Raw genomic sequence first — 1,116,555 nt, 5'->3', positions numbered from 1 at the left:
ATTGTCGAACAATACGAAGCGTGATAATGTTGTATACTTTTTACTGAATACTTGATACTTCAAGAAAGCTTATTAAGTCATTGTACATCCTAACAAACACAGTAGTCCTTATTTTAGAAGACTTCTGTAAATAAGGTGAGATTTCTGGCTCTTTCTATGAACAGACTGATGAATGCACAGCTTCAGAATTAAAAGTTAAAGCAAGCTAGTGAGACAGTAAACTTAAGGGGTTGCAAGGATTGGGACTGGAAGTGGTTTTGTTCTTGAAGCAAAATACTTCTTTAAGGTTGCTTTTCACCTTGGCTGCTGTCTACATTCTTAAAACGCTACTTTACCAATTGGTTGGTAAACCCTTTAGTACCCTGGCACCATGGTATCTACTGTATTTCTTTTCAAGGTGCAATTTACTTCCAGAGTTCCAATCAGGTAGATGAAGCAAAAGACCCCAGGAGAAATGTTTACTTGAATCTTGTGCTTCCTCACTTGATAGTTTCCTCTACCAAATTTGTCACTGAAGAAGAACAGATGTTCATGTGTTAAGTAGGCACAAATTAATGTGTCCCATTAACAAGAATTCAGGAATCAATACAGGACAGCAGTAAATTAATAGAGTAAATGAAGAAAAGAAACAGAGAAAATATATTAGCATGATTAAATGGCAAAAGGACTTTCAAAAGGCAAGGGCATTAACTTTCAATCCTGCACAAAAGAAGGAATTCCTCACAACTCTCCATTATTACTGGTGGAGCTTGTCTTCTTAGCTAATAATCCTGTTGTCCTTTTGTTGAAGGAGGATGGCTGTAGACCACTCTAGCTTGAATACTGCAACACAGCATCTTAGATCTAGATAGGGACGCTCATGCCACAGTCATAGGAGTGTGAAAAAAGCACCTTGTATGTGGTAACGTATTTTGTATCTTTGTTTTCTTTACTGACTGTTTATAACACTCAACTGACAATAGATATGAACTGTATTTTAAATCATACTGTTGAATATTTTCCCTCTTTTGTTGGGAAGCTCATTTTAGTTTAACTGTGTTTGTTTTTATTGATAGCTTACCTGGAAGGCAGTGACAACTTTTTTATATTCCCTTAATGAAACCATTCAGCAGGTATACGCTGTTGAGGCTGGTTATAGAGGTTTTCTATAATAAATGTTCAAGTATTTTTGTACATAACTGGTTAATTTTAATAAGAGATACCATTATGTGTAAAAAAAAAGTAAAAATAAAAGCAAACTGTTGTGGATGCAGTATGATTGTTATAATTATGCCAAATACTTTATGTACGGAAAAAAAATATTTGTACATATGTGCTTCTAACAATAATTCTGCCATATTGACTTTACAGTTTTGAATGTCAGAAAATTAATATATGTTAAAATATTTATGTTTAGTGAAATTATTCATAATAGAGAAAAGGAACATGAATTTTAGCTTTGTATCTTGCAAGTTTTTCGGTTGAAAATTTCTTGAACTAGCTTTTGCTTTTGATGATAACACTTTGTTTGTAATCACATCCTTAAGTATATATATATATATATATATATCTCTATATATCTATATATATAGGAAGATCCGTATTTCTGTTGCTTTAAAGAAGTAAAGACTTCCTTCCATTTAAATAAGGTGACATGCATAAGCTAACAAAGCTTCTTTGATTTCCTTTTCCTCTGTAATTTAATAGATTCCTTGACTAGTGCTTGGGCACAGTATAAATCAGTGTTATTTGCTCTTGAAGCCATTTAAAAAAAAATTTTTTTTTTTTGGCAATGAACAGTTGATCATGTGTGTGTATTTCTGAAGCAGCTATATAGCAGAACATTTCAAGAGATTCTGTTAGCCCAGATGTTCATGTTGGTTGCTGCTGAATGGTAAATATTAAATAAAATTACCTGATTAATCTTGATATTTGTCTTTATTCCTGTCATCAGCATATCTTTACCTGGAACAGAAGCTGTGTAAATAACTGCCAAGTGTACAAAAGGAATAGTTAGTTGAGTGCTGCTTTTTTGCCAGTTGGGCAAACTATCTGCCTGCCTGCTTTCCTCCTGATTTTCATAAAATGATTGATTGATAGGAAATGCATTTAACACTGCAAATTCCACTGACTACCAAATTTTTTAATAAACCCTGCCTTTTAATTTTGTGAGATGCGTCGATGCTGTGTTAGATTTACAACATTTATGTCACTCAGTGCTAAGCAAGGCCCTGTCTAAAGCCTCTGTTCCATTAAATACCAGAACCCATTTAAAGGCCATTGTCCATGTCTTCCTGATTATTTCTCAACATTAAGTGATTTTAGAGCATTTTGGGATCATTTTCATTACCACTGAACCCACGAGTCTTTCGATTCTACAAGCCTCATTACAATATGAATAGCTTCTTTTCCTACCTTAGTAGTCTTCTCTTCAGATTGATATTTTCTCTACAAAACACAACAAAGAAAATAAGTTACACAGCTTTGCCTTTATTTGATCTTTACACATTAAAAGATGGCTTTATCATCAGAATAAATAAATTCTTAGTTATTGAATGAAATAAACCTTGTCCTCATTACATAAGGATACCGTTAAAAAGACTTGAAAATTTGACAGAATACCAGTCCCCCAACATCACTATTATTTTTACATATTCCTTTTGTCTTTTTCTCTATGCATATATGGCATAGTTTTCCTACTTTGTTGAGTGCTGGTTCCCCAAGTATCCCAACACAATCTAATGTTAATACAGGGCTGAGATCACTGCCCACTGCCATAAGGGGGAGCACCACCTCAGCAGAGCTTTGGCAGTGTCTTAGAGAGGCAAGGGCAAGATCAGATTTTATTGAAATTCTGGAGTTTTGTTTAAGGTAGATCTTTCAATGAGCAGACCTTAAGTTTGAGTAAAGATCATGATATAATTGTTGAGGGTTGGTTAGAAACAACAGGATTGAGGGGTTCTGTTAACTGATACTTTCTATTGACAATTTGATGGGTCTGTTGAGAAATTACGTTATGGAAAATAAACTTATTTACCTGGCAAAGAGACTCCTGGAAGAGTAAATCTATGCCAGCAAACATTGGAATAGTGAGGTCATGTTCATGTAGACTTAAGCTGTATAGAGTAGATGGTTTCAGTTTTCAACATGTGTATTTTACATAGTGCTAATCACAGTGTACCTGGATGGACTACTCTTATTTTTTGTTTAATGTTACAGTAAGTATTTTCATGTTATTACATGTACATAAAAAGCAAAGTATATATTCCCACCATTTACTTAGCCATTCCCCTATTAATGGACATGATATCATTTCCAGTTTTTCACTACTACAAATAATACCACTGGGACTCTTCTGACATACAGCTTTTTCCATGTTTTGGGTTATTTCTTTAGCATGGAGTCCTAGACTAAAATTGCGAAGGCAAGGGAAGGATGATTTTTGTAGTTATCTTGCATACTGGCAAATTATTTCCCAAAAGAGTTGTACCAATTTTAGTGCCACCAGCAATATTTTTCCAAGATTGGATATTGATGGAGTGATTTTTTGCTGTGTGGGAAGAAAATATTGCTGCCTTACCTAAGCTTTGAGAAAATGTTACTAAACCAGTTAAGTATTTTACCGAATTGTGTGTAAGGAAGTTGATATCCTACAAAGAAAATGAAAAGGAGAGATGAGACAACATTAAAGTAACAGGCACTAACAGTATAGCGCCTACTGAAAATACTTCATCTCAGAGAAGAGCTTGCTAGGAAGGCATTTTAGATCCTCTATTTGTATAGAATACTAGAAAATCCCCAACATTCTGAACACAAGTACCATCTCACTTATCCAGTTTACCCCTGTCATTCGCAATCAGTGAAGAAGCCAAAAACCTAGAAGTGAGGACACTGACCTGAACAACCATAATAAATGCCACTGTCAGCTGAGTGCAATGTCCCAAAGACGATGAGGCTAATGAAATGCTTGATGTGTTTGAATTTACTGAGAGGAGATTATACTTTTGTAAGATAGTTGAGGGATGGATAAGAGAGGTACCTGGAAAGCTATGCAAGTCAAGGGGGAAAAAGTGAACTCCAGAAAAAACAAAAAATGTTTAGATAAGTAACGTAATTATAGTATACCGTGGGGGTCAGCTATACATAATATTTACTTAGTCATGGAAATGCAAAATATATATTGGTCTAACTCCAAATTACATTGGAAGGATGAGGGTAAGGAAGGAATCTGTGTATGTGGAGAATAACAAATTCTCATCTTCCATATAGGGATGTCAATCAGTAATGCCTAAAATTTAAAGACAAACAAAAAGTAGCAATTTAATATACTTTAATTTAGATATAAGAGCAAAAGTTAAGAAATAACTTGAAAATGATGGCCCCTCTGGAGTGAAAATGGCTGCAGGACAGGAACGTGGCAGGAAACTCCTGTTTTTCACCATGGTTTAAACAACTATATGCGTATTTGACTGTGATATATTTTAAGAGATTTTTAAAAATGATTCCTACAACATTCATTCAGATACCACCACACTGGTTTCACTTCTCTTATTTTTTTTCCCTCCAAATCCAAAACAGATGTGGATTTGGAGCTCTTTGAGAAGCACATACAGAGTTTGCCAGGAGATTTCTACTTCACAGGCATGGATGTGGCAGATAGTAGGAAGTGAAGGGGAGGAGTTTCTGGTCCTATATGAAACTCCTCTGGGAGAAGTGATTGGCAGTAATACAAGCAAATTTTAATTCCATTCATGACTAAAGCCCATCCGTTAAGTCATTTGCAATAGGTTTAAGGGGCTGGCTCCTCTTTGTTCTTTAGTAGCAGCACTAAGCAGCCAATAGAAACAATTTTTAGACAGGTCTGAAAAGAATTCTGCACATATCCCCAGTTTACAAGTTCCGTTTGTGTCAATAATGTGAATTTTCTCATCCTGAAAAAAGCACACACAGGTCTTAGTGTGACTGACTTGGGAACAAGAGGCAACAGTCCCACATTATTTCCCTCCAAGAGGGAGAAAATTAGCTTATTAGAAGATAATTAATTCTTTTTAAAAAGGTAAATACACAGTGAGCATCAAAAGAACTTCAAGCCTGAAATGAAACTTGGCAGAGGGTCTCCTGGTACATCCATCATCCCTCCCCTCACTATACCTCAACCTCTTGCCTCACCACCTACAACTTACCCAAGTCCTTGTTCCAAACCCAGAAAAAAGGGCTCCCCTCATCAGAAGTATGCTCTCTACCCATGAGTTGATCCCACCTCACCTCCCTCTGAATCCTTCCATATCTATGAGGAAGTGAGGGGGAATCTGGCTGTGACCTTTGATCTAATTAATGCAACTGATCTGATGGCTGGGCCTGAAGACAAGAACAAATATAACTAAATATTTACCAACTTCAGTTAACTTTTCTTTTCTCCCTTTTTTATTCCTTTTGGTAAGGCAACTGTCTGAGCTTAAGAATTTACAAGTTGGCATGAAATTTCAAAATTTATGTAAGTCAGAGAAAAATATAGCCAAGATAAAAGAGCAAACAGACTAAAAAAACATTTGTACCATATATGACAATGTTAATATCCTTATGAAGAATTCACCTAAACTGATTTTAAAAAATAATAATTAAGACTGTTAAGAGACATAAGTATTGGAAAGGAAGGGAGAAAATATACTAATAGGCAAATAAATAATTTACAAAATATGAACCATAAACAAACATAGTAAAATAACTAACTGAACTACTAATCAAAGAAAAACAAATGAAAACAACAATAAAGTAACATTTGTTGCTTATGAAATTAGCTATATGTATAAAATGACAGCACCCAATTCTGGGAAGAGTATGGTGACAAGTTGTCCTCATTGATATAGCTGGTGGCACTAAATTAGGATAACCTTCTTGAAATGCAATTTGGCAGTATGGATCCAGAATCTAAAAAATGGTCATGTGTTTGAGCCATAACTCATGACTGGAAATCTATGAGAAGAAAATAATTCAAAATGCAACATGGGTATATGGAGAAACAACAGGCAAAAATTTAAAGTCATAGAAATGTTAGCATGGAGATGGCTACATAAAATATAACATCCAATCAAAAGAATGGGGGGTGGAGTCAAGATGGCATACTAGGAGGATGCGGAATTCACACCTCCTCACAACTAGGGCACCTACCAGGAACCGATGGGGGACCATGGACACCTAAGGGGACGGGAGGAACCCCCAGTGACTGGATAGGACGTGGGGCGTGGCAGGAGTGAACAGGGAGGAGAAGGGGAGGTGGGACGGGGCTGGTGCCTCTGAGGGGCGGCTGGGGGAGGGGAAGGGATCCCACGCCCAAAGGGGGAAATTGGGGAACCATTGGGAGGGCAGAGGATCAAAAGGCATCGTGGCCATGTTTCCCCTGTCCTCTTGGACACCCAGAAACCTGTTGAGATCCCGGGCCTGATCCTCTGCCCACCGAGGCCCCCTCCAGCCGCGTGGGTCCTGAGGGAGTGGGAGGGAGGGAAGGGGGAGCAAAAGTAAAGGCCAGACCTCCAGACCAGGACCCCTGAGGGGTGGCTGGGGGAGGGAAGGAGTTCCTACACCCAGTGGGACCCACCCACGGTTAGGGGTCCAGTGGCGATGGGGGAGACCCTGGGGGAGACAGTGGGGGAGAGAATGAAGGAATGAAAGGGAATAGGGCCAGCAATTTCCCTGTCCACTCAGGCACCGGGAAGCCTGTTGGGCTCCTGGGCCTAATCCTCTGCCCTCGGAGCCTCCCTCCTGCCACACAGAGCCCAAGCCCCGCTCTTACACGCCCTCCCAGGACCCTACGTCTACACTCGGAGACACCCTCCAACAAGCTGGGCCTAAACCCCACCTACACACCCTCACTCAGAACCCTACCTCCAAACTCCAGAAACCCACAGTCCAGAGGCCCTCCTTTCAAGGTGCTGCCTCTCCCATTCTGCGCAGGTCCTAAGCAGAGGCCCCACCCCATGCTCAAACGTCACCCTCCAACCCACCTAGGTTCCACCCCACCCAAAACACTGGTCTTGCCTAAGTTCCACCCCCCACCTAAACCCCGCCCCCATAGCAAAGGCTTTTCTTCTTTTTTTTCTTTTCTTTATTCCTCTTTTAGATTGGGGTTCTGTTTTACCTTGTTGATTCATTGTTGTTGATTCTTTTACATTTTTATTTTTCCTAATAATCTTATTTTTCTAATTTTATTTTATTCTTTATACTTTGTTAGTGATGTCTCCTTTTGGCTTGTTCTCCCCCCGCCTTTTTTTTTTTTCTTTCTTTTTTCTTTTTTCTGTTGTGGTTTTATTTTACCTTGTTGCAATTGTTTCAATTATAGTTTTATATTCCCTAATGTATTTTTTATCTTTCTAATTTTATTTTGTTTTTTATTCTTTGATATTGTACTGCTCCTTTTTTCCTTTCTTCCTTTATTTATTTATTTATTTTTTTACTGCGCCACAAAGCTTGCGGGATCTCAGTTCCCAAGCCAGAGGTTAGGCCTGAGCTCCTGTGGTGGGAGCTCTGAGTCCAAACCGCTGGACTAACAGAGAACCTCAGAACCCAAGGAATATCAATAGAAGTAAGGTCTACCAGAGGTCCTCATCTCAGCACCAGGACCCAGCTCTATCCAACTGCCTGCAAACTCCAGTGCTGGATGTCTCAGGCCAAACAACCAGTAAGACAGGAATACAGCACCATCCATCATCAAAAAAAAAAAAAAACGAAATGACAAAAAGTTTGTTACAGACAAAGGAGCAAGGTAAAAACCTACAAGACCAAATAAATGAAGATAAAATAAGCAACCTACCTGAAAAAGAATTCAGAGTAATGATAGCAAAGATGATCCAAAATCTCAGAAACAAAATGGAGAAAATACAAGAAACATTTAACAAGGATATAGAAGAATTAAAGAGCAAACAAACAGTGATGAACAACACAATTACTGAAATTAAAAATACTCTAGAAGGAATCAGTAACAGAATAACTGAGACAGAAGAACGGATAAGTGACCTGGAAGATAAAATGGTGGAAGTAACTGCCAGGGAGCAGAAAAAAGAAAAAAGAAAGAAAAAAATTGAGGACAGTCTCAGAGACCACTGGGACAACATTAAATGCACCAACATTCTAATTATAGGGGTCCCAGAAGAAGAAGAGAAAAAGAAAGTGTCTGAGAAAATATTTGAAGAGATTATAGTTGAAAACTTCCCTAACATGTGAAAGGAAATAGTCAATCAAGTCCAGGAAGCACAGAGAGTACCATAAAGGATAAACCCAAAGAGAAACATGCCGAGACATATTAATCAAACTATCAAAAATGAATTACAAAGAAAAAATATTGAAAGCAGCAAGGGAAAAGCAACAAATAACATACAAGGGAATCCCCATAAGGTTAACAGCTGATTTTTCAGCAGAAACTCTACAAGCCAGAAGGGAGTGGCAGGACATATTTAAAGTGATGAAATGGAAAAACCTACAACCAAGATTACTCTACCCAGCAAGGATCTCATTCAGATTTGATGGAGAAATTAAAAGCTTTACAGACAAGCAAAAGCTAAGAGAATTCAGCACCATCAAACCAGCTTTACAACAAATGCTAAAGGAACTTCTCTAGGCAGGAAACACAAGAGAAGGAAAAGACCTACAATAACAAACCCAAAACAATTAAGAAAATGGTAGTAGGGACATACATATCAATAATTACCTTAAATGTAAACGGATTAAATGCTCCAACCAAAAGACATAGACTGGCTGAATGGATACAAAAACAAGACCCGTCTATAGGCTGTCTACAAGAGACCCACTTCAGACCTAGGGACACACACAGACTGAAAGTGAGGGGATGGAAAAAGATATTCCATGCAAATGTAAATCAAAAGAAAGCTGGTGTAGCAATTCTCATATCAGACATAGCAATTCTCATATAGACTTTAAAATAAAGACTATTACAAGAGACAAAGAAGGACACTACATAATGATCAAGGGATCAATCCAAGAAGAAGATATAACAATTGTAAATATTTATGCACCCAACATAGGCACACCTCAATACATAAGGCAAATGCTAACAGCCATAAAAGGGAAAATCGCCAGTAACACTATAATAGTAGGGGACTTTAACACCCCACTTTCACCAATGGACAGATGATCCAAAATGAAAATAAATAAGGAAACACAAGCTGTGAATGACACATTAAACAAGATGGACCTAATTGATATTTACAGGACACTCCATCCAAAAACAACAGAATACACTTTCTTCTCAAGTGCACATGGAACATTCTCCAGGATAGACCATATCTTGGGTCACAAATCAAGCCCTGGTAAACTTAAGAAAATTGACATCATATCAAGTATCTTTTCCGAACACAACCCTATGAGACTAGATATCAATTACAGGAAAAAACTGTAAAAAATACAAACACATGGAGGCTGAACAATATGCTACTAAATAACCAAGAGATCACTGAGGAAATCAAAGAGGAAGTCAAAAAATACCTAGCAACAAATGACAATGAAAACACAATAACCTAAAACCTATGGGATGCAGCTAAAGCAGTTCTAAGAGGGAAGTTTATAGCAATACAATCCTACCTCAAGAAACAAGAAACATCTCAAATAAACAACCTAACCTTACACCTGAAGCAATTAGAGAAAGAAGAACAAATAAACCCCAAAGTTAGCAGAAGGAAAGAAATCATAAATATCAGATCAGAAACAAATGAAAAAGAAATGAAAGAAACAATAGCAAAGATCAGTAACTCTAAAAGTTGGTTCTTTGAGAAGATAAACAAAATGGATAAACCATTAGCCAGACTCATCGAGAAAAAAAGGGTGAAGACTCAACAGAATTAGAAATGAAAAAGGAGAAGTAACAACTGACACTACAGAAATACAAAGGATCATGAGAGAATACTACAAGCAACTATACGCCAATAAAATGGACAACCTGGAAGAAATGGACAAATTCTTAAAAATGCACAACCTTCTGAGACTGAACCAGGAAGAAATAGAAAATATAAACAGACCAATCACAAGCACTGAAATAGAAACTGTAATTAAAAATCTTCCTACAAACAAAAGCCCAGGACCAGATGGCTTCACAGACGAATTCTATCAAACATTTAGAGAAGAGCTAACACCCATCTTCTCAAACTCTTCCAAAATATAGCAGAGGGAGGAACACTCCCAAACTCATTCTACGAGGCCATCATAACCCTGATACCAAAACCAGACAAAGATGTCACAAAAAAAGAAAACTAGAGGCCAATATCTCTGATGAACATAGATGCAAAAATCCTCAACAAAATACTAGCAAAGAGAATCCAACAGCACATTAAAAGGATCATACACCATGATCAAGTGGGGTTTATCCCAAGAATGCAAGGATTCTTCAATATACACAAATCAATCAATGTGATACACCATATTAACAAATTGAAGGAGAAAAACCATATGATCATCTCAATAGATGCAGGAAAAGTTTTTGACAAAATTCAACACCCATTTATGATAAATACTCTCCAGAAAGTAGCCATATAGAGACCCTACCTCAACATAATAAAGGCATATATGACAAACCCACAGCCAACATCATTCTCAATGGTGAAAAACTGAAACCATTTCCTCTAAGATCAGGAACAAGACAAGGTTGCCCACTCTCACCACTGTTATTCAACATCGTTTTGGAAGTTTTAGCCATAGCAATCAGAGAAGAAAAGAAAGAAAAAGAATCCAAATCGGAAAAGAAGACGTAAAACTGTCACTGTTTGCAGATGACATGATACTATACATAGAGAATCCTAAAGATGCTACCAGAAAACTACTAGAGCTAATCAATGAATTTGGTAAAGTAGCAGGATGCAAAATTAATGCACAGAAATCTTTTGCATTCCTATATACTAATGATCAAAATCTGAAAGAGAAATTAAGGAAACACTCCCATTTACCATTGCAACAAAAAGAATAAAATACCTAGGAATAAACCTACCTATGGAGGCAAAAGACCTGTATGCAGAAAACTTTAAGATACTGATGAAAGAAATTAAAGATGATACAAACGGATGGAGAGATATACCATGTTCTTGGATTGGAAGAATCAACATTGTGAAAATAACTATACTACCCAAAGCAATCTACAGATTCAATGCAATCCCTATCAAACTACCGATGGCATTTTTCACAGAACTAAAACAAAAAATTGCACACTTTGTATGGAAACACAAAAGACCCCAAATAGCCAAAGCAATCTTGAGAAAGAAAAATGGAGCTGGAGGAATCAGACTCCCTGACTTCAGACTATACTACAAAGATACAGTAATCAAGACAGTATGGTACTGGCACAAAAACAGAAATATAGATCAATGGAACAGGATAGAAAGCCCAGTGATAAATCCACACACATATGGTCACCTTATCTTTTATAAAGGAGGCAAGAATATACAATGGAGAAAAGACAGCCTCTTCAATAAGTGGTGCTGGGAAAACTGGACAGCTACATGTAAAAGAATGAAATTAAAACACTTCCTAACACCATACACAATAATAAACTCAAAATGGATTAAAGACCTAAATGTAAGGTCAGACACTATATATAAAATTCTTAGAGGAAAACATAGGGAGAACACTCTTTGACATAAATCACAGCAAGATCCTTTTTGACCCACCTCCTAGAGAAATGGAAATAAAAACACAAATAAACAAATGGGACCTAATGAAACGTAAAAGCTTTTGCACAGCAAAGGAAAACATAAACAAGACCAAAAGACAACCCTCGGAATGGGAGAAAATATTTGCAAATGAAGCAACTGACAAAAGATTAATCTCCAAAATATACAAGCAGCTCATGCAGTTCAATATCAAAAAAACAAACAACCCAATCCAAAAATGGACAGAAGACATAAATAGACATTTCTCCAAAGAAGATATACAGATTGCCAACAAACACATGAAAAGATGCTCAACATCACTAATCATCAGAAAAATGCAAATCAAAACTACGATGTGGTATCACCTCACACCAGTCAGAATGGCCATCGTCAAAAAATCTACAAACAATAAATGCTGGAGAGGGTGTGGAGAAAAGGGTACCCTCTTGCACTGTTGATGGGAATGCAAATTGGTACAGCCACTATGAAGAACAGTATGGAAATTCCTTAATAAACTAAAAATAGAACTACCATATGACCTAGCAATCCCACTACTGGACATATACCCTGAGAAAAGCATAATTCAAAAAGAGTCATGTACCACAATGTTCATTGCAGCACTATTTACAATAGTCAGCATGTGGAAGCAGCCTAAGTGTCCATCGACAGATGAATGGATAAAGAAGGTGTGGCACATATATACAATGGAATATTACTCAGCCATAAAAAGAAATGAAACTGAGTTATTTGTAGTGAGGTGGATGGACCTAGAGTCTGTCATACAGAGTGAAGTAAGTCAGAAAAAGAAAAACAAATACTGTATGCTAACACAGTATATGGAATCTCAAAAAAAAAAAAAAAAAAGGTTCTGATGAACCTAGGGGCAGGACAGGAATAAAGACACAGATGTAGAGAATGGACTTAAGGACACAGGGAGGGGGAAGGGTAAGCTGGGACGAAGTAAGGGAGTAGCAATTATGTATATAGACTACTAAATGTAAAATAGATAGCTAGTGGGAAGCAGCTGCATGGCACAGGGAGATCAGCTCAGTGCTTTGTGACCATCTAAAGGGGTGGGATAAGGAGGGTCAGAGGGAAACGCAAGAGGGAAGAGATATGGGGATATAGGTATGCATATAGCTGATTCACTTTGTTGTACAGCAGAAACTAACACAACACTGTAAGGCAATTATACTCCAGTAAAGATGTTTAAAAAAAAAAAAGGAATGGTATATGCTAATTTGAAAAATGTATTTGAGGACTAGGAACAGGAAGGAAAAACTAATAGTGTTTGAAATGAAAAAAAGCAAGATTTAAAGTATATGCACACTGGTGGTATAGGAGAAGGCGACAAGATGGCAGAGTAGAAGGATGTGAGTTCACCCCTTCTTACAGAAACACCAAAAATCACAGCTAACTGCTGAGCAACCAGTGACAAAAAAGTGCTGGAACCTACCAAAAAAGATACCCTACATCCAAAGACAAAGAAGAAGCCACAACAAGACAGTAGGAGAGTCACAATCACAATAAAATCAAATTTCATATATGCCAGGCGGGCAACCCACAAACTGGAAAACAATTATACCACAGAAGTTGTCCCACAGGAGTGAAAGTGTGTGTGTATAGCACAGGGAACTCTGCTCAATACTCTGTAATAATCTAAACGGGAAAAGAATTTGAAAAAGAATAGATACATGTATATGTATAACTGAACCACTCTGCTGTACACAGGAGATTAACACAACATTATTTATATTGGAGTATAATTGATTAACGAAGATATAAATAAATAAATAAAAGTATATACAAACTATGATTACAGCAGTGTTTTCAAAGATGCATACTTTAAAAAATACACCAAAGTGATACTAGTCATAGTTGTTTTAAGGAGGGAAATTATGGGTGACAATACGTCTTTATTTTGAATTTTCTAAATTTATGAACAAATAGTTATTTATATATATTTTTAAGTTTCAATGGAATTAGACAAGAAGGCCAAGGCACAACCAACTTAGGGTATTGTCTAGAAATGGGTAAATCCTGGATCAGGAGAAGCAGAAGCAGCCTCAGGCCTGGATCTGGTCAAGTTCATCAATCTCCCAGAAGTGAGTGGGATAGACTGGTTCCTCCTACTCAGGAATGCTGGGGTCCCCTGGCAATGGGGTGTAATCGGGACATCTGGGATGCAACTTAAAGGAGAGAACTGGGGAGAAATAGAGGTAAGAGGCAAGAAAAAGGGGTACTGGCCCACAATGGAATCAGTGCTCTATGGGCTTCAAGAAAAAGGATGTGTAAGCAGAGGAGGAGAAGTACTTGGGGAGGGGAGCAGGAGAGTGGTGGCCCAGAACAATAGATTGGAAACAGAAAGAAAGCACGTTAAGGAGTGTGGTTGGGAGAAGTGGCAAGCATGCCAGCGCGGACTAATGGAGTTTCTCAAACGCCAATGCTGCTCCACTATGAAGTTCTCACACATTTTTTGTAAAATGAGAAAAATAAGAACAATATGATATCGACATATTGGCTTAAATTTCCAATTGTCTTAACTTGCGAAGAACTTTTCTTTGTGGGATCTTCTTTATCTAGGGTGTTACAGTGTTCTGTTTTTGAACTGTTAGTGGTAGTAGATGAGGTTTTTTCCCCGCAATATCTTTACTTGCACAATTAAAAGGTAACAACCTTATCACTGTCCCCCCATTTTTTTGTTGTTGTTGTTGTACTGCTTCATGAAACCTCAAAGGCTGAGAAGTAGGGTAAGAGGAGTGGAGGTGGAAGCCCAGTTCTCTGAGTGGAGCATTGTTTGGGTGTGGGTAGGCGACTAGGGCCTGGGGCTTCCATTACTCTTGATGAAATAAGATGGGACAGATGCAGAAAATACCTTTTTTTTTTTCCTTCTTGGACGCATGGCGTGTGGGACCTTAGTTCCCCGACCAGGGATCAAACCTGCATCCCCTGCATTGGAAGCTCAGAGTCTTAACCACTGGATTGCCAGAGAAGTCCCCAGAAACTACTTTTAATACTCCTAATCCAAGAGTCAAAAGGATGCAACTAGAGATTACCATACTAAGTGAAGTAAGTCAGAAAGAGAAAGACAAATACCATATGATATCACTTATAGGTGGAATCTAAAATATGACTCAAATGAACCTATATGAAACAGAAACAGAATCACGGACATAGAGAGCAGACTGGTGGTTGCCAAGGGGGAGGGGATTGGGGGAGAGATAGAGTGGGAGGTTGTGGTTAGCAGATGTGAGCTTTTGTATATAGAATGGATAAACAATGTCGTACTGTAGAGCACAGAGAACTATATTCAACATCCTATGATAAACCATAATGGAAAAGAATATTAAAAAAGAATGTATCTATCTATCTATCTATCTATATATATAGAGAGAGAGAGAGAGAGATACATGTGTGTAACTGAATCACTTTGCTGTACAGCAGAAATTAACACAGCATTGTAAATCAACTATATACTTCAATTAAAAAATTTTAAAAATAAAAGTCAAAATTTACAGAAATGAGCTGATTAGTTATCACCTTGACCTCATGTGTTTAGTGAGATGTAGTCTCTTAATAGTAATTTTATGTTATTTAGTAGTTTCAACCTGTTTTACTTCTTCCTCTCTACCTCATCATGCTCAGCTGTGATTTCAAAGACTTTCCAGACTAAGAGCATGGGGTTCATCAAGAACCTTGAGTGCTTGATTGCTACAGATTTCAAGTCAAAAGCACTTGAGCAATCTGATGAGGGGGTAATGGCTCCCATATTCCTGCTACTGGCTTTTAAAGAACATTCCCATATTCTTTAAATTGGTGGAAGGCTGTGTGTTATTCAGAAAATTTGTTCAAGTCAGATGCATAAAATATTAGGAACACTGGTGGCACGGTGGTTAAGAATCCGCCTGCCAATGCAGGAGACACGGGTTTGAGCCCTGGTCTGGGAAGATCCCACATGCTACGGAGCAACTAAGCCCGTGCGCCACAACTACTGAGCCTGTGCTCTAGAGCCCACGAGCCACAACTACTGAAGCCCGCATGCCACAACTACTGAGCCCACGTGCCACAACTACTGAAGCCCGTGTGCCTAGAGCCCGTGCTCTGCAACAAGAGAAGCCACCACAGTGAGAAGCCCGCGCACTGCAGCAAAGAGTGTCCCCGCTCAGCACAACTGGAGAAAGCGCATGCATAGCAACAAAGACCCAACACAGCCATAAATTAAAAATATATATATATATTAGGAACATAGTGAAGAAACTAGTGGGCTGAAGGGTGGGGGCTGGGTGACAACAGTAATTATGCATTTATTTTGAGGTGCTGAAATTGTCCTTGACCTCCTATGTGACTCCTAGCAATGCCCACCAGCTGCCTCAGGCAAGACCATCCACTCATTACCACCCGTGAGCGACACTGAGCAGAGTCACCTCCAGCTATATTTAATGAGTGTGCTGAGGGCTCACTGTGAAAGGCAGTTAATTCTCTTATTTGGCCCTTTATGAGGGGTAAAAACATTAGCAGAATGAGGCCCATGTCCCTCCCCCTACCAGTTTCATGATCAAGATTAGATTTCTTGGGGTAATTAAAAAATATTTATTGAGGACCTACTGAGGGCACAAACCTATAGGCATACAAAGAAGTATAATCATCCCCATTTTCCGGGGATTTATTCTTAATTGAGAAAAAAAATGGAGGTATGTATGTTAACTAGTAAAAAAAATCACAAGAAGTGCCATGGGGAACATGAACAAGTGATTAATCACCAAACGAGTGGCAAGGCCCATAGATGTAGAATTTACATGATATATATCCCATTCAAAACATAGGTTCAAATACGCTGTTTATCATACTGTGGGGTTGATTTATTTTCATGAAAACACTGGAACTAATTTTGTCTAGGGCTAATGATCTTGACCTGTTTTGGGTTTCCTTATTCCTAGAAAAGGGCAATCAGCCAGATGGTATGAATCTGACATGCTTGATGTGAGGCAGTGATACTCCCAAGTGTGGTCCTGGGGACACAGAAAGTAACAAGACAATGTTTCCAGCTTGTAGGAGTCTCTACCCTGATGGGAAGGAAGAGAAATAGAACAATCTTTAAACAAAAGATGATTCTCCTATTGGGCAAATAACTACCAACACTCTCTAAAATTCTCCTTGATCCAGAAATTGAACTTCTAAAAATTTATTCTAAGAAAATACCCTTATCAGAAATGTACACAAATATTTATGCATAATCATTGCAACACTGATTATAATAAAAACTTGAAGTATTCTAAATGGCTAACTGTAGGAAATAACTTTAATAAAATATGTATACACTAGTTCTCAGCAGCTATTAAAAATTATGATGTGTATGTATATTTTTTGACATGGTAATATATTTATAACACTGCTAACTCAAAAATTTTGATATAAAATTTTTATTTTTAAAGTGTAGTACAGGGACTTCCCTGGTGGCGCAGTGGTTAAGAATCTGCCTGCCAATGCAGGGGACGCAGGTTTGATACCTGGTCAGGGAAGATCCCACATGCCATGGAGCAACTAAGCCCGTGTACCACAACTACTGAGCCTGTGTGCCACAACTACTGAAGCCCGCGCACCTAGAGCCTGTGCTCCACAACAAGAGAAGCCACTGCAGTGAGAAGCCCATGCACCACAACAAAGAGTAGCCGTGCTCGCCACAACTAGAGAAAGCCCAAGCAGCAATAAAGACCCAACACAGCCATAAATAAATAAATAATTTTTTTAAAAAAAGTGTAGTACAATATATACAATATAAGCCCATTATCAAATAATTATTTACACATACATACTTGGAAATACATTCTAGAGTATATGCCCAAAAGTTAGTATTGATTAAATCTGGGTAGAGGAATTTTAGGTTTGGGTTTTTCTCTTTTTTCTTATATGTATTTTCAATTTTTCTATGATTGATGTACTTCTGTAAAAAATAACTAGCTAAAATGATGAATAAATGATAAGGCATGATAAGGCCTATAAAAGAATCATGAGGAGGATGCTATGGTAGTTTTGAGGCATTTAACCTAGAGTGAGGTGTACTGGGGTAAAGTGGGACAGAGCAGACATCACAGAGGCGGTAGCTCTTGATCAAAGACTTGAAGAACCACCAGGAATGACATGACAGGGAGAAGACATTCCAGGAAGAGAAACCTGCATAACAGAGACCTGGGAGCAAGCACGTAGTGTTTAGGGGAGGCTAAGGGGACTCTGACTGCAGGAGCACCTGGTAGCAAACCAAGAGCAGAGAGATGGAGCCAAAGAGGTGGGCAGGGACAGATTATGAAGAGCATGGTTTGCCATGCCAGGGATCTTGGGACATTTTTTCTAGTGGTGATGAGGAGCCTCTAAATGATTTCAAGCAGGTGGAAAGCATGCTCAGACTTATGTTTTAGAAAGATTGCTGTGCAAGATTACTCACAGTGGTGAGGAGGATAGACTGGAAGAAGCAAAGAATGGAGGAGGCTGGAAGACCAGCTAGGGGCTCCTATGGGGGTTTGCAGTAAGGGCAGTCTGACTTAAGGCAGAGTTGTGGAGAAGCAGGAAGGACAAATAGAACAGATCTGTCTGCAATAGAAATAATAGGATGCATCTGAGAGAGAAATCTTTGGCCTATAGGGTAGGTGAAGATGTTCCTGAGGATGAGAAGGAATCCAGAGGGTGGATGAAAAGGAGGGATGCCTATTCATCTCAAACTCTTGATGCTGAATATAGAGCAGTAGAGATGTAGTAGGAGTTTATACAGTTTACTACTAGTGGCCCTCTTTTACCCATGTAGCAGGAAGAGACTTATTTACTGAGAGTAAGGACCGTGAGTTCGTAAAGTCGTCCTGAGGAGAGTTGTGAAGTTTTGGCCAAATTTGTTAGAGTCAGTGATGCTTAAATACCTATAAGAATTACCAGGCAGTGGAGGGCCCACTGAGATTAGAGATCCTGATTTTGTGATGGCACCAGTTGGTGCAATTTTGTAACTTTCTCCAAGGGCATTCAGTGGCCAAGGTCTAGCTCCCAGGAAGGCAGATGAAAGTTGCCTTTATCCTGGTTCATCATAGTTGAGGATTAGTAGGGCATGAAAGACCAAAGCCCAAAGACACATGTAAAGCAATGGGTCATTGGGCTAGGCCAGGCAGGGAAGGAAGTAAAAACGTGTGGAGGTCTAACAGACTTGGAGGAATGTGACTGGAGGTTTAGATAAAGCCAAAGAGAGGATGTGGAAGGAGTGAGAACTGGAAGGAGAGGAAGTGGTGGGCCAAGGGTAGAGTATTGGGGATTATTTCAGAGCAGTTCTGGGGGATCAGTAGTCCATAGGATGCAGTGGAAGGGAGTGGTTGGTGTTAAGGGGAAGTGAAAGTCAGAAATCAAAACACAGCACAATATATAACCCTAATGTTTGCTCTAATGTAGATTGCTGTAATGGCCCTTGATGCAGTCTCTCTTGGAATACTTTACTTTTGATGTTTTATTATTTGAAGACTAATACAATTTCCTACCCAAAATATACTATTGCTCATGTCTTTAGAGAGCTTTTATTTTCCATTGGTCAGAATACTCAATTATTCCTCCTGTTCTGTAGAGTCAGAATTTCTGGGAGGCGGGAGTGGGGGGGGGGGGATGAGGTGGAGTTTCCTGACTCACTCACTGATACACACTGTAAGTAGACTTCTTCAGACCTTAACCTACATTTGGGAAGTTTCTTTATAGCACCTTGATAGATTCATCACAGGAAGTTTTGGACTCTGGGACCCTTGTTTGGTATTGATGAAAAACTCTTCTTCAGTGGAAATGAGCCAAGTTTTCAAACATTTCTATCTCCAAAAAACTGACAGTGAATCAAATGAACTTTTATTGACTCAAGCCCATGGAGGTACAATCTCAGAGATATCTCTCTTCATGAACTGGTCCTAAGTGAGCCCCTCCACCTATATTTTTAGTCTCTAGATAACAATTTGCCATTTGTTTGTACCATCTTTTCTTATGCATTTCTTCATGTTCCAGTGCTTTCTCACTGACTAGTCATCACTTCAAACGACCCCCCAAAATGTTGATATTCCACTAAAAACAGCAATAGAAAGATGAAAATGTTTGTTTCCTCTCCCTATTAAAAAAAAAAAAAAGCCCAAAGCGGCTTAGTTTCAGAGCCTTGGGAACCCCATCAGAGATAATGATCCCAGAAACATCTGGTCAACCAGATACATGCATTAAAACCAGGATGTGGTGCCCATCAAGCCTGAGTGGATTCTGAGTAGCAGAGGTGGCCACAAAAGGCCTCAAAGATTGGATTTTACATTAAGCTTCTTTCCTATTTTCTACCATGAGGTGTCCAGGTCATCTGTGTCACATTTGGAATTACTAGCTTAAATGCTGAGATCATTTTTCCCCCATGGAACTACAGCCATAAATCATTGTATTAATCAGACAAGACAGCACTGGAAAGAATTAAAGACTCTTATTTTCCTTATCAATTACAACCAGACCACATTCCCTGAAGCTGTTCAGAAGACAGACTCTGAAAATAAAGCCCTGTTTTTACTTTGACCTCTGGGTTTCCCTGGTCTTAGTGACTTATTATCCATTCATTCACAATTATTAGGAGCCTAGTATATGTTCATATTAATACAAACAGCAGTTTCAGGTTATTTTAATAATTAAAATGTTAGCTAAAAAGCAATTAATTACCCCCAGTGGCTGCTAGAATATAAACTAGTATCAACTGAATGCTTGCAATACCCCAGGCACCAGCCAAGCATTTTTCATTTCTATCATCCTTATGAGGAAATAAAGCACAAAAAAGTGAAGTCATTTACTCAAAGTCTCAGAGCCAGTACATAACAAAACTTGGATTATCAACCCAGAGAGTTCCCACGCTCTCGACTCTAATGTTTAATTACTTCTTCCCTCTAAAGAGCAGACAGGAAGAGTTTCCTTGTTCAATAGGACATTCTTCTCTGCACTTTATTGTAACAAGGATTGAGTTAACTGTGGAAAAACTGGTAAACTTTCACATATTAGCTGTCCCCTGATTTGGTGAAGGTTGCTAAACTAGTATCCATTTTTTCCTTCTTCCTTGAGGACTATAACTTGTTTATTTTAGCTGGGCTCATGGCAAAGACATTTCTCAGCCTCCTTTTCAGCTAGGAGTAGCCATGTGACTAAATTTAGGACAATGGGATGTGATCATAAGTGATGTAGGCAAATTCTGGGGCAACTCTAATGTAAAGACAAGTTGCTTGCCCTGGACCACAGCCTTTCCTCCTTACTGCCAGTTGGAAATAGGATGAACTATAGCAGTGGCCTTGGGTCTGGAGAAGGAAACCACACATTGAGAGCAAAGATTACTAGTCATGGAGCAGAGCCATTTACCCATCCTTGAACATGTGGATTATTATGTGGGGAGAAAGGAAAAAAAAACTATCCAATTTAATCCACAGAATTTAAGCAGCTTAGGCTAAACCCTAACCAACACATGTAGAATTTAAATTAGAGAATTGATACAAGTGTGTCAGTAAAATTAAACCATGTTTGCCAAGGGCTTCTTGTTGGATTTTTATACTGCGGCAAGCAGCCATAGGTAGAATGGGAAAAATCAAAGCAGATGCCTAGCATATTTTTACATATACAGGAAAGATTATTTTCAATGAGTCTTTTTTATACGTGGGTGCATGGGTTGAAAATACTTTAACTTTAGGAACATATGATGCCTTAAAAATACTTTTGAAGATTACACTCTACCCCCACAATCTAGGCTGATCTAATTCATACCTCAAACCATCTAGACCAAGACTATAGTTACAAGTGACAGCAAATCAGATATTTATATGTGAATTTGACTTGATATTGAATCTCTGTCACTTAGCCAAGAGAATTTTATCTAAAACATTCTTTTAAAGTAGACACAAAAATTTAACAAATAGTCTATGCAGTGTATTTTTTGTTTGGGGAGGAATAGCAACACAGAATCCAATTTCCATTCCCAATTGTGGATGCCTCCATTGTGGGTAGTATTGGTAGGAGGTAGTACTCAGTTTCCCACTATATTAGCCAAGAGTGCTAGACGTTATTTCTCTCTGTTCCCTGGCAGAAAGAGGTCTCTTTAACTAGATGGATCGTCTCAGAATTTTGAGTCTTGGTCTAGTGATGCAAAGACAAAGGATACTTTTAGAATTCATTCAAGCTTCCTTTCAAAGTGGCCCAATCTACCAGTCATATCACAGCCCCCTAACCCTTCCCTGTGCCTTCTCTAACTTTCCAACACTGATCAACAGACTGTCTTATGTTTTTAACCTCTTTCCTGAACATTCCCTTGACTCGCTCTCTTAAGTAAAAAGTTGACACCTCTGAGGACATCTCCCTGGCAAGTTGCAGCCCTGTCAAGTGGAGGCTGTTTTCTCGTATACCCCATGGACTTCTGGGCTAGGACTTGACTTAGGTGTTCTCCTTAGTCCTTCACAATTTACTCCAGCAGGAGTCCAACCTCAGCATTTTATAAACCTTCTTCCAAGGTCACAAATGACTTCCTGTTGCCAAACCTGTGACTATTTCTCTGTCTTCGCTTTACCTGATCTCTCCCAGCAGGCAAAGCACAGTTGACCATGACACCAAAAGCACGAGCAACCAAATTAAAAACAGTTAAGTTGGACTTCATCAAAATTAAAAACTTTTATGCTTCAAAGTGCATCACTAAGAAAGTGAAAAGACAACCCACAGAATGAGATAAAATATTTGCAAATCATATATCTGGTAAGAGACTGTAAGAATTCTTACAATAATAAAAGACAAATACTCCAATTAAAAATCTGCTGAAGGACTTCTCCAAAGAAGATTTACAAATGGCCGATTAACACATGAAAATATACTCGACATCAGTAATCCTCAGAGAAATGCAAATCAAAGCTACTTCACATAGACTAGGATAGCCATAATCAAAAAGACAGACAATAACAAATGTTTATGAGGTTGTGGAGAAATAGGGGCCCTCGTTCACTGCTGCTGGGGAGAGTAAAATAGTGTAAATAGTAAAATAGTGAAGCCATTTTGGAAAACAGTCTAGCCGTTCCTCAAACAGTTAAACTAGAGCTACTGTATGACCCAACAATTCCACTTCCAAATATACCCAAGAGATCTGAAAACACATATCCACACAAAAACTTATATATTAATGTTCCTAGCAGCATTATTCATAATAACCATAAAGTCAAACAACTCAAATGTTCATCAACTGATTAATAACAGATATACAAAGTGTGGTATATTTATGTGATAAAATATTATTTGGCAATAAACAGGAATAAGGTATTGATAATGCTAAAACATGATGAATCTTGAAAACGTACGTGAAAGAAGCTAATCATAAAGGACTGCATATTTTATGATTCCATTGACATGAAATGTCCAGAATAGGCCAATTCATATTTTGGTGGGATAAAAATATTCTGGAATTAGATAGTGATAATGGATGCTCAAGTCTGGGAATTGTATACTTTAAAATGGTAAACTTTATGGTATGTGAATTATTTCTCAATAAAGCTGTTATTAAAAAAAACCCCTCAGTTGACCACCCCAGCCCTCCTGAAGCACTCTGGCTCCCAGCATACCACCCCCTCCTAATTTTCTCTATGTGGCTGTTCTTTCTCAGTCTCCTTTGCATGCCCTACATTCTCTGCCAGGCCTCTAAAAGGAGATTTCAAGCTCATCCTAAGTTCTCTTCTCTGTCTTTCCTCTCTCCCTAGAATATCCTCATCCCGTTCCCATGGTTTCATGTAGCACTTTTATACTAACATCAGCATTTCTTCTCCAAGTTCATGATTGCTTGATCAAATAGCCTACTTGAAATCTCTTCTTGAATATCTTAGAAGCATCTTAGGTTTAGTTTGCCAAAAACCAAACTCTTGAAGCACATAAAATACACAAACTCTACTGGGAGCAAAACTATAGCTTAGGAGAGCTGCTAGGAGTTTGAGTAGATGACCATCAGGGAGGGAGAAAATAGAGGGATGCACCATAGAAACGGACAAGATGTAGACAGGAGACATTCCAAGGTCAATTTGTGCCCTTGAAATCCTTGACTGAATGCACGAGTGCTTTAGTTGTATCTGATACGACTTATGCATTGGGAGAGTGTGTGTGAATCCAGATAAGATGTAGCCCTCACCATACTCTATCCATAATGAAGCACATAATAAAGACACAATCTCTCTTACCCACAGGGAGGAGACAGAAAAATGTGGAGAAAGTCTTACGGCAAACAAACAAAATCAGCCTGGTACAAGTCCAACATTTTTCTGCAAGAAAGGCCTTGTGACCTAACTGTATGTTATAGCTTGGGTGTCCAGGAAACAGCCTCTGGGAAAGAGATTTGGGTGCAGGATTTTATTGGGGAACTCAGGAACAATGTTGTAAGAGGTAAGGGAAGCAAGATTAGGCAGAGGGAGAAGTTGAACCGAGATGCTCTTGCCAAAGAGCGTGAACTGATCCCTTGGGGAGCTCTGTAGCAGAGGTCATGTAACAGAGCCAGGCATTTCCCTTTGACTAAGGGCAGTTCCTGGGAGAGGTGGGAGAACACATCTGTGAGCCATCCCTGCCCAGACTCCCAGCAGCTGGGGAAATGAACAGCTTAGTCCCGAAAAGGACTCGAGTCAGGTACAGCAGCTCCACTACTCTGCCTGTTGTCTCACTGCCTCACTGCCATTATTATACCATGTCACCGTAGCTGGCGCCAGTCATCACAGCAAAGCAAGCACTTCAAGCCTCAGAATTCTTTGATGTGCAGCGATTCATTGACTGGATAAAAGAGAAAGGGGCTTAATTTACTCCCTTGGGTTTGGAGCAAGAATGGAATTGTTTAGATCCCCACCAACTGATTTTGGAAAATTGTTTTCTGGTTAGGGGGCCATAAATAGGTTGAGACGTAGGCAACCTCGGATTATACTGATAGATAAACTGTAAGTTCTGTGCAGGGCTGCTTGATGGGGACTGCACTAAACAGCGTTAACATTTTGTAGAGTATAATATGCTCTACCCAGGAAGAGAAATGACAGCAGATGGTGAGGTCAGCTTGTTAGCTATATTTATCTAATTAAAGGCTTTACACACATTGTCAGGTAAAAATCAGCTGTCAAAAAGTCCACCTGGTCATAATAGATCATCATTATAAAGTTTGTTCTAGCCACTGCTACCAAAATCTTTGTTATGATCACATAATCTCAATTAATTAAGAAAACAACTCAAATAACTGAGCTTGGCATTACTTTCCCGAACAGGAATAAAGTAATGACTGACAGCAAGGAGGGGGACGGGACAGGACGGAGCATGTTTGTCATAGGGATATATCTTGATTCTAGAGCCAAGTACCATTACAAATCAGGGAGCTATGGTCAAACTTCTCTGCTGGGACTGAATTTGATTATGACGTGTATTGTGGGGGCAGCAAAATACTGATGAAAACAAATGATTCTGGAGTTCCCATTTGCCCTCTGAAACCAAATGCAGTTTAGGGCGTGGTCTTGACCTTGACTTTAGATATCTTCATCTAAAATATCAATTTGCATAAATCCATCAAGTGAAATTAGCCCTGACTTGCCAAGAGAGAAACCTTGATACCTGCTCTCTCTTCAGAGAAGCAAGGAAGACTGATTATGCATTTTCATTTGAAAGGAATTCCAAGCATCAATGGATGTATTTCATCAATTCTTTTTTTTTTAATTAATTAATTAATTAATTTTTGGCTGCATTGGGTCTTCATTGCTGCGCACATGCTTTCTCTAGCTGCGGTGAGCAGGGGCTACTCTTTGTTGTGGTGCATGGGCTTCTCATTGAGGTGGCTTCTCTTGTTGCGGAGTGCAGGCTCTAGGTGCGTGGGCTTCAGTAGTTGTGGCATGTGGGCTCCGTAGTTGTGGCTCACAGGCTCTAGAGAACAGGCTCAGTAGTTATGGTGTACGGGCTTAGTTGCTCTGCGGCACGTGGGATCTTCCTGGACCAGGGATCAAACCCGTGTCCCCTGCATTGGCAGGTGGATTCTTTTTTTTTTTTTTTTTAACATCTTTATTGCAGTATAATTGCTTTACAATGGTGTGTTAGTTTCTCCTGTATAACAAAGTGAATCAGCTATATGTATACATATATCCCCATATCCCCTCCCTCTTGCATCTCCCTACCACCCTCCCTATCCCACCCCTCTAGGTGGTCACAAAGCACAGAGCTGATCTCCCTGTGCTATGTGGCTGCTTCCCACTAGCTATCTATTTTACATTTGGTAGTGTATATATGTCCATGCCACTCTCTCACTTCATCCCATGTTACACTTCCCCCTCCCCGTGTCCTCAAGTCCATTCTCTATGTCTGTGTCTTTATTCCTGTCCTGCCCCTAGGTTCTTCATAACCTTTTTTTTTTTTTAGATTCCATATATATGTGTTAGCATACAGTATTTGTTTTTCTCTTTCTGACTTACTTCACTCTGTATGACAGACTCTAGGTCTATCCACCTCACTACAAATAACTCAGTTTCGTTTCTTTTTATGGCTGAGTAATATTCCATTGTATATACGTGCCACATCTTCTTTATCTATTCATCTGTTGATGGACACTTAGGTTGCTTCCATGACCTGGCTATTGTAAATAGTGCTGCAATGAACATTGTGGTACATGACTCTTTTTGAATTATGGTTTCCTCGGTATATGCCCAGTAGTGGGTTTGCTGGGTCATATGGTAGTTCTATTTTTAGTTTTTTAAGGAACCTCCATACTGTTTTCCACAGTGGCTGTATCAATTTACATTCCCACCAATAGTGCAAGAGGGTTCCCTTTTCTCCACACCCTCTCCAGAATTTACTGTTTGTACATTTTTTGATGATGGCCATTCTGACTGGTATGAGGTGATACCTCATTGTAGTTTTGATTTGCATTTCTCTAATGATTAGTGACATTGAGCATCCTTTCTCATGTGTTTCTTGGCAATCTGTATATCTTCTTTGGAGAAATGTCTATTTAGGTCTTCTGCCCATTTTTGGATTGGTTTGTTTTTTTGATATTGAGCTGGCAGGTGGATTCTTAACCACTGTGTCACCAGGGAAGTCCCTCATCAATTATTTTGTTTTTTAATCAGTTGATTTTTTAAAATTAATTAGTTAATTAATTTTGGCTGTGTTGGGTATTCGTTGCTGCGCTCCAGCTTTCTTTCGTTGTGGCGAGCGGAGGCTACTCTTCTTGCGGTGCGTGGGCTTCTCATCATGGTGACTTCTCTTGTTGCTGAGCACAGGCTCTAGGCGCGCAGGCTTCAGTAGTTGCAGCATGCAGGCTCAATAGCTGTGGCTTACGGGCTCTAGAGAGCAGGCTCAGTAGTTGAGGCACACAGACTTAGTTGCTCCGTGGCATGTGGGATATTCCACAACCAGGCATCTAACCCGTGTCCCCTGCATTGGCAGGCGGATTCTTAACCACTGTGCCACCAGGGAAGCCCCATCAATTCTTAGAGATACCAAATAATTGGTAAAATTCAACCCTTTGGTATAGCTTCTCTACCTTCTTACATGACCCATACCTGCATTTCAAAAGCAATTTACTAGTGCAACAGAGCAAAAACAGAACACATGTATCTTATCTGTGCATTCTGCTAATGCTGTGGACTGTATAATTGTTTATAAAACACATACCCTTGTATTTTAAATACATGTTGGTATATTTTTAAGTTATTATGTGTATTACAATGTGCAATTTGACAGGAGTATGCCAAAAGAATTTTTCTTAAAATTTATGCAGTTGAGGCAAAGAGGAGAGACATTAATGCAGGCTATCATGGGAGCTGCACCTACCCATTAATACACAGTCCATCAGAATGTTCAGACATCAAGGAACTAAAAAGAAGTAAAGAGAAACGGGAGATCACGTAAGGGTAATATGCCTAGAAACATGATCCGGTTTCTAAGATGGGCAAAACTCCTTTTGAAGTCAAAAACAATTTTACTTACCTAAGAAGCAAAGGATTTAGTTCCTAAGGAATATTATATGAAATGATGTTAGCTTAAATTAGCTCTCAGTAAGTAGAAAGTAAATACGTCTATAATTGGCTTTGTCATATAAAAAAATCACACCAACTCAGACCTTAGAGCTCTGTAGATTGTATTTTCATGTAAAGCAAATTTCTGAGCCTCTGGGCCTGTTTTAACCCCACTGGGATAGTTTCAATATTCCCAGTGAAAGTTTCACTGAGAAGTGATAGATGATTGTAAGTAAAATATTGAAGTTTACCTAATACTTTCCAAAAATGACTTCAAAGATGTAACATACTCAACAATACTTCTTGTTGCTTTTAAATTATTTTTTTGGTCATTATGTGGGAACAAACTTGAAATGTTCAAGGAAGTAGCTTAGCTCTATCTTATTTGACCAAAAATCAATGTTACATATTAGGAACTGCCTATTGAACTCTTGGCTCTTTTTCTTTTTTATAAGTTGGATGTGTTTAGGCGAGAATTATATCTCTGACATTACTGAGTTTAAAAATCCAACTTGACTTATTAATAGTGATCCTGGAAGTTTGAGATACTATAAATTGGAACTTTGCTAAGATACAATTTTTTTTATTGAAGTATAGTTGATTTACAATGTTGTGTTAATTTCTGCTGTACAGAAAAGTGATTCAGTTATATATATATATATATATACACACATACATACATTCTTTTTTTTTCGTTTTTTTAAATTTTATTTTATTTTTATTTTTGGCTGTGTTGGGTCTTTCTTGCTGCGCACAGGCTTTTCTCTAGTTGCATTGAGTGGGGGCTACTCTTTGTTGCGGTGTGCGGGCTTCTCATTGCGGTGGCTTTTCTTGTTGTGGAGCACGGGCTGTAGGCGTGCGGGCTTCAGTAGTTGTGGCATGCAGGCTCAGTAGTTGTGGTGCACGGGGTTAGTTGCTCCGTGGCATGTGGGATCTTCCCGGACCAGGGCTCGAACCCATGTCCCCTGCATTGGCAGGTGGATTCTTAACCACTGAGCCACCAGGGAAGCCCCATACATTCTTTTTTATATTCTTTTCCATTATGGTTTGTCACAGGATACTGAATATAGTTCCCTGTACTGTACCATAGGACCTTGATGTTTATCCATCCTATATACACTAGTTTGCATCTGCTAAACCCAAACTCCTAATCCATCCCTCTCCCTCCCCCCTCAGCAACCAAGTCTGTTCTCTATGGCTAAGACACAAATTTGAATTCCATGAACTTCCAGTCACCTAGCTAATATACGAGCCTAGTTCACCCCGTGTAGAATCCCTATCTCAGGTCAACATTTTTGTCCTCCATAATTGTAATTATGTTCTATATAATTGTAATTATACAATTATAATTAATTAATTGTAATTAATCTAAATCTAACATTTATTTAGCAATTACTATGTATCAAGTACTGTGATAAAACTTCCTATCACCTAGGTATCTGCTCTGTTCATTAACTGCTCTCTTTCTCTGAGATCTAACTTCTACCTATATAGACAAACCCCGAGACCACATTTATACCACACACCACTGACCATCCAGAGCAGGTATGCATACCTTATCCAAGCTCAGCCAATCAAAAATCTTTGCCAGAAATTTAGAAATTTGGAAATGGCTTTAAGCTTGCATGTAGACACGTGAGGCAGCACTGTGTGTGGAAAAGCCAAGATAGCTCATCTGCCAACAGAAGAATGAAGCTAATGGGCTGATTACAGGTATAAAAAGATCATGTGGCCACAGAGATCAAGATATACAGAGAGACAGACATGGAGAGAAACAGAGTGGCTGCCTGAAGGCTCTCCCAGTCTGGATTCCATCATACTTGACTGTACTTCCTGCCTTGTATTTTGTGAAATAGCTCTGTTAAACTTAAGAAAAATTCCACATTTTTCCTATGCTGGTGTGAAGTAAATTTCTTTGATTCACAGACACAAGAGCCCGATTTTCCAAGCAGGAGGTTACATGGCCCCAACTGCAGAGGTCAGAAAGCCCGAGTGTCAGGGCACCATGATATTTATGCACCCAACATAGGAGCACCTCAATACATAAGGCAACTGCTAACAGCTATAAAAGAGAAAATCGACAGTAACACAAAAATGGTGGGGGACTTTAACACCTCACTTACACCAATGGACAGATCATCCAAAATGAAAATAAATAAGGAAACAGAAGCTTTAAATGACACAATAGACCAGATAGATTTAATTGATATTTATAGGACATGCCATCCAAAAACAGCAGATTACACTTTCTTCTCAAGTGCACACAGAACAGTCTCCAGGATAGATCACATCTTGGGTCACAAATCAAGCCTCAGTAAATTTAAGAAAATTGAAATCATATTAAGCACCTTTTCCGACCACAACGCTATGAGATTAGAAATGAATTACAGGGAAAAAAATGTAAAAAACACAAACACATGGAGGCTAAACAATACGTTACTGAGTAACCAAGAGTTCACTGAAGAAATCAAAGAGGAAATCAGAAAATACCTACAGACGAATGACAACAAAAACACGATGACCCAAAACCTATAGGGTGCAGCAAAAGCAGTTCTAAGAGGGAAGTTTATAGCTATACAAGCCTACCTCAAGAAACAAGGAAAATCTCAAGTAAACAATCTAACCTTACACCTAAAGGAACTAGAGAAAGAAGAACAAACAAAACCCAAAGTTAGCAGAAGGAAGGAAATCATAAAGATCAGAGCAGAAATAAATGAAATAGAAACAAAGTAAACAATAGCAAAGATCAATAAAACTAAAAGTTGGTTCTTTGAGAAGATAAACAAAATTGATAAACCGTTAGCCAGACTCATCAAGAAAAAGAGGGAGAGGACTCAAGTCAATAAAATTAGAAATGAAAAAGGAGAAGTTACAACAGACACTGCAGAAATACAAAGCATCCTAAGAGACTACTACAAGCAACTCTATGCCAACAAAATGGACAACCTGGAAGAAATGGACAAATTCTTAGAAAGGTATAACCTTCCAAGACTGAACCAGGAAGAAATAGAAAATATGAACAGACCAATCACAAGTAATGAAATTGAAACAGTGATTAAAAATCTTCCAACAAACAAAAGTCCAGGACCAGGTGGCTTCACAGGTGAATTCTATCAAACATTTAGAGAAGAGCTAACACCCATCCTTCTCAAACTCTTCCAAAAAATTGCAGAGGAAGGAACACTCCCAAACTCATTCTATGAGGCCACCATCACCCTGATACCAACACCAGACAAAGATACTACAAAAAAAGAAAACTACAGACCAATATCACTGATGAATATAGATGCAAAAATCCTCAACAAAATACTAGCAAACAGAATCCAATAACACATTAAAAGGATCATACACAAGATCAAGTGGGATGTATCCCAGCGATGCAAGGATTCTTCAATATAAGCAAATCAATCAATGTGATACACCATATTAACAAATTGAAGAATAAAAACCATATGATCATCTCAATAGATGCAGAAAAAGCTTTTGACAAAATTCAACACCCATTTATGATAAAAAGTCTCCAGAAAGTAAGCATAGAGGGAACATACCTCAACATAATAAAGGTCATATACGACAAACCCACAGCAAACATCATTCTCAATGGTGAAAAACTGAAAACATTTCCTCTAAGATGAGGAACAAGACAAGGATGTCCACTCTCACCACTATTATTCAACATAGTTTTGGAAGTCCTAGCCATGGCAATCAGAGAAGAAAAAGAAATAAAAGGAATACAAATTGGAAAAGAAGAAGTAAAACTGTCACTGTTTGCAGATGACATGATACTATACATAGAGAATCCTAAAAACGCCACCAGAAAACTACTAGAGCTAATCAAAGAATTTGGTAAAGTTGCAGGATACAAAATTAATGCACAGAAATCTCTCGCATTCCTATACACTAATGATGAAAAATCTGAAAGAGAAATTATGGAAACACTCCCATTTACCATCACAACAAAAAGAATAAAATACCTAGGAATAAACCTACCTAGGGAGACAAAAGACCTGTATGCAGAAAACTATAAGACACTGATGAAAGAAATTAAAGATGACACCAACAGATGGAAAGATATACCATGTTCTTGGATTGGAAGAATCAATATTGTGAAAATGACTATACTACCCAAAGCAATCTACAGATTCAATGCAATCCCTATCAAATTACCAATGGCATTTTTTACAGAACTAGAACAAATCATCTTAAAATTTGTATGGAGACACAAAAGACCCCGAATAGCCAAAGCAGTCTTGAGGGAAAAAAGCGGAGTTGGAGGAATGAGACTCCCTGACTTCAGACTATACTACAAAGCTACAGTAATCAAGACAATATGCTATTGGCACAAAAACAGAAACATAGATCAATGGAACAAGATAGAAAGCCCAGAGATAAACCCATGCACCTGTGGTCAACTAATCTATGACAAAGGAGTCAAAGATATACAATGGAGAAAAGACAGTCTCTTCAGTAAGTGGTGCTGGGAAAACTGGACAGCTACATGTAAAAGAATGAAATTAGAACACTCTCTAACACCATACACAATAATAAACTCAAAATGGATTAGAGACCTAAATGTAAGACTGGACACTATGAAACTCTTAGAGGAAAACATAGGAAGAACACTCTTTGACATAAATCACAGCAAGATCTTTTTTGATCCACCTCCTAGAGTAATGGATATAAAAACAAAAATAAACAAATGGGACCTAATGAAACTTAAAAGCTTTTGCACAGCAAAGGAAACCATAAACAAGATGAAAAGACAACCCTCAGAATGGGAGAAAATATTTGCAAACGAATCAAAAGACAAAGGATTAATCTCCAAAATATATAAACAGCTCATGCATCTCAATATCAAAGAAACAAACAACTCAATCCAAAAATGGCCAGAAGACCTAAGTAGACATTTCTCCAAAGAAGACATACAGATGGCCAAGAAGCACATGAAAAGCTGCTCAACATCACTAATTATTAGAGAAATGCAAATCAAAACTACAATGAGGTATCAACTCACACCAGTTAGAATGGGCATCCTCAGAAAATCTACAAACAACAAATGCTGGAGAGGGTGTGGAGAAAAGGGAACCCTCTTGCACTGTTGCTGGGAATGTAAATTGATACAGCCACTATGGAGAACAGTATGGAGGTTTCTTAAAAAACTAAAAATAGAATTACCATATTATCCAGCAATCCCACTACTGGGCATATACCCAGAGAAAACCATAGTTCAAAAAGACACATGCATCCCAATGTTCATTGCAGCACTATTTACAATAGCCAGGTCATGGAAGCAACCTAAATGCCCATCGACAGACGAATGGATAAAGTAGTTGTGGTACATATATACAATGGAATATTACTCAGCCATAAAAAGGAACGAAATTGAGTCATTTGTTGAGATGTGGATGGATCTAGAGACTGTCATACAGAGTGAAGTAAGTCAGAAAGGGAAAATCAAATATCGTATATTAACGCATGTATGTGGAACCTAGAAAAACGGTACAGATGAACTGGTTTGCAGGGCAGAAGTTGAGACACAGATGTAGAGAACAAATGTATGGACACCAAGGGGGGAAAACCGCTGTGGGGTGGGGATGGTGGTGTGCTGAATTGGGCGATTGGGATTGACATGTACACACTGATGTGTATAAAATTGATGACTAATAAGAACCTGCAGTATAAAAACAAACAAACAAACAAACAAAGAAACAACTTAAGAAAAATCCCACAATTTTCCTATGCTGGTTTGAAGTAAATTTCTTTGATTCACAGACACAAGAGCCCGATTCTCCAAGCAGGAGGTTACATGCCCCAACTGCAGAGGCCAGAAAGCCCAAGTGTCAGGGCACCATGTCAATGCACACAGAGGTCTCTAAAGAAGGTTTCAACATTTTTTTTCAAGTTCTGAGTCACAACTAGTATTCATCACAGAGCAGAGAATGAGTAGAGGGAGTCCTTGTTGAACCTTCAGTGCTTAACATAGAATAATTTGTTAATTTAATTGATAAGTGTTGTCGTTGAGTCAATGAGTTTCAGAGCCTGAAGGGACATTCCTATGATTTCCCTAGCAGATGGCCACCCAGCGGCTACTTGACTCAACTCACCCCCTCATGAGACATTGCATTCTCTAGCTGAGGAGCTTTGGGGCACTTTGACAGAACCAAAGGCTTTCTTGCTGCAACATTAGCCCACTAAAATCTAGCTCTTTGGCAAACAAGTCTCTCTCTGCCCAAGGACAACTCTTCATGTGTTTGAATACAACGTGGTTGGCTTGGTGCCAGACTATATATTCCTTCAAACATTCTGTGTGCCATGGATCCAGGACCCCTTACTACTCTGAGACAAGCTCTAACGTCATCTCCTCCACAGTGTGCTCAGAACAAAAGTGAGGTTCTGGTGTGCTCTGAGAGGATCTGGAATATCATATAAAGTTAGGCACATTTTAAGAGAGACCATTATTTACAATAATCTGAATTCCAGACATATATGCAGCTTTTGAGTGCCTTAACCATTTTTTTTTGATGTACTGATTTTATTTTAGTTATGTGTTTATTTTTATTGTGGTAAAATAAGTAACATGAGATCTACTTTTAACAAAAATTTCAGTGTACAGTACAGTATATTAACTATAAGCTCAATGTTGTACAGCAGACGCCTAGAACTTTTTCATCTTATATGACTGAAACTCTAAACCCATTGAACGGCAACTTCCCATTTCCTCCTTCTCCCAGCCCTTGCAACCACCATTCTATTTTCTGTTTCTCTGAGTTCAACTATTTTAGATACCTTATATAAGTGGAATCATGTGGTATTTATATTAATGGAAATTATATGTAATTACACAAGAAAGGAAATTCTGTCATATGCTACGACATGGATGAAGCTTGAGGATATTACGCTAAGTGAAATAAGCCAGTCATAGAAGGACACCCAGGACAAAATCGTTTCATTGGTGAATTATATCCAACAATTATAGAAGAATTAAATATAATCTTTCTCAAACTCCTCAAAAAAAAATCAAAGAGGAGGAAACACTCCCAAACTCATTTTATGAGGCTGACATTACCTTGATACCAAAGCCAGATAATGACACTGCAAGAAAAGAAAACTATAGGCCAATATTTCTGATCAATTAGATGCAAAAATTCTCAGCAGAATACTAGCAAACCCAATTCAACAGCACATTAAAATTAGCATACACTGTGATCAAGTGGGATTCACCCCTGGGATACAAGGAGGGTTCAACATGTGCAACTCAATCAATGTGGTGCATCACTTAATAAAATGAAAGATAAAAATCACCATCATCTCAATAGATGCAGAAAAAGCATTTAACAAAATTAAATATCCATTCATGATAAAAAACTATCAAATTGGGTATACAAAGATCATACTTCAACATAATAAAGGCTATATATGACAAGCCTACATTATACCAGATGTTCTATGATCTATGGCTAGAAGATTATACTCAATAGCAAAAGATTAAAAGCTTTTCCCTTAAGATGAGGAACAAAACAAGGGTGCCCACTCTCACCACTCCTATTAAGAATAGTGCTGGAAGTTCCAGCCAGAGCAATCAAGCAAGGAAAAAATAAATAAATAAAAGGCATCCAAACAATCAGGAAGAAGTAAAATTTTCTCTATCTACATATGACATAATCTTTTACAGAAAATCCTAAAGCCTCCACCAAAAAACTGTGAGAACTAATAAACAAATTTAGCAAAGTTGCAGGTTTCAAAATCGATATATAAAAATCAGTTGTGTTTCTATACATTAGCAATAAATTATCTAAAGAAGAAATAAAAAAACAATCCCACTTACAATAGCATCAAAAACAATAAAATACTTAGGGATAAATTTATCCAATGAGGTGAAAGATCTTTACACTGAAAACTATAAGACATTAATGAAAGAAACTGAAGAAGACACAAATAAATGAAAAGATATTTGTGTTCATGGATTGGAAGTCTATAGCACCTCACCTTTTAAAGAGAAAAGTGTCAAAGAATTTGTGGCCAAGTTATTAAACTGCCACAATTGGCCCAGTGCCATAAGTATTTACATTCCTCCCACATACAAAACATACTCTCTGTCAAGAACTCACAAAAGTCTGATGATTCTACAATATTAAGTTCAGGTTTGAGGTCTAGGATCTTGTTATCTAAATCAGGTCCAGATGTGGATGAGACCCCTGGGGTCCTCAGATATGATTTCTCCTGGTTTAAAAACCTGTGAACTGGGGCTTCCCTGGTGGCGCAGTGGTTAAGAATCCGCCTGCCAATGCAGGGGACATGGATTCAAGCCCTGGTCCAGGAAGATCCCACATGCCGCGGAGCAACTAAGCCCGTGTGCCACAACCACTGAGCCTGCGCTCTGGAGCCTGTGAGCCACAACTACTGAAGCCTGCGAGCCTAGAGCCTGTGCTCCACAACAAAGAGAAGCCACCGCAATGAGAAGCCTGTGCACCACAACGAAGAGTAGCCCCCACTCGTTGCAACTAGAGAAAGCCCATGCACAACAATGAAGACCCAACGCAGCCAAAAATAAATAAATTGAATAAATAAATTAAAAAAACAAACAAACCCTATGAACTAAAGAGACAAGTTATCTGCCCCCTATATAGCAAACATACAGAGGCAGGACAGGTCTAGAATTACTGTGATACTCTTGATCAAAAAGAGGGGAACCAATAAATAAACAAGTGTATATTGTACAGCACAGGGAAACATAGCCATTATTTTGTAATAACTTTAAATGGAGTATAATCTTTAAAAATATTGAATCACTATGTTGTACACCTGAAACTAATATAATGTTATAAGTCAACCACACATCAATTAAAAAAAGGGGGGTGGTGGGGAGAACCAGAGGCACACAGCAGTCACTGGCCCATAGCAATTCTGAAACCAGTCAAGCCCATGTTGCCAGTTCCTTGAGCAGGGTCTTCTTGGAAATGGATCATCATGATTCTAGGCTCCACACTCTGGGTTCATGGTTTCACTTTCTGTGTCATCCTTCTTTTCCCAAAATAAATCACTCAATTTTGCATCTGTTAAGTATTCTCAATTTGCTTCCTGCCCATAGAAGTTCATGGGTTCAAAGACCTCCTTTCATTTTATATTATTTCTGTCCCTTTTATTCCAAGCACATATAATTTCTTTAAAAATTATGTTTCCTGTTTATCCATTTATATTTCATTAGACATACCTAGAAATCTCTCCTAGGAAGCCTTTCTCTACTTTGGGCCTCCTCTGAGCCTGCTGTGGAACAATGCCTTTAAGGTTCTTAGGTTTGTCTGTCATTACGTTCATCTGTTCTTCTTAGCCTATGTTTAATGGAGAATGTCTGTAAGGCACACTTTTAAGATCCTTAGAATATTTTGGGGTTTTTTTGGGAAAGGGTCTGTGAGTCCCCACCTTAAATGTTTGTGAGTTTTAAACACAGGTTTATAAATCACACCCTGAGTACTGTCTTTTCCCCAAGTTCCCATTTTCCTGACAGCAGCTAGGATCTGATCTTTCTCCTGAGGTCCTTTCTTACTTTGAGAACACTCTACTTACTAGCTGGGAAAACTCATTTGTGTCTTTTTCATTTTTTTCCAAACTCTACTCTTTAGTGTATCCTTCTTTTATCACATTTTTTAAACAGGCAGATAGATGAAGCCAGGAGATACCTTTGATATTCTGCACAGAACTCTCTTCAGCTAGATCACTGAGTTCATTAGGTATATTTTCCATTTTCCATATTATCACAGGTGACAGTGTTACCAAACTTTCCACTAAGACTAACAAGGATCCTCTTTCCTTCAACTTCCCAAAACATGTCTCTCAATTTCCTTCAATATTTCCCCTCAGTCCCTCAATGTCCATCAAGCTTCCATCTGCTCCCTGGCCCCAAAACCAATGCAACATTTTTAGGTTTTATTATGATAGTCCCCCCTTTTCAGGTACGAAGCTACCTTCCAGTTACTATTACTGAATAACAAACAACTCTAGAACTTAGAGGCATTTTATTGTGCTCATGGATTCTGTAAGTGATGAATTCATACAGAGCATGGTGAGGATGGATTGTCTCTGTTTCATGATGTCTGGGACCTCAAGCTGAGGAGATGCAAATAGCTGGAGGTGATTCAAAGGACTGGGGACCAGAACTCTATGGAGACATCTTTACTCATGTCTGGCGGCTTTGTGCAGATGGCAGGAAGGCTGGACTCAACCGGAACTGTCAGCTAGAAAACTTACAGGGAGCTTCTGAAGCATGATGCCCTTCAGGTAGCTGAACTTCTTACATGTGGCTTAGGGCTCCAAGAGCAAGTTTGCCAGCAAACAAGTTTCAGGTTTTCATAGATCATTTAATGTCACTGCTGAACTATACTGTTGAAATCTTCAAAACCTACCCAAATTCAATGGGAGGGGTATATACTTCACCTCTTAATGGTAGGAGATTCAAAGAATGTGAGGCCATATTGTAAAAGCTTTCTAAACAACCACATGCTTATTTTATGTTATCGTGTTTACCATAGTTCAGAAATTGAAGTCTTCTTAAGTTTCTTTACTTGACTAGCACATACTCTTATTTTTAAACACAATTTACTAAAATCGTATCCAACTACATATGAATGGAATAAGATGTGAATTGGAATTTCAGATGAACAATAAGTATCATCATGTAGCTGGAAGGAACTGTTCAAATAACTTTAAGGAGCTGCTGAAATTAGATCTTGACTCAACATTAACCTCAATAAAAATGATATACAACTTGGGGAACAATTGTATTTAACCTTATGAAGTAAGATCAATGCAATTAAAATGAATTTTCTCTTGAGGCTGCCATATGACTGTGCTGCCTCTTATTTCATTCGCCTTTGGTTGGGGTAACAGAAAAGCAAAACTCTCAGAGAAAATACTATAATTTGGAGCAGGTAATTTTAGTTTCCAGGACCAACTTTATTTTTACTAAGAATCAGTATGCAAATACAAAGCTTAGAATATTCTAATTATGAATAACTCACAAAGATGAAATAGTTCTTAGAACTTCATCCTCTTAAATTATGCGTAAGATGGTTTTTGTAGGGAAAAAGTTACTATGTTTTCCCTACTCTAGAACACAAGAATTTTAAATTCAACCATAATATGTGTATGTTTTCACTCCCTTTCATACATATTCCATACTTATATCAAAAAATTATATCAGGGAAAAGAATTTTATTTTCTCTGTATGAATATTAGAAAATAAGACGTCCTTAGATACTCACTGGAAATCTATTTCCAAACTGGTTATCTGGGGACTACTTACATTTAAAAGGGAAGAAAAATGGTGATTTGGTGCTTTAAAAACCATAGATAAATTTTCAAAATCACTTTTACTGAATTCCAGTTAACAAATTAAATGGTAAAATTCTTAAATGACCAAAGCTGTTTTTGAACCTTTAAACTGGTCTTCAAACTTGGAAAAATCTGATCTATGAAATTGGAAATGAATTATGTAATCCATTTTATTTTGGACTTGTTCAGTCAGAGGCAAACAATTTTGGATTAAGGAATCACAAGCACAAAAGTTGGCAAAACCTTATTGTGTATTTTGTGAAATTTATTTTTAACAGATTATAAAATCTCATGGAGGCATACAGTTCTAGTGGCTGTTTCTGTGAAGTATGTAAGGTAGGAAAACTTTCCCTTCTTCCTTTTGTAGGGGAGCAAAATTTGCCACCCCAAAATATGTTTCTTTGGCATATTAATTATTTTAAGCTGGTTATTTTCTAAGAAACAACAGACATGGGAAAAACTGATAACCAAGTAGGAGTTACCATTTTGTAAGAAACACTTATAAGAGAAATCTCCACTTGTAAGGGTGTCTCCCTCCCTGTTCCTGGAAGAGGAGGGTGACTGAACCTCCAGGAACTTAACAATGGAGAAGGCCAGGACTTACACCTGAATAACAAACTTACCCTCATTTACTGTGCTTTTCCTGGTAACCTCCCTAACTGACTCCCCATTCTCAACATCCTCTTTTGTCTGTAGCTGAGGATGGTATTTAAGGTGAGGGTATCAGCCATTTTAGTGAGTTACTCAGTTTTCCTGAATCTCTCCCATGTATACATGTCATTAAACTTTAGTTTGGTTTTCTCCTGTTAATCTGTCTCATGTCAATTTAATTCATAGACCAGCCAGAAGAACCTAGAAGTGTAGAGGATAATTTCTCCCTTTCTGACACCTTCTAGGTTCTTTGGCTGGCCTAATAATTAATTTGACATAATACAGATGGAAGGAGAAAAAAAAAAATTTTGTAAATACTTAAGTCCCATAAAAATATCAGACTCAAAGGCAGTCAGGCAATTGATGCTTATGTGCCATCCTGAGCTAAAAAATGGAAGAGGGCTCTGGGGCTTCAAAGGGAAAGAAGACGAATCAGAGGCAGATGACAAGAGCAGATGTTTGGGAAACAAATGTATGCCCGGCCATGCCGATGAGTCTTTCTGATATAAAAAGTTATCTTTGGTACTAGCTCTCTCCTGGTACAGGCCCTCTATCTAAATTCTTTTAGGCCGTTAAGAGAGAGGCAAAGAGGCTTTTCCTGAGTCTGCTTGGTCTTAATTGCCTTTAGCTCAAAAGAGTCCACATGCCAAAGTGGTACATTTTGGAGTGGTGTATGCTGCTCTCTCTCAGGTGCCTGTATTAGTTTATGCTATATCACCTTAGGTAGGTAGATAATATTGGGTTATGTAAAGAAGAGAAATAATGAGGTTTGCTAGCACCTTCACAAAACTGAATTTAAATTTCACACTTGGGCAGCCCAAGAAGTAATGTGAAACCAAAAATACAATTGCTACATTATAAATAAGGGGAGAAAATTGAAAGCATGTAAATGCTAACTGGGAGATGACCAAGCACGTATGTATTTCCAGAAAAGATAACAGTAAGCATGGCAAATGCATAGTACTCATGCTGCCACTCCCTGTTCCAGAGCCCGTGGGAGACACCTCTAATTAATCATCCTTTCCTGAGAAACCCTGAAACAGTCTCCCAATGCAGAGCCCTAGGCAGTTTCTGCCTGTTGTTTGGCATTGACATTCAGATGAAACCTATCTGTCATCTCTGAATGAAATGGTCATAGTGATTCCAAACTGAAAATGAGTCGTGGGCATACTGATTTGATTTTATCACTTGGAATATAGCAAGTAGGAACCTCCAGGCAGGGCTACCGTGATCCTCAGCCATGACTTGACTACTGAAAAAACTCCAGCTCATTCTCAGAGGCAGCACTGAGTAGGGGTGAACAAATGGGCCAGTTAAATCCTAGCTCTGTATTGATCAGCTGAATTTTCACATCATCTGTGAAGTAGGGATCATGATACCTATTTCTCAAATTTGTTATGAGGATTAATAGAGATAGACCATGTAAATTACCTTAAAATAGGTGCTTGCTACATGTCAGTTCCAAATTCTAACTGCACAATTTTTAAAGGGACATGGAGAGGGGCCCAGAGCAACACATCTGAAGTGGTTAAAAGGGATGGAAAGTAAAATAGGGAAGATGTTAAAGTAATCAGAATGGTTTGTGGCACATAAGTGAAAAAAGTCTGTACTACTCGACACAGATAGTAACAAGGTTTTCAACTATTTTGATACTGAAAACTCCAGCAATGTCATCCAAAGTATGGTACACGTATCAGCAGTGGTCCATGACACCATTGATGTCAATGAAAAAATTAATCAATGGCCGATCTAAAGAAAAAATGGGAATTTTTATTCGAGCCAAACTGAGGATTATAACCTGGGAGAGAGTCTCTCAGAGAGTTCTGAGAACTGTTACAAAAAGGTAAAGGGGGAGGTCAGTATATATGTGATTCTGGCAAAGGAGTACATGCAATCAAGCACACATCGCAGGAGAAGATTGCTGCTGCCACTAGGAACAGATAGCTTAAAGGTTTAGTGCTTTCTAAGATGCAAGAATCCAGGTTCATAAAAAGTAGCTCCTGAAAATATCTAACTATCTGAAGCCCTGTTCTGCCAGTTTTCCTAGAGCACAGAGTGCTTCATCCTGATCTTTGCCCTGAATTCCTTTCAGGGTGTATTGTAAGTCAACGATTGTAGTGGCTAATGGCTTGATTCTTGTAGAACTGAATGGTGGGCAACATTATTCCACAATCCCTTCCCTTTCTATCTTAATTTCAACCAAATTTGGGAAGCATCTCGTGACCAATTTGTCCCATGGTGCTGGGAAGGCTCATTCCCAGGTCAGGCAAGGATTTCATTGATGGGCCACTCAATGTGCTACTACTGGACTAGGTCCTGTTAACAGTAGCCAAAAGCCTCTCAACCACCTGTCTTACTAGTCTTTTATGGTCCAGGAAATGGTTTCCCTCTAGTTGCTTCTTCCTATATCTAAAGTTACACTATTACAATCATTGATCTTATAGAACTATATATTTGGTCAATTGTTTCAAGTCACCTAATCATTAATTTTATCTGAGGCTCAGTCACACATTTGGTAATGCAAGAAACAATCTTGTAAAATAGGCAGAATGCCAGTATTATAGCTACTAACATGAATAGGCCATAATTAAGTATTTAAGCTAAGAACTTCCATTAGGTGAGGCCCAGTACCTCCCCAGGTCACCTGACCAGTCTATTCTGCACCAGTTGCTGTCTTTAAGGACAATGATATATTGGCATTTTACATAAAGTTTACCAAAGATGTCTGCATGTTTAAGGTGAGTGCTGGGTCATTGTAACCCCTTACAGAATTTAGAAAGGAATATTATCATCTAAGGAGTTACATGGCTGGCACCAGGAGGAGAAAAACTGATCTTCATGGTTGAGCAGGTATTTCTGCCATTGAGGAGGTCTGGTTAACACATGATGCAGATGCACAAGGCACACTAGAGGGGAGGGAGGAGGCCCAAACAGGCAGAGAAAAATTTTGTTTAAATTTTTCTTGCCTTGCCTTAAAATGGTGACTTGTAAGCTACCTGGCTTTAGGTAGGACCTGAATGGTAATTTTAAACACAGCCTTTCAGCTCATGCAAAGCAGAGAATCCTCTAGAGGTAACCAGGATCCTAGGGAGGGGCCCCTTTTGAATTTTTCTGCTCCATCAGGGTGGAGCAGATTTCCTGGCAGGCTAGAAACCTAGGATATGTTATATATTTGGGGGGTGACTTTTGGGTCATGACAAGCAATACTGGTTACTGTTTAAGGTAGTCACATCAAGTTTGCCTTTTGTGTGCATTAAGAAAATGAGAAAATAAGACATGAGCCACATAAAAATATAAATGGGATGTAAAAATGGCAGAAATTTTAAAAGTATCCTCTGCGATAATGACTAAAATTTGGCAAGAGTGAACTAAAATGTGAAAGAGAAAGAAAGAGGAAGGCAAAAGAGAAAAGAATGTAGGGAGGGAGACTCTCATTTAGGTAGCCCAAGGTTTCCTTCTTGGGACCCTGCTTTTGACATTGCAATGCCTGCCCCCCAGCCCTAATCTGGAGCTAAGGCCGGAAAGAAACTGAGGATGTCTAGGAATTCAGCATGGTCACTTTAAACAATTACCAGATCATATAATTCAATTGCTTTCTCCCTTTAATTAAGAGACAATTCATGCTTTGCAATTTAGTCCCTTTTGACATTTAATTAGGGCTTCTCATCTGTAAAGGGTGAGAGCCATCAATCAAATCAGAACAGCAGCAATGCTCATTCCCACATAAACAGCACAAAGGTGGTTATTGCCATAGCCGGTCCACTTTAACCCTATGATCATTAATCAGGCAAATTCTTTTCCAGCAAACATTTATGAAGTACTTTCTCAACACACACCACATACCTTGGAGTCTAATAGGGTTTTATCTGTTTTAAGGTAAGTAAATGGGAGACTTATAACACAATATGCCCAAACTAGTGTGGTAAGTACTCTGATGTAGGTAAACAACATGCTATGAGTTGTGGAGGGGATTGAGGAAGGCTTCCAGATAGGAAGGGATAGCTCTGTTTAGTCTTGAGGGATGATTTGGGACTAGCTGGAAAGATGAAGTGGGCAAGGAGTTCTGCCCAGTTGGTGTAGCTTGTGTAAAGGCAGAGAGACCCAGGAGAACTTGGTGCTAATGGTAAGATGTGAATAGACCGTGGGGCTGAGCACAGGGTTTGTTGGAAGAGGAACAGAAGAGGAGTCTGGACTTGGACCATGAAGGGCCTTCTGTGAAATGCTAAGGATTTTGGACTTGTGAAAGAAAATGCATCCAACAGTTAAGGAAATGATTTTATTCAGGCAATTTCAATAGAGAGAATATTCATTAATGAGGACGGTCTCAGAGAGGGAGAAAACAAGGTTTTATAAAATAGGCAAGTCCCTGAGGAAAGGTGGAGGTGGGTCTTATCTGGGACCATGCAAGGCCAGGCTAGTCTTTCAGTGAGTCTCTTCTCAGAACACAGAAGGATCACAAGGATAGGAGGGTGGTTTCTCTACCACTGCTGCCTTGGGTAGCATGGAGCCCAGACAGAGTTCAGGATTGTCAGATTTGACCCTGGTTGTACCACAGAGGATATTCAAGGTACTCAAGGTTTGTAAGCAGGAGTGAGACTTAATCAGGTGAGTGCTGTAGAGCAACAGTACAAGCAACCCAGCTGCCATTACTTGCCCCCTCAGAAAAACTTGCCTTTGGCCCCTGTTCCTTGCTTTTGAAACTGAGTCCCCCTAAAACTGAGCTCCCCTGCAAAGTTTAAGATTAACCTCTCTATCAAGAGAAGTAATGATAATAGTTCAGCAATAAAACAATCCTAGTTCCTCCTCAAGGAATATACCTAACAATTTGACTCATATCTTTGAGTTGTTCTGAGAAACTAAGACGCTGGTCCAGGTGGAAGATGGTGACTACATGCTGACCCCAGACTGGTTGGAACCAGAAGGTTGATTATTAAGGTTCCTGAAACATCACTCTGTTACCTCACCACCAACCGATCAGAAGAAAGCCATGGACCCGGCAGCCCTCACCCCTAAGTTTGCCTTTAAAAATCCTTCCCGGAAAGCCATAGTGGATCTCAGGTCTTTTGAACATAAGCTGCCTGTTCTCCTTGCTTGGAGCCTGCAATAACGCTGTATTTTCCTTCACTACAGCCAGGTGTCAATAAATTGGCTTCACAGAGAGGCAGGAGAGCAGAACCAAGTTCAATTCAGCAACACTTTTGTCTTTGACATCATCTCTGGGTTCTCTGGATCCCACTCCAAGTAACATGTCTTAGTTTGATGACCAGGGGTCTCTAGTTCCTACCTCTTGCCCTGAGACTTGCACACACCTGAAACCTCAATGCCTAACAAAATCACCACCATATTTTGGCCTGTTCTCTTGGAGAACATTATCTTTTCACTCCCCTCCATCTCACACTTGGCCATAGCTTCTAATCCATTCCAGGAATGTCTTGGATCAACAGCCCTTCCTGGGTAAAGAAAGTTATTGGCAAATCCTGCATTGCTGAAGCAACCCAGCTGCTCTCCCAACAGTTGGGGTGTTGTCCCACAGCCTGGGCAAGGGCTGGCTCTTGGGATCTAGACTCCAGCTCCTGTAGGTTGGGGTGTAAGCAGAAGTGGCTTTGGACCCAAGAGAAAGCACAGTTCTGAGTTGGGCTGCTCAACTCCCAGCCATTCAAGCCCTGAGCCACACAGTAACTGGGGTTTGCAAACCTTGGTTTCTATGAATTGGCTCGAATAATGAGTCTACTTAATCCATTAGCCCTGAAATGAGAATCAACAGATAAGATTAACACTGTACCATAAAATGGTCTGGGGGGTGGGGAAACCACTACAAGTTACATGGTTATGAAATTGTGTTATCAGACAAACAAGTTCAGCTCAGATGTTCTGCTTCAAAAAAAACCAAAACTAATAAAATGCAAGTCACTTCTGATGTTGCTGAAGTTTCCCAAGAAGTAATCCAACAAACACAATATGCAGCTCTGACAGGCATCCAAAAGATATGTGAAGAAAGAAAGACCTCAAAGTAAATCCAATTACGATCTTGGTGGCTGGGGTATGTTTTCTGATTCAAATTCATAGAAAACTAAAGATCCTTATGCACAAGCACGTTTTTAGGAGACAGATATCATATAAACAGCAGATTTTAATCTCTGTAACAAATGGTTTTAATGTAGGTGGTTAGGTTTGTACTAATACTTGAATTTAAACAAAATTAAACTGAGCCATGAGACAATACTTTGGATTTATAGACCATTATTCTTAAGATGACTCCCTTTATTCCTGGGTGCTTATAACATCAATTCACTTTTGTCTGATATAATTTTCAAAGTAAAGCATAAGATTTACCAATTAAACCCTCTTCCTCTCCCAGTAAGATTTACTAACATTTTCCCTCACAGTAATCTTTTGCAATTACATAGTAATTTCTATATAAGGTCCTCCAAGTGTTTTGCAAACATTAATTAAGCTTTGCAGTACCCCAGCAAGGAAGAAGACCAGCGTCATACCCAGGAGTCCTCCTCCTGCAGAGAGGGTGGTTGGAATGACATTTGTTCCTGTCACTCAGAATCAGCACATGGAGCTCTAACCTGTGGGAGGAGAGGATGTGCTGATTCTTCCAGAATTACAAATGACACTATGATGCCTCTGCTGGCTCCAACGGGAAGATGGGGTGACTTTTCCTATTAAATCATTTCACTTTTATAAAGATTTATTTTTATCTAGGATTATAACTGATCTGATTTTTCATTAATGTTTTGAAATCAGCTGAAATTCAATGTTCTACCTATCCCGTTCTATTCATAGATATTGTTTCAGTAGCACCACTTTAAATTTTATGCAACCAACCATTTGATAATGAGAAATTACACAGAGCATAGTTAGAGAAGTGTCTGCATCTAGATACACATGGATCTCATCCCACCTTTGAAGGTACATATATAACCTTAGCTTAAGAACAATAGGCACTTAAACAACAAGGATCAACTGTATAGCACAGGGAAATATACTCAATATTTTGTAAAAACCTATATGGGGAAAGAATCTGAAAAAGACAGATTCTATACTTCAATTAAAAATATATATATAAAAAAGAAGAATAAGCAAAGCAAAGCAAAAAAACAACAAACAAACAAACAAAAAAGCACCAAAAAAAAAAAAAACAGGCACATGGAGAAACAAAGAAAAGAAGGTACTAACTGGGTAAATCGATGACCCTTCTCTAGCCATGAGATATGAACTGGAGAGATCAAGATGCTTAAACAACTAGATCCTTAATTTGTTAAGCTAAGTTAAAATTTACATGGGAATTTTTTTTTAGCTTTCTTTCCAATGTTATTTTACCAATTATTACAGTGGTCACCCCTGGCCCAGCAATCTAGGCTGCCTGTTTCTCAGTAGACACCCCTGGCCCAGCAATCTAGGCTGCCTGTTTCTCAGTAGACAGACAGCACAGCTGGCCTAATCAAGCTACCAGCACAGTCTTGGCATCTAACCCTGGAGCAGCCTGCTTCAACTTCCCATCCCCAATCCAGGCTGGGGTCCTTGACTGCTGTTAAAGCCCCAGCAGTGGACACTGTCTGTTAAGTATGATGACTTCTTGGCTCTCAGCCTTGACCGTACCTCATAACCTCTTGGGGAGCTCTTTGAAAATACTTCTGTAGTTACTCCCCACCCATTAAAACACAGTCTCTAGGAATGAGGCTAGCTGTGGGCATTTTAAATGCCCCCAAGTGATTGATACCTGCAGTCCTGGTTAATGTCCCTTGGGGAGCAACTGTGGAGCTTCCCAGGAATCAGGTGAAGCTGCTAAGTTTTTCCTGCAGGATAATGACTATGTGACCAATTCTCAGAAAAGTCTGCTGCTAAAGCCTTTTAAAGTCTTTGTGCTTGTCATGCTGCCTTTTACGATTTCCATCTTTCTCATGTTGCAAGTACCTGGTTGTTGGCTTGAAACATTGGCCAGTGGTAGGGAAGGACTGCCTGGGCTGAATCTGTTCTCACCTTTGAGGTCAACGTGTGTTCCTGCTGATGTGTAATCCTTGGGGCATTGCCTAGTGCCCATCTCAGGCTTTGCTGGCCACCTCCATGATGATATTCCAGGCTTGGGTGCCTAGAGCCCTTGTAGAGCCAAAGGAGTATTGCAGAGGGGAATGAACTTAGCTTTGAAGAGCAGAAGGCAGATGCTGTGGTAATATATAGGTCAATGGGTCAAGGGATACACACTATAAATACAGTTTGCAGAAATATTGCAAAACAGGTCAGCTGGGATGATCCCAAAGATGTTACCTAGATTAGCTTTTAGTGAAGTAAGACATTTTTTACTCCTATCCCCTACATAAATCTTTTGATAAGTCAGATTTTCTACATGAATTTTAATGGAGGAAGATGTACAATATTAGTTGTGAAAAAGAGGGGACATTTTGCTTCATGGCTGTTTGATACTCCTTTTGGTTTTAGGTGGTGCCACTGAAATGGCATTATGTATGTGTTGAATTATCATAATAATTTTTTCTATTCTTTTTCAGTTTTCTTAATATTCAAAATTCTTTTAATTCTACCTTCTGATTTCCCAAGGTGGAAAACTCAGTTTGGTGTTACTAAGTCTGTAACATCTTTCTGGTACTGATAATATCTCTTTCTAACAAAAAATTTAGGAAGCAATGGTAACCAGCTGGAATTTAAGAACAGTTTTTATTTGTATTTATCTTTTCCTCATGACAAGCAATAGCGTTATCCAGTTTACAGTAGTGATTTAGAGCTTCATAAATTACATTTAAGCAAATGTGAGTTGATTTAAAGAGATAATAATAGAGTTAGCACACATACATAGCAAAAATTGTGAAGGGGATATATAACTTTAGCTGAAAAGTATCTCACCACAACCTTTTTTAGAGGGGATCATGTTTTTAAAACAAATATCATTGCCAGCTTGATCCTAGGACAAATGTAAAAAGCATCAAGCCTAACTTTTAAAAAGCAATTAATACTTTAAATTTAAATGCACCTTAGATGTATCATGCACACCTATCCCTAACTTTGTTTTCAAGTAGAAGCCCTTAATAGTGTCATATTTGACCATGCAAAAATCCAACAAATATTGGCAAACTGAATTCAACAACAGATTAAAAGGATCATATGGGGCTTCCCTGGTGGCGCAGTGGTTGAGAGTCCGCCTGCCAATGCAGGGGACACGGGTTCGATCCGTGGTCTGGGAAGATCCCACATGCCGCGGAGCAGCTGGACCCGTGAGCCACAACTACTGAGCCTGCGCGTCTGGAGCCTGTGCTCTGCAACAAGAGAGGCCGCAACAGTGAGAGGCCCGTGCACCGCGATGAAGAGTGGCCCCCGCTCGCCAGAACTAGAGAAAGCCCTCGCGCAGAAACGAAGACCCAACACAGCCAAAAAATAAATAAATAAATAAATAAATAAATAATTTAAAAAAAAAAAAAAAGGATCATATACCATGATCAAGTGGGATTCCAAAGTTGCAAGGGTGATTCAACATTCAGGAATCAATAAATGTGATATATCATGTTAATACTGTACAATGAAGGATAAAAGTAACATGATCCTCTCAATAGAGGCAGAAAAAGCATTTGACAAAATTCAACATCCATTGATGATAAAAACTCTCAACAAACTGGGTATTGAGGAAACTTACCACAACATAGTAAAGGCCATATATGGTAAGTCCACAGCTAACATCATACTCAATGCTAAACTGCTGAAAGTTTTTCCTCTAAGATAAGGAACACAATCAGGGTAACCACTCTCACAACTTTTATTCGACACAGTACTGGCAGTCCTAGCCAGAGCAGTTAGGCAAGAAAAGAAAGTAAAAGGCATTCAAATGGCAAAGGAAAAAGTAAAATGTCTCTATCTGCAGATTACGTGACATTTAATATAGAAAGCTCAAAAGACAATACCCCCCCTAAAAAACTGTCAGAACTAATAAATGAATTTAGTAAAGCTGCAGGCTACCAAATCAATATGACATTATTCGCATTTCTATATATCACCACCAAACTAACAGAAAGAGAAGCAAATAATTCCATTTACAATACCATCAAAAGCAATACCTACAAATAAATTTAAGCAAGGAGGTAAAATATCTGTGTTCTTAAAACTATAAAACATCCATAAAAGAAATTGAATAAGACACAAATAAATGGAAAGATATTCTGTGCTGATGGATTGGAATAATTAATACTTCAAAAATGTCCATACTACTCAAAGCCATCTACAGATTCAGTGGAATCCCTATCAAAATTTCAGTAGTATTTTTCACAGAAATAGACAAAACAATCCTAAAATTTGTATGGAACCACAAAAGAACCTGAATTGCCTAAGGGATCATGAGAATGAGGAACTAAAGCTGGAGGTATCACACAGAGAGATAAGAAAACAGAGTAAGCTCCTTGACATCAGCCTTGGCAATGATTTTTTGGATTTGACACCAAAAGCAAAGGCAACAGAAGCAAAATAACCAAGTAGGACTCTATCAGACTTAAAAGCTTCTGCCCAGCAAAGGAAACAATCAACAAAATTAAAAGGCAACCAAGAAATGGAAGAAAATATTTCCAAACCACATCTGATAAGCGGTTAACATCCACAATATACAAGGAATACAACTCAATAGCAAAAAAATCAAATAAATCAATTAAAAAATGGACAAAGGATCTGACTAGACATTTTTCTAGAGAAAACATACAAACAGTCAATAGGTACATGGAAAGGTGCTTGACATCACTAATCATCAGGGAAATGCAGAATAAAACCACAATGAGCTATCACCTTATACCTGTTAGGATATCTATTATTTAAAAAAAGATAATAAGGCAAGGATGTGGAGAAAGGGGAACACTTGTACGCTGTTGGTAGGAATGTAAACTGGTACAGCCACTATGGAAAAGAGTATGGAGTTTCCTGAAGAAATTTTATCTAGAAGTACCATATGATCCAACAATTTCACTTCTGGGTATATATCCCAAAGAAATGAAATCATCTCAAAAAACTATCTGCACCTTCATATTCATAGCAGCATTATTCGCAATAGGCAAGGTATGAAAACAACCTAAGTGTCTGGCAACAAATGAATGGATAAAGAAAATATGATATATGAAAAAAAAAATGTGGTCAAACTCATGGAAATGGTAGAAAAGTGGTTGCCAGGGGCTGGTGGATGGGAGAAATAGGGAGATGTTTGTGAAAAGGTACAAATTTTCAGTTATACAGTTATAAAACAAATAAGGTCTGAGGATCTAATATATCACACGGTGACTATAGTTGATAACACTGTATTATATAATTGAACTTTTCTAAGCGAGTAGAACTTAAATATTCTCACCAGAGAAAAAGTAAACATGTGGAGATTGGTTCAAGATGGCGGAGTAGAAGGACATGCACTCACCCTCTTGTGAGAGCACTGGAATCACAACTAACTGCCGAACAATCATCGACAAGAAGACACTGGAACTCACCAAAAAAGATACCCCACATCCAAAGACAAATGAGAAGTCACAATCAGACAGTAGGAGGGGTGAAATTATATTAAAATCAAATCCCATTACTGTTGGGTGGGTGAATCACCAACTGGAGAACAATTATACCACAGAAGTCCAACCACTGGAGTGAAGGTTCTGAGCCCCATGTCAGGCTTCCCAACCTGGGGGTCAGGCAACGGGAGGAGGAATTGCCAGAGAATCAGACTTTGAAAGCTAGCAGGATTTGATTGCAGGACTTTGACAGGACTGGGGGAAACAGAGACTCCACTCTTGGAGGGCACACACAAAGTAGTGTGCACATGAGGACCCAGGGGGAAGGAGCAGTGACCCCATAGGAGACTGAACCAGACCTACCTACTAGTGTTGGAGGGTCTCCTGCAGAGGCGGGGGGTGGCTGTGGCTCACCATGGGGACAAGGACACTGGTAACAGAAGTTCTTGGAAGGACTGCTTGGCTGAGTCCTCCCAGAGTCTGCCATTAGCCCCACCAAAGAGACTCTAGGCTCCAGTGCTGAGCCTCCTCAGGACAAACAAACAACAGGGAGGGAACACAGCCCCACCCATCAGCAGACAAGTAGATTAAAGTTTTACTGAGCTCTACCCACCAGAGCAATGCCCAGCTCTACCCACCACCAGTCCCTCCCATCAGGAAGCTTGCACAAGCCTCTTAGATAGCCTCATCCAGCAGAGGGCAGAGACCAGAAGCAAGAAGAACTACAATCCTGCAGCCTGTGGAACAAAAACCACATTCACAGAAAGACAGACAAAATGAAATGGCAGAGGACTATGTACCAGATGAAGGAACAAGATAAAACCCCAGAAAAACAACTAAATGAAGTGGAGATAGGCAACCTTCCAGAAAAAGGATTCAGAATAATGATAGTGAAGATGATCCAGGACCTCGGAAAAAGAATAGAGGCAAAGATTGAGAAGATGCAAGAAATGTTTAACAAAGACATAAAAGAATTAAAGATCAAACATCTAGAAGAATTAAAGAACAAACAAACAGAGATGAACAATACAATAACTGAAATGTAAAATACACGAGAAGGAACCAATAGGAGAATAACTGAGACAGAAGAATGGGTAAGTGACCTGGAAGACAGAATGGCAGAATTCACTGCTGTGGAACGGAATAAAGAAAAAAGAATGAAAAGAAATGAAGACAGCCTAAGAGACCTCTGGGACAACATTAAACGCAACAGCATTCGCATTACAGGGGTCCCAGAGGGAGAATAGAAAGAGAAAGGACCCGAGAAAATATTTGAAGAGATTATAGTCAAAAACTTCCCTAATGTGGGAAAGGAAATAGCCACCCAAGTCCAGGAAGCACAGACAGTGTCAGGCAGGATAAACCCAAGGAGAAACATGCTGAGACACATAGTAATCAAGCTGACAAAAATTAAAGACAAAAAAAATTATTAAAAGCAACAAGGGAAAAATGACAAATAACATACAAGGGAACTCCCATAAGGTTAACAGCTGATTTCTCGGCAGAAACTCTACAGGCCAGAAGGGAGTGGGATGATATATTTAAAGTGATGAAAGGGAAGAATCTACAACCAAGATTATTCTACTTGGCAAGGATCTCATTCAGATTTGATGGAGAAATCAAAAGCTTTACAGACAAGCAAAAGCTAAGAGAATTCAACACCACCAAATGTGCTCTATAACAAATGCTAAAGGAACTTCTCTAAGTGGGAAACACAAGAGAAGTAGAGGACTTACAAAAGCAAACCCAAAACAATAAAGAAAATGGTAATAGGAACGTACATATCGATAATTACCTTAAATGTGAATGGATTAAATGCTCCAACCAAAAGACATAGGTTTGCTGAATGGATACAGAAACAAAACTCATCTATATGCTGTCTACAAGAGACCCACTTCAGACCTACGGTCACATAGAGACTGAAAGTGAGGGGATGGAAAAAGATATTCCATGCAAATGGAAATTAAAAGAAAGCTGGAGTAGCAATACTCATATCAGATAAAATAGACTTTAAATAAAGAATGTTACAAGAGACAAGGAAGGACACTACATAATGATCTAGGGAATCAATCCAAGAAGAAGATGTAACAATTATAAATATATAAGCATCCAACATAGGAGCACCTCAATACATTAGGCAACTGCTAACAGCTATAAAAGAGGAAATTGACAGTAACACAATAATAGTGGCGGGACTTTAACAGCTCACTTACACCAATGGACAGATCAGCCAGACAGAAAATTAATAAGGAAACACAAGCTTTAAGTGACACAATAGACCAGATCGATTTAATTGATATTTATAGGACAGTCCATCCAAAAACAGCAGAGTACACTTTCTTTTCAAGTGCACACGGAACATTCTCCAGGAGAGATCACATCTTGGGTCACAAATCAAGCCTCAGTAAATTTAAGAAAAGTGAAATCATATCAAACATCTTGTCTGACCACAATGCTATGAGATTAGAAAGCAGTTACAGGAAAAAAAAAAAACGTAAAAAACACAAACACATGGAGGTTAAACAATATGTTACTAAATAACCAAGAGTTCACTGAAAAAATCAAAGAGGAAATCAGAAAATACCTAGAGACAAATGACAACGAAAACACAACGATCCAAAACCTATGGGATGCAGCAAAAGCAGTTCTAAGAGAGACGTTTATAGCCATACAAGCCTACCTCAAGAAACAAGAAAAATCTCAAATAAACAATGTAACCTTACACCTAAAGGAACTAGAGAAAGAAGAACAAACAAAACCCAAAGTTAGTAGAAGGAAAGAAATCATAAAGATCAGAGCAGAAATAAATGAAATAGAAACAAAGAAAACAACTGCAAAGACCAATAAAACCAAAAGCTGGTTGTTTGAGAAGATAAACTAAATTGATAAGCCACTAGCCAGACTCATCAAGAAAAAGAGGGAGAGGACTCAAATCAGTAAAATTAGAAATGAAAAAGGAGAAGTTACAACAGACACCACAGAAATACAAAGCATCCTAAGAGACTACTACAAGCAACTCTATGCCAACAAAATGGACAACCTGGAAGAAATGGACAACTTCTTAGAAAGGCATAACCTTCCAACACTGAACCAGGAAGAAACAGAAAATATGAACAGGTCAATCACAAGTAATAAAATTGAAACTGAGATTAAAAATCTTCCAACAAACAAAAGTCCAGCACCAGATGGCTTCACAGGTGAATTCTATCAAACATTTAGAGATGAGCTAACACCCATCCTTCTCAAACTCTTCCAAAAAATTGCAGAGGAAGGAGCACTCCCAAACTCATTCTATGAGGCCACCATCACCCTGATACCAAAACCAGACAAAGATACTACAAAAAAAGGAAATTACAGACCAATATCACTGATGAATATAGATGCAAAAATCCTCAACAAAACACTAGCAAAGGATCATACACCATGATCAAGTGGGATTTATCCCAGGGATGCAAGGATTCTTCAATATATGCCAATCAATCAGTGTGATACACCATATTAACAAATTGAAGAATAAAAACCATATGATCAAAAAAAAAACCATATGATCATCTCAATAGATGCAGAAAAAGCTTTTGACAAAATTCAACACCCACTAATGATAAAAACTCTCCAGAAAGTGGGCATAGAGGGAACCTACCTCAACATAATAAAGGCCATATATGACAAACCCACAGCAAACATCATTCTCAATGGTGAAAAACTGAAAGCATTTCCTCTAAGATCAGGAACAAGACAAGGATGTCCACGCTCACCACTATTATTCAACATAGTTTTGGAAGTCCTAGCCACAACAATCAGAGAAGAAAAAGAAATAAAAGAAATACAAATTGGAAAAGAAGTAAAACTGTCACTGTTTGCAGATGCCATGATACTACACATAAAGGATGCTAAAAATGCCACCAGAAAACTACTAGAGCTAATTAACGCATTTGGTAAAGTTGCAGGTTACAAAATTAAGGCACAGAAATCTCTTGCATTCCTATATACTAATGATGAAAAATCTGAAAGAGAAATGAAGGAAACACTCCCATTTCCCATTGCAACAAAAAGAATAAAATATCTAGGAATAAACCTACCTAGGGAGACAAAAGACATGTATGCAGAAAACTATAAGACACTGATGAAAGAAATTAAAGATGATACAAACAGATGGAGAGATATACCATGTTCTTGGATTGGAAGAATCAATATTGTGAAAATGACTATACTACCCAAAGCAATCTACAGATTCAATGCAATCCCTATCAAATTACCAATGGCATTTTTTTACAGAACTAGTAAAAATCTTAAAATTTGTATGGTGACAAAAAAGACCACGAATAGCCAAAGCAGTCTTGAGGGAAAAAAATGGAGCTGGAGGAATCAGACTCCTTGACTTCAGACTACAAAGCTACAGTAATCAAGACAGTATGGTACTGGCACAAAAACAGAAATATAAATCAATGGAACAGGATAGAAAGCCCAGAGATAAACCCACGCACCTATGGTCAACTAATCTATGACAAAGGAGGCAAGGATATACAATGGAGAAAAAACAGTCTCTTCAATAAGTGGTGCTGGGAAAACTGGACAGCTACATGTAAAAGAATGAAATTAGAACACTCCCTAACACCATACACAAAAATAAACTCAAAATGGATTAGAGACCTAAATGTAAGACCAGACACTATAAAACTCTTAGAGGAAAACATAGGAAGAACACTCTTTGACATAAAGCACAGCAAGATCTTTTTTGACCCACCTCCTAGAGTAATGGAAATAAAAACAAAAATAAACAAATGGGACCTAAGGAAACCTCAAATCTTTTGCACAGCAAAGGAAACCATAAACAAGACGAAAAGGCAACCCTCAGAATGGGAGAAAGTATTTGCAAACAAATCAATAGACAAAGGATTAATCTCCAAAATATATAAACAGCTCATGCAGCTCAATATTAAAAAAAACAAACCACCCAATCAAAGAATGGGCAGACGACCTAAATAGACATTTCTCCAAAGTAGACATACAGATGGCCAAGAGGCACATGAAGAGGTGCTCAACATCTCTAATTATTAGGAAAATGCAAATCAAAACTACAATGAGGTATCACCTCACACCAGTTAGAATGGGCATCAGCAGAAAATCTACAAACAACAAATGCTGGAGAGGGTGTGGAGAAAAGGGAACCCTCTCGCACTGTTGGTAGGAATGTAAATTGATACAGCCACTATGGAGAACAGTATGGAGGTTCCTTAAAAATCTAAAAATAGAATTACCATATGACCCAGCAATCCCACTACTGGGCATATACCCAGAGAAAACCACAATTCAAAAAGACACATGCACCCCAATATTCATTGCAACACTATTTACAATAGCCACGTCATGGAAGCAATCTAAATGCCCATCAACAGACAAATGGATAAAGAAGATGTGGTATATATACACAATGGAATATTACTCAGCCATAAAAAGGAACGAAACTGGGTCATTTGTAGAGACGTGGATGGATCTAGAGACTGTCATACAGAGTGAAGTAAGTCAGAGAAAAACAAATATCATATATTGACGCATATATGTGGAATCTAGGAAAATGGTACAGATGAACCTGTTTGCAAGGCAGCAATAGAGACACAGATGTAGAGAACAAACGTATGGATACCAGGGAGGGAAAGCTGGGGTGGGGTGGTTGTGGTGGGATGAATTGGGAGTTTGGGATTGACATATATACACTAATATGTATAAAATAGATAAGTAATAAGAACCTGCTGTATAACGAAAAAATAAAATTCAAAAAAACAAAAATCAAAACAAACAAATAAAAAGTGAATATGTGACTTGATGGATGTATTAATTAACTTGACAGGGGAATTCTTTCACAATGTATATACATTTATCAAATATATCAAATCATCACATTGTATACTTTAAAAACCCTACTATTTTATTTGTGAAATATACCTCAGTAAACCTGGAGAAAAACTTCTGTGTAAAAACAAACTAAATAATCATATCTTTTTGCAGAAAATGAAGTTTTTTTTTAAGTTTTGCATTTTTGTGATATTAGACATTGAATTGAATCAAAGAGTATACTTCATAGCAATAGCACTCTTGGAATTTATCCCAGAGTAATGAAAATTTATGTCCTGCAAAAGCCTGTACATTAGTGTTCACAACAGCATTATTTTTAATAGCCCCAAACTGGAAACAACTCAGATGACCTTCAAAAGATAAACAGTCAAACAAGATTTATATCCATACAATGGAATACTACTCAGTAATAAAAAGGAATGAGCTACTGCAAAAACCTGGATGGACCTCAAGGTCATTATGCTGAGTGAAAAAAAACCAATCTTAATAGGTTTACTCAGTGTGATTCCATTTATGTAACAGTCTTGAAATAACAAAACCATAGATATGGAGAATAGATTAATGCTTGTCAAGGGATGGGGAGAGGGATTGGGTGAAAATATACAGCGATTGCAAGAGGGAGTTCTTTTGTGGTGACGAAAATTTCTCTACCTTAATGCTGGTAATGATTACACAAACCTATACATAAGATAAAACTGCATAGACCTATGTGCGCACACACACACACGCATGATTTCAAGTTGAAAGAAAGTGAGGGAAAACTCTCTCCTTTCCTCTCCTCTCAACAACACTTCTGACACCCAGTGCTTGGGGGTTTTCCCTACCCCAACCAATTCTGCAACTGTCTGGGTACCAACTAGGTGTCCTACAATTCAATTATGCACAGGGAATTACACAGACCCCACAGGTTAAGGGTTCAGTCTCCTAAAACTGCTCCCTCCTTCAGATGCCAATGCCAAGTACTCAGTTCCCAGGTTGCCTACAAATTGGTGTTTCCCATGACCCCCTCCTCAGGTTCAATAATTTGCTATAATGATTCACAGAACTCAAAGGAAACACTGACTTACAATTACTGGCTTATTATAAAGGATATGATAAAGGATACAGATGAACAGCCAGATACACAGGTACAGAGGGTGACATTTTGTGTCCCTGCTCCGTTTCTCTGCAGGATACTCCTGCATTTTGCCCTGACCGGTGTGCAACAATGTTGGGATAAGAGTGACACATTTCCCCTTTCTCCCTTGGGAAACTGATTACAAACACAAAACTAATAGGCGCCAACCACAGTGAAACTCTGATCCTCCTTCCCGATGGATTTTCTTGTTTTCTTTCTGTGGCCTTTGTCTAATCAGGCCCTCAGCGTGTGGTCATTCTGTGAGATTGGAAACAGGCGTTCTCATGTAGTGACTCTCCCCCCACCCCTTAACTAACTCAAGAATTCTTTTCATCTAAAATCCTGGGACTTCAAACTCAGAAATTGTGTCTGAAGCAAAAATAACGAAGGGAGCTTCATATCAAGACAGATTCTCATCCTTTCAGGCGGTTCCACTTGCAAAACAGAGGGAAGAATCTGGAAATGAGCTTCGTTTTGCGGAATGAATTGTGCCTTGGGTGTTCCGCAGCTGCTAAAACACCAGAATGTGTTTCCTGTGGCAGTTACCTCTCAGCACACTGGAAGGTCTGAGGGCTACATTCACATATACATCAAGAGGAGAAGAATTAAGCTTCATACCTGGATAACTCAGGTCTTCCCAAACCCTTCTTACCCTTATTACCCCTCAGGCACAGGTGGCTTGGGCTTAACTCAGTTTACACTTCCTATGTGGCTCCATAAAGCCATTAGAGCGCCTGGTACCCGAGGAGCATTGGCATTTTATTTCCTCCGTGGTGAACACAGATTGATCAGGAACCCCACAGGCATGAGTGTATGCCAACCAGCAATGACTTCGGTGCAGAAACGGTGTGCTGTATACTGACCGCCTTGTGATTCACTTGGTGGTTTTTTAAAGAGTTTTGGTTCTTCTATTTACACATGGCCAGGAGTTAGGCTACTAGTTCCGGGACTATTTTTCAAAGGCTACTCTCCCCTGATTGTTTTACTGACACCCAAAACAAAACTTTTTCTAATGATGAGGCAGATATTTAAAAAAACAACAGTGTGAAGCATCAGCCTACTCTCAAGGGACACTGGTATGCAATTGAAAACAGCTTCTACCCTAGAATCTGAATAGATCCGATGCTTAAAGATTGATGCTTGGGGCTTATTGAACACCTTGACGTCAGTCATCACACATCCAGAAATGTATATACCGAGAGGCTTGCTTTCTAACCCGACACAAAAAGATGAAGGGCCTTGTATTACTTTTCTATTTCTGCCCTAACAAACAACTGCAGCAGCGTAAAACAATACAAACTTATTATCTTATAGTTCTGTAGGTCAGAAATCTGATATAATTGTCACTGGGCTAAAACCAAGGTGTTGGCAGGACTGCATTCCTTTCTGGAGGCTCCCGAATAGAATTTGTTACCTTACTTTTCCAGCTTCCAGAGACTTCCCACATTCCTCAGCTCATGGCCTCCTTCCTCCATTTTCAAAACCAGCAAGAAGGGTTCAACTCACTCTCTCTGGTTTTCTGCAGCTGAGAGTGGTTCTCTGCTTTTAAAGACTCATGAGAGTAGATTGGTTCCACCTGTATAATCCAGACTACTCTCACCTTCTCCAGGTCCTTAACGTTAACAATTCCTGCAAAGTCACTATTGCCATGTAAGAAAAATTCAGAGGTTCCAGGGAGGAAGATGTGGGCATCTTTAGGGGGCATTTATGCTGCCTACCACAGGCCTTTATACAGAAGCATGCCAGGCTCATTGCATACACCATGTGTCTTAGTTTGCCCGGACTGCTATAACAAAGCATCATAGACTGAGTAGCTTGTAAACAGCAGAAATCTATTTCTCACTGTTCTGGAGGCTGGAAGTCTGAGATAACAGTGCCAGCCTGGTCAGATTCTAGTGAAAGCCCTCTCCCGGGTTGCAGACTGCCAATTTCTTATATCCTTACATGGTGAAGAGCAGAGAGAGAGGAAGCAAGCTCTCTCCTGTCTTTTCATAAGCGTACTAATCCCATTCATGAGGACTTCACCCTCATGAACTAATTACCTCCCAAATGCTCCCCTCTTAATATCATCACACGGGGGGTTCGGATCTCAAAGCATAAATGTGTGGGAACACAAACATTCAGTTTATAGCACCATAACGATCTCCTAGTGCTCCTGTTTTACCAAAACACAGGTAATTGAGAGCTTACAGGATGACTGCAGTCTACTCTCATCAGCTGTTACTGTTAGAGATTTACATTCCAAATCACGCACAGCCTGATGAAAGCCCTGTTGCCTTGGTGACAAAGCTGTGGCCCTTCTCTCAACAGTAAAATTTGGGGATTTTTAGATCATGTGTTGGGAAACACACGATGCACAATCCAAGAGGGAGAGGAGTTTACATTCATTAAGTTTCTACTCTTAAAAAAGTCTCAGCTTTATGGACTGTATCTCACAGGTGCCTCTGTCCTCTGCCTTAGGGTTGAGTTTGGACAATGGGATGCACTAGCAGATCAGAGGGTTTGATGAGAGCTCGAGGAATATATTCTGTCAGTCTCCATCCCTTGGGGGCTCAGCTGGGCAGTGTCTGCTTTCCTCTCCCTAAGATGTCAGAGTCTATTGGGAATCCCCTCTCCTGCAGCTGCAGGATCTTTCCAGGTTCCAGTGAGTGCTCCCTGCCCTTGGCCTTGGAGGCCTAGGAGTTGTCATGGCTCCCATTGCTGTTCCTGACTGTCCCTGCCCACACCTCGACAAGCACTTCCTTCATTAAACTCTCCTCCATTATCTTATTTAGGTGTGCCAACCTTCTCTGGCCAGAGCCCAGTCTGATACACCTGGGGTGCCAGCATCTCATGATCTTGGACAAGTTACTTAACCTTCTCAAACCTCAGTATTTTCATATCTGAAATGGAGATAAAAATAGCTACCTTATGGGGCAGTGATGATGACTGAATTATTTAATTCATATACATCTTAACACAGTCTTTGGCACATAGTAAACACTTAAATGTATTTTTTTGCCAAAACAAAGGAAATGGATCCTTTGAGGAACTGCAAGTTCCATTTGGATCCAAATATTCCACCAAGTTATTTCTTAAAATGCACTTTTTGCTCCAATGAAAAAGTTATTTTGAGCAACTATTAAACTAAGGTCTTTGGATTTACCAATAAACAATTGCTAGTGATGCTGCTGGAGGTACCCAAACAGTCCCCACCTACTAACTGAGGGACGTTCAAATTCAAGCATCTTTACTTTATAACTTGATGCTTCTGAAATTTTCTAGTATGACACTGAGACTCTGCTTTCTAGTTTTCTGGATATAGAATGATTTAAATAATGTAAGCAGAGAACTGTGACAGTAGAATAGGTAATATTTCTAATGAAAGTCCGTCTATAAATCAGCTCAGATGCATTAGCTGCTTCTCAGCTTACAAAGAGTTTACATCATGATCTGCTTATAAGTATAGGAATATAAATGTAGAATTTTAAAAAGCACGTTCAACTTTTACAAGGCGATGCTTATCATGGAATCAGGAGAAGGATGAAATTGTAAAAAACTACAGGAAGTCTTTAGTATTTTGGTGCATGAAGAAACAAGTTCAGGGCTTCCCTGGTGGCGCAGTGGTTAAGAATCCGCCTGCCAATGCAAGGGACGGGGGTTCGAGCCCTGGTCCGGGAAGATCCCACATGCCACGGAGCAACTAAGCCCGTGCGCCACAACTACTGAGCCTGTGCTCTAGAGCCCGCAAGCCACAACTACTGAGCCCGCACGCCACATCTATCAAAGCCTGCGCGCCTAGAGTCCGTGCTCTGCAACAAGAGAAGCCACCACAATGAGGAGTCCGTGCACCGCAACAAAGAGTAGCCCCTGTTCCCTGCAAAAGAGAAAGCCCGTGCGCAGCAACGAAGACCCAACACAGCCAAAAGTAAAAGTAAATTTAAAAAAAAAAAAAGAAGAAGAAACAAGTTCAGAGACAGAGGTAGATTTGGAATTGGAACTTCTCATGTTACCTTTTCAGATATCGATGGAAAAACTAATTTAACAGCTGGCACCAGACCATTTAGGCAGTGTTGCTATTGTTGGTTTAAGACTACACACTGAAAGATCACCCTCAGAGGGAAGATAAGGCCCTGAGGGTGTGATCTATAAGAAGACTGAACTGCTCTGAATAAGAAATAACAGAAATTTGGTGGTGAGGGAAAGCAGAGAAGGGAAGGAAGCAAAGGTGGGGTTAGGGGATACAAGAGGAAAAAGTCATGTTAGATGGCTAGAGCTGGAGAAAGTTAAAGTTGCATGCCTTGCTGCTGTGGTTTAACCACCAATTCCCCAAATCACCGATAAAGACTGCTACACACCCAAATTCCCCACCTGTGAGATTTTCTCAAGAAGGAAATGGGGCGATTGTCCACATCTGGGTCAGCACTCAGCAGAAAAAAGTGGAGTAGGAATGAGGGTGGGGACCAGACAAAAGTGACACTAAGAGGTCAGCAGAAGTGGGAACTCAGAGCAGATACGTCCACAGATATGTGAGTTCTAAGATCTTTGTGAAAATATCAGGGAAAGCATTAGACTTCCCACAGGGCAGAACAAAAAGACTTAGACCAATTTTATTTAAATCTGAAAGGGCAGGATGACCTCAGCTGATATCTGAATTACAATTTATCAGGGATCCAAGTGAAAAAAATAGAAATATGAAATTAGAGCTACTGGTGTCTATGTTGAGAGAGCTGTATTCTTATTGTTAGTATATTCTGGAACCCATATTTTAGTAGTTCTTGCTGAATCCATACTAAACAGAGAGTAAGAGTTTCAAGTCTGTTAAAAGATCACTCAAATTTTTTCTTTGATAAGAGACAGCCATTGCTGAAACACTGTACCAACAGCTGGGAAAATGCAGTTCATGGCATTAGATTTACACACATGAAGGCTTTAAAATGGTTTATTTAATTAGTTTTTTACTGTCAAGCATCTATTGACTTCCAAATCTATGCTGGCACATTGAATGACTACAAACCATTGCCTTATCCTGTGACAGATCACCTTTTAGGGGTTAACTACAAAATACCACATGGCATCAGTGTTCACTCTTCAAGAACACTCTTTTCAATAAAATAAAAAGACACATGCCCACCATACATGCAAACATACACACATCCACACACACATCCTCTTATTTTCTGAATCAACATGTTTTACAATGATCTCCAAAGCCATGTAGTTTGCATTGATCATAACGATTGCTAAGCTTTTGCAGTTTGCAACGATCATAGCCTCTTTGTGGACATTTTGTGTGGCTTAAGACTTTTGCCCTGGGCTTATGGCTTCACATTTTCGTCCAAGCGAAGAAAAGCTGTATGTTACATTGATGTTCTAGGCCATTGTCAATTAAAGAACCCAGACTCTGTTGGGTCACCTCCAGTGGAAGTGTGGATGTTGGAAGACTTTCCATACTCACCTCTTAGCTTGTGAAAGGATATAAATGATCAAATATGACCTTGTTTAGAAAAACAACTGACTGAACAATTTAGCAAGAGTTTCCCCAACATGATGGAGACCCCTCATGGTGAAAGTAAATTTTTGATTGTCATTCACCATGTTTCCTTGACCTCATTATATGAAAGTCACCTCACATCTATCAATCACCTGTTCTCCTGAAAACCAATGTGCCCAGGGAGCTTACAGATAAGTGAAGAGACAAAGCAGCCAAAGCCAATATATATATATATTCAGAATAACCTATCTGTGATGTCTAATTTTATGTGTCAACTCTGCTGGGCCACAGTGACTAGATTTTGGTCAAATGTTATTCCAAATGTTTCTGTGAAGGTGTTTTTTTTGGGGAGTGAGATTAACGTTTAAACTGGTGGACTTCGAGTAAAGAACATTACCCTCCATAGTGTGGGAGGGTCTCATCCAAAAAGTTGAGTCTTAATAGAACAACGACTGACCTCTCCTGAGCAAGAAGGAATTCTGCCAGCAGACTGCCTTGGGACTCAAACTACACTCTTCCCTGAGTCACCAGACTACTGGCCTCCCCCATCAGACTTGCCAAACCTCCACAATCACATGAGCCAATTCCTTGAAATCAATCTCTCTCTCTCTCTCTCTCTCTCTCCCTCTCTCCCTACACACACCCTGTTGGTTCTGTTTCTTTGGATAACCCTAATGAATATACTACCAAAGCCATTTTTATATTTTAGTAGAAGTAACACCCACAACAAAAGTCTTGGCCAAGAATTCACGCTTATTTTGAAGAATTATTCTAGAGAAAAATTTGGGTGTTATATATTCGTTTTTAAAGTATTCTAACTAAGCCTAGTTTCAGCTCAATCTCCTGAAGCAAAGGTTGCAGCTATGAGCCATTGCACTAGGCAGTATTTATGCGACAAATATTTTTGGAATACCTATTTCATGCAAAGCACTGTTCAAATGTTGAGGATAAAGCAGAGGATAAAGAGACCAAAATCCCTGCTTTCATGGAGTTCATATCCTAATGGAAGGAGATAGAAAGGAAACAAATTTATATTAGTCAGGTGGTGATAAGTACAGAGAATTGAACTAAAATAGTTACCCTGCTTTAGGCTGGAGAGTGATGAGATAAGGTGTGTTTGTAGGATTTTATATGGAGTGTTTGGAGTAAGTGACATTTTAGCAGAGGTCTAAATGAAGTGAAAGAGAGTCATGCAGATTGATGAGTGGGAAGAGATCCCAGCACAGAGCGCATCAAGGGCAAGCGCTGTGGGCAGAAATGTGTCCAGGGTATTAGAGAAACACAAGGAGGGCAGTGTGTCTGGAGAGGAGTGAGCAAGGGAGCGTGATAGGAGATGAAGCCAGAGAAGTTCCCAGAACTTGATCATGTAGGGCCTTGTGGGTCATGGAGATGACTGAGGATTTTGTTTGGAATTAGATGGAAAACAAAGGGAATGTTTTGAGCAGAAGCTTTACATAATTCAACTTAAGCTTTAACAGGCTCCCTTAAGCTACTCTGGAGACCAGAGTATGTGTGTATGTAGAGCATTTGCAAAGGTTAGAGAGAGAAATGGTGGAAGAAGGGGACTAGTTGGAGACGATGGCAATACTCCTACCAGGAAATGATGATAATGGAACAGTAGAGTTGGATATATTTCAAAGGTAGAGCCGACAGAACTGAAAAAGAAAGAGAGGGGTCAAGGATGACTCCATGTTTTTTGACTTGAACAACTAGAAGAATGGAGTTGACTTTATTGAGACCGAAACGTCTGGGAGAGGAGCAATGAGGCGGTGGGGGTGGGGGTGGTGGTGAGTGGAGGCACAGGGGAATGGATTAAGGATCTGGTTTTGGACATGCTGCATTTGAGACATCAATTAGGCAATGAAGTACAAGTGTCAAGAAGATAGTTAGATACATGAGTGTGGAGTTCAGGGGTGAGGTCTCAGCCCAAGATATATATTTGGGAATTGTCAGTGTTTAGGTGGTTTATAAAGGCCATGAGATTAGATGAAATCCCCCTGAGGATAAATACAGAAATTGAAAAGTCTGAGGACAAAGTCTTGGGACACTCCAGTGTTTAGACTCAGAAGAGGAGCTCCATCAAGGCAAGGAGACTGAGGAGGAGCAGCTAATGATGTAGAATAAAACCTCAGAGAAAGTGAGGTCTTGGAGGACAAGTGAAGGAAATGTTTCAAATAAAGGAAAGTGATCAACAGACAGGTCAAGTATAATGAGGACAGAGACTTAAACACTGGATTTATCAATGTGGAGGTTTATTAGAATCTTGTTAATAGGAATTTGAGTACGGTAGAGGAAACAAAAGCCTAACCAGAGTCTAATTCAGGAGTGACTTAGAGGAGAAGAGCATAGACAAAAATATAGGCAACTCTTTTCAACAAAGAGTTAAAAGGGAACAGAGAATGGAGTTCTGGAAATGTTACCTGGAGAGGGATCTAGGGAGGGTTTTTTTAAAAATGTTTTTTGGATTTTTAATTTTCTTAGGTTAGAGATTTAACGACATGCATGTAACCTAATGGGGATGATCAGGGTTGGGGGGGCGGGGGGTAACTGATAAGGCAGGGGTGAAAAGGAATAGAATCAGTGCACAAGGTTAGATTAGATAGGGAAAGAGGCAAAGATGCAGAGAGGTTGGTAGATTTGGTGGTGGAAGTGTGGGGAAGCTCTCTTTGAACTGGCCAATTTATTTCAGTGAAATAAAAGTGGTAAGCCGAGAAAGAAGATAGGCGGAAAGATGTTAAATGCCAGAAACTTTCTTTTCTGACAGTGGTTCTCTATTTTCTGTAGTTGAGTTTAAGGAATTGGGAGAAGGAGACTTTTTATCTAATCCTCTACAAGCAGAAGGTGTTTACAGTTGAGAACATCTTTGAGTTTACTTTGGAAAGAGATTGACCAAGAACACCTGCCAGCTTTCTCATTGCCTAACCTGCCCTTTCACTGTTCCAAGCCCCAGGGTCTGTCCGGTGTCATTACTAATGGGAATACGAACTTGACTTTTTCTATCTCAGCCTAGATAAGAATTTATGAGTGGTCCTGTTAGCAGGACCTTTCTGATGAATAATAACTTTTTTGCTCAAGTAAAGGCTCAGCCTTTGAGCATGATTGTCATTTAGTATACGTGTTGACCAGAGATGTGCCCACTCTGCCCTGGAAACATACGCAGTGTGTCACTGATATGTCTTTATGAAATTCCAGCAGGCTATCATTTTCTAGCAATAAAGATGGAAATATAGCAGCACTATTCACAATAGCCAAGACATGGAAACAACCTAAATGTCCATTGACAGATGAATGGATAAAGAAGATGTGGTATATATATACAATGGAATACTACTCAGCCATAAAAAAGAATGAAATAATGCCATTTGCAGCAACATGGATGGACCTAGAGATGATCATACTAAGTGAATTAAGTCCAAAAGAGACAAACACCATACGATATCACTTATATGTGGAATCTACAATATGACACAAATGAACTTCTCTATGAAACAGACTCACAAACATAGAGAACAGACTTGTGGTTGCCAAGGTGGAGGAGGGTTGGGGGAGGGACGGATTGGGAGTTTGGGATTAGCAGATGAAAACTATTATATATAGAATGTATAAACAACAAGGTCCTATGGTATAGCACAGGGAACTATATTCAATATCCTGGGATAAACCATAATGGAAAAGAATATGAAGAAGAGTGTATATGTATGTGTAACTGACTCACTGTGCTGCACAGTAGAAATTAACACAACACTGTAAATCAACTATACTTGAATAAAATAAATTTTAAAATGGAAAAAAAAAGAATTTATGAGTAAAACTTGTTATAGGTGCTGCACTGGCTCTTGTTACTTGTTCCTTGTTCTCAAAGGAAAGTCTAATCCCCAAAGGAGTTAAGAACACCTGCTTTGGAGTTATTATTAAGCACTCATTTTTAAAAACTCATTTCTTCTGACAACTTACAAAGAAAATAAAACAAGTACCTGTTGAGTACCCACTGTATGCATGAGACTAATTTTTTATAAGACCCGTGAAGTAAAAGAAGCAATAATTCTCTGACTCAATTGCTGAAGGTAAATTTCTTAAAATTCTTATAACTACTCATATAACTACTCATCCTTGAAAAAGTATTCTACTTGATGGTTAAAATATTACTAAGGGGTAACATTTTGATGGGCCAGAGGGTGCTTTAAGGTTCAATACCAGTATTTTTGTTTCTTGGAAGATCCTTTTTTCCTTTTGAATTTCTATATTGAATTCAGGGCTTTCCCTTCCCGGGGCTGGTTCCACTATAACAAGGGTGGGAAAACGGGGAGGAAGAAGGAAACTAACATTTAGCATCCAATATCTGTCAGGCATTTTCCAGGAGTTATTTAAATATTAAAAGAATATGGTGAGACATGTCTTTGAGTTTCTATTTTGCAAATTAGAAAACTGGTACAATATAAGTAGCTCTAAACCACTGGCATCATGGAGAGTTGTTAATTAATTACAGTGCCTCAGAAAATTTTGGAAATAAAGCACTGCCGCATTATACTGCAACATGCCATAAGCCCTCCTGAATAGAAAATCTGCCCACTGTGTCTTGGCCTGGCATCCTGGCTTTGAGATTGTTCTACTCTACCAGCCCGACTTAATCAAGGTCATTGAAAACTACTCCCATCTTGCCAGGTGTAAGAGGCTGCTCCAGATTGGTGTTATCAGCAAATTTATTGAACTTATGCTCACTTCCATCACCCTGTGGATGACTCTGGCCCTCAACCAGCCATTATGGATGGACACCACTTGATAAATGTCCTCAGGATGACAAGAAGTCACTGATAGCTCCTCTTTGATTGCAACTCTTCAGCCACTTGACAGCACAGTGATCTAAGCTATGTATTACCAGCTTGTTGAAAAGAAATGTCATGTGAAATGGTACCGAAAGCCTTACTGAAGTCTGGATATATTATATCTATTACTTCTCCTTTGTCAGTGTGTCAAAGAAAGAAATTAAACTTCCTTGGCTGGTTCCTTCCTGAAGATATGTAGGTGACTACTCAACACCTCTTATTTTGTTAATTTGCCAGTCAATGGATTGTTTGTATCTTGCCATAAGTTGAGGTTTTTGCATGACAACTGCAAGCATCCCTAACACCATGTTCTAAAAATCTCTGGACACTTTTAGACTGTTTTTCATTAAATTTCTATTCTGATTCTGTGAGGTATAGGAATAAGTCCTTAGGATCCAGGGAGTAGTGAAAATATTCCCTCTGTCCATTCACAAGTCCTGTATTTAAGGTCATTTCAAAAAAATAAGTACTGGCCACTAGAGAAGCGTTGTCCAGTTCTGACTGCAATATCTCAGGACCAAGAAGAGTTCTTATTTGTATGAAATCAGCCAGCTTTGTGAGATGAGGAGGACTGAGCATGTGAGTGTATGTGTGTGCACGTGAAGGACGGCACAGAGGAAAAGAAGGAGCCACCCTTTTTCAAGGAAAGGTGAATTCTTTCTTACCACGATGCCTTGCTTCCTTCCCTTAAATAAACTCAGAAAGATTTTTCCTCCAAATTTTCTATATCACCAATGAGTATAATTCTATCCACAGAATAGAAAACTAAACTTGATGCACTTATATTTGGAATGATAGACTTGGTTTTATGTTTTCTATCATCCCCACTGACAAGTCATCTCTTTTCCCTGACATCACTTCCCCCCTCCTTGTTACCAACTTTTTTGACTTCCTATTCAACATCCTCGCATTTCTGGTGGAGATCATTAGGCTCTGGATTTGACACTGAAGCTACTCTTTTCCATCTCATACCTCCCGTCACGCTGTTCTGACTTCTGGGCAGGGCACAGAGCAGGGCTGATAAATATACGGCACTCTTCCTCTGTGAACATAGCAGACATAAAAAAAATCAATCTTAGCATTCTTTCCTTCTGAGGCTAGCTGAGGCCGCAGCAGTCTTCCCAACATAATACTCTAGACCAGGAATCAGCAAACATTTTCTGTAACAAACTAGATAGTAAATTATTTTAGGCTTTGCGGACCATACAGTTTTTGTTGCAGCTACTCAACTCTGCCCCTGTAGGGTGAAAGCAGCCACAGACAATAAGGAATGAATGAGCCTGGCTGTGTTCCAACAAAGCATTATTTACAAACAACAGGCTGGCTGGATTTGGCCTATGGCTTATAGTCCTGTGGTTTATTGGCTGTAGTTTGCAGGTGCCTGTTCTAAATACCTACTGCCAATCAGAGTTGCCCTCTGAAGATGGGACCTACCTGGTGTTCCTGGGCTGAAGTTCCTGGGCTACAACACTTAAGTGTTGACTCCTTTCACGTGTTGATTTCCACCTGAGGAGCTGATTTAATTTAGTTTGGGGCCCTCTGCTCTGAGTGTCTTGAAGTTAAAAGTCACTTTGGAACCAAGGAGAGCAAGTTTCAGGCTTTACTCATTCTCTAACTTTGACATTGCTGGGGCTAGCATTGGATTTCTTTACATCCTTTTTTCAAAGATATGAGAAGAAATGACATGAAGACCTCAAAGTCATTGCCTTAGAATAGGTACTATTATATATATAGCAGTTCAATCACCAAAAGCTTTTTCCCGTAGGATTACAAACAAGAAAAAAAAAAAAAAAAAAAAACCCAATAAACCTAAATTACATTATAATGGGATAGGATGAAATTGACTGCAGCCTAGCAACCATCCATTTTATCTCAATTATTTATGAGATTTATGTGTGGAAGTAGTTTAACGGTCCTATTCCTGATTTCTGTGGGCTGACTCCTTAGTCAAATGGATGTTTGAAGAGAAAGTAGGTAGATAAGGCTTTGAAAACCTAATGGGACATTTCAGGCAAAAAATAAAATAAAATAAAATTTGAAAATAATAAAAAGAGAGAGATTAATTTTTCTCAGAAGAATATTGCTTGAATAGAACTTATCTTTTATTGTCTTCTAGCAAGGATAATTAACAAACCTCTTAGAACTGTTAGATATTATTATGTAGCACATCTTTATATTTTAAAAAGAAAACTGTGATTTAAATGATAGAATGTTAACATGGGCCCTCTCTTAGGAAGTTATTTAACAGAATTCATTCTCTTCTCTCAAGCTGGCGCTTATCCCCTACGTGATTTTTACTCTTATCTTGACATCACTGCCAGCAGAGGTCATAAATGTCTGCTTCTCAGATTATTATCCAGAAGAAAAAGTACAAAATACCTCATTTGATCCTTTCAAGCCTGACATTAAATGAAAAGACAAGAAATCTATTTTCATATCCACTCATTACCTTCAAACTCTCTTTAATGTAGCTTTATCAATTTAGACAATAAAATCTCATTAATTTGTACTTCATCACCTTGGAATCTGAGATAATTTGGGCAGGGTTAGCTTAAAGATGATCTGTTCAATATTTATGGGAAAATAAAATTATTCCAGCTGCTGATGAATGCAAATAACTTACCAAAGCAAGCTAAAAGTTCAACTGAGATTATTAAGGTTTAAACTCTTTGGTAGACTCTCAAGGCTCTCTCTGAACTAACCAGAACATACTTCTTCAGCTTCATAAACCAACTCCATGTAGCTTCTGCCACAGCCAAAGCCAAAGATCGTCCTGTATTTTCCTTTTTTATGCCCCCTTTGTACTGTTCTCTGTATTGGGAATGCCTTTTTCTTCTTCTTCTAGTTCTCCATTTCAAAATTCTATTCTTCTTTTTAAAGCCAAACTGAAATGCCACCAGCATTATGAAGCCTTCTCCAATACTGCAGCCAAGATGAACTCTCCTCTAACATTCTGGAACATGGTGGTGTAGTGGGAAATATACTGGAGTGTGTTGATCTATGTGTGTGGCTGTGTCACTGACAGTGACTTCACAAATAGGTCTAAACCTCTGACTACTTCTTAATGGTTTTACGTAGCCATGCCTGAACATATGCATATTGATATAGATATTTTGTCCTCAATTACTTTCCTTTAGTTTATACTTTATCTTACTGTTGGGCCATTATGTTAAAAGTTTAAGAATTCTCTATATAAGTAGGTTATATTATCTATAAATTTTCAGTGTATGCAGGGGATATTACAAATTTTTTTTTTACTGTAAAACGAATGTGTTGGGTCTTGATAAACTGAGAACATCTGAAAGAGATTCTGGAAAGATCTGTTCCCCTTTCATGAATTTCTATTTCAAAGAATACTGGACACCTATTTGCCCAAGCCAGAAATTTTGGCAACATCATAAATTTCTCCTTCCGCCTCCTCTCTTCAGCTGATCAATTGCTAAGACTTGTTGGTTCTACCCATGAAGAGTCCTGTCATCTCCAGCCCTACCACCACAATTGCTGTAGCTCATCAGGGTCTCGTTATCTGTGAACTAGATTATTTCAACTCCATCCAATTTCCTGAGGATCTGATTATGTGATACTCCCATTGAAAATTCTTGGCTGTTCCCTATTGCACATAGTATAAATACTCAGCTCGTGAGCGTGACAAGTAAGGCATTTCATGATATAACCTCATCTCCCTATCTAGTGTCATCTATCTAGTCTCATCTCTCGTTCCTACAGTTCTCACCTTGCAGTTTCCACTCCAGCAACATGAATTACACTTTGATTTCTAACCCGCCTGCTCTTATAATCCTCAGTGACTGCACATGTTACTTCCTCTATGCCACCTGGAAACCCCTTCTCTAAAAACATCCCTGACTTTTCCTAAAAGCAATTTTTTAAAATTGTTTTTTAAAAGCAATTGACCTGTATTGATCTGTATATGTATTTTGTATCTGTATTGCCATAGACAGTAAACTCATTGAGGGTAGGACCTATATCTTTCCCTCCATACAGCCTCAAACTCAGCACAGTGCCTAACAATAAATGTTTATTGAATAAATGAATGAATGAACAAATGAATACATTTAACTTTCACTGAAATAAGTTATTATGTATGTTTGAAATAATCACTACTGCTTGAATAGTCTTCCTTTTAATAACTCTGTTACTGAGTTAAGTTTTCCTTTCTGGGTCTCTTTTAATCCTGCCTTCTTACAGTTTTACTAAGTTTGCTCTGTTTTCTTCCATTTTGCCATATTCCAATTTAGTTGATTCTTTCTTTTGCATTTGTGGTCCTGTTAAGTTAATAAATAATAGGATTATGTGCTTCTACAATTAAGTGTAATTAAGTTTATCTCAAATAAAACACTAACTTCTTTAATATGAACCATGTTTACTAAGAATCTTTTCATTCCAGCAGAAATGAGATTAAAAGAGGGATCTAAAGCTTCTAGAAAACATAGAAGTCTCTACCTGGGTAATTTTAATACCAGATTTACAGTTTGAAAGAGACAGCACAGTCAACATATTATATAAATATAAATATATATCATATGTAATATTCAGGGCAATATTGTTTATAATAATAAAAACTGGATAGATAAAAATGTATTAAACTTTAGTGCATATATTTAATGAAATACAGTGCAGTAGTTTAAAAGAATGAGGTAGAGCCCTATATACAGTATAGAGAGTTTGAGTGATACGTTAAAAAGATGGAGAACAGTAAACATAGTATGATTCACTTTCTGGGCATAATACAAGGTATATACATACATATGGTAACATTTTTCTGGGGGATAACAAGAAACTTGAGAGTGGTTATTTGGAGGAGCAGGAGTGTTTACATGTGTGTTGGGGGTATGTTGGTGATGAAGGGTGTGGTACGGAGGGGGATTTTACCTCTAACTTTCTATTTTACTGGAATTATTTAATGCACATTTTAATTTTTATAACAAGAGTAGAATTATGGGCCATTTTTACTTTCTTTTATCTCTCTATTAAAATATGTATGAAAATTACATTAAAAATGAATATTCTCAAGTGATAAACTTTATTGTGCACCAGAATCACCTGAAGTGCTTATTAGAAAGCAAATTCCAGACTACTACCTCAAAGCTCTGAGTTAAAACCTCTGCATGTTGGGAGCCTAAAAAAATGAATTTTTAATGGGGTCTCAGGTGATTCTGGTACAGGCGGTCTGAGCAATATACTTTGAGAAATGCTGCAGAGCAACTAATTGATACTTCACATTCATACATCTGCAGGTCTTGGATATCTTCACCAGCAGTAATGATAATAGTACATTGCTGGGAGGATAAAATTAGATAATCCATGTAGATCTCTTAGTACAGTGCTTTGCACACAACAAATGCTAGTTGGGGTTGGGAGCTATCTGTCGTTTGGTTTGGTTTGTGGTTTTTGTTGTTATTTTTGTTGGCCATTATTAATTTTAGTTTAAAGATTACTGGAAGGAAACCAACCTATTTTTAAAAACTGAGACAAGAAAGCGTACTCTGAGAAAAACTGTTCTTTGAGAACCTTTAAAAAATGCTTAGTGTTCTTTCCTATTCTTCACTGACAACAACCACTTTTTCATTAGGACAGCAGTTATATTTAAAATCATGTTTATGAGGATATGGGGAGGGGGAAGGGTGAGATGTGACAGGGTGAGAGAGTGTCATGGACATATATACACTACCAAATGTACAATAGATAGCTAGTGGGAAGCAGCCGCATAGCACAGGGAGATCAGCTCGGTGCTTTGTGACCACCTAGAGGGGTGGGATGGGGAGGGTGGGAGGGAGGGAGATGCAAGAGGGACGAGATATGGGAACATATGTATATGTATAACTGATTCACTTTGTTATAAAGCAGAAACTAACACACCATTGTAAAGCAATTATACTTCAATAAAGATGTTTTAAAAAAAAAATCATGTTTAACTATTTAATGCTATTATTTTATTATAAAGTTTTATTTTTCAGTTTAAAATATGAATCTTTCACAATGTTTTTGAAGTTAAGATTTATGCTGTGAGGGAATATATATCTTAGAAAATGAAAAATCAATGGCAGAATATAATTTGATTTATAAGAGTGTGGTTTTCTTCAAACTTTTCAAAATGTGTTACTATGTGAAGTGGGTTACACAAGACTCTGGAGAGGGCCTGAGTCGATTCTCTGCATTATGATTCATACTGTGTTTGCCATTTCTCTGGCCTGGAGAATGTTCGTAAGTCCTGTGGTCAAAAGGAAGACAGTATATATGCTGGCAAACATAGTAGTCAGCCTCTCATGCTTGACGTCTGCCAGAAAACTGACTTAGCAAAACACAGCGGACAGCACAAAAAAGAGCCAGGCAGATTTGCAGCGAGTTGTAAATCCTGGTCAGCTAGTTCCACTTAATTCCATCTCTGATGACATATTTTGGAGCCCTGGGGACAAGCGGAAAAGTCTGCCACATATAACCCAGTTGATCCTTCAAGGCATTGCTCAAATGTCATAGCTATAAACAAAAAAGGGGCACAAGCCACCCCTTTTTCAGGGCATTCCAACCTTTTTTTTTCCACAGCTGCCTGGGATCCCTTTTAGTGGTGCCTTACCCGAGGCTGCCCTCAACAAAGAGCTCTGCCTGGGAAGTATCTTGGTTTCCTCATCAAATGTTAACTCTACTAGAGATTTGGACCAATCTGATAAACTATATGCATAAAAGTACCAGTAGGTGAATTGCATTGTAACAGGAACCCTTTGTTTCCTTAATCCAAAGATTGAACTAAGATGGAAATTTCAAGCCCTAAAGTCAGTTGGTAGTGTTAAAAAACAAAAATTAAACTGAGCAAATTTTAAAGATCTAATTGGATTTATTGAATGACTCATGTATTGGGCAGCACCTCATCTAGTGAACAGAGGGACTCTCCAAAGCGCTACGGAAAGGGAGAGATTTTTAAAGGCAAGACAAGGAAGCCATAAACAAAAAAGTTTATTTCAGGCTTAGGTAACCTACCTACGGGGGATGGAAGGGGTGAATGTGGCAGATTACCTCATCATCCTTTGGGAAATGGAGAGGGCCCATGTGACAGATTTCTTCATTAGAGCTGACCAGAAATTTCCAAACCAACTGACCAATTAGGATTACATTCCTGAGGAAGGTTGTAACTGCAGTTAAGTTAGGTATTCATTCTTGATTGCAGCACAAGTGACTCCATTTGGGGCCTGTCGTTTCTTTGTTAACAATTTCCCCCTTTTGATCAGACTCTCAGCTTAACTGAGAGATGTAATCAAAACTTAAGGCTTTCACGCCACTCTCAGCTACTGCTCTGAAGTTCAGCTTTGTTTTCCTTTGTGTGGTATTCACAGCTCATGATGTTTTTGCTTAATCCCTGTGATATTCACAGGTCATGGCTTCAGGTTCACTCTTTAAGCTGGTCAATTTCTTCATTCCTTTTCTGACATTCCAGTTTTGAAGAGATCATTGCTTGGTAGTTAGTGGCTGTGAACACACATTTAAAGCTGTTGAGAGAATACAATGCACCAGGGAGATTATTATGATTATAATAAGCAGGATAATTCCCAATGTTTGCAGTGCACTTTGGAGCCACGGTCCCCAAGAACGAAACCAATCAAAAAAATCAAATAAGTCAAAGAAAGACCTCATTGAAGGAGTCACTTTTTAAAGCCAATTGGCTTACTTAGTGACCTTATGTACCTGCATTTCACTTTCCAAGGAGTGTTAATCCAGGTGCAGTAGGTGGTGTTGGCCACAGCACAGACACCTCCTTACTCCACTAGAAGATAATCAAGTGCTATCCTATTATTAATAACAGCTTTCGCCAGAGAGTCTAAGGATTTTGGGGGGGCAGTTATTGCTTTAGCAGCAGATTCTGGAATGTTTTCAAGAGTTAACAATAGATTCCTGATCATAGCCTTATTTACATTTACTCCTAACCAAGGAATTAGGGATCTGTCAAAGGAAGCTAATTTTGCATCATGAATGCCTCCTGATAATTTCTGTTTGAATCTGTGGCTCAGGACTGGAAAGATGACAGCCATGGAGGTAGCTTTATTTGGGTTACTTTTGTCTTGTGTTCCTTTCTTTGCCTGGACACAAAGTTCCCCAAGTTTGGGGTGTTAAGCAGAGACAGGGAAACAGAACGGGGGGTCTCTAGCATCATGAACAGATCACAGTTTCTGATGACAAGTCTAGCAGTATGGAAGGTTACTCCCCTTAGCAATGGCCTGGGAGATATGAACAATGGCATTATCTTTCCAGGCCAATGCCAGAGTAAAGAAAAGAAAGAGAAGAGAATGTATCATGTTTGGTTACAGTATCAAGTCTTGATCGGATGTCTTGGGAGGAAGCAGTCTACCTTGATGTCAGATTTTTCTCTTCCTAGTCAATTTGATTTAGAGGTCTCCAGCATTTATATGTGACCAGATTTCAAGGGGACTCTTCTTTAGCTGTGAACTGTGTACCCAAGGCTCGAATCCCAGAAGTTTGACTGCCATCTGGGTGGTGAGGAGGATATGGTGTAGTCCTTTCCAAGGAGATTCAAGGGCAGTGTTTGCTCTTGCCAGTTCAGTTTTATGACCTTAAAATTATCAGACTTGTACTTGTCAAAAAGTCCATTTCTTCAATTTCTCTGAAGATGAAACACCTTTGTAGGAACACTTTTCCAAAGCATCAGAGTAGAATGATAACTCTCTGTAAATGACAAAAGACCTAAAATACCCATTATTAAAGATCTGATGGAATTGACAAGGAAATTTATTTATTTCTGTGACACACAATGTTTTTAGATAATAACTGGAATTACATCTGGCAACATTATACCAGGACATATCAGATTTCTAGGAATTTCATAGTTTCTGAAATACTTATAACATATACCTATATAAATACGACATGAAGAAGGATTTGTAGTACTTCTTATTCGGCAATGCTTCCCATGTAATTTAACATATCAAATAAGCCTAATTAGTTTAGTATCTCTCTTTTTTATAAAGAGGGAGAACAAATCTTTTAAAATCTTCCAGGGGCCCTCTGGAAAATTTCAAAGTTAATTTAAGGTCAAAAAGATTTCATTTAGAATTTGATTTGTGGGAAGGGTGTCAAAAATGTCAAAAAAGTTTTATAACACTTGATCAAAATAGGATCATAGATTACTGTGAAACAATACTTAGTTATCTCTTTAACTAAAATAACAGTTAAAGACTTCATAGCAAATATAAAAGCTTACACAGTACTGAGCAAAACCTAGCTCTTTTAATATTGAGAGGATTGGGTTAATTCAAGTAATACAAGATCTAATAAAAACAACATAAAACATAGGTGATTATTTTGATAAGACACAAGATCTTTTTTTTTTCTAGGCAGGTTACTTTAAGGTAAAGAAAAATTTTCCATAAGATCCTATTATCAAGAGAAGAGTTTAAAAAAGAAAAAAAAAAAAGAAACTTTGTCCTTTTAACAGAGAGAAAAACAAATTCCAATTTTGCATCAGAGGACTTTTTTTTTTAATTTATTTTTTGGCTGTGTTGGGTCTTCGTTGCTGTGCGTGAGATTTCTCTAGTTGTGGCAAGTGAGGGTTACTCTTCGTTGCAGTGTGCAGGCTTCTCATTGCGGTGGCTTCTCTTGTTGCACTGGCTCTAGGTGCGTGGGCTTCAGTAGTTGCAGCACACGGGTTCACTATTCACAGCATGCGGGCCCCAGAGCGTGCGGGCTTCAGTAGTTGTGGCGCACGGGCTCTAGAGCACAGGCTCAGTAATTGTGATGCACGGGCTAGTTCCTCCACAGCATGTGGGATCTTCCCAGACCAGGGATCAAACCCGTGTCGCCTGCATTGGCAGGTGGATTCTTAACCACTGAGCCACCAGGGAAGTCCCCATCAGATAACTTTTGATATTAAAACTCATTTACTTAATTAAATTTATTCCATCTTATCCAGTCCTCACCACACATAAAATTTCTTTTCCTTATTATTTCTAGTAATTTTAATTACATATATTAGAATTATTAATCCTTAGAAACCTTTAATTTCTAGTGAAAACTAAGAAGTAATCAATCATGAACTTTTACATTAGCATTCTGTGGATTGGCAGACTTATACTTTTATAATTTCTAGAAACATGCTTCTCAGCATGACATTAAACATGTTTGCTAATAGACCAAAATATCTTTAATTCCTCTGTAAAAGGAAGTAAAACATGGATAAACCTATGTTAAGTAATTGATGTTTCAGTATTTTATCTTATTTGGAAGTGATCTGGATATTCAATGACTATCCATCATTTAAGTTAATTTAGCAAAACTTTAAGGTTTCAGCTTACCAAAAGGATTTAGGAAAACTATTTTCAAAAGTTCACCTAGAAACTTTTGTCTCCCTTACACCCATTTAATTATTCTCAAAAATTATGTTTAGACCACACACAAAACTTCATGAGACATTAGACAAAGTCAGTTATCATTCTAGGTTATTTTTCTGGCAGAAAATTTTGTAAGAGATAACGTGGACTTATTTGACTACTAAATCAGGCAGAATAAAAAGTTGTATGCCTGCATTATATTCAATGTTGGCAGCTCTAAAAACATACCCCCTTTAATTAAACCAACAAAGTTAAACTAGCTTTTTTTTTACTAAAGTTTATCCCAGATCATGTAAACTTGAAAAGCATTTGGGTTAGTTTTAATACTAAATTTATAAAAGCTCTTAATTTGTTCAACCAATTAAATAGAGCTCTTTTACAAATTTATTTTATCAGTATCATCTGAAGGTAGAAAAATACCACACATCTACAACACATTTATAGACACAAATGAACATACAGACAAAGGCAGAGATCTTATAGTTTTTGTTTTAATATTTTCCTTGAATTAGATTTTTGTACAAGGGTGCTTCTATAGCAGTTAATATTTCATAATAGTCCCCTTTTCCCTTTTTCTTTCCTAGAGCTATATTTCTAGTTACGTAAAGTTTTATAAGATAAGGACAATTGATCTCAGTTCCTCAAAGAACTGGGTTGTAGCCTGGGTGCTAAGGGGCTGACACACCCACCCACCTATGTTGGAATATTTCTTTCTGGTTACATTTAGCTAAGAGGAGATGGTCGCAAAATTTTTTTCTTTCAGCCTCTGAATATCAGTTTTCAATTTGGCCAGAATTCTGGTTATAAAGTTATGAAAAACTTTTAAATGTCTTGTCAGGTCTCAGCTGGGACAAGCAATGGTTATTTCTGGCAATATTAAACAACCTCTTGGACTCAAGAGGTGTCTCCCAAAAGGGTGCAAAATATATTGTCTTTGCAAGATCTAGAGTCACTCCCAAAGGTAGCCAAAAGAAAGAACTGACAACTTGCATGGCCCAGGCAGGCAGAAAGCCAAGTCCAGGTACTTAGGATGTAAAACAAGGCAAGCAAGAAGGCAATAACTATCCCTAGGAGAGAAAGGATCAATAAACAATGGGTTTGGATTTGGAAAGGGAGGGACAGTGTGAAATTTTATTTCCCTCTCACAACTGGGCATTACAGACAGAGATTTGGGAAAGCTGGCTCTGGTAAGAATTCTTACTTTTGCTGGCTTCTGCCAGTTTTCCCAGAGCCTTCTGCAGGCTCTGGTTTTTCATTAATTTTAATTTAAGAGTCCCTTGGCTGTTTAAGGGAATAATGTGACAGTTTATCAAAAAATTCTTCAGAGTCTCATCAACTCTGGGCAGGGTCCATACAGGGGTCCTCCTTTGAAGGTAGATAGGGGGTGTCTAGAAGGTCATTAACTTCACTGTTAGAATGTTACTCAAAGGAACTTTAGTTCAGGAGTTCTACTTTTTTTAAATAAAGTAATTTACTATACCAGTTCAAATTGTCCTGGAAAAAAAATCATACCCTTCTTGAAAGAGAGCAATTTACTGGCTTCTTACCAGCAAGCTCGGGCTGAACTCAAATGTCTTTTGAACCTGACAACTCATAAGTGAGTGATTTCTTGATTGATTTTTAGACTTCTAACAATGCTCTTTGGTGTTCCCAATCACTCCCTGAAATGTCACTAACCTTGGTTCTAGGGTACTGGGAAGTCTATTAGAAAAGGTAATCTAGAAAATGGGATTCTTATAGTCTGAAAGAGTTAGTGTAATACTAGAGAGGAAAAACTTAATTGCCTCTCATCTACAGGTGTCTTAGATTCTTAAATGTTCTTCAAATTGTAGCAACCTGTCAATAAATAAAGCAAAGATATCAACAGGCTAAAGAACCTAAATAATGGAGATTTGTTATAGTCACAAGCAAGACTTATGTCTGATGATATACATTGTTAATTAAATATGAAAAGGTTTAAGAAAATATGAAAGATGGTAGATATATCTAAAAGCATTTTTCATTGACATTTTTTTAGCCATATGTATACTTTTGTATAATACTATATATATATACACACATATATATATTAGATAACAAAATAAGTGAACAGTTATTATTTGATTGTTTAGAAACAAATGGAAAGAAACTGTGTTCTTTCCTCTTGAATATTCTTGACAGAGTGTGAAACAGACTTTCAGAGAATAATTACTTTTTTTCTAGCATTTCTAAAATGCATGGGTAAACAGAATTTAAAGTTGCTCTCTAGGGCTTCCTTGGTGGCGCAGTGGTTAAGAATCTGCCTGCCAATGCAGGGGACATGGGTTCGAGCCCTGGTCTGGGAAGATCCCACATGCCGCGGAGCAACTAAGCCCGTGAGCCACAACTACTGAGCCTGCGCGTCTGGAGCCTGTGCTCTGCAACGGGAGAGGCCGCGACAGTGAGAGGCCCGCGCACCGCGATGAAGAGTGGCCCCCGGCTCGCCACAACTGGAGAAAGCCCGCACACAGAAACGAAGACCCAACACAGCCAAAAATAAATAAATAAATAAATAGATTAAAAAAAAAAAAATTAAAGTTGCTCTCTAATCACTAAAATACTTTGAATGTGTTTTGAGCTGTGTTGTTTCCATTAAAATCTGAAACTACACAGCTGGAATAATGTGGAGCAGAATGCTTAAAAACATCTGCAGCAGAAAGTTAACCAAAAACTCTGTTATGAGCTACCAATGACAGATATGCACCTCTTTCTTACAATCAAGCACTTCAAGGTAATCATCTCCCTCTTAAAATCCTTCATACAAGAAGAGATGTGATCACATACTTCTGTGAGCAGAAATATCTGGGCATTTTCCCCCCCTTGGCTGACATATTAAATAATAAGAAACCAACATGACATTACAAATGAGAGCTTCTTTAACTGCTTCCAGGAGTCCAGGCCGACCAGCCTGCCTGATAGTCTGGAATCATTTTGATGCAATTTACAAACACTGCTTCCTGGGAGAAGATGAATTGAGGTTAGCATTGAGCAGCCTGAGATAAATGGCAGCAGAGCTGAACACCATCGTGTTTGTAATGTATTTCTGTTAAAGGTATTTTGTCTGTTCTTTTCCTTTCTTCTTTGGCATTTGGGCAAAGGCTGGTGGGTGTGTTGGTAAAATATTTTGCAGATTTTAAATGTACCATCGATAGTGTCAACAAGTCCTCCACCGTGATCTAAACTGAAGTCGGGCTCTTGTCCTTAGCTGCACCTTAGTCTGTGAATATTTTTCTCCAGGTAGCCCATTCTTTCCAAGTCTCCACAAACCAGGACAGATTTCATAAGAAGTGCATCTAAGGACAGTATCAGACATCCACAAAGATATAAAGTTTTCTCAAAAGAATAAATTGGAAAAGTTTTTAGAGAGGAGGTTGATAAGAAAAGAAAATGACATTGCAAGAACATAGTAATGAGAAAGAACATAGTAATGAGAAAGAACACAGTAACGAGAAAATGGCTGAGACTCAGGTTCTTAAACTATTTTTTGAGCTATTGATCCCTTTGGCATGCTGTGAAGGCTATGGACTCTCCTTTTCGGGAAAACTTTCAGATGCGGGGAGATACAGATTATTTTCCCATGTAAATTCACTGAACTGCTCTTCCCCAGGCTGAGACTCTCCTGAGAGTGGATGAACTTGGCCCTGGCTAAAAGTGTAAAGTGGGCTAAATATGTTTTGGGTGCTCAGCAGGCCCTCTCCTTCCACATGCACCTCCCCCTCCCAGGTTCTGGTGTCCATCGAGCCCCCTCGTTTTGATGTCCTGTCCAGGCTTAACCTCTCTGAGCAACACTCCATCTTTATACCCTTTCCCTCTCTTCTCACCTTTCTCACCCCCTCAATTCTTCTTTTATAAAAGATTTATTTATTATTTATTCATTTAATTTATTTTTGGCTGCGTTGGGTCTTAGGTGTGGCATGAGGGATTTTTCGTTGTGACGCGTGGGCTTCTCTCTAGTTGTGGCATGTAGGTTTTCTCTCTCTAGTTGTTGTGCATGGGCTTAGTTGCCCCACAGCATGTGGGATCTTAGTTCCCTGACCAGAGATTGAACCCGCATCCCCTGCATTGCAAGGTGGATTCTTTACCACTGGACCACCAGGGAAGTCCCTCCCGTCTCCTCAGTTTTATATGCTCCTCTCTCAGGTTTTATTCTCATAGATTAGAAATTCTTAAGAGTGGGATTCACTTTCTGGCAAGGCATATCAGATTGGGGGGACAGCAGTTTTTTGAATCACATCCATCACACACACCCCCCAAAAGATGTGTTTCCATGGGCATACTGGGGGAGGGGTATCCTTGGCTTCTACTGCTGGTCCCCACTGAAAATTAGTGAAGGGAACAAGAGTCGTGATGATTACCTTGTGTGGAGGCAGAAACAAAGCCCTGTGACCTCAAGAAAGTAACTGGGGCTTGTTATTAATCAATGAATTTATACTAAAGTGTGTCCAAAGTGGAATCCATTTTATTTAAAACAGGATTACGTTTTAAAAATAGAATTGATTTCAATGCTAGGAATTAAGATAGCATGGGGAGGCCAACATTTCGAGGCACTTTTCCATTTAGTGAGAGGCAAATGCCTACTCCCTCACATCAACCTGAATAGGTGGAGTTAGCCATCAAATATGGACTCACACAATAGACTAGTCTTTCCTAACAAGAGAAAAAAGCCAAAAACAAACAAACAAAACCCCTGCCACCACCCACACAACAATGAGCTCCAGATTACAGCCCTAAGAATAGCTCTTCCTAGAGAGAGTAGAGGTACAATTTGGAGAGTTCCAGCCAATACACTGATATGTACCTGTTCTGGATGCTATACTGGGCAATCGTGGGATGGGGCAGTAAAGTGATGCAATTTGCTATCGATGCACTCCTCAGATCCTGAGCAAGGGTGATGGGTGCAAGATGAAAGTAGAAAACTAGGCTGAGTTTCTTAAAATTCTTTATTATTTATCTGTAATATGATGGGAAGCTATCTGAAGGACTTTAAATGACACAGATAATACCGAATTCAAATTTTAGAAAAAATCACTTAGGATATTTAACCTTCTGTACTAACTATTCCATTAAAATACTATTAAAGTTGGGCACTGCCAATTAATCTTTTAAATTCTAACTCATTCTTATTAATTTTCTATTTTATTCTTTAATATTTCATTGGTTTCTTATCTATACCAGTCGTTCACAGTGACAGATTTTATCTTACTTTTTGTCTACCTCATTCCAGAACTTCACTGTGATTCCAAATGTCAAAATATTCATATGGCTTTATTTATGTCTTTAATACAGCTGTTAATCAGAAAATGATCACTACTGGCTGAGCAGTACAAATCAACAAACGGAGACTACTTTACTTCTCTTCCAATGAGCAGTGAATTTGAACTGGAGGAGATGGGTTGGAATTCCAATGCTCTGTTTAGTTTTGTTTTGCTTCCTTTTGTTTAAATGTTGGTGGGAGGAAACCTAGGAATGGAGTATGACCAGAGAAAAGCAAAGTGTGAGGGAGAGAAGTGGAAGTGAAACCATGCACCTCAGATTGGGACTTGAACCCACATGGCCGGGACTTGAACCCAGCCAAAACCCACAGTCTTCCAACTGAGATCACACACCCGGTTTCAAGACTTAATGAAACTCAGGTTCTTGATGTCTCATCACACACAGAATTCAGTGAGAGACATAGTGATAGGTAAGAAGTGGATTTATTTAGAGAGAACCACCCTCCACAGACAGAGTGTGGGCCATCTCAGAAGGTAAGAAAAGGCACAAGGTATGGGGTTGTCAGTTTTTATAGGAGTGGGTAATTTCATAGGCTAAAGAGTGGGAGTAGTAGTCCAGCTATTTTAGGAAGGGGTGGGAATTTCCAGGAATTGGGCCACCACCCACTTTTTGATCCTTATGGAACTGTCATGGAGCCTGTGGGTGTGTCATTTAGGTTGCTGATGTGAGCATAAACTGAGGCTCAAGGTCTAGCGGAAGTCGACTTGTCCGCCATCTTGGACCCATTTGATTCTAATTAGTTTATGTCATGTCCTCGGGCTATGTCATTCTTTCAAAGGTTGTGCCCTGCCTCCCTCCCTCCTGTTTCATTACCCCTCAGAGATTTTACTCCCATATTCTTATGGGAAGCAGAAGGGTGATGGTCTGTCTTCTGTAACTGCTTCAAGGCTGAGTAGGGGAGTCGACCCTGCCTGTCAGGGAGTAAAAATCTCTGGATGCCTGATCTAGGGGCCCCAGGGGCAGGGCAGATCCCTATTTTAAGTCAGTATGGGCTGGAATCCTCCCATAGCCATCATCTTGTTGTAGAACTGTTGTAATTGTTTCCATTGCCTTTCTATGAATCTCCTTGATGATGAAGAACTTTTTATAACAGCATCAGAGTACAAAAATATCCATAAATGACAAAAGACTTAAAAGGCATGGTTAAACATCTCATTACAGTGTAATCGATAAAGAAACTTGGTTACAATAACCAGAATTACGAATGATTACATTGAACATACCAAATAATCCTAGTTAAATATTTCTCTTTAAGATACCTCAGGGGACCTCTAAAGTACCCCAAAGTTAGCTGGAAATCAAAAGAAACTTAATTGAAATTTGATATTTGGGAAGTTTGTCAAAAAGTTATGAAACACTTGGTCAAATAAGATCATAGGTTACTGTGAGACAATACTTATTCCTTAACCAAAGTTACAAAAGATCTCAAAAGCAAATACAAGTCACTTAAAGGCAAAGAAACTCACACAATCTGTTGTCAAAAGCAGCATTTCAAGAATACTCTGGAGGGAGAAACCAAATCCAGTCTTGTTCTAGCCCATTCCAAACAAAATCCATTTACCCAATTAAATTCAATCCAGTCTTAGAAAATCCTGATCATGCATAACTCTTTTCAGTATTTTTCATTCTTCACACCTTTTTTTTTTTACTAAAAACACATATCGTACTTCTCTTAAAAGTTTTTTTCACACTGAGTTACTTTTCTTGTTGACAAATTTGTAACAGATAGAATAAGGTCTTATTTGACCTCTAATAAACCTAGTACAACAGATGTATTATACTTAACATGGATGACTCTAACATGTCTATATTAATCAAACCAACAAGCTTGGGCTTCCCTAGTGGCGCAGTGGTTGAGAATCTGCCTGCTAATGCAGGGGACAGGGGTTCGAGCCCTGGTCTGGGAAGATACCATATGCCGCAGAGCAACTAGGCCCGTGAGCCACAACTACTGAGCCTGCGCGTCTGGAGCCTGTGCTCCGCAACAAGAGAGGCCGCGATAGTGAGAGGCCCACGCGCGCCGCGATGAAGAGTGGCCCCCGCTTGCCGCAACTAGAGAAAGCCCTCGCACAGAAACGAAGACCCAACACAGCCAAAAATAAATAAATAAATTAATTAATTAAAAAAAAAAATGGGTACAACGTTTGGGTTCAAAAAAACAACAAAAAAAAACAACCAAAAATTACCAACAAGCTTAAGCCACATTCAATACCAGATATCAGTTTAGTACTGAATATTTTCCAGATGACATGAACCTGAAATTCATTCTGGCCAGATTGTTTTTTTTTTCTGAGTATTTATATAGGCGCTTAATTTTTTAAAAGCCAGTTAAGTAGAGCTCTTTTACAAAATAATTTTTGGCAATACCATACAACTACAACACACATATAGATACATATGAACACACAAACACACACAGAGGCCTCATAGTTCCCATTCCAAAATTCAGCCCTGAGTCAGGTACAACATAAAAGCTATCAGTTACAAGGGGTTGGATTCAAATTGGGCTTCTAGGAGATGGAACAAATCAAGGTCACCTACCTAGATGGCTAAACCCTTTTTACTAGTTTTTACAGAAAAAATACTTAAGATTTCTATTTATCCTTGACAAGTCAAGTTCTAAATTTACTTTAAAATTTGCATTTAAAAAGATGGCAGAGATACAAGTTCCTGAGAAGACCACATAGGACATTTGCATCTCAAAGTTACAGGCAAGTTCCTCCTAGGATGACTTTGTTTCCCCTTTGTTTAATATTTACAAGCCTCTTAAGATAAATAGGGAAGGTTTGGGGAGTGGTAAAAGGATTGGTGGGTTTTGGATTATTTTTGGAGCCACACCTCTGGTTTTATATAGACTGCATTTGTAAAACAAGGACAGTTTTGTTTTCTTTTTCAAAGAATTGGGTGGTTACCTCAATGATATTGAAGGACTGACATACCCATTCACCTATGTTGGAAAGTTTTACTTTTCCTCATTTAGCTTATGGGAGAAGGCCTCTTCCAAAATTCCTATCAGGCTCTGAATATCAGCTATGGTCAGTTTAGGCAGACCAATGACCTCCTATTTTGGTAATCTACTTACAAACATTTTTGAGGATCTTCCCTAGGTTTAAGAAATTTGTACCTTATATTTAGACACTATATAACCCTTTTTATTTAATAATCACCAGCTGGATATCTTTGGCCAAGCCCGGAACCTCGATATTCCACATTCCAGGGTCTACTAAGGCTTCTACTTTAGCTTCAGATTTTATCTGTTCCTTTTTGCTTTTTGTTAGAACCATTTGGTGATGAGAGTGGTTCCCTTGCCCCTCGAGAAACAGAGTGGCCCCTAACTTAGTTAATAAATCACTTCCCATTAAAGGGGTGGGACAGTCAGGCACAAACAGAAAGGAATGTAAAAACAGCTGGCCATTGATCTTGCACAAAAGGGGTTCCAGGAATGTGTGCCCGTGTCTCTTCCCTGACAACCCCATTACATATTCCTTATGATTGCTAAGGTTTCCAATCCTTTGGGTGAAGACTGAGAAGGTTGCACCAGTGTCTATAAGAAATTCTATAACATTAATTTGCCACATCAATGACCACCCGAGGCTCAACATTAGTTATGTAGATGGTATCTCTAGGCAGAGCCACTTTTGGCCTTGGGTCCCTTCAGTCTTCTGATTGCAAAACCATCAATGGCCGAGGGGCCCCCGTCACTCTCTGGCATCTGGGGCATTCTCTCTTCCAATGACCTGGCTGTTTGCAAAGGACACATGGATCACAATCCTTCCACCAGTGCCCCTTTTGTCCACACAGGGTACACTGGCCTTGTATGGGTACCCGTGGGCCTTGTGGTCTGCCAAGGCCAGATTGGCCCAGAAAAGATGGCTTCCATTTTGGTTGTCTCTGAGCGGACAAAGACACTGCAATCATTTGGCCCTTTTGCATATTTCTCTGGGTGTGTTCAGCCTTTTTTGTCATATCCCTATTACTGAAAACCAAATAAACCAGTTGGAACAAATCATTCATTGGAGTCTGAGGACTAGCAGTTGCTTTCTGAATTTTGCACCTGATGTCTAGGGCAGACCGGGCTATGAAATGCAAAGCCAAAAGGGCCTGTACCTCGGGGGAGGAGGGATCCACATTCGTTTGGGATCCATGGCCCTGTAGGGTGGGTCAGTTAATGTCCGCTGTGTCCTTCTTAGAGTTATCCCTCCCGAACTACACATGCCTTAAATTCCTTTTGGGTTCCATTGCCTAGATACAAGGCCATGAAAATTTGAACATAGGGTACTTAACTCCATTTTAAATTTCCTAACTCATATTGTGGCCAAACCTGATTACATAACCTACTAAGTTTTTTCCTTTTAATTCTTGTTGTCCAAATCTTTCCCAACCCTGGTGTATATGGCCCAGAAGGGTATTGGTTGGGATTGATGCAGCCTGACCCATTCCAGACAAGCCTGACGTGACATCTCTAACTCCCGGGCTATCAAAAGTTCTACTCCTAAGTCAAAATCCACCGTGCGCAATTTAGTCAAGATTTGCACTTAAAATTTTAGATGCTATCCCTTCCAAGGTAGTCTCCCAACCAGGTGTTAGCGCCCCAAAAGTTGCAAAGAAATGGCACAGAAGACATCCCCAACGGTGTTGATGATGAGCTGGAGTTGGTCTAGCTATAAGTTGGGAATAAAGGGTCAACATTTGTAAGGGTCAGAAGGAGGGGAGTAAAAGCAATAAAAAGTACACATTGGTGGTCACACAGGTCTTCTGGGGTTAACAGAAGAAAGAAATAGAGCAGGAATGAACAAGAATACAAGAATGTAGGAGAAAAACCTCAGAGTCACGGAGAAGAGTATAGAGATGAATAATTCTGTCCTGGACTTACTGTTGGATGTGCATAAGTATACGGGGTTGACCCGCTGGTCAAAAATGAGCAGACATCAGCAGAGCGTTTTCCCCAGTATGCCTGGCTCACGGGCCTCTTTAGGACCAAGACCTAACTCTCAACATTTTCTTACCTTATCACTGTCCCTTCGTGGTTCCCAGCTGAAACCGTGCACCTCAGATTGGGACTCGAACCCACGTGCTGGGACTTGAACCCAGCCAAAACCCACATTGGGACTTGAATCCATGTGGCTGGGACTCGAACCTGGCCAAAACCCACAGTCTTCCAACTGAGATCACACACCTGGTTTCAGGACTTAATGAAACTCAGGTTCTTGATGTCTCATCACAGACAGAATTCAGTGAGAGACAAAGTGATAAGTAAGAAGTGGATTTATTTAGAGAGAAACACACTCCACAGACAGAGTGTGGGCCATCTCAGAAGGTAAGAAAAGGCACAAGGGTATGGGGTTGTCAGTTTTTATAGGAGTGGGTAATTTCATAGGCTAGAGAGTGGGAGGAGTAGTCCAGCTATTTTAGGAAGGGGCGGGGATTTCCAGGAATTGGGCCACCACCCACTTTTTGATCCTTATGGTTGGTGTTGGAACTGTCATGGCGCCTGTGGGTGTGTCATTTAGCTTGCTGATGTGAGCATATACTGAGGTTCAAGGTCTAGCGGAAGTCAACTTGTCCACCATCTTGGACCCATTTGGTTCTAATCAGTTTATGTCATGTCCTCGGGCTATGTCATTCTCTCAAATGTTGTGCCTTGTATCCTTCCCTCCTGTTTCAGAAGAATTAGCTAAGAGGAGATGGGGAGGGCAGGGAGTGTGCTGATTTGTATTAAAAATTTAAAAGAGAGGTTGACTGGAGAGTAAGAGAAATAAGGGATGTGAGCCAAATAGTAATTTTTCTCAGAGCTGGCTAAAATTTGACTGGGATTTATGGAGGTTTAAAGCGCTTTCTCTATGCTTGCTCCACATTTTTTGTATGGCTTATTTTTTCTTTCTGGTTTATTTTTTTTCCCCCTTTGAATCTTGTTAAGTTTAGAGTTTCTTTAGGATTAGTAAGCCAAATAAAAGTTCTTGGAGTAGGATTTTTGGGGTGAGAATTTAAAGGATTGATGAGCATTTCATGTGACATCTATACAGAGGAGTATAATGGAAATATGATCACAGTGAAACAGGAGAGTAGTGGGCAGGGCACAACATTTAAAAGAATGACATAGCTGTTGAGGACACAACAGAACTGGTTAGAACCGATTAGGCCCAAGATGGCAAAAGATTTGACTTCCAGTAGACCATGAGCCTCATTATAAGCTCATTGTAACACTTTAGCTTAAGCTAAATGACACACCCACCACCACCATGACAGTTCTGAGGCCTACCATAAAAGGCCAAAATGTGGGCAGTGGCCCAATTCCTGGAAATCTCCACCCCTTCTCCAAAATAGTTGGAATAATCCTCCCACTCATTAGCCTATGAAATTACCCAGCCCATAATAACTAACCACCCCATATTTTGGGGCCTCTCGCCTTCTGAGATGGCCCACACTCTGTTAGTGGAGTGTGTTTCTCTCAGGGCCGCTCTTGCCTTTTGAGACAAACTGCAATCTGTCTACGGAATATGTATCTCTAAATAAATCCATTTCGCACCTATCACTTTGCCTCTCGCTAAATTCCTTTTGTGCCGAGACATAACCTAAGCTTCATTAAGTACTGAGACCAGGTGTGTGATTTTAATTAAAAGACAGTGGGTTCAAGTCCCAATTTGAGTTTTTGCTGGGTTCAAGTCCCATCTGAGTTGTGCGGTTTCAACAGATTTGTTTTTATTATCAAACCAGGAAGAGCCGTTGCCTGAATACAGGATATCAGACCTTGAAACAGGAGGGAAGGGGGCAGGGCACAACATTTAAAAGAATGACATAGCCCGAGGACATGACATAAATGGATTAGAACCAAATGGGTCCAAGATGGTGGACAAGCCAACTTCCACTAGACCTTGAGCCTCAGTATATGCTCACTGTAACACATCAGCAGGCTAAATGACACACCCACAGGCGCCATGACAGTTCTAAGGTGACCATAAGGATCAAAAAGTGGGTGGTGGTCCAATTCTTGGAAATCCCTGCCCCTTCCTGAAATAGCTGGAATACTCCTCCCACTCATTAGTCTGTGAAATTACCCACCACTGACAACCCCACACCCTTGTGCCTTTTCTCACCTTCTGAGATGGCCCACACTCTGTCTGTGGAGAGTGTTTCTCTCTAAATAAATCCACTTCTTACCTATCACTTTGTTTCTCACTGAATTCTTTCTGCAATGAGACATCAAGAACCTGATCTTCATTAGGTCCTAAAACCAGGTGTGTGATCTCAGTTGGAAGACTGTGGGTTTTGGCCGGGTTCGAGTCCCAACCGAGTGGGTTCAAGTCCCAATCAGGTTTCAACCTTGCACCTCACTTGCTAAATTATAATTTTCAAAAAGGTAGAATTATGACTCTTAGACAAATATAGAATGAATACATGTCAAATATTTTCTTTAACTCATTAATTGGTAAAGGAACTAGAAAGATGTTAAAACCAGTTCAAAAATGTTTTTGGAGTACAGATATACATAGAGGCTATTAGAAATTCTGAAATGAACTTGTTAATAAATGCAAATTGGTTAATATTCTATAGAGCAATAAAATGTAATATTCGGGGTGGAAATCAATTGTAACTCTACCAGACAAAATTTATTTGACTTTTTTTCAATAAATTTATTTATTTATTTATTTATTTTTGGCTGCGTTGGGTCTTCGTTGCTGAGTGCGGTCTTTCTCTAGTTGCGGTGAGCAGGGGTTACTCTTTGTTGCGGTGCACGGGCTTCTCATTGCAGTGGCTTCTCTTGTTGCGGAGCACAGGCTCTAGGCGCGTAGGCTTCAGCAGTTGCAGTGCACGGGCTCAGTAGTTGTGGCCCACAGGCTTAGTTGCTCCGTGGCCTGAGGGATCTTCCCAGACCAGGGCTTGAACCCGTGTCCCCTGCATTGGAAGGCAGATTCCTAACCACTGCACCACCAGGGAAGTCCCTATTTGACTTTTTATGAAAAAGAATCATTTGCAATATTACGGACAAGAAACATTTGCATTGTTATCCATTTTCTATAACTTCACTGCTTTTTCTATAGGTTGTAAAATAGTCTAATCAAAGACAAAGATACAATATTTTATATCACGAGTTATCATTTCACTCTGGCAGAATAAGTGTTCAAAGATTAGGGCATGCTTACTTTTTCATTTTATTCTTCCCAAACTATTTAATACCCCAAATTTCAAATCTCATTTTTATTGTCTTCCTTTCCTCTCCATCAAACTTTCCATTTTCAACTTAAACAGCCTTCCAGACCACCTAGGCTAGCTCAAATTTCCTCTGTCATATGCTCTCAAAACACCTTGTAATTTTCATTCTTTTCAATTTCCACAATTTTTTTTGATTTGGAAAACTATTTGTTTAATACAGGTCTCTCCACCTATGTTTCATGAGGGCAAAACTCTTGCCTGTTTTATCCATAACTGTATCCTTAATCCCTAGCAAAATGCCTAGTACATAGTAGATGCTCAACAAAAATCTATTGAAGGAATGTATGAATTCCCTCAGCGCATCTCCTCACAAGTAGGAAGTTTATGGAGGCAGTATAATACATGATTTTTAAAAAGGGCTTTATTGCCAGACTATCTGGGCTTGACCTCTAATTCCACTACGTATTAGCTATTGTAAGAACAAACACAAATTAAAAATAAGAGGTTTAATTCTCTCGGTTAAAAATAAGAAATTTCCATCCCCTCCTTCTTCTTAAAACATTTACTTTGGAAAACTTTTAATCAGAAGTACTTTCTCCTCTCTTTGAAATGTATAAAATCCTTTTGAAAACCAGATAGGCTTTTTGTCTGCTTTATGACCCAGTAATCCTTTCTGAAGGACATGGGAGCCACCTCTTGGAATTGTAAACATTAAGAGATAGCTCCAGTATCTCCTAATTTCTGTGGAAAGTGCAAGCCTCACTTATTTAGGCACCTTGCTCCAAGTTGCAAAAATCCTGTCATAAAGCCACAAGAGGTTTGTGTTTCCTCTGAATAAAACCAACCAGCTAACATGGATGGTCATCCCAATTACCAGGTACAGCTAAGATGAATTATGTGTCACAAAAGGTGCCATCCAGCCCTCTCAGTTGAGAACTAGTTACTGTTTATCCTGGGAACATGTATGTCAAGGGTTGTATCTGTTTGGCTACAAAAAAAAAAGTCAGTCTTCCTTCTGTCTTTGCAATCAGTCTCTTAGCAGATTGTCTGTGATGTGCATCACATTCTGGTTTGATGCTTATTTGATAATAAAACTGTTTTCTTTCTCTTCTCTCTATGGAGAGGTTTTCTGGGTCGGCAGATTTCATTTTAATTATGTTTCCCCAACAGTCTGTAACCTTAGGCAAGTTACTTTTAACTATAAACCATGCCTCAGTTCCTTTGACTATAGAATAAGCATCCTAATAGTACTACCCCTGGAGTCACTGGGGAGATTCAATGAATTAATACCATAAAGAACTTAAGGCAGAACCTGTGGGGAAGCAGTGGAGGGCTCCCTGCCGCAAGTGCAGAGCTCGGTCACAGAGAGCTCCACGTGACGGCGCGGGTCCTGGAGCCGCAGCTCCGCGAAGGAGGAGCTCACGTGGGGCCTTCCGTGGTCTGTAGCTGCGGTCCCTGCAGGGCACATGGAAATCCCAGGCAGGGCAGAGTTCTCCCAGGCACACCCACACTCTGGGGATGGCCCTGGAGAAGAAAGGGTGAGGGGTGGCCCAGGTGGGCAGAGGAGCAGCTCCAGGCGAGGGTGAAGGGGGCCCAGGGGCCTGCCCTCCATCCCTGGACACGGATTCAGACAGGGACAGTGTATATTGAGCGCCTACCCTGTGCTGCGCGCTGTTCAAGGTGAGTCCTTGTCTTAAGGGATAAAAACACACAAGCAAATAATAAAATCTGAGGTGTTGGTGAGGGCTGCAAAGAAGACAAAATAGATAATGTGGTAGATGAGCAGCTGGGCTGTTTTAGGTAGTTGGGCAGGGGACTGTCTCCTGCTGGTAGCCACTAAGACACTGTTCAACACTGTGCTGTTGTCCACTTGAAATAAGGCTGGTCAACACTGAGAGGTGATGTCACACTCACATTGGATTTCGAAGATTTAGTTGGAAAAAAATGTAAAATACATTATTAATAATTTTATATTAATCATATGTTAAACTGATAATATTTTGGATATATTTGGTTAAATAAAATATGTTTTTACAATTTCAAAAAAAACCACACAAATGCCTGCTATAAATCAAGTACTCAAAAAACGTTGGCTGTTAATATCATACAAAAGTAATCACTATAGCAGCTTCTGGAGTTGATGCTCCAAGACATACCTGCATTTAGAAATAGATCCTGGAGGCCACAGTGTTCTAGATGTAAGTACTGATGGGGCTTTGACAGGTAGAAAGGAGAATGTTGCCACTTATCCAACGTCTGTGCTTTGTTGCATGTTGGTTAACTGTCTATCCAAGACTTATGGACAGTTCTGGACATACGTTTTCACATATTCTATACCGTAACTTTTGGTTATATTTTTTTAAAAGGCCAGGACAGAGTTTTTATTCTTATTTGTCTTTTCAAACTCATCTAATAACTCAATATTCTCCCTGGTTCCAAATTACCCCTTTTGGTTACCTGCTGATTCTACATTTAGCCATTTCTGTTTTAGTTGCATTTTCAATATTCCAGTCTTGTATTTTTAGCAGTTCTCATTCCATTATGTTTCTATTTTAATTTCTTCTCAAAGTAATTTTTTTTTAAAAATGTATTATTAAATAGGAGGCAAGGCAATTTGAAGGGGAAAGCACACTATTTTAGTGATAATATAATAATTATACATTTTAAAAAATATTTTATTTATTTATTTGGTTGCTCTGGGTCTTAGTTGCAGCAGGCAGGCTCCTTAGTTGTGGCATGCAAACTCTTAGTTGCAGCATGCATGTGGGATCTAGTTCCCTGACCAGGGATCGAACCTTGGGTCCCCTGCACTGGGAGTGTGGAGTCTTATACACTGCGCCACCAGGGAAATCCGAATAATTATACTTTTGTAACAAATTATCCCTGTGGGTTCTATGATAAATTCTAAAGCAATAAAATATGTTAGCTGCAAACACTTGCAATAAAGCCAGTGCCAAGTGCATGGAGGTTGTTCCAGAAGTTGTAGGTCAGTGTTAGGGCTGAATTCAGTTAACGGGAGGCAATCCCTTAACATTTTAGCTGATAGGGCCACATTAGAAGTGCCGTTGTGTGATCACATTTTAGTGCCTATTATGTCTTGATTAAGACTCCCCTGGATATTCCTTTTTAATGGAATTTGAGGAATTAAAAATGGCTTCACAAATCACTTTTTAATCTGGTGAAGTAAGCAGGGAATGAAAAACACCACGCTGTTATCTTCAAGTGCAAAGAAAGTTGTAAATAAAGAAAACAAATTAGTGGCTGGTTCACACCTCATCAGCTACCTAACAACCTGTTACCAGTTAATTACACACCTTTAAAATGCATGTACAAGAGAAATTATTCAGAAATCAGTTTCTCTAAAGGGGAGGGTGGCAGACAAGTACCATATCAGAAGAGGGTATATTTAACTATTTAAATAACCAACGATGAATGGGGGAAAATTTTTTTTTTCTCAAGAATGATAGTCCTGAAAGTGCCATCTATCAGTGGTTTAGCTTCTGTGGCCTCCACACCAACAATTCACTCTGGACAGATAAATATTTGTTGAGCACCTCCTGGGAAATAGAGTCTCCAATATCCCTTTGTGACCCACTGTAGTATTCTTGCTCTATCAGTAGCACTCACTGGTTGTTTACTATGTTCAGAGCCCAGTCTTGAGCAATGTGAGAATTAGACCACAGATGACAAAGCTAAACATCACCATTGTCAAAAAGTTTTAACAGTCTAGTTGCATGATTTTTATTGCACAATATCCCTGTTTCCTCTTGTTGTAGCATTAGTGTAAATAGAAAGCAATTGGAAACCATGTATATTGAACAAAAAATAAATTTGGGATGGAAACTGCCCGGGACTATTACGTTATCTCATCTATATACACAGCCTTGTTGAGGGACTTATATGTGTCTGTGTTTGATTTATTTCTCTAAAATTGTTTTCAATAAGTGAAAGACTCCAAAATATGGCTTCATAAATACTAACAAAATTATGGAGCTGTCCTACAGGAGATTGGTCTGCATAGTGGTTTATCTGGAATCAATCATTTTCTTGTCCTGTGCCCCTAGTTACCCCCTGTTAAACCAGGATAATCATAAGCTACTTCACTGGGTTGCTTGGATGCACAACTGACAGAAGTAATTTCAATGCACTAAGCCTGTGGTAAATGTTAATTATTATTTGCCATGGTATTTATGGATAGTGAACCATGACATTGGTTTGGTTGCCTGATCAAATCTATTTCCTATAGCATTTTAGTGTAACTTATGATCTAAATTCTTAAAGTGATAATATGTTATTCATCTACTAAAGGGTCAGCTTCAAATTAGCCTGTTTTGAAGTTGGAAGTATATGCAGTTTGAAATCAATTAACTCCACAAATAACTTTTTAAAATATATTGATTCTATCTGTATTATATTCACTTGGAAGTGATTATTTACATAATGAATATTCAGATCTTTTAACATTAATTCATCTTCCGGCAACTTAATTCTTCCCTGGGTATTACAGTCAAAAGACAACTAGTCATTTCCAATTTTAAAAATATATATACACACATACGTACACGCACATACACACACACACACACTCATACATATATATTCCATAGTCCATAAGTTGTTCAAAATCATTTCGGTAAAATTCTCATGCTTATTTGCCCAAAGACAAATAGTTAGGTAAAGGGTATGATTAGTTTAGGCAGGGTGTATGGATCTTTATTAGATCCTAGTCTGAATATTGTGCACATCCATAGAAAAATCTCAGAGAGTAATGACCTCTTTCCATCCCATGTAGGTCAATTTAAGAATGCTGTTCTACAACCTTCCCCATTCCTGCTGATAAACTTACACTGAAGCATTGAAAAGATGAGTTAATTTGTATGATACGGTCCATCACATAATAGTGGACAAGATACTGCATCAAGTTTAAAAGACTGGATTTTCTTATAGTTACATCTTCACTGGATTATTTTTGCATGTTACAAAAGTAATACAAACATATAAAACAAAAAATGTCTACTGGCGGACTTCCATAACTGCAGCCCTCTAAGATAACTACTTTATATATATGATTTTTAAAAAAATACATTATATGTACTCTATTCTGAAGCAGCCCCTTATTTATGGAAATGTAGGGTGTTCCCAAACTTTTCTGTTATAACTATAATAGAAATAAGTGTTCTTGAACATATATCATCACATACTGTTGCCAGTATTTCACTGATTAAATATCTAAAAGTAGAGTCACTGGGTTAAAGAGTAGCTGCATTTAACTTTTAATAAATATTACTAAACAGCCACCTAAAGAGTTTATAACTTACACACTCACAAAGCAGGAGTGTACCTATTCCAGCAACACCTTACTTGCTCTGGATAGTATCACTCTTTTAAGTTTTTGCCACTCTTTTAGATAAGGAGATTTGAGACCATTATGGGATTGAACATTTATTCACATGTTTTTGGTCATTTTACTATCTTTTCCATTAATTGTTGTTTACCCTTTACCTTTATCTCACCCCCATTTTCTTGTTCTATCATTTTGGGCAAGTCAATCTCCCTGAGGCTTTGTTCACTGTCTATACATTGTCCAAATGAGACACATTCAAAACCTGTGCATTTTGCTTGTCCCTTTCTCTCTTACTTGATTTTGTCTCCATCCCATTCTGAAATGTATTGTTAAAAGATAATTTTCAAAAAAAAAAAAGTAAAAATAATGACTCATGCAGTTATAAAAATGAACATGTGTTAAAGATTTTACTTTACTCATTTGTTCAGGGACACTGGCAGATGTTATACCAGTTCAAAGAAAAGTCAAAAGGCACAAATCTATATGGGGTAAAGGAATGGAATAGCAAATGGAGGAAAAAGTGTTTTTTTCCTGAGGAAGGAGGGAAGTCAGTTGAAACTCTATCAGAATATGGCAGTCTATCAATTTTTTTAAAGTTTTAAAATAGCTCAAAGACTATGAAAGGCTAGCATCTGCTAATACAGAAAGCTATGCTATATGCATATAATGCATAGTTTCCACTGAAACACAAATTTTTTTCTACAATGTCTCCCCTTTTGATCAAAAATAATCTCAAAAGTTTATTCTTGATTACAAAATAAGATTGCCCAACAGCATATTCAAAGGATCATACACCATGATCAAGTGGGGTTTATCCCAGGAATGCAAGGATTCTTCAATATACGCAAATCAATCAATGTGATACACCATATCAACACATTGAAGGAGAAAAACCATATGATCACCTCAGTAGATGCAGAAAAAGCTTTTGACAAAATTCAACACCCATTTATGATAAAAAACTCTCCAGAAAGTAGGCATGGAGGGAATTTACCTTAACATAATAAAGGCCATATATGACAAACCCACAGCCAACATTGTTCTCAATGGTGAAAAACTGAAACCATTTCCTCTAAGATCAGGAACAAGACAAGGTTGTCCACTCTCACCACTATTATTCAACATAGTTTTGGAAGATTAAGCCACAGCAATCAGAGAAGAAAAGAAATAAAAGGAATCCAAATCGAAAAAGAAGAAGTAAAACTGTCACTGTTTGCAGATGACATGATACTATACACAGAGAATCCTAAAGATGCTACCAGAAAACTACTAGAGCTAATCAATGAATTTGGTAAAGTAGCAGGATACAAAATTAATGCACAGAAATATCTTGCATTCCTGGGCTTCCCTGGTGGCACAGTGGTTAAGATTCTGCCTGCCAATGCAGGGGACATGGGTTCGAGCCCTGGTCAGGAGGATCCCACATGCCACAGAACAACTAAGCCCATGTGCCACAACTACTGAGCCTGCACTCTAGATCCTGTGAGCCATAACTACTGAAGCCCACATGCCTAGAGCCCATGCTCCGCAACAAGAGAAGCCACCTCAATGAGAAGCCCACACACCACAACGAAGAGTAGCCGCTGCTTGCCGCAACTAGAGAAAGCCCGCGTGCAGCAACGAAGACCCAATGCAGCCAAAAATAAATAAATAAATAAATACATTTATTTAAAAAAGAAAAAGAAATCTCTTGCATTCCTACACACTAATGATGAAAAATCTGAAAGAGAAATTAAGGAAACACTCCCAATTACCACTGCAACAAAAAGAATAAAATACCTAGGAATAAACCTACCTAGGGAGACAAAAGACCTGTATGCAGAAAACTATAAGACACTGATGAAAGAAATTAAAGATGATACCAACAGATGGAGAGATATACCATGTTCTTGGATTGGAAGAATCAACATTGTGAAAATGACTACACTACCCAAAGCAATCTACAGATTCAATGCAATCCCTATCAAACTACCAATGGCATTTTTCACAGAACTAGAACAAAAAATTTCACAATTTGTATGGAAACACAAAAGATCCTGAATAGCCAAAGCAAACTTGAGAAAGAAAAACGGAGCTGGAGGAATCAGGCTCCTGGACTTCAGACTATACTACAAAGCTACAGTCATCAAGACAGTATGGTACTGGCACAAAAATAGAAATATAGATCAATGGAATAGGACAGAAAGCCCAGAGATAAACCTACACACATATGGTCACCTTATCTTTGATAAAGGAGGCAAGAATATACAATGGAGAAAAGACAGCCTCTTCAATAAGTGGTGCTGGGAAAACTGGACAGGTACATGTAAAAGAATGAAATTAGAACACTCCCTAACAACATACACAAAAATAAACTCAAAACGGATTAAAGATCTAAATGTAAGGCCAGACACTATAAAACTCTTAGAGGAAAACATAGGCAGAACACTCTATGACATAAATCACAGCAAGATCCTTTTTGACCCACCTCCTAGAGAAATGGAAATAAAAACAAAAATAAACAAATGGAACCTAATGAAACTTAAAAGCTTTTGCACAACAAAGGAAACCATAAACAAGACAAAAAGACAACCCTCAGAATGGGAGGAAATATTTGCCAACGAAGCAACTGACAAAGGATTAATCTCCAAAATATACAAGCAGCTCATGCAGCTCAATATCAAAAAAACAAACAACCCAATCCCAAAATGGACAGAAGACCTAAATAGACATTTCTCCAAAGAAGATATACAGATTGCCAACAAACACATGAAAAGATGCTCAACATCACTAATCACTAGAGAAATGCAAATCAAAATTACAACGAGGTGTCACTTCACATAGGTCAGAATGGCCATCATCAAAAAATCTACACACAATAAATGCTGGAGAGGGTGTGGAGAAAAGGGAACCCTCTTGCACTGTTGGTGGGAATGTAATTTGATACAGCCACTATGGAGAACAGTATGGAGGTTCCTTAAAAAACTAAAAATAGAACTACCATATGACCCAGCAATTTCAGTACTGGGCATATACCCTGAGAAAACCATAATTCAAAAAGAGTCATGTACCACAATATTCATTGCAGCACTATTTAAAATAGCCAGGACATGGAAGCAACCTAAGTGTCCAGATGAATGGATAAAGAAGATGTGGCATGTATATACAATGGAATATTACTCAACCATAAAAAGAAACGAAATTGAGTTATTTGTAGTGAGGTGGATGGACCTAGAGTCTTTCATACAGAGTGAAGTAAGTCAGGAAGAGAAAAACAAATACCGTATGCTAACACATATATATGGAATCTAAAAAAAAAAAAAAAAGGTTCTGAAGAACCTAGGGGCAGGACAGGAATAAAGACGCAGACGTAGAGAATGGACTTGAGCACACAGGGAGGGGGAAGGGTAAGCTGGGATGAAGTGAGAGAGTGACATGGACATATATACACTACCAAATGTAAAATAAATAGCTAGTGGGAAGCAGCTGCATCACACAGGGAGATCAGCTCGGTGCTTTGTGACCACCACGAGGGGTGGGATAGGGAGGGTGGGAGGGAGACGTAAGAGGGAGGGGATATGGGGATATATGTATACATATAGCTGATTCACTTTGTTATACAGCAGAAACTAACACAGTATTTTAAAGCAGTTATACTCCAATAAAGATGTTTAAAAAAAGACTTTTAAAAATTAACAAAAACAAAAACAAAATAAAATTGTTGTTAGTGGATTTGGTCTGGTTGTTTATATAGATGCAGCAAGAATACTATACCATATAGGCCTTCTTAAATCGCCTTTGCTGGAGGTTTTCATAAGGAATCTCAGAATGAACTTTTAAAAACCTCTTGTTATGTGCTATTCTGAGGTTAGGAGACCAAAGTAAGAACTCACCACCAGATTTCACCTACACTACCTATAAATGTGGACAAATTCTTTTCTTTTCCAGTTCTCCCAAATATTCTAAGATTCTTGGGCCTACCAGGAAGTAAACTTCCACACTCACCTGGAAGGTTGGGAACCCTGTAAGCCAAATACCAGTCCAGTTTACCCAAGAGAGCTTTGTAAACATTTGTTTATAAAATCTAAAATGTTACTTGCTTAAAATACATGGTCATATTTGACTAAATTAGCGTCATTCTCAAATATAACAACTGAATATCCACATACAAAATAATAAAGTTGGATGCTTTTCTTACATTATTCACAAGATTAATTCAAAATAGAACACAGACCTAAATATAAGAGTTAAAACAATAAACCAATAAAATAAACCAATATACCAATAAAACTCTTGGAACAAAATATAAGAGGTAAATCTTTGTGACCTTGGGTTAAGCAAAGGCTTCTTAGATATAACACCAAAAACACAAGTGACCAAAAAAATACAGTAAAATAAAATAAGATGAGTTGGACTTCATCACAATTGTGCTTCAATGGCCACCATTAAGAAAATGAAAAGACAACCCACAGAATGGAGAAAATGTTAGCAAAACATATATCTGATAAAGAACTTGTATCTAGACTATATAAAGAAGTCTTATAACTCAATAATAAAAAGACAAGTATTTCAATTTTTAAATAGGCAAAGGATTTGTATAAAGATTTCTCAAAAAAACATGTAAGAATGGCCAATAAACACATGAAAAGATGCACAGTATCATTACCCATCAGGGAAATGTAAATCAAAATCACAGGGTGATACTAATTCACACTTATTAGGATGGCTATAATCAAAAAGACAGAAAATAACAAGTGTTGACGAAGACGTAGAGAAATTGGAATGCTCATACACTCCTGTACATAATGTAAAATGGTACAGCCACCATTTTGGAAAACAGTCTGTCAAGTGACTGTGTGTTTATACAGTCACCATAAAAGCAGTTAAACACAGAGTTACCATATGACCTAGCAAATCTACTTCTAGGTATACAATCAAGAGAAGTGAAAACATATGTCCACATAAAAACTTGTACATGAATGTTTATAGCAGCATTCAAAAAAATTGAAAACCACACCAAATGTCCATCAACTGATGAATGGATAAAGTGTGTTATATTCATACAATGGAATAATATTTGACAATTACAAGGAATGAAATCCTGGTACATACTACAACATGGATGAATTTTGAAATGTTATGCTAAGGGGAAGAAGTCGATTACAAAAGATCACATATTGTATGATTCTATTTATATGAAATGTCCAGAACAGGCAAATCTGGGTTGGTGGGTTTGCAGGGAAATGGGGAATTATTGCTCATGGGTACAGTGTTTAAAGGTGATAAAATTTTTCTAAAATGGATATGCTGATGGTTGCATAATATACCAAGAACCATTGAATTATATACTTTAAATTGTATGGTATGTGAATTATACCTCAATAAAGCTGGATAAAAAATAATAACTAAAATTATGACCTATAACATTATACTATTGTTGTCTGATATTAAGCAAAGCAGCAGCAGGACTCCGATAAATGGAAATACATCATAGACAGTGAGGCCATTGACAAATCTCTAGAAATGTTTCACTTAGGTTTTAATTTCTGAAGTGTTTGTATTAACAAGCTTTTACTCATATAAATTTAACCTAAAGTAGGCTAGCCATCTCTTCTGATTTGACAACTCTTTCTACGTGACTCATCAATAATAACATATCAAATAAGCCTAATTTTTTTTCTAGCACCTCTCTTTTTATAAGGTGAAAGAACAAATCTTTGTGATTTTCAAGGAGCCCTCTGGAAAATCTCAAAGACAGTTTTAGTTCTCTGAGGTCCTCAAGAAGCTTGATGATCCCAGAGGGGGTTGGAGACCACATATACCTGACTCCTTTAGGACAAAATTACTCCTTTTCTCAAAAAATGAAAGTACAAGTTCAGCTGTATTTCTCTGAAGCGATGACTCCTAAATATAGTCTAAACCATATAGTATTTATAACTTTTACCCCAAGTCGCTAACTTCTATTTCACAGAGGAAGCTGGGGAGTGGACAATTGTCTGTCACACACCAGCGTTCTGTAGCACATTTGCAGAGGCCACGAACACACCTAACACAGTTTTCTAAGCCACACACATCATTTATATCTGCCTCTCAAAGTGGCGAAAATGAGCACATCCATTACGGACTCAAGAGATAGAGTCAAAACAATGAGAAGTAGATGGATATTAACTTAAAATTATGATTAGTAATCAGTATTTCAGTACTCTATCTTACTGTCTTAAGATACTTACTAGCATATGAAAGTCCATTAATTAACTCAACTTAATGTCAGCCCAAGGTTTTAAGTTATCTAGAGATCTTAGAAATTGTCTTTAAACTGACATATGACAAAACAATTATTGTTGACGTAAGTTTATCAGAATAATAATTTGATCTGGGTAAACACAAATTTACATTTTTCATAATCTTAAACATTAAGTAGAAGTAATGTTAAGTTTATTCAATCAGCAAATCTATTTAAGATTATGAAGTACATATCCAAGTAAAGTAGAAATCTATACTTATGTATTATGCTTTTTAACACTGACAAATCAGATGACATAACTTTTTTTTTTAATAAAACCAATAATATTAAACTTGTCTCATTAACTAAATTATGTGAAAGTGAATTCTTAAAACATTTCTGGGCTGAATACTTTTTAAATCTGGCACGTTGAAAGTATGAGAAGTCCAATTTCCTTATTTTAGGAATATTCTAATTATATGAGTACTTATTTCTTTAAGATATATTTTATAATTTAATTTATTAGTACTATTTGGAGTAATAAAATATTATACACTCACATGATGAGAGGTAAAAGCCTTTCTAAATTATAGTCACATACAAATATACATAGAGGGAGAAAGCTTATAGCTTCCATTCTAAAATTTTAGCCATGGGTCAAGAGTAAACATAGAAATATAAAACTCACCAGTGGGCAAGAAATTCTTAATTGATTTGATCTCAAAATAGGCAAACAGAAAAGACTAACACACCAGATTCTCTGTTGTTTCGCAGCCAGCTGAGTTCTCTATTAACTATTAATCCATTTACAGAGATGGTCAAATGATCAGGTCATAAAACCAAATTTTCAACAATTACTGGGAAATAACTTATTGGCCCCAAACAATCCAAACACAAAACATAAAATTGGTAGAGAGGAAAATTAAAACTAGAAAAGCAGAGAGGAAGCAAAGTTTTATTTCCATTTTGGATTCACATTTGAGAGCCAAGAGAAGGCTGCTGTGGGCATAAGATGCCCATGGAGTGTACTTCCCTCCTTATGAAGTTTTCCTGGTTCTGGTATGTGAATCCACTGAGCATCTCAATGGAACCTCCAAAACTGTTAAAAGATAATTTTCTGGAAAAGGTAAAATCATGACTCTCATATGTATTTAAAAATGAGCATGTGTTGAAGATTTTATTTTACTCATTCAATGACGGAACTAGGTAGACAGTATAACTGGTTTAAAGGAAAAGTCAAAAGGCACTAATTTCTATGGAGTAAAGGAATGGAGGGAAGTCAGTTGAAACTCTTCCAGACCAGACAGAATATGCATGTGTATCAACTTACAAAGAGTTGTAAAATAGTGCAAAGATTATGAAAGACTAAAACCTAATAACCCAGAAGGATATGCTGTGTGTAGATAATGTATAGTTTTCCACTGAAACACAAATTTATTTTTTTCTACCATCTGTTCTTCTGGATGTCTTTATATAGCATCTGTTCATGTCTCCTGTAGACCCCATAAATGTTTAATTGCTCTTCAAATAAAACCTTGTTCTCATATGACTAGCAGTTGAGAAAAGATTCCTACTTATGTGGTAAATGCAAAGCAATTTTATTAATAGTTTTCTCCTTTATATGATATTGAGGTACTGGTTTAACTGATTTTTTAAAAATTTCTCTTTTAGTTGTTTGGGCATCCTTTATAGATAACATGCAAAAGAAAAGAGATTGCTCATAGTTGGGAATAATTGAATTTACAGGCCAAAGTGGAAGGGCCCAAAGCTCATTTAATTGATTGATTGATTGATTTAATAATCACTTATGGATTGTTCTTCATGTGCTAGGCACCATGCTTTAAGCTTTCAAGAATTTAATATTTATCAGGGGCAATAGACAAGGAAATAATCATTTCTAGATAGTGGTGAGAATATTATAATGCAGGTATATAAAGGGTGTCTTGAGAGCACAGCCTGGGAATCAAAGTCACCTAAGACACCTAAGCTCAGTCCTCTAGGAGTTATTTAGCAAGGTCAGGGTTGCTTATAGAAGGTTTCAGGCAAAGTGAGTAAACAAGTGCATGGGTTGGAAGGCAAGAAAGCAGGTAGCATTGTGGAAATTATGATTCCCTCCATGTAGCTGGAGCATAGAATTTGAGAGGAAGGGATGGCAAGAGATGAGGCTGGGAGGGAAGCAGCGTCAGCTGTGGGATGAGCCAATTGTGACAAGCTAAAGAGCTGGCTGTCTGCTGCAGGTAAAGCATTTTAAGCTAGAGAGTTCCAAGAGCAAATCTGCATTTTAGAAAGAGGTCTCAAGCAGCAGGATGGGGGAAGGATTGTTAACGCTAATGTTTTCCAGTGTATATTCTATTAATACTTTAGCACAGATTTTTTTAAACTGATTTTCAGGTTCCCCCCTGCAATCTTTGTTTACAATGTTTGGTCTGTAGCCACAGTTTTTCTGCATTTTGAGTGCAAGGCTGTGACTTTGTGATAGAGGATGAATGAAAAGAAATGAAGGGGAAAAAAATGATGCTATGAGGCATGAGTCAGCAAACTAAGGCTTGCAGGCAAAAGTTCTTTGCCTGTTATTGTAAATAACACTTTATTGGAACACAGCCATGCCCGTTCACTTCCGTAGAGCCTATGGCTGCTTTTGAGTCCCAACAGCAAAGTTGAGTAGTTGTGAGAGTGTGTCTGGAATGCAGAGGCTAACATATTTACTATCTGGCCCTTCAGAGAAAAAGTTTGCCAACCCCTGATATGAAGAGCTAAAAATTTGTATGTTAACTTATTTAGTTTATTTGATCATTTATCACTTATTCCCTGATTCAAAAGGATTTATGCAAATGTGTGTGGCCAGTCCCATGAAAATTTTTAAACCTTGAAAGCTGTGCTGGTAATAATACTTATGAAGATGACTATATTAACGCCATGTAGAAGATCATCTACATGACATTAATTCTTCTCGACATCTTCCAAGAAGAAGGAGCAGAAAGATCTGGTTTATATGCTATTGAGCTTGACTTATTTTTGTTCAAGGAAAGATACTTGATTACAGATACATTTTAAAATATTCTGCATAACTTTTAGGACCTTGAATTTGAAAATCTCAAGTTTGAGGATTGAATATAATGTTACAATTTTTCCTGGATTCCTGGTGTGATGTCTCTGGCCTTAGCACAATGCCTTATTTGTGGGAGAAATACACAGAAGTATTTTGTCATTGACAAATTTTAGTCACCTCTTAGAGTCCCTATTCTAAACGAGACTACCTTGGACTGCACTGAATAGGCAACTTACAGAGAGTACGGGACTCAAAGAGGTCAGACACAAACACTTCACAGCTAGTGTCCCACAAGCTGCCTGCTCAGCCATCCTTAGCTAGAACACCTTGAATATTTGAAAATTCAGAAAAGAAGCAAGAACCTGTCTCACGGTTAAATCTTCTGTAGTGCCTCAGTACTCATCTTGGGAGACTGTGACACATGCATCAGTAGCATTTACTTAATAAGAAACTCCTTTGACGAGTTTAAGGCCAGAGAACAGTGATGTTAAAAAAAAAAAAAAAAAGTGTATGTCAGTCCTTGATTGAAATTATCCAACATTTTGGGAAAAGTCAATTTGCATAACAGTTGGTGTTTCACCTCCTGGTATTAAACCCATCTTCCTTATGCTGTCTTTGTGGATCTGTTAATCAAGTTTCCTGCCTTCTCTAGACAGCAACCTAACTGTTTGTGTCCTGCAGAAACCCCTCGCTGAGAATGAGATTTAATTTGTAGCTGAATCCAATATTTTTATGCAGTATGGGAAAACACTATCACTTGTTACAGTGTTTTGCTAGCCTCATCATTAGTCTCCTAATAGAATCCCTTCCTTTGATCTTAATCTGACTTCTCTTTTTCTACCACCTCTGTCACAACTTTTGGTTTTGTTCCTTGACCCAGAATATCCTTTCCTGCCAGAGAAAAATCATCATCATCACCATAAGAAGTATTGATTGCTTGCCCACGGGGTGCATTTCATTGTACCTGGTGCTGTGGGATTTTACCAGGTTTCATTAGCCTTCTTCCCTGATGTAGCAGAAATAAAATAAAATAAAATAAAGCAACAACAAAAAACAAAACTACACACACAGACACAGACACAAAACCTTTACTTTGTGTCATTCCTTGTATTTGAAGAAAATGAAAAACAGTATTCCAAAGTGTGAACCAGACATTAATATGGATCTCAAAACTAGGTGATTTAATTAGAAATGTATTCAAGCATGTAAGTATATTAGAACTGACCTTCCACCCTGTTTGGTTTTCTGTTTCTTGCCAGCATGACTTTCTCTTCCATCTACCCTTTTCCTTTTTGCCCCATCTGGCCTTCTGACAGCCACAGAATGAGTGTTAGATATGTACTATTATTTGACATCCTTCTTTTTATAAAATTGAATTTCTTTTGATAAATGTCAGAAGGGGACACACATTCTTCAGTAAAATGAGCTAAGCCTAGAACAGATTTGTCACTGCCACCTCCCCAGTCATCTCTTTTGCTTCTGACAAATACAGTATGTCCTGAGCTTGTCTGTCCTTGGTGACCTTAAAGAAATGGAAAAGTGATCCCATCCTTTCTGATTTCAGCACTGTGAATTGTCACAGATGGCAAGTTAGAAATGATTAAAATGTTTACATATTCCTCCTTCATTGCTGTCCTCTCTGGACAAATGTATAGAAGGACGTCAGAACGAAGCAACGGGAAAGGCTTTCTGGTAAATAAGACTAGCTTGCATTTTGGTTTGGAAACTTTTAATACTGTAAAGATTCTATTAGTTTTTATTTCCCAAATCCTCTTCAAGTCCCAAAAGAGGGATTGATTTTAAAAACAGCCAATTCTTCATCATTGAATTCCCCTCTATATGAATCACATCGAAAAAAAAGAAAATTCACATAAAATAAACTTTATTCCAGTGGAGGGGAGGAAGAATATCTTTTTCCATTACCTTTCTAAGTTCTCTGTTGGGACGCCTATAACAAAAGAAAGATTAACAAGAAAAACGCATAGCAATCTATTTAATGTAAGTTTTATGTGACACAGGAGCCTTCATAAGGAAATGAAGACTCAAAGAAATGATTTAACCTGAGTGTTTTTACGCTGGGTTTGATGAAGAGTGGAAAGTCCAGGAAAGACACAACAGGATAAACAATATGGGCTGTACAGTAAAAGGGGTGCCAGGGGGTAGGGGTGGGAGTGGGACTTAGAAAGGGCTGTGCATTCAGATTCCTCTCCTTGGCCCTTTATCTTTGGAGATAAGGATACTCCTTTCCTCCAGGTATAGGGAGCGCCCTTCTCACATGAGCATTTTATGACTTGCTTCAGGGGAAAGTAAGAAAGTCCTTCCTACACATGATTTTTTCAAATTTCATCAGCTAAAAATATCTAATATGCTAAGCTGCTGTATATTGGGGGTACCCTGTGTAGGGTGTCAACTTATAGAAAAATGCACAACATAAGAGTTGTGAGTTAAGTTTTATTCAGGGTCTTACTGAAGATTATAGCCTGGAGTCTCACCTATGATCATATGGACTGGTTAAATAAGAGGCTGGTTTTTGAGAAGTTTACAAAGGAATCTACATCATTATTAGATGAACTTGCTTTGATTAACAATGGAAGTGATAAAGGAAATCAGCAAGAGAAAGAAAGGTCTGTGGATTTAAACTTTCTTCCATCAGTTGATCCTGAAACTGTTCTTCAGACAGGACATGAATTGTTATCCGAATTACAGCAGCGTCGATTTAATGGCTCAGACGGAGGGGTCTCGTGGTCTCCTATGGATGATGAACTGCTTGCACAGCCACAGGTTATGAAATTATTAGATTCACTGCGAGAGCAATATACCCGCTACCAGGAAGTTTGTAGGCAACGTAGTAAGCGTACACAGTTAGAAGAGATTCAACAGAAGGTGATGCAGGAATGGTTTGCAGTTTATGTGGAACTTAATCAGCAAATTGCAGCACTCTTAAATGCTGGGGATGAGGAAGATCTTGTGGAACTGAAGTCGCTGCAGCAACAACTTAGTGATGTTTGTTATCGACAGGCCAGTCAGCTGGAATTTAGGCAGAATCTCTTGCAAGCAGCTCTTGAATTTCATGGTGTTGCCCAAGATTTGTCTCAGCAGTTGGATGGCTTATTAGGGATGTTGTGCGTAGATGTAGCACCAGTGGATGGAGCATCGATTCAGCAAACTTTAAAACTGCTTGAAGAGAAGCTGAAAAGTGTTGATGTAGGATTGCAAGGTTTGCGTGAAAAAGGTCAAGGTCTTCTGGATCAGATCTCCAATCAGGCATCCTGGGCCTATGGAAAGGATGTAACCATTGAAAATAAAGAAAATGTGGAGCACATACAAGGAGTGTTGGAAGATATGCAGCTTAGGAAACAAAGATGTGAAGACATGGTAGATGTGCGAAGATTAAAGATGCTTCAGATGGTGCAGTTGTTTAAATGTGAAGAAGATGCTGCCCAGGCAGTAGGATGGCTAAGTGAACTTCTGGATGCTCTTCTTAAGACCCACATCAGATTGGGTGATGATGCTCAGGAAACGAAAGTTCTACTGGAGAAGCATAGAAAATTTGTTGATGTTGCACAGAGCACTTATGACTATGGAAGACAGTTGCTACAGGCCACAGTTGTGCTGTGCCAGTCTTTGCGCTGCACCTCTCGATCATCTGGGGATACACTTCCTCGACTGAACAGAGTATGGAAACAATTTACAATAGCATCTGAAGAGAGGGTACATAGGCTGGAAATGGCTATTGCATTTCACTCAAATGCTGAAAAGATTTTGCAAGACTGTCCAGAAAAGCCTGAAGCTATTAATGATGAGGAGCAATTTGATGAAATTGAAGCAGTTGGGAAATCCCTTTTAGATAGACTAACTGTTCCTGTGGTTTATCCTGATGGAACTGAACAATATTTTGGGAGTCCAGGTGACATGGCTTCTACTGCAGAACACATCAGAGACAGGATGAAACTAGTTAGTCTCAAAAGGCAGCAGCTGAGACATCCCGAAATGATGACTACAGAGAGCTAATAGCTGCCTTCTTCCCGCAGATCTGCAGTTCATAATCCCGCATGTCGTTGGCACACTGCAGCATTAGCTACAATATGTTAAGATGCATTTCACAGCCAGGATAAGCCTCATTTCTTTCCATTACACACTTCTCTCCACATGTTAACATCTTGTAACTACCAAGCAGAATTATTTAACATGCTTTGAGACCATAGACTCCAAGTATCTTAAAAGAAGGAACTGTAAACATTGCACTGAAAACTTGCTTTAAAGCTTTACCTGACCTGTCAGTTTGTAGATGAATAACTGATAATAAGCTTTGAATGGTGCTAATAAGAGTTTAGAACTTCTCTCTATAAAAAATGGTTGCCCTTCCTCCCCAAGTGATGTAGTAAATTTAGACTATAGTTAAACTGTTATTAGTAGACAGTGGTGTCCTCAAAATTTTAGTTTGTAATTCTCCTTCAAAATTGAGTATTTTTATTGTGTCAGTATGAAGAAAACCTTCAGATTTTTGATATATCATATTCATTAAAAAACATTTTCCTATTTGTATTGATAATGTATAAAAGTTGTTTGTGCTTAATAAAAGGCTTCTTTTAAACATCTTAAAAAAAAAAAAAAAAAAAGAGTTGTGAGTTAAGTTTTATTCAGGGTCTTACTGAAGATTATAGCCTGGGAGACAGACTCTCAGCCCTGAGGAAATAGCTTTGAAGAAGTAGGAGAGGAGCCAGTTTATATATGACTTTTTTTGGTTAAGAAATACATGCAGGAAAACATACATCTTGGTAAAAGATTACTGCTAATCACAAAGAACAAATATCTCAAGTTAATGATTTTAGTGCTTTTCTATATATGGCAAGATGCAAGAATCTGGGGTCATTGAAATTCTTCTGAGGTACGCATCTAACTACCTAAGGACTTCTTTATCCAAAGTACAGAGTACCTCCTGCTGTTTTTCATCCTGAATTCCTCTCTGATTGCACTGTTGGTCATGACTGCTGTGGGTTATGACTTAACCATTGTAGAACTGGGTGGTAAGCAACACTCATTGGTTCTTTGTTCACATGGGGAGGAAGAAATTTTCCTCTATCCTTCTAGATTCTTCTGGCTGATCTAAGAATTAAATTGACGTGAGACAGATTAAAAGGAGAAAATCAAACAAAAGTTTAGTAACATGTATGCATGGAAGAGACTCAGGAAAACTGAGTAACTCACCAAAATAGCCAAAATGCTCACTTTACATACCATCTTCAGATAAAGACAAAAGAGAATGTTGGGGGTAGTGGTTGGGGACTTCAAAGGGGAGGAAGGCAATTCCCATGAAGATGAAAAAGGAAATCTTTGGTAAACAAATATTTGCTGGGTCATGCAGAGACAATGGGACATAGAAAAGAATTTTACAGACTTTGCTCAGTTCTTCCCTGTCTACCACACCTAGTTCATACTACAGTTTTTCTATGGTGATAGCTCCCTTCCTGGAACAGGTCCTCTATCTATATTCCTTTAGGTATCTAGGGGGAATGTCAAAGTTTCTTCCTGAGTCTTTTGGGCATTGATTGTTTTCAGCTCGAAATAATCTGCAAACCAACAAAGCATTTCAGGGTGGCAAATTTTGCTCCCCTGAACCTGTCCTGAACCCTCTCACACGTGAGTCATCAGTCTTTCTCCAAGAACATAATATTATTGTTAGTTGTTCCAATGTCAAACTGCCCTGAAGAGCAGAAACAGGAGATAAAATGAGTATGTTCCCGTAGTGATATAAGATATTATCCTATTTTCAGGTAGTTAGTCCTAGAAATAAGAGGAAGTCCTTCTTTCTCAGATCTGCCTGGAGGTCTGTTGTTATGGCACATTGCCGTTCTTTGAACTTCAAACTAGAAGGAGTTTCAGTGTGTGAACTAAAAATGCCACCTGCCATATCACTAAACAAAGGATGTTGCAGTCATCAAGCCCTCACATTACAGTCGCCCTGATGGTGAGCCCTGAGGGAACTCAGGATGGACGCAGGATTTGTACCCCCATCTAGCAGTCAGCCACTGCAGCCATCCCTGATGGTATATCCTGAGGAGACTCAGGATGAGAAGCACAGGATACTGGCCCCAGATAGCTGAGGTGCGTATCAAAGGGTTGATTTCAGTGAGCCCAGACTTTTGCATCTTCCCGTACATAGAAAAGCACTAAATTCCTTAACTCAAGATATCTGGCTTTCTTTAATTAACAATAATCTTCCAATGTTTCAACTACCTGGTCTTTGTTGCAAAAACTCCTATATGTCCTGGCTTCTCCCCTTGCCTCTTCGGAGCAGTCCCTCAGAGTTAGCTGAGATACTGTGTCCCGGGCTTAAGTCCTCAGTTTTGTCCGCCGAATAAAACATAACCCTCAACTTTTAGCTTGTGCTTTTTTTTTTTCAGTCGACAAATGTTAGCTATGTGAGAAAGAGTTCAATTAGACTTTACAGATGAGTCATTCAATGATCATTGAATGAAATGGATCCTTCATCAATTTATTCCTTTAACAAACTGCTGCTAATCTCTACTGTATGCAAATGAGGGGTTAAGCATGGAATGCGTGGAAAACTAAACAGACAAGGTTTTTGCCCTCATGGGATTTGTCAGTAGACAAGTAAGTGAATCTACAGATTATAGTATTGTCAGGAAGGAAATAGGAAGATGTAAAAGAAAATACGGAAGGCCTACTTTGGATAGCAGTATGGAATGTCAGAAGGCTTTATTCTACTTAATTCAATACCATATTTATGGATATTGATCATGTATTGAGCATCTACCATATACTTAGTACTTTTCTAAGTGCTTTAAATGTGCTAATTTATTTAATCGTCACAACAATTTTATGAGGATTGTCTTGTTCCAGATTACGATGAGGAAACTGAGGCACTGAGAGGTTTAGTAATGTGCCCAAGGTCACAAAGGTAATATGTAAGAGCCAAGGTTTATCCTAGGTGGTCTAGCTCCAGAGCCTGGCCCTTAACTACTATTGTTATTTCAATTCATGCAACAATTATTACATAAATTACTTAAAGTATTGAATATTGCACTAGGTAATTGAGATACAAATATGAAATAAAATGGTGCATTGCTCTCAAGAAACTCACAATTTAGAGTGGGAGACAGAATGAGAATTACAATGCATTGGGACAAATATAATACTAGAAATATGAACAAATTACATTACGAGCACTGAGGATATAGCAATGCTATAGTTAGTGTTTATTGTTTTCTTATTAAAAAAACTAAGAGACAGTAATCCATGGTAAAGTTTAGAAAGGGCTGCTAAATTTGTTACTAGGGCAAATGGGAAGTTAAAGCACTGCTAGTGACTCGTTCCAAACTTGTGGAAATTTGTTGGTCCTTATAAACCAAATTCATTAACCCTCAATGATGCTAGCTTTCTCTCTACCCCTGACATACAGAAATAGACTTTGGAAATGGGAGGGAAACAACTGTGTTGAAGTGGGCAATTCAGCACTATACTTATGTTCTAAGTTATAAACTATTGTTTGATGAAGTTTACTTTTCTTTCTACAGCAGTCTCTTTATTCTTCACTCTTCAAGCCTTAATCCATAACCCCAATCCCTGCCTAACATCCCCTCATGAATATTTCCCAGATGTCTCTTAGTCACCATGTTCAACCCACGGTATTGATGTCTTCCCAGGCTCCTATGCTTTGAAGCTTCTCTCCTTCACCCTGTATATTAGTTTCCTAGAGCTGCTGGAACAAATTGCCACAAACTAGGTGGCTTAAAACAGCAGAAATTGGGCTTCCCTGGTGGTGCAGTGGTTAAGAATCCGCCTGCCAATGCCGGGGACACGGCTTCGAGCCCTGGTCCGGGAAGATCCCACATGACGTGGAGCAACTAAGCCCGTGAGCCACAACTACTGAGCCTGCGCTCTAGAGACCGTGAGCCACAACTACTGAAGCCCATGTGCCCTGGAGCCCACACACCGCAACTGCTGAGGCCCACGCGCACCTGGAGCCCGTACTCCGCAACAAGAGAAGCCACCGCAATGAGAAGCCCCCGCACTGCAACGAAGAGTGGCCCCCACTCACTGCAACTAGAGAAAGCCCGCACGCAGCTATGAAGACCCAACGCAGCCAAAAATAAATAAATAAAATAAATAAATTTATATTAAAAAAAAACAGCAGAAATTGATTTTCTCAGAGTTCAAGAGGCCAGAAATTCAAAATCAAAATATCAGCAGAGCCATGCTCCTTCCAAATGTTCTGTGGGAGGATCTTACCTTGCCTCTTGCCTCTTCTGATGGTTCCTGGTGTTCCTTGGTTTGGGCAGCATAACTCTGATCTCTGCCTCCATCTTCACATGGCCCTCTTCACTGTGTCTGTCTCTTACGACAAAGATTCTCTCTTTTACCAAACTCTAGGCAGGCTCCTTTAAGCTCTCTTCTTGACCAGGCCTCTACCTTGGTCTATTAAAACTGCAGTCTCAGCACCAATGATTTTTCCATCCTCCCTTCCCACCTACACACAAAGACTTGAATAAACACTAGTGTAGTTTCTAACAGTTCAAGGTTGAATTCCTAGGATGACCAGTCCAGCCCTCTTAAATTCCTGCCTCAGAAAACTCAAGGCTGCCAAAAGAATTTACTGTTTGTTCCAGCCAACACCTGAAGATAGGGCCTTTTCTCCCAGGCTCTGTGTGAGGGTAGGAGCCTAAGTCTGATAAGTGCCAGTTAACAAACCCAGATGAATTTCACATGGACCAAATCTCCCTCCCCCTCACACTTTTTATAAACTTCTGCTTCCTTGACTCTTCTCAAACCCCTACCTTTCTCTTTCCCTACGCCTTCATTCTGCCTTTAGAACACCCCATCACCTCTGCACAAATTGAATTCAGTTCATGAAGGAGCCTCTTCCCTATTGTGATAGTTTATTACCGATTAAAGTCTGTCCTTACGACTTTAACTACTGTCTGGCTTTATCTTTGATATTTACAAGGACACTGTCATTGTATACAGGGCACATCCTAATCCAGTAGCGTTCTTATCACAATCCTTACCTTATTTACTTCTGCAAAGACCCTTTTTCTAAATAAAGCCTTATTCTCAGGCTCTGGGTGAACAGAAATTTTAGGGGGACACTATTCAATCCCCTGCACACCCTATATCCAATTAGCCACTGTGGCAAACTCTATTAATTGCCCACCTAATATCCAATGCCTATTGATTCCATGCTGACTTTTTCTTTTTCCAAAAAGACCTTGTGATCAGCCCCTAGTTATGGACCATGGGCAGTCTTAGGCAATCAAGGCCCTCCGGTCCCCCACTTCTCCAGCCTCCAATGCAGGTAGAGGCTGCCATGTGAGCCAGCTCTGGCCAATGACACCTAGAGTTGGCTGTGAAAGAGAGGGTTGTTCAATAGCATGAGGCAAAAACCGAGAGAACTGAGAAATGTCCCTGATATTGGTGTATGGTCAGGCCACTCAAGATGGCTGTTCTCTTGCTCTCTGTACATCCCCTGCCCACTCAGTGTCTGCTTCACCTACACCCTACACACGTGACTGACCTTCCTACATACTTGCCCCAGGTTCCAGTTAGTGATTGTTCTTTTCAAAGGGGCAATGAGGGGCGTGCCCCTCTACTGGTTTCCCTGGTAACTAATGAGCTTACCTGACCCAATTCCCCTATAACTGGAGATCTCTCCTTCCCCCGAGGAGGGAAGTCTGCCACCATGTCCTGCCCGCCTTCCACGGCCAGGGGGTGGGTGTCGCTCCAGGACCTTGCTTCAGACGTGTAAGTTCTCCCCCATCCATTAAACTACCGATGTCTCTGTTGCTGACTCCGGGCTCTTTCTTTGGTCTTGAAGCTGGGCAAGCACAGGCCTCCTGAGGCCTGTGGGGTGCAGCCCAACAATTGGCAATTTTCTGCACCAACACCAGCAGCCACCTGCATTTACTTGAGTAAAATAAGTCCCTATGTGTTAAGCCCTAGTCAGCAGAAATTCTGTTTATTACATCCAAATTCATTTCTAATTGATTTGCTCACCAAGCTCAGTTAATTTTCTTTTTGAAATGCCTCTCCTATTTATTGCTTCCTTTCCATTCAATCAAATCTTCATCATTTCTCACTAGACAATTATAACATCCTAATTAGGCTCCCAGACTCCCTGCTTTATTCCAGACTCATCTATTCCCTGTGGGTCCACTAGAGTAATTGTTCTGAAACACAGATCATGCCCTCTGCTCAAAAATGTTCCTCAGCTCCCAATTACTTAGAGAATAAAGTCTAAAATTGTCATCATTAATGATCTGGCCTCAATCTATTGTTTTCTAGTCTCATTTCACTTCCATATCCTCATTCGCTCTACCCTTTGCGCCACCAAATGACTTTCCCAGACGTACTATGTATTTTCACATCTTAGCCTCTCTCCTCCATCTGGAATAATTTGTGGGAATCCTATTTATCCCTCAGAATCCAGCCCCAATATGTCCTCCTCCATGAAGGCCTCTGTAGTCATCCAGTAGGAATTAATCCTTGAACTCACATAGGATGTTGTTTCTCTATTTCAGGCAGTTGCCAGCTTTAGAATGCTTTACTTTCAGAAAACTTGCACCTCCATCCACTGTGCATTCACACAGCTAAATACCCTTTCCTACGCTGAGTGTACACTTTCATCCTTCACTGATAAACATTTCACACCATCACAAGGGCCTTCTGCCTGACAGCCAAATGTTTAATCTTGGCAGCTTCATAACCCCGTCCCTTTGTAATGCGCATGTAATTATTTGAATATCCTAATGCATTTAGTCAATATTTTATAAACATGAAAGTGATACTACTAATGAAAATATAATTGGGACCAACAGTAAAATCATGAAATGGGCTCAGATTTGCTGTATCTTTGGCTTTAATCAGATACCCATTTCACTTAAATTGGTCCACCATGTTTAATTGTAGAAGAAATGGTATAAAATTAGAGAATATGTAGAAAATGCGGGAGTATATTGTTGAAGGTTATGATGTGAAGTCCAGGTCTAGTAATGGGAGAAATGGAGACGTATTTTAAATCATGGATTAAGAACAAGCTGCAAAATATAGTGCAATTATCCAAAGGCACGGATACTATCACAGGTCCTTACAGCTGTTAATTGGTACAACTTAGTAGAAATATTGTACTTTTATCAAGAAAAAAAATGAGAATTTGTGCTTTATTTTTTGTTAATTAAAAATGTTTAGAAGTTACAGACCACAAAGTCAGCATCACATTTTCTGCAAAATCTCCATTAGCAAGTCCTTCTCCCCAAAATGGAAATAACTTTTTAAAAAGAACATTAAAAGCCATCTAAAGGAGATAGTGAACTCTAAATTGAGGTAAGAAATTACTTTAGAAAATTACTTTTATTGTCTCTATTTAACATTTAATCTATATTTTTAATTTGTAAAAAAATGTTAAAAATAATCATGTGCACATGCTAGAACACTTAGGGATAAAATAAACTGCACATTCGTATCATAATTACAGCTTGCGTAACATATATAGCCCTGCATAAAGAGAATTCTCTCCATAGCTGGTACATCTGTAGCTCAGCTTCTGTAGGCACAGTACAAGGGAGATATTAATTAATTGGGCTCCAAGAGGACAAAGAATTCCTGATCAAATAAGTTTAGGAATGCCCTTTACTAAGTCCCTGTCTTGGAGATTCAAAATACATACTAGCATATTAAAGAAGTCCCACGTTTTAAAAAATCCATTTAACTTTGTTTAATTATTTATTTGTAAAAAGAAAGATTCCCCCCCCCCAGCACCCCTATTAACAACACTTTCCCAACAAAAGAACACAAAACCATATTGAAAACTGAACAGCTTTCCTTTAATCTTAATTTAGGAAAACTAAATGATGGATTTCAGGGAAAGAAAGATGCTTCATTTTGAATTTTCTGCTGTGCCTAGCACAGTGTTTAGTACAAAAGCTCTCAATAAATGCTTAACAATTAACTTGAGAGGAAAAAACGGAAGACAGCTTGGAGTGTTTGGAGCTCTGAAAAAGCTTTAAAACCTACTTGACTTCCACCCAATGATCTTCTTTGGTGTGTGTGCAGTAAAATATATACAACATAAAATTTGCCATTTTAACTTTTTAAAAGTGTACAATTCAGTGGCCTTAAGTATATTCACATCATTGTGCAACCACCACCATTGTTTCTTTCTAGAACTTTCTAGAACTCTGTGCCTATATAGTATGCGAGGAAAAGAAGTTTTCCTCTACTCTCTTAAGGTCCCTGGATGGGTCTGAAAATTAAACTGACAAAGATAGATTAACAGGAGAAGAGCATACAAACTGATTTAATGTAACTAATTTAATGTAATGTAAGCACATGACATGGGAGCCTTCATAAGGAAATGAAGACTCAAAGAAATGGTTAAACCTGAGCGTTTTCATGCCAGAAGTGATGAAGAAGGAAAAGTTGTGGGAAGATGTGATAGGACAAAGGTGAGCCAAGTGTGGTAAACTGGGGGAAACCTAGCAAGGCCAGTTAGTTCAGATTCTTCTCAGTGTCCTTTCTTCTTAGAGATAAGGACGCTGCTCCTTTTCTCCAGATACAGGAACATTACCTCTCACATGAGGGTTTTAAAACTTTGTCAGAGGTAGGTCAGAAAGTCCTTTTTGCACACATCATTCTAAGATTCCTTCAGCTTGAAATATTCAGTATGCCAAGTTGTCCTATTTTGGAGTAGTGTGTCCTGAACCCCATCACTATTAAACAATAACCACATTCTCCACTCTTCTCAGTCTCTGGAAACCTCTATTCTTTCTGTTTCTATGCATTTGACAATTCTAGGTACCTCGTATAAGTGGAATCTTACAATACTTCACTTAGCATAATGTTTTCAAGGTTCATCCACATTATACTATGTATCAGAATTTCATTCCTTTTTAAGGCTGAATCATATTGCATTGTATTGAAGGGGTTAGGAACAAGTCTACCTAAAATGTACCACTTTAGCATGTGGATTATTTTGAGCTGAGAATAATCAAAGCCCCTAAAACTCAGGAAGCACTTTTTTTGAAACTTCCCCCCTTAACTACCTAAAAGAATTTAGATAGGGGGCCTAGCTCAGAGAGAGAGCTATCACCAGAGACAACTTTTTTTTTTAAGCACTAAATTTTAGGGTGATTTTAACTTTTAAAATTTTTTATTTATTTAATTTTATTTTTTTAAACATCCTTATTGGAGTATAATTGCCTTACAATATTGTGTTAGTTTCTGCTGTATAACAAAGTGAATCAGCTATACGTACACATATATCCCCATATCCCCTCCCTCTTACGTCTCCCTCCCACCCTCCCTAACTCACCCCTCTAGGTGGTCACAAAGCACCGAGCGGGTCTCCCTGTGCTACGCAGCTGCTTCCCACTAGCTATCTATTTTACATTTGATAGTGTATATATGTCCATGCCACTCTCTCACTTCATCCCATGTTACACTTCCCCCTCCCCGTGTCCTCAAGTCCATTCTCTATGTCTGCATCTTTATTCCTGCCCTGCCCCTAGGTTCTTCAGAACCATTTTTTTTTTTTTTTAGATTCCATATATATGTGTTAGCATACGGTATTTGTTTTTCTCTTTCTGACTTACTTCACTCTGTATGACAGACTCTAGGTCTAACCACCTCACTACAAATAACTCAATTTCATTTCTTTTTATGGCTGAGTAATATTCCATTTGTATATATGTGCCACATCTTCTTTATCCATTCATCTGTTGATGGACACTTAGGTTGCTTCCATGTCCTGGCTATTGTAAATAGTTCTGCAATGAACATTGTGGTACATGTCTCTTTTTGAATTATGGTTTCAGAGACAACTTTTTAACTGAATGACCTACCTGTATGGCAGGGCAAACATCTAATCATCAGACATCAGCTCTTCTTATTGTCCTGTGAATCACCTTCCTCCTCTTTGAAGCCCCAGGGCCCTATCCCATTCCTTAGCTCAGGATGGCATATAAGCCTCTACTGCTTGACTTGCTTTTGGGGTCTCATATTTTTATGGACTCCCATATGTACAAAATTAAATTGGTTTTCTCCTGTTAATCTGTCTTATGCCAACTTGATTATTAGACCAGCTAAAAAACCCTAGAAGGGTAGAAGGAAAAGTGTTTCTCCCCTACAGTATCTATATACTGAAGGGGAGCAGAACATGCCATCCCAATGTATGCCGCTTTGGCATATTAATTATTTTGAGCTGAAAGCACTTGAGAAGCTACAGATGCAGGAAGGGATCTCTCTCTCTCTCTCTCTCTCTCTCTTTTTTTTTTTTTTTTTTTTGGCTGTGCTGCTTGGCATCCGGGATCTTAATTCCCTGATCAAGGATCGAAACTGTGTCCCCTTCAATGGAAGCACAGACCACCACTGTACCACCAGGGAAGTCCCAGGAAGGGATCTCTGATCTCCCTCTTTCTACTTAAAAGTGGATCATAAAATTTCCCATGAGACAGGTGCCCTCTCTGTACCAGGAAGAGAAGAACATTCTTATCACTGGAGACTGGGAACCTACACCAAAATGGATCTATATAAACAAATCTACTAAAATAAAACAAACCTATTAAAATAACTTCCATTAGTTTCCCTCATATATTTTCAAGTCACTGTTCCATAATTTACTGCCCCTACCCCAAACCCCTTTGTCTTGTCACATCTGCACAATTTCTCATTCTTTGTTTAAAAAGGTACTTAAGTTTTGGAACCTAATGGTTTCTTCCAGTCTTCATTTTCCTTTTAAAGATTTCCTGTGTACATGAAAAAATATGAAATAAAATTTGTATGTTTTTCTCCTGTTGATCTGTTTTGTCAGGTTAATTCTTAGGCCCAGCCACAGAGCCTACAAAGGTAAAAGGAAGTTTTCCCTCCCCTATAATACCACGTTTTGTTATCCATTCATCTGTTGATGTACACTTGGGTTATTTCTACTTTTTGGCTGTTGGGAATAATGTTGTGTAAAGCAAAGATGTTGCCCACCATCCAGTTCTATAAGGATAAAAGGTTCAAGTCATTAGCCATTGCAGTAGCTGACTGACAGTGCACCCTGAAAGAAATTCAGGATGAAAAACAGGATAAGGCAGTCTGTGCTTTGGAAAAACAGACCCCTTAGATAGTTAGAGATACCTCTCAAAAAATTTTTAATGAACCCAGATTCTTGAATCTTCCCATACATAGAAAAGCACTAAAATCATTAACTGAGATATCTAATTCTTGTGACTAGCAATAACCTTTTACTGAGATGTATGCTTGACTGCAAGCACTCCCTAGCCAAAATCATATATATATGGTTCTCCTCCTACCTCTTAGGAGCATAGCCTCAGAGCTGAGAGGCTATTTCCCAGGCTATAGTCCTCAGAAAGCTCCCTGAATAAAACAGAAACCCACAACTCTGGCATTGTGCCTTTTTCTTTGTCGACAATTTTTATGAACATTGGTGTGCAAGTATCTGTTTGAACTGCTTTCCATTCTTTTGGGTATATTCCTGGAAGTGGAATGGTTGGATCATATGTTTAACTTTATGAGGAATCACTATACTGTTTTCTACAGTGGCTCACCATTCCCTTTGGCAAAGCACAAGGGGTCCAATTTTTGTCAGCCTCCTCACCAACACTTGTTATTTTCTGTTTTCAGCCTCCTCACCAACACTTGTTATTTTCTGCTTTTTGATAATAGCCTTCGAATGGGTGTGAAATGGTATCTCATTGTGGTTTTGATTTGTATTTCCCTAATAACTAGGGATGCTGAACATCTTTTCATGTGCCTATTGGCCATTTTAATATTTTCTTTGTCTATTTTTGAATTCCAACTAATCATCTTTTTTTTTTAAACATCTTTATTGGAGTATAAGTGCTTTACAATGGTGTGTTAGTTTCTGCTGTATAACAAAATGAATCAGCTATACATATACATATATCCCTGTATCTCGTCTGTCTTGCGTCTCCCTCCCACCCTCCCTATCCCACCCCTCTAGGTGCTCACAAAGCACTGAGCTTATCTCCCTGTGCTTTGCAGCTGCTTCCCACTAGCTATCTATTTTACATTTGGTAGTACATATTAGTTCATGCCACTCTCTCACTTCGTCCCAGCTTACCTTTCTCCCTCCCCATGACCTCAAATCCATTCTCTACATCTGCGTCTTTATTCCTGTCCTGCCCCTAGGTTCTTCATAACCTTTTTCTTTTTTTTTTTTTTTTACATTCCATATATATGTGTTAGCATATGGTATTTGTTTTTCTCTTTCTGACTTACTTCACTCTGTATGACAGACTCTAAGTCCGTACACCTCACTACAAATAACTCAATTTCGTTTCCTTTTATGGCTGAGTAATATTCCATTGTATATATGTGCCACATCTTCTTTATCCATTCATCTGTCGATGAACACTTAGGTTGCTTCCATGTCCTGGCTATTGTAAACAGAGCTGCAATGAACATTGTGGTACATGACTCTTTTTGAATTATGGTTTTCTCAGGGTATATGCCCAGTAGTGGGATTGCTGGGTTATATGGTAGCTCTGTTTTTAGTTTTTTAAGGAACCTCCATACTGTTCTCCATAGTGGCTGTATCCATTTACATTCCCACCAACAGTGCAAGAGGGTTCCCTTTTCTCCACACCCTCTCCAGCATTTACTGCTTCTAGATTTTCTGATGATGGCCATTCTGACTGGTGTGAGGTGACACCTCATTGTAGTTTTGATTTGCATTTCTCTAATGATTAGTGATGTTGAGCATTCTTCCATGTGTTTATTGGCTATTTGTATATCTTCTTTGGAGAAATGTCTATTTAGGTCTTCTGCCCATTTTGGGATTGGGTTGTTTGTTTTTTTGATATTAAGCTGCATGAGCTGCTTGTAAATTTTGGAGATTAGTCCTTTGTCAGTTGCTTCATTTGCAAATATTTTCTCCCATTCTGAGGGTTGTCTTTTCGTCTTTTTAAAGGTTTCCTTTGCTGTGCAAAAGCTTTTAAGTTTCATTAGGTCCCATTTGTTTCCTTTTCTTTTTTTTTCCATTTCTCTAGGAGGTTGGTCAAAAAGGATCTTGCTGTGATTTATGTCATAGAGTGTTCTGCCTATGTTTTCCTCTAAGAGTTTTATAGTGTCTGGCCTTACATTTAGGTCTTTAATCCATTTTGAGTTTAGTTTTGTGTATGGTGTTAGGGAGTGTTCTAATTTCATTCTTTTACATGTAGCTGTCCAGTTTTCCCAGCACCACTTATTGAAGAGGCCGTCTTTTTTCCATTGTATATTCTTGCCTCCTTTATCAAAGATAAAGTAACTATATGTGCGTGGGTTTATCTCTGGGCTTTCTATCCTGTTCCACTGATCTATATTTCTGTTTTTGTGCTGGTACCATACTGTCTTGTTTACTATAGCTTTATAATATTGTCTGAAGTCAGGGAGCCTGATTCCTCCAGCTCCGTTTTTCTTTCTCAAGATCGCTTTGGCTATTCAGGGTCTTTTGTGTTTCCATACAAATTGTGCAATTTTGTTGTTCTAGTTCTGTGAAAAATGATGCCTTGGTAGTTTGATAGGGATTGCATTGAATCTGTAGATTGCTTTGTGTGGTATAGTCATTTTCACGGTGTTGATTCTTCCAATCCAAGAACATGGTATATCTTTCCATCTGTTAGTATCATCTTTAATTTCTTTCATCAGTGTCTTATAGTTTTCTGCATACAGGTCTTTTGTCTCCTTAGGTAGGTTTATTCCTAGGTATTTTATTCTTTTTGTTGCAGTGGTAAATGGGAGTGTTTCCTTAATTTCCCTTTCAGATTTTTCGTCATTGGTGTATACGAATGCAAGAGATTTCTGTGCATTAATTTTGTATCCTGCTACTTTACCAAATTCATTGATTAGCTTTAGTAGTTTTCTGGTAGCATTTTAGGATTCCCTAGGTATAGTATCATGTCATCTGCAAACAGTGACAGTTTTACTTCTTCTTTTCCAATTTGGATTGCTTTTATTTCTTTTTCTTCTCTGATTGCTGTGGCTAAAACTTCCAAAACTATGTTGAATAATCGTGGTGAGAGTGGGCAACTTTGTCTTATTCCTGATCTTAGTGGAAATGGTTTCAGTTTTTCACCATTGAGAAGGATGTTGGCTGTGGGTTTGTCATATATGGACTTTATTATGTTGAGGTAAGTTCCCTCTATGCCTACTTTCTAGAGGGTTTTTATCATGAATAGGTGTGGAATTTTGTCGAAAGCTTTTTCTGCATCTATTGAGATGATCATATGGTTTTGCTCCTTCAATTTGTTGATATGGTTTATCACATTGATTGATTTGTGTATATTGAAGAATCCTTGCATCCACTTGATCATGGTGTATGATCCTTTTAATGTGCTGTTGGATTCTGTTTGCTAGTATTTTGTTGAGGATTTTTGCATCTATGTTCATCAGAGATATTGGCCTGTAGTTTTCTTTTTTTGTGACATCTTTGTCTGGTTTTGGTATCAGGGTGATGGTGGCCTCGTAGAATGAGTTTGGGAGTGATCCTCCCTCTGCTATATTTTGGAAGAGTTTGAGAAGGATAGGTGTTAGCTCTTCTCTAAATGTTTGGTAGAATTCGCCTGTGGAGCCATCTGGTCCTGGGCTTTTGTTTTTTGGAAGATTTTTAATCACAGTCTCAATTTCAGTGCTTGTGATTGGTCTGTTTATATTTTCCATTTCTTCCTGGTTCAGTCACAGAAGGTTGTGCACTTCTAAGAATTTGCCCATTTCTTCCAGGTTGTCCATTTTATTGGCATATATTTGCTTGTAGTAATCCCTCATGATTCTCTGTTATTTCTACAGTGTTAGTTGTTACTTCTCCTTTTTCATTTCTATTTCTATTGATTTGAGTTTTCTCCCTTTTATTCTTGATGAGTGTGGCTAATGGTTTATCAATTTTGTTTCTCTTCTCAAGGAACCAGCTTATAGTTTTATTGATCTTTGCTATTGTTTCCTTCATTTCTTTTTCATTTATTTCTGATCTGATCTTTATGGTTTCTTTCCTTCTGCTAATTTTGGGGTTTTTTGTTCTTGTTTCTCTACTTGCCTTAGGTGTAAGGTTAGGTTGTTTATTTAAGATGTTTCTTGTTTCTTGAGGTAGGCTTGTATTGCTATAAACTTCCCTCTTAGAACTGCTTTTGCTGCGTCCCATAGGTTTTGGGTCGTCGTGTTTTCATTGTCATTTGTTTCTACGTATGTTTTTGATTTCCTCTTTGATTTCTTCAGTGATCTCTTGGTTATTTAGTAGTGTATTGTTTAGCCTCCATGTGTTTGTATTTTTTGCAGATTTTCCCCTGTAATTGATATCTAGTCTCATAGCGTTGTGGTTGGAAAAGATACTTGATATGATTTCAATTTTCTTAAATTTACCAAGGCTTGATTTGTGACCCAAGATATGATCTATCCTGGAGAATGTTCTATGAGCACTTGAAAAGAAAGTGTATTCTGTTGTTTTTGGATGGACCATCCAATAAATATCAATTGAGTCCACCTTGTTTAATGTATCATTTAAAGCTTGTGTTTCCTTATTTATTTTCATTTTGGATGATCTGTCCATTGGTGAAAGTGGGGTGTTAAAGTCCCTTACTATGATTGTTGTACTGTCTATTTCATCTTTTATAACTATTAGCAGTTGCCTAATGTACTGAGGTGCTCCTATGTTGGGTGCATATATATTTATAATTGTTATATCTTCTTCTTGGATTGATCCCTTGATCATTATGTATTGTCCCTCCTTGTCTCTTATAACATTCTTTATTTAAAGTCTTTTTTATCTGATATGAGTATTGCTATTCCAGATTTCTTTTAATTTCCATTTGCATGGAATATCTTTTTCCATCCCCTCAGTTTCAGTCTCCATGTGTCCCTAAGTCTGAAGTGGGTCTCTTGTAGACAGCATGTAGATGGGTCTTGTTTTTGTATCCATTCAGCAAACCTGTATCTTTTGGTTGGAGCATTTAATACATCCACATTTAAGGTAATTATCGATATGTATGTTCCTATTACCATTTCCTTAATGGTTTTGGGTTTGTTTTTGTAGGTCTTTTCCTTCTCTTGTGTTTCCTACCTAGAGAAGTTTCTTTAGCATTTGTTGTCAAGCTGGTTTGGTGGTGCTGCATTGTCTTAGCTTTTGCTTGTCTGTAAAGGTTTTAATTTCTCTGTCAAATCTGAATGAGATCCTTGCTGGGTAGAGTAATCTTGGTTGTAGGTTTTTCCCTTTCATCACTTTAAATATGTCCTGCCGCTCCCTTCTGGCTTGCAGAGTTTCTGTTGAAAGATCAGCTGTTAACCTTATGGGGATTCCCTTACATATTATTTGTTGTTTTTCCCTTGCTGCTTTTAATATGTTTTCATTGTATTTAATTTTTGATAGTTTGATTAATATGTTTCTTGGCGTGTTTCTCCTTGGATTTATCCTGTATGGGACTCTCTGCACTTCCTGGACTTGGTTAACTATTTCCTTTCCCATATTAGGGAAGTTTCAACTATAATCTCTTCAAATATTTTCTCAGTCCCTTTCTTTTTCTCTTCTTCTGGGAGCCCTATAATTCGAATGTTGGTGCGTTTAATGTTGTCCCAGAGGTCTCTGAGACTGTCCTCAGTTCTTTTCATTCTTTTTTCTTTATTCTGCTCTGCAGTAGTTATTTCCACTATTTTATCTTCCAGGTCACTTATCTGTTCTTCTGCCTCAGTTATTCTGCTATTGATTCCTTCTAGAGAATTTTTAAGTTGATTTATTGTGTTGTTCATCATAATTTGTTTGCTCTTTAGTTCTTCTAGGTCCTTGTTGAACGTTTCTTATATTTTCTCCATTCTATTTCCAAGATTTTGGATCATCTTTACTATCATTACTCTGAATTTTTTGTCAGGTAGACTGCCTATTTCCTCTTCATTTGTTTTATCTGGTGGGTTTTTACCTTGCTCCTTCATCTGCTGTGTGTTTCTCTGTCTTCCCATTTTGCTTAACTTACTGTGTTTGGGGTCTCCTTTTTGCAGGCTGCAGGTTTGTAGTTCTCGTTGCTTTTGGTGTCTGCCCCCAGTGGCTAAGGTTGGTCCAGTGACTTGTGTCAGCTTCCTGGTGGAGGGGACTGGTGCCTGTGTTCTGGAGGATGAAGCTGGATCTTGTCTTTCTGGTGGGCAGGACCACTGCCAGTGGTGTGTTTTGCGCTGTCTGTGACATTATTATTTTAGGCAGCCTCTCTGCTAGTGGGTCAGGCTGTGTTCATGTCTTGCTAGTTGTTTGGCATGGGGTGTCCAGCACTGTAGCTTGCTGGTTGTTGAGTGGAGCTGGGTCTTAGTGTCGAGATGGAGATCTCTGGGAGAGCTTTAGCCGTTTGATATTACGTGGAGCTGGGAGAACTCTGGTGGACCAATGTCCTGAACTTGGCTCTCCCACCTCAGAGCCACAGGCCTGACACCCGGCCCAAGCACCAAGACCCTGTCAGCCACACAGCTCAGAAGAAAAGGGAGAAAAAGAGAAAGAAAGAAAGAAAAATAATAAAACTAAATAAAGTTATTAAAATAAAAAATAAACAATAATTATGAAAAATTAAAAAAATAAAAAAGACAGAAGAGAGAAACCAAAGTGAAAAAAAATCCACGAATGGTAACAAGCGTTAAAAACCATACTAAAAAAAAGAAACCCCCCCCAAAAAAAAGAAAAAAACGGATAGAGAGAACCCTCAGACAAATGGTTAAAGCAAAGCTATACAGACAAAATCACACGAAGAACCATACACATACACACTCACTAAAAGAGAAAAAGGAAAAATATATATATATCATTGCTCCCAAAGTCCACTGCCTCAATTTTGGGATGATTCGTAGTCTATTCAGGTATTCCACAGATGCAGGTACATCAAGTTGATTGTGGAGATTTAATCTGCTGCTCCTGAGGCTGCTGGGAGAGATTTCCCTTTCTCTTCTTTGTTCGCACAGCTCCTGGGGTTCAGCTTTGGATTTGGACACGTCTCTGCGTGTAGGTCGCCTGAGGGCGTCTGTTCTTCGCTCAGACAGGACGGGGTAAAGGAGCAGCTGTTTCGGGGGCTCCGGCTCACTCAGGCCGGGGGGAGGGAGGGGTACGGAATGCGGGGTGAGCCTGGGTGGCAGAGGCCGGCGTGACATTGCACCAGCCTGAGGCGCGCCTTGTGTTCTCCCAGGGAAGTTGTCCCTGAATCACGGGACCCTGGCAGTGGCGGGCTGCACAGGCTCCGGGAGGGGAGGTGTGGAGAGTGACCTGTGCTTTGCATGCAGGCTTTTTGGTGGCAGCAGTAGCAGCCTTAGCGTCTCATGCCCGTCTCTGGGGTCCACACTGGTAGCCGCGGCTCGCGCCCGTCTCTGGAGCTCCTTTAAGCGGCACTCTGAATCCCCTCTCCTCGCGCACCCAGAAACAATGGTTTCTTGCCTCTTAGGCGGGTCCAGACTTTTTCCGGACTCCCTCCCGGCTAGCTGTGGCGCACTAGCCCCTTCAGGCTGTGTTCACGCAGCGAACCCCAGTCCTCTCCCTGGGATCCGACCTCCGAAGCCCGAGCCTCAGCTCCCAGCCCCCACCCGCCCCGTTGGGTGAGCAGACAAGCCTCTTGGGCTGGTGCGTGCTGGTCGGCCCCGATCCTCTGTGCGGGAAGCTCTCCGCTTTGCCCTCCGCACCCCTGTGGCTGCGCTCTCCTCCGTGGCTCCGAAGCTTCCCGCCTCCGCCACCCACAGTCTCCGCCCGCGAAGGGGCTCCTAGTGTGTGGACACGTTTCCTCCTTCACAGCTCCCTCCCACTGGTGCAGGTCTCATCCCTATTCTTTTGTCTCTGTTTTTTCTTTTTTCTTTTGCCCTACCCAGGTACGTGGGGAGTTTCTTGCCTTTTGGAAGTCTGAGGTCTTCTGCCAGCATTCAGTAGGTGTTCTGTAGGAGTTGTTCCTCATGTAGATGTATTTCTGATGTATTTGTGGGGAGGAAGATGATCTCCACGTCTCACTCCTCCGTCATCTTGAAGGTCTCCCAACCAATCATCTTTTAACACAAGATTGGGGAAAGCTTCAGCCTGTCATTGATCATCTGGACTTATAAAATAATATATATAACACTACTTTTTTAAATATAATTTTTGGCAGATGATTGAGAGGGTATATGAATAGAATTTATTACTTTTCTTTATCTTTCTCTTTTTTCCAGTTCCCATCTGAACTGTGTATAGTGAGTAACCAGGTTTATTTGAAGAATGTGACAAAGAAGAATCTAAGAAAATAAATTTATGATTTTTCTGGATTATTCAATTTCTTATAGATTTTCACATGTCTTTTTAAAAAATTATAAAATATTTCAAGCATTGTAAATTTTCATTTAACCCAAGACTTTGTTAGTTTTTCTCCTTAATGTCCTGTTAGGAAACCCCATCAGGAAGAATTGTGAAAGATTTTGAAATGGGCGCGATTACTGGGTATCCTTTCAATGGACTCTCTGGCATTGCCTGGCTCTCCCTTCAGGTTATCTGATTCTCTTGGGACCTGTGCTTTGAACTGTCCTTGATTTAGCTATTTTGTAACTCAGAACATTATAGAAAACCGACTGATAGTAAAATGCATATAATTCTTGTTCGTAGGCATGTAAATAAATTTTGTCATAGAAACACAACTGATTTCCTCTCTGTAGAAAAGATGATTCTAGCATTATAATTTAGCGCCTATAGGATCTATTTTTTTGCATCTATTAGCAAATTTACTTCAGGATTCCTGATTGCCTTACATACATCTGTTCTGATTCTTTTTTGAACAGGTTGCAATAGCTTACTGGTTCCCTTGAGGCAGGAGATAGTTGGGCCTCAGGCTGAGCTGCTGGGGTTTGTCCCCTGTGGACAGATACTCCAAAATAGCAGGAGCGAGAGAGAAGCTGCACCCTGCACAGATAAAAGATAGAGACCACATGTTTCTCATTCTCAAGGTCAAGGAGATCTTCCTGGCTATACATGCACCGAGAGGCTCCTTGGAGGTCAAAAAGGGAGTGATGTCAACCTATTCATAGGCCTCTTCGCTAGAATCCTTCTTGGCTAAGAGATGCACGCACACACACAGGGGGACCCTGAGATAAACCAAATATGAACTCAGAACCAGGCAAAGCAAGATGATTGGCCAAAGGAAGCCTAGAAGAAATGCCCCATATAAGTGATTCAAACTACCATGAGGGCGCAACTCTCTCTCTGAGCCCACCCGTTTGTCTATCCACATGTACTCTTTTTCCTCCTAATAAACACTTTACCTATTTTACTACTTTCCGTCTCTTTGTAGAAATTTATTTCTACAAAACTGACAGGCCGGGGCCTTGTCACTGGCCGCTGGTCTAGTGGCTAGGATTTAGCACTCTCACTGCCATGGCCTGACTTGAATCTCTGGCCAGGGATCTGAAATCCTGCTTCAAGCCACTTCAGGCAGAGGCCACCCGAGATTACCCTCATTAATTAATAAGTTAAATAAAATCTTTAACATATTTTCACTTAGTATTTTACCATTTTGAAAATCATCCTTTAACAACCTTCTTATTACCAATAGTGATTATGTACTTAGTTCTCTTGTCACTTTAAGTAAATTTTTAATGTAAGCAACATTTTACCTTTGAACAAGTTCAGTCTTTTCCACTTATAAAATAGTCAACATTTATAAAGTCAATATTGCCTATTTACCTATTAATAAGATAAATGCTTATTAATTTTAAGAAGCTTTATTTAATGTCCTCTCATCTTCTCTCCCTCCCTGCCCCACCAAAACATTCTAATTGTCTGTTGCTTATCCAATCTAGGAGTCATTTCCCTTTTTGACCTTGTCTACAAGGTCACTCAGCTAGCAGATTAAGGAAATGTTGTAAAACAGTTTATCTGTATAGCTGGAGTTAAATATTATGTTTATTGTTTTCTTATAGTTTCTGTATAAATTGGAGAAATTCAAACTGGGTGAGACTACAATTAGTGCTGGCCCTGCCTTAATTAATATTTTATCAATGACTGTTATGCCCATTGCCGGGATGATTTAAACTAATTCTTATTGAACACATGCTGTTTTTTAGGCACTTTTACTGTACCATCTAATTTATGAAATATTATATTTATCTTGTGTGTGTTCAAGGGCCAAATTAAGATCTGTAACTGAAAATTACAGGGAAAATAATTTCACTGAATATAAAAGAGCAACTTTTTAGTAGTTAGAGCTCTCTGAAAACAGAACAATATATTTCATGAGGCAGAAGATAGCAGAGTGGCTAAGAACATAAAGTTTGATGTCAGGCAGACCTGTGTTTGTGTGTTCCAGGTCCATCAGACACTAATTTCATGACCTTAGGAAAGCTTCTTTTTAGTTCCCTAATCTGTAAAATTAAAAAATATAATAGTACCTACTTCATAGTGGGTCTTTCCCCCCCCCCCCTTTCTTTCCAAGCAGTTAACAATGTCCTCACACCTTTCCTCCTATAGAGTATGCCTTTACCAAGTCTCTGTCCACTCTGTTGAAGTGGATATTCTGGTAGAACAGAAGGCAATTTGGTACTAGGATTGAGAGTCAACTTACTAAGGCTTTTTATTAATACTTCAGAGATAGGTCGAGAGGCAGCTGGAACTTCCTGGGAATTTTCGTCAATGGACATTGGAGGAGACTCCAGGGTCCAGTTTGGGTTAAGCTTTGATGAGTCCACTGGGAGTCTAGTCACAGCTTGAAGCTCCTCCTAGATCTTTGGGTTCCAAAGATCTTTGAGTAGGAGAAATCTTTACAGACTTCTAATAGCCTCCTTCACATCCTCAGGAGTCTAGGAGATCTCAGTTTATTTAAGATTCTAGTTAATTTTAGTTATTTATGCTCAACGATAATCTCTGTGCTTCATATCTGGTTTACTTTGAATTTTTAATCTAATCTTAGTCTTATACAGTAAAATACAAATAGTAACTCTTGTTTATTTGGGACTGATTATTCAAGTCATTATTTCCCTTTCTTTTTAATTTTGCTCAATTTCAAAAATTATCTCCCTCACAGAAATCAAATAGGTCACTAAAAAGAGATAAACTTAGACCACACAGTTTTATTTTATATTACATGATGGAAAGTATTAGAATATTTTAAACATAATTTTCAATTAACTATGTGTTTAATCAGTAATTCATTACTTTGTCCTGTGTTAGCACAGTAGTGGTTAGGATACGCTTATATAGTTGAAAGAAATAGTAAAATTTAATTAAGTAACAAGTTATTTTGAAAGAACTGAGTTGTTGAATTGAATTCAGCCTTTTCTTCTAAATTGTTTTCTAAGTTTGGTGGAAGAGTAGATTATTGAGATTCTGAAATGCTTATATTGGTCTTTCTATTAAAAAACCCTAGTTTTCACCACTAATTATTAATTTACAAGTTAAAATTAATCCTAAGGATAAAAGAATAAACTCAACGTTGATTGTTAAGACTTTTTTTTTAGGGTTCTGATATTAATCTCCTCTCTGGTCCTGGACAACTCACTGAATATCTGTGCAAAAAGACGTTTTTGGGGGGTATTTTCCCATCCTTTTTTTCCTGTGAATTGCTCTTGACATTCATGGGGTGGATCTCTGACTATCAGGTTTCCTCTACAAGGGCCTGACCAACTGGTATAGCTGATTGCAAGACAGGCAAGCTCTCAGTTGTAAACAACACAAAATGATTCTGGCATATTTAAAAAGAAGAAATAATTATTTCAAGAATTTAAGAATGCTCACAGAATCCCTGAGAAGACCTGAAGAGCTGAGCTTGGGAAAAAATGAGCAACAACTAAAGGAGACCATAACATAGGACAAAGTCATGCTGCAGAAAGAACCTGGGTAGAATGTGACTGCTGTCATTGCCCTGTAGTCATCACTATATCACCAGATACTGGAAGCTGCTACTTTCACTACTGCCACAGAGAACTAGATTCTAAGGTTATTGGTGCCACAGTTATTGAAAAAAATTCCAAATTGTTTGTATCACTTGCTCCAGATTCAAAGTTCCAGACAAGAGGATCTGCCTTTGACCGAGTGAGTTCAATTCAAGGGAAAGTTGTAGGAAACTCCATTTCTGCCCCAAGTTCAAGTCACATTATCCAACTCAGTTTTACTGTGGTTATTTATCAGTTGGCATAGGAATCAGAAGGGAGAACGATGTGATGAATTGGTACCATAAAGTCCAAAATAATTGAGGCAGTCAGTCGTTCTGGGCTGATCTCTTGAATGATCGAGATGTAAACTAGGGGGCTGTGGAATAAATATCTTCTACCTATCATGTGGCTGGGAAGCACAGAAAATACATCTGTAGAAGCAGAGAACAAAGCAATTTATTGAGAGATGCAGAGTCAAGACAGAGAGAGAGTTCTGCTGGCTTCTGTTTTCAGCTGCATTATACTAGCCTTGGTTTCTACGAAATAGCAATCAATCTTATACTGTCTTTCATTTTTGCTTAGGCTAGCTCAAGTTGCTTTTATAATTTACCAAGACTCCTAACCAATATACTCTCTGAATTTCATTATTCTTACCCATAAATGGCAATTTTAATACTTGTCCTATGTATCTCACTAGGAGAATAGCATGAGATAATAGAGATGGAAAGAATCATAAACTCTTAAGAGTCCCTTTGATACAATCCCCAATAAGTGGTTGTCCAGTCTTTTTCCTTGACAGGAAATTACTATTTCTGGAGGTACTCTTTTCAGAGTTCTCTGGTTGCTAGAAAATGGGTATATATATAAAATCAAAATTTTCTTCCCTGTAACTCCATCTCATTTATCCTAATTCTACCCTCTTGGGTCTTAAAGAATAAACGCAGTTTCTCTTGTTCAGGACAGCCCTTGAAGTTTATGAAGATAGCTATCAAATTCTCACCTAAGCCTTTTCTTCTAAAGGCTGAATATTCTCATGTTGTTTAAGAATATGTCATGATTTCCCTGCATCAGAGTGCCTACAGTGACCAAGTAAGTTTGGATATATGAGTTGGAGAGAGAAAAAATTTTGATTAAGGTCTACATCATTGAAAAAGAAAGAAAAAAAAAAGACTTGGTTAGTAAGGCAATTAGTCTGTGCATTCACATTTTTACAGTGATTTCAAATTCCCAACAGATACTTTCATGATTAAGGAAATAAATAGGAATTCCAGGAATCATAAGTTAATATGTATTTTTTAATGTACTTACGTGTTTTTAGATAATGATGGGTGACCATAATAATAAGGAGTGTATCATTCTTTGATAATAGGGTTATTCTAAAAGTTTTAGAGGTTTTCTGTAAAAATAAAGACAACAAATGCATATTACAAGAGTATATATTTGAATAACATATAAAAAGATCTCTACCTGATAATAGAAAAAATTGAGCCGAGAAAATTAACACCAATAATAAACACCAAATGAAGCTGACTAAAAATTGAAATTTATTTAAAAGTTATCATTCTTAAAATAAAAAAATTAAAATACAGAAAACATAAATTGCCCTGATAATCTTGATCTTTGTTTTGTAACAAATATTCTAGATGTAGAAAATTTTATTTTGCCTTGACACTTGTTGAATTGTTAAGAGTGTCTAAAAGCATCTTGAAGTTGAGTATTATTGCACATATAACGTCATATTAGCACCCTTATTTATTTTTATTTTGTCTGCTTGCCTTGCTTTTGGAAATTGATATTGCTTTCGATAATTGAGATATTAGATCAGTTTCTAATTTCGTGCTGGAATATTTCATAACAATTCATATTTTTGCATTTCTTCTATTAAAGTATTTACAAAGATGAATTCTGGTTCTGGTGAAACTGAAATAGCCTCATTCCACCCAGGTCCTCCTTCTTAGAATGAAAAAGCCTGGGCATAACTCAACGAACAAGCATAGGATGTCTCTGATGTCTCAAAAGAAGGTGGACAATTTAGACACCTTGGGACTTGAGGACTGAGATGGCAGTGGGTTCCCTGGGTTTCCTTGCTGCTTCCCTTAGATCCTAGACAAGGCCCTGCAGAAGCTGCCAACCTGCAAGTAGCAACAGACATATATCAAAAAAGCTCCAAGAAAAGCCTGTTTAGCCAAAATTTTCGGTAATACCCGCCCTACTCCAGTCAAACAACAATGGAAAAACCACACCGCTCTCTCTCTGGAGGTTTCATGGAGGCAAAGCAGAAATCTGATTTTCCACCGCACTCACTGGAAGCAGGCAGCAGCTCTCTGCTTCTCACACAGGGTGGAGATGACTGGTTGAGGGGCCAGCTGTTCTCAGTCTGGCAGAAGCAGGTCTTCCTCAATTCCCTGCCAGGACAGTGTCAGCAGGGTCCAGCAATGAGCTGAGCTTACATCCACTCTTGGCAGCAACCAGACTTAATGAGGCAGTAGGATGCGGGTTTGTCACAGCTATGTCTCAGTTCACATGCCACCCCCAGTGCCAGCATCAACAAGACTGAACAAGAAGGTGTGACTCAAGTCTAGTCACATTCTACTTTCTCCTCCAGCCCCCCATTCCCCCATGGAAGCTGTCCCTTAGCCCAATAGGTTCTGAGCCTCCACTCCCAGAGGTAAGGCTAGTTGGAACTCTGTTTACGGCCCTCTCCTCCCCTGGTGTCAATGAGGCTCAATGCGGAATTGAGAGCTGAGATTCCACTCAATTCTGCATCAACACAATGGTGTCAATAGGGTGTCTGCTTCCCAGCTCCCTGGTGGCACCCCCATTGAGAGGTATCTAGATGGTGTGAGTGAGTGCCTTACTTCTACGTGAAGGTGTCAGACTCAACCATGACATTAGGGCAGTGTGAATGAGTTCTCCACTTTTGCCTGGGTGATGTTGGTGGAGTCCAGTGAGGGGCTAAACATACAAAATCCCCTGGCTTCCTGCTATACTTCAACAGGGGGGACTGTCTGTTTAAAAAAGAAGATTAAGTGGGATTCAGAGTCCTATAATAGCCACAGTATCCAAGATATAATTGAACATTACCCATCATACCAAAAACTAGGAAAATCACAACTTGAATGAGAAAAGAAAATCAACAGATGTCAAACCCAAGATGAATTACATGTTGGAATGATCTGACACAGATTTTAAGCAGCCATTATAAAAATGCTTCAGTTAACAACTATAAATTATCTTGATACAAATGAAAAAACTCTCAGCAAAGAAATAAATGTTATATAAGAAAAGAACCAAATGAAAATTATAGAACTAAAAAACTAAAAACAAAATAAAAAACTTGTTAGATGGATTCAACTATAGACTGGAGATGACTATGGATTGAATTGGTGAATTTGAGGACAGATCAATAGAATTTACCCAACCTGAACAACAGAGAGAAAATCAACTGGGGCAAAAAAATGGACAGAGTCTCAGGAACATATGGGCAATAACAAAAGAGCTAACATTTGTGTCAGTGGAGTTCCAGAAGGAGAGGAGAAAGAATGTGAGATTAGAGAATATTTGAAGAAATAATAGCTAATAACTTCCAAAATTTGGCGAAAGGCATAACCCTACTAATTTAAGAGGTTGAACAAACCCTAAGTAGGAAAAAAAAAAAAAGAAAAAGAAAAGAAATCCATGCCAAAATATTCCAATGCTTCTGAAAACTAGACAAATAAAAAAAGTCTGGAGAGCAGCCAGAAAAAAGACACTACTTATAGAAGAACGACAGTTTGAACGAGAGCAGATTTCTCATCTGGCAACAATGGAGGCCAGAAGGAAGTGGCACCACATTTTTCAGATACTAAGAGATAAGAATTGTCAATTCTATATCTGGTGAAAATAATCCTTCAGGAATGAGGGGGAAATAAAGATATGTTCAGATGAAGGAAAACAGAATTTGTCAATTATACATTTTAATCATGTGCAGTTTTAGCCATTGCTTCATCATTTTGTACTGATTATTCCTACTAAATCTACAGTTCAGTGTTTTTAGCTTTCAGAGTTACCAACAAGATATGGATCTTGTTTATTTTCCCTTTTAACAAATTTTTACTGTGTGCAGTTTTATTTTGAATTTTTTCTCCCATAAGTAGTTATTATGGATTTGTGGTTTGTAATTATTATCTGGCTAATTCATGAGAAAATTTAAGCAGTTCCTTCAGATATGTCAGAATTGTCAATCAAAAGCAAATTAAAAAACAGCAAAATGTGAGGCAGGCCAGGGTCCTCCAGGTAACTTGTTTCCTTCCTTCGTGGATCTAAGGATTTGGTTGTTGGTGATTTCTTTTGCAGTGAAGAAGCTTTTTAGTTTATTGCAGTCCTATTTGTCTATTTTTGATTTTGTTTCTTGTACTTTAGGAGTGATTTCCAAAATATCATTACCAAGACCTATGTCAAAGAGCATTTGTCCTATGTTTTCTTCTAGGAGTTTCACGGTTTCAGGTCTTACATTTAAGTCTTTAATCTGTTTCAAGTTAATCTTTGTGAATGGTGTAAGATAGTGGTCAAATTTTATTCTTTTACATGTGACTATCCAATTTTCCCAGCACCATTTATTGAAGAGACTGTCTTTTCTCCATTGAGTATTCTTGGCCCCTTTGTCAAATACTAGTTCATCATGTATGCTTGGGTTTATTTCTGGGCTCTTGATTCTATTCCATGGGTCTATTTGTCTGTTCCATATTGTTTTAATGACTATAATATAGCTTGGAATCAGGAAGTGTGATGTCTCCTGCTTTGGTGTTCTTTCTCAGGATTTCAAAATTTATAGTGTATAGGAACACTACTGATTTTTGCATGTTAATTTTGTGCCCTGCAGCTTTACTGAATTCATTGACTAGTTTTAACAGTTTTTTGGTTGAATCTTCAGGATTTTCCGTATATAAAATCATGTCATCTGCAAATAGAGAAAATTTTACTTCTTCCTTTCCAATTCTGATGCCTATTGTTTCTTTTTCTTCCTGACTTCACTAGCTAGGACTTCCAGTACTATGCTGAGAGTGGGCAAACTTGTCATTCCTGATCTGAGAGGAAAAGCTTCCAACCTTTCACCATTGAGTATGATGTTAGCTGTGGGCTTGTCATATATGGCCTTTATTATGTTGAAATATATTCCTTCTATGCCTAATCTGTTAAGATTATTTTTTATCATGAATAGATGTTGAAGTTTGTCAAATGCTTTTTCTGTTTTTATTGAGATGATCATGATTCTTTTCCTTCATTCTATTAATATGATGTATCATACTGAGTGATTTGCATATGTTGAACCATCCCAGGGATGAATCCTACTGGTTCAAATATCTTAAAGCAAATCCCAGATAGTATGTCATTTAACTTCAACACACTTCAGAATGTTTCCCCAAAGAAAATGGACATTTTCCAACATAAACACAATGCCATTATTACACCCAATAAGATATCCATATTTCTTTGGCATTGTCTAATACCAGTCCATACTCAAATGTCCATGTGCTTCTTAAAGTTTTTTAACTGTTGTGATGTTTGAATCACAACAGTTGAACCTAAACAAGGTCACACCTTTCATTTTGCTGCTATATCTCTTTAATCCAGAGCTCTTCCTCACCTCTTCTCTCTCCTTTTTGCCCTGTTATTAACTTGCTGCAGAAATAGTGTCAGTTTTTTTATAGAGTGTGTCACATTCTAGATTTCACCTGTTACCTTCTTTGTGGTGTCATTTAACTTGTTCCTCTAATCCTCATGTTTCCTGTAAGCCTTTAAGTGGGAAGTCAGTTCTAAGGCTTGATTAGACTGTTTTGTTTTTGGTTTGCTTTGTTTTGTTTAAGCAAGAACACTTTATAGGTGTGCTGAGTGCTTCAGATGGCATTAGATCAGGAAGCACACAATGGAGTCCCTTTTGTAGTGATACTTAAAAGAGTATTAGGCTGAGGTAGTGACATCCTGATCTCCATTGTAAAGTACCTTATTGACCTTCCATTTAATGGTTTAATCCATTGATGATTGTTGCCTGAATCATTTATTTCACAAAGGATTGCTAAATGGCAATTTTCCAATTCTGGTATTTCTTTCTATATTATAAAAAACAACTTACCCTCAACAACAATTTGGCTTTCTGAAATACAGTTAAATCAGGAAAGGTAGTGTAAGTTCTAATTCTTTTCTTTCAAATGACAATTTTATTTTATTTTTATTTTTTTAATTAATTTATTTTTTATTTGTTCATTTTTGGCTGCGTTGGGTCTTCGTTGCTGCGTGCAGGCTTTCTCTAGTTGCGGCGAGCAGGGGCTACTCTTCGTTGCGGTGCGCGGGCTTCTCATTGCAGTGGCTTCTCTTGTTGTGGAACACGAGCTCTAGGTGCACGGGCTTCAGTAGTTGTGGCACACGGGCTCAGTAGTTGTGGCTCGCAGGCTCTGGAGTGCAGGCTCAGTAGTTGTGGTGCACGGGCTTAGTTGCTCCGCAGCATGTGGGATCTTCCCGGACCAGGGCTCGAACCTGTGTCCCTTGCATTGGCAGGTGGATTCTTAACCACTGTGCCACCAGGGAAGCCCCACAATTGACAATTTTAGAATAAGGGGTGTGTGCCCTAGTTACTTGCAGTAGTGACCAGTGAATTGTTTTGTTTTTGTTGATTTTTGTCTCCCTCCTTTGGAGCATCATTAAGAATTCATGGATTTTTATATATTCAGTATGTTTCAAACAACTGTATTTATTACTTTTTTTTGATTGTCCCATCTTTGACCAAAGAGACCCTTCGATTTTGGTTTCTGTTACCTTTTGACACACTTATTTATTGTGAATGGATTCCTTGTTTTGTATCACAAGATATCCCACACTTGTCTTATATATATCCTGCCCCAGACCTGAAATGAGACATTCCTCTGAGTGGCCCTGGTTTCTTTTAGTTGGAAATTGTATTAAAAAATCCAAAATGCATGACTTAAATTATTTCATTTGTAGTAAAAATGAAAGCTTATACATGTAAAGTTTTATTCCAAGGCAATAACTTTAGAACCTAGTATTTATTTAGGTAATAAACAAAACTGTAATTGCCTGTTTTATTTTTATTTTAAGCCGACTTTTAAATTATTTATGTAAAAGGAGATGTACATCATTCATTATAAGTAGACCTAAAATTGGTTAATAACCATATACCAATGTTTCATTTTTCCAGATGGCACAATTTACATTCAAAATTTCCCCAAAACGTTTGAAATGAGGGATATAAATGAAATCTTAAATGTTTTTACATGTATTCAAAAAGAATATCAATTTAATCAGAGTTGCTATAGTAAAAGCCTTGAAAAAACTTTCAGAAATGTGATGGGTTTGACATGAGCTGTCAAGTTTGAGATTTAGCTTGGAATAAGTGAAGGGCTATAATTTCAGGTGTTAGCAAACTCTGATGTGGGGATGCATGATATTCAAATAAATGAAATGCAAAATGCTATTTGGCAGGAATTCTCAAAGTGAGGTCTGAGGACCCCTGGGGGTTTCTGAGACCCTTTTAGGGGATTTGCAAGGTCCTCCTTTTTTCAACCATGATTTGAATGAGGGCCAGTTTTCCTCATAATATCTTAGCTATAACAACATATCACGAAAGATCGAATGTAGAAGCAGAATGTGAGCTTCCAACACTCTCTCTTAAGCCAGAGAGTAAACAGATGTGCAAAAAATGTGAAAAAGGCCACTTTTCTCACTAATTTTTAAAAAAATGTAGTCATTATTCAAAAAAATGTTCTTTATAGTAAACATGAAATGGGTTTATTATTTAAAAATGAGTTAATAGACATACATTTAAATTTTTTGTTTTAATTTTTAATACAGTAAACATCGACATATATAACCCACACAAACATAAGCTCTTTAAAGTCCTCAATCATTTTAAGAATGTAAAGAGATCTTGAGACCAAGAATTTTGAAAACCTTTATTCTATGATATCTTGCACTATTTGCTTAGTAATTGTAAGTATGTATGAATAGGAATAGATTCAAAATATAAATGTATTCATAGAATTTATAAACTTTATTTCAAGTTAACTTTGTTTAAATATCTCCTTGAGCATTAGACATGATCTCTAACCACAATTTAATTTTGTACCTTAGGAATATATGATTCATTTTCTTCCTGATGACATGACATAAATGCCAAACAGAAGGCTGCTCTCATCTAAGGAAACAACTCATTATGTTTCAACTCCACACATAAAGCCAAATATTCAGTTTATAATTTAACTGATGAATTTGAAGAATATGGGATGTTCTGAGGTTTTACCCCAGCTTCTTTTTCTTTAGAGATCTATTTCTTTTTTTAAAAGAGCAGTTTTAGGTTCACAGCAAAATTGAGGAGAAAGTACATAGACCTCACACTTGCAGAGCCTCCCCAACTATCAACATCCCAGCATCAAAGTGGTACATTTGTTACAACTGATGAACCCACACTGACACTTCATTATCACCCAGAGTCTATAGTTTACAACAAGTTTCACTCTTGGTGTTATCCATTCCATGGGGTTTGACAAATGTATGAGGGCATGCATCACCCTGACAGTATCATACAGAATATTTTCACTGCCCTAAATATTCTTTGTGCTCTGCCTATTCTTCCCTTCTTCCGGCATAACCCTTGTCAACCACAGCTCTTTTTACTGTCTCCATTGTTTTGCCTTTTCCAGAGTGTCAGATAGTTGGAGTCATATAGTGTACTGTACCCTTTTCAGATTACCTCAGCTTCCTAAGTACATTTCATGAATCTTAGTGAAAAAGTCTGGTCAGACTTAGCAACTCTTTTTGTATGTTTATTTACATTCCTTTATAATAAAAATCACACACACCTGCCTTTGTTGTTTTTCCACATACATTCCATTCCACATAGTCAGCTCCTGGCGGCCAGGAACTCCATCTATTTAATTTGGGACCACCTAATTAATTATTAATATTAATTATTAGTGCCAATAGATCCCAGTCCAATTTACAAATCGGTCCCCACTGCTATTGCATGAGCGAGGTCTTCTAAGCTAAGTGTTCTTGGAATTAAGTCCTTAAGCATTGGCAGAGAAGAGCTTACCTTACAGTAATTATTTCAGTGACAAATAAGAAAAACTACAAAACTGCTACACAACCACTTCACAGGAGAGCAATCTTATTCTCCTTAGGAGACTAATAGTTCTAGTTATCAGGTCCGTTTAAGTCTCTGACTAGGTTTTTAATACTTCAGAATTAGTTTTGAACCCAAAGTACCAGAGTGTCTGGTACTTAGATTTGTACTGAATGATTTGCACAGAATAGTTTGTCAGTATCCAGAAGGACGATAAAGACAGACATAATCAAGGATATAATTGGCGGAGGGTTAAAAAAAAAAAAAGTAGTTGTAGGTTTCACTTTCTTCGAAGGTTTTAATAACCCAGTTAAGAGTTTGTGTCATTTGAATGCAAAAGCTTAGGTATGAAATTCCAGTTTCTCCAAAGTAAACCACTTGTTCTGGGTTATTCCTTCTGGCTTGTTCAGAAGCGGCAACATCGAATAGTTTTCCCGTGCCCACTTTAGTAGAAAAAACGCCGAAAGGATGAGTCCAGAGGGGAGAGCCCCAATAAGGCAGCTTGCCACTGTAGCTGTGCACTCAAAACAACTGCTGGGGTCTCGGTTTCCTCATCTGTAAAACAAGGGGAGAGGATGAAGTCACAGTCTCACAGATTTTCAACTCTTTGTTGCCCTCTCTCAGCCGTTAGTACAGCCTTAGCTCAGGGCCAGTGCTCAATGATTGCCTGCTAAGTGAGGGTTGTTTTTGATCCGTTTCAGATCCAGGCCGGGTTTTGGGTCTAACCCGCGCAGGCGTTCGGAAGTATCGCTTTACCGCTGGGGGCGGAGCTTCGCGAAGCTCCCGCGCTCCGGGGGCGGGGGCGGAGCTTGCCGCCGGCGGAGGGCGGAACCCACGCGGGGACTTCCCTTGGGCTGACCTGCGCAGCGGGTGCGGAGGGCGTGGGTTTGGGGGCCGGTAGGGGGCTGTGAGATTGGTTGGGGTGGGCAGGCGCGTTGCCGCTGCCGACCCTTGGTGGCCCCCAGGGCTTGGGACCCTTACCCCGGAGTTAGCCCCAGAGGGGACGAGCGTTGCTGGGAGGCGGAGGGCTGCTTGGCCGCGAGTCCTGCGGTGATCGCGAGCATGTGTGCGTGCGCGCGCGTGTTTAGCTGAGGCCCCGCGGGGCGGCCAACCCCGGACCCCTCTTCCTTCCGCCAACGCGGGTCGGAAACCGGAGCCCAGAGACTGGGACGCCAGGCCCGGAGCCGACCCGCTCCTCCCCGCTGGCCAGGCGCCCCCAGGTCGCGCCCTCTCTTCGTGCCCCGCACCAGAGGGGACAACTCCGGCCCAAGTCCTGGCCGAGAGGGAGCGCTGTGGAGGCGCGCTGCCTTCTGTCTGGACACAGTGGGCGAGTGGTGGGAGTTCCTGAGGCTTGAACGTCAGGGTTTTAAAACACGTGTTTGTCTCTGTCATTTTTACTTTTAGGGTTTTGGCCAAATTGGGCGAGGGCACAAAGTAACCACTTACCCCTTCTCACCGAGGAGGAACGGGAGAAAGGGTAAGTAAGGAATGGTTAGGGGTGGAAGGAGCTAGGACTTTATCCTGAAAGAGAGCGAGCCAGAGAGAAGGACTAGATCCAGAACTGCCCTTGGATCTTGGGGCCAAATTCTACGTTTTCAGCAGAATTACCCTTCACCTCTCGATAGTTGTCTGTCTTGTAGTTGTCCTGTAGTTGTCTGTCTCAGGCCCCCATCTCTTAGCTAACTTGGACTAATCTCTGAGACTGTGAAATTAAAGCATCATGGCTCTCCTTGATAATGAACGGGAACCCCTCCAAGGATCTTTACATTTTAAAAGGGGACTCCTGTAAAAATCCTTTAGGACTCCAAAGCATAAAGTTAATAACAATGTTACAAGTGTTGAAGTTCTTTTGGGATCTTCTCTTAAGCTCATAGAGAAAGGTATTTTGGGAGGGAGAAATGACCAGACTGGGCCTTTTCTTCTTGACTTTCACTTTGATACCTCCTCACCAGCATTCTCTTCACTTCTGAAACGTTGTCAAACAGCATATTGAAGTCTTTGAAGGTTTGCTGTGATTTTTCAGTGTGGGCTATTTTTTTTTTTTTAATTAATTTATTTTATTTATTTATTTTTGGCTGCATTGGGTCTTCGTTGCTGCGTACGGGCTTTCTCTAGTTGCGGTGAGCAGGGGCTACTCTTGGTTGCGGTGCGCGGGCTTCGCATTTAGGTGGCTTCTCTTGTGGCGGAGCACGGGCTCTAAGCGCACGGGCTTCAGTAGTTGTGGCGCACGGACTTATCTGCTCCGCGGCATGTGGGAGCTTCCCGGACCAGGGCTCGAACCCGTGTCCCCTGCGTTGGCAGGCAGGTTTTTAACCACTGTGCCATCAGGGAAGCCCAGTGTGGGCTCTTTTAACGGTTCTTCTCTGGAACTTTTCCATGATCCCTCCTCCTCTAATATTAGTGAAGTGAGATACAACTGCTCTCAGAAGTTTGGAAACACCTTGTGCATCCTCTGTGTCCCATATAAAGAAATGTTTTGAATTAGTTAAAATTCAGGTAAGCCACAGGCAAGGATTTTGTAAATCACATTCTTGGATACTTACACAGGAAAACTAGAATTGCCCTCCATGGCATCTTGACATTGGCTGCCTGTGTCCTGAACCTGCCTTCTTATTTGTGTGTGCTCAACTGGCACATGGCCACATAATTTACTTTCTGAAAAAAACAGGAAATAGTTGTTTATTGGTGATAGGTTCATTTATTGATTCAATAGATATTTTTTTTTTACCAAAGTGCTGAGCACTTTGACGTGAGTAGGATGGAGAGAATGAGGACACTGTTGGAGATGGCCATTTGGGGGCAGGCCTTTTACCGGTTTTCTGTGGTTTTTCTGAATAGTTACGTGTTAATGTAGAAGACCTTCACTGTACTGCTGATAGTGGTTGCGGTGGTGTGGGAGAACAGCGTATTTTCCTGCCTTACTGATACTTTCAGAAATAAACGTTCAAGGATGACTGAGCATGGTGATTTGTGTCCTGTAGTAAAGTTATAGTCATTTTCCAGTGTAATAAATGTATTGAACCAGCATAATAATTAGATGAGGATAATTTTTTGAATTGTTTCAGAAAAATGACCTAAGATTAGAAAGCATGGACAATGTTAAGGATGATGCACTTAGGAAAATAAATACTAAAGTAGGCTGTGCACTTGTGTGGGTTTCTTTACATTTAACCTCTTTTTTTGTTGTTTCTTTTAATGTTTAAATTTATTTTTTTTAATTTAATTTTTATTGGAGTATAGTTGATTTAAAATGTTGTGTTAATTTTTGCTGTACAGCAAAGTGAATCAGTTATACGTATACATATATCCACTTTTTTTTAGATTCTTTTCGCATATAGGTCATTACAGAGTATTGAGAAGAGTTCCCTGTGCTATACAGTAGGTCCTTATTAGTTATCTGTTTTATATATAGTAGTGTGTATATGTCAATCCCAATTTTTTTTTGACCGTGCCGAGTGGCTTGCGGGGTCTTAGTTCGCTGACCAGGGATTGAACCCCAGGCCCCCGGCAGTGGAAGTGCTGAGTCCTAACCACTGGACTGCCAGGGAATTCCCATAACCTCGTTTTTTTTTTTTTTTTTTTTTTAAATTGAAGTGAAACAAGTTGTCTTTTTTTGGTTACAAAAGTTATATAAGGTAAAAAAAAAAGTTACTTAAAATTAAATCTTGCAAGGTTATAAAAGGTAGAAAGTGAGTCTCATCTGAAATCAGTCTCAGACGACCACTGCTGGGTAAAAATGGTAGGTTTCTGCCTTTTACCTCCATATTCTTGGCTATTTACCACTGCTCTTTGTTCCACTCCAAATCCTGTGTGGAAGTAGCATGCCTTTGATAGTCTTTCAGACATGGACATGAATCCTGGCTCTTATTATATTAGCTCTGTGACTGTAGGCCAGTTAAAACTTCTTTGCCCCTAACTTCTCATCTATCAAAACAGAACAATGAGTATATTAAAAAGACAGTGTAAGAACAGTGCCTGGCACACAGATACTATTAACTTCCCTCCCTGTTTCTCTATCAGGTCACCCGCTTTCTTTTGATCTTGCTTGTGATTGTGGAAAGCAATCTAGTACTTACTCTCCTAAAGGTGCTAAGCTTCCTGGGTATTTGCATTTTCACAGGTGATCCCCTGTTCTATCTGATCCTAGAATTTCTGGGACAAGGACTGACACCTTATTCCCTCTATCAGATCACTCCACAGCCCTGCGGAAAGAGTGTCAGCTTGAAAAGTGAAGGGGAAGAGTTTCCATAATGTGTTTAAAAAGCTCTGACACTGTTCCCACAGTGAGAAAGACATACTACCACATTTAGCTGAGTGTTTAAAGTTAGGATTTTTATTTCAGAAATGTCTTTGGTTTATAAGAATTACAATAAAAATGCTGATGCTTCATGTCCAAACTGTCATGATTTTGCCAAGTCGTGGGTTTAATATACAGCTAAGGTGTGTATTTAGTGTAGCTAATACTGCTCTGGAAGCCAAGAAAGACAAGTCCACAGACATCTGATTTCACACCAGACATCTGGTTTCACTTTGCTAAAGACTACATTTTGTCAGTAGATTACAGGCATATCAGCTGTACTGCTGTAGTTTGTGGCATTTCTATCATAAGCTGTGGTCTGTAGGGTTTAGTATGATGTTTTATTCAAATGACAGCACACTGTAAATGAGCACCTGGTCAGATAAGCATATTTCCCATAGGTGTCTTCTAGTGTCATGGTTCTTACAAGTTAACAAGGTGAAGTAGTTTCTATCCTTCGTGATTTCTTGTGGAAGAAAATATTCTTAAGGAAAAGCCTCACTTAAGAACTCCTTGTATTCCCCAAATAAATTTTCAAGACCACTTTTGTTTGTCATGTTGAACAGTGTACTTACAGGAATAAAATAACAAATAGCATTTAGATTTCCAGGCCAGGACCCCAAAGCTTTGCTAACTCATTGTGTGCCTTTGTGTATTAGTGATACTATAGACTGTAACCAACACTTATAATAGTGTTTTGGAGAATAATGTATTCTGAGTTGCAACCTAGAATGGTTGGACCACATCTCTCTCCATTTTGAGGTGGTCAGGGGTGTAGAAATACTCTGGAGAAATATTCCTGGGTTCTTGGGCCAGCTCTGTCATTGCTGTGTGACCTTGGATACAAATTTCCCATCTGTAAAATAGGGTACTAATTATAAATGATTACTGTGAGATTTAGGGAGTGTTTTTTTTTTTTTTTTTTTGGCCACACCTCGGAAATGCGGGATCTTAGTTCCCTGACCAGGGATAGAACCCGCACCCCGTGCTGTGGAAGCATGGAGTCTTAACCACTGGACTGCAGGGAAGTCCCAGTGAGTGTTCTTAAAGTAGCACAATGTCTGGCACAAAATAGGTTCTCAGTAAATAGCAGTTTCATTTTCTTTCCTCTAGGTCCTGGCCACGAGAACAAAGACTTCCCCTCTCTTAAATCCCAGGCTTGTGGCTCCAGCTGAAGGGAATTACCCACTGAAGCTGGGACTTGGTAGTGGGACTGGGAAAGGGGTATGGAGAATCATGACAAAGGGGAGGAGTGGTGAACTGAGAGAGGAAGGTGCCAGTCTTTTGCTCAGTCCATGGACTCAGGTTGATGAATTACTTGACTCAGAGAAAGAACCCCCTTTATCTCTGACCTTTCTGCTAATCTTTTGTCAGCTTCTCCATTGGAGACTCTTAGCTCCTTATTGCCTGCTTAGTCCAATGACAGATTTTTTCTTTGTCACCTTTGTACTACGTTAATAACCATATATTTCTATTTTTTTTAATGAGTGGGACTTAATAATAGATGTCTGTACTTTCTTAAGATCTGGATTTTTTTTCTGTACTTAAAGTCTGGTTGATCTTTTTTCCTTTCATTGGCCTACAGTTCATACATTAATAACTTTTTAAAATTTTCTGTATGCTGTGTGCATTGAACTAGTGCTGAGGATAGAAAGTTGAAAAGTCACTTTCCTTGACCAAGGAGCTTACAGTCTATAGGACAGTGGACATCTTGACCAACAGTCCAAATATTGTGTGCTATTTGCTCTAATGGAGATAACTACACATGCAAAACAAGCCTAGCAGAAGCTCTTGATCCCTGACAGGAATGCAAGAGCACGGCTTTAGCCGTGGTTGTGTTTGAGCCGAGTCTTGACAGCTGAGTAGGATTGGGCAGGGTGACAGGCAGCACAGAGCATTTCCAGGTGGAGCGAATAACATGAATAGTCGTGTGGTACTATGAGAGCATAGTGTGTTCTGGGAACTGTAGGTAGGTCATTATATTAGAGTGTGAAGGGCAAAGTCAGGAGTGAAAGGAGAGGAAAGTAGAAAGCTAATTCAGGGCGCATTTCCTATCCCATGTGTTGTAGTGAGCCACTGAGGAAACGTGAATGACCTGAAAGATCACCGTGAAAGCAGTGTGCTGGGTAGATTGGGGTACAGTGGGGTGGGGATGTGGTAAGATTGGGGGCCGGAGTGGACAGTGCAATTAGCGTGGATGATAGGAGGTTGAGAGCACAGACAAAGGCAGAAGTAGTGGGGGTGCTCAGAAGTGAGAATCTTTAGGAGAATATCTAGGAGGAGGGAGAGCTGGCTGGTCTTTGCGACTGTTTGAATGTAAAGGGAATGGGAGAGTGAGGCTGACTAGAATGACTGCCGGCTTTCTGGGTAGTGGGAGGGAAAAGAGAAGAGGAAGCAGTTCTGAGGGGGAAGGTGATAGTTCAGATTTGGACACGTTGTGTTTAACGTGCTTGTGGGGCATGTCATTGGTGAGTTGGAGGCATCTAGGGGGCAGTTGATACTGTCTTGGAGCATCACAAGAGCTGGGGAGGCTGGAGATAACAGATTTCTGAGTGCTTGCCACATGGAGAGCGGTTGAAGGCATGGGTAAGGATAAAAGTGCTCAGAGGAACTGCATAGAAAAAGAAGAGAAAAAGGCTGAAAGTAAGTCCTAGAAGATATTGACATTTTAGGGACAAACCAAGAAAAGGAAAGATGTAAGGATGCTGAAGGAGAGTGACCAGAGAGGCTGGGAGAAAAGAGAAAGCAAAACTTTTCAGGTTCTGGGCAGAGTGAACTGCCCTGGGTGAAGGGGTGAACAGGAGGGGAGGGAGTGAGGATAGAGTAGATAGGCCTGGGTTCTTTCTCAGAGCTTCTGGCTTCATTGGTCTTCAGTTCAGAATTTTAAAAGCTCTGTCGAAAATACGAAAATACTACGGTTGCCTGTAATCAGTGTTCTTTGTCACACCTTCTTGTGAATGAAAATCAAGTTGTCCCTTTGTTTGCCTAATCTCTCCCTTTAAAAAAAATTCATACCTGGTCTTACCTTCGCGTATCTCATTTTACCCCATTTATCCTATTCTTTCTTGGCCTAGGGTTCCACTGCTGTCTTGCTCTCACCATGTCTGGCCTTTTTGCATACATTATTCTCTAACCTAATCCAGTTGTGGGGGGAGGGGGAGTCCCCTTTCTTTTATGAGAAGTTGAAAAATTTCAGAAACGTGTCTACTAGGAGGCCAAGGGGGAAATAACCATACCAAGCATAAAAAAAAAACCCATACAATTCAGCAAATACTTTTTAATATCTACTATCTATCTTCAAGGCTCTGGATACAAAGATATATAAGATGGGAAGGATGAATAATATAGGGACCCTACCATTAAGGAGCCCTCAGGCCAGTAAGAGAAATGGATGTGTAAATAAATGCCTTGTGCAGTATGTGCTATTTAGAGGTAGAGTTCAGGGTAAGATGGATGCAGAAAAATGGGTTTCTTTATTTTGTGTGATCCTGAAGGCTTCATAGAGGAGGTGATGCTTGAGTTAAAGCTTGCAGTGGAGTTAAGGTGTGGGGTGATGGGGTTCAGGGAGAGGAATCAGGGGAATAAAATATTCCTTGGTGGCTCCATGAAAGCAGCAGAATGGGTTTGAGTTTCCCATCTCCTCTTTCTTCTTGTTCTGCTTCGTTTATTGCAAGGTATCTTTGTCTTAGGGGATAAGAATGTTTTAGCTAACATGTAGGGATATCCACAGTTTCTCCCTTTGTGGCATAAACTTTCTGTGAATTTATCACCACTGGTTTATTATATATTAGATGGCTAAAACAGACCAAAGCAATTAAATCAGAATTTCTGGGAGATGATGTCCAGGTATGGGTAATTTTCAAAGTGCCCTAGGCATTCAGAGTAGAGAACCACTGGCTAAAACATGGCACAGAAGAAAAGTGTCAGGTTTGGAGCTAAAAATTTGTAGGTTGAATTCTTGCAATTCCTTTTAATAACAATGTGTCCTTAGTTAAGGTACATTTACATGCAGATGTGGTTGTAACAGTGAAATGTTGCATTGCCTTTCTCTAGGAGGAGACAGGCTAAGAGCCCGCCACCTTGTCCTGCAAGATGGTAACCATTTTATGGATCGGGACTTAAGAGTTCACCGTCATGAGCATTTTGATAATATATTTTACTATGTTTGTGTAATGCTAAAAGTTGAAGACTTAAAGCAAAAAAATAAATCCTTAAAGAAAGAATGAGCAGTGGAACTTTTCTTAGTGTGACATATTAATTCTGTTTAAAATTACACAAATGTTTATTGTGATTAAGATTGTAAAGTGTATAAATATCCTCAGTGTCAATAATGTAATTGTTTAGTATTAACATGCTATAAATATGTTAGGTTTTTATTTTCAAAATCTGTACACTTAAAAAAAAAACCAGAATTCTTGCAGAAGATAGTAAAAACCCCGAAAAGTACCATGAAGAGTCACAAATTCAATTATATTGCAGTTCTCATCATGTCTGTTAAGTATGTGGGGACATGTGCTGTATCTCTGTGCTGTGGAAAGCCTGGTGTGTTAGTGCCGGTTGTGTAATCATAGAAATGATCATTCTTACGGTATTATAACTTATTTTACTTGAGAAGTGGTGTCATTTAATGACAAGGAAACTGAATCTAAAACCTAGAGACTGGGTTCCCGACGTGGTTTAAGTGCTCACTCCTATGTGGTAGTAGGTAAGTTAGCCTCTCTAAGCCTTTTATGTAAAATCTGGATGCATTCGTTCTCAGTTGCTTTGTACCATATCGAATACTTAGTGGCTGAAAACAACAGTAATCGTTTATTATCTCATGGTTGCTATGGGTCTGCAATTCAGGTGGTTCTGGCTCAGGGTCTTGTGAGGTTGTCAACAGATACCAGGTGGAGGTGCAGTTAGTGGAAGGTGTGCCTGGGGCTAAAAGATTCACTTCCACAGTGGCTGGCAAGTCGGTGCTGGCGAGTTGGTTCCTCTCCATGAGCAGCTTTCCACGGGGCTGTCCTCACTCAGGCTTCCCCAGAGTGCCATACCAAGAGACCAAGTTCTCTTCAGTGTCCCCCAGCACCTTTACCCTAGTGCTGGGTACTTTGTTGGTGCTTACTTGGTATTTGCTGAACTGAGTTGGATCGCTGGTGAAACTCCAGCCTTTGTGCCTCCCCTGAAACTTTAGATACAGAAGGTTGATTTTTGCTTAGGTGGTGGTGGTGGTGATGGTGATGGTGGTGACTCCTGCCAGAACCATTCTTAAGCCTGTCTTACGGGTCCCTGTTTTGCCACTGGAGTCCTTAGCCTCTCCCAAATGACTCAGGTGTTTGGGTCTGCCAGTGCTTAGCCTGGCCTCCTCATTGATGAACAGAGCAAACAAGCACCCCGCCCCCCTCCGCCCCAGTCATTCTGTGTGACTGTTTCAAGATCTCAGTGAACTCCTGCTCAGTTTGGTAACTCATAGTGTGTTTCTGACGTCTGAGATTAAGAATACCTAGAAGATAAAAATGTACATCTTTCTTCCATGTAATATATCATAAAAATTAAAATTTTGCAATTTTATCCAAAAGTTTGTTCTGAGAGCTAGGTCTTTGTAATGGCACTTTGACACATACACTTTTATATATCTTTCTCTTGAAAAATGTTTATAGCATTTATGGTCAACTTTTGAAAAATCATCTTGCTTGTGGCCAGAGGACACATTGTAAACACATTATCAAGGTCTAGTTTTGGAATCATGTTCAGCAAAGACATTTTTTGAAGAAGGGAAATGCTTGTAATATCATGTTTTGTATTTTAGGACAATTTAATTTCATATGATTTTTGCGTTATGTAGACCAGTAAGTTCAGAGCATCTCAGGATTGTTTTCTCCTTTCTGTGCTCTCTTGTGGATTTTTCTGCAGATTTCCCTCTTTCGGAACTCTTTACCTTCTTAGCCACTACCTGCCTTCTCCATCTGTTGTCTATACTTAATTTTCTCCGTGTCTTTGGACTTAGTCTACCAATGTCACGTTAGATGCTGAGCAGGCTACGAGGGGCAGGGCAGGATTGGGAGGAGCAGTGGGTGTGTAAGGCAGAATCTCTCTGAAGGTTAGGGTTGATGGCCAAGGGTGTTCTTTCCCGAACAGGTACAAGTGGACCTCTGAAGCAATGATTGAACAGATCAGAGTTGCCACAGATCATTTACCTTAATTTTTAAAATATACTTTATTTTTTGGAGTAGTTTTAGGTTTACAGCAAAATTGAGTGGAAGGTACAGAGATTTCCCACATGCTCTCTACCCCTACACAAGCAGAGCCTCTCCCATTATCAACATTACTTTCCAGAATGGTACATTTATTACAATTGATAAACCTACATTGACACATCATTATGCCTAATGCTCATAGTTTACATTAGGGTTCACTCTTGGTGTGTACGTTCTATGGGTTTGGACAAATGTGTAATGTCATGGATTCACCATTATAGTATCATACAGAGTAGTTTCACTGCCCTAGAGATCCATTGTGTTCTACCCATTCATCCCTCTTTCCTAACCCTTGGCAACCACAGGTATTTTTACTGTCTCCATAGTTTTGCCTTTTCCAGAATATCATGTACTTGGAATATATATATATATTTATATATATATATATATATATTTATATATATACACACACACACACACACACACACACACACATACACACACACATATATGTATGCCTGAATTTTTAGTTTGCCTGTGGTAGCAGATTATTTACTAAGCATTTTGATATTTTTCCAAGAGCTTATTTGTTTGTTACTTTAATAAGAGTTTTATTAGTGTCAGATTAAGATACTAAATAACTATTATTTGGTTTGTTAAGTATTAACAATTTAGTGTTGTTATTATCTAAGAGTAGTTTGAAGCACTTTATAAACTAATTAGCTTGTGTTTTTAATGAGTATTTTTTACGGGTAAGAGAAGTACTGTTATCTGAACAAATGGGTTATGAAAACACATTAGAAGATTAATAGTTTGAGGCATATCTGGTGTATATGGCTGCATGATGTTAATACTCTAAACATTTTATTAAAACTTTTATTTTGAAATTAAAAAATAGGCATTAAATGTAAATTTCCAGACGTTAAAGTGGTGATGTATAGTGACAAGAATATGGAATGGGGTTATGAAGACTTTTATTCAAGTGCTAGCTCTACTATCAGCTATGTGAACTTGAACTTTTGGTCTCTGAATTTCATTTTCCTTTTGGGAAAATGGAGATAAAGTGTACTTCATTGGTTAATTTTGAGGACTGTAAATGTAAACTTTTTATTTGAAACCTATGTAAATTTTAACTCATTACAAAGAAATGTGAAAAATTATTTGGTTAATGAGTCATACTTGGTTACTGTCTCCAACTTAAATTTTTTTTTTTTTTCTTTTTAGTTTTGTAGAAGAGCCCTCAAGGGAAATAATGATTTGGGGTTAAGAAGGTAGTACTGCTGAAAAGATGCTTATTTAGCTGTGCCTGGGGGCGGCGGGGGGGGGGAACTGCATTTTTTTATCTGAATTTGTCTTACTGATTAAGCCTGCTTGTGTCTTCTCATGAAAGGTGTACATTTTGGGATATTCTGCTTGCGTGCTTGGCTCCTAATCATATTTATTACCTGGCTGTCAGCTTGAAATGTTAGTCCTCATTCCAAAAGCATGAATTATAGTGTCACATTCTGTATAGAGTCAGAGACACATTATTTCCTGTTTATGGTGAGAAAAACCTGGATTCTAAAGCTCTTATGACCAGCCTCTGTGTGCTTGAAGCCACTAGGGCAGGGTAGAGTTTGGTAGAAAGATTCTGGGGGGGAGAGCATAAAAATAGTCCTGTGAAGTTGAAATCCTGAGGCAGTTGGTGTATTGAATATAATCCTAGTTTCCAATCAAAATGTCCCTCTCTTTTATAATACTTAGACCTGTGGTCAGTGACATTCTAATGAATTAAAATTATAGAAAACTTTACACTTCTGAGTTTGAGAATGCTTGAGACAGCTTAATTAGTACAAGACAAAACTGTAATAGTCATTTCCTGTCAGGACAGTTGACATCTTTATTGTAATCTCAACTTTTTGTGTCTCTACTAATTTACAGTATTTTAAGAGGATTAATCTGACAAGTGTATAGGATCAGTTGGACGGTAGAGGGAGTAATAAAAAGTAGACCAGTTGGGAAGCTGTAATTTACTTACAAGGTAGTGAGGATTTTCACTATGATAATTGTGGGAATAGAAAGTAAGAAATGCTCAGAAACCATAAAAGAGAAGAATAGTAAAACTTCACTATATTAAAATTCTGTACTGCCAAAAACAGATTAAAAAAACTATATCAACAAGCAAAGGCAAACTAGGATGATTTGCAATTCATATCATAGGAAAAGGGCTAATTTCATAAATATATTAATTCATATCATTGGAAAATTCATACTGTAGGAAAAGGGCTAATTCATAAATATATTGAAAATACCAACAACTCAGTGGGAAAAGACCAACAATCAGAAAAATGGACAAAGATATGAAAGGATATGAAAGGCAGTTCATAAAAGAGAAATGCAAAATAAAACTTCAGTGAGATACTCATTTTTTAACCTATCAAATTGGTAAAGAAACAAATTTTGAACACATGAGGTGTTACTGAGGGTATGGGGAAATAGGCAATGTCATTATTGCTAATGGATGTAGGAATTTTTGTAGTTTTCGTTGAGACCAATTTAGAAATAGTTATCAAAACTTAAAATACACATATCATTTGATCCCCCTACCAGAATTTAACCCACAAATCTTGTACTTGTGTGAAATAATGTATATTTAAGGATATTCTTGGCAGCAATTGGAAACAAGTGCTCATCCTTAGGGGACTGGATAAATAAATTATGGTACATGTAGTGAAATATTTAGTAGTTGTTAAAAAGAATAAAGCAATTTATATACACTGAAATGGAATAATTATTAAGTCAAAAAGGCAAGGTACAGAACAGTGGGTATTAGTAGGTTATTATTTTGGAGGAGACTAAATTAAGATATGTATTTTCTTATATATGCACAGAGTATCTCTGGAGGGAATTATAAGAAAATGGAAATATCTCTGGGGGTTGAAACTTGGTGGCTGGATAACAGGGATGGGAAGGAGTTTCATTTTCCACTGTATACCCTTTTTTGGATATCCTGAATTTTGTGTTATACCCCCTCCAAAAAAAAACCTAAAAAAGGAAGAAACATCTTCAACTCAAAATATATTTCTGTAATACTTATAGTCAACTCTGAAATATTAGGGAATAGAAAAGTGAATTAAAAAAGAGCTCTGGTTCATATATCTGATAAGGGGTTAATATCCAGAGTATATAAAAATTCTTACAACACAACAACAAGCACAAACAGTCCAATTAAAAATTGAGCAAAGGACCTGAAGAAACAGTTCTTCAAAGAAGATATATAAATGGCCGATAAGCACATGAGAAGCTCAACATCACTAATCATTAGGGAAATGCACACTTATTAGGATGGCTATTATTAAAAAACATAGAAATTAACAAGTGTTGGTGAGGATGTGGAGAAATTGGAAAACTTGTGCACTCTTAATGAGAATGTAAAATGCTGCAGGTGCTTTGGAAGGCAGTTCCTCAAAAAAATGAAAATAATGTTTCCATATGATCCAACAATTCTACTTCTGGGTATATGCCCTAAAGAATTTAAAGCAAGATCTTGAAGACCCATGTTCATAGCAGCACTATTCATAATAGCCAGAAGGTGGGAGCAACCCAAGTGTCCATGGGCGGATGAATGGATAAACAAAATGTGGTATATGCACACAATGGAATTTTATTCAGTCTTAAAGAGGCAGGAAATTCTGACACATGCTGCAGATGGATGAACCTTGAGGACACTATGGTAACCAAAATAAGTCAGTCATGAGAAGACAAATACTATATGATTCCATTTATATGAGGTACCTAGAATAGTCAAATTTATAATAAGACACAGAAAGTAGAAAGTTGGGTGCCAGGGGCTGGGGTTAGGAGGGAATTGGAGGAGGTGTTGCTTACTGGGTAAAGAGTTTCAGTTTTGCAAGATGAAGAGTTGTGGAGATTGGTTACAGAACAACGTGAATATACTTATCACTACTGAACTGTATACTTAAAAATGGTTAAGACAGTAAATTTTATACCATGTGTACTTTACCACAATTAAAAAAAAGATAATATAACTCTCCCCCGCCCCCCCGAACCCTGTGGTATGGAGGTAGGGAAGATGAATATGTAAATAAATGGCTGTGATTCAGAATATAATCTGTGTCCAAAATGGGTATAAACAAAGCTCTGGTGTGGCACAGAATGAGATGTAGCTAAGGGAGATTGCCTATGACTTCACACAATAGGAGGCGATATCTTGAGCTGGTGTTAGAATGCAGTACTTATGCAGTAGAGAGAATGGAAAGAAATTCTAGGCTGAAGGAGTAGCACAAGTAAAGGCAAAAAGAGGGAAGGTGAAGGATACTATCATAGAATAGAACAAGATGGTGCTGGAAAAGAATCAGGATAGATTCTCAGTGTCTTTGAATGGTGGGTCACAGAATTTGGACTTTTTCGATGTGTAGTCATGAAAGATTTTGAATTGAATAGTATCATGGTCTACATTGTAGAAAGGTATATTTTTAGAAAGGATAGAGGGTCATGTGGGAGGTAAGGAGATTACTTAGGAGCCTGTTGAGATTCTGTGGACTCCTTAAATGTAGCCATTTTGCAGGATTGTGCCTTTGCTTTACCACAGTGGCCATGAATCCCTCTCTTGTCAGACAAAATGGGACAAATTCTGGGGTTGACTCTGGGAAATGAAGATGTGGTCAAAAGAGGTTCCATGGAGTTTGTAGGAAGCCTCTGTGGGCAGGGCTGACCAACCAGGCATAGCTGTTTTCTTCTTGGTTTTCTGTTAATGTTGTAAAATATGTTGTCCCTTTGCTCTGAGGGTATGAGAGAGAGAGAAGGAGAGAGAGGGAGAGAGGGAGAGAACCAGAGCACCTGAATTCTAGGTTGAGACTTCTTTGTTGGTGGTGGTGTGTCTTATTCTGTCTCTCTCTCAGAGTAAGAGAGGCGGTTGGGGTTTTGTCTTTTTCCTACCTGAGTTTGTCTCACTCTTTTCTTGTTTGGGGGTGTAAACCACTCTCAGGGCTGCTTAATCCTCTTGCTGTTTTGTTTCTTGCCTAGGTGATTCCTCCTATTTCATTCTTAGTGTTGCCGGTTACATTCCTTTTCCAGTAAAAAGCCAACGTGTATGATTTTTACATAAGTGGCATATAAACCTTCCCTCCCCAACTGCTTTTCTCCCATCTTGTTTTGCTTCTCTGTTAAAGTATAGCTTGAGTCCTATTTGCCCTCTACCCAGAGGCCATCTTCTTAAAGTTTTCTTCCAGCCAATGGAGCAGAATATGTTTAGTACACAAAAAGCTAAAGACATTATATTTCAAAGTTTTTCCTTAAGTAAGTCTGTGTACAATATAAATTCATTGAGCCTTATTGATTTTCTCTGTGACAGGTGAGGTATCTAATTTAGTTGCTTTGTTGATGTTTCACTGTTTTGTTTCTTCATGCTGTAACCTTGTTCTTTCACTCTTTGCATTAAAGAAATATGAACTGAATTCCTAGAGTTGATAGAAACTGTATTCAATTTTAAAGATAGAATTTGACCTTTAGCCAGATATTAGATTGCTCAGTTTGTTTCCTTGAACTCTTTTTCTTCCTAATTCTCAGGTGTTAAAGGCAATGGGATATACACATCTACACCATTTAGTAAATGGGAATGGGGTGGATTCTGAATTCATTTTTCTTGCTAATTTTTCTCTCCTGCTAGGAGAGGTGCAGGAAAAAAAAAATAGTCTGAGAAAAAGTATTTTCTGATCAGCTTCTATTGAAAATACTTAATCAAAGTAGTCAAAAGGGAAAGATAGGTTCTCAAGGATTGCTACTTGATTATGAAATAAAAAAATTATGAATGGCGATTTATCTGAAGTGTGATTCTCTCTTGGGGAAATTTTGCCAACCTATTAGCATTGATTTGCATATCTTTACTTTTAACAAATGTATGATTGGATCTGAAGATGGAAGACTACATATGCTCTCATTCAAAATTTAATTTTATGATAATATCGACTACCTAATTATTATCTTTGCTTAAAGTATCTTTGACTCAGGAGTCTGGTTGGTTTGAAAATGTGCTGTTGAGACCAGTGCCTTGGGGATTAATCAAGCATGGTCTTGTTGGCTCACAGAGAGGGCCCATCTTGGCCTTTTGCCTGATACATAGTTTTGTTCTCAAGCAAACTAATGTGGGTAAATTGGGGGAGAATTAGTCATACAACTAGGCCCTACCAGTTGCAGGAGGTGACTGGGGTAGGGTGACAGTGGTTTCATCAGTTTTGTATTTGAAAAGCAGAGTACCCTTATAGGTTATGAATGTTTAAAATATATATAATGTAACTACTACAGAAAAAGTGGTAGTTTAAAATTAATTGCAGTTTTTGTTTAAAAAATGTGGTTGATTTTTAAGTACTTTGTTCTGTATTTGCTTTTATATTTGCTTCAAATATTACACATGAAGATTATGCTTTAAACACTGTAAAATGTTTTTCTAGTATTAACTAAACGATTGTGGGAAATGTTACACTTTAAAGGTCACGTTGATTTTGCAGCATTTCCAATTTTACATTTTACACATATCTTTGAATTGGTTTAGCTTCTAGTTGAGTGTTTTAAAGATCCGGGTAATAAATATGGAAGGGAAATTGCAAAAGGGTACAATGCTTTGGAATGCACATATCTTCCACCTTTCTTTTGTTTCAGCAGTGAAATTTCAAATTCTAACAGGCAACTCAAAGGGCTGAAAGGACAGCAGGACAATAAGGGTTTTCAATACTTGCTAAGTCCAAAGACAACTCTAATTATATTTTTCTGTTAATTGATATGATATATAGATTTGTACTTTTCTTCCTTTTGTATCCTTTCCCAGTTTGAAAATTTATTAGAAATGAATGAGACTTAAGCATTTACCTTTTATATAGTGGATTGAACTAATTGTGTATTCAGACACTTCATATAAATTGCATCTCAATGCTATAATGGCAGTTATGGAATCAATAACTCCTCCTGCTCTGTGTTTACTGGGAGTGGTGAATATTTACTGGGAGTGGTGACTAACGGGGAGGCAGTGGAGAATAGTGCTTAAGTGTGCAGGCCACCGGCCAGAAAATCTGGACTCAGCTCTGCTGCTTAATATCTGTGTGACCTTAGGAAGATTACTCAAATATGCTGAGCATAAGTTTACATCTGCATTTAGGGATATAAATAGAGTTAGTGTAGGGATTATTTGATGTAATTAAAATAACAAAAATTTTTATTGTAATATCATTGATATAGTGATATACTATTTTAGACAATACAAAATGAATTTTCTTCACTAGACTAAAATTGTTATTTCATTGGTTTCACAAAATTGTTTTTTTAGTTTTTCTTTCTTTCCAGTTAATGCTTCTTTCAGAGTTGATAGATTTGATAATAATTTGTGGAAGAGTACTTTTGGCTGATTTTGTATGTGTGGCCAGTCACTCTATCTTTGTTAAAAATGAAGCAAAACCTCATTGTTCTGTTAGTCAAAAATTTTTATGCAACTGTTTTATATTGGTACTAGGGTTAACACCCAAGATGTAGCAAAATGTTGGTCTAATTTTGGCCAAGGAAAAATAACATTTAAATATTTCCTGGAGGATTCAGTTACCTACATCTCACTTCTAAAACTGACCTTTTCATCTGTGATTTTATCATGGCTCTTTTTGCTAGACAAGAAGAAGTGAAATTGCCACCTTTTTAATTAATTGGATAACAAGTTACTTGGCTAGGGAAAGGTCTTTGTGTGATATGCCTAGTCTTTTTGCAGAACAAAACTACATTAGGTTCTGAAAAACTTCTTCATTATTCAAAACTGATAGATATTAATTTAAATTGCTTTGAATTTCTATATGGCTCATATATTCTTATCTAGCTCATCTATTCCCCCAAATCTATCAAAATTGTTACTGGATTTTCTTTCTGTAACAACCATTGTGACATTCCCTAATATCATTTGATGTTGATTAGACAATAAAAATAAGTTTCTTACAAAATTGGAAAGGTCAGGGAATTATTCTCAGGGCCATGGAGCTGTTGATTATGTTGAAAATAACCTATTTCGTGACCAACATGAAAATAGTTTAATTTTATTTATTATTACTGGTGCTTCTTTGTAAATAGGGTCGTACTTGTCTTTGCTGCTGAAAGCAGGAATATATTAGAAATTTCCCCAAGTGTGTGTGTTGTCCTGTACTATCCAATTAGCTACGCGATGTGTATTTGTTAAATGAGCACAGGTATGAAGTAAAGATCAGATGAGAAATTTAAGTGTCATCATTAGAAGTGAACATACTTTCATGAGTATGTTAACCTTGCAGCAGAAGTCAGAAAGGTCTTGGAGCACAGGTGCAACAATGATGATGATGGGCGGTATCACGAAAGACAGGTAATTTTAGTACTGGGAGGAACAGGCCATTCCATGGATTTCAGATATGGAAGGAAAAGGCTTGAAGTTAGGCTCATAGAATCATAGATAGTTAGAGCAAAGAACCTTAGAGGTAGTCTACTCAAGTAGATGAAATGAATTGCCCAGTCCTTGGCATAACTGAGACTTGAATCCAAGTTTTCTGATTTCTAATTTGGTACCTAGCATGGGAAGAGGAGGAAAGGTTTAGCTCTAGGAGAGGATGGGTGCTTTGTTCTTTGGGGGTGACACATGCATGGAGGTACTTTCAGACGGATTGGGTGGCTCTCAAAACAGCCTGCTCTGGCCACCCAATTTTTCCCTTACGCTCCTGACTGTCATTTAAAGGACTGGAGTGTCTGACACAGCCATACCAAGCTGTCTTTCCATCAACATTGTAAGTGGGTATTAATATAAACCATATCTAAAATGAAACAAGCAGTCAAAAAGTATTTATTTAGCACCTGCAAATGCTCAGTAAAATTCTCATATCTTTAGGGTGTATAGGGAGGAATGAGACATGGTGCTTACCCTTTGGTGGTTTACAATCTAGTTGGAGAGAATGGACCTTCTACAAAAAGTTAACTAACAATACTGGCTGGCAAATGTGGGTGTGACTAGTACCTGCCAGAGGTGTTTGGGGGTGAAAGATGGCTCTGTAGGTCAGAGTACTCATGTTAGGTTTCCTGGAAGAGGTGAAAATTAGGTTGGTTGTTCTGTTAAGTTAAACAAGGAGGCCATTAGACTGAGGTAGCTCTAATGCCATGGGGTGACCTACTTAAGCCAAAATCTAAGCCTGTAGATGCCTCAAGGTTACAAAGTTGAAACCTAAGGACCACCAATCACCAACGGCCAACTAGGCTTTCACCTATAGCCAATCAATTATTTCCTTTCTTTGCTTCCTCCTTTTCCCTGAACGCCTCTTGGTGGAGCACTTCTGACCACTTCCAGTTCAGCACTGCCCTATTTGAATTGATTTTTGCTCAGATAAATGCTTAACATTTTAATATGCCTCAGTTTATCTTTTAACCCTTCTCAGCTCAGTAGATCTTATGAATAATTATATGTGTTCACCTCTAAAGTTTTCGGATTCACCCAACTTACTGTTACAGAGCTGGGACTTGATTGCAGGTGTTTATCATGTGTTTTCCAGTGAGTACCATTCCACAATCCCCATGCTGGTGTGCATAGGACAGCAGAAGTTTTCTGTCTGAGAGAATCCCATTTCTCCTCCTCATCCATGAGTGTGTTCATCAGCAGATCAAATTCTCCCCACTGGTCTTCTGAATGTTGCATGATGGAGGACCCCCTGGTTTCAGTTACCTTGTTCCCCTTTTGTTTCTTGGTAAAATAGCTAAATTTGCTAGTTAAATGTGAGTTTGGTGGGTTTTTCCATTTAAGACAATCTTTTTCCTAAGACAGTATTAAAGCGAGATGAGGTATTTGTTGATAGTACATGAAAACATAGCAGCAGCTGGCATTTACAGTGGGCTTTTCTGTTTTTCAATTAGATTATTTTGGTATTCTGTGTTATGAATCGTTAGCTTGAAGATTGGTACATAAATAATGCCATTAAACATTATAAGAGAAATAAATTTAGAAACAGCTGCATCAGAGAATAAATATACTTCTCAAAACTCATGTTGTTTTCTCTCTACCTGGATATTTCTGTATTCAAATGGTATTTCTCATTTTAGAAATAAACCAGCCAATAAACCTGACAGAGATGAATATACAAGAAATAAACAAGAAATATGAAAGACATTAAGGACTTGAATTATAGAGTGTGAGACTCAATCCACCACTGATTCTTTAAGGTGGTGATTTTTAACCTTTTTCTTTTTTCTTCTTATTTTAATGTAGTGAACTCTTATTCAAGGAAAATCTTTTTTGGAATTCTATTATTAAAAAAACAACAGATAAAAGCAGAGTGGCTCTGATTGAAGCAGGGAGTCGGGGCTCAAAGCTCTGCTCACTTAGTGCCTGCTCCTTTTGGCCCCGAAGCCTCTAGGGAATCCTCAGGACACCGTGGAGCATGGATTGAAAAACACTACTTTTAAAGGAAAAACAAGCTAAATACTTTCTAAAAGTAAGCTGTTAATTGAAAAGAAAATTCATAATGCCTTATAGTTGAATGGGTTGTGAAAAGTTATTTGATCCTTGTTACCCATCTTTACTGCCTTTAGACATGAGTGCTGTGCTATGATTTATTGAAGAAAAAAAGCACCAAAAAAAAAACCCCCAAAAAACCTCTTGAAGTTACACACACACACACACAAATTTTTTTTTAGAAAACCACTTTCTCCATAAATATCTTCAACTACCAAGTAGAACTACCAGGTGAGAGATGGGGATAATCAGATAAACATATGCACATGCTCACGTGCGTGCACACACACACAGTTTGTTGCGTGTGATTGGGTAATGCCTTTTTCTCAACCCATGCATCCCCAACATCCATCACATTCTGAATCTAATGTTTAGATAGTTTACATGGACAGGAAATTTTGAGGTTAGCTTCCCAAAATCGTTAATTAAAGAATTATTTTTAGTAATGTTATTGGAAATGTTTTGTTAATTTCATTAATAACACTGTATTGAATATTGAACACTTCAGTGCAAGGCACTGAGGTATGGCAGTGAACAAGAGTCCCTGCCCTCACAGAACTCACAGCCAATTGGAGGGGAGGATGGGAAAATCAGGTGTGATAAATACTATACTAGGCGGAGCATAGGCTTTTGTGAGAACACATAGGAGGGGCATCTAATTCAGATTTGAAGAGTCAGGGTGGACTTCCGGTGGAGTGACATCTAAGCAGACCTGAAAGATGCATAAGAGGTGGCCAAGACAAGAAAGGTAGGGAGAGTGATGAAGACAAAAGGGAGAACATGTATAAGGGCCCAGAGACAAGTAAAAGCATGACACATTCTAGAAATTGTGTGTTGCTGGGTTTGGCTAGAACGTGACGTGCTAACGAGAGAGTAGAAGTAATGAAACGAGGGACCTAATCATAATTAGCTGTGTATGCTAAATATAAAGAGCTTGATATTATGCTATAGGAAATGGAAAGTTATTGAAGGATTTCAAGCCAGAGAAGTTATGATCTGTATTTTTTCAGGAGAGGGCCCTTTGGTTAACTACCATGTTGACCTTGGGGCAGCTGTTTGGATGATGGAGTCATTCTCTGAGAGTAGAAGGGCCGAATATAGAATACTGTGTAGTTTGTCTTTCCATAACATCCCCAATTGCCTCTGTCTCTTATGAAATCCATCTTTATTTTATTTTTACGGCCCTCACAAGGCTAAAGTAATTCAAAAGAACAACGGTTAATGTTCAGTATCTATATAGATGCACAGATATGTCTTCACTCTTTGAGTATAGAAACTGGTATGATGCCCAGCACACAACAGGTAATCAATAAATGTTTATTGACATGAAAGGAGTAAATACTGAAGGAAGAGATGCCAACTCAGTTCTCTTTTTTTGGTAATCATCACTCTGGTCCCCCACCCTGGCCCCATGTTCTTTAGGTTTAGCTAATTTTAACATCAGCTGTTTCTTAAACCTGCAAAGGTCCAATCATTGTATACTACTGGTACTAATGATAGTTACTAAAACTGTACCTTTTAAATAGTTCAGATTCACAAAATCTTCATTTTACGCTGGATCCCAAATTCACTTGACAGTTGGATGTGCTGATATAGTAATCAAAGAGCAGTGGAAAACTTTATTTAGTCAGGTCAACAATTATACTTTGGAAATTATGTAAAAGGATAATCTATGAATTGAAAAAAATTTCCCTGCCAGGAAACTTCATTTCTAATGTATATCTGAGAATGATCACAAAGGAAAACACTATTTTGCATTTTATTAAACAACAGTTTATAGAATACTTTCATGGTATTAATTACTTAATATGAAATTAAATTAGCATTACCCAGTTTACTTTTTGAGGCTAAATACTCAGTTCTTTAATATTGCCCAATTTCAGAAGATAAGCAGATCCACAGGTATTTTTCAGTGGTTTATAATCATTACTGACCTTATTTATTTAGATGGTCACATTTTTTCATATTTAACCAGTAGGAACACCTTCAAGCAGGCCCCTGTGTCCTTTTGATGTGCTTGCATTGTTTTTCTGAGCACTTCACGTAACAAGATGTTCCAGGCTCATTCTATACCTTGCTTGCCCAGCCCTGCAATCAACCCTTTCTTGAAGAGCCCTGGTTCCCTATTGTGAGGAATGGTATTAGAACCTAAGATCCAGGTACTAGATATAGTCGTTGCTACCGGGGTATCTTTGCTTTTAGGTCTCCAGAGGGTTCTTCCTTGGCTCCCTGCTGTGTATTTATATCTCCCTTTTTCCATAGAGAGCACCCTGGCTCCCAGCTAACACCGGTTTCCCATTTGCTCAGTGCTACAATGTATCTAAAATGGTTTCAGACCTGCTTCCCTCATTGTTTGCATTTCTCCTCCCTTACCTCAATTGAGGATATATAATTAAATATGATGTTCAAAAATTAATGGGATTAAAAGAGGGTGGGAGGAAACTTATGGAGGTGTCTGGTATGTTTATGGAATATATTGTGGTGATGGTTCCATGAGTGTATACTTATCTCCAAGCTCATCAAGTTGGATACATTAAATATGTGCAGCATTTGGTGTGTCAGTCATACCTTAATAAAATAGTTAAAAAAAAAAAAGGAAGATGACAGGTGAATTGCCATGGTGGACAATACAGGGTCAGTTTGAATTGCCCACCTCCAGAATTTTTTTATATGAGAAAGAAATAAATCTCGTTCCTGTTTGTGCCACTTAAGAAGAAAAGTTAATTGGATTAATCCCTCCTTCCTCTACCACAATTGATGCCTGTTTAATTCTCTGTCTTGCTTAGATTTTAAGTGTCTAGTGGGGGCAAGGACCCTTTCTCTCTTTCTCTCTCTCTCCTTCCCTCCCTCTGTGTGTGTGTGTGTGTGTGTGTGTGTGTGTGTATGTATTTTTATGTGTATATATATATATATATATATAAATTTGTGGTGTAAATCAAGGTTATTGCGATTGTTTTGTCCTGTGTTTCACATCTTTCATTAGAAACTATTGCTGAAGCAAAATAAAGTTTAATGTTTCTTTTTGTTTTCCTTTTTTACTTATGGAATGTTTCTCTACCTCTTTGAGTTTTCCTCAGAACAGCAGAGGCATTTCTCTCTTCCTGCGATGTTTGCATTCCTGAAAAACCTTTAATTCTGCAAAATCATGTGCTAAAAGTGATAGGGCTTCTAGAGAAAATAGGGTGAGGAACAGATGGTTTGAAACCAGTAGAATTTTGTAAACAGACCCAGCACCAAAAAATGACAATTGTAATAAAAACGACGTGGTTATATCTCAACTGGCATTTATACCCAGCATCACAGTCAGTCCTTGGCCTTAAATCCTGGTTTTTCTCCTTTGAATTGTTGGTCCTTAAAGTCACCCACTTCTAACAGAGACCAATTTCATCAAAGTTAAAAATCTGATCCAGGATGTTGACTTAGTTTTATTTTAAACACAAGGGGAAATATTTTGCATTTCTTCATCTGCACTCTCAGCTTCCTTGGATAGCTTACCATAGGGGAGAGTCCTGAAGACAGGAAATGAGACTTTCCTGCATGTGAACTAATTTACATTAAAGAAACATCTGTTGTAGCAGAAAAGGCTAATGTTAATTTGCTTTAGTATATGAAGATAATATATACCCATTATTGAGAATTTAAATAATATGGAAAAGAATAAAGAAAAAAGTAAAAACCTCTTGACTGCCAGTAAGTACTACTGTCATCATTTGTGTGCCTATTGTTCCTCACCCCACCTCTTTTGATGATGATGATGTGTGTATATAAAATTTCACATAAATGAGTTCATATTATACTTACAGTTTTCCAACTTTTTTTCAAGACAGAATGTCAAACAGTATAGCTATACAATGTCCTTTTTAATGATTGAAAATTATTTCACTGTATCCGTGTCGTAGTTTATTTCTTTATTTTTTCATGGACATTTAGGCTGTTTTCAGTTTTTCACTGTTGTAAACAGTGGCGTACTGAAAATTCTTGATCATATCTTTATGCCGTAGAAGTGGTGTCTCTGCATCAGAGGTGTGTGTTCATGTAACACTTTGGTACATATTACAATATTACTTTCAAGAAAGGTTGTACCCATTTACACTCCCAGGAGAGCATGATAAATTCTGTGCTCCTACACTCGGTAGTTTTAGTTTTCTGAATCTTTGCCAGTCTGATAGGTTAAAAAGGTGATATTTTGTTTTTATTTGTATCTGTTTTATTATTAATGTGGTTGAACATCTTTTTATATCTTTATATACTGTCCATATTTTGCTTTCGGTGAAATGCCTTTCATGTATTTTACTCACTTTTCTCTCAGAACATTTACCTTTTTTCTTCTAAGAATTGTAAATTTTAGAGATATTAAACCTTTGGGATTAATATATATTGCAATTTTTAATATCGTTGCTGATTATCTTATAACCTTATTTATGGGATGTTTTGATTTTTATGAAGTTAAATCCATCAGTCTTTTTTCTTTTATGTTTCCTGGGTTTTGTAAAATGTTCAAAAATGCCTCTTTCCACTCCTAAAATACTGTCTGCCTTTATTTTCTCTTGTTGCTTTTATGTTTTTATTTTTATTTTTTACATTTAACCTTTGAATTATCCAGAATTTATCTTTCTATAATGAGTAAAATATCCACCTTTGGTTTTTTTTTTTCTCCCTCCAAACTGTGGTTAGTTGTTTAACATCAGTTGTTAATTCAAGCTCCTCCCCATCAATGTGAACATCTCTGTCATATACCAGATTTCTTTGTGTCTTTGGATTTATTTCTGGGTTTACTATTGTATTAGTTATTTCTGCAAAACAAATTACCTCCAAACTCAGTGGCTTGAAACGTTTATTCTCTCTCACAGTTGGCACGGGTCAGAAATTTGGGAGCAGCTCAGCTCCACAGTTCTAGTTCATGGTCTCTCTTAGGGTTGAAGGAAAGATTTCAACCGGAGCCACAGTCATCTGAGTGCTTAACTGAGGTGGGAGGGTCTTGCACCTTGCAGGTGGCTCACTCATGGCTGGTCAGGGGGTGCTGGCTCTTGCGGGGAGGGAGGCCTCAATTGCTCTCTAATTGGGCTTTTGCCAGGGCTGGCTGTCCTCAGGACATGGTGCTGGCTTGCCTAGAGGTAGTCATCCAGGAGAGAGAGGCAGGAGGAAGCTATCTTTTTTTGACTAGCTTCAGTCATATAGCATCACTTCTGCCACATTGTGTTTGCTAGAAGCAAGTCACTAAGTCCGGCCCACTCTTAAGAAGATGGGAATTAGGCTCCTCGTTTTGAAGGGAGGGCTGTCAGGGGTTTGCAGGAATATTTTTAAACCACCACAGCTCCCTTGACCAAACGTTCCATTCATGTATTTGACTACTTCTGCACTAATGTCACATTAATTCATTTAAAGAGTCTTATATTGAACTGATGGAATGTTCCATAATACTATGCTCGACTGTATTTGAGAGCCATTGACTCTTATTGGTCAAGTATCTAATAACAGATTCACAAAATAATATTGATAATAATGTGGTGACATTTAAGTTGCTTTATTTCCCCAACTTCTGATACTTCTTTGGAATTATACAGTAGGGATCATTTTATTTCATTGCAGATACCTGCTTACAGTATTAAACAGTGTTTTTTTTTTTACACTATTTCATATTTCTATGAGTAATTTTAAATACTTTGATAGGCAGATACATTGTAACTTCAGGGCATTGCATGTTAATGAAATTTCACAGGTATCTTAAACAGAATCTTCTAATATACCAACAAGTAGGCAAAATCAAAATAAGGCATTAATGTGTGGGGAGCAATCTAAATAAACATCTCAGCTCCATATGCTGTAATGTTCACCAGGGGCTCATTGTGATCCCTGGACTTTCTGTGCAGCAGTCACTTGACTTAGTCCCCAGGCTGTACAGAAGGAGCCTCTTTGTACTCTGACCTCTTGGCTGCCTTTTTTTTTTTTTTTTTTTTTAAAGAGCTCCTCACTTATTTATTTATTTATTTATTTAATTTAATTTAATTTTTTTGGCTGTGTTGGGTCTTCGTTTCTATGCGAGGGCTTTCTCTAGTTGTGGCAAGCGGGGGCCACTCTTCATCGCGGTGCATGGGCCTTTCACTGTCGCGGCCTCTCTTGTTGCGGGGCACAGGCTCCAGACGCGCAGGCTCAGTAGTTGTGGCTCACGGGCCTAGTTGCTCCGCGGCATGTGAGATCTTCCCAGACCAGGGCTCGAACCCGTGTCCCCTGCATTAGCAGGCAGATTCTCAACCACTGCGCCACCAGGGAAGGCCGTGGCTGCTTTTTTTTTTGTTGTTGTTGAAAACATGTTGCCAGCCTGGCCTTTGTTGCCATTTCAACAAGTGCGTGTGCCTGAGTGTGGGATTACACTTATAAGTTTAAAGGACCACAACCACTCATTCCAAAGACCTTGGTCACTGTTGCTTTCACTTTAAATTGCGTAAATCTTCTCATCTGGCTGAGTCTTTATCCAGTACTGAGCCTGCACTGCCACTGTTTGAGCTCCCCGTGGACGTGCAGCTGCCATAGATGGGCCGTGGGCAGCCTTCCAGAACTCCCAGCCATAGTGTGGACAGGCTTTATTTTTGACAGACTAATCAGAGCCTTAATGTGCTTCCCCTGCTGGGGGAGCCTGTGTTTCTAATTTTTAAATTTATCATTCTGTGAGAGTAGTATCAGTCCCTGGGCTAAGTTTTGCTGGTTACGTTGTATTTCCCAGTCTCACTTTTTTGTGACCTTACCTTCCCATCTTTGCCCCTTTGCAGGCTGGTGGGCTTGGCTATTTTGAGAAACCTTCCTATTTCCTCTTCTCAATCCTGATCAAAGGAAAAGCCATGTTTTTGTTCCTTATCTCTTGATATGAATTTGAGTTAGTGTCTGGTTAAAGAAAGCAACACATGTGAGGCATGAGAGATAGGGGTCAGGATAGGATTTTCATGAGACCCTAAAATCATGTATTTAAAAAAAATTGCCTATTCCACTTACTGTCCAACCCACTGGAGACCCTTGTACCATTTAAAAATAGGGCAGAAGCAGAGGTGTTGTGAAAAGTAACTAGGAGAAATGAGTATGAAGTAGTATTAGACAGTAGGCCAGGATCGGAGGTAGCAAGATAGGTCAGGGACAGCTGTGCTCCGGGAACTGTATGTCACATGGAGTTTTAGGGGACGTTTCCCCAGAAACTCGTATTATCTCCTGACGCTTACTTCCTATTATTCTTCTTGTTGATCTTGTGCCCTTCTTTTTATAGGTTCTCAGTGTTATCATCTTTTCCTTATTTCCTCTGACTTCTATTGCTTAGTTTTGATTTTTGAAGGGTTTTGAGATTTTGTTTTTGGAAAGCATACTTTTTCCGTTTACAGGCTCTCTTAATTTTTTTTTTTGTTGTTGTTGTTTGTTTGTTTTTTTTAAACATCTTTATTGAAGTATAATTGCTTTACAATGGTGTGTTAGTTTCTGCTTTATAACAAAGTGAATCAGTTATACATATACATATGTTCCCATATCTCTTCCCTCTTGCATCTCCCTCCCTCCCACCCTCCCTATCCCACCCCTCTAGGTGGTCACAAAGCACCGAGCTGATCTCCCTGTGCTATGCGGCTGCTTCCCACTAGCTATCTATTTTACATTTGGTAGTGTATATATGTCCATGACACTCTCTCACCCTGTCACATCTCACCCCTCCCCCTCCCCATATCGTCAAGTCCATTCTCTAGTAGGTCTGTGTCTTTATTCCCATCTTGCCACTAGGTTCTTCATGACCTTTTTTTTTTTCCTTAGATTCCATATATATGTGTTAGCATACTGTATTTCTTTTTCTCTTTCTGACTTACTTCACTCTGTATGACAGACTCTAACTCCATCCACCTCATTACAAATACCTCCATTTCATTTCTTTTTATGGCTGAGTAATATTCCATTGTATATATGTGCCACATCTTCTTTATCCATTCATCTGATGATGGACACCTAGGTTGCTTCCATGTCCTGGCTATTGTAAACAGAGCTGCAATGAATATTTTGGTACATGACTCTTTCTGAATTATGGTTTTCTCAGGGTATATGCCCAGTAGTGGGATTGCTGGGTCATATGGTAGTTCTATTTTTAGTTTTTTAAGGAACCTCCATACTGTTCTCCATAGTGGCTGTATCAATTTACATTCCCACCAACAGTGCAAGAGTGTTCCCTTTTCTCCACACCCTCTCCAGCATTTATTGTTGCTAGATTTTTTGATGATGGCCATTCTGACCGGTGTGAGATGATACCTCATTGTAGTTTTGATTTGCATTTCTCTAATGATTAATGATGTTGAGCATTCTTTCATGTGTCTGTTGGTAATCTGTATATCTTCGTTGGAGAAATGTCTATTTAGGTCTTCTGCCCATTTTTGGATTGGGTTGTTTGTTTTTTTGTTATTGAGCTGCATGAGCTGCTTGTAAATCTTGGAGATTAATCCTTTGTCAGTTGCTTCATTTGCAAATATTTTCTCCCATTCTGAGGGTTGTCTTTTCGTCTTTTTAAAGGTTTCCTTTGCTGTGCAAAAGCTTTTAAGTTTCATTAGGTCCCATTTGTTTATTTGTGTTTTTATTTCCATTTCTCTAGGAGCTGGGTCAAAAAGGATCTTGCTGTGATTTATGTCATAGAGTGTTCTGCCTATGTTTTTCTCTAAGAGTTTGATAGTGTCTGGCCTTACACTTAGGTCTTTAATCCATTTTGAGTTTATTTTTGTGTATGGTGTCAGGGAGTGTTCTAATTTCATACTTTTACATGTACCTGTCCAATTTTCCCAGCACCACTTATTGAAGAGGCTGTCTTTTCTCCACTGTATATGCTTGCCTCCTTTATCAAAGATAAGGTGACCATATGTGCGTGGGCTTATCTCTGGGCTTTCTATCCTGTTCCATTGATCTATATTTCTGTTTTGGTGCCAGTACCAAACTGTCTTGATTACTGTAGCTTTGTAATATAGTCTGAAGTCAGGGAGCCTGATTCCTCCAGCTCCATTTTTCGTTCTCAAGATTGCTTTGGCTATTCGGGGTCTTTTGTGTTTCCATACAAATTGTGAAATTTTTTGTTCTAGTTCTGTGAAAAATGCCATTGGTAGTTTGATAGGGATTGCATTGAATCTGTAGATTGCTTTGGGTAGCAGAGTCATTTTCACAATGTTGATTCTTCCAATCCAAGAACATGGTATATCTCTCCATCTATTTGTATCATCTTTAATTTCTTTCATCAGTGTCCTATAATTTTCTGCATACAGGTCTTTTGTCTCCTTAGGTAGGTTTATTCCTAGATATTTTATTCTTTTTGTTGCAATGGTAAATGGGAGTGTTTTCTTAATTTCACTTTCAGATTTTTCATCATTAGTATATAGGAATGCAAGAGATTTCTGTGCATTAATTTTGTATCCTGCTACTTTACCAAATTCATTGATTAGCTCTAGTAGTTTTCTAGTAGCATCTTTAGGATTCTCTCTTAATTTTTTAAAAGCCAATTTCACTCACAGTCTAAATGCTAAATAATGCTGTATTTTCTTTTTAGCTGTTCAGCAAGTATTCTGATGCTGGAAATACATTCTTTAGCTAATTCAAAATATTATTGCTTCAGGAATAAGTAGGCTTACGGTGAAATAGTCCAAAGTCCTCTAATTACTTTCTTTGGGTTGTAGATAAGTACCTGGTCTGTTTCATTTACACATATATTTAAGTTGCTACATTGTTAGCTTAATATCCACATTGCCTTTAGCTTCTACTTAATGACAGCAGTTATGCTTTTCTATTAAATTGGAAAAAAAATAGAGTACAGTGTTGAAATCTAAATTTTGTGGTTATTAGAGTTTAAATCTTACCAAGCTTCTCCCTGCTAATGGTCATCATTTAATACGGTTTTCTTCATTTCATAGAAAGCTATTTTCTGTCCTGTTAATTTTTATGGTAAACTACTTTTGTAGAATCTATGGCATCTTAATAACTGAAATTTGAGATTGGGCCTTACTTGTAAATGCAGTGAAATGGTGTCTACATGGACTTAAAGGATAAGGATATAGGATTAGGGTGGCCTGAGCCAGCTCTTAGAGAGGGCAACTGTTGTGATGTGGATTTTGTTTTATATGGTTTCCAAAAACATTGGGATGATGCTTTCCATATTGCTAAGAAACAAAACAAAGCAAAATAAAAAATAAGCATTAAATCCAGTCTTATTCCTCACTGCTCTTAATATATCTCCTGTTCCCTGGTCTGGCCGGTATTCTCACTATCTGAAATAGGCCATATGTACCTTTACTCTCATAATCACATTTTCCTCTTGTCTGAGAAATTTACCAAATGTAATTTATCCTTCTTTTATTTTCAACATTTTAATGAAAAATTTTAAACGTACAGAAAAATTGTAAGAATTTTAGAGTGAACATTCTTAAACTTACCACCTACATTCTAATTCATTTTTTTCTTTTCAGCTTTTCACATGAATTTTTTTTTCTTGCAATTCCAGCTCTTATTTTTCTTTTCTTTTTTCCCAACATCTATTATATAAATTATTCCTCTGGTCCAATTTTGTTGCTAAGTCATATATTTCTTATATTCTGCTTAAAAATAATTCTCAAAACACCTAAGACAGTGCTGGTGTTGGGACTCCATAATTCTTGTTATTTGGCAGACATCAGGAAAGATGATCATCCCTAACCCATCAAATCTTAGAACAAGATTAGATTCAAAGCAGAACAAAACTATCACTTTGGATATTAGGTGTCCCATTATTTAGAAGATAGGCTTTATAGGTTTTATTGTATGTAATGGACATTCTTAAGTCTCTTGCCCTTTTTTGATTTGTTATTGCTAGTCCTTTGCTTTGGACATGGCTAATGCTTTTATCTGAAGAAACACCTTTTATTTGATAATCTAGCCATTGTTCTCTAATACATTACACATAATATGTTCAGATGTGAGTTTTATGGGGTTTTTTTCCCCTTCATACTAATGCTTATTTTTAAAAAAAATGCCACACATCTGAACATTTTGAACTTCCAAAACACCCCGCAAGGTTTCTCACGTGGAAAAATTGTGGCTCAGGAAGATGAAGTAATTTGTCCAAAGTCACATGATTGAATCATGATTTGTACTGAGGTCTTTTGGATTCTCAGGGAATCCAGGGAAGTCCCACCACTGTGAATTTTTATTTTTATTATTTATTTATTTATTTATTTTAACATCTTTATTGGAGTATAATTGCTTTACAATGGTGTGTTAGTTTCTGCTGTTTAACAAAGTGAATCAGCCATACCTATACACATATTCCCATATCTCCTCCCTCTTGCGTCTCCCTTCCACCCTCCCTATCCCACCCCTCTAGTTAGACACAAAGCACTGAGCTGATCTCTCTGTGCTATGCGGCTGCTTCCCACTAGCTATCTATTTTACATTTGGTAGTGTATATATGTCAATGCCACTTTCTCACTTCGTCCCAGCTTACCCTTCCCCCGCCCTGTGCCCACAAATCCAGTCTCTACGTCTGCATCTTCATTCCTGTCCTGCCCCTAGGTTCATCAGAACCATTTTTTTTTTTTTAGATACCATATATATGTGTTAGCATATGGTATTTGTTTTTCTCTTCCTGACTTACTTCACTCTGTATGACAGACTGTAGGTCCATCCACCTCACAACAAATAACTCAATTTCAATTCCTTTTATGGCTGAGTAATATTCCATTGTATATATGTGCCACGTCTTCTTTATCCATTCATCTGTTGATGGACATTTACGTTGGTTCCATATCCTGGCTATTGTAAATAGTGCTGCAATGAACATTGTGGTACATGACTCTTTTTGAATTATGGTTTTCTTAGGGTATATGCCCAGTAGTGGGATTGCTGGGTCATATGGTAGTTCTATTTTTAGTTTTTTAAGGAACCTCCATACTGTTCTCCGTAGTGGCTGTATCAATTTACATTCCCACCAGCAATGCAAGAGGGATCCCTTTTCTCCACACCCTCTCCAGCATTTATTGTTTGTAGATTTTTTGATGATGACCATTCTGACTGGTGTGAGGTGATACCACACTGTAGTTGTGATTTGCATTTCTCTAATGATTAATGATGTTGAGCATTCTTTCATTTGTTTGTTGGCAATCTGTATATCTTCTTTGGAGAAATGTCTATTTAGGTCTTCTGCCCATTTTTGGATTGGGTTGGTTGTTTTTTTGATATTGAGCTTCATGAGCTGCTTGTAAATTTTGGAGATTAATCCTTTGTCAGTTGCTTCATTTGCAAATATTTTCTCCCATTCTGAGGGTTGTCTTTTCGTCTTATTTATGGTTTCCTTTGCTGTGCAAAATCTTTTAAGTTGCATTAGGTCCCATTTGTTTATTTTTCTTTTTATTTCCATTTCTCTAGGAGGTGGGTCAAAAAGGATCTTGCTGTGATTATGTCATAGAGTGTTCTGCCTATGTTTTCCTCTAAGAGTTTTATAGTGTCTGGCCTTACATTTAGACCTTTAATCCATTTTGAGTTTATTTTTGTGTATGGTGTTAGGGAGTGTTCTAATTTCATTCTTTTACATGTAGCTGTCCAGTTTTCCCAGCACCACTTATTGAAGAGGCTGTCTTTTCTCCATTGTATATTCTTGCCTCCTTTATCAAAGATAAGGTGACCATATGTGCGTGGGTTTATCTCTGGGCTTTCTATCCTGTTCCATTAATCTATATTTCTGTTTTTGTGCCAGTCCCATACTGTCTTGATTACTGTAGCTTTGTAGTATAGTCTGACGTCTGGGAGCCTAATTCCTCCAGCTCCATTTTTCTTTCTTTAGATTGCTTTGGCTCTTCGGGGGTCTTTTGTGTTTCCATACAAATTGTGAAATTTTTGTTCTAGTTCTGTGAAAAATGCCATTGGTAGTTTGATAGGGATTGCATTGAATCTGTAGATTGCTTTGGGTAGTATAGTCATTTTCACAATGTTGTTTCTTCCAATCCAAAAACATGTTTGTATCATCTGTTTGTATGATCTTTAATCTGTTTGTATCATCTTTGATTTCTTTCATCAGTGTCTTGTATTTTTCTGCATATGGGTCTTTTTTCTCCTTATGTAGGTTTATTCCTAGGTATTTTATTCTTCTTTTTGCAGTGGTAATTGGGAGTGTTTCCTTAATTTCTCTTTCAGTTGTTTCATCATTAGTGTACAGGAATGCAAGAGATTTCTGTGCATTAATTTTGTATCCTGCAAGTTTACCAAATTCATTGATTAGCTCTAGTAGTTTTCTGGTAGCATCTTTAGGATTCTCTATGTAGAGTGTCATGTCATCTGCAAAGAGTGACAGTTTTACTTCTTCTTTTCCAGTTTGGATTCCTTTTATTTCTCTTCCTCCTCTGATTTCTGTGGCTAAAACTTCCAAAACTATGTTGAATAATAGTGGTGAGAGTGGGCAACCTTGTCTTGTTCCTGATCTTAGAGGAAATGGTTTCAGTTTTTCGCCATTGAGAACAATGTTGGCTGTGGGTGTGTCATATATGGCCTTTATTATGTTGAGGTAAGTTCCCTCTATGTCTCCTTTCTGGAGGGTTTTTTTATCATAAATGGGTGTTGAATTTTGTCAAAAGCTTTTTCTGCATCTATTGAGATGATCATATGGTTTTTATTCTTCAATTTGTTAATATGGTTTATCACGTTGATTGATTTGTGTATACTGAAGAATCCTTGCATTCCTGGGATAAACCCCACTTGATCATGGTGTATGATCCTTTTAATGTGTTATTGGATTCTGTTTGCTAGTATTTTGTTGAGGATTTTTGCCTCTATGTTCATCAGTGATATTGGCCTGTAGTTTTCTTTCTTTGTGACATCTTTGTCTGGTTTTGGTATCAGGGTGATGGTGCCCTCGTAGAATGACTTTGGGAGTGGTCCTCCCTCTGCTATATTTTGGAAGAGTTTGAGAAGGTTAGGTGTTAGGTCTTCTCTAAATGTTTGATAGAATTCGCCTGTGAAGCCATCTGGTTCTGGGCTTTTGTTTGTTGGAAGATTTTTAATCACAGTCTCAATTTCAGTGCTTGTGATTGGTCTGTTTATATTTTCTATTTCTTCCTGGTTCAGTCTCGGAAGGTTGTGCTTTTCTAAGAATTTGTCCATTTCTTCCAGGTTGTCCAATTTATTGGCATATAGTTTCTTGTAGTAATCTCTCATGATCCTTTGTATTTCTGCAGTGTCAGTTGTTACTTCTCCTTTTTCATTTCTAATTCTATTGATTTGAGTCTTCTCCCTTTTTTCTTGATGAGTCTGGCTAATGGTTTATCAATTTTGTTTCTCTCCTCAAAGAACCAGCTTATAGTTTTATTGATCTTTGCTATTGTTTCCTTCATTTCTTTTTCATTTATTTCTGATCTGATCTTTATGATTTCTTTGCTTCTGCTGACTTCGGGGTTTTTTTTTTTCTTGTTTCTCTAATTGCTTTATGTGTAAGGTTAGGTTGTTTATTTGAGATGTTTCTTGTTTCTTGATGAGGATTGTATTGCTATAAACTTCCCTCTTAGAACTGCTTTTCCTGTACCCCATAGGTTTTGGGTCATCGTGTTTTCATTGTCATGTGTTTCTATGTATTTTTTGATTTCTTCTTTGATTTCTTCCATGATCTTTTGGTTATTTACTAGTGTATTGTTTAGCCTCCATGTGTTTGTATTTTTTACAGATTTTTTTCCTGTAATTGATACCTAGTCTCATACTGTTGTGGTTGGAAAAGATACTTGATATGATTTCAATTTTCTTAAGTTTACCAAGGCTTGATTTGTGACCCAAGATATGATCTATCTTGGAGAATGTTCCATGAGCACTTGAGAAGAAAGTGTATTCTGTTGTTTTTGGATGGAAAGTCCTATATATATATCAATTAAGTCCATCTTGTTTAATGTATCATTTAAAGCTTGTGTTTCCTTATTTATTTTCATTTCAGATGATCTGTCCATTGGTGAAAGTGGGGTGTTAAAGTCTCCTACTATGATTGTGTTACTGTTGATTTCCCGTTTTATGGCTGTTAGCATTTGCCTTATGTTTTGAGGTTCTCCTATGTTGGGTGCATAAATATTTATAATTGTTATATCTTCTGGATTGATCCCCTGATCGTTATGTAGTGTCCTTCTTTGTGTCTTGTAACATTCTTTATTTTAAAGTCTATTTTGTCTGGTGTGAGAATTGCTACTCTAGCTTTATTTTGATTTCCATTTGTATGGAATATCTTTTTCCATCCCGTCACTTTCAGTCTGTATGTGTCCCTAGGCCTGAAGTGGGTCTCTTGTAGACAGCGTATATACGGGACTTGTTTTTGTATCCATTCAGCCAGTCTGTGCCTTTTGGTTGGAGCATTTAATCCATTTACGTTTAAGGCAGTTATCGATATGTATGTTCCTATTACCATTTTCTTAATTGTTTTGGGTTTGTTATGGTAGGTCTTTTCCTCCTCTTGTATTTCCTGCCTAGAGAAGTTCCTTCAGCATTTGTTGTAAAGCTGGTTTGGTGGTGCTGAGTTCTCTTAGCTTTTGCTTGTCTGTAAAGGTTTTAATTTCTCCATTGAATCTGAATGAGATCCTTGCTGGGTAGAGTAATCTTGGTTGTAGGATTTTCCCTTTCATCACTTTAAATATGTCCTGCCACACCCTTCTGGCTTACAGAGTTTCTGCTGAGAAATCAGTTGTCAACCTTATGGCAATTCCCTTTTATGTTATTTGTTGTTTTTCCGTTGCTGCTTTTAATATTTTTTCTTTGAATTTAATTTAAAAAAATTAAAAAAAAAATTTTTGGCTGCATTGGTTCTTCATTGCTGCACGCGGGCTTTTCTCTAGTTGCGGCGAGCGGGGGCTGCTCTTCGTTTTGGTGCACTGGATTTTCATTGCGGTGGCTTCTTTTGTTGTAGAGCACGGTCTCTAGGCACACGGGCTTCAGTAATTGTGGCTCACAGGCTCTAGAGTGCAGGCTCAGTAGTTGTGGTGCACAGGCTTAGTTGCTCTGCGGCATGTGGGATCTTCCTGGACCAGGGCTCAAACCCGTGTCCCCTGCACTGGCAGGCGGATTGTTAACCACTGTGCCACCAGGGAAGCCCTGTATTTAATTTTTGATAGTTTGATTAATATGTGTCTTGGCTTGTTTCTTCTTGCATTTATCCTGTATGGGACTCTCTGCACTTTCTGGACTTGACTGACTATTTCCTTTCCCATATTTGGGAAGTTTTCAGGTATAATGTCTTCAAATATTTTCTCAGTCCCTTTCTTTTTCTCTTCTTCTTCTGGGACCCCTATAATTCGAATGTTGGTGTGTTTAATGTTGTCCCACAGGTCTCTGAGACTGTCCTCAATTCTTTTCATTATTTTGTCTTTATTCTGCTTTGTGGTAGTTATTTCCACTACTTTATCTTCCAGGTCACTTCTCTGTTCTTCTGTCTCAGTTATTCTGCTATGGATTCCTTCTAGAGAATTTTTAATTTCATTTATTGTGTTGTTCATCATTGTTTGCTCTTTAGTTCTTCTAGGTCCTTGTTAATCGTTTCTTCTGTTTGCTCCATTCTGTTTCCAAGATTTTGGATCATCTCTACTATCATTACTCTGAATTCTTTTTCAGGTAGACTGCCTATTTCCTCTTCACTTTTTTGGTCTAGTGGGTTTTTACCTTGCTCTTTCATCTGCTGTGTATTTCTCTGTCTTCTCATTTTGTTTAATTTACTGCATTTGGGGTCTTCTTTTCAGAGGCTGCAGGTTCATAATTCCCAATGTTTTTGCTGTCTGCCTCCAGTGGCTAAGGTTGGTTTTATGGGTTGTGTAGGCTTCCTGCTGGAGGGAACTGGTGCCTGTGTTCTGGTGGATGAGTCTGGATCTTGTCTTTCTGGTGGGCAGGACCGCATCCCAAGGTGTGTTTTGGGGTGTCTGTGAACTTATTATGATTTTACGTAGCCTCTCTGCTAATGGGTGGGTTGTGTTCCTGTCTTGGTCGTTGTTTGGCATGGGGTGTCCAGCACTGTAGCTTGCTGGTTGTTGAGTGGAGCTGGTTCTTAGCATTGAGATGGAGATCTTTGGGAGAGCTTTCGCCGTTTTATATTATGTGGGGCCGGGAGGTCTCTGTTGGACCAATGTCCTGAACTCAGCTCTCGCATCTGAGAGGCTCCGGCCTGACACCCGGCCAGAGCACCAAGACCTTGTCAGCCACATGGCTCAGAAGAAAAGGGAGAAAAAAAAAGAAAGAAAGAAAAAGTAAAATAAAATAAAGTTCTTAAAATGAAAATTAAAAAATATTGTTAAAAATAAAACAATAAAAAAGTAATAAAAAAAAAGGAAGAAAGAAGCGAGCAACCAAACCAATAAACAAATCCACCAATGATAACAAGCGCTAAAAACTATACAAAAAAACCCCAAAAAAACAAAACAGACAGAACCCTGGGACAAATGGTGAAAGCAAAGCTATACAGACAAAATCACTAAAAGAAGCATACACATACACACTCATAAAAAGAGAAAAAGGAAAAAAAGTATATATATATGTAAAAGGAAGAGAGCAACCAAATCAGTAAACAAATCTACCAATGATAGTAAGCTCTAAATACTAAATTACAATAAACATAAAACCAGAAACAAATTAGATGCAGAAAGCAAACTCCAAGTCTACAGTTGCTCCTAAAGTCCACCGCCTCAATTTTGGGGTGATTTGTTGTCGATTCAGGTATTCCAGAGATGCAGGGTACGTCAAGTGGGTTGTGGAGATTTAATCTGCTGCTCCTGAGGCTGCTGGGAGAGATTTCCCTTTCTATTCTTTATTCCCACAGCTTCTGGGGTTCAGCTTTGGATTTGGCCCCGCCTCTGCATGTAGGTCACGTGAGGTCGTCTGTTCCCTGCGCAGACAGGACGGTGTTAAGGTAGCAGCTGATTAGGGGACTCTGGGTCATTCAGGCTGGTGGGAGGGAGGGGTACGGAATGTGGGGCGAGCCTGCGGCGGCAGAAGCCAGCATGATGTTGCACCGGCCTGAGGCGCGCTGTGTGCTCTCCCGGGAAAGTTGTCCCTGTATCATGGGACCCTGGCAGTGGCGGGCTGCACAGGCTCCCAGGAGGGGAGGTGTGGATAGTGACCTGTGCTTGCACAAAGGCTTCTTGGTGGCTGCAGCAGCAGCCTTAGCGTCTTATGCCCGTCTCTGGGGTCTGCGCTGATAGCCGCGGCCCGTGCCCATCTCTGGAGCTCATTTAGGTGGTGCTCTGAATCCCCTCTCCTTGCGCACCCCGAAACAATAGTCTCTTGTTTCTTAGGCAGGTCCAGACTTTTTCCTGGACTCCCTCCCGGCTAGCTGTGGCGCACCAGCCCCCTTCAGGCTCTGTTCACGCTGCCAACCTCAGTCCTCTCCCAGTGTGGACTTTTAAAATTGGGTTTTTTTTTCCAGACCATGATTCACTTTATGTGTAACCCCATTACATTTCTTTCTTTCTTTTATTTTTTTAAATAAATTTATTTATGTATTTTTGGCTGTGTTGGGTCTTTGTTGCTGTGCACAGGCTTTCTCTAGTTGCAGTGAGCGGGGGCTACTCTTTGTTGCGGTGCTCAAGCTTCTCATTGCGGTGGCTTCTCTTATTGCGGAGCATGGGCTCTAGGTGTGCGGGCTTTGGTAGTTGTGCCTCACGGTCTTCAGTAGTTGTGGCTCGTGGGCTCTAGAGCATAGGCTCAGTAGTTGTGGCGCACGGGCTTAATTGCTCTGCGGCATGTGTGATCTTCCTGGCCCGGGGCTTGAACCTGTGTCCCCTGCATTGGCAGGCGGAGTCTTAACCCCTGCTCCACCAGGGAAGCCCAGCTTTCTTTCCTTTATTTTTTTTTGGCTAGTTTTTCTTCATACTTTATTTTTTCTTGCTGTTTTGTCCTTTCTGCAAATTTTTGAGTGAGAACTATTAAGTCACACAAGTTAAGAGATAAATAATTTCATGCTGGACTTCACATTCTAAAGATTACCAATTATCTATTTTTATGGTATTTATTTATAATCTGAAAGGAGGAAGGTGGCCCTGAAATTTATTGCAAATTGGTATCCATCAGTTACTTTCCCAGATCTGCTTCCAGTGGAATCAAAATTGTTCTAGTTCATCAGTTATTATTTTTCCCTTGATTCAGTGTAAACGTATCCTAATGCCTCCTGCCTCCTATTGCATATGCTTATGCTTTGTTTGCAGAGTGAGGTTATTGGTACCAGGAGCTCCTGGAGAGATACATGGAGGAGGGTAGCCTGATCATGTGTGGTCATCTACTCATTTCTTGTGATCTTATCACAAGTCCTTTGGGAAGGAACTAGGACTTAGTGTGCCTTTTTACTTTTGGTATTTTAGCATAGTGAGTAGCACAAAGTAGGCACTTAATGTGGAGAGAATGAAAATGTAAGCTCCACGTGGCCAAGGACCAAGCCTGCCTTGTTCTGCATTATGTGCTCACCCGTTAGCACAGTTACATAGTAGGTGATCAATAAATATATATTGACTGAGTCAGGAATTGGGTGTCAGATTTGTTTGGGTCCCTGCTCTTTTATTGTCTGATATTCGTAGTTTGAATTTACAAATAAAATCTTGATTTGGCTATCCAAATGTGCAGGCTGATTTCTATGATGGAAAGGTTACATTTTATATAAGATACTGCTTTGTAATTTATTGTTTTCCTCTTACCTTCAAACCTGCCACACAATTTTAAAATAGTTTTTATAATTAGGATGACTTGAGTTGTATTTATTCACCTGGTTGCTATGGATGAGTGATTACTGACTTTGTATAAGCTAAAATATATGCAAGTTTAAGAATGATTTTAGATGAATTCATGTATGATCAAACCATAAGAAGTTGTGAGAGGAGAGAGGTATTTAGAGTACAGGTCATTATATGGTTGAGGTCAGTAGCACCAAAAAACCTTTTACTTGCGGGTGTTTTATACCAGGTGGCAAATATGATTTCAGTGGACTCTGAAAGCTTATTTAAAAATATTCTCAGTTTATGTACTTTAGCAATGAACCAGGTGTGCCTACTACTTAAGCAATAATTTTCTCAGGAGCAATGTTTTGAACGTAAATGACTTGCGTGGTTACTAGAAGAATGAGTTTACTAGTTCACTAGGAATAAAAATTATTCCTTTTTTGCCGGGGATGGTCACATTATTATTGCTTAAAGGAACTTTTGTCAGAGAAAGTGGACGCTAGGTACGTATTAGTATGGTAGTTTTAAACATTTAAGGTGTGAACAAAAGACCAGATCATCCCAATGGTTCTTTATAGAAAAAGAAATACATTAACTTTAATGAAGTGTGAATGCCATAGCACTTTAAACATTCTATTTGATATGACTTGACATAGAAGTATAATATTCATTTCTTCATTTATGTATAGCTTTAGTATTCTAATCATAGTGAGAAGCTTCTAAAAGCGTTTTATTATGAGGTAGAGGTGTGGTTCACAATTCAGGTAGGATAGGACTGTACTGAGACTTTGCTTTTAAGCCTCTGAAAGTAGTGACCCCTTATCTGCAAGGCAGCTTTTATTTTTCCCCTTGGCTTGGGGCAGAATCTGCATACCTTCAGATTGGCATACCTCCCACAGCTCCCACATGCTCTTTGAGAATCTCTCAGTAGAAAAATATTGTCCTTACCGTTGTGCATGAGATGGCGGCAGTGCCCTGATCAGCAGTGGAGTTGTGAGTGTGAGAAGGGAAAGGGCAGTGGCTTTCAGGTCTTTACCTGTATTTAAAATGTCCTTTCACATAAATTGCACTAGTTCCAACTTCCTCTCTGCTTCCCTTTTTAACTATTTGTTTAATAAAAGCAAAGTTTTTTTTCATTTCAACATTAAAAAAAAATCTCAAACCTAAAAGGCAACATAACATTTCTTCTTAGTCAATAATAATCTAAGTGCTTTTCTTAATTTTAGTACCTTCTCAGCGTCCTGGAGAAACAATAAAAAAATGTATAGGAATATAGAATGTTAGCCCTAGAAAGGATCTTAGAAATTGAATCTAACCCCTTTCTTTTTATAGATGAGGAAACTGAGGACCAGAAGTGAGTTGATCAAAGACATGCAGCTAGTTGTAGACATAGAGAGGACGCCACCTCAGGGCCCCTGACTCTCGTTACCACGCTCCTTCCTGGGTGCCACAGTGACTGAATGCAGTAGCAATGTAGGGGGGAGTTTATATTGGAAAAGAAGTGGAGGTATAAAATTCTGGGAACCTGAATTTAATGCAACTTATGTTAATGTATTTTTCCCCTTTAATTTACATTGTAATCATGCATGCTGCCTTACAACTGGGATAGCTGTGGCGTCATCGTATTTGAAGATTTCCTAGTTTCTATCCTGATGCTATCCCTAGTTATTTAGTGAAGGTGAAGGTCCATGCATGCAGGGCACAGGGAACAGCAAAGAGAACACATTATATTTTCATTCTGTCCATATATTTGCTACTTTTATTCTAAGAGCCACAGATGTATAGAAACATGTTTTTCTATTTGTATTTGTTCTTTTTTTTTGAGTCTAAATCCTCTGGTTATCTAAGTCTCTTTGACCTGATTATTAAAATATATTTAAGCAAGCATAGGTTTGTGTGTTTAAAGCCAGTTTATTAATTACTTAAATAGTCAAGTGGTCAGGTTAGTTGTTATATGAATTGTCAGTATTTTTTTCCTGTTTGAACTAAAGTGCTTACTATGGGTGAGTAGAAAGGTAAGAATTTTCAAGGCTCTTCAAACCTTCAAGATGTTTTCAGAAGCATGTAATATTCTGTCATAGTCTGAATTGGCTACATAAAAGAATTGCAGTCAGTTATAATATATTGATCGGTGCACAAACAGGGAAGAATCTTACTTGTTCTACTTGGAGCAGCAGAGACTAGACTGCAAAAGTGTGGTTTGTTTATTGTGATGGGGAAGAGAGCAAGACTAGTTTTACCCCATAGTATCTATATATTAAAGTGAGTTCTGAGGACCATCTTTCTTTTTTAAATATTAGAAACCAACTGAAGTTCAAAGAAGAAAATAGTTCATCATCTACTTTCTCAACATCTAGAATGAACCATTTTTAGCATTTTGATAAACCTGCTTTTTTCTGTCTCTCTCTATATTTTCATAATTATTCAAGTGACATATGGGTGTTTATTAAATAATTAAAACAATACTGCAAATAACTATTTAAAATGCTTTTATATGCATACATTTATGTAGAAAATATATTGTTTAGTGAGAGTTTTTAGATGATATTATACTGTATATGTAGCTGTCTTTATATCCTCTGCACTTAACATTGGTGTTTAGCAGGCAATAAATAAATGTTTACTGAATTAAAAATTGAGAATTAACATAGTAAAGTTTGTGTGTACTCCATCCAAATTGAACTTCTTTTAGTTTCTATAATAACCATATTTTATTTTGCTCTGAAGACTTCATACATGCTGCTCCTTTTGCCCGAAGAGCCCAGGTCTCACCTCAAATGCCATTTCCTTTGAGAGACCTTCCTGAATCATTTTCTGATGGATAGACTTCAATGCTCCAGAGACATTGGCCCATTTTAATGCTCATTTCCATTGGAAATATTTGTTTAAGGGCAGTCTTCCGTGGCACTTTGTAACTCCTTGAGTGCAAGGACCGTATCTACTTTTCACTCCTGTATCCCTAGCACCCACCTTATGACCTTGTACTTATTAGAAGTTTGAGGAATTGAATTATGAGCATGTTTTTAGGACTTTGGAACGTAATCCAAGGGAATGACAAAATAACAGTGCTTGGGTAGGTCACAACTACCCCTTGACAGTTTTCTTGTCTCCTCTCCTCTCCCCAGCCCTTGCCCATCCATTTTCAATCCTGTCAGTTTAACTTCCAAAATAGGTATAAGTTTGCCGATGTTGGTCCATCTCTACCACCACCACCACCACCACCACAATCCATCCTACCATCATCTCTTGCCCTGGACCGCTAGAATAATCCAGTCTCCCTGTATCTATCTAGTCCTGTTCAAGAAATAAAACAGACAAAAATTATAGTCTGTTACACAGTATGAATAAGTAGTTTTGAGAAACTGGTGAACAAACTGGTCATTTGTCTTTTCTAGCCAGGAAGGTTCTTCATCTGTTGGACTGAGTTTGGCTCCATTGGGTCTGCTAGGGTAGCATATCTTGATCTCTCACTATTTTGTTTTTCATTGCTTGAGACAGTTTAAGATTGCCTTAGCTAGGCAATCTAAAATCTGAAAATTAATCAAGTTACAGGGCTAAGTGAGGGTTGATAATTTTCTGTATTGAATTCATATGCAGTGATTTTTTTTCTTGATTTCTCATAGATTTCATTGTTGTATTAGTTAGGATCAGTTTGGCTGCTATAACATAGGCTCTATAGCATTGGCTTAAACATGCTGGAAAATGATTTACCTCTTAATTAACAGCTCAAGTGTAAGCGATGCAGGGCAATGACAGTGCCTGCATGGTGCTGGGGACCTAGGACCCTTCTATTTTGTTGCTTTGCCATCTTTAACTTGAGATGGCTACTCCTGTTCCTACAACCACCTCCTTATCACAGGTATCACAAAATGGGAACAGAAAGTGGAGGGCATACTTCTTTTAAGGGCACAGTGTGGAAGTATGTAATTTCTGCTTATATGCCATTCATCAAACATAGTCACAAGGTCACACTTAGCTGCAAGGGAGGCTGGGCAGCCATGTGTCCCACTAGAACTTCTATTATTGCAGAAGAGAACAGATATCAGGGCTTTAAGGAGCATCTCCACCATAGTCAGCAACAGGAAAGGATTTACTTTTGGAATGCTTATTTTTTTTCTAACTCATTGCTTTGTGAGGAGAAATTTTCTATTGAAATTAGTAAGCTACTTGAGCTACTGAAAAGAGTTAACCTAAGTTAATGTATTTGCCTTTGGGATTTTAAGTCAAATTTATTCCAATGGTTATAGGGATGAGTGTGAAACATATTGAGATGAGGTTGCTTTTTCTTAACTCTTATTTTTCTTGGGCTGTTTTTGTGTTTTTCTTTTTCACCTTATTGAGGTTAATTTCATACTTGTTTTCTTTGTGCTTTTAGGTATGGCACTATCTCAAGGCTGGGTGAAGAGATACTTCAAGGCCTTTTGTAAAGGCTTCTTTGTGGCGGTGCCTGTGGCAGTGACTTTCCTGGATCGGGTTGCCTGTGTGGCAAGAGTGGAAGGAGCATCAATGCAGGTGAGACTAATGTGACTTTGTTCTTTAAAGCACATGCTTCATTCTTTCTCAGGCATCAGAAATGATATTTCTGTGTATTATCTCTATGCTGGAACTGAAAGGTTTTAAAAAGGCCTTGAACTGAAATTTAACGTTGCTAAATTTCTTTATAAGGTCTTTTAATGTAGTCATATTAAAATCAGAGCAGAGGTGAATAAAATTAACTATCAGTTCTCTGTATCTGTGGCTTTTTTTTTTTGGAATTGTAAATGGAGATTCTAAAGAAATTTTACTACATGATACAATTTTTTGTGGCTGTAGCTTGAGATTTTAAGATTTTTAGGTTATCCATATTTGAATCCATACTTAAATATCCTTTTAAGATCAAATTATTAGTACAGCTGAAAGATGGATTTGGGTCAAATTCAGTTACTCTATTGTTACACACACACACACACACACACATATACATACACACACACACACACACTTCTGATAGGTAGAAAAGTCTAGAGCATTGATCTCAGATAGTCTAGTGTATTCTTTAAGCCTGTTGCTGATTGAAAAGATTAAGTGCTATTTACATTGAAAGAAATTTGGAGTGGAGATTCCCAAAAGTTATATGCAAATAGTCTTCTGGAGTAACTTAGAGAAAACTCGATTTTTCTAAAGTTAATGTCTGGAAGCTAGCTGTTTAAGTAAGTTTATGCAACTAAGAAGAATTTGCATTTTGTAATATAATTTGTTTTCTTCCGTTATTAGCATGTATTAAGTTCATGCATTGTGCTCAATATGTGTATAAAACATAAATAAAATGAATGTATAAGCTTCTAAAAGCTTAAAATTATACAGAGAATAAACAGCTTACTTTTTTTCATTTTGTCTTAGAACTAGGTGAGGGCATAGACATCAGCTCTGAGGAGTTAGAATGAATTTGCTTTTTTTTTTAATTTTTAAATTTTATTTTATTTATTTTTTTATACAGCAGGTTCTTATTAGTCATCAGTTTTATACACATCAGTGTATACATGTCAATCCCAATCGCCCAATTCATCACACCACCACCATCACCACCTGCCGCTTTCCCCCCTCTGTGTCCATACGTTTGTTCTCTACATCTGTGTCTCAATTTCTGCCCTGCAAACCGGTTCATCTGTACCATTTTTCTAGGTTCCACATATATGTGTTAATATACAATATTTGTTTTTCTCTTTCTGACTTACTTCACTCTGTATGACAGTCTTTAGATCCATCCACATCTCTACAAATGACCCAATTTCGTTCCTTTTTATGGCTGAGTAATATTCGATTGTAGATATGTACCACATCTTCTTTATCCATTCATCTGTCTATGGGCGTTTAGGTTGCTTCCATGACCTGGCTATTGTAAATAGTGCTGCAATGAACATTGGGGTGCATGTGTCTTTTTGAATTATGGTTTTCTCTGGGTATGTGCCCAGTAGTGGGATTGCTGGATCATATGGTAATTCTATTTTTAGTTTTTAAAGGAACCTCCATACTGTTCTCCATAGTGGCTGTATCAATTTACATTCCCACCAACAGTGCAAGAGGGTTCCCTTTTCTCCACACCATCTCCAGCATTTGTTGTTCGTAGATTTTCTGATCATGCCCATTCTAACTGGTGTGAGGTAATACCTCATTGTAGTTTTGATTTGCATTTTCCTAATAATTAGAGATGTTGAGCAGCTTTTCATGTGCCTCTTGGCCATCTGTATGTCTACTTTGGAGAAATGCCTATTTAGGTCGTCTGCCCATTCTTTGATTGGGTGGTTTGTTCTTTTTAATATTGAGCTGCATGAGCTGTTTATATATTTTGGAGATTAATCCTTTGTCCATTGATTCGTTAGCAAATATTTTCTCCCATTCTGAGGGTTGTCTTTTCATCTTGTTTATGGTTTCCTCTGCTGTACAAAAGCTTTGAAGTTTCATTAGGTCCCATTTGTTTATTTTTGTTTTTTTTTCCATTACTCTAGGAGGTGGATCAAAAAAGACCTTGCTGTGATTTATGTCAAAGAGTGTTCTTCCTATGTTTTCCTCTAGGAGTTTTATAGTGTCTGGTCTTACATTTAGGTCTCTAATCCATTTTGAGTTTATTTTTGTGTATGGTGTTAGGGACTGCTCTAATTTCATTCTTTTACATGTAGCTGTCCAGTTTTCCCAGCACCACTTATTGAAGAGACTGTCTTTTCTCCATTGTATATCCTTGCCTCCTTTGTCATAGATTAGTTGACCAGAGGTGTGTGGGTATATCTCTGAGCTTCCTATCTTGTCCCATTGATCTATATTTCTGTTTTTGTGCCAGTACCATATTGTCTTGATTACTGTAGCTTTGTAGTATAGTCTGATGTGAGAGAGTCTGATTCCTCCAGCCTCATTTTTTTCCCTTAAGACTGCTTTGGCTATTCGGGGTCTTTTGTGTCTCCATACAAATTTTAAGATTTTTTGTTCTAGTTCTGTAAAAAATGCCATTGGTAATTTGATAGGGATTGCATTGAATCTGTAGATTGCTTTGGGTAGTATAGTCATTTTCACAATATTAATTCTTCCAATCCAAGAACATGGTATATCTCTCCGTCTGTTGGTATCATCTTTAATTTCTTTCATCAGTGTCTTATAGTTTTCTGCATACAGGTCTTTTGTCTCCCTAGGTAGGTTTATTCCTAGGTATTTTATTCTTTTTGTTACAGTGGTAAATGGGAGTGTTTCCTTAATTTCTCTTTCAGATTTTTCATCATTAGTGTATAGGAATGCAAGAGATTTCTGTGCATTAATTTTGTATCCTGCAAGTTTACCAAATTCATTGATGAGCTCTAGTAGTTTTCTGGTGGCCTCTTTAGGATTCTCTATGTATAGTATCATGTCATCTGCAAACAGTGACAATTTTACTTCTTCTTTTCCAATTTGTATTCCTTTTATTTCTTTTTCTTCTCTGATTGCTGTGGCTAGGACTTCCAAAACTATGTTGAATATAGTGGTGAGAGTGGACATCCTTGTCTTGTTCCTGACCTTAGAGGAAATGCTTTCAGTTTTTCACCATTGAGAATGATGTGTTCGCTGTGGGTTTGTCGTATAAGGCCTTTATTATGTTGAGGTAGGTTCCCTCTATGCCTGCTTTCTGGAGAGTTTTTATCATAAATGGGTGTTGAATTTTGTCAAAAGACTTTTCTGCATCTATTGAGATGATCATATGGTTTTTATTCTTCAATTTCTTAATATGGTGTATCACATGGATTGATTTGCGTATATTAAAGAATCCTTGCATTGCTGAGATAAATCCCACTTGATCATGGTGTTTGATCCTTTTAATGTGTTGTTGGATTCTGTTTGCTAGTATTTTGTTGAGGATTTTTGCATCTAAATTCATGAGTGATATTGGTCTGTAATTTTCTTTTTTTGTAGTATCTTTGTCTGGTTTTGGTATCAGGGTGATGGTGGCCTCATAGAATGAGTTTAGGAGTGTTCCTTGCTCTGCAGTTTTTTGGAAGAGTTTGAGAAGGATGGGTGTTAGCTCTTCTCTAAATGTTTGATAGAATTCACCTGTGAAGCCATCTGGTCCTGGGCTTTTGTTTGTTGGAAGATTTTTAATCACAGTTTCAATTTCTTTACTTTTGATTGGTGTGTTCATATTTTCTATTTTTTCCTGGTTCAGTCTTGAAAGGTTATACCTTTCTAAGAATTTGTCCATTTCTTCGAGGTTGTCCATTTTATTGGCATAAAGTTGCTTGTAGTAGTCTCTTAGAATGCTTTGTATTTCTTCGGTGTCTGTTGTAACTTCTCCTTTTTCATTTCTGATTTTATTGATTTGAGTCCTCTCCCTCTTTTTCTTGATGAGTCTGGCTACTGGTTTATCAATTTTGTTTATCTTGTCAAAGAACCAGCTTTTAGTTTTATTTGATCTTTGCTATTGTTTTCTTTGTTTCTATTTCATTTATTTCCGCTCTGATCTTTATGATTTCTTTCCTTCTGCTCATTTTGGGTTTTGTTTGTTCTTCTTTCTCTAGTTCCTTTAGGTGTAAGTTTAGATTGTTTATTTGAGATTTTTGTTGTTCCTTGAGGTAGGCTTGTATAGCTATAAACTTCCCTCTTAGAACTGCTTTAACTGCATCCCATAGGTTGTGGCTCGTCGTGTTTTCATTGTCATTTGTTTCTAGGTATTGTTTGATTTCCTCTTTGATTTCTTCAGTGATCTCTTGATTTTTTAGCAACGTATTGTTTAGCCTCCATGTGTTTGTGTTTTTTACGTTTTTCTCCCTGTAATTGGTTTCTAATCTCATAGTGTTGTGGTCTGAAAAGATGGTTGATATGATTTCAGTTTTCTTAAATTTACTGAGGCTTGATTTGTGACCCAAGATGTGATCTATCCTGGAGAATGTTCCGTGCGCACTTGAGAAGAAAGTGTAATCTGCTGTTTTTGGATGGAATGTCCTATAAATATCAATTAAATCTATCTGGTCTATTGTGTCATTTAAAGCTTGTGTTTCCTTATTAATTTTCTGTTTGGATGATCTGTTTATTGGTGTAAGTGAGGTGTTAAAGTCACACACTATTATTGTGTTACTGTCAATTTCCTCTTTTATAGCTGTTAGCAGTTGCCTTATGTATTGAGGTGCTCCTATGTTGGGTGCATATATATTTATAATTGTTATATCTTCTTCTTGGTTTGATCCCTTGATCATTATGTAGTGTCCTTCCTTGTCTCTTGTAACATTCTTTTTTTAAAGTCTATTTTTTCTGATATGAGTTTTGCTACTCCAGCTTTCTTTTGATTTCCATTTGCATGGAATATCTTTCTCCATCCCCTCACTTTCAGTCTGTATGTGTCGCTAGGTCTGAAGCGGGTCTCTTGTAGACAGCATATATATGGGTCTTGTTTTTGTATCCATTCAGCAAGCCTGTGTCTTTTTGTTGGAGCAATTAATCCCTTCACGTTTAAGGTAATTGTCGATATGTGTGTTCCTACTACCATTTTCTTAATTGTTTTGGGTTTGTTTTTGTATGTCCTTTTCTTCTCTTGTGTTTCGCACTTAGAGAAGTTCCTTTAGCATTTGTTGTAGAGCTGGTTTGGTGGTGCTGAGTTGTCTTAGCTTTTGCTTGTCTGTAAAGCTTTTGATTTCTCCATCGAATCTGAGTGAGATCCCTGCTGGGTAGAGTAATCTTGGTTGTAGGTTCTTCCCTTTCATCACTTTAAGTATATCATGCCACTCCCTTCTGGCTTGTAGAGTTTCTGCTGAGAAATCAGCTGTTAACCTTATGGGAATTCCCTTGTGTGTTGTGTTGTCATTTTTCCCTTCCTTCTTTCAATAATTTTTCTTTGTCTTTAATTTTTGCCAATTTGATTACTGTGTGTCTTGGCATGTTTCTCCTTGGGTTTATCCTGTATGGGACTCTCTGTGCTTCCTGGACTTGGGTGGCTACTTCCTTTCACATGTTAGGGAAGTTTTTGACTATAATCTCTTCAAATATTTTCTCTGGTCCTTTCTCTCTCTCTTCTCCTTCTGGGACCCCTATAATGCGAATGTTGTTGCGTGTAATGTTGTCCTAGATGTCTCTTATGTTGTCTTCATTTCTTTTCATTCCTTTTTTCTTTATTCTGTTCTGCAGCAGTGAATTCCACCATTCTGTCTTCCAGGTCACTTATCCATTCTTCTGCCTCAGTTATTCTGCTATTGATTCCTTCTAGTGTATTTTTCATTTCATTTATTTTATTGTTCATCTCTGTTTTTTCTTTAATTCTTCTAGGTCTTTGTTAAACATTTCTTGCATCTTCTCGATCTTTGCCTCCATTCTTTTTCCGAGGTCCTGGATCATCTTCACTATCACTATTCTGAATTCTTTTTCTGGAAGATTGCCTATCTCCATTTAGTTGTTTTTCTGGGCTTGTATCTTGTTCCTTCATGTGGTATATAGCCCTCTGCCTTTTCGTCTTGTTTGTCTTTCTGTGAATGTGGTTTTTGTTCCACAGGCTGCAGGATTGTAGTTCTTGCTTCTGCTGTCTGCCCTCTGGTGGATGAAGCTGTCTACAAGGCTTGTGCAAGTTTCCTGATGGGAGGGACTGGTGGTGAGTAGAGCTGGCTGTTGCCCTCGAGACTCATTTGTATTTCCAGCTTCTAGAGGCACCTGCACTTCTTGGCCTGTGGCCCCTTCATCTGCAGAGTAGGCAGTGGCAGGCCAGGTCCCTCTCACGCTGTCATCTCTCTGTTTCTCCCGCCTCTGCTGAATTTTCTTTTTTAAAATCGTAATTATTGTACTGAGAATCAGGTCTCTTCCTGAGTTCAAGTGGTCAGTGAGATCCTTAGAGTGTGTGCTTTTTGGGTGAAGCTAAGGTTCTAAAGCAGGGCTGTCTGAATATTTACTTCTGCTTTCATCATTTGAGGGTGATTTGGGGCCTTCTGTTGAGCAGTGGATTCGAAGCTCAACCCTGTCTCTCAGGTTCCCTCTAGGGTGGGTCACCAGCTCCAAGCAAACTGGTCACTTGCGTTGAATGCAAAAATATTGTATTGCATGGGGTACAGCAAACATAGGAAGAGGGATTTACAGGTGTATGGCTTTATTTCTAAATGCAGTTTAATACATTGAACACAGATGGAATTTTACATTTCCTGCTTCTTTAATTTTGAATTCCTAGCAGCCTCATCTTAGACCCAATTCTTAGGGAAAGCTAAACTTTCTTAGTTGAGCTTTTGAGTCAGATCCTTCATTTGAGATTAAAACTGCCTTCTCCACAGCCATCCAAATTCCTTTTTGGTCCCTTTCATCCCTTTGAACCCATCCACAGGTATTATCCTTTGGTTACAAATAATCATGTGAATAATGATTTTTCTCCAGTTTAGTTAGTGCTATCTTGCTACACAACCCTCACTATCCTGAGATGGATTTTTCCAGAACACAAAACCTCCTAACCTGGGATCTCATGACATTCCAGAGGATCGTATGGCAATCATAGTATCCCAATCTTCATGTTTGTAGCCCAGTATATACCCAGTGAACATCTATGTTCATGGCTTGTGCTCAGAGGAAAAAAACACAAGGAACCGACCATTTTATGAAAAGAGAAGGCCTATCCCCAGTGAAGAAGGCAGTGAAGAAAGGGTTAAATAGTGTCACCCTTAAATGCCACGTCTGCTGACTAAATAGTAAGTTTGTTGCAGATACATTAGAGTTTCTTACAGTATTCCTGAACTACTACCCCCAGTAAGTCAAATTTGTTAACTTGTAGTTTGTTTGGTAGATTATGTAGAATTTCCTTGGCTACTGGTTACAGAAAAACAGCTTGAATTGACTTAGATCTACAGGGGAATAGATTGGAAGGCTTATGATGTACCTAGGAGAAAGGAAGGAGTGTGGCAATTGTCAGAGACAACTGGAACCAGGGACTTGAATGCTGCCAGGGTGCTCAGTCTTTTCTGTTTCAACGTCTGCTTCTGTCTGCATCTTGGCTTAGTTCTCTCAGACCAGCTTTCTTCTCAATGCAGGGCACATGGCAGCTGGCAGCTCTCATGCCTTTAGATGCCAATTTCATCACCGCCTGAGAGAGACTTCTCCTCATGCCTTAATTTCACTTTGAAAAATCTTGAGGAAGGACTGTGATTGATTGGGCCATATGCCCTTATCCATACAAATACAGATCAACTTTGGCCAGAAGATTAGGGTGCCATGATTGGCCCAGCTTTGGACAGGTGCACACCCCTAGCCTGTGGGTAGTTGGAGTTAGGAAATGACAGCGTATATTTGAATCACATTGTGGGCTTTCATGGTGAGGTAAGGGTGACACTTCCCAGAAGAAGAGGGGGTGCTATTTTTGGAATAAAAGGGGAAAGGATATTCTGGGAAGAAAGGAAAAAAATGTATGTTTATTATGATTTGACCTATATTTTAGGAATTTTAGACCACTTTTAAGTATAATAGATAACTTGTTTACACTTTCATTAGATATCACTAAATCATACTTAAAATTATTTAGGAGCTGAAAGTGCAATAATGAAATATGGTGATTAATTAATTCAGCATAGTTGAAGAGATCTTTGCTACTATACAGCTTTGATAACTGAACATGTTTAGACCATGGGGTTCAGCAGAATTTTTGACAAAAAATTCAAAAAAATTCTTATCTTCAAATTTCTCTAATGATTCAAGTACTAAATAGTTGGCAAGGTGTGTGGAGCTCTCTGGAAGTCCCTGAGCTTCCTTCAAGGAACACATCTGCTTTTATTGACTCTGAGGCCTGAAAATTATATCCAGGTTATTGCAGTTGGTTGATTTGTTGTGGAACAGAAGGAGTATTCTGGATCCATGGTGATGTCTTCTTGTACCAAGGCTTAAAAGTATGAAAGGAAGACAGAAAAAGCAATAGGCAAGAAAGAAGAAAAATGTGAAGAAGAGGAAAGAAAATAAAAGATCAGTTGGGTGATGGAGAAAATTAGACAACTGGGACACTGAGCAGGAGACAGAGTGGCACAGAGGACCAGTGATGAACAGACTCAAGACAGAAAAGTACTCCAGTGAAGGGGCTCACGGACCCCTTTCTGGAAACTCCCTTGGAATTGTACCCTCGAATGCTGACCCATCTCTGCTACATGTTTGTGGGTAGCACCGTGAGATTCATCATCCAGCTATCCATTCTGAATCTCAGTATTCATTAAAGGAATCTGTGTGCCATTTTGAGGGAATTCCTATTGATGTAAGTTATCAGTCTTGAGCATCATTCATTGCATAGTACTTTAGTTCCCCTGTGTATTCAGGTAGAAATATCATATCTAGTCATTTCTGTTATTTCAAATATATGAGTAATTTTGTGACTCAGGGGGTCATTTTGGGATATGGATAATAATAATAAGCACTGGTAACTGAGAGTTGGAATAGGGAGTCATTTATCAAATGGCTAGTATGTGCAAAACTATTTTAGGTGCTATGGGGTGGGTGAATCAGATACAGATTCTGTCTTCAAGGTACTCTTGCTTTAGCAGAGGAGGTTCAAGAATTACTAATCCTAGATGATGGATATATCTTCAGATGAGATATAATATAGAAGATATCAAGCTGTCAGACAAAAGTTTGGCCAGTGCCTGGTACATCCAGAAATGAAAAAACTTGATTGGTTTAGCATACTATTTTAGAGAATGGACCTGGAAATTTTAATTTGAGACAAGAGTGGCACCAGAAAAATAATACCTTTTATGGTTGGACACTGTATTAAGTTTGTTTGTTACTGTGGCAACAAACAACCCCAAGATTTCAGTGGTTTACTTAACAGATCTTTATTTCTTACTCATGGGTCTCTAGATTGATTGTAGTCACTCTAGACTAATGGTTTGGATCAGTCTGCTTCCTGTATCTCTCACTGTGGAGCCTCTGCTGAAGGAATAGTGACAGCTTGGGGCGTGCTCTTCTCATGGGTGATAGCAGGACACAGGAGGGTGAGTGGAAGCACTCAGAATGTCTTAAAGCCTCAGTTCAGAACTTCTACCCTTCTGTCCAGATTCCATTGGTCAAAACAAGTCACACGGCAAACCCCAAAGCAATTAGTTGGAAGTATATTCCACCCACAGGGAAGTCATGACAAAGGTGGGGAGGGAAGGAAGAATTGTGAATAGGTAAGTACATCTACCACAGCCACTAAGACGCCAAAGACACATGATTGATTTCAGAGGTAATCTAAAAAGTTGTATTTACCTTTGAGTCTACCTAGAATGACCCTAGTCTTTGTAGTCCCAGTCCGACAAAATTGGAATAGATTGAAATTCTAAGTCACTGAATTCTGGAATGGATTGATCCAGTTTAGATGTCGTTAGGTTGGAAATAGCCCAGGGCCAAGTGGTTCATCACTTTCGTGTGGCTTTTTTAAAAGGTCACTCTGCAACTTGTAGACATTTAAGAAAATCCAAGAAATGAAAGTTAGAATTTCATTTAAAGGACATATAATACCAATCCTTTGGAGTTTATTGAATAAATACTGTTATAACAACACTGGAAGTTCACTTTGAGTGACAGATTTTGCATTAGAACTCTTTTTATGTCTTTAAAAAAATTCTGTTGGCTTGAGATTTAATAGAACAAGCTCATTTTCAGGATTCCCTCTTATAAGAAATAATTCTTTACTTTTTAAACACTACTCAGTGGTTCTTTTTTGAGGTTAGGTTTTCCAATATTAATTTACAGATTCATTAGGTATCTGACTAGAAGGATAGAGGTGATCAAACATGGGGAGTCACAGCTAGTTGAAGGTAAGTCATAAATGCAAATAAAGTTAATGATATAATTCAGTGGAAAATAGGATTCAGTTTATGAAATACTTGATTTTTTTATCAAGTTATATAGGCATATCCCTTTTATTGGATGAGATGTACCTTTAGCAATGCTCTGCACATAAGGAACACTAGCAGATATTGTTGGTTAATGATTATTCATACTGACCTATTCCCCTCTCGTGCACATGAATCACTTCTACTGGTTGCTTGAAAGGTTACCATGAAAGTAGATGCACTTTTTTTTTTTTAAAGAAACGCCATGTTACTCAACATTAATTTAACTCAGGAAATGAAAACTGATATTGCATACAGTTAAAACTACAGAGGGAATTTATATTGGTGAGATGAATTACTCAGATTAGGAGTTCAATTGCTTACAGAGACTTTTAGAGTAAAAAGGTACCCTAGGAAACATTTAATGACCTCACACCAAAGTTTTAGATTTTATTTGAGTGAGAATGCCTGCAGCAGGGTCACTGGTTCTTATAAAAGGTGTATGCCTTCTACGTGTAAAATTAAGATTTAAGACATAAAAAAATAAGTGAAAGAAATAATTGTAAGTGACATTGTCCTGTTTTTGTTGCAGTTGCCACACAATCTTTATGTAGTATGCCCTTTTCCTTTTTCCATTTTGCATAGCCAGAGGGGAAAATACTTGAAAACATTACACAATACTATCTCTCTAGCTCAGACTTCAGGGAAGGATTTACGCAGAATAGATTAGAAAATTAGAGAATGTGAGGGAAAATAGAGTCTAATCAGCATTTAGGTCTTTATTCATCAATACCACACATTCATTGGTTCAAAATTGCCTTGACTTTCAGCTACCTGCAAATGATCTTGAAGAAACTGGTTTGTAATAAACCTCTTCGACTTCTACCTGGCTCTTTGCAGTCATTATCTTGTTCCCTACTGAGTTTAAAATTAAAAGTTCTATCAAAAAAGCAAGCAAAGAGGCTGATGCTCTTTCTCTCTTTCTGTCACATTATTAAAAAAAATTTAAACCTATAGTGGGCTTAATATACAATGGTTATAGTGGTTGTAACTATCATTTTGACATTCTGAGAAGCTAGATACAAATAGACTCTCAAGAAAAGAGATGTATTGTGATGTATATGCCAGAATTTAAGGTGGAGTTAGGGAGTTTTACCTTACCTGCTGAATTTTCGCTTCTAAGATGCTGGGAACCGCTGGGCACACATTTCCTGTGATGCTGACTGCTCTGTGCTCTTACTCCCCTTGGTTGGCTGAGGCTGACTTTGAGGGAAGCCAGGAGTTAATGTTGGAAGGCTTTATTGGCTTACATGTGTGCTTTCTTCCCAAATTACTTTTCGCTCAAAAATCTCACCTGAGGTTTTTACCCCTTAGGATGTTATGCATTTTTATGTAGTTCTGCAACCTGTCATTAATAGAGAGTTTAAATAGATCAGTTTGTATTTATAGCAACAAACATATGTGATACTGAAACAGTGAGTGAGTGATAACTTTATAATGTCCCTTCATGGATTTTCTTCACGTTCCATGATAGAATAGCAGCGAGCTTCTGTTCTATATAGCCAGGGTTAGGTCTGTTGTTTAAACACTGACTTCACAACACTCTCTCTTTTTTTTTTTTTTTAATTTTTATTTATTTATTTATTTATATTTATTTTTGGCTGTGTTGGGTCTTCGTTTCTATGCGAGGGCTTTCTCTAGTTGCGGCAAGCAGGGGCCACTCTTCATTGTGGTGCACGGGCCTCTCACTATCGCGGCCTCTCTTGTTGCGGAGCACAGGCTCCAGACGCGCAGGCTCAGTAGTTGTGGCTCACGGGCCTAGTTGCTCCGCGGCATGTGGGATCTTCCCAGACCAGGGCTCGAACCCGTGTCCCCTGCATTGGCAGGCAGATTCTCAACCACTGCACCACCAGGGAAGCCCAACTCTCTCTTTTTTTATTGTTGAAGTAATTTTAGATTTACAGAAAAGTTTTAAGAGTAGTACAGATAACTCCCATGTGTTCTCTACTCAGATTCACCAGTTTTCAGTATTTTGCCGCGTTGATTTTATTCTCTTCCTCTTTCTCTTTCTTTCCTCTCCTCCCCCCATATATAACATATAATAGATAATATATAACATATAATATATGCATCTATGTTTCTACACATATGTATGTGTGAGTTTCCATACTGTACTCCATAGTGGTTGTATCAATTTACATTCCCACCAACAGTGCAAGAGGGTTCCCTTTTCTCCACACCCTCTCCAGCATTTGTTGTTTGTAGATTTTCTGATGATGCCCATTCTAACTGGTGTGAGTTGATACCTCACTGTAGTTTTGATTTGCATGTCTCTAATAATTAGTGATGTTGAGCAGCTTTTTTTTTTTTTTTTTTTTTAAGTATTTGTTTATTTATTTATTTATGGCTGTGTTGGGTCTTCGTTTCTGTGCGAGGGCTTTCTCTAGTCGCGGCAAGCGGGGGCCACTCTTCATCGCGGTGCGCGGGCCTCTCACTATCGCGGCCTCTCCCGCTGCAGAGCACAGGCTCCAGGCGCGCAGGCTCAGTAATTGTGGCTCACGGGCCCAGCCGCTCCACGGCACGTGGGATCTTCCCAGACCAGGGCTCGAACCCGCGTCCCCTGCATTGGCAGGCAGACTCTCAACCACTGCGCCACCAGGGAAGCCCTTGAGCAGCTTTTCATGTGCTTCTTGGCCATCTGTATGTCTTCTTTGGAGAAATGTCTATTTAGGTCTTCTGCCCATTTTTGGATTGGGTTGTTTGTTTCTTTAATATTGAGCTGCATGAGCTGTTTATGTATTTTGGAGATTAATCCTTTGTCCGTTGATTCATTTGCAAATATTTTCTCCCATTCTGAGGGTTGTCTTTTCGTTTTGTTTATAGTTTCCTTTGCTGTGCAAAAGCTTTGAAGTTTCATTAGGTCCCATTTGTTTATTTTTGTTTTTATTTCCATTACTCTAGGAGGTGGATCAAAAATGATCTTGCTGTGATTTCTGTCAGAGTGTTCTTCCTGTGTTTTCCCCTAAGAGTTTTATAGTGTCCGGTCTTACATTTAGGTCTCTAATCCATTTTGAGTTTATTTTTGTGTATGGTGTTAGGGACTGCTCTAATTTCATTCTTTTACATGCAGCTGTCCAGTTTTCCCAACACCACTTATTGAAGAGTCTGTCTTTTCTCCATTGTATATCCTTGCCTCCTTTGTCATAGACTAGTTGACCATAGGTGCGTGGGTATATCTCTGGGCTTTCTATCTTGTTCCATTGATCTATGTTTCTGTTTTTGTGCCAGTACCATATTGTCTTGATTACTGTAGCTTTGTAGTATAGTCTGAAGTCTGGGAGACTCATTCCTCCTGCTCCCTTTTTTTCCCTCAAGACTGCTTTGGCTATTCAGGGTCTTTTGTGTCTCCATACAAATTTTAAGATTTTTTGTTCTAGTTCTGTAAAAAATGCCATTGGTAATTTGATAGGAATCGCATTGAATCTGTAGATTGCTTTGGGTAGTATAGTCATTTTCACAATATTAATTCTTCCAATCCAAGAACATGGTATATCTCTCCGTCTGTTGGTATCATCTTTAATTTCTTTCATCAGTGTCTTATAGTTTTCTGCATACAGGTCTTTTGTCTCCCTAGGTAGGTTTATTCCTAGGTATTTTATTCTTTATGTTACAGTGGTAAATGGGAGTGTTTCCTTAATTTCTCTTTCAGATTTTTCATCATTAGTGTATAGGAATGCAAGGGATTTCTGTGCATTAATTTTGTATCCTGCAAGTTTACCAAATTCATTGATGAGCTCTAGTAGTTTTCTGGTGGCATTTTTAGGATTCTCTATGTATAGTATCATGTCATCTGCAAACAGTGACAGTTTTACTTCTTCTTTTCCAATTTGTATTCCTTTTATTTCTTTTTCTTCTCTGATTGCTGTGGCTAGGACTTCCAACACTATGTTGAGTAATAGTGGTGAGAGTGGACATGCTTGTCTTGTTCCTGATCTTAGAGGAAATGCTTTCAGTTTTTCACCATTGAGAATGATGTTTGCTGTGGGTTTGTCGTATAAGGCCTTTATTATGTTGAGGTAGGTTCCCTCTATGCCCACTGTCTGGAGAGTTTTTATCATAAATGGGTGTTAAATTTTGTCAAAAGCTTTTTCTGCATCTATTGAGATGATCATATGGTTTTTATTGTTCAATTTCTTAATATGGTGTATCACATGGATTGATTTACGTACATTGAAGAATCCTTGCATCGCTGGGATAAATCCCACTTGATCATGGTGTATGATCCTTTTAATATGTTGTTGGATTCTGTTTGCTAGTTTTTTGTTGAGGATTTTTGCAGTGATATTATATCACATATAATATTTGCAGAAAATTACAGATCATTAGTGATATTGGTCTGTAATTTTCTTTTTTTGTAGTATCTTTGTCTGGTTTTGGTATCAGGGTGATGGTGGCCTCATAGAATGAGTTTGGGAGTGCTCCTTCCTCTGCAGTTTTTTGGAAGAGTTTGAGAAGGATGGGTGTTAGCTCTTCTCTAAATGTTTGATAGAATTCACCTGTGGAGCCATCTGGTCCTGGACTTTTGTTTGTTGGAAGATTTTTAATCACAGTTTCAATTTCCTTACTTGTGATTGGTCTGTTCATATTTTCTATTTCTTCCTGGTTCAGTCTTGGAAGATTATACCTTTCTAAGAATTTGTCTGTTTCTTTGAGGTTGTCCATTTTATTGGCATAGAGTTGCTTGTAGTGGTCTCTTAGGATGCTTTTTATTTCTGTGGTGTCTGTTGTAACTTCTCCTTTTTCATTTCTGATTTTATTGATTTGAGTCCTCTCCCTCTTTTTCTTGATGAGTCTGGCTACTGGTTTATCAATTTTGTTTATCTTCTCAAAGAAACAGCTTTTAGTTTTACTGATCTTTGCTATTGTTTTCTCTGTTTCTATTTCATTTACTTCTGCTCACATCTTTATGATTTCTTTCCTTCTGCTAACTTTGGGTTTTGTTTATTCTTCTTTTTCTAGTTCCTTTAGGTGTAAGGTTAGATTGTTTATTTGAGATTTTTCTAGTTTCTTGAGGTAGACTTGTATAGCTATAAACTTCCGTCTTAGAACTGCTTTACCTGCATCCCGTAGGTTTTGGATCGTCATGTTTTCATTGTCATTTGTCTCTAGGTATTTTTTGATTTCCTCTTTGATTTCTTTAGTGATATGTTGGTTATTTAGTAACATATTGTTTAGCCTCCATGTGTTTGTGTTTTTTACGTTTTTTTCCCTGTAATTGATTTCTAATCTCATAGCGTTGTGGTCAGAAAAGATGCTTGATATGATTTCAATTTTCTTAAATTTACTGAGGCTTGATTTGTGACCCAAGATGTGATCTATCCTGAACAAGGTTCCGTGCGCACTTGAGAAGAAAGTGTAATCTGCTGTTTTTGGGTGGAATGTCCTATAAATATCAATTAAATCTATCTGGTCTATTGTGTCATTTAAAGCTTGTGTGTCCTTATTAATTTTCTGTTTGGATGATCTGTTTATTGGTGTAAGTGAGGTGTTAAAGTCACACACTATTATTGTGTTACTGTCGATTTCCTCTTTTATAGCTGTTAGCAGTTGCCTTATGTATTGAGGTGCTCTTATGTTGGGTGCATATATGTTTATAATTGTTATATCTTCTTGGTTTGATATCTTGATCATTATGTAGTGTCCTTCCTTGTCTCTTGTAACATTCTTTTTTTAAAGTCTATTTTTTCTGATATGAGTATTGCTACTCCAGCTTTCTTTTGATTTCCATTTGCATGGAATATCTTTTTCCATCCCCTCACTTTCAGTCTGTATGTGTCGCTAGGTCTGAAGTGGGTCTCTTGTAGATAGCATATACATGGGTCTTGTTTTTGTATCCATTCAGCAAGCCTGTGTCTTTTTGTTGGAGCATTTAATCCCTTCACGTTTAAGGTAATTATCAACATGTATGTTCCTACTACCATTTTCTTAATTGTTTTGGGTTTGTTTTTGTATGTCCTTTTCTTCTCTTGTGTTTCGCACTTAGAGAAGTTCCTTTAACATTTGTTGTAGAGCTGGTTTGGTGGTGCTGAGTTGTCTTAGCTTTTGCTTGTCTGTAAAGCTTTTGAGTTCTCCATCGAATCTGAGTGAGATCCCTGCTGGGTAGAGTAATCTTGGTTGTAGGTTCTTCCCTTTCATCACTTTAAGTATATCATGCCACTCCCTTCTGGCTTGTAGAGTTTCTGCTGAGAAATCAGCTGTTAACCTTATGGGAATTCCCTTGTGTGTTATTTGTTGTTTTTCCCTTCCTTCTTTCAATAATTTTTCTTTGTCTTTAATTTTTGCCAATTTGATTACTGTGTGTCTTGGTATGTTTCTCCTTGGTTTTATCCTATATGGGACTCTCTGTGCTTCCTGGACTTGGGTGGCTACTTCCTTTCACATGTTAGGGAAGTTTTTGACTATAATCTCTTCAAATATTTTCTCTGGTCCTTTCTCTCTCTCTTCTCCTTCTGGGACCCCTATAATGCGAATGTTGTTACGTGTAATGTTGTCCTAGATGTCTCTTATGTTGTCTTCATTTCTTTTCATTCCTTTTTTCTTTATTCTGTTCTGCAGCAGTGAATTCCACCATTCTGTCTTCCAGGTCACTTATCCATTCTTCTGCCTCAGTTATTCTGCTATTGATTCCTTCTAGTGTATTTTTCATTTCAGTTATTTTATTGTTCATCTCTGTTTGTTTTTTCTTTAATTCTTCTAGGTCTTTGTTAAACATTTCTTGCATCTTCTCAATTTTTGCCTCCATTCTCTTTCCGAGGTCCTGGATCATCTTCACTATCGTTATTCTGAATTCTTTTTCTGGAAGGTTGCCTATCTCCATTTAGTTGTTTTTCTGGGCTTGTATCTTGTTCCTTCATGTGGTATATAGACCTCTGCCTTTTCATCTTGTCTGTCTTTCTGTGAATGTGGTTTTTGTTCCACAGGCTGCAGGATTGTAGTTCTTCTTGCTTCTGCTGTCTGCCCTCTGGTGGATGAGGCTATCTACGAGGCTTGTGCACGTTTCCTGATGGGAGGGACTGGTGGTGGGTAGAGCTGGCTGTTGCTCTGGTGGGCAGAGCTCAGTCAAGCTTATATTATAAGTGGGAGATGAAAGATTTTAAACTTTGATACTCAGGTTGATGGAAGACACCCTATGTTAAACTGAAGATTATAGATTTCCTAAGAAGGAATTAGACTTCAGTTTCTGGAAATATGGCAGAATAGACATCTTTAAAGTATTTCCAATGCAGAACTCATTAAAAAGTATAAATAAAACATTTAAAATCTTTAAAAATGCATAGTGACCTTGCAGGAAGGTAAGGGAAATGACCAGAGACCACACATAAAGGGGAATACATTTCTAGAGTAGTAAGTACACATTAAAATAATCAGCTGTCTTCTGGACATTTGTCATTTCCTGGTAACTTAGAGTTGTGGTTTTAATGGCCACATGGGGATCAGCCCTGGACTGATACAAGGTAGAGAGTTGGGACAGAAATTCTGAATAAATTCAGTATCATGGGAGAGACACATCTTTAGGGAACTGATAAACTAAAACCGGAATCTGTTATGAGAGAAAAATTGTCAGGTCTCTGAGTACAGAGTAATAACCGTAATGTAGAATTGAGATTTGATTTCACTTTCACTGTAACTGAAAAACCCTAAACAGAGATAGTAATTTATAGTGGACAGGGGTTTAGGGCAGCCTCAGGCACCTGGCAGAAGCTATCACCAGTCCTCCTGGGCACATGCAAAGTTTGATGAACATGATCTCACAGTAAAAAATATCATACAAGGAAGTGAATGTTTTAAGTGAGAGTCAATAACAACCCATTGTAGAATCAGACCTTAAAGACTTTAGATATTAGAACTATCAGCTGATAAATGTAGTATGTTTAAAGAAATAAAAAAGGAAACTGAAAATATGAGAAAGCAACAAAAGGTTATTTAAAATGGTCAAGCAAAGTGTGCTTTAATATATTTTTTAAGATATAAAAATGATGTGATTAGGTTAAAAATCCTTATCTTCTATACTATGAATCTAATAAAATTTGCAATGAAATATACATACATACATATACATATATATATATATATAAAATAGCTGAAATTTATTTTAATATTAGAGGAGGAAAAGTGGAATGGGGTTACAGATGAAACAAGATTGGCCATGAGTTCATAATGTTGATTCTAGATGATGGATAACTTGGGAGTTCATTATTTTATTCTGTCTAGTTTTTAAAAAACAGATTTATACCCATTCTGAGTGAGTTAATGATTTTTAGTGAATTTGTAGCACTGTACAGTCATCACCTTTTAGAAAGTTTCCAAGATCCCTCATGCCTGTTTGAAGTTAATTCTTGCTTCCACCTTGCCTTAGGCAACCACTGATCTGCTTTATAGATTTGCCTTTTCTGGACATTTCCGGTGAATAGAACCAAACAATATGTGATCTTTTTGTCCGGCTTCTTTTACTTACCATAATGTGTTTTGAGGTTTATTTATGTTGTACTATATATCAATAGTTGGTATAATTTTATTGCTGAATAGTATTTCATTGTATGGATATATCACATTCTGTTTATCTGTTCACCAGTCGATGAACATTTAGGTTGTTTCTACATTTTCATTATTGTGAATAATGCTGCTGTGGACATTCGTGTACAGGTCTCTGTATAAACATGTTTTCATTTCTCTTGGGCAGATACCTAGGAGTGGAATTGCTAGTTGTATGGTACATTTATGTTTAATTTTTAAAGAAATTGCCAAACGAAACTGGGGTAGGAGAAAGTGTGCTGATTTGCACTGCCTGCACTCTCATTCTACCTCTTTGTTGCCGGGTCAGGGGAAGTGAAGGGACCCTGCCCAGTCTCACTGCTGCTGGGTGAGGCTGGAAGTCTAGGTCCCTGCTCAGCCCACCGACACGACGGTGTTGGGCCAGTTTTTCCTTTGGTGTTTGGCTGGATTAGGACAGGTATTATAAAAAATGTTTTTTTTGTTCCACTTGGCCATGCTTTTCCAGTCTTTTGGGTAAAAAATAGGCTCTTCTTCAGGCTTTCTTGTCCTGCCTATTGGTGGTTCCTGGTTGCAGGCTTCTCCAGCACCTCATCTAGGATGCACGGGAAGCAAAAGGAAAACCCAGGGAACTCGCCACCGTGTCACTCCTCAAGTCCTAAGGTCCCTAGCCTCCAGTATATCTTCTTTACATCTTTCAGAGTCTTCCTGTATTTGTTAATTACCTCTGGGATGTTTTAGTTGTGAGAGAGAGAGTGTGATGAATGGAGGTACACCATTTTGGTCCTAGGCTGTATTTTTTACCTTTCCTAGTAGTCAAATGTGACTAAGTTCTGGCCAGTGAAAAAAGACCAGAAAAGTGAGGTGGCATTTCCAGGCCTGACCCATATCTTTGTAATCCATGCTCTGTCTTCTGTCTGCTGGCTGGATGCAGAGGATCCAGTTGAGGACTTGGAGGTCACAGGAGATGGTAGATCTGCAAGATAGAAAGAACGTGGGTTTCCCAATGACTGGGTGTAGTACTGGGTGTATTGTACTACACCCAATAGTGGGTGTAGTAAATACACTCACTATTGTATTATAGACTGAGCTTTGGAGATTCTTTTTATAGGCAGTTAGCCTAGTTTGACTATACAACAAGACTTAATACTATACCTTTTCCTGTCTGCTTTTTCTTATCTTACACTTCCTTTAAGGCTAAACTCAAGTCCTATCTTCTTCACACAGCTTTCCCTAATTCCATCATTCACTTATTTGAAATCCTACAGCCCTGTAAATTTAACTTACGATTATAAATTCTTTTGTATTGTCCTCTAGTCATCTTAACTATGGGTTAATACTAACTACTTTGTAAGCTTCTAAAAGAAAGGGACCATATTCCTCTCAACTACCTGTTCAAGAGGATGGTGAATAACTGCATATTAAATTTGTTCTTTGAAGCATTGAAGTGCCTGAATAATTAAACCCTACAGCAATATGATAAAATGAAATTATCATCATTAAAATTTTTTTCCTTTAAATTTGAGGGTGTTTCTGCACTTTGCACCTGAAAAACTTTTTAGCTCCTTGATGAATCCATCATATTCTTTGTAGCAGAAATTTTCAAACCTTTTTGCCCATGACTCATATTATAGATTTTCATTGTACACACAGACACGCAACTGAAACAAAAGTTTCATGTAACAGTGCTTAAACTGTAATTACCATCATTATGTGCAATGCCCTCTGATATTTTCTATTCTGGTCACAACCCATTAAATTGATTCTATGACTCACTCACTGGTCATGACCTGTAATATGAAAAATGCTGCTTTATTGCTGGAGGGAGGATTGAAAGGGTGAAGCTGCTCAAATTGAGCTATAACTAAGGGAGTGGAGCATGTTAGCTCTTGATTCTGAAATTTTAAATGTGGGCTTGTCGTAACGGCTTCAAGCAGTAAATGCAACACAAAGGATAAGGAGGCACATTGCCTGAGAAAGCCCTTTTGCAGTTAGTGTGGTTCTTGGGCCTTTTTAATTAACACTACCTGTGTACCCGAGCCCCATTTCAGATCTATGAAATTAGAATCACTGCTAGGACCTTGGAATCTGCATTGTGACAAGCTCTGTAAATGCTCAAGTTTGAGAACTGGTTTTTTACAGAGAGCCCCAGCTCTTGGTATGAGAGATTGTTGGAGGATTTGCCAAAATGCAAACAACTTTTGCTTGTAAAATCCTGATTGCCTTGGTTTGTTAAGCTTTTGAATTCTAACTCTTAGTATTTTTTAAAAATATATTTTTTATTCCCCATCCTTTTGTCTGTTGAATTATTTACCATATATCTGTGCTAGTTTTAGCTTATTTTCTTGTTTCTAATCTCATACCAATTGTTTTATCAATTTATATTATTTTCATTTTAGGTTTTCTTACTAGTTTATAAACTTTGTTTTTATTTCTTCTTCCTAATTTTACTTTTGTATTATCTTTCTACTTTATTAAAACTTTAAAATGTGTGTTCTGCACTTTGTAGCTTTAAGAATGTTTTTTAATTTTTTAAGACATTTTAAGAATGTCTGTTAATTTTTTTTGCTTTATTTAGTTTATTTGTTTTACTAGCTAATTTTCTTCCTCCCTCCCTCCTTTCCTTCCTTCCTTCCTTCCTTCCTTGCTCTCTTTCTTTTTTACAATATAAACCATCTTTTATTTCTGTAGTTTTTAAAATGACCAATAGGAAGCACAGAGTGTCAGCTGAGAGAATGGCACATTCGCTTAGGATGGGAGACTTGTAGATTTTTACAGTAATGGCTTCTCAATGAATCATAACTCCCTCATTGATTTGTATCATTCCCCCCACATTGACTCTGGCCATGTGACTTGCTTTAACCATGGGGCATCAGCAGATGTTATTCAAGTGGAAACATGGTGAGCACTTGTGAACTGGGAACGTGCAAGAAACTCAGGCTGTCCTGCTAGAGGGGACATTGAAGGACAAATGAGACATTCTGGCCAACAATCCCCAGGTAAATGCCTGACATATGACGGGCCATCTAGGACTTCCAGCCCCATTTGAGCCCCATATGGTTACAACCACATGAGTGACCACAGGAGAAAGCAGCAGAGGATCTGCCCCCACTGAGTGGAGCCCAAATTGCAGCATCATGATTAAATAAATGGTTATTCTTTTAAGGCACAGTTTTGGAATGGTTTGTCATGAAGCAATAGGTAACTGAAACTAAAATTAGTATTATTAGTGAGGTGCTGCCATAACAAAATCCTAAATTATGTTGCATTGGTTTTGGGACTGGGTGGCAGTTGAGGTCTAGAAAAATGCTGAAGGGATTGTTGGCAGAGGCTGGAAAAATGACAAACTGTTAATGGAATCTGGAGAGGTGGTGAGGAAACTGTTATTGGAGATTGGAATGATGATGACGCATTTTTATGGTTCTGAAACAATTTTAAAAACTGTCACTTACAGGAACTTAGAATACAGAAGATGTATGTACTGAATTCGTGGATCTGGCTTAAGGATCCAGGCAGAATATTGAAATTGTCAACTGGCTTCTGATAGCTTTGTATAAGGTATGGGAAGAGAGAAATGAACTTAAAGCAGAAATTAGAGGAAATACAGGGTGTCCAGGAATTTCTGTATTGGAAAATAAAACTGTTTCTTTAGTAGTCTCTGGCAGGCAAAAGATTCTTAAAGTACAAAGTGGCCTGGAGTAAATATCAAGTACTCTTTATTAAGACCTTAGAAAGATTTAAGGTAGATCCTTTTAGCTAGATGAAAGAGATGATAAGTTGATAAGAATCTTAAGGGTTTTGTGCCCTAACAACCTAACACTTCCAAATTAGAGAAAGATCTAGTTTGAAAGAGTTATGGATATAGTTTTAGGGGGAATAGAATGAAGCTCAGTTAGATGCATAGGAAGTCTACAAAGTTTTAAGAGATTAGAGTTGGCTTATACTAAAAGGGATGGTCAGTTTAAAAAGAGGCCTCTTGGCCTCAATTTACTATGAATAGGAGCATTTCTGTTTAAAAAGAACCCCAAAGCCCAGAGGGCAGAGCAAAGAGCCATGGAGAAGAATAGATTAGGAAACCATTCGAGATAACAGAAATGGGCCCTAATTAGAAGAACACTCCTGTCCCTGTGTTAGGAGGCTCTGACAACATCTGCTGCTGGATTTTAGACCTGTATGGATAAATGAATTCTGTGTTTCTCCTATTCCCTTTTAAAATCTATTGTAGTTATCCTGTCCCCTGTCTTTCCATTGTATGTTGGATATTTGGGGGACAGACAATTCTTTCTTTTTGCTTCGTAAACTTCTGATTCAAGATGAGCTGCATTCAAGTTGTATCCTCATCCATACTTGGAGCTGATGCATATTATGAGGTAATAAAATTTGATCCTTTTGCAAAAGTCAGAGGAGATGTTGGAGATCCTGGGAAGGGTTGCATGTGTTTGCATGTGGGAGGGATATTATGATTCTTTGGGTCCAGAGGGCAGAACTTTGATAGATTGTTACATTAACGTCCCCTCCCCTACCCCCAACTCCTATAAGCCATGCCTCTTGGTTCTCAAGCTCTTTTGTAGACTCCTACCCTGACTCTTGGCTTGGCCATATGACTTCCTTTGGCCAGTGGAATTATAGCGAACATGTCTATAGAGGTTTGTTAGATGCTTACACAGTGGAGCTTGTCCTCTGGGATCACTGCTGTCTCTATGATTGCAGTTGCCTGAATGATCTCAGGTCACACTAGCTTACTAACCACCTGGTTAGTCATTTAGCATAGCTTAAATGCAGAGAATCAAGAGCAAATAGCTGATTACTGTTTTAAGTTTTGGAGTAGTTTGTTTTATAGCAGTAGATGAGTAATATAAGGATTGTATGCTTTTGTCCCTTTTATCTGCCACAATGCTTTTTGATTCCTTTCAATAGACTGTTTTCTACACAGTCGATCCCTTGAATTCTAATAGCTTTGATTTATGTAATTCAGAGGTCCCATGGACAAAAATTTCTATTTATACCCACTTGTACTGCTAGAATGGGGGCTTTTTTTTTTTTCATATGATGCAGTATCAGGTTCAGCAGTGAAGAGCTGAAGGATTTAAAATCCATGGTCTCATTTTCACAGATTTGTTTACAGATATTGTACACGTGAAGTGAATAGATTGCTGTGCACTGCACCTACTTGGGAGTTTGGCCTCTTTGGAGTTATTTACACCTGGGGAAATCATCCCAGCAGCCTCCTAAAAACCTTTTCTAATTTGTTGAACCAACTTCTTTCTGTTGCTACACATCTTACTATGAACTTCTTTTTAGGTCAGGAGGGCACATCAGAGGGAAACGTGGTTTCTTCTGGGCAATGGAGAAGGACGTACTAGTGAATAAGAAGGCCTTATTCAGTTTTATGAGGATGTTAAAGATTCATCAGTATATAGATGTATCTTGGTGTCAGTACATAGATGTATCTATGTAGCTGGCTTAGATTACATATAGTAATCTGTCTTCTTGTTACTATGTGGAAATGTTTATATCAATTTAATATTTCATTAATTATACATCATCTATTTCATTTTGTGATTAATTAGAACTATTAATTTGAATAGCTATATCAATATGTTTTATTAGCAGGGAAACACCATACACATATTTAATGGTAGTGTTTTGTAGTAATTGCATTATTGCATTGAACCAGAAAGTTTGCAGATTGTAACCTTGCAGTCTAGTTACAGTGATGTGAATAAAGGGGATGCTTAAACACTAAAGAACTTAAGAAGAAAGCAAACTTCAAAAATATTTGTAATAAAAAGATATAAGAATCAGATGCTTGGGGCTTCCCTGGGGGTACAGTGGTTAAGAATCTGCCTGCCAATGCAGGGGACACGGGTTCAGCCCTGGTCCAGGAGGATCCCACATGCTGCGGAGCAGCTAAGCCCGTGCACCACAACTACTGAGCCTGCGCTCTACCCATGAGCCACAACTACTGAGCCAGCGTGCTACAAGTACTGAAGCCCGCGCGCCTAGAGCCCACGCTCCACAACAAGAGAAGCCACCACAATGAGAAGCCCGCGCACCACAACGAAGAGTAGCCCCTGCTTGCCGCAACTAGAGAAAGCCCGTGTGCAGCAACGAAGACCCAATGCAGCCAAAAATAAATAAATAAAATAAATAAATAAATAAAATGGTGAAAAAATGTAAATAAAATAAAATTAGATACTCCTCTAGTTAAAAAAAAAAAGAATCAGATGCTTTTTTTCCTTTAAAAAGTTAATTGCTTCCTTCTTTCAAGCATTGCATTTTGATTGAAGAAAACTTGGACAGTATAGAAAATTACACAAATAAAAATAATCTACATCACCTTCCAGAATTAGTTACTTTAAGATGTTATTGTATAATACTAATAGTTAAAAAGTACTGAGTGATCAGTGTGTTCCAGGCATTATAGTATAGTATTCAGTTTAAATATAATAGTTTGTTTAATATGCCCGGAAATCCTATGATGAAGGTACTATTACTAATCCATTTTACAGATGAAGAAACAGGAGCAGAGAGATTAATCTGTTGAAGATTACACAGATTTAAGCCCAGACTTTTGACTAAAAGTTTGCATTTCTAAACCATTATAAGTTCTTCTCATACCTTTCTGCAGTTTTCCTTCCTCCTTCCCTCCCTCCTTCTCTCCCTTCCTCCCTTCCCTTTCTAAGCTGGATCACACCAATTTGTTTTTTTCCATTTATCACATTTTCACCTGATTTATTTTGCCAAATATATCCAAATATCCTTAAATATTTCTCTACAATGTGATTTTTAATGGCTTCTGGTATCCTTATATCATATGGTTTAACCATTACTATTTTAATCAGTTTTCTATTATTGGTATTTAGGTTGGCTCAGTTATTCACCTATCATAAATAATATATGATGAGCATCCTTGTACATATTTTTGATTATTTCCTTAGGATAACTTTCTAAATATGACATTTCCAGGTCTAAGGATAAGACCACTTTAAAGACTTTAGATACATTTTGGCAAATTACCTTTCAGATAGTTTGTAAAGATTTTTATTTGTACAAGCAATATATGAGAGTGCCTGTAAAACTTTGATGTGTCCCTATATATACATAGAAAATACAATCTAAAGAATGAAAAATTAGCAACTCACTATTCTTCCAAGTTAAATTAAAATGGTATATGTCCATTTAAAAATTTTATTAATATAGCTTTAAAGGCTTGCTTTTTAAAGAAAAGTTAAGAAATTTAGTATCTACAGAAATACAGATTATTTTTCAGTGAATAAAATTTCATGCAGAAATATCAAAAGGATGAGAAAATATTCACCTCAATTTAAAGTGAATATTTTTTAAAAGGCTCTTAAATCTCTGAATAAAATGTGATTTGAATCATATTTGGATTTTCAAGGGTGAGGAATCCCATTGCCTAGCACAATGCCTAGCAGAATTGGAATTCAGGAGTTTTTCAGTGATGAAGGAATGAATGAGTAAAAGAAAGCATGAATTAATTTTTCTAACTTCACTTCTTTAACAAAGGCATCCTTTGTTGTCTTTTAAGTTGGGCATATAAAAATATATCTCTGTTCCAGCTCATGTGAAACCTGTCCAAAGTCTACACATGTGAGCAGAGAGAGGCTGCCAGGATTATCTGGTCAAGGTGGAGTGACTGGTCTAGGCCAGAGCTCTAAAGCGACTCTGTGAAGCGGGGAGGTTTCTAATGGGGACTTCCTGATATTGCCAGATGCTCCTGTGGGGAGCCTCTGGAAGCTGGAGCAGGTGTGAGGAGCCCATTATTCTAAACTTATTAATGAAGTGTCAGATGTAACTAGGACTTAATAAGTATACATTTCCTGAGATGCTTTATGATATGAATTTCTTCCTTTTAGCACTCAAGTGTAACTGAGTATGTATGTGTGACTCTAGGTTTTAATCACCTTGCCAGGTTAAGGGCCCTGAGGTCAAAAGTTTGAATAATTTTTGAATTAGATGGATGGTCATTGTAGGGGGTCAAGTATTCAGGGCCATGGGTAATAAGTACCCTTTACCTGGAAAGAATGCTTCACTTCCAACTTAAAGCTTCATGCAGACTTGGGTACAGTATAGTCCATTTTATTATGCACACATTGTAAGACAAGTCTGAGAACTCTAGAAGCCATGCAAACAATAAGACACCCGAATAGCAAGAGAAGGAAGATGACATTTTACACAATTTTATTCATGTTTTTTCAAAAGTATGGTGTCTAATAATAATAAATGTTCTGTAATCAGAATATACTTATTTTAAGTGTGCCTCATTGCTTGCTGGCTAGTGCTACAATGTTAGAAAGTTTACAATGAAGTATTATTTCAGTTTCTTCTTTTACTTTAATAGTCCCACTCCGCCACACCTCACCCCACCAATCAGTTCTCTAAAATAATGGTTCTTCAAAAGAAGTCTGGGGGCTGCTGTTGGTTCCTGTGGCTGCCACTGGGGACTATCTTATTGAAAAGCACAAAATACCATTTAAACATTTTAGATTGTATATAGTCAGGGTGGGTAGTGCTCATTATAGGTCTGAAAAGATTGACAATACTGCTCCCAAAGAAGTGAGGTTAAAACCAGGCTTTATTGGTAGACTATCGGTAGTGAATTGTGGCTGTGAACTTCTTTTGTTTTAATTAAAAAGTGAATGAGAAAATAAATGAATAAGAAATTTATAGAAAAAATCAAAACCATAATAATATCATTTATTATTTGGCTGTGGCTAAATCTTACAAGGTGAGAAATCTATCATGTCTCTTTAATTCTCTAGGGGAGTTATATTTTCCTAAATCAAGACATATATTTCCCCAAAACTGTCATATGATTTGAACTTAGACACAAGCTGAGAATTTAGGATACCTTGACAATAATATTTGTTTGTAGAAGAAATAAAAATCCTTCAGATTGATCAGAGAGAACGTTAAAGCTCAACTTCTGTGTTATATTTGTTTCAAAAGCAGGTTTGATATCTGCCATTTCAAGGTTTAACATAATTTATTAACGTCTGTTGAAATCTTCTGACTTATATTGTCTTTCTTAGAGTGAATGATATAGTACTTAGGTCAGAGCAAAGCATATAACCTCTTTTTAATATAACTTAAATTTTTTCCAAAAAAAAAAAAAATGAAAAAGAAAATTATAATCTTATCAATCAGAGCTAATTTAAGATTTTTTTTACTGTATACCTTTATTTTTATATGTATGTATGTTTTAAAAATGAAACTTAAAAACATAATGGGCATAATGTTTTGGTTTTTTTTTTAAAATTTATTTAATTTATTTATTTTTGGCTGCGTTGGGTGTTCGTTGCTGCACACAGGCTTTCTCTAGTTGCGGCGAGCAAGGGCTCCTCTTCATTGTGGTGCACGGGCTTCTCGTTGCAGTGGCTTCTCTTGTTGTGGAGCACGGGCTCTAGGCGCACGGGCTTCAGTAGTTGTGGCTTGTGGGCTCCAGAGTGCAGGCTCAGTAGTTGTGGCGCAGGGGCTTAGTTGCTCTGCGGCATGTGGGATCTTCTTGGACCAGGGCTCGAACCCATGTTCCCTGCATTGGCAGGCAGATTCTTAACCACTGTGCCACCAGGGAAGTCCAAGAGATGTATACATTGTTTAGATAACGTACATTGCTTGGGAAACATCTTAGTTAAATATGCTTTCAAACACCTTTAATCTTTTAAACTTCAAAGTATAGAAATACTATTTTCCAGCCACTGTTCTGGGATTGGGCATACAAAAATGAATAAAGTATGGTTCCTGCAATTGAGAAACTTACAGTGAAAGAGTCATATGTATAGGCAGATACCTGTAATAAGGTTTTAAGAGCTATCCCTGAAGTTTACCTAAATTGCTAAGGGAGCACAGGTGGGGGAATGATTAATTTAGCCTTGTGGAGGAGAGGAAAGGTAAAAGAAAACTATTGTTTCCTTCGTAAAAATCAAACAAGGTCTTCCAGGTGTTGACTAATGATTCTAATATTTTACTGCTTGAAATTAGACGTGCTTCCTCCTGGGTTTTTTTTCCCCTACATAAATCTTTTGTTTACAATGCATTACCTTTTGGTTCTAACAATTAACATTAGAAAAGTTGGTAGATGATTGATTCTGTAAGGGAAAGATGAATGCAAGTGTCAAGATTTGAGTCTATAGGGATTATTGTGTCCCTAACCATGGAGCACCAGGAAGTAATTTCCTAATTTCTGCAAGGGAACTTCAAGTTTTGTTGTGTTTTGTTTTAAGGCTTCACAGAGAAGTCACCATCATCTGAGCTGGGCTTTGAAAGATAAATAGAATTTTTCCAAGTAGGGAAAAGGCATTCTGGGAAGAGGGAAAGTCTGGTGATAGGTGACTCCGAGAGAGAAGTTGAGAAGGACTCAAGAGTTTTCTAGTATGGGGGATAAGGTGAGTGGTGATACTGTTAACTAAGGAGGAGAGTATAGAAGTATATTTTGGGGCTAGGATGGAATATGGTCTCTGTTTTGGGCATGTTGATTTGGGGAGTCTTTGGAAATTTCATTAATTGATTTTTAAAAAATTCTTTCCACTAAAATTTATTAATATCCTTACTTGCCCACGTATGAAGAACACAGACATAAGAAATAATCTATTCTCAAAATGCTTATAGACTCTTGGAGAGAGAGACAAGCCAATAATTATGATATGTGCTTAAAACGGCTATGATAGCAGCAGTCACAGGTTTTGATGGGGAACTTGGGAGTTTTGATCACCTAATGGACACTGAAGATGGGAATGGGGAGGAGAGATAAGGAGTGATAGGAAAGAATTCCTATGAGATTGCCTCACGGAATTCAAGTTTGTTTTTTTTTTTTCTGGATTTTAATCTTTAATATCTAACATTATTGCTTTAGGACATGTTTTCCCTGAACCAGGAACAGAATGCTAATTACGTAAAAATATACACATAGAAAAAGTAGTTCTCCATTTTCCCGGGGAAAAAACAGTAACTTCTAGAATACTCAAGTGTTTTGTTTTAATTACAAAGTCTTGGTCATCTCATTTATTAGCTCTGTAACATACATATTTAAATTAAACATTATTAGACAACCGTTAGCAACTTATAAATGTAAGGTGCCATTACTGAGTAAATAGTCTCCTGTGAGTGGATGTGTCCCTTCTCCCACCCACTAACAAGGCAGTAATATGGTTAGTTTAATTTTATGAGTACATGATCCATCGCTGCAAACACTAATTCTCGTCTTCACCCTGTGCTTATCTGTGCAAGTGTGTGAGCTGGTTAGATCGCACGGGCAACCTCTCTAACTTCAACAGCAAGATGAGCTGGGCTTGGGCTTTTGGTGCAGACTAATTGTGTCTGTCTGAATCAAGTGATCTGACCTATCCTCGGTAGCAAGCACTCTTCGAACTGCTTCCTCAAAGGCCGCTGTGACATTCATCGCATCTTTTGCACTTGTTTCAAAAGTAAGGATGGTCGCTGTTGTCCCTGCACCAGGCTTGAGCTTCTTCTGCAGACACCTGCCGCTCGCTCATGTCACCCTTGTTACCCAAAATCACAAAAGGAAAGATTTCGGGCTTTTTCACATCCACATAATATATGAATTGTTTCTTCCAGTTACTCAAGTTCTGGAAGCTTTGAGAATCATCTACAATAAAAGTAAGCAGGCAACAGTCAGAACCTCTGTAAAATGGCGTCCTCAGTCTTCTGAATCACTCTTGACCGGCCGTGTCCCAAATCTGTATGGTAACAAAATGTCCATCCACCTCCAAATCTTTATTTAAAAATTCCACACCTATTGTATGGAAGAGCTGGGTATCAAACTTATTAGACACATATCTGTTCATTAGAGAACTCTTCCCAACTCCACCATCTCCAAGGAGAATTACTTTAAAAAGCGATGATTTTCCTCACATTTTTAATCTCAAGATCTCTGATTTCAGAACCCTTAATTGTTCAGTTCAAATATTATCATTATCTCTAGGGCTGTCGGGAAGATCCACTTGGACACGGACAGCAGGAAAAGCCGTTCACCACTGTGCCAGGCTCATTATAGGAGTGCAGGGAGTTTCTCGCGGCCACACGGAGGAAGCCCGGGAGCTCCGGGCCAGCCCGTCGGGGTGCAGTGAGGAAAGAGAGAGGGTCGAGGACCCTGCGGGCAGGAGGCGTCGGTGGCACTGCCGGGGTCCAGCACTGAGGGAACAACATGGTGACGGGCGGGGCCCTCAAGTGTTGTTTTGAAGTATGAGTTAAACAGATTGTGGGAAGAGGGAAAGAGGGGAAACATTTCAGGCAGGAATTTTGCTTAGATGATGCCTTAGGAGTGTGAGGAAGTAACCTGTATAGAGAGAGCACTGCTTGTGGTTTAGGGTAACTTGTAGGAACTATGTAAGTGGGGATTGGTAGGGTCCTGCACATCATATGTCTCTTGATTTTTATGTTGAAGATAGTCATGTTGGTAGTGTCAGGAAGCTAGTGAAGGATTTTAAGTAGGGGAATGGCTTGATCAAATTTGATGCCCAGCCACCAATTAGAATTATGTTCTAGAATTTCAGAAATGCAGTTGGGGGGTAGGGTATAAATTTAACTAGGGGTCACAATAATGGATGAAGTGCTTCTGCTTAGATGTGGAGACAGGTAAATAAAACTGACATCACAGTATGTGAAGTGTTGTAGTATGCAGTGCTATGTATTGAGTATAGAGGAGGAAGTGATTTGGGACTTCACTTTTAACAGTCATAGGTATATGGGTGGTATTTGCAACTGAGAATATTGATGATTTTTCTAAGGAAATAATATAAAGCAGAGATGAAAGAACTGACAGTAGAATTCCAGAAGAAAGTAGCCTTCATAGGATAATGGTTAAAGAAGAATCATCTAAAGCTATGATGTTAGCACTGTGGGTTACAACTTATTTGTAGGTTGCAGATCAATAATAGTGGATGGGAAATTAATATGGTTGGCTATAGACAGAATTTTAAAAACATGGATTAAGAGAGAAAGAAAATATCAGGGTGTATGAAGTAAAGGTAATTATTATTTTGTGGCATTTTGTTCAGATGTGTGTATTCGTGCATGTGTGTATTGGGTAAAGTGTAAAATGTCTTTCTTATTAAGAGTTGTAATCACAAACTTTTGAAAAACAATAAAAGACACTAAGGAAGAGCAGTTGGAAATAATTAAATCACTTTTGTTCTTCACTACTCTGATGGCAAGGAAAAGAAATGGACCCAGTGCAAGTGCAATGGAAAGATTTTCTCTTTATGTGCAGGTGGTCTCCCCCTAGGCCACCTTTGCCACATCAGTTATGTAGGAAGAGAAATACAAAGAAATAAGGGGAAAGGACTTGCAAGATACAGAACTCAAAGACAGAGAGGGAGAGGAAGAAATAGAGAATATGAATGAGAAATATGGATGAGAAAGAATAAACCCCTATGGAAGCATGACTTTTAGCTTAACCCTACTGTGTGATGGCAAAAGCTTCATACCCTAGCACCATGGCCCAACAAAGCCCCTTGGATTTATCCTGCCGTATCAGCTCTGTTCCTTATTAGGGATAGAGCCAGAGGAGGAACCTGGGGAAAGGGTACAAAACTACCTCTAATTAAAGTTGTGATTTAGTAATATCAATAATAGAAGTTATTGAGAGCTCAACTATGGGCTAAGAACTATTCTAAGCACTTTAAATGCATGATCTCACCGAATAAGTTAATATTTGTAAAGCCCTTAGAACAATGTCTTGCACATGGTAAGTACTCAGCAAGTATTGGCTATTATTATTATTTAATTATTAATTAGAGAATAGTTACTAAATATCACCATTTTACTAGTAAGGAAATTGGAGTATAATAAAGTTAAGTAACTTAAGATTTTATAGTTATAAAGAAATAGAATCATGCACTTTTGAGTTGGAGGTGAGAGACTGACTAGTATAGGTGCATGACGTTGTATGATGACTGGTGCTTGAAATATGATGATGGTAGAGAGGAGACAAGATGGACCATAAGTGAAAGATATTATGAAAAGAAAATCCCTTTAGCTGGGTGACTGGTTGGATATGAAGTAAAAAGATAATTAAGATTTTAAGTTGGTTGACTGGGAAAATGGTAAATAGGATGTAAGAAAATAAGGAAGAAAATTGTTTTGGTAGGAAATGATGACAAATTCCATTTAATCATGTTGAATTTTATGTCAGATAGTCAAGTGATGATTAGCAGGGAATTCAAAACTAAAGTTAGAGATATTTAGGCATTATCGCATAAAGGAGTTGCAGAAGCTGTAGAAGGGTTTGAGACCCCCAAGGATAACCAGTATTTTTTGGCCACAAAAAATCTGGGGAGTCAAAAATAAGATCATGATAATAGCCCCCATGCAAAATTTCCACAGCTCTGCCCACATCTGCTTTGTAGAACCTACGAGTAATACCAGGAATCTTTAAAAAATAGTATGTCACTACTGCTCCAGGGACGGGCTGTTGTCTGGCATGCACTGTTTTCCTCGCTCCTGCCCTGGTTGCTGTGGTGTGTCTCCTCTTGCTGCCACCATCTGTGAAGGTGGAGAGCCTCAGCTGTGGTTTGGTACCTTTCCCACCACCGCAGAAATTGCTGTTTCCCCTATGACATTCTCAGAGACCCTGGAGGGTCAATGGTGAAAAAGCTCTCCTACTTTTTCTCATTCTTTTGTCCACCATCAGGTTTCAGACTTGATATCCATTGGCTTTTTCTGCACCCCTGTCCAGGTGACAGGTATGTTGGCTTTATGGCTCCTCAGTCAGTTTTTTATGCCTAGATGATTCCTGACCTTCAGATGAACTCTTACACAAAATGTTTCTCAGTTTTTGCCCCATCAATCCTTAGGCACATCTAGACTTGTCTGAATCCTAAGGTGAAGGTTACTTATTAGGCTTAAACTGGAGCCAGGACCCTTGTTGCATGCTCTCTGGAGAAAAGAGAGGTCAAATTGGCAAATTCCCATATTTTCCAAGATTATCCCATCACTTGTTTCTTCTGGTCCCTTTACTTCTTCATATGGGTGTTTTCCTGGTTGATTTGAGATTATTTCTTCTTTTCTCCAGATGGAACGATAATGTGTACTTACTGTGGAATTAGATCCTATCCGAATATTTTGTTGGGAGGTTTGATTCACTTTTTCCTTTTAATTCTTCTTACAGGTTTCCATGCTCTTTGTTGGAGTTTAGTAAAGATTTGAATATCTAGCACGTTTTCCTTTCAAATAAGTATTGGTAATGTATTTTTTTTTCTGGCTCTCTGTGAAGAATCCCAACGAGCCTTTTTGAAAACTCATCATTTGCAGTTATTTTAGAACAGCAACTTGTTGAAAGCTACCATATTAGAAATGTTTTATTGCACTGCACTACAGCTATGAAGTGTAAGGAACCATGAAGAATGAAAAATACAAATGATAGATGTGTCTCTTTCATCTTATTTTTTAGCCTTCTTTGAATCCTGGGGGGAGCCAGTCATCTGATGTGGTGCTTTTGAACCACTGGAAAGTGAGGAATTTTGAAGTACAACGTGGTGACATTGTGTCATTAGTGTAAGTAAATCAGAAACATACTATATTCATATATAAGATTATTTATAATTATCTGATTTAACTAGTAATTCACTGTTTATACCATATTGTCAATTACTAAATTAATAAGTCCATTTAAAATATTGATATAATGCATTTTTCAAAATCAATTTTGAAATGTAACAGTGCTATAAGAAAGGATTTTTCTTTTATACTTAAAATATATCAGTTGACTGACATACCTGGATTTGGCAGAGCGTGTTTAATGAAATGTTGATTAGAAATTATTATATTGATGATCTAGAGTACATGAACTTGGTATTTGGGTAATTTTGAAATTCCACATTTTGGAAGCAACTCTTATGTTACTCTCATGGTTTATTAGCTTGTGTAACTACAAAATATTTCTAGACGATGATAATTGTGACATGAAATTCAGTGGCATTTATATATATCGGTAATTTAACTGAAAAAAGGAAGTTTGGAAGACTAGTAGACTGGAGGCTTTTGTTTGGGACCAAAAGGTGGCACTGTTTCTCTGTTAAAGTATTAAGACTGGTCCGGAACAAAAATTTCATTCCAATCATAGTGTAGAAAAGGAATGTCAAAATGTACATAACTGACACAATGATAGTCCTAATACATGCTTGAGATTTGTTTGTTTATTTTAAAAGTAAATTTACATGGAGAAGACTGCAACAGAACTTGCCTAATTTCTGCCAGTTTCAGCTACTTATAAAAATGTTTTAATATGATTCCCTGTTACGCCAGTTAGTGCTTTGGGGTGGCAATTAATGTAGCAATTACTGTTACTTGTTTTAATGATAGTAAAATCCTCCTGTTTGGTGAAGACTTCCAGCTTATAGCTCTGATTCTTGAATTGGAATGATTGTTTTTTGTTGGGTGATAATTTATAATTGGTAAAAGCAAAACGTTATCTACTAGTTCATACTTACCTTTGGCTAGTACTTTGTGGAAACAGATATTTTCTAAATGTGTCTCAGTCAAACCTGTTCTACCAAGATTTGAAAACATATTAAGTAAATCTGGTCAGTAACTAATGAAATAAATTTGAGTGAAGTTTTGTATGGCAGCCGTCCAATGATGGGAATTAAATGCTTCTCATGTTCTTGAGTGCTTTCTTTAATATTAACCTACTCTTTGGAGTATACTTTTATTTTGTCATTCAGGGAGCTGTTTCTGCAACCTCCTTAACAACCTTTCCATGCTGGGTTAGCCTGTCGTGCACTCATTATTCTTTTGCCTTTGGTTTGACAAGGTTACATCCTCGCTTAGTGGTGGAGAGGATACCCACCCAAGTGAAAGAGGTCACACTATAAGCAGACAATTGTGCAGTAACTTTTTTCTATGAGAAACATACTATCTCCAACCAAGTGAATTTGAATAGGTAATTGGGAAAAAAAAAGGCTCCTTAAAATTCAGGGTTGCATGGGTCCATAACAGTACCCTAGCATATCATAGACTATGTAAAAAAGAGAACACTATTCATTTATGTAAATATTAAAGTAATTGATATTTATTATATAAATTAATTTCAGAAATAGTGTATTCAAATTGAGGTTGATATACTGAATTGTAGCTATTCCGGTTGAACTGTATTTTTAATGAGTTAATTGTGCTATATCTCTGTCATGTACAAATAACACAAATTTTCTTTCATAATGCTTGTTGCTAGCAGGAGCTATTTACATATAAGAATGCTTAGTGATTGGTATCATGTTATTTAATAACAAATAATCATTAAGCAGTAATTGTTGCTTTCTTTTTATGAACCAAAAGTCTTATACTAAAATCTTCTTTAGCATGATGTAATATAGTAAAAGACACTGTTTAAGGTATCTTTTTAGTTTTATGAACAAAAATCCTTTCTAGACACATGTCCTTACATTAGAATATCCTATCTGTGTAAGAAATGTGTGACTAATACGGAAATGCATGACTAAATTTTGAATTTATGGCTAAATATAAAATATGATAAATATAATATTGGTATTAATAACACATTTTATTGATATATAAGTAACCTTTGGAAACAAGGTAGTTTGACAGTTTATATTTTAAATTATCCTTGGACAGCATTTTGTGTATTCAGAGTATGTGGAAATGCAGCATTTCTACGATAATATTATGTATGCATTTCTGGAAAACGTAGTTCGTAAATTCATACTTAAGTTACTAGGGCTTATGCATGTTTGTAACCAGAGCACTAATGAAAATAACAACAATTCCAATAGCACCATTTAAAAGACATATGAACTTTCTAATAAATAAACACTGCAGTAAATGTCGGATTTTACTTAAAACAAAAAAGGTGAAGGTAGCTTGATGGAAGACGATATAAGGAAGGGTTGAGGCTATCTATATTTACAAGGGCCAGGGGCATTATTATCAGAAGTTGCAAGTAGAGGAAAGATTGCAAGCTTTGTACAAAATGTATTGATCCCAGAGATGTATGCTCAGCTCATTGTTTTGTGTTACTTTGTTTTATTTATTTATTTATAACTTTATTTTTTTTTGAAAACAAAGATCCCAGTTAACCTTGCTTTAAGCACTTCTAGGAGAAAGGTTGAATGTATAATACTGATTCCTTCTTAGCTTGCTGCCTTTAGTGTACTTAGCCTTCAGCTGTTATTATTAAGGAGGCAAAACATTAATGATCTGGGAAGAAAATCAGATGTGAACCAGTGGAGCTTCTGCTTTATACTGAAAATTCTTTCTCCATTCTTTCTCACCAGTTGCCTATGAGCTAATTCATGTTACAGGAACACAGGATGTAGCAGAGCAGACTTCTATTGTAAGAAATTTCATTCAGAGCTTATTGACCAAGGCCGTTTCCTAAAGCAAGGAAGGTCTGGGTGGGGGAAGTGTGCATATTGGAATACGCTTCTTTGCATCTCTTCCTTTTCCTGTCACTTTCTTTCTGTTGGTAGCAGTGGGGCTACTGTTTAACCACATTATTCAGTAATATTAAATCAAACGGTGTATTTGTTTGATAACGTTACTGGTCGCACAAAACATTATTTGCTGTCATCAAGTCCTCAGTGTTAGAGTGTAAGTAGGTGACATCATACTCTCTTAGTGGATTTACAAACTAATAGTGGTGATTAAGGTGGATTTTCTATACCTTGGAATCGACTTTTCATTAACCTGTGTGATGGCCTTACTGCCATAGACTTAGCATAAGTAGCACTATTTTATAATGATATATCAATTACCATCCATTGGGACAGAGATTCCTTCATAATAAAGTTTCAAATAATCACATTTAAAAGTGTTTTAACTTTTCACTTTGAAATGACTTAAAGAAATGTTGTAAAAATAGTATAGAGAGTTCCCATATACCCCCTAATTTTTTTTCTGTTTTATTAAGGTAAAATTGACAAAATTGTAAGATATTTAAAGTGTACACTGGGATGAATTGATATATGTATACATTGTGAAAGAATTCCCCCCATCAAGTTAATTAACACGTCCATCACCTATTTACCGTGTGTGTGTGTGTGTGTGTGTGAGAGAGAGAGAGAGACAGACAGACAGACACGGAGAACATTTACTCTCTTAGCCAAGTTCAGTTATATAATACAGTGTTATTAACTATCATCACCATGTTATACATTAGCTCCTCAGACCTTACTCATCTTATATCCCCCCAATTTTAACATTATACACAACCATAGGACAATTATGGAGACCAGGAAATTGACATTGATATAATACTATTAACTAGTCTACAGACCTTGTTTGAATTTCACTGGTTTTCCCACTAATGTCCTCTTTCTATACCAAGATCCTACCCAGAATCCTATATTTCATTTTTATTTTTCATGTCTCTCTAGTCTCTTTTAATCTGTGACAGTTCCTTGGTCACTCTTTATCTTTTTTGACCTTGACACTTTTGGAGGGTCTGGCCAGTTATTTTGTAGAGTGATCCTTTTCAATGTTGGAGGGTCAGTCTGTCTCCGGTGAGGAAGCATTGCTGTTGATGGCAGTTGCCGGGGAAGCTGCAGCAGTGGCAACTGTTGGGGAGATGGATGAGACAGGGTCAGAGGAGAAGGAAGTTTTCAGGCACAGGTCTCTTCAGTTTCTTAGGACCATATACTTGGGTCATGACTAAGAGGTTCCATGGCTTCTAGAAGTCCACACAGTGAAGTTTATAGATGCTAGGAAGCCAGGAGGTAGAGCTGTGAAGGTGGGGGAAAAGGCTATAGTTTGTAGTAGGGGTAGAAGGGAAGGAACTAAGGCTGGGGCACAGATTATTCTATATTGAGCCAGCATTCAGTTTTAGAGTAGAAGGTTAGGGTGAGGGAATTCTCATTTAATGAGCACCCCTGTATGTCAGGCCTTGTGTTAAGTGCTTTGTGTATGCCATTTTAATTCTCATAACAGTATCTGGAGATAGTTATTATTTTATTTTTGTGGGTGGTAGACATATTTATTTTTTAATTTATTGTTTATTTAGGTAACTGGTTTATAACATTATATGTTTCATATGTATAACATTATAGTTCTACTTCTGTATACACTAAATCTTGTGGACATAGTTATTTTTAATGTAATGAAACTGAGATTTAACAGGTAATGGCAAGTAATTGGCAGAGCTAGAATTTGAATCCAGGTCCATTTGACTCTAAATCTCTATTGCCTGATATAGTAGGCATATGTGGCTATTGAGCACTTGAAGTGTGGCTACTGCCGCTTGTTAAAATGTTAATATTTTGGATATATTCAGTCAAATAAAATATATTATTATAATTAATTTCACCTGTTTCTTTTTCCTTTTTTAATGTGGCTCGTAGAAAATTTGAAATTACCTATGTGACACACATTACGTTTCAGTTGGACAAATTCTGTGTCTAAACCTTTTTCCATTGTACACTGCTGCTTTCCTGGAGTGTGTCTAAGGTGAACTAAGATGAGATCCTAAAGTCTGAGGTGGAAAAATACTAATGTAGCTCCTGTGAAGCAAAGCAGACTCCCAAAGACAGGAAAACACTGTGTTGGTGAGAGTGTTGGGATGATCAAGTCCAAAGACAAAGGGAAAAAGACATGCAATCTACCAAGAGAAAAAAAAGTAACCACAATCTTTTTTTTCTTGTAGCACTGAAGTCCCTTTATTTTTAAAAAATCATTTATTTATTTATTCTTTACTGAAGTATAGTTGATTTACAATATTGTGTTAGTTTCAGGTGCACAGCACAGTGATTCAGATGATTTTCCACTACAGGTTATTACAAGATACTGAATATTGTTCCCTGTGCTATATAGTCAATCCTTGTTGCTTACCTATTTTATGTATACGGTTTATATCTATTAATCCCATACTCCTAATTTATTCCTTTCCACCTCCTTTTCCCCTTTAGTAACCATAAGTTTGTTTTCTCTGTCTGTGAGTCTGTTTCTTTTTTGTATATATTCATTTGTATTATTTTTTAGATTCCACATGTAAGTGATATCATATAATATTTGTCTTTCTCTGACAACTTCACTCAGTATGATATTTTCTAGGTCCATCCATGTTGCTGCAAATGGCAATATTTCATTCTTTTTTTATGGCTGAGTAATATTCCATTGTGTGTATGTGTATGTTTGTGTGTGTGTGTGTGTGTATGTGTGTATCTTTCTACTCACATCTTCTTACATGTATCTCACCAGTTGTCTCTTGATGGTCATTTGGATTGCTTCCATGTCTTGGCTATTGTAAATAGTGCTGCTATGAACATTGGGGTGCATGTATCTTTTTGAATTAGAGTTTTTGTCTTTTCCGGATATATGCCCAGGAGTGGGATTGCTGAATCATATGGTAGCTCTATTTTTAGTTTTTTAAGGAACCTCCGTATTGTTTTCCATAGTGAGTACACCAATTTACATTCCCACCAACAGTGTAGGAGGGTTCCCTTTTCTCCACAGCCTCTCTAGCATTTATTGTTTGTAGACTTTTTGTTGATAGCCATTTTGATTGGTATGAGGTGATACCTCATTGTAGTTTTGATTTGCATTTCTCTAGTAATTAGTGATGTTGAGCATCTTTTCATGTGCCTCACAACAGTTTTTAATATTTATTGACTTTATCATTTTCCAGTCACTGGGCTTAGTTCTACATTCATTTTTATTTAATCCTCACTAAAATAAATCCCAGTAAAGTAGGTACTGTTGTTATTCCTATTTTATAGATGAGAACACTGAGGTACAGAGAGGTTAAGTAACTTGCTTGTGAACATACAGCTCGCTGGTAAATGGAAGAGCGAAGGTTTGAAGGGCTTCCCATCAAATCCAGTGTTCTTAACTGTCAAACTGTAAAGCCTCTGTATACTGTGGTGATGGTTTGGTTGAGGATACTTACTCATTCTTAGCAAAGAAGTCATGCAGACCCTTGTATCTCTACATCTATCAGATTATCCGTATTTCTGTAATGAAATTTCTGAAAAGCATGCTCTGATACAGTGGTTCCTGAAATGTTGTCTCTTTATTAATAGCAATAATACTTTATTACGAACATACAGTCTGCATACAATTTTGACAGCTGGTTTGTAGCATGCTAAACTAATTGCCATTTTCTGACTGTGATGGCTACATCTGTAGCAGTAAATATGAGCAAAAAGTTATGAAGAATTGAGCCAGGGAAATAGATGAAATAGAATAGAGCCTTTGTGGGGGGGGGGGGGGGAAAGGTGCTAGTTCCTTTGTGTCTTGAACGCTTATAAATCTTTAAAGATCCCTTGACCCACCAAGGGAAATTAATTGCAGTCTGCTAAAATACGAAATTCATGTTTTGAAACAAATGCCCAGGGCAATGATAATACTGAATAATGACCTATAATTCTATTAAAAGCCAGTTAATCTGTTGAGCTGGGAGAATATAATTGTGATTACTAGTGTGGTACTAGTCTATCTATACTTACTCCTAGTTTTTTTTGGTTTAGAGCCAAATTTTTTTTTTTTTTTGAGTTTGTAGTTAATATCATACATTTCAGGAACACAAATTTAGAAATAACATGACTTTCAAAGAAAGGTTCTATAGGTAGGAAGAAGTGCCTAGGTTTTTGTTTTTTGTCTTTAATTAATTGATAGTAAAAATGCTGGAGAGTGAAATCCTGGGCTGCAATTTGTTTTGATGAGAAATTTAGTTTTTGGCACTTTCAATTACACATAATAATTTGCATTCATTACTAAGTATATTTACAAATAACACTGAAAAAATGAGATAGTGTAAGTATTGTTGCTATTGTCTGATATAGATTAAACTGATTTTATAAATACTCTTCAGAGGCATACAGAAAGTTGGTGCCCTTAAAGTAGTCCTTAAAAGCAATTTCCTTTCTTGAGTAGGATAAACTGCCTTCACAATTTTTATACATTTAATTATACAATAAAACATTTTCTTAGTTCAGGCTCAAATTATAGCATAGAAATGTTTCAGTGATCATAAATTTCAATTTTGAATTATTGAGATTTTATGGTAATGTAACTATAGGAGATATCCATAGCTTCTGCTCAACCCATTTCATAAATCTTATATGCTTTGAGAGATGACTAGAAGTTGTCGAAGAACAAAGTTATACATGCAGCATTCTTTGAAATAGTGGGTATTTACGTAACTTCTTTTTTATTGTGAAAAAAATCCAGTCTCTGTGAACACTGTTACCCTATTTAAAAAAAAAAGTGCAAGACAGCATTTACAACGAAGGTGCTCCCAAATGCTCCCAAATACACCTTATATGTTATACATAAGGAGTCAGCTTGAACTATTAAGAAGAAACATTTTGAATATAAGTTGAAATAATAATTTTAACAGAGAAATAATTGAAAAATTTAAGAAGTAAATGGTTTAGCTTTCAAGCAGAAGATAAAACACAGAAAAATAAACTATCCCATAGGTATGTCAACCTGTCTTTAATACTTTTGGAACCAATAAGATATTGATGCACACATAAAGCGAGGCCACTAAGATCAGCAACATCTGATCTCCACTTTCAGGTATGATAGATTAGTTTATTTCAAGCTAAGGCCCATACTGAAAAAATGAGAAAGCTATATTAAAAAGAATATCTACAGGCATTGTAGTACTACCAAAGGGCAAAGAACCCAGAGTGAAGAGAAACACACTGAGGTGAGCCCTGTATTCAGTGCCACTTTTCACCTTGGGTTATTTGTCACTTAATGACAGTACGGGCTATGAGGCTGAGAAGCCAAGCAGTGGCAGCTAAGATGGGAGATGCTGAGCATAATTTTTGGCAGTTTCACATTGCTAAGAGGTCACAAACTAGAATTAAGGGAGGAAGATGCAGGACCCTGGTAAAACACTGTAAACTTTTAATTGGGACCCCTGAAGGGCTATATCCTTGGAGTTACAGAGAACTAGAAATAGACAATAAGTTACAAAAATTGAAATGCAGCCTCTGATAAACTCAATTGATTTTAAGGTGATCTGCCTTTACTTTAACTGTCTGTCATTGCCAGAAGCAAGAGACATAATGCAGAGTCTCTATAAGTTTTAAACACAGTACCTGACATTCTATAAAAAATAAATCATGCCTATCGCAAGCCAAGACCAAGATTTAAAAAATATAAAACAACAATCATTAGAAACATTCTCATAGTGTTCTAGCTTTTGGAATTATCAGACATGGGCTATAAAATAATTATAATCAATATATTAAAAAATTGATGAAAAGATGGATTTCATTAGAGAATCAGAAGAATCTAGAAAAAGAATTGAAAGGAATTCTAGAAATGAAAACTAGTATAACTGAAGTGAAGGACTCAGTAGATGAGTTTAACAGCAAATTAGACACAGCTGTGGGGAGGATCGTGCACTGGTTGATAGGTCAGTTAGAAAATATCTAGGCCATGGGTGAGAGGAATAGCCTGAATAAATAAAGGCTAAGAATTTTCTAGAACTCATGAAAGATATCAACCTACAGAATCAAGAAGTACTACAAATCCTATCAGGATAAATACAGTGAAAAACCACAATTAGGGCACAGGGTAGGTAGTCAAACCACTGAAAACCAAAAAAAAGAGAAACCTCTTAAAAGGAAAAAAAAGATATTACCTTCAAAGAAGCAAAAATAATAGCCGACTTTTCAATTGGGGGGATACGGGAGAGAACTGAATGACATCTTTAAAGTGCTAAAGGAAAAAAAAAATCCCAACCTAGAATTTTGTACCTATTGGAACTATTCTGCAAAAATGAAAGAGAAATATACTCTTTTTCAAACAAACCCTCAGTACATGCTCCATTGTCTATAGGACTTTACTTACAAAACAAAGTATTAAGAATTTCAAGATAGCACCTAAAGAGCATTAATTAAGCCCCAGGTGTGGGGCTTTTCTGAGTCCAGGCCCATGGGTGATTGCACTGGTTATGTCCCTACGAAGCTGGCCCTGTGATTGGACCTAAGCAGGGCCAATCTGAGCCATTCCTGGAAATGGACATATAAATTTTAGGGGTGAAAATTTACATTTTTGTTAGAGTTGTTAAGTTTGAACAATAGGATCTGTTAAAAAAAAATGTAAATCTTTAAGGTTATGTCAATAAAACAGGTGCTAAGTGTAGTAGGCAGGATTTTGGTCCTCAAGATTCCATGCCGTAATGCCCAGGACAGTGAATATGATGAGATATTGTGCCCATGAATATGTTACCTTGTACTGGCAAAGGGACTTTGTGGTTGTAATTAAGGTTGACCTTCAGTTGTCAGTGAGGAGGCTAGCCTGGGTTATCCAGGTGGGCCCAATGTAGTCTCAGGAATCCTTAAAAGCAGAGGCTGTCCTGGGTTATCCAGGTGGGCCCAATGTAGTCACATGAGCCCTTAAAAGCAGAGGCAGAGAAGGAAGTTAGGAAGATGCGGTGGAACAAGTCAGAGGGATCCAAAGCGGGAGAAAGATTTGATGTGCTTTTGCTGCCTTTGAAGATACGGGGGCCGTGAGCAGAGGAAAGCAAGCTGCCTCTAGAAACTAAGAATGACCTTTTGCCAAAGGCCAGCAAAGAAATGAGGACCTCAGTCCTACACAGAATTGAATTTTGCCAACAACCTAATGATCCTGGAAACAAACTCTCCCCTAGTCTCTAGATAAGGGCCCAGACCAGCCGACAGCTTGATTTTGGCCTTCTGAGACGCTAAGCAGAGTACCCAGCTGAACCTGCCAGACTTCAGTCCTGGAGAACGGTGAGATTATAAATGGCTGTTATTTTAATTTTAAACCTCTTCGTTTGTTTTAATTTGTTAGAGTGGCAATAGAAAATTGTGTTAAGCAATGAAAAGATACAAACAGTTATAATACTACTCTTAGAATGTATAAGGAGAAGAACTTTTACAGAAGATTCTTATTAAGCATTTGAAAAACACTGTTTTATTAAGTTACTTGCCTAACTAATTAAAAGTTTTTATTTTCTTTTATATAAAACAAATTTGTAAGCCTCTACCTGCCAGTTCCTTGGTGCAAGAATATAGGAGTAGGCTTCAGGAAATCTTACTACTTTCAGCTGTTATCACTTATTAACTGGCTGAGTGACCTGGGAGAGGTTTTCTTAACTATGCTTAGGGTTAAGTCTTAGCACCTGCAAAGTAAGAGGTATAGACTAGTTGATTTCTAAGGTCTCTTCCATTTAAAAAATTGCATGAAAATAGTTTTAGAATCCAGATGGAATTGTTAGAGAGCTAGACATAAGAATCAATCCCTCAGAATATTGGAAAAATATTGTTCCATACTTTTGAAGCTGGAGTCAAAATTGATTTGACATTTTTGTAAAGAAGGGAAGCCATGTTGGTACGTTAAACAGAAATTTTAGAATAGATAAGGAGACTTTGAACACCAGAGCTTTTTTGGTCAAAGGGATCAGATGAATAGTGCTTGTTAAGGTTGAAATGATTGAAAATCAAAAAATTAAAAGTTGGCAGGTATTTTACAAGAGGATGAGCACAAAATCCTTTCCTTTCTGTTTAAAAGTATTCAAAATAAGAAAGCTATAGAAATCTTATTTCTTTATCTATTGTCATTTTTTCTGGGAGTTGAGTTTTTGGCTCTAATGGTTAATCTTGTTCTGGTTATCTCCATCTCTTTTGTCAACTTCAGATGCATTTTCCACCAGTCAACACTCTGTGTACTTGTTCTTAGAAAAGAAATGATCCTAGATCCCATATTCTGTTTCATAGCTTAGGTCCCGGAAATGTGGAAGAAATCGCAAAATGAAACTTAAATATCACCTTATTTGATCTAAGATCAGTAGCTACCGTCCCACTTTTTTTTTTTTCCCCTTTTACAAAAAAAATAGCACTGTTTTGGAGAGGGGGTGGCAGTTGTTGGGAAATGTGTCTGTGGCTGATAAGAAAAGGAAAGGGCTTAAAGCGATAGCCACCGAACTTTATCAGTGTTTTGGAGTTAAGGAAAACATTCTTTCCAAGAAGAACAGGAATACTTTTTTTTTTTTGGTAATTGTTTATTTACATTAATGAGATGCCTCAATGACCCATTATTATGAAAGGTAACTCTTTGCATAATCTAGTGACAGGTTTACTCACATTCGGAGGTCACACTGATATTTACTGAAGGCACAATAAGTATAGGTTTCACTTTATTAAAAATTGTATAGCTCTTGAAATTGCTGACAGAGAGGCTGACTCAGTTTGATTTGGCTACGGATATGATAATTGTAATACGGCTCACTGTGGTTTTTAGAGGTCATAAGTTACATTGCAAAGATTTGTGTATTTGGATTGTGGGAAAGTTACCGTAGAGTACTAAGACAATACAATAGGAAATACTTAAGTGTGAGTAGTATGTCTCACATAAATTGTACCGTAGAATTAAATATGAATCATTAAAATATTCCAGGTTTATTAAAAATTTATTATTCTACTAAAGGATCTTTAAAGAGCAGTAAGAACTTGAAGAAATAATAGGAAAGCTTTGCTAACAGTGACGTGTGTTGAGTTGAAAGAAGGTAAAGAATTTATTAACAAAATGCATACAAAAAAGATTTGTAGTAAATCAAGGGGGGAAATCAGTTAATAAAGAGGCCAGGGAGACCTTCAAGATGGCGGAAGAGTAAGATGTGGAGATCACCTTCCTCCCCACAAATACATCAGAAATACATCTACATGTGGAACAACTCCTACAGAACACCCACTGAATGCTGGCAGAAGACCTCAGACCTCCCAAAAGGCAAGAAACTCCCCACGTACCTGGGTAGGGCAAAAGAAAAAAGAAAAAACAGACAAAAGAATAGGGACGGGACCTGCACCAGTGGGAGGGAGCCGTGAAGAAGGAAAGGTTTCCACACACTAGGAAGCCCCTTCGCGGGCGGAGACTGCGGGTGGCGGAGGGGGGGAGCTTCCGAGCCACGGAGGAGAGCGCAGCCACAGGGGTGCAGAGGGCAAAGCCGCGAGATTCCCGCACAGAGGCTCGGCGCCGAGCAGCACTCACCAGCCCGAGAGGCTTGTCTGCTCACCCGCCGGGGCGGGCGGGGGCTGGGAGCTGAGGCTCGGGCTTCAGAGGTTGGATCGCAGGGAGAGGACTGGGGTTGGCGGCGTGAACACAGCCTGAAGGGGCTAGTGCGCCACAGCTACCCGGGAGGGAGTCCGGGAAAAGTCTGGACCTGCCGAAGAGGCAAGAGACTACTCTTTTGGGTGAGCGAGGAGAGGGGATTCAGAGCGCCGCCTAAACAAGCTCCAGAGACGGGCTCGAACCGCGGCTATCAGTGCGGACCCCAGAGACGGGCATGAAATGCTAAGGCTGCTGCTGCCGCCACCAAGAAGCCTGTGTGCAAGCACAGGTCACTATCCACACCTCCCCACCCAGGAGCCTGTGCAGCCCGCCACTGCCAGGGTCCCATGATCCAGGGACAACTTCCCCGGGAGAACACACAATGCGCCTCAGGCTGCTGCAACGTCACGCTGGCGTCTGCCGCCGCAGGCTCGCCCCGCATCCGTACCCCTCCTTCCCCCCACCCGAGTGAACCAGAGCCCCCGAAGCAGCTGCTCCTTTAACCCCGTCCTGTCTGAGCGAAGAACAGACGCCCTCAGGCGACCTACACGTAGAGGCGGGGCCAAATCCAAAGCTGAACCCCAGGAGCTGTGCGAACAAAGAAGAGAAAGGGGAATCTCTCCCAGCAGCCTCAGGAGCAGCGGATTAAATCTCCACAATTAACTTGATGTACCCTGCATCTGTGGAATACCTGAATAGACAACTAATCATCCCAAAATTGAGGCGGTGGACTTTGGGAGCAACGATATATGTATATTTTTCCATTTTTTCTTTTTGTGAGTGTGTATGTGTATGCTGCTTTGTGTGATTTTTGTCTGTATAGCTTTGCCTTTACAATCTGTCCTAGGGTTCTGTCTGTCCGTTTTTTTTTTTTCTTTTTTTGTATAGTTTTTAGCACTTGTTATAATTGGTGGATTTGTTTTTTGGTTTGGTTGCTCTCTTCTTTCTTTTTTTTTAAATTAAAAATTTTTTTTATTTTTAACAATTATTTTTAATTTTAATAACTTTATTTTATTTTATTTTTTTCTTTCTTTGTTTTTTTCTCACTTTTCTTCTGAGCTGTGTGGCTGACAGGGTCTTGGTGCTCCGGCCGGGTGACAGGCCTATGCCTCTGAGGTGGGAGAGCTGAGTTCAGTACATTGGTCCACCAGAGACCTCTCAGCTCCACGTAATATCAAACGGCCAAAGCTCTCCCAGAGATTTCCATCTCAATGCTAAGACCCAGCTCCACTCAACGACCAGCAAGCTACAGTGCTGGACACCCTATGCCAAACAACTAGCAAGACAGGAACACAACCCCACCCATTAGCAGAGAGGCTGCCTAAAATAATAAGATCACAGATACCCCAAAACACACCACTGGATGCGGTCCTGCCCACCAGAAAGACAAGATCCAGCCTCATCCACCAGAACACAGGCACTAGTCCCCTCTACCAGGAAGCCTACACAACACACTGAACCAACCTTAACCACTAGGGGCAGACACCAAAAACAACGGGAACTACGAACCTGCAGCCTGCAAAAAGGAGACCCCAAACACAGTAAGTTAAGCAAAATGAGAAGACAGAGAAACACACAGCAGATGAAGGAGCAAGGTAAAAACCCACCAGACAAAACAAATGAAGAAGAAATAGGCAGTCTACTGAACAAGGAATTCAGAGTAATGATAGTAAAGATGATCCAAAACCTTGGAAATAGAATGGAGAAAATACAAGAGATGTTCAACAAGGACCTAGAAGAACTAAAGAGCTAACAAACAATGATGTACCACACAATAAATGAACTTAAAAATTCTCTAGAAGGAATCAATAGCAGAATAACTGAGGCAGAAGAACGGATAAGTGACCTGGAAGATAAAATAGTGGAAATAACTACAGCAGAGCAGAATAAAGAAAAAAGAATGAAAAGAATTGAGGACAGTCTCAGAGACACTACATTCAAATAAAGTCCTTTTAAGAAACCGGCTATAAGATGTAGAGAATAGACTTGAGGACACGGGGAGGGGGAAGGGTAAGCTGGGACGAAGTTAAGAGAGTGGCATGGACATATATACACTACCAAATGTAAAATAGATAACTAGTGGGAAGCAGCCGCATAGCACAGGGAGACCAGTTCGGTGCTTTGTGACCACCTAGAGGGGTGGGATAGGGAGGGTGGGAGGGAGACACAAGAGGGAGGAGATATGGGGATATATGTATATGTATAGCTGATTCACTTTGTTATAAAGCAGAAACTAACACACCATTGTGAAGCAGTTATACTCCAATAAAGATGGTATAAAAATAAAAAAGGAGAGAGGCCAATTGTCAGTGAAGGGGGGGTGTATTTAATGATTCTGAATGAAAGGTTAAACTGCTTCTGTGAATTTCCGTTTAACAAAAAGGATGAAAAGCAATATGGATAATTAGACAGTAATAAGATCATACTGAAAAATATCAGAAAACTGCCTTAGGTGTTAGGGGAATATTGGCTAATGAACTTAACCTCCTGAAATTATCTTCGAATATTCACTTTGCTCTAGAAACGGAGGGAGTGATGTTCTTAGTCATTTTCAAGGAGTTATGATTCTTTTGCACATTTATTTTTTTGTGGATTTTAAAAATGGTAGCAAATAATGAAATAGAGAAAGAATTTCTCATGAGAAAAATATCTAACGTGGAATTTGTTAAAATACTGTAATTTTCACTATGTGTATATGTTATTGGTCAGTTCTTTACATTTGGGTTCTACTTATCTGTTTCATAATAGAAACAACTTTGGAGACTGTCAACCTACTTGAATCATTCATAGAAATTCAGTACAGGATATGATTCTTAGAAGAAAAAATCTTTAAACAATATTTGGGATTTTTACTTATGTGTTAATAAGACCTTAATTGAGATACACTTCTAATTAGCCCAATAAAATATATATATAACATATGTATAATTGTATGTATAACATATATATAAAATATATATGTTATAAAATATATATAACATATATATAAATATTGAAATCTTACAAAGATGTTGGTAGATTCTTGGCCATTTTTGAAGCTTCTTATGCCTCTGAATTAAGAGAAGATCTTGGAATCTTTCTAGAATCAATATAAGGACTAATTTTATATGACCTCTGTACTAATGATCAGCTAGAGGGAATAATAACCAAGATAATTAAGTTCATAGATGATTCCAAATTTAAAGATGTTGTGAATATAGAAATTGAGCTAATCTCAGCTCCTATGATGCTTTGCTGAGAAAAAGGTCATTTGATATATACAGAACTATACTTTATAATTGTAGTCTGTCTTTGTCACTGATACCTTATGATTAGCTTGGCTTTTCTTTTATTAGATAGTATATCAAATGCAGTTCTGCACTGTATATTAATGTTGAAAACCAATGAAAAAATCTGCTTTTCATAATGTTAGCAGCTTCCCAACAGGTTAATAGCTCAAATAGGTAATAACCCAAGGGGCAGTTAATGATTATCTAGTCAAAAAATATTTGGACCAGATACCAAGAGACCTGGGTTCTAGGCTCACTCTGGCACTGTGAGACTTTATGTCAATTAATTTGTCAATTAACTTCTGTGGATAGGTTTTCCTTTTTAATAAAATGAAGGGATTGCACCTGATAATATCTAAGGTAACTTTTAATTTTACAGTTCTTTTCTCTATGATTTTATTTCCCACATGTGTAAGTTAAATTTATTTTATGATGGGAGGCATATCACAGCTTCTATTGGGTATTTATAGTATTTTCTTATATTTAAATTATTGACAGTTTATTCATTTGGCAAATATTTTCCAAGTGTTTACTCTGGGTACAGAACTAGCTACTGTGACACAGCAGTGAAGAAAATAGACAGGAAAAGCACCTCTCCTCATGGAACTTACTATTCCACTGATAGATGTGTCTTGAATGAGCCAAATTGAAGAGAGACATTTTTGAAACTTGTCAAAAATGTAACAGGTGGGCATATTAGAAGGGAAGCTTGATATTCAGTAAATAACAATTGTGCCAAGCATGGTACAGTGCTTTGCACTGGTTCCCAAGAGTCAGTTTGCCTACATCTTCCCATTCCCTCATTCAGCAACTTCATTTTTGTCGCTTGAAATCAGTCGTGGTGGGAGTATTTATATCATGAAAACTGGCAAACACTTCACATCCGTGCTTACAGTTAAAAATTTTAAAATTATGCTATTAAAATGGTTTGGTGGTAAATGTTATCAGGTGGCACAACAGAAATAGCAGACATAATTTCTTTCCATAGTTTCTATCCGCACACCTGGTGTGTGAGTTTATCGAGCCACGTGAACAACTACTGATATGATACTGAAAGTAATGAGTTAGTGAAGGGAGAGGAGCTGAAAGAAAAGTAGGTGTGAATTTGTAATCTGATTTTAAAGATGGGGTGGTCCATGCTTGACCAGAGAAAAAACGAGAGTTTCAGAGATGGCATGTGTAACAGTTCTGAGGCCAGAGTTAATAGCTGTGTGGGAGAAGTGGTTAAGTAGGTTTGTTGATCTTGAACAAGGTGTCAAAGCTTCACCTCATAGGAGCGTAACAATGTCTAAATCATGTGTTAGCCTGTACCAGCCAAGTCTTAAACATGGCCACATTTTCGCTAGCAGTGAAAAATGGAAGACCGTTCTTGAATTTTGTGACCTTATCTCTTAGTGATCCTTTGAGAGTTAAGGAAATAAAAAAATCCTTTATAGTAGATTATAGGCTCTATACCAACTGAAGGCCTATAAAATGTTGTCTGTGGTAAAAGATTTTGTTGAGTATTGATACTGAATGTACCACAGATATTTATATGATTTCCTCACCGTGAACTGCAAGTTACTCTTATCATGGAGCAGGGTGACATACACAGCACTTTGACTGGGTCTGCAAGCACTGAAGGAGCAGTGACTGTCTAACACCATGCTGCATTATGGTAGGTGACAGTGGGACACATAACACCTAGTATGTGTAGTAAGCTGAAAGAGGCCAGTACAAGCAGGGAAAACTGGAAAAATCTTTTAAAAATGTGCTGAAGCTCTGCTTTAAATGAGATACCTGGATCTGTACTTCTGGGAGCTAACAGCAGCCAGTGGGCAGGCTGCCATACAGGAATCTGGAGTGGAATACCTTTGAAACAGATGAGTATACTAACTCCAGTTATGTGAAGAGCGGTCACAAACAGCAAGCAAAGAAACGAAAACATGTGGTTCAAAATTGAAAACACCTCTTTGGAAAACACAGTCGCTCTGTGCATGCCTGACTCCATTAGCTAGATTTGTATCAGCCTTAAATCAGTGTGGTACAATGAGATAGCAGCACATAGTCAAGAAATGGAAGCTGGTATTCTTTGTTCCTCTCAATAATGTCATTTTGGAATACCAACAGTAATTTTATTTGTTAAAATAAATGCAGGGTGTATATATACAGAATGAAATAAACATGCTGCCTAATCTTTTCATTTTTCAGCACTGTAGTTTGGAGCAATAACTCTACAATGAAAATAACTATCATAATTTTGGTAGTTAATAGCTTATGAAACTATCTCACAGAATTAAGTACTATGTACAGTTTAAAGCAATAAGTTTATTTTTCAATTTCTCATGGAAAATTAGCTTGAAAAGAAAATGTCATTAAAAACCTAATTGTGCCCTTTTTTACATGTGAAGTTTAAACAGATTTATAGTAGCTTGGAATATTGAAGAAATTACAACCAGAGAGTTTTGGTTGGTTATAATTATTGGAGATCCTGAAACTGTGGCTGACCTGTAACATAGAGGTTGAGTGAGCTTTGAAGATTTCATTGGGCAAAGTCAGACTTTAAATTCTGCAAGAATTTGAAATATATATTAATATATACTGTAGTTATACTTTGAACTTAGTAATTTTTAAAAAATAGAGCTCTTTCTTAAAATAAATTTATTTATTTATTTATTTATGGCCGTGTTGGGTCTTCCTTGCTGCACGCAGGCTTTCTCTAGTTGTGGCTAGTGGGGGCTACTCTTCGTTGCGGTGCACGGGCTTCTCATTGTGGTGGCTTCTCTTGTTGTGGAGCATGGGCTGTAGGTGCGTGGGCTTCAGTAGTTGTGGCATGCGGGCTCAGTAGTTGTGGCTTGTGGGCTCTAGAGTGCAGGTTCAGTAGTTGTGGCGCACGGGCTTAGTTTCTCCACGGCATGTGGGATCTTCCAGGACCAGGGCTCGAACCCATGTCCCCTGCATTGGCAGGTGGATTCTTAACCACTGCCACCAGGGAAGTCCCTGAACTTAGTAATTTTTAACTTCTCATGAGTATAAAAAGCCCTGATATTTTAGTGAGTTACCAATCTTGAATGGCAGACAACAACACAGGAGTTGAGAAGTAAATTCTTTGAGCTTTTTCAAATGTTTTCTTAAAACTATTTTTTAAGAGACATATGCTTGAATGGATGATACTGTCTTTAATGTGGAGTTGTGTTGTTCAGAGTATATATATGTCCAAAACAAAAGCAAAACCTAGCATGGCTACCTTAAAAGATTAGTTACAATATGGGTTGAGCGGTGAACATAGGACACTCTGTTTATTGAGGTCATGATTTTAATATGTTTGGAGGTTGTGTTTTTTGCTACAAGCAAGTGATTTTATTGGACATGGCATAGAATGAGATGGATGTATATAACAGTCCAGCTACTATTACCTTTTTTTAATTCAAACTTTTAAATTTTCACTGATGTTTCAAGAGGTGGAAAAATAGAGGTAATACCCATGGGTGAGTTATAGTTTGGGTTTTGCTTGTAACTAGCCAGAGGACCTGAGTAAGCCACCTAATCAGTTAGGACCTTAGTTTCTTAAGTTATACCGTCATGAAGTTGTCCTGGGTGACCTCTTCATAAACTTTACCCTAATGTGATTCAAAAGGGCTGGTTTCGACAGAACCTTTCTGAATCCTGCTCTTATTCCAATTCCAGTGTTCATTCTCTAGATCAGGGCTGTCCAATAGCAATATAATGTGAGCAGTGTGTAATTTTAAATTGTCTACTTGGCACATGAACAAAGTAAAAAGAAATAGGTGAAGTTAATTTTAATAATATACTTTAGCTCAACATAGTATATCCCAAATATTATTTCCATATGTAATTAATATTAAACTATTAATGAGACATTTTACCGTGTTTGAAGTACTAAGTCTTGAACATCTGGTGTGGGTTTCAGAGAACACATCTCAACTTGGACTAGCTACTTCCAGTGTTCAGTAGCCTCATTGAGGCTCATGGCTACTGTATTGGACTGTGCACCTGAGGTCACTGGATCCTCATAATCACTACCCATCAGTCAAATTTAGGAACTTTAGAGTCACTTTTAATTCCTTTTGTTTTCTCCCCTTTTCTATTCAGTAGTGACAGACTTGCACTTCCTAGAATCTGTCAGGATTTAGAGCTGAATCGGCAGATTTTCTCTTTATTTTCAAACATCCAGAAAGAGTAACCTGAGTTCTCTTCAATTCCTTAACTTATGAAATCAGACTTCTGTGTTCAGTAATTGACAGAAACTCCTTGAAAAAAATTCCCAAACCTTCTCAGCGCTAAATACAATGGCCACAATATGAATGCTGCCTGTTGCCATAGCAAACTCAGGCGCTGTAAATACTTCCTCCTTGAAATTTCCTTGTCCCTCATCATATTACACTCCTTTCTCGGTTCTTCCTTGAGTTCTCTGTTTTGCTGATTCTTTTCTTGGATCTCTTTTCTTTTCCCTTTGCCCTCTGTCCTTGACTTCTTGCCTAAGAATCATGCCTGTACTTTTAGCTATTTATTGGACATATCTATATGATGATATTCTGTGGATTCTCCCAACCTGGCCTTTGCTCCATACCAAACTTGTTTTCTTCCTCTGTTTTATTATTTTGGTTCTTGACATTGCCATATTTGGTCACAAGTCAAAGTTAGAGACTTTACCATAATCTTTAACTTCTTCCAATTTTTTTTTTACCATCTACATGCAATTAGATACACAATCTTTTTGGGTCTACCTGTGAAATACATTCTGAACATTTTTCTTTCCTCTTTTTTGCAGTGTTTCACTTCATGTCCCCCTCACCCTTGCTAAGATCCCACATGGTGCCTCTTACTTTGACTGTTTCCTCTAATACATTTTCAACATTGCTACCAGAGTTCTTATCAACACAGTTGGATAATACCGTTTTCCTGTTTGAAACTTACAGCGATTCCATTTGTCCTCTTCTTACGTGGCATGTAAATCCTAGGCTACTGTTCTATCTTTAACTCTAGACATTCTCTTCAGTATTTTCCTCTCCTCTGAAAACCTTTAAGGCCTAAATTTAAAGATGAAATTTTAGTCTTCTTGATGATTAGTGGAAGAAACTAGTCATCAAGTGTGGATAGTATGGCCTGACAGCATTCATATACTCATAAGACATGGGGAAATATATGGTATGTGATACTCATAGCTAGGTTAACAAGCAGATTTCTGTATTTCCCTGTAAAAGAAGCCCTGTATAGATATTTCAGTTTCCGAGCAGCAAGAATTAATAGCATCCTGGACACAATGAATGATGCATGTCTTATTTACAAATATACTTTCTGTACTTGGAAACTAATGTAGAGAAATATCTTAGTTAAGGTTCGCAGCTTGGCTGAGTTTTACAGGAAAACAATAGATCCCCTGAGGTAATACTAATGTAAGTAGAAAGTAACTCTGGCAGTTAGTACATCTAGTTGGGTTGAGAAAGAATGACTTTAATTGTTACCTATTTTCTAATATTTTTACAATTGGTTGTCTTCTGGCCTCTCTATTCTCCTAGCATATTTCATTTGAATGAGATGTTAGTTCTTTATGATGCAACGTACTATTTCATCCAGCCCAATCCTATTATTATTAACCTCATGTGCCTTAGCTGGCAATGGACTTCCCTTAGGCAGCATAGTCATTGATGCTGTGGGAGGAAAAGGATAAATATTAATTGGAAGGTGTTACTTCTGGGAGACCTTAAAGAAGTACTAAATATGCTGAGGAAGTCATTTTTGCTGCTATTTCATGGGAGTTGGTTTAAAATCTAATTGCTTGATTTGAAAGAAAACTAGAGGTCATAAACAGCAATGAATAAATTGTCAACAGGAAAATTTTTGCATATAGTAAAACTGTTTTGCCCTTTTCTCAAAAGGAAAACAAGGTAATAGCCAATCATCATATTTAAAATGGTAATTAACCTTCTCATCTCTGTAATTTCAAGCAAGTCTAGACATGAACTCAGGATTCAGCATATTGTTTTAATGTAAACATGGGTCATCAGTGAAAACTTATTCTCTAAAATCACTAATATTGTGCTAAAGTATGAGCAGTGTGACTCATAAGTAGGAGAAAAAAGCCCCGAACTGTAACTGCAACAAAATATTTCCTTTAAAGTAAAAATGATCTTTTTTAAAAAAAAAAAAAAACACAACAGTCACTACCATTTATTTGGCACCTACAATCTGTTACACACTCTGCTAAATACTTTATAAACATTATCCCTCTTGGTTCTCAAACAATATCATGAAGCAGCTATTGTTATTTTCAGTTTAGAGGTATTTAAGTTGAGGCCTACAGAAATAATTTGCTTGGTTCCATTTACCTAGTAAGTGACAGAGCTGGGTTTAACTCAAATATGACTCCAAAGTTTAAGCTCTTTGTGCCATTTTGCTGTTAATTTTTAAGGAAAAAAAAATGCATTTTTTTCCCCCCAGACTGTGTGCCAGGTTTCCTGTGGAGGATTAAGCATGAGGATGTTAAATGAGTAAAATGGTTAATGTTCAGGAAGTCCCCCTCCCGTTACTTATGGCTCTATTGCTGGGAGATTTAGATCCCACATGATTTCCTTATCACCACCACATGCTCTTCCTAGTCCAGAGATGAGGGTGTAACAATGAGAATGATTCATTCTACTCATCCTGGGCTTTATATAGTCATTGTTTCATGTGAACATCACAAGAAGCCCTTGAAACTCTGTTATTCCTGTTTTACTCATGAGGGCGTCGTGGCTCAGGGAAGTCAACGAACTGGCCCAGATTCTCAGCTAATAATTGGAAGCGCTGTCTGGAATATTATAAAAATGATCTTTTAGGGAACTATATAGTTCTGGACTATTTATATACAATTGGAAGTTGTAGAGTTAGAAGTGGTTGAGGGCTTACTTTGTGTCAGGAGTTCTAAATGCTTTGTATATATTATATCTTCCCAATAACGTGTGAGGTAAGAACAGTTATTTTACAATAAGGAACTTGTGGCCCATGGAGGTTTTAGCTTGCCCGAGGTCATTCAGTAAATGTGGGAGTGAAGATTTGGACCCGGGCCTTCTCACCTCGGGGTTGTGCTCTTGGTCGCTTGGCTCTTCTGCCAACTTCGTAGTCACGTAGTCAGCCAGCCAGTCAATCTGCTTCTATAACAATGAACTCTATAGCTATCACTCAACTCATAGCTAGTACTCTCATTTCTAAGTTGAAGCTTTCTTGGGATGTAGATAAGATATTTTGATGTATTGGTAAATAACTGCTTATATAAACACACAAATACAGTACATTTAAATGTATCTCAAAGCCATTTTATACAGTAACAATAAACAGTTTTTGCAAATTAGTTATTGCAGTTGAGGTGTGTTTGGCTAAGTCAAGTAATGGAATTTTTTCTAAAGTTTTTTTGTTTATTTTTAACTTAAAAAGAAGGCTTATAGTTTGCAAAGATCAATGAGGATTTCTTTTCCCAGGTTCCCTCCCCAATTACTTACGCTTTCTTAAAATGCTACTGAATTTGATGATTTTTCATGTCCTTTTGGAGTGACATCTTCTCCACAATTAAACAAAACCAAGCATATACATCTTGGGATGAAAATCACTATTAAGGGCTGTCTCTGGCTGAAGGAGGGGTTTGGTAACTGTTTAAAAGGCTGAGTAGAGCTTGGGGTAGGGGGTGGAGTGTGGTGTCTCACCTGTAGCCCAGGTGGGGGATTGATGAACATCACAGCCTTGTCTGACAGCACGTGAAGTCATCAAAAATGAATTGTAAGGCAGTAAAAATCCTGACGATTTAAAATGTACTGCCGCAGGGGTCAGAGAGCCAGGTATAGCAGGAGGGACAGGTCTTATTGCCCTTTTGAAGGACAGGTAGATCGGGTAGTAAAAGTTACATGCTTGGCTGTGCTTTTATATATTCCTAACATACCTTTGACTGGGCAGGTGGGGTCCACATAAAATGATGAGGCTAGATTGACTTAAAGCATAGATCAAGCACAAAACATCAAAGGAAAAGTTAATAATAGTAATAGCAGCTGATACAGAACACTTGTATAAGCCAGGCATTGTTCTAAGCACTTGATCTATATTAACTGATTTAGTTACCATAAAATTAATGTAAGTATCAATAATTTGATGTCTATCTCACGTGGCAACCCTATGACCTGTATACTATTATTTTTATGTCCATTTTATTAACATACAGCAAGGTTAAGTAATTTGCTCAGTTTACACAGTCTAGTAAGTGGTGGAGGCAAGAGTCAAAGTGAAGTAGTCTGCCTCCACAATCCATGCTCTTAACCTCTGTCATACTGCTTCTCTAGAGGAAGATAGAAATGAGAGAGAGCCAAGGAGTCACAAATGCGTATATGATACAGAGTGGTACCTTTACTACCAATTATTTTAAGTATCGATTGGAGGCCTCCATGCCTGAGGTTACACTTCTGTTTAGAGTTTTGAAAAACAAATCATGTAGATCATCTGAAGTAAAGAAGTGGCTTATCCCTATATATCAGATGGGGTCTTGGTGAGAAACAGATGGTGCATGAATGAGGGTGATGAAGAGAGGTTAATGAAGGGGCTGTTCACAAAGGGGTGGGCAGGATTCAACTGGGAAGAAATATTGAACCACCCAAGGACTAGTAACAGTGGGAAGTCATGACAGCCTTATGCCGGAGGGTCAAGGAGAGGAAATGGAATTACCTGTACTGGTGAGAGCTGGAAGCATGGGAGAGGGGCCAGTGGACAGGAATCGGGACCTTGAGTGACTGAATGTAGTGACTCCCAAAACAGCGTCCTGGTGGGAGGTCGGGGGTGACAAATTCCCCACCTTCTCTTTTCTGTTAGCTTGTGATCTCCTGCAGGTGCCTCCCATTGGCTGAACCCAGCTGGAAGCTAGAAGTCAAGGAAGCTTGGGTAATGTAGTTCATAGACGTCAGCCTCTGGGGTAGAAGTCAGAAACGATCAGGGAGTGGATCTGGAGGGCAGCAGATTAACCAGTGTGCTATTGTTATGGGTTGAATTCTGTCAACCTCCCCCTCACCCCCCAAAAAAACCAAAAAAAGACAACCAACCAAACATGTTGAAGTTCTAAACCTCAGTTTCTCAGAATGTGGAACTTATTTGGAAATAGGGTCTTTACAGAGGTAATCAAATTAAATTGAGCTTGTAAAGCTGAGCCCTAATCCAGTATGACTGTTGTCTTTATAAAACGAGGAAATTTGGACACAGACATACGCAGAAGGAGAAGTTGTTGACACAGGGAGAAGATGGCCATCTATAAGCCAAGGAGTACCTGCAGCTACTAGAAACTATGTGAGACGCCTGGAACGGATCCTTCCCTAGCCTCTTCAGAGGGAATATGGCTGTGCTGACACCTTCATGCACACTTCTGACCTCCAAAACTGTGACACAATACATTTCTGTTGCTCTAAGGCACCCAGTTCTTAGTACTTTGTTACAACTGCTCCAGGAAACTAATATACTGTATATCATGATAAAGTTTCTTATTGACCAACTTTGTTTTTCATTTCTTTTAAGTTTTTATAGAGTCATAGAGTTCAAAGACTTTAGAAATGAGCTAGTGTAAAACACTGATTTTGGAGATGAGAGCCTTGCCCAAGGTCACGAAACTTTATTGGCAAGGTCAGAGCTAGGGCCATACAGGTAGGGTGTGTATCGAGACATTGTATCACTGAATTTTTAGGTAAGAAAAGCCTTGTCACTATAAATTTACAGGTTTCAATATCCTAGTAATTAATTTTGGGGCATTAATTAATTATGCCTTGTTGGTATGTTCCTAATTCATTTTTGAACCAACATTTTCTTGTTAATATGAGGTAAACAACAAACAATATGATAAACATCCCTGTAGGTAAATCATTGTTACCAGTTCTTGTTCTGCATAAGATCATGTTTGCATGATAAACAACAGAGCATCAAAAAAGCAATTGCCCGTGTCCAGAATAAGTGAAAACTCAGTAGCATATCTCAATAGAAAAAAATTTCAGTAGGTTGGAGAGATGTGCCAAAGTCAATGTATAAACAAAGACTTCAAAGTTAAAGAAGACTTCACAATAAAACCTTAAGCTATATGTTGGGAGTAAAAATGATTACAGCCCTTTAGGGAAGCAGTTTGGCAATGTCCAGAAAGAGCCTTAAACTTTCATCTTTGCTAGTATTATATAATTTTGTGTATATATATATATATATATATATATATATATATATAAAATATATTTTTTTCTCCCTCAGGATGCTATCTGCTTTTTGTTTTTGTTTGAACATACTGTTCTGGAAAATTTTAAATATATACAATCTTGTTTCATCTGTAACTCCCATCTACTTTGTTACTCTGTATAATTTTGTTACAAATCCCAGACATCATATTGCCCTTTGATTATTGTTTTTGATAAGTAGTTCAGTTTTGAGGAATATATTCTAATACAGGAATTTGAAATGATTGAAAAACTTTATACCCATTATGTTCCTTACAGAATTATTTGTAATGGGGGAATAAATTGAGAGCAACTATCTGGCACTAAGGCAAAGTATAAATTGTAAGATGTCCATTTGATGGAATGCTGTATTAAAGTGAAGCCTGTGAACAGTTGTAGGTAACATGAGTAAAAGCTTACGTTTAAATGATGAGAATTGAAAAAGTGGATAGAATAAAATAAGCAAGGAAAAACTTGGCTTGGAGAAATCATGAGAAGGAAATAGACCAAATATGAAATGATGATTTACTTGGATCACAGTGTTGTGGGTTATTTTCCCTTTTGTCTGCTCTTCAGTGTGTTCCATATCTTCTATATTGATTAATTAGTTTTATGATGGGAAAAATACAATAAACTTGAATTGTGATTAAAAACAAGGAACACCATATTTGGCTTTTGATAATCATACTACCTGGCTCTAAGCATTTATGGTGATTGTGGGACCTAATTATAAGAACAGATACCGTCACAAAAGGAAATTAATAGGATTTTTCTGGATTGCAAAATTTGCAATTGACTGCTCTCATTCCCTCCTTTTCTTAGTTAACTTTTCTACCTTTACCACTTAAAAAAAAGGAGCGAAGGAAAACACTTATTTAAAAATCTCCCACAAACACCTTTACTTACGAAATACAAACAAAAAAATGATAAAATACCCATTCTTCTGTCTAACTTCTGAAATGTTGATTGGCCTTAAACTTGGTTCTTATTTCTGATTGGGCTTCCTCTAATTCCTTGTAGGTCTTGAAATTGCCACTAAAACTTGTAATCTCCAATGTGTTTAGCTGTATTTGTAGAAGAAATATTCCTTATCTAATAGGATTTAGGTAGTAGCAGTTAAAATGTCTTTAGAAACTCAGTTTACGTGCCCACATCTTTATATGTTCTGTTTGCTTTATTCATTGCAATTGAAATATATTGAGTTTGAGTTACATTTTATATCTGAGGTTCTGGCTGCTTTCTCTCCTTTACCCCCTCTACCCTTATGCTGAGGTGACATTTCAGCCCATACAGCTGAATTGTAACATGAAGCATTTTGCCTGGTTTCCAGCTGCCTTTTTGGAGCCTGTAGAGCTGCAGTAAAGCTATCTTAGAGCCGTGCTATGAAGCATTTTTATTTCCCTGAAATCTATCAAAACTTGATTAGAATTCTCTGATTTTCCGAGTCAGCTTGATTTCGACGATGCCTTCAAGGTTTTAGCAATTTCCTTTATTGCTCCACATTTTATCTCAGAGGGGACTGCACACCTGCAATCCTCCTATCAAAGGGCCTCCTTGCATTGAGCTCTTTGTAAGGGAGTTCCCTGTGACTTTCTGCTCAATAAAGGGGATATGTTTTAAGGAAGAAAACTACATTTTACCATATGAAATATAATAATGATTAATAATAATAATAAAAGTAATAGAAACTTTTGCCTGTCATTTTGGTTGCTGTGACAGAGGGAAAAATATGAGAAATGGCTCTTAAAACTTTTGTCTAGAAGTATCACAAGTCACTTTTGCTCATATTTTATTGGTCAGAGCAAATGACATGGTCACTTTTAAAGGTGAGTGGAAAAGTATAGTGAGTATATAAAAGAATGTTAAGTATTTGTGAGTACTTTCATAGGTTTGATTGGTTGATTAATTTATTTAACTAAACTTAATTGAGTCCTTTTTGTTCTTCATTGTATTACCATGCCTGTAATACGTACAAAACAAACAATATCTCAGCTCTCCTGGAACCAACATTCTTGTGATAGCACTCTTCTGGAAATCAGCTTGTCAGTATTAATCAAGAATCTTAACCATGCTTCTGTCTTTTGGCCCCATAATTCCACTTCTGGATTGCTATGGTAAAGTGATATTCTTAAATACAAAATTATGTGTAATGATAAATATTGTAACTTGATTTGTATATACTGAAAAATTAGAAACAAATGTCCAGTAGGGAAATAGTGAACTATTAAAAGATTTACTCACAGAATATTCTGAACTCATCAGTTAGTATTGAAAACAGTTGTTACATTTTAAGTGGCAACTTGGTGACCATTTTAGCATCCTGTGATTAAATAAAGCAGATAACATAATTGATTCTGGGGTTGGACTGGCAAGATGGGGAGGACTTTAAATTATTAGGATTACATAGAAGGACTAGATGTCCCCAAGTATGAGTTTATGGACAGGGGCGTGAGGAGGATGGAGAGAAGCTAGACGTTTTAAATTCTAATAGGATATCAAGTCATTCATGTAGACATATCCTGAAGGCAACTGGAAACCTGGGATCAGAGATTGGTTGGAGATTAGGGCTAAAAATGTTCTTTGGGGATTCATCAGTATAGAAATGTTAATTGAACTTGGGGTAGTAGATGAGCTACCAAGAAGTGAATTAAGAGGAAGAGGAATGCAGGCAGAGAATCAAAGGTAAGTGGTGGTGGGAGAAAGGATGAAGTGGATTCTGAAGAAAGTGATGAAAAGATCAGAGGGACTGGAGAACGAGAAAAACGTGCAGTTTTGGGAAATTTTTAAGGAAAGAATTTTTTGGAGGGAAATAGAGCTGAGAGGCAAAGGAGGAAGAGATTGGGGGGGTAATTTTATTGGTCATTTCAAGCAGTTTTTTTTTGGTAACAGGGCGGTACGGTGGTAGGTTACTTATTAGTTAAAATAGAAGCATAACATATATATTATTGATGGTAATAATACCATTCCATAAAAATTGACTGAAGTTTTTTGTCCATTTTAAAACTACTTTTAGTAAAAGGCTCAAGTGATAGATGAAGTGAAAATAATTTACATCTTAATAGACATTTACTCATGCAAAGAAGAAGTACTCATACAAGGAAAGTTCATACAAAGCTTTATGCTAACCAAGTGGTCAAAAATACCAACCTTATTCACATACTGAAAAAATAATTGGTATCTCCGAGATCAGAGCAGATTAAGTGGTCTGAAAGATGCAGAAGAGAAAAGCAAAAGGTGGGAAATCTTAAAAATCTTTTAGGCAAAAATATCTGTGTAGTACGGTTCTATTCAGCAACTCAGTGATTTATATGCTATATCTTGAAGCAACTAGAGGACATGGTGACCATTTTTCATGACAGAGTATTTTCTATGTTTGCTTTAAAGGACAAATTAGTGACATTTGAAGACTTTACAATAACTTTGTGGGAAGAACTAGGGCATTTGCAATGAGAAAAGTGTAGTTTTGCCATGTACAAAAAAATGCTATAAGCTAGTAAAATGTAACAGCATACTGTATACCCAGAAGGGCTGCTGTAACACTTGTATCTATGTAGATCTCTTTTATCCTCAAAACTTTATGGTTTTAAATGAGTACAGGTTTCTTAGTCAGGTAGTATGGCTGGAATGTATTTAAATTTTTGTTGATGGATTCTATGTTCTTCTCCCACTATAGAATCTAACGGCTAGGTTTCTATAGTTTCCTCCTTTTCTTTCAACACATTATGAAAGGCTAAATATTAAGAAGTAAAAATTAGCAAGATCTGCTTGGTATCACTGATAAGGTTTTAGAATATTAGGTTTTTGATTAGGGAAAGACTTGGATCCTCTACATTTTACCTCACTTTTGCAAATGAAGAATTTGAGGCACAGGAAAATTAAGTATTCTAGTCCTACTAGAACCTGGCCTTACCTGTCACTATTAGGTACTTCCAATAGTCTCGGCTGTACCTAAGTTTACAATATCAGTGCTAAAATGCTGGTGTAACTAGGTAGAGAATTTCCTCATGAATAATGATGAACTCATTGATGTGGTTTCAGTCAGTAACTGAGCAAGCCATATCCCTAGGACAGTACCATTTGTTATCTAAAGGAAGGGAAGAGAGGGAAGGACAGCTCCTAGGCAGGGGACATGGAGTCTGTTATAGTAAGAAACGTTCAGGACTCAGAGTCAGAGGGCCTGGGATTCAGTTTTTTTTTTTTTTAAATTAATTAATTAATTAATTAATTTGTTTGTTTGTTTGTGGCTGCGTTGGGTCTTCGTTGCTGCACACAGGCTTTCTCTAGTTGTGGCGAGCGGGGGCTGCTCTTCATTGTGGTGCACAGGCTTCTCATTGCGCTGTCTTCTCTTGTTGCGGAGCACGGGCTCTAGGCGTGCAGGCTTCAGTAGTTGTGGCTCGCGGGCTCTAGGGCGCAGGCTCAGCAGTTGTGGCGTACAGGCTTAGCTGCTTCGCGGCGCGTGGGATCTTCCCGGACCAGGGCCCGAACCCGCGTCCCCTGCATTAGCAGGCGGACTCCCAACCACTGCGCCACCAGGTAAGCCCTGGGATTCAGTTTTGATGGTGCCACTTACTAATAGTGTGACTTTGGGCAAAGTCCTAAACTCTGTAAAGTTTCTTCATGTATGGGATGGGAGTCATGATTGTTGCCATACTTACTTCATAGATTAATTGTGAAAATCAAGCTATTGTGAGAAAGAATCAAGGTTAAGTTTACCAATATTCACGACTACTGCTACGTTCCAGGCAGTACTGCAGACCCCAGTAATAAAGGAGACAATTAAAACTTTTGTAACATATTATGAAAGGCCAAAAACTAAGTAAAATTTACCAGGAAATCTGATTGATATCATTGATAAGTATTTAGAATAATAGGTACTTTTTCCAAGTTATAAACCTGACTATTCAAGACAGGACTTTGTCTCCTTTTATCCTCAAGGAGATTACAACTAGTTGTAGCTGTGTGTTGATGGAGATTGTTGTTATAATAAAGCAGTTTTACAAACTGTTAATACTAGATTGAAGATGGGAAATGAATGTCAGCAGTATATCAAAAAGGAGGAGGAAGATTATTTGCTTAGGAAGGATGGGGGTAATTCTTTTTTTTTTTTTCATTGTTTTATTTTAAACCATCCCTTTTATGCTGTAACATCTTTCTTATTCTTCTACTAGAGACCAAAGCACTATTACTACTCTTTGAGTCAGCAGGAGATTAATAATTGTGCTTCAATCAAGGACCTCATCTTTTATTTTTACCTCTAAAGGATTATTTGGCTTCACTGAGATTTTGGGTCTCAATTTTAAGATTCATACATTGCTGGCAATCTTTATGGACTATACCAGCGCTAATATTTAAGCAAATGATGGCCATCTAGTGTTAGGGTTTCTGATTGTAAGCTATTTGTCATTTATAATCGTGTTAAATATTTCTACATTTATAAGTTTTTTTTCTGGTTTCTGAAATGCACATTTTTGTTCATATTTCAATATATCTGAAATTAGGACACATCTTTATTTTTTTTTTTTTTTTTTTTTTTTTTTAAACATCTTTATTGAAGTATAATTGCTTTACAATGGTGTGCTAGCTTCTGCTTTACAACAAAGTGAATCAGTTACACATATACATATGTTGCCATATCTCTTCCCTCTTGCATCTCCCTCCCTCCCACCCTCCCTATCCCACCCCTCTAGGTGGTCACAAAGCACCGAGCTGATCTCCCTGTGCTATGCGGCTGCTTCCCACTAGTTATCTATTTTACATTTGGTAGTGTATATATGTAGGACACATCTTTAAATTGATAGCTTCTTAAGTTCCTTGTTGGCTCTCTGGTGGTTTTGATGAACTTATCATTGTCTGTGCATGTGTGAATGTGGTTATAGTGTCAATGCTTTAATTGAGTTATGTGTATTTTAGGTACCACCATAATTTCCAAATCCTAAGATTTGGCCTTGGAAAGATAAATTGTACATATATAAAGGCATGGAAACAGAGCAGTGGAATATATGACAGAGTTTTAAAAAACAAACAAGTATTAAATGTTAAGAAAGCGTTGTGTCATAGTTGGTCGCTTTTTTTCTTTCTTGGTGGTACATAATAAAGGTACGTCATATAGTGCTGGGGTTTTGGGTTCACTGAAGCATACTATGTTATTTTAGCTTGAGTAATTTAAATGAGATGACATGATCTAGAGGAAATTTTAAGAAGGTGTGTTCATGGAAAGGGAATGTCATTTCAAAAGTCATATGTTTACTTACAGACTCTGTTAAAGTTTACTTTTAAAAAGAATCATGAGTCCTATTCAAATATAAAATGAATGTGTCAAAGATTTTGTTTAGCTCATTAATAATGAGGGAACCAGTAAGATAATACAACTCGTTCACAGGAGAATTAAAAGCGCACACATACACAGGCAATCAGGGATATTGAAATGAATGTACTGCCAAACTCATCAGTATCCACAGGACAATGATCCTGTGGATCATAATCGTCAATTATGTTTTCTCCCCCACTGGACACAATTTATTTACATTTCTATGGAAAAAAGTCATTTTTATTAATATGTATTTTACAACTTAAAGCGTGGTGAAGTAGCCGAAAGACAGTGAAAGGCTTAAAAGCCCTGTTACAATTGGATAACCTAGATGGGTACACTGATAGGATACCCACTAATACTTTTTTTTTCATCTTTTAACCTCTTTCACATTTTCTGACAAATCTTAGTGTTTGGAAGGTTTCCCAACAGGCCTTTTACTGACCTTTAACTTCATAGGAAGGATTGCGTTCAGACCATGCTAGAAAGATCAGTACCTTATCTTACACGGCTTCTTCCATCACTCAGTACTCCATCTAGCTGTATTGAAATGTTACTAATTTTCTTTTTTTTTTCTTCCTGGCCACGCTGCATGGCTTGAGGGATCTCAGTTCCTTGCCCAGGGATTGAAACTGGGCCACGGCAGTGAAAACCCAGAATCCTAACTCTAGAATGTTACTAATTTTGAATTTCTCATATCTTTGGGTCAGTAGGTTGAATGTAGCCCAGATTGTATTTTGGGGTAAAGAAAAAATTTTTTTAAAACTTGTAAATTAAGAATTGACACATACTTACTTACATACTTACCTTGTTAAAGCCCAGCTAATTAAAATCATATTTTGTCCCAAGAATTAATTCTTAATAATGAAACTGTACTAATTAAAAAATTCTAGCAATAGTTTCTAGAAATGTTTCTTAGAAAAGATATAAACAACAGATTCTTAATGAACTTAGCTATATCTGAAAATGAGTCTTGTACATAATACCTTTAATATTTTAGTGAATTGAGAATAAAATGTTTCCCATATTTTATGTGATCTTCTTAAATGTGGAAAAATGGAAAATTAAATGTACTTGGAGAGCAGAATGAAAATTATTATAACAAAATATGTATTACTTCAAAATTGAGAGTAAAGTTTTCTTACTGTTTTTGACTCATTGGTTTTGGAAACAGGTATTTCATTTTCTGGTAGCTATATGACTGAGCATAAATTGTCACTTGAGAATTACTTCAAATCAAAAGTGTTTCAACTTATTGTTATAAAATTGTCTTTGTGTTGAGTATATGAATGCATAAAGTTCTTATTGAGTATCCAGACACATCTATCTGTTAATATATTTATCAATTGGTAATATACATTTTTGAGACACAACACTTTACATTTAAAAGTTTGGCATTTAATTTGGGCTGAACTTCCCAAACCACAGGGAATTACTCATTGATTCATTAATTTATTTAGCAAATATTTGAGTGCCTACTGTATATTGATCACTTACAAATGCATGTTATTTTAGGGAGCTTTTTCTTTCCGTAACTTAAAAGAACAGGAATGATTGGGCTTTACTGTGTGAGAGTGATTTGGGGTTAGCTTGAGACTAATTTGGTAGGAGGTAGCCAATCAGTTAATACCTGCACTGCTCAAAATCATCCTGTGCACTAGTGGCAGCTCCCCTCCAGTCTTTTTTTCTTGTCCCTCACTGACTCAAGGGCAGATAGTTGAGTCTATATTAATAGTAAGAGTCATCTTTGTTTCATCATGTCCTGTAGGTAGCATTCACCTCTATATGTACTTTATCAGTTTAAGGCAGGAGTTGACATCAAATAAAGGTACAACTTAATTTGAATACTTTTACAGTAATACATGTCATAACATCTATTTATATATGTTAAATAGATTCACAAATGTGTCTATGAATCTATTACTAATGAAATTTTTTTTGATCTTAAACAACAGAAATTATTTTCTCACAGTTCTAGAGGCTAGAAGTTGAGATCCAGGTATTGGCAATGTTGGTTTCTTTTGAGGCCTCTCTCCTTGCCTTGTAGATGGCTGACTTCTCCTTGTGTATTTACCTGGTGTCTCCTCTGCGCAGAAGAATCCTTCCAAATTTCCTCTTCTTATAAGGAGACCAGTCAAGTTGGATTCGGGTCCACCCTAATGATTTAATTTCATCCTAATTACCTTTTTTGTTTTTGTTTTTGTTTTTGTTTTTACTAATGGGCTTTTATGGAGGTCGTTGAGGGACTGTGTTGATCAGGGAAAATTCAGAGGAGTAGATCTATTGTAAAGGTGGGGAGAAGGCATAAAGGAAACAAGCTAAAGGACTAGATGCTTAGAGTTTTTATGGCCATAAAATGAAATCAGCCAAGAACAGAAGTATTGTGCTGATCCGTACAGATAGCACTTCCAATTGTTGTAGCAACAGACTGTTACCCATGATAATGACAATAGGGTGAGAAAAGTCAAATGCAAATTAAGTAATCAGAATTGGAGCAGCATGTGGTTTAGTAAGTGCTTCCCCAGATGGGGGATTTGGTACAGATAGAGCCTCAGGCAAAGTAATAGTCCCTTCCTTCATTATTTTTGAGTACCTGCTATGTGTCAGGCACTGCTCTAGGTACTTGGCATAGGTCAGTGAACAAAATGATATGGATCCCTGCCCTGTGAATAATGTAAGAATGTAGTATCTCCTAGAAGTATCTTCCTTCCTCAGACCCGCTGCCCATTAGTGACTAGAATTGTTTTAAGTCTGTATGGAAAGACACTATTAGTTTTATATTTCCTGTGACCTATATATTTTCTCTTATCTTCTGCTTAAGCCTTCCTTTTAAAAAAGTATTTACTGATTTCTTATGCTACTAGTGATATGTCCAGAGAAAATGTAGGATTTCTTTCTTGATTAAGTAGCATTCAGGCATTTTGTTTTGGCAATACGGTGTTTCAGTCAGTAATTAAGCTCTATTAATTTGTGGCCTCTACGCAATTGGTCTGTTTGATAGCATTTCTTCCTTTAATACTAAATCAGTTTGCATTTCCTCCTCCTTTCTTTCCTACTTTGTTTTCTTGTTGCTCCCTTTTCTTCAATTAATTCTGTTTTCCAACCTCTACTCTTTCAGCACTCCACAAAAAGGATCATCTAATTTGAGCTCTAAAACTTATTTGAAAATGCTCATAATATCTTGAGCGTGCTTGAACTCCTGTCCTCTATTTGTACTTTAAAGTTTCATTATTCTTAGTCTTCAAATTTGTGCTTCTTTTTATTTGCCATGACCTTGTATGGTGTTGCTCCTCTGAAGCCTAAAGTGCTTTAAACTAGTGTATGTGTGTGTGTGTGTGTGTGTGTGTGTGTGTGTGTGTACATACACGTTTGCCAACGCATTAGCTGAGCTACAATAAAAAAATGTGTGTGTGTATTAATAGATATATGAATATGCAGATTATTTTAAAACATAAGAGAAAGGACCTTATAATTAATGGAAAAAAACAAATTCGAGTCAGATAGTAGGGAAACAGAAAATTAAATAACAAACTTAAACTTCTCCCAAGTGATGAGGGAACTGATGTTTTTTTCTATAAAAAGGTTGCATTTAAGAATTACTTTCATAGAAATTAAGGCTATACCTTTAATATTTACAAAGAAGTAATTTAAAAAGCTATTTAAACATTTTTTTATCTTTCAAAGTTGGATACTGTCAAGATGCACACACAATATTCTTTACACTTAAATTTTCACATCTATAATGCATTTAAAAATTTCCTCCCTTTATAATTAGAAAATCAAATTACTCACCTTCTAACCCCCCCACTTCTTTCCATTGTGCCTGTGTAGAAAAAATTGAAAATAAGTTTTAGAATGTTTACAGTGATCCACACATTTAAAAATAGAGGGGAAAAAAATAAAAAATAAAAATAGAGGGAAAATGGGTAGTAGCTAACACATTTGAATTAAATATAATATTGGGCTGCCCGAAAGGTTCGTTCGGGTTTTTCCATAAGATGACTCTAGTAGCACTTAGTTGTCTTTAACTCTTTCAAAACAATTTTGTTAGATTCTATTGTGACAGCTGTGCATTTAAAAAAAGACTTATCAAAATTGGTGAATTTTTATGTAGCCATTTTAATATTGAAGATGGAAGGAAAACAGCATTTTTGGCATATGCTTTATTATTTCAAGAAAGGTAAAAACGCAACCAAAATGCAGAAAAAGATTTGTGCAGTGTATGGAGAAGGTGCTGTGACTGATCGAACATGTCAAAAGTGGTTTGTGAAGTTTCGTGCTAGAGATTTCTCACTGGATGATGCTCCGTGGTCGGGTAGACCAGTTGAAGTTGATAGCGATCAAATCAAGACATTAATTGAGAACAATCTACGTTTACCACGCTGGAGATAGCTGACATACTCAAAGTACCCAAATCAAGCGTTGAAAATCATTTGCACCAGCTTGGTTTTGTGAATCACTTTGATGTTTGCATTCCACATAAGTTAAGCGAAAAAAACCTTCTTGACCATATTTCCGCATGGGATTCTCTACTGAAACGTAATGAAAACGTTCTGTTTTTAAAACAAATTGTGACAGGCGATGAAAAGTGGATACTGTACAACAATGTGTAACGGAAGAGATCGTGGGACAAGCAAAATGAACCACCACCAACCACACCAGAGGCCGGTCTTCATCCAAAGAAGGTGATGTTGTGCATATGGTGGGATTGGAAGGGAGTCCTCTATTATGAGCTCCTTCTGGAAAACCAAACAATTAATTCCAACAAGTACTGCTCCCAGTTAGACCAACTGAAAGCAACACTTGATGAAAAACGACCAGAATTAATCAACAGAAGACGCATAGTCTTCCATCAGGATAGCGCAAGACCGTGTGTTTCTTTGATGACCAGGCAAGACCTGTTACAGCTTGGCTGGGAAGTTCTGATTCATCTGCCGTATTCACCAGACATTGCACCTTTGGATTTCCATTTATTTTGGTCTTTACAAAATTCTCTTAATGGAAAAAATTTTAATTCCCCGGAAGACTGTAAAAGGCACCTGGGACAGTTCTTTGCTCAAAAAGGTAAAAAGTTTTGGGAAGATGGAATTCTGAAGTTGCCTGAAAAATGGCAGAAGGTAGTGGAACAAAAGGGGTGAATACGTTGTTCAATAAAGTTCTTGGTGAAAATGAAAAATGTGTCTTTTATTTTTACTTAAAACCCAAAGGCACTTCTTGGCCAGCCCAATAGCTTTTGAGACCTTAATAATTTCAGCCTTTTCAGTGTTGTGTCAGAACATATGAAAAAGTAGATTGTGAAGTCCCACTTAGATATTTTGAGAATTCTGTTGTGTGAAGCTTGGACTGGGAAGGAATGTAAAACAGTACACTAAGATGTCCCCATACTGAGAACTGTTCAGAGGAGACTTGATACATGTTTGAGCTCTATGTGCTCAGGTTTCCTGGGAAGTAAGGTTTACCAGGTTTCCTGGGAATTAAGTTCACACCATTAAGCTCTCCATGATTGTGTCCTCTGCGTCCTTTACCAGCCCACTCAGGTTTCCTCCTCTGGTGACCGTGGTCATAATACTGTTTTGAAGGTAGCCTGGTACTTGGATAGATTCACAAAATAACTTATTCTATTGTATTTGAAAAATGGGCTATGTTATGGGGCATAGGTATAAATAGTTAACAGGAAAATTTTCGTTTAATATATTGTGTGGTCTTGTGTGACTCGCACTTTCTAGGTTTCATTTTCTCACTTTTAAAAGGGGATTGAATGAGATAATCTTCAGATCTCCATCTTAAAAAACAATCTATGCTATTACATGTATATATTTTCACTAACTGATTTAAAAGTTTTGTTGGATGTGCTGGAAAGAAAAGTGAAGTTAAAAACCCTCAGTACTTCCAAAGCATATGTGTAATTGAGACATTCCTAGATGGTTGTGTTCCGCTTTGATGTTCTTGTCAACATAGAGGCTTTTGTTCTGTTGTATTTAAATGGTAATTATAACTAGGACCAAGCCAGCTCAGTTTGGCTTTTCAGTTCAAAGGATTTGCTTGGGTAGCAGAGGTTAATTATATGGGAAAACTTAAGGTTAAAAACACTTTTCCTCCTATGATTTACAAAGGACCTCCTCGCATATAACTTTAGAAAATTTGTTAGTATTTACATTCAGCATTGCAGTGTTATGTGCTTCATTAGATGCATCCAGTCCTACTTTATTTGTACCAGGTTTTTTTGGTTGGTAGCTGGCAATTTTTTGAGGTAGCTTCACATACATTGCAAGGAACACCTGGGCCTTCTCCTTAGCACAGGCCACTACTGAAGATTAGAGATGTACCTTGTAGCCATCCTTAATCTGATGGCTGGTTTCAGGGTTATTTCGTCCAATATCCTGGCATTGATGAAAGTTTATATTGGGAGCAGAGGGCCATTAAAGGGGTAAAATCCAGTATTTGGAAGGTCTAGAAAATCAGTCAACTGCAAATGATGAAGTTCTCAAATGTATGTCTCTAAAGCTACTTCCAGTGGTTGAAACCAATTTTGAAAAGGCGAAAACTTGAAATAGTTTCTGATAAAACTTCCGGTAGAAAAAATGCAATAAGACTATCTTGGGACTGATTTGTGGAACATGGTAGGTGGCTCCCAGAAGGGAATCTCTACTCTGCAGTGAACACTAAACTATATATCTTTAGACATTCCTGAGATAACTAGCTCAGACGACAGTACCTGCAGAGCTCTTATGCATTTTCACCCTGCCTTGTGTTCTAGGTAGCTGTGTACTTGTCTTTCTCTGACATAATATGCAGGCACAGGTTTGCTCTCCACAGGTGGTCAAGTCTGGGAGTGCAGTTTTGAGGAGGTGTGAGAATAGGTGAGTCAGAAAGAGTGCCTGAGATGGGGACCCTAGGGTGATAGAGTGGAGATTGGAAGGGGTGATTGGGAAGAATCACTTCTGAAAACTAGAGATGAGAGGATTAGCCGTGGAGTATGCAGATGCAATAGCTAGGCAAGGAGATAAGCTCCAGGGGGAAGCAGTTCCAGAAGAAGAGTAGATACGGGGGTGCAGGACAGCATGGTTTGAGATGAGTCAGCCCTGGGTCTAGGTATAGCAAGGCTGTTTCTAACTGCTGGACCCCACCTTGATTTGATAATGTGTCCATTGCTTCTTTGTTGCCAAATAATGTCCTCATAAGAGTGCGAAGCTCCTCTGGGGGCAAATAGTGTTTCCTAGTCATATTTTATCCTGTTGTTGCCTAGCACATAGTGGACAAATTAAAAAATTGTTGAATGTAGTTCATATTTTCCAAGTGGGGAATAAGGGTTGCAATTTCTATTTTATGTGGGTGTGTGTGTTGGGGGGGGGATGAGAAAGTTATTATTCAGTAGCTGATCGCCTTACTGGTCAGCATCTGTCTTCTAGGAAGATGAATGACCAAGCCTACACATTCTTTTCACATTGACCTTTGTATGCTTTCTGTTGACTGTCAGCTTCATCCAGATTGTAAACAACAACCTAGAAGACAAAGGTTTTATATTCCATCATCATTTCTTCTAGCCACACAGTTTTATGTGAATAGGACAGTCTAGTAAAGGAGAGGTTGTTTACCTTGAATTAGACTTCCCAGGAGATAGTTCTAGCTTTTACTTTTGATTAAAATTTGAGTTTTTGTTTTCTAGAGGATTTCCAGACATTATTATAAAAAGAACCATGTTTGGAAAGAGTGAGTATGGGACTCCTGAATAAAATACTAAACTAAAATGTCTTATTCTAATTAGTTCTATAAGTAGTTGTATAACTTTATTGTTTAAAATCCCTTTCTATGCTTAAAATTCTAATGGATTAGCTTGTGTGTGTGTGTGTGTATTTATATATAAACAGTATTCTTTGAAACGACTAGGAAGTCACTTTAAAAATAATGAGACTTACCCAGTACTAAGAAAGTGAGTGTTTTTTTGTTTGAGAGATGCTTTAAAACATTTAATACTATCATGACTCATTATGATTGGCCTTTAATAGGTAAAGGATTGGTTTCTGCCTCAGGAATATTTTGCTTTTATAAATTCCATGGAATAACAAGGAACAAATTCATACATGCTCATGTGAAATAATGTTAAAGAAAACTTAGGAGTTGAAAACTTTGAGGAACAGCTTTTTCTGGCATACATGCTGAGAGTGGTGTTGCATCATCAGAGATAATGACATTGTTAAGATCTTGGTGCTTTATGACATGTATATAGTTAATCATTCATAGGCAGGTCATATTCGGTTGTGCAGGTTGTGTATTGCATAACTATAGTGATGTATGTAGAGCTTACAAGTCTGTATGAGGCAGCTCTGGGAGTGAATAAGACGGAAAATACTCCCTCACTTCTAAAGTCTACGTCCTAGTGGGCCAGATAGATAATAAACAAGTAGATAAATAGATATTTCTGTCAAATATATCAGATAAAAGTAAGTGCTATACAAATAACAAAAAATGTGATGTGGTAGTGGCCTGATAACTAGTTTAGATTAGGTGGTCAGAAAGAAATAATAAAATGAAAAGAAACAATTTAAAAATCTTTAATAAGTGGCACAATTAAAATTGTTTTATATATATCTTTCGAGAGTGTCATTTTTATACTTCCTATTGCTGAGGATACTGAGTCTGTCACAGTTCTTTGTTTTCACTGTGGATTTTTTCAAACTGTTTTAGCAGTGGATGTGTTTTTTAAAAGATCTATTTTGGCTGATTTTCATAAATAGAGAATAACTATGTAATTTAATGTCAAATTCTTTGAGTTTAACTCTGTGACAAGATTCCAAGTATAAAACAGGGTTTTAAAATATTTGAGTAACTCTGTGTTTTTACACAATGAGAAAAATTCTTTTTTAAGTATTCAGTGATATGTATATCTAAGCTTGAGAAGAAAAGACTTGGAAGATAACTTAGTCCTGTCTTAGTTAAAAATACATCTTTATTTAACTTTTCTACTGTCTTTATGAAATGTTATGAGCAATTTAGTTTTTGTATTCTTACATTGTTTGCTTAAAACTGTTTGTTTTTTTAGGGGGTAATGTATTTCCTTCCAGCCTATTTTCTATCTTTTTTTTTTTTTTTTTTTTAAACAAAGTGTTTTCATGTTGCCGCTTGGGTTTTATGTCGATCATATTAAATAGCTTCAAAATAGAAGATCAAATTGGTATGCCATAATTTATGTAATTGTTCTCTTATTTTAATTATTTTTTTTTCTGGACTTTTGCTGTTATAAGTAATTCTGTGATAGATATTTTGTGGCTTACAGATTTTTTTCTGCATATTGGATATCTTAAGGGAGATTGTCCAAATGTGAATTTCTAAGTACTAATTCCTTTGTTGCCAAAAGAGCATAAACATTTTTTAATAGAAATTAAGGAAGTTTTGATTTTATGATTATTAAAAATTATGATTAGCCATTCTATGAGGGTTTTAACTAGAAAAAACAAAGCAAAATTTCTGAAAGAGAAACTATACTTTGTTCTACAAAGTTTAGAACTAGAGTTTTTGGTATAGTTTTGGTAAAGTCTGATTAAGGCAACACTTTAGGAGGGTAATCAAAGCTTGGAACCACTTACATTTATCAAAAAACAATTTTAAAGTTTAACTGATATAATTTATCTGCTCATGTCTTAATTTCTGTCTTTGGGATCCTCTAAAAACTTTCTAGTAACAAAAAAAGATAAAAGCAGATAGTTCTTCAGCTAATCCTCAACTGTGCAAGTCATTTCTTTCTCTTATGGTCTTCAATTCATTCTACCACACTTTTATGGACCTCCCACACTCTTATTTCTTCTACTACATTTATGGACTTACCCACCCAAGGGTCAGACTTAAAAAGTCTTAGATTGAAGATTAAGTAGACTGGAGAGAACCTTTGTCCTCTTGCAGTTTGAACGTTATTTTTCTGGCCACCTATTCTGCGTGGATGGGTATTAGGATACCATGGTCTTTTGCCTATAAAGAGTTTATAGATTAATAAAATTAATAAGTAAAATACTTTATATGAGAACCTGAGATCCAGTAGGCAAAGTGACTTGCTCATGAGGGTACAACATTCTCCTTTTCCATTGACCAGTGATACCATGAGAAGGTCTAAAGTGCATTAGTGGTGGATGTTACCATGCAACAAATTGCGTTTCTTCTCGTGTTTATCTGTATTTTATTATCTAACAAAGGCACTATAAATCCTGGCCTTACACTATGGGAGTGCTGCATGTGTAGTAACTCTTACTGAGATGGAGCATTTTTTGTCCTTAACATAAAATAGGGCACAGTGTAATTAAATTTAATAGTGTCTATTGTTTGTTTACTTCCTGGAGTAAAAGAGAAAACAATAAAAATATTCATGAGCTGGTAAAGGTTCTTATTTTGTGCATCCAGCATCCAGGAAAATACTTGGTTACCCTGCTTAGATCCTTTCAAACAAAGTTCGGGGACTTCTCTGCTGGTCCAGTGGTTCAGACTCTGTGCTTCCATTGTAAGGGGCATGGGTTTGATCCCTGGTCCAGGAACTATAAGATCCCACATGCCATGCTGCAGAGGCGTGGCAAAAAAAAAAGTATATATATATATATATATATATTATTTTTTAAAAATGAAGAGTTTAAAATAGTTATCCCACTACTTTCTAAGTGATTAATATTATTTGGCTTGCTTAAGTAAGGATTTTGGCTTGAGGATGGAGTATCTGGTATTTTAGCAAGTTTTGGTGTAAAGTACAAAAATTTTATCTTCAATTACTTATCTTTTCCATAGGCTAGCAGCAACAGATACTCTCAGAATTATAGATCTGTTATAAACCCAGATTTAAAAAAAATTGGACCAGGTTGACAGGCATACTCGATATCTAGTTTTCCCTAAAAATTTATATTTACATGCTTTAAAAACTTTTTTTTCCTACCAGGAAAGAAAGGAAGAATAATATTTTAGTGTGCATTATTTTTAGATAAAATAGCAGTAGTTTTCGGACATATGTCATTTAGCTTATTCAGGAGGCATATTGCAGAAATTGTGAAAATATCAAATACATTTTCCTCATCTTGTTATTAATTTCCAATACCCTGACCTTACTATGTATTTTCCAATTTCACTTTTTTTGTTTTTCCAATTAGAATGTTCTAATCGGGACCTCAAACAGGGCTTTGTTATTTATGAGATAAAGCCAGACAGACAGGAAGTAGAGTGACTTGAGTATAATGTGTTACCTTATGTTTGCTTTGTCTACATGTGGTTCATGTCCAGGAACTCGTGTCCAGGAACTCATGTCCATCCACTTAGTTTTAGAGCTAAGACCCTAAGCCTTCTGATGTGATTCTGGTCCAGCATGCTTTCCATGTTTCCCTTCTCCTGCTGTGAATTTGATTCTTGAGTCTGCATTTCTCAAAGTGTGAGCTGACCTGTCCAGTAAAGAACCTTATGAAATTATATGCCACTATTATAAATGTTTGTGAAAAGCTCGAAAAGATCCCTGGGAAGGTATCATTTCTCTAAAGTTCTGTTACCATTGAAAGGCAAGATTCAGCTGTTGAAGTCTCAATTTAAAAAAAAACTGTTTCATCTGGGTTGAAGTTAAATTAGATGTGAATCTTTAAATTCTTAGTTCTTCTGGGCTATTGTGAAAGGATGATGCTTATAAGTATGAAATCAGGGATGTTGTGTTAATTTTTTGTTTGTTTGTTTGTTTTAAGCTGACTTTCAGTGCTTTTGTTATCTACTAGGTAGAGAGTACCCTGCTGCTCTTGATTCAGGTCCCATGCCTAGCACCATCTGTGAGTGCCAGAGCTTCCCTAGTCTGTGTATGGGAACTTTGCTTGTTCAAAATGCCTAGTCAGCCTCTTCACGCAGGCCTTGCTGCTTTTGGTGACAGGTGAAAGACTCTGATGAAGTAGACTTTTAAAAAAGAGTAGGTTAATTTGTTTCTGGAGATCAGAAGAAGGGGACCTTTTTGTGTGTGTACTCCAGTTATTTAGAGAGATCGTTCTGTGTGCCTGCATGTTATCTTCAGGCACGTTGTGGGAACTCAGGTCATGCTATGAAGAGTTTTCCCTGCACAAAGTACTGAATGCTGACACTTGAGAACTTTTGTGTCCTAACTTCAGTCTCATTAAAAGTAAGTTTTGAGAACATTAAAAGTAAGTTTTTTTGCCCATTTAGGATTTTAATTTCATTTTTAAAAAATGCTTTTTACGTTAAAACAATGCAATTTCTCACCTCTTTAGGGTAGATAAGAGCTCTGGTTAATGAGAGACCTGAGTTTGAGTCTGTCTTTAGGTTTGCTTGAAATTCTTAGCATGGCTCCCCAGCTTTGAGAAGACTACCTAGTATTGCCGTACCATTTAATTAACCAAGCAGAACACTTTACAGTAGTGGGTCTTAAGCTTCTTCTAGGTCATGATACCTTTAAGAAGCTCTTAATTTACTTCAGAGATACATGCATGAGTGGATGTCTACACACACTCACCCCCCCCACCCCATTCATGTGTGTACCCGTATCACCCCTATGAAGGGTGCATCCCCATCCTTCATAGTTCCTGGAGATTCATAAATCCTCTCCTGAAGTGCATTGACAACCTCCAGATTAAGGACTTCCACAGGTATTACTTAAGTAAAAGGAGGAAAGAAAGACGGTGTGTGGTTTTTTTTGCCCCCCTTGGATGGAAAGCAGCTTATTTATTCATTTACCTGTCCTTCTTGAGCATCTGTTCATCCATCTACCTACGTATGCACCCACTCATCTATCCGTGTCTTATCGGATACTTTCTTTTTGTCAAACACTTTGTGTTTTATTTTTCTGCTTTTCCCTTCTTTTCTTTCCTCTTAAATCAGGAACGAGACTGCTTTCTAAATACTTGTAGAAAATTAAAGAATGATTCATGGCAACTATAAAGCTGTTCAAGTAGAGAATACGTACATATTTGTTTGTGATTGTATAATACTATACTTTTTAAGCATTTACAGATTTGGGAAGGTTATATAGATAGTCATTTTAGCTGTGGCTTGGTTTATCATCAACTCTTTTTTTGTACTTTGGAAAGTATTCCTTTGAACTTTTTGTTCTGCTCTGGTTTTAAAATAAAGCACATTGTCAGTAAAGCAGAATAAGATTTTCTTGGGTAAAAATAAAATCACAAGTCACCTGGCCATTTCTTTAGAAAGGTACTTTATCACAGTATTTTTTAAAAAGTTTGTAATGAAGATTTTACTTTTACCAAAAGTTTCTTTTCTTTTTGAAATGGTAGATTTGTTTAGTTCACATATGAATCATTTTGTAAAGATTTTTTTAGGATTGTAGGGATTCACCTAAGTATTTTTAGACATGCAAATTTTTTATATTAAATTGTTTTCCTCCTAGTCCTTATTACTTTAAAAAATTACTGCTGAAACCTTTATTTGTTTTAACATTTTCAGTATTCACTTTTCTTCTGCCTTATGTCTTTCTCATTTAGATGAGAAATCTATTTTTTATGTAGACAAAGAAGGCAAACTGACTTATTTGCTAAATAAGGTCCTAATTGCCCTATCATTTTCATTAAGATTGAAATACAAGATCAGGGAACAAAAAGAGAATCACTCTCAGCGTATTGCAAATGAAAAAAAGCAATGTGTTCACATGTGTACAATCTGCTGACGGGTCTTAGCCGGTGAGGAGTTTAGCCTGAGTGCGGTTGCTCACAGCCTACACTTGTATCAAGAGCATATCATGAAATATGAAAAAGTGCAAATCAGTACTAATAGCATTCAGGTTTTAAATGAGAATAATTAACATGCCAGCAAAAAAGATTCATACCTATATCTTAAATTAAACATGTTTCTTGAGAAGAATATGTCAGTGTTATGGACTTGCCTAATAGAACTAAGCCTTAGGCTCTGTCTTTGCTCTTAGGGCATTAAGGAAGATTTAACTGTTTTGAAATCTTTATATATATTGAACTAGATTAACAATTGTAAATATGAAAAATACTTTTTTCCCTAGTGGAAATAAAGCATAGAGATTAATAAGCTGATCAATAGTAAAGATCATTTTCTATCTCCAAGTGATAATGTAGTTTTCTATTAAATAGTAACAGTCATTATTATATGTACTAATGGACAAAATCAGCCTTTCTATTTCATTTTTTTTTGTCCTAGAAATTTCTTTTCCCTAGAATTTCTGAATATTTTGCATCTCCTTTAATAATGCAGTGTTCAGTCTTAAGAACTCTCCTAATATTATCTTTCCGACCTGACTTTTTCCCTAAGAACAAAAACCATCTCATTCAGCCTGGGGATCATTTGACAGTACCTATAGAAAATGGTTTGAAACAAATTACAAAGCATCTTGAGTCTGAACCTCTGACCCAACTCAGTCACTCAGAATTTTTTTAGAGGATTATTTGAGGTGAAGGTCCAGTGATATTTCTATTCTCAGCCACTAATGGATAAATGATAAAAGAATTTTAAGGTCTTTGCTAGTGAACTCTGTAAAGAGTGCCAGTCTTGGGTGAGCAGTGAAGTAAGGAGTTTGGATCTGAAAGGGAGCAAATGAAAAACTGTCATGACATTGAAGTGATCAGTAATGCAATGAGACTAAGAGCTGGGATTTTGTAACTAAACTGAAATGATAAAATGAATTCTGACTCACCTGAGCTTATGGCCCAGATTAAAAAAACATGTCTGTGCAGTTGCATGAATATGCATGTGGATAAACATTTTTATTATTAATTACTATTATTTATTGAACAGTAAGCCCTAACTGCTTTTATTTTTAAACGAACTCTCATTTAACCCTCATATTAAGCATGTGAGTATTTAGTGATACCTATGTTTTGTAGATAAGGTATATTGAAGTAAACCTGCATGTGCTAGAATTTTGCTGGAGTTGGTTAGAGAGGCAAACTGCTCATTAAAGGAAATGGGACCATCCACATGCCTTAAAAAGGAAGATACAAAATATTTAAAATATCTAAGTAGATTATAGACAATTTAGACAGTACTTTGGATATTTGTCCTTTGCGCATTTTATAGTGGGCTAAGTTGCTATGTGAGACACTTGAATTTTTATTTGCTGTCTGGTCTAGGAAACCTTTCTAATCCCAGGGTATTCACTCTTGGGATTTTAACACTTTAGAGCAGTGTTTCATGTAGTGAGTTCCAGGTAAAATTTGTTATGGAAAAAAATCCCAAAGAAGTAATAAAATCAGCTGTGGTCATACTTTCAATTACTTAAAATACTTGCAGCTTGGTTTGAATGGTAAACAAGAGACACCTAGATTATATTGGTAACTGAAAAGATTGCAGAATCTTTCAAAAGCAGTATGTTAGATAGTAAAAGGAGGATCTAATATATATACATTTATTTTAAATATCTTGATATATTCAAGAAGCAACTACCATAAATATGTTGATTTTTGCTGTAAAATAAATTTTTTATATTATATGCTTATGTACACAATTTTCTACAGTCTAGAATGAATTTCCTCCATCTGGAAAAATTTCACTTATCCTTCATGGTCCAGAAGATGCCCTTTCAGATACATTTAATTAATTTAAAAAGATTTTTAGCCACTTTTAACTGTTTGGATCAATTTATATAAATACCTGAAATGTTCAAGCAAACAAGCAACTAAGATCATAGTTCAGAGTCTTTGGGAACATTTGCTGATTCCTCTTTCTTTACTGGATAAATTTTAAAGTAAAAAGGATTATGAATAATGATCTTCTAAATTTTAAAACATTTTATTATGGAAATTTTCAAACATAGAGAGTTGGAAAAATTTTACAGTGAATACCAGTTTACCTACCACTTATTTTAGCGAACATTTTTCAATTATGTATCTGTTCATCTGTTCATCTCTCTATTCATCCGTCAATCAATCTTATGATGCATTTCAAAGTACATTGCGGGCATGTCCTCCTAAATACTTCAGCATGCATATCATCTAGAATTCAGTAATAGTCTCCATTATTTTTTCTTCTTGAGGTAAATTGAAATACAATGGACATGCATAAATCTTAAGTGAACGTTTGCTGAGTTTCGACAGATATGTATACCTGTTAACCCAAACCTCTATCAAGATAATGTTAACCATCTCCCCAGAAAGTTCCCTCTTGTCCATTACCACTCAGCCTTTACCCTCACATGCCATAGGCAACAATGTGATTTTTTTCCTCTCCTGATTAGTTTTGCCAAAACATGAAATCTTTAAGGAATCAAAGTATATAAATGTTTAACTGAAAAACATAGGAAGGTGACAAATTATTGTGTGAAATGATCTTAAGAATGACAACTGGGAAACCTGAGAGGGCAGTTGATGAAGGAAAGCTAGAAGGACTTCATGAAATGACTAATGACACGAATTTAGGGCAATGCCAGAAGTACACACAACTAGCGGCCATTGAGCCTTGTAATTCCTTATAATGGCATCAGACCATATAAACCTGAAAGTCCCTTGACAGAGATCTTTGCCTGTTAGTCAGCAAAAGTGACATAATTCTATGACCCAAATAAGCACATATTTTTACAAAGGTTATAAAGTTGAAATATGGCAGTGGTTTCAAGTGTTTTGCTTTTGTAATAGAGTTGGTTAATATTTGGCTTTTAAAATGATCTATTATAAAATGGTGAAAATATGAAATTTTAATTGTACAATGGAGAAAAATATTTTGGAATATATAAAATCACTTTGTATTAAGAGTCTCTGCATTTAAAATATAATTTTAATAGTGTAGTTATACATCATACACACGTTATACAGGTGTAATGGATCCAAGGCATTAATCAGGTACTTTGTATCTATCACTAATATATTTAAATTCTGAACTCCAGGCAATAGAGAAAGAAATGACCAATAAAATCTGTAAAATAACACGGCCTAGTCTGGGAACCGATCCTCAGTTTATCATTACTTCTAGTCTCTAGCCTCTCTGACTTTTTGCATAAAGGCTGAATATTAGCTGATGGTTTGTTAGAAAATGATGGTTTGTAAATTCTAACAAACCCACACACCCCCCACCCGCCCACCTTCCCTCTCTTCCTTTGTTTCCTTAATTCTCTCCTTCTCTTTCTCCTTCCTTCCCTGCTAATTAAAAAGGTATTTATTGTGTACCGACTGTGTAACACCGTGTAAGACGCTGGAGGTACTGTGATGAGTGGAAAGTATCTTAATGTAAATCAGATTCTACAGATGGTACTTAGATTTGTAAATATTAAATTCTAATGAATCAGATCTCCCTTTAAAAATAATCATGCATCTTAGAATTTGTCAGTAGGTTTTGTATAATACAGGACATGATGGTATACATGATAAAGATAGATTCTTCGAAGTTGATTGAATATTTGTACTGTTGACATAATTTTCTTTTCACAACTGAAACACTGGACTTGATTTGTTATTGACACCTGCCCTGCCCCATCAACTCTTTATGCTCAGTGTCGTCATCGGTACATTTAGCTATCTTTTACTTTAAAAAAGATTCACTTGTGCCTTTACTTGTACGAATAGTTTTTTATATGTTTTAAAAGAACTATTCTTGGTCAGAGTTAGGAATTTCTTATGTGATCTCTCAATTTGCATAGTGTTAGAGAACAAAGTTCATGGAGCCAGAAGTCAGGATACTGATTTTCTCCATCTTATTAGCTATGACTTGGGACAACTTAAGTGCTTAGTTGCTATTATTAATAACGAAGTACTTTCCAATTCAGGCTGAATCTCAGAAAAGAAAAAAAATGTGTATATAAAAATATAAGTATAATTACTTTAGCATGATTAAAACTTTTCTTATTGTGGTAAAATATACATAAAATGAATTATGTTAACCATTTTCAGTGCTATTAAACATATTCTCCTTGTTGCACAACTGTCACCCCCATCCATCTCCAGAATTTTTCATCCTTCCAAACTGAAAGTCTGTACCCATTAAACAGTAACTCAGTGACTTCTCATTCCTCCCTCCCTGCAGCTTCTGGAAACCACTATTCCATCTTTTGTCTTCAGGAATATAGAACAAATGTTTTGATTAAGAGTGCTAAGTTTTCTCTTTCCATTCCTCTTAGTTAAGAAGTGTTTTTCTTTTTAGTAACTGTATCTATCAGGGTTAACTACTAGAATACCTACATTCCAAGTCTAAATTCAGTTCTTTAATTTTTAACATAACCTATAATTTTTATTTTACAACTGTGGGAGGCATAACAAAAACACTTTGAAATAAGTGTGCCTAGGCAATTGTATATATGCAATCCATTTAAAACTTAAGCCATTTATATGATATTAGGCATTTCATTTGACTTCCACCTGTGGTATGGCTTTGAGAAGTTTGCTTTACAATTTATTTGATATAATTTCAGGCTGAGAATATCTTTGCAATACAATAATTAGAAATTAGGTTATTTGAACTATGGCTTAATGAAGTGTAAAGGGTATGAAATGAAACATAAATAAAATGTAACCTAGGGAATATTTGTATAAAAGGTATTTAGCTATTGGGCATTTTTATATTTATACCATAAGTGCCTTTTCATAATACATAAAGGTAGTTTTACTAATGTTGGTATCATTTAGAACATTTTGTCAAGGTAATTAGATTATTGAAATTTTTGTTTTTTATTTTCTTAAATGAATTGGTATTTTCAGACCAGCATTTGGTTCAATATATTGTGTACTAAAAGAAAAGTCTTAGTCATTTGAATACTCGTAACTGTAATTATATTAAGAATTTCACTGGTATTAGCAGTACAAAGCTCAAAGGCACTCATTGTAACCTAATTACCAGGAATGACATTTGTTTATTGCTAGTGAGATGTGAGTTTTTTTTGGTTGTTTTTTTTTTTTGGAACTGAAGGTTGAAGAGGTATCAGGTAAGGTCCAGAGTGGGGGGAACACATGTGTTTCAAATTAACCTTTTTAAATCCTGGGATTCAATGACAGTGATGTAACAGTTATAAAATGTAACTCGTGGAATGAAGAAACAAAAATGTAGAGATTGCTAATTGGTAAATACTTATTTTGATCAAGACATAATTTCCTAGCATCAGGGGCATTAAGGTTTTGTTGGAGACCTGAAATTTAGACTTTTTATGAGGGCGAGTCCTCTTTAAGAAAAAAAAATACAAAATTACGAATTGATGTACAGAAGTTAAAACTTAGAATGAAAAAAGAAAACAGATGACAGATTTTTAAAAAGGTGGCCAATGACATAATCATAATATTTAGAAAAGTGGACATTTTAGAACTAATAACACTTGTAAAATACTTTTTAAAAATTTACATCTGTAGGATGTATAGTCTTTGATTGCCTCTCCCTGTGACAAGGCTATTACAATATGATTACCTGGAAAGAGATTAGAAAGGTAAGTTAGTCTTTCCTGTAGCCTGGCTAACAAAATTTTTTTTTATTACTGATAGCTGAAGTGTATAAAACATGCAGCTTCACTCAAAGACATACTCAGTTGCTTGTAGAACTGCTACAGGTTTGTGCTCTACAAAGAGAGTTTGAGAAGTTCTATTTCATAGGAGTCCCATAAAAAGAAAAAACTGTATGATGCATTTATAATTATATAAGCCTTATCAACTATACTCCAATAAGAGAGAACTTCTGATTTGACTAGGCACTGACTAAAAACTGAATTATCTGCTTATACTATTTCATATATCATGAATGGAAGAATTTACCGTAGACTAGCTTCTAGCTGTGTACATTTCAGAATTTTTCTCCTCCATTTATCACATACCTGTAGTTCTATTTTCCATGGAACACATATATGTCTCCATAGACCTCAGGTTCTGTACTTCCATTTCATGACTCCAGGTGAATTGGTGCAGTGGGTAAAAAGGTGTATTCCTTGAAGCCATTCCTACAGTGGAACAGATGGCAATAATTAATTATACATGGAAATAAGTGAGAACCACATACATATATTTCACTAAACCCAAATTGAATGTACCACCAATTCACCTTCCTCTTTGCTGGACCCCCAAGGTGCCTACTGTGACTCATACCATTTGACACAGAGAAAGAACCCTGAAGCCTAAGCTTCATGCAGCAAATTTATGGTAAATCCACCTCTGTGGATTCTGTAGTGCTATTTCTACAGTGATGGAAATCTGCTGTCCAATATGGTAGCCACTAGACACATGTGGCTATTGCACACTTGAAATGTGATTCGTGACACTGAGGAAATGAATCTTTAATTTTTTCTTTTTTTTTTAAATTTTCTGAAGGCTTCTAATTTTTTTTTGAATTTTTGAAATTTATTTATTTTTATACAGCAGGTTATCTATTTCATACATATTAGTGTATATATGTCAATCCAAATCTCCCAATTCATCCCCCTGTGCCCCACCCCCAATTTCCCCCTTGGTGTCCATACGTTTGTTCTCTACATCTGTGCTCTATTTCTGCCTTGCAAACCAGTTCATCTGTACCATTTTTCTAGATTCCATGTATATGCATTAATATACGATACTTGTTTTTCTCTTTCTGACTTACTTCACTCTGTATGACAGACTCTAGGTCCATCCACGTCTCTACAAATGACCCAATTTTGTTCCTTTTTATGGCTGAGTAATATTCCATTTTATACATGTACCGCATCTTCTTTATCCATTTGTCTGTCGATGGGCATTTAGGTTGCTTCCATGACCTGGCTATTGTAAATAGTGCTTCAGTGAACATTGGGGTGCATATGTCTTTTTGAATTATGGTTTTCTCTGGGTATATGCCCAGTAGTGGGATTGCTGGGTCATATGGTAATTCTATTTTTACTTTTTTAAGGAACCTCCATACTGTTCTCCATAGTGACTGTATCAATTTACATCCCCACCATTTCAGAAAGCTTTTTCCCACATTTCTCCACACGCCCCCAGCATTTGTTGTTTGTAGATTTTCTGATGATGGCCATTCTGACCGGTGTGAGGTGATGATACCTCGTTGTAGTTTTGATTTGCATTTCTCTAATAATTAGTGATGTTGAGCATCTTTTCATGTGCTTCTTGGCCATCTGTATGTCCTCTTTGGAGAAATGTCTATTTACGTCTTCTGCCCATTTTTGGATTGGGTTTTTTGTTATTTTAATACTGAGCTGCATGAGCTGTTTATATATTTGGGAGATTAATCCTTTGTCCGTTGATTCGTTTGCAAATATTTCCTCCCATTCTGAGGGTTGTCTTTTCGTCTTGTTTATGGTTTCCTTTGCTGTGCAAAAGCTTTGAAGTTTCATTAGGTCCCATTTGTTTATTTTTGTTTTTATTTCCATTACTCTAGGAGGTGGATCAAAAAAGATCTTGCTGTGATTTATGTCAAAGAATGTTCTTCCTATGTTTTCCTCTAAGAGTATTATAGTGTGTGGTCTTACATTTAGGTCTCTAATCCATTTTGAGTTTATTTTTGTGTATGGTGTTAAGGAGTGTTCTAATTTCATTCTTTTCCATGTAGCTGTCCAGTTTTCCCAGCACCACTTATTGAAGAGACTGTCTTTTCTCCATTGTATATCCTTGCCTCCTTTGTCATAGATTAGTTGACCATAGGTGCGTGGGTTTATCTCTGGGCTTTCTATCTTGTTCCATTGATCTATGTTTCTGTTTTTGTGCCAGTACCATATTGTCTTGATTACTGTAGCTTTGTAGTATACTCTGAAGTCAGGGAGTCTCATTCCTCCTGCTCCGTGTTGTTCCCGCAAGACCGCTTTGGCTATTTGGGGTCTTTTGTGTCTCCACACAAATTCTAAGATTTTTTGTTCTAGTTCTGTAAAAAATGCCATTGGTAATTTGATAAGGATTGCATTGAATCTGTAGATTGCTTTGGATAGTATAGTCATTTTCACAGTATTGATTCTTCCAATCCAAGAACATGGTATATCTCTCCATCTGTTTGTATCATCTTTAATTTTTTTCATCAGTGTCTTATAGTTTTCTGCATACAGGTCTTTTGTCTCCCTAGGTAGGTTTATTCCTAGGTATTTTATTCTTTTTGTTGCAATGGTAAATGGGAGTGTTTCCTTAATTTCTCTTTCAGATTTTTCATCATTAAAGTATAGGAATGCAAGAGATTTCTGTGCATTAATTTGTATCCTGCAAATTTACCAAATTCATTAATTAGCTCTAGTAGTTTTCTGGTGGCCTCTTTAGGATTCTCTATGTATAGTATCATGTCATCTGCAAACAGTGACAGTTTTACTTCTTCTTTTCCAATTTGTATTCCTTTTATTTCGTTTTCTCCTCTGACTGCTGTGGCTCGGACTTCCAAAACTATTTTGAATAATAGTGGTGAGAGTGGACATCCTTGTCTTGTTCCTCATCTTAGAGGAAATGCTTTCAGTTTTTCACCATTGATAATGATGTTTGCTGTGGGTTTGTTGTATATGGCCTTTATTATGTTGAGGTAGGTTCCCTCTATGCCCACTTTCTGGAGAGTTTTTATCATAAATGGGTGTTGAATTTTGTCAGAAGCTTTTTTCTGCATCTACTGAGATGATCATATGGTTTTTATTCTTCAATTTGCTAATATGGTGTATCACATTGATTGATTTGCATATTTTGAAGAATCTTTTTCCATCCCCTCACTTTCAGTCTGTATGTGTCCCTAGGTCTGAAGTCGGTCTCTTGTAGATACCATATATATGGGTCTTGTTTTTGTATCCATTCAGCAAGCCTGTGTCTTTTGGTTGGAACATTTAATCCATTCATGTTTAAGGTAATTATCAACATGTATGTTCCTATTACCATTTTCTTAATTGTTATGTGTTTGTTTTTGTAGGTGTTTTTCTTCTCTTGTGTTTCCCATATAGAGAAGTTCCTTTAGCATTTGTTGTAGAGCTGGTTTGGTGGTGCTGAATTCTCTTAGCTTTTGCTTGTCTGTAAATCTTTTGATTTTCTGTTGAATCTGAATGAGATCCTTGCCGGGTAGAGTAATCTTGGTTGTAGGTTCTTCCCTTTCATCACTTTAAATGTATTGTGCCACTCCCTTCTGGCTTGTAGAGTTTCTGCTGAGAAGTCAGCTGTTAACCTTATAGGAGTTCCTTGTATGTTATTAGTCGTTTTTCCCTTGTTGCTTTCAATAATTTTTCTTTGTCTTTAATTTTTGTCAATTTGATTACCATGTTTCTTGGTGTGTTTCTCCTTGGGTTTATCCTGTATGGGACTCTCTGTGCTTCCTGGCCTTGGGTTGCTATTTCCTTTCCCTTGTTAGGGAAGTTTTTGACTATAATCTCTTCAAATATTTTCTTGGGTCTTTTCTCTCTTTTCTTTCTGGGACCCCTATAATGTGAATGTTGTTGCATTTAATGTTGTCCGAGAGGTCTCTTAGGCTGTCTTCATTTCTTTTCATTCTTTTTTCTTTATTCTGTTTTGCAGCAGTGAATTCCTCCATTCTGTACTCCAGGGCACTTATCCGTTCCTCTGCCCCAGTTATTCTGCTATTGATTCCTTCTAATATAGTGTTCTTTTCAGTTATTATATTGTTCATCTCTGTTTGTTTGTTCTTTAATTCTTCTAGGTCTTTGTTAAACATTTCTTTCATCTTCTCGATCTTTGCCTCCATTCTTTTTCCGAGGTCCTGGATCATCTTCACTATCATTATTCTGAATTCTTTTTCTGGAAGGTTGCATGTCTCCACTTCATTTAGTTGTTTTTCTGGGGTTTTATCTTGTTCCTTCATCTGGTACATAATCCTCTGACTGTTCATTTTGTCTCTTCTTCTGTGAATTTGGTTTTTCCCACAGGCTGTAGGATTGTAGTTCTTCTTTCTTCTGCTGTCTGCCCTCTGGTGGATGAGGCTATCTAAGAGGCTTGTGCAAGCTTTCTGATGGGAGGGAGTGGTGGTGGGTAGAGCTGGGTGTTGCTCTGGTGGGCAGAGTTTGGTAAAACTTTAAGCTGATTGTCTGCTGATAGGTGGGGCTGGGTTCGCTCCCTGTTGGTTGTCTGGCCTGAGGCGACCCAGCACTGGAGCCTACCCCACTCTTTTGTGGAGCTAGTGGCAGACTCTGGGAGGGCTCACACCAAGGAGTACTTCCCAGAACTTCTGCTGCCAGTGTCCTTGTCCCCACGGTGAGCCACAGCCACCCCCCACCTCTGCAGGAGACCCTCCAACACTAGCAGGTAGGTCTGGTTCAGTCTCCTATGGGGTCACTGCTCCTTCCCCTGGGTTCTGATGTGCACACTACTTTGTGTGTGCCCTCCAAGAGTGGAGTCTCTGTTTCCCCAAGTCCTGCCAAAGTCCTGCAATCAAATCCCACTAGCCTTCAAAGTCTGATTCTCTGGGAATTCCTCCTCCCATTGCCGGACCACCAGGTTGGGAAGCCTGATGTGGGGTCAGAACCTTCACTCCAGTGGGTGGACTTCTGTGGTATAAGTGTTCTCCAGTTTGTGAATCACCCACCCAGCAGTTATGGGATTTGATTTTATTGTGATTGTGCCCCTCCTACCATCTCACTGTGGCTTCTCCTTTGTCTTTGGATGTGGGGTATCTTTTTTGGTGAGTTCCAGTGTCTTCCTGTCAGTGACTGTTCAGCAGTTATTTGTGGTTCCAGTGGTCTTGCAAGAGGGAGTGAGTGCACGTCCTTCTACTTTGCCATCTTGAACCAATTCTGAATCTTTAATTTTATGTAATTTTAATTACTTTAAAGTTAAAGAGATATTTGTGATTAATGGCTACTGTATTGGACAGTATAGGTCTAGCATCTTCTTCTTTATTATTTTATGTAAAATTAGTGCTTATGCAATTCCGTTAAAGATACTATGTATTATATCATATTCTGCTTTACTTAGTCTATTTAGGTATAAAACTCCATTGTAACCTAAATTCTTTATTACATATGATATTGCCTACTGAGCAAAGCAGGCAATTCTCAGAATTATAGAGAAGATTTATATTTGAAGATCTATTTAAATTAAACTGAAAAACAACTTTAAAGTGTTTTTTATGGTGGGGATATTTTGAGTCTTGCTGGAAAATTATCTTGAACCAGTCATATTAAAAAATTATGTGGTAAAATGTGTGTTTTCAAAGCAGGGGTTAAAACCTTTTGTATGAAGCATTGTCTTTTATTTTTCTCTTTGGAAATCTAATGGAGCATTTCCAAAGACAAAGGGAAAGTGGAATGTTTGGTTGACATGCTTAATATTACATTTGACTGATTAGTTTGCTAATCCAGGTGCTCCAAACCAGATTCCAAGATTTGGGCTAGATCTTGTCTTGCTGTGACTTGGCATTTGACAGTAATTCATGGATATTTAAATTGGTAGCAAAAAGAGAAAGCATGAATATTGTTCAGTAGAATTACGTGAACTACCTCTGTTGTGCATCATTACCTATAATTTTCTGAGATTTTGCAAATTTTATTCATTATATGCCTAGCACAGGATGGAGCATTTTTGTAATTGTTGCTGCAGTGTACAGGTGACCTTTCAAAATTTGTGTATAAAGTTTCAATGTGTACTGAAGTGGGATATTTAATGATTTTCTGTTCATGTGCTAGTGATTTTTATTTGAACAGCTGAGGGTTGATAGAAATTGGGATTAGATATTTTCTGTACATTTATATCTAATAATTGTAATTAATATTTAGATTTACTAGATTGACTTTTTTTAGTTGAGGTAAAATTCACATAATATAAAGTTAACTATTTTAAAGTATATAATTCATTGGCATTCACAATGTTGTGTCACCTCTGTTAAGTTCCAAAACATTTTCATCATCACCAAAGGAGTCTCCCATATCCAGAATGGATATAACCATTACAAATATTTCCTATAAATGACATAATACAACACATGGACCTTTGTTTCTTGGCTTCTCTCACATTTTAGCATAATGTTTTCAAGGCTCATCCGTATTGTAGCATGTATTAGTATTTTATTTCTTTTTAAGGTTGAATAATATTCTATTGTATACATATACCACATTTTGTTTTTCCATTCATCCATTAGAGTAACTTGAAATAAATTAAAATAAATTTCAAATTGAAGTATAGTTGATTAACAGTGATGTGTAGAATAACTTTTAAATACAATTGAAACTAAGTCCTTCAGTAATTTTTCTTAATCAGTTCTAACCTTGATTGACCATAAAAATTCTTGTTTATAGTTAGTTATTCAATACTCTTCAGGTTGAAATGAAATATGACCAGTATTTCAATTTTTACCCTCAGTCCCATTCCCATTCATTAATTTTTTACACACTGTTTTGTGCTAAACATCTTATATAAACCGCCCTTAAAATTATTTTTTAATGTTAATAAGATAGTCTAATACAAATGCTCTGAATTTAGTCTGATGAATCATAGAATGATAAAGCTGGAAGAAAGATAAAACTTGAACGGGGCTTCCCTGGTGGCGCAGTGGTTGAGAATCTGCCTGCCAATGCAAGGGACACGGGTTTGAGCCCTGGTTTGGGAAGATCCCACATGCCGCGGAGCAACTAGGCTCGTGAGCCACAATTATTGAGCCTGCGCGTCTGGAGCCTGTGCTCCGCAACAAGAGAGGCCGCGATAATGAGAGGCCCGCGCACCGCGATGAAGAGTGGCCCCCACTTGCCGCAACTAGAGAAAGCCCTCACACAGAAACGAAGACCCAACACAGCCATAAATAAATAAATAAATAATTAAAAAAAAAAAAAAAAAAAAGAGTGGATCTTTAGAGGGAGTGCTTTGAGGTCCACTGGAGATGGAGAAGAGGCAAAGTCTTCCCCCAAGCCAGTCTTTAAAAAAAAAAAAAAAAAAAGATCTATGAGACTGATAATCTTTTAAACTAATTTGATAAGAAAGTAAACAATAAAATCAAACATCCTTCTTATCCACCAATCATAAAAGGAAAGTCATAAAAATCTCCAGATATTAAATTTTTAATATTCTCTTTCATATCAGTGAATGTAGACTTTTAAAAAAAAATGGTGAGCTTCACCAGAATTTTAAATTCTGTGATATAAGATGTGTTGCATCATCTTGTGAGGGCTCATTTTTTTTTTTTTTAACATCTTTATTGGAGTATAATTGCTTTACAATGGTGTGTTAGTTTCTGCTTTATAACAAAGTGAATCAGTTATACATATGTTCCCATATCTCTTCCCTCTTGCGTCTCCCTCCCTCCCACCCTCCCTATCCCACCCCTCTAGGTGGTCACAAAGCACCGAGCTGATCTCCCTGTGCTATGCGGCTGCTTCTCACTGGCTATTTTACATTTGGTAGTGTATATATGTCCATGCCACTCTCTTACCCTGTCACATCTTACCCTTCCCACTCCCCATATCCTCAAGTCCATTCTCTAGTAGGTCTGTGTCTTTATTCCCGTCTTGCCACTAGGTTCTTCATGACCTTTTTTTTTTTATCCCTTAGATTCCATATATATGTGTTAGCATACTGTATTTGTTTTTCTCTTTCTGACTTACTTCACTCTGTATGACAGACTCTAACTCCATCCACCTCACTACAAATACCTCTGTTTCGTTTCTTTTTATGGCTGAGTAATATTCCATTGTATATATGTGCCACATCTTCTTTATCCATTCATCCGATGATGGACACTTAGGTTGCTTCTTGTGAGGGCTCATTGTTTTTAATCTTCTGTTCCACTATGCTGGGCCTCACTTTTCTATTCTAGAGATTGGTACATAGAAGGACATGAACATTGACTTTGCTCATGGTAAATTTCTATTCAGAAATCCAGGACTCATGACAGGTTTTATTTGCAGAGTTTTAAAACTTTTCTCTTGCATTTTTTTTGGGTCAGAACCTGTCTGTTTGTTTTTAAAAAATTATCACTTGGTAACCATTTGCAAAATTCTCAGTAGCATCTTAAAAAGTTGCTTCCTGATGGATTTGTTCTTGCATATTTTCTTGGTTGTGGATTTTTTTTTTAACAGGCTGTGGTTGTGTCATATATGCTAGTTATAATTTGGCTTTTCAAAATGCTAGTTATAATTTGGCTTTTCAAATGCATTCAAAATGCCAGCTATATGCAAAATAAAGTAATTTACATTTTTATGACTGTAAAATTCAGTTCATTTTTCAGAGTAAACAAAAGCCTCAAATGACTTCTTTTAGTCTAATTTGTTGACTTTGGTGTTTTGTCAGTGTGTAACAGGCTGTATCAGTTTTCCATCCCTAAGTAACAAGTTCCCACAAACATAGTGGCTTAAAACAACATAAATGACGGATGTCAGTTTCCATGGGTCAAGAGTATGGGTCCAGTATAGCTGGATTCTGTGCTCAGGATCTCACAGGCTGAGATCAAGATCTTACCTGGGCTGAGGTCTCATGGGGTCTTCTTGCATATTTGTGTTGTTGTTGGCATAATTCAGTTTCTTGAGGTTGACTGATTGAGGTCCTAATTTTTTTGCTAGCTGTTGACTGGAGATTGCTGTCAGTCTTTAGAGGCCCTCTTAGGGCCTTGCTACATGACCCCCTCATGAGGCCCTTTTCTTTAAGGCCAACAGGAGAGCTTCTTTGAGGCTCTTCCTTCAGGAAAGGCCTAGTCCCTTCTGAGAGCTCACCTGATTAGCCCAGAATAATCTCCTTTTGACAGACTTAAAGTCAACTACTTTGTAACTTTAATTATATCTGTAAAATCCTTTTACCTCTTGTCATAAAATGTCATCTAATACAGGGAATGAACATACTTACAGTCCTGCCCGTACTCAGGGGATAGACTGTGTACACCAGGGAACAGGAATCCTCTAAGATGGAGGCCATCTTAGAATACTGCCGACCACACAGAAGTTAGGTGACAGTTTTAAAGTGTATCTGTATATGTTTTAAAAATTAATAGACTATATTTTTAAGAACAGCTTTAGGTTTACAGAAGAATCGACCATAAAGTATAGAGTTCCCATATACCCCCTCTCCCTCTACACAGTTTCCCTTATTATTCTTATTTTGCATTAGTGTAGTATATTTCTTAAAATTGAACCAATACTCAAGTCCATAGTTTACATTAGGGTTTACTCCTCATATTGTCCTATGGGTTTTGACAGATGCATAATATCATGTATCTACCATTACAGTATCAAACAGAATAGTTTCACGTCCCTAAGAATCCCCTCTGCTCTACCTATTCATCATTCCCTCCTCCCTCCCCTGAAGCTCTGGCAATCTCTGGTCTTTTTGCTATCTCTAATAGTATTGCTTTTCCAGAATGTCATATAGGTGGGATCACAAAATAAATAGCCTTTTCAGACTGGCTTCTTTCACTTAATAGGCTTTTAATGTCCCTCCATGTCTTTCTGTGGCTTGATAGCTTATATCTTTTTATTGCTGAATAATACTCTATTGTATGGATGTACCACCATTTGTTTAATCCAGTAAGCCGCCCTCTAGGTCCTACTGAGACTTGCTGGGAATTAGCCTGTAGAGGTGTCACTAAAACTCCCTGGGAGGCTTCCTTTGGGTTAGGAGGAAGGGGCTTTTCTTTCTGGTTTCAGTGTGCTTTATTTTCTTGCTCCTGTGATGTGTGTGGAGGTGAGCCAATCCCTGAGGAGTGGACAGTGTCCACTGGGAAGATGCTTATGGGGTGCTACTGAAACTCTCTGGGAGACTGCTGTTTGGGGACATCTGTGAGACTTGCTGGGGAAACTACCTGAGGTGCTGGTGGAACTTGCTGTGGTGGGCTTATGGGGGTGCTTGCTGAAAGCTGCTGGGGAGTGAGTGCCACTGGGTGCCCCCATGCTAGTAGCTGCCACATGAGCAAGAAGAAAATAAAGCATACTGGAACCAGCAAGAGAAGTCCTTTACTCGAGCAATGTTCCTCTAGCACCCTCTACCAATAAAGCTTAATGTTATGGCTACTGGCAAAGATGAGAAGATACAGGGTCCAGCTTCAGTATCACAAAGCAGGACAGTGAAGGGTGTAGGACAGTTTGGAGCTGACAGGCAAGAAGTTGATAACTGACACACTTTCTGTTTCTACTTTGCTGAGAGTTTTTCGTTTGTTTAAATCAGGAATGAGTATTGAATGTTGTCACATGCTTTTCTACAATATCAAGATAGTCATAAGGTTTTGTCTTTTAATCTGTTAATGTGAGTTACATTAATTAGATTTTTAAATGTTAAACCAATCTTGCATTCCTGCATAAGCCATACTTGATATAATATCATTTAAAAAAATTTTTTTATTGGAGTATAGTTGCTTTACAATACTGTGTTAGTTTCTACTGTACAGCAAAGTGAATCAGCTATACGTATACATATATCCCCTCTTTTTTGGATTTCCTTCTCATTTAGGTCACCACAGAGCATTGAGTAGAGTTCCCTGTGCTATAGGGTAGGTTCTCGTTAGTTATCTATTTTATACATAGTATCAATAGTGTATATATATCAATCCCAATCTCCCAATTCATCCCACCACCCCCCCTTTCCCCTTTGATATCCATACTTCTGTTCTCTACGTCAGTCTCTATTTCTGCTTTGTAAATAAGATCGTCTATACCAATTTTTTCAGATTCCACATATATGCGTTAATATTCCTTTTTGTATATAGTTGACCCTTAAACAATGCAGGAGTTAAGGACACCGACCCTCTGAGTAGTTGAAAATCCAAGTATAATTTATAGTTGGCCCTCTGTATCCCTGGTTCCTCTGTATTCCCAGTTCTGCATCCTTAGATTCAATAACTTGGATCTTACAGTACTATAATATTTACTCTTGAAAAAAAAGTCTGCATTTAAGTGGACCTGGGCAGTTCAAACCTATGTTGTTCAAGAATCAACTGTATTGCTAGATTTGATTTGGTAATATTTTGTTAAAGACTTTGTCTATATCCATAAGATATACTGGTCTATCACTTTCTTACTCTGTAATGTCCATTTGGTTTTGGAGGTTTGGTGGCTTCATAAAGTAAGTCGGGAAGTATTCTTCTTCCTCTTTTTGAACAAGTTTGTGTGGGATTTGTCTCAATTCTTCCTTAAATTTTTGATAGAATTTGCCAGTGAAGCCATCTGGTCCTGGAATCTTCTTTCTGAGAAGATATTTAGTTATAAATTCAATTTTTGAGATTGATGATGGGCTTCTTTTTGAGTCAGTTTTGTACTTTGCATCTGTCAAGCAATTTATCCATTTAATCTGTTATCAAGGATATCGGATTAAAATTATTCTTAATATTCCCTTATTGTTTTAATGTCTGAAGCATCTGTAGAATGAATCCTTTTTTATTTCTGGTATTCATAATTTGTGTCTTCCCTCTTTTATTCCCTGAGTCATTCTAGCCAGTGGTTTATCACTTAAAATTTTTTTTTTTTTAAAAAGCATCTTTGGTTTGTCTGTTTTCAATGTCTTTGATTATTTACTCTTGTAAAAACAATTTCCTCTTTTCTGTGTACTTTGTTTTTAAGTTGCTTTGCTTTCTCTAATTTCTTAAGGTAGAAATTTGTCTTTTAAAGCTACAAATTTTCCTCAAAACTAGTGACTCTGAAGTTTTGTTGTAAATGAAAATGATCTAAGAGTTTTTAAAGTATACTAATGGCTTTTTCCCAACCCCAGACACTGATTTAATTGTTGAAATAGATATGGGGTACAATGGGATACTTAAAAACTCTCTAGTTGATTCTAATGTATAGCACGTTCTGTGAAGCACTGCTCTGAGCACTACTTTAGCTTCTCCCACAAATTTTGATAGGTTGTGTTTTCATTTTCATTCACTTCAAGATATTTAAAAATTTCGCTTGTGATTTTCTTCTTTTATCCATTGGTAATTTAGACGCATACTGTTTGGTTTCCAAATATTTCAGGGCTTCTCTTTTTCTTTCTTTTTTCTTGATTTCTAGTTTAATTCCACTGTGATCAAAGAAAGTATTGAGTGATTTCAACATTTTAAAATTTACTGGACCTTTTCTATTCGGGCCTGTCATGTGATGTCTCCTGGTTAACTTTTCACATGCACTGGAACATTATGTGTATCCTGCCATCACTGGATGGAGTATTCTACAAATGTAAATTAGGTCAAGTGTGTTGATGTTGTTAGTCAAGTATCCTATGTACCTACTGATTTTTTTGGTCTTTTTGTTCTGTGAATTACTGTGAGAAGTGTGTTAATCTCCGAGTATTACTGTAAGTTTGTTTATTTCACCATTCAGTTCTGTTCGTTGTTGCTTCATGTGTCCTGATACTCTGTTATTAGCTGCATATACATTAAGGCTTGTTAAGTATTCTTGATGAATTAACTCTTTTGTCATAATAAAATGCCCATCTTTATCCTTGGTAATATTACTTGTTCTCAAATCTACTTTGATATTTATGTAGCTACTCAAGCTTTCTTATGGTTAGTGTTTGCATGATAAATCTTAAAAAAATCATTTTTTAATGTCTGTTTTTATAATTAATTTGGGTTTAACTTAGCATATATTTGGGCTCATTTTATTTAACTTAGCATATATTTGGTTTTGTTTTATTTACAATCTGACAGTCTGTGCCTTTAAATTGAATACATACTAGCCTCACTCAGCTAGACTTCTGCAAAAGGAATAAGCCTACAGAAAATGGTTTGAATGGATATTTTCCCAGTTTTCCTGAGGGGGGGACAAAGCAAGTCCCAATCTAGGTGCAGAGGGGAGAAGTTAATTTACTGCATACAATAAATGCCTTAGGACATTAGGGCTTAATTCTTTTGGGGAGTCCTGCTACAGAGGCTGGTTTAGGTTTCTATATAATGTAATTGCTTAAATCTGCCATCTTGCTGTTTTTTTTCTCTTTGTCTATGTTTTTGATGTTTGTAATTTTGTCTTTTCTTGCAGCCTTTTGAGACAACTGAGTACATTTTATGTGCCATTTTATCTCTACTATTGCTATATGTTGTTACTTTTTTAGTGGTTACTTTGAAGTTTACAGCATGGATTAATATATATTAGTACATTAATACCTTACGTATGGTATGTGTTAGTAACACTTTATAGTATACTTTCAAATAATTTTATGCCTTTTCACTTATAATTATCTTACATTAGTATACTTCCAGTAGTCCCTTCCATCTTTTGTGCTATTGTGGTGATACACTTTACTTCTACATGTGTATAAACTCCACAATACATTATTTTTGCTGCACACAGTCAATTATCTTTTAAAGAGATTAAAAATTAGGAAAAAGTCTTAGGTTTACTACACTTATATTCTTTCCACTGTTCTTTATGCCTTTATATAGATGCAAGTTTCTATCTTGGTATTATTTTTCTTTTACTTGAAGAACTTCTTTCCGTGTTTCCTAAAAATATAGGTATGCTGACAAGAACATATCTGCCTTTATTTTTTGTTTATTTTTGAGGGACATTTGGGCTGGATATAGAATTTTAGTTTCATTAATTTTTTTTTTTGAGCATTTTACAAATGGCATTCCATTTCCTCTGGCTTGCATAGTTCCTGACATGATGTCTGTGGTATTTTTATCTTTGTTCCTGTGTACATAATGTATCTTTATATTTTCCTGGCTGCTTTTAAGGTTTTCTATTACTGGCTTTTAGCAATTTGGTTATAACATATCTTGTGGTTTTTTTTTTTTTCCTTTATAATTATTCTGCCTGGACTTTGAACTTCTTAGATTTGTAGGTAGATGGTTTTTATTAAATTTAGGACATTTTTGGACATGGTTTCTTTAAATTTTTTTTAACCCTCTTTTCCTTCTCCTTTTAGGACTCTAATTACACAAATGTTAGCTAATTGATACTGTCTCACATGTTATGGAGGCTGTATTCACTTCTTTGCCTTTTCTCTTCATACTTTGGTTAAGACAATTTATATTGCTAAGTCTTCAGTTCCCTGATAATTTTTTTCTTCAGTGCTTAATTGCTGATAATCCCATCCTGTGAAATGTTTATGTCAAATATTATATTTTTATCTTTAGACATTTAATCTGGTTTGTGTTGGTATCTTCCCTTTCTCTTATTATATTCATATTTTCCTTTAAGTCTTTAATCTTATCAAGCCTATTTTAATAGCTATTTTAAATTCCTTTTATGTTAACTTTATCTGTGTTAATTCTGGATCTATCTTTATTGATCGATGTTTCTTCTGGTTATAGGTAACGTTTTCCTGCCTTTTGCCTGTTTCTTTTTTTTTGGATAGGTAATGAGCATTAGGATTTATATTTTTTAGCTGAATTTTATGGTTTCCTTTAAATAAGGTTTAACCTTTATTTACAGATCAGTTTAATCATTTTGAGGCTCATTTTCATGCTTTTTATATTTCCATGATCTATGGTAGTATTTACTCTAGAGCTAGTTTAGCCTCACTACTAAGAGTAGTAGACCTTTCTAGAGTCTTTACAGAATGCCCTGGGTATAAACAAGGTCTCTACATTCTGGAAATTGTTAAGTTTACAACTCCCCTGAAATTGCTCTTTCCTTTCTTGTTGTTCTTCACTTGGCCTCTTGGAGTTTCACCCTATTCAGCACAGATGGGTACTCAAAGCCTGTCAGGATTAATGCCAATTACTGTAGCTTTTTTTTTTTTTTTTTTGCAAAGCTCCCCCCACCTTTTTTTTTTTTAAACCAGCCCCACAAATTCTGGCTATCTCAGCCTCCCCAAAGAGTAACTTTTGTTTCTTAACTTATGCAGTCTCTGAGGTTCTTTTTGGGTTCCCCATCCTTATACCACAGATTGGACTTTGCCTTTAGGATAAAATATGGGCAGTCTTAGCACCTGATTTGTTTTCTTTCTCTTATTTCACAGGCCTGTATTGCCTTTTGTTCAATATCTGAAATAGCTTTATATATTTTGCTCACTTTTCTAGTTATATACAGAATTGGGAGAGCAATCTTGTAGCAGTCCAGCATAGTTACTTTTCCCACTTAAATTCATTGTGGTAAATGTAGTTGCTCTAAACCTGAGTATTGAATCTGGTTACTTTCAGAAGCAAGCTTTTGTGGTATATTATTTTCAGAGATTTTGAAGAATTTTTATAGAGACCAAAAGATTATTTAATGAAAGTTATACCAGTATCTTAAAATAATACCAACAGAGGTTTTATAGAGGTTAAGATACACTTTAGGTCATTCCTGCCCCCCACCCCCAGCCCTTTTAGTGCACATTGGTTGTTTAATTCGTTACATTGACAGCATCTACAGGTTCTTATAAAATTGGATTGGGACTCAAAATGAACACATGCTGTTGTAATGTTTCTTACCATAGTGTGTGTTGAATTATGAGAGTTACTCATGGTTATATGTTACCCAGGAGGACTACTTAATGTGCTTGGTTATATAGATCTGCAAATTTTTAGCTATGGGCTGATATCCATATTGAATGATAAATTTATTATTGATGCATAGCTTTCTAGGCAGACATGTTACACTCTAAGAGAATTAAAGATAGGAATTACATTTCTCTTATGGGATGGTTTCTTCAACTTTAAATGAATGCTTTATATATTCACATTACTAATTTGTATAGCCAATACACAAAAAGAGTTGTTTAATTATTAGTTAGGAACATTAATTACAAATTTTTCTATTAAAAATACTAGAGGAAACATTTAGGGAAAAATATTTCCATGTAAAAGCAATTTAACTGACTGAAGCTTGTCAGCACTTAGAAACATTTATTCTCAGTTATAAATGGTACATTTTTAAGCACCATTTTTATTCTAGCTTTCATCAATGTATCAATATATCATTTAGACAGAAAGCTGACATGGATTTTTGTCTTAGCTTGGAAAGGTATTGAAGATGAATGTGGTTTTAGTTACACATCCTGTTTCTTCCACAGTCTGAGGATTGTGTGGCTGGAAAATTAAATTATTGTCAAATATGTCGGCTTGGTGATCATTTATATGAGGTGCTTTAATTTAAAAAAAAAACTAACTACATACAAGGTATGTATGTAGCTGTGGCTGACATTTATCAGCTTTCTTATCTAGAACTATCTCTAAATTTGAGACTGTTTTACTGGAAGATGCACGAGAAGTTATTGTCCCCAAGTTTTCCATTCAAGTTTACTGCATTGTGAAATTTATAACTAAACTTTCATATGAAAAAGATAAAACACACTGTCATCTCATCTTGTCTCGTACTTTTCAGTTATAGGAGCAATGATATGCCTTCAGTTTTGTGACACGTTGCACTAGAATTTTTATTACAGAGTGTATGTGACTCAGTGTGTGTGTTTGTGTATGTTTATGCCTTATTCTTAGAGAATAAAGTTGTATTTACATGAACTATAGTGATATTTCTGTATCTGTATGAACATATTGATTCAGTAGACAAGATCATAGGTGTTCTCTGTATTTGTCTACAATAATTCTCTCACTGAATATGCACCAGTTACTGACCAAACAGTCCTATAATGACATATTCATTACTGGTTTCAATGGCTAGTGGAGATAATTAGAAGTGTTGCAACATGGTCACTTATTGGACCATCTTAAATATGCTGTTTATGGTAAACTTACCATGTTTATACACATCTGGTACATATTGTGCTATTTTCTGGTTTTGCTGGTAAGTTAGCTAAAGGCTGTTACTTAGCATTGCAAGGTAGAATGATTTATTTTTATGAGTATGAGTCAATTAATATATTAATATATTTTCTTCTGTGATATGAGCATGTTACTTAAATTTCCCTGAGCCTCAGTTACCTCATCTCTGAAATGAGGGTGAAATAGGTCCTGTTTAATGGGATTATAGTAAAAATTAAATGAGTTAACACAAGTGAAGTTCGTAGAACAATTTTTGACCCCTAACAAACTCAGTGAGTATTAGCTATTACCATCCTTACACTATTACTTTAGTTAATTTAAGAATCACTTAGCCAACAATCTTTTTTGTCCTTCTCCTTTACATCCCATAAAATTCACCCATGCTAAGTGTGGAAAACAATGATATTTCATGAATTCTGAGAGTTGTGTAGCCATCACCACAATCCAGTTTTAGAACATTTCCATGAATGCCAAAATATTCCTCATGCCTATTTGCAGTCACTCCTCTTTCCTACCCCCAGCTCCAGGCAACCAACAGTCTGCTTTCTGCCCTTAATGGACATTTTATTTAAATGGAATCGTAAATTGTCTTTTGCGTCTGGCTTCTTTTACTGAACATAATGTTCTTGGGGCTCATCCATATTGTAGCAGATACCAGTATTTCATTCCTTTTTACTGCTTAATAGTATTCCTTGTATGGATGTAGTCCATGTTTAAAATTTATTCACCATTTGATGGACCTTTGGTTTATTTGCAATTTTTAGGTATTATAAAATGCTGCTATAAATATTCTTTACCAGTCTTTTCATAAACGTATATTTTTGTTTGTTTTGGTAGATTCCTAGATGTGTGATTGCTGGGTTGTGTGATAGGTTTATGTTGAACTTTTAAAGAAACTATTAAACTGTTTTCCAATGCAGCTGTGGTACCATTTTACATTTCTACCAGCAATTTATGAGGGTTCTACTTTCTCCACATCCTTGTCAACACTTGTTATTTTCTGCCTTTTTAATTATAGGTGTTCTGTCACTGTGTAACGTAGTATTACATTTCCCTAATTTCCCTAAAGCACGTTCTCATGTGTCTTACACAAAATTATGCCCTCTCTGGAAGTACCCTGCATCTCATAATGCACCAATATGTGGACTCAAAGACCTCTCAGGTTCTTGCCTCAGTTGGGAAATTCTGAAGTGCCATTCCCACTCAAGTTTCCAGTGGCTTTGACCGAAGCCTCCGTTACAACTGCATTGCAGTTCAACTTCTCTGTCTACCTGTCCTACTTTCTTCACTCCCTTCCAGATGTTGTTCCTGAAAGTGTTCCCCTAAATGCATGCAAATCTCACAGTCTTGGAGTCTGTTTCCCAGGGCATCTAACTACAGGGATATAGAGTTGACAGGAGTCACTAATTCAGAGAGAGTGATTGAGGAAAGTGGTCTCTAGCTTAAAGTAATATTTGAGCAGAGACCTGAATAAAATGCGGAAGCATGCCAACTCGGTATCTGGAGGGAAGAATTTTTCAGAGAGAACAGTAAGTGCAAGGAAACTGGGCAGGACCATGCTTGACAGTAAGGAGGCCCATGTGGAGAAACCAAAGGAGCCAGATCCTGAAGGGCTTTGATGGTTATACCCTGTGTGGCCTTTGAAGTATTTTCAGCAGTGGGATTCCATGATCACTCCAGATGCTTTGTGAAAATAGAATCTAAGGGGCTGAGAGCAGCAATAGGGAGCCGGTCAGGAGCTATTGTAATGGTCCAGGTGAGAAATGGTTGTGGCTTGATTTAGAGTGGTAGCATTGGAGTGGGCAAGAAGTGGCCGGATTCTGAATATATTTTGAGAATATAATTTTTTTGGTGGTTGGGATAAGGATGTGAGAGAAATGTGAGAGAAAGAGAGGAATCAAAGATGATTCTGAAGACTTTGGCCCGAGCAGTTGGATGAATGCTGATGAGTGTGTTGAGAACTGAAAGGCATAGGAGCAGGTGGGGTTGGGTAGAAATCAAATTTCCAGTTTTAGACATATTAAATTTGCATGCCTATTAGAAATATGAGAGTAGATTGGCCTGAAAAGTTGGAATGCAAGTCTGGGTGCAGACTGAAGATGGAGTTTGAAGAGCTCTCAGGGTGCACATACAAAGTCGTGGATCTGAGTGAGTTCCTCTCGACAGGGGTTCAGATGCACCATGTTGTCTTTGTTGCAATCATTAAACTCTGCCCTGGTATTGGTAAATACTATGACAATAGTTAAACAAATGGGTGTGGCTATGTTCTAATAAATCTTTATTTATAAAAATTGGTGGTAGGTTGGATTTGGCCTGCAGGAAGTAGTTTGCTGACCTCTGAGTTAGATAGTGAATAGAGAAAGAGAAGAGATCTTAGCTCTTCCCTTAGCTGGGCCCTGGGGTAGTATAACACGTAGAGCTAGGGAGATTGGAAGGAAGACACTGATGTAGAAGGAAAATTCAAAGAATGTGTTTAGGTTACAGTTTATGTTTATCTTCATTTAACTTACATTTGTAATTGGATAAATAACTAATGTAAAAATATGAATATGAAATATTCTAATCTCTTTTGGTCTTAGACATACTATTTCTTTAATATTATACTTTATTAATCATTCTCTAGAATTTATGGAGTAGTATCATGTAAAATGCTCGGAATTCTTTAGACATTTGAGTGTGAAGCTCTAATCAAAGTTTTTAGTGCATTGTTCCAAATACACTTTTTTTTTTTTTTTGGTATACTCTGATATGTGGCGTTATTTGTTAAGATGATACGGTTGGAGTTTCCTGTTCCTGAATTTTCAGCCAGTCTTTTTGTTTGGGGCACCTACATATTCAGAAATAGTGAAAGTAGAGGAAGAGATTTTGAAAATAACAGATAAATCCTTTAAATTTGAGCATTTTCCATTTTTAAAGACCTTTGGAGTCTTAAAAGAATACTGTTGCACACTTCCTATTAAGTAACTAAAGAACGAACTGTGTAAGCACACGCGAACTCACTGAACTATAGTTGGTATAAGGAATTTCACAGACTTGTAGTGTCTTAGCTTAGAAACATGACTGATAAGATATTACAAGAAATCTTGGTTAAACTTGCATTTAATTTGTAGAATTGGCGTTCTTGCAAGCTATACCTGGTATAATTTTAATTTTTATGATACTGCAATAAGCAGCAGATACAAGGTGAAGTAGGAATTAAGGAACTACTTAGACATATCTTTTTGGAGCTTCGGCACCAGAAGTGATTCTGAAATTTTTGCATTGCCTACTGATAGACATTATGTATGAAGAACTCACATTATTATAGGTTACTGAATTAATTTAAGAAATAGCAATTGACATGACTCCTTCCGGGAATCATGGGCTGCTGTTTGATATTATTGTCTTTGTCAAATACGAAAGTGTGGAATGAATTTTATTTCTAGTGTGTAGGGACTTTAAGAATGAATTGATTTTTTCTCTCCAAACTTAAATTTTTTCAAATGGATCATAAGTGAAGTTTATAGACTTTCTTTCTAACTCTCTTCACTGAGATCGTTAAGTGTTTGAGTTTTCCATGAACTGTTGTATGTACTAGATTATTCCTAAATGGAAAAAGAGTTCCAAAAAGCATTAAAAATGGAGTTGTGCTCAAAAGTCATTTTTTATTTGTGGGCGAGGGCAGTCATAATTGGTATTCCTTATGTGCCTATTATATTTGACAGCGTTTATATGCTGTCAAATATAATGTGTTCCAGATGAGATCATTAAGAAATAAAATTTTTCCTTGTCATTACAATAGCAGTTGGGCAAGCCCTCTTTTGCTAAAAGGCTCTCAGTAACTCCTAATACTCCTAAGACTCTCTGTAATTTCTAACACTCCTAATGTTTCAGCTCTTTGTGGTAACCAATTTTAATTGTATCACATTGAACCTGATTTTTTGTGTACTGGTTATCTTCTCAGATGAATTTATGTCCTTTATTCCAAAATATTTTAGAAAACAGATTGACTAGTGTGAATTTATGTGGCCTTTTATTTTCTAGTCAAGTAGATAAAGTACTGTGAGACAGGGCAAAATATGATGGGTAGGTCATGCCTCCATGGTAAAACTCCTTGTATGTTACACTGTCATTTGATATTAATTAGTATATGTGTTTGGAGTTGTTGCAGGTATGGCCCTTACAATAATATGCTGGTTAAAAAAAAACAAAACATAAACCATTCAAAAGGCTTCAAAACAGCTAATTTTGCCCAAATATTACTTTACATTTAACTATGATGGTCATTTCACATTTTGAATTCAAGCTACTTTTTAAATCATAGGATCCAAACTTTTAACAGTAGTACATGAAAAATAAGGGATCTTTCCTTGTACCCTTTTAGGGACCCTCTGCAGGATTCTTGGTAACCTGAATACAGAATTCTAGCTTTCGGACTTGGCTCTCAAACTGTTTGTGATTTGCAATAGCTATTTAACTTTTTGTCCTGTTTTTCTTGTCCTGTTTTTCATGTGTAAACAAATTTGTTAGACCAGATGATTTTATTGATGAATTTAAAACAGCACATACATTTTGAATACTTACTATCCAACAGCTGGTATACTAAATATCCTAGGAAGTACAAAATAAATAAACGATAAACCATCTGACTTTAAAAATTCTAACCTAGTTGGTATGAAAACAGCAGATAGTAATTTAAAACAGCATTAAGATTCATTACCAAAATGAATGATACACAATAAGGAAGAAAGTAGTATGGATTTGGATGATCCAGGAGGACTTTCTGGAAGGAATGGTGCTCGAGTTGAGCTGGAAAAAGTTTGGATAGGAGGGAAAGGATTTGTTGTGTTAAGATGACCATAGAAAAACAGATGTCAATAGATGTAAATGAAGATAATGTGCTTGTAGTACCAGGAGGGCATTGAGTTTGGAACAGAAAATTCCTGTTGGGAAGGTAATAGGAAACAGATTGGATGTTTAGAGAGATGGAGGGTTTTGAATGCCACCTTGTGAAGTTTCAATTTGATTTTGTAGTATATGGAAGTTTTAAAGTTTTTGACCAAAAAGGTGATAAAAGAAACATTAAGGAAAAGGGTGATTGCACTTCATTATGTGAATAATCTATGGATATGAAAAAGCACTTGATATTAGGGACCAGGAATACCAGCTGAGGTGTTTTATAAAGGTCGTTTCAGAGCAGAAGGTTTTTGCTTTGTTTTGTTTTGAATACGTGGGACATTTACAGGATGAATGAGTGAAGGATTGCTCTCTGAATTCATTATTATTATTTTTAGACCATGAATATATAACATGGGAGACAGTCTCCCAGAGTACATGTTTCCTGGATTTTATTCACTGATCTAGTGTTTTGCACAAAGGCTCTAAATAAAAGTTGGTTTAATAACGAACCTGTAGTTTTCCTAATTCTATTGCTTAATAGCATTCCACGTTGTTCCTTCCACCTGACCTTGTATGTAGCTATCTAGTCCATGTTTTACCAATTGAATTGCTCTGTATGACCATGCCCCGCCTGGTGTTTTTCCATTTTAGTCTTCACAGTTACTTGAGGAATCTCCTCAACAGCAAGCAGTGGTCCACTGCTAGTCAGGGCTCATTTGTACAGAAGTGCTACAGGAAGTATAATCTCCAGTGTACCTTTGAAAGGACATGGTTGGGTAATTTTTCCCTTATTTATTGCTCAAAGAAGTACCTTAAAATTTGGAAGGGTATTGGAGCTACAGTTTTAATCCCCTTATTTATCTGTATATCCTTTAATGCTAAAACTTTTGTGCCTCTACAGAATACATTTATTTTTCTTTAAAGAACCATTTTATTCTACCTTGTGTTATTGTTAGGTGAGCACGGGTCTCTCTATTTTACCAGCATGTACACTCGTTGGGACAGAAAACTGGTTTTAACTGCTTTTGCTCCCCCGTAACTCTCAGCACAGGTAGGCAATCAGAAAATATTTAAGATCCTATCCTTAATAATTATACATATTCACTAGAAAATTGGAATTTTATTTTACTGACTTCATTTTAAATCATGTTATAACTTGGTGGATTACATTTGGAACATAAGCTAAATTTTATTGCATCTCAGTGAGATAATCTCAACACATGTCATCAAATCCTTAGAAAATAAAAGCAAATCTGTTCAGTCCAAAGTGAAGTTATTACATAAATTTATGTAAATATTTAAGAAAAACTAGACTAGCACAAGGAAAGCAGAAAATACAAAAATAAAAACAGAACCATTTTTTTTTTTTTTTTTTTTTAACATTTGGGACAGTGTGGATGGACCTTGAGGGCATTATGCTAAGTGAAATAAATTGGACAGAGGAAGACAAATAGTGTATGATCTCACTTATATGTGAAATCTCCAAAAAACAAAACACAAAAAATACTGAACTCAAATACAGAGAACAGATAGGTGGTTGCCAGAGGCCGGGGATAGGGTGTTGGTGAAGTGGGTGAAGGTAGTCAAAAGGTACAAACTTAGACTTATAAAATGAGTAAGTCCTGGGGATGTAATGTATACCACGGTGACTATAGTTAATAGTACTGTATTGTATTTTGAAAGTTGCTAGGAGAGATCTTAAAAGTTCTCATCCCATGAAAAAATATTTTAACTACGGGTAGTGATGAATGTTAACTAGAATTATTATGGTAATTATTTCACAATAGATACAAATATTGAATTATCATATTGTATACCTGAAACTAATAAAATGTGTGTCAATTATATCTCAATTAAAAAAACAAAAACAAAAAAAAAACCCACCCCCAAACAACATAAACCTTTCCTCATCAGAATATATTTGAGAAGGACTTATCAGTATAACTTTTTTTTTTTTTTGGTGTGACTCTAAAAAGTCTGTGTTATTTCTACTGGTGATCATTATGGAAATGAGAGTCGTAAAATTATAAAATGATATTAATAATCTTTACTACAGACATATTATTTCAGAGTAGAAATGCAGTCATGCCTCATGCCATATGCTTTCCGAAGATGTAAGCAGATAGGCTGAGAGCTCTTCCCCAAGCCTCCGTGCCTGAATGTTCCCCGTCACTAATATCTCTCCGTTGAGCCATGCAACGTACCTGAATGTAAATTTAGCACAAAGAAGGTACATTAAAAGTTACTGTCATTCAGACTACACATATAGATGGTTGATCACATAGAAAAGCCTGAAAGAGAACAGGATAGGAACATTTTAAATGGACAGTGGGGTAAAGTGGAGAAGGTCAAGGGTGGAAGGTGGGAGCAAGGGAATACCACCAAGGTGGAGGTGCAGCAGCAGGGAGTGTAAAACTGGATTCTGGAAATAGAGGTCAGGTCATCATTGAATCTTTAAGTTGAGCAGACTTAATAGATAATCTTGTTAAGAAATTACCCATTTCTGAATTGGACACCATGACCTATAAAGGTTAAATGACTTGTTTACTACTGTAATTACAGTTGACCCTTGAACAACACAGGTTTGAATTGGTGGGCCCACTTACTTGCGGATTTGTTTCAATAATACTACAGTACTATGCATGCCTATGTTTTTGAATGCTCTTCAGGGAAATTTGCTGCTGTTAAATTGTGAAATTAAAAAAAAAAGCAAGCTATATATGTGTAGAAAAAGACTGCAGGAATATATAATATGTAGACATTGTGGATATGTCTATTAAATGTGATTTGTAATTTGAAATTTTTTTTTTCTGTAGCCTTAAACATAACGACTGGCATTATATATTGAGTTATATTGTATTTATACAAATAATTTGCTAACCAGTATTTCTCTATTTTTAGAGCTACATGATACATCAACATTAAATAGTTAGAATTATGGTTTATGTAAATTTGTTGAATAACATTTTTCAGGCGTGGGTCCAGATTGAATCAATATTTAATAGTTTTCACCTAGGAATGTTACAGAATAATGTTACCACAGTTGGTTGTGTATTTTTGATATATCAGAGGTGAAATTATATCATGCTTTCAATTAAGTTATTTTAAAAAGGGGAAAGGTTAAAATGAACAGCAAAATAAAGGAACAATTTCATCTATAAAATACCATAAAACTGTACTGTCTGTATTATTTTCTTTTAGAAATATTGTAGCTGTACTGTATTTTTCATTAAAATGTGGATATTTCTTATTAAACATTTTTATTGAAGTATAGTTGATTTACAATATTTTATTAGTTTCAGGTGTACAGCAAAGTGATTCAGTTTTATATATATAATATATATATTTGCAGATTATTTTTCCATTATAGGTTATTACAAGATATTGAATATAGTTCCCTGTGCCATACAGCAAATTCTTGTTGCTTACCTATTTTATGTATAGTAGTTTGTATCTCTTAATCCCATACTCCTTCTTTATCCCTTTCTACCTCCTTTTCCTCCATGGTAACCATACTTTTTTTTCCTGTATCTGTGACTCTGTTTCTGTTCTGTATATAGATTAATTTGCATTATTTTTTACATTCCATATGTAAGTGATATCATATAATATTTGTCCTTGTCTGCCTTCACTTACTATGATATTCTCTAGGTCCATCCATGTTGCTGCAAATGGCATTATTTCATTCTTTTTTATGGCTGAATAATATTCCATTGTGTATATATATCACATCTTCTTAAGCCAATCATCTATTGATGGACATTTGGGATGTTTCTATGTCTTGGCTATTGCAAATAGTGCTGCTATGAACATTGGGGTGCATGTAACTTTTCAAGTTAGAGTTTTTGTCTTTTTGAGGTATATGCCCAGGAGTGGGATTGCTGGGTCATATGGTAGCTCTATTTTTAGGTTTCTAAGGAATTTCCACACTGTTTTCCATAGTGGCTTCACCAATTTACATTCCCACCAACAGTGTAGGAGGGTTCCCTTTTCTCCACACCCTCTCCAGCATTTATCATTTGTAGACTTTTTGATGATAGCCATTCTGACTGGTGTGAGGTGATACCTCGTGGTTTTCATTTGCATTTCTCTAATAATTACCGATGCTGAGCTTCTTTTAAAATGTGGATATTTCTTATACTAGCACATTCATTGACAAGAAGTAAAATGATTTTGCTGAAATGACTGTATGATACAGTATAAAGTAAAAATGAGTACAAGTAATGTGTGATCAGGCAAACAAAATTGGGCTACAATTTTTAAATTTAATTGACTGCTCTCTGATTTAAGTAGAAATACATTTCAGGTTACTGTGTATGGAGACAGAGAGAAAAAAATGGCAAAGTGTAGGAGAATGTGGAAGAAAAATAACTTATGTCATTTGAAATTATGACTTGGTACTTCTAGTTTAAAAAAATAGTTTGAGCCATTTTCAAAGACTCCTAACTGTGGAATTGTCTTATAGTCTGTTATCTAGTGAGATTTTTTTATAGTCTGTTATCCAAATAGTCTTTTGATTTGGTAGCTAGTGAAAGGATCTTACAGGATCTCATAGGATATTAAAGTCCTTTGATATGAAAAGATCCTAATCTGTCAGGCTTGGATACTCTGAGCCAGATCATTTAGCACAACCTATAGCAATTGCATCAGATTTTTTTTTCAGTGGTCTCACACACGGAGACAAATGCAAAGTATAGAAAATTAGGACAGAAACAAATAAACAAAAGGCACTCAGAAAAAGTTGAATAAGGAGAATGCATCAGAACTCTAACTTAATCTATGTTTATTTTTAAATTTTCTGTTATTTGTTTAGAAACATGATGATGAACACAGCAAATTTATTGAATACTTCCTGTATGCCATATCCAATGCTAAGTGCTTTACATGGGTTATCTCTGGTGGTCAGCCAGAGGCTGCTGGGAGAGGAACTTATTATCAAATCTAAGATGCATCCTTATTTTTATATACCACTAAGAAAGAAGAAGGTACTGTTACTTAAACTATGCTGTGATTGACTAAAATAAATCCTGATTCCAGAGATGACACAATATTTTAAAAATTGTATCCTAATAAATGAAATACGTTGGTTGGTGGATGGGAGAGTGGACTAGCAAACTGATCAATTGCTGTTCCCTATCTTGAAGGTCAGTTTTTAACAAGGTTATTATCACTGAAAGGAGAAAATTTTAAAAATGTGAGAACAAGGCAATAGAAGACATTGGTGATTCAATTCAGAGTGAAGTTTAGTTGTCTATCCTGCATCCCTTGGCTATCTTTGGGTGTCTTCTTTTTGGGAAGAGGTTACATATATAGAACCCATTTATGTGAACAGAGAATCAGAGCAAAAGGATTCTGAGGGGACTGTGTATCTTCAGGTAGGGATACTTTTTTATGTAGGCAGAGGCTAAGCTTTAACTTTCACTAGTTGTAGACATTAGACTGCGAAGTTGTACCCTTGGCAGTCAGGAATGGTGATGGGAGGATTTTAAAAGTAAAACAGTCAATGAACATTGAGCAACAGATACGTTCTTCCCAGAGGAATGGTCTTTCTAGAGACACTGAACCTGTAAGCAATTCTTTCCTACATAAAATGTCAGGAGCAAAATTAAATAGCTACTTCTAGCATGCAGAGTTTACACACAGCAGATGTAAACAGATAGTCTGAGCAGAGCAGACAACAAAATAAGTCTAATTGAAAATGTGTAATGATCTAAATCTTGCCTGTTACCTGGTACAAACTTGGGAAAGGTAGAGGGAAGGGAAGGAGAAATGGGAGAAGTTTCTTATAAGAGGTAGTGTGAGAGGAGCCGTTAAAGGGACTAGGTCCCAGTAGAGAGCTATTACTTACGAGGTAGTCTGTAGAAAAATGGAAAAAGGAAGAAAGAGTTACTGTATTATGGTACTAGAGAGAGAGATTTGGTCTTTGTCTCCACTTTCTGGCACAGAGCTCCTAAAACACTTGGAATTTTCTGAGTGGTAAGAGTGATAAGCACATCTTTTGTTCTAATAATAACTCTTGATGGGCCCCTGTCTAGCTTTTGCATAGGGCTGGTCACAAGGGCAGCAACCCTTGACTGGAAACTTAGAACTCTGAGCCCCACCCAACAACCTCTGGCTAGTGGAGAGAGAGGCTGGAGATTGAGGAGATCACCAGTGGCCGGTGATTTAATCAATCTTGCTTGTGTAATGAAACCTCCCTCAAATCCCCTAAATGACAGGGTTCAGAGAGTTTTGCACTTGGCGAACACACCCACATGCCAGGAGGGTGGCACACCCCACCTCCAAGCGGATGGAAATCCTCGTGCTTGGGACCCTTTCGGCCCTCACCCTATGTACCTCTTCATCTGGCTCTTCGTTTGTATCCATTATAATAAGCAGGCAATAGTATGTAAAGCGTTTTCCGGAGTTTAGTGAGCTGTTCTGGTGAATTGTTGACTCTTGCAGCAAGAGCCAATTGTGGGAACCCCCTGACTTTGTAGCCAAGTTGGACAGAAATGTGGGTAACCCGGGGACTTGATACTTGTGACTGGCATTTGAAGTGAGAACATTTTGTGGGGAGCCTGACGTTAACCCCAGGAACTTAGTGTCAGAATTGACTAGAATTGTAGGACACCCAGTAGGTGTTACAATTGGTTGGTGTCAGGAGGAAAAATACTTCTCATTAGATGTCACAAGCGGTGTGAGCAAAACCTGTTCAAGCATAGTAAGGGAAGCACCAAGTTACAGGCCAAAAAGTTCAAGGAGGGAGGTAAGGATATAATAGGTTGGTAGGAAATGAGGTGAGTGGTGGCTAAGGAATGTAAGACAATAGGCTAGAATAAGTAAAAAATAGATTAAATGCTTTAGGAGCTAAAGCTACAAATGCTGGGCCCATAGCAGAAAATTCAGTTTATGGTAGCTCTTGTACGTTTCCAGTGGGCAGGGAACATTGACCATTAAAATGTGGCTAGAAGGAAAAGAGGCTTCAGTGGTCCAGGTACCCTTTTTCCTAGTTAGCCAATATATGCATTGGCAAGGGTGCTTAAAAGCACTGGAAATGTGTCTAATCAAGTAATTGCCCATGTGGCTGTGGAGTCAGGAATAAATTCTTGTCTGAATTCCATCTTGGGGAGCAGATGTCCAAAGGGAAAATGCAGTTTGCAGATGGGATATGCTGGACACAAGTGAAATCTAGTTGGTAATGAAGAATCCATATATACAGTAAGGCAGAGACTGTGAAGCAAGCAGGCAGAGCCTGCTGAGCCTTCACTGCAAACCAGGACGAATTAGCCTGAGATGGAAGCAATGCCTGTCGCAGGTCTGGGATGAGGGAGCAGTGCTCCGTGTCATCCTTAAGAGCAGAGGGTGGGAATCTCACCTAGAGAGTGGAGGCAAATGAAAGAGAGGTGTGGTTGATTGCTTAATATTAAAGAATCCTATCCAGGCTTCCTTGAACTCCTACTCTTATCTCACTATTTATGTGTTTGCCAGTTTCTGTTGTAAGGCTGAAGCTCTTTCCTTTAAAAAGTCTGGAGGTTTGCATAATCGTTCTTGTATAAGGCACAGACACAGTGCGTTATCTACAGTACATTAGTTTGGTCGATTAACAAGAAGAAAAATTTAAGACACAAAGCATTCTGAGTGTAGAATCCTTTTAGATTTGAATAATTTTTTTCTAATTGTCCAGTCTAGCCTTGTTCATACCCAATATGTTTATATTTTTAGTAATTCATCTTTATTAAATCTTCGTGATGCATAGTACTTGTTTTTCTTAGATGCAGTAATTCTTGCCTTTTTGCTCTTTGATTTCATCAGCTTATGAACAATTTGATTAAATTACACAGCAACAGGAACAACTGATAATAAGTGTGGGACCAAAACAACCACCTTTGAGTGTACAACTCAGGGGGTTGGGGGATGGGGAGAAAAGCGGTGTATGGTAGAGAGAGTGGCTGCCCAAGGGCGTCAGCCTGCATGTTTCACAGGGCTTCTGAACAGAAAGGGCCAGCTAACTGGGTATCAGGCAAGAGATCTGCTATCGTATTTGTGATGCTCACAAACCCTGCAGTTTCTCTATTCCTGTGATTTCTAAAGATTCTATAGTCTTTTGAGAATCTTTCACTTACATATTAGCCATAAACCATACTTGTTTTTATTAGTAAAAATGAACATAGTGGGAGACATTAGTAACTGGAACTGAAATTATAGTAGATAATAGAGTTTCAAGTAAAAGTTGTAAAAAAGTCTCAAATTTCTAAGTAAAAATTTTTTGTGATAGTTGAATGTATTTTGGTAGTAATGGTAGGGAGTGATAATACAAATTGATGATTGAGGTATAGTTTTTAAACTTATCCTATAATTAGAGTTTCACTCTTCCTAGTTCTGTGTGTATGAATTTGTCTGTTTTCTTTGTTTCAAAATGGGGTACTAAAAATACACACATGGAAATTAAAAATTTAGTCCCACTACAGTCCCGTAATCTCCTCTTATTTTCTTCTGTTGCTAAGTCAGAATTCACATTTACTAGATTATTCTCTATTGCCATGGAAATCATTTTGTTATATTTCAATTCCACTACAAGAACAAGCCGCAGGAGCTAATGGACCGTAAGAGGGAAATTTGCTGTTTAAACAATGATTATCTTTTATATTTGGCTAACATGAAAAGGGGAAAGTACAATTTTTCTGTCATACAGCATGAGAAGGTAGATGGATGGGAGTTAGAGGCAGAATTCACCTTAAGAAAATTCACAACTGTCCTATGAGTCAGAAATAATGTTACTCCCTCACAAGACAAAATTATAAAATGTGTCCATATCACGCTATGTTTTAACAAATAACAAAGGAGGGCCTGGTTGTAGGTTGGGTTCCCCAGAAGTAATCACTGAGATGGAATAGGGGTGCAAGATGTATGTCAGGGATCAACTGCTGTGAAAGGAAGGGGAAGCTACAGGATTGGGTAGAGAAAGAAGCCAAACTTCCATGCAAGCCTGACAAAGCCCCAGCCAGGCCAGTGGCAGGGGAGGGGTTTGAGGTGGTATTGCCCTCAGCATTGTCTCAGGTCACCCCTGCTCTGTGGAAGGATGTGGAATGCCCAGGGCAGGGCTGTCTGCAGCTGAGGCACATGTTCAAGTCTGCTGACCTGGAGACCCTCTACTGACCACAATCCCCCCAAGTTCATCCTTGAAGCAGGACATTTGTTTGTCTACGTGGGTCATCTTATTTCACGAATAGCAGGGATTTTCTGCAATTTTATCCTTAAAATATTTGTAATGCCCATAAAATATGTCACCTTTAATCAGCCAAGTGTTTCATAAGAATTACAATTTTTTTTGGCCACGCTGTGCAGCATGTGGGATCTTAGCTCCCCGACCAGGGAGCGAACCTGTTCCCCCTGCATTGAGAGTGCAGAGTCTTAAACACTGGACCACCAGGGAAGTCCCATACAGTTCACATTTTTTAGACTTATTGATGATAAAAGCCCTTTTAATGTCCTTATTTTGTTTGAGTGCTTTTAGAATTATGTAGGCCATCTTTTGTCTGTAGCCACAGCATACCTTTTTTTTTTTTACTTTTTAAATTTACAGCAGATTGTGGCCTTTCATAGAAAGTTAAGGTTTTTCTTAATAGTATATGAACATTTATGACCAAACATTTCTTTCTCTTTTAAACTATTAATTTTACAATGATTTCAAACTTATAGAAACATTCTAAGAATAGGGCAAAGAACTCTCATATGTTCTTCACTCGGATTCCCCTAGTATTAACATTTTATTACAATTGTCATATCATATTCCCTCTCTTCTCTCTCTCTATCCCTTAACTCTCACAGATGATTTTGAATATTTTGTTTTTCTTTTTTTTTGGCTTGAGAGTAGTAGTTGCAGCCATGATGCTCTAGTAATCTCTTAGTAATTCAGTGTTTCCTAAAAACAAGGACATTCTCCCACATAACCGTAATATAACCATCAAAATAGGAAATGCATATTGATATAATATTACCGTCTAACCCACAGATCCCATTCATAATTCACCAATCACCCCAGTGATGTTATTTATAGGTCCAGCATCCAGTATCATGCCTTGTATCTATTATCCTGCCCTTTGGTCTCCTTCAACTGGACTGTTCCTTAGTCTTGCCTTGTCTTTCATGATCTGAACGTTTTTGAAGAATACAGCCAAATTATGCTTCTCTATTTGGGTTTATCTGATGTTTACTGATGAATAGCTTCAGATGATGTTTTCAGACAGAATTACCACAGAACTGGTGCTATGTTCTCAATTCATCATGTTAAAAGGTGGTCCAGGCGTATCTTATACTTTTTCTGCCTCAGCCTTGGAATTTTAGGATTTCTGGTTCCTTTGGGTGGAAATGACATTTAGAAACCAAGGGTTTTCTAGAGCGTTCTAGAGGTGTCATTGCTGTTAGGATATCTTTGCTTCTTAGTAAATAAACTTAGGAAATAGAGGTTTGTATGTATGTGTGTGTATGTATATATGTATGCATGCATGTATGTATGTATACACCATATACACGTATACATCTCTATGTATGTATATATCTATAGATCTATGTAAAAAAATAGGTTCACACTGATATCTCCAACTCCAACCCCAAACAGCAGGATTTATTCTTCCTTCCCCATTTTTACACTTGCAGATTCCTTGGCTCCCATTATCCTCAATATGTTTACCTACTTGCTCAATTCCCTCTGTATGTAACCAATCTCTTATTGATTGGTCACCTCTTTTTGCTTGGCCCTACCGTCTCCAACCAGCACTGTTGAATATTTGGTCTTGGCCTTGGTGACCATGCCAGCTAATTCTTCTGCCTCGATCAAGGGGAAGAGGCCCTGATGCTTCTTATGTTTCCCCGCCCTGTTATTAACTTTCCTTTGGATATAAAGTGCTATACGGTCTCTAAAAGTGATTCTACTCAAGGCAGCGTTTGTTATGGGTTATATCAAAAAAGAAATTACTAAGTTAAAAATGGAATTCTCTAGTATTTTAATTTTTTAAAAATTTAAGTATAATTTACAGTGTTTTGTTTCAAGTGTACAGCAAAGTGATACAGTTATACCTATACATATATATACTTTTTCAGATTCTTTTACATTATAGGTTATTACAAGATATTGAGTATAGTTCCCTGTGCTATACAGTATGTCCTTGTTGTTAGTTTTTTTTTTTTTTAAATCATTATTCTAAGGTATGAATGACAGGGTTTTAGTGCTTAGTTTACGATTCTATTGTGGATGATAATGATAGCAGTGGGATATGTGCTAGCGGTTTCTGATATTAAAGATAGCTTCTGAATAAGAAACCATCTATATTGTAAAGGCAGATCTTTCTTTGGTTTCTTCTGGATTTATTTCTTGGCAGCTCAATAAGCAACAGCTATTGGCAAGAACAGTTTCTGTTGAGCCTTGTTTATTGGTTTGCCATAATGAGCACAGTTATTGAGTCACAATAATTTTGTGCTTTTATTTTCAAATAACAAAGTGTTCTTGTTTTGTGATGATACCAAGGAAAGGTAGTTTAAAAGCTAGTTCTAAAGGATCTGTAGCTTTGAGAGGTTATAATGTAGAATGGAGGCATGGTGGTCAGAGGAAATGAGCCAAAGTTAAAAGTCTTTTCTGTGCCATTGCATCTGTAACCATCCTCAAAGTACTCTGCACTTTATGTCACAAAAAAGCCTCAAATCCTGTGTGTAAATGTTATCTGCAGGAACCTCATCATTTCTAAAAACAGTTCCTTTATTCTTACAGTGTTTGAATGAGAAATACAACTAATAGTGTTTTCTTTTTGCAGGACAACATATGGATATAGGGATTCTTCTATTTTTGAATAAGTGCCTTGTGATGTAAAGAAAAATCAAATTAAAAATTAATGGATGGCAGGACAGAAACTGAAGGTGTTATCTTGGTTAAATCTTTTTTTTTTTTTTTTTGCCTCTTTTGTGGAGCAAGGTTATTAGTTCTTATTTTTCTTGGGATTGTTTTATGCCTAATTTTCTTTTGAAGGATAAAATATAATTACTTGTCAGCTAAAAGTTAATGGGAGAGTTGTTTTTGCAAGTAGCTTTAAAGGTAGATCTTGATTATATTTAACCTGTAAGGAACACAGGGAGCATACAGGATATGGGCAAAGCAGTTGATGTGCAGTGAGTATGATTGTACAGGGAAGATGAGTGAAGGCTCACTTCATTCTTTTTCTTTTTAAATTTATTTATTTTATTTATTTTTGGCTGCGTTGGGTCTTCGTTGCTGCACGCGGGCTTTCTCTAGTTGCAGCAAAGGGGGGCTACTCTTTGTTGCCGTGCGCGGGCTTCTCATTGCAGTGGCTTCTCTTGCTGCGGAGCACGGGCTCTAGGGCTCAGTAGTTGTGGCACGCTGTCTCTAGAGCGCAGGCTCAGTAGTTGTGGCGCCCAGGCCTAGTTGCTCCGTGGCATGTGGAATCTTCCCAGACCAGGGCTCGAACCCGTGTCCCCTGCATTGGCAGGCGGATTCTTAACCACTGCGCCACCAGGGAAGCCCTCATTCTTTTTCTTTAAATATATTTGCGTTTTCTCATGAGCCTTAGGATTTCTCCTCTCCTCGTCTAATGTAACTTTAGTTGTTGCTTATCCCATTCCCCTTCTCTTTGTTTCTGCCTCTCTCTCTCATACAGACTCACTCACACGTATATACATATACATTCGCACTTGAATCTACATAGTTGACATGTATAGAAATATTCCCAAATGGAACTCACACAGGACCTATGTATATAATTGGTGTGTGCTTTTGTGTATGTGTGTGTGTACACATGCACATACTGTTTTCAAGTAGTTAACCACTCAAAGTACTTGTCTTATTGTAGGTATTCAACTCAGTTCATTAAGTGAATAAATATGAGCTCCAAACCAGAAGTGATTTTAAGAACAGGTGCAGATTGGGCAAAGGAAAAGGGCAAAGTCTCATGGAGACATCATTCGTGCAGCGAATATTTGTTTGTTGTAGAGGTGGTTACTTCAGGTCACTTAGTAATTGTATGCAACAATTGTTAGGTTGTCTGCTCCTTTACCTCACCTTTCTGAATGATACTTTACTTGTGAGTGGTAGGGGGTAATTAACTGAGCTGGACAAAAATTTCACTGGGAAAGGTAAATCATGCCTTGGGTGAAGACATGACACGGGACCAGATATTTGTACTTTTCCCTCCTCTGAATAAGCTCTTCTTATTGCAGCCCATTTTCTGTCTTGTGACGGCCAAGTAACTCAGAATAGAGTCAAATGACTTTTGTATGATAGGAACCATAACAAAGCACTTAGGACATTAGCCTTTAAAAACAACAATAAAAAGATCAGACATTCTCCAGCTACAACTTTAACATTTTGCTATTTGCAGTGGTGCTGCTACTCCTGTCGATGACAATTACCCCTTGGCATCTTTTTGGAGTATCCAACTCTGTGGTTGGGGACCCTAGTGGGCATGGGATAGTGTGCTCTGTGCCTTGTTCAGCATTTTCTGATCTACTTTCCTAATGTGCCCGAAATGCTAAGAACAGGGCTCTGTTTCTCCTGCTACTTGCCTGAATGTCAACGTCTTCCTCTCATAGAGGCAAATTGCTGTATTTTGAAAGAGGGTAAGCAGTGGGAATCCAAGATTTGCGTTACAGTTCAGACTGGGACACCACCCACTTAAGTTCTTTTCCTCCCCATTCTGGTCTCTGCTCGAATGTCATCTTGTCATTGAGGACTTCCTCGGCCATCAAAACCCCTACCTTCTGCCTAGCCTGCCTTCTTTTCCCATTAGCACCACTTGACATATTTTATGTTTTACTTCTTTTATTATGTCTCCGCCATAAGAAAAAGCTCCACAAGGGCAGGTCTGCTTCAGTCCCAGTGCATTGCATATGGGAGGAATTTATTGAATATTTGTTGATGAATGAGGCCTTACAGAACTCACCCAATTTATCTAAGACTTCACTTCCTCAGGTATAAAATGGAAGTATTTAGAAGTACTTCATGTGCTTTATAAGGTGTGCTTTATAAGGTGTACTTTATAAGGTGCTTTGCCATTATTAATAATCAAGTTAGAAACTCAGTATTTAGTAAGCACAATCTGTATACTTCCTAACTTACTTAGCCAGGTTGAAAATGCATGTAGAGCACTCTTTGTGAAATGCAAAGGGACAACCTCAACTGCCAGCTGTCTTTTTGGCCTCAATCCCCATTGACTCATGAGTGATTTCTACTGTCTGTGGACCTTCCTTTGAGCCTGATGATTTAAGAATTTCCATAGCTCCAGGCCAAATGGAGCTCTGGCTGATGAGTCAAAAGATTGCCCCTTTAGTTCTTCCTGTCTGGGCAGTCAGATTAATTCACATTGTTTATCCATGATACAAAATCCTTCTGGATCTTTCTTTCTTGCAAAAAAAGAGGGATAGTGGTGATTGTACGCTACTGGGCCCAGTAGCAGCCCCACAAATTGTTGTGGAAGTTCAGAGGAAGGAGAGATGAGGTGTGACTTAGAGCAGAGACCAACCTTGACAATGTGCTCAAGGTTGGAGATACACAGCTGAATTTAGCGATCTCTATCTGATTTACTAGGGAAGATATATTTAAATAACTTATTATAACAAAGTGCTTAATAGAGATGTAAATAAGGCCTATGAGAGGATAAACGAGATGGTGATACTTAAATCTAACTGGACAGGTCGGGAAGACTTCCTTGAGAAGATGACATATGAAATTCATGGATTTGAACATGTGGTAGTAGAAGGGGAGAGGACTTCAGGAGGGTCAGACTGAGGAAAAGAAAAATGAAAAATAGGCAGAAAAACTTAGTGCAAATTTTATTTTGTCTGTTGCTGAGGGCTTTTGGATGAGGGAGTTTCAAGGTGATATTTTGATGTTTTAATCTTCCACTTTTACCCTTCCTGTGTTCTGGGGTTCTGGACTGAAGAATGATTTATTCCCCCACCAGCAGGGAAATAAAGTGCTGCTTCATAGCTGGATGGATGCTTGGTAACCCTCCATGTCTGGCTTTTCCAGTGAGGGATTTGGAGGCTAAACTGTGTTTCCTACTCTAAGGAGCCTCAGTCCCACTTATCGCCCCGGTTGTGGGTTGAGAATTGGAGCAGAGGGGAGATGAGGAAGGCCAGATCTGATTTTTTAAAATCACACAAAATGATCATGACCGTTCTGCCTGGAGGTCCAGATTCTGCCTGGGCATGCATGCTCACCTTTCCAACGCCAGAAATGGGAAGAGTGGAGGTAGAGGGAATCTGGGTTCCTGTCTTGAAGGCACAATAACTCCACCCACAAGGTTTAAACTGTGGCTCAGTGTGACAGATGTGACTCTTCCTTGGGAAGGAGCTAGTGAGGGGTTAGGCAGAGAGGATAGAAACTCTCCCACACCTTTCACTCTGCATGTACATAGGTGGAAACCCTGGAGGGACAGAAAGGTTCCCTGTCCCTCCAGTCCTCTTTGAGACTGACAGTCATTTCTGAGAGGTTACCTAACAGGCACTAGAACCTATTAAGTCAGTGGTCATGGAGTAGACTGAAGTTGACTTGCCCTGTGATAACTCTGTGTCCTTGGCTTTAGAACGTTTGCTATACATAAGTATTACTCAGATACTTGGAACTGTGGAGCCATATTTGCAGTTACCATTAATGAGAGGAGCCCAGTGATTCCTCTATAACATGAGTAATACTTTAATATAGAAACTAGAGTCCTTATTTGCATCAGAATTGATCGTTGTCTCTTAAGCCACCTTCTCTTCCATCTTTAGGGGAAGAGATGTTCTCTCTCCTCGTCAAAGTTACCTGTCCGCCTGTATTCTAGGTTTTCTCCTCGCCCAGCTCCTCAGGGCTTTGATCCATCAGTTACTCCATTTCTTGCCTTTTTAACCACACTCTCTGCACTAGCTGCTTTTCTGAGATTTTGAACATGTTCAAGTCTCTCTCATATCAAAAAACAAAGATGAAAGCACCCCGAACCCTCCCTCAAATCTGTGCTCACTACTTTATTGTTCTTTTAGGGTTTTAGAAACAGCTGTCTCTGCTTGGCCTCTCTACTTCCTGGCCTCCCCTGTGCTCTTCAGCCTTCTGTAGTCTTGCTCGTTTCCCCCACTCTGCTGGAATCACCTTCATAAAGGTCATCAGTGATCTTTGACTTAGCAAATTTTGTACTCTTTCCAGTGCTTCTCTGAAATTATTCTCCCAGTTTGATCTTATGGAATGTTACTTACTTAAAAACATCCTTCTCTTTTGGCATCTGTGACTCTACCCTTTATGGCTTTTTCTCCTTCGTGTCTGGCTACTCCCTGTTAGTGGACTTGCTCTCTTTTTCTGCGTCCTTAATAGTGTTGTTTTCCCTTGGGCCTTGTGACCCTTATCCCTCTACAGCCTCTCTCTGAGCAATCTCAACCCCTCCTAAGAATTTGCTGCCAAACTCTGTAGCTTCAGCTTAGACCTTTCTCTTCACTTCAGACCCTGCAATCCAAATGCTTTCCCAGATACTTCCATTTAAATATCCTTTAAGCATCTTATTCTTGATGTATTTGATAACAGAAAATTTCTTCCTCCTTCATTTGCTATTTCAGTGGATGGTAACAACCTCCACTCCATTTCCCACTCCAGAATGTTGATAAGCATTTTTGACTTTTATTTAGCTTCCCGTAGCACAACCAGCATGGGACCCAGCATATCTTAGGCATGCAGTGGTATGTTTGGATGGATGAATGAATGAATACATGACTTCATCTCCCTCATCTCTTTTTTTTTTTAATATTTATTTTTATTATTTATTATTTATTTGGTTGCACTGGGTCTTAGTTGTGGCAGCTCATCTCTCATAACCAGTCACCAAGTCCTGTCTCTTCTACTTTCTTTTATCCTCTTAACTTTTCTCTCCTATTCCTTTGCATTCCTACTGTTGTGGATCAGGCTGTCGTCTTCTCTCACCTTGGCTATTTCAATAGCCTAACTTTGACCTAATCACTGTTAGTGTGTTTTCCTTTCTCCAGTTCATCATCTACCACATTACTGTCCATTAAAATTTGTTATGCAAGCCATATATGTAGTTTTACATATTCTAGTAGCCACATTAAAAAATAAGGAAGAAGTGATGTTGATTTTGCGAATATATTGTATTTGACCCAGTATGTCCAAAATAATATTTCAGCATGTGGCCCTAGTCATATTTCAGTGTGCTCAATCTGTACAGACTCTATTCTTCTTGTCTGGAAGCCTCCTATCCTTCTACTGAACAAACTTTTTCATATAGTATTAACCTGAATGCTGTCTCCTTGATGAAGCCTACCTTGACTTATTCAGGCAAATTTCATCTACTTGTGACTTTCAAAGATTTTTGACCATACCTAGGAAGAGTATTTTACATGGTGACCCAGATATATGTATGTACACACACATATAGAGATAAATATATACTCCTATATTTTTGTCTATAGCTATACTGAAATCTGTGTCCATGTTTACATCTATATCTGTATCAATGTAAAACTGGAACAAAAGTTTAAAACAGTGTTTTCTTTCACGAGGTACATTTTAGTGTTTTGTATCCTATGCTATTATATTAAAAAAAAATGACTGTGACTATGTTGATTCCATGGATCACAAAATAAGTCAGAATCCATAGTTTGCTGCTAGTGTAGACCCATGTTTTTCAATCTGATACATAAGTTTATTACTGCATTTACCAGGCTACACTAAATTTTATTTTATTTTTTTGCATATATCTCCTCACCAGACTCTAAATCTTAAAAAAAAAATTCTTTTAATTTTTAAAAAATTTTAAACCTTTATGTTTCTGTTGACAAATCCAATGCCTGGTGCAACATGCCTGCTCAATATATATATTGGATGACTCAAGTCCAAAAGTGTTGTTCACATGCATTCAAAGGCAATATTTTAACCATCCAAGTTAACTAGCTACAACAGTTTGTACAGTGTTGTCTCAGCACTGGCTGACTGAAACACAAACACCTGGGTGAAAACTTGGTTCCCTTTATTCCCAGATCCACTTGTATCTGAACAAGGAGCTCAGATTTGTTCTCTCATTCTGGCACTATGGAAAGTGGATAGCAGTGAGAACAATTGATATTTTTCACTTAGAATCAACTCAGATACTTAAAAGAAACAGTTGGGTTTTTTTGTTTTGTTTTGTTTTTTGCTTTTTGTGAAGGGAGCTGAACTTAAGTTTGTACTCTGAGGTTAGCAATTTATGCCTGGTATTCTAAAAAATTTCTGGCGACATGATACAATCCCAGAGTATATCAGAGATACGCCAGATGACTCGTTTCTAGACTAGTTTTACTGCTAATTAAAGGGCTAACTTTTCTCTCAGATACTCAAGAGTGTGAATGTATTTATTGTCAAAATATTCAATAGCTGGACAAGCTAATTGGTCTAGGAAAACCTAATTGGGTATTTTCCATCTTGCATAACTCTGGTGCTTCTATTTAAGAGAGCCTGAGGAATAGCTGTTAGTAAAGGTATTGATTATAAGTCCGCTACTTTTTAATAGCTGTGTATTAACTTCAGTTAAATTTCAAGGGACTAAAGTTTTAAAGAAGAATAAAAATCTAAGCAGTTCGAACTAGTCCTGTCACTACCATTTAGGTGAATAATTTTGATTTGATTACATTCCGAGCATTGCTGTCAGTCTGTGTGAAGAGGCCCACATGACTGGGTTGCTCTTATTTTGACAAAAGATCATTATCTGGCTGGAACATGTCCTAGGAGCCAATGAGTAAATAACAGGCTATTTCAGATTCTTTGAAGATATTAAGCATAATCTCATTTTGACTGTAGACGGTGTTTCTTAGTAAATGTTTAAAAACTCTCTTGACAGGGCCTTAATATGACAACTAATAAATATATCATTGGATAAATAACAGAAAAACGTGTTACAGTGAAGTACTTTCAAATTATTTACGTGCAATAATAAAGTATCATTTTTTTTCTTGACAAATAAATTAGCGATGAGTGACTTCTTTCATGTTAATTTATGTTGAGAAATACAGAAGTTTTTGCTGGGGTTATTTTTACTATCTTCTGGTAATTCACTTTTGATTTTTATTCAGGTAATTTATAATGCTAAATTCTCTTGAAGAGAACAGTTGCCACTTGCAATACATATGGATTTTATTTTTTGCTTAAACTTACCGTGTATTTGTGAATCTTGTTATTAATGTTAGGAAAAAATGTAACCAAGATCCTGGCTTAGAAAGTTGCTTATGAATGCTCTTTCATCTAAAAATTCGACTTGACCCGACTTGCTACTTTTCTTAATCTTAAAATGAGTTCCTGTTTATTTGATGAGCAGAGAGTTTGCAATTAAATGTTAAGTAATTTTGTTATTTAGAGTTTGATATGTGCCGTTTTGATATCTCTGGAGTTTTCTGTTCTTGAAGCTGAAAGCCTTCAGATATATATTGTTGTTATGAATACTACCATTATTATTCAAGAAAGTGACTGGCATTTTACTTGCCTTTCAGCATGGTGTCTTTCCATTATATTCACATGATTAGGGAACTACTTTTTGGCTCAGTGAAATATCAACAGTGTTTTTGTGAGATGCAGTAGTCTAACGTGAGATTGTCTTAAAGTGCAACATTATGAAATTTTATTTCACCATGTAAGCATTATGGCCTATCTTTTTTTAAAAAAATAAATTTATTTATTTATTTTTGGCCGTGTTGGGTCTTCATTGCTGTGTGCGGGCTTTCTCTAGTTGCGGCGAGCAGGGGCTACTCTTGGTTGCGGTGCGCGGGCTTCTCACGGCAGTGGCTTCTCGTTGCAGAGCACAGGCCCTAGGCGTGCGGGCTTCAGTAGTTGTGGCACGCGGGCTCAGTAGTTGTGGCACGCGGGCTCAGTAGTTGTGGCGCACAGGGCTTAGTGGCTCCGCGGCATGTGGGATCTTCCCGGACTAGGGATTGAACCCATGTCCCCTGCATTGGCAGGTGGATTCTTAACCACTGTGCCACCTGGGAAGTCCCCATTATGGCCTATCTTGCAATTTAAAAAATGACTTGTATTTAAATACTTATAACAACTGTAATCCTGAAAAATGGATATATAATTTACATATTTTCATTATATCTAATTTATATACTCTCATTATGTAAGTTCTTTGACTAGAATATAAATTTGCCTTTACCTATCAGTTTAAGTGGGAAGCTGACATTGTACATGGTCTTTCTTATCTGTGATATGACTTTTTTACTGTAAGGTTTATGAGAAGCTTTCAGTGATACTTTATTTTTAATTTCAGTCTTCTCTGACTTTGTACAGATGTCACATATCTTGTTCTTCAGTTAATAAACAGCTTGTATTCTACTGTCTCATTAGCCTTTCAGTAAATGGGTTTCAAAATGGTCTCATTAGCCTTTTGATAAATATCATTTTAATTAAATATGCATAAATATGGAAAGATCTACTGTGTAACAATGCAGTAATTATGCGTTCTATATTATTTTGTATTCTCACAGAATTGTGTACCTATTTCTCATGCAGAATAATTATTTCATTAAGAGTCTAGACTAACCTGTTTTCTGTGTTTGTAAAGATCACAAATCTATCAAGTAGTAGCTTGAATTAATTTGATTTCACCTTTATCAGAATGCTGAAGAAATTGATATTGTAACTTTTCATGTGCCAAGAAGTAAAGAACTCAGGTTTAATAACTGTGCTGATTCAGAAAAGTAATTTGTTGCTTGCAGGATTTTTGTAAATAAAGATGTTTTAATGTAATATTATAAAAACTCTTCAGTTCAATTCTTCAGCTAGTCATTAAAATCATTGTTAAGATATTACAAAGGTATTGTTTAAGAAAGGAACTTTTGAGATAGAAAGACCTGACTTTGAATCTGAGATTTGCCAGTTAAAACTATCATAATGCCCTTGGGTGATTATAATAACAATACCTGCCTCCTAGGATTGATTGCAGACATAAATGAGATAATAAGACTTAGTAAGTGCTAAAAGATGTAGATGATTATTATAATCACAATAATCAAAGCCCTAAACTTTTGTCCTAAATATATTTAATTTTGCTGGAAATTTTGTTTATCAACCTTTGTATATGTGACAATTACAAAATGTTGACTAGGGGATGAGTATACCAAGCTGTAAACTATTTTTTGGATGCCCTGAAGGACAGTATAATCAGCACGTTGAAAAATATTACATAGTTGACATTTAATAAAATTGAATTGAATTTGCATGGCTTCAGCTGGTATGAGATGATTGTCTTACAATTTTGCTTATTTCCTGATATATAATTGTTTTGTAATTGTTATATATTCTCTGTCAAACTAAATTGTAAACAGAAATTGATTAGAAATTATTTTTCAGCTTCCTCTCATCTAAAAGTATGTAAAAAAATTTTTTTTCCAACCACCAAGTATATTCAGTAAATGTTTGTTGGGTTTTAAGCTGATACATTTTTAATGGATGCTCCCTACTCCCCTTGATATTAAAAGCAAATGGATAAATAAGACAATTAACTATTCATGGAAGAATGACAAAATTGATTACAGTGTAATCATACTATGCATAGTATCATGCTGTTAAGACATATATTTATATATGTGGACAGGTAACTGTATATGCATAGAAAAAATTGTTAGGATTTATAGCCCATTGTTTATGTAATTCTAGAGAAGAGATTGGAGAAGTGTAGAGTATATACTAAATAGGGTGTTGTGATTACAAGCAACCTAAAATGAGAGATTAAGCAAAGAAAGAGGGGGAGATTTATTTGATAAAGTGCCGGTACATCACAGAATGGAAAGCAGAGTTGAATAAGTAGGCCTCAGGAAGTAGAGAAATAGAAACCACTCCAGAGTTAAGTGGCAGAAATTTGTGAGCAGTTACTGTGGCAAGAGTGGGGTTTGAGGACTTCTTGTAATTGACAGCCCACTAGAGTTACAGAGAATGGGGGTAGTGGCAGTTCATCAAAGGAAAGGGTGCTGGGCATAAAGGGATGTGTTCCTTCTTATTTTAGATAAATCTTTTTAAAAAATAGCTTGAGATTTAATTCATATACCATATGATTCACCCATTTGAAGTTTATAATTCAGTGGCTTAGTATTTTCAGAGTTTTGCATTCATCAGCACAATCAATTTTAGAATATTTGTATTACCCACAAAAGAAACCCTACTACCCTACTTAGCCATCATCTCCACGCCACCCCACCTCTGCCCCTGGAAACCACTAATATGCTGTCTATCTCTATAGATTTTCCTATTCTGAACACTTTATATCAACGGAGTTAAACAATATGTGGTCCTTTGTGACTGACTTCTTTCACTTATCACAATATTTTCAAGGTTTATCATGTTGCAGCATGTATCAGTACTCGATTTCTATTTATGGCTGAATAATATTCCATGATATGGATAATACCCCATTTTATTTATCCACTCATCAGTTGATAGACGTTTGGATTGTTTCCACTTTTTGATTCTTATGAAAAATACTGCTATAAACATTTGTGTACAAGTTTTTGTTCAAATACTTGTTTTCAATTCTCTTAGGTATATAGCTAAGAGTGAAATTTCTGGATCATATGGTAATTCATATTTAAGCATTTGAGGAACTGCCAAGCTGTTTTTCAAAAGTTGTTGTACCATTTTACATTCTCACCAGCAGGGTAGGAAGGTTTAAATTTCTCCAAATTCTCATCAACATGTTAAATGTCTTTTTGATGTTAACTATCCTTAGTGGGTGTGAAGTGGCATCTCACTGTGATTTTGATTTGCATTTACCTGATGACTAGCAATGTTTACTATCTTTTTATATGCTTATTGGCTATATATATATTTTAAAGTAATGAGATAATGAATTTTTTTTTACTTTCATAATTTTTAATTAAAAATGTATCAGATTTGTCCATTTTTTCTTACCTTTACTTTTCATTCTTTATCATTTTTTGTGAGTGTTTAACACAAAGTTAGTTACTCCTCATAATTTCTCTGAGCTGAGTATTATACCCATAAAAAAATTGAGACTTAGAAAAAGTATGTAATTTGCCCAAGGCCGCAAAGCTAGTAAGTGGTATAGGATTTGAAAGCAGGCTTATTTTAAATCCAAAGCTTGATTTCTTAAACATGACATGATAGTGCATCTCAAGTTATATATACTCTCAAGTTTACTGTATTGTTGTTATTTTGTTTTACTTGCCTTCATAATCTCATAGAAACAAAGACAAATATCAAAGGGACCTCATAGTTCATCAAATGCTGTTTTTGACCAAATGCATAAATCTGTCCACAGGTTTGCTAAGGCCTGGTTGCTTAGCTAGCATTGTATATCTTCTACCTACATCAGAATCAACTAGGTTGTTTGTTAGAAATGCATATTTACAGCCCCCCCCCTCCCCCGCCAATTCATGAACAAGCCAGTTGAGTACCAGGCCTAGGAAACAAAATTTTAAGCAAGTAGATTGAGAACTACTACTTTGGTGGTAGACATCTATCTCACAAGGTCAGTATTTTGTTGGATGCTTTTTCACCTGTTTCCTGGTAGCTTTTATCCTTTGATCTGTCTCTACTCTTTGTAGCAACACTCAACAAGCCTATTCCCCTTTGATGCTTGGTAAGCATGGCTCTGGCATGCAGAAAGACAGGACATTTAGTCTGCAGTTTGATCCAGGAAGTTCTGCTGAGTTAATTATTGAGTTAAGAATCTTTTGCTCAGCACCTTCTGTATAGATGGGTGACAGCACCACCTCTACTATGCATGACCTCTGCTATGAAAGAGGCAAAACTCTGGTAGGAATTTTAAGCTTTAACCAAAAATACTAAAATCTTCTCGATAGATCATGAGATCATGTTTGAATATATCTGATGTGAAAGTTTCTTGATTTCTTCGATAACAAAAGTCTAGTCTTAGTGATAACAGTTCTACCTGATTTCCTGTAAGAAATTTTCTGAACAGTGTGATAGCTACAGCTAATATCAGGTGCAGCATCCAATGTCTTTGCACAAGTGATATCCCCTACACTTTGTTTTCTCACTTGAGTTGTCAAGCTAGGAGAGAATATTATTAAAGGGTCAGACTCATGTGTTCGGGCCCTATTAGCTTTTGATTTATGACCAAAGCCATTTCACTTACATCCTTACTTGTTTGACTCTCAGGAGTTGACTGTCCTTTGGTTTTAACTTGATAAGAACTGTATGGATGTCATTCTTGCCTTTAACACTGTGAAAAATGCAGGGAGCCTGATAAGTTGTGATTGTTAGATAAAGGACAATAATATGGGGATAGCATGGACTTGGTAAAGCTCATCTTGTACAATTGTTAAGTCCTGTCACTTTTTTCTAATGTTGGATTTTTTTTTTTTTTTCCCTCCTAGGAACTGGCTTCTTATTACCAAGTTCCAAAGCTTTTTCTTAGTCATTCCCCTAGGATGCATTTCTTTCCTTTCCAGTTTTTTTTTTTTTTTTTTTACTGTCATTAGCCAAGTTTAGGATCTTATCAGCTACAGAATGATCAATACTGGGAAAGGTTAAAAAGGTTAGATGTGAATTTATTACATGAGTATTCACTTGATTTATGCAGATGCATTGTCAACAGGTGACCAATTTACATTATTCGGTATTCGCTTATAGGCACTTAACGATGATGTCAAACTCTAGCCTGTGAGCAATTTTTAAAGACCTGCTTTGTGCTTAGTACAAAGCAGCTCCCATTAAATAATTTGAAGTAATGATGATGAAGGTTTGGTTTTTTTTAGGAATGAGGTCTTTACTGATGACTAAAGTAGGAAGAGTTGGAGCAAACCTAGAATTAGAAAGAGGTATTTGCATTTTTTCCTTCATAATTAAAAAAGCAGGGGACAAAAAAGCATTTTGTAACTTTGAATTGATTCAAAACCGTGTTTTCCAAAGTGTAAGCCATTCTTATGATATGTGAGTTCCTTACCTTAAAAGTGGGTTCATTTAAATCTGATGTATTTCCCCAGGTTCTCCATTCATGCTTAGGAGGTAGGTGATTTATGAGCTACTGTACTCAGCAGAGGAGAAATTAATTTGGCACAAAATATGTAGAACCAAATCTTAGCCTTTTTTTTTTTCTTGGTGTAAGAATTCATTCTACCCTCACCACCTCATCCTTGAAGGCGTTTTCCTTTAGTTCATAATCTTCACTAACCAATTTGTCTCCTGTAGGAACTTATAAGCATCAGCAAAGCTTATAACCAAAGTTGTCAAGAAAAATGGACAAGTGAAGATCTCTGTCTCAGTAGAGCTTTACAAGTGGCAGCACGTGGAGCACCAAGGAACCAGGAAAGGGATCCTAAATGCACTGCCTTTTTCTGCCTTGCCTTACTTTGCAGCATCAAAAGGCAGTTTTCCCTCCTTTACTCAGTGTTTTTCTCAGTTTTAATATTTTTACTGCCTGGCATTTTCCAAATATATTTACAAACATAATCTCATCCAATTATCTAAACACTGCTGATGGGTAGGTGGTGCAAGCCTTTATTCCAGCATGCCACACCCCCGTCCTCCAATGTAATAACTTTTTTGATCATCTCTGATTTTTTTTCCTTTTCATAGAAAATCTGTTGTTTTCCTTTCCCTGATATATAATTTCAGTTAAATTTAAGAAATGTTTATTTAACAGCTACTCTGAGAGGCTTTTGATCTCTTTTCCTCTGTAGTTAGTGGGGTTTTTTGTTGTTGTTGTTTGTTTATTGTTTTTGTTTTTTGGGGGCATTTATACCACTTTTAAGTGTTTTGGGGTAAGTCACTTAATCCTCTGTAATGAGAAAACTGTATAATTTTGTAGGCCCCTTGCCTCATCAAGTAACAAAACAGATGGAATCCACACTTGATTTTTCACTTTTATCTTGACTAGTTGTTCACCTTGAGTATGCAGATTTATGGGCTTTTTGTGAAAATATGTTTCATGATCTCACAACACTTGAAACAGGAAAATGAAAATGACTAGAAATTCTGACTGCTCATACTATTGTTTATTTGGTTGTAGTCGTGTAAAACTCGTGTTTTTTTACCATCCTCACTCGTATCTGTGTTCATGACCTCTTGGGTGGACTCACAGGGAAGGGGATGGCTATCACAGCTCAAACTTCCTTATCTGTCTGCTACCCTGCCCCCACTCTCACCATTTTCTTTATGAAACAGATTTTGCTTATATTAAAAAACTCATCAGAAGAGATGACAATGTCAGTGATCATTTGAAAGCTTGTAGGCAGTCTGTTTACACCTTTATTAAGTTTTTAAAATAATAGACTTTATTTTTTAGAGCAGTTTTAGGTTTATAGAAAATTGAGCAAGAAGAACAGAATTACCATATATCTGCCCCCAGTGCCCCGACTGCACAGTTTCTCCTGTTACTAACAACTTGAATTTTCGTGGAACATTTGTTATAATTGGTGAGAAAATACTGATACATTACTATCAACTAAAATCCATAGTTTCCATTAGGGTTCACTTGTTGTGTTATACTTTGCTCTATGAACTTTAACAGATGCATAATGTCATGTATCCACCATTATCATACCTCACTGCCCGAAAAATACCCAGTGCTCCGTCTCCCTCCTGCCCTTCCACCCCACTCCTCAACCTCTGGAACCCCTGGCAACCACTGATCTTTCTGCTGTCTGTATAGTTTAGCCTTTTGCAGAATGTCGTATAGCTGGGATCATATAGTATATAGCCTTTTCAGACTGGCTTCTTTCACTTAGTAATATGCATTTAAATCTCCTCCATGGCTTTTCAGGGCTTGATAGTTCATTTATTTTTATCACTAAATAATAATCCATTGTATAGATGTACCTCAGTTTATCCGTTCATCTGTCAGAGAACGTCTGGTCGCTTCCAAGTTTTGGCAATTATGAATAAAACTGGTATAAATAAATATTTGTGTGTGGGTTTTTTTTATGGGCATGTTTTCAACTCCTTTAGGTAAATGCAAGGAGTGTATACTCTTTTCTGACACTTCAGAAAGTTAGAATGCCTATGAATATTTTAGAGCTTTAAAATAATCCATATAAAAGAAAACATGCTATTAAAATGATTATGTGTTTGATTCTGAAAATACATTGTGAAAAAAAGTAATTAATTTTTGAAAATTACTGATGAGAGTGTATGTTTATATTATGTATAAAAAATTATTAAAGAAGTAAAAAGTCAGAATAACTCTTTTGAAAGCAGTGTTCCAGGGTTCATAGGTATAGTTTTGGTAGTATTTGTATGTATTGAATGTATTAATTTAATGTATTATGAGTCTAAGCCCTTTGTCTTTCCTCAAAGACTAAAACCTGTCAAGTCCAGAAAAAAAAAAAACTTACTTTTCTCTCCCCCTTACTTTTTTTTTTCCTTGAATAACTTTTTTTGGATATTCCTTCATGAACAAATACTGAGTACTCTATATGCTGGGGTGGGGATACAGCAGTTAGCAGATGAAATTTTAATGGAAGAAACAAACAAGTAAAATTCATAGTGCAGCAGATATTTGCAAGTGGTCATGGAAAGATTAAAGCAGGTATGAGGGATGAGGAGTCACTGGTGATCCTGGGGTTGCTGCACTACCCCCAGAGCCTGGTGGGGATAGAGATGACCTGGAAGTCTGGGGCTTCTCTGGGAGCTGATGAGAAGGGGGAATAAAGGACATAATAAGATTAGTTTTGATGATCCCAAGGGTGATAAACATGGTAGGATTGTGAGTGTTGCTTTGGGAGGGGGTGGGTTCTCAGTTTTCATTCCTGTCAATGGCTATGTAGACACTGGGGAGGACTGGTCCTGTCTGTAGCTGCTGGGCTCTCCCGTTGATTTGTGCTGATGGAGGCCAAGGAGTCAAGGGAGGTGATGTCTTATCCAAAGTACGAAAGCCCCAAGGATCTTTTTTGACAAACGTAAGTGAGAAGACGGGAGCTGGGGCAAGTGTGTGTGAGGCTTGATCAGTGCCTTGATCGGGTCACCAAAGTCCCATTTCCATAGCTCTTCAGTACCTTCCTCGGTATCTGCTTCCTTCTGAGGCAACGGATATCACCTTACAGATGGGCTTTTTCCTGCCCACCATCAGAAAGAGAACCAGAGATGGGTGTCCTTTTCTTTTCTAAGCCTCCATTATTTTATTGAAGTAATCTTTATAAACAAATTGTAACCCACAGTTTTTTTCATTGTTTTGTTTTGTAGTTGCTTGCAGTTTTTAAACACGAGGCCAGGACAGGACCCTCAGGCTAGCGGTCTTGCAATGCTGGCTGCCCCTTGCTGGTAAAAGTGGAGTGCTGAAGCTGGGGAAAAGCCAGGCTGACGGCTCTCTCACCCAGAGCAGTGGCCATTTGTTCATGTACTCTGAGCTGCACACCTTGGAGACTGTCAGTTAGGTTGAGTAGTCGAAATCTGAGACATGCCACTTTGCAGTGCAAATCTGATGCCGGCAGGCTCATCTTTAAAATTAGTGGTTTTAGTTTGTTTTGAGTGTATGTATGTATGTTTGTTTTGTTTTGCTTTAAAGAATAGTTTCCCAGGCTGAGCTTTTTTATTCTGAAACACATACCCACCTCTTTACACCTTTTTTTTGAATTTTAAATTCTGAGTATATGCCATGCATATTTGCTTCCTGTGTCTTTAAAGAAGTGGCCTTACCTCGTGGACTTGACTTGTGAATTCAGTCTCTGTACATATAGTCTCTGTGGTGAGACTGTCTTTACGTAATGAACAGTCCATTGCAGGTGACTGGCAGTTATGGTGTATCTTTCTTAGAAAGCTCATGGTACCTACTGTGCCATAATCTTCTTTTGAAGGGTGCCTTATGTATATAGTACCAAGTTGTCTGTCTTATCATGTTACCCCATTATCCTGACCACCGACTATAGGAAGACAGGCAAAGGCGCATAATCATGGAAGGGGCTGGACATAAGAACTCTGTTCCATGGGGTGCTCTCTACAGGAAAGTGAGCACAACCCCTGTAAGATCGTTTCCCCTAAGGAGAGGGATGCAGTTAATAGAATGATGTAGAAGTGTGCAGATTTTCTGAGAGAAGGTAGGCAGCAGAATCCAGGAGGCTATAGCAGCCATAAAGAAGACATTGCCATGAGATAATGGGAAGAGGCATACTGAGAAATTAGTACATTAGTGAAGGAGAGAAGCAGACCCAGAAGAGGAGTCCAAATTGACTTGCCATGTGACTCCTCAAGTCACTGCGTATTCCGAGGGCAGGTTGATTCTGCTCTTACCTCATCTTGTATCCTTTCAACAATCCACATCCTCCCCCCAACCCGCCCCCCAAATTCCCTGTCTTCTGAGTTTCTGGAGCTGCCTGAAATCCCTGATGTCTTAAAATTGCTTACTTAAGAATAAATCAATTTTTGAAAAGTGATAATATGATTCTCAAATAAAGACCTTGTGTAATGACATAGATGGTCTAAAACAAGGCCCAAAATACCAGATACAGAAGTGGAATATCTGAAAAAGAAGTGATATTATAGGTTTTTGTGTTTGTTTCTTACCATGTACAGATTTTATTTATCTGTAAGTGAAACTTACATAGTTTCTTGAGAGCTATGATATAACCAGGTAATAGTTTAAATGAGGAAGAAAAGATGGCTATATACTAAATTGGTTTAAGAGATCTCATTAACATACTGCCTTTTTTTGTCAGGTTGCTAAGGCTCACTGATTGTGAATTTAGAGAAACTATCATCTTGATGGCAGTGTTACCAACTATACTTCATCTTCATTTAAATTTCTGTTTGTGTTAATGTTTGTTTATTTGTTTCCCAGTGGTAACTATTTCAAATACACATGTCAACCTTACAGGGAAATGATGTATGAACAAGGAGACAACCAAGCATTATAAGTTTTTCAGTAGATATTTTCTGTGTAATTTCCATGTGATTTTGGACTATTATGTTCACTGACATCTCCCATGTGCCTAGAACGGTGTCTGATATATTGTGGGTAGTACTTGATAAATAGTTGGTAAATGAAGATATCCAACAGAGATAGGAATTTCTATAATATAAAATATAGTCTCATGTTAGAATCAGAGGGGAAATTAAAGATCTTAAAGCATGACTCCATGACTCCCTTCATAGATTAGGAAATTGAAGCCTAGAGAGGTGAAGTGAATTGCCTAAGATCACAACTAGTGGCAGAATGAAGGCTACTTTCTATGTTTCCAAACAACTTGATCAGTTTCACATGGCCAACAGGAGGGTGGATCTGGGGTTTAAACTCAGGTGTGAATGACTGTGAAGTCCAGTATCTACATAAGAGGTTACTGTTCACATTTCTGATATTTTTCTAAAGGCTTAATATGTCACCTTCTCTGTAGCTCTTTCTGTGCCCCCAAATAGAATTAATTGCTTCCTTGACAGATAGCACTAAATACCATCTCTTTTCTAGTATGTATGACATTATATTGAGTTGGTTTTCATGGCTATGTGTGCCTTAAAGCCAGCAACCAATTGTTATTCCTCTTTGTTACCCTAGCATTTAGTGTAATGACTTACATGAAAGATGGAGTTCCCTGTCTGTTGAATTGTGTTGAGAGTTAGTAACAAATAGTATCCCCAAGGTTAGGTTTAGAGAGATAAAACTTTGATGAGAGGAATAGAATCTCATAGCCTTTCAAATACAGTTAATGCTTGATAAATGATAATATTAAATAATCATGGTTCTGTAGACATAATGATAGTCTCCTTGGTTTGAATGGCTTTTTGAGGAAGACTTTGTAATTTTTAAAGAATTCATAATGGTACTTTGCTATGGATGTCTTGGTTTCAATACTAACACTTGTGACCTGATGGTATGTCCTCCCATTGTTTCAGATTCTCATCAATCTGTGATTAATGCAGTTTAAAACATTTCAGCTGACATTGACACTAGTAATTTTAGACCTCTTTGGAAAATTGAATCTCTAGTATTGTTATGGATATATTCCTTAGTAAGTGCACCAATCAATTTTATACACATTTAACAGAACATGTCTATCAAATCATCAACGAATTTGAAAGGAATTATTTATTCTTTTGAACTTGAAACTTTTAGATAAGGTTGGTGTTTATACAACATTTGAAAACATGAAGGAAAGCACATTTCAGGAGAATATTTTGATATTAGAAAATGTAAAAATCTGTAAGTTGCATTGTTTTGCCTGTGGATATTAAAAATATAATAGTATTTACTGTGTAATAATATTTCAAACCTATTTATTTTTTATAGCTATATCCTCTGAGACATGTGATGTTATTCCCTTAGGGAAATAGTCTGAAAGTATTTGATTCCTAGTCTTTATGTTAGAAACCACTATAAATCTTATTTATATAAAAAAACAATATTTAAAAGAGATTGGGTAATACTAAAGTCAACAATTTTCTTTAAAGAAGGTCTATATTTTTGGTGTTGTCATTAAGAATCTGATCTTCACAAAACATGATATTTTATGAATGTAAGAAAACTTGCAGTTCAAACCACCTGCATTCACAGATGAGAAAAAAAAATTAAGAATGAGTGCATTCACACTTGAAGTGTTATAGCCTGCTAAAATGAAAGCCTGGACTAGATTCTAAACCTTCATATTCTTTGGCCAGCATATTTTCCAACATACCAAACTAATGGAAAATAGTAAAAGTCATCCAAAGAAATACTAAATAAGATTATATAATTTCATCCCCTTATGGCTTTATATTCTGTATGTTTGTTTTTTGTCATCCTTGCCAGCAAAAGACACAGACTATGATTTAAAGTTAAAAAAGGGATTTACTAGAAGTTCTTAGAATGAGGGACGCTCTCTCAGAATTGAAGGGAGACTGCATAATTAGGCTTGGAACAGGGAGGAATCAGGCAGATCCAAAGGTCTTGGTAGCAGGAACACTCAACAAAAATACCTAGGCTCTGTTGCTGACATGAATCAACTCTAACCACATCTTTGGTATGTGCATAGACTCTGTTTAATAAACCAAGTCCCAAGAGATTGTGTTTTATTGGCTAACCCTGGGTTTTGTGCTAACCAACCTGTACTAGGAATTGTGCAGAAATCTTTCCGAAGCAGCCTCCAAGGGACACCTTTGGTTTCCATAGTTGGAGAGCATGTATTTAGATTTATGTTTCCATCAGGATGATATAGTGGAGGAGAAAATTCCCCAAAAGGGAGTTGAAGTGATGTCAGGAAAGGGGCTGGATGCTGGGTTGCCACAAAATGACATATGTTCACTTCATCCATCTGTCAGTGATCACATTATGCTGGAAAGCTTGTTCTGTGTCCGATAAGATCTGCCTTTTCTGAATAGCATACTAAGTATTTTTAAAATGTGGTTATCTAGTGTATACAGATTGAGACTATTTTAAGATTTTTTCTCTATTGCTTTGTCTCTGGTAGCATTTTAATTACTCAACAATACATTTTTTTTCCCCCATGAGTGGTCAGAGGAAGGAAGAAATGGGAATTCAAATCTAAGATAGTGTTGGTTTTTGAATTTTATATAGAGCATTTGATACCCACAGTGAATAGAAATAATAGCTATAATTTATTTTTTACCTACTGGTTTATAAAGTACTGGATTTAAAGTACTTGATGGTCATTTTACCTATATATTCAGCACAACAACAATTTGAGTTCAGAAACTTAGGTTCAGGAAGGTAATAAAAACACAGTGGAGCATGGTGTTTAAGTATGAGGTCTAGGATGAGATTCCCTGGGTTCAAATTCTGACTCTGACACTTACTAGCTGTGTGACCTTGCACGAGTTACCTAACCTTTCTGTTGCTGGTTTTTCTCTGTGTGAAGAGGGGTGGAAATAATAGGATCTATGTCATAAGAGTGATTGTGATAGTTAAAAGATATGATCTATAGTAAGCACTTACGGGCATAATAGCATTAATAGCCTGGCACTTAGTAAGCAATAAATGTTAGCTATAATGACTTGCAATTAAACCTTGTTAACTGTACTATTTGTTACACTACACACACACACACACACACACACACACACACACGCTCACACACTTCTTGTTGAGGAGAAAAAGACCTTCCAAATCGAGGAAGAAGGAAGAAACTAAAGAACTGGGCTTAAAAACAGTACTATGCTCTTAGTGGACTTAAAACAAATTGATGATTATTACCCCCAAAATGCTTATGAGTCTCTGCTGTGCTGCATTGTGAGGGCTTTTCATATCCTTTAAATTTTTTAAAAATCGAGGTGTAATTGACATGTAACATTATTAGTCTTAGGTGTACAACATAATAATTCAACATTTGTATACAGTACAAAATGATCACCACTAAATCTAGTTAATATCCATCACCATGCAGAGTTACATTTTTTCCTCTTGTGATTAGAACTTTAATCCATTTTGAGTTAATTTTTGTGAATGGTTTAAGATATAATCGAGTTTTGTTCTTTTGCATATGGCTGTTCAGTTCCCTCAACACCATTTATTGAAGAGATTCTTTCCCCATTGTATATTCTTGCCTCCTTTGTCATAGATTAGTTAGCTATATATGCATGGGATTATTTCTGGGCTCTCTGTTCCATTGATCTATGTGTCTGTTTTGTGCTTATGCCGTACTGTTTTGATTGCTATAGCTTTGTAATGTAGTTTGAAATCAGGGAGTGTGATGCCTCCAGCTTTTTCTTTCCCAAGGTTGCTTTGGCTACTTGGGGTCTTTTGTGATTTTATACAAAATTTAGGATTGTTTGTTCTGTTTCTGTGAAACATGCCATTGGAACTTTGACAGGGATTGCATTGAATCTGTTGATTACTTTGCATAGTATGGTCATTTTAACAATGTTAATTCTTACAATCCGTGAACACAAAATATCTTTTCATTTATTTGTGTCTTCAGTTTCTTTCATTAATGTCTTATAGTTTTCATTGTACAGGTCTTTAACTTCCTTGGTTAAATTTATTCCTAGGTATTTTATTCTTTTTGATGTAATTCTAAATGGGACTGTTTTCTGAATTTCTCTTTCTGATAGCTTATTATTAGTGTATAGAAACACAGCAGATCTTTGTATATTGATTTTGTACCCTGAAATTTTAATTTGTTAATTCTCAGTTTTTTTGTGGTGTCTTTAGGATTTTGTATATTTGAAATAGTGTCATCTGCAAGTAGTGATAGTTTTACCTCTTTCTTTCCAGTTTGGTTGCCTGTTTCTTTTTCTTGCCTAATTGCTCTGGCTAGGACTTCCAATACTATGTGGAATAAAAGTGATGAGAGTGGACATCGTTTTCTTCTTCCTGATTTTAGAGGAAAAGCTTTCAGTTTTTCACTGTTGAGTTTGTTGTTAGCTATGGGCTTGTCATATATGGCCTTTATTACGTTGATGTACTTTCCCTTTTTGCCCACTTTGTTGAGAGTTTTTGTCATAAATGTATGTTGAATTTTGTGAAATGCATTTTCTGCATCTCCTGAGAAGACCATATGGTTTTTATTCTTCATTTTGTTAATGTGGTTTATCACGTTGATGGATTTGCTTATGTTGAACCATCCTTGTATCCCTGGAATAAATCTCACTTGATCATAATGTACAACTCTTTTAATGTTGTTGAATTCAGTTTGCTAATACTTTGTTGATGATTTTTGTATCTATGTTAATCTGTGATATTGGCCTTTAGTTTTCTTTTTTACTGGTGTCCTTGTCTAGTTTTTGTATCAGTGTAATGCTGGCCTCCTAAAATGAGTTTGGAAATGTTCCCTCCTCTTAAATTTTTTGGACCAATTTGAGAAGGATAGTTATTAAATAGTTATTAACTCTTCTTTGAATGTTTGGTGGAAATCATCAATGAAGCTGTCTGGTCCTGTTTTTTTTTTTTTTTTGTGGTGGGAAGGGGAGAGGCTTTTGATTACTTTTTTTAATCTCCATACTAGTAATTGGTCTATTCAGATTTGCTATTTCTTCATGATTCAGCCTGGGAAGATGGTATGTTCCTAGGAATTTATCCACTTTTTCTAGGTTGTTCAACTTTTTTGGCATATAATTTATAGTAGTTTCTTAAGCTCCTTTGTATTTTTGGGGTATCAGTTGTAACTTCTCTTTCATTTCTGATTCTATTTATTTGAGCCCCGTCTCTTTTTTTCTTGGTGAGTCTAGTTAAAGGTTTGTCAATTTTGTTTATCTTTTCAAAGAACCAACTCTTAGTTTCATTGATCTTTTCTGTTGTCTTTGTAGTCTCTATTTCAGTTACTTCCTTCTACTAACTTTGGGCTTTGTTTGTTCTTCATATTCTTATAGTAGTTTTGAATGAATTATTAAAATAATTTACAGAGCATTATTTTATCTTTCTTCTCCTTCGTAATATGCTACTTTACACATGTGAGCTTAAGTAACATATATGTAGTTATAAAGCTTAGTAAAAAGAGGAGCAGTCATGCGTCTGTCATGGAAAATATTACACCTCACATCCATCTGCCTAATTCCCCTGTCTGATTCCTCTGCCTCTCTCACATTAGTTGGAGTTTGTGTTTATCATTCTTCCTGCTTTTTTAAAAAAAAATTTTATTTGGAAATAATTTTAAATTACACAAAAGTTGCAAGGGTAATACAGAGAATACCTGTATGTATGTATTTAATTACACTTATGTATACACTGCACACACACATATGTAGAGTGATCATTTACATTCATCCTTTTCTCAGAATCTTTTGAGAGTAAGTTGATATCATTGCCTTCCTTTACTGTTAAATATTTCAATGTGATTTCCTAAGAATAAGGTATGTTTTTATGACCATAGTAACTTAATATTGATTAATTTTATCTAACTTACGATCCATATTAGAATTTGTCAGTGAACCTGATAATGTACTTTATACATCTTTGTTTTTCTCTCTTGTACAGGATCCAGTAGAGGGCTGCATACTGCATTTGTTTGTCATGTCTCTTTAGTCTCTTTATAATCTGAAACAATTCTTAAGCTTTTTTTTTGTCTTTATAACATTGACATATTTGAAGAATACAGGGTTCTCGCTCTATTTTTTTTTTTAATAGAATGATCCTCATTTAAGTCTGATGTTTCCTCACAATTTAGTTTCAGATTTCACATTCCCAGACAGAATACTATAAAAGTGATGTTTCCTTTCCAGATATTATATCTGGAAGCACTCAGTGTCCACCTGGTCAAAGTGTTGTCCAATTTCTCCCTTTTATAGTTACAAATTTTCCCCTTGTTGCTGGTGAGCAGGCAGTGGGGAGACATTCTAAGACCATGTATATATATATATATATCCTGTTCCTAGTAAAAATTTCTCCTCTTGATTTAGCATCTGTTGATAATTCTTGCCTGAACCCAGTGTTATTGTTGTGGTTGGAAAATGATGCCAGCAGCAAGTCCACTTTTACCCGTCAGCTCTCAGCATTCTATTCTATCAACCTTTCTTTCTTCCCCATTTCTATCTTTATTTATTATTTTCCTATTTCCCCCCCCCCCCCAGCAATTTATAATTTTGAGTCCTTGTGACATGTCTTCTTATTCTTTGAGCATTTCCTTACTTTCTGGTGTAACAAGATGCTCCAGGTTCATCATGTACCTTCTCTGCTCAGCTCTGGAATCAGCCCTTTCTCCAAGGAGCTATGGTTCTTTAGTGAGGAATGGCATTAAAAAGCAACATCTGGGTGCTAGGTTTACTGTCTTTGTAAGTTGATTAAACTGTGGTTTTAAACCAGTTGGCAATTCTTCTTTTCAGCCTTAAGCCAACTGGTTATTTATTGAGTTTCTCTGACTTAAGATACATCCTTCAAAACCTGTGACATTTTAATTCTCCTTGCCTTTTTTATACTCCTTTATGTATTTGTGATAGTATTCCTCATGAGTGTCAGGATTAGCCACCATGTTGTAGGACATCCAATAGCTGCCCTAGTGTGGCATGAAATGAACAGCTGTGTGGGATTAGTAATGACACCTGTCTCAGGCAGGTGAAATAAAGCATTAATGATGTGGGGTTGTTGAAAAGGATGAGAATGAAAGTGTTTTCAACAAATGAAATGTTCATGATAGCAGATTGTGTTTCAGAAGCTGAATAGTTTCACATAATCGCTTATTTTTCTACATCCTTCTTGAAGTACAGGAAACTAAGGAAATAAAGAATTGTGCAAAGGCCACTCCAGGACATTAATACTATACTGAATTAAATTTTTAAAGTTCAGCAGTACAAAGGTTAGGACCTTCTCATTTAAAGTTTATTTTGGAACTTCCCTGGTGGTCCAGTGGTAAAGAATCCGCCTTACAATGCAGGGGACACGGGTTCGATCCCTGCCAGGGAACTAAGATCCCACATGCTGTGGGGCAGCTAAGCCCGCACGTCACAACTACTGAGCTCACGTGCCTCAACTAGAGCCCACGTGCCTCAACTAGAGCCCACGTGCCGCAACTAGAGAGAAGCCTGCGCACCACAACGAAAGATCCCGCGCTGCAATGAAGACTCCCCCATGCCACAACTAAGACCTGACACAGCCAATAAAACAAATAAATAATAAACTTTTAAAAAAAAGTTTTATTTATCTTATTTCTTAAGGAATTTCTTGTTGATTTAACATTGTAACCCGTAGAATTTATGATATTGAATATGATTTAAATAAAAATACTATGTATATAATGTTTATAGTTTATATAAAACATTTCATCCTAATTTGCAACCCTGATTTGATACTTCCTACCTAATATGATCTTGCAATTGCTATTTAATCAATATAAAGAAACTGTCGGGAATTCCCTGGCGGTCCAGTTGTTAGGACTCGGCACTTTCACTGCCAGGGCTGGATTCAATCCCTTGTCGGGGAGCTAGGATCCTGCAAGCCATGCAGCATGGCCACAAAAAAAAAACAAAAAAAACAAAAAAAAACAATTGTGACTGAGACAGATTATGTAATTTTGCCAAAGTCACATAGCCATGTTCTGTATATGTAGTCAGACCCTGCCGAGTTGAAAAAAAGGAATTGAGGTAGATTATTTTAAAAAATAGTTTTTATATCTTGGTTTTACTGTATCATATGACATAAAAACACTAAAGCGTAAGAGCAGGGAAGAAGCAAATATACCAATTGCAAGAGCTATTACAGTGCTATGATTAAGAATTAAATTTCAATTTATTCATTTTGACTCAGTCTTCGTCACCTGTTTCATGCCGTTAATTTTGTTAGTCCCTGGAGGAGGTTATTGTCTATTTAGGGAGACAGATTATTTGAATATAAAATAAGTGATGTGGGAGTACAAAGCAAATAAACTTTACCCATTGTGTGTGTGTGTGTGTGTGTGTGTGTGTGTTTGTGCGTTGTTTCAGCACACAGGAAAGCTTCTTGGAGGAGAAGATGGCTGAGTGGGGCCTTGAAGGACAGGTAAGAATTAGCCAGAGAATAAATAGGGCAAGGCTATTCTTGCAAGGGATAGCATGATGGACAGTTACCACATGGTGTGTGCAGGGAGCTAAAATAATTACAGTAGGCAATGGAAGGTGGTTGCATGATGAGGCTGGAGAGCTAGATAGGAGCCAGATAATCAGGTCCGCATGTACTTGTAATATTTCATTTTGGGTTGGAGACACTTGAAGGGTTTTTAAGCAGGGGAGTGCCATGGTCAGATTTGTTAAATAGATTCTACTCTTGCATCTGTGGAGGGGATAGGTTGAAGGGAGGAAGGACACTTCCGAAGTCCAAGAAAATGAGGAAGAAATGTGTTTCCAGTATATTTAGTTTGAGGCTTATGGTCTTATAAACTGGTTAGTTTACACAAGAAACACAAGGGTTATCTAGTTATTAAGATCAGAAAGGGGGAAACATTATCTCTTCAAAAGAAAAATAGTTTTCTACATATTAAACTTTTCAAAAAGTATTCCTCCCCTTCTTACATCAGTGTTTATATGCTTATCTGCATGTAAATCATGTGGGGATTTTGTTAAATCAGATTCTGATTTAGTAGGTGTCAGATGGGGCCCCCAAGTTTGCATTTCTAACAAGATCACAGATGCTACTTATGCTGTGTTCTGAGGACCATACTTTGAGTAGCAGGGATTTAGATCATATTTAGTGTTCAGATGATTGTGCCACCAGCAGTAGTTTTATAATAAATACAGAGGTGATCTTCATATGATTACTTTCTATGAATGGGCTTTGAATTATGTGTGTGAGAGAGAGGTGGGGAGGAAGGGGAGAGGGGTGGGGGAGAAGCTGGGAAATGGAGATTAGTTTAAGATACTAAGATGAGTGAAAGGATAGTGTGCCCCTTGGACCTGAGGTCTTCAAATTGGTACATGATTACTTGGCAAGGGACACACAGTTGATTTTGAAGAAATCCCTTTCTGAGTCCTAAATTTCCATAGTCTTGCCTAAAATTGGTTCACCTGAGAAAGCATCTCTTTAGCAGGTTCTCCTTTACTAACTGCCTTCTCACAATTGCTCTTTCATGTTGTAAGAAGAAAATGCAGACAGGCCTCTCACCCATTCCTTTTCTTACTATGGTGCATTTTTCCAGGGTGGAAAATGCCCCTCGCATCAAGCAGAGGATCAGTTAGAAATATTGGTATTGGTATTGAGAAAGTGAATGACTTAAAAACACTAGGCAACGAATTCTTTTGCAACTCATGTGGTTTCCAATTTCTGTTTCTCAACTTGTAGGAAGATGTAATTGAGTTATCAGCTGATTATTAAAAATATTTGTATGATTCATTATGTGATTTTGAGGAATTAACATTGCTGTAACAAAATGCTGTCCCTTTTCATTTATTATTTAAGTAAACAGGATTTTTTTCAGTCCTTTCGTAAGAAGAGAAAAGAACAAAAATTGATGCGTAACCTTGTCTCATACTAGTAATAAGTAATGTTCATTCAGAGGCCTATGAACAATTAAAAAAAAAAACTAGCCCCATCCATTTCATCAAGAAATGCATTTCCAATGTATATTTCTAGTTTGAACTTTACAGTTTTAGGAAATAAAATTAAAAGTTTAGATGTAAGATTTTAAGGAATATTTTTATTGTAGAGAAGTATGATAGAGTGATCAATAAAAACTTTCAGAAATAAAAAAATGTATTACATAATGGTAAAATTCAGTGGGGACGTAAGTATAAATGAGTTCAAGCAAAAATGTGAACCCTGTAAAATTTCTTACTATTCAATATTGTATTTTAATAATGGATGATGGTGTGTATCAAACGGCTGTGACATTTAGATTCCTCTGGTACTCTTAAAAGAGTGATGTGATGGTTGTGTTTAAAAATGAGAATATTTGCAACATACTGGAAATTACATTCTTTGCAACTGTTCAAACTTGTGAAAAATTTTGAATGTCAACTGAGAAAGCGTACTGCAAAATTTTAGAGAATTCTTTTGGGAACATGGGGAGAAAAAATGGCGTCTACTGCTTTGGAGCTTGTTTCTCAGACCCTAACTTTCCTTAATAAGGCTTTTCATAAAATTTAGATGATAAAAGAATTGATCATACTCATTGAGAGCATATTAAATTGTTAGTAATAGCAGATTTCTAGGTTTTGGATGCCTGATGAACAGGTTTTGATAAAGTTGATCTTCTGCTGTCAAAGATGAGTGTCCTAGACAACTCTCTCAGATGAACACTTCTTCACTGAAAGGTAGGAGTATCCCTAGGCAACACCAAATTTTCCTGAGAAAGAAATCTTTGGGTCAAGGCAGACGTTTGAACAACTAAGCATTTTGTTGAGACTCCATAAAACAAGACAGGTATTTTAGGAAAAATTTTGTGATAGCTTCAGCTATACTTCATGATGCTGCAATTGCTACTACAGAATGTATAACTCTTAACAGTGAGTTAGCTGTGAAATACACTCTCAGATAATTGAATTAATGTATATAATTATATAGAAATCACTGTATAATCCTAATTCAATGTTTCAGAATGCTTGCAGAATGCAATAATTTTAGTTTTGATATGCTTACTGTTGAGTTTGTCATATTGGTATAAGTGAGAATGATAGGGACCAGATGTCCACATAGCTAATAAGTTGTGAAACTGGTATTTAAACCCATGTGTACAATACCATGTTTTTTCTACTACAGCAATTAGAAAGGCTTCCTAGTATTTTATACATACAGCAAGCTGGTTAAATTTAATACAGTTTGTTTATTAGAAGAAATTCTGGCAGTGTTACAGGATTTTGCTGATTAGTTTATAGTTTTAAAAGAATCTTAAAAATTGAGGGCCCCAAAGAGCTTTTGTTTACGTGGATTAGATTTGTCAGTATTTAGCATATTAGAATTTAAAATTGGGAAAATTAAAAACTCATAAAAATAGTAAACCTATTATATATTAATATAAATAACTCTTTCCTAAAAAAAAAAACACTTAGTGAGAATAGTGGGACTTCTGTACATTTTTGTAAATCTCTTTAATGTGTAGCTTAATAGACACAGATGGGTTCCCGTATCTGCTCTTGCATTCAATCCGACGTATGTTGTTTTGTTTGAAGTACATGAAGAAAATCTACCCTTATACAGATACGTACTTGGAAAACGGAGACCTTGTGAAACCCCTAAAGGGTTATTGGGGATCACCAGAGTTCTTTGGACCACACTATGAGAAGTGCTGCTTCAAAATATTGTCATAAGCATTATATTACACCTTCATAATTTGTATGCACATGATAAAATAGTACAGTTTTTGCATATGCGTTATTTTGATGTTGTCTGCATTCGATTTTAGCTTCATGTATTATGGAAGACTTTTAACCTGTAGATGTGTAATTAAGTTTATGACAAAATTGTAATCCTAACCTGAAAACATTTAACTAAAATTATGGGGCATATTAGAATATAAGTTTCTATAAGATGGGAATTTTGAACAAGTGTTTATCTCAATCAGGAAAATCAATAGAAAAGAAATTAAATATATTATTATTAACTAACGCAGTTGTAATAATACCAAAGAATTCTAAACTTCAGGAAAGTGTTTATCCCATAAATCCCTTAATCTAGATCTCTATCCATCTGTCCATCTTTTTCAGTTCTTTCCAGCTTTCCCTCCCTCTTCTCTCTTTCATTTCCATCTTCCTCTTCAAAATTCATTCAATAAATATTTGTTGGAATCTTTAGAGGCTAGGGTAAGCACTAGCTTGTATAACAAAGAGAGGAAAATGGGCAATGGTTCAGAAGTTTATTTGTTGCTTCATTTAATGCGCGTGTTTCTGTTTGGGGAGGGGCTGCTCATTGAGAGAGGTGGCCGGTCAGGTGGGGAACTGCAGTTTGTGCAGTTTAGGAGCTCTCTCACAACTGCTGGCTCTAGGACCACATCATCTCTGCCATGATTCACACTGGTTAAATGGACGGCTGGCCCTGGCTCTTGACACTCCTGAAAGTAGGAATTGGACATTAGGATCTATGCTGCAGAAAAATCAAACTTCTCTCTCCCTGATTCTGCAAGTGAAGACAGCAGAAGCCACAGCAGCCAGCCTGGCCTCTGCCTCACTGTGTTTTAACTCTGACTTAAAGTCCTGTCAGTGCATCTGCTTGGCAAGAGCTGGATTATGTGCCAAAGTCTAGCTGTCAGGGAGTTAAGGAAGTGAACTCTAGCCTTCTAGCTTAGCTTTCTAGTTTGGCATGCATTAAAGAATGCAACTGGAATGGAGTTGAGGGAACCAATCTGTATACATAGGAAAAAAACCCTAAAATGAAATGTTTTAAAATGTTGACAGCGAATATTTCTGGCTTATTAAATCAGAGCACCTACTCCTTCCTTTACTGTCTTGATTTCTGTCCTCATCCATGTCAATCTTTTTCACTTTAAAAGAACTTTCACCTTTCTCCCCTGGTTTTACAGTATCTCCCCTCGTTGCTGTAAGACCATAAGACTAACAGAATTGGTCATTTCCAGCAGCTGCAGGAAGACTACTTCTAGTCTGAGAACTTTTCATAGTTCTCATGGGGATGGGAGTCACACAGTGAACTGGCTAAAGGAGCCTTTCAGTGCAACTACTGTACATGTTGAAATGAGTCTAGATCATTCTCATTTTGCTGCCAGCTGTGGATGCTTTGGCTTTCTAACACCTAACTGAGCTTGGGCATTATGGTATACCATGTCATGGAGGAAATCAAGATGATTTTATGCTTTGTGGTTTTCCCTTGAGCAGGTCCGAATTTCTTTTATCTTATGTTCTGCTGCCTGTTGAAGACTCTATATGGCACATAATGGGAAAAGATACTTTCATTAATGCTTGGGGGTTGCCCTAAGTAACTGGTGGAGTAAATAATTTGTCCTCAACTCTGGGTGGTATCCTGGCCTTTGAGTGACAAGGGAATAGAGGGTAATAAGATAATGCCCTTATTGTGTAGGTGAGGAAAGGTGAAACAGTTGTTCAGGAAGGAAGCCAAATCCAGACATGCTGGGTCTTCAAATCAAATGGTTCTAGAGAGTGAGGCACCCAGGGGGTGTAGCAGAAACAAGCCAAATGGTTTTGTATTCTGAATAAAAAAGTAAGTGGTTGACAGGCCAGTAGAGAAAGGGTATCCAGAGCTGAGGTAGGGTGTCCAAAGGGTCCGGATTGCCTTAGGGTAAAAAGCTTAAGGATTTTATGGATCGCAGAGATCAGTGAGTGTGGGGAGGGGTGAGCGTGTGTAGGAGTGGTACAGCAGTAATTCTAACACTGGCTAGTGCCTTTGCTTATCTTCAGTTTCCTGGTTCATGAGAAGATGGGTATGTCCCAGATGGTTAAAGGTACAGATAGAAATGGACAACAGCATTTATGTATATCTTTTCCATACACTCTTCATGATGACTCATGCTGTAGAAGGGTGAGAGACTTTTTTTTTTTTAACACATGGCTTACCTCATGACAATCAGTTTGATGGATTTAATTACATTAGTTTACTAAAAATATTTCGACATAATAGCTAGAGCTGGTGAATGTTACCAATAATATAAATTAAAAAACCAAGTGCAACAGTCAGACAAAACAAGTTAATTTAGTTGACACGATTCTGAGTTGTAAAAGCACAGACCAGCATCTGAAGGGAATGCATTTAGGATTTTTAATATGGCAATTAAACACGGTTAGGGGGCTATGTAAATTAGCATGTTTTTAACTGCAGTTATGGTCATCTTAATCTGATATGGCTGACTTAATTTCATAGTCATTTGAGGATAGTTAATTCTGCTTTATAGTTGCTTACCAGGTTAATGTCTCATGCTGTGTGGTGAGGTTTTGTAAATGAATCTAAAGAAAATTTAAAAATTCTTTTTTTAAGTACCATCTAACATTGCTGCCTCTAAGGGATTGTTGCTGCATGGTATTTAAAAAAAGATTTTAAATGTGTTTTATATCTTGTCAGTTTTTGAACAGAAAAACACAGAGGTGTGTGTTTAGCAAAAAAACTTAAATACCACTTTGGGACCAGTCTGTGTCCACATCTTTCTCAAGTGTTGGTGATTAATCCCATGGCATAGATGAGTTTGCAGTTTATGAAGTACTGTACCATTTGATAATAATCTTATGGTTTGTACATACATGCTTGAAAAGATAAAATATCTGTTAAAATGTCAAATCTCTTTTTTTAAAGTCAAGATTTTTTAAATCCCAGCTAATACAGAATGTTAACTAATTTACTCATAAATAGTGTCATTACCAAAAGCTTGGCCTCTCTGTACACCGGTGCTGAATCAAATCTCAGAGACAGAGTTCTGGGTCAAGTAGAAAAGGATAGCTTTATTGCTTTGGCAGGCAAGGGAGACACTGGGCTTCTGCCTTGAAAAACTATGTATCTCCACCCCAGAGGATTTGATGAGGGGTTTATAGCAGTGGTTCAAAGTGGGAGTCCTGACAAGATTAGGGTGTGAGCAGGGCTTGCACTCCTTAAATCTCATCTGTTTTTTTTTTTTTAAATAAGTTTATTTATTTATTTATTTATTTTTGGCTGCGTTGGGTCTTCATTGCTGTGCGCGGGCTTTCTCTAGTTGTGGTGAGCGGGGACTACTCTTCCTTGCGGTGCGTGGGCTTCTCATTGTCGTGGCTTCTCTTGTTGCGGAGCACGGGCTCTAGGTGCACGGGCTTCAGTAGTTGTGGCTTGCGGGCTCTAGAGCGTAGGCTCAGTAGTTGTGGCACACGGGCTTAGTTCCTCCGTGGCATGTGGGATCATCCCGGGCCAGGGCTCGAACCCGCGTCCCCTGCATTGGCAGGTGGACTCTTAACCACTGCGCCACCAGGGGAGCCCTCAGGTGGTCATCTCTTAATCTTGATGAGTTTCTCTGGTCCCTTTAATCTGGCCTCAGGTGATTTTTTGGCTGCTCCTCCCATGATTAGCAACTGTTCACATCTGCCCTTTGGAATTTGGGGAAGGTCATGGAGGCTGGAGTCTTGCCTATAAGAAATGGTGGGGAAAAGGAGGCCTGGGGGGGGGGGGCTTCCCTGGTGGCGCAGTGGTTGAGAGTCTGCCTGCCAGTGCAGGGGACACGGGTTCGAGCCCTGGTCTGGGAAGATCCCACATGCCACGGAGCGACTGGGCCCGTGAGCCACAACCACTGAGCCTGCGCGTCTGGAGCCTGTGCTCCGCAACAAGAGAGGCCGCGATAGTGAGAGGCCTGCGCACCGCGATGAAGAGTGGTCCCCACTTGCCGCAACTAGAGAAATCCCTCGCACAGAAACGAAGACCCAACACAGCCAAAAATAAATAAATAAATAAAATTTAAAAAAAAAAAAAAAAAAAGGAGGACTTGGTGCCCGGGCCCCATTCGGTTTCAGTGCCTGGGAGCCCCACAGGGCCCCATTTGGTTTCAGTGCCTGGGAGCCCCACAGGGCCCCACTCGGTTTCAGTATTACTTGTATGAGAGAAGTCTGCAAATTTTCAATTCTGTGTTAGAAAGCAAACATTCTGGATTTGATATAAAATAAGGCATTATTTAAAGATGTTGAATGAATCAATTAATTAGTGTAAAAAGGAATCTGGGTCTATTTATTCTATAACTGATTATATTTTATTTAAAATATGGCTTTGTGTATGCATGTAGTGTGTGTGTCTGATTTTCTAAATTCTGTGTTAAATCCCATGTGGCTTAATTATTGTCCTTTGGAGTTTGTTTTTCAGATAATCATTGTTAAAAATACTCATGGAAACAAGTATTTTAAGAGTTGTAAGATTTTCTAACAGAATTAAATATTTTCAGATGATTAAAGACCTATTGATAGAAAAATAACTTGAAAAGTACTATTAATAAAGCTTAAACACAAATCTTTGAAATATAAAGCAAAATTAAAATAGATTACACTGTATGTATGTTCTCCTTAATTAAAAAAATTTGTTTTGGGTATGTTTCAATCCTTCTTCAGAAGGAGGGTGATTTGTTGTATTACAAGATGTAGATTATACTTGTTCTATAGGTGAAAGTTTAAAAGGTTACTGTCAACATTTTTGTATGTCTTATGAGTGAGTAGAGGTTTTAAATTTTTTTTCCTATTTTAAAAACTATTTTTCTTTTTTGAGTAGGTTTTCAAAAATGGTTTTTAAAATGCTGAAGGAAATTTGTGTAGGAAACTGAAGAAAAGCAAGAAAGTTTGGAAAAATATTGAACTAATAATTAAGAGGATGTTCATGGGTTGTGTAAATTAAGTAATATTGCTCAGCCCTGCAGTTTACATTGAAAAGTTTTGAAGACTCAGAGCACTTTGCATTTGCACAGTGCCTCTGGTTAAAGACTCAAAGTGTATAAATTACTTATTTTTATAATTTATGAAAAGAAAACATTTTGCCAAACTTAATTTATGCATTAGTATTATCACCTACATTATGTATGTTTAACTTTTAGAAATTGATTTTCTTTTGATTTTTTAAAAATACGTTGTTGTAGAAAACATGTGAATTGTATGAAGAATATTTAATTTTGTCTTTCAGAGGCAACCATTGTTATTTATGTTTAATAAAAAGTATCATGTTTAGTGTAACATAATACATTCATGGAACCATCATAAAATGTTTTCTATTGATACTGGTGTTGCAGATTAACATGGGGGAAACTGAATTCATTGGCAAGTTTCCCAGAATGGTCTCCTTCCCAGCTTCTCTGTATTCACTCATATTTTGTTGCAGTACTTACACAGTTTTATTTATTCTGTTGAGATCTTTAGGACATCTGGAATTTTGGGGAGGGGGAAGTTTGATATAAGGTAGGGATTTAATTTTTTGTCAAATGAATGACATCTCTTCGTTTTTCAGAGCTTCTTTTATGTCCTTTGGTAAAATTTTATAGCTTTCTTCACAAACTTTGCACATTTCTTGTTAGATTTATTCCTACTTATTCTGTATATTTTTATTGCTGTCTCTCAAGAGATCTTTTTTTTCCAAAAAATTTGCAATTGATTATTTCTGTGTATAGGAGAGTCATTAATGTTGACCCTGATTCTGGCCACATTTTTGGATGTTCTTATTCATTCTAATGCCTTTTCAATTGATTGTATCTGTCTTTCTAGATAGGCATAAGCAAAATAATCTCATTTTTTTCTTTTTTTCTCCTTAGAGCACAGCCTCCACTCCGTTTCCTCTTCACTACGGAAGCCCTTCTACTATTTACATTGACTGTAATATTTGCCTTAGGCTCCTTGTATGGAATCAGAGACATGTTTTTTCCTGTATTCTCATTTGGTTAAGAGGCTTTTTGGGTTTTTTGTTTTGTTTTTTGGTTGTTAAATGTTTATCTTAAAGTGAGGGGAGGTTAGACTTTAAGTACTTGTAAGTATTTCAGCCTTTGATACTAGGGGTCAATTGAGATAACAATAGCTATGTGTTGTGTTTATCTGTTAGTATGGTGAATATATTATATAAATAGATATCTTTAAATTTATTTGTCTTACATTCCTATGATAAGTCCTATTTGGTCATGAGGGGTTACTTTAAAATATGCAACAGGATTTGTCAAGATTTTATTTGGAGTTTTTGCATCCGTAGTATTAAATGAGCATTTGTGGGTCTTATTTTTCTGGTATATTTATTCATTTTTGATATCAGAGATAGACTAGTTTTATATCTCTATTACTCATAAATCTAAAGCTCTATGCTCTATCCTTAACTTTACATTCTCCGTAAATAGGACCCCTTCTCACCACTCCAGTTACATGTCTACCTGTACCATCTTACCACCTAGGATCCTACCATAAGACTCTCTATAGGAAACAGTATTTGATATTTCAGATGTTTTCAGAAAAAGAAAGAGGGGAAGGGGGAGAAGGTGGAGGAGGAGGAGGAGAAGGAATATTATCACAATTTGTGGATAAAACCAATTTTTTTCCGTAGTTAATGTAATACATATAACTGAATATATTTGTGTTTGTGGAACCTATCATTATGCAAATGATAATAAGATTGTCTTTTGATATATTAATTTGGGCAATTTCTTTTTAGTAAATTATTTTTTGTTTACATATGTATATCAATATATATGTTTGTTTTTAATATCCATAGCTCTTTTCCCATTAAATCAGGTTGAAGCTTATTACCATTACTACAGTTTTATGTTGGAGGGGAGAGTTAAACTTTTAAAGAAGAGTTAAATTCTTATTTTCTGTGTTCTAGGTAGACTGCTGAAATTTACAGTTGGTGCAGTAGTCTTGAAATCCAAGCTGTTTGAGTTGCAGGAGCTGGACTGTATTTGATAGACAAGGTCTTGTTTTTAAAGCAAAGCTCTGAAGATACCAGTGCATAAATTTATTTATTTTAAAAAATTTAAACAATAGATTGGAATGAAATTAGCTAAAAAATGGGGTGATCTCATTATAATGTTAAATAAACATTGTCTTGGCTGGAAAGAGATTTGTGTTAGAAGTGAGATTCAGTAGACACAGCGGCCCTATACCTTACTTTCCTTTCCTCTTCGGGCTGAGGTGTGGGAGGGATGATGATAGAAACTCCTTTAGGTGAAGATTTGAGTAGGGGATATTTGAGCTTCACTCTCTAGATGAAAGCCAGGGAGATGGCAAGACTTACATAAAAGCGTACATGGTCCTGTATGACCATGGGTGTGGTAGCAGTAACGTTGGAATGGCTGAACCCCTGCCCCTTCTGGAACTTTATGAGACAACAATCTCATGGATGTGTCCCACATTAAAGTGACATGGGGTCAGTAGGGTAGAGATGCTTATGAGAGGAGCCTGGAGACAAAGAAGATGTAATATTAATCCCCGGTTTCCTGTGGATCAAGGGAGGCAGCTAGAACTTCTTAAATTCCAGGACAGGGAAGTTCGCTCAGAGAACCAGTGCTCTCAGTTATGACGAGGGGAATACAGCCAAGAATGACAGTGTAGGGCATATGCTTGGGGGCCAGGGGGACTACAGATACATCACTGAAAACTAGACTGCACAAATGATGTTGAGCAGGGCAATGCAGATCTGATGCCTCCCACTGATGACACAGGGTGAATTTGCCCCTCAGCCTGTAACCCTCACCTCAGGGGCAAGAAAGATGAGGAGGCCTGAAATCTTGAATTGACCTTATACAGAAATTACTGAGGAAACCCAGAAGTGATTAAGTTTATCTAGAAAAGACTAGATTATGTCTTCTGACTTTAGGTGGAACAGGATCTTGAGCAATAAGTATTAAGTTCCATTGCAGAAAACAAAAATTCTATATTTGCATGTCTGAATTTGTATTTTATATAGTAATGCACATGCAGTATCAGTAATACACTTCAGAAATTGGTGTTCTCAAAATGTGGGAGATGTGGTTGAGGGTATGCTGATGGATCCCTGAAGCACTCTGGGTGGGGGGAGTGTCTATGAGGTCAAAACAATTTGCATAATAATACTAAGAATTTATTTGCCTTTATTTTTACTCTCATTCTCTCATTAATGTGCAGTGCAATTTTGCTGAGACTAAAAGACATGTGACATCACAACAGATTAATTCAAAAGCAGATATGAGAATCCAGTTGTCTCTTTTAAGATTCACAAAAATGTAAAACAATGCCACTCTTTAAACTCTTTTGGGGAAAATATAGTTAGTTTTAAACAAAAAAGTGTTATTTGTGTTGACATGTAATGGGTTTGCTATTGTTAATTCATTTAAAAATAACAAAAGTTTTAGGTTGTCAAATTTGGTTTCTAATATGTTATAACTCATGGATACAGTCCATATAAAAGAAAGGCTTTGGAGGATCTTTAGTAACTCTTTAAAATGTTAAGGGGTTCTAAATCTAAAATGTTTGACAATCATTGGCTTAGACTAGAGCCAGCACCTGGATTGGAGGCTGGAATCTGACTGGCACCTGAATAACATTGGGTATGTTCCTCAAATTTTTTTTTTTAATAAATTTATTTATTTTTATTTTATTTTTGGCTGTGTTGGGTCTTTGTTGCTGTGCGCGGGCTTTCTCTAGTTGCGGCGAGCGGGGTCTACTCTTGCGGTGCGCGGGCTTCTTATTGCGGTGGCTTCTCTTGTTGCGGAGAAGCAACAAGAGAGGTGCGCAGGCTTCAGTAGTTGCGGCGCATGGACTGAGTTGCTCTGTGGCATGTGGGATCTTCCTGGACCAGGGATCCAACCTGTGTCCCCTGCACTGGCAGGCAGATTCCTAACCACTGCGCCACCAGGGAAGTCCTTTCTGTTTCTCAAATTTTGAGTCTTACTTTCCTCATTTATAAAATTGGGATAATAATGTTTAACTCGAAAGAACTTGTGAAGATTAGAGATATGTACGTTGTCCACTCTAATATCCTGCCCATATTAAGTGCTCAACACTTTTTGGATAGGTGGATGATTAGATGGATAGTTATATTCCAGATGTCATTGGGGACTTCTGTGTGGAGATAGCCTATAATTTTCTTTTCTACTTACTGACTTTTTCTTACTCTTGAATGGGTTTCAAAGGTTGAGAAGATTATTAATTTTCTTTCCTAAGAGAAATGACCAAGTTTATAGATACAGATGAGTCTATCTTACCCTAGCATTTTTGAGCCAGTCATTCATCAAGTGTTACGTTTCCCTATGCCATATATTTTTAATTCTTTTTTCTACATTTTCTCCTCTAACTGCATGTCCAGATTTTTGTCACCTCTGTAGTAGGCATATACTTTTTGTCTGTTTTTTAAACACTTCTCCCATATCCTGCCAAGCATTACGATTCATGTAGGCTTTGTCATGCCTAAGGTGTTTATGCTCATGATTGCAAACATCTAGCTGATTGATTGCATTTATACGTTTTACTCATAAGTCTTGGTGATATGGACACATTTGTTGTCTTAATGACAGATAAAAAAATGCTACTTAAAAAATATGACACAGAAAAAGGAACTATTCCCAGTCAAATGCCATGTTTAAGTGAATGTCAGTTCACTGAAAAGCTGAAGCCTGATCAGATTAAGTTTTATATTAATAAATCAAATGAAATATATTGAGGTACTCTGTAGCAGCTGTCTTGAAATACACAGGTCAGAACCTCCCTAAAGGGAGGTTCATTGGATACGTGGTACAACATGGATGGAATTGAGATGGACAGTGTGTCTGCATTTACTCATCTCAAAAGGATGGCTTAAAGTTTAACATCATAATGAAATAATTAGATAAAATGATAAAGAATAGTGAGAGGATGCCTCTGTTTTTGCAGTCTCATGTTACTCCAGCTACTCATTTAGCAATTTTTATCTCTGACACCTGTTTGAAACTTACATATGTCAAAAGGAATATGTATATTTTTTTGGTTGGTCAGGAATGGAAGCAAAACTTGATGGCAAAATGATATTGGTGATGAATTGCTCCCGTTGTTATCTTCTTGAATTGGTAGTTATCTACCGTGCAGTGAAAGAAAAATAGATGCCACCCTCATTCATTTTGATTTAATGAGTTGGTATAGAATACAAGATACAATTTTTTTTCCCCCCAGCACACATGCAATAGTGAATTGAGTAAAAAATGTATTAAGTAAGCTTTTTAGTCTTATATCAAAATCAATACCAGACTGTTGTTGAAAATTTTAAGATTATGATTTCCTCATCAATTTGTGTTGTACTTTAATCTCTTAGAATGTAATAGTCGGCCATCTAACCTAATAATATTTAACGTCATGATTGAACATACACAGTCAATTTTTCACCTGTCTCATCATCCTGGACAATTACAGTGTTCATCGTTCTGTTCTAAGTAAACAGAAGCTCTGTGAGGAAATTAGTGTAGTGTGGACTGAAATAAAATTAAATTAAAAATAGATCAAAGGTGTAAAAGGTGAAAATCTTCATGGTGACTGTGAATAAACTGTTAGATGTTTTGGATTATTTTTGAAAAAGTGTTAAATTCTGTTTCTATTTACTATAAAATATTCTGCAGAGAGGAAGTGAAAGAGTGAATATTCCATGGTAAAGTGAAGCTGAAATCTCCTCTCCTAATCAATTAGCCACTTCATATAAAAAAATCTTCTGTTGTATGATTACTTATGGAGAATAATCGTGTAAGATTCAGATAATAATCTAGACCCTCCTAGCTGTGGGAGGAATATTGTCTCATTGTAATGTATTGAACATCTACTATGTACTTCTAGACTCTGGGGATCTAAGATGACCCTGCCCTCAAGGAATTCATTGCCTAATAATTTATAATAATACAGTGTATTAATAAGTACAAAATAATAAGTCCAGCAATATATCTATATATGCAAATTTAATGATATGGAATATATTTTATTACTTTAACAATTGGTATCAGGAGTTCCCCTTAAGAAGGAAATATCTTTGAATAAATAACATAATCAATTCACATGGAGTAGATGATATTTGAGGGGGGTTGGGTGCAGAAACTTCATTTTGATTTGGACTGGGGGGGCGGGGGAGGGTTCTGTGTGACATAAGGAGAGAAGAGGGAGAGGCCCAGGAATGGATTTGGGAGGGTGGAGAGTCTGACCCTACCTGGAAAACACCCGTGGATTTCCCTGGCCTGCCTCTCCTTCCGTTTCCCTTAGCAGTGCTTCTCTCTCCTTAAGTCAGGGACTGCCCTCTACTCCCCTCCCTGGCACCAGATGACCACCCTTCTTCTAGAGACATTGTTAGTTAAAGCCTATTGCTTTAACAGAGGATTTAAACAGAGGATTATCTGTTAATGTTTTTACACCTACGTAGGTAAGGCTCACATGGCTCTATGAAAGCCAAGGCAAATTTATTTGCTTTACTAAAGTTTAGGGGGGAACGCTGATATTTAACATTTGAAATTTGAAAACAAAGGCACCTTGTTGTAAATTAACTGGCTGCATTTGTTGACTTCTTGCTCAGAAGTCTTTCAACTATTTTGTTCTCTCATGTACTTTCTATCCCACTTGCCTGTACAATTCCTGGAGGGTAGGAATAACATTTCCTGCAGTTTGGTTACCATCCCAGTACCTAACATAGCAGCTGCCCAACATAGGTGCTCATTCATATATGTCACATAATTTATTGTTCTTAATATTAGCAATTAATCTTTTTTGGTTGTGTTTTCCCTTAAATTTTAGAGAAAAATAGAATTGAGATAGTGATTCTATGTCTGATTCTGGAAATTAGGGTTCTAGGAGGCTCCTCTACTTTGATAATGTGGTTGTAGCTCAAAAATCATTCTTTTCCTTATGGCATACTACTAAAATTGCAAGAAAACTGTATCTGGGGGGAAAAGCCTCTGATGTGTTCAGCATGTAAGACCAAGCTAATAAAGTATTAACTGGTATACACCAAAATCAGTCTACTTGGGAAGAAAATAAATAGTCGAAAGGATTTTTGATGAAGAAAAGATTTCTTTGCTAGTTTAAATTCATTCTAGGCAGGTCCTTAGGAATTTATGATATGTATACATAAGAAGGACAGAAAAGAATATTCATTCCTTCCTTGCAGATATCAGAACCTTTAGATGGCAAGTCAGCTAGTTAGTAAATGGCAGAGGTTTAGTTTCTACAAGGAGAACATCTAGGGCCAGTGAGACATAGTTTAATGCTATCTTAATAGTTTCCAAAGACTATCCCACAATTCTAGTTCTGTTAATGATACTAATAATACCATTTGGGCATATTGAAAAAAAATCTATGGACCCAATGACCTTATTTGTAGGGCAGATTCATGTGAACTATTTGCTATTAGAAAAATACAAATTTTCTCTAGTTTACTTATTAAAAAACTGCATTGTTTGGTTTCTAACATTCTAACATGGAGAAGTATGTGGGATTACAGTATAATTAGGTGGATCGATAACTGGCTTCCTTCTTTTAAGAAAAAAAGCACCTACTGTGTTTTAGAGAATGACTGAGAATTCTAGCATTGAACAAAACATGATCTAGTGGCAAAATAAACATATAACTTTTATCATAATAAGTGCTTTAATAAAAATTTAGAACCAAATATTGTATGACAGATAAAAGTTCCATTTATGAGAGGAAAGTAGGGGGAAATTTCACAGGCAACAAATGAATTGGGCTCTGAAAATTAAGTTGAAGTTCATCGTAGGAACGCCTTTCCCTTGTCATTCTCACTCCATTCCCTTCAAATAATATCCTAAAGCTTTGCCGCCATACTCAAGTTCAACTCCCTACTCCCCCCACCTCCCTCTACTCCCATGGAATTGACCTCAGGTTATTACAAGATGTGAAATTGGAGAGAAACTTCCTCAATTTCTTGCTATAGGACATATCTACCTCTGCATCTATAAATTTTTAAAAATTGAAGTATAGTTGATTTACAATATTTCAGGTGTACAACATAGTGATTGAATATTTTTATAGTTTATACTCCATTTATAATTTGTTATAAAATATTGGCTATATTCCTTGTGCTGTACAATATATCCTTGTAGCTTTTTTATTAGGGGTAGGGGATTAAGAGGTACAAACTATAATACTATCTCGCCACTGCCACCTTCCCTCTCCCCACTGTAACCACTAATTTGTTCTCTATATTTGTGAGTCTGTTTCTGTTTTGTTATTCATTCATTTGTTTTATTTTTTAGATTCCGCATACAAGTGATAACAGGAGTATTTGTCTTTCTCTGTCTTATTTCACTAAGCATAATACCCTTCAGGTCCATCCATGGTGTTGGAAATGGCAGAATTTCATTTCTTTTAATGGCTAAGTGATATTCTGTTGTGTGTGTATGTATATATATGTATATATATCACATCTTCTTTACCCTTTTATTCACTCATGTGTTGATGGACACTTAAGTTGCTTCCATATGTTAGCTAATGTAAATAATGCTGCTGTGAACATTGTAGCACATGTATCTTTTCGAATTAGTGTTTTCGTTTTCTTTGGATATGTACCCAGAAATGGAATTGCTGGGTAATATGGTATTTTTCTTTAAGTAATTTTTTTGGAGTATAGTTGCTTTACAATGGTGTGTTAGTTTCTACTGTACAGCAAAGTGAATCAGATATACGAATACATATACTCCCTCTTTTTTGGATTTCCTTCCCATTTAGGTCACCTCATGGTATTTCTATTTTTAGTTTTTTCAGGAACCTCCATACTGCTTTCCATTGTGGCTGAACCAATTTACATTCCCACCGATAGTGTATGAGGAATCCCTTTTCTCCGCATCCTCACCAACATTTGTTATTTGTGTTCTTTTAATGATAGCCATTCTGAGAGATGTGAGGTGATATCTTATTATGATTTTGATTTGCATTTCCCTGATGATAGTGATGTTGAGAGCATTTATTCATGTGCCTGTTAGCCATCTGCATTTCCTCTTTGGAAAAATGTCTATTCAGTTCTTCTGCCGTTTTAAAAATCAGATTGTTTGTTTTTTTATGTTGAGTTGAGTTGTATATGCTGTTTATATATTTTGAATATTAACCTGTTACCGGTTATATCATTTGCAAATATTTTGTCCCATCCTGTAGGTTGTCTTTGCATTTTGTTGGTGGTTTTGTTGGTGGTGCGTTTCCCTTGATGTGTAAAAAAAGCTTTTACATTTAATTAGGTCCCATTTAAAAATTTTTGGTTTTGTATCCTTTGCCTGAGGAGACAGTTTCCAAAAAAATACTGCTATGGTTTATGTCAAAGAGTGTTCTGCCTATTGTTCCTTCTAGGAGTTTTATAGTTTCCAGTCTTAATCTGAATCTGTACTTTGCCTGTTTCCTGCTTTTCTAGGAGAAAGAGGAGCTCTTGTTTCTGTTTGAGGCTTGTCCTTGTGCCCTGGACCCATTTCTCTCCAACTGCTTGGAAACTGGTTTCACCAGGTTACCCCTTAATCCTTTGTACCTTTAGTCCCTCCCTGTCTCCAGGCTCTTCTCTTTCAAACTCTTAATTCTTGTGTCATCCATCAAAATAAGTTACTTTCCTCCCCTGGCTTTTACATCCTTTCTACTTGCCCTCATAGCCAAATTTCTTTAAAAGGCTAGACTACACCCAGGCATTTAATTTCTTACTCTTCAACACATTGTTACCTGGCTAACGCTCAGACATCTCAGGCTCATCATCTTTGAAAGTAAACTCCTGATCTTCCTTCTCACGCCTGACTTTCTGCCTGTGTTCCATCTCTGAGTTCATCCAGTTACCTAAGCAAAGACATGGAGCCATCGTAGACTACCTTCTCTGCCTCTCTCCTCTTCTCCTTCTTGTCATTGCTAACATTTAGTGAGCATTTATTATGTGACAGGGACTTTTAGAAACCTTCTACATCTATTATCACAGTTAATGTTACCATCATCTCCATGAGTTAGGTACTCTGGTACCTCTTTTACAGTTGCAGACACTGAAGTACAGCATCAATCACACAAATTAAATTGTGGAGCTGTAATTCATATCCCACTCAGACCAGAGCCCACATTCTAAACCTGTAGTATACTACAGCTTATAATCTGAACCATCACTGAGTACTGTCAATTCTGCTTTTTAAAAATCTCTTGAAACCATATACTTTGTTCCATCTCCCTGTGACTTATCTAGTTCAGACTCTTGTGCAGGGTTCACTTGGAATACTGGGAGAGTTATCTTACTGCTCTCAGCCTCCAGTGTAGCTTTCTTTCCATCCATCCATACATATCACCTCTTAGAGTTAACTTTTAAAGTCACTTCAGTAAATGTATAATTCTATCACTTAAAATACTCAATGGCCTCATAACCCTAAGGTAAGTTCAGACTTCTTCCTGTAGCATTTGGATAACTCCATCCTCAACCTTGCGTGGTTTAGCCTTTTTCTTCAATTACTTGGAGAAAAATGGTTGTTATATTGAACACATAGATGGTTCAAGTCAGTTTGTGTATTAAATAACATAATTAGGAGTTAACACATGTTCAGAAGCTTCTCTTATCCCCATCCCCCCTCCACTCTGCTCAGGTCTCGTCTGAAGTAAGTAGTCCAGGACAGGGGTTAGGATTTGCAGTCAGACATGTGTTCAATTTCCATACTTGTCTCTAACTATATAGCCTCTAGCAGGAATTTCTATTTCTGTAATCCTCCATATCTTCATTTTACGATGATGATTATAATTCCATCCTTATTAGGATTTGGTGGAACAAGACATATAAAACACTTAGTACTTATGTTGGTTCTTTTTTTAAAAAAAATTATTTATTTTTGGCTGCGTTGGGTCTTCGTTGCTGCACGTGGGCTTTCTCTAGTTGCGGCGAGCGGGGGCTACCCTTTGTTGTGGTGCGCGGGCTTCTCATTGCGGTGGCTTCTCTTGTTGCGGAGCACGGGCTCTAGGTGCACATGCTTCAGTAGTTGTGGCATGCAGCCTCGGTAGTTGTGGCTCACGGGCTCTAGAGTGCAGGCTCAGTAGTTGTGGTGCATGGGCTTAGTTGCTCCGTGGCATGTGGGACCTTACCAGACCAGGGCTCGAACCCGTGTCCCCTACAGTGGCAGGCAGATTCTTAACCACTGTGCCATGAGGGAAGCCCCTTATGTTGGTTCTTAATGTTAGGTTAGTGCATTTGGCTTTGATTGTTGAAATATAGCGATAGCAACATATTTAGAAGACAGTGACTCAACACCATGCCCTACAATCAAGGTTACAATTGAATAAGCTACAGCAGTTTAATCTGAAGACAAGGAAAATGAGGCATGAGGGTATGTAATAGCTTCTTCCAAATTTTTGTAGGAATGTGGAAGATGAATTTGATTTATTATCTTGGTTCTAGGGAGTATAACCTACTGAATGGGAATAAACTAAATAGTTGAGAGGTAGATTTTCACTGAATATAAAGAATTCTATCACAGAGCTGCCTTAAAACAATCTGCCCAATATAGCAGGTGTTCTGGTGGAGGCCAGGGTTGTCAAATGGGACATTAGTCCTTTGACTAGCGATTCAGACCCATTAACCATTAGTCAGAACGACCACCAGCTAATCCGCCTGGTGCCCCTCATCTCTGCTGTTCTGTGAGTCAACTCAGTTTTTGCACAACATACTATTGTTCAGCATATCCCACTTGGGCCATTTACAGATCATAGTTTTGCAGTAACCAATCCGTGTAATAAGTTGCAGTCCTCAAATAATCAAGCAACATGCATTATTTCTCATTCTGTAGTTGCTTGCTGGCTTTTATATTTCCCCAAAGTGTTAAATCTGGCCTTTAGGAATCAACATTCTGTAAGCCCCAGGAGACGGTCTAATGTTGTCTGCAACATGGGGCTTATTGCAAACAGCTGCTTATTGCAGAGTGGTGGGGAGCAAGCTGTACCTCTGGTGACCAACGTAAAATAAACCTGAGTGCATCCAGCTCTCATGGAGCACAACTGAAACAATTTGCTGTGAGTAGATCTACTTGGCACTTTTACCCAACCTCAAGTTAGTAATATTACACATTCAGCAATAGTAGACTGGCCTAGGAGTTATAAAGGAATTGATTGACTCATAAAATTGGGATTACATTCTAGGTGATCCTATATGAAATTTCCAATTTTCACGCTTAATATTTCTGTGCAGGGAAAATTCTAGGAAAAAAACCATATGTGAAATGTGAGATAATGAGGGTTTATCTTTGTTACTCTGTCTGTCCCCATCAGTATTATTCCTATTTAAAATCATGTATTTCTGGGACTCGAATGTTGTTTTGCCTCATTTTTTGCTCCAAAACCTTATCATGTGGCGGCTTCCTGATGCCACCACCCTTAGGTGGCACTTCATTTTCAGAACTTTCTGGATTTATTTCTCTTATCAAAACTGTCAAGTATTTTATTTTCTATTTCTCATTATCATATTTCATCCTTTCTGAGGTAATAGCTATCTACTTTTATTGACCCAATTATATCAACCCTTGCCTTATCTCAGGTAACTTATGCATTAGCAGTAGTCTTGGGCTTCCCTGGTGGTGCAGTGGTTAAGAATCCGCCTGCCAATGCAGGGGACACGGGTTCGAGCCCTGGTTGGGGAAGATCCCACATGCTGCAGAGCAACTAAGCCCGTGCGCCACAACTACTGAGCCTGCGCTCTAGAGCCCACGAGCCACAACTACTGAAGCCCGTGCGCCTAGAGACCTTGCTCCGCAGTGAGAAGCCACCGCAATGAGAAGCCCACACACCCTAACGAAGAGTAGCCCCCCAACGCGTACACTAAAAAATGCAAATTTCTGTAAATATATATGCTTGAAATGCTGGAAAGTATAGAATCTCTGAGTGATAAGACTTGTCTTGTTTTCTTTATCTGTATTTTTATAAAAATTTCTATAATGTGAACATTTATATATAAATGCTTATATTGTTTTAAATCTATAAAATTGATCAGTAAAGTTATTTTTCATTTACAAAAGTAATAAATTCTTGTCATAAGAAAATTTAAAAAAAAAATAAATAAAGAGTAGCCCCTGCTTGCCACAACTAGAGAAAGCCTGCGCATAGCAACGAAGACCCAACTCAACCAAAAATAAATAAATAAATTAATTAATTAATAAAAAAAAACATTACCCCCCCCCCAAAAAAAAGAGAATTAGAAAAAACAAAAAAAACAGTTCTCTTCATAACAGAAGGCATTTATCCAACTCTACTGATGGATGTCAGACTGTTGAAGGTGAAATTTAGAGAAAACAGAGAACCCATGCTCACATCAGAATAGACTGCACATGTTCTGCCCATGTACAGCTTCCCTTCTTTTCTTCCTTCCCAAAACATTTTTAGTCTGTTGCTGTGTGCTGAGCCATGGCTCTACACATTGGGAATTTGCTGAAAAGGGAAGAAGGAAAGTGTGGTAATAGAGAATAACAGGATTGCAGGCTGAGGGAACAATTTGGATACAGTGTTCAGGGAAAACATCTCTGAAGAGAAATAACATTGAAGCTGAAGGAAGTAAAGGAACCAACCCTACGAAAACCAAAGAGAAGAGTGTGCTAGGCAGAGAGAACAGCATATGCAAAGGCTCTGAGGCAGGAAAAAGCTTGATAAGTTGCAAGATCTGGAAGGAGACCAGTGTGTCGTGTGTTGGGAACTTTGGGCATAGTTGGATGAGATGAGTTTGGAGATGTTGTTAGGGGCCACATCATTTAATAGGGTAGTAGGACGTCACTGAGGGAGATTTTAAGTAGAGTGACAGTTCACTTTATAGTTTGATAAAGGTTCTCTGACTGCTCTGTGATAAATAAATTGGATGGGGCAAGAATGGGAAAATGTACTTGAAAATCTAATACAAAAGCTGGATTACTGTGGGGATAGAAAAAAATGGAGAGAAGCAGACAAATTGAAATATCTCTTTGGAGGTAGATACACAGACTTTTGGTTTGGATTGGGTATGATAGTAGAGCAAGAGAGAGGAAACAAGGATGATGACAGGTTTTCTGGTTTGATCAATGAGTGGATGGTTGCACCATATGATGAAATGGTGAAGGTCCCCCTCTTTAAAGTAGTGGAAGATAAAGCTTGAAGAGGTTAAGTAATTTGCCCAAGGTCACCTACTCTTCTACTCTGCTTTTTCAAATTAAGCAAATGCCCAGACTAGGAAACTATTTTGTGTGGGAAATATTTTATTGTGTGTAGTGTTCTAAGAACCTAGAACTCATATTACCTATATCAAGGACTGGCATTTATATCATTCACTCATCCAACAGATAATGAATTTTCTAGGTGTCATTGGGTACAGAGTGGTGACACAGAGAAATGATCTCTGTCTTGCTGTTTTGGGGGAAGGTAGGCCATTAAGTGGTATAACCCAGCATGAGATTGCTGTAGGGGTGAAGCACTGGTATGTGGGGAACCAGGAGGGTCTTCTCCGTGAGGATCATTCCTTCTTGCAGGTGAATATTGAAGACTCAGTAGAAGTCAGGGTGAGAGATCAGGAAATAGTGTTCTAGGCGGAAGTGACAGCTCATGTTTAGAACTGAGACTCCAAAAAGTTCAGAGAACCTGAAATTAAAGCCATGTGGTTGAAAAACTAAGTTCAGATAGAGTGGGGAGAGGTAAGGCTGCACAAGTAACCAGGGCATGCCACCTCAAAAGTCCTTTTAAGGAACTTAAATGTGATTCTGTGGTAGCAGGGAAAGCATTTATGTCTTTTAGAAGGGGCATGAGTTTATAAAATTATCATTTTAGAAAGACTGTTGTAACTGTAGTGTGGAGAATGGATTAGGAAAGGCTACAACCACTCAATAAATATTCGTTGGTAATATTCTACAAATGTCTAGTGTGTATAATAGGCAGTTGCAAGGATTTTCAGCTTGGTTGCGTTTAACTGATGAAAGATAATTTGAAGCCACTAGGGAGTGGCATAAACAGAGCCTCAGTAAGTTTCATTGCTATTTTATTCTGTTATTTGAATTTTTAGGCAATTTGATTTTAGTGTATACATACATAAGTTTTTTTTTTCAGTTTGCTTGTTTTTTTGCATTTTTGTCCTAGAAGGATGTTAAAACAGATTAAAAGAATTATGTTGCTTTTTAGAAATGTACATATCTTTTTCTACTTAAAAAGCGTGTATTTACTGATATAAACATTCTTATTAACCTAGCTAGAATTACAGTAAAAATTAACATATTAAAAATACTTAGAGATATAATGCTCACTAAAAAAGGAATATAAAATTTTATTTTTGTTATAATTATACCATATATGTATAATTGTAATAACATTTTAAGATCTATAAGATAATAGAGTACTTTAAATGTCAATTTATTATGAATGTAAGATTGTGTATGACTTTTATTCTTTTTATTATTGTATATACACAGTAAGCATTTAAAAGTATGCCACATTTTAATATATTTTCCAAACTCCTAATTGATAATTCCTGTTCTTAGAATTAAATCCTTCCTAGAAGGGTCTTATAGGTCAAATCTAACCTCCTTCCCAAATACAAATTATTTCTTGTCTACAATCCAGTATCAAGTTTCTCTTTTAACACTGCCTTTTAAAATATTTTGGTTGTTTAAAGTTCCTTTTTAATTACTGACCTAATCTCTTTCTTTGAAAAATCTGCCTCTTTGGTTCCAGCTCTGTCCTCTGTGGTTTTAAGGAAATGCTTAAATATTTCATGTGTTGTAAAGACTTATTCATGAAGATTTATGCTGGAATATTAACCCTGGAAGAGGATTTACTTCACAGCATAATGAAATAGTTATTTAAAGCTAGGTTCCCTTTTGTGTTTGTGTGTTCAGATGTGTTCACACTGGATGGAGTTTCATTTGGTGTGTATATATCTATTAATATAGCTATACTTTCTAATTACTGATTACAGTTTACATCTTCCTCCCTCCCTCCCTTCCATCCTTCCTTCCTTCCTTCCTCTGCGTGTTTTCTATTTCTTTCCACTAGAGTAAGAGCAATAAGTGCCTACAACACTGTCCTACATATAGTAAGCTCACATGAATATTTGTTACATGAATAAAAATGATTTAAAGTCTTTCAGAAAAATCTCCAGAAGATCTCTGAGATTTATTGACTATTAGAATTATCACTGGGAGGTTAAGTTATGTTAAAGATCACATAGTTAGTTAGTAGAAAGTCATTACTAGAATATTATTATTCTGATTAATACTGCTAGGATGAATTCACTACTCCAAGATATAATCTTAGAAAAATTCTAATGTATGCCTAGTGTTTGAAGTGATGATCTTAAACTGAAGTATAACATTCAAGCAGAAATGAGTACACATCCTAAGAGTATAGCTTGGTGAACTTTTCCAAGGTGGTTGCCCATGAAACCACCACACAGATGAAGGTAAAGAACACTATCTTTCTCATGCTCCTTTCCTGTCATTATCTCACTCAGATAATTATTACCTCCATAGATTAGTTTTTCCTGTTTTTAAAGGTGTATGTAAGTTGAATTACATAGTATGTACTCTTTTGTGTCTAACTTCTTTCACTCGCCATTATGTAGATGACGCTCATCCACACTGTGTGTAGTGGAAGTTCAGTTTTATTGCTGTGAAGTGTTCCTTGTAAGTTTACTCCACAATTTATTTTTCAGTTGTACTGTTAATAGACATTTAGGTTGTTACCTTTTGGATACTACAGATAACTGCTTAAATTTTCCTGTATATGTATGAATTTCTCTTGGCTATCGACCTCGGAGTGGAATTGCTGGGGACATAGGGTATATGTATGTCTAGCTCTAGGAGATATAGCTAAAGATTATTCTAAAGTGGTTGTATTATATTTTATGTATTAGAATATGGTGAATATCAGAGATGTGTTGTGATGAAATAGGAATCATATTGGCAGAAAATATTCAGTTTTAAATTTTAAGAAATCTAAATAGTATATAATTTTTAAAAAACAACTAGAATAATGTCTTTTATACTTTGTCCCAACTTTTCAATTTGATATAGAGAAAACTTGAGTGGATAAGTATATTATCTTGCAATAGTAATCTTTTTTTTTTTTAAAGATTTATTTATTTTATTGATTGATTGATTGATTGCTATGTTGGGTCTTCGTTTCTGTGCTAGGGCTTTCTCTAGTTGCGGCAAGCGGGGGCCACTCTTCATCGCGGTGCGCGGGCCTCTGACTATCGTGGCCTCTCCTGTTGTGGAGCACAGGCTCCAGACGCGCAGGCTCAGTAATTGTGGCTCACGGGCCTAGTTGCTCCGTGGCATGTGGGATCTTCCCAGACCAGGGCTCGAACCCGTGTCCCCTGCATTAGCAGGCAGATTCTCAACCACTGCGCCATCAGGGAAGCCCTTGCAATAGTAATCTTGACGTACAAAGAGATCTGTAATGGAACTTAAAAAAAATGGAATGTTCAGGGAACATATTAAATTACCAAAGATGTACTTGATGCCCAGACTAATGGTTTTTCTTGTCCTATGTATACTATAAAAAGTGACTCTTGGACTTGAAATCAGGAAAAGAAAAATTTGAAGATTTCAGTTCATTTGATATGCAATAAAATTTTCTTTCTATTTGTTTCCCTCTACCAGAGTTTCTTGGTTATGTTTAACATGTTACAGACAATGAGCTGTGTCTACAGTACTCTGTATACAGAATGGTAGTATCAGTGATCAACCTATGCTCTTTGGCAATTATAATTGCTTTTTAATCCCAAATTAGCACTTTGGAGGGTATATGCAGGTCTCACCATGCATTTTAAAACATAGGCATCCTTATCTTAATATGATTATTGAATGCTACTTCAGCCTCAGTTACATTAAGTATAGTGTTTGGAAAGTATTTTGATGTATTGCAGAGGTTAATTACTCAGTTTTCACCAAATTCCTTTACTATGCAAGTGTAGGTCCAGAAGAAAGAGTTGAAGTTTTTAAATGACATGGAAGAATGAAAATATCAGTAACTTTCATATCTTTGTTTCATGTTCAGTTGTACCGAATGGCTTTTATCTAGCTGAGAGAAGTGGTATAATATTTTTACCCCCCTTTATTTGTGGTTCTTTCAATCAGTATTTCTGCAGCTTTGATTGGGTAAACCCTTTACTGAGTCTTAGTTTCATTATCTGTTAAATGAGGGCATGGGACTAAGCTGGCTCCTTCTAGAGCTAATTTCTGTGTGTGTGTGCTCTATATATTAATGCAGGGTATTAGATGTATATTTAATAAAGTGTTGCTTAGGAAGGGCTCTCTGGTTTTCTTTCTTCTTCCTTACAAGTGAAAGGAAATATTTCAGAGAGAGAATAACTATCCTCCCCCTTCCAGATCTTCATAACTGGTGCTAAATGAACCAGGGAGGAGAGAGATCTGCTGATTCATGGCATTGAACTTGGAGTTCTAACCGTTATAATTTCTAATGAATGGTGACTCAGGAGACTTCTTTAAAATGATACATTCTGACATCCAGTGACCTTTAAATTAATATTTCTATTATGTAACTCAGTTGCTTCTGTTTCCTGGAGGTAATAATATTAGTTTGTGCTGAGGTAGATAATGATTTTGTTAGCAATTTCCTTTGTGGTAAGTGTTTTTACTGTAATTTAGTTTGAAGGAAGGATTGTTTGTACAAGTAAAATCTAGAGAAACTCACCTGTAGTGTACTGTGATCAAGAAAAAAGGTGGTCATTGACTTCTGGGACAATATTCTTGACACTCTGGATGAATAGTCACATTGACTGAATTTATTTTGGTGAAAGCTTGTTGCCAACTACAAATTTTTTTTAAATCACAAACACACACAGTGCTATGGCAAAGGAATGAGGCTGTGGAATCAGACCTATTGCTAGTTCTCTCATTGATGAGTAAACAGTATTACAAACTTGGGTTTCTTTATCCATAAAACAAGAGTAATAATACCTCACAACAGTGTACAGTAAGTATTAAGTGAAGTGATAACCTCATCAGATCTAATTTCTGTTGGGCCACTTTACCTTATCCACTATAAATGACATAAAAAACATGAAGAAATCTACTTTTGAGAAAGACAACTTGATAAATAGCACAAACAGGAATTTGCTTTATATAAAATTAGTTTAATGGATGGATCTGCTAAAAACTTTAAAATAAGTATGCTTGATTTTTTTTCATGGGAATAAGTGAAAAAATAACTTCCATTGGACTAGAGCAAGAAATTATGTAACCAAACAGGCAGAACCAAATATGAAGGTGTATATAAAAAAAGATCTAATTAGAAATTGAAGGATTGAAAAATGTTGTCACTAAAAGTAAAATACCATTATAGACAGGATAAACTTTTTAGAAAATTCACTGTTAGAATTTTTGAACTGGAAGATATTATTGTGGAATCCATATCAAAGTCAAAGATAAATTAAAAAAAATAGGAAAGTATAAAAATACTGAGACTAAAGAATAGGTTGAGAAGTGCCGTTATAACTAAAAGTATTTAAAACATTCTAAACACACGCTATCTTCATTTTTTAATCTACTATTTTCTTTAAAAATAACAAGAGGAAATTATACAAGTATGTGTGAAAACATTCTTGACATAAAAATTCAAACGTCAGGTAAGAATATATTGAAGCAAAAAGTAAAAGTACCTCTTTGCTCTTTTTAGCCATGCACAGTTCCCACCCCATAGTAACCACTATCCATTTGGTGTATATCATTCCAGACCTTTATTCCTTTATTTATATGAAAATATATACACATGTAGAAATATATAATCTGATTTTTTGTAAGAGACATGAAATTGTTCATATTATTACACACCTTTTAAAAAATCACTATTAAAAGTGTCTTTGTAATTAAGTGTGAGTGTTTAGAATAATAGATGGTTAGATATGGAAATAAAATGGTATGTAGATTATTAATTTTGATAGGTATTGGCAATGTTGCCCTCCAATAAAGTTGTGTAATTTTACATTCTCACCAACATTTTAAGAGAATGACTATTTTCTCATATTCTCACTAATACTGGGTATTATGAAATTCTTAAAATTGTAATTTCATGGCAAGGATATCCTGATTTTACTTACATTTCTTAAATTATTCGTGATGTTGGAAATCTTTTAAATTTTTGTTTTTAATGTTAATTGATATTGATAATTTTTACCTATTTGAGTTCTATATATTAAATAGTAACCTTTATCTGTTACATGTGCTCTGAATGTTTTCTTCCTGTCCATTTACCATTTAGCTTGGGGTTTTTCTAATCTATAGACACTTTGCCTTTTCATGCTGTCCATTGAGTTTTTACAACTCTCCAGGGTTATATCATAGTATATGTATTAGTTTATTTCTCCTTAAAATTGTTCTTATATAAAGATATGCATCATTTTATCAAATATGGTTTTAAATATTTAAGATATCCATTAAAAAGAGAAGGTAAGGGAGGCTGAAATACTGCTCTAGTTTTCTACCTTTTCTATAAGAAGGCCATTCTTGTCTCCCTTGCTTCTTGTACAATACATGTGTTAAAAGCTTAGATTCCAGAAGTGTATTAGTAAGTGTGAATCTCTGCTGAGCTTATGGGAGTTGGGTTGTAACCTGCTCCTGCCACAGGGTGCAAGGACAGGGAAAGCTGCTTGTTAAAGGTCTGTATGGGATGATTAACAATACAAGAGGGATATGACTGGAGAAAGAATAGGTATGTCTCAAAATTTTGATTTCCATTGTTACGTGACCAATTTTACCTGAAACTGACCTACCTTTTTCTTTCGTTTTTCTGTGTATTAAGACATGATAGAAAAAGGGGAATGGAATAAATAAAAATGAAGCAAAATGGAATAAATAAATGAAGTGTAATAAAATAGATATATTTAGTAGTCTTGTGTCTCAGACACTGAGCCATGTACCTCCAGGGAGTTCAATTCCCAGGAACTCTTCTGCACCATCAGGACCATATAGAAAAAAACAGTGAGAACCTGCAATGTAAATGGGCACTGTCTTTCTGTAGTCATACGTGTATGAAACGCCATGTTATAAAACTTTTATTTCAAACGCCTTTATGAGCTGAGATTTTAATTCATATGTATAACATGAGTCCTTAAAAGTAGAGAGCCTTTTCAGACTGGGTCAGAGCTGGTATAGAAGAGAGAGATATAAAGTATGAGAGACTTGAAAGATATAAAGTATAAGAGATATAAAGTATGAGAGATTTCTGGCTCTGCAGATAATTCATAAGTTTTTACTCTTTCAATTTCATTAAAATGAGTGTTTAAGGCTATTAATTTTCCTCTGATCAGTGCTTTAAAAATATCTGATATGTAGGGCTTTCATTATTATTTTTAAAAGACATTTTTTGTTTGTATTTACTCTTTTACCCAAGAATTGCTTTAAAAAAGTTTTTTAAATTTCCAAGTAGGAAGGGGCTTTTACAAATCTGCTTAAGTAATTTCTAGTTTTATTTCATTGAAACCAGAGAGTGTTGCTTATAATATATCTCTTTTATAGAACTTTCTGACATTTTCCTTGTGACCTAATACATGATTAATTTTTGTGATGTTCCATATAGAGTAAGGTTTATTTTCTATTTCCAGGGTGTAAAGTTTAATATATGTTCATAGAGTCTTCATAATTCTATTTGTAGGGTTAAAAAGTGTTTTCACATTTTTAGTCCACCTGATCTGACAGTAGTATGTTAAAGTCTCCTATTGGTTTTGCTCTGTCTGTGTCTCCTGGCATCTCTGAGATTTTGCTTTACAAAGAGGAATGCTGTGTTATTTGCTACATAGATATTCATACTTACTATATCTTCACTGAGACTTTTGGTTTTTAATATTAAACAGTGTCTTCCTTTTTTACATTTAATAGTTTTTGTTTTGTGTTTTACTTTCTTTATCAGTGTTACTATCCCTGCTCATCTGTTTAAAAATTTTCGTGGTATATTTTTGTTTAACTCTTTATATTTAGGCTTTGACTCATTTTCTTTTAGGTATATACCTTATATATATATATATATATATATATATATTTTTAAACATCTTTATTGAAGTATAATTGCTTTACAATGGTGTGTTAGCTTCTGCTTTATAACAAAGTGAATCAGTTATACATATACATATGTTCCCATATCTCATCCCTCTTGCATCTCCCTCCCTCCCACCCTCCCTATCCCACCCCTCTAGGTGGTCACAAAGCACCGAGCTGATCTCCCTGTGCTATGCGGCTGCTTCCCACTAGCTATCTATTTCACATTTGGTAGTGTATATATGTCCATGACACTCTCTCACCCTGTCACATCTCACCCCTCCCCCTCCCCATATCCTCAAGTCCATTCTCTAGTAGGTCTGTGTCTTTATTCCCATCTTGCCACTAGGTTCTTCATGACCTTTTTTTTTTTTTAATTTTTTTTTTCCTTAGATTCCATATATATGTGTTAGCATACTGTAATTGTTTTTCTCTTTCTGACTTACTTCACTCTGTATGACAGACTCTAACTCCATCCACCTCATTACAAATACCTCCATTTCATTTCTTTTTATGGCTGAGTAATATTCCATTGTATATATGTGCCACATCTTCTTTATCCATTCATCCGATGATGGACACCTAGGTTGCTTCCATGTCCTGGCTATTGTAAACAGAGCTGCAATGAATATTTTGGTACATGACTCTCTCTGAATTATGGTTTTCTCAGGGTATATGCCCAGTAGTGGGATTGCTGGGTCGTATGGTAGTTCTATTTTTAGTTTTTTAAGGAACCTCCATACTGTTCTCCATAGTGGCTGTATCAATTTACATTCCCACCAACAGTGCAAGAGTGTTCCCTTTTCTCCACACCCTCTCCAGCATTTATTGTTGCTAGATTTTTTGATGATGGCCATTCTGACCGGTGTGAGATGATACCTCATTGTAGTTTTGATTTGCATTTCTCTAATGATTAATGATGTTGAGCATTCTTTCATGTGTCTGTTGGCAATCTGTATATCTTCTTTGGAGAAATGTCTATTTAGGTCTTCTGCCCATTTTTGGATTGGGTTGTTTGTTTTTTTGTTATTGAGCTGCATGAGCTGCTTGTAAATCTTGGAGATTAATCCTTTGTCAGTTGCTTCATTTGCAAATATTTTCTCCCATTCTGAGGGTTGTCTTTTGGTCTTGTTTATGGTTTCCTTTGCTGTGCAAAAGCTTTTAAGTTTCATTAGGTCCCATTTGTTTATTTGTGTTTTTATTTCCATTTCTCTAGGACCTGGGTCAAAAAAGATCTTGCTGTGATTTATGTCATAGAGTGTTCTGCCTATGTTTTCCTCTAAGAGTTTGATAGTGTCTGGCCTTACACTTAGGTCTTTAATCCATTTTGAGTTTATTTTTGTGTATGGTGTTAGGGAGTGTTCTAATTTCATACTTTTACATGTACCTGTCCAATTTTCCCAGCACCACTTATTGAAGAGGCTGTCTTTTCTCCACTGTATATGCTTGCCTCCTTTGTCAAAGATAAGGTGACCATATGTGCGTGGGCTTATCTCTGGGCTTTCTATCCTGTTCCATTGATCTATATTTCTGTTTTTGTGCCAGTACCAAACTGTCTTGATTACTGTAGCTTTGTAATATAGTCTGAAGTCAGGGAGCCTGATTCCTCTGGCTCCATTTTTCGTTCTCAAGATTGCTTTGGCTATTCGGGGTCTTTTATGTTTCCATACAAATTGTGAAATTTTTTGTTCTAGTTCTGTGAAAAATGCCAGTGGTAGTTTGATAGGGATTGCATTGAATCTGTAGATTGCTTTGGGTAGCAGAGTCATTTTCACAATGTTGATTCTTCCAATCCAAGAACATGGTATATCTCTCCATCTATTTGTATCATCTTTAATTTCTTTCATCAGTGTCCTATAATTTTCTGCATACAGGTCTTTTGTCTCCTTAGGTAGGTTTATTCCTAGATATTTTATTCTTTTTGTTGCAGTGGTAAACGGGAGTGTTTTCTTAATTTCACTTTCAGATTTTTCATCATTAGTATACAGGAATGCAAGAGATTTCTGTACATTAATTTTGTATCCTGCTACTTTACCAAATTCATTGATTAGCTCTAGTAGTTTTCTGGTAGCATCTTTTGGATTCTCTATGTATAGTATCATGTCATCTGCAAACAGTGACAGCTTTACTTCTTCTTTTCCGATTTTGATTCCTTTAATTTCTTTTTCTTCTCTGATTGCTGTGGCTAACACTTCCAAAACTATGTTGAATAATAGTGGTGAGAGTGGGCAACCTTGTCTTGTTCCTGATCTTAGTGGAAATGGTTTCAGTTTTTCACCATTGAGGACAATGTTGGCTGTGGGTTTGTCATATATGGCCTTTATTATGTTGAGGAAAGTTCCCTCTATGCCTACTTTCTGCAGGACTTTTATCATAAATGGGTGTTGAATTTTGTCGAAAGCTTTCTCTGCATCTATTGAGATGATCATATGGTTTTTCTCCTTCAATTTGTTAATATGATGTATCACGTTGATTGATTTGCGTATATTGAAGAATCCTTGCATTCCTGGAATAAACCCCACTTGATCATGGTGTATAATCCTTTTAATGTGCTGTTGGATTCTGTTTGCTAGTATTTTGTTGAGGATTTTTGCATCTATGTTCATCAGTGATATTGGCCTGTAGTTTTCTTTCTTTGTGACATCTTTGTCTGGTTTTGGTATCAGGGTGATGGTGGCCTCGTAGAATGAGTTGGGGAGTGTTCCTCCCTCTGCAATATTTTGGAAGAGTTTGAGAAGGATAGGTGTTAGCTCTTCTCTAAATGTTTGATAGAATTCGCCTGTGAAGCCATCTGGTCCTGGGCTTTTGTGTGTTGGAAGATTTTTAATCACAGTTTCAATTTCAGTGCTTGTGATTGGTCTGTTCATATTTTCTATTTCTTCCTGGTTCAGTCTCGGCAGGTTGTGCATTTCTAAGAATCTGTCCATTTCTTCCAGGTTGTCCATTTTATTGGCATAGAGTTGCTTGTAGTAATCTCTCATGATCGTTTGTATTTCTGCAGTGTCAGTGGTTACTTCTCCTTTTTCATTTCTAATTCTATTAATTTGAGTCTTCTCCCTTTTTCTTTTGATGAGTCTGGCTAATGGTTTATCAATTTTGTTTATCTTCTCAAAGAACCAGCTTTTAGTTTCATTGATTTTTGCTATTGTTTCCTTCATTTCTTTTTCATTTATTTCTGATCTGATCTTTGTGATTTCTTTCCTTCTGCTAGCTTTGGGGTTTTTTTGTTCTTCTTTCTCTAATTGCTTTAGGTGCAAGGTTAGGTTGTTTATTCGAGATGTTTCCTGTTTCTTGATGTAGGCTTGTATTGCTATAAACTTCCCTCTTAGAACTGCTTTTGCTGCATCCCATAGGTTTTGGATCGTCGTGTCTCCATTGTCATTTGTTTCTAGGTATTTTTTGATTTCCCCTTTGATTTCTTCAGTGATCACTTCGTTATTAAGTAGTGTATTGTGTAGCCTCCATGTGTTTGTATTTTTTACAGATCTTTTCCTGTAATTGATATCTAGTCTCATAGCGTTGTGGTCGGAAAAGATACTTGATACGATTTCAATTTTCTTAAATTTACCAAGGCTTGATTTGTGACCCAAGATATGATCTATCCTGGAGAATGTTCCATGAGCACTTGAGAAAAATGTGTATTCTGTTGTTTTTGGGTGGAATGTCCTATAAATATCAATTAAGTCCATCTTGTTTAATGTATCATTTAAAGCTTGTGTTTCCTTATTTATTTTCATTTTGGATGATCTGTCCATTGGTGAAAGTGGGGTGTTAAAGTCCCCTACTATGATTGTGTTACTGTCGATTTCCCCTTTTATGGCTGTTAGTATTTGCCTTATGTATTGAGGTGCTCCTATGTTGGGTGCATAAATATTTACAATTGTTATACCTTCCTCTTGGATCGATCCCTTGATCATTATATAGTGTCCTTCTTTGTCTCTTGTAATAGTCTTTATTTTAAAGTCTATTTTGTCTGATATGAGAATTGCTACTCCAGCTTTCTTTTGATTTCCATTTGCATGGAATATCTTTTTCCATCCCCTCACTTTCAGTCTGTATGTGTCTCTAGGTCTGAAGTGGGTCTCTTGTAGACAGCATATATATGGGTCTTGTTTTTGTATCCATTCAGCCAGTCTGTGTCTTTTGGTGGGAGCATTTAATCCATTTACATTTAAGGTAATTATCGATACGTATGTTCCTATTCCCATTTTCTTAAATGTTTTGGGTTTGTTATTGTAGGTGTTTTCCTTCTCTTGTGTTTCTTGCCTAGAGAAGTTCCTTTAGCATTTGTTGTAAAGCTGGTTTGGTGGTGCTGAACTCTCTCAGCTTTTGCTTGTCTGTAAAGGTTTTAATTTCTCCATCAAATCTGAATGAGATCCTTGCTGGGTAGAGTAATCTTGGTTGTAGGTTTTTCTCCTTCATCACTTTAAGTATATCCTGCCACTCCCTTCTGGCTTGCAGAGTTTCTGCTGAAAGATCAGCTGTTAACCTTATGGGGATGCCCTTGTGTGTTATTTGTTGTTTTTCCCTTGCTGCTTTTAATATGTTTTCCTTATATTTAATTTTTGATAGTTTGATTAATATGTGTCTTGGTGTGTTTCTCCTTGGATTTATCCTGTATGGGACTCTCTGTGCTTCCAGGACTTGATTAACTATTTCCTTTCCCATATTAGGGAAGTTTTCAACTATAATCTCTTCAAATATTTTCTCAGTCCCTTTCTTTTTCTCTTCTTCTTCTGGGACCCCTATAATTCGAATGTTGGTGCGTTTAATGTTGTCCCAGAGGTCTCTGAGACTGTCCTCAGTTCTTTTCATTCTTTTTTCTTTATTCTGCTCTGCAGTAGTTATTTCCACCATTTTATCTTCCAGGTCACTTATCCGTTCTTCTGCCTCAGTTATTCTGCTATTGATCCCATCTAGAGTATTTTTAATTTCATTTATTGTGCTTTTCATCGTTGCTTGGTTCCTCTTTAGTTCTTCTACGTCCTTGTTCAATGTTTCTTGCATTTTGTCTATTCTATTTCCAAGATTTTGGATCATCCTTACTATCATTATTCTGAATTCTTTTTCAGGTAGACTACCTATTTCCTCTTCATTTGTTAGGTCTGGTGTGTTTTGACCCTGCTCCTTCATCTGCTGTGTGTTTTTCTGTCTTCTCATTTTGCTTATCTTACTGTGTTTGGGGTCTTCTTTTCACAGGCTGCAGGTTCGTGGTTCCCGTTGTTTTTGGTATCTGTCCCCAGTGGCTAAGGTTGGTTCAGTGGGTTGTGTAGGTTTCCTGGTGGAGGGAACTAGTGCCTGTGTTCTGGTGGATGAGGCTGGATGTTGTCTTTCTGGTGGGCTCGTCCACGTCTGGTGGTGTGTTTTGGGGTGTCTGTGGCCTTATTATGATTTTAGGCAGTCTCTCTGTTAATGGATGGGGCTGTGTTCCTGTCTTGCTAGTTGTTTGGCATAGGGTGTCCTGCACTGTAGCTTGCTGGTCGTTGAGTGAAGCTGGGTCTTGATGTTGAGATGGAGATCTCTGAGAGATTTTTGCCGTTTGGTATTACGTGGAGCTGGGAGGTCTCTTGTGGACCAGTGTCCTGAAGTTGGCTCTCCCACCTCAGAGGTACAGCCCTGATGCCTGGCTGGAGCACCAAGAGCCTTTCATCCACACGGCTCAGAATAAAAGGGAGAAAAAATGTAAAGAAAGAAAGAAAAAGGATAAAAGAAAATAAAATAAAGCAATTATAATAAAAAAATAAGAAAAAAAATTATTAAAAATAAATTTATTAAGAAAAAATTTTTTTTAATTTTTAAAAATAGATTTATTAATTTTTTATACTAAAAATAAGAAAAAATTTATTAAGAAAAAAAATTTTTTAATTTTTTAAAATAAAAAATATGAAAAAACTTATTAAACAATTTTTTTTTAATTTTTTAAAAATAGAAAATAAGGAAAAAATTATTAAGAAAACATTTATTAGGGAAAAAAATTTTTTTTAAGAAAGAAAAAAAAAAAAAAAAAAAAACAAACGGATGGACCTAACCCTAGGACTAACGGTGAGAGCAAAGCTATACAGACAAAATCTCACCCAGAAGCATACACATATACACTCACAAAAAAAGGAAAAGGGGAAAAGTTAATATATCCTGCTCCCAAAGTCCACCTCCTAAATTTGGGATAATTCGTTGTCTATTCAGGTATTCAACAGATGCAGGCACATCAAGTTGTTTGTGGAGCTTTAATCCGCTGCTTCTGAGGCTGCTGGGAGAGATTTCCCTTTCTCTTCTTTGTTCGTACAGCTCCCGGGGTTCAGCTTTGGATTTGGACCCGCCTCTGCATGTAGGTCGCCTGAGGGCGTCTGTTCCCCAACCAGACAGAACGGTGTTAAAGGAGCAGCTGCTTCGGGGGCTCTGGCTCATTCAGGCCGGGGGGAGGGAGCGGTACGGAGGAGGCGGGGCGAGCCTGCGGCGGCAGTAGCCGGCGTGACGTTGCAGCAGCCTGAGGCGCGCCGTGCACTCTCCTGGGGAAGTCCCCAGATTACGGGAGCCTGGCCGTGGCGGGCTGCACAGGCTCCCGGGAGGGGCGGTGCGGAGAATGACCTGTGCTCGCCCACAGGCTTTTTGGTGGCGGCAGCAGCAGCCTCAGCGTCTCACGCCCGTCTCTGGGGTCCGCGCCGACAGCCGCGGCTCGCGCCCGTCTCCGGAGCTCGTTTAAGTGGCGCTCTGAATCCCCTCTCCTTGCACGCCGCAAAACAAAGAGGCAAGAAAAAGTCTCTTGCCCCTTCGGCAGCTGCAGACTTTTTCTTGGGCACCCTCCCGGCTAGCTGTGGTGCGCTAGCCCCTTCAGGCTGTGTTCACGCAGCCAACCCCAGTCCTCTCCCTGGGATCCGACCGAAGCCCGCGCCTCAGCTCCCAGCCCCCGCCTGCCCCGGCGGCTGAGCAGACAAGCCTCTCGGGCTGGTGAGTGCTGCTCGGCGCCGAGCCTCTGTGCGGGAATCTCTCCGTTTTTCCCTCTGTGTCCCTGTTGCTGTGGGATCCGCGCGCTGTTGGCCGCGGCTCGCGCCCGTCTCTGGAGCTCGTTTAGGCGGTGCTCTGAATCCCCTCTCCTTGCACGCCGCGAACCAAAGAGGCAAGAAAAAGTCTCTTGCCTCTTCGGCAGCTGCAGTCTTTTTCCCGGACTCCCTCTCGCTAGCACTGAAGCCCGAGCCTCAGCTCCCAGCCCCCGCCCGCCCCGGCGGCTGAGCAGACAAGCCTCTCGGGCTGGTGAGTGCTGGTCGGCACCGCTCCTCTGTGCGGGAATCTCTCCGCTTTGCCCTCCGCACCACTGTGGCTGCGCTCTCCTCCGTGGCTCTGAAGCTTCCCCCCTCTGCTACCCGCAGTCTCTGCCCACGAAGGGGCTTCCTAGTGTGTGGAAACCTTTTCTCCTTCACAGGTCCCTCCCACTGGTGCAGGTCTCGTCCCTATTCTTTTGTCTCTGTTATTTCTTTTTTCTTTTGCCCTACCCAAGTACGTGGGGATTTTCTTGCCTTTTGGGAGGTCTGACGTCTTCTGCCAGCGTTCAGTGGGTGTTCTGTAGGAGCAGTTCCACGTGTAGATGTATTTCTAATGTATCTGTGGGAAGGAAGGTGATCTCCGCGTCTTACTCTTCCGCCATCTTGCCCCTCCCCTCCCTTATATATTGTATAAAGTGAGGTTCTGCTTTATGAACCAGAATAGAAGTCTTTTCCTTTTAATAGGTACGTTAATGCCTCTAAAGTTATTGGAAAGAATGTTATGTTTGGTCTTAATTCTATCATATTATAATCATTCTGCATTTATGGTATATTTGCTGGGTTTCTTTTACTACATGAGTTTTTGTCTCGCTCTTATGTCTCTCTGTTTGAACTTCTTTTCTAGCAGTGTTTTATTTTTGTTTTAGTAGTCACATTGTAATTATGGCTTTATTCCCAACTTAAAATTTTAACTCTTTAATGTCTGGTTTGTCAGCTTTTAATAGTATACCTACCTATTGCCTATACAAGTTTATTCTACTTTATTCTTTCCCTTTCCTTCTTATCCCATTGTTTTATCAGCATTGTTTCTACTTTGTGAGAACATTTAGTATATAATATATTGTGTATATCATATAGCATGTTATTTTCCTGTGTTTACCCTGTCTTTGTCTTATATACACAAATAAATATATAAATGCACACTGTTAATTTTGGCTTAACTTTCCCAATAATTGCTTAGTTGGATTAAATTCATCTTCTAATAGATTTCTCAAGGACTTGTGGACACAGAATTCCTTGAGATATTACGTGTTTAAAGCAGTTTTTCTATAGGCTTGATACTCAAAGGTAGCTTGGCTTGATATAAATCTTTAGATTCCACTGTATTTCCTGGAATTTTATGAAAATGTTGCCCATTGGGACTTCCCTCGTGGCGCAGTGGTTGAGAATCTGCTTGCCAATTCAGGGGACACGGGTTCGAGCCCTGGTCCGGGAAGATCCTACATGCTGCGGAGCAGCTAAGCCTGTGGGCCACAACTACTGAGCCTGCATTCTAGAGCCCGCGAGCCACAACTACTGAGTCCGCATGCCACAACTACTGATGCCTGCGCATTTAGAGCCTGTGCTCCGCAATAGGAGAAGCCACCACAGTGAGAAACCTGCACACTGCAATGAAGAATAGCCCCTGCTCGCCACAACTAGAGAAAGCCTGCGCACAGCAACGAAGACCCAATGCAGCCCTAAATAAATAAATAAATAAATAAATTTTAAAAATACATTAAAATAAAAAGAAAATGCTGCCCATCAGTACTTTGCACTGAGTCTTGTATTTGATAAACCTGTTGCCAATCTAATTCTCTTTCCTTTGTACATTATTTGAATTTTTTTGCCTTGATACCCTGAGAATTTTTCCTTTAATGTCTACTAGTCTTACTAGGAGTTGATCATTTGAGGTTCTTTTCCCTTGATACCCAGTGTCCCCTTTCAGTGTATAGATTCAGGTCTTTCATTTTTTAATGCTTTATTGAAGTAGAGTTTCAAATATTAGTTCTATTCCATTAAAAAAATCTTCTTTAGGAATTCAATTGATATGTAAATTGGATTTTCTTTTGCCTGTCCTCCATTTCAACCACTTTCTCTGTGACCCTTTAATTTTTTTTCTCAGTTTCATTTTATTCCCTTAGTTGTTTCTGTTGTTTTTCTACTATCCCTTGTTATATTTTCATTGAAATCTGTTTTTTGTTTAGAATTTTGTAATGTAGTTTCTATTTGTGGTATAGTTTTGTATTTTTCTATTTTTTTTTTTTTGAGTTCAATCAACTCACTTCTTTTTTTATTCTGATCATGCATTTTCTGTTAGTTTTAAATTTCTGTTTCATCTACCTAAATGCTTGTTTGAGGATATTTAATTAAGGTTTGAGTGTTACGTTATAGTTTCCTTATGTTTTGGCAGTTTGTAGGGAGGGGATGGAATTTCTATCAGATGAATTGTTTTGCTTATCATTCTCAATTTTATTTTTATAGCAGTTTTTTTGTTTTTGTTTGTTTGTTTTTCCAGTGTGTTGGAATGGTTATGACATTCCTAGTTCAAGAGCACTCTCGTCTGTCATTGCAGACAGAGTATTGCCTCTTTACTGGATGGCATGGCTTTCTAATAGTTATGTGTCACTGGATTTTAAAATTTTGTCTTGTCTTAGGGAATTCTAAATATTTCCCCTTGCTTCTTTTCTTTTCTATGTATAGTTCCCAAAGAAACCTTTCCTTTTGTGCTAGCTCTCTTCTCCCTCCAACACGAAAGCTTTCTGAGGTTGCCTTGTCATCTCTAATATACCTTTTCAAGTCCCTTCTCTGTGTCAGTGCTCGTATCTAACTGTTGACTTTCAGTATTTTCACATACAGGATCGACTTTCTGGCAGTGGTTTTAAATCACATTCAGGTCTGCCATTAGCTTCCCTCTTATTTCTTTGTATTTCTCCTGAATTGCTGTTGGTTTCCATGAAGCCTGGTGGCAGGAGCACCAGTGAGAGCACGCTGGAATTTAATGTTTACGTTTATACTTACAAGTAATTGGAAGTTGAGAGATTTCTGTCTTCCATTTATGTTGAGTCACGAGTTTGTGTAGTTTTATTTGTCCTCCCTGTTTTTTTGTTTTGTTTTATTTTTGTTTTTTTGTTTTTTCGGGTATGTTGCAACTTTGAGATTTACACCACTCCCACTGCTTTGGCAACCCAGAATCTTCAGTATACATTGATATCACTCAGTATCCTGTAGCAACATTAAATGTTTTTAAATTTTGCTTTGTATGAAATTCAAATATTGAATATATATGAAAACTTTCCAAAAGATGAGAAGGTATTTTAAATAATTAAATTTATACATCATAAGCTTTATCAGACACATAGTTTGAGCAGGTTAGAAAAAAATGGATTCTGAGGTCTTACCAAGGTCTTACTAATGTAAAAATCAATGGCTTTTTGTCTCTGTGTTATTAATGTTTAGAGTCCCTAACGTGTTTTGTGGGACTAAATAATAAAACAGCAATCTTCTTTTTAACTGTGATTCACTGCTGATTCTTTTTGCTAAGATTATCTGAGACAACTATGTGTGTTTAGTAAGTCCAAGGGCACGTTGAAGTTTCATGTGGAATAGTTACATGGGAATTTGCTGAAGCAATTACTCTGCTGTTACTAAGTAATTATCCACATCACTTCCCAAGCTATACATCTCTCTCTTGCTCTTTAGCGTTATGAACATCCCACCCATTGTATGCACATTTATTCTGCACAGTATCCAGCTGTTACCTACTCTAAGACATAACACACCTCTAATTTGTATAGCTAAATCTTGCTTCACTGGGTCTTGTAAATCTGAAGCCTTAATTTTTTTGATGGCCAATTTTTTTGTATTCTTCAGACTTTGTAACGCTTTAAGAATCTGTGGCCCCTGAAATAAATTTTGTACCAATAAGGAGCAAGAAGGAACAGTAATTTTCCTACTGGGGAAAACTGAGTAATCTTGTAAATGCATTTCTAATTATCATTCTGTGAGCTCCTATTCATTTCTAGCTGCCATGGATTTCATTGTAACATGTCATAATTGGTGTAATATAGTTTAAATTTTTCTTGCATTATATCAATTTTTAAAACATCTTTAATATTCCTTTGTAACCTGCAGCTGAATTGAAAAGAACCCAGCTGTATTGACAATTTTCAAAATAACTTTTAAGAGGTTATAGGGAAGTATTCTGAGAGAGCTGTTCCAATGGTACTCTTTTTTAAAACTAATACAAGTTCTCTGAGTAAGATTGGATCATTGTACTTTCATTAGTTCTACTATGACTGAGAGGTCATCAAGTGGCTACCTCAGTTCGCTTTTATATTCTCCAGCCTAGCAATGAAAAGATGGAAAAATATGAGTGGTTCCTGTGCTTAATAGTGCTTTATTCCTGTATTTGTCTCCATATATCATATATGGCTATATTTACCTCTCCTCTCCAAACAGGTGATAATGTATGTAGTTAAACCCCATTTTCACATTGAGATCAGGAGCTTTTTCATACGTAGACATCTGGAGAGTTCAGAATTTTTCATATTATATGCTCCATGTTTTTCTGCTTCCATTTCTGACCTCAAGCAATTTGTGGCTCTCTCCTTCTACCTCTGCATTTATCTTGGGTAAACCAGAGGACTTTATGATAGCATTTAAGTTATCAAGATAACGTAAGGTTGCTTTCTAGCTTCTAACTTATCTCTGAAAATAGTTAAATATTTTACTCTTTTATTCAGAAACTGCATTGATGAGCTAAGTTTTCCCATATTTCTTTAGCTTTTGTTTATTCACATATTAGAATATGGGGTTTAGAATAGATTATTTTAGATCATGTCCGTAATAAGTACCAGTACCTTCTTTTAAAATCGGATAAGAAATACATTGCAAAAAGGTAAAGTTTAAACTGTAATGTCATTGTGAACCCAGAATGTTTACCATTTGTCAGCTAATTTAGGAGGATTAAAGAATTGCAAATTAACAATTCAGGTATGGGGATCACCTTTCTAAATTTTTCTAAGTCAGTTTACTTGATAAGAAAATAATCTGTAGTTGTCTATCTATAATTTAATATTATTTAGACTATGGTTTTTAGTGTTAATATTAACTAATTTAAACATTTATACTCGTCCTCTCCCCTCATATGCAAGTAATAGTAATCTTCATTTTCACCACTCTGTGAATATTACTCTTTCTAACAAATTTTGGTTTTCAGTAGAGCAATTTGGGATTAGACATTTGAAGACCAATACTTAACATGTTCATACTTACAGAAAACAATAAAGCCATTCTTCTACATAAAACTATGATTACCTCTTCACACCTAAGAAAATTAACAGTAACTCTGTAATATCGTCTGATATCCGGTCCACAATTTTCCCCCAAAATGTTTTTGGTAGTTTATTTTTTTTTCTGGTACTGAGACCAGTGAAAGTTTATAAGGTTGTTAAGTCTTATGCATCTTCTTGAATCAAATCCAGTGCTTTCTGTTTGATAGCTGTGGCTGTGATAAAGAGAAGTGGCTCTCTTGCAGTGAATATTCTTTCTCTGGAAAAAAAAAAATTAGGTTGGGAGTGTTTGCCACAAAATCACAGTGTCATGTAGTGCTGAAGCCCTTGACTAGTCTCCTTTGTTGATGGAAATGGAATTAACCTTGGAGGAAGCGGTATCATTTGCCTCCTTTGTTTTTTCTCCCCTCTCCAACTTTCCTCTCCTTCTCTTTTCACTTTGCCCTTTGACTTCTGCTATTCCATATTCATGAAGCAGGAATGTTACTGGAGACTAAATGTGGCTATGAGAATTTTTGAATTGGGCAGTATAGGAGACAACTGAAAACCGAGCCATCTTGTAACTTTTACTTCTGGAGGGAGATTATGTATTACAATTTTGGAATTATTATAACTTTGTCTAAAATGAAGAGATATTTTATTTCTTACCTTTGGTCTTCATTAAAAACTGTTTGCTGTGGTTTTGAAAACTTAAAAACCTTCATTAAATTTAACAATTATTGGCTAAGCACTCTTTTTTGCAGTCTCACTGTTAAATATGGATAATTCATGTTCTTAATTGAGCTGTGATGATGGACGAATTGCTTTTAAAATAACTAATACATGAAAAACTCTTAAGTAAAATTTTCTTCATATCTGTATAAACCTGAAAGAAATTAGAAGTGGGGAGATAAGACATTTACTCTTACTTGCTTTGGGAGATTTTATGAAATGTAACTTAAAAAAAAAAAAGTACTGTACATAATTTAAGCACACCATGTTTTACTGTATGTGACTTCAAGCAATAATAAATTAAAAATAGCAGTGTTGCTCACAGTTCAGGTATAGGCAGAACTACATTATAGTTTAAATTCAAATTCTAGTAGATTATTACTACAGTAAAATTTCGCAAGGAGTTCAACCTTTCTAATAAAGAAATACAAATGAATCAACGGTGAGATGCTATTTTGACCTACCACATTGACAATGCTGAACAGTAATATGTAGTATGGGCAGGGGTTCAAGGGAATAGAAGTTATATCCTTGTAGTGGGAATGTAAAATTCTTAAACCTTTTTGGAAGGAATTAGATGATGTGCATTAAGATTTACATCCTTTGATGTCGTAATTCCACCTCAAGGAATTTTTCTTAAAGAAGTAATCAGAGAGCTACACAAATAATTACATGAAGTGTTTTATTACAGAAGGTTTCATAGTACTAAAGCATTAAAACAAAAACATAAACACTGAAAAATAATGGAATGATTAAAAATATTTTGGTAGGTCCAAATGATTATCACAATATGCATTTATTTAAAATGACATTTTGGAATTTATTTACTGTTATGGTAAAATACCTATAATAATATTAAATGAAAAAAATAGAATAGAAAATTGTATTTATTTTGTTTGCTTTCACATTTGTATTGTTTAAAAATATATATCTATCTCCATACAAGACTATTGAAGTAAAATTTAGCAAAATGTTAACAATTATTACTTATAATTTAAAGATAACAGATTTTTTTAATGGTCCCATTTTACGTACTTTCTTGAGTCTTTGAAAGTTTCTACCATTAACAGGTGTTATTTTAAAAGTAAAAATGTATTTGTTTGAAAAAGCTATCACAATTAGCTCAAAGAATATACATCTTTAAAAATGCATGTAAATTATTTTGTGACTAAGATCTCAGATTACCATTTTTTCCTGTTGACTAAGCTATTGTTGGATTTTCTGCTAGTAAAATAATATTCACCAAATACTGCATTCTCTATGGGATAGCATTTGCAAAACTCATATATTTAGAGAACACAATTATGTCAGTGAAATGAAATTAATGAAATGGCATCCCACACAGGCACCATAATTTGCATACTAATTTCAGTTAATGTTTTTATGGATGTGACAGGCTTATTCTAGTCATATTTGATAAAAAAAAAAAAAACAGATTGTGAAACAACCAAGTGTTGAACAGTTGTTCCAGTAGATTCACAGTATTCCAAAAAACAGCTTTAATATGTTATTTTTTGGCACTTTGACTTTGGTTTATTTACCTTTTATAGCTTTTTTTAAAGTACAAATATATTTTGTCAATAAATAGGTAGTTGTTGATGCTGAGTATTTATTTTTTAATAATAATCCCCCCCTGCCCCCAACACACATAACACCCTGGCAACCACCAATCTGTTCTCTGTATCTTTGAGCTTGTTTTCTTTCTTTGTTTTGTTTTTTAGATTCTACATATAAGTAATATCATAAAGTATTTGTCTTTCTCTGTCTAACTTATTTCACTTAGCAAAATCCCATCAAGGTCCATCCATGTTTGTCACAATTGGCAAGATTTCATTCTTTTTTTATGGCTGAAGAGTATTCTATGGGTATATATATCACATCTTCTTTATCCATTTATCCATTGATGGACACTTAGGTTGTTTCCCTATCTTGGCTATTGTAAATGATGCTGCAGTAAACATGGGGGTACATATATCTTTTTGAATTAGTGTTTTCATTTTATTTGGATAAATCCCCAGAAGTAAATTGCTGGGTCATGTGGCAGTTCTACTTTTAATATTTTGAGGAATTTTCATACTGTTTTCCACAGTGGCTGCAGTAAGTTATGTTCCCGCCAACAGTGCACAGGGTTCCCTTTAATTCACAGCTTCACCAACACATTATTTCTTGTCCCTTTGATAATAGCCATTCTATGATGGTGATGAGTTGATATCTTATGGTGGTTTTGATTTGCATTTCCCTGATGATTAGTGATGTTGAGCATCTTTTCATGAACCTTTTGGCCATCTGTATGTCTTTTTTGGAAAAAAATGTTTATTGAGATCCTCTACCCATTTCTTTAATTGAATTTTTTTTTTTTTTGTTATTGGGTTATTTGACTTCTTTATGTATTCTGCATATTAACCCCTTATTGAATATATGATTTGCAAATATTTTCTCCCATTTGGTAGGTTGCTTTCATTTTGTTGATGGTTTCCTTTGCTGTTCAGAAGACGTTTCGTTTGATGTCATCCCACTTGTCTATTTTTGCTTTTTTTGATTTTGCTTTTGGAGTCAGATTCAAAAAATCATCAAGACTGATGTCATATGAAGCTTACGACCTGTACTTTCTTCTAGAAGTTTTATGGTTTCCGGTCTTACATTCAAGTTATTAAGCCATGTTGAGTTGATTTTTGTATATGGTGTAAGACGGTGGTCTCGTTTCATTTCTTTTGCATGGGACTGTCCAGTTTACCCAACACCATTTATTAGGAGACTGTCCTTTCCCCATTGTATATTCTTGCCTCCTTTGTTATAAATTACTTGATCTTACATGTTTGTGTTTATTTCTGGGCTCTCTATTCTTTTTTTTTCTTTTTCTTTGATCCATGTGTCTGTTAACAAGAACCAGCTTCTTTATTTATAAGTGTTACAGTTTTTCTGTTTTTATTTTCATTAATTTCTTCCTTCTGACTTTGTTTTACTTTGTTGATCTGTTTCTAGCTTTTGAGTAGAATGTTTAAATCACTTTTTTTTTTCAAAATTTATGTATGTAAACATTTAATGCTATGGATTTTCTTCAGAGAAGTGCTTTTGCTATGATCTTTAAATATTAGTTGTTTAATACCTTGTTTGTTAATTTCCAGGTGAAAAGGTTTTACATTATTATTAATTAGGGTTTTTTTTGGTTATTATGTGGTGATCAGAGAACACTATTGGTGTATTTGTGTATCAGTATTAATACACTAAAATATAGTATCAGTATTAATTTACTAATATTAGTACAGGTGTACCTCGGAGGTATTGTGGGTCGGTTTCAGACTACTGCAATAAAGCGACTATTGCAATCAAGTAAGTCACACAAACTTTTTTGGTTTCCCAGTGCATAGAAAGGTTATATTTACATTATACTGTAGTCTATTAAGTGTGCAATAGCATTATGACTAAAAAGCCAATGTACATACTTTAATTAAAAAATACTGTTATTGAAAAAATGGCACAGATAGACTTTCTTGATACAGGGTTTCCACAAACCTTTAGTTTGTTAAAAACGTAATATCTGGGAAGCATAATAAAGCAAAGCATGATAAAACAAGGTATGCCTCTATTGGTATATCTCTTTTTTTATATAAATTTATTTTATTTTATTTATTTATTTTTGGCTGCCTTGGGTCTTCATTGCTGCGCGTGGGCTTTCTCTAGTTGCGGCGAGCGGGGGACACTCCCCCCCGCAGGCTTCTCATTGCGGTGACCTCTCCTGTTGCAGAGCATGGGCTCTAGGCACGCGGGCCTCAGTAGTTGTGGTACTTGGGCTCAGCAGTTGTGGCACGCGGGCTCTAGAGTGCAGGCTCAGTAGTTGTGGCTCACGGGCTTAGTTGCTCTGTGGCATGTGGGATCTTCCCGGACCAGGGCTCGAACCCATGTCCCCTGCATTGGCAGGCGGATTCTTAACCACTGTGCCACCAGGGAAGCCCTATTGGTATATTTCTAAATTTTTGGATTCAGTTCTTGTTACCAACCAGACTTTGAGTTCCTTCTTCAAATTTGGCACCCAGAGATTTCTCTCCCTTGGTTTCAAATTTGTCTCTATCCCAGAATTCTTTTGTTATCCCCTCTGCCTTAGCATTTCATTGATTTGGAGGAGAAATTGATGATTCTGTCTGCATAATCCACTGTAAAATTGTGCTGAAGTTATGCTTGTATTTTCTTCAGTTTCAGGGTATCTTTACAATGTAAACTAAAATTCTGCATCTAACCGGTCAGTTTGACTTCAGTGAATATTTATTGAGAATCTGTTATCTTGTCACGTACTATTCCAGTGGGTCAGGCATAAAGGAATTTCTGAGACAGCTTCTTATTTATTAGTAATTGCTCAGTAGATATCAAGTCCTAGAGTCATGGCATCCATGTTCATTTCAATTATTCAGGCAAAACTACAAATTGGAAGCCTTTATCTTAAATTCCTACAGGGATATTTCTTGGCATTGTTTTCTCTTGTAGAAATTATAAAGGTTCGGGCTTCCCTGGTGGTGCAGTGGTTAAGAATCCACCTGCCAGTGCAGGGGATATGGGTTCGAGCCCTGGTCCGGGAAGATCCCACATGCCGTGGAGCAACTAAGCCCGTGTGCCACAACTACTGAGCCTGCACTCTAGAGCCCACAAACCACAACTACTGAGCTCACGCGCCACAACTACTGAAGCCTAGAGCCTGTGCTCCGCCACAAGAGAAGCCACTGCAATGAGAAGCCTGTGTACTGCAATGAAGAGTAGCCCCCGCTTGCTGCAACTAGAGAAAGCCTGCACACAGCAATGAAGACCCAACGCAGACAAAAATAATAAACAAATAAAATAAATAAATAAATAAAAATAAAACTTAAAAAAAGGTTCAAAAATGAAGGAATGTACTTTTAAGTACTGTGAATGAAGAATGCTGCTTATTGTGCTTTGGGTTTTAACATACTTTGGGTTTTAACATAGGCATTTTAGGCTTAAGGATTTGTATCATCATAACTGAAGGTATTTTAAGGTAAGTTGCTTAGTCACAAAGGCAAAGATGAAAGTAAAGTCTCAGAAGTGTTTTACACAGCCTTTGAAAAGGCATGCTGAAGTTTTCTATACTAATTACTGTACAGTTCTACATCTCTTAATTAAATAAACTGCTATTGTTTTCCCATTATTCTTGGACTTTGAAGTTTTTGAGTCTAAGAGGATACTGAATTAATTCAAGGATTTCTGAATTTAAAGATTTAGGGCATAGTTACATAGTAACACCAGGGTTTGGATTTAGGACTACAATTTTGATTCGCAGATTTTTTAAGGACTTATTTTTTATCACCCCCAGGATACGTTGCAAACACCTGAAAAGCTCAATTTCAAAGATAAATAATTTAGGAAAAAAAGATTTTTGTAAGTTTTTTTCCCCAGTCGAGAATATTTGCATTTAATTTAAGACATTGAGTGCATTTAATTTAAGACATTGAGTACATTATCTCAAATCAGAGATCTGAGCAGTTGTGAGCTTCCAAGGAGCACTTAGAATGGATGGAAAACATCCTTTATAATTACTGTCATTTATTTAATCAGTGTGCAGTGATTAAATCATGTAAGGAAGCAGGATTTTGATTAAAATCCTTTTCTTTCAGTAGAGGTTGTAATCTGCTGACACAGAGCCAGTTGGGTGCTGACTTAAACTCTCATAGTATGGACAGGTGCTTATTTGGTATGATGGGGAGACAAACAAGGGTAAGTCAGAGCTAAAGGCCAGCATCACTCGATAGCTTCTCCATCAGTAAACTTTCCTGGATTCATTAGGAGTGTCCTGGAATTTCAGACAAACTCTTAGTTGTTATTTTTTTCTTTGGGCAGACCTAGAGAGTAGCTTAGCATAGTTCACGTACATTTTGGTAGCCGTTTTTTCTTGAAGGAAGCACAGATTTGTGTACCCTCCCATCCCCATATTTATTTATGCATTCTTTTATTCAGTTAATATCTATTGAGAGTATCATGGGTTCCAAATACTGTGCTAGCCATCATGATACACATATGAATGATGTTATTTGTACTTTTTAGGATCTTATAGTCAGGGATGGAGAGAGGGAGAAAAAAATGTGAACAGTACAATATAGTGTGATAATTGTAAGCTCGGGGTGCTTTTGGAGCACATAGATGGGCCAAATATGAGAGGTCTAAGAATGTTTCCTGGAGGACTACAAAGTGAATTAAGCCCTGAGGAATAAGGAATGGTGGGACTTGGTGCTGAGAGAGTATGGATTACTCTCAATATACTATCAATTTAAGCACTCCAAAATTTTAGTATTGTTGGTTATGAAAAGTAGCAGTGGTAAGAGAGGAGGCTTGAGAGTAAACAGTCAGATCATAAAGGACCTTGTAAGCTGTGGTAAAGAGTTTGAACTTGATCTGAGGATGGTGGGGAACCGCTTAAAGGTTTTAGGAAGATTACTCTGGCTGTGTTTTGAGGCATGAATTTTGGGGTCATAAAACCAGAGGCAGAGAAACAAGTTAAGAAACTGATTAAATAACCTGAGTTGGAAATGCTTAAGCAAACACTGAGGCAGTCAGTTGGAGAGAAATGAAGAGATTAAAGAGCTAACAAGAATTTGGACTGATTGACTGTGGGATGAAAGGGAAGAGGCAGGCATGACTCCCAAGCTTCTGATTTGGGTGAGAAGGTGGATGTATGGTGATGTACTCAATGTACTCAATAATGATAATGTACTCAATGTCTCACCTCATTGACTGAGGTGAATGAGTGGAAGGCAGTTTGGGGGCCTGGAGTTGTTCAGATTCATACTATAGAATTAGCGTCTGTCCTGAAATGACTACCTGAGCAGATGTTCTCCACTTGGCAGCAGTGTGCAGGCCAGGTGTGATCTGCTGTTGTCAAAGCCTCACATGACTTATGCCTGAGGATCAATGACTTGTCCTCTCTTTCTGAGTAGATGTCTTCCCAGAATGGAGGATGCTGTGGTGATGAGGGTACTTTTTTAAAAGAGGACTTTATATACAGAAATAAACAGTAATGAATAGCTTACGAGGGAGGAAAGAGTTTCATTTAATAGTACTTAATTAAAAATATAGATGAAAGAGAAAAATAGAAGCAATTTTCATATAAAGTCATTGTTATCACCTATAAAATGTTACACCTGAAATATTACCCATTAGTTATTCCCTAATAGGTCTTGGGAATTGCCTGGAAGTGTGCCCTGAAGGTATGTTTTCAGCCAACGTTCTGGCCTTCCTTTAATCTGTTTGTTTCTTTTTTTACACTTTATGCTATTTTAACTTTCTAGGAAAACTTAGATTTTAAATGATCTACACTGGAACTAAAACTGTCTCTTTCTTAAAATAGTACCTATCCCTATAGAATATAGTCTCCCTTGAAACAGATTATGGGATTTTTCTTGAGGGCTGGTCATTGGGACAATCAAATATATAACATTGGTAGATAATGAGAATTTCGGTAGTTTACTGGTAACATTCTCTTCTGCCTCTGCTTCCTTGCCTCCTTCCCTGATCCATTCCCACCATCCCACCAGCAAAATGAGTCCTGCTTGGATCTGCTTTTCTGTGAATTTTTTACTCTTTTGAAAATAGCACCGTATCACATTTGGAACATATTGGAGAAGGCTATAATATGTAGCACATTAGTATAGAAGGATATTCTACTTCTTGTGTAGAGATGGCTTTTAGTGCTTATGAGGACTTAAACTGTGGTCTTTATGCCATAAAACATCAGGGTCACAACTTGATACTGCTGAACAGTTCAGTGGATCCTGTGAGGGTGAAAAAAAGAATGCTCTCAGCACTTCATGGTTGAGTGTTACATGATTCCAAATGATTCTGCACAAATTCCTGAAAGTGTAAGCATGCCCTCAGCCTTGCCCTCCCACAGACATATTTGGTAGCTTCCACTCAGATTCTCAGTCTAATGGAGTCTTACCTTAAGGCATATGGTGATTTTTTGATTACCATGATGGTATGGAGGGATATATTTGTTACCACAATGTGTGAACAAAATTTAAGATAATGATACAGAGAAATAATTGTTGTAGATGGCTAACCTCTGGCTAATTAGCAGACTAATCTTTGAGTTATTCAGTACAGTCTGGGTAACCCTGAATCTTGTGAAGAACAGACAATGTATTTGCTCTGTAATTGGTTTGAAAGAATTATTTCCATACTTGAAATGTAAATAACACCAGATATTTAATAGTCCTACTTTAGTAATGAAATATTTTTAAAAGAATCTAGTAACTAAGAAAAATCTTGCTAAATTATGTTATAGTTAGTTGTGGTCAGTCCTCCATATCCGTGGGTTCCACATCTGTGAATACAGAGAACTAATTGTACTTCGTCGTGTTATGTAAGGGAACTTGAATATCTGCGGATTTTGGTATCCACAGGGGCTCCTGGAACCAATTCCTGTGGATACTGAGGGACGACTGTATTTAGTCTTAAAGTGGCTTGGTAAGATATTGCCTTCAAAAAGTGCTGTCTTCCAAGTTTGCCACTTTTCTAGTTTCTTTTCTGTGAGAACTAGAAAACTATTTTGTGGTTTGATCTGAGCCATACCAGTGTTTCACAATAAATATTTTGGTTGAGGTTTAGTCATGTTGAGGCCTGATGTAGTTTTGCATCTGATCTGAGGCTTCTTGTGATAGCTTTTGGGGTAAAACCTTTTCATGGGGAGTGGGTTCCCAGACCTCCCTTTCTCTGCTTCCTTTGGGCATCCGTATGTACCTGCTATCTGTTACCACCAGACTTCAACCCCCTTCCCTTGTACTCAACCTGGAATATTGTTTGTGTGGTCAAACCCTTTGCTGGTCTTTGTAAGGAACCCAAGTACCCTCTTAGCTCTCCCACCCGTATTAACCAGGCAGCTTGGGGAAGGGCTGCCATCTGCTTTGTGGACAGAATCGATCTGTATACTGATATTCAGGCCCCTTAAAGGCCCTCTCCTGCCACCTGTGGCCCTCTTTCACACTTTAACTTATTAGATTCTGGCCTATATTGGAAAGCATAACTGCAAAATCAAAGCCAACATGGTTTCTATTTCTCTAATCCTCCGTAGTTTGGTCAAGTATAGTATTATAAGGATTGCGTTTTAAGTACTGTTTATATTCTGTAAATGCTTATTTAACATACTTGGTGCTCAAAGGGTGGGTTGGAAAAAATGAAGATTTTTAAAATGTAACTGCCTACTTGATATTCTTTAACAACAACAAAAAAAGGAACATATAGAACCTATAACAAATTTTATTCAGCCTTTCCTGACATTTTTAAAGTTTGATTTAACTCTGAGAGGATTAGGAAGTAATGAAATGTTAAATTCACAAACTTAAAAGAATCTTATTTTTAATAGGTTTAAGGAACTGTGTGAGGGTCGTAAATTTTCCTTAATTTGACAACAAAATAAACAGCCTTTACTAACCTCGTGAAATTAATGACTGACAGACTGTTCCAAGTAGCCTTATAATGGTCTCTTTTTGGGCCATGATAATTAGACTTGAGAGATTGAAGATGAATTGTTGATTTTTGTGATTTTTTTAAAAGTTCCAAATTTAAAAGTTAAATAAAATCCCATACACTCTTTGCTAAGAATGTTTGCTTTTAATTTTTAGACCTTTGAATATTTTATTACTAGTTTATTCCTCTGATTCATTACTACTTAGTTCTTCAAAATACTGAATATCTAGGGTCTCTTTGAGTGATAAACCTCAGTTTACAGTCATGTAATATTCTTTGCATATTTAATGTTGGATCTTAACATACAAATCTTGCATTCAGCCAAATCACATTGAGCTTGGCTAAATCTTTGTTTCTACATTAGGTCTGAATAATGATGCACTGTCAATTGGAGTCTTCATTTATCTCTAGATCAGAATGGCTTTAGATATTGTTGAATTTTGTATCATATGTATCTCCTAGATGAAATCCTGGAGTGGGTAAAGGATTGAGGGTCTGAGGCCTGAGTAAGAATCTGGGTCTTCCATGTCCATTTAACCTCTTGAGCCACTTTTCACACCTGTATAAAGAGCCAACAATACTTTTTTTAAAAAAATTTTTATTGGAGTATAGTTGATTTACAATGTTGTGTTCATTTCAGGTGTACAACAAAGTGAATCAGTTATACATATACATATATCCACTCTTTTTTTTTTAGATTCTTTTCCAACAATACTTCCATTTCAAAGTTGTGAGAATTCAGAGATAATATATGTGAGGTCCATTACAAATGCTCCTTTATAATTGCTTATAAATATGAGGATATAATTTTTCTTACTTGAGCATATAAATATATGAGATAATACATACTATCAGATATACTCATTCATTTCTTCATTTCCCTTTCTTCCATCTTTTTAAAAAAATTTGCTTATTTTTTCTACTCCTTCATAAAGGAATTTGTTAAGTTGAAGTCCCTGGTAGCTGGAGTCTTTTAAGCTGTAGCCCTTCAGAATGGAGTCTTAAAAGAATAATAAGACCCACTATAGTGGTATAATTTTATTCATTGCTAAAAATTTTGAAGAGTTTTGTCTTTTATCTCTATTGATGTGTTCATCCCTAAATGATACATTTAGATCACAACAAAGAATTTTACTTTGTTGGCTCTTACAGCAATGAAACATGTATACTGGTCTTTAGATTCTTGTTCCTGCTAACTTTTTGCCATGTCTTCTCTTTGTCTATAAATATTTCAGTTAGGGTGGCTGGCCTGTGCTTTGAACACATCCGACACCTTCCAGACTTTATGTCTTGTATGCCTTTGCTTATACTGTCCACCCTCTTGCAATTCCTTTCCACTCAAGGTACTTTCCTATCAGTAAGGCATGGGGCATGGTGTGAGTCTTACCTCCTCCACGTCTTTCCAGAATACTGTAGCCAGAGTGGTTATTCTGTTTCTTACATTCCTGCAGAATGATTAGCTCTAACACTCATTTTTGCATTAGCTGAGTAGTAAGAAAGCCTTTTTTTCCCCCTTTTTTTCTAAAAGAGTGAAGATACCTTTTCTTGTATATCGTTTGCCTAAACTGGCTTAGTGTCATTCTCTGAAGCACTAGTTGGTGGTAAAGAGGTAGTACCATGATCGGTTTAGATTAAACAGAGCTTAACTCTAAAGCTGGGTTGGGATGAATTTGGGGGAGTATACTACATTGTATCTGCAAATAATCTGACAACATTCCACCCTCCACCCCCCCGCCCCAGAAAATGTCCATGTAAGTTTTTAAGAAACCTAAGACTCTCAGAAATTGTTTAAAAATCAAGTCATTTCTTTTTAGGAATGCATTACGTCCAGAATCCCACTGAAGAAATTTTAACTTAATCTTTGATACTTGAAAGGAAAAGCAATATTTATATATGAGTGATGATAACTGTGAACGGGCTAGTTTATTAAAAAAAAAAAAAGTATTGTTAGAGATCGGATTGCCCTGGGCAATACAGAGTAGTAGGCATATTTTGTCTTTGACCTTTTCCTACTTCGTCTTTTAGTATCTGTCCCTTTTCACCACTTCTTTCCACTTCCCTTCTTTAAACATTTATTGCGTGTTTATTGTGTCTTGTGCTTTGTGCAATGAAGACAAGAATGAATAATAATTGTTCCTGCTATCAACGGCTTTCATAGCCTTCTCTCCAGTTAGATAATTTTGTGGTCAAGTATCGTTAAGTACTATGATACAAGTATAAGCAGGATGCTAAAGAAACACCCGTGTTCTATTTTCCTCTCACCTGTCCAGGCTAGTTCTCTATTTCTTGCCCTGTTGTTTGGACCTCCTCCATAGCAAGAATTTAATAAAAGAAGTTTTGTGCAAAACTGTTGATTACAATTGAAGATGGCCTCTTTTCTGGTTGGCAATATAAAATAGGCTGTGATAGCGTCACAAATGATTGCCTTTTATTATGATATAAAAAAGTCAATGCTGTTCTGAGGGAGAGTGACCATAAAAACAGTAAGAATCGATTCTTAATTTTTCTATGGGTGGGATTTGCCACTGTACTTTAAAAATATTTTCCTCTTGGTTTGCTTTGGGCAACTTCTAGTTCTTCTAGTGATTATGTATGAGGGAATATGGCAGAATTTAAATGATAACCTAAATAATATTATTAAGAGGTAGATTTGCTGTAAAAGAATTAAAACAAAATAGGTAAATAAAAAATAGAATATATGCCACACTTACTTCAGATTACTTTTTACTAGCTACTCTTTTCAGTTACATTCCACAGGTTTCCATCTTTTGTTTAGAAGAATCTATAGGATAATTTTATTAATCTCTATAGAGAAATAGGGTTATTAAAGTGGTCATTGAAAATACATAAATAGTTTTGAAATGAGCTTAACTGACAGATTGATTAGAAGCTGGGGAACTTAGAAAAGGAAGGAGGAGGAGAGCCAGGCTTTTCTTAGACTATGAATATAGGACAAGTGGGGATTATTTCACTTTATTGCACCTTTAGTTCTAGTTTCTCTCACTAGAATAGAGAACTACTCTTCTATTCCCTGAGTGTTATCCTCTCTAATCAATCCTCCACTCCTCTGGCAGTTATCTTTCTAGAATGCAAATCAGGTCTGACAGTGCTACTGTATAAAGCCCTAAAACACCATCTCATCAGCTGTAGGAGATGCAGAATCGTACTCTGCTCACTGTAACCAGTCCAGCCTTTTTTTCCAGTTTACCCCCCTCTCCGCCCCCAACTCCTCAGTTGATATTCCAACCACATAAAATTCTGCCACTTTCCAGGCATACTTTGTCGTGTCTGTATGCCTCTGCACATGCTGTATTTCTGACATGGAATACCCTTTTCTTCCTGTATTCTGACCAAGCTCTAATTTTCTTCCAAGTGTCACTTCTTTCCTGAAACCTTCATTGACTTATCTGTTAGTCGTGGTTCTCTCTTCTCTGTGCCTGGTACACATAGCCTAGTTCTTGTTACACTGTATTTTGTTTCTTTCCTCAAACTAGAGGAAAAATTCCCGTAGTTGATTTTGCATATTTAACTCCAGCATTGGATGCAAAATCAGGTTCAATAAACACAGTAAATACTTGTTGAATATTGAGAAAGCTAAGATAGAATGAAAATAGCATTTTGAGTACTTCTGTGCTACTTGGTTTTCTTTACATTTCTTAATTTGCCATTTAACTTTTTATATGGTTGAAGAAGGATAAAATGGTCATACTTTATTTAACCATTAGTGTTTGGTTTCATGCCAGCTAGGGCAATTATCTCTCAGCTCCATGCCTGCCCTATTACACTCCACTGCAGAGATACTAAACGTGTAAAGCATGTATACCAGACACCACTGCTAGCAAGTTTTCTGTCAGGTACAGCCAAAGGAAGGCAATGGTGAAAGATGGGAGGGCGAGGGGAAAGAGCAGTTATTTATTTCCTTTTATTGGACGGTGAACTTCAGCACGCAGCAGGAGTAGATGATGGCTGACGGTGGCCACGGGTGGCTGGGCGTTTCACTAGCGCTGGGGTTGGTTTCATGAGCATCTCTGTCTGTACTGCTGTAGAGTAATACGGACTCCACTGAACAAAAACAGAGCAGTCCCAGTGGCCGCTGTGGCAGTGTTTCCAGAAGCTGAACAATGATCGTAGGCTTGTGGGCCCCAGCCCAGCATAGTAGCACCCTGGCTTTGATTTGCAGCCCTGTTTTTGTTGTATGCCTCTGGTTATGCCCCCTTCTCCTTTTTGTTCTTCTAATCCCTTCAACATCTGCATAATAGATTTCCTGTATTAACTGCCCTATGCTTGAAATACCTAGAATACTTCCGTTCTAGTGGATAACCAGGAGTGGTCTCAGAAAACAGATTTCAAGGATGAGAATTTACTTATCTGAACTGACTGGGATTGAACACAGTAGGGTCTTCCTATTGCCAGTGGAGAAGTGCCCTGACATGCACTTTTAGTTACTTAAATTATCAGCTTTCTTACTGAAAGTGAAGTGTTCTCTAAAGTCAAAGCTTTAGGAAATCAAATGGAAGTTGTAATTGACTATTATGGTGGGAATAATGGCTTCTAGGACTCTGGGGTGGGTTGGCTGCTTTTGACTGCACAGAAAAATTTTAGCAAGGAAATGATGAGTTTAGGGCTTTAAACACTCAATTCAGGTATAGTGAGAGAAACAGAGAGCTCCATGATGGATTGTCCTGTCTTTTACTGTTGCAGTTCTGATGAAGCTGAAAATAAAACCCCAAATTTGACCCTGAGAGTTGTAGAATCACACGTTAAGTTGAATTCATAGCCTCCCAAGCTTTTTGATGTAAAAGATAAGAATTGATCGGGTAGACATGGGATCATGAGAATTGAAATGAATATACTTAGGTAAACCTAGATGAACCTGAGAATTTTTACCTCAGTTCTCTCTGTGCTTCATTTGCAATTTCACCTATGCTTTATTGTGGAACCAGCCCCTCCTTAGTTCCCTGAGGGGGTTAATTTTTCCCAGCTTGAAGACCACATAATGGCCTCAACCTTGCTAGGAAAAAATCTAAGGAGAAGAGTGGATGTATCATGTGTGACTCACAAATACTCCCTTTGTTGAGACATTGGGAAATGCATTGGTGAAGGGAGCACTCAAATCCTGGAAAAATTGTGGGATGCCTATGCTCTGATTGCCTTGGAATATGTTATGTGCCACTATTGAAATGGGCTCTCTCATTTAAATGGAATCATGGCATCCTGGAGTGACAGAGGCTGGGCGTCCAGGTGTAACTGCCAGGGGCGTACAGTTACTCTAATGGGCAGAAGAGCCAGAGTGACAATCAGAATTTTGTGACCCCAGTGTTGTTATCATTGGTGGTGGCTAAACCATTGAAGTACAGCCTTTAGGGTCCAGAAACTTTTGGGTCACGTGAGCAGAAACCTGATTTCATTCACCATCATGGCCTCTCACTACGTTTCCAGGCCTGAGCCAGTTCACAAGTCCACAGCCCTTAAATAAAGTGGGAGAGCTAGATCCCTTTGAGGATAAACTATTGCTATTGCTATAAATATATACTGAAAATCTTCCTTTAGGTTCTCCCTAGGGGGAATCTCAGTTATTTACCAGAGTGACTGAACATTATGGAAAGGGAAACTCTCGGCTCTTTTAAGGATTACTAGACATGGCCCTTACTTGATACTAATCTTTTGAGGGAATCAAAACACTACCATCGTTCTTGGAAAAATGAGACCTTATGGTGAGCAGATGATGGATTTATTTCGCTTCCTCCCTCCCTCCTTCTCTAGATTGAGTTTATCTCACTGTAGTTCCAGGGAGACTGTGTATCTACCTTATGATCATTGACCTAGTTCTTCCGTGTTTACCCTGAAGAACATCTACATTGTCTCTGAGTCATGGAATGAGGGATATTATGGAAGGGAGCCAAGCGAAAAGCCCTGGAAGTGTTCTCTCATCCAGGAGAGTAATCAAAAAATAATAACTGTATCACAGGAATTGCAGAGATTAGAGCCACTGTGAAATACTCAAGAAATTCAAAAGTAGAGATTTTTATCACATGCTCATTTTACTCACCTTGGCTTGTGCACAAGGAGAACGGACGTTGGAAGCTGTTTTATTATAAGTTGAATCAGGCTGTGGTTCCAATTGCAACTGCTGTTCCAGATGTGATGTTTTTACTAGAGCCAGTCATCCTGGTCTCTGGTCCTCGGTATAGTACAGCTATTGATTTTGCAAATCCTTTCCCGCACCCACATCAATCAGCCAGGATTACAAGAAGCTGTTTACACTCACCTGGCATAGAAAGCAGTATACTTTACTGTCAGGGTTATGTAAAATCTGCTATCGTAATCTAGTATACCTTGAAGTTATTTTTTAAATGGCCAAGTAAGGATAAAAAAAAATTCATACTTTTCCCATTATTACTGTAAAATTTTAAACCAAAGAGCATTTCTTAGAACCAATAAAGGGTGGAAGAGGAAGGTGTTAATTAGTGTTTAAAGCAGTATTTATTTGATTGACTTCAGCTAGGATGATTGTTCTTCCAGAATTAAAAAGTAGAGCAAAACTAAACAAAAACAAAAAGTTAACACAAAGTGTAATTTTAAGCTGCAGAATTTCTTGTCTTCTTACCCTTTCCCTCACCTTACCTTTTTAGATTAAAAATCAGAGGTGGTTAACAGTTTTTTTTTTTTTTTTTTTTTTTTTTGGTTCAGTGGACTCCTTTGCAATCTGGTGACGTCTGGCTGTCACAGAAAGTTTTCAAATGCACAAAATAGCTTGCATAGGATTATAAAGCAAGTCAATTAGTTGAAATATAGTCAACAAAATATTTTAAAATCTCCAGTAGATTAACACATGTATAGTAATAATAAGTAAAAATTAGTATTACTTCTAATAAATATTTTAATGTTGGAGTTAGTGATGAGTATAACAATATGTCAAATTATCTGTGACTTCTGCTGGTCACAGGTACTCTAATACTACTGTCATTTATTGTCTGCATTCTTTTTTTTATTTTTTATTTTTTTTTAATTTATTTATTTATTTTTTTGGCTGTGTTGGGTCTTCGTTTCTGTGCGAGGGCCTTCTCTAGTTGTGGCGAGCGGGGGCCACTCTTCATTGCTGTGCACGGGCCTCTCACTGTCGCGGCCTCTCTTGTTGCGGAGCACAGGCTCCAGACGCGCAGGCTCAGTAGTTGTGGCTCACGGGCCCAGTTGCTCCGCGGCATGTGGGATCTTCCCAGACCAGGGCTCGAACCCGTGTCCCCTGCATTGGCAGGCAGATTCTCAACCACTGCGCCACCAGGGAAGCCCAATTGTCTGCATTCTTTTTTTTTTTTTTTTTAATTATTTATTTATTTTTGGCTGTGTTGGGTCTTCGTTTCTGTGCGAGGGCTTTCTCTAGTTGCGGCGAGCGGGGGCCACTCTTCATTGTGGTGCGCGGGCCTCTCACTATCGCGGCCCCTCCCGTTGCGGGGCACAGGCTCCAGACGCGCAGGCTCAGTAGTTGTGGCTCACGGGCTTAGCTGCTCCGCGGCATGTGGGATCTTCCCAGACCAGGGCTCGAACCCGCGTCCCCTGCATTGGCAGGCAGATTCTCAGCCACTGCGCCACCGGGGAAGCCCTGCATTCTTAATAGAGGGCAATTTAAAGATTTAGTCAGATGTGAGTGAAAATAAATGTATGATCTCTTTTCCATCCAAATACATGGACCATCCCTTCACCCCCCGCTCCCCAAATCCTTCTATTGAACTGTTTGGTGGATGAGGGAGGGGTACATGAATCTCACTTAAATCTATTTAGAGCAGAAGCTGTTTATGTAACACAGTGGCCCTGAAAAAAGGAATATTTATTATCTTTTGAATGTATTTGCTTAATCATATATTTTACTACAATGCTCTATTTACTGTATGGAGAAATAAAATACTCTAACATAATGGAAAGTGGAGACCAGAATGAGTCAATGTGAATAAGTAGTAATTCTTTGGTCAGTGAGTTACCACATAGTAAATTAACTCCTCTAATATACTAGATGGTGCCTCATGGACCTTTTGAAGTAAAACTATTTCAAGATTACGCTGTTTTCCTCCATTTTGTCAACTGGTTCAAGCTCATTTACTTAATGCTCAACTAGACTGACTGCATAATATCTAAAGTTTTTGTTTATTTCTGAAAGATTGAGTTTCTGCAATGATCTGCACTAATTGATTGGTGTGAAATTCTTACTAGAGTATTTACAAAAGTATTCATTTTTATACATTTGTCAGCTCACTCAAATAAAACTGCACATAATGAAAACAATTGCATTTTTGACCACTATAGCTACAAAATAATTTCTGCATTTTCTTCTTCCTTCTCCACATTTTCAGTCCCAAATTATGACAATTTCACTAGCATTTGAAAAATTATTATGTTTATTGGATTATTTGCAGGTGGGGCTCTGGGCTTTGGTCTACAAATCAGTGGTTAATTTAATGATGCACTAGTTTATATTTAGCAAAATGAAGCATAACAAGCTCAGCTGAAAAAATGATTCTTGTTTTAACCAGTGATCTTCACACAGCTGTTTAAATACCATATTGTACTTGTTTTTTGCCTCTTTCCTTATTTAGGATGGCACATGGTACTTGTGTAATCTTTGCTTATTTTAAGCCGGCATAAAAGAATGGCTCTCAACAAACCGGAGGCAATTTGCAAAACTAAGGGATATTCTTATGAATTCAGGCCAAGTTAAATTATTATTGAAGAATACATCTTTTCTCCCCAAAATTTCTCCTGAGACTTTTTTCATTATAATGTTATGTTTCAAAGTTTATGACAGAGGTACATTATTTCATTTGTTCCATATAATTTTCTTTCTTCTGTATAATGATACCATTAAAGTAAGATTGGCCTGGAAAAGTCAGCTGTTTTAAAACTGTAGTAGTTCCTTTTTGTGTTATCAATGTTATAATATTTTTCTACCTAGAAAAGATTGTGGCTCTTTGTATACAGATGGAAATGCTGACTTAAAACATAACCAATAGATGGAAATTTAAAATAATTTTCTATGACTTTTTTTTTTCACTACTGCCTCATCTTCACTGCCTGTCTGATCCAGCCCCCAACTACTACACCACCAATAACAATCAGTTCCTTTCCTTTTACATTTGTTATCAGGTGTACCAAATAAAACTTTCTCGTACGATTTCATGATTTTATTCACCCTTATTATATTTACGTAACTTCCATTTTTTCATGAAATGTACTGTAAATATTATCAGATGGTACCATTTTATCACAATACCTTTGTGAAGTAGGACACTGTGCCATGTCTAGATCTTATATCTGCTTTTTTATGTGGAACTCTTTACTGTCTATTTACTAACTTAAGCATATGATCTTGTAGGCAGTGATCACAATTGAGATTGGAAAGATAAGGAATAGAGATGCAGGGACATACTTATAACTTCAAAGACTACGTTGAATTACACCAGTGTGATTGTTCTACTTAGTAAAACAACTCAGTCTGCATCTCTATTTCCTAGAATGTGTGGTGTTGCTTAAAATGCTCAAGTATATTCTATATATTTATTCTGGATTCTCTGGATATCAGACCTGATTTTGGTTGATTGTTCTCTTTTTTATTAGGTGGAATTGTTATGTTTTTATCTTATTACTAGATTTAAATCTAACAACTAGAAGCACTGTCCTAGGAACTGTTACACCAAGAAAAGTTGTACTGCTGTGGGTTTTTAAAGGAATTTAGAAATGCAATGAGAACATATAGGAAACAGCTATAAGTAAGAAAAATAAATCTGTCAAAGAGTAAAGATATGCTGTGTAAATTATGACTATGGGTAAAACTTAAGAAAAACTTGTGACTTGATAGTTATTTTTTTGAATTAATAAACAATATTATAGGTATAGTTACATTTTATAGTAATACATTAAATTTTCATACAGAATTAAACTATGTACTGTATATAGCACGTAGAATTTGGGAAGCTGAGTATTACTCTGGGACCATCTATATTTTGACCTGCTGTGACGTAGATAATCAAAGCTTTTCGTAAGTGTTTTTTTATAATTGAATATAGCATATATGAACATGTTTTGGATAAAATTCAGGACTAAAATACTGAAGTGAAATTAGAAAGAATGGAACCAAAAATCAAAACTCAGTGAATTGAAAGTAATGGTAAATGCTAATAAAATAAGAATAAAAAACCAAATGGTAACATTTATGATACAGCTCTCAGCCAAATAAGCAAATGTTTAAAAAAATTAAAATCTCTAAATTGTGAGCTATATCGATAAAAAACTATTTAGGGTTAAAAATTAAAATAAGGTATTAAGTTTTTGTAACATAATTTAAGATGATGGGTATATGCTATTTCTTTTCCTTTTTTGAGTTTTCCATCTTATTCACATGTGAAAAATGGGCTGAAATGATAAACTAAGAACTAAATGAAAAAATGTATTTTAAAAAAATACTTCTTACAGTTAATCAGTTTTTTAAATATCAGAAAAGCTCTTTTAATAATGAGCAATCAATTCCATAAGCATACATTTTAAAAGAATAATGCTAATATATACTGATAATTCATACAGTTTTTCCCTCCATTTTGCTGAGGGTAGCAGGCTCTTAATCCTATTAACTTCTTCATTTTCACTGATTCAGCCTGAGGGATAAAAGTTAGGAGACATCAGCAAATTGATAGAGTAACTTGGTCAAGAGCTTGATCATTACTCCCTGAAATAAAAGACAGGTAGCATTCAACATGCAAATGTGACTGTTGTTTAGAGCATAGTTCAAAGAAATAGCCAGCTGTTTGTGAGTTCCACTTAACGATAAAAGACACGTAGCAACAGGGTGATAGGCTGTATCTCATTTGGCTTTTTCTTTCTAGATGCTGTCATGAGATTGTAGATTCTGATCTTAACGAGCCACCTTGAAACTAGTAATAAACTTTGGCAGTTTATTGTGCTTTGTCCAGTTCCCAAAAATTCACATCAAAATTCCTTTACACAACTGAGAATAATTGGCTCTATTTTTATCAAGCTCAACAAATGGCAAAAGTGCTAGATAACAGTTGTCATTTCATTCAATGAACATATGTTGGTAGCCTATTATGTGCTAGGTACTCTGGTAGGAATACAGAGATGAATAACCCTTGGATTTTGCCCTCAAGGAGTAAGCAGATAATGGGGAAAACACACGCATGCATGCATGCATGCACACACACATGCATGCACACACATGTACTGTGTACAGGGTACAGTCCTGGGTTTTGAAGGCTGTGTAGGTCAGCATGTGGAAGAGAGGGAAAGGGGACCATGTGCCATCATGTGAACAGGTGGAAGAAATATTAAAGAATTTTAATTAGAAGAGTAATACTAATTTGTGAGCTGATACATTCTGTGAAGAGCGAGTAATATATTTGAAACTGAAATTACCTCTGAAAATTCTAGATAAATTGATATAACCATGTTCCAGTCCCTTTGATAGTGTGTCTACAAAGGTGAATGAAGTACATTTCTTGCCTTCTCCCAACTCACTGTTGAATTGGGGGAGACAGATAATGCAAAACAAACCACAGTTCAATGTGGTAAGTGCTGCAATAATGTTAGAAACAAAGTGCTAAGGAAAAAATTCTAGGTGATTAACTTTTTCTTTTTGTAAATTTGCTTCTCTCAATGGATATTTTAATGTCTTCTCATCTTTGAAAATCAACTTTGTTGAGGTAAAATTATATAAAATACAACACACCCTTTTAAAAAAGAGGTGAAAAATATGTAGGAACATTTTTCCTGGTGAAGAATGGATGATGTAATCTTATTCTTTGTAAGGAAAAGATTCGAATTTGGTAAGGCCCAAATTTGGCTTCCTGTGTTTAGATTTTTATAACAATGAAAGTAGGCCTATATTTCAGAAACAGGCCTTTTGCTTAGAAGGTAGTTTGGGGGCATCAAACTGAGGGACATTTTTTAGCAAGAGTAGCAATCTCTGTAGTTTTGACTGAGAGGGATAATAGAAAAAGCTCTATTTTTTATGCTAGTTTTAAAACAGTGAAGGGAAGAATACTTTTAAAAGATATATCAATTATGAAAAGACATTAGTTCTAAGAGTATCAAGGGAATCAACAATAAAACACTTTTAGGTTTCTCCAGTTAATCAGTTAGGCTGAAGATTAGTCGTATTATTTGTCCATTATATACCTCTTTCTGTATGAGACCCCAATAACTGAGTAATTACACTCCGCAGATTGGCTTGGCCACATTATTTTATCAGAAGAGCCCATCATTACAGCACCTCAGTCAGTAACCTCTTTTCTGAATTAAAGGAAAAAAACCAGTCTCCATCCCAGTATCATCAATATGATTCCCTATACAAAAATGAAAACCTTTTAAGTGTTTCTGAAAATGTATTGATGCTGATACCAGATAAAGTGAGATCTGTGCTAGATTTTTTAATAATTTTTTCTTATTAAACTTATAGATGTTCACTTTGGAAAACTTAGAAATATAAAATAGAATGAAAGAGAAAAAGAAAAAGTAGTCATTACACACATTTTGATCTAAGTCAGTTTTATTTAAGTAAGGACAGCAAAGTAATCCTTGAAAATTTGGCATACTATTTTATTGTACATTTCATGATATTTAGAGATCTATATATGCCTGAAATTTTTGATACTTTTTATAAGGTATGTACTATCCTCTTTCCTGCCCTACTCTTTCTTTCACCACTTTTCCTAGGAAACTGCTTCTTTAATTCTCAACTGCTTTTTGAGTAAAACATTGCAGAGAGAGACCAATGGAATGGAGACCTCATCTAGGGTAGTGACAGTCTCAGAAGGAGGCTGTTGTTTCAAGGACCAAGTTCTAGGATTCAGTTCTCAGCTTTGCAGGTCCTGAAAGTTGATTCTTCGGTGTCTAGAAGTTCATCAGTCTTTCTGGGCTAGACCCACCAAAGAAATGAATAAACCTGTATTTATTAATTTTTTTATTAATTTGCCATTCTAGTTTAGCCCTAAGGAAGTGGATTTTTTATTGATTGATTGATTGCTGGCGGCCTGGCTGTGTTGGGTCTTCGTTTCTGTGCGAGGGCTTTCTCTAGTTGCGGCAAGCGGGGGCCACTCTTCATCGCGGTGCGCCGGCCTCTCACTGTAGCGGCCTCTCTCGTTGCGGAGCACAGGCTCCAGACGCGCAGGCTCAGCAATTGTGGCTCACGGGCCTAGTCGCTCCACGGCATGTGGGATCTTCCCAGACCAGGGCTCGAACCCGTGTCCCCTGCATTAGCAGGCAGAGTCTCAACCACTGTGCCACCAGGGAAGCCTAGGAAGTGGATTTTTTTGAAGCCCTGAAACCTACTGATGCTGTTCTAAGTTGCTGCCAAAATGCCAATTCTTTTCCAATAATCTGGCCCTCTCCCTTGCTTAATTCATACTCTGATTTTTCCATAGCCAACTTCCCACTCTCCCCCCGCCACCTCGCCACCCTCTAGAGACCCCATTTCGTAGCAAAACAGAAGAAAACAACCTCCCAAAGCAGAACAATTTTTTTTTCTATATTCTTATAATTGTCATGGAGTTCTCCTGTTCTACTTCCTTTCACAACTAACATCTGCAATCTGGAGCCACCTTCCTCATCAGAAGACTCTCTCTTTCTTAGACAGTCATACTTTCAAATTCTTCTTTCTGGGGCTTTCCTTTTATAGATGTCATGTAGATCATTGTTCTTGGAGCACACTTTTTAAAAAATGTTTTATTTAAGGAGAACAGAAAGGGTCATGTTTAAGCTTTCTTATTTATATGTTCCTTCTATCATGCTATATGTGTGTGTTATTTTGATTTTGGATATTGATGTCCAGATAGTTTAACCTGCTGTTTCCTGACTTTTTCAGAAAATATACATATATATTATATATATAATTGTAATATATTGAATAAAATGTGTATTTAAAATTTATACATAAATATATATTTATATACACATATGTGTGTATGTATATAAATGTATATACATTTTGACTCACAATATTTATACAAATGGCTGAACATTACATTTTGATTCTTTACAGTTTATTCTCAGAGCATTAATTTCATTTTTGTTTGCGGCACAATATTTACTGTTTTTCTCTTTCTCCACCCTACCACCACTAGTACGTTTTTGCTTTGGAAAAAGCTATCTTCATAAATACTGTGGCATTTATTTTCTGTAATAGCTTTATCTGCACATTTTACTTGAACATTGATTTCTCATCACATGACAGAAATGGCAAGGGTAGCATTTCAGGAGAGCTTCCCTTCTGTTAACAATATCTTCATCCTCTCATTAGTTTAATTCATGATACTAACCCAGACAAGCTTTGACCATTAAATCCTTTTAGGCAGCAGAGTTTCCCAAAGGCCATTCTTTGTTTTTGAATAACAAGTTTCTTCAATTCATTTTAGTGTATGAAGTTAATACTATATGGGAATTCATTTTCTTTCTGATGCAATAAACTTTCCATAAATGTCTGAGGTTAACTTTTAAGTTTTTTTCTTCTCTTATATAGCTGATGGTTAGAGTAGTCAATAGAATATTTTGTTCTCTTCCGACTAAGCTCTTTTTTGGGGGGGGGGAGATTGTGGTTTTGATAGTTGTTCCTGTAACTCTGTTTCTTCTATCACAACTTTTTCTCCTATTGTGCAGGAAAGGATGAGGTCTCTCCAAAAAGCATTTATGAAATCCCTGAAGAACCCTTGTGAAGGCGCTGAGATTGATTTTTTTGTTTCTTTTAAAAAAAATAAGTACTCAAATTTGAGAAGTCCATATCTTCAGGAAGCTTAATATTCAAAAACTGTCTATTCAGTTCTGAGGAACTGCCTGTTATGCCATTATTATTTCTGACAAATGGATCAGGTACAGTTCCAAAGAACAGGAGAATCAAACATAAGTTACTTCTTCCCCAGATTAGAAGGGAGTCTCACAGAATAAAATACAGGATATTCTAACTTTGCATAGTCATGATCATAGAATTGAAATCCCCAAGCACTTTCTAGAGATAAGGAGTGGCATTGCAGAAATAAATAGATACTGGCTGCTTCCAAACAGCGAGTGTATATAAGTACATTTAAAAAATTTGCTTTATGAGGCTGAGCTTTTTAATTTATTCAGCCAAAGATCCATTTCTCCGATTTTTAAGTAATTTTCTGTTGAAAGAAGGACTGAGAACATATTCATACTTCAAGAGTTGCTAATGTTTACTGAACTAATTTGTAAATAGTAAATGTTTTAACTTTTCAGATTCCTGTGCTTAGTGGGGAAAAGGGCAGTACTTTGAGGATGCTTAGTAAGGAGCAGAACAGGGCAATCAAAGGCAGAAGATGTTACTTAGAAATGCATTTGGGTTTTTAAAAGTTTGTATCTGGTTTCAAATTTTGAAACTTGTTTCAAAGGTTGAATTGTTTCAAATTTCCAAAAGATATTTATATAAGGCCATTTTTTGCTTTCTAAAACCAAGGGTGGGGGGCAAAGAAGGCAGTATAATCAGCTCTCTTAAGGCTGGTAGGATATGATTGGGTTTGAGGAGTGAATTTAGTGAATACTCTCTTTGGGGTTTAGGTCACTGAAGTCAAGTGAAAAGCTAGCGGTGTTGCAGCCCAGTAATTATCTCGTAAGTGAGTCACACTGAGGAAGTTCTCTTTAAAATCTCTTCTATGCCGTGCCCTTTCCTGATATAGCATTATTTTTCTTTAGGACTGGAACTAGAAGTAATCAAATAAAAGGTGCTAAGCAGTAAAGATTTTGGCAGTTGTCATAATCTCCATCAGAGAAGCCAAAGAGAAAAAAAGAACAGTCTTTATTTCACTGCTTTTTAGTGTGATGACTAAGCACATAAACATGTGTAACCTTGGTTAGATATTGAACATGGCTGTGCCTCACTTTCCTCATTTATAAAATGAGGACAGTAATAAGACCTCTTAGGGTATCGTCAGGACTGAATGAGCATATATAGGTATGGTTTTTTAAGGGAGGTGATATTTAATAAATTGAGAGCTGATGACAAAAAAAACAAAACAAAACAAAACCCAGAAAACAATGTTGTGAAGATATGGAGGCAAGAGCATTCCCGTGAAGAGTTTCTAATGTGCTCGGAAAACAAAAAGAAGACTCGTGATGCAAATGGGTGGCAGCCTGGGCGTGAGCAGTGTGAGGTACGAATGGGAAGCTGGATGGGATCTGGTTTTGTAAGGCTCTGTGAGCCTGGATAAGGATAGGATATCATTTTCCATGCAGCAGGGAACTCTTAGAAGGTTTTTAAGTAGAAGACTGGCATTACCTAACCCACATTTTTATAACTATTTTGATTAAGGCCTACAGTAATCAAGACAGTGAGGTTTAATGGTGGAGGGATAGACATGTAAGTAAATAGCACTGAATATTGTCCCTTGAAGTATACCTACACAGAATTTTGACACACTGAATTTGACAAAGGGGCAAAAGCAATTCAGTGGGGGAAGGATAACCATTTCAACAAATGGTGCTGGAGCAATTGGACATTCACAGGTAAAATAATGAAATTGACCTAAAACTCACACCTTATTAAAAAAATTAACTCCAAAAGGATCATTTGCACTTAAATGCAAAAGTATAAGAATTTTACAAACAAAAAAATAACAGGATGAGATCCTCAGGATCTAGGGCTATGCAAAGAGTTCCTAGACTTCATTACCAAAAGCACAATCCATAGAAGGAGAAGTCAATAAATTTGACCTCATTTGTTCTGTGAAAGACCTGTGTTAAGAGAATGAAAAGATAAGCTACAGACTGGGAGAAAATACTTGCAAGCCACATATCCGACAAAAAAACTAGTGTCTAAAATATATAAATAACTCTCAAAATTTAGCTGTATAAGCAGTCCAATTAGAAAATGGGCAAAAGACATGAAGAAACATTTCATCAGAGAGGATGTACACATGGCAAATAAATACATGAAAAGAGCTGCCTTTCTCTGATGGCATCATTAGCCACTAGAGAAAAGTAAATTAAAACCATGGTAAGTTAATACTGCACACCTACCAGAATGACTAAAATAAGAAAGTGCAACACCAAATGCTACTGAGGATGTGAGGAAAATGCATCACTCATACGTTGCTGTGGGGGGAATGTAAAATGGTGCAGCCACACTGGAAAACAGTGTGGTGGTTTCTTATAAGTCTAAATATCAGTTACTGTATGACCCAGCAAAAGCACTCTTAGGCATTTATCCTAGGGAAAATGACAACCTACACAAAAACCTGTACATGAATATTCATAGTTGAACCTGTACTTGAATGTTCAACTTATGTTCACACAAAAACCTGTATATGAATGTTCCAGCCCAAAGTGGAAATATTCCAGATGTTCTTCAAAGTTGAATTGTTACACTGTGACACATACGTCCCGTGGAATCCTACTCAGCAACAAAAAGGAATGACACATGAAACAACTTGGCTGAATCTCTAGGCAGTTATTCTAAGTGAAAGAAACCAATCCCCAAAGGTCACATATGAATGACTCCATTTATATAACATTCTTGAAATGACACAATTATGAAATAGAGAACATTAATGGTTGCCAGGGTTCAGGACCAGAGGTTGGGGGTGGGAGGAGGAAGGAGGTGATTGTGTCTATGAAAGGAAGACAGGAGGGATCCTTGTGGTGATGGAATCCTCCTATATCTTGACTGTTATCAATGTCAGCATCCTGGTTGTGAATTTGTGCTATAGTTTTGCAAGACGTTACCACTGAGAGAAACTGGATAAGAGAGTATGTGGCATCTGTTTGTATTATTTCTTACAACTGCATATGAATCTACAATTAACTCAAAATAACAAGTTTAATTACAGAAAAGCCCAATTATTTTAGCAGATCAGTAGAGAATGTATGGCCTCCAGCCCTAGTTTTTCTGATTTAACTGGTCAGGAGTGGTATCTGTGTCTTGTACTCTTAGGAAGACTTTCAGGTGGTTCTATTGTGCAGCCAGGATTGAGGAGCTCTGCAAAGCTGCACACAGATCCCTCTGGGCTTTACATGCAGGATGTTACTCATGCCTTCTTTAGGCTGTGATACTTGTTGCAGGCATTCGACTCTGCATGTCTGTGACCTGATCCTGGGGGACCAGTGTCACTTTCTCAGCTGAGACCACCAACTGAGAATGTTTGAGATCTGTATATCTATACATGCCTTGATATTTTCCTCTTCAAAGTACATTTTACTCTGTTTCTTTCCAAGGTCCATTCAGCTTTTATTTCAGACACCTGTTGAAATAGTTTCATAACTTGTAGTTACTGTAATTTTGTCAGCGAGGATGCAGAAACTGCTTATTCATGCTTGCATGTTGCTGTTTGTCCTTTTGTTCCCCCTTGTCTTGCATATGGGCCCTGGCTGGGCAATAAAATCCTGTGTGTAAACACAACACGTGCAAGTCTTTTTGCATGGCAGTTGCAGGAGTCTATTTAAAAACAACAACAGCAATATTTAATTCACATATGAGGTTCCTCTTTTAAGTGCCTGCTGCTTATGATCAGAAACCACAGTAAACTGTTACTTCATAAGTTTTATACTTTCTTTTTCATGAGAACTTCTTTCTTTTGTCTTTTTACAGTAGAGAAGCATGCATTTTTTTCCTTTTGCTTCAGCTACACTTGTAAAGAATATTCTGGCAAAACCCCACTGGTAATAGGTTTGTATTTGCTCCTGGAAATTCTAATCTCTTGTTTAATTATATATTGACCACTTAATTCTGTGTTGCATTTTGAAGATTATTTATTTGATGCAGAGTTCAGCAGAATGCTTAACACATAGTAGGTGTTCAGTGATTGTTATTGAATAAGATTAACAATTTTTTAAGGATTACTGCTGTGTATCAGCCCTGTGGACAGTTCCGTCTTCATGTAGCTTTCAATTTGGTGATGAGATATATAAATAATGAGAATGATTCAAGACTTGTTATAACATTCCATTTATTGGATGTGATGGATACTTTCTCAAACTTACTTGGCACCCGTGTGTGTGTGTGTGTGTAATGGTGCGCTAGCCTGATGCCCTCTGTTTTTGCTTTTGTCTCTCGTCCTCTTGATAAAGTCTCAGTGCCATCATTAGACACCTGTTATTTATGGTTCTGGTAATTCAGGACAAATAGTGGAAGTCTGTAGGCTGTTCCTTGAATCAGGTATGGTCCAAATACTTTTGCCTTTTGACTGTACTTTTTCCCCTTTATGACTTCAAGTGCACAAAGTTTGTTTGCTCCAGACGATTCTTGTTATTGATCAGTGTATAGCCCCTCTTTTATTTTATTTTATTACGTTTTTCCTTCTACCTGCATTCCTGTCCCTCCATTATAAGTATCTGTATAAAGTATTTAATGAATGTCCCTACAATTAGCTCTCCCTTAGCTTTTTTTTGATATATATGTATCCTTGAAAAAGGATTGTGCTATTTTGTTTGTTTCATTGTATTTATTTATTGTTTAACAAACACTTATATAGCGCTTGTCATATCTCAGATACTGTTTTAAATTTTTCCAACATTAATTCATTTAATCCTCACAACAGCTCTGTGAGGTAGATATTCTTATCCCTGTTGTCACAAAAAGGTTGGTGCTGTAAATCTCACTTGGTTCTTTCCCATTTTTTCCATGCTGCCATTTGTACGTCAAATTCATGACCTTTAATTGCTACTTGGTATTTTGTTATGAGCATATACCACATTTTGCAAACATCAACTTTATTGAGGTATAATATACATATAATAAAATAAGCTCATATTAAATATATAGTTTACTGAGTTTTGACAAATGAATATATTCCTGTAATCAATGTCACAATCAATATATACATTTCCTTCACCCCAGGAGATACCCTGGTACCCCTTCCCACTCAGTCCTACCCCTGGCCCAAGAAACTTTGTGTCACAATGGATTCATTTTTCCTGTAATACATTTTTTATAAATGGAACCATACAGTATGTACTCTTTGTGGCTTTTTTTTTTTATTCAGCATATTTTGGGATTCATTCATACTGTTGCTTGAATTGGCAGTTCACTTTTTATTATGGTGTAGTTTTTCATTGGATAGATGTACCATAATTTGTTTATCTATTCATCTGTTGATGGACATTTGGGTTGTTTCCAGTTTTTGGCTAGAATGAGTAAAGCTGGCATGAAAATTTATGCATAAGTCTTTGTAGTGATAAATGTTTTCATTTCTCTTAGGTAAATACCTAGGAATGAACTTCCTGGGTCTTATGATAGGTGTATATTTAACATTATAAAAAACTGTCAGAATGTTTAACAAAGTGGTTGTGTCATTTTTACACTTTGACCAGTAATGAATAAGAGTTCAGTTTCTTTCACATTCTTGAAAACTCTTGGTATTGTCACCCTTTTTTTTTTAAGGTATTTATTTTGAAATAATTATAGAGTCATAGTTGCAAAAATAATACAGGTGGTCCTTTGTACTCTGCACCCAATTTTCCCCCAGTGGTAACATCTTGTATAACTTTACTACAATGTCAAAACCAGGAAATTGATATGGTACAGTTCACAGAGTTATTCAGATTTCACCAGCTTTATATACACTGATTTCTGTGTACATGTGTATGTAGTTCCATGGAATTTTTTCATGGTTAGATTCATGTAACTACCACTGCAGTCAAGGTACAGAACTGTGCCATCACTGCAAAGATTCTTCATGCTAGCATTTTACAGTCACACACATCCTGCTTTGCTCCCTTCCCCCACCTCTTCTTGCACCCTTTGTGAAACCGTGGAAAAAACTAACCTGTACACCATCTCTATAATTTTGTCATTTCATGAATGCTCTATAAATGTAATATGATAGTATATAGTCCCTTGAGATTGGCTATTTTTACTCAACAGAATGCCCTTAATATCTATCCAAGGTGTTGACTTGCGTTTATCAATAGTTATTTTCCTTTTCATTGCTGCGTGATAGGGATATACCCATTTACCTGTTGAGAGACATTTGAATTGTTGCCATTTTTTTGCTTTTACAAAAAAAGCTGCTATGAACTACTGTGTATATGCTTTTGTGCGGACATAAATTTTCATTTCACTGGAATAAATGCCCAGTAACGTACGTTAAGTTTTTGTTGTTGTTATTTTTTAAGAAACTGCCAGACTGTTTTCCAGAGTGGTTGTACCATTTTACAATCTCACCAGCAAGATGTGATTTGTCTAGTTTCTCCACATCCTTGCCAGCATTTGCTATTGACATTATTGTTTATTTTAGCCACTGTAATAGTTGAGTAATACTACTTCTTTTGGTTTTAATTTGCCTCCCCTTAATGGCTAATGGTATTGAACATTTTTTCATGTGCTTAATTTGCCATCTGTGTATCCTCTGTGGTGAGATGTACAGGATTATCAGTTTTTAATCTTAGCCATTCTAATGGAGTGTACTGGTATCTCACTGTGATATTAATTTTTGTTTTCCTGATAAACTATGATGTTGAGCATCTTTTCAAGTGTTTATTGGTCATTCTTACATCTTCTTTAGTGAAGTGTCTGTTCAGATTGGTTTTGCTCTTTTTTAAGTTGGTTTATTTGTCTTATAACAGAGTTATAAGAGCTCTTTATTTCTGGATACCAGTGCTTTGTCAGATACATGTATTGCAAATACTTTCTACCATTGTGTGGCTCACATTTTTCTTTTTTAAAATAATTTCTTTTGAGGAGTAGAAGTTTTTAATTTTGATGAATTTCAATTTGTCCATTTTTTTCTTTTATTGTTAGTGATTTTTAACATCCTTTCCAACAAATCTTTGCTTACTCAAAGGTCATGAACATTTTCTCCTAGAAATTTTATAGTTGTACGTTTTACATTTAGGTCTAAGTTCTATTTCGGAGTTAATTTTTGTTCAAGTGCACATTTGTGTTATCCAATCCCCTATTGATTGTTACTTAGGTTTACTAGCATAAATAACACTGATAACACACTGTCACATATGGCTCCTTGTGGCTATATGGAAAAGTATCTCTGGCTGGTAAGGCATATATTCAATTCACTAAGTGTATGCAAGTTGCTATCTACAATGGTTGCACAAGTTTATACTCCCATCAGCATGGTGGGAGAGTCCCTGTTTCCTTTATTTTTACTTCTTATGAATAATTACAAGATTTTTTCCTTCACTTCTAAACTCAGATTTTATATTATGTTGTTCTTAGCGTGCTTCCTTATGACAATCTGTGACTCTTTTCTAATCCACTTACTCTGATCTTTTGTGAAGGGAAAGGGAAACCAGTACTCTTACCCAGTTCAAATTGTGTCTGAATTATGAGTACATAGGCTGAGAGGGAAGGCCTTAGGTTCTGTACCATTAGTTCAGTGCATAGGTGTTATGATAGGTGTTTTGTCAACTTGACCACTCTTTTATATCCTTTTTCATTCTCATCTTTGGTTCTTATTTTTCATGATGTTGAACTAGTGACCTCAGGTAAGTTAGGTATCAATACATATAATTAAGTGCCAAATTGTGTGAAGATAATTTTTAATATAGTTATGAAGGCTATATAGTGTTAGGTGAAAATATCTATGAGCAGATGGTGATATGAGCAATAACTTCAGTACCTCAACATGGGTCACACCTTAAAAGTCTTTTACCTAGTAAAGGACAAAACCATCATGTTAAAAATATACTGGAAAATGCTGTAATATTCAGTTTGAAACTTTATGTATTATAAGAAAAACTTGCGTTGAACAGATGTTTCAAGTCTTAAGGGCTGTAGTGTAAACCAGTTAAATTTACATGATGATTTTGTAGGCTAAAATATTAGTTGTCTTCTCTCTGATTGAAAAGTTCATTCACTGCTACATAACAGAAACACCTGGACTAATCTCCACTCTGAAATAACGACTGAGAAAATTACATGTGAAAATGAAAGCTTCTTCTTTTAAGTTTTCTTTGCTAAGTTCTTTGAATACTAATATTAGTTTTGAATTATATTTATAGAAACTGTCACCTGCATTAAATGTTGCTTCCATCTGGTGAGCATTATTTCACAGTATCAGCAATTTAGTTTGAATCTGTCCTTGCCAGTTTTGGTGTCAAAACTGGAAAATACTGAGAAATCTTTGTGCACCTTTGACAAAGTCCTGATAGTTTCTTTGCTATGCATAAAGTGTATATTGTTTTCCTCCTATTTCTTTGGTAGCTTAGTGTTTAAATTATGTAAATATTGAAAAAAAGGGGAAAAAATCACAGCATAGATATAAAGGCTATTACTTGATTTATGTGTATTTCAAACTGTTCTGCCTTGTTTAAAAAAATGACTTTCATTGAACATAACTTTTTGCCCCACCATGTTTGATAGACAAATTTTTGTTTGTTTCTAAAGCCATATATTATACATTCTGCTTTGCTCAGGACAGTTCAGGTTTATGCCTATGTTCTGGGTGTAATTATTGATAGCATGTTCTGTCACATCCTATTAAACGAAATGCTGGTCATGACCTACTAACTTGATTTCATGACCAGAACTGAGTTGGGTTGAGATTCATATCTTGATTCAGATATTCCCGGGTATCAGTCTTAGCTGTGTGACCCTGAACAGTGGCTTACCTTCTATAAACTTCCATTTCCTCATCCAGCTCTGGTAAGGATGCTGTGAGGATTAAATGAGATCATCTGTATAAAGCACTTCATATAGTATCTGGTGAATGGAAGAACATACTGCGTGTTAGTTATTCTCATTATTTATTTATACTATAAGCACGATTTTCCTCTTCTAAAATTCTATTACACAGAATATAATTGATTAAAAGTTTTTGCCACATTATTGAGAAACCTTTTAAAATTATGGATAAAATTATATTCTTGTCAATCAGTGGTTTTGAAGCATATCCATAAATGCTTTGTCAAATAGTAAAGTTTTTATACTACTCCTGTGAGGGAGGGAAATCTTTGGTTTTCCAGCTGAGTTGAGTTCCTCACTAAGTGGTCAAATGTAAGGGATGTCATTAGAGAAAATACATTATTTTGGTATTTCTTGCCCTGTTCTAGTTAGGATTCATTTGAATCTTTAAAAAAATTAGAAAATTTTTCATCTTGTTTTGCATTTAAAATAATCTATAGTCTCTTAACATTGAAACATAGATGCCTTTTTGAAATATTAGAATCAAAAATTATTTTTGTAAAGCAAAAAGCACTAATATTTTGATTATCACTGAAACAATGAGCTGTTGACTTCATGTCTAAAATGAGGTGTTAAATTTATATCTGAGCAGCCTTTGGTCTTAATATTCAATAATAACTGAGGTAAGTAGTCTAATTCAGATATTTGGCTTCTAAGTTTATTTTGCCTGTATCAGGTTACTGTTTTCTGAGTTTCCCTGTGTTTCTTACCTGCGCATCATTGTCTGTATCCCATTCTACATGTCATTACTGCTGTCTTACCTGAAAAGCAGGGCAAGGTGAGGTATATGTGGAGAGTTAAGTCCTTTGACTTGTTAGTTTGACAAGCCTTGCATCCTGCACATTGAGTTTCGTTCTGAGGAGGAATGAGCCCTCTTGACTTTGGCCATTGTGCTGTGAAAGTAGCTCATAATGGTTTGGATGGTTGTTCCATGAAGGTAAAATAATAAATACATATCAGTATTATGGCAGAGTACTTATTACTCTGCCATATTCCTTTTTTTTTTTTTTTTTTTGGCTGCATGGCCTGTGGGATCTTAGTTCTCAGACCAGGGATTGGACCCGCGCACCCCGCACTGGAAACGTGGAGTCTTAACCACTGGACTGCCAGGGAAGTCCTACTCTGCTATAGTCTGTCCATTATTAAGTCATTTCTCATGATAGCCTTGTGAAGTAGGCATTGCTATCCTCAGAATGGTTCTAGAAGATGACAGCATTGAAATTTAAACTCAATAGTGTCTGTTTCACATTATTTTAGGCTCCTCCTGGGAAGTTTGTGGAAGTGGTTTCTGAATAATACTGTCCAGATCACAGTCATTAACCCTGGTGTTTTTCACTTTCATTAATGACATGTTACATGTCAATATCACCAAACCAGGCTAAGATTCCAGTACTCTGAAAAACAAGAAAAGGATTACAATTCAAAAAAAAAAGTCAAATTGGCAAGAACTAGTAACTGTAAACAGACTATAGCTCAGTAGAGATGCGTGCAGTGTAATTCCCATAGGGAGGAAAACAAAGTGTACAAGTGCAAGAGTGAAAAATTAAGGCTGCCAGGCAATTCTCTTTTTCTCCTGCAGCTCTGGTCATGAATAAAGAATATAATGATAGTCTTTATTATATAGAATTTGGAGAGAATCTAGAGGAATCCAACAGAAATTGTTAAAAGGTTTGAGAAATCTGTTCTGTAGGTCTCAAGAACTGGGTTTACTTAGCCTAGAGAAGTGAGGTCTGCATAGGGACTTCATTACACTCTTCAAGTTCAGTGAAATCATAGACACAGAAGCCATGAGTTGTTCCCAGAAGAATTCTCTTTTGACAGGAACTTTCGAACGTGGTTGTTTTCTTGGTTTTCACTGTGCATGAAAGGATATCATATGAGTGATGATGAGCAGCTGTTCTTTCTTCACTGCAGGGACACAGGCAAGAAAGAGCTTAAATCACCACAGGAGTCATTTAGGGAGACCTTTTCAACTACCCTTGGAAGCTGGTGGAGATTCCTTCAGTAAAGGCTTTTTTTTTTCCCTAAAGAGTTTTAATTTTGTGTGTATGCTGCTGGAATTGAGGGAATGGATTTTAGACTGAAAGGAAGAAAAAAGTTGCATTGCCCTTTTTTCCCTGGTTTAAAGGTAAATACACATTTTTTAGATCCCTTCTCTCTGAGCTCTGTAAAAGTATGAGACACCTGTCGAAAATAAGCCTGGATGATAGACATGTTCATGTTATAATTTTCAGCTTTAGTTCAGCTTGGTAGAACCACGTAGGCACCTTCTGACTGTGAGCTAAGGCCCAGGAAGACCCTGATCTTTGAGAAAGAGGGCTTTCAGATGGTGTAAGCTGCTGTGACACTGGTCACCTGCAAAGATCTCCTTATTTTCTTTCTCTGCCTTGTTTTTGTTGTTGTTCCTTAAAAGCTCTTTTCTGGGGCTTCCCTGGTGGCGCAGTGGTTGAGAATCTGCCTGCCAATGCAGGGGACACGGGTTCGAGCCCTGGTTTGGGAAGATCCCACATGCCGCGGAGCAACTGGGCCCGTGAGCCGCAATTACTGAGCCTGCGCGTTTGGAGCCTGTGCTCTGCAACAAGAGAGGCCACGATAATGAGAGGCCCGCGCACCGCGATGAGGAGTGGCCCCCACTTGCCGCAACTGGAGAAAGCCCTCGCACAGAAACGGAGACCCAACACAGCCATAAATAAATAAATAAATAAAAATTGTATAACTTAAAAAAAAAAAAAAAAAAAAAAACTCTTTTCTGACTGAATCTCCCCAGATTGAAAAATATTATCTGTGCCTCTTCATTGTCTCTTTATATCTGGAAAAACATTCTTTTCCTTAGTGGCTAGTCTCACCTAGGTTTTAAGAGAGGGTTGGTTTCAAATTAAAGGGACATCGTAATGTATGAAACGTAGGTAAATAGCTCCTATGGGATCTTTATTTGGATTTCCTCCCTCCCATGAAACCCTGCTAGGTGCCAGGTACTGTTGTAGGCACTGGGGATACAAAACAGACAAAACTATCTGCCCTGGAGAGGTGGATAAAAAATAACATATACCGTGTGATAAATAGTGATACATGCCATTGGGGGGAACGAAGGAACACAAAAAGGGGATTATACAGGACCCAAAGTTCAATTTGAAATAGGTGTGTCAGGAAGGCCCCACATATCTAGGTGTCACGGATATGTCTGAGCTGCCTGTTCTGGGCTTCAGCTTCTTTCTGCACTTGCTTGCCAGAAACAGGAATCAGAAGCTTGGCACGTCACTTCTGCAGGACTGCAGACCTCTGATACAAATAGAGCATGAAGGATTGAAGTCATTTAGTGGTTTTTTTCCAAAAGAAGTCCATCGTGTTTTAATAAATGCTAATTATGTTTAAAAATTACCTCTGAAGACATTTAAAACATCCCAATGGCTGTAAATACGGCCAGAATTTAGCAGTCATAAAGCAGTCCTTTTATCTCTTTCAGTATATGGGAGAAATGTGTCTCCTCGCTTTATATTTCATCTCATGTTGTGTTTTACAGTTGTGAGTTTTGCAAAGGTCACTTGGCAATGGAGTGTGAAAGGATTCAACAGCCCCACTCCCAGAAAGCCCACTTAATGCACATGATCCACTGATGGTGGGTCAGTAACATAACCTTTATATTAAAAGAGAAGCCTTGTAAGATGAAATTAAGAATGATATGGAATTACTGCTGTAAGCATGGGAAATGATTGAACTATATATCCTTGACTTTTTTGTGTAGTGGTGAGTTGGGGAAGGGAAGACAATAAGAGGGTATAGGTTAGGGCTTTGCAGTAATCGCTATTCTAGTATAAATTAGTAATTTGCAGTAGGTGTGTTTGAATAGGATGTGACCCAATTCAAAGCTTTACTTTTGAGGTGGTGGATATTAGGAGATATTTAACTGTGCTAATAGTTATTATGTTCATTAATATAATTCCAATTCAATTGGCCTTTAAAGTGATGTAAAAGCTGGAGCTGTGTCAACACCAGAATTTTGTGGGTACAGAACATTTAAATGCAAAGACAGAACAATCAAGAATAAGGGAGGTGGGTGTATTTTCTATTTCTTTCCTGAGCTCTGAAATATATAGTTTGATCTCTTTCCTAAAATTTCCAGAATTGGTCTTCTGAATTGTATATCCCTTTGAAATCACTGAAAGAATAACATGGGATACTTACATAGTGTTGTAATTTAATGTCCAGGTTCAGTTCAACACCGTCACCATTGCTTAAACCGTCCCTCAACATTTAAGGCTATTTAGAATTTGTCACTATCTTGTCTTTCCAGGCATTCCCCTACTTCTAAACAAATTGCCTAAGTCTGGGCAAACAGGAATTGCCTCTTTCAGAATACTTTCTGAAAGGAACTTTGGACAAAATTTAGTGTCCCCCACTACACATCTTTATTCCTACTTACGGCTTCTTGTCTGCAATTGGAAGTGATGTCCTCTTTCTTTGAAACTCCAGTAGCTTTTTCTTAACGTACATATCTCAGTGCCTCAGAAACAACAGTAACAACAAAAGCAATAAGAAAAAAATCCAAAATAAATTGTAGGGAAATCTTCAAGTGCCTCTTAGAAATGTAATGTGAGCAATTTTCAATATGTTTACCTATGGAATGAATTTGATTATTGTGCTTATGGAAACCTAGATTCTATTTTGTTGAAATTTGGATAGTTTACATTTCTCAGCTTCATGGACCACAATCAAATGTTTCAGACTTGATAGATGCCAAGTTTTCTTTCTCTTGCTTTCTTGTAACTATCCCTCATGTAGGAGGCGGCCCAGTGAATTTTCCCAGTCTGTGAAACTGCTTGAGGACCATTTCAAAGGGCTGGCTTCCTTTGCTCACACTGGTTGGCTCTATATTTCTGGTTCTCTGTGATTGGACACAGAGTCTATACACTTTTTAAAAGAATGATCATCTTTCCTCCTAACTCTGGACACAAATCAGAACACATGGCAACTTTTAAATGCATGCCAACTTTTAACAAAACTAGCAAGCTGCTTTTACAGTTTTAATATTCAATACCTTGAGGGAAATCCCTTCTAAACATTGCAGCCTTTTTTTCTTTCTTTTGTCACTTGACTTTTCAGTTTATTTCCAACATTATCACTTGTCTTTTTCTTTTGAATTTTTGAATTTTATTTTTTTATACAGCAGGTTCTAATTAGTTATCTATTTTATACATATTAGTGTATTTTGGAAGAGTTTGAGAAGGATGGGTGTTAGCTCTTCTCTAAATGTTTGATAGAATTCACCTGTGAAGCCATCTGGTCCTGGGCTTTACTTTGTTGGAAGATTTTAAATCACAGTTTCAATTTCATTACTTGTGATTGCTCTGTTCATATTTTCTATTTCTTCCTGTTTCAGTCTTGGAAGCTTATACCTTTCTAAGAATTTGTTCATTTCTTCCAGGTTGTCCATTTTATTGGCATAGAGTTGCTTGTAGTAGTCTCTTAGGATGCTTTGTATTTCTGTGGTGTCTGTTGTAACTTCTCCTTTTTCATTTCTGATTTTATTGATTTGAGTCCTCTCCCTCTTTTTCTGATAAGTCTGGCTAAAGGTTTATCAATTTTGCTTATCTTCTCAAAGAACCAGCTTTTTAGTTTTATTGATCTTTGCTCTTGTTTTCTTTGTTTCTGTTTCATTTATTTCTGCTCTGATATTTATGATTTCTTTCCTTCTACTAACTGTGGGTTTTGTTTGTTCTTTTTTCTCTAGTTCCTTTAGGTATAAGTTTAGATTGTTTATTGGAGATTTTTCTTGTTTCTTGAGGTAGTCTTGTATTGCTATAAACTTCCCTTTAAGAACTGCTTTTGCTGCATCGCTTAGGTTTTGGATTGTCGTGTTTTTGTTGTAATTTGTCTCTAGATATTGTTTGATTTCCTCTTTGATTTCTTCAGTGATCCCTTGGTTATTTAGTAACGTATTGTTTAGCCTCCATGTGTTTGTGTTTTTTATGTTTTTTTTCCCTGTAATTGATTTCTTTTCTTAATTAATTAATTAATTGATTAATTTTGGTCTTTTCGTTTCTCTTTTTTTTGAATTTTTGAATTTTATTTTATTTATTTTTTTATACAACAGGTACTTACTGGTTATCCACTTTATACATATTAGTGTAAATATGTCAATCTCAATCTCACAATTCATCACACCACCACCTTCCCTGCCACTTTCCCCCCTTGGTGTCCATACGTTTGTTCTCTACATCTGTGTCTCAACTTCTGCCCTGCAAACCGGTTCATCTGTACCATTTTTCTAGGTTCCACGTATATGCGTTAATATACAATATTTGTTTTTCTCTTTCTGACTTACTTCACTCTGTATGACAGTTTCTAGATCCATCCAAGTCTCTACAAATGACCCAATTTCGTTGCTTTTTATGGCTGAGTAATATTCCATTGTATATATGTACCACATCTTCTTTATCCATTCGTCTGTCGATGGGCATTTAGGTAGCTTCCATATCCTGCCTTTGTAAATAGTGCTGCAATGAACATTGGGGTGCATGTGTCTTTTTGAATTATGGTTTTCTCTGGGTATATGCCCAGTAATGGGATTGCTGGGTCATATGGTAATTCTATTTTTGGTTTTTTAAGGAACCTCCATACTGTTCTCCATAGTGGCTGTATCAGTTTACATTCCCACCAACAGTGCAGGAGGGTTTCCTTTTCTCCACACCCTCTCCAGCATTTGTTATTTGTAGATTTTCTGATGATGTCTATTCTAACTGGTGTGAGGTGATACCTCATTGTAGTTTTGATTTGCATTTCTCTAATAATTAGTTATGTTGAGCAGCTTTTCATGTGCTTCTTGGCCATCTGTATGTCTTCTTTGGAGAAATGTCTATTTAGGTCTTCTGCCCATTTTTGGATTGGGGTTTTTTTTTTTTTTAATATTGAGCTGCATGAGCTGTTTATATATTTTGGAGATTAATCCTTTGTCCGATGATTTGTTTGCAAATATTTTCTCCCATTCTGAGGGCTGTCTATTCGTCTTGTTTGTGGTTTCCTTTGCTGTGCAAAAACTTTGAAGTTTCATTAGGTCCCATTTGTTTATTTTTGTTTTTATTTCCATTACTCTAGGAGGTGAATCAAAAAAGATCTTGCTGTGATTTATGTCAAAGAGTGTTCTTCCTATGTTTTCCTCTAAGAGTTTTATAGTGTCCGGTCTTATGTTTAGGTCTCTAATCCATTTTGAGTTTATTTTTGAGTATGGTGTTAGGCACTGTTCTAATTTCATTCTTTTACATGTAGCTGTCCAGTTTTCCCAACACCACTTATTGAAGAGACTGTCTTCTCTCCATTGTATATCCTTGCCTCCTTTGTCATAGATTAGTTGACCATAGTTGCGTGGGTTTATCTCTGGGCTTTCTATCCTGTTCCATTGATCCATATTTCTGTTTTTGTGCCAGTACCATATTGTCTTGATTACTGTATCTTTGTAGTATATTCTGAAGTTGGGGAGTCTGATTCCTCCAGCTCCTTTTTTTTCCTTCAAGACCGCTTTGGCTATTCAGGGTCTTTTGTGTCTCCATACAAATTTTAAGATTTTTTGTTCTAGCTCTGTAAAAAAATGCCATTGGTAATTTGATAGGGATTGCATTGAATCTGTAGATTGCTTTGCGTAGTATAGTCATTCTGACAATATTGTTTCTTCCAATCCAAGAACATGGTATATCTCTCCACCTGTTTGTATCATCTTTAATTTCTTTCATCAGTGTCTTATAGTTTTCCTCATAGAGGTCTTTTGTCTCCCTAAGGAGTTTTATTCCTAGGTATTTTATTCTTTTTGTTGCAGTGGTAAATGGGAGTGTTTCCTTAATTTCTCTTTCAGATTTTTCATCATTAGTGTATGGGAATGCAAGAGATTTCTGTACATTAATTTTGTATCCTGCTACTTTACCAAATTCATTGATGAGCTCTAGTAGTTTTCTGGTGGCATTTTTAGGATTCTCTATGTATAGTGTCATGTCATCTGCAAACAGTGACAGTTTTACTTCTTCTTTTCCAATTTGGTTTCCTTTTATTTCTTTTTCTTCTCTGATTGCCGTGGCTAGGACTTCCAACACTATGTTGAATAATAGTGGTGAGAGTGGACATCCTTGTCTTGTTCCTGATCTTAGAGGAAATGCTTTCAGTTTTTCACCATTGAGAATGATGTTTGCTGTGGGTTTGTCGTATAAGGCCTTTATTATGTTGAGGTAGGTTCCCTCTATGCCCACTTTCTGGAAAGTTTTTATCATAAATGTGTGTTGAATTTTGTCAAAAGCTTTTTCTGCATCTATTGAGATGATCATATGGTTTTTATTCTTCAATTTGTTAATATGGTGTATCACATTGATTGATTTGCGTATATTGAAGAATCCTTGCATCCCTGGGATAAATCCCACTTGATCATGGTGTGTGATCCTTTTAATGTGTTGTAGGATTCTGTTTGCTAGTATTTTGTTGAGGATTTTTGCATCTATATTCATGAGTGATATTGGTCTGTAATTTTCTTTTTTTGTAGTATCTTTGTCTGGTTTTGGTATCAGGGTGATGGTGGCCTCATAGAATGAGTTTAGGAGTGTTCCTTCCTCTGCACGTTTTTGGAAGAGTTTGAGAAGGATGGTTGTTAACTCTTCTCTAAATGTTTAATAGAATTCACCTGTGAAGCCATCTGGTCCTGGACTTTTGTTTGTTGGAAGATTTTTAATCACACTTTCAATTTCATTACTTGTGAGTGGTCTGTTCATACTTTCTGTTTCTTCCTGGTTCATTCTTGGAAGGTTATACCTTTCTAAGAATTTGTCCATTTCTTCCAGGTTGTCCATTTTATTGGCATAGAGTTGCTTGTAGTAGTCTCTTAGGATGCTTTGTATTTCTGCAGTGTCTGTTGTAACTACTCCTTTTTCATTTCTAATTTTATTGATTTGAGTCCTCTCCCTCTTTTTCTTGATGAGTCTGGTTTATCAATTTTGTTTATCTTGTCAAAGAACCAGCTTTTAGTTTTATTGATCTTTGCAATTGTTTTCTTTGTTTCTATTTCATTTATTTCTGCTCTGATCTTTATGATTTCTTTCCTTCTACTAACTTTGGGTTTTGTTTGTTCTTCTTTCTCTAGTTCCTTTAGGTGTAAGGTTAGATTGTTAATTTGAGATGTTTGTTGTTTCTTGAGGTAGGATTGTATTGCTATAAACTTCCCTCTTAGAACTGCTTTTGCTGCATCCCATAGGTTTTGGATCATCGTGTTTTCATTGTCATTTGTCTCTAGGTATTTTTTGATTTCTCTTTGATTTCTTCAGTGATCTCTTGGTTATTTAATAATGTATTGTTTAGCCTCCATGCATTTGTGTTTTTTACGTTTTTCCCTGTAATTGAGTTCTAATCTCATAGCGTTGTCGTCAGAAAAGATGCTTGACATGATTTCAATCTTCTTAAATTTACTGAGGCTTGATTTGTGACCCAAGTTGTGATCTATCCTGGAGAATGTTCCGTGCACACTTGAGAAGAAAGTGCAATCTGCTGTTTTTGGATGGAATGTCCTATAAATAGCAATTAAGTCTATCTGATCTATTGTGTCATTTAAAGCTTGTGTTTCCTTATTAATTTTCTTTTTGGATGATCTATCCATTGGTGTAAGTGAGGTGTTAAAGTCCCCCACTATTATTGTGCTACTGTTGATTTCCTCTTTTATAGATGTTAGCAGTTGCCTTATGTATTGAGGTGCTCCTTTGTTGGGTGTGTATATATTTATAATTATTATATCTTCTTCTTGGATTGATCCCTTGATTATTATGTAGTGTCCTTCCTTGTCTCTTGTAACATTCTTTATTTTAATGTCTATTTTATCTGATATGAGTACTGCTACTCCAGCTTTCTTTTGATTTCCATTTGCATGGAATATCTTTTTCCATCCCTTCCCTTTCAGTCTGTATGTGTCCCTATATCTGAAATGGGTCTCTTGTAGACAGCATATATATGGGTCTTGTTTTTGTATCCATTCAGCAAGCCTGTGTCTTTTGGTTGGAGCATTGAATCCATTCATGTTTAAGGTAATTATCGATATGTATGTTCCTATGACCATTTTCTTAATTGTTTTGGGTTCGTTCTCGTAGGACCTTTTCTTCTCTTGTGGTTCCCACTTAAAGAAGTTCCTTTAACATTTGTTGTAGAGCTGGTTTGGTGGTGCTGAATTCTCTTAGCTTTTGCTTGTCTGTACAGCTTTTGATTTCTCCTTAGAATCTGAATGAGATCCTTGCTGGGTAGAGTAATCTTGGTTGTAGGTTCTTCCCTTTCATCACTTTAAATATGTCCTGCCACTGCCTTCTGGCTTGCAGAGTTTCTGCTGAGAAATCAGCTGTTAACCTTATGGGAGTTCGCTTGTGTGTTATTTGTCATTTTTCCCTTTTTGCTTTCAATAATTTTTCTTTGTCTTTAATTTTTGTCAATTTGATTACTATGTGTCTTGGCGTGTTTCTCCTTGGGTTTATCCTGCCTGGGACTCTCTCAATACAGCCTTTGTTTATTAATTATTTTTAGTGAGGAAGGCTTGATTTTGGGGAACAGAAGACTCTTAAGTTATGTTTGTATCTATGACATGAGTGCCTCCATCTCTTCCACACAGTTAAGGTGCCTGTACATAATGCTTATGGTGCTTAATACCAGAGCCAAAACCAGGGTTTGTAAATATTCTCTTGACAGCTTCGTACATACTTTGAGTAGGTAAAACAGGAAATATGTTTGGAATTCCATTTTATATCTTAATAGCTAGATACATTTCTACATGAGCAGGATATATACCCCTTCTCAGTTTTTTTCCTACCTAGAGATGAGAAAAATCAGGTCTTTTCTTATGCTGGTGTTTTGAATTTATTACCACAAACTGGGAGGCAGGTGGGTGGTGGTGGTCTTTAAAGAATACTGTTTCTAATATCTAATTATTGGCATTAATTTTAAGAATGGTATCATCGAAGTTTCTCTAAAATCAATGTCAGATGTCCTTTAACATTCTATTAGTTTGTAGCTGACAATCCTGTAGAGCAAGTTATCTCACTCATCTTGCAAGAATACGTTTTGCAGCCAGTTTATTTTGAAAGATAGCTTGAAACACTCCCTAACATGAATTATTTTAAAGATGGTATCTTATCAAGTCTTTGAAAGTTATTGGGAATGTCTACTTTGAAAATTGGGTGTCCTAAAATCACAGGGGCCAGGCTCCAAGTCTCTGGGACCTCAAGCACCCATTGATGAATGTGTTAAAGAGGACCTGTGACCATTTTCTGAGAGAAATAGTCTTCCTCTGCTTACCATTGGGATAATATCCATATACAGCTGTAAAGTTTTCATGAGATGATGCAGCCTTGGCTGTTGGTCAGCTGATGAGGAAGTTCAGTATGCTGTTAACTGTTTCCCATTTCTTCTCAGAGGTCACAATTTCAAACTCTGTGCTGTTTTGTTCTTATCTGAACTCAGTCATGATAAATAGCGATAGTATTTGTGAAATATTACTGAGGAATATGTAATCCATCCATTCTGCTAGAGATTAGATCTTTTTCCTTAATTCAAGCCAGACCATCACAGAGCTACATTTTGCCTCCCTTGAGAATTGCTTTTACTGAGTTGTACTGTGGTGTTATCTTATTGGCCAGATTGAGGGTCATTAATAATAAGCATCCTCAGGAAAGTCATTATTGGATTCATCACAGTGGAGTGGGTAAGGAGAGGGTCCATACAACACACAGTGTTTGCTTTATGAACATTCATAGAAGAAAGTTCTCGAAGTTCTCAGTGTCAGGAGATGCTGAACTTCTCGGGAGCAACTGTTGCTAAGAATCCTCTGACTAGTGATTTCATTGCCCAACTCTAACTAAACTTCTGTTAAACTTTTTGTCAACTATACTGACTTCATTTTTTAAAAAATTATTATTACTTTTCCTTTATGCCAATAACTAATCTTTTTAAATGTTACAGTGTATTTCTGTAAGTGGTCAAAAATGCTTTTTTGAATGAGCTTGGGAATGAATTTAAATAATTACACAAATGTATGCTTTGATTGTACCTTCTTCCTTGATTTTGTATCATAGTGACTTCCTTCCTTTCCTAATCTCCCTACCAAATGTGAGGTCTTTCAGGATAGATATTGTGTCTCTCACTTCTTGATTGTGTAGAAGTATTAAGAACAGTGCTTTGAATTAACAGGCTCTCCATGAATATTTTTGCATTAAATAAATATGCATTTATTGAATCTAGATGCTGTTGAGTATACAAATATGAGTAAACTATGGTCCATAGCCTTAGGAAATTTATTTACAATTCAGAGAGAAAAAAGGAAGATTGTGTTAAAAGTTGTCATATGCTGTAGAAGGCCTGGGGAGGAAAAAATAAATTCCGATAGTGTGGGTCTAGAGTTGACATTAAGTCATTCTGGAAGGGTAAGTGGGATTTTACCAGGGGAGACTACCTTGGACAAGTGGATTCTTAGCATTGAAAATTGAATTGTATGGGAAATTTATATAATTCTTATATGATCCAAAATCACTTTCGTTTTCCCTCAAGCTTCAAGGATTCTCCTTTAAGCTTGTGTTCTGAAATTTAGAGAATAAGCCCTTGACACCATGATTGTACAGACTTCAGTCCTCTCTAGTTCCAAACTTTAGAACCTTAATCTTTGCAGTTTGTCTTGATATATTAACCTCTTCCCTTCATTTTCTCATCATTTTAAAAGCTTTTCTCTGGACCTTCTCAAGTTTATTAGGTCTTTCCCAAGGAAATGTTGTCTAAGCCATGATTTTATACATGGTGATTTCTGCTTCTTTTATAATTTTTGTTTCTATTTTTATTTTTCTCACAGTGCATCTTATTTAGAAGATCCTATGATTTGAGGGATTGATCTTCAGGTCATGGCATTGTATTAAAGGCCATTGGTGGTCTCCATCCTGATGACCTTTTCAGCCTGTGTGCCTTCACTGGCTTTTCATAAGCCATACTGTTTCATGTCATAGGGTCAGCTGCTGTCTCTCCCTGGGAGGCCCTTTTTGCCTCATGCTATCTATGCAAATTCCTCCCCATCCTTCATGATGCTCATTCACCTGTGAAGACTTTCCTGATCCCTCAGCACAGTCACTTCATCCCTGCACCTCATGACTCTAGACACACAACTCTATCAATACTCAGATTGCAGGCAGTGATTTACATTTCTCCCTCTCTGTTAGACTTGAGCTCCTAGAAGGCCAGGACTGCATTTTATTTGACTTTCTTCAATGCTTGGTAGAGTGAGTTTCTCTGTATTTGCAGTTTCCTGTCTAACCATAAAGATGCACAGTCTTGCAGTATATGAAAAACCTCTTGACCTTTCATTGCCTCACAGAGCTTATTGTCATGGTTGAGCTGGAGATTCCCCTCTGCACTTCTCTGTAAACGTGTTAAATAATCACTGTACTAGAAAGCGTCTCTAAGGAGCACTTGTTTAAACTACTTTTGTCAGAAAAGTTCCTGTTCATTACTGCCTTTTTTTTCTTCTCCCTAAATTAATTATATGTGACTAATAGAGAATTAGGAAAATATTGTTAAATGTTGTGGGTTTAAATTTAGTTTTTAGGTTTTTTAAAAAAACTCTGAACCTGTTTTATCATATTGATTTTGGGTGATAGCAACTATATCCTGGCCACCCTCAATAATGTTAGGCAAAGCCCTCACCTATTTGTATGCTGCCAAAGACTTCCAGTCTCATGTTAACCGGATTAAAAAAAATCTTTTTAGTGTGAAACTTGATGTGATGTTTCTCTGTCTATGGACACCCCCTTGGGAAATTCGAGTAGGTTGGTCAGATATCATGTTTCCTTATGGAAGTTAGGTTTTTCCCTCCATGGTTTATGTGTATGTATGTATCTGTGGTTGAGATTCACATACTAATAGGAAAAATGTATTCTAATTATTTTTGTATTTTGCTTATGTATTTGTTCACCATAAACTGGGTGCAAATTTATCTAATATCTGGTTCTGTGTTTTGCCTTCAATTATTTTGCAGATCAGAAGAAATTCTTAGTAAAGCTGTGGGAATTTACAGCAAGCTAGAAAGCAGGACTATTTGCAAATTCTTTAATTCCTACATCTGGTTTCCACAAATGGTTCTTTGGCTTTAATTCTCACTGATAGTTAGACATCTAGTACTCTCCTGATATTTTTATTTTTACAAAGGTAGGCAATGACTCAGAGCCCTATGGTGAGATTATTTTATGATGTTTTCCCTGTGCAGTGTATAATTAGGCAAATATAATTTTACTTTTGTGATTACATTATTATTATTTTCTTGCAAACATTTTGAGTTTTGGAAAAATATCAGGAAAAACTGCGTCTGTATTGCTTTATCCAACTGATTTTGGATGATAGGAAATATGTCCAGCCAGTATGAATTATGTTAAGCACAACTGTGGTTTAATTGTTTGCTCTGTAATTCCTTGGTGCTCATAGTGTAGTCAGTGAACCGGCAGCATCTGTATAACTAGGATATCAGAAATGTGGACTATTTGGTCCCACTCTAGACTTATTAGCCATAATCTGCATTTTAACAAAATTCCAAAGTGGTTTCTGTGCACATGAGAGTTTGAGAAAAGTTCCTCTAGTGCACATGCACGTCACACGTATTTCGAAGGTACTGAAATCTAGGTTCTTCTTACTCCTAGCTGTCTACATACCATCACATCAGTATCATCCGGGAGCTTATTTTCTACTCCTATCCAGACATTCAGGTGCAATCCCTGACCTATTGAATCAGAATTTACATTTTAACAAGATCCCCTGGTGATTGCTATGAACATTAAAAATCTGGAAATCGATTTAGATTGCATCATTTTCCTGAAGCTAGCTTAACTTGAATTCTAGTTTTAGAATAAATATGTGGTATTCTTTTTTCAAAATGCCTCTTTAATAGTCTTTGCTGGAACATGGCCAATTCAGTAAGTATGCCTATTGTCTCTGAATACACAAAGGAGGACTCTCCTGTGCTTCCTTAATAATTGACTTATACCTTCTGACATTCGTCCTTGACTACTTCTCTCTAACCTCTTCAGTGGATGACTCTCCTACTCCCACTTATCCTCATGAAAATAGGAGTATGTCATATTTTCCCCTACCCATTGTGATTTCCAGAGCATTGTTATGCAAAATGAGTTAACGATTTCTCTTATGATAACACTTCTTCGTTTGCATTTCTTTTTCCATTCTCATTTTCCCCAGTCTCACCCCTGCCATTTGCTCTCTTTCTGGGTATTTTTCCTCTTTCCTCAGTGGCAGCTCCTCATTCTCTTTTCTTCTTCCTCTCAAGGCCTGCTACTTTTCTTGTCTGTGGCATTTTTAATGCCTCAGGTTCACAGTCATTCTCAGCTGCACTGACCTTTATTTCTTCTTCACTCTGGCTCCTCTTAAGTCATCTTCATCACTCCCACTTTCCCACTTGTACCTCCCAAAACTTTCCACTTTCAAGAATCTTGAATTTCCTTTCAAGCTTCCTTTCTGCAGGCTACAGCCTTCTTTGCCAATTTCTCGCTGCTGTTCTCTTCATCACATCTTGGCTTCCTTCGGCTGACCACCACAATGAGCAGCTGTTAACAGTTGCCTTCTCTAGCATCTTTGAAAGTTCTTTCTTTTTTACTTTTCCTGTACTCATCCTTGAATCCTGGGCTGCCCCCTGCCGCCTGCTTTATCTGCTTTTGTTTTCAGGTTATTAAGCTTTGCTTGAGAGAACTGTGAAACCAAGTTGATTGAGTCCAAATAAAATTTTTGGCTTTATAACCTCAGCTGGATGGTCTCTTCTGCCCCACTGTCTTTTTATGTATTTCTCGTGGTCCCCGATCCCATGTGCATCCTTTTAGTTTCTTAGGAGAGGTGGGAGATATTCCTTCGGTAGTGAATGATGGTAAGGCTTTATGCTTTTAGATTAAATTTGCTGGTAGGCTTCTAAGTCATTGTGCTTTTCTATCATTACAGTTTTTTCTAGAACAGTTACAATAAACTTAATATATTTGGCACATTGCTGTGTTGCAGTTTTTATTATGGTCTTTAGATGCAAATGGCTTTTACCTTCTTGCGGATATAAACAACAGTAACAAAGATCCGGTGTCTTAATTGGTCTCATTCCCTGTTAAGCATTGTTGTTTTAAAAATTGCTACATATAAGAAAGTGAAGTGGATATTAAGACTTCTTGCCTAGTAGCAAGGAAACACAATTTAGGTATAATTTGTTCAATTATATTGGATAGCCAAGAAGGGCAACTAAATTAAAAAATAAATGATCTTCAGTTAATGGGCAAAATATCTCTAGGAATTTTGCACTGTTTGTGCAGTAAAAAAGTAACTGTTGTATTAAATCGTTGCAATGTCCCCAGCATTACGTAATTGTGGTGGAGCCAGAGGAAGTACAGGGTATTTTACCTGATGAGAAAAACTTGTGTTATATATTGAAGAGAAAATGGTGATATACGTGAACACTGTGAGACAGAATGTGATAGAAAACATGAATCTGATCATGTCACTTTCCTTTTTACAGAAAGGTCACCGATGTCCCAGTGTACTTGGTCATTAACCATCTGACCCTGATCTCCCTTGCCAGCATCATCTTCCTCTACTGCACTCTCCTACCACATGCCCTCCCCTCCATTCACTCTGATCTGCTCATTTTTCCAGAATATTGCATGCACTTCTATAACTCCCTGATTTTGGTAAGCTGCTTCTTTGTTTTACAGTTTCTTTCTCCATGTTTTTGCCACAAAAATTCATATTCATCTTTTGAGACCGACTTTAAAAGTTGCTTCCTCTGTGCTCTGGAGGTTTCTTGCATTTTCCTATGTAGATTTAGTGTCTACTCTCTGTGTACTCTTTTAGGTCTTTGCTAACTCCCATTCTGTTGTTTGCCACATTGTTTTTTCTGATTGCCATTTTCACTACTTCTTTGACCCACTGATTATTTAGGAGTGTCTTAGTCAGTTTGGGTTGCTATAACAAAATAGCAAAAACTGGGTGGTTTATCAATAACAGAAATTTATCTTTCATGGTTCTGGAATCTGGAAGCCCAAGATCAGAGTGCCAGCATGGTCAGGGCCTGGTGAAGGCTCTTATCCTGGTTTGCAGATGACCATCGTCTTGCATTTTGGGAACAAGCTCTCTGTGTCTCTTCTTGTAAGGGCACTAATCCCATTCACGAGTGCTGTACCCTCATGACCTAATTACCTCTTGAAGACCCCACCTCCTCATACCATCACATAGGGGGTTATGATTTCAACATATGAATTTGGAGGGACATAAACATTCAGTCCATAGGAAGGAGTGTGATGTTTAATTTCTATATATTTTGTGAGTTTCCCCCAATTTCCCATTTATTGATTTTTAAGTTCATTCCATTGTGTTTGCAGAACATATGTTGTATTATTTCTATTCTTTTAAATTTACTGAGGTTTATTTTATGGCCTATGATACGGTCTGTCCTGGAGAACGTTCCATGTGCACTTGAAAAAAAATGCATATTTTCAGTTGTTGTGTGGAGTGTTCTATAGACATGTGTTAGGTTAGTAAGTTTATAGTATTATTCAAGTCTTCTATTTACTTGTTGATCTGCTCTCTAGTTGTTCTACCCATTATTGAAAGTAGAGTATTGAAGTCTCCAACTATTATTGTTGAATTGTCTATTTTTCTCTTCATTTCTGTTAGTTTTTGCTTCATATATTTTAGCACACTGTTGTTAGCTGCATATGTGTTTAAAAGTGCTATATCTCCCTGATAGATTGATCCTTTTGTCATTATAAAAGTGTCCCCTTTATCTCTGAACTAGGAGTGAGGACAGAGGGAAAAGTCTTGGTTCAAATACCACAGACTCTTGCCTTTCTTGAATTCTCATAGATTTTCTGGAAAGGATACTGTTTTCATTTGCTGCTTGCCCTTAGGACCATTTCCTGACACTTTATATGTTTTTGTTGTTGTTTTTTAAAAAATACTTTTTACCACTTTCACTGGAGACCAGATCAGCAGAGCTTTTCATGCTGCTATGCCAGAAGTTGATCCATATGCCTCTTTCTATAATTTGTGTGTGTGTGTGTGTTTCTTTTCCTTGATAGCTGATGAGTTTTACAAGCCTCATGAGGCAATGATTTATTCATATTTATTTGCCCGGTACCTACCACGATGCTTGAAATACTGCAGGTCAGTGATTCTCAAACATTTTCTATTTTGGACACAGTTTTGAATGCTGAAATTTTTGGTGGTGCATTTGAAGGTATTAAAAGGATCAAAATAACATTAAATAACTTAGCAATTATGAAGCATGTATTGGTTGTTTAACAGAATCCCATAGTGCCCATAAAAAGAACCACAGTTGTCCTACCATTTTTATGGTCTCCTTCTAGTATCCTGTCACTTTCAGAGGCGAGTTGCTTACTGCCTTGACTTACCTACCTTATAACCTTATGAAATCAAGTTCATTTGTTTGTTTTGTTTGTTTTTAGCGCCACTTGACATCAACTGCTATCCCTGACTTGTAGCTTAGTATCTCTATTTATATAATACTGAAAGCCAGCGTATTTTAACACTGTTCAGCCCATAGTTCTTTCTGCTGAACATGGATATAATAATACGTCCACTTAGTTTTGGCTAAAATAACTTTTCCCACATTAGTCTTATTGGATGAAACCTCTGAGGTTTACTAAGCCTACTGGGTATCTCTGCTGGATTCTTAGTCCACATTTGGTTACTGTTGGATAAATCAAAAACTAAATTGTGAAGTGTAGACTCTAAATGTTATAGAAGTCTTCCATGTAACCTAAGCTATAAGGCTTGGGACAGTTTCTTGACTTTCAGTATTCCTATTCCTCATATCCTATGTATTTAACCAATAACTAAATTTTATTGCTTTTATCTTCTAGAGGTCTGTAAGACCTTAGGTTCAGTTCTTATCCAGACCTTTGAACACTCCTCAGTGGTTTGTAGTAATAGCCTTCTAATTTGTCTCTTTCTGTAGTTTGTGTCTTTTTTGGAAGCCCTCCTATACTCTCCTACCCAGACCAATTTTCTTTAAGTACCAATCCATCACACCGTTTTCTTAATGCTCACCACAGATGTTTTCTGATATTTGTTATGAGCCATTCACTGCTCTGGGTGCTGTAGTTTAGTAGTAAACAAGCTAGACAAGGTCCCTTCCCTCTTGGGCATTCTGTTCTGTGTTGCAATGGATAGTAAACAAGTAAATAAAGGAGATCCTCTCATTGTGATAAGTGCTATGCTAGTAAAGAGCATCATGAGGGGGTAACTTACGGGGAACACCTGAGGTAGGTGGTGAGTGAAGACCTCTCTGAGGAGATGTCATATGAGCTGAGACCTGAAGGATCAGGATGAGGTAGCCACGCAGAAACTAGAAAGAGGGCTTCCAGGGGACACCAAGTGCAAAAGCCCAAAGACAGAGGAGGGCTTGACACACTTATGAAATAGAAAGCAGGGCATAGTAGCTAGAGTGTAATCAAGGTTAAGAATGACAATATGAGATGATGTTGAAGAGGAAGGCAGATTATGTAGGGCCTTGCTAAGTTATGGCAAGGAGTTTTTATTCTAAGGGCTCTGGGAAGTCACTGATGATTTTAAGATGAGTGAGATGACTTGTTTTTAAAAGGTAAATATGGCTTCTATGTGGAGAATGCTTTAAATAGGCAAGAGTAGAACTAGGAGACTACTTAGGAGGTTGGTATCTGTTCTAGGTGAGTGATACTGGTAGCTTATTCTAGAGGAGTGGCTTATAAAGGTGGAGAAAAGCATATAGGTGCAGGATACATGTTGGAGGTTGAGCCAATAGACTTGACAATGCACTGAAAGCCTGACCTGTTTGTTGTTTATATGCTGTATCGCGGACAAAATCCTTTGTGTTTTTCATGGTCTCTGTAACCTGGCCTCTTCATATGTCTGTTTATTTCCCTTTATACCCAAAGGTACACTTTATTCTTCAAGTAAAAGTGAGTATAATATAGTAGTTTAAAGCACATTCTGTGGTATCAGACTTTCTGGGTTCAAATCCTGGCTTCTTCCCTTCCTATGTGATCTCAGATCGGACACTCTTTGTACCTTGGTTTCTTCATCTGTAAAATAGAGACAGTAATATTTCTAACTTATAGGGTTGTTACTAGGATTAAATAAGTTCATGTAAAGTGTTTGGAAAACCCTTGGCCATGGTAAGTGTTCAGTAGATGATTAGTGTATTCATTTCCTTGGGCTGTTGTAAGACATTACAAACAGGGTGGCTTAAAATAATAGAACTTCTTTCTCCCATAATGCTAGAGGCCAGAAGTCTGAAATCAAGGTGTCATCAGGGTTAGTTCTTGCCAGAGGCCATGAGGGAGAATTTGTTCCATGCCCGTCTCCTAGCTTCTGGTGGTTGTTGGCGATTATTGGCGTTCTTTAGCTTGTAGAAGGAGCTCTGATCTCTGCCCCCATCTTCACGTGGTCTTCTCCTTTGTGTTCCTGCTTGTTTTCCCTTTTCTTCTGAGGATTTGTCTTTGACTTTAGGGCCAATCTTAATTCAAGATGCTCTTATCTCGGCATTGTTAGCTTAATCACAAAGACCCTTTTTGCAAATAAGGTCACACAGTTTCTTGGGGTTGGGACATGGACATATCATCTTGGGAGGGGGTCACCATTCAGCTCACTGCAGTTGCCTGAGACCACTCATAGGACCAGCTTTGTGCCCATTCTAATGTTTAGTAAAACCTAGCCACTTGTAAAAGTCTGGTTTAAGTCTTTTTGTGTTGGTTAAATCTCCTCTGTAAAATAGTTCCTACTCTATGCGATTTGCTCTCTTCCTCAAGTAAAATCAAATACAAAAATATTTTTGACTCTCAATATAAAAACAGCACAGGTGACTTGCTCCCAACAGACTACTTATGTGCCTTGCCTTTTATTGATTATTCAGGGAGTTCAAGTCCCCTTCTCCACGTTCTATTTCTTAATGTTTAGGACAAATATTTTATTCTCAGGGAAGGTTGTTTCAGTGACCCAGAAACTGTTAGAAATGAATGTTTCTAATTCTGTTAAGAAGAATGAGACATCTTGAAAGTTGGACTGGAGGTAGAGTTTTAAGTCTAATTGCTGGGGGCAAGTTAGGCATAGATTCCAAGGAAATAGTTTTGGTCACAAAAAAACTACATTGTTGGTATATGTGAGAAAGAGTAAGTCCAATGCACATGAGCTGGAAAATGATAAAAGTATTATGAATAAGAGACCATGCTTCATTATGTTTTCCTTCTTCATGTTCAAATTCATAGCCTAAAGATGAGAAAGCATTCAGTTAGAGATTTAATACAAATACATATAAATCATGCACTATTACAGAGCTTCACACCCAATGTGCGTGAGTCATATGTTTCTGTATATGCCTAAAGAGATAAGTGGAATAATGTTTACTGAAGCATTCACAGTGCTTATCTCTGAGTTGGTGGGATTTCAGGTGATTTTTGATTTTTAAAATCATCAGTTCTGATAGAATTTTTTTTACAGTATAAAGGTGTCATTTTACAAACACAGTGCTTGTGATGAGGGACACAAAGAGTTAGAGAGTGGCTGGAGCCCCCAGGCCACTGACCTCTATCTGCACAAGCATGTTTGTATGTTTACCCATGTTCCATACAAAGAACACAATTTTTTTCCATATGCCCCAGGGGAGAAAAGGTTGGGAAGCAGTGCATAATATATATGTTAAGACTTAATTGTATTGCCTTGTGACTCACTCATGGACACACACACACACACGTAAACAGACACATACACACACCAGTCTAATTAAGGTCTATCTGATTTGTTAAAAGTGGACTCTTTATTATTAAAATTTCAATGTAATTACTTGCTTCCCTCAGCAGTCTCCCACATGTGTTTTTGGAGTATGGGGTAGTTATGGGAAGTAGTTCAAGTTAGAAATGCTAGGGGTGGAGGGACAAGAATTCTGTTCCAAAGCTGGTTAGAATTCATTCCAGAATATAACTGTCCTTTTTAACAAGCTGATGCCCCTCAGAAATATTAGAGTTTGTTGATAGAACTGTTTATGTGAGAGTGCTTTCCTGTTATTTGCAGCGGAAGAGGCATTCGGGCCGTGTCCATGTCTCACTGGAGGGCGCTGCTCCATTAGTGGGCGATGTGGGCTTACTGACTTGCAGGCACTGACCTGTGGTCCCCAAGTCCCTCTGAGCAGATCCTCTGAGAGCCTCCATGGGATTCCTATAAATATGCACAGAGCAATTGCATTTTTCACCAACACGAAGGAATTCACCTGGGCTGGAAACTTGCCAAGTTTGATTCTGACACATGTCAAGATTAGAATGTTGTAAATGGAGAGGCAGAGTTGTGTCTTGGTGCTACCACTTTGGATCCGAGACTGAGGGGTGACCGGGGACAGAGCTGTAAATGCTGATGCGTGAGTGCTTTACTTACTGATGGGGAATGTTGGTGTCTGTTCATGTCTGCACTCTGTTAATTCTCTAAACCGTTGTAGTGTTACTCTTTCTGTTGGGAATAGCAAGAAAAGACAATCTCTCTGTATTCCCTGCTGCTGGGACATGTGCCTATTTGCTTAAAGAATAGTCTTTGAAATTCGAGTTGCAAAACAGTTGTTGAGAAAACAACCATAGCAGTCTACTTCAGAAAACCCTTCTCTCTTTTGAGATATAACTGGATTGGTGATTCGTGTGTTTGTTAATTGCAATAAAGCTGCTACTGTAATTTAGAATGCTTGTTAAGAACAGTCCAACAGTCCTCTAAGGGACGATAGGTAACCCGCAGTGTGTCTGGCGTTGGGAGCTGGTAATTATTTTACTGTAAATGAATCTAACAATAGCCTATCGGAAAACCACAAGAGGGACAGGCTTTGAGGGAGGAGTGTTAAAATCAAGGCTTTTCTTTATTGATGACATTCATCAGCCTAAATTACTGGCAATAAGGTTTCTAGAGAGGTTCAAGTACAGAAAGGAAAATAATTAAGATTCTTTTCAGTTACTGTAAAAAATTCTTAGTATGAGTGCATCTTATTTAAGGATCATTCTAACCTTCCTTTTAATGGAAGTGTCAAGGTTTCATATTATGTAATGATGGATTTTGCTTTTTTAAAAGGCTGTCCTACCCGATCAGAGACTTGTAAATTTTTCCTGTAGGAATTGCTTGGCTAGTCTCACTAGTTTTACATCTTAGAGCTACCTACCATGTCATATTTTGACTTTCATTAATTTTTTCTTTGTTGGGGAATATAGGTGTAGGTAAAAACCAGGCACAAGTAATACTTTTTGGGTGGTATCGGCAGAGTATATAAAGGAAAAGCTAGAGAAGCACATTTTCTTCCCATGAAAAGACTTTCAAAATTAGGTTTTGGCTGAGGAAGCTCTAGGCAAGTTACTAATTTTTAAAAATTTCAAGAAATACATATAGTACTTAAAGCAAAATGGAGTTTGTTATCAAACGGATGACTCAGCTATATGCACCCTTCCAGCATTAGGTTCAAACCTACTTTTAGTTCTTCCCTTTCACTTCTTCTCTTTATGCCACTCGTGCTCCAGCTAAGCATAACTATTAGTTCTCACTCTATTTAGTGCACCTTCGAGGTTTTGGGTGTGATTTTTCCCTCAGCTTTGAATGCTCCGAACTTTAACTTCCAAATGACCAAAGCTTGGGACCCCTTCAGACCCAGCTCCCTCAAGAAGTGCCCCCTAATCAGACAGAATGAATGTCCTCTATCTCTGAAGTCCCACAACAATGTACCTGCACCTCCTGTATCCTCAAGACGGAAGCTCATAGCTCTATTCATGAGGACTCCACTCCCAAGGTAAGATAACTGTTTTTCTGTCCCCTAGCCTGTCCTTTCATTTTGAGCTTATTACTCTGTAGTACATTTAGTTGTCCAGATCTTCCCCGTTAGGCTCTGAGTTCCAACTCCTCCCATGCATTTCTTCTTCATTCCTACTGCTGCTTTGCTAGTTGAGCTCCTCCTTGTCTGTCTTAGATGGCTGCAGTGACCCCTTTGTGCCTGTCCCTGGTCTTGTGCCCTTGAATCTCTTCTCCACACGGCCCTCTAGAAGTATCCATCATAGGGCAAATCTGACTGTGCCAGTCTCCTCCATGAGACTTTACAGTGGTGTCATTTGCCATGAGAACAAAGTCTAACCTCCTTAGTATGTCAAGTCAGATAAGGCCACCCATGATTTGACCCCATCCATCTCTTCCAGCCCAAGTTCCCACTACTTGGGGCTTCACACCTTACGTTCCAGCAGTGCTGAGCTGTTTTTATTTCACGCTAAGGCCTTTGATATTTTATGATTCTGAACTGTTCTCAAGGTGCTCCTTCTGCTTGTAATGTTCTTTGAAACATAGTTAATTTCTGATTATCCATCCAGACTCCATTATCACCTCCTCCAGGAAGATATCTAGATCAGTTAGCTGATCTCTGGGCTCTTATGACATCTCAGTACATACTTCTGTACTATAATCTTAGTGGTCTCTACAGGGCAAAGGTCATTTCTTATTTATTATCGTATCCTCCATGTCTAGCATTGTATTTGGCACACAGTAGGTTCCCAATAAGTGTTTGAATGAATAGCTGGAAGAGCAGAGATTAAAAATACCCCATGGGGGCTTCTCTGGTGGCGCAGTGGTTGAGCATCTGCCTGCCAATGCAGGGGACACGGGTTCGAGCCCTGGTCTGGGAAGATCCCACATGCCGCGGAGCAACTAGGCTCGTGAGCCACAACTACTGAAACTGCGTGTCTGGAGCTTGTGCTCCGCAACAAGAGAGGCCGCGATAGTGAGAGGCCCGCGCACCGCGATGAGGAGTGGCCCCCGCTTGCCGCAACTAGAGAAAGCCCTCGCACAGAGACGAAGACCCAACACAGCCAAAAATAAAATAAATAAATAAATAAATAAATAAAAAGAAAAAAAAAAATACCCCATGGGCCATATGAAAGACAGGAGTACAAACCTTGGCAAAGTCAAGACATGAGTTTTATGGCAAAGCTTCTGTTGATAGCTTCCAGCTTAAGAGACGACCCTGTGGGGATAAGGGCTAGCAGTGTAGCTCTTGTGGAAGGCCTACACTGATGCTGCGTAGGTGTCCATTTGGGGCAGGTATATACTTAGTGATGAGAAGGTGACCTTTCAAGATTGAGATAGGTGGCTACTGTCGGCGATGATCTTAAAGGGATAGCCTAGATTTTAGTTTTAGTTGGGACTCAGAAGTATGCTGGATTTTGAGGCAGGAAGGTACTTCCCAGGGACTCAGTCTGAAACACAGTCTTGGAGGATTGGTAAAGAGTTGCAGAATAAGGGAAATAGTCACAACAACTGTATGGAAGCTTGGCTATTGCAAAGCTGGGCTAGGACATTTAGGCAGTGCAAGAGGATCACTGAGCAAATGAGACGCTTTCTTGGAGTCTTTATCTTCTTTCTGCCAATGGCCAGGCTTGGTTTGGATTCTGGCGTGTGTGGACAAAAAGGAGGGCTAAGTGAGACCTGTTGAAAAGGTTGGAGCTGTTCTGTGAGAGCAAGCCGAGGCCAGACATTACAGCGAGCTTGGCCAGCCACTTTCTACTTTTGCTCGTTCCCCATCTCTATTAACATACCAAAATTTTTGCAATTGCATACATATCAGCCTATCAGTGCTTAGTTTGGGACTTTTACTAGTTGTTAATAAGCAGTAAACAACGCTTGGGATTAAAATGGTGAACAAGACATAATGGTTCCTGTGGAGCTTAACCAGTGAGGTAAACGTACAAGGAGCAAGCAATTTCAAACGTGATTAATCATACCAAAGGCACTGTGCACAGTGACTTGGGAGGACGTGGTTGTGATTTAATTTATTCTCGTGAATCAAGGAAGATTGTTATTTGACATGACACTTAAGCTGAGATTCAAGGAATGGGGAGTTTGCTAGAAAAAGTAAAGTGGATGATGTATAGAGGTGTCATCATAAGCAAAAGCCCTGAGGTAGGGTAAAGAGACATGCGGCGGAAGGCCAGCATGGTTAAGTGGGAGAGTTTACACTGGATGAGCCTGAAGAGATACAGTTAGGCGCCTTATGTAGAGGCTATGAGAAACCACAGGAAGGACTTTAGACCTTGCTTTAAAAGGTCTAGAAGTCCCTGGAGTGTTTTAACATCACCATGCTTATGTTTTAAGATGATTGCTCTGTCTACACTATGGAAAAAAGATCGTAAGGGGGCAAAAGTAGAAATGGAGTGTCTGATTAGGGAGTCTATTACTTTGTTCCAAGCATGAGATGATGCTGGCCCTGATCAGGGTGGTAGTGGGAATGAAGTAAAGTGTATAGATTGGAAAGATGTATAGGAATAGATTAGACAATTTTGGCCCATTGATTAGATGTGGCCAGAGAGAGAATAATTAAGAATGACTTCTAAGCTTTGCACTTGAACAACTTGATAGATGGTGGTACCATTTTTTTCTGACGTAGGTTTTGGATAGAGATTCAGTGCAGGGTATTGTGCACTCAGGACGCCCCAAGACATCCAAATGGGCAGTTGGTTAAATGGGCCTGATAATGAGATCGGATGACTCATGGAAGGCATCTGGGTGGATGCAGTTACCTGGCCAGTGGTTTTCAAAGTGTGATCCCCAGACCAGCAACGTTAATATCACCTGGGAACTTAGACGTGCAAATTCTTAGGCCCCAACACCGACCTACTGTGTCAGAAAGTCTGAGTGTAGGGCCCAACAATCTGTATTAATAAGCCTTTCACATGATTCTGATGTATGTGGAAGCTTAACAACCACTAGCTAAGGTAATGAAAGGTAGACTGAGGGGGGAAAAAAGCAGGTGTAGGGCTTATGTATTCAATATATTTGTTATTTTACTCCAAAAGCAGTTTAGTTTGTGATGAACTTTGTTACTCTACATTTGACCATTCCATCAGCTGGGCGTGTCAGTGGAGAATGCAACAGTTTTAACAGGAGCTATGTGGTCCTGAAACTGTACTTTACATTAAGAGTTTTGAACTTGTTCATGTAAGGTAAGAGATAAGTGCTCTTTTCAGAGATGCCCTTTTTGTATGTATAACATAAGCGAAATTCAATTGCTGTATCTTTTTGGAGGACTGAGGAAAAACTGCTCTGAGTAAGAAAATAAGCAGATAAATACTTGTGTTTTCATTAGATGGAGGTCTCTTCAGGTCAAAATTACAGTCCGTAAATTGTTGAAATACAGGTATTGTGTAGAAGTTACTTAGATTAAACTCTTGACCTTAGAAAATGCTTTCCAAAAGGTAGGATGCTATTTGGTAAGCCTTTTAAAATTGCTTTTGACAGCTAATTTGCTCACATAATAGAGTAAGGTTTCTCCTCTTGTGCTTCATATTTTTTAAAAGAGAATTTTTTTTCCTTTATAATGAACTCTGATAAATAGATGAGTTAATTGATGGACTGCATCTGCATAAAAAGAATTCAACTTGCTAAATACAATACTCATGACAAATGGAATGAATTTAGACTCTTCAGTTCTGGGATTGCATTCTGTCACTGTGCTCAAGAATAATATGGAACATTATGAAAAAATGAAAATCAGATTAGTAGAAGAGGTTTCTTTAAGGCAGCACTGAAGTTTATTTATCATAATGGGAGGCAGGTAATGATAACTTTCAAGTAATGGAAGCTATGCTATATAGTACATTCACTTTTGACACATTTTCTTTGAATGAAGTTTTTTTTTTGTTTTTGTTTTTTAAATGTAAAAGGCAAGCTGGCTTCCTCCTGCCCCCATTTAATGGGCAGCTACATGGTAGGCACTAGAAAAAGCAAACTGGTGGTTTTCAGATCAGTGGGGAAGATACATACACATACAAACACAGATGGTAGGAATAGGAATTGCACAGATTCAAATGCAAATACCAATGAATGATGCCTGAGCTGAATCTTGAAGGACAAGAAGAGTTAGCCAGTATGGAGAAAGGTATTCTAGAATCAGAATACAGTGTGTGGAAATGGCGGATGGATGGAGGTGTTAAAGACCATGCCATATTCAGGGACGTGTGGTTGTCCAAGATAGCATGATCAGAATATTGGGTGCTTTAGGAGCTGCAGCAGTGGTGCTAGAGAAATAGCTCGATACCTGATGGCAAATACCTTCCTGTGCAACACTAAGAATCCTGACTTTGATCTTGAAGCTCTGGGTTTCCATATAAGGATTTCAAAATAGGAAGTCATATACTCAGATTTGTGTTTTAGAAAGATCCCTGCATAATATTTTGTTAGTATATTAGGAGGGACCAGCCTGAGATAGGCATGGATGGCTCCTAGGTTTTGGCTTCAAGCAGTAAATTTGACTATCTCTTTGCCCACTTTTTTCTTTTTCAAGCAAAGTTTGAGGCTTGTACAGGTTACAGACTTGGGAAAAGACCCAGGAAAAATCACAGAGAAGTGCTGATCACACAGGAGGAAAAGAAGAACATGTTTGTAGATGTAGGCGTGACTCAGAAGTGAAGAGAGGGGAGAGTTTCAAATAGGAACTAGTGGCCCACAGTCTCAAATGTTAGAGATGGAATAAGGGCTAAAGATTCTCTAAAGGGAGTGTCACCAGTCGGTTTGAAGAGTGCGCTTTTGAGAGGGTTCTCCGGGTTAGGCAGATGTGGAACTGTTGAGAGCTGAACACTAATTAAACGCTGAAGAATTAGAGTTGAGGTGTATAGTTGTTTCTTTAGGAAGTTGAGCAGAAAAGGAAGAAGGGACATAGGTTGGTAGGAAGCGATGTTATGTGAGAGGAGTGGTTTTCAATTGCAGGAGGCTTGAGCTTATTTATGTGGTTAGGTAAAAGTGCCGTAGGGAGAGAGATTAAAGATGCAGAGGAGAGAAGGAAGCATTGATGGATGACAGTCCTTGAGGGAAGTAGATTGGATGGCATCCAGCACCAAGGTGGTGGGTCAGTGATAGAAAAAAAATAGATGTGCTTGCTCTCAGAGAAGGTGCAAGTAGCCAAGGTATCCAAGGATGGTGTAGCACCAGGTAAGCTTCTGAGGGGACTTTGATTATACTCTTTAGGAAAGCATTTCTATGTGGTGGGTTTGTGTTCTATAAGTCTTCTTTCAGATGAGGTAGTGGGGCTTAGCTGGATTTAAACACATAATTCCATATTTTGATAATAGAATTCCATAATTTACCTCTTCTTTCATGATGTCAACATTGGTTAGTTTTTTTAAACTGTAATACACACTGCGAGAAATTTAAAATTTGTATCTAACATCATCATACACATAGAGAAGAAAATACTGAATTCACTGTAGGATACTTACGATAATTATTTACAACAATCATTTTAAGTAAATACGTCTTTTTATTCTTCAACTATAAGATGAAATAAGGGACTCTCAGAAGAGAGAGGCCAAAGTATATATCAAACACATATAGTTGTTGTATTTGCTACTTGATTTTACAATTATTTGTGTAATTGCATGTTTTTCAAGATAATATGTACTTGATTTGGCTTAAAAAACTCATTTGTTCCGTCTTCTCCTAGGAATGATTTTTTTATACACAGATTGCATTTCTTAATGTTTATGTATTTTTTTTAGGATGATGAGACAATGTAAAAATACAGAAACTTAAAGGTTGATATTTGTTTTGACAAGGAAATGAATCATGTAAAGGTGTTTCTTATATGGACAAATGCTGCTTTTGATATAAATTTTACATGAAAGCCTCCTTCATCTCCACAAACTCTGCCCTGTCATGTAATCAAATCATGCCTGCGTGCGTGATCACAGACACTGGCAGCTTTGCAGATAGACGGAGCACACTCCTGACGCTGGGGTCCCGAGTCTGGGGTCCTCTCTTCCTCTGTGGTCCTGGCTTTTGTGCCTTATGTGGTCACTGGGCCTTGCTGCACCTACTTTAGAAGCAATAAAGAATGGGCAAGATTTGCAGATGCTTCCAAGTTACCAAGGACCAGCTAAGATAGCAGTTTGTATAGAAATTTGAAGTTTTATTCATATCTCTACCCTAGGGGTATAGTTCCCATTTTCTTGTTTTTTTTTCTTTTTTTGGTGAGGTTGAATTTTGAAACCAGCAAGTTACCACTGTATTTTCCCATTGCTACCACCACAAAGCTAAAACCTATTAGTGGAAGCCTGCCCTGGGCAAAACCATGAAATAGGTGAAGTTTGTCTTAGACATCTGCTTCCTCCCTTTTCTAACTCTGCCAGCTCCCAAACACCTAATACTTTTGAGTTCCTCCTGCCTGGGAGGCTTCACACAGTGTTAGTGATTGATTGCATCCTAATATCTTACATCTTCCAAGGATATCAGCTTTTAAGAGACTACCTGGGGGGAGTAATATATAACACAAAGGAATAAACCTCTAAGGGCAAAATTTAAAACGTCTTTTGGGGGGGTTGATGATTGAGAAAATTGGGGGCAGAGATCTTCTAATTCTAAAGCTAACGTATAAGTGACTGCTTCCTCTGCTCTTTTTGTAAAGCTGGGGTTATTAATAATTAGTGCTAATTAAAAATTCCTTGAATTATCATACTTAAATATGATAATATACAGGCATGAATGGGCTGGCATTTCCTTATTCTTCTTTGAAGCAGATACTCTGTAATGATAGAAAGAATGAATTGAGACTATTTTTATGCAATGGCTCATGAACTCATAGACATGAGGGAATGATCCTTGTTTAGCATTTCAATTTGTGGTCTATCTTGGAATCATATTTTAATTAACCCAGCCAACACCTTTGTGGGTGGTAAGTAATATCTATCCCTGGAGAATGGTATATAGAAAAAATGTAGTCTAATCTGAAAGCTTGAGAGGGAAAAAAGAATATTGCCCTTATCAAGTCTGTTAAAGATTAGGTTAAAGAGATAGCGCAAGGTTAAGTCTCCTGCTGAGAAGTTGCCCGGTAAATCAGTGAGAGAATTGCAAGAAGAACATCTGAGCTTCTGGCCTCTTAGGGCATGGAGTCACTGTTTACTTTAAGGCCACGTTTATAATCACAGTTAGTGACCTCAGGAGACCAGCGGTCCCAGCAGTGAAGCAGATGGCATGCTTCCCCCATTACCCTACAGCTCATGAACCATAATGCTAACCAAGTGGGATAGGAATGTTAAATAATAACAAATTAGGCTGTGTTGAAATCATGGCATTGAATATATCTCAATAACTTTGTTTCCAAAGGACTTTACAGTTATATTTATAACCCATTCAAACTACTTAAAATTCCTCTCATTCCAAATCACTACACTTCTTTTCAATGCTTAAAGAAACAGCTATCTGGTGGGACCATACATATTCTGATGGTGAATTTGTATTTAGAAGGAAGAAAGGTTATCAGCTTCACCACTGGGTGAGGTCCTATTAAAGTTTATAGATAATATAGCATATTAACACTAAAAGGGATCTTGGAGGTTGGGAGGAAATTAATTTGTAATTGGGATCCTTGGACCAAACTCATTATCAAAACCACTCAGATAACAGAGTATTAAATCAGTTAAGGGTGGCCTTTGGAGAAACAAGCTTTCTGGAACACTGGAAAGCTAGGGCAGAGAGATTAATCAAGGACACCTGGGCCCTGCTCCGCTTTCTCCATCTGGAAGAGGCTGTGACCTTGCCCACACTGAGTATGATTCGAGAACTAGGAAAGCTGCTGTTTGTAAACATTCCTTTAAATGGAAACATGTCTATAGCAGCATAAGTTCTTTCTGGGTAAACTATTTTAACCATATGTATAAAAGGGTAGTGACATGACAAGAATTTGGCTGTTTCACAGATCTGGCAGGAAGGTCCCATATCCTTGGCTAATTAAATTGGGACTTCGTTTACTCCTACAGTAGGCATATGTAAGTTTAATTAAACCTCGGTTTTACAGATGAGGGAAATACAGTTTATGGAGGAAAAATGACTCGTCTAAACTGACAGATCACCTTAGTGCCAGAGCTGGAGATAGAACCCAGGTCTCTTGACCCTGCCGTAATCATCTATAGCCTCATGACTCGGAAAAGAAAACCCTGACCCCATTAAAACCATTAATTTTCTGTTCATGACACCATCAGATTTCAGTCATTTTGGTCTTCATTCATGTATTCATTAATTTAACAAATACTTAGTAAATCCCTGCAGTGGTAGAGTGAACAAAACAGATCAAAGTCCTTGCCCTCATGAACCTTACTTTATGGTTGAGGAAGACAGACAATAAACTAAATGAGTAAGATATGATTTAAAGTATGTTTAAATTTGTGTATGTTAAATGGTGGTAAGTGCCACGAAAAAAGATAAAATGGAAAAGAGGAGTGGGGTTGTGTGTGTGTGAGTGGACTGCTGTAATTTTGAATCGGGTGGTCAGGGAAGACCTCACTGACTGGGTATCCAGTCGTTTCCTCAGTCATCATGTAGCGTCTACTCCTTAATGCGTACAACATCTGTATTTCTTTTCCCATTTCCCTGAATAGAAACAGAAAGCTCCCATTGCATCTTTTCTTGACCACACATTCTCTGTCTCATATTCTAAGACATCCATTATCCTGCCTCGAGCCTGAAGAAATCAAACCTGAGTCCTCTCACCCCGACCCGCCTCTTAAGTCTTCCGTGATTCCTCATTAAGCACAGCCTCGCCACCAGGAGATTCAAGCCCTTTGTGATATGGCCGCATCTCCTCTTCCCGCCCACCTTCCCTCCTGCTTGGACAGGCCACTTTTCCGCTTTTGCTCATTGAATGCTCTTCTGCCAGTTGAAACTCTGACCATCTTTCACAGTCCATCTCAAACAATGTCCCTTTCTAGAGAGTTTTCTTCTGATCTTCCCCCCCACCCACCCCGCCCCCGCAAAAAAAAAAAAAAAAGAGTTCCAGTTCCCTCCTTTAGGGTAAGAATTGGTCTCTTAATCAGCTTTTCATTAGTACAGCTCTTGGTACGTAGTAACTGCTCCATGAGGGTTTGTTGAATCAAGTTGAATGATACTTATCAGTTTCCACTGAGAATCAGAAATCTCAACACAAAGTTGAGATTGCAATCTGGGTTCAATACACTGCTCATGAAAATGTAGCCAAGACATAGGAGAAAAAAATGTTTAATAGAATATATTTTAAACAGAAAGAGGCTTTCAGAAATATAGCCTGTTCTATGTTCAGGGACAGTTGGAGAGAATGAATTCCCGTGAACTTACGTGGGAAGCAGGCTGTCAGCTAAGCCATTTGGAAATGACTCTGCCTTAAATGGTTTTCTGCTAAAATAAGGAACATTTGAGAAATGTTGTCTATATCTTTAGGTTAGTGCTAAATTATCTCACAGCTCTCTGAAGCTCATCAAGTTAATAATTGTTTCCAATGATCTGTAAACAAGCTTGCTTTAAACAATTAACCCTTTTACTTATTTGTATAAAAGACTTTGATAACAAAAGATTGGAAGTTGATGGGGTCAACTCAGGATATCTGTGTCCTCGCCCATTGGTTCCTGCCTTGAGTATCATGCTGCACAGCTGTGGGTACCAAAGACTTGCCCCTGGGAGATTTATTATTTTCTCCACCTGATCTACATTTACCGCGACTTAGGAGCTGCTGCTTCACTAGTGGATGGAGTCTGGGGGTGCGTGGACGGCTGCTTCTGTACACAGTGTCCTGGCAGTAGGGTGGAGGGGTAGCCTCCCTGTTGGCCACATGAATTTTCCCTGGATGCTAACCTTACTAGCTAATCTTCTCTGTAACTACTTGGTCAACTTCTGGTCTGTCAGTTTCGGTTTCTGGTTTGTAATTAATTCATGGCTACAGCTGGTATCCGCCCCTAAATTTCCCATCCATAACTAAATTCCTCTTGGGCAGAAACCTAAAAAAAATTCCTGCTTCGAGGATTAGTTTCTTCTGGGCAAGTTTTCCAGAAGTGTACTTGCCAAGAGGGAACATATAAAACAAAACAAAACAAACAAAATCTCCATCTGCTGTTTCCAGCAGAAATGATTTGGAAGCATCTTTCCTACCTCAAGGATTAGACTGTGTTGGACAAGCTAATAGACCCAGATCTGGATCTCTTCTCTTAGGTGAATGAGGCCTTTTAATCCTGCATAATTTTGATGATAGACTTAACTCAGTGCCCTTCCTCGTTAAGCACCACTCTTCTTAAAATGAGATCTGTTTAAGAAGTCTCATTTTAAGAAGAGACAGGTAAAAAGCAATGAATTATTAGCCTTTGCAACTCCTTTTTTCAAGTTTTCTGTGTTAATATGTGGATAGTTCACTTTAAGTGTTAATACTTTATTAGTGAGAGATGCAGTTGGGGATTTTTATTAAACTTCGAAACTGAGTGTGGAGAATCATGACGGTATTTACTATGTCCGTCTGTTAATATACTATTACCAACCCAATCACCCTAGCCAGAACCTAAGGAATCATTTTTAGATAAAAACCTGTGTGTTCTACCTTTTAAATATCTCTTCTTATTAAGGTCACTAGTGATTGCCATGTTGCTAAATCCAATGGACAAATCTTAATTCTCATTTTTCTTGACTATCAGGTGAGGTGACACAGATGACCATTCCTTCTTCCTTGACGTAACTTTCTTCACTTGGCTTCCAGTGAAGCCATACTCTCCTGGTGTCCCCCCTATTTCCCTAGTCACTCCTCAGTTGTTCTTTCCTGTTTGTCTTCCTCTTTCTGATCTCTAATTAGTGGAGTCCCCCGGTGCTCAGTGCTTGGACCTCTTCTCTAACAACACTGTCTCTTGGTGATTTCATCCAGGCTCATGGTTTTAAATACCATCTAATGCTGATGAAGCCCAAACTTGTATGTCTATTCTAGACTTCTCTCCTGAACTGCAGATTCATACATCCAATGGTCCACTTTCATCTCCATTTAGATGTCTGATTAGATTCCAAGTCCAAAATATCCAAGGCAGACCTCCTGATCATTCCTGTGAAACCTGCTTCTTCCCTAGTCTTCCTCATCTCAGTAAATGGCTATTTTATCCTTCTAGGTTCTTAGGCTAGAAAACTTGGGTTTATGCTTGATTCCTCTCTTTTTCTTATACTCCTCATCTAATCTGTCAGCAAATCTTGTTGGTTGTATCTTCAAAATATACCCAGAATATAAGTATTTTCCACTACCTCTACCTCTCCAAGCCACCATCATCTTTCACCTACTCATTATAATAACAGGTGTCCCTGTTTTTGCCCTTGGCACCCCATTCTTTTCTCAAAACACAAGTCACAATTACTGTGTCATTGTTTTCACTCCAAACTCTTCAATGGTTTCCTATCTCTCAGTAAGTGGGAAAGGCCTTACAATGGCTTATTAGGCACTATAATTTCAGCCCCACATTTACCACTCTGAACTCACCTTTTTATGACTCTCTTTCCAGTCATAATGTTCAGCACACTGGCCTCCCTGCTGTTCCTCTCTGAGCAAACAAATAGGACTAGACTGTCAAATCAGGCAAACGTGAATCAGAGATCTTACCCAGCGTTACTCTATTAAATGATGTCAAGGATACAGGCAATCAAAGGGCTTAGGCAAACTAGAGAGAGGTCCAGGATATCGAGGGAAACTCTCAATGTCCTTCCCACGTTGGACCTGATCCTCTGGCTTAGAGTAGATGAGATATCCAAGTGGGGTTCATGAGATTACCCCAGAGAGAAGGAATATTGAAATTATGAAACATCTCCATTTTAACCTCTAGAGAGTTGTATCTGTACATGATACAGATATGATATATATCTGATAAAATACTATACAAGGAGACATACCTCACAAATCTTAGGTTCTATTTACTATAGATAATCCTAAACTAGGGACCTCTGGCTACAGGCATTTCAGAGATTGTCTCTTCCTCCTGGGTGAATATCATTCATCTGCTTATTCAGAAGTCTAGGTAGCAAAGGGTTTAGATAGCTAACTGCCTTCTCTGTTACCTTCTTCCAGCCCTTCCCATCCCACCTCCCCACTCTTCCCTCCCACTCATGCAAGCACAGTCCTGCTATAGGTCATTGCACTTGATCTTCTCTCTTACTGAAATGTTCTGGACCCAGATACTCTCGTAGCCTGCTCCTTAACTTCCTTCAGCTCTGTACTGACCTTCTTGGTGAGATTTCAACCCCACTTCCAGATACATTGTTTTCCCAGCATTTTCCCTTCTGTACTTCTTCCTGTATAAAATAGTGTTATTTCACTTATTCATCTCATTTATAGATTGTTTGTGCCATTAGAAAATAAATTCCATGAGGGTTGAGATTTGTGCTTGTTGCTGTATCCCTGGTTCCTAGAACAGGACCCGACAATGGTGGGTTCTCATTCTGTGCTTGCTGAATGGATTCTGTTTCTCCTTCCCTACTACCACTACTATGGTTGAGGACCTCATCATTTCTCACATCGATTGCTGCCGTCATCTCCTAAAAGATTTCTGGCATATTGTTTCCAACGTGATCTTTCTAAAACGCAAAGCTGCTCTGTGGTCATATCTCATTCCTGCTTAAAATTCTTCAGTGGCTCCCCATAGACTTCAGGATAAATTCCATATTTCTTAGCATGACACCCAAGGCCCTGCTTAACTCTCCAACCTCATTGCAGTCTTTCTTTCACTCATGTGCTTTTCCCTTCATTTTGTTCCTGAATTTTTGTGCCTGAAATGCCTATCTGAATCATCTGAATAACTGGTTCCTTGATGACTTAGCCTAAGGCTCTTTCCTGTAATGTTTCACCTTATTCCCCTTAGTCTGGATTAAATGTTCTTCTCCAATAGCAACCGTGCCTGTCTCTGCTGTAGCATTTATACATTACGTAATAATTGTCCTTAAATGTGTATGTCTTATTCACTAGACTTTAAGCTTCTTGAGTTCTATTCATTTTGTATCTCTAAGACATTTGGTAATTTGATTCATAGTAGGCCCCCAAAATGTGTTGACTATGTGAAGCTCTAAACCAAAGAAAAAAAGGGCATTTAGATTAAGTAGTAGCTTTAAAAAATAGTTCTGACTTGGTTACACAAGACACAGAAGACTATCTTCTTAATCAGATCTCATGGTATACACAAGGTAGTATACGCAGAGAGCAGCAACTAAGTAGGTACCCCTCCGGGGCTCAAGTCTGAGAGGGAAATGACATTGCTGGAGTTGGTGAATACACAGGGAATATTATGCTGTGCATTTACTTCAAAGTAAATGAGGAGGAGACTTGCTCATCTTTACCCCATCCTTAAAGGCTCTGGAAAAATTGGCCACAATTAAATCCTTGTCATTTTATTATATAGGTCAAGTTAAGGAAGTTAATGGGAATTTTTTGACCCACGATCTTGTTATATTATACTACGAGTCAAGTGTTAGGTAGAGAGGAGCACATTTTCCACTGAGATTCACAACTCTTGACTTCTTAGAATCTCTATTCTTCATTCCAAGTATCCAAATTTGTCATTTCCAGCACCACACTTTATCATCCCCATGTGTGTTCACACTGAAATCAAAGATTAATAAATGATAATTTTTAAATTACTATTTTTATCTACTGATATACTAATTTAGGCTGGTATGTTTTTTATTAAACTCATACACAAGGGAAACCTTATTGATAGGGTTAATTGAAAATTTCTATATTGTACTGTATTTTTTAAAACATAATTTATATTCCTGTAATTTGTAATACCTGTTGCAATTGCATAGCTCTTTAGAGAAAACAATACCTTCCTCATATACTTCACATAAAAACAACTAATTCTTATAAATATTTTTAAGTAATGCAATCCATTATGATTAAAATGTTTTGAGAAATAGACTTATAAGGTATAGAAAAGTATTGTTATGAAAAGATTCTTATTAATATAGATCTTCACTTGGCTTATAGGTGTTCCCCCAAAATATCAAGTCTTTTTTGCTTCTTTAGTTAAACACAGTCTTTTTAGATCAAGTCAAAAAATGACCTACCTTACTACTAGTTTCTGCTCTGTAGAGAACTGGCCATGGGGCCAGTAGAGCTTGATCTCAGTATTGCAGAATTCAGGTTACAGTTTAGGAAGTCAATTACTTTGCTTCCTCAATTATCTGCTAGTAACCATAAATATAATATAAGTATTGAAAAATGGAATTTTAACATGTTAATTTAAAAATAGACTCTTATTCATAAAGCCAGTATTTCAGAGGGGATTGTTATAAATATGAGCCATTACATAGAAGATACACAAACATGAGAAGGTGCTTAGTGATTAATTGAAGGCCTTCATGCTGTTTTGTGAACATTTGTTAACAAATATTTGTATTTTACCCTTGACCTTCTTGTTTTCAATCGATTCACCTTTTTCCTTCTCAAGTATGTACATTGTACTTCTTTGTAATCACCCCACATTTGAGGGATGACAAGTTAACTGATCTTCAATTCATTTCTCCACATATCTGCTTCGTTCAAATTTGTGATAGAAAGAAGCATATAGGAACACATCTTATATGTGTCTTATCATTATTTTATTGATGTTCCAGCAATTTATTTATTAGCCTTCATGCAAAGTTGTGGGGTTTAGTAATAATACATTATAGTGCTGGAAAAGAAAACATGCTTTGTTTAATTATTGATTCAAATGTCCTTTGGAAAAAGGTGTTTTAGAGATGTATAGGGCATATACTTTGTACCAGTGTAATCATTCACTGTGTTGTTTAAGCAAATAAGTTAGTTTAAATAAGCTCATAACAAGTTTTTAATTTATAGAGAAATGAATCAGTAGGACAATGAGAGGTGCAAAGTCTTAGAAGAATTTGCCTTGAATAATAATTGAAGAATCACTTGAGTAAAATCCCCACTGAACTAGCTTTTGTTGGACGAAAGAATGCCATTATATTAAAAATTAATACTTAAGTGTAATATGAAACCAATGCTGCCTGAATTATTATGTGCCAAATTAGGTTGCTGTAAACAATAACAAAATGGGTGACTGTGCAAATGGAAGCACTGAGTTATTTATACTTGCAGTAGCATGTTTAATGAGATGCAGTGAAAGCAGAAAATGTTTAATTTTGTAACGGGTGACCTGAATCAATCTGTCCTACAGAATGACAGGCTTCGGATTAATTTTCAGTTAAAACAAGGTAACTGAACAACCACCCTTATTAATATACAATATGGACTATTTTATATTACTCTTTTTTAGTAAGAGATATGGCATCTTTCAGGGGAAATATTATAAGTTCCACATGAAACACTGCCAGCCAAATTAAGTCTTGGTTGTTTTTTTTCATTAGAGAATCTGAGAATGATTTGTGTTTCTTTCTGGTTGGATTATATTAAGATCATAATCTAATAAACCCCTTGAAGGGAAAACTTGTTTTGGTATTTGTCTGGAATATAATTGTGTGAGTCTAGTCTACTTTTATAAATTATAGGTAGTTTAAGATGATTAAGTTAAAATGATGGACTCGTGTCATATTTAGAAAGATCTCTGGAGTTGATGATCTACCCAGATATTTTTTAGTTAAGTACCTGAAACTGCTTCTTGCCCTTGTGTTTTCCGTCTTTTAGAGGCATCACAATTCAGGTGTTTTGAAAACTTCTTTCTCAGAGGGTGTGAATTCAGTGTATGATAATTTGGGCAATTCAGGGCAGAGAGTTGAATTATTGAAGGGCCATTTTGCACCACTTGAGGGGCACTCAGTTTTATGAGTTTCCCGTGATGTGGAAAAACACTTTACACTTTTACTCAAATTAAAAAACTTTTCACTCTAGGCAGCCTGGTCCTCTGTGAACAATGGACATAAAGTGAACATCTGTGTGATAAAGAGAAGCTGCAAGTATCTTTTAAAAATGAAACCGCTTATTTGTAAAAGTGAAGTGCATTTTGTCTTAATCCTCCTTCAATGGGAGGTTTCCTTGATATATCTTATTCATTTGGAGTTGGCTTCCAAACTGAATTAGAAGAAGAGATAACATGTAGCATCTTATACAGTGAACCAAAATGTGTCCCTAACATCACACTTGTAACCACTTTAGTGTTAGGAATGTTATCATATTTCTACATCTGAATTCTGCACAATTGTGAAAGTATGGTATTTTTAGAAAATATTGATTAGATTCAAACATTATTTTACAAATTCAAAAATTACTATAGGGCTTCCCTGGTGGCGCAGTGGTTGAGAGTCTGCCTGCCAATGCAGGGGACACGGGTTCGAGCCCTGGTCTGGGAAGATCCCACATGCCGCGGAGCAGCTGGGCCCGTGAGCCATGATTACTGAGCCTGCGCGCGCCGGGAGCCTGTGCTCCGCAACAAGAGAGGCCACGATAGTGAGAGGCCCGCGCACCGCGATGAAGAGTGGCCCCCGCTTGCCGCAACTAGAGAAAGCCCTCACACAGAAACGAAGACCCAACACAGCCAAAAATAAATAAATAAATAAATTTAAAAAAAAAAACAATTACTATAGTTCATTTGTGCATCAGTTGGAGATGTTTAGTTTAAAGGCAAAATGAAGTTTGACAAATGCCATTTTGTTATTCTGTAACTTTGGTAAATAAATGTTTTTGTATTCAAAAACTTAATTAGCATAATACTTTAAAACAGGAAGAGCAGAAGCTATTTTTTTATGAGCTTGCTAGAATATTATCTAAATCAAGCAACTAACTCTTTTGTTTTAAGTAAAAACAATCTCACTTTTCCAAAGAAACAACATGCAGTGTTGTTTAATCTCTGTACGCTTTAGTTTCCTTTCAGAGAGAAAATTTTTCATGGTTTATTCTTTTCAGTGAGGAGGCTTTAGACTGTTAGAGATATTGAATATCTCTAAAAAATACAAGAAAAATGTCAAAAGCATTTATTGTTTCCAGAAACATTCCTTGGTAATAGTGGCTTTGAATAATAGAAAGCAGATAAAGCTAGTATGTGGGAGTTATTTTCTGGTTAGAAACAGCATATAGATAGATAACCTTTTCTTGAAAAGAATTTTAATGTTTAGTTAAAACTTTTGGTTTGGGCAAGGATTACTACAGATGCTCTGTGTACTCTGATTGTTCTAGAAATGCTCATGTTAACCAGAGCATGAGGTTTGGAATTAGTAGACTTCATTTCAAATCCTGGCTCATCTATCCGTGGCTCCTTTATTTTTTAGATCCTGGACATAGTGCTTACCTTTCTTGAGGCTGATTTTTTCTTCACTTGTAAACCTGTATTCATAATTTGTAACCCCCAGGGTTTTATTAGGGTAAAGTTGACATACATGTGAAATTTTTTGTTAACTATACACTATAATAATATTATTGGACTTCCCTGTTGGCACAGTGGTGAAGTGTCCTCCTGCCAATGCAGGGGTCACGGGTTTGATCCCTGGTCCGGGAAGATCCCACATGCCACGGAGCAACTAAGCCCGTGTGCCCCAACTACTGAGCCCGTATGCCACAACTACTGAAGCCCGTGCGCCTAGAACCCATGTTCTGCATCAAGAGAAGCCACTGCGATGAGAAGCCTGTGCACTGCAATGAAGAGTAGCCCCCGCTCTCCGCAAGTAGAGAAAGCCCACGTGCAGCAACGAAGACCCAACGTAGCCAAAAATAAATAAATAAATAATGTTATTATTTATTATCATTATTATTATTAGAAGGTGCTCTATAAAGATATCTTATAATGAATCATTTTAAGTGGAGGATTTTTATGTAAAATGAATGATCTACACCTTCCTTTCCACCATTCCTCTGTTCCACTAATTTTATACTCTGAAATTTTCAAACACTGTGTTTAAAATTGTATCTGTCAGTATTGCACTTGTAATATGTCTGAGAACACATTCTAGCCTCATGGAAAATATGGTATTCAATTTGTGATTGAATTATTTTCTTTAATTATGATATTTGCAGTACTTTTGGAAGAGAAATTAGTCTCTCAGTATTGGCACCCATGTTGATCACTATGGGAAGAAATGCTTTAAAAATGTATTGGTAATAAGCTTTGAAGTTTTCTTCACGTCTTTTGGTGCTGAATAATATTCCATTGTTTGGATGTACCACAGTATGTTTATTCATTCACCTACTGAAGGATATCTTAGTTGCTTCCAAGTTTTGGCAATTATGCATAAAGCTCTTGTAAACATCTGCATGCAGGCTTTTGTGTGGACATAAGTTTTTATTACTTTGGGTAAATACTGAGGTACTTGATTGCTACATTTGCAGTCAACTATGATTATAAGTAAAACAAACGTTGAATCCCAGTTTGGCAAAATATTAATTCCCAGTGAAGAATCCCATTGTTCCCATTAGTAGACATATATTACAAAATAAATCTATCCAGTTATTATCTTTGGGGTTTTTAAAAATACAAATGTGAGGAAATGGAAAAAAATGCACTGATGTTAGTGATTATAATAGGAGGGGTTGTTGGAGTGCAGGTGGAATTGCTTACATAACTAGAAGTTTTCATCAGTCTAGAATTACTTGATGTATTAGTTTGGAATATAGATTAAAAATAGGAAGTGGTTATATCTGGGTATGGAATTGTGGATAATTAAAATTTTTTATATCATGTTACTTGAATTTCATTTGAGAGTTGCATATAAGTTTACTATGTAAATTAGCATTGATAAGAGCTGAAGATTATTTTCCAGAAACAAAGTATACAGACTAGGTAAGCATTTGTATGTAGCTTGATTTTTCTTTTTTCTTTTTTTCTTTTTTGTCTATAAGATGTTAACACATTGGGCTCATCAATTATCCAATAAACTAGTATTAGGTATACTGACAGTCCACCATGAAGATTGAAGTAGTACTGTGAGTACAGTACTGGGCAGTGCAATGTCCTATTTCAGAGTGTCATCCATGAAATAGCATCCTTTTGTTCATTTCTGTTTACCAGATCAGAGATTGATAGGTGAATTAAAAAATGTTCCATAATGGCTATGGTCTATATTTGTAAGCTTTCCTCTTTGCAGATTTGCATATATTCAAAGGCTTTTAGGATCATTCCGGAATGCTTAGGACCATCCACTTTACTTTGAGATGAGAACATTCAAACCAAACAAAGGCAAACAGATTTCTGCCCAAATGAGAACAGGTTAACTTACTTTTCTCTACCATTAATAGCCACCAAAGCAAAATTTTTATCACTCAGAAATCTCTTCCAATGAAGGTATTTGGGGAAAAAATGTTTAGCTCAAATCTGAGATAACTTGATATCTGTACTCTGTGTCTTAATGAATTTGTTCTAAATGATCTTGCTATCTGTGGAGTTACATAATTTCTGCAAATATTTTTGTGTGGTACTTCAGCGTTTTGAGAAACATTGATTTAGTTGCTGTTGTTTAAAAATTAATGTATTTCACCTAAGAGTCTTGATATCTGGTTTTCTTTAAATGTTATATCAGGGCATGCTGCACCTAAAACTCTGCCTGGCAGTGGTTTTGGGGGCTGAGTTATCACAAGTCCTCCTGAGTTCACTAAGGGCACCACTGGGCCTGTTCACTTGCTTATATTACTTGCCTGGCTTTTGAAAGCATTTGACTTTGTGAGGTTTGGCCAAAATACTTGTCTGACTTTAGATAAAGTTGTTTGTAGCAGGTTTTGAGAGCCTTAATACAAGTTGATACATATTTTGTGATTCTTTGGTAACTAACTTTGACCCCAATTAGTTTGTATGATTTTACTGAAACACAATCTTTAGATTCCCCTGACAAAAGCTCTTGGAGGGGTTCCTTCCATATATCATTGATGTTGCTTTTCATGACCTTGGCTTTGCCTTTCTCTAAAGGGCTTTATTTTCTGGCAGTCCCCACAGCCAAGCAGAATCACATCTAGCTTCTTACCTCTGAGCCTTGCGTGTTCCGATGTCTGGAGCACTCGCCCAGCCTCGTTCATCTGGCTTCACATCGTCCTCCTCCTCCCTGGACAGCCTTCCTCACGCTTCCTCTTCTTAGCTTGCCCACCATGCCTGGCTGAGGGCGCGTTGAGACCTGACAGGCGCCATCTTTGTTGCACTCTATACCCGCTCACTGCAGGTGAATATTCGTTTAGTAAATGATTCTTAAGTTTTTCTCGTGTCATTTATGAGTCATAGTTCCCCCTTGGCATTGACCTTTAGGTAGTTTACATTTGGGGGAGTGTTTCATTTTAGTGGAGGAACGATAGATCTCCCCCAACCACGTCCCACCGCATCCCCCCACCACGTCCCACCGCATCCCCCCACCACGTCCCACCGCATCCCCCCACCACGTCCCACCGCATCCCCCCACCACGTCCCACCGCATCCCCCCACCACGTCCCACCGCATCCCCCCACCACGTCCCACCGCATCCCCCCACCTCCTCCCCTACCCCTCCTCCTCTTGCTTCTTGTAAATACTCTAGGCGAGACCTTTTATCACATAGAATTTTATTGGATTACAATGTCTTTTATCTTCCATATTCTCTTTCTTACCATATTTTCCACTTACAATAAAGTTGGAAACATTTGTAGAAATTAGAGGAAGCCTAGGCAACATTAGTAAAATTTGTGAAACTTTTTAATGCTCATCATATCATTTTTACTTTAGAAAACATTTTATATAGACTCAAACTAAATCTTCGTTCTTGTAAATAATGACATTGTCGGTCTTAGAAACTAGTAACTCTTTAAATATATTTCCAGAGAGACTCTAAGGTTTTAGAATAATAGTAGAAAACACCATTTTCTAACGATTGGGACTTGAAAAAAACAAGTTCATGAATCTGAAACAATATCAAAAGATATCTCTGAATAATTATCTGCATATTGTGCCAATATTACTAATTTTAAATAGACTCTTCACGGGTTCTCAAAAATATAATTTTAATTTAAATGTTCAAAATGCCCAGTTTAGTGTTGGCTCAAGCCTAATGCAATGTTGGAGCCACATATTATTCTTTAGAGGCTGGTATTCGTTTCCTCTCCTGCCCTCCATCTCAAATCATTCCCTGTCCTTTTTCCCTTTTCCAATGGCAATGTCCACTAACCTTTATCTTCTCAAATCTTGTGACAACTATTTAAAATACTCTTGTGACAACATTTAGGGTGCTTGCTGATCTGTCATCATACTTTCATATCTCTGTAATCTGTTTGCCAAGTCTGAGTTGATACTGCTCAATTCAGAATTTTTTTCATTGGCATATTTCTAATAGCCCCATACCCATTCATAAATGCGGGTGTGCGCATGTGCACGCACACACACACGCACACTCTTTGACTTTATTTCTCATGTTGGTTGATGATGCTTACCTTTTACGTGATATATGATCATCCCTACCACCAGATGAATAAACCATTGCTTCATTTGAACCCATTCCTGAGGGAGAGAATCCTGCATGTGAGTTTGGGATAGAGAGGATGATCATTCTTCAAACTCTTGAATGACCTACTTTAAGAAGCGATGAGGGCTTCCCTGGTGTCACAGTGGTTAAGAGTCCACCTGCCAATGCAGGGGACACGGGTTCGAGCCCTGGTCCGGGAAGACCCCACATGCTGCGGAGCAACTAAGCCCGTGCACCACAACTACTGAGTCTGTGCCCTAGAGCCCACGAGTCACAACTACTGAGCCCGCGCACCACAACTACTGAAGCTCACGTGCCTAGAGCCCGTGCTCTGCAATAGGAGAAGCCACCGCAGTGAGAAGCCCACACACCACAACAAAGAGTAGCCCCGCTCGCTGCAACTAGAGAAAGCCCGTGCGCAGCAACGAAGACTCAACACAGCCAAAAATAAAATTAAAAAATAAATTAAAAAAAAAAGATTATTGGTAAGATTCTGAGATATGTTCTCTTCTTCTTTTGTTAAAGCAAATTCTGTTTCTCTTTTCTGTTCTTGTCATAGCTTTCACAGATATGAGGTGTTTTGTTAGAAGAGAGTATACTAGGTGGGCCTTCAGAGCAGATCTTGTATTAGGGAATAAAACACGTGAAGAAAGCAGTGACAGAGTGGCATTATGTTTTTAGATGTAAGATGGAAGTTCAATAGAAATAGTACTGTTCTCCCAAATGGATAGCTTTTATCTTTAGAAGCAGTTTGTAAATTTTTAGTAACAAGAAGCAGATGTATGGAGTTAAGTCTTTTACTTCTCTAAAGTTGAAAATTTTACTTCTGTATTGGATGTAAGCTCCCTGTCATATAGGATTATAGCCCAATACATGAAGGACTTTAAAATCTATTGTTGAAATGACTACTCTCCATGCAAGAATATCAACCTTAACAACTTGAGAATTTGCTAGTGAAGTGTTTGTTCCTGACAGTTTGCTTCTGTTATATTGCAGCTTTTTTTTTTTTTTTTTTTTAATTTTATTTTATTTATTTTTGGCTGTGTTGGGTCTTCGTTTCTGCGTGAGGGCTTTCTCCAGTTGCGGCGAGCGGGGGCCGCTCTTCATCGCGGTGCGCGGGCCTCTCACTGTCGCGGCCTCTCTTGTTGCGGAGCACAGGCTCCAGACGCGCAGGCTCAGTAGTCGTGGCTCACGGGCTTAGTTGCTCCGCGGCATGTGGGATCTTCCCAGACCAGGGCTCGAACCCGTGTCCCCTGCATTGGCAGGCAGATTCTTAACCACTGCGCCACCAGGGAAGCCCCAATATATTGCAGCTTTTAATTCTATAAGAGATTTAGATGGAGAATTACTCGTGATGGTGAACACTTTCAGCATAATAAGTATTTCATAATTCAACATATTAATAAATATATATTTCATATTCAGAATAATATTTCTGGAATGATTGAATGGCAAGTGAACAAGGCAACATCAAGTTTAAAAAATGCTGTTTCTTCTGAAGTGAACTGCTATTTACTTGGGATAAAAAGAATAAGGCAGGTTTTTCGATAACAGTATTTTTCACCTTTAGACACTTGAGTCAGAAGAAAAGTGCACAAAAAGATTTGTTATAGGACAAAAAAATATCATACAGTCCTTCTTTCTTCCCTAGTAAAATACAGCTTATTAAATATAACAAAATAAGAAATGGTTATGGAAGACAGATGATAGGTTGTTTCTAAATAATTGAATCATTATGGAAGATAATAGTATGTCAGAACCCAAACTTAATTCGTTGAGGAATATTTATACGTTTACTTCTCTTTGCTTTTTGGAAAAATTCTAGCATGTTCCTGTTCCTAGCCTCCCAAATTTGCTCTCCTTCCATCAGTAGTCATGGTCTAGCTGTGCTTTTGGCTTTGGTTGAGTTGGAGGAGCATTTAGAGTGGTCATCTGACACATCTGGAAATTTGGTGATGCACGAGGCCTTCAGAACTAAGAGAAATGGTTAAAAAAAAAAAAAAGCCCCAGACAGCTCATTTGCATAACATGAATGGCTCACTAGGTGAAATACAGCTGATGCACAAAGTACACGGACAGTTCAGGTGAATGAATTGTTCTCTGTGGCCTGTTAGATTTTTTTCTCCACTTCAGTAACTGATTGGAAATGAAAATCATCTGGGCCCCTGGGTTGTTAAGTATTGTTGTTGTGCAGTTCCCTTTTGTTTCCTTTTATGCTCAAGAGTTGGAGCTATGAAAGGCAGCTTCATTTATTGTTTAGTTGAATCAGAATGACTGCAATTCCACAAACAAATTGGACTTCAGTTAGGAGTGCTTTGTTATAAATAATCTTGGAAGAGATTGGATTCTTTCCTAGCTGATATACTTCAGCTGTATGTTAAAAGCAAAATCTCAAAGGGATTGATTTATTGATGATCTGAGTGATAGCTGAGCAACATACACCTGTCCTCATCCTGCTCTCTTTTTGCTGTCTCTAATTTCCTAAAGTGTATTCAGCAAAAGTTTATGGTAAGGGAAATAAATATTCTATTTTCTGAATTATTCTTTTCATTTTAGCCTCCACTTAAAAAACAAACAAACAAACAAACAAAAAAACACCAAAATAGTTCTACAGTGCACAACCCTTTCAGTGAATACTTCTTCATGATCTGGAAAGAAAACCTGTTTCATAGATTGGTTAAGGGCATTTTTCATGGTTGGGTTAGGTGAATCATATTTTCCACATACAATGTTAGGACATTTTGAAATTTAACAATATGTTTTTTGCTACAGGCTTCAAATACCTAAGCAATACCTGTAAGCACCTCCTTTCATTGACTGTAAAAAAAAATTTTTTTTTTTTTGGTCCATTAAAGTGTATTTATCAAAGTGTCCATTAAAGTGCTTCAAGTTATTTGGTGCATAAATCATCTGGAGACATAGAAAATCTGGTAGTTTCCTCCTTGGTGGAAAAGATACATGTGTGTATGTATGTATGTGTGTGCATATGGCATGTACTTTGTACTTACATATAAAGATAAAAGTGAAAACTGAGTATACATTTGCTTAGACCTTGGTCCTTAACTATAAATGCCATAATAAGTAGCACTTTGCTTCCTTGATTCATAAATGCTATTGTGGTCAGTTATACTGTCAGTAACAATCATTTCATGTAAGTAGGCTAAGTTGGCATTAATCTTCTTATACATTGTTTTTTAATTATTAGCACCTTTAATTATTTATTTATTTATTTATTTATTTATTTTTTTGGCTGTGTTGGGTCTTCGTTTCTGTGTGAGGGCTTCCTCTAGCTGCGGCAAGCGGGGGCCACTCTTCATCGCGGTGCGCAGGCCTCTCACTATCGTGGCCTCTCTTGTTGCGGAGCGCAGGCTCCAGACGCGCAGGCTCAGTAGTTGTGGCTCACGGGCCTAGTTGCTCCGCGGCATGTGGGATCTTCCCAGACCAGGGCTCGAACCCGTGTCCCCTGCATTAGCAGGCAGATTCTCAACCACTGCGCCACCAGGGAAGCCCCTTATACATTGTTTTTTTCTTGCTAGATACTTTATGTGTGTTATTTAACTTGAAGTAAATATTATCTCCTTTTTTACAGGTGAAAAAATTAACATTTAGAACTGTTAAGTGGCTTATCCTCAAAACACACAGCTAGTAAGTTGTAGAGCCAGAATTTACATCTGTGTCTATCTAGCTCCAAAGCTTATGTATTTCACCTTTCCTTTCTACTCACTGTCTCGTATAGAGATAAAGTTTTGACAAAGCAGATCATATTTTCAGTTTGATACATGATAGAAAACAGTGGTGAATGTGTTTAAAGCGACCTTTTTTTTTTTTTGGAAAGATCTGTTTATAAATTAGAATTGTTATTTTCCTCAAATGAGGCACACCCATGGTGACTTGGAGTATATTAACATGTTTTAGATGAATACACTCTTATCCATAATATTCAAAAGCATATTAAATTAATAGTTTTAGAAAATAAGATGCAAATGTGAATTAAATGTTTGTCTAATTCAAACATAAAAACATAAATTATTGTTACCTTAAGGTGTTTCGAGCAAGAATGTGCACATAACACTGTAGGATTGACCCGTGCTGATGTGCTGTTACTATTGTACCACATGTGTTTTAGGTGCTCTATGGTTTACCTTTTAAAAACATTTAATGTTCATAAGGTATAAGGTCTGAGGAGGTCTGATGTCTAATGTGCCGTCGATAAACAGTTCATTGTGGCAGAGACTTAGGAGTGGGGGTTGGAATGGGAATGATGATGTTTACTTTTTCTGACACGCCACTAGCATGCTTCAGAAAGAAATTTAGCAAAGCTAATTGGAGAGACTACCAATACTATAAATTAGGTCCATAGCTTAGACTTGTGAGTACTAGCCTTTATGACAGACTTGACAGCAACACAAATCTGTTAAAAGAAAATGGAACTGTCCTTGACATGAAATAATGGGATTGTCATAGATACAACACGTTGTGCAGTTTTTCCTTTTAATTACCGTATGAGAACAAAATCATGTTTTGCAGCTGGTCCTTCTTCATTTTCATTTGCCTTGACTAAATCTCACACCTAGGGGTTTGAAACATGACAGACAACAGGTGTGAATCTGTATCTAATAAATGACTGTAGTTTCTGTCCTTCCTTTAAAAATTGGCTATGTTGTAAACATCTGTAATACTAATCAAGAGAGCCTTTTTCCCTTACTTTCCATACCATGGTTAGATTATATGGCTGAATCAAATCACAAACTTAAGTTATTAAATTACTCTTGCTAGAAGAATAGATTTTAAAGGAATGATGAGTTTCAGTCAGTTAAGTGCAGCTGGCAAGCAGCCATTCATTATGGCCTAGTGTGACATTGATTTTTGACTAGAAGAAATGGAAACATAGCAGTAACTGTGTATCCTTAAGGAAACATTCTATATTATTGATGTACTTTGTCTCCTTAAAAGCCACTACCAAAACTTTATTCAAATTGAATTTTGATTGTACTGATAAGGAAATCTATTCATAGTGGAAGTCAAAACATTCATTATTGTGAAAATAAGATGCTAATCCCAAACTATCACCTTAGCAACTATTTCTACCACTGTTCTTTAAGGACACAAGGTGTTTTATTATACACAAGACCTCTTTTTTTTTTAAAGCAAAAATTACAAAATACACTTAATTACATTTAGTAGGAACACGTGGGCTGACTCATTGTGCGGATTAAATAGACTATGGAAACAAAATCAGTTGATTGGGCTCATTTTTTTTCTCCTACATTTTCTCCAGTGATTACTGCTCTCATGTACTTGCCAAATTGTTGGGAGTTGGCAGTAAAAAATAAGCAGTTGAAAATGTGGGAGATTAAGTTTTCTGAATTTCATAGAGGGTCATCAGAGGGAAAGATTACAAAAAGAGTTGGTCTTAACGGGTTGATAGGTTGCATTATGAATTGTCTGTTTTCAGTTACAATCACCTAGACCTAATTTTAGAACCCTTGCCTTAAGAGAGTGTTATTTTTGTTTTCCATATTTTGATAAATACGGTGGATTCAACAAAGAAGGTGTTTATAATTCTTGCATGATTTGTCTTTGTCTTGTCATTAAGTGTCAGAACCTTAGATTCTAATTGTATTAAGTCTGTGAAAATTAACAGTGGAAAGTGGTACAGTGTTTAATTTGCATAAATTAGGCCTTGTTGAAATTAGTGTCTAGGATATTGAATATTGGCTTCAGGGTCTGATCATACTGAATGCTGTACATAATAAAGTCTATTTGTGTAAGGCAAATAAATGAAGGGGGTGGTTTCAGGGACAGTAGGTAGTATTTAGTCACAGCTGTAGCTTGGATAGCAAACTGGCTATGGGATAGTGTTGAATTTAATGGGGATTTGAGCCAGTCATTCTCGTTCCAATTGGCAGAGACCTGGAATGAGTCCCAATTTGCATATGAGGAAGATGTTCTGAGGCAGAGGCCCTGGAAGGGCTGCTGCTGCTTTGGACGTAATGACAGCAAGCCTGATTCATCTTCTTCAGCCAGGTTGGGGGGTGCATCTTGGTCTTCTCTACTCCTCCTCCACTCTGATGATGAAAGCTACAATTATTGCAATTATGGCAAGTATTACACGCATTCCCACTTAATTTTCAGAATAATTCTGAAAGGTAGTTGTTATTATTTTTACAGATGTGAAAATTAAGATTCAGAGAATTTAAAGAACTTAATTGAGGTCATTCAGCTAATAAGTGGCAAAATTTAGACTCGAACTAGGTCTGTCTGATTGCAAAACCTTGACTTTTCCATCCACCACCACTATTACAAATTATCAAAAAAAATTAGAATAATTTTTCCCTGTAACATGTCTATATTGGGTCAGCTTTCAGTTCAGCTTACATCATAAAAGCTATTTTCCCACATGACTATTTTACCTTCTAACAGATCTTTATCACTCATATTCTTCTTTTAGGTCATTTGGAGTGGGGGCTTAAAAGGCAGGCAGCTGCTGGATTCTGTTCCTAGACTGACCCTGGAATCACCCCTGCCCTGTTTTATCTGTCTCTACAAGCTTGCAAGTGATGCTTTCCTGCGTCTCCAATCTTCCAGGCTTTTATAATATTAAGTTATTGAGTGTGTGCCATATATAAGGCTCTGATATATAGTATTAAATCAGTAAATCACGGAAGAAGGAGAAAAAGGAAGAGGAAGGAAGAAAGAAATTTGTTAGTTTGGGAAATTGAACATTTCAGAGACAGATTGGGTTTACTCCAGAACCCGCCTCACCAGTCCGTCTCTGGTGTGCTGTCTGTGTTACTTTCCCACTGAGCTGAGGTCTCCCCAAGTGATGGCTCCTGACTTCATATACAACTAAGTGATTTTTCTTTTTTCTTTTTCTTTTTTTTTTTTTTTAGCTTTGAGGCATTTTATTATCAAAAGCTGGTACTCATATACATAAATGAGTAAGAACTTAAAATTCCTCATACATTTACTTCATTTTTTAGCTTGACCTTCTAGTAAATCTTTAGCTTCATTGATTTTGGCTGCTATATAAGGAGATCCTCCCTTGTCTGGGTGATTTAAAAGCATAATTCGTCGATGAGCATCTCTTATTTTTCCCTTATTGGCAGTAGGGCTTACACCTAGTATTAATGCTGCTTCCCGTTTTGTCATTTTGGGTTCAAACCAACCTCTGTAATAGCCACCACTGAAGGCAGATTTTGGTAGACTTTGAAAAACTTGTTTTACTTGAGGCTCCATATGCTTCATGGCTTGCAAAGCGTAAGGGCCTGCAAATCCTGCAGCAGCAGTGGTCAGTCCAATTGCTACCACTGTACTGGCCATGGTTCCCGCTCGGCTCCTCTGCTTCCGCCGGGAGTGCGGTTCATCCCACCCCACCAACTCTGCGCCTCTCGATTTTTCTTTTTTTTTTTAAAAAAAAGCCCCCCAAATGAGTCAGTATGGTGAATTAATTAGGAAAAAAGTATGCATTTCTGTGAGATTTGTAAGCTACTTTCGTTGGTGTTTGTGAATCCTTTAAATTGAAGATTCTTTGTTCCCGACATTCTAAACTGCTTCTAGGTCCACAGAAACAAACACACTGGCAAAAATTCTATATCCTAACTTCTCTCTAAATTTCATAAGAAGGATAATTGAAGTGTCATTATGTAAATTCAAGTTTTTCTGGTCTACACTTAAAACTGTGAAGAAAATAGTTGTAGGAATATTAGGCATGTATTCATTCATTCCACATTTATTATTTCTTTTGTATCATGTGTGATATTGAATCTTTTTGTGTGTGAAAATGATTTTGTTTAGTCGGGGTTTTTATTTTTGAGGAGTTTTTTTCCCTGTTTTCCATTTTGAATTGTCTTACGATTCAAATTGACTTTCTAGAAGGCACTCTGAAATTTGGCAGTATTCCTTATAGAAAAAATTACTATACTTGACAGTTGTATTATATGATATTCTGTGAGAAATTCTCAGAGGAGTATCTCAGTTATTTTCAAAGTGTCTCCACTTAAAAAACTTTTTAATGAGCATTATAGTAATATTTATTCATGATTCTCTGACTTACTTTATTTTGCTCATTTACTCAGTCGTCGTTGATTCATTCATTTTCAGTTAATAAATATTTACTAAGCCCCTAACATATGTGTTGCTCTTGGTAGATGAAATGGATATATTTCCCTTATGACACTTATCCTGTGTTGGGGAAGACAGATTAAACAAATAAACACACTAAGTTGACAACTGGTGTGAGGAAAAGAACAGTGTGTTATGAGAGAGGCAGCAACCCACTTGAGAATGAGCAAGGAGGGAAGGATTCATTGGGGAAGTAAAATTGAGCAGAGATCTGATGGATGCTTAAGAGTCATTTAGCGCCATCAAGATTTGGGAGAAAGGCTATGTACATGTAGTTAGCCCTCTGTATCCACAGATTTTGTATCTGGGGACAAGGAAGGCCGACTGTACTGTGTCATTTTATATAACGGACCTGAGATTTGTGGATTTCGGTATCCATGAGTGGTCCTGGAACCAATCCCCCCACAGATACTGAGGGAGGACTGTACTCTAAGGAGGGAACGAACTGGCCTTTTTGGAAGAACCAAAGAAAACCTGTGTGGTAGTTAGAGTAAAGGCTAAAGTTATGCAAGATGGGGTTTGCCATTTGACGATTTTCATTTCCAAGCATGAAGTGAAGTTTGCTAAGCTTTCATGCATTGTTTATAGTAGTAGGAAATATGTGATGGTGTAAATATCAGAATAATTTACCTTAACCATTTGAAAAATGGAGACAGCTTGGTATTATGTTAGTTGTCAGCTTTTAAATACTTGGAAAGGTAGACAGACCAAGTAATTTGATTGCTGTAGGACTTGTGAACAATTCTTGGTTTTAGTTTTATAAGTATTTTTCCTTTGGTTTTGCATGTACATCCATACACCACTTATTTAGCTGTTTTTCTTTTAAGGAAATCTTGTATTGTTTATTAAAGTGTTTAAGAAAATCTCTATCAAAATTTTTATTTACCTAACATATTATCTTTAAAAAGGCAGGGTGGAGTTAATTTACACATTTGCTTTGTGTGTTATCTTCTTGCAAAATGAAAACCCAAAGTCTTTTTCCAGATTACTGTTTTAAACTAAAGTAAAACATAAGACATACTAACCTATGGGTTTTTGGGTGTCCACGAATGTGATTCTTTCAGGGACAGTGTGATCCTTGAACTAGCAATGTAACCTAAATATTTTATTAAAGAGCTGCTGGAAGTGAGCATATGTTTTGTTTGTGACTAGTATAATTCCTTTTGTATTTCACCGTCCAAAACTATTAACTCCTTTATTATGATATTTATTATTATAGAAGATTCCAGTTGCATTCTTTGTTAAACTAACTCCTCTTAAGTTCTGCCTTGTGGTCCCAAGTGTTGTCTTGAGAATGTTTTTGTCCCTTAAGGTGACTTGAAATTCTTTGTTGCTTGGGTGCAAAATTTAAATATATTCTCTCTTTATTCCTTCCAAACTCCAATATATTACTAGTTGACTAATCTGATAAACTGGTTAAGGGGAATATGTTTACTGGTTAACGCTAATGTCTTGTACCTTAATTAATTCTTTCACTAGTTTAAAACCAAAGGAATAACAAATGCAATAGAATATTACTGTGAGTTGAACATAAGAGATCTAAAATATGTATATATTTCATAACTTTTTCTTAATTTACGTTTCTTAAGTACTGTTTTAGGCTAGATATATTATCTTAAAAAATGGCATTTTTGCCATTCTGCTATCCTATCTGATTGCTGTGCCGAATTCCTCGTCTGAGCTCCAGACATCTGCATCTAATTATCTGCCTGACATCTCCACCTGTATATCTCAAAGGCACCTCACACTCAGCATGCTGCAGACTGGACCAGGTTCTCTGCCAGTGTTTTCTATCTTAGTGAAGAACAACCACAACACATCCAGTTGTATAAGCGCCATGTCTCAGATTTATCCTTGAAACCTCTTGCTACCTCATTCCTCATATTGCTTCCACCACAAAGTCCTATTGATCTTATGTTCATCCACTGCCATCCATCTCCAGTGACATTATCTGAGTCCAGGATGACTACAGGCATTGATTAACCTGTGTCTCTTCATCTACTCAGCTTCATATAACCTTTTGTCCCACTTGATCTGAAGTGATCTTTTGAAAATTCAAGTTTACTATCATGTGAATAGCCTTCATTATCTTCACTTATTTTAAGATGAAGACCATAGTTATTAAGGTAGCCTAAATGTCCCCATAAAGTCTGTTATCTGCCTGCCTCTCTAGCCTCACCCTCCCCATTTTCATGTAACATTTGAAATAAAATAATGTATGCAAAAAAACCTATAAGTTGTAAAACAAACAAACAAAAGCACCAAAAAACCAAACCAAACAAAAAACTGAACAACCACGAATCTGCCCCCCAACTTAAAATTCACTGCATCTCCCTGTGGGTGCCTCTTCATTATCTTTATTATCATTATGTCTTCCTGAGATGTAAACACTAGGCTGAGATGTAAATACTATCCTGATATTTGTATTTTTATAAACCTTTGCTTTACAAAAACAAATAACATGATCAGAGAGAGAGTGAGAGAGAGATTGATTTTCATTACTTAGAGATTTCCCTTACCAGCAGTGCATTAAAACTGTTTTGTTACTGAGTCTACTTGTATGACCATTGAAGGTCTCCTCAAGAGTTAGTCCCTATGTATCCTGAGGTGAAAGTCTTTTTCAGATTCCTTTGCTTACTTAGCTGTCTATATTCCGGCTTCATTGACTGTTAATTTTTGTTCCTTGGTGATCTCTCGTTTTTCCCTTCTTCCAATCCCTGCCCATCATAGGGATTCTGTTGCTTTTGTCGGATCTCGCCTGCTCCCTGTTAACATCTGCCCATTCTTTACTCCCAACTCAAGCATTTCTTTTCCAAATAAAGCTTTCTTTGTCCCCCTTCCTCAGTAGCCCCAAGCCCAAGTCAGTTTCCTTTGTTCCAGATATTCCTGGGTCTGCATTTCCTTTCTTTAGATTGTACCTTATTTTGTAATTGCATACTTGGTAATGTGTTTGATTACTGCCTCTCTCTCTTCCTCTTTCTCTCTCCCGCACCCACTCACTAAACTGAGGAAAGGGTATCATGGCATTATAATATCTTTAGGGCTTGACACAGAGCTTAGCATCTGAGTGGTGCACAGCAATTACTTAGTGAAAAAAGGAAAGAATGAAGAAATGAATGAGTAAATGTAGCTCTACCTCAGCCTGAAGTTTCCTGTAAAACAGAGCTAGCATTGTCCCACATTCATTTTCTTTCAAGATAAGCTATGAAGTTTAAGGTTTCTTGAAATTATACAACACTTTTATAATATATTAATAGTGTCATCAAAACTATTTTAAAAATAAGGGTAAAATAAGTACTTGATCTCGTTGATCTTCCTTCTGCATTTCTTTGCTTTTCAGTCTCTTTATTCCTCAGATCCCTATGTGATCTAGAGTATGGAGGACCTTGCTAATGTTTGAGTTGATATCAGACCTCAGTAGGTACTTGTGAAGTGAAGAAGTGAATTATTTACAAGACAAGAAGCTATCCTTCACGTGTATTAAATTGGTTGTAGAATGATCCAGTGATGAAGAATACTGAGCACCAGGTACCCAACTTTCATCATTAAAACAATGCCCTCAGCACACCTTTCTCTTTTCTATGCCATCATAACAAATAAAGACCTTGTTACTTCATCAACCCATTATTGTTTGGTTTCTATTTGGTAAAATCCAAAGAGATCTTCTGTGGTTATGGTTAGAAATTTATTAAAACATGCAAATCCCTGTTCCATAAAACTCAAAATAAACCATATGCTAGCCATCCTACACTATCCAGGGTCCTTTTTGGAATTACATCTAAGAGCTGAGAAAATGTAACACAGAGATTTTTACCAAAGCTTACATAATCTTCAGTTCTTTACATTTGGGCTTTTTCTGAGCATTTCTCCAATGTAACATTTCCTGTATATTTAGACATAGTAAATGAAAAAATGCTTCTAGTTGAACCTTATCAAACATTTGCCTTTGAAATACAAAAGCCTAGTGCACCCTAATGGCATGGAGTATTTTAATATATGCAATAATTCCTTTTCTCTTTTAGTCAAACACCCTGGAAATTCCTCATTAAATCCGATTTTATCCCTCGTTGAGGTCATTCCCCATGATAAATTAAGCACTTAAATGACACATGTTATCCTAGAAAGATGGAAGATGGCTGGGAGGGGCCTGGGGTGAGGTGGTATGGGAGCATTTGGAACATGTGTAGCACGTTCAGCAGGACCTTTGCTATCAGAAACCAGGGAGGATCTCAACTCTAAGAAAAAGTAGTTTCCTTGATTGCCTGACTGTAATTTTCATACCCAGAGCTGATAAAATCATAGCTGGTACATATGTATCACTATCCTAACCCGTTGTTTAGATGCTTTTAATAATTGCAGTATTTGAAGTACAAACTACTAGGTATAAAATAAATAGATATAAAATGAATAATATTGTAAGTCAACTATATTCTTCAATATAAAAAGGGAAAGGATTCTTAAAAAATAATGTTCAGTATTTTCTTTGAAACAGAAATTAAGCATTGTTTAAATCAATAGTTTTTTTAAAGAATTAAACATGTAATTATTAAGAATTGATTTTGTTTCCATTGGAATATATCTGTCATCAATTTGGAGAGAAATTATTTTGTAATAAAGGTGATTGAGTAGAAGAACTGAAGGTCTGTGCGCTGTTGGTGTGTTGGCAAGTTGTTAGTATTTCAGATATATGACAAATAAGGGCTTAGTGTGACATTAATAGTAGGTAATTAAGAGAAAAACTGGCATTGCTAGTGCTTGTTGACTTACCTGTTTGTACTTTAATGCTTACTGTTATGTCTTGGTAATTTTTGAAAGGTATAAATTATTTTACCTTTTGTTTTTACATATATCCATATTTTTTACAATGTAATAAATTGCCTCTTTCCTAAAATGGCTGAAGCCCTTTGTTAAATTTCTTTTTAAAAATTGATATCTAACTGTAAGAGCAGAGGCTATATTTAATCATAGTCATTCTTTTGTAAATAACTATAGAATGTTTATGCATTTTGGACAAAGCTTCAGGGGCAGAAAAGCTGCCCTTCCTCAAGTTAAGAAATCTCATACAAAATTCACTGGACTCGCCCAGTATATGGTCAGTTTCTGGGAATGGATACAGCTGTGAACTTCAACTTATTCCCCAGTCCTCTGTACATCCAACACATAGTTGAGAGCTGACCTGTGGGATGTGCTGGTCTTGGTCATTTAGTTCCCAGGATCATTAGGAAGCTACCTTGGTTCTTGTGCTTGAAGCTCCATGCTGCCTGGCTTTTGGAAGATATTTCCAGATAGAGACCTTTTTGCTTTTTGCCTGCCCCTGCCCCCCTGCCCCATAAAAGGAAAGTTCTTCTTGTGGAGTCTGATTTTTTTTTTTTTAAATGATAACCTGATGTTCTCCTGATACAAATTGATTGAAACAGACTTAGTTGTATTAAGTACTCTGATGCCAGACACATGTTGTATCCTGGCACACGTCCCAAATGCTCCTGTCCCCACTTTGACAGCTTTTTAGGTCTGTGACTTTTATTTATATGCTGGCATCATGTGGCTAGTACTTACTCTTAAATTCAGGAGAAGAGAATTATTTTGTTTTCAATAAAGTTTTTTTTATAAAGTGCAAAGATGAAACTATTTCAACAGCAGATAATCTCTTAATGAGAGGATTCCTGGTTAACCCAAAGAAGCCAATCCTGACATTATTTCTGATAGATTTCTGTGGCCTAGGGTTATATTTCAATAGAAGCGGTTTAGGAATCTCTACATGCTGTTGAAACCAAAATTTGTCATGTTAGGCTCTCTAATAAATACAACTAATAAGAAAACAGATTAATAGTAGAAAGAAATTTTCAAAGTATCAATTCACTTGAAATGTTATAAATACTAATCTGGATTAACTTTAAAATGGGCTACCATGTGATATGTTTTTTTCTTGTATGTGCTAGAATTCTGCTTATAAGCATGCTTTATTGTTAACATATTTAAATGTAAAGAGATATGCATTGACAAACCTACATACTCATCATCAGATGTCTGTTACGTGCTTGCAGTATTAAAAGTGATTTATTCCTAACGTATGCAGAATTATGAGAGAGCAGCCTTATTGAAGGTTTCTATTCAGTTTTTGTCTTTTTAGGCAGTGACTTTATAGACACCTATATGCTTTGGTATTCCTTTTTACCATTGTCCTTAGAGACTGGCAAAGGAAGTTGTAGGTAGATATGGTTTTGTTCAGAACAGGTTTCTAATATGCGTTTTTTCCTCTTGGGTGCTTAAAAAAAACAAAACAAAAAACAACTGGCTCTTACAGTAAGCCTAAAAGAAAACAGGTAGAAAGTGTATAATATATCCCACTTCCTTCTTTGCTTATTGATTTTTGGGAACATATGTTGACCAGAGGCAGAAAGTTTGTGATGTAACACAAACATTATGTTTGTAACATAATGATTTGGGGAGCAACTGAAATGTAAAAAAAAGGGAAGAAGATAAAGAAGCAATGTTAATGGAATAATGCAGAATAGTGTGAGAAAATGCACACTGGTCTAAACGGAGTACTGCTGAGAAGGAAACGGTGGTGTGACAGTTTGTACCTGGAAACTGGCCATAGTGTCTGGTGAGTGCTGCTTGCTCTGCTACCAACGCCAGAGAAAAGATGTCTGGAACCTTCGAATGCTGCTCGCTCACCTCATCTCTCCTTCCCCTCCCTTTTTTCCATGTCAACATTTTCTGTGTGCTCATTTGCCCTCTCATCTATTACATTCCTTTTTTATCCTGACCCCTCCCGTTTCATCAGGGATATCAATTCACCAGTCAACTAACCCTTGGAAGTTGGCATTTCCCAGTCATTTCCTCTCCACTGATTATTATCTTCACACATACCTTGACCCATATCTTGCTCATGTGGTTCTATGTAGTCCTGTTCCTTCTATCCCATCACAGTATTGCTCTATTATTTCCTTTTCCTTGTAGCCTATTTTCTAAAAGAATGTTACAGTGCTGTGGACTCAAATATCACATGTGATCATGCCCTTTCTGGAAAATGAACCAAAGATCATAACCAAAATTTGCCTGTTTTTTTTTGTTGGCAGAGTTAAAATTTCTTCCTTCACATTTCATTCACTTTATGTTTAGCTAGAATTATGTTGATATAAAATGAAATTGTACCCTAACCTTCCTATTACTGTGATAATCAAGTTGATCATCATATACCAGGAATTCAAAGAGCAACATTGATCAAATAATTGAATGGCTCTTAACTAGCTGTTTGATGTTGGATTCCCTAGAAGCTGATGCTAAGATGAGGATTTATTTGCAAATAATAAAGTGAGAAACGAATTAGGGAGTAATAAATGGGAAAGGCAGGACTGGGAAGGGAAAGAAGGGGTGTAATTTCAGGCAAAGTCTGTCCAAGTGCAACTGAAGTTTAAAATTTCATGGAAGTTCTGTAGTATGAATTATGCCACTGTTCCAACCCAAGTTAAATGAACTGGACATTTATACTTCCATACCTGTCAACCACTGACTAAGGACCACAGGACTACAGGGTAGGGGAGGGTGGATGCTTGCCACAGTTGGACAAAAGGGCTCTAGTTAGCCTTAGGACAGAACAACATTTATGAGTACTATCTTTTGAAGCAAAATTACACTGAAGTGTAAGAGGCACAATATGTATTGTAATGTGCACAGGTCTTGTTGAAGAATTGTGATAGAATTAGATAACTTCCTTTCCTTTCCACTCCATAACTCTACTCCATTCTACATCATTTTCTTTTCTTGTCTTTTCTTTGGTTGCAGCCCACTTCATTGATTGATTAGAGAAGGGAGGAGTATTTTCATAGCACTATTGGATAACTGTGGACATTCTTCTTTAGTAATATACCAAAATTCAACAAGTGGTAATTTCTTACAGATTAGTTAGTGATAAACATATTAATGAATTTTTTGTATTTTGTTGTTTTAAAATCCATTGATCTACTATGCACTTTGAACAAATACTTTACCCAGGCATAATACTGTAACATCAACTATTGGTCATTTAGAAAATGTTAATTCACTGAGTTTTGTAGATTTTCCAAATGTTGATGCATTTCATTATACAGCATAAACAAATCCCATTTGTTAATATTACCATAGATCTAATCAGAAAAAATTGCACTGGGAAGCTTTTATGCTCCCAGAGGCCATTAGAAGTTTTTCAAATTTCTAAAAGATTTACCTCCCTCATTTTTGCAAAATACCTGCCCAATACCCAAGTCTGAAAAATTGTAGGTTGTCTGTCAGTTGTTCCTTCAAGTAAAAATGGTGTTGCATGAAAAACGTGGCTAGTTCAGCTGGCAACTTAAAAAAAACCACACAGGTGTGCTGTTCCTTGAAACACCTCTTACAGTTTAGTATGTAGCAATTTCTTTGTTTTTATTTACCATTTTATCACACAATAAAGAAAAGAATTGAATCAAGGGTTGAGATATAACAGAATTAAGATTTTTTTACTGCTTCATCAAGGGCATTCTTAAATGAGACAAGGTTTGTTTGTTTCTTTTAAGGCATGCAAGTATGTGGCAGTGAAGAGTATAATGACGACTAATACAGTTTGCTGCCATAGCATTGACTTGTGCTGAGGCACCAGCAATTCTCCCATCAGTGCTTTTGCACCACACGGCAAAAAGGCAAATAACATCTTAATATTATTATGAAGATAATTTTGCCATCATGAATTCCTGGAAGGTTCTCAGGGACCCTAGGAGTCCATTGAGCACACTTAATGAACCACTGCTTTAAGGAAAGCAACAACTCTTGGCATTCTCCACCTTGCCACTCCCTTTCAGCTAGTGTCCATTTTAATTTTTACACACAACTTGCAATCACCAATTAGTCCTTAAGTAATTTTGGAAGACAGTACTTCAGACACCTTCCTTCAACTTCCTTGTGTACTCCTACTTTGAACAGAGTTCCATACTAAAATATCATTAGCAGTTGTTTATTTTCTCTTGGAGATTTTCTTGTAGCAGGTCTACTCACTCACATACAAACCATAGCTTGCTGAAACTACCAAATTAATTTTCCTTATCTGTTTCTGAGAATTTTATTGTATTCATTTTGCAAGGATATTTTTTGGTTCTGAAAGGATCAGAATAATGACAATCACACTTTGTGGTTTTTGAATGCTTTATCTTTCACAAAGCACTTCTGCATGTGTCATCTCTTTCAGGCCTAACACCAATCCTGGGAGGTTGGCAGGACGTTGTCATTATCTCCACATGAGTAATCCCAGGTTGAGAGAGGGGATGTGGGTTGCTTAAGGCCACAAGGAATGAGTGGCAGAACAAAACTGAGATGCTCTGTTTTCGATCTCCAGTTTCCTCCACTGTAGAGCACTGTTTCTTTTCTTGTAACAATTTAAAAGGCATTTCATACTTTTCTCCCTGGTCTATGCAGCACATTTCTGTTATCATTTATGTCATACAATGCCTGCACAGGCTGACTTTGATAAAAATACTGTGCAGCTGAAGAAATGGTGACTACCATAGGCACTGTGGTCTCAATGGAGGCCTGATGCTGCTCAGAATTCTGTTGTAACCATGAAGGTTAATGCCTCTTTAACTTTAATAAATATCAGCCAACCCAGGTATGAAATTTTCACCTGCAAGGGAAACCGCAGAAAACAATCAGTCAATGTGAGGCAAAACAATACAGAGAATGGAGATTTGCTAGGTAATTAAGCATATTACAAAATAAACTTGACTGACTAATCTATAATCATATGCTGGGATTTGTAATACAAAAGGCTGAAGTACATGGTGTGAGTTAATGAAAAAGGGTTTTGACGAGTTTACAATAGCAAAGAGTGTTTGCATATTGTAAAAATTAATTAAACATTAGTTTATTATATTTCATCGTGGTCCTTCTTTTTGGCCAAGAGGGTTGAACTGAGTTCTCAGCATTCATTTTGTTTAATTAGAACTTTTAAAGTCTTAAAAAAGAATTTGTTAGGTAATATCTTTGAAACACTGCAAATGATAGAGAATAATAATACATATCCATATAGACACCATCCAGTTTTCTCATATCTTAGCATTTTGCTGTTTGCTTCTTTTCTTACAGAAATAAAGTGTTATGAGACAACTGAAGCTCTGTCTGTACCCCTCCTAGGTTACACTGGTCACTCCCCAGAGTTAATTATTATTTTGAATTTGCTATTCAGTTTTCATAATGCTTGTTTTTATATTTTGACATATGTATTTGCATTGATAAATATCTAAGATTTTTCGTGTTTTAGTACTTTAAAAATGTGGTATCATTATGTACATTTGGCAATAGTTTTTTCCCTCAACATTGCTTTTGGGATTATTCATTTTAACATGTGTAGCTCTGATTGAGGTATTCAGTGCACAGTGTTCATTAATGACTATGCTGTAATTCACGTATACATTCTATGATTGATGGCAGTTTAGGTTGCTTCCAATTCTTGCTGTACGAAACAGAGTCACAAGAAGCATTCTTATATATACTTCCTTGTGTATATGGTCAAGAGTTTCTTTAAGGTACATACCTACAAGCAGAACTGCCCAGTCTGGACAGTATGCTTCTTCAGCTTTACTGCGTACTACTGCCAAATTGTTTTCTTTCTTTTTCTTTTTAATTTGAAAAAATCAGATTTTACTTTTTATTTTGAAACAATTTTTTTTTAATTAATTAATTTTATTTTTGGCTGCGTTGGGTCTTCGTTGCTGCGTGTGGGCTTTCTCTAGTTGTGGCGAGCGGGGGCTACTCTTTGTTGTGGTGCGCAGGCTTCTCGTCATGGTGGCTTCTCTTGTTGCAGAGCACGGGCTCTAGATGTGCAGGCTTCAGTAGTTGTGGCTCGCAGGATCTAGAGTGCAGGTAGTTGTGGTGCATGGGCTTAGTTGCTCCGCGGCATGTGGGATCTTCCTGGACCAGGGCTTGAACCCATGACCCCTGCATTGGCAGGTGGATTCTTAACCACTGTGCCACCAGGGAAGTCCGAAACAATTTTTACTTATAGAAAAGTTGTAACAATAGTACAAAAAAATGCTCATAAACCATTTACACAGATTAAAAAATGTTAACATTTTGTCCAGATCTTAACATTTTGTCTTTATATTGTGTGTGTGTATAAAGTATTTTTTTCCCCACCAGAGCCATTTGAGAGTAGGTTGCTTTGACAATGTCTCTTCACCCTTTAATACTTCAGTGTGTCTTTCTTAGAACTGGGAACTTTCTCTTACATAACCACAGTACAGTTATCAAGTCTAGTTTAACACTGAAAATACTTGTATCTAATCTGCAGTCTGTACTGCAGCGTTGTCAGTTGTCCCAATAATGTCCTTATAGCAGTCCTCCCCCGCACCCCACAGTCAAGGATGACATTGCGTTTACCTTTCACATCTCTTTAGGCTTTTTTAATCTGGACGATTCTTTAGCCTTTCTTGATCTTTTGTGACATTGATGTTTCTAAAGAATAGAGAAAGTTAAAAGTTTCTCAATTTGTGTTTATCTAGTGTTTTCTCATGATTAGATTCAGATTATGCGTTTTTGGCTGGAATAAAACTAATGTTTTAGTGATGATGTATCCTTCTCAAGGATTAATCATTAGCATTAATAGAATTAACTATTTTGGGATGCTTTTGACATATTTTAATTGACTAACTAAAACTCTTAGCTCTTTTTTTTTGATATATATATATAAATATATATAAATGGAATTCAGATTCATATATATATATTTATATATATAATATATATATCCATGTATATATAAATGGAAATCTGTTATTCAGGCTGGTAGTGCTAAATTAGCTTTTTTTCCCTGACCCAAGTAGCAAATACCTTGGAGAATTTCAGTGTTTAGTAAGCTTTGTTACTTTCCCACCTATGAATAGCACTTTATGACAGAGGCTGAACTAGACAAATATGCAGTGTTATGTGGATCATTATGCAATAAAACTGCTAAAGTCACATGGGTGGTAACTTTTGATAGTCTCAAGCCTGTGAAGCACATATCATGTAGACATTTTAAATATAAAGCTTTAATAGGAATAGGAAAGCCAGTTAAAACATTGTTTAGTTGCATATAAGTTGTTCTTCTGGACTTCCTTCATTTTTAATAAAAATTTAAGTATTATTGTTGGCATTATTTTGATTATTTGTTTCAAGAGTCATTCAGTTTCTCTACCATATTTACTTTTTTCCTTTAGAAATTAATAAGTAATTTATAGGGAAATACTTTGAGATGTTTTAAATATCCTGTTTGTAATCAAACCTTTTCCCCTTAGATTTAGCATCTATTGATCATGCTTGCCTGAATCACGTTTTACTACTATAGTTGGAAAATTGTGATTTTCTAACTGAATTATTCCTTTGTTCTTTCTATACATAGTAACATAGTTCTTCAGTTGAACTTGAAGAAATACTTGTGAGCATGAATTCTTAGTCTAAATATTAGATTCAGGATTTATTTTGTGAAATTTCTTTTCCTATTAGCCATTTGTTGGCTTCTGAGAAAAGAAGTTAAAATGGTATTCCCATTGCCCGAATCAATCTAGAACTACTCTGAGATCACTTATTGATTAATTTATACCTGACTTCTATTAAGGATTAGAGAAAACTTTTCAAATTAAACACAATAAAACAGGACAAAAAAGGTAAAAATCATGATTAACTTAGTGGTACTGTTTAATCATTATAGTTGAACATTGAGTTCAGATCATAGAAAATCAGCAGCTAAGCCAAAGAGACAACCATATAAAATTAGATGGGATTTCACTGTTTCATAAGACAAAGCATCTTATAAGAGCTTAATAAAATATATATAAGCAAGAATAGAAGCTCACTTAATTTGAATAACATATAACTTAATTTCATATCACCAGGAGGGCTAATTTTTGTGTTGTGCTAGCTCTATTTATTGAAAATTTATGCACTGGTAAAAACAATAGCTCCAACCAGTGCAGACTTACTTAGAACTTTTGTTTCACACTTAGGGTCCTGGGTCTCAATTCCAGAGATTCTGGTTCATTAGGTCTTGGGAAGGGCCTGGGAACATCACAGGTGATCCTAAGATCACACTATGAGAAACAGTACCTCAAAGAAATACACAAAAGTTGTGATTTTATTGTGATCAAGTCAGTATTGCAGACTTTATAAAGAGGCTTGTAAAATTCTTCCAGTAGTCTCATATTTATAGTATAATAACTTTTAGAAATTCCTATTAATGAATAATTTGGGGTAGTAAATAAACAGCTAAATAGCTAAACTGAACCATTAGAGCATACACCAGTAGTCGATTTAGTAAGTCAGTAGTATAGTCTTTTACCACTCCAGCCTAATACCCATACTTCCTTAGGATTTTCATAACCTCCTTATTTTTTCATTAGTTTATTAACTTCATTAGTTTTAGTGGCTCAACATACATGACTTTTTAACTTGTGTACATTTTCCAAGTTGTAGAAGTGTTTGTTATTTCACCTTTTAAGCAGAACCTTAGGTGTTTGTTTGTTTGTTTTTTAATATTCATTACTTTGTATTAGAAGAGACAGGCCACCGATTTCCAAGATATATTACTCTTTTGCAATAACTGGCTTTAGCCAGGGGCCAAGATTTCAGAAGTGTTCATAGGAAAGTAATTTCCACTGGTGTCATTGCTAACTAAGTGAGTGACTTTGACATACATAGCTCTGGCCTACAACTGGTCAGCCTGAAGTAATCAGAAACAACAACTATTTTAGTAACACTGAATACCAACCTTACAGTTTATAAAGTAGGTTTATTGGAGATCTTCCATCAGCAGAGACTTTCACAATGGCTGTTGGGTTAATGAAAATATTTTAGGTATAACTGAATGTATAAGCCTTGGACTGTTCTGTGATTTCTCTTAAGACTGTATGGGAGACATATTATTTGTTGCCTGGGATTTATTGCTGCAGTTCTCTTGAACACTGTAATGGAAACAACTGATAAAACTTCTGAAAATATGCTGAAAGTTTACCCCTTTGTTTTATTAAATGTAGCAAATATAGCATATAGTAATAGCACTGGTACATGCATTCTTGATTTGCAGCTCTTTCAGGAGGAAGACATTTATTTTCATAAGAAACGTGACATTTATAAGGATTGTACAGCTTAAAAGGTGTGCACAGAAATTGGTAAGACTTGTAAAACATTGGTTTACCAGGCCTGGTTGATGACCTGTGCAAGACAACTTTAGAACAGGAGCCGTGACTTAGTTCCCAGCTTGGAACATTTGTTTATATTTTGGTGTTTATAAGATCATAGATGCTAGGCTAAACTATTTTCACATAGGGAAAGGATGACTAAGAGAAAATTCTTATTATTGTGCTTATGATTCAAATTTTCTGTCCACCATAGTCCTTTGAATTTTACTGCTTATAAAAGTACAAAGAGGCAATAGCATTTCTGTAGCTCATTATTTTGAAAAGGAAAGTGAGAAATGAAAAATACTGTTGTGTCTCAGCATTCTAAGACCCCGGCCCCAAGAGAAGTACTGAAGACCTTCAATTCATAGTAGAGATCTAAGCATGTCAAAAATATTACATTTAATTTTATATTAAATATATGATTTCTAGAGTATATGGAGAAGGTTGATAATTACACCTCTAATACTTTTTCTGCCTTGTATTAGAATTTCATTCATAGTGGTTATTTTTCAGCTTCATGATTTTGAGGTGAAGGGTTTCCTGAAATTATTATAGTTTGATTCTAATCAGATATAGCTGGCTTTGTTGTTGTTTTTAAATGGAAAAAGTAAAGGAAGTAGAACAATTTAGTTACAACTTTGATTCTGATCAATGGACCTTGGTTAGTTGCCTACTTAGCATCCGTTTCACTTTGCTTCTTTCCCTACAGTACTCCTATTTCCTTCATGCAGCTATTCTGCTCCCTTGTAGGCCAAATGCTTCAGGAGAAGCTGAGCCCTATCCCAGCTCCAGGAGTGGGATTGATTTGTCTAAAGCCAACACCACCTTTTGTACCTCTAACAGTTTCATCTGAAAAAGGTCAGGTGAACACTTAAGCCTACTGATGCTAAGCGCAGTGCTCCTGGCGCCTTTTTGGAAAAGTCATGCTAATCTTCACCTGGAGACCTTCCAGAACTGATTCCCTTTCTCTCCTGCTGGGCTACTGGCTGCATCCTAATACCAAAGGGAGAACTAGCTTTATGATAAACATTCATTGTGGATTAAAGAGCAGAGAAAAACATTCCCAACCAGGAACATTGTAACTCCACTGTGTTTGTGTGTGTGTGTGTGTGTGTGTGTGTGAGTGTGTGTGTGTGAAAAAGAGAGAATGACAGAGACAGGTATCAGTAGATGAGGAACATCCTGGTGAGAATGTACATTTGCATTTTTTTCCAGAAATTTACAAAGGGAAAATTAAAATATGCCATTTGGGGTTTTACTTTAAAGGCCTGTATGAACCAAATCATCTGCATGCTTTTGATAAAATGTCTTTTTTCTGTTCCGCTCCCCCTCAAAGACGCCTATTTTTCTCACTGAAAAATTTCAGAATGCTAATGTGGTTGACTGGGTATAAAGTCATAAAGCCAAGCCTTCTGAAGTTGAAAGGCTTATTGCCTAAAATGATGTTCTGTTGATGATATAGTTAGTTTTCTAATATTTACATTTTTTGGTGCCTCATATGGTAGAATTGGACTTCTCATCTTTTGCCCAAAAGATGTTTGAATCTGAGAAACCATTTACTTGCAAATTTCGATTTATTAGAAATTATATCCTTAAAATTAAATTTCAATGCAAATGTAAATTGTGGGATACACTTCGAACCACTCCTTTTTTTCTTAGGGAAGAAAGAAAATACAGATATAGGTCGTCCTTCACATGTTTTCCTGCTCTTCATCTTGATAGGCAACTTTTTAAAACAATGCTCTTAAAAAGAGAATAACTCAAAGAATATCTGCTTGGGGCTTCCTGGAAGGAAGGTGAGATGACAAAACTAGTGATGTGTGACTCCGCACTCCAGTGACAGAGTAGATAATTGCAGTAAGGTCTCCAGAGTAATTTAGAGGTAAACTGGAATTTTCCAAGAGAGAGTGAATTTACATTAGTGAAAAAGAGACAGTTGGGGGAAATGTTATTTTAGCCACATATTCTGGTTGTACATAATTTAAAGAGTATGAATTTCAAGAGGACAATAAAAAAGAAATTATAGTAATCAAGATAGGAAATTATTAAGGGTTTGGGAGAAAATTTCAGCCGAGAGGGAATGTGAAGATTAAGTATAAATTCTCACAGCCTTGGCTGACAAGCTGATGAGCACATCTACAGATGAGAAATGTAGAAGGAACAAAAGGATGACTTGTGTGAGAGCCAATGTTAGGTTTGTATTAGAAAGAATAAAAGTAGAATTTGAACAGAGAAGTTTCTGAAAGGGGGAGAAAAGTAATGTTTTGCCAAAGTTTGCTTCTGAGGCTTCTCTGAAGATTGACATACTTCTCTTTCATAGTTGCCTATTTGTGGGTAGTCTGATGCTTTCTGTATCTGACTTTTCTTTTACTGTTGAGGGAAATAAGATGAGAATTCAGAGAGGAGAGAATATATATGGTTTTTGAAGTTAAACTAAATGGATGTCTTTCTTATTTTGCCTATTGTGTGTAGTAAATTTAATCTTAGATGTAAAAATGGCTATATTCATATAGATAAGAGCATCTTCCTAATTCCTGTTTGAAAAAATGAGTCTTACTCATTGCTAGCCATATTAGCTGTGCCAAGGCCAGATAAGCACTGGATTTTGGGTCTGAACATGCAGATTCAAGGGTAAGTCTGTTATTTAGCAGCTTTTTGAGTCTGAGGGAGGTACGTAATGACTTTAAATAGAAGGGTATGTTCAGAAGTATGGATGGGAGGCTCTCGAAGGAATGGAATGGCTCTTGTAGGTGGTCTGGAAAGTACCTACAGTGCAGAGGAAATAGTACTTCTTTTTTCTGTGACACTTAGAATGTCTCCGTGAGGAGGCAGCCACAGACTCTTTTAACCAGTGGTAAACTATGAAGAGTGGTGGGGACTGTGACAAACTGATCCGAACGCCAGGTTAAAAAGCGTAGTTTTTAACTTAAAGTGATTGTTGGCATGTGAGAATGCAGGCCTAGTTTTGCCAGAACTTCCAGTTTTTGTTTTGTTTTGATTTTTAGAACCCTGAAATTTGCATTTTTTCAGTGAAATTTCACACAGACACACAAACAGAAACACACACGCATATGCAATTAATTAAAAAACAATTTTGCCACACTGGTGTGGGTCAAACAAAACAAGTCTTTGAGCCAGATGTGCCCTATGGCTACAGTTTAGATCTTCTTCTTTAATCTGTTTTTTCATAGATGTTTATTGAGATCCTGATAAGTTGCATGGCTTTGTACTAGACTCTCTTAAAATGTTGAATTATATTCCAAGAAATTCCTAATAACCTATATTTTATTTAGGTGATGTTTAAAACTTCAGATAAATTTGGAAAAACAATTACTTTATGGGATTGAAAGTAAGGTTCCTAATAGTACACATTTTATTGAAGCATGGGAAGGACTATAAAGGAAAGGACGACTGATTTCATTTCTTTAATTTTGTTGAGTTGTTACCATAAACCTTGTCATCAATGTTTCTTACAGAATTTTCTAAATAAGCAAGAAAAGATATGTTTGGAAGGTCCTATGGACACTCAAAGGTAAAAGATGGTGAATATTTATTTTTAAAAAAGTCTCTTCAAAATAAAATCATTATCTCACTATTAAATTGAGTTATGTATTTTTTAAAATATGTCTCTATTCTCAGGCTTACCAAAGCTAACTATTGATGATATGTCTTATGTTGGAAAAATATGGATACTTACAACTCTTCATTATTTGTGTGATTCAAATCCTTCTGTTTTTCCCACTATTTTTTGGCCATAGAATTGCAAATTAAGAATAAAAACTTATTCTGGTCATTTGATAACTTTGTGGTTTTAGGGAAAACTCTAGAAATAGAGGAAGCTGCGATGATTTGAATCAAATTACCCTTGCAGGTGATTGTTTTTGGAGTGGGGCACCTGTTCCAAAGATCATCAAGCTATAGGTCACTGGTCCTGTGACACAGCCTGATTAAAAGATAGGAGTGGATTAGACAGATCAAGAGAAAGAGTTAACATTTGAGAGGAAGCTGAAAGAATGCCATGGAGTGTCAGATGACCATGAGGGATCGTGGAAAGCCTAAACTTTATGATGAAACAAACTGTGGATAAGATGAGGATGAAGACATTATGTGAGAGAAATGAAAACATGCAGAATGTGAGGGGCAGGAGTGTTCTGGAAGAATCCAAGGCAAAATAAAATTTCTACTCCAGGGAGCAGGCAGATGAGGAATAGCTGGACAATATTAATGCAGTGAAGCAGGACAAAGATCCATGAACCCTCAAGGCTGAAGTCTCTAAGCTCCCTTATATCCTTTCACTACCTGATCCATTCTTGTGTCAAGGCTCATTCTTGGTTCTTCCATCACAGGGTTTTCTCTTGTCCCTAGGTGCTCACACTGGTCCTTCTTCAATTAATCCAGTTTTCTCCTTCCCCTCACCCCTTTACCGTCTCCCACTCCCTTTATGCCGAGCTCCTACTCATTCAGCAAGTCTCACTCAAGATTTCTTTTCCTTCTAGAAACCTTTGTTGACTCCCTCCTCCTTTTTTTTTTTTTTTTTTTTTTCCCCCAAAACCATGGGATGTTTTTAAACCTTCCTGGAATTGATTCCATCTCTATTTTTTGCCCATCCCCTTCTTATGATCTCTCAGTTTTCCCCCCTTTCTACCCTGTCAGACATGTTTACAGCCTCCAAGCCTTCCCTTTTTTCCATCCCATCTGACCCAGTGTTGGGTCCCCATTATCGCATTTGGATCATGGGATTTAGCCTCGAAGTAACTTTCTAACTGCAGTTTTCCCTATCCAGAATTTCAGATCCTTTTTCATAAAGTAAAGGAGAAAATCATATCACCCTGCTCAAAAATTATCACTAAATCTCGAATTGATACTTAATTAACTCTAATTTAATTAAGCCTAATATTGCAGACTTTCCAAAGTGAGGATCTAGTCTCCTGTACCTTTTCTTTTTCTTTTTTTTTTTTTTTGTATTTATTTTTGGCTGTGTTGGGTCTTCGTTTCTGTGTGAGGGCTTTCTGTAGTTGTGGCAAGTGGGGGCCACTCTTCATCGCGGTGCGTGGGCCTCTCACTATCGCGGCCTCTCTTGTTGCAGAGCACAGGCTCCAGACGCGCAGGCTCAGTAGTTGTGGCTCACAGGCCTAGTTGCTCCGCGGCATGTGGGATCTTCCCAGACCAGGGCTCGAACCCGTGTCCCCTGCATTGGCAGGCAGATTCTCAACCACTGCGCCACCAGGGAAGCCCTCCTGTACCTTTTCTGACCAGTACTCACCTGTGAGGATTCTGAGGGCACCAAATTAAACCACTGGCTGCTTCCACTGTTTTCCTTCCCAGTACCGCTCTTCATTCCATTCCCATCTTCTGGCTTTCCTCCTCCCCCTACCCCCATAAATTTTTTTTAGCTGTCTTTTAGGGTGCTGCTTCTTCCCTTCTGCCATGATTTGCTTGTTTTTTGTTGTTCATAACACATACAGTCTCACATACAAAAGGAAATAGAATAGAGCTTAATCTAACACTGCTCTTAAGCACAGTGATTAAGAGCATTGGTCCTGGAGCCAAACTGCTTGAGTTCCAACAGTTCTGTCTCTACTTCTTATTCTGAGGCCGCAGAGATGTTATGCAACCTCTCTTTGCCTTAGTGTTCTCATCTGTAAAAAGGAAATAATTAGTGCCTACCTTATAGGGTCCTTGACCAGATTGAATGAATGAATACATGGAAAACACATAGGATAGTATCTGGCACATAGTAAGTGCTTAATAAATATTGTTATTGTTATAGATTGTCAAAGTCAGAAACATTTTATTGTAATGGGAGGGATTTTTTTCATAAGTCAGCAAATATACAAAAAGAAAGAAAAGTAACAAAGAAACTCATCACCAGCATTATAAATTCTTTAGTTGAGTAAAGATTTAGTGAATTGGTAAATTAAGGCATTCTCTACTTCATTTTGGGCTTGGGTATTAAGGCAATAACCATAGAACCATTTTAATCTAATTTTCAGGAGTTTCCTCTGGGGTTTTAAGAGTTTCATTAAAGAAATCTCAATGTAAGGATGGCTACTTTTTCTTAACACTGAATTTTCAAGCTCCTTAGAGTAAAGGTAAGATCTGTGCTTATTTTTTTCCATTTGAGCTTTTGATGTCTTTTCTCTCTTATATCACTTCCATTAATGAGAATGCCTTCCAAATCATGGTTTAGCCTGTCTACTTAATTGCGTTTCTTAGGAATAGCAGGCTGTTTTTTAATAATTGCCTGAATGACTAGATTAAAAGCAAAGATGAGAACAAATTGAAGAATTCACTTCAGTTTCAAAATGTGACTTCCAGTTGATCCTTGAGAAGTGTGCTGTGCAGAATGTGTTTGCCTAGACAGACGCACTGGTCAGTTTTAGTCTGTGTAGTTAAGTATTGAAGGTATGCCTTCGGTGAGATAATACAGGCAATGTCTAATAATATGCAATTTCTCGATGAATTTGGAAAAGTGAGAGTGGCCTGAAACAGGGACTATGGATACACTAGCAGATACCACGTTTCTTTCATCTTCTCTGGTGAATCTAATGTCAGTCGTCCCCCTCATCTCACCCTCTTGCCCACAGCCCCTCTACCACCAAGGTTCTCAGAAGCTGAGATGACATTTAGATGGCACAGACCGATTTATTCTGGGTTGGCCATCATAACATATTTGTCTCTCAGGGGTTTTTGGATGGCAGATGACAGAAATCTAAATCAATCTAGCTTACGTTAACAGTGAACAGGGACGGATTAAGGGATTTGGAGGATGGTGTATTGATGCATGAAACTGGGAGGTCCAGGGGTGAAACTGACCTCAGAAGTTGAGGTACTCAAATGGTGTTGTCACATTCTTCTCCCTCTTTGTCCCAAGTTCCTCAGCTATGCTTCTCTGTATTTAATTTTTCCTACATGAGGTAAGGTTTAGAGGGACACATGGTGGCAATTGTTTTCAGACATACATTGCCTTAGCTCAGTTCCCCAGAAGGAAGACAGTCTTTTTCTCTCATTGAACATTTATAAAATCCCAGGGAACAGCTCTAATTGACTTTGCTTTGCTCTTCTGGCCAACTGTTGGCTTAGACACTGTGGATAAAGGTTCAAAGATCTGTAATTGGCTAGGCCCTTGGCAGAATTCGAGTATAGGGATTGAGAACCCTACCAGAACATGTGAATTGAGAATGGGAAGTCCACCCGAGGAGAGAGCAGAAAATGGGAATGGCACCAGGCAGACACAAACAGCAGATGTCCCTTGGTATTCACAAATCTGACATTGAATTGTCTTTTACTTTCGGCACCATTGCTCTGCTTTTTAACCTGAACCTTCATATGTGTAATAGTCATATTCTTTTATAATTGGGTTTTACCATCATTTTATTTATCCATTGAGTGTATTAAAGCGTCTGTATTTTTGTGACGGCAGGAGTAATACATAATTAGGGAACAAAAGTTGCTTGCTTTTTAAAGGAAAATCTGTGATGTATTCTTTTTTTTTTTTTTTAAGAAATATGTGCCGTGCTAGTTTTTTTTTTTTAACTTTTGGGTTTGTTTGTTTATTTATTTATTTATTTATTTATTTATTTATTTTTGGCTGTGTTGGGTCTTCGTTGCTGTGCGAGGGCTTTCTCTAGTTGCGGCAAGTGGGGGCCACTCTTCATCGCGGTGCGCGGGCCTCTCACTGTCGTGGCCTCTCTTCTTGCGGAGCACAGGCTCCAGACGCACAGGCTCAGTAGTTGTGGCTCATGGGCCTAGTTGCTCCGTGGCATGTGGGATCCTCCCAGACCAGGGCTCGAACCTGTGTCCGCTGCATTGGCAGGCAGATTCTCAACCACTGCGCCACCAGGGAAGCCCTGTGATGTATTCTTTTATAAAGTGAAATTAAGCTTCTAGATAAGGGTTCCCAGACCTGACTCATTGTTACAATTCCCTGGAAATTTAAGAGAAAGAGAGAGAGATAATCTGGTTCAATACAGCATCATGAAGACTGGGGGTATGAATGGTTAAGATGATTTAGTGATTATCCCAGTTCTGTTGAGGATAAGAAAAAACAAGGACAACATTAAGCAGGATTTCAGTCTTCCAGTCTGGATTTTTGAACCTTTGAACCTGTCTTTGCTCAGTCTCCTTCGTTTTCATGTCTCCTGGAAGGTGAGCAGGGCTTTCCTACTGCTCTGTTATTGTAAGCCTACCTACCTGTTTGTACTCTGGGCTTTTCCTTTCCTGTTTCCAGACTTATCTGTCTGGTGTTCTTGTCCCTCTCAATAACTTGATTGAAGCAAAGTCTGTCAATATCCCTGAAGATCAAAAAAACCTTCTCCAAGAGCATGAATTTCTAAAATGTAGACTGTTAAGTCCCATTGCATTCACCATATTGGCTAATGACTACTTTTACATGACAATGGTAGCCCATTTAGAGAAAAATTGGATGACAGAAAAATTAGTCCAGGGATGCTGTGATGTATCTAGTTAATTCTTGCTCTTTGGAATGTGTCCTCTTGAGAAATTATTCTCTGTATCTCACAAAGGCTACTTCCAACACTTTCCACTCTCTCTAAGCTCCAATACTCTACTCTTCCTTAGTGGACCATCTTGCCTCTTCAGTTGTCTAAAAAGCAGTGAAGCATTTTGGTTTAACATCCTTCACCATCCCTTTTCTTCCCAAGAAATTTCCCTGGACATTTTAGCCTATTCCTTTCACCTTTTTCTATGATCTTGTTTAAGAAATGATTTCCCCCTCACTCCTATATCTTCCATTGCTTCCTTTTCTCTAAGTCAATACACAGAATTCTTCCCCTTTATCTCAATACCTCTTCATATCTCAACCTTACCATTCACTATCAGATTTCTGCAAGGGAAGGGGGGAGGCAGCTGTGGAAGTTGCCTCCTCTTGCACCCTCTCGTTCTGATCATCTGGTTCTATGCTCGCCTCTCCACTGTAATGGTTGCTTTTGAAGGTCACAGATGGTCAGGTTCAGTGGCCTTTTCCTGCTGCTTTTGTTCCATGAACTCTTTGTGATATTTACATTATTGCCCAGCATTTTCTGCTTCAGCTTTCTTTGGCTTCGGGCTCCCTAGATCCACTTCCTTCCTTTCCTTCACCGCCCTGTTTGCTCATCTTTCTGCTTGAAATCTGTTTTAGATTTCCTAGGTATTTGATTTCCTAGATTCTCTTCCAAGTTTTTTTTTTTTCCTCTCTTTGTTTTCTCCTTTTTGATCTCATCCCTTTTTAAAAAATTGATTCTATGCTAGTAGTCTGCTGAACTTTGCTAAATCTATATTTTTCCATCCTTAATCTTTCTTATGAGTTCTCTTCCTTATTTTTAGCTGCCTATATCTAATATACCTTCCTCATTTTTAGGTATCTCTCAGCTTCTTAAACTGTGCTTATTCCACTTCATTGATGCCTCACCAAACATCTTCTATTTCATTTCAACTAATATGTATGACCTCCCAGGCACAAGGGCAATACCTTGGAGTCGCTATCATATTTTTCTATTTCCCTTTAATATTTATTTATTTTCCCAGTTTTGTCAATTCTGAAATGTGTTCCAAATAACTTTAAGCTAAAATTAAATAGCACTATATATATTATTTTAAACACACAAAATAATACATGATACACACAGTATAAATTGCGTGTGTTTGTGTATATGTGTATATGAGGCATAGTAACACAATAAAAATTCATGAACCCATTATCCAGTCCAAGAACCAGATCATTGAATATTCCAAATTTTTCTTTTCTAATTTCAGTTTAAGATTTGTGTTTCAATAACCCTCCAATTGTCCCCTTGTTACATAATACGCTTTAAAACTATATTTCTCTGCCAAGCTTCTGATGATGTGCCCTTGATCAAAAGCCTCAGGTTCCCCATTACTTTCAGAGTAAAATAGACTGTGCCTAATTCTCAACACTTTGTTGATCTGGCCCAACCTGTGATTCAGCTCCATTTTCTACTGTTCCCATTGAATCACTCCATGCTTCAAACTGAAAGTGTCTTCCTTCCTTCTTTCATTTCTTTCTTTCTTTCTTTTCATGAACAAGCCACTGCTATCTTCTTTGCACACCTTTGCTCCTGTAATTCCACATTGAAGCAGTCTCTGGAATGTTCTCTGTCTTATCTCCTTTGGTTAAAATCCAATTCATGCTGTAGGGCCTATCTGAAATGCTTTCATATTTATGCAGACCAATCATACATGGTCTCTGAAGCACTCATTCTCTCTGTCATTGCTTTGAAGTATTTGTAGTTTTCTTATATTTCTTCATATCCTTCATGTATTACATAAGGTCTTGTATAAAGAGTACACTTAATAAATATGTGTTAAATTAATTGTTGGAGAGAGTAACTGAACTGAATATTTGTTTCTTCCTATAAAAAAGGATATAATTTCTGCCTAAGTTAAATTTCTTATTTTGTCTTTTTCCCTTTTCACTCAAGGTAGGTCCAGGGAAGGCCAGATTCCCTATCCATATCTATACAGTTGGAGGACAAATCACAATATTCTCAAGTTTTGGTATTTCCTATTTTGACTGGTGTTCCAATTCTAACTCTAAGAAAACATTGTTCTTTGTAAATTTGAAGATTTCTTAACTGGGATTCTCCCTTCAATACTCACAATACTATAATAGTACAATGGCAATTTTTATTTTCTTTTAGACTTTTCCTTAAATGGCAGTACTATGATTAAGAGTATAAGTAGATGCAATAGTTCTTACATTTTACCAGTTGGTGAGCCTAGAAAAGGAAACACACTTTAAAATGGGTGATACTTAACTATATTAGGCATAGAGAAAGGGAAATATTTCTTGCCTATGGCAGTAAGAAGACACCTTAATGGGGTTACAAGTAGGTTTGCAGATAGTCCTTAGAGTCTGCCTGGTTGAGGAGATTTCTATCTAGAAACAGCAGAGTAGAGTAGATGAATTTTGTAAGTTTTTACAGCTTCCAGTTTATATGTGAAACAAACAAACCCAGCTTGAAAACTTTAAACTGACAAAGTAGAGAGAGCCACATAATTATGTTGGAAATATGCTCTATCTGTAAAGAAGAACTTTTTAATTTTTAAGACAAATATGCCACCGAAATCTCTAGTAATCTTCACGTCAGGGGTCCCTTCGTATGGAACTGCTGAGGCTGAGGTAATTTTAATTAAGATGAGGCAGGGAGTCAAGAACGTAAAAAACAAAGTCTCAACCAAAAGGCGTTATTTGGAAGGGAGGAAAAGGAGACGGGATTGATTGTTAGCTCTTAGAATCTGAACAGACAGGGAGAACATGAGGCCTGTCTCTGCAGATTGCAGCAGGGCTGATAGGCAGGTAGCATGGGGCCTAGAGACCAGGAACACTGGGTCGTTTTTCTCTACCTGACCCAAACCCTCAGGCCCACCTATAATATAATTATGTCTTCCAAAAAGTCATTTGCTCTTAAAGGCTGATTGAACCATACTTTGTGTTATTATTGGAGGGCATCTTACCCTGATAAAGGTGGTAATTATTTATCTAGATAAACAATCTTGTTGATTGACTATAGCTAACTAAACCTTTGGCTTTTAGGCTAAGAAATACCTTTAGGCTTTACTGATATATGAGTAAATGGAACATGAATATTAGTTGTACCAGTTTTTTTTTTTTTTTAATTAATTTATTTATTTTTGGCTGTGTTGGGTCTTTGTTTATGTGCAAGGGCTTTCTCTAGTTGCGGCGAGTGGGGGCCACTCTTCATCGCGGTGCGCGGGCCTCTCACTATCGCGGCCTCTCTTGTTGTGGAGCACAGGCTCCAGACGTGCAGGCTCAGTAGTTGTGGCTCACGGGCCCAGTTACTCCGCGGCATGTGGGATCTTCCCAGACCAGGGCTCGAACCCGTGTCCCCTGCATTGGCAGGCAGATTCTCAACCACTGCACCACCAGGGAAGCCCAGTTGTACCAGTTTTAACAGCTGAAGTTACATACTAATTTTTGAGTTTAAATGTAGTTAGTGGTTGCTTACTTTCTGAAACTAACTTTTAAATTGCTTAAGAAATCTGTGCTCTTTTCCTTCTCATCACTGTATCTTCATAAATGCTCTTAGTTTTAAACTATAAACATGGAGCCAGCACCCCTGTGCATAAACTGCCTCAAAGGATAATTAGATGATTATAATGGTACTTGCTTTGAGATAGCTAATTAAAAATATCTATTGCTCCCAAGTCTAATTTTTTTGAGTAATGATCACATATTAGCAACTATGAAACTTAAGTTACAGCCAACCTCATTGAAGAAAAAAAAAAAAGTAAATATGTTGAGAGTATTTTCTACAAAGACCTAAAGGATGGCACCAGACCAGTCTTTCCATTTTCTACTCTGTATTCTGTGCTCAGCCTCTCATATGTGTGGACACTAAACCACCTGCACTATGCTTCGTTCATCTGATTTCACTCTGTTTGTTTTCATTTATTTTATAACGCGTCCTTTGGCACCAGGGAGATAATTTTCTCCCTCTTTTCTACCTTTTGTTGAACCTCTGAAAGAAGGCTTTTGTAATTGGACTTCACAGCTTTAAGAAACATTTCATAACCTGCCAGTAAAAATGTCGGTTCTCTGGGCCAGGGCATAATTAAATAAGTATCAGTGTGGTAATTCAGCCGTAAAATAAAGTAATTTAAAAGGGATTATTAATTGAGGACTTGCTTTGATTTTGGAATTCTAATCAGTAACAAGCTGTGTTATGGACAAAATCTTTCTTGCTTTCACCATTTCCATTACTTGGATTTAAAAATATTAAATGAAACTGTGTCAGTAAAATTTTTACTTTATTTTTCTGAATGATTAATCTCCTGAGAGAATCTTGTTAAAATATCAACAAATCAGATAGGGACAAAATGTTTAGCTGTGAGTCTTTAAAAGCAAAGATGAGTGATACAAGCAATGTATAAAACTTTGTAATGGACTCTGTTGGAAGCCGTTACTTCCTGATCGAAGACCGAAAAAAAGTGCAAAATTGAATTTTGGAGGCTCATCATAGTTTGTTTGGTAGGGAGTCCTTTGAGCTGAGAGCAGCAGGCGGAAGACAAGGGTGTAAAGTGATGGGTACTATAATGATGAGGTGTGAATTAACTAGTGGTCATTCTGGGAAAGAGTTAGTTTTGAGAGCAAACCGAAAGGGTGATGTAGTAAAATCAGTCTTTTAAAACAGAAAAGCTCCAGAGTTCCCTGGTGGTCTGGTGGTTAAGATTTGGCACTTCCACTGCTGTGGCCCAGGTTCAATCCCTGGTTGAGGAACTGAGATCCTGCAAGCTGTGCAGCCTGGCTAAAAAACAAAACAAAACAAACCCAAAAAAACAAATAAAAAAACCACAAACGACTCCCCAAAACAAAGAAAACAAACAAACAAAACAAAAAAGCTCTGTCTTTTGCTAGGAATTAATTGGTTGGTTGTTTAGTTTTAAAGCTACATTTGAAGTCTGGGAATGGTAAGGGTGAGCAATGACTTAGAACTCAACATAATTATCACTGACATTAATTGAGCTTTTATTTTGTTCTAGGGGCTACAGTAAGTGCTTTAGTCTATCAACTCAATTCTTCTTACACCCCTGTGAAATAGGTCAGACTCCATGAGGGAACTGAGGCACAAAGGTTACTTTTATTAGTGGCTGAGCTGAGGTGTTTAACCCAGGCAGCCCAATTCCAAAGCCCGAGTGTTTGGCTACAATTGTATGTCCCTTCCAGGGGAAATTTTATTGATAGTGATGCTTTAAGTACATTTCAGCCCAGTGCTGTATCCTAATGATAGTTTTTAAATGGCTATTACTAAATGGAGAGAGGGATTTGTAGAAAGTTTGACATTAGATATCCCATAACAGGGAGAGACTTCCCCCCCCCCCCCGCCAAGGTTAACTCATACAATAGATTTTTCTTGACAATCTTAAAAATATTTTTAAAATATTTATTTATTTACTTGGCTGCATCGGGTCTTAGTTGTGGCACGCGGGATCTTCGTTGTGGCATGCGGGATCTTTCATTGTGGCACGCAGGCTCTTTGTTGTGGCATGTGGGCTTCTCTCTAGTTGTGGCCCTCGTGGGCTCTCTAGTTGTGGCATACGGGCTCCAGAGCACGCGGGCTCAGTAGTTGCAGCACTCAGGCTCTCTAGTTGTGGCACATGGGCTCTAGGCCACATGCGCTCAGTAGTTGCGGTACACGGACTTAGTTTCTCTGTGGCACGTGGGATCTCCCCGACCAGGGATCAAACCCGTGTCCCCTGCACTGAAAGGCGGATTCTTAACCACTGGACCACTAGGGAAGTCCGTTAAAAATATTTTTTGTAAAAGTTATTTTTTTCCAGAAACAATGAAAGAATGGTAGATGGCAAGTGCTGGTCTTCTTTTATGTACTTACTTGAAATGTTTACTTGATGTGCCCATCTGGCCCCTAAGAGTAACACCTCAGCAAAGATGTCTCCCCCGATGAGGCTTATTGTCTGCTTATTTGTTTTGTTCTATTTTGTTTTCTTGTTCTCTTGCTTATGAGATGAGAATAAGCTTCTAAGGCTATGCTCTCACTTGAAATAATCTGAAGATCAGAGTCACTGATTGTGTTACTACACACCAGAAAGAACATAAATGTAGACCCTACCTTTACTGCAGTTTGAGAAGCTGATTTGCGGGAACAAACGGAAAGACTGGAAAATTGCCTAACAAGTCTGGGCTTATGTAGCTTACAGCTGGAAAGCTAAGGGGGACTTACTTGCATGAAGGGATATTAAAAGAAGCATGTTCTTGTTTGTTTCCTCAGGATGAATAGAGAAGAAATAGGCTTAAGTTAAAGCAAGCAGGATCTAGTGTTCTACGATAGAGGTAATGAAAAACCTCAGGATTTTACTAGTAATGAGATCTGAAGGAGTTTATTGATTTTTAAAAAATCACAGTTGTGTAAGAATAAGCTAGTATATGGGGTAGTTTTAAAGCAGTCTGGTGTACCATTAGGAAAACAGATTTAGTGTCCTGGAGCTTCTTTGGAGATTTAACACTATGTATTGTAGCTTGTTTTAATTGTACGTGCTTGAGTTGGGAGCTGTCTAGGCAGTTCTCTACTTTGAGTGATTGTGCTTCTAGACGATGCAGAAAGGCTTCCAGCCAGTTTTACCGGTGTTATTATGTAATGGCATTTAATGCAAGCAGGGCACAAATGAACTTGCCCCAGCTAGTCTGATTCCTGATGCGAATCAATAAGGCCCCCTCATCAACAGCCTCAGTTTGTTCCCATGGGCTGCTCCGTGACACTCTGTGTAGGGTTAGCCCCCGCTCCAGAACAGCAGCAGCCGAGAGAGGGCAGAGCAGGAGCAAAACGGCAGGGTCCCCACACAGCTCCAGAGGCGATCTTCTTTTTTTAGTGTAAAACCTCCTTGTGTTTTTGTTGTTGTTGCTGTTTTCTGTAACTTAGTGTTATTTATTGTTTTGTACTAAAATGGTTCGTTTATAAATTTCGCTCGTGAAATCAAATCAAAGAGGTAAAGATAGAAGGAGAAAAATATGTGTTTGGCTAGCAGAAGAGACCTCTTTGACCTATAATGCCCTGTGACATTCAGTGAGACTGATCTCCCAGAGGAGTTGGTATATTGGCTCTGTGACCATTCCCACAGAGAAGTTCTAAAAGTGGCAACGACAATGCCCTTGAAGCAAATATATAGGCTGTCCAGTAAAATACTTTGAAAGGCTGCACTCATTTGATGTGTGAGGTCTTGATGTCTTACATGTATGTATTACATTTGATGTATTTATGAAAAGAATTCAGTCTCAGCACTATATAGTCACACCTCACATCCCAATCTACCCTCCAAATAAAAATATAAACAGATCTCCCAGCAATAATGACTACACTAATAAAAGGATTTTTTTAGCTAGGATAGAAAGACTTGATTGTGTCAGTTTTGTACCGTTGGTATTTGCCATTATTCAAGTCACAGCTTTAAAGGTTTTTTTGTTTGTTTGTTTGTTTTTACATTGTGAAGAAATAATGAGAGAGCTCAGAGCAAGGACAATTTGGTGCCAGTGAGGACTGATTCACACATAAAGCTCTTGCATGTCAGCGAAGGGCAAGTTGAGTGTTCAAGTGCTGCTGACCTGGCAGCTTGGACACTGCAGGACATTAGCTATTCGTCCAGAGAAACTTACTTGGAAAAATGAGAGTGCTACAACAAACTATTAAGGAGGTTTTCTCAAAAAAAAAAAGAGAAAAGAAAAATCATCAGGGATTACTGTTTCACCCAGAATCTCCTCTAAAGCTTTCTGTCCTTACACTTATAGACAGCACTTAATATTTTATGTTGTGATTATTTGTTTTTATTGCCTTTTTTTTTAATGTCAAAAAGGACTTCTTCAAAGGTAAGAGCCTTGCTTTCATCTTTTTTTTTTTTTTGCTTTTCCTGCCTTGCATTGTACCTGGTACAGAGAGGTGCTCAGAATACTTCTGTTCAATAAATATCTGACTCCCAAAATATCTCTGCAAAAACCTTTCTAAATTCTGTGGTCTTGCAGTTTTTTTGTCTGCTTGTTTTACCTTTTTCCTCTATTTGTTTCTATAAAAATAGGTCAGGTGGACTTTTAGAAGGCAGTAGTAGCTTGGTGGAAACTTGGAATGGAAAAGTAAATAGAATTAAATCTAGATTATTATTATTTTTTTCTTTTTATGTACTTTAAATTTTAGTTTTTTATTGTGGTAAAAGACACGTAACAGATTATTATTTTTAGGTTGATTTATAGATGTCTCTGAACTATAGTGTATGCAGTAGGTAATTAAACATGTTCTTCTATGTTTCCAGATTCCTTTAGCATCAGGCCTTTGGTAAGGATTATAATTGCGTATTATAGTTTTATTTCTATGAGAAAATAGCATCAATTTATATAATTCTGATCTAAGGTTGTTTGTTTGTTTGTTTGTTTTCCTAGAGGGATTCTAGCAGTTGACTCTGTGAAAGACTGGGGTTGGAATACTAGGTTCTTACTCTGTGATCTTGGGTAGGTCAGTTAACTTCTCTGAGCCTCAGTTTCTTTATGTTTAAAACAGGGGTAGCAAAACATACCTCACAGGCTGTTGTGAAGACTAAATGACTTACTGTATGAAAGTATTCAACATGTTACCTGAATGTTGATGGTGGCCAAGAAGTTGTGTGTGTTTGTGTATGTGTGTGTGTGTTTTAATTACTTGTTATTTTTTAACCTAAATAGCAAAGTATAGTATTACAGAATTTTCATGGGAAAAGAGAGCTTATCAATCATTACAGTATTATTAGATATAGCCACTTTGTGTGCTAATAATCATAATGTATATCAGCACTATTGAATACTTAGTATGCATGGAAAATTCTACTGAATATTATATTTTAATCAGAGTTTTTAAAAATTTGTGTTGTAATGCAGAGGTGACTATATGCTCTGGGGTTAATTAGAGACTAAAATGAGATTTTTGTTTTATGCCTTGCAGTTCATATTGTAATTTATTTAAACAGAAGGGGGCTATAAATTGCATTTTAAAGCAGATACCTCTCATGAGACATTTGCATCACTGAGCACTGTGGACTTTTGAAAGTATTTTCAAAACTACTCACAGGAGCATTTGTCTCAGTCATTGAAAAATTCTTGGACAGGACATAATAGTTTCTCATCCACTAGAGAAATGATATTATTTTAGAATAATATTTTAAAATGCAGATCCTGTAAAAGATGATAGATGACTATTCTAAAGTGAGATTTATTTCCTTTCTGAGTGTAGACTGGAGTGGTTAGACTTTAAGAGCATGACTGATCAGTGAATCTCGTCTGTTCAGCAGTTCTACAGTGTATAGATCCTTGGCATTATTAAAGCAACCATTTACAACTTACTTCTAAGAAAGTTCTTACAAGGGTAGTACATGTAATGTGGTTCCAAAGACATGGAAATCATTTCCAAGAGAAGTTTTAGATTTTAGTGATTTTTCAAACAATTGGGAGCTATCTTTCGGCCATTTCATTGCTCTGCTACTGATTGTACTGTGTGACATCCTGAGAATTCGTTTAGTTTTTAATGGTTCTTTGTGTCAAACCCATGTCGCTCCTTCTAAAAAATGGAGAAGAGGAAGCCAGAGATAAAATATTTTACCTCATGTTTGACAGTGACAGAGGCAGAACAAGTAGCACTCCAAATCTAATTTCTTGGGTTTCTTTGGTTTTCCATTTTTTTTTTTTTTTTTTTATTAATTTTTATGGCTGTGTTGGGTCTTCGTTTCTGTGCAAGGGCTTTCTCTAGTTGTGGCAGGTGGGGGCCACTCTTCATCGCGGTGCGCGGGCCTCTCACTGTCGCGGCCTCTCTTGTTGCGGAGCACAGGCTCCAGACGCGCAGGCTCAGTAATTGTGGCTCATGGGCCCAGCTGCTCCACGGCATGTGGGATCTTCCCAGACCAGGGCTCGAACCCGTGTCCCCTGCATTGGCAGGCAGATTCTCAACCACTGCGCCACCAGGGAAGCCCTGGTTTTCCAATTTTAATTTTAAAAGAACCAATAGTTTTCTAAAAAGTAACGTAATCCTAGTCTATTTTTTCCCAAACATTATTACTTTTCTTCTTTTCTTTAAAAACATATGCCTTACCTTCCCTGACCACCTTATTTAAAATAACACCGTCCCCAATGTTCCCTATCCCTCTGGGCCTCTTTATTTTTCTCCATAGCACTATTGCCATCTGACATACTATATATTTTTCTTGTTATTATCTGTCTCCTTTATTATAAAAACTGTGCAAGAGTGGGACCATGTATCTGTTTTGTTTACTGTTGTATTCCAGTGCCAAGAATAGCACCTGACACATAGGATGCTGGCAATAAATATTTATTGCATGAATGAAGTCAAAACAAACAACAAACAAACAAAAGAAAACCTATGCCTTGCTTTTTTGTATGATTGAGTACTTCTTTTTATGAAAGCATTTGTTTCAAGAACAATTCATCTTAAATATACCTTTAAACATTAGCCATTTCCTTTTTCCTGGTATCTGTCTGAAAATGTAGTTCTAGTTTGGGAGGTTTTAATTTTTACTTCTCATTTTCCAGATAGCAAATGGCCTTTTTGCAGAAAGTTAGGTTGCTTCCCCACGATTATCAGTGTTTGCAGTTTGGGGCAGGAGACCAGCTCTCAAGTCGTCTGTACTATGCCTGGTCTCCCAAAATGGTGGGCACCTATGGATTTCTTTATTTGTTTGCGTACTTGTTTGCTTGTTTCTACCCACCATTTTCCAAAATGAATTTTAGGCTGTCTATGAATCCGCAAAGTTCCATACACACTCATCTCTGTTTCTACTCTACTAATCGATCAGTGTTGGGTCAACTAGAGTTCAAGAGTAAAATCGCTTATTATCTCTTTATCCCGTTCCTATAGAGAAGTAGTCCATTTCCCCAAACTCCCTTCTTGCTCGTGCAATGTTTTCCTTTGATGCTATTTTTTTAGCTGTGTTTCAGATAGTGTCTGTGAAGAGTCAATTCTACATATCCTCTTTACTGTCGATCATTAGAGGGCAGCCACCTAGAACAAAGCAGCGACAATTGAATTGCTGGCTGGGTTCACGAGTGAAACTAACTGTGAGGACACTCATCTTTGCCCTGTTGGGTATATTTGGAGTAGATCAATTTAAATGATGGGTCTCCATGGGATAAAGGAAGGCACTTCTCTAACAATGAATTCTACATGATGGGAAACTCTGAGTGTGTGACAAATGAGGTTATTTTTAATTCTTGAAACTTGTCATCAGAGAATTATCAGCCAGGTGGACTTTGGGACCAGCACTTCAGTCGATAGTTCCCTTTTCCAGACAAATTTAAGTTCCATTAATGGATTTTAATTGCACTGACTTTTTCTGCCAAGAGCAGGGTTCATGGAAGTTAATAACCTGGTATTAAAGTCAGTAGAAATCCTTCATTTGGCTTCTGATTGTTTCTCAGTGACAATTCTGCTTTATCCTAGGAGTGATACATTTATCACAGTTGAAACATGTTTAGTCAAGTTAAAGAAACTACTTCTCTAAAGATGTGCTTTGAGATTAGTATCTAGTTTTTCATGTAGATTGGGTAGTGTAAATCTCCAAAAATTGCATGAAGATTGAATTCCTAAAATTGAGGCAATTGCCTGTGGATTTGACATGATAAATGTTGGTTGGGGACAACACATTGATTTTCATTATGTAGCTGTAGGACGTAGGCATGCTCTGCATATTCATTTAATGAACTGTTTGTGTTTAAAAGATGTCTTTGGGCCCTCCAAGCAAATGTGTGTGATGCTAGATTTTTCATATGAATTTCTTAGAAGAATAGATAAGAATTGTTCCTGAATATCCGAACAAGCTAAGATGGGAATCAAGATTGCATGATTAGGATCTGATTTTGCCCTTGTGGAAGAAAATATATAGGAAGGTTTTTTTTCCACTGTAATACTATATTTTTGTTGAGATTGTTGTTGACTAAAGTAAATATGAATTAAAATATTAATTGGTGCAAGGGTACTACATTTGATTAGCAATCATGCAAACATAGGGTTCTTCCTGTTGTTTGCCATGCCTTTGTGTCTTTTATCTGTTTGGTGAACTCCTAGTTATCTTTCAAGTTCCAGGTGGCCCATCACCTCCATGAGGTCTTCGTCTCTCTGCTAAGCAGAGTTGGTGGCTCTTTCTCAGTGATCCCTTTATTGCTTGGAATTGTCTATTATAAATATAGATATCTATTATATCTATTACAGCCATATCGTAATGTATTATAATTATTTTTATGTCTCTTTTTTCCAGCAGATAGTGAGTTTTATTTGGGCAGAGATGATGCCTTAGTCACTATTTTAATGTCAGCTCCTTGATTAGGATCCCATATATAGTATGTTCTTTCACTGGGAAAGTAAGCCGACAAAATTTCCTGTGTCTACCTTTAGTTCACTTGTAATAATCCCTACTTTGGGGCTTGAATTAGAGTATGATGGTGTAAATAAAGCCAGTATGTCTGAAAATTTCATATGGATGTGTTAGATATAATAAAGAGACTGATTAAAGATCCACCAAGTTAAACAGTTATACTCTCCACTGCATCAGTAAGTCAATTTAAAAAGATTTTATTATACTTGATTCTGAAAAGGCAGTATCATGAATCCTGCTTTATTACTACCTAAATGTTATATACCTTGTATAGCCATTGGTTGGTTTTGAGAGGTTTTGTATGATGGAAAGGATATTGAAAGAATCAGACTAGAAAGAGATTTTAATCTTCTGTACTTTTCTCTGTAATTTGTAAACTTGCATCCCATACACGTCAGTAAAAATAACTCTATACATTTATTAAAACTTCAATATCTTCATTTGTATTTAGAGGGGTAGCAACATAAAATTGAAAACCTGAGAGTTGTGAAGGATGTAAAGTCATCTTTTAATAAACTAAATTGCTCCTTCAAAGAGCCTATAAAACTGAAAAATGTTCATTATAAATGTAATAAAAACTTATGAGTCCCATTTTATTAAAACTACACCCAGTTTCCTGAAGGCACTGGATCTTTAGAGGTAAACCAGTGACACTTTATGTCTAGCAACATACATTCTGTGAGATAAGATATCTACTGAAATGAGGTTGGTGGTTTTAACTGGATCCCTAATGGATATCCATTCATGTTAAAAGACTGGAATTTTTACTTTAGCAGAGTTTGCAGCTTCTGATAACAATGCACCCAGACCAGGTTAATGACAGTAGTAAATTACTTACTACTCTAAGTTCCTTGAAGAAACAGAACAATAGTGAAAGATAAAGCTTATGCTTCTACTAGTTGGTGTGTTACATCATCCTGTCATCCTGTAAAATTCTTAGTCAAGTCAAATTATATAGATTAACACTGTCACAGGATATTAACTTTCTAGTGATTACCATTGACCTTTCTTTTTTCCCTTTAGGTACAGTGTTGTTTTTGATGTGTTACAAGAGAACCATTCTCTTTTAGTCTTTGGCTGCTTTTCAATGTTTTTCACCTCTACGTATTTCATATTTGGTTCTATTTTGCATATTCCATACACATATTTCCATATTTTTAAATTGATTATGATTATATTGATGGAGGTGCTTTTAAAGCGCAAAAGGGAAAATGATGAAGTGACAGCCAGCTTGTCCAGTTACTCTTAGCTTTAGGATCAACTAACTTTAAACAGAGATATTTGCATGTTTAAATGAGAGAATTGAAGTATTTAATACGCATAGGTTGTATTGATTTATTCAGAAAATAAGGCAAGATTTCTGGTAAATGGTGGCAAACATTTAAAGTGTGTTTATTCCAATTCCTTTCTTGAAACACATCCCACAAAGAAATAAATTAATTGTATGATTGATTCTAAGGGCAGATCTGGAGCCATATTTAGAGGAATTGTCATGTCAGGCCAAACCTTCAGCCAGTTTATGCAGAGTAGAGAGAACATTTTCTTCCTCTTCTTCTTTTTTTTTTTTTTAAGATTTATTTATTTTTATTTATTTTTGGCTGCGTTGGGTCTTAGTCGCAGCACGTGGGATCTTCCTTGAGGCATGTGGGATCTTTCGTTGTGGTGCGCGGGCTTCTCTCTAGTTGTAGCCTGCGGGTTTTCTCTCTTTAGTTGAGGTGCGCGAGCTCAGTAGTTGTGGCACACAGGCTTAGTTGCCCTGCAGCCCGTGGGATGTTAGTTCCCTGACCAGGGATCGAACCTGGATCCCCTGCATTGTAAAGCGGATTCTTTACCACTGGCCCACCGGGGAAGTCCCCATTTTCGTCTTTTTAAAAAAATGAGTAGAAGGAAAGCCTTGTTTATTCTCCCATTAGTAATTGCGTTCTGGTGTCCTGGAGAACAAGAGAAGAGTACTTGCCCCAAAATGTATTAGAATCCTTGGAGAAAGTTTTTAATTAAATCCTAAATATCCTTAACCTTAGGATATAAAATCATCTATAAAATCTTCATTACTCTGTTTAATGTCATCTGTCTGAATTTCTAAATTGTATTCAGTGTTTTTTCCTTCTTGTTGGTTGCTGTTATTACTGTAAGGCAGATATTTGTCTCCAAATCTCTTCTAATGTGTGAAAATTCCAAAATATGAGAAATCTTCTAATTTGAAAGTAATGATTTGGCAGCAAGAGTATTTTTCAGGGGAGCAAAATCATTTTAAACTTTTGAAACTTCAATTTCAGCATTAGGTCAATTTATCATTTGATAGAATGTAACAGTACTAAGTAAACACATTGAATGCTATCATATGGTGTACTAGTTCTGGTGGGTTTTTAATATGATTATTTTTCTCATCCTTCCAGCTGACATCTTCTTTAAAATTTATTGGAATTGGGGTTTATATTTGAGAAGTACCGTTTTCATTTTAACTGATGACATATTTCACTTTGGTTTGTTGAACCCCAATTCCATAATTATTTTTATCTTTTTTTGTCTTTTTAAAGATATATGGAGATTTTTTTCATCAGGTAGTTAACTATATTGCTCTGAGATTTATTTTCCTATAAATGCTTAGTTAATTTACAAAGTAATTGATTGGCTTATTGGAACTTATTGATGGCTGCTGTATTTCCTCAACCTTTTCAGTATTCTTCAGGTCATGTTAAAAAAAAAAAAAAACTCATTATTTTAAGTAGTCTTTATGAATTCTAGAGAATGCATGGAAATTTAGGGTAGCTTTGTTTGTAATAGTGAAAAAGTGGAAGCAGCTCAAGTCAGCCTCAGTAGGGACAAAATAAATTGTGAAATACCCATTCAATAAAATACTACACAGCTATGAAAATTAATGAGCTAGTTTTGTATGTACTGTTAAAGAGAGATGTCTGAGGTATATATTAAGTCAAAATGAGTAAAATGTAGAATGCAAATAGTTTGAGTGCATTTATGTAAAGCTAAAGCTGTACAGATATGTAAATAACAAACATATATACAGAGAAAAATTTTAAATGATTTCTGAGAACCGTTAACAATGGTTACTTCTGGGGAAAGAAACTAGGAAAAATGAGAATAATTTGCACTTTCATATTAATTTCCTGTTTTTCTGCACTGCTTTGATTTTTCTTTTTTTTTCTTTTTTCTTTAGCCTCTGTTTCTATGCCTTTTTTTTTTTTTAATGAGCATGTTTTATTTTTAAAACAGGAAAACTTTTTTAAAAAAGTACCCATTTACTTAGGAAACAATGAATAGGAGACTATTCTTTTGGTGTCTTCCATAACCTATTTTGAATGAAAATTGATTATCTTCTAATTTCCGATGATTGTCATGAAAGCTTTAAGAAAAATGCCACGTTGATTTTCATTTAAAACTTCTAGTGTTGAGTAGGTCATTTTATTGAACTCTTTTTTTTTTCTTAGTTTGCTTTTACAGTTTGATTCTGAAAATGAAGAGCAGAGCTCTGCCTCTGCTTGTAAGGTGTCCCGTGAAAGGTCACTACCCTAAAGCAATTTGTTCTTCAGAATGAACAATGTAATCTTTTACTTCGTTCTGAAATATTAATTATCTTGATTAGTTAGTTATTGTAAGGCCAGAATTAAGCTTGGTTTAAAAAATTAAATTTGATTGAACACTGCAGCATTCTATTCACATTGCCAAAGTAAATTTATAGATGTGGAGACAACTCAGACAAACTTTTTTGAGTGTGTTAATTTTAATTTATTTCATATTTTTCTGATAATTTCTAAACCTTAAGTTCATAATGTTCTGGAAGGAACATGAATTTTGAAATCATACATATTTGTAAAAAAGTACTCATAGGATGGTTAAAATTAAAATAAGTGAGATAACATATGTAAAGTACCCTGAAGAAAGACTTGGCCACATAACAGACCTTCAGTAAATATTTGTATGCATCTACTTTTAGAAACAAAACTTCATTCATAATAAAAATCATATATAGTGTAAAAGGTAGTGTGGCAATTGGTAAAGTGATGCAATTAAAATTTTACACTGATTTTTGACTCTTTACTTTGAATGTATTGACTTCTCTGGCTAGTGTTACCTCTTATATTCTTCCAGCCTGTCTCACTTTTATTCCTTGTAACTTTATGCTTTGATGAAATTAGTCTTCAAAAGCAATTGATAAAGTCAGCTCAGTTTGTAATGAGATCATAGAAACTGGTATCACTTGAAACAGAACTGATAAGTTAAAAAAAAAAATGTTTCTAGCCTCTCATTCCATCTTCCAAAGATATTAATGGGATTTAGGTTTCTACTGTCCTTATTACTTTAAATTAGAGAAATGCTGTTAATTCAGCAGATTTAATAAAAATCTTTGTAATTCTATATAAGTATAAATGGAAGCCAAAAATCTCTTACTTGGTAAATCTTTCATATACTTTACAATGTAAGTTTTATGTAGTGCAAATTAATGTTTAAAAACTGACATAGTAAATAACATACCAAACATCAGCAGTTTTGTATTAAAATAATTTATTCTTTTTTAACAATTCACTAAAATGCATTATTTGAAGCTTATTATACCTACAAAAAGCTATTTCTGAATTTGAAATATTACCTCTGAAAATAATAAGTAAAAAATTGTTTTATTGCGGGGGGGGGGGCAGTTTAAGTGTATAGCAAAATAAACTGGAAGTTTAGTGTCTGCATGCTTAAATCTAATTATAAGTTGATACTGACTGGAGCTAGACAGTTATGTTCTGTATCAGTGATTTTGTGATTTAAGGTTGGAAATAATGGTAAATCTCCTGCCTCACAGAGTCGGTGAGAATAATTTGTAAAAGAAATTTCATAAAGGAAATACTGCGTTTTAGGTGTTACTCTTTTATTTAGAAACAAATACTGAGTAATATTTTTATCAACTGCATATGGTTTTATTGGATTGTGAGATAAGAACTATTCATTCCTGAACATTTATTCAGTACTTGGTATTTACTACACATTGTGCCGGCAGTGGGTATAGTGATAAGAGGAGGTTCTGGCATTGATAGAGCTCTTTGTTAAAAGGGAGCCGAGCATCAAAAGCAAATAATTATGATACACAGTAACAAATGTGGTTAACAGATGTAGTGGGACAAAGGAGGAATTGATTCCATTGGGGATCTCAGGAATTCTTCCCAGAGGCTGTGCTTGAAGGGTGGTAAATAAGAGTGTTAACAGCAAGGTGGGATAATGGTGATCATAAGTAGACTGAAATTAGGTAAATATTTACTTCAGTGTTGAACAAATACTAAAGGTAGAAGGAGAACAATAGTCAGTTCATTAGATGTTTATTGAATAGCTGCAATGGGTAAGTCCCTGTGTTAGCCACCGAGGGGCTACAAAGCTGCCAAGGTCTGGTGTCTGCTCTAAGGAGCTCACAGTCTGGCATGTGTGTGCAGGAGGAGCTGTGCCCCGGGGCAGGGGTGGAGTGACGGTGCTGTGGGAACTTCCTGCCGTCTGACCAGGCCAGGGCATACCTGCTGAATCCCAAAGAGCAGCTGTGAGTTTGTAAGTAATTCGGCCTCTTGAGTACTGAGTTAAAAATGGACTGACATGAGAGAGGAGAGAAATTTTAAGAAATCAATAGTATTTTTAAAACATATGTGACATAGTCTTGAAGACTTAAAGTCAGTTAATGGATAGGGTACGGTTTAAATAATGGGAAGCTGACCCACAGTAAGGCCAAAGTAAGTGTCGAAGTAATAGGTACAAACAAGTGCTATCAAAAGGGATCAAAATTATGCTGTCTACAGATACTATTGCTTATCGCATCTGGAATCTCTTAACTAGATTTACCAGTCAACATATTTACTAAAGAGATTCCCTACTGATCTCTAAGTCATTGCCCAAGAAGAAGTGAGTTCTTCTTTTCCTAATCTGGCCCCAGCTCTCTAGTCAAGATCTCTGGTTGTTGAGGACTTCCCGTGCACAGAACTGTATTTAACACCCCTCTTCTCTTTCATCTCAAATAATCAACTCTTGAGAATTCTAAAACCTAGGTGAAATAAAAACTATTCTTTTCTTTAAAAAAGGTTGCAGATGTGTGCTCAAGGTTTAATTCTGTTTTTAAGAACATTTCTAGGTCTTTCATTGCAAATCTTTATCACACTTTTCCACCATTAGACATAAATTTGCTCAATTTTATTTTTACTAGGCCTTTAAATTTGTTGATCTGTTTCCTCATTCTTGCCTCCCTCATTCCTGGAGTGGGAGAAAGGCACTTGAACTCAGATTGAAAAGCAAAGCTTCCTCCTGTGTTCTTCATCTGTCACTCTGATTCTTACCAACTTCCTTTTGTATTTTAATTTCTTCCCTTTCGTCTTGAAACAAGCTAAATCCTTCAAAAAAGAAAAGAAAAAAAAAAAAGGAGGAAATTCCTTATACATATTTCCCGTCGCACTTTTCCTTTTTCTTTCTACCTCCATCTTTAAATAGCTGTTCTCACTCACCATCTCTGTGCATTTCCTATTAATACCCCATCCACTGCCCAAACCATCGGCTGTACTGCAGGAGAGCTCGCTAAGGCTGATGTGGACTTCAGGTTGCCAAACTCAGCCTCTCCTTATGTACTTGGTCACTGCCCCATCTACCTGGTCAGCCATCCCTTCTTAAATTCCTCCCTTGCCTCATCAGCTAACACTCCCCTTTTCTTACCTCTGTGACTTGTTTTTGGTCTTAGTTGTTTCTTTTCCCTTTATCCTGCTTAAAAATGTGGCTATTCACTTGAGTTCTGTATTTGATCTTTTCTTTTTTATACTTTCCACTCCCTTGGGCTGTCATCCACTTTTCTTTGATTAAACTGCCCAAATGACTCTCAAATCCAGTCCAGATTTCTCCTGAGTTCCAGACTCATAGCTCCATCTGGATGGACCAGGCACTTCAAACTTGGAATGTTCCAACCTTTCACTGATTTATATCTGCTGTTAACTAGAATTGAGACTTCTCTCTTTCAAAACAAGCAATTCATGCAATTTTATTAATATGAAATATTTTACATATTAAGTTTTATTGGAGGAAGAAGGGAAGGAATTACGGTTGGTGGCAGTATTAGATTGTTCATTTTGCAGACTGAATACAAAGTTAGGGCACTAGTAAAGCAGGAAACAAAAAGTACAATTTTTTAAAAAAAATTCACCTAGGATATTTTAAAAAGTTGTCATAGGAAACAAGGAATTTGGTGCAGTTCCTTATACTTACATCATGGTGTAGTGTTTTTACTTTGCAACATTTGTCTTTGACTTTCAATAATACATAGGGCCATGAGACCTCATGGTATTTTCAAGGCTTAAGGTAATTTGATCATGGTTGAATGGTGTTATGAAAGTTCATTGCTGTATTCTGAATTTGTTGGCTTCTGGGTGAGTCTGAGAGAAAATTACTTCTTTTACTTGGATACATAGTTGATCAGCCAGACTCTAGGTGATACCAGACATGAGGTTGCTCTGTGTAAGTGCAACTTCTATTTGTTCCAGTTGCCTTTTGCCAGATCTTGATGAACACAGACTTCCATGTGGCTACCTCCCTCCTCTGCCTCTGTCAACAATCCCCCTCACCTCCTTATGCCACACAGTTCCTGGCTCTAGAAAGAGAACCAAGCTGCCCTCTGTTGAAGAATAAATACATTTATCCTTAAACGGCAATGGAGAACTAGGGTGATGTGATAGGGTGGGGGGATGTGTACAGAAAGAATGTGAAACGTAAAGTGCCTTTTAAAAAAGGTTTTCTTGCTTAGCTCATAGAAAATCAACTATTTTTTGGCCTGACTTCATTTTCTAAAGGCATTCACTAGCCCTGTGACATGTTTAAGGGTAAGAGATACTGGAATCTCCTTACCTTAAGAAACTGGATTGTGCTACTAACCTAAAACACTATCAAGTGAGGAGGAAGGAATATACAGTTACTTGCCTTTAGGGTGTTTGTTTTTAAGAGTGCACTACAAGTCAGATCCAGTCAGGGCACTTTGTTTAGAAGTAAAATTATGCAGGTGGAGTGTGTGTGTGTGTGTGTGTGTGTGTGTGTGTGTGTGTGTGTGTGTGTGTACAGCAGCATTTTACCCTGCTGGAGATTTTAATTGTATTTCTGGAAATATTCTGTTAGCAAATGTAACTGGGATGTAACGAATGCGTTTTACATGCAGTAATGAAATTTAAATTGCTCTGTGAGGCTAAGTAAAACAGTTACTCTACTTTTGCCTTAGTCTTCTTACCTGCAGTTTGGGGGAGGAATATGGCAAAGAATATTTTTTTAAAAAAGGAATATCATTCAGAATGCAAAATAATACACTGTAAATTATATTAAGTCATTTAACAATATTAAACGGAAAACTTGTAAGCCAGGCTAGCCCTGGAAAAAGTTGTGAGCAAGACAATATGCCTTTGTTGCTTCTCACCCTTACCGTCTCTACGATGTTCTCTTCTCTCTCATTTCAGGTATGCTGTGGTCAGTCCATTTCTATTCTTCAAAGCCTGCTCTAAGGAAAAGGGAATAGCATGATTGATGTTCACTATGTGTCAGCCTTTTTATTAGAAGTTTTACATGTATTTTCGTTTAGTTAACTAAGATCACAGTCAAACTTGTGACACCAGCCCTCCTTCCCCAGCTTCAAATTCTAGTTAGTCAAACTGCCTAGTCAAGTTTGTTACGAAATTTATTTACATCACATGATGATACACACAAATACATATGTACCTACCTACCTAGGTAGATTAATAATCCTGTTTTGTGTAAAGAAGTAGTGTTCCCTCAGTGATAAGGAGTTTAGCTTTTGAAGCCAGACTACTTGAGGAAACCAAGGCTCCGGAGATTGTCACCTGCCCAAGGTCACATATCGTTAGTGACATATCTACTAAAAGGATTCAGACCTGCATGTGATTGACTCCAGTACCCATTCTTTCAACTCCTTTCGATCACTGCTCTCTACCCTGCTTTTCTGTTTATTCTATTAGTACATGAAAGAGTGAAATATTTCCTAAAATCTTATATTTCTGTTATGTATGTCACATTTTATGCAAAACAAAAATTGTTTTCACTTTTGGTGAGTCTAAAAGTACATTTGATGATAAATAAAGAAGCTCTGTAGTTAGAATTTGGTAATATGGTGATGCTAGATTTAACTTTACACTGGAGCCTGAAGGTCTAGTAGAATCAGAGAAAACCTTGTTTTTCTTAGATGTCATTGTTTACCTTGAGCATGAAAAATAGAGCAAGTTGTTAGAAAGCTTAGAGGAATAAAAAATAATAACCATCATGCTGCCCTGGAAGTAAAAGGAAATGATAAAGCATATACCTACAAGCTCAGTGATCAGTGATTTTAGCTATTGGCTAGACATTTAGTTTACGTAAAAAATGGTGTGAGATGATGCTTTAAAACATGTATCTGCAGACAGTTTTTGTGTCATTATTTATTTTGATATACTGACAACTGTCCACTTTAATTTTCACTTGTAATACAACTGAAATTATCTCATGAACGTATATATCAGCACCCCTCGCCCCACACTGGGTTGTCCTATAAACAAAACCTTATTATACTTGAACAGATATATTAAGGCTAATCTATGATAGCAGTTTGCTTGAATAAGCATTTAGACTGGGAAAGGCATCCTTTCATCTTAAAATGTATAGTGAGTCTTCGCTTCCCACCCCCCCCAACCCAGCCCGTCTCTTCTCCATCACTGGGCTGGGTTGGAGGTGGAGAAATCACCTTAAGCCAAGTCAGTGCAAGATCATAAAAGGTATGAAGAATGGCAATTCTCTGAAACTTCACTGTATTAAAAATGTCATCCTTATTCTCTTACCTTATCTTTGCCCTAGTTCTTTGCTGAAGGATGCCATCATTTCTTTGATATTTCTAGGGTTTAGGAGAATGTGGACCAATACAGCTTTCTTCTTCTGATTACTTTCTGTATGTGGGTTCTCAGTGATAGGAAAGTTAGAGAGTCCATGAGTAGAGTGTAGAAACATTAAAGGAAAGCTGTTGAGAAAATAATTCTGCCATAGTTATTAAACAATAGTGGGGTTTTCCAGGTCATTAATGTTGAACTAATTTCCTTTCTGGCAGGCCCTTGCAGTATTTCATTTTTTTCATTAAAAAGGTGGGCTCTGTGAAAGCATTGATGTCTTTCAATAGTTAAAATCGATGCAGAGGACTCTCAGGTCTCTGGGACCACAGAGGCAAAGTTTCTGCTTTTGAGACAGGTTTCTCTTCTCTTTTTATCCCCATTGAGGTAAGCCTTGATTTTGAGTTAAGCCTTTAGAGCTTTGATTAGAGAAATGGCCACAATAAAATGTGAATTTTCTCATGTTTTTTCAAGTAGCACTTGAAACACTTGAGTTTATGGTGCATATAGACTACTTACTAGAGCTCTCTCCCCTTTGCTGCTTGAGGGCAATTTTCTCTCCACAGTACTCTTAGTCAGTGTGACTAGGATAGCTGGCTGATGTTTGTAGGAAGCACTACTCTTAAGTTTACTGGTGAAGGACTTCTCACTGGTTTGTACTGGATTCTCTTCAGTGGAACTGTTGATCTCTCTTTTCCATCTTGTGCATACCTGCCCACCCCTCCCCCAGTCAGTGTGTCAAAGTGCTTTGTCACTAGCATGGTACTCTGTAAATATAAAGTCAGAATGGTGCTTGAACACGAGAAACTTTTGTAAGCTGTTTTCATAGGTCTGGTCTTACTTGAAGTTAACCAGTTGGAATGAGGTTCTTGGCTTAAAAATAGGTTTAAAAATCAGAAATCTTCCTATTAAATGAGTAGCAATTATTCTACAGGATTAATAACTAAAGTACAAGCTAGTGTGAGCAATGCCCTAAGTCTCCCTCTTTTAGGGGATGTCAGAAATGCCAAGTTTGTCAAGTGGCCACTCTCTGCGCCCTTTCCCATCACTCACACGTGCCTGACTCTCCATTACACCAGGAGATTGACCCTTAGCTCCTCCCAGGACCAAATAGTTTCTTCCCTTGAGCTACAGGAACCAGCCACTTAAGGCAGATCCTGTGGGTGAGCACCATGAATTGACCTGAAATGTGGAATACCACCTTTATTTGAAGCCTTTATTAAAACAGCAACAGAGAATTTAAGTCACACCCGTAACCGAGGCTGAGCAAGAGTAGTAGGAGCTGGCAGGGGAGGACAAGCACGGGCTGCGACTTGTGTTCCCCAGAGGGACCCTGCCCAGCAGGCCCCAGCCCTTCCTAATGTAGCTTCTCCTTCTCTGACAGGTGTACATCAACCTGGTCTCCTTCATCTCTCACCCCCTTAAAAAATATTTTAATTTTTCCTTTTCAATGCAATATCATCAACATAGAGGTAAACCATATTCTGACTTGGCAGTATGGTGAAGTAGTTAAGACCCCAGACTCTGCCTGCATTTGCTTCCCGGATCTGTAGTTACTGATGAAGTGATTTTGGACAGATGATTTAAGATCTCTGTGCTTCAGTTGCTTCCTCTGTAAATAACCCTCGTGAGCCTTATAAAGAGAGTTGGGTGAGTTAGTATTTGTAAAGCTCTTTAAAACAATATCTGCCATATGATAAGCTCTTTTTAAGTGTTTGCTATTATCATTGATGATTTAAATATAATCCTGAAAGAAGTCTAAGGCACTCTCTTCTGTCCTATTGAATACAGCATTCAATCACTCATACTATGTGCTAGGCGTGTTAGTCTGTCTCATTCCCAGTAGGCTTCATACTATGAGTATGACCCGAACCTAATTATATTATAGCAGTCTGCATTTCTGTCCTAATACTGCATTTGAAATCTAAGAGTGCAGATGGTTTTTATTCACACTCTTAAAGGTAAAGTGCATAATTTGGCTTGGGTAGTATTGGTCTGAATGTCTGGGAGCTCTTGCTAAGTGACAGGATCATATTCAGCTGATCCTAATAGGGAGACCCTGGTGGCCCTATAGCCTCAGGCAGCAAAACTTCCCCCTCGTCTGTGTAGTTACTCTGCTGCCAGAGACTCACTGATGAGTTAAGGGCTAAGACTCCCTTTAACCAGCAAAGAAAGGACCTAGTTTCCTTGGGACCCACAGGCTGTTGCAACAGCCCCACCTTACTCCCCTTCTCTTACATCATTTTATGTCATACATCACATGTGTGCAGTGGTCTCCAACAACATTATTGTTTACTTGTATTTTTCCCACACTTTTTTGAGTCTTTTTTTTTTTTTTCCTGTATAAAAGTGTACACATTTAGGGGAAAAATAGAGCCTACTACTAATTCTACTCCCAGAGATAAGTGGACTAATTTATACTCTGTTGGGGAGACAAGAAGGTACTAAAACTGAAAAAAAGGGTAGAATTACAGAAAATTGTAAGGGGAGATTTCCAAAAAACATATGTGGCCTCTTCCCAGTGTTGCCTCGGTCTGACCCTGTCCTTGATACATGAATCCCAGGGGTTCTCGAAGAACTGGGCAGTAAGAACCATTCTTAGGTTATATACTGAAATTGATTTCCTCATCAACCTGCCTGATAAAAGCTGAGATATGGTCCTGGGTGCTTAAAACAATAGAGTGGAATGATACTAGGATATACAGTGGGCAGAAGAGAGGAACAATGAAGGCCTAAGTAGGCATGAGGGAATGAGTAGTCCCATGGCTGTGACTTCAGCTGTGGTGACAGTCGTGTGTCAGAAGCATATACACTGGCATCACTGTGTGATGTTTTCTTTAAAAAAAGATACTTGTACCCTTTCTTTGCATCATGGATTCCTTTGGTGGGAACCTTCTATAGCCTATAGACCCCTTCTCAGAATAAATTTTTAAATGAATAAAATATACAGGATTACAAGGGAAACCAGTTGTATGTATAGAATACATTTATCAAAATCTTTTAAAATTTGTTATGTACTATGTATGTGCTTCTTCATAAATGTATTAAATGATGTGATCTAACATTTAGTGTAAAAATGATTATAATTTCAAGGTGGTGTTGAAAGGAAAAAATTACTTCAAGATATGTAGGTGACCAAGTCACAGGAATTGCTAATATGACTGTAGTGGTGTTTTTTTTGTTTTTCCATACATTCACAATAGGATGAAATGCTAACTTGGAGGGTGAGGTTAGCAAAAATAAAGATGTATTTTTTTTCTGCCCAGGTTTACAAATATCCCTGAATTCTATGTGTGGACCCCTGGGTCCATGAGCCCCAGGTTGGGAACTCCTGTTTAGAAGCAGCACTGAAGGCAGTACTGCCAGAGTGAGGGGTATTAACGTTAGATACTATGAAGACAGTGGAAAATTCTGTTTGTTGATAGGCTTTATGATAAAGGAAACTTGTCCTCCATTTTGGATTTTTTGTTTTTTAAATCAAAGGTGTATGATTTTTTAATAAGATTTTCTTCAAACTTCAAGGGCCTTTTCATTTTCCATATTAGTACCTTGGCTTACCTGTAAAATTTATAGAACCATATGATCTTTTTAACTTAAACATTGAATATGTAATATTGTAATAAGAGATAATTTAGAATTGTATTTTTTTTTTAGGATTGTATTTTTCTATTCTGACACACGCATATATGTGTATATATATATGTAGTTCTCATTATAGTTTTTAGATTAAAGTGTATTCCCCTACATTTCCAAAAACTAGGCAAGCTAATCACTCATTTCTGTTGGTACTTATGCTATTTAATCTAAAATGTTTAGAACTATTGAAATAAATATTTGAATGAGCAAAGTCATTGGACAGTAATGCAAAGGGATGTGGCAATCAGTTGGCTCTAATTTCCTTGCTATTCTTTTCATTAGGTTATAGAAACTGAAATTTTCTATTCTTGTTCTGACCCCCAAGAATACACATAAAGTGAGTTTTCAGTTTCACTAGTTGCTGTTTACTTATATGTTGATTTTAATATATTTTTGTGTTTAATTGCTAAGTTCTTTTAGAAATAAATCCTTGGAGGTAATGTGCCAAAAAGCTCTAGAGTTTTGAAATTTTGTTGTCACTTTTAGATCTTCAGTCCTCCTGCCTCCTGACATCCAGACTGACTTCTCCCGGTTTATTTTATTTCCAGTTGCTAAATGCAATGAACACAGTCAGACATAGTCAGAAGGCAAAGGCCTGTGAGTTATGGGTGATTGCTTTTTTGTATTAACAGTGCCTATGGAGGGTCTCATTAACACACACAGCATGGGGAATTTTTGGAGCTACCACACAGAGCTCAAAAAACCCAACTGCAAAGCAGACTTGATTGTTTATGCCTCAGCATTTTTATTTGGAGCTTTAAAGGATGTTAACAAAACTACTTGGGACAGGTGGAATGCCATATGGCACAGGGACTGGACCACCGCCATAGCTGTAGAGATTTATTGAAGCTTCTCCTTCTAGTGGGAGTGATATGAGTCCTTGGACTGTTTCCATTTGGTGATGACATTCATGTACAGATCGGCAATAAAGCTACTTAAAAGACAGCAAACCAGCAACCATCTAGAAAGAGACTTCTCGTTTTAATATATACTTATTGATAGGGCCTGGAAAAGAGCATCTTTGTTAACACTGTCTTTATTGGATTCAAACCTTTTTTTTTCACATATTGACACATGTAAAAAATTTTATACAGATACTATTGTGGGGTAATTGAGGTGGTGGTGGGAGATACAGATGTACTGGTTTCCTATATACTAACTGAATACTCCTAAATTCAGATTTTATGTCACACACACACACACACACACACACACACAATCTATGGATAGTTCTGAATGGTGGCATAGCCATTAAGAGGCAGTGTCTGGGGCCTGCTGGGGTAACACCAAAAGTCACACTACTCTTTGAGTTCTACCATTAGCACAGCAACCTTCCTCACCAAAGTGTGTTTATGCCTTCCTTGAGGCAGGGTGGAAAGAATTGCCTTTGCAGTACTGCTTGCGACAAGTGCGTCTCATGGTCTCTGTAGTAAGACCAGAAGCTCTAGAGAAGGAGAGGGCGGGGAAGCTTTTTCAGTGCTTGAGAGGGTGAATGGATTTTATCCTTGTTTAACAGAATTTGGAGAAATTGAATATTTGTTACTATGTCACTGACTTCAAATTATCAATACATATGTACTATAGAATACTGTACATAATTCACGTTATGTAATATAGTTTTTTATAAATGGAGGCTGTCATTTTATGTGGAAATTGACACTGCAAATAATTTAAAGTAAAGGTTAAACATAGAAGAACATTTACTTATTGACTCCTTTTTCACTATTTTTTTCCCCCATTTCGCTTTGATTCCTAATGCAGAATTATAATTTCTCTCAGGAATACCCCAGAGTACTCTTTGATTCTTCATGGATGCTCGTATACCTATAATAAGGAGTGAACCAAACATATGAAGAAAAATTCTTTCATTGGATATAAAATATAAGAACTTCCATTCATGGGCACTTACCATTTTCATAAATAAGCTACACCCCTTATGGTTTCCCTATTATTGTGACAACACTGCAAACTGGGTGCTGTTATTTCCATTTTATAAATGCAGAAAATGAGACCAAGAGAAATCAAGTAACCTCCTCAAATTCTCATGGGCATGCTATTAAGAGGCAGAACTGGCTTTTAAAAAACCATTATCACTTGAACTCCAGAGTCCATCTTCTTTCCTTTATGTCTAAAATTCTGTCTTTTGTTTCATGGCAAATATTTCATAGGGATTTGCAATTTCCTGATTCAGGCACTTTGCTCTTTTGAGTTAAAAGACCCACAATGATCTCCAAATACGCCCCATAGAAGGAAGTGCTCTTTTAACAACAGCAACCAAAACTTAGAAATGAGAGGTCATGCTAATGAGAAACAAGACACAATATAGCTGTTGAGGAAAGTGCCAACACAACTTCTGGCTAAGTCTGAGAATATAGCTTCTGCTTGTCCCAGTTAAGCTTTGAATGCATATGTAGTCATTTCCCTTTATAACTCTCTGTGGACAGAGTTTGCAGTATCAGATGTGAGATGATAGAAATGGCTCCCAGTAAAGTGAAGCCTAGGAAGCTATGGCCTAAAATATAAACTCTTTTTAAAAAACTTGTTCCCTTACTGAGCTTGCCAATTTCCATAATTAGTCAGAGGCAATTAAGTACTTTAATTAGTTTGATCTTTATGGAATTTCCAGCATATTTTTGTTTTGTAATCAGAACTAAATTTGAGTATATGACTAATATCCCTTATAAAGTCTTATGTTAACATGCATCAAAATGGTTTACTTCCATTCCAGGTTGGAGATATTTTATTGGCATAATTTTCACATGCATTTCACAAAAACACAGTGTTTATACATTATTACTTATTTGGAATATCACATCATCCATCTGCAGGCAGCATGGGGTTAAGCAGAACATAATGGCTTTTCTTCATTTTTTAGTTTAGATGCAGCCACAAAATAAACATTTAAGATGCATTTATTAATACTTAATGTCAGCATTTAATATAAATGATCATTTAAATTTCTGTTATAAAATAATAGTGAATATAAAAGTTTATGTAATCTAGCAAGGCACCAGTTTAAGAGAGAACTGCCAATATATGTCTGTAAGATTTAGCATTCAAATCATGGTACAAATTAGGGTTGATTTGATTAATGAATTGCTGACTTCCAAATTTAAATTTACGTAAGCACTTGAGAGAATCCAAACTATTTGGAAACTATCCTGAGTTATCTTATTTTTCTTGTCTCTGCTTCTAGGTCCATTGAGTTTATCTATTGGGTCAGGATTTTTTTTTTCCCTTTCTTATTTGTGCCTAAATCCATTCTTAAAATGATGACTGTCCTCAACTCACAACACACTCTCACCTCTACCCTCCACTCCCAGCTATTTTCTCTGAGGAGCACGATTGATTTTTGTTTTAAGTTTTCATATCCCCTTAAGTCATTTTCTTAACTACTTCATCACTGGGGATACTTTATGCTCTATTTCCTAATTATAATTTTTCAAACTTATTATTTTCCTTTTTTTCCTTTTCAATTGATAAATCAACTGACAAACCCTATCTTGAATCCAAGATGACTGCTTTCTTGAGTTTTCAAAGAATGTGAGGATTCCTTTCAGTGGAATGTATCACAGAGGGTGGGGGGACTGGACTCAGGTGCAGCCTGCCTCCTCTGTGATTGAATCATGTTGAGGCCTTGGGACAGCCTCTGACTTCCTTAGATCTAATAGGATCAAAGAAGTGTAAACACCTGGTGGTAGTAGAACTAGAAAACAAACAATGGATTTAGTTCCATTAGTGCTATTAGCTTGGTAAATGGGAATTCTGTCCCAGAGTTCCTTTGAGCACTCTGAGTCCTGAAAACATAAAGGTGATGGGCACCTAAACAGAACTGACTATACTGAGAATGGGACTCGGAAGGAAAAAAATAAGATTCTGTATTATATATTTCAGTTCTATACTCATTCCCTCTTCTGCCACTTAGGGGAAAGAAGTTTAAAAATCTCCTCTTTTTATGCTTATTTCTTTTCTTGAAGTAAGAAATGACTGTGTGTATTGAAATGTTTATTCTTAAAGCTTTTGAATCCAAAGAGTTGTGTTCAATACTTGTTCTATATGTAAGTAAGGTTTGAGCATATCTAAAGTGACAGATTAGCTAGTTACAAAATTTATAGCTATAGGTTTTAGCTGTAAGAGGTAATCAACAGCATGGAAGCAATGATAAGAAGCCCTCAGTGTACTTTATTCTTGTGTTAGCTTTTATCATGCTATTGAAAAGCGTTAAGGGCAACTCTTTGTTATTGTTTGTGGCATGCAACTAGATTAAATAATGCTGGTCATTTGTTTAGGATTATATAAAACCTTTGCATTTATCCCAGTATCCACTTTCAAAATTGGAAAGTTCAACAGTGTGTTTTAGGGCAACAGAGCCTTCCTTTGTGCCTCTTACTAATCATCTGGGTTTGGATTCATTGTCGTGCTGCCAAATATTAGCTGTGTATGTTGGGCCACAGCCTATGAATCAAGCTGGGGGCACCCATAGGATGTGTGTATTAGTTCCTCCATATCTCTTTTCCAAACCATTACCTATTTCAGCAATTCAAGGGGCTCAAATACATGATTCACTCCTTTCTCTAATCTATTTATTGAGCACTTATGATATGTCAGGGAGTATGTAGAGGATTGTATGTATATAACAATGAACAGGACAGGCAAGATCCCAGTTCACAGAGGTTACATTCTATTATCCGAACATAAATAAGAAAGTATCAGCATAGTGATAGGGTGACAAAGGTACAAGACTATTCGTGAGAAGCATGTTTATAGTATGTGGTTAGGGGAACTGTTATCCATTCCTACTTTGGAAAATCACATGAAGATATTGCTTTACTTATTCTCCAGCAAATCACAGCAGGGGAAATTGGGCTCAGTGATCTTAAGACATTCTTATTATGTGGATCTCAAACATATGTGCAGATTGTTTACTGGCAATGAAAATAGTATGGTAATAAGGAAATCAGGTAATGTATACTACTAATTATAGTTAAATAGGTCTACATGTAGTGATAATAATGGTAAGCTAATATAGTCATAATTGTATGATAGAAAAATAGTATAGAAATAATGGTGTAATATTTGGTGGTTGTAAAATCTAAGTATCATTTTATTTTTTCAGTAGCATCAACTAAGCACTATAATATGTTTTTTTGGTATGCTGGATTTAAATTTAAAGAATAGCATTTTTTCTATCCTGTAAACGTCGTAAGAACCTAATAAACAGTATGTCAAAATTCTTCCTAATTTATAAAATGAAGCACGTATCTTAAATGGAGCAGCCAGAATGAAAAAGTAGAGGTTTTGTCAATATGTATGCATAATTGAATTGAAAGTAATTAGTACATTCATTTCACCACAATTTTATTATTTGGTTCTGTGATTCATGGGAAAGATGGTTGCTGGTTCTTGGGAGTATGTGGATGTCTGCTAGCTAGTTGGAAATAGTAATATGAAAAGCACTTAGCATACTCTATCACATACTATGTCCCTCTCATGGTATTAGGTGCTTTCTTGTTTCATTTGATCATCAGTAGGACCCCATTTTTACAATAAAAGAAAGTGAAGATCCAGGCAAATACACATAGGGAATGGGGAAACTAGGATTCAACTTCCTGCCCTCTGATTCCAAGTACCTTGTAGGCCCTTTCCACTCTTTGTAACAGGAAACCCCATCTTCCTGTCATATTTGATGTACCCACATGTAAATAAAAGAAATCTCACAGGTACTTAACTTTCAGTGAATATTTTATGGCAAAAACTAATCTAGGTAAATTAAATTTATGGGTCATCTCCAAAGGTCCTTGTAACAATGATTTTAGTTACTTCATGGACTAAAGGATCTACAATTAGTGCATAGCAACATTAACTGATCTTCAGTTTTATATTCTCTCTGTTACTGTATTTGACATCTACACCTTTTAAATTTGGAGATGTGGAAAGACAGAAAGTAATAATTAACAGAAGGGCAAAGAAAAGAGGATAAATTTTCAAAACGTAGGGCAGTTTGAAATTCAGTAATTAAACCAGGTTTTTGTTGTAGTAACAAAACTTTCCCTGACCATTTTCTTATGAATTTTTCATGGGGTACTTTGAAGATTCAACATTTTTCCTATTATTATTTTCATCCACATTCATCAGTGAACTTGAGGCTGGATAGTCATCAAATGAAGTGCATATTCTGGATGAAAAGAATTGTATGAATAAAGGAAAAGATATTAAGGGGACACATTCTTACTTGCTCTCTAATTTTCACTATGTGTAGAAAATAAACTATATTAAACAATATTCCATAACTAGAAGAGAATCACTGAGAAGCCATAGGCAATAAGATTGTCCACACAATGGATCATTTTTTTTTCTTTATGATTTAAGTGATTTTATATTATTTTTAAGCAGCATATTTTAATTTTCATGAATTAGCAAAAGGTGGGAGTATGATGCTTTTTTGTCCATCAACATTTGTGAGTAGATTTACAATATGCTGTAGACTCAACAAATGACATCCATATGACAAAACTCAATCTTCTGATCCTTCTTTTCATATATAACGCATATATGACCCTTCAACAGTGAAAGATACTTTTTGATTGTAATGAGGCAAATACATTTCTTCTGTTGACTTGTGTAGAAATATATTTCCCAGTATAAAGTAAAATACTCTGCTTTTCATAAAAGAAAAAAATATATTTCTTACACTGAAAAATATTCCACCTCTTATTTAAATTATTTTGTGCATTTTTGTTGTTAAAGTTCCATGCTGCAGATCTGTATTGCATTTCTTCAGATAATTTCTGATATTATGAATCATGTGATTCCCAATGGAGTATGTACTTTTGCATAAACAAATTATAGATTCCTCTTCACAGCGAACCTAGAATGGTCTATACATATTTCTTTCCTACCCACCCCTATGTTATATTATTACTCAAAAGTGTATATATAGTACAACTTAGGAATTAAAAGAGTAGACAGTCTAGTTAAACTTTAGTGAGTTTACAATCTATGCATCAGGGAAAGAAACTTCTGTGAAATGATTTGAAGTAACTGTTACATAATACAGTTCAGATACCTCAAAAAAATAAAACTCAAATGCATAAATTCTGAGAATAATGCAGTGATGATCATTATGTGAGGGAAGGGTTCCCAGAAAGTGCTTGATTTTGCTATTTATTCCCCACCCTTTGCATTACACTTTTTTGGGGCTTTGCATTACACTTTTTTGGGGCTTTGCATTACACTTTTTGGGGGCTTATTTCTCATATAAATTTTTCTTCGGTATACAATTTTACAGTTTTTTTTTAAATTTTTGCTTGAAGAAAGTTTTTATGGCCAATAATTTTTAAGACAAAAATTTCCCTTTCTAAGTTGTTAATGATTTTTAAAGAGATTTAATTGAGATATAATTTACATATCATACAGTCTATTTACTGTGTACAATTCAATGGTTTTTAGTATATTCACAGTATGTGCAACCATCACTAGAGTTTGTATTAGAATATTTTCATCACCTGAGAAAAGAAACCCAGGACCTCTTTGCTTTTACCTCCACCCTCTTTCCCTCATCCCTCCCACCCCAGCCCTAAACAACCACATATTTTTTTTTTCTATGTAGAATCCTCTGTTTCAGACATTTTATATGTATGGAATCACATAAATGTGGTATTTTGTGATTGGCTTATTTCACTTAGCATAATGTCCTTTAGGTTCATTCATGTTGTAGTATATGTCAAAATTTCCTTCCTTTATATGACCGAATAATATTTCATTATACGGATTTTACACATTTTGCTTATTCATTGAGCCGTTGACATACATTGGGTTGTTTTCACATTTTGACTGTTATGAATAATGCTGCTATGTTGGTGTGTAAGTTTTTGTATGGAAATATGTTTTCTACTCTCTTGTGTATATACCTAACAAGGGGATTCCTGGGTCCATGGTAACTCTCTATTTAATTATTCGAGGAACTGTTTTCCAAAGCAGCCGCACCATTTTACATTCCCACCAGCGTTGTATGAGTCTTCCAATGTCTCCATGTTATGGACTGAATATTTATATGCCCCCAAAATTCATATGATGAAGCCTTAACTTCCCACGTGATGGTATTTAGAAATGGGGCCGGGCTTCCCTGGTGGCGCAGTGGTTGAGAATCTGCCTGCTAATGCAGGGGACACGGGTTCGACCCTGGTCTGGGAAGATCCCACATGCCGCGGAGCAACTAGGCCCGTGAGCCACAACTACTGAGCCTGCGCGTCTGGAGCCTGTGCTCCGCAACAAGAGAGGTCACGATAGTGAGAGGCCCGCGCACCGCGATGAAGAGTGGCCCCCACTTGCCGCAACTAGAGAAAGCCCTCGCACAGAAACGAAGACCCAACACAGCCAAAAATAAATAAATAAATAAAAATTAAAAAAAAAAAAAAAAAGAAATGGGGCCTTTGGGAGGTAATTAGGGTTAGATGAGGTCATGAGGGTGGAGTCTTCATAAGTGCCCTTATAAGAAATGATCAGTACTCTTATAAGAAGAAAACCAGGTGAGGAATGATTAGTGCCCTTATAAGAAGATATGCCAGAGAGCTTGCTCTACCTCTCTCTGGATCCACGCACCAAGAAAAGGCCGTGTGAGCACACAGCAAGAAGAGAGCTTTCACGGGAAGCCTAATTGGCCCTCATCTTGTTCTTGGATTTCACATGCTCCAGAACTGTGAGAAATAAATTTCTCTCATTTAAGCCTCTTAGTCTATGGTATTCTGTTATGGTAACCCAAGCTGATTAATACACTCCATATTCTGGTCAACAGTTGTTATTATCTCCTTGATTATAGCAATCCTAGTAGGTATAAAGTGGTACCACATTGTGGTTTTGATTTACATACCCCTGATGACTAACTGGTGCTGAGCATTTTTTTTATGTGTATTGATTGGTCATTTGTATACCTTCCTTGGAGAAGTGTTAAACCAATTAATACTTAAACCAATTTTTAATTGGGTTATTTGTCTGTTTATTATTGAGTTGTAAGAATTCATTATATATTCTGAATGAAGAGTTGTAAAAGTTATTTATATATTCTGGGCCAATTTCATTCTTTTGCTTGTAACTATCCAGTTATCCTAGTACCATTTGTTAAAAAGACTGTTCTTTTCCCATTGGATCATCTTGGCACCTTTGTCAAAAATCAATTGACCATGGGCAGATATGTGGGTTTATTTCTGTACTCTCAATTCCATTAATATGTCTGTCCTTGTGCAAGTACCACACTGTCTTGACTACCACTGCTTTATAGTAAGTTTGAAATCAAGAAGTAGGAGTCCTCCTACTTTGTTTTTTGTTTTCAATACTGTTTTGATTATTCTGGGTCCCTTGTGATTCCATATGAATTTTAGAATCAGCTTCTCATTTTCTACAAAGAAATGTTTGTTTTCTGTTGGATATTGCATTGCATCTGTGTATCATTTTGGATAGTATTTCCATCTTAACAACGTTAAGGCCTCTGAACAATATATAGGTATATTTCCATGTATTTTGATCTTTGATTGCTTTCAACAATGTTTTGTAGTTTTTAGAGTACATGTTTTGCACTTTTGTTAAATTTATTCCTCTGTATTTTGTTCTTTTTGGTACTACTGTAGATGGAATTGTTTTCTTAATTTCTTTTTGGATGGTTCATTGCACGTGTGTAGAAATACAATTGACTTTTGTATATTGATGTTGTATCCTGCAACCTTACAGAACTTCTTTATTCTAAAAGTTTTTCAATGGATTCTTTAAGATTTTCTATATACAAGATTATGTCATCTGTGAATAGTTACTTTTACTTCTTCCTTTCTAATCTGAATGCCTTTTATTTCTTTTTCATGCCTAATTGTCCTGCTAGAACCTCTAGTACAATGTTGAATAGAAGTAGCAAGAGCATATATCCGTGTCTTGTTCCTGATCTTAGAGTGATCTTTTTAGAGGGAAAGCATTCAGTTTTCACCATTAGGTATGATTTTTCACTGTGGGTTTTTCATAGATGCCCTTTATCAGGTTGAGGAAGTTCACATCTCTTCCTAGTGCTTTTTGGTGGTGGTGATTGTTGTTTTACCGTGAAAAGGGTATTGAGTTTTGTCAAAGGCTTTGTCTGTGTATGCTGAGATAATCATGATTTTTGTTTTTTCTTATTTTGGTTTAAGTTATTACATTAACTGATTTTCAAGATGTTGAGCCAATCTAGTATCCTTGAGATAAATTCCCTTTGGTTATGGTGTATAAATATTTCTATATGTTGCTGCATTTAGTTTGCTGGCATTTTGTTGCTATGTTTGCATCTATATTCATAAGAGACATTTGTGTTTTTCTTGTGATATTTTTGTCTGGTTATGGCATCAGGGAAATACTGGCCTTATAGAATGAGTTAGGATGTGTTCCCTCCTTTAATACTTTGGAAGAGTTTTTGAATACATGGTATTAATTGTTTATATGTTTGTAAAATTTAATGGAAAAGCCATCTAGACCTGTGCTTTTCTTTGTGGACAGGTTTTTTTTTTAAACTATTTTAATTTCTTCATTTGTTATACAATTTATATTGCATATTACTTATTGAGACAGTTTTAGTAGTTTTTGTCTTTCTAGGAATTTTTCCATTTCATCTAAGTTATCTAATATGTTGCCATACAATTGTTCATAGTTTTTCTTCATAATCTTCTTTATTTCTGTAGGGTCAGTAGTAATGTCATCTCTTTCATTTCTGATTCTAGTAATTTCAATCTTCTCTCTCTTTTTCTTTTTTTTTGAAAAGGGTAAATTTTGCTCTGTAAATTATGCCTTCATAAAGTAAAAACAAAAACTATTGTTTTACCTATTTTTTTCATTTAATCTTGTAAAGAAAAACTATTTCATCTGCTACTCTCTACTATTACTACACTCACAACACTTCTGACACAAGATGTGTGGGTTTAATCTCATATTGTCCTATTCTCTGATACCAGCTGGGTGTCCTACAATTCAATTCCATTCTGACACTATCTACCTGGAGTTAGTGTCAGATCCTACAAGTTAAAAGTTCCACAAGACTGCCCTCACTTCAGAAGCCAATCACAAGTCCCAGGTTGTCACCTGTGCTTCTGACCAACCAGCTATACATTGGGCTTCCCACTACTCCCTCCTCAGGTCTGATAATTTGCTAGAATGACTCACAGAACTCAGGGAAACAAGTACTTATGTTTACCAGTTTATTATATAATAAAGGATACAAATGAATACAGATTAAAGAGTTACATACGGCCAGGTCTGGAAGGTTCCTGAGTGCAGGAGCTTCTGTCCCTGTGGAGTTGGGTGTGCCTCCTAACCACCCACCCACCTCCTGGCATGTGGCTGTGTTCACTGACTCAGAAGCTCTCTGGACCCTATAGTTCAGGGCTTTTTATGGAGGCTTCATCATATAGACAAGACTGATTTTTAACTCAGTTTCCAGCCCTCTCCCCTCTCCAGAGTTCTAAGCTTCTAACCATGGCTTGGTCTTTCCAGTGCCCAGCCTCCATCCTGAAGCTATCGCTGAGCCCACCAAGAGTCACCTAATTAGAACAAAGATGCTCCTATTACCCAAGAAATTCCAATGGATTGGGAGCTCTGTATCAGGAACTGGGATCAAAGGCCAAATGGTAGAATGAAAGATGCTCCTGACACATTTTATCATCTAGGAAATTACAGAGATTTTAGGAGCTCTGACCAGGAGCCGGGGACAAAGACCATATCAGCACTTTAGGATAGATAATCTTATTTTCTTCATTTCAGAGAGGAAGAAATCAAAATGTGGAAAACTTAAGGGCTCACCCTGATTGCTAGGGGAAAGGCAGGATCTTTTTCATTCAGGCTGAGTTTTGTTTAATCTTTATCTCTTCTGGATGAAAATTGGATTTTAAATTTAACTTTTTAAATTCAAAATTGTGAAAGCTTTTAATTCCTATTGCTTAAGGTAAAATTTTCAGGCTCTTAAATATGAGTGATGGCTTCAAACACAGTTTTTTGTGCCATAAGCCAGACATATTAGTGTTAACTCAGCTTCCTGGGAGCTGACCTACAGCCATTTCTTGGGCTATTCTGACTCCTCTCTTTGAGTAGGTGAGGGAAGTTTGTAATTAGCATGGGAGGGGGATAGGTACGCACTTCAGGGTTTTCTCTTGAACGTGGCTAAGTCAGGATGGGGTAAGTGTTGGCTGCTTCAGTAAAACCTTTTCCTTGACCTTCTGCGGGCCGTCACAGTGAATGAGTTGTATGTGGAAGCAAGAAGTTACTAGTGTGCTAGTTAATCCTAACTGGCCTGCACAGAGTTGGAAAACAGTAAGTATCAGGAGGACTCCGAAATTAAGGCAGTAGTTTCTTCTGACTTTATTTCTGGTAGATTAAAAAAAAAACAAAAAACACTTTTCAGTTTAATAGAGCTCATTATTTGCTTTTATAAAATGTGAAGGCTCCTTAAGGCAATGAGAAGCTATTAAGTGCCTACTGTATGCTTAGTATTTGTTGGCTTTTTATTCTCTATTGGAAAGTCCAGCCCACTTAGAGGAATTCTTTTAATGTTAAACTTTATATATGTATACCTCTCCTGCTTTTCATATTTCTCTCTGAACATTTATTGCATTGATTCCAAAACATCTTTCAGATTCTTTCCCAGCAATTTAAATTTGTGCATCTGTGCCAAGAAGGGATTATGTTTGTTGCCATGCACATGCTTTATGGGGCTATGTTCTTTTTTTCAATAATTCTTTTACCAGAGTCGATATGAGGCCGGTTAATAGTTTTTCATACGGTAATAGAATTCTCTGAAGCAGAGAGAATGTAATTGTGAAATTTAAAAATACGCAAACAAGGGCCAAAAGATTTAGGCTGTGTATTTTCTGTAAGCACTGTGAACTTTGAAACCGGCAATATGTTTTTGCGTTGGGTGAGGTAATAGCTTCAAAAATATTATGTACAATAAAAATATAGATTATGGCTCTAGGCAGTGTGTGTGTGTACCTGTGTGTGTGCATGGTAATATGCCTTGAATCAGGAATCAGAAGACTAGGTTTTGTCACTCATCAGCTGTAGGAAGCCATTAATCCTTGTTTGCCTCAGTTTTCTAATTCCTGATACCTGCCTCACCTCATTTTTAACTGTGCAATGAGATTTACTATGTGAAAGGACTGGAAACTGTAGAGTTGTTAAACTGTGAAATAGTATTGTTGTAAGTCCATGTGTTTATAGCCAGTTCACTGTTGATTGTAGTATCATTTTAATGAGACTGAGGCCAGGGTCCCAAGATTTTTAAAAAATCTTACATGAATGTGTGTATGTGTCTATAACTTTTCTTTATGATATGAGGCAGATAGAGAAAATTGAAGGATGATATTCCACACAGATCGATGCCCAGGGTAGGTTCATTTTGTGAGAAGTGTTGATGTTTAGAATTCATTTTAAGAGATGTTTAAAGTTACAAGTAAGCTTTGTTACATTAATATATTTAACTTCAGTGTAAGTTAGATATTTTTAGAAAAGTTTGAAATTTTAGGTTTGTTTATTTTTGGAGATGAGAAGATCATGAAATGCTAAAGCAGAGAAAGGCTGATTACTGCTTGTGGTTCTCTTAAAAGTTAAAACAATCTTAGAAGCTCTGTTTGTCATAGTTTGTCTCCATTTTCTTGATAGATATTCTCTGTCATCGATAAATCTTAAATTCTTCTTACTCCCATTTAATATAAAGATTACATTTCAATCCTGGCTTGTTCTTCTGATAGTACGATAAACATCCCAGGAGGCACACTGTATCTGCTATTCTGCTAGGGATTGAAAGTTACACTGTTACACCTGAAATTCATTCATTCTTGCCCTCTGATAGGGCACATACAGAGTATAGTTCACTATTTACCAACCCTGAGAAAAAGAATTATTGTGTATATCCTCAAACCATTGTGGTCACCGATGGTTCAAGCCATGTATAAAAATCACAGACTTTATCTGTGGTGCTTTTTTTCTGTCTTGCAGACACAGACTTACCATTTGCAGCATCTTTAGAAAGTTTACTAAGTAAGTCATAATCAATGTGTAAGAGAATGAGTGTAAGAGACCAAAGTCTGGACGAGTAATTCAGTGCTTTAGGTGACCTCAATTTACTTCTTGCAACAGCAATGTTTTCTCCCTTGTGAGCATTTGTACTCAATCCTTTGTATATTATTATAGGAGATTATTCAAACTCTTCTGTAGAAATTGTTAATAATAGGCATGACAGTGTGCCCCTGATAGTATGTATGTTGTAGCACTTGATCCACATTGCTTCCATGGCAGGTATGTCCCATGTACTGTACAAATATTAGCTCATTTAATCTCATAATAACCATATGATGTGTTTATTATTATTTTACAGATGAGGAAACTAAGGCAAAGAGGTGTTGTATTAACTTTTCACACAGGTAGCAGAGCTACATTGTAAACTCTCTAAAGTCCAAGCTCTTAACTACTATTCTATGTTCCTTTCTGGTCAATTCATCAAATCATTCGTTAAGTTAAATGATACTTAGAAAATATGAGTTATCCTACATGTCACCAATGGGGAAATTAGACCATGGGGCATACCAGTCAACAATTGTGAGTGTTTGTAGCTAGTAGAGTGTCTGCCCATGTGGGAGAGAGAGATGATGGCACCTTTCCAGTTTCTCAGTTTAAATTTTGTTTGGAATATTTCTTGTAGGGGGGTGGAGATGTTAGTCTTGCTGTTCTTTCTCTGATTAAGTAGCTTGAGGAGTGAGAGAGCTGGCTGAATCCTGCCTTGATTCGACTAGATACCAGGCACTATTCTGAACATACGACACATAATGGAGATTAATACAATGTCAGAGCAGTTTACAGCCTAGTGGTGAGCACTGTGGCCTTTGGCAAGTTAATTTGTCGTGTGGATATAAGACTCTAGGTCTATAAAATGAAGGGATTATTTTGCTCATATTTTGTAATGTATAATACTTCTTAATTGTCAGTTAAATATAACATGATTAAATACAATAAAAATTAAGTGAGCATATTCCTACCTGATGTAACACTAATGCGTCTCAGTTAGATACTAGATTGTTTTTTGTTTTGTCTTTCCTTCTCGAATCAGTTATTAATTTTGTGTGTTAATATGTAAATTTTTATTCATGTAGAAAAGTTGGTTTAGAAATGTCTTTCAAAAAGTCATTTTGTAAAAAATTAATCAGAAAAATGTACTATTTGACAAATAGACTTGTATTTTATCTAAAGAGAGAAGAAGTTTTCAGCTGCCATTATCTAATTATGTTAAATTCTGAAAAAGAAACTTCAATTATTAAAAATCCCCTTTTTCTGACTACAGCAATTTGGTAGTGATGTTAATGCTCTGAGAGAAAGCTCTACTTTCCAGGAGATTAGGATCTCCTGGGGCTTTTATGACTGAAACTCTCAGTTATTCTCTGCTGGAATTCTTACTGACTTCATGTATTGTTCATTTGTCTGTAGCATATGGTGCAGTAACAGTTCCTTAGCAGGTTACGTCTCCCTCTTAGCCATATAGAGAAGAGTAGTTCTATTGTTTACATAGATTATCGCACAGTGGTTTTTCCAACATTTTACCATTCATTCTCTGCCATTTTGTCAACTTCAAGTTGATTTTTATTAATTTAATGGTATGTTGCCTTTAAAAAATACTCCACATACAACTCCACATTGAAGAAATGTTGATAGAGATAAGAAATTGCCTCCTAGAGTGTTTCAATTTGTAGATTAAATTTAATATGGATCTGATATCAGTACTGAATAAAGCTGTGAAGTTTCATTTCTTCTTTTTCCAGAGAGCTTGAAGTTGAGCGGATTCTGCTTAGGAACCAGCACCATGATGCTACTTGTATTATAAAAGTCCCTTACATTTTATACCGTTTAGCAAGCAGATTTAGCAAGTGACATACATGATTTCTTTATCTTCAAAACAGTCTCAGCAATGCTTGTGTTCAGAATATTGAAGAAATTCTTCCGGGCATACATTACTTTCTTGATTGAGATTAATACTGGTTTCTATTAAACCAGAAAAGAAATTACTGAATGCCTGTGCCCTTTTTCATCAAGCCCACGATATTCACTCATTCTTTCCTTCAAGTTACTGATTCCTTGTTCTGTTTCCCACCCCTAACCTTACTTTATTCATTGGCGTTTATCTTTTAATTCTTGATTTAATATATTTGTCGCTTACATTTCGATCTGCCTTTAGTGTAAGCTACCTGAAGTGTTTGTTGTTGTTGCTGTTGTTTTTGGGAGCAGCAAGATTATAATGGAAAAGGAAAAATGTTCATGTTGCTTCTTGTCTAAAGAGCATCTTAAGACATATGCTAAGCAAATCCCAGCTTGATCAGGAAACTGGTAAGTTTCCTTCAGGATTTTAGGCACTTTTTCCCTCAGACTCCTTTATTATAAACTATATGACTATAGTCTTTAAACATTCAATGTTATGCAGTATACTTATCATAAATGTTTGACTGATCATGTTCTTTCGAGGCAGAAGAATCTTGAACCTTGGGAATGGAAGCAAGAAAGGCTGAAATTATTCATGCTCTGCAGGTTGTCTCTTTATGGTTCTCTCTGCCTCTCTGGACATTAAAGGCAAATATTTAAATAGTTGTTGTGATATGTATAAAATTAGGAGAGTTGAGTATTTCCTTTGAGTTCAGTGATTCCCAACATTGATTTTATGTTACCCTATGAGTTTTGAGTAATTGTGAGGTGGTACAGTATTGAAAATGTCTGGTGGGAAAATTTAATACATGGTAATTTTAAATATAAATGTATGTCGTATGGTACCCTCCCTCTCTCCCTCTCTCCCTCTCTCCCTCTCTCCCTCTCTCCCTCTCTCCCTCTCTCCCTCTCTCCCTCTCTCCCTCTCTCCCTCTCTCCCTCTCTCCCTCTCTTCCTCTCTCCCTCTCTCCTCCGCTCCTTCTCTCCCTCCCTCCCTCTCTGCTCCTTCCTCTCTCCCTCAGTGTATGTGTATGTTTCTGTCTGTCTGTCTGTCCATCAGTCTGTCTATCTGTCTTGTAGGCATATTTTTCTGTTCAGAAAAGGATTGTTGCAGTGCTTGTGAAAAAAGTTGATTTCATTCACTGCTGGATACTTAGAAAAGTTTTGGATTTTTATACTGATTCCTGGAAGTAAAAATGGACCTGTGAAATACAGATGCATATCAAACACATGCTCAGAGCTTTTCTCTTGCTCTCTGAGCAACCAGAACTTTTCTGAATAGCCTGATTATAAGATAAAATCACTGTCTTTTAGTACATTATGATCATGTGTCTGAAGCTTTGTTTTTCTGTTTGAAGAATCTTTCCAAGTACAAGAAAACAGATGAAGGTGAAATGATACCATTGGTGAACAGGAGCTAGGAAGGCAGTGATGGGAAACCTCAGACCCTGTTATTTGTTGATTTATTGATTGAAGTATAGTTGATTTACAATATTAGTTTCAGGTGTATAACAGTGATTCAATACTTTTATAGATTATATTCTGTGTAAAGTTATTATAAAATATTGGCCATGTTCCCTGTGCTTTACAAGGATATACTTGTAGCTTATTTATTTTATACATAGTAGTTTGTACCTCTGAATGCCCTAACCTTATCCTGCCCCTCCCCACTACACCTCTTTGCACTGGTAACCACTAGTTTGTTCTCTATTTCTGCGAGTCTGTTTCTGTTTTGTTATATTCACTAGTTTGTTATATTTTTTAGATTTCACAAATAAGTGATGGCATACAGTACTTGTCTTTCTTTGCTTAACTTATTTCACTAAGCATAATACCCTCCGGGTCCATCCATGTTGTTTCAGAATGCAAGATTTCATTCTTCGTATGGCTGAATAGTATTCCATTGTATATATATCTTACATCTTCTTTATCCATCTGTCTGTTGACAGACACCTAGGTTGCTTCCATATCTTGGCTGCTGTAAGTCTTGCTGCTATGAACATTGGGGTGCATGTATCTTTTCCAATTAAGTGTTTTCATTTTCTTTGGATATATACCCAGGAGTGGAATTGCTGGATCAAGTGGTAGTTCTATTTTCAGTTTTTTGAGGAACCTCCATACTGTTTTCCATAGTTCAGAACTTGTTATTTAGACATGCCAGTTAGTGGGTAGGTTTGTAGGATTGTCCTTGCTGGAGCTATCCTGTCTACATTCTCTACTTTTATGTCTATTTCCAGTGCTATCAATTTCTTCTGGAAATGGGTGCCCTAGGCTGTAGTTCTTAAAATGTACTCGCCTAAACTCTTTTATCATGGGCTCCTCTTCAGGCCTTAGCCTTCTTTCAAACAACTGTGTTTCTGGCCTTTATGTTCCTGACAGTTGTTGTGGACTTTTGCCCCTGCCAGGATCGTCTGGAGAAACTACAGAAACAAACAACTCTGTTCTTAAATTGGCCTTGATCTCCTTGCCAGTCCATCTGTTTGCTGCATATCCAAATTCCCCAGCATGGAAGGTACCTTGATTTCTTCTTAGTTTAGTTGTTGGATCTTTTGTGGGGCTGGGGGACCCAAGTTAACAAAGAAAGAGACCTTAGTTTCTTTTTTAGGAAAACATTCTTAGAATTAGTTTTTTCTTCCTAATGCTAATTCATAATAAGTGCCAAAATACAATGACTCTATTTCAGCAGTTTTGCTGTTAAACCCTGGGTTGCTTTTTGAAACAAATCCTGAATGTATGCATAAAGAAACAAAAAATTTCTGTTGTTTAAGCCAGGCAGTTTGTAGTACTTTGTTACAGTAGCCCTAGCAGACTAATTAGATTTAATTCAGTAACAGATGATCTAATATCCATTTAAAAACCTACTTTACTTTTAGTGTCAGGTATAGAATCTAGGTTATTTTCTCATGACAATTTATTTCCTGTAGAAAGAATGCAGGGAAAGTCTCGACTATCATTTACAACCTTGCTTGAAAGGTATACAAGTAGATCTTGAAGATTATCTTTAGATCTGTTTTTCAAAATAAGGAAGTACTTGTTAAGTCAGATCTATACAGCAACATGGAAGATGCTTCAAAGGCAGAAGTACAAAACCAAAGTAAATTTAGCATAGGTCGATAAGTGTGTGTATTGGCCCAGGAAGAAATGTAAGCTGGCTAAGCATCAAAACTCCTTTCTTCTTTAATGATGTGCTGGTTTAAAAAGCACTGACCCACTCTCAACTTACAAGACTGGCTCACATCCAGACCTCCTGTTTATAGATGCTGCTAGGTAGTTTGCTTAGCAACATACTTAATGGGACCACAGGGAATTTGGTTTTCCAGCTAAATGAGTTTGGATTGCTCAAATAAAAGCCAAATTCAGATGGAAAAAAAAAAAAAGAAGAAGAAGAGGAAGAACTTAAACCCACAAGTGAAAACCAATCACAGATAATTAGATCATATATCATATGCAAATAGTTTTTTCAAGGGTTTTTTTTTTTTTTTGGTATATCTATATTCATAAATAATTCTCTAACACTCAGAATTAAGTGTATTTTTACAGAAAACATATCCAACAGAAAATCAGGTTTTAGATTTCACCATAAAGGTATTCCTTAAATATGCCTAAATGAATTTACAAAGAAGAAAACTTTATTTTTCAATAATAGTAAATTTTCCTGGCAGTGTTGAACTTTTTCAGGCAGGCATTTTAAGGGAGGGGGGCTAGGTCATTCTGGAGTGTGCCGTTGAGCTATTAGAAATGATGTTAATATTTGTTCAAGTCTCTCAGTGTGTGTATGTGGGGGGGGGTGGCAGGGTGCATGGGGTAGACAAAATCATTTATGCCCAAAGTGCTGTTTTTATAGGCCAAGGTTGAGGCCTAGTTGAGAAGAGGGCTCAGAGAATCCTGACTATAGTTTGGTAAAGGAGGGAGTCTTGGGCAAGAGCATGCCAGCATTGGAGCTTGGAGAGCACCCACAATGGGTGAGAAAGAGTCTGATAACTCAACATGTAGACTCTTCTGAGCTTCACAGACATGGCTACTATAAAGGGAAAAGCAACTTAAAATCAGATAATAAATTAATCCCCATGGAAATTGTGTCCTCCTTTAGCTGAGCACATTTGGTGACTCTCATATTTTTACAAAGGTTTATCTGTTTGTACTGTACTCACCAACATTTTAAAATGCCACATTTTCTCTTTTTCATCATGCCAAACTTACTTATTCCGTATGACTCTGTGAAGAGTGTGTGGTTACTTGAGGTCATTGCTTCTCGAGATGATTTTAGGGAGAAATTCCAATACAAGTATAATTAAATCAAAATTCATTAGATTTCTTCAGATGTTCTTCAGGTCTCGGACATTTGTAAAACCCCTTGGAACCACGTGCATATGCACATTTAGAGAGATGTACAAGACATAACTGTTAACAAAAAGTTAACAATCAACAATTTGTTATTTGTAATCAACAAGTGTAAAAATACTAGTGTGTGATCACTGATTTCTTTTGGTTTGTTATCACTGATTTTAGGCTACTGATACAAACAGTTTGAGTATGCTGATCCAGAGCCTCAGACAATCCTTTGGACGAAAGTTAGATATCTAACAGTTGTTGAACACATACTCATGTATTGTGGAGAGTCAGCCTCAGAATTCTATTTAAGGCAATATCCTAATGTAAAACTGAAAAAAAAGCTTGTGTCCTTTACTTGAAGTAGAAACATTTTATTTTGTCAAAGTGTCTCAAATATAGACGGGTCGGTGAACGTATTTACAAGTAAAATGCATGAACTGCTTCTTTGCTACCAAAAGACAATAAACAGTTAATTTGATAGAATTAAAAACCCAAAACTTTTTTTTTTTTTTTTGACATCTAATGTTTATTAAGCTTCTACTGTGTGCCAAGACCTTCTGCCTCATCTCACTGGATCGTCTCAATAACTGCATGAGATGGGTACTTTTATGTTCCCCATTTAATGCATGAAGAAAGTGGGTTCCAGAGGTGGAAGTAACTTCCCAAGAGTCACATAGCTCATGAGTGGCAGAGCCAGGCAGGGTACCCATAGATCTGACTCCCCCACTCCACACCACTGTGCCATACAACCTTGGGATGATGCCTCCATTAAAGCAAAGGAAACACAAGCAAGTTCCTGAAAGACATTCTTCTAAAACACAACAACTATGACAGAATGTTAAATCAAATTCAAAACCATGCAAAGAAAATAAAGCCCTGGTCCTTTCCGCTTACATTTTCTCATCAAAATTCACAATCCCATTATGTGTACTGCTCCCTTTGTTCCAGTTTCTTCTTACAAAGAAGTAAAAACCCAAAACTTTTTAGCTAATGAATATCCTGAAGTCTGTCTACCATATGTTAAGCAAATTGGTATTTATTAAAGTTCATCCATACTATTCACTTGTTTAGAATACTAATTGCTTAGATTGTTGAATTCTTGAGGAATATGTCCTGAAATGTTTGTGAAATTTGAATATGCCATGATAGGGTATTTAACAGTTCATCATTAACAATTATTCCTGAAGGTTTCTTGGTAGGTATCTTTTCCCTTTTCTGGTTTGCTAAGAGTTCTTACCATAACTAGGAGTTGGATTTTATCAAATGCTTTTTCTGCATCTGAGATGATTATGATTTTCTCTTTTAAACCTGTTAATGTGGTGAATGAATGACATTTATAGATCTTTCAGTGGTAATTTTCTTAAGATTCCTGAAAGTTGAACTTAAGTCGAACAGTAGATATGTTTGTATGTGCCAATGGATTTGCTTTTTTAGTATTTTGTTCAGTATATCTATAACTTCATACGTGAGTGAGATGGACGTATTATTTTCTGTTCTCTAGCCATTTTCTGGTTTTGTTGTCAAGATTATGTTGGCTTCACAGAGTTGGGAAATAAATCACTCCATTCTTTCTCCCCTCCCTTTTTTTCCCATTCTCTGGAAAGTATATGATTGAAATGCTTTGTTTATTGAAAGTCTGAGAAGACTTGCATCTAAAGATCTCTGATTCTAGTATACTTATTGTGGAAAGATTTTTTTAAGCTAGTAATTCCATTTCTTTAATAGTTCTAAATATATCTGGATTTTCATTTTTATACCTTCTTGAGATTGATTATATTTTTATAAAGATATTTCCATTTCATGCAATTTTTCCAATTTACTGGCATAAAATTCATGGAGGGGATTCCCTGGCGGTCCAGCGGTTAGGACTCCGCGCTTTCACTGCCATGGTCCAGGTTCAATCCCTGGTCCGGGAATTAAAATCCTGTAAGCCGCACAGCACAGCCAAAAAAATAAAAAGAAAAATTATTCATGGAATTCTTTTAATATATTTTAGTTCTGTTGTATCCCTGATTATGTTCTCTTTTTCATTCCTAATATGTATTTGCCCTCTTTCTCTTTATCGTTTTAATTTTTCACACTCAACAGAAATTTATCTGAGTTATTTCATTTTTTCAAAGAATTAACTTCAGGCTTATTGATTGCCTGTTTAATCTTTTCTTCTATTTAATTTTTGTTCTTATCTTTATCATTACTTTTCTTCAACTAACTTTATTTTTATTGTATTTTTCATCATCCAAATTCCTAAGTCCCATACTTAGCCCATGAATTTATAGCCTTTATTCTGTCTTAATAAACAAATTAAATGTCTTCACACTTTCAATATATGTGATAATGAGCCAGTTGGTTTATGGATTTTCATTGGTTTTCTTGGCTTATTTATAAGCAAAGTGACTTACTCACCATAGGAGCCTTAAAAGTCTTATGATTTAAGTTTGAGTGTTAGTAAAAACTTCTTTTTGTAAACTTCAGGGGTAGAATATGGAAATTTCAATGGACTATTCTGATATATATAAACCTAAACAGAAATACTGATCAGAGATTTATTAGTGAGGTTTATCATTTTTCCTATATATGATAATTCTGTTGAGCATTTTAGTTTTAACTTTTTAAAATTTTTGAATAACTCTGTAATAATATAGCCCTAATTATGATATAACTTCATGAATGTAAGTAATATTTGGTGATATTTAATAATGATTTATTTTGTTTGTGCATATTTATGAGATGAGGAAGAACTTTGCATATCATCATTAGAATTAGAATTTTGAAAACTGAGTGCTTAAATACCCTTTACAAATCATATTATTCAGTAAGTGAAAACCAAAAGCCTAAAGCTGCATTTTGCAATATGGTATTACTAGCTGTGGAGCACTTGAAATACAGCTAGTCCAAATCGAGATGTTTTATGTTTAAAATACATGTTGAGTTTTGAAAACTTAGTATGAACAAAAGAATATAAAACATCTCATTAATAAATTTTATATTGATTACATGTTGAAGTGACAATATTTTGTTTATATTTGATCAAATGAAATATATTATCAAAATTAATTTTGTTTCTTTTTACTTTTTTAATGCGGCTATTAAAAAACTTAATATATGGCTCATCTTAATTTCTATTGGACAGTGCTGGTCTAAGACTTTATTTCTCTATGTAAACCTTCAATGCAAACTAGTGAGGAATTTAGAAACAAAACACAAACCTACTGATTCCCTTAAGTATTTTGACGATTTCAAAAAGTAACTTATTTTCTTCTCTTCCTTTTTGTTTAGTGAGTTTATTTTTGCTGGCTTAATTTGGAGAAGTTATAAAACATCACAATAAAGGCTATTGTTTCCTCAAATAAAGCACATGAACCAGATAAAAGTTTTAAATCATAAACATTGTACGCAACAGTATGAACAGAAAATAGTCTTTCTCAGTAGAATGCTTCCAGAAATATTTTAAATTTCAAAATAGTTTTAATTTTAAGCAACCAAGTTTAGAATTTGTAAAGTTACATTATGACACTGAGTGGATTAAGTGTCTAGATATTAAGCATATACAATAAAAGAGTCTCAATTTAATTTTCATCATGCTTATTTCATTGACATTATACATTTAGGTGGATCCACAAACTATCTTTTGAAGAAAGGTTAAACTAGCTTCTGATTTCAAATTAGATTTTGTGTTATCCATGGATCAAATAGTTTGAAGTGGAGGCTTAGATTCTACTCTACAGAACAATTTCATTGTTTTTTTGTTTGATAATTCAAGAAATCTGGAATAAACAATTCTATTTAATATCTACATTAACCAAGAGAAACATAGCTATGTGTGGACCTTTGAGAAAATGTGTACACAGGGTGGTTTCTTACCTGTTTAGAAAAGATACCATAGAGTGTTGTATAGCATCTGTGAATGTGGCAATGCCCTGAAATAACTGAAAGCAGTGTGATTTGAAAAATTAACATTTTTGGATAGAAGTTAAATTTGCATTTCATAGCAGTTTTTCATTCTAAAATTACACTTAGCAATTGTAAAAGCACATAATTACCTCTAAGCTTAATTGCCACTACTTTCTGTATGAAGCAAACAGTGTTTAGTTGTTAAGTGCTATAACGAATTATATTACACAATTAAAAAATCTCACCCTTATGAATTGTGTGTTGACTGTCATTGGTATTGGGTTTATTTTGAATGCAACACTGTTTGGAGAGTGTGTGTGTGTATCTCTGTATACCTATATCTATCTATCTATCTATCTATCTATCTATCTATCTATCTATCTATCTATCTATCTCTGTATATCTATCTATCATCAGAATACTTTGCAGAGCTGGAGAAATTGGAATGTGTTTTCTTTGACATGAAAAAATGCAGCAATCTTATTTTATAATTGTCTAATTATGTGCCATAATGCATGTTTGTTCTTGAGTAGTAAAAAGCTAAAATAAAATGTTCATTTTTTAAATAGAATAGGGGACCAGAGAGCACTTACAGGCTAGAAAAGTGTAATATAAATTCTGACAAGCAGTGCTGACAGTAATGCCTTTTAATGTTGTCATCATTGAGGCCAGATATGTGCCCTACTTGTCCTACTGTGTAGCAGAATAAATTAATATGTGTTTAATAACCAGTAGTTTCTAGAAGGTGTGCTTTCTATTAAATTATGTTTTTCTTCTTTTATTGGAACTTAAAAATTCTATAATTGAATGCTGTTTCAAAAATGGAGGTAGAGTTCTGTCACTTTTATAAACTTTTACCTTTTCCCCCTCCTTGTGAAGTGTGTTCTGCTGTGCGGGAAAAAATCAATTTTCATTAATGAGTGCTTAAGATTATTCATAGTAGAGAGAAATTTAAAACAGTTTTCTCCAGGAGATGCAGATTCATTGGGCAGAATTCAGCAACACAGATGCTTCTGAGTAATTGCTCAGAATCACAGCATTCTGCCAAAGCCCACTCCTCCAGCCAGAGCAGAGAATCCACATATAAGACAGATTGCGTTCTGACCATTCTTACTTATTTCTAAGGATAGAAATTTGTGGTTCTTATCAATAAGAAGTTTTGACATTCAAAATTCTATGGACATTAAAATATCCTGCAGGATTATTTTGATTATAGAAGGGTAAATCTGTCAGAGGATGAAAGTCTTATATGCATAGTATTTAGTGATGCATGAGAGGAAGAAAATACCTGTTGCATTATTTATAATGAAAAGTAAGTGGTTTACATGCTTCTATGATCTGTTATATAAATAATTATAAAATATTAAACTACTTGTACGTGTGAGTCTTTTTATATTTTTAGTGCTATGGGGCTGAATTAGTATAAGACAATGATTTGATATTTTGTTCCATAGTGTATCTGTGACCCATGAGATCAAACCCTTTCAAGGCAAGAAAACATTTTTGTGATTAGAACATCCTATATGTGCAAAATATTTTTCATAATTTGGTATTTTAAACTTAAAACTGTAGTATTTCATTGCAAGTCTGCTTCTCTTTTTAATCCGAAATGTTCTCCAGACTAAATTGGTATTGTACAATTTTTCTAGACAGGAGTTTAGCAATATCATTAAGATTAATATTAACTTCTAGAAATTTATTTTATGGAAATAAAGATGTATACAAAGATTTAGTGTACAATAGTGTTTATATTTCATTTATTTCTAAATGGTAAGCACTTGGAAACAACATAACTTCCAGAAAAAAAGTCATGATTGATTTAAAAAACATAAAGGACTTCTAATGTAATAGATTACTGTGTGGTTATTTAATACTGTCCTTTTAAAGATTGCCTGATAATTTTAAAAATGGTACATAATGCTAAGTGAAATAAAATGTTAACCATAAATATATCCTATATGGTGTCATTTTTATATGAGAAAAATTGCACCAAATATATCTTAATTATTCAACCTTGATATGGGATTTGTTATCTTGAGGCAATAGGAGCATGCTTAATATTTTCTTGTTTTGACTGATTGGTGTTTTTGAAATTTTGTTTAGATTGATTATGAGTTACTTCTATAATCAGAGTCAGTCACCGTAAGTATTATTTCTAAAACCAAAAGCTCTAATATGTTGTGCTGTTTCTGCATTTGTTTCAGTCACCAGGCAACTGGGCGGCCTTAGCCCTTGATGGTGAAAGCAAGATTCTAGTTCATATTACTGTGAATTTCTTAAAGGTTAGGATCTTGAATTGTAAGTCTCTGCTTCCTCTTTATATTTCATAAAACACATTTATGCCCTATTCTCTTTAGGAGTTATTAATTATTTCCCTACTGTATGTTATGTCTTGGGAGGATACAAATATAAATAAGATAGAACCCTTGGGCCAAAGACTTTTCTTTTCTTATATAAAAGCAACAACAACAAAAAAGTTTAAAAGTGGATAGCCAGCCTATATATATTTCTTTTCCAGATAAATTTATTATAGCTACACCACAGAGAATTGTCACCATCTCTTTTTTTCTCTTTGTAGATAATACAAAAGAAAATAGTGACACACATAGGTAAAAGTTTTTGATGTGAAATGACTGTATTTCTAAGGTTAATTATTCATGATGAGCCATCAGGGTACAGGACCTAGGCAAGGTACTTGCTGACTTAATTCCATGAAATATGTGAAGAAATATGAGGATTCCTTATTTGCATGTAAGTGAATTCAACTCCAAAGGTGTTAAGTCTCTTGCCCAAAATCACGCAGTAAATAGTGATTACACTGGGCTTTGAGCAAAGAATCATCTGACTTTTTTCCTAAATTTACTCCAATTAATGCTCATATAGACTTAAAGTTTTAATAGTCCTTCTGGTTTAGATTTTATTCTCATTAAATACAATTGTGAAGGACTCAGCTGTGATGGAGGAGCTGGTACTAGTCTCTCCTTCCTGCCTAAAGGAACCAAAATATAACAGGATAAATAACAAGAAGAACCTGTTTAAAGGCACTAGAGCAAAACCAGGACATCCAAAGTTGTGGAGAAAAGAGCAGTGTAGATGTGTGAGCACTGCCTTCTCAGCAGCTTTTTGCCCAAGGACATTTGGAAATTCTCATCAGAGGGCAGCATGGAGGAATAGAAAACAGTGGCTTGTAGCAGGAAAGGCACTGGTTATAGAGATCAAAAATTGAAGTAGAGGGTTCTGAAACAGCCAGAACCTACTGGTCCTAGAGAAAAAGCAAAGATAGGGGAAAGAAACCCAGTGTTTAGTTTACAATATCTTTTTGAAGTATTTACTTACTTAGTGCGTATATGGAGAGTGAGACTCCCAGAAACCAAGTAGAGCCCATGTTGCTTCATAGGACATAAAAAGTAGATTTTAGGACAAGCAAGGAGGAGTCCTGATTAATACCTCAGACTTTTCATGGAATCCTCTGAAAAGACTTTTCCTTGGGAATAAAGGCAAGTCAGAAATATACTAACTTCAAATGGATCCAAGGTAATTTTCTTTTTTTTTTTTAACATCTTTATTGGAGTATAATTGCTTTACAATGGTGTGTCAGTTTCTGCTGTATAACAAAGTGAATCAGCTATACATATACATATATCCTCGTCTCCTCCATCTTGCGCCTCCCTCCCACCCTCTTTATCCCACCCCTCTAGGTAAACATAAAGCACCGAGCTGATCTCCCTGTGCTATGCGGCTGCTTCCTACTAGCTATCGGTTTTACATTTGGTAGTGTATATATGTCCATGCCACTCTCTCACTTCGTCGCAGCTTCCCCTTCCCCCTCCCCGTGTCCTCAAGTCCATTCTCTGCTTCTGCTAGCACACAATATTTGTTTTTCCCTTTCTGACTTACTTCACTCTGTATGACAGATTCTACATCCACCCACCACACTATAAATAACTCAATTTTGTTCCATTTTATGGCTGAGTAATATTCCATTGTATGTATGTGCCACATCTTCTTTATCCATTCATCTGTCGATGGACACTTAGGTTGCTTCCATGTCCTGGCTATTGTAAACAGAGCTGCAGTGAACACTGTGGTACATGACTCTTTTAGAACTATGGTTTTCTCAGGGTATATGCCCAGTAGTGGGATTGCTGGGTCATATGGTAGTTCTATTTTTAGTTTCCTAAGGAACCTTCATACTGTTCTCCATAGTGGCTGTATCAGTTTACATTCCCACCAAGAGTGCAAGAGGGTTCCCTTTTCTCCACAACCTCTCCAGCATTTATTGTTTGTAGATTTTTTGATGATGGCCATTCTGACTGGTGTGAGGTGATACCTCATTGTAGTTTTGATTTGCATTTCTCTAATGATTAGTGATGTTGAGCATCCTTTCATGTGTTTGTTGGCAACCTGTATATCTTCTTTGGAGAAATGTCTATTTAGGTCTTCTGCCCATTTTTGGATTGGGTTGTTTGTTTTTTGATATTGAGCTTCATGAGCTTCTTGTAAATTTTGGGGATTAATCCTTTGTCAGTTTCTTCGTTCGCAAATATTTTCTCCCATTCTGAGGGTTGTCTTTTTGTCTTGTTTATGGTTTCCTTTGCTGTGCAAAAGCTTTTAAGTTGCATTAGGTCCCATTTGTTTATTTTTCTTTTTATTTCCATTTCTCTAGGAGGTGGGTCAAAAAGGATCTTGCTGTGAGTTATGTCATAGAGTGTTCTTACTATGTTTTCCTCTAAGAGTTTTATAGTGTCTGGCCTTACATTTAGGTCTTTAATCCATTTTGAGTATATTTTTGTGTATGGTTTTAAGGAGTGTTCTAATTTCATTCTTTTACATGTAGCTGTCCAGTTTTCCCAGCACCACTTACTGAAGAGGCTGTCTTTTCTCCATTGTATATTCTTGCCTCCTTTATCAAAAATAAGGTGACCATATGTGCATGGGTTTACCTCTGGGCTTTCTATCCTGTTCCATTGATCTATATTTCTGTTTTTGTGTCAGTACCATACTGTCTTGATTACTGTAGCTTTGTAGTATAGTCTGAAGTCAGGGAGTCTGATTCCTCCAGCTCCGTTTTTCTTTCTCAAGATTGGTTTGGCTATTAGGGGTCTTTTGTGTTTCCATACAAATTGTGAAATTTTTTGTTCAAGTTCTGTGAAAAATGCCAGTGGTAGTTTGATAGGGATTGCATTGAATCTGTAGATTGCTTTGGGTAGTATAGTCATTTTCACAATGTTGGCTTTTCCAATCCAAGAACATGGTATATCTCTCCACCTGTTTGTATCATCTTTAATTTCTTTCATCAGTGTCTTATAGTTTTCTGCATAGAGGTCTTTTGTCTCCTTAGGTAGGTTTATTCCTAGGTATTTTATTCTTTGTGTTGCAGTGGTAAATGGGAGTGTATCCTTAATTTCTCTTTCAGATTTTTTCATCATTAGTCTATAGGAATGCAAGATATTTCTGTGCATTAATTCTATATCCTTCTACTTTACCAAATTCATTGATTAACTCTAGTAGTTTTCTGGTAGCATCTTTAGGATTCTCTATGTATAGTATCATGTCATCTGCAAACAGTGACAGTTTTACTTCTTTTCCAATTTGGATTCCTTTTATTTCGTTTTCTTTGATTGCTGTGGCTAAAACTTCCAAAACTATGTTGAATAATAGTGGTGAGAGGGGGCGACTTTGTCTAGTTCCTGATCTTAGTGGAAATGGTTTCAGTTTTTCACCATTGAGAATGATGTTGGCTGTGGGTTTGTCATATATGGCCTTTATTATGTTGAGGTAAGTTCCCTCTATGCCTACTTTCTGGAGGGTTTTTATCAAAAGTGGGTGTTGAATTTTGTCAGAAGCTTTTTCTGCATCTATTGAGATGATCATATTTTTTTTCTCCTTCAACTTGTTAATATGGTTTATCACATTGATTGATTTGTGTATATTGAAGGATCCTTGCATTCCTGGGATAAATCCCACTTGATCATGGTGTATGATCCTTTTAATGTGCTGTTGGATTCTGTTTGCTAGTATTTTGTTGAGGATTTTTGCATCTATGTTCATCAGTGATACTGGCCTGTAGTTTTTTTGTGTGTGTGACATCTTTGTCTGGTATTGGTATCAGGGTGATGGTGGCCTCGTAGAATGAGTTTAGGAGTGTTCCTCTCTGTGCTATATTTTGGAAGAGTTTGAGAAGGATAGGTGTTAGCTCTTCTCTAAATGTTTGATAGAATTCGCCTGTGAAACCATCTGGTCCTGGGCTTTTCTTTGTTGGAAGATTTTTAATCACAGTCTCTATTTCAGTGCTTGTGATTGGTCTGTTTATATTTTCTATTTCTTCCTGGTTCAGTCTCGGAATGTTGTGCTTTTCTAAGAATTTGTCCACTTCTTCCAGGTTGTCCATTTTATTGGCATAGAGTTGCTTGTAGTAATCTCTCATGATCCTTTGTATTTCTGCAGTGTCAGTTGTTCGTTCTCCTTTTTCATTTCTAATTCTATTGATTTGAGTCTTCTCCCTTTTTTTCTTGATGAGTCTGGCTAATGGTTTATCAATTTTGTTTTTCTTCTCAAGGAACCAGCTTTTAGTATTATTGATCTTTGCTATTGTTTCCTTCATTTCTTTTTCATTTATTTCTGTTCTGATCTTTATGATTTCTTTCCTTCTGCTAACTTTGGGGATTTTTTGTTCTTCTTTCTCTAGTTGCTTTAGGTGTAAGGTTAGGTTGTTTATTTGAGATGTTTCTTGTTTCTTGAGGTAGGATTGTATTGCTATAAACTCCCCCTCTTAGAACTGCTTTTGCTGTATCCCATAGGATTTGGGTCATTGTGTTTTCATTGTCATTTGTTTCTAGGTATTATTTGACTTCCTCTTTGATTTCTTCAGTGATCTCTTGGTTATTTAGTAGTGTATTCTTTAGCCTCCATGTGTTGGTGTTTTTTACGTTTTTTTTCCCTGTAATTGATTTCTAATCTCATAGCGTTGTGGTCAGAAAAGATACTTGATACGATTTCAATTTTCTTAACTTTACCAAGGCTTGATTTGTGACCCAAGATATGATCTATCCTGGAGAATGTTCCATGAGCACTTGAGAAGAAAGTGTAATCTGCTGTTTTTGGATGGAATGTCCTGTAAATATCAATTAAGTCCATTGTGTTTAATGTATCATTTAAAGCTTCTATTTCCTTATTTATTTTCACTTTGGATGATCTGTCCATAAAAATGGGGTGTTAAATTCCCTTACTATGGTTGTGTTACTGTCGATTTCCCCTTTTATGGTTGTTAGCCTTTGCCTTTGTATTGAGGTGCTCCTATGTTGGGTGAATAAGTATTTACAATTGTTATATCTTCTCCTTGGATTGATCCCTTGATCATTATGTAGTTTCCTTCTTTGTCTCTTGTAATAGTTTTAATTTTAAAGTGTATTTTGTCTGACATGAGAATTGCTACTCCAGCTTTCTTTTGATTTCCATTTGCATGGAATATGTTTTTGCATCCCCTTACTTTCAGTCTGTATGTGTCCCTAGGTCTGAAGTGGGGCTCTTGTAGACAGCATATGTGTGGGTCTTGTTTTTGTGTCCATTCAGCCAGTCTGTGTCTTTTGATTGGACCATTTAATTCATTTACATTTAAGGTAGTTATCGATATGTATGTTCCTATTACAATTTTCTTAATTGTTTTGGGTTTGTTATTGTAGAAAAAAGAATTTCCTTCTCTTGTGCTTCCTGCCTAGAAAAGTTCCTTCAGCATTTGTTGTAGAGCTTGTTTGGTGGTGCTGAATTCTCTTAGCTTTTGCTTGACTGTAAAGGTTTTAATTTCTCGGTCAAATCTGAATGATATCCTTGCTGGGTAGAGTGATCTTGGTTGTAGGTTTTTCCCTTTCATCACTTTAAATATGTCCTGCCACTCCCTTCTGACTTGTAGAGTTTCTGCTGGAAGATCAGCTGTTAACATTATGGGATTCCATTGTATGTTAACTGTTGCTTTTCATTTGCTGCTTTTAATTTTTTTTCTTTGTATTTAATTTTTGATAGTTTGATTAATATGTGTCTTGGCATGTTTCTCCTTGGATTTATCCTGTATGGGACTCTCTGCACTTCCTGTACTTGATTATTTCCTTCCCCATATTAGGGAAGTTGTCAACTATAATCTCTTCAAATATTTTCTCAGTCCCTTTATTTTTCTCTTCTTCTTCTGGGACCCCTATAATTCGCATTTTGGTGTGTTTAGTGTTGTCCCAGAGGTCTCTGAGTCTGTCCTCAATTCTTTTCAGTCTTTTTTCTTTATTCTGCTCTGTGGTAGTTATTTCCACTATTTTATCTTCCAGGTCACTTATCCGTTCTTCTGCCTCAGTTATTCTGCTATTGATTCCTTCTAGAGAAGTTTTAATTTCATTTATTGTCTTGTTCATCATCGTTTGTTTACTCTTTAGGTCTTCTAGGTCCTTGTTAAATGTTTCTTGTATTTTCTCCATTCTATTTCCAAGATTTTGGATCATCTTTACTATCATTACTCTGAATTCTTTTTCAGGTAGAGCACCTATTTCCTCTTCATTTGCTTGGTCTGGTGGGTTTTTACCTTGCTCCTTCATCTGCTTTGTGTTTCTCTGTCTTTTCATTTTGCTTAACTTACTGTGTTTGAGGTCTCCATTTTACAGGCTGCAGGTTCATAGTTCCCGTTGTTTTTGGTGTCTGCTCCCAGTGGCTAAGGTTGGTTCAGTGGGTTGTGTATGCTTCCTGGTGGAGGGGACTGTTGCCTGTGTCCTTGTGGATGAGGCTGGATCTTGTCTTTCTGGTGGGCAGGACCACATCCAGTGGTGTGTTTTGGGGTGTCTGTGACCTTGTTATGATTTTTAGGCAGCCTCTCTGCTAATGGGTGGGTTTGTGTTTCTGTCTTGCTAGTTGTTTTGCATAGGGTGTCCTGCACTGTAGCTTGCTGGTCGTTTAGTGGAGCTGGGTCTTTGTGTTGAGATGGAGATCTCTGGGAGAGCTTTCACCGTTTGATATTACGTGGGGCCGGGAGGTCTCTGGTGGATTAGTGTCCTGAACTCCGCTCTCCCACCTCAGAGGCTTAGGCCTGACACCTGGCCAGAGCACCAAGACCCTGTCAGCCACATGGCTCAGTAGAAAAGCGAGAAAAAGAAAGAAAGAAAGAAAGAAGATAAATAAATAAATAAAATAAGATAAAATAATTAAAATAGAAAAAAATTATTAAAAATAAAAAATTAAAAAGTAGTTAAAAAAAAGAGAAATAAGAGAGCAGCCAAACCAAAAAACAAATCCACCAATTGTAACAAGCGCTAAAAACTATACTAAAAAACCCAAAAAAAACAGACAGTCAGAACTCTAGGACAAATGGCAAAAGCAAAGCTATACAGACAAAATCACAAAGAAGCATACACATACACACTCACAAAAAGAGAAAAAGGAAAAAAATATATATATATATATAAAATAAAAAAAGGAAGAGAGCAACCAAATCAGTAAACAAATCTACCAATGATAAGAAGCTCTAAATACTAAACTAAGATAAACATAAAACTGGAAACAAATTAGATGCAGAAAGCAAACCCCAAGTCTACAGTTACTACCAAAGTCCATCGCCTCAGTTTTGGGATGATTCGTTGTCTATTCAGGTATTCCACAGATGTAGGGTACATCAGGTTGATTGTGTAGATGTAATACGTTGCTCCTGAGGCTACTGGGAGAAATTTCCCTTTCTCTTCTTTGTTCGCACAGCTCCTGGGGTTCAACTTTGGATTTCGCCCCAACTCTGTGTGTAGGTCACCTGAGGGCATCCAGGTACGTGGGGAGTTTCTTGCCTTTTGGGAAGTCTGAGGTCTTCTGCCAGCGTTCAGTAGGTGTTCTGTAGGAGTTGTTCCACATGTAGATGTAGTTTTGATGTATTTTTGGGGAGGAAGGTGATCTCCATGTCTTACTCCTCCATCATCTTGAAATCACGCCCCTCCAAGGTAATTTTCAGTCTTCTATCTACTTGCCAGAAAAAATATTATATCTTCTTTTTAGGGAGATAATATCACACAGAGTCTTTATAGTTTTTATGTTTACTGTCTAGCATTCTTTGAAAAATTACCAGTAATGCCCAGGAAATATGGCCAAAAAGGATAATGCAATAGCAAAGGATGATCCTGATGTTAGAAAGGTCAAACACAGACCTTAAAATAACTATTGTTAATATGATAAGAAAATAGATGAAAATATTGACTATGTCACCAGAAAGCTGGACTCTATAAAAGCCATAAAATGCAAATTTTACAACTAAAAAATATGAGTAAGAAATATTTACGTTGAGCGCAAAGGGAAACAAGTTTGGATAATACAAATAAGAAATACAAATAAGATGTAAAGGACATGGTAAAAAGATTGAATAATTGTATATTTAGAGTTCCAAACAGGGAGGAAAGAGAGAATGTGACAGAAGAAATGTTTGAAAAGGTACTGGCTGTACATTTTTTCAAACTAATGAAAGATGCCAAGCTAGAGATCAGGAAAGGTTTCTGAATAGCCAACAGAATAATTAATTCCTAGACACATCCTAGTAAAACTGCTGAAATTCAAAGTTCAACAAAATAAAACACCTTAAAAGCAGCCATAGTGAAAAAGCAATATTTTCCCTTCAGGAGAGCAACAATGAGACTGTTAGTTAGTTGGCACTTCAACAGAAAAATGGAGGCCATGCCATGACTATGGAATGACATCTTTAATGTGCTGATAGGAAATATTTGCCAGTGAAATATTTTGTACCCATGGAAAATAGTGGTGAAAGAGTAAGGTAAAATATAGTTGCAGATAAAACCTGTGAGAAATTTTTTCTAGTAGACCAGTGCTTAAAGAAATATTAAGGCAGTTTGTGAGCAGAAGGGAAATCACTCCTGAAAGCAACACAGTAATATGGAGGAAAGGACAGCCTAAAAAATATTAACAAAATTAATGTTTATAAAACAATAATTATATGTCCTGGGTTTTAAAATGTAACAACTAAAGGCAAAAGGAAATTAACAGTATTAAAATGTTGTGAATTTTTTTTTTAATATTCTCGGAAATGGTGAAAGCACTAATTTGGATTAAACTCTAATAGTGTCACTAATGTATGTTGTAATCCCTAAAGTAATACTGAAAGGATTAAAAAAATGTATTAGTAACCAGCAAGTAGATGTAGGAAATAATATAATTAAAAATACATAATCCAAAGAAAATAAGGAAGGAGAAAGGAAAGAGTGATAAATAGAAAGAAATAGTAAAATGGTTGACTTAATTCATAATTAAATTTGCTAAAAGTAATCTAATAGAGACAGAGATTGTCTAGATTAAAATTAAAAGAATTATTTGCTGCTAACTCAGAGATACTACTTAAATAATAAGGACACAGTTTGAAAGTAAAAGGATGGAAAGTGATATCTTATGTAACTATAATATTAAAAATGTAGCCCTTAAGGGAAGTATTACTGGATATTTCATAATAATAAAGATCAATTCAAGAAGATATAAAAATTCTAAATTTGTATGTACCTAATTATAAAATCTCAAATGAGATAAAGCATAATTTTACAGAGCTAAAATGAGAAATCTAAAAAAAAAGCCTACAATCATGGGAGATTTAAACACAGCTTTCACAGTAAGACAGTTAACAAACAATAATAGAGAAGATTTGAACAATAGAATTAACAAGATTAAATCAATACACACATTACAGTCAGCAACTGGTAACTGTAGAATGTATATCTTATCAAGTTCACATGGAACTTTTAGTAACATAGACCATATACTGGGTCAGAAACCAAATTTCAATAAATATAAAAGAACTAAAATTATACAGAATATGTACATTGAGTATAGTGGAATCATGCTAAAATTCTAGAACAAAAAGGTAACTAAAATATGTCCTATTTTTTGGAAATTTAACAATACAAATCTCAATATCCCTCAGTCAAAGAATAAGCTATAATACAAATTATGAAATATTTTTAATTGAATGAGAATTAAGATAAAACATCAGAGCTAGTGGTATATAGGGAGAGGAATATTTGGAGAGAAACTCATAACCTTAAAAGAACATAATAGAAAGAAGAAAGGTTGAAAACTAATGATCCAAGTATTCTTTTCAAGGAAGCTAGATAAAGAACAGCAAATTAAATGGCAAAGAAATTAGATGGAAGGAAATAAGAAGGAGTTAAAAACAATGAGACAGAAACAAATGTACATTACATCAAGAAAGCCAAAAAAAACCCACAAAAAACAAAAAAACGGTTCTTTGAAAAGATTACTAAAATTGATAAGCCCTTAAGAGGACAGTTAAAGAAGGTAAGAAAAGTACACATTGATAGTATGAGGAATTTTTTAAAAGGACAATGCTAAAAATCCTATAAACATTAAGGGAAAATAAGCGGTTTTAAAAATTTGAGTGAAATGGACAAATTTATTGAAAAAACTCTACTTATGACAACTGATACAAGGAGAAATGGAAAATCTGAATCATCATGTTTGTTCAAGAAAACCCATAAATAAAAATCTCACAGAACAAACCTCAGGAGCAGAAGACTTCACCAGTGTATCTTTCCATTATGTAAGAAAGAAATGCTAAAAAAAATAAAGTTAGAAAAGAATCTAACAAAAGGCTTGAAAGGAAACTTACATAAATGGAATGATATACCATGTGTTTATGGATTGTGTCAATGTCAGTGCTGCAAACTGACTATGGATTCACTGCAATCCCAATTAAAAATCTAGTAGGGATTTATGGGGAAGCTGACACACTTGATTCTACAATGCAAATGGAAATGCAAGTGTCAAGAATAACTAGGTCAGGCTTGAAGAAGATAACAAAGTGGGTGGATTAACATTACCAGATACCAAAACTTATTATAATGTTGCAGTAATAGAATGTAATAGTGGTTTAAGTATGAAAAAAGAGATCAGTGGAGCAGAATAAAACGTCCAGAAATAGACCCATTCATTTGTGATCATCTGATTTATTGACAGAGTATCACTGAAATACAGTGTGGGGAAAAATAATGGAAATGTATGCCACAGAATTATGTATATCTGCAAAGAACTCAAGTCTAGAATAAAGAACTCCTACTAATCCATAAGAAAAACATAATATAATGAAAATGGGAGAAATAAGTAGACATTCTACAAAGAAGCTAATCCAATGGTCAATTAACATATGCAAAGGTAATTAGCAATTTAGTTCTCAGGAAAATGTAAGTTAAAGCTAAGAGAGACACCTAATCCCCACCTGAATGGCCTAATATTAAAAAATAAAGTAACTGAAAGTTATCAAGTGTTAGAAATGGAAGCTATGGAACAACTAGAACTTTTAAGCTGCTGACGGCAATGTAGGTTGGTATAACTGCTTTGGAAAACTGTTGGTATTGTGTTTTAAAACTGAACTTAAACATTCCCTGTGACCAAGCTATTCCACTCTTAGATATATGCCCAACAGAAAAATGTATGTAAGCACACCAAAAAGTCTGTATGAGAGTGTTCATAAACAACATTAGTTTAAATATCCCACAGCTGGAAACAATTGAACTTACTGTTAAGAATAGAATTGATAAATGAATTGGGGTTATAAATTTAAACTTTATAGATCAGTGAAAAGGAATAAACTATTACAACCCAAGCAACAGGTATAAATTTCACAGAGCAAAAGACGTCAGAAACAAAAAGAGTATATATCACGTATTTCCATTTACATGAGTTCAAAGACAGAGTTAATTTGGTACGTTAGAAGTAGAAATTTTTGTTACCTTAGAAGTGGGGTAATGACTGAGATGGGGCATACACCTCCTGGTGTCTGCAAATGTGTTCCCTTCATGGAAATCCATCCAAGCTGTGTTAAAATTTGTGCATTTTATAGTATTTATGTTATGCAACAATGAAAGGCTTTAAAAAGTATATATTATTTTAGTTCAGTGGAAAACATGCATTGTGATGGAAAATAATATACAATTATATACATACAGACCAAGAGACAGGATATAAGCACAAGGCTTTCTAGTGAAACAATTTTTATTGAACACTTTGTCCCTTCAGGTCTATTAGGGATTGGTTGGAAGAGGCGATAGTTTCTCACTATCGTGAGGAAGTCCCAATTTATTTAGCCAAAGTTATAGGACTTCACAGAAAGATAATGCCTACCTAGAACAGGTCTAAACACTGTTTCTTTTAGAGTGGATGTTCCTTAGCCCCTTAGTTTCTTAGTGGACACGCAGTTGCCAATGACATTGTACCATTAGGCAGAGCTAGCCAGAGTTGAAGGCTATGATCCAGCTTTGCAACTGCCCTTTTATCCTCAGGGCTTGTGTCACCAACCCAAAAGAAAGGGCACATACTGATATCTGCTTCTGCACAAGAAACTATCACAAACTTTGGAGTCTTCTATTTCTTGAAACAAATTCAGAAGACCATATTCATCCTGACCCTGGAGAAGAAGGCAGAATTGTTGCCCATACACTTCTGAATATATCTCTTCCCCCAGCAGAGTTTTAATGATAACTAATTTACAGTGAATTTTACATCCTGACAGTCTCCTGAGTGAACTGTAAACTAAAGCTGCTACTAAGGAGTTTATTGATTATCCCTAGTTTACAACAATTAGAATTCAGAGCATGAGGGTCTGTATTCCAGTTAAAATTCCTTTTTGTAGATATTACCTGTATTGGCCCAGCATCACCATTTTTGTCCTTTGTGAAATTAATTTGTAAGTCAGATCCAACAACCTGAATGATAAAAAGGGATTTTTTCCCCCATGTTGAAGTGCGGACTTTCTTGGTGTTGTTTTTCTTACTGTACTTTAAAAACAAAATTCTATTGTATTTGTTAATGTAGTACTTATAATCCTCACTGGGCAAATCCTATATATATATATGTATACACACACACACACGGTAGATAATAATGCTAATGCCTATCTATCTACTGTGATTTATCTTTCTAACATAACTTTAAAAATCTCAGTGAGAAAAAAGCCAGCCAGCCAGTCAGTCCAGGATAAATCAGGAAAGATAAGGCAGAAGGGTTTTAGAAATATCCATTAAAGATACTATAGAATAGTTTTAATTTCATTTTTCATATTTTTTAGCCAACTATTGAATATAATACTGTGACACAAAAGGGCATATGCATCTTTAATTTTAATAGACTAAGAAACAAGATTAAGTAATGAATGAATCTTTGTACTGTGAAATTAGTGGGGATTCTTTTCTTTTTCATAAAAAGCAAAAAGCAATGATACATCAGAGCCTTGTTAGTATGAATCTGACTGAGAGAATAATTTGATGAAATGTGAAGACTATCTGCAGTGTAGTTTCTAGTCCAAAGAATTTGAATAAGTGTTAGGAAATATGAATTTGTTTCTGCTTCATCTAACTAGATTTGGTACAATGGAGTGTGCAGTTAGGGAGAAAAAGTCTCTGGTATTTAATAAGGCAATAATTCATGCTGAATGAATATGAGCAGTCATTCAATGAAAAATTGATTTTTATAGTATCCTAGACTTGGTAACTTTTGGAGATTTGTGTGCTTATTGTGCAAGTACCATAAAGAAAATATATAGTTCTCATTAAAAGGTGAATACATTTTTTTCCTGTATTTGATATTTGTTAAAAGTTCGAACATTTTTCTTTTGCAATTTTAGATATTCTTACTATGTTTCTAAGAAGAGTGTAGGTAAAGAGAAATAACATGGCTCCAGAGTTCACTCTTTTCTCTTAGTCATGAGTGGATTTATAAATAACCTGGCTGATTTCCATCCTTAGCAAGAGAAGCTAGTTATAGTTTAGTTTATATTTCAAATCAAGACACCCTTTAGCAGTTGAAAAGGTTACAAAGTGCAGATTACTCATCAGAACGTTAGACTATTTATTGAGTGTGTTGGAAATAAAACTGCAGCACTAGTTCTACATAGTAGCATAGTGTTTATCATTAGAGGATGTCACAGTCCGTAAAACAAATAATTTACCTTTAATAGGTATAATGCCTCGCGTTGACATTTTAATGACAGAGAAGTCTGAGTACTCGTAAATCAATCTGCTTTAAAATTAAGATTCATCATGACTTTTAGATACTGCTTTGATAAGAGCTTTTTAAAAAAAGTTGAAAAACTAGGTATTTGTCATAAGGTAGTACTCCCAAACACATAAAATGCTATTTTAAAGAGAAATGATTCTTTTCTCTCACTGTAAGATATTCTCTTTTGGCTTATGTAAAGACCTTCAGAATTCTTTACAGTAAAACTGCAGGTTTTTAATGCATTTATATTTAACTAAGTTACACACAGAATATTACTTTGGAGCTTGATATCCATCCATCCAAATTTTAAAAAAAATATTTTTTGTTCTTGTCATGGGATACTAAGAGTGACAATTGGTTCCTAACTTGTTAGCTCACAATCCAGTAGAGATAATAATTTAAAAAGAGAAATTGAAGAGGTGGGATTAGAAGAAAGTAAAATAGGGATAGATGATTTTTGTAATTAAACCCCAGAGAGGATGAAATAATGGCCTGTTAGTGAGGAGGAGCTGAGTTATGGATAAAGAATGCAGAACATCCTGCTACTGTCTGCTGTGTTCTCGTAGAAAGTTTTATGGGCAGAGCTAATGTTAAGGAAGTGGTAATCCTTTTTGTTAGTGAGGATGATGAAGGAATGATCCTGTGTAGCTATTAGTTTTTTACTATTCCAGGGTAAATTAAGATCGACTTTCCCAAAATATTTTCTGCAGAAGAAGTTGCCAGTGTGAGAAACAAACCACACTAAAGTACGATGCATGCAGTAAAAATGTGTGCAGGATGCGGTGGGAGGAACAAGCACCACACTTCGCCGAATTAAGGAGGAACCTATGGAAAAGTTACACATAAGAGGCCAGGTGGTGTAAATAAAGACACTGTGGTGGTAACACTAAGTACTCAGAGAGTACTTAATACTCCAGCTTCAATCACTCCACTTGCTTCCTCCCTTCCAAGATTATTTTAAAGCAAATCCCAGACATAACATTATTCTATTTGTAAATATTTCTGTCTGTATCTATAAAAGATAAGGTCTCCAAAACATAGCCATCATACCATTGTCACTTCTAAAATGTTGGTCGTAATTTCTTAATATCAAATATTGTGTTCAAATTTCCATGATTGCCTTGTAAATATTTGTTTAGCTTGGTTTTTTACATTTGGTTTGTTCAAATCAGGATCTTAAAAAAGATCCACATTTTGAATTTTGTTTATGTTCTTTACATAGATTTTAAAATCCATAGATTGGTCAGTTTATTTCTTTCCTTCTCTCTTTCTCTCTCGTTTTCTCTCTCTCTCTCATTACAATTAATTTGCTGAAGAAACCAAGTTAGTTGTCCTGTGAAAAGTTTCTCACATGTTGGATTTTGCTGATTAAATCCCTATGTGATCATTGAACCTAATTCTCAGTGCCCTATATTTCATACAAGCTAGTAGTTAGATCTTTCTAGACATTTTAAAGATCTGGAGAAATGAATGAAAAATCACCTGGATTTTCCCAGATAAGTGTCAGTAGAACTGAGGCCTTCCCTCTCTCAATTATTATTTAAGTCTAACAAATGCTGATTGAATCTTTTCTATGCTGAGGTCCTCTGACACGTGGCCTAGGCGTTGTGCACATCAATAAAATTCAAGTTCTGTTTTCAAGTGCTTATAATCATTCCCTGTTATACAGGAGCAATGCTGGCCAGATTGCTCAAGACTCCCTGGGACTGTTTTCTCTGTAACATCCTGACCCTAACATAGGCAGACAGAGCAGCTCTCTGGTGGGAAACAGCTTTTCCTAAGGCATGAAAGCCATCAGTGTTTATAATCTCTTCAGGCATCAGGAATGGGGTGTGACTAATGAAATGGCACAGTTGGTCCTATGGAAGCCAAGCAGAAGAACAGGTAACCTCAAGTCATCCACAAGGAGAAAATTGAACTGCAGAAAGATTAGTAGAGTGATTGAAATAAATAGGATCATTTTTCTGAGACGGGATTAGCAATAAGGCTTGCTTTTATGCCATAAAATGAATATATACATAGGTATGTCTGTAGACACACATGCATAAATATTTATATAGGTATTGTTTTTACTTCGAATGCAAAGTTATGAAAAATAGTTTGAGTATTTGGCAGTAAAACAAAGCACAGAAAATATCCAAACCTTGCTTCTCCTTAGTTGGCTCTGTTTCCTGTTTGCAACAGCAAAGCCAGCCCAGTGGCAGAGCCAATTAAAGCAAAAGTCTGTCAGACTTAGTCCTAAGGACTCAGTCAGAGGTATGGTCCAAGATGGTACTGTCAAGATGCGTGGTTTGTTACATGATGTTAAAGGTAATAGCAGGTAATGTACTCTTTAATGCCAGGAAGTTCATTTGCCTGTGGTGAAAGCATATAGCTACAGAGGGAGGTTTGTCAGCCTGTCAGAACAAGGGCCCGCGGACTGACTGCCTAGGGATGAGAACACACTGTGTGTCTTGGAGATGACTGAGAAATTACGGAATTACTTGAAGACATGATGAGAAGCCTTATTTAAAAATTCAAAATAGAGAGCATGTATCTATGATGGTTTATATCAGTGACTTTGTCAAACTTGAATGCAATATTTAACCCTGAAAAGGGATTATTGTATTGTGTCGTTTCCATGTCATGGATGAGATTTTAAGATTTCTTGAAGGTTACCACTTGATAAGGGCAGGTGTGATAAAATTAATAAAGCAAAGTAGTACTGAAAATAAAATAAAAATAAAAAGTGAAATAAAATACTGCTAAGGTTTGCTTTCTGACATTATCCAAATTTACTGGTGAACTAACAGTGTATTACTTCATGGGGTATGAGAATAGCCAGGAGTTGTTTGGATGGTTTGAATAGAAAAGTGACTAGCTATTTATACCATAGAGTCTCTCAAAGAAAAGTAACCTTGAACATAAAGTGATCTCCTGTTTTTTCATAGACACGATTGCAGATGACTCAAACGTCTATTTAACAATTTATTAATTTTGTTACAATAGTTATTTAAAATCACATATATAATTTATTATTTTAAATTTATTTCTTTTGTCTGCTGTTACTTGTCATGAAGAAAGTTTCAATTTTTTACATGTATCTTCATCATCAGTGTTTTCATTATTAGAACCACTCTCCGAGTCATTTAACAGAGTTTCAGAGCACATCATCTTCCTTTCTGTCTAAGTTGAATTACACATGATGTTCTAATCAGAAATTATATCCCAAGCTATGAGAACCTATTTAGAAAACATTAGGAAATTGTTTTTGGTTCTCTCTCTTTTTTTTTTTTTTAATTCTTCCTGTGTTATATATTTGTGATGTCTTCAACATAATTGCTTATTGTATTGCTTTTAACATGTTCCTCAAAAGTTCTTATTACAAAAGCAGCATGGCATGTGGTTTAAAAGCACAGGCTCTGGAGCCAGTCAGCCTAGATTCAGATTTCAGCCCCATCACTTACTACATTTGTGACCTTGGCCTAGTTAACCCTGTTTTTGTTTCCCTGTGGAGTTAATAACAGGAACAACCGGCTAGAGTTACTTTGAGAATTCATTGAGTTATTCCATGTGAAACACTTAAAAAAACTATGTGTTTGATGACTAAGTGTAAGCATTTGATAATAAACTAATATAAGCATTTGGTAATAATACCACTCTACACTCTCTCTCCCCCCCACCCACAATGCTTGCTATTGTGAGGTTATCTTCCCAGATGGAATTTGTAGAATGAATAAAGTTGGAAGCCAATAAATCTGTCAGGTGACTTCTGCTAAACTCAAAATACATAACTGTCTTCATATTTTCATGTCAAAATGTCTCCTTTAAATGGTATTTTTGCCTCAGGTGAAAACTGTCATCTACTGAAATGTTTTTAAAAATAACTTTATTGAGATACAATTCTTATACTATAAATGTCAGTGTTTTAAAGTGTATAATTCAGTGGGTTTTCGTATATTCACAAAGTTGGTCAGTTATCACCACTCTGCAATTTCACAACATTTTCATCATCCCAAGCAGAAGCCCATGCTCTTTAGCATTCGTTTCCTATTCTCTTCTCCTGCAGCTCTAGCAAGCGCTAATCTCCTTTTACTTTGTTTCTATGGATTTGCCTGTTCTGGTCACTTCATATAGATGGAATCATACAATATTTGACCTATTATGACTGGCTTCTTTCACTCAGCATGTTTTCAAGGTTCCTGAGATTGTAGCATGTGTCAGAACTTCATTCCTTTTTATTGTCAAATAAAATTCTATTGTATAGATATACCATATTTTATTTAACCATTCATCAGTTGCTAGAGATTTGGGTTATTTCTCCTTTTGCCTGAGTAATGCTGCTATGAACATTGGTGTCGAGGTTTTTGTGTGGACATTATGTTTTCAACTCTCTGGGTATATACCTAGGAGTGGGATTGCTGGGTCATAGGATAACTCCGTGTTTAACATTTTCAAGAACTGCCAGATTGTTTACCAAAATGGCAATTTAAAATGCCACTAAGTTCACAGTTCTTAGCAAGATTTATCCATTTTTGTTCAGTAGGTGCCTCTCAGATTATTTCAAACCTTTGGTTAATTTGTAGAATTGTGAAAGAGTTTAACAATCGTGTTTTGGTTGCTTTTATGGAAGAGCAGGTTTTCAGAGGTTCTTACTTTGTTGTTCCATAAATGTTTCCTGGAAAAAATGGGCCTGGGGGAAGGGTAAGGCCTCTAATGTGATTTCAGTACCTGAGAGTAAGGCAGGATTAAGACTGAGGTGTCTGTGAACCTCATAATAGGAGAGAAAAGAGAGGAGATAGGAGCTGTGCCTAAGGAAAGCATGCATTGCAGTGACCCATAGGATAGATCTTTTTTTGTTGGGACATTCATAAATGTTACCGATGCGTCTTCTGATTTTTCCTGTACACGTTGATGTTATGCTTCCAGTTTTCTCAGAAAATGGTTTGTTAGAGTAACAAGGATGGTCCAGATCCACTCATTTTGAATTAATAGGCTTTTATGTTTTTAGTTAAAAGTTTTGGTTAAAATTTTTAGCTACCTGAAAGCTATTTTTAGCTATTAAACTCATTTGAGGGTATATCACATTGTAACCTCTCTTCATTTTTTTTTCTATTCATCTGATTTTTTTTTTATTCTTTAGAAAAAATTATTTTTGGTTGGTATTCCTTTCATCTCTCCTAGCAACTCAACTGTCCTGGCTTTCATACTATTCAGTTACTACTCTGACTTGACTTCAAATGACAGTAGAGCCAGCATGTCCAGAGAGCAGCTGCCTGTTGGCATTTGCTCTAATAGCATGTTCCAGAGCCATCGCTTGGAATTATGTTTTCATTTATTAATTTATTTTTAATCGCCTGTGAGTTTTTAACACTGTTTCTCCCACTACCCCAGACTTCGCTTCACAGAATTATGCTCCTTAATAAGAAGTGGCTCATGATCCATTTAGTCCATTAGTATTGTTGTAATGTCTGTGATTGCCAGACTAAGCATCTGCCCTGATGCTCATTTGACACCGTCAGACTGAGTGGGTGAGTTCACCTAATGACTCCTCTAGGAGACACACCATTCCTATGATATCTTCTTATTCGTCAATTGCTGGTTTAGGTGGTCCAGCTGATTCATATATCCATCCTGGGCGATTCCTTTCATGTTAATACTTACAGTGGGTATTTGCCATCCGTGACTTGTTTATAATTAGATCCAGATGTCCAAAAAGTCAGTCCCGTGCTGACTCACGTTCCATTCTGTGTTGCTCAAGAGATCCTAGATCTGTTTCTTCTTTGCTTTACTTTTGATAAGACTTTACCAAGATTAGTATATATTATTAAAATGTAATTATTTGGAAAAAGAAATAGATCTTCTCAATTTAATGCTAATATGTTAAAAGAAATTGCAATAGGGGATGGCTCTAGGTGATATCATTTATACCCATGGCTTAGTTATCATTTATATGTTAATGGTTCAGAGGTGTGGCTTTAGCCCAGCTTTCTCCTTTGCACTCCCAGCATCCATACTTGACTTCTCTATTTGGATTCCTTAAAGGGCTCTCAAATGGAAGCATGTGCCAAGCTGACTTTCAGTTCAAAACTGTCTTTTAGTGTTTCCTCAGAGTGAATGTGATACTGCCATCCATACAGGTGCAGGTCAGAGACGTAGGATTCATTTTTGACAGATTCTCTCTCTGACCTCCATTATGTGATCCGTGAGAAAGAATTGTTGACCTCTTCTTGTAAAGCTGTCATCATTCTGATCTTAGTATCTCCACTGCCACCCAACCCTACACACGCCACTGCCAGTAGCCTTCTGTTTGTTCTCTTAGCCTTCACCCTCCCACTCATCAATTCTTCCTAACAGAGCCAGTGATTTCAATATATTTCACATTGTTTTCCTTTAAACAGGTAATAAAAGTGCAAAGATAAATTTCAAAAGGCACAACAGGCTGTACAGTGAAAAGTAAATCTCCTTCCGACCTCTGCCCTCCAGAGCCCCTCAGTTCCTCTCTTCAGAGGCACTACTTGTATTCCCTTCAGACATACCATGTGTATATTTTAGCAAACCGGCTTCTTATTGAGTAAGACCTAAATCTGTAAATTGGCTTTTCAGGCCTTGCTTGAAGTACTTGCCTGAGTGTATTTCCTTAGCTGTGTTTCTCAACACTTTCTTGAGTCCCCTTGCCTCCAACCACGGTGTGCCTTCATCCTTTCTTTTAGTTGTTGACCCTGCCTGGCTTTCTCCAAACTCTTTACACACGCTGTGCACATCTCTACCAGAAGGTTCTTCTTCTTTCTCTTCATTGAGCAATAGTGTACCCACTCAGCTCTAATATTCCAAGTTAAACCGTTCTTTGCCAGGGGAATCCTCATGACCCCACAGTCCAGATCTGGCCCCTCTGAAACAGGATCTCATATTTAGCCTTCATAGCATTTATCACTGTTTGTGTTTATATATGCAGTGATTGTTTGGTTAATTTCTTTCTCCTTTGCAAGACTACAGGTGCCTTTAGGGCTGTATTTTGCTCAGTGTTGTTATTCAGTATTAGCCCATGAATAGTGGATAAACACTTGAGAGTGCTAGCTTGAGAGGGCTAGTTTGCCTTTGGGAAGCACCCCTCTCCAAGTAACCCATTCAGTTTCTTTCTTGTCTGCTGTTACTTTACACACAGCCAGTCCTCCAGAACTTCCACCCTCTGTGGGTTTAATGTATTTCCCTGAGCAACCCTCAAATAAGCAGTGGTAAGTATTTTGAATAGTAAGAAAGGGGGAAAAGAAGTGAAAACTATGGGAGCACAAGGGAAAGGATGATTCTGGGGGTGGACAAGTTGTATTTAAGCTACTCTACCAGTCAGCGTTATGATCTACTTCTCTATGGAAGGCATGATTTCTTCCTTTGCAAACTCTCCAAATATATCCAACTTCTGGCTTACATGGCTTTTCAACTCTGAGATCCACGAGGGCAGAATTGTCATCTGTCTTGCTCAATGCTTCTATCCCCAGTACAGTCATTCCTTGGTATCAGGGAGGCGGTATTGGTTCCTGTTCCTCCCCTACCCCCGGATACCAAAATTCATGGATGCCCAAGTCCTTTAGTCGGCCTCCTTATCCATGGGATTCAACCATGGATCGTAAACATATTACATGATCTGTGGTTGGTTGAATCTGCAGATGTGGAACCCGTGGATATGGAGGTCAGACTACACTTACTATTGTGCCTGGCAAATAGGCACTAAATAAATATTGCTAACTTGAAATTTAAATTGATTGTGGAGGCATTGTGTATTGACTTAGAAGTATTGTAGGAAAAGGAATAAATAGTTATTCAGGGAGACTGGCACATTGTCACTAAAGGCAAATAGTGGAGATGCATAAAGAAGTGTTATTTGCACTCATAGTTTTGGCTCTTTTTGCCTAGTAAATGTTGTGGACTTCATCATAACGTGGTGGGTTTGCCTTGCAAGCAAAATTGTCTTACAGTGTGGAGGTTTTGTTAGTCCAGCAATTAAATCTCCTCATTTGACAAGGTTGCAGTATATGTTATGACACTAAAACAGAAATTATAATTTCTAAAAAGTTTTACAAAACAAGTCAGGGTAAAGAATGAATAAAATAAAACTGTTTTAAAGATTTGATTACATCATTAGTTTGTGCATAAGAGTAGCTTTGAATATACAGTATCTGAGTTGGTTTCTCTTAAGGCACGACATGATTACTACTGTTATCATTTAAAACAAGAATGTATTTTCCCACAGTGGATAGCAAGATAGATATCCTGAGTCTCCTAATGGCCCTGATGAAAGTTATTGGGTGTGGTTTCAGTTTACTTTGGTGTCCTTCAATTGTGAGAGCCATTTTCATTAAAGGTATTATTCCTTCTCTTAGCCTCGGTAAGAAGTGTCTGTAAAGAATGCTTTCATTTGAAATCAGTGGAACAAGAAACTTGGAAGCAAAGGAAATAAATTTCTAAGAAATAAATATTTGTAAAATGATCCAAGGTGAGATTTTTAAAATGTAGACAGGATAGAGCATTTGTATTTTTCCTTTAAAAAATATAATCCAACAATTGTTGCCCTTTTACAGGGAATAGCTTCTCAGTATTTTAAGGGTAACCCATGGTGTCACAGAGTTATTCCTGGAGTTTTTGACCTAAGAGTCACTGCTGTGTGGCCTGGAGTCATGGCTATCTACTCCACTTATTTAGCCTGGGAGGGGGTTGGGGGAATAGGTGGGGGATGTATCAGAAAAGTAAGTTACTTCGTGGTAACTTATGAAGTTATTATATAGTACCATAATTATGTAATATGTCACCTCTTTTTAAAATCAGTGCTTTTGCTTATTTCTCATTTGCATAATAAAAGAGCAGTTTCTATTGGACATCTTAAGACACTCTGATTTTTTAAAATTATATTTGAAAACATTTTTCTGTCTTTTTTGATCTCAAAACAAACATGCAAACATAAAACATTGATCAGAGCTCACACAACAGTTAGGAAATAGGGTGCTTCAGCTACTGAGTAATTAGAACTTAGAAAATATGTGCATTTTTAAACTTAAAGAAAAAAAGCTACACGACTCTCCTGTGTAGGCAGTGATGTAGGATGGGTTATGTTCTGCTCTCTGTCCACAACAACAGAGATGTCACAATCTAAAAATAAAATCAGGATGATAAATTTCAGTTACAACAATAAAAGTTTGGGGACCGGGAGAGTTGTTCATCTAATTGAGGGCACAGCCTTCTCCTGTCCTCAGGTACAGGATATTGTTCCATTTTAAGCCATTGAGGGAGAAGTGCTTTATATTTTAAATTGCAAGCTAATAAATGTTCTTTTTCTCATTAACACACATGACCTCTATGATGTATGCTCTCATGCACACTGGCCCAGTTTCTCAGTCTCTCTTAATGATGTTGAGAACCTCTGTTTAACATGAATTATTTTCCAACTGAATCCCTGTAAATTCACAGTAGATATTCATTGTAGTGATCTGCTTGTCCTGTTCAGGAAAGAAAAATAACAAAATGAACCCTGATTGTTGTACCTTTTCTGATTTCTTCAATACGTGTATAAAATTATTCCATTTATTGGAATTATGCAGACACCTTTGTCATACTTCTGATACTAGAGATAATACATGAGTTTCTTATTTCAAATAATAAGATATTTGCTGTTCAAATAACAATCAATAGAGTTAGAATGAGAAAGACAGATGAAGGATACCTGATAATTAAGTTTAGAGGGCTCTGTCTAATTTTATGTTCTCCTTAATTTATGGTGGATTAAATAGTTTCATATTGTTTTGCCTTCCTTGACACAGGTAGGTATGGAATTTGGCTTTAACTCCAAATCCATAATGTCTGCAGTAAAGTCCTAGAAAATGATAATAAATGCATTCCTAAATCTGTATAATTAATTGCTAGAGTTAATTTTTAGTTTTTAAAGTTAGGGAAGAAGATAATTTAGAGAATAGGGCTTAGAAAATTATGCAGCTCAGGGCAAGCTGATACTACAACCTTTTTTTCCCCCCCATCATTTGACTTGACTGTTGGAATATTATTTAACTATAATTACCATAAAGATATTTCTAATTGCCCTCATTTTGACCAGCCTAGGAGGCAATATTGTTGGCAGCTAGCAAAATCACTCCGTAATTGGGCAAATGAATAAAGCAGATTTTGTAAACTCATGGGATTATAGAATATTAAAGTCAGAAAGTGCTAGGGAGGTTATTCAATTCAGTCCCTTACTGATATTGGGAGGAAACTAAGACTCAGTGAGATACAGTGATTTGTCATGTACATTTTGCCAGGTTAGTGAGGAGCCAAACTAGAATTCAGTTTTTAAAATTGTTTGTCTTTATCACCTCACTTTCTCTCTTAACTCATTTCTAATAAGAATGTATTTATATCTTAATTAAGGTAAAAGGGAATGCAGTGAAATTTACCAAATATAATGAATGGAAGCTGTTGTATAGTAATTTGACTGGTCTTTGTCCTGGGCTATGGATATATAGGAATGTCTGTGTTATTTATGAGCCCTTTGGACAACATCTAAGTTTACGTTAATAAAGTGACTGATGATGGGCCCCTAGATAGCATCAGAAGGAGGCTGGTCAGCTGAAAAGACCAATGTGATTAGAATGTTAGGGCTTTGAGCCACATGATATCAGCCCAACTTCCCTGGAGACTGAGTTCAATCACATGACCAAAATCCCAATAGCAACTGGACACTGAGCTCAGTGGAGCTTCCTGGTTGGTGAACACATTGACGTGCTGGAAGGGTAGCATGCCCGGATTTCACGGGGAAAGAACACAGCAACTGTTTGGGACCCTTCGGGACCTTGCCCCATGCTTCTTTTCATTTGGATGGTCTGGTTTGTATTCTTTATAATACAACTATAATTGTAAGTATAGCGCTTTTCTGAGTTCTGTGAATCATTCTAGAGAGTTATCAATCCTGAGGGTGGTCATTAGAAGCCCCCATATTTAGCTATTTAGTCAGATATGCCGGTGACCTGGGAGGCCACTTGTGGCTGGCTTCTGAAGTGACAGCAGTCTTGTGGAGCCCTGAAGTCCTTAACTTGTGGGGTCTGTACTAACTTTGAGTGGTTAGCATCAGACTTGAAATGTATTGCAAAATGCCAGTTGGGGTTGGTGTCAGAATAGAAGCCTTGAAACATACATGCTATGCAGCTTCCCAGTACTCCACGTGATCTTTTTGTTGACAGCTGATTTGGTGCAGAAAAACTGGTCAAGTGTGAGTCAAGTTGACCATGGATTGTGAGCGTTGACCTGGAATGCCTGTTCCTCTTCCTTTGGGTGACATTGTGCTTTCTCTGGTAGGGAACTTGTGCTTAGAAACATGAATTGGAAAACTTAAGGTATGTGCTAAGAATATTTTCCATGTTTGAGTAGGTCTCCTCCAGTTTCTACCCTTCTTGTAACACGGTTAAATGATACTTTCTAAAGCCTTGCTAGTCAGAGTGTAGTTCTTAGACCAAAATCATTGGTATCATCTGGGGGCTTGTTAGAAATGAAGACTTAAACAAAATCTGTAGTGTAACAAGCTCCCAGGATGAGTCATAAGCACAGTAAAGTTTGAGAAACGTTAATCTAAAATTTGGAGATAATGAGAAAGATTTATGTTAAACTAAAATCCAAACCCTTCCCTTGAAAAAATGAAGATGAAAATTCTGACTTATATTTTTGACCTGTTATTTTCCTCAATAATCAGAACCAATTTGTAATCGGTAAATTCTTCCGCACCTACTTACTGTGATGGTACTGTCTTTCATGACTTTGGGCAATTGTTAACATCTGTTAATGTTTCAATATTGCATACAGGCATTAAAAATCAATCTCTAGCTCCTTGTTAAATATGGTTGATTGAACACATGCATTTATCTTCTCTTCTTGAAATGTCACTAAAATAGCAATAAGGAATAAAAAGAAAACATCAACCCACAATGATAAAGAGAATGGGAAGGATACTATATTAAGCAAGAGATGTTAGCAGATTTATAGTTCTGTACAGAATTTGAGAATGAAATGTTCCAGGTACATTGAAAATTAAGCAAGTGAAAAAAAAAAAAGGCAATGATTATCTGTAGGGAATCCAAAACTGTACAGGAAACAGTGTAATCATAATCATAGTATACTATGTGGTTTAGCCCTAAGAATTTATAATATGTGTATATGAGTGTTGATTTAACAAAAAGTTTCTGGTAAAATTATATTTTGAGCAAAGATTGAGAGGGAAAATGTGGAAGTATATAAGGGAACTAAATTCTCATTCTTCAAAATATTATTTCTAGTCAGTAAATTGTATCTAAGACTTTAACATTTAGAATTAGTGGTATAGGTTTGGAATGTGGTAGTACCACCAGAAACAATAGTTGAGTTAATGTTCTCTCTTTTGCTTTCTCTCAGTCCCAAATATGCCAGAATTTATGGATACTGATGCACAGTGTAGAGACTGTTGGATTAACAGTCAGAAGATCTGTGTGCTAGTCCTACTCTGCCACCAGTGAACCATATATTTTTCAATGAAAAAAGCATAATGTTCCATGATTCTTATACCATTTTATCATCCAAGTTCTATACTATGTGTCATAAATACTTTCCTCTGTTGTAAGTAGAGTAGATAAGAAGAGACAATTTCTAGTAGCTCCCTCAGTGATATTAAATTTTGCTTTGCTTTGTCACTCAGTCATTTACCCAAGTGGCTTTAAAATTACTCTTTCAGGGGAAGAATAGACAATTTTTCTTCTCAAGCAGCCGGATAGTCTTAATAACTTGGAGAACAGCATGAAATTATCATTAGCATGAATGAGGAGCAATAGTTCCTTTAGTTTAGGCAGATGGAAATATTTTCAGTTCTCACACCCTATGACATTTGTGAGAGTTCAGATATTTCCCAAATTGCAAAATGCAATCTGGCCAAAATGCCTTGGCCCTGTTAACTTATTTCACCCCTGCCCAATTATATTTTTTAGCTTTCTCATCATTTGTGTTCCAAGCTTTTGTTTATTCAACAGCAAATCTATAATATTAAGTGAAGTCTAGTATTTTTGAAAGGCACACAGCTATGACTTTGAATTTTGTTTAGATTTTAGAACCCTGTAGATTGAATGTGCAAGCAGAAGACATCTAGTATTGACTCACCTGGGCTCAGGAATATGTGTTCCTTTCCAAAAGGTTCATATTAGCCAGGTCATTGCCACTTCGTGTCATATCTGCCTTTGCCAACCAATTTTCTAAAGGGCAGTATTGAGCAGGTGATAACAGAGACAAGGCAGTATTTAATGAGGGCAAATAAGCTAACACTTCAAGTGGACAGAGGGCTTGACCTCTCAACGCCTCCTGACTCTCTGTCTGCCTCTCTCACCCCAACTCTGCCTGTTGTCTGTTCCTTTTTTCTTACCTTGCTTTTTAGTTTCTTGTGTCTCACTTTTTCAGGATTGATGTGTTCTGTTCTTGTCTCTCCTCCTTTCTTTTCTGCTCTTTTTTTTTTTTGCTCCTGTTCATTTTTCTCGGAGAAAATAACAAACTAGGAAATTGAACTATAATGGTAACTGGGAAATTGAACTGTAATGGTAACTGGGGTTTAGTAGATGAGACAATAGAAAGCTAGAAGGTAGCTGTAGAAATAAAATTAGAGTTTCAGTTTTCGAAGTAGCAATGCCAACAGCATAAGGCAATCTTGTCAGAGAAAGAATATCCTAGTTTTTCCTTTTGCTGGGGAATTGTGAGGTGAACCACATTTGTAGCAGGTGAAATACATCTTAATAGGCGTTCTCTTTTCCTAGCTTAAAATAGGATTTTTTAATTCAGAGGAAAATGTACTTTTTTCTGTTTTAGAAAATGAAGATTTTTTCCTATTTTTATAAAGAGAACAGGCACTATTTTATGTGTCTTCTGTTACAAAAACAACTTTTTAGATAGGGGAGATGGTTTTCTTGCATATCAAGGCCAGTTTAATTACTATTATCTGGAATTTTCACAAAATATATCTGGAAGCTACTTAATTGCTGTAGCATTTCTTACTCTCTTTCCTCCTGTGTAGTTTTCCCATCATAGATAATTCTCTAAACTCTTGCAGGGCAAGTACATATTTGGTTCATCCTTGTATATCCTGCAGCTTCTAACATTTTAATTTCATAGTAAATACCAATGAATAAAGAAATATCAACCTAGCCTAGTCTCTGGCCATTGTTACGGTTTATTACCTGTTCATAGAATCATTTAGGCTTTTTGCCTCTGGGTAGTAGTGCTGCTGAGGTTCCCAGAGCACTAAAATTGTGTCTTAATTTAGCCTTTTATTAGCTCAGTTCCAAAAAATTTTCTTCAACGTACAATGTATATACGGCAAAGATAAAAATTCCAGATTTATCCCTTCTGTTCATGAAATACTTGACATCAAATAGACATCATATTCATTTGTTTGCTGTTTTTTTCCACAATAGCCAAACAATTTTAAATAAAGGTTTCAATGGAGATAAATTTTTAAAATCATGTTAACTGAAACATTTTTAGCAGTATGGTATGTTCTCATATATTTGTGGCATTTGAATGCATCCTAATTTTCAAGATTTTTCCTTCCTAGAATATAGATGCAGGCAGTTCTCTTTTGCCTTAAAGGGTTTTACAAGTACGTTATCTCTTATCTCTAATCTTTTCCTAGCTATGTTCCACTTTTCCTTCAGGATTATTTTAATTTATTGCAAGTCATTTTGCAGGGTTTTCCATCTGTAAGTTACACCTCACTTGGAACAAGTGATATCATTTGTTTGTTTATGGATGGCTATTAAAATTTAAGATAGGTTAGCAGTTACATAAGAAACAATGAATTATATTGCCCATTAATAAAAAGTAGCTACCACAACTAAACAGGGAGGCACACTATTTCCCTCTTACTTTGGTCCTCTGGCCCCACGAGTTAATGTAGGGCACGAAGTATCAGAGAATCCATCTGTATTCCAACTGTATTTCGTAGTGAGATTTTTAAAAGTATAATTTCTTAATTCATTCATATTAAAGTTCTTAAAAAAATAAACACTGACTTCTGGTCTTTGGTAAAGCTGTTGAAATGCCTCTTGGTCTTAAGAAACTGAACTGCTTTTGACTCCGTGCTTTTATTATTCAGAGCATTGTGGTGGTAATTTAATATCTTTACTCCTCAAATTATTATTTTTTCGTGTCATTTGTCTGCTTCTTGGCTTTTCAAGCTTGATTACATTTGCCTTTTCTTACTTTGAGCAATGTGGTCTGAAAGTGTGAAATCGAAAAAAATTGATCTTCCTAAGTATATAAAGGAATATGCCAGTGTTTTGTATAAGTTTTGTTTTGCCTGATGGAAAACTGTAATTCTGGCTTAACATCTTTTTTTGCTATGATTAGGGAATGGTGAAATGGATCATCAGCAATTAAATAAACACTGATTTAAAAAATTCCTTCAAACAGAAAAAAATTTTTTATAAGGCATCTAAATGGCTCTTTCAGCATGATAATTAGTATAAATTGAACACAGAATGAATCCTTCTTGAAAATTAATTTTACTTTATTTTGGTTTGCATTTTTGTTATACTGTTGTAAATGCTGTCAAAGAACTGAGATGGAGGGAGTTTAACACTGTTCCATCCGTTCCCTGTTGCCATTTGAAGTTGAACTGAGCTGCTGTGTATCTTTGTAACTTTCCAATTTTTGAGAACTATATAGTTGACATCCTAGATTTATCCATTTCTATCTGCTTGTAGCGGGTTGAGTTGTGTCCCTAGAAAAGACATATTCAAGTCCTAACCCCAGTACCTGCGAATATGACCTTATTTTGAAATAAGGTCTCTGCAGACATAATCAATTTAGTCCAATGACTAGTTCCTTTATAAGAGAAAGTGGGAGATTTGGGTATAGAGACAGGGGAGAAGGCTGTATGGTACTTTCTTATAGCAGCCCTAGGAAATGACTACACTCCTCCTTTCCTTAAATGGAACTCAAGAAAACATTCCCAGCTGACAGCCAGGGAATCTACCATTCAGTGTACGTTCTTATTTAGAAATCTATAAAAAGTTTATCTGATAGTCTCCTGATTTAATTATTTTAAGATTTTTTTTCTACCCTTTGAGAGGTTTTTAGTGTAGTATCATCAGACAGATGCATTTTGGAAATATTAACTATATTCCTGTAGACTGTTCTCTAACCTATGTAAAAATTACAAACTTTGGAGTCATGTAGATTTGGGTTTTAATCCCAGCCCTTCTTTGGGCAAGTTGTTCAACTCTTCTAAGCCTCAGTGTGCATGTTACATGCTCTTCCTTCCTCTTCCCCTTCACAAAGCACCTCTTCAGTAGCTGCTGTTGCCATCTTTTCCTCTCTTCTACTTTCCCTTATTATGTTGGAATGAAAAAAAATAATATTAAGCTTTGAACTAATAACTACAAAAAGAGAAACTAAATGGCAATTCCACAGATATTTCTTGAGTTGTGGTTTATTCCTGACCATGGGTACTGGTAGGTGTTTAATGTTTTTCAAATTGCAGGTGATGACTAATTGGTAGTTAATAAAATCAATTAACAGATCATATCAACATTTAAAAAAAAAAAGAACTAGAATAGAATAGAAAATATACTGAGTTTGAATTGCACAGTTAGAATCTTTTTTGTGAAACTTAATTTTTGTTTATGTGTGTGTCACAATGTATTATATTTACTTTAATGTGGAGCACAGTTAAAAACAAGTTTAGAAGCCAATAGCTAAACAAAAACAAGCTTTAGTTATTCTCATCTATACTTTTCTCCTCAGCATCCTGTTAACTCATGATGGGATTAGACTGCTGTTAGTAAGTTAAGCAATGGAATAACCTTGATGTATGGGAATACCTTTCATTAGTTTTCCTTTTGGGATTGTCTTTCTTTTGTTGACTGAAAGCCTTGTAGTTCTATCAATTTCTCTGATGACCATAGCATCATGGAGGTGTAATTGCTCTGTTTCTGTTTTCCAGTTCTTAGTTTGTGTCAGGCTTTATTTCCAAAAGTATGCTATCAATGAAATACTGTTTCTAACTATAGAGATTCTTAATTTTCTGCTCTTGTGATAATTGCTGATGCTAATTAAGTTATCATAATACCCACCCCTACTACCTGCTGAGTGACTTTTATCTAAGAGGTCATATCAGTTCATATGAGAAATTCCAAGGTTTATAGTAGGTGTTAGCAAACTAACAACCTGTCAGTTTGCTTTTACATGGAGACCAAATCCCTCTTACCCATAAAATCTTACTAGCGAAATCTTGGTAAGTCACTTAAACTTTCTAAACCTAAATTTTCTCACCTGTCATATAAAATATGGCTACTGATAGAACCTTCCTCATAGGGGTTAAATTAGGTTATATGTCTGCTAGGGCTTAGCATTTACTAAGTGCTGGTGATGCTGGTCTTGGTGATGTTGCTAACCACAAGATTTGGCCTCAAGTATGAAGACCCTCGTCTGCTTAGAGTTGGCTCTGCTTTCGATTGAAAACAGTGCAGGAATTTTGTTAACATTGCTCCCCAACCAAATAGAGAGCTTAGCACACCTACAGGGTGGCATTCTGTTTCCGGTACTGTATTTTAAGAGAGACTTTGATGACTTGGATCATCTTCAGAGAAGAGTGACCTGAATAGCTTTAAGGACATGGACTTCTTCAGTGTGGAGCAAAGAACATATAGGGACATGATAGCATGATCGACTTGCAGGGCTGCCCTGTAGTACATACATTAAATTCATTCCTTTTTTGCTCCCTAAAATAAAACTAGTGAAAAATAGAAAGAAGCAAATTCTCAGCTGAACGTGAGAGTGAAAATCTTTTTACTCCTAAAGCTTTGCAAAAATGTAATAGGCTGATACATAAGGGACTGATGTACAATACTAGAGGATGGTAATATCTGTCAATCATGTCATTGGGAGCTTTGGGGCTGGGTGAGGAAATGATGGGGTGAACAGTGAAGTCTTCTTTCATCCTGAGATTGGAGGTCTTTCATGCCAACTTTACAGTCTGGGCACCTCTAGTCTGTACTAAGAGTGAAGGTAGTAGAGTCAGATAATATAAACTTTGTGGAAGACAGAATGACAGGCTTTGTAAGAGGGGGACAGGAAGAATGTGGGGCTCTCTTTTCTGTGTTTTTTTGATTTTGTATAATAATCACATGTTACTTTAGTAGTAAAATATATTAAGGCAAAATAATATAAAATTATGTACTTTAAAATAATATATTTTAAAGGAATAATGTGACATCATTATTTTAAGCTTGGAATTTCAAGTCGAGATCTTTAGGAGAGGTTTAATATAAAAACTCATTTCTGAAGCCAGATTATTTAAAGACCATAGGGTTGGCTTTTCCCACTATGGCAAAAATCTTTATTGACAAGCCCATTGCCACTGTGAAAGCATGCACAGGTGTTTGACAGTGCTCACTTTGGAACAGGGGAAAGATTCAGTGGGTTTGCAAATTTGATGATAATTTTATTTGATATTTCCATTGCCAGGACCAATAATTCATCAAAGTAGGTTAGCATGATTTTTTCTGAAATCACAGAGTAGCTACGGAGGATATATTCAAATGTCAGACATATGTAAAAATGTCTTATATCTTAGAAAGTACTTGACAAATGTGTAATCAGAGGTTTATGACATTTAAGATTGTAACTTTAGTTCGACATCTAGGACTACTGATCTCATAGACCTTCTAGTATTTTATATATTCTGGCTTCAGTGAACCTAAAACTTGACTTGTTTTTTCCAGAATGAGATGAGAGTTTGTGCTAAGCCACATACATGTTCTTACCTGGTGTGAGTAGTCACACTGAAAAACAGTTGACCTGAGTACTACAGCCTAGCACTGGGGCAGAGTTACTCGTATCAGTAAAACAAAAATCACTCTGTTGTTACGTTTACTTAGTATCATTTTGTCTAAAGGCTTCTCTATTATTCATACCAGAGTGAAATGGAACAGACACACTTGCCATGGTGAATTGTAGTCCTCTACACAATTAGGAGCTCACTTCAGAGTGTTGTAGGAGTCTTTCTGGGCATACCAAGACCCCGGCATTTAAAATATCGTGAGAAGGTGGATGTGCTTTCACCCCTGTTTGGTTTCAGGTAAAAACCTCCAACAGACCTTTCAAACAAAAGATTTTGAAGGATTGAAAACTAACTAATTTAATAGTCCTTGTATCACAGTTCCCCAAAACCTTTTTGAGAAAATTTAATAGCAAAAGTATTTCCGAATATTTATGCTAATGCTTATCTTTTCTGTTAACTTTATTATGTCTATTATGTTTATGTCTATTAATGCTTATCTCCTCTATTAATTTTTAAGTACATCTTCAAAATTAAACTTTAAATTATTGACATAATTTACTTCTTTAGTAATCTATATTAGACTTGTGTTAGACAATCTTAATAAAATTTTCTTCTTAAGAGAGATCAGTGTTGAGAAACCATAAAAAATGTAGAATGAGTGTCCTATTTATGTGGGTGAGTACTTCTACCTATTCTACTCTTTCTTATTTTAAGTTATTTTGAGTTCAGGGTCTCAACTGGAAACATAAGAGAGCAATTTTTTTTCTATTATCTGAGGAAAGTGATATCTATGAGATCCAGTTAGAACTGTGTCTGGTATGGTAGAAAACATAATCCAAGGAAATGAGACACACTATTTGTTCCTGGTGTTCCTAAATCTGTTTTTATACGTACATACTTATTAAACTCTATGTAACATATGTGTGAAATTTCTGAAAGAGAAATACAATTAACAGTGGAAATAGAACTAGATCGGTCTTAAATTCAAACACATAGACCCTCATTTTACATTACATGGGTATTAATGTACAAAACTGGCCAGAATACCTAAGGTCTCTTTCATTTATTTTCCCTTTGGGGAAAGAGTGGAGAGCTGGAGTAACATTTTGACCCTCTGTTAATTTCATGGGAGGTGTATTTTTTTAATATCTGAAAATAGGATATCTTACATATAATGGACCATACTTACTCTGAACATGAATAGTTTGTGTCTGAGTGTATGCTTATAAGGGTCTTGAGAGTCTCTGTGTGTGTGTGATGTGGTTTCAGATTAGGGGAGACCTGAGGAGTAGTGTATAGAGTGTGCCTGTGTCTATTTCCTTTTCTCTTTTATTTCCCACTTCTTCTCATATTCCCAACTATGGAGGACTAGGGATTGGATGAGAAACTGGGGCTTGGTTATAGAGGGAGACAGGCGTGAAATATGGAAAACTAATATTTGTAGCCTTATAAATTAGTCCTGGTGTTTTAAATTTGGCCTAGTCATTTTCCCTGGGACATTAGTTTCCACCATGTTTAGCACCAAGTAAAGTTTGATTTTTTTACCCATATCTTCATTTATCTTTTGAAGCCAGCTCTGGCTTTTTCCTTCTTCAGAACTTTCTCCCAGTTACTCAGCATGCTGTTGCTATTCAAATTCTTCAGCTTTTGTCATCTTCCCACTATCCCTAGCCTGCTCCCAACATTTCTCAGCTTTTTAATTGAGAGATTGTGTAAAGGCAGTCTTAGTTGTTAGAACCCTTTCTGGGCTCCTTTATAATAACCTGTACCCCAGCATATGTGTAAGCTATCCCCATTCCTATCATATTTCTATTAACTTATATTGCAATTACCAGATTCATTTGTTGGTATCTACCTGTAGACTAAGTTTTATGATGTCAGGGAATTTGTCTATCACAGTCAATGTTGCATCTCTAGCAGCTAATACCATGTCTGGCACATAGTAGATCCTCAATAAATGAAGAGCGCATGGGAAAAAATCATGTATGAATGAAAACATGGGCCGCTCCTTGCTTCTCTGTTTAGAAAGTTTACTACTATTATTTTCCAAATAATAGTAGCAAAGGAGTTCTGCCATATCAATGATTCATTAAAAAAAAAAAATCAAGATGGGGTGGTATCTTTGGAATGAGAACAGGGTTCAGCATAGTGACTATGAAATATTAGCAAGGAAAAATTAGTACTCATTAAATACTGAGATACTTCTCTACACATAAAATCTGCATGCCAATTTAATTTCATGGAAGCTACTAATCTGTGGAAATGTTTGCTTGTTTTAATGAATCACCTTGTTTCTTCTACTGGGACATAGAGACAATCAACTTCCTATATGGGCATTGGAGGTTTTAATCTCAGGGATAAGTTCGATGGTGTCAAGTTTTTATTTAATATTTTTTGCTGCCCCATTTATGAACAAATAATCCATGTTATCTATCCTATACTAATTAGTTTTGTTCTTCTAGAACAAATTCATTTGTTAGAACTCCTCAGAATCAATTCATAAACTCCAATTCATAACTTAGAACTCCTCAGAACCCGTTTGTAATAGACTACAAGTCGTCCAACAGACTAAACTCTAACAGAGTGCACTGACTTATGACCCTCTAAGCTGTTAGTGTTTATGGCACCAATACATGCAAGGATGGGGATGTTGGCAGAAAGTTGAAGGGAAAGATTTTTCCCCTCAGTCCTTACTCTTTATGCACCTCCTTCTAAGGTCAGAATTATCATGTATGACAAATATAAGCTAGAGTCAGAAAACAAGTAAAACAGGTAATTGACTATCCTTTACTTTTCTGTAATGGGATAGAAAAGCAGGAGAGCATTATGCATGGGGACTGTGAAATGGATGCATGGAAATAATTACAGAAGAGTCTTTTATAAGTCTCTAGAAGTACCTTGCAGCCAGTGAGTACTTAGTGAATATGCTTATTTTAAAAGTTCAATTTACAATATATGCAGGTTTTTGGAGGTTGTTTTGTTTTGTGTGTGTGTGTGTTTTTTTGTTTGTTTTTGTTTTTTTTTTTTGCTAAACCAGTGCTCACAGTTGTGCCTTTGGCCAGTAATAACTGAAAGTTGGCAAACTGGAGCCCTTTACCCCAATCCCTCATGCAGAACTGACATAGGAATATTATAAGTGAACATGTTGATGGAGATAGTTAGAAGACAATAGCACAATTAATGAATCTGGTATACTATTGATGGAGTGTTCCCTCCTCAAAATACCACCTATTAGTTATTTTTTGTATGGCATGCCAGAAAAGCACCTGGGTATTATTATTTTTCATGATGTTGTACCTTTTGATTTTTCTGCTCTATGATATTATCATCTTGGGAAAGAAAATTACTTCTCTGAGACTGATGTATAACATGAGAGTGTTAACACTGAACCCACAAGGATTTCATGAAAATTGAATTAATATAAGTGTGTGTGTGTGTTGCACGCATGTGAGAGACAGACATGCATATAGAGAAACAGAGACCAGGAGGGTGAGCAAGCACATTCCTCAGTATGCCTGACACATAGTAAGATGGTAAATATTCATTTTTCCCACACTCCTTCTCCTTTAGATCTGGAGTGGATTTCTTACGACCATAGCAAATGTTTAGTCTGGCACATATTCAGCATTCAGTAAGTGTTTGTTTCCTTCCTTTCTAGTTTTTATCTTGTCACTCAAGGAAATATGAATGTGTATTTATTCAAATACAATAATGTTGATAATATATTTATTAATTGCTATGCATTATATGTGCCAAGAAAATCTCTCAAGCATCACACTGTGATTTCAGGCCTGAGCCTGGACTGAGATGCACGTAACCCATTGGTTGGAAGAACCTAACTCCCCTTATCTAACACGGTTTTTTTTTTTTTTTTTTTTTTTTTAAACATCTTTATTGAAGTATAATTGCTTTACAATGGTGTGTTAGTTTCTGCTTTATAACAAAGTGAATCAGTTATACATATACATATGTTCCCATATCTCTTCCCTCTTGCATCTCCCTCCCTCCCACCCTCCCTATCCCACCCCTCTAGGTGGTCACAAAGCACCGAGCTGATCTCCCTGTGCTATGCGGCTGCTTCCCACTAGCTATCTATTTTACATTTGGTAGTGTATATATGTCCATGACACTCTCTCACCCTGTCACATCTCACCCCGCCCCCTCCCCATATCCTCAAGTCCATTCTCTAGTAGGTCTATGTCTTTATTTCCATCTTGCCACTAGGTTCTTCATGACCTTTTTTTTTTTTTTCTCCTTAGATTCCATATATATGTGTTAGCATACTGTATTTGTTTTTCTCTTTCTGACTTACTTCACTCTGTATGACAGACTCTAACTCCATCCACCTCATTACAAATACCTCCATTTCATTTCTTTTTATGGCTGAGTAATATTCCATTGTATATATGTGCCATATCTTCTTTATCCATTCATCCGATGATGGACACCTAGGTTGCTTCCATGTCCTGGCTATTGTAAACAGAGCTGCAATGAATATTTTGGTACATGACTCTTTCTGAATTATGGTTTTCTCAGGGTATATGCCCAGTAGTGGGATTGCTGGGTCGTATGGTAGTTCTATTTTTAGTTTTTTAAGGAACCTCCATACTGTTCTCCATAGTGGCTGTATCAATTTACATTCCCACCAACAGTGCAAGAGGGTTCCCTTTTCTCCACACCCTCTCCAGCATTTATTGTTTCTAGATTTTTTGATGATGGCCATTCTGACCGGTGTGAGATGATACCTCATTGTAGTTTTGATTTGCATTTCTCTAATGATTAATGATGTTGCGCATTCTTTCATGTGTCTGTTGGCAATCTGTATATCTTCTTTGGAGAAATGTCTATTTAGGTCTTCTGCCCATTTTTGGATTGGGTTGCTTGTTTTTTTTGTTATTGAGCTGCATGAGCTGCTTGTAAATCTTGGAGATTAATCCCTTGTCAGTTGCTTCATTTGCAAATATTTTCTCCCATTCTGAGGGTTGTCTTTTGGTCTTGTTTATGGTTTCCTTTGCTGTGCAAAAGCTTTTAAGTTTCATTAGGTCCCATTTGTTTATTTGTGTTTTTATTTCCATTTCTCTAGGAGCTGGGTCAAAAAGGATCTTGCTGTGATTTATGTCATGGAGTGTTCTGCCTATGTTTTCCTCTAAGAGTTTGATAGTGTCTGGCCTTACACTTAGGTCTTTAATCCATTTTGAGTTTATTTTTGTGTATGGTGTCAGGGAGTGTTCTAATTTCATACTTTTACATGTACCTGTCCAATTTTCCCAGCACCACTTATTGAAGAGGCTGTCTTTTCTCCACTGTATATGCTTGCCTCCTTTATCAAAGATAAGGTGACCATATGTGCGTGGGCTTATCTCTGGGCTTTCTATCCTGTTCCATTGATCTATATTTCTGTTTTTGTGCCAGTACCAAACTGTCTTGATTACTGTAGCTTTGTAATATAGTCTGAAGTCAGGGAGCCTGATTCCTCCAGCTCCATTTTTCGTTCTCAAGATTGCTTTGGCTATTCGGGGTCTTTTGTGTTTCCATACAAATTGTGAAATTTTTTGTTCTAGTTCTGTGAAAAATGCCAGTGGTAGTTTGATAGGGATTGCATTGAATCTGTAGATTGCTTTGGGTAGCAGAGTCATTTTCACAATATTGATTCTTCCAATCCAAGAACATGGTATATCTCTCCATCTATTTGTAACATCTTTAATTTCTTTCATCAGTGTCCTATAATTTTCTGCATACAGGTCTTTTGTCTCCTTAGGTAGGTTTATTCCTAGATATTTTATTCTTTTTGTTGCAATGGTAAACGGGAGTAACACGGTTGTTTTTGATGTAGCTCGTTTTTTCAATGCAGTCTATTAAATCTATATGAATATATGTAGATAAGGATTTTGACAGAAAAAAGAAATAAATGTTTTATTTCCTTCTATTTTTTATACCTTTTCTCTATTGAAGGATTCTTATTTTTACACTCAAGGGTTTGAATTGGGTAGTTAGAATCACATAGTTATATAAATTCATGCATTTTGTATGTAAATGTGTTTTTAAACTCATAAAATAAACAATGTAATGTGAAAATCATATATTGGAATGTTGGTTTGTTGATTGACTAGGAAACAGGGATGGGAATCCCGGAAGCCTTAAAGTTATTTTGGGGACATGATTTTTTTGTTCTTTATTGACTACATGACTCCTCTCTGTAATCATTATTAAAGGGATGTTTAACCAGAGGTATCTGTCTTTAATCCCAGTTTTGATAGTGAATTTCAATCTTATATAGTATTCTTTTGAAGAACTCTTTCAGTGTGTTTGATCATATTCCTGTAGTAATAACACCTCTGATGGTTTAAGAACTGTTTGTCTTTACCAACCTTGAATCTGGTACCTCAACTGACAGGGAAGTTATTTTATTACATTCTGATTCTTTCAGTGCTAGGATTAGGAGGGTCAATTTATGTCCTAAGTTTACTCCATTGTTTGTTGCAGAGGCTGATAAACATTATAAATGGATATCACAATTGGATTTTGAATCAATGACTTGACACCAAACCATATATTTTAATGAGAAGCTGGATTTTCCTTACAATGGTCACATAATGGTATTAGTTTCTTGAAGATGTATTAGAGTTAGAAAAGATAAAGACACAAAGCACTGTGAGGTCTTCAAATGCCATTATAGTTCACTCTTCTGAAAGACTTGCCAAGGTTAACCACAATTCTTTTTGCCATGCTTTGTTACTCTGGACCACACTACAATAATGTTGAAATCATATGTGATAAATTTGCTCTGAATTTATTACCTGTTTAAATACCTCACTTTGCTTTTAAGAGAAAATTGTATCGATGTGTCTGTTATATACATGACCCCTTATTTGGTATTGACTATATGGCTTTATTCGAAGGTAAGCTAAGAGCCCTCTGATATATATGTAAAGTGAACTAGAATAGGTAGATTCAAATCTCTATGGGCTTGTCTATTTTCAGTAGGAATAAAAAGGAATTGTGTTCTATTTCATGTATTTTCTCACTTGAGAATACTGAATGCTTACTAGTCAATTCAAAAGCACCTTTGTTATATCATTAATGGAATGCTTAGGCCAGATTTTGGAAAAAATCTATATTTCACTAGAATATTCTTCTTTAAAGCTTGTATTTTAATAATTTTACTTGGAATTGGATATATGTGGCTATTACAATTAACTCAGATTTTGCCATTTTATTCCTGTGTACAAATAGTGTTTTGATTTTTCCCTTGCTTCAGAGAAATAATATAAACCAAATTGGTGGTCACCCCTAACAATAAGGTCCTCACTTTTCAAATTAACACACGAAAGTAGCCACTATTGTGTTGAAACTGGAGTCAGTTTCTTTCATTTTCCAGAACTCCATGACAGGCATGGCTTTTTCATTCCAGTACAATACTGCCATGCTCCCAAGCAACAGCCTAGTTAGCAATGCGTTAGTCAGGGTAAAATGATATTATAAAGGTTGGGGATATAGAACTAAGGGTAAAAATACTACCATTTGAAAGAGAAGATCATTTTAGTCTTTCTGTTTAGATTTATCCCCAAGTGACCATTTGGGATGCTTGATATACTAAACATACCTGTACCAACCATATTCTTTGAAAAAACTTTTACTTATTTGTTATCATTTGTTTTGGCAAGTTAGAGAAAGAGAGACAAGAGAGACAGAGATTGAATCAAAGAAAATGTAGCCACAATATAATTACTATTTATAATTCCCTGTCTGCTAGAAAGTCAGCATGGTGATGAAGCTAAAGATGTTGCTTTATGTTTACATATACAATGAGAATTTTTTCCTGCTGTTTATGACAGCTGTGAGAACATTTTATTGGAATTTTCTCTTTCTTTAGCAAATATATGCTCTTAAACTTTTAGTTGTTTTGTTTGCTTTATTGGTTACTGACCTGTCACTTCTAATTTTTCATGTAAAAGGCTAATCTATGGAATTTTTCTTCATAGTTGTATAAGAGTGGATAGAGTAAGTTGGTCTTCCTCATAAAATACATAAACATTTTATCAGTGCTAGATTACCTTCTTGAATTTAACTTGTATTTTTGGGTGATCATTCTATGTTGAAAATAGGGGAAACATAATAGTTATCCATGTTTCTGTGCCTAGAAATAATTTATGGTAAGTAGACATGCTTGTTTATTTAACCAGTCTGAGGATGGTGTTAGGCTAGTATCTATCTATCTATCTATCTATCTATCTATCTATCTATCTATCTATCTATCGTGAATAAAATCAATAATAAATTTGAAGTAAGTTCCTATATCAACATGTTGTGATAAATAAAATATTTTAGACCAAAGAAAAAAAATCTGATTTTCTGAACATTACCATTCTGTGAAAGTATGGATTGAAGCTGGGTCTCCACTAGGTAACATAGTTAACACATATTTGTGAAATCAGTGATACATAACCAGAATGCAAACCAGTTGAATATAAGCCCCTTAATGGTGGGGAATTTGTCCTGTTCACTTCTATTTTTCCAGTGACTAATAGCCATACAATACATATATATTGAATATAAACAAAAGAAAATATAGTTAAATGAATAGACTAAGGAATTATAATGTTAAAATTATGCTTGCTGTTATATAGTGTTGCTTAAGAAATTTTTACCTAATTAGAATAAATTTAAGAACTGCAGTAAGTATCAACGGACTGACATATGTACCATAAATCTATTTCATTTCTTTCTAAGTAAAATGGTTACATATGACTGGCAGCATATTGTTACTTGGCTTTGCTGACAATTGCACATTTTGCTTCACATTGTATGCATTTTTGTATTCAACTAGACATGCTTATTTATAGAAAATTTGGATTTATTTTGTAGTGTAAATTATAAAATATATAATTCTTGTAAAATTATTTTTTTCTAAAAAAATGTTTTCCTTCATGCAATGTGAGGGGATCGTGTGGCATTCATAGAGATATAAACTTTAGAATTTTATTTATTATAGGCAAAGTTTGCCTTTGTATCCATTTGGTATCACCAAATTGTAAGTTACATGCTTTGAGTACTTTAACCAGTGCTTAGTTAACTTTATGTGAGGTTTAGGAGGTAATATAGGGAGTATGAAATGCCATTCTGTTGTTGAAGCAAATGTCTTTTTTTCTTTTTCTCACTGGCAATTTAGATTAAAATTTGAGCAAGTAAATAGGATCATGATTTGCTTTGAGCATCTGTATTTATTCAACTGTAACAAAAATACTTCATTTTAGTGCTCACTGTTTAGGTATCTATTCAGAGTACTTATTTACTGCAATTTCTCTAAGAAAAATGTAGCTTGAAATGGATTCTCAGCTTTACCATATGTTTGATATAGTTCTTCATGAAGATAGAAACATACAACAAACCTGAGCAAGTTCTTGCTGACCTATACAATACCTGCATCCTAATAGGTCATATTTCAGCTCCTATATTTTTGATAAATAGCCTGGCTCTTTTAAAAAGCTCTGTCCGTGGTGCTGAAACCTCTTGTGACGTTTGAGCATGCCTTATTGATAAATTCTAATGTCAGCCTCTCTGTGATAGTGATTCATCAGGTTGTAAAATTTGTGTTTGGGAAACACATTTAATTAGCAAGTTTCATATTTTGGTTGTGTTAAAATTAACACAGTTGTCCTTTCGTTTTAGAGAGTTCATAACAATTACTTTCCAACATTGTCAAAAACAGCTAATAATTAGAAACTGTCAGTGCTATCATAAAAGCAAATGTCTAGTATTAACAAATAAATTGATATGATTTCAGTGGTAGAAATGTTTACAGGCCAGTGACATGTTGATGATATGCAGAAAGCTACGGTAAGAAAACTTAAACACTTGATTATGAACAGATTAAGTAGCAGTTACCATGGAAGACTTGTAGCTTTGTAGAGATAAGCAATTTGCCTATAAAAAGTAAGGCTTATTACCTTCTGTAGATTTTTTTTTTATTGTTTCAGGATGTTTTCTTTGTACACAAATACATTGGTTTTGTAGGACTATGGGTTTTTGTTTGTAAATATGACTAAAGCCCTAAACATCTTGGTTGTTTTTTCCAGGTAAAATTCTTATATTTTCTGTATAAGATTCTGAAATAATTAGTAATGTTATTAGCACTTCAATTCAATGATTCTCAATTTTTCTAAGCTGTGTTATTTAGGTGCCTTACAGTCATGGAAAACTGCACTTAATTTTTTTCTTTTATTCTAAGTCTCAGAAGCTTTTCATGAGCAAAACTGTCCTCTTAAATTTCTATTGAACTCTGGAACTTCTTCCGCTATGAATTCAGTATATCTTAAAATAAAATTTAAAAATCCTAGTCTCGGAAAATCCTAGTCTCCTAAAATTCTAAAATCCATTGTTATCCTGGGGAAAAGAACCATCCACTTTGATCATAACTGTCTTTAAGTCAGAACCAACTAGGTTAGTTGCTATACAAGTATATAAACCTCCTTCTTCGGGGGTCATGTAGAACATGTTTCCTTGCTGTATTTGCAACGTAGAAGATTATTAGATTATTTGCTTGTTATTGCAGTGAAGCTCATTAAGTGTTTACAATCACAGCAAGATTTGAAAATTACACCTAGATCATAAGTCCTACTGAAATTTGGCGATATTTTCTGCAAAGCAAGCAGCCTAATGTTGAGCTACTACCAATTATTAAAATAAGACTTTCATTTCCTTAGACATTGGATTTACATTATATGAACTTAATAATTAAATCCACTCCAAAACCTGCTTGTTAAGAAAAGAAAATCTGTAAGTGAATACATAATTTCCAAGAGGATTTGTTTCTGTCAATAAAGGGTTAAGTACAATGTTACTATTGCCTTTCAATATTGATAAAGTGCCTTCTAAAATCCATTTTTGTGCATTATAAAAATGTAGTTACATCACCCAGTAAAAGTGTCTTACTCTTAGCATTCCAAATTTCATTATAGAAAAACACTTTTTGAAAACATTGTCATTTAAATGATATCTGGTCAAATGATATTTCCCAGAAATTATTCTTTATTTAGAAACAAAAACAAGACAAAAGCAATTGATTTTAATCCAAAATGTATTTTTCCTTATAAAAGAGGTCCACATATTCACTGTGTCTACGCTACAGAATTTGTCCATTTTATTACACCACGTGTCAATTCAAGTTTATCTGGTCACTGCAAAAACTCGTGGCTAACATGTGTAATACAACACAGGAGGAGGTATTGCTCAGTTCAACTACTCTTATATACTTAAAAAAAATACAGAAATGTTTTTGTCCACTTTAACTGTAGTCCAGACATAAAAGTTACATGAAAGTTCTAGAAAATGGAATTGTTTTATTTGGTTGCCACAGTACCCTTCGAAGCCAGTTAATTAAAATGCTGAACTTGTACATATGTCCATTGGTCAGGAGCAGCATTGGTGAAGCTTAAACTTCCTTCTACAAAGTAATATTTCTCTGCCTTTTTTTTTTTTTAAAGTACAACCACAGTTTTGAGTTTTCTTTGAAGTAGATTTAGTTAGTTGTTTTTAGGACATGTTTGTTGGCACACCTATAACAGTTGCTTTTACTTCCAATGCTGTACCTTTTTCTTTGCCTGCTTCCCAGAGGTTGATCAGAGGAGGATAAAGCTCACTGAATGCAAAGGTTGGTTTCTGTAAGTAATTTCTCACATAGTTATGTCCACCATCACTGTTCATTTCTTGAGAGAGGCAGCTGAAAAGACATATCATACCAATAATCCCCAGAAAACCTCCAAGGTAGGCCATAAATGCTGTGGTGTTACTCTTATCATACTCTTTTCGATCAGGGTGCAAACCTTTTGTGGTGACATTTACACATTGTTTTCTGCTTTTTTGATAGATGGTGGGGATATCAATACAAATCTTATACTCAGTTGATGGGTTCAGATGAGTAAGATTATATACCTTGACATCAGATGGTATTCGAGCACTTTGGGCAGCATGGGAATTTTGAGTCTTGACAAAGGCTGTCCACTTAACACTGGATTTGAGAATTTTAGAACTTGCTTTCCAAGACACCAGAACTGAGTTGGCCTGAACATCTTTTATTTTAATATTCAAGGATCCATTGTTATCCTGGGGAAAAGAGCCATCCACTTTGATCATAATAGACTTCAAGTCAGCACCAACCAGGTTAGTTGCTATACAGGTATATAAACCCCCTTCTGTTGGGGTGATGCCACTTATATCTAGTGTGCCTTCAGAATGGACATAGAACTTGTCTGTCAGAGTATTAGGCAAGAGTTTTTTACCAGAAGGTATGATCCAGTAGATTTCAGGCTGTGGCTCTGCAGTAGCTCTGCAGTGTAAAGAAACATAGCTCCCAGTTTCTAAATCCAGATTAGAAGGAAAACTCTCGGGAGCTATAAGAGGGAGACAAATTTCCATCATTTCCCTGAAATGCACCTGCCGAACATTCTGGCCTTGGAATTCAGGTGGGTCCACGCAAAACAGTGAATCTGGCTCCATAAATCGAATGTTGGTTTTGTTCATATTAATCCAACGGATGACACAATCACACCTGATGGGATTGCTGTGTATGCTGATTTCCTTGAGGTTTGGCAGAGACTCAATGGTACTGCGGTACAGGGCACTAAGGGCATTGCTGTTAAGCATGAGTGATTCCAGCTTGGGTAGTCTGAAAAATGCATTTGGGTGAATGTAAGACAACCTTGGGTTGTTAGTAGCTTCTATTTTTCTTAAATCTGGCAGGTTATCCACGGCAAGACTGTCGATGGAAATCAGCTCAGGCATATTGTTTATCCCCAATTCTTTCAAGTGTAGCATATTGCTAAAATCACCCCTCCGTATTCTATTAATGGGATTTTTATTTAGATCCAAAAATTTGAGATTTACCACTTTTTGAAGAGCAACATGGGGCACTTTAATAAGCCTGTTGTCATAAAAAGAGATGCTTTCTAAGTTTTCAAGTCCAACCAAGGCATTATCTGGTATTTCCGTGAGGTTTATACCAGCTATAACCAGGCTGCGAAGATTGATAAGAGGCTTAAAGTTCATGTCTTTGATTCTGATGATTGGATTTTCCCCAATCATCAGAATCTCCAGATTGGGAAGAGCCTCAAACCACTTACTGTTGATCATCTGCAATCTATTTGAATTGAGATGAAGTCGAAGAAGATTATGTAGGCCAATAAAGGCTCCGGGTGAAATTGTAGAAAGCAAGTTGTGATTAATATAGAGTTCTTGTAAGTTACTAAGTCCAGACAGACATTTTTCAGGCAGCTCAGTAAGTTTGTTTTCCTCTAGGTACACAGAAAGAAGCTGAGGCATCTTTTTTACATTAATATTGGTAACTGAAGATAAATTGTTTTGAGATAAGTCCAGGCCAGTAAGATTTACTGGCAAGTCTATGGAGTATTCAATTTTTGCAATATTGTTAGTCTGTAGGAGCAGAATCTGTGTGTCAGCAGGCAATCTGGCTGGGAAATTTGAAAGACCTAAATCATTACAATCCACTGTAGATGCTTCCATATAAATGGATCTAGGTGTAAACCAGGGCCGGATTTCACACGTACATAATTGTGGGCAATCTGCTTTTTTATCTACAGCTTGTACTAGTGTAGTGATAGCTAGGCCAAGTAGCACATGAATTTGGAGTGGCAGGTCCTTCATCTTAGCTTTCTTCTTCAGAGATTTAATGGGTCCTTAAGGATTCCAGGGTCACTGCTAGTAAGATCAGTAAGAGCTGATAGATAAGGAAAATAGTTGCTTTTGTCAAATGATGAATGCCATAGAACTGCAAAGATTTTCTTCATGGAAAAAAGTGCCAGTGCCACAATTGCATTGTCCAGAAATGTCATGCATATTGAAGAAAAGGTTCCTATCTCCTTTATGATAGAATATTGATATACTTTTTGAAGATGGAGTATGTATAGATGGTCACAGGAAATTAAGCAATTCATTTATTTAAGAGTGTAATATTCAAATCCCATGCTTGTTCAGTACTTGCAGGAATAGCAGCATGATGCTAACTATAATAAAATAAAATATAAAAGAAAAAAGAGAAAAATAATTAGTCCAAAGGGGAAAAAACACAATATCCATTAACTAATTATGATTATCTTATATATAATATTCTTAGTTTACAGTTAATTCAGTATGTTTTGATGACTTTATCCTTGTTATGACTGTCCTTAATAGTTATTGGCCCAGACATTGGATAGGCTGGATTTTTTTTTTTTTATTGGAGTATAGTTGATTTACAATGTTGTATTAGTTTCAGGTGTGTACATCAAAGTGAATCAGTTATACATATAGATATATCCACTCTTTTTTAGATTCTTTTCCCGTATAGGCCATTACAGAGTATTGAGTAGACTAGCCTGTGTTATATAGTAGGTCTTTATTAGTTATCTATTTTATATATAGTATATGTCAATCCCAATCTCCCAACTTATCCCTCCCCTTCTTTCCCCTCTGGTAACCATAAGTTTATTTTCTACATCTGTGACTCTATTTCTGTTTTGTAAATAAGTTCATTTGCACCATTTTTTTAGATCCCACGTATAAGCAATATACTTGTCTTTCTCTGTCTCGCCTACTTTACTCAGTATGACAATCTCTAGGTCCATCCATATTGCTGCAAATGGCATTATTTCGTTCTTTTTTATGGCTGCGAAAGTGGATCTTTAGAAGACTGAAGTTACATTAAACGTAAAAATTATGCTGCCAGAATTTTTCGTTGTTTTCAAATATTTGCTTGTTTATAGCCTGTAATTTTATTTATTATTTGTCGCTCTCTTTGACAATTAGTTATAGGGGGGAAAAAAAGAAAACCTTTCAGTGATGGCTTTTTTATTTTCTCTTAGAGAGGCAAAATTAAAAGTTTATAAATAAATAATACTGTTCAGTTACAATCAAATGAGTTAGCCTGTGGTTCCTCAGGTTCCCAGGAGATGGCATTTAGAAATAAAATTATAAAATGAACTAGAAATTGTGGAATTTCGCTGAATTTTTCATTTTAATTCATACTTCTCTCCATAGTCTCCTTTGTATAAAGTGACTTGAATTTTGCAGTATTTGGAAAAGGCAGTCTAACTTGCTATAGCTGTACCTGTATATTGTCATGCTTAACTGAAATTCAGATTAATGTTAGACTGTTTGATTTTTCCCTGAAAATAACTTACATTCCATTAGTTACTAACAATGAAAAAGTAACTTTGATTACATTGCTAATACAGACACTTAGATGCACCTTCTTTTAAATGGTTACTGATGTCTTTATCATAACAATAAGCAATCTAAAACCAAGTTGCAATTTTGATATGTGCTGTATCGTAAAATACCACATTACTTTTACACGTACACTCCATCCCTTGGACTGCCGACGAGCTCTCCCCACAAGTGTGCAGGACAGCTGGAGCACGGCTGGACTGTTCATTCTGAGACTTCTTGCCTACCAGCAGTAATGGTCTGCTGAATAATCAGTCTGTGAATACTGTTCTTTTCTTTCATCTCTGCCCAATATTGACATTCATAATGGCATTGTTGAGTGACTCTAAGGTAGGTACTTCAGTGACAGAGATCAATGTATTTGGAGATATGGTCTCTACAGAGAGATAAAACACTTTCTTTTTAATTTAAAACATTCTTTGGTTTTCAAATTTGTTGGAATATTTACAGTTCAAAGTCACGCCTAATTCTCCTCTTATCCTTTAAGAGATGTGATAAAACTGGATCATGAAGTTCAGATAACTCCTAAGTTATCTTGAATTAAGTGTCTTTGCTTTTTTTGTTTGTTTGTTTTGTTTTGTTACTTCACCTATTTGCTGATCAAAATTCCTTTTTTAAATACTGTTCACCTATTACTCTTAATCTGTTTTAAGTAAGCTCTAAGCCCCTTGAGGAAAGAATTTAATACAACTGCTTCTTCCCTGAAGATGTTTTATAAAACCTTAACCCTCCACGATCTGGGGTCCCTCCTCTTTTTCTCTGTGTTTCTTGTCATTTTCTGCATGCAGCCTTCTCTCTGCCAGTAGAACTGTGGGTGCCTCACCCTTTTCTCTCTGCCTGGATTGCCTGTTTCTTTGTTTTACATTAATTATTGCTGTTTTATCAACCCTCAGTTCAAGCATCACCTCTCTGTGAAGCCTTCCATATAACCCCTCCCCCCAGTTGTACTTTAGCTGCCCTCTGAGGTCGTTCAGTGGCCCCAGCACACACCACTGTCAGAATATTTAGTTGGTTCTCTGCCCCACCAGACACTCACTTCCTTGAGAGCCTGAGGCCTGCCAGCTCCTGGGCATGGTAATTAGAACATAGTAGATGCTCAAGAAATGTTTTCAGTGAACTGATAAATGAATTATATTACTTAATAAATGTACATATTCATGTTTGCTACATACAATTTAAGCAATTCGGTTTGTTTGATTTCCTAATTTCAGTATTCAACTGGTTTAACTTGGGTAAATCTATTAGTTACACAGAATATGTGTTACCTTTATTACTTAAATCCAAAGATTAAATTTGAGTGTAATACAAAGGAACTAGACTTTAAAGTCAATCTAATATTATATCTTAGTTTATTCCTCAATTTATCCAGTCAACATTTAATGAACACCTTTTATGTGCCAGTTATTGGGTTAATAGTTGGAGGATAAAAAGATGACTTAGATATGGTCTCTTCCCTTCATAAGTTTTCAGTCTTTCTGGGGAGACACAGGTAAACAGATGGTTACAATCCAGTCTCCAGTGTCAGAGATGAAATGGGAGCACATAGGAGAGGCACCTGGATAAAACTTAAAATAGAAATCTATTGCCTCTTTATTCTCAAAATGAAGAAAAAACCTAGGTGCAAAGTATAAATTTCTGCATGTTGCCATAAATCACTCAGTTGAGAACTGAGCAGTCATAATTTCTGCCAAATAACCTGTTATATCCCCTTTCTCTGGCAGACCAAAAAGACTCCTATATTCTCCTTTATGTTAACTAGAGGATTAGAAATGTTCAAGGTGAAACATTCTTTTTGGGGGGATGTTAACCTAATAATACCACTTTTTGTTTTAAAATTTTTGTATTTTCTTAAATTTATATTTATGTTTAATTAGAAACTCTATTCTGACCTCATTTCATCATTTTGGCATAGCCGTATGCCAGAAACAACCCTATTTGAACTATATTTATTCTGCAAGCTTTTGAAAATAAGGAGAGTTCTTAAAGTGGTGAACAAATGCAAATTTTATTTCTCCAGGTCTGTAGGAAGAAATTGTCAGTATGGGAAGTACAACAGAGGATATGTAAATTTTGCCTTTATTGTAATATTGATTTTTTTCTCATGTTTTTGAAAATGATTATGATACTTTCACTAATGGATTATTTGGCATGGATTGTTTGCAGGATAGTAAGGCAGTAATAATATCTTACATCTTAGAGCTTTGTGGTTTTCCAAGCCCTTTGTTATTCATTATTTTATGTTAATAATGGCCTTGAAACAGATTGGAGAGGGATTTTAACCACTATTTATTTATTTATTTATTTATTTATTTATTTATTTATTTATTTGTAAGGGTATTGACACCTATCTGCCTGAAATCACACAGCTAATAATTGATGAGGTGGGATTAGAACCCAGGTTTTATCCTTAGTCCTGCAGCTCTTTCTAGTAAGCCATATTGCATACATATGTAGAGATGCTATGAAATTATTTTAACAGAAGGTAATGTAGTGATGTTTTTCTTAGGAAGGGCTGGTATTACCTTTGACGTCAGCTTTTCAAATTTAGAAAATTAATTTTATCAATCTACTAATGGTGACTAGGGTGTGATTCACACTAACCAAACTCACAGGGGACAAAACCCAAATGCCAATACATTACAATGAGAAATATGACTGTCAAGAGAGTACAGATACTTGAATCTGCTGGTCAGTGCTTTTGCTCCATTTAAAAAATCTACTTGGAAATACAAATTATGAATCTGCAATTTGTTTGTAATTATAGAGTCAGGTGCAGGGAAGTTAGGTTAGACTTCTTGATTATCATCATCATCAGAAATGATAGCCTGACATACCTGCTTTAGTAAAGAGCATATTGTCACCAGAAACTGGACCTCTTGAGTCTCATGGCCCTTAGCATGACCTCAGCCCCCAAACATCTATGCTGGGTAGCTTTAACTGGATTCATTCTTGGTCACCTCTCATCTGTGTCATGATAATCATTTGTTTACACTTCTTTTTTCCCTTACTGGCCATAAAATTATTAGACAGTAGATTATTACTAGACATTAGATTATTAGACTATTTCCTTACTAGATGTAAGATTATTAGATTATTATTTTCTTACTAGATTATGAGATTATTATTATTAGGAACTGTGTTCAGCTTACTTTTGATTATATTAGTACATTTGATCAGTTGATTAGTACCTAAGCCTGTATATAGGTCATTAAACAAATGTTTGCTACATGCTAACTCACAATTGTGTCTTTCTATAATTTGTATTGGATGATAGAATATGGAATAATGATTAAAATGACTGTTTCCCTTCTTAAGTAACTTAAAATAAACAACATAGAAAAAAAAAATAAAGAGAAAAAGATATGCTCCCAGATTTTTACAGAATATTTTTCTTATTGTTTGGTGGTTAGAGAGTAGAAATAGGGGACTTCCCTGGTGGCGCAGTGGTTAAGAATCCGCCTGCCAATGCAGGGCACACCGGTTCGAGCCCTGGTTTGGGAAGATCCCACATGCCGCGGAGTCACTAAGCCCGTGCACCACAACTACTGGGCCTGCGCTCTAGTGACCACGAGCCACAGCTACTGAAGCCCATGTGCCTGGAGCCCGTGCTCCGCAACAAGAGAAGCCACCGCAATGAGAAGCCGACACACCGCAACAAAGAGTAGCCCCTGCTCGCCTCAACTAGAGAAAGCCCGTGTGCAGCAACGAAGACCCAACGCAGCCAAAAATAAATAAATAAAATAAAAATTTATTAAAAAAAAAAAGAAAGTAGAAATCACACAGTTATACTGCCAAGTTTCCACTGGCAAAACAGAAAGTGGTTCACTTTACCAGCACCAATTTAAAAACATAGCTGTTCTTTAGGTACACTTTAGCTTTATCAGTGAGAAAATGGTTTCCGCTGGTGGCTATTTTGAGATTTGGGCTAGATAACAGTGATAATGGTGATGTTGATTTTAGAAGGAGATATTGTCGTTTGTTTTTTTATGTGCATTGGTGTAAAATTTTTTTAAAATAACAAACTAATTATGTCATTAAAAAATAGATGGACCAGCTGAATCCCATTTTCACTTTTTGAGAATTTTAATGCATGTGCCCTAAACCCTCTCACTTCTATCCTCCTTCATCTTTCCCTCTTCTACTTTTCCTTTTTGAATATAATGAAAAAATAAACTCTCTGAAAAATGTTTTCAAACTTAGAAAATTTGTATTATGTAATTATTGATGTACTTACATAATTTCCCATACTCCATCAATTTGCTGGGATTATTTTTTCTTCTAAAGAGTAGGAAAATTATACTTCAAAAAGTCAATATTTCAACTTAGGTTTTGAAGGTTTTAGGACTGTTGCCTGGATAGATGATCTGGAGCCTAGCATTGGGACTGGGACATAATAAGTCTTCAAATAAATATTATATTATGGATGGATGGGTGGATGGATGGATGTAAAGTAGATAACATGTAGATAAAATATTTTGCTTCTCTTCTTTAAAATAAATTAAGCCATATGCAAGTAAATCTTAATAGTGGATGAATTTTCATTAAATGATTTCTTGTTAGGGTACACAGTCATATATGTAGTCATATGTAGGAGCTAAGGACCAACTCATAATTAACTGTTGTTCTTTTCAGTTGTTTTTTCATCTAAAACTATCTTATAAGGTTATTTTTTGTACCTTCTTTTAGTTTTTTGTTTTTTGGGGTTTTTTTGTTTTTTTGTTTTTTTTGGCTGCATTGGGTCTTCGTTGCCATGCGTGGGCTTTCTCTAGTTGCCTTGAGCGGGGCTACTCTTCGTTATGGCGCACAGGCTTCTCATTGCGGTGGCTTCTCTTGTTGCAGAGCATGGGCTCTAGGCGCGTGGGCTTCAGTAGTTGTGGCACACGGGCTCAGTAGCTGTGGCTCGTGGGCTCTAGAGCACAGGCTCAGTAGCTGTGGCGCATGGGCTTAGTTGCTCCATGGCATGTGGGATCTTCCCAGACCAGGGCTTGAACCCGTGTCCCCTGCCTTGGCAGGTGGATTCTTAACCACTGCACCACCAGGGAAGTCCCCCTTCTTTTAGTGTTAAAGGCAACAGAATCGTATATTAAAGCAAAGTAAGTTATAATTGAATATTATACAAGTTCAAAAGACAATGTTAATGAAATGTCACCAGGAATGAAAACTGACATCTTAATGAAATGTATTATATAAAGGCTCTTTTAAATGACTTGAATGAATGACTCATACAGTCCAAAATCAACCCTTATATAGAGCTTATCATCTATCTACTTTTTCATTTATTCTTCCGTTTGATCTGTCAATAAATATTTGCTGAGGGCCTACTGCATCAGTCACTGTGCTTGCATTTCTAATCTTTACATTTTATAAGATTTTTAAGAACTGAAAGATTAAAAATGATTTTTCTTTGACCGAGAATAATTGGCGGTGAACTTAAGGCCCTTTTTCTGGGGGTGTGGGTGGTAAATTTGTAGACTTTTTTTTTTTAATTTAGAAAGCATTTTAAGATGTGGAATTTTCCTAGTACATATGTTCTTCTGTGCTTTCTGAATTTTTCTCACGGGGTCTTTAATTTTTTTGTTGGCTTCCCCACATAGATTTTGCCTAAGGGAGAGTCAAAGATCTAAAGTGTTTTCTGTGTTTTAAATTAAACAAGTAATATATGTATAATAAGACTCTGACCAGCAGCATGAAACCTCCTAGTTTAGGCCATTAAAAGAAAACAATTTTAAGAATTCTCATATCTTATGATATTTTTTAATACCTGTGGACACTCGTAACTTTAGATTTCTTTAAAATAAAAATAGAAATTATTTCTAGATATAATTATATATGCAACTTTTGAGAGCAAAAGCTACTTTTTTCTTGGTAAAAAGATCTTAATTCTTTAGCTTATTCTGTTTTTCTACATTTATGAAACATTGGCCAGACACCTCCTTTTTGGCAGGCACTGTTGTAGCTACTGCAAAGTCAACGGTAAATAAGATGAACTATCTGCTCACCAAGTTCTGAGTTACTGAAGGAGAAAATAGCAGAGGATGATGCACAGTAGAGTTGACGTGTTGTAATAGTAGTATGTGTACTACTCTGGATGCACAAAGGAAGAGGCTTAGTTCTTTCCATCCAACGGAAGTAACCTGAATGTTCTGTGTTCTTTTATGATGCTTATAAAAAGTCAACTGAAGTAGTGGGGAAACACATGGGTAAGAAAATGTAAAATCCAGTACCTTTCAGGTGAATTTTTACAATCCTAAAGCTTAAGAACTAAGTGTGGCTTCTTCCCCGTACCTCATTATGTGTATTATAAAGACTACAGAGTCTGAAGAAGAGAAACATTTGGATGCTTAAGATCAAAAATTGTTCAAGATAGGAGGTTGCTATGGCTACATTAAAGCCCAATTTTTCCTTTTCTTCTATAGCAAATTGCTAGCTAAGTTCATTTGTATAAAGTACTTAAATTCTGTTCTCCCATTATCTGACTTTATATTCCTTTGTTGTAAGACTCAGTCTTTCTTCAATTCTAATTGAAGGTTCCATATCCCAAAGGTATTGTTACGTTATTCTAAATGCACCCCTATAAAAGGCTATTCTTTTTTCCTTGAGAAATAGTTATTTTCCAGTTTTTCAGAATTTATTAACTGTTTAAATATCTATGTCAACTTTCAGGGAGTGGATAATGGTGACTAGAGTAGTTTAATGGATGCTATCTTAAAATATTTATCTGTTAATAAAAAATTGATATGGGGAAGAAAATTTGCTTTGCATTATGAAATATTGATCAGGTTTACTAGGCGATTGTGTGATTGTGGACAGGACATCTTACTTTCCTCTGCCTCAAGTTATTGATCATTAAAATTTAGAAATTGGTTATATGATTGTTAAGGTTTCTTCATATTCTAAACTGACACTACTCTGAACATGAAACATATTTTAAAAGATGTCCAAAAAATAGCTGTGGGTAAGCTAACTTATTCAGTTTTAACCTTTGTATTTAATTGATCACTAATTTATATTTAGTGCTGTAATCCTATGTCATAGACACATTAGGATCACTGAATTTTAGTCATTATGGGGCTTTTAAATGCTATCAGATTAATTACCTGCCATTATTCCTATTTCATTTTACGTTTACATCTAGCTAGTAGTAAATGAGGAAGAGAGTTACTTTAGTCATCATATTGAGGCACACTACACCGGGTAAGTAAATTGCCTGGATTAGGTCCCTTGATGGAATAGTGAGGCAAAAATGAGTTGCCAGTAACTATTAATATTGACATATGAACAATATATTCAATATGATATTTTTGCTAATTTGAAAGATATGGATTTTTAATAATATCAAGTTCCAGCCACCTGAGTAAATTTAGTATCATATAAAATTAGCGTATTTTTGATGTCATAAAATTTTTTAGCTGGAAATGGGCATACAGATCTGTTGATTCTCAACCTCATCTCAGTTGTGAAAACCTTTGTTCAAATAAAGTCTCACCTAGATTCAGAATAAGTCAAACATAGGAAGGAAGATCTATTCTGGTTAGCATGGGACGTGGGATGGCGGAGGAGAGTGTGGTTTCTGGAAAGATTTAGATGGTACCCAGCTTAGCCTTTCTGCCCATAGCATCTGATCCTGAAGAGGCTCCAAAGACCTCAGTTTTCTGAACCATCCATTTATTCCCATCCTCTCTTAGAAATGAGGTAAAGGAGGCCCTCAGAGTGAAATGACTCATACAAAGTGGTTCATTCTAAAACGGTGTTGAAAATTTGGAGAGACTTTAGGTATTCTTTCTAACACAAATTCCCCCACTGTCATCTCAGTCTATAGACCTGCCACAGTGAGGTCTCTTTCCCTTGACCTTGACTGAATCCTAATTGGTCTTTCTCCTTTCAACTGAAAAATCCCTAAGTGTGTTATGATAGCACTCAGCTTCCATGGTAAGTATTTGCCGAGTAAGGGATGGGGCAAGGAAGAAGGAAGTGCTCTGGAGTAGGGTGGGTATGGTAGGAGCAGTTAGTAACAATACATCAATGGCAAGCATGTCCCATGTACCACTGGTCTCATGCCTCATGTAAATTCTCACAGGTACTCCTCATGTCATCTCTTTTTGTAGGCGCTAATATCGTCCTTAATTTTCACATGAGGCCAAAGAGGTTAAATGACTTGCCAGTTTACACCCCCTCAGATTCAAATCCCCTTATTTTGCCTCTGAACCACTGTTAAATTAATTAAACAAGGAGACCATTAACTGATAGGACTCTAATTCTATGGTGACCTATGTAAGCAAACCAAAATCTAAGCCTGTAAATGCCTCAAGGTTACAAAATCAAAATGCTAAGGACAAACAGGCAAATAGCTTACTAGGCTTTAAGCTATAGCCAATCAATAACTCCCTTTTTTTGCTTCCACATTTCCTCTATCAAAGCCTCTCTCTGAGCTCCTGCCAATGGAGCCTTCTAACCACTTCCAGTTTGGCTCTACCCTATTCGAATTGATTTTTGCTCAAACTCTTAAAATCTTAATATTCCTCAGTTTATCTTTCACTACCACTAAGCTCTACTTCCTCTCAAATGTTTATTAACATAGTACCACTCATCTTAGTAACTATTCAGAAATGTATTTCCTATAACTGGATGAGTACACTGGCTTTTGTTGTTGTTTGTTTCTCCTTCTCTGATAGAAAAGTTTTACTCAGATGAAATTTAGAAGGCAGTTGAGTGTTGCAGAAGGGGAAGTAGAATAAGAAAACCTTTTTTCTAGGCCTAGTTTTGCTGTGTGATTCAGTTAAATCTTATTGCTCTCTGAGTCTTAGTTTCCCACAAAACGTGGGGTTTGGACAAAATTTTCACTATTATTTCCAAATTGATTGTTAATGTTCTGGGAAATCCCATAAAGATTTTTTACAGAGTTACCATTATAAAGAAATCTCTTTTTTAGAGCAAAATTATTTTTGTTATTGTACAGAATTTATGCACTAAAATGTATGTTATGAATACCCATATATTTAGTGGATACCATTTTTGAGGATGATTTCCTTAGATTCTGATATTTTGAGAATCTCAAATCAGATATTTTGAGATTCTCATACTGGATAGCATGCTCTTTTGTCATTATGATAGGAATAGCTGTAGCTAAAAAGAAAAAAAAAAGAGAGGAGATTTGATACTATTTTGTGTCCTTGTCATATTCCGGATATTCTATTTGAACAGAGAATATTAGTACAGATCTTAAACAAGTCACGTACTATTTTCATCCCTCATGAAACTAGACTCAGCTGACTCCCTTAGATTAAAATGTAGGCCTTGCAATGAATTTCTTTTAGAGAAACCAGGAGTAACTTAAACAGCACAATTCTTTTTTTCTCCCGATTCTTAAAATATGCTTTGGGCAGATTGTGAGGTAGTCTTTAGATTTTTTATCTTTTTTCTTCTGCTGTTTTCAAAATTTGGGGCTTGTGCTATGTGGGGAGATCCATAGGGATAAAATAAAAAAGGATCAAGATAGTTTTCTTTAAAAAATAATGCTAAACATGGCACCCCAAAACAGCAGATTTGTGGCAGCTAGTTATAGCATAGCTACGATCAGAAAGGATAATTCGCAGTGCAGAAATTCCTCATTTATAATATTCTTTTAGAGAGTGGGGAATGCCATCTGAGTCTCAGGAGTGTTTCATATTGGTGTAGTGATTTCTGTATACTTAAAAATAACAGGTTGTCATAATTCAAAAAGACACATGCACCCCAATGTTCATTGCAGCACTGTTTACAATAGCCAGGTCATGGAAGCAACCTAAATGCCCATCGACAGACGAATGGATAAAGAAGATGTGGTACATATATACAATGGAATATTACTCAGCCATAAAAAGCAACGAAATTGGGTCATTTGTAGAGACGTGGATGGATCTAGAGACTGTCATACAGAGTGAAGTAAGTCAGAAAGAGAAAAACAAATATCATATATTAACGCATATATGTGGAACCTAGAAAAATGGTACAGATGAACCAGTTTGCAGGGCAGAAATAGAGACACAGATGTAGAGAACAAACGTACGGACACCAAGGGGGGAAAGCGGTAGGGGGGTGGGGGTGGGGGTGGGATGAATTGGGCGATTGGGATTGACATGTATACACTGATGTGTATAAAATGGATGACTAATAAGAACCTGCTGTATAAAAAAATAAATAAAATTCTAAAATTCAAAAAAAAAGGTTGTCGTGATACTGTCATTTCTTATCATGAAAAAAATTCTGATTTGTATTTATTTTTAATTACAGTTTTTGTTCAACTGAGCACTTCATTAATAGCATTATTTGTGAAGTTGATTTTTGTATGTAATTAGCAAAACAAATGATATTTCTAAGCCGGAACTTGTTCTGTTTATTTATGCTTGTATTTCTTCTGTGAGAATCATTCCATGTATTGGGGAGCTCTAATTTATAACATAGCATAACAGTACTTCATTCAATATTGTGTGAGAGCCAATGGAATTTGATTGCCTGATTTGCTTTTTAACTTCCTTTTTATCATTCTCTTGTTATTTAGCATTGGTATAGTCCCAAGTGTAGGTGTCTGTGGGGAAAAGCACTCATTTATGCATTATCCTTAACATTCACTCATCTTAGATTGAAGTATAATTATCTTATTTTCCAAATTAGAAAACAGAATAATGGAAAATTTGCTTCGGGTTATAATTAAACTATAGATCTCTATTTGGGTGATTAATAGTAATTTAGCAGCAGGGTATTGTGAAAGCATGCAGACCCAAAAATTAGGAGAAGACCTCATGACCTTTAGTGACTTGATTTCTAAAATGAGAGGTCCCTCCATGCTCTATAATTAAATAATTTTTGTAATAATCTTAAATAAGTTCAAAACTGTTTAAATATATTTCCTGAGCAAATATAATATATTACTGACAGATAGTGACAGAATTTACATAGATATTTCATGATATTTTCAGATTTTCATGATGTTTATTCACATGTTTTACACGTGTGTCAAACTGTGGCATATAGACAGGGTGGGAATTTTACTAGGATCAGAAGTAGTCTATAAAAGGATTCTTAGGACCTGTACAATTCATAGGAAATTTGGAGATTTTTTTTTTACTCGTATATCAGGAACAATTTATATATGTGTAAAAAATAATTATTCTCTTTGCAAAATGTTCATGTACATGCACATGTGTAAGATCCATTAGTTCAGAAAATTCCCAATGTGATTGACTAAACTTATGTACTAAGGTTTCCCATTTTGTTCCAACTTTTATTCCTATCAGTAGAGTTTTGGGTAATTGACTTAGTTAGGCATCGATTTGTATTTGAAAACTTTCACATGGATAAAGAGGACAAGTCTGCCTAAATAAACTTTCCTTTTTCCCTTGATACTTTTGTTTTCTGAAAGCCTGTTCTTATTGTCTAGTTCCAGTTTATTTGGGTAGTGCAGTGGGACGATTTGTAAATGATGCCATCTTTCTGTCTTAAGAGGCATTTCCAGCTGCATTTAGAGACAGTCTCTCTAGCAAATTCCCCTGATTGTGTGACAGGAGAAATACTTATATGGTGCCTTGCAGTATGATGGTTTGGAAATGCATGTCTCAATGTAGACCTACTTTCAATTGCCCTCCATTTCAGATGAAAACATTTGGGGTAATTTTCCAGACAATTCAAACAATTTTTAAATATTTTCTTCTTCATTATAAGGCAGCCAAATGCCCTAACCTGTCTTTGAAGTCTCCATTCTTTGAGTCATCTGAAGACTGTCCATCTCCCTGGTGTAGTTAAAAGAAATATAGAGTGATTCCAGCCTGAGTTGACCAGGTACACGTATGCTGCCCAGTGCTTTCTGATCACAAGCACTGCTCTCCCTGGCATCTAATACATGGAAGGACATGATAGGCATATATACCACCCCCACCAAAAAAAAAAAGAAAAGAAAAAAAGTGTGTTCTATATTGATTGTCACAAGTACAAGTAAATGCTTTCATCCTGATCTCAGGAGGGTTGGTTTTTGAAGCAGAGACATGCCATAAAAGGATGACAGGAAAAAGATTTTCATCATGTTTGTGTTCTTTCATTAGCTCAGTTTGGCAGAACAGAAAGTCTTTGTTTTGTAAAGAAGATAAGGATGCCTCTGAACAAGAGTCCAATGATGTACTGTAGATAGAGAGTGAAGAATACTTTAGTTGCAATATTATTACAGAAAACTGAAATTTACATTTTAGAAAGGAATGTTCCTCTAACAGGAACTCAAGAGTGCAGGGTCTCTGGGTAGTTCAGCTTCTGTTCTGCATATAATAAAAAAATTGGTTTTCATTGCTATTCAACAAAACAGCATGAATACCAGAGTTTTATATTTTTACTAAGAATTGTGAAAATAAAACACATTTTGAAAGGAATTGAAATAAAATGAGCTCCTATGGTCAAATAATTTCTTCAAATGCAGTGAACAAGGGGATGAATCATAGCATCACATTTCAGGTGTGCCATGGGTCAGCACTTGTCTGCCAGTGAGTTCAGTGATGGATGATGCTTTTCTGTTACTGTAACTGAGGGAGCTGATAATACAGATAGGGTCTGTATTATTAGTTCCTTATAATGAGCGTGGAATCGCTTGTATATTTTCATTTGAAAAGCGTGTCGGATTTCCCTCATGCTCTGTGATTTCCCCCTTATACTCTTGTCACACTGCTTAAGACAAGTGCTATCTTTGAGTCCAGGGGCTACAAGAAAGATTTTAAAATAGAACAATAATAAAAACTCATTTGAAAGCTTGAGAAAACCTTTCCAAATTACGGTTTTGAGTTTCAAAAGTAATCATCTAAACAAGGTATAGGGGGAGTTTTCACGCCTGTGTGCATGTTTGTGCATCTCTCAGTAAGAAGAAGCTCGCTACTGGACACGTCGTGTGCTCTTTCACACTTGTGTTGACAAATGATCATTGTGAGATGATCTGGTGGTACTTGGAGGAAGTCTGAAGGGGCAGACAGAGGTAGTTCTTGACGCACCCTGAGTCAGTGAAGCTTTATTATTTATCTCATGTGTGGAAGTAAAAGGTACTATACGCAACTTAAAGCTTTGAGTTTCCTTCTTCCTGTCACTTAACTTAATAGCCACTTAACTTTCCAGTAGCCTCCCAATTGCTCTTTACTTGGAGTTAATTTTGTGGGACTACCTTAAGTAAACAACTTGTGAAATTTCGTTGCCTAAAACCTCCTTGAATTCATTTAATATTATTTGTGACAGAGGGGACACAATTTGATTCATATTCTACCCGCTCATAATGGGCTTTATGATGAATTCTACTTTAATAAGTATCCAGTAATATTCAACCACTATACCATTTAAGGATTAGGCTACATTTTGGTAATGAACATTTGGGGGATATGAGATGCCCAAAAGTGGTGACATAAAAAAAGCAGCATGTATTGCCTTTAAGTGTTGAGTAGAAACGATCAAAGTTTAAGGAGGAAGTAAAAAAGACAAAATGGCCATTTCTTTGAAAGGGAAAGCAGTACAATTTGTGATGTCTACAAATTTCAATTTTGTGTTAATAGGCAGTAGAGGCCCTTGCTAACATTACTTCTTTTACAACAGCTACCTCATGAGGAGCTTGGGCAATATGCCAACTTAAGCTTTTTTTTTTTGAGGTTCCACTTTGGCTAGAGGACCAGTCATGGAAAGGATTCTAAATCTTAATTGGGAGAAAGGATTCTTTCAAAACAAGGTTGTAAATTTGCATCCACTTTACACTTAAAAGCCTGGTATTCATCTAATATATGGATTAGGTGAAAAACTAGGTGAGAAATCACTTGTTTGGAAGAATTTCTTAGTGATAAACTCTCTACAGAAAATTTAGGAATACATTTAAAACTATCATTTTAAGCTAAGAGAAGCAAATAGTTTTACATTATGTTACAACAGCTTCACAGGGTCAGATTTAATATATTTTTATTTTTGATTACTGAGTTTGAGTTAGGAGAAGAAACTTTCCCTTCACACAGTTGCATGATTCAAAACCTAGAATCCTTTAAATTTGATCTGGGACATTCACCAAAATTTACTATTCCCGTGTGCCCAAACAAAATTATTTTGCGAAGTAAAGTTAATTTACCATTAATTTGTATTGCAGGAATATTTCACATTGTTCAGCCAAGAATTATTCAACATTAATTTCATATTATGAAGAAACTTTCTTTGAAGCTTAAGAATTTTTGTATTTAATACTTGTATTTTTCATATCATATTTACATTTTAGATGTCTTCTTCAAAGATAGCCATGTAGTAAAGTTTAGATTAAACCACTAAGGAGTTGGAGTTTAAGATCTAAATTTCAAGTAGACTAATTTATTTTTCATGGTGTTTTAAAATTGTAATACATGACACTGGTTAGTAAGATATACCTTTGTCATTACTCCTGGTGTTGTGTAGGTTTTCTTAGAAGGTATAGTTTTGTTTCAGTGAATGAAAGCTATCCTCAATGTATGAGAAGAATAATTAAACTGTGTCAGAATGATGAAAGATACGGAGTTGAAAATTCTCGTTTTGTGAGTTTCTTTAATGACTGATCCCCAGCAATTATATGGAGAAACATAGATTAAAGAATATAATTTTCTCTAATGTAGACTTAATTCCAATATCCATGGACAGATAAGGTCTTTGATGCTTTACTTTCATATTTTACTGTAGTCCTGATCCTAACATTTCTTAAAGGTCTTTGTCATGTCCATGAATTTTTTGCTATCATATAACAATAGCAACAAATAACGAAACAATGAAAGTAATAGCAGTCATAATATGCTACATTGCAAAAAAAAAAAAAGCTAAATTCATTTTTCATATATATCCCAGAATAATCCTGTCAGCTTGTGCTGTTATACCTGCTTAACAGTGATGAAGTGAGGCTCAGAAAAATTTAACGAGTTGGTCAAAGTCTAAGGGCTGGTAAGTGATGGCTCCTGAGCTTGATCCCAGATTCCCGATTCCATTATCGGTCATCTTTCTGTTAGGCTGTACTGCATAAAGCTTTGTGTTATAGATGCATAGGTGCTTGATTAGCCCCTTTATTAGTTGTCAATAAAGTACTTCCAGGTCTACACCAATGTCTTATTTACTTCATCAGCATACACAAGGCTGAATATTCCTTTTTTTGTATGATAAAATTAGATGATAGTTCTTTTTAAAACTTATGAAGGAAAAGTTAATGGTTCATCACATAGTTGGCAATGAACATGTTACATTGTACTGAAATTATTTTAGGCATTTTAGACATTTGTTCTTTAATTTGGCTTTTAATTTTCCTATTTGGTGATGTTTATAGACCACCTTACCAAAAGTACTGCTTCGAGTCCCTGTTTTGTTTTCCTTATATAGCATTCAAGACCACTAGAACCTATTTATTTATTTACTTTTTGTTTATTGCCTGTTTCCCACCACCTCCAACTAGAAAGTTAGCTTTATTAAAGAGTTCCTGTTTTGTTCATGGCTATGTCTCCAATGTCTAGCTAGAATAGTGCCTGGCTAGTTAAGAAAGTATTGAATGAATGAATGAATATCAGTTGACTTTAATTGTAAATTCCCAAAATAGCATTATAAGAAATATTTAATGTGTAAGACACTCATTTGTGACCTCGGTTTTGCTGATGAATGCTGAGTTCCCGACAATAGCTTCTATGAGTGGAATATTGAATAACATAAACTTGGCAAACTGAGAAATAAATATGTATGTGTTTATAATTTGAGCGACTAAGGAAACTGTAGCAAAAGCCACTTATAAATAGTAGCATGTATAAAAGTATAGTTAAATACAGATTGCTTAAATCTAATCATGAGAATACCTCTAATCCAATTTTCACCGTCATAATAGTATCTTGAATAAATATGTCTGGAGAGAACTAATGAAGATAACGTTTTGTGAAAATGAGATAGGTTTTTTTCATTTGATTTTTATAGATTATGTCTGTAGTAGTAGTATAGTGTAATGAGGGTGTAAGGGATATGGATTAATTTCTTAAATTTTGTGGCATTTCTACTTGGAGAACGGAGAAAACCATGTAAATTTGGTCATAGTATGTTCTTAATATCTGCACTTGTCACAGACTTAAAAAAAATTAAAATGCTAGAACAACAATAGAAAAAGAATAATAAACATTAAGATAATTGAATGTAAGTGTTGAGAAAAGTTCTCTAGAAAACTGGTTTGGAGTGGCTGGCAGGCCTTGCTCATGGCCAGCTGATAGTGATCAAATGGGAAGTGGTCATTACATCAACAATCTGTGAAGTTTGCATCTTTAGGGAAGCCTAGATTGGAGTAAAGAATCTGTGCTGGAAAATGATACTTACAGAAAATAGTGTGTTTCCCTAAATACTTTGGGACATAAAAACACCCTTGTTGTAAAGAAATTCATATATACCCTGTTAAGGAAAAAAGTTGATGCAAACCAAAACAATATCTGCTGTTAGTCAAGATGTGCAAAGATTGTTGGTACCAAGTTTTGGCAGAAGTACTTAGAATCCATGCAGCACATGTAAAAATGAGTAAAATTTACTTAAATGTCAGCTCTGTATACCAGATTCTGTAATATTATCAGCAGAATTGTAAGTACTCTACAGTACAACTCAGAGCTTTGAAATGGACAGCTAGTGTTACAAATAAATCTTTGGGAGTTCATTATTATCCAACAAAATTATTGCTCACTATATCTGAAATAACAAATCTATGCCTTTGACATTTAATCAGAGCATGAACACATTTATTGAATCTCATATTTGAGATTATTACTCCAGAAGCGCCCCAATTAAAGCATGTGGATTTAAAAAATTCCTTTCAGACAAAGTAAAATGCACAATGCTTGTTATACATGCAGATTCTTTTTATTCTTTGCTTCATGTTCAGTTGCCTTTTCTTTAACATGCTTATTTTGAGTTTTTAATGAACAGAAATGGCTTTAATATAAGTATACAAAGAACAAACCAAGAATTTTTTTGTGTGTAACAATGGACCTAGAAGGTTGAAGCTGCCCATATTCCCCTGTGACTGTTCAGTTGAATGTAAACTATTTATAATGGAATGTGAAAGGAAATTTCTATCTGCTAAGGCTGGTATTATAACATAAGATGATTTTACATGCCTACATAATTTGAATTTTTAGGCTTTAAATAAAGACTCTCCTTAGTCTGAGTCCAAGAAGAAAGGAAGGAAGAGAAGGAGAGAAGGAAAAAAGAGGGAGAGAAGAGGGAAGGGAAAATGGGCAGGAATCTGGGTCTGTACCACTCTTTCACTTTCTAGTGAGAAACTCTAAGTATTGTCTATTCATGAGCTTCTGCAAATCACATTGCAGCTTAACTGTCTCTTCTCTGATTTAATAGAAACTTTGATTGTTTTTCTAGGATTTACATCCAGAGTAATTGTTTTTGCATTTTAATGTAGCAAGAAGTAGATTGAATAAATGCATAACATATTAGAAATGCTATTAAGCAAATGATTCTATGTGGTACTGTTGAATGAATGTTTTCCTTTTCTCTTATGAACAAAACACAGATTTCTCCAATTATTTTTAAAATGATTGTTCTCTATTGTTGCCAAAGGAAAAGTGAAAAAAGAATCTGTGTGTTCACTCCATTTAATCTTTCGTGTGATGAACTGGAGCAACAGAAGACTAATATATACAGTCAGGAACTTTTGCCTCCAAGATCTGTAAGGAACACTTTTATCTGCATCTTGGATACATAGTGTTTTCACACACTGAGACTTTAGTTCCTGTTATCTTGTTATTTATATTATAAATCCCTAGTATCTTTTAGCTGCCATACCTCACCAATCCTTACCCTCTTTGAGTCCCTGCCTCAAAATAATCAGCCCTTAACTCAAGCCTTGGGTGGTGAGAAACCCTAGAGAGGGTTTTCATATGGCAGTAGTGGTGGTGGAAGAGGACATATCTGCTTTGTTTTATTTCTTTGCTTTTTAAGTAGGCCATTTTTCTAAAAGAGCTTTCTCAGAATCAGTGAACTTCCAGAAAGAAGAGACTTGTGTTGTTTCAAGGGCTGGTAATTGAGCTCTTTGAAGAAAAGTTGACCTTCCCATTCAGAACAGCATCAGGAGAGTTTAAAAATTTATCAAACTTGCCACTGAATAAGGACAACAATAACTCGAGTTTTTATTTTCAAGGCCTTAAAGGATCTACTAATTTGTGTCCATTCTTTTAGGTCCCATTGGAGAAGTAAGTAGATAAAGGATGAGTATTCTTCTTCCCATTTTATTCAGAGTAGAGATGTTTATTTGCTTTCTCCACTGTGCACAGATGTTGGTAACATGATGTGTTCTAGGGTCCTGCACAGTCTCCTTGTGAACAGACTCTGATGTGCATTATTGTGAGGTTAAGAATATACTTCCCAGAAAATTAATGCTCTCCTATTTGCACCTTGCTTTTGGTTTTGGTCCAGAAAAATAAGACTGCTCTTGCTGATGCTTTAAGCATTGAGCTCTCAGTGTATTCCTGGGAGTATCATGCATAGATTTGATACATCAACGGAGTTAAATTGGTTAAAAGAGCTGTCGATGATAGAAGTGGGGATGCTATAAAAGACAATGGCCCAATCACATTCATGTGACTCAGGCAATCTGTATCCATCTCTTTTATATATCTGTGGATTTTTTCTTTCCCATTTGCATAAATTGGTAGTATACATAATTTAAAAAATGCAAATGACAGAAAGCAAGCCCAGTTTTAAAACTATGAAAAAATAGTTTCTGTCATGAGATTTGTTCTCTTGGGGCGGGAGGAACAATAAAAATACATGCTGTATTTGTGTCTTAGAAGGTACTTTGAGGGTTGTTGTTGTTATTGTTATTTTCCTCCCAGCAAGCTAAATAGCAGTTGCCACAGCAACCCATTTTTGTGATTTGCAGAATAAGGGAGCAAATCAAATGTAAATTGTCAGTCAATAAATTTCTGTTATCATAGAAGATGGTAACATATGCAGTCTTATTTGGTCAATTTATAAACTTTTGTGGTGTTTTGTTCTCATCTGTTCCTTTCCACATGCTGTCAGGAATTAGTATTCTGTTCTTTGGCTGCCTAATTTCTGAGTTTCATACATGCTGTCAACTGGACTAACTAGATGTCAGAATCACAGAAGGTTTTGTTGCAAAATGAAGGTTATTTGACATCAATTTTGTCATTTTTTCAGCATATTGACACATGGATTCCTTGGTTTATCTCATGGAAAAGAGTCAAATTAATTTTTAAAGGGCACCTTAAAAGGTATTGTGACTATTTTATTTGGAAATACATAGTTTCAGTCTACAGAGGTGAGTGCACTTTTGTCTCCATGATTCCTTTGCTGTGGAAATTGAAATTGCTCTCTACTGGGAACTTTTGGAAGTCTCTGGCCATGCTTTTGCTCTCCGTGTCCTGGGAAGTGGACCCACATTTTGGGCCCAACTCATTTCTAACAGCTATTGTACTTGCACCTTCTCTTCCTTCCTTTTATCTTTTCTCTGTTCTCGTGTATAAGACTCTCCCCTTCCCTCTGCTTGCCTTTACTTTCTTCCCCATTATTCCAGAAGTCATGATCCTCTCCTCCCGAAGAGATTTTGCCCCTGCTTCCAATGGAATGAGAGCCTGGATGTGTGCGTATTTTTAAGTTTGATGAGTAGTGCAGCTTACAGCTGATTAGGATACACTAATGTCTCTTCTCCTGCTGCGCATTAGCAAGTCCTCCACCTTTTCTATTCCTAATAACAACCCTCCTTTCCCCTACATTTAAGAATCTTTCTTTAGCATTTGTTCCAAAAAGCCAAAGCCTGAAAAGACTAGGTGGGGGAATTCATGATGAGACATTTCTAGTATTTAGAACTATTTTCAACTACTGTTGACAACCATACTGAGTAGTTTCATGTATAATATCCCCTCCTTCCTTTCAAAACTGCTATCAGCAGCAATCAAGGTGATGGTGTTTGTTGCTACACTGACAGCATAAGGATACATGAAATATATAAACTTGGAGCTTTAGCAACAGATGTGAAAACATTCCTAGAACAAAAGATGGCATTTGGTAAATCTAAAGCAGATGACAGAAGAAATTGTTTCACTCTCTAGAATAATATTGAATTGAGGCTTATATATTTATGGAAAAGAGGGAGTGGGAGGAAGACAATTGTATGACTACTGTCTCTTCTCTACCTGGGGTTTCATCATTTCCCCTCTACAAAACTAGCTCAAGCTGTGAAAAATGGAGGTGTGAATGTGCATGCATGAAGGGAAGGAAAGATGGAACTCTTCAACAGCAGGAGACATTTCTCCAGCAAATTTGGTTTTCAGGACGGTTGCCTGAATATAGGCCCAAACCCAGAGATATGAGTGGTGTTATGCTTGGGAAGTGAAAGTGAAATTGTAGCGTTTCCACCAAACCTGTATTACAGACATATCACTTTTTACTGTTCCCACTTTGCCCCACATTTAACCCCAGTACTTCTTAAGTAGCCAATGCAAATGCTTTGTTGTATTCTCTTGCTCTCCAGTACTCTCAGTGGTTTTCCTTAGAGGCAGCCTAGTGATTAAGGGATCAGACACAGACTCTAGTTCTTCGTCCTCCTCTGTCACTGATTTCTCATCTATTAAATGGTGGGTGATAATAGTACCTACCTCAGAGGGATGGCATGAAAATTAAATAATGCATTAAAAGCTCTTAGTATAAAAAAAAAAAAAAGAGCTCTTAATGTTAACTGAACAGGAAACAAAGTAATTACTAAATATTAATCACTATCAAATTAATAATAGTCATAATAATGGTCAAATTTATTAGAATTTGTTGTAACTTAGTTTCGAGGTGGTGATGTGAGAACAGAAGTGGAAGAGCAAAATAGAGCTACTTGAATGGCATTTGACTGATTTGCATGAAAGTTTGTAGAATTTTACTTGCCTTGTAGATTTTTTCTTTTTTTGCTTATTTCTGTGAGAATAACTCTTAAAATGCACCACAGTATTTGTCATCTCAGTTCTATGGCATGTCTTAGGAGATGAAAAATTATTGGAAACCAGGTACAAGTAAGTGTGGCTAGACTTATTTGAAATATTTATACACTAGTAAGAACTATTAACAGTTGACAGGTGTTAAGAAAAATCCAGTATTTGTGTGTGTGCAAGTGTATAAATTTATGCCTACATGCTTGTATTAAGTTGGCCTTGAAACAGATAGAGCTATAGAGGTACAATGGTTAACTATATAAATCTACAAAAGTGATAGCATAACTTTTTTGAGATGATGGGATAGGACAGTTGTCATTTCTTGAGATATGGTTACATTTGGGGGGAAATAAATCTTAAAGAGATAGTTAAAATGTTATTTAAACATCTTTCATTAGTACTTGCAAGAAGGATTTTTCAAATGAGAGAAAATAAAACTATCTCTGAAGTCATTTTGATAAATGGAAACTCTACACTCTAAAAGAAGATCATGTTATCATCAGCAATTTAAACGTTTTAATTTAGCAACTCAGAGCTTCTAGTTCTCATTATTCTATACTGTGCATTCTTTTGGGAGAAAACTTATGACAGGGTTTTTATAAAAAGCTAAAAAAATAAGTTTGAAATGAGATTTACAATTTCAAACATTGTAATTATTTTATATGTTATAAGGCTTCGTAGGTTCCCAGCAAAGAGGATTAGGGCAGAATGATCTCAGAGGCTTCTAAATTTGGGATGGAATATCCAAGAGGGGTAGAAATTTCCAATAGAATAGCACAAAGAACTGTATCATTCTATTTCTATTTTGGATAATTATGAAACTTGCTTTTTGTATGGTTGCCATTTTTTAATTTGTGAGTTTTCCATTTAATAATTTCTCTCTCTGTCTCTCTTATGTGACTGATTTAAAAATGAAACAAAACATCTCTTCAGCTAAAACCACTTTAGGGCACAAATTCAAAACCCAGGTCTCAAGTAATTAACATGCTTGATGCAGAGCAGCAGCAACACATTAATGTCAGTAAAATGTCAATCTAAAGAGGCATCTTGAAGAATGACTGGATGATAGAGGGTTGGGCTTCTGCCAGACTCCAGCAGCTAACACTTGTACAAATATGGGCCCTTCACACGGAAGGCACTGCTGAACTTCTCTACAAGGTTGAGTTTGGGAACTTTTGGTCATAATGGCGCTTAAGAAAAGGAATGATTTGATAGGAGCACGTGGTCCAATCTTTTTGAAGCTCTGCCATCACAGTCAATGTGCTGTGCAATAACTGCTGGGCAAGGATTGAATCACCTGGTTTCTGGTTCCAGTTACGTATTTAAGTGGTGAGGTCACTGTGAGCAAGTGACTTAATATCTGTAAAATCTCTCTCAGTTTAACAATTCTGTTATACCGGGTCTGACTTGTATTATTCAATGGCATTTGAAGGCAAATCAATAGACAGCGTAGAATTCATTCATTAATGATGCCAGTGGTGGTTTCTGGGTAACCGTCAGTTGAGTTCCATGTAGAATGTGATATAGCATTTGAAAACAGGAGTTCATGAACATGCAGGAAAAAGGGTTTTGTCCATTTCTGGTAGACACTCCTCCTAAGGATACCTGATCTACCACCATATAGACATCATCTGAGAGCCAAGAATGACTATAGGTGGTGGTCCTCTTTAGACTAGGGACTATTCTTACCATAGTCTCACAGGTATATTAACTAAGAACATCCACTTAAATATCTCAGTCATATCCCTAACAGTCAAACCCCTATCTCATTTAGCCCTACCCTATTCCCGGTCTTCTCTTGGGAAAAATACAACACAGTATTCCTACTGTATGCATATTCTGTATAAAGCAAGTAATTGTTCATCGCTAATAAGCAATTTTTCTAAACCTAAAACAAAAATGGCAGACAATGGACAATGAAAAAAGACTTGAATCTTTAACCACTAGTTCTGAAACTTTGAAAAATAATTAGGTGTCACTCTCATAGATTGAGATTCTGTGTTAAAAATAAGCACTGTGAATTCGATGTTGATCATCATACTTACAGGTTAATAAACTTTGTTTAATGTTGAAAATGAATCAAAATGTACAAACATATATATCGATATATTACATCTAGACAATGTGTTTCGCAATACTTTTGGAATATGATGCCTTGGAAAATCTTGATAGAATGGCACCTGTTAAGATGAGAAAATTTAGATAGATAGATAGACAGATGAATAGATATGGCTCTATTTGTTGTATTATACCTCAGCAAATAGGTGTTATACATCCTTTCTTACCAATACCTCAAGATTCTTTTCATTGATTTTGGATGTATCCGTGGTCATTGATTAAATAACCATGTTGGGGCATGTCTAAATGAATGACTAAAAGATAAATTATTTTAGACTATCTTTCCTTTCAAAGATTCATAGAAGTCTCTATCAAGTAAAGTACAGAGTAGCACATTGATTTATAATTAAACATAGTTATCTCAAAAGGAAAACCTCATGCTTAAATGAAATTAAGAACTGAATATACTATGACTTTCAGTGTTGTGTGGGAAGGATGGGGTCAGGATGTGGTGGTTGAGGAGGAGTTACTATTCTAGATATAAAAAAATTCTTTATGGAGCAGATTTGAGCTTATAAGTGCTTGTCATCTTTCCTAGGTGTACACAATATAGAAAAATATAAAGAAGTTTCAAATATTTCCTTAATCTGGTGAGCTACATTCAGTGGGGAAGGATAGGGTTAAAACATTGTTCTACATGTTCAATTTGCAAGGTATTTATGGCCTGGAAAACGTTTCTCATTTTATTCCTGATATCCATTCCCTAAGAAATAGTAAAGATCTTAGATGTTCACAAGTCCTTTTGGAATTCAACTATGATCATATTTTTTTTTTTCATTACACTTCTGAAATTACACAGATTAATGGCAATATTCAAGTAGAAAATCCACAAATAATACTTTTCTTTTAGATTAGTTGTATTATATTAAGTGTTCATTATATTATTTATGAAATACTAATCAGGTTGCCCCATGTGGTAAAACTGAAGTTTGATTAATTATTATATAAGCTTTCTGAACTTTGCTGAGAAACTTACAACTATAGAAAGAGGCTGTTGTTGGATGCGTCTGTATGAAAAGTAAAATGCTTCCCAAAGGAGAAATATATTATGCTTATTCTAATATATATATATATATGACATGGGAGGCAAATAGCATGATTTTAATAGCATGGACTTTGGAGTCAGACATTCAGGGTTCAAATCAGGACCCTGATACAATGGGAAGCTGGGCACATGCTTCCCCATCCTGAGGCTCTGCTCCCTCACAGAGCTGTGACGTCAGGTGAGATGAGGCGCGTAGAAAGCTTAACCAGGGTCCAGGTTGTGGTACATGTTGAATAACTGTTGTCCAGCATCCCCCTTTTCTCCTCCTCCTCCTCACTGTTATGTATGAATGTAAGAAATAGCAGGAATAAAACAATCAAAAAGTTTAATTTAAAATTCTAAAAGTCTTTCTTTATTTCGTACCTGCTTTGAGTTAGGTTATTCATGATGCACAGATATTTTAACCTTTTATCACCTTCAGCTTGAATTCATTTTTCAGTTGCCTAATTATAATGGTTAAAAAAAAAAAAAACTTCATTCTGATAAAAAAAGACATCTGAGCATGAGCTCTCTAAACCCTATTCCTTATCATTGGAAGAATCCTCAGGAACATTTTGGCCTTAATTTCACATTCAGCTTTTTCTATGTAGGACAGTCAGATTGAAGGACTCCCCTGATAGCTCTTTGAGGAGGTCACTCAGCGAGCAATGCTGAAGTTTTGCAAGCAGCTGGGATAGAACAGTTCTGCTGAAGTTTTAGGTTTGCCTCAGCATGCTCCTTTTGCAAAACGGATTATGGCTTTCATCAACTATCTTTACAGAGCTGGAAGCTTATTGATAATGAGGAGGATTGATGCATTTCATTGACAATTGATAATCATACTAGCAGTGAAATAGTATTCAGATTGTTTTCACCTTCCTTGTTTAAAGGAGATTGCATGAGGAAAGGAAGGATCCACAGATTTGAGTTGGACCCAGGAAGAATTGTTATAAATAATGAAAATTGAGACCTGTGGGCTAAGTTTTGCATTTCTCCTTTGTGTCAGTTATTGTGCCGAGCGACCTCGGTTAAAGAAACATGTTGAATTCTACTTAACGGAAAAATGGTGAAGGAAGAAGTCTGTAAGCCTACAAGCCACCAGTCAAAGGTTGGCCTGTGAACTGCAGAAATCATTTTAGTTAATCAAATGGATAGTGATACTCAAGTACAACTAAGTAAATCATCACTTTTTTCTCCGAAACCAAAAAAAGAAGAAAATATGAATGAATCCTGCCAAGAGATAATATCCTAGTATGAGAAGAACGCATGCTATGAAATGCTAAGTGGGGTGATTGTATTTGGATAGAGACTCTGACTACTGGAAGGCAGTATAGACTAGTTATATTTAGGTAATACCAACAGGGAAGCGGTGTTGCCTGGTGTACAAAGGCATGATATTTAGAGCCAAACTGACCTGGTTCCTTTATTCAGTTCTGCCTTTAATTAGGTGAGGCAAGTTGCTTTTCTTCACTAAGCCTTATTTCTCTCATTTGTAAAATGGGATTAATAATAATTACTATTAAAATAGTTAATAATAATAAAAAACTTGCTTCATATGATTATTATGAGGGTTAAATGAGAAAATTCACGTGAAGTGTTCAGCAGTGTTGGGCACGGAAAATGCCTGTATGTAGTAAATGAGATCTGCTAATTCTGTGGTCGTTCCCTTAGCCAATAAGGGATTGTCAAAGAGACATAATGCGATTTGAACTCCTTAGGTCTCTGCTAACAGTATTTTATGTCATAAAACATGTAATTCTTCATTTCTTTGACCATTTTGTCCAACAGCAGCAGAGTGTGACACAGTTTATAGTGTAAATGAAAAATGAGACTTTGATATGTACATGGAATTTGCTTGCTTGTTAAAAGTAAAGTAACTGATTAAGGAAATGGTACTTTGGCAAATGCCTCATTGATTTTAAAAAGTTAGCTGAACATCACCTTATGACACTCTTTGAGCCGCTGTAGTGTTTGTGTAAAAAATGCGTGGGTGATAGACTACAGTAAGAGGAACAAATATAAATTGTATGTTGGGTAAGTGAATCAGTTCAGCTATTCACACAAAGAATTGACTTGTTGGATGAATACAATCTAAGCTCTATCTTATAATGGCATTTTACATGTTTTTCATTCAAGAATTATTAGGAAAAGAGCTTCCAAGTTTTCTAAATGCTTAGAATATATTTCTTTTTCATATATGGTTGTAGCATTGTTTTTCTCATTCCATTCTACTGCACTTTCTCTTCAGTGATACAGCATTGCAACCTACACTCAGGCCCATTTTCACCCACTCCATTGTTTTACTCTCAATGCCTTAAACATGTGCAGTGTAAGGACATTAACCCCTTGGTCTTTGTAGAAATCAAAATACGATCTGTCTAGATGTATATTGAAGTTACCTCCTGCAACTATTTGAAATTTCAAAAAAGTCCATTGTGGTCCCATATACTCTGTAGAATATATTCAGTATTTGGTGTTTCTGAGTGACTGATTTTTTGATGACAATAGAATTAAACATGGAGCCCAGAGACATTGTTAGCAAACAATGATAAGACGAGTGTGTCTTGGGAATATGAATATAGCGGTGAGAAAACTATTCTAATGACATAAAGACCAATATGAATTGTACCTCTGAAAATACATGTCTGCTGTTAACATTTTTTTGAGTTTTTAGTTTTTTGTAACAAAAGTAAATTTCTGACAATGTAATTTAAATGCCCTGACCTTTCAGTGTTATGAGACTGTAAGATATTATGGAGCAAATTTTACCAGTGGAATGAATCTACTAGAATATTTGCCCTTGTTCCTTTATAGTCATTTTATTAATTTAATTTCCTAATTTTAGAGAGCGTTTGTAATAAAGCGCATTCAGTCCTCTCTACCACAATGCAAGTGAGGCCTCTTTAAGTATTTTCTGTAATGAAAATATTCAGTATTACTCATGTCATTGGCAGGTGTTGCGAGTCCTGAGACTTGCTGAAGGCCATTGCTTAGCCATGGCCCGTTAGCAGGCTCAGTTCCAGGGGCATACGTTCTCCCCTTCCTGGAGTCACTGCTTTGTGCAAGTCAGGAAACACTGCCTCCTTTCTTACTCCTCAGGGAATTAAATCCCAGGGGTTTCAGGCCTCTGGAAATAGAAAATATTGCTTGTTGATGCTAAGCCTTTCAGTGGGTCACTGGGGAGTCCATGGGCCTTTTCAATGCAGACATGGAAAAAAGTGGTGATGTTTCCACCCCTTCTTAAACAGAGTAGCTGATTATCTGTAGAATGCGTCACCTTCTGCAAGTAAAGCTTTACATGATAACCTTTAGAACATGTGTTTCAGGGATTTTCATTTATTCCAAGGATGACATTACTTTTGAAAGATAAAATCTCCCTTAGAAAGGGCCCTCAGAATAATCTGAATAAATTTACTGGCATTTTGAGGTCTTTGTGTGCCATTTTCTCTCCAAGATTAACTAGAAAGGAGATGCCAAAGAAGCTGCTTTTCTAGTAAACTTTATCCATTGGTGGTGCTTCAAATGACTTTGAGGACTTTGCTCTTAATTATCCAACAACCTGGAACATGCCTGAATAATTTACTCATCACATTTTATCCAATTTTTGAGACCTTTGCCAAGTATCTGTTTATCAGAGTGCTAATGCTGTCAGACAAACATATGGATGAGTAGGTAGAAGACATGAATCTTTTTCTCCAAGAATAGATGTTGGTTGTGTGTGTGTGTGTGTTTTTTTTTTTAATTTAACTTGGGCATATTATTAGCTGTGATGTAAATTAAGAAGTACAGATTTTTAATTGCAGAAATCTATCCACATATAGTGTGGTATGGTACAAAGGGCATAAAATTTGGAAGGGTTAGTCTAGAGTGGGATTTCAGGGAAAAGGGAACGAATATTTATTAATGGGCTCACAGAGTGCCAGGTACTGTGATCATTGCTGTACCATCTTTGGAGTGAGGCTACCCAACTCCTCCACATGTTAGCTCCCTGACTGTCACAAGTCTCTAACCTCACAGAACTTAATTCTCCAATCTTAAAAGAGAGGTGATCATCATTACTCCCTCAGCAGGTTGTTGGGAGGAGCAAATGTCATTTACTCTGTACACAGTATAGCTCTTAAACAAATAGTCACAATTGCTGTGTTATTTATTTGTATCCTCCTTTACTTCCTCAAAGTTTTTGGGTCAGTTCATTGCTATTATCTTAGCGAAATGTGGAGAGCACATTTAGAAACAGAGAAATTTGCCAAAAAGAAAAAAATAGGGCTGTGAAATTAAGGAGGTATGTCACTGTCTACAAAGGCTCTCACTTTTAACTTTGGAAATGAAAACGTAAGGCAGAATGGGGGAGATGGAGAGAGGAAAGTAGGGATTGCTATTCTGAGAATTTCCTCTGTGAGGTGTAGAAGCAAAGCCTGAGAATGGACACTGCATATAAAGAGGACACATGTAAGTGCCTTAAAATATTACTGGTAAACCCAGTAAAAAAGGATTGGAGAGTCTCTTCAGAATTCCTGGGAAAACTTACAGTGGCTGATCAATAGCCGGATTTCTATAGGTGAAGGAGAGCAGTATTATTATTAAGATGTTTTAAAAACAGGGCAAATCTCTAATTTTTATGACTCATTACAGAATATAGTAGACTACATCCCAAAGACAAATATTTGGTTGTGAGGTACTTAACAAATCATATGGCTTCTATTGTTGAATGTCTGCTTTTACTTTTAGAGTACTTGATTATCTGGATAAACACCTCCTTAAGTTTTTTTTTTTTTTTTTTTTTGCATATATCTATGAGTCTTTTCTTTTACTTTTTAAAGAGTATTATCTTTGGAAGAGTGAGTAGGCAGACCTTTAACAGGCTGCTGGAGGGAGCACTCTGAGGGGTTCTACCCTAGGCCTCCAATAAAGAGCTGAGTGATTTGGGGTAAAGATGTTAAACCCTTTGGGCCTCAGTTTCTTCCCCAGTAAAACGAGCATATTAGACCATTTACCAAAGGTCCCATTCAATCCTAAAATTCTACTATTATACGAAAATCTCCTCCCCTTCTTCATTTCCCCATGCTGAGGTTGTGTAATGTGCTTTTATGAATGGCACCTTAAAAAATAGCCCTCCCTCATCACAACCTAAAGATAAATTAACATAGTAGCAAACAGTTATATACAAATATGACAATTATGCAAACACAGTAGATGGCCGGGTGGGCACTGCATTTCTTCACACAATTTGAGATGAACATTTTGTCATCTCTGCTCCCCTTGACTTAATGACTTCTAAATAGCGCCAACTGAGATCTATTTCTACCCCTCCCATCAGGTTAAAGAAACATTTATATTTCTCCCTGTTACTTTTTCTATCCTCTGGCACCACCTACTTTCTTTATATGAAGTTTGATTTCCTTTTACTTTGTGGCCGAGGGAATGATTGCTGTCATGTACTACTTGCTAGGTGTCCAACCAGACATCACTTCATCAGAAGAGAGCCAGGGAGGCATGCACTGCACAGTGCGCGGGACCTGTGTTCAGTTGCTACGCTGGGAAGCTTTCCTAAGGGCTGCTCTCGCAGCCAGCATAAAAGAGCTTTACCTTTGGCAGCCCTGACGAGATATACTGATTTGTTGCCTCATGTTTACCTGCTTTATTTAGTTGCATGGGACCGAGGAGGGATACATAAGTGATTAAACCCTCAGAAGCAGGTCTCCATGGAACATTTTAAGTGGCTGCAGATGTGTCCAGTGTTTCTCCAGATTGGCTGGAGCTACATTATTTTAAATCATTCTTTGGGGGCATCCTCACTGAGGCTAGAAGTAGGGACTCATTTTTTAGCATGCTATTAGCTTCCTTTTCAATGATCTCCTTCAGATTCCCCAACAAATATCTCATCTATGACCATCTTCAGGGGCTGCTAATTAAGTAATACTATTTAACTTACATAAGTGTTATTTTTTAACTCACATTACAAACCTTTCTCATCAACATAATTATTTTGTAATAAATATCGCAATGTCATTTTACATAGGCATTTTGCACCAGAAAAAATTCAGAGTTGGAGGAAGAAAGTAAAACATCGAACCCATCTGTGGCCAAAAAAAAAAAAAAAAAAGGAGTAGGTGTAAAAAAGATCAAAAATAATAAAATACAGTTAGTGAATTATAAGTTGATTACTGTTTTCATAGGTCCATAAATTGCTGGGCTAGAAAGCTGATACCACTGTTTTTTAAGCTATTAACAGCAGCAACAATAACCAAAGAAAAAAATTCCACCTACTAATCAGCATTCTAACTCAGCATGTTGCCTGTGAAAAGCAACACTCTGAAAACATGGTTCTTTGAAGCTTGTCTTGCCAGAAAGCTATTATTTCTGGTATAGCTACATGATTGGGGGAGACTGTGGTTAAGTCTTGCAGGCATGCTCGTATGTCCATCATCTGGCATTGGTAGATGCTCATCAGATCACCAAACTCCCTGGCACACACTGAGTGACAACCCCGGGGTTCTGGAGTGATTGTATTTCTCAGACTCCAGTGGGCACACTATTGATCTCTGTAATCCACAAAATATGTATGTGAGCTTTACCAAGGTTAAAGAGTGAATCCACTGTTCTTAGGTGTCATTGATTGCAATTTTAAAATAGGTTGGGTAGGATTTAAGAATGTGTGTGTTTGGTATGGAAAGTTTCCCCAGAAAAGGTCTAGGAAAAACTGAAATCAATACTGCAATGCTACATTATACAGGAGTTTGAAATCCGGAGGTTGAATATCTGCTTCAAGCTTTTTCTCTTGGCTAGGAACTTAGGAGGTACCTCAAAAATATCAGATCTGTTCTGTGGCAGAAGGCACACTTCTAATGCATAGCAGAAAAGCAAATATACCTTTTCCTCTTTGTAATGAATCATTTTGTTTTCCTATAGATTGCATGTGGCGTTTGAGGCAGAGCAAGCAAACTTGCCAATATTTTGAGCTAATGCTTCAGCACCTTTCATTTTTCACTCTGGGCCAGAAACCTCTTCTTAAACTTATTCATTTTACAGAGGGAAAATCGAAGCCCATGGCATATTGTCAGAGCTGCTTTATTGTCATCATTTACAAAGGTCCCTGGAATTAATTGACTTCTTACATTACATACTGTAAAGTGACTCATTTTTTTGACACATTTATGGGAAAGTGGCAGGATCTAAGTGGCTGGTTATTGTCTCTTGGTTTTGGCTCATATTATAAACTAGAAAACGAATAAAAACTCTGAAATTACGGTTGTAGAAAAAAAAATAACGTGCAGTTCGAAAGAAGCAGTCTCCATTAACTATTTGGTTAGTTGACCTAAAGGAAAGGAGGAGGGAGCTGCAGAAGATGAAATGTAAATACTTGGTTTGTTTTAACATCTTTACAGCATCCATTAAAGGGGGTAGTGAATGTTTCCATAACATCCTCAATTGACGTTGTCTGTTTGAAAGCATATTCTAAGTAGCTGGCTTCCTTTCACACGACTGGAAGTATAAATTAACCCACACTGTATACCATGAATCATCGCTGCATAGATGCTCATAGTTTACTGAGAGTAATTCTGTCTCAAAGGCATTGCTGCTGAAGCTAAAGAGGAGGAATATAGGGTATAAGCAGTATTTATAGTGCCAGGGCACGCTGTTTTCTAGATAGATATTTTGAATCCTTACTTCTTTTTATTTTTTTTTTCACATTGTCCCCTTTTCACTAAATGAGGAAGCTTCGACTCATTCTCATAGCTTGCTTTCACGAAGATTAAAAGCACGGAAACAAGGACATATTGTTAAAAATGAATAAATTAGAGGCGAATGAAGCCTTCTAGCTCAGTAACAGCAAAGGGAATATAGCCGTTGGTTTGAACCAACGGTCTTCTTAAATAGGAAATGTACTTTAAAGCCATCCTGCTGTGATCGTGTTAATTACCAAAAAAGATTAGAACTCTTCTGGTTCATGGGATCCTTTTACCTAGAGTTGCAGCTGCATAAGCAATCAGACATTTGCACTGTCCCTTCAGACCAGCGAGGGGATGTTATTAAAGGGAAGTCATTTACCCCAGTCCGTAAGATGTAGCCTGGCAGAAATTCAGTAACTGTTTGTGATATGCTCATTCCGCCACTCTGCTTAGTGGTTTTGGCTCTTGACATACAGCAGCATTTGTGTTAAATCTCCAACCACTAGGTGAAAGGGAGAAAAATGCCCCATTTGGGGGGTTGGTTTCAAAACACAGAATGATGTGTGATCTGCTTTTCATTACAAGTACTGTGAAGAGAAAGCAAAATTCCCTCGCCCCCTCTCCCTCTCCTTTTCTCCTCTGGTCTTCTCTCCCACTGTCCCCTTTCTCTCCTCCTCCCCCCTACCCCAGCACTGCTTTTTGTCTCCCACTCACATCCTCTGATGGGCGTTCAAGCTAGTAAAATTCATGTTGGAGAATCCCACAAACACAGCTAGGCATACACAGAGCCGGAGGGCTTTTGCATTTGAATTTCCTCTCAAAAATGAAATGGAAAGAAAACTGCTCTCAGAATTCAGACAGGAAGAGAACATCAGAGGAGAATTTAGGTGTAAAAAAAAAAAAAGAGCATCAACTAAACAAGAAATAGAGCATATTTATATAGAAATGCATATTTCAAACTTACCCTGTAAAAGCGGTTTCTGTGCTACACCACCTTCTGTGTCCCTGCGTGCTGGATTCCTCAGCTCCTTAGTTGCTATAATCACATGGTTGTGGTCTTGCCTGGGTGTAAATAGGTGCATACGTGTGTGTACTAAAGTATACACAAACGTGTACTATAGATATGCACACATGCAAGCAATCTTATCTCTGTATTCTAAAATGTAAACGAAGGCGGGAGGCTGCAGCTGGGATTCCTTCTTTTCCCTGGAACTCTTTCTCTCAGTCGGCAGGCTGAAGCCCTCAATCCAGTGAAGAGAGATCCTGGGAGCTGGCTTTATTTCTCCTTGTTTCCATGGTGGTTAGTGGTGCATCGTTCGCCCGATCGGTTGTCACACTGACATGGTGCTGCCTGCTCAGCGGTCATTAATAACCGAACACCTTCCACTCCCCAGAGAGGAGCCAATCGCTTCGGACTGCCAAGATGTAGCGCTCGCAGCTGCTCCCGTCTGGTTGGCTGAAACAACCTGTCTGTTCTGTGACACTGCTACTTAGGATACAAATAAGTGAAACAGCCTTGCTTATTTTCCTAGGTATCATTCCCTTCCTTCCCTCCTTCTTTCCTCCCTTTTTTCCTCCCTTCCTTCCCTCCCTCCCCCCCCCCCCCTTCTTCTTTCCTTTTTTTGCTTCCTTCCTTCCTTTTTTTGAGGGGGAGGAATTTTTGACAAGTTTTCCCATTTTTGGATTCTCAGTCATTCAGAGAAACTGTGTTTTCTCTCTGGAAATAGCAGGACATTACTAATAAGGATTTCCCAAATATTAAAAGCACCTGGGAGGGATGCAGAGCTTCTGACTCCTTCTCTGTGAATTTCACCAAGGGCTGTATTATTTAAGAAGAGCGGCTTAAAACTGTTTGAGTGGCATTTGGTTTTCTGTAGGTCCTACTTAATTTAGCATATGTGCTTGTTGTTCAATAACACTTTTTTTGTTTGTTTTTAAAGCAATGGCATTTCTGACCTGGACTGACCAGTTTTTTAAAATTAAGCATATATTTGCTTCTCTATAATTCACAACATTGGCATATTAAGAGGGTATTTTAAAAAAAATATTTTTCCAGTTAACACTCAGTCACTTTTCCTTATGTGATGAAATTAATTTGCCAGCCACATATGAATGGGTACGTGTGTCAAGGTGTTAGTGGGTATCTGTGTGTGTGTGTTAGGGTGCATGCTTTACTAACTCTGGGGAAGAATTTCACCTGCAATAAAATTAAACCCTCAAGAAAATGATTTCTCTTTGTTCTTAGACCTATTAACTCAGAATTTATGTTTACCAGGAAAATATACTATATACACCACATGTAAAACACCCACTGAATTATCAGAAATTTGAAAAGAAACACAGAAAAGCATAGCGATGTATGTTTCTGCAAGGACACCTGTGAGTAAATAGGCAGCAGTTTAAAAAAATGCATGTTTTACAACCTTAATTAGCATCCTAGAGAAACATCTTGTTGAAAAGGACGGAACATGAGGATTAATTTATCAACAGGTCAAAAACAGGTTGGATTCATGACTCCAGCCCTGGTTTTGAGAGGCTACCCTCTAGTGGAGTAAAAAGAAATGGCGTTTTCATGTTACTGGATTTACTTGGGGAGGGGAAAAAAAATTCACATCTAATTACTCCTTAAGTATTTATTGAAATGATATAGACCAAGAGTTTACATTTATTATAATCATAATACCAGTTTTGTTTCTAACTACTAAATGTTTTCTCTCTGTGGTTTTCTTTAAAATGTTCCCAAATGCTTTATTTTTTTCTTTTATAAAACTTTATTCAAATGGTCCCTAACCTTTTGAATAAAAATAAGTTCAAGACATAAGTAGTTTCTTGTTTAACCTAGTAACACTTGTTTCAGAATGCTACCTTAAGAGTTTCTTCTTTACTAGACACTCTAGCACTTACGCCGTAAATGTTAGGCACCTACGGTCCAGTGTCGGGGACGTTGTGATGCACTGTGTCGACATTTACTTTAATGTACTTGTGATAATAGTAACTCCCCCAATCTTACTCTCTCCAGCGCCAATTTCTTGCCTATTCCAAGTAGTTTCACCACTGGCAGATTTTTATCTCCGCATATGGACGAATTATATTAAAATTGTGATAACTACGTGAAAAAGGAATTTTAGTTTTATACCATTGGTTCCTTAAGCATTTCATTGTGGTTGATTGGTGTTGACTGTATAATTGACATCCAGTTATCAAACCAATTATAATGGACTCCCATAATGAAAGGAAGTGGTGATAAACAGATGATTAAACTACTTTCTTGGTTTATAAATGAAACCAACAGTCATAACTAATATTATAAATTTCAGTCTCTTTCAAAAATCAAATAAAAATCTAAGTTTTAATTCAGTGAGAGTGGAATATTTTAAATGCTACCTTATGCTCTATCATAGGAAGTTGTTTTAACTTCCTGTGATTACCTTTTTCTGGCATATGGGAGATGAGATAGCTTTTCTTGCAATTGTCCTTTTGGTGTAGGCACATGATAAATTCAAAAGATTTCATACTCATTTTTATAAATTTAATATCATGGAACATTAGAAATGAGATTTCAATGTGAGAGAGAAAATAACTCTGGCTTTGGATAAAAAGAGTGAGGGTTTTGTTCTTTGGCTGTAGTCTCCTTTTGATACAAGAGCACCAGCAGCTGAGTAGAAGCAGTATATGTTTCAGGTGATTTTTTACTTTTGCATCAGGTCAATCATTTGTTAGTAATGAAAGGTAGCCCTCCAAAAAGATATGTTAAAAACTTATTTAATTATCATATCTATATAATAAAGTACCATGTGAAGACATTAAATTGTGACAGGATGAGGATTTGGGGGCTTTTGAATTAGCACAATTGTGAATGGTCATCAAATGAGAAACAAAGTCTTAAAACTCTAATGCCCTGAGTCGTAAAAGTTCAAGAAACTTGATATGTGCACACAGCTGGTCCGAGAGAGCAAGACTGGAACCCCACAGGTCTTCCAAGATTTTTCCGCTATATCACCCTCTTATGATTGATAGGTCTCTGCTTTTTCTTCTTTTCCTCCTTCCCTTCTTTTCTTCTTTCCAAGTTTTTTTTTTTTTTTCTTTAGAATCCATTGCAAATACAGTGTATTACATGGATGTGCATGTCAGCTGCCTCGTAATAAATATCTGCAGGGTTTCCTGAATGAGTACTCAGTTCTAATGAAAATGTATTGAAATGATTTTTAAACATAAATGAGTAATTACAGCCCTTAAATTATGTTGAAAGAGTTCTGCCTGGATCATCAAATAAGAAAATATAGGGGTGCAATAAATATGTATTTGTTGATTTAATGGTTGAAGTTCAGCTACTCATTTGTGAAGGTTTATTGCTGTTTCGTGGAATCCTAGACAGTGTTTGCCTGTGTGCTTTTGTTAGAGAAGTAGTCTGGGTAGTGGGTCAGAGTGTAGGTTCTGGGGACAGACAACCTGGGTTTGAACGCTTACCTTGCCGTTTTCTACCTTTGTGACCCTCAGCAAGAACTTAACATCTCTGCATCTCAGTTTCCTCCTAGGATTGTTTTGAGGATTAAAGTAGTTAATATATTTAAAAGCTTAGAAAAGTACCTGGAACATAGTAAGCTTGAATGAATGTTTGACATCACCATTATTTTCATTATTATCATTGTCATTGTCATCATATCATCATTTGTTCCAACTATCCCCTTTGTTTGGGGTGTCCTTTCTACCTTCCATTCTAAGCCCTTGCCTCTCACTTTGTCTACCTACTCTGAAATAAGTTAGTTCAGTTCACATGCTGCTTCCCCTGTGGAATCTTCTCTGATCCTCTGACAAGATACGGGCTCTCATTTGACCCACGCTAGCATTCTTTATCCCTGCTATCACTTATCACTTTTTTTAATATATTACAACTGTTTCTGTAGTTTGACCCTTTTTAATCTCTAAGATTCTCCTGGATGGGGGAGGGGGGGTCTGTGTCTTAATCATCTTTAACATCTGTAGCATGTAAAAACATGGAGAAAAAAAGTTTGTTGCATACTGTTTGTTTTAAAAATTATTTGATCTTCACAGCATCTTAATAAGATAGATATTTTTATCCCCATTTGACAGTGTAGAAACTTTGGCTCAGAGCAGTTAAGTTACTTGCCCAGTGTCCCAAAACTATTAAATAATGGAGCTAAAATTTGAACTCAGTTTGGTCTGCCTACAGAGCCAAGGCTCTTTTTACTGCACAGGGCACTCAGTATTCATTTGTAAAATAAGCGAATGCTTGATTGATGACTGAGTCAACCAATTAAATGTAGTCAGCACCAAGGGATGCTAAAAATAAAAATACTATTTTAAAAAAGGAATAAAATTTTATGCACTCGACAGTGGATGTTTTTATATAGTTACTGTTGGTTCAGTGTTAATGACAGAATTTTTATTGCTGGCACCATTTGGGAAATACAGCTCTGAGGAGATGCAGTGCCTGGTTGGAAAGATGAACTGACATGTTAAACACATGTGAATGGCCACTGATGAAGAGGGGCTGACACTGAGCTGAGAAGATCTTCAGTGGCACTGTCCTTCCTCGTCTGATTCTGATAGCAGATTTGCTCTTAAGTTAGAAACAGGATGTAAAGTGAGGAACCTTGGCTGTTTGTTAGAATGTTGAACTAAAGCAAGTTGGAGTAGAGTTCTCATTTTCTTTTTCAAGGGAGTTTTGAAAAGTAGAATTGGAAAAAAAAATGAGATCCTTATTTAACCATAGGTCTTGTTTTTTAATACGGGATACGACTCCAGTTGAAGGACAAAAGTAATTTCACCCCTTGAGGAAATTCACAACCAAAAATGAGAAAGATGTCAGAAGTCAAGGAGATAAATCTCTGTCTTTCTGTCTCTTCCTCAGATTCCTCTCTTCTTCCCTCTCGTCCTCCTTGTCTTTCTCTAAGTCTAAAACTGTGTCTCATCTTGACTTCTCTCTGCTCATCCCTTTTGTCTTCCCTTTCAGAGGATTGACTTTAACTTCTTCTCTAGCCATGTAAAAAATAGTGAAATAGTAAAGTACATTTTTAGAAAATATATACAGGTAAATAGGTAAGTAGCCAGATAGGTAGTTCATAGGTTGCACAGAAATAACTGGAAAGAAATTTATCAAAAAAGAAAATATTCTAAACTATTGGTAGTAGTTATCTTTGATGGGATAATGGTTGTTTTTCGTTTTTGGTTTTGTTTTTGATAAAGTGCTGACCTGTATATGACATCATTTTTTAAAATTGAAGCATAGTTGAAATGCTGTGTTAGTTTCAGGTGTACAGCAAAGTGAAGTGATTCAGTTATGTGTGTGTGTATTCTTTTTCAGATTATTTTCCATTATAGATTATTACAAGATATTGACTATAGTTCCCTGTGCTATACAGTAGGACCTTGTAGTTTATTTTATATATAGTAGTGTATATCTGTTAATCCCAAATTCCTAATTTATCCCTCCTCAACCCTTTTGCCTTCGGTAACCATAAGTTTGTTTTCTATGTCTGTGAGTCTATTTCTGTTTTGTAAATAAATTCATTTATATCATTCTTTTAGATTCCACATTTAAGTGATATCATATGATATTTGTCTTTCTCTGCTTCACTAAGTATGATGGTCTCTTGGTCCATCCATGTTGCTGCAAATGGCATTATTTCATTCTTTTATGGCTGAGTAATATTCCATTGTGTATATATATATATATATATATACACCACATCTTCTTTATCCATTCATCTGTTGATGGACATTTAGTTTGCTTCCAAGTCTTGGCTATTGTAAACAGTACTTCTATGAACATTGAGTGCATGTATCTTTTCATATTAGAGTTTTCATCTTTTCTGGCTATATGCCCAGGAGTGGGCTTGCTGGGTCACATGGTAGTTCTATTTTTAGTTTTTTAAGGAACCTCCATATTGTTCTCGATAGCGGCTGCACCAATTTACATTCCCACCAATAGTGTAGGAGGGTTCCCTTTTCTCCACATGATAATGAGTGGTTTTTAATTTTCTTTTTATGCTTCTCAGACTTTCTGCAGTCAATATGTATTATTTTTATAATCAGAAATAGTAGCTATTTTTGAAAAAAAGATATGAATTTCTTTTGGGGTAAAATTTTACTTCTATACCTGGAGCTGTTTTGTTTAGTAAAACATCTAACTTTCTTAACTTAATATTCAATTCTATCTATGATATAATAATTTAAATCGCAACACAGCGGTAATAATAGTAGACACCATTTATTGAGTTCTTGTCTTGTGCCAAGTAGTCTGTTAAGAGTTTTTCATGAACTGTATCATTCAGTCCTCCCTATTAGAATACCAGGTAACCATTAGTCTCATTTTACAGATCAGAAAACTGAGGGCCGAATGTGCAAAAACTCACTTAGTTGCTTATTAGTGGAGTCAGCAATCAAACCGAAGTCTGTCTGTGTCTAAGGCTAACAGTTGTAACCACTGTGCTACACTGACTCTGATATGTTTCCCATATCTCTGTCCAGTCATTCTCTCTATTCCTATTTCACATCCCATCCCTCAGCTACATCAAATGCCTTATCATTTCCTGAACAAATCTTGTCTGTTGGATTCTTCACAGTTTATTTCTTCTTAAGTGTATCAGGTCTACAAGGCTTCTGCTCAAAAATCCCATCTTTTAAGAAGCCCTCCTCCATCTCAATGAGATAAGTATTTCCTTATTTTATCATAATTTAAATTTACCTTTTATTATCGTATTTCTCTCACTCCAGTACATGTTATCTTTTATGGTTTATTTGTGCCTAAATAGTAAGCAACTTGAAGGCAGAAAATATGTCCTATTTGCTTTGTATATTCAGTAGTGCATTTTACATATTAAAAGGTCAATGTTTGATTAATTAAACCCCATCATGTGACTGAAGGAATAATTTACTACTGTCACGTGTGTGCTGGTTTTCTTCCAAGCATTTGAGTAAAATCAGAGAATTGCTTAGTTAATTAAAAACCTGCCTCTCAAGGTGGTAGATTTTGTCGGATCAGTTACACATGAGGCTATTCATAAGAGAGCTGTTATTTATGGGAGAATAGAGTGTCTCTTGACTTGGCTTCTTCCTCTTTTGCTATTCTTTGATTAGTACATGTTAAATGCAGTTGTGTTCATATAACTACTAAGATTCATGTAAGTTCTAGGCAAAAATTAAACTCCAAGAATCAAATGGCAGGTAGGTTCATAAGAATTCTAGGCAAAAATTTAGAACCAACAGCATGAGATAACACTTTGTGCAATATTCTTAGGCAAAGTCTGCTGGTATTTTCTTGCTTTTACATGAGTTATTTTGTAAGGTGGGCTAATGAAAGTTATCAGTTTTTTATGTCTAAACAAGAGATCAAGGCAGTGATTTCTGAGCCAGAGAAAACAAGCTTTTTTTGTCAGTAAAATATTTAGGCATCTTGTTATATTGCACCATAGAGGTTAAAGAGTTCTTTGAATTTTCATGAATATTTTATGTCACTTTTGCTTGACTTCTACTAAATGGGAGAACAAAGGTGACTGTTATCATTCTCATCTGGTTCTCTTCCTTCATTGATGGAGCATACAGGAGGCCCAGAGCCAAAGTTCTCTGTCTGATCTTTTAGTGATTGTTCGCAGAGTTGTTCCTTTTAGGATAGGGAAGGTGTTTTCAGGAATGAAAGCCATTTACTACAACTAGCAACGATGGCAGAAGAGATGGGAGATTCTTGTAGTTACTACCTATACTGATGCCACTGCTGAATTTTCAGCTTTAAATCTTAAAATTTTCTTCAACTCTATCTTATAATCCTACTCTATTCTACTAGGACTATTTGGGGCGGCGGGTTCTACTCCAACCTTTGGTCTTTAGAATATTTTCAGAAATGAGTTGATAAGATGAGCAGGTAAAGGTCTTCTGAGCAGATACTGGACACTCCATACTTATTTATTTTTGACAGTTACTGCTTCATTTATTATCACTCTGTATATTTAAGTCAGGCCTGGCTCTCTTTGGATTTGGCCTGTTGATCAGCTGGTTTCTGATTCAGGAGCTGGGGAGGGTAAAAGAAGTTCTGAGTAGTATAAGAAGTTGTGAAATCTAGTCAAATGCAGGTGGATAAATGTGCAGACTTTGCCTGACAGAATTCGAGTTTTGTCTATCAGTGGCATTTGTTGACCTCTGAGTGTGTATAGAGAATTCTTCAAGGAATTACGAGACTGTCCCTGCCAGTGTCTTCTATTTTAAAACTGTTAGTAGCTGTTCATACTAAGTGCGTGTGTTAATCAGGATACTTTTGGCTGCCAGGGAGACAAATGCTATTTTAACTAGCTTAGGTTAAAATTTTAGGTTTAAACCAGCTCAAGTTACAAGGTGGGGTTATGGGCAGGGTAGTGTAGTCTTACATGCAACAATAATATGGGCGGGAGAGAAACTGGACCTCAGAGACAAATTGGCCGTGAACTCACATGATGCCAGGAGATTCTTTTTCTGTTCTCCTGTGTCTGCTTTTCTTTGAGTATTGGGTTTATTCTCTTCTACTTCTGGTCAGCTTTCTTTACATGTCTGACAGCATGGCCACCAACAGCTCTCATGTTCTTCATCTCACAATTTTACCACCAGGGAGACTATCCCTTTCTCTTAGTTCCAATGTGAAAAATTTGGAGGGAATTCCTACTTGGGCCATATGCCTATTCCTGGATAAAGCACTATTCTGTCGTCCCTGCCCAAATTAAACGGTAGGGGACAAAGAGAAGTTCCCCAGGAAAAGGAAGGTGTCCACTAGGTAAGCAATAAGGACCTAATAATACTAGATACCATTTATGGAGTGCTGTCTACCAGACGCTGAGCTAAATAAGCGCTTTGCTTACAGCATCTCTTTAATGTCTTAGAGTTAGTTTGTAAGCAGATACTGTTTCCTCCTTTTACAGATAAAGAGGAGGCAGGTTTCTTCACTCCCTACGATAACATGGCTTGTGAATGGCTCAGCCAGGGCTGGAATCCACATCAATCTGACTCCCAGGCTTGAGTTTGGAACCACTCACTGTGCTAAGTGTCACGTGGTTATCAAATGAAACTTAGAGCAGTGTCCATGGAGCACACACTTAATGCTTTTCCTCAGCACAGCAGTGTTGGACAGCCAGTCGGGCTATGCTTCCTGCCATCAGAAGCCACAGTGCCCTGCTGACCACCTTGTGTCCTCCCTGGAAGTGTTAAGAGTCAGACAGGGTGGGCACTGGGGCCCCTGCCTGGCCTGAACCGTGTCCTCCCTCCTGTCCTCTGAACTGTGAATAGCCTTTAACTGAGATCAAAGTTTTGTAACCTTCGCCATCTGTTGGATTCTCAGCAAGTCACTCCCTGAGACTCATCCTTATATGAGGTAGGCCCCTCCCCACCCTGCCTCTCATTCCACATGCTTTTCTCCACATGCTGGAGCAGATAACATGGCTCCAGCACCCTCTCGCATACCATCATCCAGCTGCTGTATGCTTCATTCTACACAAATCCTCCCAATTCTTTCCACTTTTTCTATCTTTCTTTTGTAAGCGGATTTCCCATCCTTTCAACGATATCCCAGACCTCTTCTTCTATTTCCTCCTTCAGCTGAAATCTAATCTCCTTTTGGGACTTGATTATTTTTATGGCCCTCTCTGCTTGGAGACCACTCATTTTCCCACCCCTTAGGGCTGTGTGTGTGTATGTGTGTGTGCACGTGCATGTGTGTGCTTATTGATGGGGGATCATGTTTCTGCACCTCCTCTGGCTTCCCAGTACCAATTTCAAGCCACTAATGATTAACTCTTCTGTAAGGCGCATACCATTCCTTACCTGCCCAGTTGGCTATCACTTACCTACTTCTCAGTAGAGGCCTGTCTTTTTTTTTTTTAATAAATTTATTTATTTATTTTTGGCTGCGTTGTGTCTTCATTGCTGCATGTGGCCTTTCTCTAGTTGCAGCGAGTGGGGGCTACTCTTCGTTGTGGTGCATGGGCTTCTTATTGCAGTGGCTTCTCTTGTTGCAGAGCACGGGCTCTAGGCGTGCGGGCTTCAGTAGTTGTGGTACACGGGCTCAGTAGCTGTGGCTCGCAGGCTTAGTTGCTCCACGGCATGTGGGATCTACCTGGACCAGGGCTCGAACCTGTGTCCCCTGCATTGGCAGGTGGATTCTTAACCACTGTGCCACCAGTGAAGCCCTAGAGTCCTGTCTTGATATCTGGAAAATGATATGCTTTTCCACCCAGGCTGCTGCTAAAATACTGGGAGATTTCAACTTTTAAGCATAAAACCAGCACAAAATTATTGTCTCCTTAAATGAAAATAACTTTCACTTTCACTGCATTTCAAAAACCCACTCCCAGGTATGCTCTGTTGATGATGTTGGTAACTGGAATTATTCTACCTCAGAAATCTTGAACTTGAGTGTCCTGCTTTCTACCATTAACGTTCTATCTATCTGGCTCTTTTAGAACTGTGCTCCTCCTACGTCTGCTTTTTGACACCATAGAGACCTCAGATCTTCTGAGGCCATTTCTCCCCTAGTCATTCTTATCTCTCTTCCTTTCCTACCCACCAAGGTTGATCATCTAAACTACTCACCATTCAGTCACCTTGGGTCTCTTGCTCTGGTCTCCCACCATACCTGCCCAGTCAGAACCTCTGAACAACATCATGATTGTTCTCTGCTCTTGTCTCCAAGAGGTAAATTGGTCGTGGAGGAAATCGTAGTAAGTGCAGAGTGTCCTGTTTCATCTGGGTCTTCAGCAGTGGCCTCCCATTCTTGTATTTGTCCTAAGTCAGCTCTTTATCCAGTCATCTTCAGAGAGGACTCCAAATTTTGCAGTCTCTTCAGCACCCCTTGTCACTCTCTGAATATTCTTAGGAACCTGCCACTGACTTTAGTTTCATTGAACTCAGGCCTGGAGGTGTCAACTCCCTTTATTTCACAACCTTGCAACATACTGATGACTCTTTATCCACACTCATCATTATCTTTCTTTTGTAGTCTTAAAGGATGAGACTTTTTCTCTCTACAGCCCTCCCTTTTTTCCTTCAAATTCATCCACTTCTGTGTTTGCAAGAATTCGTTTCTAGAAGCCTCTATCCCCATTCCACCCTGTAACTGACAAATTGCCGTGAAGTTCATAGACATGCTTAATTCTTACTCATACTAAAATAATAACAACCTTCTCTTGACCTTTAATCCTACTCTGTCATTCTATATCTGTCCTCCTCATAGAAATTTCTCAAGAGAGCTATCAGCATTTGATATTACTTCATCATCACTTTCTACTTACTTTTCCAGCTCATGCTTCTCTGGCTTCTGCTCTAGCCATGCTACCGGAATTTCCCTTTGGAATCTCATCAGTGCCCTCCCAACTTGTACATCAGAGCCTCCCAGGCATGCTCATGCTTGCCTACACGTTCGTTCTGCTGTCACTGTGGGCTCATCTACCTTTTAAATATTTATCCTAGGTTTCGTCTTTTGCCTCTGCTCTTCATAGTCTCTCAGATGATATAATCTCTTCTACTTATATATTCATTACTCTCCAATGTATATCACTGCTCTTCAAATAAAATTCTTCCTCCATATCCATTTAGACATGCTCCTCAGACTGTCTGATAAATGTCTCTACTTGCATGAGCACGGGCACTTCATACTCTCCATGTCTACAACTGACGTCTTAAGCTTGTCTCTAAAGTGGTTTTTCTTCCTTTTTTTTTTTTTTAACAACTTTACTTGCTTACTTACTTGCTTACTTACTTACTTACTTAATTAATTTATTTATGGCTGCATTGGGTCTTCGTTGCTGCGCGTGGGCTTTCTCTAGTTGCGGTGAGCGGGGGCTACTCTTCGTTGCAATGCGCAGGCATCTCATCACGGTGGCTTCTCTTGTTGTGGAGCATGGGCTCTAGGTGTGCAGGCTTCAGTAGTTGTGGCTCACGGGCTCAGTAGTTGTGGCTCACAGGCTCTAGAGCGCAGGCTCAGTACTTGTGGCACACGGGCTTAGTTGCTCCATGGCATGTGGGATCTTCCCGGACCAAGGCTCGAACCCACGTCCCCTGCATTTGCAGGTGGATTCCTAACCACTGCGCCACCAGGGAAGTCCCCCCTCCTTTTTTTTTAAATTTATTTTAGTTGTAGTAGCAGTACCCAGTTACCTGGAGGAGTCCAGCATCTTTGAGCCTCCTTCTGTCTTATACCCTTCATTCAACCGTTTGCTAAATTCTGCCGATTTTACTCTCAAATTTTCTTAAATCACGTTCTCTATCAGCTAGGCCTTCCGTCCTCTCTCGCCCTGGTCACTGCAGTTATTCCAAACTTGCCTGCTTCCAGTCTCATTCCCTCTAGTCCATCCTGCAAAAAAACTCCAATTTGTTTCTCATCACAAACAGAATGTTATTCCAAGCTCCTTAGCGTTGAGGTCCTTCTATAACCTGCCTCTTGGATCCAGTTACTCCTTACTTGTCACATTGTACTCCAGTCATGTACAGCGTTTGTTGTTCTTCAAGCACCGTGCTGGCTTTTCTCTCCTCTGTGTCTTTGCTGATTCCATCCAAGACACTTGGAGCGCTTGCCACCTGTAACACACAGTCAGGCACACAACTTCCTTTAGCAAGACTGCCTCCCACTGTTCACCTTTAACGCTCACTTTAAATATTCCTTCTTGTGACAGATCTGTCCCCTGCCAAAAGAGGCTGGGTTTAGTGCTCTGCCACTGGGCCCATAGTACAAAATAATTGATCAGAATGTATTATTGAATAAATGGATGAGTGAAATTTGAGTAGAGGTTCAATGGATAAGAAAGTAAAATTGCAAAGTGTTTAAGCACAGCAGCGTTAAGTCTTTAAATCTATAATTGTGGATGTGTAGCCATGTATAAATGAGAGCAGAGTTATTCTTTGGTTCCTGTGTGAGATAGTTAAGCCATAATCCACTGCTAATGGGTCAGAGTTATCTACTCTTGAGTACATAGAGAACCCATGTGCGAATATGAACCAAGAGGAGGAATCCATCACAATTTCTTGGGGGGGGGGAGATAAAGAAGAGCTCACACCTATCAATGATAGGGATGCAATATTCTCTTTGATAGCAAATTTAATATTGTTGTTATGTTTGTTGTTATATCTATTATTATTTAATTTATTTATTTTTGGCTGCATTGGGTCTTTGTTGCTGCGTGCGCAGGCTTTCTCTAGTTGCAGTGAGCGGGGGCTACTCTTCGTTGAGGTGTGCGGGCTTCTCATTGCGGTGGCTTCTCTTGTTGTGGAGCACGGGCTCTAGGCGCGCGGGCTTCAGTAGTTGTGGCACGCGGGCTCAGTAGTTGTGCCACGCAGGCTCTAGAGCACAGGCTCAGTAGTTGTGGCATACAGGCTTAGTTGCTCTGTGGCATGTGGGATCTTCCAGGACCAAGGCTCGAACCCGTGTCCCCTGCATTGGCAGGCAGATTCTTTACCACTGCACCAACAGGGAAGCCTGTTGTTATATCTATTATTGTTGTTGGTTAAGGAAATACAAATGATTTTCCTTTAGCTATCCACAGAACACAAGGGAATAGATCAGAATTTGAAATACTTCACTCTACACGTGTGGAAATTATGTGTGCTGAGATAATAAAAGTACCTAGAATAATAATAAATAATATTCATTGAGAGTTAACTATGTGCGAGACACTGAAGTGTGGTTAACTCTGCATATGTTCAGTTTTATTCTTACAGGGCTGTGAGACATTCAGGCACCTGCCCCTTTTCACAGAAGACGAAACTGAGGTTCAGAGAGGTTGGTAAACTTTTGCAGTCATAGAGGCAGTGAGGAACTAGGGCTGGAATACAGGTCGAACTCCGAAGCCAACACTCTTAAAACTATTTTCTTGCCTCTAGGTATCTTCTGAGGCTCTCATTCTCTTCTTCTTTGCATACTCTACAGAACAGCTTTTGCTTCTTGTATTTGCTTATTTGTAACCAGATTGACACAGCACATTCATAGCAGAATGCGAACAGTAATTTAGCTGTATCTCACTTTTCTCACTTCAGAATCTTTGACTGCATTCCTATCTTCCTAACTGGATGATTTCATCGTATTGTGGGTATACCTATAAACAAGTATCCTCAAAGGCAAGCATTATATCAACTCAGATAATTTTTTTAAAGTTTTCATGTTGGCTTTTATTACTCTAGGATAGTATCTGTATTTGGCTGCCTCTTAGAGTCAATATTTAAGATTAATGACAGTTGTATTAGAGAAGCCAGCTCTTTTTCTAATTGTTGTGTTGGCCTGAAAATGGATACGTAAATGGATAAATAGAAACACCTCCATAAAACTTCAACATTGCTATACATAAAACTAATTTACTATTTTATTTTTAAAAATATATTTGAGACTATCAAAAGGCAAAATTTACACCTTTTCCTAACAACAGAATTTCAGATCTTATCAAAAATGACTGCTATGCAGAAAACTGGAAAATCAGAAGCAGCAGACTTTAGGCATAGACAGAAAAAGAATAAGGCAAGCTTAGGCTTTAAGGTAAGAAAATGTTTTAAAATACATTCAAATGAAAGAACAAAATGTGTCTCTTTTGTGAAATCCCTTATCTTTCTTTCCATTCCGTAGACATGATGCAAAAAATGAGTAAATTAACCCACAATAGTAAGAGTACTTCTTACATCCTTAACCTTCTATAAAGGGTATGTTTTATTAGAAATGCAATGAATACTCAGTGTTTTAGCCATTTTAGACTTTGGGGGTGCTCCCCAGCTGTATAATGCTCACTGAGAGCCTATGTGTGGACTGCAGGGCTGGGAGAAGCCTGGACGGAGGGGCTGTGCTGAGCGCTTTCACATAGTTCCCATTACTAAGGAAACCACTCGTTTTGTCTGAACATGCTCTGAATAGATGTCTCATTTGAAGTCTAGTGCTCAAACCATGAGGATTGCATTATGGAGCTGAGAAAGAAATGAGGGGAACAAAAACTGTTTGAAAATGCCACCAAGCATTCACAAAGCGTCGTACTGTAATAACATTCCACGAGACAGAAGGTGCATTTATTTTTGCCGCATTCCAAGTTATTTTGGTGTTACAAAAGCAAATTCCTTTGCCTGCCCACGTAATCAAAATAAGCAAAGCAGATGTTCTTCTGACCTATTCTTAATTCTTGCTCTTGTTAGGGTCTCACTCAGACGTGTGACATACAGCATAGGAAGGACAAAATATGGATTCTTATATTAATCTAGATTTGCTCCATTGTGCTTTGTAACTAAATGTATAGTGCTATCTCTGTGCCAGTAAACAAACGCATGTTCAAAGTCAGACCTCAGAATTTGCAGCCTCCAAATTGTCACTGTTAAATTCAGAATGGCTACTGCAAACTGGGGCTTGGTGTTCTTTAATGAGCCTCCAGTTCAGATCCCGAGTGACAAAACACTGCTTCTAGAAGGCTCCTGCTCCCTTCTCTAGCTTCTGGCAACCCATAGCAAAGACAGTAGCTCCTGCTGAACGATCAGATGATCTTTCTTTCTTCCTCACCCTGGAAAGTAGGGTTTATGGGACTTCGATTACAATATAATCTTTATCATCCCATTCCCCATTCTTTGATAAAGACTATTGACATTTTCTTAAATGTACATAAAGCGCTGTACAGACACCCTAAGCAGAGGTTGCCACCTCTAAACCCATAAAGAAAGTCAGGAGCCACCACTGCAAGGAAGGAAGGCATTGTTATCTTCATTTTGAGCTACTTTAATCCTTTCAGCAAACGAGAAGTATATCAATACATCAACTAATCCACAAATGCAGAAATTAATACATATTTATAGATTCCTTGCCATTTTACTGTTTTGCTGATGCTCATAGCAGTAAGATAACTTGTCTGAACAAGGTCAGTGGCTGAATGAGGTATTGGACTTGCAGCCTCGCACTTTAGTTCTGCATTGTGGACAGAGGATACTGAGGACTCTCCTTGGAATACCAGTGTTACGAAGAGGTGCTATCAAGTCTAAGACCTAGAAGCAAGCATAGAAAGCGAGTACAGGTTTATTTCCTTAATAATCATACAAAGCCAACAGCATTGTCAGGTCTTGTTTTTATAGAACTTTTCCTTTTTCACCAGTCATGCATGTTTAAGAAACATGTATTTCAAGTAGATGTCTTTTACAGATTTCCTGCCTGACCAAGTTTAAGAAATACCAACAAAATTGTTTTCTAGAATTCAGTTGCATACCAACACCACTTAAATGGCCCTAGATTTGAAAGAAAGCTTATTCTTATGAAAGTACGTAAGTACTTACCCTATCAGTAATCTCCTCACTAGTTCTGATTACGAGCCTTCAATTCATTTTGAAACGAACAGCCTGAAGCTGCCAGCAGTTTCTAGTCTGAGGTGCCTATGGAGTATTTACTCAGAGTGTATGTTTAGCACTTTAGCTATTGTGGCTGCTGACAAGAGAATTCTAATATTCAGACTTATAATGAAGTTTGTTTTCAAAATGAATATACATTCGGTTCCTTACAGTTTATCCCCTCAAGGTTTGGCAGAGATCAGCATGTATGCATCTTCCTGTTCTTAGTACTCAGCATGAGGCCTGGCATGAAGCAAGCGTTCAGCAGAGGAGATTGAACTGAATTACTTGATATGAGAAAAATACAGCAAACTCAGCATTTTTAATGACTCTTAGCCTGGCCTAATTGAGTGTGAAATGATGGAAACATCAAATGTTTAACCTGATTTAACATTTAGCTAATAAAGTCTAATTTTTCCATGGCCCTTCAATCACCTATAGCCCTTTTTGAAATATTTTTTGTGTGTATATAAAAGTGATAAAATTTCACTGAAAATATTGAATCAAATCTGTCATACAGCCTTTGCTTTGTTTCAAGCCTACATGGTTATATTTGTATTTCATTCTCTTAATGGGAGAGTTCTCAAAATGTGTCCAGTTACCGCGAATCATCAGATATTCATTATAATTCTGTTTCTGCCTGCAGCCATATATTTGCAGTCTGTTGTAACAATCATACATTTCCATTAACACCAAGAATCATTTTATTTGGAGAAGAAAATCCTGTTTAGAAGACTTAAATTTGTTAGTAGACCAAAGAGATTTTAATTTGAACAGGAATGGAGAATTTACAGTTATTATTAAAATTAATAGTACATATCTATGATTTGGTAAAGTTAGAAGCTCATTTAGTAATTTTTTAGAGAAGTTATAGTCTTTACTATGCATCTTCAAACATACATTTTGAATCATGAAGTATCTCATATATGATTTAGGACATTGTGTTAACACCCAAGTCAAAACTTAACTTCCCAGGACAGATAACATTGTGAGGGTGATTAAAATATAGTGAATTTAAATATAAGTAAACACCCGTCCATACAGTATTGTATTTAGAAAGAGTGAGTTTAGAAAAAATTAATGCCGTTTTTAACTCAATGAGACTTGTATTGATTCTTTATTCCTTTTACATTGTTTAACTAAATATATGTCTGTTTAAGATTGTTTATTAACAAAATAGCTCAGGTGTGTTTTAGAAAATTTGGAAAATTTAGAAAGGATCAAGAAGGGAGAAAAAACCTTTGCCATCAAAGGAGGTGTATACTTTGGTATGCTTTTTTGTTATTACATATCAGAAAATATTCCATTTTAAAAAGTTATATCATAAAAATAAGAGAATCTTTATTATTTCAAGTGCATATATTAATACCATATAGATGACCCATTCCCCAAATACTGGATATTTGTTAAATTTTTTTCATTGTTCTATGTTGTAAATAATGCTATGGTAAACATCATAGGATAGGATTACCATAAGAGACTTTTTGACCGAAGGATTTGGGCATTTTAAGACTCCTGATACGTATTAGAGCTAACTTTCCTGAAACCACACACAGCAATATGTAAATCTCCTTCCTACCATGCCCATGCCAGCATTCATTTATTCATTCATTCATTCATCCATTCATTCATTTATTTAGGAAATATATTTGAATACTAAGGTATTGTTCTAGGTGCTGGGAATATAAAGGTGAAAAACAAAGTCACTGATTTTAGAAATTTTACTTGTTGGGGAGATTTAGGAGATGGATGATAAATAGGCAGTGATAAACATGCAAGTATGTAATAAGTTGATTCCAGAGATTAGTATGAATTTTTTTAAAAGTTAAAAAAATAATAGCATGGTGAATAACAAAGAGGGATGTCTAACATGCAGTATTAAAGTGGTTCCTCCTGGGAAGGTGACATTTGAGCTCGGACATCAGTGTTGAAAGGAGAGTCAGTTAGGCCGTGGTGTTCCAGGCAGAAGAACAGAGCATGCAAAGGTCCTAAGACAAGAATGAGGTTAACGTGTCCTAGGGATAGAAAAAGGCCAGTGCGCCTGAGTGTAATAAACAAAGAGGAAATGGTAGGACATGAGACCCAAATGGTGCCCTGAGCTGAGATCATCTATGATCTTACAAACCATGTGAAGGAGTTGGATTTTCATTGTAATGTGCGACCATTAAATGGTTTTATTCAGGGAGAGATATTATTGGATATATCATTTTTATTCACAGTTTCAAAAATCACAAGGGTGCTGCATTCACAGTTAGTGAGAGGAAGATAGGAGTTAAGGGGAGAAACAGAAGCTAATGGCTAGACTTCCATGGGAGCTGAATAGATGGTGAGAGATGGTAGGATTCTAGAGATATTTTAAATTTAGACATAAAAGGACTGCTAACTGATTGTATGTAAAGGATATAGAAAAAGATGATTTAAGCATGACTCCTACATTGTGGTACAACTATCTTGGTGGATGGATGGTGATGATATTAAGGGAGATGTGGGATTCTGCAGGAAGAATGAGTTGCCCCACCCCCAGAGTTCTGTTTGTCCTATATAATGGAGGCATAATGTTGCAAAATGCTTAAAATGCTTTCATATTTTGCTCAACTGTATAAAGCAAAAACCAAAAAAATGTTACCCTCATCGGTTCTACTCATTCACTTCCCTGAAGGGAGATTAAATTTTTTCACAGAATGAATTCCAAGAAGTAGTCAGTACAATATTCAGCTCTGTTTAAAAAAAAAAAAAAAAAAAAAAATATATATATATATATATATATATATAATTATGCAATTATCAGAAGAAACAATTAGTACAAAGGTGCTAAGGTGTGGATTTCTAGACCAAATATGGCAAGCTAGGCTTCCGTCTTGAGATAAGATTTCCCTGATTCCATCTGAGCTCAAGTGTCTCAGCTCACATAATTTTTCCCTAGTTGGGAAGAGACTATCTGCTGTTTGGTAAATCAGAAGGAAGAAGAATAAGATGTCGTGGAAGGAAAAGAAAAGCTTTTTATTTGGTCTAGTCTGAGGATTTATAAGAAGAAAAGAGGGGAGAGAGATGAGAATAAGGTGGTTGGAGAGGTGTCTTCCAAAGTGCCCTCTTGGAGATGGGTGAATGAATTAAGCAAATAAAATCATTGCTTATGTCTCTGGTAACATATCACCTCTTTGCTCTCCCATCTCTCTTACACCATGCCACAACAATTTCACCACACCACACAGTCAGCCAAAAGAATTAGCTTTCCTGAGCCACAGGAGCTGGGTTGAGCGACAGTGGTCTAATGGCTAGAGTTCCTACAGCAGAGGCTGGGCTGGTGCCTGAGCTACACACTGAATGAAGGACAAGTCAGTCATTCCAGAATTTGCCACTAGTGGGAGCTGGGGTGAGGATGATTGGGCTACTCAGAACTGCCAGGCTCTGAGCAAACAGATGGAAACAAACAAAAAAAACCAAACACAAAAATGCCAAATCAAACCAACCAAACAAAGTCCCACAAAAATTGTAGCAATCATAGATTGCAGCTCAGAACATCAGCAGGGTAAGAGGCATCCAGGGGCATCCAGAGTGGATGCCAGCTCTGCTGTGCTTCTCAGACTTGTGAATCACTTAAGGATCTGGTTAAAATGCAGATCCTGATCCAGTAGGGCTGGAGTGTAGACTGGGGCTGTGCATCTCCAACAAGCTCCCAGGTGATATCAATGCTGATGGTCACAGACCGCATTTTGAGTAGCAAGGAGCTAGTACATAAAAGGATCATCATGACAGCCAGTGGATCCCTCCCACCAATGTCATGAGGGCAGATATTTGAAGAACCAAGTGTTCTTTTTTCCCCTTGAGAGAAATTAAATATTATCTGAAGGATCTCTCCCCAACTATCAGACTAGGCCAAGTTTAAACTAGGTAAGATGTTTTGTTCATGTGATTTTCTTATAGCTAGCAGGTAGAAGGCTGGGGAGAACAATTTCACTGGCTGTAAATAAAAGCAAAGCATTCATTTTTTTTCTCTGTGCATTCCAGAACAGTCAGTTAAGCTTGGGTTGCCTTTTAGCTAGATAATGGCCACATCACATTTTGGATGTATGAGCATAGCGCCCAGAGGAGAAGTCAGAGTTGAAGACACAAATTTGGAAGTCATCCACTTGTCCTCAGATGAAACTTCCTGGGGAAGGAGTGTACAGAGACAAAGAGGTCCAGAGATCTGACCTGAGGCCGTCTATCACTTAATGTGAACCGAAAGTGGAAAAGCTGCCAAGGGAGGAGGAGGAGGAGCAACCAGCAAGAAGGCAGCCAGAAGACCTCAGTGTTAGGGAAACCCAAAGAAGGATGGAGTGGCTAGCTGTTTTAATGCTCATGCGATTTTGAGTATTAGGAAAACAAAATATTGACCATCAGATTTGGCCACTACTAATAGAGATTTATAATGTATATCAAAAAAACTTTTAAGAGTTTGGAAGCAAGCTATTTAAAAATATAACTGCTAGAATCTTCTGCTCCCATTAGAATCAAAATTCTTGAGAACATTGCCTTAGAGCCATTGTCTTTACTTCCTGACTTCTCCTGATCTTTCCATTCCACTCTAATTGGCCTTTGATTTTTGTCCTTCCATTGAATAGTTCTTATCAGTCACCTGTATGTTGCCCCAGAATTCCCCCAGATTTCTTTTTTCTTACGGATTCCATACAAATAGGTTTTCTTGAGATTTTCAGCATTTCTGTTTCTTGGTTGTAGCAAAAAGTACTACAAAACTGCCCTTATTGCTGAAATTTGATATGTGACTACAGTCTTGGTCAGAATCAGAAGTGGAAGGAAAAACAAACATTCAAATGTTTCTGGAAGTAAAAAAACATTGTATTTTAAGAAAAAGTGGGACTCTGTTACCCTCTTGTTTTGTAATCAAGTCTCATTAGCAAGAATATTAGAATGTTGGTTTCCAGCAGTGCCTGTATAGATGAAATCTCCATGAGCCAACTTCCCTTTCCAGAGTGTGATAAATACTGTTCAGAGAATTCTAGATAGCTGGCAGAGGAACAAGCATTTAGGCAGAACTATGTTCAAAAATGAGAGAACTGAAGATATGCTTCATGGGTCCATGTATTTCACATGGGACCAGGATTAACTGGGTTTTGCTCTGAACCTTAAGAAATAAAGCTCTTTCAGCTTTGTTAGAAATAAACCTTGCTTTGAAAGATTATTGTACGTGTAGTGTTTATGAAAAGCAAATTAGTATTCTCTAATTTTTCTCAGACATTTAAAGCGGAAATCAGTTGAAAGAAAGACCCTGAACCCTTTGATGAAGCATCGTGGTAGGTGGAGAGATTACAGGTCAGGGAATGAATGGACCAGGTTTCTTACCCTCACTCGGACCTAAACTTAATGTCTTAGTTTGGGTAAGTCATTTAAACTTTCTGGACCCTGTGCTTTATCTAAAAAATGAAGGGATTAAACCTGGTTTTCTCTGAGGTCCCTTTCAGCCCTGATGTTTTGTGAGACTATAGTTCAATAGTCAAAATCACGAAGAAGCCAAAGGTTAATAATTAAAGGAGGTTGGTGTACAGACCATTGGAAATAAGTATTATCTTCCTGAGAGGCAAGTTCTGCTACATAATTGGTGGCACAACTAAGGAAGCATTTAAGGAAGACCTCTATTTCAGCAAGCGACAGTTCACAGAAGATACCTCTCAAGGGAATGGTGGAATCCCACACATTTGAGCCTCCTAAAAGTGGACCCAAAATAGCAGTAAAAGTGATGCCATGGAGAATAATCTCGCACTGGCAAGCAGATAGACTTGATAAGCAAATGGGATTTCTCATTTCCGTTTGCCGTGCTTCTAAGAGGAGAATGGCAATTAAGAGATAGTATGGCTATGAACATAGTCTGTGATCTGTGTAAGCATATAGGCTTGAATGAAATTAAACTTATTTCAGAAACACAATTTTTTAAAATTTAGTTCTTAAGTAAAAAAAATTCCAAACTTACAGAAAAGCCGCAAGGATAGTACAATGAATTCCCAAATACCCACAACAATTGATAGCATTTTGGCTTGCTCCCTCTCTCTGTATATGTATGTACACACACACACACACACACACATATTGTTGTCATTTTTATTGCTATCATTATTGCTGACCAACATGAAAGTAAATTGTAGATATGATGACCCTTTAGCGCTAAGTCCTTTCTAAGAAGCGTTTCTCTTATATAATCATAGTACAACTATCAGATTCAGGATTTTTGACAGCAGCACAATGCTATTATCTAATGTATTTCTCTATCTAATGTATTATCTAATGTATTATCCATTTCTCTGTCCTAACTAAGAATCCAATTGAGCATCACCCATTGCCTTTAGTTGTCAGGTCTCTTTCCACTGTTTTTCATGACACTGACATGTTTTGAATTTTGTATCATTTCCCTTATTTTTGGTTTTTCTAATGTTTCCTCATGATTGGATTGAGATTTTGCATTTTGAAAGTAATACAACTTTAGTACCTCATATATCAGGAGGCATACAATGTCAGTTTGCCTCAGTTTTAGTGATGTCAAGATTGATAACGGGGCTTCCCTGGTGGCGCAGTGGTTGAGAATCTGCCTGCTAATGCAGGGGACACGGGTTCGAGCCCTGGTCTGGGAAGATCCCACATGCCGCGGAGCAACTAAGCCTGTGCACCTCAACTACTGAGCCTGCGTGTCTGGAGCCTGTGCTCTGCAACAAGAGAGGCCACGATAGTGAGAGGCCTGCGCACTGCGATGAAGAGTGGCCCCCGCTTGCTGCGACTAGAGAAAGCCCTCGCACAGAAACGAAGACCCAACACAGCCATAAATAAATAAATAAATAAATTTAAAAAAAAAAAAAAAAGATTGATCCCTTAACAAAGGTAGTAGTATCTGCCAGGTTTATCCACTATAGCATTAACTTTTTTTTGGTATTAAGTAATATGTTTTGTCTAAATATTCTATTCCTTATAAACTCTTATGCAGTAGGTCTAGCATTCAGTGACGATTCTTGCCTGAATCAAGTACTATTATGATGTTGCACAACAGTCATTTCTATCATTCGTTTTACAGTTGTCCTTCAGTATCCATGAGGGACTGGTCCCAGGACCTCCCTCCCCCACCCCACAAATACCAAAGTCCGTGGATGCTCAAGTCTTTTATATAAGATGGCATAGCACTGTTGGCCCTCAAGTTGCTGGAGGTTCCATAATCCAGGGATTCAACCAACCATGGATTCTAAATGTGGAACCCGTGGATACAGAGGACCAACAGTATATTTATTAGTTGGCATCCTCTTATAAGGAATAGCTTTCTCTTCTCCCTTTTTGTTTAGTACCAGTAAGGACTAGTAGATTCATCTTCCCCACAGTGAGTCATAACCATCATTATTCATTGTGATTCTCACATTGTCCCAGGTTTGGCAGTGGGCAATATTTCCTTTTAAAATTCTTTCACTCATTTGTAATGACCCTGTCATTTTTTATGGATACATATCATCAACAAAGTCTTGGGAAGTCTGCTATAAACTTAAAAAAATGAAGTGAAATTCATATAACATAAAATTAACCATTTTGAAGTGTCCAGTGCAAGTGGCATTTAGTGCCTTCACGGTGTTGTGCAACTACCACCTACATCAAGTTCCAAAACATTTTCACTATTCCAAAAGAAAACCCTAAACCCATTAAGTAATCACTCCTTGTTCTCCCTTTGCTCTAGCTCTTGGCAACCACCAATCTGCTTTCTATCTCTATGAATTTACCTACTCTGCATATTTCATATAAATGGAATCATACAGTATGTGACCTTTTGTGTCTGGGTTCTTTCACTTAGTGTAATTTTTTATAGGCTCATCCACATTGTAGCATGTATCGGTACTTCATTCCATTTTATGGCTGAATAATATTCCATTGTATGCATATCTACATTTTTTTATTCATTCTTCACTTATGGGCATTTGGATTGTTTCTACCTTTTGGCTATTGTGAATAGTACTGCTATGAACATTCGTGTACAAGTATTTGTTTGAGTACCTATTTTCAGTTTTGGAGGGTATATACCTAGGAGTGGAATTGCTGGGTTACGTGATGATTCTATGTTTAACTTTTTAAGGAACCACCAAACTGTTTTCCACAGTGGCTGTACTAGTTTACATTCCCAGTAGCTGTATGTGAGGGTTACAATTTCTCTACATCCTTGCAAACACTTGTTATTTTCATTTTTTTGATTCTCAACATTCTAGTGGGTATGAAGTAGTATCTTATAGTTTTGATTTGTATTTCTTTAATGCCCAATTATTTTAAACATCTTTTCATATGCTTTTTGGCCATTTGTATATCTTCTTTGAAGAAATGTCTATTGAAGTTCTTTGCCCATTTTGAAATGAGTTGTTTGGTTTTTTGTTGTTGAGTTCTTTATATGTTATAAACTTTTAGTAATACAGAGCATCATTTACTTAAAAACTAAAAAGTACAAATGTTTTTAAACTCATGATTTTTTCTGATCTGAAATTTAAGTTGTGGGACTTGAATTAACAATAATGTCAAGAAAAATATCAAATAGGTAATTTTAATTACTTAACTGAAATTTGAAGATACGTCTATTTATATCTACAACCAAGAAACGTAGGTTTGTTCTATCTGGGGTTTAGTTAAAATATTATATGATATGGCTGTTGTCCAAGGCTGTTGTCCAAGGCAGCAGAGACTTTTGGAATCCCCAGTGAATCAGGAGTCCAAGCTCATTGGGGAAAATCACTTTACACTCAATATTTCCCCAGTGAGGCTCAACGTGGCAGACATGTTAAAGTCTAGTTTGCAAAAACAACTTACTCTGGCTAAGTTTTGACCAAATTTTCTTATTTTCTTGATAAAAATTCTTCAATCACCAGTTCCTTTCTAGTCAGATAATGTTTTTATTTAACAACAAAAAACAGATTTTTCTAACCATCACCTCCATATATAATTAATTCCCTAAACTATTATTCATCAACTGAATGCTAATTACTATTTGCCATGACAGTTATCAACAGTCCCACCATGGGATATGCTGCTTCAAACTTTGGTGGAATGTTTTGCAGCATATCAATGCTGTCATTTTCAGATGCAGAGGCTGACTTTTGAGGTGGAGCCTGCAACCCTTTACAGTTTTGTGTTGCTCACTATTTTTTCCAATGGAATTTATAGCTTTCTTTTCATTATTCAAAGTTTCTTTGGACTTTACCCATTGGCAGGTGTTTTTTTCACTATAGTTTATTTATTTATTTATTTATTTATTTTTGGCTGTGTTGGGTCTTCGTTTCTGTGCGAGGGCTTTCTCTAGTCGCGGCGAGTGGAGGCCACTCTTCATCGCGGTGTGCAGGCCTCTCACCGTCGAGGCCTCTCTTGTTGCGGAGCACAGGCTCCAGACATGCAGGCTCAGCAGCTGTGGTTCACGGGCCTAGTCGCTCCGCGGCATGTGGGATCTTCCCAGACCAGGGCTCAAACCCGTGTCCCCTGCATTGGCAGGCAGACTCTCAACCACTGCGCCACCAGGGAAACCCCATTCACTATAGTTTTACATCTAGTTTTATATTTCGGACAAAAATGTGAACCACTTTTGCTAAAAACTGTTTTCTTTTCAACTTACAAATCTGTGTTGTGAGCTTCTGGGTAATATTTATCACCTCTCTTCTGTTACATATGGACTATCTTTGGAGAAGGGTAGGAATGGCAGAGATTCTGGATGTGAAACTTCCAGGATGGCTGTAGTAGAGACAGAAATGTGACTTGTTTCATCATATATTGGAAAATAGAAAAGAACTTTTAGGGGGACATTGTCCTGTCTTTGCCCCTGGAAACTCGTTCGATAGTACATTCTAGACAGATTTGAAGAGAGCCTGGTGGTTGTTTCTTTGAAATTGGTGCGGCTGGCTTTCCACCTTAGCTATCTCTCCAGGAAGGAGACCAGTTCCAGATGGCCCCATTTCCCCTGGACATCTGGGCCCTAAATGGTAACTGGGAGGGGATTAGTGAGAAGTACAGCAAGGGTCCCAGGAGAATCACTGCTTTGTATATCTATATGTTTAGAATCTAAATGCTACTTAACATTGGTCAATATAATCATCAGTGTTCATTATAATTATTAATCTCCAAATAGCAATTAAGACACATTTCAGAATCTTTTCTACCTAGAAGCACAGAATGTTCTAGTTATAAGAGACCTTAGATGTTATGTTATTCACTGTAATTTTCTAATTTTCTAGACAAAAAAACTCAAGTCCAGTGTTCTGTATGGCCTATTGTTTTATAGACTAGTTCATTATTAATCCTAATTGTACCAAATGTTTGTGTTCAAAGGACATCTAACAATTGTCTAGGAACTAAACAACATGTCTCTTGCAGCTTGCCCATCCGCAGACATTGCTAATAGATCAAAGGGCTCCTTCCTACTGAGCACAAAGCCTCTTTCTTACATGCTCAGCTGTCATTACCAGTAAAAAGGCGTTGGTAAAAGTTAAGGAATCTATTTGCCTTACCAGATCTAGTCCAGTCCCTTCAATTTAAAGAAGAAGAGATTAAAGAAAAACAATAGTGAGGTTCTTTGCTTAGGTTGCAAAAGAAATCATGTGCTGAGCAGACCTCTTGCCTCCTGGTGTAGCATCCATCCTACTTTGCCAGAGAGTATCCACGCACCCAGCCTCTGTCATGGCTGAGTACCAGACTGAAAGCTGAGTAAAAAACTACTCTCTCAAGGAATTCCTCTTTTATTGTTATCAGCAGATAGATAGCTGGCTTCACCTCCTGATTGGCCCATTAATTCAATGAACAAAAGAACAAAAGGGATTTGAGTTAGACTTCTGAGATGTCTTTTCTAAAATTAGAATGACCTCATGGTTTGTTCTGGGAAGTTTAAAGTTTGGAGAATAGGGTGTCTTTCAACATCGCTATTGTCTATATTAAATTTTAATTGGAAATTAAAGGGATCTTTTTAATTGCTTTTGATAGCACTAAGATTTATCTTTCAATTGCCTGAAGTTGATATATATGCTATTAAAAATATAAAAACAATAATAACTTGGAGAGATCATAATTTATTGTTTGATGTTTTTTCTTGAAAATTTTTTTTGTTTCACTTAAGAATCTTTGCTCAGTTTTAGAGCCTATACCTTGTGCTTTCCGTCACTTTACCCCCTGGAACTGGAAAGTAGTACTGTTTTACAAAATATGAATAAAGTGACAAATTTAAGCTGCATATTGATTTCATAAAAATATGAAAATCAATCTTTTTTTTTCTTGCTACTTTTTGCATATTAATTTAAACCAGCTTGGAAATGTGAGAAATTATTTCATACAGAATACATTTTTCTCTGCCAAAGTTTATCATGAAGAGTTCCTTTTCCACAATGAAAAATGCTGCCCATCAGTCACAGACATTTCTGCAAAATTATTAGTGATACATGAAACAAATTTTGCCATCTGCCTTCTCACACACTTTCCTTCTCTTATTCTATATTCCCTATGGTCTCTTTATGTATGTGCATTTGTATGTATGTAGGTAAGTATGTATGCATATACTGATTCACATACACACACACTCACACACTCTATTCTTCACGATTAATTGACCGGCATAATGTTTACATTATTTATTTATTTATTTATTTATTTATTCTTATTTTATGTATTTATTTTTTTTACTCTTCAAATGTCCTGGTGTCACATTGGTTCAATTCAGGTTTTACTAAGCACTCAGTCTTCTTGGAAGGATTTTATATCTTCACACTGCTCCCCACCCCATCCTCAATCTCTTGCTGAAATTCTGTTAGAAACTGTGACCATGCATCTTCCTGGTTCTCTGCTTATTCCCTTGCTTTTCCTTCTTTATCCCCTTTGTCAATTTTTCTTCTGCCTGTTTTCATGGAAAGAGCATATGCCCTGCTGTTAGACAAACCCAGGTTCCAGTCTCACTTTTACCCTTAGTATGTGACTTTAAACAAGTTCTTTCTACCTCTTTGAGGCTCTGTTTTTTTCATCTGTAAAATGTTATAGTGCTTTCCTGTATGAGTGAGGCTCCTGCCAGGAAAATAAAAAAAAGACCTCCTCAGTTTAGGAAAAATTGAGAAGGATTTTTTTATAGAAGGACTAATTATGAAAGTATGTGGGATATTGGGGAGTAACAAGGGGAGGATGTGCAGGAATCCATTGAAACTGCTGTCACTCACCTTCACTTCTGCATCTTACTTTTCCAGGCAAAGGGAGAAAGGGAGGGAAGAGTTAATGGAATCATGTAGAACATTTTGCCTTAAGAGAAGCAGTGACTTTCTATCAAAGAGGGACACAGCCAATCTGAGGCAGTCCTGCTGGAAGGGAACCACGTGCATAAATACCAGCTTCTCTCTCCTCCCTCTCTCTAGCCTCCATCTGGGCTCCTCATTGGCTGTACTCAACCTTCAGTTAAAGATTGAGCTCATCTGTGTAATCCATACAGTTCAGCTCCCAAGTCAGAGATCATGGTGGATGCAAGAGTGTAAGCCAACTAGAGTCAGAGGGAACCACCCACACCTCTGCCTCCAACTGCATTTTGGGGAAGGGGTTCTCAAAACTACCTTCAGCTTTGATAGTCTGCTAGGAGGACTCACATAACCTACTGGAAGCTCTTATACTCACAGTTATGGTTTATTATAGGGAAAAGATACTGATTAAAATCGGCCCATGGATGAAGCACATAGAGCAGCATCTGAGAAAGTACAAATGCAAAGCTTCTATTATCTTGTCCTTATGGAGTCACATTATGACACGTTATTTTCCTGGCACCAGTGTGTGACAGTATGCACATAGTATTGCCAACCAGGGAAGCTCACCGGAGCCTTGGCATTCTGAATTCCTATTGAGTCTCTATTACATAGGCAAGATTGATTGATTGCCCATGTGGTTGGTGTCAGTCTCTGGGTTGACTGAGACTATGTGACCCAAAGTGCCCACCCTAAATCCCATTGTTGTTTTTCTCTGTCATGGTCAACCCCTACCTTAAATCATATAGTTAGACTATCCAGCATGACTCAAGGCTCCCAGGCAATTGAAGATACTCCTAACTTTTCCAGGGCACAGAGATTACTTCCCAGAAGCCAAGGGCAAAGGCCAAGGTTAGATTTTTACTACACAGTGAAAAGAATGGAGACTGGATCTAGAGGGGCAAAAGTTAGCTATCAGGCCCATTGCCTTTAAGAATTACTTCAAAGATTAAAGGAAATAACCAATGTAAATCACCTCCTGTGGTACCTGGAACATGACTCTTATCTATTTAAAGTGTTATCTTCCTAAGCAGTTTCTTTGATCCTTTTCTCCTTTTACTTTGAAAATAGCATATGTTCCTATGACTTCTCCTTTGTTTTGTTAATGATTCTCATATTTTAAAATCCCATTCATTTTTTTAGTCTTTGTTCATCTATTTTATTCATTAAGTATTTATTAAGTGCCTACTTTATTCTGGTACAGCTGTGGTTCCTGCCCTCATAGAATTTATAACTTAGTATGGGAAACAAACAACAAAAAACCCAAATCAATCAATCACACACATAAAACACACACACACACACACACGTAGACATATGTACACTTTAACATACACACTAGTAAACAAAAAATAGAATAGCTCTAAATTGCAGAAAGTACTTTAAAGAAAAGAAAAGGTGCTATGTCAGAGAATAACAGAAATTTCAGAGATTTTTTAAAAAGGACATTGGGTCCTGACTTAGTCTGAATCCTGGGAACCTAATGCCATAGATTTCCTATACTTTGTGAGAGTGAAATTCATCTAAGTGAAATACCTAAACCCTTAAGACAGTATCTGAATCAAAACAGAGAAAGCAGGCTTTGAAAATATATACAATATTCATTTTCCCAAGCAGCATAATTTTAAATCAGTGATCCATATTGATATATAATAATAATAATTAACTTTCATTGAGTTCTTAATGTGTCACAAGCATTGTCCTAGCAATTTACACGAATTAATTCATTTAGTCACTTGAAGAAAACAATGTGATGGATGCTAAATGATCTCCATGTTGTAGATTTAAGACTGAGGCTTAGAAAATTGAGATAACTTGCCCCAGTGTCTTAAACCCAGTCAGTGCTCCAGCCCAGGACTCAAAACAGTTTGACTTCAGAGCATACACAGCTCTGAACCCCACAATGGTGCCTCTTCATACAATCCCCATGCAATACTGTGAATGTAAATCTGAAGGTTTTGTTCAGGCACGCTGAGGGAGGAAAGTAGAATTCTTGAGTATTATTTCATTTCGTAGATTTATATTATTGAATTTTCTTGAAAGGTCAGAAAAATAATAAAGTACGTGGGTAAAATAATGTGATTCCTTATAGAAAGCCACAGGGATGCAAAATTGAGGGCATTTTAAACCTCGAGTTGTGGAAGTACCTGCAAATGCAGTTAAGATAAATGAATGACTACTTCACATAGTCTTTCTGGATTGTCAGTAGTAGGCTTGGGTAAAAAGGTCATATCCATCTTGATAGCAAATGAATATTTATTTTTTAAAAATTTGCTTTTTTTGGCCTCCTCGGGTTTATTACACCGCTATTTACAAAAACAAATCACTGAAGACTTGGCACGTTGCAGACTCCATTTTCTAGATGCTGAAAGAAATTCTGGCAACATTTCCATTAACTTACTGATTAATAAGACAGCATTGGCTACTTTCAGAGGACTTGGATTCTGGCAGGAACAGCTCTTTTTTTCACAATTAGGTATTTAATCTTAAAGTTATTGCTGTATGCTACAGAGTCAAAAATATATTTGTGTACATATTCTGAATTAAGAGGCTCTACCTTCTTATGGTATATAGATGGCTGTAACTTTACATACTTGAAGTCACCAACATGAAAAAAAGGCAAGGATATTGATTACCCTTGGGGAGAATTTGTTCTGTGATTTCCTGCTAAAATTTTGAGCAGTATAGCTCAATGCCTATCCCACATGGTCAGCAGAATATGTAAATGAAAAGTATCTGGGCCAAAGTATATAAAATCAATTCATTGAACATTTATTGAGTGCCCTGTGTGTTCTACCCACTATTTTAGACCCTGGGAGCAGAGAGGTGATGATAAGGTAGAGTCTTCCCCTCACGAAATGTCTAGTCTAACAGGGGAGATAGGTCTGTAAATAAATATTTTAGGGAACTAGAAGCTGGGTACTATGGACTGTTATAGTGGGCTGTAGAGGAGAAATGCTTAAATTTTCCCTGGAACAATTAGAGAAGGCTTAAGTTTTCCATAACCGTATATTTAAATATATAAATTCAAATACTTTAAACAACATAGTTAATTTCATTGCAATTTATGGTCCTATTTTATAAGGCTAAGGTACTGCCTGTTTAACGACCACTGACAAGCTGTGAGAAAGGGGACATGAAACATGGTGAGAAAGCGTCAAGGTGAGAAAATAGAATTAATTCTTTAAAAGAAAAATCAAGGTAATGATTTCAATTTTTCAGTTTTCAAGGGTTTAGTTTTTTTAAAGCAGAAATTTGGTAGTAGGGCTCAAGTCAGTATATGCTGGGTCATTTGTTGAAGATGCATTCCTCCCTAAGACTTTGGTTAATTTTTCTGAAGGGTAGAGAAGATGACAATAATTTTGATAGTTCTTGGGTTTCTATATGCTGATGTATTTTAGGGGTTCTTAAAGCTTCACACTTAAGAAAAATGGGTTAGAAGGTAGTGTGGCATGCTGAACTATGTAGATTTACTCTTCTGCCCTTAGTTGTCTATCTTTTATTTATCTATTTTCATATATATTGAAAACTTAATTTAAAAAAATATATAACATAAAGAATCATGTTGCCTTTAATTGTAATACTATTTATGATTCCTTCCTGAGTTCATATTTACTGGGTACAGACTGTCCTACAAACACAAAGAACTCTTCTTAACATAAGTTTATTCTTTACAAGAACTGTTTGTTCTTTCATATCTGAAGTTTGAATTATTTCAAATAGGCTAGCCAGCACATTTCAGAAATAAGTCTACATGGAGGGACCTAGAGATTGTCATATTAAGTGAAGTAAGTCAGACAAGAAAGACAAATATCATATGATATCACTTACATGTGTAATCTAAAAAAAAATAATACAAATGAACTTATTTACAAAACAGAAATCGACTCAGACAGAGATAAAAAACTTAACGGTTATGAAAGGGGATAGCGGTAGCAAGGGGAGATAAATTAGAAGTGTGGGATTAACATATACGCACTATATATAAAATAGATAAACAACAAGGACCTACTGTATAGCACAGAGAACTATATTCAAAATCTCGTAATAACCTATAATGGAAAAGAATCTGAAATAATTTATATATAATAACTGAATCACTTTGCTGTACACCTGAAACTAACACAACATTGTAACTTAACTATACTTCAATTTTAAAAACAGGTTAAAAGTTTTTAAAAAAGAAAGAAGTCTAAAATACACATTATAATTTTATATAGTCATGGTATAAATTTTTTTTTAATAAATTTATGTATTTATTTATTTTTGACTGCATTGGGTCTTCGTTGCTGCGCGCGGGCCTTCTCTAGTTGTGGCGAGAGAGGGCTACGCTTTGTTGCGGTGCACAGCCTTCTCATTGCAGTGGCTTCTCTTGTTGCAGAGCACGGGCTCTAGGCTCGCGGGCTTCAGTAGTTGTGGCATGCAGGCTCAGTAGTTGTGGCTCGCGGGCCTTAGAGCACAGGCTCAGTAGTTGTGGCACACGGGCTTAGTTGCTCTGCAGCATGTGGGATCTTCCTGGACAAGGACTCGAACCTGTGTTCCCTGCATTGGCAGGCAGATTCTTAACCACTGCACCACCAGGGAAGTCCCGGTATAAATTTTTATAGATACATTTTTATTGTCTTTTATTTGAACTCATAATAACTGGAAGTTACCTTTGATTGAAGTGACAGCCTGAGTTAGAAAGAATGTGGCTTTATTCTCCCTTTGGGGTGCCTGTGTATACTTTTATATGACTTTGTAGAAGAAAGGAGTTACATTCCTTTGCAGAAATTCAAGGCATTATAATTTTTAGTTGACCAAATTCTGCCTTTTGCAGAACTGGAAATGTTAGTTACTTTGGGCTTGTATATTGTGATGGTGAGAGAATCTGCTGAAAAATGTGTAGTTTGAATAATCTTTCATTCAGAATACATATAATATACACACATGTGCTGTACGGAACTGAGGACATTTCTCATGGATAAGAATGTTTTACAGTTACACATGTTTTATATTAAAGAAAGAAGTTTCTACAGTAATTAGTTTCTTTCTGTTGTTGAGTAAATGTGGCATTTCATCTGGCTTGAAAGGACCAAATAATGCTTTTTTTTTTTTTTTTAAACATCTTTATTGAAGTATAATTGCTTTACAATGGTGTGCTAGCTTCTGCTTTACAACAAAGTGAATCAGTTACACATATACATATGTTGCCATATCTCTTCCCTCTTGCATCTCCCTCCCTCCCACCCTCCCTATCCCACCCCGAGCTGATCTCCCTGTGCTATGCGGCTGCTTCCCACTAGTTATCTATTTTACATTTGGTAGTGTATATATGTCCATGACACTCTCTCACCCTGTCACATCTCACCCCTCCCCCTCCCCATATCCTCAAGTCCATTCTCTAGTAGGTCTGTGTCTTTATTCCCATCTTGCCACTAGGTTCTTCATGACCTCTTTTTTTTTTTTTCCCTTAGATTCCATATATATGTGTTAGCATACTGTATTTGTTTTTCTCTTTCTGACTTACTTCACTCTGTATGACAGACTCTAACTCCATCCACCTCATTACAAACACCTCCATTTCATTTCTTTTTATGGCTGAGTAATATTCCATTGTATATATGTGCCACATCTTCTTTATCCATTCATCCGATGATGGACACCTAGGTTGCTTCCATGTCCTGGCTATTGTAAACAGAGCTGCAATGAATATTTTGGTACATGACTCTTTCTGAATTATGGTTTTCTCAGGGTATATGCCCAGTAGTGGGATTGCTGGGTCATATGGTAGTTCTATTTTTAGTTTTTTAAGGAACCTCCATACTGTTCTCCATAGTGGCTGTATCAATTTACATTCCCACCAACAGTGCAAGAGTGTTCCCTTTTCTCCACACCCTCTCCAGCATTTATTGTTTCTAGATTTTTTGATGATGGCCATTCTGACCGGTGTGAGATGATACCTCATTGTAGTTTTGATTTGCATTTCTCTAATGATTAATGATGTTGAGCATTCTTTCATGTGTCTGTTGGCAATCTGTATCTCTTCTTTGGAGAAATGTCTATTTAGGTCTTCTGCCCATTTTTGGATTGGGTTGTTTGTTTTTTTGTTATTGAGCTGCACGAGCTGCTTGTAAATCTTGGAGATTAATCCTTTGTCCGTTGCTTCATTTGCAAATATTTTCTCCCATTCTGAGGTTTGTCTTTTGGTCTTGTTTATGGTTTCCTTTGCTGTGCAAAAGCTTTGAAGTTTCATTAGGTCCCATTTGTTTATTTGTGTTTTTATTTCCATTTCTCTAGGAGCTGGGTCAAAAAGGATCTTGCTGTGACTTATGTCATACAGTGTTCTGCCTATGTTTTCCTCTAAGAGTTTGATAGTGTCTGGCCTTACATTTAGGTCTTTAATCCATTTTGAGTTTATTTTTGTGTATGGTGTTAGGGAGTGTTCTAATTTCATACTTTTACATGTACCTGTCCAATTTTCCCAGCACCACTTATTGAAGAGGCTGTCTTTTCTCCACTGTATATGCTTGCCTCCTTTATCAAAGATAAGGTGACCATATGTGCGTGGGCTTATCTCTGGGCTTTCTATCCTGTTCCATTGATCTATATTTCTGTTTTTGTGCCAGTACCAAACTGTCTTGATTACTGTAGCTTTGTAATATAGTCTGAAGTCAGGGAGCCTGATTCCTCCAGCTCCATTTTTCGTTCTCAAGATTGCTTTGGCTATTCGGGGTCTTTTGTGTTTCCATACAAATTGTGAAATTTTTTGTTCTAGTTCTGTGAAAAATGCCAGTGGTAGTTTGATAGGGATTGCATTGAATCTGTAGATTGCTTTGGGTAGCAGAGTCATTTTCACAATGTTTATTCTTCCAATCCAAGAACATGGTATATCTCTCCATCTATTTGTATCATCTTTAATTTCTTTCATCAGTGTCCTATAATTTTCTGCATACAGGTCTTTTGTCTCCTTAGGTTTATTCCTAGGTATTTTATTCTTTTTGTTGCAATGGTAAACGGGAGTGTTTTCTTAATTTCACTTTCAGATTTTTCATCATTAGTATACAGGAATGCAAGAGATTTCTGTGCATTAATTTTGTATCCTGCTACTTTACCAAATTCATTGATTAGCTCTAGTAGTTTTCTGGTAGCATCTTTTGGATTCTCTATGTATAGTATCATGTCATCTGCAAACAGTGACAGCTTTACTTCTTCTTTTCCGATTTGGATTCCTTTTATTTCTTTTTCGTCTCTGATTGCTGTGGCTAACACTTCCAAAACTATGTTGAATAATAGTGGTGAGAGTGGGCAACCTTGTCTTGTTCCTGATCTTAGTGGAAATGGTTTCAGTTTTTCACCATTGAGGACAATGTTGGCTGTGGGTTTGTCATATACGGCCTTTATTATGTTGAGGAAAGTTCCCTCTATGCCTACTTTCTGCAGGACTTTTATCATAAATGGGTGTTGAATTTTGTCGAAAGCTTTCTCTGCATCTATTGAGATGATCATATGGTTTTTCTCCTTCAATTTGTTAATATGATGTATCACGTTGATTGATTTGCGTATATTGAAGAATCCTTGCATTCCTGGAATAAACCCCACTTGATCATGGTGTACGATCCTTTTAATGTGCTGTTGGATTCTGTTTGCTAGTATTTTGTTGAGGATTTTTGCATCTATGTTCATCAGTGATATTGGCCTGTAGTTTTCTTTCTTTGTGACATCTTTGCCTGGTTTTGGTATCAGGGTGATGGTGGCCTCGTAGAATGAGTTGGGGAGTGTTCCTCCCTCTGCTATATTTTGGAAGAGTTTGAGAAGGATAGGTGTTAGCTCTTCTCTAAATGTTTGATAGAATTCGCCTGTGAAGCCATCTGGTCCTGGGCTTTTGTGTGTTGGAAGATTTTTAATCACAGTTTCAATTTCAGTGCTTGTGATTGGTCTGTTCATATTTTCTATTTCTTCCTGGTTCAGTCTCGGCAGGTTGTGCATTTCTAAGAATCTGTCCATTTCTTCCAGGTTGTCCATTTTATTGGCATAGAGTTGCTTGTAGTAATCTCTCATGATCGTTTGTATTTCTGCAGTGTCAGTGGTTACTTCTCCTTTTTCATTTCTAATTCTATTAATTTGAGTCTTCTCCTTTTTTCTCTTGATGAGTTTGGCTAATGGTTTATCAATTTTGTTTATCTTCTCAAAGAACCAGCTTTTAGTTTCATTGATTATTGCTATTGTTTCCTTCATTTCTTTTTCATTTATTTCTGATCTGATCTTTATGATTTCTTTCCTTCTGCTAGCTTTGGGGTTTTTTTGTTCTTCTTTCTCTAATTGCTTTAGGTGCAAGGTTAGGTTGTTTATTCGAGATGTTTCCTGTTTCTTGATGTAGGCTTGTATTGCTATAAACTTCCCTCTTAGAACTGCTTTTGCTGCATCCCATAGGTTTTGGATCGTCGTGTCTCCATTGTCATTTGTTTCTAGGTATTTTTTGATTTCCCCTTTGATTTCTTCAGTGATCACTTCGTTATTAAGTAGTGTATTGTGTAGCCTCCATGTGTTTGTATTTTTTACAGATCTTTTCCTGTAATTGATATCTAGTCTCATAGCGTTGTGGTCGGAAAAGATACTTGATACGATTTCAATTTTGTTAAATTTACCAAGGCTTGATTTGTGACCCAAGATATGATCTATCCTGGAGAATGTTCCATGAGCACTTGAGAAAAATGTGTATTCTGTTGTTTTTGGGTGGAATGTCCTATAAATATCAATTAAGTCCATCTTGTTTAATGTATCATTTAAAGCTTGTGTTTCCTTATTTATTTTCATTTTGGATGATCTGTCCATTGGTGAAAGTGGGGTGTTAAAGTCCCCTACTATGATTGTGTTACTGTCAATTTCCCCTTTTATGGCTGTTAGTATTTGCCTTATGTATTGAGGTGCTCCTATGTTGGGTGCATAAATATTTACAATTGTTATACCTTCCTCTTGGATCGATCCCTTGATCATTATATAGTGTCCGTCTTTGTCTCTTGTAATTGTCTTTATTTTAAAGTCTATTTTGTCTGATATGAGAATTGCTACTCCAGCTTTCTTTTGATTTCCATTTGCATGGAATATCTTTTTCCATCCCCTCACTTTCAGTCTGTATGTGTCTCTAGGTCTGAAGTGGGTCTCTTGTAGACAGCATATATATGGGTCTTGTTTTTGTATCCATTCAGCCAGTCTGTGTCTTTTGGTGGGAGCATTTAATCCACCAAATAATGCTTAATGAGCATCCAGTTGATGTGAGTTTTAACCTGAGGGATTTATGATCCCAAAAGATACATTTATTAGATTTAAAGGTACTGGTGCCACTGACAAGTATTATTTCACTGAAAAGTCTTGACTTATAGGTTACCATTTATTCAGTTCCGTTTAATATGTATGCAGATTCCTGTGAATGGTAAATATTATTAAACCCTCTTTAAAGTAACTGTCTATAAGATATTAACCAAGGGATCACTTTTATTTGTCATATTATTTTTAAAATTCTTAAATTTTTCTTCAGTGAAACTTGTAGTGTTTAGCTATAATGAATAAGAATTACAATTGAAAAAGTTTATTATTTTGAAGTCTACTTTGTATCACCTTTTCTGCTCTGAGGATGATTGACTCAAAGCAATGTAAGTCCCTCCAACCTTCTGGAGAGATGAAAGAGGCAGATGGCCAATGCCTACCTCATGGAAGGCATCAGTCTATACTAGGTGAAAGTACTACGTCAATGAATCAAATCTAGGAAGTGGGCTCCAGAAAATGCAGAGAAGGGGAAATATGATTCAGGAGCAAACATTCTTAAATTAGTTACTATCCCTGGAAGTCAAAATGTCATGTCCTTTATGAAGTCAAAAAAGAATGTTATTTACAATTTGGAAAAATTATATCTGTGAGTGAGCAAAAATGATAGAATTCAAGGTAATTACACCTGGCAGTGAAATCCAGCTGAATACGATAAACTCTATTAAGTATTGATAGATATGGGGTTCTGTTGTAATGATTTTAAATAACTAAAATTTATAGCTATTTGGAACAACGTTGATAATATCAACATATTTAGAGATATTTAACCCTACGAATGTCTTTCCAAGTAAATAGTTAAAATAGTATACAAATATAAGAGCTTCCTTTTCTTCTACTTTTTTAGCTCAGGCTTCATCTTGACTCCAGGTCTAAGAGGCAGGAAAAAGATACCACTGAGCAAAATCATTAGTGCCATGGCCCAGACTTATGTGGTCGGCAGAGTGTCATTACTGAAGTGTTTTATGTAATTGAGTATGCTATACATGATAAAGCCTGCATTAGTGTTGTTCACTTTATTTTTACGAGAAGACTCTTATTAATAACATTAATTCTGTTAAATGCTATGCATGCTAAATTGGTATGAATATACTCAAAAACACATTACTTTCTATTTATTTTTATTTTTTTGAATTTTATTTTATTTTCTTTCTATACAACAGGTTATTACTTATCTATTTTATACATATTAGTGTATACATGTCATTCCCAATCTCCCAATTCATCCCACCACCACCACCCCTCCCCCGCTTTCCCCCCTTGGTGTCCATACGTATGTTCTCCACATCTGTGTCTCTATTTCTGACTTGCAAACTGGTTCATCTGTACCATTTTTCTAGATTCCACATATATACGATAATATACGATATTTGTTTTCCTGACTTACTTCACTCTGTATGACAGTCTCTAGGTCCATCCATGTCTCTATAAATGAACAAATTTCATTCCTTTTTCTAGCTGAGTAATATTCCATTGTATATATGTACCACATGTTCTTTATCCACTTGTCTGTCAATGGGCATTTAGGTTGCTTCCATGACCTAGCTATTGTAAATAGTGCTGCAGTGAACATTGGAGTGCATGTGTCTTTTTTTTTTTTTTAAACATCTTTATTGGAGTAAAATTGCTTTACAATGGTGTGTTAGTTTCTGCTTTATAACAAAGTGAATCAGTTATACATATACATATGTTCCCATATCTCTTCCCTCTTGCGTCTCCCTCCCTCCCACCCTCCCTATCCCACCCCTCTAGTTGGTCACAAACCACCGAGCTGATCTCCCTGTGCTATGTGTCTGCTTCCCACTAACTATTTTACATTTGGTAGTGTATATATGTCCATGCCACTTCTCACTTTGTCACAGCTTACCCTTCCCCCTCCCCATATCCTCAAGTCCATTCTCTAGTAGGTCTGTGTCTTTATTCCCATCTTACCCCTAGGTTCTTCATTACCTTTTTTTTTTTCCTTAGATTCCATATATATGTGTTAGCATACTGTATTTGTTTTTCTCTTTCTGACTTACTTCACTCTGTATGACAGACTCTAGGTCCATCCACCTCACTACAAATAACTCAATTTCGTTTCTTTTTATGGCTGAGTAATATTCCATTGTATATATGTGCCACATCTTCTTTATCCATTCATCTGTTGATGGAAACTTAGGTTGCTTCCATGTCCTGGCTATTGCAAATAGAGCTGCAATGAACATTTTGGTGCATGACTCTTTCTGAATTATGGTTTTCTCAGGGTATATGCCCAGTAGTGGGATTGTTGGGTCGTATGGTAGTTCCATTTTTAGGTTTTTTTTTGTTTGTTTTTTTTTTAACATCTTTATTGGAGTATAATTGCTTTACAATGGTGTGTTAGTTTCTACTTTATAACAAAGTGAATCAGTTATACATATACATATGTTCCCATTATTTTTAGTTTTTTAAGGAACCTCCATACTGTTCTCCATAGTGGCTGTATCAATTTACATTCCCACCAACAGTGCAATAGGGTTCCCTTTTCTCCGCACCCTCTCCAGCATTTGTTGTTTGTAGATTTTCTGATGATGTCCATTCTAACCGGTGTGAGGTGATACCTCATTGTAGTTTTGATTTTTACTTCTCTAATAATTAGTGATGTTGAGCAGCTTTTCATGTGCTTCTTGGCCATCTGTATGTCTTCTTTGGAGAAATGTCTATTTAGGTCTTCTGCCCGTTTTTGGATTGGGTTGTTTGTTTTTTTAATATTGAGTTGCATGAGCTGTTTATATATTTTGGAGATTAATCCTTTGTCCGATGATTCAGTTGCAATTATTTTTTCCCACTCTGAGGGTTATCTTTTCATCTTGTTTATAGTTTCCTTTGCTGGGCAAAAGCTTTTAAGTTTCACTAGGTCCCATTTGTTTATTTTTGTTTTTATTTCCATTACTCTAGGAGGTGGGTCAAAAAAGATCTTGCTGTGATTTACATCAAAGAGTGTTCTTCCTATGTTTTCCTCTAAGAGTTTTATAGTGTCTGCCCTAACATTTAGGTCTTTAATCCATTTTGAGTTTATTTTTGTGTAGGGTGTTAGGGAGTGTTCTAATTTCATTTACATGTAGCTGTCCAGTTTTCCCAGCACCACTTATTGAAGAGACTGTCTTTTCTCCATTGTATATCCTTGCCTCCTTTGTCATAGATTAGTTGACCATAGGTGCGTGGGTTTATCTCTGGGCTTTATATCATGTTCCATTGATCTATATTTCTGTTTTTGTGCCAGTACCATATTGTCTTGATTACTGTAGCTTTGTAGTATAGTCTGAAGTCAGCGAGTCTAATTCCTCCAGCTCTGTTATTCTCCCTCAAGATTCCTTTGGCTTTTTGGGGTCTTTTGTGTCTCCATACAGATTTTAAGATTTTTTTTTCTAGTTCTGTAAAAAAAATGCCATTGGTAATTTGATAGGGATTGCATTGAATCTGTAGATTGCTTTGGGTAATATATTCATTTTCACAATATTGATTCTTCCAATCCAAGAACATGGTATATCTCTTCATCTGTTTGTGTCATCTTTGATTTCTTTCATCAGTGTCTTATAGTTTTCTGAGTACAGGTCTTTGACCTCCGTAGGTAGGTTTATTCCTAGGTATTTTATTCTTTTTGTTGCAATGGTAAATGGGAGTGTTTCCATAACTTCTCTTTCAGATTTTTCATCATTAGTGTATAGGAATGCAAGAGATTTCTGTGCATTAATTTTGTATCCTGCAACTTTACCAAATTCATTGATTAGCTCTAGTAGTTTTCTGGTGGCTTCTTTAGGATTCTCTATGTATAGTATCATGTCATCTGCAAACAGTGACAGTTTTACCTCTTCTTTTCCAATTTATATTCCTTTTATTTTTCTTCTCTGATTGCCATGGCTAGGACTTCCAAAACTATGTTGAATAATAGTGGCAAGAGTGGACATCCTTGTCTTGTTCCTAATCTTAGAGGAAATGCTTTCAGTTTTTCACCATTGAGAATGATGTTTGCTGTGGGTTTGTCATATATAGCCTTTATTATGGTGAGGTAGGTTCCCTCTATGCCCACTTTCTGGAGAGTTTTTATCGTAAGTGGGTGTTGAATTTTGGCAACAGATTTTTCTGCATCTATTGAGATGATCATATGGTTTTTATTCTTCAGTTTGTTAATATGGTGTATCACATTGATTGATTTGCATCTATTGAAGAATCCTTGCATCCGTGGGATAAATCCCACTTGATCATGGTGCATGATCCTTTTAATGTGTTGTTGGATTCTGTTTGCTAGTGTTTTGTTGAGGAATTTTGCATCTATATTCATCAGTGGTACTGTTCTGTAATTTTGTTTTTTTGTATATCTTTGTCTGGTTTTGGTATGGGGTGGTGGTGGCCTCATAGAATGAGTTTGGGAGTGTTCCTTCCTCTGCACGTTTTTGGAAGAGTTTGAGAAGGATGGGGGTTAGCTCTTCTTTAAATGTTTGATAGAATCCACCTGTGAAGTGATCTGGTCCTGGACTTTTGATTGTAGGAAGATTTTTAATCATAGTTTCAATATCATTACTTGTGATTGGTCTGTTCATATTTTCTGTTTCTTCCTGGTTCAGTCTTGGAAGATTATACCTTTCTAAGAATTTGTCCATTTCTTCCAGGTTGTCCATTTTATTGGCATAGAGTTGCTTGTAGTAGTCTCTTAGGATGCTTTGTATTTCTGTGGTGTCCATTGTCACTTCTGCTTTTTCCTTTCTAATTTTATTGATTTCAGTCCTCTCCCTCTTTTTTCTTGATGAGTCTGGCTAAAGGTTTATCATTCTTTTTTATCTTCTCTAAGAACCAGCTTTTAGTTTTATTGATCTTTGCTGTTGTTTTCTTTGTTTCTATTTCATGTATTTCTGCTCTAATCTTTATGATTTCTTTCCTTGTACTAACTTTGGGTTTTGTTTGGTCTTCTTTCTCTAGTTCCTTTAGGTGTAAGGTTAGATTGTTTATTTGAGATTTTTCCTGTTTCTTGAGGTAGGATTGTATTGCTATAAACTTCCTTCTTAAAAGTGCTTTAGCTGCATCCCATAGGTTTTGGATTGCCGTGGGGTTTTTTTTGTCATTTGTCTCTAGGTATTTTTTGATTTCCTCTTTGATTTCTTCAGCAATCTCTTGGTTAGTTAGTCATGTATTGTTTAACCTCCATGTGTTTGTGTTTTTTATGTTTTTTCCCCTGTAATTGATTTATAATCTCATAGCATTGTGGTCAGAAAAGATGCTTGATATGATTTCAGTTTTCTTAAATTTACTGAGGCTTGATTTGTGACCCAAGATGTGATCTGTCCTTGAGAATGTTCCATGTGCACTTGAGAAGAAAGTGTAATCTGCTGTTTTCAGATGGAATGTCCTATAAATATCAATTAAATCTATTTGGTCTGTTGTGTCATTTAAAGCTTGTGTTTCCTTATTCATTTTCTGTCTGGGTGATCTGTCCATTGGTGAAAGTGAGGTGTTAAAGTCTGCCACTATTATTGTGCTACTGTAGATTTCCTCTTTTATAGCTGTTAGCAGTTGCCTTATGTATTGAGGTGTTCCTATGTTGGGTGTATATATAGTTATAATTGTTATATCTTCTTGGATTGATCCCTTGATCATTATGTAGTGTCCTTCCTTGTCTCTTGTAACATTCTTTATTTTAAAGTCTATTTTATCTGATATGAGTATTGCTACTCCAGCTTTCTTTTGATCTGCATTGACATAGAATATATTTTTCCATCCCCTCCCTTTCAGTCTGTATGTGTCCCTAGCTCTGAAGTGGGTCTCTTGTAGACAGCATATGTATGAGTCTTGTTTTGGTATCCATCCAGTGAGCCTGTGTCTTTTGGTTGAAGCATTTAATCCATTCACATTTAAGGTAATTATTGATTTGTATGTTCCTATTACCGTGTTCTTAATTGTTTTGGGTTTGTTTTTGTAGGTCCTTTTCTTCTCTTGTGTTTCCCACTTAGAGAAGTTTGTTTAGCATTTGTTGTAGAGCTTGTTTGCTAGCGCTGAATTCTCTTTGGTTTTGCTTGTCTGTAAAACTTTTGATTTGTCCATCGAATCTGAATGAGATCCTTGCCTGGTAGAGTAATCTTGGTTGTAGGTTCTTCCCTTTCATCACTTTAAATATATCGTGCCACTGTCTTCTGGCTTGTAGAGTTTCTACTGAGAAACCAGCTGTTAGCGTTATGTGAGTTCCCTTTTATGTTATTTTTCGTTTTTCCCTTGTTGCTTTAAATAATTTTTCTTTGTCTTTACTTTTTGTCAATTTGATTACTATGTGTCTCGGTGTGTTTCTCCTTCTGTTTATCCTGCCTGCGACTCTGTACACTTCCTGGACTTGGGTGGCTATTGCCTTTCCCATGTTAGGGAAATTTTCGACTATAATTTCTTCAAATATTTTCTCGGCTCCTTTCTCTCTGTTCTCCTTATGGGACCCGTATGATGTGAATATTGGTGCGTTTAATGTTGTCCCAGAGGTCTCTTAGGCCATCTTCATTTCTTTTCATTCTTTTTTCTTTATTCAGTTCCGTGGCAGTGAATTCCACCCTTTGTCTTCCAGGTCACTTATCCGTTCTTCTGCCTTAGTTATTCTGCTATTGATTCCTTCTAGTGTATTTTTCTTTTCAGTTATTGTACTGTTCATCTCTATTTGTTTGTTCTTTAATTCTTCTAGGTGTTTATTCTTTAATTCTTCTAGGTCTTTGTTAAACATTTCTTGCATCTTCTCGACCTTTGCCTTCATTCTTTTTCCGAGGTCCTGGATCATCTCCACTATCATTATTCTGAATTCTTTTTCTGGAAGCTTGCCTATCTCCACTTCATTTACTTGTTTTTCTGGGGTTTTATCTTGTTCCTTCATCTGGTACATAGCCCTCTGCCTTTTCATCTTGTCTGTCTTTCTGTGAATGTGGTTTTCGTTCCACAGGCTGCAGGATTGTAGTTCTTCTTGCTTCTGCTGTCTGCCCTCTGGTGGATGATGCTATCTAAGAGGCTTGTGCAAGCTTCCTAATGGGAGGGACTGGTGGTGGGTAGAGCTGACTGTTGCCCTGGTGGGCAGAGCTCAGTAAAACTTTAATCCTCTTGTCTGCTGATGGGTGGGGCTGAGTTCCCTCCCTTTTGGTTTTGGCCTGAGGCGACCCAGCACTGGAGGCTACAGGCTCTTTTGTGGGGCTAATGGCGTATTCTGGGAGGGCTCATACCAAGCAGTGCTTCCCAGAACTTCCGCCACCAGTGTCCTTGTCCCCGCGGTGAACCACAGCCACCCCCCGCCTCTGCAGGAGACCCTCCAACACTAGCAGGTAGGTCTGGTTCAGTCTCCTATGGGGTCACTGCTCCTTCCCCCTGGGTCTTGATGCACACACACTTTTGTGTGTGCCCTCCAAGAGTGGAGTCTCTGTTTCCCCCAGTCCTGTTGAAGTCCTGCAATCAAATCCCACTAGCCTTCAAAGTCTGATTCTCTGTGAATTCCTCCTCCCTTTGCTGGACCTCTAGGTTGGGAAGCTGACATGGGGCTCAGAACCTTCACTCCAGTGTGTGGATTTCTGTAGTATAATTGGTCTCTAGTTTGTGAGTCACCCACTCAGCGGCTATGGGATTTGATTTTATTGTGATTGTGTCCCTCCTACCGTCTCATTGTGGCTTCTCCTTTGTCTTTGGATGTGGGGTCTCTTTTTTGGTGAATTCCAATATCTTCCTGTCGATGATTGTTCAGCAGTTAGTTGTGATTCTGGTGCTCTCGCAAGAGGGAGTGAGCGCATGTCTTTCTACTCTGCCGTCTTAATAGGCTCTAAAAACACATTACTTTTTAAAATAAACAGCTCACTCTGAAATGCATCTTTAAATATAAAATTAGAGATGAATTAAAAATAACAGCTATTGATCAGTTAGATTTTAATTGATAAAATATAAATCATATAAATATTAAAAAAGAGTTGTGTCAGGAGTTATTATTAAATGTGCCAATTCCAAAAGCACCAGCCTAAGCATGTTATTCCCACCCAAAAATCAATCTAATAAATGTCTGATATTAGCATGTATAAGCCCCTAGAATTTACCCATCACATCCCAAGGTTATAAGAAGGCATGTTTAAATACCAGTATCTGCTGGTTAGGCTGGTGCTTAGAGCCTTGCAAGTCATCCTCTCCCTCCCCTGAATTCCCTCATTCCTCTGCCCACTATGTGCTTTAAAGCCTAATGGATCATTTTCCATCAGACATTATTATACATTCCAAACCATGGACAATAATTAAGCTTGGGCAGAGGGGCATAGAACTGTGTTCCCAGGATCCAACCCAATAAAGTGGTTGAGCTTCACTAAGGCAGGCAGGGGTCTGAACAGAACTGGAGCCAGCCCCCAGCAGAAAGGCAGATAGTACAGCTGAGAGCATGGATCCAGGCACAGCTTGGGAACAAGTTATGTAGGGTTTCTGACAGGTATCTTAGCAACAGAAAGAAGCTTCCAAAGAGGAAGTAAGGGCAGTGAGGTATTAATTAGAGCTCTTGCCTTCTGAGGTAGGGGCTTCCTGGCTTAGAACCACATTCGGAGATAGGCCAACCCTCGACTGGAGAAAGGAGAGAGGGTGGAGTCAGTGCTCTTCTGCTATTCTTGGTGGCCCCTTTTGAGCCGGCCCAACTATTTTGTTTTCTGTTAATTTATTGCCATTTTTCTTTTTTCAAATAGAAAACCTGTACATTGAGACTGTAATTTTACTAATAATTCTCTTTTATCCTTTACCATGTTCTTCTTCAAATTTATCACATTGAGAAGACTTTTGAAGAATTGGTGGAGAAAGAAAAATGTATAGAGGCTTTCTTCCTGCTGTTGTTTTTTAGGGCCTGATGCAGGGAATACTCTTTATAATAGAGAGAGGTGCTGGCCATTTCCTCTGGCCACACTGCTTCTCCTGAAGAAGACATTTCTTGCCATCCTGTACAGCTTGAAAAGTCTCTTCTCTTGTGTGGTAACTAACATCCCCCATTGTGTTCTGAGGCAAACATCTGCAGGGATTTATGTGCTCGGTTCCTGAGGCATAGCTCATTGGTAAAGATAATTCTGCATGAGAAACCATTTGACATTTCTTGGGTACATTTAAATTGCATATTGCAAAGACTGCAAATGGTTTAATTGGGCCATTTGGTGTGCCCTGATGCCAAGCATACGTGCCAGCTGATGTCCCTTTGATAGTTTCTTCAAAATGAAGTATTTTTAAATGTCTTCAAGATAGGGAAGCTCTTATGGTTAAAAAAAATAGCTGAAAGAGAGAAAAGGACATTTAAAAAGTCAAAACAACAGAGTGATTAAAAAATCTTGTCTCTAGGGCATAGATTTTTTAAAAACTGAGGTATCTATGTATAGTCGAATTTCTAAATGCCTATATATTAAAATACATCAAATAGAATTCTTTTTAAGTGCAGTCTTAAAGATGTGTTTTCACCAAGACGATGATGGTTTTAAAGATTTTAGTGCACTGATTTGCTTCTTTCCCTAGTGACCCATTTTTTTCTTTTCTTTTTAGTACAAATTACCACTTCACTGATTCCTCTCTTAGTGACAATTCACATAAATCTAACTTCTCTTTAAAAATGGTTTGTTTTTTCCTGGATTGCCTTACCTCACTACCATAAAGACCTTGATTAATTTGAATTAAAATACTAAATACAAAATTATTGATTTGTTTAGCAATTAAAGGTTTTAATATTCTGTAGTCTGATATAGTTCCCTCTTGCTAAGTCTTGTGGAATTGATTCAACAGTGATACACTTATTTATCGGAAGATCATTTGGTGTATTGGCACTGAATGGAGTTTTCTCTGCAAGCTGTATTTCTTGGGATTCTTTCTTGACTACATTTTATTGTCTGTTCTCTGATACAGAGCTAAGCTTCTATGGTGCTGAATTTTGGTGGGAGAAAACAGAAACCCAGTAAGAGGAGAGGGAAAGAGCAGGGAAATGACCAAACTTAGAAGCTGGTTATTTATTTAGACCCTAGAGCTGGAGAAGCACCTATTCAGAAGGGGGAACCAGACCATAAAAACTTTCTCCTTTCTATGGAGGCTATTGATAGTTACCAATACTCTTTGTTACCTATTCTGAAAAAGAGGCCGCTTGTGGTATAATCAATCATGATTCTTCTTAAAATGGTACAAACTATGGTTTTTAAAAAAAGGTGTTTCAATATATAACTGCTTTGAAGACTTTTTTATGGTGCCTTATGTGATTAGTCACAATTAGAGTGAATCGACTTTTCTTATTATAGCCAACTTATATCTCAAAATGTAGACCTATCTCAAATATTTTTTCCTAGGAGATTTTAAAGTATGAAAGCTTGAGTTCTTGTGAATCTCTGAGAATTTTTATATTGACCTCAGCAGCCTTATATTTGTAGCAAAAATTGTATTTAAGGGTTTCTAAAACACTTTAGAAATGTTTCCTGATGATAATGAAAATAGATGTGACTCATCAGAATGCACAGATCCAAGACTGATCTCAGGTTTCTTTGTCCTGTGTTCCATTCACTGGAAGCATTTAGTCAGGAAAGTTCCTGGAGGCTTTCTCAGGCTCCTCAGGGGAAATATTCAGTGGTCTCAGAAACAAAATAACTTAGCAACATAGGAGAAAAACCAAAGCATCATTTTAGTAAAAATGCTGACAAAATAGAAATAAGCAGTGACATACTCGCCGTTCTTTGCCTTTGTTTTGGGAGTAGAGGAGATGCATAAAAGCACTTAGACCGTTTAAAAACAACAACAAAACAAACAAAAAAACACTACCCCATGCCCTGCCTTTGTAAGATGCTGAATATTTTTCTTTTATCCATTGTTTCCCCACAACTCTTAAGTCAGCTTTCTCACTTGTTAATTTCCTTTCCTGCCATCAGCTCACTTTGCTTTCACTGAGGCTTTTCAGACAAGAGGCGTGATGACTAAAACAGATTGAGTATATCCTGTGCTTTTCAACTCACCTAACCTACTTCTTAGATCTGTTAGACATATCCCATGGATACCACAGATGCATGTTTTTATGAGAGGGGAAAAAAAAACTTTTGAAAGGATATGGTACATAGACAAAAATGTGGTTGAACCCAAAAGGGTGTATTTTCTAGGCTTGCATCAGTAGTTAAGCAGTAATTATGCCCAACATTGAGTCATCTATAAACTCCAAGTAGACTTAAACTACTTAAATCCACACACAGTAGATAATTCACACATCTGGCAAAATCACTTAAAAAAGACTGGCAATCTGCCAGGCAAAAAGCAGAAAAAAGAGATTTTCACTTTAATCCAGATTATATAACATTAACACACCTAAAGAAAGAATGTATCAGTAGAAAGGAGGTGAGAGAGGGTGGGTAACATTTTATGAGGATGCCTCTCATTGGTTGTTTTCTTTGTTTGACACAACTTGCCTTCAATTAGGTTTTATTATCCCTGTTTTACAGATGAGGGAACTGAGCTCACAGAGGTTAATTTAATTTCCCCCAAAGTTTTAGAAAGGAGAGGTGACAGTAACTACTTGAAATATGGTGAATTTAGCTTCAAAATAGGTAAGGTTTTTTATTGCCCCCAGCAGCATAAATTTCCGGGTAGTAAAAGCTTTGGGGGAATTAGAAAAAGGTTTTTTGTGAATAGGCAATTCAGGATTATCCAACAAGTGCTTATTGAATGCTTATTATATACTTCATTCCTAGAAATGGAACTGTTGGAACACAGTCATTTTACTTTACTAGCATGGTTGAAATGGAAATAAATCTTAGGATTTGGGGATCCCCCCACCTCCATCCAATCAATCTTCCTCATACCTGGTCCAAGGAAAACTCAACACTCAAACCTTTGACCAGGGAGAGATGAGTTATATCCCTTAGGTTTCTAGGTGGGGACAGACCACTATGTCCACTGTGCTCCCAGTGGCGTATTACAGTGGTTCCTTGATTCCCAGTCCTTCAATAAACTGTCGCTAAGGATCTAGTCCTTCCAAAGGGTTGAAACCTTTATACCCTCAAGGTGGGTGTTGAACTGCAAAAGCATTTTTTGACTACTTTTCTTTGCAAGTTCTGCAAACATGAGCTAGCATTTTACTTGTGCGTTAGAGTTTGTTTTCAAAGTATTGACTTTACCTTGGAAGTACTTTGAGAACTTTTGTTCTCAACCTTTTGGGGCTTCAGATCAACTGGGACAAAGAGAGCCAATTAACTCTCTTGTTGTGATATACCATTTTACAAAGAAAGAAAATTTACTAAGTAATACAGAATTTAGGTGGATCAAAGGGAAGAGCTGTTCCAGCTTCTTACTAAGAGTGATTGGTTTTCACAATTTTAAAGGGATAAAAAAGTCAATTAACTGTGGGCTGAAATCATGATATCCTGTAACACTTTTTAAAAGTATCATAAAGATCAATACCCTAAGTTTTTGTTGTTGTTGTTTTTACTTTGTTTATTTATTTATTTATTTTTGGCTGTGTTGGGTCTTCGTTTCTGTGCGAGGGCTTTCTCTAATTGTGGCAAGCGGGGGCCACTCTTCATCGCGATGCGCGGGCCTCTCACTATCGCGGCCTCTCTTGTTGCGGAGCACAGGCTCCAGACGCGCAGGCTCAGTAATTGTGGCTCACGGGCCTAGTCGCTCCGCGGCATGTGGGATCTTCCCAGACCAGGGCTCGAACCCGTGTCCCCTGCATTGGCAGGCAGATTCTCAACCACTGCGCCACCAGGGAAGCCCAATACCCTAAGTTTTAAACAGGGCAGTTTCTTTAGTATTGTAATTTTATAAGATGCTCTGGAGGTATTTGGCTATCAGATATAACGGTATATATTTAAGTTGGTTTCTGCTAGTGGTTGTGAACATGCCAATGTAACAATTCTTGGTCCACTTAGTAGAAAATTTTTCTTAGATTTCAAACTGATGTATATAGTATTTGAATATTCTGATCCTCTTTAGTGGCATTTACCAGCTTGTCTAAGAGGGGCACAGCTTACAGATTCTCACTGCCCAAGAATGGGTCTTGGGATCAGTCTGTTATATCAGTTCAGTGGCTGTAGCAGCATTTTTAGCTTATACTGCTTATAATTGATTAAATCCATGAGCCTAGAGAAGTATATTTTTAATAAAAAACTGACAGACTTCATTACATAGCTCTACCCCAATTACCCTTTTTCTAAGATTACTATAGTCATTTAAAAAAAGAATCTATGTTCTTTTTCCAACATAGAATAGAAAAGGTGGAAGTTTTAAATCTGAGTGAGACTAAGAAGATGAAGTTATTGGGATTCTATTCTGTGGGGCAGCTGACTGTCAGCTTAAACAGAAGTCAGGGCAGTCCTCCCTGATTACAGAGTTTGGGGGTTGGGTATCCTGCTGATTTGCAAACCCACTCTCAAGAGCTGGGGAGGGAATTCTGGTCAGCATTATCCCAACTCACTTTGTGCCTCATGGTTTCCTCAATTAAGAGAGGAATCATTTATGATCCTTTAATAAGGGACTAGTCACTTAGCTCCCGCCATGAGATCACTGTCAATACCAACTCATTGTTGTCCTACGGGAAATAACCAGATAACTTGCAAAGTGAAATATGCCTGCATATCATTTTCCTGTTCCTTTTGTCAACTTCTGTGATATTGGCCATCTTCTCCTCCCTCCTCTCCTTTTCCTTGGATGGACATTGACATTTGAATCCCACTTGTAAATTTCTAAGGAAATGCCACGTAGGAACTGGCAAAATATTCATCAGATGTGTGTCCTGATTTTCAGACTTAAATGAAGAATAGTTGCTTATACATAGTATATTCCAAAAAAATGCTGAACAGGTCTGTACTATCTAAGGATACCAACTCTCAGAAACATTTAGAATAACTCTTTATACTGAGGCTGTTTTCCATCTCCTCTACTAAAATCTCATAAAAATATTTCTCCATGACACTTGAAATGTTTCTTATGTATCTTATTTCCTTTGGTTGCTCTGTGTCCTTATCTTTAGCATTACTATTTCTGGGGATAGTGGGTCTCTGGTGAGTTACCAGTTTAGTGATTAAATGGTTGGAAAGTTTCACCAGGATTTAGGCTCTTTGTATAAATGGCTCCCAAACTTGTCTCCACATTGGAATCCCCTGGGAAGCTTCAAGAAATCCTGATGCCTAGGCCCCGTTTCCAGAGGGTGATTTAATTATCTGGGAGTATGGCTTGGGTTTGGAATTTTAAAAAAGAACCCAAGTAATTCCAATATGCAGACAATTTGGGGGATCACTGCCTTAGAATCATCTAGGGAGCTTTGAAGAATACTAAATGTTTAAACCCCAGCTCACACCAATCAAATTGGAACATTTGGGATTGGGGCTAAGTTTAGAGTATAGCCAAGATTGCCAACCACTGCTTCAGGGAAGCTCAAAAGTTGATATCTTTCTTGAAAACGGAGGCTTTCAATAAAACCGGTAATTTATTTACTAGTCCTTCGGTCAATTATTGAGTAGTTTCTAAATAGTTAGGTCTATGACTTAATTTACTAAGCATTCTAAATAAACATGCAATTAATTAAGAATGTGTGTTATCCATCCTATCTCTAAGTAACCTAGAGAAAATGAGTATGGGTTGGCTCCCTAATACTTCCTGATAAAAACAATTGACAGCAAGTCATGAGAGCTGGGTTTCCTGGCTGCTGGCTATCTTGCTTGTAGTCATTATAGTAACTGTCTCTCTTGCTGGACTCCCTGTCAGCTCTTGAAGTGCCACTGACTTGTGGCTATAGATGTTGCTAGAGGTTTATAGATCCTCCCCCACCTTGAATTAGCTCAAGAATCACCTGTGACCAAATGTATTGCAGTCAGCAACCATCCTTCCTTACCAAGGATTTTTCCAGCTACCTAGAGATTCAGTTCCCTTTGTTCATTAATTCTGCAAGTGTCGTTAGCACTTTCTATGTACCATGTATTGTAATAGGTACTGGGAATATAATTTATGAATAAAACATAGTCCTTGGCCTCAAGGGACTCACAGGCTATTCTAGTTCATTATGATGAATGCTAAGAAAGTGGTAAATACAGATGCCAATTACCTATTTTTTTTTTGACGTGACCACTAGGAAAGTGGCTCAGCAGGCCATGAACACTTGCTCTCTTGTTCCTTTTTTGAAATTGGATTCAGCAGGTTACTTCACTGTCCTCAGGCAGAGATATGCATAACCCTCCTGTATCCCTTTTCCTCCTTAAACTGATCAGAAGCCCCCTGAGGAGAGAGACTTAAATATAATTTCAACACTGGTAACACTGTTACCTATTAGTATGTTGGTTCACACACATTTTCTGTGTATCTCTTAAATGGCAAATGGAGTATATTCTCTGAAAGGCTAGGCTCACTTTAGTTTATGATTCTCATTTAATTTATTTTATAATACTTCCTCTGAGGTGGTTATCTTCATTTCATTTTCTAGATAGGAATAGCAGGAATCTACATAAAAAAAAAATGTAGCAGATGTTAAAGAATGTAGGGTAAAACTCAGCTTCCTTTTTTACAGTCCAGTGTCTTCTATTTAATGACGTAAACTTTGAAAAGTCGTTAATGTAAGGCTTTGTTCTATGTAGAGCTTCCTTCTTATAATATATGAAGGGCTTCCAGACCATTCTGAGTGGGTCCTTTATACTATACAGCTATTACCATCTTAAGCAGAACAAGCACCAAGGGAAGCTGTTTTGCCGTCTTGAGGGTTTGAGGATCCCTCCTAAAAGTGGATGCTGAGCCTTGCTAACTACTTTCCCATTGCCAACGCTAAGAGTGTGACCCAGCATTCTTGGGTGCAGAGCCAAGAATCTCATTTGGAAAGGGAGCAATTCTTCATTACCCCAGATTATAAAAAGACTCAATTAATAGCTATCCCGTCTAACGACGTGTCAGATTTTTTGCTATATAAACTGTAAGCCTAGACTTTTGAGGCCAATGATTTTATACACTTACACTATTTTCCTTAACAGAGGACTTCAGTATAATAACTATCCATGTTAATCTCAATTAGAATTTTTGATTAGTCTGTTTATTATAAAATTTACTTATTTTTAATATCAGTTCAGCTTCTGAAAACATTTTACCAATTTCTATGTTTACTATTACTTCAACTCCTGTTTCTGGGTTCACTTTTCTTGTTGCTGAAGTCCAGGGCAGATCTGATTTTGTGGAGTATGCAGCTAATACACTCTGAGACCTTCTTTTAATGTTGCATTGGCCAAAAAGTAACATCTTACAGAAAAACCTGAATGAACTTTTTGGCCAACCCTATAAAATACAAAGTTAGGCACGGAAATGTCTTTTTTTTTAAACAGGGAAAGAAAACCCAATACTTGAAGACTCCTTTTGAAACCTCTGTAGGCAGTTTTCCAGAAATGCCTGATTGATATATTTTCCCTCTCTGTCTGGAACACTCTTCGGCTTCCAACAACTCCCAGCATAATAGGGTAGGGGCCTGTGCAAATGTGAAGGTTTACAGCTTAAGTTTCATTAGTTTATATTAAGTCTGGATCATTCTTTTTTTTTTTTTTTAAGAGTAAAGTTAAACTTTACAGTAATTTTTTTTTATATACAAAGAATTACAGTACATGTTTATGGGGATAGGTTGGCTCATTCTTGATTAATAGTTTAGGCAGAATTGAGTTCTATTTCCTTCAACATGTTTAAGATAATACTTAGTAGCCTTCTGTAGTGTTGCTAATGAGAAATCTGCTACCAGTCTAATTGTTCTCTACTATAGACAGTCATTTCTTTCTGGTAGCATTTAAGCTTTTCTCTTTATCTTGGTGTACTACAGTTTCCCTGTGGTGGTTTTACAGGTTGATTTAATTTTTGTTTTCTTGTTTGGTCTTCAGTGTATGGTTTACCACACAACTTTTTTCAGTTCTGGAAACTTCTTTTCCACCTTCTTTCCTAGTTTTCTCTATGTTTCTCACTTTGTCTTCTTCTATAACTTCTACTGGATGTATGTTGGAGCTTCCCAATCTCTCCTTCGTGTCCCTTAAGTACTCTGTTATATTTCTTATTGCATTATCTTCCTGGGATGCATTTTGAGTCTCTGCTCAATACTCTTTGGAATTAGTAATTACTAAATCTCTCTTTGACTACAGTAAATTTACAGGTTATTCAATCTATTTTTTTATTTCAGTAACTATATATTTTCATCCCCAAATTTCTAATTGGTTCTTTCATACATACTTGGTGTTGATTAATTTCTACCTGTTTTAAACTTTTTATGTTCTATTTTATGGACTTAAATCCTTTTATCTTTTTGAGTTTTAAAGCTATTCTTATGTTCAAATCATTTTAGATTATATTATTATTTTTTCTGATGAATATCCCACATTTTATTTTATTTGCTTTCCTTCTTTATTTTTTTAAATGTATTTTGGAATTTTTGACTGTGTTCTTATCTCATGTGGGAGGTTTTAATTACAATCTGTATTATTTTCCTATTGCTGCTATAACAAATTACCACAAACTTAGTAGCTTAAAACAGCACAGATTTATTATTTTACAGTTCTGTAGGTCAGAAGTCTGACATGTGTTTCATTGGGCTAAAAACCAGATGTCTGTAAGGCTGCATTCCTCTGTAGGCTCTAGAGTAGAATTTGTTTCCTTGCCTTTTCTAGTCTCAGGAGCCAGCCTGCATTTTTGGCTCGTGGCCCCCTTTCATCTTCAAAGCCTGATGAGTCTTTTTTACGTCACATCACTCTGACCCTGACTCTTCTTCTGCCTTCTGCTTTTACTTTTAAGGACCCTAGATGATTATATCGGGCTGACTGGTAATCCAGAATAGTCTCCCTGTTTTAAGGTCATCTGATTAGCAATTTTAATTCTATGTGCAACGTAGTAAGTGTTTGCCCAGAAATGTCACATTTTCACAGGTTCCAGGGATTAGGACATGGATATCTTTGGGGGCGGGGGGCATTATCCTGTCTGCTATACAACCACCACTATTTTTGCAAATTATTTTGCAAATAATTTGCATTTGCCTCTAGCCAGTCTCCTGGGTCTTGCAGTCTGTAAGTCCCAGCTGCCTTTACATGCTTCTGAGTTTGGAGGCCAGTAGTGTAGAGCCTCAGGCTCTTTGACTACTTGATGTTTCTGTTCGTGGAAGCTGTGTTAGACAATTCAAAAGGGGCACCGTTTACATTTAAGCTGTGTAGCTTATTATTTTTGGTGGTAAAAATGTTTGTATAGGTGGAAGGGTTAAGAGGGTTGACTTGTGCTGAGATTATTTTTTAAATGCAGAAATTTCTAAGTTTTTCTTCACATATTTACCTTTTGTGGCTTTGTGTTTGTCACACAGGCATGGCCTTAAAGAGTAAATCACAGTGTCATCTTGGCTGGAAATTTTCCCCAAATTACCTTCTAAGAAATATATTTGTCAGTCCTTTGGTTCAACTAGGAATGGAAGTTAAATTAGATTTTTTTCTGAATTTCCACTAGTGTGACTAATTATTACTGCACCATCTCTGCCATTCCCTGGCTGATTAGAGGAGCTACTTTTCATGTCTGGTAAGCAAGCAGCCTCTGAAACTCATTGCTGCTCCTTTCAGAGTCTTGGCTGAGAGAAACAGAAGTTTTTGGGGGGGGTATACAGTTCACAGATCCTTCTAGATACTCTTAAGACCTACTCATTGATTATGTCACACCACAGGGAGCTGAATGCAGGGATTAAATGCACTGGTGTTCACCTCTCCTATACAGCTACCTTACTGAATTATATGCTGTTGTATAAATGTTGGCCTCTATTTTAGGGAAATTCTATTTATTGTGGAGAAGTTTTTGATCCCAGTATCTGGAATTTTTGTTGTATTGAGCACGATTCCATATTATGGGGCTGACAGGTTCTCTCCTGACATGAAGCATACATTTTATTTGGGGGCGGAGAGACAGACAACAGCCAAGGAAATTAATAAGATGATTTCATTAGGAAATGTTATAAGGAAAATAAAACTGGGTAATATGACTGTATGGGTGTGAGTGTGTACATACACACATTTATTTGGGTTTCTAGTCAAGGTTTCATTAAGGAGGGGATATTTCAAGTGAGTTCTGGCAAAATGTTAGTCACGCTGAGGTTCAAAGGCTGAGTGTTCTGGGTAAGTGCAAAGGTTCTGAAGCAGAAATGAGTGTGGCATATACTGAAAAATAGGAAGAGTTTGCTGGAGCATGGTGGGCCAGGGGCAGAGTCACAGGAGAAGTGTTCTAAGAGGAAGTCGAGGTACAGATCACAAAGGTCATGGGAAAGGGCTGGAATTCATTGAAAGTACATTAGGAAGCCATGGATAGTTGTATACAGAGGAGTGACAAGACTTGATTTGTGTTTTATAAATGACCCTCCTGGCTACTATGTGGAGAATAAGTTGTAAGGAGACCAGAAAGTAGGTCTTTTGAATAATCTAGATAAGAGAGGGTAGTATGTTGGACTAGGGTGGCAGCATTGGAAATGGAGAAGCGTGATCATATGTTGAGGATATATTTTGGCAATAAAGCCTACAGGGTTTACTAATGGAAAAATCTGGAAAGAGAGGGGAAAAGAAAGATCAAGGCTGACTCTTGTTGATTTGGCTGAGTAGGTTAACGAGCAAGCCAAATACTTGCGCTTCTAGGTTCCTGTCTTTTTTTTTATCAATGGCTGTCCAGCAACTAGTTGTGATTTTGGTGTGCTCATGAGAGGAGGTGAGCTCAAGGTCCTTCTACTCTGCCATCTTGTCTCTCTCCTCGTCCAAATAGTTGTGCTTCTACAGAGAATCAGGTTTTGCTTTACTATAGCTATTGTGATCTTTGTGTCTGGAAGCAAAGAATGAAGTTTGTGAGTTGCTTTTAGCAATTTCTTCTAGCAGGGTTTCATTACAGAAATTTGTATGTTCATCACACTATTCTCTCCTTACTACTTTTCTGTTTATATTCTACCTTATTTTTCTCATTTTTAAATTATTTTTCTCATTATATTATTCACATCTCTGTAAGCTGCCTTGAATCAGGGTAGATCATAAATAAATTATAAGTAAATATAAATAAATCATAATCAGATAGCAACCTGAGTTTTCAATAATCAACTGTCCACATAGGTAACCTTTAAAATGATCATCATTCATTAGTTTATGTAACACACACACACACACACACACACACACACACACACACACACACCTTAACTTGCTGATGGTACAAAAAAGTATCAGATTTGATCATTTGTTAAGTTTTTGTTTGTTAGTCGTTCCTTCTTGCATCTGTGTTGTCTATCTAAATTTATTATTGTTCTCTCACTCATCAATCAATTTTGAATAGTTAAGAAATAAGACATTAATAGACTGACAAATGGTTGATCTAGTTTGTTCATAATATCCAAGACTACAATATTAGATTCTAAGTCTGTAGAAGTCAAAGGCATTGTTGATTTAATTTTATCCATTCTTTCGATCCTATGCTGTGTAAAGATGAGATGGTAATGTTGCTTTTAATGATGATGGTGAGGAAACTTCCAAATAGATCGGAAGGCATCTAGGGAACAGTAGGTTCACTCTACTGAAAATGGTTCAGAGAACACAATTGCTTGACATAACATCTTTTGATTGATACTGAAATGACAAGAATCAACTTGGTGAATGCCTCGGCGTTTTATTCGTTTTGTTAAAGGCTCACTACCTCTTGGACTATGAACTTTCTTACACATCCCTATCAAATCCCTTCACTGACAAAACAGCTGACAAACTATTAGTCATTCTCTCATATTTGAAGGTAATGATCCCTATTTAATATTCCTGTCCACAACTGTTTTTTGTCTCATATTTAACAATTCAAACATTTCCTTCTATGCAACTTTCTTGTCTAGTACATATTAACTAAGACTTTTTCATTATGCCTCTGCAAAGATGGCATGAAGAAGGCCATAGATGCAAATATTTGTTTTAGACTAAAAACTACTATATCACACAATAATACTAGCATATTCTAGCATTGAAACACTGCTCTTCACTGTTCTGTTTGTTCTCTTTTTTTAAAAACCTAATTTTTAACCCATGACATTTATAAAGGAATGAATTTCTACCTAAAGAAGAATCTCAAATTCAACTAAGATGGAGAATATAAAGTTCTGCAAGACTGAACTGGCAGATATTGAATTTGTATGTCCTTTAATGTTCATGTATTTCCTACAGGCATTTTGGGGTACTGTATAAATAAACTGTTAAGATGTTAATGTTGGGGGGAGGAGGAACAAGAAGGTGAGACATTAAGTAACCATGAAATTCTAGGCTTCTTGGTTGAGTTAATTATAATTCCACATTACTGTACTATATTAATACTTTTTGTCAATTTCTCACAGCTTTTTAAAAATCACCTTGTTGTGTGTGTTTAATTCGAGAGACCTTTAAGAAACCATCTTTTGACAATTAAAGGAGGATATGATAGAATGCCCTTGGCACTTACCACAGCTCCCATTAAGAATTATAGGAGGGACTTCCCTGGTGGTCCAGTGGTAAAGAATCTGCCTTACAAGGCACGGGACACGGGTTCGATCCCTGGTCAGGGAACTAAGATACCACATGCCATGGGGCAACTAAGCCCACACGCCACAACAACTGAGCTCGCATGCCTCAGCTAGAGAGCCTGCGTTCCACAAACTACAGAGCCCATGCACCCTGGAGCCCATGTACCACAACCATAGAGAGAAAACCCGCATGCCACAACTAGAGAGAAGCCTGCGCGCCGCAACAAAAGATCCCGCGTGCTGCAACTGAGACCCGACACAGCCAAAAATAAATTAAATAAATAAATAAATAATAAATAAATAAATCTTAAAAAATAAAGAATTATAGGAATGTGTGTGGAGAGGGTGAGGTGGAATAGGACTATGGCATGTGATTGTTTCAGAAGAAAGTATAGTCAGTAGAATCAGCTATAGAACTAGGAATTTAACTTCTTTTGCCTATTCACTTTTGACTTTTATTCTTTGATTCAAGATATATTCATTAAACTCCAGTTATATGCCAGGCACTCTGCTAGGTGCTGGGGTATAGTGAACAAGATGTGGACCCCATTCGAAACTTATAGCCATCTTTCATTTCTTTATTAATTTTCCTAGCCTTGGAAAACCAGTGCATGGGAAGAAATAAGGTTATCATGGATTAGAGGGAATAGAGGAAAGTTGAGATTTGTAAGCTTCTTTCAAACCCTGAAATCCCACTTTAGATGTTAGCTGTCTGTTGTAGCAGGGCAAACCATGCTGTTCAGGGCATCTTGGTCATCACTAGGATCCTTGTCAGAGTATTAAATAGATCATTCTCTTACCTGGCCTGCCCTACCTCCCTGTTTCTTTTTGCCTACCCAGGGACCACATGACTCTTGCCAGCATCTATCTGCCTGCTTGAGTTTATTGTTTTCCCAAGTGCCTCAAGCTTAGATATTATCAATAGGTTGACCTTTACAGGAGATAAAATATCTAAGTGTTATATATGATGGCCATATTAAAAATCAAGACAGGTGGTTTTACAGATACAAGTGTACATAGAGAATTATAGGGGATATTTTAAGAATCTTAAATTATAGTATTAATTATTTTATTTAACAAATGCTTTATTTAACCCTTATTATATGACAGGCTCCATTCTAAGTTCATTTTACTCTTATAGCAGCCCTATAAGGTAAATTATTATTATTATCTCTTTTTTACTGATAAGGAAACTGAGGCACAGAGGGATTAATGGCTTGCTTAGGTTCGTACACCTAGTGGACCTGGGATTCCAACTCAGGCATTCTGGCTCCAGAATCTATGCTTTTAACATTAACTAAAATAGGTTGCCTTATCTCTCTGTAATTATGCATGGGATATCCACATGTCCATGCTCCAGTAGGATGTATGGACTGGAAAATCATATGAAAGACCTGGGCTGAGAACAGATCAGAATTCACATATATAGAGATGGTGGTCGAAGCCATGGGAGTACATAAAATCCCATTAGGAGAGGACAGATAGAATGAGGAAAGGAGATTCTCAAGTATGTGGCGCTGGGATCTAGCAACATTTAAGTGACTGGTGAAAAAAGAACAATCAGAAATGTTGACTGAGAATGAAGCAATTCAGGAAAATGGTATCTTGGAAGTCAAGGGAAGATAGAGTTTCAACGAGAGTTTAACTTTGCCACATACCCCTGAGAGGTTAAAAGAATGTAGGCTGAAAAAGATGCTGTATCTGGCAGTTGAGGTCATTGATGCCTTTTGCTAGAGTTGGATGTTTCTAGCGAAGAAGATAGAAATGAAATGCCACAAAGACACATTTTAAGAAAACATAAGTACATGCTTACACTTTTAATTTAAACATATTTATTACTCATTTTCAAAACAAATTCAGTGGATTTCAAGGCTTTTAAAAAAAATAAGCTTATTTTTTTTTTTTTACCACAACCCAGCTTAGCTTAGTATACTTTACCTTGTAGGCACTTAGATATTTCTCCAATAAAAGGATATCAAAAATTTATGAGCCTCAGGAAAAAAATAATTGAAGTTTCCTTAGGTGGTACATGGCCATCAGAATTAGCTACTAATCCCTAAGCAGGATTATCTTCTGGAATATTTATCATACCAAAATACTAGTTGTGAATCATAATTCAGAACAACCAGAATTACATGATGACATTATACATTTGTAATTGAATGCGTGCTAAAGTGAGCAATTTGAATATTTCCCTTCAGTGCAATATTTGAGCCAAATAATGCCATCAGTATTAATTTATGATATTTTCTGATGTAACTAAAACTTGATTTATCATACAGTGCTTTACTGCTGTAGTTAAAGTCTTACACATCTTTGTTATGTGTCGTTCTTGAAGAATATGTCCTGAAAACCTGGGAGCAGTAATAGATTTTTTTAAATAAAGGAAGAGAAAGTTTCAGATTAAAAGATATGCCAGGATGTATAATCCAAGTTAGGTAAATTTGATTAAATACTCTTTGCTATGATCATTTATGTGATACATTTCTTTAAACTTGGGAGGAAAGTCCCCTAAACTGGTCGTTGGCTTCAGTAAAGAATGAAAACTCAAGTTGTTTGAATTAAGTTTTCAATGCCACTGTTGTTGTCACTTTATGTATACTCACATTTCCCAGTTTGTGAAATGTTGTTGGTCATTTTGGTAACTCCCGTAACTATGTAAGGAGTTTAGTTACTTAATGGAAGTATCAAATTCTCTTCAAATAAATCATTTTAGGGAATTTGGCTTAAATTCTCATTGTTGGAAATAACCATCTAGTGTGGTGACCGTATCCTTTTATAGGTGGGCCTCGGCGTGTAGAACTGGGCTGATAGATTGTTGGTGTGGAATGGTAGCTGGTAGCATACATGGAGGAATGGAAAAACATTCTTTAGGTGACATTTGCACATGATTAAGCGAGCAGCAGAGCAGCTGGAATGATTTCCTGACTTCCATAGTTTTGTGAACTTTGGATTAATGCAGTAAAACTTGATAGTTTTTGTTGCTATTTTAAAAAATCATTACCATGTTTATACTTGATTATACAGGCATTAAATAAATAGGGGATACAAAGAGGAGAGCTCACTGACCTGAACTTACATAAATTTCTTTGAATTGGGCTCACTATACTTGATGCTAAATATAATGTTTTACTGTGCAGATAACACCTGCCTTCTGATGAGCATCGCCAAACATAGGATCTAAACATACCTTCCTTAAAGTGCCATAAGTATAATATTTATGTTAATCATAAAGGTTAGTAGATTTGCTTATGATATGTTTAGAGGAGTATATTCTGTTTTTATTAAAAAATAAATCAGCTGTTTTGAAAATTTTTATGATTCCTGAAGTGGAATACTCCACTATATTTTTTCATCCCAGTTGACATATGAAAAAGTGAGTCAATAAATAAATTCTGAAACTTGAGCTTTCTAATTTGAGATTTTATGTTTTCCAAATTTAAAATGAAATACTGAATTCATGGTTGAAACAGATGCAGTGACCTCATATATAAAAAAACTAATGATGAAAGATATGAGATCAAAATTATCTTCATGTTACTAATTGCATACTCTCCTATTCTGTATATTGCGGTTACCAGAATTCGGAATAGAAATTACATTCAAAAGGAAATGACACCTGTTGCCCAAATATTTTAAATCTGAGATGAAAAAGAAAACAATTCCCTGAATTCCAAGGCTTAGAAATGTATTTCTATTACCTTCTTATTTATATTAGGTCATGAGTAGAAGGCTTATTTCAGTTAGTGAGTTATCATTCCCAAGGTTGACCTTAACTATTACCTATACTATGAGAAATTTACCAATATGCTGTTCCCCAGAGTTTTAAACTTGTTTTCTATTAATAGCATGATCTATGAGAATGATAACCTTTGATTTTAAACTGTGCTTCATTTCAACTTATTTCAGATAAAACATTGGCTCCAGAAAAGTATTAGAAATGGTACTCTCTTATGTACATACTGAAGAACCAGTATACCCTTTTTACTGTTCATTGTATTTCCACTGAGTGCTAGAAGCAGTGTAGTTGTATGCCCAAGCACTCATTTTACTGAACAAGCTAGAACTCTTTACCTCACCATTTTAGTTAAATGCTGGTGCCTAGGTCATTGCCACTGCTTGGTGCACACCATTCAGGATCACAGTTGTATTTGGTAAGCTTGCTAACCTAGGTTAGGATCTTTGAACCTACCGTGTCTGTTTCCAACCAGCAGATGGCTTTAGCAGGGTGAAAAAGAGAATGACTTTCACTCCTTCCCTTCCCCTCCTTCCCTTTTACTTTTAGTTATTGATGAAGATAAAATTCTCAAAAATAATTAAACCAGACAGTGCTGTGCATTAACTCTCTTTCTATTGCTCTTCCAGATCACTATCTACTAATCTACTGCTATCTTTCCATTTTTGCCACCAAGGAATTCTGAATAATCCACTTAGATTTTATAAAAATAAGGATCTTTGGATCCTTACTCTCTTTCTTTGCCTTTAAAATTTTGTAAGTCCTTTTGGATGGACACGAGCTAGTCTCTTAACTTAGGATATGGTGCCAATACCTACCGCTGATCATGAGAAAATATTTTAACTTCAAATTAGGGTTTTTCATTGCAACACTTGATAACTATGGTGTGGTTGATGTACCAGTTTGTTAGTAATCTCATGCTGACCTATGGGAGTTTTTCTGTGATAGATTTTTTTGCCCACAGACTTTAGGTAGGGAGAGCACGTCAACACAACCTTTTTACTTCTTAATAAAATACAGTGCATTTTAAACTGTCGTCTGGAAATAGATAAGTGAACTTGAATACCTCTGTATCTCATTTTCTGTACTGTCTGCAAATGATTAGTCTTTTTTCATTACCCCCCTTATTATTTTAAATTATACACAATTAAGTACCTTAAGTTGCTTTTGTAAAGTTTACTTTCTGTCTAATATTGAAAAGGCCAAGATTCTATTATGTAAATCTTGATACATGAGAGAACCCAAAAAGTAAATACTTGAATAATAACTACCTGCTTTGAAGACAACTGAGTTTATTTACATTGTAAATGTTATTTCACAGTTCAGTCAGTTACCTTACTGGGTAATAAAGACCCTGAAATTAAAATGACCTCTTTCACAAAATACAGCTGTAGGATTCATTTACTACAAAGCTGCCTCGGTTTGATATTCCTCCTCCTGAAATAGAAAATGATATCCTACTAATGTATCTGAAGTGGCTTTAAAACCATCCAAGGCATAGTTGTGAAATTAATGACTTCTGCTTTTGGCCTCAATTGCATCTTGCGATTCTCTTGAACTATGCCTACTTTTCCTCTGTTTCTCCTCTGACTTTACAATGTATCTTACTGGTTGCATTCCAGATTTTTTACAAACCTCTACTTCAGAAAGACTGTGTTTACAGCTGCCTTGAAATCCTTTAGACCTGTACAAATTTGAGCACTTAATTCTTAAGATTAATGTTCTATACTAGATACGGTAGTTTAAGGTCATCTTAGCCTTTTAAGTATATAAGCACCTAACAGCTTGATGAGGTCAATCACCTTACAACAAAACAGTGTAATGATGACAAAATGTTAATTAAATTTTTCCTTGTAAAAAGATTCATTTTCAGTCTGAGTGAGCTTACACAACAGTGTTACTAACTAAGAGCAAGGGATTTACTCAGCAGTTACAACTGCTTATTATTGGTTCTTGACATTTAGTTCCTATGCATATTTATTCTGTTGCAAAATACTATATCACTTGAAAACATTAATAGACAAAAATGTTTCCTTTTATTGGCAAAACTCCCACATGGTGATTTCTTATGATATTAGGGAGAAACTTATAATCTTAATGTATGCCTTAGGAAAATATGTGGCTACTGATTTTGAACACATTAAGCCCCTTACTCACCTATCCAAAACTACAGAAACAATAAAGTTATCTGGTTTGTAAAATACCCTTAATATACCCTGTAACTGGGTATATTACCCTTAAAAATGCCCTTTTCTATGATAGAATTGAACAGCTTTTTGATAAGTAGTAGTATTAGTAAAAGATAAGTGTAACATCAGTAAAATTCTAGATTGCTTCTGGAACTACTGATGGCTGTATCAATCCTTTATTTTTCACTCCCTGGACATTTTTTGGCTCATCATCTAATTTCTGAATGACCAAAGTGCTGTGGAGAGAAAGGAAAAGAAGCATAAAGATCCTGCCCTAGAGGATCTTGATGCTTATAATCTACTTAAGTGTGTAGAGATAAATTCTAAAGTGTCAAAATGTCAAATTTATCATGTCATATAAATACATTAAAGAACACTAAGGGATTTACTGAATCAGAATATTAGCACTAAAAGGGACCTTAGCAATTCTCAAGTGCAAACACTTTATTTTAGGGATGAGTAAGCTGAAGCCACCAAACGGAAGGTGATTTACCTGGGGCTCACTGGCTGTCCTTGGTAAAGGTGGGCCCAGAATTTAATTCACAGTGTTTTCTGACTGTCCTTAAGGGGGCTGGTTTATGCAGGAGAAGGCTTTCTAGAAAATGTAAATCTTGAGCTTAAAGGAAATAGCATTATAAACAGCAGGAGCTAGATCTAGAGATTTGGGTTTCTTGTGTCCTCTCTAAGGTTTTTCTAGTTCTAAAATTCCATATTTTTGGTTTAGATTGATATGAAAGAGGGACTAATAGGAGTGAATAACAATGAAAAGTAGTAAGAACAATAGGACTAAAATTTACAGACATTCCTATGTGCTAGGCTCTCCTTTAAGCACTTTACATTCATTAGCTCATCTAATCCTTACAATAACCTTATGAGGTAAGTGCTGTTTTCATTTCCATTTTACAGATGAGCAAACTGAGGCCCAGAGAAGTAACTTGCCCAATATCAAACATGGAATGTTATAAGAGTATGTATATGTGGAATGACCAGCCCTGTCAATGTCAGGTGACTACGTTTAGGAGAAGAACTACTATGTTGAGAATAGAGATAAGGGTTTCTCCAGGGAAAAAAATTTTTTGAGGGGAAAAAAAAAAAGCAACCTAGTAATTCCTTATTGTTACATAAAATGATGGTGTCCAATATTTATGTAGGTGCAAACAGTTAGTAATTTGAGTGTCCAGGGTTCAAGGTCTCATTTTAACTAAGCAACCCCATCTTGGAAAGCATTTATGGCTAACTACTAATATACAATACTCCATATTTTTGTTTCGAGTTGTGTGTCTCTTCTGTTCCTTGCTTGCTTTAGAAAATGTTATTTAGCTTTTTCACTTCAGTTTACTCAACACCAGCCGTTTATGTGAGAAGATGTGCACAGGGTTAACTGATGATACCTTTTTATTCTTGTCCTTGTCTTTCCAATTTTAGGCATCTACTAGCATTATTGGTCTAAGTGATGGAAAAGATACAGAATAAAGACGTAGTAGTAGTTCTAGTAAAATATCCACTTTTGTACACTTGGAGAAGCTAATGCCTTTTTTTTTTATTTCTTAACATCTTTATTGGAGTATAATTGCTTTACAATGGTGTGTTAGTTTCTGCTTTATAATAAAGTGAATCAGCTATACATATACATATACCCCATATCTCCTCCCTCTTGCGTCTCCCTCCCACCCTCCCTATCCCACCCCTCGTGGTGGTCACAAAGCACCGAGCAGATCTCCCTGTGCTATGCGGCTACTTCCCACTAGCTAGCTATTTTACATTTGGTAGTGTATATATGTCCATGCCACTCTCTCACTTCGTCCCAGCTTCCCCTTCCCTTTCTCCGTGTCCTCAAGTCCATTCTCTATGTCTGCGTCTTTATTCCTGTCCTGCCTCTAGGTTCCTCTGAAGTTTTTTTTTTTTTTTTTTAAGATTCCATATATATGTGTTAGCATACGGTATTTGTTTTTCTCTTCCTGACTGACTTCACTCTGTATGACATTCTCTGTGTCCATCCACCTCACTACAAATAACTCAATTTCATTTCTTTTTAAGGCTGAGTAATATTCCATTGTATGTATGTGCCACATCTTCTTTATCCATTCATCTGTTGATGGACACTTAGGTTGCTTCCGTGTCCTGGCTATTGTAAATAGAGCTGCAGTGAACATTGTGGTACATGACTCATTTTGAATTATGGTTTTCTCAGGGTATATGCCCAGTAATGGGATTGCTGGGTCATATGGTAGTTCTATTTTTAGTTTTTTAAGGAACCTCCATACTGTTCTCCATAGTGGCTGTATCAATTTACATTCCCACCAACAGTGCAAGAAGGTACCCTTTTCTCTACACCCTCTCCAGCATTTATTGTTTGTAGATGTTTTGATGATGGCCATTCTGACTGGTGTGGGCTGATACCTCATTGTAGTTTTGATTTGCATTTCTCTAATGATTAGTAATGTTGAGCATGCTTTCATGTGTTTGTTGGCAATCTGTATATCTTCTTTGGAGAAATGTCTATTTAGGTCTACTGCCCATTTTTGGATTGGGTTGTTTGTTTTTTTGATATTGAGCTGCATGAGCTGCTTGTATATTTTGGAGATTAATCCTTTGTCAGTTGCTTCATTTGCAAATATTTTCTCCTGTTCTGAGGGTTGTCTTTTCGTCTTGTTTATGGTTTCTTTTGCTGTGCAAAAGCTTTTAAGTTTCACTAGGTCCCATTTGTTTATTTTTGTTTTTATTTCCATTTCTCTAGGAAGTGGGTCAAAAAGGTTCTTGCTGTGATTTATGTCATAGAGTGTTCTACCTGTTTTCCTCTAAGAGTTTTATAGTGTCTGCCCTTACATTTAGGTCTTTAATCCATTTTGAGTTTATTTTTGTGTATGGTGTCAGGGAGTGTTCTAATTTCATTCTTTTACATGTAGCTGTCCAGTTTTTCCAGCACCACTTGTTGAAGAGGCTGTCTTTTCTCCATTGTATATTCTTGCCTCCTTTATCAAAGGTGACCATATGAGTGTGGGTTTATCTCTGGGCTTTCTATCCTGTTCCATTGATATATACTTCTTTTTTGGTGCCAGTCCCATACTGTCTTGATTACTGTAGCTTTGTAGTATACTCTGAAGTCCGGGAGCCTGATTCCTCCAGCTTCATTTTTCTTTCTCAAGATTGCTTTGGCTATTTGGGGTCTTTTGTGTTTCCATACAAATTGTGAAATTTTTTGTTCTAGTTCTGTGAAAAATGCCATTAGTAGTTTGATAGGGCTATCATTGAATCTGTAGATTGCTTTTGGTAGTATAGTAATTTTCACAATGTTGATTCTTCCAATCCAAGAACATGGTATATCTCTCCGTCTGCTGGTATCATCTTTAATTTCTTTCATCACTGTCTTAATAGTTTTATGCATAAAGGTCTTTTGTCTGCTTACGCAGGTTTATTCCTAGGTATTTTATTCTTTTTGTTGCAATGGTAAATGGGAGTGTTTCCTTAATTTCTCTTTCAGATTTTTCATCATTAGTGTATAGGAATGCAAGAGATTTCTGTGCATTAATTTTGTATCCTGCTACTTTACCAAATTCATTGATTAGCTCTAGTAGTTTTCTGGTAGCATCTTTAGGATTCTCTATGTATAGAATCATGTCCTCTGCAAACAGTGACAGTTTTACTTCTTCTTTTCCGATTTGGATTCCTTTTATTTCTTTTTCTTCTCTGATTGCTCTGGCTGAAACTTCCAAAACTATGTTGAATAATAGTGGTGAGACTGGATAACCGTGTCTTGTTCCTGATCTTAGAGGAGATGGTTTCAGTATTTCACCCTTGAGAATGATGTTGGCTGTAGGTTTGTCATATATGGCCTTTATTGTGTTGAGGTAAGTTCCCTCTGTGCCTGCTTTCTGGAGGGTTTTTATCATAAATGGGTGTTGAATTTTGTCAACAGCTTTTTCTGCATCTACTGAGATGATCATATGGTTTTTCTCCTTCAATTTGTTAATATGGTTTATCACATTGACTGATTTGCGTATATTGATGAATCCTTGCATTCCTGGGATACACCCCACTTGATCATGCTGTATGATCCTTTCAGTGTGCTGTTGGATTCTGTTTGCTAGTATTTTGTTGAGGATTTTTGTATCTATGTTCATCAGTGATATTGGCCAGTAGTTTTCTTTCTTTGTGACATCTTTGTCTGGTTTTGGTTTCAGGGTGATGGTGGCCTCATAGAATGAGTTTGGGAGTGTTCCTTCCTCTCCTATATTTTGGAAGAGTTTGAGAAAGATAGGTGTTAGCTCTTCTCTAAATGTTTGATAGAATTCACCTGTGAAGCCATCTGGTCCTGGGCTTTTGCTTGTTGGAAGATTTTTAATCACAGTCTCAATTTCCGTGCTCATGATTGGTCTGTTTATATTTTCTATTTCTTCCTGGTTCCGTCTCAGAAGGTTGTGCTTTTCTAAGAATTTGTCCATTTCTTCCAGGTTGTCCATTTTGTTGGCATATAGTTGCTTGTAGTAATCTCTTATGATCCTTTGTATTTCTGCAGTGCCAGTTGTTTCTTCTCCTTTTTCATTTCTAATTCTCTTCATTTGAGTCTTCTCCTTTTTTTTTTTCTTTTGATGAATCTGGCTAATTGTTTATCAATTTTGTTTATCTTCTCAAAGAACCAGCTTTTAGTTTTATTGATCTTTGCTATTGTTTCCTTCATTTCTTTTTCGTTTATTTCTGATTTGATTTTTATGATCTCTTTCCTTCTGCTAACTTTGGGGGTTTTTTGTTCTTCTTTCTCTAATTGCTTTAGGTGTAAGTTTAGTTTATTTATTTGAGATGTTTCTTGTTTCCTGAGGTAGGATTGTACTGCTATAAACTTCCCTCTTAGAACTGCCTTTGCTGCATCCCATAGGTTTTGGGTCATCATGGTTTTGGGGTTTTTTTAAACATCTTTATTGGAGTATAACTGCTTTGTAATGGTGTGTTAGCTTCTGCTTTATAACAAAGTGAATCAGCTATACATATACATATATCCCTATATCTCTTCCCTCTTGCATCTCCCTGCCTCCCACCCTCCCTATGGTCATCGTGTTTTCATTGTCATTTATTTCTAGGTATTTTTGATTTCGTCTTTGATTTCTTCAGTGATCTCTTGGTTATTTAGTAGTGTATTGTTTAGCCTCCATGTCTTTGCATTTTTTACAGATTTTTTCCCATATTTGATATCTAGTCTTATAGTGTTGTGGTTGGTAAAGACACTTGATATGATTTCAGTTTTCTTAAATTTACCAAGGCTTGATTTGGTACCCAAGGTATGATCTCTCCTGGAGAATGATCCATAAGCACTTGAGAAGAATGTGTCTTCCATTGTTTTTGGATGGAATGTCCTATAAATATCAGTTAAGTCCATCTTGTTTAATGTATCATTTAAAGCTTGTGTTTCCTTATTTATTTTCATTTTGGGTGATCTCTTCATTGGTGAAAGTGGGGTGTTAAAGTTCCCTATTATGATTGTGTTACTGTCGATTTCCCCTTTTATGGCTGTTAACATTTGCCTTATGTACTGAGGTACTCCTATGTTGGGTGCATAAATATTTACAGTTGTTATATCTTCTTCTTGGATTGATCCCTTGATCATTATGTAGTGTCCTTCTTTGTCTCTTGTAATAGTCTTTATTTTAAAGTCTACTTTTTCTGATATGAGAATTGCTACTCCAGCTTTCTTTTGATTTCCATTTGCATGGAATATATTTTTCCATCCCCTTACTTTCAGTCTGTATGTGTCCCTAGGTCTTAAGTGGGTCTCTTGTGGACAGCATATATATGGGTCTTCTTTTTGTATCCAATCAGCCAGTCTGTGTCTTTTGGTTGGAGCATTTAATCCATTTACATTTAAGGTAGTTATCGATATGTATGTTCCGATTACCATTTTCTTAATTGTTTTGGGCTTGTTATTGTAGGTCTTTTCCGTCTCTTGCATTTCCTGCCTAGAGAAGTTCCTTTAGCATTTGTTGTAAAGCTGGTTTGGTGGTGCTGAATTCTCTTAGCCTTTGCTTGTCTTTAAAGGTTTTAATGTCTCCATCGAATCTGAATGAGATCCTTGCTGGGTAGAGTAATCTTGGTTGTAGGTTTTTCCCTTTCATCACTTTAAATATGTCCTGCCACTCCCTTCTGGCTTGCAGAGTTTCTGCTGAAAGGTCAGCTGTTAACCTTATGGGGATTCCCTTGTATGTTATTTGTTGTTTTTCCCTTGCTGCTTTTAACATTTTTTCTTTGTATTTAATTTTTGATAGTTTGATTAGTATGTGTCTTTGTGTGTTTCTCCTTGGATTTATCCTGTGTGGGACTCTCTGCGCTTTCTGGACTTGATTATTTCCTTCCCCATATTAGGGACGTTTTCAACTATAATCTCTTCAAATATTTTCTCAGTCCCTTTCTTTTTCTCTTCTTCTGGGACCCCTATAATTCGAATGTTGGTGCATTTAATGTTGTCCCAGAGGTCTCTGAGACTGTCCTCAGTTCTTTTCATTCTTTTTCTTCTGCTCTGCAGTAGTTATTTCCACTCTTTTATGTTCCAGGTCACTTATCCATTCTTCTGCCTCAGTTATTCTGCTATCGTTTCCTTCTAGAGAATTTTTAATTTCATTTATTGTGTTGTTCATCACTGTTTGTTTGCTCTTTAGTTCCTCTAGGCCCTTGTTAAACTTTTCTTATATTTTCTCCTTTCTATTTCCAAGGTTTTGGATCATCTTTACTATCATTACTCTGAATTCTTTTTCATGTAGACTGCCTATTTCTTCTTCATTTGTTTGGTCTTTTGGGTTTTTACCTTGCTCCTTCATCTGCTGTGTGTTTCTCTGTCTTTTCATTTTGCTTAACTTACTGTGTTTGGGGTCTCCTTTTCCCAGGCTGCAAGTTTGTAGTTCCCGTTGTTTTTGGTGTCTGCCCCCAGTGGCTAATGTTGGTTCAGCGGGTTGTTTAGGCTTCCTGGCGGAGGAGACTATTGCCTGTGTTCTGGTGGATGAGGCTGGATCCTGTCTTTCTGATGCGCAGGACCATGCCTGGTGGTGTGTTTTGGGGTGTCTGTGACCTTATTGTGATTTTAGGCAGCCTCTCTGCTAATGGCTGGGGTTGTGTTCCTGTCTTGCTAGTTGTTTGGCATGGGGTGTCCAGCACTGTCTCTTGCTGGTCGTTGAGTGGTGCTGGGTCTTAGCATTGAGATGGAGATCTCTGGGAGAGCTTTTGCCGTTTGATATTACCCAGAGCCGCTCTTGGCTGGTCTGTGGTGGACCAGTGTCCTGAACTCGGCTCTCCCACCTCAGCGGCACAGGCCTGACACCCGGCCAGAGCACCAAGACCCTGTCAGCCACACGGATCAGAAGAAAAGGGAGAAAAAAATAAGTAAATAAATAAAATAAAGATTAAAAATTTTTTTTAATTATTAAAAATTTTAAAAAAAGGGAAGAAAGAAGGAAGAGAGCAACCAAACCAAAAAAGAAAGCCACCAATGATAACAAGAGCTAAAAACTATACTAAAAAAACCCCCAAAAAACGGACAGACAGAAACCTAGGACAAACGGTGAAAGCAAAGCTATACAGACAGAATCACACAAATAAGCATACACATACACACTCACAAAAAGAGAAAAAGGAAAAATATATATATATCTACATATAAAAAAATAACAGGAAGAGAGCAACCAAATCAATAAACAAATCTACCAATGATAATAAACTCTAAATACTATACTAAGATAAACATAAAACCAGAAACAAATTAGATGCAGAAAGCAAACCCCAAGTCTACACTTGCTTGCAAAGTCCACCACCTCAATTTTGGGATGGTTCGTTGTCTATTCAGGTATTCCAGAGATGCAGCATACATCAAGTTGATTGTGGAGATTTAATCTGCTGCTCCTGGGGCTGCTGGGAAAAATTTCCCTTTCTCTTCTTTGTTCGCATAGCTCTTGGGGTTCAGCTTTGGATTTGGCCCTGCCTCTGCGTGTAGGTCCCCTGGGGGCATCTGTTCCCACTCAGACGGGAGGCGGTAAAAGTAGCAGCTAATTAGGGGGCTCTGGCTCACTCTAGCCCCCTTCAGGCTGTGTTCACGCAGCCAACCCCAGTCCTCTCCCTGGGATCTGACCTCCAAAGCCCGAGCCTCAGCTCCCAGCCCCCACCCATCCCAGCCGGTGAGTAGACAAGCCTCTCAGGCTGTTGAGCGCTGGTCGGCACCAATCCTCTGTGTGGGAATCTCTCCGCTTTGCTCTCTGCACCCCTATTGCTGCGCTCTCCTCTGTGGCTCTGATGCTTCCCCCCCACCAACCCCCATCTCCCCCAGTGAAGGGGCTTCCTAATGTGTGGAACGTTTTCCTCCTTCACAGCTCCCTCCCCAAGGTGCAGGTCCTATCCCTATTCTTTTGTCTCTGTTTTTCCTTTTTTCTTTTTCCCTACCCAGGTACGTGGGGAGTTTCTTACCTTTTGGGAAGTCTGAGGTCTTCTGCCAGCATTTAGTAGTTGTTCTGTAGGAGTTGTTCCACATGTAGATGTATTTCTGAAGTATTTGTGGGGAGGAAGATGATCTCCACGTCTTACTCCTCTGCCATCTTGAAGGTCTCCGCTGATGCCTTTTTGATGAAGGACTTTATTTGATCCTCTCAAAGGAATATTGGATTTCTTAATGTTCTCGTTTCCTTTAACATTTTATTATTGACTTTACTAATAAAATGGTAAAAAATACATATAACTGTTGAGGATCTGTGCTGGAAGTACAGTTTGGTTATACGTGGAGTTTTCCTTTGTGTCGTTCAGTACGCTTTAATTAACAATCTGTCTGCTCTGTTTTCATTCAACAGTATTTACTCAGCTCCCACTAGGCATTAGGTTCTGATGTGGGTGCTGGGGTGTGGGTCTGCCACTATGTTCATTAGCCTGTTATTACTCAAGGTTACACATTGAAGTAGATAAGTTTCTCTTTGGATCAGATTTAGCAAAGATAATTCTGAAGCCAAGATAAAGCAAATACCCAGTGTTATAGAGCCTACATTTATTCTAGCTGTTCCACAGAAATTATTAGACATAAAGCACAAGATAATAAATTCTTATGATACAGACTAAGTCTAGAGTATTACTATTCTGCAATACACGATTTTGTCTACAAGTGGGTTTTTTCTCCCTTCCTCCTTTCTCCTTTTCCTCCTTTTTGTTACAGAATCATTAGAAAAAATTTTAAATGAGATCTATAAATTAAACACATTTTCTATCTGTTCTAGCTAGTGAAAAACAGACCATTATTTGGAACATTTGATAATATCTAAAGAACATATTGAGTTAACTCTAAAAATCCCCTACAATCTAAGTATACTTAAAGTTTGGAATAATGTTTTATAAGGTCATATCAAATGAGAGTTCAGTAACCAGTCATATAGAGATTGATGTACTCATAAATTTTGTATCTGTCACTTTAATTGCCTTGTTGATATATCTGGGATGACCAAGTCTTCCCTGTTTGTCTGGAACTCTTCCAGTTTTAGCACTCAAAGTCCCAAATCCCAGGAACGCCTTCAGTCCTGAGAAACCAGGATAGTTGGTCATCCTAATTTTATCTAAATCTGAAGATTTAATTTTCTCCATTTCAGGGATAAAGTAGTTAGTGAACAAATATCGTGTGTGAACCTTTTTAGCTAAAGGGCACATATTAACATATTAATGTTTATCTAAATACAGTGATAGATAATTGAAAGATGAGGGAATAGGTGAATGGATGGATGGATGGATGGATGGATGGATAGATAGGTAAATATATAGGAAAATGACTGTGTAATACCTTCTGAATGGTTAGGAAACATTATTTGTTAAAATCCTAATCATCTCTTAAGGCCCAACATAGTTCTCATCTTTTTGTCAAGATTTCTCTGAATCTTGTAGGATTAATCACTCTACTCTGTGCCTACAAAATTCTGTTTATGCCTTTATTACTGGACTTACCATAGTTGTATTATATTTGGTTGTATGCATATCTGTATTTGCCACTGAACTATGAATTCCTAGCAGAACAAGAATTGTGCCTTAATACGTCTTTGTCCTTCAGCTTCTGTGTACTGCCTTGTGCCGAGTACAAGCTGAATATGGTATTGCTGAATTGAGTATTCATTTTCCCTCCAATTTTAATAATCTTTATTGAAATGTAACTTACCTACAATAAAATTCACTGGTTTTAAATATACAGTTTAATAAGTTGTAACAAAATCAAGATAAAAAACATTCCAATCACCCCAAAAATCCCCCTGTGCCACTTTGAAGTTACTCTCTCCCTGTCACCCTGGCCCTGGGCAACTGCTGATGTACTTTTATCTGACTCTAGTTTTGCCTTTTCTAGCTTTTCATATGAACTTCATATGTTTGACTTCTTTGACTTAACATAATACTTTTTGAGAATTATCTCTATTGTGGCTTCCATCAGGAATTTGTTTCATTTTATTGCTGGGTAGTATTCCATTATATGGATATACCATAATTTGTTTATCCATTAACCTGTTGATGGGCATTTAGTTATTTCCAGTTTGGGGCTATTATAAATAACACTGCTGTAAATATTAGCATACACATTTTGTATTGACATCTGTTTTAATTTCCTACAGGTAAATATCTAGGATTGCAATTGCTGAATCTAACAATAAGTGTACATGTAAGTTTATAAGAAATTGTTAAATGTTGTGCAAAGTGGCTGTACCATTTTGCATTCCCACCAGCAATGCATGAGAATTCAGCTTGCTCTGTATCCTTGCCAACACTTGAAATTTTAGTCATTCTAGTATGTGTTTGGTATTATCCCACTGTGGTTTTATTTTGCATTTCCCTAATGACTAAAGATTTTAACCATCTTTTGATATATTTTTCATTTGCATAGCTTCTTTGCTGAAGCATCCATTCAAATCTTTTAACCATTTTTAAAATACTTTTTTTTTTTTTTTTTGTCTCCTTGCTACTGAATTGTAAGAGCTCTTTTTATTTTCTGGATACAAGTCTTTGTCAGCTATATGTCTTGCAATTATTTTCTACCAGTTTTAATATTTTATTTAATTTTTTATTGACAAAGGATGAAATTTTTAATTTTAACGAAGTACAGTTAGCCAGTTGTTTCTCTTATGGTTCATACATTTGGTGTTCTATCTAATAAATATTTACCTAACATAATGTGACAAAAATTTTCTCTTATGTTTTCTTCTAAAAGTGTTATTGTGTTAGGTTTTTCATTTAAGTCTATGATTCATTTTGAGATAATTTTTGCATATAGTTAAAATAAAGGTCATGTTTTTTCTTTTCCATATGTATACCCAATTGTTTTAGTACTATTTGTTGAAAAAGATTATCTTTTCCCTATTTAATTACCCTGGCACCTTTGAAAAAAGAAAAAAATTGATCATATAAACGATGGTCTATTTCTGCACCATTTTTTCCATTAATCTTTATGCTACTAGCACACTGCCTTTATTAAAATGATTTTGCAAGAAATCTTAATATCAGGTAATGTAAGTTGGTCAGCTTAGGCTTTTTAAAAAATGTTTTGACTGTTCTAAATCCTTTGCACATCTGTGTAAATGTTAGAATCAGCTTGCCAATTTCTGCTAGGATTTTTATTTCTGGCACTTTTCATTCTTCTGTATTTATCCACATTTCCATCTAGTGTTATTTTTCTTCTACCTGAAGAATTTCTTTAAACATTTCTTTTAGTGCACATCTGGAGATGAAAAGGAAGTTGTAAGATAAAAAATAAGACCAATATCCTTCATAAACGCAAGTGTAAAAATCCTTAAAAAAATTTTAGCAAATTAAATCCATAATATATAAAAAGGTTAATATATTATGACTGAGTAGGGTTTATTCCAGGAATGCAAAGTTGGTGTAACATTACAACAACATAATGTAATCTACCAAGTTAATAAACTAAAAAAGAAGAAATGTATAAGCATCTCAATAGATGCAGGTAAAGTATTTGATAAAATTCAATACCCATTCATAATGAAAACTATCATCGAACTATGAACAGAAGGGAAATCCTACGGCCTAGATTTCAAAGAGAGTCTATGAAAAAAATCAACACGTAACATCATACTTAGTGGCAAAAGAATAAACACGTCCCTTTTAAGATTAGTAAAAGTATGTTCACACTCTTCTGTTCGACACTGTACTGTCCAACTTCTATTGAACTGTTGTTCAGCACTGCCCTGGAGCACCTAGTCAAGGCCAAATTTAGAAATCTGGGTAAAGATGTCTTAATGCACTCTTTTATTCAATATATTTCATGAGAAAACATATTTACTGAGAATTTTGCTAAGCTTTGTGGAAGGTTGCACTCTCTTGGTAAATACCCATACTTTTCCCCTGTCTTCTCCTGGAGAAGATCAACTTTGGCAGTCAACATTTCTTACTAATACATACACTTACTTGATGATGCACAGTAAATCTAATTAATAGGAATTAATATGTAAAATAATAGGCTAGTTAGATTATGTGGATGACATGGCTGCTCTTTGCAAGAGAGGAAGTATGTAACTAGACTGAAGACTATATAATTTTGTATAACCTCATGAAAAAATGTTACTCTCTTAATCACTTTCTTAATGTAATACAAATTGCTATATCAAGATTGAACAACTTCCTATTGATGAAAAATAGTAGTAGTGTGGCAACATAAAATAATTCGCATCTATCAAAATAACATCTTATAAATGACTTCAAAGCATATTGGAGCCATATTGAGAGAAATGTAATTTAATTTTGTATCAGGCAGATTGCATGTTAATAATTAATTATTAGTGAGTTCTTTTCTTATCTAAATACCACCCATATATCAGAGAACAGCTCATATTTCTGCTCCTTGAATTTCTTCCTGATCAGCCTTATTGGAAATGATTTCTACCTCTAAATTTTCTTATGAGTTATAATCCTTACCACTCAACATATTAGAGTTTACATTGTATTGTCTTTTAACTTATATTACCATATATATAATCATTTTAATTTGGTAGACTTAATTTTTAGAGGAGTTTTAGATTGACATAAAAATTAAACAGAAAGTACAGAGTTCCTTTATATCCATTACCCTCCACCCACACACACAATTTCCCCTATTATTAATATCTTATTAACATGGTACATTTGTTAAAATTGATGAGTCAATACTGATGTATTGTTATTAATTAAAGTTCATAGTTTACATTAGATTTCTTTCTGTGGGTTGTACATTCTATGGGTTTTGCCAGATATATAATGGCCTATATCTTCCATGACAGTATCATACAGAAGAGTTTCACTGCCCTAAAAATGCTCTATGCTCCACCTGTTTATCCCTCCCTTCTTCCCCCTTGCTCCCAGTCCCTGGGACCACTGATATATTACTGCCTCCATTTGCTTTTTTCCAGAATGTTATGTAGTTGGAATCATACAGTAGGTAGCCTTCTCACATTGCCTTCTTTCATTTAGTAATATGTATTTAAGATTCTGCCATGTATTTTCATAAGATGATAGCACAGTTCTTTTTTTTTTTTTACATCTTTATTGGAGCATAATTGCTTTACAATGGTGTGTTAGTTTCTGCTTTATAACAAAGTGAATCAGCTATACATATACATATATCCCTATATATCCTCCCTCTTGCATTTCCCACCCTCCCTATCCCACCCCTCTAGGTGGTCACAATAGCTCAGTTCTTTTTAGCGCCAATATTCCATTTTCTGGGCATACCACAGTTTATTTATCCATTTGTCTATTGAAGGACATTTTGGTTGCTTCCAAGCTTTGGCAATTATGAACAAAGCTGCTATAAACATCCCTGTACAGTTTTTGCGTAGGTGTAACTTTTCAACTTTTGGGGATAAATACCAAATAGAGCGATTGCTGGATTGTACTGTAAGAGTATGCTGAGTTTAGTGAGGAACTGCCAAGTTATCTTCCAAAGTGACTGTATCATTTTTCATTCCCACCAACAATAATGAGAGTTCCTATTGATCCACATCCTTGCTAGTGTTAGGTGTTGTCAGTGTTTTGGATTTTAGCTATTCCGTTAGATGTGTATCTGATTGTGTTAACTTGCAGTTCCTTAATGACATATCATATTAAGTATCTCTTCATGTACTTATTGGCCATCTTTATATTTTCTTTGGTGAGGTATCTGTTCAGATTTTTTGCCCATTTTTTAATCGAATTGTTTTATTCTTATTGTTGAATTTTAAGAATTCTTGGTATATTTTGGCTATGTCATTTATCAGATATGTGTTTTTTAAATTTTTATCCCAGTTTATGAGTTACATTTTCATTTTTGTAACAGTGTTTTTCATACAGCAGAAGTTTGTAATTGTAATGAAATCCAAGTTACCAGCTTTTTTCATGGACTGTACTTTTGGTATTAGATCTAAAAAGCCATCATCAAACCCAAGGTCACCTAGCTTTTTTTCTCATGTTATCTCCTAGGAGTTTTATATTTTTGTGTTTTACATTTAGGTCTATGATCTATTTTGAGTTAATTTTTGTAAAGGGTGTAAGATCTGTGTCTAGATTCATTTCTTTGCACATAGATGTCCAGTTATTCTAGTACCATTTGTTGAAAAGGCCACCCTTTCTCCATGGAATTGCCTTTGTCAAAGATCAGTTGACTCTATATGTGTTGGTCTATTCCTGGGTTCTTTTTTCTGTTTCATTGGTCTGTTTGTTCTTTTGCCTTTACCACATAGTCTTGATTATTGTAGCTTTATACTAAGTTTTGAAGTCCGATAATGTCAATCCTCTGACTTTGTTCTTCTCCTTCAATATTGTGTTGGCTACTCTGGGTCTTTTGTCTTTTCGTATAAACTTTAGAGTAGGTTTGTGGATACCCTCAAAATAACTTGCTGGGATTTTGATTGGAATTGTGCTCAATCTATATATCACATTGGGGGCATCTTGACAATATTGAGTCTTCCTATCTACATACATGGAATAACTATCATTTAGATCATTTATATCTTCTTTGATTTCTTATGTCTAGGTTTTACAGTTTTCCTCATATAGGATCTTATATATATTTTGTTAGATTTATACCTCAGTATTTCTTCCTTTGCTTTTTTTTTTTTGGCAGGGGGTGGGGGTGCCTAATGGTGCTTATATTAGTCAAGGTTCTCCTGAGAAATAGAAACAAGATCTGTGCACAAGGCTCATTACTATTCAGGGACGGTTGCTTATAGGACCTGTCACCTTAAAGAGCAAAGAAATATATCCATATATTATTTACCTGTGTATGTACACACAACTATAGACATTTTTATACGTAACTATCTGCATCTACTTTAGCTAAACACAAGTTCATACTTACGTCTCTTACTCTAATACATTACCATGTGGATCATTCTTTTTTTTTTTTTTCCCCCATCCCCCGCCGCTTTCCCCCCTTGGTGTCCATATGTTTTTTCGCTATATCTGTGTCTCAACTTCTGCCCTGCAAACTGGTTCACCTGTACCATTTTCTAGGTTCCACATATATGCGTTAATATACGATATTTGTTTTTCTATTTCTGACTTACTTCACTCTGTATGACAGTCTCTAGATGCATCCACGTCTCTACAAATGACCCAATTTCGTTCCTTTTTATGGCTGAGTAATATTCCATTGTATACATATACCACATCTTCTTTATCCATTCGTCTGTTGATGGGCATTTAGGTTGCTTCTATGACCTGGCTATTGTAAATAGTGTTGCAATGAACATTGGGATGCATGTGTCTTTTTAAATTATGGTTTGATCTGTGTACAGTGGGATTGCTGGGTCATATGGTAATTCTATTTTTAGTTCTTTAAGGAACCTCCATACTGTTCTCCATAGTGGCTGTATCAATTTACATTCCCACCAACAGTGCAAGAGGGTTCCCTTTTCTCCACACCCTCTCCAGCATTTGTTGTTTGTACATTTGCTGATGATGCCCATTCTAACTGGTGTGAGGTGATGCCTCATTGTAGTTTTGACTTGCATTTCTCTAATAATTAGTGATGTTGAGCAGCTTTTCATGTGCTTCTTGGCCATCTGTATGTCTTCTTTGGAGAAATGTCTATTTAGGTCTTCTGCCCATTTTTGGATTGGGTTGTTTGTTTTTATAATATTGAGCTGCATGAGCTATTTATATATTTTGGAGATTAATCCTTTGTCCTATGATTCGTTTGCAAATATTTTCTCCCATTCTGAGGGTTGTCTTTTCGTCTTGTTTATGGTTTCCTTTGCTGTGCAAAAGCTTTGAAGTTTCATTAGGTCCCATTTGTTTATTTTTGTTTTTATTTCCATTACTCTAGGAGGTGGATCAAAAAAGATCTTGCTGTGATTTATGTCAAAGAGTGTTCTGCCTATGTTTTCCTCTGAGAGTTTTATAGTGTCTGCCCTTACATTTAGGTCTTTAATCCATTTTGAGTTTATTTTTGTGTATGGTGTTAGGCAGTGTTCTAATTGCATTCTTTTACATGTAGCTATGCAGTTTTCCCAACACCACTTACTGAAGAGACTGTCTTTTCTCCATTGTATATCCTTGCCTCCTTTGTCATAGATTAGTTGACCATAGGTGCGTGGGTTTATCTCTGGGCTTTCTATCCTGTTCCATTGATCTATATTTCTGTTTTTGTGCCAGTACCATATTGTCTTGATTACTGTAGCTTTGTAGTATAGTCTGAAGTCAGGGAGTCTCATTCCTTCTGCTCCGTTTTTTTCCCTCAAGACCGCTTTGGCTATTCGGGGTCTTTTGTGTCTCCATACAAATTTTAAGATTTTTTGTTCCAGTTCCATAAAAAATGCCATTGGTAATTTGATAGGGATTGCATTGAATCTGTAGATTGCTTTGGTTAGTATAGTCATTTTCACAATATTGATTCTTCCAATCCAAGAACATGGTATATCTCTCCATCTGTTGGTATCATCTTTAATTTCTTTCATCAGTGTCTTATAGTTTTCTGCATACAGGTCTTTTGTCTCCCTAGGTAGGTTTATTCCTAGGTATTTTATTCTTTTTGTTGCAGTGGTAAATGGGAGTGTTTCCTTAATTTCTCTTTCAGATTTTTCATCATTATTATATAGGAATGCAAGAGATTTCTGTGCATTAATTTTGTATCCTGCAACTTTACCAAATTCATTGATTAGCTCTAGTAGTTTTCTGGTGGCTTCTTTAGGATTCTCTATGTATAGTATCATGTCATCTGCAAACAGTGACAGTTTTACTTCTTCTTTTCCAATTTGTATTCTTTTAATTTTTTTCTTCTCTGAGTGCCGTGGCTAGGACTTCCAAAATTATGTTGAATAATAGTGGTGAGAGTGGACATCCTTGTCTTGTTCCTGATCTTAAAGGAAATGCTTTCAGTTTTTCACCATTCAGAATGATGTTTGCTGTGGGTTTGTCGTACATGGCCTTTATTATGTTGAAGTAGGTTCCCTCTATGCCCACTTTCTGGAGAGTTTTTATCATAAATGGGTGTTGAATTTTGTCAGCAGCTTTTTCTGCATCTGTTGAGATGATCATATGGTTTTTCTCCTTCAATTTGTGAATGTGGTGTATCATGTTGTTTGATTTGCGTATATTGAAGAATCCTTGCGTTCCTGAGATACACCCCACTTAATCATAGTGTATGGTCCTTTTAATGTGCTGTTGGATTCTGTTTGGTAGTATTTTGTTGAGGATTTTTGCATCTATGTTCATCAGTCATATTTGCCTGTAGTTTTCTTTCTTCGTGACATCTTTGTCTGGTTTTGGTATCAGAGTGATGGTGGCCTCGTAGAATGACTTTTAGAGGGTTCCTCACTCTGCTATATTTTGGAAGAGTTTGAGAAGGATAGGTGTTAGGTCTTCTCTAAATATTTGATAGAATTCACCTGTGAAGCCATCTGGTCCTGGGCTTTTGTTTGGTGGAAGATTTTTAATCACAGTTTCAATTTCAGTGCTAGTGATTGATCTGTTCATATTTTCTATTTCTTCCTGGTTCAGTCTCGGAAGGTTGTGCATTTCTAAGAATTTGTCCATTTCTTCCAGGTTGTCCATTTTATTGGCATAGAGTTGCTTATACTAATCTCTCATGATCCTTTGTATTTCTGCAGTGTCAGTTGTAACTTCTCCTTTTTCATTTCTAATGCTATTGATTTGAGTCTTCTCCCTTTTTTTCTTGATGAGTCTGGCTAATGATTTATCAATTTTGTTTATCTTCTCAAAGAACCAACTTTTAGTTTAATTGATCTTTACTATCATTTCCTTCCTTTCTTTTTCATTTATTTCTGATCTGATCTTTATGACTACTTTCTTTCTGCTAACTTTGGGGTTTTTTTGCTCTTCTTTCTCTAATTGCTTTAGGTGTAACGTTAGGTTGTTTATTTGAGATGTTTCTTGTTTCTTAAGGTAGGATTGTATTGCTCTAAACTTCCCTCTTAGAACTGCATTTGCTGCATCCCATAGGTTTTGGGTCATCGTGTTTTCATTGTCATTTCGTTCTAGGTATTTTTTGATTTCCTCTTTGATTTCTTCAGTGATCTCTTGGTTATTAAGTAGTGTGTTGTTTAGCCTCCATATGTTTGTATTTCTTACAGATTTTTTCCTGTAATTGATATCTAGTCTCATAGCATTGTGGTCGGAAAAGATACTTGATACGATTTCAATTTTATTAAATTTACCAAGGTTTGATTTGTGACCCAAGGTATGATCTATCCTGGAGAATGTTCCATGAGCACTTGAGAAGAATGTGTCTTCTGTTGTTTTAGGATGCAATGTCCTATAAATATCAATTAAGTCCATCTTGTTTAATGTATCATTTAAAACTTGTGTTTCCTTATTTATTTTCATTTTGGATGATCTGTCCATTGGTGAAAGTGCTGTGTTAAAGTCCCCTACTATGATTGTGTTAGTGTCGATTTCCCCTTATATGGCTGTTAGTATTTGCCTTATGTATAGAGGTGCTCCTATGTTGGGTGCATAAATATTTACAATTGTTATATCTTCTTCTTGGATTGATCCCTTGATCATTATGTAGTGTCCTTCTTTGTCTCTTGTAATAGTCTTTGTTTTAAAGTCTATTTTATCTGATATGAGTATTGCTACTCCAGCTTTCTTTTGATTTCCATTTGCATGGAATATCTTTTTCCATCCCCTCCCTTTCAGGCTGTATGTGTCCCTAGGTCTGAACTGGGTCTCCTGTAGACAGCATATATACGGGTATTGTTTTTGTATCCATTGAGCCAATCTCTGTCTTTTGGTTGGAGCATTTAATCCATTTACATTTAAGGTAATTATCGATATGTATGTTTCTATTACCATTTTCTTAATTGTTTTGGGTTTGTTATTGTAGGTCTTTTCCTCCTCTTGTGTTTCCTGCCTAGAGAAGTCCCTTTATCATTTGTTGTAAAGCTGGTTTGGTGGTGCTGAATTCTCTTAGCATTTGCTTGTCTGTAAAGGTTGTAATTTCTCCGTCAAATCTGAATGATATCCTTGCTGGGTAGAATAATCTTGGTTGTAGGTTTTTCTCCTTCATCACTTTAAATATGTCCTGCCACTCCCTTCTGGCTTGCAGAGTTTCTGCTGAAAGATCAGCTCTTAACGTTATGGGGATTCCCTTGTGTGTTATTTGTTGTTTTTCCCTTGCTGCTTTTGATATTATTTCTTTGTACTTAATATTTGATAGTTTGATTATTATGTGTCTTGGAGTGTTTCTCCTTGGATTTATCCTGTATGGGACTCTCTGTGCTTCCTGGACTTGATTAACTCTTTCCTTTCCCATATTGGAGAACTTTTCATCTATAATCTCTTCAAATATTTTCTCAGTCCCTTTCTTTTTCTCTTATTCTTCTGGGACCCCTATAATTCGAATGTTGGTGCATTTAATGTTGTTCCAGGGGTCTCTGAGACTGTGCCTCAATTCTTTTTTCATTCTTTTTTCTTTATTCTGCTCTGTGGTAGTTATTTCCACTATTTTATCTTCCAGGTCACTTATCCATTCTTCTGCCTCAGTTATCTGCTATTAATCCCTTCTAGAGAATTTTTAATTTCATTTATTGTGTTGTTCATCACTGTTTGTTTGCTCTTTAGTTCCTCTATGTCCTTGTTAAACGTTTCTTGTATTTTCTCCATTCTATTTCCAAGATTTTGGATCATCTTTACTATCATTATTCTGAATTCTTTTTCATGTAGACTGCCTATTTCCTCTTCATTTGTTATGTATGGTGGGTTTTTGCCTTGCTCCTTCATCTGCTGTGTGTTTCTCTGTCTTCTCATTTTGTTTAACTTACTGTGTTTGGGGTCTCCTTTTCGCAGGCTGCAAGTTCATAGTTCCTGTTTTTTTTGCTGTCTGTCCCCAGTGGCCAAGGTTGGTTCAGTGGGTTGTTTAGGCTTCCTGTTGGAGGGGAGTAGTGCCTGTGTTCTGGTGGATAAGGCTGGATCCTGTCTTTCTGGTGAGCAGGTCCACGTCTGGTGGTGCATTTTGGGGTGCCTGTGGCCTTATGATTTTAGGCAGCGTCTCTGCTAATGCATGGGGTTGTGTTCCTGTCTTGCTAGTTGTTTGGCATAGGGTGTCCAGCATTGTAGCTTGCTGGTCCTTGAGTGGAGCTGGGTCTTGGTGTTGAGATGGAGATCTCCGGGAGATTTTTGCCATTTGATATTATGTGGAGCTGGGAGGTCTCTTGTGGACCAGTGTCCTGAACTTAGCTCTCCCACCTCAGTGGCACAGCCCTGATGCCTGGCTGGAGCACCAAGAGCCTGTCCTCCATATGGCTCAGAATAAAAGGGAGAAAAAAAAGAAAGAAAGAAAGAAGAAGATAAAATAAAATAAAGTAAAATAAAATAAATTTATTAAATAAAAAATAATTATTAAGAAAAAAAATTTTTAAGTAAAAAAAAAAAAAAAAAAAAAGGACAGACAGAACCCTAGGACAAATGGTAAAAGCAAAGCTATACAGACAGAATCACACACAGAAGCATACACATACACACTTACAAAAAGAGAAAAAGGGAAAAAAATATATATATCATTGCTCCCAAAGTCCACCTCCTCAATTTGGGATGATTCGTTGTCTATTCAGGTATTCCACAGATGCAGGGTACATCAAGTTGATTGTGGAGATTTAATCCACTGCTCCTGAGGCTGCTGGGAGACATTTCCCTTTCTCTTCTTTGTTCACACAGCTCCCGGGGTTCAGCTTTGGATTTGGACCTGCCTCTGCATGTATGTCGACTGAGGCTGTCTGTTCTTTGCTCAGACAAGACGGGGTTAAAGGAGCAGCTGACTTGGGGCCTCTGGCTCACTCAGGCAGGGAGGAGGGAGGGGTACGGATGCAGGGCGAGCCTGCGGAGGCAGGGGACAGCATGAGGTGCGCCGTGCATTCTCTGGCGGATGTTGTACCTGGATCACGGGACCTTGGCAGTGTCAGGCTGCACAGGGTCCCAGGAGCGGAGGTGTAGATATTGACCTGTGCTTGCACACAGGCTTCGTGGTGGCTGCAGCAGCAGCCTTAGCGTCTCATGCCCGTCTCTGGGGTCCGCAATGATAGCCGCGGCTCGTTGCCATCTCTGGAGCTCCTTTAGGCGACGCTGTTAATCCCCTCTCTTGGTGCACCAGGAAACAAAGAGGCAAGAAAACGTCTTTTGTCGCTTTGGCAGCTCCAGACTTTTTCCCGGACTCCCTCCCACCTAGCTGTGGCGCACTAACCGCCTTCATGCTGTGTTCACGCAGCCAACCCCAGTCCTCTCCCTGGGATCCGACGTCCGAAGCCCGAGCCTCAGCTCCCAGCCCCCACCCATCCTGGTGGGTGAGCAGACAAGCCTCTCCGGCTGGTGAGTGCTGGTCAGCAGTGATCTTCTGTTCAGGAGTCTCTCCACTTTGCCGTCCGCACCCCTGTTGCTGCGCTCTCCTCCATGGCTCCAAATCTTCCCCCTTCCGCCACCCGCAGTCTCTGCCCACGAAGGGGCTTCCTAGTGTGTGGAAACCTTTCCTCCTTCACAGCTCCCTCCCACTGGGGCAAGTCCCGTCCCTGTATTTTTTTTTTAAAGGCTGTGCTACAATTTCCTTTAATTAATTTATTTATTTATATTTATTTTTGGCTGTGTTGGGTCTTCGTTTCTATGCGAGGGCTTTCTCTAGTTGCGGTGAGCGGGGGCCACTCTTCCTCGCAATGCGCGGGCCTCTCACTATCGCAGCCTCTCTTGTTGCGGAGCACAGGCTCCAGATGCGCAGGCTCAGTAGCTGTGGCTCACGGGCCCAGTCGCTCCACGGCATGTGGGATCCTCCCAGACCAGGGCTCGAACCCGTGTCCCCTGCATTGGCAGGCAGATTCTCAACCACTGCGCCACCAGGGAAGCCCCCCTGTCCCTATACTTTTGTCTCTGTTTTTTCTTTTTTCTTTTGCCCTACCCAAGTATGTGGGGAGTTTCTTGCCTTGTGGGAAGTCTGAGGTCTTCTGCCAGCATTCAGTAGGTGTTCTGTAGGAGTTGTTCCACATTTAGATGTATTTCTGATGTATTTGTGCGGAAGAAGGTGATCTCCGTGTCTTACTCTTCCGCCATCTTGAAGCTCCTCCTAACTTTGGGTTTTGTTTGTTCTTCTTTGTCTAGTTCCTTTAGGTGTAAAGTTAGATTGTTTATTTGAGATTTTTCTTATTTCTTGAGGTAGGCTTGTATAGCTATAAATTTCCCTCTTAGAACTGCTTTTGCTGCATCCCATAGGTTTTGGATTGTCGTGTTTTCATTGTCATTAGTCTCTAGGTATTTTTTGATTTCCTCTTTGATTTCTTCAGCGATCTCTTGGTTAGTTAGTAATGTATTGTTTAGCCTCCATGTGTTTGTGTTTTTTACGTTTTATTCCCTGTAATTGACTTCTAATCTCATAGCATTGTGGTCAGAAAACATGCTTGATATGATTTCAATTTTCTTAAATTTACTGGGGCTTGATTTGTGACCCAAGATGTGATCTATCCTGGAGAATGTTCTGTGCGCACTTTAGAAGAAGGTGTAATCCACTGTTTTTGGATGGAATGTCCTATAAATATCAATTAAATCTATTGTGTCATTTAAAGCTTGTGTTTCCTTATTAATTTTCTGTTTGGGTGATCTGTCCATTGGTGTAAGTGAGGTGTTAAAGTCCCCCACTATCATTGTGTTACTGTCGATTTCCTCTTTTATAGCTGTTAGCAGTTGCCGTATGTATTGAGCTGCTCCTATGTTGGGTGCATATATAGTTACAATTGTTATATCTTCTTCTTGGATTGATCCCTTGATTATTATGTAGTGTCCTTCCTTGTCTCTTGTAACATTCTTTATTTTAAAGTCTATTTTATCTGATATGAGTATTGCTACTCCAGCTTTGTTTTGATTTCCATTTGCATAGAATATCTTTTTCCATCTCCTCACTTTCAGTCTGAATGTGTCCCTAGGTCTGAAATGGGTCTCTTGTAGACAGCATATATATGGATCTTATTTTTGTATCCATTCAGCAAGCCTGTGTCTTTTGGTTGGAGCATTTAATCCATTCACGTTTAGGGTAATTATCGATATGTATGTTCCTATTACCATTTTCTTAATTGTTTTGTGTTTGTTTTTGTAGGTCCTTTTCTTCTCTTGTGTTTCCCACTTAGAGAAGTTCCTTTAGCATTTGTTGTAGAGCTGGTTTGGTGGTGCTGAATTCTCTTAGCTTTTGCTTGTCTGTAAAGCTTTTGATTTCTCCATCGAATCTGAATGAGATCCTTGCTGGGTAGAGTAATCTTGGTTGTAGGTTCTTCCCTTTCATCACTTTAAGTATATCATACTACTCCCTCTGGCTTGTAGAGTTTCTGCTGAAAAGTCAGCTGTTAACCTAATGGGAGTTCCTTTGTATGTTATTTGTCCTTTTTCCCTTGCTTCTTTCAGTAATTTTTCTTTGTCTTTAATTTTTGTCAGTTCGATTACTATGTGTTTTGGTGTGTTTCTCCTTGAGTTTATCCTGTATGGGACTCTGCGCTTCCTGGACTTCGGTGGCTATTTCCTTTCCCGTGTTGAGGAAGTTTTTGACTATAATCTCTTCAAATATTTTCTCGGGTCCTTTCTCTCTCTCCTTCTGGGACCCCTATAATGCGAATGTTGTTGCATTTAATGTTGTCCCGAGTTCTCTTAGGCTGTTATCATTTCTTTTCATTATTTTTTCTTTATCCTGTTCCACAGCAGCGAATTCCACCATTCTGTCTTCCAGGTCGCTTATCCGTTCTTCTGCCTCAGTTATTCTGCTATTGATTCCTTCTAGTGTATTTTTCATTTCAGTTATTGTATTGTTCATCTCTGTTTGTTTGTTCTTTAATTCTTCTAGATCTTTGTTAAACATTTCTTGCATCTTCTCAATCGTTATCTCCATTCTTTTTCCGAGGTCCTGTATCATCTTCACTATCATTATTCTGAATTCTTTTTCTGGAAGATTGCCTATCTCCATTTCATTTAGTTGTTTTTCTGGGGTTTTATCTTGTTCCTTCATCTGGTATATAGCCCTATGCCTTTTCATCTTGTCTATCTTTCTGTGAATGTGGTTTTTGTTCCACAGGCTGCAGGATTGTAGTTCTTCTTGCTTCTCCCATGTGGATCATTCTAATCACCACTACCCCCTTGTTTTTCTCTGACCTCGCACTCCAACAGTAAAAAGATCTGGCTCCCACCATCTGTCATTGATTAATTGTTCAGTTTGTGTGTATCTGTGTGTGTGTATATGTTCGGTTTTGTTGTTATCTTCATTTTGACGCAGTTTGTCTCCAACGTTCTTGGACATTTTGTAAGTTGATGCACTTCATTTATCAGCTTACTTGACGGTTAGCCATACAAAATATACAAATGAGAAATAGAAATTTATTTGGGCTAATGAGAAAATGTACAGAAAAATGGATTTTCAGTTGGGAAGTACTATGATAATATGAGGTAGTTATCCAATTGTCACTAATACTATCAATATTTCTATGTTGTTATTTTATCAAGTCAGTAATTCAGCATGAAGTTCATTTTATACAGAAAGTCACTGATGACTTTCTTTAGCTTTCATCTTTTGTTCTCACCATATATTTTTGCTTAATAATATAGTAAATACAGTGGGTAACTATGTAATTAATAATTTTTTACTAATGTAGGTAATGTTAATATTATTCTTAACAGCTACTCATAGTGATAATGTCAGTAGCCCATCCCCACTTCCAGGGAGTTTCTGGGCTTGAGTCTTAATGAGAGCAACTCAATGTGATTCCTTTAGGAGCTGCAAAACTAAATCTTTAATCCAAGTCAAAATTGGCATTGTCTTTGACTTCCCCATGTTTGTTCTGTAGATCATTCCAACTGTACAAAGCCCATGTGAAGAAAAGGAAAAGAAGCAAAGATATTTCCTTGTAACAAAATGAATTTCATAATCTATTAACATTCATTATATGATTATATGTTTTCACACGTACATGGGAAAATTGGGAAATAAGAGTTTGTCTAGTGAAAGGAACAAAAAATTTTCTTAAATTAAGTGGCAAATTTTTCAGCACAGTTATGGGTTTTTTTTCACATATTTCTTCATTTTAGGTAATGAAATTGTGGAATGTGGCTGATTTTTTTTTTTTTAAGTAATTGCCTGAACCCTAATTTCTTTACAGTGATTAGATGCAATAGTCTCAATCCAAAACTCTGAACCTCTTTTTCACTGCCATTTGGCTCTTGAGGTAGAATCTCACCTGGCAGGATCTAAACTTAGTAATGAGCTGAAATTAGCTAGCTTCTGGCCTCCTTGAAGGAATCGGGAATTTGGGAGAAGAATCGATTCTGACAGATTAGTTTTTAAAATTCTGTGACTGTGATTCTGTCACTGTCCCATTGGAGTGACTGCCGTTTTGTTCTCTTTTTACATTGCCTGTGAAACATGATCTGGAATCTTGCCAGAAACCACTCTGAGGCTGTCAGTATTTTTTTAAAGCTGTTTTTCTTTTTGACTAACAAGGGTTTTCTTAAAAATCGGGACTATCAGTTTCACTCTTTCTTTCAGCTGTGTCGGAAATATATTGTTTATTGAAGTGGCTCAAGTTATAGCTGCTGTGGAAAGTGGCGAGCAGTAAATTGAAATGCCCAAATACCTTATTTTCCAAGTATAAGAGTCATTTTAATTTATTTTTCTAACCTGGTAGGCTTAAATTTATATATGTTTTTAGATTTACCACAAAAGAGTCCTAAGGCGTTTGAGCATTACTAGTGAACTCCAGATATGACAGGTTAATTTGGGGTATTTAGTTCTCTGCTGAGGCTAAGTGATTTTAATTACAACCGTTGGTTCTTGGGACAGAACAAGTCTTAGAAGGTTCGTTCCTGCCTGGCCAGAACCACCTGATGTGGAGAGACAGGTGGCTCTTTCTCTTTGTCGGCTTACTGGTAGTTTGTTCTAATTGTATTACTTGACCTCTCTGTATTTCATTTTTTCACCTCTAAAATGGAGAGAGTACCTCCCCAGAGGACCCCAGTGCTCAGAAGAGCACTTCGGAAATTGTGGAGACATCGTCTCCTCTGCTCTCAGCTGGCCCTGAGGAAGCAGTGAGCTGAAACCACAGCTCTCCCTGATGTAATTCTCTGCTTGACCTTCCCTGAACTATGTGCCATGGAAGTTGTTAAACTCTATTATTGCACCTACATTATGCCACTGCTGTATGGAAATTGGATCAATGTCCATGAGTTCTTAATCTGTTGAAAACTCTTGTCATAAGTGATCATTTTACAATGACATCTGATCAGCTATAACTTCTTAGAAGAATCATATTTGCTTACTTTAAAATAATTCTGTATAGTTTCTTTATTTTAAATAGTGGTTTTTCAGAAGACTGTTTCATAAAAACTGTTTACTAGAATTTTATATGAAATACTTTAAAAATTGATTTAAACATTCCCCTTGAATATTAAAGAGTAGTAGTTACTTTATGTCAAGATCAGATAATTTTAATTGATGTACAGTGTATCCTAATCCATTAGGTTATCTCAGGTTTTCTTAGGAGGAGGGTTCAGATTCCAGGGACATTTGAAGAAAATCTGATTTTATAACTTAGTTTCCACGATGCTACACGTAAGATTTTTTTCCCTATTCTAAACCCAATCATTTTAGATTACAAATATATGTCATTTATTTTTTTTAATACATAGTTTTTCCTTGGCAACATATTGTGATATTAAGAGAAAATAAGAGAGAGAGAGCAAGGAAAACCATGGAATACTAACAAAAAGCTTAGTATGTTAGCAGCATCTAGTACATATCAGAGAAATGAGTTCTCAAATAATGAGGCCCATACTGAAAAATAGCATATATTTTTCCCATAGAATCTCTTTTTGATGGTATACTTAATAAGCAGTTTCATAGACCGTTGTACCATATTCATTACAAATAAATTACATAGTTTTTCCATTGCATAAAAATCTCATCATAGCCTTTTGCTGTTATCTTTGTTTAGAAAGAAGGTGATTATTAAGTATATTCGGCAGTAATGGCAGACAAAGAGATTTCTCTATGCTGATTGCAAAATCTAATTTGTAGAGCAAGAGAGGCAGGGAATGTGGTAGAGTGCAAGAGAAAAACACACGCCAAGCAATGTATTTTCAGTTTGTCACTCACCCTGGTGTTCAGTATGAGTTTGTTTGACGTGGAAGCTAATGGCAGAGCTGCCGAGTTTATGATTACTGGACTTGACAGTGCCAATTCATTTTACCAAGATTTGGCTAAGGTTACCAAAAAAATCCCATTTTTCATGCTGAATTTGGTGACTTATTTGCAAACATTAATAAAGATTAATTTTACCCCTCAGGGTTTTTCAGATGTGTGTAAAAAGAAAGAAACAACAGAGGTTGATTAACAATTGTTGTACTTTTATTTTTTTTAAATTTATGTCTGCTATGTGTTTTTGAGCTTCTTACATTTTTAAGAACATGGACCTTTAAACTTTAAGCTTTAAGAAATTAATTCTAGTGGCGTGGGGTGTGGTGGTGGGATGAATTGGGCGATTGGGATTGAAATATATGCACTAATATGTATGAAATAGGTAACTAATAAGAATCTGCTGTATAAAAATGTAAATAAAACTCAAAAAAAAAGAAATTAATTCTATAAAATACATAAGACTTATTTTTGCCCCCATGTGTTCAAATCTGTTAGCCAAATATGTGTTTAATTTTGCCTTTGCCTTTTATTTTTAAGAAATCATTTCTCCTAGTCTGTCTTTCTTCATCGAGAAGCTTTTGTGGTAAAAAAATAATAACAGTAATCCTGCTTTAGTGTGTGAATTTAGATTTCTTCCTTTTCTGAATTTCTATCCCATGAAATATAAAGTTAGATTTTTTGGTCCTTCCTATACATGTATCAGTGTTTATGTCTGAATACTGTTGAACTCATAGATGAACAGTATTAGCCTTCCCTGCACATGGTAGATACTCAATAATGTATGTGGTTTATCAGCTGAAGATGAAACTTATCAGAGTAGTCATTTTTGCAAGTCCTTCAACTGTGTCTGTAGATCAGTAGTGTTTCTTCCTTGTGCAGTGGCCAGAAGCTCTCACTGGACCAAGGGCTTCCCACTAAACACCCTCAGCCATCTCGATTACAGAATGCTCAGCAGCTCTTGTTCTCTCTCTCCGTCTCTCTCTCTCTCTGTCTCTTTCTCTCTTCACACACACACACATACTCCCCCATTACTAGGAGGAGACATTTTAGCCGTTTTAGCTTGTGTCATTTTATCTGCGAAATTCAGTGAATTAAATATTTTCAGGTATTTACACAAAACAAATCATTGTAATCTCATTTGTAAAATATAAAACATCACCAATGTTATTTCAATGCATGAATAGTTAGCAAAAGTAGCCTCCTTTTCTCTATGTATCTATCTAGATCCACAAGTAAACTCAGAAAATGAGAAATCCGCATATATTGGTCACATACAGAGTTGTTTGTTTTCTGCCACACTGAGTTGTTTGTTTATACCATCTATCAAATCCAGCTATGAAACTGCAGTAGAAGTTGAAGTGGCTCTTTATAAGCACCGGATCAGTAAATGAAGTGGTTAATCTGTGGTGAGTTAGTGGTTAGAGACTGCTAATGAGGTTATACTCATTAAAAAATGTCTTCCAGTGGGAGAGAACAAGACAACGATTGAAAATTTAAACCAAGTTATACAGAAAGATAAAAGCACCTGAAGTTGGACAAATGCACCTTGTTTCATTTATATCTTTTATAAGGTGCTAGCCAGCTCAAGAACCATCTCTGATGTAGACAGGAAAAACCTAAGAGAAAAAAAAAAAAAATCCAGCAGTATATAATCCCAAACATGACACCACAACTCTGTACGATATTCAATCCTTCTTCTTCTTCCAGCAAAAAAAAAAACTAACAGCGTGCTAGAAGAAACCTTGACTGGAGGGCTTAAGAGTAGTGTGGGAATAATTTCAATAATTTAAAAAGACATTGCTTGCTGTAATAAAAATTGATTCCATTTCTTTTATTTACTTGAATACATGCTTGCTGTAACACCTTAAAATTAAATTGAAATGCACCTAATCCATGTTCTTCTGAACTACTTGATTCAGTGTTTTCAAGTACATTTGTGTTGGAATTTCTGAGCTATTTATATGTAAATGGAAAGTCTTCTGTAATTGGCACAGGGAGAGCCTGCTAGAAACCCAGTAATCTAATCTAAGTTGCACATTTATTTTTCCTTTCTGTTATACATTCATAATGGCATTTGAGGGCAAACAGTTTGATCCTTATGTCAACATCATTCTCTTTTGCAGTAAGGGAAAGAATAGGGAAACTTTGTTTTAAGGATTAAATGGTGAAATTTTTCTATGACACACCATCTTAGACAGAGCTGCCAGGTTTTATAGAGAGCAAAAAGATATCATTAACTTCTAACTACTAGGAATAGGAATTCAAATTATTTGTTTCAGGTAGTATAATGAAAGTAAAATTGCACAATTGTTCTGGCTGTGATAGACTTTGTTTTACTGAATTTTATTTTATTTTTAAAAATATGTGCTACTTGAGACTTTGGTGACAATGGTACTGAAACAGTTTTTCTGGTTTTGCACTTTTCCTAATTTGTGTTTATTGGGGAAAATATTAGCAAAAAGACCGATCAGGTAGACAAGACATTTAACTCTGTTAAATACCATGGGAACTTGTTATATTCCTATTATAAATCATGGGATGTTTAAACTTCAAGGGCCCTGAGAAAAAAAATACCTGAATCCCAAATTGCATTCTGGAGCAAGCAATATTTAAAAAAAAAGTTTTCTTACTAAATTAGTTAAAATGAGATTTATTTTTCAATGCAGCCATATAACCATCCATTCAAGTATTTATCCATTCATCCATTCCTTCAGTAAACATCATGCCCAACTAGGCTTAAGCAGTGGGCTGGATGCTGGGAGTACAAGAGCAACAGGAAACTCACATGGCCCTCATCTAGAGCACCTTCTTGTAATTAGAACTGTAAACCAAAGTATATAGTTGAATGAAAGTTGCATTAAAAATTTAGGTGTTTCCCATTTTCAAGAACTGCATGGTTCTGAATATTTGCATTTTCTAGATGGTTAATAGTTATCCATTTAAGCACAACCTGTTTTAGTTGGATCTCTTTCTAATGTATGACCCCTAAATGGAAAGTATTGGATATAATCTTTCTTTATGTTCTCAGGATCATGGTTTTAGATATTATACTGACCTGGAATTCAATACCTAAATAATCTAGATTACTAGAATTACTGATTACTGAATTATTATATTTGATTTTAATTTGTAGTTCATTTTTGACTACAAGATTATCTTCTTGCTAGTTAGTGTGTCCGCTTCCGTAGCAGAACTCTGCCTCCCCAGCTCCTCCCATTATTCTTTCTAATTCTTCACGGATATGGATACAAGTTCCCTAGGGTTACTACAATTATTCCAATTATTTTCAAAATAAGAGACGCTTTATAAAGTAAGATGGCTTCTCCTATAAATCAAATGCATCTTCTTTGCTAAATTTATTTTTGCTGCCTACAGGTCTTTCATTTTACTGTTGACCCTCAAACAGTGCAGGGGTTAGGGGCACCAACCCCTGCACAGTCAAAATTCCCAGTATAACTTTCGATTCTCCCAAAACTTAACTACTCCTAGCCTACTGTTGACCAGAAACCTTGCCAATAACATGAACAGTTGATTAACACATATTTTGTATGCTATATGAATTATATACTGTGTTCTTACAATAAAGCTAGAAAAAATGCTATTAAGAAAATCATAAGGAAGAGAAAATACATTTACAGTACTATTCTGTATTTACTGATACTGTAAATTTGTGTCATCTGTTTACAAGATGAATCATCTGTCAGTACCTACATCAATATTGTCTTATATGAAATAAAACACTGTAGATGTTATATGCATTATTAACACCAGACATCAAAAAGGAAAAGATAATGTAAAAAATAAATTTATATTTATTTACAGGAGTAACAATTCATACATTAATAATGAAGAAGGAGCAGTATGATTGCTACATGGTAGCCTAGTGTAATTGATGTGGTTGCTTCATGGTAGCCTAACCTATACACTAATGAATGAATCATTATAAAATGTTTATGGCGTACAGAGTTACAGTCATATTCATAATACAGCTGTGGAAACATTGTTACATTTTTTTTTAAAACCACTTACCTGTGGTGATAGGCTGATACACAGTTTCTCTAATTATGAGAGAGGCATATGGACAGTAATATAATTCCTTGAAAGCAAAGTTATAAAACCGAAAACTAACATTATTAATTTTATATTAAATATCACTCACCTTAAGCCTACATAAGAATATATCAGTATCTACATATATTTTATGCATTCATGACATACCTATATTTTTCTTAATTTTGGGGGTATTTGTAGGCTGTGTGGTTCATCTATAAGTTTTTTCAAATTGATGCAGATATCCAAACTTTTTCTGATATATTTATCTGCATATAAATGGACCTGCACATTTCAAACCTGTATTGTTCAAGGGTCAGTTGTATTCTTGGCCCTATTCCTAACAGATGAAACACTATTTTAACCATACTTTTGCCAGTTCAGAAAATCAAGTCAAAAGGATAGCAGTACAACAATCCAGTGTAAATCAAAGAACATATTTGTTAGTATTTGTGGCAAGATACTCTGAATTTTGTGGATTACAAACGTTATGTACAACACTAATATTCTAGGCTATGCCATGAAAAATAGCTGGTTTGACTCTCCTAATTCTTATGGGTAAAAATAACTAGTATTGGCGTAAAACTTTGAGATTTACCAAAGGAAACCTTTTTGTCATTTAATCCTCACATATCAATAGCATCACGAACCACATCTTATAGACAATGAAACTGGATCATTTACACTACTTGCCTGGTGCCCGTAGACGTATGAGTTTTTGACAAGTGGTTTGATCAAAATCACACAATCCCCATGTGGTGTAATTGACAAATTTCAGAGTGATGTGCAAAATGGAGTGTGGTGGGAGAGTGGGAGTGGTGATGGGATGGAAGGAGCTGAAGGGATCCCGTAGATGAATCTGGAAGTGACAATAGTGAGGTTTCAGAACTATCTTCATTCCCATTTGGAGAATCTGATAATTTGATAAGGATTATTTATAGGTAACCAAAATGTCAGTATTTCTCTGCAATTGAAAATACCCTTGACTATTCACCCATATCTCTAAATGAGTGATTCTTAACCTTTCTGGAGTCATTTACCCTCTTGGAAATTTGATCAGAGTCATGGACTCTTGGCCCATAGACATGCACATGTGATTCCTGATGGTTTCATAAGCCTCTAAAGTCCATACATTAACCACCCCACCCATAATGGTCACAACTTTAAGAACCCATGACTTGAGTGAAGTTACAAATTTATATTTGTTTGAAAGAGAGCATTTTGAAATATAATAATCTAGATGATCTGTCTATGTATTATTTACCAAGGCCATAAACACTTGAATATTTATCAATTTAACAAGGAAATGATGTCATTTTGTGTGCACATGTGTTTAGCTGATACAGAAAATGTGTGAACTCAAAAGTTTACTTTCAGTAAGCTTTTACATTACTGCAGATGCTAAGTAAACAACAAGAACTTGCCTCCAGGACAGTTAAAAGAGATGCGAAATCTCATCAGGCTGGCTTTACACATCACTTCCGCATGTCCACAGCAACAAATTTGCAGGGTCTTCTGTGACCATGTAGCCCTGTCAACAGCTTCACTGCTACATTATGTATGACTCTCTTCTACTGAGGGCATGAGCAGTTGGTACAAAGCTGCAAGTGTGATTTTGTATTGTGTCTGGTTCGGAGCTCAGAAATGAGTTGGATCTGCCTTGTGTATTTGCTGTGTTTTTCACTCAGCTTTGCAACATTTTACCATCAAAAAAGAAAAAGGAAGTTCAACATTAGAAACGAATAAAATTTATTTTTGATCAGAGTTCCAGGATATTTTTAAAGACCATCTCAGGTCTGTTACACAGGGGTTTGGGGAAAGGGTCAGCTGATTTGGTGACCCAGAAATTGGATGTCATGATACGACTTGGTGACCCCTCTGCTTCTGTTTTTAGTCCTGGAGCTACGGGATAGAGATCATCCTTGAGGAGGGCCAAGGTTTTTAGTGAGTGTAGTTCTGTGTTTCTCTTTTTTCCCCCCAACACCCACTAGGGGCATGACACCTTCCCATCAACAGCAGCTAATGCCTAAATTATTAAGGGAACAGGGCGTCTCAGAATGTCTGCAGGGAAAAGAGTTTAAAAAGTCCCACCCCCTCCCAATGCTCTGGAGAGCCTATTCATCTCCATACCCCCAGATGGGAAAAACACTTGTAGAGATTGACTCGTGACACTAAATCTGTCAGAAAAGAATGGCGACGTAAACCAAGCTTTAAGCTTAGGTGTTGTTTCCTTTGTTGGGTCAGTGGGGGGACTTCATTCTACGGATGCCACTTAAATCCTGAAATTATGATGCCGGAGAGCTGCAGTTTCTGCTGTGGCCAACCTATCTTTATCCCTATCAACCTAGTCTCCTTAGAAATTTTTAAAGCTAAGGCCATGCCTCACCTGTACTGAGGTGGGAAATGAGATTTAGACGATGGCTTTATCTTCAGACTGGGGTTTGTTGGGTGGACAGGATACGTTTTAGTTCATTTGGAAGGAGCGTAGCATAATGCTTAGAGCAAATCATTCTACTTAAGAAATGCTGTTGATGGATTAGGGTGACTGAGGAATCAAATTGTGAAGAATAGTTATTATTTACTTCTACTTGATTTCAGATAGAATTTCCTAAGGCTTATGAAAAATTAAATATTTGCTAAATAGAATAGAAAAGGAAATGAGAGAGAAGAGAAGGAAGAAAGATGGATTGGGTGACGGAAAGAGCTTCATCTCCCCTGAGGAAGTGGGTGACCCCTAACTTAAGTGTTTGATGGTGATTTCCTGGTGTAAATAATAGTGTGTTGTAGACTCACCATCTTTATTGATCAAGCAGTATCTCTCTCAATAGTGTGATCACTTACTAAGTGATTTATGAGTGATTTAAATGTATTAGAGGTATTAATTATGTTGCAGTTTCCGTCAATGCACTTGACTGTTTTGGAGATTAAAGTCAGATGAGGAAGTACTCCATCTCTTCTAGTTATTACAGATTGTCATGCTTTCTCAAAATGAACAGGAATTTAAGAAACACCTCGTGACACACTTTTTAAGATTCCTTTGAAAATAATTTGAATTATGACAGTTACTGATTTTAAACTTGCTTCCTCCTTCCCTTCCCTTTAACTTATTTTAATAAGCACCCCTTTCGGAAATAGTTTTAATAATATTGCCTTTATAATTTTTTTTGTCACATCATTTTTAGTACACTGGAAAGAGAAATGAAGTTTTTCTCTTCCTCTGAGTAAGTGTATGTGTTTCCACTTTTTTATGTCTAGAATATGTGGTAAAATATGAGAATTTATACCAAATTCACAGGTGAAATATTCTCCTGAAAGTCCATCAAAGGTAGCATCTTCTAATACTGTATGGGGAAATATAGATTTCCTTTTGATTTAAAAAGGTTGAACTCAATTCTTTTTTTTAAGGTAATGCCTGCTCTGTGTATGACAGTCTGCTAGGCAAGGTGAGAATTCGAAAGTGTAAGCAGTATAAAGGTTGCTTATTAGAAGCTTACTGTCCAATAAGAGGCTTATAAAATATGTCATACAAAGTATAACAACTATAATTTAAGATATACTGTAGTAAATAGAAGGTAAGCTCCCTGGATGCAAGAACTTGTGTCTGTTTTATTCATCACTTTATCTCCAGTGTCTAAAAGGATGCCCAGCACGTGACAGGCATGCAATAAATGTATGTTGAATAAGTGAATAGGATACACAAGTGACAGCTAAGAGCTTTCTAGACCAAGTGTCATTCCAGTGATCAGGAAAGGCTTCATGGAAAAGATGGCATTTTGGTGGCAACAAAATGGAGATGTGTGGCAGTGTTTCAGAAAAAGGTGAAGGTATGAATCAGGAAGGCAGCTGGAAGGAAGGTCATTGAGTTTCTATTTATGCCCTTCCTTGCAATAATATTTTTCGGGGAATAATTAACAGTGTCAGCAGGCCAGTCTCTAGTACCCTGCGGTAGCATGTTCCTTCCAAAGGCATTAACTGCTGATTTACACTGGCTCTTAAAATGTTTTAACTCTCTAAGCATGAATCTGACTTTCTTCTGTGTTCCATTTCAACTCTGCCTTTTCTTTTCTAACATCATTTTCAAAGGAAGACAGAAGACCCTGAGTAAGAGGAGGCGAAATCCTTTTTCTTTCAGTTACTTCTTGGTTCTTTGAAAAAGAGGTGGGGGGTCCCTTGCTGCCTGACTCCCCCTCCGGGACGCCTCCCCGGCCCGTGCTCCCAGATGCAGGTGTGACTCTAGCCACCGCCGCCTCCCTGCCGTGGGACCCTCTCTCATTTCCCCGGCTCCTTGGCCTGCGGTCTGAACTACCTCCCAGTACAGCAAGGATGCAGAGCCTAGGCTGTTGAGCTCTGCAGAGAGTAGGGAAGCCAAGGCAGCAAGGAGGAGCTCTCCATCACCTTTGTCTCCCCTTCCTCCCCCCGCGCCAATGTGCTGGCCCCTTTGCGCTACCAGACATTTCTTTTATGTAGTGTTGATTTATTTACCTTTTATCCTCATTCAACACATTTATTGAGCGTTGATACTAAGTGCTCAGAATACAAAGACAGTAATCTCCTCTTTGAAAGAGGAGAATTATCAGTGTGGTATCTAGACACAAAATAACTAGTCATCACAGTGGACTCAGTCATTTGACTTGTCTACACCCCTGCTAGTCTGAGCGGGTTCACTAACACAGTTGATCTTAATTAACCAAGCACGTTTATCGGAAAGATTGAGCCATGTATATGTTAAGTGCAGCCTATGTAATTTTTAAAAAATCAATTCCACTGTGAAATGGATATTTATAAAAAAAACACTGATTTTTTTTACTGATTAAGAGCATGGACTCTGAAGACAAACTATGCAATTCAAATTTTAGTTTCTCCATTGGCTAGCTGTGTGGTATCAGGCAAGTCACTGAACCTCTCTGAGCCTCAGTTTTTTAATGTGAATTGGGAACAATAATGTTACCTACCTTTTGGGGTTGTTGGGGTGATTGTTTGAAGATTAAATGAGTATATGCAAATTACTTAGAGCAGTGGCTGGTGCATACCAAGTGCTATACAAATGTTAGTCACTATTGAAAGTGTGTCTACTTTTTAAGGTCTTAACCATGGAACAGCCTGGAGTTAAATTCCTCATTTGAACAAGAGAAAATGTTTCTTTTCTTTAGAAACTGCCCTGTGTTTCAGTGCCCTATCTCTTACACACAATTTCACACTTCATCAGTGAAAGATCTAGAGATTCCAATATATGTTATCATGTGCAATTTTCAATCAGCAACAATGCTTGTTTCTGGAGACCTGCTAACACTGTGTCCCATTAATACTGGGTCTCACGCTCTGCCTGGTACTTTTAATGAACACCCAAGCTGGCTCTGCATCAGTGATAATTGTCTTGCTACCTTTCAGAATAATGTGCTTGTAGACAATTATTAGATTTTTCCTACTTCTGAGAAATAACTTGAGTTCAAATAATAGTAGAATAATGATGCTGCCTTAGATTTGAAAAATAGAAAAGCAGACAGTTTAAGAATAGCTGTAACTTGCATGTGATCAATATTCCATATGAATCTAAGTGCACTAAAGATACCCATCTCTTTCATTTTGCAAGATAATAGTTTGTCCAGAAGATATTGTTAAGTGGGTTTCTTGACTTGGAAAAATAAGCCTTTGTATAATTCAGAATGACATCTTTTTGTAAAGTCAGGAACCTTTCTTTCTGCTCAGTGGGTGTTTTCTTTGGCATTGTTTCTGTAGGGTCTGTTTTCCTGGAGGTTCCTGCTATGTCTGTCTACCTTCTAGGGGGCTCGTCTAAAGCTGCCTGAGCCCTGGGTGGAGGACTTGTGCCGGGGTCTGAGTTGGGTCTCTTGGGGGAGAGAATATGAGTACAGCATCAAAGGTCAGAACCAGAGAGGCCTCCACCTATGGTAGGACTGGTAAAGAAGGAATCGTATCAAACATAAAGGCCAGCTGAAAGTAAACTGAATGGGGAGTAAAAAGAAAGGACAGTGTAAAAGGAAGAGGATCTAAGAAAATTTCTGTAACCAGGACCGGGGTGTTTAAGCCTCCTGTTTTTTGCTCACTGATCCGTGGTCTTTGGGATTACAGGCGCAAGGTTGGGATATACCTAACCCTCCTTCCTGCCGACCCACATAATCATTTCTGTTAAAAGCAAGAGGTATTACATTATCCTGGGCTTTTGAGATTACTGGAAAATAAGTAACAGCAACAGAGTTACAGATAACACAAATATATTTAGAAAACAGAATTTGAAGTTCTATTGATTATCATCATTATGAAATGTCTGTTGAGATGAAGTGAATGCTGTCATCTTTGTGAAATTCCTACTTTATTTTTTCTGCTCAAAATGTTATTAAAAGTGTAAACATAATACATCTTCAAAACAGTTATATTATTCTGAGAGATTTACAAAGTATTGAACTTTCTTTTATTTTTTCAAATTTGAGGGGCGGAAAGAAGACAAATAAGTATTCTTGTAACTAATCTTCTTCGTACTAAATCCTTATCTGAGTTTAACCTAGATGAAACACAAGGCTTTTAGTGCAAATTGAAGATGTAGTTTTAATTTTAGATGCTGAGATAAGATGTCAAAACATCTTATTCAAGCTGACAGATCCATACAGCTGTGTTTTGCAATGCACACTCAATCTCAGGCAAGGGGATTTCACATTTTTATCCTTGAAATTCTCTGGCATTATGGCATTGTTTTTAGCACAACATTATGAATGCTGCATTCTAGTTTGTTGCCTTAGGATTCCTAGGGAGTTGAATGCAGTGACTCAAAGAAAATAATGATTGAGATATCTGAAAGAACTACTTTATAATATTTCTTAGTGTTTGAAGGGGGTGCTGAATGGTTTGAAATTGCTTAATAGCCTTTGTTTGGCAGGTAGAAGAGGCTGTATAGAGGGAGATAAGTGTGTCAATCACTAGACATCAAAAGCCTTTTTTTAATTGTACATTTCAACAGTTTTTAATATATTCAGAGTTGTGCAACCATCACCAGTATTTAATTCCAGTGCATTTTCATGACCCTCAGAAGAAACCCTATACCCATTAGCGGTCATTCTCCACTTACCTCAATCTCCCCAACCCTAGGCAACAATTAATCTATTTTCTGTTTCTATAGATTTGCCTATTCTGGACATTCCATGTAAATAGAATCATAGAATATGTGGTCTTTTTTTTTTTTAATTGTGGTAAAAAGCACAAAATATAACATTGACAGTTTCAAAAAATCTTAGCCATATTTAAGTGTACAGTTCAGTAGTGTTAGGTATGTTCACACTGTTGTGAGTTCTCCAGAACATTCTCATTTTGCAAATCTGAAACTATGCCCATTAAATAACAACTCCCTTTTGCCCTCCTCCCCTAGATCCCTGGTAACCCCTAGTCTACTTTCTGTTTCTATGTATTTGACTACTTGAGAGATGCAGAATCATACAGTATTTGCTTTTCTGTGACTAGCTTATTTCACTTAGCATAATGTCTTCAAGGTTCATCTATGTATTAGCATGTGACAGGACTTCCTTCCATTTTAAGGCTGATAATATTCCATTGTATGTATATACCACATTTTGTTTATTCATTCACCTGCCCATGAACATTTAGGTTGCTTCCACCTCTTGGCTATTGTGAATAGTGCTATGAACAAGATGTACAAATATCTCTTTGAGACCCTGCCTTCAATTATTTTGGATGTATACCCAGAAGTGGCATTGCTAGATCATATAGTAGTTCTGCTTTTAATTTTTTGAGGAACCTCTATACTGTTATTCCATAGCAATTGCATTATGTTACAATGCCACCTGTAGTGCACAGGGATTCCAATTTCTCCACATCCACATGAACACCTGTCATTTTCTGTTTGCTTGTTTTTATTGTAGCCATCCTAATGGTGTGAAATGGTATTTCATTGTTCTTTTGATTTGCATTCCTTTAATGATTAGTGATGTTGAGCTTTTTGTATACTTTTTATATACTTGTTGGCCATTTTGTATAATCTTTGTAGAAATATCTATTCAAGTTCTTTGCCCATTTTAAATTGAATTATTTGATTTTTTGTTGTTGAGTTGTTGGAATTTTTTAAAAATTCTAGATATTAACCACTTATCAGATATATGACTTGAAAACATTTTCTCCCATTCCCTAGGTTGCCTTTTCACTCTGTTGATTGTGCCCTTTGATGCACAAGTTTTTAAGTTTGATGTAGTCCCATTTGTTAATTTTTGCTTTGTTTCCCATGCTATTAGTGCTCTATTCAAGAAGTCATTCCAAAAGCCTTTTACAAATTCATATATATATAGCCAACTTTTGATTATAAGAACTGAGGTCAGTCATTCAAACAAAGCTTAATCCAGGAGTCATTTATATTTACATTTAAAATGCAATTTATATTTATATCTGATAATGAGTGTGCCTACCATTCTGAAAGATAATTGCAGCTTTGTTGTGAATATATGACTATATGATCAAGAAAAGCTGGAAATATGTCTGGTTTTCATGGCTTGACCCCCTGAGGGAACGTTTTACATGTCCTTCTTTCAAAGAATTTTCTTGGTAGGACGCAGACTGTACAAAGAAGTAAACTTGATTTGTTTCATTAAAAAAGAAGAAGAAAAAATGTAAGCTGACTAGTTTGTTTAATCTGTTGAGATAGGCTGCAAACTAAACTCGAATAAAAGATATGCATAATTAAGGTTTAACTCTGTAATAATGCTCAAGTTACAGGGACTTAGGCTACTTTGCTATAAAATGAATTCTTTTTCCCACTTGTCAGCAGGGGTGTATATGTGAGTGTGTATGTGGGAGGGGTTAGTTTGGAATGAGGCGTATCCTAACCTCAAAACTTGCTCTTTTTCCTTCTCTCTATCTTTTTATGTGTGAATGACTTACTGTCACCCACTTACTAAAACAAGGTCCTGGACACCATTCCTCAGTCTTCATCTCCCTTACACATCACAACCAGTCAGTCACCAGATTATTTCAATTTTCCCTCCAAAAATCTAAGGCCACTTTTCTATCCCAGCTGCTGCTTTCCTCGTGCAGGGGGTTGTGTTGTGCCTTAAAGCACCGTGGCAGCCTTTCTCTCATTTATCTGCCTGCCTTCTTTAATCAGAAGTCAACTTTCTAAAACAATTTGCTCATGTCTATCTCTTTCTTAAAGCTCTTACATGATTCTCACTCTTAGAACAAATACTAAACTTCTTAGCAGGGCTCACAAGCCTTCTGCAGTCTGGCACATGCTTACCCCAACAATCTCATCTGCTGTCATTTACTTACCCCTTTTATAGCTTTTATCTCAGGTTCTTCTAACTGCCTCTCTACTTGTCTGTATCTTTCAGTGGACTGTGTGCTCCCTGAGGTCCGGAACCTTGTGGTCTAGCCCACTGCTGTAGCCCTCTTGCCTACTGAGCACAACGTACAATGCATTAGGCATGCAATGAAAGTGTGTTGAATGAATGAAAGCAGCAGTGCGTGTAAGCTATATGGAAGCCCCGTCCTCTTCCTAATTACAAATTTTCTTTCAGTAACTTAGTGTATTCACTACTTTCTTTCTTCCAAGGAGGCTGGAACAAGTTCTCAAGAAATAAGATACGGTGAATCCTTTCAGCTTCCATTTCCTCATCTGTAAGATAAAGGCTAAATCCTTGGCAGATAAATCTGTAATCTAAAGGGGTTGGGCCAGGTCATCCGTGAAATTCAATGCTGTGATCCTATATATACATAGCCACCTAACTTTACCAAAACTCCAGAGTAGCTACCACATATGTTTATATATATGTATATATAATATTTATAAAATAAAGTTTATTAAATATTTTATATATGTGTTAGTTCTATACCTATATTTATTAACCTCTAAAGCTTAATCTCTATTAATGTTTGTTTAAACTTTTTCAGTGTGAAATATGTGTCTTTTTCAACTTATGTTTGATTTGCCTCAATGTTAGTATCATGTAAAGATTACTATATGTGAATACCTTCATTATAAACTGAGAAACTGTAAAATAGAGGAAATGAATATATTCCTGCCTATATGAAATATGTATTTGTTTTTATTTTACCAGCTGCGTAATATGAGGTACTATTACCACTGTAGTGAGGTATTTCTGAGGGTAATTGCCATATTGTATGAGACACCGAAGTTCCCTAAAGGAAGAACATAATATAAATTCAAAATAATAATGGAAATAATTGCATTGTTTACTTTAAAAAACTCATGCTTGTACAGCTCATCAGAATTGTTGTGTATTAGAATTAGCTAGACCGAATGTTAACTGAAATAACCATAGACATTTCTTTTATTTGTGTACCTTGGATCTACATCACATTTCATCTTCTTTTTTAATAGAGTCTTCTTTCCTTGCATATCTTTTCCCACTCTAACTCACTCAATACCTGAGTTAACCCAGTGTAGGCAGGAGGCTATAAGAATTGACATACTTGCTCTCTTGCCATCCTACGCAAGAGCAGAAATGACTAGAAAAGCGAGTTCCAGTTATATGCTTCCTGGGCTGCAAAGTCCCAGAGGGACATGTGGCATGAAAGGGAGTACTGACCATGAGATTTTCCTCTGACTCTCCTACCAAAGACATAGCAATTCCAAGCTTTTGTCGTACCCTTCCCCATGCGAGGCATAGTTTCTTCCTGGTGAGAATTGATCCATAACCAACCCAAATCACGCAAGCAATGGACAGTTTCTTCTTTTGTTCATTTGCTTATTCATGCATTCATTTTTTATGGAGAATTTAATCACTTGACACTCTTTCTTAGTTGTTTCAGTCTTCAACACAACACGGTGCCAAAATTCATTCCTTGTCTAGCGGCAAAGTTGCAGACTCTCAGATCGTGCCAAGGAAACGTCTTGGCTTGGAGTATAATTACTGAGCCATTGGAAATGATCCTGGCCCACAAAAGAAGAATAAAGGATCCCACAGATTCTCCCTTTATTACTTCCTTCTCCCAGGTTTCCTTTCAGAGGGATGACAACGCAAGCAAACTGTTTTTCAAATGTGCTGCATCCCTGAAGGAAAATGTTTCTTGAACATGTGTTTTTATGTATATTTTATTCTTTAATGATAGCACATATACCTATCCATTTTGGGTGCACATGGCTTCAGGAAAAGGGCAAGAGCAGCATTTCTCCAGGTATACAGTTTGGCCAACACTTATTTATAAGTGTTAAGACTGAATTAGGTATTAATGAATACTGCTCTTAGCAAATGGAAGTCCATTTAAAATTTAGTTTCAGTAACACAACGTGATTAACCCAGCACACTGCAGACTCACTTTACACTGGCGACTGGACCCGTGAATCTGAAAATCCTCTTTGGTGGATACTTTTCTTTCTCTCCTCAGTCACTGCCCATCCTCCCATCTCTACCTCTCATCAGTGCCATTCACTTCCCTTCCTAATTGTCACCCTCATCTACTGGTCTCTGGAGCACTCTCTTGCCTTCCATGGTGATGGGCACCTGACACATCTCATCCTATGAACCCTTTCAACACCTGGGCCTGCAACTTGGCTTTAACTCTGACAGCCTCATTAAGAAGACAACTTTGAAGCCATACCTCCAATTTGTCTTCAGTTGAAATTGTGCTACATTTATAGTCTTGAGCCCTGAGTGTTCTTTCTCTGTCTGAAATATAGCCTATGCTTGCAACTCTCTCCTTTTATACTCACTGAGCCTACCCTATGCCCTAGAATGAGCTTCGTGTGATTTCTCTCAGTGTACCTGTGGTTGAACACCCAGCTGGCTCTGTGACCTTAAGAAATCCATCAGATGCCCACAAGCCACAGTCTCCTTCTGTGTCAAATAGTTGTCTGGCCAAAGCCTGTATGCACCCTTCCAACTCTAAAATTTTATAAACTTTATCAGTAGTAAGAGTCTTTTTGAGGTAAGCATGCTTATGAGTCAAATTATAAATTATTTATAGCACTAATATAAAGTATCCGTTTTTGACCCCTTATACCGGTGAGCACGTACTGCTTGATTGTTTATTTTTTTTCTGGTCTGAAGGCATCTAAGTGAATATGCTGCCATGTAAATGGAGGAACTCACTAAAATGTTTAAAGACGACTATTGCTGCTAGAAGGAAAAAGAACCAGTATAACATGGAGAAAGTTAAGCTCTGTCTCCATACAAATAATCGTTAAACTAAAATATCTGCTACGTTACTGAAGACATAAGACTCTATGATTTCTCTAAAACCTCTTATTCGGTGTTAATGAAAACATTTATATTTTGAATAGCAGGTCTTTGAAAATGTGTGTCAGAAATAACTAAGAAAATATGGGTCAGATATAACTAAGAAAAATAAGCAGAATGATATGCTAAGTATTCTAGAGAATCTTGTCTGCTCTAAGGCTCTCTTTACTCTTTACTTTGCCTGTGAAATCTATGGGAAATGCTTGGAATATTTATCTAAAGAACCTGAAGATATGCTGATATAGTTAAAACCATAACTGTTCAATTAGGACTCCATTGTAAATCAGCCCATGGCTAGGTTGTTTGAGTAGCAGGGACACTGACACGGGGAGTTCGTTTCTTAATTTCCTGAGTAAATGAGGGCATACATTTAAAAATAAAAATGTTACCTTGAACAGTGTTACAGAACACGAATAAGGTTCAGAGCTTTTGTTTAATTTCTCTTCAGCGCTTTTGCAGTACTTTCAAAACCACAGCATTTGTTTTATAACTTCTACTCAGGATGTTCCAAGAACCCTAAGTCCTTTTTCCAGAATGGAATATGAATATGAATGCGAGTGGTTTTGTGAGCCTTTGGACTGCACTTACAGTGTTGCCAAAAGTCAACTTTCTCTTTTTATTCACTTTGGAGACAGCCTGAGGACAAAAACAAAATTAAATATGGTTAAAGCCAAATATAACATGTGCCTTTTCAGTTTGTCAAAATTTTAATGTTTCACATACTAACAACTTAAATTGGAAATATTTCATCAGCAAGATACTTTTATTTACCTGTGCTTCATGCCAGGGTTTATCGTTGCTGGCATTTTTTTAGTGCCTTCTATGTGTGAGGTCCTCTGTTAGGTGCCCTGAGCAATACATTGTCTCTGCCCTCGTAGAATTTACAGTCCTAGAAAAATTGTTAAGATCAAAACTAAAATTAAAAAAAAGACTGAGAAATATATATCTGCTCTGCATAATCTGCAATTAATTTGACTTGCTAATACAGTGTTAATGAAATCATTGCAATTACAGTTTTTTACTAAATTAAGGACACCCATTTTGACTAAACTAAAGAAATGGTTTGTAACAGTAAAGTCACTTACAGGCACAATTTTCTTATCTAGAACAGTCTGATAAGGCCAGATAATCAAGGTTTGTTTTGTTTTGTTTTCAGAGAGAAGTTACCCTGGCAGATGTTATGGGAGGCACATAGTAGATAAACAATAAATACTTACTGATTTTATTAAAAGAACAACCAGAAAAAGGTATAAAATAGTGCTGAAGTAAATACTAGGTTCTGTGTTATAGATCACACATGCCAAAGAAATTTCTGTATGAGAACAATCACTATAAGCTGAGACTAGTCAGTGGGGGAGGGGTGTTCATAAATAACTGACCACCTCGGTGACCCAAAGTGGCACAAGGTCAGCACATATTCCTGCTTTTGCTTAGAATATCCTATTCCATTTCTGAAAATCTCCAACTTACTCTTTGTAACTCGACAGGCTGTTATTGGATCTTTTCATTGTAACTTTGCTGGACCTTCCTGTATGATTATTTCCTATTCACTACTACTTCAACAAATAGTTTTGAGTTCTGACTTTGTGCCAGGCATCATTCTAGCCCTTGAGGATACAGCAGTAAACCCACCTGATCCAAGTCCCTGTCAACGTGCAACCGACACTGTTTTGTGTGTATGTGGAGATGGGGGAGGAGACAAAAATAAACAGTAACAGCAGTGTTGTGTGTGTGTGTCTCCATATATATGAGTGTTATGGAGAAAAATAAGGTACAAGAGGGATAAGAAGTGCCTAGAAGCCTGGAAGGGGGCGTCTTTTACATGATTGTCATGGAAGACTTTTTCTAATATGGTGACATGTGACCAGAGACTTGCAGGAAATGAGAGAGGAAACTGTGTGGACATCTGGGGGAAGAGTGGTCTAGACAGAGGAACCATCAATTGCCAAGCGCCTGAGACAGTAGCAGTCTTTTTCTGCACAAAGAACAGCAAGATTAGATCAGGTGAAGATGGAAGATGACTTCAGACAAGTATCAGGTGAGTCATGATGTGGAGGGCCTTAAAAGCCATTGGTGGATGTGAGCAGAAGAATATACAGATCTGGCCTGGTGAAAGATTCACACTGGCGTTGTGTTGAGAATTGAGAATAGAGAAGGGCAAGAGAAAAAAATAGAAAAAAGGATCAGGAGACTATTGTAGTAGTCCAGAAGAAAGATGATCATGGCTGGGGCCAATGGTAGGAGAGGTGGTGAGAAGCGGTTGGATTCTGGATAAACTTTGAAGAGAGAGCAAATAGGATTTGCTGATTTGGTGAGAGAGAAAGAGAATAGCCAATAATGCCTTAAGGTTTTTAGTCTGGAGGGATGGAGTTGTTATTAACTGCAGTTTGGAAGACTGGGAAGACTGAGGAACAGGGTGGAAAGTGAGGAGTCAGGCTTTGGTTAGGGGCATGCTACATTTTCGATGCATAGGATACATCCAAGTGGAGATAATAGATAGGCAGTTGGATATATGAATTTGAAATTCAGAGAAGTTGGGAATGAATATATTACATACATGCATATATGTGTATGTATGCACTGACAAATGTGTGTATGTATATATACACATGTATTATACATATGAATGGCATTTAGACACATGAGACAGGACGAAGCTAACTGGGAAGTGAGTGTAGATGAAGAGAGGTGTGAGGTCTGAGTCCTGAGGAATTCTAACATTTAGAGGTCAGGGAGAGGAGGACACATCAGCAAGGGAGACTGAAAAGGTACAGCTGATGAGGCAGAAGGAGAATTAAGAAACGATTGTAATTCAGAAGCCAGATGAAGTACATGTTCCAAGGAGTGATCAGCTGTGTCAAACAGAGCTGACTCTATAAGAGCTGTTTTGATGGAGTGGTAGGAACCAAAGTCTAAGTGACTTAAGTTCAAGGGAAAAGCACAGGAAAGTGGGGAAGTCAGAAATATGGCAGAGATATGGGGTCAAGAGAGCCTATTTTTGTGTTGATAGGAATAATCTAGCAGAGAGAGAGAAGTTGATGGAGCAAAAGTGATAGAGGTGATAGAGTGATTTCCTTGACTCAGTGACGGTAGGTGGATCTCAGGGAGCTTACTTCATTACGATGGGGTTTCAGAAATAGAGAGGAAAGTAGACTCAAAATGTGAGAGCCTGATGGCAGTGCTTTTACAGAAGGAAGCAGCTGAAACAATCAGATGTTGAGATTCTCAAAGGGACGGGTGGCACAGCCACCTGATGACAGCGAGGACTTTGGAATGTGAGCATGCTGGATAAAACTATTGCTCTTGAAAGAAATAGAAAAACAGGCAAATATGCTTCCCCCAGTATGGCATCTGTTAAAGATTTGTGCTTAATAAATGTCTTGTGAATGAATAAATATTAAAGTAAATAGCTACTGTGGGAAAATGTGCTTTTGCTTTAGGGGATTAAACTGGTTGGTGGTTTTGTTTTTGATTTTGTTTTTTTTTAAAATCACTTTTAGTGTTAAAAGTCTATGAACATATGAAAATAAAAGCCCTTTACACAATGCAAAGACAAAATATATCATGCAAATGTCATCATTTTTCCTTTGTTATATCTTTATCGATCATTGCAAATCAATCATTGTATTTCCTTTTTTCTCATTGAGTCAAGAGTTGTCCTTAGAATCTTTATCATGTCAGTCAGTCACTACTTTTTGATTGGTGTTGGTTGGCATTCAAGGTCAAATCTGTGTATCATCACTAGTATATATTTATAAGATGACAGCAACAATTAAGTCTTTCCTAAACCACATGTGAGTTATAGGCAAAATTCACCCTAAAACATGTGCATGCCTCCCAGGCCCAGATGATCTCCGTGAGAGTCGGTATGAGGGAAAGGGTATGTGGAAGGACGAGAGCAACTCAGTTTTCATTGGTTACACTTGACCAAGGGGTCTATGACTTTAACAAATTGGAAAAAACACTACCCGAGCTGAAATTAGTTTCCATTATCTGCCTCGTATTATGTCATTCACTGAGCAGTGATCCATCTGCTAGTTCAGTTCATGTGCATCCTGAAGCTAGAAAGAATTATCCTGGAGGGCAGTCTTTAGCATTTAGTGACTAGAGAGGAAGACCTTGTTTTCAAAGACTGCAGTTGCACTCTACTGGGCGGTTGTCTTAATATCAAATCTGAATAAAGGAATAAAGGAGTCCTTTAGTAACTCTTTAATTGCAGGAGACTAGATTTTCTAGAACAGAAACTAATCAGGCCATTCATAATTTTGACTCTCTTTACAGGGACATTAGTAAGTGATGAACTATGTGGACTATCTGCTTAATTGAGGCAACTGCAGTTTCAGGACTCTGATCGCATGTGATTAGTTGTTTTGTACATTGGTGATGTATATGCTGGATTTAAATAGTTTCCCCAAACTTTATCATAGCAAGGTATGCAAATGTTTGCATATGTTTGTTCTCTCTGGGTGATTTGGGTCTTACTTAGCTTGACATATAGGTCCAAACATTAATTTCCAAGATCTACTTTATGAAACAGTAGAAGTATTATCGCTAAGAAGAGACACTGTATCTGGTTTTCTTCTTTTTCAGCCTATGGGAGAGATAGCATAATGATGAAACAATTTTGACTGGATATACGCCAGTCATTCTGGGAGGACCATCAGCAGACCTGTAGTAAGGCAGGTGGGATTCTAAATGTAACTACCGACTGGGAAAGCAACAGAATGAAGCGCTGAAGTGACAGCCACATAAATAGGAATATGGGCACACGTTCTTGGATTATTAAATTCACATATTCCAACCCTTCTCATGATAAAACTAACTTCCCATAGGATGGGCTCCCAAGCTGTTCATGACTTAGTAGCTGTACCATATATTGGATCTTATTGCAACTTGGGACAGTTTGAATTAGTTTGAGCTACACTTATTTAATAACTTTGATGTGATAAGTAAGAATATTTTTGTTTTCCGTGTACATCTACCCTGAGGTTTCAAAATCCAACTTTTATTTGTATTCCTAAATGCCTAGTTTTATTAATGGACTTATTTCTAGAAGGTAAGGAAATAAACTGCTCATATAGCGTATGCTGAAGGAATAACCATGCCCAGATCCAGCAGGTGCTGAGTATATAACCAGAAACACATGTTTCATGCAGAGCTTTGCATCCCTTGAAAGGGACAGCTGGCTGAGGACTCTCTGTATTTTATTCAGCTCTGATCAGATTTTAGGGGCCATGGTATTGTTTTTATTCTGGGGATAATGACTTGTTTCTCAGAAGATCATAGAACACCCCTTTTGCAAGGAGTAGGAGTGGAAACTTGAGACCGTAATGTAATAACAATCATATTAATTAACACTTACCAGATCTTCACTCAGTGACAAGCACTGACCTCAGTGTTTTGTGAGAATTAAGCCTCACGGCAGCCCTATGAAAAACTTGCGTAAGGTCCTTAAGGTAATACACAGTAAAATCAAGCTTCCAAACCTAGGCAGTCTGCTTCCAGACTCATAGCCTCCACTGAGCTGTGTTGGGGTACACTATTCTCACTGTTTCCTGCCCTTTCATTCAGAGAATCCATGATGTTTGTCAATGATTTATTGCTTTCTTTCTAAAATTTATCAATATGTATTAGTTGAGAATATATGAAGTGGTATCTCTCAATTTATAATATTAAGAATGTATTTTTCAGAAAATCTGCTTTATGTGAATCACCCACATATCTTTTTCTCATTTTACCAAATTTAATGTTTATTTTGGTATTTTGTACTTTAATCTATGTGAGATTTTAAAAAATTAAGAACACTAACTTTTTTCTGTCAGTAACAATTTTTTTATTTGCATAGTACTTTATAGTTTACAAAAGCAAAAGAATTTGTTATACCTCTGGCTTTATCTAAGGGATATTTCGATTAAGTAAGTGGGTGAATATGTAATTAAGTAATGGATAAGTAGTTTTATAGTTTATATATTGTTTTATAAAGAATATATTATTTGCCTTTGTATCATACAAGTATCTAAGATGGGAGAGCAAAGGATATGGATTAGTGTTATCTCCACTTACAGTTAAGAAAAGTTATCAGTAATAAATTTTTAGCACCAGACTAAACCCAGTATGTTCTGATTCAGTATATAATAAAATGCTAACATAAGCTAATTACAATAGTAACAATAATGATACAGTAGTAGAAAAATCCTCCCAAAGGGCATTTATGGTATGAGGGTTCCAGACAGAATGTCTTTGTCACCAAGAGAGCATTCTGGATTCTCAGAGGAGAACATATATGGAAGCATTACCTGCATGGTGTCATTACCACAGTGCTGGAGGGTGCAGCTTGGGAAACTTGGTTTTACCCCCATTTCCCGAGCTACTGTATTCAATCTCCTGGGCCCTGACTCACCTTCGGCAAACTCACAAGAGTCAGTGAAAACAAAACAAAATAATCAGAGTGCAGTTGTGTTGTTTCCAAAAGGACTCTTCCTTTCTAGTGACCTGAATTGCTTGAGACTGCTGTCCAGGGTAATTTCCAGAGTCAGGATGCATGGAAACTGGAAAACTGTCTGGAATACCATGTGCTGAACCTGCAGTCAGAATAGCAGAAACAGTTTGAACTAAGCCAGGAGTTTTCCCATTTTTTAAAAGACATGGATCCCTTGGTCAAACGTATAACAGATGGATGCAGAACTGTGCTTGTATCTTCATACCCTGCACCTCACCCCTTCTTGTTGCAGCTTCTGAAGGGGCTACAAGAACTCAAGGCCTAAGATTTGAAACCACTTATTTGTACTCTAGAGAATTATAAAGAAGTATCTCTACCTTAAAACAGATATGTATCTTTCATGAAAGTGGCAGGTGGCCCAACTCCCCCAAAATTCATCATCTCTTTCCCTGAGGACTTTGCTGGATAAAACTTTGGCCAATTTGGTTGCTCCCTGACTTTTTTCTTGCTCTTTTTTCTGACCAGCCTCATTGGTAGTTAAGCATTCCTTCTCTTGAGATGTTTATGCCTTCTGTTGGATAATAGTAAGACTTGATCCTCCCTCTTTGGGCCTGAAAAGAATTCTGTCACTTTAGGGTAACTTTTACCTATATCTTACATATCCTCTATGCTGATTATCTTAAAATTATTTTCAGAATTCTGCTGGTGCTTCACAGGGTCTCTTCATTCATCTTCATTCTTCTCTGCCTGTACTTCACTCTCATAGTGTTTAGGAAGTTCACTTAATGTTTTATGTACCAGTGGGTACTGAAGTTCAATTTTAGTTTGCTCGGTTCAATTGTAATTCCTTAGATTATATTGGCATGTTGGAGGAACTTTGGTGTGGTCAGTTTTGTAACCCTTAGCTGTTGTAAATTCTCTACCTCTAATTGCTTACTTCTTTCTCACAAACATTGAAATGTCGAAATGGATTGTATGTCTGTTTCTCTTTTTTTTTTTTTTTTTTTTTGATGTGGACCATTCTTTAAAAGTCTTTATTGAATTTGTTACAATATTGCTTCTGTTTTACCTTTTGGTTTTTTGGCCATGTGGCATGTGGGATCTTAGCTCCCCGACCAGGGATCGAACCCACACTCCCTGCACTGGAAGGCGAAGTCTTCACCACTGGACCACCAGGGAAGTCCCTGTCTGTTTTTCTTGATCACTGATTTTGGGAGTGGTGTTGGACTGAAATCTCATGGTGAGGAAAGAGTCTAATCCTATTACAAATTGGGAATTATAGTTTGACTTTAGTTTACCACTAATGCTCACTGTTCATATTTGAACCTGGCCTGACACTTAAATATCATTTTCATTATGTTTTAGCAATGAAGGATTTTGTCAGAGTATTGAGAAATTCTAATAAATGTTTCTTTAATTGAGCTATGTGAGATATAATTAACGACCTTCCAAATTTCATAATAGTTTTTATTCAAATGCTTAGTTATAATGAAACAAGTTCTCCTTTTTGACATAAAAGCAGCTGATTTTAACCTGCCCTCTCAAGTTTTCTTTAATATCTTTGGAACTAATCTGTCAAAGCTTTTATAAAGGACACTATATTTATTTAATAGTTTTATATTTTTATCACACTTTCATACATGATTGAATACAATCATATAAGGTATGAAAAATATGTAAGTTGAAGTTATGCGTCAATGGATTTTAATTACATTGGGAACCTAATAGAAGACTGGCTTAAAAAGATGTTTGAAATAATTAACATTACATTATTTTATTTTATAGGAGCAAAGTAATCCTTTGTACAAGAACAACTGATAGGTGTTTTGGCACCAGTGTTAGAAATTAAAAAGTGATGTCTTTGCAAATCCTCTGTGACACTGGAATCCTTATGCTGTGATTCTACATGCATAAGGTTACTTGTGTTCCATTGATAATGCTTTGTTCATGCCTTACCACCGTCTTGTGACATGTTGATGAATTGGCCGATCAGTATCACTGTCTACGTAGAATGTCTATAAGTAGTTCTTGTTCAGTGCTCTTGCTACTAACTTTGGCTTTTCTAGCTCTTTTATTATCTTTTTTATTTTTTTGTATATTTGCCAAACAAACAAAAATGTTTCAAAATATTGGTGAGAAGTTCCATATTTTCAGCCTACCACAGGGGAATCACCCATCTGTTTTCTAATGAGCATTTGTTAATAACAGATACATTGTAAATGGTATATAATAAAAGGTATTTACAAAATGAAGTCTCCCTTCATCCAAATATATTATCACCTAATTGCATTTTCTATTATATCATCTTCTGGTGATCCTTTGAAATTTGTTCTTCTAAAGGCAAGAGCTATTACCACGGCTAAATTGAGACTACATGTAACTGATTATTAAGAAATTTTAGCTAGAAGCAGTAGACAGGAATATGTGTTTGCCTTCCAACCCTAATGAAGTATTTTTAAAAAGATAAACCTTTAACAGAGGAGAGGAACTCTGGACTGAAAGTTAGCAAGGTCCACAGAGGTTTTGGTAAGAAGTGTGGCTATAAACAGAGATTAATTGAGAGAACCTCCATCCCTCTCCCTAATTTCTGTTCTTAGAACAAAGTCATGTGGCAGGTGTTCAGTTAAAACAACAACAACAAAACCAATGGTTCTTCTGTAAAGAAGTTGAAGGAATCGACTTGGGAAAGCTAAGGCTTCTAGATGGATATTGATGCTCCAGATTAAAGGGAGTAAAGTCTTCTTGTTCTGTCAGTTGAGGGGATTGGACTAAATCTGTCTGGTGGCTCCCTGTGCTTTTACCTTAACCTGCAAGTTGGCAAATTTCGCTCTTTGCCTTTGATTCCTTCCCGTGATGCTGCCCTACCCCACACAAATATCCCAGTCAGAATTTCCACTCAAGGAAAAGACTTAGGGAAAAGTCCTTCTTAAACAACAGTGGATGAAACCTATATTAGCAACTCCATCTTCTGACCCAACAACATGAAAGTAAAAGATGAAAAAAAAAGGAAGGAAGAAAGTTGATTCCAGATGACAATGTAATAATTCAGGGAGCCTATCTCTTTTTTAAAAATTTAATCTGATATATTCAGAAATACTTGAGAGCATATTGTATCTGTAAAATAAGAATTAGGGATACTGTGATGAAGGACACATTAGAGAACTAGAGAAAATGATTGTGGAAATACATCAATAAAGTTAGAAAACAATTTTGAGAAAATCATGCAGAAAATAGAGCAAGAGGACAAATAGATGAAAAATATGAAAAATAAAGCTATAAGGCATAGATACCAATAAAGGAGGTACAGTACAGGAATCTCAGAAAAATATGAAAAACAAACAAAAAAAATTAGTAAGGAAATAGTAGAAGACAATAACCTAGATCTGAAGATGGAAATTTCTCATTTGATTGCTCCCATACAGCAATCTACACCAAGATACTGATTTTTTTTTTTAAATAAATTTATTTACTTATTTATTTGTTTTGGGCTGTGTTGGGTCTTCGTTTCTGTGCGAGGGCTTTCTCTAGTTGCGGCGAGCGGGGGCCACTCGTCATCGCGGTGCGCAGGCCTCTCACTGTCGCGGCCTCTCTTGTTGCGGAGCACAGGCTCCAGACAGGCTACAGCGCAGGCTCAGTAGTTGTGGCTCACGGGCCCAGTTGCTCCACGATACTGAATTTTTGAAACACCAAAGATAAACATGAGATCATAAAAGTTTCAAGAGAAGAAAAAAAATGTCTTAAAAAGATCATAGATCAGATCTGCATCTGACTTCTTAGGCCCAGCGCTGAACATCAGAAGACAGAGCATTGTTTTCAAAGTTACGAGGGAAAATCTCTTTTGCAACTTTAGATGGTATTTACCTTCCATTCTATAATGGCAGACTGAAGACATGTTCAGATATCTAAAAACTCAGAACATTTCTCCCCTAATCCACCAGCAAATCATGTGGTGAAGTGAAGATCACTGTAAATTCTTCCCTTCAAGAGATGTGATCCTGTATCCCCTCCCCCTTGAATCTGAGTGGGCTTTATGAACACTTTAAGCAGTTGAGTGCAGTGGAAGTGACACTGTGCCAGTTTCCTAGCTCAGACCTTAAGAAATTACCAGCTTCCATTTCCCATCATTTGGAAAACTCTTTATGAGATCCCCTGAGAACTCCATGTAAGGAGTCCAACTATCCTGTGCCTGCCTTCTTGAAGTGGCCCCATTTAGGCATTCTAGTTGAAATTCGTAGCTGAGCCCAGCCCTCCAGTCATCCCTACCACGGGAATGTGAGTGATACCATATTTGAATTAACCAAATTTTCATGGAAAACAACTTAAACATATGAAATTTGCTAGAGCAGAATATGTATTGCCAAGTAAGTGAACTTTTATTTAGTTAGATGAATATTTATTACTTTGCAATGTTTAGCTTGTAATTGCTGGGGAAAGTAGATATGGGGGAGACATTCAATTTCATAGTAAGAGGATTATGTGCCTTGTGTTATATAACTCCACCTACTCTTCATTCTAGTAACAGCCCCAACCTGGTAGAGCAAGTCCAGTCTTTAGTATAAGGAGACATTAGACTTTTGGAAGTAAATTGCAGGGTATAATGACTGTGGTAGAAATTTTAGGACAGAGGAAGTAAGAATAAAGAGGTACCTTGGGTCATTATGTGGTAACCCTTAAACACAAGGTTTACAAATTCGTATTTTTTTGTAGGCAGTGGGAACACCTGAAGATTTTTCAGCTGGTAAGCAGAAGGCAGGGTCTCTTTCTGGTCATACTGAGAAAATGGGAAAAGCCCAGTGATCTGAGACTCATCTAGGCAGATATCCTGACAAACATCAGTTTTTGGCAAGGAGATGTGCAGTCATCTATATTGATTACTCATTAAGAATAATGATATATTATGGAAGGAAAGAATCCACATGAACAATAGGCAGATGTGGTAGTGGGGGAAACAGAGGTTAAAGTGCAACAAAGCTTCCATTTTCTGTTTCTGGAGCATGTCAGAAACTATAGTTTTATTGATGGGGTCCAGTATTTAAGGAACGTTACAAGTTCTGAGTGTTCCACATATATATTATTTTTTAATTCCCTGCTTCTTCATAATGATTATTGTTTATAATCACTGATAAGACAAGGTAAAGACTGGACTAAAATATGGCAAAACACATATCTGACAAAGGATTTGTATCTAGAATATGTACAGAACTCTCAAAACTCAGTTAAAAAAGCCAAACAATCCAATTAGAAAATATGCAAAAGACATGAAGAAAAAATCGTTGAAGAGGGTATGCATATGGTAGATAAGCACATGAAAAGATAGTAAACATCATTTGTCATTAGGGAAATGCAAATCAAAACCAAGATGAGATATTACTACACAAGTGTTAGAATGGCTAAAATGAATAATTGTGAAAGCATCAAATGTCATCAAGGTCGTAGAGTCCCTGGACAATTCATGTATTATTGGTAATACCACTGCCCTGGAAAACAATTTGACAGTTTCTTATATAACTCAACATGCAACTACCATTTGCAACTACATACCAGCAGTTGTACACTTGGGCATTTATCCCAGAGAAATGAAAATTTATGTTCACACAAAAACCTGAACATGTATAGCAAAACTTTATTTGTAATAGCCAAAAACTGGGAAAAAATTATATATCCTTCATCAGATGAATGGTTAAACAAAACTCTGGTACATCCATACCATGACATACTACTCAGCACTAAAAGGAATGAACTATTGAAGCATGGAATGACTTGGTTGGATCCGAAAAGGATTATACTAAGTAAAAATAATCCAAGAAAGCTACGTTTTATATAATTCCATTTATATTACATTCTTGAAATTACAAAATTATAGAGATGAAGAACAGGTTAGTGGTTACCAGGGTTTAGGGAGATGCAGAGGGAGGTGGTCATGGCTATTAAAGGTTAACATGAGGGCCCCTTGTGGTAGAACTATTCTGTATCTTGACTGTGGCCATAGTCACATGTATCTCCATGTGTTGTAAAATTGCATAGAACTCAGTATACACACCAACACACATACACACACAAAGGCATGTAAACCTGGTGAGATCTGAATAAGTTCAGTGGATTATATTAATGGCAGTATTGTGGTGGTGATAATGTACTGTAGTTATGCAAGAGGTTACCATTGGGGAAACTGAACGAAGGCTACACAGCACCTCTCTTTATTATTTTTTCAACTGCATGTGAGTCTACAATTATCTCAAAATTTTAAAATTGAGAAAAATAAGAAAAAAGCCTGTGTGTTTTTGTAGCCCATTCAGACGGAAGGAGGCTTTAAAGATACCATTCTCTAAGAAGAGACTGCTTACAAATTCTCTCTCTCCTGGTCCCAGAATCAATGACCATAAGGCAGTGTCTCCCCAGCCCAGGTGTTACTTCCCAACAGTGATGACAGAAGTAACATTTACTGAATACTTAGTACGTGCACGTCACCTACTACTTCAAACCCTTCGTTGAACGATGGCTTATGCTATCCCGTATTGTCTGGCACCTGCATACACCTCCAGCTTCCTTATACTGAGCTATCCCTCACCCTCTGTTTCTCCAGCTACACTTGCCTTTAATGTGAGCTGTGTTTTCTCCCACCAGGAGCCATTTTCCCTTGACGTTCTCCTGCCTAGGACACTCTTTATCAACCCTTGGTTAACCCTTTGCATCCTTCAGATCTTAGCTGCAATATCACTTCTTCAAGAAGCCTTCCCAGATTTTCCAAACTAGGTCAGGTGTCTTGTTACATCTTCCTGCAGTATTTTGACTGTTCATAGCATTTATTATTTTTTTAATTAATTAATTAATTTTTGGCTGTGTTGGGTCTTCATTGCTGTGTGCAGGCTTTCTCTAGTTGCAGCGAGCGCAGGCTACTTTTCGTTGTGGTGCGCGGGCTTCTCATTGTGGTGGCTTCTCTTGTTTCAGAGCATGGGCTCTAGGCACGCGGACTTCAGTAGCTGTGGCTCGCGGGCTCAGTAGTTGCAGCGTGTGGGCTCTAGAGCGCAGGTTCAGTAGTTGTGGCTCACGGGCTTAGTTGCTCCACGGCATGTGGGATCTTCCTGGACCAGGGCTTGAACCCGTGCCCCTTGCATGGCAGGCGGATTCTTAACCACTGTGCCACCAGGGAAGTCCCCTCATAGCACTTATTATACATGCAGTTGTATGCTTGTCTGTGTTGTTACTTGATCTTAATTTTGCAGTAGGATATACCAAAGTTTAGAGATGTTTTATGAGTTACACACCTACTAAGATGATAAAGCTGGGGTTTAACCCCAGTTCCGTCTGACAGTGAAACCCATGCTTTTACCACTATGCTCTAAGGTATCTTATATGTATTACATCTAGAGGAATTTCTTACTTTGGGATTTTATAAATGCTGCATAAGGGTTTGTTGAAAATGACCTAACCTGTAGGATTATATTTCTTTACTATTGTAGTATTTCTGGTGGTTTATAGATAGGTAGAAAACACACACATGCAGCTTGTGATTCATTTGGCTAAGAATACAAAGACTGGCAGAAACTAGGGAGGAGATGTATCACATCTTAGCCTGATTTTCCTTTATCCAGGATCCTTAATGGGGTTCAGGCCTGCTTGTGATGATGCAAGAATATTTAGCCTTGCCAGATATAGCCTTAGAAACTTGAACCAGAAAGAACTGAAATACAAAATCTATGCACTAGACATGTCCATTTCAAGGACTCTTTATGGAGGTTGGACTCTCCTTGTCATTGAACCAAACTCATTAACAGCAACTCACTTCCTTATCTCAGGGGAGAAACAAAGTAATTTCACTGTGTCCCTGATGACTTTTTCACCTCTTGCTCATCAGCATCTGGGGAAAACAGTTTACTTACAACTACTCTTTAACGTAAGTACAAGTATTATCAGTAACTAGATGACTATAAATGGGTTTCAGTGGAGTTCAGGTAACTCAAGATTTTTCCTTTCTACGGAAATTGTCTTAACTTTTAGCTTAGGTTCTGGCATCTGTTCTGATCTACTCTAAGTTCCTCTTCTTGGGCTTTTCCAATTCCATTTCTCCTCTTTAATAGACCCCGTAATGTTCGAACTCCATGTTAGTCTTCATGCGGACTGTAGCTTCTGTTTCTCCTGATTCTCATTTCCAAGTTCTGAGTCTTTGTATGAGCCAATGACTAATGTTCATGTTAGTTTTACTTCTCTCTGTTGTGCTCTTCAAAATGTCTCCTTTTCTTTCTAATAGAAATGGTGTGATTGCTGCAGCTCTCTAATTTTCTATCTACCTCGAATGTACTGTAGCTGTGGACCTTTTTCTAGGAAGATGTATTTTCTTATTCGGGCCCGAACTGAAAATATGTTCCTCTATTTCTTGCACTATGTTCCTTTCTGTGTAATACCATTTAAACCTTTCTCCTGGCATTAGAAGCTCAGGACAGTGACTGCTTGACTCCTTGCTATACAATATCTCGTGAACCACATGTGTCATAGTTGTTCACAAGTAGGAGAGGTGTTGAAGAGATTGTGTCTATGTATTTGATAGCCTGTTGTATTAGCTACTTTAACAGAAACCAAGATAACAAAGGCTTAAACAAGGGCAAACTTTATTTCTCTCACAAACAAACATCTAAATTACAACTGGTCCAGAAAAGGGGGATGGGGGAACATGGCACTGCTCCAAGAGGCTGTTCAGGAACCAGACTCCTTGTTGGTCCCCAGCCTCTAAGGTGTTTCTGGCACCTACATGATCAAAGATGGAAAGGGGGAAAGAAGTGGGGGGCCTACTCCTTCCTTTTACAGGCACGATCTGAGAGTTGTATGTGTGATTTCTGCTCATATCCCATTGGCCAAAATATAGTCATATGGTTACACTTAGCAAAAAGAGAGGCTAGGAAATGTAGTGTTTAGCTGAGGACTACACTTTTCCTATTGATAAAAAGACAAAAGTGAGAGCAGACGTTCAAGGACAACTTATCTTATTTTGTATTTTGGCTTGAGGTGGGGGAAATAACCCCAAGAACAGAGTTAAATGTAGGATGAGTTCCTGTGGCTTGCGGCAAAAGAGGAAAGATCATAGGAAACTGATCTGGACCTGAACAAAGATCACCTGGGGTTGTCAGTAGAAAGCCAGGTGTGTGGTTTCTCTACACAAAATGACATGGCACAAGGATAATAGTGAATATTTAGGGAATGGATGAATACTCACAGCTATTCCCCAGCATATTAACATGGGACTGGCATTAGGGATGGAATGCAGAGGGACAAATAAGAGACTCGTTTTCTTTTTATTCCAGGTAAGAGCCAGTGAGAACTAGCTCTGGAGTGTATATAGTGAGAAGGACAGAGACAGGACAGACAGCAGAGACATTGGCGAGGCAGGGTCCCCTGAAACGGGCAGAGAGGAACCGGAAAAGTCAAATCTGACTGTAGTGTCCAGCATGGCTCTCTAGAAAGAGAGTGTCTTCAGCAAGAGAAGTAGGGAAGTGTGGAGGAGGGTTTCTGTTCTGTGGTTTGTTCTGCTTGTGGTTTGTGGCAGTAGGGGAGAAGAGAGAGAGGTGTATTTTGTTTTTGACTGTTTGAGTCTGAGGTATCAATGCAACACCAAGGTGACTATATGTTCACAAGAAAGTCACACTGTTGGACAGGAAGTAAGGAGAGCTCTAGAACTTTGAGGGAAAGAGATTTTCGATCCTCCTGTCATTTTTAATGGATCTAATACAGTAGTTGAAGACATGAGAATACCAAGGCAAAGAGAGAAAAAGGTCAACTTTGGGGAAGACCTGTTTATTGGGGGATGGCAAGAAGGGCTAGAAAGGGAACTTCAAAAAGAAAACAACAAATCCATGGATCTTCATTAATGTTGATAAGATTTTCAAGAAGGAGAGGCTCAGTCATCAGGGTAGAATTTTTAGAGAAAACAAGGACAAGGAAATAAGCCCAATTGATTTACTCATCGGGAAATCATTATAACTTTTAAGAGACCGGTTTTAGTTGAGTGACAGGAGCATGAGCCCCAGCCACGCAATTATCTAATGTGCAGAGTTGGCAGCCGGGAGGAAGGAGAGGAGGGTGCTGTGATGATGTTTCCTTTCCTTTTCATTTAGGCTGTTCACGTGGCATGTGTCTGTCTGTGATTGTGAGCTGTAAGGAGCTGACATATGTTGAAAGGTTGAAAGGCAGGAAAGTCTTAGGAAAACCAGGCCTTTTTCTTTAAATTATTTGATAAGATACTGTAATACCATTTCTTTCTCAATTGCATTATTCTCCTTGTGATTTTAAATTATATACTTTTGTTTTTATATAACAAGATGAGGTTGAGAACTCAGTAAGTAGGTTATTATTTTCTACATGGTGTGTCCCATTTGATGCAGTGAATTCTCACTAAAGAAATGATCTTTTTCCCTCCTAAGTGATTCGTCGTTGGAGTCCAGCCAAGTTGCTTTAACTCCAGGGACTGAATACAAGTGGCCTACAAGGACAACATTAATTTATTTGCCAAGAATTTGGCAATTTGAATAAAGCATTAATTATGGCATTATTTCTGAATATATTCTTAATTATAACTATATTGATATTGGCTAAGTGTTTTGATACATTTGGATGAATTTTCCATATGAACAAATGCTTGAGTGATCTGATTAAACATCCTAATGAATCTGTTGTATATTATAAAGCTCTTGCCAAGACATTTCGGAACTCAGTTAAGTTAAAAAAAAAAAAAGTAATACATCTTTATTTGAATTTCAAATATGGCTGAGATTCTGTTTGGAAAATTAAGCTAGATTGTGATTATGATTTATCTAAATTTTGAGGGCTGATAGCATTATTGATGCATTATCATTATACTTTCTTCTTTAATATTTATGAAGTGCATACTTTATGCCTGATATACTTGAAATGGGTGGTAAATCTATAATTATTATACATGTTATTTAATAACGCAGCTGTTAAGTACATAGTTGGGTATTTAAGTTACTGAAACCACCAGAAATATTTACTTCAACAAGCTTGTTGCCAAAGTCTTGTGGCTATTATAATTTCTAATTAATATATATTTATCAAATGTTTACCATGTCTAATACATTAGGCCAGGGGACACAGAGAATGTAGAGATGCATACAAGATTTTCCTTGCCCTCAGTAGACTTATAATCTCTTGGAGAAATAAAATAAATGTGCATATAATTGTATCACATAACTTATGTAATGAAAAATATATGAAATACAATCAAGGATGAAAAAAGCAGAAGGTCAGAAAAAGTGACAGTGTCATAAAAGAGCAGATATTTAAGAAGAGGCTTGGCCGATGAGTGGGATTTTGATGGCAGAAATGGGAAGGGCAGAATGAACAGCTTCAGCAAAAACAAAGAGGATAGCAGGACCTAAATTTGGAGTTGAATAGATAGGCCAGGTGCCAAAGGTAAGCGTGAAGTGTGATAAGTAGGGAGTGATTGTGGAAAGCATGTTAACTAGAAGAAGGTCCTTAGGAGTATTTCAGTTCACAGATAATAGGAAGCCATTGTGGTGGTGGTTATTATTGTTGTTAGAGCCATGCATTTCCTGTGCAATTAGCAGGGTCTAATAGTCTGTGTCTGAGCACAGGAACCAGAAACATCTCAAGGAGGGCCAGGATGGCCCTGTGGACCCAGGTTCCCATTCAGAAGCGGCCTAAGTGGGTGATTTTGATGTTATCCTGTAGTGATAAAGACACACTGGCAAGATTGCAAAAAGATGATCATCAAAAAACTTTAAGCTTTGCTCCTATTACTGAACCACACCACCTTTAGTAAACTGTGAAATATTCATTGTAACGATAATGAATCTTAATTTACGAGTAGCACAGTTATATGGCATTGTGTTTTGAAATGTTGAACACATTAATCTGTTGAATATAAACACTTAGAACAACCCATACTATATGTAGTTGTGTTTTGGCCCTTCTCCATTTTTTTTAATATGCTGAGAGGCTCAAAAAAATGAAGGTGGCCTCATCCTTTCTCAACTTCTGAGAGGCTTTGTCAGGGCCATAACATTTTCTTGTATGTACAGAACATTATCATTTATTAATCTTCTGTAGACTTTGATCTTCCTAAGTGATGTGGTTGGAAATACCAGTACTATGTAAACAGTTCATAGGATTTGTGCTAATCCAGTGTAACTCATGAAATTTACTTTTAATTATGAAATACACATTTTTATCTTATTGCATGAAAATTAGAAAATTTTCCTATTCAAGAGAGAAAAAAGAAAACACTTTAAAATGCGCCATTAATAAAAATGTGCCACATATGACTATGAGTCTACTCTTGTCCAGCAACACATCAGAATCTGCCATAGTTAAGATTGTATAGCCAAGGAAAGTAAGGTCAGGTCTAATAGATCTAACTTTCTATATATCACATAACTGGAGAACCAACAAAGGTTCTCAAGTAGGAAATGGGATCCCCAGGCTTATGTCTTTAACAGACATCTCTTGGTAGTATGATAGCCAAGAGAACATCGGCAGTGGAGTTAGGGATGTTGGTTATGAGGTTTATGCGGTAATGCAGGTGTCAGATAAAAAAGGCCTGGATTTAGAAAGTGGCAAGGAGAAGGAGGCTTTTCAAGGCAAAAAATCCTGACCCCAATGCCTGTGATCTTTCTACTATTCCAGGTTGCTTGTGAAAAATACGTACAAGTTGTATCCTCTTGGTACTTACCATGTAATTAGGTTATAACTAAAATAATTGAGATTAAGTATTTAGAGGAATGGGGCTAACTAGGAGTACAGAGTACAGCACGGGTGATAGATGTAGGTGGAAAAATAGTTATCCTGTGATCTTAAATATGGCCTATTCATATTTCTTATTAATCTATTGTATCAGCATGTTTAAATTTAAATTTTTGCCTAGTATTATTTGTGAAGGCAATGGCCATGAATTTTACAGTACTCTGAAAGAAGTTCACAAATATAGTTACTTAAATATAACTTAATCTCTTCATGATTATGGGAGATAATTATAAATTAACTTATAATTACAAAGTATTAAGGATATTGTCACAATATATATTACTAAAATTCCTTATTCGTGTGGCTATGTAGATATATATGTATATATTTGAATCATTGCTTTATAAGCCATACGTGCTGCTGTATGCTTCTCATCAGAATCAATAAGCAGAAAATAATGTATGGGTTTTTACTGAGCAAGGCTCTGGATGGAAAGTAATTGCTTGTCCATCAGTCAACACAGATAATTGGTGGCACAAAATAACATTGGTCTTTGTCTCTATAGGTTCATAGTGAAAGCTCAGAAATATTTGTTGTTGTTTGTTGAAGTTATAAAATAAAGATTACAATAAAAGTTGAAGTTATTACTTTTTTCCCTACCAACAATCACTTTTACAATTTTTTCCTCATGTCTTAAAAGAATGTGCCCATCAGATGTGTGTGGAAAGAGATCAAATATATGTTTTTTTAATTTTGTCTTTGCTTTTTACTATAAAACAGCTTCAGAATTTTGTCATTGGTACGTATTTAGTTACATATTGATATTTTTGTTTAGAAATATTGCTTATTATAAATATACTACATATTTAATTTCAAAAAGAAGAAATTGCCGATAAAAATTTAAAAATCAAACATCTATAATTCCAACTCCCAAATATAGCTACTCAGAAATAATATCTTAATGACTGTCTTTCCAGGCTTTTTTTCCATATGCTTATAACCATATATATTTTACTATTTGTACATCTTAATATTGTGAAATCCCCTGCAGATTTTCAGACATTATGACATTATTTCACAACATGATGTTTATTGAGTACATGATACTCTACTTTAGGAACAGGAATACTATACTTCATTTAATTGCTCCCCTATTTTTGATGTTTGGATTAACTTATATTTTTTCAATAATAGCTTTTTATGTTCTTTTTTGTTTGTTTGTTTTTGATGGTAGAAACAATTCTAACACTGGGCAATTGTATAGACCACATTTGTTTTTGTTGTCCTTGTTGTGCTTTGTGACTTTTCGCTACTGTACGTCATTCAACCTCTTTTTCCTTACACATATATAGCAAAGGCTACTATTTGTTCACTAAGATGTATGTTTTCCTCTTCTTCCTGTGCACCAGCTGGACCACATTTCACAGTTTCTCCTGTAGTTATTGTGGTTACATGATTGTATTTTAGCCAAAGAAATTTGACTAGAAGTGATGTGCATAAAGTACAGGTCTGGCTCAAAATATCCCCCATGCTTGCACCTCTATTTTCTATTCTTTCCCACTGACTTGGATGGAGGCAACCCCAAGGGTGACCTTGGAAGCCATGTGTTGAAAATGGAAGAGCCATTGACGACAAACAGAGTTGAGGTGCACGCCCCCCATGGCTCCTACCAAACCGAAGCACTTCGCACTGGTATTTGAGCCGTAAATGAACTTTGCTTAGGTTTGAACCATGACATATTTTGGGGTCACTTTGTTAGAGCAGTTAGCCTACACTTCATAGTAGCCCTAAAACTTCTTCCTTAAGCCTCCAAAGACTGAGAATTGAGACTCTGCTTTGCCCTACATATTCAGCTTACCCTACTTCTTAAGTATCTCTTTTTTCCTTTCTCCCATTTATTTTTCTGGCATTCTCTGTTAATCTCATCTAGAACCAAGCTGTTAGAGATTGATAATGGGATAATATTCCATCTTTCTCAAGAGTATTTTTGTTTTAGTGGAATATTCTGGGAGATTAGGGACCTTAGTTGACAGGAACAACTGTAATTTTTAATTAATATCTTTAAATGAATGTAATGCTTCTTAACTAAATCATAGAGCAGTGTCATCCATACCATCTGTGAGATGTTAACACATTTTAGGCAAAAAAGAGATTCTATTCTTAAAGACATTTTGGACACCTGCATACTATACCCATCTGTTTGCAACGTGCAGTTCATGTTAGCATTTGAAAGGCTCTAAGAAACCTTGCAGTAAAGAAACTAATCTCCCTTCTCTAACCTAGTGTTTCCAAAGCTTAGTTTCCCATAGAAGCCTTGCCTTAAGGTTCTACCATTAACATCTTGGAAGCAATACAACTAGTGTTCCATGAAACACAGCTTGGGAAATACTATCCCAGGATATTAGAGTCAAAGAAACCTTTGAAATGATTAACAAAAAAGCAAATGGAAAGGAACATTTAAAATTTTGCATGTAATTTTAAAAAGATAACTGTTCCAGTTCAAATAGAGTTGTCATTGTATTTTCAAAAACAGGTTTATTGGGTGGAATACAGTGCATTGTGAACACCTGTCAACTCTGATTATCCTTTTCTCTGTCAAGAGTTTAAAAATAACAAGAACACTTGTTTTTGTGGGAATTCAAATATTATTTTCTTTCTTGACATCTTTATAAATATTAAAGATTATTTAATTCAGTTAAGTACCTTCTTCAACCTGTCTCTTCTTGAATTTTAACTTGTTACCTGCCCATACGTTATAGGTATATATAAAAATGATGGAGTGATCTTGAAAAGAAACATTTATGATAACTTTTAATTTTTTATTCTCCCTTTCCACTAGTTTGATGTATATTTTTCATACTCTGCTATTTGTCATTTGGGTTAAGAATTTTTTACTATTTCATTGGGAGTTAACTGGAGGTCCCAATCATAACATTATATAGTACTTTATCTCTCCTTAAGAAAATAGGTAATCTAAGAGGAAAAATAATTAAAAGATAAAATATGTGAAGCATTATATAAAGTCCTAAGTTGTTTTCTTGAAGGGGGGGGGAATAATTTATTATTGTGTGATTTTCTTTTTTTTTTAATCAAGTGTGAAGATGTGTTTCAACCTACCCTAGTCATAGTGTCACAGCCCTGGAGGGGGTGTTGAGGAGATTGTGTTTTACAAACAGGCCAGCAGAGGCCCAGAGAGGCTCTGAGATTTAAGCAGGAATCAAAACTAAGTTTCCCTACTTTAAGTTGTGTTCATTCCTCTATATTATGTTGTTTCTTAGTTATATTTTAAAAATTCTCTTAGCTGGGACAGGCTTCACTCTGGGGACAGTAGAGCACAATCTCTTTGGCAGGATTTGCAAGAGACCTAGGAAGTCTTAGCATTAGGACTAGATAGACTATTATTTTTAGAAAGGAGGACAGATCTTTTATTCGTGTCTGCATTACCTGGGCAATTAGGCTCTTAAGCTTCCTTGAAGTCTGGGGTCAAATAATTTGCTTCTCTACTTCCTTTCAATACTTAGTTACTTTTTGTTTTGTATACAGTAACTGCCAATAACTTCTATTTAATGGCAGAGCTGACCAATTTATTTATATTTCTTTATAAAAATTGCTTATGTGGAGTTTATCAGATGTTTTCACTTCAAAGAGGATTTATTTGTTGATAATTGTATGAGTATAAATAGAATCAAAATTATGCATGTGTGATGTTTAATGACAATAAGCATAATTTTAAAGATATGGTCCTAAATTGAGGGGGAAGGATGTTAAGAGGTTATAGTTAATGTTAAAAGGTTAATGATCTTTCACCTATGGCTTTCTGTTTTGGGTGATTAAGGGGTCATAGTTAATGGTTCTATCTTATGACTTTTCAAATTAAATGAGAAAAATTATGTGACTTAAGGAAATTCACAAACTACCATTTCCATAAGAGACTTGAATTGCAAAAATCCTATCTAAAAAAATACGTTTATCTACATGATGAAGTTGAAACTAGATTATTTAATTTATGGTAATTAAGAAAACCTTGATTTATAAGAAAAAATAAATGTGATTGGTATATGCTGTTCATATCTTTTCAAATATCCATTAGTTCTCACAAAGCATACTTGTACAGTGACAGTAGAGTCTTTTTAGGTAGTTCATGGACCCTGTTGTGTTAGCTTCCTCATGGTGTCCACCAATTTGCTTCATTTTTGACCTAATGGGACCTCCTCCAGGGATCAGAGAGTTGCTAGGTCTTCATGTCTATTCAGCCCCAGGATTCTCTACTGAGACTGCCAACAGAGGTGCAAATTTTGATGTTCTGTATATCCTTTTCCTCCTAATATGAGCACTTATGCAGTAAGAACTCAACTAAAACTACTTGACTCTGAGTAACTAGTGATCTAGCCAGGGTCAAAATGTTGCCCTAAATAGGGAGTTCTGAATCAATGGCTCCTTCATGGAGTGTATACTTGGATATGTGACCTGATTCAGTTTTATACCTTTGCCTCAATGACGCAGCAGGGTCTAGCTTTGGAAGACAGTAGCTCAAATGTATCTGTGTTATTTTTGATAACATGAGAATTACACAGGGAAAATCACTATGTTGTCTCAGATTTTCTAATAGAACCTGAAATCAGATGCAGGTATTAATAAATTTTCCCAGTTTATACATGAGCAATCCTCACTGGGACATTTTGAAAAGTCTTTGAAAAAGATCTTACAATGTATGTTTCACGTTAAATGTCCTACTATCATTTTTTAATTAATACCTTTATATTTAGTTTCTGCATTCATTTTTTCCAAGAAATGAGAGAACAAAGGTTAAGAGAAGGTAGTTATTATTCCAGACATTGAATACAGTTGTTTCAACTCTCCTAACTGAGAAAGTGGCAGGTGTTGATTTTGTGCAGTGCTTGTCTTGACAGAGCAAAAATAAGGAGGGCAGTAGAAGTGGAAGAGGACCAGATGCAGGGAAAAAAAAGTTAGTGAAAAGTTAGTAAGACAGTCCTCAAATTTTATTTTAAACATTTTGTCATGCCCCAGGAAAGTAGTTTTAATTGTTTATTTTGTCGGTTCTGATCTTAATTGTAAGTTTAGCAAGGTTTTCCTAAATGCTGTATAAAGCATGACCAATTGTTTTGATTTGCCAAATATAAACCTAACTGTAGGCAAGAACTGTTAATTACCCACATAATTTTAACAGTGTGACTGCTGCCAAACCCAATAATTCAGTTCTCTCGAAGCTCTAATTTGGGTTAGTATCTCATTGAACACCAGTATTGATAGAATTAATCAGATAATCACAGATCACTTTTAATTTGTGTTAGTCCCACCTGAAACTTCTCATTCTGTTGCGAGTTAAGAATTGGAAAATCCTGTCATTATAAACTATGAAATTTTGAAAAAAGGTTACAAAACAGTATATACAGTTCTATTTTTTTAAAGTTAAGTATGTACAGAGTTAGAAAAAATGAAAAAAGATGAATACCAAAATGTTTACTAGCAGTTATGTCTGGGTGATGGGGAAAAGAGTGTTTTCAGAAAAAAATTTTAAAAATAAATAGTGGGAAACTGAAAGTACTAGAAAAGTCTTTGGAGCAATTTGTAGTGATAGCCAGACAACATTGTACCTTCTGCCCCAGAGAAAATTAGCATATGCTACATGGATTCATGTGGATATACATGTCGTACATATATTCTAGAAAAGTTGTATTGATTTTTTTAAAGTTATATGTATTTTTTTTAAAGTTATGTATTTTTTTGTTTTTTTTTAAAAGGAATTCCTTTATTTTTTAAAATTATTTATTTATTTATTTATTTATTTATTTTTGGCTGTGTTGGGTCTTCGTTTCTGTGCAAGGGCTTTCTCTAGTTGTGGCAAGTGGGGGCCACTCTTCATCGCGGTGCGCGGGCCTCTCACTATCGCAGCCTTTCTTGCTGCGGAGCACAAGCTCCAGATGCGCAGGTCAGTAGTTGTGGCTCACGGGCCTAGTTGCTCCGCGGCATGTGGGATCTTCCCAGACCAGGGCTCGAACCCGTGTCCCCTGCATTGTCAGGTGGATTCTCAACCACTGCGCTACCAGGGAAGCCACTGCGCCACCAGGGAAGCCATTATGTATGTTTTTAAAGTCATAAATTGTAAAATGTTTTAGCAAAATTATAGATTTTTCTTTTTTTAAAAGAGGGATTAGTGTTTTTGATACACATCTTAGAAAGATTTATCAAAGAATACTTTAGAAATCAAAGCATTAGAAAATTAACTGGAGGCTTCTACAGGGTCTTTATATCAATCATTAATCTATTCATACTGGGATTAAATACTTTTATCTTTCTCACTTGGAAATATGGAACGTTTAGTATAGATGATAATTTTATTTTAAGTAGGATTTGTCCCTTTTAACAATTCATAGTTTGATCTATTTATTTCATATCAAAATTCATTGTGAATATACAACTTTTTAGAAAGAATGAAAATAATTTTAGACTGTCACCATCAATTTCTCTTTGGTGTTACTTATACATTTCTTTATACTGATTTCTTAAAAATGAAATCCCATTGCAAATACTAATGGCAACCATGAGAAATTATAATTAAGTGTTCTGACTAAGAGATGAAGAGTCTCATACACATGGTTCTGGTCTCAGTTCTAACAATCTGATTTGTGCTTTTTAGAAAATACTTATTTGTCTGTGGCATACCTTTCTTATTGTAAAATATAGGTACCCATTTTTTCAGTTTAAAAATATTGCCAAAATTAAGTCAATTAGGACATTTTAAAATACTCAGGATAAAAGCCTAGAAAATATATTAATAAATGGCATAATCCATTATCCTAGACAAGAATCAGTGAAACAGTAAACATGAGACTAAAAGGTGGACAAATGCCTGTCATGTGTCAACTTTCTGGTGGCTTATTCTGAACCTCTTAGGCCTTGGATTTCTCCATTTGTGCTTGTTTTAAGGATGCTTTATGACCCATTTGCTGAATTTCCTGAGCATTTTTAATACAATATCATTGTTTTTGTTACCTAGTTTTTAAGTGAGGAACAATTAATTAAAATACACAACAGATAGAACAATTAGATTCCCTTCGCTTTCCGCAAAGAATTGGTTGATTGAAATTTTGCATCTCACTGGAGCAATTAAATTGCCCAGTAAGAATACATTTAGCTACAAATTTAACAGCTCATGAACCAATGAAAAAAATCAACAAATTACTGGGCCTAAAAATGGCTTAATCTCTCTATACCATCTTCAGTTATTAACAGGTTTTATGAAGAAGGTTCTAAGAAGGAAGGAAGGTAGGAAGGGAAAGAAGGGAAGGAGGGAGTGTAGAAAGAAGGAGGAAAGCAGGGAGAGAGCTGGGGATGCTGAGAGAGAGAAGCTATTTGACATTTATTTGGAAGTTGAGTCGAGCTTTCTCCTTGGTGGCAGAATCTTTGCATGTAATAGACCACAACACACATCACACAGAGTGTTTCATATTGATCTTTGCGGTGAGAAGTTCATTTTGTGGTCTCAGTTTCAGAGATTATAGCTTCTTTCCTAAAGTAGGAATTGGACCTTTGGGGTCTGTCAATACAACTTATTATCTCCTGAGGCTCATTTTATAAAAAGCAGATGCTCAGAAGCTTTTGTTTAGTAATTTATTTGATCCCTGAAGCAAGATTTGGGGGTCAGCAGTGCCAATTGTCATCACCTCTTTTTATTCATGACACAATAGATGCTAAGAGAGGTAAATGACTTGCTCGAGGTGATACAGCTCACATTTGGGCCTGAATCCTAAAAATACCATGAGTGCCATAAATTGTATGATTTTATTAAATCATACAATTGTAAATTGTAATAAGGTCTGTTTTGTAAACTAGTGCCATGCAGAGTGCCTTGTACCTGGTTGTCATCCAGCAAATATTTGTTGAATGAACTAATGATTGTAAGAAATAAATTCTTCTATATCTAATACCATAGCCTTTCTGTTACATCATAGCTTCTCATCATTATGTCTACTCTGGGTGAGGTTTTTATATTCTAAGGAACCCTGGAAATGGAACGTTTTGCTCTTTCTTACTTGAGTTATGTTGTTCCATACTAGTTGTAGATCCAATTCCAGGTTGGAATTAAATATGGAATTAATAGAATGTTGGGTTTTTTCCTAGTAGGAAATTTTGTTTTCCCACTAGTTCACAATTTTGTACATGTTTTGAAATCAATATTTTGTGTCCTGTTCATTTTGGAAATATTTTATGGCTTTTCTTTGTGGCTTATGTCTTTATTGAATGTGTGGGGATCCAATATGCTGAATTTCATAGAATTTTCATGTGAAGGTTTCCAGCTGTGTCTGTCAAAGGTGGGCTAGGATCATCTACATCAGAATCATCTATGTGCTTTTTAAAATGTGGATTCCACATTCCTAGGATTCAACCCTAGACTCTGAAGTTTCAGAACCACTAATCCATAGACTAAGATCTATAGACTATATAGAATCATTCATTTTCATGTCAGTATAAATTCTCTTGGAAAGAATTAAGGAATTATGAGTTTTTTCAAAATTTCAGCCGCCATACTTTATTAGATCATAAGAAATATGCCAAGATATTGCTACTAGGTTGATAAATCATTTTGAATATTCATGAGCAAGGACTAGTATCAGTCATGAAAATGACAATTAAGGAACAGAATTCAGATACACGCAACAACATGGATAAACCTTGAAGACACTATGCTAACTGAAATAAGCCAGACACAAAAGAATATTGTATGATTTTACTTATATGGGATACCTAGTAGCAATTTCTTGGTATATTTCTTATAAACTAATCACTATGAAATACTACTTTTTTTTTTTTAAGCCCTGACTTAAAAGTAACTGACTTGGGACTGTATACAATGAGAAAGTTCAGACAATCACTACTTTCATATCTTCCGTTCGACTTGAGGAGACCAAGTAATCTAAAAATAAATAAGTAGCAAATGGGAACTTCTAAAATGCTTCATGGTATCAATATTAAAGGAATTCAAGAGGAGCGAGAATATTCTTGATAGATTCCAGACTAGCTTTTGGCTTTATGGGTAGTGTTTCACATTTAGAATTTAAATGGTATCAGTTCTACCTATACATTGCAAAAGCCATTTTTACATTATTTTGAAGCTGTTATGTTCTAGTCTGGTGTTTCAGAATTTAAATATGAGATTACACAGCTGAGCTTAATGTAACCTGAAGGCATATAGGAAAAACTAAAAGTACGCAGGAAAAACCAATACGCTGTTAATCAGCATACCTTCCGTTTACACTGAGAGCATTCCATTTTTGTGTTTGGTAATATTTCTAATGAAACCAGAGTTTTACTGTAACTGTGACAATAAAACCCATTGCAGTACTAGTTTGTCTCCTCACCTATATCCAGGAAACAACTTAGCACCAAGCTGCCGTTCAAAACAAAGAGGCTCTCTTGGAAGAGGATATGCCACCAGGTCAATATGTTACTTCAGCTGACTCCAGCATAAGACATATAGGAGCTATGGTCCTGAAAATTAGCTCTCTGTGTCAAGATGGTTTATTAGTTGGCAGTTAAGAAATTCTGCATGCGTTCTCCAAAGCTAAGGTTAAGGTGATAAAGTAATTGAGCCTTTTAACACTCAAAGAAAGGTGGAGGTGAAATGAAATCACCATTCAAAACAGCAAATAATTAATTGAATCTCTTTGTGAACAGGCAGGAGGTCAAGTACACATGGCCACAGCAACCACACAGCCTGCATTCTAAACAGCTGCGTCTTTGACTTGAAAGTGATTAGATTGCATTGTTGGGAACTCATTAAAATGAGATTTTAACTTAGAAAGGTAGTACTATAGTTTGAAAGATACTGTAAGAGATGATCATTTACTTTTTGTCTTCTCATTTGTTCTGTAGAGTTGCGACCCTTGAGTTCCATTTCCTTTCTATTTCTTTTATTAAATCATGTTACATATTTGCTTTAAATCTGTAACTAATAGTTCTACTCTAGGATATTGATTTTGTGATTAGATCAGTGTAACTATGAACAGTTAGACTTCTATGTACTAAAAGTTAATAAAAAGGAAATAAGACTTTTCCAGAAACACTTGTTTGTTTATTTTTTGTTTTGTTTTGTTTTTTCTCTAGCTTGAATATGAAATGCCTAGGTGTAGATTTTTTTTTAATTTATTTTTTGAACACTGTGTTCATTTTATTTTATTTTTTTTGACTTGAATAATATATATATTTTTTATACAGCAGGTTCTTATTAGTCATCAGTTTTATACACATCACTGTATACACGTCAATCCCAATCGCCCAATTCATCACACCACCACCCCCATGCCCCTGCCGCTTTCCCCCGCTTGGTGTCCATACGTTTGTTCTCTACATCTGTGTCTCAATTTCTGCCCTGCAAACCAGTCCATCTGTACCATTTTTCTAGGTTCCACATACATGCGTTAATATACGATATTTCTTTTTCTCTTTCTGACTTACTTCACTCTGTATGACAGTCTCTAGATCCATCCACGTCTCAACAAATGACCCAATTTCGTTCCTTTTTATGGCTGAGTAATATTCCATTGTATACATGTACCATATCTTCTTTATCCATTCGTCTGTCGATGGGCATTTAGGTGGATTCCATGACCTGGCTATTGTAAGTAGTGCTGCAATGAACACTGGGGTGCATGTGTATTTTTCAATTATGGTTTTCTCTGGGTATATGCCCAGTAGTGGGATTGCTGGATCATATGGTAATTCTATTTTTAGATTTTTAAGGAACCTCCATACTGTTCTCCGTAGTGGCTGTATCGATTTACATACTCACCAACAGTACAAGAGGGTTCCCTTTTCTCCACAACCTCTCCGGAATTTGTTGTTTGTAGATTTTCTGATGATGCCCATTCTAACTGGTGTGAGGTGATACCTCACTGTAGTTTTGATTTGCATTTCTCTAATAATTAGTGATGTTGAGCAGCTTTTCATGTGCTTCTTGGCCATCTGTGTGTCTTCTTTAGAGAAATGTCTATTTAGGTCTTCTGCCCATTTTTGCATTGGGTTGTTTGTTTTTTTAATATTCAGCTGCATGAGCTGTTTATATATTTTGGAGATTAATCCTTTGTCTTTTGATTCATTTGCAAATATTTTCTCCCATTCTGAGCGTTGTCTTTTCATCTTGTTTATGGTTTCCTTTGCTGTGCAAAAGCTTTGAAGTTTCACTAGGTCCCATTTGTTTATTTTTGTTTTTATTTCCATTACTCTAGGAGATGGATCAAAAAAGATCTTGCTGTGATTTATGTCAAAGAGTGTTCTTCCAATGTTTTCTGCTAAGAGTTTTATAGTTTCTAGTCTTATATTAATGGGTCTCTAATCCATTTTGAGTTTTTTTTTGTGTATGGTGTTAAGGAGTGTTCTAATTTCATTCTTTTACATGTAGCTGTCCAGTTTTCCCAGCACCACTTATTGAAGAGACTGTCTTTTCTCCATTGTATATCCTTGCCTCCTTTGTCATAGATTAGTTGACCATAGGTGCGTGGGTTTATCTCTGGGCTTTCTATCTTTTTCCATTGATCTGTGTTTCTGTTTTTGTGCCAGTACCGTATTGTCTTGATTACTGTAGCTTTATAGTATAGTCTGAAGTCAGGGAGTCTGATTCCTCCAGCTCCGTTTTTTTTCCCTCAAGACTGCTTTGGCTATTCGGGGTCTTTTGTGTCTCCATACAAATTTTAAGATTTTTTGTCCTAGTTACGTAAAAAATGCCATTGATAATTTGATAGGGATTGCATTGAATCTGTAGATTGCTTTGGGTAGTATAGTCATTTTCACAATATTGATTCTTCCAATCCAAGGACATGGTATATCTCTCCATCTGTTGGTATCATCTTTAATTTCTTTCATCAGTGTCTTATAGTTTTCTGCATACAGGTCTTTTGTCTCCCTAGGTAGGTTTATTCCTAGGTATTTTATTCTTTTTGTTGCAGTGGTAAATGGGAGTGTTTCTTAATTTCTCTTTCAGATTTTTCATCATTAGTGTATAGGAATGCAAGAGATTTCTGTGCATTAATTTTGTATCCGGCAAGTTTACCAACTTCATTGATTAGCTCTAGTAGTTTTCTGGTGGCCTCTTTAGGATTCTCTATGTATAGTATCATGTCATCTGCAAACAGTGATAGTTTCATTTCTTCTTTTCCAATTTGTATTCCTTTTATTTCTTTTTCTTCTCTGATTGTTGTGACTAGGACTTCCAACACTATGTTGAATAATAGTGGTGAGAGTGGACATCCTTGTCTTGTTCCTGATCATAGAGGAAATGCTCTCAGTTTTTCACCATTGAGAATGATGTTTGCTGTGGGTTTGTCATATATGGCCTTTATTATGTTGAGGTAGGTTTCCTCTATGCCCACTTTCTGGAGAGTTTTTATCATAAATGGGTGTTGAATTTTGTCAAAAGCTTTTTCTGCAACTATTGAGATGATCATACAGTTTTTATTCTTCAATTAGTTAATATGGTGTATCACATTGATTGATTTGCATATATTGAAGAATCCTTGCATTCCTGGGATAAATCCCACTTGGTCATGGTGTATGATCCTTTTAATGTGTTGTTGGATTCTGTTTGCTAGTATTTTGTTGAGGATTTTTGCATCTATATTCATCAGTGATTTTGGTCGGTAATTTTCTTTTTTTGTAGTATCTTTGTCTGGTTTTGGTATCAGGGTGATGGTGGCCTCATAGAATGAGTTTGGAAGTGTTCCTTCCTCCACAATTTTTTGGAAGAGTTTGAGAAGGATGGGCGTTAGCTCTTCTCTAAATGTTTGATAGAATTCACCTGTGAAGCCATCTGGTCCTGGACTTTTGTTTGTTGGAAGATTTTTAATCACAGTTTCAATTTCCTTGCTTGTGATTGGTCTGTTCATATTTTCTATTTCTTCCTGGTTCAGTCTTGGAAGGTTATACCTTTCTAAGAATTTGTCCATTTCTTCCAGGTTGTCCATTTTATTGGCATAGAGTTGCTTGTAGTAGTCTCTTAGCATGCTTTGTATTTCCACAGTGTCTGTTGTAACTTCTCCTTTTACATTTCTAATTTTATTGATTTGACTCCTCTCCCTCTTTTTCTTGATGAGTCTGGCTAATGGTTTATCAATTTTGTTTATCTCCTCAAAGAACCAGCTTTTAGTTTTATTGATCTTTGCTATTGTTTTCTTTGCTTCTATTTCATTTATTTCTGCTCTGATGTTTATGATTTCTTTCCTTCTGCTAGCTTTGGGTTTTGTTTGTTCTTCTTTCTCTAGTTTCTTTAGGTGTAAGGTTAGATTGTTTATTTGAGATTTTTCTTGTTTCTTGAGGTAGGCTTGTATAGCTATAAACTTCCCTCTTAGAACTGCTTTTGCTGCATCCCATAGGTTTTGGATCATCATGTTTTCATTGTCATTTGTCTCTAGGTATTTTTTAATTTCCTCTTTGATTTCTTCAGTGATCTCTTGGTTATTTAGTAATGTATTGTTTAGCCTCCATGTGTTTGTGTTTTTTACATTTTTTTCCCTGTAATTGATTTCTAATCTCATAGCGTTGTGGTCAGAAAAGATGCTTGATATGATTTCAATTTTCTTAAATTTACTGAGACTTGATTTGTGACCCAAGATGTGATCTATCCTGGAGAATGTTCTGTGCGCACTTCAGAAGAAAGTGTAGTCTGCTGTTTTTGGATGGAATGTCCTATAAATATCAATTAAATCTATCTGGTCTATTGTGTCATTTAAAGCTTCTGTTTCCTTATTTATTTTCATTTTGCATGATCTGTCCATTGGTGTAGTGAGGTGTTAAAGTCCCCCACTATTATTGTGTTACTGTCAATTTCCTCTTTTACAGCTGTTAGCAGTTGCCTTATGTATTGAGGTACTCCTATGTTGCGTGCATATATATTTATAATTGTTATATCATCTTCTTGGATTGATCCCCTGATCATTATGTAGTGTCCTTCCTTGTCTCTTGTAACATTCTTTATTTTAAAGTCTATTTTATCTGATATGAGTATTGCTACTCCAGCTTTCTTTTGATTTCCATTTGCATGGAATATCTTTTTCCATCCCCTCACTTTCAGTCTGAATGTGTCCCTAGGTCTAAAGTGGGTCTCTTGTAGACAGCATATATATGGGTCTTGTTTTTGTATCCATTCAGCAAGCCTGTGTCTTTTGGTTGGAGCATTTAATCCATCCACATTTAGGGTAATTATTGATATGTATGTTTCTATTACCATTTTCTTAACTGTTTTGGGTTTGTTTTTGTAGGTCCTTTTCTTCTCTTGTGTCTCCCACTTAGAGAAGTTCCTTTAGCATTTGTTGTAGAGCTGGTTTGGTGGTGCTGAATTCTCTTAGCTTTTGCTTGTCTGTAAAGCTTTTGATTTCTCCATCGAATCTCAATGAGATCCTTGCCAGGTAGAGTAATCTTGGTTGTACGTTCTTCCCTTTTGTCACTTTAAGTATATCATGCTACTCCCTTCTGGCTTGTAGAGTTTCTGCTCAGAAATCAGCTGTTAACCTAATGGGAGTTCCCTTGTATGTTATTTGTCGTTCTTCCCTTGCTGCTTTTAATAATTTTTCTCTGTCTTTAATTTTTGCCAATTTGATTACTATGTGTCTCGACGTGTTTCTCCTTGGGTTTATCCTGTATGGGACTCTCTGTGCTTCCTGGACTTGGGTGGCTATTTCCATTCCCATGTTATGGAAGTTTTCGACTATCATGTCTTCAGATATTTTCTCGGGTCCTTTCTCTCTCTCTTCTCCTTCTGGGACCCCTATAATGCGAATGTTGTTGTGTTTAATGTTGTCCCAGAGGTCTCTTAGGCTGTCTTCATTTCTTTTCATTCTTTTTTCTTTATTCTGTTCCATGGCAGTGAATTCCACCATTCTGTCTTCCAGATCACTTCCACCATTCTGTCTTCCAGGTCACTTATCCGTTCTTCTACCTCAGTTTTTCTGCTATTGATTCCTTCTAGTGTAGTTTTCATTTCAGTTATTGTATTGTTCATCTCTTTTTGTTTGTTCTTTAATTCTTCTAGGTCTTTGTTAAACATTTCTTGCATCTTCTCGATCGTTGCCTCCATTCTTTTTCCTAGGTCCTGGATCATCTTCACTATCATTATTCTGAATTCTTTTTCTGGAAGGTTGCCTATCTCCACTTCATTTAGTTGTTTTTCTGGGGTTTTATCTTGTTCCTTCATCTGGTACATAGCCCTCTGCCTTTTCATCTTGTCTGTCTTTCTGTGAATGTAGTTTTTGTTCCACAGGCTGTAGGATTGTAGTTCTTCTTGCTTCTGCTGTCTGCCCTCTGGTGGATGAGGCTATCTCCAGAAACACTTGAATTAGCTACATCTTCATCATATAACTCCTCTGAGTATTGTATTTAAATCTTTAAAGCCTGCAATTATAAGGGTTTAGGGAATAGTGATTGTAAAAGATGAGATGTTTAGAAAGTTTTCCTCCTATGTATAACACAAAACAGTGTAAGAGGAAATAATTGTGTTTGAAACAGAAGGCCAGAAGAAACTTAGATATTATCTCATTGAAAAAATTATATCTGAGGAGGATAGTGTCCAAACTATACAGGGGGTAGTGTTGAAGAAAAGCTTTGGGAAGAAGAATTGGAAAAGACCTGGGACATTTCTTGGATGGTGCGAGAGAGAATTAGAGGGAGGCATCTGAGTGCCAGTGAACAGCCTGGAGGGATGGGCAATGCGCTGGAAAAAAGCAAGCAAACAGATGGTAGTGGCAAGAAAGAGCTGATAAAAGGTGGGAGAGATACGGTGGTGTGCATCAGCAAGGCTTTGGGGCTATACATCTTTAAGGGAAGCTGAATCAGAGGATTTTTGTGAGAAATATTTTTGTGATTTTGTTATATCTTTTCAAGAAAGGCATTTTATTTTAGGGAGTAGACTTAGGTTAGTTAAAAGTCCCAAACAGAGTTTAATAATGTTGCATAAGTGAAAACATCTCTCCATATGGTCAGTCCAAAACATGATGCCATTGCCTATAAACCCACTCTAAAGAAGATTAGCCCCCTGAAAACGTATTCTATACTGGAGATCTTTCTTAATCACTGATGTTTGTGCTCTTGTTTCTTGGCAAAGCTCCCCTGCTACAGTGAAATGAAACTCATAAATTTCTACCATTCAGATGAAGAATGGTGGGTGGTGAGCATATGTTTCTGAGAATCTGCTTTTATTTAAATCAAAGCCTCCTTCATGCATTTAACCGATAGGCATGTAAGACCAGTTGGAGATTATTTCCCTTAATTCTATTTGGCCTTGTTTTACTCCATTGTAGAGGTATTTGAGAGTTATTAATGGTTATACCTGTGTCTGGAAGACATTCATTAAGCTTCAGCTGTGGGAGCCATATGGAAATCAGGCCCCCTATGAATTTCCTGCACACATGAAGAGGAGAGTTTGCTTCCATTTTGACTTAATAATCTCTCACTGCTGTTCTGGTTTTGAGGAAAGCCGTTGATCATGTTTGAGCTGTAGAGTGGTTTCAGAGCCTGTGAAATGTACAGCTCACGAAGAGCATCAAAGTGACAGCTGGAGAGATTAGAGTCCATTTTGTGTGTGTACAGAATTAGAGGACTGAGGCTCACAAAAGCAGGCAAACCTTCTCACATTAATCAACGTCTTTTAAAGGAGAATCAAAGTGGTTTTCTGTAAGGAAAAATACATGTGGGTAGACACTGTATATTCCATTTTAAGTGGGTCTCCATTATTTGCAATAAAACTTTGTGGACTAGAAAAAAAGTGTCTACCATATATTTATATTAAAGAATGATAGAAAAGGGTAAATCGTCTGGCAAATTGTAGCCGCAACATACTCAGTTTTTATTTAAAAAGACATACCTGAACATATTTTATAGTTATTGCTGACTGTATACAGTCAACTAAAAATAGCAAGGTGATCTTCAGCCTTGTGAAAGAATGCATCACAGGTTGAGATATAGTTGTGATTTTTGAAATGGGATTCCTTTGGTGTTCTGTGTCTAGAACACTTGCAACTAGGGATATTTTGACCTCTGAATTTTCTTACAAAGGATAAAACTTTTCTAGGATAACCTAATGGGAAAGGACAGTCACGAGATTGTAACAACAGCATAACTGACTGCCGGATTCTGAGGCTCTGTTAAACCAATTTGACTAGAAACGAAATTTAGCAACTCTAAGGGTCTTCTGTCTTCAAGTGGTTTCTTCGGTGAATCTATTGGCCCTGCACCCTCTTCCTACTTACCTGATGGTCTGTACCTCTGTGGCTTGGTTTACGCTAATAACTTGGTAACTTCTGTTAGTTCTTGGAAATATTCTCCCCCTTTTTCCTCCTATTGTCCCCAAAATTCCCTTACAATCTCTCACAATTCTTTTAACCCCTCCGAAGTGCCATTCTCAACCTGCCTCCTTTTATCAGACATTTATTCTCAGCCACTAAAAACCCATTTTAAATTTAAGCCCTTCTAGCTTCTCAGACACTAAACTCTTACCCTTTCTGTAACTCTGTGTATTCCATCCAGCAGAGAGGAAGGAGGTAATACTAGGAGGCTTAGAAACAAATAGGAGTTAGACATCTGATTTAATGGTAGCATTTTTTTTAGTTTAAAGCTTTATAAATAAACTATCATAGTAACAAGTTATTGCAGTATAAATAGCAGGAAATAAAATACTAAGAAAAAGTTTCTGATAACTTAGCAACTAGAGCTATATAAGTGGCTATCAAGCTGAGCAAGTAAATGATAATGCTGGTTTCAGACGTGACCAGTTGCGTTGATTTTGCAAAATCTCAAACCTCATGTATTTTTTTCTGAAGACAGTTCATGAATGCTATTCAGTGTACTACTGGGGGTATAACGTTGACACTTCCAAGGGAGCAAATTGTGTGTAGTTATTGGAACCTAACAGAATTCCTCTGCAAAACAGTAGTACTCTATTTTAAAAATTAATAAGTCCAACAGGGTTAGAACAGAAATGAGCCAGGAAGCTTCATATTGTACTTATATTCTAACTTCTACGTGGTCAACCTCCTCCATGAGATCGAGCATTTTAGAGAAATTAGGATAGTTTCCATGATTGTGTGGAATCTCACCTCTCCTCACGCATATACCTAACTCAATTTTACTAGGAAATTTTGAATCTGCAGCACAGTAGATACATTAATAATGCGTGTCACCACAGTAACTAGAAATGGTAATCCACAGATATGTGCAGTAGAAAAAAGAAAATGGAATGGGTGCAAATTCTCAGGCCATAAAAACCAGGTATGCAAAAATATATACCTTTATTTTGCCGTTTCTGGATTTAAGTTTCTTATTGCTAACAAAACCTATTCTTTTCAAACTGAGATAAACTTAAGAGCCTTCTGAGGCAATTCAGAGCAAATTAAGTCTGTTTATTGTTCTACGTCTTGTCAGAGTAGCATCTCAGCTTTGGGGAGTTTATATTGTGATAGCATCAGGGGAAGGACAGCTGAACCTCAGTCCATGCTGGTATCTACTGAGAGGTATGTTGGCCTGTCTGGTTCTCAGTTGTAAACCCACCCCCCAACCCGCCACCCTCTGCTCTCTTGCTGGCATCCACTGAAATACCCCCATTCCCATCCGACTCTTTATTTATTTATTGCCTGACCCTGAAAAGTATCACATGGTAACCACAATCATGAGACAAAAGGGCCGGGGTTTAGTACATCAGTTTATATGTCACATGTTTATCTGATAATAGAAAGTTACATTGAAGACATTCTGGCCATGTTGTTTGGAGTGCACACCTCTGATGGGCACGTGTGAATTTAACAGCTTCTGTCCATTGCAAGCACCTGTTGGGCCCAATTAGTCAGACTTCAAAAGCTTAATGCACCATAGGTAAAGTATTCATTTTTGTATTTATAAGGATAAAAATTCTGTCTCATTTATTCCAGATATTTGGTTATTCATTCTGGTTAGAAATGAATTATGGGTGAAAAAGTGGGTGGGCGCTAAGTGCTGGCTCCAGGTAAAATGGTCGAGACTGTCTTTGTTCCTCACTTTTACTAGGATGTCCCCTGCCCTGAGCTTGGCATCTCACACCTCACAATATGACCAACATCGTGGCAAACTTGTGAGTGAGCTAAGTTAGAGACAGGATGATCCTTGTGCCATTTTCCAATAGCCTTTTTCAGGTGACTGCAGGTACCACTAACATCTTGTATGAGCATCGGTGTAAATGTCCTCACTTCAGCTCTTACATACTAGGACAGTTGTCCCTCGGTATCCGAGGGGGACTTCAGATACCAAAATTTACAGATGTTCAAGTCCCTTACATAAAAAGGGGTAGTATTTGCATATAACCTATGCACATCCTCCTGTATACTGTAAATCATCTCTAGATTACATCTAATACCTAATACAATGTAAATGCTATGTAAATAGTTGTTATACTGTATTGTTTAGAGAATAATGACAAGAAAAATCTGTATACATTCACTACAGATGCAACCATGGCAGGCCTAACTGCACAGTACACATCAGCAACAATGTAACATTTTCTTTCTTTGAATACTTACAGATTGCTTTCATTTAATGACCTGAAAGAGAAATATATAGAATAAAACACAGAATATTTAAAATACAAGTATAATTATAGAAAATATAATTATAAACAGAGAAAATATAAATTCACTTCTCTCTCACACTCACACACACACTGTGTTAACCCTCATCAAAACCCTGATTATTCTCTCTTGATAACCCTCATATGATGATAATGATGATGGTGATGACGATGGCAATGATGATTGATGTATTATTTTACCGTGCTGATGGGATGAGGGGATGAGATGTCTGGCACTGTAGGTAAGTGGTGAGACACCAGGCTAACTTGAACCTTCTGGCAGGACGTCAGAAGGATCAACTGGGTTTCAGTTGCAGATGTTGAGACTTTGGAGGCGGCTCAGTGATACTGTCAGGATCTGTAGAGGCTGAGGGCTGAGGATCTTCAGGCTTGAAGGCCAAAACTTCACAATTGCAGGGCTTTAGTTAGAAACATTGTTACAGGAAGCTGTTTCTTCTTTTCTTTTCATCATCAAACAAATCTTGCAGTGGTTGTAGGCGCATCGTTATCCCTCAGGTAACACAGAGGCTTCATTCCATCAAAGAATCATACTTGAAGCTCATGTCCTTTTAATGCATGAAACTGTCAAAAAAAAAAAAAAAAAACTGCTGCAGATTTTTCAAGCATCCAAACTGATAGCTCTGCCTCCTCTAAGTCTTCTGCATCACTATCATTATCGTCTGTAGAGGATTTCAGCAGATCTTTGAGTTCCTTGTTGGTAAAAGTTTCTCTATGCTACTAGGTGTTTCTCAACATTGTCCTCGATCATGTTAGAGAAGCTTTCCCCACTAACTTCCCTTGGAACATTCCTGACTTTTGCATCAGTAGTGGGGATGCCCCTGAAATCATAGACAACCTCACTCCATAATGGCTCCCAACATGCACTCCTGTCTTGGGCATTGGGACATCTACAGTCTCTGTAATTGTGAAGCTCTTCCATAAATCCACAAGTCTTCCTGAAGGCAAGGCAAGTGTAAGTTGCTTTAATGCACCTGATGATGCCTTGATCAAGTGGCTGCAGCAGTGACGTAGTGTTAGGAGGCAGGATCATTACTTCTGCATTCTTGTCAGTGAAGCAGAGACATTGGGGTGGCTGGGAACATTGCCAATGATGGGGAGGCCCTTGAATGGCAGCCTCTTCTTTTCGAGGTATTTTTTTCACTTCAGGAATGAAGCACTGGTGGAACTATCCCAAGAACAAGATGGCCATCACCCAAGCCTCCTTGTTGTGTTGCCAGAACACAGGCAGGCAATTTGGGGTTTTCATCACATTTCATCACTATTGAAGACTTGCTCTGGAAGGTAGCCTTTCTCTTCTATGAATTTCTTGAGCTCTTCTGGGGGCACTGATGACGCTTGGCATCAGCCAATGCTGATTCTCCCGTGATCTTCACGTAGCTCGCCAGCCATCCCTTAGCAGCCTTCATCTCCTTCCTCTCGCTCTCCCCAGCCCCTTCACAGTAACGCTCGTAGAGATGAAGTGCTTTTCACGCATAACTTTGCCATCAACAGGGATAGGCTCCTGTGACATGTTCTCTAGCCGCACACTTCATGCTTTCTCAGTCTTTGTAAGCACTTTAACATCAACCAGAGAGACTGTTGTTGCAATTGTAGGTGAAGCACTAACACTTCCGCAAATTTTAGCTTCTTTCTGCTTTATTGTGTGAATGCTCAGTTCGTTCTTACCAACCTTACTGCCCACTTTGGCAAGCGACATGCCACTTCTCAAAAGATCTGGGATTTTCATTTTCTCTTCGAGAGAGAGCACTTTACACTCCCCCTTAACCTTTGAGGGATGCTTTGACCACTTAATGGCTTTTTAGGAGCCATTTGCTTCACAGAAACAAAGGGTGCCTACAGCATAAGCAGCCAACGAACAAGATGCGAGGTGAACAGTGTTCAGACGACTAGGTACTGGAGAGAGACTGAGTGTCTGTGGAATGGCAGGAGGCTGCAGCAGCCCACACATCACTCCATTCAGTGGATTTAGTGTAGTGCTCAATGCACGGCAAATTGAAGTTTTGCTTTCTGGGACTTTCTGGAATTTCTCTTTTATCCAGATGTTTTCAACCTGTGGTTGGTTGAATTCGTGGATGCAGAACCCAGGGATACAGAGAACTGAATTTATTCATTTTGCATTTCAGTTGGTCTGCTTTTTCTGTGCCATATTCATGCATATGTATATGGCTTGATATGGAAAATATCAATAGCTTACACTTTCAAGTTCTGTGGTTTGTGTATTCTTCAAGCCTACCATAAGTATGTGGCACTATTTCCCAACCTGTTTAAAGTTTAAAGTATAAATCCAGTTAGCTTAATCATGATATTAGGGTTATGAGACTAGACTGATGGCTTTAATTCATTTGAAGACCAGTTAATTTTGTTTTATTCCATGGCCTTAAGTGCTACTCTACTAAAAAGTCATACTCAATGAGATAGCGCAGCTAGAGGAGCAAAAGCTGTCTTGACTACAGCAAAAACCGCTCAGACACTCCTGAGTGCATACTCTGAGGACAGATTAGTAGTATTTCTATATGAATGTCTGCACTTTGAGAGTCTATACTGAAAGAATAGTCAATATTTATATTTATGTTAGGTATTCATCTCCTCCACTTCCACAGATATGGTCAACTTTAAGCATATTCAATGTGTGAAAACACAAATTTATAAAATAAATAAATGAGGGAATGTATTTTTCAGCCCGGAAGTTTCTTTATAGTTCAGAGGAGTTTCTTTAAATAGTATGATTCCATATTGTACGTTGGAATACACACACATACACACATATGTGTATTACATAAGTGCTATATATTTTATGTATGTACTATATATATTCATTTCCATACAATTCTAGACAGTGAAGTATAAGTACAGTTATGTTCACAACTGAAGATTGCCGTGTTCTATGTTTGGAAATGCTTGAATTAATAAACATGGATAGAAATTAGCTCATCATTATGATTATACTACATTTCTTAGATTTTTCACAGTTAAGTGAAGACATTTATTTTTCAGAATCAAAACAGTCAATTATAAAACTATTTCAGCTTTTTCAATTACAGAAGTTAGAGTCATCATACACATTTAATTGATTTTGTATCATCAAGGCTGATTTACTGATAAGACAAGTTGTCACTATTTGCTTATTAAACTTCTTCTAATCGTAGTTAGTGACGGTGAGACAACTCTTACATTTAACCAAGAAAATGTTTATCAATAGACAACAGTTTCATTCTTTAAAGTTCATGCTTTTGTTGTTTCATAAGTACTATTAGAATACATTTATTTATATAAGGAATTGTCAGCCATAAATCTGAAACATAAGCTTATTGTACCTGCTGCTACATCCTTGGATCACTAGAACCGACTGGAATCTCTCAGGGTCTCTATAGGATCACATTGCTACTGCTCAGGAGGCTGATTCAGGGAGGCTTTGCTTTGAGAGAATAAGCCATCCGTTCCATACCCCATCACCACCCACAAAATAAGTCTGCCCAAGAGCACTGTCCCCAGTGCTCTGAAATTCTACTCACTTCCCACTAGGATTTTCTACACACATAATAACCCGCTGCCCCTGCCTGATGGTGATCCTTTCCCAGGATTTCCCTTCCCCCAAGACCTGTTCCCTATGTAAGAAAATATGGTATCACAGAAGAAAAACTTGAAGCATTAACCTGGGTTCCTGCCGCCTCATCTGTAATTCACTTTTCTAACAATGAGGCCCTTGGATTGGAGCATTTTATGAGATATCTGAGCAAGAGTAATGGTTAGGGATTGCATATATACACACATACATACACTTTTTTTTAAAAGGTTATTCTATGACATATAGGTTTTTTGGGTTTGTTTTTTAAATTAATTAATTAATTAATTGTGGGCTGCGTTGGGTCTTTGTTGCCGCACGCGGGCTTTCTCTAGTTGCGGCGAGCGGGGGCTACTCTTGGTTGTGGTGCTCGGGCTTCTCATTGCGGTGGCTTCTCTTGTTGCAGAGCATGAGCTCTAGGCACACAGCCTTCAGTAGTTGTGGCACGAGGGCTCAGTAGTTGTGGCTCGCGGGCTCTAGAGCGCAGGCTCAGTAGTTGTGGCGCATGGGCTTAGTTGCTCCACGGCATGTGGGATCTTCCCGGACCAGGGATTGAACCCGTGTCCCTTGCATTGGCAGGTGGATTTTTAACCACTGCACCACCAGGGAAGTCCCATACATACACTTTTCTGAAACTGTATCTGAAGTTATAAGCTTCACACTTGTGAAGATTTCAAGAAAAAACCCAAAGAGCAACAAAAAAGTCTTGATAATTTCTTTTGTTTAAGTTTCAAAGATTCACATGATACAAAGAGAAGTCTGCAAGGGGCAAAAATGTAGGTGAAATGCTGACCTAAGTAAAAACTTTTAGAGTGCTAATTAATAAAACTGCATTGAATTCAGAAAATAAATCATTATAAAAGGGGCTGTTTGCACAAAGTTCGAGCTACTACTGATAGTGAAGCAAGTATACAGAATTCAACATAGAAATAAGTCATTTTTATCATGATTTTACAGATAACACCCATTTAATTTAAAACTGACCTGTGACTTTCCAATATGAATACAATTATATTTAGTTTTCACGTTTCTTTAGTTAATTGTGTAATAAAATTTGACCAAACCTTTAAAAATGCCTTTCTTGCCCTCTAATGCAACAGACTCTGAAATTATTGGAGGGTTTATGAAATAAATATTCTATCTATGTAAGTCTTAAAAAAAAAATCCTAACGATTTGCTTGTGTCCAGTTAATTGATCTCCTTTATGAATTTATTTTAGGAAGAGATGCCTCTAAGATTTACCGATTTCCTACTATGCGTTAGACCCTCTGCTGGAGTTTTCATGTGTTCTCTCAGTTGTTATATGATGCTAGAGGTGGAAGAAATCATCAAGATTTCTAGGGGTTCCCAAACTCATGTGTCCTCAGTCACTGAGACCCACATGAAACAAGCTGTTGGCACTGGGGCAACTTCTCAGGATCTGCTTCTCAGATCCAGTGGACTCTTTTCATGGAAGAATGTAGGCTTGGGGTGCCAGATCTTTGTATTTTTCTAAGAAGAACAAGAAATTAGAATTTTTATGTGACGTCTCCTGTTTGTTTGGCCAGCTCCAGATTTAAAAATAAATAAATAAATGATGTGTAGACCAAACACAACATTTCTGCAAGCTAGATCTGATTGTCTGACTTCTGGTTTAGGACTTCTGATCTAGCCTTATCTCTCCGAAAATGAGACCCAGATTGTTTACAGGGCTTGCCTACAGTCAGCAGCTGTCTGTACCAAAGGTGGAACAGTGACCGTGGATTCCATTTCCAATGTCCCCCAGTCCATGCATTTGTAGGACACAAGGCGCCCAAGCAGAAATGCTTAGGCCATGGAGAATGGGTGAGACTGAATATTGCCAGGAAAGGGCTAGGTACACTCGTAGGCCTTTTCTAGCTCTAACCTATGAAAATCATGTGAAACCCAGGCAATATTTTCCAAAATTAAAAAAAAAAAAAAGAGAGAAGAGAAGAGAAACTATCATTTGCTAAGGTTTTTCATGACTTTTTATTCTGTTGTGTGGACTTTTCATTTTCATTTTGATAATAAAGCAGCAATACTTTTTTTTTTTTTTTACCATTTTGATGATGTAAAATTAGTTGATTTAATGCATGTCCATCCTTTCGACAGTATAAAAAATAGTCTATCTATTACAGGTCATTCCTAGAATATTAGTTCTTAGTTTTACCTCATTAATGAAGAGTTAAAATTTAGACCTTTCTGTGATATATGCCAAGGTGACTTCTAATCCTGAGATGAATTCTATAATAATCTGGGCCAATCCTGAACCATATAAATATAAAAATCTACACAACCCACAGAGGGAGGTTTTAGAATTTTACTATAAATGGGAGAAGGGTGAACGTGCTCAGACACAGGGTTCAGGTATATGTCTGACATCAGGATGAGCACAAGTGTACCAACAGAGAGGGTGGCACACTTGCTAATCTCCTCATTCCCACAGAACACAAGAGGGTCTCTCTTGAGTTTTCCAGAGTACCTTCCCAGTGTTCCAAACAGGATCAAAATAACAACCTTTTGGGAACATACACAAACATGAAATTAGCTACAAAGGTTATGAGACTGAAGACATGGCTCTGTTGGCTTGTCACAAGGTAAAAATGGTAACACTTCTATCAAGATAAGAAGTGAAATTCAAGGAGAGGAACATTAAGTATCACGGAAATCTTATTATGTCTATGCTAACCCTTCACCCTTCCCCACAACCATTCTCGTTAGAGATAAGTTCTGCCACATCAAACTGATCTACTGAGACCTACGCAATAGAGGGACGATTCTAGGCATCTTGTCCAAACCTCTGGTGAACCTTGCCTAATTAAATCTTTGGCATAAAACAGAATGCTTAAAATTCAGACTCCAGTAATAAATATTGTAAAACAATGCTTATTATGAAAACACTAAAATTTCAAATTTAAATGCAAATTTTATTGGGCAGCATACATCGTGTCCCTAAAGTAAGGCGTAATCCTTCACTTGTTATTTTTCTCACTTCTAGAAGACAGGCAAGTGGCCAAGAAAATGTAGACAAAGGGAATTTCAGTGACTTTCACAGTGTAAATCTGTAATAACTCTTGTACCACTTGTACTTACATCCAAGTAATGCATTCAACAGCCTAATGATTAAAATATAGATATAGATTTTGAACAGTAATGGGATTAATGTTAATAATAGCCTTTTTAAAAAATTTTGAATCATGTGATTAGATTCATGAGATTAATATTACATTAAAATTTATAGATACATTTGAAGTAGTAATTCATAAGACTTTAATTATATATGTAGCTCACTTTGTATATTCTATTTTGCCTCATGATCTTACTATGTAGGTTATTTTAAAATATAAAATAATTTTCAAGTATATCTCAAAAGCTTAAAGGTTGTGGCGTAAATACTATTTTACGCTGATAAGGGTTGCATTTCATGTTATTTCATTAATGTTAATAGCGCATCAATATTACGTGGGGAGACTTGATAATTAGTTCAGGTCTCACTCCTGTCTTGGAACGTTTCTTCTCAGTTAATATCATGTGACACAAATATTTGTCATCTTCTAATGGACTTCCCAGTAATCTGAACCAAAAATCCAGGCATGTGTTTTATCACACACAGAACTATGCCCCCCGCCTTTGCTTTATATCCTTCCTAATTTTTCCCAGTACAGTTGCATGCATGTTTTCTCTTTATAATTACTGAAGCAAGGTCATGGTACACATAAATTTTCTAGCTCGCATGTTAAATCTATGTATCCTGTTGATATTTCCACATCATTAAAAATTCTTTTATAACGTCATTTTTAATGATTGAAAAATATTTTATGTGGATGGACTATAATTTATTTCACCAATCTTTTCTTGTTGATTTTTTCTCTCTTTTTTAAAATAGACAACATCCATGTAGCTAAAATTTTGTATGCATCCACAACCATTTCATAAGGATACATTCCTAAAAGCATAATTGATATGTTAAAGAGAATATAAAATCTTAACCTATTTACCGAAAGGTATGTTACATGATCACGTACTTTAGGACATGTACTAAATCCTCAACAACAAACTGTATTAATAGTATTATTACTATTTCTTTGTCAATATAATAGGAAAATGGTGTCCTATTGTTTTAATATACAATTCTTTGGTGATCACTGAGGTTGAATTTTTTTTTTAATACATTTCTGGTTATCTAAACAGAGAGACATGGAGGCAAATTTTTCTAAAGATCTATAAGTAACCCTGAACAGAAGACATGAATTCCGTCATCTTGAATGTGCCCAGATCCCTCACTCTAGCTGTACATAAATGACATTAAATTTATAGAAATATACTGTTTAGTCAATTCAGTGAAGGGGACAGTTCAGTCAAAAACTCTGATCAAATTTCCTTTTAAAATAAAGAATATTAATAGTTAATTTAGTGGAAAGTTATGTCACTAAGTTTCACAAGTAGACTCAAATGGTTTAGATGATTTTGTTTTCTCTGCAAGATATAATGTGAAATATAAATCTTATTGAAACTGTGTATTTCCTTTGATGAAGTATTACATTTTGAATGTATTTAATCTTTTTTAGTATTCGTGCATTTACCTTCCTTTTTAAAGGTAATTCAATTCAAAATGTGACTTGAATTGAAAATATTTTTATCTATCTCTGATTTTTAAATACATGTTAAGTGATCATTTATGTGATATGTGAGCTGTTTCTTGAAACACATGTTAAATCAAAAGACTGAAAATGTTATTGGCAGGAAATTGAACATATTAAGATTGAGTTATCCATTGCTGTGTAAACTCTAGCAGCTTAAAACAACAAACATTATCTCACACATTTTTCTAAGAATCAGGAAACCAGAAGCAGCTTCAGTGGGTGGTATGGCTCAGGGTCTCTCATGAGGTTGACGTGAAGCTGTTGGCCACAGCTGCACTTTCTGAAGACTTGACTGGGGCTGAAGGATCTACTGAGTTTTGTTTGTTTGTTTGTTTTTAATTGAAATGTAGTTGATGTACAATGTTATGTTAGTTTCAGGTGTACTGCCTAGTGATTCGACATTTACATACATTAGGAAATGATCACCACAATAAGTCTAGTAACCATCTGTACCCATACAAAGGTATGAAAATATTATTGGCCATGTTCCTTTTGCTATATATTACATCCCAGTGGCTTATTTATCTTATAACTGGAAGTTTGTACCTCTTAATCCCTTTCACCTATTTCACCCAACCTCCCACTCCCCTCCCTCCTGGCAACCACCCATTTGTTCTCTGTATCTATGAGTGTGTTGAAGGATCTACTTCTAAGTTCATTCACATGAAGGTTGGCCAACCTTAGTTCCTCACTAAATGAGTTTCTCAGTAGGACTGCTGAGAAACAGACATGGCTTCTCCTAGAGTGAGGAATCCCAGAGATAGAGTAAGGGGGGAGGAGGGAAGAGAAGGGGAGGGGAGTATTTATTTGAGTAAATGGAAGTGACATCCTCTCCTCTGGGTGGGCCTGGTCTAAGTGCTTTGTTAGAAATAAACCAACATGGAAAAAAAAAAAAAAAAGAATTTCCTAATTGTTTGTTTTTTCAAAAAAATTCCTTTCTTCATTGTTTTCTTTCTTTAAATCAAACTCCTCTGTTTATTTTAAATAAAATGAAGAAACTTAAGTATGTTATCATTTTAAAGAAATGCCTAATTATTTTATGTATGAATCCTCTTTCCTACAGGTACTTAGATTTAATAATGAAAATCTTTATACTTCTGGGTTTTTATTAAATTTTTTTCTTTTTTTTTAATTTTTGAAAAGTTTCAGTGTGATCCTTTTCCCTCAGAGGTTTAAAATAAGAATTCTTTCACTCTTAGCTCTATCTCACTTGGGACCTAAGTAGGACTGATGTCATGTCACGGTTGCAAAGGATCCTGTAATGACTTTAATATAGCGTATTGTCTTGTAAAATTTCTTCTCATTTTCTTAAAACAACAGACATAACTGATTATATAACCTTATCTTTTTCTAGGTCTCCTAAAAACCCAGAACAGAAGATCATTAAGAGAGTGATTGCTCTTGAAGGCGATATCGTAAAGTAAGAATTTAAACTGGTTTTTTTTGTTGTTTTTTTTTTTGTTTTTTTGTTTTCTTTGAGTTTAGGTTGTAAATATCTAGATTTTTGTTGAGTTTTAAATCACCTCACATGGAAAGTACATTTCAATCCAAAGAGGTGTCTTTGAAGTCTTCAAACCTTTGGAGACTTTCCAAATGAACTGGTACATCTTTAGTGAGTATCATCAACCATTTCAGGATATAACACATAAATAAACTGACTGATGGTATTGTTATCCTTTACTGGGAAGCACAAGAGAAATAAATATTAATTAAGCTGAAATTAACCACATTTTATAAAAAGACCATTAAATAACTGTTTTTCAGGTATTGAAATTAGTATGATTGTTTTAGGTTATGATGTCAAGGTTCATTTTAGAAAAATTCAATAACATTTTGTTGTTTTAGAAGCAAACGCAGGAACTAAGGGGGAGCTTTTATTATAATAGAGATGGGGGAAGATGGAAAAGAATGTGAAACAGAAGCTTCTGAATCAGTGACAAAAACAGTAGCTTTAAAAAATAACATTGTCACAATCAGGTGTTTTAACAATGTGTAGTAACATCTTATTTATTCTACTTGCTGATAAGTCTAGAATAATGTTTGAGATTCAACTATTAAATATTGATGTAGCGTGATATGTCTCATATTGATTGCTTACTTTAAGTTACAGCCAAGTCTATACAATGTGGGATTCAATATACTTTGAAAACTATATTCAGAAAGTTTTTTGATCCTATTTTCCCAAAAAGCTTGTATTAACGACAATACAGTTTAAGCAATCTCATTAAAATGAACCTCAATTAAAATGGTCTAGAGCAGAATCTACACCAACAGTTCTCAAAGGATGGCCCAAAGACCACTAGGAGTTTCCAAGACCCTTTGTGGGGTTCTGTGAGATCAAAACTACTTTCCTAGTAATACTAAGGTGTTATTTGCCTTTTCATTGCCATTTCTCATGAGTGTACAGTGGAGTTTTCCAGAGGCTACATGATGTATGATATTGCAGCAGATTGAAGGCAGGAGCAGATAAGAGAATGTGGCTGTCTTCTATTAAGCCAGATACTAAAAAGATTGCCAAACATGTTAAAAAAAAAAAAAAAAAAGCCACTCTTCTCACTGTTTTTTCTCTTGTTTTGGAAAACAACTATACTTTTCATTAAATATGTTCTTTGTGTTAACATACAAGTTTATTATTGTTATTTTACATTGAATCACTAAAGATTTTTTTTAATTCTTCATTTTAATTTCTAATATGATAAATATTGACATCTAATATACACATAAAAGTTCTTTGAGACCTCAGTTATTTTTAAGAGTGTAAGGGTGTCCTCAGACCAAACAGTTTGAGGACTTGCTGATGCAGTAATGAATGGCAAACATTGTCATGTCCAGATTAAGTAATCATTAATAGCCTGCATGGTATCAATGGAGCTATCGAGGTATGGTATGTTTAGTTTATGTTCATGAGTATTTGTTTGGTCTTTTTCTCTTCTAAAATCTTTATTCAATTATAAAGCAGAAACTAACACACCATTGTAAAGCAATTATACTCCAATAAAGATGTTAAAAAAATCTTTATTGAGGTATAATTTATATACATATATATACACATATATAATTCACCCATTTTAAATATACAGTTCAGTGAGCTTTAATATAAATGTATACAGTTGTGCAACCCTCACTGCAATCTAGTTTTTGAGCCTTCCTATTACCCTCAAACATTCCCTCACCTGATTTGCCCTTAACTCTGGTTCCCATCATTCCCCGTTGCCAGTGCCACACAACCATGGATCTGCTTTCTGTCTCTATAGGTCAGCCTTTTCTAGAAATTTTATTTACATGGTAATATACAATATGTAGTCCTTTGTACCTGGTTTCTTTCACTTAGCGTAGTGTTTTTTGGTTCCTCCGTGTTGTGCACCTGTAGTTTGTTCCTTTATATTATTGATTACATTCCATCATATGGATGCACAACTCTTATGAATATATTAGAAACAATGAGTTCTACCTTTTAAATGGGTAAATCATATGTTATATGAGTTACACCTCAGTAAAGCTATTAAAAAACAAAACAAAAGAAAGATCAATAAAGTAGGCAAAAATTTCATCTATGTAAAGTAATCTAACAGGATTAGGAATGTCAAGAGATACATTTTATAGTATAATCCAAAGGTAACAAAAATTTCATTCAGATGTATCATTATTGCTCACTAGCTGACTAGTCAACAATGTGAGATTGCAAAGCTTGTTCAGACATAAAAAAAAAAAAGAAACCTCTGTGCAGTCAGGAGTCCTACAACAGACCTCTAGGAAAAACAGGATGGGTTGTTGCTTTCCTCAGTAAATGTAAATATTGGGTTCACAGAGGAGAGGCTGAGCTAGATAGAGGGCTAATGGTACAGGATTGAAGGGTGAGAAAAGGGGATATGGGAATGTAGTCGGTTTACACCTTTTTTCCCCACTGCTGCAACCCACGTGTGCAAAGTCTAGCTTCTTTGTTCCATCCTGCAAACTGACACTTTGGACATGCATCCCTTTCTGGCCCCATCACTGTGCCTCTATCATGCAACAATGAATACTATGAAGAATGGAAGTGGCAAGGCTCAAGACTTTTCCACTGTGTGGCCTCTAAAGACTAGTAAATAATTGATTAGAAGAAAATTACTTTTGTATTTGGTGTTTTAAAAGAAAATTTTAAATTTCATTTCTCTGAATCTTTGGTACCTAAATATCCTAACCTTCCTGGACTTTCAATTAATAATTGAATATATTCCTATAATGATTTTCTAACAGCATTAAAAAACATTAAGGGATATTTAGGGAATAAAATACTGTTTACTCATGTGCTTACTTCTTTTCTCTGTGACCCGTTTTTAAAAATATAAGAACATATTAAAATTTTTTTTAATATGCTATCTCTCTACCACTGGAAGTCATTAGTCAACTGGTGTCCTAACTTGTAGTAGGCAAGGTGCTTTGGTCTGTGATAGGACTTTCCAGTCCCACCTTTATCTTGGTTAATACTGGTTTACCTAGCAGGCAAGCTAAGTAATGTAGGTCTCTAGAAAAATATTTTTTGGAAAAAAATTATTATTTTATTAAATGACCAAAGAAAAACAAATCGGACTTATCAGGACTTGGTTATACTTACTGTGGGTTTTATATTATTTTTATTTTGAATCACACATAATTGGAGGCTATAAAGGGAACCATAATCTTTTCAAAGGTTAAGCCCTTAAAAGGCTTAAGCCAGTCCTCAATTTAATGTTCTGTTAGTGAAACTCCTTCAGATTACAATAATAGAGAGTAAAATATAGTTTAAAGAGCACTCGTTTGAAAGCTACCTGGGGAAGGAAGGGTGATAGAGCCCAGGGGCAGCCTAGCCTCACTAAAGAACAGGAACGGCAGTGCAGCACTTCCGGTTTCTGTACACTTGTGCCCTGTCTGCTGTCACATTGCTTCTGCCTGTCTTGTCTGTGTTTCATTTGGCTTTTGCCCCATTGTCAACTGCTGACTTCCTTGGGTGTGCCCTGTGTTTAAACTACCTGAGAGAAATCTGAGCGTGCCCCTTTGAGGTATAGATCTAGAATCTGTCCTCCTGACAGGCCACTGTCAACCAATTGATCAGTTGCCTTTGGGATAGGCGCCCTTCCCTGGTCCAGTCAGCTGTGTCTGGGCCTGCCCTTTACCTGGTACAAACCCTGTAATTATAAGGAACCTCTTGGAAAGGGCTTGTAGGTGTGGCAGGTACCCTGAGGCCTCCCAGATTCTGGCAGTGAGATTAGCAGTCCTTTACTCAGCACTACCCTTCAAAACCTCACTTTCTTTTTTTGTTTTAATTTATTTATTTTATTTTTTTGGCTGTGTTGGGCCTTCATTGCTGCTTGCCGGCTTTCTCTAGTTGCGGCGAGTGGGGGCTGCTCTTCGTTGCAGTGCTCGGGCTTCTCACTGTGGTGGCTTCTCTCGTTGAGGAACACGGGCTCTAGGCGCGCGGGCTTTAGTGACTGTGGCACGCGGGCTCAGTAGTTGTGGCGCACAGGCCTAGTCGCTCCGCGGCATGTGGGATCTTCCCAGACCAGGGCTCGAACATGTGTCCCCTGCATTGGCAGGCGGATTCTTAACCACTGCGCCACCGGGGAAGCCCAAAACCTCACTTTCAATTAGACTGTAATCTGCTCTACTTAGTAGTTGCTTAGACCTTACTCTCTAGGGAAGATATTTTGTTTGTTTAAATTATAGAAGTAACACAAGCTTGAAAAATGCAAAGTGCTTTAATGAACATCCTTGCACACATGCCTTCATACACTTGTGTGTTTATTCTTACAGAATAGATATCTAGAAGTGGAAATATTCAGTCGACATATGTTTTGGTGTTGCTGTTGTTGTTGTTGTTTTTAGTTCTAATATATATACAGCCAAGTTTCCCTCCCAAGGGGTTTGTGTATGTTTATACTCTTACCAACACTGCACGAAATACCCTTTCAGAGGAAATTGATTTAAATATCATGTGCAGTGGGAAAGCTGTGGGCTTCAGATTCAGAAACCAAAACACAGCAACACAAAATTTGGAAATAGTTCTAGATGATCAGGTTATATTTAATGTAATCAGTTCACTGACGGTGTAGGCCTTAGAACTATTCATTTAGAACACTAGTCCAGACACTAGAGAGACGTAGTTGAACAAAAGAGACAAAGTCTCTGCCTTCATGGAGCTTACATTTTAGTGGTTGGAAGCTAATAATAAACAGACAAACATATAACACATAATGCAATGTCATGAGCTAAAAGTGCTGTGAAGAAAAATAAAGTAGGAAAGGATGTGTAGGGTGATGGTAGGGTCTGGGATTGCTATTTTAGGTAGGATATTTACTGTAAACCTCTCTAATGAGAAGATATTTGAGCAGACTTCTAAATTAAGGGAGGGGAGGGGAAAGAGAGCCATACTAGAATCTGGGGAAGGACAGTTCAGCCCAAAGGAATAACAAATGCAATTCTGAGATGGATACACGTTCGGTGAGTTTGAGGAATTGCAAGACGCCAGCCAGCATGTTGCACCTTTGGGAAGGAAGACAATGGAGGTAGAAGATTAGGTCTGAGAGGTTCGCAGAACCTTGTGAGTCATAGTAAGGATGCCAGGTGTTTATTCTACTGGGATGGCAGGCCAGTGGAGAGTTTTGAGCCATGGAGCAGTATGATCTGATTGGTGTTTTGTTTGTTTGTTTGTTTTTAACATCTTTATTGGCGTATAATTGCTTTACAATGGTGTGTTAGTTTCTGCTTTATAAGAAAGTGAATCAGCTATACATATACATATATCCCCATATCTCTTCCCTCTTGCGTCTCCCTCCCTCCCACCCTCCCTATCCCACCCCTCTAAGTGGTCACAAAGCACCGAGCTGATCTCCCTGTGCTATGCAGCTGCTTCCCACTAGCTATCGGTTTTACATTTGGTAGTGTATCTATGTCCATGCCACTCTCTCACTTTGTCCCAGCTTACCCTTCCCCCTCCCCGTGTCCTCAAGTCCATTCTCTAGTAGGTCTGCATTGGTGTTTTTAGAGACTCACTGTGCCTGCTGTGAGGAGAATAGGTTAAAGCGAGGCAATCTGACCCAAGTAACTGGTCAAAGTATTTTTCTCTTGAGAAAAATCACATCTAGCTTCTTCTAACAGTAAAGTGTCCTTGTTTATGACATGAATGATGACTACTTCGATTTGTTATTTTCGGAGTGACTCATAAAAGTAGTCACATTATTTGTAATCACCGTCATTATGATTATATTGGCAAGGTGAAAAGTAGAGTTGAAGTATTTGTTCAAAGAATTCAGATGACTGTTTCTAATATAGTAAAAGAGGAGACTTTCAGGGGTCCGAATGTTCTCTCTTGATGTCAACATTGATTAAAATCACAAGGCAATTGCTTGAGTCTCTGGATAGCTTAGCTAGGAATGTTAGTTATTGTCATAAAGTTAACCCAAATGGGGATACTTATCTATAACATGAACAGTCAAAAGCTAATGAAAGTAATATTTAGACCCATTAGTTCCACCAAAATGTTTTTCATAGTTATTTGCTTTTTCTCATTAATTTGTTATGACTCACAGAGAAACCCTGTTTTAGAAAAGCATAAAATGAATACAAAGCACTAAACTGCAGCAAGTCAATATGAATCAACTGCAGTTGAAATTTCGAAGGCATCAGCATTTTTTACTGGGACACTTGTATTTTTGTTTCACAGATTTTGTCAGCCCAGTCAGAAATGAAATCTAGCATCCTTTCTCCTCGTACCTGATGAAATACACTTTACAGACATTTGGAATCTGGGCTTCCATGTAGTTAGCAACCTCAATGAAGTAAATGAATAGTCTTTTTAGTCTCCAGTGAAGAGGGAAACCAGATAATTCATCACCTAAGCTAGGACACTTTCGAGAGTGAAAGGGGATGATATTAATTATTACATTGGAATAATCAGCATAAACTGAACTGCTCAAACTTCACCAAATGGTCACCCTAGCAGTAAATGTAATCTACTTTCTAATTCACTTCACATAATTTGATTTTGTTTTGTTTGTGGCCGTCCTTGTTCAGGAGAATTCCAAGAAGTGTTCATAGAAAACAATCACTTTGTGGCCTCCGGGAGGAATTAAGTCTGGTGGGATCAACGGTGTTGTGCTCACAGCACAGTGATTTTCCTGCTGCGAGGTACAGTGCAAGACTTTCTCTCACAAGTATTGATATTGCAAAGTAGTCTGAGGTAGAGAATCATGAGACTTCTCTCACTGCAAAATATTTAAATAATAATTCCTCTTCAAGTCCGGAGACTACTTTGTAAAATGTCAAAACATCCTGATTTATTAAAAATAACTTTCTGTTATTAGCAAAAAAAAAAAAAAAAATCCATTGAATCACTAGAAATTAAACATTTTAAAGCTTGTTGATCTTAAATGCGCTATTGAAGATAGGGAAATCAATATTAACCTACCACAGATGGTTGGAACATATTATGTTCTAGCAAATGATGAAGCTTTATAGGAAGAAAAAGAGAACTAAATTGAGTTTTCCCCAGTAGAACTAAAAATGATGCCTGTTTAATAACTTCTTTTTATGGTTGGTGCAGTAGCTCTGAATAATAGAAGTCTAATGTGTCTATATGGCTCTCTTTGAAGACCATGCATTGGTTTATGGCATTTTTGGTAGATTAGTAATTAGGAATGCATCTGTCCTAAAAGGAAGGATAGAATGAAGAAGAAACTTGAAAAGAAGCTTGTGTCCAGGACCCTGATAAAGATTGGTGAAGGCAATGTTTTAGAGCATGGAAAATAATGGTTTTATTTTATAATTCTCAAATGGGAGCCAGATAGATGGTTGCTTCTGAGGACGGAAGGATATTTACACACTGGGTCCTAGCTATTGGTAACTTGAACAGCAAGTTTTCAGAATGCTCTAAGGCCCTTTAGCCTGGTTTAATTTGAACCCTGAATTTTTCCAAAGGAAAATAGCATGGCACATCCTTGCTTAGTACTTAGGATCTAACCAGTGCTGTTAGTTAATAGGTAAGGGCTTGAATTGTGAAAGTAAGTGTCCCAGAGTCTGTCTAAGGGTTTATTTACCACTAAATAAGAGACATTTGTGAAAAATCATCATCTTCCCTCTGATGTGAACCTGAAAAATTATTAATATATTCTGGACATTTTTACCTTCTTCTTGCTAAAGAGTTTTAATTCTTCTTTAATCAAGAATTAGGGATTGGTAGGTAACCCATACCTTTTTGGAAATATTTCTTTCTTTTACGTAGTTGTAAATGATTATTTATCACACTACTGCTATATCCATGAATAAAAATGGAATTGCTAATAAAAGCTCTATGCCCTAGCAATAGGTATTTCTAACTATCAAAGTGATAGTTACCTTAAGTTTACATATAGAAATGTTGATCTTGGTTTTCTAAAGTTGAGAGCATTTCTGTAATCAATTTAGCAATATAGGGAGATTTCCAGAGGTACTACACAAAACATAGTATGTATACCTCCACCTAGGAGGATGCAGTACTTGCTGGAAGTTACTAGAATATTTAGATTGAATTGCTTTTTCCAATAATGATAACATCTATTATTGTGGTATTCTCCCCACCCCCATCGGTGGTTCTCTGGTTTCATTTTCTACCTTAGTCATCTTGTCTCTTGAAGAGGAGTCTTCTTTAGATATGAAACTCTTCCACATTTATTCATTCATGCATAGTCATTCATTTATTCATTCACTATGATGTAGAAGTTATGAGCACAAACTATGAATTCAGACTTCCTTGATTTGTTTCCCAGTTTTGTTTCTTATTGTGTTACTTTGCCAAATTACTTAATTCTCTAAACTTAATTTTTCTCATCTGTCTGTGATATAGAAATTATAATAGTACATACTCTGTAGAGTTTTCTTGAGAATTACATGCAATAGTGAATATAATTTGGTTAGCACAGTGCTTGGCACATAAGTATGTGTTCAGTAAATATTAGATATTATTATTAGTAGGCATCATGATTTAATCATTTATTGAGTGCCTAGAGTATTTACTATATGCTAGACACTGCAGAATTCTGAGATTATAAAAAGCCATAGGTAGTCCTTGCCTTCTAAAGCTTACAGTTTGGTATGAAAACAACAAAAATAGCAAACAAACAAACAAACAAACAAAAAATACAATGTAATGAAAGAACTGCCACCATGGAGATGTACCAAAGGTCCCTGGAACATTGGAGGAGGAGCATCTGGTCGACCTGAGGAGTTGGGCTGTATTGGAGACAACTTTCAGGTCGAAGTTTGAGATGAAGAGGACATCTCCAGCCTCTTCCTTAATTGTGAAAGTAATACAGGGTTAGTACAGAGAATTCAAACAATACTGGAGCGTATGAAGAAAAAAGGAAAGGTCCCTTTTTCTCTTAGCCCTGATTGAATTCCCAGAGGTATATCTGGCGTATATCCTTCTAATCTGTGTCTCATAGTAGGATATTGAAAGGATTTGTCAAATATTTATCTTTCAGCAGTATTTTCCTTGAATACTCCATAAAGAAAAATATATACTTGAGATATATCTGTAAGTATTTATGTTTCCCAATGTGTATGTTATGTTATACTAGTATACTCATATGTCTATACTAGGTAGTTATTTGTAAACATGACAATTCCAGAATTGCTTATTTAGTAAGTCCTAAATGATAAGTAATAGTCCTAGGAGTAACGTACACAAAGATACCACAGGCGTATTATTGGGTAGCAATGATTTATGATTTAGACAAAACCATTTATAGAAAATTAAAGGGGAGAACATGAAAATAAATAATAACTGATATCCTCATTATTTAATGTTCTTCAAACTAAACTCACCATATCTAAAAGGAAATATTAGCACTGTCATGACCTCTCTAGGTAGTTCATGGGCTGAAATAACTGGGGTGCTTCAGGTAGGAAACCCATTGGCTTAGCTTAATTAGGGAAAATCTATGCAACAGAAAGCATAGCAGGATGCTGTGATCTGGCTCCATCCTCGTCCACATTTCCTTGTTTCTCTTTAAAAGATAGTAGTCAGTTTCTAACTTTATGCTTTTCACTAAGCTCCTTTTCTCTCTTCTTGGGCTGGCTTTGGGACTTTGCTCCTTAGTTCTGCCATTAGTCTCATCCCCCTCCCCCAGTACAGATAGATTATGTGAAGTGCTATTTTGGAATCTGATTTCTTCCTAGCAGGAAGTACATCACATCTGAAGCTGGCTGCTGCATTAGTGTATTAGCCTTCTTTGCTGCTGGCTTAATTACATTTCTTAGTAGTATTACTTTCTGAAGTTGTGGACTCCAAGTTAAAATATAGACAAATGCTAACTTTTGTACACTTCTTTGAACTAAATATTGATTTTTTTTCCTCTGCTCACAGTAATGTAAGTCTGTCAAATATTTTGAAAAGACATATAAGTATAATTATCTCAGTAGGAAACTAAAAAGATTGTCTTAAAATACCTTTTTAACTAAGCTTAAGAAGCATGCCAGAAAGATTCAAGAATATTTCAGCCTGAATAATTACTTAATAATTAAGGAACAGATAGTTCTTCTATTTTTGTGCAATTTCAGCTAACCTTGTTTAAACTTAACATTGACCGTGGTTTCTCTTCAAAATGTTTGAAGGAAGATTTTCATGTAGGGAGCAGATGTGTTTGACGTATTGATTTAATTAGTTGTGGTTGCTCTAAAATTTTTGTTAATTTTTTTCTTATAAAAGTATCTTTTTTTTAAAGACGCCTAAGAACAATAAGGGGTAGCATGATAAAGTAGAAGAATGTTACACTTGGGCTAAGATAATAGGAGATTCGATCTCAGCTCTGTTTTCTTACAAGCTAGGTGATCTTGGGAAAGTTACTGACCTCTCTGAGTTTTGATTTTTTTTTTAAATCTCTCTATTTTCAGGGTTATTTTGAAGACCAAATGAGGTAAATTAATATATGCACTAATCCTTTGTGAATTTCAACACACTATCAAAATTTAATGTAATTTAATTTAATATTCTACATGAAATAATGGATATAATTTGGTTAGCACAGAGCTAACCCAGAGCTTAGCAGAATGTCTTGCCCATTTTAGATGATCATTTTTTTGTCATTGTTGAAATAATTTGATTGTACTGCTAGGTTAAGACATAGCTCCATATTTAGTGAATCCAAGAGGTGGAAGAAAAAACACTTTTAAAACTTTCCATGCAAGTACTCAAAGGCTGGCTATACTATATCTTTGGGATCTTGACCTGCTTCCTCCTGCACATTGTTACCTGTTGGCAAGATATTTCACAATTGTGATATTTGTTTCTTATTATACCTACAGCAGGGATCAGTATACTTTCTCTGTAAAAGGCCCATAGTAAATAGTTTTGGCTTTGCAGGCCATACTGTCTCTGTCAAAAATACTCTACACTGATATTGTAGCAAGAAAGCAACTCTCAATGATACATAAAATGAGTGGTGTAATAAAAATCTATTTACAAAAGCAGATGTTGGACTAGATTTGGCCCATAGGTCATAGTTTGCCAATCCTTGGTCTGTGTTATCTACTTTTATTCCCTTAACTTGGAAATCAATGGAAAATACAAAACTTATTTCTAGTCCTGGCCAATAGTTTAAATAGAAGAGAAGAATTAGCCTAAAAGCCATGGGTTCTTTGATTATATGTTGGTTGAGGCAGAGGGCAGTGGGAGAGAAAATACTGAGTTGCTACTTTGAGATTTTTGCAGGATTGCTAGAAGCCACATGGGTGGACCTGTACAATGAAGATATCTGTCTTGAGCTGGATGGGGAAGAGCTATTATACTATAGGAACCTTACAGAACATCTTCACTGGAGAGCAGTCACAGTGCTCATAAAAGAGTAGAATAAATTTCATTGCCCAAATAGTTTCTTTTAATACAAAAGGAACAGCCCTGCAGTTGGAAAAATTCTGTATCAGAATATTACCCTCATGCTATTTATATCTCGTCTTATAAGCCCAACATAGAACTCCAATTATCTTTTGGCTTTTATTTTAGCTCAGTCTGCCTATGCTGGACCAAACTGAGAGTCCAGAGAAGGAGCTAGTAACCTAGGGGATCTATTTCCTTTAAGTAATTTAGTTCCTCAGTTCATTTCATTGTGTTATGGAAAATATTCAAATGTTACCTAACTCATTATGATAGATACCTATGTGTATAATAACATCATAATCACAAGCAGTAATTATTCCCATACTTAAAATGTTGATTTTGACACTAAAGTCTATGCAGTTTTATAAAATTGGAAAATATTTGTTTATCAGAAATATTAATTGTAAATTATTCATTAAAAAGGGAGTGTCTTGGACTTCCCTGGCGGTCCAGTGGTTAAGACTCCGAGCTTCCACTGCAGGGGGTGTGGGCTCGACCCCTGGTCAGGGAACTAAGATCCCACATGCCCAGTGGCGTGGACAAAAAAAAAAAAAAAAAGGGGTGTCTTCCTAGTTTTTTTTTACTGCAGAGTGATCCTGTGTGAGAATCTGAATGGTTCATGCTAGCAGAACTAATAAGATTTTGAAATTGATCATCCTTGTTGTGATTCAAATGAGAATCGGAGTGAAAATAATTAAAAATTTCTTAATTATTAGGAGCCTGACTGTTGTTGATATTTTCTTTCAGAAGGGGAAATTGTGTGATGAAATTTGTATGTTTGGTTTATGATGAATAGCAAGTCATTAAATTCAGGCTTCTGCACCTTGTCACCTGGGAACCCAGGAGGTTTTCTACTTTGCTTATTACACAAATAAATTCTACTTCCTGACTATTACGCGATACCTGATTTTAATATGCAGCCTGGAGCAGGAAGTGATAAACACTGAGTCCCACGCTGCTGCACCTCCAGGTGTATTGATACTTCCAAGGAACATTTCTGCAGTCTGAATTTCAATTTTACATAATTGATGTAATTTTACATCAAAAAGTAAATGGCTATTTAATCTTTTACTCTAACATGAAGAGGAGTAAGTAATACATACTGGGATGGAGTTTAGTAAGATGGAAAACCAAACTGAAGGATTTTCTGTTTGAGATGAAAGTATAATAAGCAGTAGGCTTTACAAAAGCGTGGAATATAATAGAAGAGGGAGTGAATGAGCGGATTAGAATTTGGTATATGTATGGGAAACTAAGGTGACCTTTAATGGATTTCTGGGACCGTCTTTGGGGGATTATGTAAATCAAGCCTGAATTCTAAATCTAATACGGCTATCATTAAAATCAAGAGAATGCTCACTGCATGATGGGAATTGAAATGACTCCTAACTTTATAATGTTTCTGAGCTCTAGTATTCTCACAGGACTTTCAAAAAAAATCATGCTTTTTTATTAAGACTTGCAGTATCCTTAGTTATGAAGTGGAGGGAATCAAGGAGTATATAAGAAAATTTGTATGAAAGTTTTACTTTTCACATTGCTAGCTAGGTATGAAAATTTCACTGTGCATTGAGCCAGCAATGAGTATTAACATCATTTTAGTCTTTGCTAATAAGAAAAGTGAAAAAAATGTTTCTTATTGTTGTTTTCATTTATTATTATTATTGCTAAAAAGAATGAATATTTTATACAATTATTAATCTTTCATTTCCTTTTCTAAGAACTGTCTTTTCCAGAATTGGCCATTTTAAAAGGGTAGTAAATGTTTTCTTCTCAGTTTGAATATATTATGTATGTTAGCTCCTTGTCATATTTAGATCAAATATATTTCCAGTTTGTGGTTTGCCTTTTAGTTTAATTCATTCTCATAGATTATTTAAGGAGATAAGTTTTTTTTAAGTTATTTCATCTTATTTTGACGATTAAAGGTCCAAAATGTAGAACTTTAGAAACTGAATTCTTTGAAGTAACTTTTATACATTTATCTACTATGAGTTAACGCTATTAGTGTGTTAATGCTAATCTATGAGTTTAATGAATATAGAGAAATGGGAGTTCACTATAAAGTTTCCAACATGTTTTTCTCAATATTTTAAAGCTATGAAAATCTAGAAACATTGTATTGTAGAAGACCATACATATGTCTATGTACTTTTTATAGGCAACACAGCTACCACGTGGAGGGTGGCATTGTTCTAGCAGAATGTTTCTCAAAGTGTGATCTCCAGATGACAACATCAGTGTCAGGTTTTAGGAATTCATTTCCACTTTCTTTGTAATGACCTCCCTAGGGTCTCACACCTTTAGGAAAATGGAAAACAGCTCACAATAAATTTGAGGACCCTTGAACTAAATGAGATTCAAAGATTGCTGACATGTGTTCCAGCTCTTAAATTCTATAATAGGTATCTTTTTGTAGAAAAGAAGGAAGCAGTCCGTACCTAACTTTTTGTAGATGGATTAGCACCCAAAGAATCTTTCCCCATTCCAGGGTAGAAGGGTGGATCCCAGCGCTGGGTCATTCCCTACAGCTGCTGCTTTACCCTGAGGCATCTTAGACATTGGCCTTGGATGTGATGTGCCCAAAAGGAGAAAGCACAAGAGGCAAGCAAGGGAGAAGCTTCTTTCACAGTGCCCAAAAGATGATTTACCAGGCCTTTGTTATTTCCTCCCGGATTACTGTGCCTGTATCCTAACTGGTTACCCTATTATACCCTTGCCAATCCATCCCCCACACTTCCACAAGAATGATTTCATTAAAATGTTAGTCTTATTATGTCTCCCACACTCAGGAGCATGGCATGTACTACCCCTCATGATCTGATGACCCCTGAGTGTCTCTCCAGCTGCATTTTCTCCAGTAAGTTCTAGCCACCCTGGTAGTTTGCAGTTTCATGGCAGTTATGCACCTTTTCACATACCATTGCATTTGCAGGAAGCACCCTTCCTTTTGTCTTGTTCCTTTTGTTTTGTTTTTGCCTGGGTAACTTCTACTCAGCAATTCCCTTTCTAGGAATTCATCTGGAGATGGACTTGCACATGAGTGAAAAGGAGTGTGTCCAAGGCATAATTGTTTATAATAGCAAAAGACTGCAGCCTTCTAAAGGTACATCGGTATAGTTAAGGACATGATGGTACAGTCATAAAATAAAACACTCTGGAACAATTAAAAAGAAAAGGATAGCTGTATATGTGCGCACACGCGCACACACGCACACACACAGTACTAGAGTTGTATTATTCCAGACTTTTAAAAAATGTGCTGCTTCTATACATACACTCACATGTTATCCTGTGCTTGGCAGACCTCCCCATCCCTGACCCATTTAACAAAATCCTGTACCCTTTCTCTGACAGAAATGATTGTCCTCTTCTCTGTTGCCATAGTACTTTATTGATCTTACAGGTGTACAATGCATCTAATTGTATTACAGCCATTTGAACATGTGTCTCTCTGCCTGTGAGCACCCTGAAGTCAAGGGCAACAACTCATTTCTGGAGCCCAGCATTTAGCAGGGTCCAGTCTTCTGAAATCTAGCATACTGAGACATGTGCTCAGCAAGGATTTGTCATATTTAATGACTGCAGAAGGCTCCTGTGCAATATTTATAAAACTTCAATCCTGCCTCTCACTCTATTTATTCCGGAAATATTTCAACTTAGTCCAATTAGCATCAGTCCCAACTCCTTATCTTTAAAAATGTAAACTCTCTAAATTGCTGAACATTAGTTTTTCATGTTGCCGAAGGTTAAGGAAAGCAAGTGGTAAAGAACATGAGTCCCAGCCATCTGTTTTCCTTTACTCTCTCCAGCAGCATCAGTGCTGCAGGGATTGTCCCTGCATAGCAAGAGGGATGAGGATGTGCTTGCTTATTATTGAAAAGGCTTTTTGCACAGGCCCTGTGTCAGTCATCTTATGCTGACTTACTTGGTGATAACAAACTACCCCCAAATCTCAATGGTTTATTGTAATAGTTTTTTTCTCACTCGGCTGCGTGAAGCTCTGCTCCGTGATTCCTTCCCTTAGGGACTCAGGCTGACGGTATTTATAGTCACAGGGGAGATGGAAGAGGAAGCATGGTGCAACCATGGGACGGACCTTAACACTTCTATTTGGAAGAGGCACATATCATTTCTACTCACATGTCATTGGCCGAAACAAGTCATATGGCCACGCCTGTTTTCAGCAGGGTGGGTATATACAACCATTCCTCAAGGGTGGGAAGCAAATATTTTGAACAATAACATGCTCTACTAAAGCCTCTTTTAGAGTTCTTCTCTTGTAAATGAATTGGTTTTGCTCTTGCATCAATGTGCCTCTTCAACACACATTAATTGAATGTGCACCACAAACAGAGCACAATGGCAGGGTGTGAGGTGAAATCAGACTCTTTTTAAGGATCTATCAGAAGGGCCTAAAAATACATGTGATACTTGCCTCCACGGTGGTCACTTCGGTATGCTGGCGAGAACACTTGTAGGAGAGAAAGCTGATAGTGTGAAATTGTATGCATTTGCTACTGATACCTGAACAGATTTTTGTATTATTATTTTTTAATTTCACATGTAAAGGTGTACTATTCAAGGATTCATCACGGCTATTTGTCCTCTAATTCTTGTCATCATTTCAGAAATTTATGTTATACACACATATATAATTATTTAATAAATATTTGCACGTGTGGTGGTAAAGTGGTAATGCTGATCAAAATAGCTGGTGTTACCTTATTAGTCATACTATTTGGGTGTTGGATGTGTAGAGTCATATCCAGAAATCTTACAAAACCCATTAAATATTATATTTTAGCGTGTTTTTTACCTTCTGCTTATTTATTTAATTTTCTTTTTACTTATTTGTTGTTTTGGTAGCTCTCATTTTATTTCTGAAGGAAGAGATCTGCTCATGCCCCATGTGGGCCTTGGATTTTCTGGCTTGGGAATTACTTTCTCGTCTACCCACTGAATACATGGTGCTGATACCCTAAGCTGTCAGTGTTTTCCTCTTGGAAGACTATTCCACGTCCATTGCTTTTTAAATATATATTCAGAAGGATCATATTTTAGGAAAGGATTAAGTATTTCAAGGGAGAAAAATCATTATTCTGTTTCTAAAGTGTACACTGCCGTTAAACTTTAATTAAACAGGTTTGTAGGAGAGGGGATTGGAGACCAACTTCATAAAACCAGACAGATATGCTTTGAAAATGAAGAAGAAAACTAATTAAGCCAAGCATAGCAGCTTAATATTAATTTTTAGAACACATCCAGTATATTTGTTGTAAATCTTGACACTGCTATTGCTTGTTTCCTAATGAGTTATTCTACAATTTCAGTTCGGCATTTGGATGTCAAGGATTCCTAGTCCATTGAAAAATTATAAGATCTTCCCACATTATGTTAATATTTATTGCAAGAAACCTAACTCTTGAATGAAATGCAATTCATCAGTGAAAATAAACAGTGAATTTATACCTTGGAAGTAGAATTTGTCATGTTATCCACAAAAATAATCCAGAGTAACCCACAGGTTTTTAAAAAATTATTTGATTACCAACAGATTCTGTGCACCAAAACAAAACTGATAAAACAGATTTAATATTCAGTAGTGATGTTTTTGAACTTATTCTTAAGTCTTTTCAACAAGTTATGATTTTTTGAAAAAATTACTAACGGGTAGCTATGCCATTTTAACAAAAAAATTGAGCTCAACAGTGCATTCAGAATTCTGTGAAGGAAGAGGAACAAAATAAACCTAATGAATTAGAATTTGTTGCCTCACTGTTGGACGCTAAGAAACCTGCAGATACATTCAGTTATTGAATTGAGTTTATGTTCTCCTTTGTATTCTATTGTGCACGGACTCTGTGATGAAACACTTTTTAAGATTTAGATTTTACCTTCTCAATGAGGAAGGCGTACAGGAGAAACTTTCAAAGCTTAAAGGTGTTTAAATTAAGCCTGCGGGGAATGAATGCAGTGAGTAAAACCAAATTGTGATTTATTTCAATTACTCACAAGTTGAAAGCTCTTTTTTCTCTTTGAACAATAAGTGTCCTCTTTTATTCTCTAAATAGAATTATCACCAATAAATTAAGCATTGACTGTATACTTAAATGCATTAATATAATTATGAGAATTTCAAAGTATTACTTAATCATAACTGAAAAGATCTCTTTTGCTGTGTTGGGCAAAAGGATCACAGACACTGTTCATTCAAAAGACCACCAGAGAATAGGAAGATATTTGAGACCATCAATAGTTTTTCCAGACAGTCACAAAAGCTGCAAATAAACGAAGATTTAGAAACATTATGCTGAGCAACGTACATTGTGTGGCATGTTGTCTGGTGGTGCTTCAGTTGATATATTGTGTAGCCATAATACTGTCATCAACAGAATATCTCTGAAAATGGGATGTTTCTCCCAGTAGGTTTCTGGATAAAATGAAATATTTTACTTGTGTTGGAGATGAGACATGCACAAACCACTCTTCTGAGAGATGCATTCAATCTAAAAGGGGGCTGTTACTCTAGGTTCTGATTTCCATTTTAAAGACAGCATTATCACTGATTATGCTGAATGTAATTCTCCATAGTAGCAGTTTCCTCTGTCATGCTGGATGAATGGCAACAGTGATGATTGGTCCCCTAAGTATTTTATCAGGTCTGCTTTCTTCATGTAGCACACTGTCAACATGTGATAAGGTCATGATTAAAACCCCGCTTATAAGCTTATTAGTCAGAAAGACTTTCTAAGTTCTTCCATTTTTTCCCTAAGCCATCTAGTACTCTAAAATATAATCTTGTGGTTTTTCTTTCTCATGACACCTGAGGCATTTCCTGATAGTCAGGAGAGTTACTCCAGGATGTCAGACTTCTATAGGTCACCTGCTGGGTGGGCCAACACATCTAAAGATGTTTGTCTTCTTTGTTTAATGACTAAATTACTAAAACTTAGTGATATACATTTGCATAACTGGATCCAAGAATTTCAAAGATCAAGTTCAGTTCACTCATATCATAGATGAGGAAATCGAAACCTGAAAAGTTTTGTGACTTGCCCACATTTATGTAGCTAGCTAATGAGTTAATGTGGGTAGGTTATTCAACTCCCTTAACCCTTAGTCTAGCTGGATCAGATGATACTCGTTGGAAATCTGTAAACTTCACCACAGTTGTCCTTTGTTCTATTGAGTTGATGGGCAATTGAATCTCTGAAGACCCTTGTATTCCTGAGATACTGTAATTTTGTGATTTCTAATGAATAACCACCAACTATGCATATGTACAATTGTATTTGTCTATATTATTACACAATATTTATGTTATTTTTAACTTTTTTGATGGTTACTCCACTGTGATATTTCTGAAATTAGATCTCCTTTATTTCCAAATAAGACTATGGGCCAATTGTGGGCTCATAATGTAGTACTACTATTTTGTCCAATTGAATTTATAATGTCAGGTTCTGTGTCACCTTTCAACAAAATTCAGGAGAAGATTCCCAACTCTGTTGAGTGTCGGTGTCAAAACTCTCAGTGGTCTTTTCTGTGTAAAATTTGTTTTGTTGCACTTATGCTTTTGGGGTGGCAGCTTTTCTATTCAGTAACAGCCCACTAGATCATTCTCTGTTGATACAATGAATACAGTGAGATGCCCACACTTTATTTAATCACTGAGCTGTACTTTAATGCCTGTTTATATGGCTGCTTATTGTGGGCATGCTTTTCTAGAGGGAGATAGATTTGTCTTCCCTTAAGTAGGGACAGAGGAGAAGTCATTTGGTCTACCTTTTTAGAGCTGAGGGTTCAAGAAGGGGAGGCTTACTCACTGCTTCATAGTGTTGTGAACTTTACTTTCCCAGTAACCCAGGAAATCATGAGGCCTTCAGGGGCCCTAGGACAGCCTTTGTCCAATAGCAAAAGGATTCCCAGTACATTACATTTTGACCACTGTGTACTAGCTTTATGCTTTTGGAACCAACTAACTCCACTTTCTGCAATTCTGCATTAGATCAGTGGTTTTTAAAACTTGGTTAAGCACAGAAGCTCTTGGGACACTTTTATTTATTTATTTAAAAATTTTTTTTGTTAAAGGTTATTTTTTTTTTAATTTATTTAATTTATTTATTATTGGCTGTGTTGGGCCTTCGTTGCTGCGCGCAGGCTTTCTCTAGTCGTGCTGAGAGGGGGCTACTCTTCGTTACGGTGTGCGGGCTTATCACTGAGGTGGCTTCTCTTGTTGAGGGGCTCGGGCTCTAGGCACGCAGGCTTCAGTAGTTGTGGCGCATGGGCTCAGTAGTTGTAGCTTGTGGGCTCTAGAGCACAGGTTCGGTAGTTGTGGCACACGGGCTTAGTTGCTTCATGGCATGTGGGATCTTCCTGGACCCAGGCTCGAACCCGTGTCCCCTGCATTGGCAGGTGGATTCTTGGGACACTTTTAAAAACAAAGATTCCTGGAAGTCATTTCAAATCAGCTGAACTGGAAATACTCAGGAATGGAGCCCAGGAATCTGTAATTCTTAAGAGCTTACCTGGGACATTTAAAAAAAAAAAAAAAAAGGCTGTGTTCCATGCCAGACCATTTAAATCCAAATCGATGGAGGTGATGCCCCAGGATCCAGCATTTTAAAAGCTCTCCCTAAGGGATTGTCATATGTAACCAGGGTTGAAAACCAAGGCTCTAAGCTTTCTTCCATCTCTTAAGCATTTTTTGCTTAAAGGATCTAGCAGTGTAAGCTTTGCTCTTCAAGAGCAAATAAAAGAATCCCTGACTATCATTTGTGTGTTCCTGAGTGAAGTGGTTTGGTAACCTCCATGCCAGTTGCAGAATCTGTACTATCGGAAGCTTAAATTTAGTGGTATATTTAGACTTCCTCATAGATTCAAGGAAAGTGATTTGCATATAAAATCATCTAACATTTAGATCTCCATTCTGTCTCACTCTCTGCTATCTCATCTTCTAGTAGGAACTAAGTATTATATTTTAAGGATATTCTTCCTCTTTCCCATTAGAAGAAATAATAATTTTTTCGATCAAAACTCCATCAGCACTTACTGTATTCAAATGTGTAAGCCATAATTGGCATACATATATGAATTTGTATTAGAGGGACTGTTTGGATTTCTTGTTGTTTCGTTTAAAGTAAGGTGTTCATTGGTTGTATCTCTTCAGTAAAGATATGTTTCCTGTCTTATTTCTTCTCAGTCAGTCTGGCTCAAAAAATGTCACAGATGTCACAAATGTCAAAATATCCCCTGTCCCTTGACCGAATTGCTTTTTTAATGAAATGTCTGCCTTCCCAACCAGACTGAATTCCTCAGCCATGAGGCTTTTTGGAGCCATTGTTTAATATGATTCCCTCCCTGCTAGCACCTAACATAGTGCTGACCACAGATAAGTAGATTAATAGGCCATAAATGTGTGTTGACTCATGTACTGATAACTCGGACTGCATTTTGAGAGAGTAGATCCTGTTGAATTGTCTTGCCATCTGCCTAATAGATGGTAATATGGAAATTGGGAGATCATAAGCCAGGAAGAGTTGAACTGATAACCATAAAAGAAGGAGACAGATCTGGAGTAGGCCTGGAAGGGAGGGCACAGGAGCAGGAAAAGGAACGGGAAAGGGTCAAGGGGGCCAGTGAGATAAAGAGAGCTACTCAGATGGCAGGAGGATACTCCTTAGGGTTCCCAGATTTTTAACAAGCCTTTTTAAAATCCAAATGTATGTGGATTTCTTGTAGAAACCAGCAGGGGCTTTGTATGCATCCTTGTTGGTACAGTTGACACTTAGACAAGAATCACCGAAGGAGGATCCAGAGGCTGAGTTACTATGAGAGCATCAAAGGTCCCTTCTGCCAGGACATAGGATAGAGTATAAAATGAGTTTGTACCTCCACAAATGAGAGACTGGTTATAGGAGCTAAACTGAACTGGCTTTGCAAAGTGTAACAAGTCTGAAAGTGAACTCGTTCTTCCCACTCCCATTCTTGCACTTAGTTGTATGTGGTTGAACCAAATGATACTGCCATCTTGGAAGTAAAATAGTCCAGTATGAGCAATTGCCTGACCTCAGGGTCAGAATGACTAGAATCATTCAACAGAGACTCTTGCCATTAAGTCTCAGGGCTATAAGTCACTCCTGGAATTTAGAGTACTCTGAACCTGTCCTCAGATATGTAACTCTCTCAGCTGGAGTCCCCTACTCTGCGAGTCTCTCCACCCCCACCCTGCAGACTGGGGCCCACTCCTCTTAATACCAGCATTCACAGCCAGAGAGGGGACCTTTGTCATATATGCCATTTCTTTCTATCTTTGCTTTTTCTGTTTGTTTTCATCATTAATTAGGAACAGAAGTCTGAGGAGGGAGAATCTGTTCTTTCTCCTTATTGAAAAAGAGCCTCTAGGGCCAGTGCTGGCCTTATACATAGTTGAGGCCGAACAGCCTAATCCATGGAGGAAGATTTGAGGAAAGACTGAAAACATCTCCTGAACCAATAATCATACAGCCTGGAATTTCAGCATCAAAGATGAAAAGCACAGAGTGAGGCTGAAGGCTTTTTAAAAACCTTTAAGAGTCCTGTGTTTAAAGAGCACATACTTATTACAAAAGCATCATATAATTTCTCTCTTCTGATATCACAAGAAGGCTTAATTCAGGGAATTCTCCCCTTTGTATCTACTGCAAAGAAAAGTACCTTGGAGTAGAGGGAGAAATAGGTGGGGTGGAGGATGTCTTTAAATGAGGTGGAAATTATGCAAAGACAAACCTTGTGGACTTAACCACACCTACCCTTGGGTCATCTGCCTGAGGCACTTCTAGATATTTCATCTGATCCCTGTGGTGTGAGCCAGAAAACCCAGTGTTTGATCAATGCCTGTTACCTGCCTCCAGTCTATGGGCATCTGACTGTACCGTTCAAGTTTACTACAGCTCTGTCTCCACCAGGCCCTTCCTCCAAGTCTATTTCTTTAGGGAGCACACTATGAAAACGAAGGAGCAGTGCTTTCAAGTGTGTGGAATACTTAACTATACATGATAAAGTTAATATAGCTGTCGTTTCCACACGCTTCTTATTTGTGATTATGTTTCAAGTAAGCATGGTAACAGCAGTCTTAAAAACCCTGTGGCAAAAGGGAAGAGAGTTAGAGCTCTTCCCTGATATAATATTCTGAAATAACATTTTCACAGGTTCCCCTTATTACTGAGGGCATGTATAGTAATATGTCATTTTAGAAAATGCCATTGCATTCTCCAGAAAGGCAACATGAAATTTTTTACACTATTTCAATTATCTCTTTCATCCTTACATTATAATTCTAAGGTTAGATTCCCATAGGGGGGACCACAGTACTCAAAATATGTGTGTAAGAAAAATATAGGTGACATATCCTCCCTTTTTTTGCTGTGGCAAATATATCAGATATTTTCTCTGCTATCATCTGAGAATGTAAAAAAGTATTCAACACGCTTAAAGTAAATTCTTAAGCAGCAATTTCAGAGAAGGCTTAAGCACAAAAGACTTTTCATGTGATTTATTTATTCTGGAAATAGTTATTGAGCCTTACTATGTAACTGGTGTTCTAAGTAATGTGGATAAATTAGTAAGTGTCCCTACTCTCATGAGTCTGTCTGAACTATGGTGTAAGTGTTAACAAACCAAACTTGGGTCTGCTTGCCCACGCGCAGTAAAGCCAATCTACTGACACTGGGTTGTGGTGAAGGAAAGTGCAGCGTTTATTGCAGGCACCAGGCAAGGAGTCCAGGTAGCTAGTGCTTAAAAGGCACAAATTCCATGAAGGCTGTCAGGGAAAGATTTTTAAAGATTTTAAAAGATTTATTGCAGGCACCAAGCAAGTAGTCCAGGTAGCTAGTGCTTAAAAGGCACGAATTCCACGAAGGCTGTCAGGGAAGGATTTTTAAAGACAGGGTGAGGAAGGGGAGTTGTGGGGTGTGTGATCAGCTTGTGGACATTCTTCTGATTGGTTGGTGGTGAGGTAATCAGGAGTCAACACCATCAACCTTCTGATTCCACCTGGTCTGGGGTCTATGTGCTTGTGGGCAGCACACACTTAACTTCTTCCACCTGGTGGGGGTTTCAATGTCAGCAAAACACCTTGAAGGACATGGCTCAGTATATTATCTATAGCCCTTGAAGAAGAGCTAAAGGTCCTTGACTTTGTTTAATGGCTAAACTATTTGTTTTGTCTTGCTTGACTGTTTTCCTTTCTTCTGCATTTTCTCACTTCTCTGATTAAATTTACTCTTTGGAACCTGGGGAAGGCCTAAGAAGCTAAGGTTTTTCTACAGACAAGAGGAAGGAGGAGGACCTAGGGCAAGGGGTCTGTTCTGGGAAGGCCCTATAGGGTCCTGCTCAGTTACATAAGGAAGTGGGATCTAGAAATAGGACATACAGACAGACCATACACAAGTAAATAAATAAATAAATGATAGCTGTAGGTGCTGTGAAGATATAGAAGAGGGTGTGGTGATATCCATTGACTGGATTCAGTAGAGAAGGAGTGTTTGAGCACTTAAACAGTCAGGGAAGGTGGCCCAGACCTGATTAATAGAATGGGAGTAGTCCTGCGAAGATACAGGGTTGATGTATTTAAGGTAGAGGGAAAGGCAAGACCTTAAGGTATTAATGAGCTCAGCATGTATAAGGGAGGCAAAGCAGGGTCCTATGACAGGATATGGAGAGTAGTGGAATGAGGCCATAGAAGGAGATAGGGTCAGACTACTTAAAGCCTGTAGGCCATGGCAGTGCTAGCCTAGACTGTTTGAAGCAAAGGAGTGATGTGATCTGATTAATATGTTTAAATGATCATGAGGCTGGTATATATCAGACTTAACAGGAGAGGGCAAGAATAGAAGCAGGAAGCTAGGTAGTGGGGGTGAGGGGCTATAATAATCCGGATAAGAGATGATAGCAACTTCAACCAAGGTGATAGAAAAGAAATGGAAAGAAACTGCTGTAGAAGGAGTCTGGATATGTTTTGAAAATCAAGTCAAAAGACTTGAGAATGATTAGATATAGGGACTGAGGGAAAGAGGAATGGAAGGTAGTTCCTTAGCTTGGCTTTTGGTCTGAACAACTAGGTACATGGTAGGAATGTTTACTGAGAAGGGATATTCAAGATGGAGGAGAGAATAAGTTAGACAGGAATAAGGGTCAATGGAAATGAGGTATAAATTACCTGAACACTGTACTCAGTTAAGAAGAGTTAATTTTGCTGCTGCCAGTGACATCCTGTCTTCGGGGTTAGTGACATCCTTTCATTTCCATATGTTTCAGGCCAGGAAAATTCCTGATGCTCTTCTTTGTCCCCAAGGAAACACTTGGAACATTCCTGTAAAACACAGAATGAAATAAACTATGTCTCTTATGTATTTCCAACCCAGGGCTCTCATCCTAGTCTTGATACCCTACTTTCCATCATCTGCTTGTCTGTCTGAGCTCTTCCTAAGCATAGTGCCCCACCTTTTATCCCCCTACCCTCTTCCTTCCCTGGACCACAGTAACTCTTGTTTCTGTCCCACAGCACCTCCCCTCCCTGGAAAAATTGCACTCGTCAGATTTCAGGAACCTATCCATTTAAGGCCCTCAGAGGGTATTTTGAGATTACACAATATACCATTGATTCAATCATTGTATACTGACCATTTTTATGAAGAACACTGTTTGGCACTAAAGAAGAAATTTTAACTTGTAAACGTAGCTGTTGCTCCTCATGAACTTAGAATATAATTGAAGATCTAAACACATTCATATGAAATAACTAGGTAATAATACTAGATAATCTGGCTTATGTAGAAAGCACAGGGCTGAGTTTATCATCCAGCATGGTATGATTACATACTTCACTATGGTGAGAGTGACATGGTGATGATTCTGATCTCGTCTTATGACTTCAAACTTTACTAGTATTGCAAATTACTAGTGTGATGACTAAGTGCGTTGGGTTTTAAGTCATAGTTTAAGCCCTTACTGTGTCACTTCCTGTGACCCTTGGCAAGTTTCATAAGTTTTCTAAACCTCACTGTCCTCCTCTGTAAAAAAGAGAATAATAATATAACCTACTGTATGTTTTTTGTGACAAAAATGTGAAAAAATTGTCTGACACGTGGTGAGAACTAAATGAACATTTGTTCTCCTCCTCCTGGTGATATCACCGTTATCCCTTGCTGGCATGAGTGGTGTCAACAAAGCTTTTTCAGGTACAGACTGCCTGAGGATGGGCCAATTGATAACAAAAGGTTTACTGTCTCCCAAGGCCAGGTCACAATGGAAGGATAATGACCTTGGTAAAAGAAGATAAAAGAAGCAGGAGACAATGAAGGAATCTGGTTGGTACAGGAGTTGGTCACCATCTTTCCAAATAATTGTACCACAGAGGAAAAGGAAGTAAAGGTTTCAGCACAGTAATGAAGTTTTATTGTCATGCTATGTTGAAGCACCTACTAACTATATATTGACTTAATGGGGTTTCTGATTTACTTTGCTCAGTCCTAAATAGAATGAAATGATTAAAAGCAGTATACTCGGGCTTCCCTGGTGGTGCAGCGGTTGAGAATTCGCCTGCCAATGCAGGGGACACGGGTTCGAGCCCTGGTCTGGGAAGATCCCACATGCCGCGGAGCAACTGGGCCCGTGAGCCACAACGACTGAGCCTGCGCGTCTGGAGCCTGTGCTCCGCAACAAGAGAGGCTGCGATAGTGAGAGGACCGCGCACCGCGATGAAGAGTGGCCCCCGCTCGCTGCAACTAGAGAAAGCCCTCGCACAAAAACGAAGACCCAACACAGCCAAAAATAAATAAATAAATTAAAAAAAAAAAAAAAAAAAGCAGTATACTCAGTAGCTCCAGAACTGATTACTTCTCCAGAGCTAAGACTAAATCCATCACCAAGACTCTGATAAATATTTCTCTTGACAAACCAGTATTTAATAGCAGTTATCATCCCCCATCTACCACCTCCTTTTGTGGTCATTTTCTTATTTTTGGGAACTAGAAGAAATTCGCAATTCAATCATTCTATGACATTTCTCTTTGTACATGGCACCTTCTGTGTCACTTCTTGATCAGTGAAGAATCAGACAGTGACTCATTCCTGATATGTTAATGCAAAACCTTTTTTATTTAATCATTTTGAGACAGTCATGGGTAGTTATTTAGCTCTGCAGGTTCTTATACGTCATGAGCCTGCTTAGGCAAAAGATGTTGAGGAACTTGTTGAATTATGCAAAGTTAGGTTCAAAAAGTCAATCTTGATTTACAGCTGTTGCGTGAACAATTCAGTGCAGGCTCAGTGAAGCACATCATCTCCAAATAATACTCTGTACTTATACTGAAACAGCCAGAACAGAAAGAGACTTCATTCTATATGATTAACGTACAAGTGCTTTATAAACTGGGAAGCACTCTACTGATACAAAATAGAATTTATAGGCAGCATTTATGTGACCATGGGTGAACCTATTTCAAGGATAATGAGGAGTTCCTATTGATGTCCAAGATTAAAGGAGACCTTACTTTCTCAAATGGAGGTAAATATCTTAGTGTTACTTAATCCTATACACTGCTTCACAAGTTTCCATTGTTGATTCATTGTGTTGATTATGGTAATGAGAGCAATTTCAGTAGTCATTAAATCTTGTGGGCATTAAATACCAACCATTGCAGAGTTACAAGGAAGTCAAAGATACAATCCTTAAGAATTCCCAAGACTTTGTTCTCCTTACACATTGATTCCCAATAGGCAAATAGCTTTGCTAAATTAGGGGACTCTGCAGAGATGGGACAATATATACACCTAAGCATCATTTTTGCTTCTTCTTTTTCTGGCTTGCAGTTGACAAGCAGTGTAACTCTGCTTCTGCTTCCATGTGAGGAGAATCTTCTGCCATTTCTTTTATGGGTAAAATTACAGAGATCTCAATAAGGTGTCCAAAATTACAAATTATAATATTGAAAGGGAGTAGAAAATTGCCGCCAGGTGGAATCTATGGCTGGGTCATTACATACAGTGGCTTTGCTTGATGCATATGTTTTGGAGCAGGACTCCAGCCAGTACCATTAAGTAGATAGGAGAGACAGAGGTACACATTTAAAAGGTTGTCCAGACCACATATGCAGGTAAGAATAAGGGCAGGTGAGGGCAACTGAGGGAGTCAGAAGCCTAGTGACATGGATGTGGTCCATACAAAGATGGTTGCAGCCAGGTGGCAGGTAGTGGAGCAGACAAGTACAGAAGAGTCGCCTAAAGCAACAGGAAGGATCCTAGTTGTCAGGTGATTGCCGCTACTCTGCACTCTCTGCCCTGGTTACCTCTGGCTCAGGAACTGGGAGAGGCTCAGCTTCCTTCAGGGAACTTGGTTTCTGAAGTTGAGAAGACCAGAGAAAGGCCAGATGCACCAGGTTTATAGAGTAATTGTTGAGAGAGAGATATCATGTTAAAACCCAGTGTAATATCAGAAATCCTCAGTAAGAATATCAAGAAAAGGCATATGCTGGGAGTGTTAATTATGCCATGAAAGTGCCTTTTTCTTCTTTCCGAATGTACCTCTTTTTGTTAAATTTCTGTTTGACTATCTCCTATGTGTCTCTGTGAGGATCTCTCTCTCTCCCCACCATGCTTTTTTTTTTTTTCTAATCATCTCCTTTTTCCTTCTGTTTCTATGTCTTTCTCTGTCAACTCCTGATTTTTGTCTCTTTTTTTATACTCTCGCTTAAGCAGACACAATACAAAGCTGAAATGTATATATATCAAGTGTGTGTATACATGTACACATATACATACACATATATAGTTTTTTATTGTAGTTTGGATAAGAAGTTTTATTTCATGTTCTTAGATTGAAAAACAGAAGAGTTAAATACTTTATTTCTCTAATTTTAGAAAATATTAAATTAAATTAAATGTTTGCTTCTGTCTTGTGTTGATGCCCTCCATAGCTGTTGATCTGCTTTAGAGGTTTGGTTTGGTTTTTGCTAGAGACAAGATACTTTTCATTCTGTCTATTTCACTACTTGTGATAGGTCATGGTAAATATATTGTTTTAGTCAATCTTATTTATTTATTTCTGGCTCTGTTCTAAAAGGATATGAGGTAGTATATAAAAAATAAGCATAGTACCAGGGAGAAAACATAGCAAAAGAAAGGGAAAATTAGAGTGGAGATATGAGATCCTGCAGAGTGGTCCAAGATGGCTCATTGATTGGGTTTGAACTTTCTATAGGCCAAAACTGAGAACTAAGCAAGGTCCCTGTTCCAATTATAGAATTAATGATAAGAAATCCCCCCAAACTTAGAGGCTTAAAATAAGAGTATATAGTTTTCTATTGCTACGATAATAAATTATCACAAACTTAGTGACTTAACACAAACTTATTGTCTTAAAGTTCTGGATGAAAGAAGTCTCACATAGATCTTATCAGTCTAAAATCAAGTAGGACCCTATTTCTTTCTAGAGGTTCTGGCAGAGAATCTGTTTCTTTGCCTTTTCCAACTTCTATAGGTTACCTCATTCCTTGGCTTATGGTTCCTTACCTCCATCTTCAAAGCCAGTGATGTTGCATCTCTCTGACCATTCTTCTGTACTCACATCTCCCTCTGACTCTCTTCTTCTTCCTCACTCCTCCCCTTTTAAGGACCCTTGTGATTACATTAGCCTACCTGGATAATGCAGGATAACCTCCCTATCTTGAGGGCAGCTAATTTCAAGCAAACTTAATCCCAGCTACAACCTTAATTCCCCTTTCCTATATAACTTATCGTACCTGTAGACTCCAGGGAGCAGGATATGGACATCTTTGGGGGGCCATTACTATTCCTATCACACCAGAATAACAACATTTATTCTGCTCGTGAATCTGCAATTTGGACAGAGCTTAATGTGGACAGCTCATTTCTATACTACCTGGCATTAGCCAGTTTACGTGGAAAGTTGGGGCTGGAATCATCTCAGCATTTTCTCACTCAAATACTTGGCACTTGATACTGGGATGACTCAAAGAGCGGAGGCTGGAACAGTTGGCATTCCTTGAGCATCTCTGTCTGTTGCTATGGTCCTTCCATGTGGTTTCTCCAGCACAGTGGCTCAGGTAGCTGAACATCTATATGTTGGCTAAGGTCTCCAAGTCATGAGGGTGGGAGGGGAGGGAGGGAGGAAGGAGAGAGAGAGAGAGAGAGAGAGAGAGAAAGAGAGAAAGAGAGAGAGAGAAAGAGAGAGGTAGAAGTTGTGTTGCTTTTTATATTCTAGCCTCCCAAATCATGCAGCATCACTTCTGTCACTTTCTGCCGACTAGAACTGAGACACTAAAGCAAGGCCATATTCAAGAGAGGGAAATTAGATTGAAGGAATGTCAAAGAATTTGGACACATGTTTTAAAACTACCACAGTCAGTTAAAATATTTACAGTGTCCCCTGAACAGCTTTTCTGGGGGATAACAAGTAAATAAAATTTTTTTCATGGGTCTCATAAAAGGACACTATGTGTGAAATAAAAGATGATGGCCTCACCAATGTCTGTACAAAAAAAAATATGATGATAAAATTCATAGAGATATTTATTATAGCATTTCTGGGTGCTAGTACCAAAGTACATTTCAGGAAAAAAAAATTGTACAAGTTTCTAAAGTTATTCCAAGGTCTCTAATGGACTAAAGAGAATCCAGGCAAAAACTTAAAGGCTATAGAAAAATTAATGGGCTATACATCCTTCAGCTGATCCTCCATGAATATTATATTTTATGATAAAACATTTAAAAGACTTGGGCATCAAAGAGATCATGGTTATATTTCTTGACAAGAACCAGAAGTAAGAATAATCTTTGTGGCTAAAGGCAGGTCTTTAGGTTTTTAAATTACTTTGGTGTTGCGTTCTTAGATGAAATCAATAAATTGTGCTCCTCATGTAATCACCAATTTCAGACAGAAATCAACACAGACCATTTTTAATATATGGAGGATGAAAACATATCACCTTGAACATGGTTGTTTTCAAGTTTCAGTGGAACAGCCTTTTAGCAAATGTCCATTTGCTACTCTTGAGCTCCCATCCTTGCACATAAAATGATTATAGTAATTGGCTTTTCATCATTAATATTTCTTTGCAGATGTTTTAATCTGATGTGAAATATTTTTTTAAATTTAGAATAAAATTAATGAATAAAGCGAGTAAGATCAAGTGTGGGAGTTAACTAACTTAGTTCTTAGACTATCTGTTCTTAAATCATGTTTTTCTAAGAGGGCAGTATATATTTTTGTGGATTATGTCCTATTTTTGCCTTCTTTATATTGTCTTCATTAATATATTTTTTCTCTCAAGAATTGAGAACAGGATCATTCAATCACTTACAGTTAGAGTACACATGAGCAGTCAACTCTTTTCTTTGCAGTTAAGTAATATAGGACACAGACTGTGAAATGAATGAATAAAAGGTAATTACATGGCATACTTTATAGAAAGCCAAGTTCACCAGCTTTTTAATGTTCTTTCATTTAAGTATCCATACTTGATTATTGTTATGTTTTTCCCTACTGCTACCTAATAAAACAGGAAATTACAAAGAACTTCTGAATGCTGTCAAATAGCCTAACACCATTTTATCACAGATATAAGGTCAGTAGATCTACATGGAAATTGAATACAGTGTCTACACTAAAAGTCTACAGCAAAGTGGAGCTATGAGAGTATTTGGGGGTGGGACCCTTTGGAGTTTGTTTTCATTTTTATAGATAGCTCATCATATACTCTTTAGGCCTAGAAAGACTGATGTCCTTGTTTGAGGCCATGCCCTTGAAGTGAGAGTTGCTGTTTAAGACCAAATATCAAAAATCATGTGTAACTTTATTTTCCGTTCATTCAACCTACTAAAAACAACATAGTTTACTTGTTTGAATAGCTCTGTATAGAAAATAAAAGTTGGTCTTCCTTTGCTCTTCCTCTTTAGCTCTAAAATATTTTTTATAATTGTTTTTCCCACGTCTTGTGCCATCATTTGTTTACCCCAGCAATACAAGTTTTACAAGACTTTCTTTCCCTGCCAGCTTCTATTCTTTGCCTTCATTATCATGTATAGTCATGAATGGTTAGATGGAGTTAAAATTTTTCAACTGTTCCTTTCGTTTTTTCTTCTCTTAAGAAAATATCCTTAACCTTTTCTTGAATTATATATGTGAAAGGCTGTAGGGCAGTATAGGGACAGAGGCATAAAAAAAACATTTCTCCAAATTGTTTAATTGACTGTATAGCAGTTCTATTTTGGAGTAATAATTATAACACATAGATGTGATATAAAGTGAAACAGGGACTTCCCTGGAGGTCCAGTGGTTAGGACTTCACCTTCCAATGTAGGGGGTGCGGGTTCAGTCCCTGGTCGGGGAGCTAAGATCCCACATGCCTCGTGACCAAAAAACCAAAACATAAAACAGAAGCAATATTGTAACACATACACTAAAGACTTTAAAAATGGTCCACATCAAAAAAAAAAAATCTTAAAAAAAAAAGTGAAACAGCCAACACCTATCTTTATATTTTTCTCAAACTTGAGAATCCTGTTCTCCAAGTGAGGATCTTATTATCTATCATTTATTAATATTATTAGAATATTTGATATTTAAAATAAAACCAACCCACCTGGTTTCCCACCGTGACAGAAACATATGATAAACGTGATACCTTCAGCCAGAGGACCCTGTGACACGAGACGATGGTGCCCTTGTGCCTCTTTTGCAGGAATCCTTTGGCAAAGGTTCTACCAAATTGGAACCTCCAGAGGCCTTCTAACATCCCAGCGATCTTTTCCCTGAGAATTAGTATTGATTCTAAAATATTCAGGCAGAAATAAAACTGAATAAATCCTGATCCCTACCTACACGTTTTTATCTGCCTAAAGAACTACAAATGTTGTCACCAGAAACCTCTTCTCAATTTTGCTTTAATAAGGTGGATTGAAGAAACACTGGGGAGAAAGAGAAGCAGCTCTGTCCCTGTCTTCATCGGACAAAACCTGGCTGCATGCTGATAAAGGCTGACTGTTCAAATAAAGCAGTGTTCCATGTGAAATCACAAAGTGAGGGGAAAAAAGTTTTAGAAGACAGAATTTAAAATAATCCTGTGAACTGTTACTTTGTCACACATAAGAATCAATTAGGTAAACTTGCCACCAAGTGACAAGGTGAGCTGAATGCTACCTTAAAGCCACTGAAAAGGGTAGGCTTTTAATTCCCTTGTACATCCATCCAGGGGGGACTATTCCTAGGCAAGTGTGAATCTGCACTTCTGTTGTCAATCGCTAGAAAGAAGGCTACAATGTGGAATAATCTGCAGTGCACTGGGATATGGAGCTCTCATTAACCTAAATTCTGGGAAATCGCTTTCAGTCTTCCTCAAAGGGTAGCTTAAATAAATAAAGACTGTAATGTTACAGTGATAAGAAACAGTGTTCTAATTAAAAAATGAGATCTTTTGAGTCACAATATAGACCAAATTAACAATGTGTTAACAGTATATTTCAGTTATTAGCCAAAAATTAACTGTGGCCAAAATATTTATGTGTGAAGTTTATTTGATAAACTTTACTTTATGAAAAAGTAATGATTAAATATAGCAGGCTTGGTGAATTATTTTTAAATGTCCTAGTATTACTGAACCAAACTTGGGTCCACTCGCCTGCACACAGTAAAGCCAATGTACTGACATCGGGTTGTGGTGAAGAAAAGTGCAGCGTTTATTGTAAGGCCCTGTACAAGGAGTCCAGGCAGCTAGTGCTCAAAAAACCTAAACTCCCCTGTGGGTTTCAGGAAAGCATTTTTATTTTTTTTAATTTTTGAATTTTATTTTATTTACTTTTTTATACAGCAGGTTCTTATTAGTTATCCATTTTATACATATTAGTGTATACATGTCAATCCCAATCTCCAAATTCATCACACCACCCCCCCAACCCCCAGCCACTTTCCCCCCTTGGTGTCCGTACGTTTGCTGTCTACATCTGTGTCTCTATTTCTGCCCTGCAAACCGGTTCATCTGTACCATTTTCTAGGTTCCACATATATGCATTAATATACGATATTTGTTTTTCTATTTCTGACCTACTTCACTCTGTATGACAGTCTCTAGGTCCATCCACATCTCTACAAATGACCCAATTTCGTTCCTCTTTATGGCTGAGTAATATTCCATTGTATATATGTACCACAACTACTTTATCCAGTCGTCTGTCGATGGGCATTTAGGTTGCTTCCATGACCTGGCTATTGTAAATAGTGCTGCAATGAACATTGGGGTGCATGTGTCTTTTTGAATTATGGTTTTCTTTGGGTGTATGCCCAGTAGTGGGATTGCTGGGTCAGATGGTAATTCTATTTTTAGATTTTTAAGGAACCTCCATACTGTTCTCCATAGTGGCTGTATCAATTTACATTCCCACCAACAGTGCAAGAGGGTTCCCTTTTCTCCACACCCTCTCCAGCATTTGTTGTTTGTAGATTTTCTGATGATACCCATTCTAACTGGTGTGAGGTGATACCTCATTGTAGTTTTGATTTGCATTTCTCTAATAATTAGTGATGTTGAGCAACTTTTCATGTGCTTCTTGGCCGTCTGTATGTCCTCTTTAGAGAAATGTCTATTTAGGTCTTCTACCCATTTCTTGATTGGGCTGTTTGTTTTTTTTTTAATATTCAGCTGCATGAGCTGTTTATATATTTTGGAGATTAATCCTTTGTTGATTCGTTTGCAAATATTTTCTCCCATTCTGGGGGTTGTCGTTTCGTCTTGTTTGTAGTTTCCTTTGCTTTGCAAATGCTTTTAAGTTTGATTAGGTCCCATTTGTTTATTTTTGTTATTTCCATTACTCTAGGAGGTAGATCAAAAAAGATCTTTCTGTGATTTATGTCAAAGGGTGTTCTTCCTATGTTTTCCTCTTAAGAGTTTTATAGTGTCCTGACTTACATATAGGTCTCTAATCCATTTTGAGTTTAGTTTTGTGTACGGTGATAGGGAGTGTTCTAATTTCATTCTCTTACATGTAGCTGTCCAGTTTTCCCAGCACCACTTATTGAAGAGACTGTCTTTTCTTCATTGTATATCCTTGCCTCCTTTGTCATAGATTAGTTGACCATAGGTGCATGGGTTTATCTCTAGGCTTTCTATCCTGTTCCATTGATCTGTATTTCTGTTTTTATGCCAGTACCATATTGTCTTGATTAGTGTAGCTTTGTAGTATAGTCTGAAGTCAGGGCATCTGATTCCTCCAGCTCCATTTTTTTCCCTCAAGACCGCTTTGGCTATTCAGGGTCTTTTGTGTCTCCATACAAATTTTAAGATTTTTTGTTCTAGTTCTGTATAAAATGCCACTGGTAATTTGATAGGGATTGCATTGAATCTGTAGATTGCTTTGGGTGGTATAGTCATTTTCACGACATAGATTCTTCCACTCCAAGAACATGGTATATCTCTCCATCTGTTGGTATCATCTTTAATTTCTTTCATAAGTGTCTTATAGTTTTCTGCATACAGGTCTTCTGTCTGCTTAGGTAGATTTATTCCTAGGTATTTTATACTTTTTGTTGCAATAGTAGATGGGAGTGTTTCCTTAATTTCTCTTTCATATTTTTCATCATTAGAGTTTAGGAATGGAAGAGATTTCTGTGCATTAATTTTGTATCCTGCAACTTTACCAACTTCATTGATTAGCTCTAGTAGTTTTCTGGTGGCATGTTTAGGATTCTCTATGTATAGTATCATGTCATCTACAAACAGTGACAGTTTTACTTCTTCTTTTCCAATTTGTATTCCTTTTATTTCTTTACCTTCTCTGATTGCTGGGGCTTGGACTTCCAAAACTATGTTGAATAATAGTGGCGAGAGTGGACATCCTTGTCTTGTTCCTGATCTTGGAGGAAATACTTTCAGTTTTTGACCATTGAGAATGATGTTTGCTGTGGGTTTGTCGTATATGACCTTTATTATGTTGAGGTAGGTTCCCTCTATGCCCACTTTCTGGAGAGTTTTTATCATAAATCGGTGTTGAATTTTGGCAACAGCTTTTTCTGCATCTATTGAGATGATCATATAGTTTTTATTGTTCAGTTCGTTAATATGGTGTATCACATTGATTTACTTGCATATATTGAAGATTCCTTGTATCCCAGGGATAAATCCCACTTGATCATGGTGTATGATCCTTTTAATGCGTTGTTGGATTCTGTTTGCTAGTATTTTGTTGAGGATTTTTGCATCTATATTCATCAGTGATATGGGTCGGTAATTTTCTTTTTTTGTAGTATCTTTGCCTGGTTTTGGTATCAGGGTGATAGTGGCCTCATAGAATGACTTTGGGAGTGTTCCTTCCTCTGCAATTTTTTGGAAGAGTTTGAGAAGGAAGGGTGTTAGCTCTTCTCTAAATGTTTGATAGAATTCACCTATGAAGCCATTTGGTCCTGGACTTTTGTTTGTTGGAAGATTTTAAATCACTGTTTCAATTTCATTACTTGTGATTGGTCTGTTCATATTTTCTGTTTCTTCCTGGTTCATTCTTGGAAGGTTATAAATTTCCAAGAATTTGTCCATTTCTTCCAGGTTGTCCATTTTATTGGCATAGAGTTGCTTGTAGTAGTCTCTTAGGATGCTTTGTATTTCTGCAGTGTCTGTTGTAACTTCTCCTATTTCATTTCTAATTTTATTGATTTGAGTCCTCTCCCTCTTTTTCTTGATGAGTCTGGCTAGTGGTTTATCAATTTTGTTTATCTTCTCAAAGAACAAGCTTTTAGTTTTATTGATCTTTGTGTTGTTTTCTTTGTTTCTGTTTCTTTTACTTCTGCTCTGATCTTCATGATTTCTTTCCTTCTACTAACTTTGGGTTTTGTTTGTTCTTCTTTCTCTAGTTCCTTTAGGTGTAAGGTTAGATTGTTTATTTGAGATTTTTCTTGTTTCTTGAGGTAGGCTTGTATTGCTGTAGACTTCCCTCTTAGAACTGTGTTTGCTTCATCCCATAGGTTTTGGATCATTGTGTTTTCATTGTCATTTGTCTCTAGGTAGTTTTTGATTTCCTCTTTGATTTCTTCAGTGATCTCTTGGTTATTTATTAACGTATTGTTTATCCTCCATGTGTTTGTGTTTTTTACTTTTTTTTTTTTCCTGTAATTGATTTCTAATCTCATAGCATTATGGTCAGAAAAGATGCTTGATATGATTTCAATTTTCTTATATTTACTGAGGCTTGATTTGTAACCCAAGATGTGATCTATCCTGGAGAATATTCTGTGCACACTTTAGAAGAAGGTGTAATCTGCTGTTTTTGGATGGAATGTCCTATAAATATCAATTATATCTCTTAGGTCTATTGTGTCATTTAAAGCTTGTGTTTCCTTATTAATTTTCTGTTTGGATGATCTGTCCATTGGTGTAAGTGAGGTGTTAAAGTCCCCCACTATTATTGTGTTACTGTCGATTTCCTCTTTTATAGCTGTTAGCAGTTGCCTTATATATTGAGGTGCTTCTATGTTGGGTGCATATATATTTATAATTGTTATATCTTCTTGGATTGATCCCTTGATCATTATGTAGTGTCCTTCCTCATCTCTTGTAACATTCTTTATTTTAAAGTCTATTTTATCTGGCACAAGAATTGCTACTCCAGCTTTCTTCTGATTTCCATTTGCATGGAATATCATTTTCCATCCCCTCACTTTCAGTCTAAATGTGTCCCTAGGTCTAAAGTGGGTCTCTTGTAGACAGCATATATATGGGTCTTGTTTTTGTATCAATTCAGTAAGCCTGTGTCTTTTGGCTGGAGCATTTAATCCATTCACGTTTAAGGTAATTATCGATATGTATGTTCCTATGACCATTTTCTTAATTGTTTTGGGTTTGTTTTTGTAGGTCCTTTTCTTCTCTTGTGTTTCCCACTTAGAGAAGTTCCTTTAACATTTGTTGTAGAGCTGGTTTGGTGGTGCTGAATTCTCTTAGCTTTTGCTTGTCTGTAAAGCTTTTGATTTCTCTGTCGAATCTGAATGAGGTCCTTGCTGGGTAGAGTAATCTTGGTTGTAGGTTCTTCACTTTCATCACTTTAAATATATCATGCCATTCCCTTCTGAGTTGTAAAGGTTCTGCTGAGAAATCAGCTCTTAACCTTATGGGAGTTCCCTTGTATGTTATTTGTCATTTTTCCCTTGTTGCTTTCAATAATTTTTCTTTGTCTTTAATTTTTGTCAATTTGATTACTGTGTTTCTCGGCATGTTTCTCCTTGGGTTTATCCTGCCTGGGACTCTCTGTACTTCCTGGACTTGGGTGGCTATTTCCTTTCCCATGTTAGGGAAGTTTTTGACTATAATCTCTTCAAATATTTTCTCGGGTCATTTCTCTCACTCTTCTCCTTCTGGGACCCCTATTATGCGAATGTTGTTGCATTTAGTGTTGTCCCAGAGGTCTCTTAGGGTGTCTTCATTTCTTTCATTCTTTTCTCTTTATTCTGTTCCATGGCAGTGAATTCCACCATTCTGTCTTCCAGGTCACTTATCCTTTCTTCTGCCTCAGGTATTCTTCTATTGATTCCTTCTAGTGTATTTTTCATTTCAGTTATTGTATTTTTCATCTCTGTTTGTTTGTTCTTTAATTCTTCTAGATCTTTGTTAAACATTTCTTGCATCTTCTCGATCTTTGCTTCCATTCTTTTTCCGAGGTCCTGGTCATCTTCACTATCATCATTCTGAATTCTTTTTCTGGAAGGTTGCCTATCTCCACTTCATTTAGTTGTTTTTCTGGGGTTTTATCTTGTTCCTTCATCTGGGACAAAGTTCTCTGCCTTTTCATTTTGTCTGTCTTTCTGTGAATGTGGTTCTTCTTCCATAGGCTGCAGAATTGTAGCTCTTCTTGCTTCTGCTGTCTGCCCTCTGGTGGATGAGGTAATCTAAGAGGCTTGTGCAAGTTTCCTGATGGGCAGGACTGGTGGTGGGTAGAGCTGGGTGTTGCTCTGTTGGGCAGAACTCAGTAAAACTTGAATCCTCTTCTCTGCTGGTGGGTGGGGCTGGGTTCCCTCCCTGTTGGTTGTTTGGCCTGAGGCGACCCAGCACTGGAGCCTACCCAGGTCTTTGGTGGGGCTAATGGAGGACTCTGGGAGGGCTCACACCAAGGAGTACTTCCCAGAACTTGTGCTGCCAGTGTCCTTGTCCCCATGGTGAGCCACAGCCACCCCCTGCCTCTGCAGGAGACCCCCCAACCCTAGCAGGTAGGTCTGGTTCAGTCTCCCGTCGGGTCACTGCTCCTTCCCATGGGTCCCTATGTGCACACTACTTTGTGTGTGCCCTCTAGGACTGGAGTTTCTGTTTCCCCCAGTCTTGTCGAAGTCCTGCAATGAAATTCCACTAGGCTTCAAAGTCTGATTCTCTAGGAATTCCTCCTCCCATTGCTGGACCCCCAGGTTGGGAAGCCTGACATGGGGCTCAGAACCTTCACTCCAGTGGGTGGACTTCTGTGGTATAAGTGTACTCCAGTTTGTGAGTCACCCACCCAGCAGTTATGGGATTTGATTTTATTGTGATTGCGCCCCTCCTGCCATCTCATTGTGGCTTCTCCTTTGTCTTTGGATGTGGGGTATCTTTTTTGGTGAGTTCCAGTGTCTTCCTGTTGATGATTGTTCAGCAGTTAGTTGTGATTCTGGTGCTCTTGCAAGAGGGAGTGAGCCAGGAAAGCATTTTTAAAGGCCAAATGAGGGAGGGGAATTCCCGGGTGTGTGATCAGCTTATGCACAATACTCTGATTGCTTCATGGTGAGGTAACAGGGCGGTGTCACAGGTGTTAACATTATCAATCCTTAGGCTCTAATAGACCTGGGGGCTATGTGCTCACAGTCATCAAGTAGTTAATTCTTCCATTTGGTGGAGGTTTTAGCATCCATAAAACAACTCAGGAAATGTGCATCAGATACTGTTATCTAGGTATACAGAGGATATGGGGGAGGAGTCTGTCCCAGGAAGGCCCCATATGGTCCTGCTTGGTTACACTAGTAATCAAAAGGTAGAATCTTCCTTAAAAGTGAAATGATAGTAAAGCCTACTTTCAGGTAATATCTGTATTCAAGAATTCATTTTTTATGAGTTCATTTTCTATCTTCTTTTTCTTTTGAAAGTTTATCTTCTATTTGTTTTTCTTTTTTCATGGCATTAATGACACCAAATGCACATGTACTTTGATTTTATATAGAAAGGTAATTTGCTGGTAAGTGACCCTATCAAATGCTTTCTTTTAATTCATTCTCAAAATGGTACTTTATAACAGGAACTTATCTTTTTCTTGTATTTATGGTCAAGCGATCAAAATTTTCTCCGTTAGTACAAGAATTACTTATTCTTGAGAATAAAATCTAGATTAATAGTTATATTCATTGTTTCTTCATCAGGTAAAGTTGATTCATGATCAATAAATGATTCATCATTCATGTATTCTTTGTCCTTACTATAGTCAAAGAACTAAAATGCAAGAGATGGTTGCTGGTGGGGCAGTGTGTTTATGCCTGGGGGCCTAGCCATGGGCATGGTCACCAAAGCAACTGCCCCAGGCTTGCCTCTTCCCAGGTGAAGATTTGGAATGCCGAAACTCTGACACAGTTAATCTGTTGACTGTGCCATGCAATGGGGCAAATCAGAAAATCAGTCCAGTTCCACCAGTTTACAACTTCTACCCTGTTACACATTAAATGAAAGTCTTGACTGTCAAACTGATGAGAAAATCATTACATCCAGAATTTAGCAGGAAGTCACATGGCTTGCTCATATTATACATCTGAAGCACCAGGGCCACCTTGTATTCTCACAATGGGTGGTAGAATTTTTCATAATTCTAAATCCTGCTTGAAGAATATAAAACAGGACACGGTTTTAGACCAGAGTCTTTCTAATTTCTGTGGTCCCCTCAGCCTAACCCAAACAAAAGAGTAAGTGAAGAGGAGAAAAATGACATTTTAAAGCTTCAAACGTTTATTACAGGTTTTGAGTCATTTAATTTTTTTTTAATACATTTATTTATTTTTGGATGCGTTGGGTCTTCGTTGCTGCGCGCAGCCTTTCTCTAGTTGCAGTGAGCAGGGGCTATTCTTCATTGTGGGGCGCGGGCTTCTCATTGCAGTGGCTTCTCTTGTTGCGGAGCACCGCCTCTAGGCTCTTGGGCTTCAGTAGTTGTGGCTTGCGGGCTCTAGAGCGCAGGCTCAGTAGTTGTGGCACATGGGCTTAGTTGCTCTGTGGCATGTGGGACTTTCCCTGACCAGGGCTCAAACCTGTGTCCCCTGCATTGGCAGGCAACTTCTTAACTGCTGTGCCACCAGGGAAGTCCCAAGTCATTTAATTTTTAAAGTCTTCTCCTAGGGATATGAATATGTCAAACAGATTTAGATGGTTCAAGTAAATTATATTAAAATAACCTTCTAAAATATGATAAATTATAGCAAGCTCCAAGTTGATTGAGGGTTTTATATCTTGTATATATGTTTCTACTATGTTTATTTAAACATAATTTATAACTTTGGCATCTATTTTTACTACCAGGGTCCTTTGGACCAAATACAATAGACAACTGACAAACATTTTAGGATTTTTATATGCAGCTATCTGTAGAAGAAGTAGAACTGCATTTAAGCCTGAAGTTTGCATACTTTTGTACAGTTCATTAACATGAGCACATACCTTCTTTCCTGAGTGCTAGGCCTCCTAACAACCTCTTAAGTACATAACAATTATTTCCACAATTTTATAAATGCTTCTATTTCCAGAGCAGAGTGGAATTATTATTTTCATAGCATCTGGGCACTGTGAGTGTTGTATGGGAGTGGTGGAAAATACTAATGGACTGAACTTTATTCTTATTTAACCAAAAGAAATACTGTAGCTGTTAATATTTTTTTCTACCTAATGAACCCAATCTATAATAAGGCTCCAAGTTTCAGTAGAGCTGCAGGTGCTTTAGAAATGACACTACAAGAAAAGATAATTTCTGACTAATGCCAAGGACTCTGGAGAATTACTAAAAAGTGACTCCCCGACCAGTTGTACTGAAGTCATCTACTGTTAACTTCTAGGAGAGATGGAGCATCCTCCTCGTGCCAGAGCAATTTATACTTCCAGTTTTCATATATGTGTCAAAATAATGTTCCTGGTGGTACGCCATGGGTAGTTAAGCACACTTGTTATTCCAGGATTCAAGCTTTCACATTATGGAACACATGAAAATATAATGTGATCCCAGCCAGTGCTGCCAGCCTGAAAAGGAGAACAGAAGAAGAAACAAGCAGGGGGTGTCATCCCAGGCCGTTCTCTCCCTGGCCTGGTTTTCTAGAATTCTTCTGTGCCCTTTACATTGAAATTCCTCAAAGGGATAGTAATTTGAAGCAAAGCGCATTGGCCTCTATTGGCTAATTGGATAAGAGCTAATGCACAGTTAGAAGAGGGATGTGCATAGGTGCTGGTAGCAAATCACCTCGCTTAGATGTTAGACAGTGGAGGAGCTCGTGTTTTTAGCAGATGTGGATCTCAATGTGGGTGTCTGCAGCTACCACTCTCCTACTAGGAGGGGCACTTCTAGATGCTACACTCTTGTGAAACCTTACCAGACAGGACTTAGCCTTCCATCCCCAGTTTAATGAACTACCTTTAGTTTTAAATAACACGGGAGAGTAGAGAATGTGAAAAATATATTTTTGTGCATCTATTTGTTATGTCAGAGTTCAGCCAAGGTTATATAATAAGTAACACATAAAATAACATTGAACAAAGCTTATCCCATTGAACAATTATATTTCAAACATAAAACAAAAAATACTCTTAATCATGTATGTCTCATTTAAGAAGCTGACAATTCTAATTCCTATTCCTTTTTCTCTCTCAAATAACTGGTCATTCACTAAATTAGTTTTTAAAACGTCAAGATGTCAGAGGAGAAAAAAGACATCAGTGGAAGAACTGTTGAAATCTGAATAAAGTTTATAGTTAATAGTATTAAACCAATGTTGATTTCTTATTTTGATACAATTATTTTGATAATTGTGCTATGTTTATGTAAGATATTAACATTAGGGAAATCTGGGTGAGAGGTATATGGGTACTGTCTCTATTGTTTTTCTAACTGCAAGTCTATAATTATGTAAAAATACTTTTTCTAACAAAAACTCAGACTGGTTACTGGGGAAAAGTTGTGGCATGGTTAAGAACTATGATATTAATGGGACATACCCCATAGTGATCATTTCTCTTTTAAAACCTACAAGTATAATGAGAGCTAGAAGCTTAGGAAAGCATATTAAATATGAAAATACTATTTCAAAAATGCAGGAACTCATAGGATCAATTCCTAGCCTTCCGACTTTCAAATTTACCTGATAGCTGGCAGTCACCTCAATAATACAGGGTAAATTATGGGATACCTCATCTGAAAGCAAAAAGCCAAATTACTTCTAAAACCTTTAAAAGAATGGCCTTTCTGTCTAAGACATCTGTGAAAATTTCTGAACTCTCCAGAACAAATCAGCTACCCTGTCCCCTGTAGGCCCCTGGCTTCACACATTGCCACCTCTTAGCACATCCCACAGTGTCCCTAACTCGGGGACCCACTCTGCAAGACAGGCACCTAATTGTTTATCTTCACTAATACCTTAGTCCATAGCAAGTACTTGTAGAATATTTTTTTTCAGGGGATCAGTGAATTTGTGGGGAAAAAAATGTATACATGGTAAAACCGTTTTGGTAAGAGCACCTTTGGTTCAGGGTCCTCCTGAGAATTCACGGGAGGAGCAGCCATGAGATAAACACTTCACTGAAGCCCTTGCCGTCCTGAGGGTGCTGAAAACACACCCTCACTGCTCCACAGAATTAGATGTAAATGATCCTGAAAACAACTGGCGCTGCTATGAGAAAAGCCCTGGGTAGTATAGGCTCAACTTATTTGCTGATTCTGCCCTTTCTCAGTTCCGTTTGTGATTCCTAATATTAAAATCCTGGTTATTTGAAGGTTTAGGTTTGTTGACTGTACCTTAGCCACAATTTTCTACCCCAGCCAGTTTCTGTATCTAATGTTTTATTTCAGTGAGTCATAATAGGGCAAATCAATAAAAGATTAATGATCAGTAATCAGTTTGTCATTTTAAATACTGTATTGAAAATAGTGAAATAAGAGTTACATTTGCAAGTAAATATACTGAAAAAAGAAAGTCGTACAAAAGTCACCATATGGAAATACATCATTCTCAGAAGTCCCTGAATTGGTTTTGGCTTCATCAAAACATCTTGTTCATGGTTGGTGCATTTAGTATGCACCGTGGTTGCTGCTGTTTGAAGGTTATTAAGTTTGACCTAGATTTTATTGGTGTTCACTCTAATCTACTCGGTTATCTTTTGGGGTTTGCATGTGTTTCTGGAAAATATGAGGCACCAGCTATGATTGGTGGCGTATTGAGTAGTTGTAAAGTTTTGATAAAATGCTAAATGTTAATAATGAAAAACTGAGTCACTATTTTGATAAAAATTTATTTTCTTGTTCTTTTGAAAATTATTAGAGAAATTCTTTTTTAATGAAAAATGAAGTGCTTAGTAAGGAAGAATCCTGGGAAGAGGAATATAACAATAAGAATCCTATTTGTTGGCATTTTTATAGCTTACGCATTTCAGATAGCAGGATTACAGTGAAAGGCACTAAAATTTTAGAATTGTAGGTTCAGGAATAGCTATCAGAGATCATAAATATTCCCTTCTCCTAATTCTAAGTCTAAATGAAAATCACTTAGGACAGAAAATTTCAATTTTCTTTATTAACATCCAAAGAATACAGATTTATAACTCCCTTGATAATAATTTCATAATCTATGCTTTGAGACCCCTAATTTCTACACTCTCTTAGGCTACGTTCGTAAACTTTTAAGAATTACAGCAAAAGGACAGGAGAGACATGCCTGAGGGAGAGACCTGCGCATTGAACACTGGGATGTTTAGTCACTGTTGTCCACTCTTGGCGTATTGTCAGGGGATACTTCTGAGTGGAACACAAGGCAGGGAATTAGCACACATTGTAGGAAAGAGTTGACTTTATTTAAATAACTACAAAAAGTCAGCAGTACTCCGCTAGTCACCTAATACTTTCTGGACCTGTTTCCTTGTTTTCTAAGTCCAGTATAATTTTAGTTCTAGTCTCAAAATTGTTTCTTTTGCTCATAAATTTATATTTTTATTAATTTCTTGTTATTCATTTGGGGATTTAACTTTTTTTTCACTAGGCAACTGCTATTTTCTTTGGTTATTTTTTTAATATATCAATACAATACATTAACAGGATTCAGAAATTTTTAATAATGTAATAGAATGGAAGATACCCTCTCACCTTGCCTTCCATCTCCCCCTTCTCCCCCCTCCTTCCAGAGACTTTATTAATGCATGTGCAGGTAAGGAAGTATTCATTTACTTTATACTCTCCCTTATTCTTTAGTATTTTTAGTGGAGGATGATAGACTGAAATCAGACTGACTTGGGTCTGAATTCTAGTTGTCAGTTTCTTCCTCTATGATGAGTTAATAATAATGTCATCCTCGCAGGGTTGTTAGGAAGGTTAAATGATAAAAAGACTGTAAAACAATTTATCACTATTTCTGACATACAAATAGTACTTGGTGAGGGTGATGATCATTACTCATAACCTTTGAATGAAAGGAAGGGCATGAAAAGGATAAATGTTGGATTAGTTCCATACGGTTGCCAGAACAAATAAATTACCACAAACTTGGTGGCTTAAAACAACAGAAACGTCATCTCTCACAATTCTGGAGCCAGGAGTCTGAAATCAAGGTGTTTACAGCGCTGTGCCCCCTCCAGAGGCTCTAGGAGACATTCTGGCCTTTGCCACCTCCAGTTTCTGCTGGTCGTCAGCATTCCTGGGTTTGTGGCTGTATTGCTCTAATCTCTGCCACTCTCTTTACATTGCCTTCTCTCTTCTCTATGTGTTGTGCTCCTTCGTGTCTTTGTGTGTAGCCTCTCACCTATTGTCCGTTACCCAGTGGTTATTAATCTACCAGGACCTTTCTAGGCAGAAGTAAGACATCTGCTCCTGTTTCCTTCTTGTCTGACTATGAGGAAGACTAGACATATCTTAGCCATCCTAAGTCAGATTTGAGATTGTCTTTGGTGACAATCAAACATTTAAGACTACAACTTCCAGACGTTACTGCTCCCAGAGTTCTTCTTGACTCCCCTCACTTGCATGTCTTTATCAGGAGAGGATCTCAGCCTTCCAAAATGTCCTATGACCCTGTCCATTCCCTCTCTATCCATGTTTGTTCTCCCTGCCATTGCCATGTGCTGGGAATTGTAGTCAGTGAATGGATGCAAAATAACAGACTCATAGCGTGGGTTGGGAGGGGCCCCAGCTTTGATGTCTCAGGGTACCAGGGCAGTAGGCAAGGTGTTTACCTCAATTTTCAGATGGTTGTAGACCTTGATTATCATCTAGGAGCAAATAGCAACTACTTCCCAGACAGTCTCTGGCATTTAGTCAACATATTTTTTTGCTTCCTTGTTCGTACATGACATTTCAAAAAAATTCAAATATTGAATTGTATAAAAGAAATGTAAGACGTTTTCTTCCTAAAATAATGTCCCATTATCCTACTCCCACAAGATGAACAATCTTAACATTTAAATGTGTTTCCTTCTATAATTTTTAATTCTCATAAAAACACATACGTATGTACTTGGGTGTATTTTGGGTTTTTTTAATCCAGAACTTGGGTTTTCTGTAACTCCATGTTTCCAATCTGAGATCCATCATGAACTTTATCTATAGCATCACAAATCTAACTCATTGTTTGTAATCCATGCCCAGCATTCCACAGTTTAAATGTATTATAATTTTTAAGCCCTTTATTTATTGTTCAACACTTACGTTGTCTGTCTTTTTTTTTTTTTTTTTTTTGCTATTACAAATCATGTTTCAGTGACCATGTTCATACGTATGTCCTTATGCAGTTTTGCAATTCCTTCTGCTGGATAGAATTTCAGATTTGCTGGGTCAAAAGATTCACACATGTTAAAATCTGTTAGGTGCAGCCAACTTGCATATTTAAAAAAAAGAGGAGAGGAAGAAATGATTCAGCCCTCTTTCATTTTCCATGTGCTTGAGAGTTTTTGTCTTTGGTTTGTTTGTATATTTGTTTCTTCTTTTGCATTTTAACTGGGTTTCAGGAAAGGCTACACCTACCATTTTAGAATGTGGTTGCCTAACCAATATTTGTAATTTGTAACGTTGTATGTGCTATAGAAAGCCACCTTCTTCTAGGAACTTTTTCTACCTTCCAGGAGAAGAAATTTCTCAGTGCATTTACTGTGATTTCAGAAGAGGAAATTATTTTGATACATATTTACTATTCCATCAAGTGCCTGAAAATACGTACATGAATTTTTCAGGAAGTCCTGGTTAGAAATTGAAGAATTAGACAGGTTAAAGTAGATAACAGTAATATTTGCCTCTTTATTCCTTGATAAATGTGGCTGAAGCTAGAGAAAATATTTTGTTTGTACTGCCAGAACAGAAAATAGGGATATTGCTGTCAAGATGGGTAAGTAAAAACATATGCAGTTCTGTTTCATGGCATCCATTTGATACCTGACCCCCAGAGGATTTTTCAAAACTGCCCTTTCAGTGTCTTTTAGCCAGTTTGGTTTATTAGAAGTACTTAGTATTTACAAGTATGAATCCCTTTATTTTTTCAGTTTCTGATGTACTGTTTAAACCAGGGACAGGTCATTTATTCTTTTTTTTTTTTTTTTTTTTTTCCAGTGTGTTTGCCCATGAAAGGAAAGTGAGTGTTTGGGCACGTCGTTAGAGCCCGTAGAGCCCCACATCCCACTACTGCTCTGTGTTCTGTTAAAAACCAAAATTCAACCGAGTAAATTTGAAGACCTAATTGACTTTGTTGAATGATTCACGAATGGGGCAGCATCTCATCTAGTAGATAAGAGGTGCTCCGAGGAGCTCTTCAATGGAAGGCTTTTTTTTTTTTTTTAAAGGAACTCCTTTATTTATTTATTTATTTTTGGCTGTGTTGGGTCTTCGTTTCTGTGCGAGGGCTTTCCCCGGTTGTGGCGAGCGGGGGCCACTCTTCATCGCGGTGCGCAGGCCTCTCACTATCGCGGCCTCTCTTGTTGCGGAGCACAGGCTCCAGACGCGCAGGCTCAGTAGTTGTGGCTCACGGGCCTAGTTGCTCCGCGGCATGTGGGATCTTCCCAGACCAGGGCTCGAACCCGTGTCCCCTGCATTGGCAGGCAGATTCTCAACCACTGCGCCACCAGGGAAGCCCCATTTATTCTTTATTCTTCTGTTTTTGTGTTCATGAAGGTAGAATAATTCTCACACAATTGAAATTAGAGCATGACTGCTAAAATCAGAGTTTTGAGTGCTTAAAAATCCTTGGAGGGAAAGGCAATTTTAGCATAAAATAATGCTGTCTGATTTACATTTTTTAATGTATTTTTAATTTTACTTTTAAGGCTGAATTTGAATTCATTTTTATAACTTCTGTCTGTTAGATTTATCTTGCTGTGCAAGATAGTTTAGGTAAATGGTGGTTAGAAAGCCTACAGTTTTTAGTTGAGTCATTTCCTCTTTTGTGGCTTTGTATATATCATAATTTTAATTTCTAGTTGTTCATAAAAACCCATATTTATGACTTGCCTTAAATAGTAAAAAAAGTATGTAAAAATACCTTTTAAAAGTATATGTGGAATTATTGATGGTTTATTTGGATGGAGTCTTGAATAAATGTTTGGGTCTCTTCCACTGCTTGATTCTTAAAAGCTCCACCATCTACATCTCTGTTGAAAGAAATGTGTACAAACATGAATATATATATTTTGTGTGTGTGTATGCAGACACATTTATTTACATATATGCATATATGTGATTATATAGTCATAAACACATAAACATACTTCACATATATTTAAGAGTAAATTAAAATGTTCTTTCCTAAATATCTTTGATTTTCACACATTCTGCAATCCTCCCATTAGGTACCTTCTCTATTAAATCTCATTAACATGAACACGCAGGCAGAATATTGATGTAAAGGCTTCCCCTAAATCAAAAATATCCCCTCCAACGACTAGTGTAATAGTATGTGTCCCACATACCAGCATTATGCGTTGTCAACCAAAAATAATGAGGAAAAGAGAGGATTATCAGGTCCTATATTTGTCAGTGGGACCTCCCCACTTGATGAAATCACTCATCACCTGAAACTCAACTTTTATAGATGAGATTAATCACTTTTCTCCCAAATATGACCCAGTTTTCTGCTTGATACAATAGTTTCATCATTTCAGAGTTCCAACAGTGGAGTCACCTTTAATTCCCCTCTTTTGACTCTATGATTTAATCTATGATAAAAATTTCACAGTCTCTTGGTTACCTCCTTTCTATCACTACATCAGACTTTTCAATGCTTAACGTTAATGAATATCCTCCTTACTGGTTTATTGTGCATCCTTCTAGCTCCTAGCGCTGTGTTTGGTGGCATTATAGGAATTGAATAAATATGTGTTGAATGCGTGGATAAACACTACAAGGTTCATTATTGTAGTTTATTAAAATACAGCTCTCATCAAGTTACTCCCTGTGGATCTCAACAGGGGAAAAGACCAAACTCCTCACTGTAGTGCTTGGGGCTCATTAAGATCTTGCTCTCCTTATTTTATTGTTATCACTACTCTCCCTGTAAATGCTCTGTTGCAGTCATGATAGTTTTTAAATTTTCCCTAGTATTTCATGCTTTATCCCAAGCCTGACATGCATCATTCCTTTATTCTGTGTTTTCATGCCTGGGCTACTTACTCTAGAATGACCCAGAGTGTTCAGTCTCCTTCTCTAAGCCTAAGACTTAAGTCAAGTTTCCGTACTTAAAAGTTCTCTTAGCTTTGACCCATACTAGTATTTTCTTCCTTGGCACTCTGATTGATTTAATGTTATCACTCTTTTTTTTAACACTGCTGCTTTTCTTTTTTTTTTTTTAAATTTATTTATTTTTTGGCTGTGTTGGGTCTTCATTGCTGCGCGTGGGCTTTCTCTAGTTGCGGTGAGCGGGGGCCACTCTTCGTTGCCGTGCGCGGGCTTCTCACTGCAGTGGTGTCTCCTGTTGCGGAGCACGGGCTCTAGGCGCATAGGCTTCAGTAGTTGTGGCTCACAGGCTCCAGAGCACAGGCTCAGTAGTTGTGGTGCACGGGCTTAACTGCTCCACGGCATGTGGGATCTTCCCGGACCAGGGCTCGAACCCGGGTCCCCTGCATTGGCAGGTGGACTCCCAACCACTGCGCCACCAGGGAAGCCCAACACTGCTACTTTTCTTGAAGGTAAGGCTTCTTCTCCAAACTCATGAGAGTAAGAACCCACCCTTCCCTTTCCTTGGAAAATACAGATATAGTTGATTGAATAGTGGGAATGGTAGATGGAGTTAATAAGCCCTGGGCGTCTGCAGGTGGAAGATAGAGAGGGATGGAATGGCTAGATGAATGGAGTGGGAGTTTGTTTTTGGAGGGCTGCATCAGGACGGAGAGGCACTCAAGAGGGCCTGGAGGTGGGGATAGTTCATGTTAGAGCAGAGAGTGGTTTCTCAAAGAGTAGAATGTTCACCAAAAAAAGGCTATAGAGGTGAATGTTTCCTTCTTCAGGATTTTACCTTAACAGAGCCTAGCCTCGTGTTTCCTGGGCAGTAGAAGTAGAGTAGTTTCATGGCACTGTCCTCTGGGTGTCAGCGCATTAGAAATTTTCTCCAGTACCTTTAGGTGAAAGTCCAGTAACCTCATTACACCCTGTCCTGCTGCACAGTCCTCTCTGCTCAGGTACTTCTTTTAGGGCCATTAAAAACTGCATTTCTATGAAACATGAACTCATTTCCTTGTGATTAAATATGCAGTTATTTCATCTACCTTAACTAAACTATTTATTTAGGCACCTAATCAGCTGAATAAACAAAATCATTGGACAATAATTCTTAATTCTCCCAGCAGAGTGCAGCACAGTTTGGCCCCTGCTCATCACTCTTTCATCATTTTATTCTCCTTTCCCACTCCTTTTGCCTTCCTGCTACTCTGGCCTTCTTTCAGTCTCCCAAATGTCCTGGATCTCCTTTGGACATGGGACTTCTGCATATGCTCTCAATCTGCCTGAAGCTAACTTTCTCTTCACATCCCCCTTCATTCTCCCAGACTAGGTCAGATTTCTCTATTATAAGTATTTGTGGCTTCAGGTTCCTTTCTTTCATAGTTCTTAGCATAGCTATGATATTACATCTTTTTAAATTGAAGTATAGTTGATTTACAATATTGTGTTAGTTTTAGGAGTACAGCATAGTAATTGAGTTATATACATACATATATATATATATATATATGTATGTATATATATATATATATACATACATATATATATATATATTCTTTTTCAGATTCTTTTCCATCATAGGTAATTACAAGATACTGAATATGGTTCCCTGTGCTATACAGTAGATCCTTGTTTATTTTATATATAGTAGCGTGTATCTGTATCCCCACCCCCATCGCCTTTGATAACTATAAGTTTGTTTTCTGTCTGTGAGTCTATTTCTGTTTTGTAAATAAGTTCATTTGTATCATTTTTTTAGATTCCATGTATGTGATATGATATTTGTCTTTCTCTATCTGACTTACTTCACTTAGTATGATAATCTCTAGGTCCATCCATGTTGCTGCAAATGCCATTACTTCATTCTTTTTGATGTCTGAGTACTATTCCATTATATATCAATACACACACACACACACACACACACACACACACACACACCACATATCTTCTTTATCCATTCATCTGTCGATTTAGGTTGCTTCCATGTCTTGGCTATTGTAAATAGTGCTGCTATGAACATTGGGGTGTATGTATCTTTTCGAATTAGAGTTTTCTCCAGATATATGCCCATGAGTGAGATTGCTGGATCATATGGTAACTCTATTTTTAGTTTTTTTTAAGGAACCTCCATACTGTTCTTCATAGTGACTGCACCAATTTACATTCCCACCAGTACTGTTGGACGGTTCCCTTTTCTCCACACCCTCTCCAGCATTTATTATTTGTAGACTTTTTGATGATGGCCTTTCTGACTGGTGTGAGGTCATACCTCATTGTGGTTTTGATTTGCATTTCTCTATTAATTAGCGATGTTGAGCATCTTTTCATGTGTCTGTTGGCCATCTATATGCCTTTGGAGAAATGTCTATTTATGTCTTCTGCCCATTTTTTGATTGGGTTGTTTTTTTCATATTGAGCTATATCAGCTGTTTGTATATTTTTGAACTTAATCCCTTGTCAGTTGCACATGATATTACATTTTAAATGATTACTTGATTAACGTCCATCTTTCCCACTAAATTTGAAGTTCCTTGAAAAAATGGACTGTATCTGTCTTTGTTCATTTTTATATCCCAGTGTATGGCACCTACAAGGTACTCAATAAATGTTTATTAAATTAAGTGAACTGAAAACTTAAATTTCACTTGTGAATCCAGTTATTTTACTACTCCATAAACCCAGCTTTCCTGTGTAAATTGTTACCCTATTATCTAAACTCTGTAAAACACAAAGGAATCCAAATACATACGAAAAGGCTTCTATGCATAAAAAGTTGAAAACAGGGCTTCCGTAGTTACATGGTTACCTATTTAGCCAAATATTAATTTTGGTCTTTTACATAATAAAGAGGGCATGTTGGCAGTTCTTTAAGGTTAGGGTATGTTTCTCCCTCTGTGTGGTTTTTAGAAAACTTAATTACACTTTAAGGATAAATATTTGCCTAATTCTAGGGAAGATTATGCACCGAAAAATCTGAAACATCCTCAAAAGCGTTCACATTTCAATAGAGGGAGCATAATGATTTTACTACTTGACTTTGTTGTACAGAGTTTTCTCAGAATGAACACTAAATCAGTTATCCAGCAAGTTCATATTAAAAGAAAGATGTTCAAAGAATTATTCCACAAGACTTCTCATGTCTGGATCTTCAAAGACTGCCTGCATGGTTTAGTGATACTAAAGTATAAATAATTTTGAAGGGGAGAGAGAAGTTTGATGGCTTAATAAGAAAGGGATCAGTTAATTCTGGTCACTGAGGTTGCTGGATGCAGAGAGACTGTTGATAAAGATAAGGCTTTTGCTCCTTTTGTAGCTGATTTTGTGAATTTCTTAGAAATACCTGCTTTGACTTTCTTACTACTTTCCTGAGTTTACCCATAAACCAAAACAGATGTAGTATTTGAGTGCAGCTGCATGGAAAAAAGCATCTGTGATAAATGTCTTCAGCTCCTCCCTCTCGCTCCTAAGCTGCGTCCAGTCAGGCAGCCAGCACTCCCAGTTCTGTCACATGAGTAAGTCCGGACTCCTACTTGTCCTCCTACACCTACCAAGTATTCTCTCCTGATTTGACCCCCACCTCACTCCCCAATCTCTCCCTCTCACTGTTGGCATGGTTCCTTCTAAAGTGCAAACCTGATCACCCTTTCATTTAAAGCTTTTAAATGGCTCATAACAACAAATTAAGACAAAAATGTTATTACATGCCAGGCCCTATTCAAAGTACTTTGCACATATTAAGTCATGATTATGCCCTGGGACAGTATATCTAGAAACTTATTGGTCTACACTTTGGCATAATAATAAAGTTGATGTTAATTGAGTGCCTCTTTTGAGCACATAATTACAATATTAGCTCTTCTAATCCTAACAACATCCCAGGAATAAGGACTTTTTTTTTAAGTTGTGGGGACTGATTGACTGTTAAGAGTTGTACAGTATAAGGAACTTGCCCAAAGTCACATGGCTAATGAGTAGAGAGATGGCATTCACACTCAGGCAGACTAGCTCCTGAGTCCATGTTCTGAAGCACTGCTCCTACTGCCTTTCCTAATAAGCTCCCTGGTTCTAGAGCCTCGCTCACAAGACTGTGAGCGAGGCTCAACTGGCTCTTCTCTCCAACCTCCATTTTCCTTGGTGTTGCATCCTCCTGTCTGGCTGATCTGCCACACTGAACTAAACAGATGCTCTCTTAAATGGAGCCTTCAGCTGGACAAGCTTGATTCACTCAAGCTCTCTATTCCTTCTGTAAAACATTTGTCTGAGCCCTGTAACCCAGAATACTCACAGCTAAAAGGTTACACTCTATAATACTATGTACTTTCGTTCCCACCAGCTAAAATGTATGCCTAAAAGAAATTAGTTGTGTTTATTCCCATGCATGTTTACGCTAGTTATACCTATTATCATACACATCTAATTTAATTAAATGTTATACAAATTGATGAAACATGGAAAAGAAAAAAAAAACCTGTCAGATGTTTTGAAAGACTAACTTGTAATGAGTTTTCTTTTCTAAATGGCTGTCAAATGTGGTGAGACAACTGTGAAAGCCTGGGGAAAATTTGTAAAAGTCTAGAAGGATTCTGTATTCAGATTTTGTCACAAATATCTTTTAAGTTTTCACTCCAATGTAAAGAAACTAAAACTGGGAATTATAAACAGTGTAGTATGAGTATGGTTTATAAAAGACTTCTCAGAATTTCAACTTGTGCAATTATACCCAAGGAGGATGACTTCTTATCTCACATGACTGGTGAATTAATTGGGCATTATATGTTTTACAATACAATGATATGATTAAGAAATGAATGCATGAGATTTTGGTATAATTCCTTGCCTTGCCAACTTAAAAAAGATTACCTGACACTTATCAATCTGGAATGTGTTGGATGAGAGGATTTCTAATCTCTTTGAAATATGGTACCATATGTACCATCATACGCATTGCTCCAGACAAACCACAGAACTCAAGAGTTCTTCTAATATTAACCTATGAGGCACTTTCTGATCTCTCATTTCCTGCCTTTGAACATGCTTTCCTTTTGCCTGAAATGCCTTTCCTAACATTCTTTTTGCTACCTTTGATTCGTCTCTTAGTTTTAGATATTACTTGCTCTGCAATACCTTTCCAGATCTCCCAAGACTGGCTGTGTGCTCCTCTAAATGTCTATTAGAAACAGCTACCCAGAAAAAATTTATTGTAATTGAAAATTTAGGGGAAATGATGAATGTATTCATCCTTTTTACTTTTGTTTCTTTTATGGCAAAGAAGTAATGGGATAGTTTTTAAAAATATAACTATAAGGATAAGTAATACGTGAAACGTTTCTAATCCTAATATCCTATCCAAAATAAATCTACAGGGCAATCACAGACTTGACCATGACTTAAAGATTAATAATATTGTGCTAAGGATAGAATGCATATGACAAGGGAATCATGCAGAATTTTGATTTGGGAATAATCAGCTCCAAAAACTTGTGTGTTTTTTATTTATTTTTTTTAGGTATTATGGTTAGGCTGATCATTTGTAGGAGGGAAAGCTGTTAGTAGTAGATATGCAACTACAAGGCAGGTTACTAAGTATGAAACATAACTGAGACAATAAATAGCAAAGTAGGGTTTAGGTGGATGTAGAGGTTTCCACGGTGAGCCTGTTTCATCTAATCAAAGTGGTATTTTGCAATCATGAAAAGAATATAATTATAAGCATTTATTATCTGAGTGATATGATTTTTGATAAGGGTGAAACAGGATTGCTTTTATTAGAATGAGATATCCAATCAGAAGATACAGAGATTATGTTAATTACATGGTTCTGGTGCTTAGGAGGGAACACATGCTTCTCTTGGGCTCACTTTCACTGGCAAATAGCCATTTAACCTAAAATGTGCTAGAGCTGTAAAGCTGCAGTACTCAAATATTTTGCTTCCCTGGTGATCCTTCTGTAGCAAGTCCCCAAATCAGGGGGATGAATTGAATGCAGTTAGGTCTCAGTAAGAACCATCACCTCAAGTGAAGTGGCCACACAACATATACACTGATATATTGTCCCTGTAATCAGTGGAAGCTTGCTGTGTGTAGAAAGCAAGGGCTTCACTCTGTATGAGATTAGCTGTATTGAATATATCTGGAGGGATGGTTTCCATTGACAGCTGACCATTAGGCTAGTCCTATGAGGATAATTCTGTATAATCTTGTAACTTATTTGATCATCACCCTTCAGATGTTCCTAATTGCCCACAAAATGGAATATACATATACTTCTTAGATTGATATTTAAGTTTCTATATGGTCAGTCCATCCTCAACCTACAGCCTACATTTGCTGGCTTCTGTTAAACTACATTACAGCCAAACCAAATAATTCAGGGTTTTTCTAACATGAACCCTTGATGCACTTTATCATCTACATACCTTTTGTCACATTTTGTGCCACTCATGGTCATATTTGTATTTTTCTAATTTCCCAGATCAGGATCAGCCTAGTCAGAATTAATCTTTTTCTTAAAGGAGTGCAGAATAGTAGTTAAGTACACAGGTTTCTGTGTATCAGTGTTCAAATCCTTTACTATTTTCTTTGCTTGAGAAAGTCTAAATTACTATCATTTAGTCTTCTACTTGGTCCATAATAAGGACTCAACAGATGGTCAATTATCATCATTATTATATCTCAAATCCAGCACTTATCAGATTCTGTTTGTGTTGTGGTTTCCAGGTACTTACTTCATCTCTTGTACTATATTATATTATAAGGTCTTTGAGGTCAGATGCTTTGCCATTCTTAGCTTTTTAATCTTCCTGAACCCTCCAAAATAGTGTACATTTTAGATGTTCATTTTAATAAATGTAAATTGAGTTGAATTGATAGGAATGAATCTCACTACTCATGTTAAAAATTATCATAAACTACAGTGTATGTTTGTTTCAGTAATGTTTATTCCCCATGTAGTACTACAACTTTGATGCAAATCAGTCTATAAAGTGCATAAAATGAATCCATTCAAATAGTGTTTATGCCAAGTATCTAATTCTATGCTTTACATATTCTGAATTATTTTAGTTTATAACCATAAATTAATGCAATTTCTATGAACTATAGGCCATCGATATTCTTTCATTGATTCCTTTTACAATCTGATATGTTACTGAGTGATTTTCCTATCTAAGTATCTAAGACAAATCGTCTTTACTTAATAAGATGGCAACTAATAGCCTTCTTAAATAATGATCTTATACTCAATGCCTATATCCACATTCAATTCAGATTTTCTAAAAGTTTAGTTTGTAAGTGAAATGTCCATTAATGAGAGTAAAATACCCAAAAGGAAGATTATAAGAGAAGCCCTGAGAAATTTTGGTTTTCATCATTTTGACTTTTAAAGGTCAATTAAGATAAACTAAGTCTAATCATTGTTGACAAAGTAACCTCTCCAGGCCTCAAATTTCTTACTTGTAAAATGACTGTGTTACCTGAAGACTTTTAAAATCCTCTTCAATTTAGGATATTATATGAAGCTATTATCAAAATGAGAGAAACAGCAACCACAAATTGTTTACAGTATTCTAAAGAGGAACTACTACCAGAATTCACACTTATTCATCCATTTAGTCAGTATATATTTACTGAGCACCTATGGAAAACATAGACAGGCGCTGTTTTAGAAATTAGGAAGACAGCGTTAAACAAAACAGTTCAAGTCTCTGGCATTGTGGAATTTTGTCAAGTCAGGGAGACAGACAAAAATCAAGTAAACAGTGAGATAGATTATTAAGCTAAGGAGCAGATAAGTGCTATGCAGAAAAGTATGCTAAGGGGTAGAGGGTGGCAGGCGGAGCTGTTTTAGAGAAAGAGAGAGAACATTTAAGCAGGGACATAGAACACAAAGAGCATTCCATGCAGAGAACAGGAAGTGCAGAAAAGGGCCGGAGTCAAGTGGGCTCTTGGTCTGTGGGAGGGACATGGAAGAGGCTGCTGTGATTGAAGTCGAGTGAGCCAGAGGAGATGAGGACAGAGGCGCAGTGAGGGGCCACATCACGCAGAGCAGTGATTCCTGGAGGGGGGGGACTTTGCCCCCAAGGGACATTTGGCAATGCCCGGTGACATTTTTGGTTGTCACAGCTGTGAAAGGGACGCTACTGGCGTCTAGTGGGTGGAAGCCAGGGGTGCTACTAAGCATCCCAAATTGCACAGGACGGCTCCTCGTGGCTAAGAATTATCTTGTTCAAAATATCTATAGTTCCAAGGCCCAGAATCTTGGATGTAAGGGCTTGTAGGTTACAGTAAGAAATTTGGACTTTATTCTAAGTGTGAGGGGAAGCCCCTGGAAATTTTTCAACACAGCAGAAATATGACATGATTAGACTTGTATGGAGAATGACTAAAGATAGAGGAGAGTAGAGACATGAAAACCAGTGAGGAGGTAACTGCGGGAGTCCAGGAAGGAGATGCTGGTGGTTTGGACCAGTGTGGGAGCTAAGGAGGACGCAGGTAGTTGTTGGACCCCAGGTATAAATAAAAATGATTTTTTTTTTTTCCGTTTAGCTGTGGCTTTTCCATCTGGTTTCAAAGTTTCACAAGGTGATTTATATTATTTAAAAATTTACTTTAGGAGGATAGCAATTGGCCTACATGGCAGAACATCAAGAGGATGTGTCTATGGAGGGAGGATTTACTCGTCAATTTATATCTTCACAACAAGATGAAAAAAATTACATCATTTTAAGATTTACTTTATTCACATGAATCCAGTTTCTTACAGGTCAGGCTTCACCATACGAACTCAGTGGATATAGAAGTCAATTTTATGCTGCTTAATATTATTCTGGGTTGCATTAGAAGTTTAATAAGACCTCATTAAAAGTGATTTCCTGTTCTTTCTACCTGAATTGAACATTCCCTGTATTTTCTCTTCCACAGTGGAAAAGTCAGGCTTCCACTCCAGAGCACATTTCTTGGAAGCTGATAAAATTGCTGTCTACTTCCTTGAAACTTAGGTCATTGGTAGCAAATATTCAAAGGTAATTATGAAACACAATATCCTAGGAAGCCTTAAGTAAACTTGATGTTTACAGCAAACCACTTGGCCTCCAGGTATTCGATCCATAACCTCATTCATGCTTTGCAACCCAGAGAACTCCCAGGTAAGGGCCCTGCCACCATGTGATAGTTCTATGATTAGGGAAGGAAAAACATCATCTTTTGTGACTTTCCAACAATTCACTCACCTATTTATATATGAATGCTGGCATTCTAAACATTATAATGTGGATTTATAATACAGGTTCTTATAGGCTGAAGCAATTGGGACTTAAATTAGCAAGATTCCTTATTTGGTACTTCATAAAACCTGTTTTATTCATATTTGTATTTTATGAAGAATAGTCTATAGCTGTCGAATGTGTAATCTAGTATGGTAATTCTTTTAAGAAATCATTATATTCTCTCTCTGTAGTACTTTGTTTGAATGAAAGTGTTAAATGAAGACATATTAAGGAATATTTGGTTGGAAAATGATTGATGACTAATCCCTGCTGGCTTTGATTAGTTAGTTCTACTATTTTGCAATATTGATCATGTAAAAAGAAGGATCTCAATTTGAATTTAACCAAAATCCAATTGGTCCTTGTGATATAGTTGTTATTGAAATGTTATTGGTAGGTAATTAACACTTAAAAAAACAGTGATAAAAAAACTAAATGTAAAGTTATTTCAAAAGATACTGCATGACAACTAGGGCACCTACCAGGCACCAGTGGGGAACCACTGACACCTAAGGGGACAGGAGGAACCCCCAGCGACCGGGTAGGACGTGGGGCGAGGGGGGAGTGAAGGGGAGGAGAAGTGGAGGCGGGACAGGACTGGTGCTCCTCAGGGGCAGCTGGGGGAGATGAAGGGATCCCACGCCCAAAGGGGGAAATGGGGGGACCACTGGGAGGGCAGAGGATCAAAAGGGAGCATGGCCAGGTTTCCCCTGCCCACTTGGACACCCAGGAACCTGTTGAGATCCTGGGCCTGATCCTCTGCCCACCTCGGCCCCATCCAGCTGTGCGGGTCCTGAGGGAGTGGGAGGGAGGGATGGAAGGGGGAGCAAAAGTAAAGGCCAGACCTCCAGACCAGGACCCCTGAGGAGTGGCTGGGGGAGGGGAGGGGTTCCTACACCCAGTGGGACCCACGCATGGTTAGGGATCCAATGGTGACGGGGAGACCCTGGGGGAGATGGGGGGAGGGGTGCGAAGGAATGGAAGGGAACGGGGCCAGTGCTTTCCCTGTCCACTTAGGCACCAGGGAGCCTGTTGGGCTCCCAGGCCTAATCCTCTGCCCTGGAGCCTCCCTCCTGCCGCAGAGCCCAAGCCCCCCCATACACCCCCCACCCCAGGGCCCCACCTCTACACTCGGAGACCCCCTCCAACGAGCTGGGCCTAAACCCCACCCACACACCCTCCCTCAGGGCCCTACCTCCAAACTCTGGAACCCCACACTCCCCAGGCCCTCCTTTCCACCTGCTGCCTCTCCCGTTCTGTGCAGGTCCTAAGCAGAGGCCCCGCCCCACGCTCAAACGTCACACCCCCACCTGCCTAAACTCCGCCCCACCCTAAACCCTGCCCCTGCTTAAGTTACACCCCTCGCCTAAACTCCGCCCCCATAGCCAAGGCATTTTTTTTTTTCTTTTCTTTTTTCCTCTTTTAGATTGGCGTTCTGTTTTACCTTGTTATTTCATTGTTGTTGATTCTTTTACATTTTTATTTTCCCTAATAAATCTTTTATTTTTCTAATTTTATTTTATTCTTTATACTTTGTTAGTGATCTCTCTTTACGGCTTGTTCCCCCCCACTCCTTTTTTATTTTCTTTTTTGTGTTGTGGTTTTAATTTTCCTTGTTGCAGTTGTTTCAATTATAGTTTCATTTTTCCTAGTATATATTTTATCTTTCTAATTTTATTTTATTTTTTATTCTTTGATATTTTACTGCTCCTTTTTTTCTTTCTTTCTTCCTTTTTTTTTTTTTTTTTTTTTTTTAACCGCACCACGAAGCTTGTGGGATCTTAGTTCCCAGGCTGGGGGTCGGGCCTGAGCTCCTGTGGTGGGGCCTCCGAGTCCAAACCGCTGGACTAACAGAGAATCTGAGACCCCAGGGAATATCAATCAGAGTGAGACCTCCCAAAGGTCCTCATCTCAGCACCAAGACCCAGCTCTATCCAACTGCCTGCAAACTCCGGTGCAGGACATCTCAGGCCAAACAACCAGTAAGACAGGAATACAACACCACCCATCAAAAAAAAAAAAAAATGAAAAAAAAAATGTTAGACGAAGGACAAAGGTAAAAACCTACAAGACCAAATAATGAAGATGAAATAGGCCACCTACCTGAAAAAGAATTCAGAGTAATGATAGTAAAGATGATCCAAAATCTCAGAATCAAAATGGAGAAAATACAAGAAATATTTAACGAGGATCTAGGAGAACTGAAGAGCAAACAAATAGTGATGAACAACACATTAAATAAAATTTAAAATTCTCTAGAAGGAATCAATAGCAGAATAACTGAGGCAGAAGAACGGATAAGTGAGCTGGAAGATAAAATGGTGGAAATAACTGCCAGGGGGTAGAATAAAGAAAAAAGAATGAAAAGAATTGAGGACAGTCTCAGACACCACTGGGACAACATTAAACGCACGGACATTCGAATTATAGGGGTCCCAGAAGAAGAGGAGAAAAAGAAAGGGACTGAGAAAATATTTGAAGAGATTATAGTTGAAAACTTCCCCAACATGGGAAAGGAAATAGGCAATCAGATCCAGGAAGACCAGAGAGTACCATACAGGAAAAACCCAAAGAGAAACACACTGAGACACATATTAATCAAACTATCAAAAATTAAATACAATGAAAAAATATTAAAAGCAGCAAGGGAAAAACAACAAATAACATACAAGGGAATGCCCATAAGGTTACAGCTGATCTTTCAGCAGAAACTCTGCAAGCCAGAAGGGAGTGGCAGGACATATTTAAAGTGATGAAAGGGAAAAACCTACAACTAAGATTACTCTACCCAGCAAGGATCTCATTCAGATTTGATGGAGAAATTAAAACCTTTACAGACAAGCAAAAGCTAAGAGAATTCAGCACCACCAAACCAGCTTTACAACAAATGCTAAAGAAACTTCTCTAGGCAGCAAACACAAGAGAAGGGAAAGACCTACAATAACAAACCCAAAACAGTTAAGAAAATGGAAATAGGAACATACATATCGATAATTACCTTAAATGTAAATGGATTAAATGTTTCAACCAAAAGAAATAGACTAGCTGAATGGATACAAAAATAAGACCCGTACATATGCTGTCTACAAGAGACCCTCTTCAGACCTAGGGACACATACAGACTGAAAGTGAGGGGATGGAAAAAGATATCCCAAGCAAATGGAAATCAAAAGAAAACTGGAGTAGCAATTCTCATATCAGACAAAGTAGACTTTAAAATAAAGACTATTACAAGAGACAAAGAGGGATAACTTCATAATGATCAAGGGATCAATCCAAGAAGAAGATATAACAATTGTAAATATTTATGCACCCAACATAAGAGCCCCTCAACACATAAGGCAAATGTTAACAGCCATAAAAGGGGAAATCAACAGTAACACAAAATTAGTAGGGAACTTTAACACCCCACTTTCACCAATGGACACATCAACCAAAATGAAGATAAATAAGGAAACACAAGCTTTAAATGACACATTAAACACGATGGGCTTAATTGATATTTACAGGACATTCCATCCAAAAACAACAGAATACACTTTCTTCCCAAGTGCTCATGGAACATATCTTGGGTAACAAATCAAGCCTTGGTAAATTTAACAAATTTGAAATCATATAAAGTATCTTTTCCGAACACAACCTTATGAGACTAGATATCAATTACAGAAAAAAAAACACTGTAAAAAATAGAAACACATAGAGGCTAAACAATACACTATGAAATAACCAAGAGATCACTGAAGAAATCAAAGAGGAAATCAAAAAATACCTAGAAAAAAACGACAATGAAAACACGATGACCCAACAACACCTATGGGATGCAGCAAAAGCAGTTCTAAGAGGGAAGTTTATAGCAATACAGTCCCACCTCAGGAAACAAGAAACATCTCAAAGAAACAATGTAATCTTACAACTAAAGCAATTAGAGAAAGAAGAACAAAAAAACGCCAAAGTTAGCAGAAGGAAAGAAATCATAAAGATCAGATCAGAAATAAATGAAAAAGAAATGCAGGACACGATAGCAAAGATTAATAAAACTAGAAGCTGGTTCTTTGAGAAGATAAATAAAATTGATAAACCATCAGCCAGACTCATAAAGAAAAAGAGGGAGAAGACTCAAATCAACAGAATTAGAAATGAAAAAGGAGAAGTAACAACTGACAGCGCAGAAATACAAAGGATCATGAGAGATTACTACAAGCAAATATATGCCAACAAAATGGACAACCTGGAGGAAATGGACAAATTCTTAGAAAAGCACAACCTTCCAAGACTGAACCAGGAAGAAATAGAAAATATGAATAGACAAATCACAAGCACTAAAATTGAAACTGTGATTAAAAATCTTCCAACAAAGTAAAGCCCAGGACCAGATGGCTTCACAGGTGAATTCTATCAAACATTTAGAGACGAGCTAACACCTATCCTTTTCAAACTCTTCGAAAATATAGCAGAGGAAGGAACACTCCCAAACTCATTCTACAAGGCCACCACCACCCTGATACCAAAACCAGACAAAGGTGCCCCAAAAAAAGAGAACTATAGGCCAATATCACTGATGAACATACATGCAAAAATCCTCAACAAAATAATAGCAAACAGAATCCAACAGCACATTAAAAGGATCATACATCATGATCAACTGAGGTTTATCCCAGGAATGCAAGGATTCTTCAATATATGGAAATCAGTCAATGTGATAAACCATATTAACAAATTGAAGGAGAAAAACCATATGATTATCTCAATAAATGAAGAAAAAGCTTTTGACAAGATTCAACACCCATTTATGATAAAAACTCTCCAGAAAGTAGGCATAGAGGGAACCTACCTCACCATAATAAAGGCAAAATATGACAAACAGCCAACATCATTCTCAATGGTGAAAAACTGAAAGCATTTCCTCTAAGATCAGGAACAAGACAAGGTTGCCCACTCTCACCACTATTATTCAACGTAGTTTTGGACGTTTCAGCCACAGCAGTCAGAGAAGAAAATGAAATAAAAGGAATCCAAATCGGAAAAGAAGAAGTAAAACTGTCACTGTTTGCAGATGACATGATACTATACATAGAGAATCCTAAAGATGCCACCAGAAAACCACTAGAGCTAATCAATGAATTAGGTAGAGTAGCAGGATACAGTATTAATGCACAGAAATCTCTTGCATTCCTATACACTAATGATGAAAAATCTGAAAGAGAAATTAAGGAAACACTCCCATTTACCATTGCAACAAAAAGAATAAAATACCTAGGAATAAACCCACCTAAGGAGAAAAAAGACCTGTATGCAGAAAACTATAAGACACTGATGAAAGAAATTAAAGATGATACCAACAGATGGAGAGAAATACCATGTTCTTGGATTGGAAGAATCTATGTTGTGAAAATGACTCTACTACCCAAAGCAATCTACAGGTTCAATGCAATCCCTATCAAACCACCAATGGCATTTTTCACAGAATTAGAACAAAAAAGTGTACAATTTGTATGGAAACACAAAAGACCCCAAATAGCCAAAACAATCTTGAGAAGGAAACGGAGCTGGAGAAATCAGGCTCCCTGACTTCAGACTATTCTACAAAGCTACAGTAATCAAGACAGTATGGTACTGGCACCAAAACAGAAATGTAGACCAATGGAACAGGATAGAAAGCCTAGAGATAAACCCACGCACCTATGGTCACCTTATCTTTGATAAAGGAGGCAAGCATATACAGTGGAGAAAAGACAGCCTCTTCAATAAGTGGTGCTTGGAAAACTGGACAGCTGCATGTAAAAGAATGGAATTAGAACACTCCCTAACACCATACACAAAAATAAACTCAAAATGGATTAAAGACCTAAATGTAAGACAGGACACTATAAAATCTTACAGGAAAACATAGGCAAAATGCCCTGTGACATAAATCACAGCAAGATCCTTTTTGACCTGCCTCCTAGAGAAATGGAAATAAAAACACAAATAAACAAATGGGACCTAATGAAACTTAAAAACTTTTGCACAGCAAAGGAAACCATAAACAAGACCAAAAGACAACGCTCAGAATGGGAGAAAATATTTGCAAACGAAGCAACTGATAACAGATTAATCTCCAAACTTTACAAGCAGCTTGATATCAAAAAAACAAACAACCCAATCCAAAAATGGGCTGAAGACCTAAATAGACATTTCTCCGAAGATATACAGATTACCAACAAACACATGAAAGAATGTTCAACATCACTAATCATTAGAGAAATGCAAATCAAAACTACAGTGAGCTATCACCTCACACTGATCAGAATGGCCATCATCAAAAAAATCTACAAACAATGCTGGAGAGTGTGTGGAGAAAAGGGATCCCTCTTGCACTATTGGTGGGAATGTAAATTGATACAGCCACTAAGGAGAACAGTATGGAGGTTCCTTAAAAAGCTAAAAATAGAACTAACATATGACCCAGCACTCCCACTACTGGGTATATACCCTGAGAAAACCATAATTCAAAAAGGTCATGTACCACAATGTTCATTGCAGCACTATTTACTATAGGCAGGACATGGAAGCAACCTAAGTGTCCATCGACAAATGAATGGATAAAGATGTGGCACACATATACAATGGAATATTACTCAGCCATAAAAAACATGAAATTGAGTTATTTGTAGTGAGGTGGATGGACCTAGAGTCTGTCCAACAGTGAAGTAAGTCAGAAAGGAAAAACAAATAGCTAACACACATATATGGAATAAAAAAAAAAATGGTTCTGATGAACCTAGGGGCAGGACCGGAGTAAAGATGCAGACGTAGAGAATGGACTTGAGAACACAGGCAGTGGGATAAGGGGAAGCTGGGACGAAGTGCAAGAGTAGTATATGTACACTACCAAATGTAAAATAGATAGCTAGTGGAAAGCAACTGCATTGCACAGGGAAATCAGCTCGGTGCTTTGCTACCACCTAGCGGGGTGGGATAAGGAAGGTGGGAGGGAGATGCAAGAGGGAGGGGATATGGGGATATATGTATACATATAGCTGATTCACTTTGTTATACAGCAGAAACTAACACAACACTGTAAAGCAATTATACTCCAATAAAGATGTTAAAAAATAAAGACACTGCATCATGCTACACTTTGAAGATCAAATATTTTCATAACCATTGTAGGAAATAAATAATGAGTAGAGTTAACAGAGGAACAGATTCTTAAAAAATAAAATTGCAGGCCTCCACAAAGAAGAGAGGAAAAGAAAGCAAATTGGTCAGTTCGTATGCCTTGATTAGAGTTGTCTTTGTGTCCTAGAAGGCCTAGACAGTGGCTTAAAAACATTAAATCATCAACTCTGAAACAGGAGTGCAGATGCAGAAGGTTTCCAGAGCTTTCCACCCCACAGAGGATAATAAGTTTCATTCTAATGACTATGTTGAATGTTGGCTAAGTTTTTTCATTAAAATGAAGCCAGGAAAAACAACTGATTTTGCAGCTAGAGGCTCTCTTTTGATTCTTTATGAATTTTATGTCAGAGAGGACCAGAGCAGCCTCAGCCCATCAGTAGGTACCCCCCACTCTTATATCTTTCTCTCTTTTAATTTTAATCACAGATGGGGAGCCATCTCTCAGGAAGTCGAGAACATGGTTTCTTTTGTTGTTGTTCGTATTTGGTTTGGCGGTTTTGTTGTGTTTTATATTTTTTGTTTGCTTTTGTGTTTTGCTTTTGCCTGTGAAGGGTGGCAGAATATGCCACTCCAAAATATGCCACCTTGGCATAAGGATTATTTTGATTTAAAAGGACTTGAAAAATAGCAAATCCTGTTCCCTTCTTTTTCTTAAAAGCAGGAGATGAAATTCTCATGTGAATTATGTCCTCTGTAATAGAAGCAAAAGTAACATTCTTATCATCAGGGACAAGAAGTTGAGACCCAGAGAATTCTACACAAATGGACCTTCTATAATAATTCTTATCTTCCTTTAGCCTCTGCACATAATTCATTTACTTCTCCATAATTACCTCTCTTTGTTCAGCCAACTATAAAAAATCATGTAGGTTCTGCCTTTCTTTGTGTCTTCATTCCTTATGAGGGCTCCTGTGTAACATAAAGTTTATATAAATTTGTATATATTTATACAAGTATATCCCTCAGTATCGGAGGGGAATTGGTTCCAGGACCCCCCTCAAATACCAGTATCCAGGGATGCTCAAGTCCCTTATATAAGATGGCGCAGTACAGTTGGCCCTCCACATCTGGGGCCAACTTTGCTTTTCTCCGGTTAATCAGTTTCTGTCAGTTTACTTCTCAGGCCCAGCTGAAAATTCTAAGAGGGCAGAGGTGAAAATTTGCCTGCCCTATACCTTCGGCATCTGTGGACTGAATCCAAATTTTTTGGACTTCTAAATATGAAGACATTTCATAACCATTGCTTCAATAGAAATGATTTATGTTAATAGGCATCCTACTGGAACTAACATTTGACAGATCCTTTGCTTAGTGCAGTGAGTGGCTAATTGAGGACCCTTAGGTAGAGCAAAATGAAGGATATTTCCATAAACTGGTATACCATTTGTCCCTGCCCCCCTGCAACATTTATCTGCTGATGCATTCAGCCTAAGAGGAAAGACCCCAGATGGGAGGACCCCTGGAAATATTACACCCAATTAACACTTCTGGCTTTTATAAAGTAGTGTTTATTTTACTCTTTATTGTTATTTTTTTGTCTAGTTTCACTGCCATGAAGCCATGCTTTTTAGCTCTTCTCTAAATGTTTATTTTATGCTTTGCATTTATATATGTACATATAAATATATTTGTATTTTGTCTGTTGTAGTTAGCTTTGATATGAATCCACTTAAAATTTACATGAAGGCATGAATATGGTAATATCATAATGCCTTATTTAGAAATGCCTTTTTTTTTCTTTTTTGTCTTTGCTCTTCCTTCTTTCTCCTTTCTCTTGTATTAGTTTCCCCATCCCTCACTCAGGTCTATAGCCTCTTGTGTATCCCCAATATGATTTTCTTTATTCTGAAACAGTGCTTCCTATATTCACATTTACATATATACTGACTTTTTGTAAACATTTATTTCACAAAAGTGGAAACATATCACATGTACTTTTCTACTTTTATCATTCAATAGTACTTTTTGAAAAATCTCTCAAGTCAGTTAATGGCTTTATTTTTGTTCTTTTTATGGGTTGTACAGCATTCCATGGTATGGGCCCTCCATCATTTATTAAACCATTCCTCTGTTTTTAGTAATTTTCTTTGCTTCCAATTTTTTTGCCATAATGAACAACGTTGTAATAAACATTGTTGTACCTGTGTCCTTATACAATTATTTTTATGGCATTGAATCCCCGGGGTAGAATTGCTAGGTCATAAGGCAAATGAATTTTTAAAATTTTGTAGATGTTGCCAAATTGCTTTCCAAAAAGATTATAACTCTCCATATTTCTACCAGTAATGTGAAAGAGTATACTTTTCCTATACTTCTGCCAGCAGTAGGTATTAAAGCTCTTTTTAATTTTTCAGCTGTTGGTTTTAAAGTATCTTGTGTTTAATTTGTATTTTCCTGAATGCTAGCAAATTTGAGTGGTTTTTCATATGTCTCATCTGTAACTTGCCTGTTTATATCTTTTACCCATCTTCTGTTGGATTGTTTGTCTTTTTTTTTTTTTTTTTTTTAATGTGAGTGACTGTGAGGATATTTTTATGGTGTAGATATTTTTGCTTTGTATGTCATTTGGGCAATGTTTTTTTTCCCAAAGCTAGTGTTAATCTATTGACTCTGTATGGTACAAAATGTTTTTAATTCTTAAATATTCAGATATTTGTATATTTTATAACTTTTGGTTTTTAGTCTTGCTTAAAAAGGCTTTCCTCAATCCTAGCTTGTACATGAAACTTTCAGATTCTTTTTTTATTTTTTAAAATACTGATTTTTTAAATTGGTTGTGTCAGTTGAAAAAAATGCACAGCCTAAAATTTGAGAATTATGTTTTCTTCGGCCGACTTTCTGAGGACTCAAACCTGGAGGCAGCCTCTCAGATAGAGCTGAGGGACGGCTCCCAAGAGCTAAGGGAGGAGCCCGGATATATAGGAGTTTTTGCAACAAAAGCCAGGCAGTCACAACATCAAAAGATTACTGTTAATTAAAGAAAGCCAGACATCTCAAGTTAATGAATTTAGCGCTTTTCTATGTATGGGAAGATACCAGAGTCTGTCTGGGCTCATTGAAATCATTCCTTTGATATGTACCTTATCTATCTAGGGCCAGCATCCTGCTTTCCCACCCTGAGTCCTCTCAGGGTGCACAGTCCGGGAGCGGCTATAGTGGCTGATGGCTTGATGGCCGCAAAATCCTTTGTTTACTGATATGGCAGGTGACATTCTTCATCCACAGTTGCAATATTATGTACCTTTTCCTTGGCTTAAATTTGGTGGTTTAGGGATGCTGTTAATTTATACCCATCATGTAATACATGGATGTTGATAATTTCAGAAATATGGGTATAATATATGAAAGGTATTACCTTTTCCTGAAGACTACCCTGTAACCCTAGCTGAGTTGGATATCTCTTGCCCAGCTCCTTATTTTGCCCTATTTGCACCTGTAACATTGACTTACCACTTTGAGTTGAAATTGTATGTTTAAAAAATAGTCTATTTACTTAGCTAAGGTAAAGATTCTTCCAGGGCAGGTCTGTGTCATATTTATGTTTACATCTCTAGTGCCTAACAGTTCTTGATACCACTGGGTACTTAATAAATATTTGTGGAATTAATTTGAATTAGAGAAGTTTTTTTTTTTTCTAGCTGCCTTAATTATTGTATCATAAGAACAGCTAAGCTTATTCCCTAATTCTGATAATGAAGTTTACCATTTATTAGGGTCTATTCTGCCAGGCACTATTCTAAAAATGTTACATGCCTTATCTCATATCTCATATCTCTATGAAGCAGATAGTGTTATCCTCTATTAAAACTGATGAGCTCAAGGCCATGCAAGTAGGAAGTGGCAGAACTGGAATTCAACCCGAGTCTGTCTAGCTTGGAAGCCTATATTAATTTTCCCTCTGCCACACTGCTTTCCAGCTTCAAAATTGTCTATTATTCCTATTCTAAAGAGATATTTTTAAAGAAGAGCCATTGTTTGGTGATCTCTTTAGCTCTGAGCCATTTATTTTTTGTTTTACTAGTAATTAATCCAAAGGCTCATTAATTTTGTTTGTAGGAAATAAAGAGAATAGTAACCATTCCTTTTAATACTAAAAAGTTAAAGTTATAAGACTGATATCAGAGCAAACAGATGGAAAATTGTTCATATCTAATATCTAAGTATTATTGGACCTTACGTTAAGAAAACACTGAAATATGTTTACCCTGCCCCCCTCTATAACTAGCATGTGGGAAAAACCTGTGGAACTAAACGATGAATGATGTGGACACCCAGGAAATCATTTTGAAAGAGAACTTTGTAAACAAGCACAACAATACCATTTATAATACATATTGATTTTTTTCTGAAAAATAAAATTATGCATTACAAGTTCACTGTCCTATTTAAATTTGTTTGCTAGGAAGCCATGCATAGAATGAATCACTATATATATTACATGATAAGATCCAGTTAACAATAGGTAAACTGATTATGTTATTCACACCTTTGACATGTCATGTAATTGGTGATCATTTTAGCAAAAACTAATTTTAAATATATGTAAGTTAGTTACATTATTTACTTTGTGGAGTTATCTTTTATATATTCAGATAGCTTATATAATGTTTATAATTATGCTATAATTCAATAATATATTTACCTTAAACTTTTTGACTCAATATGATCTAAGTTAATATTGGGTATATTGTAATAACAAATAGAATATATAAGAGAAAAATCAATAATACATTTTTAGAATAAAATAATTTAAATATATTTAATTTTTCTATAAATTATAATAATTGAATGTCCTCATTAGAAAGTGATTTATGAAATATCTCCCTTAATTTACAGTGGTATATCTCCAGAAAATAATATACTAAGGAAAAAGAAATCTTTTTTTCTATAAGCGAATGGGATTTGAAACCCACACTATCTTCCTTACCTTTTAGGTTTTATCTGTTCTTCATATCTGGATTCAAATATACATAGTGCCTTTTCTGACTATTCCAGCCTAAAACAATATCATCCTTTGAACACCTCTGCAGTTAGCAACATTTGACATTCATTCATTTATTTATTCCTCCATTCACCAATTATTTTCTTGCAGATGCTTCCAGCTTGTGAAATTTTGTCTATGGTAGTTTAGGCTGTTATCTGTTATATATATATAATAGACTGCTTTGTGGCTTATGTTTTGAATCATGGTATAAGTTATAATCTTGATAGGCCCCTAAAATTTAAAAGAATGGTGATTATCAAGTGTTAGTGGTGTATGGAACAGCTGGAACTCACACATTGTTGGTACAGCTGCATTGGAAGCCAGTCTGACATGTTGCAAGGCTAAACATTCGGTTACTATAGGACTCAGCCATTTCATTTGTAGATATTTACCCAGGAGTAATGAAAACATGTATCCACATAAATACTTATAGGTTCATGGTGGCTTTATTGATAAAATCCAAAAACTGGAAAGAATCCAAGCATCCTTGAACTATTGATTGATAAACTAATTGTGTTATATCTCTATAGCAGTATACTATTAAGAAAAAAGTAACAAATGACTAACATGTGCAACAACACAGATTAATCTCAAAAGCAAATAGACTACATTAAAGAAAGAAAACCAGAAATCAAAGAATGCATATAGAATGATCCCATTTATGTGAAATTCTAGAAGAGGCACAACTATGGTGACAAAAAGCTCAGCCGTGGTTGCTGGGAGCCGAGGATGGAGGGAGGCAGGTCTGCCTGCAGAAGGGCATGAGGGGCCTTTTTGGGGTGATCGGATGTTTCATATCTTGATCTAGTGATTATGGGGTTGGATAGATTTTTAAAACTCATTGAACTGTACACTTAAAATTGCTGGATTATATTTATCTCCTAACAAGGGAACTCTGCTGTCAGTTTGCTATTCCTTTGAAGATAATCTACTCTTTTTTCTCCTGCAGCTTTTCAAAAATTTTTTAGGGAAGAAGGTTTCCTTAGTGCTCTGCAGTTTCATTACAGTGTATCACGGTGTGATTTATTTCCATTTATTTATCTTACTTGTGATTCACTTTGATTACTGAAGCTGTAATTCATGCTTTAATCAGTTCTGGAAAATTTTCTATCACTATCTCTCAAATGTTATCTCTTCCTTGTTCCTTTTTATTCTCTTCCTTTGGGACTCTCATTACACTTATATTACATTTTCTAATAATGTTCTCCATCTCTCCTACTTTTCATTTCCTTACCTCTCTGTGCTAAAGTCTAAGTAATCTTTTAGATATATATTCCAGTTCTTCTTTCTTTCATTTATATTCATCTGCTTTTTAATCCACCTATTTAATAGTATATTTTAATTTTTAGAAGCTCTGTTTGATTTTTTCTCAAATATCTGTCTTTTAAAAATGTATATTGTTCCTTGCTCATGTTTTTAATTCCCTTTTTTTAATTTTTAAAAATATTTGAATTTGTATAAATTATATTCTATGTTTGAGAAATCCAGCATTTTAAGTCCTTGGTGGTCAAATTCTGCTGTTTGTTAATGAGTTCTGACTCATTAATGCTGGTTATTTCCTTGTGAGTTCTGTTTTTTGGATTGTGAGTGCCTATTGACTGGGACTTATCTATAGAAAACTTGAAAACTCTGAATTGAGGGATTATCCCTGAAGAGATTTATAGTTCCTTCTGCCAGATTCCTGGAGCCAATTAAAGTTAATTCTTGACTATCCCAGACCACATAAGCAGTGTGAATTTGAACCCGTCTCACCTTGAGAGCAGGATGTGGACTCTCAAGAGAGAATTGTTCCCTTCCAGAGGTCACCCTAGATAGGCAAATGTCCTTTTCATTTTCCTTTCCTGATGGTAGATTACTTTTTTCTGGTCAGTCTATTAATGATGATAAAAGAGATCTAGTTCCAACTCTTGATCTTACTGAATCCTGAGCTCTATCCTCCTGACCCCTTCTGGACAATGAAAACCCAGGGGGTCTAGGATCCAGGGAGGGTCCAGTAAAGCTGTTCAGGGCAGCCACTACTTTAGACAAGGAAAAAAATTCAGTAGAATGGTTTGAAAAATAAATAAATAAAAATACCTTAATCAATTATGAATTATTAATGCTAATTACCTACGTTAAGAATATGTGTGTGTGTATTTGGGAAATACTTTAAATATGAATTTGTTTCCTTCTTGTGACATCAAGGATTACATAGACAAGTTTGTATTCAACTGATGACACTCAAAACATTCAGAGACCTAAAAAAAAAAAAAACCCATTGTTTTCAAGGTCAAATCAAATTGGAAAAAATCATTCTTCATTCCATTTATAAGACCTAGGTAACTTGTCTTGGTAAAGCTAGTACTAAAAATGCCTTTTTGTAGACAGGTAGTTAGAATACCATACAGAACTCATTTTTGACAGTCAAAACCAAAATTATTTGCAAGCCATAGATACATACAACCTTGTAGGCTGACACCTCACTTAACTGTTAAATCACCAAAAAGATTACCTTGTCTTTCTTTTATGTGAATTCAGGAGCACAAAGCTATTTAAAATTCCTTCTCTAGAGAGATTATATTAGAAGTATTATATTTCTTTGGCAGTCCTAAAAGGAACCAGCTCAATATTTTAACGTCATATTTTTTAAAGCTACTTTGGGTTATTTTTTTAGAAGTTAGATTGAAGCCTGAGAAATTAAATATGTGTATATGGCATGAATTTTAGCAGGGTTCTACAACTCAAAGAGTTATTTCACACCCTGTCTAGTGTCTAGATAAACCATTCTCTATTAGCATAGCAACATTCAAATACCTAAGAATTAGTAAGTGAAAACAAATAGATTGTGCTTTCACCTGCTACTCTCTGCATGCTTGCATATGTACAAACAGATAGATTGTGTTTTCACATGTAAGTTTTAGAATATCCCAGAAGGGCATAAGAATGAAAGAAAAATAAGACTCACTGTACCATTAAAGATAGTCTATAGCCCCAGTGCAAATGTGGGGGGAAAGAAATTATTGAAGCATAACTCAGGTAATTTTAAAAGACTGATGCTAATAGACAGTAGAGGCTGAACACATTCTGAATTATAAAATGAAAGAAAACAGTGGACAAAGGAAGATAATAGCAATAATAACTATGGCTTACTGAGTTCTTACTGTACATAAGAACTAGATTGAGTGCTTTACTTAAAAAGTCTCAACTGTAAGAGAATCCATTTATCAAGTGTTTAATATATGCCACTTTTATGCATAGAACCACTTTTTGAGTTAGGTACTATTATTTGCCCCATTCTGCAAATGAGGAAACCAACGCTTGAGTTTTATCAACTTGTCCAAGATTACATAAACTTGGAAGTGTTAAGTCAGACATCAAAGCCAAGATAGGCTGATTGCAGAGACCATGCTCTATAACAACCTCTCCATTATATTCTCATCTAACTACTAACCTGCATCTCAACCCAGTTAGGGCGTGTCTAATCCATCCCATTTCAAAGATAGACAAATGGAGATAGAAACTAAGTAATTTGCACAAGATTACTTGTGAGTAACTGCATAAAGATTAAAACTGGTTTAGTCTGTTTCCAGAATCTATGCACTTTCTACTGTATTATTCAACCTTTGTGAAAGTATTTTTCATTCTTCAGTTATACATTCATTTGGTCATTCATTTAACAAATGTTTATTGAGCACTTTGTATGGTGCATTCTTTTGCGCTCTGGGAATACTCTCATGAATATGAAACACAAAGTTCCAAAATTTATGTTCTAGTGGGGGAAAGATAGGCAATAAACCAATAAACTAGGAAGTAGATATCATGTTAGTGGGTGTAATGAAGAAAAATAAAGCATTGCAAGGGGCTAGAAAATGATGGGAAGTTGGATGTATTTAAAAATTTTAAATAAGATAGTCAATGCAAGGAAATGTGCAACTGTCACTGGTAATTTTATGATACTGTTATCTTCTATCACAAGTATCTTGACTCCTTGGTTTGTATGACATTGAAACTGAATCTGAGTTTTATATCAGATTCACTTTCCAGAAGAATATGCTTGACTTAGAACCTACCATTTCATTGCAGAAATGATTGGTTTTATTTCATATTTCTTCTTGTATCGTTATTTGAGGAGACAAAATAGGTAATTGTTTCCTTTCTAAGTACTTATCCAAAATAGCCAACTTAATAAGGTAAACAAATATTTGGACTTATTAGGAGAATGTGCCTTGCCAACAATTAAGTAAAAGGGTCTTCTCCCCATCATTAATACTTGATGTGGGATATTAGTTCTTAGAAGGAATCTCATGATAAAATGATTAGTGATGTCAACAACTAATTGACTGATTTTAATTGAGGAACATTTATATGACAGTATGATGTATTCAACTTGTTTCTGCTTTTCTTTAAAAAGCTGAAACTCTTCTTCCATTAGTAATTAAAAATAAACAGCAGTCATTTACTTACTGTGGGCTTCTAATGGTCACAACATCTTGCATGAATGATTTAGTGACATAAAGCAAAGCAATGCTGTTGAAATTATCTTGAAAATTAAAAATCATTCTAGATAATGAATAGTTTCAATTTCTATAGCACCAACTTATGTGAAGTTTTCCTTTTTTATGTATTCTTCTGCATATATACAACTTACTAACAAAAATGGTCTGATTGGGACTCCACCTCAAAGAACAGTGTATAAAGCTCAGTCTCTGGGGTTAAGTCTATAGACTTGGGGGTGACATTTATTCATTCAACTATTATTTATTGAGAAGCTTCTTTAAGCTAGGCATTGTCTGGAATTCTTTGGGGAATGAAAGAAGAAAAAAATAGTCTCTGCCCTGAAAAGAATTTATTATTATAGGCTTGGGATAATATTTAATCTAATTCCATCCCTTTTATTTAATTAGTTATATTATAATTTATGTAACCAATCTCTTGTTGTTGATTATTTAGAAAGATAATTTTTTTGTTGTTGTTACAAAAGGCCTGTGCTGAACATCTCTGGTAATAAATATTTGTCCATATTTCTGATTATTTCTTTGGAACGGATTTCTATCAGTAAAATAACTAGGTCAAAAGGCATATACATTTTAGTCTATTAATAAATTTGACAAAAATGGGCCCCCAATGGCAAAATAGGAAAAAAGTTGTATCACTTTACATTGCCACCAACACAGTACGAGAGAGCCTTTCCTTACTTGGTTTCCTTGTCAGCCTTAAGAAGACGGAATGTTCCACTAAATGTATATCGTCGAACATTGCTCTCTAAATATTGTCTTCAAAATTGTTGAAAAGTTTCTCATTTTCAAGAATGATTTATGGGATTTCCCTGGTGGTGCAGTGGTTAAGAATCCGCCTGCCAATGCAGGGATATGGGTTCGATCCCTGGTCCAGGAAGATCCCACATGCCATGGAACCACTAAGCCCGTGCGCCACAACTACTGAGCCTGCCCTCTAGAGCCCACGAGCCACAACTACTGAGCCCTGCGCAGCTAGAGCCCATGCTCTGCAACAAGAGAAGCCACCGCAGTGAGAAACTGACTTAGCACAACAAAAAGTAGCCCCCGCTCACCACAACTAGAGAAAAGCCCTCACACAGCAACGAAGACCCAACGCAGCCAAAAATAAAAAAAAAAAGAATTATTTATGAAATTGAATGGTGCTAATCAAAAATTTTCAGTTGACATTGATAGCTTATATTTGACAAGAGATCATCAAGGGGTTTTTTTTTCTTATATATTCTGAATTTTAAAGTATTAAGAGGTTATGAAAATTCTGTCAGTTGGTTTGAGAAGTTTATTTGACTAAAAAAATGAAGATTGCAGCTGGCCAAGTTGACCATTGAGGTAAAAGCAGATGTCAGAAATAAAATAGATCTGCATTTTGTTGGGGCTTATTGAGTTTTATAAAAACATAGGATATTATGAATTAAGTTAAGTAGCAAACCATTATCTGGTGCTAGTGCATCTTGTTTAAGCACAAAATTCCTACCTACAGAAACATGAAAAAAAATACTGTGGATAGGTTTACAGGGTCTTAACCACATCTTATTTAAAAAGAAAATTCTAGAGTATCCTTACATGTAACCTATAATAATCCATTGCATCTTTACAGTAGTATTTTTACCTTTCCTGAATTTGTATGCTTAGCTGTTTGATCTCTCTCTTTTCTGATCTTTTCTCAATGGTTATGCTGTTTATTTCTAGAACTATGGGACACAAAAACCGCTATGTCAAAGTCCCCCGTGGTCACATCTGGGTTGAAGGTGATCATCATGGACACAGTTTTGACAGTAATTCGTTTGGGCCGGTAAGTCTTCTTATTACTGGTATGATTGGATTTCAAATGTAGGAAGAAACGTATGTCACACAGGTTGCTCAGGTAACCCACCCAGCCAAGAGTAGTTGTGAATTTTATAGTGGAACAGTTTATATTTGAAAATTTCCTTTTAAATATCATATAGATAATGTAAGCTGTCAATGGGTGTGTGTGTGTGTGTGTGTGTGTGTGTGTGTATCTAGAAAAGAACTTCGACAACTCAATAAAGTGCCACAAGATGCTTTCAGCTGACTACCTGATCCCAGTGGCAACGGTTGTTTTTTCCTCACATAAATGCTTTGTACCTTATGTTTTTAGTTAGTGTTTAACAGAAATAATGTGTAAAAGACCTATAGACATCAATTTTCTAAGTAATTAGTTAAAAAGGCATGTATAATAGAAATCATATTGGTAACTAACATTTTTCAGCTTTTAATTTATAACAGAAATGCCCACATTCCTTATACCATATTTACATTCCATAAAATGTGACTAAATTCATATATTATAATTTTTTTCATTTTTGAATATGTACAGAAATTCTCTATTTATGAACCCCTGCAATAAATCATTATATAAAGTGAAGACTATTTTAGTTAATGGAAACTGCACCTGATTTCTAGTCACCTATGTCTCTTTAAAAACTTGGATCTTCAACCCATTAGATTTTCCTACATCTAGATGTAGCCATACTTGTATGTATGTAGAAGTTAATATTGAGCACCTTTAGATAGGTTTGCAAAAAAAGTTATCCACATCCTTTTGTCTAAAACTAAATGTAGGTGGTCTCTATAACACAATTTCCTTCATGAGGGACCACTATTATTGTGATGGGAGAAGCAGTCACTTGACTCACCTTTAGCTAAAAGTATAGCAAGAGACTTGAGGTTGGGTAAGTGTTACGCGTAAGTGGAAGGGAACTTTAGGTGATGACCCCTACTTCTTTTTTCTAGCTGCAGTGATGATAAGAAAAACATCTAAGGTCTTTCTTGCTTTTGAGTATTACTTATTATAAAAATACAATTTAATCGTTGTAGGGTATATCAAAGATGGAATGAACAGATTGGAAATGTTGTAGATCACTTAGAGAGTATAGTAGAAGTGACTGTCATGAAGAAGCTTAGTAGCAACTTGAAAGTGAAAATAAATCACCTAAAAGCAGTTTTATTTCTCTCTCATCAATAAGATTAAATCTATTAAATGTAGCATGTTGGCCAAGTCCACATTAAAATGTTAACTTTAGTTTGGGTTTTAATTGGTAGGGTAGTGACTCTGAAATGAAGTGTTAAAAATGTTGTTTTGTTATTAGTTGTGGGGTGTGGGGTAAATAATTACTTACTAATAATAAAGTACTAAAGTTTGAGATTGGTTTGCTTTTTCTTTATTAGTAAATAAAGCTAGTGCAATCTTATCTATATAATTGTATAATTGTCAGTCACTCGTATTCCAGATGCTTTCTTATTCGGGAGGGAAAAATGATAAGGTTGATAGCCAGAATATTGGGAATTGCACATAACCTTCAATATCGTATCTATTGTGTAGTTTTTTCTGGGCTGTCTTTCCTGCTGTGTACTTAATAATAGTATTATGAACCACTGAAGTATAAGTAGACACATGAAAGTTGAAAATATATCAGGTATGGAAATATCCTCTGTCACTTACATCTTAAAAAAAAAAAGAAAAGAAAAAGTGAGAACCATGTGGGAAGGCCAATCTCATTGTGTTTATTACAGTAAGAAACTATGATATGCAAAACACTGACAAATACATTCCGTGCAGGACTTTAACGCCATTGGTTTACATCAAGTTTTTAAAAGAAATCTACTCATGAATTATAACTTGAACCAGTAATATGAGTCAGAGACATAAAACCATTTTGAAATTTAGTGATTGTTTTCTTTTTTTTTTAAATGGATATAAATATATAGATGCAGAATGGCTTTTGGTTCACAAGTTGGACTAAATATAAATTTCCATTCACTTAATTCATATTGTTTTTTGTCAAAATTAGATGAAGAACCTGTACTAGGATGAAGGAAAACATTTGTCACATCATATACTAACCTACTTGTATTTGATGAGTTTTAGTACATATATTTTTACCCTTACAGTGAGCTCTCATGTTTTATGTTCCAATAACATTTATGACTAGGAAAAATATTTAATAATGATGCTCCCAAATAAGTTTTAAAAGGACAGAGGGAAAAAAATTGAATTAAAGCCCTACAATTTTTATTTAAAGCTAAGTTGTGATGTTTGAGTATAGAGATTTCTTATATTTTATTAATTAATGGTTATCTGAATAATTAAATTATTTTAATATTTTTATAATTCTCAGAAATAAAAACTCAAGTTTTACAATTCTAAAAAAACCAGAATAATCTTGAATCTTACAGTGCATATACACTTGAAAGGTGTTACATTTTTCCAATAATTCTCAGTTAGATTTTTTGGCTTATCCATCAATATATTTGGAGATTGTCTGTGGAAGGTCAATTAAGTTTCAGGCTTTCTGGATTGTTGATTCATTTCTCCCCTTGGAAGCAGGGAATACACTTTTCCAGAAAGTAAACATCCTATCTAAAAATCAACCGGCATTGTTCCAGGATGCTTATCTTGACTTTGTAGAAATTGACTGAAGCCTTTACCCTTCATATCCCTCCCAAATAACTTCAGAATTGTATCCAAATATGTTTAATATGCTTTAACTCTTTGAATTGTAATTATACTATATCATAGCATCTCCTCAGTTTATTTTAAATTGTTACCTACGGGTAATCACAATGGAGCTTTTTCCATATTCGAGTAGATTTTTACTTGTAATCTAGTGAAAAATAAGAAAAAAATGTCTTACTCTTTTTTTTCCTAGTTTGTTTTAATATTTCCTATGTATTTCTTAATATTTGAATTTGCTTTTTTGATTTGGTTTATTGCCACTATATGTAGGCTGGAGAGGGAATTAAAGAGTTTTACGAGTGAAAGATGAATAATGGATTATGAATTTAAAGATACCAATGTTAAGTTATAGTAATAGAATGCATCACAACAGAATGAGATCCAACATCTGCGCTTTTAACTTGTAAAGGATGACATTATGGAAATAAACTAGTAGATTCCTTTATGAACATGGATATAGTAAAACAGAAAATCAGATAACCTTAGTTTTGGACTGCATCAGTCACACAACTTGTATGGGTCTACATTTCCTCGTGTATAAAAGGATGAATTTCCTCTCCTCTGAATTCATCTTAAATGATTATTTAATAAAATGAGCATATATTATATATATATATATACACACACATATATAAATATATAATTTATTTAATGTACTCCTATTTACATTGCTGAGGATGTTTACTAAAAATTTAATAATATATTTAAAAAATATATATATATATAAAATCTTTTGATTATATATATAGAAAAGTTTTAATGAACATCCTCAGCAACCTAAAATAGGAATAAAATTAAAGTATGTTTCCTCCAGAGGATAAACTATTATGCAGTTGTTAAAAATCTACATTTGTGAACAATTTTAATAACATCATGTTCATGATATTGTTTTAGGTAAATACATGAAAATAAAGAAGAGAATACACAGTATTATGTTAATTGTGCCAGTTGTTATGATTATGGTCAATTCTTTTTTATACCTTTGTACTTCTCTGTATTCTAAAAGGTCTGCAACAAGTTTTTATTACCTTATAATCAGAAGAAAACTAATTAGTCAAAAAAATAAGATAAAGGGGAGTAAAGTAAATGACTTCTAAGTTTTATTCTGACTAAATTCTATAAAAATGTTTTATGGTGCTATGGCCAGAGGGAAAAATATCACAGATGTGATTGGGTAGGAAATGTTTCAGTTATGAATTTCTCTCCATGGAAGATCTCTGTGCCAAACCTCTTGAATATATCATCATTGCACAATAATAGAAAATGTCCTATCGCATCATAATATGGATTCACTAATGTATGACTTTAGCTCAGATTTCTAGTTTGAGAAATATATTTTGTTAGTATCCTTTAGGATTATTGTCTAGAAGTGTTTTTCAGTGCATATTACTACTTGATGTCACTGGATTGTGTATTAAAGATATTTGATGATTGCTTAGAAAATTTAGAAAGAACTTCTGTTAGTAATTCTTTTGCTCTGAGAAAGACATTAGCCTTTCCCTTTACCATCCCTACTTCCATGTAGATGATATTAATACATTTCTATTGTGGCCATGTTCTTTGCCAGCACCCAAAAGTAACTGATTACAATAAATATTGATGAATTTTCTGCTTGCTATAAAAGGAAATCACATAAAAGTCAAATTTTGTATTTGTATGTGTGTGTACATAGCTGTGAATTTTCTTTCCTTTTTTAATGAATTTTATTGTATTTATTTTTTTATAAAGCAGGTTCTTATTAGTTATCTATTTTATACATATTAGTGTATACATGTCAATCCCAATCTCCCAATTCATCCACCACCACCCCCACTGTCCCCCCCTTGGTGTCCATACGTTTGTTCTCTATATCTGTGTCTCTATTGGTGCCTTACAAACAGGTTCATCTGAACGATTTTTCTAGATTCCACATATATGCGTTAATATACAATGTTTGTTTTTCTCTTTCTGACTTACTTCATTCTGTGTGACAGTCTCTAGGTCCATCCACATCTCTACTAATGACCCAATTTCATTCCTCTTTATGGCTGAGTAATATTCCATTGTATATATGTACCACATCTTCTGTATCCATTCGTCTGTCAGTGGGCATTTAGGTTGCTTCCATGACCTGGCTAATGTAAATAGTGCTGCAAAGAACATTGGGGTGCATGTGTCTTTTTGAATTATGGTTTTCTCTGGGTATATGCCCAGTAGTGGGATTGCTGGGTCATATGGTAGTTCTGTTTTTAGTTTTTTAAGGAACCTCCACACTGTTCTCCATAGTGGCTGTATCAATTTACATTCCCACCAACAGTGCAAGAGGGTTCCCTTTTCTCCACACCCTCTCCAGCATTTGTTGTTTGTACATTCTCTGATGATGCCTATTCTAACTGGTGTGAGGTGATACCTCATTGTAGTTTTGATTTGCATTTCTCTAATAATTAGTGATGTTGAGCAGCTTTTCATGTGCCTCTTGGCCATCTGTATGTCTTCTTTGGAAGATGTCTATTTACGTCTTCTGCCCATTTTTGGATTGGGTTGTTTGTTTTTTTAATATTGAGCTGCATGAGCTGTTTATGTATTTTGGAGATTAAGCCTTTGTCTGTTTATTCGTTTGCAAATATTTTCTCCCATTCTGAGGATTGTCTTTTCATCTTGTTTATAGTTTCTTTTGCTGTGCAAAAGCTTTTACGTTTCATTAGGTCCCATTTGTTTATTTTTGTTTTTATTTCCATATACTCTAGGAAGTGAGTCAAAAAAGATCTTGCTGTGATTTATGTCAAAGAGTGTTCTTCCTATGTTTTCCTCTAAGAGTTTTATATTGTCTGGTCTTACACTTAGGTCTTTAATCCATTTTGAGTTTATTTTTGTGTATGGTGTTAGGGAGTGTTCTAATTTCATTCTTTTACATGTAGCTGTCCAGTTTTCCCAGCACCACTTATTGAAGAGACTGTCTTTTCTCCATTGTATATCCTTGCCTCCTTTGTCATAGATTAGTTGACCATAGGTGCGTGGGTTTATCTCTGGGCTTTCTATCATGTTCCATTGATCTATATTTCTGTTTTTGTGCCAGTACCATATTGTCTTGATTACTGTAGCTTTGTAGTATAGTCTGAAGTCAGGGAGTCTCATTCCTCCAGCTCCATTTTTTTCCCTCAAGACTGCTTTGGCTATTTGGTGTCTTTTGTGTCTCCATACAAATTTTAAGACTTTTGTTCTAGTTCTGTAAAAAATGCCACTGGTAATTTGATAGGGATTGCATTGAATCTGTAGATTGCTTTGGGTAGTATAGTCATTTTCACAATATTGATTCTTCCAATCCAGGAACATGGTATATCGCTCCATCTGTTTGTGTCATCTTTGATTTCTTTCATCAGTGTCTTACAGTTTTCTGAGTACAGGTCTTTGACCTCCTTAGGTAGGTTTATTCCTAGGTATTTTATTCTTTTTGTTGCAGTGGTGAATGGGATTGTTTCCTTAATTTATCTTTCTGATCTTTTGTTGTTAGTGCATAGGAATGCAAGAGATTTCTGTGCATTAATTTTGTATCCTGCAACTTTACCAGATTCATTAATTAGCTCTAGTAGTTTTCTGGTGGCATCTTTAGGATTATCCATGTATAGTATCATGTCATCTGCAGTGACAGTTTTACTTCTTCTTTTCCAATTTGTATTCGTTTTATTTCTTTTTCTTCTCTAATTGCCATGGCTACGACCTCCAAAACTGTGTTGAATAATAGTGGTGAGAGTGGACATCCTTGTCTCGCTTCCTGACCTTAGAGGAAATACTTTCAGTTTTTGACCATAGAGAATGATGTTTGCTGTGGGTTTGTTGTGTATGGCCTTTATTATGTTGAGGTAGGTTCCCTCTATGCCCACTTTCTGGAGAGTTTTTATCATAAATGGGTGTTGAATTTTGTCAAAAGCTTCTTCTGCATCTATTGAGATGATCATATGGTTTTTATCCTTCAATTTGTTGGTATGTTGTATCACATTGATTGATTTGTGTCTATTGAAGAATCCTTGCATCTGTGGGATAAATCCCACTTGATCATGGTGTATGATCCTTTTAATGTGCTGTTGGATTCTGTTTTCTAGTATTTTGTTGAGGATTTTTTCATCTATATTCATCACTGATATTGATCTGCAATTTTCTTGTTTTATATTATCTTTGTCTGGTTTTGGTATCAGGGTAATGCTGGCCTTGTAGAATGAGTTTGGGAGTGTTCCTTCCTCTGCAGTTTTTTGGAAGAGTTTGAGAAGGATGGGTGTTAGCTCTTCTCTAAATGATAGAATTCACCTGTGAAGCCATCTGGTCCTGGACTTTTGTTTGTTGAAAGATTTTATCACAGTTTCCATTTCATTACTAGTGATTGGTCTGTTCATATTTTGTATTTCTTCCTGGTTCAGTCTTACAAGGTTATACCTTCTTAAGAATTTGTCCATTTATTCCAGGTTGTCCATTTTATGGGCATAGAGTTGCTTGTAGTAGTCTCTTAGGATGCTTTGTATTTCTGTGGGGTCCATTGTAACACTCCTTTTTCATTTCTAACTTTATTGATTTGAGTCCTCTCCCTCTTCTTGGTGAGTCTGGCTCAAGGTTTATCAATTTTGTTTATCTTCTCAAAGAACCAGCTTTTAGTTTTACTGATCTTTGCTATTGTTTTCTTTGTTTCTATTTCATTTATTTCTGCTCTGATCTTTATGATTTCCTTCCTTCTACTAACTGTGGGTTTTGTTTGTTATTCTTTCTCTAGTTCCTTTAGGTATAAAGTTAGGTTGTTTATTAGAGATTTTTCTTGTTTCTTGAGGTAGGATTGTATTGCTATAAACTTCGCTCTTAGAACTGCTTTTGCTGCATCCCATAGGTTTTAGATCATTGTGTTTTCATTGTCATTTGTCTCTAGGTAATTCTTGATTTCATCTTTGATTTCTTCAGTGATCTCCTGGTTATTTAGTGACACATTGTTTATCCTCCATGTGTTTGTGTTTTTTACATTTTTTCCCCCTGTAATTTATTTCTAATCTCATAGCGTTGTGGTTGGAAAAGATGCTTGATATGATTTCAATTTTCTTAAATTTACCAAGGCTTGATTTGTGACCCAAGATGTGATCTATCCTGGAGAATGTTCCATGTGCACTTGAGAAGAAAGTGTAATCTGCTGTTTTTGGATGGAATGTCCTATAAATATCAATTAAATCTATCTCGTCTATTGTGTCATTTAAAGCTTGTGTTTCCTTATTAATTTTCTCTCTGGATGATCTGCCCATTGGTGTAAGTGAGGTGTTAGAGTCCCCCACTATTACTGTGTTACCGTTGATTTCCTCTTTTATAGCTGTTAGCATTTGCCTTATGTATTGATGTGCTCCTGTGTTCAGTGCATATATATTTATAATTGTTATATCTTTTCTTGGATTGATCCCTTGATCATTATGTAGTGCCCCACCTCATATCTTATAACATTCTTTATTTTAAAGTCCATTTTATCTGATATGAGTATTGCTACTTCAGCTTTCTTTTGATTTCCATTTGCATGGAATATCTTTTTCCATCCCCTCACTTTCAGTCTGTATGTGTCCCTAGGTCTGAAGTGGGTCTCTTGTAGACAGCATATATATGGGTCTTGTGTTTGTATCCATTCAGCGAGCCTGTGTCTTTTGGTTGGAGCATTTAATCCATTGATGTTTAAGGTAATTATTGATATGTATGTTCCTATGACCATTTTCTTAATTGTTATGGGTTTGTTTTTGTAGGTCCTTTTCTTCTCTTGTGTTTCCCACTTAGAGAAGTTCCTTTAGCATTTGTTGTAGAGCTGGTTTGGTGGTGCTGATTTCTCTTAGCTTTTGCTTGTCTGTAAAGCTTTTGATTTCTCTGTCGAATCTGAATGAGATCCTTGCTGGGTAGAGTAATCTTGGTTGTAGGTTCTTCCCTTTCATCACTTTAAATATGTCCTGCCACTCCCTTCTGGCTTGTAGAGTTTCTGCTGAGAAATCAGCTGTTGACCTTATGAGAGTTCCTTTGTATGTTATGTGTCATTTTTCCCTTGTTGCTTTTAATAACTTTTCGTTTTCTTTAATTTTTGTTAGTTTGATTACTATGTGTCTCGGCGTGTTTCTCCTTGGCTTTATCCTGCCTGGGACTCTGTGCTTCCTGGACTTGGGTGGCTATTTCCTTTCCCAAGTTAGGGAAGTCTTCATCTATAATCTCTTCAAATATTTTCTCGGGTCCTTTCTCTCTCTCTTCTCCTTTTGGGACCCCTATAATGTGAATGTTGTTGCGTTTAATGTTGTCCCAGAGGTCTCTTTGGCTGTCTTCATTTCTTTTCATTCTTTTTTCGTTATTGTTCTGTGGCAGTGAATTCCACCACTGTCTTCCAGGTCACTTATCCATTCTTCTGCCTCAGTTATTCTGCTGTTGAATCCTTCTGGTGTATTTGTCATTTCAGTTATTGTTTGTTCATCTCTGTTTGTTTGTTCTTTAATTCTTCTGTGTCTTTGTTAAACATTTCTTGCATCTTCTTGATCTTTGCCTCCATTCTTTTTCTGAGGTCCTGGATCATCTTCACTATCATTAGTCTTAATTCTTTTTCTGGAAGGTTGCCTATCTCCACTTCATTTAGTTGTTTTTCTGGGGTTTTATCTTGTTCCTTCATCTGGTACATAGTCCTCTGCCTTTTCATTTTGTCTGTCTTTCTGTGAATTTGGTTTTTTTCCACAGGCTGCAGAATTGTATTTCTTCTTGTTTCTGCTGTCTGCCCTCTGGTGGATGAGGCTATCTAAGAGGCTTGTGCAAGCTTCCTGATGGGAGGGACTGGTGGTGGGTAGAGCTGGGTGTTGCTCTGGTGGGTAGAGCTCAGTAAAACTTTAATCCTCTTGTCTGCTGATGGGTGGGGCTGAGTTCCCTCCCTGTTGTTTTGGCATGAGGTTACCCACCACTGGAGGCTACAGGCTCTTTTCTGGTGCTAATGGTGGATTCTGGGAGGGCTCATACCAAGGAGTCCTTCCCACAACTTCTGCTGCCAGTGTCCTTGTCCCCGCGGTGAGCCACAGGCACGCCCCACCTCTGCAGGAGACCCTCCAACACTAGCAGTTAGGTCTGGTTCAGTCTCCTATGAGGTCACTGCTCCTTCCCCTGTGTCCTGATGTGCACACTATTTTGTGTGTGCCCTCCAAGAGTGGAGTCTCTGTTTCCCCCAGTCCTGTCAAAGTCCTGCAATCAAATCCCACTAGCCTTCAAAGTCTGATTTTCTGGGAATTCCTCTTCCCATTGTCAGACCCCCAGGTTGGTAAGTCTGACGTGGGGCTCAGAACCTTCACTCCACTGGGTGGAGTTCTGTGGAATAGTTGTTCTCCAGTTTGTGTGTCAGTCACCCAGCGGTTATAGGATTTGATTTTATTGTGATTGAGCCCCTCCTGCCGTCCCATTGTGGCTTCTCCTTTGTCTTTTGATGTGTGGTCTCTTTTTTGGTGAGTTTCAGTGTCTTCCTGTCGACGATTGTTCAGCAGTTAGTTGTGTTTCTGGTGTTCTCGCAAGAGGAAGTGAGCTAATGTCCTTCTACTCCACCATCTTCCATAGCTGTGAATTTTCAAATAGTGATTCTTAACTATTTCAGATTAGCAGACTCTTCATAAATTAAAAGTACAGGCAGCAGTTCTTTCTTCCATTTATTATAAATATTCATTTAATTACTTATATTTGAAATGGTCTCATAGATGTCCATTCTTTTTGGTGAAAACACAGATGGACCCTTTCCATGGCTTCCATTTATCTTGTACATTTCCTATCTTTGAATTTTTTTCTATTATTTTAATCTAGTTTTAAGTCACAAACCACTGAAATACGTTCACTGCTTGCTGTATAATGATTTGATGTATGTCATAATAGAAATTCTAGGTTTTTAGTATCTAAAATAAATAATTTATTTTAAGTTTATTGAGCAAAGTATATTAGGGAAAAAAAAAACTTTTGGTTTAAACATTTCAGGGTGAAGATAACCTTTCCACGCTATATAAAAGTATTTTGATTTTTAGGTTTGTGGTCTTAGTGTCACCTTGTGAACAATTTGTGTGTAGGAACCATGAAGCAGGACTGAACAATTTGGTGCAGAAACTATGCATGATGTAGTGCCTCTATCTGAGAGTGGAAACAGGGAGTTATACTAAATATGAATTCTTTTTAGTTCCAAGTCATTTGGAAAAGAGCTAACCTAATCTCTTATTTCATAGATGCCTAATTAAATAAAATACTAGATCCCTAGAATGTTTTCTTGAAGGAAATATGCCTAATAGATGATAATTTTCAAATAAATGAGTATTAGAAATATTGTTTGTTAATTAAATGAGCTAATGATCTAAAAATGATAATCTATAAGAAAGCATTGAAATTAAGATTAAAATTCCATAGAATTCCTTTTGAACTTAGTGAGGTTCAAAACATTTTTTACTTTTTAAAAAAGTACTGAAAAATTCAAGGAGAGGAAAAGTAAATTTTATGAGTTCATATCATGCAGGCTTTTCATTTATGTCTTCAAGACATATTTTGAGCATCTACCAATTATCCAAATTGATTTTGGCCGGGATTCCAATGGGCAGAATGGATCAGGAGAGGTGAGGATTGTGTTAACTACAAAGAGGGTGCTAGATTAGGTAATGTGTGGGAAGTGAACTTTCAAAGAGTTTTATTAGTCATGCCTGTTTTGAATTTTCTCCCTATGTTATACATTTTTGGTAAAAAAGAAATACAGTATGAGATTAACTAGGGTAGCAAAACAAGATTCTTAGAGACAGAAGGAGGCTGAAAGGAAGAGAAAGGGAAAGGAAGTTATGACATTTTTGAGACCAACTGACAAAGGGTTGAGTTGGAATGGAATTTGGGGAGATGTTTAAAATATTCAGAGAGTATAAGGACAGAGATTCAAGTTGTGGATAATAAGGAGGGCACTAAGCCTGTGAGTATTCCCAGTCCTTTTGCTGCTGTCATCAAGAGATGCCCTGATGCCTAGGAAGATCATAAGATGGTCAATAGATACAACAGTGACTGAGGTATAAGGCCTACCTGCAAGGAGGCAGACAAATAATAGGGCAGAACCAACACAGCAGTCTAAGTAGAGGTGTAAGTCAGAGCCTCTTAGAGGAATAGACATTTGTGTACTGAAAACTCATAAGAAAAACCTATGAAATCTGGGAGGATTTGGTAGAACAGTGTTCTGAAATCCGTGAAAATAATAACTATTTGGTACAATCTTGTATTGCATAAAACACTCTGGATGCTGCATGTTTTGTGAATGAAGTGGTTTATGCCTGGAGTGGTTAATATGTTTCAGCTGCATTGAAAACACTGTTTATACAGTGCAGAATAATCTTGTGGACATATGAGAATGAATTGACATTTCATTTTATGTATTGTTGAAGTGTAGTATTTTCCTTGTGTAAATTCTCTTCAGCAGCTAGAATAACTTTTACTTAAAATCAGCCATTTTCAAATAAAGAAAAAGGTCATTAGACTATGTTGACAGGATCCAAATAAAGTGTTCTGTTCACACTTTCTCTGAAACATGTTACTTGGACTTTAATTGATTGTATTTTCTTCTTTCCTTGTGGTACATGCTTTTGTTCATTAAAAATTTTGTGAGGAACTAAAGCAAGCTCTATTTATAGAAAAATATTTGTGACAAAAGTCCCTTGGTTCCTAAAATTATAAAACCTTACCTTGGGGTTTTCCTTCAATTGTTTTTCACAATTACTTTAAACAGTGCCAGAACCTAGCAACCTCACATATTTTACTCAGGTATAATTCTTATTTGGCTGGTGTAGACAAAGGCATGCATTTCATAAAAAGACCAAAGGCAATGAAAAGAAATGCCATAATAATTAAAATATCTGTATATCCAAAGATAGTTAAGTCTCAGAAAAGAGCCCATCCTCTGGAGCAATATTCAAAACAAAGAAATAGGAAAGGAAAAAAAGAAAAAAAGAAAAGGAAAAAAAACCCCCACAAAAGTACCTAAGGATTAGCATCGCTATTGGTTGCCTCTAATTAAAATACAGTTAGAACATCAAAAAATATATATGATTTTTAAAAAAGAACATGGAAACATAATATCAACTAGAGAACACAGAGACAAGCTAAGCTTCCATTTCTACCAAATCAAATTTTGTTTCTGTCTTAATTATTCTGCTAGTGTAGAAATCATTTTCCACATGATTTCATTTTCAGAAAGATGTCAGCAGAATTGTCATTAGACTTCATTGCTATGGCAGATACTGTTCCTTTGGGCCATTTAGTTAGAACTAAGCATGTCCATTACACCAGAAATGTTATATTTACTGACAGTGGGTCAGGAAACAAGATTTAGTGAAATATATGCAGTATTATTAATTTAGCAATTTTATAAGTTCTCAAATTTTTTTAAGTGGGATTGAAATCCTTATTTTATTATTTATAAGACATAATCAGTGTCTACATTACATGTCTACATAGAAAAATAAAATGGAAGATATAAGGACCCCAAAAGAGAAGGAAAATCTTCTACTGCCTAGCCTAGACAATACAAGGAGAAAAAATCAGCTATTGAATATACTGTGATTCAAGGTATGAGATTGAATTTCCTCATTTAAATAGATATTTACTTATGAAATATTTACTGAGTAATTGGGCTCAACGTCTCATAATATGCAAGCACAAAACTATGGAAATGACTGTATTTCGACTGAGCTTCTGGGAGATGACTTTCTTCAGAAATTTTTAATTTTCCTAAAGCTTTTGTTGGGTAATCCTAAAAATGACTTTGCTTTGTATCAGCATCTTATTGGTTTTTCGTTTTTTTTTTTTTTTTTTTCTGAAAAACAAAACTTGCAAGAGAATTAAAAGATCAGTTTGATTGTCAGTGACTTGGATGACTTTTTTCTGTGTAATGGAGCCTGTAATGAATCACAGTAACCACAGTTTTAGATATTATCCATTGGAAGACCCATGTGGGTTTGTGTTTTGTTAAAATTTTTCTAACTTGGTGAATCAAGCAAGTGAAAATGCAATTCTTTATTTCAGTGGTCAGAATTAGAACCATGTGGTGTGTTCTATTGATAGGGCATCACAGGCCCCATGGCTTTTTCGCTGAAGAACATTGATTTCTGTAATATGATTCCTAGGTATTTCTGCTCCAACTCATCCTCCTATCACTAAGAATTTTTCTGAAAAGAACTCTGATCACATCATTCCACTTCTTAAAACAATATCATCAGCCTACAGTACTTATCATACTTAATGAAGAAATGTTAGAAGCTTTCCCTTTTAAATCAGACACAAGACAAGAAGGTTCTCTTACCACTTCTGTTCAACATTGTGCCAAAGATCATTGCCCGTGCACATTAAGGCAAGAAAGAAATAAGAGATGTGGCGATTGGAAAGGAAAATTCCACAGTTTCTTTTTTTTTTCTCAAGTATATTATTGTCTAATTAGAAAATCTAAGAAGCAGACTTCCCTGGTGATGCAGTGGTTAAGAATCTGCCTGCCAATGCATGGGACACAGGTTGGATCCTTGGTCCGGGAAGATCCCACATGCTGTAGAGCAACTAAGCCAGTGTGCCAAAATTACTGAGCCTGCTCTCTAGAGCCCATGAGGCACAACTACTAAGCCCGCCTGCCACAACTACTGAAGCCTGTGTACCTAGAGCCTGTGCTCCGCAACAAGAGAAGCCACCGCAATGAGAAGCCTGCACACTGCAACAAAGAGTAGCACCCGCTTGCCGCAACTAGAGAAAGCCCGTGAGCAGCAACGAAAACGCAAAGCAGCCAAAAATAAATAAATTAATTAATAATAAAAAAAGAAAATCTAAGAAGCATCTGCAGAATTACTAAGACAGTTCTGCAAGTTTATTAGTATAAGAGCAATCACATACAGTGATCAAACAGGTCTAGACCTCATCAACAAACAGAAAACACACTTTTAAAGAACTTGATATTTAAAATAGCAATAAAAAACTCAGGATAGGGCTGACAGTGGCTTCCAGTTCCAACTCGAGGCCTTGCCTGCTGGCGTGTGGAGCAGCGAGTTGCTCTGGGATGAGTAAGTTTGTAAAGTGTCCTCTTCATTTTTGGAAAAAAAAAAAAACACTCAAGATAAGATAATTCCTCTTATGTTATAGAAGATGAATTTGAAGCAAAACATTGGAAATTACTTATTGAAGTTGAAGCTGCAGAGCAGTGACTGAAGCCATGTGGCTGACAGGGTCATGGTGCTCCAGCTGGTTGTCGGTCCTGAGCTTCTGAGGTGGGAGAGCAGAGTTCAGGACATTGGGCCACCAGAGACCTCCTGGCCCCACATAATATCAATCGGCGAGAGCTCTCCCAGAGATCTCCATCTCAATACTAAGACCCAGCTCCACTCAATGACCAGCAAGCTCCAGTGCTGGGCAACCCATGCCAAACAACTAGCAAGACAGGAACACAACCCCACCCATTAGCAGAGAGGCTGCCTAAAATCATAATCTCACAGACACCCCAAAACACACCACTGGATGTGGTCCTTCCTACCAGAAAGACAAGATCCAGCCTCATCCACCAGAATACGGGCAGCAGTCCCCTCCACTAGGAAGCCTACACAACCCATTGAACCAACCTCACCCGCAGGGGGCAGACACCAGAAACATCGGGAACTACAGACCTGCAGCCTGCGAAGAGGGGACCCCAAACACAGTAAGTAAAACAAAATGAGAAGACAGAGAATTATGCAGCAGATGAAGGAGCAAGGTAAAAACCCACCAGACCAAACAAATGAAGGGGAAATAGGCAGTCTACCTGAAAAAGAATTCAGAGTAATGATAGTAAAGATGATCCAAAATCTTGGAAATGGAATGGAGGAAATACAAGAAATGTTTAACAAGGACCTAGAAGAACTAAAGAGCAAACAAACAATGATGAACAACACAATAAATGAAATTTAAAATTCTCTAGAAGGAAACGATAGCAGAATAACTGAGGCAGAGGAATGGATAAGTGACCTGGAAGATAAAATAGTGGAAATAACTACTGCAGAGCAGAATAAAGAAAAAAGAATGAAAAGAATTCAGAACAGTCTCAGAGACATCTGGGACAACATAATGCACCAAAATTCGAATTATAGGGGTCCCGGAAGAAGAAGAGAAAAAGAAAGGAACTGAGAAAATATTTGAAGAGATTATAGTTGAAAAGTTCCCTAATATGGATAAGGAAATAGTTAATCAAGTCCAGGAAGCACAGAGAGTCCCACACAGGATAATTCCAAGGAGAAGCACACCAAGACACATACTAATAAAACTATCAAAAATTAAATACAATGAAAAAATATTAAAAGCAGCAAGGGAAAAACAACAAATAACATACAAGGGAATCCCCATAAGGTTAACAGCTGATCTTTCAGCAGAAACTCTGCAAGCCAGAAGGGAATGGCAGGACATATTTAAAGTGATGAAAGGGAAAAACCTACAACTAAGATTACTCTACCCAGCAAGGATCTCATTCACATTTGACAGAGAAATTAAAACTTTTACAGACAAGCAAAAGCTAAGAGAATTCAGCACCACCAAATCAGCTTTACAACAAATGCTTAAGGAACTTCTCTAGGCAGGAAATGAAAGAGAAGGAAAAGACCTACAATAACAAACCCAAAACAATTAAGAAAATGGGAATAGGAACATACATATCGATAATTACCTTAAATGTAAATGGATTAAATGCTCCAACCAAAAGACATAGACTGGCTGAATGGATCCAAAAACAAGACCCGTATATATGCTGTCTACAAGAGACCCACTTCAGACCTAGGGACACATACAGACTGAAAGTGAGGGGATGGAAAGAGATATTCCACGCAAATGGAAATCAAAAGAAATCTGGAGTAACAATTCTCATATAAGACAAAATAGACTTTAAAATAAAGACTGTTACAAGAGATGAAGAAGGACACTACATAATGACAAGGGATCAATCCAAGAAGAAGATATAACAATTGTAAATATTTATGCACCAACATAGGAGCACCTCAATACATAAGGCAAATGCTAACAGCCATAAAAGGGGAAATCAACAGTAACACAATCATAGTAGGGGACTTTAACACCCCCCTTTCACCAATGGACAGATCATCGAAAATGAAAACAAATAAGGAAACACAAGTTTTAAATGACACATTAAACAAGATGGACTTAATTGATATTTATAGGACTTTCCATCCAAAAACAACAGAAGACACTTTCTTCTCAAATGCTCATGGAACATTCTCCAGGATAGACCATATCTTGGGTCACAAATCAAGCCTTGGTAAATTTAAGAAAATTGAAATGCTATCAAGTATCTTTTCCAACCACAACGTTATGAGACTAGATATCAATTACAGGAAAAAAACTGTAAAAAATACAAACACATGGAGGCTAAACAATAAACTACTAAATAACCAAGAGATCACAGAAGAAATCAAAGAGGAAATGAAAAACTACCTAGAAAAATATGACAATGAAAACACGATGACCCAAAACACGACCACCCAAAACCTGCAGCAAAAGAAGTTCTAAGACGGAAGTTAATAGCAATACAGTCCTACCTCAAGAAACAAGAAAAATCTCAAATAAACAACCTAACCGTACACCTAAAGCAATTAGAGAAAGAAGAAAAAAGAACCCCAAAGTTAGCAGAAGGAAAGAAATCATAAATATCAGATCAGAAATAAATGAAAAAGAAATGAAGGAAACGATAGAAAAGATCAATAAAAGTAAAAGCTGGTTCTTTGAGAAGATAAACAAAATTGATAAACCATTAGCCAGACTCATCAAGAAAAGAAGGGAGAAGACTCAAATCATAGAATTAGAAATGAAAAAGAAGAAGTAACAACTGACGCTGCAGAAATCAAAGGATCATGAGAGATTACTACAAGCAACTATATGCCAATAAAATGGACAACCTGGAAGAAATGGACAAATTCTTAGAAAAGCACAAGCTTCCAAGACTGAACCAGGAAGAAATAGAAAATATGAACAGATCACTCACAAGCACTGAAACTGAAACTGTGATTAAAAATCTTCCAACAAACAAAAGTCCAGGACCAGATGGCTTCACAGGCGAATTCTATCAAACATTTAGAGAATAGCTAACACCTATCCATCTCAAACTCTTCCAAAATATAGCAGAGGGAGGAACACTCCCAAACTCATTCTATGAGGCCACCATCACCCTGATATCAATACCAGACAAAGACGTCACAAAGAAAGAAAACTACAGGCCAATATCACTGATGAACATAGATGCAAAAATCCTCAACAAAATACTAGCAAACAGAATCCAACAGCATCATAAAAGGATCATACACCATGATCAATTGGGATTTATCCCAGGAATGCAAGGATTCTTCAATATACGCAAATCAATCAATGTGATACACCATATTAACAAATTGAAGAAGAAAAACCATATGATCATCTCAATAGATGCAGAAAAAGCTTTTGACAAAATTCAACACCTATTTATGATAATAACCCTCCAGAAAGTAGGCATAGAGGGAACTTACCTCAACATAATAAAGGCCATATATGACAAACCCACAGCCAACATTGTCCTCAATGGTGAAAAACTGAAACCATTTCCACTAAGATCAGGAACAAGACAAGGTTGCCCACTCTCACCGCTATTATTCAACATAATTTTGGAAGTTTTAGCCATAGCAGTCAAAGAAGAAAAAGGAATAAAACGAATCCAAATCAGAAAAGAAGTAAAACTGTCACTGTTTACAGATGACATGATACTATACCTAGGGAATCCTAAAGATGCTACCAGAAAACTACTAGAGCTAATCAATGAATTTGGGAAAGTAGCAGGATACAAAATTAATGCACAGAAATCTCTTGCATTCCTATACACTAATGATGAAAAATCTGAAAGAGAAATTAAGGAAACACTCCCATTTACCATTGCAACAAAAAGAATAAAATACCTAGGAATAAGCCTACCTAAGAGACAAAAGACCTGTATGCAGAAAACTATAAGACACTGATGAAAGAAATTAAAGGTGATACAAACAGATGGAGAGATATACCATGTTCTTGGATTGGAAGAATCAACATTGTGAAAATGACTATACTACCCAAAGCAATCTACAGATTCAATGCAATCCCTGTCAAACTACCACTGGCATTCTTCACAGAACTGGAACAAAAAATTTCACAATTTATATGGAAACACAAAAGACCCTGAATAGCCAAAGCAATCTTGGAAAGAAAAACAGAGTTGGAGGAATCAGGCTCCCTGACTTCAGACTATACTGCAAAGCTACAGTAATCAAGACAGTATGGTACTGGCACCAAAACAGAAATATAGACCAATGCAACAGGATGGAAAGCCCGGAGATAAACCCACACACATACAGTCACCTTATCTTTGATAAAGGAGGGAAGAATATACAGTGGAGAAAAGACAGCCTCTTCAATAAGTGGTGCTGGGAAAACTGGACAGCCACATGTAAAAGAATAAAATTAGAACACTCCCTAATTCCATACACAGAAATAGACACAAAATAGATTAAAAACCTTAAAATAAGGCCAGACACTATCAAACTCTTAGAGGAAAACATAGACAGAACACTCTATGACAGAAATCACAGCAAAATCCTTTTTGACCCGTCTCCTAGATAAATGGAAATAAAAACAAAAATAAACAAATGGGACCTAATGAAACTTTAAAACTTTTGCATAGCAAAGGAATCCATAAACAAGATGAAAAGACAATCCTCAGAATGGTAGAAAATATTTGCAAATGAAGCAACTGACAAAGGATTAATATCCAAAATATACAAGCAGCTCATGCAGCTCAATATCAAAAAAACAAACAACCCAATCCAAAAATGGGCAGAAGACCTAAACAGACATTTCTCCAAAGAAGATATACAGATGGCCAACAAACACATGAAAGGATGCTGAACATCACTAATCATTAGAGAAATGCTAATCAAATCTACAATGAGGTATCACCTCACACCAATCAGAATGGCCATCATCAAAAAATCTACAAACAATAAATGCTGGAGATGGTGTAGATAAAAGGGAACCCTCTTGCCCTGTTGGTGGGAATGTAAATTGATATAGCCACTAAGGAGAACAGTATGGAGGTTCCTTAAAAAACTAAAAATAGAGCTACCATACGACCCAGCAATACCACTGTGGGCATATACCCTAAGAAAACCATAATTCAAAAAGGGTCATTTCCTACAATATTCATTTCAGCTCTGTTTACAATAGGCAGGACATGGAAGCAACCTAAGTGTTCATTGACTGATGAATGGATAAAGAAAATGTGGCACATATATACAGTGGAATATTACTCAGCCATAAAAAGAAATGAAATTGAGTTATTTGTAGTGAGGTGGATGGACCTAGAGACTGTCATATGGAGTGAAGTAAGTCAGAAAGAGAAAAACAAATATCGTATGCTAACTCATATATATGGGATCTAAAAAAAAGAAAAAAAATGGTTCTGAAGAACCTTGGGGCCAGACAGGAATAAAAACATGGATGTAGAGAATGGACTTGAGGACACGAGGAGGGGGAAGGGTAAGCTGGGATGAAGTGAGAGAGTAGCATGGACATATATACACTACCAAATATAAAATAGATAGCTAGTGGGAAGCAGCTGCATAGCACAGGGAGATCAGCTCCGTGCTTTGTATCCATCTAGAGGGGTGGGATAAGGAGGGTGGGGGGTAGATGCAAGAGGGAGGGGATATGGGGATATATGTATACATATAGCTGAATGACTTTGTTATACAGCAGAAACTAACACACCATTGTAAAGCAATTATACTCCAATTAAAAAAAAAAATATATATATATATATACATACATATATATATATATGGAAAAAAAAAAAACCTCAGGATAATGGTTACCTTTGGAAGGGATGGGAGTGAATGTTGTTGGAGAGGGGTGTACAGTGACACCAGATTACTGGTACTGTCTCAAATCTTAAGCAGGCTGGTGAGTATATAGCTGTTCATTATATTATGCTGTATACCATTTATGTCTGAAATGTAATCGAATATTTTTAATAACTACATAAAAATATTAAAAGTTGGCCTCAGTGGCTACACATTATTCACAGCAGGTCTCTTTCTAATATTTGTGGGGCTTAGGGCATGGAGGTCCACATACCACGTATCTAAATATTTTATAGCTGTAAATCAAGTTTATAAACTATTAAATGTGTTCCTTTCTCTTAACTTGATAAATATACCTACACATGGCTAAAAGCAGCAAACATATCAAAGATGACTGAATTTAATTTTTGTAAGTCTGCATATTCTGCTGGAAGGCCTGGGATGTTTGGAAGTGTAATATAAAAACACATGTAATTCATAAATTATTATATGTTTATTCATAAAATTTTTCTGACCTCCATTTTAGCAAAATCACTATCTTGTTATAATGAAGATTTTCACATAATTTGCATTTTACTTTTAATAATTATATAAAGGATTAAAATATTTAATTGAATTAGAGTATAGAAAATTTGAATATATATTTATTGAAATGTAAATGAAAAGTAAATGAAAAATACTGAAAAGTAAATATTTTCAAATTTCTGTAAAATTTTTTTTGTAAAATATCAAAAGTACCTTTTACAATCAAAAGGCAAAATAAAATAACTACTAATGAACATAAAAATTATATAAAAATTATTTGAATAGAACTGAATTTTTAAGTATTTAAAGAATTAAATCTTATTACATATTTTTATAAAAGTAAATCTTTTTACAGTTTGAGGATTCAATTTCCATATAGTTGTCCACAGAAAGAGTCTGTAGAAGGCTTTATGCATATCATATCCTGAACTACATACATGCAAATTTAAGAGGCACTAAAAAGCCTTTTAAATTTTTTGCTCAGGAGGGTAATGACTAAGAAGAGCCATGTCAGCAAGACTGATCTGGGAACATTATGAATGAAAGATTAGATTGCAAATAGACTACAGGTAGAGAATGCAATTACTCGATGATATTATTGGTTCAAGTGGGAGATGATTAGTCCCCAGACTAAGGTGGCAATAATAACAATATGAAGAAGTGTGTTGATTTGAGAGTCCTTAGGAACCAAGAATTGATTGGATGCATGTTAGATTCCACTGACTGGAATTAACTCACCATATCTGTTAGAAAAATTCCCCAGCTGAAATACTGAGCTGCCTTCACGCTCACCTGTGGTGGATCAAACCTTAAAATTAAGCATGATGAGCTTAAATCACAATGATATTTTGGTGATCACCTTTATGTGGAAGACCAAAAGAAGTGACAACATGATGTCTCCAAGCTTCTTTAGTTTGCAAAGTACTTGTAGAGACATTGCAGCGGGCAGCCTTGCTATCGGGTGAGAATTGTGCTCCAGGTGATGGTGAATCCAAGAATGCAGAGGCTAATGAGAAGGAAATAAATTATGTAAGTACTTTGATTGTTAAACTCACTGATAGAAAAGCAGGTTTAAAAATTTCTTTTTCACTATTGTTATTTAATATTATTATTTAAAATGTCAACATGTAGGATATAGTTCAAAATTTAAATAGTTTTAAAAAGCAAAAAGAAATTGTTAGTTTCGCTGAAGGAATGATGTAGTATATTTGCACTAATTTCAATTTACATTAACTGATCTTCCCTTTAAATACAATTACAATATTAAAATAAATATAATGGTATTATGGTCAGTGGAAGGAAAGGGGAAATTATAAGCCTTCGTCAAGTGGTGGAATTGTGGGCTTAGTCTTTTTTTAATCACTAAACCTGATTTTCATAAAGATAATGATTATTAACTAGAATTTACTTTAGACTAACAACAACATTAGGCTAAAGTTTTACATAGACCTCCAGTGATTTTATTTACAGTTGAAGAGCTTTAACTGAACCATTTTCAAAGCTACTTAAATCTCCCTCGTTGTGAAATGTATTTGCCTATTTCCTTCAGAGGCTTTAAACTCTATCTGCCTAGTATTTGCTGAGGAGCTGCAGGAAAATGAAAGATTCCTCTCAAATGAGCCATGATTTTATTTTGGTTGTTCACTAAATTAAGTTTCACTTCAAAAATAAACTAATAAGATTATAGATTATGTCATTTCTCCAAGTCATTATGGAATTATCTAGTCTCTGGCCGAAGAAAAGTTCTAATCTTAAAATAGTTGGTCCAGAGGCTTTTAAAACAAACTTAATTGTGTGCCTCTTTTGACATTAAAACAAAAAACAAACCAAAAAAAAAAAAAAATAGGTATTTGCTCAGTCTTTCAAACAAAGAAAATTTATGTACTGCATAGGGAATGGTAATGCCATTAAATGAATGAATTCTTTACATCTAAAGGCATGGTTTCAGTGGGCTGTTGTTTTCTGATTCAGTGCATTACCCTGAAATGACTGAAAACTAATAGTACAAAATGGGCAAGGCCATTTAAAAGGTCATTCATCAAAGTGCATGGTATTTAAATAACCTTTTTTTGCCCAGATGGGCATTGCTGGTTAACTGTTACATCTTTTCAAATAGTATTATACTGTTGAGTCACAAAAGTATACTTTATAAGAACTTTAAATAATTTTTAAGAGTAAGTTCTCATTTGATTTTATTATAGTCACACAATACTTCTTTATATTTTAATTTGGAAAAAAACCCCAAAAAACCTACCATGCTTTAGCTGAAGTATTTTTCCCTTTAGATGAAACTACTATTTGATTGCAGGGAAGTCTCTCTACAGCCTTTATGTATTTCACATAACAATATTGTATTAATGTGAATTTTTATTATATTCTTCTTCACTCTGTCACTACCCGTAACTGTCTCACTCCTCATTCTTTTGGAGTTCATTGTCCATAATACCTTTGTTTGTTTGTTTTACCAAAGGAAATTTAGTATTTGGTTTTAAGGAAGAATATGAATAAAAGGCCCCTTTATGAAAAGGGTTTAAATAGGATATGCCTGTGTATGAGGACATTACCCTAAATTAATATATCATTATCCTTTAGGTTCAGGAAGATTGCCTTCTTTATGAAGTTATTTTCTATATTCTCTGTTTTTAATTCCTGAAAGGCTCCAACATGGCTATGGGGACTATTGCCATGATACTTTGATGAGTATATCTGTTTGAATGTGCTTTTCTGTAACTTCAGTCTGGTTTAAAAATAAACCAACCAAAAACATCATGAATCATGCAAAGCAGAATCATTTACAGATGCATGGGAAATATACTCTGTATATTCTTCCTGCTCAATTGAAAATAAACTGGGCCTAGAGTAAATTATAATGTCTTCAGAGCTCATTATACGTTCTATATTCTTAGCCCCTATTTCTTTTAACCCACAGTAGAAGCCCCTCCTTCTGCCGTAGCAGTCCAGATCTCTCCTGCTCTCAAAATTCTCTTCCCTACCCCTCCCCAAAGGAGGCAATCTAATAACTTTTCAGAGACAAAAAGAAAGACAGAGAAAGGGTGGAGGCACCAGGAAAAATTGGGGGAAAATAAATACTATCTTTTGCAAATATTACTTTCAACTTTTTATAAATGTAGCATGAACCTTTTGCCTCCACTCCACATCACCATGCAAAGAAAAACTAATAAAGCAGTAGAAATAAGCTAGCAAGCAGAGGAATTATTTGTGTGGTGATGGCTCCCCCAAAGTGTCACAGGGTCCCCTTGCTTGTCCCTGAGGGCGATGGTGAATAACACTTTGAAGTGGCCTCCAGCCTCACCCTGACTAGATGCCTGTCTCCCCCACCCCAAGGCCTTCTAAACTGGGGGAAGCCCAATCCCATGGTCACAGCTGTGGACTGCTTCCCAGTGTCACACAGCACAGTTGGAGCCAGAGGAGAGAATACTCTGACCTCAGACTCTCAATCCAGACGTTCAGTTTGGGTCATGTGCCAATCCTGAACCAATTACCTATGACCTGTGGAACAAAATCTAGATGAGAAAAGGCTATGATTGGCCCAAGGTGCCCATCCTGGAACAATCAATCATTGTCAAGGGGTGGGACACTATGGAGCCATAGTTTGTATCAGGCATCTACTTCTAGATCAACTAATGTGGCCTGAAGGCAGTATTACATAAAAATTGTGACAGTCCCATGGAAACCTTATATTGTTGATGCCAACATAGAGAAAGGGGCTGTTGTTCCCAGCTTCTGTAGGGTGCTGGGCAGACAAAAGAATAATCCACACTATCATATAATAAAAGGTAGAAAGCGTACACCCTGTAGCAAGAGACAGAGATAAAACACTATGACGTTCACAGAAATGATTACTTCCAGCAGGAGAGAAATGGATAGGCTTCCATGAGTTCAACCTCAAAGAAAAGACAGGATTCGGGCTCGTGGGCAAATGGGAAAGTAACTTTCTAGAAGTAAAGAGCAAGTTAGAAGCAGGGAGGTAGAAGCCTGTAGGACAGGTACTGGGTATTTGAGCAATTTTATTTGGGTGAAAATTCAACTGTGGGAAGGGCAAATTCTGAAGCTATGACTAAGAACCTTGAACATCACAATAAGATGTCTGGACATTATTCTTCACGAAGCACCCAGAAGGCTTTTGGTCAGGGTAGAGAAATGATTCCAACAGCAAGTTAGGAACAATAATCTGGCAGTGTGGTGTAAAATGAGCTGGAGAATGAAACAAAAGGTGAAAAAACTTACCCTACAAAAATCCTGCAGTATCATCTCACAGTACACAAATTAGGATAAGGGTTCTCAGGCTTCAAAGTACCTAGAAAACACTAAGGGAGCTTATTAGAAGTGCAGCTGCCTGTGCCTCCCCCTTGCAGATTTTGGTGTATAAGTGTGACGTGGGGTTTTGGGATTTGCTTTTTTTTTTTTTTTTTTTAAGCACCAACGACCAGGTGAATGTGGCAAAAGAACCACGCTTTGAGGAAAGCAGATCTTGGGATGCAATTTGGAGAATCAGTTTAAGAATTGAGCATGAAAGAGCCTTGGTTCACCCTTGCAACTTGCTGGGCTTTCAGAGCTCTGGATTTCAGCCCTGGTCTTGGTATAATATATCTGAAGTCAGAGCCAAAGCAGAAGGTGAAGACACGAAGGCTCACTTCCCTCTAAAGTTTCCGTGGGCTCTATTTCATGTGGTGCCATCTCTCTGTGGATAAGTCAACTGGAAATTTTACAGCGTGACTCACCCGAAGAATAGCATTGAGATATGTGGTTTCAGTGGGGGAGCAGTGCCAGAAAAGATTAATATGTTCTGTTTTAAGACGAAGTGTGATTATTTTATGTGGCTTCAAGATTCCATTTTTTTACTTGCAATCTATGCAGATTCAAATTCCGTGCAATTTAAATGACAAAGGATGATTTGGGCTGTTTAACAAATGGGAGATTGGTATTAATCATCAGGTTTTTGGAGCTTCACTCTGGACAGAGGGAGGAGTGGTAAGTCCTCCTAGGAGTACTTACACAGCTGCAGTGCATTAGTAGACTTTGCTTGGCTATTCTTTTTTCAATAATTAATTAGAAGTCTTTTCAAAAATCTCCTTATGTCTCCTGAATTAGGAGCAATAACATTTTTATCCTGTGCTGATAAATTCTAAGCTCCATCTTTAGACTGATTTAAGGCCTGTGCCGGATAATATGTTATATTTGTTTTGTTTTTAATTCTATTGTTAGTTGTTCTTGTATGACAGTTTAAGATTAAAATCTGATAAGGGTCTGAACCTGTGCTAAGATTTTCTTTATATCTCCTTCCTTTTTACCATTCTACCTTTCTTTGATCATTTTCTTTTGCAGCCCAGCTAGATGCCTAGGCTTTGAAGAGATAATTCACTCATTTGTCTCAGGGTTTGTCCGGGTTACTTTAGTGTTGCCAAAACCAGTGATCTTTCCAAGGTATTCCTCTTATTCAGCCTTTCAGCAGTATTCGATATAGTTGACCACTTCCTCTTTAAAACATATTGAGAATTCTTTTCTCTTAGCTTTCTTGAACCCGTACAACCAGCCATTTTTTTCTAGGTCTCTTTTTCACTTTCATCTTTCTCTGTGAGACCTCTAAATTTGGTCTGCCCCTGAGCTCTACCCTGATCTTTCATCCCTATTTAAACTCTCCCTAAGAAAATGGATCCCATGTCTTTAAAAGATGTTTTTATGCATTGGTGCTCAGAATTATATCTCCAGATTGATCTTATCACACTTGGATATTCAATAAGCATCTCAAATTTAACATGTCTAGATAGAAATTCTTTGTTCCTTCCCACTCCTGTCTTCTTTCCTCAGATTTCCCAGATTTTAGTAGATGACATCACCATCTACCCAGTTACTCAAGCCAAAAAGTTAGGAGGCATCCTTAATGTCTCACTTTTTATCACTCCCACCTGCAACCCACCATCAAAGCCTAGTAGTTCTACCACCATCATATCCTAAACTTGCCCACTTTCATCCACCTCCGCTGCTGCTTCCCTAACCCAAGTTATCATCATGTCTCACCACAAGAGCTCCCCAACTGGCCCACAGCCTTTCCTTCTTCATCTTCTAAACTCCAGTATCTAGATAGCAGCTGGGGTCATCTTACCCTCAAACCAGGTCCCTCTCCTACATGAAACACTTCAGTGGCCTCTTGTTTCTATTAGAATTAAAAATCTTCCCCACAGTATTTTCTCTGACTCACTTGACCGTGGCCTTCAGGGGTCTCACACCATGCAGCTCTTGTATCTCAGTCCTCCCTATGCTTTGCACCACTCAGGTCTTTCAGTTCCTTGAATAGGCCATAGGTCTTTTGTGTTAGCTGGATATTTTTCCTTGAGTTCTCTTCCCTTAGATCTTTCTGTAGCTGGCTCCTTATCTTCCCCACTTCAGAGAAGATTTTTCTGTGCACCCAATCTAAAATGGAACACACATACACACACACACACACACCCCTCTGCCATCACTATTATTACTGTTATTTTCTTCATAACTCTTATCACTATCTTATATTATTTTACTTTTTAATTTTCTTTCTTTTTTTAATCCCCTTTAATAGAAATTAAGCTTCATGAGGTCAGGGACCATGTCTTTTGGGGTCACTGCTATGAAACAGTGCCCGGCTCATTACAGGCAATTAATACATCTTTTTAAAATGGATAAGTGGATTTCTGATCTGTGAATGAGCTTAGCTCTAATGGTGCCTCCTGGTTCAGAAATAAGAAGTTAGTGGAACATATACAAGGACATATTTGAAAAAAAGAGACTGTTTGCTTATAGTGGCTTTTAGAGGTTGGAATTAGGCTCATGGCATGATGCACTTTCCAGGAAGTATGTCATGAGAGAGTGATATGCATTCCACCTTAAAAACAAAATGATGATCTAGCAATCTCACTTCTGGGTATATATCCAAAGGAAACAAAACCATTATCTCGAAGAGGTATCTGTACTCCCATGTTCATTGCAGCGTTATTCATAATAGCCAGATACGAAGACAGCTTAAGCATCCATGAAAGGATAAATGAATGAAGAATAAAGAAAATGTGGTGTGTATATATATATACACACATGTATATATACACACACACATATATTTACACACACACACACAAGTAATATTATTCAGCCATGAGAAAGAAGGAAATTTTACCATTTGCTACAACATGATGGACCTTGAGGGCATTATGCTAATTGAAATAAGTCAGAGAAAGACAAATATTGCATGGTATCTCTAATATGTGGAATCTAAAGAAAAAAAGTCAAATTCATAGAAACAGAGTAGTAAAGTGGTTGCCAGGGGCTGGAGGGTGGAGGAAATAGGGAGAGGGTGGTAAAAGGCTACAAACTTTTACCTATAAGATGAATAAAGTCTGAGGAACTAATGCATAACATGATAACTACAGGTGATAACACTGTATGTATAATTGAAATTTGCTGAGAGAGTAGAACTTAAATGTTCTCATCAACCACAGCCCCCAAACTGTATATATAGTGATGGATGTGTTAATAACTAGATGAGTGGAATCCTTTCACAATATGTATATCAAATCATCACACTGTACACTTAAAATATCTTACAATTGTATTTGTCAGTTATACCTCAAAGTTAAAAATAATTTTTAATTCAAAAGATGATAGGGAAAATAAAATAAAGCTCAACTAAGTAGGTTTTTGCTCTAAAACATTCACACTCTAATACTAACAATAAAAGAAGCTGATCAAAAAAAAAAAAAAAGTGATTTAACCAAAGCAAAGAGGACAAGGAGAAACAGCCAAGGTTTCTCATAGATGGAGCACAGGGCTTTTGTGATAGGTAAGTGGACCAGGCTGGCTGAAACCTGGAAGAAGGACATAGTATAAATAAGGGTGGTAGGAATCTTTGGTGACATCAAAAAAATACCTTCCTTATACAGAGAGCCAGAAGTAGGACTATAAGATATTGGTGCTATCAAGGTATTACTGGGATGTTAAGAATACAAAGTCTCATTTAGTACAGAATGACCTGAAATCTAGGGGTTAAAAGAAAACATCTCCCTGAGAAGATAGTAAGAGGGATAGAGCCAAAGCTTCTCATTCCATTCTGAAGCTCTCTAAACCGAATCCTTGTTATCCGTAACTAAAATTTTCCAGCACTGTTTTACAAAGTTTAGTGTGTGTCAAAATCACCTGTGGTGCTTGATTAAAAATAGAGATTTCCCATCCTCCATGAGATACTGATTTGGTAGTACTTGTGTGAGGTTTGGCAAGCTGCATTTCAGCAAGTATTCCCCAAGTCAAACTAATGCTGTTCTAGTGTAAGGTCAAGCCATGCCTTGATAAACAGTGGCTTAGAGGAGCCCATAGTTTTACCTATTGTCACATAGCATTTAGACATAGTTCAAAAATCTTGTGAATGCTTGAGGTTTCATTTTGTTTTAATTGTTGGTTATTTAGATATAGTGGGACTCTAAGACACGTCTCATTCTAAATATCAAACGTTCTCATTTTTATTACAGTTATGCATACTCTGCCTTTTTTCTTTTTTGGTTGAGTTTTGAAAAATGTAATGAGTTTCAGATAACTTACAAATTATTTGAATTTATAGAATCAGACTTTAAATTATAAAATTAGATTGGAGAAATGAGAAAGTATGTTAATTAAATACGTATTTTCTCTTATTAGAAGTTTTAATGGCCCCACATACAATTGCTTCTACCCACATGATTTTTTGAATTCTGGGAGCAGAAATTCCACTATTTGTTACCTATGTAAGTGGTTTGTGTATGACCACTGAAGAAACTATTTAAATTGTAAACATGATTGCATTCCCTAGAAAAAAATATTGTCTTAGAAAAACTTAGAGCTTCTTAGTCAAGACACTGTTAAAATAATTGCAATTTTCCTTATTTTTAAAAAACTTTTCCCAGAAATTTTGTTTCTTTTTTACTTTTTTATTTTTTTTAATTTCTATTTTATTTTTGGCTACGTTGGGTCTTTGCTGCTGCGCGCGGGCTTCTCATTGCGGTGGCTTGTTGCAGAGCACGGGCTCTAAGCGCTCAGGCTTCAGTAGTTGTGGCTCATGGGCTCTAGAGCACAGGCTCAGTAGTTGTGGCACACAGGCCCAGTTGCTCCAGGGCATGCGGGATCTTCCCAGACCAGGAATTGAACCCGTGTCCCCTCCATTGTCAGGCAGATTCTTAACTACTGCGCCACCAGGGAAGTCCTTTTGTTTCTTTTTTAAAAGTTTCTTTTTATATTCAGTTCAGAACTTGTTAAAACTTGGCTATTTTCCAAAACAAAAATTGATTAGACTGTAGAAAGAATAATGGAGATAGGCTAGTTGATTCAAGGAAAATTGTATGTGTAAGAAGCACCAAATACAGTGCTTAGTGGGTATTCCGTGCATTTAATTATTCATTTAAAGACAGTGGCTGGCTGACTGCTTGCATAAACAGAGCAGTGCCTGCCCTATGCCAGTTCATATATCCTACTGTTAGAGATTTTCTGAAGATAAAACATGCCTGAGTAACCTTTGTGTCTGTTCTCTTTGCCCAGCCCAAATCCTAACACTCACAGGTTTAATGCATGTCTAGATTAGACTAGCGCAGTTTGGAATACAATATGCAATCATTGTACTATGATTTGAATCCTCTAGTCCCTTTTGATGATCAAAATTATAACGATATAACCTACTAGGTTACAGTTATACTTGGGGTGATTGATTTGGGTTCTTGTGGCGAAACTAGCTCAGAGGGTTGTCTTGATCTCACATAGCTACTCTTGCTGTAATGACTGAATCAACAAATTTCATGCCTCTTGTTTCAAACAGAAAAATGGGCTAGGGGAATAAGAAAAACAAAGAAATCCTTAGCCAACGTAATATACACCAGGTGTTCTTTTTCTCAGCTTGACTTAGTCTTGCTCATCCAATACCTCATGTTTATATCTATCACTGAATTTTAAAGTCGGTTACACATTTTTTTTTAATTCACAAGAATCTCGTATTCAAAATAAAAAGATCTCCGGATAGAAACTTTTCAGTTTGTGTCTCTTTGAAGGTCAGCTGCCTTTAGTTAATTGCTCTGTTTTCTGGCTCTGTATGTTGATTATTTTCATCTGGAGCCCTAAGGACCCACGGGGAGCTCCTAGGGTGACAGAGCTGTGACTGAGCAGTGCGGGTGAGGGGCTGAGAAATGTCAGCCTCGGAAACCTCAACATGAGGATAATGAGTGCAGGCATTTCAGAAACCAGCTTCTGAGAACGGCACTTGAGTGGAGTCATGCTTATTTTTGAAATTTAAGAGCTTGAGGCTCACCTGCTAAAATAAAGAGCTTTCCAACAAAAGCCTGGAGGAACCTGGATTGATGGTTGCTTCCATGTGCACAGGAATGGCCTTGCCGTTCAACTTGATCCGAAGTGAAATCTAGAGATGAAGGCAAAGAAAAGATACTCAGGAACAGTTAAACTCACAGGAAGTTCTTCTTAAAAAAATACATGGTAAGATTTTTGGGGTAATAAAAATCTCCCCACATACACGTACATTATTTTATTGCTCATACATTTTTTTAATTTTATTTTAAGGAGTGTTCTCTCACTGCCATAGACTGAATTGTGCCTTCCCAAAATTCATATGTTGAAGCCCTATCTCCCAAAGTGATTAGATTATATTTAGAGATAGGGCCTTTAGCAGGTGATTAGTTTTAGATGACATTATGGGAGTTGGGCCCTCATGAATGGATTAGTGCCCTTATAAGCAGAGGAAGACATATTGGAGCTCGCTCTCTCTCTCTCTGCCATGTGAGGACACTGCAAGAAGGCAGCCATCTGCAAACCAGGAAGAGAGCTCTCACTAGAACCTGACCAGGACTTCTGACTTCCAGAAATCCAACCCCGATTTCTGACTCCCAGCCTCCAGAACTGTGAGAGAATACATTTCCATTGTTGAAGCCATCCAGTCTATGTATTTTGTTATGGCAGCCTGTGCAGACTAATGCACTCACATGGTAATAATTAGTTACCATAGGAATAGGTTACTAGTTGAGGAGGTGTGAATAAAAAGATCTCATCTAAATAAAATTTCCTTTAACCAATAGTGTACATAGGAGTGTAATTTTTCTGGTATATGAAAATTTATCATTGTATTTGCAATTGGTAGTTGTAGCTTGAGGTTCTTTTCATTCATTTTGGGTTCTTTGAACATCTTGTAAAATACTGCATGGCCAGTGTACAGAAAAACAGGCAGCGGCACATGTATGATTTGATTTAGGGAACACTGGAATCTCCCAAGAACCAATCAATAGATGTGAAATGCCCAAGATGTGAGATTCATTTCTTTAGGTTTAAGGCTTTGTGTCTCAGGGAAACTCTCAGTCAAATGTCAATATCCCTCAAAGAATAATGTATTGATACTTCACTAATATTTTTCTTAGCATAGAATAATCTTTAAGATTGGCAAGTTTTTATTTTAGAAATGATGGTTAAGACTCTGATTAAGAGGAGACAAGAATAGGGAGGTTTCACAAAGAAGATGGGGTGTTAGAGGGAAGAGCACCCACGGGAGAGCTCAGATGGCAAAGGGAGAGCCCGTTGGCACAGAGTGACTGGACTATGCCAAGAGGAGGAGATGCTCTGTTCTGTCTGCTCTGTGGCTCACTTTTTTCTTCTCTCTGCCTCTACTTTATACTGTGAATATTCTCCAACCACTGCCTTTGTGTTTTTAATCCTTGCTCTCATCTTCCAGATATTTACATGACTCTTAACATTGTGCTTACCTCCATTTCCCTTCCTGTCACTTAGGCTTCTTGCTGAAATTAATGGTTTTCATCTTTTCTTCTCTTTATGCCACTAAGAAATCACGCAAAGTACAATAATAGCAAAGAGCCTTAAGTTTGAACCAAAATATAATAGATACTCATGGATAAGGATTTGTGATCAGGCTTTGCTATTGGAAGAAACCACAATTTTTAAAGCATGTCAATTATGTTCTTAAAATATTACCCCCAAATTATAGAAATCTCTTTGCTGTTCAGAATCCTTTAATGGCTTTTTTTCAGAGATACTTTTGCCTTTTTTCTACCCCTTTATTCTCGTAGCTCTGAATACTTAGATGCACCTTGACATGCCTAGATGATTTTTGAAGTAATTCTGCCTTGTATAAATTTTTTAATCTATACTTAAGTGCACTGATGCCCACAAACTCCTTGAAAAAAAATTAATTTGAGGAATAAGTGCAGGATTCTTGCTTTATTTCCCTCATGAAAACTGAAGCTGAAATCAAGTTACATCCTATAAATAAAAACCTGCTTTAACTGTTAGCCTGCTTAATTAATGAAAAGAGAAAAATACAGAAAAGTCTATCTAAGATGACTTCTTTGGGTTCATCACTGCTGCCTAGCTGATTGTTTTTTGAAGGAGAGTGTCTTTTGTGATTAAGTCACTTGTCAGATTTGCATTGATATGCAAAGTCTCATTTTATATCTCAAGAAGCTCCACCATCTGTTACTAACATTCTTCCAGCAGGAAGTTCAAGAGAATAGCATTTGTAAGGTAAAAATACATCAGCCATAGCTAGAGCTTCAAACAATTGTTTATAATTAAGAAATAGAACTCAGAGTAAATGCCGACTGAACGCAGTTGATAAGAATGAAATGAAGGATAACAGTGGAGAGTTGAGACAAGATGTGAAAATGCTGAAGGACAGGAAGTATATTTACATTTCTTTTTGGAAAAATTTCAGAAAAGTCTGTCATTTTTTTACTTTAAGAAGATGGTTCAAATTTAGGGTTTGTTTTAATTTGTCTTTTCATTCATTCAATTAATACTTACTGGACCCAACGATGAATAAAGAATGGGTGTGCGTGTGTGTGTGTGTGTGTGTGCGTGCACGCAAATATGCACTTCTTGTCCTTTAAAGTCTCATATAAGTAATACAGGATATAGCTAAAATTTACTTTTAAATATATAAATTTCAAATACTGAAGTAAAAGCACTTACGTTAACCATGGATAAGAATAGTGGAACAGGACTTCCCTGGTTGCGCAGTGGTTGGGAATTCCCCTGCCAATGCAGGGGACACTGGTTTGAACCCTGGTCTGGGAAGATCCCACATGCTGCAGAGCAACTAAGCCTGTGAGCCACAACTACTGAGCCTGTGCTCTAGAGCCCGCGAGCCACAGCTACTGAGCCCGCATTCCACAACTACGGGCCTAGAGCCTGTGCTCTACAACAAGAGAAGCCACCGTAATGAGAAGCCCGCGCACCGCAACAAAGAGTAGCCCCCGCTCACCGCAACTCGAGAATGCCCGCGCGCAGCAACAAAGACCCAACGCAGCCAAAAATAAATAATTAATGAAAACAAAAAGAGAATAGTGAAACAATTGAATATCCCAAATAATGTTATATAAATTGCATGGTAACAGGTGAACATTTAGATATTAAATATTTGGGTATTTAAACACTTAGATAATTTAGAAAATATCCCCTGAATGGAATATAGGCATTTTAAAAAAGAGGGATGTGGTCAGTAGATCAAGGCACATGGGATTATTAAATTGACGATAAAATAGTTAAGGGTGAAAAGACTTGGTAGAATGGAGTTGCTTGACATAGTTCTGAGAATCCCAAAATTATGACTTAATATTATTTTATTAATTCCTTAATATTATTTGATTAATTCCATGTAAGTGTGTCTATTTGAGCTTTCAAAATTGAAAGCACTACTCTGATTTTTTTAAACAAACAAGGAAATTTAGTTAACCTCTGTTTTAGTTTTCTTAGGTTTTCTTTTTTCCAAAATGGCTTTAAGAAATGCAAAGGAAGTAGGTAAGTTCACTTGCAAACTTTGTTTAAAAGAGAGCACGTTATGCTTTTGGAGCTGTTGATGACAGATGTAAAGGCAGGTACTGTAACTTTAATCTCTGTATTAGTGAACTGTCAGTACAGTTGTAGCATCAGTGAAAGGGTACATTATTTTTCTCCATTTGTATAGAAAATGACACCACTCCTAATCCAGTTACAAGCTCAAAGCCAAGCTTCTGATAATACCTTTATTGTACTAACTATACAGTAGTGACAGACATGCTTTCAGGGAATAAGAAATTTTTTCTTTGGCTTCCAGGAAGTATGTTTTTCAAATCTATAAGTGTGTCTGTCAACGTTAAATTGGCCAATAAAAAATATTACCCTCAACTTGGCACTTTATTTTAACTAATATCAGGGAATCCAAGAACACACTATATATGCAAAGCCTCTCTATGGAAGATAATATTTACTATCAACTTACTTCTTTAGTCATAGCATATTCAAATGAATGGAATATTTTAGAAATATGAGGGAAAGTGGAAAATGTGTTACTTATAAGTTAGGTGGTTTAATCCTCTTGTATTTTCCTTTTTTCCCCCAATCCAGTTTGTTTACTTTGCTTATTCTACGCAATAGAACATAATGCTGCCCAGCAGTTGGTTTATTCTGACCAGCCTAAACATTGATGTTGATCTCTACTTAATCAATTTGGAATAGACTAAATGTTGATTATAACAATGGCAAAAATAAATAGTGATTCATGTTGCAGATTAGTTCATGAATTCCTAATATTAATATTTTAGGCTAAAAATATAACAGCCATTTAAGTCCATGGTAGATAAGATCAATTAATAAATTTATAATTCAGAATTCTATATGATTGTGAAGAACAGTCTCTAATAACTTGGATACTTTGTTTATTCTAAGTTTCAAACTGAAAAACTATACCCCTGGGAAAGGAGATGGTTAAGATTTTATTTGCATGACATTTTACTCAAAAAATACATATTTTTTAGTAGACTTTAATTTTTAGAGCAGTTTTAGGTTTACTACAAAATTGAGCAGAAGGTACAGAAATTTCCTTTATATTCCCTGTGCCATATTCCTCACTATCAAAATCCCACACCAGAGTAGTACATTTGCTACAATCAATGAACTTGCACTGATACATCATTATCACCCAAAGTCTGTGTTTTACATTAGGGTTCACTTCCTGGTGTTGTACATTCATTCTGTGGGTTTTGACAAATGTATAATAACATGTATTTACCATTATAGCATCACACAGAATAAATAGTATCACTGCCCTAAAAATCTTCTGTGCTCTACCAAATTCATCTCTTATTCCTCCCTAATCCCTGACAGTCACAGATTCTTTGTTATCCCCGTAGTTTTACCTTCTCTAAAATGTTATATAGTTGAAATCATACAGTGTGCAGCCTTTTCAGATTGACTTATTTCACTTAGTAATATGCATTTAAATTCTCTCATGTCTTTTCATGGTTTGATAGGTCATTTCTTTTTAGCACTGAATAAAATTTCATTGTCTAGATGTACCACCATTTATTTATCCTTTCACCTGGTGAAGGATATCATGGTTGCTTCTGAGTTCTGGCAATTATGAATAAAGCTGCTATAAACATCCATATGCAGGTTTTTGTGTGGACACAAGTCTTCAACTAATTTGAGTAAATACCAATGAGTGTGATTGCTGGATTGTTTGGTAAATGTATGTTTGGTTTTATAAGAAACTGCCAGACTATCTTCCAGAGTAGCTGTACCTTTTTTTTTTTTTTTTTTTTCAGTTAGCAATGTATGAGAGTTCCTGTTGCTCTATATCCTCTTCAACACTTGGTGTTGTCAGTATTCTAGATTTTGGCCACTCTACTAGGTGTATAGTGGTATCTCATTATTGTTTTCATTTGTAATTCCCTAATAACAAGTAATGTCCAAATTTTTTCATATGCTTATTTGCCATCTATGTATCTTCATTGAGAAGTGTCTGTTGAGAGGTCTTTTGCCCATTTTTTAAATTGGGTTGTTTGTTTTCTTGTTGTTGAGCTTTAATAGGTCTTTGTATATGTTGGATAACAGTCCTTTATAAGACATGTGTTTTACAAATATTTTCTCTAAATCTGTGACTTGTCTTCTCATTCTCTTGACAGTTTCTTTTATAGAGCAGAAGTTTTCATTTTAATGGAGTTCAGCTTTTCAGTGATTTCTTTCATGGATTATGGGCTTCATATTTTATCTATAAGTCCTCCTTTGTACCCAGAGCCATCTAGATTTTCTCCTGTGTTGTCCTCAAGGAATTCTATAGTTTTGTGTTTTACATGTAGGTCTATGATCCATTTTCAGGTAATTTTTGTAAATAGTATAGGGTCTGGTCTAGATTCACCTTTTTGCATGTGGATATTCAATTGTTCCAGCACCATTTACTGACTTACCAAACTTTATTGGCAAAAAACAGTATGTGCACTAAACATTTTAATCTCATTTTTGGCTCTGAAATATTTTCTAAGAATTTTCTTTGTCTGAATTTCTAAAATTTTGCATTTAGATTTTTCTGTGTGGCAAAGATACAAGACTACCATAGTTAAAGACTGAAAAAAGACTTTGGAAAACTCTAAATTCTCTGATAGTACAGTTATTTCAGTTAAAAGCCTTTAAAGAGACCTTGAAATCCACAGAATTTTGATGAGTACTCTCAGTTTTATTATGAAATTGCCATTTTGGCCTAAAGAATTCTAAATTCCCCTGTTACATTAATCAAAGGAGATAACCCACTAGTCATTTCCAGTTAAATGAAAAAGAAACAATAAAGGAAAAGAACATGAGCCAGTTGTTTATGTGTTGTGGACTATCTGTACACCAAAATTGTTGATCTAATGCTCTTAGATATGATCAGAAAGCAGAACAGTGATTTCAAAGTTCTTCCAAATTGGTACAGGCTTCTAGCTAGGCTAACAGGCTTCAGTTAATCCTGTGGGTTCCAGGTATTTCTAATACACAAAGCTGAATTCTGAGTCATGACTTTGGATTGGCCATGGACCATAGGTTTCAAACTGGTTAATAATTGTTTTTCATTCTCTCCCCCTCTGCTATTTCAAGGAATTTTATTTCTTTTAGAATGCTCCAAAACCTTTAGTTTGGAAACAGTAATCATCTCTCTGGAGTTCTTAGTGACTAAGGATGGCTTGTGACTAATCTAGACCTACTACATTTCTGTACAGGTAAATATATGGAGAAAAATAGAACAAGCGCATCCTCAAATTGATACCAATTAATAATCTAAATCAAGAGGACAAAAATTATAAAACCACTATAATTTTTATTTGAGATTTTTTTCATATCTTGCTTTTTTCCAAGAGAACTTTGGGAGTTTTTTGTTTTGTTTTGTTTTGTTTTTGCCTAAAAAATATTAATACAAATGTCACTGAAAGGGAAAAGAGATAGAAGAGAAGGGAGGAAACAAATATGCTTACTGTGAAGTTGAGTGTGATTGCTATAGTTAGGCATCAGTTTGGTTCTGAGCTTCCTGGCAGCCCAGGGGAAAAGAGAGATATTATGAATAACATAGTTTTTATAATCAGGAAAATGAATTCATACCATTTCTTATAAAGAGAGAGAGTTGACCCTGAGTGATGTATTAGCAGTGCCCTTCTTAACATTTTTATGGCAAAGGCAGAAGAAGAAATCACATAGCTGTTTGTGATAGTGATCAAAATAAAAGATTATGATGTAACATTGAAAGAAACACTTGTAAATCAAGCTAATATTTCATACGGTGAAGTTGTAGTTAATCTCAGCAGAGGTTTAATGAATCCAAAGACAGAAGAGTCTTGCATACCCTGAGGACTGACTGGATTCTGAATCCCATAGACTGGTCATTTTCAATTTGAGTATTCATAAGAATCAAATAAAGTTCTTGTTAAAAATACAGGTTCTTTGGCTCTATTCCTGGAATGTCTGATTTAGGCAGTTCAAGATGAGATCAAGTCATCTGATTTTTTTTTTTAATGTTTGTTTATTTATTTATTTATTTATTTATTTATTTATTTGGTTATGCTGGGTCTTAGCTGCGGCAGGCGGGCCTCTTAGTTGCGGCTCATGGGCGTCTTAGTTGTGACTCGCTGGCTCCTTAGTTGCAGCGCACAGGCTCCTTAGTTAGGGCATGCAAACTCTTAGTTGTGGCATGCATATGGTATCTAGTTCCCTGACTAGGGATCGAACCCAGGCCCCCTGCCCTGGGATCACATAGTGTTAACCACTGTGCCACCAGGGAAGTCCCTCATCTGATTTTTTAACAGGTCCGTGGTAGGATTCTAATGCAACTGGTCTGGCATTTGAGAACCACTGTCTTGGATTCTCTTTTTCAGATTTCTTTTATGTGAGTTAAATTTTTTATAGGAATTGGATAACAATTAGCTCAACGTTATACTATCTGAAGACAGCCTAGATGGCAGATATTCTATAGTACTGATTAAAGGCAAAACTATGAGTGATCAAACAGATGGTAGGGCTTTCATTCTATTATGAAAATTATAGAGTGAGACCAGTACCCTAGGCTAGACAGGCCAGCCACCCAAAGGTTTCTTCTGGTCAAGGCCAGATTTTCCTCAAGAAACAGTTTTGAGTTTGCTCCAGCACTTGGGTCACTGATGAATTCAAATGTCAAGTTAGAACAAGTCAGAGATAGATTTTATTTGGAAATCTTTGAAGAAAGTGTTACCTATGTCACACCATAGCTATCCACAAAGCCTTAATATGACCCTGTGCAGGTGTCCAGATGTGTCTGCCGGGATGAGTGAGCTGCTAAATGTTCCCCAGACAATTGAACACATTGACCTGTTACAGGGTGTGATTTAATATCGATCAGATGAATGTCTGCCAGAGACAGTGGTTTTTGTTACATCAAGGTTAATGATGAGTCATTCTTCCAAACAGCTGATGGATCCCAGAACTCCTTGCCTCTTAAGACCACTCCTGTTTAATGAACATCAAGCCATTTCATTAGCATTTAGGAGACCTAAAATACTGAGGTTTTGGGGGGTTTTTTCCTTATTAATTAAAGGCCCCTGGTCTCAGCCTCTGTTGGTTAACTGGTAACATTCCAAAGAATATCTTCATATAAATCTTCATTTCACGTATGTTATTGTTTTTTTATTTTTTATTTTATTTTATTTATTTACTTTTGTACCAGAAAGAAAGAGAAAATGGACATTCTCCCTTTTCCAAATCAATTTCTCTTAAGTAGAAAACTGATTGGACATGTCAGGTCTTGCTAGCTGCTCAAGACACATATAATTTTTGATCTTTTATAAGAAAATACCCTGATTTTCCCTTTTCATGAATTTGTAGCAGATAAAATAATGTCACTTTCACTATACATCAGCAGGCTTATGGACGGCTGCTTCTGTCTTGCCTTCATTTCTAAGTGGGCATGTTCTCGGTGATTGGTTTCCTTTTTAGAAATTAACATCATTTTGTCTACCTATCTTGGCAGTGGCATCACTCTGCCCTTAACTAAGTGGACTTATAACCTTTTAAAATCTGTACATGCTTTTTAGCTGAGGACTGTTTTAAAAGTTTGACACGAAAAGGAACCCTTGCCTTAAAAAGATAGATTAAGTCCCTTAACCTGCTTTTCTGTACAATCTCATTTTAACAAACTTGATGATGAGTGTTTTTAAGTGGTAGTCTTGATCCAGTTCTCACTGTTTTTTTTTTAACTGAAAGTTCAATAATTTGGTAGTTTGGGAAGAAAGTACATTTAGTCAGAAGTATAGTTGCTGTAGTGGATGAGCTGCTCAAAGCCTATAAGAGTTATGTGAAAAAAGCAGATCGAGACTTTACATATTTTCAAAACTTTTTCTAAAACTTCAGGAAAAATATAGTTTACTATAAGCATATCGTTTTCCATTGATGGGTCTGTCACATTATTTTATGAGCCTTGAGTTGATTGATTAGTCAGTGCTCCTATATTAAGTATAAGTTGTAAAGAGATTACCCAGATAGGTGCCCATATATAAATTAAAATATAGATTGACAAGTTCATGTCTAATTTTAACTTTAAGGAGTGGCATATCTAACTGAATTATTGTGGGACTGATTATAATGATCAAATAAAGGTGAGATGTTTGGCAAGGAACCTTGGAGAAGATGAGTTTTGGCAGAGTTTTGAAAGAAAGAGGAGGGACAGATTTGGACTGGGAAAATAGAAATATCATTCAAGTTGAATAGACAGATGGCTAAGGGTACAAGGGACACCAAATGTTCCCTTAGGATCATGAAGAATTATCTTCCTTCTTTTGCAGAGTCCGCTTCTTTTCAGAATGGTTTTTAGTGTAGAATTGGGTGTTTGAAAGATTGTCTCATTCATCTTGCACATTGCACCGTATAAAACAAAACCCTGAGAAGTGATCTGACTTCCCCCCTGCCCAAACTACTGGCAGTGGTGGAGGTGGAGCCAGAATGCCCAATTCTAATATTGAGTTTATTATGCTGCATTGCAGTACTGTATCACCCCCTGGGTGTTAGATCTCTATTATCCTAAACATTGTAGTCTTATAGAGAAGATAGAAGTGTCTATTGTAGAGGGCTTTAGGTTATGTAACTTCAATTGCCCTTTTTTTTTTTTTCCTGTTACAATCTTATTTCTTCTTAGGCAGAAACTTTGGTACTCATTTAAGATCTCTTTCTAAATTGTGATTGACCTTGATTCTCCACCACACTGTTATATTTTGCCTGTTATCTTCTAAGTGTGTCTTCTCAGATTGACTGAATGTTTTTGGACTGTCTCATGTTGGTGTGTTTTCTTAAATCATGATGGAACTGGCCTTCAAAAATGTAAATGTCCCTTCTTAGGTTATATTGTTAACATGGATTTGATTTTGGAATATGATGAATATTCTTTAGGGGAAAAAGCCCCACAGCTCTAGAAACCTCACTTTCTTTTCTCTTTATTCAAGGGCAGATTGTTTTACACTTGCCGTATATCAGGCCTCGTCTAAGCTCTGGGAATACAAAGCTGTATGTGGACAGTCACTGTCTTCTAGAACATTACAGTCTAGTAGGGGACAGACATGAGTAAGCAGACAATTGCTAGAGACTCTGGCAAACCATTTTATTTCAAGAATGTGGCATGCAATTTGAGGTCTGACCATTTGATAAAAACTCCTTTTAGCTGATTTTTATGTAAATGTCTTCAGAGTTTGTGTGAGTTAGATATGTTTTGTAAAGTGATAATCTTGAAATTTTAATGTGTTCGCATATCAGTTAGTTTTTATTGTTATTTCATTTGGCTAGATTAGCTATTTGTCATGAGACCCAAGGTCTAGTCATACGGCGTTCTATTCAGTAACGTTTTAAGTGTATGTTTCAAGTTACAACATTATTAAGACGGATGAGCAAAATACGCATTTGTATTATTTTGACACAATAAATTTTAATGCAGAACACTTTTAAAGACCAGCGTTTTATATAAATAATTAAAAAAATACTACATGGTTCTTTCCTATGGATTTTCAAAAATTACTCAGAGTAAGTATGTGTTCACTGTTACTATTCCAGATTCATTCCAGAGGGATTTAGTAAAGTATAGTGGGTTTAATATTAAATTTGTCCTTTATGTTTCCCGCTGATGCATAACAATTGTCAAAAATTTTTTAAAAAGGAAAATATACATATGCTAAATGAAAAAAGTAGGTAGTTACTATTTCTTTCTAAATTTATGTTATTATATACTTGTAGAATATTAGAATGCATATATTTAAAAGATATATGTACTATCTGAATAACACTAATTCATTTTAAGAACTTGGAACTATTTATTGATGATTATAAGAAATACACTCTTGTTTTTAGTTGATTTAATAATATTCTTAGTAAATATTGAGCCCACAGTTTTAAACAGAAAAATTATTCTGCCTAATGTGAGAACAGCATTTTTAATATGTATTAAAGTCAATAGATTTTTGTGGTTATTACTTACTATGGAAGTTATAGTTTCTTTGGCTATTTCATATTTAAAGCCAGATAACCTACATAATTAGTCATTATTGACTATTTTGCTTTGAAACTCTCTTTAATGGAATATTTATTTCATGAAGAAAGTTAGATAAAATTATGTCTACCATTTTATTTTTAACAATTGTAATTTCAATTTTTAGGGTTTTCTTAAATGTCTTTAACAAGGTACTTCTGAAAAGAAAAATAGGAACATGATAGTCAAGATCAAGTGTCAAAATAATGATAGAAAAGGACGTATCTATTTTCATGTATAGGAGAGCACTTTCTTCTTTAAAAGTCCCCTAAAGGTCCTATCATCTCATATGCTATAGAAAATGGCCTGACATTTCTACTTTAAAAGAAACCAGCTTTTACTGTCTGAAAGCATTCCCACTGCTATCCTGATTACCTCACATCACTATAGATGTACTCAATGCCTACTGTTTATAGAAACTTTGGGAGGAAGGAAGAAAATATAAGGAAGAATAAAAATTCATGAACTCATAATCCAGAGATTAAGGTGTATACACACTATTTTATAAAAACAAAAATTTTTTTCTAATGAAACTAATACATATCTTTGGTTTTTTAAAAATAAATCAGTACATATATGTGTAAAACAGAAATTTCAAATCCCACCAGAATGAACAATTTTGGTATATCATCATAATATTTTTGTGTTTGTGTATGTTTGTGTTTGTCTTCTTCCTACTTCTCTGTATGCATGTATGTACTCAGAGATATATCTTCAAATGAAACCAAGTTATAATTTTGTTCTACGACTGCTTGTATAATTTAATTTGTCACAGACATTTCCCCCAGTTGTTCCATAATCTATTACTGCATAAGAAGCCACCTCAAAATTTAGTGGCTTAAAACAACAGCAGCATCTCCAATCTTGGGCGGGGCTTACTGGGGACAGCCCATCTATACGCCACTTGGCATCAGCTGGGATGGCTTGAAGTCTGGGGGCTGCAGTCATGGGAAAACTTGTTCACTCATGTATCTGGCAATTGATGCTGGCTCTTGGCTGGGCCTGTCCTTTGGAATGTCTCCACTTGTGCTCTCCATGTGGCCTGGCTTCCTGTTGGGAGACAATTCTCCATGAATATTTCATGTTTCTGCATGGTCCAGGTCTTCTGAACAAAGGCATTTACAGCCAACTTGAGAATATTTTATAAGGAGATATTCCAGGATAGTAAAGCTTAGAGACATCTCCCTCCCTGGAGACAGTCCAAGATAGTGAAGATGAAAACCTGTCCTTCCCTTCCCCAGAAGTTTTCCTTACATTCCAGAGCCAAGATAAGGTCTCTCTCTCCCGAGGGGAGGACTGGACATCACCAGCAGCCCTATATTAGATCAGAGTTTCCTAATGTGCGGGTTCTTCTCCTACAGCGCACCCCACTGCATGGGCAGGTACCATTTGGCCTCCACCATGTTACCCTGAAGGGACTGGGGTTTGGGAAATTCATGCAAGATGTTGCTCTGGTTGCTGCTTTTACTGTGAATAATAAACTATCTTTGTTTCTAACCCTGAGGCCTCATGTTTTCTCTCTCTCTCTCTCTCTCTGTGTGTGTGTGTGTGTGTGAGAGAGAGAGAGAGAGATAGTACTCAAAATATTATATGTATATATGTATGTACATGCTACATACATACATACATACTGTGGCAGTCTAAATCATTTACTTGCAGATAAGGTTAAATCTCATTCCCTTCACGGTATCTGACAACAGTTTCCTCACAAAGTGGTCACTGTGTTCAAAAGGCAATTGTCTGGAGAGAGACAGAACCAGGTGGAAGAAGTATCACTTTGAATATCACAGCGTCAGAAGCCATGCTATGTCAGTCTTGATGGATTTCATTGGTTGATCACTCACAAGGGCCTGTCTAGGTTCAAGGTTAGAGGAAGTAGACACAAACTCTTAATAGGAGAGTGGTAAGATTCTGGAAGAAAATGTGAGACCAGGAATATTGCTGGGACATTTTTGGAAATATCAATACAACTTGGATCAATATGATCAATACAAGTTGTGTATCAGTATAACTGAAGGTATCTCATCCTGTTTAACTTCTGCATAGTTTAAGTTCCTATTGATGGACATTGAGAAATTCCACTTTTCCTTTAGCTTGGGATTCCTAAGATAGTAATGTGTAAAGCAAAGGCTTATACGCCATAACATTATAGGTTTGTCCAATCGTAGGGGGTTAGTGAGAGAGAAAAGGGGAGTGAGACAGGATGGCGGGAGAGCCAAAATGGGGATGATTTATTGAGCTGCCCGCTGCTCAGTATCCAGCACAACTGATCACTCAGTTTTGCAGAACCATATTCTAAGAGGCGATATAAACATTGTCTCAGGACAAGGAAGGAAGGGAGAGTAATTTATCTGCTGACTCCCATCTCACATTGTTCAAAATCTTCTCGTGGGACATCCTTTCCTCTGTGCATCACGTGTGTGCTTGGGAGCTGCCACTTCTACCTTAGACTCAGTAAATATGAAGTACTTACAAGAGATGTTGAATATTTTTTTAACATGTCCTGAATTTTGGTATAAAGATCATCTATCTACATAAATTCATGTGTACTTGCCAAATTATATCCTTAAAATAAGTTACAGAATTGAAATCTCAAGATTATCACATGTACATTTTAAATTTTGCCTTCTATTGACAAATATTACTAATGTTCCCCCTGTACAATTTATACTCTACCAAGGAATCAGAGAACTTAATCTCATATTCTAGACTTAATCAATGTCCTAACTGCTAACAATCTAAAAGGAAAAAAGAATTTTTTTGTTTTCCTAGTTTCTGTTTGATTTGTTTTCTGAGGATGAACATCTTTTTCCATGCTTATGGATTATCTTCATTTTTCCTTTAGTAAGTTGTTTTTCATATTTTAAAAAATTTTTTTCATGGAGGGTATTCCCTTTTTCTTTTTGATGGTTTAGCTATATGGATAATGAAGAAGTAGTGTTCGTCTAGGTTTGCACATGTGTTTTTCAGTTCTCATTTCTCTATTATTTTAATTTTGTTTTTCATCTCTTTTATCAAACAAAGGATGAAAATCTATCAGTCTTTTGCTTTCTGACTATTAAGCATTCAATCTTATATTTTATTTTGTGTTATATTTTCTAATTTATCATGCCTGGTATATATCTTTTTTTCCCCCTGAATTTATTTGTTCATTAGACATTATACTATCTGTTTCTAGTAGTTTTCCCATTGATTTTCTTTGAATTTCTAGTTAGATAATTATATAATCTTTAAATACTATTATTTTCTCTATATATTTACATGTGCATATTTTCAGTTTTTTAAATATTTTTAAATTATTACATTATGAAAATTTTCTCAGACCACTAAAAATATGAATTTAAATTCATGAATTATTTTCTACCTATGTACATAATCTAATTTTGGACCCTCAGTTTGTTAGTATTTTTTAACATTTATAAATAATGCTATAATAATTATCTTTATAAATGAATCTTTTCTACATTTCTGAAAATGGCCATGGAACCAATTTCTAGAGGTGGAATTAGTGGGTTAAAAGTAGGACCAGTTTTACACCTCTTAATGCATATTGTTATATTGTCAAATTGCTTGCCAGAAGTGTTTATTGCTACTTAATTCCAGTGGCAGTGTATGGGAATGTCCATCTCACTTGTACTTTATTACCACTGTGTTCTATCACTTATTTTAATTTTTATTAATTTGATAAGTGATAAATATTATTGTTTTAATTTACATTTTGCTTTGATTCCTAGTACATAGGAATATTTTCTCATATGCTCATTAGTGATTTGTGTTTCATCTGGGATTTTTTTCTTTCACGAACTTAGTCCATTTTAAAATTTCAATGTTTTTTTAATATTGATTCATATAATACGTACATTAATCAATCATGAGTTATACTTGGGGGCAAGTATGTTTCCTACATAGTAGTTTGCATTTTAATTTCATAGACAAATATACTTTTTGTTTTAGTAAAGTCAAATCTCTTCATTATTATACCTTTCTGATTTCTTTTGGTTCTTGCAAATTCTCTTTCATCAAAAGGTCAGATGGATAAATACACTGATTTTTTAAAATTAATAGCATTTATTTTTAGAGCAGTTTTAGATTCACAGCAAAATTGAGGAGAAAGGATAGACAGTGCCCTTATACCATCTATCTCCATACATGCACAACTTCCCCCAGTCTATATTCTGCCCCACAGTGGTGTATTTGTTACAAATGATTAACCTACATTAGCACATCATTATCAGCCAAAGTCCATCGTTTACACTAGGCTTCATTCTTGGTGGTGTCCTTTCTATTGGTTTTGACAAATGTATAACATGAACGCACCATTGTGGTACATTCATAACAGTTTCACTCCCCTAAACATCTCCTGTGCTCTGCCTATTCGTCCCTCTCTCCCCCCAACCTCTGGCAACCACAGATTCTTTAACTATCTCCATAGTTTTGCCTTTTCCAGAATGTAAAGTACAGTTGACTCTTGAACAACTGAGGGGGGTGTTCAAGAGTCAACTGGGGGGTGGAGGTGGGGTTAGGAGCGCTGACTCCCAACTCAGTGGAAAATCCTACTATAACTTTACAGTTGGCCGTCCTTAACTGCAGTTCCACATCTGCAGATTCAACCAATCTCGGATCATGTGGTACTGTTGTATGTATTTAGTGAAAAAAATCCACATGCAAATGGACCTGTGCAGTTCAATAAATTCAGGAAGAAAAAAAAAGCTATATACCAGGTATGATAAATTAGAAAATAGAATAAAAAATAAAATATAAGATTGAATGCTTAATAGAAAACAAAAGCAAAAGACTGATAGATATTCATTCTTTGTTTGATAAAAGATGAAAAACAAAATTAAAATAAAAAAGAAATGAGAAATGAAAAACATATGTGCAGACTTAGACAAACACTACTTCTTCAAGGGTCAACTCTAGTTGGAATCACAGTATGTAGCCTTTTCAGATGGGCTTCTTTCATGTAGTAATAATCATTTAAGATTACTCCATTCCAATTTCTCAGTCCTGCAATTAGTTCAGCTCTTTTTTTTTTTTTTTTTTTTTTCCACTTTGGTTTCTCCTTTGCTGTGGGGTTGATATACCCTTGGGAACTTAGCATCTCCTTAACCTCAACTTTCAGCCCTGGTCATTAATTCTGGGTCAAGACTCATTCATTGCCCTATTACAGAGAAACAAAATTGGAAAACCATATATACCAAAATATATTACAGTGATTAATAGAGAAAGGAATGAATTTTACTTTCTTCTTTGTACTTTCTCTATTATCTGAAATTTTTTCAAGTAAGTATGTGTTACATTTATTATAATCAGGCTAAAAGAAATATATTTAAAATAAAATATATGTTGCTAGTGCAAAAATACAAGCAGAAAGTCAGTTGCTTTGCATATATTATATTATATTTTCCCCCACCCATGCTGTACATTTTTAAAAGCTTTACAACAAACCTTTTTTTTTAAATTGAAATATAGTTGATTGACAATGTTGTGTTAGTTTCAGGTATACAGCCAAGTGATTCAGTGAGATATATATATATATGTGTGTGTATATATATATATATATATATATATATATATATATATATATATATATAACTTTTTAGATTCATTTCCATTGTAAGTTATTACAAGATATTGAGTATAGTTTCCTGTGCTATATAGTAGGTCCTTGTTGATTATCTGTTTTATATATAGTAGTGTATGTATTTTAATCCCAACTCCCAATTTATCTCTCTCCCCTCTTCCCCCTTTGGTAACCATGAGTTTGTTTTCTATGTCTGTGAGTCTATTTCTATAATAAACCTTTTTAATGTATACTGGCTAAAATTTTCTAAATCTTACTGAAACAATCCTATAACTTTAATTTATTAGAATATTTTAATTCTTAAAAATTGGCATGATTCAACAAGTATTTCCTGAGTATGTGTGATAAGCAACATTTTTTGTGCCCATGTCATTAAATATATAGAAATGCAATATTTGAGAATGCAACATAACAGGAGTTTATAGGACAAGAGTTCTTAACCTGGTTACAGAGGAGAATTACCTGGGAGCTTTTTAAAAATACTGATGATCAGGCCCCACCCAAGATAATTCTGAATCTGGGGCTTGGGGAGTGGAACTGATACTTTTCCAAAGCTCTCAGACTGAAACAAAAATAAATAGTGAGCATGTATTTTCATTCATCTATTCATTCATCAATTGCTATCATTATAAATGAACGTTAAACCGATATTAAGTGTGTACTACTTGCTAAGAACTGTGCTAAATGCTAAGGAAGACTGATATGCAAATAAATAATATAAGACAATGAATGAAAGAGAGGGGAAAGAAAGGTGAGAGAGAGAGGTCTGAACATGTTCTGGTGCAGAATCAGCTGCTCTCTTGGATTTTAGGCTGAAATGCTAAAATTATGGCACATGTTACTTTAAAATTTCAGCTTCTGAGAGTTCGGAGGTAGAAACACAAGCCATCCAATTTCCTAGACAAAATGAGGAAGTAGGGGAAAATGCCTGGGGCTCCCTGGCCTCCATTTCTGGGACTCTTCTTCTAATCTTCCTCATTGCATCTTGACTCCAGAGGTTCTTACATTGTCTTTGGTGTGCATATAATGGAAACCCATGGCTCTCCAGTAAAATTCCTGGCCATAGGTGGTTGTGGGAGAAGCAAAGATAGAAGTATAAAGGAATTGGGAGAGCAATTCTGTCCATCTTTGGTGTCTCCACACTCTCCCTTGTGGTAGGTTATGCCTTTACCATTTGTCTTAGTCAGCTTGGGCTGCTATAACAAAGTAACGCAGACTTGTTGACTTATAAATAACAGAAATTAATTTATTACATTTCTAAAGCCTGAAAATCTGAGATCAAGGGTACCAGTATGGTCAGATTCTGGTGAAGACCTTCCAGGTTGTAGACTGATGACTTCTTGTGTCCTTACATGGCAGAAAGAGAACTAGTCAGCTCTCTTGCCTCTTCCCATAAGGGCACTAATCCCATTCATGGGGGCTCCACCCTCATGACCTAATTACCTCCCAGGTGGCACCTCTAAGTGCCATCACACTGGGGATTAGATTTTAACATATGAATCGGTGGTGGGGGAGAACACAGACATTCAATCCATAACAACATCTCTCCTCTGAACTACTGGAGAAATTTCTTAACTATCCTCCGTGTTACTACAGTAGTACCTTCCTCCTCGTTACTCTTCTGCATGGGTCTATAATTATCTTTCTAAAATACAGTGTCTGGTCTGACTTGAATTCATCCAAGTTTCCTCATTAACCATAGGATAAGGTTCAAATCCCTTAGCACATAAAATCGCCCCATCCATCCCATCCATCTGTCACAGGTTTACCTTTCCCAGAATTTGTCACAAGTTTACCTTTCCCAGCCTTTATTTTTTTTCTAAGTCCAGCATTGCTGAACTTTTTTTGTCTCCATTCCATTCCATACTCTTATATGCCTCCATTATTTTGCAATTGCTACTGGCTGGAATATTTTCCCCTTATAAGACACAGTTCAATGTTTATTACTTTTGGGCTTCCCTGGTGGCTCAGTGGTTAAGAATCTGCCTGCCAATGCAGGGGACACGGGTTCAAGCCCTAGTCTGGGAAGATCCCACATGCCGCAGAGCAACTAAGCCCGTGCGCCACAACTACTGAGCCTGCGCTCTAGAGCCTGTGAGCCACAACTACTGAGCCCGTGTGCCACAACTACGGAAGCCCACACGACTAGAGCTCATGCTCCGCAACAAGAGAAGCCACCACAATGAGAAGCCCGCATGTGCAACGAAGAGTAGCCCCCACTCACTGCAACTAGAGAAAGCCCGTGTACAGCAATGAAGACCCAATGCAGCCAAAAATAAATAAATAAAATTAATTAATTTAAAAAAAATGTTTATCATTTTTGTAATGTTTCCCCTTGTTTCCCTTAGCATTTTATACATGCCTCTAAATACACATTTACCTCTAATAAATCATATTTATTTAATAATTTGTTATATTTCTGGAAAGCAGAATCTAAGCCCGTTTGATCTTTGCATTTCCCACCTCTTCAGTGGAACTGGCAAACAATAGATGTTGAAAAATGTTTCTCAAATGAATATTAAATGAATGCACTAACTGGTGTGCTCTGGGGATCCAGAGACCTCTCTGGCAACAGTGTTGGCTCAGCAATGACAGCAATCTTTTAAAAATGCAAATCTAATCATGTCACTTTTCTGCTTAAATCCATCCAAAGGCTTCATGCTTCACTTAGATCCTAAGCCTTGGCGTGAAATCCACAATCTTTACTGGCCTGTCTCCCCTTCCTCCTCCTCCGGGGTTGTCTCTCCTCACCTTCCCCCAACCAGGCAGCAGGCCTCAGCTGCCCTGGCTCCCTCTGCCTGGAATATTCTTCCCTGGGCACTCGTTAGCTGTTCCTTCCTCCAACTTCAGGTCTAGGTGTGGATACCACTTCCTCCTTGAGGCCCTATCCAAATCCTATTTCCCTAGCATCATCTCACTTTGGTGCTTTTTACATTTTATGGTGCTTATTTCAATGTGTAATTTACATTTATCTCTGTCATTTTTGTTTAAAGTCTATCCTGTTTACTAGCCTTTAATCTCCACTATGGCAGGGACCTTGTATATTTTGTTCTAAGATGTATTCCCAGCATAGTGCTTGAGACTTACTTGCCCAATAAATATGAATGAATGAGTAACAAGCTTTAGGATTGTACTTACTATAGATATTTTTCTCCTCCTCTAGTCTCTCTTTATTTTTAACCCTAATGCCCCATACTTATCTAATAATTATAGTATTCTGTTAACTGTTTGGCTGGCCCCCTCCATACCCATACTATTATCACCTTTGAATCACACAGTGTTATATAAATTTCTAGCTCTCAAATGAATAATAAATTGGTGTGTTTCTTCTAATATTTTGCCCAACAAACTTGAAATTAAGCTTTTCTTTGCTTACCTTTTTTGGATTTCTTCACGATAATATGGCAGAAGGCAGTTGCTGAATCATCTTCTTAAAACCCTTACTGTAATGTTAGGAATGAATGCAGGACTATTTAAGGTTCATGCTCACCATCCTCTTTGTCTTTTTGTTATTGTTGCTACTCCTCATAAAAGCTGACTTTTAGCATCACCAGTACAACGCTGTACAGACCATCATGAGTAATCCAATAATAACCATGCATTTTATCTCAGATATTTTTTTTAATCTGATTCGATAAAGCTAATTTAGTTTTTCTAAGCTCTGGTCTTAAATCTAATTAAGACATCTTAAATTGCTCTATCTCCATTTGGGTAGTCTGCTTTGCCCATAATTTTCAGGTTTCAAGACTTCTCTAATGAATTTCTTCCATTGCTTTTCTGCAATTACGCTTCTCTTCCATTCAACTCTGTCAGACTTAGTCATAAAGCAAACTGCTAGCCAATCAGTCTCATTAATTAAGAGCAAAAGAAGATTTTTTAAAGAAATTCCCTTTTATACAAAGTAATTTAGAGGAATGACTTATCATTTTGCAAATGTCCACATATCCTTTTTTCAGCATGGCCAGTTACGGATATTTTGGAAACTTATTTCTTCCCCCTCTTCCTCACCTCTTTTGTGTCTCTGACCTGTCAAAATCGCCTGTCCCTCCAACCCCCACTAAAGGTTAAAACACAGTAGCAACCACATACTAAGATAGAGGCAGGGGCTGAGGAAGGTGGCCTGTGGTTTGCCCTTTGGCTGCAGAGTACAGCAGCACTGCCAGCCCCAGGCCTTTTCAGTTGAATATGTCACTTCCCCATCACAATCTGCCTCTGTTGTCCTGTGGCCTGTGGACCTGAACTCAAGCGTCCATTTCAAAGGCATTATGCTACGGCACGCCATCTGGTCAGCTGGCCCCGCATCCGAAGAGATTTGGAATCACAGTGCAGAGGAGCTAATTATGTTCTGTGAGTGTTTCGTGATTTGCTATTCTAGCCAAATAAACAAAACTAAATTATTTAAATATTTCCTTTCTGTTCTCCCTGTTCATCAGATTCAAAAGTATAGGAGAAAAAAAATCTCTAAATAGTGAGAAAATTATTGGAGAAGCTATTGAGTCCATTTTGCATAACTGATCCTGCATATGTTCTAAATTGTAACCCTTTTGGACTTGAGATTGATAAGAATATTTCATGTGTTTCTGCCCTATTTTACAGCAGACGGTTTTCATGCTAAGTGCTTTAATATATGTCTGTACTGTTAATGTATCACTTGAGGCTCTACAGTTCAAAGCTTTGAGTGTACTTTATGAATTTGAGATTTACTGACCTAGTGTTTATTTTAACGAAGACATATTTATGTTTGTACCTTTTTGAAAAGCAGGCCATTGAGATAGAGGCAAATTTTAAAATCTTAAATCTGTTCTTAGATGTAATTTGATAATGGACTCATGGTTCTTTCCGGTTACTTCTGCAAATGCTTAAGCACCTTCTGTTTGCCAATCCAGATATTATCCAACTTGTACTCAGTAGCTCTTACCTACAAATGAATTTCCCCCTAAACCCCAGTTCTTAAAAGAAGACTTCAAGCAATAGTATTTCAATATTTGTTAATTCTATAATATGTCTACTGAAGTCATGTAAAATTTGATTTGAAATGCAGTGTGAATGGCAAATCTATTATGATGAAAGAAAGCCAGGAAGCTATAAAGCAAGCATGAACATATTCATGTGGGAATATATGTCTAAAGTCTAATTAAACTAAGTGATTCTAGATTAGCCTTACTAGTTATCTAAAAATAAATACCTATAGAGAAAAGATCCTGCTTTGTAATCTATCATTAATTTTCATGCATAGATTTCTCATTATAAACTTTAAGGGTAAGAGCTATCTCTTTTCAGTCATCTCATCTGTTGTTTATATATTGAGAACATATAAATGTCAATTAAAACTTTTGAAGTAAATGTTCTATTGAGAAGCATGTATTAAACGCTTGTTAATCCATCTGGTATGGACTTTAAAATCCAGGGCTTTAAAATCTAAAGCTAATTATACATGTAAAAGTGCTACTGTTTTCCTACTTTATTGAATGGACCCCTGAATTAAATAAACATCATTACATAGTATCCTTTTTGCTTGAACACTTAGTGCCTTCTCACTGCTAGAACCCAGCCAATTGTTTGTTATAATTAAATATTACCAAAATTGAGTTTATCCCCACCAGATTGCTAAAATGTGTAATTAACAGTTCCATTAATACCAGATAGTTTTAAATATTCTTTGAAAGAAAGTTCAGCCTGTGGGCTTGTATGCAGAAGTTTAAAAAAAATAGCATATAGAAAATAAACAAGAAGTTTTTTCTTAAGATGAATGTGTATGTGAAATAATCATTTGGGGCAAGGGCACATAATTTTTAATTGCCCTTTCAAATATCACATTGTATGCACACAAATTATAAAAGACAGACACTGTAAAGTCTTGATATAATGTTTCTAAATACAGTTTCATTCTGTCACATGTAAATTTAAATTATTTCAAGCCAGCATATAGATAACAAGTCATCCCATGGAATATTCTACCTTTCTTTTTTCCCCTTCTCAATTATGTCTAAACAGAACTTAACCGATATCAGATGAACCACAGTTATCTCCTGTACCAGACTGTAAACTGTTTGAGACAAGAATCAATTTCTAATTTATTTTTATATGTTATAGAGCTCTTAATAGATTCTTAGCATATCAATGTGTGGGTCAGGATCCCATAAGGAAAGAGATGGTACACTTCATTGGTGTAATTGTGGAGTGTTTAGTAAGGAGACTAGTTATAAAGATATGAGCAGGGATAAGGGAGAGACAACAAAGATGGTGAAGCACTCTTGGGCTAGCAACAGCGGGAAGCTATTATCACTCCTAGGTCTGAGGGCCAAAAGTGGGGAGAGGTTACTAGGATCTGAAAAGAGCTGTGGCTGAGATTGTAGCTGTAGGAGAGAACTGCTGGCAAGAGCTGTGGCCTTTTGAGGGGTTCAGGCTATGGCAGAAGTGAAACCCAGCAGAAACAGAGCCTCATTCCCTTATGCCTTCTCAATGCTTTTCATTGGCCTATTACTGGCTAAACCCAAACAAAAGCCAGGGACTAGAGAAGTCCATCAGTATACTCCATCAAAGACTGCATCCACAAGCACAGAGAAAGATGGAGAAAGGTAAAGAGTAGATGGAAACAAGGGAAGGAGGGTTGTGTGCAAGCAGGGAATGTCTGTCTTAGTAGATGTTCAGTTAATGAGTGGGGCAGTGATGGAAGTCTTTAAATGTTTTAACTCAAATATGTTTGCTTAATTGTGGTGCTTAAATTTCACTGCACTCTCTCAAACCATTAATCTGGGTGTATATATAATTGAGTACTTGGGTAAGAGGAAAGCTGTAAGAGAAGGCAGCAGTTCAGGGAGACATACCCCACATACACTTTTAAGGACTGATCTTTTCTGTCATAAATATGATTTTTGGTAAATCTATACCCAGGTCAACAGAGAATGAAATTTGTGTTAACCTAAGTTGAAAATGAATTAACCTTTTAGCACAGCCTGTATTAGTCTAATATGCCTTCTGTTTTTTGTTTGTTTGATTGACTAAGCATTGTTTACAAGTCCTAATGATTACTTTGTTCATTTGATGTTTCTGCTGATGTCTATCTATAACTAATGCATATAAATAGCATAATTTTGCAAATAACTAATGGAGTTAGTTATTTAAAGATATTCCAAGATCTGTCTTTCACTGAACAAAATAATCCCTTCATTATGTGAATCAACATCTCCTAATTTATCTTTTGTTTACGTCTGTATGTTCGTATATTAAAATGGCTTAAATCAAGGGATTTAAGGGACAAACAACAACACTGAAATTAATTGTTGAACTGAAGAATGCAGTGATATTGATTGTGTTGTTAAATCAGTCATATTAATAAGGACATCTAATAGACCTAAAGTGTTGAGTATTTGTGGGAAATAAAATTACTAGATCTTAAAACATTTAAGGCTACATTAGTTGATGACAGAGATTTCTCCTTGTGATTTTTTGTTTTTTCTGGCTCAAACTAACTGTTCCATGTTTCTAATGGAACTTATAAGTGCATTTAATAAATAAATCATTAGGACCTGTAAAACCATAGATCCCAAAGAGAAGTGTACAAGTCACAAGAAACACAAAGAACAATCCATTGGGATGCATTAAGAAAAAATAATAATATATCTACTTCTATTTAATTTCATCAAAAATTAAGTCAAAATGTTGATTAACAGTAGGACGTATATATTGGTTATAAATAAATTTACATTTATTAGGAGGGCATGCTCAAAGATTCTTTAGGAATATATGATTGAAGGCCCAGATAACTACTGACTGAACCTGATGATTTAGGAGGCTAAGAATTAGTCTATTAAAAATTGTAACTACTATTTCCACCTAAGACCATAAGTATATATCTTAAGCCAAGGCTTCTTCTGGCAGAACAGTAACATTTACTCTTCCAGAGATTTATTTATTAGGAATAAACAAAATGGATCCCCCTAGTCTAGGCCCCAAAGCCAGTATGTTCATAGTCTGTTGGTCTGTCACCATGAGTCATCCCCAACCTATAAATTGGAATTGACAGGTAGAAATTGAAGACCAAATTGCCAGGCCTTCTGGGCATTTTCATGTCCAAACCATGCTGGAATTCCTGCTGGGAAATAAAGCACAGTTTAGTCTTCACCCTCAACTCCACCCCAATCATCTTACAGCTCCAACCAACTAAAAAGTAGCTGGAGGTCCCTACATGGTCTACATCACCCTATCTTCTTTAGATTGTATTACTGTTTTTTTTTTTTTTAAACAAAGGTGGGCAACAACAGTTATCATTCTTCTCTGTGTCAAATAAAACCGTACCGAGCTATCTATGTAAAGACAAATGAACAACTTCACCTTCGCTCCTTCATCTCATTCCTCTGAGTAACCAGTGTTAGATAGTTATCTGCAGCGTAGCGTCCCTTCTCTATGCTCATTTAAAGATAGATACACACCCACCGAAACAGATTTTTACATTTTCCCTTCACTTACCTGTTTCCTTCTCTATCTCCCCCCACCCCCTGCCTGCCTTTCTCTTCTTTCTCCCTCCCTTTCCTAAACTGGAATGATACTATATACATATATTCTGTCACTTGCTTCTTTTTGTACAATGTATCACATTCATTCCCCTGATGTCAATACCTATAGATGCAATTCATTCTTTTTAATAGCTGTATGATATTCTATCATATGGAGGTAGCATGTTTTCTTTAATCATTCCTCTATTGATGAACATTCAGGTTGTTTCTAGCTTTGTGCCTCTACTGACAATACTGCAATAAACAACTTTGTACAGAAATCCTTATGTATGCTCCTTTAAATGTGTATGAAAAAATCCCCCAAACTTAAATTACCAATTCAAAAGGTACATTTACCTTTAAATTGTAGTGTATATTACCATATTACTTTCCAGAAAGGTGGTGGCAATAAACATGGCCATAAGCAGTAAGTGAGTTTCCCTTCATCCCTAGGCATCCTTACTAATACTGGATGTTATCAATCTTTTCCATTTTTTCCAATTTGATAGGTAAAAATAAAATAGAATTCATTAATGCTTTATGTTTCATTATACCACACCAGCTACCTGAAGTACAAGGGCAACAAATAGAAGGCCTAGGGTCACAGAAGTTTTTAAGGGGTTTCTCTAATAATTGATGATGCATGAGAGGATTTTGCCATGTGTGTTTATGCATGTACCTCCCCCTACTCCAAATTACAACAATACTTGTATATTCAGGTCTTACCCTCAGAGAAATTCTGGGAAACAGTCAACTGGAACATATGAATTGAGTAGGCTGACAGAACAATGAGAATACAAGGGCCAATATTAATTCAACCTTATCATTTCTTAACTGTCTCTAGAGGAATTCCATCCTACCAAGTCATATATTTACAAAGAGCTCAGCTTCTCCTCACCCCAATTTATGCAATACTGACTGAGATTTGTTATCCTATTAACTCACCACAGGATCTGTAATTCATTAAAACATGTCATTTGTAGGTGCTTCCAGCTACAAATGAGAGTGAACAATTGGGTGTTGCCCTGGGTCTAAATGTAATTACAATGTTCAATTCAGCATATGCCATGCTCTACAAAGTCAATGACGGCATCAGGGTAGACAGCAACCCCCCTAATGTGATATATTTGAAGAAAGATTTGTTAAATGAGAAGAACAAGAGAAAAGAGACAATGAGAATAATACACAGGATTATTAAAAGATTTTAAATCTTCTATTATTTAGCATTTATTGAATACAGTTTCATACATGCAATAATAATAGATCTTATTACTGCCCAGTTAAATTCACAAAGAAAGAAAAAAGATTTAGGAATAAAAATATAGCTACTAAGTTTAGCTCAGAACTATCTTTAGGGAACAAAGGCAAGTATGTCAGTTAGGAGAAATAAATTTGAAATTTACAACCAAACAGTTTCATTTTCCTGGCTCAGCTACCCCTGGTCGTTTTCTCCACTTTCTGGTTTTCCTTGGTCCCAGGGCTCTCTGGATGTTTGGGGAGACTTTCTGGCAGCTTTCTAAGAGTCTTTGCTTGATAATCTGAGACTTTTTTTTTTTTTTTTTTTTCAACATATTGATTTTTATTTAGTATGTTTCTATATTACTTTTCAATACAAATGAAAGTACGATTATGCTTTCTCTTTTCTTTGAGGTAATTGATGGTTTTTAACACTTTCAGCTTGTGTCTAGGCTTATTTTATATTAAAGCTTACTTTATATAAACATTTTAGAGGTTTTTAAAGGTTAAATCTTTCAAAGGTGTTCATTCTTACAAACAATATTGATGAGAAAAATAATTTTCACAAAATACAGTTAATCTCAGACTTCTTTTGAGCACTTGAGAAAAAAGCACAACTTTGTAATAGGCTTGACAAATTTTTATTATTTCTAGCCACTTTTCGGGTCTTATACAGCTGGTAGTATTTGTTCTTTCTAAACTCTTCCATCTAATTTTAGAAGAATTTTGATTTGGAATCCAAGGCACATTTCCTGAGGAAAGGATATCATTTTGAGTGACTTCACCTCACCACACCACACAGCCCCTCCATGTTTCAGCCTACACTTCCCTGGGTGACTTCCCTCTAGTGGGAGCCATGCCTTGGTCATTCTGATTACCCAGGGAACATCTTAAGTGGACTTCTCTTCAAGAAAATGTATACTTCTTCAAGTTTAAAGGAAAGCCAAATTCAAGGTTTCAAATTCTATTGTGATATTTCATTTTAAAAGATAAAACATGGTATTTCTTTGCTTTTAATGAGAAAAAAAGCTTTTGAAAAAGTAAGTGTATAACTAAAAGCAAGACAATTATAGCCACTTAAAAATACTAAACTACACATCTATAACCAATGGAATGTCCGCTGTACTTGTGTTTGTGGGTAGATTTTCATTTTTTAACTTGATTCTGCATTCCAAATTGTTTTTAATACACTTGTATTACTTTTATGATGAAAAAACACCCATAAAGATTCAAATAAACATTAACCTAATGAGATAACTGTTAACACTTCCTTAAGTTTTTGCTATAATCTTTTTTTTTTTTTTAAATATAATACCAGTGTCCGTGAGAATGCAGAGCAATTGAAACTTTCATATGTTGCCAGTAAGAATGTAAAATGGTACAGTTGCTCTGGAAAACAGTTTGGCTGTTTCTTATATTCTTTTTTTTTTTTTCTTTTTTTTTTCTCACACACACTGTATTTTATTTTTACAAGAGATAAATAGACTGACACCAAGCATTGTACATGGATGACCACAACAAAAGCAACAATGATTGCAATTACCAAACATGAAACACCCTCATACTATGTCATAATATTGACATTCAGTCCAGTAATCCTCCACTGCAACAGCTCCTTTACTTTGCAGTGAAAATTGATTTGTATATTCTTTGCCTCTAAGTTCTTGTGGGATTTTTTCTTTTTTTAAATTCAACCAGAAAGTCACAAATATTATACTCATCCTCATCAGTTCACTCAGTCCCATGTAATTAATTTTTTTTTTTTTTTCTCATCTTGATCTTTTGTTAGCACTTTTATGAGCTCATCAGTTTTTCATTAGAGTTCTGAAAATGCTTATTCATTCAGTTCAGCAGTACAGTCAGGTACCAGAAACCTGTACTTGTCAGAGTCTTTTCCATGAATTTTCTGAAGATGAAACCCTTTTATAGGAACATATTTACAAAAGCATCAGAGTACACCCAGAACTGTCTGTAAATGACAAAAGACTTAAAAATGACCACGGTTAAAGATTTGATGAAAGTTCATAATAATGCAGTTGACAAGAAAATTAGTTATTTCTGAGATATACATTTTAAAGTAATAACTAGGATTATGACTTATAACATTATACCAGAACATATAAGATTTTTAGAAATTTCATGTAATGTCTGAAACATTTATATTAACATATTTCCATACAAATAACCCAATGAAAGTTTAGTATTAGTTGTTTTGTTTGTTTGTTTATACTGCAGGTTCTTATTAGTCATCAATTTTATACACGTCAGTGTATACATGTCAATCCCAATCGCCCAATTCAGCACACCACTATCCCCACCCCACTGCAGTTTTCCCCCCTTGGTGTCCATATGTCTGTTCTCTACATCTGTGTCTCAACTTCTGCCCTGCAAACCGGCTCATCTGTACCATTTTTCTATGTTCCACATACATGCATTAATATACAATATTTGTTTTTCTCTTTCTGACTTACTTCACTCTGTATGACAGTCTCTAGATCCATCCACGTCTCAACAAATGACTCAATTTCGTTCCTTTTTATGGCTGAGTAATATTCCATTGTATATATGTACCACAACTTCTTTATCCATTCGTCTGTTGATGGGCATTTAGGTTGCTTCCATGACCTGGCTATTGTAAATAGTGCTGCAATGAACATTCGGGTGCATGTGTCTTTTTGAATTACGGTTTTCTCTGGGTATATGCCCAGTAGTGGGATTGCTGGGTCATATGGTAATTCTATTTTTAGATTTTTAAGGAACCTCCATATTGTTCTCCATAGTGGCTGTATCAATTTACATTCCCACCAACAGTGCAAGAGGGTTCCCTTTTCTCCACACCCTCTCCAGCATTTGTTGTTTGTAGATTTTCTGATGATGCCCATTCTAATTGGTGTGAGGTGATACCTCATTGTAGTTTTGATTTGCATTTCTCTAATAATTAGTGATGTTGAGCATCTTTTCATGTGCTTCTTGGCCGTCTGTATGTCTTCTTTGGAGAAATGTCTATTTAGGTCTTCTGCCCATTTTTGGATTGGGGTGTTTGTTTCTTTAATATTGAGCTGAAGGAGCTGTTTATATATTTTGGAGATTAATCCTTTGTCCGTTGATTCGTTTGCAAATATTTTCTCCCATTCTGAGGGTTGTCTTTTCGTCTTGTTTATGGTTTCCTTTGCTGTGCAAAAGCTTTGAAGTTTCATTAGGTCCCATTTGTTTATTTTTGTTTTTATTTCCATTACTCTAGGAGGTGGATCAAAAAAGATCTTGCTGTGATTTATGTCAAAGAGTGTTCTTCCTATGTTTTCCTCTAAGAGTTTTATAGTGTCCAGTCTTACATTTAGGTCTGTAATCCATTTTGAGTTTATTTTTGTGTATGGTGTTAGGGAGTATTCTAATTTCATTCTTTTACATGTAGCTGTCCAGTTTTCCCAGCACCACTTATTGAAGAGACTGTCTTTTCTCCATCGTATATCTTTGCCTCCTTTGTCATAGATTAGTTGACCATAGGTGCGTGGGTTTATCTCTGGGCTTTCTATCTTGTTCCATTGATCTATGTTTCTGTTTTTGTGCCAGTACCATATTGTCTTGATTACTGTAGCTTTGTAGTATAGTCTGAAGTCAGGGAGTCTGATTCCTCCAGCTCCGTTTTTTTCCCTCAAGACTGCTTTGGCTATTCGGGGTCTTTTGTGTCTCCATACAAATTTTAAGATGATTTTTTCTAGCTCCGTAAAAAATGCCATTGGTAATTTGATAGGGATTGCATTGAATCTGTAGATTGCTTTGGGTAGTATAGTCATTTTCACAATGTTGATTCTTCCAATCCAAGAACATGGTATATCTCTCCATCTGTTGGTATCATCTTTAATTTCTTTCATCAGTGTCTTATAGTTTTCTGCATACAGGTCTTTTGTCTCCCTAGGTAGGTTTATTCCTAGGTATTTTATTCTTTTTGTTGCAATGGTAAATGGGAGTGTTTCCATAATTTCTCTTTCAGATTTTTCATCATTAGTGTATAGGAATGCAAGAGATTTCTGTGCATTAATTTTGTATCCTGCAACTTTACCATATTCATTAATTAGCTCTAGCAGTTTTCTGGTGGCAGTTTTAGGATTCTCTATGTATAGTATCATGTCATCTGCAAACAGTGACAGTTTTACTTCTTCTTTTCCAATTTGTATTCCTTTTATTTCTTTTTCTTCTCTGATTGCCGTGGCTAGGACTTCCAGAACTATGTTGAATAATAGTGGTGAGAGTGGACATCCTTGTCTCGTTCCTGATCTTAGAGGAAATGCTTTCAGTTTTTCACCGTTGAGAATGATGTTTGCTGTGGGTTTGTCATATATGGCCTTTATTATGTTGAGGTAGGTTCCCTCTATGCCTACTTTCTGGAGAGTTTTTATCATAAATGGGTGTTGAATTTTGTCAAAAGCTTTTTCTGCATCTATTGAGATGATCATATGGTTTTTATTCTTCAATTTGTTAATATGGTGTATCACATTGATTGATTTGCGTATATTGAAGAATCCTTGCATCCCTGGGATAAATCCCACTTGATCGTGGTGTATGATCCTTTTAATGTGTTGTTGGATTCTGTTTGCTAGTATTTTGTTGAGGATTTTTGCATCTATATTCATCAGTGATATTGGTCTGTAATTTTCTTTTTTGTAGTGTCTTTGTCTGGTTTTGGTATCAGGGTGATGGTGGCCTCACAGAATGAGTTTGGGAGTGTTCCTTCCTCTGCAATTTTTTGGAAGAGTTTGAGAAGGATAGGTGTTAGCTCTTCTCTAAATGTTTGATAGAATTCACCTGTGAAGCCATCTGGTCCTGGACTTTTGTTTGTTGGAAGATTTTTAATCACAGTTTCAATTTCATTACTTGTGATTGGTCTGTTCATATTTTCTGCTTCTTCCTGGTTCAGTCTTGGAAGGTTATACCTTTCTAAGAATTTGTCCATTTCTTCCAGGTTGTCCATTTTATTGGCATAAAGTTGCTTGTAGTAGTCTCTTAGGATGCTTTGTATTTCTGCGGTGTCTGTTGTAACTTCTCCTTTTTCATTTCTGATTTTATTGATTTGAGTCCTCTCCCTCTTTTTCTTGATGAGTCTGGCTAATGGCTTATCAATTTTGTTTATCTTCTCAAAGAACCAGCTTTTAGTTTTATTGATCTTTGCTATTGTTTTCTTTGTTTCTATTTCATTTATTTCTGCTCTGATCTTTATGATTTCTTTCCTTCTGCTAACTTTGGGTTTTGTTTGTTCTTCCTTCTCTAGTTTCTTTAGGTGTAAGGTTAGATTGTTTACTTGAGATTTTTCTTGTTTCTTTAGGTAGGCTTGTATAGCTATAAACTTCCCTCTTAGAACTGCTTTTGCAGCATCCCATAGGTTTTGGGTTGTCGTGTTTTCATTGTCATTTGTCTCTAGGTATTTTTTGATTTCCTCTTTGATTTCTTCAGTAATCTCTTGGTTATTTAGTAACGTATTGTTTAGCCTCCATGTGTTTGTGTTTTTTATGCTTTTTCCCCTGTAATTCATTTCTAATCTCATAGCGTTGTGGTCAGAAAAGATGCTTGATATGATTTCAATTTTCTTAAATTTACTGAGGCTTGATTTGTGACCCAAGATGTGATCTATCCTGGAGAATGTTCCGTGCGCACTTGAGAAGAACGTGTAATCTGCTGTTTTTGGATGGAATGTCCTATAAATATCAATTAAATCTATCTGGTCTATTGTGTCATTTAAAGCTTCTGTTTCCTTATTTATTTTCATTTTGGATGATCTGTCCATTGGTGTAAGTGAGGTGTTAAAGTCCCCCACTATTATTGTGTTACTGTCAATTTCCTCTTTTATAGCTGTTAGCAATTGCCTTATGTAATGAGGTGCTCCTATGTTGGGTGCATATATATTTATAATTGTTATATCTTCTTCTTGGATTGATCCCTTGATCATTATGTAGTGTCCTTCCTTGTCTCTTGTAACATTCTTTGTTTTAAAGTCTATTTTATCTGATATGAGTATAGCTACTCCAGCTTTCTTTTGATTTCCATTTGCATGGAATATCTTTTTCCATCCCCTCACTTTCAGTCTGTATGTGTCCCTAGGTCTAAAGTGGGTCTCTTGTAGACAGCATATATATGGGTCTTGTTTTTGTATCCATTCAGCAAGCCTGTGTCTTTTGGTTGGAGCATTTAATCCATCCACATTTAGGGTAATTATTGATATGTATGTTTCTATTACCATTTTCTTAACTGTTTTGGGTTTGTTTTTGTAGGTCCTTTTCTTCTCTTGTGTTTCCCACTTAGAGAAGTTCCTTTAGCATTTGTTGTAGAGCTGGTTTGGTGGTGCTGAATTCTCTTAGCTTTTGCTTGTCTGTAAAGCTTTTGATTTCTCCATCAAATCTAAATGAGATCCTTGCCGGGTAGAGTAATCTTGGTTGTAGGTTCTTCCCTTTCATCACTTGAAGTATATCATGCCACTCCCTTCTGGCTTGTAGAGTTTCTGCTGAGAAATCAGCTGTTAACCTTATGGGAGTTCCCTTGTATGTTATTTGTCGTTTTTCCCTTGCTGCTTTCAATAATTTTTCTTTGTCTTTAATTTTTGCCACTTTGATTACTATGTGTCTCGGCGTGCTTCTCCTTGGGTTTATCCTGTATGGGACTCTCTGCGCTTCCTGGACTTGGGTGGCTATTTCCTTTCCCATGTTAGGGAAGTTTTCGACTATAATCTCTTCAAATATTTTCTCTGGTCCTTTCTCTCTCTCGTCTCCTTCTGGGACCCCTATAATGCGAATGTTGTTGCATTTAATGTTGTCCCAGAGGTCTCTTAGGCTGTCTTCATTTCTTTTCATTCTTTTTTCTTTAGTCTGTTCCGCAGCAGTGAATTCCACCATTCTGTCTTCCAGGTCACTTATCCGTTCTTCTGCCTCAGTTATTCTACTATTGATTCCTTCTAGTGTAGTTTTCATTTCAGTTATTGTATTGGTCATCTCTGTTTGTTTGTTCTTTAATTCTTCTAGGTCTTTGTTAATCATTTCTTGCATCTTCTCAATCTTTGCCTCCATTCTTATTCCAAGGTCCTGGATCATCTTCACTATCATTATTCTGAATTCTTTTTCTGGAAGGTTGCCTATCTCCACTTCATTTAGTTGTTTTTCTGGGGTTTTTTCTTGTTCCTTCATCTGGTATATAGCCCTCTGCCTTTTCATCTTGTCTATCTTTCTGTAAATGTGGTTTCTGTTCCACAGGCTGCAGGACTGTAGTTTTTCTTGCTTCTGCTGTCTGCCCTCTGGTGGTTGAGGCTATCTAAGAGGCTTGATGGGAGGCTCTGGAGGTGGGTAGAGCTGACTGTTGCTGTGGCGGTCAGAGCTCCGTAAAACTTTAATCCACTTGACTGTTGATGGGTGGGGCTGCGTTCCCTCCCTGTTGGTTGTTTTGCCTGAGGCAACCCAACACTGGAGCCTACCCGGGCTCTTTGGTGGGGCTAATGGCGGACTCTGGGAGGTCTCACGCCAAGGAATACTTCCCAGAACCTCCGCTGCCAGTGTCCTTGTCCCCACGGTGAAACAGAGCCAGCCCCCGCCTCTGCAGGAGACCCCCCAACACCAGCAGTTATGTCTGGTTCAGTCTCCCCCAGGGTCACTGCTCCTTCCCCTGGGTCCCGATGCACACACTATTTTGTGTACGCCCTCCAAGAGTGGGTTCTCTGTTTCCCCCAGTCCTGTCGAAGTCCTGCAATCAATTCCCACTAGGCTTCAAAGTCTGATTCTCTAGGAATTCCTCCTCCCGTTGCCGGACCCCCAGGTTGGGAAGCCTGACGTGGGGCTCAGAACTTTCACTCCAGTGGGTGGACTTCTGTGGTATAAGTGCTCGCCAGTCTGTGAGTCACCCACCCAGCAGTTATGGGATTTGATTTTACTCTGATTGCGCCCCTCCTACCGTCTCACTGTGGCTTCTCCTCTGTCCTTGGACGTGGGGTATCCTCCTTGGTGAAGTCCAGTGTCTTCCTGTCGATGATTGTCCAGCAGCCAGTTGTGATTCTGGTGCTCTCGCAAGAGGGAGTGAGAGCACCGATAATCTGAGACTTTTGAGGACAAAAATTTCAGAGTCTGTAGAAAGCTCTGCCATACCCCATATTTGGTTGGTGGATCAGATCTTTGGTCTCAGGTAATAAACACCTTTATTCCTCAGCATCCAATAATAGAGTCATACTACCCCCATCCAGACAAGTTCTTTCGCATCACCCCTAAAATGCGTCCCTCAGCCCTACTTTTTTTTGAGACTTTTGCAATAAGGATTTGTTTTGTTTTTTGTTTTCTTTTGTTCCATTTTGTTTCTTTGGTGAAGCAAATGCTTCTTCTGCTCTGAGCACTAGAGGTGATTTAGTTACCTATTTTACATAATTATTCCTTCCTGGGGTGTCTTGTGGCTACATTATGAGCTCACATGCCACAGATGACTAGTCCATAGTCAGGAAGAAATTTCCAGATGAGTGTTTCCACCTGAAGCCCACCCTGCAGATGGTTCTCAGTGTTTACCTCTCATCTGTTCTTCTGGTTACATGGTAAGGGAGTGGACTTCTGGCAGGTGGCAAAAGGCACCTGTGTCATGGAACCATGTTCTGGTTTGCTTCAATAAGTTAGGATCTCTGAGAGGTTCCCCATTGCCTACTGTGATCAGTTCTTCTATTGCTTTCTGTTAAGGTTTTATTAATCCCTACAATTCTCTTTGTAGCAGGAGACAAACCCAACCCTAGTCTATTTTCGTAGCCTGTGCTGTCACAAGCCGTAAGTTTCTCTTCTTTAACCTGACTGGAATTCAGCGATAAGTTTTTCATTATATAATAAATACTAAACTACAAAAGCAGTAAACATAAATATTTAGTTCTTTGTTTCAATAATGGTGACACAGTTGGAAGGAAGGAAGACAAAGCTTTCTTCCTCCCTGTGACTGTCTGCTATTTTGTCACTGGTTTCTCTTATGATCAGTTGCTAGAACAATGATTAGAAACATCCTTGCAGGACTGTTTTGGGCTAGTTTGTATATGCGTTCGTTGTAGGGGAGGAAAATGTTGCTTCTATCCTCTTAAGTTCTGTGGCTGGGCCTGAGAATTAAATTGATATAAGACAGATTAATGAGAGAAAGTTTTTAAATACTTTATGGGCACATGAGAGTCCTCATAAGAAAAGGGAAGACTCAAAGAAGCAGTTAGGACTGAGAGTTTATATACTTTTTTAACAGAGAATGATAAATTTGTGGAGAAATGACAAGACAAAGGGGTTTCAGTTAGGGGCAGTAAATTGTGGGAAAATGATTAGGAAGTGTATGGGGGAAACTAATGGAAGACAAGGGTTATTTTAGTGGGTTTGTTTGTATAGATCCATTTCTGCATAGGTTCTCAGTTTCCAGTGATAAAGAATGTTCTCTTCCTGGTACAGGGAGGTCATCTCTCTCATGCGAAATTGTATGACCTGCTTTTAAATATAAAGGAGGAAGAGAGAGCCCTTCCTACATCTGCTGTCGCTTAAGTGCCTTTAGCTCAAAATAATCAGTATACCAAAGTGGCATGTTCTGATCCCCTTAAGTATGTAACATGTACGTTGGCTTAAGCCCTTCTTAACTTCTTTGTGTTAATATGACAGATGAGACCTGATTTATGTCTGGTGGCCATTTCTTAAATGATAGACTGCTGTGCTAGGCTGGGAAAGGGCTGTACTAAATTGAGTGTACTACAGAGGTAACTACATCTGGTATGTTTCTTTGGAGGCCCCTATTTACAAAATATAATTGATTTATTATTTATAATAAAAACTTGGGGAAACTTTATAAATAAATTGCAGTAAAAACTAGGAAATTCGAAATAAACTCAGAACAAGCAATGAAATTATACAGAGGAAAAGTTAGAAGCAACTTCAAATGGATTTATTAATGTGGATGAGCACTAAACCTAACTCTGAAGTTATTGGCAACTAAAGTAAGAAAAAGAAAATACTTTGGTTTACCTAGTTCTCCTTGTTGAACTCAAGAGAGCTTTCATATTAGTCTCAGGGGTCCGCAGTGCACAGTCTGGTAAGTAAAGGCGTGAAGAGGCTTGGTGTGAACCGTAGAGAATGGTATAGCTTGTGTTTGCCCCATGCAAAGAAATTCAAACTAAAACCAAACCAAAACCGAGTCTTTCCTGGCCACATAAAACCAGAGGTGGGGATAGGGATTGATACCAATTAGTAACTCCTGAGCTAGAATTGAAATCCAGGAGAAATTTATCACATAGGTCTGTCTATTTGGCATTCTGTAATATAAAATGCAATGGATAATGTATAAATTATTTTATTGGAAGAGCACAGAAATGGCTGTTGCTATAAAAGGTCTTTCTAATATTGAACCTCTGAAAAAGCTGAAGATTTAATATTATTGTTTTGCCTTAATGAATATACTATGAAGTCGCTAGAAATCAGACATGCCCCCAAATGGTCTAAGAATGCCACTAGGTGGAAGGATATAATTAAGGATACTTCAATTTAGTGATAGAGTTTTTCTAAGAGATCCACTTTCCCTTATCCTGGAGTGAATATCTCCCATGATTTTGAGTTAGCAGTGTAAAAAGCCTTCTGTGGCCCTTCAGTTAAATAAGAGCAGCACCATTCAAGGTGTATTGATTACATCTTGTGTATGAGATAGGGGATGGTGGGGAGGAGGCGGGCATTGTACATCGTCTGTAGAGTTCCCAGAGGAAAACAGGTCAGGAATGCACTGGAAGGAACAAAGAAAACATATCTAGTCCTTTCTCCTACTCACTTGGTCACTAACGTCAGCTTCTCAGGTCAAAAAGTCATCTTTACATCATATGTGGTCATGTCCTTTAGATGGTGAGAATAAACTGAATCCTGCCCCCCTCCCCCATTTTCTTACTGCTCAGTGATTTTTGATCTCTAGAATTTCTATGAAAAATTCTAAGTTGCTTGCTGGTACTTGTGGGGGAAAAAGAACCTTTTCACTATTTTCACCATTCTGTGTCAAATACCTATGAAATGCCTGTTTAGGGTTGACTGGCAGGTCACGTGATATAAACTCAGTTCTTGGTGGATGTGGGGAGGTACAGAGCACGCTTGGGTTTCACAATGTTCTGAGCCAACCCAAGGTCCCCAGACCAGGTAAAGCAACAGAGAAGCTACAAAACATGCCACCAGCAGTCTCCTTTCAGACTGTGAAAGAATTAAGGGAGGCCGGCTTGTCTGCTGAAGACAGTGGCGAAACCTCTGACCACTGGCCCCAGACAAAGGAAGTGTTAGCTCCTGGGAATCCCTGACTTCCAGGATGGCTGACTCTGCTCAGAGGTCATTTAGCGAAACCCAAGAATATGCAAGGATAAAGACAGTACAGTGCAAACACTGACTCAAATCAGAATGACAGTGGTTTTTCAGTCAAGTTAGTTTGGAAACATCTCAAACCCCAGCTGGAATCTATAGATTCAGTTAAGGACTTTCACCTGGGCCTTTAACGAGTCTCTTTGTTTCAAAGCACTGAGCACTTTAGACTTTGCCTGGCAAAAAGTAACATCTGGGCATCTCTCAATAAATCAGTGACCCCAAATGTCTAAAGAGCAAATGAAACTTCTAAAGGCTCTTTCCCTTTAGAATTTGTCAGTCTTCCTTTAGTGCATGCTTATTTTCATACTTGCTACTTCAACTCTTTTAAGTTTTATTCAAATATTTGTAATGTCTTGTAATAGTCCTCTTTGATATGTTTTCATTTGGTTCTTCATTTTGCAATGAAATCTTAATTGCCAACCTGGCCACCTGTGACTTCTGGCTAAATGTGCAATATAATTTAGGGGATGTAAGGAATGTGTTTGAGGGGCTAAGAATTTGTCATTACAGTGCAGTAGGCAGAATACTAAAGGTGTCTTCTCTAGAGGATGTTTTTCAATCAAACCCTCCCCTAGGAACTGCTGTGAAAGGACTTTACAGACAGTTAAGGTTAATAATCAGCTAATCTTAAAAGAGGGCAAGGAGCTTGGGTTTTTCCAGGTGGGTCCAGTATAATCACAAGAGTCTTTAAAATCAGAGGAGGAAGACCAGAGAGTCGGTCAGAGGATTGCAGTTGAAGAGAGAGGGGCAGAGAAGGGAGGAGGCGGAGGGAGAGGTCTAGAGATGTGGAACATGAGACGGACTCAGTTCATTGCCTCTGGCTTTAAATACGGAGAAAGGGGTCCAGGAGTCAAAGTGCGACCCCTAGAAGTTGACGATAACCCCTGCCCCACAGCCAGCGAGGAAGTAGGACCTCCGTCCTACAGCTGCCTGGAAGTAAATTCAGCCAACAACCTGAATCATTTTCCAAGTGGATGCTCCCCCAGAGCCAGGCAGCGGACACCTTGATTTCGGCTGTGGGAAGCCCAGAGCAACCAGACCCACCCTCTGACCTTCAGAACTGTAAGGTAATAGATCTGTGTTGTTTCCAGCCTGCATATGATCACTTGTTTTAAGTTTGCTTAATTGGTTAGAACGGCGATAAAAAAACTGATACATGTAAGGCTCAGCATGCCTAGGAGTGCCTTAGTGCCCAGGGTGATGTGAATTCGACTATAACTAGTCAGGAAGAGGGATGGCTGAATGGAGGAAAGAGAGAATGAAAGCAGAAGGAGGAGAGAAGGGGTCTAACATTGCAAAGTGGAGGCACTTTCGCCTGCATTCCTTTTCAGGAGACTGTGACCCCAAGTGGCTTCTTGCATGCCTGATGGTATTAGTTTCTCACATGACTGATTCTAATCTTTAAATATTTCAGTGGCTTTTTGGGGGGTGTACCAGATGGACTTCTTGATTATAAACTGTATACTATCCAGTACATTATATTTATGTATAATTAGAGGGTTATGTTTGGAAAACCATACCTACTGTACTTTAAAGAAAATATAAGGGATTTTCAAGGGTATTTTGATTTCAGGCTCTTTTTGCCTAATAGGCTGATTTTAGAAACCAACTCCCACGTAAGATGCAACCATTGTCCTGCGTGCTACCTCTCCTGGCCACAGCCTTAGGAGAACTTGAGCTTCTAGAGGGAGGCAGGCTGCAGGAAAGTGGAGTAGCCTCACTCTCTGTTGCTTAGGAAGTCATTTGACTCATGTGCACAGTCAGCCCTTGAATTCTCCCAACTTGCTCCACACAAGAGTGGAATGTACCTTTCTCCTTTCCAAGGATTCCACAAATTATTCCTTTCTTACCTTTCTCTCATAAAAGGTAACCTGGGACATTAGTGGTAAACAATCTGATTTAATCTATGACCAGTTGGAGGGTGAGTGAAAGGGAAGAGAACCAGGCATACATATGATTTGCTCCAGTGCTGTTCCCCCCTCGGTATCCTCTAAACCCAGGGAAAATAAGCTGATTGAGATGAATTTCCTCATCCATATTAGCCTTTCTCTTTGGATAACCAAGCTTTGAATTGCTGCTTTCTCAAATCTCTTTGTAGTTTTCTGTGTAGGAAACTGTGGAGGCCTCCCACAGACTGACTCATTTGAATAAAAATACATTTCTTCTGACCTCTACGACCTTCAGGAGTCTTCAAAGATGAATTTAATTATACATATTAAAAGAAACCAAACTCAGAATTTTGAGGGTTTCAGTTCTGAAACCAAATTTATTATGTTCAAAGTTGTGTCTGGATAAAAGACAAGTATAACATTAAAATATTAATCCATTCATGCCATTTAGTGATTTGAATTATTCACAGCTGCTTGTATTTTATTTCTATAAGAATATGGCTTTTGTCTATGAAGCCAGTCAAATTGAAAGGAATATTCTTTGCTTTTAAAATCCTTCCTAGTCGAGGTTGTTTTAATATAGAACACCCCTTCTCCCCATCGTACGTTTTATGAGCTATCTTCATAAAGCATTTACATTTGGTTGAAGCACTTAGAAAAACTAGGTAAATTGAACGCTAAGAGCTAAAGCAAAAGGCTAGGCAACTATTTCCAAATTTACTGTGCTTTGTTGCTGGTAAGCTGTTAAATCCCACTCGCCCAAGCTCTCCTTCCTCCTAGAATACAAAGGAGATGATGCTTTACAAAATATTTTTTGGTGTCTGTTTTTTAGTGTTCAGTATATATTGTCTAAGCTGATTTGGGAGCTTAGCTTTAGCCCCTTCCCTTTTTATGACATATGTCAAGAGTCTTCTAGGTGGAGGGCAATCCTTTTGAATTTGGGTTTCCTTATTTGTAAAAAGGCAATAGTATTTATCTTTGCCAATCTCATAGGGCCAGGGAGCTCAAATGATATACTACACAAGGATATAAACTCTAAATGATATTACTTCAACGTTATTACTAGCAATAACTTTACAGACTTAAGATATTACAAAGTTTCAGAAGGCACAGAACTTAAAATTGGTCAGAACCAAGGACTCAGAAATATCATTCAGACCTAGGATGTTTTAAGTTCTAATCTTTGTTTGATTCCAAGCATTTGAAGAAGAATATTATGCCTACTATGTTTCTGCTTTACTATTTACACGGTTCTTTCAAACCTATTTGATTTGCTAAAATTTCCAGAGTTTTTTAGGTCCCTGGTTGCTTTCTTATGGACAGTCTTGTTAGTGTTTTACTCATAATTGAACCTTACCTTTATAGAGTGAAGTAGACCTGCCCTCTTTTCATTTGAGATAAACGTTTCTATTAATATCATTGAAGGTCACACTGTTTATTTCATGATGGAATGAATTAGGAATACTGTGGGGAAGAGAGTTACTTTGAGGTAATTCTTTGGAATTTAGGAAGGGCCATTATTGATCATATAATCTAAAGATCCTTGATTTGATAAAAGAAACACGGGCCAGAGTAGTAAAGCAATTTGCCTAAGATCACCCAGCTGGTTATGAGCGAGGTAGAATTAAAAGCCAGTTCTGCTGATTCCAAGTTTAATGTTCTTTGCATTATACAGTGAAAAGGAGGAGAGCATAAAAGGAAAGATGGCTTAGAGCAGGAGTCAGCAAGCTATGGCCTGTGGGCCATATGTGGTCCACTGCCTGTTTTGTAAATAAAGTTTTATTGGAACCCTGCCATGTCCATTCATTTACATATTGTCTCTGGCTGTTTTCACACTGTAAGGCAGAGCTGAATAGTTATGTCAGAGATCATCTGGCCTACAAAGCATAGAATATTTACTGTCTGGTCCTTTACGGAAAAAGTTTTCTGACCTCTGGATTAGAGGAAAGATGGCTAAAAAGTCTGGTTGGGGCATTTTGTGAACAGTCTCTTTAGTTTGTGCATTTGTCCCTAATTGTGGTTTGGCATAAGCTATTTAGATATTAGGCAAAATCAGCGGGCTCTCATGATTATTTACAGGCTGATGTTAACAAATGTGAAAATGTATTTGGGACTTCCCTGGTGGCACAGTGGTTAAGAATCCGCCTGCCAATGCAGGGGACACGGGCTCGAACCCTGGCCCGGGAAGATCCCACATGCCGCGGAGCAACTAAGCCCGTGCGCCACAGCTACTGAGCCTGTGTGCTGCAACTTCTGAAGCCCACGGCCTAGAGCCCGTGCTCCGCAACAAGAGAAGCCACCGCAATGAGAAGCCCGTGCACCGCAACGAAGAGTAGCCCCCACTCGCCGCAACTAGAGAAAGCCTGTGTGCAGCAACAAAGACCCAACCCAGCCATAAATAAATAAATAAAATATTTTTTTAAAAAAAGGAAAATATATTTGCAAAAGAGTGATAGATACATATTTTTAGAAGACATTTCCCATAATAGGGGGATTTATTTCCTATAGTCATCCTCATAATACATTCTTCAAGCAATGGAAATACTTAATTCAAAGAAGTGAAAACTTATGCAGGACACACAATAGCTGTATTCAAGTATGTGAAGGACTATCCTGTGAATAAAAGGATTAGAAGATGTATTTGTCCTTCAAGTCTGACTCAAATGCACTTTCGCTCTTTAGCCCCTGATCACCTGCTCCTCCTCCTACCTTCTTTGGACAGAATTAATCACTCTTCTGTGCTTCCAAAATACTTTGTATGGAGTACTACTATAGCCTTTATCACACTGCATTACAGGTAGTTGTTTACACATTTATCTCCCCAGTCAATTGTGAACTCCTTGAAAGTGAAGACAATACCTTATTCATTTTGGCATCCCCATCATGGGGCTCAGTCCCTGGCTCATAGTAGAAGCAATCTAAATACTTGATGAATGAATGTATATTATGATATCAGAGGGCAAAGCAAGGGCCAATGTGAAATTTCAGTGAAAAGAACTTTGTGACAATATTGGCAACAATATGTCCTAAGCAGTGCTGCACAGTCATCAGAAACCAGAACTTGGGGTTAGAATGCCTGGGTTTGAATTTCTGCTGTCCTGTTTACTGTTTGTCTTTAGGTAGGTTACTTAATGTCGTAGTTTCCTTACCTTTGAAATAGAGATGATTTAGGCAGCAGTTTTCTAACTATGGTCTGCAGACCCCTGGGCATCCCAAAGACCCTTTTAAGACGTCTGTGAGGTCAAAACTATTTTTGTAAGAATGCTAAGGCAGTATTTACCTTTTTCGCTGAGTTTCATTGATTGTGCAAAAGCGATGGTGGGAAAACTACTGGTGCTTTAGCAGAAATCAAGGCACAAAGTTGAACTAGTATTAACGTTTTCTTCATTATACACTGGCAGAAAAAAAAAAAAGTATGCCAGTTTCATTTAAGAATGTCCTGGATGAAGGAGTAAAATTACTAATTTTATTAAGTCTCAACCTTTGGGTACAATGTCCTTTTTAATACTCTGTGTGATGAAATCAAAAGTACACATTTTTGCTACATTTTGAAGTACAATGGCTATCTTGAGGACAGTACTTGTGCTATTGAGTTGCCAGCTGAACTAGCCACTACTGTACATGGTAACACCATTTTTACTTGATTCACTGATAAATTACAGTATGGTTATCCAGACTTTGGTGTTTGACAGATATCTTCCCCAAAAGTTGATGAAGGGAACCTATCATTTCAAGGAAAACGACTAATAGTATTTGTTTCCAATGACTGAATTATGCTTCTAAGCATTATTTTTAATTTTGGAAAACTTATATCTTTCACCATGAGCTTTAGAGCTGCTCAATTCTTAAGAACTTCTGTGAAAATATCAGTGGTGTTATAAATTATTTTAAAATATTATATAATGAAATAAAACAACATTTGGAAAATCTGCATAATATAGTGAACTGGGATTTCCAAATGACCAGTACATGATGTTACAAAAGTATGCATTAAAATCATGCATAGGTAAAGATCATTCAAAGTACATATTAAAATATGGATGCCTCGAGACCAATAAATATATTTCAGTGTAAGAGAGCTATTACATTAAGTTCTTTGGTAGGATTTCAGATTCTACATTGCAATTATTCTTTAAGAAACTACCACTGTCAAGTTTTGGTGTGCTATCAAAGAAGAATATCTGCAATTATGTTAAAAGACTATTAAAGGGCACCTCCCTTTTCCAACTACATACCTGCTATGTGAGGCCAATTTCTTTTCATATACTTCAAGCAAAACAACATATTGCAAGAGAGTGAATGCAGAACCAGATATGGAAATTCAGCTGTCATCTCTTAAAGCAAACATTTAAAAGATTTATAAAAAATGTAAAACAAAGCCATTAGCCTCACTAATTTTGTTTTGTTTTGTTTAGTGTAGGTTACTTAATCTTTGAACTTCAATTCAAAGTTCAGATTATGATTACTTATCATCAAAATGTTATTTATGTTAATATGTAATGGGATCTTCATTTTAATTTAAAAATATTTAATTGAAAATATTTATAATATTTAAAATATTTAATTTAAAAATAATTCAAAATATTTAAAAAATATCTACAATTGCCAAGATACGGAAGCAACCTAAGTGTCCATCAACAGATGAATGGATAAAGAAGATGTGGCATATATATATATGTGTGTGTGTGTGTGTGTGTGTGTATATATATATATATATATACACACACACTCACACACACACACAATGGAATACTACTCAGACATAAAAAAGAAAAGAATGAAATTTTGCCATTTGCAGCAGTATGGATGGACTTGGAGGGTATCATGCTAAGTGAAATAAGTCTGATAAAGAAAGACAAATACTGTAGGATACTACTTATATGAGGAATCTAAAAACTACAAGAAACTAGTGAATATAACAAAACAGAAACAGACTCACAGATACAGAGAACAAACTAGAGGTTACCAGTGGGGAGAGGGAAAGGAAAGGGGCAATATAGTGGATTAAGAGGTACAGACTATTAGGTATAAAATAAGCTATGAGGATATATTGTACAACATGAGAAATATAGCCAATATTTTATGATAACCATAAATGGAATATAACCTTTAAAAACTGTGAATCACTATATTGTACACCTGTAACATATAACACATCAACTATACTTAAATTTTAAAAATGGTTAAAATGGAAAAGAATAATAACTAAACTTTTTAATATCTCAATTTTAACTTCTAATATGGTAAATTTGGATAGATGCAACTCATATAATGAAAACTCTTTAAGTTCCTCTATTTTTAAGAGTAGGAAGAGGTCTTGAGCAGATGTGGGGAAACAGACATTCTCATATACTTCTTTGGAACTACGAAAATATTTCCAAGATATTAAAGTACTTTTTTAAAGATACAGAAAATTATTTTGAATATGATATCATGTGTAAATAATTAGTGGATCTCTGTAGAGATAAATGCCTAGAAACTGGAAACCAGAATTTTATTGGGGGAAAAAATGATTAGGGGTTGAGAGGAAGGAGGCATTCGTTTTTCATTTCATGCCTTTCCAAGTTTGATTTTTTTTTTTTTTTACTACATTCACTTTTTTGTATAAAAAATTGAGATGATAATACTTGTAATTGTAATGAAAACTAGTAGAGATAATGTTTAATCTCCTGACCTATAGTAAATTGCTCTGTAAGTATTGGTTGGATAAGTAAAAGACTGCTTCATGAATTTGTGTGGTGCCATCAATAGACCATTCTCCAAGCAATTACTGAAGGATAGCTTGATAGAAATATCATAAAGAAAGAATTCTGCCTAATTGATCTCTAGGGTTGAATTCTGATTACCTTTGATCCTGCCTTTTTATGAAAGAATAGCCATAACATTTGAAAATGAAAGTTCTATACCAAATGTCTTTCAGATCTCTGAGCAACTTTAAAATTTTTCAGAATTTCATTTGCGGCTATTAATTGTCATAGCATTCACTGTTCCCATTCAATTTTGTTCTCAAAGAATAGAGGGGCCACTGGTACAAACAAGCCAATATTCACTTAGTTTTGTACTATGCCATGGCAGGAAGCACTTTTTTATAATCTTATGACAAGAATTTAGTATACTTGTCTCACAATTGCCAATTCCATAAAATAGAATTTATTTAGTAGAATGCCCCCATTCTTAGGATAAACTTATTTTACAACAGGTTGAGGGTAAGAAAAAAATGATACAATTTGCCTTCTTAAAATAGAGGACATTCCAGATTTTACTGTATTCCTTAAAAATTACTTAGTGATGGCGAGTACTGCCTTTTGAAGAATCAAAATACGATTGCACATATAGACTGTATATGCAATATATTTTTATAAATCAGGGCTTAGGTCGTTGTGTGAAAAATGGATTTACCTTTCTGGAAGAACAGATTAATAATTTATCCCAAATATCTGATAGAAAGAAAAAAAGCCAATTTGAATAATGTTGGGAGATGAAGCATACCAATATTATTCTTTATTTCTTTTATTAATGAGTTAGGATATAAGAAACAATAAAAATTACATTAAAAACTCAAACATTGTTCAAATCTTCTTTCCCCATCAGTCACATTTATGAAACTGGCATTTCTATTTAAATGATATTTAATAAAACAAGGTTTTATATAGTGAGGCAAACAATTCATGGGCTCATTCATTTACTCACCAGACACTTGTTGAGTGCCAGATTGTGTACCAGGTACTGAGGCCTCCATGGTGAATAAGATATATTTCTTGCATTTTAAGAGTTCAGTGGCCAGTGGAGCAGACAGACGTATAAACAAATAATAAAGTGCTATGGTAAAATAGGAAGAGCATGGGATTCTGGAGATATCAACAAATTTTAAACCTGGCCTTCACTTCTGAATTATATAGCCTTCTAATCTCTCTGTATTTCAGGGATTTCATCTGTAAAATGGGATAATATTTTCATTGCATGGCTGTTTTATGGATTGAAGAAAACATATTCAGAACACAAGGCCTAGAACTAAATCTCATCAAATGGAATATATTACCCTAAAACTACAATATGAAAGGTACCATAATATGGGCATGGACAAGAAAGAGAGAGTAATTCATGTGGGGATGGGGACAGAAAAGGAAAAATTTCTTAGAGGAGGAGATGTTTAAGATAAGGAGGTGCTCATAACCAAGAGAAGAATTCCAGGCAGAGAGATTTTCATGCGCAGGAGCATGGAACTTGTGCTAAAATATAAGGAATAGTTTGGTGAGGTTATAGCCTAGGGTACAGAAGAGTGGAAATGAGGATGGTGAGCTTATGGTCCTCAATCACAGAGGACCTTTCATAGCCTGCAAATGATTCAAGATTTTTAGCAACAGCAATGGGAATGAGACATATAAACAGATGTGAGCAATATTTTGAAGGTAGGATTTGTGGAATTGAGTGACAACATGGGACTGATGGAGAGAAAGAATAGACTTCCCAATTTTTGGTTTGGATCAGTAATTGTTGATAGCATTAACCAGAAGAAGGAATTGAGGAGAAAAAGTAGGTTTGAGGAGAAAATGATGAACTTTATTTCATTTTATCAATTCTGATTTGTCAGGACCTTAGGCAGGAGAGGGACCTACCTTGCAGAAAGAATTTGAGAGGGCTAAACATTTAGGCGAGAGTAGAAGCCAGGAATCTGAAGTTTCTAACTGAGCTGCGTTGTCCATTGGCTTTGTGACTAGTTCGTTTTACCTTTCCTTGTTCTATTAGAGATTTAACGCAGCTGAACTTTGTAATTTGGAAGTCTTTAAATGTCTAGGTCTTAGCTCTAAATTCTCATAAATGAAATGAAGATGTAAAAAACTACTCAATATCCTTCACAGGGTTGTTTTAAGAAACATATTTTTTGATAACTGAAATCCCTGTAAAATGTTGCATGTATAAGTAGAGAGTTACAGATGTAGCACTTAAAGATTTAAATTAGATTAATATCAGCAGAAATGGAACTATTAGTAAACTCATTGATAAGGACTCTATAGTTACACTGAAAAGCATGATCAGATACTGTAAATTAGCATAACAGGAGTGTGGGCTCCCAGTCAAACTGGCTGTGTTTGCATATCAGCCACTTATTAGCTCTTGACTTTAGGCAAGTTGTTTCACCTCTGTTCTAAAATAGAAATAACCGGAGTATCTACCTCACAGGTTGCTGTGAAGATTAAATGAGTATATATAAAGTGTATAGGATAGTGGCTGACCAATAATTAAGGCCTCAGTGTGTAATTGACATCATTAGAGGCAGTAAGCAGCATCATAATCATTTATTATCATAAAATGGCATTTTTAGTCAGTGAGGGGGATGTTGGAGATACAGTAATCATATCAGTGTTATAGATGAGACAGAGGAAGCCCGCAATCGGTAAGATACATTCAAGCATGAACACCTAGCGAAAGACAGGCCTGAAGATCTAGTACTGCTCAGCTCAGTGTCTTTCTTGTCACCCTTTATTAAACAGGACCTTGTGCCTTCATGAGTAGGTTAAGAAAATGTGTAATTTTAGTTGATAATTTTAGTATGTGTTACACACAATAGAATAAAAATATTATTCTTTATTAATGAATTTGCTAATGGTCAGAAGTTCACTCTTTGTGGATATTAGTTCAAATTAGACATTAACTATTATGGTTGTGTGTGTGTGTATGTCAGAATTATCTGTTCATAATATTGGATATTATGGAATTGATCTAAGTAACACACATTTATCCAGTCTAATTTAAGCACACCATGAAAATGAATGATTACAGTTTTACTTGAAAGATGGAGTTTATAATTATTTAACTAGGAGTTTCACCCTCTTCTTCCTTTTAATTTGCACTATCATTCATTTCTTTCCCATTCTGAGCTCCTTTAGCTCTAAAATTCACAGGATTCTTCGCAGTGGGGCATTTTATTTAGTAAAATCATTGGGGCCTTGCTTACTAAAAAAATATACTGGGTAGTTTAAGTTCGTAATGAATATCTCACAGCCTTACCTGCTGTGGTCACTGCTTTTGTTACTTTTGATCTTGGGGCCTTGGATTTGCCCAAGTGGGTGGAACAGTGGAAAGCAAGTGGATAAAAACAACCCTTCCTTCAACACATTTATCGAGTCCCTTTCCTTGCCTTTGCCGTGTTTTTGCCAGACCTCCTGAGCACTCTTCACCTGCTCCCAAATGGACATACTTTTGCAGATGAGCCAAAATGTGTGCCTCACATTTGCATGTAGAGTAATGTCCAGATCACACACCAACTGCTTCAGCTTGAAGGCCTTGCTCAGTTCCACCTCAGCCTCATCCCCCGCCCAGCCCTCTGAGCCTCCCCAGACAGACACCAAGCTGCTTCTCTTCTTTCACTCACCTACACCCTTCTTTCCATCAAGGGCCCGCACAAGTCTCAGCTCTTGCATGAACCCTCTGTGGACTCCTACGGTCCACGTTGATTTACTGTGTCATACTCCCAGAGCACTTTTTACCAGCACCTCACAGCTGAGCAGTTATTATTCAGTGTGGTTTTATGAGGCTTGCTATTATCTCAATTAAATTTTAAGCTTCTAAAGGAAAAGGACCATGTGTTTCATTTCTGTAACCTGCATAGTACCCAGCACAGTGAGGAAGAGATAGATTAAACATCATAATAAATGCCTGTTAGCAAGTTAAGTACTGTGACTGCATTGTGTCTTAGAGTTCATTGTATATTTACAATACCCGTTTATAATGAGATTTAATTTTTCTGAGCAATAAATTACTAGAAATCTACATGAAATTAAATTTTAATTATACATAGTTCAATACTTGACAAATTTTTTTGTTGAAAAAGAAATCAGGATTTTTTTTGGTAAATACAGGACATATACTAACAACCAAGATAGTTTATTGGTTTGTGATAGCATTTTTAGACAAAAGCGTTACCTGATTTAATTCTTAGAATATTATACCCTGATAATTTTTTTTTTTTTTCTGCTACATAGAACTGTTTTCTCAAAGTCATGGATGTTTTAATCCTAGAGAGGACTAAGTTGAGAGTAGATGCTGTTTAATTTTTGTTTAGTCATAATGAAGTATACTAGATGTCAATATATGCAAGACTCTGATCAAAATATAAAATTCAAGTGGGCCCTCCTTAAAGATTTTGTTGTCTACCAAAAAAAAAAAAAAAATAGGAATTGCGTATAAAGACATTATACACCATCATTTCTGTGACATTGGAAAAATTCCCCTTTGAGGAAAAGTAGAATGGAATTTGGAATGTTGCTTGACTCTCCATCCAGAACTGGTCCTGAAAAGAATACAGTGTAATTGAAATGTAGCAATTTCCTGGCTAATTGCATAAGCACAGAGAGCCCAATCTGGCCCATCAAATGAACATACTTGTGCTATTTGTTTCCTTGGGGATTGATGCCTTTCCTTAATCTACACTCAAAAGCATAAAAGATAGTTTATGTTCTGAATTAAGTATAGAAAATATTTTTCTGTCTAGGAAGTTAGTTTCGATGAAATTATTTTATCTGAGGAAACAGCACAGTAAAATGACTTCCCTTTGGGTGTAATTTTAGAGTGTTCCTTTTTATCTTAAACTCAGTTTAAAAAGTACTAAAAATGTACTTTAGTAGGACTTAATAAATATTAAATTAGCCTGGGGCAGTATCTATATGGAAATGATTAAATTCCTGAGTATTTACTTGGAATTTCTGATCTTTCTAAGCAGAATTAAAATCTTTAGCTTCCTTATGTCAGAGCTACAATTAGCTACAGTAATACATTCTTCTCCCATTCTCCCTGGCAGCTCCATTTTGATTAAACTTGATGTTTTTAGATAATCCAAAATCTACAGACAATTAAGAATTACGAAGTACAGACATGAAGTAAATGCTGCAAAATGGTAAATTTTTCCTGCTAAAATGGTTCAATCGAAAAGGAACAAAAGTTTGACCTCGTTTTCTCTTGCTCAAATGAGAGAAGTTTCCACTTAGAATGGGAATTAGTTATTGAATAAGGTACAAAAATAAGATGATCTAGAAAGTTAGAAAAACTCTTCATGTACTTCTTTTTACTCAATATCCTTTGATTTTTATGACAACTTTTTTACAATGTACTTAATCCTGAAAAGAGAGGATAGTGCTAAAGCAAAGGGAAAAACACTTTACTGCAGAGTGATTTTACAGAACTGTTGCTCAGTTTCATGGTTCTTTAGGTCTCCTGGGGGGTTTATTAAGTAAACTAGCTGGCACAAGAAAAACTCAATACCATTTGAAAATGCCACGTACATGAGTATACATGCATTTTGATATAATAAAAATAGAATTGGCGTTTTGCTTGATCTGCCTTTTTGAGAAGGGAGAAATGTGTAAGGAAATATGGTCTATATATAGAATTTTAGATAAGAATACAAGAGAAGCAAAATGGAGCCGTTATAATCTCCTTCCTTCAAACCATCCTGTTCTAAGCTACTTTGCAAAAAAGATCTCATCTTCATGGAATAGTATTACAGATTAATGTACTTGATTTTGAAATGAGTTTTTTCTTTTCTTCTTTAGGCTCTTTATCCTCCATTTCCTTTTTCATTTCTTCTCCCCTTCTTCTCTTTTCTTCTCCTTTTTTCCCCCACTCATTATTGCTCACAGATACATTGAACCAAATGTATTGGCTAGGCCAATCACATGGCATATGTGCCAGGGATATACTACAGAATAAAACAGATGTGGTTCCTGTCCCAAAGGAACTTAATCTCATAAACTAAAGACTTTAAGCAAATCACTACAGTTAATTAAATTTTCAATAAGTATGAAAAAGTAAAGGGTGAGGGATATCAATCTTCAGTAACTCCTCTGCATATAATATATTGTGTGTATGTAAAAACATAATTTTTGTGAATATTAAGTAAACATGAGTCCTGACCTAAGGAATTAATACTTTAGGGTATACTAGTTGCTATGGTTCACATACGGAAACTTTCTGTTTAACGATCAATTAGATGAACACATGCAGTTTTGGACTTTGATAAGGCCTACTCACATGTTTTACATATGAGCCTATGAACAGCCAGTGGTCCCCTAGGTCTCAGTCTTTACATACTTGTAATTTCCTTGGATCCTGCATTCATTCACCACCAACTTCCATCTCCTTTGAGTCAACTGAGATCTTAATCCCAAGCTCCCAATCCTGATTCAGGAGTTGGGGCTCAATTCCAAGGCCAACCTAAGCCTGGTTTTACTAGAAGCAAAGTATGATTTTTTTTTGTCCTCCTGCTAAATAAAGCCTTCTGATGTTAAATTCTGCTCTCTCAGGTGGGAATCTGAGGAAGATAGCAGTGAGACTGGGTGCAAATGACATCGTTTTTTGTTTCTTTTTTCTGAGTTTTACTGAGTTTCTTTACCTTTTCTCAGGCCCATTTCATTCAACAGGACTCTCTCCCCTCAGCATTGACTACTTCTAAATCTTATGGCATTCCTGAGGTGCCAAGTAATGATAGTGCTTCAGAAATGAGGTTATTGCTTTAGCCAGTGTTTATCTCCTATCATAGCTCACTGTGGGATAGAATACCCTACTGGTTATGTTATAAAGTATGTCTTTTCTATATGATAGAATATTATCTGTGATTAAGCAAATTAAGCTACCTGTGTTGCCCTAAAATGAAAAGATGTTAAGTAAAAGAAGTAAATTAGTTTCATATACTTTACCACTCTATTTAGAAACTTTATATGTGTATATACATAAATATCAGTATAGATACATATGTATGTATAGGCTTATTTTATTGACAAATATATATGACAGAGAAATAAATCTGGATGGAAACATACCAAACTGATATCAATGATTATACCTGGAGAATGGAAATAGAGGCAGAAGAAGCAGCAGAGTTACAAAATTGAATCTTGGTAAATGGCTTATGTCATTGGCTTACATGTGAGCCAGTCTCTTTGGCCAGAGGATTAGAGTACTGTTAGTAGGTGGGCTCACCCTAAAGCCGGGAGGTGGTCCACCCAAACCACAAGTATTAGCAGCTGGGGAAGGGTGGCTTTTCCATGAGCAACACCAGGAGGCTGTTTCCAGAAGGGAAAATCAATGCTGAACAGTCAATACAGCAGCTGTGCATGATAATACTCCCCCCGGATTTCTTGCTTTGTTTATAACATTTGTGTACAACTATAGCAATCAAAGGGTTCATAGGGTAAATCTTAAAATATATATAAAACAAAAAATACACAGAAGATTTTCAATTTGAAGTAAATTTTTTATGCAAGTTGAACTAATACTTATGACAAATCATAAGAATAAACATAAACAGTAAAGAAAAGGAAAAGTTTTTTGTACACCCACCTTTCACCTGTATAGGCGCTTTGATGAATAAGCCCAGTATCCTATTTATAATAAATTGCTACCCCTTATTTGTTTATGAATATATTACCCTTTATCACATTTCTCATTAGACTGATGTTTGGCATTAAGGCCATGTGAGTTTTAGGATTTCCTGTGACATTGTCTTTATTAGTCGCTAAGATTATTCTAGAATTGGCAAAGTGAAAGTCTTTCTGTTCATTAAACCTTATGGTGCTTTTGGACTTCATGCAAAAATTAAAGTATTTTGCAATGTTTTAGGAATAGAGAAAATTGCTAAAAAGTAATAGCATTCCTTCGGGAAAAGGACTGACAATCCAACAAAGAACTAATAAATTTTACTGGTCTCATTACTTAAGCATCATTACCTGCCAAGCAAGTAAAAAATATCCAAGCATATGGGGTGTGGCATCATCAGAAACCTGTCTGGAAAGTCTTTCATTCACCCCGGGCTCTGTTCCCTGTGCCCTCACTTGAGCTTCTCCTGTCATCCTAGGGTAGCTACAAGGTGTTCTGTGTTGCAGACCTGACAGAAATGGAAATGGTTTCAACTTTACCCATCTCTGTGCATTTTCAGGGAAACATAAGCTTTTAATAATGAGTTATGGCACCCCTAATTGAAGTTTCAGAGAGATTAATTGTATTATTATTTTGAAGAAAACCACATATTTGAGACCCAAATAATTTCCCAGTGCTATGTAATGAATTAAGGTCTCTCTCATCATGACTAACCCATTCTCAAGCTGAATTAGGCCACAGACTCTTTCTCCTCCAGCTTCAATTTCTGCTGCGGAGAAGCACTAGCAGCCTTAGGGTATTTGAGGCCCCTTAAAGCCCTCCTCGTGGCCAGAGGACTGACAAGCAGCTGTGTGTATTAGACTTAAGCATTAATTCCCATGTCAACAATTCAGCATTTCTTTTTAGGCTGGTTACTAACTAATGTAACCAAAAAGGGATCCTATGCCTCCCAGTATATTAAGATCACCTTCCCAGCTTCTTTGGAAACATAGTCTATCAAATTTTAATCAATTATTTCTTCAGTGTGTTATAGCGCAACTTTTCTGGTTGAAGGATTCAAATGTGAAGCGTCTTTTTACTCGTTGGGCTGCAACTGATAGCAGCAGCCGTATGTGAATTCTGTATAGTCCTTTTTAGCTGAACATTGATAAGATAATTAAATGCAGCCGTGGTAGTGTTTTACCAAGTTAAGCGAAAGGCAAGCAAGTGAGAAGAAAGGAATTAAGAGGAGTAAACAAAGGATAAGCAAAACAGTTTTAGCTGGAAGCTGGGAATGAGATGGATGCTGGCAAGGCAAAGCGGTGAGGATGCCGGCTCCAGATGGCAGACATTTAGGAAAAAAGACGTCACACCAGCGACCAACCATTCAGACCTGGTGTTGGCGTGCTTTGTCTTTGCTTTTTTTTCATAATGCAAGTCTATTGCTATTTGCCAAAATGTGTGAAAAGCTTATGAAACTCAAATATAGGGAAGAGTAGAGCAGTGGAGAAGAGGAAGAGTTCATTTTCATTTAGGTTATTTTGGGTTTGATCTCATTGGATAGTAGGGCTTCAGAACATAATTTGACTGAATCGTTTTGCCGTTTACAACTCAAGAACTGTCCAACTGATGAACTGCATAGTTGCTCTGTTAGAGAAATGCAGCAATTGTTTATTTCAGTGATGAGGAGCTCTTCATTTTAACACTTGACTTTGAGGAAGTTTGGAAACACAAAGAAAGTATTCTATTTACCAAATGCATAACTTGCTTTTATATAAAGTAATACCACCTTTTGGTTGGGACCTGCTTATTATTAATAAAGTAAATGACATAGTTTTTTAAATAACTTTTTACTATGAAAGTTAATTGTTTATTTTAGAAAGTCCAGACAGCATCCGACCAAAAACAAGTTAGTTAAGAAAAATTATCCATAAATACTCGCCATAATCCTATCCGTAATTAGAAACTAAAAGTGGTAGTATTTTGGTGTTCTTCTTTCTAGTTATGTATGAAATACTATGCATGTATATTTACATGCGTGACAGTATTTTGTTACTGCTGCAACCCAGATGTCTAGAAGAGTATCAGGCATGTTCAGATAACTGGATTTGTGTTTAGTATTAATATCTTAGTGCTTTCCAGTGGACTTAATATACTATTATTATTTCCTAGCATGTTAACAGGCCAAACCGACTCACTGACATGACTTTGCTCTCTTCCTGCCTACTGACCAGTCTTCAGTGTAGTATTTTCTTTCTGTCACAGTGGAATAGATGATGTGAAGTTGAAATGGTAACCGAGCTTCACGGTACATTTTTATTTAAAAGGAAGCCACTACGTTATGCTGCCGCACCGAAGAGAAAGAATGAAGGTTAACAGATGTTGCCATGATTTTCAAGTACCTCCTTTAGGGCAAGGTGATTTTAGCTTTACTCATCTCAGCATATTTTCAGGGAAACCTAAACTTTTGATGATGTCGAGGATTATGAATCATGACACCCATAATTGAAGTTTCAGAGAGATTTAATTATATTGTTACTTTGGAGAAAACCACACAGAACCATATTTAGGTACAATTTCAAAACCATTTTACTCCGTTTTCACATCTCTGTTTTTCTTTTAAACTATCTGGTAAACATCCAGGGTTTCTGAATGCTTCTCTCTGATAGATGCAAAGAGCATTTAAGCTAACACTCAGCTGTTTGTTTGTTATGTTTTCAAACTTCTTCCAGTTTCTGTTTAGTATTCAGTGAAATGGTGTAAAGAAAACCATCTGCACTGCAGCTGCAAAGGGATTACCTTCGGTTCTTCTTTTCAAAAAGAAGCCAAATGCCCCCTGTGCATAGCCCTGGACAGTTGCTTGGATCTTACACCATATGTTTTATACAGTCATCCTGGAGCTAAGTCAATTAATAGCTCAGAAGATACAGTTAGCCTTTTAGTGACTGCACTCTATCATAAAGTGCTGCCTAAAATAAAGAAACCCTTGATTCCCTGCCCCTATTATAATTTTAGGCTAAAGATTTGAAGTGTTGGATGACAGCAAATGTACTGAGATCATCAGCTCCTGGTGGATGCTCTGGTTAATACAGCCTTCTGCCACCATGTCAAATTCCTAGGTGTGTGTAGGATATTGGCACAAAATAAAAATGAAATTATTGTCAACAGAACATATTTAAATGAAATTTTACAGTCTTTACTGTATCTTGATCACTTTTGTCTCTATCGAAATGTATATTTTAAGCAGACTTGAGTGAGGAATATATAGTGAAATGTCATTATTATAGTGAAAATTCATTATTTTACAATTTGCCGTCTTTACCTTGGCAATCTTTTTTTTTTTTTTAAGGTAAAATTAAAACCCTTTGAAAATATTACACCCAACTCGCTTGTAACTTTTTCTTAAGCAAAAACCTCTAGGCATCGTGCAGCTTTAGAAACCATTGTAGTCATAACACACGGATATTAAGCTAATGCATATCATCAACTGGAGCAGAAGTTACACTGATTTCTTGTGACTTATATCTGGTTTGAAGGAAGGTCCAGAATGAGTCAGTGGTGTAGCTAGGGGTCAGTTTTGTGAGGATGACAGGACTTGCATATGAAATTAAAAATGTACTTTTTCTTAGGTAGGATGACACCTTAAATAACTATAAGATTAATAAGGTAGTGTTCAAAGGATACATTTAGATTTCTGTACATAGAGTATTAATCATTTTTAAAACATAAGTATACATGTATTTAAATGATTTTCCTGAATAACTGTTTGGGGAATACCAGTAGCTTTCATGGGAGTCCTAAGGTAATTTATTTCAAATTTTCTTATACTTACTTGGCAGAAATTTGACTTTGTGTCTGGTTGACTACAAGAAGGAAGGCGCCACTAACAAAGGAAAGTCATTAGGAAGAGATGGGGGTGTTTTTTCTTTTCTGCTTTGTTCAAGATGGAGATGGGTAAAACAAACACAGGACATGGGACTGAGTGAACTGATGAGGATGATTATAATTTTTGTGACTTTCTGTTTGAATAAAAAAAACAAAACAAAACAAAACAGGATTTTCTAATACACAGACAATTCAGATACACCCTTCAAATTGGTTTTTCCATGGCCAAACAGAGAAACGTCCTCCTAGGTTGAGAGTAAGAAAGAGGATACTGCATTAGACAGAATGCAGCTAACTGTATCAGCATTAAAATGGGCTAGAACTCCATGATGACTAGAAGAATCAGCTCCGAGAATAAAGGTGCTGAGAAGAGGGAAACCAAAGTAAGTATCTACAAGGAGTGTATAAAATTAGAGCATTCTTGGCTTTAATGTACACACAAGCAAAATTTTAACACTAAGACCCAGAACAAACCTTATCAACAGTGACCAAAAAGTGATGCGGAGAATGGAGACTACTTGATTATCAGAGCAATTCATCCCCAGAAAATATTTAACATTTTTTTCTGAATGCTTCTTATTGGGTTGGCCAAAAAGTTTGTTTGGGTTTTTCCATAATATCTTATGAAAAAGATGTCAAGGGAAAACCCGAACAAACTTTTTAGCCAATCCAGTACTTTCTAAGATTCCCTTGTACTTTCTGGCAAGATTAATATTTTCTGAATATGCCAGGATATTTGAAAGGGGGGGGGATTAAAAAAAAAAGGCATTTGAATTGGAGCATATTTCTGTATTGGGAAGTTAACCAGACATTGGCAGTCATAGATCTGAGCACAGAAATATTTTATTATCAAAATTAATTGCTATTTTAGTGTGTAGTATTCCTTGAATTGGATATATATTTTTTGAGGCCATTTTTCTTTCTTTCTTTCTTTTTTTTTTTTTTTTTTTTTGGAAAATTTGTTAAAAATTCTTCATGCTTAACTTAGAATGAAGAGCATTATCTTCTAAAGCACAGAAGTAATGAGTGAGACATGGAATACTTTTGAAACTATGGATAAATCTTCTCAGTAATAAAATAGGTTTAATGCTATCTTGGATCCATACCATCTTTTTCTTCCATAGTTCCTATTCTATTTTAATGCATTTTGTCATGTTTTTCTGTTAATGTTTCTGTGAGTTAAGGGATGGGAAATAATGTCTGCAGTAAACATGTTGAAAAATTATGGCATAGTGAAGTCTAAAATGAGTCACCCTGAATGATGAACCTCAGAGCCAGAACATGAGCCAACTCTTTTTTTTTTTTAAACGTCTTTATTGGAGTATAATTGCTTTACAATGGTGTGTTAGTTTCTGCTTTATAACAAAGTGAATCAGATATACATATATCCCCATATCCCCTCCCTCTTGGGTCTCCCTCCCACGCTCTGTATCCCACCCCTCTAAGCGGTCACAAAGCACCGAGCTGATCTCCCTGTGCTATGTGAGCTAACTCTTTTAAAGTTACACTGACACTCGAGCTCATTACCTTAAACAGTGCAATGGGGTTGAGCTTTTCCTAATAATTTTATAGATTTACCTATCTATCTTATCATTCACTAGGATCCCTCTGTGATCAATAGCAACCATTCCTAGTTGAGTGTATTCTTTGGGCTTAAAATGGAACAAAGATAACTGGTTCACTAATTGACTTATTGTATTAATGGTTTTGCCCACTTTAGCAAGGGTTGATCCAACTAGAGTAGTTCACTGAAGCCCTGAAAATAGGCCAGATAATGCTGAACCTAAGTCTTTTTGATCTTTTTTACCTGGTATAAAGTATGTGCTCTGGGTTTAGCATTATACCACTTCATTCATTTGTAGATTTAAGAAAAGTTTCAAAATATTCTCTCTAAAACATAGCTATATACAGTAAAAGCCATGTTTAAATCAAGCCAGGATTGTAAGGCCAGTGTTAGTCTGTTATTATAAGGGAATTCACTGTTTATTTGATAGAATACAATTTTATATTCTACTACATTTTTCTTAAGAGTTCTAGGAGTTCATTTTTCCAATGACACAACTGCTCATAAATCTTGAATTTAATCAGTAAGTCCAATAGCAAAAGTTTTGTTAATTATAGAATCATGGGATTTTTTTTTTTCTTTATGTAATTTAAACAAATAGACTGTGGTTGATTTTGAGAAGGTTTAATGTATTTCAGGATAGATGAAGATCTTTCAATACTCTCTCTGTATGTATTTGTTCTGATTTTTTACAAATGTTAGACCATGAAAGAAATCACATTCATTCATTTGACAGTCTTATACACTGCCTATTATGTACCAGGAATATTTTCTAGGTTCTGTGTATTTGGCAAACAAACCATTCACTACTCTCATGGAGCTTACCTTGTGGTAGTGATTTATACTATTAACCAAAAGTTATCAGATACCATGCTGGTAAGGCTTGGTCTTATAAATGTTCTACTTACAGAAAATTTCTATTAAGTTTTCTATTAAACTTTAAGTAATTTACATTATGTCAGTAATATATAAAGCACTTCCTGCATACTTTTGTTACTTATTCATCTGAATTACCTATCTTAAAACTGGTTTGACTTAATTTGCACTCTCTTCGAGAACAGGAAATACTTCGATATGGCATCTATGATGATACTTAAAATTAAGTTGAACTTCTTTCCAAGCGGTTAAGGAGCATGAAGGACATCAATGACCTTATTTCCTTATTTAATTATAAGTACTTTCTTCTGACACAGCCATAAATGTACAATTTAGAATAAAGGTTAAGCAGTCAAACAAAAAGAATAGAGGTTTGTTTCTCTCTCACGTAACAGTTCTGTCCTAGAGTGACAGCTTTGTTCTGCACATTTAGGTCATTTGGAGGCCCAGTTCATTACATGCTGTACTTCCATCTTCTAAATTGTCCTCATCTGCCTAGTTGAAACTAGACTGCTACATCATCTGCATTCCAGCCCCTGATGGGAGTGAGTTGGGGAGGAGTTTCAGGGAAAGCTGATTGTCTTTAAGTTGAAGATAAGCAGAAGTTTCATGCTTCACTTTTCTTATATCCCGTTGACCCACACTTACATGGCTACTCCACACCACAAGAAAGGCTGGGACACGTAGTCTCCAGATGAGCCACCATGTGCCCAGGGAGAATAATAGCAGAATGCATTTGGAGACAACTAGTGTGCCACAGGAGGATCCAGTGTACGTTAGAGATCAGAGTTCCAAAGTACTGGGGCTTTTGACTGGGTTTTGTCAATCCTACGGTGGATAGGTGAATTATTACTCTTCTAGACTATGAGACTCCGTGAAGTTAGGTTTTGCTCCAGTAGCCTAGGACCAGAGTTCATTGTGATATGAACATTTGCTATGCAAATATTCAGTGTCGAGAAGGTTCTTTTAGGAATGCTGCACGGAATGTTTTTTTCATCTGAAAATAGTAATTGGGGTGAAAGAAGGATCTAGCATTTAAATGAATATTAAATCTCCAACCACATGATCATAAAGTGAGCGTTTACCACCCAAATCCTGGATATCTAAGTCTATTAGCATGTGGATAATAAAACAGGGAGGGTATCTCCTATTTCATTAATTTTAAGAGAGTTTACGTATAGATTCACAGCAGTACAACTAAGAAGTTAATTGTAGAACTCTGGGAAATGAGACACTCTTCTTTAGTTTACTCAGTGACTCACTCATCTTTCAAACACCCATTTTACCAGTTTCAGCTCCAGAGCTCCTTATGGAGTCAGCTGACTTCTCCCTGGGCTTCATTCTGCTTTCTCCTCCTTCCTGTCTAAGTGTTAACCCCAAGGGCACTCTCTAATAAACACCCTGAACACCAGACTGTACAGAATCTTTCTTTCTAGAGACCTCAGTCTGTAACAGGAATGATTCAGCCCACAGTGTTTCTCTGTGGCCCATCAAATTGAGTCCATTCTGAGTTGATACTCAAGGCTGACCTTCAACTAACCATCCCTAAGCTCTGCAGCTCATGGCTCCCAGCCACTTTCTAACCCCCATCTCCTGTCTGTCTGATCCCCACCATCCCCTGCACAGCTCCTACTATGGATTCCTGCCTTAGGGTTTTTATCTATTTTGTTCTTAACACCCAAAATGCCTCTGCAGAGCTGTCCCTTTACCTGTCCTAATCCTATGTGTCCTTCAAGGCTCAGATCCAAACTTGCCTATTTCAAGAAGCCTTCCCTATTAAAGCACTGTAGAGCTAATCTTGAGAATCTCCTAGTAATTATGTTTATAATCTGTACTTGTGCATATTTCTATAACATTATGTGGTATTGAAAAATGAACATTTTTAATATTCATTTGTCTATCCTTCTAGACAGTGAACTCCCTGAGGGCAAGGATCATACCTTTAGTTATCCATGAACAGATAACTGGCCCACAAGTATGTCCTATTGCACAGGGCCACTCAGTGTGCTCATGCTACCTTGTAATTTCTCTACTACTACTCCTTACGTATCTTTGCACTTTATTCTCTTTACATGTTCCTCAGGGACAAGCTTTTGTTTTTTAGCTTTATGTTCTCATGGTTCTTAGTGCTGCGCTTTGAAGAAAGCAGATGTTCCATTAATACTCACTGAATAAAAGAACCTTGTATATAGTTGGTGGTTTTTATGGCCCATAACAAAGAACATGCTAATAGTATGTATTCTGAATAGAAGGCCATACTTACAATTTTATTATACCTTTCTCTATATTTGAATGCTTACAGTATCCCAAGATAATGAGCTCTTTACAATCTGAATGTTTTACAGTACATTTATAAATAAACTTACAGAATAATGCTGTAGCATATTAATTTGAAGTAACCTTTAGCATTCTACCTAATAATGTGGAAAAATTAGAATAAAAAAACGTGGCGTTACACCTACCAAGCTACATACATAAATTGTCTTTAAAATAAAAATTCCTTTTAAATGTAATCATACCACCTAGTTAACCCCACGTCTTCCACTTTCATGGAAATTCAGAAGATAATTTTTATTAATGTAAGCTGCTTCTAATTTTAATGCTAAATCATACTTTCTGTTTGTCCTAGGCTAGACCAAAGAATCTTATCTAGATTCAAAGCTGGGCAAGATCCTTGACTTGGAGATAGTTCAAATTTGATTTTATTCAGGTTCACTCCTAACACAGCAAAGAATATATATCATAGAGCTGTGGTGTATGCCCAGGGCTTCATGTGTTTAACAGACATACACCTGAGGTTTGGTGATCTTGGCTGCTGCATAGAATGAGATCTTGCTGTCAAGTAAGAGGATCCTAAAATTATGGGCTTGCTGTCTTTATCCCACCCAGCCTGTCAACACCAGAGAGAGCACATATAAGGCAATAATTCTATTGGTCAACAAGTAGACCACACAGTATCTGTTACCAGCCCAGTATCTGTTATCCAGTGTTCCAGATCTTGACAATCCTGCTGTGCCAGCCCTGGGAAACTGTCCTTTACAAATGCATGTGTCCAGGCCTGGGTATCTTCCATTTATATCCGTAATGAGACTTTGGATGTGACTAACCATGACTTTCCTCCTTTATTAGTTTCAGAGGGTTTGCAGCTGAAATGATTGAAGAATAAAGTTGTTTTCACATTCTACAATCCTATTCAATTTCTAATTCTAGCTAGATTTTAAGTAGCATAAATAAACAGGAATGTCAAATATTCTCTTACCCATCCTCTACGGTCTGATTAAAGGGCATTGCTGTTTGTTTTTTTTTTTTTTCACAATCCTTATTCAGAATCTCACTCAACCAAGTTAGTCCACATAAAACAGCAATGACAACAAAAAGTATAAGTCAAGCACATAGTTGGAAAATCCACTTTTGAGACTGAGGTCTATAGCACATACGTTCATTTCTAATTTGCGCAGTTTGAATAAAGTTTACACAAGCAATATATGGGAAGGCTCAATCTGAGCAGAATATTAGATTCAGACAGCAAGACAACCCTAAAGCAGCAACTGTATCAGCTATGTAAATAGCAGATACATGTGTGGTCTCTGTGTCAGATGTGCATGGTTTTGATTTTCTAGCCAGATCTAGAAAGCTGGTAGAAACCTAGGACTGGCATCATGTTCAACTATGTACAGCAAAGTCAATGAGTTAAAGGAATCACAGATAATAGCCTGCTGCCATCCATACATAAAAAACGAATCTATCAAATCATGGACTGTAAGCCATGTGCTTTGATTTTATTTGATTAGGATTTTTAAATATACTTGATCCATATTTCCTATTAAGGTACCCCCCTATGCCCAGTGGCCCCCATTTATGAAATAGTGATCTAAGGCTGTGGAACAGACCAGGTTCATCTTGGGAGCCACTCCTTCATCCTACATCATTGGCATTCTACCTTTACCAACTGCACCATGTAAAGAAGTTATGGTTGATTAATATCCAATTACACGAGTCTTGCAATGGTTGGGGCCAAAGGGTGCTAACCTGTCATTGTTTTCAAGAAAATGTACAGATGCCCTTTGTGACAGTGAGTAAAAATACTATGATAATCTTAAAAGTATTATCTTAGGGAAAGTTTCTTATGAGAAAAATGATTTATATAAATATATTTTCATTCAAACAAGAATATGAACTTTGTGGGATGAAACCATAGTTCATTCTTTTTATAATTTATCAAGGAGTTGGTGGGTATGCACACACAGGAGACACTTTATGAATTTTGTAGATTTAATATTTTTTGTTGCTTAAGATGTGTCCGCATGTTTTCTGGCTTTGTTCTCGTTCCTACTTGGTTATTCAAAAATTCTCTACAGATCCATGGGAAAATCTAAAAATTAGTTTACACAGGTAAGAGACATCATTAGATCAGATGCACATGCCATTCAGCTGTGGGTGGGAGGGAGCTTGATTATTTACTCTCTGTAATGTCATATTCATTCTCAAACTGCTTCTAATACTCCAGTTGTATCTGTTTCCTCAGATTTCTCACTTAATGCTTCCTCACATTTCCTGATGATCTTCTCTATTAGATAAATGCTTTGTTTGTGGAATATACAGCCACAACAAACTAGAAACTTGGAAGTTATAAGAAAACAGGGATCAGAGAAGAAGCCATCAGATTCCTCTTTCAGGTGTGTGAATTCTATTTGAACAGATATGACTTTGCAATAAAGAATAAATGATTAATAAATATTTTAAACATTATGCATTTAATATTTTAGCAAATCTTTAAGGTCAATTTCGTGTTAAAATAATTTAGAGCACAATTTCAGGGAACTTTTATGGAAATGAATTTCAGAATCCACCCTCATTGTCATTGGATGATGTACAATGGAGTTGGACTGGCATATATTGCTGCTAAGTTGGTTATTTTAGAGACTCTTGGGTGAACTGCAGCAAAGCTTCAACGAGTAGAATTGGTAATTCAGACAAAGTCGTCAATATTGCCAATCTCCTTGGCCTATGGTGTCTTGAGTTTGCCTGCACATGCTACTACTGAACATTTTCTATCTTTAGTTGGTGTAATAAAATTATTGATAGTAAAGAAAAACAGTAAATTGTCATCTTCAGTATTTTCTTCTAGAAATTATATATTCTAGTTCCTTGAGTAAATGTGACTCTACTATGTTCCTCCTTACTAAAGTATTTGGGAAATTACGTAGATAATTAAACATGGATGATAATTCATACTTTACATGAAGTGCTTCCAAAAATAAGTTCAAAGATATAAAAATAGAAAAATTTTAATATCTTTTAAAAAACCTTAATGTAAATTGGTTTTATGATATCCTCAATAAATTAGTCTCAAAAATATGTTCCGACCTGAATTTCAGAAATAAAAGCAAGTTGTTCACTTAAAATGTACTGAATTGTCTTTAAAGTTCCTTTTCACTTGGTTTTAGTGAAAGAGTTCCCTTTTAAAAAAACTGGTTTTAACACCCTTTGTTAAAACTTTTTTGTTTCCCAACTCTGCTTACCACATGTATGTTTAAAGCTTATTCAGTGAACAAGCATAGGAGCCTATTCTCTGAGCATTCTTCACCGAGACCTCAACCTTGAAGTGACTACTGTCTAGCTCCTGCCAATAGAATAACAGGGAAACTACTGGTGTTTGAGATGGGTCACAGTCACCACTTACTCCTCTACATTTTCCCCAACTTTATGTTAATACCACCACCAGAAAGCAACAAGCTTAGCTACCAATAAAAATGCTTTATTTGGGTTACAGTTTATTACCATTCTTTTAGTTTTTATCAAAAGACACTTAAAACAACTGACCACAGGAAGAGCATTTCTCCATCTTCCGCAAGAAGGTATTGACATCATTGCCCATTAAGTTACCCAGAGTTCCTTTTCTACAAGAAAAAATTTTCTTAGAGTATAGTTCCAATAAAATGTCTTTCTCTGAAGACTGGTGTTTTCCTTTAGTCAGACAATAAGAACTGCAAAATTACTTCCCTTTTTCCTTGACTGCTAGGTATCTCAGAAAGAGAGATGATATTCAGTTTACGTAACCATCTGAGTGTTTTTTCTCTTTCCTTTCTCTTTGGGTTCTTATCTTTTTTAGCATTGATCTTATTGTACCAACTTGCAATTGGAAAGCTATTTTTCTAGGAATAGGTTGAAAATAAGTTAACATAAATGCCAGAAGTTAGGGATTCAGTCAGTCATTCATTCCTCTAAGTTTATTTCCTAAAAGTACTAACTGATTATTTCCTTTGGGCCAGTGCTAAGCACTATGGATAGACTTGTGAATGAGGTATATTCCCTACCTCAAGGAGCTTCCCCTCTGATTCTTCTCTGTACCGTCCATAATGGCAGGCACAGGGTGAATGTTCAACAGATCTGTGTTATCTGATTACCTCTTCTCTTAATTATTTTTCAGGCTTGCTTTCTTTGAGTGTTTCAAAATAAGATGAATTTTCGCCTGTCTGAATAGTTAATTATAGCACCTAAACTTTAAAATGTATATGCATTTTTTTCTGTATTGTGTCATGGTATGGTTAGAATCAAACACAATATTTTATATTTTGCTTAATAAAAATTAGGCATAAACTCCATGACGTCCAAGAATTCTTAAGACTTTGTGATTAATTGCAAAGCATACCTTGTACTTTGATATTTCTTTTGCTTAAATAACCATTGTTTGCCCTTCTGTTACTTCAGGGATCCTAGTTATTCTTTAAATCTGTCTTCCTGATCATTTAATTTTTCATACGCAAATGCAGGAATTCATTTCAAAACAAATAACCTATGTTAGGTGATTTGGCATTTCTTGAGGCAGACATGACACTTTGACACTTACACAGTCACACACTGTAAGCATTCACACATGTATTTTACTTCTGTTAGTAGATCTCAGCTTCTAAGAGGTCAAGGATTATCTTATAACTTGACTCTCCCATAGGGCCTTGCAGAGTGTCTTCCAAATAGTGAGTAACGAATAAATATCAGATGAATAAATTAGTTCCTAATGTATAATATAGGCATGTAAAACGTTAGGCATTCTTACACTAGTACCTAGTGTGCTCACACTTACAGGCATGTGCTTTCTCTAGCACAACAGAAATGTGTTGTCTAACTGATTGCTTCTTCTCTTAACTAATTTTCAGGCTTGATTTACCTGAATGTTTCAAAATAAGATGAATTGTGTCTTTCTGAATTAGTTAAAGCAAGGACAAGAAAGATATAAAAAGTATATTTTAATTCACACTGAAATTTTGAACTTTTTTTCTCGTAGCTTTTTATCCTTATATAATGGCAGTTTCTTAAAACTAACATTATTTCCCCCCTCAAGCTGCTTCTGGTATTTTGCATATGGCATATCATGTGATTTTGGTGAGGATTCAAATTAGGTGAGATGGTCCATTCAGAGGTGGTGTTTTTTGTTTTTTTCATTTAGATGTTTCAGTGTGTTGCAAAAAGATAATGGTAATTTAAGTTTCGTCGCAATTTTTTTCTTTTTGCATGAGCTGAGACAGAACTTATTCCCCGAGCAAAAGGACCATGAAAGATAACCTTGCTCTTACCTTGGAAGTTGAGAAGCCAAGCTCTCTAGATCCCTGCATTTTAATACTTACCTAGGAGTTGTTTACTTATAGGGGGTGAGGAAAATGAGATGCTGAAGGAGACCTTTCTGGGGGAGGGGCTTGTAATAAATTAACTCATTACTTGCTGAGCTTCCAATTCTCATTAAGAGAGCAGCTAATGTGGGTTAAGGCATTTAGCTCTGCTATGTATATTTTGCAAATGCAATATTTTCTGGAGGTCTTGGGTAGCACCCTATAAATAGATAAGTTTAATCAAATATTCAAAGAAGAAACCCTGTCTTTTCACCCGTGATCTTGCTTATGAGGTAACAAGAGCTGTGGGTTGTGGCATCAGATTCCTGTTGGTATGCAGAATCTGTTCAAGTTCTTTCATATCTAGCTTCAATGGTTTCCTCTTCCTTTTAAATATATTCTGTGATATAACATAGGGTATATTTTTAATATTGGGGGGAATCTCTCAAATTGAAATTGTTTTAAGCTATCATAGGATGAAGACATGGTTCAGTGAAAAAGTTTTGGCTAGCAAACCTCCTTCTAAAAGTCAGAAACAAAGATTTTGAACCCTGAAGAAGAGAAAAGATGGTCAAATAGAGTGTATTTTCATTTTGAGCTCGTGCATTAAAAACAGCGCTCAGCCACGAGTCAGGAGACTGGAGTTCTGTTTCTTCCACTGCCTTGAACTCATTACCTTTCTGTGCTTTGGCTTCTAGGGGGAGCATTGGATGAGTTCTAAGTCCATCTATCTCTGCCTCACTGCAAGACTAAGCATTGCTTTGTAGTGCTGTTCTTGAGGGTAAGAAAGGTGCCTTATCCTCTGTATCCCAGAGCCTGGAACTTAGTAGCTGCTTCCTGAATATTAGTTAATTCCTATTGAATTCCCAGATGCATAACCGGTCTTAGACTGATCCCCTGATTCAGGGCACAGAGCATCAGCCTGGGGGCTAAAAAGCAGGATATAGACTTGAATCCCAGAGTGCCTGTATTTCCAGAGCTGTCTTCTCTTTTGGTCATAGATTTAAGGTGTCTTCATATTTCTGGTTCAGCAGATGTTTCTCTATGGCTGCTATGCTTATGCTTGAATTGGTTATCAGGGCTGTTAGGAAAAAGCACTGTCAGCACGCTGCCTTGCCCTCAGGAGACAATTGTATGACAGTGTTCATCATTACTCACCCAGGAAAGGAAGTCCCATGCCTATTTCTAGCCCACTCGCTCAATATCTCTTATTTAACCCATCCTAGGATACTGATTTTTACAAATGGTGTGCTTGCTTTAGGTTTTTAGTCACCAAGTAGAAGAATATGGAATCCTGTGACAAATGTTGAGGCAACAGCCAGGGCAACTGTACTAGCTTGCTTCTGTGATCAGGATAAGAAGCAGGGCCAGGTACAAACAGCAAACTCAGGAGCACAACGTAATCACAAAGCATATTTTGTTTGGGACCCCATCACAAAGTCAGCCAGGTTTGTTTTCAGAATGTTCTGGCCACTTTTTGCAGTCATCTCTTTTCTCATTCTCTCTGTTCTCAAAGCACTTGTCTCTAGTCACCCCTGAGTCCCAAGTGCATCCCCTCCTCCATGTTTTTCTCCCTGTGTCTGAACCAGAGGTAAGAGCACTGAGCTGAGAGTCAGAAGACCAAGCCCTGTTGTTAACTGCTAATTGTGTAACATCAAGTCATTTAAACTTTATATGTATGTAATTTTTTAAATTACAGGGTTGGAATTATCAAGTTCTTTCTAATACAATACGTATGATTCTGTAGGATCTTCATCTCATGATCAAAACATTCTTCTTCTTTCCACATGCCCACTATAAGTAAACCTGGAAAGTACTGTGTCCCAAGATGGAAATGGCAATGGTTATCTACTGTGGTAGAGTCATCAGGATGCTGAGGATGTGTGTTTTGTGGTAGTGGTTTGTTTTGTTGTTGTTGTTGCATTTTCTTTAAAGACACGTCTTAAATGTCTTAACTAAAAAAAACAAAAATCAAACAAACAAAAAAACAGAAGAAAGAAATAACTGAAAGAATTTAAGCACTAGGTGAGAAAAATGGAAGATGTGTTCTTTTTTAAAGTAATCTTTCATCAGCACTGAAAACAAGACTACATAAGCCTAAGGTTTAGTCCCGATGACTATGGAGGTCAGCCAAGTGACACAGTCTAGAATAAAGTTGTGGAATTTGGTTCAGTACAAATTTTAATCCCTGTCTAGTACTGAATCAGGCAGGGAAAGGAAGAAAATGGTATTGATTCAGCACTCATATGCCAAGCCTTTCAAATTTATTTCCATTTAATTCTAACAAAACCCTGGGAGATAGTATAGCCACTTTTCAGGTTAAAAAAAAAAAAAAAAGGTACTGGGAAGACAATTAATTTGCTGAACTTCATAAAGCTATAGATGGAGGGAGTAGGTTTCAAACCACTCCGCATCTCTGCCCAACCAGCTGCCTCGTTCATGTATGTGCAGAAAAATGAAAGGGGGAAGTTATATGTAGATGTTGGTAAAAATCCAGCTCTACAGTTGAAGATAAAATTTAGTTCCCTCCTCCAACTTTGGAGGGTGAGGTGGAACATTTATTCCTAACTCCTCATGTTTCCATGGAGGAAGGTAATTTCCACTCCACTCTCCAGGAGGGAAGTGCCTGTGAGGAAGGTGTGTTCTTCTCTCCACCTCATTATTTGCTCCTTCCAGGACAGGAGGAATGGCTTCTTTTTATAGTGGAGTTTGGCAGAAGGAAATGATTGTGCCCAAATCACTCTTTTCTGCAACACAGACATTCTCTGCTTCTCGGGGAGCTTTCAGTGCAGGGTCTCCCCTGAGAGACTGGTTGGCAATTGTCCAACATTGCTGGAAACTGCAATTCAGGGGGATTAGGAGGTATTAGAGGGATCACTAGGGTGGCATCTTTAAGCCACATTCTTTCATCAGCTTTGTCAGTAAGAAAGCTGACATTTTGATCTTCTTCGTCTATCTCTCAGCTGGTTTCAAACTGGGAAAAGAAAATTATTTTATTTTTTGGCTACTGGAAACCTCAGAAATAAGCAGGACAAAGTCCAGAGGATCAATGTTTTTTTAAAAAATTCATATATAGATATATTTATGAATTTTATATATAAAATTATCACTAAAGATAATGTAGTAATAATTTTCATTTCTACTTCTGAAGGAGAAAGAAAAATCACTGCCAGAATGTTTTGGGGAAATTGAATGACTAATATGTTAAAGGAAGAGAAGAGAAAGGATGTTGAGGTCAGCTTGCTTTTTCTGCTGGGATAACACCAAGTCAGCAGAGCCCATTTTAATGGCTGCTCCCTACAGAGCTGTACTTCTTATGATGTTTCAATATTTTACATTCCTTTTTAGCCCTGGTCAGCAGCTGCCCTACAAATTTGTTTTCTTTTATGTGCATGTTGGGAGAAAGACATGTGAGTACTTAATTCTTTGTATGAGTGGTTTCATATTAGGGTTTTAGTGTGATTTTTTTTTTTCCCCCAGAGTATCTGTAAATGTTCTGAAGAGGTGTGTCTCTGTAGACAGAAGTCTGTCTATGAAATTTTCTTGATGGCTTGCCTGCCAGATATAAATCCTGTCAGTCTTCAGGGTGTCCAGTTAGGCCATCTGTGCATGCAGGTGTCAGGGGTGCTTCTTCAAGACAGTGGCACACACAGGTCTCTGTTATGTGTGGGTGTCACTATTAATCTCTTGGTATATTTTTATTCCAGTTAGGTATTGCGTCCAGGGGTCTCTGAGAATCAAAGAATTTACCCATCAGTTCTTAGAACTTCTGTTCATCTAAACTATCATATGTTTGAACATTGCTTTGGAACTTGCTTGCCAACTCTGAATCCATCCTATGAAAATAGGACCCTTGTTTAAAGTAAAACTACTCCTAAAACAGTACCACTGTTTAACCACTTGCTAAGGCCAAAAATCTAGGTGTAATCTTTGTTCTTATTACCTTGTATCTAAACTATCAAGTCTGTTCAAGTCTACTTTCAAAATATATCTTGTATCTGACTACCTTGGAGTCCTCTGTCATTATTATCACAGTTCAAGGTACTATCATCTCTTGCTTGTCTGAATTACTGCAAAAGCCTCAGGACTAGTCTCCCTAGCAGTGCTTTCCCTCTTGTTCTTCATACAGGCTATTTTCTACAGACATTCAGAATTATATTTTTAAAAGGCCAATTAGATCGTATCATTGTCCTTCAGTTTCTTCCCATTAGTCTTTGTCATAGCCTATAAGGACCTGCCTGATCTGGCCTTTGATTTGTTCTGTTACCTCATCTGATTCACTCTCCCCCATATACATTCTGTCATGGTCACACTGTTTCTCACACAAGTCAAGTTAGTTCCTATTTCAGGGTCTTTGCACTTGATTGTCCCTCTGCTTGGAACGGTCTTTAACAACAAGCAATGCTTACCGAGTTCCTGCTGTACTAGGGACTACCCCAGTCCTGGGAACTCGAGCTTTCAACAAGACAAAATTTTTGTCCTCAGAAAGCCTTCATCAAATAGGAGAAAAACAGACAATAAGCAAAAAAACCAAATGTATAATAATTTAGGAGATCGGAAATCAGGATAAGAAGAATAGAGAACGATAGGTATAAGACACACTGTTTTATGTAAACTACTTGGCGAAGACCTCTCTGACAAGATGACTCGTGAGCAAGACCTGGAGGGAATGAGTGAGTGGCCACGTGGCTATTTGGGGGAAGCGTATTCCAGGCAGAACAGCAAGTACAAAGGCCCTGAGGCATGAGAGTGCTAGATGCTTTTAAGGAAGAGCAGGGAGACCGGTGTACCTAGAATGCAACAAGCAACGCAGGGAGAGTGGTAGGAGAATAAGAATTAGCAAGGTGGTGGAGGTCCAGATCATGAAGAGTTCTGTAGGCCATTAAGGACTTTAGCTTTTAAGCTGTATCACAAAGAAAGCCATGGGGAGGTTTTGAGCACTGAAGTGACATGATCTTACTTAAACTTTTAGAAGAGTAATCTTCCTACTCTGTTGAGAGTAGATAGTATAAGAGGGAAGATGGAAGCAAAAAATGACTAGTTAGGAGGCGTCTGTAATAGTCAAGACAAGAGGGATAGTGGTGTGAAGTCATAGATCCTGGATGTATTTCAAAGGAAGACCTAGATTTCACAGGGTCTGCTGATAGATTGAGCGTGGGTATGAGAGAAAGGAAAAATTGAAGGCAACTCTAAGGATTTTGGCCTCAGCAGTTGGTAAATCCATCCTAGTTACTATTGTTGTAATAAACTTAGTGACCTAAAATATCCATATTATTTTGCTCTCAGGTTCAATGGGTTAGGAATTCAAACAAGGCCCAGGAGGGAGCCCTCGTCTCTGTTCCACAATATCTGGAGCCTCAGATGGGACAACTCAATGATAGGGAACTAGAGTTATCTGGAAGTGTCTTCATTCACACGTGTAACAGCTGATGCTAGATTTTGGTTAGGGCCTCAGCTTTGTTGTTAGCTGGAACACCTACCCATGGCCTCTCCAGGTAGTCTCCAGTTTGGGCTTCCATACAGCAAAGCAGCTAGGTTCTAAGAGCGAGTGACCCAAGAAAACCAAATGGAGGTGCATGGAATTTTCATAATCTAGTCTTAGAAATCACATAAGGCTACTTTCCCAATATTCTATTGGACAAAGCAGTCACAAAGTTCCACCCAGATTAAAGGAAGAGGGGACAGACACATTACCACTCAATGGAAAGCATGTCAAGGCAAGAAGAGCACATCCAGTGGATGATATTGTGGCAGCCATCTTTGCAATACACAGTCTGCAATGGGGAAGACTGTGAGAGTAGCAAGTATATGTGGGATCTCAAAATTAAGAATTAGATTAGAAGCATTTTATTTGTGATACATATTAGACAACTAAGTGGAAACGTCGAGTAAGCAGTTGGATACCTGAATCTGGAGACGGTCTGTGGGCTGCAGATACATTTGGAAGTCATTAATCTACTTAAAAACATGGCCTGGATGGTGCAGAGTGAGTGTAAATAGGGAAGAGAAGTCCCCAGGACTGAGGCCTGAAGCACTTCAATGTTCCAAGTCAGGAAGATGAGAAGGAACCAGCCAGGAAGACTGAGATGGGTTGTCAGTCCTGCTAAGAGGGTGGTGTGCTCAAAACCAAAAGAAGAAAATATTTCAAGAGAATCCACTGTGTCAATTGCTATTGGAAGATGGAGACTGTGGATTGCCTTTGGCAATAAGACAGTTATTGATGACTCTGAAGAGCTATCTCCTTGAGTGGTGGAGCCCAAAACCAGCTTGGTGTGGGTTCAAGAACAAATTGGAGGAAAAGAAGACTTTGAGTAGAAAGAACTATTTTGAGGATTTTGGCTGCAAAGGGAAATAGATGAATGGTGTGGAATGGTTTTTAGAGGGAGCTATTAGGCCAAAAATAAATATGATTTATCTATTTTTATTTTCAGGATGGAAGATATTAGTGCATATTTGTATGCTAGTGGGGAAGAAAGTGGAATAAATAATGGAGAGGGGACATCTGCAAGAGTGAAGTCCTTGAGCAGGCAAGAGGGGATGGCATGCAGTATAATCAATATTTGTTCGTTTCCCTCCCTCAGCTCATCCAGATACCTGCTCAAATGTCCCTCCTCAGAAAAATCTGCTCTAACTGCTATGTAGAAGCTCATACCCTTCTCTCTTAACCTGCTCTATTGTTCATGGCATTCTGCCATTAGACATTTGTTTCCTATCACCCATCAGAATGTAAGCTCTATGAGAGCAAGGATTTTGCCTGTCTTGTTCATTGACCTATTCCTAGCACCTAGAACCTGGCATGTAGAGGGTATTTAGAAAAATGTTTTGAGTGAATGACTGCTGAATGAATGGAAGAGTGTATATTTCTATGTGAATCTTTTTGTTTGGCTTAGTACCTTTTTAAAATTATTTTATAAACATTGCAGTTCAAATGTGATTTTGACATCACTTTTTAATTAGGACATCATTTTGAGACTTCTAGGGATGAAAGCATGACTTAATGGGAAAATAATTTGGCAGATTTTATACAGCCTAATACTCATGCTTAGCAACTTGATGACTTTGGAAAATGGATCCTCATTTGACAGACTCTCTAGATAAGAAATTGGCATATACACTTGTTTTATACCCTCCTACACCCTCCAGTGTTCACGTTAAATAGCAGTGCAATTGCTCAGGAGAGAGGACTGAATATCAAGAGGAAAGATATAAGGAAGGTCCTGCAAGGTTTTTAGAAAAGTACCTGTCCATTCTCTAACTCATCTTAACTGCTAGGAAAATGTGCACGATAACATGTTGGTAGTTCACTGGGCGAAGAGGGTATTGAGACATTTCCAATTAATGTTAGGGAAACATTTTCCTCAGACAATCGTAAGTTCACAGTATCGTTATCTCGGTAACTATGACAAATGAAAACATTCACTCCACTTTCCTCTCTTATAAGTCACTTCTTATTGATTTGTCATGTCAGGCAGTATTGTATTTTCATACACATCTTTTTTTTTCTTTAGAGTAAGAAAGTAATTTCACAGCAAAAAAAGAATAGTATTGTTGTAGAATATCATCCTGTATATCCTAAGTTTCTTTTACTTGGCGAGCACTCCAAATTCAACTATCGACTTACAAAGCTGTGTTATTTTTCACGATGTTTTTGGCTTTCAGTATTATGGAGAAATGCCTGATTAAAAGGAAGTCTGCAAGTGAATTCCCAACATGCCCTTTGGCAGCTTTTTCATTTCAGTTAGAGGTGGGAGCAGGTGGTGTCATTTAAATTAAATACATCATGTCTCAGTTGGCAGGAAAACAGTGTTCAGTGATGAAATATCCCTGCAATGAATCTCATTAATTGTTCACCAATTTGTGGTAACTTTATTTATATTTGCATATGGTAATACAAGTACAATGAGGTGTCGTATATTTGGATTACACTTAGTGTTAAGTTTAACTATAAGCTGTAAAAGGCCTTTGGTATAACAGCACTGAAGCGCTGCTGTATGAGTGCCAATCCATCATCTACACAGGCCCTCCCCGCCCACCCAACAGACTCGTTTCATTTCCTCCATTTTCCAGTGACGTGATAGCAATTTCACAAAACTGTGGCCCAGCTTAAGCCCACACTATTTTTAGCATCTTCACTCTGGAAAAAGATAGAACAGATCCTATTTGAACTCTCATGTGTTTCCAAAGGCATAATACTCCTGCAAATTATAATGTTTTGCTAGCATGTAAATGTTTTTAAGTGTCCAATTGCAACTAAAAATCTATCTGATCTTTTTACTGAAAGATATACTTTTAGATTCAAGTAACCATGTATTATATTCAATACAGTTGATTAGAAAAATAAGTCTAGGAACATTAGACTAAAATAATTACTTTCTTTTTATGTGGCTGTTTCCATCATGGAATATTTGAGCAAATATAAAAACTTACAGTAGTTAAGAAATATATATTGGTAGGTAATGTGCAAAAAAATACAGCATTATTTCTTCTTGTTGTTTTGTTTTTATTGCATACTATTTTTTATTGAAGTGTAGTTGATTTACAGTATAGTGCCAGTCTCTGCTGTACAGCAAAGTGACTCAGTTATATAGATATATACGTTCTTTTTTAATATTCTTTTCCAATGTGGTTTATCACAGGATATTAAATATAGTTCCCTGTGCTATACATTCGGACTTTGTTGTTTATCCATTCCAAAGGTAATAGTTTGCATCTACCAACCCCAAACTCCCCTCCCCCTTGGCAATCACAAGTCTGTTCTCTATGTCAATGAGTCGGTTTCTGTTTTGTATATAGGTTCATTTGTGCCATATTTTAGATTCCACATATAAGTGATATCATGTGGTATTTGTCTTTCTTTCTGTCTTTCTTGTCTTACTTCACTTAGTGTGATAATCTCTAGTTGCATCCATGTTGCCGCAAATGGCATTATTTTGTTCTTTTTTATGGCCGAGTAGTATTCCATTGTATATATGTACCACATCTTCTTTATCCATTCACCTGTCAATGGACATTGAGATTGTTTTCATGTTTTGGCTACTGTGAACAGTGCTGCTGTGAACATAGGGGTGCATGTAAATTTTTGAATTATAATTTTGTCTGGGTATATGCCCAGGAGAGGCATTGGTGGATCATATGGTAATTCTATTTTTAGTTTTCTGAGGAACCTCCATACTGTTTTGCATCCATGCAAACAGTGGCTGTACCAGCTTAGATTCCCACCAGCAGCGTAGGAGCGTTCCCTTTTCTCCACACCCTCTCCAGCATTTGTTATTTGTAGACTTTTTAATGATGGTCATTCTGACTGGTGTGAGGTGGTACCTCATTGTAGTTTTGATTTGCATTTCCTTAATAATGAGTGATGTTGAGCATCTTTTCATGTGCCTACTGGCCATCTGTATGTCTTCTTTGGAGAAGTGTCTATTGAGGTCTTCTGCCCATTTTTCGATTGGGTTGTTTGTTTTTTTTGTTGTTAAGTTGTATGAACTGTTTGTATATTTTGGAGATTAAGCTCTTGTCTGTCCCATCATTTGCAAATATTTTCTCATTGGCTGTCTTTTCGTTTTTTTGTGTTTTTGTTTTTTTATGGTTTCCTTTGCTGTGCAAAAGCTTGTAAATTTGATTAGGTCCCATTTGTTTATTTTTGTTTTTATTTCTATTGCCTTGGGAGACTGACCTAAGGAAACATTAGTATGATTTATGTCAGAGAACGTTTTGCCTATGGTCTCTTCTAGGAGTTTTGTGGTGTCGTGTCTTATGTTTAAGTCTTTAAGCCATTTTGAGTTTATTTTTGTGCATGATGGCAATATTTGTAATAAGTATCCTTTTTCTGAATTCATCATTTTCATTTCTAGAAGGACTTATGTGCCAAGGTCTGGGCTGCCTTGTGGAAAATGTGAAAAAAACCACTTAAGATAGCCTCTCTCTTTCAAGGAATCTAAAGTATCTTTGAAAAACTAGATACAAACGTATGAAAAAGAGAAATATCAATGTACAGTTGACAAATTATGTGGAACCAAGCAGGTGTTATTACAGATCAGAGTAAAGACATTTTATTGCAGTACTTTCCATCATTAAAGGTTTTTACTTATGATAGGTACCTAGTTATATAGCCTATTGGACACATAAGACATTGCCCCAATAAAATAAAGCCTATATGGTTTACAGTTACTTTATGTTGATAAATATGCATTTCTGTCATTGGTGATCCAAGGTATTATCTTGAAAAGACTAATAGGGGATGGAAGACATTGATTCTATCTTTGCTTCACCACTTGTGCTATGTGGCCTTGAAGAAGTCACTTCTTTTCTTTTCTTTTTTTAAAAAATTTTTTATTGGAGTACAGTTGATTTACATGTTTTGTTAGCTTCTGCTGTACAGCAAAGTGAATCATTTATACATATACATAAATCCACTCTTTTTTAGATTCTCTTCCCATATAGGTCATTACAGAGTATTGAGTAGAGTTCCCTGTGCTATACAGTAGGTTCTTATTAGTCATCTATTTTATATATAGTAGAAGTCAGTTATTTTCTGATTATTTATCTAGTCATAAAATGGGAAGTGGTGTGGAAAATCTAATGTGTTAGAGCTCATTTTTGCTCTCCCAACTGATTGTATAGTCCTACTACTGGAAAAGATCCATGGGATTCTTTACCACTGCAGAGGGTGAGAACATCTGATTTTCAAGTTTACAGGAACCATTTCTAAGCCCAGCCATGTTAATGCTGAATCACCACCAACAGAACTAGAAATATATAATAAGAAGATATACTATTGAAAAATAACAATTAAAGTGATAAGTGGAAGATTACATTGATGCAGATTTTTAAAAGATGGTAAGCTTTGTTTCAAGGATATTTGTCTGGTTAAAACACACGCTTTCACTTTTAATCTCTTTTTACCAATAGCTTTTGTGTCAAAAGGACCTCAGACATAATCGAACATTCTGAATTCTTCTGCTACCTGTTGTAATTTTAATACCAAAATTTATGTATCACATGTGAATCTAATCCTCTGAAAAGAACATATCATGGAATTAATGACAAATTACAATTGACTTTATTTCTGACAAAATATAACTTCTAATTTCATGTATTAGAAAATATATTACAAATATGGTTAAGTGTCCTATTTAAGAAGTATTAAGACTTTATTTAACAGGAAAATATAATTACAGTTTTAAGATTTCCAGTGGAGAAATACACATGCATGCGCACACACACTAAACTTCAAGTTAGAACTGCGTTTGGCTTCCAGCTCTGCTTTCTATGCCTGTATGATATTAAGAGAATCATTTCATATAGCTGACCTCAATTTCCTCAATTACTGAATGGGAGGCAGTGAGAGCTACCTTACAGAGTTCTTGTTAGAAGTCATCAGGTAACATATATGCAAGCATATGTAAAGCAAGATGCAGTTGTAAGAAAAAACATTGACCTCTAAGAATTAAATATTGTAATAAAATTTCAGCTGGGAAGTTTTCTGCATAGTTTCCTTTTGATGAGTCCATGGTTACTTTTCTAGAGCAATTTACTTTTCTTCTAAATCTGGAATTAGCCAACAATAGCTCACAGGCCAAACCCGGCCCACCACCTATATTACAGTAAAGTTATGTTGGAACACAGCCGTGCTCATTCGTTAACCTGATGTCTGTGGCTGCTTTCATGCCATGACAACAGAGATGAATATGTGCAACGGAGACCATTGGACCCCCAAAGCCTAAAATATTTACCATCTGGCTCTTTATGAAAAAAGTTCACTGACTTCTGACCTAAATCATCATATTTAGCTGAATCTCATTTAATGAAGAATGAGGGGAGGTTAATTTTTCTGCTATTTCAAAAGAGAATTTGAATTCAGTTTTTGGAGATTACGTAGGACAAAGTATTTCTCCAACTAGGTCAGTGACCATATAGTTTGATACTTCTGCCTTGATCACCCTCTTGGGAGTTATATCACACACTCTTAAAACAGGAGGAATTAGATCTTGGTAATGGGCCAATCAGGAAGATAATGAAGAAGGCTTACACCTCGTTGGCCTCCCTCAGGGAGACCCAGTTTAGCAGAGCAAGGAGCTGACGGAGACTCCTCAGCTTGGTTTGTAGAGTAAGACCGGGGACGAGGGCCACGTTAGCTCTTTCTCAAGTCTCTTCTTGCGTTGAGTATCATCATTGCCTCTTCCAACTATAATGAAATAGAACTCATATATATTTATTTGGCAGTAAACTCCAAGGCTAAACAATGATTCACATTAAAAAAGGACATAGAGGGAGGTTACTCTTGAGCAAATTTTACTCAGGCAAAGAGGATTATTTGTTAAAACGTTGGAGAATTATGTGCTTTCCACTCTGAAATGTTGACAGACTTTCTGAAGAATCAAGCAGCATTCTTTGAGATAGTTCCTTCTGTTGGTATAGAAAGTAGTATTTTTCTGTAGTATCTTTATAAAAAATATAGTTTTATTGCCGTGATAAAGCAGATTTTTACCCCTGTGAATAGATTTTAGCAATAAAATATTAAAATATGAAAAATAACCTTAAGAACACAAGTATACATGTAAATATATATGTACAGAAATGCGTGTGTGTATATATGAATATATGTGTACATAATTAGCTTACACTCCCAGGGTATCACTGTGGGAGGTGAAGAGTATATGTGTTCTAGTCCACAAAGTTATCTAAAGTTTATTTTACACATTAGCAATGGACTCTCTCTTTGGCACATGGACAAATGTTTTGTAGATTCAGTATTTCTAATATGATAGTTTCTATACTTTTGCTTCTGGTATTATGTCACTTATTCAGCAGATATTTAAATCTGAGTCATGCAAAAGCAGATATTAACCTGTGTTTACAGAGCTTACTAATTGGAGAAATGGACATTATATAGTCTCAGAAATATGTGTGTGGGAGAGAGAGATGCCAATATTAAGGGTGTGTGGTGTATTACCCCTTCAGATGAAATCTGGAGGATAACTTGGAGTTAACTAGAAGAAAAAAAGAAGGAAAAGAATAAAGCTCAGGCAGAGAGCATACAAATACCTTGTGGTGAGAAGAAGGAAAATATCGGAAACTAAGAGAAGGCGAGGGGCAAAGCAGGAGAGGGGGGAGTGTAGTGCTCGATAAGGCTCTTCAGTGGTGATGTCTGATAGAAATAGAATACAAGCCACATAGGTAATCTTTAAATTTCTGTTAGCCATGTTAAAAAGTGGAAGAACATGGAATTACTTTTCATAATGTTTTATTTAACTCAGTATTTCCAAAATATTATTTCAACATGTAATCGATATTAAAAATTACTGAGGTATTTTACTCTGTTTTTCACACTGTCTTTAAAGTCTAGTATATGTTTTATAGTCACAGCATGTCAATATTCAGACCAGCCACACTTCAAGTGCATAATGGCCACATATGGTAAGTGGCTACCACATCGGATGATTGAACACTAGGGCGCTGGTTCTCAGCCCTGGCGGAACAGGAGCGCTCTCAGTGGAACTTGTAAAAATCTGGCTGCCTAGGCCCATCCCGGACTAATTACATCAGAATCTTTGAGGGTGCGACCTAAGCATCAGAGTCTTTATTAAAGTTTTCTGAGCGATTCCAGTGTGCAGTCAAGTATGAGGACCACTGTGTGGATTGGGGACCTTGTTGAGGGGTTTTGCTTTTATCCTAGAACAATGATAAACCTTTAAAGAGTTTTAAACAGGGATACAGCATGATTGGATTTACATTTGTATAAGAGCACTCTGGTGAAATCACAGAGAACAGATGAGAGGGGAAAAAAAGTAGATAAAAATGCTGGCTGATCCTTTAGGTGGCTTTGGCAGTAGCCCAGTTCAGAGATAATGACTTCATGGTAGATAGAGATGGAATCAAGAGTTTTTTAGAAGATAAAGAGTCTTGATTACAGATTGAATGTGGAGTGGGAGGGGAGAGATGCTGTTCAGTGTGACGGAGGAAGCTGCAAAAAAAGATGCAAAAGTTACATGATTTTTACATGGCTTTTTTTGCATTGTTAGTTTTAATTGGAAACTTTAATAGCTTGACTACTGATAATAAATTATAAAACTTTGATAGTTAAATTGTGCTCTCATTTATGAGTTGTTTATTCATTTTGTAGACCTGAAAGAAACTTTGCACACTTGTGTTTTCTGTTCTCCATTTCAGAGGAAGATTATGAAGAGAGCATCTTAAAAGGCAAATATAAAAGTTTTTGCATATCAGGAGTTTTGAGTCTGTGTATCCAGATACTTAAAAATGTACAATAAGACCTTTCCATTGCTGAAGGAGCTTATAGGTTTTGCTATTAAGTATTTATTCATTAACTGTAACACTGTAGGAGTTTAAGAATTTTATCATTGAAGAGGAATATTACCTGTTTTATTTTTGTCACCTAAGTCATCCAGGGGAAAGGCAAATTGGAGGGTTAATTCTTCGATTGTCAGCCTCATGACTCATTAAGGTCCTTGTGAAGAAAAGATTTATTTGTTCCAGAGTTAGAGCATGTTATGGTCTTCCCTGTTCTGTATATCCCCTGATAGCTGAGTTTAAGCTAGTTAGACCCAAGATAGGGAACAAGAAAACATGTTAGCATATACTCTTCTGAAATTCACTGTTCCTATGCCAACCCCAATGTACTCCAGTGCTCCCATCCCTAGCTCATATCCTCCCAGGAAAAAATCACGATTCTTCCTTATTTATTCCTCTTCTATTACTTGAACCTATGCACTGAAATTTATTTATCTCCACAAAGGCTTCTGGGTTGTTATCCTTTCTGAAGTTTTATTTTCAGGGTCTCTTCTGTTCTTTCTATACCTCTGTTCTGCAAACCTCTTTATTCTCTTAGTCCAAGGAGGCAACAAATCTCCACACTCCTGAAAATACCACCTGGCCATATTATCTATCCAAGGCAAGTGAGAGTTTTGTACATCACTCAAGATTTAATGCAAGTCTAAACCAAGAATTTCTGGAGGATCTGGTGCTCTTAAACAAATGAGATATCTGGCTGAGTACCTATTGTTAGCTTAAGTGTTGAGTCTATATGAATATAAACAGAACTTTCTCATATTTTTTTTTAATTGAAGAGACATTATGTGTTAAAATAAACATGCCTTAAAGGGAATACAGGGTCAAATTGCCTTAAAAACCATCAAAACACTGTTTAAAAAAAAAGTTTGGGAAGAACCTATATGGTTCCGGTGCTCATCTGTTCCCCTTTCCCAACGGAGTTGCATTAACACACTTAAGCAAATAACACATTGTCAGGAAATGAAGCTGTCCATTGGAAATGCTATGGTAAAGCCTCCTAAAACTGTTAGAATCATACAGCCAGGTAGACTCTTATACCCTGTTTGTTGATTTTTCCCCCTGTTGTTAATTCGAATTGAAAGTAGTCATGTCTATTGTCTGTTTTTGAATATATAATCTTCCTGAGGATTGGAGTTTGTACCCTGTCCACCTTAGGCTTAAAATATGTTTGCAGTCATAAATTATAAGTCCAGTGAGTGTCTCAGAATCTTTTTTTTTTTTTTTTTTTTTGTATATGTCTGGATTTAAAGGCCAGAGATGGCCAAGGAGTCATACTGAAACAAGGCTGAATGGAGTGGAGATTTTTCTGCCTTGGACTCAACCATACCCCATTTAGGTCCTTATTGGGTGGACTCAACCCTATAAATTAATCTTCAGGTCTCATCTCTTCTACCCACAACCAGGTTAGAAAGAAACTTGGATAACAAGCTAATCTTTTCCCATTTCATATTCAAAGAAGGTACCTTTAAATTAATTGAATAAAGTGATTATTCTCCTTTATTGGAAGAAAGAATTTGATTTCTATTGCCTATTAATTTTTCAAAGAAGTTTAAGGGCTATATAGCAGATCACCTCAGGTATATAATTATAATGCAATTTTATATGTACTTTTTGTTATTAAAATAAGTATAATTAGGCTGACTTCCCTTGTAATTATCTCTTTAAAGTTTTATTTCAGGCACAGGCTATTGTTAATATTTTATATGGGTCTGTTTTATTTTGGATCAAGATTTTTGACAATTCATAACGTGTTGTCAGATAAGTTCCATTTATATCTTGCCTAAATTTTATTTGAATGTGGAAAATGAATATTTTAGTTCATTTTGGGAACATATCCTGTGGATGGTTTTCTTGAAATAAATTATATATCTTTATTTTAGAAATAAAAATAATATATTGAACTAATATTTGATGTTATTGATAACTAATAATACCATAATGGCAAATTAAAATTTGGTAATTTATTTTTTACCATTCTGAAGCTGGAGATTAAGGGAAAAGCAATGCATTTAATTCATTTAAAATTATCTGAAAAATGTACATCTTTTAGCTTATATTTGCAATATGTGGAACAAAACATAGGCTGCGCTAGGCTGAGAATTTTTACTTAGTGTAGTGAATATAGACGTTCTACATTATTGGAGAAAAGAAAGGAGCACATTTCTTCAACTGCTAATTTAATAAATGGATGATTTTTGTAGCACAGGATCATATACATTACTGAGGAAAGTGTACAACTTTTTGGTTTGCCCTGTATTAATGTCAAACCTGGTATATATAACTAAAAGCCTCTTCAGTGATCCGTGAGTTCCTATAAAATCATGATCAAAATTATCCTTACATTCTGCAAGGTTAACAAATGGTGTATACGTATAAATCCTAACTTCGAACATTTTAGTCTCCTACCGAAAATCCTGCATTAACACGTAATAAGCCCACACTAGTGGAGCTACTGTCTTATGCAGCTTGTAAACTCAGGAGACAGAGAAGCCAAATCATGAGAGGTAGGGACTCATGCAGAAGCCTGACACCTGCCCCTATGCTGTGAGGAACTAGAAGGGTGTGGTGAAGGCAGCCTCCTTCTCTAAATAAGATAGGTACACTTGAGTTTAAGTAAATAAAAGTCACATTTAAATGCAGATAGGTTTAAGGTAAGACTTCCAGATTTTTTTTTAATCAACTTACACTTTACCAGGAATCAATTGACTGACTCCTAATTAAGAACAAACCACAGTGAGAATGGAGAAGGGGCACTGGCAATGGGGAGAGGTATCGTGAGGGAGTAGGCAGGTTGTGGGCTTGAAGAATTGTGAAATGAGAGGGTGGAGGTGCCCAAAATAATAGGATCGATCGATGTCTGAAAGTTTACCTCTGAATATGCTCTGGATGTCTACATGGGAGTTAGTTCTACATCTGCAGAGAAAGACATTGGGAAAATGGTTTTTTTAAGTAGTACTTTTCTTTTTTTCCAGTGGTGAATTGTCACATCTCTTTATAGCACCAGTGTAAACCATAACAGTTGGTGTTTTTAAACACAATATCATTTTTCCATCTACTGTATAGAGAAATAATCCAGAGTCAGCTTCTAATTCAATTACAGGAATTAAACAGTACACTTAATTTTCTGAATACTAATTTATATCAATCTTGTTTCTGAAGCTTTGGTGCAAGGCACTCAAAGTACAATGAAGTAGAAAAGGGAACAAGGAGATCTCAGAGCTTCCTAAAGAGATTCATATCTAGGCCAGCCAGATAAATAAATCGTGTATCAAAGATGACTTTAAAGACAGTACAAAAAGTAGAAAAATATGACCTACCAATTTTATTTAATTAGCATTAGAGGATATGCTCTTAATAGTACTCATGCTAAAAAGCTTGTAGGAAATACTCATTCCATGTACTTCCTTTACAGCCAACCTGTGGTTTAAAAAACGATTGACCTCAAAGTTCCAATCTGCTACTAACTTCTTGGGTAGAAAGTTCCCTAGGAAATTTATTCCTCTGTTTCCCTTACTGTGGAAAGAACAATAGTAATTATTGCTGTTACCACGGCCCATGGAAAACTGTTCAGAGTTTCAGAGCTAGCTACATAGAGTAGCACATGACCAAAAATGCCCATGAGTTAGAAGTACAATATTTCCTGTGCCATGCTTCATTCCAAGTCATGCCCTGCTCAGTGTCTGAACCTCCAACATGTTGGAAAAGAATAGATGCTGTTACAGTTCTTAGGGCAGTGGTGGTATCTCAAGTGGTGGTTCTTATAGCACCTATGTTACAGCCCTCTCCTGGGCTTGTTTAAAACTGTAGTTTCTTTGGTCCCACCCCTGACTCTCTCAATAGGGTTCTTTTGTCCAAGTAAGTTATTTTCTACACTAAAATTTGAGAACCATTGTCTTCGAGGTTTCTAAATTATGGAGGAAATAAAAATAATTTTGCTTTGCTCTGTTTTAGTTTATTTTGACATTGAAAAAGGATAACTGATAAGAGTAATATCAGAGCAATGAGGATAAAAACACTGACTAACTTACAACAGAAGTAAATGATGATGCATGTATATCCTAAGAGATTGTCTTCATCTTTATATCTCCAATGCTGCTTTCAATATATGGCATAGGTGCTAAGTAGGTGTTTCTTGAATAGACGACAACATTCTGAATTGTTCAATGTCTTCTATTTGCTAATTTTGTTTAAAAAAAACTAGTTTATTTAAGATCTATATTTACTCGCATGTAAAAACACCAAATTTTAACTCTGTATTTTTTTTAAATCCACAAAAGCTTTTAGATTCTCTGTCCATTAGGTTTCTCCACCAAAAAACTTTTACATGACAAAATATTTTTTACATCCTACATTTTTGCCTTCATTTGATACCTCTAGAAGCCAGATGTTCATCTTAGTTAAGTTGACATACTCTCATCATCTTCTTTCTAACCCAGCCTTGCCTTAAAAACTGCCAAGAAGTTTTAAGTGTGGGTGTTTCAGTAAAAGAATTCACTGCTGTCCATCAGTTAGAAAATGTTAGGTTTCCTTTTTTAGACTAGCAGAACAATAAATGAAAAACAAGTCAAACTCTTAGAACAGGAAAGACTTATTTTCTGCCTCTTAAAATTAAAATAATCTATTCATTTTAAAATAAGAGACTGTACCCACAACCACCAAACCATATCTTTTTTGGCAGTTTATTTGGTATTAAGATTATTTTCTCTCTTGTAACTGTCAATATGGAAATTTTAGTATAGTGGATCTGCAAGCCACCACTATAACAGATCCTCAGAATAACACATATTGTAGCAAAAATAATGCAGAATGACACTTCTGCCAAACATATTTATAGAATGAAGCTTATGTAATATAAGACATCCTATTCTAGAAGCAGTGTTCATTCTCTAGCTCTGCAGCTTTCTCAGCAGCATTCCTCAATATTATTTTTGGTATAGAATGTTCACACTAAATTAACGGGCTAAAGAAACTATTTGATTTATGGGGTCTTATTGGAGCAGCAAGATTTAAACTATTTTTTCTAGGGAAAAAATATAGTGTAGGAAATGTGTATGAGCGGCAGGTTTGATTGCTCCCAAAGTCTCCAAAATAATTGTGTCTTGCTTATTAGTATTGCTACAAACTCAGTTTTTCCCCTCATGGGAAACAATAGCCTGTGGGGTGGCAATAGCCTCGAGGAGTTGCATTCATGTATTTGTTGTCTGTATCTTCCAAATATGGCCTGACCAGGTGATTGTCAGGCACATATCAGGCACATGAGGTGGGCTCCTATGATACTTGCACAGGGATACAAAGTTTTTATCCAAGAAACCCACAGCTCAGAATGGTGTGCTGATGAAAAGAAGGCACGTGGAAAAGGATTTGAGACATTCCCAGGAATTTTCAGCGATGCTAAGCCCTCACTATTTTTTTTTTTAACTAAAGTTTCACATAGAGCCACTGTCAAATTTATAACTACAAATATTAAAGTGCACCATCCTGGGATGAAGTTAAAATGGTCCCTACTCTAAACTTTTAAGTGTAAAGAAACACACAATCAGTAAAGACATACATGCCAAAAAAAAGTCAATGCTCTGCAGTATGATATAATAAATACAGTACCCTGTACCGTAGGAAGCATAAAGGAGAAGAGGGAAATGTTGGCCGAGAAGGTGACCCTTGAGCTGAGTTATGTTGTTGTCAGGCTTTTGTGTTAAATACCAGTAACTTCCAGAAATTGAAGGTAAATGGGAGATACAGGTTTTTCCCCCTATATTAAAATGAAAGCAAATCTTAGTCTGAATCCTGCCATACTTTTATTAGCATGCAGGCATGAAAACAGTCCACTCCTTGCCCACTTAGGAACTCCTGGCAATTAGCTTTAATGCAAGCTTCCCTCGGAAGAAGATGCAACGATATTAAGGTGGCAAGATCACAGGCCCTCTGTTTTCTCAGATAGATGATAGGGTCCTCCATTAAAGGGGCACACAGCTACAAGAGATTCTACACCTTGAGTGCTACGTGTGTCTAGCTGAGTTCTTCACTTTCGTACATGGAAAGGCAGAGATATCTGTATAATCTTTCTAGGAAACCACCTCTCAAATACTACTCATTTTATTAGAATAGTTATTTTTAACATTACTCTGACCCTGTGGTACAGATATACTGGTGATATTTGAAGTGTATGACACAGCCATCCCTAGACTGTGAACTCTTGATAATGATCTTCAGATGCTAACTACGGAGTGTGAATTCTGATTAGAGTACTTAGGTGTTCATTAAACTTACACATGGTATAGGTTAAAGATAATTTACACGTGCACAGTCACTGTTTATTATGAATTTTTTTTTAAAGTACTTATTTTATTTATTTATTTATTTTTTAATTTTATTTATTTATTTATTTGTTTATGGCTGTGTTGGGTCTTCGTTTCTGTGCGAGGGCTTTCTCTAGTTGCGGCAAGCGGGAGCCACTCTTCATCGCGGTGCGCGGGCCTCTCACTATCGCGGCCTCTCTTGTTGCAGAGCACAGGCTCCAGACGCGCAGGCTCAGCAATTGTGGCCCACGGGCCTAGTTGCTCCGCGGCATGTGGGATCTCCCCAAACCAGGGCTCGAACCCGTGTCCCCTGCATTGGCAGGCAGATTCTCAACCCCTGCGCCACCAGGGAAGCCCTTATGAATTGTTTTTTTGTAAATTACAGACAATTTATTATTGGCCAGAATTTGACTTTTAACTCTGTTTTGAGGTTTATAAGTTCTTTCCTCAAGAAGTTATTTTTTCGTGGGTGTTTTGTTGTTGTTGTTTGTGTGTGTGTACTTTGTTTTTGTTTTTCAACAGCAAGTTGACTTTGTTGCTCTGGGCTTGTGCAAAACCAGGTTGATGTGTGGGCATGGTATACTAAAGGAGAGACAGCTTTCCTTCTCAAGAGCAGCTACCTTTTTTTTTTTTTTTTTTTTCCTGTAGCCGAAAACTGAGTTCCTTTCATCTCTGATAGCTGCTTTACTTTAACTGTACATTTACTTTACATTTAATGTTTTGTTTTCAAGTAAAGAAGAATAACATTAGCTACAGCAAAAACAGAATATGTTTTTCTTCAGCACTTTCACTTATGAAAGAATAACACTTGAACAAGATGGAAAGTATTTGAGGGTTCCTCTAGGAGTGGCTTTAACTAAAGACAAATGTGTTTGAAAGTTTAAATTCAACATACATTTTTATATGGTGGAATGACAGAATGAAACCTGCATGGCCTTTTCTCTAGTAATGGTTTCTCTATCCAGTTTAGGTCTAGAAAACATTTCCTACAATTGCCTCCTTCTTCAGGTTTCCAATTCTCTCAGGTATTTACTTGGAATTTAAATAGACTATTTCTATTTCAGGTGACATTAACCTTAACAATGAACTCGACCCTCTGTCATTTCCGTATTTGAAACTGTTCACACTTAAGCAACAAATACAAGCTAATGTTAGATCAGAACCACACATACACATGATTGACTTAAGCTTTACATGCTCACAGTAAAAAATTTGGAAAATTCAGAAAAGTATAAGAAAACATGCATAATCTCACTATCAAGAAATGGTTAACACTAATGTTTCCTCCTAGTATTTTTTATATGCATGCATTATTATTTTAAAATTGCAATACAGCATATAAAGTTTTATGTCTTCCATTTGACCTGCTATGGGCATCTTCCTATATCACGAAATAATCAATGAAGGAGGTATGATTTTTATTGGCTGCATAATATTCTATCCTATGGATTTTCCATGATTTATTTAGCTCTTTTGCTATTTTTCTTGACACTTAGAATTTTTGTTTACAATTTAAAATTTAGTCTCTAAAGACATGGGCGTACATATACTTATGTGTTTAAATGTAAAAAAAGGTTTTAAAACAGATTTAAATTATTTTATGATGCAATGATGGTTAATTTGTTTACATCTAAGTAAAAGTAATAAAAATTATCTTTAGAGATAAAATAATATTTTTATAGGTGATCATTTACTTTGGGATGTGGAAAGGTAGCTGGGAGTATTCACTTAGTGCCATATTTACATATGAATTTTGCCCTTTCCATCCTTGCTTGGTGAGACTTGCAGTGCTGAAAAGCAGTTTTGAAACCACAGAAATGTGTCTCGGGGGGCGCTGAGGAGCTCCAGTTCTTTATGTCTCAATGCGGTAAGAAGTAGGAGAGAGGCAAAGCGATAGACCGGAAGTGATTTATTAGAATAGGATGCTTGTGAGGTTTACAAGTGGGTGGGCAAGAGGATGCTGCCCTGAGAACTTAGTGGGCTACAGTTTCATAATCAAAGGAAGAATGGGGAGGGGGAGAAGACCACCTTCTTCCTCAATTTTGAGTAGACATCACGCTTCCATCATCAGCTCCTCCTCCACATCAGGTGGGGGAGTTTTCTTGTCCCTACATGGTCAAGCCGGGACTGTCATGGCACTATTTAAATTAGCAGAAGGGTGGTAACATATGCTAAAAATGGTAAATCATCTCAGGTGTTAGTCTAATGCTATCTTTTCCCTATATTTTTGTTTTTAGTGTGGGCAGAGGAGTGTGCCCTGGGAATCATTAACTTACTGACCTCGCTGACAGGATGTGGGTCTCATTTTACAATTATTTTATTGTTTGGGGGCATGTCTCATGCTTCTGTTGCATGGTTTTGTTGTTAGGCAAGCCTGCTTTCTTGAGTGATCATTAACTTACAGGGGTCTTCCATATTTTTTTCTTTACTTATGATCCCTCAGTGGGATTAACTATTTAGTCATCTACTTTGTCCCTTTACTCTGTCCCTATCAGTTTCGACTTCTAGCTAACCAAAGAGCATGGTCAAATTTTGGGTAACCGAGGGTTTACCAATCACTGATTCCACTTTCTTTTCCCTTGCAAAGTGCTTTCCACTATTCTGTAGACTAGTTGTCTTTAAACTTGGTGAAACTACGAATTGCTAGACAATGTTTTTATGGGGCTCACCTGTCATTTAAATACAAACCATCTCAAACAGCAACAGTTATCAAAGACATAAAGGAAGTAATTTCATTTCAAAAGATACAGAAAATAAATGTTTCCAATACTACCCTTTTTCAAATGACTACTCATAGAAATTTTTAAATTATTTTCCCCAATGTTATGATTTGGAACTCTAGTGAAAAATAGTTTTAAAATTACGAGTGCAGAATCTTTAGGAAATTTCAAAATTGAAAAAAATAGCAGGCTGGTCAGTTGCCACTGAGGTTGCCTGATTGGCCTCCAGGACGATCTAACTCCCAGGTGAAATGGATGATTGAATATGCTGGTCCTTCTCACCTACAACTCTTAGTTTGGATGGCCGGGTTGCTAGATACATTTCTGGACAACCAGGTTAGATTGTGTAATAATATTAGCATAGCTTTTTTGTTGTGGTTGTTGTTTTTATGTTTATAGCTGTTTAAAAATAGAGTCGAAGGAAAATTGTTTGTACAGCAATATATTAGAAGACAGCATTTGGCCAGATTTCCAAATTTAATCTATTTCTGCCCCTGACACTTAATGACCGCTTTTTTTAACCTTACAGACAAGACCCCCGATGTAAAGTATTCCATAATATTTGATTGAGAGGCTGGTTCAGGCTATCTTCAGAAAAGAGTGATCTAATGAATCATTTTAACTGTTTTCTGAAATACCAGAATTTTCTGTGTGTCTCAGCCAATTAAGAGGTAGATTTAGTGCTCTTTGCTTAAAGCAGTTGCAAGAGTATAGCCTCAGGTAGGTTGTGAACATTTTGTCAGTGTAGAGACCTTGAAATATTGAAGGGTTCAAACTTTCATTTGTTTATACAGTTGAAAATCCTTGGTTTTCTAGCATATACTTACTAAACTAATAATGCCACTTTTTCTGCTTGACAGTCTCATATGAAACCTTGCTCCAAGATGACCAGAAACCTTTTTAGGTCTTGTTATTTGAAATATATATATTGCCTTGGGACTATCTATGTACATGTACATATATATATATATATATATATATATATATATATATATATACACACACACACACACATATGTGTACATATGTGTGTTCACATTTATGTGTGTGTATATGTATATATATGTATATTCACACATGTTAGTAGAATTACTTTCTAAGATTCTATGTTTGTAATTATTTCAGGAGTAACACACATCTGAAAGGACAAAGGAAGAAAGAAATGAGAATGGCAGATAGTTCTAGTTCTAGGGTTTCCCTCGACACAATTCAATGCAAGTAATGTACTGCAGTTAGTCCCTAGAATGCTGTGCTTGAGACCTCCTACCAGTAAGAGTGTGAAGACTGGAAGTCTGAGTTTTCCCCTCCCACTGATCTACACCCTAGGGGTTGTGTGGTGCTTACAAATGACAGGAGCAAGGGAGTCAAGGCTGACTTGGTGGCAAGTGGGGGCCACTCTTCATTGTGGTGCGCGGACCTCTCACTATCGCGGCCTCTCTTGTTGCGGAGCACAGGCTCCAGACGCGCAGGCTCAGCAATTGTGGCTCACGGGCCCAGTTGCTCCGCAGCATGTGGGATCCTCCCAGACCAGGGCACGAACCCATGTCCCCTGCATTGGCAGGCAGATTCTCAACCACTGCGCCACCAGGGAAGCCCGGCCCTGGCTACTGAATAGAACCTTGGTGAGCTTTGTCCAAAGCCAAGAATCCTGAACAGAATGCCCCCTCCAGCAGAAACCACAAATGTTAAAGCAGCATCTTTCCTTTTGAGAGAGAATTTGCTGACTCCTCAGCATCACGTTCATTGAAGGGACGCCCAGCCAAGCTGGCCATGGCCAGTGAGGGGTGAGATGATAGAAATGTGAGCTGTGGAACAGCTGTGGGTTAAGGAAACACGTGGCCGCCAGTGTTAGTCTTTGTTTCAGATGAGGAAACTGGGATCCGGATAAGTTCAGTAACTCGCCCGAGGGCACACAGCTCAGTGGCAGAGCTGGGTGTCAGGCAGTCTGGTGGTCCCTGTTCCTCACCATTCTGCCATTCTAAATCTCCACTTCCAAGGTCTTTTCCATTTATTTAGCAGCCCCATATTCCCCTATTAGGATCAGCCTTGCTTTTTCCTCATTATTTCTCAAAGGTATAGATAGCCTAATTGGTTGGAGGTATTGCTCCCTAGCAAGGAGGCCCGGGGCAACTCCCTCATCCTACTTAATAACAGCATCAACAATTATGCTCCGCTGGATCCTACTCATGAGATTCTCTTCCAGTATCTCAATCCCACAGTGGCTTTCTTGACCTAATCTCAGCTCCCAACTTGAAGTAATTCTGCCATAAAATCACATAAACAGCAATCCCTTCTTTAGGGAAATTCAAGTTATTTACCATTGGGATCCTCCAGAGATGAAGTTTCCCTGGCCCTTGTCATGTTTTCTTCCCCTTCTTACTATCAGCATTTCAGTCTCCTGCCCAGGTCTCAATGGTTAAGCCAACTTTAGGTGTCCCTGATGGACCCTAGGAGTATAGCACAGGCTCACGAAGCAAGTGTGTAAATATTACCAAGGACAAATCGGCTCTGTGGGAGTCATATTAATTACATGGTGATTTTGCCAGAGGGATATTCTTTTCACCATAAAGTGATGTGTGCTGCACAGGAGCCCCAAATCTTCCTGGAATATCTTCTATAGGGTCAGATATTCCAGGAATGCTATATCTACTGGATAACACAATGCCTTCAGGTAAGCCTCCTTCACCCAACAATGGCCTTTGTCTATACATCCCTAAGGTAATAATTACCCAAATAAGCACAGCTTTCAGTACCTTCCTTTGAAGATACAGAGCAGTTCAAAAGGAACATTTGCCATATTGTATATATAAAAATAACTCTGGAAACATCTACTACCACCAAACACATCAAAAAGATTTTGACAGGAACAAGACAATGCGTGACAGTGTAAGGACTTGAACTTCTATGACGTTTGACGGGGAGGTGGGAGAGGGCATACTTCATTGTTAATCTTAATGTATTCATAAAAGTCCATGAAATAAAATACATTTTCACTGATGTTCTCTAATTATAAACAAAGGCTAATTTTTTTAAACCTTTTAATATATTCACAGAAATGTACGTTTGCTAATGAGTACCATTATATTGAGGGGCACATTGCACACAGAGGATTGCATTAATGCAGGAATGACCCTGCATAAATACAGATGGCTTCATATTAGCTATAAGGGAATTAAGGATGAGACCGTCCATCCTCTGAGTTCTTCACAGAAAATAGTTAGCTATTGCTTTACTTAAAAGTGCCTGAGACTTCATAGCACTATTAGTTTTTTCTTGTAGATTTTCTTAAGAAAAAAATTCAAGTCTCTAGGTCCCTTTGGGATTAGGAAAACACTACGTATATGCCATATAGTTGTGTGTGTATGTGTGTGCGTCTGTTTGTGTGAGCATTTGGGGACTGGGGACTCTTCAGTGGCTCATATCTACTTGAACAAATAAGACCATTATAAACCAGAATGGTTCAGACAGTCAACCTGTTGGCTCTTTAGTCTATAGTGCACTAGATCATCAGTACAGCAGATAAATATAACATCAGATGGATGTTTATCCACAGATTTGCACTGTTTCCCCATCAGGAAACACAGTGGAAACTGTTTCAAATCCAGGGCAGTCTCCACTCAATCTGTGGTTGAGCTGTATTGTACTATAACTTCTCTCTCACTTCTTGCTCTCTCTTTTCATTTATCTCTGAATTTTTCCCCCTTCTGTCCATTTTCTTTCCAATTATCCATGTTAAATGATGACCAGAAATAACATGGATAAATGACATCCACTGACAGTTTATAATTCTCCATTAAACCAATTCTTTCATCCTTGTTTTCCATCAAATCCTTTTATGAGGGCTGCTCAAAATGATCAAAATGGATTCACTTGCATTTCACTGCCTCTCTTGACCTCCTATTATCTAGTGAAAATACAAACATGCCGTGGCCAGAAGATGGAGAATGAAGTGGGAGAATGAAGAAGGAGACCTTAAGTAGGAATTAGCTGACTACTGAATTACAAGCGTGTATGCAAACAAAGGGTGATAGGGAGCAGGCGAGGGCTCCCTGTGCTGGAGGTCATTCCTGCCGCACCGGATGATACGGAATGGCTCAGGAGTGCGGCAGTTCATGAGCTTAAGAGGCTGGACGTAAAATGAGAGGTGCAACCAGGAAAGAGTGAGTACTAGTCTAGGAAGGTAAAGGAAATAACAAGGAGAGAGCACTGGCAATCAAGAAAATAATTTAGAAAAATAGTAAAGAAGAGTGGGAGAATACAGTTGCACTGTAGAAATGTGTGCTGAGAAAATGAAAATGCATTCAAAGGGTTGGACCAAAGATACTGACGCACTTAAGAAACTGTGCTATGAGACAAAGAGGTACCAGGACATTTACAAGGAGTTTTGGAGCATACTCTGTTTATTTTCTTTGAAACATTTTAAGCATGCCTACTTTTGTGCTTGTTTCCATAAAGCCATCTTTACCTGTAAGCACTCAATAGCCACTATTACTTTAAAAAGTCACTATATTCATTCAGAAAATGTTTTGAATGCCTGCTCTACATCAGGGCTCTGTGCTGGTGCAGAATAAACAGGAATTGCCTAGGCAATGTGAGTTTTCAAGAAGCTGATGAGTTAGTGAGGGAGATAGACAGCTAAGGAATCTCAACGTGTTGGAATAACTGCTATGAAACTGAAGCTTGAAAGCATAGAGGAGGGATACGTGTCTCATTCTGGGAGGGAGCAGAGACTTCCTCCAGGCAATAACGTCTGCACTGAGAGGTCCAAAGGATAAATGGAAGCCAGCAGGGAGAGACGGAGGAAGGCAGGTGCGGATGAAGATATTCTAGGCAGAGGGAACAGCATGCACACAAGCCTGGAGAGAGAGCTTTGGAGCTTTGTGGGACCAGAAGTAGTTCAGCATGGCTACAGCATCGTATGAGGAGAGAGGAGGAAGTGGGATAGGCTGAAGGGATATTTTTTTTAATTTTTTCCCCAGCTTTATAGAGACATAATTGACATAGAATATTGTGTAAGTTTAAGGTACACAATGTGATTATTGGATACACATATATATTGTGAAATGTTTACCACCTAATGTTAGCACATTCTTCACCTCACATAATTATCATTTTGTCATTGTTAAGGTGAGAACATTAAAGCTCTAATCTCATAGCAACTTTCGAGTGTACAGTTCACTATTGTTAACTACCACGGTCACCATGCTGTATATTAGATCCCCGGGATTTATTCATCTTACTGTTGAACGTTTGTACCCTTTGACCAACATCTCCCCATTTCCCTCACCCTCTAGCCCCTGAAAGCCACCATTCTATTTTGTTTCTATGAGTTCGATGTTTTAGATTTCACATATGAGATCATACAGTATTTGTCTTTGTCTGATGTATTTCACTTAGCATAATGCTCTCAAGTTCCATCCATGTTGTCATAAATGGTGGGATTTTCTTTCTTGTAAATGAATAATATTCTTTTATATTTATTCCATTTTTAAATATATATGTATATATATCACTATATTTCACATATATATCATTATATATCATATTTATATTTAACATATAAAGATCACATATCACATTTTCTTTATCCATTCATCTGACAATGGATACTTAGGTTGTGTCCACATCTTGGGTATTGTTAATAATGCTGCAAAGAACATGGGAGTGCAGATATCTCCTCAAAATAGTGATTTCACCTCCTTCAGATATAAACCCAGAAGTGGGATTGTTGAAACAAATGTTAATTCTATTTCTGGTTTTTTGAGGAACCTCCATACTTTTCCCATAGTGGCTGTACCAATTTATATTCCCACCAACAGTGCAAAAAAAAATTTTTTTTCTTTCACATCCTCACCAGCACTTCTTATCTCTTGTCTTTTTGATAATAGCCATTTTAACAGGTGTGAGGTGATCTCATTGTGGTTTTGACTTTTTTGATATGCATTTCTCTGATGATTAGTGATGTTGAGCATCTTTTCATGTACCCAATGGCAATCGGTGTATCTTCTCTGGAAAAACTATTAGAGATATATTTAATTCCTCTGCCCATTTCTTAATCAGATTTTTTTTTTTTTTTTTTGGCAATTGTGCTGTGTGAGTCCCTCATATATTTGGGATTTTAACCTCTTATCAGATATATGGTTTGTAAATACTTTCTCATATTCTATAGATTGTCTTTTCATTTTGTTGATGTGTCTTTTGCTGCTCAGAAGGTTTTTAGTTTGATGTAGTCCTGCTTGTTGATTTTGGTTTTGTTACTTATGCTTTGAGTGTCATACCCAAAACATCATTACCAAGATTGATGTCTAGGAGGTTTTCTCTATGTTTTCTTCTAGGAGTTTTATGGTTTGGGGCTTACATTTAAGTTCTTAATCCATTTTGGGTTAATTTTTGTGAATAGTGTAAGTTATGGGTCCAGTTTCATTCTTTTGCATGTGGTTGTCCAATTTTTCCAACAACATTTATTAAAGAGACTGTCCTTTCCCATTGAGTATCTTGGCTCCCTTGTCAAATATTAGTTAACCATATATGCATGGGTTTATTTCTGGGCTCCTGAGTCTGTTCTGTTGATGTGTCTGTTTTTATGCCAGTACCATACTATTTTGATTACTATAGCTTTGTAATATAGTTTAAAATCAGGACGCATGATACCTCCAGCTTTGTTCTTCTTTTTCAAGATTTCTTTGGCTATTTGGGGTCTTTTGTGGTTCCATACAAATTTCAGGATTGTTTGTTCTATTTCTGTGAAAAATGCCATTGGAATTTTGATAGGGATTCTGTTGAATCTACAGATGACTTTGAGTAGTATGGACACTTTAACAATATTAACTCTTCCAACCCATGAACACAGGGTGTCTTTTCATATATTTACATTATCTTCAATTTCTTTCATCAGTGTCTTACAGTTTTTGGCATATAGATGAGGGAAACTTTTAATCTTGTAAATCAGGTCACCCCTCTCTCTAATTAAAACCCTCCAGTGGTTTTACATTGCAAGTAGAATAGAATTCAAACTCTGCATCATGACCTTCAAAGTCCTGTGCATCTGGCCCCCTTTTAACACTCTGGCTTCATATTTTTTGTTTTGGCTTTTTTTTTCCCTGACCCTTAAATATATCAAGCTCATGTCAGTTCCAGAATCTTTATATCAGGATTTTCTCTGGTTTTCACATGTTTCTGCTTATTATTCAAGACTCCACTCACATACCACCCCTTTATGATGCCTTCCCCAAGCAGTCTATAATAAACCAGCATTCTAACCCACTCTCTGTAATGTCTTATTTTTTCATAGCACCTATCAATCCTAAAATTGGAAAATACATGTTCATATATTTGTTTTCTACCTTCCTTCACTAACAGTGAGACTTGGTGGGCAGAGACTATATACCAGTTTACTGCTGTATTCTCAGTATCTGGAACAGTGTTTGGCACATAATATGTATTCAGTAAAATTCTCCTCAAGCACTGATAGGAGAGTAAGCATAGATCAACTCCATAAAGTGCCTTATACACCATGCTTAGGGCTTTACACCGAAAATGCTAGGTTTTTAATCAGAGTAGGGGCATTATCACAAGTGCGTGCCTTAGAAAAATCATCCTGGCAGTATCATAAAGCACGAATGTGGGGCTGGATGAAAGTAGACAGACTGGTTAGGAGAGTGCTGAGATTGTTCCAGTCCTCTCCCCACTCTAACTGCTGACTTGAACCAAGGGAATGGTAATGGAAATAGAGTGAGGTAGAAACAAAATACAGTTGACCCTTGAACAACATGAATTTGAACTGCATGGGTCCACTTATATGTGGATTTATTTTTACCAAATATGTACTATAGTACTACACCATCTGTGGTTGGTTGAATCTGTGGGTGCAGAACAATGGATACGGAGGGCCAACTGTAAACTCCTCTTTAGATTTTGCACTGTATGGAGGGTTAGCAGTCCTACCCCTCCATTGTTCAAAGGTCAGCTTTACATTGTACTTGATGATTAATTGGATAAGCATAGGAGGGAAGAGGAGGAGTCAAGATGATATTAGGTGTTTTTCTTGTATAACTGAGTAGAGGGAGAGAGAGAGATGTAACAAAAGATCTGGATTTGAGAGTCATCAGCAAAGAGATGAAAATGGATGAGATCATCCTGAGGGAGAGGGTGGCATGAATGAGACTGAGAGCGTTAAGGCTGAAATCCTAAGGTACACATGTAAGTTCAAAATCAAATTGAAAAGAAAATTTAAGCCCATATCAAAAGCATTTTTAAAATTTAGGTTTGAGAAATTTCTCCTTTGTGTGAAGTCTCTTTCTAGTTCCGCCTGCTTGTGTCTCTGGTCAATTGTCAACTTTGCTGAAATAGGTAACCTGTTCTCTAGTAGGTAATGTTACATTGAGGTAAGTCTCCCTGACTCATAAGCAACAACAGTATGGCTTAATAGGATAAATAAATTATGTGACAGACTGAAACTCCAGTTTTGCATCTTGCAAAATAAATATTAGCACAGGAAAAACAGGAAATACTGATGGCATCATAATGACTCTAATGCTTCCAGGTAATCATTAATCAAATCATTTTAAATGCCAAACAAGCAAGACCTTGTTTCCTCCCCTCATACAGACAGGATCCAGTGGCCCAATTAAGCATGAAAACTGCCAGAAGTTTCATCATGAGCACCGGGAACTCAAACACCAGGTCCTACCCTCTGAATACTTATTGCCTGAATTTTCTGATTACAACTCGCCAAGTTCATCAGAATTTCTAATTAGTTATGATTGTGTTTTCTTTATAGGAGACTAGAAATCAAGATATTAAGCATGTTCTCTTGAAGAACTAAACAACCAAATGTAAATTCTCAATTTTCATAAGGGAAACATAGTTTAACGGGATTTAAAAATGAGTGTGATTTTTATTCCCTATCTCCATCCCCACCATAAAATCTCCTATTCCCAAGTAAGAAATGAAAAACTACTTTTCTAGGTCACATACATTTATATTGTTTCACTAATACTTGGCAAATAAAGCCCTTCAGAATTGGAGTCAAATATGTTTATTAAGAGCCAGAAAATAGTTGGAAATAGCCTATCTTTAGCTTGTGTTTCACCAGTTAATTCATTTAAATAATCTCTATGTTATTTGGAAATGTTTAATTTATTCTATTTGTAGATAACTCAATAGCCAATACAGTCACAACAAATTCTAGCATTTAATAAAATTATCAGAACCAATAATTTTATATCAAATAAATTATAGCCAAGCAATACAGAATTTCTGCCATAACATGATATATGTAGGCTTGAAAATACCCACAATCTGTAAGACCACACACTGAAAATAGCCAAGTTTATGGGGGAAAATAGACTTAAGATAGACCACTGAAAACTTTGCAACCAGAACACTACCAAAAACAATTTTTAAAAAATCTAGTAAAAATACCAGCCCAGTTGAAAAGGCATGTTAAATTCCAGTTTCATAAATAGATGAGTATTATAGTTTATCCAGGACTTGGTGTTGAAGAAATATGGAAGATAGCTTGAGGGAAGAGGCAGAAGGAAGGATTGAGGCTGTTCAACTATGAAAAAAGACAAAATGAAGCAGTGTGTGGGAGAAGTGAACAGCGAGCCCTTCCCATAGGTAGTGTAGCCAACCTGAGTTAGGAAGGATTGAATGAGATGATTGGGTGTCATGCACAGTATTGTATTCAGATGTGTTTAGCTGCTAATTCTTGCTGGGGAAAATGTTAGAAAATTGCTTATGAAACAATGTTACATCTATGTTTTTCTGACTTCATTCCATAGCAGAAGAAACTATACCTGCATTTGAGTAACTGGTATAACATAACATATACCATATATATATAACATGTATATATATGTGTGTGTGTGTGTGTGTGTATATATATATATATATATATATAAAACATATACCATATATATATAACATATAATGGAGGCTCAACTTGATACATAAAATAGAGCTAAAGCTGTAAAGTTCTTACCCTAATGATCTCTGGTAAGATCATTTATAATTTATAATAAATTATAAATAATAAGTTTATAATTTCTGACTTCTGAGAGAGGAACAGCATCACCTTTGGAGACAAATTACCTGATTTCAAGTCCAGGGTTATCCACTTCCAGTTTGGGTTGTTTGGGGCAAGTTGCCTGACTTCTGTAACCCACTGTCTGTTGCTTATCCTTAAAACAGAGCAAGTAGCAATAGTTGTCTCCTACGTTGTTGTGAAGGTTAGAAAAGATAATGTGGAGAAGACACTGCCACAGTAGCCAACCCACAGAAAGTGCTCCATAAATTATGTTGTTATGATTAAATGAAACTCCTTTTGACAGTCAGCCCTCCAAACTGGCTACATTCACTCCTCACCAAGGCCTTTCCTTAGAGAATATCCCCATTTTCAGCCAGAGGATGTCATCCTGGTCAACCTTGCACCAAAGGCTTTTTTCAAGGAGCAGGTTAGGTTTCCAAAAACATCCAGATGGGTCCTAGTTCTATCCCAAAATGATGGATCCCCTTGGGGCATTTCCTCACAGTGAATCAGAGCAATTAGGGGGAAAAAAAAGTCTAGATTTAATTGATAACCTTCCCTTTTTGTAGTAAATTTAGATTTGTTTTGAGATATTTATAATATAGACTTTTCCCTAGCCCCCAGAAAAGAATCTTAGGAAATGATCTTTGGGATTCTTTTGGTCTCTACTTCTGAAAGGATAGTATACCGAATGGAATATTTCTTTTTACCAAGTAATAATGATGGAGTTTTACTGTACAGTCTTATGACATTAATTGCTCTGCCATGAACTTTGTAGGAAGAGCAGAAAAGCCAGAAAATAAAAAACAAAAACCTCCCTGATAAGTTTTGCTTCTGGAAGTGTAGGAAACTGTAAGTTCTGAAGCACGTTTATAGCACGACAACTAGATGTGGAAGAAGTGCGCCAAAAATTATTTTTTAATGCCTTCTAGACTTAGAAGAAAGTAAGAAATTTCCACCGATTAAAACAAATCTCATTCATAAACATACTTAAGATTCTTTAATTATTAAAGAATTTTAAAATTCTTTAAATATTGTAGACCAAGTCCAACACTAAATAAAAAGTAATCTCTCATGACCACATGGGTTTATTACATAAACAAAGGATTTAACATTAGAAAATATGAAATGTAGTTCACCTTTATTAGCAGATTAATGGAGAAAAGGATGTGACCTTCTATTAGATGAAGAAAATGTTTGCTAATATTTTACCTTGATTCATTATTGTAAAAATTCTCCAAGCAAACTAAGAATAGAAGGGGGCCCTATTGTCCTAATAAAATGTATCTACCAAAAGGCAACAACAAATACCACTCTGAGGTAAAAGTTTAGAAACATTCCCTTTAAAATCAGGAAGGAAACGATATATCCGTTGCCATCACTTCTGTTCACCTAGTAGCAGAGGTCTTAGGCAAGAAAAAAGGAATGAAATAAAAGAATTGGAAAGGAAGAAATCAATAAAATATGCATACTTACATTTCTATGCAAATCACTAAAGGAGTACATGTAGATGGAAACTGCCAAACCAGTAAAAGAAAAAAGTGAAATTGTACAACATAATCAGTGCAAAAGAACCAAGAAGGAGAAACATAGAAAAATAGGAAAGGTGGAATGGATTTAAAGTGTGTGCACGCACACATACACACACATGCACACGAAGATGCTGGAAAAAAATCTGCATGTATCAACAATGGAAGTAAATGAAATTGAACTAAAATCAGTTAAAAACCAACATTTAAAAAAATAAATCAAAAAATGATAAACACAAAAGGCTGGATGGGATTGCCTCTTGGTGGGGCAGCAAAGAATGGAATTGGGATGAAGCATAGATAGCCTAAACAATATTTGTCATTATCTCATTCTGATATATATTGATGAGGCCTTGGGTATTCTTTTTATTGGTATGCTCTATACGAAATATAAAAATAAGTGAAAAACTATATATCAAATATTACAAAATTAAAGTATATATATTTAAACTCCCTAAGAAGCCTTAAAATATAAACTAACCCCTTCCTTTCAAATTAATATAACAATTTTAGCAGTATAAGAATCCTGTAGGTAAAATGGAAGAATACTTCAAAGAAATAGAATATTATTGATAGAAACTGCTTATGACACCAAAATACACTGTCTCAGGACTGTTCCCAGATTTGAGAATCAACCATAGGAAGGGCCAAAATCCAAAAAAGATTTCAAAATAGTTATTAAGGATATTCTGATTAACATATAAGAATGATTAGGGATTAAATCAGAAATAAGGTAAATCTCATTATTCAGATTTTTTAAAAAATGTGTTCTCCACGACTATGGAATTTGTTGTCTTAATACAGCTTAGTTGTCATGTAAAGATTTATATAAAAGTAAGCTTTATATAATATAAATATAAACATATATATAATAATATAAACGTATATATAATATAAACAGAATTTTTAGTAGGTACTTTAAAGATTTCTTGAATCTTTGAATGAATTTTATCCCCAGTAGTAATGACCTAACCATTACTGCCATCTAGTGACAGCATACCCTAATTATAGGCAAAGCACTGAATACTGAATACTGAATACTGAATTTATACTCTTAAATATAAAGTAATCATGGTAATGTCAGGTTGGGGAAAGTCATTTGAAAAATATTTGGCATTCTCTTCTGTCCATACTGCCTCCCTCCAACATCATTTTTAATGGGCATATATTGAGAGTCATGATAACTGTTTCAGCCTACCCAACAATTTTTGCAAACTTGGAATCTCATTAGAAATCTTGCCTTCTCTTCTGGGGTATAAACAGGTCTGTCATTTTCCTGTATAAGTATTTAATTTACTATGATAATGTTTATGGTCAGAAACCTCTGTTCATCATTAACCTTAGTGATTTGACTTATTGTAGGCATATAATATTTTATGAAGGGAAGAGGAAACTTCCTCTTCTTCTACCCAGTTTTGCATAGCAATTATCCACCCTTCAAATCTACAGAATATCTGGCACCTTGAACTTGCGCTATAGTACAGACATTAAGTCTTTTCCCTTCAGATTGCTGACTAAGATTATACCAGTAGAATGTCTAAGTCAGCAGTATTTCTTCATTTTACAGGTGAAAACATTGAGGTTTGGGATTCGGATTTGAGCCTTTACTGAAATGGTGCAGTTTTCAGTCTCTTCCTTTTGTCACCTTGGATCCTTACAAGAAACCACAAAGATATTATGTCGTTTTTTAATGTTTTTAATCACATCTTGTTTGGCTAGAAGATTAGAAGTGAAATAATAGTAGCATTTGTTTTGAGTTTGATGGATTTATGAGTATCACATTCAGGGGTAGTGATGCTACATTTAAATACTAACATTTTCTCCCCAAGTAATTTAGTAACACAGAAAAGAAGCTGGATATCTGTTTTCCCTCTTTGGAGTCATAACTCTCTTTCACTGACATACTCACTTCTCCTACATTTGAATTTTTTATTATTGTAATTAAGTGCTACTTTATGAGCAATCAGTTCAAAATAGATGTTTGCTGATTTGGTAAGTTCACATTTTTTTACACAAGTTTTATTGAAATGAAATTAACTGTGGCTTATAATGAGGATTCCCAGTACCAATGCATTATTGAAAAGCTTAAACATGTTATGCTGATGCGGTAGAAAATATTTTGTGTAACTATATTATCTCATCTACTCATTTTCTTTTTGGTGAAATCATATAAATAGGAATTTTTGGCATTTTGGAGGAGGAGAGGTTCTTATGCTGTTTTATGACTAAAGAATTAAAGCCCTGAAAATCAGAAACTGTCTTTAGTTAATATGCAGTAAGGTTATAAGTACTTATGTAATATTGTGAGCCTGACTGCACATGAGAAAGGGGAATACGTGACTTTCTGTTCCTCTTCAAACAGTTGTGTAGTTGCACTGTCAGTGGATGGTCAGAGCCCTCTCATTTTGCCAGGGGTTAGACTTTGAAGGTGATTTCAATGTTGGCACGTAGTTATCCAGCTCTGTTACCCTGCAATCAAGTCAGATTTACATTTCCTGATTGTTATTTTCATTCAATGGAAACGAGGATGTGTCGCTTCATTTAAGCCTCCTGCGAATTCAAAGCTTTGAGTAAAACTTCATTAATCTGTACCCCATTTGTTCAGAGGATGTAATAATTTAGAAAAGTGCTGGGCTGAAGTTTACTTTCCTGGTATCTATAAAGAAAGGATTACTAACCCATTAACCAAATTAATAGTGCAAACAAGATTGGAAGAACAAATGGTATTAAACACCCTAAAGCACTTTAGAAGCACCCATATACTTAAGGCCTATCTCAACTCAAAATATAAAATATTCCCAGAGTTTCTTAAAGCAGCATCACTGCCCAGCAACAATGATGAGAATTTTAAATGTCCCTTATTTGGAATAGTCCCCTAATTCACTATTCCCCTGCTTTAAACCCGGTTATTCCAAATCCCTGAGGCTAGGTTAAACTTGACAAACAAGTTATTAAGTTTGTGTAAAGACTAGGTTGCTTGTCAGTGTTACAAAGTGATCCCAAAGTGGAGACGATCCTTCCCAATGAGCAATGTTCAGGTGGACTTCTGGTGTCCAGCTTCTAGAACAGTCAGAGATGAGAACATTGAAATCATTCTGCGTATAATACTTTTTAAAGGTTTTAAACAAATTTTAAAGACTTCAGTTTTTTAGAGGGGTTTTAGGTTTACAACAAAATTAAGAAGGAGGTACAGAAGTCTCCCATATGCTCCCTGTCTCCACACGCGCAAAGCCTCCCCCGTTATCAACATCACTCACCAGAATGCTGCATTTTTTACCAAGAATGAAGCTACATTACTACATTATAATCAGCCAGAGTCTGTAGTTTAACTCAGGGTTCACTGTTGATACAGTACATTCTATGGGTTTGGACAAATGTTATAAGAACATGTATCCATCATTATAATATCATGCAAAGTATTTTTACTGCCCTAAAAATCTTTTGTGCTCTACCTATTCATTGCTCTCCACTGCCCCAGCAACCACTGATCTTTTTTATTGTCTCCATAGTTTTGCCTTTTCCAGAGTGTCAAACAGTTGTAATCATACAGTATGCAGCCTTTTCAGATTGGCTTCTTTCACTTGGTAATATACATTTAAGTTTCCCTCATGTCTTTTCATGGCTTGACAGCTCATTTCCTTTTAGCGTTGAATAACAGTCCATTGTCTGGATACACTTTACAATAATTTTTCCCAAAGACTTGTCTTATAAAAACCCACAGGCTTGGACCCTAGCACGCTACCTACCACGGGGCTTTGCTTGCAAATACTAGGCATGTGAATTTTGAGCGAGTGAATGAATTAGTCTATTTCTGTATGTGCTGGAAAGTGTGGCATCATGGTAGAGAGTTCCTTTCTGCTCTCTTGAGTAGGAAATGCTTTTTTCATCTCTCTAGGGAACTAAAATAAAGGATTTATTTCAAACCTTGAAATTCCATAACTAGTTTAATAACATTTTAAGCGTGATCTGTCACTTGACCATATTTTCCTTCCCCGCCTCCCAGTTACCTCCTGAGACTGCAGATTTCTCTCTCAGGATATTATCCCAAGGAAGGAAAGAAACTCATCATTTCCTTATCCTCCTTTTCTGAACTGTGATCACACACTGAAAGCTCCATCCTGAGCTGATGTTTGAGAATCCGTTACCATGGAGCTATTCCCCAGCTCAAAGGATGGTTTTATTGCATACAGTGTTATAGGAAAAGAGAATGATAAAAATTAAACTTAAAAAAACAATCCTTATTAATAATGGAAATGGGGAAAATGTTTTTAAAATCAAATACATGGTGGAGTACAATGCATTTTTATGGTCTCCCTCTCTCTCCAAACAGTGCCCTTATTTTTTGCTTTGTGTTTGTGGTAATTGTGTTGTTTTTAAAAGACCCTGCTGTCTACTAGCTTCTGGGCATGTGTCCAAAATACAAGTGCACATTAACTCAATTCAGCAGATCAGATTTCTGTAGAGACCTCCAGAAGACTCCACTGGCCCATTCCTACAAAACTGCCTCTGACCCGTGCCCTCCCAGACAAAGCTACGTAAAGAAAAAATAATAAGATTCAGTGCTTGTGTGGAGGTCAAGAAGGATACAAAAGAGTGAAGGATAAACACAAGATTTTGAAGCAGAGGTGACTTTGAGAATGAAGGTAACCCTGACACCGAGGCAAGTCTGAAGGGGACTTGATGTTGAGGCAATGTGATAGGCTATTCAAGTGAAGTGTGCATCAGCCACAGACCCTGTCACTTTGCAGCCAGTCATGATCCTACTGTGATGGTTGTGATCTTTTTTCTTACATGGATTGAGTGATCAGGATTTATTGTTTTTGTAAACCCACAGGTTTAACAGTTCAGAGTTTTTCAGCTGTACTCTATTTCAAGTATTTTGTCCATTTTGTAACACTTGGAAGCACATTAATGATGGAAGAAAAAATGGTATGTTTACCAAAAGTCTCTTTTCCTGATAAAACCTCGGAAAAGTTATTATTTCTCTTTTTTTACAACTTTTAGGAGAAAAGAAATTTAGAAATGCATTGGGAGCAAACAAAATGAGTTGCAATTAAATCTTTCAAAATGTCTTAAAATAGCTGTTAAGATAGTTGTCAAGTTTCCTGATTCTTTGGAAAGTAAAGGACAGTAGCTTTGTTGGAGACAGAATTCAAAGCATTCTCTGCTTCTAGGACCTTGGTCTAGATAGAAACTCAGGAGTGTGTCAGGTGCTAGGAGATGGGGTGTGGACCCATTGTTGGCCAGGAGCAGTATTTAGCTTTGGCACAAACAACACGAGGTATGCTACATAGACCTGACAATTGTCCTTGTGACACCAGGGGTCAGAAGTTAAGAGAAATGAACAGGTTGTGACTGATAGCATGGAATAGAGGTTAAGAGCTCAGCCTTCCAATTAATGGTTAAGTGTTTGTTTAAACTCTTTAAGCCTCAGGCTTCTCATCTGTGAAATTGGATTCATAATTGTATTTACCTCATAAGGTAGTTGTAATGATGGAATTAGACAGTACATGTAAATTAGGTTAGCCATTTGCACATAGTATGTTCCAGCATAGAGTAAGCATCTGATAAATATGAAAGTTACTTTTGTAAAAATTCAAAATCTCTTGAGAGGTACTTTGTGGATGCATATCTACTTCAGCTTTACGGCGATATGGATCTCCCGGTAGAATATGTTGAATTTTGGAGATCATTTTGAAGGATTCTATTATATTGTTCTTGATTTCTTATAACTAGTGTAGATGGGTCTAATTCTATATCTCAATCTAGGTGGAGAGTTCAAACTTTTTCTGTCATGGAAATGGCATCACTGATCAATGGAAAGCTTTATGCTGTACTTATTCAGCAGGGCTTGATGTGAGGTGGATAAAGAGGAATGGCTATACTTTCCTTTTTTTCTTTTTCCTTTCTTTTTTTATTTTTTTTTAACCATCTCCATCCTCCAGATCTCATGACTTCTATTAAGCAGTCTCTTGTTTCTCTGGTGGAGTGCTAGTATTCCACAAATGGAGAAACCACTTAATCTGGAGTCTCACATTGTTACAGATATTTGCAGAGACGAACAATTTAAAATCTGATTAGCTGAACAGTGGACTACCTTAGAGTCTCAGCTGTCCAGAGAGAGCTATTCTGATGCAACCAACAGCTCCCCTTCTCCATGATCCACCAGCAAATGCTCTTAATTCGCTAATTTCCTTGCTATTACTGCATTGCAATATTTGCTCTCTCTTTTTCCTTCACCCCAGTAGGCCCGTTTATGTAACACAGAAATGTGGTTTGACTTACGGTCTGGCTGCTATGGTTTGTTGGGCCCAGAATTCCTGTGGGGTCTGCACAACGCTTGTGAGGCACTGATTGCGATCACCATATGCAGTGTTCTACACTTGTCCTAAGAAATGGGTGTTTAGTCAGAGCTGTTACAGTAGTCAACAGACCTTTGCAGATTTCCGAGGCACGGAGTGCTGTGAGAGATTTTCAAATAATCATGTCACAGAACAAAAATAAAATGCACACAGAAAACCAATTCTGTGGTATGTTCGGAGGAAAACAAAACCAGAGCTTTCTTTTCTCCCTTTCATTGTGGTCTGGTATCTTCTAGACACTTAATTCCTTCCCAGTAGTTGCCGTCCTGCAAGATAGGGACAACAAAAGCTGTTTTTTTTTTTGTTTTTTGTTTTTTTTTAATAAGTTGAAAACAGTAAGTAGTAGATGAGAGCCTCCGACTTCTTAGTGATCAGTGTGGGCATTTCATTTCTGACCTTCAGTGTATTTACCTCCACAAACCTCTGTAAATGGAAGACATCAGCTTCAAAGCCCTTCATGACTCTGAAACATTTTCATCTATTGCTGAATGATTATATTTCCTGGAGACTAGTGGGGTATAGATTATCTTCACTGGGAAAAACAATGTTTCCAATTTAAACTTAATGTGAAGGGTGGTTCAATACTGGATATAAACAGCATGCGTCTGAGGCAGATGCAGATAAACACTAACAGAAAGGTAATGAGTCTGTCTTAGGTCTGGACGTGGGGGAATTAAGACTGAATTCTCAAGGTGGCACAAAGGCAAGTGAATTCTTACCCCAAGGCTGATAAATAGATAATAATGAGAAAGATAAAACTGTTTGCTTATTTGATGACAAAGCACAGATGTCTCCACTTGATTTCATATTAAATGGAAGGTTTAACTGCCATTTTTGGGGGGGAAATGAAGCTTTTTTTTTTCTTCCTCAGAAAATGCTGAAGCAGATTGTCTATTAAAAAGCCTAGTGGAGAATTTGAAGACAGAGACCTCACAGCAAGGCAAAGAGAGTAACTAGGCTGGGAAAGAGCGAATCTAATAGTGATAAGTCAACTTTCCTTCTGCCAGGAAGTTCAATGCTGAAAATTCATATTATATAAACTCGATTTATTTATATCCTTTCTTATTTGAGAGTATTAGAGCTATGGCTTCAATAGTTCATTGCTGTCAATATTCTCCTAAAATAAAAGGTGGTCAAAGGCATTTGTGTATTTTCTTAAGGAAATAAACCCCTAAGTCTGTTTAACATAGTTACCAAGAGAGGAAGTAGAACAGGTCAGAAATCTGTTTTTAATATTGAGTCAAGAAAATGTCTCCTGACTCTTTACCAAAGCAGTCCTTGAAAACTAGAGTCTTTTCGTAACACACTCTGAACTGGTAAGTATATGTACCACGAGTCTCCCTTTCTTGTGAACATTTACACAAGCCTCCTATCTTAGGACCCATTTACTCCATTTCTTTCCTTGCGTATCATGCCATGTTATTTGATCAGCCTCCATTCGGAAATGTATACATTGAAATTCATTCATTCAGCAAATATTTATCTCCTATCTACTCTGTGCCAGTCACCGACAACTCAGGGAAGAATAGGGATAAGGTGCTTATAATCTGGAAGAGGAGACAGAAATGTCAACAGATTACAGCCTGGTCAGTGTCATGGCACAGGTGTAAACAGAGTGCAGTGGGGACAGAGAAGGAGATATTCTCCCCAGGGGGACCCAGGAATGCCTCCCAGTGGTGGTGATACTTAAGCTGTATCTCCAAGGATGAACAGGGTATGTTTAGAATATGTAGTCAAGCTTAGCATGTGAGAGCCTTGTGGAAATAATGGCAACTAGAAGGTTAAACGTATGTTGTTTATATAAAAGATAAGTCTTCTCAGAAATTAAACTTAATTGTAGAGGGTGTTAAGACATGGAGAGTAAATATCTTTCATTTGGAGGAAATTTAAGATATACAAGCGGGAATAATGCACTATGAAAAAGACCTGTACGTGGCTATTGCTAGGTAGACATTGGAGTCTACAAATACCTTTCTTTTTTTTTTTTTTTTTTTTTGTCTATCTGGAGTTCTACAGGAGCAAGAATCAGAGAGATTTGGTGCCTGGCTAGGCTTACTTAGATAACTTATTAATTTGCCAGGCACTACAATGACCAGTAGATACTGTATTTCATAATTAAAAGCAAACTAAGTCAAGGGAAGGTTGGATGTCTTGTTTGCGGGGGGTCTCAGAGCTCATCAGTGACAAAACTGTGAATTGAACTTGAAGCTCTTGGTCATATACTAATGCCCTAACTGTTCACAAAGTATTAGAAGGTTTAATTGTAGGAAGACTGAAAGTCAATATTGATTGACTGATTATTTACTAAATAGCACAGTGTCACATGCCCTGAGATGTCTCCCTGCAGGTCGCTAAGGCTGGTGCTTACTTACTAGATCTCATCCCCTTCCACCTACAAGGACATAGCTCGAGCAGTTCCTTCCCCCTCTCCTGCATCATCAATATTTTCCTGTCTATAAGATCTTTCCTAACAGCATACCAACATGCTGGGTTTTATTCCATCGTTAAAAAAAAAAAAAGAGGCTGAGTGCAGAGATTAACTCTAGCAATTTTTCTCATTTTCGTCACTGCCAAACTCAGAGTGGTCTGTACTCGGGGTCTGTGTTTCCTCTCCTCCCATTCTGTCTTAAGCCCACTCCCATCAGGCTTTTCACCCACAGAAACTGCTCCTGTGAAGGTCCTCGGTGACCTCCAGGTTGTTGACTTCAGTGGTCCCTTCTTCAACCTCATCGTCATCGACCTGCAGCGTGCTGAACAGTAGGGGCCAATGCACTAGAGCCTTCTCCTGCTCCAGTAGAGCCACCTTCTTTCCTTCTTGAAACATTCTCTTCCTTACCTCTCCTATGAGATAGGAGGACAACACATTTTCCTCCTATCTCATAGCTACTTGGATGTTTAATCAAACTTTAAAGCTCATAATGTCTGACCTCATGAGCTAAGCCACTCTGACTCCCACCCCTAACCCTATATCCCTCTCCCCTTCCACCAGCTTCCCCACCTCAGTTCATGACAGCTCCACACTTGCAGTTCCTCATGAAAGAAAACTGTGGCTCAGCTCCTTTTTCTCGCACTCTACATTCAATCCATCAGCAAATTAATTTGGCTCTGTCATCACTGTGGTAGACTCTGACCACTTCTCAGCAGCTCTGCTGCTACTAAGCTATCATCACTTCATTCCTGGCTTATCGCAGTGGTGTCCCCTCCTCCTGCCCCATCTCTCAGCTTTTATCCTTGCTTAAGACTACTTTTAAGGCAATAACCATAGTTATCTTGGTAAAATTTAAGTTCTCGCCTCAAAACATTCCATAAGGCTCATAAGGCCCCAAATCATCTGTCCTCCTATTTCCTCTGTGGCATTGTCTTCTATAACTCTCCCCCTCACCCACTAAACTCCAAACTCTCTGGCCTTCTTCCTGTTCCCCTGATTTAAGGATTAGCAAACTATCTGTAACGGAAAATACAGTACATAATTCAGGCTTTGTGGGTATGTGGTTTCTGTCACAACTACTGAACTCTGACATTGTAACATGAAAATAGCCGTAAACAATGCACACATGAATGGATGTGGCTTTGTTCCAATGACACTTTGTTTACAATAACAGGCAGCAGCTGGATTTGTCTACAGGCTGTGGTTTGCAGACCCTTTCTGATTCACCAGGTAACCCCTCCCTTAGAATCCTGGCTGTTTCCAATGCTTAGAATTGTCTTCTCCGGATAGCCACATTGCTTCCCCCTCACCTCTCACCAGAATCTACTCAAGTGTCACCTTCTTAACGAGGTGTTTCTCAACCTGAGTACTGGCAGGACACACATGGCATACTCGAATGAGAAAAGTTTAAGAAAGGTCTAATGAAGGTATGGGCAGGGAATAGGTAGACCAGGAGGCGTATGTATATGCCAGGCCTGGTAAGCAGATGGGCCTTAGATGGGCAAGGAGGAGAAGCAGTTGTAGCACCTAGGACAAGAGAAGTGGGTAGCCAGGATATCTTGAGAGAAGCTGTGACCTCTTGAACTCCTGCTTGCGCTCCCTATCATTGGAACCAAATCTGCAGCCAGAGGGCAAAGGAGGTCCCTGATACAGTCCATGTGGTCAGCCTCCTGGGACAGAAGAGTTCAGAGAAAGGTGGAGAATATATCTGATGAGCCAATGGAAAGATAACACTCACAAGGGGCTTCCTCATCCACCATATTGAAAATTACAACCAGGACCAAGTGTATCATTTAAGGGGCCACTTGTTTAAAAATTAAGAAGTTCAAGACAGTGGGAGTGGAGCATTGCACCCAACATGGACCCCTTCTGGTCTTGGGGCCCTGTGTGACTGCATAGGCTGCGTACCCATGAAGCCAGCCTTGATTTCAACCCTTTCCCCAGCACTGAATTCCCTATTCCTCTCCTCTACTTTGTTTTCTCCGTTACACCTGTCTCAGTCTCACATGCTATATAATTTAACTGATTTGTTTAGTTTATTATCCCTCTGCCCCACTTGAATTTGAGCTCCCCAGGCAGAGATTTTAATATCTGTTGTTACATGCTGCATATAATGTCTTAAACACTCCCTGGTACATAGTAAATGCAATAAATATGTGTAAATATATGCAATTCTCCTGGAAAAGGGAAGAAGAAAGGCCACAGAAGGGGATCATCACACTTATTGATTTAGCTTGGTTCCCTTTCCATAGCCCTTCTCTTCATAAGCCAAAACCCAAAGCTGAGTGCAGGCCAATATCTCTCGTTGGAAAGGATAATTTTTTAAATTTTCAGTATTTAAGATCATCTGCCTTAATAATTTCTTATATAGAGGAAGTAATCAAAACAAGACCTCTAACTTAAATTAACAGTTGGCATTTAAAATAGAAATGTGTGCATGAGTATAATTTTTAAGTTTTCTAAGGATTATTTCCATGTTATGAACTTAGCTAATGTTTATTCTTTGTGATCTGCCTATCCTAGAATGATTGTTTCTCAGAGTTCTGTGCTTGGCCTACGTCTTCTCTCACTATACACACTTCACAGCAAACTCATCTGTAGCCACTGAATCAAAATAGCACTTAAAGTAGGTGAGGCACAAACACGATCTCCAGCCTATATCTTCCACCTGGGCTTCAAAATGTGTATGCTACAGTCCAACTGCCTACTACATATCGTTACTTGTAAGTCTCATAGGGATAGCAAACCCACTCAGAACGGATGTCGCTGTATCCCCCTTCTCCCACTCCAGCCACCAGCCTGCTCTTCCTGCTTTGCCTCTGAGAAGAGCATCTTCATCCCTCGTGATTCCTGCCAGAAACCCAGGAGTCTCTGGTGACTTCTCCCTCTTCCTCATTTACCATCTAATTAGGCCAACAGCCTATTGCTTTTCATCTCCTAAATACCTCTCATATCTGAGTCTCCTTCTCATCTTCACATCTGTTACCCTAATTCATTTTGACAGTGGTCCCCTAAGTAGCTTTCTTGCCTTTAACCATGCTGTTAAATCTGTCATTCACCATGCTGCTAATGCAGGCTTCTTACATGTAGATCTTACCATGTCTCTTCTGTTATTTTTTCAGTAGCTTCTCTTCATCTATAACATAAAACCTGAGCTTCTTTAGATGGCGAGTAGACTCCTCCAATGTATTATCTCCCTCGATGTCTTGCCAATGTATGATACTTTAATGAGTGACTTGTACTCATCCAGCCAAATCTTTTCCATGGTCTCTAATGCTTCTCCCTGCCTTAGCACCCAGTGTTGTTCCTCCTACAGAGAATGCTTTCCCCAGTGGATCCAACCCAGCAAATTTCTGCTTCTCCTTTAAACCCACCTCCTTCCCTCTGTGCCCCCTGCACACTGTAATGAGCCCATTACAGCTTTGCATCACACATTGTAACAGTTGGTTTAGATATCTGGCTCTCCACTAGATTCTAGGTTCCTTTGGAGAAGAGACATCTTTTTATCTTTGTAGCCCCATGTCTAGCACGGTGACCAGCACATAGTAGGTGCTAAATAAATGAGACGAACAGATGCTACATTTCCATTTTGGCTATTACACAATGTTCATATGTGTGCATGTGTGCATAAATTTAAACCACAGGTCTAGAACTACATAATCATAATTTGAAATACTTAAGCCTTAAAGTCTTTTAAACAATATTCTAAGTAACTATTAACTACTCTCTAATGATTTTTGCCTAGAAAGTACTAAAGGAAGCTAATTTTATTTTTTTCTTAATGACTGTGAAAAAGTTACCTTTTAAACAAAAAATTAGTTTATAACTGTTAAATTTATTTATAAGCTTCAAAAAGAAAACACGTGTCTCTACATGCATATACACAAGTACACAATATTTAATCACACTTAGGAACAAAATACTTCAAGAGTTTAAAAAAGTATAGTTGCATAGACTAAACTGAGTATCAGTCATATTTAATTAAAAGTTAATATTTGAGACACATAGTTTATGTTGCAATTATTATTTATGTCTTAACCCCATAGCTATGTCATTCTGCTTCAAATAATATCTCCTTTTAGTTCAGATATATACTAATTTTAGAATGTATTGTCAGAGCCTGAAGGTCAGATTAAAATTTGGCTCTAATATTTGAAAAGAGTAGCATGTGCTATTACCATGCCATGTTCCCTGGTTTTCTGAGGGGCACATTAAAAGGATTATATTCTTGTTGGAGGAATATATAGGGCAATAAACAGTTTTGTGGGTAATTAAACAGTGAAGTGAAGCCGAATCTTCCAATTACCAGCAAAAGGCTCTTATTGCAAATATGTTACGGTACCATGAAAATTTCCTTTTGTATATTAGTTTTTTTTTTTAAGAGATATATTAGTTTTTATAACATATTATTTTAAGAGCTTGATTATTATTAGCTTTATACTGAGCAGTAGCAGATGTGTACACTGAAAAAAATCCTAAACTGAATTTCCAAAATTCAAAATCCAAGTTAATATCACTAGATCCAAAAATAACTTTTCACTTTCTATAAACTATTTCTGTACCCATAGAAAAGCAGAGAGAAGAGAAGGGAGGACTGACATTTAATCCAGAATAGATATGCCTTTGGGTAGAGATAGCTGCTGAGTAAAGCTGACAGATTTCTACAGAAAGTGCAGTTCGTAGATGGAAAAACTGTATCTACAGGCTATTAAATCTGGACTTTCTGAACAAACACAGTGTAGCTAACCCTAGTCATCTCTGAACTAAGATATTATTCATCTTAGAGTAGCAGTGATATTCATTGATTATATTAACTGAATTATTGTTTAAAACATAGTAAACTATGCAAAACTATACAAAACTATACATAGTAAACTATACAAAAGAACTAGAAAATCACTACATTATTTTTCTTCTCTGGCACTGTGAACTGAATGTTGATATCTTTTACCCTTTGACCCCATTTTTAAAGACAGGCTTCAAAAAGGGATACATTATTTGACAGGGTTGTGTAAGCTTGGAGAAAGTTTGGAAAAATGGTAGCTGGAAAAATTTCCCTGATACTGTAATACATGTGATGGTGGTTTTATTCTATGCACCAAATTTTGTAGAAAGAAACAATACCAGTCTACTGGGAAGCTTGGATGGCACTCCAGAACCTTTATGACAGGAAGTAGGGATGGCTGGGCCTCCATCTGTCCATCCACATTCATTGTAAAGTGACTCAACTCTCCTGAATAAGGACTATTCATTATAGTGATGGTCAGACACGATTTTCTTCTATTGCTCACATTCTCTTCTATTTCATCTCTCCTCTTGTTTCCCTAACTACACACACACACACACACATTGACACACATAAATAAACTTTCAAACAAAAGCCTCTCACCTTTATGGCCATTTCCCTTTGGCTGTTCTTTGAAAAATCAGACATGATGTGCTATCACATGTCCTTGCTATGTCCCAGTATGCATGTCCATTTAAGGGCCATCAGTCATGAATAAGTTATGATTCCTGTGTATGGTTGTTAGAAAATTAAGATATCTTGACGTTGCTCTGATAGTTTAGGATTCCATATTTCACTGAAGCATGGGCTTCTTCATAGATAGTTCCATTATAACATTGTGTGGGATCTTGTCATAAGAGTTAAATGTCAGATGGCAAGTGCCCATTTGCAGGGGTCAGTAATGAAAATAAACTGAATCTCAGCTTTTTGGTTATGAATTAGCAAATGAAAAAAAGTATTCTGATTGAGGGAAGCCACCATGGATCATTTACAATTCCTCCTCTTCCTTTTCTAACATCTAAGATCTTTTTGAGTGGTCTTTTATTTGAGTAGGTAGTTTGAAAGCTAATTTGACTCCTTAAGTAGACTATTTGAGGTAGAAAGATTCACGGAGATCTAAAACGTAACTTGATTTACAAAAAAAGTGATCCGTTTAGGGAACATTTGCAGTCTTTTCGTTCATCCCTTTACCTTCAACTTTCCCAAGATTGATCAAGCATTGCCCGTAGAGTATAATTACTATGGAGGGAAAGCTTACATATTCCATTATGGGTTAAAGAGACTTCATGGAGACCATAATAAACAGTGTTACTGTGGTGATCCATAAGATCTTCTCTTTTAAAGGATCTAACAATTTACTTAACTGCTCCCTGCCTTTACTTTCTCATTGGTAAAATGAGGGGCCTTATTTATATGTTCCCTTAAATCCGTTCTAGCATTAGTAGTCTATAATCTATGATGCTTGATTTGCTTCAGATTCGGTCCTCCTTGTTTCCCACTGATGGATGGGGATGTATTCTCAGCCCAGCCTCTTCTTTTTTTTTTTTTTTTATGTTGTTTATTCAGGATGTCTTGTTAATTCTTTTTTTTTTCACATATAGAATCTAAAAAAAAAAAATGGTTCTGAAAAACCTAGGGGCAGGACAGGAATAAAGACGCAGACGTAGAGAATGGACTTGAGGACACGGGGAGGGGGAAGGGTCAGCTGGGACGAAGTGAGAGAGTGGCATGGACATATACGCACTACCAGCCTCTTTAGACAAGCTGTCCCTTCTCTCCTACACATCTCTTCGCAGTGGGGCTTTCCTCCTTGACTGGCTAAAGGTGGGCCCGCCTGCCTCCACCACTGCCTCCGTCAAGTGTTGGCAAAGTGTGTGTCAGAGGATCTTCATGCTGCTAAAATAACCATGCTGCCATGGCAATGGAGGGCTGAGAGTCCAAAGATCGTGAAATATTAGATTTGAAAACAACAGCAACATTAACAATAGTGAGTGTCCCAGTCATTTTCTGTTGTTTAACAGAATTGAAACCAAGATTTAAAAATATAAATAAAATTATTTTATATATAAATAGTGAACAAGTTAGTAATCATAAGCTTTCATAATGTATGACACTGACACATTAAAAAAAACAAAAAACCACCAAAACACTGTAATCTTTACTTAGACATTCCAAGACCGAGACAGTGAAGCATTGGAACGCACTTTTTAGGGTTGTTTTTTTTTTCCCTGCAATAATGGCCAATTATGCTACTGTAATTACCTAAGCAAGCTATTGTAATTACCATCAGTCAACCGCAGTTCGACTGAATCAGAGGAAGAGATCTTAAATCCTATAAAATGCTTTGTAGCTGACCATTTCTATAGTACTAAACCTCAGAATTTGTCCCATGAACTATTTCCATCATGCCTATTTTTAAAAATCCAAATTAAAACTCTACACTCAGCAATGGTTCTCAAACTTGGATGTATAAGCATTGCCAGGGGTGCTGCTTAAAAATGTAGTTTCTCGTGTCCTAACCCTAGAGATACTGATTTAGAAAATTTGATGTGGGACTTAGGAATTAGCAATTTCAATAATCTTACCTCATCAAGGAGATGTGAATTTATCAGATGAGAATCTAGAGTGGAATAGAGCAACTCAGAAGTTAATCAATTTTTTGGATATGTATAATCTTCTGAAGTCATATTCATATATTCATTTATTTTAAAATAGTATTAATTTACTTTTAAAAATCTTCCAACATTTAATATAAATGAAGTATTTAAATGTTACATGTAATCACTGCATTATTTGGAAGTGACCATTTTCATTCAAAGAATATAGTACAGGTTTAAATGAACTAGTCTTTAGTTCACTAAATATCAGAGTTTCCTAGTTTTTGATCTGATATGTCACAGCTCTGTGGTTATGTTCTTTACTTTGTTACAACATATTATGTTACAGCTAGATCTTGTTTCAATGTTCCAGAGAAAATTTCCTGGAACACTGGCTGGTTATCAGGGCTATTCTTTTTTCTAGTCAGTGTTCTTACTTTTGTTTCTTGTGTATATTTCATCTAATTTCCTCAAGGCCTCTCAGAGTGGCTTGAATGTTGGCTTTCAAAAAGATTGTTTGTGAAAGTCGTGGGGAAATAAGTTGAAATGTCTAGACAATGAAAAAAAGGAGGTTAGCCAAATATTAAATGCATGTTTCTAAAGGAGTATCATAATGATTTCTAAAAAAAATTTTCTCTTTCTGTAACCATCCATCATAAATAATGGGATTTGCTTTGTAAATACCAATGTGTTATTTTTCCATAATGGCTTTCTTCTGAAGACCCGCCTTGTCTTACACATGGTTTCCTTTCTGTCTCTTAATGAGGGACAAAGCTGAAATATTCTGGATGGTGTTTTATCTTGATGCTCTCTAGAGAGAATTATGTGAAGATCCTAAAGTCTTAAAGACATTCTATGAAAAAGGTTTATCTTCTCTTCATTTTAAGAACGTTTTTCCTATAATTTTAAATTCTTTTTTAATTGCAATATAGTTGACATATAACATTACATTACATATATTAGTTTCAAGTATACAACATACTGACTTGATGTTTACATCGTGTATACTGTTGTGTATACACAACAGTATACACAATGTTTACATTTGTGTATACTGTAAAATGATCACCACAGTAAGTCTAGCTAACATTTGTCACCATACATAGGTGCAACGTTTTTCTTGTGATGAGAACTTTTAAGGTCTACTCTCTTATCAACTTTCAAATATGAATTACACTATTATTAACGATAGTCACCTTGCTATATATTATGTCCCCATGACATTTATTTTATAGCTGGAAGTTAGTACCTAAAAGCATTTTTTGACATGCAATTTTTTTTTTATCATTTCCACTTGAAATAAGTAGTGTTTGGTACATGCTTTCTGACAGGTCTTATCTATATTAAAATTTGGATATTTTTATCATGCATTTCTTGCATTAGTTTTATTTTTTAATATTTCATTAAAGTGTCATGTATCTTGATTAATAAGGGTTTTTTATGACCCTTAAATTTGGTGCCCGAGGTAAATGCCTAAGTGGCCTCACCCTAGACTGGCCCTATTCCCTATTAGTAATATGCTCTGTAGAGAGAAAGCACACTATTAAAGAAGCATTAACAGTGGATCTCAGCAAGCAGCGAGGTATCTAATGTGGGGCAGACCCTCATTAAACTGAATTGACGCTTTGGTCAGCATTTAGTTGCAAGTCTTCCTTATTTGGTGTTATCTTAAATTTTCCAGAATGAATCACTATAATTGCCACTGATTTATTATTTTCTTTATGGTATTTATATTTCTTTCTATTGTGAAATAGGGTATTTTAGTTACGTGAAGATATATGCAAAAAATATATATTTTAAAATACATTGCTTTTATTTGTAACATAATCCAAAAATATCCCAATAGATATTCTGAGTTTTCTCCAAAGTTGTCTGTTCTTCCAGGGGTTTCAGTGTTCTTCAGAATCATTCTTTTAGAATCTGCCCTTGAACAATCCCTTTTGGATGTGAAATAAACAGTGCTGAGTCTTCCTATAATGCAGTGACCTTGCTTTGTATTGACAGAAATATCTCTTACAGCTGCTTCTTATGTACTGCATGTATTGATGTGTTTCTGAAAGCCCAGATCAGTGAGTAGAAGCTATAACTGTACACTCTCTTTGTAGATGTTAGAAAAAAAAAAAAAATCCTTTAGACCACAGAGATTTTGGGCAATATCATTTCAGATTGAATTTGCACTTGAAAACTTAAACCAGGTAATCCTTGTAGTGTTTAGCTATTGAAAAGTTTTTATATTAATGATATATTTATGCTGTTATAGTTTGGTCCTAGCAGCTTTTCTAAGTAAAACCATTACTTTCTTGGAGCTGAATCTTAGCTGCAAAAGGTTTGCTCTGATCTGAAGTTTAGCATAATGGCTGTTGTTTAATATAACAGTTTAAATAAATAGCATACCTTATTTTGATGAACTTTTACTTAATGCTCTGAAAGTTACCTTGAAATAATATAGGTATGGCTTCTGCATATTCAGATTCAAATGCATTATTTGATAATACACTGTTACTACAATATGAATAATTACTATCTAAATTATAATTTAGACATTTCCTGCCACGTGAAGTAAAATTGACTCTCTAAATGTCCTTTAAGCTACCCTTTCTCCGACCCAGAAGCCATGTGTCTCTCCATTGCCTAGCACTATAAACCTATAGGTTTCTTTTTAATATTTATTAACTATGAGAATCTACATGCTTACATTTTCTTTCAAGATAACTTTCTTTCCCCAGTTAATATTATATCATGTGTATTTTTTATGTCATAAAATAGTCTTTGAAAGTACAATTTTTAGTACTTGCAGAATGTTTCATTGTATGGCTATATCATAATTCACTTAACTATTTTTGCCTATTTTGGGGTATGTAAGCTGTTTCTAATTATTATGTTGTATTATTATACATTGGTTTTCAATGTACACCTTTATTTATAAATGCATTATAAATATATCACCACATCTCAGATTCTTTCCCTAGGATTAATTTTTAGAATTTTATTCATGAAGTAAAAACATTTGTAAGGCTTTTGGATACATACTGCCATTGTACTTTCCAAAAGCATTGGTACAATTTCATTTTTAGAAACAAGTCCCCATTTAGCGAAATATACAAAAATAACCTCAAAGTCTTCATGTACTAACACCTAGTAATTTATATTGTTTCTGCTTTCCACATTGTTCTATAGGACTGGCGTTTTTGCATGCTAACATTCTGATTCTTGCAGTGATGCTTAGGCTTTTTTCTAGTCTTGCCAATGCTCAGAATTAGCCCAGCTGTCTGAGTGGTCACTTTTCTCAGTGGACATAGACTTTTCCTCAATAAACTGGGGAATAGCTCATATCCATATAGACTTTCTAGATTCCGTGACTATTTCCTTGACAATCTGAGGAAGTAGAATCTAAGTGTTTTTACTGATTACTTTGTAGAGCAGTAGTCTTTAAAGTGATGTATACATTACAATCCCCTGAGGTTTAAAAGACAGTAGAGGAAATTTTATTTATATTTTTAATTTTAGTTTTTAACAAAATTCTTTGTCCTGATTTTATAAATTCTATAAACTAATAGTATAATAGAGTGTGTATATAATTTATAAATAAACATATATTGGGGTTAAATGCTTACATTTTTAAACTCATGAGTGTGTACTTATGGCAGAGATTGAAAATTGCCTTCCAAAATCCATCTATCCTTCCTTCCTTCCTCCTTACTTAGAAAAACACACTTTTTCAGTTGGGCACTTTGCCACATGTCTAAAAAATTGCACTCCCTGGACTCTCTTTGTAGTTAGCTGGAGCCTCATGACTAAATTTTGGCAAATAAAATTTCAGCAGAACTGTGTACAACTTCCCAGAGGGTGCCTTGAAAGGGAGAAGGCATGCCATTCCTCACCTTCTTCCTCCCTCTTACATCTTAAACTCCAAACGTGATGCCTGGCATCTCAGCAGCTAGTTTGGACTATGAGGTGACTATGAGGGGAATAACGCCTACCGTAGTAGAAAGTTAAGATGGAAGGAGATTAAACCCTGATAACCCTGTAGAGCTGTCATACTAGCACCCACCAGCATAATTACAACTTGTATCTTGTTTAAACCACTGTTTTGGGGGCTGGGGGCTCTGTTTCTTGTATGCAAATCCAATCTTAATTGATAAGGTATCAAAGATGTTGGAGTCCATTGTACTCGAGTGTTTCTCCTTTCCATTTAACAACTCTTATACCAGATGCCTGAGCCATTTATTAGGCAGGGAGAATGTAGGCGCTTGTTCTGCACTTAGGAAATCATTGTCTATCAATAAATTGAAACTGTTGAGATGTTTCTAAAAGTCCATGATTTGGCTTCGGGAACATTAATTTTTCCATGAGTTCCTGGTGTTCATGGACAGAGTATAAAATCTTTATAAAGGCACACTAGTATAAGGCCAAAGGAAAAGGCTCCTTTCTGCTATCTGTCCATTCTTTCTAAGAGAAGGTGAAATCAGTACCATTTTCCAAGCTCGCAAATCATAATGTACATTGCCAAAAGTGGAGAGATGCAGTTCTAAAGATCTCTTTACTTTTGATTAGAAACGGATTTAGAATGGCTTCTTTTAGGTCTTACACTCTTTCTTTTTGATTAAATTTTGAAGTTTTTAAAAAAGCAACTAGCTATTGTTAATAATAATAGCAGGCAAGAAAGGAATATGTTTGACGAACAGGGAAATACTTTTATTCAGGATTCTTAAAGTGTTTCCTGAGGAGTCATAGCTCCTAAGGCATTTTATAATCTGTCCCTGGTTACCTCTTCTGCCTGCCCCTCCCCACTCACACTCTCCCAGGTCACTGAATTCTTCATGCTGTCCAGCCCCCTGAACATTCACCATCGTACATGTTCTCCCAGTACAGTGACCCTCCCCCGCCATCCAAGGCTCAGCTTTGACATCACTTTGCACAGGGACCTCTTCCAAAAAATCCCTCTCATGGGTTCCTATGGCCTTCAGAACTTACCCATTCCCAGCAGATATCATACTCTTTCCTAAGTGCTGGTTGACCGTGTGTGTCCCTAACTAATTGAGAACTCCTCAAAGGGGCCACTCTTTTATCCAGCACTTAATTCAGTACCTGGCACATAGTAGGTACTTAATAACAATGGAATGATGAATACATTATACATTATTAGTGATGGCACTTTTATCTATCTCATTCTAAGGAATAGGTTTCTCCATCTCATACTCAAGACATAAACACCATAATATTTGAGCATGTCAATAATCCTTCACCTAATTTGCAAGGTATTATTTTTAATGTCCCTTTTCATGGTTGTAGTTGTACATTTGCCAATGTGCTTACAGAAGATGAAAGCTACAAATACAGTAACACGAGTTTGAATTCCAGATTCAGAACTGTTGTATATATTGTGTGTCTTTGTAAGCTTCTCTCTCCTGTGTTTCCTTAAACTACAGAGGCTCTGGGTAGAGTTCATTATCATAATAACAAATGTACGAGGTCACTGTTTACCTCATTTCTGAATGCTAGATGCGTTCCTGCCATTAATAAGGAACTAAGGGCATCTGCATTTATTAATTAACATTTTGAAGCACCTTCTGTATCTAAAGCATTGTATACATTTGGGCAGCTAAATATTTATATTTAAATTTTTGATGATATTCTGTATATTAAAATACAGTAGTATCTCTTATAACAAACAAATGCTAACATTTTACAGCCTTTTACAGCTAAAAAAGTAGTTCTTATAGGTATATACATACTTTAATTCCTCTATATGTACATAATACTTTCCTTTTATATGTATATATATACTTTCATTTAAATAATCCCCATTTTAAATATCAGGGACCTGAGGCTAAGAGAAGTTAAAAGAAGGCATGAAGTAAAAAATGACTTTTTAGAAGGGTTTACCTGATTGGATATTGTGCTTTAACTTCATTTAAATTGCTACCTCTTCTTATTCACACCCATTAAATAGTGAACCGATCAGTTACAATATGTGTTTAATTACTGTTTGGTTTTGTATGTGCTCTAACATGAAAACCTTTCACTTGAAATTAAAGGGCAGTCTGTTTGATTTTGCTTCATCGTGTCCAATATATTCTAAAGATACTTATTTGATTTGACTAAAGAAGGATTGCTTCTTCATAAAAGTTGCATTGCTTTATTTTGAGTTACTAGTAGTCTTTAGTGAAATCCCTATGAACATGTAGCATATTACATATCTGGCCCCGAAAAGAAACTAGTTTTCATTAGCAAAATAATTTTTTGATTACCATACATTGATGAAAATGTTGACAGTAACCATTTATCCTGGATCAACCACACACAGTTGTTACCGTGGACAAGGTTCTTAACCCTTCTAAGTCTTTGTTTCTCAAGAAGAAAATGGGATAATAAGAGTAGCCACCTCCAGGGGTGTGGGAAGGAATGAGTGAGAGAATGTGTGCAGAGCCCAGAGTACAGTGTGTGGTGATAGCAGGCACGCAATAAACATTAGCAGTTAGTATTCTTATTTTTGTTTTTTTGTGGCTGGACTTACAACCGTCTTGGATGGGGGGTGGGGTGGGGCGGCAGTGGCAGTATTTGGGTCTGTTGATTCGCAAGTGGTTAGAAGGTTAGATAAAACGGGATACTGGTGAGCTTCCTGCTGTGGCTGTTCTTTGCAGGTAAGGTGGGTCCAAAAGAACCTTTTACTGTTAATAATGATAATGACAACTAGCATGGCAAATATCATTTGCGGAGTGCTTACTATGCACTACGTTAAATGCTTCCACTTATTGCTTCATGTAATCCTCCCACCAATACTAAGAAGTATACACTGTTATTACTTCTGTTTTACAGATAAAGAAACTGAGGCACGCTCAGGCAAATTGGTTCCAGAGCTCAGGCCCTGAAGCTCTTTGTGCCACCTTTTACATTGTGAATAGAAGTGAGCAGAATTCCATGTGTACATGGGCTCAGTGCAGAGATTGTCACATATGTAGCTGCCTTGTTGACTAAGCCCAATTTGTTAAATGTAATTACAAAACAAATTTTCTTTAAATCCCCTTACATCCGCTCTATGCAGCAAGTTGTTTCCTTGCCCATTGATACATGTTCAGGCAGGCCTTGTGACTTTTCTGGACACTCTTGGATAATAATATGTCCTATAGTACTTTTTAGGCAAAATCACAGATTCAATTTAATAATTTAAATCTCCAGGCCATGTAATATTTAATATTCTAAACTTTATTTAAAGTTTCTCCCCTCGAGGTCCAAGCTCAGAGCTCCCAGAGACAGGAACTATCCCTTTCCCTGCCATGGTTTCCTGTCTGTTTCACCACCTGGCTTTCTGCTTCTCCATCCTGTTTGGTAATATCGGGTTCTGACTCCTCTGGGTTTGGAGCACAGAGATGGAGGGAAGGATAGGAAAGTTCTTAATAAACACCATAGTGTTAGTCTAGCATTCCTGCTCTCTGAACTTGGGGACGTGGGATTAAAGCGACTTGATTGTGAAAGCTTCCGTTGGTTCTGTGTAGACTCTCTCTGCTGCAGTTGTTTTAATGGGGCAAAACATCTCTATTCTGGCTAAGAAAGGCAGTGTTCTGTCCAGTTTTTGAGATCTGTTGACCCTATCCAGATGGTCTTCTGAGATACGACCCATTCTGATTCCCTCTTCCAAAATGCCCACATATAGTCCAAAGAAACCACTCACACGTTAGGAACCCCAGTGTATACTGGGAATTGGTAATTCTTAACTTAGCAATCTCCCTTTTGCTCTACCATAAATGGAACTAACCAATCACTTGGCATTTAGGTATCTTGTGCATGAGTCAGACACCAATCCACATGCCCATCAAACTGCAGGGGACAAATATTGAGGTCTCCATGAGGTCCTGTTGAAGTCTCTCCCCAGTCTGAGGTAAGGGGTAGACATCTCCTATCCTCCAGAGTTGAATTCACAGCTTACCAATAACTTTCTCCAAAAAAATTCTCCTCCCTAATTTCCAGCTCTAGAAGTTGAATGGGGATGTGGCATTTAAGAATTGCATAATTGGTTCTTAGAATCCTCCTTTGGGAATTCAGCATATGGTCTAACTCCTCCTTTGGAATGTGTTAATTATTGTGTTGGTGCTTCAGCCCAAAACTCCTATTTTAATATTCTATTATGTATATAATTACTTTCAGATAAATTGGATTTCCATTGTGTGCTTTCTTTTCTTCAACCATTTTCTTCCCTTTCTCTCTCTCTCTCCTATCAAGAGAACTGAATTGGAGGCATACGGTGGGAAGAATAAGGGAGTGCTGTATATTTCACATATCCACTCACATGGCGAGGGAGATGTTCAAGCAGCCCAGTGGTTGAAGACAGCACCATCATTTATCGCATAACTCATCCTCTGTTACTATTCCCTCTGTTTAGGTTGGCTTGTTGACTCTCTTCCTTGGTGACTTTTTATAGGAGGGGCAGTTTGCTATACAAGCTGTGAACTACAGACTCTGGGGTTAGATCATCTGGATAAAATCCCAGCCCCACCACTTATTAGTTGTGTGTCCTTGGGCAAGTCATTTAATCTCTTTGAACCTCAGTTTCCTCATCTGAAGAATAGGGATAATAGTTCTTGCCTTATAGCATTATTGTGAGAATTAAATGAGATAATATACATAGGGCTCTTAGAGCAATGCCTGGTCTATAGCAAGAACTATGTAAGGGGTAGTAGCAGTAGTTGTAATTATTGTTATTACTACTACTACTACTATTCATCTTTTAAGATTCAGTTTAAATATCTCCTACTTTCTGAATTCTTGGGGGATCATCCCAATCAGAATAGGCTAGCTTTTAATCTGTGGTCTCACAGCACTTTCTTTGCTTTGCTGCCACCCTTGTCACAAGGTACCCAGGTTAGTGCTAGCATATTGCCTTCTCCACTAGCCAGTGTTCATTTCAAGGTCATTGTATCTCTTTCTGGGCACAGTGCTTAAACATAGCAGACATGGTCAACAAACGATAATTTCTTTCCCCTCTCATTTTTGTTGAATAGTTTAATCTAACTCTTAAGATCTAAAAATTAATTTATAATATTTAAAGAATATTATAAAATAGGAATATTCTTTTAAAAATGTGTGTAGAAGGCAAATACCATGTAAGTTAAAAGAAAAGAATTTTCTAATTATTAATAAAGTCTGCCAAATATTTGCAACCGATATTAGACCAAGAAAACATTCTGTTTTGTACATATAGTAACAAAAGCCAACATTTACCAAAATATTGGCTTCTTAAAGAAAGTAGAAAAGCAAAATATTTAGAACAAGAATGTCTTTAGTAACTGAGCACATGTTAATGAAAAATGTGAGCCTGGATTCAGTTGTTTATACATATTGTCATCTTTGGTTTTCTCCATGTAAAGCAGAGATGGGCAAGTCTGATCTTTGTCTGAAATGCTTTTGTGGCAGCAGTGATACGGTGAACCCTGGCATAATCAGCATAGTTTCCAGACCAAAGACTTTGAAAACACCACAACTAGTTATAACACATGTGTTGTTTAAACAGGTTCTGCCTCATTTTATCTGTCTACCCCAAGGGGCTTGGAGCTTTACTATTCTCAAACTCCCTCAGTCTCAGCCCTGTCATCCAGTATAATGGTCTACGTAAATGCATTGTACTTGGAAATGCTTTCACTTGAGTCAAGGTCATGAAGGTTTTAACATCTCACAGCCAAGTCATGATAAGCCACTCACAGGTATAGATGCCCTTAATGTTAGTAATTTGGGGGTGAAAAGGGAGGGGGTCAGACAATTATTGATTGGGAGGAGGCTTAGTTCTTGTGAATTTGGTAGTCATTAAAAAAGAACCTGAGGGGTAAGAACTCTATTTCTGAAAACACATTTACAAAACTATTGAGATTATTGGAATGCCTTTTTTCTTTTCTGAATCTAATTTTTAAAATACCTCTTGACACACACAGAAAGAGGATGAGGACATTTTCCCCTCATCCTTAGCAACCTTGAAGAGTCCGCACCACTATTCCTCAGGGAATCTGCAATATTACTCTAAAAGAAGTTTTAACAGTGTACTGTTATACTCTTGTATATCAGTGTCCCTGACGATTGCTTTCCTTCACTGCAGCAAACAGACACTTTGTTTCCAGAATATTCCTGAGTGCAACTCAGTAAAATTTTTTGATAGGAATGCTTTGGCAAAGATGTCATTGACAGGAATCAGTTTGGAAGTTACGCTGTTGAGTCTGACAGTAGTTCCTCCCCCAGCCTCCCCATTAAGCTTAGTTTGGGAGAGTTGGATATGGGAAGGATCTAGCTAATAGTTCTTCTTAAACTACTGAAGCATAATTCTATTTCACATGGAATAGCACACCAACAAAAACTTCGAACCAAATAAACAGTGACTGTTTGAAATCTGTTTTATAGTTATAAATCTCAAAATACTATGCATGCTTAACATATGAAAAGATATTTTGACAACCACAAATCAGTTCAAATATCATGTGTTCTACAGTATTTTGAGGATTGTTAATAAGAATTGCATAAGGAACAGAAAATAACTAGAAATGATATTAGTCAAAGATATCAAAATTTAGCATAAACACTTCAGTTACTATTATAATTCTATAAATTATTTATAAGTCCTTTCTACTAAGCATTTGCAAGTGTGTGCGCTAAATATTTGCCAAATAGTATTCCTCTCCTAAATTCCTTGTTGTTACTAATCCAGAATATCTATTCTTGGGTATGGGAATTATTCAAGATTGAAGCTGAGGGTTCCATGGTTTATCTCTATAATTACCTCTGTTTTCTAATTCATTTGTCTCCATGGCCTAACCAAAGACTATAAAATAAAGGTTCCAGTAAGTATCTCTGAATGCTGTGGGTGTTTTTTAATATGTTTTTTACAGAAAGCATTTTTTTAAAACATATTGTCAGACATATGGGCTGTGTCTTTCTCAATCAGTCATTTTTAAGAACTGCTTCAATTGCTAATCAACAGAGATTCATTAAGAGCATAAAAAATAATAATAACCCCAAAGGATGAGTCACTACCTGTTAGTTTTTATTCCCTTTGGTCAGTGAAAATACCAATCTCAAAAAATTAAAAACCGGACACTCATACACATGTGGATTTCAGTTTGCTTGTGAGCAGGATTGTCCTGTGGCAGGTACATACCAACTATAGGATCAAAGTCTTGGGTCAGGGTTTTGCATCAGACTGGTGGTGGCTTATTCCATTAGCTGGTGTGACAGTGACTTCCAGCCATCTTCCCTGCTTGGAGGGGAATGTTTACACACATGCATAACTTCTGTCCCTATTTGTGAATACCTCAAAATCCTCACTGTAATTCAGTTTGGCATCCCCATTTATGGTCCAATGACTAAAGTTTTAGACTACAGTGTATTGGCCATTTTATTATTTATATTTATATTTATATTTATAAAAGTGTTTTTTCAGCTTTCAGTTGGCATGTCTATTTTAGAAAAGCACTGCGATGTACTACGTACCAGGAAATCTTCCTTTTAAGGAGGACTTGGTGAGTAGGACACAGCTAAAGAGAGCTTTGACAAGTTTGCCAAGGTTGCCAGCACCCCAGCTTGAGTATTTTCTGCTCACGTTGTACCAAATTCCAGATTTTAATGGCATGAGGATCACAATAGTGAAGAATGAAAAGCTTTCATTTTCAGAAAATTGTTTTGCCCACACACTTCTCTGCGCCACAGCCCTAACCCAACCTCCTACCATTTATATCTTCAAACCATCCCAGTTGGTAATTTTAGAAAAAACTGGCTGAGTTAGGATCTATTCTCTTCTCATTGTAGCAAGGATCTAGAAGATAAGCCTTTATTTCCTTACCAGAAAGAATGATATATTTTAAGTTTGCCTTTTAAACTTCTAATAACATTTTTTCATAAAAACAAAAGTTGGAATATATTTTGAGATTGATTACAATGTACAGCATCTATTTGCAAAAAAAAAAAAAAAGAGAGAAAAGAAAATAGTAGATACAACTATGTGGAGAAGATGGATTATATGATGTCCTAGTTTTCATATCAAAGAGAAAATATTCATGTGAATTCAGTAAATGGGTTTTGGAGTCAGTGAGATCTGTTTGAACCCCAACTTACCATTTATTACCTGTATCACTTCTGGCAAGTTTCTTAACTCCCTTGAACCTGGTTTCTCATTTTAAAAATCAGAGATGGTACATATCTTAAAGAGTGGTTTTTAAGCAATAACTGAGATCAGGAACATGAACCTCTTATTAAGTGCCTGGCATGTAGTGAGTGCTAAATAAGCATTAGCTACTAACTAGTCCTACTATTACTGACAAATTGCTGCTGTTGCTCCCACTGCTGTTTCTATTAATATTTTTTTAACATCTTTATTGGAGTATAATTGCTTTACAATGCTGTGTTAGTTTCTGCTATATAACAAAGTGCATCAGCTATATGTATACATATATCTCCATATCCCCTCCCTCATCTGTCTCCCTCCCACCCTCCCTATCCCACTCCTCTAGGTGGTCACAAAGCACCGAGCTGATCTCTCTATGCTATGCGGCTGCTTCCCACTAGCTATCTATTTCACATTTGGTAGTGTATGTATGTCCATGCCACTCTCTCACTTCGTCCCAGCTTACCCTTCCCCCTGCCTGTGACCTCAAGTCCATTCTCTATATCTGCATCTTTATTCCTGTCCTGCCCCTAGGTTTGTTTTTTTTTTTTAGACTCCATATATATGTGTTAGCCTACGGTATTTGTTTTTCTCTTTCTGACTTACTTCACTCTGTATGACAGACTCTAGGTCCATCCACCTCACTACAAATAACTCAATTTCGTTTCTTTTTATGGCTGAGTAATATTCCATTGTATATATGTGCCACATCTTCTTTATCCATTCATCTGTCGATGGACACTTAATTAATTAAATAATTAATCTTTGCTATTGTTTCCTTCATTTCTTTTTCATTTATTTCTGATCTGATCTTTATGATTTCTTTCCTTCTGCTGACTTTGGGTTTTTTTGGTTCTTCTTTCTCTAATTGCTTTAGGTGTAAGGTTAGGTTGTTAATTTGAGATTTTTCTTGTTTCTTTTTTTTTTTTTTTTTTGAATTTTAGAATTTTATTTATTTATTTTTACAGCAGATTCTTATTAGTTATCCATTTTATACATATTAGTGTATATATGTCAGAAGAAGAAAGTGAATTCTGTTGTTTTTGGATGGAATGTCCTATAAATATCAATTAAGTCCATCTTGTTTAATGTGTCATTTAAAGCTTGTGTTTCCTTATTTATTTTCATTTTTGGTGATCTGTCCATTGGTGAAAGTGGGGTGTTAAAGTCCCCTACTATGATTGTGTTACTGTCTATTTCCCCTTTTATGGCTGTTAGCATTTGCCTTATGTATTGAGGTGCTCCTATGTTGGTGCATAAATATTTACAATTGTTATATCTTCTTCTTGGATTGATCCCTTAATCATTATGTAGTGTCCTTCTTTGTCTCTTGTAATAGTCTTTATTTTAAAGTCTATTTTGTCTTATATGAGAATTGCTACTCCAGCTTTCTTTTGATTTCCATTTGCATGGAATATCTTTTTCCATCCCCTCATGGATGTATGTGTCCCTAGGTCTGAAGTGGGTCTCTTGTAGACAGCATATATACGGGTCTTGTTTTTGGATCCATTCAGCCAGTCTATGTCTTTTGGTTGGAGCATTTAATCCATTTACATTTAAGGTAGTTATCGATATGTATGTTCCTATTACCATTTTCTAAATTGTTTTGGATTTGTTACTGTAGGTCTTTTCCTTCTCTTGTTTCCTGCCTAGAGAAGTTCATTTAGCATTTGTTGTAAAGCTGGTTTGGTGGTGCTGAATTCTCTTAACTTTTGCTTGTCTGTAAAGGTTTTAATTTCTCCATCAAATCTGAATGAGATCCTTGCTGGGTAGAATAATCTTAGTTGTAGGTTTTTCCCTTTCATCACTTTAAGTATGTCCTGCCACTCCCTTCTGGCTTGCAGAGTTTCTGCTGAAAGATCAGCTGTTAACCTTATGGGGATTCCCTTGTATGTTATTTGTTACTTTTCCCTTGCTGCTTTTAATATTTGTTCTTTGTGTTTAATTTTTGATAGTTTGATTAATATGTATCAAGGGGTGTTTCTCCTTGGATTTATCCTGTATGGGACTCTCTTTGCTTCCTGGACTTGACTATTTCCTTTCCCATGTTAGGGAAGTTTTCGAGTATAGTCTCTTCAAATTTTTTCTCAGACCCTTTCTTTTTCTCTTCTTCTTCTGGGACCCCTATAATTCGAATGTTGGTGTGTTTAATATTGTCCCAGAGGTCTCTGAGACTGTCCTCAATTCTTTTCATTCTTTTTTCTTCATTCTGCTCTGCAGTAGTTATTTCCACTATTTTATTTTCAAGGTCTCTTATCTCTTCTTCTGCCTCAGTAATTCTGCTACTGATTCCTTCTAGAGAATTTTTAATTTCATTTATTGTGTTGTTCATCATTGTTTGTTTGCTCTTTAGTTCTTCTAGGTCCTTGTTAAACCTTTCTTGTATTTCCTCCATTTTATTTCCAAGATTTTGGATCATCTTTACTATCATTACTCTGAATTATTTTTCAGGTAGACTGCCTATTTCCTCTTCATTTGTTTGGTCTGGTGGTTTTTTACCTTGCTCCTTCATCTGCTGTGTGCTTCCCTGTCTTCTCATTTTGTTTAACTTACTGTGATTGGGGTCTCCTTTTTGCAGCCTGCAGGTTTGTAGTTCCCGTTGTTTTTGGTGTCTTCCCCCAGTGGGTGAGGTTGGTTCAGTGGCTTGTGTAGGCTTCCTGGTGGAGTGGACTGGTGCCTGTGTTCTGGTGGGTGAGGCTGGATCTTGTCTTTCTGGTGGGCAGGGCTGCATCTGGTGGTGTTTTGGGGGGTGTCTGTGAAATTAGTATGATTTTAGGCAGGCTCTCTGCTAATGGGTGGGGTTGTGTTCCTGGTGCTAGTTGTTTGGCATGGGCCATCCAGCACTGGATCTTGCTGGCCATTGGGTGGACCTGGCTCTTAATGTTGAGATGGAGATCTCTGGGAAAGCTCTTGCCGACTGATATTATGTGGGGCCAGGAGGTCTCTGGTGTTCCAGTGTTCTGAACTGAGCTCTCTCACCTCAGAGGCTCAGGCCTGACACCAGGCCAGAGCACCTAGACCCTGTCAGCCACATGGCTCAGAGTAAAAGGGAGAAAAAAAGAAAAAAAATAAATTAAAAAAATTATGAAAATAAAAAATAATGATAATAATAATAAAGAGAAGAAAACTACCAAACCAATAAACAAATCCACCGATGATAACAAGCGCTAAAAGCTAAACTAAGATAAACATAAAAATCAGAAACAAATCAGTTGCAGACAGCACACCCAAAGTCTACAGTAGCTCCCAAAGTCTACTGCTTCAGTTTTGGGATGATTCATTGTCTATTCAGGTATTCCACATATGCAGGGTACATCAGGTTGATTGTGGGGATTTAATCCAGTGCTCCTGTGGCTGCACAGAAAAATTTCCCTTTCTCTTCTTTGTTCACACAGCTCCCGGGGTTCACCTTTGGTTTTGGCCCCACCTCTGTGTGTAGGTCACCCTCAGGCATCTGTTCCCACCCAGGCAGGATGGGATTAAAGCAGCAGCTGATTAGGGGGCTCTTGCTCATTCAGGCCAGGGGGAAGGAGGGGTACAGTAGTTATAATTGGAATGTGGGGTGAGCCTGCAGTGGCAGAGGCCAGCATGACATTGCAGCAGCCTGAGGTGCACCGTGTGTTGTCCTGGGGAAGTTGTCCCTGGATCACAGGACCCTGGCAGTGGCATGCTGCACAGGCTCCCAGGGGGGTGTAGATAGTGACCTGTGCTTTGCACACAGGATTCTTGGTGGCTGCAGCAGCGTTAGCGTTTCATGCCCATCTCTGGTGTCCAAGCTGATAGCCGTGGCTCACGCCTGTCTCTGGAGCTCGTTTAGATGGTGCTCTGCCTTCTGTGGGCAAACAAGAAAGGAATCCCCTCTCCTCGCACACCCTGAAACAATGGTCTCTTGCCTCTTAGGTCCAGACTTTTTCCCAGACTCCCTTCCAGCTAGCTGTGGCACACTAGCCCCCTTCATGCTGTGTTCACGCCGCCAACCCCAGTCCTCTCCCTGGGATCTGACCTCCGAAGCCCAAGCCTCAGCTCCCAGCCCCCACCTGCCCCAGTGGGTGAGCAGACAAGTCTCTCAGGCTGGTGAGTGCTGGTTGGCACCGATCCTCTGTGCGGAAATCTCTCCACTTTGCCCTCTGCACCTCTGTGGCTGCACTCTCCTCTGTGGCTCTGAAGCTTCCCCGCTGCTCACCCCCCATCTCCACCAGTGAAGGGTCTTCCTAGTGTGTGGAAACTTTTTCCCCTTCCCAGCTCCCTCCCAGAGGTGCAGGTCCCATCTCTATTCTTTTGTCTCTGTTTTTTCTCTTTTCTTTTGCCCTACCCAGGTACATGGGGACTTTCTTGCCTTTTGGGAAGTCTGATGTCTTCTGCCAGCGTTCAGTAGGTGTTCTGTAGGAGTTGTTCCACATGTAGATGTATCTTTGATGTATTTGTGGGGAGGAAGGTGATCTCCACATCTTACTCCTCTGCCATCTTGAAGGACCCCCCCCCTATTAATATTTGTTATTAGTCCACCATGCTACTCAAAACCCTTCAGGCTTTCCATTGCTCCATCCCCAACCTATTCTAGTTATCTGACCATTTCCCTTACCTATGTTTTCCCAATATCCAAAAATAATTTTATCCTGTTGTTTATCCTTGGAATGCTCTCTTCCTTCTCACCTGTTGAAATCCTATTCATCTTTTAAGTACCAGCTCAAATGTGTCTTCTCAACTAAATCTTCATCAGTGTACCGAGGTAAAATCAATCCTTCACACAGCTGTGCTTTCAAAGCCCTAGGTCTTCACATTTATTATAGCATTTTTATTTGTTCTTATCTTATGGTTGTATACAACTCTCTCTCTCTCATTATGTTGTAAAGTATTTGAATACTTTCTTACTTATCTTTATTCTCTCCCGCTACACACAGTCCTCAGCAGTGAGCACAAGGCTTTTCTGTTTGGTTACAACTCAATCAATACTTGTTCAAATAAATTGTTATCCAGAATTCTCTCATAGCAAGGATTTCCATTCTTTGCTGGTAAAATGAAAATTGATGGTCATACAGATAACTCTGAGACAATATAAGAGACTGAAATACTCTCTAAATAATCAAATGACCTTCAACATGTTTTAGAATTGTGGGGGGATTTTTGTCATACTGTTATTTTGCTAGTTGGTTACCCATAGATGGTGTATCAGTTTACTAGGGCTGCTCTAACAAAATACCACTAACTGGGTGGCTTAAACAGAAGTTTATTTTCTCATCCTTCTGGAGGCTGGAAGTCCAAGATCAAGGTTCTTGCAGGGTTGGTTTCCTCTGAAGCCTCTCTCCTTGCCTCAAAGATGACCACCCCCTTGCTGCTTCTTCACGTGGCTGTCCCTCTGGGTTCATGTACCCCTGGTATCTCTCTGTCTGTCCTACTCTCTTCTTAAAATGACATCAGTCAGATTGGATTAGGGCTCATCCTGAGCACCTCATTTTAAGTAAATCCCTTCTTGAAAGGCCCTACATCTAAATATAGTCACATTCTGAGGTACTGGGTGTTAGGACTTCAACATATGCATTTGGGGGGAACACAATTCAGTCCATAACAGATGACAACTCATTTTCTGATCAGAATTTTTTGTTTTCCAGAAAGCCTCATTTCCTAATAATTAGTCCCTCTCATCATAATATAACTTATGGTCCTATGATTCCTCACACATGAAATTTTCAAAGTGAGTAATAGACTAAGAGTACCTGTGGGGTACTATGTACTGCTTATTAGTAAGAAAAAACCTTATATCTTCATTTCCTATAATTTTTCATGGTTATTATTGTCAATTTTTTCATTGGATAAACAATTTGCAAGGGAAAATTGCAAGAAACATGAATAATACCAGTAACAGTAATATTAAAAATGACTGGCTTTGATTGAGTACTTCCTACTTGCCCAAGCACTTCACAGAGCATTATTTCATTTAGTCCTTGCAACCACCCTAAACAATCTGAGACTTAAGGAGGTTAAAAGTTTCCCAAGGTCACACACATAGAGAAAGAGATGGTGTCAGTCCCTTTTAGCTTGTCTCTGGTATAGGCCAGAGTCTATCTGATGCCCAGGTCCATGTATTTGACCAGTATACTACAACTGCCACTCAGTGATGACACCAGATATAGGAAGGGTCTAGGATAGTGATTCCATTGGACGGGACGCAAGAGAACTCTTCCTGAAACTGATTTTGTGTAACAGACACTATTTTTATGTATCGTGTATTAATCTTGATTAGTGTTGGGTGTGTGGGGGGGGCAGTGGGACAGCTGGGAGAAAGAGGGAGGGCTAAGCCCTCCCAAAGCACCAGTTGGTTCTACAGTTGCGGCCAATCCAGAGTCAAAAGGAGAAATCTGGGTTCCTAGGTACTTAACACAAGTTCACCTTTGGATGCCACCAATTCTGGAAAACCAGGGTGGCGTGAATCAAAAAATCTTTCTGTGTTGTTTCAAAGTAGTAGTCACAACCACTAAGAGAAATGCACTTAAAAGATTTCAGAAATATTCAGCATAAATTTTGAGTTTCCAAGGGTTATGTTCCCATCAATACAAGATAGCTCACGTAAAAACAGAAGGGCCACGGGTCCAGCTCCCCACCTCTGGTTGCTGTCAGTATATTTCTCAGCCATTAGTAGTAGAGCAAAGACTACATTACATCTTATTTTCCAGAATTTAAATTGTTTTAGTGCATGTGTGTAAATCATCCTGTGGCTTCATTAAATTATTTTCAGATAATAATACTGACAGAGTCATTTTTACTTACAAAACCTCAAACAATTATAACAGTATTCCCCTGTGGTGCTGAACTGTTTCATTAGTGTTTATATTCTTGCTTTAGCACATCCCTTTGTCCTCTTATTTCTTTTACTAATTGTTACAACAGGCTTAAATAAGAGTGATTACTTTCTACATAAATGTTTTGTTAGTATAATTACCAGACTCACCTGGGACTCTGACTCTTTTACCTTAGCTGACTTTCTAGAATAAACCAATATATCTGTATTTTATCATCCTGTAATAGCCTTCATTCCAGTTTGGGTATCTCTTAAAATTTTGTTTTTTATAATCTCTTACTTTTGGCTTCTTAGTCAGTGGCCCCTTAGTATGATTCTCCTGTGGGTTTCATCCAGTAACAATGATCTGCTTATGGCCCTCTTAGCTAATTTCCCAGACATCATGAGATTTCCAGGATTTCAGTTGGAATGTATCCGGTCATCCAAAATTGTGATTTTTTACACTTCAAACACTGAAATGTAAAATAACTCTCTGGTTTTACAGCTGTCAGGAGCAAGAACATATTGAATTGGTTTATGCCAAAAATATTTCATCTTCAATTTGATTTACTGGATATTTTGGCCAGAGGTGCCGAAATACCATAAATAGTGGGTAGTGATTTACAGGGTAACTACATGAAAGAGTGCTATAATTCTGAACCACAGGATAGAGCATGTGATGAGCTCTTGTTATTGTAATATGGCCAAATTGACAGCTTCTTCTCATTTTGTTCTTCTCCTCTGTTTGTTTTCTATGAAGATCACAGACCAAGGTCATTTGACAATACAAATACCATTCTGCTTCTTTTGATCATTCCTTCAAAGATGTTCAAGCAGAATAAAGCATCTTATATTCTACTGACACACAAAAGAGGTTATTCTTATAAGCGTCCCAGACTTAAAAGAACTTTCTGTTAGTTTGTGCAATTGCCAAAGAGAAAAATGTTAGGATATGTTTTGAGAAGTGAACTTTTGTATTTAAACAATGGGTTGGATTTTTTTCCCAGAGCCCTATTATTTCATGTGTAAAAACTCTACAGCTTTTTTTTTTTTTTTTTTTTAATTAATTAATTTATGGCTGTGTTGGGTCTTCGTTTCCGTGCAAGGGCTTTCTCTAGTTGCGGCGAGCGGGGGCCACTCTTCATCGCGGTGCGCGGGCCTCTCACTGTCGCGGCCTCTCTTGTTGCGGAGCACAAGCTCCAGACGTGCAGGCTCAGTAGTTGTGGCTCACGGGCCTAGTTGCTCCGCGGCATGTGGGATCTTCCCAGACCAGGGCTCGAACCTGTGTCCCCCGCATTGGCAGGCAGATTCTCAACCGCTGCGCCACCAGGGAAGCCCCTCTACAGCTTTTAAATTACCTATCTTAAAAAAAAAAATCCTGATTGCCTGTAATACTTGGTTGTGTATTATATGAGTAATTAAAATTAGTGGGAGAAAGCCTTACTTCTTACCACCTTGAAATACTCATTCCTGAATTCAAGGACTCTAAATGTCACCTTCATGTTGGGCTCACTTCTGTGCTGACTCATTCCTGCACCACGAGGCCCGCGTCAGATGGCACCCAAGGCCATCAGTACAACAGTCATAGATTCTTACTTTATATCCTATCCTTGCTCTTTTCTCCTAGGTCTACTTCAGTGTTTGCTTGGATTTAGATCCTATTATCTTTGTTTTGAACCTCTCATCATTACCTTTCTGAGCTATGTCAGTAGTAATTTGATTTCCCTGATTTTGACCTTCAATGTTTCCTAAGGCAGAGTTTTCCTAAATCAAGTGTGTTCTGTTGCCCAGGCAGTGAATAGATTGGAATGAGTGATAGGTGTCTGGGATGTGTGTCACGGAGTAGGACGCCTTGTCAGCAGTCACTGACAGCTTCAGGCAGCCTCGTTCTTTTATTCAGGGGTGCCAGACAAATATTAGCATTTTTAATGTGTGTCCTGACTGCCCTTAGGTGCTTACACCCATCGTCCTGTTCTTGCCGCTTCTGCCTTTTTCATTTAAGCCCTGAGCTGACCTACCGTCTGCACTGAAGAGCCCGTCTCAGTCTGAAACCACATCCAGATAAGTCTGCCTTTTATTCCCAGCCCTTTCTCTCCCTCCCTAAGGGAAGGATTCAGAAACATAATTCTTTCTTATCCTTGAGGCTTCCACACTCCCTTATTCCCTCTAATTCCTCTTGCCCTTCATACTCTTGAAGTCCTTTAATCACTTCCACCCCCTCCTTTTAAACCTAAAATGCTAACACCTTTCTCTCTCTCCACGCAGCCTAACTTCCAAGTGTGTCGATTTCAGCACTGTCAACTCCCCAGTTCCTACCCATCCTATCATACTTCTCTGCCAACGTCCAGCCTTGGATTAAACCTGCCCTTCACCTTTTGGTCCCTATACCAGGACTGCTGAATGCCACTGGAGAAAACCAAACCGTTGAATCCAATTGGTACTATCAACCCAAATTTATCGTCTCTTCTTCAGCTGCATAGTGGCAGCCCTTTCCATGTATCCCTGTTAACTTCCCTAATCCGGTGTCAGAGTTTGCCCCAAATATCTTCAAAATCCCTACTTTACCCTTAACCCTTCTAAAAAGATGGCTTCATTGCTGCTTCACTGAGAAATCTGAGGAATAAGTGCCCTCAAACTTCCTATTTTTACACCAATAAACATGCCTGTAGTTGCCCCTATTCTTACCTATTGATGGAGGTTTGAGGTAAGAGGTATAGACCACCGCCGTATACCAGAAGCCTGGGAGTGATCTTTGACTCTTCTTTCCCCTCACTCTCGACTTTTAATTGCTACATGGATAGAGAGGACGTGCCTCTGGTCTTAGACTGATTCTTCCATCTTGCTGTAGAATTTATCTCCTCCATGTCCCAGCGACCATACTTTATCAATTATGCCCTTTTTGGCCTTTTCCATTCTTCCTCCTTTTGGCTTATTTCCCAGCACGTACACCTTCTCAGATCTCCCCCAACTTACAAAAAAAAGTTCTCACTAATGTTTTCTCCTCTATTTTTATTTATTATTCCTTCTCTTCTCTGCCAGTCCTTTTGAAAGAGAAATCAGTCTTCAACATCTCCACTGCTTCATTATGTATCTGCTCCTCAGTGGATTCCAATTCCAAAACTCCACACACTTTGTTCTTGATAAGGTTTTCAAATGACTTTCTAATTGCCAAATCCAATCTAAATGCTTACTTCTTATCTTAGGTTTCCAATTTCAATGACTAGTACGATCATCTTATACCAGAAATTTGGGAGTTATCCCTTCATCCCCTCCTTCATTTTTAACCACATTTAATCGATCAAAACAATTCTGCAGATTGTATATCTTTTATCCTTAACATTTCTAATAACTATTTATTCTTTCCAGAATTGATCATTCCTTCCTTTGATAATATTTATACCAGAAATATTGGGACTGCCAAGAAAAAAATGACTGCACTGGCATAAAAGTGAAAATTTATGGAAGAAAATATTTTGACCCTCTTCAGTCCTTTGCATTTGTTTCAAGGCATTTTGTAACCTTTTACCAGGTTAGCAACATTAATTACCTGAGGGAATATCTTTTAGGGCTTGGACAAATCAGTTCACAACAAGCAGATATGATGTTTCTTAGAAATAATGAAAGTACCATAAAGTAAGTTTAAAATTGCCTTTTTTTTGTTTTTGATCTGGGATATAATCAGACATTTACTTTCTGTTCACCTGAAACACTACTGGACACCATTTAACATTCTCTTTCTTCTAACCCAACCAACTGTTGAAAATAATGTGTTTGATGAGGTGTTAGAGGTATTTTAGCCAACTCCTGATCTCTTGATTATCCTTGGTAATGGATCAGCATGGATGAAAGACATTTACAGATCATTTCACACTGTCTTTTTAGCCAGTAGCTATAAATTCCTCCATCACTAAATCCCTCATGATGCCTGCTAATAAAGGGCAGAAAGTATATGTCTAGTTTAATCTCTTTCCAGTTCTCTATGGTTATTTCCAGTGGAAATAATAATAATGGGCTGATTATATATAAAACTGACTACTGACTTTTATCATTGGATTATGAAATAAGTTGACTTTTTTTTTTCAAAAAGAAGTGATTTGATCTGGTCGAAGCAAATGCTTTACTGGAAAGTTTTCTCAGATTTGGCATATGCTATGAAATCAGCGTAAATAGTGTAAGTACCCAAGTGTTAAATGCAGGGCAGAGGAGCAGTGTTAGACAAAGAGGATGAAGGAAGAATCTTAATAATCTCTCCAACTGGTTAATTAACTTAAAGATGATTCACACCAGTTCTTAATTTTTTACCTAAGTGACTTCTGAGTTTACTCTTCCTGATAGTCTTATTTCCTTTTCTTTTCCTTGAAAAAGACAATTTATTCTTAGTCTGGCAAAACCAAGTGAAAAGAAATCAACTGAATAGAAATTGACATTTAGAACACAAAAACTTGACAAACTGGGTCAAAGTTAATAGTCTAATGAATAGCTTACCATGTGGTCTAATGTTCTGTGCTGTCATCTGAGTTCTGGAAGGCACAGTTCGGGGGAGCATTGCCACAATAGTGGTTTCCCACACGGCAAATTCCCCACATATCAAAAATGGTTAGGATAGAGTCTCTTAGCAATTAAGATAAGACAACTATAAATGTTACTGGGAATAGTTTACAGTTACACATTGCATTGAAAGCTTGCACTGTTTAATAGGTGTGATAATATTGTAAGAGAAACTTGGTAATGTTAAGAAGGAGTGATATTCCTCAGAGAACTAAATCAACATGTAGTAATTCAGGCTTGATTTTTCTTATTCAGCAATGTGAAAGTTGTTATTAACACATACAACTGGTGATTTTCCTGCTACACATATTTAACAAGAGTATAGTTACTCTGACTCTTTTCTTTAGAGAGTGTAAAACCAGTTGAGAATATTAGGAATTTGCGGCCGTAACTAACTCTTAAAACCTTAAAAAAAAAAAAAAACAACTTAAGAGCGATTAGAAAACCATCCCGTTCTATATAGTTAGAATTCAATACAATTTTAACTACCATACATTTTATTTGAAACCTAGTCATTGTATGAGTGTAGTCTTCTTCACACAAAGACTTACCTGAAAACATCAAAGTTTATTTTCTGAACTCAGTATTGTTTCTGATGATATTTTGAATTTCTTTGCTCCCCATTGCTTCTCACAGCTCACACTCCTACAAAATTGTTCCTACCAGGTCAACTGACTTTGTATATTCATCTTTTTCAAAATGCGAATGAGCTGTATATTTTGGAAATTAAGCCCTTGTTGGTGGCATCATTTGCAAATATTTTCTCCCAGTCTGTAGGTTGTCATTTTGTTTTGTTTTGTTTATGGTTTCCTTTGCTGTACAAAAGCTTGTAAGTTTGATTAGGTCCCATTTGTTTATTTTTGCTTTTATTTCTATTGCCTTGGGAGACTGACCTAAGAAAACTAGTATGATTTATGTCAGTGACTGTTTTGCCTATGTTCTCTTCCAGGAGTTTTATGGTGTCATGTCTTGTTTTTAAGTCTTTAAGCCATTTTGAGTTTATTTTTGTGTATGGTGTCAGGGTGTGTTCTAACTTCATTGATTTACATGTAGCTGTCCAACTTTCCCAACACCACCTGCTGAAGAGACTATCTTTTTTCCATTATATATTCTTGCTTCCTTTGTCAAAGATTGACTGTAGTATGTGGATTTATTTCTGGGCTCTCTATTCTGTTCCATTGATCCATATGTCTTTCTTTGTGCCAATACCACACTGTTTTGATTACTGTAGCTTTGTAGTATTATCTGAAGTCTGGGAGGGTTATGCCTCCTGCTTTGTACTTTTTCCTTAGGATTGCTTTGGCAATTCTGGGTCTTTTATGGTTCCATATAAATTTTAGGATTATTTGTTCTAGTTCTGCAGAGAGTGTCATGGGTAATTTGATAGGGATCACATTAAATCTGTAGATTTCTTTGGATAGCCATACTAAATAAACATTTAATACTGAATTTGCTTCATCCTTAGAATTGATGGGTGGGCTTTTGTTTTGTTTTGTTTTTGAAATGTAGAAGGAAGGAGAGGTTGAAATAAATGACTAGGTAAGAAAGTCCCATATCCAATAGATACATACTCTAATCTCAAGAGTAAACCCATCAACCCTTAGAATCTACAATAAGTCAAAAGAGAGGTAGTAATGCAAGGAATTGGAGATGCCAGGGTTGGGGAAATATTTCTAGAAATCCAGGCTGGTAGATAGTTACTGACCAGGAGACCTGTCCGTGGGTAATGTCTGAATACTAGACAATCTGTGCCAATATTTGTGAGGGCTCTGGGGGTTGCAGTAGTTAGGACCTGAATATTTGAAAACATGGGGTTCACCGAAGCAAGGTATAGTCTACAAGGCATTATGTGGAGGGGTGTGTGTGTGTGGAGGTAGGGAAAGGAGTGATCCTTAGAAAGGTGATCAAAGCTGAAGCTTCAGGGCTGTGGACTAGAACCCTTAGGATTAAGAAGGACTTCAATTAAGAGGACAGTGAAAAGGCCAACGGTGGGGTGCTGCATCCCAAGTCAAACTGGAGGCAATGGAGGCTTGGAGAATGTACTAGTTTTCTGAGATGTATAACATTACCACAAGCTTAGTGGCTGAAAACAAGTCATTTATTATTTCACATTTCTGTGGGTTAGGAATCATGACTGATTTAGTTGAATCCTCTGCTCAAGATCTCTCAAGGGTGTAATCAAAGTGTTGTCTGGGCTGTGCTGTTATCGAGGCTTGACTGGGGGAGAATCGGTTTCCAAGCTCATTCAGGTTTTTTCCAGAATTTCTTTGTGGCTTTAAAACTGAGGCACATTGCTTCTTACTATCTATCAACTGGATGCCCCCATTAGGTCATAGAGGCTGCCCTCAGGTCCCTACCACATGGCCCTCTCTGTTGGCAGTTTGCAGCATTGCTGTTTGCTTCTTTAAGGTCAACAGGAGAATCCCTTGCATGCCAGTGTGCTAAGACAGAGTCTTAAATAATAACACGTAATCATAGGTGTGACATCCCATCACTGTTTCCATATTTTCTTGGTTAGAATAAAGGCAACTTCACTAAAGGGGAGGGGAGCCATACTCAGTGGGTGGAGATCATGGGGACCATCTCAGAATTCCTCCTACCACAGGCAATGAGCCCAGTAATGTTTCTAGGTGTAAAAAACCCAAGGTCCTAATATGTGACTTAATATTCTGGGCCCCATTAAATGGGATATTGGGAAGAATAGGTACTTCAAGACTCAGGCGGGAGTGGCACAGGGTCTAGGGTAGAATTTTTTCTGCAACTGGGGTCGTCTCTTAGTACAAATGAGAGAGGCTTGAGAAAGCTGAGGCAAAGAGAAGTAATAGGAGGTGGAGCGGCTATGAGAAAGGGTAAATACTATTTCTTCAGTGGGTGCCAATTTTAGCAGCTTGATACCACACCAAATTAAGGCCACCAAGAATAAGGGCTTTTAAATCTCCTCACCTTTCACTGCCACAGTCTATTCAACACTTTCCTGACAGCTGTCAAAGCACTTCACCCTTCATTGCAAATATGTAAGAACAATTACTATGTCGTTCGCATTTACTTAAAAAAATATGAATTCAAGGTATTTCTCGAAGTAGCTTAGATGGACACAAGGCCACAGACTATCCAGGCACGTGCTGGTGTCTTTCCGTACTTGGATATTTGTGAAAACCTTTGAATGAATTGCAAACATTATAGCTCTGAATTACGCAGCATCTTATGCCTAGAATGGTGGAGTGAAAAGGTGAGAAGGTGAATACTGGATACATAATGCGTGTGTGTGTTAGTTGTGGTTAAAGTTAACTGTATATAAGAAAAATCCATTTGGCTTTCTCCCACTCTTAAGAAGTCCAGAACTCCATCTATCTTCCAGCCCTGCCATCCTTAGAGCACAACTTTTAGTCCAAATGGCAGGCAACTGAAATTTCTATGTCCATCTCTCTGGCTGCTGAGTTTCTGATGCCAGCCATCACTTCTGAATTCTAGGAAGGATGAAAGAGGAAGGCAATAGAGGGTAAGAGAGATGGTATCCTCTCAGCCCCCTTTTAAAAAGCCTTTGTGGAAGTTTTACCCATTAACTTCCATTGTCATCTCCTTGACCAAACTTGGTAATGAAGGAGGCTGGGAAATGCAGTCTGTACTGGTATATTGCCACAGGAAGAAAATCAGTGTTATTGTAATAAGGAGAGGAAGAGTGTTGAATTTGCAAGTAGCAGTCTCTGCCACATACTGTAAACTCTGATCTTGTAGTGGTGTCTAAACTGGGGAGAAGATTACTTATCTATCCATCCATTTATCCTTTACAATTCTGGATTCTAAAGGTAGAGTTATAATGAAATAATATGACTCATATATTTAGGGGTAACTACTTTGTAAGTGCCATTAGTAAGGGATAATGTAACTTATGTTTTATATTGAGACATAACATTAATATCTCAACGACTAAACCTATTTATTCCATTAGGCAGCAGTTATGGATGATGGATTTCTCTTTGCAGAGAACATGTTGTCTTTGTTAGGCACTTTTCTAATACTTATTTTCAGTGTATTTTGCAAATTATATATTGGCTCTTCCTGCCAGTATATAGTCAGTGACTCTATGGTGGAGAGTTTGGATAGGAACTCAATCTCTGCATCTTCCCTTGTGCTGAATTCCCAGGCCCTGCTGACTCCTCATGGAATTTTACTGATAAATTCTTCAAATGGAAATTGCTGATGATTCAAAATACTGAGAGGCAACATTTTTATAACAAATATTTTGACAAAGATTAACATATAGTGACATGTACATTTAGCCATGGTATTTTAGCAAAAAAAAAAAAAAAAAAAAAAAAAAATTTAAGCCTTCCAAATTATTAAACAGGAAAGCTTACATGTATACACTGTACAAAGACAACATGCTGTGTTTAGCAGTTTCCTTCCAAATAATATTCACAAGTAACAAGTATCTTATTCATTTGAGATGATTTCTTAGAAATTCTTTCTGTGTTCAGTTTTAGTTAAAATTCCAGACCATGGAATAGCACTTTAAACCAACAAAATATTTTGGTAGGGTTCTACTGGAGTTTCCTTTCAGCCACTAAATGAGATAAATAAGACATTCCTTTAAGGTAATGAACATTTTAGTGTAAAGTTTATGCGTTTTTAGGTTCTCCTGTGTTTGCGGTCATGTCATAATAGATGTGTTTCAGGCACGATTACTCAATCCACTCTCACTCCATCTGGATCAGCTTCCCTAGTTAACTTTTGCAGTGTCCAGGGTATATGTCGCCATCGGAATACATCATTCATCTTTTGTCTCTCTGTTTTGCATCCTTAATTAGAAAGCATTGTTCTTAATGGTCTGTCTGGCTGGGTTGTCTGTGTCTTCCTTTGATAATCTGGTGGCTTCTGCGTGTCTCTACGCTGTTAGCCTTGTGAAGTACCCCACGTTATGCTGCTACTGTTAGGTCTGGGCTATTCCTATAAGCATATCCCTTTCTATCATGTACCACCTGCCACTCCCTCTCCTCCCCTCCCCACCCCTCACTGTCTTTTAAAAATTTTATTTAAGAAATATTTTTCACCTTTGAGACTATTTTTTTACTGAGATAAAATTCACATGACTTGAAATTATTTTAAAATGAACAATTCTATGGCATTTAGTACATTTACAATGCTGTGCAATCAGCCCACCTAGCTAATTCCAAAACATTTTCATCACCTTGAAAGGAAACTCACCCATTAAGGAACTAATCCCCATTTTCCTCTCCACCAAGCCCCTGGCAAAATGATCTGTCTACTTTCTATCCCTATGGATTTACCTATTCTGGATATTTCATATAAATGGAACCATATAATATACGACCTTTTGTGTCCGGCTTCTTGTACTTAGCACAATGCTTTCTAGGTTCATCCATGTTCATGTATCAGTCCTTCATTCTTTTTTATAACGAATAATCCATTGTATGCATATATCACATTTTGGTTATCCATTCATTCATTGGTGGATTTGAGGTTGTTTCCACTTTGGACTGTTGTGAATAGTGCTGATATGAACATTCATGCACAGGTATTTGTTTGAGTACCTGTTTTCAGTTCTTTGGGATATATACCTAGGAGGGGAATTGCTGGGTCATATGGCAATTCTATGTTTAACTTTTTGAGGAACTACCAAACACACGCACTCTTTCTCTTAATCAGTGGTGTGTTCAGTCCTGAGTACCTTTCTCATAAAGCCTTAATAATATCTAAGAGATCACATTTACTCCTCTGTGTCAGAATTTATGCTCTGATTCACAGACAGATAAGGACCTAAATACTAGACTTAATTTCCCTTCCCCTTAATATTCCCCTGAGACTTACTAGACTCTCTGCCACTGTGGTTCTTTTTTCTGTATCACATCTATTGTTCTCTTTTGTATCTGATTTTATCTGGGTTTAGAACATCTTTATCCGGTGGGCAAGGCTGCCAAACACTTTCTTCCTTGTCTTCTTGCGATTGTGCTCTGTCCCTGCCAGGAGCCAATCATTCCAAAATTAGAAGTCACCATCCAGAGAAACAAATTCTACTCTATTCCTCTTTTTCAGCCAGCTATTCACTTACATGTGATTTTTTTATCAAAGGCCAGAGCTTGAACTGGAAAAAGAAAGAAAAAAACTTAATTCTTATGTATCCCAGGGTTTCACAAATCTGTAGGGAAATAGTTTTTTTTTTTTTTTTTCTTCCAGGGTTAGACATCAGAAATGGTGATGCCTGCATTCTTCTATATTTGGGATACTCATCCCACGTAGGAAACATAGCACCTGATTGTGGCGATGGTCCACCCATGGTCCCTCAAAAGAGAAGCATCCATAACGAGCACATGACCTCCCACTTGCTAGGGTCTCTATAGCTTCCCTTGCATCATTGCTACTGCTGTTATTCCAGAAGGACTGGCTTGACCTAATATTACAAGAAACTGATTTCTGTCAAAGAGTTCCAGGAGCGCAGAAGTTCTTCCTTTCTCTCCCTTTGGTGTGAGATTCCTCTCCACATCAAACTCATGACACTGGTTGGGTTTGCCCAACATCCACAAGACATCTTCCTTTCTGGTCCTTCTCTGGATTATTTTCCTGTTCTCTCTAGGAATCCCCTATCCTCTCTAATAAGCCAAAAGGAAGAGAGGCCTTCCTTAAGTCCATTCATTTATTTATTCAGTAAGTATTTCTTGACCCTTGACGTGTGCCAGGCAGTCTTCTAGGCACTAGGGATACAGCAGTTAACAAAATAAAGTCCTTGTTCTCATAGTTTTACAGTCTAGTGAGTGGATATATCTATAGAACAAAGAAATAACTGTATAATATGTAATATATCAATCTCATATGATAATTGATAAATGCTCTGAAGAAAAGTAGCACAGGATAAGGAGAACCAGATGATGCTATTTTAAATATGGAAGTCATAGAAAGCTTTTCTGACAAGGTGACCTTTGAAACCAAAGGGGACTAATGAAATAGTCCTAGTAAAAGATGATGGTGTCTCGGACTAGAGTGGTTGGGATAGCTGTGAGTTTTCTTCTGTTGTGTTCTCTTCTGCTGGGAGATCACTTTGCATTAGAGCACACAAAACCCCTGCCCTTCCTGAGAAGCAGACCATTTAGTGCATATCCTATAGTTCATAAAATGTGCCTTTGCTTTTCATTCTTCTTTGTCTCAAATGGAACTTCAGTTCTTTTTGACATGCCCTGTATTTTCTCACAGAAATTCTTCTGCATACTTAACCAGTTGATCTCAAGCATGAATGTGGAGAAACATCACCAGTAAGAATTGTTTAAAATGGATCTTCAAATATGCACTCTGGGAGAGTTTTATGCAGATGTCTTGGGCTGCACTTTGAGAAACACTGCTTTTAGCCTCAGTCTCTCCTAAGTCCCAGACTGCTATCAATAACAAAAGCAATAAAATAAGTTATTAAGCAACTTCTGCCTTCTGATCATCACAACTTTAAAAGAATGTATTATTAATATTAGGTTAAAAGTTTTGTCTGAATTTACATGGCTAGTAACAGGCAGATATAGGATTCAAACCTACTCTGTCCTATTTCTTGAACTGTGCTGGTTCCTCTCTACTATATTGCTAAACTAATGATTGTCATATTGCTAGCAACTAATAAATCACTAACTGATTACACTGGCACTTACATTATCTAATGGAATCTCCTGCCTTTCATAGGAATAAGCAATATTTTAATTTCCTGCTTCTAGCTGTTTTCACACTGGTTCAAATTCCTCAGAGTTTTCTTCCTAGAAAGAGCTATTTATACCTCCAGTGATAATCTATACCAAGAAAATTAAATAACAAATCTTATATAATCATCAAGTTTTGAGACTTATTTTCTTTAATAAAAGACTATTTTCAGTTCCTAAAATCAATGCAGTGGTTCTATTTAATAATCTATAGCTTAGAATCAAAGGTACTATATTAAGTGGAGCCCATTTTCAATAACTGAGGTTTTTTAAAATTAATTGCAAGAGCAATATAGTAACAAAATTAAAGAAAATGTGGAGGTTCCACCAATATGGCAGACTGAATGTTAAATTCCCTCCTATAAACACTTAAAAATGCCGAATATAATATAAAGTTGACCTTGAGAAAAAAAATTGTAGAGAAGACAAAGAGAAGTGAACTCAGGATGTGAAGCTGTTGCAGTTTGGGCGGTTACCAAACTAGATACAGGTCCTAGCATCCTATGACAGGAGATGTGGCTTTGTGTGAGCTGAGGTGTGCATGAGAGTTGAGACAGAAACCTCTGCAGAAGGCCTGGGCTTTAAAGGCCTGACCCCTTCAGGGAAAGTCTAACAAGCAAACTTTAGTTAGTTGTTTCCTTATACTTTGGGTAGTTTGTTTTGTCTCAGGAAAAAAAAAGAAGGCCTAGGCTCTCACCGTGGAGAGTGTATAGTCTAAATTTACACTGCATGCATGGTGCATGAAATTCTATACTTAGAAATTAGGGAACAAAGTGGTTTAGACTAGAGAAACTCCTCAGGTACCTGGCAAAAATATATGCAAATCCATGTTGAAACACTTGTACAACCTATCTCTTGAGACATGTACAGATGAAACAATTCTCTAAAGATCAAGTCAAAATCAAAAGTTATAAACCACATGAATGATCTCAAAGAGACTAATAAAAATGTATGCTTATAAGAATTAAACATATAAAAGAAGGGATACACCCTGAAAGGAAAATGAGGTCACTATGAGAGAAAGTAGGTAGATTTGAAAGAGAACAAAATAGAACCTTTAGAAATGAAAAATACAGCAGTTTGAAATTAAAACTTAATGGACAGGTAAAATAGGCTGATTTGACAAAACTAAAAAGAAAATCAATGAACTGGGAACTAAGTACACAGAGATGAGTTAAAAATAAATAAGAAAAGCTAAAATTTGTGAAAAAGAGAATAAAAGAAATAAATAGAATATAAAGGAGAGAAAAACTTAATGTACATACCATCTTTAACCTTTTTTAAGTTTTTTCAAAAAATTTTTACTGGAGTATAGTTGCTTTACAATGTTGTGGTAGTTTCTACTGTACAGCAAAGTGAATCAGCTATACATATACATATATCCCCTCTTTTCTGGATTTTCTTCTCATTTAGGTCACCACAGAGCACAGAGTAGAGTTCTCTGTGCTATACAGTAGGTTCTCATTAGTTATCTATTTTATACATAGAATCAACAGTGTATATGTGTTAACACTAATATGTATAAAATGGATAACTAATAAGAACCTGCTGTATAAAAAAATAAAATTCTAAAATTCAAAAGAAAAATAGTGTATATATGTCAATCCCAATCTCCCAATTCATCCCACCCCCTCCTTTCCCCCTTGGTATCCATACATCTGTTCTTTATGTCTTTGTCTCTATTTCTGCTTTGTAAATCATCTATACCAACTGTTTCAGATTTCACATATATGCATTAATATATATTTGTTTTTCTCTTTCTGACTTACTTCACTCTGTATGATAGTCTCTAGGTCCATCCACATCTCTACAAATGACCCAATTTCATTCCTTTTTATGGCTGAGTAATATTCCATTGTATACATGTACCACATCTTTATCCATTCCTCTGTTGATGGACATTTAGGTTGCTTCCATGTCCTAGATATTGTAAATAGTGCTGCAATGAACATTGGGGTGCATGTGCCTTTTTTAAGTATGGTTGTCTCTGGGTATATGCCCAGTAGTGGGATTGCTGGGTAGTATGGTAGTTCTATTTTTAGTTTTTTAAGGAACCTCCATACTGTTCTCCATAGTGGCTGTATCAATTTACATTCCCACCAACAGTACAAGAGGGTTCCCTTTTCTCCACACCCTCTCCAGCATTTATTGTTTGTAGATTTTGTTATGATGACCATTCTGACTGGTGTGAGGTGATATCTCATTGTAGTTTTGATTTGCATTTCTCTAATAATTAGTGATGTTGAGCATTTTTTCATGTGTTTGTTGGCCATCTGTATGTCTTCTTCGGAGAAATGTCTGTCCTACCTAAGGAGGCAAAAGACCCATATGCAGAAAACTGTAAGATGCTGGTGAAAGAAATCGAAGATGACACAAACAGACGGAGAGATATACCATGTTCTTGGATTGGAAGAATCAATATTGTGAAAATGACAATACTACCCAAAGCAATCTATAGATTCAGTTCAATCCCTATCAAATTACCAATGGCATTTTTCACAGAAATGGAACAAAAAAATTTTACAAGTTGTATGGAAACACAAAAGACCTTGAATAGCAAAAGCAATCTTGAGGAAAAAAAAAAACAGAGCTGGAGGATTCAGGCTTCCTGACTTCAGACTATACTACAGGGCTACAGTAATCAAGACAATATGGTACTGGCACAAAATTAGAAATTTAGATCAATGGAACAGGATAGAAAGCCCAGAGATAAACCCACGCACCTATGGTCACCTAATCTATGACAGAGGAAGCCAGAATATACAATGGAGCAAAGACAGCCTTTACAATAAGTGGTGCTAGGAAACTGGACAGCTACAGGTAAAAGAATGAAATTCGAACACTCCCTAATGCCATACACAAAAATAAATTCAAAATGGATTAAAGACCTAAATGTAAGGTCAGACACTATAAAACTCTTAGAGGAAAACTTAGAACACTCTTTGACTTAAATCTCAGCAAGATCTTTTTTGACCCACCTCCTAGAATAATGAGAATAAAAACAAAAATAAACAAATGGGACCTAAGTTCTTTTTTTAAAAATGGCCTTTTAAATTTTTTATAAAGGAAACACATTCACTTTTTTAAAATTAGAAAATAGAAGTAAAGCTATAGTTCCCATGCTTTCATATACATCAGAATTACCCGTAGAGGCATAGAAACACAGAATGCTGAACCCCACACTAGACTTTCTGAGTGGTAGGCCCAAGGTAGGGGCTACAAATATGCATTTCTGACAAGTTCCCAAGTAATACTGATTCTGTGGTTGGGGAGCATAGTTTAAGAATTACTGCCTTAAAATAAGAGAAGAAAATAGGGATGAACTGTAATATAACCCCCTAAGGATAATGACATTGAGATGCATCTTTCTTTTTTTAAATTTTTTATTTATTTTATTTATTTATTTTTGGCTGCCTTGGGTCTTCATTGCTGCGTGTGGGCTTTCTCTAGTTGCAGCAAGCGGGGACTACTCTCTTTGTTGTGGTGTGTGGGCTTCTTGTTGCAGTGGCTTCTCTTGTTGCGGAGCACGGGCCCTAGGCACGCAGGCTTCAGTAGTTGTGGCACGTGGGCTCAGTAGTTGTGGTTCACGGGCTTAGTTGCTCTGTGGCATGTGGGATCTTCCTGGACCAGGGCTCGAACCTGTGTCCCCTGCATTGGCAGGCAGACTCTTAAACCACTGCGCCACCAGGGGAGCCAATATGCATCCTTTTTAGTCTTTTTTTCCCACAGGAAAAAATATGTGTATGTGTGTTGGGGGTTGGGGGAAGAGGGGAAAAATACATAACTTTTTTTTTTAAATAACGCAAAATGAGATTGTGTTATTCACAGTTTTGTACTTGGCTTTTTCCATTTAACATATTATGAACATTTTTACTGTCAGTATAGCTATATCATCATTTTTAATGGCTATGTAGAGTTTTAGTGTTGGGATACATCATAATTCATATAAACTAATAATGTACTTACCAGAATACATGTTTGCAAACTTTTCCAATTACTTACTTATATCCTATGTTTCTTTGATAGTCTTCAGCTCATTTTTTAACATACTCTTTAGTGTACCTTCTGTAATGGAGGCTTGACTTGGAAAATATTAGAGATATGTAATCCATTTTTCATATTAATTTTTTGCTAAGGACATAATTAAAGGGGAATTCATAAATTGGTCAGTATTAGGTTTTCTTCAGCATTAGGTTGTATAACATATAAGTTTACTGTTTGTAAGATTAGCTATCTGCTTTGTCAGCATACCATTTTAATTTTATATTTGCATGGACACAGTTCTACATGTCCAAAGTAGTGACAGTAGTGTTTATATATTGCTGTGTAACAAGCTACACCAAAATTAGTGGTATAAAACAACTGTTTTATTTTACCCACAATTTTGTGCATCAGGAATTTGGGAAGGACTCAGCTAGGTGGTTTGTGTTTGACTCACGTGGCATCAACTGTAGTGGGAAGGGCTGGAGGACCCATTTTCAACATCTTCACTGAGATGTTTTGTGCCTCAGTGTTCTTTGTTCTTTCTCTCACTCTCTCTCCATGTGACATTTCATTCTCCGAGGCTTCTCAGTGTGGTATGGGCTTCTCACAGCATGGTGATCTCACAGAGTCACAATTCTCATATGATGGATAGTTTCTAAGAAACACAAGCTGCCAGACCACTTAAGTGCTATGCCCAGAATTGATCAAAGCAGTCACAGGTACCCACTCCCAACCAGATGAAGAAATAGACTTTACCTTTTAAAGGGAGAGTGGGGTGGAAAGATTACATTGCAGAAGAGCATTTGAGTTGTGAGGTACTTTTGTGGTCATCTTTGAAAAATACAATGTGCCATAGGTAGTTTGTTTACATAAAGAAATAATTAGACCCGTTTACGTATACAAGCTTTGACTATTTTGCCAAGAAGTATAAAATCTTAAAAACTTATTTTTAAAGATATATTTCTTTGCTCAATGAAAGATCTATATTTTGAAGTAATCAATGTTGTGAAATATACTTCATACTACAATTAATAAACAGGTCCATGTTGTCAGCCACACAGTTAATGGTTCTTTCCTAAACTGGTCTTGTCTAAGGGAGTGTGGTTATTTTTGACATTGTACTGTTTATGAAGAAGGTATTTGTTGAGTGCCCATCATGGATAAAATGTTACACTGAGTAAGGAATAAAAAGACATATTAGACAGGGGTCTGCCTTAGAAGACCATATATTCAGCTAGGGAAGGTAGGGCACATAATATATAATTATAAATAAGGTAATGAGAGAAGTCTATAGCATTGAGGATGGAAGAGAGTCGTTTTTAAAAAGCTGTATGGAAAATGTTGCTGGAAGTCAAGGGAGGGGTAGAATGAGGATGTGGAGGTGGTGATGAAGGATGCTTAGAGGAGTGGCAAGAGTAAAGCCACAGGTGCAGAGGAGCCAAGAAGTAGTTGTGACCATTTCACTTTGGTAGTTTAGGGCATTAGTTCTCAAGCTTTGATGGACACTGAAGTCACCCTGGAGAACTTGTACGGAGCTTGTGTCGGGTACATGCTAAGGGAATAGTGAGAGAAAAGAATGGAAAGGTAGGTAAGTGGGCCTATTACTGTCTTGTATGCTAGGCCGTTCCTCTTTTACTTACACGAGTAGGCAGTGAAGAACCACTGAAGTGTGATCATCCTGGGAATTATCTGATTGAAGCCAAGCTTTAGAAAATTAATCTGGTACCAGTATGTATAGCAGCTGGAGCAAAACAAGGCTGGAACTGGGGAGTTTGGCATAGAGGTTACTGTGCTCATTCAGGGCAGAGGAAATCAGAACCTGTCCCTGGGTGATGGCAGTGAGAATGGGAAGGAGCAGAGGGGTTCAAGCAAGGAAGAATCTGGCAACTAATTTTAATAAGATGGTGGTGAAGCAAAGCCAGAAGTCTAATTGTGGCTCTAAGACTGCAGTGAAGACTGGGCAACAAGGAGATCCCCAAATCAGAAAACCAGGGTAAGACACTCACTTGGGGGAAGTGCTGATGAGCTGGTGTGCTGTGTACATCGTATTTGCATAATGAGGAGGACTCCCTGGTGGGAGTGTCCAACAGGCCACTGAGAATCAAGTCTCGGTGTCAGGAAAAAGGATAAGGCTGGACATAGGGACTTGAGGGTTATTGGCAAAGTGGTGGGAGTTCAAGATACGGCAATGGATGAGCTTACCAAGGGAGTGCCTATAAAGAGAAAAAATATAACCACAGGGAATACCTAGATTCAGGAAATTGGGATGATGATAAGGAGGCAAAACTGGGGTACCTTTAGAGCACTTGGAAGAGAAGTAGAGTAATCACCAGGGGTGACTTTCTATCAGGGAATGATCATCAGGGTTGAAAATTACATGGGAAGATGGAGACTGAGGACAGGCCACTGATGTTTAAGGTCACTATTTAATAGAATCGTGTAAACAGAAGTCAGCAAAGGTTAAGGAATGAGTCAGTAGTCAGGAACTGGCACCATTTATAGTGCAGTGTTATTTTGTTAAGAAAATTCATACTTCCCGGGGACCTTTTAACTGCTGTGAAAGAGTGGGAGAAAAATCAAGAAAATATTGCTCATTTACCTAAAAGCAATTCTTTGTGATCTGTCACACATGTAATTTAAAGCAACAATGGAGTCCTCTGACCCTCTGTTTTTCATTACTGCAAATGCCTTTACCAGAGCTAGAAGTCTCTTAGGGATGTTACCTTAATCCAGAGGATTTTGTTTTTATTGAGCTCATCTCAGTATATAGAAAAGCTCCTTCGAAGTTTAGCCTTGTATCAAAAAATGAAACATAACAGCACCCATGTTTTATTGCTATTGTTGATAGAGCTCCTAAGAAGGACCTTTATTGGAACAAGAATTCTTGTGATCATTTTTGTACTTATAAACTGACATCATAAGCTAACCAAAAACATTTTTTCTCAAAGGCATAACCCCTAATTGGACACTATTCACGGTTAACAATGGGATACAATATAATGTAGCTATTTTCAACACCTCATTTTCTTCTCTTTTGGTGTTATTTTATTATACTTCAGGCTTCCTCTGCACCTGATTTACCATGGGGTAGCATAGTGATTAGTATGTATCAAGGCTCTGCCCTAGAGCTGTGCATTTTGCACCCTTTCATTCTTGTGGCAACCTTGTAAGGTTGATATTTTTGTTCCCATTTCGACACTGAGAAAAGTAAGGCTGAAAGAAGTGGAGTAACTTAACCAAAGGTGGTGCAGCTATTCATTTTTCCAGTCTGGATCCCACTGTGATTTCTTGACTCCAAAGCTTATGCTCTTAGCAGTCTGCTACTGATGCTTACTTACTCTACTCCTCTCCCTTGGACCATCTGTGTAGCATGTTATTTCAGGAACATGGACAGTGTGCTATTGATACTGAATCATCAGGATTTTTGATGATTAGAGAGGATCTCTTTTGACTCTGTCTTTAACAAATTTGTTTGGGTTGAGATATCCCCTACAACTTCTTGTGTTAAAAAAAATTTTTAAGTAATGAAGCAGTTGTCTTTTCAGGTTTAAGAAGACATGGAAAAGCCAGCCGAGGGGGGGGAAGTGCTAAAAGGAAAGGGAAAGCTAATTGGAACTGTTGCTTCAAATGCTGTTAGTACTGGCTACAGTGGGCTAAATATGGCCAGGAATCCTCATGAAAAGGCTTCATCCAAAGGCAGGGCAGGTTCTACTCCTGGTGCTTTGTGCACTCCACCCCCACTTTGGTAAGGAAAATGATTGATGACACTTTCTTAATACTGGGAAGCTGGCACGGAGATGAAGACAGAGCACCAGATATGTGGAAACCTTCATCATCAGCCAAGTCTCTGTTCCTCTCCCCAGGGCAGTGAGTGTCTCCAGCAGTGGGGCCACAAGGCTAAGCCCAGTCTCTCTTTGGGCTTAAGTCCTGACAATTTAAAATTATCTTGGAATTTATAAAGCACCAAGAGTTTTAACAGTACGTATCAGCCTATTGTACTATCAACATTAACCTATATATAAAACAACATAATTGTTTGGTACAACAGTAAGAATTTATAAATCAGAGCCAGCATTCAGTTATCTGAGTCAGTGGAGTAAAGTCATGTATAATCCATAGTGTCAGATCAAAGATAATTTGTAACTTTGCGCTGGAAAAATAAATTTGCCCTTGTTATATTTTGTTATATTTTCCTTAGGCTACTACTGAACTTATCAACCTTTTCCAAGGTGTGTGTGTGTGCGCGCGCGCGTGTGTGTGTGTGTGTGTGTGTATACAGCCAATATAGAGAGAAAAGATATGACTTCGAATCATTCAATCTAATTGAGCAAATAGTTTGGAATATAGAAATTTTCTGTAAATAAGCCACACACCATCTAGTTAGCTCTCAGGAATTCTTTTTGTTTCTTAGTAATCCGACCAATATTTTTCTTATTGTTGCTATGCCATCTTTGACATGGATCATCTATCATTACATAAACTTGAACTTTAAACATCGTCTATAATTAACTTTCCCTAATTTCAATATACTGCAATTGCTATCTCATACAGAGCATCCCAGGTCCTGGCATTGTGCTAGCATGTTTATTGATTGAATGTCGAATAACCCTCGAGAGATTTCTCTGAATTAACTACTGTAATCAAAGTACAAAAGCAAGACAACTATTATTCACAGGAGCTCAAAATCTAACCAAAAAAACCACAGAGGCAATTCAGGAACTTCATATCAATATTAGAATTGACATTGGGCAATATGCTTCCCCCTCCCAAATTTATTGAAGAATAACTGACAGGTATAATTGTATATATTTACCAAGATCCAGATAATTAACACAGCCATCACCTCACATAGGTAACTTTTTCTTTGTGTGTGTGCTTTTAACATCATCACAGTACCATTATTTCTTTGTTGATTCAAACTATGCTAACAAGATGACTTCTCAAGAAGGCAACAAGATCCTTTACAACTAATAAAAGTAGCAAAAATCTATTCAATAGTTTACATTTCTTTTGTTTTTATTTACTTAGTAGTGAACCTGATTAAAAATAAATAAATCGATCATAATATTTAAACTAAAAGATTTATAATTACCCTCCATAAATAGTATTATTCCTGATAAATAATACAGCCCTTTAAGTAGCGTTTTTGATTCACACAATTTATTTCTGACCAAAGTGGTATTAAGAATGTGAAATTAATTTAAAACTCAGCTAAAAATCTTAGAAAGCATTTTACTTACCCTTCTGAAAGAAGAATGTTTAAAAGTAACAAAACATTTATTTCCATTAGAGGAGATATTTTGATCAATCTGCTGATTTGTTTTTATATTATATATTTAGTCCATGAGTTACATACATATATACAAATGTATAACCACACTAGGTGAACATCATTTTCAGAATTTTAATAGGTTTTTTCTGGATCTTTACATGTTCTTTAGGCACAGTCAAAAAAAAATAGCAACTACAGTTTTAAAGGTGACTTACAACTATTTCCTCCCCTAATCTCTGCTCTATTGTCAATGCTCACCTTTTTACAAGCTGAGAGCAGCATGCCTCCATTTGTGCGAAAGTCTGCCAAGCCTTGGAGGTGGGTGTGTTACAGCTCAGCAAAATGTATTGATTCTTGCATGTAGCTGACAGCTTCCTAGCATTACCTTTGAAATGCAACGTCCCCCCAGGTCTGTGTCCTTAGCACTCTTACTTTCTTCTTCTCTAGGTGAGCACATTAATTCCCGTGGGTACAATTGGGTGATTCCTGAATGTCTAAGTTCTACTTGCCACCGTTGCCTGGACTCTTGCACCGAATTTTCAGTTGCATTCGGGATGTCTTCCTGTGACATTCAACAGGATCCTCAGCTTGATAATCCAAAACTGAACTCATCATTTCCCATATCTGCTCCTTCTACTGTGATCCCTCTATTATTAATAGCATTACCATCTTTCCAGGCAGGTGAGAAATGAGCCATCTCTACACCTTGTTCTTTTCTCAGCTCCCAGGTCCAATCAGTTGCTAAATTGTATCTAGTCTAAATCCACATCATCTCCTGTTTCATTAATCAGTCAACGATTTTTGAGCTTCTTTCTACTTTCATTCCCCTGATTTAGAATATGACAGTGCCTGCTTCAAGAAGCTCATACTTAGTAAGATACAAAGAACTAAATAGACCCTCACTGTACAGGGTGGTAATTACTAGTTATCATAAATATAAGCCCAGACTGCAGAGAATGGCAAGAGGGCTTGGAGGCCTTCCAGGAGGAGGTAACATGTAAGCTATGTCTGGAAGGATGAAGAGGAGTTATCCAGGTAAACAGTGAAAGAAAGCCTTTCAGGAGGCAGAAAAAGCAGTTGTGCAAATGTGCAGAAGTGTGAGAGTGATTCTGGTACAAGTTGAGGAGCACTGAGACATAAAGCGGAGGTCCGTTAATGAAGGACCAGGCGTACCGTGCTAGGAAATGTGGATTTCATTCCCGAAGGCTCCTTTCTTTTCTTTTCTCTTATACACAATCATATCTCTTGGCAGCACCATTGCAAAAAATCTCCTGACTGTTCTCTTGCTCTCCACTTTCTTGCCTTTTTTCTTTCCTTAGACTGTGGTCAGAGGTGGCGTCCCCTGTTACAGTGTTGGACATATGTCTCCTCCTAATCCCTCAATGGCCTGTGTTACTCACCAGATCACTCTCATTTCCTGCAACCTCTGCTTCTGCCAAACACATCCTATGGATCAAGCTTGTGACAACCGTCTTCCCATCTGAGTTGTAAGCTCCTCAAGGCCAGAGTCTATGGCTCATACATCTTGGTACATTTAGAACATCATGCCCTGTGCTCTGCACATAGTAGGCTTTTATGTATCTATGGTGTTGAGTAAAGGGAGTGTCTTTTAGAGTCTTTCCCCACTTCTTCGTTTTCCAGGCTCTTTTATGCACGTGGACATAACCGCATTGCTGTAGTAAGCACTGCCTTTCTTGTCACTGCCAGCAAGCATTCCTTACAGCCCAGTGACTTGTAACGTGTTCTGCTGCTACAAATCAGCAACAGTTCCCAAAGTGGCATGGATGTGTACAAACCTTAACGTGCAATGTTTGGTTTTTTTCCTGCAGAAAATGAAAGGCCTCACTTTTCCCTGGGGTGAAACCAGGTTTAGAAAGCATCAATGCAGGGCCCCATGCCAAACATTACAATTTCCAGGGCTCTACACTTTGTATCACTAACAGGTATGGTGAAAACGACTTTGAACTAGGAGCCAGTGCTGAGTCCCAGCCCTAACTGACTGTGGGCAGCATTTCTGAGCCTCGATTTCCTCACCTGTGGGGCTGGGGATTAGACCTAATTTCTAATATCCTTATAAACATTATTCATGTGTAAGGATTTCCATGGCAGTGTATTCATCAGGTATCTTGGTTGCAAATAACACAAACTCATCCTGACTAATTTAAGTAGAAAAGATGTCATTGGAAGGATATTGATATTGGATATCACTGAATGGATGGGATGAAAACAAGGCTTGGGAATTAGACAGTTAGCAACATAGGACACCCTTATGTCACACACAGGAGCAGGATGATGGGTTTGGCAATTGGTGTCACTGCACACTTCCTGGCACTCTCGTCTCTGCCAGTAATCTCTGACTATTCCTGTGTCTTTGCATCGCTCCCCCCACATTCATAGCCCTGGATGTCAGTATCCAATTGGTTGAGCCCTGGTCATGTGCCTACCCTCAGCTATTGGCAATGGAGAGAAGGAATATCTGGACCGTCCAGCTTGGGGTGTAGGCAGTGGATGAAGGCATTTCTTCTCACCAAGACTTATACAGACACAAAAAGGTGGTTGAAACGGGTGGTACTCACGCACGCCACACCCATAACTATAATGATCTCAGTGATCCTTAAGATCCTGCTTTATCATGTGTACCTTTATCACTTCAAATACCTGGTGGATATTTCTTCTAGAGAAGCCAGTTTTGCTAGGGTTTAGACCATTCTTTCAATTACCTTTTATTATACTGCATAATTTCTTTTTTCCTTATCAACACAATTCTTTGGATTTTGGTAAGCTTAAATTTAAGAACAGTAGTTATAGCTCTGACCACTAAGATATTGTTCTGGGATGAGGAGAAGGGCTGAGTGCAGTAGATCATCAGTTCCAACTCATCCTTCATTTGTAGGTACACAGCCAGATTTTTGGATCAGGAATTATCTCCAGCCACAAACAACACAGAACAGATCTTGTATATCAAAAACACAGGTGAAAGAAATATTTAGAAAAGATCATTTAAAGGGCATTCTATCTATCTGTGCTGCCAGGTAATCTAAGTACTTATCATTGGAATAAGTTAGGTCTCTAGATTACATACGAGACAACATCGCCTTAATCACTTGGCAGAACAGCTAATTGCCAGTAAGCTGAACTGTCCTACTGTCTTTTAGGTGGAACCTACTTCCATGGACATTGCCCATTTTGATGCTTCGAGTATCCTGTGACAGAGCCCATGTGAGAAATAGCTTGCAGAAATTTAATCAGATAAAAACTTAGCTTCCCTTAAAAATTGGGACACTTCCCCCTCTCCTATGAGAGCTGTGTAAGCTAGCTATCTGAGAGCCACCATGAAGAAGAAAACATGCTACGTGCCAAGTGTGCTCTCCACAGCAACTATCTTGGCTCTTGGAGTTGTCACTTTTATTTATCTTCTTTTGTTCCTGGTTGGTTGTTTTGTAAGCCTCCTCGATTTCTTTTTTTTTTGAAAAAAGAATAAAAGAGGGATGGGAAGTAGGGGAGAGATGGTAAGATAGAGACTGGATGCCAGATAACCACCCAAATGAACAGAGGTAACCATGGTAGGGATGTGGCTGCATCCACCATAGCAGCAGGTCTGGCAACGGCTGCTGGATACCTTGTTGTCCCAAATCCTCTCCTACCAATGGCAGTCTGATTTGTCTCAGCAGCTGTCTGCCCAGTGGCCTAAATATGGTTTAAAACAATGTCAACAACAGTAAAGACTTTTACGCCTCTCCCCTCATGTATTTATATGAACTGTTTTATCTCCTACATAAAAATAGCGTGTGGGACACGAGCTACTAGAGAGAACACAAGTAAACAATGAGACATCATCAGTAACGTCATCCCCCACTGTGGTTTATTGTTGATACTGTGAGTTTGTAACTATCCAAATTATATTCAAGTATTTCATCACCTGCTTAATCAAGCTGCAAAATAAGGAGTTAGACCACTTCAACTCCAGTGATTTGATTATGTGGTGAAGAGACTGGTGCATAAACATTAATCCTGGGAAATTAATTCATGAAAATTAGCTGGAGATACCCCTAGAGGCCTGTTTTGTATCTATTTCTGCATAAAATGTTGAACTAACTACTTACTGAAGGTGCCGGGGTTGGGGGGACTGGAATGATTATGCCTGATTCTGTAGTTATCTAGAGAGAATCCTGAAGAGGCCATGAAGTGACCTGAAAATGCATTCTGATTAAAGCTCAGTCTTGAACAGGAAAATTGCTTTGAAATGATTAAAGTTAAAATTGTTGATAATGAAGGAAAACACTTGTCCTAGAATGAGGTCTTTAGAAGAGAGAATCTCATTTTGAATCTTTTGTAAAGCATATGGCTTTCCTTTTCGATGGCAAAGTACTGGGTTGTATCAACCTATCACATTGTCTCAATATTGCAATTCAGTGGGGAGCAAGAAGGATTAGGAGAATGTTCTAGACAGAAATCTGGCAGGGGATGTCATTGGGTAAAGGTCTACCCTCAGGAGAGGGAAGTCTCCATCATCCCTGGGAGCCAGCTTAGATGCATCGGCTCAGTGGAACCTTCCCAAGGCCTGACCGCAGTCTCTGCTCCCAGGGCACTTGGCTCCTTCATATGTCTGTCATATTGGATTGTATTTTGATGCTCTGTTTAAACATCTGTCTTTCCCGCCAGTTGGTGAGATCCTACACGGGGTCCCATCCCACCTAGGACTGAGCCCAAAACTCCGGCTACATTTATCCTCTTTGGTAAATGTTCATCTTTGCAGATATTTAAAGATAGTAACACTATATCTAAAACTTGGAGGGCAAATGTGTTTCAGAAATCAGACTGTTTGTTTGGATGTTGGAAACGTGGTATCAGTGTCTATACACAGCATCTAAACAATATCTATACCATGTAACATAACATTCCCAGCAGAGTCTGGGGCAACTTCTATAATCAAGCACATTAATACTTCTGCAGCAAAAATTATGAATAGGCACACTGCAGGGGATAAATAAAGGGTATGATTTCCTAACAGTTTAGGTCACGTCTGGTTTTGCTACCAGAGAGTTACAAAACAATTGAACTTTTGGAGCTCTTTGGATTTTGGAATTGTAGATAAGGTATTGTGAGCCTGTATTATACATCTTTAGGAAGGAAGCTGTTCTCATCCAAGGGAAATATTCCCAGGTACAAGGACCCTTACTCTTGTCACTTGAGGGAGGAGAAAGAGAACAGCGCTGGGATTTTCCGGATGGTGACGTGTTCTCATAACTGGTGCTGCTACTAGGGTCCCTGTGGGAGGGGGCAATGGAAGTGGTTCATTCCCCACAAACAAAGCTTTCTCGGTGTGCCACCACTGCCTCTGTGCCTTTTACCTTACCTGCTGCTGCTTCCCCTCTGTTCTAACTTATTTCTCCATTTTTCTAGAGCTTTCCTTCTCCCCTCCTTTATTCCTATATGTTCTTTTGCTTACCAGCTTAGGTCTTAGGAGTGTTGATACTTTCCTTGTTTGTCTTCTGCATAATTCTTTAGCACATGACCCTCATGCCTCTCATTCACCTCTACAACCAAAGCTTTGCCATTACTAGTTTGTGTGTGCGTAGATGCCGGTCAGTGCTTGCTTAGGCTGGAAGCAGTCTCCCTACGTGTTTTCGTTTAGCGGACTAGGTTCCTCTGCTCAACGCTGTGTACATAAGCATCTTGGGAATGTGTGCTGGTGGACAGGCCACTCCTACTCTCTTTCTGACCCTTGTCTACTGCATCAAACAATGTTAATGAAAACCTCAAATTTGTATATGTTAATCCATGTGTAAAAATACAGTAGGTGCTATCATTTCTATCCTTCAGACTTATAAAAAATATCCTTTTCATAATATTTTAAAACAGTGCCGTTGCTTATTTTTCCATATGGTATGTTTTTGCCTGTCTTTATTTCTAATTCTTTTGGATTCACTTAGACCACGCGTCTGCTTTTGTCCATATTTTCAAGAGAGCTCACTTTTATGCTCTCTGATAAAGGAATTATTTTGCTCTCCTCAACCTCTCTTAGTCTTTTAGGTTGTTTTTAAGTACCTGCCTTTAGTGTTGTTGTTGTGTAACACTGACATGCCCAGAAAATGGTGACCGCAGAGGCAGGGCCAGGAAGGCAAATCTCTGCACTATCAGGGCATCCTTCTCTGTGGAGCAGAGTTCCACCAACACCCACGGTGGAAGCCGGTGTTGCTCTGTCTCTTCTCTGCGTGAGCCATGCACTGTCCCATCCAGAGCTTGATGGCGTTGTGTTCTCCTCGGTGACTGACTGACACCAAGATGCAGTGGGTGAGATGTTAGGCGTCTATTCCTTGTGGCTGGCGTTGTGGTGATGTCTGCTGTCCTCCATTTACTTGGGGTCCCTCCATGGGATTAGTAACTGGCGTAGTGCTCTGCTCCCTCGGGGTTGATCACCAGTGCACAGAACCTGCCCTGCACTCTCCACTTGCAGCATCATATTGAATGCGCGGTACCAAAGCACGGGCCCTGAGTGAAGTCCCGTGTTTCTCTCTAGTGTCCTGCTCTCCAGGTACCACTCCCACCTCTGGTCTTATCAGTAGTGATCAAGACAACACCCTCTTTTGTGGTACTCCAGTCCGGAAAGAGTTTGTCAGTACAGCAGTGAGCAGTGTTCCCTGGCTGCCACGGAGAGCAGACTGATGTGGACATTGTACTCAGGAAAAGTTTAATGTGTGGAAGGGGACAAGTAGCCAGAATTTTGGTCTCTTACTCAAAACACCAATGGTACTCGTCCCAGGAGACTGAGGACCAGTCATTATACATTTCTCTCCTCCCTAATATTGTTCATTTGCTTTGGAGGTAAATGGTGGTCCCCAGAGGCAATCCAAACCAATTTTCTTTGCCTGTGTAATATATTTAAAAATTCTTAAGAGGCAGTAAATATAAAAATTTAAAATCTATGTATCTCATGTATATGTTTTAAATTCCATACTGTAACTTTAAAAGAGACTGGACCAAAGAACTGTATCAAGAACTGTATCACAGTTTTTTGGCAGCACTAGTTTGTGGTCAATCCACGGTGGCACATCATCTGTAAAGCTCTTATGTCGCTTAATATTGTTTTCCAGCAAACTGTGGATGTTTCTCTTAAGATAAGTTAGGGAATTTCCTTGACGCCCAGATCAGAAAATATAACATTTCCAGATTTTAGCTTTCCTCCTTAATGAACATTCACTCATTCAACAAATATTTGTTGCTGAAAAGTAGTTCCTAATCTTGGATGAAACATTGTCCTTTTCAGAAAACATTTTAATCACATAAACTTGGAAGTTTTATGCTTCATCTGATTTCTCATATTGGTCCTCTTCTGACCCTGGCTCTAGTTCTGAACATCTTTTTAAAAAGGAGTTTGCTCCCATTAACAGTCATCTTCTTTCTTCCTTACCTTCTTTTCTGTGTTTTCCCCTCTGTCCTATCTCTAGACTCATGTGCTTATGTTTGTCCTTGCTCAGCAATGACCAGTACAGAGTAACTGGTTTTATTTTTATTATTTTATCACAGTACTCACAGACTGTCCTTGCAAGCTCTTCCTTCAACAGAGGGTGCCCTGAAGCCAAGAATCAGAAGAGTGTTCTGTAGACTGTAGCCCTGTGGAAATGGGTGGAGGGAACCAGAGTAACACACACCTGTGCCCCTGGCACCTGAAGCAAAGGCTGGGCCCATGAAGGCTGTGTCTACCAGATGCCAAAATATCTTCTTAGTGGAGCCAGTTCAATCAAAGACAGGCAGTTTACTGTAAATTTAGTCCATGTGGTTCCTTGGCATCATGTGGACAAAACAAACCAGTTGACTGATAGCACTGATCACTTTCCAGACAGTAATTTTGGTGTTTGCCAGAGAAGGGATTTCTAAAGAGGGAGCAGGAATATATAGGGGGTGTTTATAGTGATCCCCTGGATGCAAAAAAAAAAAAAAAAAAAAAAATTAGAACTTTGGATCTGAAAAATAAGAATTTGAGCTTTACTAACATTTGGTTTTATAGTGTTAATACTAATACATATGTATATGTGATTTTAATATACTTTTATATAATTATATATTATATAATTTTATATTTATATATTATATATACAATTTTAAATATATAAATACAAAGGTGAATTCTCAAGTATTTTTGCTAGTGGGGTACACAATCAAAATAGTTTGGTGACAATTATTCTAGATCCTTGATTCCCCATCTTTGGGCAAAAGAGTTATTGTAAGAGGCTCATTAATACATGTAAATGGACCTATTTTCTCATTCAGTAGATACTAAAAATACAATGATCTGCTAAGGGTTTATAATGTTTAATGTGTTTTTGGTGTTATGTTTTAAAATTTACTGTAGAAGTGAATTCCTTAAGCCTAAAAATACTGTGAATCCATTGGAGGAGACACATCTACACAGGGAACACAAACGAGCAAAGAGAGGGGAGCGTTGAGTCCCAATAAAATATTAGGTTGGTTGGTCAAAGTATTTAAGCTATTGAAAAAAATCGTATTCAATACATGCTTAAGCATCTCTCTTTCTCTCTTGCTCTTTAATAACAGATTTTTTTTTCCTTTTTTTCTCATCCTCTTCCTTTGTTCCCCTATTTGGTGTGAATATTGGGACATCTCAGGAACTGGCTTCCAGCACAGTGTTCCTTTTTATTTATGTCTGTATTGGTTTACTAGGGCTGCCATAACAAAATACTACAGACTGCACGGCTTAAACAACAAATTTTCTCACAGTTCTGGAGCCTAGAAATCCAAGATCACTGTGTTGGTGAGTTTGGTTTCTTCCAAGGCCACTCTCATTGGCGTGCAAGTGACTGTCCTTTTGCTGTGCCCCTACATGGTCTTTCACCTGTCACATGCAACCCTGTTACCTCTTTTTTTTTTTTTTTTTTTTCCTGTTACCTCTTTGTGTGCCTTAATCTCCTCTTCTTACAAGCATACCATCAGATTGGGTTAGGGCCTCCCCTAATGACCTCATTTTATCTTAGTCCCTTCTTTAAAGGCCCTATCTCCAAACAGTCACATTCTGAGGTACTAGGGGTTAGGGCTTCAATACATGAATTTTGGGGGAACACAATTCTGCCCATAATGTGCATTTCCTTTTGATAAATCTACTTGTTTCAGGAAAGTATGTGGGACCTAGGAATATCAATAAGTATTATGATTAGGGTGACCGTATCTTGATTTGTCCAGGACAGTCTTGGACAAATTATTATCCTGACTTAATTTAAAAAGTGCCCCCATTGACTGTCAGAAATGTCTCATTTGTTTGATAAATTATATGGTGATCCTGATATAGATATTCGAGAGCCAGAGGGCATATATTAAAGCCTCAGCTCAAAAAATGTATTGTTATACCTGAGTTTCCTCAACTATGAAGTAGAGACAGTAATAGTACCTGCATCAGGGTTATTGTGAGAATTAAATGAGTCAGTATGTATACGTAAGTCGTTTGGAACATCACCCTGAATATAGTGAACACTGTGTGTGACATTGAGTAAGCACAGAGGAAATATGTTTGTCAGAGGTGATTATATTTGTAGGTATGATGGTTAATTTTGTGTGTCAACTTGGCTGGACCAAGGTGCCTAGATATTTGGTCAAACATCATTCAGCGAGAGTGGTTTTGGATGAGATTTACATTTAGATGGGTGGACTTTGAAAGCAGGTTGGATAAGTCACACTCATGTACTGGAGATCTGTCAGTTGAAGGCCTGAAAAGAACAAAGGCTGACATTCCCCCAACCAGGGAGGAATTTACCAGCAGATTGCCTTTGAACTTAAACTACAGCTCTTTCCTGAGTCTCTAGCCTACTGGCCCTCTGCATCAGATTTTGGACTCACCAAGTCTCCATAATTGTGTGAGCTAATTCCTTAAAATAAATCTCTTCCTATATATACACACATCTTATTGGTTCTTTTTCTCTGGAAGACCATGCCTAACACAGTATGTGTGGACACCAAAGCTGGACCTGAAGAGAACTTTTAATTTGTTTAAAGTTTAATATATTTCTGGATTTTTATGCCCTTTTAAATTCACTGTGTTCTTTGCATGTCTATGTACATACCAACCAAAAAAAAATAAAGATCTGTGACAAGATAGCTAAGAGAGTGACTAGGCACTCTCTATCTTAATCTCAGTCTTTAAAAAAGTTATATTTTGCATTCCCATACCATGTTTTAAAATGATACATTATCCATCTGTGGGAATTTTCACCATTATTTTTAATTATGAAGATGAATCATTTTTTTCAGGAAGTTAGAGTAGCATCTCTAATAAATGTTTGGAATAAAATTATAATAGGTTTTGGTAAACTGAATGTTGATTTAAAAAAAATTGAATCACTGTTAAAACTGAGCTCCGAAACTAGGAAATCAGGCAAAAATATTGGCAAGAGTTCAGCCAAGTTAAAAGATTGGCAGATCAACCTTATGAAAAAAGTTAAACAACTTGGAAAAGCAAATAAAGGCTTGAGGAACAACTGAGTAGCAGCTATCAAATCTAAAAAGGGTTATTGTGGAGGGGATGGAGACCAGCTGTTCTCTAGCTCAGCTGAGCCCAGACAGGAACAAAAATAGATAAAAAAAAAAAAAACGGCAGCATGACAGACCATTTAGATCTAGGCTTCTGCAGTTAATATGGTTAGAATGGTTACTTAGGAGTTCCAAATATATTCAAGAGAGTTTTTAAAGTTGGTTAGGTTACCTTTTCTTGGTGTGAAGCCAAGTGGAAAGTCCAGATCTAGATTTCTAGTGGGGTTAATCAGAATCGCTTGGATGTGGGATAGGGCTTTTGTAAAAACCACAGGCTCCATCTTTATGAAGTGATAGGAAGTGGTTTCCAGGATATGCTGTTAAGAATAAAAGTACCATGCAAAAGGGAATATATACCTTCGGTATGAGAAAAAAGGGAAATAAGAATGTAATAGATAAAAACTGATAAAAATATGTATTTTTACATATATTTTCTTTTTTGGGAAAAAAAAGGATAAACCAGAAACTAATTAACATAGTTAGCCTATTAGAGAGGTAAGGTAGCAGATGGGAGTGGAACTTCTCTGTGTGTATTTTTTATTAGTTTATTAGTTTCCTATTGCTGCTGTAATAAATCACCACAAGTTCAGTGGCTTAAGACAACGTAAGTTTATTGTTTTACAGTTCTGGAGACCAAAAGCCCAAAATGGGCACTAGGCTAAAATGAAGGTATCAGCAGGGCTGCCTTTATTCTGGAAGCTCTAGGAGATAATTTGTTTCCTTGCCAGCTTTCAGAGTCCACCTGCATTCCTTGGCTTATGGCTCTGTTCTGCATCTGTATCTTCAAATCTCTCTCTGAATCTGACCCTTCTGCCTAGCTGGTCTACATTTAAGACGCTTGTGATTACATTTGTGTCCATGGGATCCTACAGGATAGTCTCCTTATCTTAAGACCAACTGATCAGCAACCTTAAATCCGTCTGTAACCTTAATTCCCATTTTGCCCTGGAACATTACATATTCACACCTTCTGGGGATCAGGATATGCATCTTTGGAGTTTGTGTGGGGACATTATTCTGCATGCCATACCTTTTAAGAATAATTTTACTCTTAAACCATTTAAATATTTATTCAAAAGTTAAATTGAATCAAAAAGGATAACAAAAGCAAACTCTAAAATTGAATACAAATAGAAACAAATGGGCCTAACTATATATCAAATGGAAATATAACTGTATATTGGGAAGAAAAAAAGACTGAATTCAACTAAGTTTTGAATACAGGACTCTGCCAATACACCCTTAAAATGAGATCTATTTTAAGGACCAAAATAATTGCAAAGAAATCTCGATTTTTACTCAGGAAATGTGTTGTTGGTAGTATTTATAGTATAGTGATCTCAAAACTATTTTTTGTGTATTTTAGGATAGTGTAAATATGTTGTTATGGGGAGACAGAGGGCTCACTCTGGACGAAGGGAGATAGAAATAGGGAATGCAGGAGGTAAGAGAGAATCCTGTGGTTTGGGGCTTTTTATGTTTATCCCCTGAAATGGCATAGAAGATTGACACCCCCAGGAGCAATGAGCACATCTAGTACCAGATCTTGATTTCTAAATAGCATTCCTTGATAAAAGAAACCAAGGCTCTTTAAAGAGATGTCTAATTTCAGAGGGAACAGGTATAAAGTACAAGGTAAGCCCACAACACCTAATGGTACCAAAAAGTTAGGAAGTGCTCAAAGATTCATGGAGACATACCCAAAAATGAACAAAGGACCCCCACTGGCCCAATGTAGGACATCTGAGTATCAAACAAACCAAATGATAGTAAGATTTTGAATTTAAAAAGGAATCTTTTATGTTAAAATATAGGCATTTGGGGACTTCCCTGGTGGTTCAGAGGCTAAGACTCCGTGCTCCCAATGCAGGGGGCCTGGGTTTGATCCCTATTCAGGGACCTAGATCCCACAAGGTGCAACTGAAAGATCCCGTGTGCTGCAACTAAAAAAAAAAAAAAAAATATATATATATATATATATATGTGTGTGTGTATGTGTGTGTATGTATATATATATATATATATATATATATATATAGGTATTTGAGGTTGGAGGGGACAGCACTTTTTAAGAGAAGAATGGAAGCTAATAAATGTAAAAGAAATAACAAATTTAGAAAGCAGGATAATTGATTATCCTGTTTCAGGCAGGATAATCAATAGATGTTAAAATTATTTTAGATGCTTTAGAAACCAGCTTCCTTCAGAGAGCAGTGAGATGATATGTTGTTGACATACAGGATATTTACATTTCAAAATATCATCCCACTGATTACATATTACAAAAGGAAAATGATTGGTTTACAAGAGAAACCTGGTCAACATCACCTTAATCGAATGATCAAACTTCACATGACATGGGATGAACTGATATTTTGTGCCTCCTGATGTGATAAAATGGTAAGAATATAATATCAGCTATATGGTATACTTGCCAAGAACACTTGACTCTAATCAGGAGGGGAAAAAAATTGGGCAATTACAGATGTAGAACCTCTAGATTAAGCCAAATGTAAACTGAAGCATCATAGTGACAATCATGATGCAATTTGTGATCCTCAGTTGAAACTTTATAAAATAGCTCTGAAACACATTTGGACAATTGAAAACATTTGTATAGGGGCTGTATATTAAGTAATATTGTATCAATATTAAATGTCTTGCATATAATGTATTGTGTTCATGTAGGAAAGTGTCTTAGGTGATACACGCTGAAGTATTTGGGGATAAATTCAGCATGATGACAACAATTTTCAAATGTTTCAGGAAAAAGTGTATGTGTAGAAATACATATATACACATATGAGAGGGGAATGAATGCAGCAAAATGTAAATAACTGGTGAATTTTGGTGAATAGAGCTGTTTTTTATACAACAAACATTTTCAAATTTTCTGTAGGTTTGATTTTTAGAGTAACAAGTTGAAGAAAAATTCCTTTATTGGGCCCATGGGCTTCTTGGTACCCTTTGGGCTTATTTTGTTTGTATTTCAAGTTGTTGTGAATGTTTTCTTTACTTTTTTTTTTTATGTTTCTGGTTATCTATTTGGAAGTGTCTCCCTTGACATCCAGCTCTGAGTCTCTGGGCAGTGTGATTTTTCAAATGCATATAAATAGAAGAACTTTAATGAAAGCAGTGTCATATATTAATCACTATGGAGCTCCAATTTATAGGAAAAACATTTGAAAATAAAATGGACACATAGTTCTGGTTTATAGATGGCACTCAATATGAGTGTGTTTTGTAAGCTTCTACACACCATTAAAATATTACCTGATAGCACCGACAACAAAAGGCACAGATTACCCTTCACAGGTCTGAGGGAGGGCCTGGAAATCTCTGAGTATAGGGCCTTGATCTGCATTTTAAACCGGTTTGCTACATTCTTTTGAGCACTGCAGTTCATGTCCCTAGGGAGCCCTGACATGTCTTTAAGGGCTCCCTCCCTCTCAGGACTCAGCTTATATCCTCCAGGAAAAGTTCCCTTCCCTTGCCTCCTCTTCCATTCTGGTATGTCTTTTACCATCTGCAGTGATTTTCATATAGATTTTCCTCCACTTATGATAGGGTTACATCCTGATAAACCCACTGAAGGTTGAAAATATCTTAAGTAAAAAATGCATTTAATAAACTTAACTTACCAAACATCATGGCTTCGTCTAGCCTACCTTAAACGTGCTCAGAACATTTAACACTAGCCTACAGTTGGGCAAAATTATCTAACACAAAGCCTATTTTATAATAAAGTACTGAATATCTCATGTAAGGTATTGAATACTGTACTGAAAGTGAAAAACAAAATAGTTGTATCAGTTGTTTACCCTTGTAATTGTGCAGCTCAAAGACACTGCCCAGCATCACAAGAAAGTATCAGTATCATACCGTATATTGCTAGCCTGGGAAAAGATCAAAATTGGAAGTATGGTTTCTACTGAGTGCGTCTTGCTTTCACACCATCATAAAGTCAAAAAGTCATAAGTCGAACCATCATCAGTAGAGGACCATATACTGGATTTTTTTCCCTTGGTTTCCCACCTCTCTTCGTGAGCAGTAAACCCGAATTGCTCAGTGTACTTTCGGTGGAGGCACCCTACCCAGTCTCACACCTAACTTCTGCTGCTCATCCAGTATGTGGGACAGTATTTTTTACAAAATATAGATATTTTTAAGGTATCTCTGATTTTCCACCAAAAAAAAAAAAAAAAGAAAAAGTCTCTCTGAGATACTGGGAACGCTGGAGGAAATTCTGAGAATGTAAACCAGATTCATGCCTCCGGGGGTTACGCAACCAGTCTACTGACGGTAGAGGTTAAGGGTGCAGCCCCTGATGTTGGACTGCTCAGCCTTGAAGCCAGCCTCTGTGGCTTGAGAGCTATGTGGCCTCTGGCTAGTGCTTTAACCTCCCTGAACATAGTTTTCTCTTATGCAAAAAGGGGATATCAGTACCTACCTCAAATGGTTGTATTAAAGGAATTTACATATATAAAGCACCTAGAAAAAATGCCACTAAGGGTTTACTATCTTAATCATCATCATTATCTTTCCATGGAATATCAGACCTGGATCAAATTCTGTTTTCAAGATATTAATGATGATCCTATATAAAAGAACATCTTTCTCACTTTGTGTCTCTCATGAGTTCAGGTTTCCCTGGGACTCCTGCATGGTCATGCTACTCACATCCTGTGGCCTCCAGAGCGCTGGCAGAAATTGGAATCTGTTCTTCCTCCAGAGCGCTTGCCCATTCAGAGTGAAGAGGACTGCCTGCGTGGATCTCCCTGAGCTGCTGCTATGGGGAGGCACCACCACCAACCCCAGGAAGAGGGATGGAGAAGAGGAACACCATAGGGGCAAAGCTTCCCCCAAGATGAGGCTGTGCAAGAAACATTTCTATCAATCACATTAAGATGATCTGTATTAGTAGAGAAAGAGTTTTAAAATATTAAACAGTATTAAATTTTGTGTTAAATTGTAATATCCTGTTTAATGCCAAAAAAATGCAGACCTTTGGGAATATGAAAATTTTATTCCCATATGTCTCAAAGGGGATAAATTTTGGATTTTTTTATGCAGACATATTCTATTGATTGTTAGGTTTTGATTTTGGAGCTTGCTGCTGGAAGGATATGAAGACTAATATTTACTTCCATCACATAACATTACTCAGTTACTCGTAAGATGGAAGATGAAGAAACATTATACACATAGTGTTAGGAATTATAATTGACAGTATCTACAATGCAGTGACTGTCAGGAAGAACAGTAAACTATGATGTAAAAATAAAACACTGATTTGCTCAGGTACTGTTTTGGGTGTTTGTTTATTCTTTGACCTGTAATAATCATCCATTAATAAGGAATACATTCTCTCTTTGGGAAGGAAGGAAGTAATGGGGAATCAGTTCTCTCAATATTTTCATATAGCCAAATCTTTCTTGCCCTTTTTAAATCCAGAACTTCTTAGTGATCTCATGCCTATTCACATTGATGAGTAAACCTATTTGTCAATATTCGGTTACTGTTTGGTAAAATGTTCTGAGTGAAATGGAAAAATCACTCCAGATCAAACAAGTTTGATTTTTTTCCCTCCCAATGATTTTTCAGTGCTCATGTCTATAATTCTGAAATCACTATTGAAAAGTGGAGTAATATTGGCATAATAGATTTTATAATTGTATAGCTAAGGAGGTAAATTCCCTGCATGCAAGTCTATATGTATGAAGCTTTTCTTTTTTTCCTCCCGTTGGTTGGAGGTTTGTGCTTATGGAAACTACATCTCTAGCTCAATCTCCTCTGTGTGCCTCGTCTCATTTTCTTTTGTTTCATCGGCAGATAAGATCCCAAACAAGGATTAGCCATCTTGCAAATGTGGATGCAAACTCATTAGCTGGCAGGAACAGAAAGAGCAACAGCAAAAAACATATGCAAATTAAGAGTATATGTTACTAATAATAATTCATTAGCATCATAATAGCTAGTTCAACACACATCAGTGAGTACTTATATACTAAGGTTGGTCAAAATTATCATTTTTAGAAAAATATCTGCTTAATATCTCTCCGTGGATCTGTATTATCCTTATGAGTTCTTCATTTCCATTTCCCTCTCTTCCCCAACTTGAACTTCACACTTTGGCCTTTAACTGCAGATTACCAAATTCTCATTGCTATTTCAAGGCTTGAAACTTTTTTACCCCTTGGTGAAGTGCATCCCCTGGGATTATATGTAAAATATTGCGTGCATAAGAGTATTAACCCTTTAGTTACTAGAACATAGGAAAGTTCGGGGACTATGGAAGACAGGATTAGGGGTGATAATGAGGTGGGACAGAGTAGAGAACAAATAAAGGGGCACCTGGATTAGCTGCTACTTACCCTGGTATGGAAGAATTTGGTATTTTAACAGTTCAGCAAATTGGCTATCAGCCTTACTACCTTATTGACTATTTGTGTCTTCCTGTTCAAACTATTAATTCAAGATTGTAAATCTTCAGACAGGAGACAAATGCTCCTTCTATTTAATTTTGTATTCTCAAGCCACCTAGCATAGCACCAGCAGAGTTAATTCTTGATGCTTTTTGAACAACTCAGCTCATAAGCTACCTCCTCAAAGATGAAACTCCAGGCAGAGTTTCTAACTGTGTTACCTAGTATGTACTTTCATGAGTGCATCAGTCACTCTCACTATTAACCAACCAAGAAAGAGTTCTTAATTGTCAACACTCCCAGGGCCAGCAAGAGGCAACAGACCCAGGAGCCCAGTCTTTCTGTGAAAAAGGCCTATTAGCTTATATTCATAGTTATGACCTGAGGGACAGGATTCTAATTAAACACACATATAAGGGCTGACTGTAATCCTTTCCAGAGACCTCAGAGGGCAGGCACTATCTTTGCACTCTCCCTCTGTCATGTTGCAGAACACCAGTATCTCCCAGAGAAGAGCCTTATGCATGTCTGGTGCCCTGGTTTTTGTGACTGCCACCCATGGGACACCCTTTGATCACTGGCTCTGGTGGCCAGCAGGGCTGGCATTCATGTGTCCCATGGGACTATAATAATTGGAGAGTCACTTCTTGCCTGGCTACCATCCCCAGGGCACTGCACAGTCAGGAGACTGAAACCTGCACCCAGTCTTTCTGTGACAGAGGCCTATTTGCTTGACCTGGAACTTTATTCTGAGGGCAGGGATCTGGTTTAGCACACATCTAGGGGCCTACTGAGGTAAGAACAGCACGGACAGAGGTGGGTGGATGCCATATTTGTGCTCTCCCTCTGCCTCATTCCAGGTTACCAGCATGTCCCAGAAGACAGCTTGTCTGGCACCCTGATTTTTGTAACTGCCACCTAGAAGACTCCTCTAGAGTTCCTGGCTCTGGTGGCCAGTGAGATTTATGCTTATGATCCCACAGGACTACATGTATTTACGTACTTTAAAAGCTGCTGCCTGAGGGCCTGGCTTCCAAACCACTTGAATCTAGGTGCTGACTGAGACCCTCCCCTCCACTGACAGGTCTTGGTACACCCGCAACTACAAGGAGCCACTAAAAATAAAACAGGCTGCATGAACAATCACAAAGGATTGACAGACAACCAAGAGCTAAGGCAGAGTAGAACAATAAGGTTCATCTCCTACACAAGGCCACTCCTTTAAGACTGGGAGAGATGGTTGTTTTATTTAGTGTGTAGAAACCAACACAGAGAGTCAAGGTAAATGAAGAAATAGGAATATATTCCAAATGAAAGAACAAGATAAAACCTCAGAAAGTCAATAATGAAACAGATAAGTGATTTACCTGAAAAAAATTTCAAAATAGTGGTAATAAAGATGGTCACCAAACTTGGGAGAAGAATGAATGAACACAGTGAGAACTTAAACAAAGAGATAGAAAATATACAAAAGTGCCAAAGAGAAGTCACAGAGCTGAAGAATATAATAGCTGAACTGAAAAATACACTAGAGGGATTCAACAGCAGACTAGATGAAACAAAAGAAAGGATCAATGGAATTGAAGACAGTGGTGGAACTCACACAATAGGAGCAGCAAAAAGAATAAAGAATGAAAAAAAGTAGAGATAGTTGAAGGGGCTTATGGGACAACATCAAGAAGACCAACATTTTCATTATAAGGGTCCCAGAAGGAGAAGAGAGGGGAGAAAACTCATTTGAATAATACCTGAAAACTTTCCTAACCTGGGGAAGGAAACAGACATCCAGATCCAGAAAACCCAGAAAGTTCCAAAAAAGATGAACTCAAATAGACCCACACCAAGACACATTATAATTAAACTGTCAAAAGTTAAAGACAAGAAGAGAATCCAAGCAGCAAGAGACAAATAACTTGTTATGTTATGCACAAGGCAACCCCCATAAGATCATCAGCAGATTTTTCAGCAGAAACTTTGTAGGCTAGAAGGGAGTGACACAGTATACTCAAAATGCTGAAAGAAAAAAAAAAAAAAAAAAAAGAACTTCCAATCAAGAATACTCCACCTGGCAAAGTTGTTGGAGAAGAGGTAAAGAGTTTTCCAGGCAAGCAAAAGATAAAGGAGTTCATTGTCACTAAACCAGCCTTACAAGAAAAGTTAAGGAGACTTATTTAAGCTGAAATGAAATGGTGCTAATTAGTAACAGGAAAACATATGAAAGTATAAATCTCATGGGAGAAGTTAAATATATAGTAAAATTCAGAATAATGTAAAGGTGGTGGCTGAATCACTTATAAAGCTAGTATGAAGGATAAAAGACAATGGTAATAAAAATAACTATAGCTACAACAATTAGTTAAAGGATACACAAGATAAAAAGATGTAAAATGTGACATCAAAACTATAAAACATGGGGGGTAGTAAAAATATAAAAAACTGTAGATTGCATTCAAACTTAACTTAAATTGTTATAAATTGTTTTATGTAAACCTCATGATAACCACAAAGCAAAAACCTAGATACATAAAAGGAAAATAGAAAAGAAACTAAGCATACCACTACAGAAAATCATCAAGTCACAAAGGAAGAGAGCAAGAGAAGAAGAAAGAAACAGAGGAACAATGAAACATCCAGAAAACAATTAACAAAATGGGAATAAATACAAACCTATCAATAATTATTTTAAATGTAAATGTCTTTTGATTGGAGAATTTAGTCCATAGAGTGGCTGAATGGATTAAAATAAAAAAGACCCATCTGTAGGCTTCCTACAAGATACTAACTTGAAACATAAGACACACTGAAAATTATAAGACATTGATGGGAAAAACTGATGAAGACACAAATAAATGGAAAGATATCCAGTGTTTATGGATTGGAAACATTAATATTGTTAAAATGTCTATACTACCCAAAGCAATCTATAGATTTAATGCAATCCCTATCAAAAGATGCATGGCATTTTTCACAGAACTAGAACAAATACTCCCAAAATTCATATGGAACCATGAAAGAGCCTGAATTGCCAAAGCAACCTTGAGAAAAAAGAACAAAGCTGGAGGTTTCACACTTCCTGACTTCACATTATACTCAAAACTACAGTCATCAAAACAGTACAGTACTGGCACAAAAAGAGACACATAGATCAGTGGAACATAATAGAAATCCCAGAAATAAACCTATTCACTTATGGTCAATTAATCAATGGAGAAAAGACAGTCTCTTCAATAGGTGGTACTGGAAAAACTGGACAGTTACATGTAAAAAAATGAGATTAGAACATTTCTCCTATCAAACTTTCAATGGCATTTTTTCACAGAAATAGATCAAAAAATCCTAAAATTTATAAAGAACCACAAAAGACCCTAAATGTTCAAAAGCAATCTTGAGAAAGTACAAAGCTTGAGCCATCATCCTTCTTGACTTCAAACTATGTATCAAAGCTATAGTAATCAAAACAGTATGGTACTAGCATAAAAAAGACACATAGATCAATGGAACAGAATAGACAGCGCAGAAATAAACCCATGCATATATAGTCAATTAGTTTATGACTAAAGGAGCTAAGAATATACAATAGTTTCCAGGACAGTTTTTCAATAAATGGTGTTGGGAAAACCGGACAGCCACACGCAAAAGAATGAAACTGGACCACCATCTTACACCATACACAAAAATTGCCTCAAAATGGATTAAAAACTTGAATGTAATATCTGAAACCATTAAAAGAAAACATAGGGGGGATAGGGCAAGATGGCGGAAGAGTAAGACACGGAGATCACCTTCCTTCCCACAGATACATTAGAAATACATCTACACGTGGAACTGCTCCTACAGAACACCCACTGAACGCTGGCAGAAAACGTCAGACCTCCCAAAAGGCAAGAAACTCCCCACGTACTTAGGTAGGGCAAAAGAAAAAAGAAATAACAGAGACAAAAGAATAGGGACGGGACCTGCACCAGTGGAAGGGAGCTGTGAAGAAGGAAAGGTTTCCACGCACTAGGAAGCCCCTTCGCGGGCGGAGACTGCGGGTGGCAGAGGGGGGAAGCTTCGGAGCCACGGAGGAGAGCGCAGCCACAGGGGTGCGGAGGGCAAAGCGGAGAGACTCCGCACAGAGGCTTGGCGCCGAGCAGCACTCACCAGCCCGAGAGGCTTGTCTGCTCACCCGCCGGGGCGGGCGGGGGCTGGGAGCTGCGGCTCGGGCTTCGGTCGGATCGCAGGGAGAGGACTGGGGTTGGCGGTGTGAACACAGCCTGAAGGGGTTAGTGCACCACAGCTAGCCGGGAGGGAGTCCGGGAAAAAGTCTGCAGCTGCCGAAGAGGCAAGAGACGTTTTCTTGCCTCTGTTTCGCGGCGCACAAGGAGAGGGGATTCAGAGCGCCGCCTAAACGAACTCCAGAGACGGGCGCGAGCCGCGGCTATCAGCGCGGACCCCAGAGACGGGCATGAGACGCTAAGGCTGCTGCTGCCGCCACCAAGAAGCCTGTGTGCGAGCACAGGTCACTCTCCACACCGCCCCTCCCGGGAGCCGGTGCAGCCCGCCACAGCCAGGCTCCCGTGATCCAGGGACAACTTCCCCGGGAGAACGCACGGCGCGCCTCGGGCTGGTGCAACGTCACGCCGGCCTCTGCTGCCACAGGCTCGCCCCGCATCCGTATCCTTCCCTCCCCGCCGCCCGAGTGAGCCAGAGCCCCCGAAGCAGCTGCTCCTTTAACCCCGTTCTGTCTGGGCGGGGAACAGACACCCTCAGGCGACCTACACGCAGAGGCGGGTCCAAATCCAAAGCTGAACCCCGGGAGCTGTGCAAACAAAGAAGAGAAAGGGAAATTCCTCCCAGCAGCCTCAGAAGCAGCGGATTAAAACTCCACAAACAACTTGATGTGCCTGCATCTGTTGAATACCTGATTAGACAACGAATCATCCCAAATTCAGGAGGTGGACTTTGGGAGCAGGATATATTAATTTTTCCCCTTTTCCTTTTTTTGTGAGTGTATATGTGTATGCTTCTGGGTGAGATTTTGTCTGTATAGCTTTGCTTTATAATAGCTTTATTTTACTTCACTATATTTTATCCTCTTTCTTTCTTTCTATTTTTTCTCCCTTTTACTCTGAGCCGTGTGGATGAAAGGCTCTTGGTGCTCCAGCCAGGCATCAGGGCTGTGCCTCTGAGGTGGGAGAGCCAACTTCAGGACACTGGTCCACAAGAGGCCTCCCAGCTCCACGTAATACCAAACGGCGAAAATCTCTCAGAGATCTCCATCTCAACATCAAGACTCAGCTTCACTCAACGACCAGCAAGCTACAGTGCTGGACACCCTATGCCAAACAACTAGCAAGACAGGAACACAGCCCCATCCATTAGCACAGAGGCTGCCTAAAATCATAATAAGGCCACAGACACCCCAAAATACACCACCAGACGTGGACGTGCCCACCAGAAAGACAAGATCCAGCCTCATCCACCAGAACACAGGCACTAGTTCCCTCCACCAGGAAGCCTACACAACCCACTGAACCAACCTTAGCCACTGGGGACAGATACCAAAAACAACGGGAACTACGAACTTGCAGCCTGTGAAAAGGAGACCCCAAACACAGTAAGATAAGCAAAATGAGACGACAGAAAAACACACAGCAGATGAAGGAGCAGGGCCAAAACACACCAGACCTAACAAATGAAGAGGAAATAGGTAGTCTACCTGAAAAAGAATTCAGAATAATGATAGTAAGGATGATCCAAAATCTTGGAAATAGAATAGACAATATGCAAGAAACATTTAACAAGGACCTAGAAGAACTAAAGAGGAACCAAGCAACAATGAAAAACACAATAAATGAAATTAAAAATACTCTAGATGGGATCAATAGCAGAATAACTGAGGCAGAAGAACGGATAAGTGACCTGGAAGATAAAATGGTGGAAATAACTACTGCAGAGCAGAGTAAAGAGAAAAGAATGAAAAGAACTGAGGACAGTCTCAGAGACCTCTGGGACAACATTAAACACACCAACATTCGAATCATAGGGGTCCCAGAAGAAGAAGAGAAAAAGAAAGGGACTGAGAAAATATTTGAAGAGATTATAGTTGAAAACTTCCCTAATATGGGAAAGGAAATAATTAATCAAGTCCTGGAAGCACAGAGAGTCCCATACAGGATAAATCCAAGGAGAAACACGCCAAGACACATATTAATCAAACTATCAAAAATTAAATGTAAAGAAAACATATTAAAAGCAGCAAGGGAAAAACAACAAATAACACACAAGGGAATCCCCATAAGGTTAACAACTGATCTTTCAGCAGAAACTTTGCAAGCCAGAAGGGAGTGGCAGGATATACTTAAAGTGATGAAGGAGAAAAACCTACAACCAAGATTACTCTACCCAGCAAGGATCTCATTCAGATTTGATGGAGAAATTAAAACCTTTACAGACAAGCAAAAGCTGAGAGAGTTCAGCACCACCAAACCAGCTTTACAACAAATGCTAAAGGAACTTCTCTAGGCAAGAAACACAAGAGAAGGAAAACACCTACAATAACAAACGCAAAACATTTAAGAAAATGGGAATAGGAACATACATATCGATAATTACCTTAAATGTAAATGGATTAAATGCTCCCACCAAAAGACACAGACTGGCTGAATGGATACAAAAACAAGACCCATATATATGCTGTCTACAAGAGACCCACTTCAGACCTAGAGACACATACAGACTGAAAGTGAGGGGATGGAAAAAGATATTCCATGCAAATGGAAATCAAAAGAAAGCTGGAGTAGCAATTCTCATATCAGACAAAATAGACTTTAAAATAAAGACTATTACAAGAGACAAAGAAGGACACTATATAATGATCAAGGGATCGATCCAAGAAGAAGGTATAACAATTGTAAATATTTATGCACCCAACATAGGAGCACCTCAATACATAAGGCAAATACTAACAGCCATAAAAGGGGAAATCGACAGCAACACAATCATAGTAGGGGACTTTAACACCCCACTTTCACCAATGGACAGATCATCCAAAATGAAAATAAATAAGGAAACACAAGCTTTAAATGATACATTAAACAAGATGGACTTAATTGATATTTATAGGACATTCCACCCAAAAACAACAGAATACATATTCTTCTCAAGTGCTCATGGAACATTCTCCAGGATAGATAATATCTTGGGTCACAAATCAAGCCTTGGTAAATTTAAGAAAATTGAAATCGTATCAAGTATCTTTTCCGACCACAACGCTATGAGACTAGATATCAATTACAGGAAAAGATCTGTAAAAAATACAAACACATGGAGGCTACACAATACACTACTTAATAACGAAGTGATCACTGAAGAAATCAAAGGGGAAATCAAAAAATACCTAGAAACAAATGACAATGGAGACACGACGACCCAAAACCTATGGGACGCAGCAAAAGCAGTGCTAAGAGGGAAGTTTATAGCAATATAAGCCTACCTCAAGAAACAGGAAACATCTCGAATAAACAACCTAACCTTGCACCTGAAGCAATTAGAGAAAGAAGAACAAAAAAACCCCAAAGCTAGCAGAAGGAAAGAAATCATAAAGATCAGATTAGAAATAAATGAAAAAGAAATGAAGGAGACAATAGCGAAGATCAATAAAACTAAAAGCTGGTTCTTTGAGAAGATAAAATTGATAAACCATTAGCCAGACTCATCAAGAGAAAAAGGGAGAAGACTCAAATCAATAAAATTAGAAATGAAAAAGGAGAAGTAACCACTGACACTGCAGAAATACAAACGATCATGAGAGATTACTACAAGCAACTCTATGCCAATAAAATGGACAACCTGGAAAAAATGGACAGATTCTTAGAAATGCACAACCTTCTGAGACTGAACCAGGAAGTAATAGAAAATATGAACAGACCAATCATAAGCACTGAAATTGAAACTGTGATTAAAAATCTTCCAACAAAAAAAAAAAAAAAAAAAAATCTTCCAACACACAAAAGCCCAGGACCAGATGGCTTCACAGGCGAATTCTATCAAACATTTAGAGAAGAGCTAACACCTATCCTTCTCAAACTCTTCCAAAATATTGCAGAGGGAGGAACACTCCCCAACTCATTCTACGAGGCCACCATCACCCTGATACCAAAACCAGGCAAAGATGTCACAAAGAAAGAAAACTACAGGCCAATATCACTGATGAACATAGATGCAAAAATCCTCAACAAAATGCTAGCAAACAGAATCCAACAGCACATTAAAAGGATCATACACCAGGATCAAGTGGGGTTTATCCCAGGAATGCAAGGATTCTTCAATATACGCAAATCAATCAACGTGATACGCCATATTAACAAATTGAAGGAGAAAAACCATATGATCATCTCAATAGATGCAGAGAAAGCTTTCGACAAAATTCAACACCCATTTATGATAAAAGCCCTGCAGAAAGTAGGCATAGAGGGAACTTTCCTCAACATAATAAAGGCCATATATGACAAACCCACAGCCAACCTCATTCTCAATGGTGAAAAACTGAAACCATTTCCACTAAGATCAGGAACAAGACAAGGTTGCCCACTCTCACCACTCTTATTCAACATAGTTTTGGAAGTTTTAGCCACAGCAATCAGAGAAGAAAAAGAAATAAAAGGAATCCAAATCAGAAAAGAAGAAGTAAAGCTGTCACTGTTTGCAGATGACATGATATTATACATAGAGAATCCTAAAGATGCTACCAGAAAACTACTAGAGCTAATCAATGAATTTGGTAAAGTAGCAGGATACAAAATTAATGCACAGAAATCTCTTGCATTTCTATACATTAATGACGAAAAATCTGAAAGTGAAATTAAGAAAACATTCCCGTTTACCATTGCAACACAAAGAATAAAATATCTAGGAATAAATCTACCTAAGGAGACAAAAGACCTGTATGCAGACAATTATAAGACACTGATGAAAGAAATTAAAGATGATACAAATAGATGGAGAGATATACCATGTTCTTGGATTGGAAGAATCAACATTGTGAAAATGACTCTGCTACCCAAAGCAATCTACAGATTCAATGCAATCCCTATCAAACTACCACTGGCATTTTTCACAGAACTAGAACAAAAAATTTCACAATTTGTATGGAAACACAAAAGACCCCAAATAGCCAAAGCAATCTTGAGAACGAAAAACGGAGCTGGAGGAATCAGGCTCCCTGACTTCAGACTATATTACAAAGCTACAGTAATCAAGACAGTTTGGTACTGGCACAAAAACAGAAATATAGATCAATGGAACAGGATAGAAAGCCCAGAGATAAGCCCACGCACATATGGTCACCTTATCTTTGATAAAGGAGGCAAGCATATACAGTGGAGAAAAGACAGCCTCTTCAATAAGTGGTGCTGGGAAAATTGGACAGGTACATGTAAAAGTATGAAATTAGAACACTCCCTGACACCATACACAAAAATAAACTCAAAATGGATTAAAGACCTAAGTGTAAGGCCAGACACTATCAAACTCTTAGAGGAAAACATAGGCAGAACACTCTATGACATAAATCACAGCAAGATTCTTTTTGACCCAGGTCCTAGAGAAATGGAAATAAAAACACAAATAAACAAATGGGACCTAATGAAACTTAAAAGCTTTTGCACAGCAAAGGAAACCATAAACAAGACCAAAAGACAACCCTCAGAATGGGAGAAAATATTTGCAAATGAAGCAACTGACAAAGGATTAATCTCCAAGATTTACAAGCAGCTCATGCAGCTCAATAACAAAAAAACGAACAACCCAATCCAAAAATGGGCAGAAGACCTAAATAGACATTTCTCCAAAGAAGATATACAGATTGCCAACAGACACATGAAAGAATGCTCAACATCATTAATCATTAGAGAAATGCAAATCAAAACTACAATGAGGTATCATCTCACACCGGTCAGAATGGCCATCATCAAAAAATCTAGAAACAATAAATGCTGGAGAGGGTGTGGAGGAAAGGGAACACTCTTGCACTGTTGGTGGGAATGTAAATTGATACAGCCACTATGGAGAACAGTATGGAGGTTCCTTAAAAAACTACAAATAGAACTACCATACGACCCAGCAATCCCACTACTGGGCATATACCCTGAGAAAACCATAGTTCAAAAAGAGTCATGTACCAAAATGTTCATTGCAGCTATATTTACAATAGCCAGGACATGGAAGCAACCTAAGTGTCCATCATCAGATGAATGGATAAAGAAGATGTGGCACATACATACAATGGAATATTACTCAGCCATAAAAAGAAATGAAATGGAGGTATTTGTAATGAGGTGGATGGAGTTAGAGTCTGTCATACAGAGTGAAGTAAGTCAGAAAGAGAAAAACAAATACAGTATGCTAACACATATATATGGAATCTAAGGAAAAAAAAAAAAAAAGGCCATGAAGAATCTAGTGGCAAGATGGGAATAAAGACACAGACCTACTAGAGAATGGACTTGAGGATATGGGGAGGGGGAGGGGTGAGATGTGACAGGGTGAGAGAGTGTCATGGACATATATACACTACCAAATGTAAAATAGATAGCTAGTGGGAAGCAGCCGCATAGCACAGGGAGATCAGCTCGGTGCTTTGTGACCACTTAGAGGTGTGGGATAGGGAGGGTGGGAGGGAGGGAGATGCAAGAGGGAAGCGATATGGGAACATATGTATATGTATAACTGATTCACTTTGTTATAAAGCAGAAACTAACACACCATTGTAAAGCAATTATACTCCAATAAAGATGTTTAAAAAAAAAAAGAAAAAGAAAACATAGGTGGTAAGTTCTTTGACATTGGTCTTGGTGATGATTTTTTGGATTTGACACCAAAAGCAAAGGCAACCAAAGCAAAAATAAACAAGTAGGACTACATCAAACTAAAAGCTTCTGCACAGCAAAGGAAACCATCAACAAAAGAGAAAGTCAACCTACCGAATGGGAGAAAATACTTGCAAATCATTTATCTGATAAGGGCTTAATATCCAGAATATATTTTTTTAAAAACTCATAAAACTCAAGAGCAAAAAAAAAAAAATCCAATTAAACAATGGGCAAAGGCTCTGAATAGACATTTTCCCAAAGAAGACATACAGATGAACAACAGGTACAAACACATATAACGGGGCTCAACATCACAATCATCAGGGAAATGAAAATCAAAACCACAATGAGATATCACCTCACACCAGTTAAAATGTCTACCAAAACGAAAAATAAATGTTGGCAAGGATGCAGAAAAAAGGGAACTCTTATGCACTGTTGGTGGGAATGTAAATTGGTGCAGCCACTATGGAAAACAATGTGTACATTCCTCAGAGAATTAGAACTACCATATGATCCAGCAATTCCGCTTCTGGGTATTTAATCTGAAGTAAACAAAAATACTAACTCAAAAAGATATAGGCACCCCTATTTTTATTGCAGATGAATACAACTTAAGTATCTACTGACAGATGAATAGATAGAGAAAACGTGGTATATATATCCAATGGAATATTATTCAACCATTTAAAAAAAGGAAATCTTGTCATTTATGGCAACATAAACCTTGAGGACAATTATACTAAGTGAAATAATTCAGACAGAAAAAGACAAATATTGTATGATTTCACTTATATGTGAAAACCAAAAAAAAAAAAAAAAAAAGACAGAAAAAAAGAAAAAAACAAGCTCATAGATACAGAGAACAGATTGGCGGTTGCCAGAGGTGGGGGCGGGCAGGCAGTGGTGAAGTGTGAAATGGATCCAAGGTGTCAAAAGTACAAACTTTCAGTTATAAGTCATGGGGATGCAATGTACAGCATGGTGACTACAGCTAATGATACTGTATGGCATATGTGAAAGTTGTTTCAGAGAATAGATCTTAAAAGTTCTTATCACAAGAAAAAAATTATAACTATGTATGGTGGTGGATGTTAACTTATTGTGGTGATCATTTCATAATATATGGAAATATTGAGTCATCATGTTGCATACCTGAAACCAATATAATGCTATTATCAATTATACCTCAATTAAAAAAAAAATTTGGAGACACCCATTTCTCCAATTTGGGTTTTGATTTCTTGTTATCTTTTAAATTCTCTCCTCTCCTGCTAAATTTAAGAAGTGAAAGTGATCCAAACTATAAATTTCTCACCAAGAGCTGCCTTCCTACACTACCAGTTTTCCTTCTTAAACACATGAGAATAAAGCTCTTAAAAATTTATATTTTAAAAGTCAGATATCTCTCGAGCATCTCTCTCACAACCGACTTGCAATAAACAAAATCCTCAGCAATGTCCTTATTTTGCCACAGTCACTCTTTCCTTCGTTAGTATGGCAGAGGCTTTAAGCAGTTCACCAAAATCATTTACCTCTTTTTCCTAGAAATACCACTAAGTTATGTTCTCCAGGTTCCCCTGCAGTTAGTTATGACCATGTTTCTGAGTTCTTGCCAACTCAGATTATGATTAAAAATGATTAATGTGTCTGGTGCATAAAACCTTCCATGGGTTCCTCCAGCCTCTTCCCATGTCTTCCGGTGGGAGGCTTATGATTATAAGACCTTAAGGGTAACAGAAGCACATGATGGAAAATGTGTGGGTCCCTGAGTGACTATCTGAAAAAAGGCCAACACAACTGAAACATTTTCCCTGGACTATTAAGTGAGCAAGAAACACATTTCTATTCTGTAAAGTCATTGAGATGTTGAAGTCTGTTAACACAACCAAGTCTCCCTTAACTAACATAGGTTAATTAATAGAGATTCCTATAGTGAAGGATTCCTAGTATAGCTTAAAGGACTGTCTCTGGATTAGCTCTTCTTTGAGTCAAGACTATCATGCCTCTCTTTCAAAGGTTAAGGTCTCTATCTCCAAAATTTGATAACAAATTTCATATGCATTTCAGTCTCAAAATCAGCTGATTACTTAATTTTTGATCTTCAAATAGGAAAGACAACATTATGAACCATTCTAGTATATTGACAGTTGGAAAGCTTATAGAATGGAAACTTTCACCTGGCAGGGCAAAATGGGAAGGGTATCAAATTCACCTGGGAAAATATATCAAATTCAGGAGGAATTTGTTATGTTAAATAGTTTACACAATAACAGAGATTCAATTTGAGCTTTTACCTTAGTTTGATCTTACTAACATTTAAGTTGAAGCTACAGTAATTATTTCATTACTTTATATACTTTAAATCACAAGATTAGCAAGTCTTTAATCAGTCCTACTAACAGGGTGGTATCCAATCCTCAGCTGCAAAGAATCCAGATCAACCCACTAGAGAGATGGGAGTACATACAAAGAACCTGAGGACCCTAATAAGGGGTTTCATATCCAAACATAGCATCCAAGGGCTGACAAGAAGTGTGGTCCCACTGACCTTCTCCAATGCAGGCCTCTAGTTCTACTCTTTTCAGTCTTCTCACAAAACATATATCCTCTATTTTGGGTGAAACATTACTTCTTCAAGGAGAATGGGAGCCCTAAGCATACATATTTTCCCCTCAGATCATCCTAACCCCATTCCTCCTTTTTGAAAGAACAAAATACTTCTCATCAATTTTCTCATATTGTTGCAGTTTCTGTGGTCTTTATACAGAGCTTTACTCTCTCTGGGCAATGTCATAGATGAAAACGCTGCCCAGACTCAAAACCACAAGCATGTCTCTATCCCTCTCCCAGTATATTTATCTAATTCATCTATTCACCTTCTTCAAAGATTAATTCATACCCTCTCCACTTTTACACCTTCTCCTAATGCTCTCCCTGAACGAATGATTTTGCTTCCAATTTAATGAGAATATATAAGGAATAAGAAGAGGACTTCATCAGTCTGCCATAACCATGTCTAACAGCCTATGTGTACCTGTATCCATGTATTCTGCTTCCTGACTGTCTGACAGATAAACTAATTAAAATGCACCTTTCCATTTCAGAAAACTGAATCCATGACTAGGAAGATAAATCTGAAAATATATTCAGACTGCAGTACAAATTACTTTAAAAATGTATATATAAGAATTCTCTTATGTCCACTTTGTATTAGATCCAAGCACTTTTACCTAATCAAGGAAATTACTCTAGTAACTGACACCCCTCTCTGCATTACCAATTTTTCCTTTCTCCACATCATTCCCATCAGCATATAAATATGCTGTAATTTCTCCCACCTGACAACTCTTTCCCTTGACAAATGCCCCCTTGTACTCTACTCACTCTCTTCAATCCCTTCTCCTTTTATAAAACAACTCCTCAAAAGAGTTGCCCACACTCTCTGTCTCTATTTCTTCCTTTTTGATTCCCTTTGAAACCAAATCCATTCAAGCTTTGACCCCTACCACTCAACTAGAACTTTTTGTGTTAAGGTCACCAGAGACCTCCAATATGCCAAAATCAATTCCCAGCCTTCATTTAACTTGACCTTTCAACAACATTTGATATTGCTTTCCACTCCCTCCCTTATATATTTTATTCACTTGCCTCCTGGGGATTGACTATTTCTTGGTACCCCTATAGTTCACTAACAATTCCTACTCAGTAGCCTTGGTAGGTTCCTTCTCACCTTGTCAACTTCTAACTATTAGCATCCTCTAGGGATCGTTTAACCTCTTCTGTCTATGATCATTCTATTGATGGTCCCTGAGCCTTGGAGAGAGGAAGTTTCTGCCCAGGCTGCTCTGAGCCCTGGAGCCATCTGAGAATCACAACTAGAAAAATACTGCATTGCAAGTATTTTCTCCCATTCCATTGATTACTTTTTCATTTTGTTGATTGCTTCTTTGCTCTGCAGAAACTTTTTAGTTTGATGTAGTCCTAAACGTTTTTAGCTTAATTATGGTAATCATTTCATAATGTATATCAAATCATCACATTGTGCACCTTAAATATATACAATTTTAATTTGTCAATCATACCTTAATGCAGCTGGAAAAAAATTAAGAGGAAAATACAGTTTTCACTTTTCAAAACTAGATATGAGTATCAAAATCACCTGGAAAAATCTTCTCAAATCTTATGTCCAGAGAAAGGATCACTCCAAAATATTCATTGAGTGAAGAAACCTGAATTTCCTATTATATTTTTTATTTTAATTAAATGTAAAGCACGAAGCACCACTTATTTCTTTAGTGAGGTATCTTTTTTGTAGAATAGAAAAATGAGACTAATTCTACACCCACTCCCACAACCATCAATATAATGACGATGGTGATAGACATATTCTGGCTATGTAGGAGGATGTAATTATTTTTAGGAAATATATGTGGAAGTATATCAGGTTAAAGTATTCTACAAAAATGTTTAAATTCTTGAATATAAATGAGGGGCATATACAGACCCATTGCATTGTTCTTCCAATTTTTCTACAGGTTTGAAAGTTTTCAACATTTTAAAAATGAGAGAAGAAAAGGCTGAGTCAGGATGGCATACTAGAAGGACGTGGAATTTGCGTCTCCTCACAACTATGGCACCTACCAGGCACCGGTGGGGGACCACGGACACCTAAGGGGACAGGAGGAACCCCCAGCGATGGGGTAGGACGAGGGGCATGGGGGGAGTGAAGGGGGAGGAGAAGTGGAGGTGGGATGGGACTGGCATCCCTGAGGGGCAGCTGGGGGAAGGGAAGGGACCCCACGCCCGAAGGGGGAAATTGGGGAGCCATTGGGAGGGCAGAGGATCAAAAGGGACCATGGCCAGGTGTCCCCTGCCCACTTGGACTCCCAGGAACATGTTGAGATCCCAGGCCTGATCCTCTGCCCATCTAGGCCCCCTCCAACCACTCGGGTCCTGAGGGAGTGGGAGGGAGGGAAGGCGGAGCAAAAGTAAAGGCCGGACCTCCGGGACCAGGACTCCTGAGGGATGACTGTGGGAGGGAAGGAGTTCCCACACGCAGAGGGACCCACCCACGGTTAGGGATCCAGCGGCAACGGGGAAGACCCTGGGGGAGACAGTGGGGAAGGGGTGCAAAGGAACGGAAGGGAACGGAGCCAGTGCTTTCCCTGTCCACTTAGGCACAGGGAAGCCTGTTGGGCTCCCGGGCCTAATCCTCTGCCCTAGGAGCCTCCCTCCTGCAGCCCAGAGCCCAAGCCCCTCCCCTACATCCCCACCCAGGGCCCTACCTCTACATTCAGAGACCCCCTCCAACGCGCTGGGCCTAAACCCCACCCACACACCCTCACTCATGGCCCTACCTCCAAACTCTGGAACCCCACACTACAGAGGCCCTCCTTTTGACGTGCTGCCTCTCCCATTCTGTGCAGGTCCTAAGCAGAGGCCCTGCCCCACGCTCAAATGTTACCACCCAACCCGCCTAGGTCCCGCCCCACCATAAACCCCACCCCTGCCTAAGTTCCACCCCCACCTAAACTCCACCCCCATAGCCAAGGTTTTTTGTTTTTGTTTTTTTCTTTTTCTTTTTTTTTTTCCTCTTTTAGATTGGGGTTCTGTTTTACCTTGTTGATTCATCATTGTTGATTCTTTTATATTTTTATTTTTCCTAATAAATCTTTTATTTTTCTAATTTTATTTTATTCTTTATACTTTGTTAGTGATCTCTCCTTTTGGCTTGTTCCCTCTTTCCTTTTATTTTCTTTTTTCGGTTGTGGTTTTATTTTACTTTGTTGCAGTTTTTCCAATTATAGTTTTATTTTTCCTAATATATTTTTTATCTTTCCAATTTTATTTTGTTTTTTATTCTTTGATATTGTACTGCTCCATTTTTTTTTTCTTTCCTCCTTTTTTTTTTTTTAACCACACCACGAAGCTTGCAGGACCTTGGTTCCCAGTGGGAAGGTTGGGCCCAAGCTCCTGTGGTGGGAGCTCCGAGTCCAAACTGCTGGGCTAACAGAGAACCTCAGACCCCAGGGAATGTCAATCGGAGTGAGGGTCCCCAGAAGTCCTCATCTCAGCACCAAGACCCAGCTGTATCCAACTGCCTGCAAACATCAGGGCTGGACCTCTCAGGCCAAACAACGAGTAAGACAGGAAACCATCACCACCCATCAAAAAAAAAAAAAAAAAAAAGAAAGAAACGACAAAAAAATACGTTACAATTGAAGGAGAAAGGCAAAAGCCTACAAGACCAAATAAATGAAGACAAAATAGGCAATATACCTGAAAAAGAATTCAGAATAATGATAGTAAATATGATACAAAATCTCAGAAACAGAATGGAGAAAATACAAGAAACGTTTAACAAGGATCTAGAAGAATTAAAGAGCAAACAAACAGTGATGAACAACACAATTACTGAAATTAAAAATACTCTAGAAGGAATCAGTAGCAGAATAACTGAGGCAGAAGAACAGATAAGTGACCTGGAAGATAAAATAGTGGAAATAACTACCACAGAGCAGAATAAAAAAAAAAAGAATGAAAAGAATTAAGGACAGTCTCAGATACCACTGGGAGCACATTGAACACACCAACATTCGAATTATAGGGGTCCCAGAAGAAGAACAGAAAAAGAAGGGGTCTGAGAAAATATTTGAAGACATTATAGTTGAAATCTTCCCTAACATGGGAAAGGATATAGTCAATCAAGTCCAGGAAGCACAGAGAGTACCATAAAGGATAAACCCAAAGAGAAACACACTGAGACACATATTAATCAAACTATGAAAAATTAAGTACAAAGAAAAAATATTAAAAGTAGCAAGAGAAAAGCAACAAATAACATATAAGGGAATCCCCATGAGGTGAACAGCTGATTTCTCAGCAGAAATTCTGCAAGCCAGAAGGGAGTGGCAGGACATATATAAAGTGATGAAAGGGGAAAACCTACAACCAAGTTTACTCTACCCAGCAAGGATCTCATTCAGACTTGACAGAGAAATTAAAACATTTACAGATAAACAAAAGTTAAGAGAATTCAGCACTATCAAACCAGCTTTACAGCAAATGCTAAAGGAACTTCTCTAGGCAGGAAACACAAGAGAAGGAAAAGACCTACAAAAATAAACCCAAAACAATTAAGAAAATGGTAATAGGAACATAGATATCAATAATTACCTTAAATGTAAATGGATTAAATGCTCCAAACAAAACACATAGACTGGCTGAATGGATACAAAAACAAGACCCATACATATGCTGTCTACAAGAGACCCACTTCAGACCTAGGGACACATACAGACTGAAAGTGAGGGGATGGATAAAGATATTCCATGCAAATGGAAATCAAAAGAAAGCTGGAGCAGCAATTCTCATATCAGACAAAATAGACCTTAAAATAAAGACTATTATGAGAGACAAAGAAGGACAGTATATAATGATCTAGAGATCAATCCAAGAAGAAGATATAACAATTGTAAATATTTATGCACCCAACATAGGAACACTGCAATACATAAGGCAAATGCTAACATCCATAAAAGGGGAAATCAAAAGCAAATACAATAATAAGAGTAGCGGATTTTAACACCCACTTTCACCAATGGACAGATCATCCAAAATGAAAATAAATAAGGAAACACAAGCTTTAAATGACACATTAAACAGGATGGACTTAATTGATACTTATAGGACATTCCATCCAAAAAACACAGAATACACATTCTTCTCAAGTGCTCATGGAACATTCTCCAGGATAGATCATATCTTGGGTCACAAATCAAGCCTTGGTAAATTTAGGAAAACTGAAATCATATCAAGTATCTTTTCTGACCACAATGCTATGAGACTAGATATCAATTACAGGAAAAAATCTGTAAGAAATAGAAACACATGGAAGCTAAACAACACACTACTTAATAACCAAGAGATCACTGAAGAAATCAAAGAGGAAATCAAAAAATACCTAGAAACAAATGACAATGAAACCACGATGACCCAAAACCTATGGGATGCAGCAAAAGCAGTTCTAAGAGGGATGTATATAGCAATACAATCCTACCTTTAGAAACAAGAAACATCTCAAATAAACAACCTAACGTTACACCTAAAGCAATTAGAGAAAGAAGAGCAAAAAAACCCCAAAGTTAGCAGAAAGAAAGTAGTCATAAAGATCAGATCAGAAATAAATGAAAAAGAAATGAAGGAAAAGATAGCAATGATCAATAAAACTAAAAGCTGGTTCTTTGAGAAAATAAACAAAATTGATAAACCATTAGCCAGACTTATCAAGAAAAAAGGGAGAAGGCTCAAATCAATAGAATTAGAAATGAAAAAGGAGAAGTAACAACTGACACTGCAGAAATACAAAGGATCATGAGAGATTACTACAAGCAAATATATGCCAATAAAATGGACAACCTGGAAGAAATGGACAAATTCTTAGAAATGCACAACCTTCTCAGACTGAACCAGGAAGTAATAGAAAATATGAACAGACCAATCACAAGCACTGAAATTGAAACTGTGATTAAAAATCTTCCAACAAACAGAAGCCCAGGACCAGATGGCTTCACAGGCGAATTCTATCAAACATTTAGAGGAGAGCTAACACGTATCCTTCTCAAACTCTTCCAAACTATAGCAGAGGAAGGAACACTCCCAAACTCATTCTACGAGGCCACCATCACTCTGATACCAAAACCAGACAAAGATGTCACAAAGAAAGGGAACTACAGGCCAATATCAATGATGAACATAGACGCAAAAATCCTCAACAAAATACTAGCAAACAGAATCCAACAGCACATTTAAAGGATCATACATCATGATCAAGTGGGGTTTATCCCAGGAATGCAGGGATTCTTCAATATACGCAAAGCAATCAACATGATACACGATATTAACAAATTGAAGGAGAAAAACCATAGGTTCATCTCAATAGGTGCAGAGAAAGCTTCTGACAAAATTCAACACATTTATGATAAAAACCCTCCAGAAAGTAGGCATAGAGGGAACTAACCTCGACATAATAAAGGCCATATATGACAAACCCACAGCCAGCATCGTCCTCAATGGTGAAAAACTGAAACCATTTCCACTAAGGTCAGAAACAAGACAAGGTTGCCCACTCTCACCACTCTTATTCAACATAGTTTTGGAAGTTTTAGCCACAGCAATCAGAGAAGAAAAAGAAATAAAAGGAATCCAAATCAGAAAAGAAGAAGTAAAGCTATCACTGTTTGAAGATGATATGATACTATACATAGAGAATCCTAAAGATGCTACCAGAAAACTACTAGAGCTAATCAATGAATTTGGTAAAGTAGCAGGATACAAAATTAATGCACAGAAATCTCTTGCATTCCTATACACTAATGATGAAAAATCTGAAAGAGAAATTAAGAAAACACTCCCGTTTACCATTACAACAAAAAGAATAAAATATCTAGGAATAAACCTACCTAAGGAGACAAAAGACCTGTATGCAGACAATTATAAGACACTGATGAAAAAAATTAAAGATGATACAAACAGATAGAGAGATATACCATGTTCTTGGATTGGAAGAATCAACATTGTGAAAATGACTCTGCTACCCAAAGCAATCTACAGATTCAATGCAATCCCTATCAAACTACCACTGGCATTTTTCACAGAACTAGAACAAAAAATTTCACAATTTGTATGGAAACACAAAAGACCCTGAATAGCCAAAGCAATCTTGAGAAAGAAAAACGGAGCTGGAGGAATCAGGCGCCCTGACTTCAGACTATACTACAAAGCTACAGTGATCAAGACAGTATGGTACTGGCACAGAAACAGAAATATAGATCAATGGAACAGGATAGAAAGCCCAGAGATAAACCCACACACATATGGTCACCTTATCTTTGACAAAGGAGGCAAGAATATACAGTGGAGAAAAGACAACCTCTTCAATAAGTGGTGCTGGGAAAACTGGACAGCTACATATAAAAGAATGAAATTAGAACACTCCCTAACACCATACACAAAAATAAACTCAAAATGGATTAAAGACCTAAATGTAAGGCCAGACACCATCAAACTCTTAGAGGAAAACATAGGCAGAACACTCTATGACAAAAATCACAGCAAGATCCTTTTTGACCCACCTCCTAGAGAAATGGAAATGTAAACTAATGGGACCTAATGAAACTCAAAAGCTTTTGCACAGCAAAGGAAACCATAAACAAGACGAAAAGACAACCTTCAGAATGGGAGAAAATATTTGTAAATGAAGCAACTGACAAAGGATTAATCTCCAAAATTTACAAGCAGCTCATGCAGCTCAACATTAAAAAAACAAACAACCCAACCCAAAAATGGTCAGAAGACCTAAATAGACATTTCTCCAAAGAAGATATACAGATTGCCAACAGACACATGAAAGAATGCTAAACATCATTAATCATTAGAGAGAAATGCAAATCAAAACTACAATGAGATATCATCTAACACCGATAGAATGGACATCATCAAAAAATCTACAAACAATATATGCTGGAGAGGGTGTGGAGAAATGGGAACCCTCTTGCACTGTTGGTGAGAATGTAAATTGAGACAGCCACTATGGAGAACAGTATGGAGGTTCCTTAAAAAACTAAAAATAGAACTACCATACGACCCAGCACTACTACTACTGGGCATATACCCTAAGAAAACCATAATTCAAAACGAGTCATGCACCAAAATGTTCATTGCAGCTCTATTTACAATAGCCAGGACATGGAAGCCACCTAAGTGTCCATCGACAGATAAATGGATAAACAAGATGTAGCACATATATACAATGGAATATTACTCAGCCATAAAAAGGATCGAAACTGAGTTATTTGTAGTGAGGTGGATGGACCTAGAGACTGTCACATAGAGTGAAGTAAGTCAGAAAGTGGAAAACAAATACCGTAGGCTAACACACATATATGGAATCTGAAAAAAAAAAAAAAAGGTCATGAAGATCCTAGGGGTAAGTCGGGAATAAAGATTCAGACCTACTAGAGAATGGTCTTGAGGATACGGGGAGGGGGAAGGGTAAGCTGGGACAAAGTGAGAGAGTGGCATGGACATATATACACTACCAAATGTAAAATAGATAGCTAGTGGGAAGCAGCCACATAGCACAGGGAGATCAGCTCGGTGCTTTGTGACCACCTAGAGGGGTGGGATAGGGAGGGTGGGAGGGAGGGAGGTGCAAGAGGGAAGAGATATGGGGACATATGTATATGTATAACTGATTCACTTTGTTATAAAGCAGAAACTAACACACCATTGTAAAGCAATTATACTCCAATAAAGATGTTAAAAAAAATAAAAAATAAAATTGTAGGATGGTAAAAAAAAAAAAAAAGAAAAAGAAACAAACAAAAAAAAACCCAACTACATGCTGCCTCCATGACATTCACTCTCAAAATGAAGATATGGAAAAAAGCCATTCCATGCAAATGGAAACCAAAAGAGAAAGCAGAGGTTATCTATATTTATATCAGACAAAATTGACTAAGTCGATTAAGTAGGAAACTATAACAAGAGACAAAGAAGGTCATTAATAGTGATAAAGTGGTCAATTCATCAAAAGGATATAACAATTGTAAATAAATATGCACCAAATATCAGAGCACATAAATATATTAAACAAACTAACAGATCTGAAGGGACTAATAAACAATATTACAAGTATCCACTTTCATCAATGGATAGATCATCCAGAAAGAAAACCAATGAGGAAACATTGAACTTAAACTATACTTTACATCCAATGTACCTAACAGATATATACAGAACATTTCATCCAAGGGCAGCAGAATATACATTCTTCTCAAGCACATATGGAACATTCTCCAGGATAGATCAGATATTAGGTTCAAAACAAGTATAAGCAAATTTTAAAAGACTGAAATCATATGAAGTACCTTTTCCATTGACAATGGTCAAATATGTGGAAATTAACACACTCCTGGAAACCAATGGGTCAAAGATGAAATCAATGGCAAATTCAAAAATATCTTGAAACAAGTGAAAATGAAAACACAACATATCAAAACGTATGAGGTGAAGCATAAGCAGTGCTACGAAGGAAGTTTATAGCGATAAATGCCTACATTAAGAAAAAATGACCTCACTTATGTGGAATCTAACAAACAAACTCATAGATACAGAGAACAAATTGGTAGTTGCCAGATGCAAGGCGTGAAGGGTGGGTGATATGGGTGAAGGTGGTCAAAAGGGACAAACTGACAGTTATAAAATAAATAAGTCCTGGTGATGTAATGTGCAGCATGGTGACTATAGTTAATAATGCTGTATTATATATTTGAAAGTTGCTAAAGAATAGAGCTTAAAAGTTCTCATTAGAAGAAAAAAATATTTTGTAACTATGTATAGTGATGAACGTTAAGTAGATTTATTGCGGTGATCATTTCACAATATATACAAATATTGAATCATTAGGTTGTGCACCTGAAACTAATAGTATTATATGTCAATTATACTTTTTTAATTAAATTAAATTTAAAAATAAAAAATAAATGAAAGAAGGATGTAAGAATAGTAAGGATAAAGCAATAGCTCTCCACTTTACTGCTTTCCCTCTACACTTTCCTGGAAAAATGCATAAATAAAACCAGGACAATGATATTGTAATCTGTTTCAGTACAACCTCAGTGCTATTCTTTCAGGGATTAGTTTATATTTTGGCCTTTTCTTCTCCTCTTATAACAAGAAGTATTTCCAAGTACTTTCATATATCACCTCCAAGAAAAACCGAAAGATAAAACAGGGAAATGGCTATTCATCATGAAAAAAAAAAAAAAGTTTTTTAAAAAAGCTTCCAGGATGCTTACTATTCATGACTCTATTTGGAATCAATATTTTACTTTCTCCTCTTGCCTGGTTGCCAATCATTTCTCTGCGTGTGGTTTGGGGCAGGTGGGGTGTTGGAATTCACATCCAAAGAATACAGTGGTGAGTAGAAGCAGGGGGGAAAAAAAAAATAAGAATGTGGGAGAAGAGTAACAGATTAAGAAGTGTAGTCAGAAGGAAAGTGAATGATTTTGGCAATTTGTGGGACTATTTTTGCAATTTCTGAGACTAGAAATAGTGCCCTCACTCATAAGACCTCTTTCTGTCCTAAATTGTTTTAGTGTTCCTGAGGGCAAGGGGACATTAAAGGTGGTGTAGAGAAAGAGGAGTTGAAAAGATCTTGAGAGCAAAGGAAGATGAGAGGTTCTTAGAGAAAAAAAGGAGATGATGGTAATAGAAAGAAAGTTGGTGGTGGCTTTTTATTTTATTTTATTATTTATTTTTTAATTTATTTTTTTGGCCGTGCCACGCTTGCAGGATCTTAGTTCCCCAATCAGGGATTGAACCCAGGCCACAGTAGTGAAAACACTAACTTCTAACCACTAGACCTCCAGGGAATTCCCGGTGGTGGCATTTTAAATAGGGAGTGTTGAGAACTAAAACCAGCATAATACCCTATTTCTGGGTTAAACAATACTAGGGCCGGAGGCATACTTTTCCATTCCTGTGTTAAATAGTACTGAGACTAAGCAAAGTAACCTATATGAAACACTGTTCTGGAAGTTAAGACAGTGACCCAACCAGACAGCTTTTTCACCAAGACTAATTTCGAGACTCTCATTTTGTCCACCAATCCAAAGCTATTATGTCATACACTTTGTCTAGTCCAGAGAAGTCTCCCTCCTTGTCAGATCCATCTTACACGGACACATCCCAGGTGCTGAATCCCAACAGATACCTTTTCCTAATTTCCCCATTTTCAGACATTATTACCAAAATTTTGACAAAGTGATAGTTTCCCTTACTGCAGTACATCTTTGTGTAATCACGTTTTTCTGGTGGTCTTTTGAGAAACTGGCAGTGAACCCATGGAAGAGGATATTATAATTGTAGGAGATGAGAAGGTTTGGGGTTCTAGAAAGAAAAGGCATTTGAGTAGTTGTGAGATACAAAAAAAGTGGGGAAATTATAGGGAAAAAAATTGGGAGTTTCTAAAAATATATATAGTCCTAATAGTGAAGAAAGCTTGAGATAATGTGAGGAGAGAACTGTGAAAGAAAATGTTAATTCTTTTCTTGCTGCAAAAATGTGACAAAATATTGATTTTTTTTTTAAGATTCTCCATTAAAATTCCATCAGAAGATACCTCAAGAGCAGACTTTTGGCCTAATTCCTTTTGTTACCTCATGAGGCCTGTCACTTTTGGAATATACTAAAGAGTCAACCTAGCAAAGCAATACTTTTGTAGGACTCTCTGTGGTCTTTGCCCTACCCGCCTCTTCTGCCAGCTCTCAGGGACATTGTGTGCACAGCAATTACGCCACTTAATTAATGCCAGAACCTCCCAGATCATCATCTTTATACAAGGTACAAGTCAGGATTCCAAAATATTAAATGATTTACAGCTGTTTTATATTAATAGAAGGCATGCCCTAATGGACACCTGATAGTCTACATCTTCATTTGCCAAGAAATGGAATACTGAAATACATAAAAATAAAAAAATATTTTTTAAATATACAAATCATAGGCCAAACACTGATCCCTGCCAGTGAAGAACAAAAGTTATTTTCAAATGTCCAAGAAGTATTTTTAAAAGTTAGTCACACCACAGATTACAAAGAAAACATCGACAAATTCCCTAATTGGAAATTATGATAATCACATTTTCTGACAATAATTTAATACATCAGGCAATTAACAGAATTGCACATACACACATACACATCAGGCAAATTGGAAACCTAAAAATCTAACCTTAAAGAAAAAAAAATCCCTAAACTCTTGGGTTGGTGAACTAAACTTGGGTTGGTGAACTCTTGGGTTGTCTGTTGGTGGACAAATACAGACAATTTAGAATATAATTAAAATAAAATAATATATAATACATAAAAATTAATGAATATGGCCAGGGTGTGCTTAGAGAAAACTTTTAAAAATTCTGTTTATATTATTTAAAATAAAAGGTATGGGGGAAATTTACTAAGACTTTAACTCAAAACAAGAAGAAAAGTAAAATAAAGATATAGGCTTAAATTAATGTAGTGACAAGTAAAAAAGCAATACAATGGATAAATAAACACACTAGTTCTTTGAAGAGATTGACACAAGACAGACCTCTGACAAACGTGATCATAGTCATGACTGAATCCCCAGGCCTTGGTCCCAGTTCAGAGCCCTGAAGTAACTAAAAATACAGGAAGAGGGAGAGAGAAAAATTTCAAGGGATGTTTCTTTCAAGCCTTCCCTGAAGGAGAGGCTTTCATGTAACTTTTAGTCCCTAAGTATAGCTTCCCAAGTTTCTCTTCCAGTACTGAGAGAAAAAAAATGAGGAAAAGAAGGTATAGTCCCTAACCCAATTTGGTTCAATGCCAAATTTGTCCTTGTATTTTTAAGCAGCAAATTACCTAAATCTTTTACCTCATTTGGAAGGCGATTCTAGTTCTGATTATTGAACTATACTGCGGGTGGAACCTAGAAACGCCTTGGAGAAATAGATGAAGAAGCAAGTTTTCTAACTGAATTTTAAAATTCCCTCTAAATAATATCAGGATTATACATGATGATTAATAGTAGACTTTGTAATGAGAAAAAACATAATGAGAAAGGGACATAACCATGAGTATGAGATTATGACACATAACTCTATCTTGGTCATTTTTAAAAACAAGTAAGAAAAAAATCTGACAAAAAGAAACAAAAGTAATTCGAGAAAAGTGCTCATACTTTTGGTTAAGCAAATAAAACTTCAACTTGAAATAAAACACTTCACAACAGTCTTATTTTCCCAACTCTTAAGTTACTTTATTCTTTCCCAATCCTTATCCTTATTGCTATCTCCATCACAAATAATGAGTCTAACATTACATTTTAACTTAAAATTGCCCAAGTAAGGAGAGGAGCTGCTTATATATCACTATGGAAGCACAAACTATTACATTTCTAGAGGAGTATCAACCCCCTAAAATGTCAGCATGACCTTCGGCCTATAACATTAATTCTGTTAATTTATGCTACAAAAATAATCAAAATGTATACAAAGTTCTGTGCACATAAATTTCAGTGTCTAGAAGAGTACTTAGCTAACAGTATGTCTAGCACATTTTAATTAATAATCGATCATCAAAGTATTTTTGAATACTGTGAAAAATTGGAAACTACTTAAATGTCTAAATAAACTATGGCACATCTATGAGGTACACCAATGTGCATTCATTAGGATCCTTTTTATCTTTTAAAAATATTCAGTGGCTTTGGAAAAAGATCACAGTAAAGCTTTTAGCAGAAAAAGTGAAAGTACTACATCACATACACAGCATGATGACAGGAGTCTATGTGAGAGTCCTCACATATAAATTTGGGTAGATATGTATCTATATGTAAATAATATCATCTCTGTTATACAATTATTGGTGGTTTTTTATTTACTTCTTTTTTCTTTCTATATTTTCAACATCTTTTGGCACAAAAATCCATTAGTTATAATCATATGTTAGCAATACATAGTATAAAGAATAAATTTAAAATTTTTTCTGATATTTACAATTGTGAGTAATTACTATTATATTTTATAGTGTACATAGTATTTTTTAGTATCTAGTTTAGTATCTAGTCCCTGGCCTGAAGGACTCACCATCTAATAAGGAAGAGAAATGTATAAATAGGTAACTATAGTAAAATACTTTATATTCTGTAATAGAGAAATATGTAGGATGCTATAAGAACATAAAGGAAGAAGAAACTACTCCATTAAAGATATTTCTAAAGCAGAGAGGGTAACACTGGAGCAGCAGTTTCAAGAGTTTACTTGCTGAGAGCCAGAGAGAAGGAATAAAACAGTGGGCTTAAGTAATACTCACCCAGTTGTTTGCCCTGAGGTAGAATGATTTAAGTGCTAATGAGTAGTTGAGTCAAGATCAAACCTATAATTAAAGAGTGATAATCGTGTGGCACAATACACATTAAGCATCAAACAGTAGATGGAAAAAATATTTAGGGGCAAGAGGCTGTTTCCCCAACCCAGCCCTAGATCACATAGGATCTATTTCTATACCATTATCTCCCCATGTAGGTGTTCACTCTCACTCGTCTAAGCAGCCATAATGCTTTATTCCTTTCCCATGGCGTTTATTTTTAAGCCTGAAATAAGCCATACCTAGCTAAGCTTTTTGAAATTTTATGTCTCATTTTTGTATCTTCTAAAACACCTTCCCCAGCCTTGCATATAGAAGTGCTCAATAAATATTGATAGAATGAATCATTAATATAGAATACTGGAATTTGTAAAAAAAAAAAAAAAAAAAACATGTTATTCATTTAGATTTATGGTCTTTCTTTTCAGAGTTGAGAGGCTGACTGAAGAAGTAATGACAGAGTGGAAAATGAGACAAGCAGGAGGTAAGGTGAAAACAGATGCTAACAGGGAAGGGAGGTGACCATGCTGAAAATGTTGACAGTCACAAGGAGAAAGATTCCATTTCATTTCCATGATTCCCTTGGAGCAACTCCAAGATTTCTGCTCTAAATATATTGTTATCTTAAGTCTCACTCAAACTGTATTGTGTATGTATTATGCACAGTTACTGCAAGGATCTTTAGAGAGCAGGGCTTTTGTCACTAGTCCTCAGGCATCACGACAAAGAGAATATTAAAAGACTCAAACTGGCCCAAATCCAGGGGAAAGTAGACAGACTGAAAAGATAAGGCAGGTAGTTAATCTTCTGGAAGGTACCACTAGTCAAGACAGGTTTGTTCACCCAGCTTGCTGTCTCAAGTCTACTTTTGTTTGATTTGTTATCTTACCCATTGGGAAATCTGTGTCTTGACATTGAATCACAAAGCAAGGATGGCCTGGGTCACTAAATAAGGCTAGTTAGTGAAAGGAAAAAGTCTTTAGCCAAACTTTATGCCAGAACTGAAATCTACGCAAAATTTGGCCCCACGTCTTTAAGCACATTTATTATGACTTGAAGAAAAGAGAAATCAATAAGGCAATGAGCCTTATTATTACAAAGCAATCTTTTTTATCATCAGTCAATAATGACTCTAGATGGATAGCTCAGCCAGAAAATTGCACTTACTGCAAAAATATGATATTATACGTATTACCATAAAGATGACATCTCAATTGTCAAAAACATTAAGTGCTACCTGGTGGATAGCACAGATATTACAAAATTCACAAATGGGTGAATGTTTCACATTTGTTCTCTGACGTGACTTTTCTTGGCTTGATATAAGCAAATGTAGTATTTTAATAGAACTAATATCAGCTTGTAGGGCAAGCTTAAATATTTTTGTTATCTTCTAAAATATAGCTTACATGATTGATAATAATGGCTTTGCTTCCTCTAAAAATGTGCACAAGATTTACACGTTGTACAACTGACATTGTGGTTTTCTTATCTACATCCTTATCAAATTTGCCCACCATTAGTAAATATGCAGCTTGAGGGATTGACTCCCAGTTCCAAAGGTAAGCTCTGATTAACCGAAGGCAGTCAGGATAATCTCATGGGCCTTGATAAAGTGTTTGGTTTAAGGATGTACAGACTAGGAAATTTCCTGTGCAAAGGCACTGATTGAGAAACGGATACGTGACTCGATCTAGAACATTAAGACCCAAGGCTAGGTTTCCTGGGTTCTTCTAGAAAGGGTACTTTCTCACTCTTAAGAGAGTTTATCTAAGCAACTCTGTTTCCTCCTCTCAGCACCATGGGGTATGGTGATAAAGCCATAGGGAAACCTAATGGACAACCAAAGGACCACAAAGAAATGGAGCTAAAGCCATTGAATTTTTGCTGATCCTAATAGTTGTCTGCCATTTAGACTAATGTTTACATGAGTAAATAATTCTGTTACTTGAAGCCAACCTCTTTCTGATACATGCTGAATATATGCCTATTTAAAAGAACTTAAGTATGTATTAGAGTTACTTAATAGCTATCTGCCCAAGACAGAGTAACCAAGACTGATGGATGAATCTTGATTAGAAAGGAAGGGAGAAGAGAGTAGAGGAGAGGAAAGAAAGGGAGGATGGGGAAGGAAAGGAGGAAGAGGGGGAAGGAAAAGAGGTAGGAAGTGGGAGGGGAGAAGGAAGGAGGAAAGTGCTAGGTCATATGGTAAGTTTTTAGGAAACTACCTTACTCTTTTCCAGAGTGGCTGTACTATTTTTTGTTTTCACCAGCAATGTATGAGAGATAGTTTTTCTGTGCCTTTGCCAGCATTTGGCACTATCAGTATTTTTTATTTTACCCGTTCTTACAGGTGTGTAGTGATAGCTCACAGTGATTCTAATTTTCATTTCCCTAAAGGCAAGCAGTGTTGAACATCTTTTCATGTGTTTATCTGCCATCCATACATCTTCTTTGATGAAGTGTCTGTTCAGTTACTTCATCCATTTTCTAATTGAATTGTCTTCTTACTATTGAGCTTGTAGACCTCATTATATATTCCATATGCAAGCAATTTGCCTGATAGGCGATTTGCAGATTTTTTTTTCCCCAGTTGCTGATGAACTTTTCATCCTCTTTGCCTTTTCACACTCTTAACAGGATCTTTTGCAGACCAATCATTTTGTTTGTTTGTTTGTTTTAATTTCTATGGAGTTCAATTTATTCTTTTAATTTCATGGATCATGCATTTGGTGTCATGTCAGAGAAATCTTTGCCTAATCCTAGGTCATGAATAATTAATTTTTATTATTCATTTCCTCTTACTCCATAATATATTGAGCATTTCAATTTCTTCTTGCCTATTTTCATAATATATTGAGCATTTATTCCATAATATTCCATAATATATTGAGCATTTCAATTTCTTCTTGCCTATTTTCCCTTTTCCTCCTCCATTTCTTAACTACCTGGTCCTATCTGAGCCCTTGTATCAGACTATAGAGGCAGTATATCAATCCCGGGCAAAGTACTTGTCTTCATTTGGGGCCACTATAGCTCCTAATCTGTGCTTCAGAGTTTTCATTTAGGTGACGTATCTAGACCTACTTCTTGGTCAGGGTTTCCTCCCTTAGGTGGAAGACCAGGTGAAAGGTAAGCTTATCTGAATACCCAGGGGTAGGATAATGGAGTGCAAGGCCAGGTGCCTCGTACACATATTTACCAGAGTGAGTATATAACAGATGTAACATTCAAAGGGCAACCAAAGTCCAACAAAGAATAGCTCAAAAGAAAGTCTCCAATTTTGAAAAGCTAGACTGAAAAGGAGAGCCAAAGAAAGAGGCTAAAATAGAGAAACCAGGGAGGCAAAGGAAATAGAATTGATACAGGCAGGGGGCACTGAAAATGTGAACTGACAGAAGCTAAGGTACTTTTATTAGCTTTAGAAATAAAGTTAATAATAATAGCTAATTCTTACAATTAGATTCACTCTGTGACAGGCACTGTTTTAAATGCTCTCTATCAGTAGTTCTCAAACTGTGTTCAAGGGAAACTTCACGTAGCCCCAAGACCCTTTTAGGGATCTGCAAGTTCCAATCTATTTCCATAATAATAGTAATATATTATTTGGTGTTTTCAGTCTTTATTCTCTCGTGAGTGTTCAGTGGAGTTTTCCAGAGGCTACATGTTGTATGATATTGCAACAGATTGAAAGCAGAAGTAGATATGAGAATCCAGCTGTCTTCTATTAAAGCAGACAACAGAAAATATTTGAGAAAAATGTAAAATAATGCTACTCTCTAACAAGTTTTTTCTTGTTTTGGCACAGAGAGCTAGGTAGGTAGGGAGCTAGTTATAACTGGGGAGGGAGAAACACAAGGGCTCTGCTGAGGGAGCCCTTTCATGGATTTAATTTATTTTAGCCAGATGAAAAGTTATAGCTAGTATCCAATATAAAGAGTGCTCTTTTAACTACATTGTAATTTCTCCCAGGAATTTCTACATTTTCATCATAATCTGTTACACTCTCTGTACCTCTGTGTTAGTTGTACTGTGGGGATACTGCAGTAAGTGAAAGAGCAATCTAGACAGCATCCGCCAAGGGCATCATGATGCTACAAGATGATAGACGGCTAGCCTAGAGTTCCAGGGGCTAATTAGCAACAAAGCAGTGAAGTTCAGAGTTACTAATAGAGACTAGACAAGAACAGAAACACTAGCTATGGCAGAAAAAAGAAGGGGCAGATGTATGACAAAAAAAATTCCTCCACCAAATATATTAAAGGAAACAGACCCTGGAAAGTGGGATGGCAGGCAATTAAATTATAAATGCAACTTTGATGAAGCCCATGGGAACAGAGTAGGCTATTGTCAAAGAATCCCTGAGGAACGTGAAAGGGAAAGGAAAGCCAGGCTACGTAGTCCTAAGAAATAGACTCTTTAAAAAATTATTTAGTAAACCAATATTAAGCATGTGAAACAACTGTGCTTGATGCTAGTTCTATTTATATATTTCTCAAACTGGAACGTACCTAGAGTGATCTGGGATAAAAAACACAGCATAATATGACATACTTTTGGACTGTTAATTCTATCTGATGGAAAGTAATTTAAAGTGTGTATTTATATTGAAATAGTCATAGCTATGTTATAAAGAGAACACAGAATTCAAATATATATTTTAAGATGGACAATTTGGCAGAGTCTTAACTTCTGTTACTCTTTCAGGAATTGGATAAAGTCCCCAACTGGGTCATGACATTGCCCCCATCTCTATGACCAAAACTGTATTTCATTTATTATTACTGTCATTTTACTCAGTTTTCCATCTCGAAATGGAAATATACACTGAAATTTCAATGATATGGAAAAAAGTATCAAGGGGAGATATTTTTAAGAGATAGAAAATTATCAAAAATGTCCAATATGTCCAAAACTTGACCATTGATTTAATGTGTCCCTTTTTATAAAGTTTAATGTTCAATATACAGTATATTGCTGACCCTTCATCTTGGGGGAAAATATAAATGATTTTATATTTGGAAGTTAAGTAGAAACAAGAAAAATTATTTTATAGCTATATTCATGCAATAAATACAGCCCATAAAAAGTGTGATGCATTTTGACTATGTATCATGTGTTTCATCAGGAAAAAGAAATCCTACTGTGGTGATGTTGTGCTTTTCAAGGGGCTATTCAGTCCCATGGCATCAAGCTTAGTCTACAGCAATATTTAAACAGTAACTATTTCTTAACCACAGTAAGTAGTGAATCAGAGCTACACACTGTTCGAACTGAAAGAGGATTCAGAGATCATCAGTACTTTAGTACTGTGCTGGTTAAGCAGTGAAGCAAACCAAAGCGCCAGAAGGCATGTTCTTGAAGTAAATGGTTGAGTGCATGGAGTAGTTAAGAGCATACAATTTAGAGGGAGATAGGCTTTGGTTTTTATTCTGCTCCACCACTTACCTATGTAACACCAGAAAGTTATTTAACATTTCTAAATTTCAACTTCTACATTTCTAAATTGAGATAATAACTAAATTGATGCTTGAAACAAGCTGTAATGTAGTTTCTGGGGATAATAATGCTGTAGAGTAAAGGTAGCATTTCTCTATTAAAAAAATCTATTAATTTGATTTTAAGTTCTAGAATTAAACTACAGAATATATTTAGTTATAGCATAGATTTTGTTATAGTCATAAAATAGATTGGTAATGTCATCTATCTGAACAATGTTAAAATATTATCATGGCTAAAAAAACCCATGAGGTGTAGGATAAAAAGGAGAGGTGAAACATATGAGGGGTGTGAATCTCCTAATTTTACATATAGGGAACCAACATACATTGTAAAGTTTAGACTATAAATTAAATAGTTTATGGTCCATATTCAATTTAAAGTTAAAAAAGATAACATATATGAATTATATATTCATATAGAAATGAGTCCTCAACCCTCATGGTTAAATTGAACCATATGAAATTCCAAATATTCAATCAGGAATAAAATAGTAATATAAAAAATGACAAAGTTTGGAAGAAGGGAAGGAGAGGTAATGTAAATATAATAAATTCCTCATCCTTAATTTTGATAAATAATCAATGGAGATACAAATATATTATTTAGTGTTAGAGGAGTGTAACCTTCAAAAATTGGAGAATAAAATTGGGAATAGGAATTAATGTGAAGGTAGAGGAGGCTTTTAGTTTTCAAAGTATAGTTTCTACATTTTTACAACTTTTTTCCAAGTACATCTATCACTGTTATAATAATAATTTTCAAAAATAAATTACTCTAATTCATAATACCCTGAATGCATACTTACTGCTGTAAGTATGAAGCTCTTAACTTTTAGAATATGCATTTTCAGAAATATGAAAGTATTTCCAAATTGTTCCCATAGTCATGTTTTCTACATATGCTTTTACACAACAAAGTAATCTCCTTTTCAACTTTAACTGAATTTTTATTTCTTTTATTTGTCTTAATTTTCATAATGTTTTGAGGGAAGGTAGTCTTAGAAAAGGACAGTTACACAAATCTCTTCTTGTTTTATATATAAAACAAGATATTAAGTAGATATTAAGCTAAGAATAATAATTCTAATCTACAGCAAAATTTGAATGTCGCTCTTTAAATTGTCTGAATTTATTGCCTTCCTAAGAAAACCACATTCTTTGAACTTGTCTCTTCCTCTTCACTTCCATTATCAGATTAGCATTTGACTTTTATTAATTTTTTTTATTTTTTGGAGTTGGGGAGAGATGGAAAAACGGATTTTAATTTTAAAAATTTAATAAGTGGACTATTTTTTAGAGCAGTTTTAGGGTTACAGAAAAATTGAGTGGAAAGTACAGAGATTTTCCATATAGTCTCTCACCCTGCCACACACACAGTTTCCCCTATTATTAACATCTTGCATTAGCGTGGTACATTTGTTACAATTTATGAAACCATGAACTGGAATTACTTATTTTTTCATTTACATGTCTATACCTGGCTTCTATACCTCTACTGACTCACAGAAGTCAATTTCTGCAGAAAGAAACGGTCTTTGATATTCTATGTGGCAGATACAACATTTATATCACACTCACGCTACATGCCTAGTGTAAGGCTCTACTCCACACAGTCATTCAGGGACCCTGGCTGGGGAAGGTTCTATTATCTCGAAGGTGTTTTATGTAGAGTCTTGCTGCTCAAATTGTGCTCTGCAGACCTGTATCACTGATATCATTAGGAACTTTATTAGAAATGCAGAGTCTTAGCCTCTACCTTGGACCCAAGTGATAATATGCCTTTTGACAAGATGCCCAAGTGATCTGTATGCATATTAAAGTTTGAGAAGAGTGGGACCAGAAGACATGCTTGGATCCCTATGCCAGGGGAAGAGAGATGCAAACCTAACATAGGCATTTTATTGCCTCAGCCCAGTGACAAAATCACTTCTCTTCCAAGAGCACTGACCAGAACCACATATACTTGGCCTCATCTAAGTGTAAGGAGGCTGGAGAATACAGGTGAGATATTTGATGAGCATCACTATGTTCACATAGTTTTAATATCCTAGACAGGTTTTTGGAATGATTATGGGTGAAAATCTCAGAATCCTGAATGTGAAGGCTATTCACTTAAACATATCAATTACAAATTTATCTTTTCCATTTTTGTTAATATGAATAAGTAATATAACTGCTTCACACTAAATAATGCAGCAAATTTGATTAATCCGTGTGCTCAATTTAGATATTCTAGGAAAAATTCCAATTCTACTTAGTTCCTTTTTTATCATAAATATTGATGTCCATCATCAAAATTGACATTATGTGACACAATATTTACATTCCCTAAGAAGTTCCTGGATCATTTATACACTTCACATTCTTTGAACAAACTGTAATAAAATCAGTTATAGTCCTCAGGCAATAAACTTGACACTGATGATCACTTTTTATTCAAAGCTAATATTATAGCTCAATATTTTTACCTGGGGTTAACAGAGTCCTTATGTGTCACAAAGTGTCCACAACACAATACCAGAGATGAAAAGGTATACTTTAAATAACATACAGGAACAAGAGTAGAGTCTAAGAATGAAAGAAGGTCAATTATTATATATAAGAATGTAGGAATCTAAAAACCCTCATAATCTGTGTCAAGGTCAGAAAACAAAGTGAAGGACAAGTTAGTGGCATAGCAAGGGATGGAGATCTGAGCAAAAATTATAGGCCAGTTTGAATTTGTTTGGAATATGAAACCATAAGAATCATTTGGGGATATTTTTAAAGAGCTAGGACAAAATATCAAAGTCACTCATTCACTCAACAATATTTATTCTCAATTGTGCTATGAGGAATTCTGATGCTTCTGTCTAGTTTCCCTTATATTGTCCTTAGTTGTTGAAATTTTCTTATTCTTTGCATCTTTTGAAATAAAGCAAGTTAGTATTAACCATACTATGTCAACTATTTAAAATTTCCTATAATAGATGAACAAATATAAAACGCTCATATCTCACCTCAAAAACTGGTCTTAATTACACAGGGCATGTAGAATCAGTGCCCTATTAAGGCACTGATTATTAAGTTGGGAAGCAGCACAGCATAACTGAAGTTCTACTGACATGAATTCAAATGCTGGCTCTGATACTTATCACTTTGGGCTAGTTACTTAAACACTCTAGGCTTCATTTTCCTCATCTATTTACTGAGGATAAAAATATCTATTCCTTAGGTAGAAAGTGGGTGTAAAAATTTAGTGCAGGGCCTAACACCTAGTTAATATTCAAGAAATAATACCTATTTTTATTTTGGAAAATAACTATCTGTTTATCTCATCCCATATCCCACACAGTATAGGTGCCACTGCTGTGATGTTTCTGATTGAGATTTATCCAATCTCCATTAGAACATTTCCGCTGACAGGGAGCTCGTTACCTTACAAGGCTGTCCAATCCATTCATGAACAACTCTAATTTTTAAAATATTTTTTTCTTACGCAGATCGCTTCTTATGTGGATCTGCCTTTTTACTATATGTATATATATACACACACACATACATTTCTACACAAATATATACATACATATTTAGGTACTATAACCATACATATATTTAGTCTTATTAATGCCATCTGTAGTAATCCAATATTAAATGTAAGTATTTTAATTTGATGTCAAATGTAATGGTGTCAGGAATGTTCTTTGTAAAAGGTTAGTTTATTAATACTATATGTCCCATATTACAAAGTCATCCTTTAAAGTATTTTTCCTAGGCTTAGCCCACAAGATGTTCAAACAAATGCTTAAGCCATTGATTGTTGCATAGAAAAGTGGCAGTAGGTCATGTACACAACAAATTTCAAGCACTTAAGAGACCTTCAAGATGGCGGAGGAGTAAGATGTGGAGATCATCTTCCTCCCCACAAATACATCAGAAATACATCTACATGTTGAACAACTCCTATAGAACACCCACTGAACGCTGGCAGAAGACCTCAGACTTCCCAAAAGGCAAGAAACTCCCCACGTACCTGGGTAGAGCAAAAGAAAAAAGAAAAAACACAGACAAAAGAATAGGGATGGGACCTGCACCAGTGGGAGGAAGCTGTGAAGGAGGAAAAGTTTCCACACACTAGGAAGCCCCTTCACTGGTGGAGACTGGGGGTGGCTGGGGGGAAGCTTCAGAGCCACAGAGGAGAGCGCAGCCACAGGGGTGCGGAGGGCAAAGCAGAGAGATTCCCGCACAGAGGATCGGTACCGACCTGCACTCACCAGCCCGAGAGGCTTGTCTGCTCACCCGCCGGGGCGGGCGGGGGCTGGGAAATGAGGCTCGGGCTTCGGTCAGGTCCCAGGGAGAGGACTGGGGTTGGCGGCGTGAACACAGCCTGAAGGGGGCTAGTGCACCACAGCTAGCCAGGAGGGAGTCCGGCAAAAAGTCTGGACCTGCCGAAGAGGCAAGAGACCACTGTTTCGCGGTGCGCAAGGAGAGGGGATTCAGAGCACCACCTAAACGAGCTCCAGAGACAGGCGCGAGCCGCGGCTATTGGCGCGGACCCCAGAGACGGGCATGAATTGCTAAGGCTGCTGCTGCAGCCACCAAGAAGCCTGTGTGCAAGCACAGGTCACTATCCACACCTCCCCTCCCAGGAGCCTGTGCAGCCCGCCACTGCCAGGGCCCCGTGATCCAGGGACAACTTCCCCGGGAGAACACACGGCGCGCCTCAGGCTGTTGCAATGTCACGCTGGCCTCTGCCACATCAGGCTCGCCCTGCATTCCGTATCCACCCCCCGGCCCCGGCCCCGGCCTGAGTGAGCCAGAGCCCCCTGATCAGTTGCTCCTTTAAACCCGTCCTGTCTGAGCAAAGAACAGACACCCTCAGGCGACCTACATGCAGAGGCCGGGCCAAATCCAAAGCTGAACCCCAGGAGCTGTGCAAACAAAGAAGAGAAAGGGAAATCTCTCCCAGCAGCCTCAGGAGCAGCGGATTAAATCTCCACAATCCACTTGATGTACCCTGCATCTGTGGAATACCTGAATAGACAATGAATCATCCCAAAATTGAGGTGGTGGACTTTGTGTGATTTTTGTCTGTATAGCTTGGCTTTTACCATTTGTCCTAGGGTTCTGTCTGTCTGCTTTTTTTCTCTTTCTTTAGTATAGTTTTTAGTGCTTGTCATCATTGGTGGATTTGTTTTTTGGTTTGATTGCTCTCTTCTTTCTTTCATTCTTTTTTTTTTATTACTTTCTAATACATATTTATTTTTAATAATTTCTTAATTTTTAATTTTAATAACTATAATTTCTTTTCTTTTTTTCTTTCCTTCTTTCTTTCCTTCTCCTTTTCTTCTGAACCACGTGGCTGACAGGGTCTTGGGGCTCCGGCCGGGTGTCAGGCTTGTGCCTCTGAGGTGGGAGAGCCGAGTTCAGGACATTGGTGCACCAGAGACCTCCCAGCTCCATGTAATATCAAACGGGGAAAGCTCTCTCAGAGATCTCCATCACAATGCTAAGACCCAGCTCCACTCAATGACCAGCAAGCTACAGTGCTGGACACCCTATGCCAAACAACTAGCAAGACAGGAACACAAACCCACCCATTAGCAGAGAGGCTGCCTAAAATCATAATAAGATCACAGACATCCCAAAACATACCACTGGACTCGGTCCTGTGCCCACCAGAAAGACAAGATTCAGCCTCATCCACCAGAATACAGGCACCAGTCCCCTCCACCAGGAAGCCTACACAACACACTGAACCAACCTTAGCCACTGGCGGCAGACACCAAAATAACAGGAACTACGAACCTGCAGCCTATCTCCTAAAAGGAGATCCCAAACACAGTAAGTTAAGCAAAACTACTAGACAGAGAAACACACAGCAGATGAAGGAGCAAGGTAAAAACCCACCAGACCAAACAAATGAAGAGGAAATAGGCAGTCTACCTGAAAAAAAAATCAGAGTAATGATAGTAAAGATGATCCAAAATTGGAAACAGAATGGAGAAAATACAAGGAATATTTAACAAGGACCTAGAAGAACTACAGAGCAAACAAAAAATGATGAACACAATAAATGAAATTAAAAATTCTCTAGAAGGAATCAATAGCAGAATAAGTGAGGCCAAAGAACGGATAAGTGACCTGGAAGATAAAAGAGTGAAAATAAGTACTGCAGAGCAGAATAAAGGAAAAAGAATGAAAAGAATTGAGGACAGACTCAGAAACCTCTGGGACAACATTAAATGCACCAACATTCTTATTATAGGGGTCCCAGAAGAAGAAGAGAAAAAGAAAGGGTCTGAGAAAATATTTCAAGAGATAATAGTTGAAAACATCCCTAATATGGGAAAGGAAATAGTCAATCAAGTCCAGGAAGCACAGAGAGTCCCATACAGGATGAATCCAGGGAGAAACATGGCAAGACACATTAATCAAACTATCAAAAATTAAATACAAAGAAAAAATATTAAAAGCAGCAAGGGAAAAACAACAAATAACATACAAGGGAATCCCCATAAGGTTAACAGCTGATCTTTCAGCAGAAACTCTTAAAGCCAGAAGGGAGTGGCAGGACATATTTAAAGTGATGAAAGGGAAAAACCTACAACCAAGATTACTCTACGCAGCAAGAATCTCATTCAGATGTGACGGAGAAATTAAAACCTTTACAGACAAGCAAAAACTAAGAGAATTCAGCACCACCAAACCAGCTTTACAACAAATGCCAGAGGAACTTCTCTAGGAAGGAAGCACAAGAGAAGGAAAAGATCTACAATAACAAACCCAAAACAATTAAGAAAATGGTAAAAGGAACATACATTTGGGTAATTACTTTAAATGAAAATGGATTAAATGCTCCAACCAAAAGACATAGATCGGCTGAATGGATACAAAAACAAGACCCATATATATGCTAACTACAGGAGACCCACTTCAGACCTAGGGACACATACAGACTGAAAGTGAGGGGATGGAAAAAGATATTCCATGCAAATGGATATCAAAAGAAAGCTGGAGTAACAATTCTCATATCACACCAAATTGACTTTAAAACAAAGCCTATTACAAGAGACAAAGAAGGACATGACATAATGATCAAGGAATCAATCGAAGAGGAAGATATAACAATTGTAAATATTTATGCACCCAACATAGAAGCACCTCAATACACAAAGCAAATGCTAACAACCATACAAGGGGAAATCGACATTAACACAATAATAGTAGGGGACTTTAACACCCCACTTTCACCAATGGACGGATCATCCAAAATGAAAATAAATGAGGAAACACAAGCTTTAAATGATACATTAAACAAGATGGACTTAATTGATATTTATAGGATATTCCACCCCCCAAAAAAAGAATACACTTTCTCCTCAAGTGCTCATGGAACATTCTCCATGATAGATCACATCTTGGGTCAAAAATCAAGCCTTGGTAAATTTAAGAATACTGAAATCATATCAAGTATCTTTTCCGACCACAACACTATGAGACTAGATGTTGATTACAGGAAAAAATCTGTAAAAAAATACAAACACATGGAGGCTAAACAATATACTACTAAATAACCAAGAGATCACTGAAGAATTCAAAGAGGAAATCAAAAAATACCTAGAAACAAATGACAATGAAACCACAACGAACCAAAACCTATGGGATGCAGCAAAAACAGTTCTAAGAAGGAAGTTTATAGCAATACAATCCTACCTCAAGAAACAAGAAAAATCTCAAATAAACAACCTAACCTTACACCTAAAGCAATTAGAGAAAGAACAAGAAAACCCCAAAGTTACCAGAAGGAAAGAAATCATAAAGATCAGATCAGAAGTAAATGAAAAAGAAATGAAGGAAACAATAGCAAAGATCAATAAAACTAAAAGCTGATTCTTTGAGAAGATAAACAAAAATTGATAAGCCATTAGCCAGACTCATCAAGAAAAAAAGGGAGAAGACTCAAATCAATACAATTAGAAATGAAAACAGAAAAGTAACAACTGACACTACAGAAATACAAAGGATCATGATAAGCAAGTATATGCCAATAAAATGGACAACCTGGAAGAAATGGACAAATTCTTAGAAATGCACAACCTTCCGAGACTGAACCAGGAAGAAATAGGAAATATAAACAGACCAATCACAAGCACTGAAATTGAAACTGTGATTAAAAATCTTCCAACAAAATAAAGCCCAGGACCAGATGGCTTCACAGGTGAATTCTATCAAACATTTAGAGAAGAGCTAACACCCGTCCTTCTCAAACTCTTCCAAAATATAGCAGTGGGAGGAACACTCCCAAAATCATTCCACGAGGCCACCATCACCCTGATACCAAAACCAGACAAAGATGTCACAAAGAAAAAAAACTACAGGCCAATATCACTGATGAACATAGATGCAAAAATCCTCAACAAAATACTAGCAAACAGAATCCAACAGCACATTAAAAGGATCATACACCATGATCAAGTGGGGTTTATCCCAGGAATGCAAGGATTCTTCAATATATGCAAATCAAGCAATGTGACACACCACATTAACAGACTGAAGGAGAAAAACCATATGATCATCTCAATAGATGCAGAAAAAGCTTTCGACAAAATTCAACACCATTTACGATAAAAACCCTCCAGAAACTAGGCATAGAGGGAACTTACCTCGACATAATAAAGGCCATATATGACAAACCCACAGCCAACCTCATTCTCAATGGTGAAAAACTGTAAACATTACCTCTAAGATCAGGAACAAGACAAGGATGTCCACTTTCACCACTCTTATTCAACATCGTTTTGGAAGTTCTAGCCACAGCAATCAGAGAAGGAAAAGAAATAAAAGGAATCCAAATCAGAAAAGGAGAAGTAAAACTGTCACTGTTTGCAGATGACATGATACTATACATAGAGAATACTAAAGAAGCTACCAGAAAACTACTAGAGCTAATCAATGAATTTGGTAGAGTAGCAGGATACAAAATTAATGCACAGAAATCTCTTGCATTCCTATACACTGATGATGAACAATCTGAAAGAGAAATTAAGAAAACACTCCCATTTACCACTGCAACAAAAAGAATAAAATACCTAGGAATAAACCTACCTAAGGAGACCAAAGACCTGTATGAAGAAAACTATAAGACACTGATGAAAGAAATTAAAGATGATACAAACAGATAGAGAGATATACCACGTTCTTGGATTGGAAGAATCAACATTGTGAAAATGACTCTACTACCCAAAGCAATCTACAGATTCAATGCAATCCCTATCAAACTACCACTGGCATTTTTCACAGAACTAGAACAAAAAATTTCACAATTTGTATGGAAACACAAAAGACCCTGAACAGCCAAAGCAATCTTGAGAAAGAAAAACGGAGCTGGAGGAATCAGGCTCGCTGACTTCAGACTATACTACAAAGCTACAGTAATCAAGACACTATGATACTGGCACAAAAACAGAAATATAGATCAATGGAACAGGATAGAAAGCCCAGAGATAAACCCACACACATATGGTCACCTTATCTTTGACAAAGGAGGCAAGAATATACAATGGAGAAACGACAACCTCTTCAATAAGTGGTGCTGGGAAAACTGGACAGCTACATGTAAAAGAATGAAATTAGAACACTCCCTAACACCATACACAAAAATAAACTCAAAATGGATTAAAGACCTAAATGTAAGGCCAGACACTATAAAACTCTTAGAGGAAAACATAGGCAGAACACTCTATGACATAAATCACAGCAAGATCCTTTTTGACCCAGCTCCTAGAGAAATGGAAATAAAAACACAAATAAACAAATGGGACCTAATGAAACTTCAAAGCTTTTGCACAGCAAAGGAAACCACAAACAAGAGAAAAGACAACCCTCAAAATGGGAGAAAATATTTGCAAATGAAGTAACTGTCAAAGGATCAATCTCAAAAATTTACAAGCAGCTCATGCAGCTCAGTATCAAAAAAACAAATAACCCAATCCAAAAATGGGCAGAAGACCTAAATAGACAGTTCTCCAAAGAAGATATACAGATTGCCAGCAAACACATGAAAGTATGTTCAACATCACTAATCATTAGAGAAATGCAAATCAAATCTACAATGAGGTATCACCTCACACCAGTCAGAATGGCCATCAACAAGAAATCTACAAACAATAAATGCTGGAGAGGGTGTGGAGAAAAGGGAACCCTCTTTCACTGTTGGTGGGAATGTAAATTGATACAGCCACTATGGAGAACAGTATGGAGGTTCCTTAAAAAACTAAAAATAGAACTACCATACGACCCAGCAATCCCACTACTGGGCATATACCCTGAGAAAACCGTAATTCAAAAAGAGTCATGTACCACTATGTTTACTGAAGCTCTATTTACAATAGCCAGGACATGGGAGCAACCCTAGTGTCCATCGTCAGGTGAATTGATAAAGAAGATGTGGCGCATATATACAATGGAATATTATTCAGCCATAGAAAGAAATGAAATTGAGTTATTTGTAGTTAGGTGGATGGACCTAGAGACTGTCATACAAAGCGAAATAAGTCAGAAAGAGGAAAACACATACCATATGCTTACACATATATATGGAATCTAAAAAAAAAAACAAAAACATGGTTCTGAAGAACCTAGGGACAGGACAGGAATAAAGATGCAGATGTAGAGAATGGACTTGAGGACACGGGGAGGGGGAAGGGTAAGTTGGGACGAAGTGAGAGAGTGCCATGGATATATATACATTACCAAATGTAAAATAGCTAGCTAGTGGGAAGCAGCCACATAGAACAGGGAGATCAGCTTGGTGCTTTGTGACCACCTAGAGGGGTGGGATAGGGAGGGTGTGAGGGAGACACAAGAGGGAGGAGATATGGGGATATATGTATATGTATAGCTGACTCACTTTGTTATAAAGCAGAAACTAACACACCATTGTAAAGCAATTATACTCCAATAAATGTGTTTAAAATTTTTTTTTTCAGGTATCTACTAGAGAAAAAAAATGATGCACTTGTGAGAACTGTTCATTCTTTGCTTCAATCTAGCTTCGTATAATACAGGCTTGCCTTGAACAATCTCACATTTTGCAAAATTGAGCACTAAAAGTAACAAGACTCGGGGAAAAATAGAACTGGGTCTATATTGGAACTTTGTGACCAGAGCACTAACATAAACAATTATACCCGTAATAAAGGATCCTAGTAAAGTTAAATCTCTACTAGCATCACTGTCAGAAAACTCTTTGCAATGTTTTACCTGTGCTTCCTTCTTCCAGATATAGATCCTAGAAGGCATACACTGCTGATAAAGACTTTTCATCAGAATTCTTTTTTTACTACATTATTTTAATTCATGGTGAAATGTCTCCACATCTGCATTTCCCCAGACAGCTGAACATAGTGGAAAGCCTAGCAATTCTTGAAGTAAATAAACAGCTACGTTTTGCTCTAAAGGAAGGCACTTTGGAAATTTTCTGCCTTTTTTTTTTTTTAAGCACTTTATGTATTGTAAAAGTGGTCTTTTTAATTTTGAGAAGCTTGCCACTGATTGCTTCAAAACAGTAACAGGCTGGACATAATTGTGCATGAACCAACATAACCTCCACATCATACTTATAGTATGTTTTAATTTACAAATCAAATCAAAGAAAGACTGCAGAAGAACCAACTATAGTACCAGCTATTACAAACCCTGGGAATCTTATTTCTTCAGGTGCTTTTCAACAGTCAACAGAACAGAGACCACCTCAAGGACACAAAGTACAGCAGGGGTTCATGGGCTAATGGCACTCACTCCTCAAAAAAACAGAATGTACTTAGAAAGTCTTTGAGATGAGTAGAGGACATTTTAAATTTTTATTTATTTAAAATTTACATACCACTTATTTCCAAAAATGACTTTTGGTAACTGCCAGAGAGGAAGGGACCCATGCCAAAGAGAATTTCATGCTTTTTGTTTGTCATAACATATAAATCAGACATAATGTCTACCTAAATTTTAGTGGCTCCAACCAAATTGAGAGCTTAGTGATTAAGAACACGAATTTTGGACCCAAGCAAAGCTAGGTTTGAATCTTGGCATGTCACTCACTAGTTGTGTGACATTAAATTAGTTCCCTTCTCCAAGCCGTGGTTCCTTCCTCTGTGAAATGAGGTTAATAACATCTGACACATTTTCATGAGAGCTGGGTAAGATAGCATATGTAAAGCAACACAACAAATGATAACTAAAAACCTTTTTTAAAAATGATTATTATTTTGTCTTTTGTCAAGAGTAGATCTTTTTCACTGCAATCGTATATCTAAACATTATCTATCTACATTTTATATGGTTTCAAAATTGTTAATTTACAGAAGAAATTTATTTTTAAGCTTCTATAGGCCCTATTTATTTTTGAAATGCTAGCCCAAACTTATAATATACCCTGGCATCCTTTAGTAGTACTGAAGGTCATGGAAATCACATCACAGTTATTGTGAATACAGACAAGTAAAAGTGAAATGTCAAGAACTAAAAGTAATGCAGGGAACTCACTTTGTTTAGTCAATAAAAGTGATTGGACCTGGTTATCTTTCCTGCCTCTTTCATTAGCCCAGGAGACAGTTGGAGGTTATAACTTAAGCTGTTTCTAAAACAAGATAAAAGAAAGAACCTCTTTCTGAGTATTAATATTTTAACAACCAGTTGATAAACCTAGCTTTCTAAGTGCATGTTTGAGAAAAATAAAAGGAACATGGATGTTGGTCAAACTTGTTTTTTTTTTTTTTTTTTTTTTTTTTTACTCTTGATTAGTTTCAAACTGAAGCTTTTAGTAATGATCCTGGTTTGTCTGTGAGTCAGGAAAACACATCATAACCTGAAAAAATATATATGCTCCATACTGGCCCTGTGCTAGATGGTGCCTCTTCAAATTGCTATCTGTCCTTCAGACTCTTGCTACTTAAATTGTCATCCCCAGACCAGCAGCAAGAATCACCTGGAGCTTGTTAGAAAGGCAAGATCTAGGATCCTACTCAGACATACTGAATCAGAATCTGCATTTTAACAAGATCCTGGGCTGATTCCAATGCATTTAAAATTTGAGAAGGCCTGCTTTATGTGTGTCTCTAACTTCAGTGCCTTTTCCTTCCCTTTATTCTCCTCCAAACAACAACCCAGAGTCCCCTACTAACACCTTGGTAATGTTTAATACAATTTCTACTAGAGTCCAATATATGTATTTCCCCCAAAATGCATGTTTTTCAAAATCATACTAAAGTAACAGTGTTGGTAGGAAAAATAGTGTTGGGAGATCATTCAAATTTTAATCTACTTGGTAACCAGAGGCTCTAACCAAAACCATAATTGGTACCTCCAGAGATAACTTGGACTGCTAGGCAGGCACTGAGCATGTTTGGAGGCTGCTTCAAGGACATTAAAAATTCACACAAGACAGTAAAGCAGAAATGCTGGCTTACAGGTGCAGAGACAATGCAAATGGAAGCGGTGCTCTGGACAGGAGAATGAACAAACTGCCCAAAGGGGAAAGCTGGTTAAAGTAGGGGTTCACCTTTCTGGAGAGGAATCCCCCATGTAAGAGCTCATTTTCCATTGTCTTAAAATATAGCCAAAAGGACTCCTATCTGTGTGATATCCAAGCTAATGGATTTTTCTTTCCCTACAGAAGTTTCTAATTATTGCTACACCAGCTCTTTGCCTAGAATTGGTCACATATGAACCAACCTAACTTCACCTTTATGTTGACATAATTCCCATATTTATAAATGACATCAAGATCATAGTCATTCTACAAACAGGTATTCTGACACTATTATAGTCTTTCCTATAAGAGGAAAAACAAAATATCCCCCTGAACTAATTCTCACTAAGGTGTTAAGGACTCATTCTAGGTGTATGTGAAAAGACCAATATACAATATTCAGAAACAAATTTTAGTGATGAAATTTCAGATATTTTAGAGAAGATGTATTTTAAAAGTGGTCCTTCTCAAAATCCTTTAAGCTACACAACACAAGCAAACACTTACACCCTGCTGTTGCCTTTCTTCCTTCCCTCCTTTATTCTTTTCTGCCTACTTTCCTTCAACTGTCATCTATGTAGCATCACTACGTGCATGGCATTATGTTGGATGCTATAGATAAAAGACCTAATGGGAAGACCATTTTTAAGAAAAGTATTTAGAGATCAAGGAGAAAATCCACGAAAACTGATCAAAAGGATTTTTTTTTTATGAAATAAAAATCTGTACGGAAACATTAGAGGGAAAGAAGTTATTTATCCTGAATAGATTGCCAAGGGCTCACCTCATGAGCAACTACAAGTATTGGAAATACTATTTGATCAAGTAGGTTGTCCAGCAATTCTTAGGGATTCTGCAAAGAGAATAAAAAAGTGACTTAAAAACTGAGAAAATGGGATTTGATTAGGTGTTTAAAGGACTATCCTAAAATGAGAGATAAAAAATGTTTTAATGGGGCATAATGCTTGAAGTGTGGAAAGGTCAAAGCTGGCAAACTTAGAAGGAGGGTTATTACCCAACAGAAAATTTTGTCCCATTTCTCCCAAATACATTTGATCTTGCTCTTCCAGGGCATTTGACAATAACTCGCTCACGTGAAGGTGAGCAGTTATCATTTAGGCCATACAAAAATTACACAGCAGTTTGGTCCACATGGGAATTCTGTCCTGATAAAGTAGAGGACAGCAATGCAATTCATTAGCACCTTAGTCCCTTGGTTGGTAGAACCTCCCCTTGTGTGTGACAGCATCACTATTATCTTTATCATCACTGTCACCACCCCATCCATAGCAAACATTTATTACCGAATTCACTATGTGCCTGACATTCATTGCACTTAAGAGCTTCATTTGCATTCTCTGACCTAATCCTCACAAAGTAAGACTATCTCGTGCCAATGCCCACGTGGATTGGGAGGATACTGTGCAAGTGAGATTATAATACCTCAAGTCTCACTAAAATCGGTTAGCTGAAATCCTGCTACCTTTAGGCATTCCAAATCCTTGCCTTTCGACAAAGTTTCAGTTATGCAAGATGAAAAAGTCTGGAGATCTAATATATAGCAATGTGACTATAGTTAACAATACAGTACTGTATCATTGAAATTTGCTAAGAGGGTAGATCTTAAGCGTTCTTATAACCACAAAAGAAGAAGGAAGGAAGAAAGCAAGGGAGGGAGGGAGGGATGGAGGGAGGGGAGAAAGAAGGAAGAAATTGGTACCTATGTTGGGTGATGGATATGTTAATTAGCTTAATTGTTATTTTACAATGTATATGTAAATCAAAGCTTCAAATTGTAAAACTCAAATATACATTTTTTATTTTGTCAATTATATCTCACTAAAGCTGGGAGTGGGAAGGGGAAAGAAAGTAATTCCTGTTAGCCACAGGCTTTGTAAGGATGAATATCAATCCCTGACCTGAATTTCTCTCCTTCCGCCTTATAGTTAAGACTTTCTCTAAAGGGATTGGCAAGGTGATTTCCTAAAAGATCTCCAGGTAGAGAAATTTCAGAATCTCTTCTGGTTTTCAATTCTATTCCTCCCTCTAGAGAATTGGGAAGTTGTCCTAGCTATTTTGCCTCACAAATTTGATTCATTTAATAAATTCTACTCTACAAAAACAAACAAACAAAAAAACCAATTCTGGACTTCCGTTAATCATTTTAGGTATTTTAAAACCAATCTTACATAGGTAGATTTAAGGATACTTCTACCTTAATTTTGACTATATCATAGATATGTATCAAATTTACAAACTTTTATTGCCGACAGAATAGTTTTGCATCTCTATGGGTGAACAGAAGGCTTTCCCTCAAGGCGCTAAACTTGGTTACCCTGCTAAAATAGTGGAAAAGACATTATTTTAACTGTTCTAGAGTCACAGGACACAAGATGTGCATATTCCTGCTAGAATCCCAAATTCAGGTTGCAGCTTCTCCATCATATGTCTTGTCTCTTTCACATCAAATAACCGCTTCTCCTCAAGTGTGAGTTCACGTATTGGGCCCTAGGCAATCTAGCACTTCTATTACCTGGGCTATAAATGCCCTTTACATAATTCCAAAGCATTATACGTTTTCTAGATTGCCACTTCAATCTCTTCTGCCAAAATTGGGAAAATGTAGGAAGCGTATAGCTAACTAACTAACATACACACACACACAAACACATTTGTGTTCTTCATTTATGTGTGTGTATGTGTGTGTACACACAAAGTGTATGTGTTTGTCTACGTGTGTTTGTGGTGTGTGTTTTATATGCATGTATATAATATAATGAGGGAGAGAATGAGACTAAGAAAAAATGAGAATAAGAGAAAGCAGTTTCTAAATTCTGTATCCAATATATTATTTAACTCTAACTCATATAATGTTCAATAGCTTTGCATTATAGTTACATATGATTTTAATATCTTAACTACCAAGATGAATATCTTTCTAGTTTCACTATCGATCCCTTTCTTTACCCCAACAAAAATTAACTATCTTTAAGTGTTACCCATAATTACACTAGTCATTTTTATTCAGTGGAAATTCTAATATATCAATGTGTTACGCATTGCATTTTTGTATTTCATCAACAATGTTTTTTAGTTTTAATTTTTTTCCAGCTTATATGCTGCTTGAATATTTTAATTAAGTCTTGCCAATGATTTTTTTTCCACTTATTAAGAATACAGAGATGAGGGCTTCCCTGGTGGCGCAGTGGTTGAGAATCCGCCTGCCAATGCAGGGGACACGGGTTCGAGCCCTGGTCTGGGAAGATCCCACATGCGCGGAGCGACTAGGCCCGTGAGCCACAATTACTGAGCCTGCGCGTCTGGAGTCTGTGTTTCGCAACAAGAGAGGCCGCGATAATGAGAGGCCCGCGCACCGTGATGAAGAGTGGCCCCCATTTGCCGCAACTGGAGAAAGCCCTCGCACAGAAACGAAGACCCAACACAGCCATAAATAAATAAAAAAAAAAAAAAAAAAAAAAAAAAACAGAGATGAAAGAGATTAGGTAGATTCACAGACTTTCTAAAAGTATGACTTAATTATAGAATAGGTATCAGTATCATGCTTCCTCTTACGAAAGAAGGTACATATCCTATGCAAATGCTCCTATAAAACATTAAAACACAAATATTAAAGTAAAAAAAATGAGCTTTGTAAGTTATACATTTTATTTTCTGTAATTTTTATAGTACATTTAATCTAGCAAATTATTCTTAAATAATGTTTGACTTCCTATTGGAGGTCATCGAGAGGATGTGACTGCTGGTTTGACCCGGATGTGAGCTGGACCCCAGCAATTGGAAGCTCCTCACCCCCTCCCCTGTTTTTGGAATGTATGTTCTGCTTGCCTACTGCTCCCAGGAGCTGCCCCCAGGATATAGCCTTGAGCTAGTGAGGTGGTGATGAAACTCTCTGGACTGGGTATGTGACTGAACCTGGTTAAGGCCTTGACATAAACTTTTAAGACTGTGGTGGGCTGGCGTGGAGATCTACTTGTCTTGCAGCCTCGTAAGTTCCCTTGCTTGTTAAACCTGCCAGCCACCAATCTGGAGTGGTCTGTCTCCCTCTTTGGTCTCTCCCTGCCCTCTGTGTCCAGGGGCCATTTTCAGATCATACCTGGAAGCTCCTGAGGAGGTTGTGAAGTAACACTTTCAAAAAACCCAAGGTTTTCAGTAAGTCCCCAAATTATTGGTTTACAGATGTATTTAATTTAATCAACTTGGAAAATTTTCCAAAGGAATAAAATTCACTAATTTTGAGAAATAAAGCAGGACAAAATGTACAGTTATATTTTCTCTAATCATTTGTAAATAAAGTATCAGGACAAGGCTGGGTCTTAATCTACCCATTTTTAATATGTTAGAGTTTTGATGTAGAATAAAATGATTTACTTCCTTTCTGTTTTAATTTTTTTTTCAAAGAAACATAGTTAAACAATAGGAAGAATTTAAGAGGTCAATTAATCCAACTTCTACCTAATGCTTAATGAATAACCTCTATAGCATCCCTTCAAGCAACGGATTCTGCTTGAAAATATTCAGTGAAAGAAAAATCACTTCTCTCTTAGATCTCTTGAGTTGATAATTTTTGTAAGATTTTCTTTTTAAAGAGCAGCATTCAAATTCTATGAAGACTACTCCAAGATCCCAGATCTTTCTCATAAATAGTGAGAGACAAAAATGTTTAAGTTATAGAGCTTAAGCTTGAGTAGAAATGTTTTCTAGCCATCTAAGTTAGAAAGACATTGAATCTGATGGAGAGAGCTTGGTCTGGCTTAGTGATGAGTACCTAAACTCTGTATGTTACAGTTCTTTCATCTCTCAAATAGCCTTACTGTCATTTTGGGTTTATACAGACCAGACAAAAAATTTCTCATATTCTTTCTTAGATATTTAATCTCTATTTCCTTCAAAGCCGTGATCTGTACAACATGCAAACATCTTTCCTTCCATTCTCTAGTTCCAAAGCCTCAGTTCCTCAAATGCCATTTCAGCAAGAGACCATGTTTGTCTTTCCTTAGGTTCTCCTCCTTTCTCAGGCCCCTAGCCATAATGTTGTGATTATTCTGGGCACAAGGACTCTTCCTTCTGTCCTCTTAACTCTTTCCATGAGTTGCTCCTTCCATAGGATAAATGATTGTCACATAGGATAAGTGATCAGTTACATCAAATGGAAAGTCTTTGTCCTCCCTCAGGTCTGGTCTTTTCCTGAGCTGTCTCCCCTAACTCTGATGAACAGAAATGTTTTCAGAAAGATTTATCCTGCCTTTCCTTAGAGTCTTTAGGCAAATATTTATGACTTCCTTTTATTTCTATGTTTTCTGTTTAAACTCCCCCAAAGAAAGAACCAGGTTGGTTCAAATAGTGAGCAATCAGGAAAGCATGCCCTAATGAGGGAGATTCCTCATGTTACTACCTCATATGCCAGCCTCAAGACTGACCACTCTCAGCTCAGGGGTCCAGCCCTGGTCATAGCACCTGTAGCCCTCATGGTGAAATTCATGTCATGGATCACATGATGTGTATCATGTATCACATGCTCTGACTTATAAAGTTAATGAACCCCTCAGAATAATGGAGAGGCCATGTAACTGGCCAGTGGTTTGTGTGGCTTATTGAATATAAACATAACCACCAATAAAACAAGACAAGGAACTATCAGGCAACTTGCACATGAATTGTTATATGTCATAAGAGTTTAGAGCAATAAGAATATATTGCTTATTAAGCAATAAGCAATATATTCAGTCAAAAAAATATTCTTAGGTGGAAAAAATGACAACACAGGAAAGAGCAGTAGGGTGCAGGCAAAGGCATGAAAGCAGGAATGAGCAAGACAAGTGTGGGTGGCTGGAGGGGTTCGGCTGGATTGATTAGTTACTATAAGGGACTGCTAGGGCCCCAGGCATTCAGCTAATGGCTCTTATTCAAGATTTAGGCCTCAACTAAAATGTACATCCTCACTCAGAATGGCCTTCTATGACTACCCATTCTAAAGGAGACTCATACGTTTTCCTCTCTTATACCATTCTGTTTTCTTCCTTGATAGCATTTATCAAATATTGAAAATTATTGACTTATTTTTTGTACTTATTTGTTTGGCATAGTGGTTAAGTATGTTGCTCTGGAGAGTGGTTGCCTGGATTTGAATACTGATTCTGCCACTCACAAGCTTTGTGACCTTGGACAACCTTCTCTGTATCTTAGTTTCCTCATCCATATAGTAGAAATAAAAATACTGTTCCCCATTGGGTCATTTTGAAAGCAAAAAAAGTGATATACACTTTAAAAATATTTTACATGTTTATACATTTTTTAATATTTTTTAAAAATATAAACCCAATGTCTAGTATATTTCTTGGCACATAGTACACACTCAAAATTTGAATATGCTCAAGCTGGGAATTGCTTATAAGAACTACGGGGACCTGGATAAACAAAACTGACAGAACTTTAGCTAAATGAACTCAGAAAAAACAGAGAGAAGACTCAAATCACTAAAATCAGAAATGAAAGTGGAGACATTACTACCAATTATACAGAAAGAAAAAGGATTTTAAGCAAGTACTGTGAACAATTTTATGCCAGCAAATTGGATAACTTACACTAAACAAATTCCTAGAAACAGAATCTATTTAGACTAAATCACAAAGAAATAGAATATCTGAATAGATCTACAACTAATAAGGAGAATGAATCAGTTATCATACATTTCCTGACAAAGAAAAGCCCTGGACCTGATGGTTTCACTGGTGAATTCTACCAAAAATTTAAAGAAGAATTAACACCAGTACTTCTCATACTTTTCCAAAAAATTGAAGAGGAAGAAATAGTTTTTAACTCGTTCTTTGAGGCCAGCATTACCCTAATACCAAAACCAGACAAAGATACTAGTAGAAAAGAAAATTATAGACCAATATTCCTTTTGAACTTTTATATAAAAATCCTCAACAAAGTACTAGGAAACTGAAATCAGCAGCATATTAAAAGAATGATACACCAAGTGGGATCTATTCCTGGAATGAAAGGATGATTCAATTTACAAAACTCAATCAATGTAATACACCATATTAACAGAATGAAGGGAAAAAACCACAAGATCATCTCAACTGATACAAAGAATTTGACAAAATTCAACATCCTTTCATGATAAAAAAAAAAAATCAACAAATTAGGAATAGAAAGAAATGACCGCATCGTAATAAAAACCACATATGAAAACCATGCAACAATCATCGTATTCAATGATGAAAGACTGATAGCTTTTGCCCTAAGATTAGGAACAAGGCAAGGATGCCCACTTTTGTCATTTCTATTCAAAAAAGTTCTGGAAGTTCCAGCCAGAAAGACAAGAAAACAACGTCATTCAAATCAGAAAGGAAGAAGTAAAATTATCTGTATTCACAGATGACTTTATCATAAATGTAGAAAACTCTAAATATTCAGCAGAAAAAATGTTAAAACTAATAAATGTATTCATCGAAGTAAAAGGATACAAATACAACACACAGAAACCAGTTGCATTTCTATATACTAACAATGAACAATTGAAAAGGAAATTAAGGAAATTCCATTTACAATGGCCTCAAAAAGAATTAAATATTTAGAAATTAACCAAGTAAGACTTTTACAATGAAAATTACAAAACACTGCTGAAAGTAATTAAAGAAGACATAAATAAATGGAAAGAAATTCCATGTTCACGGATAGGAAGATTTAATATTAATACGACCCAAAGTGATGTCAATACTATGCAAAGTAATCTACAGATTCAATGCAATCCCTATCAAAATTCCCATAACATTTTTTGTAGAAAAACTCATCCTAAAATTCATATGTAATCTCAAGGGACCAAGACCATTCTATGGGGAAAGGAAAGCCTTTTCAACAAATGGTGCTGGGAAAAGTTGATATCCACATGCAAAAGAATGAGGTAGACCCTTACTTAACACCATATACAAAAATTAACTTAAAATGGATCAAAGACTTAAATGTAAGAGTTAAAATGATAAAACTCTTTGAAGAAAACATAGGACAAAATCTTTGCAACATTGGATTTGGCAGTGATTTATTGGATATGACACTAAAGAGATAGGCAACAGAAGAAAAAATAGACAAATTGGACAACAAAAATTTAAAAATTTTGTGCATCAAATGGCACTATCAACAGAGTGCCAGGCAACCTGCAGAATGGAAGAAAATATTTGCAAATCATATACATGGTAAGGGATTAATATCCCTTATCATATATAGAGAGAACTAAAACTCAATAACAACAACAAAAAAAACAATTCAAAAATGGATAAAAAACTTGAAGAAACATTTCTCCAACGAAGATATACAAATGTCCAATAAACACATGAAAAGATGCTCAACATCACTACTCACTAGAGAAATGAAATATCAAAGCTGCAATGAAATACCATCTCACACCCATTAGGATGGCTACTATATACTATATGAACAAACAGAAAATAACACATGTGGGCAAGGATGTGGTGAAATTAGAACCCCTGTGCACTGTTGGTGGAAATGTAAAATAGTATAGCCACTGTGGAAAAATAACATGATTGTTCCTCAATGATTAAAAATAGAAATACAGCTTTTCGGATCCACCATCTGCGGTGGCACCGCCGCCAATATGCAGATTTTCGTGAAGACCCTGACGGGGAA

General features: G+C 37.0%; 5 protein-coding genes and 1 pseudogene across 8 annotated transcripts in view; 3 read left to right on the top strand and 3 right to left on the bottom strand.

The window, feature by feature from the left end:
- The first annotated feature begins 109,237 nt into the window (after positions 1 to 109,237).
- LOC133096367 (SEC14 domain and spectrin repeat-containing protein 1-like) lies at positions 109,238 to 111,173 on the top strand. The gene has a single exon (XM_061197937.1). It carries the CDS (start codon positions 109,252 to 109,254, stop codon positions 110,758 to 110,760), a length of 1,509 nt encoding a protein of 502 aa, XP_061053920.1. The 5' UTR covers positions 109,238 to 109,251; the 3' UTR covers positions 110,761 to 111,173.
- Positions 111,174 to 143,508: 32,335 nt separating this feature from the next.
- On the top strand, positions 143,509 to 1,059,771 carry IMMP2L (inner mitochondrial membrane peptidase subunit 2). 4 transcript variants are annotated; one of them, XM_061197933.1, is made up of 7 exons: positions 143,509 to 143,581; positions 144,116 to 144,188; positions 187,731 to 187,867; positions 222,089 to 222,192; positions 776,754 to 776,819; positions 853,772 to 853,874; positions 1,059,289 to 1,059,771. In XM_061197933.1, the coding sequence occupies exons 3-7, from the start codon at positions 187,733 to 187,735 to the stop codon at positions 1,059,424 to 1,059,426; spliced, it is 546 nt and encodes a 181-aa protein (XP_061053916.1). In that variant the 5' UTR covers positions 143,509 to 143,581; positions 144,116 to 144,188; positions 187,731 to 187,732; the 3' UTR covers positions 1,059,427 to 1,059,771. The 4 variants fall into 4 exon arrangements, with proteins under 4 accessions (XP_061053916.1, XP_061053919.1, XP_061053918.1 ...); XM_061197935.1 differs by lacking the exon at positions 143,509 to 143,581 and adding an exon at positions 143,655 to 143,777; XM_061197934.1 differs by lacking the exon at positions 143,509 to 143,581 and adding an exon at positions 143,858 to 143,931.
- LOC133096364 (ras-related protein Rab-9A-like) lies at positions 217,946 to 218,552 on the bottom strand (annotated as a pseudogene).
- Positions 462,553 to 462,925, bottom strand: LOC133096363 (mitochondrial import inner membrane translocase subunit TIM14-like). Its single transcript, XM_061197932.1, has one exon. It carries the CDS (start codon positions 462,908 to 462,910, stop codon positions 462,560 to 462,562), a length of 351 nt encoding a protein of 116 aa, XP_061053915.1. The 5' UTR covers positions 462,911 to 462,925; the 3' UTR covers positions 462,553 to 462,559.
- Positions 582,734 to 584,950, bottom strand: LRRN3 (leucine rich repeat neuronal 3). Its single transcript, XM_061197931.1, has one exon. The coding sequence runs from the start codon at positions 584,941 to 584,943 to the stop codon at positions 582,817 to 582,819; it is 2,127 nt and encodes a 708-aa protein (XP_061053914.1). The 5' UTR covers positions 584,944 to 584,950; the 3' UTR covers positions 582,734 to 582,816.
- A 56,721-nt stretch (positions 1,059,772 to 1,116,492) lies between the features above and the next one.
- Positions 1,116,493 to 1,116,555, top strand: part of LOC133096361 (ubiquitin-ribosomal protein eS31 fusion protein-like) — a 502-nt gene continuing 439 nt past the window's right edge. Inside the window, exon 1 of the mRNA XM_061197929.1 lies at positions 1,116,493 to 1,116,555. This exon is cut by the window's right edge and continues 439 nt beyond it. Within this exon, the coding sequence (XP_061053912.1) occupies positions 1,116,524 to 1,116,555 (32 nt within the window). The 5' untranslated portion in view covers positions 1,116,493 to 1,116,523.

Source organism: Eubalaena glacialis, chromosome 8 (assembly GCF_028564815.1).
Source record: "Eubalaena glacialis isolate mEubGla1 chromosome 8, mEubGla1.1.hap2.+ XY, whole genome shotgun sequence".
In the NCBI taxonomy this organism is placed as follows: domain Eukaryota; kingdom Metazoa; phylum Chordata; class Mammalia; order Artiodactyla; family Balaenidae; genus Eubalaena; species Eubalaena glacialis.
Note: the sequence above shows the minus strand (reverse complement) of the source record. Positions and strands in the feature narration are given on the sequence as shown.

Coding starts and splice junctions, on each gene's coding strand:
- LRRN3 (XM_061197931.1), bottom strand. CDS start 584,943: ATGAAGGACCTGCCACTCCAAATTCATGTGCTACTTGGCCTAGCTATC.
- LOC133096363 (XM_061197932.1), bottom strand. CDS start 462,910: ATGGCCAGTACAGTGGTAGCAATTGGACTGACCACTGCTGCTGCAGGA.
- LOC133096367 (XM_061197937.1), top strand. CDS start 109,252: ATGGACTGGTTAAATAAGAGGCTGGTTTTTGAGAAGTTTACAAAGGAA.
- IMMP2L (XM_061197933.1), top strand. CDS start 187,733: ATGGCACTATCTCAAGGCTGGGTGAAGAGATACTTCAAGGCCTTTTGT. Junction 776,820..853,771: donor CTTGAAGGCGATATCGTAAA/GTAAGAATTTAA, acceptor GTTTATTTCTAG/AACTATGGGACACAAAAACC. Junction 853,875..1,059,288: donor ACAGTAATTCGTTTGGGCCG/GTAAGTCTTCTT, acceptor TCATGAGTTCAG/GTTTCCCTGGGACTCCTGCA.